The sequence below is a fragment of the Heterodontus francisci genome, chromosome 18 (assembly GCF_036365525.1).
Source record: "Heterodontus francisci isolate sHetFra1 chromosome 18, sHetFra1.hap1, whole genome shotgun sequence".
In the NCBI taxonomy this organism is placed as follows: domain Eukaryota; kingdom Metazoa; phylum Chordata; class Chondrichthyes; order Heterodontiformes; family Heterodontidae; genus Heterodontus; species Heterodontus francisci.
Window position 1 is genome coordinate 70,727,069 of NC_090388.1, and position 911,226 is coordinate 71,638,294.

At 41.9% G+C, this 911,226-nt stretch overlaps 1 protein-coding gene and 1 long non-coding RNA gene across 20 annotated transcripts; one reads left to right on the top strand and one right to left on the bottom strand.

The window, feature by feature from the left end:
- Nucleotides 1-237,958: 237,958 nt before the first annotated feature.
- Nucleotides 237,959-437,705, bottom strand: LOC137379717 (uncharacterized). The gene is made up of 3 exons (XR_010976894.1): nucleotides 437,474-437,705; nucleotides 394,986-395,173; nucleotides 237,959-238,563 (listed from the first exon to the last, which is right to left on the bottom strand). It is a non-coding gene; the product is annotated as an uncharacterized lncRNA (long non-coding RNA).
- prickle1b (prickle homolog 1b) lies at nucleotides 355,706-849,573 on the top strand. Of its 19 annotated transcripts, XM_068050955.1 has the most exons (11): nucleotides 355,706-355,827; nucleotides 407,442-409,972; nucleotides 760,954-761,019; nucleotides 762,442-762,515; nucleotides 824,228-824,412; nucleotides 834,176-834,289; nucleotides 836,233-836,370; nucleotides 838,702-838,905; nucleotides 842,203-842,389; nucleotides 843,483-844,349; nucleotides 847,577-849,573. In XM_068050955.1, the coding sequence occupies exons 5-11, from the start codon at nucleotides 824,281-824,283 to the stop codon at nucleotides 848,428-848,430; spliced, it is 2,496 nt and encodes an 831-aa protein (XP_067907056.1). In that variant the 5' UTR covers nucleotides 355,706-355,827; nucleotides 407,442-409,972; nucleotides 760,954-761,019; nucleotides 762,442-762,515; nucleotides 824,228-824,280; the 3' UTR covers nucleotides 848,431-849,573. The 19 variants fall into 19 exon arrangements, with proteins under 19 accessions (XP_067907056.1, XP_067907058.1, XP_067907055.1 ...); XM_068050957.1 differs by lacking the exons at nucleotides 760,954-761,019; nucleotides 762,442-762,515 and adding an exon at nucleotides 426,942-427,072; XM_068050954.1 differs by lacking the exons at nucleotides 760,954-761,019; nucleotides 762,442-762,515 and adding an exon at nucleotides 454,419-454,602.
- Nucleotides 849,574-911,226: the final 61,653 nt, after the last annotated feature.

The window sequence follows — 911,226 nt, forward strand, 5'->3', positions numbered from 1 at the left end:
TTGCCTCTTCTCTGGTTTGACCACAACAGGGTTTATCCTTGTTTAACACAGTGATTGAAGTTATCACCTCAGTGAACGCTTGCTCCTATTCCTCTAATATAATTGCAAATGAACCAATCTGACAGGCTTTCTTGAGTTTAAACAAGAAAGATGTAAGTTTATTATCCTTATCACTCTAAACCAGTTAAAACTACTAAAATACGCTAAGCATCTACGCCCACACACACATACACACAAATAGATTACAGAAGAAAAAACCGAGTTGGGAGGTTGGAGTAGAGTCTGTAATAAATGGAATTGAAATACAGTTCAGTGGTCTTTAGTTGAAATTGTAGTCCTGAAGTCCTTGCTGGGCCACGTGCATGATTGCAGACTTACTTGTATCCCCATTGTTGTTTGTAGGAGTCTGTAGACTTGGCTTCACCAGCTGCAGCTTGAGGCTTCTCTGGATCTCTACTGGAGAGAGGGAGAGAGAGAGAGCTGTTCCTTTGATCACTTTCAGTTATTGTCAGCCTTCTGAGTTACAACTCACAATCTCCCAGAGCTGCACAAGCGGTCACACCACCTCTTTGTGCTTTAATGAGGTTCTTCTGGGATTTTCTCTGAATTTCAAAACTCTCTCCTCAGGCTCTCCTGACATATTTTGTGGGGGTTGGCTCTTTTCAAGTCAATGGGTGTCAATGGCTCCTGATGACCACATTGACAAGATTATCTCAAGTAATTGAATCAGAGAGCACCCCAATGTTCTGGCTAGGCTGAGTCAATCATGTTTGTCTCCAGTCTTATCCTTTGGTGTTTCAAATGCTATTGTTTATGGCCATCTTGGCTGCTAGCTGTTCTTTAAAAAAAAATTGTATTTGTAGCAATTTCCAGTAGAAGTCTCAGGCAAAGTTCCAATCGATGGAATTAATATTTTCCATTTGGCATGTAGGTTTTCGTGACATAGCAGTGACTATACTCAAAAACAGTAATTCTTTGGCTGTAAAACACATTGGCACTTCCTGAGGTTGAGAAAGGTGCTTTATAAAATGCAATCTTTCTTTCTTTGCCTTTTCTGCTGTTGCTTTAATTTTTATATGTATTTGCTTCCTCTCCTTTATGTAATTTTATTCTCAGAGCCTCCAGGCAGACCCTGAGGTAAGCAGTGCTTGTGTTTCTTGGAGTAAATCAGTTCTTAAATTTCTCCAGGATTCACAGACTAATTTTATGATTCTACATATTTATGGAGAGTCCCTTGGGCATTCAAAATAAGCACAAAGAATTCCAACCCACAGAACAGTGGCTGAGTGGATTTATTTCTGATCTATCAACTGCTCCCTATTTTGATTTTGCTTAAAAAAGGGGAGAGGGGTTCCATAATGCATTGGTGGGTAAATTAGAAAGAAAATAGTGTTTTGATTTTAAATTTGATGTCAAAATGTTGTGCTCATTCATGGTTCTGGTATCTCTGGAAAATTGGGAGCAGTTTTGCTGAGTGAAATGGTCCCCATTTGGAACAGTGCTGATCGTGGTGGGTCTCCAGCAGACCAGCAACAAGTGCAACGATTTATGATTTCCTCTAACAAGTGGGATATTAAATACATTTTTAAAACATTGTATAGCTGAGAATTTTACATGGAAGTAATTCCCTCACAGTATTGTTTCCATTTAAGTTCACAGATATTTCTCCTTAAAGTGCCAAATAAACATTGTAAAAAAAATGGACCCTAACAAAGAATGAACGGAAACCAGATCCTGAAGTGGAAGCTTCCTGAGGATGTGGTTATTTTTGGATCCCCTTGTCATGTTCAGCTAATTCAAATAAGCACCCCTCTCCACACTGTGATAGGCAGTGTCCTGCCTGTTTCTAATGTGCGTATAGAATTGTGGGTTGGAAATCATTGAAATGTACTGAATACATCTGGTATCCTATGTAAAAGGAAAGAGTTTTTTTGCATAGCGCTGACTAATGGTCTTAAACAGCATTAGCCTTTATTCCAAAGTAATATGACGTAGATTGACAAATAATATGAAGGTGGACTTGTCAGTCATGCATAGTGTCATTGCTTTCAATTTTTATTTTGAATAATTTCTTATGCTAAATGAATCAGTGTCTTGGATTATTCATTTTGGGGAAGAAAAAATTGCAGATGAGTTGAATGGAGCCACCCAAAGTTCAGATTGAATTCTACATTTATAATGTTGGTATATATGTAAACCCTATCTTCAGAGGCCCTTTGTTTATATGGGGTATTCCCTCTCCCACTTGTAGAAAAAGATGAGGAGAAAGTTAAGGAAGGGATAAAAGGAGAGGAGCTAAGCAGGATTTAGAGAAAAGTGAAGGCAAGAAAAGGAACTGGGGAGGACATATCTTAAATTTTTAGAAACCTTGGCAATGACATTCATGGAGAATAATAGCATGATATAGCATAGCACATCCTGATGGTACTCTTAAGGCATTCATTACTTACAACTCTAATGATTCAATGGTGTTATTTTAGAAACATAGATAAATAAGTGAAAAAGGAAAAAAAGGATATGGGGAAAAGGCAGGGGTATGGGACTAGTGGAAAGCATCTTCAAAGAGCTGGCAGAGGCATGGTGGGCTGAATGGCCTCCTGTGAGTAAAATTCTATGATTCTGAACATCTAGCCACACGAAGTAAACTGGGATAAGTCAGAAATACTCCCACTTACTAAATTTCCAGATTCTGATTGAAGTTAGTTTGAAACTAGTAATTATAATATGTAATTGTATTATTTACCACATACTAGGAACATTTGAACCACTCACTTTACATTGATAATGAAATAAATGATTTCAGGGTTAACTACTCTGACCTCTTAAACCTGGAAAAGAATTTATTTCTTAAAAATAAATACTTTGCTGAGAATTATGGATGATAACTTGAGATGGATGTTGAATTCTTGCATAAACTAGATGCTCTTTCCAAACTGAATTGAAAATGGAACTCAAATTGTATGACTTGTAGTTAGAATGTCTTGAATGTGACAGGTCATAATGCTCTTGAACAAGGCTTCCACAATTTGCTTTTATACTGTGTTCCTTGAATTAGTGGGAGTGCATGGACCTTCCTGTCTCGTATTGGGCCATGTTGAAGTCTTTTTTTCAATGTAGTCTTTTCTGACGCTCAGCTTGGGAGCTATGTGATTGTAGCCTTTGGAAAGCATTGCTCTCTTTTAAATTGTAGACAAAGATCTTTAGAAATCACAAGTAATGTTGTGACAAATTCCAAAGGAATAAATGGGGCAGTCAGACCTGTTCCTACTGCTCATGCCTTCTTTGGTCTTCCTAATATGGTATTCCTAAATTAGAAGTAGTTCACTTCCAAATTCTGCTTGCACTCGGGCAATTACAAGATAAGCTGCTCCCACAGGAGAAACAGGCCTTGAAAAGTTTGAATAATAGTTGCAAATAATTCTAGTATTTCACCTAAAATAGCTCATTTCTTAAGCCAAGTGGACAAAAGGATAAGTAATAGAGTATTCTTATTGAACCTGGAACTCAGACTTGGGGGATTGTGTGAATCGTGACAAAAGCCAAATCTTTCGTTAAGTGGCAGTGCGTGCAATCTATAAAACCGTTGAAATGTTTATACAGAACCAATTACTTAACAGGCAGACTGTGCAAGACGAGCATGAATGCAAATAATAAATGCTGGATGTATTTCAATGAGGCGGTCCCATTTCTTCACAGTCCTTGTGAATGTCCTAAATTGAAATGATTATACAAGGACATGTTTGGAGAGCTTCCAGCTACTTTTTTGATGAGTGTGCTTCAGACTCCATTGACTTTGGGAGATTCCTCAATGATTCAAGGCCCAGCAGTCAACCATTTCAACACCGATACTGTTTGCCAGCTGTGCTCTCATGAAGTAATGGAGTCTCGACTTGCCTTTCAGAAGCAGTTTAACGATCTGCAAGAGATAATGAACGTGGAGTCAGAAAGCCTTGGAATCACACAACCTTGGCAAATATTAAAAATGATCACTTAAAGCAATGCTGGGAATTTTTAATGTCTAAACAGTAACCTCTATACAGTCATTTAACATCATAATATATACAGTGATGGAAGAATCCTTTTAGCACACTGCAAATCATTTTCTTGTTAAACTGCCTTTTCCTGTCAAGTGATAGTGTAACATCCTGAGCACTTCTGCCACTATACTTGTAATTTCCCAAAGAATCAGAGGCAGACGGTTAGAATTATTAATGGCTTAGGCATTCTGTTACCTTTTGTGTCTTTCAGTTGATTGGGGGAATTATCTGAAAGCCTGAACTTCCACTCGCCACCAAGCTGCCCACCTGACTTTCTGGCCGTAGTTGTTATCAGTTAGAGTTGGGCTTCTTTAGTCTTTGCTGTGGAATCCGACAACAACAGCTTGCATTCATATAGAGCCGTTCATGTAGAAAAACATCACAGGGTCTTTCACAGACGGAAAATCAGACAAAAATGAATGGCAAGCCAATGAAACGGATATTGGGGAGGTTGATTTTGATGATGAGGCTAGCTGTGTACGGTTGCAGCGGGTGGTGGGTTGTTATGTTCCTGTCAGAAAACTGATGGTCATGAGAGGTCTAAAAGGAGGAACTATTGCTGTCGTCATCAGAGTCCTGTGTGCCCACATCAGGGTACTGGCTGGCAGGAGGTATGGTCACAGTCACGGGGGCAATTGTATATGGCGGTGGGGGGAGGTGAGGACAAGATTTAAGGGCTGGGTATTCGAGGTTATCATGGGGAGGGCATTGGAAATCTGTAACTATATCAAGGGGATTCTTGGAGGTTCAAGGGTGAGAGTCGGCAGTTGGACAGTGATGGGAGTAGGGATGGGGGGAGGGGTGGCCTGTGTAAATTGATGATGAGCTGGTCCATGGTACTGGGAGGAGGTTCTATGGTAACGGGGGGAAGGGTGAAGGTTAAGTTGGGTGGGTCAAGGGTGATGGGTGCAGGCTGGAAGATGGCAGGAGGAGGTGCAAAATTTTCTGGAAGAAGAATACAAACCATGTGTCCAATCAAGGAATGCAAGTTGATTGGGAGAAGACAAATGATGGTGGGTGGGATCTCCTGTAAATGTAAGGCATATAACAGCGATCTGCACCTGGCTTTCATGGTTCAGCTGAATGGCAGAAGGAGGACAGTTTTACAACACTCTTCTCATCTCAACAATTGAAAAGCTGCAAAGATGTGAGTCTCATACATGCAATTTGTCTTCTAACACATGAACAATTGCAGAGGGAGAGACTGAGGAGGAATCATGGTGATCAACGGATGATGCCTCAACAGGAGCAGCAGGCAGCACAAGAGGGTGAGGCTGTTCAGAATGAAGTCATCCAGGAAAGGCATCATCGAAGACGGGCACTGGCATGTCATCGCATCCTCAGGACAAGGACACATTACCTTCAGATGTCAGAGAGACAATGGAGAGAAGCATGAGGCTGCAGCTTGCAATGTGCAGAAATGTGTACAATCCTTCAACATTACCTGCAGCTGCTTGTTTTCATTGGGAAGCCCTTGCCACTTACCCTCAAAGTTACTATTGCACTCAATTTCTTTGCTATCAGGGATCAATGGGTGACGTAGGTGGTATCTCACAGTCAATGACCCACAGATACATCAAAGAGGTAACCAATGCCCTTTTTCGACGTGCCAATGATTTCATCTACTTACCTGTAGATGAGGACAGCCAGACAAGGTCTGCAGCCTTCGGCGCCATCGCTGGCTTCTCTAGAGTGTAAGGGGTGATCGACTGTACTTATGTGATCATTAGAGCTCCCTGGGACCAGCCTGCTGGCTTTGTTAATTGCAAAGGCTTCCACTCTTTAAATGTGAAGCTGGTTTGCGACCACAGGAAAAGAGTCCAGCATGTTTGCGCATGTTTCCAAGGGAGCTGTCATTACTCCTACATTTTGAGGAACTCCCAGCTACCAGCAGTTTTCGACGAAGTGGACGGATGGACCCTGGGTGACAAGGGTTACCCACTTTGTACATGGTTGATGACACCAGTACATCATCCCCAAAGCACTGCTGAACAGAGGTACAATGTCACTCACGCATCCACCAGAGCCATCATTGAACACACCATTGGCTTGCTGAAAATGTGATTCAGCTGCCTTGACCAGTCTGGAGGGGCTCTTCAGTACACACCACAGAGGGTGTCACGAATAATCGTTGTCTGCTGTGCCTTGCACAACCTTTCAATTAGACACAGCAACATTCTGCAGGTGGAGGAACAGGAGGAACACCAGTCCTCCTCATATGAGGATGACTATGAAGAGGGTGAAGAGGAGAACAACAATGATAATGATGCCATCATCGATATGACGGCCATGGAAAGACATGCAAGGGACATCAGAGAGAACCTCATTTGTGCACGTTTCAGCCAACAAGAAGCCACATCATCAAGGAACATTGGGAGGAGAAACATAACAATTGCCCACAGAAATTTCTATTTGCATGAGGTCTTATTCATCTCGGCAATCTTAACGAAGCATGGCTGCACTTTCATGTGGTTGGCATTTGAAATCATCCACGGGCTACGATAAATGCGACAGCACACCACTGCAAGCAGCGTTAAGTTATGACCATAGTAAACAAAAGTAAGCCACGACAGCATTGGAAAATGTTATTAATCATCAATAAGAAAATAGCCATCATTGAAGAGTGAAGGCTCAAATTCCAATGAGATATGGACATTGGACATTTCCTGAGATGCTTTGCAAACATCATTGCGTTCCTGCCATAGGCCGCCAAAATACTTCTTTATATCCATCTGTAACCAAGCAAAACATCACTGAGAGTGGATCACATTTTGCAAGGAATAAAAATATATTAACACATCTTTGCATTCATCAACATTTCAACATCGCCCGTGCCACCTTTTTGATCAAAACTCTTTCAATTTTCTTTTGCTCCCACTATGTCTTGGTGCTACCCCGACATTAGCAGCTGAGGTGGAGGCAGTCTGCTCAGTGCACTGCCCCATTGCTGTGGATGACTGTGGCGGCGTCCTCTGGAGTAATGGGGCCTTGATAACTTCATGCTACTGAGGGTCTGCAGCAATGGTGCTTGAGTATCCCCCATGTGCTCACCTGCTGGAGGTAAGGGGGTCAATGACAGTGGGGGGGAGGACGATTGACAGGAGACCCAACTGGCACATGCTCCTTCAGCTGCTGGGACGTGTCTGTGCATGCATACCAGCTTGTGACCCAGATTCTAATCTTAAACCCCCCACGGACCGTGTGGCTGTGTCTGCACTGGCAGAGATGGAAGAAGAGGCAGGTGACAGTGCACCCTCTGTGGCATTGTCATCTTCTTCCTCCCCAGTGGGGATTCCTGGGCCATGCGGCATTCTGCTACTTGAGTGCAGCCACCTGCAGTGGCACCTTAAGCATGTGCTTCACTTGAGTTCACACAATATCCTTCAGTTTCTACATATGGCTGCAAGAGCAGAGATGACACTTCATCCTTACACCTTAAAGATCCTGCCTCGCCATCTCCGATTGCCCTGCCTCCCTCCTCTCTCGCCATCTCCGAAGCCCCCTCCTCAGCCGTGGTCAGCAGCCTGATCTGAACACGCTCGTGCTGGTTGTGGCTTCGTTTCTCCTGCAACAGACAGTGCAGATTTATTGACATGGCAAATGATTCATCAGAACCATTGCATGCAGTGCAGGCTCGAAGGGCCAAATGGCCTACTCCTGCTCTTATTTTCTATACATGCATCAACATCACTCATTTGGCATTGGCTTTCGCATGACACATCGCATCACAAAAACAATGCCAATCTTCATCATTTAGTAGATGCACCAAGGCTGCTCACACATTCGACTGCATTCCTTGCACACCCTCTGCCTTAAAGACACAGAGCCATGGAAGAAATCAATGGTGCAGCCTTGCTTGGACCATTTACCCTCGCTGATCTGAGCAATTCATTGATGCGCTTGCGACAATGTACCTATGTTCTAAGAGTTACCCCGTGGTTCAAGACCTCCTCTGCTACCTCTATCCAGGCCGCCTTGGTGAGTCGGGAGGGTCTTCTGACTCCAGTTGCAGGGAAGAGGACCTCCTGCCGTTCCCTGACGGCCAGGAGGAGATCCTGCAGGGAGGCATCACTGAACCGTGGGGCGAGACGCTGTCTGCTGGCTGCCATTTGATTTACTTTGGCTGTAGGGAAAATAAATGACATGAAGTTGGTGGTAGCTTTCACAAAATAAGAGAGGCAAAAAAATTTTGATTGAGTGAAAGCTCCAACAATGTTATTCAGAAGATATTTACATGAAAGGAAGGCTGTTGATCCTTGTGGCTGCAAGCACAGAATGTTTTATATCTGTAGCGATCATTGTCCTAGGGACAGTGATGGCGGGTTCCACCAATGAAAGGCTATCCCCGCCAAATGATCCCATATGTTCCCCGTGTCCGTCACCGCACGTCTAATTTAAATACAAAATCGCTTGGGAAACGGGATTTGCAGTGGGAGCGAAACGGGAACAACATGGCACTCATAAGATTCCACTCTGGATGTCTAGTTGGGTATCGTCAGCAAACATGCAAAGCCAACCCCATACCTGCCGGTTATGTTGCCAAGAGGAAGTATGTGGATGAGGAAGAAGAAGGGGCCAGAGATAGGTATTTGGGGGACTCCAGAGGTAACGGTGAAGAGAAGTCACTACTAGAGATGTTTGGCTATGATTGGATAAGTAAGAATCCTGCCGGAAAGTGTAACTACTATAGCAATGTGGGAATGTGGGCCTCATGTAGCTGTTGATGCATCAGGATGGGGGCAACCTCTGTGCTGAAAGCAAAATAACATATATAAAAAAAAAATTCCACTTCATTTCTTGAGCTTGTGCACAGAGTCGCTCACTAAGCGCTAACAGAGACCATGGGTTCCAGTAAGATTTTCCCTCCATTACTTTCACTGACTGTTGTGCACTGGGGCATGTGGCCAAATAGATGTCGAATATTTGAACAGTGCAAATGTAGGAAACCCAGCGGAGGCTATATTGTCGTATGATTTACAAATGCCCACCCACATATGGACAGACAACTTTTTATGTTTCCAGGTTCACCCTCTGTGAAAAAGGGGAGAAGTGGAGGGAGTGGCACAGGAAAGCATTTCACCAAGTAAATTGCTGTCTTAAAAATATTTAAAGACTCTACTTCCACTGCCTTTTGAGGAAAAGAATTCCAAAGACTCACAACCCTCTGAGAGAAAGAAATTCTCCTCATCTATGACTTAAATGGTTGACCCCTTAATTTTAAATAGTAACCCCTAGTTCTAGATTCTTCCACAAGAGGAAACATCTTTCCCACATCCACCCTGTCAAGACCCCTCCATTGTAATAAGGTAGGTCACCATTGAGCTGACTGCTGGAAGTTATGGGGAAAACCTGTAGGGTTAATCAGGGCGCACCAAACCACTGCAGGTAAAGAGTGCTGATGGAAAACACAGTAGACCAGGCTGTGACTTTAACTGCAGCAGTACAATCCAGTTAACAGACTGCTGTAAGTGCGGAAAACTTAACAAAATCCCTGAGAGTTGCCAGGATTTTGCGTCCCAAGGAAAAGTGACCCCATACCCCTTGAGTGAGGCGTGTAAGCCCATAGTCATACTTAGGGATACATGGGCTACCCAATCCCTTCTGCTAGGAAAAGGCATGACCTTTCCCCCAGAGAGTGCATTGAATGCAAGAGTGTTCATGAATGGTTAGTGGAGGGTGGTATATGCCCATACCTTTATATCGGGTGCACCTGGAGTGCAACCCTGTTTCAAGACCAGTAAATGTGTGGATTGTCCCTAGTTTACCTGTGGGCGGAGTCAACCTTTTCCTGGGTAATGATCCGTCGGGGGCAAAGGTGGTAGCTTCCCCAATGGTTTTGGAGAGATCGAAAGAGGTCAGGGAGACAGAGCAGTTACAGGAAAAGGTCCCTGGCATTTCCCTGACTGTGTGGTGTGCCGGTCCATGGCCAAACAAGCTCCATCAGATGAGGGTGAAATGGCACTGCAGACAGATAACTCTACTGTCTGGTTATCTGAAACCCTCTTTGGGAAGTTAGAGGACCCAAAGGATGTGTTAAACAGATCTTCCTTGGTTGAGGCTCAGCAAGCTGACCCAGTATTAAAGAAGTTAGCACAGACTGCCCAAACCGAAGCAGAAGCACAGGAAGTCCCAGAGTGCTATTATTTAAAGAATGAGGTGCTGATGAGGAAGTGGAGACCTCCTCACAGACCTGTGGATGAAAGTGGACAGTGGTTCACCAGATAGTGGTGTCGCCAAGGTACCGTAAGGAAATACTAAGAATAGCACACAAACTTCCAATGGCTGGACATGTCGGTATATGAAAAACCCAAGACCGTATAAGGCAGCACTTCGACTGACCAAAACTCCACAAAGATGTGGTGGAGTTCTGTAAAATTTGCCACACGTGCCAGGTTGTGAGGAGCTCCAAACTGCAATAAAACCTGCACCCCTAATTCCCATACCAGCTTTTGGGGAACCCTTCAGCAGAGTGCTGGTGGATTGTGTGGGGCCCCTGCCGAAAACAAAAGGGGCCTACCAGTATCTTCTCATCATTATGGATGTGGCTACCCGATTCACGGAGACCATTCCCCTAAGAACTATGTCTTCCAAGGTAGTGGTGGAGGGACTAATCCAATTCTTTACCCGATATGGGCTGCCTGTTGAGATCCAGACGGATCAGGCCACGAATTTCATGTCTGGTATTTTTCAAAAAGTCATGGGTAATCTGGGCATAACCCAACTCAAGTCCTCAGCCTACAATCCACAGTCACAAAGGGGTTTGGAACGGTACCACCAGACCCTAAAGATAATGATCAGGGCATACTGCTACAAGTACCCCAATGACTGAGACAAAGGGCTGAGGTTTCTCCTGTTTGCCTCCGAGAACTCATCCAATGAGTCCACTGGCTTTAGTCTCTTTGAATTAGTTAATGGACACAAGGTGAGAAATCCTCTTAAACTAATTTAGGAGAGGTTTTTGGGACACAGGAATAAGCTTTCCATGTTAGACTACATCTCCATGTTCTGGGAGCAGCTCACGAGAGCCTGTGCGGTGGCTCAGGAGCACCTAAAAACCTCCCAGACAGATATGTAAAGGAAAACAGATAAACATGCCGAGACCAGAACATTTCAGCCTGGAGACCATATGTTAGTACTACTCCCAATATAGGGTGAATCCCTGAAAGCCTGGTTCAGTGGCCCCTATAGAGTAGTAATGAGAATTGGCAAGGTGAACAATTTAATTGACACCCCAGACCATGGGAAAAAACAAAGACAACATCAACATGTTAAAACAGTATCACAACCAGGAAGGGGACAACCAAGCCCGGGTCTGTCAGGCAGTTAGGACAGAGGAGGACAAAAAGGACAGTGAGGATGAATTAGAGGAGGGCCTGGAGGATTCCCAAATCAAACCCCCTGCTGTCTGGTTAGCCAACACTGAAATGTTAGGAAGATTAGGCACTGTACTCTCCTACTTAAATGCAGAACAAAGAAAAGCCCTAATCAGGCTGCTCACAGCATTTAAAGAAATCTGCAGGGACACATCACAGTGCACAACCCTAACCCTACACAATGTGGATGTAGGAGAGACCCCTCCCATAAAACAAAACCCTATCGCCTAGGTCCCAGCAAACTAACCTAGGTTTGGGACGAAATTTAGTATATGCTGGAAAAAAACTGATTGAGCCCAGCCAGAGCAGCTGCAGTTCCCCAGTTGTGCTGGTGTCCAAGCCCGATGGCTCATTAAGGCTCTGCATTGATTACAGGAAGGTTAATGCTGTGACCAGAGCTGATTCCTACCCAATTCCCTGCCTGGAAGACTGTATTGATAGAGTAAGGAATGGCACATACATAACCAACATAGAGGCTAAAAGGATATTGACAGGTTCTGTTAACACCCCAAGCCAAAGAGATCTCAGCTTTTGTCACCCCAGATGGCCTATTCCAGTGCTGAGTGATGCCGTTTGGATCACCTTCCAAAGGCTGATGAACCACGTAGTGGCTGGCCTACCCAACTGTGTAGTGTACCTGGATGATTTGTTCATGTACAGTGAGATCTGGGGGAACCACCTAGACCAATTAGAAGTCCTTGTCCAAAGATTTCAGTCAGCTGGCCTAGTGATAAACCTTGCAAAAAGTGAGTTTGTTAAAACTCAAAGTAGGGCATGTTGTAGGTCAGGGGTGAGCGCTGCCCAGAGCAGCAAAGGCATAGGCGCTGCTAGATTTTCCCATCCCCACGACCAAACGTGAAATAATGCGATTTTTGGGGATGTGTGGGTTTTACCGCAAGTTTGTCCCAAACTTCAGCACTATAGCCGTCCCACTGACAGACTTACTGCAGAAAAGAGCCAAGGTAGTGTGGTCAGAGAGGGACCAAACAGCTTTCGAGAGGCTAAAAGCCATTCGAACCAATGAACCAGTGCTAGTAACTCCAAATTTTAATAAGCCCATTAAAGTAGCAGTTGATGCTAGTGATCTAGGGGTAGGTGCCATCCTGCTCCAAGATGATGAGTCAGGCATTGAGAGACCAGTTGGGTACTTCTCCAAAAAATTAAACCAACACCAAAAGCGGTATTCCATTATGGAAAAGGAAATGCTGGGAATGTTGCTAGCTCGCCAGCACTTTGAGGTCTATGTCTAAAATGGATATAAACAGACTATAGTCTATAGCAGCCATAACCTCGTAACCTTTGTGGAGAAATTCATAGAACCGTGGTAAAGTTGAGGCACAGAAAGAGGCCATTCAACTCATCATGTCTGCACCAGCTGAAAAAACTAGCTGCCCATTCTAATCCCACCTTTCAGTACCTGGTCCTTAGCCTTGAAGGTTACAGCACTTTAGGTGCAGGTCCAGGTACCTTTGAAATGGGTTGAGGGTTTCTGCCTCCACCACTGATCTGGACAGCAAATTCCAGACACCCACCACCCTCTGGGTAAAAATGTTTTTCCTCATGTCCCCTCTAATCCTTCTACCAATCACCTTAAATCTGTGCCCCCTGGTCATTGACCTCTCCACTCGTGGAAACAGCTCCTTCCTGTCTACTCTATCTAGGCCCCTCATAATTTTGTATACCTCAATTAAGTCACCCCTCCGCCTCCTCTGTTCTAAGGAAAACAACCTGAGCCGATCCAATCTTTCCTCATTGTCGGGTAAATGCCAGTGTTGTAGCTGTACTGAAACAGCTTGGCTAGGAGTGTGGCTAGCTCTGGAGCTGTATCAGCGAAGTCCCCGATTTGAACAACATTTCCAAAGTCTTTATACTGAAATGGCTCTGTGCACCCTGTAGAATATCTGGCCTGGAAATGCAATGGCATCCTGTTATGATGGAATTCTGTTATCTGGTTTATAATGGCTGGAGTTAGAATTTGGAAGCAGCAAAGGATTTTACTTTGATATGTCTGATTTGGCCCATAGCAATACAAATTTGTTTGTGCAAATTGATGACCAGATTCTCGAGCAGTGCACTGTTCCTCTCTATGGCATTGCGTTGTCTTCCATAGAGACCCTGGGTGACAGTGAAATCATTGGAGATTTTCTGGTACTTGGAATTAATATGAGCATCTCATTCTGAATTGGATTTTGGTAGGTAATCCAGCCACTTCTATCTAATACTGCTACGTTCACTTTGGGTTCTTTCATGTGCAACCCCATATTTAAAACTGATGGAAGAAGAAATAATTCTTCAGAGTAGGGTCTACATTGGCTGGGTAAAAAAACATAGAAACAAAGAAAATAGGAGCAGGAGTAGGCCATTCGGCCCTTCGAGCCTGCTCCGCCATTCATTATGATCATGGCTGATCATCCAACTTAGTTACTTGTTCCCACTTACCCCCCATATCCTTTAATCCCTTTCGCCCCAAGAGCTATATCTAACTCCTTCTTGAAAACATATAATGTTTTGGCCTCAACTGCCTTCTGTGGTAGCGAATTCCACAGGCTCACCACTCTCTGGGTGAAGAAATCTCTCCTCATCTCAGTCCTGAAAGGTTTACCCCGTATCCTGAGACTATGACCCCTGGTTCTGGACTCCCCCACCATTGGGAACATCCTTCCTGCATCTACCCTGTCAAGTCCTGTTAGAATTTTATAGGTTTCTATGAGATCCCCCCTCACTCCAGCCAATATAATTCTAACTGATTCACTCTCTCCTCATACGCCAGTCCCACCATCCCAGGAATCAGTCTGGTAAACCTTCGCTGCACTCCCTCTATAGCAAGAACATCCTTCTTCAGACAAGGAGACCAAAACTGCACACAATATTCCAGGTGTGGCCTCACCAAGGCCCTGTATAATTGCAGCAAGATATCCCTGCTCCAGTACTCGAATCCTCTCGCTATGAAGGCCAACATACCATTTGCCTTTTTTACTGCCTGTTGCACCTGCATGCTTACTTTCAGCGACTGGTGTATGAGAACACCCAAGTCTCGCTACATATTCTCCTCTCTCAGTTTATGGCCGTTTAGATAATAATCTACCTTCCTGTTTTTGCTACCAAAGTGGATAACCTCACATTTATCCACATTATACTGCATCTGCCATGCATTTGCTCACTCACTCAACTTGTCCAAATCACCCTGACGCCTCTCTGCATCCTCCTCACAACTCACCCTCCCACCAGTTTTGTGTCATCTGCAAATTTGGCAATATTACATTTAGTTCCCTCATCTAAATATATATTGTGAATAGCTGGGGTCTTAGCACAGATCCCTGCGGTACCCCACGAGTCACTGCCTACCATTCGGAAAAAGACGCGTTTATTCCTACTCTTTATTTCCTGTCTGCCAACCAATTTTCTATCCATTGCAATACACTACCCCAATCCCACGCACTTTAATTTTACACGCTAATCTCTTATGTGGGACTTTGTGGAAAGCCTTCTGAAAGTCCAAATAAACCACATCCATTTGTTAGGGATGTGTGCTCCCAGAAACAGCACAAGGCAAAACAGAATGTGCACTTCATTCTCTCAGCTGTTGCTGTATGAAACATCATTTACAAAACAAATGTTTTACCAATGTCAGCACCACATAGAGATGAGGTGGATTCCTGGTTGGAATTTGACAGCATCTCACTGCAAACTTCAGAAATAAGCTTACAGACAACATTAATCAGGAGGCTACTTGCAGTTTCCTGATATTCCTCCTTTCACTTCCATCAAAGCCAAAAGGATGAAGTTTTTGGTTAGTGGTCAGCCTAAAGACTACATGCTGTCCTTAACTCTCAATGCCATTATCTTTAATAATGCAGAATGTTGTACCACTAGTCACTTCTTGTATTTGATGAGATACTTACAACAGAATAAAACAGATGAGCTGAGGGCACAGATAGAAATGTGACAGTATGATATAATAGCTATTACAGACACAAGGCTTAAGGAGGGACAGGAATGGCAGCTCAACATTGCTGGTTACAGGGTTTTCAGATGAGATAGAGAAGGGAATAAAAAGGGACGGGAGCAATTTTAGTTAGAGAAGCAAATACAGCTGTGAGGAGGGAATGATATGTTGGAATGTTCATCAATTGAGGCCATAGGGATTGAGCTTAGGAACACAAAAGGGGCAATCACACTACTGAGAGTGTACTATAGACCCCCAAACAGTCAGAGGGAGATAGAAGAGCAAACATGTAGGCAAATATCTGAGATGAGCAAAAACAATAGGGCAGTAATAGTTGGGGATTTTAACTACCCAAATATTAACTGGGATTATTTTAGTGTGAAAGGAATGGAGGGAGCAGAATTCTTAAGGTGTATTCAGGAGAACATTTTTGGCCATATGTAGCAAGACCAACAAGAGAGGGTGCAGTTCTGGACATAGTTTTAGGTATTGAAGCTGGGCAGATGGGAGAAAATTTTGGTGATAGTGATCATAATTCAGTTAGTTTTAACATAATTATGGAAAAGGACAGAGATAGTACAGGAATTAAAGTTCTAAATTGGGGTAAGACCAGTTTTACTAAGCTGAGAAGTACTTTAACAAAAGCAGACTGGAAACAGCTACTTGAAGGTAAATCAGTGTCAGATCTGTGGGAGGCATTCAAAGCGGAGATTCCGGGGTTCAGAGTAAACACGTTCCCACAAAGATAAAGGGCGGGAGGGCCAAATCTAGAGCTCCCAGGATGTCAAGGAGCAGAAAGGAAAGCTTATGTCAGACACCGAGAATGCAATACTACAGAAAGCCAAAAAGCCGAGAGGAGTATAGAAAGTGGAGGGGTGAAATCAAAAAGGAAATTAGGAAAGCAAAGAGAGGGCCTGAAAGAATATTGGCAAGCAAAATCAAGGAGAACCCAAAGATGTTTTGTCAATACATTAAGAGTAAGAGGATAACTAAGGAAAGAGTATGGCCCATAAAGAACAAAAAGGTAACCTATGTGTGGCAGCGGAATATGTGGGTATGGTTCGTAATGAATATTTTGTGTCTGTCTTCAAAAAGAGGGGGCCGATGCAGACATTGTACTTAAGGAGCAGGAGTGTGAAGTATTGGATGTGATAAACATAGGATTAAGGGGATTAGCATCCTTGAAAGTGGATAAATCACCAGGGCCAGATGAAATGTACCCTAGGCTGTTAAAAGAAGCAAGAGAGGAAATAGCAGAAGGTCTGACCATCATTTTCCAGTCCTCCCTGGATACAAGTGTGGTGCTGGAGGATTGGAGAACTGCTAACGTTATCCCTCTGTTTAAAAAGGGAGTGAAGGATAGAATGAATAATTACAGGCCCATCAGTCTAACCTCAGTAGTGGGAAAATTATTGAAATCAATTCTGAGAGACAGGATAAATGGTCACTTAGAAAGGCATGGATTAATCAAGGATAGTCAGCATGGATTTGTTAAGGGAAGGTTATGTCTGACTAACTTGCTTGAATTTTTTGAGGAAATAACGAGGAGGATTGATGAGGGTAGTGCACTTAATGTGGTCTACATAGATTTTAGCAAAGCTTATAACAAGGTCCCACATGACAGACTGGTTAAAAAAATAAAAGCCCATGGGATCCAGGGAAATGTAGCAAGCTGGATACAAAATTGGCTCAGTGACAGGAAACAAAGAGTCATTGTTGACGGGTGTTTTTGCAACTGGAAGGCTGTTTCCAGTGGGGTTCCACAGGGCTCAGTACTAGGTCCCCTGCTTTTTATGGTATATATTAATGATTTGGATGTAAATGTAGGGAGACTGATCAAGAAGTTTGCAGATGACACAAAAATTGGCCGCGTAGCTAATAGCAAGGAGGATAGCTGTAGACTGCAGGAAGATATCAATGGACTGGTCAGATGGGCAGAAAAGTGGCAAATGGAATTTAAGCCAGAGAAGTGTGAGGTGACGCATTTGGGGAGGTCAAACAAGGCAAAGGAATACACAATAAGTGGGAGGATACTGAGAGTTGTAGAGAAAGTGAGGGACCTTGGAGTGAATGTCCACAGATCCCTCAAGGTAGCAGGACAGGTCAATAAAGTGGTTAAGAAGGCATATGGAATACTTTCCTTTAGTAGCCAAGGCATAAAATATAAGAGTAGGGAAGTTATTCTGAGCTATATAAAATATTACTTATGCCACAACTTCAGTAGTGTGTGCAGTTCTTGTCACCTCATTGCAGAAAGGATGTGGTAGCCAGTGTTCCTAACTGTGTGGTTTATCTTGATCTGCTGGTATACTGTGACACTTGGAAAGATGACTTGAAACAACTAGAAGCTCTGTTTAGAAAATTACTATCGGCTGATTTGGTGATAAACCTCGCCAAAAGTGAATTTGCAAAAGCCAGAGTAACCTGCCTTGGGCATATAGTAGGGCAAGGACAAATGTTGCCAAGAACAGCGAAAGTACAAGCATTGGTGGAATTCCCCACCGCTAGGAATAAGCGAGAAGTCATGAGGTTTTTGGGGATGTGTGGTGTCTACCGCAAGTTTGTACCAAAGTTTAGTTCCACTGACAGATTTACTACAAAAAAAGAAAACGAAGGTGGTACGGTCAGGGGAGTGCCAAACATTTTTTGAGAGGCTGAAAGCCATTTTGATTAATGAACCAGTGTTGGCTGCTTCAAACCTTCAAGATAACAATTGATGCTAGTGACCTGGGGGTCAGTGCAGTCATGTTACAAGACAATGAATCAGGCATAGAAAGGTCAGTGGGCTACCTATCCAAAAAGCTAAATCGACATGAAAAAAGATGTTTAACAATGGAAAAAGAAATCTTAGGCTTATTACTAGCTCTTAAGCATTTTGACGTCTATGTCTGCTATGACTACAGAGGGATACTGGGAAATACTGATCATAACCTCCTAGCCTTTGTGGAATAATTCAAAAACCAGAATACCAGACTATTCTGATGGAGTTTACTATTGCAACCTTATCACTTAAACATTATCCACATTACAGGAAAAAATAATGTAATTGCAGCTGCTTTATCTAGGATTTAACTTTGCTTTGAGTTATCTGAGTGCAAAGATGGTACAAATCAGAACTGCATTAGCTACAGTTAAAGAGTGAATGAGTATGAGTGAGAAAATGTGTTTTAAAATTTTTTCATCTGTTTTTTTCCCACTCTTTGTAATGAAACTCATTTGAAAATGGCATTCCATTCCTCCAAGGATGAAGGTGTTATGATGGTACTTTTTTTTTTGTTAAGTATTTTTGAGGACTCATGTATTTTACAATTATGGACATTGTTTTATTTGGGAAAACGGAAGATTCCATGGATGTTTTTTTCACTGGGGTCATTGAACGGACACTGAGAGGTCTGCAAGTTACCTGTCGACAGATAAGTACCCAGCAGGGGGCTTTTTGACATGGGGAAGATGTTTACAGAGAAGTGACAGATCAAGATTTGTAATCAGGATGCTTGACTTTTGAGATGTTGTTTTTGGTTTCACTTTGGACAGTGAGTTAGGGTATGGAGTGTTTTGAAAGGAGTTTCAAAAACAACCAAGACAGCAGTCACCCCAGCTCAGACATTTCTTTCTTTTCGAAAAGCCTGCCAGCTTTTCCGTCTCTTTGAGAAGCTCTTTGAAGTGAGTGTAAGAAATAGAGAAATTGATGCTGCATTCCTCCTGAAAGGCCTGCTAGAATCCCCTGATGCTGCATTTCACCTGGAAAACCTACCAAACTGATCTTCAACGTCGCCTGAAAAAAATTCTTCTACAAAGATCCCAGTGACAGCTATCTATGCGTATTTGAGACGCCAAACCAAAAAAAGGACAATGGACATCTTTCCATATTTTCTCTTTTTTTCTTTGAGAATTAGCAAATATTTGGCCAAAGTATTCCTTTTTTTTCTTTTTTTTGTAACAAACCTCTGCAGAGAGAGAATTTCTTTTTTTTTTGTGTGAGTGTGAATTTGTGTGTGGGGGCTAAGGTAAAAAGGGAACATTCACATTTCAATCTGTGTGTTAGTGCTTTGATTCGTTACTGATTAAGTCTTGTTTTATAATAAATTGATAATTTTGTTGTTTATTACAGAAACCTGGTTGGTGTATTTTATTCTAAGATAAAAATAGAGTCTATGATTAACCCTATTGGTAATTGGGTAAACATTTAAATATATGTTGTGACCTATGGAGAAATGGAACTAGAAAAACAATGCACTCCTCCCACCTCAGTTGCAACAGTATGTGTGTATCTATTTGTATGCGGGTCTGTGTGTGTGCGGGCAAGCAATTGGAAATAGTAGCAGCTATCTTGTCAGTGAACACCTTAACATCAGCAAAGTGCTAAAGAAAACATTATTATGATCTTATCACTAATATCCACTTACTTACTTTCCTCTGTTTTGAATGGCAATTCAGCAGGGTTTTGAACTGCAATCACTGTTCACATCAGCATTATAAGAAATATTAAAAGGATTAGCCTAAAAACTGTCAGGTGGGCTCTAAGATGAATGTGTGCATGCATTGTTACAATACTGCTTTATGTCTGTTGCACCTTGGAGTCTCCCTGTAATCTGATATGACCGTTTCTCCCGTTGCAGTTTAATTGCAGAAATTTGGCGGATTTTTGAAGTCGAATGTGACAGTCGCTCGTATCTGTAACCATAGACAATGAGTGACGCTACAATTCCTATTGGTTTTAAGGAATCCACACTGATGTGATGCAGCTTTAGGAAATGCAGGCCCCTGGGGTGGGTGGCAGAGTTTCAGATGGGAAACCTAGTAGTTTTAACTCCACAGCATGCATCTTTTGGCCCTAACAGGTTCCCCACCCGGAAGTTAGCATGATTACAGGCTTGGCTTTCAGACAGACAGGGGGCAATCTGGAAGTCCCCTCTGATCCTGAGGGGAGCCCGATCTCTGATCCCGGGGACCTTTTCATGGAAGGGGGGCCTGAGACGGAGGGAACTTGGGGGAGCCAGGGGGAAGCATTCCCTGTTGCTCCTGGTCTCCAAGCACTGCTGTGAAGCCACCAAGGGACTTACATTCTCCCTGCAGTTCTCCTCACTTCGCTTCAGTTGCCGACTTTCCAGAGGCCTGGGAAACTAGGCCAGGCAGGGTTAAACCTGCAAAACAGGTTAAATCAGAGGCTGCAAACCTCATTAAAATATTTAAATTAACAACCTGCCTCCAAGGAGCAGGTCGGCTGCCACCCCCTTGTCCCGCCTTCATAAGACCCAGAAGTGGTTGGGTTCAGCTCAGGGTTCGGATTTTTAAAATTTTAACATTGACCCAAACCCAACCCACCCATTATTGTGTGCTGAAATTTAGCTCCTGGTTTCTTTTCATCTTGTTAGCTTGGTAATATGTTTCATCAAATTTTCTGCAGCACCTGTGGAAGAGCCTGTCACTCTAGAATTGGCCTTTATAGCCACTCCAGGCGCTGCACCACAAACCACTGACCACCTCCAGGCGCTTACCCATTGTCTCTCGAGATAAGGAGGCCAAAGAAAGAATGTTTCTCATCAGATGGCAATAATTATGGAGCCCCTTTTCTTTCTGCATGATAGATTTTTCTTTTACGTTAGTGCCAAAGCACTTGTCTGAAGTTTAGAATGCTTGCGGAATATTACAGGTTGAAATGAGAGAGATGCTGGACTTCATCTCATACACCAGTTTGCTTTAATCCCTTCCTTACCCTAGGTAAAATTCTACCATTTTACAGCTGGAATGTGGATAGGTACAAAAGATTATCTAGACAGTGAACAGATAAAAAAAAATGACAACAAACCAGCAAATAGAGAGCAATAATTCTTAAGTGGATTCATTATATACTTGTAATGCAAAATTGTCTGTAGCATCAAGCACCATTATCCACGGATTATGTTTAATTCCTCTCAGATTAGAGAGTGCGAATACTGCCACAGCAACATTACTCAACAGTGTCCTTTGCCTGTCATTTAAGTTAAATGCAAATGTACTAGGTTCAAATACCCCCATTCAAAGATACAGTTTTAAGTACCTTTTATCCTGTGGCAGAAGTAGGTGGATACTTTGCCCTTTAGTTAGCGCATTGGTCCATTTCTTTAATGTTGGGTTAATGTCGCATTCAGATAACAGGGAAAAGTATTGAAGATTTTGTGATTCCTTAGCTAAAGATTCACAAGCATTTGACGAATTGGAAAGGAAAACCGGCATTTTTTCGCACCTTAACACGTCTCTCAAAGCTTCAAAGGACTCCACACACAATGAATTCCTCTTGAAGAACAGTAACTGTTGCTATGTCAGCAAACATAATTAAGCAGATGAGAAAGGTTCACATTTGATTTATTTTAAAAAAATAGCTGTTTAAAATTAAAGGTCTGACCAATCCCTTATATGGAAGGATACAGTTTCTGCTTATAAGAGCCAATCACCCCCAACTCCCCCTCCCCTACCCCCAGACACTCCAACTTGCCACTAAAATATTCTAAATAATGGTCCACCAAACACAAGCAAAGATCCCTCAAATATTCAAAACAATCTGAAACAGCTGTTACATGATCTTCCTAAACATCCAGAACTGGCTTCCAGAAGGCAGTCACTCAGTTTCAACTTCCCCTATATTGTAAGCTTTCTTTCAGTTCTCTTGAATGAAATTTGCCTTTTGTATTTGTCATCCTAAGCCACTGTTGTCCAATACTTTAGCCCATACATGTGGCTAATTGAGAATCCAGATGTGGCTAATAGCATTTCTGCTTAGTAAATTAAAAAATGAGTAACAGACACTCTTGTAGGGCTAGTGATATTAATGTTCATATTCACACATTGGGCTGGATTTTATAAGCTCGCCGCTGAAATGGCGGGCCGCACGCCAAAGAGCCGCCGCGATTCCAAGTGCGGCTACTCATTTAAATAGCCGGGGCGGGCTGCCCTCCCCCGATCACATGGAGAGGGTGGGCTGTCCATCCCCGGCAATGGTGTCAGCTGCCTGTGCACAGGCGCTGACACCATTTTTAAAGTGCTGTTAGCTCTACCAGCTAATTTAAATATTTAAAGATAGAATGAATTAAATTAAGTAAAAACATTTATTTTACCCCTCTCCCACCCCCCCCAAAAAACAGGTAAATTAATTATTTGCCCCTTCCACCCAAAAACACTTACCTGTACCATCTGACCTTCTCCCCCGAAACTGCATAAACTTTAAACTACAACCCTTCCCACCATCCCTTCCACCCATGACATTAATTTGACCCCGTTCCTCACCACCCACACAAATAAACTTACCTTCTCCCCCCTTCCCCATCAGTGTTGCGCCTCGTTCCCCCAGATCTGAAGGCGAGGGACATCAGGTGGTGATGTAAGCTTATTAAATGAATTATTTCAATTGATTCAAATAATCAAATTGTGGTCCCGTCGCCCAGTGGTGGAGAGGCTGCCACGGTGCCTCGCCACCACCGGGAGGATCGGGCTGGGCCTTATCAGCGTCGAGGTCCGTGGCAGGCCTCATCCGGAGCCATCTTCAGGCCCACCCCGGCCACAGATCCCGACGTTGAGGGCTCCTTAAATCCAGCCTATTGTATGCATGTGTACTTTAACCTTTTTGGACATTCGTTGGCAAAATAGTTAGACGAAAAGCAGAGTGTGTGATTGTTTCTTGATTGTTGTGTGTACTTTATCTCCATGGTTACAGATTGGAGATTGATGTTTGTTAAGTAAATATAAATGTGAAGTACATTTCTCTGCAGTGTTTGCAATGTTTAAGGCATGTGGTTAAAGCAGTGTTGCCGTAGCCACACATGTGACTAGTCAGCAATTCCTATTGGACAACGCTGTCCTGAACTGCAATCTGCTTGCCTTTTACAGCCCTCAGAACATTGGAAAAATCTTTCAGCAGTTTGTCAAATATTCTAAACTTAATGAAAACTGCATGTGGGTTTGCAGTGAGGGGCCAACAATATAAATTCTTGCAAATCTAATCAGTCTGAACCACTTTTAACCAACTTTGTTATGAGTTTTTGTTAAGAACGATGGGGGTTACTACGTTTGTCAATACCAGTCATGGATGAGCTGGACATACAGCCAACCAAATCGGCACTCAGTGATGCCATTGATTCCCTAGCCAGCGGAAAAGCCCCTGGGAAGGACAGCATTACCCCTGAAATAATCAAGAGTGCCAAGCCTGCTATACTCTCAGCACTACATGAACTGCTATGCCTGTGCTGGGACGAGGGAGCAGTACCCCAGGACATGCGCGATGCCAACATCATCACCCTCTATAAAAACAAAGGTGACCGCGGTGACTGCAACAACTACCGTGGAATCTCCCTGCTCAGCATAGTGGGGAAAGTCTTTGCTCGAGTCGCTCTGAACAGGCTCCAGAAGCTGGCCGAGCGCGTCTACCCTGAGGCACAGTGTGGCTTTCGTGCAGAGAGATCGACTATTGACATGCTGTTCTCCCTTCGTCAGATACAGGAGAAATGCCGTGAACAACAGATGCCCCTCTACATTGCTTTCATTGATCTCACCAAAGCCTTTGACCTCGTCAGCAGACGCGGTCTCTTCAGACTACTAGAAAAGATCGGATGTCCACCAAAGCTACTAAGTATCATCACCTCATTCCATGACAATATGAAAGGCACAATTCAACATGGTGGCTCCTCATCAGAGCCCTTTCCTATCCTGAGTGGTGTGAAACAGGGCTGTGTTCTCGCACCCACACTTTTTGGGATTTTCTTCTCCCTGCTGCTTTCACATGCGTTCAAATCCTCTGAAGAAGGAATTTTCCTCCACACAAGATCAGGGGGCAGGTTGTTCAACCTTGCCCGTCTAAGAGCGAAGTCCAAAGTACGGAAAGTCCTCATCAGAGAACTCCTCTTTGCTGACGATGCTGCTTTAACATCTCACACTGAAGAATGCCTGCAGAGTCTCATCGACAGGTTTGCGTCTGCCTGCAATGAATTTGGCCTAACCATCAGCCTCAAGAAAACGAACATCATGGGGCAGGATGTCAGAAATGCTCCATCCATCAATATTGGCGACCACGCTCTGGAAGTGGTTCAAGAGTTCACCTACCTAGGCTCAACTATCACCAGTAACCTGTCTCTAGATGCAGAAATCAACAAGTGCATGGGTAAGGCTTCCACTGCTATGTTCAGACTGGCCAAGAGAGTGTGGGAAAATGGCGCACTGACACGGAACACAAAAGTCCGAGTGTATCAGGCCTGTGTCCTCAGTACCTTGCTCTACGGCAGCGAGGCCTGGACAACGTATGCCAGCCAAGAGCGACGTCTCAATTCATTCCATCTTCGCTGCCTTCGGAGAATACTTGGCATCAGGTGGCAGGACTATATCTCCAACACAGAAGTCCTTGAAGCGGCCAACACCCCCAGCTTATACACACTACTGAGTCAGCGGCGCTTGAGATGGCTTGGCCATGTGAGCCGCATGGAAGATGGCAGGATCCCCAAAGACACATTGTACAGCGAGCTCGCCACTGGTATCAGACCCACCGGCCGTCCATGTCTCCGTTATAAAGACGTCTGCAAACGCGACATGAAATCGTGTGACATTGATCACAAGTCGTGGGAGTCAGTTGCCAGCATTCGCCAGAGCTGGCGGGCAGCCATAAAGACAGGGCTAAATTGTGGCGAGTCGAAGAGACTTAGTAGTTGGCAGGAAAAAAGACAGAGGCGCAAGGGGAGAGCCAACTGTGCAACAGCCCCAACAAACAAATTTCTCTGCAGCACCTGTGGAAGAGCCTGTCACTCCAGAATTGGCCTTTATAGCCACTCCAGGCGCTGCTTCACAAACCACTGACCACCTCCAGGCGCGTATCCATTGTCTCTCGAGATAAGGAGGCCCAAAAGAAAAGAAAGATTTCAGAATCATCAAAAAGAAATTCACATTGGTATAAACTGTATAATACCAAATGATGGAGCTAGGAAGGAATAAAAGTCAGTACTATAATCTTCATATTTATGTAGATCATTGCACAAACCACAAGTGGGAAGCTCTTGTGTTTTATCATATTACTATCTGAATCCACTGATTGTTTTTGTGGTTCCACCTATCTGCTGACTATTATCTTTTCAAATACAATGCGGAGCTTCTGGCGTGTGTATGAGATGTTAGAAGACAAATGTTAATATAACAAAAATAATAGCGCCTTTAACATAATTAAACATCCCAAGACAATTCACAGGATCACTATAAAGCAAAATGTGACACTGAACCACATAAGGAGATGAATGACCAAAAGCTTGGTTAAAGAAGTAGATTTAAAGGAGTGTCACAAAGGGGAAAAGAGAGGTAGAGAGGTGGAGAGGTTTATAGAGGGAATTTGAGAGCTTAGGGCCTTGGCAATTGAAGGCACGGCCACCAAATGTGAAGAAATTAAAATCAGGGTTGATCAACAACATTTTAATTAAGTAGATGGAAACAAAAGGGGAAAATTCTAACCTCAAAAACAGGTGGTTTTGGGTCAAGTGGGAAATTAAAGTGTTAAAATTTTGGATCCTGACTTCAACCCACTAACTTCTGGTTTTAATGGAGGCGGGACAGGGGGAAGGCAAACAATCCAATTCCAGGTGATGGGTTGGCACTTTAGATACTATAATGAGGCTGTGCATCTTATTTTTTTCACCATTTGGAATTTAATTCTGGACGGCTGGGTTCCCCGAAACCTTGGGAAAGCCAGCATCTAATCCCAGGTGAGGACTGCCAGATCCAGGAAGTGAGTGCATTTTGATTTACCTGCCAGATCCAGAGCGCCTGCCAGGCCAACCACCACCCCCCGCCCCCCCATGATCAGACCCTCTCCCCTCCAACTGACTCTTCCAATCTCCCCCAGCCCCCCACGACCTGCCCTCAGGCCTCTGACCTCCCCCTTGCAGGTCTCCAATCTTTCCCCCAACCACCCCACTACAGTGGCCCCTGGCCTCCCCCCCCACAAGGCCTCCAACCAAGGCCTCCAACCTCCTGCCCCAGGTTTCCAAATCCCCTGCCCTGTCAAAACCCTGCAATCAGCCCAGATCAGTACCCATTCCGCCCCCACCCCCACCACCCCAGGATCAACTTCCCCTAGCCACTGTACGCAGGGGAATCTCAACTTCCAATTTTCCCATGGTTTACCAGCCACTCCACCCACTCTTCTGCTACTGGCGGCTCAGCTAAGTAAACATTCAGCCCAAAGTCACATTAGAAGTGAGGCATTCTGTAAGCCTATCAGTAATGGATTTTATTTAAGAATGCTGACTTGTCAACTAAAAGTTAAATGTATTGGCATCAAGAAATTAGACAGCTCTTTATATGTCAGATAGCAGCACAGCCTGCTTTGACTTGAATTAGCTGTTCCTTTTATGCTCTGTACAAATGTTAATATGACGCATGCAATACATTAACCATTTATTCCACAGCCCCTCCCATTCTCCTCCAGTAAAGAAACGCTGACTGAATGGGAAGCACAACACATGGAGACTCATTAATTCATTTGGTAGGAGACCTTTGAAGTGGATGGGCTACTGTAAAGATCTATTTGTGTGTTTAAGCAACATTACCAATTAGCATGAATCTAATTCTCCAAACCTCTCCAATATTCTCGGCAAGCTCAGACCTCTACCCTTCAATAAAGTTCAACTCATCAGAACGCCATTGCCCACTACCTCTCCTACGCTAAATCCTATTCACCAATCATCCACATTCTCACCAATTTCTGGGCTTCATCCTCTATAAAGTTCATCTAGAGCTAGGCTGCCCACATACTCTCTTATACTAATTTCTGTTCACCTATCGCCCATGCCCTATCATCTATGACCCAATATCCACTGCGTTTATAGCCCCAAACACTTTGAATTTAAAACCTTCATCCCTGTTGACAATCCTTTTTTGGCTTCACCCTACCCGACCTCTATAAATCATGTCCTACATCCCAGCTCGTAATCTCTGCTCTCCCATCTCCAGTCCATGCACATCCTTCCCTCCTGCTTTATTAATGGTGGAAAACATTTTTTGTGTACTCCTGTAGTCTGGAATTCTCTTCCCAAACCTCTCATCGTCCTTGACCACCTCTCCAAATTCTTTTCATCACTCTTGTCTACTTCCAACCCCCACTTTGTGAACATCTGGGAACATTTTGCTGCGTTAAAGCTGCTTCATTTGTAGTGGTTATTGTTGTATTTTTCACATCCATTTAGAAAATCACCTCCGAGCTTGGTATTTGGTTGCACAGATCTATTCAAGAAGACAAAATGACGAGCCTGAATTTTGAATAGAACCTTGCTTCATCATTTTGTATAACAGTTTAAGATAATACATAAAAGCTGCTGACGTAGATTTTGTTTCCAAAAGTTGTGCAAATGGACGTTACACCCAGGCACCCCTTAACCCAATGAACTGAATCAAGTGGCACTAGATATCAGATGAGTTTATTCCAGTGAGGCCACAACTCCATTTAAAGTGTGGGCAAATGAAAACAAAGATTGTGGTGGAAAGCTATATTCATACAATGTGGGTAGTCACTGTCCATTGTTGTCCCTTTGAAGTAATGCCAGATCTAAACTGCTATATAGATTTACTGAAAGCAAGGATTGTATTTTCCTGGCCCCATGGTGGTGGGCTTGGTGGTGGCAGGCCTTGGAAGTGTGGGGGGGGGGGCAGAGAAAATAAGGACATGCTGTGTCATGACAGCTCATGGATGCATTCTCACCACTGGGGACGTTTCCCAGGCGCGGTCTGGAAAGTGGATCACCTGCCTGCTGCATGGAGGTGGGCAGGCAAGTTACATAATTAAGGCCCCAAATAGAGGTGATTTTGGGGCATTCTGCCAGTGGCGGAGTGGGCTCCCCGCTGCACGTGAAAGCAGCCAGCTCCATGGAGGCAGCTTCCCTAAATCAGGCTGGGAGGCCATCGGAGCTGGAGACTGCCGGCATGAAAAGCCGCACCGGCAGCCCGAATGCTTCTGCTGGAGGGATTCCCCCTCCACTCTGAGGGGCCTACCAGCTTTTCGCCTCTGAAATTTTCATTTAGATTTAAGCCTGCGAGGGCACCTCTATATTGAAGCCCCCTTGCATTCTTCAGTTTGCCTCAGGAGTACCCACCTCTCCTGGTGGGGCTACTGAGGCTCTAGAGCTGCTGGCCCTGTGATTGGGTCACAGCATCGGAAGCCCGCCCGCTCTCCTTAATTTGATGTCAAAAGGGGAGGTGGCAAATGTGGGCTCAGGACCCTCATTTGGTCCCGATGTCGGGGTCCCGGAGCCCATGGGAAAATTCTACCCCAAAGCTCAGATTGTTACCCAGCCCCTCCTCCTTCCCCAGTACAGAAACGCTCGGAGTTATTTTAACCTTCCTTCACTTGGCAGGTGATGGTTGAAGGGTGAGGTGGGAAGGGTTACATTGTATTCCTTACCTTCATCATTTTAAATTACCTGAAATCAGTCAAGGGACAGGGGTAGTGGCCTAATTCAAATTGTGTGAGCTGATGAGATCTTGGAGGCCCACACGCCATTTTAACTGTGGGGCGACTAAGGGTTGCAGAGTTCCAGAATCACCAGCAAAAACCAGTGGCAGGCAGCATCCTGGCCCCTGGAAGACAAGACAATTTTTTTTCTTGTAATTTTTACAGGTTCCTTCTAGGCCAGGAAGGGCAGGAGTGCTCCTTAGTTGGGCTTCAGTTGCACCAAGTTTCCCACCACGGAACATCGCTGATGCTCACCCACCTCCACCCCTTCCTCACTTACCTTGCCCAAAATTGCTTCTGTGGCTCTCCAATGGTGGTCTGATCCCCTGCCACTTTGCACTTCCAGCCACTGGCACATCATTCCTGCCAATTTTGAGCAGAAGTCAGTGTCTGGTCATGAAAATGTGGCTGTTGGGCCTCACATTCTGAGGGCCAGTGGTTTGTTTGTGCCACTGCACACCCATCCCGCCCTCTGTTTCCCTGCCTCAAGTTAAATTTGGGGCCGATGACTAAATGGATCAATGCTGGGACCAGTGTCCTGGCAAATCGTATAACTAGGGTTGTAGGTAAGGCTTAAAAATAAATAGTGGGGGGAGGGTGGGGGGGGAGTGGGGTTCAATTGAAAGGAAATTTAAAAAGTCAAAAAGTAACGAGAGAGCAGAGGTGCAGGGTAGTGAAGTGGCATACATTAATCAGAGTGTGACAGGAAGGGACAGAGAATACAAGCATAAGAGTACAGCAGAAATTAGAACCAGAGTCGATAAAAACGGTAAAAAGTCAAAGCTTAAGGCTCTTTATCTGAAATGCACGTAGCATTTGTAACAAGATAGATGAGCTGATGGCACAGAAATAGATGAATATGATTTGATAGCTATCACAGAGATGTGGTTGCAGGATGACCAGGACTGAAATCTGAATGTTCAAGGATATTTGACATTCCGGAAGAATAGGCAGAAAGGAAAAGGAGGTGGGGTAGCTTTGTTAGTGAAGGAAGGGATCAGTGCAGTTGTGAATAATGATATAGGTGTAATAGATCATGATGTAGAATCAGTTTCGGTGGAAATAAGGAGTAGCAAGGGAAAGAAATCATGGGTGGGAGTGGTCTATGGGCCCCCTAGGAGTTGCCTCTCTGTAGGACAAAATATTAATCAGGAAATAATGGAGGCATGTAAGAAGGGCACTGAAATTATCATGGGTGATATTAATCTGATTATAGACTGGACAAATCAAATTGGCAAGGGTAACATGGAAGACGAATTTGTAGAGTGCATCAGGGATTGTTTCTTAGAACAATATGTTGCAGAACCTATCGGGAACAGGCTATTTTAGATTTGGTGATGTGTAATGAGGTAGCATTAATAGGAGATCTCATAGTTAAGGATCCTCTAGGGGGAAGCGATCATAACATGTTAGAATTTCAAATTCAGTTTGAGGGTGAGCAACTCGGGTCTCAAACCAGTGTCTTCAACTTAAACAAGGGCAACTACAGAGATATGAAGAAAGAGTTGTCTAAAGCGGGCTGGGAAAATAGACTACAGGGGAAGTCAGTAGAGGAGCAGTGACAGACTTTTAAGCAGATATTTCATAACACTCAGCAAACATTTATTCCGGTAAGAAGGAAGGATTCGAAGAGAACGATGAACCACCCGTGAATAACAGTTAAGGAGAGTATCAAATCAAAAACTAAGGCGTACAATGTGCCGAAAGTTAGTGGTAGACCAGAGGATTGGGAATTTTTTAGAAACCAGCAGCCGATGACTAAAAAACTAATAAAGAGGGAGAAAATTGATTATGAGAGTAAATTGGCAAGAAATATAAAAACAGTAAGAGCTTCTACAGGTATATAAAAAGGAAGAGAGTAGCTAAAGTAAGTGTGGAACCCTTCGAGGATGACACTGGTAAATTAAAACAGGGAACAGAGAAATGGCAGATAATTTAAACAAATATTTTGCATTGGTCTTCACGGTGGAGAACACTATAAACATCCCAACAATAATAGATGAACAAGGTGTAAATGGGAGGGAGGAACTTGTAACAATCTTGAGGCAAAAGGTGCTGGACAAACTGATGGGACTAAAGGCAGACAAGTCGCCAGGACCTGATGGCCTGCATCCAAGGGTTTTAAAAGAAGTGGCTGCAGAGATAGTGGAGGCATTGGTCATAATATACCAAAACTCACTGGATTCCAGTAGGGTACCAGCGGATTGGAAAACTGCTAATGTGACGTCCCTATTCAAGAAAGGAGGGAGACAGGAAGCAGGAAACTATAGACCAGTTAGCTTAACATCTGTCATTGGGAAAATGCTAGAGTCCATTATTAAGGAAGAAATAGCAGGACATTTAGAAAAACATAATGCAATCAAACAGAGTCAACATGGTTTTATGAAGGGGAAATCATGTTTGGCAAATTTGTTAGAGTTCTTTGAGGATATGACAAACAGAGAGGATAAAGGGGAACCGATAGATGTAGTGTATTTGGATTTTCTGAAGGCGTCCGATAAGGTGCCACATGAAAGGTTATTGCACAAAATAGGAGCTCAGGGTATTGGGGGTAATGTGTTGGTGTGGATTGAGGATTGGCTAACACACAGAAGGCAGAAAGTCGGAATCAATGGGTCTTTTTAAGGTTGGCAAGCCGTAACTAGTGGGGTGCCACAGGGATCGGTCCTCGGGCCTCAACTATTTACTATCTATATTAATGACTTGGAGGAAGGGGCAGAGTGTAGTGTATCCAAATTTGCTGATGATACAAAAATAGGTGGGAAGGCATGTTGTGATGAGGACACAAAGAATCTGCAAAGGGATATAGATAGGTTAAATGAGTGGGCATAAACTTGGCAGATGGAGTTCAGTGTGGGAAAGTGTGAGATATTCCACTTTGGTAGGAAGAATAAAAAGGCAGATTATTATTTAGATGCAGAAAGACTACTAAATACTGCAGTACAGAGGGATCTGGGTATTCTTGTACATGAAACACAAAAAGATAGCATGCAGTTACAGCAAGTAATTAGGAAGGCAAATGGAATTTTGGCCTTTATTGCTATGGGGTTAGGGTTTAAAAATAGGGAAGTCTTGTTACAAATGAACAGGGTGTTGGTGAGACCACTTCTGGAGTACTGCATACAGTTTTGGTCCCCGTATTTAAGGAAGGATATACTAGCATTGGAGGCAGTTCAGAAAAGGTTCACTAGGCTGATTTCTGGGATGGAGGGTTTGTTTTATCAAGAATGGCTAAACAGGTTAGGCCTTTATTCATTGGAGTTCAGAAGAATGAGAGGTGCTTTTATTGAAACATATAAGATTCTAAGGGGGCTTGACAGGGTAGATGTTGAGAATATGTTTCCTCTGGTGGGGGAATCTCAAATTAGGGGACATAGTTACAGAATAAGGGGGCACACATTTAAAACTGAGATGCAAAGAAATTTCTTCTCACAGAGAGTGGTGAATTTCTGGAATTCTCTGCCTCAGAGAGTTGTGGAGGCTAGGTCACTAAATGTATTTTAAGAGGAGGTAGATAGATTTTTGAAATCTCGGGGAGTCGAGGATTATGCGGAGCAGGCCCGAAAGAGGAGTTGAGGCCTGGGACAGATCAGCCATGATCTTATTGAATAACGGGGCAGGCTTGAGGAGCTGAATGGCCTACTCCTGCTCCTATTTCTTATGTTCTTATGTAGAGGACTCAATGATCGATTTGGGACGATAAATTTGAAGTGGATGAGGTACTGTTAATAATTGATTGCCTGTTCCAATAACATGACCAAGTAACATTAAACCTTATTCAAAATCACATTACTGCAATAAACCATAGTTCCGAAACTGCATAGAATTTATAGCACAGAAACAGGCCATTTGGCCCAACTGGCCCATGGTGGTGTTTATGCTCCATACAAGTTACCTCCCACTCCACTTCATCTAACCCTACTAGTGTATCCTTCTATTCCATTGTCTCGTGTGGGTTTATCTAGCCTCCCCTTAAATGTATCTATGCTATTCATGTCAACTACTCCTTGCTCCACATTCTCAGCACTGTTTCCCCTAAATTTACATTGACTTATTGGTAATTCTCTGAAATAAATAAATGTTACCCATTTATTTTCTTTTTCTTTTTAAAATGTGTTTCGTATGTCATGCTCACACAAGGATCAGTTATACACTATATAGTGAACTGGAGCATTTATGAACTACTAAAAATAAACTGGTGAATTAAACTCCAAAAAAATGGATGCACATTGCTGCAGTCAAGATGGAATAAGAGGTGAGGTGACGCCCACCTGCACTGCAAATATACATTGTCACTGTTGGAGACTAAAACCCATCATCACGTTTAGACTAATTCTGGGGAAGGCACATTAAAATTCTGAACAGACCATTCAATGCTAAATGACTCCTATCTTCAGGAATTGGGGTGACAAAGACCTTCACAGACAGGGTGACCCCGGATGCAAAACCAAGACAATAGGTGGGAAATAATCCCACTTTATCAAGATAAACCACATTCAAACACCATTGTGTAATAATGGCCACGCATTCAAAGACACTGTAAGAACACACCAGGGGTCATCAGACTGAAACCATACCTGATAAAGTTTTTTTCTGAAAAAAGAGATTTCTCTGAAAGACAGAGAGAGAGAGAGAGAGAGAGAGAAAGCTAACAATTGAGAGATCCATTTAAGCCAAGAAGAGGACCCTGCCTGTAACATCTTTAAACCATTGAGACAGAGACTGCAAAGGTGACCTTGAAAACTCCCCATCTGGAAAATCTTAACAAGATTGTCCATCGACTTTGATTGAGTCTTAAACAAAGGAATGTGCAATACTTCAATGAACCAAGTAAAGGAACATCAGGCCTGCAAGGCTGTTAAAAATTCCTCCCGGAAAACCAAGAAGGTTTCAAAGTGAACTTTATTCCACAACAATCGAACTTAAATGCATGCTACCCTCTGATCTCTATCTTTTCTTGTGTGTGTGCAGATGTGTGCACGTGTGAGTGGTTGAGGTTGTGAACATTTTTGTGTCTTGCTTAATAAATAATTATCTTTCTTTTTAAACCTATAAGAAAACCTGTTGTTTGCTTATTTGAGTTTTAAATACTCAGGGGCTAAAACAATTTAAATAAAAACTTTCTGCAGTCAATTGAGAGGTGAAAAGTGAAAGTCACCCATACCATCTCCCACCCATCTGTAACACTTATTTATGCTGCATTCATTTTCCTTATCCTTTCTCATCCTAGCAACAGTATTTCATTCTTACATAGCAAGATGTAGAGCTTCTGTTCAGCTCTGATGTGTGTCCCATTTTGAAGATCATTGAGCAGGGCATGTTTTAAGAGCAGGGTGAAACCTGCCCATCATAATGTGTGCAGGAGTTTTTCCACTGGCATTCAAATGATTCGATATTGAGTGAAATTCCTTCAGGAAGTGTAGCGTACATGCAGCCTTTCGCTGATAGTCTGAAAGTATGAAGTTAACAACATTTGCTAGGCAGGAGGCAAAAAGCTCACATTTAACTGTAGGTTTGCACTGTCCAGGAGGCATGCTGATTACATCTAAATATAGGTTTGCTTTTGAGAATAGCATCAAGGAAAGAGCCAAGACACTGTCATCTGTAGTAACCCATGCAGTCAGCTCAATATTACCTCAAGCAATAAGATTATCCATCTTTGGGATGAGACATTAAATCAAGGCCCTGATTCCCCTTCCAAGTGCATATGGACAACAATAGTAACAACTTATATTTATACAGCACCTTTAACATAGTAAGACATCTCAAGGCACTTCACTGGAACATTATCAAACAAAATTTGACACTGAGTCATATCAGGAGCTGTCAGGCCAGATGGCCAAAATCTTTGTCAAAGAGGTAGCTTTTAAGGAGCGTCTTAAAGGAGGAAAGAGAGAAAGAGAGGCAGAGAGGATTAGGGAGAGAATTCCAGAGCTCAGGACCTTGGCAGCGGAAGGTATGGCCACAAATGGTTGTGCAATTAAAATCAGGGATGCTCAAAAGATAAGGCTGAAGCACTTGCATCCATCTTCAGCCAGAAGTGCCGAGTGGACGATCCATCTTGACCTCCTCCTGAGGTCCCCAGCATCACAGATGCCAGCCTTCAGCCAATCTATTCACTCCACGTGATATCAAGAAATGGCTGAAGGCACTGGATACTGCAAAGGCTATGGGCCCTGACAAAGGTCTGACAATAGTACTGAAGACATGTGCTCCAGAACTAGTCGCTCCCCCAGCCAAGCTGTTCCAGTACAGCTACAACACTGGCAACTACCCGGCAATGTGGAAAATTGCCCGAGGATGTTCTGCGCACAAAAAGCAGAACAAATCCAACCCAGCCAATTACCGTCCTATCAATCTATTCCCAATCATCATCAAAGTGATGGAAGGGGTCATTGACAGTACTATCAAGCAGCATTTGCTGAGCAATAACCTGCTCAGTGATGCTCAGTTTGGGTTCCACAAGGGCCACTCAGCTCCTGATCTCATTACAGCCTTTGTCCAAACATGGACAAAAGAGCTGAAATCCAGAGGTGAGGTGAGAGTGAGTGCCTTTGACATCAAGGCAGCATTTGACTGAGCATGGCTTCAAGGAGCCCTAGCAAAGCAGGAGTCAATGGGAATCAGGGAGAAAACTCTCCGTTGGTTAGAGTCATACCTAGCACAAAGGAAGATGGTTGTGGTTGTTGGAGGTCAATCATCTCAGTCCCAGGATATCACTGCAGGAGTTCCTCAGGGCAGTGTCCTAGGCCCAACCATCTTCAGCTGCTTCATCAATGATCTTCCCTCCATCATAGGGTCAGATGGGGATGTTTGCTGATGATTGCACGATGTTCAGCACCATTCGCGACAACTCAGATACTAAAGCAGCCCATGTCCATATTCACCAAGACCTGGGCAACACCCAGGCTTGGGCTAATAAGTGGCAAGTAACATTTGCACCAGACAAGTACCAGGGAATGACCATCTCAAACAGGAGAGAATCTAACCATCTCCCTTGATGTTCAATGGCATTACCATTGCTGAATCACCTACCATCAACATCCTGGGGGTCCCCATTGACCAGAAACTGAACTGGACCAGCCACATAAATGCTGTGGCTGCAAGAGCAGGTCAGAGACTGGGAATTCTGCAGCGAGTAACTCACCTCCTGTCTCCCCAAAGCTTGTCCGCTATCTGCATGGCACAAGTCAGGAGTTTGTTGGAATACTCCCCACTTGCCTGGATGGGTGCAGCTCCAACAACACCCAAGGAACTCAATACCATTCAGGATAAAGCAACCTGCTTGATTGGCACCCCATCCACCACCTTCAATATTCACACCCTCCACCACCTATGCACAGTGGCAGCAGTGTGTACCATCTGAATGATGCATTGCGGCAACTCACCAAGGCTCCTTTGACAGCACCTTCCAAACCAGCAACCTCTTCCACTTGAAGGACAAGGGCAGCAGAAGCATGGGAGCGCTACCACCTGCAAATTCCCTTCCATGCCACACACCATCCTGACTTGGAACTATTTCGCCGTTCCTTCACTGTCGCTGGGTCAAAATTCTGGAACTCCCTTCCTAACAGCACTGTGGGTGTACCTACCCCACATGGACTGCAGCGGTTCAAGAAGGCAGCTCACTACCATCTTCTCAAGGACAATTAGGGATAGGCAATAAATGCTGGCCTAGCCAGCGACGTCCACATTCCCCAAACAAATAAATTAAAAAATTGCAATTTGGTGACACCTGATGGAAGGTATAAATCACAGGTTAGGCCCCAATTGGAGTATCGAGGCTAATTCTGGACACCGCACCTAAGGAAGGATGTCAAGGTCTTGGAGAAGGTGCAAAGAACATTTACCACAATGGTAGCAGGGCTGAAAGGCTCCAATTACATGGAGGGACTGGAGAAATTGGGACTGTTCTCCTTAGAGCAGCGAACTGTAAGAGAATATTTGATGGAGGTGTTCAAAATCATTAAAGGTTTTGATAGAGGAAGTAAGGAAAAACTGTTTCCAGTAACAGAAGGGTCAGAAACCAGAGGACACAGGGTTAAGAAGATTGGCAAAAGAACCAGAAATGATGTGGGGGAAAATTTTAGACAGCAAGTTATGATCTGGAATGCACTGCCTTAAAAGGTGGGAGGAAGCAAATTCAATAAGAACTAGCATAGACCCACAAAAGATCTGTGGTCAAATTAGTATCTTTATTGCTTTCACCTGGTTCCATTTCTTTAACCCACCAACAGATGCAGCCCTTAAACTAATCAATCAAAACAGTCCAGACAGACAAAAACTGAGTATTATTATTATAGATTTTCAAAAGGGAATTAGATAAATACATGAAGAGGAAAAATTTACAGGGCTATGGAGAAAGAACAGGGGAGTAGGATTGGAAAGTTCTTTCAAAGAGACAGCACAAGCACGATGGACCGAGTGGCCTCCTTCTGTGCTGTATCATTCTTTGTTTCTAAGGTGCATGGGTGAGAATATCAGGTGAGCACAAGGTTAGACCATGATGCCCTCCATGTTTGCAAAGTTATCTGACATATACACTGGGAATTTCCTCAGCGGCTCTCCATGATAATAAGCCGGAATTCTGGCGGAAACCCATTTACGCAGTGTGAACGGAGCTTCCACCAGTCTTCCGCTGAGGCGACCGATCAGGACAGCAAAGAGTCACTGTCTAAGTTCATGAATGAAGACTGGCCATGTGTGTGAAGTCCCAAGGTGGCATTGGCCCCGGTGGAATTGTACCCCAACATCAGTCAGTACCTGGCGAGGAAAAATTTGGAAAAAAAGAGTCATCAAAAAGAAAAAATTCTTGGAGTCACTTGTTAATGATTTCATTGTCATATGATGATACATGTCTGCCTTCTCTTCGCCCTCCAGAGATCCATGTTGGAAACAGCAAGTATGGAAATCTGGTAAGGGCAAAATGAGGCTTGGACATGTAGCTTCCCACTGTTGAAAAACCTGTCAGCTTCAACTTGCACCTCATGTATTAAGAATAGTTATTTGAGCAAGGCACCAAAAGGTTGCAGATACTCATAGGAGAAGGATAGAGGGGGGAAGGGAGGACTAGTTCTCCCACTGGAAGATGCAGAAAATGTGTAATGGGGCAGGAGCCTAATGCGGCTTGACCTCACTGGGAACAGAGGCAGCGAAGCCAAACAATAGGATTTCACAAGATGGAATACAGCAGGACAAGTGACCACAGAAAACTACTCTCCCAATAAGAAGACAACTGGAACATGCTCCAAGTGACAAGAGAAACCTCAAGATCCCAGCTAAAACTCTGAACATGATTTTTGGACCACGACCCAGAAGGTTTTCCTTCAATGGAATCCAAGCACCTGCCAAGGCACACTTCATTACGTCAAATGTCTCCTTGCAACGCACCGATTGGAAGGAACCTCGAAAGCTTCTGTTATTAATTTCAACCCTGGCGTCAGAAACTGCATAGCTGCCATTCTTTTGGCACTCACAGAGAAGGCCTTGTGCCATCAAAATCTGCTGGCTGCAGTACAGCACAGGCATAGTCATCTATTAGTAAAAGGGAATCAGATGTCAGTCTGTGCTTGTGGCAGAGAGGCAAAGAAAAACATTGAAGACTCAGTGAGATGGACCCCTACCCCCTCCCCCATCACCAGTCAGGAAAGGTACTGTCCAAGTTTCCTGCAACTCATACGAATGTAATTTGGCTGTTTTTAAATCCTTAAGGGGCAAACTTATGTGCACAAAGGAGAAAGCAAAATTTAATAAGTATGAATGCAATGAAATTGTATTGCTCTTTATAGTAAGGTTAGTTGAAAATTTGACTGAAAACCCATACATCTGTCTCACTGGATTGCAGAGAGAATGATGGATAACTACTCATGAATTACAAGGCACTGAGCTAAACCAGGGGTGCAGATGATGTCAAAAACAGCAAGAAGTAAGAATCGGATTACTGCCTTACATTCACCCAGAGCGATTTGTTATTGTAGTGAATTCCCTTTGCATTGATTTCTCATTGCCACGTTTCTATTTTCTGGTGCTAAATGGTGAGTGATGTGAGACCTACAGGAAACATGGTCTAAAGCGTGCAAGAGTACAGAGTTATTGCTGGCAGTGAATTATAGGAACATTCATTTTATGCAGACCAATTGTGTGGGCGAGTGTTGCAAGTTTCTGCTGATGTGATGAACTGTGAGATCTGAGCTTCAGCCTTGAGCAGTTTTTAGAACTTTAAGCTATGTTATACCGCAGAACAGACGTCGCTCGTTGCCTTGTTGGAGGACGTATATTCCTCTAATCACCCTAGACCTGCAGCTGAGGGGAAGTGGCATATTCCAAGTTGCAGATATTGCTCAGAGTCAGCCTTTGGAAGAATGCAACAGTGATTTAGGGGAAGGAAGAGCCCCTCCCATCTTTCTTCCCACCTCCATAATGCAAGGTACTTAGCCTTTGTCAGGAAACGCTTCTTAGCAACATTTGAAATTAGAAGGTTAGCAAAGGAGTCGAACTCAAAGCTGTGTCCCACAGCTGTCTTGCCTTGGTGCTCCTGTCCGACTCCTATAATCTACAGTTCCAGTTATTACTGCATAGCCCTTGCAGTCAAGTTCGCTGCATTATGACCTTCCAAGTTTTGCTTGGTGGTTCACAGGAGAAGAGGAGGCAGAAGGACTGGTGAACGATGCATTGTGCCTTGCCAGGATAAACATCTCAGTGCACAGAAAATATTAGGGCTGTGAGTGTTCACAATAGAACCAGGAATAGACAAAGCAGGATTCAAACCTCTGAGACACCATAATGGACCCAACACTTTTGTAGTGTTAGTGTTTTCTAGGGAAGAAAGGCATTGGACCAGTCGTCGGCCATTCAGCCTGTTGAATCTGATCTACAGTGTCTGCAGCCACGGCGTGCGGTAAGTCCATTCAGGTGAAGAAGGAGCAGCGGGACCCTAGGGAAGTCTTGAGAAAAGGTGCCCCGATCACTCAAAAAATCCACGAACGGCACCCCCCAGGCCGCAACTTCAAAGCGCCCGCGGGAGATGGCTCGGAGAGCATCTGCAACGCACTGTCGGCAATGCTGCATGCCTTTATATAAACCACATCAAAAAACCCTTAGTGAATATAATCACCTCTGTAAGTCTGCCAAAAGATGCTTCACCTCCCGAAGGACGTGGATGAGCTTTCCGGACGTCAATGGTGGGCACTGAGGAAATGGCTTATTACCTGCACCCGCTTTCCACCGCCCCCCCCCGCTTTCCCCTCCCCCCGCTTTCCCCTCCCCCCTTTCCCCCCCCCTTTACCCCCCTTCCACCCCACCCGTCCCTTTCCCTGCTCCACCCTCTCAGCTCATCCCCTCACAACCCCGTCCCAGCCACCCCCCTCGCACCATCTTCCCCCCGCACCCCCTTCCCCGCACCCCCCCCACCCCCTTACAGCTCCCTTCCCAGCTCCCCCTCGCACCCCCTTCCCTCCACCCCTCCCCCTCGCATCCCTCCTCCCACCGGCACCATCCTACACCTGTGTAGGGGCCCTAACAACCCCACTGCCTTGTGGGCGTCTCGGGAGAGACCAAGGCTCAGGGAGTAAACCCTAACAGATAATCCGGAGCGGAACCCCGTAGGCGGTCATGTGTCACCTTTGGCATGTTTCCGGCAGTTCCTGCAGCCATACTGGTGCCAAATGTTGTGCCCTGCACTGCGAGAGGGGGGTTTTGACGACTGGGCAACTCTCAACCTCCATAAACTTGCCCAGGCATGCGCCATGGAGAGGTCACTCCATAGTTGCCTCACAGCGACTGAAACAACACAGAAGGCAGCAGTTACGGGTTATAAGTCCAGATAAATTGGCGTAGAAACTGGGCGCCACGGGTTGCCTTTGTCGGTGGGAGAGGTCATTGCACCTCACTGGACAGCTACCGCCCGCCTCAAACCGGGCAACCCCCGGTCAATAAGGTTCTGTCCTGCCATAGTCTACCTGCTTCAATGGGTGCTTGGAGCTCAGGGTCATTGCCCGAAAGGTGGACTGATACACCGCACCAAACAACACGAAAAAAGGAAATAAGGTACTAGCCCTTCGCTTTGCAAGCTGGAACGTCAGAACTATGTGTCCTGGCCTGTCGGAAGACCTTACACAAATCAACGATTCTCGGAAGACCGCCATCATTAACAACGAGCTCAGTAGACTCAATGTAGACATTGCAGCACTTCAGGAGACTCGCCTCCCCGCGAGTGGATCTCTAGCAGAGCAAGACTACACCTTCTTCTGGCAGGGCAGGGATCCTGAAGAACCAAGACAGCATGGAGTGGGCTTTGCCATCAGAAACTCCTTGCTCAGCATGATAGAGCCTCCCTCAAATGGCTCGGAACGCATACTGTCCATCCGATGCTCACCACCTCTGGTCCAGTACACCTACTCAGGATCTATGCTCCAACACTCTGCTCCCCACCTGAAGCTAAAGATCAGTTCTACGAGGAACTCCATAACATCATTAGCAGCATCCCCAACACCGAACACCTATTCCTGCTGGGAGACTTTAATGCCAGGGTTGGGGCCAACCATGACTCATGGCCCTCATGCCTTGGGCGCTATGGCGTTGGAAGGATGAATGCGAATGGGCAGAGACTGCTTGAGTTGTGGACCTATCATAACCTCTGCATCACCAACTCGTTCTTTCACACTAAACCCTGTCACCAGGTTTCATGGAGGCACCCAAGATCGCGTCGTTGGCACCAGCTAGACCTCATTGTCACAAGGCAAGCCGCCTTAAACAGTGTTCAAATCACACGCAGCTTCCACAGTGCGGACTGCGACACCGACCACTCCCTGGTGTGCAGCAAGGTTAGACTCAGACCAAAGAAGTTGCATCATTCCAAGCAGAAGGGCCACCCGCGCATCAACACGAGCAGAATTTCTCACCCACAGTTGTTACAAAAATTTCTAAATTTACTTGTAACAGCCCTTCAAAACACTCCCACAGGGGATGCTGAGACCAAGTGGGCCCACATCAGAGACGCCATCTATGAGTCAGCTTTGACCACCTACGGCAAAAGTGCGAAGAGAAATGCAGACTGGTTTCAATCTCATAATGAAGAGCTGGAACCTGTCATAGCCGCTAAGCGCATTGCACTGTTGAACTACAAGAAAGCCCCCAGCGATTTAACATCCGCAGCACTTAAAGCAGCCAGAAGCACTGCACAAAGAACAGCCAGGCGCTGCGCAAACGACTACTGGCAACACCTATGCAGTCATATTCAGCTGGCCTCAGACACCGGAAACATCAGAGGAATGTATGATGGCATGAAGAGAGCACTTGGGCCAACCATCAAGAAGATTGCCCCCCTCAAATCTAAATCAGGGGACATAATCACTGACCAACGCAAACAAATGGACTGCTGGGTTGAGCACTACCTAGAACTGTACTCCAAGGAGAATGCTGTCACTGAGACTGCCCTCAATGCAGCCCTGCCTCTACCAGTCATGGATGAGCTGGACATACAGCCAACCAAATCGGAACTCAGTGATGCCATTGATTCTCTAGCCAGCGGAAAAGCCCCTGGGAAGGACAGCATTACCCCTGAAATAATCAAGAGTGCCAAGCCTGCTATACTCTCAGCACTACATGAACTGCTTTGCCTGTGCTGGGACGAGGGAGCAGTACCACAGGACATGCGCGATGCCAATATCATCACCCTCTATAAAAACAAAGGTGACCGCGGTGACTGCAACAACTACCGTGGAATCTCCCTGCTCAGCATAGTGGGGAACGTCTTTGCTCGAGTCGCGCTGAACAGGCTCCAGAAGCTGGCTGAGCGCGTCTACCCTGAGGCACAGTGTGGCTTTCGTGCAGAGAGATCGACCGTTGACATGCTGTTCTCCCTTCGTCAGATACAGGAGAAATGCCGTGAACAACAGATGCCCCTCTACATTGCTTTCATTGATCTCACCAAAGCCTTTGACCTCGTCAGCAGACGTGGTCTCTTCAGACTACTAGAAAAGATCGGATGTCCACCAAAACTATTAAGTATCATCACCTCATTTCATGACAATATGAAAGACACAATTCAACATGGTGGCTCCTCATCAGACCCCTTTCCTATCCTGAGTGGCGTGAAACAGGGCTGTGTTCTCGCACCCACACTTTTTGGGATTTTCTTCTCCCTGCTGCTTTCACATGCGTTCAAGTCCTCTGAAGAAGGAATTTTCCTCCACACAAGATCAGGGGACAGGTTGTTCAACCTTGCCCGTCTAAGAGCGAAGTCCAAAGTACGGAAAGTCCTCATCAGGGAACTGCTCTTTGCTGACGATGCTGCTTTAACATCTCACACTGAAGAGTGCCTGCAGAGTCTCATCGACAGGTTTGAAGCTGCCTGCAATGAATTTGGCCTAACCATCAGCCTCAAGAAAACGAACATCATGGGGCAGGACGTCAGAAATGCTCCATCCATCAATATTGGCGACCATGCTCTGGAAGTGGTTCAAGAGTTCACCTACCTAGGCTCAACTATCACCAGTAACCTGTCTCTAGATGCAGAAATCAACAAGCGCATGGGAAAGGCTTCCACTGCTATGTCCAGACTGGCCAAGAGAGTGTGGGAAAATGGCACACTGACACGGAACACAAAAGTCCGAGTGTATCAAGCCTGTGTCCTCAGTACCTTGCTCTATGGCAGCGAGGCCTGGACAACGTATGCCAGCCAAGAGCGACGTCTCAATTCATTCCATCTTCGCTGCCTCCGGAGAATACTTGGCATCAGGTGGCAGGACCGTATCTCCAACACAGAAGTCCTCGAGGCGGCCAACATCCCCAGCTTGTACACACTACTGAGTCAGCGGCGCTTGAGATGGCTTGGCCATGTGAGCCGCATGGAAGATGGCAGGATCCCCAAAGACACATTGTACAGCGAGCTCGCCACTGGTATCAGACCCACCGGCCGTCCACGTCTCCGCTTTAAAGACGTCTGCAAACGCGACATGAAATCCTGTGACATTGATCACAAGTCGTGGGAGTCAGTTGCCAGCGATCGCCAGAGCTGTCGGGCAGCCATAAAGACAGGGCTAAAATGTGGCGAGTCGAAGAGACTTAGTAGTTGGCAGGAAAAAAGACAGAGGTGCAAGGGGAGAGCCAACTGTGCAACAGCCCTGACAAACAAATTTCTCTGCAGCACCTGTGGAAGAGCCTGTCACTCTAGAATTGGCCTTTATAGCCACTCCAGGCGCTGCTTCACAAACCACTGACCACCTCCAGGCGCGTATCCATTGTCTCTCGAGATAAGGAGGCCCAAAAAGAAAAAAAAAAGATGCTAAGGATCAGTCAGCAGAAGCTGAAGGACTGGGTAAATGAAACTTGGCTTTCCTCTGAAGTTGACTTTTATTTACCAAATATTTTATCCAAAATGGGCCGGTTACATGCATAAACTGAAGGGGATTCGTAACACAATGTTTTAATGAAAGCTGTGAATCTGCACCTTGTGATGTTTTGGAGAGGGATTGAATTCTAAATCAGCCCATTCTCATAACTGGCTTATGCATGACTGGCTTTCTGCAGGGACAATGGAAGAAAAAAAAAATTTCACTCCTTACTGCTGCTGACAACTCAATCTGTGGAAGTTAAGCCAACTATTTTGAAGGCAGCGTCTGAGCAGACATCACTCTTCCTGTCACTCAGGAATGTGTTCAGCCGCCACTTCCAGTGGTTTCATAATTCTGATCGATGCTGAGCTTCAGCTACAATAGGGTCTTACTGCCTTCATTTCAAAACAGAGTCAAGCACCAACAAGGTGTTAGTTACCCTAGTAACTAGATACCCTAGTAACAAATTAGTACACTGTTGGTTGTCATCGTCAGGCCAGAGTCTTCAACCACGGGTTTAGGAAGGAGAGAAGCCCGGGAAAGGAAAGAATGGAGGACGATAAAGGAACAAAACAGAGATTAAATAAAAAGGCAGCTCTAATTATGACCTAGACCTCGACCAGTCAGACCTTAATCGCTACCCAATCTGGCAAGCCCTCGACCCAAATCTTCTGAAAGGCCCAAAGCCCAGATTCCCAGCCTGACCCCAACCTCCAGGTAGCCAGGCCAAGGACTCGGACCTGAAGCCAGTTAGGACCGAAACCCCAAAGTATATAAACATTTAAAATTTTTCCAGTTGTGGAGTATTCATGCATTATAAATTTTGTAGTGTATTTCTTTGTAATATACATGGTAACTTTATTTCTCAATAATCCGTTCAACAGCATACTCTGCTACTTGTCATATGATGTTATTATTCTTCGGAATAATTTCTGCCATGCTGGACTCCCATCATGGAGCTTGCTTGATGGAAGCACAGATTGCAGATGGGCCTCTTAACATTATAGGGCAAATTTGGATGTCCATGTACCTATTGAGAAAATCTCTGGGCTGGGAGTACAGCATTTGAACTGCTGTCAAAGTTGTCAAAGTCCATTTACACGAGCCTCATTGTAACTTCCCGGTATTAAGGAAGAAGAGTCATTCAGCCCATCAGACTGATTCTTTCCACAGATCATGTGTGCACGCCTCTATTATGGATGCTAACCCGCTTACATGCATGCCAACCTAGAAAACCAGTAATAGTTGACAGCTACTGTCACCCAATTTGTGTATGTAAATCCTAGCCATTTCTCTACTTTCCATTGTAAATGTTTTTTGCCTGCTTTCCAGGAATGAAGTTCCCAGTTCAGTAATCACTCCCACAATTCTTGCCCCACTGTCCCATGCCACACTCCACTCATTACAGCTCATTCTCTGTTCATTTCCTCTCCTCACCCCAGGATTGAGTCCTGTCTGGATGGGCATATTAGCTTCCATTTGCTTTGCTCAGGGCATCTTCAGACACACCCATCACAGCTCTAATCATTGGCTTATCCAAAGCAGTAATCCATGTTGCTTCATCATCCTATCTCTGTGCAAAACCCAGAAACCTCCTCCTCTTGGAATAATTATTCACAGCTTGAATAGTCTCCATATTCCTCTGGAACAAAGAACAAAGAAAAAGAACAAAGAACAGTACAGCACAGGAACAGGCCATTCGGCCCTCCAAGCCTGCGCCGATCATGATGCCGGTCTAAACTAAAACCATCTGCACTTCTGGGGTCCTTATCCCTCTATTCCCATCCTATTCATGTATTTGTCAAGATGCCTCTTAAACGTCGCTATCGTACCTGCTTCCACCACCTCCCCCGGCAGCAAGTTCCAGGCACTCACCAGCCTCTGTGTCAAGAACTTGCCTCGCACATCCCCTCTAAACTTTGCACCTCGCACCTTAAACCTATCTCCCCTAGTAATTGGCTCTTCCACCCTGGGAAAAAGCTTCTGACTATCCACTCTGTCCATGCCACTCACAACTTTGTAAACCTCTATCAGGTTGCCCCTCCACCTCCGTCGTTCCAGTGAAAACAATCCGAGTTTATCCAACCTCTCCTCATAGCTAATACCCTCCAGACCAGGCAACATCCTGGTAAACCTCTTCTGTACCCTCTCCAAAGCCTCCACATCCTTCTGGTAGTGTGGCGACCAGAATTGTACGCAATATTCCAAGTGTGGCCTAACTAAGGTTCTGTACAGCTGCAGCATGACTTGCCAATTTTTATACTTTATGCCCCGACCGATGAAGGCAATCATGCCATATGCCTTCTTGACTACCTTATCCACCTGCGTTGCCACTTTCAGTGATCTGTGGACCTGTACGCCCAGATCTCTCTGCCTGTCAATACTCCTAAGGGTTCTGCCATTTACAGTATACTTCCCACCTGTATTCGACCTTCCAAAATGTATTTCCTCACATTTGTCTGGATTAAACTCCATCTGCCATTTCTCCGCCCAAGTCTCCAACTAATTTATATCCTGCCGTATCCTCTGACAATCCTCATCACTATCCGCAACTCCACCAACCTTTGTGTCGTCTGCAAACTTACTAATCAGACCAGCTACATTTTCCTCCAAATCATTTATACATACTACAAACAGCAAAGGTCCCAGCACTGATCCCTGTGGAACACCACTTGTCACAGCCCTCCATTCAGAAAAGCACCCTTCTACTGCTACCCTCTGTCTTCTATGACCGAGCCAGTTCTGTATCCATCTTGCCAGCTCACCTCTGATCCCATGTGACTTCACCTTTTGTACCAGTCTGCCATGAGAGACCTTGTCAAAGGCTTTACTGAGGTCCATGTAGACAACATTCACTGCCCTTCCTTCATCAATCATCTTTGTCACTTCCTCAAAAAACGTGATCAAGTTAGAGAGACATGACCTCCCCTTTACAAAACCATGCTGCCTCTTGCTAATAAGTCCATTTGTTTCCAAATGGGAGTAAATCCTGTCCCGAAGAATCCTCTCCAATAATTTCCCTACCACTGACGTAAGGCTCATCGGCCTGTAATTTCCTGGATTATCCTTGCTACCCTTCTTAAACAAAGGAACAAAATTGGCTATTCTCCAGTCCTCTGGGACCTCACTTGAACCTTATCTTCCTTTCAGTACCTCACTTTGTACCATTTCTCCCATTTCTCCTTGTAGTCCATTACCCTCCTAAGTCTCTTGGCAACTTCCATCTGCCTCAACACATTCAATCCATATAACATGCTCTACAACTCCCCTGCTGCTTCCTTTGATGCTTTTTCACCTCCAAGTCTCCCATCTTCCCTGATCCCCTGGTATTATTCTTCCCTTTATACCCATAAAGTAGAGCATGTCAGACTGAAGCACACCTGGTACATGACCACCCCGGGTTGTTTACCTCTAGATTTAAAGCAATATTACTCTCCTCCTTCTTCATCCAAATCCTCCCACTGCTCCAGGGATAAGCTTGGAGAGTGCTACCCTCCTGTTTGCTCCCCATCATTAATACGTTACAAGTCTTACATGTAGCAGGCACTTTCTTTTAGAGTAACACTCACTTTCCCTTTGTACTTTATTATAAAACAGTGTAGTTTGTTTCCCCACTGACTTCTTGTGATTTTGACAGGCAAGCTGTGAAAACCCTGGAAAAATGGTGCAAGCTCATTGCATCTCTTGAATCATTGTAGGCAACATGGAAGTCTCACTGTATTCTATAAAACTGCCCCTTTTTAAACAATCTAATTCTCCTTTGAAAGAACATATGGGGTTCTTGTGGCAGAGAACTCCACATCCTCGACACCCTGTGTGTAAATAAATCTTTTTTTATCCTCCTCAATAATTCTTCTTGAGATTGTCAACAACTTGTGCTGTCTTGTTAACCTGTCCATAACAACCCATCATCATTTAACTTTTCATAACCCTTCATCACTTTAAAGACATCTATCAGGTCAACAGTTAACATTCTCAATCCTACTGAAAACTGTTATAGTGTCTCTGCTTAACTATAAGTCTTCACCCCTGGTAACATCCAGATTGCCTACAAAATAGTGGCCTGGATTAACATAGAAACATAGAAAATAGGAGCAGGAGTAGGCCATTCAGCCCGTCAAGCCTGCTTCACCATTCATTATGATCATGGCTGATCATCCAACTCAGTAACCTGTTCCCGCTTTCTCTTCATATCCTTTGATTCCTTTCACCCAAAGAGCTATATCTAACTTCTTCTTGAAAACATACAATGTTTTAGCCTTAACTGCTTTCCGTGGTAGCGAATTTCACAGGCTCACCACTCTCTGGGTGAAGTAATTTCTCCTCATCTCAGTCCTGAAAGGTTTGCCCTGTATCCTTAGACTATGACCCCTGATTCTGGACTCTCCTTCCATTGCGAACACCCTTCCTGCATCTACCCTGTCAAGTCCTGTTAGAATTTTATAGGTTTCTATGAGATCTCCCCCTCACTCTTCTGAACTCCAGCGAATATAATCCTAACCGACTCAATCTCTCCTCATGTGTCAGTCCCGCCATCCCAGGAATCAGTCTGGTAAACTTTCACTGCACTCCCTCTATAGCAAGAACGTCCTTCTTCAGACAAGGAGACCAAAGACTGCACACAATATTCCAGGTGTGGCCTCACCAAGGCCCTGCATAATTGCAGCAAGACATCCCTGCTTCTGTACTCGAATCCTCTCACTATGAAGGCCAACATACCATTTGCTTTTTTTACCGCCTGTTGCACCTGCATGCTTACGTTCAGCGACTGGTGTACGAGTACACCCAGTTCTCTTTGCACATTCCCCTCTCTCAGTTTGTAGCCGTTCAGATAATAATCTGCCTTCCTGTTTTTGCTACCAAATTGGATAACCTTACATTTATCCACATTATACAGCATCTGCCATGCATTTGCCCACTCACTCAACTTGTCCAAATCACCTTGAAGCCTCTCTGCATCCTCCTCACAACTCACCCTCCCACCCAGTTTTGTGTCATCTGAAAATATGGAGATATTAAATTTAGTTCCTTCATCTAAATCATTAATATATATTGTGAAGAGCTGGGATCCTAGCAGCAATCCCTGCAGTACCCCAATAGTCACTGCCTGCCATTCGGAAAAAGACCCATTTATTCCTACTCTTTGTTTCCTGTCTGCCAACCAATTTTCTATCCATCGCAATACACTACCTCCAATCCCATGCTCTTTAATTTTACACGCTAATCTCTGTGGGACTTTGTTGAAAGCCTTCTGAAAGTCCAAATAAACCACATCCACTGGCTCCCCCTCATCAACTCTACTAGTTACATCCTCGAAGAATTCTAGTAGATTTGTCAAGCATGATTTCCCTTTCGTAAATCCATGCTGACTCTGTCTGATTCTACCACTGTTCTCCCTGTGCTCTGCTATAAAATCTTTGATAATGGACTCTAGAATTTTCCCCACTACCGATGTCAGGCTGACTGGTCTATAATTCCCTGCTTTCTCTCTACCTCCCTTTTTAAATAGTGGGGTTACATTAGCTACCTTCCAATTTGTAGGAATTGTTCCAGAGTCTATAGAATCTTGGAAGATGACCACCCGTGCATCCACTATTTCTAGGGCCACTTCCTTAAGTACTCTGGGATGTAGATTATCAGACCCTGGGAATTTATCGGCCTTCAATCCCATCAATTTCCCCAACACCATTTCTCTATTAATACTGATTTCCTTCAGTTCCTCCCTCTCACTAAACCCTGTGTTCCCCAACATTTCTGGTATGATATTTATGTCCTCCTTTGTGAAGACAGAACCAATGTATGCATTTAGTTGGTCAGCCATTTCTTTGTTCCCGATAATAAATTCCCCTGTTTCTGACTGCAAGGGACCTACATTTGTCTTCACCAATCTTTTTCTCTTCACATGCCTGTGGAAACTTTTACAGTCAGTTTTTATCACATGCGTCTCTAATTTCCTGTTTAATGCCCTTCCCAACATCACCACTACAGTTTGGGGGTCTATATTCAACACCTACTAATGCTTTTTGTCTCTTAGTGTTTCTCAGTTCTACGCATATAGATTCCACATCGTCAGAGCTAATATCCTTCTTCACTATTGTGTTAATTTCATCTTTAACCAGCAATGCAACTCCACCGCCTTTTGCTTTTTGTCTGTCCTTCCTAAATACTGAATACCCCTGGATGTTCATTTAACAGCCAGCCCTCCCAACAACGTAGGGGTCGTGGCGGGTGGTGGGGAGCTGGAAAATGCCTCCGGGAGAAACCCGCCGCGGGCCATGATGCCGGGAAGGCCCGGCCCGATATTGCTAGTGGCGGTGAGGCCTCGTGGCAGACCCTCCACCCCTCGCTGGTGGGGGACCAGAATTTATATAAGCAAATTTATTTAAATACCTGCATTAATGAGATTCTTGCTCCCGACATCAATGCCTCACCAATATTAATGCCAGTGGCCGGCACTCCCGTGCCTTCGGATCTTCGTTCGGAGATCCCAGGCGTAACACTGTTGGGGAAGGGGGAGCAGGTAAGTTTCTCTGTGCAGGAGTGGGGGGAACGGAGTCAACCTATTCTGATTGGTCTAGGGGAGGGGGGAAGGGGTTGAAGGTATAATTCTATCAACTTTGGGTGGGGAAAGGTCAGGTACACGAGGTAAGTATTTTGGGCGGGGAGAGAGCAAGGAATGAACTGGATGGTTATTGGAGGGGTGGGAGAGGGACTAGAAACAATAATTTAATTTTTCTATTTAAATTTAACATTGCTATATCTTTAAATATTTAAACTACGTTGATGGGCTCGGAGCCCTTTAAAAATGGTGTCAGCGCCAGCACAGTGGCACTGGACGCCATTGCCGAGGACAGAATGCCCATCCCCTCCACATCATTGGTGGGGGGGGGGGGTGCAGTCCACCCCAGCGAGTTAAATGAGCTGCCCCGTTGAATATCATGGTGGCTCCGCAACAAGCAGTCCATGTGTGCAGACCGCCATAGTTTACAGCCGCTGCCGATTTTGGTAGCAGCAATGCAAAATCCAGGCTAGTGTCTAGACTTCAAAAGTAATTCATTGGCTGTGAAGTGCTTTGGATGTTCCGAGAACGTAGAAGATGCTATATAAATGCATGTTCTTTTTTCCTTTTTAAACCTACAGTGTAAATTACCCATTGTTTTTATATCCTTCCTATAACAGAGTGACAAAAACTGTACACACTACTCTAAACTCAACCTTAACTAAGGCTGTGTTCAAGTCCAAAATTGCTTCCTTACTTTTATTTTCCAACACTTAACATTAACCGCAACTGTTTAATGGATTCATTTACTTTTAAATTTAAATAATTCGTGGAACTTAAGGATCGATGTTTGTATTGCAAATTATCCTACTCCATGGGGCCTCAAGAAATACTCCCTGAACATATTTCTTGCTGTCACCTGAAATATTATGCTCAAATACTGAAAAGATATTAAGGAAATGCTCTTTGGTGTCAAACCTTTGCACATTCATCATATTTATCCTTTTCATTCAGTGGAGGTCATTGCAGTCCAAATTGAATTTTTTTTCAAAGTTCAGAGAGTCAATACAAATATTAAAACTTAAGTATATATGGGGACATTTTCCCCTTCAGTGCTCCCAGAACAGACTGAGAGTGCATATACGGAAATTACATGATTTTCCAACTATTAATTTTAATGGATGAAAGACCGTGGGATAAGTGCACAATTTCCTGATATGCAGCCTTCGTGTGTGTTGAGAACTCCAAAGCAGATCCCTTAGTTGACCATGATGGCCTAATGTTTAAAGGCACTGCCTGCCGTTATGTTAAACCAAGCAGACCAAAGTATTCCAGGTTCGATACACCATCGGTTTTGCTGATCTCCACAGGAGCAGCAATTAGGGATCCACCATTTATACTCAAACATGAAGGACAAAGGATCCAAGGCCCCAAGCCCTCCTTCCGGGTGAAGCAGTGATTTACTGTACTTCCTTCAATTTAGTATACTGTATTTGCTGCTCACAATGCAGTCGCCTCTACATTGGGGAGACCAAACGCAGATGACTGCTTTGTGGAACACCTCCGTTCAGTCCAAAAGCATGATCCCGAGCTACTGCTCGCTTGCCGTTTCAACACTTCCCCCCTGCTCTCATGCCAACATTTCTGTCTTTGACCTGCTCCAGTGTTCCAGTGAACATCAATAAAAGCTCGTGGAGCAGCACCTGATCTTTCGATTAGGCACTCCACAGCCTTGCAGACTCAACATTGAGTTCAATAACTTCAGAGCATGACTGGCCTTTTTTATATTTTTATTTTATTTTATTTTTCAACCTTGTGCCTGTTTTTCATGTAACTAGAGCTTCTCATTATTCCACTATTGACACTCTCTCTGGACTAATGTTTTGTCTTTCACCACAAGCATTAACACACTTTTTGCCTTTGGCCCAGGACATCTTTGTAATTTAATCTCTCCTGCCCTCTGCCCTATCACACACCTCCCCTTTTGTTCTCTTCCCCCCCCCACCCCCCCACCACCCCCTTCACTTGCTTAAAACCTAATTCTTTTCTAACCTTTGCCAGTTCTGATGAAAGGTCAGAGACCTGGAACATTAACTCTGCTTCTCTCTCCACAGATGCTGCCTGACCTGCTGAGTATTTCCAACACTTTCTGTTTTTATTTCAGATTTCCAGCATCTGCAGTATTTTACTTTTATTATTATTATGAAGGGTGGACATATGGATGAGCTATCAAAGGATAGCTACTGTTCATTGTATTCATCCTGGCAAGTCAACGTCTTCACAAGACAGAGAAAATTAAGGTTTCCATTCAGTAAGTTTGCTTGTGTTAGAAGCAGTTAGTAAGTGAGTGTTATACAGCAATTCTGAAATTGTTGGCCAGTGTCATGCAATTGCCACAGGCACAAAGCTTTCACACCAATGCCAGTTTCTAGGCTCACATTCAAGTGGGAAGCACTATACTGATAACACTTCAAGCAGACTGAGGGAATTAACAAATTCAGTGAATCAGATTGGGATAATAATCAAGGTTGATCTTTAATAATAACACCAGTTGAATTAATCTAGTGAATTGTTTAACTCTGGAATTTTCCAGGGAACAGTAATTGGCATTAGTTTCATTGATCTTTTTTGTCAGGGTTAATGTTGAGAACTTTTCCACTGCAGTTACAGAGCTGAGTAGATTTTTTTCACGGATCAGGTTAGATTAGATTAGAGATACAGCACTGAAACAGGCCCTTCGGCCCACCGAGTCTGTGCCGAACATCAACCACCCATTTATACTAATCCTACACTAATCCCATATTGCTACCAAACATCCCCACCTGTCCCTATATTTCCCTACCACCTACCTACATAAGTGACAATTTATAATGGCCAATTTACCTATCAACCTGCAAGTCTTTTGGCTTGTGGGAGGAAACCGGAGCACCCGGAGAAAACCCACGCAGACACAGGGAGAACTTGCAAACTCCACACAGGCAGTACCTGGAATCGAACCCGGGTCGCTGGAGCTGTGAGGCTGCGGTGCTAACCACTGAGCCACTGTGCCGCCCTGTTGTCTTTCTTTTCTAATTGGCCTTAAGGTCAAGTTTGCCTTTGCCAAAACTGCCACTAGCTCCTCCCACATTCCCTCTGTTATTTCCTCCAGTCCTATGTTCCAGTCTGATCCTTGCAGTCTTCTAATTCTGGGATCTTGTGCACTCTGCTCTCCCAGTGTTCTTTGATGGATAGAAGTGATTTGAACTCTTAGGTCCTAACCTCTGTGACTCCCTCCCTGAACTTTTTTGCCCTGTTACTTCCCACACTGCCTTTCAAAGTCTTCTGAACGCCTTTCTTTTCAACATGTCATGCTCACGTGAAGTGCAGCGATGAAAATACAAAAATAAACTGGAGTTATAAAAAAATTAGAACAATTCAAAAAAAAGACTGGTACATTTTTGCCTTCAACAAGATGGAGGACATAGTCACATGACAAATACCATCTCCTGCACTAAAATGCACCTCCATGACTGCTAAGAATTAAAACTCATTAACCCCGTCTCTATTGAAATGAGACAGCTTATCACACATGGATGTGAGCTATCCACAAAACAAGATGAAATAAAGGCACTCACAGATGCCCGTTTCCATCTACAATCACTACAATAAAGTGTGAACATCCCTCATCTTATCAAAATGGGCTGAGATCGGAAGCCATTGTATAGCCCCTCAGGAACCAAAAGCCTAAACTCACATGGACGAAACTAACACTTCATGAATTTACCTTGCAAGGTAACCTTTTTGGAGAACATCAAGATCATCAGTCTGGGATCTCTAGCCACAGAAAGGACATCAAAAGCTATCTTGACTTCTACCATAAGGCTGTGAGCGAGAGAGAGAGAGGGAGAAACCAACTCCAGCTAAGACATTTGAGTCCTGCTGAAATTAATTGGCAACTAACTGCAGCAAGTAAAAGAGTGCCTGATGAACAACTCCTCCACCTGTGAAATTTGAACTAAAAGATACCAGCTCCTTATTCAAACTGAACTGTTGTCTGCCAGGAGACTTCAGCAACTCAGCAAGGGCAAGATGACCAGTAAAAAGGCCTGGAATTTTAAAACTTAACTTCAAAGAGGATCCCACAGGAATTTCCTGAAAAGAACAGACTTTTACATCTTGAACTCTTAATGCCTCTTACCCTTTACCTTCTATCTATCTTTTCTTCAATGTACATGAAAGAGTGAATAAGTGCGTGGGTGATGTTGGGAACATTTTGGGTGATTATTGTTTCATGAATATTTAATCTTCTGCTTTAAACTCACAAGAAAACTTATCACTGTTTATTTTAACAACAAAACACAGGGGCTGAAACGCTAATCTTGGCGGCGAGCTCAAAAATTGGCGGCCCGCCCAAGTGGGCTGCACGCCAAGGAGCCACCGCGATCTTAAGCAATCGCGCTGTCCATCCCTGGCAATGGCGTCAGCTGCTTGTGCGCAGGCGCTGGCGCCATTTTTAAAAGGCAGCCAGTCCTGCCGCCTAATTTAAATTTTTAAAGACAGACCCCCCAAAATTAAATAAATACATTTCTAATGCCCTTTCCCACCCCCCCCCAATAAAAATTACATTAACTATTTGCCCTTTCCCCTAAGAAATACTTACCTTTAACATCTGACCTTTACCCTACCTAACTGCACAAAGTTTACAGTTCAACCCATCCCACCATCCCCTACACCCATTACGTTTATTTAATCCCGTCACCACCTCTGCTCCTGTACTGAAAATCTTACCACCTCCCCACTCCCCATCAGCGTGGTGCCGCCTTTCCCCAGATGAGGATTTGAGAGCGCGGGAGTGCCGGCAGCTGCGCCGAAGATCGCAGTGGACCCTCAAGATCGCAGGTAGTGTATGTTATTTCATACATTTTATTGATTTGAATATTTTAATTGTGGTCCTGTTGCCCAGCAGCGGGGAGGGGGGGTGGTGGGGGGCCTGCCGTGGACACTGCCAGAAGGATCGGGCCGGGCCCTCACAGCATTGAGGTCCGTGGCGGGCCTCATCCGGAGCCATCTTCAGGCCCGCCTGCCACGGAACCCAATGCCTGGGGGAGAACAAGATCCAGCCCGATAAATGGTGATCTGTCCTAATTGTCCTACTGTTGCTTGGTCTATTCTCTTCGATGTGAAGGACCCAAGGAAATTTATTACGAAACAATCACTATGCAAATTCATATATCTGTCGTTAAGGCAAAATCATTCCGTTCGAATTATTTACTTGACTTAGAAGTGGGATATACTTTACAATTTTCAAAATCTTTCATTGACTCTGGCAATAAAGATGCAAAGCTTATCAACACACAGTTTGAAATATGAAAGTACAAATGTCTATCCTTCTAAAATACACACACAAACAGGTTAAAGAGAAAAATAAAGAAAAATGACAGAAACTGGCTCTGCAGAGATCAACTTTAAAGAAAAATACTTTGACCAAGTTATTGTCAATTCTTGAAGAGAAAAGATAAGATATGGAATGTTCCAGATGGCCCTTTGATCTGGCGTCTGGGTGCATGTAGATGGCTGTCACTTGGATCTTTCTGGAGCAGCTCTGTTCAGGAGACGTCGAGGGAGAATTACTGCATGAATGGTTTCAGCTATCACACTGGATTCTCAGAAGATTTTCCAAAGCAGATGGAAAAGGATGAGTTGGATGGCTTCTCTCTTAGCAGGATACACACCAACTGGACTCCAAACAATCCAAAAACAAAACTAAAACTGCTGACAGCCATAAATCCAGACATGTGACTTCTCTCAGTCCAAGCAGTTGCATAGTCCATAAGACTCCGGCTGTTTACTTAGCTTAAGACATGTGACTTCCAGTAAGTGTTTTTAAAACAAAGTCCCAAGTGTCCTTTCAGTGACCCTTTTAAAAAAAAAACAAGTTCAGGCATCTTCTCAGGTATTTTCCACAGCCCTTTAAACACGAGGCCTCAAAAGACAATTAATAATGGAAGCACCTACATGACATCTCCACCCTTGGAGGAATGAAATGCCATTTTTAAATGCATTCTTTATAAAGTGTGGACATATGTTACGACCGAGGCTGGAGATTAGTCTGACAGGCTTAACAGGAGAATCACTGCATCAGGAGTTTCAGCTATCACACTGAATTCTCAGGGTTTCTCAAAGAGGTAGAAAAAGGATGAACTGGTGGCCTCTGTTTTAGCAGGCTTACCCCCAGCACTGCCTTTCTCTAGTTCTCCTTCTCCATGGGTCACAACATATATTTAAATGTATTACTCAGTTACCGATAAAAGCCGATCATATACTTTATCTATTTTAGTTTATAATATCCACCAACGAGGTTTCTTTAATAAAAAACAAAATTATTACTTTATGATAAAACAAGACTAATTCAATAAAGATGCAAAGCTTATTAACACACAGGTTGAAATATGAAAATTCCCTTCTAAATTAACCTAACACACACGCCCACACACACCAGGTAAAGAAAAAATAAACAAGATTTCTCTGCAGAGATCTCTTTACAAAAGAAAATAAAAAAGAAATACTTTGGCCAAATATGTGTTAATTCTTGAAGGAAAAGTATAAGATATGGTATGTTCCCAGCTGGTCCTTTATTCTGGCATCCAAATATGTGTAGACGGCTGTCACTGGGATCTTTTTGGAGCAGTTCTTTTCAGGCGACATCAAAGGTTAGTCTGGCAGGCTTTACAGGAGAATCACTGCATCAGGAGTTTCAGCTATCACACTGAATTCTCAGGGTTTCTCAATGAGGTGGAAAAAGGATGAACTGGTGGCCTCTGTTTTAGCAGGCTTACCCCCAACTGACTCAAAACAATATCCAAAAATGAAACCAACTCTTGACCACCATAAATTTTGACATGTCACTTCTCCGTTAACAACTCACAGCTCCCATAGTCACCAAGGCCCCTGCTGGTTACTTACCTTAAGACATGTGACTTCCAGTAAAGGTTTGTATTTAAACAAAGTCCCAAGTCCTTCCAGTGATTGTTTGTAAAATAAACCAAAGTCCAGCATCTATGGACTCCCTACAATCTTTCAAATGAATCAATTTCCACAATTTTTAAACATGAGTCCTCAAAAATTATTTTAAAATGGAAGCACTTTCATAACATCTCCATCCTTGGAGGAATGAAGCACCATTTTTAAATGCATTTCATTACAAAGAGTGGAGAAAAACAAAAGATGAAAAAAAATTAAAGCACATTTACACACTTATTCTCATTCATTCTTTACTTGCAACTAATACAGATATGCCCTGTACCATCTTTGTACTCAGATAACTAAAAACCAGGTTAAATTCTAGATGAAGCATCAGCAATTACATTGTTTTTCTCCACAATAAGGATAATCTTTAAGTGATAGGGCTGCAATGGTAAACTCCATTGAAATAGGCTGGCATTCTCATTTTTGAATTTTTCCACAAAGGCTGGGGGGTTATGATCAGTATATACCAGTGTCTTTCTATGGTCGTGGTGGACACACACTTCAAAATATTTAACAGCTATCAGTAAGCCCAGGGGTTCTTTTTCCACTATAGAGTATCTCTTTTGGTGTCAATTTAGCTTATTGGAAAAGTATCCCACTGGCCTTCCTATGCCTGATTCATCATCTTGTAACAGGATTACACTGACCCCCCCAGGTCACTAGCATCAATGGCTACCTTGAAGGGCTTAGTGAAATTTGGGGCAGCCAACACTTGTTCATTGATCAAAATGACTTTCAGCCTCTCAAAAGATGCTTGGTAATCTCCTGACTACATGACCAAATCCTTCGGTGGAGCAGCTATAGTACTGAAATTTAGGACAAACTTGCGGTAGAAACCATACATCCCCAAAAACCTCATGATTTCTCGTTTAGTCTTAAGGGCAGGGAACTCCATCACTGCTTATACTTTTGCTGTTCTTGGCAACACTTGTCCTTTCCCAACTATATGCCCGAGGTAAATTACCTGCGCTTTTGAAAATTCACTTTTTGGCAAGGTTTATCACCAAATCAGCTGACTAATTTTCTAAACCGAGCTTTTAGTTGTTTCAAGTGGTCATTCCAAGTGTCACTGTAGACCAGCACATCATCAAGGTAAATCACACAGTTAGGAACACTGGCTACCATTTGGTTCATTAGTCTCTGGAAAGTTGCTGGGGCAATTTTAGCCAGACTAGCATCACTCCTCATTGAAAAAGACTGTCTGGTGTGAAAAAGGCTGATATTTCTTTAGCTTGGGGTGATAAAGGAACCTGCCAATATCCCGTTAACAAATCTATTTGGTAAGAAATGTGGTACTGCCCACTCTGTCAAGACAGTCTTCCAAGTGAGGAATTGGGTAGTAGTCTGCCTTTGTTACTGCATTGACTTTTCTGTAGTCTATGCAAAAACTTGTTGAACTATCAGGCTGAGGCATTAACACTACTGGGGAACTCCAGCTGCTTTGACTGGGTTCAGTTAAGTGATTTTCCAACATGTATTGGATTTTTGCTTTTACCTGGGCCTGTTTCTGTGGACTTAAGTGATAAGGATGCTGTTGTATAGGAGAGGAGTCCCCTATATTCACATCATGTGTGGCTAAGGTTGTACATCCTGGTTTATCCCTACAAACTCTTTTAAATGCTGTGAGTAGCCTTGTTAGGTCTTTTCATTGTTCTGCATCTAAATATGAAAGCATCCCTGAAAGTTGCTACCCAGGTTAATAGGGCTGTTAAGAAGGCATATGGTGTGTTAGCTTTTATTAGTAGGGGGATCGAGTTTCAGAGCCACGAGGTCATGCTGCAGCTGTACAAAACTCTGGTGAGACCGCACCTGGAGTATTGCGTGCAGTTCTGGTCACCGCATTATAGGAAGGATGTGGAAGCTATGGAAAGGGTGCAGAGGAGATTTACTAGGATGTTGCCGAAGTATGGAGGGAAGGTCTTACGCGGAAAGGCTGAGGGATTTGAGGTTGTTTTCGTTAGAGAGAAGGAGGAGGAGAGGTGACTTAATAGAGACATATAAGATAATCAGAGGGTTAGATAGGGGGGATAGTGAGAGTCTTTTTCCTCGGATGGTGATGGCAAACACGAGGGGACATAGCTTTAAGTTGAGGGGTGATAGATATAGGACAGATGTCAGAGGTAGTTTCTTTACTCAGAGAGTAGTAGGGGCGTGGAACGCCCTGCCTGCAACAGTAGTAGACTCGCCAACTTTAAGGGCATTTAAGTGGTCATTGGATAGACATATGGATGAAAATGGAATAGTGTAGGTCAGATGGTTTCACAGGTCGGCGCAACATCGAGGGCCGAAGGGCCTGTACTGCGCTGTAATGTTCTAATTCTAATTCTAATAGGGCTGCATTGTATAGGCCCGCTGCCAAAATAGGCGGTGGCAAAAGAATGGCGGCGCGCATGTCATTGAGCTGCCGCAATTCCAAACGCGGTGCCTCATTAGCATGGCCGGGGCAGGCGAGCTGTCCCCGGTGACGGCGTCTGCTGCCAATGCGCAGGTGCCTGTGCCACTTAAAGTGCTTACAGCCCTAATTGACCATTTAGATTTTTGAAGACACAGTACATTTAAAATGAATAAAAATGGATAAGAAAATCTTTCCAACCGCTCTTCCCCCCTCCCAATAGCATTACACATCATTCTTGCCCTTACCCACCCCAGAATACCTACCTTGAATATATGACTTCCCCCACCCCCACACCAAAGTTCAGGACCTTTGTCATTTACCCCTTCCTATCATCCCCTCGACCAATCAGGTAAGTTTGACCCTGCACCCTCCCTCCCGCACTGAGAAAATTACATCCTCCACCCTCCCCACAGGTGTTGCTCCTCGTTTCCCCAGAGAGGGATTCGAAGGCGCGGCAGTGCCGGCCACCAGAATGAAGATCGATGCGGCAAATCAGGATGCAACGGGACCTTCATTAATTCGGGTAGGTTCATTTATTTGCACATGGAAATCGTGGTCCTGTTGCCAAGCGGCAGGAGGGACCGCCATGCAGACTCTCCACCTCCGTTGAGAACAGGCTGGGCCCTGCCGGTGTCGTGGTCACTGGCAGGCCTCATCCGGAGCGATCTTCACGCACCACCCCCCCCCCCGCCACCGTTCCCGACATCAAGGGGTCTATAAAATTTAGCCCATAGTGTCTAATCTCCCTAACCATTCAGTATTAGCTAATCAGATAGTAGGAGGTTCAATTTGAGAATTGTCTAGATCTCCTTCTGCCTCATTTTCACTATCTCGTTCATCCTTCACTGTCACTACTACCTGACATATCTGTGCTTGCTTATCCTCCTCCAGGGTGCTGATATTGTTTCAACATATTGATGTGGCACAGCTAATTCTTTTTCCAGTGATCTGGGGTGCCAATCAAATAATTTATGAATCCTTTTGACCACTTTATACGGACCACTGAACCGTGCTTTCAGCTGTTCACCCTGTAAAAGCAATAATACTAACACATGATCCCCTGGTTGAAATGTTCAGGTCTTGGCATGCTTGTCTGCCCATTTCTTCATGGTTATTTAGGTAGCTTTTAGATGTTCCTGAGACTCTTTGTAGGCTCTCATGAGCTGCTACTGGAACACGGATACATAATCAAAAATGGAAGATTCGTCCCTCTGTTCTAAAAACTTTTCTTTGATTAGTTTTAGAGGACCTCTTAACTCATGTCCATAAACTAATTCAAAGGGGCTAAAAATGGTAGACTTATTAGGTGAATCCCTGGCGACAAGCCAAAGAAATTCTAGCCCTTTATCCCAGTCATGGGGATATTCATGACAATATGCTCTGATCATTGTTTTGAGAGTCTGATGGTATCGTTCTAAAGCCCCTTGCTTCGGTGGGTGGTATGCTGAAGAGTTAACTGTGTTATACCCAGATTACTCAGAACTTCCTAAACAATTTTAGACATAAAATTGGAATCTTGATTTCACTGGATCTCAATCGGTAATCCATATCTAGTGAAGAACTTTCTACCACTATCTTAGCAGAAATTGTTCTCTGGGAACCGAGTAGCCATATCCATAATAGTGAATATATATTAATGTCCTGCTTTTGTTTTCAGTAAAGGTCCTACGCAGTCTACCGACACTCTACTAGAAGGTTTCCCAAAAACTGGTATGGGAATTAGAGGTGCCGGGTTTATGGCAGGTTGCGGTTTTCCCACAATCCGGCACATATGGCACCTCATCCTTGTAAAGACTTGGCCAGTAAAAATATCGACTTATACGTGATTGGGTCTTCCGGATCCCCACATGTCCCACCATAGGAATTTCATGGGCTATCCTTAATATTCCCTGGCGAAACCTGGGCGGTACCACTATCTGGTGAACCACCGTCCATTCTTCGTCCACAGGTCTGTGAGGAGGTCTCCACTTCCTCATCAGAATCCCATTTTTAATGCAGCAGCCTTCCGGAACTCCCTTTGCTTCAGGTTCAGTTAGAGCCGATTGTGCCACTTTACTTAACTCTGGATCGGCTTGCTGAACCTTGATCATAGAACTGTACATTTCCTTCGGATTATCCAAATCCCCAAAGAAAGTTTCAGATATTTGGCTATCTGTCTCTGGTGCCAAAAATGGAACTTGTTTAACCATTGCTCGGGTCACTACACACGAAGGAGAAATTCCTGGAACCTTTTCCTGCAACTGCTCTGTCTCCTCGACTTCACTTGGTCTTTGCGTGACTGCTGGAGAAGATACTACCTTCACTCAGCCAAAATCATTCCCCAGGAGTAGGTCAACTCCGTCTACAGGTAAACGATGGATAACTCCTATGGTTACCGCTCCAGACATTAGGTCACACTCCAGGTGCACCCGATACAAAGGTAAGGGTGTATACTCCCCACCGATATCATTGACTAAAACCTTGGCATTCATTGTGCTCTCTGGTGGAAAAATCATGCCTTTCCCCAGCAAACGGGTTTGGGTGGCTCCTGTATCCCTAAGTATAACTATAGGTTTACCTGCCTCACTTGAGGAATAAGGAGTTACGTTTCATTTTGATAATAATTCTCAATTACTCTTAGGCATCTTGTTCATGTTCCCCACACTCACACCAGTTTTTGTACTTGGCCTTACAGCTGCAGTCAGAGCTGCAGCCTAATGTGTCAGACTCTCAGTTAGGGCCCCTTTCTTTACATTGGCCTTGTGTACCCCACTAAGTCCCATGGGCTTACCCTGCAAGTTCCAGCATTCTGCACAAAGGTGTCCCACCTTGAGGCAATGTAAACACTTAAGCTTTCGGACCTTACTCACACCCTCAGCAGTTTTCTTTCTTGCCTGAGGAGGAGATCCCGGTACATTCCAGCTCTCCCTTCTCGTCCCTGGCTACTTGCTTTCCTTTCACCCTCCCACCTTCTATCCTTCTTGAGTTTGTGAGGGTGAGAGACAAAGGGTTTGGACTTGTGGACAAACTCATAATCATCAGCCATCTCAGCTGCCTGTCTGGCTGTTGAAACCTTCTGGTTCTCTACATGGGTTCTTACTAATGAAGGGAGTGCATTTTTAAATTCTTCCAGCAGAACTATTTCCCTAAGAGTCCCATACGTGGCCTATACCTTCAGTGCCCACATCCAACAATCAAAGTTCATTTGCTTTACCCTCTCAAATTCTAAATAATTGTGCTCAGGCCATTTCTGGAGGTTCTGACATTTCTGCCTGTAAGCTTCAGGGACCAACTCATAAGCAGCGAGAATAGCCTTTTTACCATCTCATAATCTGCAGAAGCCTACTCAGAAAGCATAGCATAAACTTCATGAGATTTGCATGAGCACTGTCCAGTTTTCTTTTGGCCACTTCATCTGTTTAGATAGCTTTTCAAAAGAAATGAAAAATGTCTCTACGTCCCTTTCCTCAAACTTTGGGAGAGCCTGCACAAATTTAAACAGCTCCCCACTGAGTCCTGGATTGGAATCAGATTCTTCCTCATCAGAACTTTCCCTGGAGTCAAGGCAACCCTTTCGTTTTAGTTCCAGCCTTTGAAGCTGGTATTCCCTTTCTCTCTCCTTTTCTTCTCTTTCTCTTGTCCTTTCTCCTGCCGCTCTACTTGCTCCCTTTGAAATGCCCTTTCTTTTTCCTTTTCCTCTCTCTGAAATTCTAGCTCTAACTTCGTCCTGTCCAACTGAATCTGTGCTAGTGTTACCTTATCTTTTTTCGATTTTACTCACCTCTCTGGCTCTTTCACTTCAATCTTCAGCTGCCTGGCCCCTAGTCTCTGAATTTCAGGTCTCCTAGCTTTTGATCTAATATCTACCTTCAAGTGCTCCACCACACGTAACATCTCACAGCGGACAATGCCTTTAAAGACTCATATTTTATTCTAAAGAACAAAGAACAGTACAGCACAGGAACAGGCCATTCAGCCCTCCAAGCCTGCACCGATCTTGATGCCTGCCTAAACTAAAACCTTCTGCACTTCCGGGGACCATATCCCTCTATTCCCATCCTATTCATGTATTTGTCAAGATGCCTCTTAAACGTCACTATCGTACCTGCTTCCACCACCTCCCCGGCAGCAAGTTCCAGGCACTCACCACCCTCTGTGTAAAGAACTTGCCTCGCACATCCCCTCTAAACTTTGCCCCTCTCACCTTAAACCTATGTCCCCTAGTAACTGATTCTTCCACCCTGGGAAAAAGCTTCTGACTATCCACTCTGTCCATGCCGCTCATAACTTTGTAAACCTCTATCATGTCACCCCTCCACCTCCGCCGTTCCAATGAAAACAATCCGAGTTTATCCAACTTCTCCTCATAGCTAATACCCTCCAGACCAGGCAACATCCTGGTATACCTCTTCTGTACCCTCTCCAAAGCCTCCACATCCTTCTGGTAGTGTGGCAACCAGAATTGCACGCAATATTCTAAGTGTGGCCTAACTAAAATTCTGTACAGCTGCAGCATGACTTGCCAATTTTTATACTCTATGCCCCAACTGATGAAGGAAATCATGCCGTATGCCTTCTTGACTACCTTATCCACCTGCATTACCACTTTCAGTGACCTGTGAACTTGTACTCCCAGATCTCTCTGCCTGTCAATACTCTTTAGGGTTCTCTCATTTACTGTATACTTCCCACCTGCATTGGACCTTCCAAAATGCATTACCTCACATTTGTCCGGATTAAACTCCATTTGCCATTTCTCTGCCCAAGTCTCCAACTGATCTATATCCTGCTGTATCCTCTGACAATCCTCATCACTATCCACAACACCACCAACCTTTGTGTCGTCCGCAAACTTACTAATCAGACCAGCTACATTTTCCTCCAAATCATTTATATATACTACAAAGAGCAAAGGTCCCAGCACTGATCCCTGTGGAACACCACTAGTTACATCCCTCCATTCAGAAAAGCACCCTTCCACTGCTACCCTCTGTCTTCTATGACCGAGCCAGTTCTCTATCCATCTTGCCAGCTCACCTCTGATCCCGTGTGACTTCACCTTTTGTACCAGTCTGCCATGAGGGACCTTGTCAAAGGCTGCTGCACAAACGCACTTGCATTAAAAGTAGCCATTCCAATAGTGTAAACTTTACTATAATGCACAAGAAACCTGGTATTTTCCTTTTCCCCTTTTCAAATATTATTACTCCACTTACAATTGCACTTCGTTGGCTTTGGATGATCCTGGACGAGCCCCCAATTATATGTTACAACCAAAGTTGGTTAGTTAGTTAGAAGTTAGTTCCACTACTCCACTGTCATAGCATATATTTAAATGTTTTATCTAGTTACCAATACGGCCAATTATATACTTTATCTATATTAGTATCAGAATAAAAATCCACCAACCAGGTTTCTTTAATAAATGACAAAATTGGTGATTTATTGTAAAACAAGACTATTCAATAAAGATGCAAAGCTTATTAATGCACAGTTTGAAATATGAAAGTATAAATATCACAACTAATATCCTAACACACCCGCACACACACACAGACGTTAAAGAGAAAATGAAGAAAAATGAAAGAAACTGGCTCTGCAGAGATCAACTTTTTAAAAAATACTTTGGCCAAATTATTTTCAATTCTTGAAGCAAAAGGATAAGATATGGAATGTTCTAGATGGCCCTTTGGTCTGGCATCTGAATACATGTAGATGGCTGTCATTTGGATCTTTCTGGAGCAGTTCTGTTCAGGAGACATCGAAGAGTAGTCTTGCAGGCTTTTTGGGAGAACTACTGCATGAGTGGTTTCAGCTATCACACTGGATTCTCAGAAGATTTTCCAAAGCAGATGGAAAAGGATGAATTGGATGGCTTCTCTCTTCATCCAAAAATGAAACCAAAACCCCTGACAGCCGTAAATCCAGTCTAAACAGTTCCATAGTCCATAAGGCTCCGGCTGTTTACTTAGCTTAAGACATGTGACTTCCGGTGCTTTTTTAAACAAAGTACCAAGTGTCCTACCTGTGACCCTTTTAAAAAAAACAAGTCCAGTCATCTTCTCAGGTATTTTCCACAGTCCTTTAAACACAAGTCCTCAAAACAATATTAATAATGGAAGCACCTTCATGACAATATACAAAGGGCATAAGACTTAGGAAACTCAAACTAAGCTGAAAAGCAATAATGGAGCTTTGCCATCTAGTCAATCAGGATCCATATTTCCTGTATATATTTTGTTTGCTAGCTAGCTAATACAGTTGTGCTGCTCTCCATTAATGTTTGTACGTTTAGCTACTTTATCTATACAGAGAAATGTGTTTTAAGTTAGACTGTGTTTTGATGGCATTAGATTGGCTATATACTTTATATACAGATTAATTGCCCCCATGTCCATGGCTGAGTCAATAATTTTGTCAAATGTCTATGGTGCAACATGTCAGTGCCTATCCCTGGTTTGTAGAATGTTTTCATGACACTTTCCTGGAATAATATGTTGTGGAACCAACTAGGGATAAAGCTATTTTTAGATCTAGTATTGTGCAATGAGGCAGGATTAATTAGTAATCTCATAGTAAAAGATCTGCTGGGAAAAAGTGATTGTAATACAATTGAATTCCATCCTGTTTTGAAAGTGCTTCTGTTATTTCTTAAAATATTTTTGAGAAATTCATAGCCAAACTGAAGAAATATTGGACCAGTTTTGTTTCAAGAGTGTCATCAAGAGGACACTGAAAGAACTTGTTTGACAACAATGTTGACTGGTTGTCACATGACTCAAGTTAAAAATAGAACAGAAACCCTGGTAATTGGGGAAGATGTGTGCAGAGAAGTATCAGTTGCGCGCCCCTTGACAGGACAGAACCCACCTCAGCCCAGCCTGTTCCATCTCTTTAAAAAGCCTGCTGAAGAAGTGTAATGGAGGAAGGGCTCAGATTCTTGCTGAATGTTGAAAGAGTAAGCCTGCAAAAGGAGAGACAAATTCCCAAGAAAGGACAGAAGACCACAACCCAGCTCAGCTTTCCAGCACCTTTCTAAAGGACCCTGAGAAGTCCACTATGTCAACTCAACTTTTCTCCTGTCTTTGAAGAAAAGCCTGCTAAATTAATTCTCAACACTGCCTGAAAAGAACTGTTCTAAAAGATCCCAGTGACCCGTCTATGTGTATTTGGAGGCTAAACAGTATGCCAGTTTTGGAACACAACATATCTCATCTGCTGTTTTCTTCAAGAATGAGCAAGTATTCAGCCTAAGTGTTTTTTTGTCTGTAACAGAGCTCTGAACAAAATTCGCTTTTATTTTTCTGGTTAACCAGTGTAAGTGTGTGTGCGTGTGCGTGTGCGTGTGCGTGTGCGTGTGTATGAGAGTGTGAGGGGCTAAGGTAAAAAGGGAACTTTAAAATTTCAATCTGTATGTTTATGCTTTACTTCATTACTGGTTAAGACTTGTTTTATAATAAACTGATAATTTTGTTGCTCATTAAAGAAACCTGGTTAGTGTATTTTATTCTGGGAAAAATAGAGTATATGATTAACCATATTGGTAAGTGGTAAAATTTAAATATGTCTTGTGACCTGTGGAGAAGTGGAACTAGAATAAACAGTGCACTCCTCCCACCTCAGTCGTAACAATACCAAGTTTGAAAGTGACATACCCCAGTCCCAAATAAGTATCTTAACCTTAAAGCCAAATACATAGGTACAAGGACAGAGCTGGCTAAGTTTGGTTGTGTAAATAGACTAAAAGGTTTAGTGGTAAATAAACAGTTGGAAACATTTAAAGAAACAATTCATAATGTTCAATACATTCCATTAAAAAACTCAGTGAGAAAGATCCATCTGTGGCTTACTAGGGAAGCTAAGGATAGTAATAGATTAAAAGAAGAGGCTTAAAATGTTGCAAAGAATAATAGTAAGCCTAAGGATTGGGAGTGCTTTAAAAACCAGCAAAGGGCCACCAAAAGGTTGATAAAAAGGGAAAAAAATAGAACGAGAGTAAACTAGCCAGGCATATAAATCAGATTGTAAGAGCTTTTACAAGTATGTAAAAAGGAGCCGAATACTTACAGTTGGTCCTTTAGAGACAGGAGATATTATCATGGGGACTGAGGAAATGGCACAGACATGAAACAAATATTTTGTGTCTCTTCATAGTAGAAGACACAAATTACATATCAGAAATAAAGGGTAACAAAGGCACTTATAAGAGTGAGGAACTTAAAGTAATTAATAGCAGCAGAGTAAATGTATAGCAGAATCTTAAGGGACTAAAAGCCAACAAATCGCCAGGACCTGATGGCCTACACCCTAGGGTTCTGAAAGAGGTAGCTGCAGAGATAGCGGATGCACTGGTTATGATTTTCCAAAATTCCCTAGATTCTAGAACAGTTCCAGCGGATTGAAAGTTAGCAAATGCAATACCGCTATTCAAGGAAGGAATGAGAGAGAAAACAGGGAACTGCAGGCCAGTTAGCCTAAGATCAGTTGTCAGGAAAATGCTGGAATTAAGGAAGTTTTAACAATGCACTTAGAAAATCATAGTATGATCAGAAGTAGCAAACAAGGTTTTTTCGAAAAGGAAATCGTGTTTGAAAAATGTATTAGAGTGTTTTGAGGATGTAACTAGTAGGGTAGATAAAGAGGAACAACTAGGTGTTGTATACTTGGATTTCCAAAAGGCATTTGGTAAGATGCCACACAAAATGTTAATATGCAAGATAAGGGCTCATAGAGTTGCCGGTGATATTAGCAGGAATAGAGGATTGGTTAATGGAGAGGAAGCATTGGGGGAGGGGGAGGTGGGAGTAGGGATTCAATGTGCTATTAAAATTGTACTTTTACCTTTTGCAGACAGGGACCTTTAAAATTTTATACGGTCCTGAAGGGTTTGAAGCCCTTTAAAAATGGCGGCTCGCCTGTGCAGTGGCGCTGGACACCCGTTGCTGGGGACGGAGCGCCTGCTCCCTGTACGTCATTGGGGGTGGGCGTTCCGCCCCCTCCATGTAAATGAGCCACTATGCTAAATATCTCGGTGGCTCAGCAGCGCACATTTCGTGTGTGTGCTGCACCATTATTGAAGCTCGCCGCCAGCTGTAAAAATTCAGCCCGAAGAGTAATTTATCTAAGTTTGCTAATGATAGAAAGCTAGTTGGGAACGTAAGCTGTGAGGAGGACATAAAGAGGCTGCAAAGAGATATAGACAGGTTAAGTGAGTTGACAATAGGTGGCAGATGGAGTATAATGTGGGGAAGTGTGAAGTTATTCACTTTGGTAATAAGAATAGAAAAGTAGAATATTTTTTAAAAGGCGCGAAACTTCTAAATGTTGATGTTCAGAGAGACTTGGGTGTACTCATACAAGAAACACAGAAAGTTAGCATGCAGCTACAGCAAGCAATTAGGAAGGCAAATGGCATGTTTGCCTTTATTGCAAGGGGATTGGAGTACAAGAATAAAGATGTCTTGCTACAATTATACAGGGCTTTGGTGAGAACACACCTGGAGTACTGTGTGCAGTTTTGGTCTCCATATTTAAGGAAGGATATACTTGCATTGGAGGCAGGACATTAAAAGTTCACTAGATTATTTCCTGGAATAAAAGGGTTGTCCTATAATGAGAGGCTGAGTAAATTGGGCCGATACTCTCTGGAGTTTAGAAGAATGAGAGGTGATCCCGTTGAAACATACAAGATTCTGAAGAGGCTTGGCAGGATAGATACTGAGAGGTTGGGGAATCTAGAACACGGGGGCACAGCTTCAGGATAAGTGCCCGATCGTTTGGGACTGAGATGAGAAGAAATTTATTCACTCAAAGGGTTGTGAATCTTTGGAATCCTCTACCCTAAAGGTTGTCTATGCTCCATAGTTGAATATTTTTAAGGCTGACAAGGAATATGGGGAGTGGGCAGGAAAGTGGAGTTGAGGTAGAAGATCAGCCATGATCGTTTGAATGGCAGAGCAGGTTTGAAGTGTCGTATGATCTACTCCTTCTCCTATTTCTTATGTCCTCATTGTTGTAAAACCCAACTGGCTCTCTAATTTTCCTTCAGAGAAGGGAACCTGGCTTGCCTTACATGTGACTCCAGTTCCACACTTAAGTGGTTGATTTTTTATTTATTTATTTTTTAATTTATTTAGAGATACAGCACTGAAACAGGCCCTTCGGCCCACTGAGTCCGTGCCGACCATCAACCACCCATTTATACTAACCCTACACTAATCCCATATTCCTACCACATCCCCACCTGTCCCTATATTTTCCTACCACCTACCTATACTAGGGGCAATTTATAATGGCCAATTTACCTATCAACCTGCAAGTCTTTGGTGGTGGGAGGAAACCAGAGCACCCGATGAAAACCCACGCAGGCACAGGGAGAACTTGCAAACTCCACACAGGCAGTACCCAGAACTGAACCCGGGTCGCTGGAGCTGTGAGGCTGCGGTGCTAACCACTGCACCACTGTGCTGCCCTGTTTAATACTCTCAGACTTCCCAGGGATGAGCAATAAATACTGTCTTGCCAGTGTCACCTATATCCTAAGAACAAATAAGCAAGAGTTTCATTGTATTTTATAAGAGACTGCTTACTGAAGGCAAGATTCTGTTTTGTTTTGTCCCTGCAATTGCCAGATCTGACCAGAAAATACCACTGTGTAACAGTGAGCACAACTAGTTAAAGAGAAGGTCACAATTCAGGTCATGGCATCTTTTTATTTACCAAAAACTTTATAGGACATTGTGGTAAATTTGAAAGAAACCTCTCCAAGACCCTGTGGCGCACTGCATACACGCTCATCATGTTCACATATACACAGACTGTTAAGAGTTTCAGAACCTATCCGAATAACTGCATTAGAAACAACATTCCCACTAAATGATCCTTGGAGGCACACCCATCTGCAAAGGATAATATTTTAATAGTCGTGCAGGACATCTGCTGGGATGGATTGGGGAGGGACCTGTGAAAGGTAAAATGAAACACTCTGTAGTCAAGGCATAGCCACCAATCAGTGCCAGACCATCACCAAATCAAGGCCCTATCAAATGAAGCTCACACTGTTGCCCCCTCCCAAAATTCCATCAGCAGCAAGGCTGCTTATTACAAGTGGAGCTTCACAAAATTCACTCTGTACTCTTGTTCAGCAATTACTTGCAAAATTTCAAACTATTAAACATGCATAAATCTTAAATTGTCTTATTATTTATCAACAGTGTCACTACATATACGCTGAAATAAACATATAAAAAGAAACATTGGGAGTAAAATCCATCTTACACAGTAGCACAAAATGGGGGTTGCATATTGGTACCCTGTGTTCTAGATATCCTTGGTCAGGCCCAGGAGATTGTTGACGTGCTTTCTTCTGGGAAGGACTAAGTTGTAGATACTGAAAGCTAACAGCAAGCAATTAAGAAGGCAAATGGCACGTTGGCCTTCATTACAAGAGGATTTGAATATAGGAGTAAAGATGTGTTACAGCAAATATATGGTGGAGGGATTGTCCTATGAGGAAAGATTAAATAGACTGGGCCTTTATTCCCTGGAGGTTAGAAGAATGAGAGGAGATTTCATTCAAACATACAAAGTTCTTGCGTGGATAGGATGTTTCCCCTGGCTGGGAAGTCTAGAACCAGGGGACACAATCTCAGAATAAGGGAAAAGCCATTTAAGACTGAGATGAGGAGGAATTTCTTCACTCAGAGGGTGGTGAATCTTTGGAATTTTCTGCCCCAGAGGGCTGTGAAGGGTCAATGGTTGAGTATGTTCAAGACGTGGAATGTAGCAGGGGATGCCATTGTAATATTGCCCATTTTATGAAACTGCACAAGCTGAATTTCACCACCATTAGTGACAGTCCATTTTATTTTCCCCAAGCTGAATATTTTCTTCTACATAAGAACATATGAAATAGGAGCAGGAATAGGCCATTCAGCCCGCTTCGCCATTCAGTGAGATCATGGCTGATCTTCTACTTCAACACCATTTCAGACTTGAACATACTCAACCATTGAGCCTCCACCCTGCTTCATCATCAGGAGAGGTTGTGATTGTTTTGGTCATTAGTTCCGTTTGCTTTAGTTCATAGAGACTGTTTTAACTAGACTTTAAATAGACTTTGTTTGCTTTGCTGTTAGCTGTAAATAGACTTTGCTGTAAAACAGACTGTTTGCTACACGTTTGGCCATAACTGCCACCCCACCTCCATCTCATTGGCTGACACAGTGATGTCAATAGGTGGGAAGTGGATTCTTTCTCAGGGCTTGGACTAAATTGCGGTCTAAAAAAGTGAATATTTGAAGTCTGAGAGGAGGGGTGCCCACTCATGAGCCATCTCTGCCCTTTGCTGTTGCCCTTGGGCCAACATCAACCCCTCTCCGGGTTGTCCCCGGGATCTGTAGCACAAGTAATAAATAGGGGAAAATTACTAGCTTCCCACCTCCCACAGAGTGGGTGGGAGAGGGTGATCCGTGATCATCCCGGCTGGGATAGGAGCAAGGGTGGGGACGGGGAATGTATGGAAGCGAAATTGGGCTCATTTTACAGCATTTTCTGTCACTATCCTGCCCAAATTGGGATGCGATAGTGGTGAAAATCCAGGCCAATAAGTTCCCAGTCTCAATTGTGATTTTAGGTGAAGTACTGACTCGGGGGCAGGGACAACTCTAAACTGAGACAGGGAAAGTCACCTCAGGCCACCCTCACATTGCTCCCACTAATTAATTTAAGAGAAACATTGCCAGAAGAACATGATAAATAGGAGCTGGAGTAAACCATTCATCCCCTTGAGCCTGCTCCACCATTCAGTAAGATCATGGCTGATCTGATTGTGGCCTTAACTCCACTTTCCTGCCCATAACCCTTGACTCCCTTGCAGATCAATAATCTGTCTAACTCAGCCTTGAATATATTCAATGACCCAGCCTCCACTGCTCTCTGGGGAAGAAAATTTCAAAGATTAATGACCCTCTGAGAAAAGAAAGTCCTCCTCATCTCTGTCTAAAATGGGAGACCCCTTATTTTGAAATTAGAATTAGAATTAGAATTAGAATTAGAATATTACAGCGCAGTACAGGCCCTTCGGCCCTCGATGTTGCGCCGAGCTGTGAAACCATCTGACCTACACTATTCCATTTTCATCCATGTGTCTATCCAATGTCCACTTAAATGCCCTTAAAGTTGGCGAATCTACTACTGCTGCAGGCAGGGCATTCCACGCCCTTACTACTCTCTGAGTAAAGAAACTACCTCTCACATCTGTCCTATATCTATCACCCCTCAACTTGAAGCTATGTCCCCTCGTGTTTGCCATCACCATCCGAGGAAAAAGACGCTCACTATCCACCCTATCTAACCCTCTGATTATCTTATATGGCTCTATTAAGTCACCTCTCCTCCTCCTTCTCTCCAACGAAAACAACCTCAAGTCCCTCAGCCTTTCCTCGTAAGACCTTCCCTCCATACCAGGCAACATCCTAGTAAATCTCCTCTGCACCCTTTCCATAGCTTCCACATCCTTTCTATAATGCGGTGACCAGAACTGCACGCAATACTCCAGGTGCGGTCTCACCAGAGTCTTGTACAGCTGCAGCATGACCTCGTGGCTCCGAAACTCGACCCCCCTACTAATAAAAGCTAACACACCATATGCCTTCTTGACAGCCCTATTAACCTGGTTAGCAACCTTCAGGGATTTATGCACCTGGACACCAAGATCTCTCTGCTCATCTACACTAACAAGAATCTTCCCATTAGCCCAGTACTCTGCATTCCTGTTACTCCTTCCAAAGTGAATCACCTCACACTTTTCCGCATTAAACTCCATTTGCCATCTCTCAGCCCAGCTCTGCAGCCTATCTATGTCTCTCTGTACCCTACAACATCCTTCGGCACTATCCACAACTCCACCGACCTTAGTGTCATCTGCAAATTTACTAACCCACCCTTCTGCACCCTCTTCCAGGTCATTTATAAAAATGACAAACAGCAATGGCCCCAAAACAGATCCTTGCGGTACACCACTAGTAACTAAACTCCAGGATGAACATTTGCCATCAACCACCACCCTCTGTCTTCTTTCAGCTAGCCAATTTCTGATCCAAAGCTCTAAATCACCTTCAACCCCATACTTCCGTATTTTCTGCAATAGCCTACCGTGGGGAACCTTATCAAACGCCTTACTGAAATCCATATACACCACATCCACTGCTTTACCCTCATCCACCTGTTTGGTCACCTTCTCGAAAAACTCAATAAGGTTTGTGAGGCACGACCTACCCGTCACAAAACCGTGCTGACTATCTCTAATGTACTTATTCTTTTCAAGATGATTATAAATCCTGTCTCTTATAACCTTTTCCAACATTTTACCCACAACCGAAGTGAGGCTCACAGGTCTATAATTACCAGGGCTGTCTCTACTCCCCTTCTTGAACAAGGGGACAACATTTGCAATCCTCCAGTCTTCCGGCACTATTCCTGTCGACAATGACGACATAAAGATCAAGGACAAAGGCTCTGCAATCTCCTCCCTAGCTTCCCAGAGAATCCTAGGATAAATCCCATCTGGCCCAGGGGACTTATCTATTTTCACACTTTCCAAAATTGCTAACACCTCCTCCTTGTGAACCTCAATCCCATCTAGCCTCGTAGCCTGAATCTCAGTATTCTCAACAACATTTTCTTTCTCTACTGTAAATACTGACGCAAAATATTCATTTAACACTTCCCCTATCTCCTCTGATTCCACACACAACTTCCCACTACTATCCTTGACTGGCCCTAATCTAACTCTAGTCATTCTTTTATTCCTGATATACCTATAGAAAGCCTTAGGGTTTTCCCTGATCCGATCCACCAATGACTTCTCGTGTCCTCTCCTTGCTCTTCTTAGCTCTCCCTTTAGATCCTTCCTGGCTAGCTTGTAGCTCTCAAGCGCCCTAACTGAGCCTTCACATCTCATCCTAACATAAGCCTTCTTCTTCCTCTTGACAAGCGCTTCAACTTCTTTAGTAAACCACGGCTCCCTCGCACGACAACTTCCTCCCTGCCTCACAGGTACATACTTATCAAGGACACGCAGTAGCTGCTCCTTGAATAAGCTCCACATTTCGATTGTTCCCATCCCCTGCAGTTTCCTTCCCCATCCTACGCATCCTAAATCTTGCCTAATCGCATCATAATTTCCTTTCCCCCAGTTATAATTCTTGCCCTGCGGTATATAACTGTCCCTGCCCATCGCTAAGGTAAACCTAACCGAATTGTGATCACTGTCACCAAAGTGCTCACCTACATCTAAATCTAACACCTGGCCGGGTTCATTTCCCAGTACCAAATCCAATGTGGCATCGCCCCTGGTTGGCCTGTCCACATACTGTGTCAGAAAACCCTCCTGCACACACTGGACAAAAACAGACCCATCTAAAGTACTCGAACTATAGTATTTCCAGTCGATATTTGGAAAGTTAAAGTCCCCCATAACAACTACCCTGTTCCTCTCACCCCTGTCGAGAATCATCTTCGCTATCCTTTCCTCTACATCTCTGGAACTATTCGGAGGTCTATAAAAGACTCCCAACAGGGTAACCTCACCTCTCCTGTTTCTAACCTCAGCCCATACTACCTCAGTAGACGAGTCCTCAAACGTCCTTTCTGTCGCTGTAATACTCTCCTTGATTAACAATGCCACACCCCCCCCCCCTCTTTTACCATCTTCTCTGTTCTTACTGAAACATCTAAATCCCGGAATCTGCAACATCCATTCCTGCCCCTGCTCTACCCATGTCTCCGAAATGGCCACTACATCGAGATCCCAGGTACCAACCCATTCTGCAAGCTCACCCACCTTATTCCGGATGCTCCTGGCGTTGAAATAGACACACTTTAAACCAGGTTCTTGCTTGCCAGTGCCCTCTTGCTTCCTTGTAACCATATCCCTGACCTCACTGTGCTCCATAGTTCTAGATTCGCCCATGAGGGGAAACATCCTCTCAGCATCTACCTTGTCGAACCCCCTCAGAATCCTTTTTGTTTCAATAATATCATCTCTCATTCTTCTAAACTCCAATGAGTATAAGCTCAACCTGCTCAACCTTTCATCATAAGACAACCCCTTCATCCCAGGAATCAATCTAGTGAACCTTCTCTAAACTGCCTCCAATGCAAATATAATCTTTCTTAAACAAGGAGACCAAATCTGTACACAGCCCCCTCGGTGTGGTCTCACCAACATCCTGTACAATTGTAGCAAGGCTTCCCTGCTTTTATACTCCATCACACTTGCAATAAATGCCAACATTCCATTTGCCTTCCTAATTACTTGCTGTACCTGCATGTTAACTTTTTGTGATTCATGTACGAGGACACCTAGATCCTTCTGACTTGGAACTATATCGCCATTCCTTCACTGTCACCAGGTCAAATTCCTGGAACTCCCTTCCTAACAGCACTGTGGGTGTACCTACACCACACGGACTGCAGCAGTTCAAGAAGGTGGCTCAGCACCACCTTCTCAAGGGCAATTAGGGATGGGCAATAAATGCTGGCATAGTCGGCGATGCCCACATTCCACGAATGAATAATAAAAAAAACTGCAGCATTCTGCAGTCTCTCTCCATGTAAATAATATTCTGCTATTGTATTCTTCCTACCAAAGTGGTTAACTCACATTTTCCCACAATATACTCCATCTGCAAAATTTTTCCCCCTCACTTGACCTATCTATATCCCTTTGCAGAATCTTTGTGTGCCCCTTACAATTTGCTTTCCCACCTATCTTCGTATCATCAAGAAGTTTGGCTACAATAAACTCTGTCTCTTCATCCAAGTCATTAATATAGTTTGTAAATAGTTGAGACCCCGGCACTGATCCCTGTGGCATCCCACTAGTTACAGTTTGCCAACCTGAAAATGACCAATTTATCCCAACTCTCTGTTTCCTGTTATAGACAGTCCTCTATCTGTGCTAATATACATTACCCCCAACACCAAGAGCAGTAACCTTTAAGTGGCACTTTATCAAATGCCTTTTGGAAATGCAAATACACAACACCTACTGGCTCCCCTTTATCCACACTGCTCCTCAAAGAACTCTAATAAATTTGTCAAACACAATTTCCCTTTCATAAAACCATGTTGACTCTGCCTGATTATATTATGATTTTCTAAATGTTCTGCAACTACTTCCTTAATAATAGATTCTAGCAATTTCCCAATGACAGACATTAGGCTAACTGGCCTATAGCTTCCTGCTTTCTCTCTCCTTTTCTTGAATAGGTGTGTTACATTTGCGGTTTTCCAATCCGCTGAGACCTTTCCAGAATCTAGGAAATTTGGAAAGATTACAACAAATGCATCCACTATCTCTGCAGCCACTTCTTTTTAGACCCTAGAATGGAGGCCATCTGGTCCAGGGGACTTGTCAACCTTTACTCCCATTAGTTTTCATAGTACTTTTTCTCTAGCAATAGTGATTATTTCAAATTCCTCCCTCCCTTTTGCCTCTTGATTTTCTATTATTCTTGGGATGTTTTTAGTGTATTCTACTGTTGAAATTAGACACTTGGCCTGAGATGGTGTATGGGTGACAGAGCTCAACAGAGGGGAAGTGGGGATAATTATTGAAAATGGGCTGCCCAATACATCAGGGAATCTACCCAGTGAGTAGCTAAACCATACAGACCAGGATGGTCCCGGATGCGATCCCCAATCTAAGGTGGGGCAGCAATATGCACACTACAATTTTTCTCAATGTCTGGATAAGGAAGGAGAAATTAACTCCTATTCACTATCCAGCAACCCTGGTGCAAATCCATAGGTGAACAAAGACTGGGGCTTGACTGCGTTGCACCCCATGGTGGAACAGTACAGTCTCAAGGTTTGCAATCACTTGGATGAGAAACGAGACGGCATCCAATGTGTGTAGAACCATGTCACAGCAAGCAGTCAGAAAATCTAGGGGTTGGGGGGAATATTGATAAGAAAAAAATGTTTAATAGTTATAAAATTAACATTCAAATTCATCATTGCTGTGTCGAAAGCCTAGAACACACTACTGACCAGCACTGTGAGAGTATCATCACCACAGACTGCAGCGGTTCAACAAGACTCATCACCACTTGTTAATGACAACTAGGAATGGCCAATAATTGCTGGTTTTGCCAGTGATACCCACATGTCCTGAATGAATTAAACACATACAACAGTTTTACTTACCAATTTCATCACATTCAACAATTTCAGGATTATCAGGCGCCAGCGAGAACAGCACAGAAATAAAACAGCAATCAATCCCTCAATTAAATTCAGCACACTTTCTCCATAACATTGCTTAAAGAAAACGGATAGCTGAATTTGTTACTGGATCTGCTGACAAGCACTGATTTTAACAACATAAGTTTCTGGGCAACACAGCTGTAAAAACAGGGCAAGTACCCATTTATATGTACTCAAGCCCCCCACCCCCCACCAAAAAAAACATTCTATTTGAACATTCCACACATGGAAGAAAAGCCCCACTGCATCTAGAATAGGGAAACATTCCTCATCACAGCTAATTGTCCCAGACATTCCAATCACTGAGCACATTGTACAAAGTTCCAGCCTTGTAATTCCTTAAGAATTAATCTCTGACAATGCAGATCATTCTCAGAAAGGAGAAATAGTCACCATAATGACATTATTCCGAATCAGTGAGATGTTTAGAAGGAGTCAAAGTCCAAGCTTTAGCTATTTTTTGCATGAAGGAATTTTAACTTTTGAATGTCATTTGTAAGCCACGTAAAGAAACATTGTCTGTCTACCTCATGCCACTGACCTTGATAAAAAACACCCGGCTATCTGCATTAAAAATAATTGCTACCAAAATAACACAATACCACCAAAAAAGCCTCTTTGAACATTCAAACTCTTCGAATTGAGGGCAGGGGTTCAGCTAGTGTCCCATTATGTCTTGAACCAGCAGAACCCACTAGTAATTGGCAGTGTTTTGGTGGTGCCGGGTCTCTGCTGTTTTCAGGAATTTTCCGTTTCGGGCATGTCTCCCTGCCCCTTACAAGGGACAAAGCCAGGGGCAGAGATTCTCTAAATCAGGAGTTCCTGCCCCCTTAGCTTATTTGGGACCTAACAAAGCATTGCAGGCTGTAATGGTAATAGCTGTGGTAGTGGGGCCCATTTGAGGGGGCAATAGGATTCCAGGCTGGAGAAGTGACCTGGACCCCAAAGAATGCGCAGAATTTTTCTTTAAAAAATATTGACAGCTGTCCACTTACACAGATCACAACTTATATTTATATAGCACTTTTAATGTAATATAATGTCCAAGGTACTTTACAAGAGCATTATAAAACAAAGTATTACACCGAGCCACAAAAGGAGATATTAGGTCAGATAACCAAACGTTTGGTCAAAGAATTAGAGGAGTGCAGATAACTTGGAGGGTTGTGGATGTCAGATAAGCAATCTGATAATTTAGCAACAGTGGAGGAGTTGAGAGTAATGTAGAGCTGAGTGATATTAGCATACATGTGAAAACTGACATTGTGCTTTTGGATGACATCACCAAGGGGCAGCATGTACACGAGAAATAGGAGGGGGCCAAGGATAGATCCTTGATGGGTGATAGAAGCCTGCATGGAGTCAGGACAGTGGATGGGGATGGGGGGGGGGGCTGCAATTTTAAAACATTAGATTTGAGGGGACATTTGTATTAAGGCTGTGGTACAAAGTAGACAAACGGGTAGAAATTTGTTTTAAGTGTTATGCAAGTGGATGGTATTGAATTGGACACTGGTCTAACTGAATATCGGGCAGGGTGAATAACAGTGGGTCATTTGATAACACTTGCTTTGCAATACTTCCCAAGAATAATTCCTACTCCACTCTTTGTTTAGGTAGCTTGAAAATAACTTTAAAAAATTAACTGGGCAGCCAGATTTTGCGACTGCAGATGTCCAGCAGCCCAATGCAAATTAGATTCCCTTCCTCACTAATTCCACCACTCCTTCCCCCACCCCGAATTCAAGTAACGTTCCCGGTGGAGGGCACCAGTGGTTGCAATCCTGCCCACTGTCGGCAGGATTTTGGAGTGGACATTAAACCAATTACTTTCATCTCAGAGCTAAGAATCCCAAGGTTAACATTATATCATAGTGCAGTTACATCATATTATATACAGTGGAGTTAGTCATCAAGCCATCAAGACAGGTCCCTGGGCATAATTTTGTTTTCTTGCTACTCTCATTTATTTAATTAATCTTGATTGGGGTATGGTTCCAGGGGTGCCACTTACCCTTCAGTACTTTTGCCAAGGTGGCCTCTATTTAAATGTGAACCCTTGATAGTGAACGCTGACAGGCTACTCAGCTATGGGTGGCCTCACAGCTGAGGCCAATGTTTTGAACATCATTTTGATTCATTTTGAAGTGCGCTACATTGCTGCTGATTGTTAAGTGCTGCTTTTTGAGGGGTGCGGAGGGAGGGTATTTTTAACAAGCTGCATTATCACTCTGGATTTCCAGAAGCATTGAATGTCAATCCTGTCAGCAGTGAAGCTGTCAATCAAGCTCACAGAACACAATCATTTAGATAATGTCACTCTCGCTGATTCAGACTTTCCTGGTTTCAGTTACGGGCAGACTGAATGCTGTCTAACAATATTAAAGCTGAAGAAAGGATTCTACATTGTCAGGAGTTCAAAAAACTATAATGTTCCGAATGTGAAGGTGTAATAGGATGATTTCACAGTGAAATCTCAGGATTAGCAACAATTCATCTGGGCGCTCCTCCTTGCTAGATCACTTTTCACAATTTCATAAGGTGTTGGTTCAATTGACACAGGAGTTCTCTATCCTTTTTCTCATTCTTTCAATCTTTGTAGCCAGAAAGGATTTGTTTCAGGAGGAGGAGAAATCAAGTGAGTGCTATAGCTTTCTCTCCAGAGGTCGGAGGAAGTGGGCTGGGGGTGGGGGGAGGGGCCACGGGGTAGTGCAGCTAAAGGGTATTTTTCCAACTGCCCTGAATTCACTGCACCGCTTCATTCATTGTATCCCAGTGGAGAACCTGCCAGTTCACATGTCCTTGAGTTGGAGGCTCTGGTACCAGGAAAGTTATTTCCTTTCCACCCTTCACCGCTGAGGTAGATGAATTTCAAGAATGTTGGCACTAGCCATTTGCAATGAGAACACAAGTAGCATTCTCTTTACAATTCTCCCTCCCACGTGCCCACACTAAAGTCGCCTAATTATTGTCATCATAAGAATTAAGATATTGAGATTGATTCCTGACTAAAAGGAAAACAAACAGAAAAACAATGCCGGAGCCAAAATATGAGCAGGCGTTGGATTGGATTTCACACTGGCACAAATCTCACAGGCCTTCCTTGTCAATGTAACAAAGCTGGAATTGTACTTGCAACCCATGGACCACGAGGAAGTTTTCTGTGTTGCAGTGTGCAATCTGTATTAATTGCTCCTGCCCTTGACTCACATGCACAGAACAAGACCGTGGCTGTGTGTTTTTTTTCAAAAAATAGTAAAATGCAGCAATTATTTTCATGAAATCTGATCATTAATAGCATTTATAAAAGAAAAAGAGACTTAAAGGGTGATTGAAAAAATGTTATTTATGTCTCTTTTGAAATCCTCACTACATTAATGTCCTTTGGGCATTTGGCATAGACTGAGTTTAGCAATATAAAGTGGAAAGGAATATCTCTCAGTATTACCCTCCGCCTGCATTAACCCTTGAGGAAGCGTGACAGTATCTTTTGTTTTTTTATTCATTAATGGGATGTGTGCTTTGTTAGCAAGGCTAGTATTTATTGCCCAGTCGTAATTACCCATGAGATGGTGTTGGTGAACAACCTTCTTGAACTGCTGCAGTCCACATGGTGAAGGTACTCCCACAGGACAGAGTACCAGGATTTTGATCCAGCAACGATGAAGGAACGCTGAGATATTTCGAAGTCAGAATGGTGTGTAGGTGGCAGTGTTCTCATGCACTTGCTGCCCGTATCCATCAGGTAGTAGCTGTTGTACTTTTGGGAGGTGCTGTTGAGGAAGCTTTGGGAAGTAGCCAATCAAGCAGGCTACTTTGTCCTGGATGGTGTCAACTTTCTTGAGCAGGGTTGTCCAACATATGGTCTGTGCGCCAGCAATACGGCCCACCAAAGGCTTCCATCCGGTCCGCGGATGTACACTGTACCAGGCCATTCCTCATCCTCACTAGGAGTCTGTGACTGGAGTTGAGAAATTGCCCTTTGTCAGACTGGCTTTTAAAAAAGGTTGTTAGTCAGTTTCACAGCTGACAGGTGCTGACATCAGGAACAGTGATTTCCCAACTTCGGACAGATTTGGGGTCTTCCGCCGCATTCCAATTTTTTTTAAAGGCCACTGGAAAACCCCAAATCTATCTGTAAGATGGGCAGAGCAGTGGTAAATGGAATTTAATCCTGAGAAGTCTGAGGTGATGCAATTTGGGAGGACTAACAAGGCAAGGGAATATACAATGTATGGTAGGACCCTAGGAAGTACAGAGGTCAGAGGAACCTTGGTATACTTGTCTATAGATCACTGAAGGCAGCAGAACAGGTAGATAAGGTGGTTAGGAAGGCATATGGGATACTTGCCTTTGTAGCCGAGACATAGAATATAAGAGCAGGGAGGTTATGATGGAGCTGTATAAAATGCTAGTTAGGCCACAGCTGAAGTACTGTGTATAATTCTGAGCACCACACTATAGGAAATATGTGATTGCACTGGAGAGGGTGCAGAGGAGATTTACCAGGATGTTGCTTGGACTGGAGTGAAGAGAGACTGAAAAGGCTAGGGTTGTTTTCCTTAGAGCAGAGAAGGCTGAGGGGGGACATGATTGAGGTATACAAAATTATGAGGGGCATTGATAGATTAGGTAGGAAGAAACTTTTTAATAACCAGGGGACATTGATTTAAGGTAAAGGGCAGGAGGTTTAGAGGGGATTTGAGGAAAAAAATTTCACCCAGAGGGTGGTTGGAATCTGGAACGCACTGCCTGAAGGGGTGGTAGAGGCAGGAACCCTCACAACATTTAAGAAGTATTTAGATGAGCACTTGAAACACCAAGGCTACGGGCCAAATGCTAGAAAATGAGATTAGAATAGGTAGGTGCTTGATGGCCGGCACAGACACGATGGGCCGAAGCGCCTGTTTCTGTGCTGTATGACTCTGTGACTCTATGAGCTGTCAGCTGTGAAACTGACTGCGATCTTTAAAAAAAAACTGATCAACCATCTGCAGAGCGTTCCTACTCTCTTCAACTGTCAGAGAGAGAGAGGGATAGAGAGAGAGAGAGAGGGACAGAGCGAGAGAGAGAGAGGAACAGAGATAGAGAGGACAGAGAAAGAGAGAAAGGGAGCAGAGACAGAGAGAAAGGGGGACAGAGAGTGAGAGAGATAGAGGGTGCAGAGAGAGAGAAAGGGGGACAAAGAGTGAGAGAGGGGGAGATAGAGTGAACAGGGATAGACTGAGAGACGGGGGGGACTGAGAGAGTGGGGCGAACAGAGAGAGAGGAAACAGAGAAAGAGGGGGGACCAAAAGAGAGCCAGGATAGAGAGAGAGAGACGGGGGAACAGAGAGTGTGGGGGAACAGAGAGAAAGGGGAACAGAGAGAGAGAGAGAGACGAACAGAGAGAGAAAGGGGGGGACAGAGATGGGGGGCACAGAAAGTGAGGACAACACAGGGATGGGGGTCACACAGAGAGGGAGGAATGCAGGGAGAGAGAGAGACAGAGAGAGTGATCAAGATCACTCCTGACAGAATAACATCTATCCTGAATATTCAGCATTGCTACATCAAGTGTGCAGGCAAACACTGACTACTTGTGCAAGCAAAGAAGTGCCAGGTATCTCACTAAATCAGTGTCCAACATAATGAAGAGAAAGTAAGTCAATAAATTAGTCTTCTCATTTAAAGCTTCTTCACAAAAATGAACATTGTTGTTGGTTTGATTAATAGTAAGATACATTTTTAATGCTTTTATCATTCCGAAATTGTCTCACCGACCCCCTATGTAAGATAAAAATTGTAATGTGTCCCCCCATGCGAAAAGGTTAGACAACCCTGTTCTTAAGTTTTATTAGAGTTGCACTCATCCAGGCAAATGGGGAGTGTATTCCATCACAGTCCTGACTTGCACTTTGTAGATAGTGGAAAGGATTTGGGAGGCCCCTCATAGAATCATATACGGCATAGAAGGAGGCCATTCGGCCCATTGAGTCCATGTGAGCTCTCTGCAACAATCAATCCAGTCAGTCTGACTCCCCTGTTCGATCCCCATATCCTGCAGGTTTACTTCCTTCAAGTGCCCATCCAATTTCCTTTTGAAATCATTGATTGTCTCTGTTTCCACCACCCTTGTGGGCAGCGAGTTCTAGGTCATTAACACTCGCTGCGTAAAAAGTTCTTCCCCACATTCCCTCTGCATCTCTTGCCCAAAACCTTCAATCTGTGTCCCCTAATCCATGTATCATCAGTTAATGGGAACAGTTTTTCCTTGTCTACCATTTCTAAGCCTGTCATAATCTTGTACACCTCTATCAAATCTCCCCTCAATCTCCTTTGCTTCAGGGAAAATAACTCTAGCTTTTTCAACCTCACCTCGTAACTGAAATTCCCCCATCCCTGGAGCTCACTGCAGAACACGCAACCTCTGCCTTGTTTTTGTAGCCACAGAATTATATGGCTGGTTGGAGGCCTGTTCAGGTCGGGGAAAAAGAACCAGACCTGAAGCCGACTGAACCACAGCGGACCCAAGCCCGACCTGGCCCGAGTCCCAACGATTTTGCCCCGAGCCCTACCCAACCTGAATCCACCCCGACTTGACCTGACCCGAGCCCGACCCGACCATTCCTTCAGAGAAAGAGATGAAGACAGAGATGGAAAGAGGGGGGTAGGACAAGGAGACAAAGAGAGAGGGGAGAGAGAGAGAGAGAGGGGGGAGACAGAGAGAGAGAGATGGGGACAGAAAGAGAGGGGAGTAAGACAGGGAGACAGAGTGAGAGAAGGGGGGACAGAGAGATAGTGAGGGGACAGAGAGAGAAAGGGAGACAAAGATGGGGACAGAGAGAGAGAGGGGGGACATAGAGAGGGAGGACACAGAGAGGGGGGGACCTGCACAGAGGGGGAAATGTCACAGAGAGGGGGGATGACATTTTTTGGGGACAACACAGAGAGAAGGGAATGTAATAGAGAGGGGAGGGAACAATACAGAGGGGGAGAGACAGAGAGAAAGAGAGGAGGGAGAGGAAGAGAGTGCGATCAAGATCATTCCTAGCATACGAACATATGAACAAGGAACAGGAGTAGGCCACTCGGCCCCTCGAACCTGCTCCACCAAATTCCCGCCTACCCCCAATAACCTTTCACCACCTTGCTTATCTATCTACCCCCGTCTTAAAAATATTTAAAGACTCTGCTTCCTTCGCCTTTTGAGGAAGAGAGTTCCAAAGACTCACGACCCTCTGATAGAGAATATTTCTCTTCATCTCTATCTTAAATGGGCGATGCCTTATTTTTAAACAGTGACCCCTAGCTCTAGATTCTCCCACAAGGGGAAACATCCTTTCCACATCCACCCTGTCAAGATCCCTCAGGATCTTTTATGTTTCAATCAAGTCGCCTCTTACTCTTCTAAACTCCAGCGTATACAAGCCTGACATATGGACATCTATCCAGAAAACTCTGAATCGCTATAAGAAGTATGAGGGCAGATATTGACTACTTGTGCAGGCAAAAAAAAGCCAGGTATTTCACTAAATCAGCGTCCAACATAGTGATGAGAAAGAAAATAAGTCAATAAATCAGTCTTCTCAGTTAAAGCTTCTTCACAAAAATGCACCTTTGTTGTTGTTTTGGTTAATAGATAAATTTTTAATGCCTTTATCTTTGTGAAATTGTCTCATTGGCCCCCTAGGTAAGACAAAAATTGTAATGTGACCTCCACATGAAAAGGCTGGACACCCCTGCTCCAAGCCTTTAACCTTGGGTTTTAAAATAAACTAGCAGCTAGGTTATTTTAAAACACAAGTATTAAACTTGCGTTATGTAAACTCATTTCCCCTGATTCCCATTGAGTCCAGTTTTGCTAGGGTTCCTTGACACTATACTCGGTCAAATGCTGCCTTGCTGTCAAGGGCAGTCACTCTCACCTCACCTCTGGAGTTAAGCTCTTTTGTCCATGTTTGGATAAAGGCTGTAATGAGGTCAGGAGCTGAGTGGCCCTGGCAGAACCCAAACTGAGCATCACTGAGCAGTTATGGCTGAGCAAGTGCCGCTTGATAGCACTGTTGACAACCCCTTCCATTACTTTGCTGATGATCGAGAGTAGGCTAATGGGGCGGTAGTTGGCCGGGTTGGATTTGCCCTGCCTTTTGTCTACAGCACATACCTGGGCAATTTTCCACATTGCCGGGTAGATGCCAGTGTTGTAGCTGTACTGGAACAGCTCGGCTAGCGGCGCGGCTAGCTCTGGAGAACAGGTCTTCAGTACTATTGCCGGAATGTTGTCAGGCCCATTGCTTTTACAGTATCCAGTGCCTTCGGGCGTTTCTTGATATTGTGTGGAGTGAATCGGATTGGCTGAAGACTGGCATCTGGGATGCTGGGGACCTCAGGAGGAGGTCGAGTTGGATTATCCACTCGGAATTTCTGGCTGAAGATGGATGCAAATGCTTCAGCCTTGCCTTTTGCATTGGTGGTTGGGCTCCCCTATTGTTGAGGATGGGGAAATTTGTGGAGCCTCCTCCTCCTGTTAGTTGTTTAATTGTTCATCACCACTCATGATTAGTTGTGGCAGGTTTGCAGAGCTTAGATCTGATCCGTTGGTTGTGGGATTGCTCAGTCCTGTCTTTCACATGTTGCCTCCGATGTTTGGCATGCAAGTAGTCCTGGACTGTAGCTTCACCAGGTTGACACCTCATTTTGAGGTATGTCTGGTGCTGCTCCTGGTACCCCTCCTGCACTCTTCATTGAACCAGGGTTGGTCCCCTGGCTTGATGGTAATGGTAGAGTGGGGGATATGCCGCGCCATGAGGTTACAGATTGTGGTTTAATACAATTCTGCTGTTGCTGATGGCCAACAGCATCTCATGGATGCCCAGTTTTGAGTTGCTAGATCTGTTTGAAATCTATCGCATTTAGCATGGTGGCAGTGCCACAACACGATGGTGGATATTCTCAATGTGTAGACGGGACTTGGTCTCCACAAGGATTGTGTGGTGGCCTCTCCTACCAATACTGTCATGGACTGATGCATCTGTGACAGGTAGATTGGTGAGGACAAGGTCATGTAGGTTTTTCCCTCAGCACCTGCCGCAGACCCAGTCCAGCAGTTATGTCCTTTAGGACTCGGCCAGCTCAGTCAGTAGTGGTACTACCAAGCCATTCTTGGTGATGGACATTCTGTGCCCTTGCTACCCTTCGTGCTTCTTCCAATTGGTGTTCAGCATGATTCATCAGCTGGGGGAGGGGGGGGTTGGTGTGGGGGTGGTCAGTCGGCAATAATCAGCAGGAGGTTTCCTTGCCCATATTTGAGGGCGACTCCCTCCCAACTGTATACCACAGTGCCACCATCCAGGGATGGTGATGGTGGTGTCAGGGGCATTGTCTGTAAGGTATGATTCACTTGACTAGTTTGTGGGACTATTTTGGCACAAGCCTCCCTATGTTAGTAAGGAGGACTTTGCAAGGTCGACAGGGCTGGGTTTGCCATTGTCCTTTCCAGTGCCTAAGCCGACGCCAGGTGGTCCGTCCAGTTTCATTCCTTTTCTTAGACTTCGTAGCGGTTTGGTACAACTGAGGACATTTAAAAGTCAACCACATTGTTGTGGGTCTAGAGTCACATGTAGGCCAGACAAGGTAAAGACAGCAGATTTCCTTTCCTAAAGGACATTAGTGAACCAAATGGGTTTTAACAACAATGGCTGCATAGTCACCATTAGACTAGCTTTTAATTACAGATTTTTTTATCAATCAAATTCTACCATCTGCTGCAGTGGGATTCAAACCCATGTCCCCCAGAGCATTAGTCTAGGTCCAGCACGGCGACATTACCACGACACCACTGCCTCCCCTTCGTTATCCTCAGCTCCCTGAGTGGAACATATAGCCACAACCTTCTGACTCAGGGAAAGGAGTGCTACCACTGACACCTTTTATCCTTCTCAAGTTTAAGCAGTGCAACAGCTATGAGGGTCAAGGGGGAACTGTATTTCCTACTATTGTTTTATGCCGCACTCTTCCCCTAGCTCCAAATACAAGAATTGTATCAGCTGTTCGACATGGTCTTGCAAGTCTCTTTGTTTAAAATAGTAAAGTTGCAGTTTGTTTTGTGCACCCTAGGACCACATTCCCCAGTTTCCATTCTCAGGTACAGAGCAGTAATTTTCTTGTTGCATTAATCCCAGCAGAATCCCACAGGAAAAGTGTTGGGCACTAGGCCAGAATGGGCACATTCAGTGCAGCAGGCCTTGAGCAGGGCCAAAGAATGCATACATTCCATTTTATTTTTTAAAAACACAAAAATTAAAAATGACTATTCTTGCTGGGCATTTGTTCAATTTTTTTGTTATAAATTATTGGTTGTAGGATTGCCATCTTTAGCAATCAATGGGGTGGACGCTGTGTTTAAAATCTAGTGCTTTTATGAGGAGCATCACTTTACATGTGAGGTATAATTCTACAATCCCATGCCCTCAGCACGGAGCCAGACTTGTGAGAACACGGGCCCATGATCTCTGATGTGCCCGCTGGGAACACGACTAGAAAATTAGTTATAAAATCTGGACTGCCCATGAAGGTTTAGGTATGTCAAAAGCCATGGATTTTGTAAGTCATCGGAATGCGCAGGTAGAACCAGCAGGTCTGAATGTCTCCTCAGTAACGGACCTCACAGAAGGAAGCCCATCTAGGAGGTGGCTTTTCTACTTTTCACCCCCCCAAAAACCTGAAAGACATCTAAGTCCCATGTAAGCAGCCATCACAGCTGTTTGGAGAATGGTACATTTCATTCCAATTGTTGCTTATTTTTGACCCGTACTGCCATTGCTGGTACAGAGATGAAAAATTAATAGGCTGGGAGCTTGAGAGAAAAGGGAAGACGGACACTGCGACATGGGAAACTAGGATCCTGAATTTGGAAGTCTATGGCCCCAAAATCAATTCCAGCCATAAGCCGGGTGGGCATCTGCAGGAATTCCCATGCACACCCTGCGACTTACATAGAGGTGCAATGAAATGCTTGATCCACTCATCCTATCAGCAGTGATAGAACATGCCCATTTCCAACAGCAAACTGCTTTTCATTCCTGCTGTGTCAAAAATGACCTATTTTGGACATACCATTTGATTAATATTTACCATTTGCCACCAACTTCAGACATTGGATTGGATGCGCTATAATTTTCTTTTTTAAATGGCTTCCTATGCTAGCATTCACCAATGAGATCGTCTAGGATTCTGGATTGATTTAGACACAAAGAACATCTCAGATTGCCATACAAAAAATCAAATTCTCTTTTGATGTTTGGAGTTCTCAGCCACTATTCCACGATTGTCCCTGATAAATTTTCCTGATCTCTGGATCTCTCTTAACAAATGCTCCAGATTTTCAAGTCTTATGCTTTAGATTTCAGCTAATGAAGAATTCCACAGGTTTCATATCAGACAATCAATGGTTTCCAAACTTTTCTGTGTGGGTGACCCTGGCAAATTTTGGTACATTCCCAGACACTTCCTGCAAGTACATGCAGTACAGCATACTCCTGGGACCCCTGAAAATACTAACTCACTAATACTAATTCTCAGGCATCGCTGCAAATATTTATACATGCCAAGGCCTCCTATACATTCCCAGTGACCTCTACTTATGACTCATTGCAAATGCTGATATGCTCCTAGGGGCCCCCTGGAAATACTAACAATAACATCCACCCTGCCCCCCCTCCCCCACACATTGCCAAATACTGACACACCCATCATACCTCTCTCCCCCACACAGACACACATTGCAAATATTGAAGCATTTCAGGGCAGCCCCATATCCTAGAGATGCTGTCAGCCTCCAGGTGACAAGTCGTTGAACAGTCTACAACTGCTAAACTGTCAGCTTTGTTTCCTGTTGGAAAACAGTGCTGACATTGCATGGCACAGCCACAGGAATAATATCTAATAGGTCAACAAATGTCGCAAAATAAAGAATTTTTGCAACTCTTTCATGGTCCCTTGGCCTTATATGAACAGCAAACTGATGATGTCATTAAACCCCTTGCACTAGATAAATAATGAACCAGACAATCAGGTGATTTCAAGACTTTGCTCACATAACTGAGCCCAGTGCCCCACCCTCTTCTCCAAGGAAGGACATATCTCACAGGAAGCATGCAAGGGGTGGTGGTGATGGAAAAAAAATGTTTTTGAATTACAAATATTTTTCTAAACAATAATTTGAAGACAAAGATGCAAAACTGAGAGAGAGGAGGAGAAATGGAAAAAGAAGTTTTTGTTAAATGGCAAATATGATTCTCATGACTAAATCTCCTTTCAGCAATGTAGGCCTTTCAGGGGAGTAGTATTACAGGGGCATTTGTGCTTGAAGCTGTGAAACATTAGAAGGGTTTGTGTTCTGTACCTATCCATTTGTTGACCAGAAGAGCAGAGGTAGAAGCAAATGATTAATGGTTTCTGCAAGCACCAACTGTGAACCATACAGCACAACAGGAAGGTGACATAAGGAAACTCTGAACCACCTTTTTTTTGCTCGTGCCTTCAGGAGCTCTATCACCTGTTTTACATTCAGTGCAGATAGGCCCTCCTCAGATTGGAACAATAAATTACCTTTGTGCGTCAAAGGTCTTACATTGATAGCTGCTGTCTGCAATCCATCAGATATCCCGAAGAATGGTATTTTAGTCCTTGTCCACTCTATAGTTGGAATAAAGGAATACTCTGGAGGTATTTACTTCTGGCAGTTGACAGTTGTCAGCAATACTTTCATCAGTGGCATTGCATGAATGTCAAAACGGCTCTTATTTGTCAACTGCAGTCCATCAGGATCTTTAGAAAATCTTGATTGCTTCTTGGCTCATCATTTAGAACACCTGCTCTTTTTGATTAGTAATTTCAACCCTTGAAAAGGACTGCCGGAAACACTGTAATCAATGCAGAATGGCTGTAATTTCTCATGTCTCCTGCCTTTACAGCTGTACACAACTATGTATTTACTCGGCCCTGCCAAATGGCCCCAGTGTAATGTACAAGATCCAGTATGTGACCTGCATGCAGGCCTTACGTTAATTCCTTTCCTCTGCTGTTCAATATCCAGCCACTGAAAATGTCAAACATCGGGTCAGGCAAGAAAAGAAAACTGAGGCTTTTTATAACTGTCCACAAGGGAACATGATAGTTCTCTTCCAATATTGAAACATTATTTACAATCTTGCTTAAATTAAGTAACTGTGGTCTGAATATCACACAAGTGGTTGCATGTGACCTTCCAAGCGATGTCTTCCTTTAAAGCTCGTATTAGAGGGGCCCCTTTCAAGGGATATTTTATGTTTAAACTGGCAGCAGGGCTTTGTAAAGTTTGGGGATTTCTTTTACGACAGTGCTTGCAACAAAACTTGAACAATTGGCAAATTTTGCAACAAGAATTAAGATTTGGAAATGTGGAACAAATAGCCACCTTTAAACAGTTCTTATCTGCAGCCTAGCGTATTTCTAACAAGGTCATAGGCCTAATCCTAAACTGCCCTGTTCAAAATGTGTGCCTATTAACTGTGACAGGCTATCTCACCGTCAGAGGTGAGGTGTCAAATTAACCAGATGGGGGAGTTCATATTAGATTTAAAGGGCTGCCTGACTACAGGAAATTAAAACAAAAACAAATTGTACCACTCACGTATAATTATATCATCAATCTGTGCTCCAAAGGTAACCATACAAACCAGAAAGGTGAGCAAAGTGTCAATGATCTGCTCGTTTAAGCTCGACCCATAGAAAGGCTTAAGTGACTTCTTGCAAGTACCGGCTTATTTGGCACAAACCACAACTCCCCCTGGGACAGCTGGCAAAGGCCTCACAAATTCTCATCTCTGACACTCAAGTCACAACCTTAACAAATGAAAGGATCTGATAAACATTTTTTATCCTACCATCTAAAAAAGGTAGAATACATTATTCAGAATCGTTAAACCAGCCTCCCTGAAACATTTGGCTCACAGTCTCCTTATTTAACTTTGTTAGGCAGTTGGGAGGGGCAAAAATCTGCAGTAGTATACCCCCACCCCCACCCCCAAGCAGAGTATTATAGAAAGAGCCTAATCAGTTTTTAATTCAAAACTGGTCTTTTAAGCTTTCTGTTAACTTCTTGAACCTGAGCAAATTGTATACTGGATAGTGAGGGATAATTGGACCAAGATATGCAGATGGAAATCAGTCCCCATTTTAAAGACTTACAATGAGTCTTTATTTCTTATATTTCAATTATGAATTCATGGGGGCGGAGGAATTGGATAAGGTCCGAAAATGGACACAGTGAGTGCGATATACAATTAACCCGCGCCTGTTCCTTCCAATACAGTCAGCATGTAAACTTTGTGCTGCCTGCTCATTTACATGTTTGCAGCATGCAATCAGCGCTGAGTGTGCTGGCAAGTGATTGCACATCTGAATAGGGGGCCCAAAATCATGACAGGTTAGCATGAGTTCAAGCTAGCCTGCACTATTTAAAGCCAGCCTGCACCTCTTAAAGGGGAGATACATTTTGGCTGGAGCAAATGCTGGGATCCATTGCACAAGTGACTTAGACCTGGGAAAGACACAGGACTGGCACTACATGACAGAGAGCGGGCTCCCAGGTTCTCTGACGCACCACTGGAGGTCTTGGTGCATCAGGTCGACAGGAGGAGAGGTCCTCTATCCACATGGGGCCAGGATGCCCTCAAGACAAACTCTGAGAAAGCAATACAAACAGTTAGCTGCACAGGTCAATGCCAGCAGTGTAACCCCGAGGACCTGGATGCAGTACTGAAGGAAGGTCAATGACCTCATACAAGTGGTCATGGTTAGTGAATGCATCTTCAAAAGTCACATCCGACTAACTGAACCAGTAGCCTCATACACTTCTCAATGCACACTACCAACACTCTCCATTAATCACAATTCATCTCTTATATTCATAGCTTCACCTCACCCTCACACACTTAGATGCAAACCTCACACCCATATCTCACACCTTGCACACGCTGCCAGCTATTCAACCATGACAAGCACATCATCCAAACACATTGCACCACACTCATTGATATTTATCTCTCTCTTGCAGGGCAAGGTAACACACAAACAAAGACAACATCAGATAACAGGTGGGGGACAGTCACGATTGCATGCCCTCACCCAAATGGCCTTGAATGAGGCCCTGGTCAATGGCTGAAAGGATTGAAGAAGATGATATACTCCTACCTAATCCTCCTTCTCATATCCCACTTACCGATGATTTGCAAGCTACACATGGGGTAAGCATCCACTCTTGCTTTCTCCCCTCCCCTCACTGAACCCTACCCTTGTGCTTTTCTTTTTTCAGATACCCAAGAACTTCCACCTGGCCAGGCTGTGGTCCAGCAGCATGAAGTCAAAGAGGCTGATAATGATGAAACGCTGTCACTCGATCCCACTCTCACAGCCACAAGCTCAGATACTGGCACTAGGCGTACTTTAGAGGGTAGCATAGAGGCAGGATGTGCATAGAGGCAGGATGAGTCACTGGGTATGAGTGGTCTACAGCCAGGGCAGGGGGAAAAGGATAGCACAGATGCCAGCGCACTGGCGGGTGGGAGATCGCACACAAGTTCTGCTGCAGGCAGACTCAGATGAGGACATCGATGGGGCGGCATGCAGGAAAGGCCTGATGGGTAGGCAAACAGAAATGCTTGGTGCATTTGCAGGACTGCCGGAAAGCCTATGGTTACTGTCAAGGAGTATGGAGGAGTCTGGCACCAACTTGGCACAGGGCATTGCACAGAGCTTGCATTCTAACCATTCCAGCGTGGAAGTGGTAGTCAACTCCGTGAGCCTACTTGCGGACCCAACCATGATTCAGCGGTTGATGGCGGATGTCTCAGCTTCCATTGCAGCACATGCAGAAGACACCCTTAAGCCAAACTTTTGTTCTAGCATGCCAGAGGCTGTTCACCTGCTGCAGATATAGGTCCGGCTGCAGTGGAAGCTCTGACTGAAGCCACGCAATCACAGTTTGCTGCCTTGCAAGCTCAGAGTACTGCCATTGTAGCTGCGGATATCAGTGCTCAAAGCGACTTGCAGAATCTAACAGCAACCTATAACCTGTCCTCCAACATATTGCTTGGATTGCTGAGGTGCCACCCCATGCGAGTGACAGTGGCTCTGTGGAGCAAGAACTTGCTGTCTCCTCTCACAATGACATCATTCATCCTCCTACCACTGCCATTCTACCAGTGCCCTTGCTGTTACCTGTCAGCCAGCCAGCCCAGACTGCTGCTGCCCATGCCAAGGTGCAGCAGTCCGAAGCCAGGCCTTCTCGGGCCAGGGCTGCTCAAGGTCATCCTGCAAGGCCATTTGCAGTCGCACCCACTCAAAGATAGCAGTCTTCAACCAGCTATGCTGCAGCCACTGGGGATAGCGCTGCATAGGAGTACTAGGCCAGGCAAAAGCACATGGAAGACAGGCACTACGGGAATGCACAAAGGGTGATTGGTTGAATTTTGTATGGAACATTGGATGGTTTGTTTGATAAAGTTGGAATGTTTGTTTTGTAGTGCCTTTTATTTCAGCATTGTAACTAAGAGGACGCTGTGATGGTCAGAGGAAAGGTAAGGTGTGGGACTGTTGTTAAATGAGAAATTTGGGTTGTGTTCACTGGTACCGCAGTGGAATGAGCCAATCCAATACAGCTCAGCCAGCAAGCGGATGTAAAAACAGAAAATGCTGGAAATACTCAGCAGGTCAGCCAGCATCTGTGAAGAGAGAAACAGAGTTAACGTTTCATGGAACCATAGAAAAGTTCTGGCATAGAAAGAGGCCATTCAGCCCATCGTGTCTGTGCTGGCTAAAAGAACTAGCCACTCAATCTAATCCCACTTTCCAGCACTTGGTCCATAGCCTTGCAGGTTACAGCACTTCAGGTGCATGTCCAGGTACTTTTTAAATGAGTTAAGGGTTTCTGCCTCCACCACTGATCTGGGCAGTGAATTCCAGACACCCCCCCCACCCCCCCCCACCCCCCCAACACTCTGGGTGAAAAAGTTTTTCCTCATGTCCCCTCTAATCCTTCTACCAATCACCTTAAATCTGTGCCCCCTCATAACTGACCTCTCTGCTAGGGGAAACAGGGCCTTCCTGTCTCCTCTATCTAGGCCCAACATAATTTTTCACCCCTCAATTAAGTCACCCCCAGCCTCTTCTGTTCCAAGGAAAACAACCCTAGCCTATCCAATCTTTCCTCATTGCTGCAACTTTCAAGCCCTGGTAACATTTTTGTAAATCTCTTCTGTACTCTCTCCAGAGCAATTATGTCCTTCCGATAACATGGTGAACAGAACTGTACGCAATACTCCAGCTGTGGCCTAACCAGTGTTTTATACAGTTCCAGCATTACAACACTGCTTTTGTATTCTATATCTCAGCTAATAAAAGAAAGTATTCCATATACCTTCTTCACCACTTTATCTACCTGTCCCACCACCTTCAGAGACCTGCTGGCATGCACTCCAAGGTCGCTCACTTCGTCTATCCCTCTCAACATCCTCCTGTTTATTGTGTATTCCCTCACTTTGTTTGCCTTTCCCAAACCTCACACTTCTCCAGATTGAATTCCATTTGCCACTTTTCTGCTCACTCAACCAAATTATTGATATCATTCTGTAGTCTACAGCTATCCTCTTCACTATAAACTACACGGCCAATTTTTGTGTCATCTGCAATTTTCCCAATCATGCCTCCAACATTTAAGTCCATATCATTAACATATACCACAAACAGCAAGGGACCCAACACTGAACCCTGTGGAACACCAATGGAAACCTCTTTCCATTCGCAAAAATATCCACCGACCATTACCCATTGTTTCCTGTCACTGAGCCAATGTCGATGACTTTTTATCAGAACTGGGAAAAGTTAGAAATGTAATAGGATTTAAGCAAGTGAAAGGGGGAGGGGGTGGAAAAAGAACAAAAGGGAAAGTCTGTAATAGGATGGAAGGTGGGAGTGATTAACTGATAATAGAGTTGGTGGTGCAGGACCAAAAGGAGTGATAATGGGACAAGTAAAGAAACAAAAGATGTGTCTAGAGGAGGTATGAATGGCAGAATGATGAACAGCTGCCATCTGAAATCAAGAGAAAAACAAGAGTAAAACTGAAAACTGCAAAGAAAGAGGAAACAAAATGGGGACAGAGATTACAGTCTGAAATTGTTGAACTCAATGTTGAGTCTGGAAGGCTGTAGAATGCCTAATCAAAAGATTAGGTGCTGTTCCTCAAGCTTTTCTCTCAGATGTGATTTCTGTTTGTTTCTTTTACCTTGTTCATCTTCATTGCTTTCTATTTCCCTTCTCGTGTTTGATCAGGTATCTACCAAAACTCACTTTAACATTCTTCCTCAGCAACTGTGTCCGACTCCAACATTCCACATGGATTCTAACTGAGATTCCACCCTTCATGTTTTGGATCCACATGTGATTACAGGTATCTGCTAGACATTCTGCATTCCTTGAACCGCTGTTCTCACCTCACCCTGAGGCAAGTGCACAGTGAGGAGTGCTCCATCAGTGAAACTGACAGGCTGGGAAGCCTTTGATCAGTGAAAGTGAAGATCTACAGCCTTGGCCAGGTGAGAGGCTGCTGCTCACAGCTCTCCTTCTTAGAGAGTGCTTTCAGTCATAAACAGGTGATGGACAACTTTTGAAAGGGGAGAGGAGGGGAAGATGAATTTGGTGGTGGCATCATGGCTGGAAATGGTGGAGGATGATCCGTTGAATATGGAGACTAGTGGGGTGGGAGGTGAGGATAAAGGGAATCCTATCATGGTTCCTAGAAGGGGAAGGGGTGAGAGCAGAAGTGTGGGAAATGGGTGTGTTGTTCTGAGGAGTGCTGTGCAGGAGAATGCTGGGATAGTCAGAGTGTGGGGCTTGGCACTGAAAGTGCTATGTCACTCATCTTAATCCCCCTTCTGAGGTCCTGGATTCTCTTGGGGCACTGTAAAGTAAAACAAAATAATAATGAAAAAGCCAGTCTTGCTCTGAAATTGTTGAACTCAATGTTGAGTCCGGAAGGCTGTAGACTTTTTTTAAATTTAATTTAATTTTTTAACCATGTGCCTGCCTTAAACTTGTTTTTTCATATTTGTGAATTTGGACAGAGCTATTCATTATTTTGCCATTAACACTCTCTCTGGACTAATGCTTTGTCTTTTACCACAAGCATTAACACTCCCTTTGCCTTTGTCCTATGACATCTTTGTCTTTTAATCTCTCCTGCTCTCTGCCCTATCACACACCTTCCCTTTTGCTCTCTTCCTCCCACCCCCTTCATTTGTTTAAAACCTATAACATTTCTAACCTTTGCCAGTTCTGATGAAAGGTCACAGACCTGAAATGTTACCTCTTCTTCTCTCTCCACAGATGCTACCAGACTTGCTGAGTATTTCCAGAACTTTCTGTTTTTATTTCAGATTTCCAGTATCCGCAGATTTTGCTTTTATTCCGTTAATTAGAAATCCTTCCTTTGACAGATCCAGTGTGTGATCCCGCCCACCCTCCCTGGTTGGATGCAGAACCCAGAAGCGGGATGATGATGCTGTGGCTCAGTTAAGGCAAAAACCATTAGTTGAAAATACCACCTAGAAACTCAAGAAAATCCATTTTGTTAGCAGAGGTTGTGCCTATTGCCAAAGATCTGCATTCGTTTCCAATTTTATTCATCCTGGGCTATAACTGTCGCTGGCAAGGCTCCAGTTGCCCTGAGAAAGTGGTAATACATCTGAGTGAGGAGAAGATAAAAGGTGAATGTCCTTGTCTTAATGATGGAAAACATTACAATTGGTACTGCCTCACAGACAAAATCTCAACCGTATTGAGAGAGAGTGTCAAAAGAGTCAAGAATCTACGAAGTCTACCAAAATGGCAGAACGATAAGTGGCACAGCCACTCCTGTTACCAAGTATTCAGTCTTTGAAAAGTATTTCAGCCAGGCCAGAAAGGAAAAGAAGGGAAGGTCTTTTCTTAGATCTGGAAAGATAATCTGAAACTACAAATCCCCAGAAGCAAAGTAACTTATTGTTAGCAAAACCATAGCAAGAGTTTTAGATGGAAAACCTAATTAGTTGCAGGATCAAGTGGAAATAATGGACCTCAACTGTTTAGTCTCTCCCTGGTGCAATTTTCATCAGAGAACAAATTGTGTGAGAACTCTGTTTCTGATGTTTTAGTCATTCCCGCAGATGTTAGACTTTACTTTGGCCAGAGTAAAAGAACAAAAAGACTATAGCCTAAAATCATGTGCCAAAATATTGATAATTAGTTAGTCCCCACGTATCAACTCTATTCCTTTTTTTGATTAGTCACTAATGATAGTTATGTTCCTTGGGCCCACACAGTGCCATTGTGTAGCTAAACCATAAACCTTGTTGTGCAGCAAAACCTTTTATCAAAGTAACAATGTGGGGCAGCCATTTTTTATAAAAAGACAATTTATATATCTGTTGTCTTGTCACATTTGTTAATTAATTACACATGGGTTAAAAGCATCTCTGTGACTTTAGTCAATGAGGTCTCAAAGCTAAATCATATTCATACCTTGGAAATAAACACAAGATGTGGTGATGGGTGACAGAGGCACTTGTAAATAGTATTGAATGGGCTGAGGAGTTTTGCTGATAAAGACTTTATGGTCATATACATAAATAAAACATGTTTCATATTGTAGCAAATACTTTCTAACCTAAAACTAGTGGTGAGTGGAACGATGGTATGCAGAATAAAATGTATTCTGTATTTTCTAATTTACATTTAATCATGCCTAGCCACCACAAAACTAAATCAAATGGCTGTTCCTAATGATCAGAGCAGAAGTAATGTAATATCTTCCATGTATATGTAGTGCAACATTTTATGAAACCAATTGCCCAAATACCTATTAGTCCCACAGCCAGGCTTGAGCACAAAAATCAAGGCTGTCACTCCAGTACAATATCGAGGGAGCGCTGCACTTTTAGTGGTGCTGTCTTTCAGATGAGATGTTAAACCGAGGTCTCGTCTTCTTGCTTGGGTGGATGCAAAAGATCCCATGGCAATATTTTGAAGAAGAGCAGGGGAGTTATCCCCAGTGTCCTGGCCAATATTCACCCCTCAGTCAACATCACAAAAACAGATTATCTGGTCATTATCACATTGTTGTTTGTGGGAGCTTGCTGTGCGAATACTGGCTGCCGCGTTTCCTACATTACAACAGTGAATACACATCAAAAGTACTTCATTGACTGTAAAGTGCTTTGAGACGTCCGGTGGTCATGAAAGGAGCTGTATAAATGCAAGTCTTTCTCGTTCCTTTTCATATGGTTCGTTGTTATCTGCTCTGGGGCAAACGCGTACATCACATAGCCTGTGTGTCAAATCCCGATCAGAGGCTCTTGCTAACTCTGATCAATTTAATTCAAAAAATCAGGGGAAAACAGGAATGGAGCTGGATCCACTTGAGAGGCTGCTCAAATTAGCTCAATTATTGACAGATTTAGAAATGTCCTAAGAGGAATATAAGTGTAGCAAAAATTAAATTATATAGGAAATATGGATGATGCAATTATAAATTACTTGGCTATACTCTCCCCATCATTGATATTTTTTCCTTGCCGGACCACCTTTTATCTTGGTGCTTTTTATTTTATTTTATTGCTCCTTGCACTATTTTTTTCTGGAGTTTCTCTGTTTGTGCCTCTCTCTTGATTTTTCTCAGTCTCATCCTTTTGCTTCTTCTCTGACAATCCAGTTACTACCTACCTCTGAAAACATGGGGTGTAAATCAGTGCAATGCAGATTGTTTTCTTTTTAAACTTAAATCCATCCTTCGCTTTCTTTCCCTCAATTTCGTTTTGCTTATCCACCTGATTTCATCTCTAACCTGGCTTTCTTTCACTATTTGTCATAGTCTATTCTTTCTCTGTTTCTATTTCTCTTAAAGAAAGAAAAGAAAGACTCGCATTGACATAGAACCTTTCACAACCTCAAGATGTCCCAAAGCATCTTACAGCTAATGATGTACTTTTTTGAAGTATAGCCACTGTCATAATGTAAGAAATGCCAGTTTTGTGCACAGCAAGCTCCCACAAAATGCAATGTGATAATCACCAGATGATCTGTTTTTTTAGTGAAATATTGACAGAAAATGCTGCAAATACTCAGCAGGACAAGCAGCATCTGTGGAGAAAGAAACAATGTTAATGGTGACCTTTTGTCAGTACAGGAAAATGGTACAGATGTAACAGGTTTTTAAGCAAGTATAGATGCAGTAGGTGGTGGGGGTGAAAGATCAAATGGGATGGTCTGTTATTGGGCCAATGGCAGGAGTGACGAAATGAAAAGCAGAATCATTATCAGCATCTGCTGTCCAAAAGTGATGGGAGCAGTAGTTATGATCTGAAAGTGTTGAACTCAATGTTGAGTCCAGAACATTGTTAAGTGCCTAATCGAAAGATAATGTGGTGTTCTTTGAGCTTTCGTTGGATCAGGATAAGAGGACGAGGACAGAGTGGACAGAATGGGAGTGGGACGGAGAATTAAAATGGCAAGCAAGCTGGGACGCAGGGCCATGATTGCCGACTAAGCACAAGTGATTTTGGTTGACGGATAAATATTGGTCGGAACACCAGGGAGAACTCCCCTGCTCTTCTTCAAAATAGTGTCATGGGATATTTTCTGGCCACCTGAGACGGCAGACAGTTATGTACCACAGTAAATCTGGAAACAGCAACTCCACAAGCACCAATTTACTGAAAGGAAACTTGGGAAGAACATGTAAAAGCCATCACACAAGGACAAGGGTAAATACTTTGCTGTTGCACCCAAATTAGTAACATGGTCAGACGTAGCAAAGGTTCCGCAAGCAGAATGATTCAAGTTTGCTCAGACAGATTAGTATTTCCAGTATCTTATTCTTGTTTGTTTCCATTTGACACTCAGGTTCATGTTTAGAGCTCTAAAAGGAACGCATAGTGCTCAGAAAATGGGTGCAAATAATCCCAATTTCTCGCTGAATACAATCAGCATTTTTGGAAATGAATATGTGAGAAGTGATTTTAGTTCTGGTACTTCAAATCGTATGGTGATTCTGTCTAAATTATTTTCAACTGCATGATTAAGTTCAAATAATGTCATGCAATTATATCTGTGAACAATTCCTGGTTGTTTCTGGAGTTTCTCTGTTTGTGCCTCTCTCTTGCTTTTTCTCAGTCTTGTCCTTTGGCTTCTTCACTGACAATCCAGTTACCACCTACCTCTGAAAACATGGGGTGTAAATCAGTGCAATGCAAATTGTTTTCTTTTTTAACGTAAATCCTTCCTTCGCTTTCTTTATAGTTCGATGTCGAGGTTAACAGTCCATTCAACGGCTTTGGCTGACGCAGTGTGAATGGTTGTGATGCCAACAGGAATGGATATCTCAGGGCAAGAGTTCAATATGTGGGCGATGGTCTGACTTGGATGGCCACAGTCACAAATTAAGCTGGTCCTCATGTTCCAGTTGTGCAGCAAGTGGCTACATCTTCCCTGGCCTGTCCTCAAGCAGTTGAGGGTTGTCCAGATTTTCTGTGGGAGGTTGAAATCTGAGACTTCACCACTTGGGTCAATTACCAGGTTATGGTTGGTGATGTTAACAGTCAACCAGGAGGTGCGCCATTGAGAGGTGGAGCTGTCGTCGGTTTGTACTGTGTGGAGGGTGTTCCAGTAGGGGCTATGAGATTTCAGGCAAGTGCGTGGGTTTTTTTTTTTAGGTCCTGTGTCAATGGGAGTGTGTGCGCTAGCACAGGAAGCCACTCGAGCTGTGTTGGTCTCAACTTTCCAGAAATAATCCTCCTGATTTCCTGGAGGTGGATATCTACCATGTTTGTGTGGTGGCTCCTGAGCCAGGTTGAGCAGCAGTACTCTGCTGTTGGGTAGACCCGAGCAAGTGAAGCAGTGCCTAGTGTGATGGCTCTGCTGACCCAGAAGGCACCTGCCAGTTTCCTTATGAGATTCACTCTCGTTTTGACCTTGGCTCCGGTATTCTGGATGTGTTGCTGATAGGTCAATGTACAGTCAAGAGTTATGCCAAGGTATTTTGGTGTTGAGTTGTGGGTGAGTGTCGGCTGCTGAAATGGACATGAGGTTCATCCCTAGCCTTTGGGTTGTTCAGGGGAAGGCTGAAATGACAGTCTTAGAGGCATTTGGCCTTCATTTTCTGAAGTAGGCTTTCAGTGAACATGGATATTCAGTGAGCATTTTCCCAATGACCTGAAGTTCTTTAGCTGGAAAGCCAGGGATCATCAACTACTTACATATTTGTTGCTGGTTGATTTCTTCTGCCAGTTACTTCAATTCTACTAAGGTTTGGTGCTTTCTATATTTGTTTAAAGTTGCAAAAGTCTGTAAGGAGTGGTATGGTAGGTGCTGAAGGACTTTTTGCTGATTTGAAGGCTTCTGCACAAACCAGTTACTCCTGGACATTGGTGCATGAGTAGACATTCCCCTTGGAATACAGCATGACATGGAGAATGAACCGAGGCCACACAGAGCAGAACAAGCTTTTGGAAAAGGAAGGAGGAGGAGGGGGAGAAGTGCTCTTAGAAAGATGCCGTATCTGCCCAGGGTGTTCAGAAAGCAATTCTCTTACCTGAACCTCACCAAGGAATGGTGGCCGAGATTTTACGGCTCCAAACCAAACAGCGTAAAATTGCATGGTGTGGTGTTGGGACGCCATTACGGCGGGTCTGCATATTACCAATGGCGGACAGCAAGTTGAGTGAGAACGGAGCGCGCTTTTTCAAAACTGGCAATTGAGAGCTTGTTAAGGTTGTTGACAACCCAATTGAACAGCATTTTATGCTTCTGTTCAAAATTTACGAGGTGTGCACGAGGGCCACAGATCTTCAGAGCTTTGGCAGGTATTTAAAGGCAGCAACCGAGTGGCAGCTGAGGTCATTTCTGTGTTCAGCAGCCGTGGGGTCAAGCAGTTTGTCTTCACAGGATGATGGTGCAGCATGGCCAGAGCATTTAGCATGGAGGAGCGGGAGTTGAGCAGCCAGGGATCTGGGGTCAAGCCTCCATCATGCCATCAAGCTCCTGGAATGGATCAATCGAGAGGGGGCTGCGAGGGGAGTGCGGTGGGCAGTGTTGAGGAAGCAATTGGCAGAGTGGCCTTCAAACTGACAGTGCCCAAGTGCTATGGGCATCCTCCAGTCAGAAGGCGGGTCCTCCTGCGAGGAAGTGAACTTGAGAGGGAGGGAGGTGCATGTACATGGATCCAGTCAGAAGTTCAGCTGTTCCCGCTCAGAATTGGTCAGAGGGGAAGAGAGAAAGGGCGGGTGAGAGAGAGGGGAGGAGGGGGTGGGAGAGAGAGAGAGGGAGAGAGGTGGAGTGAGAGAGGTGGAGAGAGAGAGAGGGGGTGAGACAGAGTGGGGAAAGATGGACACAGAGAGGGGATAGGGATTGGCACAGAGAGTGAGAGGGGAGAGAAAGAGATCAAGATCACATCTGACAGATGGCCATCTATCCGGATTCTCCACATTCCTACATCAAGTGTGCAGACAGACATTGACTACTTGTGCAACAAAAACAATGCCAGGTATCTCACTAAATAGGGAGAAATGCTTTTTAAATCGGACTGTGTTTGGATGACATTAGGTTGGCTATACACTTTATATACAAATGAATTGCCCCCATGTCTGTGGCTGAGTCAATAATTTTGTCAAATGTCCATGGTGCAACATGTTGGAGCCTATCCCTGGCTCTTGCTATTCCTTTACTCTCTGGCCAGATTGCACTTCTTAGGTATCTGAAAGGAGAAAAGCAAAAGAATAAGATTGTGCTGCAGCGTGGGGATGGATGGAAGGTAAGTGATAAATTTTTACACAGTCTGCAGTGTGAAATCAGAAGAGTGTGTGAGATGAGAGGGAAATAGGATGTGAGAAGGAGGATTAGCTGTGAAAATACCATCATTATCAATGGTATAATTGCTTCCCAGAGCCTCAGCAATGGCCACAATAATTATGGCCAGCACGGTCCCCTCCACTGTGGTTAGGACATGTAGGCACTCCTGTTTCCCTCTGGTTAACTCCTTCTGCCTCCTGTTGTGCACCAATTTGGCCTGCAAAGGAGAGGGAAGCCTGTCAGTGAGAGTTGTGTAATGTGTTTGGATGATGTCCCTGTCAGAGTTGAATAACTGGCAGTCTGTGCAAACTGTGAGATGTGGGTGTGAGGCTTGCAGCAGCGCTAAGTGTGTGAGGGTGAGATGAAGCTAAGAACCTTAAATATGAGTTGTGATTGATAGAGATTGTTGATAGGTGAAGATTGAAAAAAGTGCTGAATTCCAGAGGTGAGGTGAGAGTGGCTGCCTTTGATGATAAAACAGCATTTGACAGAGTGTAGCATCAAGGAGCCCTATCAAATTTGGTCAGTGTGAATCAGAGGGAAAACTCTCCACTGGTTGGAGTCATACCTAGCACAAAGGAAGATGGTTGTGCTTGTTGGAGGCCAATCATCTCAGCCCCAGAACATCACTGCAGGAGTTCCTCAGACCCAACAATCTTCAGCTGCTTTATCCAATGACCTTCCCTCCAACATTTGGCCAGAAGTGGATATGATCGCTGCTGATTGCACAGTGTTCAGTGTCATTCGCAACTCCTCAGATACTGAAGCAGTCCGTGCCCACATGCAGCAAGACCTGGACAGCATTCAGGCTTGTTTTGATAAGTGGAAAGTAACATTTATGTCACAAAAGTGCCATGGAATGACCATCTCCAGCAAGAGAGAATCTAACTATCGCCCCTTGACATTCAATGGCATTACCATTGCTGAACCCCCACTATTAACATTCTGGGGCTTCCACTGACCAGAAATTGAACTAGAGCAGCCATATAATTACTGTGGCCAGAAGAGCAGGTCAGAGTTTGGGAATTCTGCAGAGAGTAACTCACTCCCTGACTCCTCAAAGCCTGTCCACCATCTACAAGGCACAAGTCAGAAGTGTGATGGAATACTCTCCACTTGCCTGGATGAGAGCAGCTCCAACAACACTCAAGAAGCTCAACACCATCCAAGGCAAAGCAGCCTGATTGATCGGCACCCCATCCATCACCTTAAACATTCACTCCCTCCAACACCGGTACACGGGAGCAACAGTGTGTACCATATACAAGATGCACTGCAGCAATTCACCTAGACTCCTTCGACAGCACCTTCCAAACTCTCAGCCTCTATCGCCTACAACAACAAGGGTAGTAGATGCATGGAAATACCACCATCTACCATCCTGAATAGGAACTATATCACCATTCCTTCACTGTCGCTGGGTCAAAATCCTGAAACCCCCTCCCTCACAGCATTGTGGGTGCACCTACACCACATGAACTGCAGCGGTTCAAGAAGGCAGCTCACCGCCATCTTCTCAAGGGCATTTAGGGATGGGCAATAAATGCTGGCCTTGCCACCAACACTGACAAGACAAAATTTTAAAAAATGATAGGGGTGTGATTCATTGAGTAGTGCTTAAGGCTAATGGTACAGTTGGTTGGATATGCCACTTGAAGGTGCATTCAGACCTGCATCACTTGCATAAGGTCATTGAATTCTTGTGACACTGCATCCAGCTCCTCAGGACTTGACTCCTGGCTTGGACTTCCACCGTCATCTGCCTTCTGAGCATGTGTCCAGATGGTGTCCTGGCTCCCTGGGGCTACAGGACATCTTTCCTCCTTTTTACCTTCTCCATCAAGGCTTCCAACGCAGCATTCAAAAACCTTTGAGCCCACTGTCAAGTTTTTCCATTCTTCAATGTTTCCCAAGTCAGAATAATTTCCTGCATGACTGTCGGCACCTGCTCCAGCCACAATGCACCTCTCCTTTAAGATTTGCAGGCTAGCTTTAAGTGGTGCTAGCACTCATAATATTGGCCTCCTGCTGATATGTCCAGCCACTTAGCAACATCATTAGCCCTAGCTGGATGCTGAAATCATTGAAATGAGCAGGCAGCATGAAGTTGATCTCCGTGCCCATTTTGGCCACTGTTGAATTGAGCCCCCAATGAATTTTGCAATGTGCTTGGCACACATAGGATAGGAGGAGGGATTTGGTAGTAACCAAATAGTGTAAATCAATCTGCTGAGTGTGGTTAGTTTGTGCTGCTTTGTATTGCAGGTTTTTTGTCATTCAGGATGAGAAAAACAGAGACATAATGGGCAGCTGAGAACTGAGTGTGTGCGGAAGCTGAATGCATTTTAAATAGTTTAACACTTCTCTTAGGAACAGTGGACAAAGAAATAATATGAACATGTTAATATCAAAAACACTTTGAGCAATAATGAGATACGCTAGTGGGAATTTTAATGTAAAGGTGGGTGGGTTGGAATTGGGAGCGCAGTTTAATTTAGAGCAAAAGTAATAGTTCCCACAACCCGGCTCCAATGTCTCGACTTCCAGGTCTCACTGAGGTGCATTTGGCTGCATACCAGTCATCTGCTTGCTGGTGTCAGTGTAATCAGTGGAGCAGATGGGTGGGCAATGAAGACATCATTTAAGGTGATAATTGCATGCAGATGAAATCTTTTGCAAAGGAAACTTTCCATTGGATTTAATGCTTCCAACATGGGTTTCCTGGGGCTCCAGAAACCCATCGGTACAAAGCACATGAATTTTAGGTATACTTCATGGAGGTCTATCAACTTCAGATTTCCTGAACTTATTAAAGGCTCAGTTCTTATCAGTTCTCTCTGGAAAATGTTTAACAGAGAGTTCTTGTCACCATACATGTATTGGAGAGCTTTGGAGGTTTTCAAACAGACACCATCAGGGTGGCAGGCACCTTGGATGTTTTTGATGGTCTCCCTCTTCTGATGTACTATTATCATCCACAGCAGTGATGACATCCTGTGTTGGGATCAGCAGGTGCACAGGAGAGAGGTGCAGAGAAGAGAGTACACCAACAGAGAGGCCGTGGCCACCAGAGGCACTACCCACGTCACAGGGTGTACAAACAGAGGCTCAGCTTCATTGATCTCTCAGAACAGCAGTGTTTCCACAGGCTATACTTGTCACATCAGGCGGTTGCAGACATCTGCAGCCTCCTACAGGAAGTCCTGCTACTGCTGGACAGGGTGGCCATGCCTTACCAGTTGATGTGAAAGTCACCGATGGACTCAACATTTTTGCCTCTGGTTCCTTCCAGGGTGCTACCGGACACAGATTGAGGCACTCGCTGTCTACTGCACATAAATGCATAAGGCAGGTGAGGGATGGATTGTTTCCCAGGACTGGGAGTTATGTAAATTTCTTCTGCAATGACAATATAGCCAGAATGAGTTCTGACTGCTGTGACGCTTTTGGCCTATGCCACCCGTACCTTGGAGCCCCTGAGGGCCCCATCAAAGCTTGCTCCACATATGCGGGAGCAGACTCGACCATCAGAAGACAAGGCAGCATGAGGGGGTGGGGGAACAAGTGAGAAATGGGAGCACTTTGAGCAGAGTTATCACTTCCATGTCCCCTTTCACCATCATGCCTTTCCTGGGCCAGTGCCACATCACTCCACCACTCTGCTGCAGACCAGCTTGGTGATGATCAGCGATGCGGTTAATATATCTGTCATCCTGTTTAAAGCGGCAGACATGTTGGCCTGCAAAGTCAGCACAGCCATGCTAATAGCCTGCATGGACTTATTTCAGTACCTTGCTCAAGGCTCTATGGAGGTGGCCACTCTCTCCATGGCAGACGTTCTCACAATTAACTGTACCATCAACCCACTAGTGATCCAGTTCGACTCCTCCAACCTCTTGGCTATTGTAGACAGTGTGTGTGGTATGTCTGTCAGAACCTCACTAAGTTCCTGTTGCATGTCTGGCATTTTTTTCTTTCTCAAATATAGCCCCTGGGGTTCAGCATCAGCATCTGCCTCTAGTTGAACAGAGCTTGGAGAGGATTGTGATCCCATAAACCCACCCAAATGCAGACTCTCCACAACTGCCACCAGTGTCTGTTCGTGCTTACTTGCAAATTCTGAATCACTAGGTGAAAACACAACTAACTAAGTGAACCCACTGAGGTGCATGTATCTGCACAGGAGCACAGCTGTACATCCTTGTGAGGGTGCACCCTCAGAAGCGATGAGGTTCTCATGATATCCTGTGACACTTGCTGTACCGATGAAGGTCCTGGAAGACAATAAAAGGAAATAAATTAGTCATGGTAAAGTAATGATCTTCACAATTACCATAATCAGTCTTTTTACAGTTCAGTCATTGATGAATAAAGTCAATATATATGTGTCAAAGAACTTTGTCATTTATCACCAGCTATCTGCAAGTTCCCTGTTTCTCTATCTCCAATTGAGAGGGACGCAGATGTGCTACTTATCTCCATGGCATCCTCTGCTGCATCTATGGGCTGGACAATTTGTGATGGGCTGCCTCCAGTACTCTCCCGCTCCCTTGTGTTTTACACTCACTTCTCCCACAAGAGGTGAAAAAATAGATCTGCGTGTGGCTGAATGTCACATATTTACCTGATGAATGGGTAACCAGACATGGTTGACAATCAAGATGACCTCTGGCAATCTGATTGTGCATTTCAGGTCATTTGAACACCGTGGTGGTGCACTATACTTAATGCATTCCTGTCAAATTATATATGTGACATACTTTTTAGTTTAACCTAGCAATTCAAGAGGGCAACATGCAGTTAGAGGGCTCCAATGAGCCTTTTAAAAAGTGTGATCTTTCTTAGGAGGTAAGTTGAGGCAAGGGCCCAACATGTAAGAGATATTTCCCCTAAATATGATTGCTTTTATTTTCGAAAACACACCACACGATGTTAGTTTCACAATTCCAGTTGGTTTTAAAACGTAAATTCATTTAACACACAATCAACAATAATCGATTCTGGATGAAGGATTTAACCTGAAATATTAGCTAGAAAATCTTCGGAGTGGCTGGTGCCATAACTGTGCCAGACGTGTGGCTGAAGGAGCTACCTGCCACACCTCCGGTCAACTGCAGCATCTGATCAGGAGCAGCTCTGAGGCAATTCCCAGGCATTAACTGGTACTACTCGGTCCAGAGCTGCCTTCTTGAACCGCTGCAGTCCTTGGGCTGTAGGTACACCCACAGTGCTGTTAGAAAGGGAGTTCCAGGATTTTGACCCAGTGACAGTGAAGGAACAGCGATATAGTTCCAAGTCAGGATGGTGTGTGGCTTGGAGGGGAACTTGCAGGTGGTGGTGTTCCCATGCATCTGCTGCTCTTGTCCTTCTAGGTTTGGTCGCGGGTTTGGAAGATGCTGTTGAAGGAGCCTTGGTGAGTTGCTAAAGTGCACCTTGTAGATGGTACACATTGCTGCCACTGTGCATTGGTGGTGAAGGGAGTGAATGTTTGTAGATGGGGTGCCAATCAAGCGGGCTGCTTTGTCCTGGATGGTGTCGAGCATCTTGAGTGTTGTTGGAGCTGCACCCAGTGGACAGTATTCTATCACACTCCTGACTTGGGCCTTGTAGATGGCGGACAGGCTTTGGGGAGTCAGGAGGTGAGTTACTCGCCTCAGGATTCTTAGCCTCTGACCTGCTCTTGTAGCCACGGTATTTATATGGCTACTCCAGTTCAGTTTCTGGTCAATGGTAGCCCCTAGGATGTTGATAGTGGGGGATTCAGCGATGGTAATGCTGTTGAATGTCAAGTGGAGATGGTTAGATTCTCTCTTGTTGGAGATGGCCATTGCCTGGCATTTGTGTGGTGTGAATGTTACTTGCCACTTATCAGCCCAAGCCTGGATATTGTTCAGGTCTTGCTGCATTTCTACACGGACTGCTTCAGTATTTGAGGAGTCACGAATGGTGCTGAACATTGTGCAATCATCCACAAAGATCCCCACTTCTGACCTCATGATTGAAGGAAGGTCATTGATGAAGCAGCTGAAGATGGTTGGGCCTAGGACACTACCCTGAGGAACTCCTGCAGTGATGTCCTGGAGTTCAGATGATTGACCTCCAACAACCACAACCATCTTCCTTTGTGTTAGGTATGACTCCAGCCGGCGGAGGGTTTTCCCCCTGATTCCCATTGACCTCAGTTTTGCTAGGGCTCCTTGATGCCATACTCAGTCAAATGCTGCCTTGATGTCAAGGGCAGTCACTCTCACCTTACCTCTTGAGTTCAGCTCTTTTGTCCATGTTTGAACCAAGGCTGTAATGAGGTCAGGAGCTGAGTGGCCCTGGCGGAACCCAAACTGAGCATCACTGAGCAGGTTATTGCTAAGCAAGTGCTGCTTGATGGCACTGTTGATGACACCTTCCATCACTTTACTGATGATCGAGAGTAGGCTGATGGGGCGGTAATTGGCCAGTTTGGACTTGTCCTGCTTTTTGTGTACAGGACATACCTGGGCAATTTTCCACATTGCAGGGTAGATGACAGTGTTGTAGCTGTACTGGAACAGCTTGGCTAGGGGCGCGGCAAGTTCTGGAGCACAGGTCTTCAGTACTATTGCCGGAATATTGTCAGGGCCCATAGCTTTTGCAGTGTCCAGTGTCTTCAGTCGTTTCTTGATATCACGCGGAGTGAATCGAATTGGCTGAAGTGTGGCATCTGTGATGCTGGGAACTTCAGGAGGAGGCCGAGATGGATCATCAACTCGGCACTTCTGGCTGAAGATTGTTGCAAATGCTTCCGCCTTATCTTTCGCACTGATGTGCTGGGCTCCCCCATCATTGAGGGTGGGGATATTTGTGGAGCCACCTCCTCCAGTTAGTTGTTTAATTGTCCACCACCATTCACGGCAGGATGTGGCAGGACTGCAGAGCTTAGATCTGATCCGTTGGTTATGGGATCACTTAGCTCTGTCCATCGCATGCTGCTTATGCAGTTTGGCATGCAAGTAGTCCTGGGTTGTACCTTCACCAGGTTGACACCTCATTTTGAGGTATGCCTGGTGCTGCTCCTGGCATGCCCTTCTGCACTCTTCATTGAACCAGGCTTGACTGGGGGATGGTTAAAAATCCCTGCACCAGAATGCTGAGGTCTGAGTCTCCCGAGATATTGACCCGAGGACCTCATTGTCATGTAGCTTGGCTGAAGGTCTGACTCAAGAAGATAGCACACTTTATCATTACCCATTACACAAGTGAAGCCAAACATTAGGAGACAGATCTTAGACATGCTGAGTGGATCATGTTGGCCTTAATCAAGTAAAGAAAAGTAAGGATAGATATAGCCAGTGCATCTCAGATGTTAATGCACTTCCCTTCATGCCTCCTGTTCCTCCTCCAAAACCACCAAATATCTCCTTCTTAAGCTTCATTTATACAGTAGCATGCAGGTTTGAATGTTAATTGTGTTTAATTATATGCAGGTGGAGGGTATTAATTAGGGTCTTACTTGAGTATATATAAGGAGACACTTACTAAAACTGGGTGAAGGTTTGAGTGAGGAGCTGCATGTTTGTAATCTTTTTACTTTTGTAAAATAAATGCAAGACTGAGTAAAGATTGGCTCCAGCCTAATCCTTCAACAACAAGTTTTCTGGAATATAACACTGAACAGCAGCTTTAATTAGAGCTGCCAAAAGTCACACATGAAAAATACATCAAAAACAATGGGGGCAAATCTTAATGAACGAGTACTGAAACTAACAAGGTTCTACAGCTAACAATGGCGCTCTCTTTGCAGAATACATATAGTCTTCAAAATGGGTGAAGAGGGCCTTCAAAGCAGTGCCTCTTTCAAAGGGGTACTGAATGATTTTACTGCTGAAGGTGAGCAATAGCTTCAAAATGATCTGCATCATTTTTAAAGGTCTCATGATAGGCTTGTGTGAGGACCTGGCAATGGAGTGGTGCCTTGTGCGCGTCAGGCGAGAAGCAGGTAAAAGTACTACTCCTCCGATTGTACCCTGCTCCCAACTTGCAGCTGGCACTACTGGTGCATCGGAAAAAAAATCACAACCTTACAAAAAGCACTTGAGGACTATGTAGCTGTTGTGACTTGGCTTTTAAGAATTACATCCTGGGGTTCTGTCCAGTCTCCAAAGTCAAACAGCTGGGTTGGATTTGCCTGGTTTTCAGACTCCTTGAACAGATAGACAATTTTCCTTCCTATGACATGAAGTAATGCTGAATCTCAGCTGCTTCTGCCAAAACCACATCCGCTTTGCAGTCCGGCTCATACCATGACCTTCTGTTGAGCAGGATAATGTTTTGTCTGCTGAGCTTGCTCAGTGGCGATGAGAAATGGTGAGTAATCAAGTGTGCAGTCGCTTAGCACAGCTGCTGTGTGGAGGTCACGAGTGTGGGATATCACTAGTACATTCCATGTACCCCACTCCTCCCCCATTCAAGCAATATTAGCAGCACCAAAAGAAAGTTGAAAGCCCTTTAAAGCTAAGAACCATTTCGTAATTTTTCTTTCTTGAGAAGGTACTGCTCAAATGTGTATGCCTAACCCACTTTCTCTCATTTACTCCCTCCAGCAAGGGTATAATTAAAAAGATAAATTAAGCTTATCTGCAGAAAACTGCTGAGGTCGATATTTTTGGATGATCCTTTTAGTTACGTAATAACACTTGGAAATTAATGTGCGTGAAGTGATTTCTCTAAGGTGATGAGGTACTACATAAATGTAATGTTTTCTTTTTTACCTGTCACATGCACATACACCACTTTGTTGGGGCTAATTTTTGGTGCACAATGGGCAGACTGCAGGCAGAGCCCACCTGCCACCTGCACTCTCCACCCGCCCATTATTACTGCCATGAGGCCTGGGCTCTATTTACATGCAGCCAGTGAGCTGCAGGCACAAAGCTGATGCTTCAAGACAGCTCACCAGTCAGGAAGGACAGGAGATCAGCAAGCTTCTACACGGAGCTGGAGAACATTCAGAGTCGGGGTGGGGGTGGGCGGAGGCAATCCTGGGGGGAGGAAACCTTCTCGGACTGGCAACTGTGTGAATATCTCTTGTGGGCACAGGAGGAGCAATCTTACTTTGTTTTCTCAACTGACTCCAGCTGTTCCTTTAAAGATTGTTGATCAGGATGCTCAATGCTGCTACAGATGTGCAGTGGGTGTGCAGCACCCATTTGTACTTCAAAATTGCAATCAGGATCCTATCTGTATTATTGTGTGCCAATTTGCATGTTACAAGTGGCCTCCTGCCTGAAACAGGTGGGTGCTCCACCTCAGGGCCTTACCCAAGATGGTGGAGGCTGGAACACCTGTGTAGGTGGGGCAGTAAGTGACATGCTATTTTCTGGCCACTATTGCCCCATAAATGCCAGGCAATGGCACTTAGAATCAGTCCTTTTTTCTGAGTATGATTTCTGTGTTCCACCAGATAACTCACTTCCTTTCCTAGAAGTACCTACTCTTGCGGGAAACTGTTTCACAAGTGCAACAGGCCTCTATTCCTTTGTCCAAGTGCCTCATCTTCATATGTGAGTGAGTGTTGGCAGGCTATTTGGGCATCAATAGCATTGCACCAAGTTCAATTGTCTTTCATCCAATGTTCACACATCTGCACTATCCGGAGTCAGTGGATAGCAAGAAAGAGTGGACTGCACCCAAGTTTCCCTCCTTAAGCCAAGGGGGATTTATGCTGATTGTTCCATTGAAACTGCTACCCTGACTTAAATCGATTAGCAGGTACATGAGGGTTGCCAACAGAAGTGAGAGACCTTGGAGTACATGTCCACAGGTCCCTGAAGGTGGCAGGACGGGTAGATAGAGTGGTGAAGAAGGCATATGGAATGCATTATTGGTTGAGGTATAGAATACAAAAGCAGGGATGTAATACTGGAACTGTATAAAACGCTGGTTACGTCACTGCTGGAGTATTGCGTACAGTTCTGGTCACCATATTACAGGAAGGACATAATTGCTCTGGAGAGAGTACAGAGGAGATTCACAAGAATGTTGCCAGGACTTGCAAGTTGCAGCTAAGAGGAAAGACTGGATAGGCTAGGGTTGTTTTCCTTAGAACAGAGGAGGCTGAGGGATGACTTAATTGAGATATACAAAGTTATGAGGGGCCTAGATAGAGTAGACAGGAAGGACCTGTTTCCCCCAGCGGGGACATCAGTTACTGGGGGTACAGATTTAAGGTGATTGGTAGAAGGATTAGAGGGGACATGAGGAAAAACTTTCTCACCAAAGGGTGGTGAGTGTCTGGAATTCACTGCCAGGATCGGTGGTGGAGGCAGAAACCTTCAATTCTTTTAAAAGGTACCTGGACATGCACCTGAAGTGCTGTAACCGGCAAGGCTATGGACCAACTGCTGGAAGGTGGGATTAGATTGGGTGGCTAGTTTCTTCAGCCAGCACGGACATGATGGGCTGAATGGCCTCCTTCTGTGTTGTAATTTTTCTAGGGTTCTTTGGTTCTACATGTGGAACTAAATCCCAACATGAGTCATTGCCTTCAGAAGAGGTGGGGGTAATAAGAGAGTGTGTAGCATTTGAATTGGCCAAATAACTAGCATCATGCATAAAACAAAATCCCCATTGAGAAATTCTCACAGTCAGCCAGCTAAACACTATAACAGGCATCCTACATCCATCTGCATTGAAGTTAGCAAAGTGAAAGCATGAAGTTTCAATAAACTGCAGAAGGGGAACATGAGGAGTCCAGAAGTGTTGCTCTGCAACTCCCCTAAGCGTCAATGAGCAATGGACTATTGGGTGATCTTGCCTATAAGTACCAAAACTAAATGGCACAGCAGTGGATGAAAAACTGCAGCAGTCAATCAGAATCGTATAGTAACTAAGGGCTAGATTTTGCCGAGATCATTGGTACCCCGACATCAGGCTCAATTCCAGGTTGAGAATCCAGAAGTGGCCGTGGCAGGATGTCCAATTAAGGACAGTGGGCACACCAGGAAAGTGGAAGGCCCAATCAGAGGGCCTACTGTGATGTCTGGCCGGCAGCCCCACCATGGGAGGTGGGTGCTGTGGAGGCAGGCAGGAAACTGTGAGAGTCCCTCAAAATGGAGGCACTTTGTGCAGGATAGTAAAAAGTTAAAAATCCCTCATGGTCACGGTTGCGTTGGTGTCAGGCCATCATTATGGAGGGGAAATCCAGCATTCTCCCGACGACTGATGTCAGGCTAACTGGCCTGGTGGGGTGGCTAGAAGATGGCTCTGGATGAGGCCTGCCATGGACCTCGATGCCATAAGGGCCTGGCCCGATCCTCCCAGCGGTGGCGAGGCTCCATGGCCGCCCGCCCACCACTGGGCGACGGGGCTACAATTAACATATTGAAATGAATAAAATTATTATATTTAAATAGACTTACCTGCAATCTTGAGGGCCCGCCGCAATCGTCGGCATGGTGGCCGGCACTCCCGTGCCTTCAGATCCCCGTCCAGGGAAACGTAGTGCCACACTGGTGGGGAGGGGGAAGAAGGTAAGTTTGTCAGTGCATTGGTTGGGGGGGGGGGGGGGGTGTGGAAACAGGGTCAAATATAGGTAAAGGGTGTAGGGGATGGTGGGAAGGGTTGAACTTTAAACTTTGTCCAGTTTGGGAGAGGATGGTCAGATGTAAAAGGTAAGTGTTTTGGGGGGCAAGGGCAAATAGTTATTGTAATTGTTATTGGGGTTGGTGGGAAAGGGGCGTTAGCAATTTTTAAATTTAATTTTGGGGGTAGGACTTTAAAAATGTAAATTAGGCAGCAGTGCTGGCTGCCCTTTAAAAATGGTGCCAGTGCCTGTGCACAGGCAGCTGAAGACATTGCTGGGGACGGACCGCCCGCCCCCTCCATGAGATTGTGGATTGTGGGGGAGGGGGATGCAGGGAGTGGGCTGCCCCGGCTATTTAAATGAGCCACTGCACTTGAGATTGCGGCGACTTTTTGGCATTGCGGACCGTCATTATTTGAGCTTGCTGCTGAGATCGGCAGCGGACTTTTAAAATCCAGCACAAAATATTTGTTCAGTGTCTTTGATATTTCCTCATTCCCCATAATAATTCCTCCTTACTCTGCTTCTAAAGGGCTAATATTTACTTTTGCTTCTCTCCTTTTTAACTTCTTGTAAAAGCTCTTACAAATTGTTTTCATATTTCTGGTTAGCTTACCTCATATCCTACTTTTTCACGACTTTTTGGTGGCCCTTTGCTCATATTTAAAACTCTCCCAATCCTCAGATTAACCATTATTCTTTGCAACATTATAGGCCGCTTCTGTTAATCTAATCTTATGTTCCCCAGTAAGCCTTTCTCATTGAGTTTTTGATATTTAATTGAACACACTTTTGTTGAAAGTTTTGAATAATTTCTCTAAATGTTTCCCACTGTTTATTTTCCACTATACCTTTTAGTCTATTTACCCAATCAACCTCAGCCAGTGCTCCCCTCATAACTATGCAATTGGCTTTTGCTTTAGTTTAAGATTCCTGTTTTGGACTTGACTATGTTGCTCTCAAACTTTATGTAGAATTCAACTGTCTTATGATCACATTTTGCTTCGGACTCTGCTGTGGAATGTAACACCAATTAATATATCAATGGACAGTAGCGTCCTGCATCACTTTCCTGAAACTTTCCACACATTCAAGGTCTCACACTTTATCGCTCTGTATTATCAATTGGTTCCTCAAGCATGAGGACAGCCAACAGAGGAAAACCCATACATATCCCATCAGCTGCACTCCTGTAATGCAACATGAGATAGAAGTCCCACTTCAGAGAGCACACAATCTAGGCTGACACTCCAGTGTAATTCTGGAGGAGCGTTGCACAGTTGGAAATGCCGTCCTTCAGATGAGGTATCAAATCAAGGCCCCGTCTTCCCTCTCAGGCAGATGCAAAAGATTCCAAGTCACTGTTTTGAAGAAGAATGGGGAAGTTCTCCCAGTGCCCGGGACAATATTTAGTCCTCAACCAATCACTAAAACAGATTATTTGGTCATTATCACATTACTGTTTGTGGGATCTTGCTGTTCACATATTGGCTCTCATGTTTTCTATAACACAACTGTGATTACTATTACGACTGAGGCGGGAGGAGTGCATTGCTTTTCTAGTTCCATTTCTCCACAGGTCACAACATATATTTAAATTTTTTCCCAGTTACCGATATGATCAATCATAGACTCTGTTTTTATCCTAGAATAAAATACAGCAACCACAGGTTTTTTTAATAAACAACAGAATTATTAGTTTATTATAAAACAAGTCTTTACCAGTAATGATGCAAAGCATTAACACACAGATTTAAATATTAAAGTTCCCTTTTTACCTTCGGCCCCTCACACACACACAAACACACACATACACCAGTTAACTGAAAAAATAGAGATTTACTCTTTAGAGCTCTATTACAAAAAAAACAGGCAAAAAAAATACTTTGGTCAAATACTTGCTAATTCTTGAAGAAAAAAAGAGAAGATATGGAAAGATGTCAGATATCCTTTGTTTTGGTTTGGCGTACCGAATACGCATAGATGGCTGTCACTGGGATCTTCTTAGAACAGCTCTGTCAGATGATGCTGAAGATCAGTTTGGGATCTTCCAGGAAAAATGCAGCAACAGTTTCAGTCTGTTTCTTACACTTGCTTCCCAGAGCTTCTCAAAGAGATGGAAAACTGACGGGTTTTTCAAAGAACTGGAACAGGCTGAGTTGGGGCTTGTCCTTGGCAGGTTGACTCTTTAATGCCTTTTCAATCCATTGTCCATATCCCACCTGCCTGTCCAAAGTGAAACAAAAAACATCTCAGGAGTCAAGTCTCCTGACCCCTATAATCTCGGCCTGTCACTTCTCTATAAACATCTTCCACAAGTCAAAAAACCCCTGCTGGGTAATTATCTGAAAACAGTGCCTTCCAGTAACTGTTCTTTACAAGTTCAGTCCAAAAGACCTTCTGATAACCTCTTTTTTAAAAAACATATAATGTTCCAACATCTATGGAATCTTTTTTCAGTTTTAAAACACAAATCCTCAAAATTTAACAAAAAAAATGGAAGCACTCGTAACACTACACTTCAAAAATAATTAAATGGTTGTAAAGTGCTTAAGATATTCTGAGGTTGTGAAAGGCGCTGTATAAATGCAAGCCTTTCCCTTTCCTTTCACAGCACTAATCTTTTGCTGCACATAGCTTCCCCCCTTTGCTGAATTCCCTGCAGCCACCTACATGGGAAGTGTTATCAGCAGTGAATCAGGCAAAACTTTGCAATTCATTTAGTACCTGTCAGCATCTGACAGGGGACTTCGCGACTGACCATTGTCCCATTTATAAGAGGTGCACAACAGGCTTATTAAAATTACAATAGAATCTTTCCCCTTCAACCCTGTTGAAAACGCATTGAGTTGGTAGAGATGCTGAAGCATTGATAATGAATTGTGACCTCTTGTACAATTAAAATCTACTTATTTTGATATTTGCTCACAAATAGTGATGTACTCTCACTTGAATGACAATATTGTTTTAGGATTTCATTGATAAGTGGGGTAATTGAGGAATAATGAATTATGAAAGGTACAATATAAAACAAAGGCAAATGTAGGCTGTACATGTATTATTTTTCATCCTTATTCTCTCTATAATTGCTCTTAACCTTTTTTAGTCTAAATACAAATAAAATCTTGCCATACATCAGTTATCAAAGTCTGCACTTATTTTCATTAGGAGAATATTGCCAGTGTATTAGTTACTGACCATTAACGTTTATAGCACTTTGACTCCCAAGGTCATGACCTACTTCAGGTTATATTACATCATGAAACCCGATAATCACCAACATCTAAAATTATTAACCTTTTCATTTCTAAATCCTTTTCCATGTGTGCAGTTTGGAACAATCGTATATAAAAGATGCATCTCCTCCTTGATGCACAAAAACATTGCACAGGACCCGTCTTGATAACCAATTTTTCTGCCTTTAATACGCAGGCTTTCCTCTTAAAACACTTCCACGTAAATGGTGCACAGTTACTGGTCTTGGATATATTGCTTTGTCAGTCTTGAATAGACATGTAAGCATTTTTCAAATATAATTTCTGCCCTAAACCCATAAACTTCTTCATCTCCCTTTTCTCCTTTAGGACCCTCCATAAAGACCACCTCTTTGATTAATCTTTGGCCCTTTCCTAATCTCACCTTCTATAGCTCATTATTTTTCATTATGCCTCTGTGAAGTGGTGTGGGATGTTTTTCTATATTAAAAGGGCTGTATAAATGCAAGCTGTTTTCGTATATTGACTGAATCTATTGTAGTCAGACTAAGATCAGAAATGTAAAAATTAGTTTTTAGATGAGATGTCAAGCCAAGGCCCTGTCTGCCTCTCAGGTGGACGTAAAAGATACTATTTATACTATTTGTCAAAGAGATGGAGAGTTATTCCTGATATCCTGGTCAATATTAATCCCTCAACCAACATCACTAAAAATTGATTAACTAGTTATTGCCACATTACTATTCGTGGGACCTTTGTTGTGTGCAAATTATCTGCTCTGTTTCCTGCATTACAATGGTGACCACACTTTCAAAGTTCCTCATTGGCTGTGAAGCACTTAGGACATCTTACAATCTTGAAAGGTGCTATGTAAATGTATTCTTCTTTCTCAGTAAACACTTTTTGTCCTCCAGTAAATCATAACGCAAGAAAAGTGCAGGCTGTATTGATTCAGAGTTAGATCTGGATGCCAAAATCTTGAAACCTGATGTGAAGGCCTGAAATTTCCTTGGATCTGCACCCGCTCTGCTGACATAACTTTAGCAAAAATCCTGCTCACAGCAGCAGAGTACAAGCAGCTTCGAGGAGATTCCTAGCTGAAGTGTTATCTCTGCCTTAATATAAGAATATTCAGGGATGAGTCAAGAAAACTCAGCTATTGAAGCTCATCTCTCTTATGATACTTCAGGCAATAAACTCCTCTGCATTGTTTAATGGGCCAGGAGTTGCGGTTGAAATGACAGTGAAACTGTCGCAGACACACTTGTACTATTAAACACAGAAATCTAGAAGTTGTTGTCAGTGATTCTCCGCTCCTCCACAGGTTGCGCTGGTGAACCCTTCACAGATGGAAATCAATTAGAAATCACTGAATTGATGCGAACTTCCACTTTGTACGTTATTATTCTCACAGTAAAGATCCTTGATAAGTTATGCCTTTTGAATGAGGTATAACTGGATTTTTACCCATGTACTAAGTCATTATTATTGCTGTACAAACTTTCTGGTACTGAGAAACTAATGTTATACTTGTAGAATGTCAAATTTATCCATTCTATGGCAAAAATTCTATAGATTTTTAAAAGAATAAAAAATAAAGTTTATTTATGGTTTCAGCTTCTAACTTAATTACATGTGTATGTTCCAACCGTTATTTCACTTTCCGTAATAATATAAAAAAATGAAAATTAAAACTTGCTTGGTATTTCCTGGCTTGTTGTCTGTGAGAATCCTTCAATGTGATTTGCTGCTTAGATCCCCTTGAGCTGACACCAGCATGAAATTAACACCAGGAAAGGTGAAATCCACACACAGCGCTCACTAGGCCTTTGTGGAAACCTTTCTTCGAGGTCAGTGGCAAGCGTCGTCACTTCCCCGCTGACTACAAAATCCAAGGCAATATCTTTTTCAGTGAACTATAATGCTGAGATGATTTATTAGATTGGAGCCCTTTTTGGTCAAAGTACTAAAAGTGTGGAAATGTAGTCAAATCCAAATTAGAACTCAAATTGTAGAAATACAAACTTACCAAATACATCTCCATGATTTGAATTCATATATTTACCAACTCAATTGAAGACTCACCAATCTGTTACAGTTCACACTAGTCAATGGTCAACTGTCCCACAATGTCCCAAAATTATTTTCACATGCATGCACTGAATTATGACAACAACAACATTGCACAACGCTCCTATGAAACTCCTTGGGACATTTTATTACAGTAAAGGCATTATGTAAATGCAAGTTGTTGTTGAGAGATTAAGGAAGGATAGAAGGGCATTGAACTCAGAGGAGAGAGGCCATGATGAATTGAGATGGAAATTGAGATGGAAGCACCAAGGATAAGAAGTGCAGATGCTGAGACAGGAAAGCTGTGAAGATATCTTGGTGAGAAATTCTTTATGGTACTTGGGTGGATGTTGGAGAACAAGGATTTTAAGTGAGAGGTGAGAGCGATGGAACAAAGTAAATTGCTCAAAGAAGGATATTAATATTCAGAGATTTTTAATATATTAATATTATATTAATAATATTAGTGCACCAGATGGGTTTTTACAAAAATCGACAATGATCACCAGTAGACTTGCTTTATTTTTGAATCGGGATCACCTGGCATGGACCTAGGCACCGGAAATGATAACAGCAAACCCAGCCCTGTGGACACTGCAAAGTCCTCCTCACTAACATCTGGGGACTTGTGCCAAAATTGGGAGAGCTGCCCCACAGACTAGACAAGCAACAGCATGACATAGTCATACTCACCAAATCATACCCTACAGACAATGTCCCTGACATCACCATAACCATCCCTGGGTATGCCCTGTCCCACTGGCAGGACAGACATACCAGAGGTGATGGCACAGTGGTATATAGTCGGGAGGGAGTTGCCCTGGGAGTCTGCAACACTGACTCTGGACCCCATGAAGTCTTATGGCATCAGTTCAAACATGGGCAAGGAAATCGCCTGCTGAATACCACCTACCGTTCCCCTTCGACTGCTGAATCAGTGCTTCTCCACATTGAACACCAACTGGAAGAAGCATTGAGGTAGCAAGGGCACAAAATGTACTCTGGGTGGGGGACCTGAATGCCCATCACCTAGAGTGGCTTGGTAGCACCACTACTGACCGGGCTGGCTGAGTCCTAAAGGACATAGCTGCTAGACTGGGTCTGCGGCAGGTGGTGAGGGAACCAACAAAAGGGAAAAACCTACTTGATCTCATCCTCACCAATTTACCAATTGCAGCTGCATCTGACCATGACAGTATTGGTAGGAGTGACCACCGCACAGTCCTTGTGAAGACCAAGTCCTGTCTTCACATTGAGGGTACCCACCACTGTGTTGTGTGGCACTACCACCATGCTAAATGGGATAGATTTTGAACAGATCTAGCAACTCAAAACTGGGCATCCATGAGGCACAGTGGGCCATCAGCAGCAGAAGAATTGTATTAAACCACAATCTGTAACCTCATGGCCCAGCATATCCCCCACTCTACCATTATCATCAAGTCGGGGGAACAAACCTGGTTCAATGAAGAGTGCAGGAGGGCATGCCAGGCGCAGCACCAGGCATACCTCAAAATGAGGTGTCAGCTTGGTGAACCTACAACACACAAACCTCTTGCCTGCCAAACAGAGGAAGCAGCATACAATAGACAAGGCTAAAGGATCCCACAACCAACGGATCAGATCTAAGCTCTACAGTCCTGCCACATCCAGTCGTGAATGATGGTGGACAATTAAACAACTGTCAGGAGGAGGAAGCTCCACAAATATCCCTATCCTCAATGATGGGGGAGCCCAGCACATCAGTGCAAAAGACAAGGCTGAAGCATTTGCAACAATCTTCAGCCAGAAGTGCCTAGTGGATGATCCATCCCGGTCTCCTCTGAAGGTTCCCAGCATCACAGATGCCAGTCTTCAGCCAATCCGATTCACGCCACATAATATCAAGAAACGGCTGAAGCCACTGGATACTGAAAGAACTATGGGTCCGGACAACATTCCAGCAATAGTACTGAAGGCTCATGCTCAAGAACTAGCCGTGCTCCTAGCAAAGCTATTCCAGTACAGCTACAACACTAGCATCTACCCGGCAATGTGGAAAAGTTCCCAGGTACGTCAGGTGCACAAAAAGCAGGACAAATCCAACCTGGCCAATTACCACCCCATCAGTCTACTCTTGATCATCAGCAAAGTGATGGAAGAGTGCTTCGACGGTGCTATCAAGCGGCACTTACTCAGCAACAACCTGCTCACTGACACACAGTTTGAGTTCCGCCAGGACCACTCAGCTCCTGACCTCATTACAGCCTTTGTCCAAACATGGACAAAAGAGCTGAACTCCAGAGTTGAGGTGAGAGTGACTGCACTTGGCATCAAGGCAGCATTTGACCGAATATGGCATCAAGGAGCCCTAGCAAAACTGGAGTTAATGGGAATCAGGGGGATAACTCTTCGCTGGTTGGAGTCATACCTAGCACAAAGGAAGATGGTTGCGGTTGTTGGAAGTCAATCATCTCAGTCCCAGGACATCAGTGCAGGAGGTCCTCAGGGTAGTGTCCCAGGCGCAACCATCTTCAGCTGCTTCATCAATGACCTTCTCTCCATCATAAGCTCAGAAGTGGGGATGTTCGCTGATGATTGCACAATGTTCAGCACCATTCACAACTACCCAAATACTGATGCAGCCCATGTCCAGATGCAGCAAGACCTGGACAACATCCAGACTTAGGCTGATAAGTGACAAGTAACATTTGTTGCGCACAAGTGCCAGGGAATGACCATCTGAAACAAGAGAGAATCTAAGCATCTCCCCTTAATGTTCAATGGCATTACTATCGCTGAATCCCCCACCATCAACATCCTGGGGGTCACTATTGACCAGAAACTGAACTGGACCAGCCACATAAATGCTGTGGCTACAAGAGCAGGTCAGAGGCTGGGAATTCTGCAGCGAGTAACTTACCTCCTGACTCCCCAATGCCTGTCCACCATCTACAAGGCACAAGTCAGGAGTGTGATGGAAAACTCTCCACTTGCCTGGATGGGTGCAGCTCCAACAACACTCAAGAAGCTCGACACCATCCAGGACAAAGCAGCCCACTTGATTGGCATCCCATCAACCACCTTCAACATTCAATCCCTCCACCACTGATGTACAGTGGCAGCAGTGTGTGTACCATCTACAAGATGCACTGCAGCAACTCACCAAGCCTTCTTCAACCTCTGCCACCTCGAATGACAAGGGCAGTAGATGCATGGGAACACCACCACCTGCAAGTTCCCCTCCAACCTACACACCATCCTGACTTGGAACTATATCGCCATTTCTTCATTGCCGCTGGGTCAAAATCCTGGAAGTCCCTTCCTAACAGCACTGTGGGTGTACCTACACCCCAAGGACTGCAGCGGTCAAGAAGGCAGCTCACCACCACCTTCTCAAGGGCGATTAGAGATGGACAATAAATGCTGGCCTAGCCAGCGACGCCCATATCCCCCGAATGAATAAAAGGATGATAAACTTTGGCAAAATTAGCATTGTTTGTCTTTTTTGAGCATAAAGTTCATTTTGAGAACTTTTCACTAATTTGACGTGCGTCTAGGCCTCTGCCATGTATCTGGCAGAAAACATTACCAGAAATGTGCAACTACCAAAGTTTAACACCAAATAAAATTTCACACCGACTTTATATTGATTGAGCTGCCAATTATTAAAATTAATTGACAGAATTCTAACCACTGTCCAATAATGGCATAAACCGTGTAAAGGACTTGCCATTTACCAATCTCTGTCATAATTCCACAATATTAAAATTCCATACCATTTGCTTAAGAAACGTTGCTCACAATCAGCATAGTTGGAACCAGCAGCTGTACAAATGATTCATGTGGACATTGGAGCATGCCCTTTAGATATCCTCGACCTTCTGGGGATCTCTGCAACTCTGTGAAGTGCCCTGGCACATTTCTAATATTAAAGGCTATATGAATGCAAGTTGTTGTTGAAGCAAACCAGTTTTGAAAGAAATTTTAATAGGAGAGAATTCAATTGCAAATCTAGGGTTCACTTTTCCTTTTTCTCCTTAAGTCTATACATTGGACGAACTCTCAGCGTACTGTGTCAGCAACAGTGAAAATAATGTAATAAATATTAATAACACCCAGAAGAATTAATCTAATTTCATTAATCAAATAATTGCTTGCAACAACGATTGTAAGATTCAGATATGGTGGTATCATCTCTCTCAGTATCATTGATTCACTTCTCCTGCAATAAACCCCATTTGAATTCACTATTAAATTATAAAGCGCATAGAGCGATACAGTATGTAGGAAGCACGTTTTACCAGCATAAGAGAAATCACAATCCCTTGACCTTTTTCCTTTTTACTGCACCATCAAACAATTTTCATGGGGGTCTGAAAGTAAATATCATGTATGTCATATGGTGGGACAATAAAAAATTAACAGTGAAATCAGCAAGATTTCCAGGGTATTATGTTTACCAAGGAGGAGCAATGTTGCTTTATTGACTTCTTAAATCTATGTAATGGTCCTCCCACTGAAATACTACCTGCAGAATATATATATATATAAAGAAATGAATGGCCTGACCTCATAACTACTCAGTATTAAAATTAAGGGGTCATGAAGGTCAGGTCAAGAGCTTATGTACCAACGTGTTTTTTTACACTTCAGGATCGACAGTTTTTATTTTTGAATGGACACTTGTCTGAAAAGCAAGCCAACCCATTCTTTCCCCAGAGCTCAAAGCCTATCTCATCTTTCCTACAATTTGTGCAATGGAGTAGAAACTAATGCCACTGTAAATTTGCATATTATCTTAAGCTGCCGACACTCACAGAGTGCAGATCAAATTCAGAAATTGTCTGCTAAATCAGATGAATTTGGGTAATCCAGCTCTTAACGGGCTGGGCTCACAACACAAAACTGATCCTAATTCTGCACAATGTCATATCAATCGGACAGATCTGAGGAAGATGGTTGATACAGGAAATGGAAAATATGCTTTTGCTATACTTGGAGTGGAAGTGTTTAATGTTGGCACGAGGTACATGAAATGGAGAGTGTTTTCTTCCTCAGTTCCAGGCTCATTCATCTTAATGAGCAGAAAAAAACCAATACATTTAAAAATTTATTATTCTCCCAGGCCTCTAGCCATCACCAACAGGAGTGGAGCAGAACAGAGCAGAGCACGAGTTGATCTAACCATTCATTTTCCATCATTCTCTGTGAGAAGGTGCTTTACCTCCACTTGGCTCCTTCCCCGAAAGGCACAGGAAGGAACAGGAAACCCTCATTTAAGGTGTGAAACCACATCTACCGGTACATAATACAGTGTTCCCAATGTTTCCAAAAAAAGACACTCAGGATTAGATTTTAATTCCACAACGTGCTGGGAGTTGGTGGGGGTGGTAGTGCACAGGAAATGTGGAAGTAAGTGCAATGCCTCAGTCATTGTCTTTTTAATTCAGCCACTGTATTAACAGATGATTTCTGAGTACCCTGACCAATTGGCATCAGTGGGCATGATGACAACCCACATGGCAGGATTTCAACTCCAGTATTTAAAAGGACACTCTTAACATGTAATTGGAAGGAGGGTGGAGTTGGGAGCCAAAGAGAAGGAGCGCAGAATGAAATCCAGATGGTCAAAGGCTCCACTTCATTTCAATGACCCCTCACTGAATGTCCTGCAGGGGATTGTGAGAATACAGAGGGATATACTGTTTTCTAACGATGGGAGGAAGAAGCTGGCTGGGGACACCAAGAAGGCACAATTGGAGGTGGCACAAGGGGTCAGCAGCAGGAACATGGTACCATGCTCCTGGATATAGTGCAGCAAGAAGTTCACTGACATAAGCAGGGCAGGACAAGTGTGAACAATGGCACATTCAACTAAATTTTGATTTTCTTTTATTTGCTACATGGTATGTGGACATCGCTAGCAAGATCAGCATTTGTTGCCCATCCCAAATTGCCCTTGAGGAGTATAGGGGATGTAGGACTACACTTAAGAAGGAAATTAGGAGGGCAAAAAGGGGCCATGAGATTTCCCTGGCAGATAAGATAAAGGAGAATCCTAAAAGATTCTATAAGTATAATAAGAGTAAAAGGGTAGCTAGGGAGAGAGTAGGTCCCCTTAAGGATCAGTGTGGCAATCTATGTGTGGAGCCATGGGAAATGGGCGAGGTCTTAAATGAATATTTCTCATCTGTATCTACCGTGGAGAAGATCATGGAAGCTAGTGAGTTCAAGGGAGGAAACACCAATATCCTGGAGCATATCAACATTACAAAGGAGGAGGTGTTGGAGGTATTGAAGCACATTAAGGTGGATAAATCCCCAGGGCCTGACCAGGTGTATCCTAGGATGCTATGGGAAACAAGGGAGGAGATTGCTGGGGCCCTGGCAGAGATTTTTGTATCATCATTAGCCACGGGTGAGCTACCGGAAGACTGGAGGATAGCTAATGGTGTGCCTTTATTTAAGAAGGGCAGCGGGGATAAGCCAGGGAACTACAGGCCGGTGAGCCTTACATCAGTGGTGGGAAAGTTATTGGAAGGGATTCTGAGAGACAGGATTTATATGCATCTGGAAAGGCTGATTAGGGATAGTCAGCATGTGCATGGGAAATCATGTCTCACGAATTTGATTGAGTTTTTCGAGGAGGTGACCAAGAGGATTGACGAGGGGAGGGCGATGGACGTTGTCTACATGGACTTTAGCAAGGCCTTTGACAAGGTCCCGCATGGTAGGCTGGTCCAGAAGGTTCGAGCACGTGGGATCCAGGGTGAGCTAGCAAATTGGATATAAAATTGGCTTGGTGATAGGAGGCAGAGGGTGGTAGTGGAGGGTTGTTTTTCAGATTGGAGGCCGGTGACCAGTGGTGTGCCACAGGGATCGGTGCTGGGCTCTCTGTTGATTGTCATATATATTAATGACTTGGATGTGAATGCAAGGGGCATGATTAGTAAGTTTGCAGATGACACCAAAATTGGTGGCATAGTGGACAGTGAAGAAGTTTGTCTAAGGTTACAACAGGATATAGATCAACTGGGAAAGTGGGCAAGGGAGTGGCAAATGGAATTTAATGCAGACAAGTGTGAAGTGATGCATTTTGGGAAGTTAAACCAGGGCAGAACATATACAGTGAATGGCAGGGCCCTGGGGAGTGTTGTTGAGCAGAGAGGCCTTGGGGTGCAAGTACATAGTTCCCCGAAAGTGGCAACACAGGTAGACAGGGTGGTGAAGAAGGCGTATGGCATGCTTACCTTCATCGGCCGAGGCATTGAGTACAAGAGTTGGGACGTCATGTTACAGTTGTGCATAACGTTAGGCTGCATTGTGTGCAGTTCTGGTCGCCGCACTACAGGAAATATGTGATTAAGCTAGAGATGGTGCAGAAGAGATTCACAAGGATGTTGCCTGGTTTGGAGGGCTTGAGTTATAAAGAGAGATTGGATAGGCTGGGTCTGTTTTCCCTGGAGCGAAGGAGGCTGAGAGGGGACATGATAGAGGTAGATAAAATTATGAGAGGCATAGATAGGGTAGATAGCCAGAGTCTGTTTCCATGGTAGGAATGACTAAAACTAGAGGGCATAGATTTAAGGTGAAAGGAAGGAGGTTTAAAGGGGATCAAAGGTGTAAATTTTTCACACAAAGAATAGTGGGTATCTGGAATGAGCTGCCTGAGGATGTGGTGGAGGCAGGAACAGTAGCAACATTTAAGAGGCATCTGGACAGGTACTTGAATGAGCCAGGCATAGAGGGATATGGAATTAATGCAGGCAGGTGGGATTAGTATAGATAGGCATTATGGTCGGCATGGACCCGGTGGGCCGAAGGGCCTGTTTCTATGCTGTACGACTCTATGACTCGATGACACTGTGCAAGCTTGCAGAGGGATTGGAGGAGTCCATCTCAAGCATGAGCGGCATGATGTCGCAGGCCTTTGCAATGATGTCTTCATCCATGGAAAGAGTGGCCACCTGCATGCAACATCAAATGTGATAAATCGCATGAGAGCATGCAAGCCCTTATCAATGGCTTGCACACTATGGCAGGAATTTTATGGGCCCCTGGGAGATGAGGTGGGAGGTAAGGGGTCCCAGATAATCGCGATGGAAAGCAGAAGGTGGAGGGCCTGTCGCCTTCTCGTCGGCATACCATTTTGTCAGGGGTGAGAAAGACTGCAGATGGCCTTCCCACCCAGAGGCCAATTGAAGTCCTTAAGTGGCCAATTACTAGCCGCTTAAAGGCCTCTCCCACTGCTGATGACATTTTACCACTGACATCGGGAGGTCGCCCAGTAAAACAAGGTGATCTCCTTGCAGGCTTGGGTGGGGGTGCCTCCTCCGTTGGCAATCTGTGACCCCTGAGGGTCCCTGGTGGAAAATCCCTCACTGGACTGGCCCTGGCGACTCCGCCACACATACCTTTGGTCTGGGGCACCAGTGATGGCCCTGGTCGCTGGTGTCTTGTAGTACCAGCAGTGGCCACTGCTACCAGTTGTGCTACCGATACTACTGAACTGCCAGCCCAGTTGGCTGGCAGCATAGGAGGTGGGACCCCAGACCTCAAAGGGATGGGGACCATGGGACCAGGCAGCTACTTGTCCAAGCAGCGTTAAATAGAGCCGGGGGAGGTCGCCAAAGGGCTGAGGCAGGGTTTCCTTCCCTTTTTAGGCATGCCATTGGGACCCCCACTGCCTCCATAAAATTCAGCCCTATGAATGCCAGCTTAAATAGGGTGAATGATGCCCAAACCTTGTCCTTTTATTGCCCCACTGGACAGCAGCAAGGTACCTTCCAGCTCATTGCTCGCAGAGAGATGTGGCTTGGACATGGGAGGGATGTTGGTGAAAGGGGACATGAATAAGGGGACTCAGCTCAAAGCACTTCCATTTCTCATCCATTGCGCCCCTCACCTTCAGCCAGTAGCCCACAAGTTGCTTCGTGCCCCGATGGCTAAGTTTGCCCCTACACAGGTGCAGTTGGAGCAGTATTTGATAGAGCTCTCAGGGGCTCCAAATCCCAGAGGATGACAGCCATGAACACCTCAGCAGACACAGCACGGAATCTGAGCAGCCTGCCTCTACCTCAACCTCCGCTGAAGCCACAGGGGATGCATCACGTAGAAGTACTAGGACAAGGAAGAGCAAAGATTTACAGTTGCAAAAGGGTGTGTAAATGGGTGTGTTACACATTGTTAGAATGTTAACTTTCTGTTTTATATGTGAGATTCATAATTATTGTATTTTTGCACCAATTTCCCATCTTGCCTATTCTAGGTTGCTGGCTAGCAAGTGACCTTTTTGGTTATGTGATGTGTGATGGAGTTCGCAGTTCACGAATCCAGTGGAGGAGCATGTGCAGACTGTTGTCAGAACAGATGACTTGTTGAATTTTGTTAGGTACAACAAAGCTTTTGAGACAGACCCTAACTTAAAAGTGAAACTGAAAACCTCAGGTTTCTGGGAAACTGAAACTGGTTGGAACCAGATAAGCCAAAGAGTCATTTGACCAGAGGCATGTGACTAGAGCTATCCAAGCTCAGATTTCAAGATTGCGCAGTTCAAGCAGTCTACAGGTTTTTTTGGCAAACAAGTTGCAGAGAGAGAAAGCTGATTCTGGAATGTGGCCATTGGCAAATACGAGTTCCCGCAGCTGCTTTTGGTGGCTTAAAGAAACACTGGTAGACCATGCGATTAAGACTGTCATGAGCAGGGCCAAGGACATTCAAGAGGCGACAAGACCAAAAGTTGAAGGGAAGACTGCAACACTTGTTATCGATGAGAAGGCATTACATTGGTGTCTGCATCTTGGAGGACAGGAGCTGGAAATCTACCTGAAGAACTTTGTGGTTGTTCAGTGCCATCTTTGCTGAGAGGACTGTACTGTAAATCCATGAGATCTACCTGTTGCATCTGATAATTAATGTGCAATCTGTAAACTATATATATTATCTGTAATTTGTTTATTATTTCATGTTTTTGTTGATTTTGGTTTGATTGTTGGAGTAAATTTATAAAAGTGAAATCTTGACTGTTTGGTTTTTCTATTGGGGTTGGTCGGTAAACTCGATTCTTTTGGTTTGTTGTTCTCCACGGGGATCATAACAAAACTGGGGGCTTGTCCGGGATCAATCCAAATTAGACTGTGAAACATGTTCATTGGAATTTTCTAGAGTTTAAACAAACAAGATTTCACATTTACTTTTTCTGTATTCACTGGAAAAAAACATGGGTACTATTGATGTTTAAGCATTTGTTAAGAGGGAAGGTTTTTCTCTCAGTACATTGCAACAGTTGAGAAAAGTTGATTTGATTGCTGGAGCAGAGCATGTGGGTGTCAGTGTCAGCCCAGGGACCAGGAAAGCAGAGAACATCCAAGAATTAGCTCCTTGCTTGAAGCTGGAGAGGGAAAAGGATGTTTCTGTTAGTTTTCAATTAGAAATAGTCAAAATTGAGTTAGAAAGAGAGAGGATGAAATTCAAAAGAGAAAGGGACAGGGAGAGGTTAGAAAGAGAAAGAGAAATTAAAAGACTTGAGTTTTGAGTTAGAAAGAGAAAGAGAAATGAAAAGTCTTGAATTAGAACAAGAAAGAGAAAAGGAGAAGTTAAAAAGGAAGAAATTAGAATTCAAGAGAGAAAAGCTTGAAGTCAGCACATGTGCATTGGAGCTGAAAGTTGAGGAAGACCGAGAGCAAACTCCTCGTGGTTTTGATTTGGCAAAAAATATTCGCTTGGTACCTAAACTTAGTGAGGAGGGAGTGGAAATGTAATTTGTGTCATTTGAGAAAATTGCCATGACTCTGAATTGGCCTCTAACATCTTAGACAAAGCTCCTACTGTGTTTTTGTAGGGAAAGCTTTGGAGGTGCACTCATCTCTTTCAGAAGAGCACTCACAGGTCTATGACAATGTAAAGACTGCTGTTCTCAATGCCTATGAGTTGGTACTGGAGGCTACAGACAAAAATTCAGAAATTATAAAGGAAACAGGACCAGACATATGTGGAATTTGCTGGAGAGAAGGAAATGGTGTTTGATAAGTGGTATAGACCAATGAAGGTTGCCCAAGACTTTGAGAGCCTTAGATAAGTGATTGTGATGGAAGAATTCAAAAATAGTTTCCCTTCAGGAACAAGGTCCCACCTGAAAGAAATAAAGTTTGTTAAATAAAAGAAGCCACCGTAGTGGCAGATAATGACAAATTGATTCACAAGAGTAGTAGTAACAGCCCCAATTTGGAAACTTTGAGACAAATTGGAGAGATAGGAAGTTTGATAATGAAAAGAGATCTGGTGCGATTGAGAAAGATGGCAGAGGTAAAGACACAGACACACCTCAGGTTCGTAAAAGCGAAAGTCCGGAGGATAAGTTTGGTTCAAGGGGATCGACATACTATTTTTGTCATAATAAAGGACACCTGAAGGCTGAGTGCTGGAGGTGGAAAAACAAGCCCTTTACATGTGTACAGTCAAATGGTGCCCCTCAGGAAATACTGTCCATCAGGTAACGTTCACACAAGCAGGTAGTTTCTCCCACATTCACTGACAGAGTGAATCAGGTTCAGAAAACTACAGAAGTTTTCTGTTTGAGCATAAAGTATCCCCACTTTTATCTGGTGAGCCAAGCAAGTCAATTCTTATCCTTAGAGATATAGGGGCAGCACAGTTGGCAGGTGACTTGAATTTTTTCCCCAGTAGTTCATTGAATGTGAGGGTATTAGTTTAGGGTATTGATGGAACCTATTTACTTGTTCCCTTATACAGAGTCGTTCCATGTGTTGCTGTACACAAAAACGTCAATGTACACAACACAATTACCTTTTAAAATGTGATTTAGTCACTTGACCCATTTGCCTAATGAGGATGTACATTTTCTGTAAAGAAATGACTTGACTGGGGATAAAGTATTGGCGTCTCCAGTGATTTCAGAAAATCCAGCTGAGGCTGCTGAAACTGAGGTATAGCAGCAAGAATTTCCCAGAATATTCCCGGATTGTTTTGTGATTAGGTCACAGGCTCATAGGGTTAATCAAGATGAGATAGATTCAGTGGTTATGGAGAATAATTCAAATGTTTGGTTGACTGAAACCCTTTTCAAGGATTTGCATGGGGATGTTTGTGTTAAAGGCTCCAAGGCTAACAATGCATAATTGTTTAGTAGATCTTCCCTGATTGAGGCACAACAGGCGGACCTTGATTTGAGGAGCTTGTCTCAGACAGCTAGTTCTAAGGCAGAGGCTAAAGAGGTTCCTGAGTGTTATTAGGTCAAGAATGGCATTTTGATGAGGAGGTGGAGATCTCCCTAGAGGCACACTGATGAGGATTGGGCTGTAGTCCATTAAATTGTTGTCCCTCCTTGCTACTGCATTAAAATTTTGAAAATTGCCCATGAGATTCCATTTGCAGATTATTTGTGTATTCAGAAGACACTGGCTAGGGTAATGGTGCATTTTTACTGGCTAAAGCTGCATAAAGATGTTGACTTCAGTAAGACATTTCACGCATGTCAGATAGTAGGTGTAGCACAGGTGGTAGAGAATGTAGATGGTGATACTGGTGCACATGATGAACCAGACAATGAGTCTGAGACTGTGAGTTCTCAGATTGAGCTTCCTGCAGTGAAGCTGATGAACACAAAGGTGTTGGAGGGTCTGGATGAGGTGCTACAACATCTACCTGAAGAACAGAGGAAAGACATAGCTGACCTATTGAGAGAATATAAGCCTGCATGTGCAGATAAGTTGTACTTCTCTGGCTATTCATGACGATGATGCAGGGGAAGCTAAATCAATTAAATAAAACCCCTAGAGACCTAGTCCCAGCTTATTGGTCAAAGACAGGGAGGAAGTTTAATACATGTTAAATAAGGATATAATTGAACCCAGTCAAAGTAGTTGGAGTTCTCCTGTTGTTCTTACATCAAAACCAGATGGTTTGTCAAGATTCTGCATTGATTACCAAAATGTTAATGCGGTAACTAAGACAGACTCCGATCCAATCCCAAGGCTCAAGGATTGGATTGATAGGGTGGGGATCTCGGCCTTTGTTAGCAAGATTGATTTGCTTAAGGGGCATTAGCAAGTCCCCTTGTGTTATGACCATGTGATGAAGGAGGTCTCAGGCTCCCCTCTTGCCCCTTTCCTGGTTTGGCCGTAACAGGGTTTATCTTTTAAAATACAGTGATTTTAGCTTACCCCCTCAGTGAGCTCCAGGCTCACTGAACTCTAATTGCAATTGCAAATGAACCAATCAGACAGGTTTTCTTAGGTTTAAACAAGAAATATGTAAGTTTATTAGCCTTATCACTCTAACTCGGTTAAAATTACTAATATACACGATGCAACCACACTTGCATGCACATGAGAGAAACACACACACAAATAGATATAGAGGAGGAGAAAGAATTGGGGAGATTTGAAGTAGAGATTGTAATAAATAGAAGTTGGTTACTGATGGTCATGGCCTTGATACAATGTCCTCAATTGAAGTTAAGGTCTTGGAGTTCTCGCTGGGGTCCAGTGCACAATTTCAAGCTTGCTTCTCTGGTACCAGAAGGCTGAAGAGAGATTTCAATTGTCTTCTTGGTGGTCGCCTGTAAAGTTCTGTAGTCTTGAGGCTTACGCTGCCACCATGGTTTCTCTGGGACTTTGCTGGAGAGAGAGAGATAGAGGGAGGGAGACCTTCCTTCTCCTTTCTGTTCAAATTGCAGTCTGTCCTTTCTGTGTGGCACAATTCACAAAGTCCCAGTCTGGTCAGCAGTAGGTCATGTGACCATCCCTTTGTTTGAAACAGCACCTTGTTGGAGAGTTGTTGGATTCCAGAGCCTCCCAGACATACTCGTTGAGGGGTGGCATTTTGTCTCTTACTATGTCAAAAGGCTGTCAGTGTCCTTTGATCATCACAATTGCCCAGACTAATCTTGTTAATCAAATCAGTGAGCACTCCCATTGTCTCTCCATGCAACTGTCTCTCAGAATGCAAATGTGCAAACATGTTTTCAGCTGTTCAGCTCTGTTGTTCTTTCAAACAAGTTATTTGCAATGTCCTGTAAAAAAAAATGTTTTAAGTAGTGTCCCATATGACAAAAATTAATACGTTTCCATTTGGCAGGTGTGATTTTCGTCATACCTCGATTGACCAAGCTAAAGAAATTTCTGCTTTTGTGACACCAGATGGTCTGTTCCAGTCTATAGTCATGTAATTTGGTATGAAAAATGCACCGGCTACATTTCAAAGATTAACCAATCAAATGATTGCTGGATTGAGTAATTGTGTTGTGTACATTGATAACCTTTTGGTGTACAGTGACACATGGAATGATCATGTCTGACATTTGAGAGGTCTATTTGACTGGCTGGCCAAAGCTAACCTTGGCATGCACCTAGCAAAGAATGAGTTTGCCAAGGCCAGGGTCGCTTATTTAGGACATATTGTGGGTCAAGGTCAAGTGTTACCGTGAGAGGCCAAGGTTCAGGTGATTATTATCACTTTCTGTACCCAAGACAAAGAAAGAAGTGTTACAATTTCTGGGTATGCGTGGGTTCGACAGGAAATTTAGCCCTAATTTTAGCACAGCAGTCAGCCCATTCATGAATCTGTTAAAGAAAAATGTGAAGGTCAAGTGGTCAGAGTCACAAATTGCATTTGAGAAGTTGAAGGCCATTTTGATAAAGGAACCAGTTATTGCAGCCCCCAATTTTAGTATGCCATTCAAGGTGACTATTGACTCCAGTGGTGCTGGGATAGGAGCAGTGCTGTTCCTAGATGATGATGCTGGTATGGAATGGTCCATTAGTTACTTCTCTAGAAGTTTAATAAGCATCAAAAAAGTACTTGACCATTGAGAAAGAGGCTTTAAGTCTTGTACTGGCTCTACAACAGTTTGAAGTATATATACCAAGGAGTCAGGCAGAAATACTAGTCTATACAGATCACAACCCACTTGTGTTTCTAGAAAAGTTTAGAACAAAAAACCTCAGGCTATTTCACTGGAGTTTGATGTTACAACCATTTACACTAAAAATTGTGCATGTTGCAGGGAAAAGCAATGTAATTGCTGATTCTCTGTCCAGAGTTCACAGAAGGGCTATAAGAGAAAAGGAAAGCTCTGAGTTATGATAATTTTATGATGTTTGAATCCTGCTAATCTTAATTGTCGTGTGTACTTGGTTTTGTTATTGGTTAAGCTCTTATGATTTTGTAAATAGGAGTTGTAGATTTGTGGAATATGAAAATGTTACCTTTACAGAATGTTAAAATGTTTATGATGTTCAGAACTTGCTATATTTCAGAACTGTATATTACAATGAAACATTAAATGGAACGTTACAATGAAAACCTTACTACAGTAAAGTTTTCTTTTTCCCAAGGGGGGATGTGCAATGGAGTTCACAGTTCGCGAGACCAGTGGAGGAATGTGTGCAGACTGCTGTCAAAACAGATGATCTGTTGAATTCTGTTAGGTGCACAAACTCTGGTTTCAAAGCTTTTTTTTTTGAGACAGACCCTAACTTAAAAGCAAAACTGAGAACTTCAAGTTTCTGGGAAACTGAAACTGGTTGGAACCAGATAAAATGCAGTCATTTGACCAGAGGCATGTGATGATAGCTATCCAAGCTCAGATTTCATGATTGTAGAGTTCAAGCAGTCTGCAGTTTAATTTTGGCAAACAAGGTGCAGAGAGAGAAAGCTGGTTCTGGGATCTGGCCATTGGCAAATACGAATTGCGGCAGCTGTGTTCAGTGACTCAAAGAAGTACTGGTGGAACATGCCATCAAGGCTGTTATGAGCAGGGCCAAGGATTTTCAAGAGACCAACATGTTGAAGGGAAGACTGCAATGCTCTCTATTGATAAGAAGACATTACATCACTGTCTGCATCTTGGAGGAACTGGAAATCTACCTGAAGAAGTTCAAGAGTTTTGAAGAACTTTGTGGCTATTCAGTGCCATCTTTGCAGAGAGGACTGCCCAGTAAATCCATGAGATCTACCTTTGTTGCATCTGATAATTAATGCGTAATCTGTAAACTATATATATTGTCTGGGGTTGTATGTTATTTCATGTTTAATTTATGTCAATTTTGGTTTGATTGTTGGAGTAAATTTATAAAAGTGAAATCTTGCCTGTTTGGTTTTTTTATTGGGGTCAGTCGATAAATTTGATTCTTTTGGTTTGCTGATCTCCACGGGCATAACATATGATAAATGGGAAGACATGAATTGATGCCGAGCAATGGGAGGGGGGGCTTGGTTGTTTGCAGGACTGCTTTGTGTTAGTGGCATTGAGGTGTTGCAAAATTGGCTTTTGCATGTGGTTGTTAGATGGGTGTCCTGGTGGAACCTAAGTGAACCTTACAATTATGATGCATCACAGGCACCAATGTTTGCCATTGGTGGTGCATTGCCCACATCAACTTCAGCTCCTTCTCCCCCCCATCCTTCTCATCTTCATCCACATTCTCAGAAACAGCTGAAGAGGCTCTGTACTGTGAGACTTGCTCCACCTGCAGATCCAAACCTCACTACTTGCAATATTGTGCAGAGTGCAGCACACCACAGCCATTCTGAAGGCTGCTGCCTCCATATCTGTCCGGGCACCTGAAGCTCATCTTCAACATGACCATGGCTGGTCATAAGGCCTTCATTGTATTGCTCCTGGGCCTCATTTCTTGTGTTTCTGAGAGGTGTCACCAGCCACATTTTAACTGGGTACCCCTTGTCTTTGAACAACCTGCCAGTAACTCTTCTTCTGTAAAGAAAGACTTGCATTTATATAGCGCTTTTCATGACCACCAGACATCTGAAAGCACTTCACAGCCAATGAAGTATAGTCACTGTTGCAATGTAGGAAACATGGCAGCCAACTTGCCACAGTAAGCTCCCATAAACTGGAATGTGATAATGACCAGACAATCTGTTCTTGTGATGTTGATTGAGGGATAAATATTGGCTGGAACACCAAGGATAACTCCCCTGCTTTTCTTAGAAATAATGCCATGGGAACTTTTACATCCACCAAAGCAAGCAGACAGGGCCTCAGTTTGACATGTCATCCAAAAGACAGCACCTCCTACAATTCAGCATTCCCTCAGTACTTCACTGGAGTATCAGCCTTAATTTTTGTGCATAAGCCCTGAAGTGGGATCTGAACCAAGAACCTTATAACTCAGAGGCAAGAGTTCCACCAGCTGAGCCACAGCTGACATCCCTGTGCAAAGAAATTAGGGAAGACTGCTGCAGGACAAAAAGCATCATGGCAGCTGTATGGGAATTCTGCACACAATTGCATGAAGATCTTTTTGTGGTTGCAGACCAGCAATACATTGATAAAGTGGAAGCCCTTGCAGCGGACAAACACTCCTGGGTGATCTGGGGGTGCCTTTGTTGCATGCAGTCAATAACACCCTGCCCCCACGGAAAGCCAGCCAGGGCTGCAAACCCAAGTGCCCCCACACTCTGACTGGCGTCATCGCAGGTGATGTTCACGTAATTGCCAGCATTGGCAAAAAAGCCGTCAGTCACCCATCCATTTGTGGGCTGTCAAATGTAAGATCCTGCAAGTGTCTCTGGAAGGGCCCTGGAAGGAGCCAGAGGCGAAGAAGTTGAGAGTGGTGGTGATTTTGGCAGCTAATGGTAAAGCATGGTCAGCAGGTCAAGTTGGCAGTATGTTTTTAACCAACAGGCTGCAAATTTCTGCCACCACCTGACACGAAACTCTGAGCCTCTGCAAACACTGATATTCTGACATGTTCAGGAAGCTTATCCTTGCCTGTAGACCCTGTGTGCTGTGTGTGGCCTCCAGCGAGCTTCACTTCTCTGCTGAGCCCCTCTTCTGTAGAGCTACAGGCCTGTAAGCAGCAAGTGGTGCAGGTCCTGCTTCTCTTGCTGCTGCTGCTGGTCTTCTTGGTCCTCATCTGATGTTCACTATTTAAAGAGCATCCATGCTGATATAATAAATCAGAGCTCCAAAGTGCAGATCAGATCTCCGAACCGCCAAAGTGCAAATGACACCTTCAAGATTTGTAAAGTCACCTCCTAAATGTGTAAGCATCCCTCAGAACAAGTACTATGAAAGAAAAACCATCTCACACAAACAGGTGAGAAAGCAGCTGAGTACTGAGCACTAAGTATTGAATAGTTATTGGCATATTTCCCTGTGATGGCTTCAGCTCCCTCGATTGCTGCTGTCTTCTCACCTTGCTTTCACTGGCGAGTTCCAGGAAGGCAGGAAACCTATGGAACAATAATTAAACTGCCAACCTCAGGATAATATTGCTTTAAGTGAGCGAATAACATTGAAATTGACAACCCACCTTTCCTCAGCGGGTTGCGCACATGTAGAATAGAGCGCTGGAGTTAAATGCAGAGTGTAATTTGTTCTTTCATGTTGTCTGATATGTGTGAAATCACATGACTATGTCTTGGTGCTTAACTCATTAGCATACTAAGATCTTAAAGGGACATCACTCTTAAAGGCAATCATACAACACAGAGGTCGGCTGGTTGGAGCCAACTTCCAGATGCACTCGCATTTTTCCTGGATTTCACCATCCCCCCCTGCCCCCCGCACCCAAACCCACATGCTCACCCATATTAAAACTCCCGTCTCACTGTTTGTTTATATTATACTTGCAGGGCTGGATGTTAATCAGAAAAACAGTAAACCAATGGAAAAGCATTTGGCAAATATAACAAATAATGATTGGAAGAAAAGAATGAACTTGAGTTTACAAAGCACCTTTCATGACCTCAGGACATCCCAAAGGTCTTTACAGTCAATGCAGTATTTCTGAAGTATAGACGCTGTTGTAATTTGAGAAACTCAGCAGCTGAGCAGCAAGGCCCCACTAACAGAAATGAGATAATGATTAATCATCTGTTTTGGTGATGTTGGTTGAGAGATACAGGGAGAATACCTCTGCTCTTCTTCAAAAAGTGCCAAAGGATCAATCTCTATGATATATGTCCACCTCAGGGAGCAGATGGGGCCTCGGTTTCTGAAAGACGGCACCTCATGTGAAAGACTGCACCTCCAGCAGTATAGCACTCCCTCAGTGCTGCCCTGAAGTGCCAATCTGGGTTGTAAAAACAACAAACAACAAGAACTTGCATTTATATAGCACCTTTAATGTAGTAAAACATCCCAAGGCGCTTCAAAGGACCGCTTCCAAGACAAAATTTGACACCAAGCCACCAAGCCTCATTAGAAGATATGAGGAAAGATGACCAAAAGCTTGGTCAAAGAGGTAGGTTTTAAGGAATGTCTTAAAGGGGGAATGAGAGGTGGAGAGGTTTAGGGAGGGAAATCCAGAGCTTAAAGCCTTGGCAGCTTAAGGCATGGCAATAAATACTGGATATTGAATAGTGATTAAAATCGGGGATACTCAAGGGGCTAGAATTGGAATAGCGCAGATATCTCAGAGAGCTGTAGGGCTGGAGATTACAGAGATGGTGAGGGGCAAGGCCACGAAGGAATTTCAAACCAACGATGTGCAATTTAAAATCAAGATGTTGCTTAACTGGGAGCCAGTGTAGGTCACTGAGCACAAGGGTGATGGGTGAACAGGATATGTTGTGAATTAGGACACTATATAGTGAGGGTGTAGCTTAAGTCACTGGAGTAGGGCTTGAACTCATGGGCTTCTGACTCAGACTCAGACTCACATCACTGGCACACATCACTGTGATCTGTATGCTTTCTCTGTGCTCCTGCTCTATTCGGGCTCCTGCTCGTAGGCTCCTGTTCTTTCTGGGCTTCTGCTTTCTTTGTGCTTTGCTCTCTGCATGCCTCTCATCATAGTTTGCTTTCCCATTGATCCTGCTCTCCCCCTGATCCCCTAGTGATTTTCTCTGTGTTTTGCTGTCCCTGGGCTCCTGCTTTCCCTGGGCTCCTGTTCTCTCCGTGCCAAGGATAAGACAGGCTCTGCAGTGAGAAGCAGGCATATCCATCTCACAAATATCTGGAAATAAATACCTGTTTTCTTAAAAGCATTAATAAAACACTTCACAAGCAACATTTTCATATTAGGAGTTATATAGTATATCATATAGTATTATAATTTAGATGGAGATTCCAAGACTATTAATCCATTTGGAAAGGGGTCCTTCAGTCAAAAAAGTTTGAAAACCCTCCTCTAGTATACATGTTACAAAACCCTCCCTTCCAATATTCATCTGTCCCAGGAATCCAGCATAAACAGGATGAGCAATCCCACTAGGTTACTCTGCTCAAATACCTACAAGTAAATAGATATGTTTTGAACAGAGGTTTAGCTCTAGGCACTGCTCCTAGTGTTTTACTATTTCTTTTTTTCCTAAATGGCTGCCTTTTTGACATTGCACCAGGTCAATATGAAACATTTTAGTGTTCCCTCGGGCTAAAATTGTAACCGCATTTATTTTGCTATCGCCTGCCAATTAACGTCAATGGACAATGGAACAAAGACTACTGCCTGCCTGCTCACATTACGAAGTGGAAATTGCAGTTTACCTTCCGTGTGTTCATTTAAAATCCACTTACATCAGATACATCTTACTGTGATGCAATTACACTTCCATAGGCACTGAGAAATAACATCTTGCCTTTGCAACCCAGTTTTATTTCATTTTACACAAAGATACAATAAAATAAATATTAACCACAGCCTTTGGCCTAAGTTCCAAATAATTCCCCCTTAGCTAGTAGAACTGTATTTTAATGCATTTAAATTCAAAATTACTATGACCAATGGTTAATTGCTGTTGCCTTCTAATACAGTTGGTATTTGTAAATTGCATGCACCCTTAAAACCTTTGTCTTGGTCTAGTAAAACTCTTCCTAAGTATTGTGTACCATTATTGCATACATAATGTTAAAAAACATGGACAGGAACTTAAATGCAGCTTGGCTAAATTAGGATGAGTTAGTATCTCAAGTAGTTAAGAATGTGATTATCAATGAAAAGGATGTTGACAAATTTGAGGTCTGGAGGCTCTGCAGACCTCTCAAATATCACTGCACTATTTCTACCTCAACTATTCCATCACTTCCAGGAAACTGCTTGAATAACTTTTAAGGGTCGAGTGCTGAAACTGCTCATCACTCAAACTTGCTTGGTCGAGTTTGCTCATTTCCCAGCTAGATCACAAAATTTAGAACAGACCAAAGTGATGGGTCTCATCTTATTGGATAATGTGTATACACCATTTAACTGTGCAATCAAATCATACCAGGGGATGAATAAAGTAGATTGGATAATAACCCTCTGACAGTTTGCCTGACTCAAACCATTTTATCCCTCTGACTTCAGGATAATGTGCGGTGGTAATGAGCTTACAAGGGGCGGGGGAGCGGGAAATGGACAGGGTAAACCTTCTTCATTTCCCCTCCCTTGGTAACAAGAGCAATGCCAAATGCAATACTTCAGCACAGTTATTTGCTTTCCAATAATTATAGTGCAGGCACTTTTTTTTTAGTACAATTCAATTTTCTTTCAGCTGCCTAGGCCCTATATGCAGGAACTCCCTCTCCACTGTTCTCTCTTCCTTTATGGCTCTTTTTTTTAAAAAAAAAGCTCATTGACCAAGTTCCTAGTATCTCCTTCTTTGGCTCTGTGTCAATTTTTCTTTCATTATACTCCTGTGAAGCAGGATGTTTTCCTATGTTAAAGGTGTTGTATAAATGAAAGTTGTTATAGGAGCACAGAATTGCCATGCAGTTACCACCCAAATTGCCTTAACACACACTGACATGATGATTCTGACCCAGGGATTTTCTACTCTCAAAACAAACTTTTTCAACACAAAAAAAGTCCACAGGGAGCCATTCGTGAAGATTGGTCAACGTTCAAAAGGCAGTATTTTACTGGTTTTGGAATAAAACCAACATAGTTCACAAATGAGGAACTGTCCCTGTTTCGGAGAGGCTTTGCAAATGTTGCTGACAAGGCATAGCTATTTACCCTGTGCCCTAAACACAGAATTCCATGCTGTATAAACAGCCCAACATGGACCAGTGAAAAAGGATTGTCTTGTAAACCTGTAAATTGGAAACACGTGTTCATTGCCAGTCAGCTCAACACTGCTGTGAGTAATTGCTATACTCCCAGACTTTCAGCATACTGGCAATGTCTAGTGCAATCAGCCACATTTCTTTTTCTATTTGCTCTTCTTCTTAAAATGATATCTAAACTGATTGTACAATGGAAATACCACGAAGGGATTATGAAACCAGGCCCAAAAAGAACACTTTCAAATCAATGTCAGATTCGTGCCAATTACCCCATTTGATTATGAAGTTTGTCGATTATCCAACTTTTATTGAGTAGCGCCTTGGCATTCATTTAGATTAACTAGTGGATCGCCTTTGGCACAGATCACGGAGTCAGAGGCTGGACTATTTCATAAAAATGGGCTGGCACTGTCATGTAAGAAACAATGGGCGGTATTTTATGCTGTCCCCCATGGTGAGTTTGAAGGCAGGGAGGGCATTTAATCAGGTGGGATGGTGGTGGGTGGGGACCCCACCACCTTCCCACCTACACCTTGATTAAGTCCATGGCGGGAAGGCCCGCTGTGGCTGGCCTTCCCACCCTGCCGCCAGTTGAGGCCTTTAAGGGGTAATTAATGCCCAATTAAGGGCCCCAGACCACCGCTGTAAGCATCAACCCAGCAGGGGGGTAGGCCTGTCACCACACAGGGAGCATTACATGCAAACCCTTGCGGGGTTGCTTGTGGTCTTCTGCCATCACTTACCTCTGGCCTGGGCCACTTCATGATCCAGGGCCTCCAGTAGGTAGTGTTCTGGCAGCCACCACCTCCCTGTCAGTGCTGCCAAGCAAAAGAGCTGCCGGCCTCTGATTGGTCAGCAGCTCTCAGAGGCAGGACTTCCCGTCCCCAGGGTCCTGATCCTGGGAAGGCCCACCGGTAGCCTGTTAATTGTTTGAGTACTTTGTAACATGGTGGGCCTTCCTCAAGTGAGGCAATGCGGGTCTCTTGCAGATTCTTCAGTCGGCGGCTGAGACCCCCATCGCCTCCATAAAATTTCCTCCAGTGTGTTCTCAGAGCCACTCATTTATCACTAACTGAAGTTGAATTGATACTCTGTGATTTTTAGTGGTGCTTTGGAAACCAAATATTGTGATTCTTTGTTTAAGCTCAGGACACACAGAAAAATTGCAGACAATAGGCAGCAGATTACGGCTAGATATTGAACCATATAATCATAGAATATTTGTAGGACAGAAGGAGACCATTTGGCCCATTGAGGCTGTGTTGGCTCTCTGCAAGAGCAATTTAGCTGTTCCCACACCCCTGCCCTTTTTCCTTGGACTGCAATTTTTTTCCCTTTAGATGCTTATTCAATTCCATTTTGGAAGGCACGATTGAATCTGTCTCCCACACCCATAGCTCATCGTCTACATGGAGCTTGCCTGGATTGAAGAGAAACAAAATTATTTTAGAACTTGTGCTTTCAGGCGGTACCTTCCAGATCATAACCGCTCGCTGCGTAAAAACATTTTTCCTTGCGTTGCCTTTGGTTCTTTTGCCAATGATTTTAAATCAGTGTCCTCTTCTTCTTGACCCTTCCATCATTGGGAACAATTTCTCTCTATCTACTCTGTTTAGATCCCTCATGATTTTAAACACCTCTTTCAAATCTCCTCGCAACCTTCTCTAAGGAAAACAGCTTCAGATTCTACAATCTATCCATGTGAATGAAGGTCGTCATCCCTGGAACCATTTTTGCAAATCTTTTCTGCACCCTCTTTAAAGCCTCCACATCCTTCCTTAAGTATGGTGCCCAGATTTGGACACAATGGGCTGAATTTTAAGGAGCCATTTGTGATGGCAACGGAGGCGGGGGGCGGGGTATAAAATTAGGATGAAGGATTTTCAACTAGAAGTCCGATGTTGAGATGTCCCTTCTAGATTTTCAGTCGGCGGCTGACATGGAGGCTGGGCTTCACACATTCACGAGGCAGGAAGCCAATTAAGGTATTTAAGAACCCAATTGATAGCAATTTTATTCTCAGTTTTGTATTTTCCTGATGGTGCATGGGAGCCATGGGCCTTCAGGGTCTCGCCTGGTGCAAGGAGGTGACAAGGCAGTGGGAGTTCAGTGTTGGCTTCACTGGAAAGCCATCGGGTGAGGCAGTGTCACTTGGCAAGATGGGTGGAGGAGGGGGTGCATCATGAAAGACCATCAGGAGTAGGGGCCAAGGTGTCAGTACTGTGGGACACCCACACCAAGGTGGTATCAGGGCAGTGCCACCTCATAGAAGGGCACAAGTAGCTGGGGGGGTGGGTGGGTGGAAGGTCTGTTTGGACTGGAGTCCTTGCACTCAGGGAGAGGCAATCTCTCACGGGCCTTATTCATCCTGGCTTTGAGGCCCCCTAAGAAGAGGAGAAACAGAGAGGAATGGAGCTTCAGGAATGGGCAGGGGTACTCCAGCAAACTGGGCACCCACAAGAGAGCCAGCTCCAGGCACAGGAGGCTGAAGAAAGTTGTAGAGGGGCATGGCAACAACCTCCAGCGCGCAGAAGAAGCTGCGCTCCAGAGAGGGTTTACCAGCTGGGTCACAACTAGCTGCAAATGTCTGCGAGACAGTGTCTCTGAAGACTGCCCCTCTCCAGGGAGGCCGTCCATGATCTATGTGCCATGATGCAGGATGAGCTGAGGCCCATGGGACTTGGTGGGCACTCGATGCCAGTAGCACTGAAAGTCACTGTGGCACTGAACTTCTATGTCACCGGATCATTCCAGGGGTCTACAGGAGATATGTTTGGAATCTCCCAGTCTGTGGTGCATCACTTCATCAAGGAGGTCACCAATGCCACATTCAGAAGGACCATTGTCTATGTGCACTTCAGCACCAATCCAAACACTCAAGCTGAGACAGCTATAGGGTTCATGGCCATCACTGGATTCCCCCAAGTGCAGACAGTAATTAACTGCATGCGAGTGCCCATCAAGTCTCCCACTGACCAGCCTGCTGCCTTCATTAACCAGAAGGGCTTTGACTCCCTTAATGTGCAGCTGGTCTACGACCACCCCAAACGGATCTTACAGGTGTGTGCACGATTCCCAGGAAGCAGCCACAACGCATACATACTGAGGCAGTCCCATGTGCCCGGCCTTTTCCGTGCCTCCATGTGCCTTCAGGGATGGATCCTCGGAGACAACAGCTATCCATTGAGGACGTGGCTACTGAGGCCTGTGAGGAACCCACACACGGTTGCAAAGGAGAGGTACAACACTTGCCACAGCTCAAACTGAGCAATCATCGAACAGGCCACTGGTCTGCTCAAGATGAGATTTATGTGCCTAGAATGATCCGGTGGAGCACTGCAGTACGCCCTGGTGAGGGACTCACGTATTGTGGTGGTCTGCTGTGCACTATAAAAGCTGGCACTACAGGCAGGGGAGGTGTTGACCAGTGAGGATATCGTGGAGTGTGATGCCTCCTCTGATGACGAGGCTGCGGAGGAGGATGCTGCCCAAGCAGTGCCAGATGAAGGGCCGAGGCACAGGACGAAAGGCGCCACCAGATACACGTGAGGGAGGCATGAGATGCCTTCTTACATTCACATTTCCTTTAAGCCTTACCACCTTCTGGAACCGCAACAATAAAGCCTTACCTTTAATCAGTCCTGTTGTCGTATCCTTCTTTCTTTACTGCAGCACCCAGGTGCTGTTCGCAAAGTGGCAAAGCTGAAACTTCAGGTCTTGCTCCCTCACCACCAACTCCTTAGAAGGAAGGTTTGCAAGGATCTCCCACAAGGAATCCATTTCAGAAAGGTGGTGAGTGAACAACATAGTTTCATTACGCGTGACAACCATTGCAACAAGTCTCTTTTCTGCAGCATTATTACCCGTGATTCTCTAAGTGCATCTATGTGCTTTTCTGAAATCATTTTCAGGTGCTGCTATGTGGTACTGCCCCGGCACTTTTACCTGAGGTGGAGGCAGGCTGCTGACCTTGCTGCCCCAGCTTGGGATGACCTTGGCGGCCATTCTCTGGCTGCCTGAGGCCTAGTGGGCCCCAGAACACTGAGGGCCTCCTACAAAGGTGCAGGAACAAATTCACTCAGTGGAGATGATGGAGGCACTGGCGTCACTGGCAGAGGGGCTTTGGAGCCACTGGCCACACCAGGTGCACCCTGAGATGCACCCCCAGATACGGGAGGCAACTGCTCCTCCCCTCTTATAAGACACTCTTGTACCTCCCTGCTGACCTGAGAGGGGTGTAGACCTGGTTCAGACTCCACGTTCTCTGTCCCCTCCCACCTTGCCACCACTGCATGGAGATCATGGATAAAGTGATGGAGTGCAGGTCTGCATGCATCTCCGGCAGCCACTGATTTTTCTGCCAGATGTAGCATTTCATGATAGTTGCCAATCTCTCAACAGAGGAAGCCAGACGCGCAATCAACAGAGACAATGCAGCATCCAAGGAATGGATGGATTCCTCAACCATCCACGCTAGAATCAGAGAATCATAGAAACTTTACCCATCGTGTCTGCACTGGCCAAAAAACCAAAGCCTATTCCCACCTTCCAGCATTTGGTCCGTAGCCCTGCAGGTTACGGCACTTGAGGTGCATATCCAGGCACCTTTTAAATGAGTTCAGGGTTTTCTGCCTCAACTACCCTTTCGAGCAGTGAGTTCCAGACTCCCACCACCCTCTGGGTGAAAACATTTTTCCTCATCTCCCCTCTAATCTTTCTACCAATCACTTTAAGTCTATGTCCCCTAGTCACTGACCTCTCTGCCAAGCTAAATAGAACCTTCACATCCACTCGATCCAGGCCCCTCAAAATTTTGTACATTTCAATAAAATCTCCCCTCAGTCTTCTCTGTTCCAAAGAGAACAATCCCAGCCTATCCAATCTTTCCTCATAGCTGCATTTTTCCAGTCTTGGCAACATCCTTGTAAATCTGCTCAGTACGCTCTCTAGTGCAATTACATCCTTTTTGTAATGAGGTGACCAGAACTGCACACAGTTACTCAAGTTGTGGCCTAACCAATGAGTTATACAGTTCCAGCATAACCTCCCTGCTCTTATATTCTATACCTCGGCTAATAAAGGAAAGGATTCCTTGTGCCTTCTCAACCACCTTATCGACCTGTCCTGCTACCTTCAGGGATCTGCGGACATTCACTCCAAGGACCATCACTTCCTCTGCAACCCTCAGTATTTTCCCATTAATCGTGTATTCCTTTGCCTTGTTTGACCTCCCCAAATGCAGCACCTCACACTTCTCCAAGTTGAATTCCATTTGTCACTTTTCCGCCCATCTGACCAGACCATCAATATCTTCCTGCAGTCTGCAGCTATCCTCCTCGCTATCTACCACCTGGCCAATCTTTGTTACGTCTGCAAACTTCTTGATCATGCCCCTACATTTACGTCCAAATTGTTTATATACCACAAAAAGCAAGGGACCCAGTACTGAGCCCTGTGGAAAACCACTGAAAACAGCCCTCCAATTGCAAAAACACCCGTCAACAATTACCCTTTGTTTCTTGTCACTGAGCCAATTTTGTATCCACCTTGCTGCATTTCCCTGGATCCCATGGGCTTTTTTTTTAACCAGTCTGCCATGTGGGACCTTGTCAAAAGCCTTGCTAAAATCCATATAGACCACATCAACTGCACCACCCTCATCAATCTTCGTTGTTACTTCCTCAAAAAATTCGAACAAGTTTGTCAGACAAGACCTTCCCTTAACAAATCCGTGCTGACTATCCTTGATTAAACTGTGCCTTTCTAAGTGACAGTTTATCCTGTCTCTCAGAATTGATTTCAATAATTTGCGCACTACTGAGGTTAGACTGATTGGCCTGTAATTACTGTAATTAATGTGGGCGGCACAGTGGCGCAGTGGTTAGCACCGCAGCCTCACAGCTCCAGCGACCCGGGTTCAATTCTGGGTACTGCCTGTGTGGAGTTTGCAAGTTCTCCCTGTGTCTGCGTGGGTTTCCTCCGGGTGCTCCGGTTTCCTCCCACATGCCAAAGACTTGCAGGTTGATAGGTAAATTGGCCATTATAAATTGTCCCTAGTATAGGTAGGTGGTAGGGAAATATAGGGACAGGTGGGGATGTGGTAGGAATATGGAATTAGTGTAGGATTAGTATAAATGGGTGGTTGATGGTTGGCACAGACTCGGTGGGCCGAAGGGCCTGTTTCAGTGCTGTATCTCTGAAATAAATATATAAAATACTCGGTCTATCCCTCGCTCCCTTTTTAAACAGAGGTACGTTAGCAGTTCTCCAATCCTCCGGCACCACACCTGCATCCAGAGAGGACTGGAAACTGATGGACAGACCTTCTGCTATTTCCTCTCTGGCTTCTTTTAACAGTCTAGGGTACATTCCATCTGCCCTTGGTGATTTATCTACTTTCAAGGTTAAGCAAAGCCTCTGGCTTCTCTGCCAAATGTTGCCTGACCTCTCACTGCAGCTGCAGTTTTTCCTGTTTTGCCGTCGACATCAGCTTGAGCCTCAGCATGGGCCTGGCCTCCCACAGTCCTCCAACTGCCAGTGGCATGGCCTGTCACAGCCTCCATCAGCTGCCCTGGCACAACTGTCCTGTGCTCAGCAGGTTATGTCCCCATACCTAAACGCGCGCAAATACCCGCCAATCTGAGAGTATCAGTGCTGGTGGAGGGTGCAGGGGAATGATGTGATGGTGGACACTCTGATGTTGCCTCCTCCTCCTCCTCAGATGTGGCCAATTGTCCCCCTCCTGAGCTCCTCTCTCTTCTCAGTCATCTTGGCCTTGTTATGGCCAGGAGAGGAGGGGGTCTCAGACTCCCCTCTTGCCCCTTCATCTTATTTGACCACAACAGGGTTTATTCCTTTTAAACAGTGATTCTGCTTATCACCTCCGTGAGTGTTTTACTATTTTCCTTTACTGTGATCATGAAAGAACCAATTGGTCAGATTTCCTTGAGTTTAAATAAGAAAGAGGTAAGTTTATAAAAACAGAAAGCGCTGGAAATATTCAGCAGGTCAGGCAGCATATGTGGAGAGAGAAGCAGAGTTAACGTTTCAGGTTTCTGACCTTTCACCAGAACTGTCAAAGGTTAGAAAAGAATTAGGTTTTAAGGAAGAGAAGTTGGGGTGGGGGGGTGGGTGGTTTGGTGGGGAAGAGAACGAAAGGGAAGGCATGAGATAGGGCAGAGGGCAGGAGAGATTAAATGACAAAGCTGTCCTGGGACAAAGGCAAAGAGCGTGTTAATGCTTGTGGTGAAAGACAAAGCATTAGTCCAGAGAGAGTGTTAATGGCAAAATAATGAAAAACAGGCACATGGTTACGAAATTAAATAAAATAAAATAATAAAAAAAATAGAAAAATATAAAAAAGGCTAGTCATGATCTGAAATTGTTGAACTCAAGGTTGAGTCCGTGAGGCTGTAGAGTGCCTAATCAAAAGATCAGGTGCTGCTCCTTGAGCTTGCATTGATGTTCACTGGAACACTGCAGCAGGCCAAGGACAGCAATGCGGGCATGAAAGCAGGGGGGTGTATTGAAATGGCAAGCAACTGGAAGCTCAGGGTCACGTTTGTGGACTGAGCAGAGGTGTTCCGCAAAGCAGGCATTCAATCTACGTTTTGTCTCCCCAATGTAGAGGCGATCGTATTGTGAACAGCGAATACAGTATGCTAAATTGAAGGAAGTACAAGTAAGTCACTGCTTCACCTGGGAGGAATGTCTGGAGCCTTGGAAGGTGAGGACAAAGGAGGTAAAAGGGCAGGTATTACACCTCCTGCAATTGCATGGGAAGGTGCTGTGGGAAGGGGACGAGGTGTCAGGGGTGATGGAGGAGTGTACCAGGGTGCCACGGAGGGAACAATCCCTTCAGAATGCTGACAGGGGAGGGGAAGGTGGTGGCATTACACTGGAGGTGGCGGAAATGGCAGAGGATGATCCTTTGGATGTGGAGGTTGGTTGAGTGGAAAGAAAAGCCAAGGGGAACCCTGTTACGGTTCTGGGAGGGAGGGTAAGGGGTGAGGGCAGAAGTGCAGGAAATATGTCAGACACGTTTGAGGGCCCTGTCAACCACAGTGGGTGGGAATCCTCAGTTGAGAAAAAAGGAAGACATGTCAGAAGCGCTGTTGTGGAAGGTTGCATCATCAGAGCAGATGCGTCAGAGACGAGGATTCTGGGAGAATGTGATGGAGTCCTTACAGGAAACAAGGTGGAGGATTGGTGTAAGGACACACAGATAAGGTAACTCCCCTTCCAGTCCTGGCACACTCCTTCCTATTGATTGACAAGGTTAGTCTACCAGCAGGTAAAAGCCCCAGACCTCTGATGATGATAGTCCAGTGAGCTATGATGGGGGAATCGCATATGCCTCTTGCATGTGGCCATTCTCTAGGGGCTATGCAGGAGAATGCATTGACAGACGGGTATCTCTAACTGAGTCGTGGCCATGCGTTAGACCCCATTGGTGATTCCAGCACCCCATTGCCACTGCTGGGTAGTCCCACCCTCACCACCAAACGAATTCCCTCACTCTGACACAAGCTGGGTGCAAAGGGTTGGAATTGAATGGAGCACTCACCTTGGCACAACAGATCACGCCATTGACCCTTTTCCAGCACTGGACCCAGGTCCTTGGGGTGACCCAATGGCTGCTGGCCTCCTCCATTATCTCCATCCAGGTGGGCTGGTCTCCTCCTTCCATCACTGGGAAACAGGACCTCCCACTTTTCCCTTGCAACCTGGAGCTGAGTCTGGAGGAGGAATCACTGAACCATGGGGCCACCTGGAGTCTTCCTTCTGCCATTCTGCCTGCAGGCTTCCAAGCCAATGCCTGGCACTCCTGAATGAAGGGCCTCAGTTGAGGCTCTGAGCAGTCAGGCAGGGGATCTCAGCTATTTAGTATGGTGCCTGGAGTTTCCGCGGCATCATCTGCACCGTATTCACCACCTCCATTGCCACCTCCATCCTCTCAGTGGATGGCCCCTGTGACTCCCGAATCTTAATTGGCCAGCCACTGCTCAATTGCATTTAGTCAGCTGCTGATTGCCCCAATGGATGCTGCCCCCGTTTCCGGTCCTGACGTCATGCCTAGAAATAAAATTCAGCCCAATACTCCAGTTATGGCCAAAGAAGTATTTTATAAAGGTTCACCATAATTTCCTATGCCTCTATTTATAAAGCCCGGTATCCTGTATGCCTTTTTAACCACTTTCTGAATCTACCCTGCTACCTTCAATGATTTGTACACATATACCTCCAGGTCTCTGTCCCTGCACCCCCTTTAGAATTGTACCCTTTAGTTTACATTGCCTCTCTTAGTTCTTCCTGCCAATGTTTATTACTTTGCATTTCTCTGTGTATGTAGGGTCTAACAGAAGGAGACAGAGTTTTGGAGCAATTACAGCATCAGACAGAAAACAACTGATGGCATTGGGAAAGTCTGAGAACTGCACATGCTCCAATTGGAAAACACATCCAGTCGAAGCTGATGCTTTTGAGACAAGTTGAGGCCTTGAAGTAAGTACTTTGCCTGGATAATAGTAAATCACTATAAAGTATTTTGCTGTATGTGAAGCATCTTGATACATTACTGACTCATGAAAAAGTGCGACATAAAAGGAAGTCCTTTCTTCAATTAAAAAAAATTTAACACATGCAAAAGGCAATTCTATGGGGGTAATTTTCACCTCTTGGGTGGTAAACTGGAGGAGTGGATTTCCTACCTGTTATACAAACTGCCCAATTTTCATTTCCATTTGGAAAATAAATACATGTAGGTTCAGGGTCTGTCAGTCAATCGTTCAAGAAGTGAAGGTGATTATTACTCTTATGGAAAATGAATGATGTTATTGTTGGGAGAGGGTGAGGTGGGTTGGGGGGGTGGTGGTGGGGAAGCGTAGGGTTGGGGAGGGGGAAGCAGCAGCAACAAGCATCAGCAATGGAAAGCACGCTGGATTTTGAAGCTCCAATGACTGCTGTGGGCATCAGTGCCATCTACCTTGGAGGGTGGTTTTCAAGATAGGTGAAGAATAGTGCCACTTATCTTAGAGATCAGCCATGGAAGCAAATGTAATCAATAAGTAAGTTTAATTGATAGAAAAGCGTGACAGAAATAGCATGCAACATGTCAAAGAAATATTACAGAAAGCAAGTGTTATTTGCTGGCAAGCATGAGCACTTTTAGACAGGACATATATGTTATTATGTGCTTTTTAATTACTTTCTTGGAGAAATGCTCACACATTCTGCATCTTTGTGCTTTGCCTGTTTTATCTCACCTGCAGCAAAGCTTCGCAGTTTGATTTTTGCAACATAAAGACTTTTGAATGCTAACAGTGGTTATCTTTCTACTTTGCTTTGTTCTCTAAATGCTGAGTACCAAAAGTGGAAAAAGTGTTCTATTCCCCAGCATTGACATTATTCACCTTGTTAACATGGATTTATGGGAGGGAAATTGTGCTTGGCAAATCTGTTAGAATTGTTTGAGGATATAACGGATAAGATGGATAAAAGGGAAGCAGTGAATGTAGTGTATTTGGATTTTCAAAAAGCATTCTATAAGATGCCACACAAGAGGTTATTAAACAAAATTAGGACTCATGCGATGGGGGTAATATATTAGCATGAATTGAGGATTGATTAAGGGACAGAAAACAGCATTGGAGCAAATGTGAAATTTTCAGGTTGGCAGGCTGTAAATAGTGGGGTACCACAAAGGTCAGTACTTGGGCCTCAGTTTTTTTACAATCTATAATAATGACTTAGATGAGGGGACGGAGTGTAACTTATCCAATTGTGCTGATAATACAAAATTAGATGGGAAAGTAAGCAATGAGGATAATGCAAAGAGGTGCAGAGGGATATAGACAGGTTGGGCGAGTGGGCAAGAACACAACTGATGGAATACCATGTGGCAAAGTGTGAAGTTATCCACTTTGGTAGGAAAAATAAAAAGGCAGAATACTTTTTGAATGGTGAAAGACTGGGAAATGTTTGCATTCACAGGGACCTTGTACATGAATCACAGGAAGTTAACATGCACGTACAGCAATTAGGAAGACATATGGTATGTTAACTTTTGTTACAAAAAGACTGGGAATATAAGAGTAAAGAAGTCTTACTACAATTATACAGGGCATTTGTGAGGCCACACCTGGAGTACTTTGTGCAGTTTTGGTCTCCTTACCTAAGGAAGGACATACTGGCCCAAGCAGAAGTGTAACAAAGGTTAACTAGACTGGTTCCTGGGATGAGGAGAGATTGAGTAGACTAGGTCTATATTCTCTGGAGTTTAGAAGAATGAGAGGTGATCCAATTGAAACATATAAAATTTCTGAGGATCGTGACAGGGTAGATGCTGAGAAAATGTTTCCCCCAGCTCGGGAATCCAGAACACGAAGTCACAGTCTCAGGATAAGGGGTCGGCCATCTGGAACGAGATGAGCAGAAATTTCTTCACTCCAAGAGTGGTGAATCTTTGGAATCCTCTACCCAGAGAGCTGTGAATGCTCAGGCATTGAGTATATTCAAGGCAGAGTTTGATAGATTTTTGGGTACTAAGAGATATGGGGATAGTGTGGGAAGGTAGTTGAGGTAGAAGTTCAGCATTGGTCTTTTTGACTAGCACAGTGGGCTGGAAGGGCCAAATGGCCTACTCTAGCTTCTATTTTTTGTGTTTTTATGTTAAGTACCAACATTCAATATAAAAAAGGGCATATTTAGAGTAATAAATCAATATCAGTTCCCTTGATGGCCTAGTAGATAAAAGCACTGCCCAATGTAAGCCATAAAGACTTAAACATGCCAGTTTCATTCTCAATTTGTGCCAGGTTAGCTGATCTCAGCTGGGAAAGCAGTTGACCTCAGAACCCCTAGGGTAGGGAAGGAAAAAGAAAATCAACTTGGGTTCCCTCTCCAGATTGCTATCCAGTATGCATATGTGGATGTCAGATGTGGCCACAGGATTGGGTTTGGCAGCGATGCTGTTCACAATTGAAATGCTTTACACAGTATGCAAAAAGGAAAAGATTAGCAAAAACAAATGTGTGTCCATTACAAGCAGAGTCAGGAGAATTTATAATGGGGTATAAGGAAATGGCAGAGAAACTAAATAAATACTTTGTGTCTGTCTTCATGGAGGAAAATATTAAAAACCTCCCAGAAATAATGAAGAATCAAGGGACCAGCATAATCGAGGAACTGCAAGATATTATTAGTAAAAAAAAGTAATAGCAAAGTAAATGGGACTTAAAGTAGATAAATCCCCTGGACCTGATTATCTACATCCCAGAGTGTTGAAACAGGTGGCTGTAGAGATAGTAGATGTATTAGTGGTCATCTTCCAAAATTCTATAGACTCTGGAATGGTTCCTGCAGTTGGAAGGTGGCAATTCTAACCCATTATTTAAGAAAGGAAGGAGAGAAAAAACAGGGACCATCAGTCCTTGAAAAATGTTAGAATCTGTAATCAAGGATGTGATAACAGGATACTTAGAAAATAATGGTAGGATTGGGCAGAGTCAACATGGATTTATGAAAGGGAAATCATGTTTAACAAATCTGTTGGAGTTTTTTGAGAATGTAACGAGCAGAATAGATAAGGGGAACCAGTGGATGTGGTATAGATTTAGATTTTCAGAAAGCTTATGATGAGGTCCCACACAAGGGGTTAGTAAACAAAATTAGAGCACACAGGATTGGGGGGAATATACTGGCATGGATTGAGAACTGGTTAATGGATAAAAAACAGACAGTAGGAATAAATGGGTTATTTTCAGGTTGGCAAGCTGGTGTACCACAAGGATCAGTTCTTGAGCCCCAGCTATTCACAATCTATATTAATGATTTGGATGTGGGGATTAAATGTAATATTTCCAGGTTTGCAGATGACACAAAACTAAGTGGAAGTGTGAATTGTGAGGAGGATGCAAAGACGCTTCAAGGGGATTTGGAGAGGTTAAGTGAGTGGGCAAAAATTTGGCAGATGGAATACAATGTGGAGAAATGTGAGGTTATCCACTTTAGTAGGAAAAACAGAAATACAGAGTATTTCTTAAATGGTGAGAGGCTGGGAAGCATTGGATTTCAAAGGGACTTGGATGTCCTTGATCATGACTCACTGAAAGGTGACATGCAGGTACAGCAAACAATTAAGAAGGCAAATGGTACGTTGGCCTTTATTACAAGAGATTTAAGTACAGGAGTAAAGATGTCTTACTGCAATTAGGTAGAGCCTTGGTGAGACCATACCTGGAGTATTGTGTGCAGTTTTGGTTTCCTTGCCTAAGGAAAGATGTACTTGCCATATAGGGAGTGCAATGAAGGTTCACCAAACTAACTCCTGGAATGCGGAGATTGTCCTATGAGGAAAGATTAAATAGACTGGGCCTTTATTCTCTGGAGTTTAGAAGAATAAGAGGTGATCTCATTCAAACATACAAAATTCTTACAGGGCTCGACAGAGTTGATGCAAGAAGATTGTTTCCCCTGACTGGGGAGTCCAGAACCCGGGGACACAGTCTCAGAATAAGGGGCAGACCATTTAGGACTCAGATGAGGAGGAATTTCTTCACTCAGAGGGAGGTGAATCTTTGGAATTCTCTACCCCAGAGGGCTGTGGAGGCTCAGTCATTGAATGTGTTCAAGACTGAGATCGATAGATTTCTACATATTAAAGATATCAAGGGTTACGGGGATAGTGCAGGAAAATGGTGTTGAAGTAGAAGATCAGCCATGATCTCATTGAATACTGGAGCAGGCTCGAAGGTCTGAATGGCCTTCTCCTGCTCCTATTTCTTATGCTCTTGCCGTGATAGACTTAGCTCAAACATAAAGCAGGGCCATGTGTATGAGGTGCATGAGATTTACTTGCACCCTTGGAAATGTGCCCCAGAAGAGTCAACGGGCTATTTTAACATTCGGCAGTGCACTGGCAGAGTATGTTGGCCATCTGTCCATTCTAATGGTGAAGTGGCCCCTGTGACTTTGAAGCTCCAGCCTCTCTTACATTCACCAGGTGAACTTCACGGCACCAAGCAGGCTTCCTGATGTAGTTTGCCAGAATCAGCAAAGCAAAATGGGCCTGAGCTACCACTGTAAATTGCAGAGGAATGTTCATGATCATGAAGCACGGGCATCCCAGGCAGCAGCGGCCCAAATTATCTTTGTGGACCCTTAGAGTGCACTCCTGTTTCTCCACAAAAATAATTCAAGACTTAATCATTACTGGGCCTTCTCTCTTCCATTGCCTATGAAACTGATGGAAGTCTGCAATATGTACACCATGACAAGTTCCAACCTAAAATGGCAATTGGGGTCCTATTTATGTCATAGGATCTGGATTTCCAATATTAAAAGGGGGCCATTGCCTAAAACAGGTCGGCATTTTGAATACCCAGCAGTAGGTATCTTTCAAAATGGTGTCAGCTGCAACAGGGCAGTAAGGTTACTGACGCAATTTTGAAGCCATTACCATTACCTCTATTAATTCCAAGTGAAGGCAGTGAAAATTGACCCAATTGCCATTGGAGGAAGAGGGAAACTGGAAAAAAAAACCTAATAACCCTTCCAAACCAAATAAATGCTCAACCCTTCCTACTCCACCAATTAATACTATTAGCAGGCATAGAACTAGGGCACCTAGCTAATTTCCAAATAGTATTTAAAAACCTGAACCAAGCGCAGACCCAAATTGAACAAAAATTCCCATTATCTCCTGGGTATAGATTCAGAAACACATCTGCTATCATTTTCTTTTTGTTATTAAAATGATTTAGTTTAGCCTCCAACAATTATTGTGTTTTTCTTACTTTAACCTTGCTCTACAAATTGCTCTTTAACCTTTTGGGTTGTGTACACTAGTTTTGTAGTTTTGGTCATTGTTTTTGTATCAATGAGAGTGCTGAGCATTTTAAGGGTTGCCATAAACAACCCCAAATGGGCTAAAAATCACATGTGTCCAAAGTTTTCTTGGAGGCTTGTTTAGGAATCACAGCACCCCTGGTGATGATCTGTCTCTGGAGTGAATCCAGGCCGTCACCACGGAAACAGGTTCCTGGAAATACTTTAGATAAATGTGGAGCCACTTGGAGTAACTTCAACTTGGCTCATTTGGGGCACAGAGTGGGTGCAGGGGTTTGGGGGCAGGGGAAGGCAAACAGACAGTTGTAAGACTTAAGTCTTTGGCTTGTATATGTTGGCAGTACCTTTTCCGTCAATAAAGTAGGGGGGGAGGAGTCAAATTATAAATTTGTGTCACCCAAAACCAAACTGAATAAATCCAAATATGAAGTCAGTACTGCTGCAGAAACTGCATTTGTTCTTTGAATGGAGGAATCTGCCCCTTCGGCATTCCATATTAGCTAAGAATCAGATGACTGTCTCACTGATAAATGCCTTTGTTTTTTTTCCAAAGATTCAGCTTAAGAACTCTTGTACTTGTTTTCTTTCAGCTGAACGCCTGAGCTTGTAAAGGTCAAGGTGACAGAAAACAGCAGTCCTGGAGGGAGAAACCGCATAGATTACTCTGCATGGGGCCATTTACTGCTTTTAGTGACCAAAGCAAATAATTGAACACTCAACCACTTTGTGGGGGAGGTTAAGCACTCGACTTCCTTATAGTTTTCTTCACTTCATAGGTTTTTTTTCCATGCTTCAGTGTACAATTTTTTAAAAGATAATATTTAGGTTAGTGCATTGTCCCAGTAAGATCTGTAAGATTTATAGTATGCACTCCATTTACAGAATGTAATGAGTGAAGAGGAGTCCTTGAACATTTCTCCGAATTTACTTTACAGCATTCAATTAGAAACGAGCTAGGAAACATAATTTGTTACAGAGTCTTATAGCAAGCATGTAAGGTTGCATGACGCACAGTGTTTTTGAAGATTCCCCAATCACTGAATTTTAGATCTGAGTCATGCCATGAGAAGAGGCCAAAAAGGTTAGATGCTACCTCCCAGAAAGTAAGAGACAACAATAAACAAAATCAAAAGCCCAGATTACTCTCAGTGAAGATCTTCAGATCAACATCAAATTAAATATGTTTTATACAAAGCATTTTTGAGTTGGAAATGTGTAAAATTGACAGGACAAAAAACTAGGAAAACCATTTTTAACAAGAATGTGAAATTAGGAGGCTCTTGAGCATATTTACTTTTAATCTTTCATGGGATGTGAGCGTCGCTGGCAAGACCAGGATTTGTTGCCCATCGCTAATTGCCCTTGAGAAGGTGGTGGTGAGCCACCTTCTTGAACCGCTGCAGTCCATCTGGTGTAGGTACGCCCACAGTTCTGTTAGGAAGGGAGTTCCAGGTTTTTGACCCAGTGACAGTGACGGAACAGCAATATAATTCCAAGTCAGGATGGTGTGTAGCTTGGAGGGGAACTTACAGGTGGTGGTGTTCCTATGTGTCTGCTGCCCTTGTCCTTCTAGGAGGTAGAAGTCGCAGGTTTGGAAGATGCTGACGAAGGCGTCTTGGCAGGTTGCTGCAGTGCATCTTGTACATGGTACACACTGCTGCCACTGTGCACCGATGGTGGAGGAAGTGAATGTTTATGGTGCCGGCTGGGGTGCCAATCAAGCAGGCCAGTCTGTCTTGGATGTTCCCTATCCACCTCCCACCAGCCACCCCAACTCCCCCGCCCCATGCCCCCCGCACCGCCCCCCCGCCCCCCGCCCCGGATGTTCATGATGGAGCCCAAACTGAGCATTGGTAAGCAGATTATTGGTGATTAGCTCTTGCTTCATGGAGACTTCTTCCATCAGATTACAAATGATTGGGAGGAGGTTAATCGGGAACTAATTGTTGAGTTTTGGGCAATCGTCTACATTGTCAGTTAGATGAGAGTCAGAGCTGCACTGGAATAGCTTGGCTAGGAGAACTGGCTAGTTCTTCTGGTGCAGAGGACTTCAGCAGCGAGCTGGAAAATTGTGAAGCCCCATAGCCTTTCCTGCATCCAGTACATTCAGCTGCCTCTTAATATCACGTAGAGTAACCAAACTGACGGGACGCTAACGTCTATGATGACGCCCCTCCGTAGGGGGCTAAGTAGGATTAATCTCTTGGTGCTTTTGGCTGCAGACATTTAGGGGTAAATTTTAACCCTGAGAAACAAATGGGTTGAGATCGGGTGAGATGTTAAAATTTTAAAAAACCTCAAATCCTACCCCAACTTGTCTACATCCCATCCATTTCTAGGGTTAACAGAGGCAGGACAGGGGCAGGCAGCCTAGATTGTTGCCAATAGGGTCTGACTGATTTTCTAATCCTTATTTTTCAATACATATCCGTTACTGTTAAGACCAAAGTGTCCACCAATGAAATGCAATGGGGGATATACATGTGAAAATATTGCTAAGCTAGTGCGGTGGCAATTGACAATAAATGGAAAAATCTATGCAAATGCCCACCAGAGGTAGCCATGCACCCCACACCAAGCACCAACGATTGGATCCAGCAAATAATCTTGTGAGCAGCGTCCCACTTGCCTTCAGTGGGCCCCTGCCAGAAGTTTATGCTCTGGCGTTTGCCCTCATAGTGTTACTGTCCCCTTTGCCCATGAAGTAAAAAAGTGCGTAAAAATGATGGCCCATTCTTTTTCCTTTGTGCATTGAAGATGGCAAATCCAGTCTGAGATGTCAGCCACTCAGGCGACTAATTGCTTGAGGCCACACCAGATAACTAACTGGTTATTTCGCTAACCTTAAACAATCCAAACATTTTCAGAAACTTATAATTAAATACATTTTCCTCAGATGACGGTCATGTAGAGTTTTGCTAAACAAAACAAAATGAATGTGAAAACATAATCAACTGTGTTGTTGGCCACGTTGTGGGTTTTTTTGTAAAGTAAGCTAAACTTAAGTTATCCACAGAAGTGTGTTCTGTGGCAATAAATCACAAACAGATTTGGTACCACAGGTTATTTATATCTATTTTTTAAAATCTCGGAACAAAATCAAGACCAAAGTGATTATGTCAGCTTTGAATCTGTTTTTTAATTAAACACATTCCTTTCCTCTTGCATAGAAGGTAGACCACGTTGTCCTTTGCTCATTTAAAAAAGAAATCTGTGCAGATAAAATGTCTTTGATCTGCATAGAAATACCAAACCAAAAATAAGCTTGAACTTTTAAACCTGACGTTCACGGCCCATAAATTTTGCGGCACATGTTTATGCTGTCACCCCTTGTCAAACATTCCGGGCATACCAGACAATGAATTTACCTGGAAAGTGGAGCCGCAGAGCAGGTCACAGACTCAATGACAGACAAGAATGTTGGCTACAGTGGCAGGTCAGCAGCAGTTTGAAGTTGCAACTGGCTGGGTTCCCAATTCATTCCCCCACTCCCTGCCATTTGTTTTGGGGACTGAATTAAAAAACTCATTTTGTTTAGTGGTGCATGTTCACTGGGAATCAGCTGCCCACAAAGTGAGTCCACACCTGGAAACAATTTAAGGTAACAGGGAGGAAGATTGCCCACTAACTTCTCTCTCTCTCACTAACTTCTCTCTCTCTCACTAACACTCACAATAAGAATATTTTGTATTGTTTACAATACAATTTTAAAAAGAACAGTACTTTGGTTCTTCTGTATTGCATATGCTAAGAGGAATTTCAAACCAAACAGCATGAAGGGATAAGGGATGAGAATCACACTAAATATATAATAGCCTCAGATAAAATAATAATCCTAAATTTATTTCTAAATACTATGCATGAAATAGATTTTGATTCTGACACTGGGTGCCAAAACTAGTAAACAATACACTCCCCAGCACTTGTATTCTTCACCTAATCAATTGTTGCAAAAAAAAATTACAACTGCCTTTCAAGATAAAAGCTTCTTCTGGTTCCTCAGAATTAGTGATTCTCCAAATTCAGTCAGTTTTATATTGGCACCATGACTGTTTGATTCAGTTTAAGCTTTATAAAAGCACTGTGCTCTGACTCAGTCCCGTATTTGTACGTTTTATAATGACACTATAATCTATTTGATTCAGTCTCTTAAACATAAGTTTTATAGTGGCACTATGTTCTTATTTAAATTGCTTTCAGTAAGTTGTGTAATGGTATTGTTGTCTGACTTAGTATCCTCCATAAGTTTTTGTGACATCATTCTCTATTAGACTCTGTTTCTGGCCTATTCTATTTGTTTAAGCATTCACTTTAATGAGCATAACTTTACTTTGGAGTTTTTTGAATCTAATTTACACTGCATGTATTTCTTGGCCTCATATATGAATGGGTGTCCATTAAAGTTTGTAAATAGGAGCCAATGGGCTGCCCCGAGAGCTTGTTGTCCAGCTGCAGCTGAATCCTCATGAGGCTCAGCTCTCAAAATGGATCAGGCCTCCCATTGGGTCTATCAGGTAGTCAGTTGACCACCCAAAGTTAGCTCAGGAAGAAAATCTGCCCCTTTCCTTCTAAAATATTTCAGCTTTATAGTATTTCACTTTATGACACCAAACTCTGTTTGATTCCACTCCTGGCCTATTCTATTTGTTTAAACAGTTACTTTTATGGCCATACTGTAAAGTATTTTAAAATGGGCTATGGTTAAGAGGTGTTCAAAATTATGAAAGATTTCGATCGAGTGAAGAAGGAGAAATTGTTTCTACTGGCAGGAAGGTTGGCAACAGATTTGAGGTAATTGCCAAAAGAACAATAGGGGAGATGAAAATCCTTTTACACAGCAAGTTGTTGTGATTTGGAATTAATTGCCTGAAAGCATGGTGGAAGCAGATTCAATATTAACTTTCAAGAGGCTTGAAAAGAGAAATTACAGAACAACAGAGGAAGAACAGGGGAGTAGGACTATCTAGATAGGTCTTTCAAAGAGCTGCTACAGGCACAATAGGCCAAATTGCCTCCTTCTGTGCTGTTGGATTCTATTAGATAGTCAACACCAATTAGCAATCTAGGTAACAAATAAGATGGCAAATAAAAACAGGTCAACCTAATGGGTAACGAGCATTTATAAAAATGAGACAACACTGCATCAAATTGAATGTGTTCAATAAATCAGAACTTACAAAAGCTGCTTATGAAAGAGAAATATTACAAGAAAATATGGGAGTATAAGATAATAAATAGGATTAGTTTAGGATTGTTTTTGCACATGCTCATGACAGATCCATGGGCTCAAATGCACCTTCTGCGCTATTATCTGTAGGTAACACAGTAAAAAAAAGTACATATTACTCAATGAAAAGAATACCTTCAGATCATATAAGAAGACAACTCACTTTATTTTCTAGCACCTGATCCCTTCAAGTCCCCAGGCATGACTCAAAAGTCCTAGTTACTTGACATGACCAAAATGGCATATAAGCTAATACTCCAATTTTAACAACATGCCGACTTTACAATCAGGGCTGTTGAAACCCTTTAGCTGAGGCACTTTCTCTCTGTGCCTCCCAAGGGTGTGGACGGAAATTTAAAATTGTACATGCTCCTTCTAAAATGGTGCCTCGCCTACACATGCTGGAGAGTGCCAGGAACAAGATCCCCCAGAAAATCTTCAAAAATGGCTGATTCTGGTTAATTATAGGACACTTTTTAGCCATTGCTGATTGATTTTTTTGAATATGATAAAAATATATTTCAGTCACATTATGAGATTGACTTTGACTGGCATTCTCCCCCTCACCCGCCTCGCCATGAAGGACAGACCACCTAGAGGCACGCCCGATTGATCCGCAGCTCATTGTGAGACCCAGGCCCAATTTGAGAGGCAGCTTGGGCTTCTGGAGCCTTGCACATGCTTGGAGCATGCTGCCTATTTCAGGCTGAAAACAGTCTTAACCCAATTTCTGGCCCTAAGCTTCCGACTGTTTATCAAACAATGCAAGAAATCCTAGAACATATTTTTAAAATCATACATAACCATAACCCAAATGGACAAAATTACTCTCTAACAGTAATAAGATGCAACTGGATTACAAAAGCCAGAAAAAGATTACAAGTAAGGTCCAGGTAGTAGATTCATGTAGGCATTTACACTAATGACCACTATTCATAGACTTAATGGTTGTAATCATGGGATTTACTCCATGATCTAAGCATTTGCTAATGTAATTAGATGTCTATTCATTGCTTCAAGATTGATCTTAAATATCTTACACTACATATTAAAATACTGTGATGTACACCACTGGGACAGAGTTATCCAGGAAAAGGCTTTAGCACAACTCATTTTGATAATATCAATGCATTAAATCATGATATAAAATGGACAAAAAGAGATTGCGTCAATGTATTAAAACCTATTCAATACAGATTTTGGGAGGTGGGTTAATTAGCATTTCTTGCTATATTTGGGAGCAGTAAAGAGTGTCGGGTCATTTGCAAAATATTTTATTCAAGTCCAAATATGGGTAAAAAGGGTGAATCAAGTTCATGTTCAAGTGAATGTGAATTTGCACTACCCATGGTTCTCTTCCTCTGTCAGAGAGCCGATATATCTGTCTTGTCAAATATTGCACAAACGATGGTTTATGTCAAACTGTTCACCCAACAGTCTACACCAGACTGCCAGCAACATGTCACCTTTAAATGTGTGCAAGTTAGCAGATATAATAAAAGAGTACAAACAAGTTTTAACTCTACCATAGAATTGAAAAACGCCAGGCTAGTTCTGATTTATTTCTGCACCATTAAGTTCATTCTATGTCATAATAAAGCCTGTTTGCTGTAATAAATCACTCATGAATTATTAAACCAGTCCACATTGTGTCCTTTAAGCAGTTCTCCTTTAAAATGAACTGCTTCTCATATATAAACATATATAAACTATAGAAACAAAATCATTATTTTGTAGTTAGCATGGTAACATTCAACCAATATGCCATAATTTATAAATTATTGATAGCTCTTTTTAAGATCTTTTATTAGTATTTTCCCCCTCTCTTCACATACAGAACCACTAGTATTTCACTGTGTGAATGGAGAATGGGAGGGGGCAGTATTTACAAGAATGGTTCCAGGGATGAGGGACTTCAGTTATGTGAATAGATTGGAGAAGCTGCGTTTGTTCTCCTTAGAGAAGAGAAAGTTGAGAGGAGATTTGATAGAGGTGTTCAAAATCATGAAGGATCTAGATAGAGTCGATAGAGAGAAATTGTTCCCATTGGCGGAAAGGTCCAGAACCAGAGGACACAGACTCAAAGTCACTTTTAAGGATTTTAACTCCCGGCAAGGACCCAAACCCGCCTCCCCTTGCCTGGGCAAATACCCCCCTGTGTTTCTGGACATTGTCGCCGAGGGGCAGCATGTAGATAAGAAATAGGAGGGGGCCAAGGATAGATCCATAGGGGACACCGGAGATAACAGTGTGGGAACAGGAAGAGAGGCCACTCTGGTGATTCTCTGGCTATGACTGGATAGGTAAGAATGGAACCAGGTAAGTGCAGTCCCACCTAGCTGGATGACAGTGGAGAGGCGATGGAGGAGGATGCTGGGTCACTTGTGTCAAAATGCAGACAGATCAAGAAGAATGAAAAAGGGTAATTTGTCCCAGTCACATAGGATGTCATTTGTGAGTTTGGCAAGAGCCGCTTCGGTACTGTGGCAGGGGCGGAAACCTGATTGCGGGGATTCAAACATGGCCTTCCAGGAAAGATGGGAAAGATTTAGGAAGCAACAGAATGTTCATGGACTTTAGAGAGGAAAGGGAGGTTGGAGATGGGGCGGTATGTTCAAGGAAGGAACGGCCATGAGTAGGATTTTTAAGGAGAAGGATGATAACAGCAGATTTGAATGAGAGTACCTGAGGAGAGAGAACCGTTAACAACATCAGCTAACATGGGAGTCAGGTGGGGAAGTTGGGTGGTCAGCAGGTTAGTGGGAATAGGGTCGAGGGCACAGGAGCTGGGTCTCATGGACAAGAGATTGGAATGAGCATGAGGATAAATGGGAGAGAAACTAGAGAAAGAATTTAGGGCTAGGGCAGGAGGAAGCTTAAGAGGAAGTTTGACCAGCTGGGCTAGGGGAAGGGAAGGAAGCAGCAGAAGCAGCTGATTGGATGGTCTCAATCTTAGTGACAAAGAAAAACATTTCATGAGCTCCTTGCAGTTGTTGTTGTAGGTGAGGGTGGGGGAGACAGGGGAGAGGGGTTTAAGAAGATGTTTTGCAGTCGAGAAAAGAAATCATTTTGTTGCATTCCACGATGATCCTGGAATGGTGAGCCATTTTGGCAGACGAGAGTAGGACCCAATAGTATTTTATGCGGTCCAGCCAGATTAACTGAAATAGATGTAATAATGCCTATTAAAGGTTTGCAAACTATAAATTAAAAAATATTTTATAATTTTCATGACAAAGCACGAATCAGCTACAGTGACATTTTCACATCATCACGAAATGGCTTTGTGTCCAAAAGTGGTAGCATAACTCTGGACACAACTAAATAAACTAAAAACAGGAGGAGACCAACTGATACCAGTGGTGTATAACTCTCGCCAGTCTCTGACTCTCACTCACTTTGCATTTGTCAACAGCCAATATATACAACATGAAACAAATGGGTTTTCTGCAAGTTTTTAAAGGATGAACTTTAAGTGGAAACAAATACACAGAGGCAGAAAATTGTTTGCATTATTCTCTGACAGAAGCAGAACCTTGTTGCTTTTTTAATGTTTTGGTTTTACTTTACACAAGAAAAAGTCATTGCAGTCCTCAGTTCTAAGTCCAAACACAAACCAACTTTCTCCCAGTGAGTTGACACTCACTGGCAATTGGCATTATTGTTTGTAGTAATCCATTTCTTTTAAATACTTTGATGGCATGTTATGTCTGATCAATGTCTCAACTGCGACATTGTGGAGTGATTACTGATATTCAAAGCCCATATTATGAGTTGCAGCTGAACCATTACGAGGCTCACAAACGTTGCAATGATACGTAGGTGTTTTGTAACTAGTTATTTTATCTAGTTTCAAGATAAGTCTAAATAAAGTAAAGAAAAAACTGTGCTCAAGAAGACACTAAGTATAATACCTGATAAGAATGATGGCCTCATGCATTGAAAGTACTTATCATAAGCTATACGAAAGGAGTTAAATTGTATAAAACCCAAAAACAGACACAGGGATCGCAGTGCACAATTTAACTGTGCCCACTCATTGCACTGCAGGCAACAACAACTTGTATTATATAGCACCTTAAACATCGTAAAACATCCCAAGGCACTTCATAGGAGCATTATCAAACAAAATTTGACACCGAGCTACATAAGGATATATTGGCCCGGATTTTGCGAAGCCTTTGGCATTCACCAGCATTGCAGAGGTGAGAGGGCCCAGCAACTTCCGGAGTCCGCACTGTAGCACGTAAATGCAGACGTTGTTGTGGGCTATACTGCGCTCCTCCGGAGACTTCGTTATTACACTCACCAATCTCAAGATTAAAAGGGAAGAAGTGGCACTGGTGAGAATTTGGGCTGACTAATAATTTGTATTTTCGCAAAATCATTTTAGGACTGATGTCTCCAGGTGGAAAGAGCCTCTGGATCACTTCGCAAATAATTTAAAAATCCAGGCCAATGAGGACAACGCTACTGGAAGGCATTTCAAATCCCAGAATGGCTGTGGGGGATCTGACTTTTTAAATAATATAATTTAAAGACTTTTTAACATTATTCTGATACAATTCATCTGAGTTTTTAAAAATGTGCATAAATTTATGCATTTTTAAAATGGCTGACATCATTTATCTGACTTTTTAACAATATGTATATACTAGCAGAGACCCACAAAACATTTATGTGAAATTAATATCTTTATTGCAAAGGTACTTCTTTAAATCCCCACCTGAGGCCATTTCATCCTTCCCATGCCATCCCTCTCATACCATACTCATCCCATTCTTTTCCTTCTTCTCATATCATCCCCACCCCATTCCACCTATGCCATCTCCAACCCCCATTCCATCCCTCCCATGCATTCAGGTCCCCATCCCCCAATTCACACCTCCCAGGCCATCCCACACCCACCCCCCCCATGCTGCTCCCCTCAATGCTGTTCCCCTACTGCCCTCTCATGCCAACCCCCCCATCTCCTCCTCCCATGCCATCGCACCCATGCCGTCTCTCCCTCCCATACCAGCCCCATGATGTCCTCCCTCTCTCCCATGCCATGATTCCCCCTCCCACCCATTCCTCAACCCCCTCCTCCCATGCCATGACTCCCACTCTCCACTTTCCAATCCTACTCCCTTCCTCTCATGCAATCCCCCCCATCCGTACATTCTGTTCCACCCCCACTCCCACATCATACCCACCTTCCCATGGCATGTTCCCATGCAATCGCAGGGAATAACTGTTACACCTCCTCTCTCCTCACTATCCAAGGCCCTAAACACTCTTTTCAGGTGAAGCAGCGATTTACTTGTACTTTTTTCAATGTAGTATACTGTATTCGCTGCTCACAGTGTGGTCTCCTCTACATTGGGAAGACCAAATGCAGGTTGGGTGACCGCTTTACGGAACACCTCTGCTAAGCATGACTTCGAGCTTCTGGTTTTGGCCATTTCAACACACACCCCCTGCTCTCCTGCCCACATCTCTGTCATGGGCTTGCTGCAGTGCTCCAGTGAACAACAACGCAAGCTCGAGGAACAGCATCTCATTTACCGATTAGGAATACTACAGTATGCCGGACTGAACATTGAGTTCAATCATTTCAGAGCATGACGGGCCCCTCCCTTTTTATTTTCAGTTCTTTTTTTCTTTTTTCTTTTTCTTTTATTTTATTTTAGTTTGTTTCATCATTCATTTTTCTTACCATGTGCCTGCCCACTGTTTTTTTCATGTTTGTGCTTTGGGCCAGAGCTGTTCATTTTTCTGTCCATTCACATCCTCTCTGTACTAATGCTTTGTCTTTCAGCACACCATTAACATATTGTTTACCTTTACTCCATGACCTTCTGGTCAGTTATTCTTTGTGACCCTCTATCCTATCAACACCTCATTTGTTATCTCTTGCCCCACCCCCGCTTTATTTGCTTTAAACCTATTACATTTCTAACCGTTGCCAGTTCTGATGAAGGGTCACTGATCTGAAACATTAACTCTGCTTCTCTCTCCACAGATGCTGCCAGACCTACTGAGTATTTCCGGCATTTCTTGTTTTTATCCCCCCATACCGTCCTTTCTCCCCATGCCATTTCCCCACATCACCACAGCACCAACTCGTTGCCCCCCCAATGCTGTCCATCCCCCCCCCATGCTGTTCCCCCTCCTCCCCCCCCCATTGACCTTCTTCCATGCCATTCCCCTTTGTCACTTCTCCAAATGCTGTTAACCACACCCCCCCCCCCCTTAATATCGTCTTCAAGATCGCAGTAACCAAGGCCGGGGAGCGATGAGAGTCAGGGCCTGGAGTCCAGTAACCAAGACTGGGGAGCAGTGGAGCCCTGGGGCCAGTAAGTGAGACTGGGGGCCAGTAAGTGACACTGCTGTTTGTGACTGGCTCCTTCAGGCAACTTACTCACTTGATTTGAAACACCTCTGGCAAAATACTAAACTTAAATGGTTGCAAGTGTTCTTGAGGTTTATGAGGTTTCTGAGCGAAAGTGCTCGTTTTTCTATTTGACTAGTGTGAGAAATAAGTATCTAATTCACAGGAAAGCTTTAGAAAAATTGAATCTGTGTTTCAGTAAACCTTTACTTCAGGACAATTCAAAATAAAATGTCACCATCCTCCTTTGTATGCATTTAGCACAATACACACAGGCAAACACTGTCACGTTTAAATTCACCAAAAGCAACACTGTTATTTCTAAAAAAAAAGAGGGAATCATTTCCCACCCCACTGCAAACTCCACCCCCTCATTTTGGGTTTTGAGAATCTGGAGAATTAACCCGATATCATAAGCATGGGAATTAAAAAGGAGAGTCTTTGATGTCTATCATACTGGTGCTATCAAGTAGAACTTTGAAAAAAGAAAGACTTGCATTTACTTAGCACCTTTCATGACCATCAGACATCTCAAAGCGCTTTACAGCCAATGAAGTACTTTTTGAAGTGTAGTCACTGTTGTAATGTAGGGTCTGCAGCAGCTAATTAGTGCACAGCAAGCTCCCACAAACAGCAATGTGATAATAACCAGATAATCTGTTTTTGGTCATGTTGATTCAGGAATAAATATTAGCCAGGACATCAGGGATAACTCCCCTGCTCTTCTCCAAAATAGTAGCATGGGATCTGTTACATCCATCCGAGAGGGCAGATGGGACCTTGGTTTAACATCTCATCCAAAAGATGATGCTATGAAGTAGAACTTTATACTCACATCTGGTTTCAAGAAAGAAGAAAAATGGCGGAAAGGAAGTACTTGCATTTATATAGCTCCTTATCACCTTGCTCTGAAATATCTCACATTTGGGGTGTTTAATGCACGATGATTCAGTTCCACAACCATATACCGTATTGGTGCTCCTGTTTTGCAAAGTTCCTCACAGGGTTGAATTTCTTTTCAAGTAAGTTATGTAGGAAACTGCAGCCATTCTGCATACAGCAAGATCCCACAGATGCCATTAAGATGAAATGAGCAGTTGCTGTATTTTTGGTGGTGTTGGTTGAGGGAGGAATTTTGGCCAGAATACCAGGAATATGGTGCCATGCATTATGTCATACTCACTTGAACCACCAGAGCATGCACAATATAAAGTCTCAAACAAGTCATGCCACCTCTGACAATACAACACCTCCTTTGTTCTGCTCAGTACTGTTAGCCAAGGAAAAATATAGACCTTTATGCCATCAACATTATAAAGGGGCTTGGTTTATTGCAACATCTACTTAGAAGCAGGCAACATACAGCAACGACATACCCACCATAACTTGGCACTGAGCCAACCTATTCAATAGTACGCGCTGTAAGGGGGTTACAGAAATATGAAAGAGTAAGCCAAAAAGAAATTTAAACATTAGGAAAATAGAAGGTCTCAAGTTTCTGGTATACCGATGGAATTTCTTTTTCACATATTAATAATTTTCACATATTACTCTTCTAGTGCAGATTACCCATCCTTTCATTGGTTATTCCCCTTAAAAGACAGTGCTATCATTACTATTACTTTGGCTTACAAGGACTCAACCTTAAAGTGAATTCTGCAATGCTGACGAAGCTGAACTCAAAGGGAGCATGTGTTGGAGATTGGACTGCAAACTGTAATCCTAATTCTCTTACCCATTCCATCTGTGAGCACAGCTCCTTGGTGGTTATGTGCAATTATTGATTTAGAGCTCTAATATCTTGGCCAAAAAATGGCCTCTGCATCTTTATTTCCTTGGTACAGTATAGATCCATTATGCAATATGCTGGCTCTTTGGTACATCTATCCAAATAGTCCCACTTCCCTGCTTTTTTATTATAGCCCTGTAAATGTTTCCCTTTCAAGTATTTATCCGATTCCATTTTGAAAGTTACTGTTGAATCTACTTCCACCCTCCTTTCAGCCAGAATTCCTTTGTTTTTTCCTCATGTTGCCATTGGTTCTTTTGCCAATCGCCTTAAACCTGTGTCCTCAGGAACTCATCTACATTGGTTACTTACTATAAATATGTACCCTTTTTAAAAATTAAAGGATTAACTTGTTATCTTCAAAGCAGTTCCAGTAATAGAACCCACATAGTTCATCGCTTGTTTGTTTTTACTTTGCTACTTCTGAGAGGGACGAGAGGAAGCCTGAGGGAAAACAATGCGAGAGGACAACAGATAAAAGCGGGAGAAGCTACAGCAGAGTCAATGTGAGTGAGCGAGTGTGAGTGAACATGGAAATCTGAGAATGAAATTCAAAAGTAATGTCACTATCGTGAAGCGAGCAGATTGGTGAGTAACAGGCAACTTTTAGTTTGCTTTATTAAATTGTTTGTTTTTCCATTGAAATTCACTTAATGGCAGTTTTCATTGGGTTTTAGATCAATGGACATAATTTTCACTGCCTTGAGTTAACTTTTTAGTATTTTAGTACGTCAGTCTTGCAGTTGTTCATTTCTTAGAATTTTATAGGACAGTATCTCAGTGCCTTAACAACAGTTTCCTGAGAGTCCAGTGTTTTAGAGGTCAATGGATTGGCTACTATGGCAGGCCAGCAGCGACCCATTGCGTGTGCATCCCATTCTATGCAGGAACTAATTTCAATGGTTTAAGAAGGGATCTAACACAGGCTGATTCGAAAAGCTAATCGCAGGATAAAGCAGTAATGGAGCAATGGAAGGTATTCAGGGAAGAGATAATTCAGGTGCAGACTAGGTATATTCCTTTGAAGGGAAAGGTAGAGCATCCAAAGCCAAAGCACCCTGGATGACAAAGGGAATAAAAGTTAAAATAAAACAACAAAAAGAAGCTTATGACAAATATGATTCAGTTAATAACCAGGGAGATTATGGAAAGTACAGGAGAAAATGAAGAAGCTAACACAGGAAGTAAAGGGATCACGAGAAAAGATTAGCAGACAACATTAAATTGAACTCTAAAACATTTTATGAACATATAAAGTGTAAGCGGTTAGCTAGGGAAAATGTTGAGACTGTTAAGGACCCAAAGTGAAATCTTTATGTCGAGGCAGAGGACATGGCAAATGTATAAAATGAGCACTTTGCATCTGTCTTCACAGAGGGAACAGATGATGTAAAGGATACACTAAAAGAGAAGAAGGAAGTTATGGACAGAATAGAAGATGTATTGAAAAGATTAGCATTTTTGAAAGTTGATAAGTCACCTGGTCCAAATGGAATGCCTTCTAGATTACTGGAAGAAGCAAAGATAGAAATATCATATGCATTGGTCACAATCTTCCAATCCTCATTGGATACAGGAGTAGTGCTGGAGTACTGAAAGGTTGCTACCGTTATATAACCATTCAAGAAAGGGGAGAGGGATAAACCAAGTCAGTCAGCCTAACATTCGCAGTGGGAAGTTATTGGAAACCATTAGCAGGGACAAAATAAACTTTCAATTGGAAAAGCAGGGTTAATCAAGGAGAGTCAGCAATGATTTGGTAAAGGTAAATTACGTCTGACTTACTTGATTGAATTCTTTGATCAGGTAGCAGAGAAGGTTGATCAAGGTAGTGCCGTAGATGTTGTACATATGAACTTTTGGAAGGCATTCAATAAAAGTGCCACACAGGAGGCTTATTAAGAAGATTGAAAACCATGGATGTCCATGGAATTAAGAAGCAAGTGGCAGCATGGATACAAAATCAGCTCAGTGACAGGAAGTAAAGGGTGGTGGTTAATGGACATTTTTCAGACTGGGAGGTGGTTTGCAGTGGTGTTCCCCAAGGATCAGTTTTGGGACGATTACTCATTTCAATTTTTATAAATGACCTAGACTCAGGTTTAGGGAGCAGCATTATAAAGTTTACAACTGATACAAATCTTGGCAAAGTAATAGAGCATGATGAGGATAGTTATAGACTTCATGATGACATAGACAAGATGATGAAATGGGCAGAAACATAGCTGATGGAGTTCAATGTGCAGAAGTATGAAGTTATGTACTTTGAGGGGACTTATATGGAAAGACATTATAATATAAATAGTACGATTTTGAAAAGTGTAGATGAACAGAGAGACCTTGGTGTCCATATACACAAATTCTTAAAGGTGGTATGGTAAGTTGATATGGTGGTTTAAATAGCATATGGGCTACTTGGGTTTATAAATGGAGGAATAGAATATATTAAAAAAAGAGATCATGTTAAAGTTTTATACATCACTGGCTAGGCCACAGCTGGAGAATTGTGGACATTTCTGGGCACCACACTTCAGGTATGATGTGGGAGAGAGGAGGTTTGTTAAAATATTACCAGGGACGAGTGACTTCTGTTATGAGGAGACAGAAAAATTAGAACTGTTCTCCTTTGAACAGAGATCGTTACTTTTCCCTCTGGCAAGTGGGTCAATGACTTGAGGTCATAGGTTCAAAATCATTGGCAAAAGATCTAGAGGGAAGAAGAGGAGAATTTTGTTCACTCAAAGAGTTGTCAGGATTTGGAACACACAATCTGAAAAGATGGTGGAAATTGATTCCATGTATAATTTTACAAGGAAGTTGGACTTGATGATGAGGAAAGTTCAAGGTTATGGACATAAAGTGAAATTATGAGACTACACACCACTGTTCTTTCAAAGAGCTAGATCAAACACAGTGGAGGAAATTTTATGGAGGCAACGGGAGTTTTAGCTGCTGGCTGGAGAGCTGGTGAGAGGCCCATATTGCCTCCGTTGGGGAAGGCCCAGCATATGATGAGTCAATCAGGTAATGAATAGGCCAGTGGTGAGCCTTTCCTGGGATCAGGACCCAGGTGGGTGGGGGAATGTCCAATCAGAGGCCAGCAGCTCTTTTGCTCGGCAGTGCCATTGGGGAAGCAGTGGATGCTGCTGGAAGGACACCCACTGGAGGCCCAGGATTGCAGAGGCACCCAGGCTAGAAGTAAGTGATGGCAGGAGTGGTTTCATGGGGTGCGGGCGCAGGGGAGGGGTGTGTAGAGTTGTTGGTAGCAAGGGCAGGGGGTGGATCTCAGCCGGCCCACCCCCCTTCCCAATGCTGGGTCCCTCGATCAGGCACTGAGTGCCTTTGAACGTGGGCCCCCCCCCCCTCGGGAGACCACAAGCAACCCTGCACAGGTTTGCATGTCATGCTCCCTGCATGGTGACAGACCCACCTGCTGCTGGGTTAATACCAGCGGCGGTGAGAAGAGGCCCTTATTGGGGTATAATTGCCGCTTAAGAGCCTCAATTGGGGGCAGGGCAGGAATGGTGTCCACAGGCCTTCCCGCCATGGACTTAATCTGGGTGGAGCCAGGAAGGTAAAGAGTCCCCACCCACCACCCCATCCGATTAAATGCCCTCTTTGCCTCCAAACTGGCCATGGGTGAGAGCATAAAATACGACACAATGGATTGAACAGCCACCTTCTGTGTTGTAAGTTTCTATGATTCTATAATGTTTGTTGTAACCAGACTCAGTTCCATGCAGACTTCACATGATATATTTTGTTTTTGATCAGCAAGCATTAGGTCCCAGTTTGTAGATTATCTTTCACACTAATTGCTGACTTCTAGTTGGTGCTTGAGGTCATATATTTTTACCTCATGTTACGGTCAAGTGAGGAGGGGTCGAAGGGCTTCCCTCTTTTCCCTCTCCTTGTTTGACCACAACAGGTTTAATTCTTTCTTAAAGTGGATGTATGGGTCAATTCAGTAGGTGTTTGATTACTTACTTGCTATGATCATAACAAGAACCAATCGGACAGGTTTTCTTGAGTTTCACAAAGAAAGAGGTTAACTTTATTGTGCCTAAACAGAAGTATTAAAATAATAAACAATGCACCAACTTTCACTCATACACACCCACAGGAGGTTTACACACACACAAATAGGTTACAGAGTGGGGAAAGGTAGATTGGTTGAGTTAGAGTCCATAAAAAACTCTGTGGAGTTTGGTGATTTGGCTGGCTTCTAGCTGAATTCAGTGGTCCTGAGGATTTTAGTTTGAAGAGGTAGATGACTGGTTCGGTGAGTCTCTTGGAGATAGCAATGCAGATGATTTCCTCCGACTTGGTTTTAGTTTGTAGCCAGAGTATGCAAAGGTGGTCAGTTGACAGGCAGAACTTGAAAGCTTTCAAACTGGAATGAAGAGAGAGGGACCCCCACTTAGGGTATGCTCATGTCAGAGTCCAGTTGCTTTTCCTCTGCTGCAGAGAAAACACCAGCTTAAAACCACAGATGGGGAGGGGCTTGTCACATGACAGACACTCAGTGATTCAAACATAGTAGTTAGCAGTATTTCTCTTCTTGCTGGAAAATGCAGCCATTTCATCTCCCTCCTCACAGTGCTTTGCAATGCAGGATGCAGTATTGCAAACTAGGTGACCATCTTAAGCTAAAAGGATGACTTTGCTGGCAGCTTGTCTTTTTAAAAGGTGTGTTAAAAAAAATACAAATTCAGGTCTCCAGTCAGTGGATTAAAGAAAATTATCATTCAATAAAGCACATTTTGGGTGGCACAGTGGTGCAGTGGTTAGCACTGCAGCCTCACAACTCCAGCGACCCGGGTTCAGTTCTGGGTACTGCCTGTGTGGAGTTTGCAAGTTCTCTCTGTGACTGCGTGGGTTTCTGCCGGGTGCTCCAGTTTCCTCCCACAGCCAAAGACTTTCAGGTTGATAGGTAAATTGGCCATTGTAAATTGCCCCTAGTGTAGGTAGGTGGTAGGAGAGTTGAGGGAAGATGGGGATGTGGAAAGGAATATGGGATTAATGTAGGTTTAGTATAAATGGATGGTTGATGGTCAGCACAGACTCGGTGGTCCAAAGGGCCTGTTTCAGTGCTGTATCTCTCTATGACTAGGACACATTGGCATAACACTCACTATTATGTACACCACAAGAGAAACATTACTTTTGCATTAGTACGATCTCAAAGTTCTCAAAGGCTCGAAACCTTTCTAGCTCTGTACAGTTTTTACACAGGTGCGCCAACAGTTTAGTCCTTCAGATGGGTGGATAGATTAGATGATAACTAAAAGAGCATGGAGTTTTCGTGGATTCCAGATTTTTAAATATGAGTGTTCACAGATGTGAAATTTTTTTGTAAGAACTTAATCGATCTTATTTTGGCTTTCACCCAGGAACTGCTGCTGAGAATTACCAAAGTTGGCTTACATGTGGTACAAATAGCCTGAAACAAAGGGGACGGATGGAGTGGGAAAGGACTAACAGTACACAGAAATATCAAAGCCACTCACTGCAACATCTCCCACAGATGGATAACTTTGAGTTTGTGCATTGTTTAGGCCTTTTCCCATCCTCATTAGAGGGATAGCTCTATCAAAGCAGACTCGCTTAACACACTGAACAGAGTATATGGCTTCAGAACTAAACTGCTATATTTTACCAAACACATTGAAAACCCAAAAGGAAAATACCTTTCCCATTTGTGCAAGAAAAAACAAGCAGGTATCCAAAGGGTAGAAGACGTCCTGAGCACACGATCCTCTGAGTCTGAAGGTGACTTTTCTGCAAAAATTCATGTGTACATGGTCATTAGTGAATAGAATGCTCAAAAAGACACATACCAGGCTATGAACATTTTTGATTTGGCATTTCTGTGGTGCTTTCCAACAGCCATAAAACTTTAAATATCAACATACCCCCAACCCTGAACCAATTTGGATAAATAAGGTTCCCACTGTGGTTAGTTATATAGCAGAAGCATCATCAGTGAGGATTAAACCATCTCTTGATGCCCTCAAACAGTAATCTTATTGTTCAAAAAGCACAAAGTGAGCTGATAGCATCAGATCTGGTATGTACTTTAATTACAAAAACTTTCCCATAAATATGTATGCATCAGTGATTAGTCCATTCAGGAATTAAAGTCATCCATCATGGCTCAGAATGGAAATCAGTGTTGTGGGGTCCACTGGGGCATGACATAGTTTACACAAGGTTATTTTAACTTGTGGTCCACTTGATCTTTGGTCTGACCCCCAGCTGTCAAAAAACAACCATTCCATCGGAAAACTGAAGTGACTTTGTGTTTAAGAGAACAAGTTGTTTTTTGTTTCCACGAACTAGTGGACAGGATGAAATTTTTAAAAATGCAGTTGTGTAGCAGAAAAGAACATCCATTCTCTCCTGATAAATTGAGCTTTATATTAACTTAAGCAATTCTATCATGACGGACAAATGCACATTAGAAGAACAAGGGCTAGCTCCTAAAATGGTAGCAGTTAATTTTTATATGAGCAATGAATATATTTTATATTACATGGATTTCAGCTGGTTATTACAAAGGCAAAGTCTGGATTCAATTCTACTGGAGCAATGATTTAAATATTCAAATATATCAGAAATCATAGAGTCTCTCAGCCCATCTTGCCTTGGCCGACCCTTTGAAACAGCCATCCAATTAGTCACACTTTCCTGCTCTTTCCTCGCAGCCCTGCAAATGTTTCCTTTTCAAGTATATATCTAATTTCCTTTTGAAAACGACTATCAAATTGGGAATTACAAAGGCAGTGATTGGATGATTGATGACATATGCTGGGCAGTAGTTGGATATCAATCAGGCAATAGTGGTACATTATTTGAGAAGCTATTGAATATAATGGCGGCACTGCTTGTTTAGGTGGGAATGTGAGTGGACACTTTCACCAGATATCCATGATTGATGTAAAGTATCTAATTTGTGTAAATTCCCACCCACATTGTGGGCTGCCTGGCATACTATGTACACAGCTGGCAATAGTGTAAAGGGCAACAGCAAATATTAAAGGGCTGCCTTCACATATATTAAAAAGAAAAGGTATTATTCGGTATATTCCTGCAACAATGGAGAATACTATTCCAGTTATGCCTAAACTCACTTGAAATCTCATTGGATGAAGTGAGGCAAAGTAGAACTAGTCTCTTTGAGACCCTCCCCAGGAAAAGCAGGTTTCAACAAGGCAGGGTGAATGCTGCTGCAGAACATAGCCTCAAATGCATATGGTGGAAGACCTGAGGAAAGATACCAAAGTAAATCTACAGAAAAGCTTTTCTTAACAAGTAGCTATTTTAAGTATGCATGCCAGTGTTTCCTCATAACCTGAGACCCTTTCACTGCTGCCTTATCCAAAGCACTTAGATAACTTTACAGCTCTTTGAATGTTAAATGCGGATAGCCATGTTGCAGCAGGCTATGAACACAGGTTGCAACTTACAACAATAGCCATACTGAAATGCTAAAGGAGCTTCACGCAGCATATCCAAAAAAGCAATGTAACTGCTTGATGCATATTCATTTACTCACACACACAGTAACCTACATGATGAGTACTTGCAGGGGAGCCTAAATGGAGGTTTGCCTTGGTAGGGAAGGAGGAGAAGCAGTAGAGGCAGCTAAGTTACAAGTCCATAAGTTCCTCATACTTGTAACTCAATATTATACGGGCAGTAGATGGTTACTTTAAGGGCAGTGAGTAAATATTATAAAGTTAGTAATTCGTTATCATGGAGACAGCAATTAGATAAAATATGGGCAGTGGTTGGAATTTATAAGGGCTGCAGTTAGTTATTATAAGGACAGTAGTTACATAAGAACATAGGAACCAGAGTAGGCCAATTAACTGCTCGAACCTGTCCTGCCATTCAATGAGATCATGGTTGATCTGTGACCTAACTCCATATACCTGCTTTTACCCTGTATTCCTTAATATCTTTGGACAACAAAAATCTATCAATCTCAGTTTTAAAATTAACAATTGCCATTTTCAGAAGAGAGTTTCAATCTTCTACCACCTTTTGCCTGAAGAAGTGTTTCCTAATTTCACTCATGAATGGTCTGGCTCTAATTTTTGGATATATTATGGGCAGCAGTAAAATATTAAAGTAACAATGTCAGAATATTATATGGGAAGTAATTGGATACTATAAGGGCAGCAGTTGGCTGTTATAAGGACAATGTTTGGTTATTTTATTAATAGCAGCAATTAAACAACAGCAGCTGGATATTATATTGAGACAAGTAACTCACCTCCTGACTCCCCAAAGCCTGTCCATCATCTATAAGGCGCAAGTCTGGAATGTGATGGAATACTCCCCGCCTACCTGGATGAGTGCAACTCCAACTACATTCAAGAAGCTTGACACCATCCAAGACAAAGCAGCCCGCTTGGTTAGTGCCCCATCCACCACCTTAAACATTCATTCCCTCCAGTGCGCACAGTGGCAGCAGTGTGTACAAGTTGCACTGTAGCAACTCACTAAGGGTCCTTCAACAGCACATTCCAAACCTGCAACCTCTATCACTTAGCAGAACAAGAGCAGCAGATGCATGGGAGCAGCACCACCTGCAAATTCCCCTCCAAGTCACACACCATTGTGACTTGCAAATATATCAGAATCACTGTCACTGAGTCTAAATCCTGAAGCTCCCTCCCTAATGGCACAAGGACTGCAACGGTTCAAGAAGGTGGCTCACCACCATTATCTCAAGGGCAATTAGGGATGGATAATAAATGCTGGGCTTGCTAGCAATGCCCACATGCCATGGGCAAATAATATTTAAATAATTGACCATGATAATGTAATGGGCTTACACAGATTTTATAATGCAGCCTTGGGCAATGAGAAAAAAAGTTCACTTTCCTGATTGCCATGACAGCATTATACACAAAGAATATAAGCCCAGGTATCAATGCTCACAATAAGACCACCCAACTGCTCAATGTACTGTATTTTATGGTATTTTTTGGTCAGCTATTTTAACATAGAAGCACAGGAATGAACAAGGACACCCACCCAGGAACACTGAGTTTAGGAAAGATGACCAAAACATTGATCATGGATATGGGGTTATGAGGAAATTATTAAAGTCGGAGCAGTTTCGGGAAGGGGTTCCATAGAGTATGAAATAAGCACTGTCACTAAGGGGATGTCTTTACTTACCAGACCCACAGGAAATGGGTCGGTCAGAAAATTGTGGGGAACCTGTTGTTTTGGGATTGTCCCACATGGAGTTTTAACTCTACAGCCTGTCAGTGACATCACTGATTGGTTCCCTGCCAGAGGCTGGCCTGATTGGCTGGGCTGCTAATCCTGAGCAGGAGGTCAGGGCCTGATGGAAGGGAGGTTGGAGGCCTCATGGTGGCGGAATCGACGCCTAAAGGAGAACTCAGAGGCCTTAGTGATGGGAGGGATATCAGACATCTCAGGGCAGTTATGTCAGAGTTCAGAGGCCAGTGGGGAGGGGCGAGGGGTGCGTGTTGGAGGCTTCGTGTTGTGGAGATTGGCAACTGTTGGTGGCGGTGGGAGTTCATAGGCCTTGTGGTAGGATCAGAGACTTCGGGGGGAAGGTCGGTGGGGTGAGGGTGGTGCCTGATTGTGGCGGCTTCTCAGGCAGGCACCTGGATTCAGGAGGTAACTGTGAAGGCCCTTACCTCCTGAATTCACCAAGTCCTCGCCTCGATGAAGCTGCGCGTTTCCTGGCGCTCGGGATTACTACCTCATTATCATATTTAAAGTTCAACCTGCTGTTTTGGAGAAGGTTCTCTCCTCATCCAACCTCCGGCCTCAATTAAAGCAAGAAATAGGTAAATTGGAGGCGGGTTTGGATTGGGAAAGAGATTTTTCAGTCTTTAAACCCACCATTTGACCAAAACCCTTCCATTTTTTAGGTTAGAATTCAGCCCCTGTAGTGGATCAAAGGCGAGGAGAGCAATAGAGCTTTTGTGAGATGGTAGTTGGCTGGAGATTATACAGGGAAGGTGGGATGAGGCCATGGAAGGATTTATAGACCAAGATAAGAATTTGGAATTGAATGCACTGGGAGATGGGGAGCTAATGTAGATTAGTTACAATGGAGTGATGGACGAGTTGGACTTGGGAGAGGATAGGATACATGTATCAGAGCTTTGGACAAGTTGGAGTTTATGAAGGAAGCAGTTGTGAGGCCCACAAGGAGATTATTAGAGTGGCTGAGTCTGGAGTTGACGGAGACATAATGATTTCAGCAGTAGAGGAGCTGAAATATGATTGGAGACAGGCAATGTTATGAAGGTTGATGCAAGAAGCCTTATGAGAAGATAGGATATGGGTATAAATCTCAGCTCAGGTTCCAACAGAAGGCCAAGTTTTCCAATACTCTGTTTTAGCCTGAGTGAGTGAGTGGCCAGGGAGGGGTTGAGGTTTGAATTGAGGCCAAAAGTAATATCAAACTGGAGAAAGTTATGATGCACAGACAAATAGAACATTGAACTAAAGAAGCAGAATAGTGGAACACAAGATTGAGGACGTCCTGCTCTAAAACATAGCATTCTGGACCTTTAGTATTGCTTCCAAGACACAAGGGGATATTTAAGTATTTAAGCCATTGAAGCAGCACAGAGAAAATACAATAGCATTGGAGGACTAAATTTGAGGATAATATAGGAAAACTTATTTTATTCAGCATCAAAAGGTGACTGAGGAAGGAACCAACTCCTTTCAGATATTTAAAATAACAAATGGGATGGTAAATTAAAATTACGTCAAGGTAAACCATAACAGTGGAGCAAAGAGCACAGGTCAAACTAGTAAAAGGCAACTTTGGGACTGAGGTCAGGAAATTCTTCACACAAGGGGTGGTCAACAAATGCAGACAAATCTTAAAATCCTTTAACAAACAGTTACTCTTGAGAGCTATAGGATCTTTCTGGATGGATGAGCTTAGATAGGGTGAATAGTCTTCCTCTTCTGCTTCTATAATGTGATTTTGTGATCCTGGCTACTAATTATTATCCAGTGAAACCTAATGGGAAGTGTGGATGTTCGGTGAAGGACAACATAGGGCCTCTAAAGTCTATAGCTTGCCAACATTCATTATCTAAGCTCAAATGTGAAGATTGGCCACTTAGGAAAACAGCAAACAGCTGCTATTCCCCAGCATGAGCTTTCTTTATTGCAAAGAGAAAATTAGGGGATGCAGAATGTGTAGAACAAGTGTGTAACTCATCACTAATTCATGAATTGTTCAATGGATGTTTATCAGGGGTTTTTCTGTAGGGTGCATGTGAAGACCCACCTCCAAAGGCCCACAGTGGGTCAGAGAATAGGACAGTATAATCATGGGAGGTTGTGGAGAGAGATAAAGATGTTGTTGGTCACCCAGAATTCAGAGCTAGTGTAACAGAGTTATGTGCGGTGCCCTTGAAATTCACTGCACACGCCTTCAAAGCCTGAATGCCTTGTTATAGAAAAGCTAGATCCTGCAGCATGAAATGTGTATCAAAACATAAAAATAGAAAGAGGTAAAGGAACAAAGCAGAATCATTGGAATGAATGCAAAAAATTATGGCCTTGAACATTTGGAACAATTTAATCACATCTGTCATATTGACAAAGAGAGTTCTTTAAAGTGACAAGATTCCCTGAGGTTGCCCGCCACGTGCACCCACCAACTCCACCACCACCCGCCCCAAACAAATGAGTGTCAGTAAAGTATCTGCTTCCCAGTCATTAGACACAAAAATTAAAGCATAGCACCCAGATCCTATTGGAACACTGTCAGTAAGCAGGGTGACGGCAGTGCATAGTGGCCGAATGTTCTTCTTGTCTCATACCAAGCCTTGTCAGGGTTTCATTTCACGCAAAGCACTCAGGCTTGGAATTTACAGGCAGGCAGAGCTGATAAAGATCTGCTTGTGAAGGGAGAGCTGACAGCTTTATTAATTGTCAGTGAATCCAGCAATGAATTTTAATGGACACTTTTTCACTCCATTGCATAAACACAATAGGTACTAAATGCAACACAAGAGGTTGGAGAACTGTCTTTTTCTTGGCCTTATTTCATTTATTGGCACTGCCACACTGAACAGATTAAATGAAATATTTAAGTTTCTCCATTTAAGCTTTTGCTGCATTCTCCCTAGACTCACGTTAATTGTCTAAACTAAACAGTTTAGATCATTTTTTTCTGATAATGGAAGCAAATGCATTCTTTCCCTAAAGTGCACAGTTTAATCAACTGGTCTGAATCCATGCATCACTCAGCTGGGCATGGACGGAAGTAGAAAGCAGCAGACACTTTGCTCCCTTCACTAAGATCTGAATGCAACATAGTATGGTTGTACTTCTCAATAATGTTTGCATTATGCACCATTATATTTCTCTATTTAATTTGCTGTAAGTGATATTTCATTGGTAAACACAGTATGGTTTAATATTACAATATTTTCCAGCCAATATTTTTTGTTTTTCTGATCTGTAAGTTGTGGATAAAATCTGGAAAAATTTAGATCTAGATCTTCTTTGAAACTTGGCTTCAAATTACTGGACTTATCTCAACATCAAGACAACGCTTTTGCTCTGGACTACACTGGTTATAACATAAGACCCAACTTTGTCTCTGAATTGCTGCTCTGTTGTGATATTTAAAGTAACTTTGATCAGTTCATTGCTTTCCCTCACCACTGCTGTGATTGAGAGACTTCAATCTCCTGCTGAGCCTGTGATTGGCCACTGGTTACACAGTTTTTTTCCGCTTCAGCCTGTTCCTGACCAGAAAATCACTCGCCTGCCCTGAGTTCACTCCTAAGTGACCTACGGTCTTCTCATATTGAGCACCAGAGGGCGTAGTAGCAGGAAGGTTCAGGGGATGGAGGTGGCAAGATGGAGGTGGGAAGCAGCGACCTATAGCTGCTCCCTTTGCACACCTGGAGGACAAGATCATACCTACGTTTGTGGCGATCTGGGCCCTGTTGGTCAGTGCCTTCAACATTAACAACAACATCAAGAGCTAATGGCTAAGTGAGTAAACTCAACAAAATCTGGAGTGCAGTCCCATTAGGCGGTTGGTGTTTCCCTCAAGTTAGCACCTTCTGGCAACTCCTGCAACCGAATAGGCCCCAGACATGCAGGCTTTAGGCTTTCGTCTTTCCTCGGGACATTAGCTTACAAGGTCGAGAGGGGTATGCAGATGCTAGACAAGTCTGCACATCATAAAATCATGCCTAGGCTATGCGGCTACATTTTGCAGCCTCATTTTTATAATTGTACTTCACACTGCCAAGGTAATTGTGTCACTGTATGAAAGAGCAAATGGTTAGTGGGCTTTGGAACTAAATTGTTACATGAACCCCTTTTACCCACACGGTTCACTCTTTGACCAGATCAAATGTTTACTGTGCCCCAGTGGATGCCTTTATGGGGAGGATAGATGGTGAGAAATTAGGGAGAAGGGGAAGAAAAATCTTTTAAATGTGTAACACCTCTATTCAAATGAATATTTCATGTTCTCAGGATGTCCCACAGCACTTTACACCCAGTTACTTATGAAATGCAGCCATTATTACACAGCCAATTTCTGTACAAACAGCAAATAAATGACTAGTTAATCTGTTTTGGTTGTTGGCAAGGACACCAGGAGAACTCCCTGTACTTCTTCGGAAAGTGTTGTGGAATTGCTTACATCAAACCTGGGTAGACAGACACAACCTTGGTTATACATTTCATTCAAAATAAAGCAGCACTCTCTAGTATGGCAGTGAAGTGTTGGCCTAGATTGTGAGCTTAAGTCTTCAGTGGGGCTTGAGTCCAGAACCTTGCAAGTGAGAGGTAAGAGGGCTACCACTGAACCAAGGTGGACATTTCAATGACAGCTTAACTGGATAAATATGGAATTAGTCATTTGGTAGTACAGAACTTGGGTATTGCTGAAAATAGAGACATGTTGTCAAAGATTTTTGTCTTGCATTCATCAGGACAATTTGCAAGAATACCAATGTAAAGGAAAACAAGAACTTTATACTGTACGAGAAGAGAGTGCTGATTGGTTGGCAAGTGAACTCTGATTGGTAGAGGCATTGCCGTGGAGAATGCACCAGTTTACGGTGACTGACAGTTAACTGCCAAACTTTGTTTGAAATTTAAACCAGGTAGCTTGATTCTGATTGGTCAAGGCATTGCCCTGAGGAATGAACCACTGAATGGCTGTCACTTATTTATTGTTTATCTGAAACAAGCCAAGTGTTTGTACATGTTCTTTCTGTCTGCAAAGAACAGGGCCCTGTATATTAATATCTGTAGCTTCCATTGACACAGTTGTGTATTGTCCAGATGAGTGCAAGATGAAAAGCTTCAACAACGTGTTTCTATTTTTAGCAATACTCAAATATGGAATTCATTCATATATTGCTATTCATATAATTATTGTCTTCAAAAATTCCTTAGCTTTGGAAATGACCTGACTTTAAGTAGCAACAAAACTGATTTCAATTGTGAAGGGGATTCGTTATGAGAAAAGATTAAAGCTTTACAATATAGAAAGATGATCAATGGGGATCTCATCAAAGCATATAAAGTATTAAATGCTACAGACAGGGCAAAACCTATTACTTCAAAGGCAGGCCAAAAAAGTACACGACATGCAATGACAATTACTGAAATGCACATTTTGAACAGCTACCAGTCTTTTACTCAAAAATGACAAATGTTTGGAATAAACTTCCAGGGAGGGTAATAGAGGCAAAAGCACTGGGATTGGTCAAAATACAGTTAGATGTCGTCATGGGAAAATTGAGGGTAAATTCAACATTCCCTTCCACCCAACGGGAATCCACACGTTGGAAAAGCATGGTCAGGGAGAGGGCTACAGCACTGTTCTCTGCTCGCTTTGATATTGGCTTCCCACTGAGAGCATGGGATCTGTGAATGTACTTTGCACTAAAAGCAGAATCAGCTTAATGAGTCAAATAGACTCTTTTCATCACTGCAACATGGGCTGCTCTATTTATTAGTCTCTGGTATTATTCTTGGATTAAACAATAAGGGTTCAAGGGTGAAAAGAAGGATGTTGGGTAACGTTTACAGCAATGCATTCGGGCAAATGTGACAAATTATTTTGTTTAAGGCCACTCCAGAATAAGTGAAAAACCCTACCTAAATAATATTCTTTTAGCAGTGTCAAAACTGCAGTGCAACTGCCATCTAATCCATTCTTGCTGAAAAGAAATTATCTCCATATGAGCCATTTCCTTGCATTCAGGAAACGTTTAGAAAAAAGTGCTTGTACCCAAAAGCCATTCTGCTCAAATCACTATTCCTGCCACTTCAGTGTTTATCATTCATAATGGTTCCACTTTAATTCTACTCATCACGCCAGCATTGATGACATATCTTTTACTATCAAGAACAATTTGCAAATCAGCCCACATCAGTCTAGTAATTCAGTGAATCTCCTGGGCCTTTTCCGGACTACCATGTCTTATCTTTGTTGGCGTCAGCTGTGGCTCAGTTGGTAGCACTCTTGCCTATAAGTCTATAAGGTTGTGGGTTTGCAGATCCCACTCCAGAGACTCAAGCACATGATCCAGGCTGACACTCAATTGTAGTACTAAGAGAGTGCTGCACTATTGGAGGTGCTGTTTCTCGAAAGAGATGTTAAACCAAGATGTCTGCCCTTTCAAGTGGACATAAAAGATTTCATGCACTATTTTGAAGAAAAGCAGAGTTTTTCCCCAGTGTCCTGGCCAATATTTACTGCTCAACCAACATCACTTCCAAAAAACACAGATGATCTGGTCATTATTTAGTTACTCTTTGTGATACCTTTATGTACGCAAACTGACTGCCGCATTTCCTGCATTACAACAGTGCTTCAAAAATATTTCATTAGCTGTAAAGTGCTTTGAGACATCTTGAGGTGGTTAAAGGCACTATATAAATGTAAGATGTTCCTTTCTTTTGCTTTCACTCTTTGCCCTTTTCCAACCATTGATCTTTGGGTCATTACCTGCTCTAATCTCAAACAGGACACCCATGTCTCTTCTGTTACTAAAGCTGCATCCAAGAAGCTCAGTTCCCTCTCTCATGCCAACCACTTCCATTTCCCTTAACAACTCTCTGTAAAATTGAAGTTTATCCTTGACTTAAATACAGTTCCCATACAAGGAAGAGACTCTTCTAACACTTCTATCACAGTCCTGGAGGGGATGCATAATAAAGCTTGATGTCTGACAGAAAATCCCTTTTTCCCTTGTCACACAGATAATAATTGCTAATCTTTCTCTCTCTTGCATACATTTTCTTTCTCTATTTTATCAATATTACTGAATTCAATGCTCCCCTAAACTTGCCTCACTTGATCTTTCCAAGTTCCGATTACACCATTTACTTCCTCATCTTCTTTCCTGAATCCTCATTTTATTGAAATCAAGATTTATCACGTCATCACCTAATAAAACTTCTTCACTCCCAAGACATCTAAACTGTTCACTTCCTTCAGTATTCCCTTGCATCTGCAATCTACAGACTTTTACAACACCATCTGTCTGTCACCTAACCATTAATTCTTAATGTATCTCATCTTCTGTCCTCTTTTTTTAGCCCTTAGTGTTGCCCTTCTAAATGACCTTTCACTTTGGTTTCTCAATATATTAAAAAAAATTGTGGCCTTTTAGGTGTAAGCCAGGCTGTACTAACTATTTGACATGAATAGAGCTATAATAAACAGAAATAAACAGGTTTTCCTGGAATCTGCATGCAGCACTGCACAGAAATGGAAGTTCTGAATGTTTTTGTCATATTCATTCCAGCACTGAAACAACTTGCATTTTTGTATATACACACACATCATGTTCCCAATGTGCAAGTGGGCCACCAACATGGAAGTGTTTATCTAATGCTTATAATATGCAATTCACACTGAGGTGAGAAATGTGCCCTTTGTATCAATTTAAGTAGAATTCATCACAAGAATGATCATTAGGTCAATGAGCCAATCTGTCCTACAGGATATAAGGCTAACATTTTACATAATCCCTTCCAACACCACCAAATTCCATCTGATATCACTGCTGGGCATCTTTGATCATTAAGTCTTGTAAGTAAATTTTCAGCTCTACCACTCACAGCAATGATTTAATATAAGATCTTTCTTCTAATGTTGGCAGGTTCTGTAATAAGAGCAGACACAAACCAAATGACACTACAAATTCTTTTTGACAGGACTTTGTTTTGTCCATGTCCAAAACAGTCTTCCTAAAGGAATTATGATTACATTATTGAACCCTGGGTGCAGAATGTGCAGGTGCCTAACCAAAACACTAATTAAGATTGTCAGAGCAAACAGATACTGAGAATGCATACAAATACCATGTGTATGAAATGGACACTTTGGGGAGAATCTGAACTATTTTCATTCATGCAGACACTAGCTCATGATATACAGCCTTAAAGCACACCCATACTATAAAAATACAGCTGTTCCCACATTCCTATAGTACATTTGCTTTTCACTAAACGCATCCGCCAATCTGCTACATTTATGACCTTTAACCGTCAATAAATTTGTAGAACAGAAAGAAACCAAATTATAGTCCTTGCTCTCAGTAGCTTGGGTGCTTGCTGCCAAACTCTGATATATGCATACATTTCTGTGGCTTTAATATCAGGTTCATTTTGTTGTCATCATTTTCATCCTGTCATTTTTGGGATTTGAATACATAAATATTTTGTGCACAATATCTATCTTCTTTTATCCTAGCTGGATCAAAGGGAAGAGAAGCATATTGTCCTTACTCTTCAGTTTCCTTTATGCTGTATGGGTCAGTGGCAAATGGAGGAATCAGTGGGTTATCTTTCTCATGTTTTCTTCCTGGATGTGTGGCCCAAGAGTTTTGAGGGTGCAAAATTCAGATCTGTAATGCCGCTGGATGTGGCACTACAAAAGCTGATCAACCTCATGTGGATGCATGCTGCATCACCAGCTGCATTCAACACGGCCTGTGCAGCATGTCATCTTGAGAAAGGTGTTTGTGTGGGCATCCCCTGAGATGTCAGAAGCAACTGAACTGGTCCTATCATGATGACACACAGCCCTATCGGCTGATGTGATACCCATTTTCTAAATTTGGACCACACAGGTCCATTCAACAAATTTGCACATCACTCATCAAAGATCAAGCATTCAGCTGCAAGGATGGTGCAGCACTAGCATTATTTAAAGAGCCAGACACCCCAACTTGCAGTTAACGTAACTGAAGAACTTCTGATATTGCAAAGTGTCTGAAAATACTGTGGAGTGTTTTGGAGATATTGTGGTGAGATCTTGGATCTAGCAGGAATCCTCACAGGGAGGGCAGAGGATCAGGTGACCCATTCACACAAAGGCTGCAACAGGTATGGAGGTTGTAGTTGCAATGCCTCTTGGTGTGCAACATGACCGGAAGATGAAACAGAGGCTGCAGAGATTGCAAGGCCTGCATGATGCCCTCTGCCTACTTGGAGCCGGACTCCTCCAGGCTCCTTGCGAGTTACGGAAAGCTGTCAGGCAGTCCAGTCAAAGCACCCAGCATCTTGGTGTACATGCCTATCTCCTTTATGCTGCCCCATCAAGGTCCTCATCTGAGTGCCCTGCAGCAGACTGTGTCTGCGACCTTGCCCTCCAGTGAGCTGATACATGAACCATCCATTACCCCTGCTTGGCTGCAGCCCACTTGTGCCGGATGACTCACCAGGTGCTGATCTCTATTCGATACTAGCCTCTAAGGAACATGCAGTTCCAGTATCTGAGTTGGTGGCTGCAGGTGTCAGATCAGTGACGATGTCTCTTCATTAGTGTTGTGCTGTTGCTCTCTTCCTCCTTGGGCTGTTGTTGCTGGGCAAGCAGACATTCTTGGCTGTGTGAAAGTAGAAAATCAGAAGGGAAAGGTTGGGGTGAGGGAAGGGGATTTGGGATGGAAAGCAAGAGTCCATGGTCACACCATCAGCAGCTTGCTCATCATGCCAGATAGCAGGATGAAGGTGAGCTGAGTGTCGAGAAGGGACATAGGGCTGGAACACATTGTCATCCTCAATTCTCAGCAACGCCTGATGCCACGGGCCGTGTCATAGCCGGCCCATGATGTAAAGAACCATCTCCCCCACAGGGCTCAGGAGATGCAAATTTCCTCCTTGAAACCCTATCCTGCAAGAGAGAGGGAAAATGTCAGTGATTGTATTGCACTGTGTTTGGATGAAGTGCCTGCCATAGCTGAATAGCTGGAGGTATGTGGAGGCAGCAAGAAGTGGGTGTGAGGCTGGCAGCATTAGTAGTTGTTTGAGGGTGAGGTGGAGCATCTGGATGTTATGCATGAGTCCTGAGTGCCAGGGATTGGTGCTGGGTGAGTATGGCGGTGTGTACGTTAAGCAGCATGAGAGGTTGGTGGAGCAATGGGTAGGAGATGTCATGTGAAGATGCATTCACTGACCTTTAACTCTGGCATAATGTCATTCGACTTCTTGTGGCATCGCTGTCAGGTCCTTGGGTCCAGATGCCAGGAATTGACTCTAGCTGCCTGCTCCCAATTCCTTATGATGGTGCTCCTTGACCTCCTGGCTCTCCCATGGAACCATGGTATCTCTACTCCTGTTCACTTCCACCACAAAGGCTTGCACTGCTGCATCTCTCTATCCTGGTATTTAATTTTTCTTATTTTAAAATGCAGCAATAATATTCAGCAGCAACCTCCTGTAATTCAGTGCAGCGTCCCTTTAAGAGGGACAGATAACCTTTAAGAACAGAAGACTGGCTGTATCATGCATTAATAGCACATGGTGCTCAGCTCCCTGTTGAGCGCAGAGGCAGTCAGCAGTGTGGCAGATGCTTAACCTTACACTACAATCATGTAAATGAGGCAGCAGCACCTCTGCCAGAATTGGCATGGGCAGGCCATGAATCACAACCCCAATGAAAAATGTTGCACACCAATTTTTAGCCCCCAGAAATTTGGGACTGTGTTAGTGAGAGGTTAAATAGTTTTGTTGCTGTATTCCTTCTGCTTCATTTTGCTTCAGTGTTGTTAGTATCTCAATAAAAATTGCAGGCTAGAATTTGGTCTGCCCTTGTTTTTGGGGAGGGAGGGGTCGCAATTCGTGATCTGCCCTTGCCCATTAAAATCAAGGTGGGCAGGACAAAATTTTTGTCCACCCACCTCATTTGACTGATAGTAGTAAAATAGAAACAGAAAGTGCTGGAAATACTCAGCAGGTCTGGCAGCATCCGTGGAGACAGAAACAGAGTTAACGTTTCAGGTCTGTGACCTTTTATCAGAACTGATCATAGTGTTGGACCAAGTGGTTTCGGTGCTGGTCTCTCTTGGGTCCTTTGCTCTCCATGCTGTCTGTGGCTTCTGCAGACAGCAAGGGGGTCTGGCAGTATTGTCCGGTGACCACTGCATTAATCTGGTGGCATGGACATGGCAACAATGCAAGAAAAATACAATGACCTTGCATGATTGGTCAAGGTGAGTGAATGCATCCTCACACACAGCTCATGCCCACCACGCCAACAACCTCTCACTCTGTTCAATGCCCCACACCTCCATCACTCACCCAGCAGCACTTCCTGGCACTCGGTTCACACCTGACGTTCACGTACCCCACTTCACCCACACACATCTACCAATGTTGCCAGCATCACACCTATCTCTTCTTGCCTCTGCACAGCTCTAGCTATTCAGCTATGGCAGGCACATCACCCAAGCACAATCATTGACCCTCTTCCCTCTCTCTTACAGAAGAAAGTTGCCAATAATATCAGCGAGAGGCAAAAAATCAGAGGCAGGGGCCTCCATGACTCCATCCTGGGCCTCCAAGAGGAGATGGTGTTCCGTACATAGGCGAACAGGCAATGCAGCCTGTGGCGATTGGTGCAGCAGATGTGGTGGACCTGAGATGGAATGTGAGGATGCATTCACTCACCTTGACCACCCATGAAGTTATTGTATTTTTTTCCTGCATTGCTACCATGTACGTGGTGCCAGACTCTGGCATTCACCTCCCAGGTGACGTACTCTCATTCCCTCTTTAGGCTGTAACTTGAGGGTTTACCGTCCAGGATGACAGTAAGTGACAGCATGTATCATTTCAACTACCTCTTCACCCTCACCCTGATGTGGCATCAAGTGGAAGTTGAAGATGCTGTGGCCATGGAACTCCTGCTTTCCTCCTCACCACAGTTCCCACATCCCAACCCTCCCCTGCTGCTTGCATGTTTTCAGATATAGAAGAGCTGCCACCTGGATAGCCTCAGTAGAGGCAGGAGGAAAAGGAAGAATGAAAGTGCTGAGGATGTTCTTTTCTTTTCTTTTGGGCCTCCTTATCTCGAGAGACAATGGATACGCGCCTGGAGGTGGTCAGTGGTTTGTGAAGCAGCGCCTGGAGTAGCTATAAAGGCCAATTCTGGAGTGACAGGCTCTTCCACTGGTGCTGCAGAGAAATTTGTTTGTCAGGGCTGTTGCACAGTTGGCTCTCCCGTTGTGCCTCTGTCTTTTTTCCTGCCAACTACTAAGTCTCTTCGACTCGCCACATTTTAGCCCTGTCTTTATGGCTGCCCGCCAGCTCTGGCGAACGCTGGCAACTGACTCCCACGACTTGTGATCAATGTCACAGGATTTCATGTCGCGTTTGCAGACGTCTTTAAAGCGGAGACGTGGACGGCCGGTGGGTCTGATACCAGTGGCGAGCTCGCTGTACAATGTGTCTTTGGGGATGCTGCCATCTTCCATGCGGCTCACATGGCCAAGCCATCTCAAGCGTCGCTGACTCAGTAGTGTGTACAAGCTGGGGATGTTGGCCGCCTCGAGGACATCTGTGTTGGAGATACGGTCCTGCCACCTGATGCCAAGTATTCTCCGGAGGCAGCGAAGATGGAATGAATTGAGACGTCGCTCTTGGCTGGTATACGTTGTCCAGGCCTCGCTGCCATAGAGCAAGGTACTGAGGACACAGGCTTGATACACTCGGACTTTTGTGTTCCGTGTCAGTGCGCCATTTTCCCACACTCTCTTGGCCAGTCTGGACATAGCAGTGGAAGCCTTACCCATGCGCTTGTTGATTTCTGCATCTAGAGACAGGTTACTGGTGATAGTTGAGCCTAGGTAGGTGAACTCTTGAACCACTTCCAGAGCGTGGTCGCCAATATTGATGGATGGAGCATTTCTGACATCCTGCCCCATGATGTTCGTTTTCTTGAGGCTGATGTTTAGGCCAAATTCATTGCAGGCAGCCGCAAACCTGTCGATGAGACTCTGCAGGCACTCTTCAGTGTGAGATGTTAAAGCAGCATCGTCAGCAAAGAGGAGTTCCCTGATGAGGACTTTCCGTACTTTGGACTTCGCTCTTAGACGGGCAAGGTTGAACAACCTGCCCCCTGATCTTGTGTGGAGGAAAATTCCTTCTTCAGAGGACTTGAACGCATGTGAAAGCAGCAGGGAGAAGAAAATCCCAAAAAGTGTGGGTGCGAGAACACAGCCCTGTTTCACGCCACTCAGGATAGGAAAGGGGTCTGATGAGGAGCCACCATGTTGAATTGTGCCTTTCATATTGTCATGGAATGAGGTGATGATACTTAGTAGCTTTGGTGGGCATCCGATCTTTTCTAGTAGTCTGAAGAGACCACGTCTGCTGACGAGGTCAAAGGCTTTGGTGAGATCAATGAAAGCAATGTAGAGGGGCATCTGTTGTTCACGGCATTTCTCCTGTATCTGACGAAGGGAGAACAGCATGTCACCGGTCGATCTCTCTGCACAAAAGCCACACTGTGCCTCAGGGTAGACGCGCTCGGCCAGCTTCTGGAGCCTGTTCAGCGCAACTCGAGCAAAGACTTTCCCCACTATGCTGAGCAGGGAGATTCCACGGTAGTTGTTGCAGTCACCGCGGTCACCTTTGTTTTTATAGAGGGTGATGATATTGGCATCGCTCATGTCCTGTGGTACTGCTCCCTCGTCCCAGCACAGGCAAAGCAGTTCATGTAGTGCTGAGAGTATAGCAGGCTTGGCACTCTTGATTATTTCAGGGGTACTGCTGTCCTTCCCAGGGGCTTTTCCACTGGCTAGAGAATCAATGGCATCACTGAGTTCCGATTTGGTTGGCTGTATGTCCAGCTCATCCATGACTGGTAGAGGCTGGGCTGCAATGAGGGCAGTCTCAGTGACAGCATTCTCCGTGGAGTACAGTTCTAGGTAGTGCTCAACCCAGCGGTCCATTTGTTTGTGTTGGTCAGTGATTATGTCCCCTGATTTAGATTTGAGGGGGGCGATCTTCTTGATGGTTGGCCCAAGAGCTCTCTTCATGCCATCATACATTCCTCTGATGTTTCCGGTGTCTGAGGCCAGCTGAATATGACTGCATAGGTGTTGCCAGTAGTCGTTTGCGCAGCGCCTGGCTGTTCTTTGTGCAGTGCTTCTGGCTGCTTTAAGTGCTGCGGATGTTAAATCGCTGGGGGCTTTCTTGTAGATCAACAGTGCAATGCGCTTAGCGGCTATGACAGCTTCCAGCTCTTCATTATGAGATTGAAACCAGTCTGCATTTCTCTTCGCACTTTTGCCATAGGTGGTCAAAGCTGACTCATAGATGGCATCTCTGATGTGGGCCCACTTGGTCTCAGCATCCCCTGTGGAAGTGTTTTGAAGGGCTGTTACAAGTGAATTTAGAAATTTTTTTAACAGCTGTGGGTGAGAGATTCTGCTTGTGTTGATGCGCGGGTGGCCCTTCTGCTTGGAATGATGCAACTTCTTTGGTCTGAGTCTAACCTTGCTGCACACCAGGGAGTGGTCGGTGTCGCAGTCTGCACTGTGGAAGCTGCGTGTGATTTGAATACTGTTTAAGGCGGCTCGCCTTGTGACAATGAGGTCTAGCTGGTGCCAACGACGCGATCTTGGGTGCCTCCATGAAACCTGGTGACAGGGTTTAGTGTGAAAGAACGAGTTGGTGATGCAGAGGTTATGATAGGTACACAACTCAAGCAGTCTCTGCCCGTTCTCATTCATCCTTTCAACGCCATAGCACCCAAGGCAGGAGGGCCATGAGTCATGGTCGGCCCCAACCCTGGCATTAAAGCCCCCAGCAGGAATAGGTGTTCGGTGTTGGGGATGCTGCTAATGATGTTATGGAGTTGCTCGTAAAACTGGTCTTTAGCTTCAGGTGGGGAGCAGAGTGTTGGAGCATAGATGCTGAGTAGGTGTACTGGACCAGAGGTAGAGAGCAGTCGGATGGACAGTATGCGTTCCGAGCCACTTGAGGGAGGCTCTATCATGCTGAGCAAGGAGTTTCTGATGGCGAAGCCCACTCCATGCTGTCTTGGTTCTTCAGGATCCCTGCCCTGCCAGAAGAAGGTGTAGTCTTGCTCTGCTAGAGATCCACTCGCGGGGAGGCGAGTCTCCTGAAGTGCTGCAATGTCTACATTGAGTCTACTGAGCTCATTGTTAATGATGGCGGTCTTCCGAGAATCGTTGATTTGTGTAAGGTCTTCCGACAGGCCAGGACACATAGTTCTGACGTTCCAGCTTGCAAAGCGAAGGGCTGGTACCTTCTTTCCTTTTTTCGTGTTGTTTGGTGCGGTGTATCAGTCCACCTTTCGGGCAATGACCCTGAGCTCCAAGCACCCATTGAAGCAGGTCGACTGTGGCGGGACAGAACCTTATTGACCGGGGGCTGCCCGGTTTGAGGCGGGCGGTAGCTGTCCAGTGCGGTGCAATGACCTCTCCCACCGACAAAGGCAACCTGTGGCGCCCAGTTTCTACGCCAATTTATCTGGACTTATAACCCGTAACTGCTGCCTTCCGTGTTGTGTCAGTCGCTGTGAGGCAACTATGGAGTGACCTCTCCATGGCGCATGCCTGGGCAAGCTTATGGAGGTTGAGAGTTGCCCAGTCGTCAAAACCCCCCTCTCAGCCTTTCTGGTGGGGTCCAAAGGAGTGCAGGGCACGACGTTTGGCACCAGTATGGCTGCAGGAACTGCCGGAAACATGCCAAAGGTGACACATGACCGCCTACGGGGTTCCGCTCCGGATTATCTGTTAGGGTTTACTCCCTTAGCCTTGGTCTCTCCCGAGACGCCCACAAGGCACTGGGGTGGTTGGGGCCCCTACACAGGTGTAGGATGGTGCCGGTGGGAGGAGGAGATGCGAGGGGGAGGGGTAGAGGGAGGGGGGTACGAAGGGGAGCTGGGAAGGGGGCTGTAAGGGGTTGGGGGGGGTGCAGGGGAAAGAGGTACGGGGGGGAAGATGGTGCGAGGGGGGGCGGGCTGGGACGGGGTTGTGAGGGGGTGAGCTGAGAGGGTGGAGCAGGGAAGGGGACAGGGGGTGGAAGGGGGGAAAGGGGGGGCGGGAGGGGGGGGGAAGCGGGTGCAGGTAATAAGCCATTTCCTCAGTGCCCACCATCAATGTCCGGAAAGCTCATCCACGTCCTTCGGAGGTGAAGCATCTTTTGGCAGACTTACAGAGGTGATTACATTCGCTATGGGATTTTTTTTGCAGTGGTTTAAATAAAGGCATGCAGCATTGCCGACAGTGCGCTGCAGATGCTCTCCGAGCCGTCTCCCGCGGGCGCTTTGAAGTTACGGCCCGGGGGGCTGTTCGTGGATTTTTTGGGTGATCGGGGCACCTTTCCTCAAGACTTCTCTAGGGTCCCGCTGCTCCTTCTTCACCTCAATGGACTTACCGCACGCCGTGGCTGCAGACACTCTGGGCGGTGAGGATGTACCGTCACTTGATCTTACACCCGCAGCCACCAGCTCAGATACTGGCACTGCCTGGAATTTAGAAGCCAGTATAGATTCACCCGGCGGGAGAGGGCTGCAGTAAGGCCAGGGGAAAAGGGTAACTTGTGTGACAGCTCCCCCGAGTTCTGCTGCAGGGCACTCAGATGAGGACTTTGATGAGGTGGCCTACAGCAGAACTCTGATGACGAAGCACACCGAGATGCTGGGCCTACCAGAGAGCCTCCTCTCACTGTCTAGAAGCATGGAGGAGACTGGCTCCAACATGGCAGAGCAATTGTGCAGAGCTTGGAGCCCATTCTTTCTATCCTGGAAGTGGTGGCCAACTCCATGAGAGCATTAGCTAACCGATCCATGATAGAGTGTTTGATGGCCGCCGTCTCAGCTTCCACTGCAGCACAGGCAGAATCCTCCGACATCTCAGTGCTGCAGCGGAAGCACAGACGCAGGTCACGAGATCCGTGGTTGATGCCATGCCGGCTCAGTCTGCTGGCATCGTGGGTGAGGATTCCAGTGCTCAATGGGGCTTGCAGGCTCTGACAACCATGCAGCAATCTGTGCTCCAGCAGATTACTAGGATTCCTGACATATCGCCCTGTGATTGTAGCAGTGGCAGAGACTATTGTGGAGGAAGAACCTGCTATCCTCTCTCAGGAGAGGCAGCCGCCCATGCCTGGGTAGTGCAGTCCGAAATTGGACTCTCTAGACCCAGAACTGCTTGAGCACATTCTGCAAAGCCATCTGCAGTATCCCCCAGTGAGAGTCAGCAGCCTTCCACCAGTCATGCTGCAGGCACAGGGGTAGCACTTGGTAGGAGCACAAGGACACGAAAAGCCACACAGAAAAGGCAGTTAGGGAATGCACAATGGTGAATAATTTTTTGTTATTTGTGTAATTGGATGTGTTGCTGGATAAATATGTTTTGTGAAGGTTTATGTTGGTGGCTTTTATTGTTGAATGTTAGCCAAAGGGACTTTGTAGTGACGAGTCTGAAATAGATGTGACGGTGTCAAACCAAGGGTCCATGTTGGGATGGGAAGGTTTGTTTCAAACCAAGTGAAGTCTCTCAATTCACATGCTCTTGCTGCATCCAGTTGCACAGGGTCCATCTTGCCTTCTCCCTGCCTCATTGTCCTAATCCTCCTCTTCCTCCATCTCCTCCTCCTCCCTCTGAGATGGTCTATGGAAGGGAGGAAGTAATGAATACGCCCTCATAATGGCCAAGTTGTGGAGGACGCAGCACACCACCACAAACTGGGAGACCCTCTCTGGCACATACTGCAAAGATCATCTCAAGCAGTCTAGGCAGCAGATGCATTGTTTCAGAAGGCTGATTGTCTGCTCCACGACGTTATGCAAGACTCCCTGGTTTTTTATTATACGTCTGCTCTGCTCACGTGGTTAGGTGACAGAAAGAGGTCATAAGTCACATGCAGAGGGGTACCCCTTGTCCCTGAGCAGCCAGCCTCTGGGTCTTCTTGGAGGCTTAAAGGCGGTGGGTAGGGCAGACGGTCACAGGATGCATACATCGTGGCTGCTGCCAGGACAGCTGGGCACTCATTGAGATGAACTTCTCAGTCACACACCAAATGTACGCTTATGGACTGGTAGTCCTTGTGGTTTCTGTACCTCTCCCCATTGACATAGTGAGCCCATAGAGCTATGTGCGTGCAGCATCGGGAATCTCACTATCCTGGCGAAGCCATGTGCCCCTTTTCATCCAGCTCTTGCCTCCTGAGAAAGAAGAGGATGAAGTTCTCTCACTTTATGTATACGGCCTCCATCACCTCCCGGATGCTGCAATGAACTCCATACTGTGAAAAATTCACAAAGTCTCCCATTCTCACCTAGAAGCATCCAGAAGTGTAAGTGCTGAGGGTGATGGTGACCCACACAGCCATTAGGAGGGCTGTCCTAGCCCTGCTGTGAGACCCCAAGTCAGGCTGAAGGAGGTGGTACTGCTCCATAACCACCACCTTGGTAAATCTGGGCCTACATAATTCTGCTGCTCACTTATAAAACCAAACCAAAAGGGGTGCAGGGATCTATTTTAAACACTTTGCTATCCTTCCAAAAAGGCCTTTTGTCAAAGTTAATCCTTCAAGGCAACTAAAGTACAGCATCCACAGTTCTTAATCCTTGGTGCAATGTCACATTTTAAGTCATGTATGTCCCTATCAGCACCATGTGGGAAGCCAGCACTGGATAATCCAAACGCCTTACATGACAACACTGTTGAAAATAGGCAGCCAATCAAAGGCCTTGTACTCTTTCAACAAGTCTTAGCACTGAGCAAATTAAACCAATTAGGATCGTCTGCTAACAACTACTTTCTGTTACAAATTTACAATAATTTATCACTATTCCCTTGAATTTAGAAGATTGTGGATAATATAATTGAGGTGTTTAAAATAATAATGGAATTCAATAGGATATATACAGAGAAATGATTTCCTCTGGTGAGCGAATCCAGAACAAGGGGCCATAATCTTAAAATAGAGCTGGGTTGTTTAGGAGGCTAATAAGGAAGCAATTTTTTCACACAAAGGGTGGCGACAATCTGGAACTCTCTCCTCAAAAGGCTATGCATGCTGGGTCAACTATTATTTTCGAGACCAGATAGAACAAAACTTGTCACCGAAAATTTTCTGATTATATTAAAAATGTTCTTCTGTATTGGGTAATTGAGTTTGCAGGACATGGGGAAAATGGGGTGAATTTTTAGGGGTAAATTTCTGACGTGTTACCAGCGGGAGTGCTAATTAGAAATTCGAGTCCATGCCAGGAATGATTCCAACCATTTAAATCAATGGTCAAAAGTCAGGTGCAATAGCGCCTAAAGGTCTAATATGCACTCCTAGTGGACAGGCCCCCCACTACAAGATCAAGGCAGGAAGCTGACTGCTCTGATATACAGACAAGGTGCTAATGTCATCAGTGGCTGCTCACATACCTGACAACATTCATAAATGGCCAGCGACTTTTATTCACACTCCTTCCAGACATTTCTCCGCACATTCCTCGTACTTCAATTTCATTAACCTTCTGGCATTTATACAGAACATTTCATGATATCCCAAAGTACTTTACAACCAATCAAATACTTTTGAAGTGTAGTCGCAGTTTCAATGTAGGATGCACAGCAGCCAATTTGTATACAGTAAGCTCCAACAATCAACAATAGAGACCATGAAGAGAAAAGCAGAGCAGAATTTCAGAGTGAAATTAAGAGTTGGATGGGTATTCTCCAGAGAATAGTCTAAGGGCTAAAAATTGGATAAGGCCCGCTAGCGGGCACTAGGATTGCAATGCATGATTACACCATGCCTGATGAAAGTGATGCAGGAGCATTAGATCAGACAAAGAAACCCATAAGACAGGCACGAAGGGAAGCACAAGGATGAATACGTGGGTACTGCTTGTATTATTGGAAGTGCTGTTGGATAAAGTTGGCATGGAATGGTTGGTTTGTGCTGACTCTTATATCAGGATTTTGACCAAGAGGACACAGTGATAGTCTGTATTAGATGGATGGATAGGTGGGGGAAGTGTAGAGCAATGATGACCTGAGGATTTTTTCAGGGATCTGGAGTCTGGTGAGACGCTCACAGACAGCCTGTCTGGAGCGATAATGTCCCGAATCCTTATTCCCTTCAAAGAACAAAGAACAAAGAAAATTACAGCACAGGAACAGGCCCTTCGGCCCTCCAAGCCTGCGCCGATCCAGATCCTCTACCTAAACATGTCGCCTATTTTCTAAGGGTCTGTATCTCTTTGCTTCCTGCCCATTCATGTATCTGTCTAGATACATCTTAAAAGACGCTATCGTGTGCGCATCTACCACCTCCGCTGGCAACGCGTTCCAGGCACCCACCACCCTCTGCGTAAAGAACTTTCCACGCATATCCCCCCTAAACTTTTCCCCTCTCACTTTGAACTCGTGACCCCTAGTAATTGAATCCCCCACTCTGGGAAAAAGTTTCTTGCTATCCACCCTGTCTATACCTCTCATGATTTTGTACACCTCAATCAGGTCCCCCCTCAACCTCCGCCTTTCTAATGAAAATAATCCGAATCTACTCAACCTCTCTTCATAGCTATCGCCCTCCATACCAGGCAACATCCTGGTGAACCTCCTCTGCACCCTCTCCAAAGCATCTACATCCTTTTGGTAATGTGGCGACCAGAACTGCACGCAGTATTCCAAATGTGGCCGAACCAAAGTCCTATACAACTGTAACATGACCTGCCAACTCTTGTACTCAATACCCCGTCCGATGAAGGAAAGCATGCCGTATGCCTTCTTGACCACTCTATTTACCTGCGTTGCCACCTTCAGGGAACAATGGACCTGAACACCCAAATCTCTCTGTACATCAATTTTCCCCAGGACTTTTCCATTTACTGTATAGTTCACTCTTGAATTGGATCTTCCAAAATGCATCACCTCGCATTTACCCTGATTGAACTCCATCTGCCATTTCTCTGCCCAACTCTCCAGTCTATCTATATTCTGCAATATTCTCTGACAGTCCCCTTCACTATCTGCTACTCCACCAATCTTAGTGTTGTCTGCAAACTTGCTAATCAGACCACCTATACTTTCCTCCAAATCATTTATGTATATCACAAACAACAGTGGTCCCAGCACGGATCCCTGTGGAACACCACTGGTCACACGTCTCCATTTTGAGAAACTCCCTTCCACTGCTACTCTCTGTCGCCTGTTGTCCAGCCAGTTCTTTATCCATCTAGCTAGTACACACTGGATCCCATGCGACTTCACTTTCTCCATCAGCCTACCATGGGGAACCTTATCAAACGCCTTATTGAAGTCCATGTATAGGACATCTACAGCCCTTCCCTCATCAATGAACTTTGTCACTTCCTCAAAGAATTCTATTAAGTTGGTAAGACATGAACTTCCCTGCACAAAACCGTGTTGCCTATCACTGATAAGCCCATTTTCTTCCAAATGGGAATAGATCCTATCCCTCAGTATCTTCTCCAGCAGCTTCCCTACCACTGACGTCAGGCTCACCGGTCTATAATTACCTGGATTATCCCTGCTACTCTTCTTAAACAAGGGGACAACATTAGCAATTCTCCAGTCCTCCGGGACCTCACCCGTGTTTAAGGATGCTGCAAAGATATCTGTTAAGGCCCCAGCTATTTCCTCTCTCGCTTCCCTCAGTAACCTGGGATAGATCCCATCCGGACCTGGGGACTGGTCCACCTTAATGCCTTTTAGAATACCCAACACTTCCTCCCTCCTTATGCCGACTTGACCGAGAGTAATCAAACATCTGTCCCTAACCTCAACATCCGTCATGTCCCTCTCCTCGGTGAATACCAATGCAAAGTACTCGTTTAGAATCTCACCCATTTTCTCTGACTCCACGCATAACTTTCCTCCTTTGTCCTTGAGTGGGCCAATCCTTTCTCTAGTTACCCTCTTGCTCCTTATATATGAATAAAAGGCTTTGGGATTTTCCTTAACCCTGTTTGCTAAAGATATGTCATGACCCCTTTTAGCCCTCTTAATTCCTCATTTCAGATTGGTCCTACATTCCCGATATTCTTCCAAAGCTTCGTCTTTCTTCAGCCGCCTAGACCTTATGTATGCTTCCTTTTTCCTCTTAGCCAGTCTCACAATTTCACCTGTCATCCATGGTTCCCTAATCTTGCCATTTCTATCCCTCATTTTCACAGGAACATGTCTCTCCTGCACGCTAATCAACCTCTCTTTAAAAGCCTCCCACATATCATGGGAAGCCTCCTCCTCTTCCTCCTCCTGAGGTGCTCCCGAAGGCCAGGTGGCAAGGTCTGCACCCTCATGATTGCCACATTGTGGAGGACACAGCAAACCACCATGAATTATGAGACTTGTTCCGGTGAGTATTAGCGAGGTCATCCCGAGTGGTTAAGACAGTGGAACCATTGTTTGAGTTCCTTTATGGTCTACTCCATGACATTTCTAGTTGGAGCATACCTGTCGTTGTACGAGTTTGTTCTTATGTAGTCAGGTTGCAGAGGTGAGTCATTAGCTATGTGTAGAGTAGGTAGCTATTGTCACCAAGAAGGCACACTCTGGTTCGATGTGGTGACTCAAAGCTGGCTGGAATGGCTGACTAGCGCAGGATAGTGGGCATTCTACAAGCTGGGTCTCTACGTGATCGCAAACCAACTGCACAGTCAGGGACCGGAAGTCTTAGCGGTTCCGGTACATCCGGTGGGCGGCACATTGGCGCAGTGGTTAGCACCGCAGCCTCACAGCTCCAGTGACCTGGGTTCAGTTCTGGGTACTGCCTGTGCGGAGTTTGCAAGTTCTCCCTGTGTCTGCGTGGGTTTCCACCAGGTGCTCCGGTTTCCTCCCACAGCCAAAAGACTTGCAGGTTGATAGGTAAATTGGCCATTGTAAATTGCCCTAGTGTAGGTATAATGGTAGGAGAATGGTGGGGATGTGGTAGAGAATATGGGGTTAATGTAGGATTAGTTTAAATGGGTGGTTGTTGGTCGGCACAGACTCGGCGGGCTGAAGGGCCTGTTTCAGTGCTGTATCAGTAAATAAAATCATTCTTTTGAAATGTGGCACCCATAGAGCCACATGTGCAAAATCCATGGCTCCCTGTGCCATTGGGAATCCTGCTATCCTAGCAAAGCTCACTCCTCCTGCTTCTGTCTGCTTAGACAGAAGACAATGAATTCCCCTCTCCTGGCCTATAGGGCTTTGGCGACCTCATGGATGCAGTGATACATGGCTGAGAAATATTGGCAATGTTACCAGCTCCTGTCTGGAAGGATCCTGACATAGAAATTGATGGCCACGGTGACCTTGACAGTCACTGGCAGCACTCTCCTCTCTCTGCTCTGCAGCTACAGGTCTGGTTTGAGAAGGGGTAATGTGTAGCTGCCGTAGACACTGCTCCTGGCTAGGCTGGAGGTAGAAGTGCTCACTGGAGACCCGATGTGGCCTTCTGTTGAGAACCCTCCTTCTCCTTCTCCATCTGCGAACAGCTCCTCCTCTCTGCTGCCTCTGCACCATCTCCATGACCTACAGCAGCCCAAGAGGAACTGTAACTATAGCCCCCATGACTGAAAGCAAGCTGTCTGCTCAGAGGTCTTTCAAATCCACACCACTCCTTCCAAAGGAACAGCACCACTCCCTTCTGACTGTAAGAGCTTCTGTCAACTTCTCCAATAACACAGTACACAGCACTGCCATAAGGGAAAAGTCTGATCTTGTCCTCACGCAATTGTCAAACACATATGCCCCGTTAGGATCAATAAATAGCAGGGGAGGCAGTACCGTAGTGGTTATGTCACTGGACTAGTAATCCAGAGCCCAGGCTAATGCTTTGGGAGCATGGGTTCGAATCCCACCATGACAGATGGTGAAATTTGAATACAATTAATAAATCTGGAAGGTAGTCTAATGGTGACCGTGAAACCATTGTCAATAGTTGTGAAAATCCATCTGGTTCACTAATGTCCTTTAGGGAAAGAAATCTGCTGTCTTTACCTGGTCTGGCCTACATGTGACTCCAGACCCACAATAATGTGGTTGACTCTTAAATGCCCTCTGCAATGGCCTTGCAAGCCATTCAGTTGTCAAGGGCCTTTAGGGATGGGCAATAAATGCTGGCCTAGTCTGTGATGCCCACATCCTACAAATGAATTTAAAAAAATCAAGAACAGGCATCTTGGAGTAAATTTTCCCTCTCTAGTCCAGGAACACTGAGGACAATTGTAGTGCTCCTTTACATTAGTTATCTCAGCACTTATTGGGTACCTTTGACCACGTCAATGTCTGGTCTATATATAAGTAAAGAAAATGAAGATTGTCACATTCAGTGAATCTCAATTAGTTTGTTGAATTCCACCCAGTCCGCACCCAAGTAGGGAGGGGTCTGGTGTGTTCTTTTGTGCATGCTGTCTTTGAGCCTGCAAATGTTTTTCAGCCAAACAGAGTTTCTGTCTTCTCTGCTTGCGACAAATTCTTAAATAACATCCACTTTTATTAACATTGACTTTTGCTTTAGAATGCAAGGTATTTTCAATGGATTTATAAGAATGTATTGGCATTCCAATTATTAACAAGAACTCAGGTACTTTACTCAGTGTAAAAACATTGTGGCAATTTTGCTCTTATTCTGTGCTTGCTGAACAATAAAGGTCTTTTAAAGGCAAACAGATCGAGACTGATGATAGCCTACTGAACAATGTGGGATTTATTGAGAACAAAACCTTTATTGAATGCAGCATTTAGGACACCATTATACACGAAGTACTGAGCTCAGACCGGGACCTGTGGGGAATGACATAGAACTGGCAGCTCCAACTTGTACTGCCAGTGCCAACGGAGCTCAGTATATGGCTGGAGACAGTCCTTTCACCCCTAGCATTGAAAAGATTAGAAATGATGTTTAAAATGTTGGCCCTACTGTGAACTTTTAAACTTGGCTGCATTTACACTGCAGGAAAGTGAAATTGAAATGTGTGAAGCTAATATCACATCCCTTGCCTCTGTGCGCTGCAAATGACTTAATACCTGAATTGCACTGGACAGTTTACATCAATGCAAAAAGCAACATAATTGGCTCATAAGTAACTTTACAATTCCTTTGGCAATATTAAAATCTTTTTAATGAAATCAGTCTGAACTTAAGATGTTAATAAATTTTGCCTGGCTGATTTAATGTATAAACATCCTGATATTGGGAATCATTGCCAAGCATCTATCACAGGGAAACATGCTTATTTTATTTGTAGTGTGAACGGAAGAAGAAAAAATTCAACTCAAAAGATATTGTGCTCTATCCAAAACTTATGATTGTCGTTGGAAATTATTTGATGTGTTTAGACACAGTGCAGACTCTGCTGGAATTATGAGGGCGTTGTCACTATACCAGTGTTCCCATTTGGACCAACAGTCAATGTGCCCTTTGCACATTGTCACTTTGCATAAGCAGATATCTCTTCACATGAACAGTTCCTTGTTATTAATATCTCTAACATTGCAAATTAACCTATCAAAGATACATTAAATTTTGACTGTTCTGTGATTCAGAAATATCTGTCAGGATTCATCCCTTAGCTTAATGTTAGTAATGATGTTGATAATTGAATTACCCTTTCAGTAGAATTTACAGCCTATTCCTGTTTTTAGCTGCAAACAACATTTTCACTGCTGTGTCTGTACAAAACTTGTAAGCGCTTGGCAAATCTAAAAAATGTAAATTTCCATATTATAGGGTATGGGTCAAAGGTGGGTAAATGCAGTCGAAGTACAGATGAGCCATGATTTAATTGAATGGTAGAACAGGCTCAAAGGGTGGAATGGTGTACTCCTGTTCGTATATCCCTAAATAATCTTCTACACACATGGGATTGTGCCATGTGATTCAGTGAGACTGTGCACAATTCTCCCTCTTTCCATAGAGACCATGTTAGGTAGTAGATTCACTTAAATATGACAGAAAGAAATCAGCAACTTGAGTCACTAGAAAATAAACTACTTCATAACACTGAGACTACTTCACCCATTCATCCTTCCTGCTTCTGGATTATGCTTTCGTGATGTTATGAGGTGGTTAATTTTCCAGTTAACAACTGGACTCTTTATTCTGAATGGACAGAATTTCATGCACAGTACGACATACATTTTTAACCCTAGACCTAAAACAAGTAGAATGTTTCCTCCTTTGCAACAGTAACTCAAAAAGTACTTAATTGGCTGTAAAGTGCTTTGGGATGTCCTGAGGTCATGAAAGTGCCAAATAAATGCAAGTCTTTCTTTGTACAACACTGCTGCCTGATCGTATTTGATTCTTCCAGTGACAACCACAGTCGGGAGGTAGCAATACTTTACGTTGGGCAAAGGCCAGAAAGGCAGGTGCTGGGACTCCTGTTTTTCCTTATCTAGCACAAACCAAAGAACTTGTTATTATCCTTGTCTGGTATCCATAATAATTTATCTAGCAAATGAAAATACTCATCTTAGCACAGGCAAGTACTGTTGTTTTGTTGCAAGCATTGATCTAATGTACACAAAGATTTCACAAACAGCAATGAGGTGAATGAACAGTTAGTCTGCTTTGATGTTGGTTGAGGGTTGATTGTTGGTCAGGATACTGGAAGAACTTCTTACTCTTTTTTAAAAAAGCCATAAAAAACTCTTAAATATGAATCCCAGGTAATCACAGAACCCGTGCTTGCAGTTTGTTGACCAGCAGTCAAGAGTTCAACCATTTGAGCCACCTGACTACATGAGACAGGAACATCTTCAGCCCAGAAGAATGACTCGCTAGATATAATCATAGTTGAATGGCACAGCTGATTTGAGGAAAATGAGAAGAAAAATGTCAACAACTTACAATATAAGGCACTTCATGGAGAGGTAATCACACAAAAATGTATGTTATGGCAGAGAAGGAGATATTAGTACAGATGACCAAAGGCTTGGTCAAAAGTAGGTTTTACAGAGATTCTTAAAGGATGAGAAGAGGATGGGGAGGCAGAGGGGTTTAGAGAGGAAATTCCAAAGCTTGGGGTCTAGGTGGCTGAAGGCATGGCCTCCAGTGGTGGCGTGAAGGGAAGAGAATGCAAAAAAGACTAAAGTCAGAGAAATGAACAGTTCTGGAGGAAGTTACACAGATAAGGAGGATTGAAGACATGAAGGCATTGAAACAGGAAAGCGAGAATTTTAAATTCAAGGAATTGGTGGCCCTGGGAGCCAATGTAAGTCAGCAAAGACAGGGTTGATGTTAAGCAGGATTTGCTGTGGGAAAGGATGCAGGTAGCAGGGTTTTGGATGTGTTAAAGTATACAGAGCATGGAGGAATGGAGGCTAGCCAAGAGAGCACTGAAATAGTCGAGTTTCAAGGTGACAAAGGCATGGATAACAGTTTCAGCAGCAGATTAGCTGAGGCAAGAGCGAGGCTGAGGAATATTACAAAGTGGAAATAGGCAATCTTTGTGATGAAAAAGATATAGGGTTGGAAGCTTAGCTTAGGCTTGGATGGGTTGCCATGGATGCGAATAATCTGGTTCAACCTGAAACAGTGGCCAGAAAGAATAGAGAGTTTTGTAGTGAGGGCCGAAGATGATGGCTTCAGCATTGCATGGCTTAATTGAAGGAAACTGTGGCTGATCCAAGACTGGATGCCAGATAAGCAGTCTGACAGCATGGTGGCAGTGGAGGAGTCAAAAGAGGATGGTGGAGGAAGAGCTGGGTGTTATCGGTATACACTTGGAAGCTGACACCACCCCAAAATTTCCATTTTGAATGTTTACACAGGGCCTTTAGTGGAAGATGTTAGTCACTATCAGATTGTTAAGCAATGCATTCCCACCCTCACAGGAAAAATGTCACAGCAGTAGAATTTGAGTCAAATACAGACTTCTTTCAATTTAGTATACTGTATTCGCTGCTCACAATATGGTCTCCTCTACATTGGGGAGACCAAATGCAGATTGGGTGACCGCTTTACGGAATACCTCTGCTCAGTCCGTAAGCAGGACCCTGAGCTTCCGGTTGCTGGCCATTTTAACACCCACCCCTGCTCTCAAGCTCACTTCTCTGTTCTGGGATTGCTACAGTGTTCCAGCGAACATCAACGCAAGCTCAAGGAACAGCATCTCATTTACCAATTAGGCACACACAGCCTGCCGGACTGAACATTGAGTTCAATAATTTCAGAGCATGACGGGCCCCCCTTTTTATGTTTAGTTATTTTTTCTTTTTTTTTTTGTTTTTTATTTGCTTATTTTATTTTAGCTTTTTTAGTTTGTTTCTACTGTGCCTACCCACTGTTTCTGATTTTTTTAAATGTTTGTGCTTGGAGTACTTTGTGCTTTGCAGTCAATTCATACTCTCTCTGTACTAACGCTTTGTCTTTCAGCACACCATTAACATACTGTTTGCCTTTGTTCCATGACCTTCTGGTCAGTTATTCTCTGTGACCTTGTCCTATCAACACCTTCTGTTTTGTTATCTCTTGCCCCTCCCCCCGCTTTACTTGCTTAAAACCTTTTACATTTCTAATACTTGTCAGTTCTGATGAAGGGTCACTGACCTGAAACGTTAATTCTGTTTCTCTCTCCACAAATGCTACCAGACCCGCTGAGTATTACCAGCACTTTCTTGTTTTTATTAGATATCAGTATACTGCTGGAGCTGTCTTTATTAAAGTCATTATCAATATTCCCTTGAGTAAAAGCGATTGAAGGGTAGTCAGATCAAGGTTTTTAAAATGTTAAAAGGATTTGATAGGGTAGATGTGCAAAAACTATTTTCTCTGGTGGAAGAATCAAGAACAAGGGGACAAAGTATTAAAATTAAAGCTAGGTCATTGAGGAGCACTTTTTCACATAAAGATTATGGAAATCTGAAACTCTGTTTTCCAAAAATATTGTGGTTATCGGTTCAATAGTAGCTTTCAAGACTGAAAATGATAGATTTTTTTTGCGAAAGGAAACCAAGGGATATGGAGCAAAGGTGGATAAATGAAGTTAAGATACAGATCAGCCATGATCTAATGGAATGATGGAGAAGGCTCGAGGGACTGGAAGGGCCTTCAAAATGTTCCTATGTATCCCAGTATCCAGTGATCAGAAATAATAGTCAATGCCTCACAAATCTCTTCCCTAGTATTTCTTATTATTGTGAGATAAATGACATTTATCCCTGGGAACTTGTATTTGAACTACTTTGCTTGATTTTGCTTGTTATTTTTATTTGGAGAGGGCATGTTATTCATGTCAACCCTTATGAATACTTGAAGGAAGTGATCATTCAGCATATATAAAAACTTGTTTCAAGTTTGTTTGCACCTTTTGTGTTTCTCACCTCTTTTACAACTCCCTTCTTACCACTAAAGTACAGAGAGAGTTTCTTCCCGTTATATTTTCCCTCCACGGCTAAATCTTTCTGGGTGGTCCTTTTCCCCCTATGACCGCCCTTTTAACATGTTATGTTCCTATATTCATCCCAGGTGAAGCTTTTCCCTTTTCTCTCTGCAGGCTTTGCAGTTTTTGCTTGCTTTATTTGACTTTTAATTAGTTTGCTAATTAACTTAAGATCACACTTGTGTAGTCTAAGCTTGCTGATTTTAGGTATATATTTAGCCTCTGTGATCAACCTCATGCCTTTAAAGGTGTTCCCCTTGTCCTCTCCTAAAATGCTAAACAATTTACCCAATTCATTTGCATCAGGTCTTTCCTCGTGTCTTCAAATTTAGTCATTTAAATTATATACCAGGCTCCTAGTCTTAAGTACTACTGACTCAGCTCACATTAAACTTCAGCTTTTTCAGGTCCATGTCCATTTCATCAGATTTGAAAGAGTGTGTAAAAGAGTTATTGTATTAAAGAAAAGTAGCTGGACTGTGAAAGTACTGGTTATAAGTGATGTAACTGCTGTAGAGGGTTGGGGAGACATGTTCTTCCATTATGAAATATAATTAAGGTTCCACTTGATTATTCATCTACTCTTTTTACAGCTTTTTATCGCTGTCCTTGTGCACAGATTCTGTCAAGGTATAGCACAAACTTGAATAGAAGTATTTTGCAAGCATATTAAAGGCCTGTCACAATAACTTGTTTGGGATTTTAAAAAATAAGCTTAAGTCACAAACAGTCCAGTTTCTGAATAGAAAATACTGCAAAATGTACCAGAAAATCCCAATCTTTCTGTATTTCTACAGATCTCAGGCAAAAATGAAACTAAACACAGTGCTTAACAACTCCAGACAGTCTGGCTCCATCACTCACAGTTCCCAGATGCTGCTCAGTATGACTACAATTTAAAACGACAACACATCACTTATGTGATTAATGCATAATAATAATTATAATCACCTATTTAATACAGTCCAAGATGTGTAATGCCCAAAGATTAATTCCAATTGGTCTTTTTATCTAAGCTATAATTTCCAGGTCATGTATGTTCCTGTAGGGAGAGAACATCACTATTTTCATGCACACGGTATTGTATCTCAGGCTGTTTTAGAGATCATGATGGTAAAATAATCTGGCTCCAAAAAAATCAATGTTGAGTAGCATTTGGTCATGTTGCCAAGCAATCAGCTATGGAGGACAGCCCCCATCTGTGTTTGTCAGTATTTAACAGTATTGTCCCATACAAAGCACAGCAGAAGGACATAGAAAATGGCAGGCCTGGTTGCAACTTTTAGTCGAGCAATGTGGTCATCAGCATCAGGGAGACACAACACAAAGGTAAGTGTCTATATATTAAAGGTATATGGTCTGAGATCCTCCAGACATTGGTCAGGAGCACCGTGGAAGAATGGTGGGTAAGTGGTGGGGGGGACTTCATGGCTGAAAGCACATTTTAAAGGATTTAATGAAGAAAAGCAACTTTATTTTATTCGTTCTTGGGATGTCAGTGTTGCTGGCTAGGCCAGCATTTATTGCCCATCCCTAATTGCCCTTGAGAAGGTGGTGGTGAGCTGCCTTCTTCAACCGCTGCAGTCCATGTGTTGTAGGTACACCCACAGTGCTGTTAGGTAGGGAGTTTCAGATTTTTGAACCAGCGAAGTGACGACAATGTATTTCCCAGTCAGGATGGTATGACTTGGAGACGATCCTGCAGGTGATGGTGTTCCCATGCGTCTGTTGCCCTTGGTCTTCTAGGTGGTAGAGGCCATGGGTTTGGAAGGTAATGTCAAAGAAGCTATGGTGAGTTGCTGCAGTGCACCTTGTAGACGGTAAAAACTGCTGCCACTGTATGCTGATGGTGAAGGTTTAAGGTAGTGGACGGGGTGCCAATCAAGCAGGCTGCATTGTCTTGGATGGTGTTGAGATCTTGAGTGTTCTTGGAGCTGCACAGGTGAGTGGAAAGTATTCCATCACACTCATGACTTGTGCCTTGTGGTCAGGCATTGGGGAGACAAGAGGTGAGTTGCTCGCCGCAGAATGCCCAGCTTCTGATCTGGTCTTGTAGCCACAGTATTTATATGGCTGGTCCAGTTAAGTTTCTGGTCAGTTGTAACCCCCAGGATGTTGATGGTCTGTGATTCCGTGGCGATAGTGCCGTTAAATGTCAAAGGGAGATGGTTAGATTCTTTCCTGATGCAGGTTGTCATTGCCTGGAGCGTGTGTGGTGTGATGTTACTTGCCACTTATCAGCCCAAGCCTGAATGTTGTCCAGGTCTTGCTGCATTTCTACACGGACTGCTTCAGTATCTGAGGAGTTCTGAATGGTGCTGAACGCTGTGCAATCATCAGTGAACATTCCTACTTCTGACCTTATTATGGAGGGAAAGTCTTTGATGAAGCAGGTGAAGATGGTTGGGCTTAGGACACTACCTTGAGCAACTCCTGCAGTGATGTCGTGGGACTGAGATAATTGGCCTCCAACAGCCACAACCATCTTTCTTTATGCTAGGAATGTCTAGAGAGTTTTCCTCCTGATTCCCATTGGCTTGAATTTTGCTAGGGCTCCTTGATGCCACACTAGGTCAAATGCTGACTTGTTGTCAAGGGCAATCACTCTCACCTCACCTCTGGAATTCAGCTCTTTTGTCCATGTTTGGACCAAGGCTGTAATGAGGTCAGGAGCTGAGTAGTTCTGATGGAACCCAAACTGACCATTGATGAGCAGGTTATTGCTGATTAAGTGCCACTTGATAGCACTGTCAATGATACCTTACATCACTTTGCTGATGATTGAGAGTAGACTGATGGGGAGGTAAATGGCTGGACTGGATTTGTCCTGATTTTTTGTGGACAGGAAATATCTGGGAAATTTTCCACATTGTCGGGTAGATGCCAGTGCTGTAGCTGTACTGGAACAGCCTGGCTAAAGGCATGGCTAGTTCTGGAGCACAAATCTTCAGCACTGCAGCTGGGATGTTGTCAGGGCCCATATCTTTTTCAGTATCCAGTGCCTTCAGCCATTTCTTGATAATACAAGAAGTGAATCTGATTGGCAGAAGACTGGCAACCATGATGGTGGGGTCCTCAGGAGGAAGCAAATATGATCAACCTGTCGCAGATGCATCTGTCCATGACAATATTGGTAGGAGTGACCACTGCGTGGTTTTTGTGGGGATGAAGTACCATCTTCACACTGAGGATACTCACCATTGTGCTGTGTGGCACTACCACCGTCCTAAATGGGATAGACTCAGAACAGATCTAGCAGCTCAAAACTGGGCATCCATGAGGCACTGTGGGCTATCAGCAGCAGCAGAATTGTGTTCAACTGCAATCTGTAACCTCATGGCCCAGCATATCCCTCACTCTACCATACCATTACCATCAAGCCGGGGGACAAACCCTGATACAATGAGTAGTGTAGGAGAGCACGTCAAAAGCACCAGGCATACCTAAAAATGGGATGCCAACCTGGTGAAGCTACAATGAAGGATGACATGCATGCTAAAAAGTGGAAGTAGCATGCTATAGACAGAGTTAAACAATCCGACAGCCAATGGATCAGCTCTTCCGGCTGAAGATGGTTGTAAATGCTTCAACCTTGTATTTTGCACTGAGGTGCAGGGCTGCATGATCATTGAGGGTGAGGATGTTTTTGGAGCCGCCTCTTGCTGTTAGTTGTTTAATTGTCCACCACCATTCACAACTGGATGTGGCAGGACTGCAGAGCTTTGAGCTGATCCATTGGCTGTGGGATTGTTTAACTCTGTCTATAGCATGCTGCTTCCACTTTTTAGCATGCATGTAATCCTTCGTTGTAACTTCACCAGGTTGGAATCTCATTTTTAGGTATGCCTGGTGTTGCTTTTGACGTGCTCTCCTCTACTACTCATTGTATCAGGGTTGGCCCCCCAGCTTGATGGTAATGGTATGGTAGAGTGAGGGATATGCTGGGCCATGAGGTTACAGATTGCAGTTGAACACAATTCTGCTGCTGCTGATAGCCCACAGTGCCTCATGGATGCCCAGTTTTGAGCTGCTAGATCTGTTCTGAGTCTATCCCATTTAGGACAGTGGTAGTGCCACACAGCACAATGGTGAGTATCCTCAGTGTGAAGACAGGACTTCATCCCCACAAAGACCACGCAGTGGTCACTCCTACCAATATTGTCATGGACAGATGCACCTGCGACAGGTAGATCAGTGAGGATGAGGCCACGTAAGTTTTTCGCTCTTCTTTGTTCTCTCACCACCTGCTGCGGACCCAGTCTGGCAGTTATGTGCTTCAGGCCTCAGTTAGCTTGGTCAATATTGGTGCTAACGAGCCACTCTTGATGATGGACATTGAAGTCCCCCACCCAGAGTACATTCTGTGCCCATGCCATCCTCAGTGCTTCTTCTAAGTGTTAAATATGGAGTACTGATTCATCAGCTGAGGGAGGGCAGTAGGTGATAATCAGCTGGAAGTTTCCTTTCCCATGTTTGACCTGATGCCATGAGACTTCACGTGGTCCAGCATCAATGTTGAGGACTCCCAGGGCTACTCCTCCCAGCTGTATACCACTGTGTTGCCACCTCTGGTGGGTCTGATCTGCCGGTGGAACAGGACATACTCAGGGATGATCATAGAATCATAGAAGGTTTGAGGCACAGAAAGAGGCCACTTGTCCCATCGTGTCTGTGCATCCAAAAAACGATCCACCTATTCCAATCCCACCTTCCAGCATTTGGTTCGTAGCCCTGTAGATTACAGCACTTGAGGTGCATATCCAGACTCCTTTTGAATGAGTTGAGGGTTTCTGCCTCAACTACCCTTTCAGGCAGTGAGTTCCAGACCATCTCTGGGTGCAAACGTTTTTCCTCATCTCCCCTCTAATTTTTCTACCAATCACTTTAAATCTATGCCCCCTCATCACTGACCCCTCTGCTAAGGTGAATAGACCCATCACCTCCACTCTATCCAGGCCCCTCAAAATTCTGTACATTTCAATCAGATCTCCACTCAGTCTTGCCTGTTCCAAGGAGAACAGCCCCAGCCTTTCCAATCTTTCTTCATAGCTGCATTTTTCCAGTCCTGACAACATTCTCGTAAATCTCCTCTGTACCCTCTCTAGTGCAATTACATCCTTTCTGTAATGAGATGACCAGAACTGCACACAGTACTCAAGTTGTGGCCTAACCAATGAGTTATACAGTTCCAGCATAACCTCCCTGCTCTTATATTCTGTACCTCGGCTAATAAAGGAAAGAAAGGGTGTGATGGAGGAGTCTGGGACATTGGTTGTAAGATATGATTCAGTGACTATGATTATGTCAGGCTGTTGCTTGACTAGTCTGTTACACAGCTCTCCCAATTTTGGCACAAGTCCCCAGATGTTAATGAGGAGGACTTTGCAGGGTCAATTGGGCAGGGTGTGCCTTTGTCTTTTTCTGTGCCGGGTGGTCTGTCCAGTTTCATTCTTTTTCAAATTTTCTGTAGCAGTTTGATCCAACTGAATGGCTTTCTAGGCCACTTTAGAGGGCAGTTAAGAGTCAACCACATTGCTGTGGGTCTGGAGTTGCATGTCGGCTAAAATGGGTAAGGGCAGTAGATTTCATTCCCGAAAAGACACTGTAGCCAAAGAAGCCAGCTGGAGAAGATTTCCAGCCAAAAGGAAAGAGGGAGATGGTCTATGACGTGAGGCTGCACTACTGTCTTTCCTGCTCCACTTCCGCTGCTTCTGTGGCACAAAGAGCCCCAGCCTGGATGTCCAAAGGCAGTTTAATTGCCATGCAGAAGAAAATAAAACATTTGTTCTATTTTCTCAGTAGCTTGAATGTCTTCTAAGATATTTAAAGATAGAAAGTGAATAATTGTCCTAAACATCTCACATTGTGGTTGCAAATGCCTTATCCTCAGTATGATCAAGAGACACTGGCCAGAAAACCTGGCCCTGTAGTGCCAAACTGTCTTTTTACTGCCAAAATGGCATCTGTGCTGCTTCTGCTCACTTATGGTGTGGCCTGTGCTGAATGCTATCTTGGTGAGTGCGTTCTTCTTTGGCCTCCTTGTCTCGAGAGACAATGGGTAAGCGCCTGGAGGTGGTCAGTGGTTTATGGAGCAGCGCCTGGAGTGGCTATAAAGGCCAATATTAGAGTGACAGACTCTTCCACAGGTGCTGCAGAAAAAATTGTTTGTCGGGGCTTTTACACAGTTGGCTCTCCCCTTGCGCTTCTGTCTTTTTTCCTGCCAACTGCTAAGTCTCTTCGACTCGCCACACTTTAGCCCCGCCTTTATGGCTGCCCGCAAGCTCTGGCGATCGCTGGCAACTGACTCCCACGACTTGTGATCAATGTCACAGGACGTCATGTCGCGTTTGCAGACGTCTTTAAAGCGGAGACATGGACGGCCGGTGGGTCTGATACCAGTGGCGAGCTCGCTGTACAATGTGTCTTTGGGGATCCTGCCATCTTCCATGCGGCTCACATGGCCAAGCCATCTCAAACGCCGCTGACTCAGTAGTGTGTATAAGATGGGGATGTTGGCCGCCTCGAGGACTTCTGTGTTGGAGATACGGTCCTGCCACCTGATCCCAAGGATTCTCCGGAGGCAGCGAAGATGGAATGAATTGAGACGTCGCTCTTGGCTGACGTACGTTGTCCAGGCCTCGCTGCCATAGAGCAAGGTACTGAGGACACAGGCTTGATACACTCGGACTTTTGTACTCCGTGTCAGTGCGCCATTTTCCCACACTCTTTTGGCCAGTCTGGACATAGCAGTGGAAGCCTTTCCCATGCGCTTGTTGATTTCTGCATCGAGAGACAGGTTACTGGTGATAGTTGAGCCTAGGTAGGTGAACTCTTGAACCACTTCCAGAGTGTGGTAGCCGATATTGATGGATGGAGCATTTCTGACGTCCTGTCCCATGATGTTCGTTTTCTTGAGGCTGATGGTTAGGCCAAATTCGTTGCAGGCAGCCGCAAACCTGTCGATGAGACTCTTCAGTGTGAGATGTCAAAGCAGCATCGTCAGCAAAGAGGAGTTCCCTGACGAGGACTTTCCGTACTTTGGTCTTCGCTCTTAGACAGGAAAGGTTGAACAACCTGCCCCCTGATCTTGTGTGGAGGAAAATTCCTTCTTCTGAAGACTTGAATGCATGTGAGAGCAGCAGGGAGAAGAAAATCCCAAACAGTGTGGGTGCGAGAACACAGTCCTGTTTCACGCCACACAGGATAGGAAAGGGGTCTGATGAGGTGCCGCTATGCTGAATTGTGCCTTTCATATTGTCATGGAATGAGGTGATGATACTTAGTAGCTTTGGTGGACATCCGATTTTTTCTAGTAGTCTGAAGAGACCACGTCTGCTGACGAGGTCAAAGGCTTTGGTGAGATCAATGAAAGCAAAGTAGAGGGGCATCTGTTGTTTGCGGCATTTCTCCTGACGAAGGTAGAACAGCAGGTCAATGGTCGATCTTTTTTTTTATTCATTCACGGGATGTGGGCGTCGCTGGCCAGCCACCATTTATTGCCCATCCCCAATTGCCCTTGAGAAGGTGGTGGTGAGCTGCCTTCTTGAACCGTTGCAGTCCATGTGGGTTAGGTACACCTAACCAGATGGTGGTGTTCCCATGTATTTGCTGCCCTTGTCCTTCTAGTTGGTAGAGGTCGTGGGTTTGGAAGGTGCTGTCTCAGGAGCCTTGGTGCATTGCTGCAGTGCATCTTGTAGATGGTACACACTGCTGCCACTGTGCATCGGTGGTGGAGAGAGTGAATGTTTGTAGATGGGGTGCCAATCAAGCGGGCTGCTTTGTCCTGGATGGTGTCGAGCATCTTGAGTGTTGTTGGAGCTGCACCCATCCAGGCAAGTGGAGAGTATTCCATCACACTCCTGACTTGTGCCTTGTAGATTGTGGACAGGCTTTGGGGAGTCAGGAGGTGAGTTACTCGCCGCAGGATTCCTAGCCTCTGACCTGCTCTTGTAGCCACGGTATTTATATGGCTACTCCAGTTCAGTTTTCGGTCAATGGTACCCACTAGGATGTTGATAGTGGGGATTCAGCGATGGTAATGCCATTGAATGTCAAGGGGAGATGGTTAGATTCTCTCTTGTTGGAGATGGTCATTGCCTGGCACTTGTGTGGCGTGAATGTTACTTGCCACTTATCAGCCCAAGCCTGGATATTGTCCAGGTCTTGCTGCATTTCTACACAGACTGCTTCAGTATCTGAGGAGTCGCGAATGGTGCTGAACATTGTGCAATCATCAGCGCACATCCCCACTTCTGACCTTATGATTGAAGGAAGGTCATTGATGAAGCAGCTGAAGATGGTTGGGCCTAGGACACTACCCTGAGGTACTCCTGCAATGATGTCCTGGAGCTCAGATGATTGACCTCCAACAACCACAACCATCTTCCTTTGTGCTAGGTATGACTCCAGCCAGCGAGGGTTTTCCCCTGATTCCCATTGACCTCTGTTTTGCTAGGGCTCCTTGATGCCATACTTGGTCAAATGCTGCCTTGATATCAAGGGCAGTCACTCTCACCTCACCTCTTGAGTTCAGCTCTTTTGTCCATGTTTGAACCAAGGCTGTAATGAGGTCAGGAGCTGAGTGTCCCTGGCGGAACCCAAACTGAGCATCACTGAGCAGGTTGTTGCTAAGCAAGTGCTGCTTGATGGCACTGTTGATGACACCTTCCATCACTTTACTGATGATTGAGAGTCGGCTAATGGGGCGGTAGTTGGCAGGGTTGGATTTGTCCTGCTTTTTGTGTACAGGACATACCTGGGCAATTTTCCATATTGCAGGGTAGATGCCAGTGTTGTAGCTGTACTGGAACAGCTTGACTAGGGGTGCGGCAAGTTCTGGAGCACAGGTCTTCAGTACTATTGCCGGAATGTTGTCAGGCCCCATAGCTTTTGCAGTATCCAGTGTCTTCAGTCGTTTCTTGATATCAAGTGGAGTGAATCGAATTGGCTGAAGCTTGGCATCTGTGATGCTGGGGACTTCAGGAGGAGGCCGAGATGGATCATCAACCCGGCACTTCTGGCTGAAGATTGTTGCAAATGCTTCAGCCTTATCTTTCGCACTGATGTGCTGGGCTCCCCCATCATTGAGGATGGGGATATTTGTGGAGCCACCTCCTCCAGTTAGTTGTTTAATAGTCCACCACCATTCACGGCTGGATGTGGCAGAACTGCAGAGCTTAGATCTGATCCGTTGGTTATGGGATTGCTTAGCTCTGTCTATCGCATGCTGCTTACGCAGTTTGGCATGCAAGTAGTCCCGGGTTGTAGCTTCACCAGGTTGACACCTCATTTTGAGGTATGCCTGGTGCTGCTCCTGGCATGCTCTCCTGCACTCTTCATTGAACCAGGGTTGGTCTCCTGGCTTGATGGTAATGGTAGAGCGGGGGATATACCGGGCCATGAGGTTACAGATTGTGGTTGAGTACAATTCTGCTGCTGCTGATGGCCCACAGCGCCTCATGGATGCCCAGTTTTGCATTGCTAGGTCCGTTCGAAATCTATCCCATTCAGCACGGTGATAGTGCCACACAACACGACGGACAGTATCCTCAGTGTGAAGGCGGGACTTTGACTCCACAAGGACTGTGCGGTGGTCACTCCTACCAATACTGTCATGGACAGATGCATCTGCGGCAGGCAGATTGGTGAGGACGAGGTCAAGTATGTTGTTCCCTCGTGTTGGTTCCCCCACCACCTGCCGCTGACCCAATCTAGCAGCCACGTCCTTTAGGACTCGGCCAGCTCGGTCAGTAGTGGTGCTACCGAGCCACTCATGGTGATGGACATTGAAGTCCCCCACCCAGAGTACATTTTGTGTCCTTGCCACCCTCAGTGCTTCTTCCAAGTGCTGTTCAACATGGACACAATCACTCTGCACAATCTCTCTGCACGAAAGCCACACTGTGCCTCAGGGTAGACGAGCTCGGCCAGCTTCTGGAGCCTGTTTAAAGCAACTCGAGCAAAGACTTTCCCCACTATGCTGAGCAGGGAGATTCCACGGTAGTTGTTGCAGCCACCTCGGTCACCTTTGTTTTTATAGAGGGTGATGATATTGGCACCGCGCATGTCCTGAGGTACTGCTCCCTCGTCCCAGCACAGGCAAAGCAGTTCATGGAGTTCTGAGAGTATAGCAGGCTTGGCACTCTTGATTATTTCAGGGATAATGCCGTCCTTCCCAGGGGCTTTTCCGCTGGCTAGGGAATCAATGGCATCGCTGAGTTCCGATTTTGTTGGCTGTACGTCCAGCTCATCCATCACTGGGAGAGGCTGGGCTGCATTGAGGGCGGTCTCAGTGACAACATTCTCCGTGGAGTACAGTTCTAGGTAGTGCTCAACCCAGCGGTGCATTTGCTTGCGTTGGTCAGTGATTGTGTCCCCTGATTTAAACTTGAGGGGGAGTGCATCTTTTTGAGTGCGTTCATGTGGGTGATATGAGCATGCACCAACTATGCAGAGTCGGCAGATCATGACATCAGTCAGCTCCTAATGCTGATTTGCTGCCAGCACTGCCATGTTGGACTGCACTGCTCTCGTTAATACCATGTCTCAAATAGGCACAGCTGAACATGAGTTCAGCAGCATGAGAATCCCACCATCTCTTCTGTTTGAAGGGATCATTAGCAACTTGCAGTTTAGTTGTTTGTTACTTTTTACTGGCTCTGTTTGAGTTTATGGAAGTGCTGGGTGTTTTGAGGTGTTGGTTATAGTTGGTGAAGTCTGCAGGGAGTGGTGTTCAAGTGGGGAAAGCATTCCCTGTGACTGCACGGGCTAGGGGCACACCACTTGCTCCCAGTCGAGTGCCATAGCATCAGTTGTCCTTGTACTGCAGCATGAGAGGGAAATGGCTCAGAGGCAACAAATAAAAAGGCAAGCTGCTCACAGAAGGAGGAGGAAGGGGTGAAGGGCTCTCATTAGTAGGAGGCCTTATCCACCTAGAGCATGCCAGGAGCAATTTTCTTACCTCTACCTAAGCCAGGAGCAGTATGTTGGTTGGCTGCCATTCATGTAAGAGTTGTTATGTGATTGCTTTAAGAATGATGTCCCTTTAAGAACTCAGTATGCTAATGAGCTAAGTACAAGGATGTAATCATGTGACTAGAAGCCATGGTCTCTCTGCACTGTAACACCCCGGACAAAGATTCTGTATATAGTTTGCTCATTGCTGTGTGTATTAGTTTAACTGTAAATAAACCTTCTAGACATCTTCAAGGAACTGGAATCCACTTGCCTCATTATGTTGCTTAAGATAACACAAAGAAACTCATGACAAAAGTTCCTCACAGAACTCTGCCACCTCTTGGAACTAGACCTGCAGCCTCAGAGCCATGTGAAGATGGCACTGCCAGTGACAATGAAGGTGACCATGGTCCTCAATTCCTACACATCATGATCCTTCCAGGCTGGAACAGGTGAAGTATCCAACATCTCCCAGTTTGTCATCTATTGCTATATAGGAGGATAACAGAGGCTTTTTATGCAAGGAGAGGGGACTTCATTGTGTTCTCTCTAAACAGAGAGAAGCAGGCAGAGCGTACACATGGCTTTGCCAGGGAAGCGGGCTACCCCATGGTGCAGATTGCTAACTGACAACACATACATGGCTTTGCAGGCGCCTCATTCTAATACCACAACCGTAAAGGTTACCACTAACTGATGTGCAGTTGCTGAATGCCCGCTATACTGGCAGCACTCTTAATATGTTCATTTTGCACCAGTCTACTGTTCCAGCAATTTTTCAGTCACCACATCAAACCAGAGGATCTCTGCTGGGTGACAAAGGCAATTCACCCTACACCTAGTTCATGACTCCCCTCCACAACCCAACCATATGTGGCCAGCATGCGTACAATGAGAATCATCAGAAAGGAGATGATTGAGGCACTGAAGCAACAGTTCTGTTGCCTTGACCACACTGGAGGAGCCCTCCAGTACTTGCCAGAGTGGGTGTCCCAATTTATGATGGTCTGCGACACCTTCCACAGCCTGGCCACCTTAAGGGCACAGCCCTTGCCACCACGGATTCAGCAACCACCTCAGGAGGAGGAGGAGGAGGAGGAGGATGGGAGGAGACAGCCAACAGATCCATGTTCTGGACGGGCTGCCCATGAGCACCTAATTTGACTCTGGTTCCCCTGAACACAAACTCAAATTCACCTTTTGTAACAGTCTCACACCTTACCATCCCTCAGTCACAAACCATCCTTATGGCCACATTTCCAAAATAAAAGCCACCACAAAACAACCATTCCACTGCAGCTTTATCCAACAAAATGTCCAATATTCCATACAAAACTCAACTAATCACCCTTATGTATTCCCTTACTGCCTGTCTTTCAGGTGCCCTTGCCTGGCCTACCTACAGTGCTACTCAAGTGGCTGCAGCATGGCTAGTAGAAGGTTGCTGACTTTCAGTGAGGGAGACTGCAGGTAGCCTTGCGTGGCTCTGTGCCTGGAAGGCCCACCCTTGGACTCCACCATGGGCAACAGCAGTCATGGCTGGCTGGCTGGCTGACTGGCAACAGCAAAGGCACTGGCAAAGTGGCAGTGGTAGAAACACAAATGATATCATCCTGAGAGAGGATAGCAGGTACAGGCTCCACAAAACCACTGCCACTCCCTCCAGGGCAGAGCCTCAGCGATGACGTTCCCTCTAAGCTGCACAGGTATGTGTCCGCACAGCAATCAGAATTGTGCTGCGCACGGAACAAACAGGCCATGCACAAGCAACATTCCCTTTATGGGGTGCCCATGCACGGCCGCACGTCGAGCTTAAAGGGACTATGCAGTGCAACAAGTCAGCTGTGCACAGTAGACAGAGGTTAGAGGGAATATTGCTCAGCAATCCGAGTAATTTCTGGGTTTTGGAGCTTGTGGAGCAGCTAGCATCACTGCAGTACATCCGCATGGCTGAGTTTCGTGGATAGCAGGTTTATAGATGTGATCTCCCCGCACCTTAAGGGTATGCAGGTAGAGAGGGAGTGGGTGACCACCAGGCAGTCAAGGAGAACCAGGCAGGTAGTCCAGGAGTCCCCCAAGTCCATCTCACTCTCCAACCAGTTCTGAATACTAGTGAGAGTGATGGTTCCTCTGGGGAGTGCAGCCAGAGCTAAGTTCAGGCACCACAGGTGGCTCAGCTGTACAGGAGGACAGCAGAAAGATTGGATACGCAATAGTGAGAGGGGATTCAATAGTCCGGGGAACTGACAGATGTTTTTGCGGCTACAGATATGAATCCAGGATGGTATGTTGCCTCCCTGGTGCCAGGGTCAGGGATGTCTCTGAGTAGCTGCAGAGTACTCTGAGGGGGGAGGGCCAGTGGTCGTGCTCCATAATGGTACCAGTGACATAGGTAGAAAGAGGGATGTGGTCCTGGAGGCAGAGTTTAGTGAGCTCGTAAAGAAACTAGCAAGCAGGACATCAAAGGTAGTAATCTCCAGATGACTCCCAGTGCCACACGCTTCTGAGCATAGAAATGGGATAGAGCAGATGAATGCATGGCTGGAGAGATTGTGCAGGAAGGAGGGCTTTAGATCCCTGGAGATTGGGACCTGTTCTAGTGGAGTTGGGGTCTGTACAGGCAAGACGGGTTGCACACAAACAGAGCTGAGACTAATGTCCTTGCAGGGCGAATTGCTGGTGCTTTTGGGGATGGTTTAAACTAACCTGGCAAGGATATGGGAACAAAGAGGTAATATTAGAGAGCAAAAACAAGCTGCACAGAGAACTGGGAGAGATAGATAGCACTGGAGTAGGAAACAGTAAGGTATTAGGCAGGGTCAGAGAGGGAATGCAAAATGTCTAAATTTGGTTTACTGTGCATGTATGTGAGCATGTGGAGGGTGGCAAATAAGGTTGGTGAGCTTCAAAAAGTAGGACAAAGAAAGCCAGAGCTTCCCGGATGACGAAAGAGATAGGGCTGAATTTTGCAGACCCCCCCCCACCCCTCGACGTCGGGGGTTGTGGCAAGAGGGGCCGAAAAATGCCTCTGGGAATGGGCAGCCACGCACCCCGACGCTGGAAGGGCCCAGCCCGACATTGCTGGCAACGAGACCGCCATTTAAATATTTAAATAAATTAACATCCATGAATTAATTAAACATACGCTCCCGCCGTCTGTCCCGGTGCGATCTTTGTGCCGCTCGCCAGCACTCCCGCATCTTCGGATCCCCGTCTGGGGAAATGAGGCGGAACACTGGTTGGGAGGGGGGAGGAGGTATGTTTCTCAGTGCGGGAGGTGGGGGAATGGGGTCAAAGAAGCATCATGGGTGTAGGGGATGGTGGGAATGGTTTTAGATTAAAGTTTATGCACTTTTGTGGGGGGCGGGGGGGGGGGGGAGATCAGGTGGTCAAGGTAAGTGTTTTGGGAGGGAGAGGGCAAGTAATTAATTTTATGGTTATTGGGGGTGTGGGAGAGGGGCAAAATTAATGAATTTAATTTTTTTTATTATGTGTTTCTTTAAATAGTTAAATTGAACGGTAGGGCTCGAAGCCCTTGAAAAATGCATCAGTACCTGCGCACAGGCTGCTGACGCATTTGCCGGGGACAGACAGCCTGCCCCCTCCTCGGCGGTGGGAGTATAAATTTCAGCCCACAGAGAGTAAGATGAAGCAGAAAAAGGGTGCATTTGACGTATGTCAGGTTGATAATACTATTGAGAACCAGACAGAATAAAGAAAGTTCAGAGGGGAAGTAAAAAAAAAAATAAGAGAAGCAAAGAGAGAGTATGAAATGAGATTGGCAGCTGTCATAAAATGTAGGCCAAAACTCTTCTATAGGGATATAAATAGTAATAGGGTAGTAAAACTAGGAGTTGGGCTGATTAGGGGCCAAAAAGGGGACTTATGTGTCGAGGCAAAGGCATGGCTGAGGTATTAAATGAATAATTTGCATCTGTCTTTGCTACAAAAGAAGATGCTGCTCAAGTCATAGTGAAAGGGGAGGTAGTTGAGACACTGGATGGGCTAAAAATTGATAAAGAGGAGGTATTAGAAAGGCTGGCTGTACTTAAAGTTGATAAGTCACCTGGAGAGGATGAGATGCATCTGAGGATACTAAGAGAGTAAGGGTGGAAATTGCAAAGGCCCTTGCTATAATCTTTCAATACTCCTTAAATACATGGGTGGTGCCAGAGGACTGGAGAATAGCAAATATTACACTCTTGTTCAAAAAAGGGTGTATGGATTAGCCTAGCAACGACAGGCCAGTCAGTTTAACCTCGGTGGTGGAAAAACGGTTAGAAACTTTAATTCAGGACAAAATTAACATTCACTTGGACAAATGTGGGTTAATTAAGGACAGCCAGCACAGATTTGTTAAGGACAAATCATGTTTAACTAACTTGATTGAGTTTTTTGATTAGGTAACAGAGAGGCTTGATGAGGTAAGGGGGTTTATGTGGTGTACATGGACTTCCAAAAGGTGCCACACAACAGGCTTGTCAGCTTGCGTCTGATTCTGCCTGCATTACTTTGAACAGGTGCAGATAAGGCTGAAGCATTTGTAACAATCTTCAGCCAGAAGTGCCGAGTTGATGATCCTTCTCGGTCTCATCCTGAAGTCCCCAGCATCACAGATGCCAGACTTCAGCAAATTCGATTCACTGCACGTGATATCAAGAAACGACTGAAGGCACTGGATACTGCAAAAGCTATGGGCCCTGACAATATTCCGGCAATAGTACTGAAGACCTGTGCTCCAGAACTTGCCGTGCCCCTAGTCAAGCTGTTCCAGTACAGCTACAACACTGGCATCAACCCTGCAATGTGGAAAATTGCCCAAGTATGTCCTGTACACAAAAAGCAGGGCAAATCCAACCCGGCCAATTACCGCCCCATCAGTCTACTCTCAATCATCAGTAAAGTGATGGAACGACACTTGCTTAGCAATAACCTGCTCAGTGACGCTCATTTTGGGTTCCGCCAGGGCCACTCAGCTCCTGACCTCACTACAGCCTTGGCTCAAACATGGACAAAAGAGCTGAACTCAAGAGGTGAGGTGAGAGTGACTGCTCTTGACATCAAGGCAGCATTTGACCGAGTATGGCATCAAGGAGCCCTAGCAAAACTGGAGTCAATGGAAATCAGGGGGAAAACCCTCGCTGACTGGAGTCATACCTAGCGCAAAGAAAGATGGTTGTGGTTGTTGGAGGTCAATCATCTGAGCTCCAGGACATCACTGCAGGAGTTCCTCAGGGTAGTGTCCTAGGCCCAACCATTGTCAGCTGCTTCATCAATGACCTTTCTTCAATCATAAGGTCAGAAGTGGGGATGTTCGCTGATAATTGCACAATGTTCAGCACCATTCGTGACTCCTCTGATACTGAAGCAGTCCGTGTAGAAATGCATCACGACCTGGACAATATCCAGGCTTGGGCTGATAAGTGGCAAGTAACATTCGCACCACACAAGTGCCAGACAATGACCATCTCCAACAAGAGAGAATCTAACCATCTCCCCTTGACATTCAATGGCATTACCATCGCTGAATCCCCCACTATCAGCATCCTAGGGGCTACCATTGACCAGAAACTGAACTGGAGTAGCCATATAAATACCGTAGCTACAAGAGCAGGTCAGAGGCTAGGAATGCTGCGGCGAGTAACTCACCTCCTGACTCCCCAAAGCCTGTCCACCATCTACAAGGCACGAGTCAGGAGTGTGATGGAATACTCTCCACTTGCCTGGATGGGTGCAGCTCCAACAACACTCAAGAAGCTCAACACCATCCAGGACAAAGCAACTTGCTTGATTGGCACCCCATCTACAAACATTCACTCCCTCCACCACCGATGCACAGTGGCAGCAGTGTGTACCATCTACAAGATGCACTGCAGCAATGCACCAAGGCTCCTTAGACAGCACCTTCCAAACCCGCAACCTCTACCAACTAGAAGGACAAGAGCAGCAAATGCATGGGACCACCATCACCTGCAAGTTCCCCTCCAAGTCACACACCATCCTGACTTGGAACTATATCGCTGTTCCATCACTGTCGCTGGGCCAAAATCCTGGAACTCCCTTCCGAATAGCACTGTGGGTGTACCTACCTCACACGGACTGCAGCGGTTCAAGAAGGCAGCCCACCACCACCTTCTCAAGGGCAATTAGGAATGGGCAATAAATGCTGGCCTAGCCAGCGACTCCCACATCCCATGAATGAATAAAAAAATAAGATTAATCATGTATTGCGATCCGTCCACCCGATTGCAGGGGCTGTCCAATTTAACCTCTATAATCATTAGTTCCTTGGTTCAACCCATAACAAGAGTTGCTGCCCTGAGCACAGCCAGAATCCTGGATCATATTCAGAGTAAAATGAATCCAAGCAACTACCAGGGACTAATAACAGGATGTATGGAACTATTAATGTATCGCAATACAAAAATGTTCTCCATAGTTTAAATTGAATGGAAAAGGGGACAATAATGAAACTCTGCAGTAAGGCCTGGGAAAACAGAAGGGTTAATTGTAAAACGTTTTCAAGCACGCTATTGTGTGCAGTTGCTTTGGTTCAGATGATGCAAGAACCTGCAATTTTTAGAAATCCAGAGAAAAAGCAGTAACCAAAGGCTTAAACATAGCTGAACTCTAATAAATCCACAGAATACACTTGCTGAGGAGAGAGCTTGCATATGAAACTTCTATACAATAGGAGTAAATGTAAAATTCTACCCTGGAATTGCAGATGTCATTGCACTCAGCAACTAACCTGTAAGCAATGTCTTAAATTCTTTGGAAAGTGAGACCAAGCACTTTTCATATTTTGAAACCTTTAACCTTTCAAAATTTCAGCAACTGTTTTAATTTAATTAGAACATACTCCTAATGGTGCGATGTCAGTTGTTCACAGAAAGCTAACTATTGCAACTCATTTGAAAAGCTGCAGCCCATATCATTACCCGCATGAGTCACACAACTGCCTTAACCCCAATCTACCCAAGATTAACGTGCTCCTCACATTCCAGCAAATGGGCATTAAGCTCCTTTTCCCCGCTTTCCAAACATACTATTCTATTTCAGCAGTTTTCTCCAACACATGGAAGTAAACAAATTGTTTATTTCAACCATTACCTGCCCGCTGGAACTCCCCAATCCATCTTTTGTCATCTCCCTCCCTGTTTACCCTTCTCTTTAATTGCGTTTTTCCCCTTCCCCTCACCTTTCCATTATCCCGTCTTTCTCTTAATCAGCATCACTTGCCTTGTAACTCTACCCGGTAAAATGTTATGATTACCCAATGTAGGTAAGGAGCAGTTTATATATGCAACTGAATGGGATTTGCTATAATGACGTTCAGTTCATCAGTCTTACAGTTATATTCTTTGAAAGTAATTACATATAGATATTGATGGGAATTATTATGAAAGAATGGCTTTTTTGTTCTTTTATTCAATTCTGTCCTCTCGGGATTTTATATTGCCTCGTCCCAGATGTTTACCAACCCAAGATCAACTTTAGTCAGCAATTTTCCTGATTATAAACAATCTATCCCATTGAATACCAAAAGCTTTACAATTATTACTCCTACAGTTAACAATAGATGCAATTCTGTTGGATAGACATCTCACTGAAGAAAGCAACTTAATAGAAAACAGGACAGATTAAGTTTTAATAAAGACAAAGTGTAAATCGTCTTAAAAGAATGCTGGCAGTTTTTTCCACCAATAAATTTGTTTCATTATTATGGATTATTGACCATTAGCTTTTCACACTCCATGTATTTCTGTTTATTGTACATGTATATATGCTATGCTTGCAGAGAAAGATTTATAGGGCATGTTTACACACAAATTCTGTGTCTTGTAACTTTAACCAGCTTGACTAATGTAAGATCAGAGCTGGTCAACAAAGGTGCTACTGAGTAATGAGCGAACTCAGTGTTCTTGTAGAAATGGCTTCAAATCAGGCAGGACAAGTTTTATGAATTGGCATCAGTGTAATCTACTGCATTTTACAGATTACCCTTCTGAATACTCATTAAGACAGACAAGTGGCTCCCATCTTTTGCATTTAACCTTAAAGAGCAGGAAGCTGCATTTAAGTAATTATGGTCCTGTTTGGTTTTTAATATCTGCCCTTTTGTATGATCTTTACAAACATAGCTATTTTCCTTTTCCCTGTGGAGTCTTTTGATAATTTATATACAAATATTTCATAGAATATCCTTTCATACACTACAAAGGCCATGGTACTGTTTTTGAAGTATCCATATTATTATATTGCTTAACATTGGTCCCACCTTCTCTGTATTTCCTCTCTCTCCCTCCCATTGATGTTGTCTTTTGTTATTTTATTAAATCCCTGTGAAAGGAAATTAAAGGTTGATTTTATCTGGCCTAATGTATTCATAATAAATCTTATGACATATTAAAAAGAAATTAGCACATAAATGCACTGGAGCACGGCAGTTGTGTGCCGTCATGGTAAATATCATTATTTTTTAATTATTGCAAACTACAGTGTCACACCCAGTTAATCTTTTGTACATAATTATTTTAGTCCTTTGCCAAATATTTAACAGAAAGGTTAAGATAAATAAATCATCCTGACAACATACCAAAGATCAAGTGTGAAAGACTATGCCAGTCCATTATCACTTCTGTTCAGCACCTGCGAGGAATCACTGGAGTCTGTGCAGCTAAACCTGCATGATATTTATAAAAGCAATAAAAAGGCATTCAGTGCTGGTAGGTGGTCTAACACCTGCTTCCCCAAAACTGGGCAGAAGCAGCTGCTTTTAAAAGGCATGTTTATGGTGATGACTTAAGAGAGTAGCTGTTGACAAAAGCAGGAAGGACAGATCGTCTGCAAGAATATCAATATCACATAGAGAGGCACAGGGAAGGACGGAGAGAAAGATAATAGTGAGAGACTGTGAATTTTGCATTGCATACAGATCTGAAAGTGTCAAGACCAATAAATACATATTTCAAAGAATGTTGATGGGATGACAATATTTTCTATAATCATTTGTCTCTGAAAAGGTATCGGTCACTCTCCGGACATTATACTTCCAAGTGTCTAAAGTATAAAAGCAAAAGAAAGGCATTCCCTTCTATTCTGATTTGGAGCTAGAAATTTACATAAGCATTTGGCAATCTGAAAATCTCCCTCATTAAACAGCAATTAAGTTCTGGTTGCTCTCAGGACTCAATTAGACCATTTCCTCAAGGAGCAGTCACCTTAAAGGGACAGGCCAGATTAGCAACTGAACATCATCTGACCTAATTTGAGGTTTCCCCCTTGGCCTTGCAAGGGCTGAAGCCTCCAGCTACCCCTCACAACACCAAGTCAGAGGGAATAAGGGAGAGCCAAGGATTCCCAATGCTGGGAGTTCTCATTTTCCTGGTCCATAAGGGACCTGGTGTAACATTGAGGCACAGCAGACTCCAGAAGGGTATGTGTGCCCTGCTGGGGAATCCAGGCTCGGGTAACATTCTGGACCTGGTGAGACGGTGGTGTCATGGTAATGTCACTGAACTAATAATCCAGAAGCCCAGGCTAATGCCCTGAGGACACGGGTTCAAATCCCACCATTGCAGCTGGTGGGATTTAAATTCAATTAATCTATAAAAATCTGGAAATGAAAGCTAGTCTCAGTAATGGCACCATGAAACTATCATCAATTGTCATAAAAACCCATCTGGTTCATGAATGTCCTTTAGGGAAGGAAATCTGCCGTCCTTACCTGGTCTGGCCGACATGTGACTTCAAACCCACAACAATGTGGTTGACTCTTAACTGTCCTCTGAAATGGCCCAGCAAGCCACTCAGTTGTCAAGGGCATGTAGGGATGGGCAACAAATGCTGGCCTGCCAGCGGTGCCCACATTTCATGAAAGAATTTTTAAAAGGTGGTTGCTGTTTCCAATTTTTGTATCAGCCCCTTTATAGAGGGGCCCTATGAGGTAGAAAATGGGGACCCTAGGTGGATGCTGGCAATGACCCACCACCACCAATAGTTAGCAATATGGAGGAGGAGGAGGGAAGCCAAGATGAGGCCTTAGTGGTGCATGTGTCTGCCAGCCTTACGCAATTGCGGTGCGCTAGCATGGACCTCACAAATACTGCCACCACACCTGGTGTAACGGTTGGATGTGCAGCAGTGGATGCTCAGCGCCATAGTTTCTATCAGAGTACCAAGATAATAGAAGCAATAGCGTAAAAATATATGGCAACATGTGACAGTCCCAGTTACACAATGCCAATTCATTTCAAATTTGACATTGCCTGCATCTTCAGTACCTTTCAGTTTGCATAATGCCATCCATATCACATTCAGCCACATAGGTGCAAGGAACGTGTGTGTGTGTGTGTGTGTGTGTGTGTACACGTGCTTTAGGTGTTTTACTATTAGACTGCAACATCCTAGGATTAGATTTTCTGATCAAGTGTGCTAACTGTGGAGGCTAAGAATGGGGCACATTAGATAATTCAGCCTTCAACATGTTTTGCACTCACTTTCTTCTGTCTATGATATTTCCGCATTTTGCACATTAGAAGGTGTGCACATTTCATGCCATAGCTTCATTAAGGCTCATAATGAACACTGCACATTTTCTGAGCTATTGTACCAGATTTGCACTTTTTGGGCTGAATTTTACAAGTGCGCCGCACTTTGTGGTGGCGCACTCTGATGCAGCGTGCATCTCGCGCAGATGCTCCATCCCTGAGCCGCCGCAATATTACGCGCAGGGGCTGATTTAAATAGAGGGAGTGGAGCGACCTCCCGCGATGACTTAGAGTGGGGGTGGCCGCCGCGTCCCCGGCAAAGCGCCATTTTTAAAGGCTTTAAGCCCTTAGAGATAATTTTAATGTTTAAAGCTAAAGCACTCGGAATTTTTAATAAACAATGAATAAAGATATGGAGGCCCTTCCCCAATGCCGTTCCCCCCACCCCCCCCCCCCCCCCACACACACAATGGTCAATTCAGTGCCCAACATGACCAACTCTTGCCTTTTTCTTACCAGAACTTTCCCCCTACACTTCTAACTTTTGCCCTTCAACCCCTTCCCACCATCCCCACATCCAATAAAATGTGATTTCCCCGCTTTCCCACCCCTCCCGCCCTGAAAATTTTATTCCTCCCCCCTCCCCACCAGGTTCTCGCCTTGGAACTCCGTATGGAGTTCCAAAGGTACGCGAAGGCCGAACGGCAGCCATAACATTGTTAATTTGCATATTCAGATGAAGGGCCCGCTGCCAGACGGCGGGGTGGGGGGAGGCCGCACCGAGGTCTCTCTCCGCAGAATTTTGCGGCCGCCCTCCAGATGCAACCCACAGCGTTGAGGGGCTGATTGTGTTCAAATCCCATCCTGAATGGATTAAGCTTCAAAATCTGCATGCAATGAGTTCTTAAAGGGAAGCAGGCTTTAGATGTTTTGTTGTCGCAATATATACTTTACTTTTTTAATCAGAGATTTTTTTTCTCAATAGTTCTGAAATTATTATGATGTATTTTTGGAATCAGTATTGCTGAGACCATGAGGAAGTGGGTTCACGTGCCGGTGGGAGTGGAGGTTAAAGCCCCAAAAAGTTTTGTTGGGTCGGGAAGCCAACATGATCCCACCCACTTCCGGATTCAACCCAGGCAGGTTTGCAGGTGAGCCAGGAACCCCCATGGAGCTGTCCGATAAGTAATGAAAATATTAAAAGTGGCAATTAGCTGAGGATTTAATCCAGCATTCTGGCTTTAACAGCCAGTGCGTAGGTTTCCCGATATGTTTCCCGATATAAGGTCAATCAGGCGAGAACAGAGTGGGGCAAGTGCTTCTTCAGTGAAACTGACAGGCTGCGAAACCTTCAAACAGTGAATAGCTGCAGCCATGCCTAGATGAGAGCCTGGTGCTTACAGCACTTCTGACAGTGTGCTTTCACTGCTTGACAGTAAAGGCCTGCTCAAGTCAGGAGATAAAAACCCGACCCGAACCCAACAGAACCACATCAGACCCGAGCCTGACCCGGCCCAAGTCCCGCCATTTTTATCCCATGTCCGGCCCGACCTGACCCGACCCGGCCCAAACCGAGCTAGACCACTGGAATGTTCACTTTACCACCTGCCTTCTGATTTTCAATTTTTCACATACAGTACAGTACTGTATGTCTGTAGACCAGAGTCCTGACAGTGATCATTTTATATTTTTTATATAAATACTGTATATTTTATAATAATTAATCACTCAGGACCTTCCTGGTCTCTGCATCTCAGCTGCTCACTGGATAAACTTGCAGCAAGTATTTCAACCTGTAAAGCAGGAGTCTAGGTAATGTATATTTTCTGAGCCTTTGGGCAATTGCTGTGCTTATTTTAAGCAATACAGATACTGGTACAGTGTGGCACAACCAGTCTGGGCACAACTCCATGGGTTTCTGTTTAACTCGTGACCAAACAAACTGACTCTGTGGCTCTCATCTCATCTTTTTAAACAACCTTTCAAGTCTAATTACAGTTTTTGTTGCTTATCTGCACAAACTGAAAAAGTGAAAATGGGAAGATAGGTAAAGTGAACATTCCAGTGGTTGGGTCGTATCGGGCGCGGGAAAAAATGAAAGGACTCGGGCCAGGTCGGATGTGGTTCTGTCGGGCTCGGGTCGTGTTTCCTTTGCAGACCCGAGCAGGCCTTTACTGCAAGTGCAGATCTGCAGTACTGTTTGATTGAAGACTTCTGGTGGTTGATCAGCATACATACCATCAGCACCTCGAATAGCCTACAAAGCAAAAAGAAACAGATATGTTAATGTTGACAAAGTATGTTGAAAAATTTCTAGCATTGACATTTAATACAATTTTACATAAAGATTAGTATTCTTACCCTAGATTATTTGATGTCATGGATGAATCTCAACCCTCCAAAGCTTTCAGAGTGTCCATCTATCCTTTGAGATCTTTGTTCATCTGGCAGTGCTACAAAAACGTACAATCAGCAAGTGCTGCTTGTTAACTGCTTTCACACACTGGACTGTCTTGTTCCTCTATAAGATTACAGTTCAGTCTTAGAAGAGATAAAGCATCCCAGAAGCCCTGATTTGAAGTATTAAAATGCAAACAAATAATCTAACAGCGATCAAATACAGTTATGTATTTATTGAACATCTTTCTTCCAACTCCTTGAGTACATAAAATTAAAGATCCCACCTCTAGGAGCCAAACTAAGATTTTGTAGATAACTTTCAAATACACATAATATTTCTCTTTTCTGTCAGAAATATCAACCTGTTTCTTCCGAGACTTTCAAACAAGGTCTTGACTCCCTCATGATTTTTAAGCAGTCTTCTCGTGAGATTATCCATTTTCTCTCTGCAAAGAAAGACTTGCACTTCTCTAGCACCTTTCACAACCTCAGGATGTCCCAAACCACTTTCTACCCAATGAAGGTCTTTGTGAATTGTAGTCACTGTTGTAAAGAAGGAAACGCAGCAGCCATTGCCCACAGCAAACTCCCACAAACAGCACCGTGATAATAACCAGTTAAAACAGAAACAAATCGTGTCAAAATGTAGATTGAAAAGAAAACAAATAGCCTACTCCAACGAAGCACCCAATAGGCAGTTAGGTGAACATTTGATTTCGTAGTCTCAGTTACAGACATGGCAAAAAAAGAGAAAAGAACAAAAGGTGTTATAAATTGTCATGTAAAAAAAGAATAGAGCAGTGGAAGGCTTAAGGGTCGTCCTCCGCTGGTCAATTGTCCTTCCAGCTACGCTAAAGTTCCTCTCACTGCTGCTACTGCTCGTCGCAATGCAAAGTATACTTCTAGCCAACCTGGCCAATTTAGGGCATGCAACATTGCGTTCCTTCCACCAGCCCAACAGATTACACTTGCTTGCCATTGCCAACACAGCAGGCTTCTGTGCTGTGTACTGCTGCACTTAATCAATTGTGTCCATTTCTTCATGAGCATTCTCCCATTCAGCAAATTCGGTCAGTGCTTTTTTGGCAGCTGTAGGTTCATTGTCAACCACTTTCGTTTCCTTCATAGGGTCTTCTGTTTCAAAGTTGCTGATACGTCTGCGCAATTCAGAACAAACTTCTTCCCTATCATGGCTGGACAACATTCGCAGCTGATTCAACTTAGGCCAGAGAAATGTTACTATTTTGTGCACGTCATTTACTTCAACTTTCTTCACAAGCCACTCTCTGTGCCATTGCCTGACAATTGCTTGCATCGGAGTATCTGAAGAAAGTGGCATACAGAGTCGATAAAGTTTCTCAAACCACAGAATGACCAGGTTCAATACAGGATACTGGTCTCCCTCGAGTTCCCTCTGAGCTTCATAAAATGGTCGGAGGAAATCAACGAAAAACTGCAAGACATCGGGGGCGATGTTTTCCAGCCTGTAGCTTTCCCCACGCTGCTCCAGTTTCTCATGCAGCTCATGATAAATATCCTGAATTGAATTCAGTGTCAAATACACAGTACTGTACCTCGTTTCTGCCATTGGATTTAAACTGTGCATCAAGACCAGACTGTTTAATGTATGTCACCAAGGCTTTGGCACGATGTATAGTTTCTGCAACATCTGGAGCTTCGGAAGCAAATTCCTTTGGATCAAGTGAATGTTGAAGGACTGTGTTATATAAATGGTCCTGACAATCCGGACGTTGATATGGTCTAAGAGCAAGCACTATGTTAGCGCCTTGATCTGTCACCCAGACTAATTTATTTAAATTTGCTGGGTTGAATCCAAAAGTATTCATGAGCAGCTTTAAAATCTCACGCCTGATGTTTTCGCCAGTTTTGGCGTCCTCCAGTGGAAACATTGCTATTGTTAAAACTTTGGCATTAAGCTTAAAATCTACTGTGATGTAATGACAAGTTATCGACATATAATGGATTTTACGGCAGTCGTCCGTCCACATGTCAGTTGTCATTCCCACATTCACATCATTCAGTATGTCAGTAATCTGAGAAATTAGTTGTTTTCTCTTTTCTTCAGCCACATCATGACACCTTCTTGAAACTGTACTTGGATTTGGTAACACACTTGATGCTGATACTCGACTGTTTGTAGCACCCACATTGATAAGCTCTTGTGCTAGCTCAACAAACTCTTCACCAGAGACTGTTTGGAAAGGTCGAATATCCTTGCAACAGAGACTCATGCATTTGTCTGTAAGTTCTGATTTCCTGTGAGTGGGTATGGTTTTATCGCTCATGTGTACAAACGGAGTTATGGACGACTGACTTGGCCCTGCTGCGGGTCGAGTACAGCCTTTTTCAGTGTGCCGCTGCAAAGATGAATTTCCTGTCTTTTTGCTGTCATATTTTAGTAGAAGTTTGCAAGATTTGCATTGTACAAATCCAGTTGAACTTTTACTATCACGGAAAACAACAGGATTGTAATGTTTCCAAACAGGAGATTTACCTTTTCCACCTACAGGACTTTCCACTGCTAAACATTCTCCAGTTGACAGCATTCGTTTACAGCTATAGTGCACTCACTTTTGGATGGATGGATTGAGGAAGCTGCAGCATGACTGTGATGACGTCATAGAGACGTTCACTCGTTCACTGCGCAGACTCAGAGTTTCCCTCTTTAACATCCCGGACTCCCAGCTCAGGTAGGTTTTTGAACTTTTCACACTTACCAGTAGAACAAAATGAAACTCTTGTGTGTGTCCGACCCAGACCCGGCCCAACCCGACGCTGCCCGACCCGGACCCGGCCCGACCCGATCCGAGCCCGAAAGACGGACCCGGAAGAGCGGCCTGACCCGACCCGGACCCGACACATGTCGTTGGGTCCCATCAAGTTCGGGTCGGGTAGCAGGCCTTTACTTGACAGGTGATTTGCAACTCCTTGGAAGTCAGTTCATCTGTTTTTGACTTCACTCACCTTGATCCGCACTTTCTTGCTGTCAGCCTTCCCTATGGCATGGGAGCAGCTTGTGCAGCTCTAACTTGCACTTCTGATGAGGAACAAAAGGAGCAGCACCAGCAACACCAACAGCATCAGGAACAGCAAGAGCAACACCAGCACTAGCTACCTTCTCCTCAGCCACATGCCATTCCACAGGGCAGAGGGGTTGGACACAGAGATCCAGCTCAAAGGAGATGAGACCCCCAACAGAGGGTGTGTAGGCAGAGGATCAGATATCTCAATGTGTGGGAGAATCAGTGGTTCAGGAGGTTCAGGCTTTCATGGCAAGTCATTGCAGACACCTGCAGCCTCCTGGAACAAGGCCTCCTTCCTCGTGGACCAGATGGGCGCACTTTACCAGTGACAGCCAAGGTTGTTGTCACTGGAGGGTCAGCAACCCCATCTTCCTCTACCCTGGGTATCTGCCTCTTCCTGGAGTTCTGCACTCTCTTTTCCTGCAAGGAGAGAAAGCAGAGAGCTGAGAGTCTGAGAAATGCATTGTGTGGAGAGGAGGGAAGGGCATTTGTGGAGGATGACTGTGAGGCATGGATGTGAGATGACACGAAGATGAGGGTGAGTGTGAGCATTGGCTGTTCAGATGCAGGTGTGAAAAGGTGCCTCGAGAGAGAGAGGAATGAGTGGAGCTGCAAGGTGTGTTGATCTGAGGAGCGTTGTGCAAGACAATTCTGGGGATGTAAGAATGTGGGGACTGGCACCTGAAAGTGTGATGTCACGCACCTTTCCTGCCCTCCGGAGGTCCTTGATCCTCTTGGGGGACTGTCTCCAGGTTTGAGGGACCACACTCCTCAGCCACTTCCATCCACACCTGCTTGGTTTGAGATGCTGGCTTCTTTCTCCCATCTTTGGTAAGCATCACCTTACTTCACCGGCTTAGATCCTGCAGCAGAACCTCCAGATAAAAATCCAAGATCAGGGGACAGCCATCCCAGGTCTCCTTTCCATTCCTATTGCTGCTGAAACCACAGGAATCAATGTAGAGATCAACCATTCTGACCCCTCCTGGGGTCCCTTTAACTAGAAACTTTGACAGATTCAGTGCATCAACCTGCTTGTAATAATCCAGAAAGCCAGTTGGTGAAGGATATACATGGACCCAATCTTTACATACTTTAATAAGCATTTATTTACAGAGTTATACATTACAAGCATATACCTCCTAATCGAACAACTACAGTTTCTGCCTGTGTCTATTTATAGGGGAACAAGTGAATTCCCAGTTAATGCCTATCACTTGCCTACAATTAAACATAATTAATATACAATTAACAGATTTCCTTCTCTCTCTTCAAATCAAAATTAGAGTTTATACATACCACCAAAATTTCAAAACAAATTAAATCATAAAGCCAAAAGACTTGCAGGTTGGTAGGTAAATTGGCTATTATAAATTGCCCCTAGTATAGGTAGGTGGTAGGGAAATATAGGGACAGGTGGGGATGTGGTAGGAATATGGGATTAGTGTAGGATTAGTATAAAATGGGTGGTTGATGGTCGGCACAGACTCGGTGGGCCGAAGGGCCTGTTTCAGTGCTGTATCTCTAAACTAAACTAAACATATTCTGTACAAAGCATTACATTGTGAGCCTCCCCTCCTCTAGGACCCATAACAATTTCTTCGTACATACATTTTTTTTTGAAAAACAATCAGACAATTGATGACTTACATCGACCCATTTAATTTTAGAGACTTCCTTTCTCTCCAGCATTTGTTTCAAGTCAGCAAGGTCAATCCATAATAAAAACAGAAAACACTGGACATAGTCAACAGTTCTGGCAGCACCTGTGGAGAGAGAAGCAGAGTTAATGGGCTGGATTTTAAAGCCTCCCCCACGCCAGAAACAGTGGCAGGGGGGCAATGAAGATAGGAACGGAGGAGGCCCGCCACCGACCCCTACGCCGACAGTCCCCATACCGAAATCGGCGGCGGCGAGGCCTTGTGGTGGCCGCACCACCGCTCGGCAACGGGACCCGCATTAAAATATGTTAATGGCTACTTACCATGCAGGCGGCAGCAATTCAGGCAGCACGGTGCAATCTCCATTCTGACTGCCGGTAATGCCACACCATCAAATCCCCATTCGGGGAAATGAGGCGCGACACTTGTGGGGAGCGGGAGGAGTTGATTTTCTCTGTGCAGGGGGAGGGGAGCTGGGTTACAATGCTTCGGATTGGTCTGGCGGGTGATGGGAAGGGGTATAGGACAAAGGTTCCAAACTTTGGGGACGGAAGGTCAAATTTTCACATTAGGTATTCCAGAGGGGAAAAGGGCAGGAATGATGTGTAATGCCATTGCGGGGATGGGGTGTGGTGAGGGTATAGAAAATTTATTTTATTCATTTTTAGAAACTTAATATCCACTATGCCTTTAAATTATAAATGCTCATTGAGGGCTGTATGCAGTTTAAAAATGGCGCCTGCACATTGGTGCCGCACACCGTTGCCGGCGATGGCTCACCCGCCCCCTTCACGTCATCAGGGGAGGGTCGGGCACCGTGGCAATGCTAATGAGCCACCACGTTTGACATCCTGGTGGCTCCGCAACGTGGGCCCTCTGCGTGCGGGCCGCATTTCGGCGGCGGACTCTTAAAATGCAGCCCACTGTTTCAGGTCTGTGACCTGCTGAGTATTTCCAGCATTGTTTGTTTTTATTTCAGATTTCCAGCACTGCAGTATTTTACTTTTCTATTCGTTTTTAATTCAGTGCCATTTCTCTTTCAGGAATGTCCACCGAGAAGAAGTTCTGCTCTTTAGAATCCTAGAAAGCTTATGGCACAGAAAGAAACCACTTGGCCCATCATGTCTGCACCTGCCAAAGAAAAGAGTCACCCAGCCTAATCCCACCTTCCAGCATTTGGTCCATCACCCTGCAGGTTACGGCACTTCAGGTGCACATCCAGGCACCTTTTAAATGAGCTGAGGTTATCTGCCTCTACCACCCTTTCAGGCAGTGAGTTCCAGAGTTCCACCACCCTCTGGATGATAAAATGTTTCCACATCTCCCTTCTAATCTTTCTACCAATCACTTTAAATCAATGCCCCCTCATCACTGACCTCTCTGCTAAGGTTAATAGGCCCTTCACATCCACTCTATCCAGGCCTCTTACAAATTTATATATCTCAAACAAATCTCCCCTGAGCCTCCTCTGTTCCAAGGAGAACAACCCCAGCCGATCCAATCTTTCCTCATAGCTACAATTTTCCAGTCCTGGCAACATCTTCCTCAGTCTCCTCTGTACCCTCTCTAGTGCAATTACATCCTTTCTATAATGAGGTGACCAGAACTGCACATGGTACTGAAGTTGTGGCTTAACTAATGATTTATATAGTTCCAGCATAACCTCCCTGCTCGTGTAGTCTATACCTCGGCTATTAAAGGAATGGATTCCCATATTCATTCTTAACCACCTTATCGACCTGTTCTGCTACCTTCAAGGATCCGTGGATATTCACTCCAACATCCCTCACTTCCTCTACAGCTCTTAGTATTCTCCTATTAATCATGTATTCCTTTGCCTTGTTTGACCTCCCCAAATGCATCACCTCACACTTCTCCGAGTTGAATTCCATTTGCCACTTTTCTGCCCGTCTGACCAGTCCATTGATATCTTCCTGACGGGATTTCTGTTTGTCTCTTCTACCTTGTTCATCTTCATTGCTTTTTATTTCCCTTCTCGTGTTTGATCAAGTATCTACGAAAACTTGCTTTCACAGTATTATCTCCTTCCTTAGCATCTGTCTCCAGCTCTGACTTATTCCATGTGTATTCCAACCGAAATTCCACCTTTCATGTTTTTGATCCACTGTTGATTACAGATATCTCCTGGACATTCAGTGCAGTTCTGATGAAAGGCCACAGACCAGAAATGTCAACCCTGTTTTTCTCTCCACAGATGCTGCCAGACCTGCTGAATATTTCCAGCATTTTCTGTTTTTATTTCAGATTTCCAGCATCTGCAGCATTTTGCTTTTGTATTAGAAGTCAATCCATTACCTTAATTCACACACTTTCTGTAGAGTGTACATCATCCCACAACGAACGATTATCTACGTAACATTCAATGGGTTTCCTATCTTCAGTACGAAAATTCTGCAGACACTCACTGAAACTGTTTGACAAATAGAATTGCATATCCACTGCCTCCACAAGAGCCAGTGTTTTCCAGCTAAAGTACTTTTAACAACCCTTTTTATTGTCATGGCTCTCCAAGCTAAGAGACAACATTCCCCATTTTCACCCATAAGAAATATTATGAAACCAGCTGCACGAGAATACCCATCAGGAAGATTAGCCTGTGAAACATCACCAAAAATGACTAGTTTGATGTTCTTTGGGGAACATGAGGATGGGACCTTAAGTATGTATTTCTCCAGATTTAATTTTTTTGATGTTTTATTTGCCCTTAAAACATTCTCAACTTTAGAGTATTTCATTGTAATACTTAACTCTAACACAGACTGGATAGGTTAGGGTTGTTTTCCCTAGAACAGAGAAGGCTGAGGGGGGACCTGATTGAGGTGTACAAAATTATGAGGGGCATTGATAGGGTAGATAGGAAGAAGCTTTTTCCCTTCCCGAGGGGGTCAATAACCAGGGGGCATAGATTTAAGGTAAGGGGCAGGAGGTTCAGAGGGGATTTGAGGAAAAAAAATTTCACCCAGAGGGTGCTGGGAATCTGGAACACACTGCCTGAAGGGGTGGTAGAGGCAGGAACCCACACAACATTTAAGAAATATTTAGATGAGCACTCGAAATGCTACAGTATACAAGGCTACGGGCCAAGTGCTGGAAAACGGGATTCGAATAGATAGGCTCGATGGCCGGCCCGGACATGTTGGGCCAAAGGGCTTTTTTCTGTGTTGTATGACTCTGTGACTCTATGACAACTCCCACTCCCGACCTCTCTGTCAAGCACTAGCATTTGGCCTAGTCTGAATACCCAGCCAGCTCAACTGGCCAATCAAACTTTGAAATTGCTCTGTCTCTTCTTTAGATATAACATTACCTTTCTGTGAGGACCTAGTACAATAAACCGGGATGAGGGCAATACTCTCTAAATAGGATTGTTGATTTAAAGTTATTCCCGACCAACTCTGTTTAATATCTAAACCAATATATTTAAAAGCCCCTCAAGCCTGACTCCCAATTTTAAATTCTACTCAAATCTTATCTTAATTTCCGCTTTGGGCAGCTCACCAGGTCATGATACTTCGAGTCACACCTGAAGCACCTAGTAACTGCTCCTTTGGCATTCCTGCCCTTCATTTGCCTATTATTGCTGCCCCCATTCTGTCTTCTGGTGTATTAGCCAAACCTGCTCAAGGTGCTTTCATCCTCATTCTGCCTGTCTAACCCTTCCATTTTATTGAAGCCTGCATCCAGTATCTGGGCCATTTTTGCAATCTGGCTATCATTGAGCCCTCTCTTCTTTGTGTCACAGCAGAATGTCCCATTTGTTCCACGAAAGCTGAAGAAAATGACTCTCTTGCAAGGATTTTTTTCAAGGCATCAGACATCTGATCCAACAGGGTCTCCCTCTCTGAGAACCAAACACTAGTTAGAACCAGTCACCTGTCCATATGATGCATCTTAACACAATACAGTAATTTAAATCCTAGTACTGATCTAGGGATTCCCAAATTGAATTTTGTCAATCTTATATACAATCTCTTAAAGTCCATGATAGTGGACCATCTGTGAAATGACCATCTGTTTTCCGAAATCTATCAAAGTCTGACCATGACTCATAGACGTTTAACAGATCATCTTTCTTGTAAATCTCATCCAAGTTCTCTAATGGAAGACCCAAACCTTCATCAGTATCCAACTGATGGGTATCCAGCTCACAAAATACATTACTTCTGACTTTACTTCTTGTAGGAAGTGACAATGCCAAGGCCATACCTCATTTCCTCTTTGCACATATTCAGTTAATTTTTCCACTGGTCATATAGTTCAGACTCCGAGAACATCGGAGAGTAATCATGCCCTGACAATTTACACTTGCTTTCTGCCATTTTCCACAATGGCTACTCGGATAGTAGTTTTCTGTCTGATTATTATTTTCTTAGCTTCCAACCTTCGCCTTCAGGCAGCCATCATCTGCTACAATGTTATAGTCCAGAATGCCAGTTGGTGAAGGATATAACTGGAGCCAATCTTTACACATTTTCAGAAGCATTTATTTATACAGTTATAGATTATAAGCAAGCACCACCTAAACCAATAACCACAGTTTAAGTCAGTGTCTAATTATAAGGGCACAAATGAAGCCCCAGTTAATGCCCACCATTTACCTGCAATTAAACATAATTAATCTAAAATTAGTACTGTTCATCCTGTCTGATTGGTTTGGATATCCGGAAGCGGGATGTTAATGCCTTGGCTGAGTTGAAGAGCCATGGCAAAGCTTCCTGACAGACTAAACTCACTGCTGGCCTCCCCACTGTGTGTGGGTCTGCTATGATAAAATTTTGCCCAATGTTGTTATGTTTAAACACCTTTCCCTCCGTCTAAAAATCTTTCATTGCTCATTCAGGGCTGGATTTAGTGTTCACGTCGCAGCTTCTGGCAGCGGACCCGGAGGTGGGTGCCATCACCGCTCATCACATGTGTGGCCGACCCACCACAATCACACAATGGTCAGTCAGTTATATTAATGAAGGCACGGGCCCAGTTTATTATGCAGCGGGGGTGGGATTCAAGGCACCGAATGTGGCATCAGATGATTCCGGAGCAGGTGCTGGTGTTATATTTAAAGATCTGCCAGTCCTGCCTTCATTGCTGCCTTTGAGTCATTCATTGTTTGCTACTGATAGTGGTGCTGGAGTGACACCTGGAACTCCCCCCGCCCCTCCCCACACCCCTGACCTCTCTGTCAAGGAAACTGCAGGATGGCTCAGGCAAGACTGTGGGATGCCCCACAGTTTAGCGATTCCTCCCTTGAGATTCTCCTCCAGGCTGCAAGGGAAAGGAGGGAGGTCCTTTTCCCCAGTAATGGCAACATGAGGAGGAGGTACTACAAAGATGCTGGTAAAGGGCGTTAGGCATCAAAACATCCTGCCGGATGCATGGCAGCATCTCGGCCAAAGGCCACCTTCTTTCACGGCTCACCCCCATTACCTCCACTGAGAGCTGACATGCGAATGAACAATATAGGAAAGCCTTACAGGGAATGGGGGGCTGCCACTAGCACACCTGTCCTGTAGCTCTGCCTGTGAAATATGACTATCTCCCTCTTCCGACTTGCAGGACTTGGGCCCATAGTAACAGGGAGACCTTACTGACTGGCGGTGGAATTGCTGACATACGGCCTCCCTCAGCAGCTGAGAGTGAAGCACTGGGGTTAGCGGGGACCAAGGGTGGACACTCAATCGCGGATTGTGAGACTGGAGTCCGTGCAAGAGAGTGAGAATTGTCTTCCATGGACATGCAACACACTTCTGGAGATCCACATAACGCATGGATGTCATGGTAAGATCTGCAATTCCTAACCCACACATGTTTGCGTTCTCTCATGCAGGTCGGCATTTACAGGAGACTCAATCTAATGGGGAACAGCAGTCAACCTCTGAGGACGAGCAGTCAGAGGATACAATGTTCCATGACTCTTCTGCACCTTCCAACAGTGCAGATACTTTCACCTGGGTGGGTTTTCACTCGGTTGTAGAATTAGGATCACAAGCTGGTGAGACAGCCGAGGCCTCTGACAGTCGGAAGACTGTGGGTGGCCAGGCCCATGCTGAGCCCCAGACTCATGATGAGCCTCTGGTGTCAGCAGCACAGAACATGCTGGAGTTGCAGAGAAAGGTAAGGCAACATCTGGCGGAGCTGTCAGGGGTAGTGCACAGCCACAAGTGGACAATGGAGGAGTCTATCCATGCCATGAATGCTGTCATGTCTCAGGCATGTGAGCGCATGGTTTCCTCCATTGAGAGGTTGGTGACCCTCATGGAGAGCCAGATCCCACAGACGCGGGGCAGACCTGCACACCATCGCCTTGGCCATGAGCTCAGCACAGCAGTGGCAAGGCGAGAGATGGATGAGTATTCTCCAGCACCTCGTCCTTCTCTGGTCAGCAGGGAGGTTCAGGTGGGTCTTGAAAGGGAGGAGGAGAGGTTGACTTCTATATCTGGGGTCTGCCCTTAGTGCGCTGACAGTGTGGACAGCGGCTCCTCAGTCCCTCTACCAGTGAGCCCAGCTCCAGTCGCCATAATGCCAACAGACAGACCTGCACCTGTGCAGGAAATTCTCAAACACCTGGGGTCCTCCAGGCCTCAGGCAGCCACAGGACAGCCACTGAAGTCATCCCAGGACAAGGGGCAGCCTTATCAGCAGCCTGCCTGCAGCCCAGCTGCTAGCACAGGGCTCATACCCCATAGTAGCACTCTAAGACATATTCAGAAAACTATCTAGATACATTTGGGGTTTCATGGGTGCTTGAAATTTGCCATTTGTTTTCTGCTATAAAGTTTATTCGCTTTTGAAGTTAACATTTATTGGGACAATGGTTATGCCTTCATGCCTTAATTGTGAGATGCTGACTTCACTCTTCTCCCATAGTGGGCTGACCGTCTAGGCTCAGCCCTCCTTTGGTAAGCGTCTCTGATGTGCCAGAGTGGTTAGATCATCTGGGCGCTAGGCACGGAACCCTAATAGAAAGGAGGCAACAGACTTAATGCTTTTAGATAAATTTATATTGCTTTCACTCTGAGAGTCAAGCATGGTGGCTGGAAGCAGTTAAGTATGAGACTGTCTCCTGCTTCCTGGCCCTCCCTCCATCGGAAGGGCTGCATCACGCCATGGTGGTTCACACGACAGGGTGTATAAAATCTATGCCAGATGATCAGTAGGCCTCAAGAGTGCTGTCCTTGCAGAGACAAAGTTGCCCTGGCATCTTTAACTTTGCTACTCCTCTAGACTTATGTGCTGATGGCCCTCAGTGCCCACTCTTGCTAATCGCCAACCCTCTCACCAAGTTGTATGGGTACATGACCATCTCACCTAACTGTGTGGCCACCCGTGCCGAACACCCGAGACCAAGCCCACCATGGAGAGCGGACAGCATTGTTGGCTGACAATGGCCTCCGCTCCCCCTCTTCTCCAGTCCAGTACTGTTCATGTTCCGAAGAAGGGTCACTGACCCGAAACGTTAACTCTGCTTCTCTTTCCACAGATGCTGCCAGACCTGCTGAGTGATTCCAGCATTTCTTGTTTTTGTTTCAGTACTGTTCATGGCTGCCTTCCCATCACGGCACTGAGGCCTCACTTTCAACGCTGGGAATCCGAAGGCACGTCAGGGCTGCCCATCGTCCACTTAATTCCAAGCTCCCCATTGAATCACGATCAATTACATGCAAATGTATTAAAACTAAATGTTCGGCAATGCAAATTGCAGTCCCGTTGTGTCGGGGCAGCAATGTCGCCATGATGCTTTCCCACCATTGACTAAATCCAGAACCAGTGTTACGATGTCAGCTTTCCAGGCAGATGCATCTATCGATATTCTCCGACCCCACACATGTCCATTCCTGCTCCAAACGGCCACACTAAATCCAGCTCTCAGTTGTCAGATATTGAACCGTAAGTGAATCATTTACAGGACATCAGCAGATTTGGAAAAGGAAACACAAAATGAGTTCCTTCAATAGCAATAGCTTTTATGGAAGCTCAAACAGCCACAAAGAGAAAAACTTGCATTTATACAGCAGCTTTCACAACCTCAAGGTGTCCCAAAGTGCGTTACAGCCAAAGATACACTTGTGAAGTGTAGTCATTATTGTAATGTAGGAAGTTGGCAGCTGCTAAGTTGTGCACAGCAAGCTCCCTCAAACAGCAATGTGATAATGATCAGTTAATCTGTTTTTGTGATGTTGATTAAGGAATAAATATCAGCCAGGACACTGGGGTAACTCCCCTAGATGATCTTCGAAATAGTGCCGTGGGTTTTTAAATGTCCGCCCGGAGAGTAGACAAGGCTTCTGTTTAATGGCTCATCCGCAAAACAGCACTGTCAACAGTGCAGTACTCCATCGGTACTGCACAGGAGCATCAGCCTAGATTTGAACCCACCCTCTGGGCGTAGAAGCATGAGTGCTACAACTGAGCCACAGCTGATACACTGCATTTGTGAGGCACCGTGGGCCATCATCAGCAGCAGCAGAATTCTACTCACCCACAATCTGTAACATCATGACCCGGCCTATCCCCCACTCTACATTACTATCAAGCCAGGAGATCAATCCTGTTTCAATGATGAGTGCAGGAGGGCATGCCAGGAGCAGCACCAGGCATAACTAAAAGTGAGGTGTCAGCTTGGTGAAGCTACAACACAGGGTTACTTGCATTCCAAACTGCAGAAGCAGCATGTGATAGACAGCGCTAAGCAATCCCACAATCAATGGATCAGATCCAAGCTCTGCAGTCCTGCCACATCCAGTAGTGAATGGTGTTGGACAATTAAACAATTGTCAGGAGGAGGAGGCTCCACAAATATCCCCATTCTCAACGATGGGAGAGCCCAGCACTTCAGTGGAAAAGACAAGGCTGAAGCATTTGTATCCATCTTCAGTCAGAAGTGCTTAGTGGATGATCCACCTCAGTCTCCTCCTGAGGTCTCCAGCATAACAGATGCCAGTCTTCAGCCACGTGATATCAAGAAACGGCTGAAGGGACTGGATACTGCAAAGGCTATGGGTCCTGACAACATTCCAGCAATAGTACTGAAGACTTATGCTCCATAACTCGCTATGCCCCTCACCATGCTGTTTTAGTACAGTTACAACACTGGCATCTACTTGGCAATGTGGAAAATTGCCCAGGTATGTCCGGTACACAAAAAGCAGGACAAGTCCAACCCGGCCAATTATTGCCCATCGGTCTACTCTCAATCATCAGCAAAATGATGGAAGGTGTTGTCGACTGTGCATTCAGATGGCACTTACTCAGCTCACTGACACTTAGTTTGGGTTCTGCCAGGGCCACTCAGCTCCTGACTTCATTACAGCCTTGATCTAAACATGGACAAAAGAGCTGAACGCAAGAGGTGAGGTGAGAGTGACTGTCCTTGACATCAAGGCAGTATTTAGCTGAGTGTGGCATCAAGGAGCATTAGCAAAACTGAATTCAATGGGAATCTGGGGGAAAATTCTCTGCTGGTTGGAGTCATACGTAGCACAAAAGAAGATGGTTGTGGTTGTTGGAGGTCAATCATCTCAGTCCCAGAACATCACTGCAGGAGTTCCTCAGGGTAGTGTCCTAGGCCCAACCATCTTCAGCTGCTTCGTCAATGACCTTCCCTCCATCATAAGGTCAGAAGTGGGGATGTTCACTGATGATTGCACAATGTTCAGCACCATTCACGACTCCTCAGATACTGAAGCAATCCGTGTCCATATGCAGTAAGACCTGGACAGATAAGTGGCCATGAGAACATTGATATAGTCAAGGCTGGAGGTAACAAAAGCATGGATGAGTGTTTCAGCAGCAGATGGGCTGAGGCAAGAACGTAAAAAAGCAGTATTATGGCGATTAAAAAGGCAGTCTTTGTGATGGATAGGACTGCTCAGATACTCAAGCAGTCCGTGTCCATATGCAGCAAGACCTGGACAGCATTCAGGCTTAGGCTGCTAAGTGGCAAGTAACATTCATGCCACACAAGTGCCAGGCAATGACCATCTCAAACAAGAAAGAATCTGACCATGTCCCCTTGATGTTCAATGGCACTACCATTGCTGAATCCCCCACTATCAACATCCTGGAGGTTACCATTGACCAGAAACTGAACTGGACCAGCCACATAAATACTTGGCTACAAGAGCAGGTCAGACATTGGGAAACCTGCGGCGAGTAACTCACCTCCTGACTCCCCAGTGCCTGTCCACCATCTACAAGGCACAATTCAGGAGTGTGATGGAGTACTCTCCACTCGCCTGGATGAGTGCAGCTCCAACAACATTCAAGAAGCTCGACACCATCCAGGCCAAAGCTGCCCACTCGATCGGCACCCCATCCATCACCTTCAAACTTCACTCCCTCCACCACTGACGCACAGTGGCAGCAGTGTGTACCATCTACAAGATGCACTGCAGTAACTCAACAAGGCTCCATTGACATCACATCCCAAACCCGCGACCTCTACCACCTGGAAGGACAAGGGCAGCAGATGTATGGGAACACCACCACCTGCAAGTTCCTCTCCAAGCCACACACCATCCTCACTTCGAACTATATCACCATTTCTTCACTGTCGCTGGATCAATATCCTGGAACTCCCTTCCTAACAGCAATGTTGGTGTACCTACACCCGAAGGACTGCAGCGGTTCAAGAAGGCAGCTCACCACCACCTTCTCAAGGGCAATTAGAGATGGGCAATAAATGCTGGTCTAGCCAGCAACACTCACATCCCACGAATGAATAAAAAAAAGTGTCCAAGCCTGAACTGAGGGGGTAGATGAGCAACAAGAACTACAGTGAACTGTTGAAGAGAAGCAGTGCCAGTGTAAACTGAGAATAAAAGTAGGGAGAGAAGCAGAGTGTCAACATAAATGAATGGATGACACAAGAGTGACAGTGTAAACTGGAGTGGGGGGATGGAAATGAGTGTGAGCATGAACTAGTGAGGGAGCAAAAAAGAGAAGGCTGCCAACTCTCCCCAATGTGGGGAGAGTAGTAGTGTCTTTATGAACTGTGGGCTAAAGAAGTGGGAAGAAAGATTTCTGTTATGGGTTCACAGGACACCAGTCTGGTGTGTACTGAGTCTTTAATGAAACACATCGTAATGTCTGCCTGCAGTCAGAGTGCCTCATGGTAGAGGTCACATGACTATGGCAAGGCAGGAGGCACATTGGTACGGTATTGTATTTCTATCCCAAACAGTTTCTCCCTGTCATTGTGGTAACAATATAAATAATTTGACAATGAGATTTAGCATATCAAAGTATTAAATGGACCCACAGAACATCACAACTTCTCATCAGGAAATGAGAGAAAATCTTCACTATGTTTTACCACAATCTTCCATTGTACAATGATAGAATGTTAATTGTATCTGCAGTTTGAGTTATGATGAGTCCATGCCCCAGTGCAATTTCAGTGTGACTTATACATGGGGTCATTTTGGGGTGATGGTAATTTGTGTTAGTTTGCTCGCTTGGCACATCTGAGTAATGGAGATTACCAAATCAGCCCATTAGGGAGAGAATCCCTGCTCAAGAATTTCTTTGCTGGCTAGAAAATTTACATTTTGAAATTAATTAATGTCTAAGATGAAATTGTCATTTTCCATAGAAATGGGGAGGGACTTTTTTAAACAAAATTTATTCCACCGACATCTTCGCTGTTATTTAATTCGATGTAATGCTGAGGGCAGCCAGAGAATCAAGCTTTTAGGGATAATTCCTGACAGTTCTGGTCACTTCCATCCATGACAGAAAGGGTAGGATTTTCCCAGCCCTAGGGTGGCAGGCTGGGAGATGGGGGGTGGGGTGGGGGGAGGGGCGGTGCCAGGAAAATAGCAGGGAGCCATGTCAGTATAGCTCCCTGATGCAGTCCTGCTGCCGAGGAGGTTTCCCAGTGGTGGGACTGGATGCGGAGCAGCTACCAGCTGAACAGATGTGGGCTGCCAATTTACATATTTAAGGAAGCTATTAGGGTTGATTCTTAGGGCCCGCTAGCATTTTGCCAGCGGCAGAGTAGCCACCCACTGTGTGGGGAGGCCACCAGCTTCATGGAGGCAGCCTCCCCGTGGCTGTCCAGGGAGCTGGAGACTCCGTGCCCCAAAGAGGGGATTGTGGGCAAGTAAGGCCACACCCATAGCCCCAATGGGCCATCCGGAGGGGTCTGCCTGCTTGGCCCCTCTGACTTTTAGTTTTTTTTACTTACCTCTATATCTTCTCAATTCCCAAGCTGCCTTAGAAGTGCCCATCACTCTCGGTAAAGCTGCTTAGGTTGGAGAGCTCCCTGCCCTCTGATTGGGCCTGCAGCATCAGAAGCCTGCCCGCCTTCCTTAATTGGACAGTGATCCCTGAGGCAGCCAATTAGGAGGCCACCTCCAGTAAAATTGCTGGTTCAATCCCGCTCCCAGCAATTGTGGGCTCAGAACCCCCATTTCATTCCGAAGTCCGCAGTGAAATCCTGCCCAAAGTGTCAGCAAATTGACTGTGTAAGTAACATTATCAGACATTGAAAGCAATCCTATTGAATGCTTGACCCTAAAGAAACCATCGCAGATAGGGGAGGGGAGGTGGGATGAGAAATATCATGGGCTGTTTCCTTCCTTGAATTGAAGCAAGACAGCAAAGTTACACAGGTTACTGTCAGTCATGCCTCGTAAATAGAAAAAGCTATCCCTCCACTTCGCAACCAGCAAAGAGAGACCCCAGTAGAGGAGAGAATTAGCAGTTGAGCTAAAGTCACCATTCAAGCATACATTTGATGTTAATATGTTAGAATCACTGGGGCATCTACTGTTTCAAATTTAATAACCATTTATTGGGGTGGGGGGATGGGGAAAAAGAGTTCAATCATTCCGCATACACAATCAATTATGTTAAAATAGAGTACCAACCTGACTTCCCCAACATCCCCCCATCTCTAATTACTACGCTCAATCTTTATTTTGCATAATTTTATCATTCAATTGCAGCGGAGTATCAGAACCACCTGGGACAGTGACATGTGGTATGTTAGATTTCAATTGACGGAGCTTTTAATTGCCACCTTTGGAGCATGAATGCCGAATTATCTGAGAGGGGGTTCTGTGCCACATTAGGTTCATTCTGAATCAATAGTCTGTTAATAATGAGAGCTTTGTTGCTTTCAAAATACTTCAGGGATATTCCAGGGAAACATTTTACAGACACATGTCAGTATAATGACATTGAACAGGGAGAGAGGTTGATATCGTTTTGCATTTAACCCATAAATCACTGGTTCTGTCAGATCAGGGCTGTCTTTCCCCTGAAAACCTGCAGGAGTTACAGTTTGTTCGACAAGTTTCTAACTGATAATACAAGTACAAATGCTTGATGCATTTGCCCCATTTAAGGATCGTTTTCCTTTCCATTTGTGAGGTAACAGAAATAACTCACCAATTCCAAGGCACTGAATGCCAAGTGCAAGATCTGCAGAACAAATAACTGAGATGCAGAGGGATCTGGGTGTCCTCGTGCATGAATCGCAAAAGGTTAGTATGCAGGTACAGCATGTAATTAGGAAAGCTAATAGAATGATATTGTTTACTGCGTGGGGAATTGAATACAAAAGTAGGGAGGTTATGCTACAGCTATACAGAGCATTGGTGAGACCACATCTGGGGTACTGTGTACAGTATTGGTCTCCTTATTTAAGGAAGGATGTAAATGTGTTGGAGGCAGTACAGAGAAGGTTTACTAGACTAATATCTGGAATGAGTGGGCTGTCTTAAGATTGGACAGGCTAGGCTTGTATCCGCTGGAATTTAGAAGAGTAAGAGATGACTTGATTGAAACATAGAAGATCCTGAGGGGTCTTGACAGGGTGGATGTGGAAAGGATGTTTCTCCTTGTGGGAGAATCTAGAACTAGGGGTCACTGTTTAAAAATAAGGGGTTGCCCATTTAAGACAGAGATGAGGAGAATTTTTTTTCTCTCTGAGGGTCGTGAGTCTTTGGAATTCTCTTCCTCAAAAGGCAGTGGAAGCAGAGTCTTTGAATATTTTTAAGGCAGAGGTAGATAGATTCTTGATAAGCAAGGGGGTGGAATGTTATTGGGGATAGGTGGAAATGTGGAGTAATCAGTTCAGCCATGAACTCATTGAATGGCAGAGCAGGCTTGAAGGGCCGAGTGGCCTATTCCTGCTCCTAATTCGTACGTTCATATGTAACCAATGGAAATGCAATATTAAGCAAAATTAAGAATGGCATTTCAAGGGTTGGATCAAATAGCCCCTTTATCATCTTCTTGACAGGAGCTCTGGCTCTGAATTCTGGCCTGACATCCAATGGGATAATAATCTCCAGTGGGTATAGGTTCCCCACCTCTCCCCCACATCCCCCCCCCCACCCCCACCCCCCCCCCCTCGCCTCATTGTATCAGTTGTAGGAATCTCTAAAATCCTTCTACCATATAGGACTAATCACAATCAGCCGTTATAAAGATGACGACCGCCATGGAGGAAGCATTCACGTCACAGCTCATCCAACTGTTAATCAGCCTGCAATTTCTTCCACTACTTCACATCTTTCTTTAAGGAAAGAGTACGAAGATAAGAGAACAATATCACATGCCCTATCCTCTTTGAATTTAGTACAAAAAGAATTTCCAAGGAGACACTCTCTATTCCCACATTGAATTGTATTTTAAATAACGCCAGCATCTTTGCCTGTCTTAACTCTGCTCAGTAGGTTATTCTAAATATGTGTCACTCGTCAGACATGTTTTCTGTTCTAAGTTTGCTTTGCACTAATTACCATTTATATTGCTTGGTCCTATTTCCCTGTCTTACTTTGAAATAACAAGAAAAAAGAGCTTGGATTGGTATAGTATCTTTCACATCCTCCAGATGCCCCAAAGTCCTTCACAGCCAATGAAGTACTTTGCATTATGAGTCACTATTGTAATGTAGGACATCTAAATTAATCACAAGGTACCACCAAGAGCAATGAGATAGATGACCAGATCTGTTTTTCATGGTATTAGTTGAGGGATAAGTGTTAGCCAAGACATCATGAAGATCTGGAAGTTCAGTGAGGACAGAGGCATTAGAAGCAAGAGTACTGCTGAGCTAAGGCTGACACTTCAATAAATATATCAAGTAATAAATTGGCTTCGCCATTTTTTTTTTAACTCTTTCACAGGATGCGAGCATCACTGGCAAAGCCAGTCCATCCCTAATTGCCATTTGAACTGAGTCCAAGGCCATTTCAGAGGCAGATTGCTATGGGTCTGGAGTCACATGTAGGTCAGACTAGGTAAGGACAGCAACAAAAACAAGAAATGCTGGATTCACTCAGCAGGTCTGGCAGCATCTGTGGAAAGAGAAGCAGAGTTAACGTTTCGGGTCAGTGACCCTTCTTCGGAACTGACAAATATTAGAAAAGTCACAGATTATAAACAAGTGAGGTGGGGGTTGGGCAAGAGATAACAAAGGAGAAGGTGCAGATTGGACCAGGCCACATAGCTGACCAAAAGGTCACGGAGCAAAGGCAAACAATATGTTAATGGTGTGTTGAAAGACAAAGCATTAGTACAGATTAGGTGAGAATATACTGAATATTGAACATCAGCAAGTGCAAACCTGAAGAAAAACAACCTGAAAAAAACAGTGGGTGAGCAAACTGAACAAACTAAGATGAACTGAAATAAATACAAAAAAAGATTGAAAAAAATGTAAAAAGGAATGCCAAAAAAAAAAGGAAGAAAAATAACTAAAAATGACTAAAAATGAAAGTAAAGTGGGGGGCTGTCATGCTCTGAAATTATTGAACTCAATGTTCAGACCGGCAGGCTGTAGTGTGCCTAATCGGTAGATGAGATGCTGTTCCTCGAGCTTGCGTTGATGTTCACTGGAACACTGCAGCAATCCCAGGACAGAGATGTGAGCATGAGAGCAGGGGGGAGTGTTGAAATGGCAAGCAACCGGAAGCTCAGGGTCCTGCTTGCGGACTGAGCGGAGATGTTCCGCAAAGCGGTCACCCAGTCTGCGCTTGGTCTCCCCAATGTAGAGGAGACCACACTGTGAGCAGCGAATACAGTATACTACATTGAAAGAAGTACAAGTAAATCGCTGCTTCACCTGAAAGGAGTGTTTGGGGCCTGGGATAGTGAGGAGAGAGGAGGTAAAGGGACAGGTATTACACCTCCTGCGATTGCAAGGGAAGGTGCCCTGGGACGGGGACGAGGTGGTGGGGGTAATGGAGGAGTGGACCAGGGTGTCGCGGAGGGAACGATCCCTTCGGAATGCTGACAGGGGAAGGGAGGGGAAGATGCGACTGGTAGGGGCATCACGCTGGAGGTGGCGAAAATGGCGGAGGATGATCCTTTGGATATGGAGGCTGGTGGGATGAAAAGTGAGGACAAGGGGAACCCTGTCACGGTTCTGGGAGGGAGGGGAAGGGGTGAGGGTAGAGGTGCGGGGAATGGGTCGGACACGGTTGAGGGCCCTGTCAACCACAGTGGGGGGAAATCACAGACACCTCTTCCTACCTCCCTCTGGACCATGACCCCACCACCGAACATCAAACCTGCAGACAAGGGTGGTGCTGTTGTTGTATGGCGTACCGACCTCTACCTTGCAGAAGCTCAACGCCAACTCACAGACACCTCTTCCTACCTCCCTCTGGACCATGACCCCACCACCGAACATCAAGCCACCGTCCAAAGGACTGTCACTGACCTCATCTCCTCTGGAGATCTTCCCTCTACAGCTTCCAACCTCATAGTCCCGCAACCCCGGACAGCCCGCTTCTACCTCCTTCCCAAAATCCACAAACGGGACTGTCCTGGCAGACCCATTGTGTCAGCCTGCTCCTGCCCAACTGAACTTATTTCTTCCTATCTAGACTCTATCTTTTCTCCGCTGGTCCAGTCTCTTCCCACCTACATCCGTGACTCTTCTGACGCCCTACGTCTTTTTGACAATTTCCAGTTTCCTGGTCCCAACCGCCTCCTCTTCACTATGGACGTCCAATCGCTCTACACCTCCATCCCCCACCAGGATGGTTTGAGGGCTCTCCGCTTCTTCCTGGAACAGAGGCCCAACCAGTCCCCATCCACCAACACCCTCCTCCGCCTGGCTGAACTTGTTCTCACATTGAACAACTTCTCCTTCAACTCCATGCATTTCCTTCAAGTAAAAGGTGTTGCTATGGGTACCCGCATGGGTCCTAGTTATGCCTGTCTTTTTGTGGGATATGTCGAGCATTCTTTGTTCCAGTCCTACTCAGGCCCCCTCCCCCAACTCTTTTTCCGGTACATTGATGACTGTATCGGTGCCGTTTCCTGCTCCCGCCCCGAACTAGAAAACTTTATCAACTTTGCTTCCAATTTCCACCCTTCTCTCACCTTTACATGGTCCATCTCTGACACTTCCCTTCCCTTCCTCGACTTCTCTGTCTCCATCTCTGGGGATAGGTTGTCTACCAATATCCATTATAAGCCCACTGACTCCCACAGCTACCTCGACTACACTTCTTCACACCCTACCTCCTGTAAGGACTCCATTCCATTCTCCCAGTTTCTCCGTCTCCGACGCATCTGCTCTGATGATGCTACCTTCCATGACGGTGCTTCTGATATGACCTCCTTTTTCCTCAACTGAGGATTTCCCCCCACTGTGGTTGACAGGGCCCTCAACCGTGTCCGACCCATTCCCCGCACCTCTACCCTCACCCCTTCCCCTCCCTCCCAGAACCGTGACAGGGTTCCCCTTGTCCTCACTTTTCATCCCACCAGCCTCCATATCCAAAGGATCATCCTCCGCCATTTTCGCCACCTCCAGCGTGATGCCACTACCAGTCGCATCTTCCCCTCCCTTCCCCTGTCAGCATTCCGAAGGGATCGTTCCCTCCGCGACACCCTGGTCCACTCCTCCATTACCCCCACCACCTCGTCCCCGTCCCAGGGCACCTTCCCTTGCAATCGCAGGAGGTGTAATACCTGTCCCTTTACCTCCTCTCTCCTCACTATCCCAGGCCCCAAACACTCCTTTCAGGTGAAGCAGCGATTTACTTGTACTTCTTTCAATGTAGTATACTGTATTCGCTGCTCACAGTGTGGTCTCCTCTACATTGGGGAGACCAAGCGCAGACTGGGTGACCGCTTTGCGGAACATCTCCGCTCAGTCCGCAAGCAGGACCCTGAGCTTCCGGTTGCTTGCCATTTCAACACTCCCCCCTGCTCTCATGCTCACATCTCTGTCCTGGGATTGCTGCAGTGTTCCAGTGAACATCAACGCAAGCTCGAGGAACAGCATCTCATCTACCGATTAGGCACACTACAGCCTGCCGGTCTGAACATTGAGTTCAATAATTTCAGAGCATGACAGCCCCCCACTTTACTTTCATTTTTAGTCATTTTTAGTTATTTTTTCTTCCTTTTTTTTTGGCATTCCTTTTTACATTTTTTACAATCTTTTTTTGTATTTATTTCAGTTCATCTTAGTTTGTTCAGTTTGCTCACCCACTGTTTTTTTCAGGTTGTTTTTCTTCAGGTTTGCACTTGCTGATGTTCAATATTCAGTATATTCACACCTAATCTGCACTAATGCTTTGTCTTTCAACACACCATTAACATATTGTTTGCCTTTGCTCCGTGACCTTTTGGTCAGCTATGTGGCCTGGTCCAATCTGCACCTTCTCATTTGTTATCTCTTGCCCAACCCCCACCTCACTTGTTTATAATCTGTGACTTTTCTAATATTTGTCAGTTCCGAAGAAGGGTCACTGACCCGAAACGTTAACTCTGCTTCTCTTTCCACAGATGCTGCCAGACCTGCTGAGTGAATCCAGCATTTCTTGTTTTTATTTCAGATTTCCAGCATCCGCAGTATTTTGCTTTTATTTTAATAGGTAAGGACAGCAGTTTTCCTTCCCGAAAAGACATTAGTGAACAAGATGTGTTTTTACAACAATTGATGATAGCTTCATGGCACCATTATGAGACTACTTTTCAATTCCTGATTTTTATTAATTAATTGAATTTAAACTCCACCAGTTGTGATGGGATTTGAATCCATGTCCCCAGGACATTAGCCTGGGCCTGTGGATTACTATTCCAGCGACAGTACCACTGCACCCTGTCACTGCCTGCTCTATGCCATTTAATAATTTAACCACCTTTACGAAGGTTGCTGTTGTGCACCTCTGAACAACATTGCCACAGAGCAGTCTGTAAGCAGGGATATTAGATGTGTTGCATGTGGAGACTAGGGAAAAGGCAATGGGTTGGGTTTAATGATTAGATCCTGAAAGCAAGTATAAAGACCATGCTCTTGATTTCACTGGAAAAAAATCAAGGAAAATATCGCTGCAGGAGAGGTGAAGAGAAAATAATAGACTATATACTAAAAAAAATTGGCTTCACAAAGCATAGAGCATAAAGAGTTGCAAAGCACTAGTACTATATATTGATATAGTTGGACACCTGTCCGATAGAATGCATTGTTTGTTCTACAGAATTCTTCCTAATTTATTTTGCAACACCTTTATCATTTTAGAATAATCCAACAGAATATTACACGTCTGATCTTGGAAGTTATTGCAATCCAGAATTCCACATAAATCCTCCCAAATTTTTTTACTCCAAAAATCCATATGAATCCCATGAGATTATATTGGATTATTTTGAAATTTTATTTATCAGACCCCTTTCCTATCCTGAGTGGCGTGAAACAGGGCTGTGTTCTCGCACCCACACTGTTTGGGATTTTCTTCTCCCTGCTGCTCTCACATGCGTTCAAGTCCTCTGAAGAAGGAATTTTCCTCCACACAAGATCAGGGGGCAGGTTGTTCAACCTTGCCCGTCTAAGAGCGAAGACCAAAGTACGGAAAGTCCTCATCAGGGAACTCCTCTTTGCTGACGATGCTGCTTTAACATCTCACACTGAAGAGTGCCTGCAGAGTCTCATCGACAGGTTTGCGGCTGCCTGCAATGAATTTGGCCTAAACATCAGCCTCAAGAAAACGAACATCATGGGGCAGGACGTCAGAAATGCTCCATCCATCAATATTGGCGACCACGCTCTGGAAGTGGTTCAAGAGTTCACCTACCTAGGCTCAACTATCACCAGCAACCTGTCTCTCGATGCAGAAATCAACAAGCGCATGGGAAAGGCTTCCACTGCTATGTCCAGACTGGCCAAGAGAGTGTGGGAAAATGGCGCACTGACTCGGAACACAAATTTCCGAGTGTATCAAGCCTGTGTCCTCAGTACCTTGCTCAATGGCAGCGAGGGCTGGACAAAGTATGTCAGCCAAGAGCGACGTCTCAATTCATTCCATCTTCGCTGCCTCCGGAGAATACTTGGGATCAGGTGGCAGGACCGTATCTCCAACACAGAAGTCCTCGAGGTGGCCAACATCCCCAGCTTATACACACTACTGAGTCAGCGGCGCTTGAGATGGCTTGGCCATGTGAGCCGCATGGAAGATGGCAGGATCCCCAAAGACACATTGTATAGCGAGCTTGCCACTGGTATCAGACCCACCAGCCGGCCATGTCTCCGCTTTAAAGACGTCTGCAAACGCGACATGAAGTCCTGTGACATTGATCACAAGTCGTGGGAGTCAGTTGCCAGCGTTCGCCAGAGCTGGCGGACAGCCATAAAGGCGGGGCTAAAGTGTGGCGAGTCGAAGAGACTTAGCAGTTGGCAGGAAAAAAGACAGAGGCACAAGGGGAGAGCCAACTGTGTAACAGCCCCGACAAACAAATTTTTATGCAGCACCTGTGGAAGAGCCTGTCACTCTAGAATTGGCCTTTATAGCCACTCCAGGCGCTGCTCCACACACCACTGACCACCTCCAGGCGCGTATCCATTGTCTCTCGAGATAAGCAGGCCAAAGAAAGAAGACATTTTGAAAATAGAAGAAGGTTCTAAAAGATGACAGGATCTTTATTCTACATATTTCGTGAACCTTTAAGATTTCTGTGCAGAGCTATTTTCTTCTCCAAAATGTACAAAAATATCCAGGATAGTTCAGGAGTGAACTTCCCCTGTTTGGAATTCTGGTCTGTATTGGTTCAGTCTGCTTTGTGTTGCTAATTGGCTTAAATCACTTCTGATGAACAGCATTTTCTGAAATGGGTTATGCTGGTTTCCAAGTGTGATGACTTTTACTTCAATGAAGACAAGGCCATGTTTACACAGCCAGATTCACGCAGGAACCAATCCAACATTTACAGCAATCTGGCACAGAACTGAAAGTGTAAAACATGCTGAGTGGTGATCTCTGACTCATGCAAGGCTCATAATCCACGCTGGCAAGGGATAGTTTAATGAATACATCAGCTTGATCTGCCAGCTTTATTCAGCTCCCCTGAGAACTCAGGATGGGTCATGGCCAAGCAACCAACTTGTTTGGATTCAGACCAATGTTCCATTTCGCCTATTACAGAATGTATCCTGGTCTACCCACCAGAGAGTTAACGGGCTGGATTTTCCTTCTGGGGCCTGGAACCTGACGTTGGGAGAACTTCCAGGTCCTGATCCCACAACACGGCGTCAGATGTAGACCTCTGATGAGACTTTTCAGTGCCAGCCAGTTAATTGCCAGAGGGCACACTTGCCATCCAATTAAGGATGGCAGCAGACTCCTGAGGCTGGAGAGCCAATAGGAGGCCCTCCAGCATTGGCACATTGGCAGCCTCACTGTCCGAGGTGGGACTGCTGATGTAAAGACTGGCTACCTGATACGAACCCAATGGGACCCCAGGACATGTGTCCGATTCGGGTCGGGTCGGGTTGCACTTCCAGATCTGGCATTCGGGCTCGGGTCGGGCCAGGTCGGACACGCTCTATCACAGGTAAGTGGCTCCAATGTTAATTTAATTTTTGGACGAGAAAGGTGGTTTTGTTATAGTTATTTTAAGCTTATGCAGATCAGCAACAAAGTGAAAAATGGAAGGTAAGTGAACTGATATTCGGGTCGGGTCTGATCGGGCACGGGAAAAAATGGAAGGACTCGGGCCAGGTCGGGTGTGGTTCTGTCAGGCTTGGGCCAGGTTTTTTTTGCAAACCCGAGCAGGCCTTTGTGCTGATGTATGTAGGAGAGAGAGAGGCACCCTCTGAACAATCTTTAAAATTATAAAAATCGAAAGAGGCCACATCTGCGAGACTGTCCTTGAAAATAACCTGGGGTGAACGGTGCCGGTAAACTGGCATGCCGGCCGGCAGCAAGAAATTCCGGGCCTGCCAATCTCCAGCCCTGCCCCATTGGGCTTCGATAATCAGGCCCTACGTGTACCATATGCTGAAATCATTCAATAATAGTTACAGGTGCAAAATTCTGATCGAAAGGCTTATTTCTCGGTATTGAATTTAAAAATAACTTAATGAATAAATGGGGAAGAAGACGAGTAGAAAGTGATTGAAAGAAATTCTCTCACCATTTGCATTGCTCTATTGAGTCTTGTTCCCATCTAAAAATGCATTTATGAAAAATAGCAAGTAAAACATTCCTTGTTAAGGGTGTTAAGAGTTGATAAACCCATTGTTACGACCAGGTGAGAAAGAGGTCTAGGGTTCCCTTTCAGCCTTCATCTGGTCTTACTGTCACAGGGTTTAATTTTAAACACACCGTGTTTCTGGCTCCCCCTTGGTGAATCCTTGTTCACCGTTTTCCAATTATAAGGTAAAGAAACCAGCACAAAAGGCTTTAGAGTCATAGAGTCATACAGTTATGCAGCACAGAAAAAGGTTCTTTGGCCCATCGTGTCCGGGCCGGCCATCAAGCACCTATCTATTCTAATCCCATTTTCCAGCACTTGGTCCATAGCCTTGTATGCTCTGGCATTTCAAGTGCTCATCTAAATACTTCTTAAATGTTGTGAGGGTACCTGCCTCTACCACCCCTTAGGGCAATATGTTCCAGATTCCAACCACCCTCTGGGTGAAAACATTTTTCCTCAAATCCCCTTTAAACCTCCTGCCCCTTACCTTAAATCTATGCCCCCTGGTAATTGACACTTCTGCTAAGGGAAAAGGTTTCTTCATATCTACTCTATGCCCTTCATGATTTTGCATACCTCAATCATGTCACTCCTCAGCCTTCTCTGCTCTAAGGAAAACAATGCTAGCCTCTCCAGTCTCTCCTCATAGCTGAAATGCTCCAGCCCAGGCAACATCCTGGTGAATTTCCTCTGCACCCTCTCCAATGCAATAGTGTGGCGATCAGAACTGTACACAGTACTCTAGCTGTGGCCTAAATAGCATTTTATACAGCTCCATCATAACCTCCCTGCTCTTATTTTCTATGCCTCGGCTTATAAAGGCAAGTATCCCATATACCTTCCTAACCATCTTATCTACCTGTGCTGCTGCCTTCAGTTATTGGGCGGCACAGTGGCGCAGTGGTTAGCACCACAGCCTCACAGCTCCAGCGACCCGGGTTCAGTTCTGGGTACTGCCTGTGTGGAGTTTGCAAGTTCTCCCTGTGACCGTGTGGGTTTCTGCCGGATGCTCTGGTTTCCTCCCACAGCCAAAGACTTGCAGGTTGATAAGTAAATTGGCCATGGTAAATTGCCCCTAGTGTAGGTAGGTGGTAGGAGAATTGTGGGGATGTGGTAGGGAATATGGGATGAATGTAGGATTAGTATAAATGGGTGGTTGTTGGTCAGCACAGACTCGGTGGGCCGAAGGGCCTGTTTCATTGCTGTATGTATCTATGGACAAGTACACAAAGGTCCCTCTGTACTTCCTAGTGTCTGGCCATCCATTGTATATTCCTTTGCCTTGTTAGTCCTCCCAAAATGCATCACCTCACACTTCTCAGGATTAAATTATATCTGCCACTGCTCTGCCCATCTTACCAGCATATCTATATCGTCCTGTAATCTAAGGCTTTCCTCCTCATTGTTTACGGCACCACCAATTTTCATGTCATCTGCGAACTTACTGATCATACCTCCTATATTCAGATCTAAATCATTAATGTACACTACAAACAGCAAGGGTCCCAGCACCGATCCCTGCGGTACACCACTGGTCACAGGCTTCCACTCACAAAAACACCCTTCGGCCATTACCCTCTGCCTCCTGCCACTAAGCCAATTTTGGATCCAATTTGCCAAATTGCGCTGGATCCCATGGGCTCTTACCTTCTTAACCAATCTCCTATGTGGGACCTTATCAAAAGCCTTACTGAGGTCCATGTAAACTACAACTGCTTTACCCTCATCTACGCACCTAGTCACTTCCTCAAAAAATTCAATCAAATGTGTTAGACGTGATCTCCCCCTGACAAAGCCATGCTGACTATCCTTGATTAATCCCTGCCTCTCCAAGTGGAGATTAATCCTGTCCCTCAGAATTTTTTCCAATAGTTTCCCAACCACTAATGTTAGATTCACTGGCCTTTAATTACCTGGTTTATCCCTGCTACCCTTCTAGAATAATGGTACTTCATTCCCTGTCCTCCAGTCCTCTGGTACCTCTCCTGTGGCCAGAGAGGATTTGAATATTTGTGTCAGAGCCCCTGCAATCTCCTCCCTTGCCTCACATAGCAGCCTTGGATACATCTCATCTGGGCCTGGGATTTATCCACTTTTAAGCCCGCTAAAACTGCTAATGCCACCTCCCTTTCAAAGCTAATTTGTCCAAGTATATCACAATCCCTCTCCCTGATCTCTACACCTACATCGTTCCTCTCCAAAGTGAACATAGATGAAAAGTAATCATTCAAAGCTTCACCTTCGCCCTCCAGCTCCACACACAGATTGCCACTTTGGATCCTAATGGGCCCTACATTTTCCCTGGTTATCCTCTTGCCCTTAATATACTTATAAAATGTCTTGGGATTTTCTTTTATCTTGTCCGCCGGTGTTTTTTCATGCGCCCTGTTCACTCTCCTAATTACTTTTTTAAGTACACCCTCCCTACACTTTCGAAACTCCTCTAGGGCCTCCGCTGTTTTCAGTGCTTTGAATCTGCTCTAAGCCTCCTTTTTTTCCTGATCCAATCCTCTATATCCCTTGACATCCAGGGTTCCCTGGATTTGTTGGCCTACCCTTCACCTTTACGGGAACATGTTGGCCATGAACTCTCACTATTTCCTTTTTGAATGACTCCCACTGGTCTGATGTAGACTTTCCTACAAGTAGCTGCTCCCTGTCCACTTTGGCCATAGCCTGTTTTATCATATTGAAATCGGCCTTCCCCCAATTCAGTACCTTTATTTCCAGTCCGTCTTTGTCCTTTTCCATAACTACCTTAAATCTGACAGAGTTATGGTCACTATCCCCGAAATGCTCCCCCACTGACACTTCTACCACTTGTCCAGCTTCATTCCCTAAGATTAGGTCCAGTACTGCGCCTTCTCTTGTAGGGCTTTCTACGTGCTGGCTCAAAAATCTCTCCTGGATGCACTTTAAGAATTCCACCCCCTTTAAGCCTTTTGCACTGAGACTCTCCCAGTTAATATTGGGGAAGTTGAAATCCCCGACTATTATTACTCTATTATTTTTACACCTCTCTGAGATTTGCCTACATATCTGTTCCTCTATCTCTCCCTAACTGTTTGGAGGCCTGCAGTTCACTCCCAGCCAAGTGATTGCCCCCTTTTTGTTTTTAAGTTTTACCCATATGACCTCATTTGAGGAACCTTCTACGATATCATCCCTCCTTACTGCAGTAATTGACTCCTTGATCAACAGTGCAATACCACCTCCTCTTTTATCCCCCCACCCCCGTCACACCTGAAGATTCTAAACCCTGGAATATTGAGCTGCTCGTCCTGCCCTTCCCTCAACCCTGTCTCTGTGATAGCAATAATACCATAATCCCATGTGTTAATCAACGCCCTCAATTCATCTGCCTTACTTGTAAGACTCCTTGTGTTAAAATAGATTCAATCTAGCCTTGCATTATTCGCTTGTGCCGTAACAGGTCTATATTTGCTCTGCGTTCCAGACTGACTTGGTTTCTCTTCTATATTTGGCTGTGCATCACTCCCTACTGTACCTCCACTCTGTATCCCATCCCCCTGCCAAAATAGTTTAAACCACCCCTGCAACAGCACTAGCAAACCTCCCTGCAAGGATGTTGGTCCTGTTCCGGTTCAGGTACAACCTGTGCGACTTGCACTTGTCCACCTTTGCCAGAAACAGGCCCAGTGATCCAGGAAACGAAAGCTCTCCCTCCTTCAACATCCCCTCAGCTACGCATTCATCTGCTTTATCCTCCTATTCCTATGCTCACTAGCACGTGGCAGTTGGAGTAATCCAGAGATTACAAACTTTGAGGTCCTGCTTTTTAATCTGCTACCTGGCTCCTTAAATTCTTGTTGCAGGACCTCATCCCTCTTTCTACCTATGTTGTTGGTACCAATGTGTACCACGACCTCTGACTGTTCACCCTCCCCCTTCAGAATGTCCTGCAGCCGCTCCGTGACATCCTTCACCCCAGCACCAGGGAGGCAAAATACCATCCTGGAGCCATGTTTGTGGTCACAGAAACGCCTATCTGTACCCCTTACAATAGAATCCCCTATCATTATAGCTCGCCCACCCCTTTTTCTCCCTTCTTGTGCAGCTGAGCCACCCATGGTGCCACAGACTTGGCTGTTGCTACATTCCCCTGAGAAGCCATTTCCCTCAACAGTATCCAAAGCGTAAGATCTGTTAGAGTGGGAGATGTACTCTGGGGACTCCTGCACTACCTGTTTTAGGTTTAAAGAAGAAAAGTTGAAGTTTATTAAACTTAAACTTTAATTCGGTTGATGCCTACGGATACACGACATGCCCACGCTATAATGTAAATAGAGACAGAAAAGAGCAGAACATGCAAATAGAGACAGAAAAGAGCAGAAGAAGAATAAAGTGGAAATGTTTGAGCCAATATCTGAAGAGTTTTTGTGACAGTTCTTTGAGTTCACTGTAGATTGTAGGTAGATCTTGCTTTTCGTTGGGGCCCAGTATTCTTCTTAAACCTTGTTCGCTGTAGGAGACTTTTCTCTTTTGGGTCTTCAGTGCATTCAACGGCTTGTGAGAAAGGGATGGGAGCAGACAGGACAGATCTTCTCAGTGCAGGAGCAAACAGACACTCTCAGTTCAAACTGTTTGTACAATTCAGAAAAACGCAGATTGCCAAGCAGGTTAGTCATGTGGCTAACTGCTCTGGCCACATCTTGGATTCTATCACCTTAGCAGTCTCTGGAATGTTCCTCTTACACACAATATCTGGTGATCAAGGTCCATTGTGGGTTGAATGTGTCAGGGAATGGTCCTTTATCCTTCCAATCACCATCTTTCAATATGCCAATGTCTTTTCCAGCTACAGCTAATCTGTTTAACAAGTCCTTTCTTCACTCCAGTAACAGTTTAAAATCAATGTTCATGACAAAATTAATGTGCTTCATTCTTGGCAGGTGGGGGCCTAGCATGACACCATGAATGAGAAATTCAAGAAGAATTGCATATGGGAGGAAGAATCATACAACACAAGAGACCATTCAGCCTATCGTGCTATTCAATTAGTCCCACTCCCAGCTTTCCCCATAGCCATGCATATTTTTCCTATTCAATTATATATCCAAGTTACTTTTGAAAGCTACTATTGAAACTGCTTCCACCATCCTTTCAGGTAATGCATTCCAGAGCATAACAACTCGCTACATAAAAAAAACTCATCATTCCCTGGTTCTTTTGCCAATTATCTGAAATCAGTGTCCTCTGGTGGAAAGCAGTCTTTTCTATCAAAACCCTTCACAATATTGAACACTTAAATTTTGAACAAGAATTGGAGAAATAAAGTGAGTTATGGTGGAGTTAGTGTTGTTAGCTAAGGGGCAGATTTGAAAATCTCCTCATAGAACCTTCCGACTCCTGTTGTTTAATCATCAATCCAGAAGAATGAACAGCATGAAATAAAGCTCCAGTCGCTTCACATAATCGATAAAATCTAGTGAACATGGTACGAGTGCTTATTTTTAAAAAAAGGAAAACTTATTTTGGAAACAGTATTCTGAGTAGAAGGAGATGTTTTTTACAGGGGTACAGGACTTTAAATATTCTGGAAGGTTGAGTGTGAGGAGAGTTATCTAGTGCTGATTCTGAGAGAGGTTCAAAAAGCTCCAATGTTTAGAGGTATACTGAGGCTTAGCAAATTAATCTGCATAAAATACATCATAACAAAAAATTAACGCATATTCCCTCAGCTGTAGAATTGGAAATGTTGCTTTTCAAATCACATCATAAATAATCAATTCAACACAGAAATTATAGGATTGCAAAAATCTGACCTATTTTCTAACATCCAACTATCTCCAACAAAAGAGAATCTAACCATCTTCCCCTGACATTCAATGGCATTACCATTGCTGAATCCCCCACTATCAACATCCTGGGGATTACCATTGACCAGAAACTGAACTGGAGTCGCCATATAAATAATGTGGCTACATGAGCAGGTCAGAGGCTGGGAATTCTGTGGCAAGTAACTCATCTCCTGACTCCCCAAAGCCTGTCCACCATCTACAAGGCACAAGTCAGGAGTGTGATGCCTGGATGAGTGCAGCTCCAACATTTAAGAAGCTTGACACCAGCCAGGACAAAGCAGCCCAGGTGGTTGGAACCCCACTGCACGATCACTGCAGCTGTGAACCTCAACATCAATTATTTGCATTATGTAATTTTTAATTATTATTATTGGCTGTCCCTTGCAGGCGAGGACGATTGTTTTTCGTGAGTCTGAAGTTGGCTGATGAGGCCAATTCGGGATCTACAGTCGTCGTTTGGACTCAAAATGCTGGGATCCTTCCCACAGATTGTACCTCCATCTGGTTCAGTCCAGGGTGATGTCAATGTTGCATTGCTTCATGTTGGCTTTCAGCACATGCTTGAAGCGTTTCTTTTGTCCTCTTCTGGTGCATCTGCCCTGACTAACTTAATACATCTATATAAAAGGACAATACTTCTTTGAAGTCAAATAACAGATATTCAAAACTGGAGAACTCAAATTACTCAATTTAAAGCTGTCGATGGAATTTGGACTTCTCCATTTTCAGCTATTGTATCAATTCCTGGTTTATTTACGAATGATTTATAAATGCAAAGGTTTTATCATTTTGAAGCCCCTTCCTGCCTAAAGACCCAAAAATAATTAATGTGAAAAGAAATATTTTCATATTTCAATTGTTCAAATTACAAGTAATGTTGTTGCAAAATATAAGTTCTCCCTCACACAGACTGACGTGGTTGCTCCCCTTAAATCCTGGAAAATGAGAGTATCACAAGGCACTTAGTCACTGAACAGGAATCAAACACACAGCAAAAGTCAAGGAATATTCACTTCAATCTTACGTCTCTTGAAATCTCAAGAGACAGCGATAAGTCCTAATTTGAGCGGGAGTTAGTAGGCACTCAGCCCAACACTGAAGCATGTCAAGAGGGATTTGTTTGGAGAAGTTGTGATTTACGCTGAGTTATTTGAAGAATACAACAATATAAGAAAGATAGACAGACACACATTATGGGGTAGAGCTTCCACTAGGTTGCGCTGGTTTTTGCAGCGCAATTCAGGCAAAATCATGCCAGCACAACAGATTAAGGACTTTCAAGCTCAAATTATGTCCAGCGCAGATCAAGTTTTCACAATCTTTTACGCTAGTTTAATAAAACATTGTTCTGGAAGCCGACCCTACTCACAAAGCTGGCAACAATCCAGATTGAAATAATCACCATGACGAGTTTCTGCTAATTGCACTAGTTGTAGGCCTGCGAGAAGGCTGTTCGAATTAAACTTTTCTTTTAGCCATAGGGACACAAACAGCACCTTTTAAATATGAAATGTTGTTTAATTTACAAAGAAACTACATCAGTGAAAACAGTAAATGGTTCCATAGTTTTGTTTAAATAATTTTCAGTTATTTTAAAATAGAGTTTTACACACATTTATTAAAAATGCTTATTTTTGGTGATATACCCACTTTCAGCTGTACTCATAAAAATGCACTGGGTTACTACTCTTAAATATATGAAGGAATATTTTTAAATGTAAAGCCCCCACCTGCCAAGACTGAGGCACACATTATTTCACCCCATGAACATTAAAAGTTAAAATTGCAAGCCCCTGACTGGAAAGACATTTGCATAGTAACAGATAGTGTTGTATAGTAACAGATAGTTGTTGCTTCCCCAATATGCAGAAGAAGTGGTCAGACCAGTTTGAGTCACATGACTAATTGGCTGCTGCAGAAGTTTGAACTGAGAGTTTTAAATTGGAGAAAACAGTGTTTGAAATCAGAAAGCTCCTGGCTCCTGGTTTGAGAACATCTCTCTCCTGTCTGCTCTCATCTCACTCACACCAGCTTCGGAAACCATTGAGGACACGAGAATCTCAAAGAGAGAAAAGTCTCCTAGGTTGAACAAGGTTTAAGAAGAATACTGGGCCCCAATGAAAAGTAAGAGCTGCCTACAATCAAAGACTCTATAGCAAGCTGGAACCACAGAAACAGTAACCAGAAACTCCCTTCAGAGACTGCCTCAAACCTTTCACCTTATATTTTCCTCTCCTCTTTTCTGTCCCTATCTGCATGTGCATATTGCATGTGCATGCGAGTGTGGGCGCATCATATATCCGTAGGCATTAACCATATTAGAGTTTAAATTTAAGGTTTAATAAATTTCACTTTTCTCCTTTAAACCAAAGAAAGCCTGTTTATGCTCATTTCTTTGCCTTATAATTGGAAAGTGGTAAACAAGGATTCACCAAGGGGGGAGCTCAAAACACAATGTGTTTAAAAATTAAACCCTCTTACAATAAGACCAGATGAAGGCTGAAAAGACCCCTCAACACTTTTCTCACCTGGTCATAACAGTAAGGAAAAAATCACAATTACATACTAAAACCCTATTGTGCTGATTTATGGAACATTGTACATTTGTGACTATGCAATTAAATTTGAGTGGAAACTTAACCCTAACATCATTTCAGAAAACTAACAATTTTGAGTGCAATTTCCACCTGGATTTACAATTGCACCCAAAGCAGAGATTTACCCCTCTGATTATTAAAAAATAGGTGCACAATTAGATTCTATAGATAGAGAGATAAAGGGTGAAATCTTGTGAACTTAGTCCCTGACAGAACAGCAGGACCATTTGCGGGTTGGGGTCCCGACTCACTGATCTGCACACCTTGCCATTGCTCTTTCGCAGAGCAATAGAATTATCATTCTGCCTCCAGGTTTCTCGACCAATCATTGTGGGGGGCAGATGAAGTGAAGTGCCTAAACAAACAATGAAGGATCTCTATTTAAAGGAATCCCAGCAGCACACACAATGGCAGCAGTGATTGCAGCATCTATTCCAGCGGGAAGGAGCAAAGAGCTGCAAAATGGATGGACGACGTGGAAAGGCTGCCACACCCCTCCATGCCTCCCTGCCCCCAGTTCACAGACTCATCCCTGGAGATGATGATTGATGCAGTGAGGGCGCAAAGAGAAGTCCCCTTCCCTGAGGATGACAGCAGGAAGCCAGCCAGCCTTACCGAGCAGGCGGGCTGCAGGTTGCAGAGAATGTCAGCAGCCAAAATGTGGTGCTAAGGACCTTGATTCAGTGCCAGAAGAGGTTTCATGACCTCATGAGTTCTGGCAAGATAAGTGTCCTGCAACTCTCAGCTAGCGCCCATCACCTTTTCTGATTGGCAGGATGTAATGAGTGGAGTCTCGTAGGGGTTTGTGCTGGGGCCTTGACTTTTTACAATTTATGTCAATGACTTAGATGAAGGGAGCAATGGCATGGTAGCTAAATTTGCAGATGACACAAAGATAGGTAGGAAAGTATATTGTGAAGTGGATATAAGGAGCTTGCAGACTGGTATAGATAGGTTCAGTGAGTGGGCAAAAATCTGGCAAATGGAGTATAATGTGGGAAAATATGAAGTTGTTCACTTTGGCAGGAAGAATAAAAAAGCAGAGTATTACTTAAACGAAGAACGACTGCAGAACTCCGAGGTGCAGCGGGATCTAGGTGTTCTAGTGCATGAATCACCAAAAGTTAGCATACAGGTATAGCAAGTAATAAAGAAGCCTAATGGAGTGCTATCCTTTGTTACGAGAGGAACTGAAAATAAAAGTAAGGATGTTATGCCTCAGTTATAAAGACATTGGTGAGACCACATCTTGAATACTGTGTGCAGTTTTGGTCCTCTTATTTAAGGAAGGATGTGAATGCGTTGGAGGTGATTCAGAGGAGGTTTACTAGATTGATACCTGCAATGAATGGGTTGTCTTATGAGGAAAGGTTGGACAGACTGCGCTTGTTTTCACTGGAGTTTAGAAGAGTGAGGGGAGATTTGATTGAAGTGTATAAGATCCTGAACGGTCTTGACAAGGTGGATGTGGAAAGGATGTTTCCTCTTATGAACATACGAACATACAAATTAGGAGCAGGAGTAGCCACTCGACCCCTCGAGCCTACTCAGCCATTCAATAAGATCATGGCTGAACTGATTATTCCACATTTCCACCTATCGCCGATAGCCTCCCACCCCCTTGCTTATTATTGGGCGGCACAGTGGTGCAGTGGTTAGCACCTCCAGCGACCCAGGTTCGATTCTGGGTACTATCTGTGCAGAGTTTGCAAGTTCTCCCTGTGACCGTGTGAGTTTTCGCCGGGTTCTCCGGTTTCCTCCCACAGCCAAAGACTTGCAGGTTGATAGGTAAATTGGCCATTATAAATTGCCCCTAGTATAGGTAGGTGGTAGCGGAATTGAGGGAAGGTGGGGATATGAGAGGGTAATGGGATTAATGTAGGATTAGTATAAATGGGTGGTTGATGGTTGGCACAGATGCGGTGGGCCGAAGGGCCTGTTTCAGTGCTGTATCTCTAAATAAATTTTTTTTAATTAAAAATAAATACGAATCTATCTGCCTCTGCCTTAAAAATATTCAAAGACTCTGCTTCCACTGTCTTTTGAGGAAGAGAATTCCAAAGACTTACGACCCTTTGAGAGAAAAAAATTTCTCTTCATCTCTGTCTTAAATGACCCCTAGTTCTAAATTCTCCCTCAAGGGGAAACATCCTTTCCACATCCACCCTGTCAAGACCCCTCAGGATCTTTTTTGTTTCAATCAAGTCGCCTCTTACTCTTCTAAATTACAACGTATACAAACCTAGCCTGTCCAATCTTTCCTCGTAAGACAGCCCGCCCATTCCAGGTATTAGTCTGGTAAACCTTCTTTGTACTGCCTCCAACGCATTTACATCCTTGCTTAAATAAGGAGACCAGTGCTGTACACAGTACTCCAGATGTGGTCTCACCAATGCCTTGAATAGCTGAAGCATAACCTCCCTACTTTTGTATTCAATCCTCCTCACGATAAATGATAACATTCTATTAGCTTTCCTAATTACATGCTGAACCTGTATACTAGCCTTTTGCGATTAATGCACTAGGACACCCAGATCCCTCTGCATCTCAGAGCTCTGCAATCTCTCACCATTTAGATAATATGCTTCTTTTTTATTCTTCCTGCCAAAATGGACAATTTCCCACTTTCCCACTTTCCCACATTTTACTCCATTTGCCAGATCTTTTCCCACTCACTTAACCTATCTATATCCCTTTGTAGCCTCCTTATGTCCTCTTCACAAGTTACTTTGCTACTTATCTTTGTGTCATCAGCAAATTTAGCAACCATACCTTCGGTGCCTTCATCTAAGTCATTTATATAAATTGTAAAAAGTTGAGGCCCCAGCACAGATCCCTGTGGCACACCACTCGTTACATCTTGCTAACCAGAAAATGATCCATTTATGCCTACTCTCTGTTTACTGTTAGCTAACCAATCTTCTATCCATACCAATATGTTACCCCCTACACCATGAGCTTTTATTTTCTGCAATAACCTTAGATGTGGCACCTTATCAAATGCCTTCTGGAAATCTAAGTACAATACATCCACTGGTTCGCCTTTATCCACAGCACATGTGACTCCCTCAAAGAACTCCAATAAATTGGTTAAACATGATTTCCCTTTCACAAAGCCATGTTGACTCTGCCTCTTGTGGGGGAGTCCAGAACTAGGGGGGCACTGTTTTAAAATTAGCGGTCGCCCTTTTAGGACAGAGATGAGGAGAAACTTTTTCTCTCAGAGGGTTGTGCGACTTTGGAATTCTCTGCCTCAGAGGGTGGCAGAGGCGGGGTCATTGAATAATTTTAAGGTGGGGGTGGATAGATTCTTGTTAGGCAAGGGAATCAAAGGTTATCAGGGGTAGATGGGAGTGTGGAATTCGATACAAACAGATCATCCATGATCTTATTGAATGGTGGAGCAGGCTAGAGGGGCCAAATGGCCTACTTCTGCTCCTAATTCGTATGTTCTTATGTACTCTCTCACCTCCCGAGCATTCTCCTGCACAGCATTAATTTCTCAAATTAATGCCTCAAATCTCAATCATCTCAACAGACAACACTCACACTCAACCTATTGTCGTCTTGCATCCATTTCTCAGTCATTCTCTTCATATGTTTGGCTCCATCCTCAGCACTCATTTTACTTCTCACACTCCTAACTCTCTGTCTTTTCACATTGAAGAAGACAGCCCATAACTCCAGGGAGAGGCAGAGAACCAGGGTGTGGAGCTGCAATCATGGCTACCCTGACCACAATGGAGGAGGAAGCCCTGGAGATGGGCAGGGTGGTAGCAAGGTAGGCCATTGGTAATGGAGAGATAGGGAGATCCAGAGACCTGGTGACAGCATTAGCTATCACACTGCCACTTGTTTCTTAACTGTCATTCATGTTGAATCAATGTCACCAATACATTAAATGTCATAATCTGCGCTATGCTATCTTGGAACCCTATCTCACCTACCTTCTAAACTACTTAGCCCATGTATTTCAGCTTTTACAGATGCATTGATGCTGCTGGAAGAGGTGATGAGGGATGAGGCCATGGAGTCCTCAGGGGAGGAGCATCACTCTGAGGATGCACCTTCACATGATTCCTGCGCACCCTCCACCAGTGCAGATACACAAAGCTTGTTGAGTCCAGCATCTCAGATAGACAGGGTGGCACATGGTGAGGAGCACAGGTGAGCAACAGCAGGTTCTGGAGACAGGTACAACAGTGGAGAATCCCCATCAGAGGGTGCAGGACACTTCAAGCTCTGCACAGCTGAACGCAGACTCTGAGCTTTGGGGGTCATACACTGAAAGGGTGCTTGTGAAGTAGCAACAGGAAATGTGCATCCTTCTGTCAGAAGTTCCAGAGGTAGTGAAAAGGTGTGGCAGACATTGAGGATGATAGCAATTGACTGCAACTGTACATAGATAGGCTTGCAGAATGGGTAGACAAAGGGCAGATGGAATTTAACACAGAGAAGTGTGAGGCAACGCATTTGGGCAGAAGGGATAGAGAAAGGCAATGTAGATTAGTTCTAAAGAAATGTGCAGGGACAGAGCCTGGGGGTTCATGTACATAGATCTTTGAAGGTGGCAAGACATATTGCGATTAGTTAGCAAAGCTTTTGGGATCTTGGAATTCATAAATAGTGGTATTGAGTATAAAAGCAGAGAAGTTATGCTGAATCTTTATAAAACTCTGGTTAGGCCACAACTAGTGTATTGCATCGAGTTTTGGTCAGTACATTTTAGGAAGGATGTGAGGATCTTTAAAAGGGTGCAGAGGAGATTTACCAGAATGGTTCCAGGGATGAGGGATTTTAACGACAAGATTAGGTTGGAGAAGCTGGGGTTGTTCTCCTTGGAGTAATGGAGATTGAGGGAAGATTTGATAAAGGTGTACAAGATTATGACAGGTTTAGATAAGGTAGACAAAGAAAATCTGTTCCCATTAGCTGATAGGTAAAAGAATTAGGGGACACAGGTTAAAGATTTTTGGCAAGAGATGCACAGAAGAAGTGAGGAAGAACATTTTTTAATGCAGTGAGTGGTAATGACCTGGAACTCACTGCCTAGGAGGGTGCCTAGGTGGAGACAATCACAGATTTCAAAAGAAAATTGGACACGCACTTCAGAGAAATAAACTTTCAGGGCTATGAGGATAGAACGGGTGAATGGGACTGACTGGATTGCTCTACAGAGAACTGGAATGGACTTGATGGGCGAAATGACTACATTGTGCGTCGTAATGACTCTATGGCAGGAATTGTACTCCCCATCCCCCGCCTCGCCCCTCCACCCCTTCCCCGGGAGCTGTCCAGGAGGTGGAAGGAGGGCATAAAATCAGGTGGAATGGTGGGGGAGCTGTGCCCATCGTCTACCCACCCCCACTGCTATTTTACCAGCCTCAGGGGAGGTGGCAGGTAGCCCATCTGCCCTTAGTCCAATTAAGGACCTTAGGTCATAGAGTCATAGAGTTATACAGCACAGAAACAGGCCCTTCGGCCCATTGTATCTGTGCCGGCCATCAAGCATCTAACTATTCTAGTCCCATTTCCAGCACTTGGCACGTAGCCTTGTATGCTATGGCGTTTCAAGTGCTCATCTAAATACTTCTTAAATGTTGTGAGGGTTCCTGCCTCTACCACCCCTTCAGGCAGTGTATTCCAGATTCCAACCACCTTCTGGGTGAAAAAACTTTTCCTCAAATCCCCTCTAAACCTCTTGTCCCTTACCTTAAATATATGCCCCCTGGTTCTTGACCCCTCCACTAAGGGAAAAAGTCTCTTCCTATCTAACCTATCAATGACCCTCATAATTTTGTATACCTCAATCATGTTCCCCCCTCAGCCTTCCCTGTTCTAAGGAAAACAACCCTAGCCGTTCCAGTCTCTTTTCATAGCTGAAATGTTCCAGCCCAGGCAACATCCTGGGGAATCTACTCTGCACCCTCTCCAGTGGAATCACATCCTTCCTATAGTGCGGTGACCAGAACTGTACACAGTACTCCAGCTGTGGCCTAACTAACGTTTTATACAGCTCCATCATAACCTGCCTGCTCTTATATTCTGTGCCTCAGCTAATAAAGGCCAGTATCCCATATGCCTTCCTAACTACCTTATCTACCTATGCTGCTGCCTTCAGTGATCGATGAGCAAGTACACCAAGGTCCCTCTGACCCTCTGTACTTCCTAGGTCTGACCATCCATTGTATATTCCCTTACCTTGTTGGTCCTCCCAAAATGCATCACCTCACACTTCTCAGGATTAAATTCCATTTGCCACAGCTCCACCCATCTTACTAGCCAATCTATATCGTCCTGTAATCTAAGGCTATTCTCCTCAATATTTACAAAACCACCAATTTACGTGTCATCTGCGAACTTACTTATCATACCTCCTATATTCGCGTCTAAATTCTTAATGTACACTACAAACAGCAAGGGTCCCAGCACCGATCCCTGCAGTACACCACTGTTCACAGGCTTCCACTCGCAAAAACAACCCTCGACCATTACCTTCTGCCTCCTGCCACTCAGCCAATTTTGGATCCGATTTGCCAAATTGCCCTGGATCCCATGGGCTCTTACCTTCTTAATCAATCTCCCATGCGGGACCTTATCAAAAGCCTTACTGAAGTCCATGTAGACTACATCAACTGCTTTACCCTCATCTACACATCTAGTCACTTCCTCAAAAAATTCAATCAAGTTAATTAGACACAATCTCCCCCTGACAAAGCCATGCTGACTATCCCTGATTATTCCCTGCCTCTCCAAGTGGAGAGTAATCCTGTCCCTCAGAATTTGTCCTAATAGTTTCCCAACCACTGATGTTAGACTCACTAGCCTGTAATTACCTGGTCTATCCCTGCTACCCTTCTTGAATAATGGTACCACATTCACTGTCCTCCAATCCTCTGGTACCTCTCCTATGGCCAGAGAGGATCTGAAAATTTGTGTCAGAGCCCCTGCTATCTGCTCCCTTGCCTCACATAACAGCCTGGGATACATCTCATCTGGGCCTGGGGATTTAGCCACTTTTAAGCTCACTAAAACATCTAATGCTTCCTCCCTTTCAATGTTAATATGTTCAAGTATATCTTAATCCCCCTCCCTCATCTCTACACCTACATTGTCGTTCTCCACAGTGAAAACAGATGAAAAGTAATCATTTAAAATCTCACCTACGCCCTCCGGCTCCACACACAGATTGCCACTTTGGTCCCTAATGGGCCCTACTCTTTCCCTGGTTATCCTCTTGCCCTTAATATACTTATAAAACGCCTTAGGATTTTCCTTTATCTTGCCCGCCAATGTTTTTTCATGTCCCCTCTTCGCTCTCCTAATTACTTTTTTAAGTAACCACCACACCACCCCCCCCTGCACTTTCTATACTCCTCTATTGCCTCTGCTGTTTTCAGCACTCCGAATCTGCCATAAGCCTCCTTTTTTTTCCTGATCCAATACTCTATATTCCTTGACATCCAGGGTTCCCTGAACTTGATGGTCCTACCCTTCACCTTAACGGGTACATGACTCTGTTGGCTCTGAACCCTCACTATTTCCTCTTTGAATGACTCCCACTGGCCTGATGTAGACCTTCCTACAAGTAGCTGCTCCCAGTCCACTTTGGCTAGATCCTGTTTCATCAAACTGAAATCGGCCTTTCCCCAATTCAGTACCTTTATTTCTGGCATGTCATGGCCCTTTTCCATAACTACCTTAAATCTTACAGTGTTATGGTCACTATACCTGAAATGCTCCCCCACTGATACTTTGACCACTTGTCCAGCTTCATCCCCTACAATTAGGTCCAGTACTGCCCCTTCACTTGTAGGGCTTTCTACGTGCTGGCTCAAAAAGCTCTCCTGTATGCATTTTAAGAATTCCTCCCTCTTTAAGCCTTTTGAACTAAGACTATCCCAGTTGATATTAGGTAAGTTGAAATCCCCTACTATTATTACCCTATTATTTTTACACCTCTCTGAGATTTGCCTCCATACCTGCTCCTCTATCTCTCCCTGCCTGTTTGAAGGCCTGTAGTACACTCCCAGCCAAGTGATTGCCCCCTTTTTGTTTTTAAGTTCTACCCATATGGCCTCATTTGAGGAACCTTCTAAGATATCATCCCTCCTTACTGCAGTAATTGACTCCTTGATCAACAGTGCAATGCCACCTCCTCTTTTATCCCCTCCCCTATCACACCTGAAGATTCTAAACCCTGGAATATTGAGTTGCCAGTCCTGCCCCTCCCTCAGCCATGTCTCTATGATAGCAATAATATCATATTCCCATGTGTTAATCAATGTCCTCAATTCATCTGCCTCATTAGTAAGACTCCTTGCATTAAAATAAATGCAATCCAGCCTTGCATTTTTCACTTGTGCCTGAACAGGACTATATTTGCTCTGACTTCCAGACTGACCCAGTTTCTCTTCCATATTTGGCTGTGCCTCACCCCCTACTGTACCTCCACTGTATCCCATCCCCCTGTCAAATTAGTTTAACCGCCACCACCACCCCACCGCCCCCACCTCCCCAAGAGCACTAGCAAATGTCCCAGCAAAGATGTTGGTCCTGTTCTGGTTCAGGTGCAACCCGTCCAACTTGTACAGCTCCCACCTTTGCCAGAAACAGACCCAGTGATCCATGAACCTAAAGCCCTCCCTCCTGCACCATCACCTCAGCCATGCATTCATCTGCTCTATCCTCCTATTCCTATACTCGTTAGCACGTGGCACAGGGAGTATTCCAGAGATTACAGCCATTGTGGTCCAGCTTTTTAATCTGCTACCTAGTGCCCTAAATTCTTGTTGCAGGATCTCATCCCTCTTTCTACCTATATCTTTGGCACCAATGTGTATCACGACCTCTGACTGCTCACCCTCCCCCTTTCAGAATGTCCTGCAGCTGCTTCGTGACACCCTTGACTCTGGCACCAGGGAGGCAACATACCATCCTGGAGTCTTGTTTGCGGCCACAGAAACGCTTATCTGCACCCCTTATGATAGAATCCCCTATCACTATAGCTCTTCCACCCCTTTTCCTCCCCTGCTGTGCAGCACAGCCCTCCATGGTGCCATGGACTTGGCTGTTGCTGCTTTCCCCTGGGAGGTCAACCCCCAACAGTATCCAAAGCGGTATATCTGTTTGAGAGGGGGATGGCCACAGGGGACTCCTGCACTATCTTCCTATGCCTACTACACTGCCTGGTGGTCACAAATCCCTTTTCTGCCTGTGCAGCCATTACCTGTGGTGTGACCACCTCGCTAAACGTGCTATCCACGATGTTCTCAGCATCGCGGATGTTCCACAGTGAATCCACCTGCAGCTCCAACTCCGTAATGCGGGTAGCCAGTAGCTACAGATGGTTACACTTCCTGAACACATGGTCGTCAAGGACACTAGAAGCATCCCTGATTTCTCACATAGCGCAGGAGGAGCATATCACAGGGCTGAGCTCTCCTGCCATGACTTACCCTTTGATTAATTAGTTACTCCCTTAATTAAAAAATACAAATTAAACTAGGGGCCTTGTTCTACCCACTACAATCTAAAGTCCTTAATAAGTTACACTGAATTTTTAAAAAACACTTTAGTAGTGCTCACCTTATCACTAGAGGCTTTTTTTTCAACATGAAAAACTTTCCCCTTATTTTTTAAGCCATTTAAATGCACTAACAGCTGCTACTCACCCAATCAATCACCTTGCAGATTTCCCGTGATGTCACTGTAAGTTTTTTTTTCAAGTCTCAGCGAGCGCCGAGAGAGAGAGCAGGTCCGCCAGCCGCCATCGTTCCTGTCTTCAGGTAAGTAGTCATTAACTGTGATTAACAAAGGCAGTCAAAGAGAATATCCAATCAAAAACTAAGGCATACAAAGCGGCGAAAACTAATGGTAGGCCAGAGGATCGTGGTAGGCCAGAGGTTTGGCAATTTTTTAGGAACCAGCAGCAGATGACTAAAAAGCTAATAAAGAGGGAGAAAATTGATTATGAAAGTAAATTGGCAAGAAATATAAAAACAAAGAGTAAGAGCTTCTACGGGTATATAAAAAGAAACAGAGTAGCTAAAGTGAGCGTGGGACCCTCGGAGGATGCAACTGGAGAATTGATAACGGGGAACAGGGAAATGGCAGATAATTTAAACCAATATTTTGCATCGGTCTTCACGGTGGAGGATAGTATAAACATCCCACAGATATCAGATAAGCAAGGAGCTAATGGGAGGAAAGATCTTGTAACAGTCTCTATTACGATGGACAAAGTATTTGACAAACTATGGGACTAAAGGCAGACAAGTCACCAGGACCTAATGGCCTATATCCAAGGATTTTAAAGGAAGTGGCTGCAGAGATAGTGGAGGCATTGGTCAAAATATTCCAGAACTCAGTGGATTCTGGGAGGGTCCCAGCGGACTGGAAAACTGCTAATGTGAAGCCCCTGTTCAAGAAGGGAGGGAGACAAAAAGCAGGAAACTATAGGCCAGTCAGCCTAACATCGGTCGTTGGGAAAATGCTAGAGTTCATTATTAAGGAAGAAATAGCAGGACATTTAGAAAAGCTTAACACAATCAAACAGAGTCAACATGGTTTTGTGAAAGGGAAATCATGTTGGACAAATTTGCTAGAGTTCTTTGAGGATATAACAAACAGAGTAGATAAAGGGGATCCGGTAGATGTAGTGTATTTAGATTTTCAGAAGGCATTCGATAAGGTGCCACATAAAAGATTATTGCACAAGATAGGAGCTCATGGTATTGGGGTAATGTATTAGCATGGATTGAGGATTGGTTAACTCACAGAAGACAGAGAGTCGGGATTAATGGGTCTTTTTCAGGTTGGAAAGATGTAACTAGTGGAGTGCAACAAGGATCAATCCTAGGGACTCAATTATTTACTATCTATATTAATGACTTGGAGGAGGGGGTAGAGTGTAATATATCCAAATTTGCTGATGATACAAAAATAGTTGGGAGGGCATGTTGTGATGAGGACATAAGGAATCTGCAAGGGGATACAGAGAGGTTGAGTGAGTGGGCAAAAGCTTGGCAGATGAAGTTTAATGTAGGAAAGTGTGAGGTCATGCACTTCAGTAGGAAGAATCAAAAGGCAGACTATTATTTAAATGGAGACTCCAAAAAAGTGCAGCACAGAGGGATCTGGGTGTTCTTGTGCATGAAACACAAAAAGTTAGCATGCAGGTGCAGCATGTAATTAAGAAGGCAAGTGGAATTTTGGCCTTTATTGCTAGGGGGTTGGAGTTTAAAAATAGGGAAGTCTTGTTACAACTGTACACGGTGTTGGGGAGGCCGCACCTGGAGTATTGTGTACAGTCTTGGTCCCGGTATTTAAGAAAGGATATACTGGCATTGGAGGCAGTTCAAAAGAGATTCACTCAGCTGATTCCTGGGATGAAGGGGTTGACTTATCAAGAATGGCTAAACAGGTTAGGCCTTTATTCATTAGAGTTTAGGAGAATGAGGGGTGATCTTATTGAAACGTACAAGATTCTGAGGGGGCTTGACAGAGTAGATGTTGAGAAGATGTTTCCACTAGTGGCGGACTCTTGAACTAGAGGACATAGTTACAGTATAAGGGGACACTCATTTAAAACTGAGATGCGAAGGAATTTCTTCTCTCAGAGGGTAGTGAATGTCTAGAATTCTCTACCCCAGAAAGTTGTGGAGGCCAGATTACTGAAAGTATTTAAAGAGGAGATAGATAGATTTTTGAAATATCGGGGAGTTGAGGGCTATGAAGAGCTGGCACAAAAGATCAGCCATGATCTTACTGAATGGCGGGGCAGGCTTGAGGGGCTGAATGGCCTACTGATGCTCCTATTCCTTATGTTCTTATGTTGGTGGTTCACACGTTGCCAAGTGCTCCCTCACTCTTGGTTAGCAGGGAAGTGTGGGTGGGCCCTGAATGTGTAGATGGAGAAAGGGCTGATTGCAGTGGCAGCTCTTCTCAAGGTGCCCCCAATTCTTGGCCCTTGCCCTCCCCACCTCTGACAGAGCTGCACACACTGCATCCTTCCCTGATAAGGGTGCTGCAAGGGCAGTCTTTGGCAGGGACCTCACAGACTGCAAATCCCAGAACATGTCCACCATGGGCATCTCATACGTCAGAGCAGGGAAATGAGCAGCCTACCTCTAGCTCTGCTGAAGCCACAGTGGTAGAACTACTTAGAAGTAATGGAGAACATCTGAGAAAAACTGCTTAGCCACAGACAGGGATTCAGCTGGGTCCTTATTACATTGTTGCTGTTCTATTGATGCTCTTTATTTGAATGAAAGATTGAATTTATGAACTATTCATTGTCATGGCCTTTACTTTGTAGGATCCCCCACTGACGCTGGCCAATTTTATTCCAGTGAATGACATGAGGGGCCTTGATGAGGAGGTAATGTGATGGTTGACTGCGTGTCTGCAGGGAGGAGGTTTGGTGGGGGCAGGGAGGGTTTGCACATTTGGCCGTGATGGGAAGCTTTCAATGCTGCAAGCACATTTCCCAAGTGAAGCCATTGTGGCTTCTCTGGCAGGTAGGGTCTGTGGCTGCAGGTACCAGCAGCACCTCAGGATGCTCCTCCTCCTCCTCATCCGAGGATGCCAGGTGCTCTCCACCTTCCTCTGGTGCAAGCTCCTGTCCTCTCTGCAGCACCATGTTGTGCAGGGCACAGCAGACCACCACAATCTTGAAGACGCTTGCTGGGGCATATTGAAGGGTGCGTCCAGATCAGTCAATGCAACACACCCTCATTTTGAGGTTCTAAGCCAATGGCTTTCTCTGTTGTCGCCCTGGTGGTGACATGGCTCCTATTGTATCCCTCCTGTGCCTCTGTGGTGGTTCTTCACTGGGGTCATCAGCCAGGTCTCGAGTGACCCCTAGGAGCCAACCACTGAGCCTGTCTGATGGAGCAAAGACCTGCAGAACTTGATACTGCTGAAGTATGAAAGTGTCATGGCAACTCCATAGATACTTGGCACACACTTGCATTATCCTCTTGCAGTGGTCATATACCAGCTGCACATTAAGGGAGTGAAACCCCTTCCAATTAACAAAGAAGTCTTGCTGATATCATGACACCTTGATTGCCACATGAATGCAGTCTATGATCCCCTGGAGCTGTGGAAATCCTGTGAGGGAAGCAAAGCCAACAGCCCTCTGGGATTGACTGGCCTTATCTGTGCCAAAGTGTTGGAAGCCCTCGCAAACAAGGCATTGCTGACCTGGCTGATGCATTTGTGGGCTGCAGATTGCAAGATCCCACAGATGTCAGCAGCAGATCCCTGGAAGGACCCAAACATGAAATAATTGAGTGCTGTGGTCACCTTGACAGCCATGGGCAAGCCAGCTCCTCTTGGGTGGAGGCCTTCTTCCAAGAAGCTGCAGATGTCTGTGACAAGACACAGTACTAAAACAACTCTTATCAAAGTTACCAATGATATCCTATATGACTGTAACAAAGGTAAACTTTTCCTCCTCATCCTTCTCAACCTGTCTGCAGCCTTTGACAGGGTTCACCACACCATTCTCCTCCAATGCCTCTCCACTGTCACCCAGCTGGGTGGGACTGCTCTCAGCTGGTACCATTTTTTTGTATGTAATTGTAGCCAGAGTATCATTTGCAGTGGATTTTCTTCCTGCTCCAGCACCATTACCTTTGGTGTTCCCCAGGGATCAATCCTTGGCCCCATCTATTCTCATCTACATCATCCAAAAGCACAGCATTAGTTTTCACATGTACACTGATGACACCCAGCTCTACCTCACTATCACCTCTCTCGACTCCTCCACTGTTGCTAAATTATCAGACTGCTTATCCAACGTCCAGTACTGGATCAGCAGAAATTTCCTCCAATTAAATATTGGGATGAGTGAAGCCATTGTTTTCGGTCCCCACTCCAAATTCCATTCCCTAGCTGCTGACTCCATCCCTCTCCCTGGCAACAGTCTGAGATTAAACCAGTCTGTAACCTTGGTGTCACATTTGACCCTGAGTTGAGCTTCCAACCTTATATTCGTGACATCACTAAGACCACCTAGTTTCACCCCCATAACATCGCCCGACTTCGTCCCTGTCTCAGCTGATCTGCTGCTGAAACCCTCATTCATGCCTTTGTTACCTCTAGACTTGACTATTCCAATGCACTCCTGGCTGGATTCCTGCATTCTACTTTTTGTTAACTTGAGGTCATCCAAAACTCTGCTGCCTGTGTCTTTACTCGCACCAAGTCCCGTTCACCTATCACCCCTGTGCTCACGGACCTACATTGGCTCCCGGTCAAGCAACATATTGATTTTAAAACTCTCATCCTTGTTCTTAAATCCCTCCCCCCCGCTCCACCCCCCATGGCCTTGCCCCTCCCTATCTCTGTAACCTCCTCCAGCCCCACAACCCTCTAAGACATCTGCACTCCTCTAATTCTGGTCTCTTGCGCATCTCTGATTTTAATCACTACACTATTGGTGGTTGCTCTTTCAGTTGCCTCGGCCCAAAGCTCTGGAAAACCCTCCCTACACCTCTCTGCCTCTCCACCTCACGTTCCTCCTTTAAGACACTCCTTAAACCATTATATTTGACCAAGCTTTTTGTCATCTGACCTAATATCTCCTTATGTGACTTGGTGTCATATTTTGTTTTATAATGCTCTCGTTAAAAGTGCTATATAAATATAAGTTGATGATGACTACCTGCCACAAGAGCCTGAGCCTTCTGAAGTACTGTTGTTCAGAGAGGTCACAGAAAATGACCTTTGGCCTATAAACCCTGTGCTGAGGGTATCACCTCCTTTGAGGTACTGCCCTATGTCCATCCCCTCTGTTCCACACAGCTGCACATGGCTGTGGAGAGGCAGAAGCTGTTCGATTTGCTGCCCCTGTCGCTGTGGCTGCTGAAATGCAGTACACTACATCTCAGAGGTTCAAGCAACTGCAGAATTTATAGCCCCCATGCCGCAGAGAAGTCTCACAGGCAATAAGGTGAGCTTATCTTGAGTGGAATCAAAGGCACGATGTAAGTTGCTGTCCCCAACAAAATCAGTGATTTTAGCCTGAAAGTACTGCTCCTGTCAGCGCTAGCCTTTCACTGTGGCTGGCTACAGACTTGCCGGTTTCATCCTTTATACTGCTCATAGCAGGTCAGTTTCACTCTGTGGTGAGTTCCAGCTACACACTTGCCTTCTCCGACCTGGCCAGGTGCTGACACAGTGTGAAACCTGTGTACAGTTGGGAAAGAAGAAGTTCATGGTTAAAAAGGCTTTTAGTTGCCTTTTTAATTGCCTCAATTACTTTCCCACAAGACGCAAGAGGATTCCCCATTGGACTTGAAACCTGCCCCAGGGAAAGCCAGAAGAGGGCGGGAAGATGCCGGGATCCCGACCAGACATCAATTTCAGGTGCTTTACCACCCTGAGCACACCAGAACCCACATCCACCTGGCTGGAAAAGTTCTGCCAAAGCTCATATTTTAAAGTCTGTCCTTACATTCATATTTCAATTGTAAATTCCTAAATGTGATAGATTCAGAACAGATCTAGCAGCTCAAAACTGGACATCCTTAAGACACTGTGGGCAATCAGCAGCAGCAGAATTGTAACCAACCACAATCTGTAACTGCATGGCCCAGCATATCCCTCACTCTTCAAGCCAGGGAACCATCACTGATTCACCGAGAAGTGTAGGAGGTCATGCCAGGAGCAGCACCAGGCATTCTTAAAAATGAGGTACCAGTCTGGTGAAGCTACAACACATGACTACATGCATGCTAAACAGCAGAAGCAGCCTGTTATAGACACAGCTAACTGATTCCACAATCAACGGATCAGATCAAAGCTTTGCGGTCTTGCCATACCCAACCTCAATGATGTCGGAGCCCAGTACATGTGTGCAAAAGACAAGGCAGAAATACTTGCAACAATTTTCAGCCAGAAGTTCCAAGTGTATGATCAATCCTGGCCTTCTCCTGAGGTCCCCATCATTACAGATGCCAGTCTATTCGATCCACTTCATGTGATATCAAGAAAAGGCTGAGAGCACTGAATACAGCCGAGCCTATGGGCCCTGACAACATCCCGGCTGTGGTGCTGAAGATTTATGCTCCAGAAATAGCCACGCCCCTAGCCAAACTGTTCAGTAAAGTTCACTGGCATCTACCTGACATTGTGGAAAATTGCCCAGGTATGTCCTGTTCACAAAAAGCAGGACAAATCCAATCTGGCCAATTACCACCCCATCAGTCGACTCTCGATCATCAGCAAAGTGATGGAAGGTGTCGTCGACAGTGCTATCACCAGCACTTACTCAGCAATAGCCTGCTCACTGATGCTCAGTTTGGGTTCTGCCAGTGCCACCTAGTTCCTGACCTCATTACGGCTTTGGTCCAAACATGGAAAAGAGCTGAATTCCAGAGTGACTGCCCTTGCCTTGCATTTGACCCAATGTGGCATCAAGGAGCCCCAATATAATTCAAGTCAATGGGAATCAGGAGGAAACTCTCCACTGGCTGGAGTTATACCAGCACAAAGGAAGGTGTGGTTGTTGGAGACCAATCGTCTCAGTCCCAAGCCATCACTGCAGGAGTTCCTCAGGGTTGTGTCCGAGACCAAATCACCTTCAGCTGCTTTATCAATGGCCTTCCATCGATCATAAGGTCAGAAGTGGGGATGTTCACTTGTGATGATTGCACAGTGTTCAGTTCCATATGCACCTCCTCAAATACTGAAGCAATTCATAATTGCATGCAGCAAGAACTGGACAACATTCAGGCTTGGGCTGATGAATGGCAAGGGACATTTTCACCACCCCAGTGCCAGGCAATGACCATCTCCAACAAGAGAGAATCTAACCACCTCCCCTCAACTTTCAATGGTATTACCATCGCTGAATCCCATACTATCAACATCCTAGGGGCCACGATTGATCAGAAACTTAACTGGACCTGCCAAATAAATACTGTGGCTACAAGAGCAGGTCAGAATAACTCATCTCCTGACTCTCCTAAGCTCCAACAATACTCAAAAAGTTCAACATCATCCAGGGCAAAGCAGCCTGCTTGATTTCAACCTTATTCACCACCTTAAACATTCATTCCTTCCACCACAGGTGCACTGTGGCTCCAGTGTGTACTTAATCTACAATGCAACAGCACCTTCCAAACCCGCAACCTGTACCACCTACAAGAACAAGGGCAGCAGGTGAATGAGAACACCACCACCTGCAAGTTTCCTTCCACATTATACACCAAATATACTGCTGTTCCTTCACTGTCGCTGGGTCAAAGTTCTGGAACTCCCTCCCTAACAGCACTGTGGCAGTACCTGCACCACATGGTTTGCAGCAGTTCAAGAAGGCGGCTCACCACCACCTTCTCGAAGGCAATTAGGGATGGGCAATAAATGCTGGCTTTGCCAACGATGCCCACATCCTACGAATGAATTAAAAAAAGGTCCAATAAAAACTGCCTATGTAAACTTGTCATGCGCTATTAACACTTTCCTATTGACAGTGGTGCTGCCGTGCCCCTATTGGTGGAAGGGCATAATTTCAGCATTTACAAAGGCACACTCCATTTTAAATCTGGACATTTTCTATTTATAAATAGACAAATACTGACATAAAGCATTTAGACCCCATGGAGTTGGAGTTGGAGACGGGACGATGGGAAGAGGGGGGCCAGGAAAATAAGGGGGAGCCGCGTCAGGACGGCTCCCTGACACTTTCCGGTCATCGGGGAAGTTTCCTGGGGTGGTCTGGAATGTGGATCAGCTGCCCACTCCAGGAAGGCATGCAGCCAATTTAAATACTTAAGGCCCCAATTAGGGGCACTTTTTCACAGGGTGCAGCTCAATGGAGACACCTTCCCAGCTAGAGGTTTCATGCTCCATCAGGGCTGCAGGAAGGAAAGGCCATCCCTGTGGCCCCAACAATCCCCCAGAAGGCTCTGCCCTCCATTCCGGGACCATCTGCCTTTCCCGCTCTACACTATTAATTAAAGTTTACACCTCCGTGAGTGCCTTCATGTGAGGCGCCAGCAGCACTGAGAGCCCACCCACCATCCTTTATAGGAGGCCACCCCCGAGATTTGGGCGGCACAGTGGCGCAGTGGTTAGCACCGCAGCCTCACAGCTCCCGGGTTCGATTCTGGGTACTGCCTGTGCGGAGTTTGCAAGTTCTCCCTGTGTCTGTGTGGGTTTTCGCCGGGTGCTCCGGTTTCCTCCCACAGTCAAAGACTTGCAGGTGATAGGTAAATTGGCCATTGTAAATTGCCCCTAGTCTAGGTAAGTGATGGGGAATATGGGATTACTGCAGGGTTAGTATAAATGGGTGGTTGTTGGTCGGCACAGACTCGGTGGGCCGAAGGGCCTGTTTCAGTGCTGTATCTCTAAATAAAATAAAATAAATAAATATTGCAATTCCAGTCTCGCTGCCAGCAAGTGCGTCCTCGGGACCCCCATTTGTCCGGGTTCCAAAGCCCGCAGGAAAATCCTGCCCCATGTCACAGAGCCTGCAAATGATGTTTTGGACAGTAAAAAAAAGAATCACAAGATTTCAAAGATGGATCTGTGTATAGACATTCCATCAGAAATATGTTAACCAGAGCTAAGAATTGATTCGCTCTCAATTTCGGGTCCGGGACATTAGTGGGCTGTAGCCAGGCCAGGAGGATAGAACCTTTCATTCGCCAGCTCCTTGAGGGCGAGGTCACAGATGGGTTCCGCAACAGTGGACTCAGATGAGGACATGGATGGGACGGCCTCCAGGGAAATCTGATAAACATGCATACCGAGATGCTTGGTGCATTGTCTGGCCTCCCACAGAGCCTGTTGTCACTGTCAAGGAACATAGAGGAGTCTGGTTACAGCTTGGCACAGGGCTTCATGCAGAGTTTGGAGCCCATCCTTTCCAGTGTGGAAGTGGTGGCCAACTCCATGACAGCACATGCTGCATCAAGGGTTGGTCTGCATCAGATGCCCAACGTCTCAGTTTCCATCGCAGAACAAGTGGAAGCTCAGACGGAGGTCATGAGATCCTTCCTTACTGCCATGCAGACTCAAGATGGCTGCCATCATGGCTATGGCTCTCAGTGCTCAAAGGGGAATGCAGACTGACATAGCAATCTAGAAATCTGTCCTCCAATAGTTTACTAGGATCGCTGAGACACCAACCCCATGGGAGTGCCAGGGGGGTCCGGGATGCACCTACTTGCTGTCCTCAAGATCACAGTGTTTGTGGTCCCACCACATCACCTCACCATGTAATTGTTGTTTCCTCTTAGCCAGCCAGCTCAGCCTGCTGCCACCCAACCCATGCTGAGGTGGTGTAGTCCTAAGATTGGCCCTCAAGGCCCAGAGCTACTTGAATGCATCCTGCAAGGCCACATGCAGTCAACCCTAGGGAAAGTCAGCAGCCTTCCTCCAACCATGCTGCAACCACTGGGGTAGCACTGGGTCGGAGCACTAGCCAAGTGAAGGCAGCTACAAGATACGCACCAAGGGGATGCACAAGGGTAAACAGTTCATTTTTGTTTGTATTATTGGATAAAGATGTGATGGAAAGAATTTTTCTTGGTGGCATTTATTTCTGGATTTTGGCCAAGAAGACACTGTGATGAGATGTTGCAGATGGATGGGAAGGTGCTGAATTGTGGAGCAATGGTGATGATGGAATGATATCCCCAGAGAACTGGAATCGCAATAGGTGGTCATCGACAGCCTGTTCAGAGCGAATGGATCCTGGCTACCTCCTCACTGCCTCCACTTCCTTCTCCTCCTCTTGTTCCTCTCGGGGTGGCCTCCATATGCCTCATGGCAAGGGCTGCACCCTCAAAATAGTGAAGTTGTGGAGTTCACAGCAGACCACCCCAAATCTTAGAGGCACTCTCTGGTAAGTATTGTCAGGCTCCCTCCAAGTGGTCCAGGCAGCGGAACCGTTGCTTGAGAATGCTTGTTGTCTGTTCCTGGTGGCGGCCTGGCTCTTGTTGTAGATTATTTGTCGTCACGTGGTCAGGTGGCAGAGGGAGTCATGAGCCATGTGTACTGGGCGTATCCATTGTCTCCAAGCAGCCAGCCTCTGGTTCTTTGTGGTGGCCTGAAGATAGTGGAAACAGCAGACTGCCTCAGGATGAAGGTGTCTTGGCCGCAACTGCATGTTAATGGAGTGGTAGCACTTTGCGGTTACAGTACATCCTCTGCATTTACATGTGAGGATAACAGAGCTACATGCATGCAGTTGATGGCTTCCTGTACCATTGGGGGCATCCCTCTACAATGGCATAGCCGCATGCCCACTTACCCTGCTCTTCACTGGATAGAGAGAAGACGATGAAGTCTCCTCTCCTGGTGTAGAGGGCTTCGTCATCTCTCAGATGCAACAATGGCCATCGAACTGGGAAATGTCAGCAATATAACTTGGAAGGATCTGGTCACGTATAAGTTGAGAGCGACAGTGACCTTGATGGTCACTGGCAGTGCCGTCCTTGCCCTGACGCTGCAGGTTCTGTTGAAGGAGGTGGCACCGTTCTGTGACCATCTCTGTGGTGAATTGCAGGCACCTCAGGCATTGCTCCTGGCTGAGGTGGAAGTAGTGCTCCCTGAAGAACCTTCATGGGTAAGATCTTTTGTGGAGAGCTCTCCTCCTCCTCCCTCTGCACAGAGCTTCCCTTCTCTGTAGCCCCAGCTCCATTTCCCTGTCGTGTTGCAGACCCAGAGGGAATACAACAACAGCCCCATAAGGGTAGCTGTCTTTCTGCGGACGGGTCACAAAGCTCTGACCTCCCTATCAGGATGCAGCCACACTCCCTTCCAATTCCAGCCATCACCAGAACTCCTCCAAAAACACACCACAGTACTTGCACAAACTTTGCAAGAGCAACAGTAAGTCAATAGCACCTTACATGCAAGTTGGATGTGAGGCCCTTTAAACAGCACGGGAGGGTTCCCTCTTGCAGCTGAACAGATGTTCAGCTGTGAATGAATAGGAGAGGGCATTCACTGGTCCTGCATAGTCAAGTTTGCAGAACGTGCATCAAATCCGCCTGAGAGGCTATTTGGCATCATAATCTGCCCACTGTAAAAGCTCCCGCCACATGAACAGCATGCCCATGCTCGCACCCTTTCCAGTATGGAGCGCTGTGTGGGCCACACTGGAAGTGACCAGAAGTGCTGCCCCGCCATTTTGAGGGCCTTTGTCTTCTGTAGCGTCAGCTCCAGCAGTGCGACAGAACTGAATTTTGCGGCCACTATCTTTTCTTTTCTCAGATGCTGAGAGTTGCAGTATGTCTCTGTTTTTATAGCAAATTTCTGTTCATTTAATTTCACAAGGATTCTTTGCTTTTTTCATTTTGGTGCTCAAGGTTCTGTTGAAAGTTTTGTCCGTGTGCAGACACACCAATTAAATACATTTTTCAATAACATTGATGGTCCCCCACCTGAGTAATAAGAGAGATAGGAGTTAACTAAAAACCTTTCAAAACAGTTTTTCTTTGACAAACCCAATGCAGTAGGGATTCTTACAGAATAGTTTCATAATGAGAAAATGATAGTTTCGTATGTTATAGATAAATAGAGGATTCATACTGAATAGAATATTTAACTAACAGCTGAGTTAATCCCACTCAGTAGCACACAAAAGTATTTATTAAACATTTCCATGGGGTGTTTTCATTTCCTGTCATGGGTTCATATCATATTGTCTTAACAAAATAATGTAAATTGGTCCATTACTAAACCATAGCCTCCAGGAGGATAGGGCAGGCTTGAGCAGTTGAACAGCCTACCCGTATTCCTATATTAATACCCAGAATCAATTCCTGGTTGGTGCTGAATTAGTCAATCTCAGCTGGGGCAGCGATTAGGATATAACACCACCTCTTTGTTGAAGAAAGGAGAATAAATCAGCCATGATGTCCTCTCCTCTGTGTCTCCTGCTTAAAAATGCCCACAAATGGACACTGTGTGAGAACAGGATTGGGATTGGCTGATGCCCTCAATAGCCAAATAGCACTCATTGCCATGGCTCATGAAAGAACAATGACAATTTGAACAAGGTAGTGGGGGGCTGCAGTATCCATGGAACTAGATCTCAGCTACAGTCAGTGTTTTAGCACAGGAAAAAATTTGTGGGCGTCAGGTAAAAGCAGCCTAATCCAGTTACATTTAAATTATTCAAGCTAGTTTCTATGTCGGCAAGGTCCTGGAAGCATGGTAGTCTGAGTCATGGAATGCTACTTGTCCCAAGAAAAGACTTAAAGCAGAAGGAGAGGAGTAACGCAGGAGCGGGGGTGGGGGCCATGGGCTGGGAAGAAATAGAAAAAAAATCTAGCAAACAATGAGAGGAAAACGCAATGCCATTTTTTTAAATCATAAATTTACAAGTATTTTGAGACAATGTGCTGGGTTTATTTTTAACAGGTTTAAATGAAGGATTAGGTATCGGGCAATAGGACAGATGAATGAATTGCTGCTAATGCCTTAGGCAGTGCTGAAATAAACGACATTACATATTTTGTACGATGGAAATGATAATGCAGGCACAAATTTATCATATAAATGATCCTCTCGTGAGAAGTGTGCTGAAAGCTTGTAATCTTCAAGATGCCAACAGTATCCGATTCCAGCATTTCATTTGACCTCAATTGCATCAAATTGTTCGTCAAACAAATTTCTGTGGCTATGAAGGTTGAACTTTTTTTTTTCTTTCCTGCTTTCCCTGAGGAGTTTACACAGTATATGCAGGAGAACAGCTCCATTGGCTCTAGACATTCTCTGGTACCTCAACTGTTTTATTCAAGAAAGCCAGTTGTTGAAGGATAGCATTTTCGACAATCTTTACTCAGTCCAACATTTATTAACAAAGTGAAACATTACAACCATATACCTCCTAACTCAAGTACACCCCAGCTTCAGTAAGTGTCTCTTTATATCTATTCAAATGGAACCCCAATTAATGCCCTCCACATGCATATAATTAAACACAATTGATATACAATTAACAGATTCCCTTCTTTCTCTTTCAATAAAATTAAAGTTAATATGCACAACCAAAATTTCTAAACAAATCAAAAAAATCTTTAATATTACACGCAAAGAATTACATCGTGAGACACTCCTCCTCTAGCATCCCGAACAATTTCTTAGTACATGGATTTCTTTTTGTAAAACAGTCCAATAGTTGATGACTTGCATCGACCCATTTAATTTTAGAGACTTCCTTTCTCTCCAGCAGTTGTTTGAAGCCAGCAAAGTCAATATGTAACTTTTTCACACTCAAACTTTTCATAAAGTATACATTACCCCACAATGAATGATTATCTACATCATATTCAGTGGGTATTCTATCTTCAGTACACCCCTTGTATAGAATCTCAATTAAAGTATTCGACAAATAGAATCCCATAGCCACTGCCTTCACACAAGCCAGTATTTCAGCAGCTAAAATACTTTTAACAACCCACTTTAGTGTCGTAGCACCCAAGCTAAATTTTAGATTAGATTAGAGATACAGCACTGAAACAGGCCCTTCGGCCCACCGAGTCTGTGCCGAACATCAACCACCCATTTATACTAATCCTACACTAATCCCATATTCCTACCGCAATCCCCACCTGTCCCTATATTTCCCTACCACCTACCTATACTAGTGACAATTTATAATGGCCAATTTACCTATCAACCTGCAAGTCTTTTGGCTTGTGGGAGGAAACCAGAGCACCCGGAGAAAACCCACGCAGACACAGGGAGAACTTGCAAACTCCACACAGGCAGTACCCGGAATCGAACCCGGGTCCCTGGAGCTGTGAGGCTGCGGTGCTAACCACTGCGCCACTGTGCCGCCCTGGGACAACATTTCCCATTTTCACCCATCAGAAATATTATGAAACCAGCTGCACTTGAATAGTATGCGACTAGTTTCATGTGTTTTGGGTCATTGAAGGGTGGGAACCTAAGGCCGCATATCTCCATGTAATTTTTCAATATTTTATTTGCCCCTAAAACATTCTCGACTTTTGGGTGTTTCATTGTAGTACTTAACTCCAACACACAAAAACTAGCATCTGGTTTAGTCTGAGTGCATAACCAGTTCAACTGACCCACCAAGCTTCGTAATTGCTTTGTCTCTTCTTTAGATATAATATTATCTTTCTAAGAACATAAGAACAAAAGGAATAGGAGCAGGAGTTGACCATACCGCCTGTCGAGCTTGCTCCACCATTCAATATGATCATGGCCGATCCTGAGCCTCAAATCCACTTTTCCGCCCACTTCCCATATCCCTTGATGACCTGAGAGACCAAACATCTATCGATCTCAGCCATAAATATATTCAATAATGGTGCATCCACAATCCTCTAGGGTAGAGAATTCCTAAGATACGCAACCTTTTCAGTGAAGAAATTTCTCTTCATCTCAGTCCTAAATGATATGCCCCTAAGCCTGAAACTGTGCCCTCAAGTTTTAGATTCCCCAAACAGGGGAAACAACGTCTCAGTATCTATCTTGTCAAGCTCCTTCAGAATCTTGAATGTTTCAAAGATCATCTCTTATTCTTCTAAATGCCGGAGAATATAGACACAATTTACTATCCTCTCGTCATAGAACAACCCTCTCATCCCAGGGACCAATCGAGTGAACCTTCATTGTACCACCTCCAAGGAAATATATCCTTCCTTAAATATGGAGACCAAAACTGCATACAGTTTTCCAGGTGTGGTCTCACCAAAGCCCTGTACAACTGTAACAAGATTTATTTATTCCTGTACTCCAATCCCCTTGCATTAATGGCTAACATGCCATTTGCCTTCCTAATTGCTTGCCGTACCTGCATGCTAACTTTTTGTGTTCCTTGTACGAGAACACCCAAGTCTTTTTGAACATCAACACTTACAAGTTTCACGCCTTTTAAAAAATACTCTGCTTTTCTAGTCTTACTACCAAGGTGAATAACCACACACTTACCCACATCATAGTCCATCTGCCACCTTGTTGCCCACTCACTTAACCTGTCTATATCTCTTTGTGTCCTCCTCACAGTTGCATTCTCAGCTAGCTTTGTATCGTCAGCAAACTTAGATACATTACTCACAGTTGCTTCATCTAAGTTATTAATATAGATTGCAAATAGCTGAGACCTCAGCACTGAACCTTACGGCACTCTACTAGTCATAGCCTGCCAACTTGAAAATGCCCATTTATGCTTACTGTCTGCTTTCTGTCCATTAATCAATCCTCTATCCATGCTGATATATCACCCCCAAATCCATGAGCCCTTAACTTCCTATCAAACTTTTGTGTGGCACCTGATCAAATGCCTTTTGGAAATCCAAATATACTATCTCTACCAGTTCCCCTTTATCTACCCTACAAGTTACATCCTCAAATTTGTGATGACCAAGCAAGATTAACTCGGATGGGAGTAGTGTTCTCTAGATAGAATTGTTGATTTAAAGTTATTCCAGCCCTACTCTGTCTAATATCTAAACCAACGTATTTAAAAGTCCCTCAATCCTGATTCTCAATCTTAAATTCTACTCTAATTTTATTAATAACACATTTCTCAAATTCCCCAGTACCACTTCATAAGAAATCATCAACATTGTTGCAACCAGGTGAGAAAGGGGTCTAGGGGTTCCCTCTCAGACTTTTCCTGGTTTGGCCGTAACAGGGTTAAATTTTTAAAACATCATATGTTAGCTTCCCTCTCAGTGAGTCCTTGCTTACTGGTCTCTAATTGTAATGGCAAAGAAATCAACCAGACAGGTTTTCTCAGATTTAAACAAGAAAGGTGTAAGTTTATTAACCGGAGAACTCTAATTCAGTTAACTACTAAAAATACACAAAGCGACCACACTAGCAGGCATACGCGATAAACACACACGCAAATAGGGACAGAGGAGGAGAAAGAAGGGGAAAGTTTTGAAGTAATAGCTGGAGTTCAGTTACTGGCTTTGGGTTTGATATAAAGTCTTTGATTGAAGTTAAGTCTTGCAGTTCTCATTGGGGCCCAGTGCACACTTTCAAACTTGTTTCACTGGTCTTCTGTCTTGAGGCTTAAATTACTTCTGTGGGTCCCTGGAACTTTGCGTGAGAGAGAGAGAAACAGGGAGAGACATTCCTTCTCTTTTGTCTTCAAATTGCAGACTGTTCTTTTCTGTGTGGCACAATACAAACAACCCCCAGGTTGCCAGCAGGTTAGTCATGTGACTAGCTCCTTATTTAGAGCAGCCTCGTCTGTGAGATTTTGTGGATTCCTTCAAGCTTAGCAGACACTCTCAGTGGAGGGGGAGTGGGGTGGAATGCTAGTTCTTACACGTTCAATGTCTCTTGATCAAAATCCATCTTTCTAATTGTATCAGGTAGGCACTCCCATTGTCTTCTTCAGGCAATTATCTTTTAGAATGCAAATGTGCAGCCATGTTTTCAGCCACTGTTATGGGTTTTTTTTAAACAAGTTATTTCAAGTCCAGTAACAGGTCAAAAATAATGTTCCATATGACAAAATTAATATGTCTCATTTTTTGGCAGGTGCGGTTTTCGTCACAACATGCATCTTGAAGATGCCTGAAAGTTTCCCTTTATGATACCAATTCAACACAGTACCATCTGCTTTTAGTTAAACACAACATATTTCCAGCAAAACAGACTTTGCCAAAAGATACCACAGACTGGAAACAACATTAAGTCCATCAACACAGTGTTTAGTTTCCATAGTTTCCTTTCTGCATCTGCTGCCTCTTCGGGCAGGTTCAGAAAAACTCCTCTGAAAAGTATCACCCTGCAGAAACATGGCTTTTATGTTGTTTGACCTCACACATTCATGAATATGTGGCCAAAAGAGCTAAAAAGATTTTTCAAGATTACTTTTTCAGCTGTGGGACTGTCCACTCTCACATCTGTATCACCCAGTTACCCTTCAAAGCCCCTAGCAACTAATCTCACTTTAGCCTTAAAAGTCCCATCCACAAAGACTTTTTCAGTACAAGTCCACCGACGTGACAAGGTTGGCTGCTCCTTATCTGGTACCTCAGAATAAAGACCAAACTCTCTCCATCTATCTAATTCCTTTTGTTTTCCTCTCACAAGTTTATCCTCAAGTTTATTGGCAGCTACCAAAACTTCACGATCATGAGGACCTATCATTTTAGTTTTTTTTTATTCATTCATGGGATGTGGGCATCGCTGGCTAGGCCAGCATTTATTGCCCATCCCTCATTGCCCTTGAGAAGGTGGTGGTGAGCTGCCTTCTCGAACCGCTGCAGTCTATGTGGGGTAGGTACACCTACAGCACTGTTAGGAAGGGAGTTCCAGGATTTTGACCCAGTGACAGTGAAGGAACGGCGATATAGTTCCAAATCAGGATGATGTGTGGCTTGGAGGAGAACGTGCAGGTGGTGGTGTTCCCATGCATTTGTTGCCCTTGTCCCTCTAGGTGTAGAGGTCGCGTGTTTGGAAGGTGCTGTCTAAGCAGCCTTGGTGCGTTGTTGCAGTGCATCTTGTAGATGGTACACACTGCTGCCACTGTGTGTCGGTGGTGGAGCGGGTGAATGTTTGTGGATAGAGTGCCAATCAAGCGGGTTGCTTTGTCCTGGATGGTGTCGAGCTTCTTGAGTGTTTTTGGAGCTGCACCCATCCAGGCAAGTGGAGAGTATTTCATCACACTCCTGACTTGTGCCTCGTAGATGGTGGACAGGCTTTGGGGAGTCAGGAGGTGAGTTACTCGCCGCAGGACTCCTAGCCTCTGACCTGCTCTTGCAGCCACAGTATTTATATGGTTACTGCAGTTCAGTTTCTGGTCAATGGTAACCCCCAGAATGTTGATAGTGGGGAATTCAGCGATGGTAATGCCATTGAATGTTAAGGGGAGATGGTTAGATTCTCTTTTGCTGGAGATAGTCATTGCCTGGCACTTGTGTGACGCAAATGCTACTTGCCACTTATCAGTCCAAGCCTGAATATTGTCCAGGTCTTGTTGCATTTCTACGCGGACTGTTTCAGTATCTGAGGAGTCACGAATGGTGCTGAACATTGTGCAATCATCAGCGAACATCCCAACTTCTGACCTCATGATTGAAGGAAGGTCATTGATGAAGCAGCTGAAGATGGTTGGGCCTAGGACACTACCCTGAGGAATTCCTGCAGTGATGTCTTGGAGCTGAGATGATTGACCTCCAACAACCACAATCATCTTTCTTTGTGCTAGGTATGACTGCAACCAATGGAGCGTTTTCCCGCTGATTCCCATTGACTTCAGTTTTGCTGGGGCTCCTTGATGCCATACTCTGTCAAATGCTGCCTTGATGTCAAGGGCAGTCACTCTCACCTCACCTCTTGAGTTCAGCTCTTTTGTCAATGTTTGAACCAAAGCTGTAATGAGGTCAAGAACTGAGGGCCCTGGCGGAACCCAAACTGAGCATCACTGAGCAGGTTATTACTAAGCAAGTGCCGCTTGATAGCACTATCGATGATACCTTCCATCACTTTACTGATGATTGAGAGTAGACTGATGGGGCGGTAATTGGCTGAGTTGGACTTGTCCTGCTTTTGTGTATACAGGACATACCTGGGTAATTTTCCAAATTGCCGGGTAGATGCCAGTGTTGTAAGCTGTACAGGAACAGCTTGGCTCGGGGAGTGGCAAGTTCTAGAGAACAGGTCTTCAGTAGTATTCCCGGAATATTGTCAGTCGTTTCTTGATATCATGGGGAGTGAATCGAATGGGCTGAAGACTGACATCTGTGATGCTGGGGACTTCAGGAGGAGGCTGAGATGGATCATCAACTCGGCACTTCTGGCTGAAGATTGTTGCAAATGCTTCAGCCTTATCTTTAGCACAGATGTGCTGGGCTCCCCCATCATTGAGGATGGGCATATTTGTGGAGCCACCTCCTCCAGTTAGTTGTTTAATTGTCCACACCATACACAGCTGGACGTGGCAGGACTGCAGAGCTTAGGTCAGATCCATTGCTTATGGGATCACTTAGCTCTGTCTATCGCATGCTGCTTCTGGAGTTTGGCACGCAAGTAGTCCTCTGTTGTAGCTTCACCAGGTTGACACCTCATTTTAAGATATGCCTGGTGCTGCTCCTGGCATGCCCTCCTGCACTCTTCATTGAACCAGGGTTGGTCTCCCGACTTGAGTGAGGGATATGCCATGTCATGAGGTTACAGACTGTGGTTGAGTACAATTCTGCTGCTGCTGATGGCCCACAGCGCCTCATGGATACCCAGCTTTTCATTGCTAGATCTGTTCAAAATCTATTCCATTTAGCACGGTGTGCAGTGGTCACTCCTACCAATACTGTCATGGACAGATGCATCTGCAGCAGGCAGATTGGTGAGGACGAGGTCAAGTATGTTTTTCCCTCTTGTTGGTTCTGTCACCACCTGCCGCATACCCAGTCTCGCAGCTTTGTCCTTTTGGTCTCGGCCAGCTCGGTCAGTAGTGGTGCTACCGAGCCACTCTTGGTGATGGACATTGAAGTCCCCCACACAGAGTACATTCTGTGCCCTTGCCACCCTCAGTGCTTCCTCCAAGTGGTGTTCAGCATGGATGAATACTGATTCATCATCTGAGGGAGGGTGGTAGGTGATAATCAGCAGGACGTTTCCTTGCCCATGTTTGACCTGATGCCATGAGACTTCGTGGGGTCTGGAGTCGATGTTGAGGACTCCCAGGGCAACTCCCTCCCGACTGTATACCACTGTGCCGCCGCCTCTGCTGGGTCTGTCCTGCCGGTGGTACAGGACGTACCCGGGGTTGGTGATGGTGATGTCTGGGACATGGTCTGCAAGGTATGATTCCGTGAGTATGACTATGTCAGGCTGTTACTTGACTAGTCTGAGGGACAAGCCCCCAGATGTTAGTAAGGAGGACTTTGCAGGGTCGACAGGGCTGGGTTTGCTGTTGTTGTTTCTGAGACTGTTCTGTAGTATTCATTTCCTTGTGTAATCTATTCAAGCTGGGGTCTCTACTTGTACTTTAATTTCTGTTGGGACGACTACTGTGAGATCTCCCTCTTGCACTATCAGAAGCTTTTTCCAAATATAATTGTCTTATCATACTCCATGTCAAGTTTCATTTGTGCCTTTTTCATAAAAGGTTGACTCAACAGCAAAGGTATCTCACCAGAGCTGACATCAGGACTGATAATGTGGTCTACTCCAGCTAATTTACATGGAATTACAATTCTCTTTAGTGACCTCAATCAATTGTCATCACCAAAGATAACATTTCAACCAGTCTGTTCTGTATACTGTCGAAGTGCAAGTAGTATCTAGCACAGCACAGTTGAACAAGTTTGCGACTAATACATTCATCACAGGACAAAAACTCCATGTGACTAGTACAGTTTGTTCAGATTCATCATTCTCTTCATCCTCTCCTTCAGAATTCCTGTGTCATGTGTCATTTAGAGGATCCTGCCTCTCTGCTTTGGGAAGTTCATCACACAATGATACTATGAGTCACACCTGAAGCACCTATTAACTGTTCCCTGGGTAGTCCTGGGATTCATTTGCCTATTATTGCTGTTCCAATCCACATTTAGTTTAGTTTAGAGATACAGCACTGAAACAGGCCCTTCGGCCCACCGAGTCTGTGCCGACCATCAACCATCCATTTATACTAATCCTACACTAATCCCATATTCCTACCACATCCCCACCTGTCCCTATATTTCCCTACCACCTACCTATACTAGGGGCAATTTATAATGGCCAATTAACCTATCAACCTGCAAGTCTTTGGCATGTGGGAGGAAACCGGAGCACCCGGAGGAAACCCACGCAGACACAGGGAGAACTTGCAAACTCCACACAGGCAGTACCCAGAATTGAACCCAGGTCGCTGGAGCTGTGAGGCTGCGGTGCTAACCACTGCGCCACTGTGCCGCCCTCTGGCCTTTTTTTCTAGATCTTCATATAAGTGATCAACATTTGTGATAAATTGAAAGAAATTGTGTTTTCAAAGTCCAAGCATTAGCCACCACCACTTTGGTTTCACGTTGGTCTTCAGTTCTATTCTGAGTGATCCACTGTTGAAATTTCAATGAAATACAATTTTTAGCTTTTTCAAAGTAGTTCAGCGTGGAGAACATTTTCTTTTTAATTTCACACACTGGAACTGCAGCCTAGTTTGAATAATGGCATCTGGTTTCCTCAAACCTAGACATGCATTAAAGTGTTGTTATCCTTCGCTGAAAAATCGTTCTGCCTCGTTTTATTACAAGCAAGTCACAAAGTTCCAGGACCTGTGCCATTGTTCAAATTTATTTTGCCCCAGCTCCCGCCGATTGCCACTGTCATATACCTGTCAGGGCTCTGTGCACTTGCCAGAAAATTCGAACAGGCCCATAAAATATCGTTCAATGACAAATTTAATTATCTTAACTATCTCTTAATTGCCATTTTTCCAAAAACTCATGCTGTTCACACTTGCCGTCTGTCGTTGGTAAAATCTAAACATTGGATGTTTAAGCCGATGGCACCTTATGTGATTTCCCACCTCCCCCCCCCCCCCCACCAACTGCCCGCCTCCAAGGCCTTCTTCAAAGGGGCTGGAAAATCCCGGCCCATGAAATATTCAAGAAAGCCAATTGGTGAAGGATAGTACTGGAGCCAAACCTTACTCAGTCTAACATTTATTTACAGAGTAAAACATTACAAGCATTTACCTCCCAACTCAACTACACCCCAGTTTCAGTGAGTATCTCTTTATATCTTTACATCTGCTCGAGTGATACTCCATTTAAAGCCCTCCACCTGCATATAATTAAAGACAATTAATATGCAATTAACTCTAAGAGGCCACCCCTGTAGGCCAAGGCAGTGTAAGAAAGAAAGAACTTGAATTTATGTGGCCCCTTTCATATCTTCAAGACATTCCAAAGTGCTTTAGAGCCAATGAAGTGCTTTTGAAGTGTAGTCACTGTTACAATGTAAGAAATGGGGCAGCTAATTTACATACAGCAAGCTCCTACAAACGGTAACAAAATAATAACCAGATAATCAGGATATTGGACTCCACATCTTCTTTGAATAGTGTCATGGGATCTTTTACATCCATTTAAGAGGGAAAACAGTTTAACGTCTCATCCGAAAAATAGCACCTTCAACTGTGCAGCACTCCATCAGTATTGTGATGGGTGTCAGCCTAGAAAGTGAGCTGGCTATTTCTTTGTGAGGAAGCATCACAGCCCAGCCTAATCCAGCCCTCACTCAATGTCCACCACAATGTGTACTTTCCAGCAAGAGTCACTGGGTTGTGATCAGCAGCAGGCAGCATGGCTGATTTTGAAGCTTCCTAACCTGAAAGCACTGAGATCAAATGTAGCAATCTCTCTTGTGCCCTGGCTTACATCAGCTAAGTTAGCACAGGTCGAGACCTTGCAATTTTAATTTCTTCCAGATCCTTGGATTTTATTTGTTAATTATAAATGACTCCTCTTTGAAGGGTGATTCCAATTTGACGTGCTTGCACTTTGAACCATTTGCTTCCAGTAAGACAATGAACTGAATAACATCCTTGAATCTTTCACTGCTAAAAAAGACTCATGGAGCTCTCCACAGAAACCTTCCACCTCTATTCTGGAAAAAAAATGCTTGAATCTCTGAATGGAAAGCATCTGGCAGCTTGGCTGAGAAGTGGTGAAGTTGTCACATCACAAAATGTACATTTGTCTGCTATCCTGAAACTGCATCCACGAAAAAACTGGCTTGAATACGTTCCAACTTTTTTTTGGATCCCTAGGATTCATGTAAATTGCTGGCACAATGAGCTTGTAAAACATTCTGTAAGTAAGTTTTTAATAAAAGCCAGGCTGAAAATATATTTGCCTCTGTTGCCTCGCTCAGCAACACAGGATGTAATTTGGTTGGAAATGCAGTTCATCTTTTGTTGTTTTCTGCTGGTGACCTATTTCATTATCATTCTGAGAGTCTACTGGGGATTATTTAACAAAATGTTATCATGGAACCGTAGCATAGAATTCCTAAGTAATCGATTAAAGATTATTTCCTGATGAATGTACATTAATGCCATTTTGACCATTCATTCCCTTGTGTGAAGAACATGAAGCATCAGTGACACAGAGTGAGCTGACAGTTGGCATTCATACTCAGTTATTTCCAGCACGGAAATGGACCCAAACTAAATAAAATCTCTCACACAAAATGAAAACAGATGAGATTGTGAACAACAGATTCTAGGAAGCCATTTTGAGCTTGCAATCCTCTGTTGCAATCCAGATAACTGGAAACCATTCTAGCTTCACACTAATGCGCCTTTGCATCACAAATGTCTCAGTTATGCACCTTACTAGTTTACTAATCCCAGGAATCCCATATCATTCATCCCAGCCCCACCTCCTAATTAGGATCATAGGAACAAGAGTAGGCAATTTAGATCCTCGAGCCTGTTCCGCCATTCAATTATATCATAGCTGATATATACCCTGTCATGGAAACATGCTACGCCGAATGATGATGTTTAATTCATCGGTTGGAAACCTACATTAAACTTTTAGAAAAGGAAGCTAGAATCCTACATTCAACTTTTAAAAAGTTGTCAGTCAAGATGTCCACCACAATTTGCATTGAAATACCTCACATTCAAGGCATCGAAGTGGGGACACATGTCTAATAACTCTCAGCCAGAACAATGGCTCGAACAGTTGAATGACTTATCCAGTATTGCCCTCATCAGCAAGACATTCAAAGCCAACTTCGAGCATTCACGCTAGTGAAGACGAACCTCCAGAGGTAAACATTGAAACAATAAGTCCTGAGAGAGATTTGGGATTCTTAGACTGGGACCTCATTAAGGTGAAAAAAAGGAATATACTGAGAGAATCATACGACAGTCTCCCCAGTCTGTGTGAAAACTTGGAGTTTCTGTTGCACACAGCAGACAAGCTTTGGGAGCTAATCAGTGTAGCACCCCAGTGGGGCTCTCTCTCTCTCTAGGTAATACTGCAAGTTTCAAAACCTGTCTGCGGCTGCAGAACATCCAAGTCTATCATTGCTACAGACAGAGACCCTTGGGGGGGTGGGGTGGGGGGGGGGGGGGGGGGGGGAGTCTCCAAGAAAACCCTGAACCAAGTGGACCAGCTGCAAGTGTAGTTCTACCAGCCAGGAACTTCAGGATCACGACTTCATCTGGAAGACAACCAGACCCCACAGACTGTATATTACGTTTTATTTGTTTTGGGCTCTAATCCAACCAAACTATTCTTCATCCCTCTGTAACCTATTTGTGTGTGTGTGATTCCCGTGTGTGTGTGTGTTAAAGTTGGAACATTGTTTATTATTTTTACTTAGATCGGGTTTTGATTTTGAAGTACAATCAACTAACCCCTTTCTTGTTTAAGCTCAAGAAAACCTATCCGATTGGTTCATTTATGATCATAGCACTGAATTAGTAAGCACATCCACTGTTTAAAAAGGAATAAACCCTGTTATGGTCAAACAAGGAGAGGGACAAGACAGGATCCTCACCTGTTTGTAATAACCTCAACTCCATTTACCCACCTCAGGCTGAATTTTGTTGAGGTCCCAATATCTGGATCTGTGGTGGGGGTGGGGGGGAGGTGCCTGAAGATTGTACCAGCAATGGCCCACCACAGAGCCTGATGCCAGGAGCGCCGGCCCTGATCTTCCTGGCGACAGCAACTGGGCAACAGGACCCAACTTTAAATATTTAAATAAAGTAAATTAATACATTTAAATAAAATTGACAGTGATCTGACCAGCTGCCCGGGTTCTTCCGTGCGGCAGCTGAGACTCACACGCCTTCACTTTCCTGTCGAGCGAAAACTGGCACCACCAAGTTGGGGAAGGAAGGCTGCTCAGGAGTTTTAGTGTAGTGAGAGGGGGAATGAGGTCAAATCAGCATGTACAGTGTAGGGGAGGGGGGAGGGGTGACCTCTGCACTTTGAATAGTTGTGGGGGACAAAGGTCAAATCTTCCATGTAAGAGGGAAACTATTATGTGTAAGTGTTATTGGGGGGAGGAAAGGGCGATTTTTTTTGCGGTGTACTGGGAAGGGTATGGGTTTAAATATTTAAATTTAGTGGCAGGTCTGGCTGCCCTTTAAAAATGGTGCCAACTTTTGCGAAGAGGCAGCTGATGCATTGCAGGCTTCACAGAGCCTGCCCCCGCCACGTGATTGGTGGGAGTGGCCCGACCGGCGTATTATCTTGAGCTGCCACATGCTAGATCACGGCAGTATGGGAGCGTGCGGCTTGCATTCGGTCCCAGCAGCAGGAACATTCAATCCAGTCCCTTATCTCCATTTCTTTTGGTACCCTCACCTAGCAAAAAGCCATGAATCTCAGTCTTGAAAGCTCCAATTGCCCCAGCATCTGCAGCATTTTCAGGGAAGAAATTCTAGATGTCAATTATCCTTTGTGTGAAAGAGTCCATGAGATCTACCTCCTGCTTCCTCGAACACACCATTTTTGCAAACTACCAACCCAGCTCCAACCTCCCTTTCTTCTCCAAAGTCCTTGATTGTGTTGTTCCCTCCCAAATCACTGCACCTCTTTCTCAGAACACCATGATTGAATCCCTCCAAACAGGTTCCCATCCCCGCCACAGTATCAAAACAGCTCTTATCAAAGTCACAAATGACATCCTATGTAACTGTGACAAAGGTAAGCTATCCCTCCTCATCCTTCATGACCTGCCTTTGATGCAGTTGAACATACCATCCTCCTCCAACGCCTCTCCATTATTGTCCAGCTGAGTGGGACTGCACACGTCTGGTTCCAATCTTATCTATCTAATCATAGCCAGAGTATATCCTTGCAATGGCTTCTCTTCCCGCTCCCACACTGTTAGCTTTGGTGCCCCAAGGGTCTATCCTTGGCCCCCTCCTATTTCTCATCTACGTGCTGCTCTTCAATGACATTATCCGAAAACACAGTGTCAGTTTACACATGTATTCTGACGACATCCGGAACTGCCTCACCAACACCTCTCTCGGCTCCTTCCCTGTCGCTAAATTATCAGGCTCCTTTTCTGACATTCAGTACTGGATGAGCAGAAATTTCCTCCAATTAAAGACCAAAGCCTTTGTCTTCCATCCCCACGACAAACGCAATACACTAGCTACCAACACCATCCCTCTCCCTTCCAAATCTTTGAGGCTGGACCAGACTGTATGCAGGTTGATGTCATATTTGACCCCAAGATGAGCTTCAAACCACATACCCACACCATCACTAAGAGACTGCCTATTTCCACTACTTCGATAACGTTGCCTGACTCCATCCCTGCCTCAGATCATCTACTGCTGAAGCCCTCTTCCAGATTTTTGTTACCTCTAGACTTGACTATTTCAACAAACCCCTGGCCGGCCTCTCACATCTTACCCTCCATAAACTTGAGGTCATCCAAAACTCTGCTGCCCGGGTCCTTACACCAAGTCCTGTTCACCCATCACTCCTGTACTCACTTCATGGGCCACTGGCACCAGTACTGGGGAAAGAGGGAGCTGTTCCATTGGGGATGGGCTGCAATTAAATCGGGCTGGGACCAGTGTCCTGACAAAATGAATAACTAGAGCAGTTGATAAGGTTTTAAACTAATAAAGTGGAGGGAGGGTGGGTAGGAGGTTTCAGGAAAGGATAAATTCAAAAGGAACACAGGAAATGTTAAGGCTCCAAGGCAGAGCAGCATGTTAGGTAAAAATAAGCAGAGTAGGTCAGGAAGAGACAGTAAGAGTAACAAAGGTAATAGGGCATTTGTGACTAAGGTGGCATCAGGGAAAATTAGGGAAAAAATCAAACCTAAAAGCATTTTATCTGAATCTGTGAAGCATTTGCAACAAATCAAATAAATTAATAGCACTCATAGAAATTAATAGGTTTGTTCTAATAGCCATTACAGAGATGTGGTTGCAAAGTTGCCAAGGTTGGGAACTAAATATTTCAGGATACTTAACTTTTAGAACGGATAGGCAAAATGGAAAAGGAGGAGATGTGGTCCTGAAAATAAGGGATGGGATAAAGACAGAAAAGAGAAAGGATCTTAGCTCAAAAAATCAATAGTCGAGTCAGTTTGGGTGGAGCTAAGAAACAGCAAGGGGTTGAAAACATTGGTGGGAGTTATTTATAGGCCCCTAACATTAGTTGTAGTTTAGAGCCGAGCATAAATCAGGAAATTAAGACGCAAGTAATAAGCATAATACAGTAATCATGGGGAACTTTAATTTTCATATTAACTGAGCAAAATGAATTTGCAGTAATATCAAGAAGACAAGTTCATGGAATGTATACAAGATGGTTTTCTGGATCAGTTTGTCGAGGAACCAACTGGGGAACAGGCTATTTTGGATCTAGTATTATGCAATGAGAAAGGGTTAATTAATAACCCAGTAGTAAAGGGGCCTCTAGGGAAGACTGACCATAATATGATCGAATGCTGTATTGAGAATGAAAGTGGTTTAGTTAAGTGCAAAAATAGGATGTGAAATCTAAACAAAGAAAAATACGTAAGTATGAGGGGCAAGTTGGCTCAGGTATATTGGGAAATAACATTAAAAGATTAAAAGAAATGACTAACATTTAAAAAATTAATATATAATTTGCAACAAATCTAATTCCTTTAGGGCACAAAAACCCCACAGTAAATGTGGTCCAACCATGGCTAACAAGGGGTGTTAAAGATAGTATTAGATCAAAGGAAGAAGCTTATAATGTTGTCAATAAAGAATAGTAAGCCTGAGGACTGGAAAGATTTTTAGAATTCCGCAAAGAAGGACCAAGGAATTGATAAAGAAAGAGAAAAGAGAATATAGAGTAGACTAGCAAGAGACTAGCATAATTGTAAACGTCTCCATAGGTATGTAAATAGGAAGAGATTAGTGAAAGTAAACATGGGCCGATTAGAAGTAGAGGCAGGTGAAATTATAATGGGGAATAAGGAAATAGCAGAGCCATTAAACAAATACTTTGTATCTATCTTCACAGGAGAATACAAAAAAAATTCTGGAAATAATGGGCAACCAAGGGTCTAGTGAGAATGAGGAAATTAAGGAAATGAGTATAAGTAAAAAAATGTTTTAAATTTATTTTAGAGATACAGCACTGAAACAGGCCCTTCAGCCCACCAAGTCTGTGCCGACCAACAACCACCCATTTATACTAACCCTACAGTAATCCCATATTCCATACCACCTACCTACACTAGGGGCAATTTACAACGGCCAATTTACCTATTACCTGCAAGTCTTTGGCTGTGGGAGGAAACCGGAGCACCCGGCGAAAACCCACATGGTCACAGGGAGAACTTGCAAACTCCGCACAGGCAGTACCCAGAATCGAACCTGCATCCCTGGAGCTGTGAGGCTGCGGTGCTAACCACTGCGCCACTGTGCCGCCTGATATAAATATATATATAAATATAAATAGCATTAGAGAAATTAATGGGACTAACTAGCAACAAATTCCATGGACCTGACGACCTGCATCCCAGGGTTTTAAAAATGGTAGCTGCAGTGAATACATTGGGTTTGATCTTTCAGAATCCGCTAGGTTCTAGAACAGTTCCCAAGCATTGGAAGTTGCAAATGTAACTCCATTATTTAAGAAAAGAGGAAGATAGAAAACAGTGAACTATAGGCCAATTAGCCTAACATATGAACATATGAATTAGGAGCAGGAGTAGACCCCTCGGCCCCTCAAGCCTGCTCCACTATTCAACAAGATCATGGCCAATCTGATTGTAATCTCAACTCCACATTCCCGCCTACCCCTGATAACCTTTCACCCCCTTGCTTATCAAGAATCTATCTACCTCTGTCTTAAAAATATTCAAGGCTCTGTTTCCACTGCCTTTTGAGGAAGAGAATTCCAAAGACTCACAACCATCTGAGAGAAAAAAAATTCTCCTCATCTCTCTCTTAAATGGGTGACCCCTTATTTTTAAACAGTGATGCCTAGTTCTAGATTCTCCCACAACAGGAAACATCCTTTCCACATCCACAGTCAAGACCTCTCAGAATCTTATGTTTCAATCAAGTCACCTCCGACTCTTCTAAACTCCAGCAGATACAAGCTTAGCCTGTCCAACCTTTCCTCATAAGACGACCCACCCATTCCATTTATATCCTTCCTTAAATAAGGAGACCAATACTGTACACAGTATGAGCAGTTGGCAAAACATGAGCAGTAGGCAAAATGCTAGAATATATTATTAGGGACATGATAACAGGGCACTTAGAAAATCATAATATGATTAAACAGAGTCAATGCAGATTTGTGAAAGGGAAATTATGTTAGAGAAATCTGTTGGAGTTTTTTTCAGGAGGTAACCAGTCGGATGGATAAGGGAGAACCAGTGGATATAATGTTTTTGGTTTTTCAAAAAGCATTCGATAAGATGCCAACAAAGGTTATTACTCATGGGATTGGGGGTAATATATTAGCATGGATTGAGGATTGCTTAATGGACAGAAAACAAATAGAAATAAACTGGACATTTTGGGGTTGGCAATCTGTGACTAACGATGTACTGCAAGAATCCATTCTTGGGCCTCAGCTTTTTACAGTATATATTAATGACTTAGATGAGGGACTGAGTGTATCATTTTCTGACAATACAAAGTTAGATGAAAAAGTAAGCTGTGAGGAGGAAGCATGGAAGCTGCAGAGGGATATAGACAGGTTGGGTGAATGGCAGATGGAATATAATGTGCAGAAGTGTGAAGTTATCCACTTTGGTAGGAAAAATAAAAATGCAGAATATTTTATGAATGGTAAGAGACTGGGAAATGTTTGAATTCAGAGGGACCTGGATGTCCTAATACATAAATCACAGAAAGTTAACATGCAGGTACAGCAAGCAGTTAGGAAGGCAAATGGTGTGTTAGATTTTGTTACAAAGGGATTGGAGCATAAGAGTAAAGAACTATTACTATAATTATACAGGACATTGGTGATGCTGCACCTGGAGTACTGTGTGCAGGTTTGGTCTCCTTATGTAATGAAGGACATACTTGCCCTAAAGAGACTGGAACAAAGAAATTGCCCTATGAGAGGAGATTGAGTAGACTAGGTCTATATTCCTTGGAGTTTAGAAGAATGAGAGGTTATCTAATTGAAACATATAAAATTCTTATGGGGCTTGACAGGGTAGATGCTGGGAAAATATTTCCCCGGATGGTGAATCTAAAACACAGGCTCACACTCTTAGAATAAAGGGTCGGCCATTTAGGACTGAGATTAGGAGAAATTTCTGCACTCAAAGAGTTGTGAATATTTGGAATTCTCTACCCCAGAGAGCTGTGGATTCTCAGTCATTATGTATATTCAAGACAGATGTCAATAGACTTTTGGGTACTAAAGGAATTAAGGGATATGGGGAGAGTGCTGGTAGGTAGAGTTGCAACAGAAAGATCATCCAAGATCTTGTTAAATGGTGGAGCAGGTTTGAAGGTCAAATGGCTTACTCCTACTCCTATTTCTTATGTTCTTGCTGACCCATGCTGGTTCCTGGTTAAACAACGCTTAGATTTAAAAAATTTTATCCTTGGTTTTAAATGTTTCTATAGCCTTGCCTCTCCTTATCTCTGTAATCTCCTCTAGCCCCACAACCCTCCAAGACCTGTGCCCTTCCAATTCTGACCTCTTGAGCATCCTGGCTTTTAACTGCTCCACCACTAGTAGTCTTGCCTTCAGCTACCTAGGCCCGAAGCTCTGGAATTCCCTCCCTAAATGTCTCCATCTCCTTATCTCTCATTCTTTGTTTAAGATGCTCCTTAAAACCTAAATAAACCTGTGGCTCAAAGAGTGGTATGGGAAGAAGGGGTTTTGATTTATGGGGCACTGGGCCACTGGCACAGTGGGGGAAAGAGGGAACTGTTCCTTTGCTCCATTAAACTAGGCTGGGATCAGTGTCCTGGTGAATGATATAACTGGGCCTGTGGATAGGGCTTTAAATTAAAACGGGGTGGGGGGGTGGAGGTGAGGGGGTCAGGTGAAGGGAGATTTAGAAATCTAAAGAGAAAATTCAAGACAATATAGTGACTTGGGTAAAGACAAGCAGAGTAGGGGCAACTTAAAATTAAAGGCTCTTTATCTGAATATTCGAAGCACTTGTAATAAGGTAGATGAACAGCAGCACAAATAGAGATAAATGGTTTAGAATTAATCACCATTACAAAGACATGGTTACAAGGTGAACAGGTTGGGAAATAAGTATTCCAGGGTACACAACATTTCGAAAATTCAGACACAATGGAAAAGGAGGAGGAGTAGCCCTGTTAGTAAAGGATGGCATAAGGACAGTAGTGAGAAAGGATCTTGGCTCAGAAATCAGGAAGTAGAATCAGTATGGGTGGAGATTAGGAATAACAAGGGTCAGAAAATGCTGGTGGGAACAGTTTATAGGCCCCCTAACAGCAGTTATACTGTTAGACAGAGCATTAAGCAAAAGATAATTGGAACTTGAAACAAAGGCAAAGTAATAATCATGGGGGATTTTAATCTTCATATAAACAGGACAAATCAAATTGTTCAAGGTAATCTGGAAGATGAGTTTGTAGAATATTTTTGTGATAGTTTTCTGGAACAGTATATTGTGGAACCAACTAGGGATAAAGCTATTTTAGATCTAGTATTGTGCAATGAGACAAGTTCAATTAGTAATCTCACAGTAAAAGACAGTCTTGGAAAAGTGATCATAGTACAATAGAATTCCATATTAAGTTTGAAAGTGACATACACCAGTCTCAAACAACAGCCTTAAACTTAAACAAGGCCAATTACATTGGTACGAGGGAAGTGCTAGCTAAGGTTGGTTGGGTAAATAGACCGGAAGTTATAGTGGTAAATGAACGGTGGGAAGCATCTAAAGAAATAATTTAAAATATTCAGCAAAAATACATTCTATTAAAAAACAAAAACTCATCAAGTAAAATCCATCCGTGGCCTACTAGGGAACTTACGGATAGTGTTACATTAAAAGAAGAGGCTTACAATGTATGAATAGTAGTAAGCCTGAGGACTGGGAGTGTTTTAGAAACCAGCAAAGGGGGACCAAAAATGTCTATAAAAAGGAAAAAAATAGAACATGAGAGTAAACTAGCCAGGAATATAAAAACAGATTGTAAGAGCTTTTACAAATATATAAAAAGGAGTAGCTAAAGTAAATATTGATCCCATAGAGATAGAGACAGGAGAAATTATCATGGGGAATGAGGAAATGGCAGAGATGTTGAACAAATATTTTGTGTCTGCCTTCATAGTAGAAGACACAAATTACATACCAGGGTCAGGCTTGGGTCCGCTGTGGTTCGGTTGGATTCGGGTCGGGTTCTTTTTTCCCGACCTGAGCAGGCCTCTACTGTGAAGGGGACAAAAAGAGGCTGCCAGGAGATATAAACAGGTTAAGTGAATGGGCAGCAAGGTGGTAGATGAAGTACAATGCGGGGATTGTGAGGTTATTCACTTTCACTTTTGTAGGAAGAATAAAAAAGCAGAGTATTTTTTTAAAAGGCATGAAACTTGCAAATGTTAATGTTCAGAGAGATGCGGGTATACATGTACAAGGGATACAGAAAGTTAGCATGCAGGTACAAGCAAGCAATTAGGAAGGCAAATGGCATGATGGCCTTATTGCAAGGGGATTGCAGTTGAGGAATAAGGAAGTCTTGCTACAATTGTACAGGACTTTTGTGGCACCACACCTGCAGTACTGTGTGCAGCTTTCGTCTCCATATTTAAGGAAGGATAAACTGGCATTGGAGGAGGTACAGCAAAGGTTCACTAGATTCGTTCCTGGGATGAGAGGGTTGTTGCGTAAATTGGGCCTATACTCTCTGGAGTTTAGAAGAATGAGAAGAAATCTCATTGAAACATGTAAGATTCTGAAGAGGCTGGATGAGGTAGATACTGAGAGAAATATAAACAGAAAATTCTGGAAATACTCAGCAGGTCTGGCAGCATATGTGGAGAGAGAAGCAGAGTTAACGTTTCAGGTCTGTGACCTTTCAGCAGAACTTGCAAAGTTTAGAAATGTAATAGGTTTTAAGCAAGTGAAGTGTGGGTGTTGGGGGGTGGGGGCGGAGCGGGTGGTGAGAACAAAAGGGAAGGTGTGTGATAGGACAGAGGCCAGGGGAGATTAAATGACAAAGATGTCATGGGACAAAGGCAAAGGGAGTGTTAATGTGATGAAAGACAGAACATTAGTCCAGATAATGAGCCATTGTTTCCCCTGGTGAGGGAATCTAGAACACAGGGGGCACAGTCTCAGGATAAGGGGTCAATCATTTATAACTGAGATGAAGAGAAATTTCTTCACTCAGAGGGTTGTGAATCTTTGCAATTCTCTACCCAGAGGGTTGTAGATGCTCCATCATTGAGTATATTAAAGTCTGAGATAGACAGAATTTTAGACCAGGATTTTACAAGCTCCACCGAGGTGGAATCAGACGCGGCAGGGGGGCACGGAGAATCACGACGGGTGGTTAGGGGAGCAGCGGGGTGGAGGACCTATCGGCAACCCGTTGCCCAGCAATCTTCCTGGGGGCAGGATAGGCTGCCGACGGCTTTCTCGCCCAGAGGCAAATTGATGCCCTTAAGTGGCCTATTAAAATCCCGCAGCGGGGGTGCCTGCGCCATGTGGGGCAGACACCTTGTAAAATGAGGCACCCTCCCTGCGAGCTTGGGGTGTGGGGGGCGTCCCTCCTCCATGGGCAATTTGTGGCCTACAGAGGAACCCCACCAGAAACAACTTCCTTCCCCTACCATGGGATCCCCTCCCCCGGACTGAACCCCCACCTCCCACCCCCTCTCGCCAGGGCCTTCTGGACTAGCCACAGTGACCCCACCCCCTACCTCTTATCTGGGGTTCCAGCACTGGGCCTGGGTCCGAAGCCTCTGCAGTACCAACAAGGGTCACCACTCCCAGTGGCGCAACCGATACTGCTGAGCTGCCGGCCCTGTGATTGGCTGGCATCTCTTGGAGGTGGGATCTCCGTCCCTTTAAAGGGACGGGGAACCCGTCTCCTAAAATTTTGACTGAAGAGGACCGAAGGATCGCTCTGGGGGAGGTAGGGGGGTGAAGGCAGGGGTGGGGCTGCCCCCACCTTTTCAGCCAGGTGCCCCACCTCCAGCACCAAATTCAGCCCTTAGTCTCTCAGGGAATCAAGGTATATGGGGAGTAGGTGGTAAAGTGGAGTTGAGGCAGAAGAACAGCTATGACCGTGTTAAGTGACGTAGTAGGCTCAAGGGGCCACATGTTCTATTCCTACTCCTATTTCTTACGTTCTTATGTACTCTTTGACCAAGCTTTTTGTTATCTTCCCTAATATCGCCTTATGAGGCTCAGTGTCAAATTTTGCTTCATGACACTCCTGTGAAGTGCCTTGGGATGTTTATTTTATTACATTAAAGGCACTATATAAATACAATTTGTTATTGTTGTCAATTTCCCTCCTAAATGACCTGATTGCTCGATCTGAAGCATGCAGTCAGGAGGTCAGTTGCAATGATGAGGTCCGACACAGCCATTAATCCAGGATTGCCTTGTCCAAATTAATGTCTTGTACTCAGATATCTATTATAGACTATATTGCCAACAGCACCGCAGAAATTTGAATTTTTTTTTCACACACCCTCTTAATTATAATTTACATTTCAGTAATGCTCATTTGCAAAAATATCTCAAATTTATTTACAAAGCAGAGTAGGAAGAAGAGGTAGGTAGTTAGTTTGATCTTAGAGTAGGTTAAAGGTTCGGCACAACATCGTGGGCCGAAGGGCCTGTACTGTGCTGTACTGTTCTATGTTCTATGTTCTATGTTCTAAAGAAGGGAAAAACAAGGAGTTGAAGAAGCTACAGTCAAAGGGAAGGTTTTATAGTAGGCTTTTTTAAAGTGGGGTTTAGTCAGACAGAGAGATTGGGCGGGGATGTTCCAGAGACAACTGCTCAAAGAACAACTACCAGTGCTGGAAAAAAGAGAGAGGGCACAAAGACCAGATAGGTGTTGTAGGAGCTAAGGGTGTGCATGAGGATGTCTAGCTGGCAGACATCACTAAGGTTGTGAGGGTTTAGGCCATGGGGGCATTTGAAAGCAAGAACAAGAATCTGAAAAATAATTTGCTGGAGCTCAGAGAGAAAGGGGTAATGGGAGTGCATAACCTTGACATAGGCAGAGGCAGACTGCAGTATTTTCAATAACCTGTCATTTGTGGGAGAAGGAAGGACCATCTAGGACAGGATTGAGGTAATATAGGTATAAATTTGTGTTTCAGTCATAGTTGGAGGGGAATAGAGAGGTGCAGTTTTGGTCGATGTTGTGAAGAGGAATGGAAACAATCTTGTTGATGAAATAAGATGACTGGAAGGAAAATTAGCTCCCGAACAAGCAAAAAACCAAAAGTTGCACACTTCCAGCTTAGTCTGGCAGTCAGGGAGTGTGATAGAACCAAGAAGACATTGGTGGAAACTAAAGAAGATGGCCTCAGGCATTCAAATATTGAACTTCAGAAAATTTGAGACCATCCATGTTTATTTAAAAACTAAAGAGAATTTTTATCAGAATGCTATTAGAGTGTGCCTACACCATCTTACAGGACTCCAGAGAATGCCTTCTAATAATGCAATATAGTTCCAACAAGAGTACTAAGCAGTGCATTGGCACTATATTATTTTAGTACAATTCATAAAACTTGTAATACCTGTCCTTTTTCTCAACAAAACACACAAGTGTTAATCTTACAACTTCTCAAACCCAGCGCAGATCCACACCTGCTGAGTAAACTTCACAAAATTTCAGGATTTCCTACCACTTATATCAGCGGCCAGACAAACAATTGGGTGCACTGCATACCGAAGTTTTGGATAGGGGCTCTCTTCTATTCAGTGTGAAGTCAGGGAATGACCAATTTAAGCCCCATTAGCAATCTAATGCATTAATAAATGTGTTGCAAAAACATAATCTTCACAAATTTCAGTGTTCGATGTTGAGACCAGATTATGTATTCCTGCACTGATATTGACTTCATGTTCTTAATTAGCAATATTTTTCAACAACCATTTATTTCCTAAACATGTGGTACCAAAGAAGAGTGCTGCAAATAGGAAGCATTGCCAAGGAAATCACAGGCATGTTGACCTCAATTCTGTGAATGAAGGGAAAACCAGGCATCATGAAAGCTCCCTGCCAGCTAGGGGTGTCAGACTGAGGGCACAGCCTGTTTGCTAATGTTATGACCAGGTGAGAAAGCTGTCTAGGTGTCCCTCTCAGCCTTCACCTGATCTTACCATAACAGGGTTTAATTTTTAAAGCACCGTATTTTTAGCTCCGCCTTGGTGAATCCTTGTTCACCACTTTCCAGTTATAAGGCAAAGAAACCAGCACAAACAGGTTTTCTTAGGTTTTTAAGAAGGAAAGTTGAAATTTATTAAACTTGAACTTAAATTCTAATTCGGTTGACGCCTACGGAGACACGGCGTACCCACGCTAGCATGCATACGCGATACACACATGCAAATAGAGACAGAAAAGAACAGAAGAAAAATAAAGTGTAAAAGTTTGAGGGAATATCTGAAGAGTTTTTGTTACGGTTCATGGAGCTCACTGTAGAGTCCTTGATTGTAGGTTGATCTTACTTTTTGTTGGGGCCCAGTATTCTTCTTAAACCTTATTCGCTGTAGGAGACGTTTCTCTCTTGGGGTTCATGTGTCTTCAGTGGATTCAGTGGGTTGTGAGGAAGAGATGGGAGCAGACAGGAGAGATCTTCTCAGTCCAGGAGGAACCAGTCTTTCTCACTCAAACTCTAGGGCTAGTTCAGAAAACCCTGGACCAACCAGTTAGTCATGTGACCAGCTGATTTAACCAGTTTGTGGATTGTATCACCTTAGCAGTCTCTGGAATGCTCCTCTTACACACAAATCCTGGTGATCAAAGTCCATTTTAGGATAAGCGGATAAGGGAAGTAACCTCTCTTGTCACTATTGGTATGCAAATGTCCTCCATCCAAGTCTGGCAGCCCTTGTAACAAACCGTCTCTTCTTCCCAGCAACAATTTGAAATTTAATGTCCATATGGTGAAATTAATATGCCTCATTCTTGGCAGTTGGGGGCCCACCATGACACTAACGTCACCAATGGTAATTTCTAAGCTTTCATTTTGGTTTTCCAAACGTTGTGACTCGGTTGCTGCATTGCATAAGATAACAGATTAGCAATCTCTTGTTCAATTCATCTCAACATACACCTCTACATTTACTTGTTTTTCCCTTCTCTAAATCTTCTGAGCCCGTCTGGTATTACCATAAGTAGGCATCATGTTAAAGAACTTGCACCAGAGTTAAAAGTGATTGTACAGAGCGTTGACTTAAGGTGCTTCTGAAAGCAGTTTCTATGAGCTGGACATTTTCTGTGGGGTTCTTAATGCTAACATTTGTTTTTGCACAGATCTTGTGGTTCAGCGTAGCACAGTGCTTTCATTCAGGACTGTGCGTACAGCAGTTTGGCTCTTGTAAGCAATTTATTTTATCTCATTTACCATTCACTCCAGTCTCTCTTTATTGAAAAAAAAATTGGCAGCATTGCTCCTTCTTCATCTTTCATCTGATACAAAATAAAAAACCCTAAAAAGAACGAGAAATGGAGAACAGAGAGGCTTGAATGATTAATTTGTGGTGGAAATTAAAAACTATTACTTGCATAAATCTAAATACTATGGAGTTAAAACTGAATTTATTGTTCTTGCAAAAATATTGAGTTCAACTGAGAGTTGAGGCAAAACATGCCTTTATGTATAACTGTTTTTGAACAGAATATGACACAATAAGCTTTTCAGCATTATTTTGGCCTTCATCTCAGAGCTGGTGTTTTTAAGAAAATTCATTAAACTGTGACCAGCCACACACCACATTCTGTTTCAGTCAATTAAAAATGATGTATGGCCTTTCTTTGGCAAATAGCTGTCTGTTTGGATGTTAATTTCCATTCATCTTCTGCCCATCCATCTATCCATCTCATTTGTTGCTCCTTGATGCTAAGCTTGAAAGTCCTCTAATCCTATTATTTAACACCATGGGGACACGACTTAACCAGAGGAGGATGTCATGATCCTGGCACATTGTATTGATTTATGGAAATCATTTTTTAATTTTTTAAGAACAAGTCGGGACATTGCTGAGCTGTAATCATAGTTCCGATGTTGATAGGTGGAAGCGAAACTGTTCTGAAATAAAATGCTGTCAGTTAAACATGTACCTGGTGGGCTGTAATTGTGATTGAAGTCAAGGCATTAAAGCACTTTCTCACACCTGGAACCAAGTCCAGTCAAAATGGGTGCACAGGCATTGTCAATGTTTTTTTGTGTGTGCGCGCGCGCTTGCATGTGTGACCCTTACTCTGCATTTCAATATAAATTGTTGGCAACCTATTGCATAATGGAAGAGTCATAGTAACAGTTTGCCAAACATTGCAACTTTTACATTGATATTTGTACGGCTTAGATCATTGGGAGAGATAGAGACATCAGTGAACATATTTACACTACTAAAACAGTTCCCCTTCTCCTACTCACAATAGTGTGTGATGACGATTCTCCCACGGCACAAAGGGAACCAGATTTAAAGGCTCACAATCACCTCACCCAATCCAAACACGTGCCAAATGCACAAGGACGTTTTATTGGAATTATAAAGCATTGTTTGTACAAAATTAATATGTTAAATTTTAGTATTATGCATCACATCATTGTGACAGAATTTTGTCAGGAGGAAACAGCCTGAAACACTGCAATTAAAAGTATGAGTACACAGGCAGGGATTAATCAAGGATAGTCAAGCAGGGCTTTGTCAAGGGGAGATCATGTCTAACAACTTGACTGAATTTTTCGAGGAGGTGACAAGGTGTGTAGTTGAGGGTAAATCAGTTGATGTAGTCTACATGGACTTCAGTAAGGCTTTTGATAAGGTCCCGCATGGGAGATTGGTCAAGAAGGTAAGAGCCCATGGGATCCAGGGCAATTTAGCAAATTGGATCCAAAATTGACTTAGTGGCAGGAGGCAGAGAGAAATGTCGAGGGTTGTTTTTGCGAGTGGAAGCCTGTGACTAGTGGTGTACCACAGGGATTGGTGCTGGGACTCTTGCTGTTGGTAGTGTACATTAATGATTTAGACATGAATACAGGAGGTATGATCAGTAAGTTTGCAGATGACATGAAAATTGGTGGTGTCGTAAATAGTGAGGAAGATAGCTTTAGGTTACAGGATGATATAGATGGGCTGGTAAGATGGGTAGAGCAGTGGCAAATGGAATTTAATCCTGAGAAGTGTGAGGTGATGCATTTTGGGAGGACTAACAAGGTAAGGGAATATACAATGGTTGGTAGGACCCTAGGAAGTACAAAGGCTCAGAGGAACCTTGGTGTACTTGTCCATAGATCACTGAAGGCAGCAGCACAGGTAGATAAGGTGGTTAGGAAAGCATATGGGATTCTTGCCTTTATTAGCCGAGGCATAGAATATAAGAGCAGGGAGGTTATGATGGAGCTGTATAAAACGTTAGTTAGGCCACAGCTGGAGTACTGTGTACAGTTCTGGTCATCGCACTATAGGAAGGATTTGATTGCACTGGAGAGGGTGCAGAGGAGATTCACCAGGATGTTGCCTGGGCTGGAGCATTTCAGCTATGAAGAGAGACTGGATAGGCTAGAGCAGAGACTTAGAGCAGAGAAGGCTAAGCAGGGACTTGATTGAGGTATACAAAATTATGAGGGGCATTGATAGGGTAGATAGGAAGAAACTTTTTCCTTTAGCGGAGGGGTCAATAATCAGAGGGCATAGATTTAAGGTAAGGGGCAGGAGGTTTAGAGGGGATTTGAGGAAAAACATTTTCACCCAGAGGGTGGTTGAAATCTGGAACACACTGCCTGAAGGGGTGGTAGATGCAGGAACCCTCACAACATTTAAGAAGTATTTAGATGAGCACTTGAAACGCCATAGCATACAAAGCTACGGGCCAAGTGCTGGAAAATGGGATTAGAATAGATAGGCTTGATGGCCGGTGTGGACACGGTGGGCTGAAGGGCCCGTTTCTGTGCTGTATATCTCAATGAGTCTATTAGTGGCCCTTTAAACAAAAACACTATGGGCTGAATTTTATTCTCCCGCCGCTAGGAGCAGCAGTAGGCAAAATAAATGATGGCCCACACGTCGCCATGCCACCACGATCTAGTGCGTGGCGGCTCACCTGCAGATGCTGGACGAACTGCCCCCCTCTATTCACATGGTGAGGGCGGGATCTGCAATGCCTAAATCAAAGATTGGTTACTTAGTTGAGGCATCAGAGCACCGCCAAAGAAAGACTTGCATTTATATAGCATCTTACACAACCTCAGGACAATTACGGCCAATTAAGTACCTTTTGAAGTGTAGCCACTATTGCAATTCATGAAACACAGTAGCTAATTTGCCACAGCAAGGTCCAACAAACAGCAATCTGATAAAGTCCAGATCATCAGTTTTAGGTGCTGGTTGTGGAATAAATGCTGGACAGAACATTGGGAAGAACTCCTCAGTCCTTCTTCAAAATAGTTCCATAATATCTTTAGATCAACCTGAGGGCAGCAGATTCTTGGTTTAACATCATCCAACAGATTGAAACTCCAACAGTAGATTATTATCTAAAGAGAAAAGATTTGCAGGGCTACAGGGAAAAGGCAGGCGAGTGGGACTAGCTAAGTAGCACTTACAGACACAACAGGCCAAATGGCCTCTTTCTGTGCTATAACTATTCTATGATTCTATCTCAGTATTGCACTGAAGTGCTAGCCTAGATTACGTGTTTAAATCTCTGGAATAGGGCTTGAACCACAGCCTTCTGACTCAGAGGCATGAGTGCTTCCACTGAGCCACCACTGACACCATAGTACCACAAGATAATTTCCCCACTCGCACACTGCCAACATAGAATTTAGCTTACTCAGACCACATATGGAGAAACTTGCATGCATATCCCATGGGTTTCCATCCGTTTAGGATCTGCCATCCATAGCAAAGTCATCCTTGTATTCTAGCAAGTGTCATTAGTTTAGTTCTTTGGGTCTCAATCCTGGAAATTACAGTGGGATCCTGCCAGACAATGCCCTCTATCAATAACCCAGTCTGGAATTTACAGAGCCAAGGGGAGGGTATGTGATTTACATATGCCAGGCAGGTGCAAGCACAACACAGCACACACCCACCCATTGGGAGCACAAAGTGCCCTTGCTTCACTGCTAACTGCAAAATCCAGCCCAATGAGCTCCGGTACAAGGTCATTGTGGGGGTGGGGGAGTGGGGATTGCTTTATATTCCTGACAACGCAAAGAAGCATCTGCCTCTAACAGTCCTGGATATTTAATTTGGCATTCTCAGAATCCTCGAAATAGACAAACATTGACAAAACATATTGCATCGGCTTGACCCATTTGCCAGCAAGATTAAAACAAACCAGCCTTTGAAGTTGAATAACAAAACAAATCAAAAGTAATTTGTTTTCTTTACTTAGCGAGTTATCTTTGAACAATATTTGACACAAAAAACTGCAAGTAGGCAAAAACTATATTGAGCGCACTTTTATAATACTTGAGTAATTTAAGACACCAAAATGTTGCATTTTCAAATGATTTGCAATGCATTGTTGAGGCATTTGGCTCCAAAAGCCATCAGAGTTTGCAGATCACACAGTCAGACCTGAAGCAGTCTCTTTGTACTATAATGCATCACAATAGTAGTTGAGGGTGGTCCTGAGTTTCCTGCTGAAATTATTTCATTTAAACCAATTTCCATTTCCTTCAAGTGCTTTGGGACATTCAATTTCTTTGGGGACACATGAATGATATCACTATGATAAATGTCCAGGATGTTTAATTTGAACTAGTACTGTGGATCCACTAGCTTGGGCAATGGCACTTTGATTAATAGCTAGCTAAGGATTTCCTCAGTACAGTACCTTGTTCATTGTTTATCAAATCAGAAAGCTGAATCACAAACATCATGTCTGAAATTAATACTCTTTATCGTCGTGCTCTTGAGATTAGAACTCAGTTGATAACTGCATTTAACTTTGTATCGTGAACCTTTTCACCAGTATAGCCTATACACAAGTTCAATTAAATAGCATAATAGGTAAGAGCTATATTTAACTCCCATTGAGATTTCATTTTTGAGATCATAACATCTCTAGAAAACTATAAATCAGGGAGTGAATGCAATTCAGTAATAATTTGAACTGAGGCTGTGGAATTCAGCTCCATAGCGCCCGTACTTTCAGCACTACAGGTGCCATTTTGCCTCCAAAATGGCGTCAATGGCTTGTGTGCACACTTGATGTGCTAGCTGCACTGGATGTCATTTTGGTGAGGATGTTAGTGCACGCACAGGGAGCGTCTGCTGGAAGTATGCAGGTTAGGCAGATCGTGTAATACTAATTTGACACCAATGTTGCTGTTTTGAAGCTCAATGCTCCAGTGAATGGCCTCTTTTAACCCTCGCACAGCTGGACATGTGTTCAGCAGCCGGCAGGACCACTCAGCAGTGCTATTTAAAGGGATCATCAACTACTTTCAGGTTAGTTGCTGATTGATTTTTACTGGCTGTTTCTGCAGTTGTAGAAATGTTTGGTGGTTTCCAGAGTTGCTGAACAATGAGGCAAATGCAATAGGATTTTTGTCCTGACTTCAAAGATTCTGCACAAGTGACTTACTCAAAAACATAGGCACTGAAGTATGCATCCACGTGGATTACGGCATGACAGGGAGAATAAGCAGAGGCGACACAGAGCAGCACCATCTGCTGGAACAGGGAGAAGGCGGAGGTGGTAAGGGCTCTCAGCAGGAGGCGGTATCTGACCACAGTGTTCATGGAGCAATTTCCTACCTCAACTTCAGTGAGAATCAGTGTGCCAGACATCTCCACTTCACTAAGGATGTTCTCACTGAAACCTGTCACCTGTTGCAAGGAAACAGCAGCCTTAGAGCAGGGTGAGGACAGCATTGTCAGTGGCTGTGAAGGTGACCGTGGCCATGATCTTTTTTTGTGTCTTGCTCCTTCCGGGCTAGAGCAGGCGATATTTCCGACTTCTCCCAGTTTGTCATCCACTGTTACATAAGGGAGTTCACTGAGGCTCTGTATTCCAATAGAGCTGAATACATTTCATTCTCTCTTGCCAGTGTTATGACCAGGTGAGGAAGGGATCTAGGGCTCCCCCTCGGCCTTTCCTGTTTTGGCCATAACAGGGTTTAACTTTTAAAACACTGTGTTTTTAGCTTCCCCTCAGTGACTCCTTGCTCACTGCTCTCCAATTGTAATTGTATAGAAATCAACCAGAGAGGTTTTGTCAGATTTAAACAAGAAAGATGTAAGTTTATTAACTTTAAAACTCTAACAGTTAAAACTACTACAAATAGGCAATGTGACCACACTAGTATGCATACATGATAAAACACACACGCAAATAGATTCAGAGGAGGAGAAAGAATTAAAGGGGAAAGGTTTGAAGTAATAGATAGTGTTCAGTTACTTGTTTTGGGTTGGATGTAAAGTTTTTGATTGAAGTTAAGTCTTGCAGTTCTCGTTGGGGCCCAGTGCACGCTTTCAAACTTGTTTCACTGGTCTTCTGTCTTGAGGCTTAAATTACTTCCGTGGGTCCCTGGAACTTTGCGTGAGAGAGAGAGAGAGACCTTCCTCCTTGAAGTTCAATTGCAGTCTCTTCCAAAAACTGTTTTGTGAGCACAATTCAATTAACTCCAGGTTGGCCAGTAGGTTAGTCATGTGACTAGCTCCTTGTTTGGAACAGCCTACGAGCTTTGTGGATTCCTCCAAGCTTACCAGACACTCTCAGTGGGGTGGGGGGTTGGAATATGCTGGCTCTTACACATTCAATGATTCTCAATGTCTCTTAATCATCACTATTGGCAAAACCCATTTGGCTAATTGAATCCAGGGGTTACTCTCATTGTCTCTATATCCCACTGTCTTTTAGAATGCAAATGTGCAGTCATGTTTTCAGCCAATGTTATGTGGTCTTTTTAAAATGTTAATGTAGTAATAATAATAATAAAATAAAATAAAATAATAATAAAACATGTTCAATGTCCAGTAAACATTCAAATAATGTTCCATTTGACGAAATTATTATATTTCCATCTGGCAGGTGTGGTTTTCAGCACACATCCACAGCCGGCAGAATGAAATGCGACATTATGGGAGTATTTCAATAGAAAAATAGAAAGAAGAGGAAGTACAGGAAAGCACACATGCATTTCTCTCATTCATTCTCATTCATTCAGAAATCTTAAAATTGTTACAGCCTGTCTTTCCTTTGTAGCAGTGCTGCTTTAAACTGCCGCTTTTCCTTTGAGGTGGGTTTGAGATAGATATGTGTTGCCCAAGGGGTTTAAAGTTTCTTCACCATCAGCTTGCAATACGTTGGGAATGGGCACCCCAATAAACATGTGATTTATTGGAAGGTTTGAAATTTGCACATTTCCATGACTGCCTAGGGTGCCATTATTCCTGTTGAGATCTGCAAGGGGAGGGTTAGATTTAATTAGCCCTGGTTTGGAGTTCTGATCATGGGAGTCGGCAGTGGGTGGATCCACTCTGATCTCTCTTTCAGTGCTCTGATGAGTCATGCCAGTGCTTTTCACTTTACGGTATGGTTGTTTCCCTTATCTCCTGACTGTGGCAGTGGATTCTTTACGAATCTTCCCTTTGTCCTCTGGGGCATTCCTGCTTGCAGGTATTTGCCCAGATTCTACTGCACTCCCCTGTGACACTTTAACTAGGTGAGGCATCACCCTCACAGTTTCTTTGCCCTCTTGCAGACTCTCTTTGTCCCTTCAAGTTTCTGTACATGCTGTTAGCAACCCTGATGGGGCGCTTCTGGTGTCTGCATGTACTTAGGAGGATGTGGGGTCCAATTTTTCCAACATTTTGGGGTTGGCTGACCGGACAGTAGGGGTTTTCATTCGGAATTCCTCCCGGACTTCCTTTAACCTGCCCTCTTTGTCCCTTTTTCCCCTTTCCTCTCTAACATTTTGCCAGCCTTGTGCCTGTCTGTCCCCTTTTGTTCTCAGCAGGAGTCCCTTACAATTCACCATCCCTTTGCTGGAGAGTCCTCCAAACGCCAGTACAGGGCTTAGGGGTGCAGATTTCACTGTAGGTTGGGGTTTCCCCTCAGCCTCACACATGTGGCAACTCCTACAGTACTCCACCACATCTTTGTGGAGATTTGGCCAGTCAAACTGCTGCCTTAATGCAGGCTTTGGTTTTTTCGCATACCGACATGTACAGCCACTGTAATCTCATGGGCCATTCTTAATATTTCTCTCCAGTACCTCTGCGGTACCACTAACAGGTGAACTACTGTCCACTCTTTGTCCTCAGGTCTGTGAGGAGAACTCCATTTCACCATCAGTACCTCATTCTTTAAATAGTAGCAATCAGGGACTCTCTCTGCTTCAATTTCAGTCTGGGCAGCCTGTGCTAACTCTCTCAGTACTGGGTCGGCTCACTGAGCCTCAGCTAGGGAAGATTAATTGAATCCATTCCCTTGGTCCTCTAACTTTCCAAAGAAAGTCTCAGACAGACAGACCTCATGGTCACTTGTGCTAATTCAGTCTCCTCTGGGGGAGCTGGTTTGGTCATGGCCTGATTCATTACACATTCAGGGGAACTGCAGGGAACCATCTCCTGTCACTGCCCTGTCTCTCTGACCTCCTGCGGTCTCTCTTTCACTACTGGGGAAGCTACCACCTTAATCCCCCTGCCACATCATTACCTAGGAGCAGGTCAACCCCGTCCACAGGCAAACTAGTGACAATCCCTACGGTCACTGGTCCTGAAACTAGGTCGCACTCCAAGTAAAGGTACAGGCATACACTGCCCTCCAATACTATTCGCCACCATTCTGGTATTTACTGCACTCTCTGGAGGAAAGATCTGGCCTTTTCCCAGTAAAAGAGATCTAGTGGCCCCTGTATCTCTAAGGATTACTCTGGGCTTTTTGCTCCATTCGAGGAGTATGGGGTTACTCTCCCTTTAGACACAAAATCTTGATAACCTTCAGGAATCCTATTAAATTTTCCTGCACCTGCAGCAGTATGTTTTCTGGGCCTTACTACTGCTGCAGTCAAAGCCACAGCTTGTTCAGCTGTGCTTTCCATCAGGGTTCCTTCTCCTTCACTGAGCGGGTGTGCCCTGATTAACCCTATAGCCTTTCCCTGTAGTTTCCAGCAGTCAGCTCTCAGATGACCTGCCTTATTACAATGGAAACACACAGGTCTCTGTGTCTCACTCCTGCTTACAGCACCTTCCTTTTTGGCTGGAGTAGTGCCCCATGTGTGTCCAATTTTCTTACTCTCCTAGGACTGCTTAGGCTTCTATAACCTTCCCACCCTTTGTCCTTTTCGTATTTGTGGGGGTGACTAGGAAAGGTTTTACCCTGGGGAACCGACTTGTATATTAGCGCGAACACATCTGCCAGAACTGCGGCTTGCCTCGCTCTATGCACTTTTTGTTCCTCCACGTGGGTCTTTCTGGAGAGGGTGAGAGAGTTTTTAAATTTCTCTAGCAAAATTACCTCTCTGAGGTTTTCATAGCTGGGCTGCATACTTCTCTCAAACTCCAAGTAAGTTTGATCAGCTTGCTTCCTGAGGGTTCAAAACTTCTGGTGGTAGGCTTCTGGTACTAGCTCAAATGCCCCAAGGATAGCATTTTTTGTCAGTTCATAATTTGATGAAGACTCATCTGGCTTTTCCCATTAGCTTACTTTGCACCAGAAGAGTCCAGCTCTCAGCCGGCCATTTTAACTGCCTTGCCAGTTTCTCAAAAGGTACAAAAAATGCTTCCATGTCTCCCTCAGTGAATTTTAGAATCAATTGGGAACATTTTAACAATTTCTTACACAGCCCCGCAACATTTGTATTTTCTATGCTTTCACTAGGGTTACTCTGTCACCCCCTAGTTAACTCAAGCTGCCTCAGCTCTCTTTCTTCATGTTCCTTCTGGAAATTTCTTTCCCTTTCTCTCACTTCTCTCTCTTTGTCTTTCTCCTGTCACTCCCCTTCTCTCTCCCTTTCCCTGTCTTCAAACTCAAGATTCCTCTGTTCCAGTTGTATTCTTCCTAGCAATACCCCGTCGGAGTCTATTTCTAACCCTGTCTCTGCTTCTTCAGATTCGAGGGGAAAATGGTTGGCCACTAGTCTTAAGAGTTCAGATTTTATAGACTTGGCATGGACAGTGATCCCACACTACTCAGTCATATTTCTTAATTCCTCCATAGACGGTGCCTTTAACTTATCCAAGTTTTTTTCACCCTGGCTTGTAGAGTTACCGGCTTCAGTTGCAGACATGTTAGTATTCTAGCACACACAACCACAAGAAAACCTGCATTGAAATCTTCTCCCTTTTTGATTGGATCAATTTGACTTCCCACTTCCAATTTCTCATTTGTCTGTGAGTCCAATCCCGGACGAGCCCCCAAATTTCTGTTACGACCAGGTGAGGAAGGGGTCTAGGGCTCCCCCTCAGCCTTTCCTGGTTTGGCCGTAACAGGGTTTAACTTTTAAAACACGGTGTTCTTAGCTTCCACTCTACGAGTCCTTGCTCACTGCTCTCTAATTGTGATTGTAAAGAAATCAACCAGACATGTTTTCTCAGATTTAAACAAGAAAGGTGTGAGTTTATTAATCTCAAAACTCTAACTCAGTTAAAACTACTGAAAATACACGATGCAATCACACTAGTATGCATTCATGATAAACACACATGCAAATAGAGTCAGAGGAGGAGAAAGAATTAAAGGGGAAAGGTTTGAAGTAATAGATAGAGTGCAGTTACTGTTTTTGGGCTGGATGTAAAGTCTTTGATTGAAGTTAAGTCATGCAGTTCGTGATGGGGCCCAGTGCACACTTTCAAACTTGTTTTGCTGGTCTTCTGTCTTGAAGCTTAAGTTACATCCATGGGTCCCTGGAACTTTGTATAAGAGAGAGAGAGACAGAAAGAGGGAGGCCTTCCTCCTTGAAGTTCAATTGCAGTCTCTTCCAAAAACTGTTCTCTGAGAACAATTCAATTAACTCCAGGTTGGCCAGCAGGTTAGTCATGTGACTAGCTCCTTGTTTGGAACAGCCTCGCCTGCGAGGTTTGTGGATTCCTCCAAGCTTACCAGACACTCTCAGTGGAGGGCAGTGGTGGGGGTGGGGGGGGGGGGGGTGGGTGCGGGTGGGGGCGGTGGAATGCTGCTTCTTACACATTCAATGACTCTCAATGCCTCTTGATCATCACTACTGACAAAACCCATCTGGCTAACTGAATCCAGGGGGTACTCCCATTGTCTTTCCATCCCACTGTCTTTTAGAATGCAAATGTGCAGCCACAATTTCAGCCACTGTTCTGTGGTCTTTTTAAAACACGGTATGTTCAATGTGCAGTAAGCATTCAAATAATGTTCCATATGGCAAAATTAATATATTTCCATCTGGCAGGTGTGGTTTCCATCACACCAGAGAGAAGCAGGCAGAGTGAGGGCACGGCTTGGAGTGGATTGCAGGCTTCGCCATGGTGCAGGGTGCCATTGACTGCACACACATTGCTTTGTGGGCACCACATGACAACTCTGAGATATACCAGAACTGAAAGGGATTCAACACCCTCAATGTCCAGATATGTTTCTACGGTTCTTTCTAAGTGTGTGACCATATGCAGCACATCATGTAGGTCAATGCACGGTATCCTGGCAGTAGTCGTGATATTTCTATTCTGTGTCAGTCCACAATGCGATCTGTATTTGAGCCACCATGACAAAATAGAAGGTGGCTACTGGGCAACAAGGGCTATCCATTCAGAAAGGATGTGAGGGTCCTTGAGAGGGTGCAGAGGAGATTTACCAGAATGGTTCCAGGAATGGAGGATTTTAGTTAAAAGGTTAGGTTGGAAAAGCTGGGTTTGCTCCCCTGCGGACAAAGGCGATGAAATGGAAGCTGAGACATCAGCCATCAAGCACTGAATGATGGTAGGCCTGAAAATGTGCTAATAGAGCTGGCCACTACTTCCACACTAGAATTGATGAGCTTCATGCTTTGCATAAAGCCATGCACCAAGTTGATGCTGGTCTTCTCCATGCTCGACATTGACTCTAGGCTTTCTGGCAGGGTTGCCAATGCACCAAGCATTTCATTGTAAATACTCATCAGCCACCCCATCAATGTCCTCATTTCAGTCCTCTGCAGCAGAACTCATGTGTGACTTCACCCTCTGGCGAGCTGGCACCCGTGCTATTGTTGTCCCACGCTCTGGCTGAAGGCCAGTGTTCAGTGTCTCACCACGTGCAGATCCCACTCGAAGAGTTCCTCTAAAGCATGTACAGTGTCAGTATCTAAGCTGATGGCAATGAGTGTGAGAGTGAATGATGTTATTTCTTGTTCATCACTGTCTTTCCACTCTTCCACCTGTTGCTATTCCTGCCTGGCCAGGTTGCACTTCTTGGGTATCTAAAAGGAGAAAGGCATGGGAAAGGGTTGTGGTGAGGGGAGGGAGGAAGGCAAAGGTTCATTCTTACACCATCTGCAGCTTGCAAATCAGAATACATTGTAGGATGAGGAGGAAGTGGGATGTGAGAAGGTTTCAGGCCCGCTACTTTTTTTTTGTTCTTTCATTGGATTTGGGCATCACTGACGAGGCCAGCATTTTTTGCCCATCCCAAATTCTCCTTGACAACTGAGTGGTTTGCTAGGCCATTTCAGAGGGCAGTTAAAAGCCAACCACATTACTGCGGGTCTGGAGTCACTTGTAGGCCAGACCAGGTAAGGATGGCAGATTTCCTTCCCTAAAGGGGAAAGAACCCAAATGTTTTTTACAACAATTGATGATAGTTTCTTGGCACCATTACTGAGAGTAGCTTTCAATTCCAGATTTTTTTTATTAATTTTTTTTCTTCTTCTTCTTCTTTGCCCTCCTTGTCTCGGGAGACAATGGGTAAGCGCCTGGAGGTGGTCAGTGGTTTGTGAAGCACCGCCTGGAGTGGCTATAAAGGCCAATACTAGAGTGACAGATTCTTCCACAAGTACTGCAGAAAAAATTGGTTGTCGGGGCTGTTACACAGTTGGCTCTCCCCTTGTGCATCTCTCTTTTTTCCTGCCAACTGCTAAGTCTCTTCGACTCGCCATTCTTAAGCCCCGCCTTAATGGCTGCCCGCCAGCTCTGGCGATCGCTGGCAACTGACTCCCACGACTTGTGATCAATGTCACAGGACTTCATGTCGCGTTTGCAGACGTCTTTAAAGCGGAGACGTGGACGGCCAGTGGGTCTGATACCAGTGGCGAGCTCGCTGTACAATGTGTCCTTGGGGATCCTGCCATCTTCCATGCGGCTCACATGGCCAAGCCATCTCAAGCGCCACTGACTCAGTAGGGTGTATAAGCTGGGGATGTTGGCCACCTCGAGGACTTCTGTGTTGGAGATACGGTCCTGCCATCTGATGTCAAGGATTTTCCAGAGGCAGCGAAGATGGAATGAATTGAGACGTCGCTCTTGGCTGACATACGTTGTCCAGGCCTCACTGATGTAGAGCAAGGTACTGAGGACACAGGCTTGATACACTCGGACTTTTGTGTTCCGTGTCAGTGCGCCATTTGCCCACTCTCTTGGCCAGTCTGGACATCGCAGTGGATGCCTTTCCGATGCGCTTATTGACTTCTGCATCGAGAGACAGGTTACTGGTGATAGATGAGCCTAGGTAGGTGAACTCTTGAACCACTTCCAGAGCGTGGTCGCCGATATTGATGGATGGAGCATTTCTGACGTCCTGTCCCATAGGATTATATTCACTGGAGTTCAGAAGAGTGGGGGGGGGATCTCATCGAAACCTATAAAATTCTAACAGGACTTGACAGGGTAGATGCAGGAAGGATGTTCCCGATGGCGGGGGAGTCTAGAACCAGGGGTCATAGTCTAAAGATACGGGGTAAACCTTTCAGGACTGAGATGAAGAGAAATTTCTTCACCCAGAGAGTGGTAAACCTGTAGAATTCACCACCACAGAAAGCAGTTGAGGCTAAAGTATTGTACATTTTCAAGAAGGAGTTAGATATCGCTCTTGGGTTTAAAGGGATCAAAGGATTTGGGGCGAAAGCGGGAACAGGTTACTGAGTTGGATGATCAGCCATGATCATAATGAATGGCGGAGCAGGCTCGAAGGGCTGAATGGCTTACTCCTGCTCCTATTTTCTATGTTTCTACGTTTCTAAATCAACCCATGTCTCCAGGGCATTAGGCTGTGCCTCTGGATTACTACTCCTGTGACATTACCACTACACCACCACCTTTCCCTAAATTTGATGTGATTACATAATCATGAACGGAAAGAATTGAACACATTTGTAAGAGCAATGCCTTCATTTCTTGTTTCGTTCATTCATGAACCATTTCATTTTTTCTGAAAGTCAATTCTCAGGCCCTTTTAGTTCTTCCAATTGCTAGCATTAAGCCAGCCAAATCACACTGCATTTTTCCCAAGTGTAACATTAATTATTTATAAAAGGTACATATACATAACAGTAGGTACTTATATTGAACATAGAAGAATATTTCCGAATGTTAAGCATGTAGTTTACTTTGCGCAAATGGAAAACCCTGTATTTCCTAAGGGCCAGTTTGCAATTGAGTGCTGTAGTCATTATTATGTGCTTAAAGTTAGAAGGACAAAAAATGCAAGCACGTTGCAAAAGATAATCATGCAAACAGCAAAAAGGAAATTCAGATGCCAACAGGGAATTGAAGCTGCCAGAGTGAAGTGTATTACTGGCCCCATCCAACACCACACAAATACAGCTCCAGCATAGATCACTAGATAGCATTTAGGAAACAGGAACCATAGCAAGATTATTTTCCCCTCTTCCAAGCTCAGCAAAACTGAGGCCAATTGAAGTGTACTGAATGTGCCATGACTCCAGCTGAGACAGTCTGATCAGCCCAACACACAATTGCCACAGAATGTGATGCATAGTGCCCATATTTTTGGCATTACAGGTGTCTTTTCAGTACCAAGATGCGCACTTCTGGTGCAGGCCTTACTGGACACCATTTTGGGTAGGTCATTAGCGGGCGCTGGGAGCGTGCAATGGAAATATGCGGAGTAGGCAGATCATGACATCATTCAGGGTATAATGCCAGTTTGATGACTGGGTGCTATTTTTGACCTCAATGCTCCAGCTAATGCCCTTGCTTTACCTCGCACAGCTGAAAAGCATTTAGCAGGAGGAAAGACCCCTCCTAGCAACACTATCTAAAGGGATCATCAATTACTTTCAGGTTAGTTGCTGCTGAGTTGGTAGACATGTTTGGTGATTGTATTACTGTTTAAAGTTGCTGAAGTCTACAGGGAATGATGTGGCGTGTGATGAAGTCCTTCATCGTGATTTCAAGGATTCTGCTCAGACTACTTGCTCCCAGCATGACAGGGAGAATGAGCACAGGCAACACAGAGGAGGACAAACTTCTCAAAGAGGGAGGAGGAAAAGGGGCATGAGCTCTTAGCAGGAAGCCATATCCACTCAGGGTCTTCAGGGAGCATGTCTCATACTTCAGCGTCAAGGAGGAACAGTGTGTGCAACATTTCCAATTCACTAAGGAGGTGCTCACTGAAATTTGCCACCTGTTGCAGGAAGAAATGCGGTTTTAGAATAGTGCGAGGACAACATTGCCAATGGCTGTGAAGGTGACCGGGGCCATGAACCTTTATGGGTCGAGCTCTTTCCAGGCTGGCACAGGTGATATTTCTAACATCTCCCAGTTCGCCAAATGCTGTTGTGTGAGGGAGGTCACTGAGGCTCTGCGTGCAGCACTAAATATATTTCATTCTCTCTTGTCAGAGAGAAGCAGGTGGAGTGAGCACCAGGATAGAGGGCTTCCTCAGGATGCTGAGTGTTATTAGCTGAATATGTATCGCTCTGCAGGCACTGCATGTAAATTCAGGGATGTACCACAGCTGGAAGGGGTTCCATGCCCTCAATATCCAGCTGGTGCGTGACCATACTCAGCGCATGCAGGTGAAGACCTGGTATCCTGGCAGCAGTCATGATGCCTTTATTCTGCAGCAGTCCATTTTACCATCAGCATTTGAGCCATCATGAGAAGCCAGACGGTAGCTACTGTCCAGCAGGCAAGGGCTATCTGCTGACCACCTAGTTCATCACTCTGGTGTGTAATCCACACACCTATGGGCAGCAGTCAGACAATGAGAGCCATGTTCATTGATGATTGTACGATGTTCAGTACCATTCACAACTCTTCAGTCACTGAAGCAGTGCCTGTCTATATGCAGCAAGACCTGGACAACATTCAGTCTTGGGCTGATAAGTGGCAAGTAACATTCACGCCACACAAATGGCAGGCAATTACCATCTCCAGCAAGAGAGAATCTAACCATCTCCCCTTGACATTCAATGGCATTACCATCACCTAATCCCCCACTATCAACACCCTGGGAGTTACCATTGTCCAGAAACTGAACTGCAGCAGCCACATAAATACTGTGGCTACAAGAGCAGGTCAGAAGCTGGGAATTCTGTGGTAAGGAAACCACCTCCTAATTCCCCAAAACTGTCCACCATCTACAAGGCACAAGTCAGGAGTGATGGAATACTCTCCACTTGCCTGGATGACTGTGGCACAAAAGACACTCGGGGAACACAACACGATCCAGGACAAAGGAGCCCACTTGATCAATACCCCATCCACCACCTTAAGCCTACACTCCTTTCCAGAGGTCGGCAACCTGTCCGTACACGGACACCAGTGTCTGTGGTAAATACTTTGAGGTCCGTGGTAATTTGAAATGTCTTGCTCCAAGTTTTTACACTTGTGTTTTAAAACATAAGTTTAAAGGCGGTGCAAGATATTTATAATAATTAGGAGTGAAAGTAATTACAAAGGGTAGGGATCATCAGGGCATCGGGCTAGTTCCTACAGCCCGCCAAAGTTTTGTATCTGGCCCGCCAATCAAAAGCATGAATGGTTTGCCTGTGTGCGGATCTCTGTCCAATCAAAGCACGGGGGAGGCGGAACTCACTGGGAAGACTGGAGCCGTCAATCAGCTGCTCACTGCCCGTTTCTGACCTTCGGAATCAGCCTCGGAGAGTATTGCTGTGAGTAGAGCAGATAGGAAAGCACACAGGAAAGCAATGTTAGAACTGGAAAGGGAAGACTTCTTTGAACCAGAGCAAGCTGTTTTGTTTAGACAGACGATCCACGTTCACAGCTCTCCAAACGCCCTGGTTTCTCTCAGAGTGCACGTGTTTCTGCTCCTGGTGCATGGTTGGAGGTGCAGGGAGAGGGAGAGAGAGGGGGAGAAAGTGAGGGAGACAGAGGGGAGACAGAGGGTGGAGGGATGGACACCAAGAGAGAGGGGGAAGAGAGATAGACACAGAGAGGAAAGGGAGAGAGATGGGCACAGAGAGGACAGAGGAAGAGGGGAGAGGGATGGAGAGAGAGAAATTGATCAAGATCATGATCACTCCTGACTGATGGACATCTATCCGAGTTCTCTGCATTGCCCATCAAGTGTGCGGGCAGACATTGGCTACTTGTGCAAGCAAAAACAATGCCAGGTATCTCAATAAATAGGGAGAAATGTGATTTAAATTGGACTGTGTTTTGATGACGTTAGGTTGGCAATACGCTTTATATACAGATTAATTGTACCCATGTCTGTGGCTGAGTCAATAATTTTGTCAAATGTCCGTGGTGCAACATGTTGGTGCCTATCCATGTTCCCTTCACCACTTGCGCCCAGTAGCAGCAGTGTGTACCATCTACAAGATGCACAGCAGCAACTCACCAAGGCTCCTTCGACAGCACCCACCAAACCCACGAACTCTACCGCCTAGAAGGACAAGGACGGCAGATGTGTGGGAGCACCACCGCTTGCAGGTTCCCCTCCAAGCCACACACCATCCTGACTTGGAAATATATTGCCGTTCCTTCACTGTCCCTGGATCAAAATACTGGAGCTCCCACCCTTACAGCACTGTGGGTGCACCTGCACCAGATGGACTGCAGCAGTTCAAGAAGGCAGCTCACCTCCACCTTCTCAAGAGCAATTAGGAATAGGCAACAAATGCTGGCCCTGCCAACAATGGCCACATCCCATGAAACAAATAAAAAATAATTCTGCCACACAAAGTGTCATTGAGCTGACCATTAGGCTGCTTAAGCAACACTTCTGCTGCCTGAACCACTCAGGAGGAGCTCTGCAGAACTCACCAGGGTGCATGTCACAATTCATCATGGTCAGCTAAATCCTGCACAAACACACCAACTGAAGGCACAGCCCTTGCCACCAGCTATACGGTGAGCAGCTAAGCAGGAATAGGAAGAAAGGAGGAAGCAACCAGCACATCCCATGTATGGCTCAGCTGTCCGTGATCAACTTATCTGACTGTGGTATCAGTGAACACACCTCCAATTCCCCATTCACCAACAGTCCTGCATCTTACCTTCCCTCTGTTACTGACCTTCACAGCATTCTCTTGGTCACAATACGGAAATAAAAGAAAGCACAAAACAAACATTCCGAATAACTTTAGAAATAAAATCATCCAATATTCCATACAAAAGTCAACTAATCATCCTTAATGCCTGTCTTCAATGTGAGTTTGCACATCCTAATGCTCCTACATAGTACTACCTTGGTGGTTGCAGCACAACTGGAGGAAGGCTACTGACTTTCAGTTGGGAGACTGCAGATGGCCTTGCAAGACAGCCTCGAGCAGCTCTGACTCAAGAGGCCCCAGCTTTGGACTGCACCACCATGGAATGGGTGGTAGCAGCATGGGCTGCTTGGCTGACAGACAACAGCAAGGGATGAATGCTGTCATCCTGATTGGGGATATGAGGCACCACTGCCACTCGCCCAGGGCATCGCCTCAGCAATCATGGTAATCTATAGGAAGATAGATTGTTGGACTAGTGTGACACCCTGCAAGATCCTTTGAACACTGGTATCTGTGGCTATGATAGCAGCAGTCTGAGCTTGCATGAAAATAGTGTCAGCTTCCCTGGCCTCCAGTGCTGCATCGGAGAACCTTGGAGTACACTCTCTGCCCTGCTGTGGCATTATTCAGTGTTCTTCCTGCTCAGACACTCTTCCTCAGCCACTTCCAGCACCTGCTGCAGCCAGAATGCACCTCACCTTTAAGTTGGCTTTAAGTCGTGCAAGCTAGCTTTGGGGCGGGTGGTGCTAGCCTCACATAAACTTGGGTCCCCTGCTAAAGCGTGCAGCCACTAAACAGTGAGTTTAGTACTGCCTGCAGACTACAATCATGATAATGAGAAGGCAGCATGAAATTTGCAGACTGCCTGCATCAGAAGGAACGGGCGCAGGATAGTCGCAATCGCCGTACCTATTTTCAGGGGCTATACAATTTTGCTCCTAGTGCTTTTACTCACTGATATATCAGAGATACTAATCTCACAAGCTTCTTAGCAGATACTTAATGGAATGCTACTGTGTAGATCTAGGTAGAAGTCACCTGGTTCCCACTTTTCCTCACATTATTGAAGACTGAGTAACATAAAAGTGTCCTAAAGGAGAGGAAAGAGAATATTTGTTTCTCTTTTGGTAAAAGGTAGATTTGAGAGGTTTATAGATGGGTAACTAGGCTAAGATTCTTTTGGACCTGGGCTAATATACCTGTGGCATGGAGTGACATATAATCCAGCTACCTTACTAAAAGGCTGGCATTCTTGTCATGAGCTGAATGGAGCAATAGTACTGCTGGAAATTAAGAGAGGCATGAAAACCCATTGATCAATCCACGACTCAGAGAGGATGAAAGGATATAAATGAGGATGATCTTAAGGTTTGTTATTGAAGCAAATAAAAACATAGCGGCTGTAATGAGATTTAAAACAAAGAATGGAGGTCAAGGGTTACCCTATCCTTAATATTATACATTCACAGAATCATACAGCACAGAGCTAGACCATTCGGCCTATCATGCCTGTGCCGTCTCTTTGAAAGAGCTATCCAATTAGTCCCAGTGTCCTGCTCTTTCCTCATAGCCCTGCAAACACTTTCTTTTCAAGTATTTATCCAATTCCCTTTTGAAAGTTACTGTTGAATATGCTTCCACCTCCCTTTCAGGCAGTGCATTCGAGATCATAGCAACTTGCTGTGTAAAAAAATTCTCTTCATGTCCCCTCTGGTTCTCAAAAATTTCGATTTTAAAAACAGATCCCAAGATTGCTTTCGACATAAATTGGGATGAGGAGCTTTGTCCATCTGGAGCTGCTCACCTTGCCATCAAATGAAGTGAACAAAATATTTTCCACAACTTGCACCATCTTTGCTACTCAATGTTTTCCTGTCATATGGAGAGGGGCAGTGTGAGTTTTCATATATGGGACAACAAAGCAGACAATTTATTTTCCCTACGTATAATACAACGTTACGACAAGCAACATTTTGCATGATGCCAAACCTATGTTATTTTAAATGAATATCCCACTATTGAAATGGTTTAAAAATAATGTACAACTATTTTCGCTTACTCGAGAATCACTTGTGATCTTCCTCATGGCAAGTCTGCAGAAATTTATTGCAGCTCACGAGTTTTGTGTACCGACCTTCTACCAGTGTCCCTTCATATTCTGTCACTGCCAGACCTACCCAGTTCTCCCTTTCTACATTGTCTTCCTGTTGGGGCATATTTCCCAACAGGTAGGGCAGAATGACATCACATTGGCAGGAGCATTAGAGTACAAGGGAGATGGGGGAAAGGCAGTGGTGAGATAAGACTGGAGGAATTGGGATATGGCAACCTTTGAGGGAGTGATTCTACCTCAATTTCCCCCTCCCCCAACTCAATTTGTCCTCGTCTTCCCCACCTATTCCATCACCTCTTTCCGCACACTTACAGGCCCCATTCCCTCCCCCAACCCTTTCCCTTCTCCACTTTATGCGGAATAATTTGCAGTAGCCTTCGCAGGTAACTTGGTAAAGTTATTGCATGACTGATCTGTGTAGCTTGGATGGTATTTGTTGAGTCAGTGAAATCTCAGCTAAAATTGCAACAGGGAGTACTATAATTGGCCTTTGAACCATTCACTCGAACACCAGCATTTTCTGCTACCCTGATATAAGATGACTTCAAGACGCGCTGTGCCTAAACATTTGGCGATAAATCTTTGATAGTCCATAAACCCAGGAAACGCACGAGAGCTGCAGAATTCCAAGGAACAGAAGACTACAATCCAGCTCGCTTTCTTGCAATTCCCTAAAAGATTCTGAGAAGTTTGCCATGTCGATTTGTCTTGTTTCCTATATTTCAAGAAAGGCTGCTAAAAATAATTCTCAACACCGCCTGAAGAGAACTGTGCTAAAGATCCTGCCTGCATGTGCTCAGAGGGTGGACTGTGTGCCAGTTTGGTGCAGCATCAATCAGATACACTACTTTTTCCAGAATAGAACACACTAACCAGTATTCTTTACTGAACAAAAAAATAAAAATTAACAGTTTATTATAGAACAAGTCTTAACTAGTGACAAAGTAAAACAAGAACAAATTTTTTAAAAATCCAACATTAAATTTCAAAAGTCCCCCTTTTTACCTTAACCAAATGTTACTACCAGGTGAGAAAGGGGTCTAGGGGTTCCCTCTCAGCCTTTTCCTGGTTTGGCCGTAATAGGGTTTAATTTCTAAAAGACCATGTTTTTAGCTTCCCTTCAGTGCATCCTTGTTCACTGCTCTCCAATTGCAATGGCAAAGAAATCAACCAGACAGGTTTTCTTAAACAAGAAAGGTGTAATTTTTGAATCTTAAAACTCTACTTCAGTTAAAACTACTGAAAATATGCGACGTGCCCATGCTAGCATGCAAACGCGATAAGCAAACACGCAGATAGAGACAGAAAAGGAGAAAAAAATCAAGGGGATAGGTTTGAAGCAATAGCTGGAGTTCATTTACCGTCTTTTGAGTTCGATCTAAAGTCTTTGGTTGCAGTTAAATCTTGTCGTCTCATTGGGGCCCAGTACACACTTTCAAACTTGCTTAGATGGTTTTCTGTCTTCTTGAAATCCAGTTGCAGTCTCTCCTTTTTTTGTGAGAAAGAGAGAGAGAGAGACAGGGATATGCTGTCTTCCTTCAAGTTCAGTTGGAGTCTGACTTCAAACTTTTCTGTGAACACAATTTAGACCAAACTGGGCCCAGCAGGCCAATCATGTGACTAGCTCTTTTTTTCAGGACAACCAGCCCGGCGAGGTTTTGTGGATCCTTTCAATCTTAGTAGACATCCTCAGTAGGGGGCTGAAATGCTGACTTTCACAAATTCAATGTCTGCTGATCAAAATCCATTTGGGTTAAATGAATCAGGGAGTAGTTCCATTGTCTTCTCCAGGCAACTGTCTCTTAGAATGTAAATATTTCCAGCCACTGTGCTGTTAGAATGCAGGTGCGGCCATGTTTTTAGTCCAGGAAGAGTTTAAAATTCGTGTTTCATATGACGAACGTAATATGCCTCATTCTTGACAGGTGGGGTTTTCCTCTCACCTCCACATCCAGCGGAATGAAATGTGATTTTTAGAAGAGCATTTCATTAAAAAAGAATAAAGAGAAGAGTTCTTCTTCTTAGGCCTCCTTGTCTCGAGAGACAATGGGTAAGCGCCTGGAGGTGGTCAGTGGTTTGTGAAGCGGCACCTGGAGTGGCTATAAAGGCCAATTCTAGAGTGACAGACTCTTCCACAGGTGCTGCAGATAAAATTGGTTGTCGGGACTGTTACACAGTTGGCTCTCCCCTTGCGCTTCTGCCTTTTTTCCAGCCAACAGCTAAGTGTCTTCGACTCGCCACTCGTATGGCTGTCCGCCAGCTCTGGCGATCACAGGCAACTGACTCCCACGACTTGTGATCAATGTCACAGGACTTCATGTCGCGTCTTTAAAGTGGAGACATGGACGGCCGGTGGGTCTGATACCAGTGACAAGCTCGCTGTACAATGTGTCCTTGGGGATCCTGCCATCTTCCATGCGGCTTACATGGCCAAGCCATCTCAAGTGCCGCTGGTTCAGTAGGGTGTATATGCTGGGGATGTTGGCCGCCTTGAGGACTTCTGTGTTGGAGATACGGTCCTGCCACCTGGTGCCAAGGATTTTCTGGAGGCAGCGAAGATGGAATGAATTGAGACATCACTCTTGGCTGACATACGTTGTCCAGGCCTCGCTGCCATTGAGCAAGGTACTGAGGACACAAGCTTGATACACTCGGACTTTTGTGCTCCGTGTCAGTGTGCCATTTTCCCACACTCTCTTGGCCAGTCTGGACATAGCAGCGGATGCCTTTCCCATGCACTTGTTGATTTCTGCATCGAGAGACAGGTTACTGGTGATAGATGAGCCTAGGTAGGTGAACTCTTGAAGCACTTCCAGAGCGTGGTCGCCGATATTGATGGATGGAGCATTTCTGACGTCCTGTCCCATGATGTTCCTTTTATTGAGGCTGATGGTTAGGCCAAATTTGTTGCAGGCAGCCGCAATCCTGTCGATGAGTCTCTACAGACACTCTTCTGTGTGGGATGTTAATGCAGCATCATCAACAAAGAGGAGTTCCCTGATGAGGACCTTCTGTACTTTGGTCTTTGCTCTTAGATGGGCAAGGTTCTCGGTAGGAGTCCCTTACAACTCACCAGGCCTCTGCTGGAGGATTTCCCAAAATCCGATACAGGACTGCGAGGTGCAGATTTCACTGTAGGTTGGGGTTTCCCCTCAACCTCGCACATGTGGCTACTCCTCCAATACTCCACCACATCATTGTGGAGTTTTGGCCAGTCAAACTGCTGTCTTATGTGGGCTTTGGTTTTTGTATACCGGCATGTACAGCCACTGTACTCTCATGGGCCATTCTTAATATTTCTCTTCGGTACCTCAGCGGAACTACTAACTGGTGAACTACTGTCCACTCTTTGTCCTCAGGTCTGTGAGGAGAACTCCACTTCCTCATCAGTACCTCATTCTTTAAATCGTAGCAAGCAGGGACTCCCTCTGATTCAATTTCTGACTGGGCAGCCTGTGCTAACTCTCACAATACTGGGTCAGCTCGCTGAGCCTCAGCTAGGGAAGATTCATTTAATTCATTTCCGGGGTCTTCTAACTTTCCAAAGAAAGTCTCAGACAAGACAGACATCACGGTCATCTGTCTGCAGTGCCAATTCAGTCTCCACTGGGGGAGCTGGTTTGGTCATGGCCTCATTCGCTACTCATTCAGGGACATTGCAGGGGACACTCTCCTGCCACTCCTGTCTCTCTGACCTTTCTTTCACTACTGGGGAAGCTACCACCTTCATCCCCGCCAGATCATAACCTAGGAGCAGGTCAACCCCATCCACAGGCAAACTAGGGACAATCCCTACGGTCACTGGTCCCGAAACTAGGTCGCACTCCAAGTGAACCTGACGTAAAGTCTGCGCTCTCTGGGGAAAGGTCAGGCCTTTTCCCAGTAAAAGGGTTCTTGTGGCCCCTGTGTCCCTGAGGATTACAATGGGCTTGCTTGCCCTACTCGAGGGATATGGGGTTACTCTCCCTTTCGACACAAAATCCTGATAACCTTCAGGAATCTTATTCAATTTTCCTGCACCTACAGAAGTATGTTTTCTGGGCCTTACTACTGCTGCAGTTAAAGCCGCAACTTGTTCAGCTGTGCTTTCCATCAGGGTCCCTTCTCCTTCGCTGAGCGGGTGTGCCCTGATTAACCCTACAGGTTTTCCCCGTAGTTTCCAGCAGTCAGCTCTTAGATGACCTGCCTTATTGCAATAGAAGCACCACTCCGGGTCTCACTCTTACTTACAGCACCTTCCTTTTTGGCTGGAGGAGGGCCCCCTGTGTCTCCTGCTTTTCTCTCTCTCCCAGGACTGCTTGGGCTTCTACCACCTTCCCACCCTTTGTCCTCTTCTGATTTGTGGTGGTGATTAGGAAAGGTTTTCCCCTGGAGAAGCGACTTATAGATGAGAGCAAACTCATCAGCCAGAACTGCAGCTTGCCTGACTCTATGAACTTTCTGTTCCTTTACATGTGTCTTTATGGAGAGTGGGAGAGAGTTTTTAAATTCCTCAAACAAAATTACCTTCCGAGATTTTCATAGCTGGGCTGCACTTTAAGAGCTCTCAACCACTGGTCAAAAGCCAGCTGCTTACTTCTCTCAAACTCCAAGTAAGTTTGATCAGCTTGCTTCTTGAGGGTTTGAAATTTCTGGCGGTAGGCTTCTGGTACTAGCTCATATGCCCTGAAGATAACATTTTTTGTTAGTTTATAATTGGAGGAACTCTCATCTGGAAACGGGGAATAAGGCATTTCCTGTTCACTTGCCTTGTAACAGTTTTTCAAAAGTTACAAAAAATGCCTCCATGTCCCCCTCATTGAATTTTGGGATCAGTTGAGTAAATGTTAACAATTCAGACCCCAGCCCGGAATTACGATTCTCCATATTGGCCATGCTTTCACTGGGGTTACTCTGTTGCACCCCCTCCCCCCCCCCCCCTCCCCAGTTAACTCAAGCTGCCTCAGCTCTCTCTCCTTGCATTCTTTGTGGAAGGTTCTTTCTCTCTCTCCTCTCTCTATTTTTCTTTCTCCTGTCCCACTCTTTCTCTTTCTCAATTCCTCACGTTCCTTCTGGAAGGTTCTTTCTTTCTCTCTCTTCTCTCTCTTTTTCTTTCTCCTGTCTCTCTCTTTCTCTTTCTTCAAATTCGAGTTTCCTTTGTTCAAATTGTATCTTTGCTAACAATACCCTGTCGGAGTCTATTACTAACCCTGTTTCTGCTTCTTCAGATTCAAGGGAAAAATAGTAGGCCACTGGTCTTAGGAGTCCAGATTTTCTAGCCTTGGCACGGACAGTGATCCCACACTGCTCAGCCACTTTTCTCAACTCTTCCATAGACAGTGCTTTTAATTTAACCCAAGTTACTTCACCCTGACTTGCGGAGTTACTGGCTTCAGTCGTAGACATGTTAGTATTCTAACACACACAACCACAAGAAAACCTGTATTGAAATCTTTTCCTATTTTGTGATTGGGATCAATTTGACTTCCCACTTCCAATTCCTCATTTCTGTGGGTCGTATCTGGACGTTTGCCCTCAAATTTCTGTTACGACCAGGTGAGAAAAGAGTCTAGGGATTCCCTCCCAGCCTTTTCCTGGTTTGACCATAACAGGGTTTAATTTTTTAAACAGCATGTTTTTAGCTTCCCCTCAGTGAATCCTTGTTCACTTCTATTCAATTGTAATGGCAAAGAAAGCAACCAGACATGTTTTCTTAGATTTAAACAAGAAAGGTGTAACTTTATGAACCTTAAAACTCTACTTTGATTAAAACTATTAAAAATACGTGATGCGCCCAGGCTAGCATACATAGCCGATAAACGCACATGGAGACAAAAACAGAAAAGAAGAAAGAAAAAAAGAAGGGCGGCACAGTGGCGCAGTGGTTAGCACCGCAGCCTCACAGCTCCAGTGACCGGCGTTCAATTCTGGGTCCTGCCTGTGTGGAGTTTGCAAGTTCTCCCTGTGTCTGTGTGGGTTTCCTCCGGTTGCTCCAGTTTCCTCCCACAGCCAAAAGACTTGCAGGTTGATAAGTAAATTGGCCATTATAAATTGCCCCTAGTATACGTAGGTGGTAGGGGAATATAGGGACAGGTGAGGATGTGGTAGGAATATGGGATTAGTGTAGGATTAGTATAAATGGGTGGTTAATGGTTGGCACAGTCTCGGTGGGTCGAAGGGCCTGTTTCAGTGCTGTATCTCTAATAAAATAAATAAATAAAAAAATCAAGGGGAAAGGTTTGAAGCAATAGCTGGAGTTCATTTACTGTCTTTCAAGTTCGATGTAGTCTTTGGTTGCAGTTAAATCTTGCCGTCTTGTTGGGGCCCAGTACATACTTTCAAACTTGCTTCGATGGTTTTCTGTCTTCTTGAATTCCAGTTGCAGTCTCTTCTTTTCATGAGAGAGAGAGAGACAGGGATATGCTGTCTTCCTTCAAGTTTAGTTGCAGTCTGACTTCAAACTGTTCTGTGAACACAATTCAAACCAAACCGGGCCCAGCATGCCAGTCATGTGACTAGCTCTTTTTTTCAGGACGACCAGCCCGGCAAGGTGTTGTGGATCCTTTCAATCTTAGCAGACATCCTCAGTAGAGGGCTGGAATGCTGACTTTCACACCTTCAATATCTGGTGATCAAAATCCATTTGGGTTGATTTAATCAGGGAACAGTTCCATTGTCTTCTCCAGGCAACTGTCTCTTAGAATGTAAATGTTTCCAGCCACTGTGCTGTTAGAATGCAGGTACAGCCATGTTTTCAGTCCAGTAAGAGTTTAAAAGTAATGTTCCATAATGATGAAACTAATATGCCTCATTCTTGGCAGGTGTGGTTTTCCTCATACAAATTTTAAGGTCCCTTTTTACCGTAACCAATTTTAAAGTCCCTTTTTACCTTAATCCCTTCAGTCTCACATACACACATTTATATACACCAGTTAATCGAAAAAAGATTTAAACAAAAAGGGTTTTTTGGATCAGAGCTCTATTACAGACAAAAAAAATACCCGGGCATATCATTTGTCCATCCCTGAAGAAAATAGCAAATGAGACACGCATTGACTAACAAGCAAAAAGCTTGGTGTGTTTTTTTTCTGTCAATCCCAGGTGTGCTGTGTTACTACTAGACTTGTCCAATCAAAGGAGTGATTGTCACTTTTCTTCCCCTGTTTCCAGGGTTTCTGTTCAAAGCCTAACCCAAGCCATATGGCAAACAGCAACACTGTTGCCAATCCATCTCCCTCACTGTCCTCTTGATTAAAAAAACTGATCCAACCTTTATTTAGCTTAACTAAAAATTCCTTTAAAAATATTTTGAACAAAAAATAGAATCACTATCAAAACAACATCCATCTTCTATTGTAGTCAGTATTATGTATCCCTTTTATTTTGTCATTCTAGATCTATTTTTCATGATAGCCATATGTCAACACTATTTCCTGGTTGCGAGATGAGTAGGACTTCTCAGACCACTGGATTTTTCAGAATGCCAAGACAATTGTCTTCTTACTACAGCATCTAGTTGTTACTTAAATTACTCCAACATCCTTGTCTTAACTTCACTTCCAGCACCCCATTCCAGCTTTTGATCATGATCAATGTAAAGAAATAGTTAATAATGCCCTTTCTGTATTTGCTCTTCACAACCCTGAATCTCTTGTTCTACTGCCCTCACATATCTGAAAATATTGTCTCAGCTTTTACTTTCTCTATTCCATTAGGTATCCTCTATGCCTTCCACAAGGCCTCCTTCGTAATGTTTTTTTTTGTGGTTGGAGAGCTCTCACTTCTCACAATTTTTTTTTTCATTACTGGATTTTAATGTCACTGTTCTGCTTCCAACAATTGGACTGTATCTTCATGCTCTGCAGATCAGAACTGTTGTGTTATTTGAGGGACAGCTTGACCAGGGCACAACAGCAGTCAATGAGAAGAATTTTAAGGAGACCTTTGAAAACAAAAAAGGAGGTGGAGCAGCAGTCGTATTTTGAGAGTCCTGGAGGATAGAGGTATAGTGACTGAAGGAACAGCTTCATCATGATCTCTGAGGGTATGAACTGAATTGGTAATCATTGTGAACATGTATCCTCTTCCCTCATGCCCCAGTATTGGTAAATGCTCCAGTAGAAACTAAGCCAGCTTTGCCTCCTTTCTTACTGCCAGCAGATGCAATGGGATCTTTGGTTTGTCTCCATTGGAATAAAAATAGACAAACCTACAAGACGTAAGGCAGGTGTGATGGAATACTCTCCACTTGCCTGGATAGGTGCAGCTCAAACAACATGGCCACTATCCAGTAAAAAGCAGTACACTTGATCGGCATCCCTTCCACTGGCTTAAACATCCACTGCCTCCACCATTAGCATACAGTGGCTGTAGTGTGTACTAGTTACAGGATGCACTGTAGCAATTTCCCAAACCCACAACCTCACCACCTAGAAGGACAAAGGTAATTGGTGCATGGGAACATTATCACTCCCAAGTTTCCCTCCAAGTCACACATCATCCCAACTTGGACGTATATCGCCATTCCTTCACTGTCACTTGGTCAGAATCCCTACCCAGCAGCATTGTGACAGCAACTTCACCACACGAACTCCAGCAATTCAAGAAGGTCCATCGCCATCTTCTCAAGAGCAACTAAGGATGGGCAATAAATACTGGCCTTGCCAGCAATGTCCATATCTCGAGAATAGAATTTAAAAATCAGTATACTGTTTCTGTGTATAATGAGCCCATACACAATGGGCCACTATACGATTACTTGATTGATCTGCAAATTCTAATTTGAGAGTAAATAATTATAGTAGAATTGTGAATTGTAAAAAAAAAAGTTCAAAGGAATAAAAGCTAACCCAAATTAAAAACCTACTTCCATTAATTGGTCTACTTTAGGATTCTTTCCAAAGATTTGATTTGTGTCCAATTCAGACAAACTTTGCTCTCTTCAGTAACATGTTCTCAGTTCCAAAACTGTTATTATGACAAACTAAAACCAACAGGACATTGCTCCTGTGGACAGACAATTGCATGTACTTCCTATGGTAGACATCTCGTGGTTATTATTTGGAATATTAATGATCCACTTATGCAAGAAGCAAAAATGTATGAACAAAAACATGCTAAAGATGTCAAATAACTCCCTGCATCAGGTCAGTTATTCCAACTACAGGAGCAGGAAGTGCTTATAATTATGGCATTACTGCACTGATTTAATTGGAACCATCTTTCAAATACAGAAGAGTAGGTTGATAGAAAGGATATCCTTTCCTTCATACCTAGAGGCTATAATATCAGAATTGTCTTTAATTTAGTAAAATAAAGTCGTAACCATCTTATCATGCAACAGTCAATGAGAAGTGGAGAGCAGAAGAACAGCTGCCAATTGTGGAATGAAGTGAACAGGGTGTGAAGTAGACTGGTGTTGGAAGAGTTAAAATGTGTACAAAAGAATGTAGCTGCAAATCTCAAACATGGGGTGGAGCAAAACCATGGAAGAATTTGAACATTAAGATAAGAATGTTATAGTCAATCCATTGGGGAACAGAAAGTTAATGGAGATTAGCAAGTTTTAGTGACAAGGCTCTGTATGGACGTATACTTGGGCGGTGATATTGTGGGGTGTGGAGGTAAATGAGGAGAGCATTTGAGAAGTCAGGCAAAGGTAGAGAAGGAGGCAAAGAGAGCATTTGAGAATTTGAGCATTTAAGTGTGCCATACAGTATCAGCAACAGTGGGACAAGACAAGCAATATTTCACAGGTGAAAGGAAACAAGTGATGATAGGGTAAAATAGGAAGCCAGGCTTGAGGTGAGAGTTGAGAATCTTAGAACCATAGACGTTTACAGCAGGAAGCCATTTGTCCCTTCATATCTGTTCTGGCTCTTTGTTGCAGCAGTTCAAAAATAATCCCACTACCTTGTGTTCTCCGCACACAGCTCTGCATCAAATGTTTATTTCTTCTTCATTTAAAAATGCAATGCTCTGTGCCTCAGTCCCTGTGGCTCAGCACCCCATGTCCTAACAATTCTATATAAAGAAATGTCTCTTAGTCTTATCACCTTGCACTTTCAGTGATAAATTTAAATTGATAAACCCCTATCACAGACTGTCCAACCAGAGGAAATAGACTATCCCAAATTTACTCCATCAAAATCTGAATTTGAAATCAAAATATATAATTTTAAAACGCTATTAAATCTCCTCTTAGCCTTCTTTGCTCCAGTGGGAATAATCCCAGTATCTCAGCTATCACTTCATAAATATAATTTCTTATCCCTGGTATCACCCAGGTGAATTAACTCTGTCTCTATAGGTTTAATATTATTTCTATATTGAGGCTCCCAAATTAATTATAATACTGTAATTGTAATCTAATCATAGAATGACATAGTATAGAAGAAGGCCATTCAGCCCAGCCAGCTCTTTGATCGCTACCCAATTAATTCCACTCCCCTTCTTTTCCTGGTATTTTTTCTCTTCAAGTATTTATCCAATTCCCTTTGGAAAGTAACTTGAATCTGCTTCTACCACCCTTCCAGGCAGTGCATTCTAAACCAACCCTTCTGTCACTGGAAACAGTTTCTCCTCATTTACTTTATCAAAATCATTCCTGATTTTGAACAATGTTATCAAATTTCCTCTTGCCTTGTCTAACTATTGCCCTGTACAAATTTACCTTAATCTCTTTGTTCTTGTACTCTATGGCCCTATTGATAACATCCAGAATGTTGTGTTCTTTTTAAATAGATGTCTCCCTTCTTTCACACTTTAAAAGCATTATATATTTGAACACCTAAATCTCTCTATTCCACGATACCCTTTATTATCTTTCTGCTGAAAACATACTCCCATTCCTTATCTACGCTCCCAAAATGCATAAACTTACATTTTATATTAAATTGCATCACCTATCTGCCTATTCCACAAATCTACATATGTCTTCCTAAAATCTGGTACAGTCCTCCTTACTGTTTGCAAAACCCTCTAGTTTGTGTGCTCAGCAAATTTAGATATTCTGCTCCTTGTGTCTAAAAACAAATCACTGATACATGTATATCCTGTGATACACCACTCTCAATCTCCTCCCATTGGTACAACACCCTTTATTTCCTGCTGACAGAGTCCAGGGCAACAGCACAGGTGGACTGCTGTACTGGCACTTAATTTGAAGTAGTTACTAGTGATCCACAGTTTAGTGTTGGACAGGGATTTGGAGAGGGTGGCAACAGCAGTACCATCAAAAATGGAGGCTTAGTGATAAAGTTGGGTGCCACTGGCATAGAATCGGTGGCAGTTATGGCCTAGCAGTAATACATTTGCCTCTTAATCATATGGTTGTGAGTTCAAGACCCACTTTTGAGCACTGGTTGATGTAAAGATCACATGACACTATTTCAAAGAAGAGTATGGGAGTTCTCCCCATTTTCCTGCCCAATATTTATCCCTCAACCAACATTTCCATAGCAGATTACCTGGTATTAACTCATTGTTCTTTGTGGGACCTTGCTATGTACAGTTGGCTGTCACATTTCCTACATTCCAACAGTGACTGCACTTCCAAACTATTTCATTGGCTATAAAGCACTTTAGGACATCCTGAGGTCATGAAAGGCGTTAGATAAATGTAAGTCCTTAGTTTTCACGTAGAAGTCTAGGCACCAGCGACAGCAGTTTCAATATGGCCTATTTTTGCTGCCGCTCCAAACCGGAAATTTTCACTTCCCCTTTGCTCTCTATTGTTTCTTTCCTACTCTTTATCCCTTCGAGGCATCTCTCATTCCAGTCATCATGCTTTCTTTTGATTATCTGCCCTCGGGTACTCTGCTGTCACAAACTCGAATCCTCTAGTACTCCTCAACCTTCCTACTCTCCTGTCGCTAACGCAGGCTTGACTCTTTCTTAAATAATCCTTCATGTTCCCTCACTTGGCATCCTCCGATAGGCCCAGAAAGGCACTCGTTGCTACCTCCTTACAAGCAACAACCCAAATTTCCACATGCTACTCTTTCCCGGGCCTTCCCACCCAGGACGCCTGCCAGGGCTAATCTTGCTGACCTCCTTCTTGTCCCACTCACCACTCCCTGTGCTAACTCATTGAACTCTGTCAATGGATCAGCTATCACTGCCCATCTCAGCATCTTCCTCCAGAATGTGCATTCACTTATGAGCAAAGCCCTTACCATCTATGAGCTTATTATGGATGATTACATCAATACCATGGTCTTGACATAGAGATGACTAAGAGATGATGACACCTTTCCCCTTAATAAAAGCTTCCTTGACTGGCTATACTTTTCATCACTTGCCACCACACTTGCAGTGTAGGCCTTCTCTCTAAATTACACCTTGATACATATTTATTTATTTTAGAGATACAGCACTGAAACAGGCCCTTCGGCCCACCAAGTCTGTGCCGACCATCAACCACCCATTTATAGTAATCCTACATTAATCCCATATTCCTACCCCATCCCCACCTTCCCTCAATTCTCCTACCAGCTACCTATATTAGGGGCAATTTATAATAGCCAATTTACCTATGAACCTGCAAGTCTTTTGGCTGTGGGAGGAAACCGGAGCACCCAGCAAAAACCCACGTGGTCACAGGGAGAACTTGCAAACGCCGCACAGGCAGTACCCAGAATTGGGCCCGGGTCGCTGGAGCTGTGAGGCTGCAGTGCTAACCACTGCGCCACTGTCAGGAAGGTGTGTGGATTGGATGGGAACTTGCAGGTGGTGGTGTTCCCATGCATGTAGGTGGTAGATGTCACGGGTTTGGAAGGTGCTGTCTAAGGAGCCTTGGTGAGTTGCTGCAGTGCATCTTGTAGATGGTACACACTGCTGCCACTGTGCATCGGTGGTGAATGTACACTAATGACACTCAGCAGTATCTCACCACCATCTTTCTTGATTCTTCCACTGACAAACTGTTTGTCTGATATCCAGTGTTGGATGAGCAGAATTTTCTTCTAACAAAATATTAGGTAGACTGAAGGCATTATCTTTGCTACCCACCACAAAATATGTTCCCTGGCCACCAATTCCATCCCTCTCCCTGGCAACTGTCTGAAGCTGAACCAGATCATTCACAAACATGCTGTGATGTTTGACCCCAAGATGAGCTTCCGATCACATATTCGCAACATCACCAAGAATGCCCACTTCCACCTCTTTAACATCGCATGCATCCGACCCTGCCTCAGCTCAGCTGCTGCTGAAACCCTCATCCATGTCTTTGGTACCTTTAGGCTTGCCTATTTCAATACTTTTCTGGCTGGTCTCATCTGGCTTTTCTGGCTGGTCTCATCCTAAACCCAGTTGCCCATATCTTTACCATGCACCAAGTCCTGTTCATTCATCACCCCTGTGCTTGCAGACCTACACTGGCTCCTGGTCTGCAACATCAATTGTCTATTAATTGTCTTTAATTGCATGCAGGTGGTGGCTATTAACTGGGGATTCACTTGTGCCCCTATTAATAGAGAAAGACTGAAACTGTGGTTGTTGGGTTAGGAGATACATGCCTGTAATGTGTAACTCTGTAAATAAATGCTTACCCTACTGGTCACAGGGTAAATATTCTGCTAAAAGATGCAGGTGTTGTTGATGAAGAATATACAAGGCTAAGAGAAGAGATTAGTGAGAAGTGTGAAATCTGTAAAATGTATCGGAGGACGCCACCACATCCTACAGTAAGCCTTCCATTGGCAAGTAACTTTAACGAGGTAGTTGCCATGGATCTAAAGTGATGGGACAAGGACAGAAATAGCTTCATTCTACACTTTGTAGACCTGGTGACTATATTTAGTCTTTCTACAATAACACTGAGTAAGGATGAAAGACAAAATCATGGATAAATGAATAGGGACCAGACTTGGGACACCAGCAAAATTTCTGACCAATAATGGAGGGGAATTTGCCAATGACGAATTCAGAGACATGTGTGAAAACGTGAACATCGTAGTTATGAATACTGCAGCTGAAAGTCCTTGGAAAGGAGGGAGGAACTTAAAACAATCACCATCACTGGGGAAAAGGGTTGGGGAAACTATTAGACCTAAAGGCTGACAAGTCCCCAGGACCAGATGGCCTGCATCCCAGATTCTTAAAAGAAGTGGATGCAAAGATAGTAGAGGCTTTGGTCATAATCTTCCAAAATTCCTTAGAATCTGGAAGGGTCCCAGAAGATTGGAAAATAGCAAATGTAACATCTTTATTCAAGAAAGGAAGGAGACAGAAAGCAGGAAACTATTGGCCAATTAGCCTGTCATAGGGAAATTGCTAAAATGCATTATTAAGGAGGTTATTGCAGGATACTTAGCAAATCATAAAGGGATCAGACAGGGTCAACATGGTTTTTGAAAGGGAAATCGTGTTTAACTAATTTATTCGAGTTCTTCGAGGAAGTAACAAGCAAGGTAAATAAAGCGGAACCGGTAGATATAATGCACTTGTATTTCCAAAGGGCATTTGATAAGGTGCCACATCAAAGGTTACTAAACAAGATAAGATCACATAGTGTAGAGGGTAACATATTCGTGTGGATAAAGGACTGGTTAGCTAGTCAAAAGCAGAGAGTAGGGATAAATGGATCTTTTTCAGGTTGACAAGCAGTAACTAGTGTAGTGCCAAGGCTCCACCCGAGCAACCATCGAGCAGGCCATTGGTCTGCTGAAAATGAGATTCCATTGCCTAGATTGATCCAGTGGAGGCCTGCAGTATCCCCCAGCGAGGGTCTCGCATATCATGGTGGTCTGCTGTACTTTGCACAATCTAGTATTGAAGAGGAGGGAGGCCTTGCATGATGAGGACATGATTGAATGCCACTGCTCAACTGACAAGGAGTACACGGAGGAGGGTGCTGAGCAGGCAGCACTGGATGCTGAACCCCTTGCACTGGAGGCAAGGCACATTGTGCGATGGGCCAATGAGTCGAGAGACAATCTCATACTTACCCGCTTCCAGCCACCATGATAGCCTCTCAGAGTAAAATCTATAAAGACTCATCTCAATGCATGCAGTCTGTAACCTCCTTCCAATTTGTGTTCCATGCCTAGCATCCAGCAGAACCACACACTATGATCCACGGGAGAAACTAATCAAATGAGGGCTGTGCCTACATTGGCATCCATTACAGGGGAAAAGTGGTTAGCAGCTCATAATTAATGCATGATAGAATAATCATTTTCCACAATGAAAGTTATTTCAAAAACAAAAGAACTTTATATGAGAAAACAAATGTCAAATGTCAAACACCCGTGAAACCCCAAGTGTCCGCAGGTTTTTTTCTTTATACATTTACGAGTGCTTCTTGAGGTGTAACCTCTGTGCTAGCAGCTGGGCTGGAGGCAGGCTGCTGATTAGGCTGTGTTGACTCCGGTGGCTGTCCTCTGGATGCCTGAGGTGTGTAGGTGCCTTGTCCTTCTCTTGCCTTGCCACTGTGGTGTTGAGCTCATGGCCGAGGTGTTGGTGTGCAGATCTGCGCGTATTTGTGGGATCTGACTCGCCATGAGGGTCGCCAACCTCTCCATGGAGGAACTCATGTGCCTGAGACATGGCAGCACTTATGGCATGAATGGACTCCTCCATTGTCCACTCATGGCTGCGCATTGCCTCTGGCATCTCTTCCAGATTTTGCCTTACCTCTCTCTACAACTCCAGCTGTGGCCTATGCTGTCAGCACCAGAGGCTCATCATGAGTCTGGGGCTCAGCATGGGCCTGGCCACCCACAGTCCTCCGACTGTCAGAGGCCTCGGCTGTCTCAGCCTTAGCCAGCTACTCAGGCGCAAGCATGCGGTGCTCTCACCAGCTTGTGAGCCTGATGCTACAGCTGAGTGGAAACCCACCAAGCTGAAAGTATCTGCGATGGTGGAAGGTGCAGGAGAGTTATGGGATGGTGCTTCCACTGATTGCGGTTCCTCCTCAGAGGTTGACAGCTGACCCCCTTCTGCTGGTGTCTCCTGCGGACACGACCTGCACGAGAGAACACAAACATGTCTGGGTTAGGCTGTTCAGATCTCGCCATGCCAACCATGTATGATGTGGGTCTCCTGAAATTAACTGTTTGTTGATGGAAGACAATCCTCACTCTCTTACGCAGAGACTCCAGTCTCTCCATCCTGGGTCCTCGCTAATTCAAGTGCCTCCTCCTCAGCTGTGCAGAGAAGCCAAAGATCTTGGGTGTCTCCACCAGTCCGGATGTCTCCCTGCTGTCGTGGACCCTCTTGCCTTGCAAGTGGAAAGAGGGAGATAGTCATACTTCACTGAGAGATCAACATGACAGTTCTGCTAGTGTTAGCTCCTCATCTCCTATATAGTTCGTGCTCCTGTCCGCTCTCAGGGGAGTTAATGGGGTTGAGCTGTGAAGCTGGTATACCCATTGAATGTTCCTTGTGGGACAATGTATGCTCTACGAAAAGGGTGAGTGAGTAAAGGTTACAGGTTGACCTTGCTGGCTTGCAACAAATGCTGGAAAGAAAGGAAATCTCAAAAATTAAATGGGTGGATGCAAGTCACCAACTGTCGGATTGTTTTACAAGAAGAAATACATGTACAAAGAAATTCCATGGGGTCCTAGAAGAGGGGCATCTCACGATGTAAGGTTTGTACAGAATATGGAGGTATTTGATTTCATTTGTTTTAAAATTTTGGTTGTACATAGAAACTCTAATTTTTATTTAAAGAGAATGAACAGAATCTATTAACTGTCTATTAATTGTATTTAATTGTATGGAGGTGGTAGGCATTAACTGGGGATTCACTTGTGCCCCTATATATAGACATAGACAGAAACTGTGGTTATTGGGTTAGGAGGTGCATGCTTGTAATGCGAAACTCTGTAAATAAATGCTTATAAAAATGTATAGAGATTGGGTCCAGTTCTATCCTTCACCAACTGGCTTTCTGGACTAGAACATGATATTTTAAAATTCACATGCTGTTTTCAAATCCCTCCATGGCCTCGCTCATTCCTATGTTTGTCCAGCCCTACAAGCCTTTGAGACCTCTGTGCTCCTCCAAATCTAGCATCTTGGGCATCCCCAATTTAACTGCTCCACCACTGACGGCCATGCTTTCAGCTGCCTTAGCTCTAAGATCGGGAATTCCCCCTAAACCTGTACATCTGTCTCTCCTCCTTTAAGATGCTTCTTAAAACCTACTTCTTTTGCCAAGCTTTCAGTCATCTGGCCTGATATCTCCTTCTGTCATTCGATGTCATATTTTGCTTGATAACACTCTTGTGACGCACCTTAGGATGTTTTCCTATGTTAGAACTGCTGTATTAATGCAAATTGTTGTAGTTCTTCCTAGAAACTGATTCCAATTTTTGGATAATGTCAATAAGGAGCAACATAAAAATAATGAGGAAAATGGAAGCTTGGGCAAATCAAGGGTAGCCATACAGGCATGGGGAGAAGAAAGAACATTGGAAGAGATGTATTGACACCATCGTGACAACATATTCTCCGACCTTTGTCAATGTTTCTCTCCAAACGATCATTACTGAATTTCCAAATCCTGACTGACTTGATCTTGATATTTGATGACAAAACACATTGCTGGAACATTTTGTTGTTAGAGGTCAGTACTTTTTGCCAAATTTACACATGATACAGGACAGTTCAAACTGTTTAATGTTCGTGTTGGGTAGTTTCTATTATTGAGCTGTGCTTGCCGCTTTTCCCTGAGACTCACTGGGGAGCTGCAACAAATTGAAAAAGAAAATCAACCTACTGATGTTCTTAGTGCTTGGGCTGATTAATGGTGTGGTTGTCTTTGAGTGTCCGCAAAACAAAAAATTAAGAGCCTAGTAATTTCAAGGCAATAGCAGTGAAAAACACTTGAGCAATTCAATGATCCCAATAAAAAAAGGATTGCTTCACTTTAAACAATACAGGTCTGTTATACATAATATCTGATTCCTCGTATTCAATTTGTTTTGCTTAATTTCAACATGGCTTTGGATAAGGAATTGCAACACAACCCAAATATAATTTAACTATTTCAACTCCCCATACAGGTCTTAACCATACAGATCCTTCATCACTTCAAATATTTGAATATATAATTTATAGATGGTGGTGAATACATTAATCTGCATGTTAGCAACTTCCTGTATACATGAAGTAAGTGGACATCATCTTCTGCAAAAACAAAAATTCTTAATTTGGCCCACATGCACACAAAAACAACTAGTTTCAGCAAGTGCAGCAAATCATGTAAAATGGTTGTTGGCCTTATCAAATAATGCAAATATGAATTATGACTGATAAGTAAAGAATCCTGAGAGAATCTAACAACATGATGGGCTGTAATTTATGAGCACACTGTAAATCGCAGCAGCATGCTCTGATGTCAGAGGTCTTCAGGCGCTGATGCGCCGTTGCTGAGCCCCCGTGATATTTCGCACGGGGGCTCATTTAAATGGAGGGGTCGGAAGGCCTGCCCCCGATGACGTAGAGGGGGTGGCCACGCCGTCCCCAGGAATGGCATCCGGCACCACCGTGCAGGCGCCGCCGCCATTTTTAAAGGGCTTCAAACCCTTCATGTAAATTTAAATGTTTAAAGGTCCGACCGTACTTATATTTGAAATAAAATTTTATTAAAAATCTGCATCCCCTCTCCCCCCCCCCCCCATGAAATCACAATAAATAAAATGACATATAACCCGGTAAAACCAATTTTTCAAATAACAACCTTGAACCCTCCATCTTCAGAACATTCGACCCTCAACCCCTTCCCACCATCCCCACAACCAATCAGAGCGGTTTTCCCCACTCCCACACCCCTCCCTACCTGAAGACTTCACTGATCCCTCTTCCCCACCAGCGTCATGCCTTGGAACTCCAAATGGAGTTCTGAAGACGCGGGACTTCCGACCGGCGGCCGTAATATCGGTGTGGGACGGCCGCAGGACAAGGTAAGTTGATTTGCGTGTTTATTCATTAATTTTAATATTAAAATGAATGCCCCGCCGCTCGGCAGTTGGGGGCTGCACTGAGGCCTCACTGCCGCCCGTAAAATGCAGCGGGGCCTTCTCAGCTTCGGAGGTTGTGTCGGGCCTCTCCTGGAAGAATTTTCCAGGCCCCCCCATCACGACCCCAACACCGGAGGCCTCATAAAATTCAGCCCGATATGTGAAAGAGAGGTTGTGTTCCCACAGATACTCCATCAGGAGTAAGTACTTATTCTTCAATATCTCCAGGATAGCACTGAAACATTGGCGTGAGACCCTGACAAGCAAAATCCTGCATTCAATAAATCAAATTAATCTTACTGTGTGTCCCTCAAAAAAACCTTCTCTTTCCACATTGACAGTGTACTTGATGAGACTGTATTGACAGGCACATGAGTGGGTGCCCGGAGACAGCACGGAGTGGCGGTGTACAGCCAATGTGCATGGGGTTAATGTTCACCTTCAACACTTGGGCAATAAACTGTTGAAGCGGATCATCCTCCTATTATAAAACCTGCCTGATCTTCATTGCCATGGAAATCAAATGCAGGCAGGTTCCATTGTAAGCGGACAATCCACTCTGCTAGTTTACCACCCAAATGATGATGAGGAAAATTATCCATGTGACCGGCAGTGAATTGAAGGTATATATAGGAGGTGTGTATGGGCAGTATACATTAGCAAGAGTGTACAGACAGTGTATATGAGTGGAAATGTACAGATAGTGCATATGAGCAGGTGTGTACTGAAGATGTGTGTGACTGAGTGTGCACTAATTATGCAGGAGAGTGTAATGTTACTGGAGCATATTAATGAAGTATGAATGGGAGTATACTAACAATGTTTATTGATGATTACTGTGTGTTTCAATTGTGGTGAGTGAACCTGAAAATAATAATTTACTTTGCTTTAGATTTAGAGAATTTAAGAAATGTAGCCTAACCATTTAGTATGACACACAGTAATCTTCCCTGTACACTGTTTTCGGTTTGTCCATCCCATTACTACATGACTATGTGCATGACATTAATCTGTAGGTAAATAGTGTCATGTAGGTGCTAGATGGAAGCAATTGAAACTTTTCTGGCACATCTTTTTCTGGTTTCTATGCCTTCCCTCCTCCTAAAATCGTCCTGCTTTTAAAACTCATAATTAGCATTATTTAATCACTGCTTCCTGGTTTACACTGACTTCTCTGCTACCTCTATTAACCTCAGCGGTATCCTGCACTCTGGGCCTTTGCTCCAAGTTATGTTCCACAGTTGCAATAAAACTCCTTTCTGAACAGATTCCAACTGATTAGCAAACCAACAACACTATAAAGATTATGACAAGAAAAGCTTCAATCACATTCCTTTATCAGCTTAAATACTTTAGAAATCTCCTCAAATTCTCAACACTTTTGTGAATACAAAACATATTCTTTGAATAAGGACCCAAGCAAGCAAAGCTGAAGAATATCCATTCTGTGCGAAGGTGTAGACAATACACTGAAGCTGTAATTACACTTGGTAACAAAAATCTATTGGTGATGTAACACTCCATGAACCAATTTACCTAGTAAAAATATATCCAAGTATAATTTTTAGTGAGATAGCCCATTAGAATGATGGGAAAATGGAGTTTGATTTGGTTTTGCAAGCTTACCTCTGTACATTAAGGCTGTCGGACTCAGTCTGAGAAAAGCTTATTAAAAGTACAATGTACATAGAAGGAATATAAAGTAGTGTTCACTCTTGCACAGAATTATTCAATAACTTGCATTTATACATTATCATTAATATCCCAAGATGCTTCACTGGAGTGTAATGAGCACTCAATGAAGGAGACATTAGGGCAGACGACTAAAAGCTTGGTCAAAGAGGTAGAGAGGCAAAGAATTTTAGGGAGGGAGTTCCAAAACCTAGAGTCTAAACAGCTGAAGGCATTCCCCAGTGGTTAAGCGAGCGAAGTGGGGAATGCACAAAAGACAGAGTTGGAGGAACGCAGAGAATCAATTACTGTATATACCCATGACCAATGTTCCCTCTAAGCTGTGCGGCTGCACAGCAACTCAGAAGTTCCCCCGTAGGCCTTGCACAAGTAAGTCTTTAAGTTCCCTTAAGTCACAGCACGCGCACAGCTGTGGAAAAAAATTTAAAGGAGGTGCACACTTAAGCAAATCGCCTGCAAAGTTAAAAAAAAAATTAGAGGGTACATTGCCCATGACTTCTTCCTTAAGCTTTCTTCGAAGATATAGCCTTGAGGTTTGCTTTAAACACTTGTGGAGATAAGTGTTTTCAGGGGTTTTGGCACAGTGATCAATATAAACTTCTCTTCACTGAAGTAGTATCTCCCTGTCCCAAAGTTCCAACTGCAGGTTTCAGTCCTCTAGAGATCTAACAAGGAAAGAAGATCTCCAAGATTTTCTAAAATAAATCTGGCAGGAATACAAATCTGCAACGAAAGACAAAGCCAATGAAGCAGGCACCTGCACCTTTCAGCATGTTGAGACTTGTGATCAAGAACCTCCAGCTGCTGTGAACTTTAACTGCAGACTCATTTACCTTTCACTAGTTTTACTGAAACTAATCTGATTAACCTACCCACAAGGTTTACTGTACCTAGTTGTTAAGAACATATGTTTCCACTCTGCAGATTTAAAAAAAAGTTGATGTGCTTCTAAATATATACTTCATATGGTTACCTTCATGTCTAATCCATTCAGTCTCTCTGTGCGAACCATGCACCAACTTCATTTATAGTTGCAAGTCTTTAGATTTACCAATTAGGTTTAAATCAGTGCTATGTTATCATCTGCATGCAATCTTTGCAACTTTTTGCATTTGAAGATTTTTCGTAATGGTTAGTATAGACTGAATTTTTATTTTTGACAGTCCTCTGCTAAAGACACTACCCAAAACTGGGTAACTGCTCAATGGGCACTGGGTAATTTCCGATCTTTGCCAAAGACACTGCCCAAAACTGGGGTACTGTTCAATCTGAGTGGGTAACTCCCATCCTTCCCCCAACTAAGAAGCAAAATGTTGATCAGATATCCCTGGCCTGCTGTTGGGTCCAGGGTGTGTTATGTACTAAACATATCCCTGGAACTTGGTGCAGATCAACACTAGGGCTGAATAGGCCAGGAATCTCACACCGGCAACCACCTAGCTGAGCAGAAAGAATTTTGATGGACTATTATATCAATAATTTCTGCAATAGGGCACAAAATGAAAGTAAGACTTGTATTTGTGTAGCGTCTTTCATGACTTCAGGATGTCTCACAGTGCTTTACAACCAATTAAATACATTCAAAATACAGTCATTATTGTATTATAGGAAACACATCAACCAATTTGCAGACACCAAGCTCCCACAAACAGCAATGAGATAAATGACCTGATAATGTTTTACATTTTGGTTGATGCATAAATGTTGCCCTGGACATCAGGAGAACTCCCCTGCTCTTCTTTGAAATAGTGCCATGGATCTTTATTCCACCTGAGAGGTAAATGAGGCCTCTGCTTAATGTCTCATCTGAAAGACAGCACCAACAATGGTATAGTATCCCTTCAGTACTGCATTTAAGCGACAGCCAAAAATATGTGTTCAAGTGTCTGGAGTGGGACTTGAACCCACAACCTTCTGACTGAGAGACAGCAACTACTGTTACAAAACTGGCAACAGTACCACATGAAGGGCTGGATTTTAAGAGCCCACTGCCGATCTCCACAGCGAGCTCAAAAAATCGTGGCCTGCCCGTGCGGGCCGCAAGCTGAGGAGCCGCTGTGATCTCCCGCGCGGCAGCTCATTTAAATAGCCAGGTTGGCCCTCTCCCCCCAATCACATGGAGGGGGCAGGTTGCCCATCCCAGGCAATGGTGCAGCTGCCTGTGCGCAGGCTCTGGCTCCATTTTTGAATGGCAACCAGCACTGCCAGCTCATTTAAACTTTTAAAGAAGTTATAAAATAAGCAATACATTTCCAATGCCCCTTTCCTATCCCCAATAACATTAATTATTTGCCCTTTCCCCCCAAAACACTTACCTTTTAAATGTGACCTTCATCACCCCCCCCCCCCACCCGCCCACCCCAGCCTGCACAAAGTTTTGAATTCACCCTTTCACACCATCCACTACACCCATTACATTTATTTGACCCCGTCTCCCCCACCACAGAAAATATTAGCTCCTCCCCCAACCCCACCAGTGTCATGCCGCCTTTTCCCGGACGGGGAATTGAAGGCACGGGAGTGCCAGCCGCCTTAGGGCGGGCCCAGAAGATTGAAGGTAAGTCCATTTAAACATATTCATTTTATTAATTTAAATATTTAAATTCAGGTCCCATCGCATGGAGCCACCATCGAGACTCGCTGCCGCCTGGAGGATCAATCCAGGCCCTCCTGGCGTCGAGGTCTGTGCTGGGCCACTTCCGGACCCATCTTTAGGCCCCCCCCCCTATAAAAAATAATAAAATACATTCATACTTCATGGAAAAAAATATGGTTTTGTTATTCAGATATTTCCCTGCTAAGTGATTCACTTAAAAGAAGAGCAGGTCAGATGCTAAGAATCCTGCGGTGAGTAACTCACCTCCTGACTCCCCAAAGCCTGTCCACCATCCACAAGGCACAAGTCAGGAGTGTGATGGAATACTGTCCACTTGCCTGGATGAGTGCAGCTCCATCAACACTCAAGAAGCTCCAAAACCATACAGGACAAAACAGCCCGCCTCATTGGCACCCCATCTACCACCTTCAACATTCACTCCCTCAACCACTGACTCACAGTGGCAGCAGTGTGTACCAAGATGCAATGCAGCAACTCACTAAGAGTCCTTCAACAGCACCTTCCAAACCCGTGACCTCTACCATGTAGAAGGACAAGGGCAGCAGATGCATGGGAATGCAGCAAATATAATCCTAACCAACTCAATCTCTCCTCATACGTCAGTCCCGCCATCCCAGGAATCAGCCTGGTAAACCTTCGCTGCACTCTCTTTATAGCAAGAACATCCTTCCTCAGATAAGGAGACCAAAACTGCACACAATATTCCAGGTGTGGCCTCACCAAGGCCCTGTATAATTGCAGCAAGACACCCCTGCTCCTGTACTCGAATCCTCTCGCTATGAAGGCCAACATACCATTTGCCCTTTTTACCGCCTGTTGCACCTGCATGATTACCTTCAATGACTGGTGTACGAGAACACCCAGGTCTCATTGCATATTCCCCTCTCTCAGTTTATAGCCGTTCAGATAGTAATCTGCCTTCCTGTTTTTGATACCAAAGTGGATAACCTCACATTTATCCACATTATACTGCATCTGCCATGCATTTGCCCACTCACTCAACTTGTCCAAATCACCCTGAAGCCTCTCTGCATCCTCCTCAAAACTCACCCTCCCACCCAGTTTTGTGTCATCTGCAAATTTGGAGATATTACATTTAGTTCCCTCATCTAAATCATTAATATATATTGTGAATAGCTGGGGTCCTAGCACCACCACCTGCAATTTCCCCTCCAAGCCACACACCGTTCTGATTTGGAACTATATCACTGTTCCTTCACTGTCGCTGGGTCAAAATCCTGGAACTCCGTTCCTAACAGCACTGTGGGTGTACCTATACCCCAAGGACTGCAGCGGTTCAGGAAGGTGGCTCACCACCACCTTCTCCAGGGCAATTATAGATGGGCAATAAATGCTGGCCGAGCCAATGATGCCCACATCTCATGAACAAATAAAAATAAAACCGTTTCAATTTTGAATCAATAACTGGCTTCTATTTAACCAGAATTAATCAATTTTGTCAGTTCAAGCAGCACAGTGCTATGAAACACTGTGTGCTCCTTTGCAGCGATAACTCAGGTCAGAATCTAGCCCAAAGGAAGAGAATTCATATATTTTTTCTTTCTGGCAGGTGTTAAGAATCAAAAGTAAAATTAGTTACAGCAGTCGCCAACTGCTTCTCAGTGGATACAAAACTCCAACAAAGATTCAAAAAGTTCAAATAAGTGGTCATAAGATCCTCTGGAAAACCAAGCAATGGCAAATGAACAGTACAAGACATTCAGAACAAATTCTTGCTTGAGGACGTTTGGAAACACTATACAAACAGAACTCGCCCTCCCCCCAACGATGTTGCCGCCTTCAGCCACACAACCTAATGAAAAGCTGTGCAATTTAAAACAACGGCTCTGAACCAAAAGTTCATATCCTAAGGTTGTAAAATCCTGCATGTTTCAGTTTACGATGTCTGTATGATGGATAAGGGTCATGTCAAGAAAATTTAGGTGCACAATGCCTCACTGGAAACACACTTCCCAATATTCTGTGTATTGGCTCACTGCAGACACAATGTTATGTGAACCTGTGAGCATTTTATTTATAAGAAAAGAGAATCAATCAGTTTGTAAAGATGTAGTCATCAACAGGGCACGGTTATTTTGCAGTATCGTGCATCATTTGGCTGCATTACAATGCTGTACATGTTGACTGAGTTACATAGACTCTGCACAGAGTCACTTGGTTTTGTTACGATGTGTTTCCTGTGTTTGCTCTTTAACTGCATTGCTTGAACAGTTGTGTTTAATACAAGCTTTGAAGTGGCAGACATCTCTCGTAAATATTCTGTGGTATGCTTTCCCAAGTACAATCAGTTTGGCTTATCCTCGTGTTGCTTGACACAACCTATTCCCATAATCTGTATGTCGCACTGATCCCTCTAGTAAGTTGGTGTGATTTATCATTTACCCAAGCCAGTCACCCGATTGTCCTTTTTTGTGGTCTGGATAGGAACCCAGATTGATATGAATAGTGTGGTCAAGATGCACATGAGCATTCTTCCTCAGGAGTGTCCCCATATGGTATAAAAACGACAAGGGGTCCAAGAAATGTAATCACAGTGAAAAGTCTGTGTTTACTGCAAATAGCAGCAAACTTAATGGTTTGATTTGAAGCAGAAGGATCCCATCAATAATATCTGGCTTCAAGTTCTATTTTCATTTGAATTCATCTGTTCAATCTGCCGCAAGACTTCTTATCAGTATTGCATACTGGAATATAGCAGACAATATCATCCTTTGCCCCACATTTTCTTCAGCACTTAGCAGGGACTCTGGTCTTATCTGTAGAGGTAGGCAGGGGTGGCTCATATGTTGCAGGTACTTCATACGAACCTTTCTCAACGTAGTCCAGAGAGGTTATTCTGAAATTATAGGCAGAATGTTAACATCTCGACCCGCATGCAGTGGGAGAGGCAGCAGCAGGTCAGGAACCCGAACGCTCAAGAAGCAGGCTTTGTCATGGCTTTTTAACTCAGCCACAGCATCAACAACCGGCTTCCAAGCCTCCTGGCCAATCAGAGCAGGCGAGCATGATCACAACCCGCACCTGCTTGTTCAAGTCTCACTATTTAAAGGGACCCCGGAAAGAGTCAGAATGGATCCATGCTACAACCGTCAGGACACAGACAGCAACTGCAATGATGGAGTCTCAACATGGGAAGGCTGCCACTAGCCACCCACCACCTACCCCCCCCACCAATTTCCGCACCCTCCCCCCCCCCAACCAGGCTCTTTGAGGTATTCCTGGAGGTCATGCTGCAGGTTATAAGGGCCTAAAGAGAGATTCCCTTTCCAGTGGACAAGAGGAAGAAGCCAGCTTTGAAACAAAGCAGGCATGGCTGGAAGTGGCTGAAGAGGTGAGCAGCATGAGTGTGGTTCCTTGTTCATGGATTTAGGGACGAAAGAGGTTCCCTATTCATCATTCCTGACCTCATCAGGACAGGAAATGTGAGTGACATGACACATTCAAGTACCAACGCCTTCACTGAGTTCACCAGTCTTCTCCTTCACAGTACTCCTCAGACCAACACAACATGCTACTCCACCCATTCTACTCTCTTGAGGTACCTCCTCATGTCCCCATCTGAACATCCACCACTAACACTCACCCTCATATTATTGCCTTCTCACACCCATCTTTCACTGTCACCCCCCACAAATTTTGTCCCTCCATCCTCTCATCACAATCCATCTCACACATTCATAACTCTCTGCTTTCTCTCCTTGCAGAAAAGAGCACAGAACTCCAGGTAAAGGCTGAGAACTGGGAGTCGCTCTCCAGTAATCATCACCCTGACTGTTACAGAGGGACTTGATAGGGTAGATACTGAGAGGTTTTTCCCTGGGTGGGGAATCTAGAACACAGGGGCAAAGTCTCAGTATATGACAGTCAATCATTTAGTACAGAGATAAGGAGAAATGTCATCACTCAGAGGAAGGTGAATCTTTGGAATTCTCTATCATAGAGGATTTAGGGTTCTCTATTGTTGAATATAATTAAGGCTGAGATAGACAGATTTTTGGTCTCTCGGGAGATCAAGGGATTAAGGGGAGCAAGTGGGAAAGTAAAGTTGAGGCAGAAGGTCAGCCATGGTCTTTTGAATGGCGGAGCAGGCTCGAGGAGCCATACGGTCTAGTCCTGCTCCTATTTCTTATGTCCATACATGATCATCCATGCAATGATGACTTTGAACTCTTTCCCCTTGTCAGTTCTAATTCTTGTCTTTAAACTCCCACAGATCCTTTAAGACTAATGCAGGAGATGGTGCAGAAGGAGGTTGCACCGTGACACAACTCATGTGCACCTTTCACTAGCTCAGATGCAAACACCACAATGGAGCCTCCAGGGCAGGTAGCTTGCTTGTCACATGGTGACTCATCAAATGCAAGCAGGAACAGGCACTGGAGACAGGGATAGCAGTGGAGAGTCCCCATCCGACAGCACAGGACCCTCCAGGCTCTGCTCAACTGGACGCAGATGCTGAGCCTTGGGGTGCAGCGACAAAGTGGATTATTCTGGAGCAGCAACAGAAAATGTGTGAGGTTCTAGAGGCCCTGCACACCACTGGAGAGAAACTGGAGCAGTCCATCACTAGCCTACGTGCCATAACTTCCCAGGCCTTTGTGCTGTTGAACACCTCTATCGAAAGAGTGGCCACCTGCATGGAGCATCCAATGTGACAGGCAATTGACTGCATGCTCGCCCTCACCACTGGCCTGCACACTCAGTCTGCCAGTTTAAATAGAATGGAGGAAAACCTGCCTTGGCCGCTCAATGCCTCACTGAAGTGCACCAAAGTGCTCTCCAGCTCTTGGCTAGCAGGGAAGTGTGGGTGGGCCATGAGAGGGAATATGGAGGAAAGGCACATGGAAGTGGGGACTCTGCTCAAGGTGTTGCCATTCCTCCCCTCTTCTCCCACGTTCCCCCTGTCCTCCAGTCAAAGCCCCAAATGCTGCCTTCTGTCCCAATGGTTGAGTCTGCCCCTGCACAGGTGCAAGTGGGGCAGTCTTTGGTGGGGCCTTCATGGACTCACCTCTTGTGCCTCGTCAGAGGTCCAAGGCAGAGTGACATAAGCTGCTCCCAATTCTGCTGCAAAGGCTGGCAGTTGGAAAGTGCAGATCAAAGTCGAAAGACTGCAAGCTAGCAGCAATGATCTCCAAAGTACTGAAAATTCCCTCCAAAGTGGTGAAAATGCACTCGCAGAACAAGCCCTGTGAGCAAAAGCCTTTTACTGAGGCAAAGAAGCAGCTGTCAGTACTTAAAGGATTTCCAGCCTGTCAATTTCGCAACCCTGCGCTCGCCTTGTTGACCCTGGCAAGTTTCAGACAGCCCAGGCAGTTAAAGCCAGAATTCCGGGTTAAATCCTCAGTCAATTGTCCTTTTACAGATTGAAATCGCAGCCTTGCCAGCCCCACAGGTGTTTCCCGCATGCCTCAAAATGCACATCAGTTAAATGTGGAAGTTGGCAAGCTCATGTCAGGTTCCTGGCACGCTGGCATGTTTCCTTCTTTAATTTTCCATGCTCCCCACTCCACACACACTTGCACCTGTCCCCTTCCTTGCAGGTTTAAATTCTCCCCAATGTATCTGGCCTCAGAGCGACCATACTTTGAGTTATGATTTGATTTCCTTATTTTAAAAAATGATATTAAATTATTGAACAAAGTACACTAGATTGATTACAGAACTAAGGGTCAGAGCTATGAGGGCAGGTCAGTTACCCTGGGATTTTCTTAAAAAGGCCTGACTGTGGGAGGGTAGTGCGGTGGTTATGGCACTGTTCTAGCAAACCAGAGGTCATACGTTTAGCAAGATTTGGAACTGGCACTTTGAAAATTACTGAATATTTGTATAAACCCAGCTGGTTCACTAATATCTTTCAAGGAAGGGAACCCATTACCCTACCTGCCTGGCCTATAGTTGACTCTGAAATGCCCCAACATGGCCTAGCATAACACTCAGTTACCGTTTCTTGAAATAAAGTCACTAAGAAAACCCATCACCAGCATCTCAGAGCAAAAAGGAATGGATAATGAATGTGGCCTTGCCTGCATAGCTCACATCCCTTGAAAATACAAGACTGAGGTAAAATTTGATAGAAGTATTTAAGATTGTGACTGGCGTAGAGAATGTGGATTCAGATGAATTTTGCACAGACTGGAATAATGTAAGTTAATTTCAAATCTAGGATAACAAAAGAACTGAGGAATTCAGGCAAAACATTTATCTAAAAGGGCAATTACTATGCAAAACAAGAAACTATTAAAAAGGGACTAGACATGTTCTGTTTGCAAATAGGATTCATGGTTAATAGAGTTAGAAATACATCAAGGTCCTCTTGTGGAATTGGATGGCTAGGATGCATGTACCAATGGTCCACTCCTGCCTGTAGATTGCTGCTATGTTTCTACAGAGGTGGCAGTTGCCACTTTTCATATCCCCTATTGCTCCGTTATTATTTTTTATCAGCATTCCTTTCCCCTATCACCAGAAATTGGGAGTATGTTTGGAGCCTATAATGATGAAGAGCTATGTGTTCTGGATGTCATCAGGGTGAAATGGAAGCTATTCAACACAGTTAGGAGTCTGGAGATTCCAACATAGTTGCTAGACAATGAGGAAAACAATTGCCTATAGGTTTCTGTACAAGTCAGCTTCTCTTGATGGTGAAACATCTTCAGCTGCTATCGGTTTTGCATTACAGCCCAGTCAAACAGTGGGGGTACTCAATCCAAATCTTACTTCTGGCACCAACAAGAACCTCATTCTCCATTTATAATAGTCAATATGTCTGGGTTATTACATAACTGTATTGTTGGTGATACAGTCTTTCAGATGAGATGTTAAACCAAGGCCCTATCAGCTGGGCATAAAAGATTCCATGGTACCATTTGAAGAACAGGAGAGGTCTTCCAATGTTCTGGCCAATGTTTATCCCTCAACATGCATCACTGAAATAGATAATCTTGTCATTTATCTCATTTGGTTCTACACTGCAAAGTAGCAACTGGATTCCTCCATTACAACAGTAACTACACTTCAAAGGCACTACATTGGTTGTAAAACAATCTTGGACTCTTTGACAGCATGAAAGATGATATATAAGTGCAAGTTCTTTCCTACTTTCTTAAATTTGTCTAGCTTTGTGGATTGATTACAGACAGCAGCCAGAAAAGAAACATCAGCACATTCTTCTTAAAAATAGTTATCCATGCGCCCATACCAAAGAGCTCAGCTAGAAGATTCCTCATGTCATCCTGGATAATTTTGAGCCAAGCAGAACTGAATATAGATATGAACAAGAGGAGTAAAACATTAAGATTTCCTAGCTTGTAGAGTCAATACATTGCTTTTCGTTTCCCTCAATTTGGCCGCAGGCTATTTTCTACCTCGCCCAGGAAATTGTATGACTATTGGGTGAATGGTGCTCATGACTGAAGGCTGCTGGCTTCAACATGTCTAGATGGAGTGGCTTAATGGACTATATTGTCTTTTCCAGGCCAGTGTTTTCATATGGTCGTAAACTGAGTCCCTGCTGGAAACAAGAGTATCCAGCTCTTTGTATTGTGCATGTTCAGAAAAACTGCAGGCACAAAGCTCTAACTTCAGTAAAACACCCACTACTGGGCCGGGTATTTTATTTTGTTGAAATTATGAGCTACATTTCTTGACCATTGACTATACAGGTCAACAGTACAACAAACCTGAAAACGTTATTGGTGCAGCAAACCTGCCCCCACCACCACCCACCCCCCCACCCCCACACCCCCCCCCCCACCCACCACCACACCCTGCCCTCACCCCAGATTGTCAGTGAATCTCTAGTATTTATTGCTTTATAGATTAGGCCTGTAGAAGACAAGAACATGTCAGTCTGAGACTTTGCAAACTGTGGATTTGGGACCAAAGTGGGCAAATTTGCCTGATAAGTTAAAAAAAGACTAACGTCTGGAGTTACAATACCTGGCGAGCTCATACACAAGGGATTAGCTAGAAAAGAAACATAGTAGATAATCTAAGCATTTACAAGAGCTAAACACTGTACTTATCTCTCATAAACCCACTAAAAACTGTTCGGCCTGGCTCTGGAGGTTAATTAAAATCAATGCTTGGAGCTTGGAGAACCATCTCAAAACTTATGGAAAAAGAACTGATCCACCCCTCGGATTCTGGGTGTTTATCTAGGACAAATTCCCTGATCACATGAAAAGAACAGTCCCAAAAATAAGAAAAAGATTGGATATGTTCCCACAGTATATGAGGAATGCCTGACTAACTCCATCCCCAGTATATACAAATTATGATTTTCAGGATAAAGTCTTTTATTTTATTTCCCCTTGACATTGTCAAATGAATGTTCCACTCATTTTTGATCTTCCACTTAACTGCCAATGTTGGGTTGGAGAAATCGAGGATGGAGAATAGGCAAGTTGGTGCAATTCAGGGTAGGGTGGTTACTTTATTGAGCTCAAAAAAATGTTAATCGTTTGAACATGGCAGCAAACATCGTAACTGTTCTGTGCTATGCCCTGCATACTCAGTCATTAACACAATCATCCATAATAGTTGGTTTAACATGAGCTTGTATATCAGTGTTACGTTCTCTTATGACCAGGTGAGAAAGGGGTCTAGGGTTCCCTTTCAGCCTTCACCTGGTCTTACCGTAACAGGGTTTAATTTTAAACACTTTTTTTAGCTCGCCCTTAGTGAATCCTTGTTCACTAACTTCCCAATTATAAGGCAAAGAAACTAGCCAAACAGGTTTTCTTAGGTTTAAAGAAAAAAGGTTGAACTTTACTAAACTTAAACTTTAATTCGGTTAATGTCCACGGACACGCAACGCGCCCACGCCAGCATGCATACGCAATACACACAGGCAGACAGAGACAGAAAAGAGCAGAAGAAATAAAGTGTAAAAGTTTGAGGCAATATCTGAAGATACAGCTCGCTGTAAGGTCCTTGATTGTAGGTGGGTCTCGCTTTTTGTCGGGGCCCAGTATTCTTCTTAAATCTTGTTCGATGCAGGAGACTTTTCTCTGTTCAAGTTCATGTGTCCTCAGTGGGTCCAGAGGCTTGTGAGAAAGAGATAAGAGCAGATAGGAGAGGTCTCCTCACACCAGGAGCAAACAGTCTTTCTTCAGAGTTCAAAAACTCTGTGGCTAGTTCAAAAAACCCTGGACCAGCCAGTTAGTTATGTGACCAGCTGGTTTAGGCAGTCCTGGGGGAATGGTCAGGCCTTTTCCCAGTAAAAGGGATCTAGTGGCCCCTGTGTCCCTAAGAATTACTATGGGCTTGCATGCCCACTCAAGGCATATGGGGTTACTTTCCCTTCAGACACAAAACCCTCATGGCTTTCAGGAATCCTATTAATTTTTTTTTTTTAGAGATACAGCACTGAAACAGGCCCTTCGAGTCTGTGCCGACCAACAGCCACCCATTTATACTAACGCTACAGTAATCCTATATTGCCTACCACCTACCTACACTAGGGGCAATTTACAATGGCCAATTAACCTATCATCTGCAAGTCTTTGGCTGTGGGAGGAAACCAGAATTAATTTTTCCCACTTCTAGACAGTTTCCTCTAGCAACAGGTCTGTAGGCCACCTATTTTACTACTTTTTTTTAATGGAGCTTAATTTAAAACCATGTGTTGGAGATAAGAAAATTAATTAAATACTTGTATGTTGGTCATGGCATAGGGTGGTTCCAATTTTTCTGCTATGTCCCAACAATACATTTTACACCTAAACTTAGTAACAGGGTAATGTGATGGAATATAGGTATAATAGGCTTAATTAGGTAGAATTTAGATATAGTTAATCCTAAAAGTTTAGAAGTAGAGGTTGAATAAATGGTCAGTTTTCAAGACTCACTGAAATTTCCCTTTGAGAAGGTAGAGTTAAAAATTTCAAGGTCTTTCAAGGTCCCTGTTACAATAGAATGTGAACCAGAAACACCTTTTAAGTTGGAAAATCCATTTCAGCATATCTGTTGCCAGGGACATGGAGGATAAACACACATTGAAATATCCTGGGTGACATCAGTAAGAGGTAGCAATAAACTTAATTAGTTGATAGGGTTGGTGATGTAGACAGATTGGCTCAAAAGGTTGTTACAAGGTACCATAAAACACTATTATAGATAATAAAACAATAAATGGAATAGTACTTATAGGAATAAGACGTCAAGTAAACACAATTATAAACATTTTGACCAGATAAATGTTCACAACTTCAAGAGCAGGGAAATTCCAGCAAAACATTAAGTGGAGATGTTAGTTAATGATACTACCAAATATGGATTTTAAAAGCAGGAAAAACACACACGGAAAGGTAACACCTATATGCTAAAAGGTTAGATGATACTTTAGAAACAGTATAAACATGAGAGTTTCTGAAGCAAAAATTAGAAGCGTTGAATTCCTCAACAAAACTTCTCACCCTATGGCTTTCTCAGGGAATTTAAGGTAAAAGTGTACTTTAAATTTTGATGGATATTCTAAGATATTTTGCTGTAACAATGTCAAGGTTAAACTTTTGGATTCTATTTTAGAAATAATGTTAGATAATAATAATAATAGATGTGTTACATCTCTTAATAATATTTGATATTGTGATATACTTATCCACTTAAAAGTGTATTGCATGTTAAATTCTTTAATAAATATATAAAAGTTAATAAATCATCTCATGTAGTATTCTGTATACAACTGCAAGAACCCCCTCTCTGTGTCTGAATAAGAGGAAAGATATGTATTGAAGAGAATTTCGTAGACCCTTATATTATCTGGGATATTTGTGACTTAGCCATAATTACTTTTTAAAATAGGCTATCCAAAAGATGGTAATACTCTCTGTTAATTTTCTTTCTTTAAGGGAAAACTAGTTCAATTCTTTGGACCCAAATAAGTATCTATAGGAATTTGTCTGGTTTGAATTTAATTAAAGGAGATTCATAGGGATGTACTCCTGATTTGGTTTAGTCCCTATAGGGGTTAAAGTCATAAATCACTTCAGTAACCCAAACTTTTGTGTTACACCAGACAATCTCAAAGGTACATTTAAATAGTAAGTCCATGATTTTTTCACCGGACTGTTCTTTTGATATGTATTCCTGTTTCTCAGTGTTATTACACTTTTCTCATTAGAAAACCCCAAAAGATTAGAACAACTAGGTGCATTTAGTACAGAGGAAAATGCTTATATTGGTTTATTGAATGTAATTAATGATGATAAATGCTGATTTGAATGCATAACAGAAACACAAGAACCTTGTAAACTGTTTATTTTACTTCTAAAATCAATGCCACAAACAAGAAGCAGAAATCAACTGTGGCATTGTGCTGTTTATTTTGAATAAACATCAATTCACATTAGCCGTAAGCTCAGTGATAAGCTTGTTTCAGAAGTTAATTGGTTTGCATCCCTTTTTGGTTTGGACTTGCATTCAAGATACAATGACTGACAAAATATATTGGACCTAGTCTTCAAAGAGATCACTGCACATGTGCAATTTGAGTAGTTGCTATAACGGTCATTGTAACTGTGGCAATATAAAATCATAAAGCTTTCTCAGATTCCGGCTTGCATGGGAAAAGAATAGAGTTTTGACATGCTAAGTTGCAGGAGGATGGTGTGCAAGACGCAGTAGCATGCCATTCCCGTCACAGCAAGGTTCCCAGAAATGTTTTGTAAGCTGCCTTACCAGGGATGAGCACTAAAAAAAAAACTGAAAACCCAAAGTGGGTCATTTCAGCTCAGTTCACAAACTCCAAACTTTGGACTGATTAAGATCATCCAGTTTTTTGGATTAGCCTTCATCATAGAAAGCATCCACGTTCTCAGAAGCTGAATGCTTAAGAAGCTACATTTACTTGCTTTTTTAAAGCAGCTTTACAAATACTTTAAAACAGATCAACCAACTATCTGGATTGCTCAGTGAATTTATCCAGCCAGTCACTGAATCACATTGACCAGGAAGATCCAAGATTCTATTCCAGGCCTCCTTGACTTAACCACAAATAGCCTCAGCACCTCTGGGCCAGGGAGATGAAATTCAGCTCCTGATCACTTTCCAGTGGTTTATACTGCAATTGCTTATGTATAAATGCCAGGTGAGGACAGGATGAAGTTCAGCTATGCTTCTAATTGTCAGAAAACACATATGAATAATGACCATTTGGGCTCATTGGGCCATTCAGTATACTGTCTAGAAACAGAGGTAAAGGGAGTGTAGAAGTGGAGCAAGGAAATTAGAAACAAGAAAGGATTGCAGGTTCCATGGCCCTTTAAAAATTCCTTGAAGCTCTCTTCATAGCTTAGTCAGTAATTGCACCTCCTAAGTACCCCTGGTACATGCAGGGGCATGTCTGGGATTAACCAGCTAAAGCCACAAAGAAGTGGTAAACTTTCCTCTGCCTGTTCAACTATGACCATCCTCCCTTTTATTATTATAATTTTCCACCTTGCTCACTAATATTGGCCTACTGCAGTGTTCCAATGAAGCTCAACATAAGCTCGAGGAACAGCACCTCATCTTTGGATTAGGCACTTTACAGCCATCCAGACTCAACACTGAGTTCAACAAATTCAAACAATAACCTCTGCCCCCATTTTGTTTCCTTTGCTTGGCTGATTTTGGTTTTACAGTAAGGTACGAGGCCATGGAGGGATTTGAACTCAAGAGTAAGAATGTTAAATCTGAGGCATTGGTGAACCAGGAGTCAATATGGGTCAATGAGCAGAGGGGATGATGGGTGAATGGGATTCGGATTAGGATACAGGAAGCAGAACTTTAGATGAGCTCAAGTTTGTTGGAGGATGGAAGATGGGGGATGACCCGCCCAGTCACATCAGGATGGCACATGGAATAGTAATTTCAATAGTAATTGGAGGCTTAGCGCTATAACTCTTATCCTCCAGATCAGAAAGACATGTCTGTATGGGAATGAGAAAAGGTCCAGCAAGGTAGAGTTACTAATGGAACTACTTCCATATAAACGATTTGTCCCATATTGACTTATCCAGGGGGCAAGGAGAAGTGTCCAAAACATGTGGAAAATCTACTTTTTGTTTTTTTTCTAATTTGTGTTAATTGTATATTGCCACGACCAGGTGAGCAATGTATCTAGGGCTCTCTTGCTGTCTTCACCTGGTCTTATTGTAACAGGGTTTAATTTTAAACACATTGTGTTTTGAGCTTCCCCTTTGTGAATCCTTGTTCACAACTTTCCAATTATAAGGCAAATAAATGAGCACAAACAGGCTTTCTTTGGTTTAAAGCAGAAAAAGGAAATGTATTAAAACCCTAAAACATAAACTCTAATATGGTTCACGCCCACGGATAAATGATGCGCTCACGTTAGCATGCAGATAGGAATAGAAAAGAGCAGAAGAAATGTTAAGTAGAACAGTTTGAGGCAATATCTTGTTACTGTTTTTCGAGCTCGCTGCAGTCCTTGATTGAAGATATGGTCTTGCGATTCGTTGGGGCCCAGTAATCTTCTTAAAACTTTGTTCACATGGCAAACCTTTCTCTCTTTGAGTTTCACATGTCTTCAATGGTTTCAGTTCCATGAGAGATGAGCAGGCAGGCAGACAGACAGGCAGGCAGGAGAGAAGATGTTCTTAGTCCCAGGAGAAGGTCTTTACTCCATGAGCACACAGTTTTGTCTGCCTGGCAATTCCTTTGTTTGGGAGTTCAAAAACTCTGCAACAGCCAGTCAGTCATGTGACCAAAACTGTTCTGACCACTTCTGTGTATTGGAGGAACAGGGACTGGCTCCCTTTCTGTCCACATTGTCTGGTACTAGGTAACTGTCCTTCCAGTCAGAGAGCCCCAAATCAGCAGTGCAAAGCCGTAACATTGTACTTGGGGAACCCCCACATATCCCATTTGTTAGCCCATTGTTCAATGTAGTGGGTAAAGCTAAAAATAGAGGGGGTATGGATCATCTCAAAAGCGGTGGCAAAGTATCTGTTTGAACTACGTCACTTTTGATGATAGTTCTGGAAGTCTGTTCCACTATAATCGAAGCAAATACAGGAGAAAATGGGAATTAATCAGAAATGGATGTTCACTATTTTCTCTCCTCTCTCCTCATGGATAAATCTGTTGGCCTCTCCTTGATGCTTTCCCATTATCCCAGCCGAGATGGGCAAATCATTATCGAAAATGCATTTCCCATCCATTGCCATGGCAGACTGCAGTTGTGGTACACTATAAGCAGCACAATGTTCAAGGATGCTTGTCAAAATCCCTAACTATTAAATTACAGTGGATTTCAAAATCAGCCTTCAAAATATTCATCAACATTGATGACATTCTTTGCCTTATTTGTTAAGAAATACATCAAGGTCGACTAACTTGGAATTTGCAGAGCCCAATTTGTCTGCAAGACATCTATCCTTCTTCCTTTTCCCACTATTTTATCCATCGATTGGGAATTGCAAGGGCAGTTTTATATGTTGTATTTGTTACCACTGCCGACTGAATCCTAGATTGAACGATCCCAAGTATTTCTGATCATGAGAGAGAAAGATACTCTTATCTTGGAATCAGACACTGTGGGCTGAATTTTGTGCTCCCATCTAATTAGGAATTAGGATCTAATTCCTAAGAAACACTTACTGTTGGTAGCTTTCTTCTCTTGGTAGTGGAGCAATAAGTTATGCATTCTATCACCTAATCTCTCAAAGAATGATACTCTACAAATATAGAATGGTTAATTTTTTCACTAGGAAATGAAAATTTGTCCAACATAAATCAGTTTTTATTATTTGAAAAACAACCTACAAAAATAGAAAATATCTAGTTCTAAATAAAAATTAGTTCCCAGTACCTGACTGGGCATCAAACAAAATACAAAGGAACCATGAACATTGTAACTTATCCAATAACTCAATTAGGGTGTAGACTGCCACTTTCACATTGATGTGAAGCAGTTTGGGATGTGCATCAGCTCCTGCCTTGAACTGAACAAGTTTTCTTCTTAAACCCCAAAGTCCACTCCAAGTACTGGTTCCCTCTTAGGATAGAACATCGGAACAGGAATAGGAATAGGCCATTCAGCCCTCGAGCCTGTTCTGCCATTTCACGAAATCATGGCTGATCTGTACCTTACCTCCATTTCCACAATTTTGTTCTCAATCCCTTGATACCCTTACCTAATAAAAATCTGTCAATCTCACTCTTGAAAATTTCACAGCCTCTTGATGGAGAGAGTTTCACATTTCCACGACACTTGAGATGAACAAGTGCTTCCTGACATCACGACTGAATGGCCTAGCTCTAATTTTAAGATTTTTGTTCCCATGTTCTGGAATCCCCCACCATCAGAAATGGCTTCTCTGTACCTATTGCATCGTGTCCATTTATTATTTTAAATACTTCAATTAGGTTACCCTTCAACCTTTTAAACACAAGGCAGTACAGAACAAGTTTATGCAAACTGTAAATTTTGCCCTTTTAGCCCTGGTATCATTTTGGTAAATCTCACTGTGACCCCTCTAGGGCCAATATATTCTTCCTGAAGTGTCATGTCCAAAATTGAATCCAATATGTTAGATGGGGCCGGACCAAGGTTCTGTACAACTGAAGCATAACTTCCTCCTCTTTGTATTCCAATCCTCTTGAGATAAAGGCCAACATTCCATTAGCATTTGTACTAGCTTTAAGTGATTTGTAGACCTGGACTCTCAAATCCCTTTGCTCCACCACAGTTTCCAGGCTGTCACTATTTAGAAAATATTTTGATTTGCCTTTCCTGGATTGAAGCCTCACGCTTGCCCACATGGACCTCCATGTGCCACAGTCTTGTCTACTGACTTAATCTCCTTATGTCCTGTAGCAAGGTGATTGAGGCCATTATGTCAACTCCAGGTTGATAAATGTCCTGAGCCCATAGGAAGGCTATGATGCCTTTAAGAACCTCCACTTAAAGACAATTGCATTTAGAGTGGGAGCACCTGGAGTGGGAGGAGACTTTGACTGACCAAGGGAGCACTAAAGGGAAGGTTCAAGTGAAGTAGGAGGCTAGGAGTTGAAGAGCTAAAAGAGGTGCTATGTGGTCTTCCCTTGTGTAATGTGCATTAAAAGATGTTTGGAACTAGGATTGTTCAAGGAGGGTCTGAGACAGTAGGACCTTGTAACAGTCCCTTTGTAAATTCCTGCTCCCATCTATGCAACTTATTATTGCTCCTAATTTATTGTCATTTACAAACTTAGATATATGACTCTCTATTCTTTATTTCATGTAGACAACATTCACAGGCATCCCCAATCCACCTTGTTAGTGACCCCTTAAACATTCAAGTATATTAGTTAGACATTACCTATCCTTCATAACTTCATGTTGACTCTCTTTGAATGGCTCATGTCTATTCAAATTACTAGGTCACCATCTCTGATGAAAAGTTCCAGTAACTTCACTACAACTGACGTAAAACTGACAGGTGTGGAGATTCCTGGTTTCCCTCTCCCTCCTGTCTTTTAATATTTGTAATTTTCCTATCCAAGGACACAATTCCTGAATCTAGAGAGCTTTGGAAAATTATTATAAACACATCTGCATTTCCCCTCCCGTTTCTTTTAATATCTATGGCTTGTTATTGGAGTGTGCTGTTGTTTTGTAGAGACCTGTCTGCTCAGGTGGACGTCAAATATCTCACAGCTCTAAGTAAAGAAAAATGAAGAGTTCTCTCAGTTTCCTTGATGAATACTTCTCCATCAACTGGCAACATCAAAAACAGATTACCTGGTCATTCATTCACACACTGTTTGTGGACACTTGCGGTACACAAATTGGCAACTGTGTTTGCCTACATAACAACATCTACGTTCAAAAGATAAGTAATTCATTGCTTTGGGACATTGTAAGGATGATAAAGGCACTATACAAATGCAAGAATTTTTAACCTCAAAATAATGCTCCAAATTTATTTCATCGATGTTATTCAATATCTTACGTATTTCTATAAGAACACCTCTTTTAGGCAATTTTTCAGGGTTATATAGGCATAGTTTTCCCCTTCTATCAGTGTAACTCAGTTCAGATAACAAGAAATTTTATTGGCTCTTCCTCCATGGTTGTTATGTTTCCCTTATATCTTGGTGGACAAATATCCAACACAATACTCGAGGTATAGTCTGACCAGGGCACTAAACAGATTAGTATGACATCATCTGATCGAGGAGTATAATTAAGCATTCAGTTCACTTTGTTAATTGCTACTTCACAGTTGAGTGTAGAGCAGCTACAAAATCTATTTTGTTTTCACACAAGTGTTCCCATTCCATTTCACTTCATATTGTCTTTCTAAATGCCTATTTGCATTACTTTCCCAATGGAGGCACTTTGAGCATTTCTGGTGAAACATTATTTCTGTATGGTCAATCAACAGACTGGATTACAGAAGATGTTAATCACTTATGAAATATGTGAATTATTTTCTACCTTCAGCTATTCAAATTATTTCAGACCTATATATACTTGCTTTATAAATATTTAAACTTTATATCAGAGCTATTGTCAAAATGCTAGGACCCTAAGTGAACTTATCTAAAATCTTAAATCTTATTAACTTTTTATGTAGTCCATATATATTGATGCAATATTTAGATTCAATATCATGCTCATAATAAAATAAGGTGTGGGTATAAACAGGATACTTTTCTCTATTCACCCTTTCCTCAACTATTGGTCTGTTCACTCACCTATTCATCTCCCTTCCCCCAAGACGCTCCAACAATCATCCACCAAAAAATATCAGCTCTCTGCAGGAAAGACCTGGCCAGAATTTGAAGTTTACAAGCAGCCAGTACCTACGATAGAATTTTTTTGAAAGTTAAACTCAAAGAAAACATTTAAGAGTTTGTCCCTACTCCTCATCATTGGCAGAAGTTTTCAAACGAATTAAAGTCTCCACAAGATAGTAACTTCTTATCCTCCATATCAGTGTTATGGTCAGTTCAGGAGGGGTTGAAGGGCTTCCCCCTTTCCCGCTCCCTGTTTGACCACAGCAGGTTTAATTCTTGCTTAAAGTGGACGTACTGGCCAATTCAGTAGGTATTTCATTACTTACTTGCTATGATCATAACAAGAACCAACCAGACAGGTTTTCTTGAGTTAACAAAGAAAGAAGTTAACTTTATTGTACCCAAACCAAACTAATGAAAATAATAAGCTACACGCCAACTTTTATCACACACACACTAGAGGTTTACACACACAGATAGGTTACAGAATGGGGAAGGTAGATTGGTTGAGTTGGAGTCCATAGGAAAATGGGGTGTACAGTCTGTGTGGTTTGGTGATTCGGCTGGCTTCTAGCTGAATTTGGTGGTCCTGAGGCTTTTAGTTTGAAGAGGTAAATGACTGGTTCAGTGGGTCTGAGACTGTGATGCGGATGATTTCCTCCAACAGGGTTTCTGATTGCAGTCGGAGTATGCAAAGGATGTCAGTTAACAGGCAGAGTTCTAAGCTTGTAAGCTGAAATGGAGAGAGAGAGAGAGACAGAGACAGAGAGCAGGGGATCCCCACTTGGGTCTGTGCATGGCAGAGTCCAGAGGCTTCTCCTTTTCTGCTGCAGAGAAACACAAGCTTAAAAACAGGGATAAGCACCAACATGTTGCACCACAGATACTTGACAAAATTATTGACTCAGCCACGGACATGGGTGTAATTAATCTATATATAAAGTATTTAGCCAAAGTAAATGCCATCAAAACACAATCTGATTTAAAACACATTTCTCCCTATTTAGAGAGATACCTGGCATTGTTTTGGCTTCCAAAAGTAGTCAATGTCTGCCTGCACACTTGACAAGCGATGCAGAGAATTCAGATAGATGTCTGTCTATCAGGAGTGATCATGATCTTGATCTCTTTCTCTTTCTCACCCTCCATCTCTCTCTCCCTTCTCCCTTACTCCTCCCTGTGTCCATCCCTCTCCCATCTGTCTACCCTCTGTCTCCTCCTCTCTCTCCACCTCTTGTCCCCCTCTCTCCCTCCTCTGTTCCCTGTGTCCTCCTCTCTCTCCCTGCATTCTCCCGTGTCTCTCCCCCTCCCTCCTCCCCATCTCCCCGCACTCTGCCCCCTCCCACTGCCCCCCTTTTTACCCCTCTTCCCCAAGCCCCTCCCTCTCCCTCCTGCACCCCTCCCTCTCCCTCTCCCTGCCATCTTCCCTCTCCCCACCCTCTGCCCCTCCCACTGCCCTCCTCTTTACCCCCTCTCTCCCCAGCTCCCTCCCTCTCCGTCCTGCACCCCTCCCTCTATCCCGCCCCCTCTTCCTCATCCCGTAACCCGCCCTCTCCCCCAATGCCCCATCGTTCTTACCCCTCTTTACCCCCTTCTATCCCTCTCCCTCTCCCTCTCCCCCTGAACCCCTTCCTCTTCCCCTCTGTCCCCCCTCTCTCACCCTCCCTCTCTCCCCCTCCTTCTCCCCCCTCTCTCTCCCTCTCCTCTCTCTCCCTCTCCCTCTCCCTGCACCTCCAACCATGCACCAGGAGCAGAAACACGTTGCCGCTCAGTGCACTCACAGAAACCAGGGCGTTTGGAGAGCTGTGAACCTGGACGGTCTGTCTAAACAAAACAGTTTGCTTTGGCTCAAAGAAGTCTTCCCTTTCCAGTTCTAATATTGCTTTCCTGTGTGCTTTCCTATCTGCTCTACTCACAGCAATACTCTCCAAGGCTGATTCCGCAGGTCAGAAACGGGCAGTGCCCCCTCATTTACTCTTCTAGTCTTCCCAGCGAGTTCCGCCTCCCCTGCACTCCAATTGGACGGAGGTTCGCACACAGGTAAACCATTCACGCTTTTGATTGGCGGGCCAGATACAAAACTTTGGTGGGCTGTAGGAAATAGCCGATGCCCCGATCCTTTGTAATTACTTTCACCCTTGATAATTATAAATGTCTTGCTCCAAGCCTGACTTTAAACTTGTGTGTTAAAACATAAGTGTAAAAGGCTTGGAACAAGACATTTAAAATTATCAGAGATCTCAAAATTTTTACCACAGTCACTGGTGTCCATTCATGTTGCTGGCCCCTGCTTAAAATCACAGATGGGAGGGGCTCGTCACATGACAGTGACTCAGTAATTCAAACATAGCAGTTAGCAGTATTGCTTCTGGCTAAAAGAAAAAGAACAAGCAGTTCCCTTAAACTTCCTGGGTCCTGGTTCTTGCTGAGGCATGAGCAGACATTTCCTCTCCCTCCTCACAGCCTTGCAATGTAGGATACAGTGTTGTAAATTAGGTGGCCATCCTAAGCTGCCAGCAAAGTCATCCTTCATCTGTTCTCTCTTAAATTTCTTCAAAAAACATAAATTCAGATCTCCAGTCAGTTGGTATATCTTGTCTCAGCTGAAGTTAGAGCATTGGATGCAAATGCTATTGGCTTTCCCTCTTGTACCAGGGCTGCTCCCAGTCCTTTTGTGGAAGCAACTACTTGCAGAGTGACAGGTTTCTTTCTGTCGTAGTATGACAGACTTGTCTCCTCGCATACTACCTTTTTGAGTTTGTTGAAACTCCTGTCATGTGACTCTGACCACTGGTACTCTGCACCTTCTTCTTTCAACTCCCGCGGCTTTGCTGTGTGTTCAAGCATGTGCAGAATAAAGGAGCTCATGCATTGTATCAAACCATGGAAACTTCTCAACTCTCTCTTATCTCTTGGGGCTTCCATCCCACAGATGACAGAGATTCTTTCAGGACTCAGCTTGATTCTGTCAGGTGTGTACCCCATTCTGAAGAACTGGCATTCTGTTACTTTCACAAACCATTTGTCTGCATTCATCTTTCCTGGTTCTCTCCATGGCTTCATGTAGATGGTTGTGATGATCTTTTCCATCTACACCATATATCTGGATATCATTTGCTATGCTGACTGCTCCTTTGCATCCCCTGTATGTCTATTTTCTGGCCAAAACGTAGATGAAGGAATTTGTACCATCCAAAGGGTGTGTTGAATGTTGTCAACAATTAAGATTCTGCGTCTAGCGTCACATTCCAGTCGTCATTTCTGGCATCAGGCTTGTTGAAAACTTTTGCCCCTTCCAGTGCTGGTGTGATTTCTTCCAGTGTGGGAATAGGGTAGTGATCCCTCTTTATTGCTTGGTGAAGATCTTTGGAATCTCAGCAAATTCTTAGCCATCCATTTGGCTTTTCTCTCACCACGATAGAACTTACCCAATCTGTAGGCTCTGTGACTCTGGCAATTACCTTCTTTTCTTCCATTTCTTGGAGTTATCTTTCAAACTTTTCTTGGAGTTCTACTGGTACTTTACGTGGGGGATGAATCACTGGTTTCATCACTGGGTCAATAGTGATGTGATACTCAAAGTTTTCAAAGCATCCAACAGTCTCATCAAAACTCTCTGGGTACATTTGTACTATATCTTCTTTGCTTCTGATTGGAGGGCGCTGTTCAATGGGTGTACTGTCTTCAACCCTCAGTGTCGCCTCCTTCACCTCATGGTTTACTGAGATAATCTGCAGCTCTTCATAACTGCTCAACCCCAGGATACCAGGACCATCTGTTTCAGTGATGTAGAACATATAGTTAACATCTTTTCCTTTGTGTGTTCCTCTGATTTGGGTTGTTCCAAGCTGTCAAATCTCAGTTCCCCCGTATGCCATTAGCATGATGTTGTTTGGTTTCAGAGCACCCTTCCTTGGATAACCATTTTCCTCCAAATTTTCAGGAAAGATCTTCTGGTATAGTCTGAGTGGGATGATGTTAGTCTGTGTTCCAGTATCAATCTTCACCTTCAGATTTATCATTATGGGCTTAGTTCTCACCCTCTTCCTGATCTGAATGGTTGTGTGAATTTCTTTTCTCTGGGAACTGTCACATCCAGACATTTCATGCAATTCTATGGTTCCTATGTCTATCATGTTCTCAAACCCATCATCTTCCAGGGTATGAATGTTTTGGTTTCTTTCACTGACTCTGGTGACTCGTCTACCACCTTCTTGCCTTGTTCTGCACATCTTTTCCCAGTGATTGGTCTTTCCACAAGCTCTTCTGATTGATCCATATGCGGGACAGTTCCTTCTGTCTGTCAATTCATGTGGTCGTCCACAGCTCCTGCACGTCTTTCTCTCTGTCTGGAGTACATTCTTTCAATGTTGTTTCACTGAATCAACCCTGCTGCCTTTCTCTTTGCTTAACTGAAGGCTAGCCGTTTGGGTAGTCAGTATCTCCATCTGCCTGCTCGTGGCTTCACGTGCTCTGGTGGCATCTACAGCCTGTGATATTGTGAGCTTGTCCTTTCTGATTGTAGCTTTCTGTACTTCAGGTTGTGCAGAATCCCAAATGAGCTGATCTATCAGCCTTTCATCTGTGTCCTTAAATTTACATTTTCTGGCTGCATTTTTCAATCTTGTTACAAAATTGTCAATAGGCTTACCTAGTTCCTGTCTGAGGCCTTGAAATTCATATCGGTATATCCAAAGATTTGATTTTGGCTGGAGATGGGTGCTGAATCTTTCAAAAATGTTATCTGGGTTTCTGCTGTCTTCTTCACTCGGGTCCCAGCTGTTAACTAAGTTTAAAAGTTTAATCCTTCATCTCCAGCCCACAGAAGGATATAGCTGACCCTTTCCTCTTCACTAGCGCCTTTTAGGAAACTACTGAATGTCAATCTGCACTTTTGTTTAAAGTTCTCAAATGCCTTTACGACATTATCAGCTTCCCAATTCATTATGGGCTATAGCTGTCATTCCTGTTCTGGCTGATATTTCGTTTTTCATTTTCACACGAGTCACTCAGTTTTTCTTTCTCTCTCTCTCATACTAATTTGGGTCAGTTTTCCCAATCTAATTCTTTTAAAATGTTCTAGGTTTACTCACAGACACTCACTGCCACTGTGTTACATCTTCTTGTTGTTTTCTGGTTCCCAGATGTTGGAAATAATCATACTTTAAACTTGGAAATGCTGGAGTCTTTGTTTAATCATTCTGCCAGCATGCTGCCTGCTGTAGGACTGGTGAAACTGGTTTTGTGTTACATATCCCATGACTCTCCAGTGCAGCTGTGAATGTAGCCCCACTGGAACACTTACTCATAATAACTAGTTACTAGCTAATTAGTTCCTAGCACTTTACAGATAGTATAACAATATAACAGTTTCCTACTCCATCTATACAGTCTTTCAGGCAGGGAATTGGGTAGGAATCAGCTCTGGTCACTGCATTAATCTTTCTGTAATCAATGCAGAGCCTTGTTGAGCCATCGAGTTTGGGCATCAGCACAACTGGGGAACTCCAACTGCTCTGGCTGGGTTCAATCAGCTTGTGCTCCAGCATATATTGAATTTCCTCCCGAACCTGGGTCTGTTTCATGGAACCTAGTTGATAAGGATTTTGTTCTTTGGGAGGATTCTCTCCAACATCCACATCATGTAGGATTAGGGTTGTGTACCTTTGTCCCTGTAGATCCTTTTAAACACAGTGAGCAGTCTTGTTAGGGCTCCTCTCTGTTCTGTGTTTAAATAGGAAAGTACGGTGTCTAATTTCTATAACATTTCAGCGTTATCTAACATAACGGTAGGGGGTTCAATTTGGGAATCCTCCTAGCCTCCTTCTAACTCGTCCTCATGGTCCCTTTCACCCTCCTCTTTCCTAACTGTATGACAGACCTGTGTCCCCTTCCAGGCTGTGATTTTTTTTTTTATTATTCATGGGATGTGGGCATCGCGGGCCAGGCCAGCATTTATTGCCCATCCCTAATTGCCCTTGAGAAGGTGGTGGTGAGCTGCCATTTTAATGGTGATACCATTTTAACATATTGATATGGCACAGCCTTTGCTTTTTCTTATGATCTGGGGTGTCAATTCTATAATTCACATGGCTAATTTTCTTTACTACTCTGTACGGGCCACTGAACCAGTCTTTCAATGGTTCTCCCTGTATTGGTGATAGCACTAACACATGGTCTCATGTGACATGTTCTTGCCTTGGCATACTTATCCGCCTGCCTTTTCATAGTTGTCTGGGAGGTTTTTAGGTGCTCCTGAGCCACCGCATAGGCTCTTGGGAGCCATTCTCGGAACATGGAGATGTAGTCTAACAGGGAAGATTCATTCCTGTGTCCCCAAAACCTCTCCTTGATTAGTTTTAGAGGACCTCTCACCTCGTGTCCAAGAACTAATTCAAAGTCAGTGGACTCATTGGGTGAGTCCCTGATAGCAAAAAGAAAAAAACCCAGCCCTTTGTCACAGTCATGGGGTACTCATAGAAGTATGCTCTGATAATTGTCTATAGGGTCTGGTGGTACTGCTCCAAAGCCCCTTGTGACTGTGGGTGGTAGGCCGAGGACTTTTGTTAATTTATGCCCAGATTACCCATGATCTTTTGAAAAATACTGGACATAAAATTCGTGCCCTGATCCGACTGGATCTCAGCAGGCAGCCCATATCAGGTGAAGAATTGGGTTAGCCCCTCCACCACTACCTTGGCAGAGATAGTTCTTAGGGGGATTGCCTCTAGAAATTGGGTAGCCACATCCATAATAGTGAGAAGATACTGGCAGCCCCCTTTTGTTTTTGGCAGGGGTCCCATACAATCTACTGACACGCTGCTGAATGGTTCCCCAAAAGCCAGTATGGTAATTAGGGGTGCAGGTTTTATTGCAGTTTGAGGCTTCCTCACAACCTGGCACATGTGGCAAGTCTTACAGAATGCCATCACATCTTTGTGGAGTTGTTGCCAGTGAAAATGCTGTCTGATGCGAGCTTGGGTTTTTCTGATACTGACATGTCCAGCCATTGGAATCTCGCGGGCTATTTCCAATATTTCCCTACGGTACCTCAGCGGCACCATTACCTGGTGAACCACTGTCCACTCCTAGTCTGCAGGTCTGTGAGGAGGTCACCACTTCCTCATCAGCACCTCATCCTTTAAATAGTAGCACTCTGGAACTTCCTCTGCTTCAGCTTCAGTTTGGGCAGTCTGTGCTAACTTTTTTAACTCTGGCTTGCTGAGCCTCGACCAAGGAAGACCTGTTTAATCCATTCTTTGGGTCACAAGAACACAAGAAATAGGAGCAGAAGTAGGCCATATGTCCCATCGAGCCTGCTCCACCATTCAATACGATCATGGCTGATCTTGGGCTTCAATTCCATTTTTCTGCCTGTTCCCCACATCCCTTGATTCTCTGCAAGACCAAAAGTCTATCAACCCCAGCCTTAAATGTATTCAATGATGGAGCATCCACAATCCTCTGGGGTAGAGCATTCCAAAGATTCACAACCATTTGAGTGTAGTAATTTCTCCTCATTTCAGTCCTGAATGATTGACCCCTTATCCTGAGAGTGTGTCCCTGTGTTCCAGATTCCCTGACCAGTGAGAACAATCTCTCAGCGTCTACCCTATCAAGCCATTTCAGAATCTTGTATGTCTCAACTAGATTGCTTCTCATTCTTCTAAACTGCTCTAACTTCCCAAAGAAGGTTTCAGATAACCAGACATTCGGGTCATCTCTCTGAGGTGCCAGTTCAGCCTCCTTTGACAGACCTTGTTTGGCCATGGACCTTTTTGACCACAGTCAGGAAAAATGCTGGAGACTTTTTCCTACAGCTGCTCTGTCTCCCTGACCTCTTGCAGTCTCTCTAAAGCCATTGGGGAGGCTACCACCTTCACCCCTGCCAGATCATGACACAGAAGCAGGTCGACCCCATGCACAGGTAAACTAGGGACAATCCCCATGGTTGCCGGTCCTGAAACAAGGTCGTACTCCAGGTGCACCCGATATAAAGGTATGGGCATATACCTTCCCCCAATACTGTTTACTAACACTCTAGCATTCAATTCACTCTCTGGGGGAAAGGTCATGCCTTTTCCCAGCAGAAGGTTGGTGGCCAATGTATCCCTAAGTATGACTATTATTCACCTCATTCGAGGGGTATGGGGTCACTTTTTCTCTGGACACAAAATCCTGGTAACTCTCAGGGATTTTGTTAAGTTTTCCCGCACTCTAAGCGGTAGGTTTACTGGTTTTACTGCCGCAGTTAAAGCCACAGCCTGGTCTGCTGTGCTTTCCATCAGAGCCCCTTTTCCTGCACTGGTCTGGTGCACCCTGATTAAACTTATGGGTTTTTCCCAAAACTTCCGGCAGTCAATCTGAAGGTGACCTGTCTTGTTACAATGGAAATATACAGGCTATCGGGCGTCACTCCTATTCTCAGCACCTTCCTTTTTGGCCTGAGGAGGCCCCCTGTGCTTCCAGATTTTAAAAGAGCGGGAGAGAGCAGGACCCAGAGAGCGGCAGAGTCTAAAAGAGTGGGAGAGAGAGTTAGGGCTCATCTAATTTTTGTCCCCTCACATAGTACATGGTTTGACTTATCGGGACCAGTGTGATCTCCTGGACTAGTTTTTGATCGCCTAAGGGGATCGGAGAGGAATTCCCCAGATTTTTCTTTCCCAAATTGGCCTGGGTTTTTAATCCGGTTTTTCACCTCTCCCAGGAGATCACATGGTCTTGGGTTGGGTGGGAAGTGTCTATATTGTGATGCACAGGGCATCGCACCAGGGAACGGAGGTAGAGTGGACCCGGAGGGGCAGAGCATCGGAGCTGTGAGTATAAATAACTTACCTCAGGGATTTCGCGGCCTAGTCACCGGCGAGCGGAGGTAGAGCGGACCCGGAGGGGCGGAGCTGCTTTCACTGCTTCAGTGTTCCAACTGAAACTGAAAAAAAATCTGAAAAAGGTGATGTCAGAGGAAAACTGGTAGGGAATCTGCACTGTTTGAAAAACTAATTTGAAAAATTTGAAAAACTAATTAATGAAGGTAAAGTAGAGATGGCAGGGCAGGCGATGTGCCATAGCTGCATGATGTGGGACCTGGTAGGTCCCATTGCGAGCCACAGTGACCACATCTGCAGCAAGTGCTTGCAGCTCAAAGAACCTGGGCTCAGAGTTGATGGGCTGGAGTCGCAGCTTCAGACACTGCGGCACATCAGGGAGGGGGAGAGGTTCCTGGGCACTGTGCTTAAGGCAGTCACACCCCGTAGGTTAAGTATCTCGAATTCGGCCAGTGGTCGGGGACAGGAGGGCGTGACTACAAGTGAGGCAGGTAGAGGGATCCTGAATTCAGCAATGGAGGAGCCTCAGCTCTTGACCTTGTCTAAAAGGTATGAGGTTCATGTTCCCTGTGTAGATGAGGAAAAGGACGGTAGGGAGGATGAGCAAACTGACCACTGCATCGTGGTACAGGAGGCCATTCAAGCAGGGGGAGCAAAAAGAAAAGTGGTAATGGTGGGGGATTCCATAATTAGTGGTACTGATAGCATCCTTTGTAAGCAGGACCGAGAGTCCCGCATGGTATATTGCCTACCCAGTGCCAGGGTGAAGGACATCTCTAACTGGCTTGAAAGGATGTCGGAGAGGGAGGGGGAAGATCCAGTTGTTGTGGTCCACATTGGAACAAACAACATAGACAAGACCAGGCAAGGGGACCTGTTTGGGGATTATCAGGAACTAGGAACAAAATTAAAAAACAGTCCTCAAGGGTTATAACCGCTGGATTATTACCCAAACCACGTGCAAATTGGCATAGGGATAAGAAAATTAGGGAAGTAAACACATGGCTAAAGGAGTGGTGTGGGAAAGAGGGGTTCCATTTCATGGGGCACTGGCATCAGTATTGGGACAGGAGGGAACTGTACCATTGGGATGGGCTCCACTTGAACCGATCTGGCACCAGTGTCCTAGTGGAAAGGATAAATAGGGTGGTCACAAGGATTTTAAACTAGTAAATGGGGGGGAGGGGGAGGCCTCAGGGGAAGTCAATACAGTTTCAAAAACAAGTAACAGGGCAGAGAGTAAAGAAACAGTCAGGAGCCCTACTTCAGGAACTGCAGGTAATGGCAAAACTGCAAGAAGTATACTGGTTAAACCAGAAGAGAGAAATAATAAACAGGCAAATAAAGCATCAGTGCTGAGGGACAGGTTATGGGGTATAGCCCAAATAAGAGTTCTATATACAAATGCACAGAGCGTAAGGAATAAACTAGATGAGCTGCAGGCGCAAATTCAAATGGAAGATTATGATGTGGTGGCCATTGCGGAGACGTGGCTGCAGAATGGTCGGGACTGGGAACTAAATATACCTGGTTATAAAGTTTACAGGAGGGACAGGGAAAATGGCAGAGGGGGTGGAGTAGTCTTACTGATTAGAAATAGTATCACCTCATTGGTGAGGGAGGATATAATGAGGGGAAAGCATCCAGTGGAGACCTTATGGGTGGAACTGAGGAATAGAAAAGGATCTAAAACTGTAATAGGTGTTGTGTATAGACCCCCTGGTAGCAGTTCTGAGGTGTTAGATTGTATAAATGCACAAATTAGGCAAGTGTGTAACAAAGGCAGAGTAGTATTAATGGGGGATTTTAACTTAGACATAGATTGGGAGAGGCAGACTAGCACCTGACAGAATGGTAGTGAATTTCTGGAATGTGTCCGGGATAGTTTCCTACAGCAATATGTCCTAGATCTAACAAGGGGACAGGCAATATTAGATTTAGTTATGAGTAATGAGCCAAATTTAATTAGTAGCCTAACTGTGCGTGAACATTTATCAAATAGTGATCACAACATGATCGAATTCAAGGTAGCGTTTAAAAGTGAAAAGCATGAATCAGCTACTAGAATTTTAGACTTGGGTAAGGCTGACTTTACCGGGATGAGACAGAGACTGTCCACGGTAAACTGGGTAGATCTGTTAATGGGTCAAAGGACTGCAGAACAGTGGAGAATATTTAAAGAAACATTTAACGAAATACAGAGCAAGTATATACCCCTGAGAGGAAAAAGCTCCACTTCACAGAAAAAATAGCCGTGGACAACTAAAGAGATTAGGGATAGCATAAAACTAAAAGAAAGGACTTACAAAAATGCAAAACGCAGCACAGATCCAGCCAAATGGGATAAATACAAAGACCAACAAAGCAGCTTATAAGAGCTACTAAAAGGGATTATGAAAGGAAACTTGCAAGGGACATCAAAATCAATAAGAAGAAATTTTTTGGTTACATAAAGGGAAAACGGGTGGTCAAGAGCAATGTAGGCCCACTAAAAGCTGAAAATGGAGATATTGTCATTGATAATGGGGAAATGGCAGACATGTTGAACAATTACTTTTCCTCAGTATTTACAGTTGAAAAGGAGGATAACTTGCTGGAAATCCCGAAAAAATTAATAGCCGATAGGGGACAGGGACTTAATACTATTAACATAAGTAAAATATCAGTAACAAGGAAATTAATGGAATTAAAGAGTGAGAAATCCCCAGGACCTGACGGTTTCCATCCGAGGGTGTTAAAGGAAGTAGGGGAGCACATTGTAGATGCCCTAACTATAGTCTTTCAGAGTTCCCTAGATTCTGGAGTAGTCCCTCTGGATTGGAAAGTTGCACATGTCACTCCACTTTTCAAGAAGGGTGAAAGGGGGAACCAAGGAAATTACAGACCAGTTTGCCTGACATCTGTGGTGGGGAAGTTTCTGGAGTCAATAATCAAGGATATGGTGACTGAACACCTAGAAAAATTTCAGCTAATCAGGGAGAGACAGCATGGATTCATGACGGGAAGGTCATGCCTGACAAATCTCATTGAATTTTTTGAAGAGGTGACTAAGGTAGTGGACAGGGAAATGTCGATGGATGTTATTTATATGGACTTCCAGAAGGCATTTGATAAAGCCCCACATAAGAGACTGTTAACTAAGGTAGAAGTCCATGGAGTTGAGTGCAAATTATTGACATGTTTAGGAAGTTTGTTGAGTGGTAGGCGACAGAGAGTGGGGATAATGGGTAAGTACTCTGATTGGCAGGATGTGACTACTGGTGTCCCGCAGGGATCTGTGCTGGGGCCTCAATTATTCACTAACGTCTTGGATGATGGCATAGTAGGTCATATATCCAAATTTGCTGACGATACAAAGTTAGGCGGCATTGTAGACAGTCTAGATGATAGCATAAAATTGCAAGGAGATATTGACAGACTAGGTGAATGGGCAAAACTGTGGCAGATGGATTTCAATGTGGGCAAGTGTGAGGTTATCCATTTTGGATCAAAAAAGAATAGAGCAGGGTTCTTTCTAAACAGGAAGAGATTAAGTACAGTGGACGTCCAAAGAGACTTGGGGGTTCAGGTGTGTAGATCTTTAAAATGCCACAAGCAAGTGCAGAAAATAATCAAAAAGGCTAATGGAATGCTAGCCTTTATATCTAGAGGACTGGAGTATAAAGACACAGAGGTTATGCTGCAGCTGTACAAAACCCTGGTTAGACCCCCACTTGGAGTACTGTGAGCAGTTCTGGGCACCACACCTTGGGAAGGATATATTGGCCTTAGAGGGAGTGCAACGTAGGTTTACAAGAATGATACCTGGACGACAGGGTTAAGTTATGAGGAGAGATTACACAAATTAGGCCTGTTTTCGCTAGAATTTAGAAAATTAAGGGGTGATCTGATCAAAGTCTTCAAGATATTAACAGGAAAAGACAAACTAGATAAAGATAAACTATTTCCACTGGTTGGAGATTCTAAAACTAGGGGGCATAGTCTAAAAATTAGGACCAGACCGTTCAGGAGACTTGTTAGGAAGCACTTCTTCACGCAAAGGGTGGTAGAGGTTTGGAACTCTCTCCCACAAACAGCAGTTGAAGCTTGAACAGTTGTTAATTTAAAATCTGAGATAGATTTTTGTTAAGCAAAGATATTAAGGGATATGGGCCAAAGACAGGTATATGGAGTTAGGCCGCGGATCAGCCATAATCTCATTGAATGGCGGAACAGGCTCGAGGGGCTGAATGGCCTACTCCTGTTTCTTCCTATATTCCTATATTCTAGCTCTTCCTTCTTGCCTATGGCTGCTCGGGTTCCTATCACCCTCCCACCTTCTATCCTCATTATTTTGGAGGTGACTAGGGAAAGGCTTTCCTTGGGCCAAGGGCTTGTGAATAAGTGCTCTTGGAACCTTTTGTTCCGCCACGTGGTTTCTTATGGATAGGGGAGGTGAGTTTGTGAACTCCTCAAGGAGGGTCATCCTCTGAGGTTTTCATAGGTGGACTCTAACTTAAGTGCCCGTATCCACTGGTCAAAAGCAAGCTGCTTAACTTTTTAAAACTCAAGGTAAATTTGTTTAGGCTGCTTTCAGAGAGTTCAGAATTTTTGGTGGTAATCCTCCAGTACTAGCTCATATGCACCCAGGATAGCATTTTTATTCATCTCATCTTTATTCAGTTTGATGAACTCTCATCAGACAACAGCAAATAAACCTCATGGGCTTTTCCTGTTAGTTTGCTTTGCAATAACAGTGTCCAGCTGTCTGCTGACCGCTTCAGCTGTTTATTAACCTTTTCAAACAAGACGAAAAATGCTACCACATCCCCCTCATTGAACTTTGGTATCAACTGGGAGAACTTTAAGAGCTCAGCACTCAGTTCTGAGTTAGGGTTAGCTCCCTCACTAGCTGTGCTTTCACTGGTTGTTTTGGGTCTTCCCCTCGTTAGTTGGATCTGTCTTAACTCTCTCCTCTCTCTCCTTCTGACAAACTCTCTCTTTTAGTCTTTCCTGAAATTCTAATTCTAGTCTCCTCTGTTCTAGTTGTACCTTAGCTAATGTTACTTTGTCTGTTTCAGGTTCTCTGCCTGTCTCCAGCTCTTCAGTGTCAATTTTAAAATGGTTGGCCGCAAGTTTTAGGATTTCAGGTTTCCTAGCTTTTGGACGGATAGTAATCTCTAACTGCCCAGCTACATTCCTCAACTGTTCAGCAGATAGGGCATTTAAGTTGGCCCAAGTTACTTCATTCTGTTCTAGGAAGGTATTGGCCTCAAATGTGGACATTTTAGTTCTCTAGCACTGAAAACCACAAGAAAACAAGAATGAAGTTTTTAAATTATTGCTAGGGATCAATTTGGTTTCACGTTTTCAATTTCCCCTTTGTCTTTGGGTTTGATCCCAGATGTCAGCCCCCAAATTGAAGCCTGGCTCAGATATAAAATTAAAATCCGACCCAAGCCCGAGCCCTTTAATATTTTGTCACGCCCGGCCCGACCCGACCCGACCTGACACGAATCTCCTTCATCCGTTCCGGCAGCAGGCTATTCCTGCAGATGGAGTTGTGGGGAATCATGGGTAAACCTGATCCTGTGACTTCCCAGAAGCAACACTGTCCAGCCCGACCCGACCCAAGCCCGAATGCTGGACTCGGAATATAGATCCGACATGAACCCGGCATATTTAGTCGGGTCTAGTTGGGTTCGGGTCAGGTAGCCAGGCTTTATCCCAAATTCCTGTTATGGTCAAGTGAGGAGGGATCGAAGGGCTTCCCTCTTTCCCTCTCCCTTTTAGACCACAACAGGTTTAATTCTTTTTAAAGTGGATGTACTGGCCAATTCAGTTGGTGTTTGATTACTTACTTGCGATGATCATAACAAGAACCAATCAGGCAGATTTTCTTTAGTTAAGACAGAAAGAGGTTAACTTTATTGTACCTAAACCGAACTAATGAAAATAATAAATTACGTGCCAACTTTCACTCACACACACACATTAGAGGTTTACCCACACACAAATGGGTTACAGAGTGAGGAAAGGAAGATTGGTTGAGTTGGAGTCCATAGAAAAAAGGGGTATACAGTCTGTGGTGTTTGGTGATTCAGCTGGCTTCTAGCTGAATTTGAAGAGGTAAGTGACTGGTTCAGTGAGTCTCTTGGAAACAGCGATGCACATGATTTCCTCCAACGGGGTTTCTGATTGTAGCCAGAGTATGCAGAGGTGGACAGGCAAAGCTCAAAGCTTGTAAGCTGAAATGGAGAGAGCGAGAGAGAGGGGCCCCCATTTGGATCTGCACGTGGCAGAATCCAGAAACTTCTCCTTTACTGCTGCAAAGAAACACAAGCTTAAAACCATAGATGGGGAGGGGCTTACCACATGACAGTCACTCAGTGATTCAAACATAGCAGTTAGCAGTATTTCTTCTGGCTAAAGGAAAAAGAACAAGCAGTTCCCTTAAACCTCCTGGGTCTTAGTTCTTGCTGGCGCATGAGCAGACATTTCCTCTCCCTCCTCACAGGCCTTCCAATGTAGGATACAGTGTTGCAAATTAGGTGGCCATCCTAAGCTGCCAGCAAAGTCATCCTTCATCTGTTCTCTCTTAAATTTCTTCAAAAAACATAAATTCAGATCTCCAGTCAATGGATTAAGGAAAACTATCATTCAACAAAGCAAGTTGGCATGACATCAGTAATACACATCTGCTCAGGAATGAGTAAGGTAGAGTTAATAATATAACTATTTTTATACAACATATTTAACCCAAGGTCTTTCAGATATTGATGCTCCAATAGCAAGACACCAGATAAGGAACACTGAGGTGTGCATAAAATAAGTAGAAACTCTAATTTTTATTAGCATAGTCTATAAAATTGCTTGTCTTTCCTTTCCATGTACTCTTTCTTGTCCATGCCTTTTTTATGTTATGATGCCATTGTATCTGTGTTGTTCTGTGCTTTGGGACAGCATACCTTGGTGCTCACACTGTGGGCTGGATTTTGTTCTGAAGACGGGGGTCCCTGCAGCAGGCCGGAAGGTGGGGGAAGACCCCACCTTGGCCCTCCGTCGGACCCCGGTTGCAATTCCACGGCCGGCAGGCAATTAGCTGCCCGCTGGCTTGGATGCCATCTCTTTAAGGGACGAGCTCCCGCCTCCAAGAGCTGTTGGCCAATCAGAAGGCCGGCAGCTCTGCAGTACCGGCAGCGCCACTGGGAGCAGTGGCCACTACCGGTACTGCAAGTGATCCAGCTGTACCAAAGAGTCTGAAGATCCCCAGAGAAGTAAGTGGGGTTGGGGTCGCCAGAGCCATTCAGGTAGGCATCACTGATGGGGTATTTGGTGGGATTAGTGAGGGTGGGGTGTCTTCCCGTGTGGGGGGTGGTGGCGATCGCTTTTGGGGCTGGCCCTTCGGGGGCCTGCGGTTGCCCCAATGGAGGGCCCCCCGACTGCTCTAGGAGGCCGCCAGATTTTACCTGGTGGTGTCTACCCGTGGCGACAGGTCCCTCTACCTTCCATTAAATTGAGGCAGATGCAGGAAGAGGCGCTTAAATGGGCATTAATTGGTCACTTAAGGGCCTCAATTGGCCTGGAGCAGGAAGGCTTTCCTCAGTCTTCCCCACCCCAGACTAAATTGGAAGGCATCAGGAAGGTGATAGGAAATCCGCCCCCCCACCTTCCGACGCAATGTTATGGGAGCCCCCATCTTTGTTCCCATCCTGAGGAGGCCCATAAAATACAGCCTTGTAACTCCCTTACTGCTGGGCCTCCCAGAATGGCAAGCAATGATTATTGTACTTGATGACCAAGGAAGAATTTTTTTATTGTATGATATTTTGCAAGTTCACCCATTTGGAAAACTGCAATACTGAGAATTTTTTGATTATTGGTCTATGTAATATGAAACCTCCACTGTGTCGATGTTTTTCTGAAGACCTCCTTTCCATGCATTACTTTAGTCTGGAGGTTCATTCTTGTATGTATAGTTTGCTTTCTCTCCTGCTCATTATTGTTGTAGCAGTGAACAGGAATGAACCCCTCTGTTAGACATTTAAAAACAAATATAAGGAACAAGACTGGCTTGCAGACATTCCATCTTCATGATGAAGTTGATTCTAAGCCATGCTCCAATGACTTGCATCATATTTCTGTGCTTACTTTAATTTATTTTTCAAGTTTCCACCCTTTTTCCTGAAGTCACTGAACTTTACTGGCTTACATTTCCACAGGCTCTGACTAACCTCAGGAACCTTATCCAAGTGGGCATTCTTCACCATCTGCTACCCAACTTTGAGGGGGCATCGCAGCCAACGTGATGTTGCCCTCAGCCAATGTTCACACTTTGTGCCAAAAGCGATCAGCCATTGGGCCCATGGATGATTTTTCCTCTCCATCTCTCAGGTCTCTGATGCTAATTGAAACACCCACTCTGAAATCAGGAAGGGACAGAACTTTGAGAGCATTGGAGCGAAAAAGTATAACAATAAATAACAGAGCTGATAAAATGTATTTTTGATTCCGCTTGGAACTGCTACCATAGTTCCAGCAAATCTATATATCTCATTTTATTACAAGTGCAAGACAATCCTAAAGAAAGAGAAAGAAAGGAAGCCATTTCATTCGAGGTTCTTCTGATCTGCAGCTAAAATCTACCACCCGCAACAACTAATTAACCACAGAAGTTGACAAACAGCTACAATTACTTGGACTTACCAGTTGAGACCACTTCGCCACAGTGTGTAGTTGAGCTGTGGCCTTAAGGGACAGGCTAGGTTAACACAGCTCTTTCATTGCCATTAAACATCATAACCATACTGCAGACCCCCAGCTACTCATAAGCAATGCCGCAAGAGATCAGATAGTCATGACATTCTATAATTTTTTTATACAGTCATTTTCCTTTAACTCATTACATCTTTGACCTCTAATTAAATGTTCTGCCAGATCACTCAGTCTGCTACTTGAAACATTCATGACTTCCTAGGACATCAGGAAAAATACAAACTTTTGTCTGATTCATCTCTAGATGTGATAGTTGTGTGGTAGAATGTTTGTATTGTTACTTGATCAGTTAGCAAGGCACCCCTTGCAAATAGGAACATTCTATTATTGAGCCTCCCTTAATGAAGCAACCTTTAATGAAGTGCTCTTGGGTTATATAGCAGCCTTGTTAGAAGAAAGAACTTGCATTTTAAAAGCCCTTTTAATAACCTCAGGACATCCCAATGTGCTTTACAGTAGTTTACAGTACTGAAGCACTTTTTGAACTATAGTCACTGTCGTAAAATAGGAAACACCAACTACTTTGCAACAGCAAGACCCCAAAAACAGCAATATGATAATGACTAGATATTGGGTGAGAAATTCCTTGCTCAAGTGCTGCTTTGCTTAGGTGCTTGGCACTGCTGGCTGCTTTGTGCACGGCCCGTGCGGCATTCTATCAGGTAAAGAGGGCACACAGGGGCCTCAGCCACGTACGCCTGACATCACAAAGCCTAACCAGCTTTGCAACACCAAGATACCATAATAATAAAAGCAAAATACTGCAGATGCTGGAAATCTGAAATAAAAACAAAAAGTGCTGGCAAATACTCAGCAGGTCTGGCAGCATCTGTGGAGAGAGAAGCAAAGTTAATGTTTCAGGTCTGTGACCTTTTATCATCGCTAACTTTGCTTCTCTCTCCACAGATGCTGCCAGACCTGCTGAGTATTTGCCAGCAGTTTTTGTTTTTATTTCTGCCAGGATATCATATTTGGGCCATGCATGGCCAGGCAAAAAATTTGTCAATCACTCAGCAAACAACAAATGTGAAACTGCAAGATAGGCCCCGTACTAGCATTCCTTAAAGGGCCAGGCACCCAAATTGCAAGTAAGGTAATTTTTATGAACTTCTGCTATTGCAAACTGTCTGAGAGTAGTGTACAGTGTTTTTGGAGGTGTTGTGGTGAGTTCCTGGATTTGCCAGAAAATGATGCTGCATCCTCACACCAATATTATTCAGTGCTGCTTTCCTTGAAGAGAGACAGCCTGCCCTTAAGAAGATACCATGTGGTCTCTGCACAACACTATTCGGCCCCTTGCTGATTGTAGAGGCAGCTGGAACTGCAAAAAAGGAAGCAGTGTGGGTCCTGCTCGGCCACATGCTACAATCATGCAGGTGAGATGGGTGCACCAAATGTACATGATGACCACCTTGAGCGGAGCTGGAGAAGGCAGGTCGTGAAACATGACCCCCCTGCCCAAAAGTTTCACGAAACTTCCAGCACTATCTGTTTTAGTGCTGTTAGTTGAGGGATAAATATTGGGCGGGATACTGGAGAGAACTCTTCTGCTCTTCTTCAAAATAGTTACATCCACCTGAGAGAGCAGACTGGTTTAATGCCTTGTCCAAAAGACAGTACCTCCGACAGTGTAACATTCCCTCAGTACTGCACTGGGGAGTCAGTTTGAATTGTGATGCTCAAGTCTCTTGAGTGGGACTTGAACCCACAAACATAGACTCAGAGGGGAGATTGCTACCACTGAGACCCTGCTAATATATTGGTTTCAAAATATTTTCAACCCAAAATGATTGAGCAAGCTGTCTGCTTTAGAAGCCAATTACTGTTGGAACAGCCATCCCTGTGGAGATAACCTCTAAGCTGCAAGCACAGACATGACAACCAACGGGAGGAAGGTTTCCCCTTGTCACTATTCTGAGCATAAGCATAAGCACATTATTTGTTTGAACACATTTTTCATTGCAGTATAAATGACAGCCAGGGGAAGCCTTCCCACATTTGTTTACCATGTTGCTACACACACGTGGACCAAAAGAAATCATCCCCTTGGGGGTGTCCTGGAAACCCTAGACACTTAGACAGCACTGAGACCATTCACACAGTGGGAAGTTCCTCAGCACCTGCACAAAGCTCAGGGTAAATGAACTTAATGCATGGGTCATGCCTCCAAGCGATTTTGAACAAAAAGGTTGAATCGCCTTCTCCGTTTTCTGCTATGCCCATCAAAATGACATGAAGCCATATAAACTCTTCCAACATCTGTCCCTTGTAAATACCTACTTCATTCCACTAAAAAAATGTCATTTACACCCTATTATTTAAAAGTTTTCTTCCCTCAGGTTCTGTCTGTGGTTCTTTACCGCATTTGATCATCATTCCACCAACTCTGCAACTTTGCTTACTAACATTGACACAGTCTCTTCTATTATTGCCATTTTACTGTCTACAAGTGCTAAAAAGGACTGCTGCCCAGGGGAAGTTCGAAAGAATGCAGTGTCTTGTTAAAACCTGAGCGAGTAATGGCGGAAAGAGAACCTCCCAACCGGGAGGACGAAAGGGCCTTGTGATGAATAATGTCATGAACCCGTGCTGTATACCAGTGACCCAGCATGTAGACCACAGCAATGAAGTGAATAATTCACTGACAGCAGGACAGACCTCCTGCCAGCTGACCCTAGTGTTATACAGACTGGCAAACATATTGTCTCAGAGAATGGGACGTGACAGGAGTTTCATGTGAGCAATTGTTCAAACAATAAAACATCACAAGTCAGTTACGTAAAACTGCACAGGGGGTAAAAAGAAAAGGGTGAGCTCGTTAACCCCACAGAGCGCGTCTGATCACTTTACTTTCCACAGTATAATTAACCCTCTGTAGACCAGAGAACACTGCAAAAACTCAACTCAGATTTTCCATCAGCAAAGCTGACGGGCCTTAGACGTACATTATTTATTACACAATGCTGCATGGATTTAACACTGCGTTTGTATTTTTCTTTCATCTCTTATAGTCTTACACCAAAATGTTTTGTAAAAAAAAAGTAGCTCCAAATAGTAGCATTTTTCAGTTATTTAAACAGTACATAGTGCTACAGAATTTATAAAAGAATACAAGGACTGGGAAGGCTAAATTATTAATAAATGCATATTATTTTAGTCAAGTAACTACTGCATTTTTGGCTGTGTTTTATGAACTATTTTAAATTATGATAGTAGCAAAGATATTTTCCTTACCACTTTCTGTGCCCAGTGTGGCTTCTTTTATTTTTGGAAACTGGAAAAATATGAAAAAATTCTAGAACCCACCCTGTCTAATTTAGTTTTTCTACCAAACTGGCAACTACTAGAATTAGCAGCAAGGTGAATTAAATGATCAGATTGTGCGATCCACAATTGTGATTGAAACGTAGAAGTTATTTGGGATATATTGAATGTTTTTTTCTTGCTGCATCAGACATATTGGAGATTTGTTGCAACTGCAGTTTGTTCTCTCCCTTGGTCTCTGTCTGGAAATGTCCCATGATGGGAATTAAATCAGTCATTCAGCCATGTGGAGAACCGCAAGCATGAACCGAAGGTCACAATGCAATGTTTGGGAGCTTCAGTTTATATTAGAATTAGAATATTACAGCGCAGTACAGGCCCTTCGGCCCTCGATGTTGCGCCGATCATCTGACCTACACTATTCCATTTACATCCATATGTCTATCCAATGACCACTTAAATGCCCTTAAAGTTGGCGAGTCTACTACTGTTGCAGGCAGGGCGTTCCACGCCCCTACTACTCTCTGCGTAAAGAAACTACCTCTGACATCTGTCCTATATCTTTCACCCCTCAACTTAAAGCTATGTCCCCTCGTGTTTGCCATCCTCATCCGAGGAAAAAGACTCTCACTATCCACCCTATCTAACCCTCTGATTATCTTGTATGTCTCTATTAAGTCACCTCTCCTCCTCCTTCTCTCTAACGAAAACAACCCCAAGTCCCTCAGCCTTTCCTCGTAAGACCTTCCTTCCATACCAGGCAACATCCTAGTAAATCTCCTCTGCACCCTTTCCAAAGCTTCGACATCCTTCCTATAATGCGGTGACCAGAACTGCACGCAATACTCCAGGTGCGGCCTCACCAGAGTTTTGTACAGCTGCATCATGACCCCGTGGCTCTGAAATTCGATCCCCCTACTAATAAAGGCTAACACACCATATGCCTTCTTAACAGCCCTATTAACCTGGGTAGCAACTTTCAGGGATTTATGTACCTGGATACCAAGATCTCTCTGCTCATCTACACTACCAAGAATCTTCCCATTAGCCCAGTACTCTGCATTGCTGTTACTCCTTCCAAAGTGAATCACCTCACACTTCTCCGCATTAAACTCCATTTGCCATCTCTCAGCCCAGCTCTGCAGCCTATCTATGTCCCTCTGTACCCTACAACACCCTTCGACACTATCCACAACTCCACCGACCTTCGTGTCATCCGCAAATTTACTAACCCACCCTTCTACACCCTCATCCAGGTCGTTTATAAAAATGACAAACAGCAGTGGCCCCAAAACAGAACCTTGCGGTACACCACTAGTAACTAAACTCCAGGATGAACATTTGCCATCAACCACCACCCTCTGTCTTCTTTCAGCTAGCCAATTTCTGATCCAAAGCTCTAAATCACCTTCAACCCCATACTTGCGTATTTTCTGCAATAGCCTACCGTGGGGAACCTTATCAAACGCCTTACTGAAATCCATATACACCACATCCACGGCTTTACCCTCATCCACCTGTTTGGTCACCTTCTCGAAAAACTCAATAAGGTTTGTGAGGCACGACCTACCTTTCACAAAACCGTGCTGACTATCGCAAATGAACTTATTCTTTTCAAGATGATTATAAATCCTGTCTCTTATAACCTTTTCCAACATTTTACCCACAACCGAAGTAAGGCTCACAGGTCTATAATTACCAGGGCTGTCTCTACTCCCCTTCTTGAACAAGGGGACAACATTTGCTATCCTCCAGTCCTCCGGCACTACTCCTGTCGACAATGACGACTTGAAGATCAACAACAACGGCTCTGCAATCTCCTCCCTGGCCTCCCAGAGAATCCTAGGATAAATCCCATCTGGCCCAGGGGACTTATCTATTTTCACTCTTTCCAAAATTGCTAACACCTCCTCCTTGTGAATCTCAATCCCATCTAGCCTAGTAGGCTGTATCTCAGTAATCTCCTCGGCAACATTTTCTTTCTCTACTGTAAATACTGACGAAAAATATTCATTTAACGCTTCCCCTATCTCCTCTGATTCCGCACACAACTTCCCACTACTATCCTTGATTGGCCCTGTTCTAACTCTTATCATTCGTTTATTCCTGATATACCTATAGAAAGCCTTAGGGTTTTCTTTGATCCTATCCGCCAATGACTTCTCGTGTCCTCTCCTTGCTCTTCTTAGCCCTCCCTTTAGATCCTTCCTGGCTAGCTTGTAACTCTCAAGCGCCCTAACTGAGCCTTCACGTCTCATCCTAACATAAGCCGCCCTCTTCCTCTTGACAAGCGCTTCAACTTCTTGAGTAAACCACGGCTCCCTTGCTCGACAACTTCCTCCCTGCCTGACAGGTACATACTTATCAAGGACACGCATTAGCTGCTCCTTGAATAAGCTCCACATTTCGTTTGTGCCCATCCCCTGCAGTTTCCTTCCCCATCCTACACATCCTAAATCTTGCCTAATCGCGTCATAATTTCCTTTCCCCCAGCTATAATTCTTGCCCTGTGGTATATACCTGTCCCTGCCCATCGCTAAGGTAAACCTAACCGAATTGTGATCACTATCGCCAAAGTGCTCACCTACATCTAAATCGAACACCTGGCCGGGTTCATTACCCAGTACCAAATCCAATGTGGCATCGCCCCTGGTTGGCCTGTCCACATACTGTGTCAGAAAACCCTCCTGCACACACTGGACAAAAACAGACCCATCTAAAGTACTCGAACTATAGTATTTCCAGTCAATATTTGGAAAGTTAAAGTCCCCCATAACCACTACCCTGTTACTCTCGCTCCTGTCGAGAATCATCTTCGCTATCCTTTCCTCTACATCTCTGGAACTATTCGGAGGTCTATAGAAAACTCCCAACAGGGTGACCTCTCCTCTCCTGTTTCTAACCTCGGCCCATACTACCTCAGTAGACGAGTCCTCAAACGTCCTTTCTGCCGCTGTAATACTTTCCTTGATTAACAATGCCACACCCCCCCCTCTTTTACCCTCTTCTCTGTTCTTTCTGAAACATCTAAATCCCGGAACCTGCAACATCCATTCCTGCCCCTGCTCTACCCATGTCTCCGAAATGGCCACAACATCAGGATCCCAGGTACCAACCCATGCTGCAAGCTCACCCACCTTATTCCGGATGCTCCTGGCGTTGAAGTAGACACACTTTAAACCAAGTTCTTGCTTGCCAGTGCCCTCTTGCGTCCCTGTAACCTTATCCCCTACCTCACTACTCTCAACAGCCTGTACACTGGCACTGCAATTTAGGTTCCCATTCCCCTGCTGATTTAGTTTAAACCCCCCCGAAGAGCACTAACAAATCTCCCCCCCAGGATATTGGTACCCCTCTGGTTCAGGTGAAGACCATCCTGTTTGTAGAGGTCCCACCTACCCCAGAAAGAGCCCCAATTATCCAGGAAACCAAAACCCTCCCTCCTACACCATCCCTGCAGCCACGTGTTCAACTCCTCTCTCTCCCTATTCCTCTCTTCGCTAGCACGTGGCACAGGCAACAACCCAGAGATAACAACTCTGGTTGTTCTCGCTCTAAGCTTCCACCCTAGCTCCCTGAATTTCTGCCTTAAATCCCCATCTCTCTTCCTACCTATGTCGTTGGTGCCTATGTGGACCACGACTTGGGGGTGCTCCCCCTCCCCCTTAAGGATCCCAAAAACACGATCGGAGACATCACGTACCCTGGCACCTGGGAGGCAACACACCAACCGTGAGTCTCTCTCGTTCCCACAGAACCTCCTATCTGTTCCCCTAACTATGGAGTCCCCAATGACTAATGCTCTGCTCCTCTTCCCTTTTCCCTTCTGAGCAACAGGGACAGACTCTGTGCCAGAGACCTGCACCCCATTGCTTACCCCTGGTAAGTCGTCCCCCCCAACAGTATCCAAAACGGTATACCTGTTGTTGAGGGAAACGGCCACAGGGGATCCCTGCACTGCCTGCTGGTTCCCTTTCCTTCCCCTGACGGTAACCCATCTACCTACTTTATGTTTTATCACAGGGTTGGATTAAAATCGAGACTCTTCAGACATTTGCTTTTTTTTACATAGGAACATAGGAACAGGAGTAGGCTATTTAGCCCATCGAGCCTGCTCCGCCATTCAATTAGATCATGGCTGACCAGCTACCTCACTGCCACTTTCCTGTGCTATCCTAATATCCATTGACGTCAGATATCTATTGATTTCTGTCTTGAACATGCTCAATGATTGAGCTTCCACAGCCCTCTGGGCTAGAGAATTCCACAGATTCACCAGCCTCTGAGTGAAAAAAATTCCTTCTCATTTCAGTTTTAAATGGCCTACCCCTTGTTCTGAGACTATGTCCCCTGGTTCAAGACTCACCAGCTGGGGGAAACATCCTATCTCCATCCACCCTGTCACACCCTGTAAGAATTTTGTAAGTTTCAATGAGATCACCTCTCATTCTTCAAAACTCTAGCGAATACAGGTCCAGTTTCCTCAATTTCTCCTCATAAGACAATCCCGTCATCCCAGGGATTAGTCTAGTGAACCTCTGTTGCACTCCCTCAATGGCAAGTATATCCTTCCTTAAATAAGGAGACTAAAACTGTACACAATACTCCAGGTGCAGTCTCATCAGGGCTCTATACAATTGCAGCAAGACATCTTTACTCCTGTACTCAAAACCCCTTGCGGTGAAGGCCAACATACCATTTGCCTTCCTAACTGCTTGCTGCACCTGATTGCTAGCTTTTAGTAACTCATGAACAAGGACACCCAGGTCCCTTTGAACATCAACACTTCCCAACCTCTCACCATTTAAGAAATACCGTCTGTCTGATTTTTCTTTTTTGCAATATTCAACAGAAAATATGGGCTGGATGTTATAGGGGCCTCAATGCCGGGATCTGTGACGGGGTTGGGGGGGGGGTGCATGAAGGTTGCCCCAGATGGGGCCCGCCACGGACCTCAACGTTGACAGGGCCCATCCCAATCTTGCTGGCAGCAGCGAGGCCTTGTGGTGCCCCCCCACCCCCCACCGCCACTCAGCGACGGGACCTCAATTTAAATATGTAAAATAATTAACTTACCTGCATTAATGAATTTCCTGTCAACTCATGAAGAGCCGCCATGATCTTCATCTTGGCGGCTGGCACTGACGCACCTTCAGATCCCCGTCCGGGGAAACGAGGCACACTACCTGTAGGGAGGGGGGAGGAGGTAAGTTTATCAGTGAGGGAGGGAGCGGGGTCAAACCTACTTGATTGGTCTAGTGGGTGATGAGAAGGGGTAAAGGTAAAAGGTTCTGAACTTTGTGGGGGGGAAAGGTCATATATTCAAGGTATATTTGGTGGGGGGGAGAGGGCAAGAATGACATGTAATGCTATTGGGGGAGTGGGAGAGGGGCTGGGAATATATCTGCAATTATTTTTAATAAGCTCACATGCACTATCCCTTTAATAATGTAATCTGTCAATAAAGGCTGTAAGCCCTTTAAAAATGGCACTGATGCCTGCACAGTAGCGCTGGATGCCATTAGCGGGGACAGCTCACCCGCCCCCTTACGTCATCGGGGACGGGGGCGCGGTCCATCCTGGCCTTGTTAATCAGATCGCAGTGGCTCCGTCGAGTGAAACCCACGCGTGCGGGCCGCCATCTTTTACAGCTGACACCGTTTTCGGCTGTAGCAACATAGAATCCAGCCCATTGTTTCTAAGATTACAATACTTAAAGATTTAAATTTTGTCAGGTGAGCCAAGAATATTTTTTGATTTGATAAGCACTAGGAATTCATTTGAATTTTCAATGGCCATTCGTGTAGGAATGTGGAACGATATTATTTACTTGTTATTCAATGTGTTAAGGCTATAGATGCTTCAGACAGAACATTGCATACATTAATGTTCTCCCTTAGGATAAATCCTCATAATTGTCAAGGCAATTTACCACATATTTTTGCCTTCTTACCAAGCACAAAGTGAGCACAAATTGCCACAACAAACCACAACTGTATTTTGATAGGGTCGAATAAGGTGAGACATTTTCAACTGTTCCACATTACACCAACAAGTGCTGTTTATTATTATAATGTATTACTACTCAGTCCATTAATGAAACAAAGTGCTCTGGAATAATTCATGACATCTCCTCATGTTTGTAGCTCTGTAAAGTAAGCATACTGTGCAATTACTAGAAAGAGTGAAATTAAGCCTTTCAGCATCTTGTCAAAACCGACTGAAACTTTTGAAAGTTCAATTAAAAAACTGTGCAAGACCTGTGCAGTTAGGTGATCTCAGTGCCTTTGCATGGGAAAAATCAACCAGCATTACCACTCCTAATTGTGATCCAGTGGCCCTTGCTGGAGGTGGATGTATAGATATTAGATTAAAGCAAGATTATGCTCCAACGTTAGAATAGCATGCTGATATTAACCTTCGTTCAGACGTCGGAGGCAACCATGGAATTTGAATTCCTGATCACTTGTCACCTCTTCTTGGCTCCTATGCTATCTGGCATTGCCAATGTTTCCCTTTCCTCCAGCACGTCCCTCTCTCCTTCATGACCACCATCATCACCCCCCTCCTCAAAAAACATACCCTTGATCCATTTATCTTCAACTCTACATCAGCAAGTGTGCTTGCTTCCAACTTTGCAACATCGTCCATCCACAACCCTACCTCAGAACCTCTGACACCATAGATGCTTCACTATATGGTCATACAGGACAGTTTCATACCTGTTCCTTTGAATAACTGAAGTGTCAAACTTGAAGTTTCAAAGATGGTACAAGTCTTCCCAGCAACTTATCTCTACTTCCTTCCACATGTCAGATCATTACACAGGATTATTATGGTGTTCAAACTGGCAAAAGAATTGATTACATAACTGTGAATAGGTCAACATGATTTTCATTTTCAATTGTGTTGTTTAACATCACTGGAATATTTTGGAAATTGTCAAGGGGGCAGCTGCTACCTGTCTCCGGCAAGGTGTGTGATGTATGACTAGGATAACTGCCAAGTTGGAGTTGTTCACAGGCTCTTTGCAATGAGTGATTATGCCACAATACTTATCCACAAGTAGGATATTGCTGACCAATTCTGTGTGACTGTTGATATGATGGACTCAATAGCACATGGCATAGACAGACAGTCTTTCTTCCTCTGTAGCTGAAGTCATTAAAAAAACTGAACCTAGATCCTGCTAGAAATTCAGGCAACAAGCAAGGTTTTACAGAATGAACAAGAGCTATGGATTGCATCAGGAGCAGATGAACCCAGGGTCTCCAGGCACTAAAAGGCCACCAGTAAAACTCACCCTCGTGCAGAAAAACTGCATACAACTACTGGATCAGTTTAAATTTAATTGTAGTATATTCTGGTATGATTATTTTCTTAATGCAGTGAGTAAACACTTTCCAGGCCTGTTTCTTCATGCATTTTACCGCATGTTTATGTTTTAATGGATCGGGTGAGGGGCACAGGGAGGTTGTGGGATGGGGTGTGGCAAAGCCCTGAAAGTTCTTGGTGCTTTGGGTCCCAAGAATTCTTAATTTGGCTCTGAATTGTGTTCATGTGAAAGGGCTACAAATTACAAAAACATGACCCTAAATCATTTGTATGTTGGCTAAAGTGTGCTGTCATTCATGGTCAGAAAGGATTCTTCCAGGCTAATTTCTGCTTCCTCAGGATCTGGAGAGTGTATTTGTTACAACCAGGTGAGGAAGGGGTCTCAGGCTCCCCTCCTGCCCCCTTTCTGGTTTGGCTGTAACAGGATTTATCTTTTTTAATACAGTATTTTTAGCTTAACACCTCAGTGAGTCCTTGCTCACTGCTCTCTAATTGTAATTACAAATGAACCAACCAGACAAGTTTTCTCCGGTTTAAACAAGAAAGATGTAAGTTTATTAGCCTTATCACTCTAACCCAGTTAAAATTACTAAACTACGCAACACAATCACGCTGGCATGCATACAAGATAAACACACACACAAATAGATACAGAGGGGGAGAAAAGATTAAAGGGGGGATTGAAGTAGTAAATGGAATTCAGTTACTCTCTTTAGTTTTGCTGCAAAGTCCTTGGTTGGAATTGTGGTCTTGTAGTTCCTGCTGCGGCCCAATGCACATTTTCAAACTTACTTCTCTGGTACCAGATGGCTGAAGAGGTCCTTTGTCTTGAGGCTTAAGCTGTTTCAGTGGGTCCCTGGGACTTTGCTTGAGAGAGAGACAAGGAGAGAGAGAGCTTCCTTCTCTTTGGTCTTCAAATTGCAGTCTGCCCAAACTTTTCTGTGAGGCACAATTCATACAGTTCCCAGTCTGGCCAGCAGGTAAATCATGTGACCAGCTCTTTGTTTGAAACAACATCATCTGCGATGGTTGTTGATTCTCAAAGTTCTCGAGTCATATTCGGTAGGATGTGGAGCTCTGGCTCTTACACAGATAAAGAAGGTTGATTATTATGATTTCCCAGGCCAATCTTGTTAATTGAATATGTGTTGAGCACTTCCATTGTCTTTCTGTTCAACTGTCTCTTGGAATGCAAATGTGCAGCCATGTTTCAGTTGTCCAACTCTGTGGTCTTTTTTAAACTAGTTCTGGCAATGTCCAGTAAAAAGGTTCAAGTAGTGTTCCATCTGACGAAATTAATATGTTTCATTTGGCAGGTGTGGTTTCCAAAGAACAAAGAACAGTACAGCACAGGAACAGGCCATTCGGCCCTCCAAGCCTGCGCCGATCTTGATGACTGTCTAAACTAAAACCTTCTGCACTTCCGGGGACCGTATCCCTCTATTCCCATCCTATTCATTTATTTGTCAAGATGCCTCTTAAACGTTGCTATCGTACCTGCTTCCACCATCTCCCCCGGCAGCAAGTTCCAGGCACTCACCACCCTCTGTGTAAAGAACTTGCCTCACACATCCCCTCTAAACTTTGCCCCTCTCACCTTAAACCTATGTCCCCTAGTAACTGACTCTTCCACCCTGACTCTTCCGTCACAATATTACATTCGCTTTGCATCCTCAAAATGATTTCACTTCACAGCAGAGATTTTTAGACTACTAAGTACTACATACATAAGATTCATTCCTTGCTTGCAGCCTAATTCTCCATCTACCCAAGCAGAAACACAGAGCGATCAATAATTGGTAATAGGTTATGAACTGACCTAAAATTGAAATTGCTGATCAGGAGGGGATTCCACAGCTTTTTACCCAGTGACAGATGACATAATAAAGGCACTACAACAAGCGCTCTGTCACATTTTTATCTAATGACTCGGAAAAGTCTGCTCAGTGAAACCATGTGAAATAAGATTACAAAAAAAGAGTGGAATTTGTAATAGACTAGCGTGAATTATTTATCAGGCTATTCCATTTAGGAGTTGTTTTGTTCAGTGTGCACCAGTAATGGTGCTGTCAAATTATCAATCAGACACTATGCTAAATCCAGGAACGCCATCCAATTATGATAGTGGCTGAGAATGCAACAGACCTGAGCAGACAACATAAGGGGTCCATTTGAAAAAAACATTATATATGAATTAGGTTAAGTGCTGCTCTGCACTAAACCTTTTTATTCCTACAATCCCAGCTAAACTGATTGTAGACAGTTCATGAGTGTCTGAAGCAAACATGATGAATTTTTATGGCTTACTTGCAGGTAAACATCCACATAAGAATAACCATGGATTAAAAAATGACTAAAGAACATCTGTTCATGAAATATCATGAGCTCAATGTCACAAATAAATGGATTACATGAATATGCAAATAGAACAGTTCAACATTTGTGAAATATTCATAATCACAATCTGATAGAAGTAATGGATAGAGCTGAATATACTTTCTATAATGTTTATGTAACATAGTTACTCAATGGCTTTGTGAACAATAGATTCCTTTTGGATAGCAACAATTCATGAATATCCACGGTCTGTCGTTAGTATCAACAGTTTGATCACAGCTTATTGGATCCTTATACTTGATTCAAAGACATCTGGTAGCCATTCACAATTAAAGGGTACTTCACGTTCAGACTCTCTTCACTTGACCAGCAAATGTGAAGAAATGTTTTTAATTCTCTTTTTTCAAATTCTCACATACTCTCCTGAAGGCACTAAACTGTGTGGTAAATCAGTTCCACAAGTGCAGACAGCTCAGTGGTCTTAAAATGGTCATTCTTTTGGCGCCAACCAGTGAGTGTCAGCCGGCTAGTTGATTATGGTGGACATCACAGTGAGGGTCGATCCTGTCCTCACAAGATATCCACACACATATACCTTTCAGCACAGTTCACTGGACAGTAATCAGGAGGAGCAATCCTGACTAATTTTCTTTCTCCTGGTTAACTAGCTGGGCTGAGACCAAAGCACTGCCTCAACGGTTGCCCTGATTGAGCTTAGCTTACTCAATACAGCGTGGGAAACATACCTCAGGTCATCTGGCCTACAAGTTCAGTATTACTCATGACAGGGCCTTTACCCACTGGGAAATTGGGGTACTGTGAATTAATCTTTGACTTCTGTGCTGAAGATCTTTGTTTTTAAGTTGGAACAAACTGTGCAAGATCTGGCAGACTGAAAGCGTAGTGTACTTGTGAACACAATGGGCTGAATTTTATGAGTGCGCCACAGTTTGCCGCGGCGCACTCTTAAGAACGGCGTGCATCCCATGCGGATGCGCCGTCCCCGAGCCCCCATGACATTACGTACGGTGGCTCATTTAAATAGAGGGGGCGGAGCAGCCACCCGGATGACGTAGAGGGGGCGGCCTCCGCGTTCCCAGCAACGGCGTCCAGCGTGACTGCGCAGGCACGGCGCCATTTATAAAGGGCTTTAAGCCCACACAAATAAGTTTAATTTTTAAAGGGTATAAAATAAAAGATTTTTAATATATTGAGAGATCAGTGATGGAGGCCCTTCCCCAACCCCTCCAATGGTCAATCCAGGCAATGAAATGACCATCAGTTGGTTGTTCACATACCCGAACTTTCCCCCCAGACCTTCAACCCCTTCCCACCATCCCCACATACAATAAAGATCGATTTCCCTGCTCCTCCACCCCTCCCACCCTGTAAATGTTATTACTGCCCCCTCCCTACCAGGTTCTCGCCCGTAACTCTGTATGGTGTTCCAAAGGCGCACGGAGCACGAACGGCGGCCATAATATCGGAGTGGGACGGCCGCCACCTGCAGGTAGGATTATTTAAATATTTTACATGTTTATTTACATATGCTGATGAAGGCCCCACCACCAGGCAGCGGAGAGGCCGCACAGAGGTCCCGCGGCTGCCGGTAATATGCGGCGGGCCCTTCTTGACGTCGCGGGTCGAGGCGGGTCTCTCCCCGCAGCATTTTACAGGCCCCCGCATCGCAACCTGTAGCATCGAGGGGCCGGTAAAATTCAGCCCAATGTCTAACATTAGATGTGGGTCCGCGATTGGACAGCACTTACTGAAGAATCCCGAGTGTGCTAAGAATTACACTAACAACCAATTTAAGATTATCAGTCAGGTTTGCAATGTGCTCACTTGCTCTTGCTAGAAGCTACATATGTTCATGCGCAGGGATCTGTCCTCTGCAAGCAAAAGCAACATGTCCAGGTGTTGTGCCTTTTTTGAAATAAACAAAAGCATGGGGGACAATAGTTCCCTGGTGTATTCTCCATGCCAATGCCTCAGCCAATCAGGGTTGACTAGCCAACCAAACAGCACCCTTTTCTCATTCAGTATAAATTGGTGCTTCCTTGAAATTTAGCATTTTTGTGTCTGTCCTGATGAGTACAAGATGAAAAGCTTCAACAGCATGTCTCTATTTTCAGCAATATTCAAGGTCTGTCCTACCAAGTGACTATTGGATAGCATAGGCTAGACTCTGATTCCCTTGGTTATAGAAGATTAACAAAGGGTGATTTAATTAAGGTGTTTAAGATAATTATAAGATTTGATAGGGTAGAGAGAAGCTATTTCACCTGATGGGGAAGTCCAGAACAAGAGGACATAGCCTTAAAATTGAAGCTAAGCATTTCAGGGGTGATGTCAGAAAGCACTTCTTCACACAAAGCGTACTGGAAATCTGGAACTCTCTCCTCAAAAAGCAATAGAGGCTGGGTCAATTTCCAAACTGAGATTGATAGATTTTTAGTAGGTAAGGGTACCAAGGGATATGAAACCGAGGCAGGTGGACAGGGTTAAGATACAGAACAGCCATGATCTAAGTGAGTGGCAGAACAGGATTGAGGGGCTGAATATCCTACTTCGATGCCTACGTTCCTAACTCCATGCATTGCTGTAGCAGAAGCTGTATTAACAAAATAAAAATCATTTTTCACTTTTTATCGCAACATGATGCAGTAACAACAATTGTGAAATTATACATTAGCAACTTGAGTGATGGTGTTGGTCCTCTCATCCTCCATCAAACAGTGACCATATTGTTGATATCTATGTGCCTGTTGCTGTTTAATCTTAGCTGAATGTTTTATCAAGAATGTAAAATAATATTGCATTTTAGAGGACGCCCCAATTGTCCAGTGCGTTTATTTCATGACTCTATGAGTCAGTCAATTTATTTCTGCATTCAACCACTGGTCTATACTAAGTTAGCTAATCTCAGATGAACTGAGCCTTACAGTTGCCCTCAGCACCCAGTTATGAAGAGGAAAGTCAGACAGGATTCTTGCTCTTTCTCAGTGTTCAGTTACAAGTATTACAAATATATGCATGCTTTAGCTGTAATGTCCATTACATCAAACTTGCTGACACTGTGAATGGTAACATGTTAAAGGAAACAAAGACTTGCATTTATGTAGCACCTTCCATGACCTCAGGATGTCTCAAAGCACTTTACATCCAATGACATTGTGTTAGTGTAGGAAATGTGGCACCCAATGTCACACAGCAAGATCCCACAAACAGCAATAAGATAAAGACCATCTGTTTTTAGGTTTTGGTTAAGGGATAAATATTAGGAAGGACACTGGATGGGATCTTTCCTGTTCCTTTTTGAAATAGTGCCATGGCATATTTTACATCCACCAGACAGGGCAAATAGGGCCTTTGTTTAACACCTCATCCAAAAGACAGCACCTTCAACAGTGCAGTACTCTCTCTGCACTGGAGTATCAGCCTAGATTTTGCACTCAAGCCCCTGGAGGTGAGAGTGCTACCACTGAGTCATGGCTAACACATGGAAACATCAGTTGAGGTATGTGGGGTTGTACCTCAGGTAGAAGTCAATGCTTTTAGGAATTGGTGGGAAAAAAATAAATCCAGTTTAAGCAGCAATCCACCAATGGCTCAGTGTGAGACTCAACCATACAGACCAGAAATAGACCATGCTCAATCTGCAGAAGGTACCTTTGCTAATCGTAGCTGGAATAGTTTGCTATTTCTACCTGAGGTGGTGATCGGGTAATACAATTGAATACCTACCGACTCGAGGAGAGGAAATTGATCAGAATTCCCACTCTTGATTGCTATCCCACTGCAAAGTATATGGGTGGACAGTGGGCTTGGATAGATGTAGGCTCAACTGTGATGCTTTCCATTGTAGAAATGCAGCTCAGACTCAGTTAGATAGTGGTGTTGATGCCTTAAGCATGGTATCAGAGATTGGTGCACGGTTGTGGAATTGTACCCTATGCCTTTAGACGAGATGTTAGTGGATCTTAGAGGATTTTTATTTTAGATACCCAAAAATTTTGCATCTATGCACAAATTGCACCCAGCCTGATGATTTCTGTTTTACTTTTTGTTCTAATCTAAGCGTTCGCATTGTATTTGTTTTGTGTGATTGGGACTTAGTCAGAAGTGTTGGCATGCTAGAATTCACACACATTTGCAGGATATAATAAAATACAATTGCAAATACCAAAATGCAACATTCAATTGCCTACCCAGCTTACAAAAGTACTTGTAATTCCTCTTAACGTACATTAAGGGACTCTTTACAAATTGTGAATTTAAGTATACTGTTACACTGTTCAATAATGATATATGATTTTAATAAATTATCTTGCTAACTACTTACATAATCTAAATTGTTGCCTGAAGTATGAAGCTCAATGACCGAAGGTGTAATTTTATTGGATGCGACATTAGACTGACTGTTCCGAAGCCTGATCTGCCTGTTTAGATGGATGTAAGAGATCCAATGGCATTCTTTTGAAGAACAGCAGAGGAGTTCTCCTCGTATTCTGACCACTAAAACAGATTTTCTGATTATTTATTCACTACTGTTCAGGGACCTTGCTAAGTGCAAATGGGCTGCCTTGTTTCCCTACATTCCAACAGTGGCTATACTTCAAAAGTACTTCATTAGCTGAGAAACACTTTGGGATGTCCTAAAAGGGTCAATATATCTGCAAGATCCTTTTCTCTTTAAATGCACTGAAATTTTAAAAAGCTTAAAATATCATTAATTTTAGCTGAGGAAGATAAATCATAAGAACTTGAATTTACAAGTGCACCATAGGCTGCCACTAAACCTTTGTGCACAATTTCAAGCATTACTTTGGGACAGCAATTATTTTCTCTGTACCATTTTCTATCTTACAGCCACATAACTTTCTATCTATTTGACATTAAACATAAATAAACATGAGAAAACGAGATTTCATACGCATTCTGTACAAAATGAGTACAACAAATAACTCTGTTCCCATGACGTAACAGCATTTTAAAGGACAATGATAGTGTTAAAGAAGAAGTGAAATTTATAAATGGACAGAACTTGAATGAGTGAAAACATTTGTTGTTAGCAACCTTTGCAAAATAGAATATGTATCATCAAAATAGCATCAAATTACAGACTGATTTCATTGCTATGATTTTAGAAGTAGGTCATTTAGCTCAAATGAAGAAATGTATTACATTGCTAGGATGGAGAATGTTATGAAATTTCACACAGGGTTGAACTTTCAAGTACTTATAGCCAAAGGGTTTACTTCATGCCATTTTCACATGCATCCCTTTGTCAAAATGCATTCTTCCCTAATAGTTGGTAAATAAATACTCAACATGTTCAGCATATGAAAGATTTTTAAAATCAAAGACTGATTACTTGACCAGATAATGTGAAAAAATAGTTCTCACATATAAAGACAATTGGTCATTTTTTAACCTATTGACAACTGTCAAAGAGACATTGGTATCAATAGGTTATTGAGTTTGGTATGTATCTTACAGCTCATTTGGTAAAGCCAGCATGGGGATAACCATAGCTTAGTGGTAGCACTCTTACTTCGGAGTCAGAAAGTTGTAGGTTTAAGCCTCACTCCAAAGACTTGAGCACAAATTGTAGATTGGCACTCTAGTGCAGCATCAAGGGAGTTCTGTACTGGTAGAGGTGCTGTCTTTTGAATGAGATGTTAAACTTTCTTTCAGATGGACATAAAAGATCCCATGGCACTATTTCAAAGATGAGCAGGGGAGTTTTCCTGGTGACCTGACCAATATTTATTTCCAATAATATCACCAGAACAGATTAACTGTGGTTAACTAAAGAATTTAATGAAAGCATCAAACTTAAATGAAAAGCATATAAATGTGCAAAGATGATTGGTCACAATATAAAGAACAGCAGAGAATGACTAAAAGGTAAATCAGGAGAAACATAGAAACATAGAAAATAGGAGCAGGAGGAGGCCATTCGGCCCTTCGAGCCTGCTCCACCATTCATTATGGTCATGGCTGATCATCCAACTCAGTAACTTGTTCCCGCTTTCCCCCCATATCCTTTGATCCCTTTAGACTCCTTCTTGAAAACATAGTGTTTTCACCTCAACTCCTTTCTGTAGTAGCGAATTCCACAGGCTCACCACTCTCTGGGTGAAGAAATTTCTCCTTATCTCAGTCCTGAAAGGTTTACCCCATATCCTTAGACTATGACCCCTGGTTCTGGACTCCCCCACCATCGGGAACATCCTTCCGGCATCTACCCTGTCAAGTCCTGTTAGAATTTTATAGGTTTCTATGAGATCCCCCTTCACTCTTCTGAATTCCAGCAAATATAATCCTAACCGACTCAATCTTTCCTCATATGTCAGTCCTGTCATCCCAGGAATCAGTCTGGTAAACCTTCGCTCCACTCCCTCTATAACAAGAACATCCTTCCTCAGATAAGGAGACCAAAACTGCACACAATATTCCAGGTGTGGCCTCACCAAGGCCCTGTATAATTGCAGCACGACATCCCTGCTCCTGTACTCGAATCCTCTCGCTATGAGGGTCATCATACCATTTGCCTTTTTGACCGCCTGTTGCACCTGCATGCTTACCTTCAGCGACTGGTGTATGAGAACACCCAGGTCTCGCTGCATATTCCCCTCTCTCAGTTTACAGCCATTCAGATAATAATCTGCCTTCCTGTTTTTGCTACCAAAGTGGATAACCTCACATTTATCCACATCATACTGCATCTGCCATGCATTTGCCCACTCACTCAACTTGTCCAAATCACCCTGAAGCCTCACTGCATCCTCCTCACAACTCACCCTCCCATCCAGTTTTGTGTCATCTCCAAATTTGGAGATATTACATTTAGTTCCCTCATCTAAATCATTAATATATATTGTGAAGAGCTGGGGTCCTAGCACCGATCCCTGCGGTACCCCACTAGTCACCGCCTGCCATTCGGAAAAAGACCCATTTATCCCTACTCTTTGTTTCCTGTCTGCCAACCAATTTTCTATTCATCACAATATATTACCCCAATCCAATGCGCTTTAATTTTACACGCTAATCTCTTATGTGGGACTTTGTCGAAAGACTTCTGAAAGTCCAAATAAACCACATCCACTGGCTCCCCCTCATCAACTCTACTAGTTAAACCTCGAAGAATTCCAGTAGATTTGTCAAGCATGATTTCCCTTTCATAAATCCATGCTGACTCAATCCGATTCTACCACTGTTCTCCAAGTGCTCTGCTATAAAATCTTTGATAGTGGACTCTAGAATTTTCCCCACTACCGACGTCAGGCTGACTGGTCTATAATTCCCTGCTTTCTCTCTACCTCCCTTTTTAAATAGTGGGGTTACATTAGCTACTCTCCAATCTGTAGGAACTGTTCCAGAGTCTATAGAATCTTGGAAGATGACCACCAATGCATCCACTATTTCTAGGGTCACTTCCTTAAGTACTCTGGGATGCATACTATCAGGCCCTGGGGGTTTATCGGCCTTCAATCCCATCAATTTCCCCAACACCATTTCTTTACTTATACTGATTTCCTTCAGTTCCTCTCTCTCACTAAGTCCTGTGTTCCCCAACATTTCTGGTATGATATTTGTGTCCTCCTTTGTGAAGACAGAACCAAAGTATCCATTTAGTTGGTCAGCCATTTCTTTGTTCCCCATAATAAATTGCCCTGTTTCTGACCTTCTTCTTTGACTAAGCTTTTGTCATCTGCCCTAGTGTGTCTTTATGTGGTTCAGTATCAAGTTTTGTTTGATAATGCTTCTGTGAAGCACCGTGTGACATTTTATTATGTTAAAGATGCTATCTAAATGCATGCTGTTATTTATTTATTTACATTTGATGATTTTAAAAAGTAGAGTTGTTGCACTTGCTAGGAGTAGCTCTGTGTCTGCACTGAACAACAATATCTAAACGATTGCTATGCGGTCTCATCTATAAATCCCTCCACTGGATGACATTCCAATCTATCCATCAGCACAGCTACATTCACATCAGACATTGGCTTTTAATTTGAATGCTTTCAAGTTTGCATCAAAATTTTGGTTGCAACAGAACTTCTATTTAAAGGGACCAAGTGAGGATTTTGGGATGTCAGAGGCAATGCTTAACAAAGAAACAACGGGCAGAATCCTGTCCACTTAGCCCCTGGGACAGGAACTCAATTTCCGACTGGATGAGCTTTGCCAAGGCTCCCCGGACTAGGGAGAGCACCAGGGTAACAGGGCTATTCTGTCAAAGGAAGGATGTCTAATTAAATGCACCATGGCATGGGTTACAAGGACTCAGTTGAATGTTTGAGGCTGCAGGAATGGACAGAAGACTGGGAAGGCTGCTTCCCCCACACCCACCGCCCCCCCCCCCCGCCCCCCCACCAACCCACCCCGGTCTCTCTCACTCTTACCTGGAGGTTCTGCTGCGGGATCGGAGAGGCTGCAGAGGTGAGCTCTCCCAAGGACACCAGGATGAGGACAAGCTCTCTAACCAAGCAAGCGTGGATGAAAGTGGCTGAGGAAGTCAGTAGCTGGAGCATGGTCCCTCCAACCTGGAGACAGAGCACCAAGAGGATCTAGGACCTCAGGAGGGCGTAACACTTTCAGGTACCCAGCATTCTCCTTCATAACACTCAAGTTAACACACCTTGCAGCTCCACTCATTCTTCTCTCTCCAGGCACCTCACATCCCCATCTGAACAGCCAACACACACACACTCATCCTCAGCCTGTTTCACTCTCACACCTCTGCCTGACAGTCACCCACTACAAATGGTGTCCTATCCAGGAGATTGCAAATGCCTGCAGCAACCTGCCATGACAGCTTGAGCCTCCTGAATGAGAGCCACCTTTGAGATGATTGGTGGTGATACCAAAGAAGCAGCAAATACAAGAGGACCTTCTGTTCCTTCTTATCATCCCTTGGTCAGTTCAGACAATGTATGATCATGGATATGGTGATTGTTCTATCACTTCTCCATACCTTCTCTGATCTCTCACCTAAACTGATTCTCCAGGTTGTATGTCTGTCAAGTTTTTGGTTCTGTGACATCTGTCATAATTCTCTGATTGATTAGATCTTCCTCTATCCTCTCTCTCCCTCACTTTTTCCAGGTCTTATGCACTCACTTGTGATTTGAGTATTCTTGGAAGTTTAGGAAGTTGCATCTTCAACCTTCGTCCCATCAACAATTCACATGGGGCTAAACCATTCTGAAGTGGTACTGGTGCTCTGTCATGTTGAGAGAGCTGCTGCCTGTAGGGGGTGTGACCTCCTTCCAGCTGGATCTTGGTGTCCATCCCATCTGCTCTGTGGAGGGGTATGTGGTTAAGGAGACGGTAGCTGTTGTCTCTGCTTGTGTTGCTCCTGCTGCTGCTGGAGTAGTTGGCATTGATGTGGCTTCTGGTCTTGCCCCTCAACAGAGGTGGAAGGTTAAGATGCATAAGCTGCTCCCATGCCATGCCGAAGGCTGGCAGCAGGGATACACAGCTGACGCTGACTGAAGTGCTGGTCAGGTGAAGAGCCTTCCAAGAAGTTGGCAATCAGCTGTCAAGCAGTGAAAACACTCTCTTGAGAGAAGAATTGCTTTGAACAGCAGTCTCTTAATGGTCATGGCTGGAGCTCTTCAGTGTAACTGATCAAGGCCTTCACAGCCTGTCAGATTTACTGAAGAAGTTCTTCCAGCTATGCAGTGACCCTGGCGAGGTGTAGATACAGCCTGGAAAGACAGAATTCATGGTTTAAAATGTTCTTAATTGCCTTTTTGATCGCCTCAATTGCTTTCCTGCCAGCCCCCACAGGACTTGGAACCTGGCCAGGGAAAGCTGGAAGAGAACCCGACTCCACCTAGCTGGGAAAATCCTGCCCATTGAAACATAGGAATAGGCCATTTAGCCCCTCAAGCCTGGTCCATATCACTTGATATTCTCACTGTAACATTCTGATAATATTAAGGCTTAGAACAGAATATCTAAGAGACTGGCAATTTCAGTAACAGGAGTTTATTTGCATACGTCAAGCATCCATGGCTTCAACTTACACTCTACACAAGGTTCTGTACAAGTTCTGTTATATTACTACCTGTGATGACACTCACAGACTATTTACATATTCTGCCCAGTAATAACCTATATTACATTATACTACATCTCCCCCAAGTCTCTGACTTCTCTTCTCAGATTGTTACCACTATGGCGTTTTTACAAGTCTGCCATAACGAGTTCTTCTTTCTTTCAAAGGGGTTTTAGATTTTGAATCTTCTAGTTCCCCCTTCTGATTCTGCTGTACTTGAGTAGAATTATTGGATGACTCAAGTTCTTCATTCGGGTTGTCCTCTGGGTTGATGGCTGATTGCAGTATCACTAGTTCAACAAACCTTTGAGATGATTGGTCCTCTTGTATTTGCTGCTTCTTTGCTGTCACCACCACTCTGAAGTGGTGTTGATTGATAACTTAGAAGTGCAAATTGAAGATCTTCATTCTTTTTTTAATAATATTTTTACAGTCCTTACACATCTCTCTGCTTACCTGGCAGCGGAGAGACTATGATCAGTGGCCTTTGCTCCTGTTCCAGGTAGGTTTTGAGTAAAATGACTGTAACCAATTCTAGAGCTTCAGGCCAGGGAGTGCGTAACACCGTTCGGGTGGTGGTGAAGGATAATGAAGGAGGTGCACCGGTAGACCTTACCTTCTTCATTAAGAAAATCCTCATTGATTGCTGTGGATTCCAAGCTACGGACATCTTCTGCCTGCAGGACTTACCCAGCAGTGGATATTTCGACGTGACTTTCAAGAATGTTGCGGGATGCATCAAGTTCCTGAAGGTGTTCAAGGAGAAGGGAAACTAGGTGTCACTGTCCATCCTCATAGTGGAGCTACTCTTCACGCTGCCATAACAACGTGACTGGGTGGTGATAGTTCACCTCTATAACCCCCTTGTTCCTGTCGCGGATGTACTCACCTTCCTCGCCAGGTATGTTGAGGTGGCTGGCAGCAGCACTGATGTCAAGGACCCATTTGGGATGTGGACCAGCAAGCGACAGGTCAAGGTGACCTTGAAGGTCAATGCCAATGGAGCCATCATCCATCCTCCCTCCAGTTTCGCTATTGGGGGAAGTCAAGGCTTCTTGGTCTACGCTGGGCACCCCAGGGTTTGTCACACCTGTGGCAAATCTGGTCACGTGGCAGCTAGCTGCAGCACAGTCGTCTGCAAGAACTGCAAGAAGGAAGGCCATCAGACCAAGGACTGTAAGTAGAGTAAGTGCTGCAACCTGTGCGGTGAGGCAGGTCACCTCTACAAAACCTGCCCCAAACGCTGCTTCAGTTATGCTCAGGCGGCAAGGTCCAAGGAAAGGCCGGGAGAAGGAACGGCGAATGCGTCTGGTGCTGGGAAGGAGACAAGCAACCCTCTCCGCAGCGAGGAAAGTCTACCTGAGAAGGAGAAGAAAGGGGAGGCAGCTGAAACCAGCGACCCAACACCTAACCTGTGCCTGGAAACCCCTCCGCTACGATCAGAATCAATGGAGGAGGAGGCAGCAGATGGACAAACAGGCAAGTGGTACAAAGGAAAACCACAAAGAAAAATCCTCCAAAAATGGAACAGGCCACCAATCAAACCAATGGCAAGAGGAGGCTACCGTCTGAGACAGACTATGGCAGCTCCTCCTCACTGGACGAGGAAGGGCTGGAATGACGGCACCTGCAAAAGAAGAGGCAGGACTCAAAGGAGCTGGAAGATAAAGTTCCCCAGCCCCCGGGCACTGGAAGCTGTGATGGGCCCAGCACACCCCAAACCCAAAGCGCCGAACCTAGCGACATGCCCAGCGCATCCCAGCTCCGGGACACCGAGAACAAAGAAGTGTCAGGCGCACTCCAGCTCCGGGAAGCTGGGAGCAGTGATGTTTTCGAGGAGAAACAGAGGGGAACGATACCAACAGCAGAGGACAGCCCAAGCCTTGCTGCCTACAAGACGCCCCCCACCCCACCCCCCGCCGATGTCACCCCAAAAGAACAAACCCTGCATGAGAAACCAGGAGGGGTTTCTGAGCCCAGCAAACGTGAAACAGCTTGCGTAGAGTATGGGTATGCAGGAACATACCAAAGGACTGGGACTAGCAAGGACAAATGGTGTGGGAAGCAACAATTAACTTTAAAATGGGTATAAAGATTGCTTCAATTAATGTGCATAGCATTAAATCCACTACGCGATGTGTTTCAACCTTGGACTACCTCGCCAAGGTCAAAGCCGACCTACTGTTTCTGCAGGAGTGTAGAATACCACACCTCAGCACCTACAGGCAATGGTCGCGACGGTGGTCCCACGGGCTATCGATCTAGTCAGGGGGTAATGATTCCCGTTCCTCCAGCCTGGGTATTCTGCTGTGGGGAGGTAACTTCACCATCTCCGAAATTAAGGAGGTGGTGAGCGGTCGCCTCCTCGTAACAGATGTAATGTACAACAATACTCCGCTCCGGTTGATCAACGTGTATACCCCGGTTCAATGCAGCGAGCGGCTGACCGTCTTCCAGCAGCTCCCACTGCTGCTGGCGACGTCCAGGCCGGTCATTCTAGGCAGTGACTTCAACTGCATCATCGATGCAGCTGGACGATCCAGCAGTGACGACAGAAACTGGATGCTACGTCCAGATTCCTAATGAAAACAGTAAAAGATGCCAATCTGCAGGACGTCTTCAGCAAACCTGCAGACGGAGCGCAGCATAGATACACCTGGTCAAGAGCGGACGGGACTGCCCGTTCCAGGATTGACTTCCTGTTTGTGTCCCGTGCTGTCAGGGTCAGATCCACCTACGTCAAGCCGGTGTTCTTCTCCGATCATTGCCTCTTACCGGCCGACTGTCACTTACAGGATGACCTGCGGGTTGGCAGGGGGACATGGAAGCTCAATGCTACACTGCTAACCCCAGAGAACGTTGAGGAACTCAAAAGGGAGAACCGTGAAACCCCTCTTTGAGTCTCCAGTTCATTCGTGGGAGGTGATCAAGGAGAACATCAAGAGGTTCTTTATCTTCAAAGGGGGTTCAGAGGGCGAGAGAGAGACAGAGGGAAATGTCCCGACTCCAGAAAAGAATGCAAAATCTGCTCCGGCTGCAGTCGATGGGGGTCAAGGTCAAGGAGGACCTCCATGAGGTGAAGAGCCAGCAGGCCTCGCTCTTTGCCATGGAGGCCTCCAAGATCATCTTCCGGTCCAGAGTCCACTCCATTGAGCAGGATGAGACGTGCTCGCGTTACTTCTTCCAAAAGGTACACAGAGAGAGCTCTGTGATCAGCAGCCTGAAGGAAGGGGATGGCTTCGCAGTCCAACATACTAAGGATCAGCAACTCCTTTTATGCTGGGCTGTGTGACGCGAAGCCCAAAGACAGCAGAGCTTCCCAGTCCTTCCTGTCATCTATCACAGAGGTCTTAGATGACAGCATGAGGGAGAGACTGGACAAGCCGCTAACTCTGGATGAGCTGACAAACACCGTCAGGTCCTTCGAGACGAGTAAAACTCCCGGAAGCGACGGCTTACCGGTTGAGTTGTCTTCAGCTTTGTGCGACTGGGTCAGCCCAGACCTGCTGGAAGTATACGAGAGTATGCTTCTGGCCGGCAGCATGTCAGAATCCATGAGGAAAGGCATCATCACCCTCATCTACAAGCGGAAGTGGGAGAGGGCAGAAATCAGAAATTGGCGGCCCATCTCACTGCTTAATGTTGACTACAAGATTCTGTCCAAAGTCATTGCCAGTCGGGTCAAGTCTGCTTTGGAGTTGGTGATTCACCCTGACCAGACCTGCACTGTACCCGGCAGGAAGATCTCTGATAGTCTCGCACTACTCAGGGATACGATCGCCTATGTACAGGACAGGAGGGTGGACACCTGCCTCGTCATCTTGGACCAGGAGAAGGCCTTTGACAGGATATCGCACACCCACATGATGGACGTGCTTTCCAAAATGGGGTTTGGGGATGGAATCTGCAATTGGATCAAACTGCTCTACACAAACATCAGTTGCGCAGTCTCAATCAATGGGTGGGAATCAGAAAGTTTCCCGATCCAATCTGGAGTCTGACAGGGCTGTCCTCGCTCCCCTCTCTTGTTTGTTTGCTGTATTGAACCCTTTGCTGAGTCCATTCGAAAGAATGCAAGAATAAGAGGGGTGACAATCCTAGGCAGCGGAGGCACTCAGGTTAAAACCGCCCTGTACATGGACGACGTTGCCGTCTTCTGCTCAGATCCGCTGTCCGTTTGCAGACTGACGAGCATCTGCGACCAGTTCGAACTGGCCTCGGGAACCAAAGTTAACCACGGGAAGAGCGAGGCCATGTTCTTTGGGAACTGGGCCAACAGATCCTTTGTCTCCTTCACCGTCAGGTCAGACTACCTGAAGGTGCTGGGGATATGGTTCGGAAGGGCCGGGGCATGAGCCAAAACCTGGAGGGAGTAAGTAGCCATAAACTGAGCATGTGGGAGCAGCGATCTCTCTCCGTTGTGGGTAAGAACCTGGTCATCAGGTGCGAGGCGCTCACGTTGTTGCTGTATGTGGCGCAAGTCTGGGCCATACCCCACTCCTGCACCGTGCCGGTCACCCGAGCCATTTTTCGCTTCATCTGGGGATCCAAAATGGACCGGGTCCAGAGGGACACGATGTTCAAACCTCTAGATAAGGGCGAGAAAAATGTACCCAATGTCGCCCTCATCCTGATGACCACTTTTGTGTGCTGCTGCATTAAGCTGTGTGTAGAGTCCCAGTACCAAGTGTAACTATGTGCTGAGGTTCTATCTGTCCCCGGTGTTGTGAAGGATGGGTCTGGTCACATTGCCACAGAACGCTCCATCCAGTTGGACTGTACCGTACCACCTATCCTTCGTGGAAAGGTTTCTGCGGGTAAACACCTTTGACCACCAATCCATCAGGCAGTGGTCTGCACGGAATGTCCTCAAGGCCCTACGGGAAAAGGAGACAGTGGATCCTGTCAGATAGTTCCCCGAGCAGACTGCCAAAGCCATTTGGCAGGATGCCTCATCACCAGAACTTTCAAACAAGAACCAAGATGTAGCTTGGCTGGTGGCGAGAAGAGTCCTTCCTGTCAGATCCTTCCTGCACGCCCGGAGTCTCGCCCCCTCTACACGCTGCCCTCGAGACTGTTGCCCATCTCCTTCTGGAATGTGTCTTTTCAAAGCAAGTGTGGAAAGAGATGCAGTGGTTTTTGTCGAGGTTCATCCCAAGCAGTTCTGTAACACAGGAGTCTGTGCTCTACGGGCTGTTCCCAGGGACACACACTAAGATAAACATCAGCTGCTGCTGGAGGACTATCAATTCGGTGAAAGACGCTCTTTGGTCTGTCCAAAACTTGCTGGTCTTCCAGCGCAAAGAGTTGTCCACGACCGAGTGTTGCAGACTGGCACATTCCAAGATCCAGGACTATGTGCTGAGGGACGCACTAAAGCTTGGGGCAGCTGCGGCAAAGGCTCAATGGGGAAAGACCACTGTGTAAGGCCCCCCCCACCAAAGTGAACTGAGGGACTGGATCCATGGGAAACCCCTCGGGCTGTATCCAGAAAATATGGGTTTGCTGCAAAATGTACATGGCATGTAAAATGAAATGGAAGGGTTGTGAGGCAACTCACTCTTGTATTGAAGGAAACTGATCTCCTTTGTACTCTTTGTATTGTCAACTTGGTGCTATTTTGAACTGTTTCGTAATGTCTTTTTTACAAATTTTTATGAATAAAGTATATTTTGGAAAAAATAAGTCTCGTTGCTTCGCCATTAGCCTGAGGGTATATCAGTGAACAAGTGATGTGAATAAAGCCATATGCTTCTGTAAACTCTCTGAAGCATTCATTTGCAAATTGTGGCCCATTGTCAGTTATCACAATATCTGGAATCTCGTGCGCAACAAAGATTTCTCTAAAAGATGTGGTTACAGCTTCTGAACTGTGACCTTATTGTTGCTTTACTTCAATTCACCTCCGAATATCAGTTAATAACAATTAAGAATGTCTTATTCTTATGCTCAAAAGATCCATACCTAGACGCTCCCATGGTCTAGCCAGTAAAGGTGATACCATGAATGGTTCCTTCATCTCATGACGATTGCTAGCACACGATACACCTCAATATCATCTCTTCAATTTCTTTCAATAAAGCAGGCCACCATACTGACTGTCTTGCCCTGGCTCTGCACTTTATTATTCCCAAATGCCCTTAGTGTAATCTTTCCAAGATTTCTAATCTTAGTATCCTAGGGATAACTAATCTCTCATCGTAGATCAATAAATCATCGCCAATGTTCAGATGAACCCTTTGTTCATAATATTGCCTTAACACTGGGCTGTGTGGCATGTATGCTGGCCATCCCTGCAAACAATATTCTCTGATTGCTGCACATACTTCATCGACCTTTTGAGCATTCCTGATTTCACTCAATTTCTGAGCTGTAGCAGGTAAAGTTGCTGTCATTGTCAGAGCAAACACTTCTACTTCATCAAGAAATAAAATGTTGCCTTCTTCAGGTTCTGCTGATGAAATACATGATAACAAATCTGCTGTGATTTGCTGTTTCCCAGGAACATATTAGGTTTTAGTGTTGAATCTCATCTATATTAATCTAAACCTCTGTACTCTTGGAGGTAGCTTTGCTAGTTCTGTTGTATTTAGCAGAGTAACTAATGGCTTGTGATCTGTTTCAGTCTTAAATTGAAGACCAAGCATATAATCAGAAAATGTCTCGCATGCCCAAGTTACTGCCAACGCTTCCTTTTCTATGACTGCATATCTTTGCTCTGGTTCTGTCAATGAATGGGATGCAAAATACACTAGTCTGTGTCTCCCATCTCTCTGCACCTGCAATAAGACTGCACCTAGTCCTGTTGCTGATGCATCCGTTGCTATGATAGTTGGTAATTTGGGTCATAACATGCAAATACTTCTGAAGAAACTAGCATCTTCTTGATTTTTTCAAGAGATTCTTGTTGGACTTCACTCCAACACTAGGCCTTGTCATGTTTTTAACAACTGTCATAATGGCTCATTTATTATGGCTAGATTCAGTAGAAACTTCTCCACCTGACTGACCATACCCATAAACCTTTGCAACTCTGTGATGTTTTTAGGCTCTAGAAAGTCTTTTATGACTTTTGTTTTTTGAGGATCTGCTCTGATGTATATCTGATATATCTGATATATTCACAATATATATTAATGATTTAGATGAGGGAACTAAATGTAATATCTCCAAATTTGCAGATGTCACAAGACTGGGTGGGAGGGTGAGTTGTGAGGAGGATGCAGAGAGGCTTCAGGGTGATTTGAACAAGTTAAGTGAGTGGGCTAATTCATGGCATATGCAGTATAATGTGGATAAATGTGAGGTTATGCACTTTGGTAGCAAAAACAGGAAGGCAGATTATTATCTGAAAGCCTATAAACTGAGAGAGGGGAATATGCAACGAGACCTGGGTGTTCTCGTACACCAGTCACTGAAGGTCCAACAGGCGATAAAAAAGGCAAATGGTGTGTTGGCCTTCATAGTGAGAGGATTCGAGTACAGGAACAGGGATCTCTTGCTGCACCTCCGCTCAGTCCGCAAGCAGGACCCTGAGCTTCCAGTTGCTTGCCATTTCAACACTCCCCCCTGCTCTCATGCTCACATCTCTATCCTGGGATTGCTGCAGTGTTCCAGTGAACATCAACGCAAGCTGAGGAACAGCATCTCATTTACTGACTAGGCAAACTTCAGCCTGCCGGACTGAACGTCGAGTTCAATCATTTCAGAGCATGACGGGCCCCCATTTTACTTTTATTTTTAGTTCTTTTTTTCTTTTTACTTTTTTTTATTTTTATTTGCGTTTATTTTATTTTATTTCATCTTAGTTTGTTCAGTTTGCTTACCCACTGTTTCTTTTCATGTTTGTACTTGCAGCTGTTCAATTTTCAGTCTATTAACACCCTATCTGTACTAATGCTTTGTCTTTCAACACACCATTAACATATTGTTTGCCTTTGCTCCACGACCTTCTGGTCAGCTATTCTGTCACCTTGTCCTATCTACACCTTCTCCTTTGTCATCTCTTGCCCCACCCTCACTTTACTTGCTTATAACCTTTCACATTTCTAATATTTGCCAGTTCTGAAGAAGGGTCACTGACCTGAAATGGTAACTCTGCTTCTCTCTCCACAGATGCTGCCAGACCTGCTGAGTATTTCCAGCATTTCTTGTTTTCATTTCAGATTTCCAGCATCCGCAGTATTTTGCTTTTATTTTATGTCTTGCTGCAATCTACACATTAACTCTAAATTTATGCAAGGCTTTCTGCTTAGGAGGCAACAACGCCGATTCTTGACAATAGCTCAAGAATTTCTTCTCCCCGGTAACTCAGAATCTTTTATAACTCTCCTATTACCTTCAGCTCGGTGTCTCCAGGGCCGTACAGTTTTTTACCTGTAATTTTAAGGCTTATCTTTTTCAGCCATGGTTCCATGTCTGCCAGTACTGAAACTGCTGCTCCAGTGTCTAGTTTGAATCTTGTCTGATAGCCTCCTACAAGAATCTCTGCCATCCAAGAATCTTCACTTGCTCTGTGGCTTTCTACTAGAAATGGTAATTCAACACTTCGTTAACTTTTTTATTTTCTTTGGATTTCCCTTTTATATTTTGCAGCCCAGGGTTCTTGCTGTGACATACCAATTGGAAGTGCCCCCTCTTTTTACATAAGAAACTGTTATGACCAGGTGAGAAAGGTGTCTAGGGTCTGTTGCTGTCTTTGCCTCGTCTTATTGTAACAGGGTATTATTTTTAAACACACTGTGTTTTGAGCTCCCCCTTGGTGAATCCTTGTTCACAACTTTCCAATTATAAGACAAAGAAACCAATTCACACAGGTTTTCTGAGGTTGAATGAAGAAAGATGAAATTTTATTAAAACGTAAACTCTAATAAGGTTAACACCTACGGATATATGACGCGCCCACGCTAGCATGCGCACGCAATACACACATGCAAATAGGGACATAAAAGAGGAGAGGAAAATATAGTAGAGAGGGGTTTGAGGCAATATCAGAAGAGTTTCTTGTTTACTGTGCTTCGAGCTCACTTGATTGTAGGTAGTCTTGCTGTTCGTCGGAGCCCAGTATCCTTCTTTAACCTTGTTCATATAGGAGACTTTTCTCTTTGAGGTTCATTGTTTTCACAAGATTCAGTTCCGTGGGAATGAGATGGAGGCAGGCAGGACTGGAAAGGATGTTCTGTTCCAACTGGGAGCACATGGCTTTCTGAGTTCAAATCCTCTGTTGGAAGTTCAAATTCAAAATCTCCAATAGTCGGTCAGTCATGTGACCAAAACTGGTCTGACCACTTCTTCTGTGTATTGGGGAAGCTATGACTGAGTCCCCATTGTTCCAACACTGTCGGTTACTATGCAAATGTCTTTCCAGTCAGGGGCTTGCAATTTTAAGTTTTAATGTTCATGTAGCAAAATCATGTGTACCTGAGTCTTGGTAGGTGGGGGGTTTGCCTGACAAAACACTCTGCTTCTCTGGCTGGGCAATTTTCCTGTCGGTGCCTCACTCAGCCACACCTACTACAAGTAGATGCTGTTGGCTCTAGATGCTCTTCCTGCATTTCCTGTCTTTGACTGCTATTTTTCACTTTTGCTTTCTTTAAGTATTCAATGGAGTCTGCTACTTTTGAGATTGGACTTTCCCTGTCCCCTCAAATGACAACACAGTTAAATTTTCTAACTTCTGCTTCCTTGCTTAACTGAATCACCTTGGTTAATGTAAGATTATCCCTCGACTGCAGATGATCCCAAGGGGGCATTGTCTGCTAATCCGACTACACTCATGTCTCTAATTAGCTCTTCCCATAAACTACCGTATTTGCAATCTTCACTAAGTTTATATATGTCATTGATAAACAAATCAATACATTCTCCTCTCTGCTGAGAACACTTATTGAATTTGGCATGCTCAATGATTACATTTTTCCTTTTGTTAAAGTAATATTCCAGTGCCTTAATGACTTCTTCATGAGTAGCTTTCTCTCCATCTATGTCTTGTGTAATGAGGATTTCATCTGCACCATTGCATATAATAACATACTGACCTGCTCCTTGTCTGGCTTCTAAGCGAGACCCGATGCATTGCGATACCTAGCAAACCTACGGACCCATTTCAGCCACCCCTCTGCTTGGTTTTGTCCAGCTACTTTTTCGAAGTTCTCTGGTAAGGGCAATGGTTTTTCCATTTTTTCTTCAGTTTACCGTTGCCACCATGTAATTTTCTGATACTCTTAAGCTTAGAACCGGATATCTAAGAGACAGACAGTATAGGAACAGGAGTTTATTTACAAACATCAATCATCTATGGCTTCCACTTTCACTCTACACCAGGTTCTGTACAAGTTCTGTTACATCACTTCCTGTGATGTCACACACACTATTTACATATTCTGCCCGATTATAACCCTATATTACATTGTACTACAGTTACCAAACAAAAATCTATGATCTCAGCATTCAAAATTTAAATAACCCAGCATCTACGGCTTTTCAAAAGGGAGTAAGTTCCAGATTTCCACTACCCTCTATATGAAAAAAATGCCTTCTGATTGTGCTCATTAATGTATTATCTCTAATTTAAAGATTATGATCATGCAAAGGACAATATTTTGGAGCAGACATTTGTTTCACTGTATAAGGTGAAACTAGCAATATGAACTTTGTACATACCAGCTAGTCTGCCCTGCCCCAAACATCTCATATCCAGGTATAGAATCCCTTGGACTCTAACCCAAACCATGAAAACATCATCTACACCTGATGTAAGGAAACAAATTAGCAACAAATGCCCATGGGGCTGGTCCCTCCCAACCAAAAAAAAATCCCAATGCACTTCACAGAAGCATAAAGCAGATACAAATTGATAATGAGCCAAATAAGGAGGGGATATGGGAGGGGTGGTGGAGGGAATGGGAGTGACTAAAAGCTTGGTTAAAGAGTGAGATAGATTTTAAGGAGAGTCTTAAAGGAAGAGAGGAGAGTGGAGATGAGAAGTTTAGTGTGGGAATTCCAGAACTTGCGGTCCAGCCGGTTGAAGGCATGCCACCAATGGTGGGGCAAAAGAAGTGGGAGATGCACAAGAGGCATAATTGGAGGAATGCAGAGTTCTTGGAGGGCTGTAGGGCTGTAGGACTTAACAGAGATAGGGAAAGGTGAAGCCATGGATGGATTTGAACATGAGGATGCGAGTTTTACATTGGAGACACTGGGGCATCAGACACCAATGTCGGTCAATGAGCACAGGTGAGTGAGCAAGACTTGACGCAGGTTAGGCTATGGGCACCAGAGTTTTGGATGAGCTGACGTCTCTGGATGGTAGAGGATGGGAGGCTGAAGTGACCCTGCAATAAATTTGCACACAACTGCAGTCATGGGTACACATCCCTACACCTATGCCCCTGTATGCTTTGTTAGGTTGGACACCCCAGCAATTGAAACACTAAAGCCTGCTATTTAAGATACCCTGCTCTGCAGAGTTACCCAGTGCTGGGAGGAGTCATTCTAGTTTCCTGTTTTGACTCTTTGGCAGACACAAGCAACCATTTACTCGGCAAGTCATTTCAAAAGACCTAGAAAATGTGTGAATAAATGTTTTAAATACAATCAGAATGTTAAATATCTAGCTCCCCTTTCTATATCAGATTTTTTAATAATTACGTACGCCAGCATCCAATTAAAGATCAAATATTGGTGTAAATAATGTTCCTTTCATTTCATTAAAGCTTGCTGCTCATTGTAGAGCTCCGGTTTTATCACCAGTTCATTCTTGTGGTAGTTTTGGTGCCTGATTTCACAGACAGTCTCTGATGACTTCACGTTTCAACATAAACGGCTACAAGCCAGGTTGAGTAAGTAATCTCAATTAACTATATTCACAAAGATTTCTTTTCACATCCGTCACTCTTTTTTCATTGCCAGGATTGAAATGCTACAAAATTAGATCACCAAGTATATCAAGGAGAAATGAGATGAGAAAGAAATTGAGATGTATTCTTTAATAACCTTCAATTTATTCTCAAGTGTAGGATTTACTACTCTTGAAAGGCTTTTTGCATGGGAGGAAGCAATAATCTATCTCTCTCATATCTATAGTGTCACGCAGGTCAGCTGCCAAGAATGAGGCATATTAATTTCACCACATGGACATTAAATTTCAAATTGTTGCTGGGAAGAAGAGAAGGCCTGTTACAAGGGGTTGCCAGGCCCCTGGCTGGAAAGACCTTTTTGCATATTAACAGACAGTGTTTGTAGACAAAGGCTGCTGATCTCTGCTTGTTCCAGGTCCTGTTTACCAGGTGTTGGTGGCACCCCTCCACCGCCTTTGTTCGGCGGAGAGTTTCATTTTTAATTAAAATAAAACCACCCAGTTTGTATATTTGACACACAATACACAGAGCCAAGACATGGTCTGACCAGTTAGTCACCTGACTAACCTGCTTGGCAGTATGGGGGTTTTTTCTGAATTGTACAGTTTGAACTGAGAGCCGGCAGAAAGCTGTTTGCTGCTGGATTGAAAAAACCCCTCCTGGCTGGCTCACTACAGCCTCTCTTGTCTGCTCCCATCTCTTTCTCACAAGCCTCTGAATCCACTGAAGAAACACGCACCTCAAGAGAGAAAAGTCTCCTACAGCAAACAAGGTTTAAGAAAAATACTGGGCCCCAACGAAAAGCAAGATCTACCTATAATCAAGGACTCTACAGTGAGCTCAAAGAACCATAACAACAACTCTTCAGATATTGCCTCTAACCTGTCCACTTTATTTTTTTCTGCTCTTTTCTGTCTCTATTTACATGTGTGTATCACGTATGCATGCGAGCATGGGGTGTGGTGTCTATTCGTAGACGTCAACTGAATTAGAGTTTAAGTTTAAGCTTAATAAATTTCAACTTTTCTTCTTTAAACCTAAGAAAGCCTGTTTGTGCTGGTTTCTTTGCCTTATAATTGGAAAGCAGTGAACAAGGATTCGCCAAGAGGGAGCTAAAAACACGGCATGTTTAAAATTAAACCCTGTTACAGTAAGACCAGGTGAAGGCTGAAAGGGAACCCTAGACCTCTTTCTCACCTGGTCATAACAATACTAATAATATTCAGTTTCTGTCTGTCCAGAATGGTTTGATTAGTCAGTTTTAGGAGCGCATCTGTTGGTGGTTTTCTTTGGTGGGCAGTGCATGGTGCACCCGGAAGCTCATGGGACGCACGGAGGACTGGAGAGTGTAATGCACATGTGGCTGCCAGCGGTTGGTGGTGGTGGCAGCGGCAGGGTAGAACGGGTTGGTGAAGAACAAAAACAGCAGAAGGTAATGGGAATCCAACAACAAAGTTACTGTGGCTGGTGGGATTATTTCCATGAGGGATGGGGATGGAATAGGGTGGATGAAATGGCATAGGAAGGGGATGGCATGGGAGGGATGGATGAAATCATGGAATTGGTTGTGGCAAAATGATGGGGACAATTATTTGATACAATTTATTATTTGAAAACCATTCTTTGTGCTAAAAATTAAGATTCACCAGATTTGAATGAAAAGGTTTTAGAAAAGCTGTCAGATGAATTAAAAGAATACATCAGCATTGATTCTATAGATGAAGAAGATGATAACAGACTATACCCTCCAGAGTTTCTACACAGTCTAACTCCAATGGACATGCCACAGCACAATCCTCGATTCAAGGAAGGAGCAATTATAATGTTGCTACGAAACTTGAATCCTAAACAAGGGCTTTGTCATGGACCAAGATTGGTAGCTAGGAAGCTGTTCTCTTCAATGTGAGATGTTGAAATTACAACAGGCGGATTTCAAGGAAATAGAATATTTATTCCTCAAATAATACTGAGCCCATCAGATGTAAACCTGCCTTTTCAACTCAGGAGAAAACAGTTCCCAATTAGATTTTCATATTCTATGACTATAAACAAGTCACAAGCCCAGACTCTTGACAAAATTTGTATTTATATTCTTGTGTCTGTATTATATATATGGACAACTTTATGTTGTTTTTTTTTCCAGAGTGCGAAATTTTGATTCTATTAAAGTCTTTGGTGAAAGAATGACTAGAAATCCTGTATTAAAATAAGCATTGTTGCATAAAGATACTAATTTGACCGCAAATATTTTGCGGGTCTTAGCTAGTATACATATATAAAACATGCCTGTGAGTATCTATAGATCCAAAATTTATACATCTGTATATCTATATAGGCCTTGCAAACATAATTCAGTCCCCATTTTAAATTCATATATTCAGTCCTTAATTTTACTCTAATGCTTTGATTTTTTTTATTACTAATTATGGTCAAACACTGAAACTTAACGCAGGGTGAGAAACAGAAAAGTGGAGTTGGTCAAAGCATAGCAGTGTCTCTGTAGTACAGGCTGAAGAACTGGGAGGAGCAAAACTGAGGTGCTACAGCACCATCACTGGTGGGAGGGTATAATTAGTGTGGCACATTTAAATAGGTTGTTTTACAATTACATAGGGTCTTTCATGATCTCAGGATGTTGCAAAGAGCTGCAACGCATGGGAAAGGTGATATTAGGAGATGTTTATAGGGTTACGGTTTCCACTGCTTTGCATTTGTTTTATCAGTGCAATCCGGGTGATACCAACCAAACCCACGCAAAATATTGCAGAAACTCCAAGTTCCTGCAATCATTAATCTTTAATAGTTTCAAAATCATTTTGCCTGAATCTGGACCCACCCACAAAACTGGCCTACCCTCAAATCGAAATATTGGCCAAGGCAAATTTCCACCAATTGTGCCTGTTTTCAGCCATGCAAGAAGGCTCTCCAAGTTGTGTTTGTTTTCTTACATGCACAGACACTAGTAGGAACACTAAGAAACTTATTAATAAAAGTAGTAAATAGTTCAGTGTAGTTTTTTTTAAGAGATTTTCAGTGATTCAAAATTAGGTTATTCATAGGTGGAGAACTGGACACAGTAAAAATGCTTTTTTTTGATAAACCCATTTTCAGCTGTATTAATTAAACTGCACCAGGTTACCACTCTTAAATACATCAATGAATATTTTTAAATGCAAAGAAAAGGCATTTAGGTTTCATTACACTGATCAATTGTGCTGGTTTATGAAAGATTTTACATTTGTGGTTAAGCAAACATATTTCAGCAGAAACTTAAACTATTACCCAACCAGCACAATTTCAAGTGCAACTTTCATCTAATATCCTGATTGTGCCCAAAGTGGAAACTCAACCCCATTATATGTAAAATGGATATTAGATATCCTAACATAGGAATTATAATATCAAAGTTTACAGGAAATGGACACAGCTAAAAGATTTTTCATAAATATATTTAAAACTTTCAGCCATTTCTTTACTTTTACTGTAGTTTTAACACTTAGAGGACACATTCTACATTTGTGCTAGAGGCAACGTACAAACATGCATGCGAAGATTGTAGACATGCTGCCCATGATTTTGCAATACAGGGTGTCTCACCAGCGAAATGAACTTGGCAACTGTAGGCTCTATGTGACATAGAGTCATTTACGGCACAGGAGGAGGCCATTCAGCCCATTGAGTCCATGGCAGCTCTCTGCCAGTCAGTCCCATTCCCCTGCTCGATCCCTGTAGCCCTGCAAGTTTATTTCTTTCAAATGCCCATTCAATTTCCTTTTGAAATCATTGATTGTCTCCAGTTCCACCACCCCCGTGGACAATGAGTTCCAAGTCATTACCAATCACTGCGTAAAAAAGTTCTCGCTCACGTCCTCGCTTGCCCTTATCTGAACCTGTCATAATCTTGTACACCTCTATCAAATCTCCCTTCAATCTCCTCTGCTCCAAGGAGAATAACCCCAGCTTTTCCAACTAGCCTTGTAACTAATATCCCCCATACCTGGATCCATTCTGGTAAATCTCCTCTGAACCCTCTCAAGGACCCTCACATCCTTCTTAAAGTGTGGTGACCAAAACTAGATGCAATACATTCTTTAAAAATGGCACAGCTATGCTGTAAGTGTGCTTCAAAATGCACAATTGTGTCAATGGATGTCACAATTTGTCATTCTTCTCATTTCATAATAAAAACCTGTTGGACAAGTGACATTCCAGAATTTGTCTCTCTAACAATTCCCATCCTATTACTTCCTGTCTCCCCCCTGACTTTCCCACTCTCTCTCTCTGTATCCCATTCCCCTTTTTCTCCCCCTCCTCTTTCTTCCCCTCCTTCTCTCTTCCTCTCCTCCTTTCAGTTCCACTCCCTTCTCTTTGCCTCCCATTTCTGTCCACTTCCCCTTTTCTCTCCATGGCATTCCCCTCTCTCTCCTCCCCCCCCCCCCCCCCCCCCACTCCTCTCTCCCCCTCCTTTTTTCTCCCACTCCCTTTCCACTGTCTCTCTCTCCCTCTCTCTCTCACTATGCTCTCTCCCTTCCTCCCTCTCTCTTTCTCCCACTCCCATTGCTTCTTATCTCACTTTTCCCCACCCCTTTTTCCTATATCCTGTAGTCTTTGTGTTGGCCCAACATTATACAACAATATTACATCACAACATTGAACACTGTTTCTCATTCCAGCACCTCATTCAAGTTAGAGAACAACTTCATTACTGATTGCACAAGCCTTTTATATAGAACACATCAAAAAGGAAGAAAAATTATGATCTAACTTGGAAGCACATGACCTACCAACAGACAATTATCAGTGCACTGAAAATTCAACCGAGTTGGTTCGTTACAGTAAAAGCAAAATACTGCGGATTCTGGAAATCTGAAATAAAAACAGAAAGTGCTGGAAGTACTCAGCAGGTGTGGCAGCATCTTTGGAGAGAGAAACAGAGTTAACGTTTCATGTCTGTGACCTTTCATCAGAACTGGCAAAGGTTAGAAATGTAATCGGCTGTGAGCAAGTGAAAAGGGGGAAGAAGAACAAAAGGGAAGGTGTTTGTTTTTGGTCATTAGAGCATCTGTCTCTTTATTTCAATCCAGGAACATACCAAAAACACTTCTGAACCACACACAGTCCTCAGCAGAGAACTCTCTTCTGCTGTGTGCTTGTAAAATGGCATTTTCTGAACGTTTGGTAGGTACACATCAGTGATTTAAGGATTGCATCTTTTAATAAAAAGCATGAGATAGATTTTGATGAAGAAGAAAGTTGGCTGTGGACATTGTGGGACTTAAACTTATCAAAGTGGTACTGCCTCGAAGAAACTTTGGATACCACTAGTCATTGGCATTGGCTGATCTTTGACACCTGTAGGCGCAGGGGCTTTAACCCTGATGTAGCTTGTAGTGCAGCTCATGTATGTCAAATGCCCCTATGTACACTCTGCTTCTATGGGACAGGTGAGACACAGAGGGGTATTTTTGATGGGACACCATCTCCTTTGCTAGAAATTCTTCCACTGATTTCTGAAGTCATAACTTGATTGCCTTCAACAGCATTGACAAATGTTTTTTCCTCTTCTATTGGGTCTGCTGTTGGACTTTGCTCATAATCCTGAGCATGGCCCTTATGGACAGCCACTAACAGTCGGATCTGAGGCTCATAAGGATAGGAATGGACTCTCCCTGAAGTAATGCGATAGGTGCTACTGAAAATCGGAATCAAGTTCAGGAAGGGACATCAGCTGCTCCAGATTTGTTAACGTGGTCTAGATCTGATCAGTAATCATCCAGTAGAACTCTCTGACGCTTGAAATCAAGCTATATATGTAGTTATGGGCAGCCAATGCCACGAACCTTTGCTGTCAAAGTTTACTTGCTTCCAAAATACCAACCCTATTATCTTCCTGTGGAAATATCCAGCTGCTTCTTAAATGAGTCAAGTGCAAAGGCCTCTAACACACTTTCTAGAAACTTATTTTGCCTGTTTTAAGTTAAAAAGACTAATATTCTTTCCTATGGGATAGGTTTCAAGTTTGGGCTGTGACTTATGTGCTGGGGTGGCCCATATGCACATCAATATAGTACTTGTTAAAAAACATGGCTTTTGGGTCATATTCAGCAGTGTCTTCTGGGTAATTTACAGGTCTCACAGTAAACAGCCATTCTTTTTAAAGTAATAAAGGCATGAGATTCTTCCCAAAGGTCACAAACTACCCAAAGACATGAAAGCCAAGGAATTTAAAGTAACTGTTGTTCAGGGAATGAGATTAGATCATTTCAGTATAGATTCAGAGTTAGGATGCCTGAAGTGTTGCAGATAATCATAAAAAAGTGATAGGCAGGCCATCCGAAATTTCAATAAATAAAGTATTCTTAAACACAGTTAACAGGAAATGTTGGTTTTTACCAACAGCAAAAGCATCACAGTTTAAGTAACAAGTAAATACTGCCAAGGCTATGAAAATAGATATAAAGTCAAATTAATTTATATACAATTCTGGCTGAAGTGAATTCCTTGTAAATTCCTGGCTTAGCCAGAACTTGCATAGTCATTCCTGTTCCATCCAATTCTGCACTGAGACTTTGACATGTACCACCAATCTTTCCTTTGGATCATAAATCATGACTCCAGTTGTTCACAATGATCATTTTTTTTTCACTGGCCTTAATCTTAGAACTGTTCCTTCAAATTGTTTGTCCTGAGACAGCTACTTTACTCTTGTAGTTAGGTGATTTAATCATCAATGAATGACAATGACCTCTACAATGTCCTTACAGTGTTATTCCTAAAGAACACCAGGATAAAAAAATACCAACAGGTTGCAAAATAACCTCAAATAAAATGCTGGTGACTATTTCTGGGACACCATCTGGATTTTAAGGAGCCCTCAACATTGGGATCCATGGTGGGGGAGCCTGAAGATGGCCCCAGATGATGCCTGCCACGGACCTCGATGCCAGCAGGGCCCAGCCCAATCCTCACGGCAGCGACGGGCACCATGGCAGCCCCCCCACCCCACCCCGCCACTCAGCGACAGAAGCACAATCACCATATGGAAATAAAGTAAATTAATGGATTTGAATGTACTTACCATGAAGTCCCTACATCTTGAAGTCCCGCTGCGATATTTGGCCCGGTGGATGGCACTCCCGTGCCTTTGGATACCCGTCCGGGGAAACGAGGCACAACACTGGTGAGGAGGGGGGGAGGAGGTAAGTTTATCAGTGCAAGGGATGGGAGAATGAAGTCACATTAATCTCATGGGTGTAGGGGATAGTGGGAAGGGTTGAAGTTTAAAGTTTGTGCAGTTTTGGGGGTGGAAGGTCAGATGGTAAAGGTAAGTGCTTTGGGGGGGGGCGAAGGTAAATAATTTAATTGTTATTGGTGGGTGGACGATGGGCAAAAGAGAGATATTTATTTAATTTCATTAAATCTTTCTTTAAATATTTAAATATTCCAGTCAGGCTCACAGCCCTTTAAAAATGGCGTCTGTGCCTGCGTACAGGCAGCTGACGCCATTGCCAGGGACGGACAGCCTGCCTCCTCCACGTGATTGGAGGGAGTGGCCAGCCATGGCTATTTAAATGTGCCACCGCGCTTGGAATTGCGACAGCTCTTTGGCGTGTGGGCTGCCATTTCGGGCTTATAAAATTAAGCCCACTGTTCTGAAAACTCACCCCACTTTACAAATTTTCTTTTTCTCTGTTTCATGTTCAATGGGGTTTCAATAATTTCATTGAATTCAGCATGGCTCCATGGTAAGAAAGCGGAGAGAGATAGAAATAGGAAAGGAAAGGACAGCGAGAAACTAAGAATGAAAGTAAGAGATGAAAGAAAGAAAAAAAGTTAATGAGAGAAAGGGACAAAGAATGTACATCACGTGCTCTGGATGTCCCAAAATGCTTCACAAGCAATTGGGAAGGGGAGATTTCCTCTGCTCACTATTTTACTGAAGGTTCATCAGAAATAGTGGTCAGAAGAAATCTTGGCAACATTTTATTTAGCACCATCATAGACACATACTACAGTGCAAACACAAATAGAAATTGGAGCGCAATGGGAAATCTTCCTGGATTGCATAAAATTTAAAAGGAAATTGGTGATCCAGGGTTCTCCCTGGAAGGTATCAGACAGTGTCTTCATGGCAGCCTGTATACTAGAAGTAACGAGGATGAATGATGATGAATGGTCCCAGCAAAGGGACAAACAGTCAAAGCAGCAAAGATTCTCCTCTGGAGACTTTGGGCTGAATTTTTGGGCACCCCGCACCACCCCCACCCACCCCCCCCCCCACCCCTCAGGTTGATGGTGGGGGAGACGCAAAAATACCAGCAATGGCCAGCATGTCAGTTTCGAGACACCGTTCCTGGGGCTGGCAATGTTCATCAGGGCATGGAGAGGGCAGGACAATGATCCCGCTCACCTCCAGATTGAGGAAGGTACTTGAGAAGCTTGTTAAAAGCTTGCTAAAAGTGGGACTGTAATTTTGAATGGGGCGTATAGGTTTCACATGCTGTCCATTGCTGATCAGCTAAAGGGAAGCGGGTACAGAATGGGGACCCAGTCATGGCTGCCCAGAGTAGCAGGAGGGCACCGGAGAGGAAGGAGGAGCAGGAAGGCAATGGAGGCTATATCCTCAGCATGTGACCTTCTGCCAAAAATGGAGCTATCTGGAGATGACTGAAATCCAGTGTCGCTAGAGACTGCAACTCTCCAGGCAGATGGTCACGGACATCTGTACCCTCCTCGCTGAAGGCCTCACACCTCGCAGCACTGCTCACCATGCCCTGCCTGTAGCCGTCAAAGTCACTGTGGCCTTGAACTTATTCACGTTTAGCTCCTTCTAAGGATCAGCTGCCGAAAGCCACAGAGGGCAGTGGGTTTTGCCGCCATTGCGGGACTCCCCCACGTGCAAGGCATCATCGATTGCACTCATGTGGCTATCAAGGCATTGAGTGACGGGCCAGTGAGATCCATCAACAGGAAGGGCTTCTACTCCCCCAATGTCCACCTGGTCTGCGACCACAACAACAGCTTTTTCCATGTGTGCGCTCACTTTCCAGGCAGCTGCCATGACTGCTTCATCCTCCGCCAGTCCAAGCTGCCTCAGATCTTCACTCCATGCTTGGATCCTAGGGGACAAGGAATATCCGTTGAAGACATGGCTATTCACCCGTTTAATGAAGCCCCAGACAGAGGCACAGAGGTGATACAACCAATGCCATCTGCTCACTAGGACAACCATTGAGCAGGCCATCGGGCTTCTCAAGATGCAATTCTGCTGCCTGGACCAGTCAGGTGGTGCCCCCAATACCCTTCTGCAAGGGTCTTGGTCACTGAAATGGTCTATTGCGCTTTCCATAACATGGCCCTCCAGAGAGGTGTGGGCCTTGAGGATGGAGGCCTTGGAAGGAGACAGCTCATTGGGGGAGCAGGAGGTGAGAGAGGAGGAGGACGAAATGGAGGCAGAGAGAGAGATAATGCTGAACAGAGAGGTCCTCAGTTGTACACCGAGTTGGCTGGGCATGGCTCGGGACGTGAAGCGCTTGTGAGGATGCTGTGAATGTCAGGGATCTCCTGATTCAGGAACGTTTGAACTGATCCCCTGTGACCCAGATTCAGGTGCATGACATGGAAAGGAGTCTGAGATACATGTGCGAACACTTGTATGGAAGACACGGCCTGGAACATCAAATCATTTACTGCCAGTGAAGGAAGCACATCTGCCCAGATGTTTTGTCCTCACTGTGGAGGATCCCATTATCCTGTTCACCACCTCATAGCACTTTTCCTGTCATGGCAGAGCTAAAAGGAGTTCCAGACTTGTGGCTGAAAGTGTCATCATTTATACAGTGCAATTAGAGGAAAACAGTAGACAGAGACAGTAAGAGCACACCCTAGTGACCCACATGGTGCTCCAAGCAACACAATGGCTTCCTTCTGCCACCCTCCAGGAAGAGGAAATCCCTCTTCTCCCTCACAGCCTCCAAAATTACATCCAGGTCAGCTTCGATGAAGTGAGGGGCAGCCCTGCCCCAGTTGCCAGGCCTCTGGCACTCGTTTCCCTCTGGTGCTGTGGTAGGCTTTGGGACAATCAGCAGATTTTTCCCTCAGGACAACCAACAGCCTCAGTGATGGCTGCTATGGGGAGTCTGAATCAGTTCCACACTTCATCTGACCCACCTATATTCCAGCCCCCACTGCCTCTAATTGGACAGGAATCCTGTCTCCATAGCAATTAAGGGCTCACCCACGTGAAAATCTTAAACTTTAATCAGTTTCTCACCAGAGGTGGGTTCCTGACCCAAAAACAATCCCAACTCCTGTTTCCTGCCTTTGTTGTGAAAATTCGGCCCTTTGAATGTCTTCCATCAATGGTAAGGGCACACTTTCTGGGAAATGGTGAACTAGAACTTGTGTACTGTGACCATCAGAAAGTGGATAGAGTTGGGTGCTAGTGCTAGTGAGAGGAGAGAAGATTGAAGGACTGTTAAGAAAGTGAACAGAAGGGATGAAATAGTGATTTGTGTATTAGAAGATGTTACAGTCAGGTGTAATTAGGGCTAACTGTTTATACTTACGTGCCATAAGTTTTCCTCTTATGGTACTGCCCTAAAAAGGGTTTTAGTGCATTTCTTTGAAGTAAATCAACTAGTTTCATTTTTCTCTACAGTCAGATAACGAAACTTCTGTAGCCCCCATTTAACAATGTCTAATGTTGCTGCAATATAATTTTTAATTCTTGTGGCTAGGTTTCTCTACTCCACTGACATGTTTGGCTTGCCCTCTCCTTTGCCTGTGATGTTTGGAATACTTACTGCCCCACGTGTCTCTGGGCCTCCACTCACAGGCTGGCAGGTCATTTGTTTTTGACTGCTGTTCCCTCTCCTTTCCTATCTCTCCACCAAATTTTGGCTGGGCATACTACTAGGAGGAACAACTAGTTCCTCCAGTGAGTAGCTGAACCATATAGATCAAAAAGATCACAGGTGTAAGCCGCAGTCTGGGCTGAGTTAGCCAATCTCAGTTGGAGTGGCAGCAGGGTCTACAATTGGCCTCACCATGCCTGGGTAAGGAAGGGAAAACACACCAGGGTTTCTTTCCCTGATCGATATATATTAACCTTGCTGGAGGTGCTTGTATGGATGAAAGAAGGGTCAGGTTCGATTGTGATGCCCTCCCCCTGGGTAACTAGCCTGCTGACACTCACTGGAGGTAATTTAAACTTTGGTTGTTGACATAAAACAGGCAATATTGAATTCACCCACTATTAGACATTGGCCCTATTTTTCCTTCCAATTCCTTCAACAGAAAGGAAAATCAGGCATGCTGTATAAAGAGTGGCGAATTTGATATCACTAATTTTCCATCATTGCCCAAGGTTAAAATTAACCCCTGCAGAGTCAGTTCATGCACATCCAGTTGGGTGATATACCAAAAGGCAATTGGTCTCCACTGATGGTGAGTGCTTAACTTTTAAGTGAAAATTTGCACTTATTAGCTTTCCAAAGTAGAGGGATTAATTTTGAATTCCTCAGTAATTTCATAAGTAGTCTCTTGTGGCAGCAGGGCATTCACCATATTCATGGCAGTCAATTGGAATGTGTGCAACTGTTCATAGGCTGGTGCAGGAAGCTGCATCAATCTGCTCATCCTCAGGTGGGCAGGGTGCCTACTGCCTCGCAGCATTCTTACAGCCACTGGATTTTCATCAGTTAGTTCCTATTGTGCATCTATACTCTTCCCAATGTAAAGCCCAATGTGTTAGAACTTCATATCTTCAAAAACCAGAGAACAGAAAAATGCAGATCTGTTAGAGATAATCAGGCTAACCAGCGCTTCCAGCTGCCAAGTGCCTATTGAAAACTTGGACACTTTTCAGCGTTTTGGAAAATCAGGTGGAGCATATGCCCAGATTTCTGCGATACACTCACGCTGGGCAAGGTGTCCTGCCAAAAGCAGGAGGAGTAAAATTCGCCTTGGGCGGTCACTCAAAACGGGCAAGAGAGACTTGCCAGCCCTTTCTACATTCCACTCAGTATTCTTTTCTGCAATCACCAATGCTCATTTTGTGCTGCCACCAAAGGTGAATTTCACTCCCATAAAGTTGTAAAATTAGCCTGAATATGCTAGTGTTTCAGTTTCAGACACCTATGAAGGGTGTATACCCGAAACATTAACCGACCTTTTTTTCTTTACTGACAGAGCTCCTAAGTATTTGAAACATCTTCTGGTTTCATTTCAGTCCTCTTTTCATCTTTTTAAAAGTGTGGTTCCCATCACAAAAAGGAGTTTTACTTGTGAAACTATATCTGGGGAGGTTACAGCAAGTTTTCAATTTTGTTGGGTGGATTAGATTTCTAGCCGTAGCCTTCCTGCAGATGAAATTTTTATTCCTTTCCTAGACTATGAACTTAAGCAGGATTTTCAATCGGATGTGTTCAGACAGTAAAGTAAATCAAATATTCAGCTATCTTTACAATCAGTCCAATATGATTTGCAGCACAATGCAATACAGAAAAATATGTTGTTTCCTCTTCTGACAAGTACTAAGAAGGGATAGCAGTACTCGGATTTCTTCAAAACAAAGTGGTAGTTTTGGAAGAAGGATCTGTGAGATGCAACCGTAGGCCACAAGGGTCTCCTGACAGATTAATTGGCCAGAAAAACAGCACAGGAGTGAACAAACAAAAAGAGGGAGCTCCTTAATGGTATAGCCTGAAGGGTCCAGATGTACAATAGTCCCACAAATGAAAAGCACACACTAGCGAGTCTGAAGTGGCTCACAATGCTCTGTAAAGAACAGACTGTGAAATAGCTGCTCGGAAAGGGTCACTTCCCAGTCCATACACCATGAATCTAAATGTATACTGCAGCCTCCATTCTCAGTAATAATGTGTACATGTATCACATTCATAAATATATGCATACATATATACACATATGTATATTATGTACGTGTGTGTGTGTCTTTAAGGTAGCAAAATGTCCCAAGGTGTTTCATGTCACCAGGGAGGGTAGCAGGCAGTAAGCAGGAGTTAAAGTAAGTGTCTGAAATCATGGTCTGAAGTGAGAGGGGAGCAGTGAGCAGGAGGGGTATCAGAAGAGATTCCAAAGTCATGGGGTCAAATGGTATCCAGCTCTGCGACCAATACCGGCAAATGCTGGCTTTACATTTCTTGTTAAAATAAAACATCAATGCTACCCTGATGGCTGAGCAGCTTTTCCAATGAGCAGCTGAACCATGATGATCATGAAAGTCCCCAGTCCATAATGCATCGTGCTGATAGCTTGACAGTGGAAAGTCCTACAACTGGCCTCAGTACCCCTTGAAATGAGCCAAAGTTACAACTACTGTCCAGCTCATGTCAGGTGCGGACAGGATTACACAAGGCTTTGATGCTCCTTGAGATGGAAGTTAACACTCATTTTCAATGTTCACACATGAATATGGCCTCTTTGGGTGAAGTACCAGAAGACTGTGCTTATGAAATTGTACCAAAGTATGAATTAGCCATTTTGAGAGCTGAAAGAAGAGGAAAAAATGAGAATCAACCAACAATCAGTCTCCCAGAGAATCTTAGCCCTGAGTTAAACCAAAACCATGTTGATTCAAGACCTAACACTGCTATTATCTCCTCTAGATCAACACCAAAATCTCGACTTCAGCATAAACTAATACACACGAGCTCAATCCAGTAAAGCTTGCACTATGCTTAATTCAGTAGAAACACACTGGTACAAATAAACCTAGGTGCCAAGCATTTTTTTAACATTTGAGAAAATAATAAAAAGCTTCTCGTTCATTTTCTGTCACTTAATAAATTATTCACATCGGGAATGTTACAAAGCTGAGTGAATTGTAGCTATTCTGAGCAAAGTGATCTGGTTACATTAGTGAATGGACGGGGTTCAGAGTTCATCTGATATCAGGAAGACTTTATAACCCACAAAAGAAGCAGTAATGTGGAATGTGGATATCTCATGAGTAGGGTTAGGGACAGCGTCACTCTGTTCTCTCAGGCTTCAGTGTGCACTGCAGGTAAAATCTTTGGCTCAAACTGGTTTTGTGAGACAAAAGCAACAACTTGTATTTATAGAATGCCTTTAATATAGACTAATATCCCAAGGCACGTCACAGGAGTGTATTCAGGCACAAATTGACACCAAACTAAAGAAGTAAACATTAGGACAGGTGACAGTCATAGATGTACATTTTAAGGAGCATCTTAAAGGAGGAGAGAGATAATGAGTTATGAGGAGGGAATTTCAGAGCTTAGTGCCTGGACAGCTGAAGACAAGTCTGCCAATGGTGAGGTGAAGAACGTCAGTGTGCACATGAGGAACACAGGAGGTTGTAGGGCTGGAAGAGGTTACAGAGATAGAGAGGGGAAAGGCTGGAGGAATTTAATCTTAAAGATGAGTATCTTAAAATCAGGGATTGATGGACTGGGAGCATGGATGAACAGGATTTAGAGTCATAGAGAGATACAGCACTGAAACAGGCCCTTCAGCCCACCGAGTCTGTGTTGACCAACAACTACCCATTTATACTAATCCTACATTAATCCCATATTCCCTACCACATCCCCACCGTTCTCCAACCACCTACCTACATTAGGGGCAATTTACAATGGCCGATTTACCTATCAACCTGCAAGTCTTTGGCTGTGGGAGGAAACCGGAGTACCCGGCAGAAACCCACGGGGTCACAGGGAGAACTTGTAAACTCCGCACAGGCAGTACCCAGAACCGAACCCGGATCACTGGAGCTGTGAGGCTGCGGTGCTAACCACTGTGCCACCCATGGGATTTGATATGAGTTAGGATTAAACTGTTGAATTTTGGATCAGCTCAGGTTAATGGAAGATGGAAAACGGTAGGCCGGCCAGGAGAGCATTGTAATAGTGGAGTTTGGTGGAAACAGAAGCATGGATGAAGGTCTCAGTAGTAGATGGGCTAAGGCAGCAGTGCAGAGGTGCAATATTACAGAGGTATAAGTCGGCGGTCTTTGTGATGGACCGGATGTGAATTACAGTCTGCTTCAGCCTGAAACAGTCACAAGGGGTGGGGGAATGGAATTGGTGGCTGAAGAGAATGGCTTCAGACCACATCTGAATGTTGTTTTATTAGAATTAAATTATACCTTGTGATTATATGGCAAAACTTTAACAGGGTAACCTGATCCCATCCTAAACCACAACAGCAAAAGTTGATAACTGTCATCTGAATCTCTGGATGAGATCAGTGCTCAGGCCTGTCTGGGATGTGTCTTCCCCCAACTTCTGTCCTCAATTCAGTTTAGTATTACTGCATTAGAGATGAAAAACAAAAATCAGCCAGTGTTCTTCTCCGTAAATGCTACTCAGCAATGCCTTCAGGACATCTGATGAGGGTAAGATTGTGCTCTGCTGCAATGTCCTCCATGGTTGACTAACCTAGCCACACTTACCCTTTAAAGTTATAGAACAATGCTCATCTCGATAATGTGCAGGAGGGTAACTGGTATGTGTAGGACTCTATGCAACAAGGATTTACCACATTCAGAAAGGGGGAGCAAAGTAAATTAGTATCGAATGTGTAGTTGTAGATTGGCAGCCTGGCACTGATTTCGGGTATAGAATGCGAACAGCCGTCGCCAGACTTGGCAAACTGACAGACCAATACGTTTGATCCCTGCATCTCTTGAAGTACTAACATCACTTACTAAAGAATTTTGCAGCGGAGATCTTTCACGCATCGCTGAGGCACAAAGCACAGATAAAAATCCCTGCCACACAGTTAATCATAAAAGTATTCCACTGACGTGGGAAAATGATCTTTCCATGGGGGCATAGCAATGTGAAACCTATCCTTTTAAAAACAAACCTGGGGAAGCTGCTGAACCATTCCTGTTGATGGGCTCCTGCTCCATGTTTTCTTTCGATCTGGGAACTTCACCTTCCCTGGATTGGACGGCGTTTGGTGTTTCAGCCAATAGGCTGACAGTGATGTTAATACAATTTCAGTCTTTAGGAAAGCTTGAGATCATTAGGGAGGGAGTCAGGACGAAAGCCTGATGACTCAAGTCCCTGAAGCAAACTCGGCTTACTGAAAGCTTATCAAGCACTTTCTCACTCCTTTTCAAGACTCGCCCTGAAAAATGTCTCCAGTTCTTCTTTGCTGAGCTGCCTACCGAGTTTGAGGAGGAAGAAGCGCGACCCAACTGCGGACCAAAGTCTTCAGAGCAAATGCAATTGTGGTCGATTTTAAAAGGAATATTCTAACTGGATTCTTTCTGTCTCGCCCTCTGCTTATGTCAACTTGACTGGGGTAAGTCTATGAGATTTGTTTTTCTGCCGCTTTTGTTTTCTTTTGATGTCTCACTGATAGCTGAAGGAATTTTATCAGTGCCAGCAGAAAAGTTATATCAGTTTTCATTAGTCTGGTGTTTGCAGTTCATCAAGGCAGATGATGAGAATGTGGTTGTGGTATGTCAGTCTCCTGTGGGTTTAATGTCACCCTTCCTTCACAGACATAATGAGTTCTAACAGTGTCAGAAGGGTAAGTGTAAAAGGGAAGTGCTCTTTAGCTACTTGTTGCTACGAAAGGCAAACGTGGGTTTAATACTAAAATTTTCAAAGGGACGTTTGTGGTCTGTTTTCACTGAAATGTCCAATTATTTTTGCATTATTGAACTTTTCCTCTTTTAGATATGTTCCCTCTTAAGAAAACATCAATCTGTTACAGCTAAGGCACAGAGTTACTGGGAAATTGAATAGCTGTGCAATGTATTATATTAATTTAAGGCTGAACCTGTCAACACAGTGTGATTTATCAAGCTCTTTTTTTGGTGACTGTTTTGTACTCGAGGAGGTGCTTTGCACTCAAATGTGGTGAGGTCTATAGGCTGAGGTGCTGTTAGCATTTTCCTTTTTAATAAAAGGGGAGGAGGATGCCTAGAGTTAGGCTGTTTGCCCGAACCAGACTCCAGATGTGCAAGCAGCTGTTGTCTGTCACTTGGGTGACAAGTGGTCATTTTCTATTGAGTCCTGGCAATTTCTATTATCCTCCGCCATAAATGTCAAGGTTTCGGCCGTCTCGCCATTATCGTCTGTGCGATTCTTTTTTCATCCCCATGTAAGGAGAGTGAGTGAATTTCACTCTCTCCCTCCCTACAGTCTGTCTCAATTTTACGTTCTCTTTTCTATTTCTCTGACATCTAGTGGGATATATTTAGAATTAAGCAGGCAGCTTCAACTAAACGAACAGGCTGATGCTCCCTGTATTGAGAGGGCTCTGAAAAGGTGACGCAATATTTGTCAAGCCCTTTCTCTCTGACAATATTTACTCCCACCAGGGGATTGTAAACTTAAACACTGCCCATTTATCAAGCTGTCTGTCTCGCGTTCAATACAGCATGCTTTCAAATTTACTGTAGGCTTAAATTGACAAAGTCTGCTTTAAAGACAGAAATCTCTCTTGTACCAATAGTAGGGACAAGAGAGAATCCAAAATATCACACACTGTTAGTATAGAAAACTATTTTTAAATAGCACAGACTTGTTTGAGGCAGAATCGCTCCAAGAAAGTAGTGTAATGTTTGTGCAGAAGATTTTAAGGTCAGTGTCAAATCCTGTTTGCTTTTAAAGAATGTATATATTTCCTGAAACGACATAGCTGCTTTCTTCCTTGTTGTTCCAGCTGTGATTCCCTGTGCTTGAAGTAACACAACAATTAGTTTCTTCAATGGAAAGATTAATCCAATTTTTCTTCGGCAGGACTTAATTGACTAGGAGGAACCATTGTGACTTTTATTGGAACTGTCTTGTCAGAAAAACCTAAAAGGATTAGTAATCCAATTAATTTCATATTCTGACATCATGTTAATCCTTGCAACAAGTAGTACTTCTGGTATAGCGCCAGTGATTTATAATAACCGCAAAATGAGGGAGATGAGGGAGGAAAAGGAGTGAAAGGCGAGGTTTGTGAAACAACGCCACATAACACAAGCAAGCACACAGGTCCTCTACTGGAAAACTAATGTATTAAAATGTCCTTTGAAATAATTGGAAGAAATACAATCTGCAGGATCTAGTAGCTTCAGTTAAAAGACCCTTGTATATTCGAAACAAAACTATATACTTCAAGCTTTTTTTGAAAAAAGAAGTATTTTTGTTTATAATGCTGTAGCTTTATATTTGAAAGAAAAGTTTGAATTTAAGCAGCATCTTAACATTATCAAAACGTCTCAAAGCACTGTACATACAATTAATTAGGTATTTTTCAAACTTGGTCTCTTATCATGTGGGCAACAAATAGGAGACTAATTATAGTTTATAGTTACTCATCATTCAATACAAAAAATGTTAATTATAAGCTCCACCTTACTAATTTAAAAAATCTTAGAACTTGAACAAGAGGTAATGCTTTGAGCAGAATTCATTAAGTTGATTTTTTAAAATTCTAAGTCTGCTTTTTAATTGTAAGTTATTTTATTTAATTTTTTGCCTCCACCTATCCTTTCCTGAGGTATTGATTCCTTACTGAGTGATGGATTTGCCAGAGCCAGTTGTCTTCTGATCACTCGCCAATGCCAATTCTGCACACCCAAGCATGCACACTCATGACTTTTATGGTAACGCGACCTACACTTTTACTGTTACCTCCTAAAGGCAGGTGCCTTGAATAGGTTAAATTTTGGAACTGGCTGGGACTCACAAAGTTTTAGACAAGTCCTGTCAGTTTCATATTCGGCTTGTAGGTGGATAGCATGAGACCGAAAGTTCAGAAACTGGTGGCACTACTGAGAATCTCACATGATGTGAGTGTCACCAGCTATTCAGCATAAGGTGCATCACCACCATATTCCGCCCCCACCCCACCATGCACACTGCCATGCACACACACACTTACTTTACAGTGGGGCTACTCAACAGCAATCAGGAATGAGAACGTTGGCCAAACTGCCTCCTCTTAACTCAAGACTGTTAAGGCCAATCATGGCATTCTTTGTGCTGAGATTAGCTAACTCAGGAGAGAATAAGGATCATACCTAGATCCTTCTGGGCACAGTCACTGAACCACTGGGAAATCTATTATGTCTCTCTTTACCAATCCACACACCAATTCCAACAATTCTGCTCCCAGAGATTGGGAATCCTGTCAGTGTTATTTTTCAGTCCAGAGATTTGTGCACAAAATCTAGGCTAACACTCCAGTCTGGCACTGAGGGAGTGATGCACTGTCAGGAGTGCCAACTTTCAGGGGAGATGTTAAACTGAGTGTCAGTCTGCCCTCTCAGGCAGTGGTAAAATATCCATTGGCACTAATTCAAAGGAGAGTTCTCCCTGGTGTCCTGGCCAATATTTATGTCTCAACCATAACCACTAAAAGAAACAAATTATCTGAGCATTATCACGTTGCTCTTTGTGGGATCTTGCTGTGTGTAAATTGGTTGCTGTGTTACCTGCAATTCAACGGTGACCACACTTCAAAAGTAATTCATTTCTTGGAAAGCAATTCGGGATGCCTTGAAGTCATGAAATGCACTACAGAAATGCAAGTCTTACTTCCTTTTTCAGTTGACCACTAGGAGGCACAGAGAATCAACCTGGAACTGCCCTTCCCTCCCTATCTGTGTTTAGAAACTAGTCTAACTTCAGTTTAGGAGTCTCACGCTAACAATGAGAGCTAGGTGGGTTAATGCTTTTCCACTGGCACCATGGCAATGTGGCTGATAGCACCATGTGCTCTGTGGCATGGGCTTCGCATGTTTCAAAATAAATTGTAACACAGGCAGGTTAATGAATGTTCAGATTTTGAACCAGACTTGGCCTGATTAACCCAAGGAGTTCTCGGGTACACTAAAACAAGAAACAACATTGGCTAAACAGGGAGAAGGCATGGCTAATACTGTCTATGCTCAGGGTTAATTCTGTAATTAAATATACAGACAGCTGATTCCAGTTTTAAACAAAAATGTGGCAGGACAACGTTGCCTTTCAGAGCCAAAAGTGATAAATCACACTCCTGCGTAGCATCTCTGCACTAATGAGCTCTGGTAGTAGCACAGAGATGTCTGAGGGTAAATCATTTTACAATCAAGTGTCTGCACTGAAAACGACTATTCATCTTCATAATGAATAGTGCTGTCACAAGTCGACTTGGGACAACCTGCCACATTTCTGCATAAAATTTAACCTGTCAACTGAAAGGAGCTTACAGGGTTAATAAATAAGGTATTAAATTAGTGTCAGCTGTAGGGGACAGCACAGCAAGAGGGTTATTCGCTGGAGAGTTTCAGAAGGCAGTTGAGTGCAGGGGTGGAAGGGAGGAAAGGCAGGGACAATGTAGAAAGGGGTGGCCAGAGAAGAGAGGAGGAATCACAACGGAGAGCTCTCTAAACCCGCAGAATTGTATTTTTCCCTCCCTCCCCCACCCACTGAGCAAGAATCTGTACAAAGCAATAAAACTTAGCCATTTCTGGCAATAGCAAGTGACGAAGCGAGGTGCAATCCCAACGCATTGAGTGTAGTCAATTAATACCAGAGGAAATGGCTAGTTTGTAATCTGTGGTTGTAAGTCATTTTCATAAACCAGGAAAGTATTTCTTTCAGGATATTGTGTGAATTGATTATCATGGTTAGGGGCACTGTTGGCTGAAGTTGTCCAATCTGTGTAAACAGAGGTATGGCATAAGTTGAGGTGAGGTCAAGTTTTACAGTGTCCTGATTCCAGTTCCAGCTGCAGCACCAGTTGGAGCTTGACCAAGATCAAAGTGGTGGCAGCTGCCTGTAATACGGCACAAGCATCATATATGTCCCAGGTCTGATCACAAGTGACTCAAGTCTTTTCACATCTACTCCGTAGAACTTGAATTCTGAAACACGTTCAGAAAAATGGTTCTGTTGCGCTGCTTCTAACTGTCAACTGTGACACGGCAGAAATTTGAACTCTTCCCCATCACCCCCCCAACAGCAAATTGGACAGCCCCGACTTCCATTCCCTTCTCGACGATTTCTAAATTCACTGCCAGCTGTTTTGACAGTGGATGAATTAATTGCTGGACTTGGGCATTAATTAAAGTTCCTATGATGTCACTAGTAGCCCATTGGCATTTTAACCTCACCCTGAGTGGCACCTGGTCTAAAGGCCCTCTTAAGCCTTCTTTTTGAACCACTGCAGTGTAGCAACTGAGCAGTTTGCTGTGCCACTTCAGAGCACAATAAAGAATCAACATGTTGGTTTAGAACTGGAGCCCCAGGCAGGCCAGATCAGGTAAGGACAGCAGTTTCCTTACCTTAAGGATATTGGTTAGGGTTTTACAGCAGCCCAACAGCTTCATGGTAACTTCCACTCAATTCAAATTCTCATTGTGAGATTTGAATTCATTCTCTGGATTAGTAGTCCATTAACAATGCCCTAACACTATCGTACTTTGAACTAGTAACATGTGCGCAGAAGGCTATGCGTAATGTCTGGGCTTCGCAGTTGTCCCTGTGCATAGACTGGGTGTGCGTTAGTGACTATGAGAGAAATCCTTTTTCCCAGAACCAATCATTCTGTGTGGGGCTGAACTCCATGTCACGGTTTAAATATATTGCAATGGGAATAATTTACCTGATGGCTGGTTAACATTCCTAACTATAAGAATTGGCAGCAAAGCAACAAAAAAGCCTTTGGGGGTGGGGTGTCGTTATGGGGGAGAATTCGGTGTGCCACACTCAGGACACAGCATACAAAACACATGAAGGTTATGCCTAGAAAAAAAAACTGATGTACATTAAGGATATATTTATATGTCTGCTCTTTGTGTGGGCGTCACACATTTTATAGCTTAGCTACCCTTTGCAAGCGGCCACTTAATCACGTTTTCAAATGATGAGATGAGATGCAAGCCAAACTGAGGCTTTTGTGCGTTCCTCATTTCTTTTTCCAAAGCAGGCCAATCAGTCAGGAGGGTAAGTTCAAATGGAAAACAGCTTAAACATGGAAACTAATTAGGGAGGAAGTCACCACCGGCACTTAAATGGAGGTTGAAACACACACTTTTGATTATTGATTGTTTTCAACAAAGGGAACAAGAAAAATGACATTTTCCTCACAGACAATGGAATTTAGATTTGCAGTGCGCGTTCAGAATTATAATGTTATGCTTCACCTGGCAGCTGCTACCTTTACCATTTAAGACCCTTTGTAGATTCACACATAAGTTTATTGAGCCTGAGGTTATGGAAATAAATCAGTTCTAAAAAAAGTTAGGAGAGGCTACAGTGTTGTTGGTCACATCTCTTGCTCTTGTGCCCCAGGATCTAAGGGAATTCAGGCCTGAGCCCTTGTTTGAGAGAGAAAGAGGGGGTGGTGGGGGAAACAAAGACCTTTTAAGTTGCTACAGATCATTTTGTCTCCACCACACCTTGTTAGATAATATTGCAGACATGCTCACCTCTTGCTGGCGATTATGGATCTGTGGGTTAATGATGTGCAGAAACAAGATTGTGTTGTTACAGTTGCTCCAACGTTTACACACCGGAGGCTAGCCTTGCAAATCATGTCTGGCTTTCTGATTTACAGCACCCAGAGGATCAGTTTCACCCACTTATGGTCCACTTCCTGACAGTCAGGTTTTTCTGGCGGTGAGAAGCTCTTCTGCTAATTGAGATCTGCGAGATTTCTGCATGCAAAGCATATTTATCCTACGCAGCATCACTTTTTCTGAGGGCCACATCCCTTCTTTCACAGTTATGCCCTTTCAATTCTGGCTTGCATTTGCTCAAAATGTTTCCAATTTGATATATTTTTGGCATTGTCTAGCCGAACAAGTGCCAAAGAACAATTCCAAACGCATTTCAAGAATAAGACTTAATGTAAATGAGGCTATTTCGCTGCATGTGAATCTATAATCCCCACTCTTCACAGGTTCTGGCCTTATCTTTCAAATAACAATAATTAGCTTCGATTTAAATTTTAAAAATTTGAGTTAGTTCCAGAATAATAGTTTTTGGACTTGGAAAAAGTTTTCAGCTCAGCTGGAATCGATCAAGCAAGAGAAGTGTTTTCCCATGAAAGGGTTTTCTGCACTTGAATTGGTTGTTGAAACATAAATACTAGAATGCAGTGATGCACCCCCGATGAGTGAAAATCAATTTCCGACAAATCATCGCACCCGGCCTGAGCTTTTCTGTTCTTCACTCAGATTGCTTCTCTCATCTCCTGAAGGTGCTGGCTCTTGCTGGGATATGGTTCCATGGTCAGTGGCTACATGCACCTCCAAACCCAACAAGCACAGTTACAGTCTGCTCCTAAACATAGGAGCACAAGCGATTCCCCAGTTAATTCCAACCACCTAACTATAATTAAATGCTTACTTAATATACAATTAACAAGTTGTTGGGGTTTGATTCCATGAGTAGTAGCTGTTGCAATACGGTTCCATGGTCACTTGCTGCTGGAGAATGGTTCCATTGTCACTAGCTGCTGGGGTGTGGTTCCTTGGGCACTAAGCTGTCTAAGCAGCTGCTCTTCACGTGTAAAGCCTGGAGTATGAGTATTGGCACGATGCTTCACCATCACATGAAGAAGTGGGCATCATATCATGACCCAACTCTTTTGTTAGGTCTCATTAGATGTCAATCAGGAGCCATGCCTGATTTGTCTCCTCATTAACAGATACTGAAACCAATTGTAGCACCCTACCCCCCATCGTATTGCTATCCTGGGTCCTGGGTCAAATTAGCTAACTCAACACAGACCAGGAACCACACTTTTGGATCCTCCTGGCCTTTATGGCTCTACTAGCCAGTGGTGCGGCTCACTGACCGATCTTAGGAGCATATAGAAAATACATTTTAATAATTTTTATATTTTTAAATGAAGATAAGACATAATTAACATTCTAGCTGTACAACATAGTAAATAATTTATCTCTGTGCATGTGTATGTTTGTGTGTGTGTTTTTTAAACTAATGCAGGGTCCCACTTAATCTTGATTCTAAAGTGATCAGTATCTGAAGCCATCAGTCCATTTTTCTACTCATCTCTGTCTTTCCATACAGTTCAAAGGATATGAAGTTCAATCTAGAAGCCAATTGTTTAACTGCAGACACCATTCTATAACTCTGAGTGACGTGCGTGCATCTGTCCTATTTGAGAAAAAGACACATATAACCACATACGGACAGAGGGTGGTCATCGGATTGAATTTCAACTCAAGCTGACTGATCAATGCAACAAAAATGGGTCTGTGTCCTTTATATAATGTTTTTTAAAAAAGAACTGCAGACATGTTTTTAAATTTAACTTAGGTACTTGTGAGTTAACGCTGGCAAGTAGGCTTTCCAGTCTTCTTGCCAGACTTCTACCGAGTTAACTGCTTGTGTTGTCTGATTGATAGGTTGTGTTTCATGTGCTTTTTGCACTGGTTATGAAGTAATTGCAAAGCCAGTTCGACAGTATGGATCTGCAACCAGTAGTCAAAACTGGCAATCTCACTACATTCAAGAAGATCCTGAACAGGAAAGAAAGGGGGGAAAGGAGAGAGAAGCCCGTCGTATAATTTCACTGAACTGTATTCAAACTGAGAGCTAGTGACAGGACAATATTCTAAGAGCAATGGGCACTGGACTGAGACCCCAGTTATGCCCCTGTTGAGTATGAAACACTGCAGTATTTGTTATGAGCTCTATTACACTGCAGCCTCAGGCTTCAAATGTGTAGATAGCTGAACTCCTTATTCAGTAAATTGGCTGGTATGTTCAATTTTGCTTTAATTGGGTGGCTGAAAGAAAAACTTTCCTCTTTCGATTCATAAACTACATGTTTCCACTTTCCTGGATTGCTCTCCTGCGCCTCGCACCCTGTGCAGAAGCATCAAGGGCAGGTATTAAAGCAAGTGAGATTTTACAGGCAAAGTGCAAGGGTGAGATAGAACACAAACCCTGCTATTTAAATGCTGTGTATATATAACCATGTCTATTTTCAAAGCCTGGGCAGACAGAAACAGACTGCCTTATATAACCAAAGTTATTGAGCACTGCTTGAAACAGGTTAGGCTGTTAAAACAGAGAAGCCTAGAGGCTAGGTGAAAGAAAGTTAAGTGTAAGGAACCGCTGGCTCTTCCACCTTGGGAGCTGACAATATAAACAGCAGAAGCTTTGCAAATGTTCAAAATCTCGACACATGGAAATCCAAGTGCCAGCCACATCTTCCATGGTTGGTTTTGGCTGAAATTTTCTTCAACTAATTAAGGTCTGTGTTGAATGATTGTCTTTAAGAGTGATGTCCCTTTAAATCTTGCTAATGAGCCAAGTACCAGGACACAGTCATGTGACTCGAATCTGAACCATTCTGCAATTGTAATACCTAGAGGCAAGTTCTGTAAATAATATAATAAATAATAATAATGATTAAAAAATGTACTGTATATAATAGTTAGCTGTTTAATAAATCTGTTTGAGATCTTCAACCAACTGGACTCCATGCATCTCATTTATGTTGCATCAGACAACATAAAAGAACTCATTACAGTCTGCAAGTACCAAAACTTCAAGCAGGGACATTTGAAGAATGGCAGAGACAATGTAACTATCCCATGCTGTGCACATTGAAAATCTATCCTTCAAACTGTATCTTATTGCTGTCAACATTGTACAAGAGCTGTGACCAAATAGAACGAATCAGGGAGGGCTGTTGGACACAAAGGGCAATTCTGGCACCTGAAGCATGTGGTGGTGGTGGTGGACATTACACATACGTAAGCAATTTGTGGGGCAACATCGTCTTCATCTTCTCCCAACCCAAAGTTACCTCTATGCACTACTCTCTTTTTTCTTCTCTTTTCTATTGAAGCTGTTAACTTTGCGAGAGTATAGAATCATAGAAATTCAAGAAAGAACCCCTTTGGTCTATTGTGCCTGTAATGGTCACAAAACTGACCATTCTAGTTCAATCTCGCTGCTCTTTGCCCATTCCCTTTAATCATTTTCTATTTCCAGTGTCTGCCTAATTTGCCCATTGTATGTTCTGGCTGTCCTCCCCCTCCTCACCAAAGTGAATGTCAGAAATAAATGTCAACAGGCGATATACCAACAGCTGAGCCCATACTGGTCTCATCAACATCCATACAAGCGCTCTGCCTAGCACAGGTTATTGGATACCAATCATTTCAGCAGGGTTGGGGGTACAGGGGGAAGGAGGGGTTAATTGTATATGAATTGGCTGTTTAATTGTGTTCAGATGGTGGTCACTAACTGGAGATTCACCTGTGCTCATATATTTAGGAGCAGGCTGAACACTGTTTTTTGGTTGTTGACGTACACAATATGTAATGTTTGCGTCTACAAATAAAATCCTGTATGTGCTGTAAGTACATAAAGCCTAGGCCACTCACTACCTGGCTATTTGAATTGTAATGGGGGGCATTGGATAAATCGAATCTATAGGTACCAAAGATGTGGCTAAGGATTGCGGTGACACGGGACTATTGTAGTGATGAGGGTGGACAATATTGTGAAAGTGAAAGCAAGCAGTCTTGGTGTTGGATAGGATGTGTTACATCATCAAGTCTAGACCAGAACTGTGCACAGTATTCCGAGTATGGTCCAAACAAGATTCTGTACAAATTTAACATGATTTCTCTGCTTTTCAATTCTATACCTCTAGAAATGAACCCCTGAGCTTAATTTGCATATTTTATGGCCTTATGAACCTGCTTAACCTACTATCTGTACCCCAAGATCCCTTTGCTCCTCAACTCCATTTAAACACTTATTATCCAAGCTGTTCACGATGTTCTTACTCTTGCTACCAAAATACACCACCTTACACTTATCTATATAGAAATTAATTTGCCAATTACACACCCATTCTGCAAGTTTATTAATGTCGTCCTGTATTTTATCACACTCTTCCTTTGTATTAACTATACCTCTCAAATTTGAGTCATCCACAAATTTTGAAATTGTACCTCCGATTCCCTTGTCCAAATCATTAATGTAAATTTTGAACAATAGTGGTTCCAGCATTGATTCCTTTGGAGCACCACTCACCACCTTTTGTCAGTCTGAATAGCTACCTTAACCCAACTTTGTTTTCTGTTTTGTAGCCAGCTTGCCATCCATTCTGCAACCTTTTCCCTGACTCTACACACTCTAACCTTAGTTATGAGTCTACTATGATCAGTTTACCCTATAGAAGGCCTTTTAAAATCCAAATATATTGCATCTACTACATTTCCCTTGTCCACTCTTTCTGTTATTTCTTAAGAATTCAATTAGGTTGGTCAAACCTTCCCTTTTGAAATCCATGCTGATTTCTCTTTATTATATTTTCAGTTTCCAGATGTTTTTCTGTTACATCTTTGTGTAAAGATTATTCTCTTTCCTACCTCTGATGTTAAGCTAGCTGGTCTATAGATCCCTGGAATTGTTCTATATCACTTGTAAAATATAGGAATAACTAGTCCTCTGGCACTATTCCCTTTTCTAATAAATTGTTTTATGTATCTAAGTTTGATTAATTTATCAATTATTTTCCTCCATTCTATCTAAAATGTGTTTTGATCTCTTCTAAAGTCATGCACACCTTGTTAGTCCTTTTGGTAAATACTAAGGCAAAGCAATGATTTAATATTTCTGCTGTTTCACTGTCATTAACTATGAGTTTATCTTGTGCATCCTTTATTACTCCCCATACCTATCTTGATTTTTCTTCTGTTGTTTATGTATCTGCAGAATACTATACATTTTATATGCCTCGATAATTTAATTTTGCTGTTCCTTTTTGCATTCCTAATTGTCTTTTCCACTTCTTTTCTAACCTCTTCATATTTCCTTTTATCATCCTCTCCTTTATTGTCAATGACCTTAGTGTAGACCTTTTTCTTTAGTTTTATTTTTACCCTTATCTCTTTACTTAGCTATGGTGTTTCGTTATTGACTAGTTTGTTCTTGGTTTTTAGCGGAATATATTCTCCTGATCTCTATTCACCAGTTTAAATACTGCTATTCTATCTCTTTTTCTGTCAACCTTTTTCCAAGATACCTTCCCTAGTTCCATCAAAATTAGCTCTTTTTCTGTTACTTTGATCTTTGTCTTACTTATGTCTTTCTCAGTCATTATTTTAAACTTTATTATGTTAGGATTGCTATTGCCCAGATGTACCCCTAGGCTTACTTCCTTTATCTGCTCTGGTTCATTTCCCAATACTAGATCTGGTTTTGAAGCTGAACTCTGGAGGCTGAAAAGAACACCTAAGTTTGACACAGTTTAGTTCAGCGAGGGAGGAGTCTGTGGCAAGGGTGTGCATTTTTTACTGGGGTATTCAATTAAATTGGAGGAAATTTGGACTCATACATACCTTATTCACAGAATGCATACGTAGAAGCTGGACTCTTGCCTACAGATAATGTCACTGAGGGACAGCATGTGGAGGAGGAAGAAAGAAGGGGTGGGGGAGATGACTCCGTGGGGAATGCCAGAGGTGAGCATGCAGGGTGGGAGGAGAAGACATTGTTGGAGAAGCATGGATTTGTTGGGATAGGTAGGAGTTGGAACCATGCAAAGACAGTCCCACAGAGGAGAGGCAATGGGAGATATAGCATGGCTACCCGACCCGAACCCGACAGGACCCAACGACATGTGTCGGGTTCGGGTTGGATCAGGTCGCTCTTCCGGGTCCGGCATTCGGGCTTGGGTCACGTCGGGCCAGGTCGGACAGAGTGACAGCCAGGACATCAAGGCAGGAAACACTCTGCACTAGTCTGCAGTGAGCGATTCCATCCAGGATTGAGCACAACCTCTTTAATATAATCAACTTTATCCCAGTGGTCGAGTCGGGTTGGGTTGGGTGCGGGAAAAAATGAAAGGACTTGGGCTGGGTTGGGCTCGTTTCAGATGTGGTTCTGTCGGGCTCGGGTCAGGTTTCATTTGCAGACCCGAACAGGCCTTTAATGGGGCAGGATGGCAGAATTCAAAATATCAAAAGGCAGTGGGAAGTGGAGTGGTTGACACATAAGCATTGTAGTCACAAAGGATGTCAACGTCATTTAACTAGGGTGCACTTGGGCAGAAACCAGACGTAAATTAATTTGAGCAAGGAGGCAAGGAGTTGTTGGAGACATGAGCAGGGATCTGGGAGGTGACAGCACATTCAGAGACCTTGGAGAAAAATTGCAGCTTAAAAAGGAGTTAAGGGTAAGATTTTTTAAGATAGTAACAGTTTTAAAATGATTAAGGAATAGGAGAAGAATTTGGGATGGGAGAGAGATGCAATATTGCCTGACTAGTAAAGGCCTCCTCAGGTCAGGGAAAAAAACCCATCCCGAACCCAACAGATCCACATCGGACCCAAGCCTGACCCGACCCAAGTCCCTCCATTTTTTCCCATGCCCAAACCAATTCGAGCCCGACCTGACCCAAGCCCAACCCAACCCAACCACTGGAATGTTCACTTTACCTTCCGACTCTACCTTCCGACTCCCAATCTGCAGGAAGCTGCAGCATGAGCATGATGATGTCATAGAGACGCTCACTCGCTCACTGAGCAGACTCAGAGTTTCCCTCCTTGATGTCCCGGACTCCCAGCTTAGGTAGGCTTTTCAACTTTTGGCACTTACCAGCAAAGCAAAATGCAATACTTACTGTGTGTGTCCGACCCAGACCCGGCCTGACCCAAACTGAACCCGAAAGCCGGACCCGGAAGAGCGACCAGACCCGACCCGAACCCGACACATGTCGTTGGCTCCCATCGTGTTCAGGTCGGGTAGCAGGCCTTTACTGACTAGCATGACAGATTTTCCAGTGAACAATAGCAATGATGAGATAGAAAAGCCGTCAGAGTTTATAATGGAGAATTGGGAGCTGTACCACGGGAAGGATGAGGGTGGGGGACAGAGAGTGACTTGGTGCAGACAACAGCTTTGAAGTTGAGGTGGGGAAACTAGTTAGTAGGTCAACAATGACAGTGTGGATGGAGATACTGAGGCAGGAGAGTTGGAGTTAATAAATGAGTTGATTGTGGTGGGGGCAGGAATGTTCGGACTTAGAAAGTGAATTGGCAGAGGAAAGGGAGTTGAGAGTTAAAGAATGAATTGGTGAGGAGGTGTATCTTCCAATGGTAGACATGAGGGTGGTGGATTTGGAGGCAGGCTGAGACACATAGGTGGTGAGAGACAAAGTAGTAGTAGTCAGAGTTAGACTTGTCAATAAGTTAATTTTGAGACACTGCAGTTTTTACTGTTACCATTATCGTACGTTGCTTTAGTTTGCAGAAAAGGGCATAAAATGTATTGAAGCTGTTGCATATTTTGGTGTGTATAAAAACTTAGACCTGCAAATTGTGCCGTATCTTTATGACACAGGCTTTGATATTCTCCCTTAAGATAAGGCTGTTTTTTTACCTCTATCCCTGACTTAGTTGTAGCACCCAGCTATTGCCCTGTCTGAGATTCAGCAACACTACTGAACAATGGCTGAGAGCTAACATTATCTAGGCTTACACTTTGGATATGGCATTAGCAACTTGTGCTCAAATCCCTCAATGCCCTTGCCCCTTCCCTATCTCTGTAACTTCCTCCAACCCTACAGTCCTCTGCGTTCCTCTAACTCTGGCCACTTGAGCAGCTTCCAATTCTTTTGCCCCATCATTGACAGCCGTACCTTCAGTTTTGTAGATCCTAAGCTCTGGAATTCCCTCCTTAAACCTCTCCACCTCTCTCCTCCTTATAACCTACCTCTGTCACCAAGCTTTTAGTCACCCATAGCTTATAGTCAATTTTTATCTGAGTATGTTTGGGATGTTTCACTACATTAAAGGTGATATATAAATACAAGTTGTTGTTGTTGAATATCCTGCAGTACTGGAGATGTCAAGCAGGGGTTTTCTAGATCTGTCACTGAGTACCATGAGCTCTCACAAACTGTGGTACAACAGAGCTGGGCAACAGTTATCTGAAGAGGCGCACTTTCAAACCACAATAATGTTTGTGCAGCATTGTAACAATGATCCACAGCTGTAAATACTGAACTGCACCAATCTGCTTGCTGAGTTGGCTTTGTGTTCTGGAATTTGATGTGCAGAGTGCGTGTTTATGTGTCTAATGTAATTAATCACAGGAGCCTTCTTTGTTCTGTCAATGTATCTTAAACATTTTGGCAGGATAATATCCTGTGAAATGTAAAAGAGCCTTGCCAAGTGAGCTATAATAAGAATAGCATTACCTTTTCTCACTGGTGCTGGGGATCTGGTAGTCACTTAGCCACAGTACAGTGGAGTCTTTTAGCTAGCAAAAGACATATTGTGCATTGAAGGGAAGATGAATAAGTGCTGTACGTCTATGAGATGGATATTTTAACTCCAGGTGACTGGTGATTGGGGCCCCTTCAAAACAAGTCAAATTCTGTGCTTACAGGCCAAGCAGTATGACTAAAAGAATGCAGCACTGTACTTACAAAAGGAGAGAACAATTACAAACATCTTTATCTCAAGTGGTGAACATGACAACCTTTTCAATTAGGAATTAAGTCTGGTTATTGATTAAACTCAATCCATAAGTTCCATAGTCTCATATATAAAAAGCAAAATAATTTTTTTCACATTTTTTTGTAGCTCGCCATCAATGGTGCATCAGGTAAAACGATAGTTAGTTATTGTAGCTCAGAGTACCAAAGTGGCTCAACGAAAGCTCTCTCGCCAGCAAGTCAAGAGGATAGGAGCACAGAATCTTGGCTGACACTTCAGTGTGGTTCTGAGGGAGAGCTCAATTTTTGGAAGTGCTGTCTTTCTGATGAGAATTTAGACTGGGACCCCGTCTGACTACTCGCCTGAAAAATTCCATGGCACTTTTCCACAGAAGACTGGGCAGTACGCACGATAACCCAGACAATATTCATCCCTCAACTAACACCCCCAAAACAGATTAACTTATTATTTATCTCATTGTTGTTTGTGGGACCTTGCTGTGTGCAGATTGGCTGCTATACTTGTCGACAAGCAATTGCGCTTAAAAATTGATGGTGAAGAACTTCAGAATATCATGGAAGGTTCATGCTCTTTGTTCCCCTGGACTAGGTAGGATAAAATTTAGCTGGAGCTCTTGCTCTTGATTGGCATCTTGTGACTCCATTCAGCTGTCACGCCCTCCCATGGTCAAGTGGCTTGCTGACATTCGGGGGCAAACTTAGTGTTATGCTCATGGGAAGTGTAGCAATGAAAATACAGAAACAAACTTAAGAGGTATAAAAAATTAGAACAGTTTTAAAAGACTGGTACATTTGCTGTCAACAAAATGGAGGACAAGTCACATGACCCATGCCAACTCCTGCACTAAAATCCACATCCATGTCTTCTAGAACTGAAACCAATTAATCCCCTCTGCGTGGAAATGAGTCAGCTTATCACGCATGGATCTGAGCTATACACAAAATGAACTAAGACAAAGGCACTCCCCAGAATCTATGTCTCCAGCTACCCTTCACCACAATAGAGTGTGAAAGCCATCATATTGTCAAAATAGGGCCATCAAAAGCTATTTTGCCAACCCATCAAGAACTGAAACCTAAAGTCACATGGACTAAATTAACACTTATAAGTTCACCTTTAAAGGTAATCATTTTGAAGAACAAAGGGGTCTTTCCAGTTCAGAACATCAGTCATCAATTCAGTCTGGGCTCTACAGCCACACGGACAGCATCGAAAGCCATCTTGAATTCTAGCACAAGCCTGAGAAAGAGAGAAAAAGAGAGAGCAGCTCCAGCTAACACTGTTGAACCATGCTGAGACAAGTGAAAAGCCAACTGCAGCAGAGAAAAGAGAGTGCCCTTTGAAACAACACCTCCACCTGTGAAAACTGAACTAAGAGTATCAGCACCTTCTTCAAACTGAAGTGAACCTCCAGAAGTTTTCAGCAGCCCAGCGAATACAAGACAATCAGGAAACAGACCTGCAACTTTAAACTCACCTTCCAAGAGGATCCCACAGGTTTTCCTGAAACAACACCTAACACTCATAATACCTCTTACCCTATCTATCTTCTCTTGTGTGTACATGTGAGACTTAATGCATGTGTGAGTGGTGTTTCAAACATTTCAGGTGATGAATATTGTTCAATAAATATTTAATCTGTTTTAAACCTATGAGAAAACCTGTCACTTTGTTTGTTTGGCAAACAAAACACAGGGGGCTGAAACATTAGTAATACAAAAACACTTTGTTGTCAGTGGGAGGTGAAAAGTGGAAATAAGCCACGCCATCACCCACCTGTCCAGAGTATTAGCCTAAATCGCCTGGTGAGAAACAGACGGTTTTGGCTTGGCACCCATTTTACACCCCAACCAAAGACAATGGAAAGTAAAATGAGGCAGGTTGTAAAACAGGAACCTTACCTAAACCACCTGAGCCCACCTGACTGGTTAGGTTTAAGGTACCTCTTTACAGTCAGTTGGTGAGATAGCAAAAAAGACTTGCATTTATATATCATCTTTCACAACCTCAGGACCTCCCAAACTGCTTTTGCAGCACATGAAGCAAAGGTCTGTCTTCATCTACCTCAGTATGTGCTTTCTTAATGGATAAAGCCACAAACATCTCTTATAGACAATAAGCCATCAGACATAGGTGCAGTGAAGCAACCTTTATAGACTACAATTTCAAACTTGAATTACTGTAATGACAAACAGGGGTACCTTAGTTTTTTGTTGCTTTTCATTATATTTTTTAGAACTTTAACATCTTCATTGCCTTTTTTCTGAACCAGGACCACGTCTACATTCGGCATATCACTTGTCTTTTTACCCTCAGCCTCACTCTTTTCCTTTCATAGCTCTAGTATCTGAACAAGGAAAGTGACAGACGCAACATCTGTCATTCCTTCACCATTTGGCAGAAGATGTGCATCTGTGCCAAGATACATCTAAAGCAGGCAGTACCCATGAGAAGTGGAGGCACTCCACATGACTGCATCACACTGAAGGTCTCAGCTGTGTAAGAGCCGACTCTCCAAAGTATTGGCCTACATTGGCACACACCAAATACATCAATGTGCCAATGTCACAGCACCACATACTGGCACCCCGAATGCCTAGGTCACCTCCAAAGTGATCTTGCGAGGCACCAGCCTGCATGAGTCAGCAGCAATGTGAGGAGGTAGGATAGAAGGCACAGAGAAAACCAAACCCACAAGAAGTAGGTGTGTGGAGGTCTGGGAGGAACAAGTTGGGCCAGACAACTGTTAGCTTAATGCTAAGGAACAGGGCAACAAATGGCAAACCTCATGATACATGCAATTGGCAAGGAATTTGCAAAGGAAGTGTAGTATGTGAAATGTGAATCTTTGCTGTCCAATTACATATTGTGTGACTGCAATGATTGACTTCTGTAAAACATGTCTGCTTCATGTACTGTAGACTGCTCATGGCACCATAGTATTTGAAGAATGCCAAAATCAACTAAAGAGGTGAACAAAATCCATGTTTTAGGCATATTCGCAGGTAGCAAAGAGAGGGACTATTTCAGTAAGAGGAAGTGCTATACACTTCTGCCCGTATTATTAATTTACTTCAGATATTCATAGAAGAGTAGAACCTCTCAGGAGTCAGGAATGGGTAGGTCATAATCAGCCTCACTATTTAGCTTTTCAGTTGAAAAACCATGTTTAATTATGGGTAAAATTGTCAGTGGCTACCCTTGCACCACTGCAAACATGCACAATATAAGAAGGCAGACTTGTAATGTAAACCTTTTCAAACAAGACACAAAGTCACCCTGATGACCGTGACATTAATAAATAGTAAAGTTGCCTTGTAAGTAACCCCAAACAGGATGGGACTAAAATACTTGGATTGTTATTCTTTTTAAATTTAGCACTTGTTTTTCTTTGTGGGGTTGGGGGTTCAGGGTGGGATGGTGGGCAGGGTTACAGTCTTCCCTAATCTTTTATGCATTCATTCACAGTGCTATAGGGAATGCTGCTTTATTTCAATTTCAGATAAGGAGCAGCTGGAATTGAAGCTATAAATTACTTGCTTATACTGAGGTCATTTTAAAAGTAGCCAGCATGAGGTGGCTGGTGGGGGCCGTATTTAATTGCATAGTTCAGGGGTGCAGGATAATAAATTATTGCTTTCCGCAGCAGTGACTTCAAACATGTTGTTGGTCTTTTCTTCCAGTCTGCTCCGCTCCAATGAGTTTCCCTTCTTTGTCAAGAGAGGTAGATTTAAGTGTGATTGATTGAATAGCAATAGTCACATTTTTTTTCTTTGAGGGCCTATCCATGTGGACTGCAGTCAAAGTTTTGTTTTTTGACAAGGGGGAGGAAGGCAAATGGTGATCAGTGCCCATAAGCTGAGTTGGCAGAGCGAGTATACTCATCGTACCTGAATATTGTTTTGAAATCACTGCTCTTGAGAGGGGAGATTGCAGTCAGCAGGGGGCACCCTTGGCAAAGGAACACGAGTTGTGTAAAAAATGTGCTGGGAAGGTAGCTGGAGCCTTTATGTTTCCCATTCACACAGTGACAAGTTACAACTCTCAAAGGATTAATGGACACCCAAGTCTTACTGAAATTATTTGGAAAAGCAGCTGTATTTTTGAATCAAATATTAGAACAGCTAAGTAGCTGTGTTCAATGTGTAGTTATGCTCCACCAGACATTACAAGAGTCATACTTAGGAAAATTACTTTTTAGCATTCTGTAGTAATTTTTCGCATGTTGTTCACATGCCTTTTATTCTAAACTGCTGAGTACTGTTTATTTTTTTAGCTACTTTTTGCTCTTTTCCCCCAAAAAGTGGTGCTAAGCATTACTCAAACTCAAGTACTTTTTGTGTGGCAGTGAGTGCCAGCAGTCTGTTTGACAGTTCCTGGAACACCTAATCATGACCTCAAAAAACATCATATCCACACGCACTCTTCCAGCAAGTATCACTGGATAGCAACGAAGAGAAGAAATTATAGCCTATTTTCCCATCCCTACAAATGTCTTTCCAGTCAGGGGCTTGCAATTTTAAGTTTTACTGTTCATGTGGCGAAATACTGTGTGCCTCAGTCTTGGCAGGTGGAGGGTTTGCCTGACACATCCACACCCAGGGCAATGAAATGCGATTTGAGGAAAAACACATAGGGCGGCACAGTGGCGCAGTGGTTAGCACTGCAGCCTCACAGCTCCAGCAACCCGGGTTCAATTCTGGGTACTGCCTGTGTGGAGTTTGCAAGTTCTCCCTGTGTCTGCGTGGGTTTCCTCCGGGTGCTCCGGTTTCCTCCCACAAGCCAAAAGACTTGCAGGTTGGTAGGTAAATTGGCCATTATAAATTGCCCCTAGTATAGGTAGGTGGTAGGGAAATATAGGGACAGGTGGGGATGTGGTAGGAATATGGGATTAGTGTAGGATTAGTATAAATGGGTGGTTGATGGTCAGCACAGACTCGGTGGGCCGAAGGGCCTGTTTCAGTGCTGTATCTCTAAACATAAACATAAAGGTGAGACCAGTTAAAGTGCCTCCACCACTGCTTCACAGATCAGCTAACTAACAGGCGGTCTGAGTGCCTCAGTTTAACCAACTGGGCCATCAGGCAAGCTCCGTCTTAGCGGCAGCCTGCCCAACGTGCCTCGGCCCTTCTTTGATGACCACTTGCACCACCGGTACGGTAAGGCAAATTTTCTTCTTTGCCATGATGACAACAGGGCAAGCTGAAGAGCCAATTTTTTTTTTGTTGCATTTTGAATTAGACACCTGGACAATCTGCAAACAATTTATCTCAATCAGTCTGTCTCAGTGGTAGCACACTCATATCAGTCAGAAGGATCTGCGTTAAAACCCCACGCCAGGGTCCTGAGCACAAAATCTAGGCTGACACTCCAGTGCAGTACAGAGAAATGCAGTTCTGTCAGAGATGCTAATTATCAGACGAAATGTTAAACTGCCCTCTCAGATGAAGAGATCACATGGCACTTTTCGAAGAAGAGCAAGGGAGTTCTTACCAGTGGCCTAGCAAATATTTATCCCTCAGCCAACATTACGAAAAATGTCTGTTCATTATTTCTATTTGTCGTAGCTTGCTGCTCATGAATTTTCTGCTGTTTTTCCAGTGTTACAACAGTGACTACACTTCAAAAGTACTTAATTGGCTTTAAACTGCCTTGGAATGCCCTGAGGTCATGCAAGTGCTATATAAATGCAAGTATTTCTCTCTTCCCTGCATTAAGCAAAGCAGCCCTGTAAAGTTTAAACCAGGGGTTGTCCAATGTATGGCCTGCAGCCAGGATCTGGCCCGCCAAAGGTGTCCATCCGGGCCACGGATGTAAACTGCACCCAGGGCCATTCCTCAACCTCGCCAGCATTCCATGACTAGAGATTAGAAATTTCCATTTGTCTTCTTCTTGCAGAGTGGCCTTTTTAAAAACATCACAAGTCAGTTTCACAGCTGACAGTTGCTGACAGCAAGAACAGTTGTTCCCCAACTTAGGACAGATTCGGGAATTTTTTAAAAGCCCTCCAGAAAACCCCGAATCTGTCCAAAGTTGGGGAACGGCTGTTCCCACTGTCACCAACTGTCAGTTGTGAAACTGACGCGATGTTTTTAAAAAAACAATACTGATCAACCATCTGCTGAGCATTCCCGCTCTCTGCAACTGTCAGAGAGAGAGAGAGAGAGAAAGGGGGACAGAAAGAGAGGGAGGGAGGGATAGAGAGATGGAGCTGGAGAGAGAGGGGGACAGAGAGAGAGGGAGGGAGGGGGAAAGGAGACAGAGAAAGGGGGACAGAGAGAGAGATAGAGGGGGACACAGCGAGAGAAGGAGGGATGGGGAAAGGAGGACAGAGAGAGAAAGGGGGACAGAGAGGGAGAGAGAGGGGGAGGGAGGGGGAAGGGGAACAGAGAGATAAAGGGGGACAGAGAGCGAGGGAGGGGACAGTGAGAGGGAGGGAGGGGGGCAGAGGGAGGGAGGGGGACAGGGAGGGAGGGGGGACAGAGGGAGGGGGAGACAGGGAAGGAGAAAGAGAGAGAGAGGGAGGGGCAGAGAGAAAGAGGGAGATACAGAGTGAGAGCAAGAGATCAAGAAAATAAGTCAATCAATTAGTCTTCGCATTTAAAGCTTCTTCATGAAAATGTACATTTGTTGCGGTTTTGATTAATAGTAAGATACATTTTTAATGCATTTATCTTTCTGAAATTGTCTCCCTGTCCTTCCATGTAAGACAAAAATTGTAATGTGGCCCCCCCTACGCGAACAGTTTGGACAACCTTGGTTTAAACATCACCTGTGGCTCAAGCAACACTGGATGCCAGGTTGTACCCAGTTTTACTAAGGTACATGTTGCATGATGTTATTTGCTTATTCACATATTATAAGATGCCATAGCATTTTACTCTCAGCAATGGTTCCACTGGAAAAGTGATGTCTGGTGGCAGGATGCTAACAGAATGGCTCACAGCCTGATTTTCATCCCCTACCCATCCAGCTTAAAATTTGGCCAGAGCATGTTTTGTAATATAGCAAAATACTGCAGATGCTATAAATCTGAAATAAAAAGAGAAAATGCTTGAAATGTTCAGCAAGTCTGGCAGCATCTGTGAAAAGAGAAACAAAATAAAAGTTTCAAGTCTGTGACCTTTCAGCAGATCAGTTCACAGTTTTTACTGTTTTTATTTCTGAGGCACTTCACAGTGGGCAGTAGAGCAGACACTTCCTGGAAGTCAGCTTGGAGTTTTTTTGGGGAGCTGACTGAAGGTGTGTTTGAAGAGAGAAGTTTCGAGGAGGTTTTTGAAGTTGGAAAGAGAGAGGGGTGGGGGGGGAGTGCAAGGAACCTGGAAAAGGAACTGCAGTGCAGGGGTTTGATGGCTAAAATCTCTGCAAACCAGAGATGGAGAGGAGGAACACATGAACAGCCTGCACTGGAAGTCAAGACGATGTGTGATTTCAGATATATTCATAAGAGAGAATGTGGCTATGGTGTATACAGTATATTTCCCACCATTTGTACTGTATTATGAAATAAAGAGGTAGGTATTGTGGCATATTCTTGGCTATATCTCTGCCATCCATGTCATAACTCACAAGAGCTCCAGATAGGTTCATCTGATAGCCCAGAATTGGAAACCTGTCAATCTGCAGTCGCGGAACTATATACATGTATAGTGTATAATTATATAAAAATATAACTCCAAGGCACTAGAGCTGAACAAAAAAACTGATCATAATATAATCCCTTTCTCCCAGTTTTATCCTCGTTTTGTTTGGTGTATAGTACCACTGTCAAGTCCCTGAAGAATTTTATGTTCAATGAGATTGCTTCATATTCTTCTAAACTCTAGGGAATATAGGCCTAGTCTACGCAATCTCTCCTCATAGGATAATCCTCTCTTCCCAGGAATCAGTCTGGTGAACTTTTGTTGCACTCCCTCTGAGACAAGTATATCCTTCCTTAGGGAAGGAGACCAAAACTGTACAAAGTACTCCAGGTGTGGTGTCACAAAGGACCTATATAATTACAATAATAGTTATTTACTCTTATACTCCAATCCCTTTGTAACAAAGGCTAACATACTATTTGCTTTCTTAATTGCTTGCTGTATCTGCATGTTAACTTTCAGTGATTATTGTAGAAGGGCACTCAGATCTCTGAATACCAACATTTCCCAGTCTCACCATTTTAAAAACATTCAGCTTTTCTGTTTTTCCTATCAATGTGGATAACTTCATATTTCTCTGCATTGTGTTCCATCTGCTACATTCTTGCTCACTCACTTAATCTATCAAAATCCTTTTGCAGCTACTTTGCATCCCCCACACAGCTTATTTTGCCACCTAATTTTGTATCATCAGCAAACTTGAAAATATTAATCTCAAGCCTCTCATTTAAGTCATTGAAATAGATTGTAAGTAGCTGAGGTCCAAGTACTGATTGTTGCGGTATCCTGTGAGTAACAGCCTGCCAACCCGAAAATGGCCCTTTTATTCCTACTCTCTATTTTCTGTCTGTTAACCAATCCTCAATATTACCCCCAATACCATGAGACCTAATTTTGTTTAATAACCTCTTGTGTAGCACTTTGTCGCATGCTTTGTGAAAATTCAAATATACTACATCCACTGGTCCCCCTTTATCCACCTTACTAGTTACAACTTCAAAAAACTTTAACAGATTTGTCGAACACAATTTCCCTTTCATAAATTTGTGTTGACTCTGTCCAGTCATGACGTTTAAGAGCCCTGTTATCATGTCCCTAATAATATATTCTCGCATTTTCCCTACTACTGATGTCAGACTAACTGGTCTATAGTTCCCTGTTTGCTTTCTCCCTTCTTTCTCAAATAATGGGGTTACGTTTACTACCTTTCAATCCATGGCAACATTTTAGAATCTTGGAAATATTGGAAGATGAAAACCAATGCATCCACTAGCTCTGCAGCCACCTCTTTTAAAACCGTAGGCTGCAGGGCATCAGATCCAGTGATTTGTTGGCTTTTAGTCCCATTAATTTCTCCAGTACAATTACTTTATGAATTCTAATATCCTTAAATTCCTCATTTTCACTAAATTCTTGGTTCCCTGCTATTTATATTCTGGGGTACTTGACTTTTAGAAGAGGTAGGCAAAATAAAAAAGGAGAGGTAGTGCTGATAATAAAGGATGGAATAAAGACAATAGAAAGAAAGGAACTTAGCTCAGAAAATCAAGATGTAGAATCAGTTTGGGTCGAGCTAAGAAACAGCAAGGGGTAGAAAACATTGGTGGGAGTTGTTTATCGGCCCCCTAACAGTAGTTGTAGTGCAGGGCAGACTATAAATTAGGAAATTAGAGGTGCATGTAACAAGGGTAATACAGTAATCATGGGGACTTTGATCTTCATTTAGACTGGGCAAACCGAGTTTGCAGTAATAGTGTGGCGGACGAGTTCAAGAAATGCATTCAAGATAGTTTTCTAAATCAGTATGGCAAGAAACCAACTAGGGAACAGGCTATCTTAGATCTAGTATTGTGCAGTGAGACAGGGTTAATTAAAACCTTGGAGTAAAGGAGCTTCTGGGGAGAGTGATCATAATATGATAGAATTTTATGTTACGTTTGAGAGTGATTTAGTTAAATCCAAAACTTGGTTCTTAAATATGAACAAAGCAAACCATGTAGCTATGAGGGATGCGTTTGCTAATGTAACTTGGGAAACTAGATTAAAAGATATAACAGTAGAAGGGTAATGGCAAACATTTAAAGAAGTAATTGTCTTCTACCATGAAGACAGATTTGTTTACTGTCTCTCGCATTTCCTTATTCTCCATTATAATTTCTCCTGTCTCTGCCTCTAAGAGGCCACATTTACTCTCACAAATCTCTTCCTTTTTACATACCTATAGAAGCATTTACAATCTGTTTTTATGTCTCTAGTTAGCTTACTGTTTTCTCTTGCTTTATCAATTTCTTGGTCATAATTTTTTGAATTTTAAAATCCTTCCAATTTTCAGGTTGTCAATTCTTTTTAACAACATTATAAGCCTCTTCCAGTAATCTAATATTATCTTTAACTTCTCTTGTGAGCCACGGTTGGACCACTTTTCCTTAAAGGAAAGTATGTTTGTTGTGAATTATGAATCTTGTGGTACTCCTCACTCTCCCAAGTAGCCTCGATGTTTGGGGAATTTCTCACAGGGAACATCGTCCTAAACTCAACTCAGTGCCAACATTTCTAAACCACTCTCTGGGTTCAGACTCAATAAAGGAGAGTTTTCATAGAAAGATAGAAATACTAGAAATTACAGAACAGAAGGAGGTCTTTCAGTCCTCTGGTGCTGGCACTCTTTCCTATGACCCCATTTTCCCCAGATAATTTATAATCCTCCTTTTCAAATACTTATCCCAATCCCATTTAAGTGATGTTCTAGACTCTGCCTCAATGGCCATATGTGACGAAGCATCCCATGGACCCAGAGTACAAGTTCAAAAATCTTCCCTCTCCCTTCACAAAGGATTTTTCAGTGTGAATCCTTGGTTTCGATCCCCTAATTTCCCATCCAGCAGAAGCAATCTTTCAGTAATTCCACACAGTTATGTCCCTAGGTATCACTCACCCCTTTACTGGCTGCTGCTCTCTCAGTATCACTTCCAGTCAGTACATTGTTGCTGCTGCTCTTCCCAGCTCTGCACAAAATGTTGGACCCGTAACCCCGCCTATTCTCCAGTCTTCCTCTCAACCACCCACCAGAGCCCCAATCCCTTGACCATCAGTCACAGTGTCTCTTTCTCTCCCTGCCTGACCCCAAACTCTCATCCCCATTCCTCAATCTCCCACTGTCCCTGTCCCAGTTCCATCCCAGATTCCCATTCCCCGAACTCCATTCCTCAGTCTCCCTCTACAATCCCCATTCCCATCCCAGACCCCCATTTCCCCAGTCTCTCTCTCTCCCCCTACCCAAATCCTTGTTTCCCGATCCCCATTCCCTAATCCCTCTCACCCATCCCCCAGTCCCTTATCTCCTGACCCCCTTTCCCCAGTCTCCCTCTCTCTCCATCCCCCCAACCCCTACTCCCTTTTCTACCAAATATCATTAACCAATTTCCTTCTCTCCACCATCACCCAACCTCCAGCCCCTTGTCCCCAATCCCCATTCCCCAATCCCCATTCCCATCTCCCTCTCTTCCCCAAACCCCTTTCTCCTGACCGCCGGTCCCTGATCTCGTGACCCCCCATTCCACCTCTCTTCATTCCTTAATCTCCCTCTCCCTCCCCCCACCCCGACTCCCTGCCTCCTGCTCCTCAGAGCCCCAAACCCGAGCCTCCTGGTCTCGTACCACTGAACTCCCATTTCTCTCCCCCTGTTGGATGTCCCTGTTTCTGCTCACACCTAAGCTAGGGCTGATTCTCTACAGTGCAGGGGAACGGGTGACATCACAGAACTGGAGCGCTCTGCAAGCAGTGGCCACTGATATAACAGAGCTGGAGATTGTGGTTTGGGTGTCAGCACTGCTATAGGTGGAAAAGTAAAGCAACAGCACCCGGTATAACCACATCACATTATCCAGGAAAGTCCTGGGCAATGCAGAGAGGGTTGGCAACTCTAATTGTTAATCAAAATCAACATTTGATAATCTTCCAAATATAGTGCATAAGTCAATCATTCAAATAATTACTATATCCAGCAGGATTTCTGGTGAGAAAAAAATCATTTATCTCATCAAAATTTTTTCTTTGAGAATCCCTAAAACATAACTTTTGCCAATTGAAATATCTGCACACAAATTAACCGTGAAGGAAAGCACCAAGTTTGCACACAAATTGCAGTCATTTCATCAAGAACCTGTGCACTACTGGCAACTGTAGAACATCAGTTTAAGTCTGCCCATGGAATATAGAAATGAAGAGCATTCCAGGGTTACAGGGAAAAGTCAGGGGAATGGTATTAGGTAAATTGCTCATTCAGAGAGGCAGTGCAGACACGATGGACCAAATGGCCTCCTTCTGCGCTGTAGCAATTCTGTGATTCAAATCTCATTTATAATTTTTTTTTAAACAGAGTTCAGTTCAAGCCATCTGATATTGCATCCTGGCCAAACAGGTCAGCAAAACTGGCTTGTTTAAGAAAAAGGGATGGGGCAGCAGCCCACATTTAAATCCAAACCACTTAACTTGTGACATCCACATAATCTCCTCAGCTCAAAGAAACACTGGAAAAATATAGCATGGTCCCAAACTTATCTCTTGCCACCTTTTTTCAAAAAAAAGGTTGATTTTTGGCTCCATTTTGCAAACATTAGGAATAAGCTACTCACCATTTCTACATTCCATGGGTAGATTTGAACTGATGATCTACAGGTTCTTGAGGATAAGGAATTTGTTGTGTTAAACAGTGGGCAGTGGTGGGGGGGGGGGGGTGGGGGGATGTTGCCCTGCGGGTAGCTATTGCCACTACTGGAGCCCTCTGTGGGCCACATTATGCCCAATCAGGAGGGCCCCCTCTCACCTTGAGCTTGCACGGAGGCCGTCAGTGTTTGCCTGGCAGTCTTCCCACATGGAGGACTAGCGGCGGTGGGAAGAGGCCCTTAATTGGCGACGTAAGGGTCTTAGTTTGGCTCTGGGCAGGAGGGCCATCTGCCACCTTCCCCGCCGCTGGCAAAATGCCATGACAGCGGGAAGGTGATAGGCTCTGTCCCCGCCGCCTCCCAGTCCGCTCCTTAAGGCCCCAATACAGTTACGTTTTGCCCCAAGCACTAAATGTGTGTAAAATAATAAATTAAAGCTGACTGGGCTTGCAATTGAGGAACAGACTTGGGCAAGATCACAGAAGGCACTCAATGGCTGGAGAACCATTCGCCACAAAAAAAAACAACATACAGTGGGAATATTGAAGGCCTTCAGGTCATAATGTAGCTCATCCAAAATTATGGAGGATAATGAATGCTTTCCTATCGTGTCATATCTATTTATTTATTTGACAATGAATAAAATCTAATTATCTTTGTGTGTATCAAGCTGCAAAAAATGAACAAAGCATATTAATTTCAACTATTTTGCAATCTTTTCACTGGTTTACAAAGTAAAGTACTTCCTGTCAACAGTGCATTATTCAGCTAACTTATTGTTCTGCCTGTGATATCAGCCAAGGATCATTAAGATACCTGTATTATATATTTCTTTTAAAATTTTTAACAATCTCTGGATAATCTGAAGCCACAATCTTACTACAAGGCCGAGGTCAGGGGCATTGATCTACAATGACTGAATAAGTCAACTGTTATTTTTATGATATTGATTGTGGGATGTTTTTCCTTCGTGTTTCAGGAATCACGTTTAACAATTCACTTTGTTTTCCCCTGTAAACCAGTGGCCTGGGCTGATTCTGCTTGAAGTTGGTCACTTACATTATTTTCTGCTGTGCAACTTGTCAGGAGTTGCACAGCAAACAGTCTGCTCCTTTTCTGTAAGGGGGAACTTGATCCGACCTCAGAACCAGTGTCTTATAAGGAAGGCAAGACAGGACTGATATGGGTAATGATAAAGGAAGCATCATAATGGCATGAGGAGCTGCTTTTCTAAGTCTCGGGTTAAGGCCTGTTTTATACTGTCTCTATTTTAGCCCATGAGCTAGCTCTAAATTGGTCTCTGTCATCCCTAAGACTCTTAGAACCATTTTTTGTGGGTCTACATGTCTGCTGAAAAGAAAAGACTCCCATATATAGCAGAATAAATACTGGGAGCTAGGCCACAGATTGCAACCCCAGCAATCCAATTGAAAGCATCATTGGTTCAAAAAGATTTTACTCTGCCCCATTCTGTACCAGACATGAAAGTGTAGCTTGATGCTACTAATAGGTTCAAATGGATTAGTGTTCCATTTCCCACCACAGACATCCCTTAACTGAAAAGATATAACCCCTCCAAAATAAAACCAAGATACAATGAGATTAGAAATACCCTGACACTTCCTAACAGAAATCTACAAACTCGGCTGACAGGTATGGCTGCAGACAGTGAAAGATAACTGTAAGTGCTGGCTTGGAAACTGATGCATTGCTTGCATTCCAGGCTGGATCAGATCATCATGCAGGGAAACCAAAGATGCTCCTGTCATTTAACCTTTGGTTATCCTCAGATATTCTCACTCAGCAGGTGGGTGGGGGGCAGCAGTATCATTGCTCTCTACCATCCCCCTGTCCCCCTGCCCCCAACCTTGTTTTCCACTTCAGTCAACCAATTGTTGGTTAGTTATTGCTGACAGGCAGACACAAACATGTTTGGTCAGGTACATTCCAATCTCTTTATTTAAGCCTCATTTACACACAAAGTTTTGCTGCAGAGAGGATGCAAGGCAGCTTCCAGTCCACAGTAAAATGTTCCATGTAAACATCAGTGAATAGACCACATCTTCAGATGTTCTGCTGGAGGGTCAGGACCCCCTGCAGTTCCACTCAATACAAACATACAATGCTGATTGGGTTATACTGCAGTCTATAATAGACCATTTTATTTTCGTCTCGTTCCTTTCCTCAAGATGTTGACTCATTCTGGCATATAACAGATAAAATTTAATAGAGGCGAATGCAAAGTACAACACATAGGAAGGGAAATGAGCAACACATATACTCCATGAGGGACGCACTAAAGCTGGGGGCAGCCGCAGCAAAGGCTCAATGGGGAAAGATCACAGTGTAAGGTCCCCCCACCAAGCTGAACTGAGGGGCTGGATCCATGGGAAACCCCTCGAACTGTATTGGGAAAATTTTCATTTGCTGTAAAATGTAAAAATGTATATGGCATGACAAATGAAATGGAAGGGTTGTGAGGCAACTCTTGATTGTATTGAAGGAAACTGATCTCCCTGGCACAGTTTGTATTTTTTGACTTGGTGCTGTTTGAAACTGTTTGGTAATGTATTTTTTTACAGATTTTTATGAATAAAGTATATTTTGGAAATTAAAAAAAACACATACTCCATGAGCAAATGAATAGTGTTGAAAAAGCTGGCGATGGAGTCGAAAAAGACCAAGGAGCCTGAGTAGATTTGACGTATATCATGTCCAACCAACACGCAGCAGCAATCGACAAAATCAATACAATGTTGACTCTATATAGCCAAAGCAGTAGAAAGCAAGCCAGAGGATGGTCAAACTGTACAGTGCTGTGGTCAAATCACACCCTGAGTACTGTTTCCAGCTCTGATCACCAGGACACATTCAAGCACTGGAGACTGCACAACATGTCATAATGATGATTCCCAGTCTTAGAAATTTCAGTTTTACAAGGTGTCCTCCCCACACGATGGCGGCCCCCCACCCCCGACTGCTGCTGATAAGATCCCACCGGTGGGTGGCAGGAAGAGGCCCTTAGGTAGTCATTAGTAGGTCACTTAAGGGCCTCAATTGGCCTTTGGACGGGAAGGCTGTCGTCAGCCTATTCCCCCCAGGAAGATCACTGGGCGACGGGGAGGCGATGGGCCCTCTGCCCCACACCACCCATCGCGATACTGTGCCCCCCTGCTTCCGATCCCACCTCAGGGGGGCTCACAAATTCCTGGCCATGGACTTGCTCCTCCTGTCCACCTCCATCACTAAGGGCTCCGTCCATGAACCTGGGAGCCCTCTCTCTGCCCTGGGGCTCCATTTTCCTTGTTTAGAATTGCAGCAATAGCATTCAGCAGCAGCCTCCTGTGATTCAGTACATCTTACCTTTGAGAGGGATACACTGCCTTTAAGAGTAGCAGGCTGTCTGCACCATGTGCTCTCTGCAAATGCTGCTCGGCCCCTTGATGAAAGCTCAGGCAGCCAGAAGCAGAGTTCCCACTTGGACCAACACTGCAATCATTTAAATGAGGAGACAGCACGAAATTTGTATGCTTCACACCTCCACAGTAAGAGGCTCAGGCAAATCTCAAATCTCGACCCCCATGCCCAAAATTTCTAGCCCTCAGTTCCACAGGCACCCTCCTGTATCTCAAGCAAGTGACCATCATTCGTGTGTGAGCCTTGAGAGTGAGTGCTTGTACTGGGCAGAGCAGTCGGTTAGTAGTTAGTGGGACCAGGGTTCTAATACCAGCTCAAACTGATGCAATGAAAGCCAGCTGGCTGTAACAGTTTTACATGAAGTAAGTTTTTTTTATTCATTCGCAGTATGTGGGCATCATTGGTACAGTAAACATTTATTGCCCATAACTTAGTGACATGCTAGACGATTTCAAAGGGCCATTGCTGTGGATCTGGAGTCACAGATAGACCAGACTGGGTAAGATCAGCAGATTTCCTTCCCTATAGGACACTAGAAAATCAGACAGGTTTTTACAAAAATCTGGCAGTTCCATAGTCACCATTACTGATATTAGCTTCTTAGTTCCAGATTTACTGACTAAACTTAAATTTCCCAGCGGCCTTAGTGGGATATTGAACTCATGCAATGCCATCACCACCTTCTTACAGCGAGGGCACTGGATAGTGAGCAGGAGCAAAAATGAGAACTGACTAGCCCAGGAAAGATGAGGCCAATTGTAGCATCCAGTCGCTTCTCTGAAGTCAAAAACCTCGATGTGGGCAGATGGCAAGTATGCAACTTATCAAGCCTCATCTTATAATAATATTACAATTTCAACTGAGGTTGTCCACTTTGGCAGGAAGAATAAAAAAGCAGAATATCATTTAAATGGAGGGAGACTACAAAATGCTGCAGTATAGAGGGATCTGGGTGTCCTCGTACATGAATCACAAAAGTCAGCATCTGCTTCCTCTTCTTTGGCCTCCTTTTCTCGAGAGACAATGGGTAAGTGCCCAGAGGTGGTCAGGGTTTGTGAAGCAGCATCTGGAGTGGCTATAAAGGCCAATTCTAGAGTGACAGACTCTTCCACAGGCACTGCAAATAAAATTGGCTGTCGGGGCTGTTACACAGTTGGCTCTCTCCTTGCGCTTCTGTTTTTTCTCCTGTCAACTGCTGTCTCTTCGGCTCACCAGTCTTTAGCCCCGCCTTTATGACTGCCCACCAGCTCTGGCGATCACTGGCAACTGACTCCCACGACTTGTGGTCAATGTCACAGGACTTCATGTCGCGTTTGCAGACATCTTTAAAGCGGAGACATGGACGGCTGGTGGGTCTGATACCAGTGACGAGCTCGCTGTACAATGTGTCCTTGGGGATCCTGCCATCTTCCATGCGGCTCACATGGCCAGGCCATCTCAAGCGCCGCTGGCTCCGTAGGGAAGTTGGCCGCCTCGAGGACTTCTGCAATGGAGATACAGTCCTGCCACCTGATGCCAAGGATTCTCTGGAGGCAGCGAAGATGGAATGAGTTGAGATGTCGCTCTTGGCTGACATCCGTTGTCCAGGCCTCGCTGCCGTAGAGCAAGGTACTGAGGACACAGGCTTGCTACACTTGGACTTTTGTGTTCCGTGTCAGTGCGCCATTTTCCCACACTCTTGGCCAGTCTGGACATAGCAGCAGACGCCTTTTCCATGTGCTTGTTGATTTCTGCATTGAGAGACAGGTTACTGGTGATAGTTGAGCCTAGATAGGTCAAATCTTGAACCACTTCCGAGCATGGTCGCTGATATTGATGGATGGAGCATTTCTGACGTCCTGTCCCATGATGTTCATTTTCTTGAGGCTGATGGTTAGGCCAAATTCATTGCAGGCAGCCACAATCCTGTCGATGAGTCTCTGCAGACATTCTTCTGTGTGGGATGTTAATGCAGCATCGTCAGCAAAGAGGAGTTCCCTGATGAGGACCTTTCGTACTTTGGTCTTCGCTCTAAGACGGGCAAGGTTGAACAACCTGCCATCTGATCTTGTGTGGAGTAAAATTCCTTCTTCTGAAGACTTGAACGCATGGGAGAGCAGCAGTGAGAAGAAGATACCAAACAGCGTAGGTGCGAGAACACAGCCCTGTTTCACACCACTCAGGATAGGAAAGGGGTCTGATGAGGCACCGCCATGCTGAATTGTGCCTTTCATATTGTTATGGAATGAGGTGATGATACTTAGTAGCTTTGGTGGACATCCGATCTTTGCTAGTAGTCTGAAGAGACCACATCTGCTGACGAGGCCAAAGGCTTTGGTGAGATCAATGAAAGCAATGTAGAGGGGCATCTGTTGTTCGCGGCATTTCTCCTGTAGCTGGCGAAGGGAGAACAGCATGTCAATAGGGGATCTCTCTATTCAAAAGCTGCACTGTGCCTCAGGGTAGACATGCTCAGCCAGCTTCTGGAGTCTGTTTAAAATGACTCGAGCGAAGACTTTCCCCACTATGTTGAGCAGGGAGATTCCACAGTAGTGGTTGCAATCACCACGGTCACCCTTGTTCTTATAGAGGGTGATGATATTGGCATCGCGCATGTCCTGTGGTACAGGTACAGCAAATAATTAGGAAGGCAAATGGAATGTTAGCCTTTATTGCAAGGAGGATGAAGTATAAAAGTAGAGAAGTCTTGCTGCAACTGTACAGGTAAGACTACACCTAGAATACTGTGTACAGTTTTGGTCTCCTTATTTAAGGATGGATATACTTGCATTGGAAGCAGTTCAGAGAAGGTTCACTAGGCTGATTCCTTGGAAGAAGGAATTGCCTTATGAGGAAAGGTTGAGCAGGTTGGGCCTATACTCATTGGAGTACAGAAGAATGAGAGGTAATCTTATTGAAACATGTAAGATTCTGTTGGGGGCTTGACAGGGTAGATGCTGAGAGAATGTTTCCTCTCTTGGGGGAATCTAGAACTACGGAGCATAGTTTCAAAATAAGGGGTCTCCCTTTTAAGATGGAGATGAGGAGGAATTTCTTCTCTCAGAGAGTCATTAATCTTTGGAATTCTCTTCCCCAGAGTGTAGTGGAGGCTGGGTCATTGAATACATTCAAGGCTGAGTTAGACAGATTTTTGATCTGCAAGAGAGTCAAGGTTTATGGGCAGGAAAGTGGAGTTAAGGCCACAATCAGATCAGCCATGATCTTATTGAATGTTGGAGGGGCTCGAGGGGCCGAATGGCCTATTCCTGCTCCTATTTTTTATTACCTTATGTTAAAAGCACTGTAGTATACTGTGGTGCAATTGGCAGAACTCTGGCCTCTGAGTTTCTAATGATACGACCAGGTGAGAAAGGAGTCTCGGGTTCCCTCTCAGTCTTCACCTGGTCTTAACATAACAGGGTTTAATTTTAAACACACTGTTTTTCTGGACTGCCCTTCATTACACCTTCAGAGTTGAATTTTATGTGAGCCGCACTTCGCGGCAGCGCACTCTAAGAACCACTTGCATCCCGTGCGAATGCATTGTCCCTGAGCCCCCACGGAATTACATGCGGGGGCTCATTTAAATAGAGGGGGCAGAGCAGCCGCCCCCGATGACGTAGGGGGGCAGTCTCCGCATCCCCGACAATGACATCCAACGTCACCGCACAGGCGCCTGCGCCATTTTTAAAGGGCTTTAAAATCACACAACTAAGTTTGAACGTTAAAGGCTAAACATGAACGATTTTTAATACATTTAAAAATAAATGATGGAGGCCCTTCCCCAAACCCCCCCCACCCCCATATTGGTAATTTCGGGCAATGAAATGATCATCAGTTGATTGTTCACATACCCAAACTTTTCCCCACAACTTTCAATCTTCTGCCCTTCAACCCCTTCCCACCATCCCCACATCCAATAAACATTGGTTTCCCTGCCATTGCCCAGAATTCTATATATGGCGTTCCGAAGGCGCACGAAGGCTGAATGGCGGCCGTAATATCGGAGTGGGATGGCTGCCGCCTGCAGATAAGTTTATTTGCATACTTAAAGTGTTCATTTCCATATACTGATGAAGGGCCCGCTGCCAGGCGGTGGTGGCGGGGGGGGAGGGAGGCCGCACCGAGGTCCTGCCTCCCCGGGTAATATGCAGCGGACCCTTCTCGGCATCGCGGGTCGATGCAGGCCTCTCCCCGCAGCATTTTACTCACCCCTGCACCACGGCCCACGGCGTCGAGGGGCCGGTAAAATTGCACCCTCGATGTCTGGTGATGAAAATCCATTGTGTGTTGAATGTGTCAGGGAATGGTTCTTTTGTCTCCACAAGCACTGTCTGTTAGTATGCAAATGTTTTTCAGCTAAGTGTCTGGCAGTCCTTGTAATAGACCTTCTCTTCTTCCCAGCAAGTTTAAAATCAGTGTTCATATGACAAAATTAATATGCCTCATTCTTGGCAGGTGGGGGCCTACATGACACCTCCACACCCAGCCGACTGAAATGCGCTTTGAGAAAAGCGCATTTCATTAAAAAGTGTCGAGAGACAAAATATAAGATACAGGAAAAAGCATGCGTCTCTCTCTCTCAGTCATTCATATTCATTCATAAATCCTAAGACTTCTAACAAGCTGTCTTTTGTTGGTAGCAGTGTTACTTTAAACTGCCCTTTTTTTTGGCATCCCAATAAACCTGTGGTTCTCTGGGGAGGTTTTTCTTCAGTCTGCCCATTTCCATGACTGCCTAGGGTGTCTTTGAGATGATTAGGTTTAATTAGCCCTGAGTTGTAAATTTTTTTACTCAGGAAAGTCAGTTATGGGTGGGTCTATCCTGAATGCTCTTTCAGTGCTTTGCTGAGTCATGCAAAGACTTTTGACTTCAGGGTATGGGTGGTTCTCTTTTTTTCGGAGTGTGGGGGAAGATTCTTTGCTAATCTCCTTTGTTCTCTGGGGCACTCCTGCCTGCAGGTATTTGTGCAGACTCTACTGCATGCCCCTGTGGCACTTCGACTAGGTGAAGCATCACACTCATGGTTTCTCTGCCTCCTAGAGGTTTTCCTTTGTCTCTGTAGGTTCCTGTAAATGCTGTTAGCAACTCTGGTGGGGTGTTTCTACTGTTTGCATTTACATAGGAGAATGTGGGGTCCAAATTTTCACATTTTTTGGGGTTGGCTGACCGAACAGTATGGATTTTCAGGATTCCTGAATTCCTCCCAGACATCCTTTAACCTTCCCTCTTGGTCGCCTTTTCCCCTTCCCTTTCTAACCTTTTGCCAGCCTTGTGCCTACCTGTCCCCTTTTTTTCTTGGCAGAGGTCCCTTACAGTTTACCAGCCCTCTGCTGGAGGGTCCTCCTAACACCGGTATAGGACTTAGGGGGTCTAGACTTCACTGTAGGTTGGGGTTTCCCCTCAACCTGGCACAAGTGACAACTCCTGCAGTACTCCACCACATCTTTGTGGAGTTTTGGCCAGTCAAACTGCTGTCTTATGTGGGCTTTGGTCTTTTGTATACTGGCATGTACAGCTACTGCAATCTCATGGACCATTCTTACTATTTTTCTCTGGTAACTCTGCAGAACCACTAACTGGTGAACTACTGTCCACTCCTTGCTCTCAGGTCTGTGAGGAGAACTCCATTTCCTCATTAGTACCTCATTCATTAAGTAGTAGCAATCAGGGACTCCCTCTGCCTCAATTTCAGACTGGGCAGCCTGTGCTAACTCTCTCAATACTGGGTCACCTCACTGAACCTCAGCTAGGGAAGATCTTTTTAACTCATTCTCTGGGACTTCTAACTTTCCAAAGAAAGTTTCGGACAGACAGACCTCATGGTCATCTGGCCGCAGTGCCAATGCAGTCTCCTCTGGGGGAGCTGGTTTGATCAAGGCCTGATTCATTACACATTCAGGGAAACTGCAGGGGACTGTCTCCTGCTATTGCCCTGCCTCTCTGACCTCCTGCAGTCTTTCTTTCACTACTGAGGGGGGGGCCACTACCTTCACCCCCATCAGATCATTACTTAGGAGCAGGTCAACTCATCCACAGGCAAACTAGGGACAATCCCTATGGTCACCGTCCTGAAACTAGGTCACACTCCAGGTGCACCGGGTGTACAGGTACAGGCATACACTGCCCTCCAATACCATTCACCACCATTCTGGTGTTCACTGCACTCTCTGGGGGAACAATCAGGCTTTTTCCCAGTAAAAGGGATCTAGTGGCCCCTGTGTCCCTGAGAATTACTATGGGCTTGCTGGTCCCACTCGAGGGGTATGGGGTTACTTTCCCTTCAGACACAAAACCTTGATAACCTTCAGGAATCCTATTAAATTTTCCTGCACTTGTAGTAGTAAGCCTCCTGGGTCTCACTCTTACTGCAGTTAAAGCCACAGCTTGTCCTGCTGTGCTTTCCACCAGGGTCTCTTCTTCACTGAGCGGGTGTGCCCTGATTAACACTACAGGTTTTCCCTTTAGTTTTCAGCAGTCAGCTCTTAGATGACCTGCCTTATTACAATGGAAGCACACAAGTCTCCAGGTCTCACTCTTGGTCATTGGACCTTCCTTTTTGGCCAGAGGAGGGTCCTCTGTGTCTCCTGCTTTCCTTTCTCTCCCAGGACTGCTTGGGCTCCTATGACCTTCCCACCCTTTATCCTTTTCGGATTTGTGGGGGTGACTAGGAAAGGTTTTCCCCTGGAAAAACGACTTATAAATTAAAGCAAACTCATTAACCAGAATGGCTGCTTGCCAGGCTCTCTGAACTTGCTGCTCGCCCACATGGGTCTTTATGGAGAATGGGAGAGAATGTTTAAATTCCTCTAACAGAATTACCTCTTTGAGATTCTAATAGCTGAGCTGTACTTTAAGAGCCCTCAGCCAGCTGCTTACTTCTTTCAAACTCCAGTTAAGTTTGAAGAGCTTGCTTCTTGAGGGTTCTAAACTTTTGGTGATAGGCTTCTGGTGCTAATTCATATGCACCGGTGATAGCATTTTTGGTTAGTTCATAGTTTGATGAGCTCTGATCTGGCAACAGGGAATAAACCTCATGGGCTTTTCCAGTTAGCTTGCTTTGCAATAAAAGAGGCCAGGTCTCAGCTGGCCATTTTAGCTGCCTTGCCAGTTTTTCAAAAGACACAAAAAATGCTTCCACATCTTCCTCATTGAATTGTGGGGTTATTTGAGATAGTTTTAACAATTCTGCACCCAGTGCTGAATTAAGCTCCTCCATATTGGCCATGCTTTCACTGGGGTTACTCTGTCACCCCCTAGTTAAATCAAGATGCCCCAGCTGTCTCTCTTTGTATTCCTTCCGGTATATTCTTTCTCTCTCCCTCTCCTGCCTTTTATTTTCTTCACGTTCCTTCTAGAAGGCTCTTTCTTTCTCCCTCTCCTGTCTCTCTTTCTCTTCTAATTCAAGTTTCCTCTGTCCTAATTATATCTTTGCTAACAATACCCTGTCAGTGTCTGCTTCTAACCCTGTTTCTGCTTCTTCAGATTCACAGGAAAAATGGTTGGCCACTAGTCTTAAGAGTTCAAACTTTCTAGCCTTGGCACAGACAGTGATCCCACACTGCTCAGCCATTTTTCTTAGCTCCTCCCTTGACAGTGCTTTTAACTTATCCCAAGTAACTTCAACCTGGCTTGGAGAGCTACCAGCTTCAGTTGCAGACATGTTATTATTCAAGCTCACACATCTACAAGAAAACCTGTATTGAAATATTGCTGTTTTTTTGATTGGGAACAATTTGGTTTCCCACTTCCAATTTCTCTCATATGTCTGTGGGTAAAATCCAGGATGGCAGCCCCCAAATTTCTGTTACAACGAGGTGAGAAAGGGGTCTAGGGTTCCCTCTCAGCCTTCACTTGGTCTTACTGTAACAGGGTTTAATTTTAAGCATGCCTTTTTTTTGTAGCTCCCTCTTAGTGAATCCTTGTTTACTAATTTCCAATTATAAGGCAAAGAAACTAGCCAAACAAATTTTCTTAGGTTTAAAGAAAAAAGGTTGAACTTTATTAAATTTAAACTCGAATTTGGTTATCGCCTATGGATACGTGATGCGCCCACGCTAGCATGCATATGCGATACACACATGCATATAGAGACAGAAAAGAGCAGAAGAAATAAAGTGGAAAAGTTTGAGGCAATATCTGAACAGTGTTTTGGTTACTGTTCTTCGAGCTCGCTGTAAAGTCCTTGATTGTAAGTAGGTCTTGCTTTTCGTTGGGGCCCAGTATTCTTCTTAAACCTTGTTCGATGTCGGAGACTTTTCTCTCTTGAAGTTCATGTGTCCTCAATGGGCCCAGAGGTTTGTGAGATAGAGATGGGAACAAACAGGTGAGGCCTTCTCACTCCAAGAGCAAATAGTATTTCTTCAGAGTTCAAAAACTCTGTGGCTAAATCAAAAAACCCTGGAACAGCCAGTTAATCATGTGACCAGCTGGTTTAACCAGTCCAGGCTTTTGTGGATTGTATCCCCTTAGCAATCTCTGGAATGCTCTTCCTTACACCTTCAATGTCTGGTGATCAAAATCCATTGTGGGTTGAATGTGTCAGGGAATGGTCCTTTTGTCTCCACAAGCACTGTCTGTTAGTATGCAAATGTTTTTCAACTAATTCTGGGTACTGCCTGTGTGGAGTTTGCAAGTTCTCCCTGTGTCTGTGTGGGTTTCCTCTGGGTGCTCCAGTTTCCTCCCACATGCCACAAGACTTGCAGGTTGATAGGTTAATTGGCCATTATAAATTGCCCCTAGTATAGGTAGGTGGTAAGGAAATTTAGGGACAGGTGGGGATGTGGTAGGAATATGGAATTAGTGTAGGATTAGTATAAATGGGTGGTTGATGGTCGACACAGACTCGGTGGGCCGAAGGGCCTGTTTCAGTGCTGTATCTCTAATCTAATCTAATCTAAAGTGTCTGGCAGCCCTTGTAACAGGCCTTCTTTTCTTCCCAGCAAGTTTAAAATCAATAGTCATATGACAAAATTAATATGCCTCATTTTTGGCAGGTGGGGGCCTGCATGACACTAAGTTCAAGTCTCACTCCAAGGGCTGAATTGTACCGGCCCCTCGACGCCACAGGTCATGGCGCAAGGGCCGGTAAATGCTGTGGGGAGAGGCCCGCCTCGAGCCAAGACATTGAGAAAGGCCCGCCGCATATTACCAGTGGAGGGGAGACCTCGGTGCGGCCCACCACCACCCCCCACCACCACCCCGGCGCCTGGTGGCGGGACTTTCATCTCCATTTGCAGATCAGTACTAAATGTATGCAAAATAGCTTACTTGCCATCCCATGCCGATTTTGCGGCCTACGTTTGGCCTTCGCGCACCTTCAGAACTCTGCACAGAGTTGCGAAGCGAGAATCTGGTGGGGAGGGGGTGTAATAAAAACTACAGGGCCGGAGGGTTGGGAAGCAGTGAAAACAAATGTAATTGGTTGTGTGAATGGTGGGAAGTGGTTAGAGGCCAAATGTTAGAAGGTTGGGGGGGAAAGTTCGGGGATTTGAGAAGTCAATGGATGGTCATTTCAAACAATGAAATGACCATTGTGGGGGTTGGAGAAGGACCTCCATTACTTACCTTTCTGTTTAATACAAATCACTTGTGTTTTCACTTTAAAAATTGAAATTAATTGTAGGGGTTAAAGCCCTTTAAAAATGGCACCGGCGCCTACATGGTGACGTTGGACGTTGTTGCCGGGGATGCGGAGGCCGCCCCTACACATCATTGGGCGGGGGCTCCGCTGAAGGTGACCGCTGAATGCGGGCACCCTGCCAAGTTCAAAAGGCGCCGCCGCGAAGCACAGCTCCCGAGTAGAATTCAGCTCCATGTCTTGAGTGCAATAATCAAAGCTGACACTCTGCACTGTCAGAGGTGCTGCCTTTTGTATGTGACATTCAACTGAGGCCCCATCTGCCCTCTCAGGTGGAGGTAAAAGATCCCATGGCAATATTTTGAAGAACAGGAGAGTTGTCCCTGGTGTCCGGACCAATATTTATTCCTCAATCAACATCAGAAAAAAAACTGATGAGCTGGTCATTATTACATTACTGTTGATGGGAGCTGGCTGTGCACAAATTGGCTGCCATGGGTTTCGTACATTACAACAGTGACTGCTCTCCTGCATTGGCTGTAAAGTGCTTTGAGACATCTGTTGGTTGAGAAAAGCACTATTTAACTGAAAGCCTTTTTTGCTTTTCTTTACAGACCAGAATCACAGAATTGTTACAGTGCAGAAGGAGGCCATTCGGCCCATCATATCTGCATCAACTCTCTGAATGAGCAATTCACCCAGTGACATTCCCCTGCCCTCTCCTCATAACCGTGCACATTTTTCCTTTTCAGATAGCAGTCTAATTCCCTTTCGAAGCCTCAGTTGAACCTGCCTCCACCATGCTCAGGCAGTACATTCCAGATCCTAACCACTCGCTGCGTGAAGAAGTTTCTCCTCATGTCGCTTTTGCTTCTTTTGCCAAATACTTTAAATCTGTGCCCTCTCGTTCTTGATCCTTTCACGAGTGGGAACAGTTTTTCCCTGTCCACTCTCCAGACCCCTCATAATTTTGAATACCTCTATCAAATCTCCTCTCAGCCTTCTCTTTTCCAAGGAAAACAGTTCCAACTTCTCCAAACTATCTTTGTAACTGAAATTCCTCATCCCTGGAACTATTCTCGTGAATCTTTTCTGTACTCTCTCAAATGCCTTCACATCTTTCCTAAAGTGCAGCACCCAGAACTGGACACAATACTCCAGCTGAGGCCAAACTAGTGTCTTATACAAGTTCAATATATCCTCCTTGCTATTGCACTCTATGCCCCTATTAATAAAGCTCAGGATACTGTTTGCTTTATTGACCACTCTCTCAACCTGTCCTGCCACCTTCAATGACTTATGCACGTATACCCCCAAGTCCCTCTGCTCTTGTATCCCCTTTAGAGTTGTACCCTTTATGTTATATTGTCTCTCCATGTTCTCCCTATCAAGATGAATCACCAAATTTCTCTGCATTGATCTTCATCCGCCTCTTGTCCGCCCATTCCTCTAACTTGTCTCTGTCCTTTTGAAGTTCTATACTATCGTCCTCACAGTTCACAATGCATCAAAGCTTCGTATCATCCGCAAATTTTGAAATTGTGCCTTGTATGCCAACGCCGAGGTCATTAATACATATCAGGAAGAGCAAGGGTCTCAACACTGACCCCTGGGGAACTCCACTACAAACCTTCCTCCAGCCCAAAAAATATCCATCAACCACTACTCTCTGGTTCCCGTCACTCAGCCAATTTCATATCCATGTTGCTACCGTCCCTTTTATTTCATGAGCTATAATTTTGCTCCCAAGTCTTTTGTGCGGCATTGTATCAGATGCCTTTTGGAAGTCCATGTACATCACATCAACAGCATTGCCCTCATCAACCCTCTCTGTTAGCACCTCAAAAAACTCCAGCAAGTTAGTTAAACATGATTTTTTTTTTGTTCATTCATGGGATGTGGGCGTCACTGGCCAAGCCAGCATTTATTGCCCGTCCCTAACTGCCCTTGAGAAGGTGGTGGTGAGCTGCCTTCTTGAACAGCTGCAGTCTATGTGGGGTAGGTATACCCACAGTGCTGTTAGGAAGGGCGTTCCAGGATTTTGACCCAGCGACAGTGAAGGAACGGTGATATAGTTCCAAATCAGGATGGTGTGTGACTTGGAGGGGAACTTGCAGGTGGTGGGGTTCCCATGCATTTGCTGCCTTTGTCCATCTAGTTGGTAGCGGTCTGGTTTGGAAGGTGCTGTCTAAGGAGCCTTGGTGCATTGCTGCAGTGCATCCTGTAGATGGTACAAACTGCTGCCACTGTGCGTCGGTGGTGGAGGGAGTGAATGTTTGTGGATGGGGCGCCAATCAAGCGGGCTGCTTTGTCCTGGATGGTGTTGAGCTTCTTGAGTGTTGTTGGAGCTGCACCCATCCAGGCAAGTGGAGAGTATTCCATCACACTCCTGACTTGTGCCTTGTAGAGTCATAGAGTCATACAGCACAGAAACAGGCCCTTCGGCCCGTCGTGTGTCTGCCGGCCATCAAGCACCTGCTGAGTCTAATCCCATTTTCCAGCTCTTGGCCCGTAGCCTTGTATGCTATGGCATTTCAAGTGCTCATCTAAATACTTCTTAAATGTTGTGAAGGTTCCTGCCTCGACCACCTCTTCAGGCAGTGCGTTCCAGATTCCAACCACCCTCTGGGTGAAAACATTTTTCCTCAAATCCTCTCCAAACCTCCTGTCTCTTATCTTAAATCTATGCCCCTTGGTTATTGACCCCTCCGCTAAGGGAAAAAGTTTCTTCCGATCTAATCTATCAATGCCACACATAATTTTGTATACCTCAATCATGTCCCCCCTCAGCCTTCTCTGCTCTAAGGAAAACAACCCTAGCCTTTTCAGTCTCTCTGCATAGCTGAAACACTCCAACCCAGGCAACATCCTGGTGAATCTCCTCTGCACCATCTCCAGTGCAATCACATCCTTCTTATAGTGTGGTGCCCAGAACTGTACACAGTACTTCAGCTGTGGCCTAATTAGTGTTTTATATAACTTCATCATAACCTCCCTGCTCTTGTATTCTATGCCTTGGCTAATAAAGGCAAGTATCCCATATGCCTTCCTAACCAACTTATCTATCTGTGCTGCTGCCTTCAGTGATCTATGGACAAGTATACCAAGGTCTCTCTGACCTTCTGTACTTCCTAGGGTCCTACCATCCATTGTGTATTCCCTTGCCTGTTAGTCCTCCCAAAATGCATCACTTCACACTTCTCAGGATTAAATTCCATTTGCCACAGCTCCGCCCATCTTACCAGCCCATCTATATCGTCCTGTAATCTAAGGCTTTCTTCCTTACTATTTAGAACACCACCAATTTTCATGTCATCTGCAAACTTACTGATCATACCTCCTATATTCACATCTAAATCATTAATGTACACCACAAACAGCAAGGGTCCCAGCACCGATCCCTGCGGTACACCACTGGTCACAGGCTTCCACTCACAGAAACAACCCTCGACCATCACCTTCTGCCTCCTGCCACTAAGCCAATTTTGGATCCAATTTGCCAAATTGCCCTGGATCCCATGGACTCTTACCTTCTTAACCAATCTCCTATGCGGGACCTTATCAAAAGCCTTACTGAAGTCCATGTAGACTACATCAACTGCTTTACCCTCATCTACACATCTAGTCACCTCCTTGAAAAATTCAATCAAGTTAGTTAGGCATGATCTCCCCCTGAACAAGCATGCTGACTATCCCTGATTAATCCCTGCCTCTCTAAGTGGAGATTAATGCTGTCCCTCAGAATATTTTCCAAAAGTTTCCTAACCACTGATGTTAGACTCACTGGCCTGTAATTACCTGATTTATCCTTGCTACCCCACTTGAATAATGGTACCACATTCGCTGTCCTCCAGTCTTCTGGTACCGCTCCTGTGGCCAGAGAGGATTTGAAAATTTGTGTCAGAACCCTGCTATCGCCTCCCTTACCTCATATAACAGCCTGGGATACATCTCATCTGGGCTTGGGGATTTATTCACTTTTAAGCCCGATAAAACAGCTAATACTTCCTCCCTTTCAATACTAATTTGTTCAAGTATATCGCAATCCCCCTCCCTGATCTCTACACCTATCTCGTCCTTCCCCATAGTGAACACAGATGAAAAGTAATCATTTAAAACCTCACTTACGTCCTCCGGCTCCACACACAGATTGCCACTTTGGTCCCTAATGGGCCCCACTCTTTTCCTGCTTATCCTCTTGCCCTTAATATACTTATAAAACGCCTTAGGATTTTCCTTTATCTTGCCCGCCAGTGTTTTTTCATGTCCATTCTTTGCTCTCCTAATTATTTTTTTAAGTACCCTCCCCCCTACACTTTCGAAATTCCTCCAGGGCCTCCACTGTTTTCAGTGCTCTGAATCTGCCATTAGCCTCCTTTTTGTCCTGATCCAATCCTCTATATCCCTTGACATCCAGGGTTCCCTGGACTTGTTGGTCCTATCCTTCATCTTAACGGGTACATGTTGGCTCTGAACTCTCACTATTTCCTCTTTGAATGACTCCCACTGGTCTGATGTAGACTTTCCTACAAGTAGCTGCTCCCGGTCCATTGGCCAGATCCTGTTTTATCAAACTGAAATTGGCCTTCCCCCAATTTAGTATCTTTATTTCTGGTCCATCATTGTCCTTTTCCATAACTACCTTAAATCTTACAGTGTTATGGTCACTATCCCCGAAATGCTCCCCCACTGACACTTCTACCACTTGTCCAGCTTCATCCCCTAGGATTAGGTCCAATACTTCTCCTTCTCTTGTAGGACTTTCTACGTACTGGCTCAAAAAGCTCTCCTGTATGCATTTTAAGAATTCCGCCCCCTTTAAGCCTTTTGCACTAAGACTATCCCAGTTGATATTGGGGAAGTTGAAATCCCCTACTATTATTGCCCTATTATTTTTACACCTCTCTGAGATTTGCCTACATATCTGCTCCTCTATCTCTCCCTGACTGTTTGGAGGCCTGTAGTACACTCCCAGCCAAGTAATTGCCCCCTTTTTGTTTTTAAGTTCTACCCATATGGCCTCATTTGAGGAACCTTCTAAGATATCATCCCTCCTTACTGCAGTAATTGACTCCTTGTAACAGTGCAATACTACCTCCTCTTTTACCCCCCTTCATGCCTGAAGATTCTATACTCTATACCCTGGAATATTGAGCTGCCAGTCCTGCCCCTCCCTCAACCATGTCTCTGTGATAGCAATAATATCATAGTCCCATGTTCTAATCAATGCCTTCAATTCATCTGTCTTACTTGTAAGACTCCTTGCATTAAAATAGATGCAATCCAGCCTTGCATTTTTCACTTGTGCCTCAACAGGTCTATATTTGCTCTGCCTTCCAGACTGACTCAGTTTCTCTGCTATATTTGACTGTGCATCACCCCTTACTATACCTCCACTCTGTATCCCCTCCCCCTGCCAAATTAGTTTAAACTCCCCCCAACAGCATTAGCAAACCTCCCAGCAAGGATGTTGCTCCCGTTCCGGTTCAGGTGCAACCCATCCAACTTCGATTCACTCCGCGTGATATCAAGAAACGACTGAAGGCACTGGATACTGCAAAGGCTATGGGTCCTGACAATATTCCGGCAATAGTACTGAAGACTTGCCGCACCCCTAGCCAAGCTGTTCCAGTATAGCTACAACACTAGCATTTACCCGGCAATGTGGAAAATTGCCCAGTATGTCCTGTACGCAAAAAGCAGGTCAAGTCCAACCCAGCCAATTACCGCCCCATCAGTCTATTCTCAATCATCCGTGATGGAAGGTGTCATCAACAGTGCCATCAAGCAGCACTTGCTTAGCAATAACCTGCTCAGTGATACCCAGTTTGGGTTCCAACAGGGCCACTCAGCACCTGACCTCATTACAGCCTTGGTTCAAACATGGACAAAAGAGCTGAACTCAAGAGGTGAGGTGAGAGTGACTGCCCTTGACATCAAGGCAGAATTTGACTGAGTATGGCATCACGGAGCCCTAGCAAAACTAAGGTCAATGGGAATCAGGGGAAAAACTCTTTGCTGGTTGGAGTCATACCCAGCACAAAGGAAAATGGCTGTGGTTGTTGGAGGTCAATCATTTGAGCTCCAGGACATCACTGCAGGAGTTCTCAGGATAGTGTCCTAGGCCCAACCATCTTCAGCTGTTCATCAATGATCTTCCTTCAATCATAAGGTCAGATGTGGGAATGTTCGTTGATGATTGTGCAATGTTCAGCACCATTCGCTACTCCTCAAATACTGAAGCAGTCCGTGTAGAATGCAGCAAGGCCTGGAAAATATCCAGGCTTGGGCTGATAAGTGGCAAGTAACATTCGCACCACACATGTGCCAGACAATGACCATATCCAACAAGAGAGAATCTAAGCATCTCCCTTTGACATTCAATGGCATTACCATCACTGAATACCCCATTATCAGCAACCTAGGGGCTATCATTAACCAGAAACTGAACTGGAATAGCCATATAAATACCATGGAAGGTCCTTGATGAAATAGCTGAAGATGGTTGGGCCTAGGAAATCCATTAAGAAATCCGTGCTGGCTTTTCTTAATGAATCTGCATTTGTCCATGTGACTGTTAATTTGGTTTCAAGTTATTCTTTCTAGAAGTTTCCCACCACTGAAGTTAAACTGACTGGCCTGTAGTTGCTGGGCTTTTCTTTACATCCTTTTTTGACCAAGGATGTAAAATTTGTAATTCTCCAGTCCTCTGGCACCACCCCAAGTCTAAGGAAGACTGGAAAATTAAGGCCAGTGCCTCCACAATTTCCACTCTCACTTCCTCAGTATCTTTTGATGCATCTCATCCGGCACTGGTGCTTTATCAATTTTAAGTATAGACAGCCTATCTAATACCTCCTCCTTATCAATTTTAAATCCTTCTAGTGTATTAATTACCTCTTCTTTCACTGTGGCCTGGGTTGCGTCTTCTTCCTTGGTAAAGACAGATGCAAAGTATTCATTTAATACCTCAGCTATTCCCCCTGCCTCCATGCGTAAATCCCCCTTTTGGTCTGTAATCAGCCCTACTCAACCTTTTACCACCTTTTTAATATTTATATGCCTATAGAAGACTTTGGGATTCCCTTTCATGTTAGCTGCCAGTCTCTTTTCATACTGTATCTCTGCTTCTCTTATTTGCCTTTTGCACTTCCTTTCTGAACCTCCTATATTCAGCGTGTTCTCCGTTGTATGATCTACCTGACATCTGTCATAAGCACACTTTTTCTGCTTCATCTTCATCTCTTTTGTCATCCAGAGTGCTCTGGATTTGTTTGCCCTACCTTTCCCTTTCGAGGGACTATACCTTGACTGTGCCTAAACTATCTCTTCTTTGAAGATAGCCCATTGTTCAGCTACTGTTTTTCCTGCCAACCTTTGATTCCAATTTATTCTGCCCAGATCCATCTTATCCCATTGAAGTTGGCTTCCCCCAATTAATTAGTCTTATGCTAGATTGTTCTTTGTCCTTTTCCATAACCAACCTAAACCTTATGATACAATGATCACTTTCCCCTAAATGTTCTCCACTTGGCCCACCTCATTCCCAAGAAGCAGGTCCAGCAGTGCCTCCCTTCTCGTTGGATTGGAAACATAGAGCTGTAGAAAATTTTCCTGAACACACTCTAGGAACTCTTGTCCCTCTCTGCCCTTTACGATACTACCTTCCCAGTCTATATTTGAATAATTAAAGTCCCACATTATAACTACTCCATAATTCTTGCATCTCTCTCTGTAAGAGCCAAAGGGTTCCATGCTCAAAATTGAAATGCTGAGATATAAATGAGCAGAGGTTTTCATTCTCACCCCCTGATGACTGTGGCTCCTTTGCTAATTAACTCTTGTCTTGCCCCCACACCCTACCCCTCAATTCAGTGACTTGGGCTGGTGTACAGCTCCAGCCTCATAGCCTAAACAGTGAAGTTCTTTTTATTTATATAGAAATTTCCTCCAGCTGAATATTGGAAAGACCAAAGCCATTGTCTTCAGTCCCTGCTACCTCCATTTCTTCGCCACCGACCATCCACTTTGGTCGAAAAAAATAGAAAGGCAGAGTATTTCTTAAATGGTGAGAGGTTGGGAGGTGTTGATTTCCAAAAGGACCTTGTTAATGAGTCACTAAAAACTAGTATGCAGGTACAGCAAGCAAGGCAAATGGTATGCTGTTTTCATTGCAAGGGGATTTGAGTACAGGGGTAAAGATGTCTTGCTGCAATTGCATAAAGCCTTGGTGAGACAGTTTTGGCCTCCTTATCTAAGGAAGGATATAATTGCCATAGAGGGAGTGCGACTGAGGTTCACCAGACTGATCCTTGGAATGGCTGGATTGTCTTATGAGGAGAGATAGCAGAAACTGGGTCTGTATTCTCTAGAGTTTCAAAGAATGAGAGGTGATCTCATTGAAACTTGTAAAATTCTTACAGGGCATGACAGGGTAGATGTGGATAGGATGTTTTCTGTGGTTGGTGAGTCTAGAACCAGGGGACACAGTCTCAGAATAAGGGTCAGGCCATTTACAACTGAGATGAGGAGGAATATCTTTACTCAGAGGGTGGTGAATCTGTGGAATTCTCTACCCAGAGGGCTATGGAAGCTCGATCAATGAGCCTGTTAAAGACAGAAATCAATAGATTTCTGGATTCTAATGACATCAAGGGATATGGGGATAGTGAGGAAAAGTGGTGTAGAGATAGATGATCCGCCATGATCTGTTCGAATGATGAAGCAGACTTGGTGGGCCAAATGGCCTACTCCTGCTCCTATTTCCTCTGATCCTATGACTCCATCCCTCCCCTTGGCAGGTGCCTGAGGCTGAACTGGACTGCTCTCAACCTTAGTGTTATATTTGACCCCGAGAGGAGAGCTTCCAACCACATATCGGCACCACCAATAACACCATCTACTTCCACCTCCATAACATTTTCCGATTCCCTTGTTGTCTTAGCTCATCTGCTGCTGAAATTGTCATCCGTGCCTTTATCGTCTCTAGAGTTGAATTGCTTTCATTATCCCACTTTTCATCCTCCAGAAACTTAAGGCCATCAAAACTCTGCTATCCATATCTTAAATTCCACCAATCCTGTTCACCTATTAACCCTGTGCTCAGTGACCTACACTGGCTTCCGGTTAAGCAACGTCTCAATTTTAAAATTCTCATCCTTGTTTTCATATCCATCCATGGCTTTGCCGCTCCCTATCTCTGTAACTTCCTCCAGCCCTACAACCCTCCGAGATCTCTGCAATGCTCCAAATCTGATCTCTTGCACATCCCCGATTTTAATCAGTCCACCATTGGCGGCCATGCTTTTTGCTGGCTAGGCTGTAAGCTCTGGAAGCCCTTCCCTGAACCACTCTGCCACACTATCCCACTTTCCTCCTTAAAGATGATCCTTAAAACCTTTGACCAAGCTGTGTCAGCCATGGCTCAGTTGGTAACACTCTTGCCTCTGAGTTGTAAGTTATGAGTTCAATTCCCACTCCAGGACCTGAAAGTGTAAAAATGAAGGCAGATACTCCAGTACAGTACTGAGGGAGTGCTGCATTGTTGGTGGTGCTGTCCTTCAGATGAGATGCTTAATTAAGGCCCTATCTGCTCTCTGAGGTGGATGTAAAAGATCCCATGACACTATTTCAATGAAGAGCAGGGGTGTTATCCTTGGTGTCCTGTCAAATATTTATCCCTCAATCAACATCACAAAAATTGGATGCTGTGTTTCTGACATTACAACAGTAACTAAACTTCAAAAATACTTAATTGGCTGTAAAGTGCTTTGAGAAATTCTGTGGCCATGAAAAGTGCTGTCTGTTTCTCAAGGTTTTGATTTTTAATATCTTTATTTGTGGCTCAGTGTCAAATCTTTTATTGATAACGCTCCTGTAAAGAGCCTTCAGACGTTTTACTTTGTTATAAATGCTATCCCAATGAAAGTTATTGTTGCTATTATTATACTGGCTCCAGTGGGGTGTTTCTACCTCTGGTTCCTGACATGCGTGCCTTGGCCGGCTACCTGCACCTATAGTACTATACTCCAGCAAAAGTCTGTACCTTGGCGGGACAGAAATAGAACATAGTCTGTGTCAATGGCCACCTCCAGCATTGTTCACTGTTCATTGAACAAGGTGCAATGAGATTCCTGCCATACAATATGGTCAGCTGAGCAAAGACAATGTATTTTGATCTATGCCAGTTGAGCTTTTGTCTCCCAGCGCTATCAGCCAAACTGGCTATATATCACCATTGAATGCACTGAACTTTCACAGTGCACAATGCAGGAGGAAGGTACTGATATGGATTAGATTCTATCCCATTGTACCTTTTTAAAGCACACACATGTTTGAAGTCATTTTGACAAATGCCTCCATCTGCTTTTGCACATCCTAGATTGAAATATTACTCAGAAACTCAAACAAGAGTTAACAAATAAGTTGTGAGTCAGCTTGTTAATTAGTTACACATACTGCAGCTACCATTAAGTGTTCTTTTTGGAATGTTTCATGTTTGTTGGGAGCTCATAAGCCATGCACCAGTGGGGCATGTTTGATTATTGAACAGTCACTTCCTGTTGTTTTGGAACCAATGCTTCATTCATTTCTAACAAGAACCATCAGCTGACCAGCATCATAGTCTCATGTCTGGAACCAGATACTTTCACAGTAGATGGATCCCACCAATACAACCAGTCAAGACTGATGTCTACTTAGTAAAACGGTCTCTCCAGACCCCTCAGCGGGTTTGTCAAAAAGCACTAGCTCTATCAGTAACTGGCACTAGCCTGGAGCAATCCTTTCAACCATGATTGACAAAAGACTTAGACAATGGAAATATGATTTGGGAGAATTTTTCTGTAATTGCAAGGATGATCTCAGCCCATTGATCCTACTCATCACAAATTACTGTCTTAGCCTCACAATTTATGGCATCATAATCATACCTTGGCAGTGGCTTTTGATTGTCTCAAGGGTCTCTTGTTTTCAACTCTCAGATCTTTTTTACACAGCTACCCTAACATAACCCTGCTTAGTAGATGAGCAGCAAGCAGGCTGCAACCTTAGGTTGCTTATGATGCAAAGACAGGAAATCATTGGCCACATCATCTCTATTAACAGTCACAAAGACCTAGTCAGCAATATTTGCCTTGTGGCTGAGCACATTGGCTATCAGCCATGCTGCCTTGGCAGTGGACTTTGGCTCAAGGCCAGTGTCTTAATTAAGACAAAGAAGTTAACCAGCTGGTGCTCCAAACTTTCCCAGCAATATTGAGCAACGAAAGTAAGAAGCAAAGGACCTGCCAAGCTATTCGTAGATACATGACCAATTACTGCATCACTCTCAAACCTCATAGATGGCTAACCTTGCAAAAGATTAATAGAATACCACTGATGGGGAAGGCTGCATCACCACTGAAGCTCCAGGTTTGACACATTCCATTTAGCGATAAGGAAGAGCTTTTATTTATATAGCACTCTATCATGTTCTCAGAGCATTCCAAAGTGATCCTAAAGAAATTAGTTATTCTTGAGATGAATTCTTGAGAAGACTGAGGTGATTTGATAGCGGTATTCAAAATCATGAGGGATCTGGACAGAGTAGATAGAGAGAAACTGTTCCACACATGAAAGGATCGAGAATGAGAGGGCACAGATTTAAAGCATTTGGTAAGAGAAGCAAAAGTGACATGAGGAAAAACTTTTTCACACAGTGAGTGGTTAAGGTCTGGAATGCGCTGCCTAAGAGTGTGGTGGAGGCAGGTTCAATTGAAGCATTTAAAAGGGAATTAGACAGTTATATGAAAAGTAAGAATGTGCAGGGTTACGGGGAGAAGGCAGGGGAATGGAACAGAATGAATTGCTCTTTCAGAGAGCCAGTGTGGACACGATGGGCCAAATGGCCTCCTTCTGCACTGTAACTTCTGTGATTCTGTGATTCTGTTGAAGTGCAGTCATGTACCTAGGCAACTATGTCAGCCAATTTGCAAACGGTACGATGACTGGGTCATGGTAATATCCCAGTGACTTGGTTTGAGCCGTGTCCGGGCCGTTCAGCTTAATTCGAGAACCAGTAAAAACCCAATCAAAGTTCTAAGGAACTGCTTTTGAATAACATCTGCTAGATGACCAGAACCTATTTACAGAAATGTTACTTTCCTGCATTCATCTGAAAGGTAACATTTTTATGGATTTGGTTTTGGCTCTTCCTTGGGCACTCACTTAGATGTCTCCAACGATTCAGTCCCTGGCATCTGCTCCTTAATAACCACTTCTATTGTAAGAATACAGTAGATGCCCCACTTCTGTTTGTATATTCCCAGTTTATGTTGAGTTGAGTGAAATCAGTCATGATTGTCTCATTATTGTCAGTAGATACACTCCTTATTTGTCATAGAACATTTTATCTTTCCCCTTATCCTGCCCTGTGGGTTTGTGACAGACTCTGATTATTAATCCTACCCTATGCATGCTTGTCAATTCACGCTAGACTTTCATTTTCTGTCTTCCCATGGGATGTTAATTCAACTTCATTGCCACTGAATATTATTCCAACTGAAACATCGTAAGAAATGTTATTTACCTTTCTCTTAACTATCTTTTATTTCACAGAAGGACACCATTTGGCCTACCATGCCTCTCTCAAATAGTTGTCCAATTCGCTCCCACACCCCAGAGTTATCCCCATAACCCTGCAAATTAATCCTCTTTAAGTACATGCCCAAATGGCTTTTGAAAGCCCCTATGGAATATGATTCCACGATCCTTTCAGGTAGTGCGTTCCAGATCATAAAAATCCTCAGTAAGAAAACATTTCTCTTCATTTCCCTCTAGATCTTTTGCCAATTACTTTAAATCTATGATTTAAATCTATGCATACTGACCATTTGCTAACTGAGAAGGAAATGTTTAGTTGCTATGCATTTATTTGCTGCACCTGATTCAATTTTCTGTTTTGTGTTTTTTACTTCACTTTGGAATTTTATTTTTAGACTATTTTTCTTGTCAATTTATGTACAGCTGCGCTTTAAATCCTCAGTGGGTATAGTATCACACTCATCCTGTAGCCAAAAGCCTCATCAGATAGGTTCCTGCTGAACTTGGCACCAACCATGCCATTGTTTCCATGGGCACAAGCCACTTTACGTCAAGTAGAAGGAAGCTATGGTTAGATGTGAGGTTCTGAAGATCCACATGCAGCTCACAAGATGTCAATTGACTACCTGCCTCTGCTGTTTTAAAATGGATGGTTCTCACAACTTGAGAATGCTGAAAGCCCATTACTACTGGGGACACTTCAAGAATCCTTTCTGTGCACGATGTGTTTAGCAGATGCTTTTACTTTAAGAACTTGAGGTCTGCAGGTTTCCCTCTTAGTTCCATTCAATTGTATAATGAGGCCCAGGTTGCACGTATCTTAGACATAGGTAAATAGTTCCCTGCTCCAAATGTAAAATTGGGAGAGTGGAGCCTACGGGTCTCTGTCCCACAAAAATAACAACACTTTAGTTCGATGCCTTAGAAGAGGTTACTAAATGGGTCAAGTTATACCAGGTCATTGGGGGTATCTCCATAACTGAGCTCAGAAAACAGTGCTCTTCCCTGAGAACCACTTCTATCACACCCAGAAAAGATGGGCCACAGTATTGGGTATTACAGAAACACAGAGCAACATGATTGATCCACCTCAGCTTGGGTTAGCAAATATGTCATTTCAAGTGAAACTGGCATGAAATGAGAGCACAGATCTTTGGTGATATGCATTTAAGTGTGGACGAGTTGTTAGAATAGCAGATACCAGCAGGGACACAACGGACCAAATGGCCTCCTTCTGTGCCATAATCTTTCTATGGTTCTATACCAACCATCACCCAGACTAACAATAGTTCTTATGCCACAGTGGGCCGAAGGGCCTGTTTCTGTGCTATATAACTGTATGACTCTATGACTAAAGTTACATTTTGAAGAAGAGCAGGGGAGTTATTCCCAGTCGCCTGGCCAATATCTATCCCTCAATCAACATCATACAATAAAACAGATAATCTGGTAGTAATCACAATACTGTTAGTAGGAGCTTGCTTTACCCATGTTTTCTACATGACAATAGTGACTACAACTTCAAAAATAATCTATTGGCTGTAAAGCGCTTTGGGATGTCCTGAGGTTGTCAAAGGCACTAGATAAATGCTGCTCTTCCTTTTCTTTATTTACAGCCTCTGGAATTGGGTTACCCTGCTGAATTGGGATGAGTGTTCAAGACATGGCCCTCTACAGGTCATTGACTCAAGTAGGCACAGCCTGCTGGAAAGTAGCATGCCTCTGTGATCTAGGAGCTCCGTACATCAGATACTAACTGTGGTCGCAGTAGTGGATGGTATTCAAATGCTGTTTTATGAGTCGAATAAACAACAATTCAGCAGAGGTCTGGGGTAAAGTCTATTATTTCAGTCAACCTTGGCTCAGTGTTAGTATTCACACCTCTGAAACAGCAGGTCCCGTGTTTAAGCCTTTCCAGAGACTTGAGCACATAATGGGCTGGATTTTACATCAGGCGGACAGGAGCTGGCCACCGACGTAACAGTCGGTGGCGAACCCGCTTCCGCCTGGCCCGGGGATACGACCCGTATTTTATGGGTGCCCGGGCTTTAACTGTTCCGAGGCAGGACTTCCACCCGCTGTGAGGGAGGAAGTCCCGCCTTATTGAGCTGCCAGCCAATCATCGGGCCGGCAGCTCTTAGTCCCAGCAGCGTCACCAGAAGCGGTGGCCACTGCTGGGACTGCAGCACAGCCGAGGACATGGTGCCTGGAGTCCAGGTAAGTTAGGGTTGCCTCGCCGGGCTAATTGGTCGCACCCCGGTGAGGCAATGATGGTCGTTTGGGGGCAAGGGGGGGGGTGGCATCTCAGGTCCTGGGGGTGTTTGGGGAAGTGGGGGCAGCCCTCAATCAGGCACGCAGTGCCCATTTGTCCGGCAGCCCCCCTCCCCCCCGCAGCATGCCGACAGGCCGCCAAGTTTCACTGGGCAACCTTTCACGTCTCCCAGATGCCCGCTTGCCATGGGTAAAATTAAGTGGCCACTTAAGGGCCTTGATTGGCCTGGGGCGGGCGGCCCGTTTTCTACCCCCTCCCCACCCCGGTCCACATAAAGTGGAGCGGAGGCGGGAGCGGGTTGGGAAGGCCTCCCAGAGCCTCCCGCTCAATTTCACGCCACCCCCTGCCATCATCCGGCTTGCTGGGGTGGTGTAAAATTCCAGCCAATATATGCTGGCACTTCAAGGCGGTACTGAGGGAGTACTGAACTATTTTGGATGAGATATTAAACTGAAGCCCCATGCACCCTCACAGGTGAATGTAAAAGATCCCATGCCACAATTCGCAGGGGAGTTCTCCTGGTGACCTGACCAAAATATATCCCTCAATTAGCACCTAAAAAGATTATCTGGTCATTTATTTAATTGTTGTTTGTGGGATCTTGCTGTGTGCAAATTTTCTGCTGCATTTCCTTACTCATTGTGCAATGTTCTTAACTATGCAACTTGAAAATGCTCCAGTTTTGTAACATAAGCATTTTGCACCAAATTATAGTTAGGATATGGATGAATGTCACACAATTCCAAAATGTTGAAGCGTTGATATTAGACAATCCTCAAGGATTTCATTCTTCATTACAGCACTGAAGAAAGCCATTTGGCCCATTCTACCTGTACAAGATCTTTGAAAGAGCCATCTAATTAGTCCCACTCCCCTGTTCTTTCCACATAGCCACAATCTTTTTCCTTTTCAAGTATAAATTGAATTACCTTGTAAAAGTTATTACTAAATCTGTTTCCACCACCTGTTCAGGCAGTGCATAATTCCTTAAGAGTTCACAAATTAAACCATCCTGGCAGTACGTCCCCTTTCTCTACTGTAGGTGCAGACACTTGCTATAATATGGTTGCATTTGCACCTGTACACTAATGTACAGCAGGTTAGGTGGGGTTGCAATTCCAGGATCTGGGACAGTGAGTAGAGGGCACGTAACACATGACAAAAAAAAACTTAAGAATGACAAAATGCCCTCACCACCCCTGTGGTCAAAGTAGCCAGAATTTATGTGTGAACTTAGATAATGAGGAACAATAGGCTATTCCATCACAGAGGGTATCACAGGCAAGCAAGCCAAGTCAAGATACGCAAGTATTTTGCAACAGGGGTCTGTGTAAAGCGAGCAGGAGCTGATTGTTTCATCCTCTAATTGAGAGTGTTGAATCAACTGTGGCACCTCTTCAACCACCTCCTTGTCTGTTTGACAAAGTACTGTCTGTTGCAATGCCATAGAAGAAAGATCTCACATTTAAACACTTTACCATATCGCTCGCAACATCTCAAAGCATTTTGACTGTTGTCATGTAAGTAAATTTAGCAACCATTTGATGCACAGCATGATCCAAAAAATAATATCCATTTAGTTTGCTTATGGTGGTTGAGGGAGGAATGTTGACCTGGACAATATGCTGCTTTTTGAATTGTGGCATAGGATCTCTTACAATGCAGTTCTGTCAGGCCTAGGTTGTATGCTCAAATCCTTGGAGTTGGGTTTGAACCATCAACCAACAGCTATTTGACTCAAAGGTGGAAGTGCTAGCAACTGAGCTAAGAAGGCATTCAGGGTTGTTTATTTGTCGTTGGAAAAGGCAGATGTAAAGTGGGAAAATTGGATCGCCTTCATTTAATTAATTTTATAATCAAATACGTTGAGACCATCCAGAGAAGTTAGTACTTTGCTTTGAATGTTCTGGTTTCTTATGATGGAAGTAATAAAGGAATTTTCCTCAGGTGATGTTACCTTTTCTTTAAATCAACTCACTCTTTCATAAATCCAGTTGTATCTACATGAATGCTGAAGACCCTTTGTAAAAAGCGGATACATTTCTGGCAATGCATCATTTAACTGGTAGCCCTTGCAGCTATTTTATATCCAAATGTTGACATTAACAAGAATTAAAACAATTCGATATATAAATAATTTCTAAAATTGGCGCCACATGGATTGTTTAGCTTCACAGTGCTAAAATATACAAAACTGTATTCTGTTTTGTCTGCTCTGTATCTGATCCAATATTGGGTTAGATTTTAAAAAGGGCCCTTTTTACTTCTGACATTGTTTCAATTTGTCTTTATCTGGCCCTCCATACAGAGGTCAGTAAGAGTGTGAATGATTGAGCTGAGAACGAGTGAGCGTGTCAGACAGTGACTGATAGAGAGGGCATGTGAGATAGTGAGAGTGAGTCAGGTAGGGTCAGTATGTGAGTGAGAGCGAGAATGAATGACAATGAGGGAGAATGTGAGTGAATGAGAAGAAGGTGAGTGTGAATGAATGAGAGAGAGAAAGTGAATGAGTGATGGAAGAGTAAGTGACTAACTGAGTTAGAAAGAGTGAGAGTTTGATTGAGAGTGAATGGAAAAGAGAATAAGAGTGAGAGAGTAAGTGAGAGACAGAATAGGACAGAATTTGCTGTAACAGGGCATCTACCAGCATCAGTTTAAAAAAATGTTGTTCACAAAGTTGCTGAAAGTGTGAGCTGACAACAGTGCAACGAGGAAAACAGATATCTTGGAGCTCAGTGAATAGGGCAAACTGTAGAGTATCTCCTTAACCAATAAGGATTGGGAAATAAACACAGGAAAGACTGGGAAGGAGGGTGAATTAAAATGGGTGAATTCAAATACAGAAAGAGAAATAGAGAAAGAAAGGCAGAAAGGAAAAGTAAGAAAAAAAACTGGCATTTTTTAACTCTTTCCAAAAAATTAAAAACCTAGAGGAGTGAGACTCCATACATGTAATAGTTAATTTTTAGTGCCAGAAAGGTTGATTGGCAGTAATTAACATATCACATCGGTAATAGAGTGCGTATACTTGTAATGGCAAGACTTAACCTTTTTGTGGCATATTTATTAAACAATCAATGGGCAAATATAGTAAGTTCCTAAAAAAAAGTGCAGAGGCTAAGTATAGGCTACAACTGAATGGCACAACATAAACAGCAACTTTTGGATATTCATATTTAACCACGCATCGGTTCCTTGTCTGATGCTGTGCCATTTACTCACAAATAACAGTGAGCGGCATTAGCCTTGCCCTTATTTTGACAGCAAATTCTGTCCCAAATGAGTAAGTGAGAAGGTAAGTGAGAGGGAGTGTATTGCAATGGAGGTGCCTGAGTGATTTTTGGCAATTGTAAATTCGATGATTAGCCGACAGTGAGTAGAGGGCACGTAAAAATCTGATTGGGCTACTGTGGGGCACAGTAAAAGGCCCACACCCACATAAACAGGAATGATATACTGCTTACAGGTGTGTTATTGACAATGCTTTGGAGCAGATAGTCTATTTAACAAGGAGTGTACACAATAAGGCTAAATGATAACAAAGGTGAACTGTTTGCCTGGAACCAAACACATCAGTTAACAGTGCATTGTGGTGTTGGCCTCTCTTTGATAAACCAATTTCAAAGAGACTGTTTGAGATTTGTTTGGTGTGCTCACAATGCTCTTCCTGTTTAAATTATAAGATGAAAACAATCGAACACTGAAGATAATCTCACAACCCACTTCCCAGAAAGAGTTAACCACGATTTAAACAAAACAAATATTACACTGTTGGGATGAGCTTTGAATGCTGATGGTTCTAGGTTAAACATTGTCTTAATCTCACCAGTATTCCCCTTTCCAATCTTCTTGTGAAGGTTTGAATCCTTGCTGGATATGTTTCCATATAGACCAGGAAAGTGTCCAGTTCAATTTCCAGTCACTATTGAGTTGCTCCACTATAGCTTAATTATCAGACTGCTTATTCAACATCCAGTACTGGATGAGCAGAAATTTCCTCCACTTAAATATTGAGAAGACTGAAGCCATTGTTTTCGGTCCCCCCTCCAAACTTTGTTCCCTAGCTACTGACTCTATTTCTCTCCCTGGCAACAGTCTGAGATTAAACCACTCAGTTCGCAAACTTGGCGTCACATTTAGCTCCAAAACGAGCCTCTGACCTCATATTCGAACCATCACTAAGATAGCCTAGTTCCACCTCCATAACATCGCCCGACTTCACCCCTGCCTCAGCTCATCTACTGCTGAAAGCTTCATTCATGTCTTCGTTACCTCTAGACTTGACTATTCCAATGCACTCCTGGCTGGTCTCCCACATTCTACTCTTTGTAAACTTGAGGTCATCCAAAACTCCGCTGCCTGTGTCTTAACTTGCACCAAGTCCCGTTCACCTGTCACCCCTGTGCTCGCTGACCTACATTGGCTCCCGGTCGAGCAATGTCTTGATTTTAAAATTTTCATCTTTGTTTTTAAATCTCTCCATGGCCTCGCCCCTCCCTGTCTCTGTAATCTCCTCCAGCCCCACAACCCTCCAAGATACCTGCGCTCCTCTAATTCTGGCCTCTTGTGCATCCCTAATTTTAATCGCTCCACCATTGGTGGCTGCGTCTTCAGTTGCCTCCACCTTGCTTTCCTCCTTTAAGACACTCATTAAAACCTACCTCTTTGACCAAGCTTTTGGTCATCTGACCTAATATCTCCTTTTGTGGCTCAGTGTCATACTTTGTTTTATAATGCTCCTATAAAGTGCCTTGGGACTTTTTATTGCATTAAAGGCACTATATAAATATAAATTGTTGTTGTTGTTGTTGAGTTATCTGAGCTCTGCCAGGCCAGCACAAGTCACCTCGGTTACAAAAAGGAAAATTAAGCCCAGGTTCCCATCTAAATTGTTGTCCAATGATCCTTACTGGAAAGTATAAAGCTGTCAATATGGAAGGAGTGGTTGATTGGCACTGAATGCCTTCCGTGGTGAAATAGCCAACTTTGGAGGCTTTCACATGCATAATGGCCACTTATGAGAGATGGCGAAGGGTTATGGGCACTTGTGGAACAGTTCCCTAATGTGCAGTCAATGCATTTGGAGTGGAGGGAAGGGAGAAAAGTGCTTAGAGAAATATGGTGAAATAGGCTCTATTGAGTATGCTGAATAGCTCAGTCGGGGAGTGTACCATGCAGTATCCAGCAGTATGAACCTGAAATCCAGAATCAGAGACTCAGTTGTGGATGGTTATTAGCATTGGGGTTGCTACAGTTGTCCTCAGTACCCTGGATTAGGCAGGAAAAAATGATCAAGCAAGGAATCCGGCTTCTGAGCATTGTTCAGTGCTCTTCACCAATCTGTCTCGCAGAAAGTGCACACTTGCAGATTCAGGAGAAGGATATGATTAGATGTATCAGTACTGACCTTACTGATTAACAGCCTGCCAGAACTCACCGTCTCCTGTTTCAGTGCAGCACTCCAAGCTCTCAGTTAGTTTCTGACAGCAATTCTTGAAAGCTACAAAAACAATTCAAATCAAACAAGACAAGTTGCTCAAACAGTGGCAGAGACTAAGAATGCAAAGTCGGGCCAAAGAAATTAGTATCTTGCTACAGTCAACCTCTTTTAGATCACCCTACAGCAAGATGAATAGCTGGGCTGAATAATCCAACAATGAGTTTAAGTATCTATTGCAAGTACAGAGCCAAGTAGAGCACAGGCTGAACAACTAACAATTTATATGTAATATATATTACACCAGTCAGCATTGTGGAAGATGGAGACGAGTGCATGAGCCAGCTAGGTCTTTATAAATAAATAAATCAGTGTGAATATATATCAAATATATTATATTTATTATATATCAATATATAATATAATAAAAGTAATAAATAAATTAAATATCAGCAAAACTTCTCTCCTCAATAATTTAAAGGACCTTTGAAGTAAAGCTGCCTAATTTAGTCGCAGTGTAATACTATATTGTTCCACAATAGCATACGCAATGCTGCAAATCTGCTGTTATTGAGCAAGTTGCACGACTAGTTGCTTTCCAAAATTAGTTGTTTTGGTCATTTGGAGGCTAGTCTCCATTTACAGTGCAACCTGCTTCAAATCTATCTCGGACATAATGTAAGAGTGTAAAGGAGATAATAGCAGATCAGCAGCCTATTTTATATCTCTCCCCATTTTTATTCCCATTGACTTCAACGATTTTAAACAGTAGACAAAACTGCCCCATGCATTTCTTTACATTGCTACAGAAGTGAATCATGTTTCTACCTGATATTTTTTTAAAATAAATTAGGAATAGAAATACTTTGAAAGATGATATTAAGCTTAAGCTCTGTGTTGAGAATAACCAGGGAATGTTTACAGACAAATACTAAATCCCAATTATACAGTATGATTGTGAGGCCTGACCTTTTCTGAGCTGCAGTCTTAAACTTCTAACAGGACAAGTTTAGAGGAGTTTTGAATTTGAGTTTGCTATTGGAATAGCGAAGTAAATGGTTGTGATCCTTCTTAAGCTGTAGATACTAACATCGCAAAGTCAGTTGTTCAGAGAAACATGAATGGATATGTAAGGTATTTTATTGTGTCTGTCATGTCTTTCCCATTTTGAATATTGCAGATCAGATTAAATGCTTGTTGCCCATTAAAGGGACAAATATTGTTTTCATGTAAAGTACAATTGCCAACAGTTCCCTTTCTCTCTTCCACATTTTTTCTGTCCCCTCCCCGCTCCCTCCCGAGGTTGTTGGCTCATGCTTCCATGAAAAGCATTACCAGTTTTCTGGTACCTCATCAAACTGCCCATCCCACATCTCTAAAACCTGGACAATTAACATCAAGAGGCAATTTGACCATGCGATGACACAGAGCTCAGCTTGAAAATTTCCTCATCTGGGTGGAAACATTTCCTCTGGTTTCTATGTGTTAATGATACTGTAATAATAGTGGGGGGGTCAGCCGTGGCTGTGTAGTTGCATCCTTGCCTCTGGAGGTCTTGAGTTCAAGTCCCAATCTAGAGAATTGATCACATCATGTCAGCTGACATTTCAGTGCCGTACTGAGGGAGTGCTGAACTGTCGGAGATGTCCTCTTTTGAATGAGACTTTCAACAGAGATCCTATCTGCCTCCTCAATTATGTGAAAGATAACGTAATCACATCTGGAGTACCGATTAGATTCTGGGCACTGCACCTCAGGAAGGATATATTGGCCTTGGAGGGCATGTAGCACAGGTTAACCAGAATGAAAACAAGCCTAAAAGGGTTAAATTATGAGGCCAGGTTGCATAATCTAAGCTTGATGTAGACATTGTAGTTAGAGGAGGAGTGTGAAATATTAGATACGATAAGCATAATGAGAGAGGAAGTACTAGATGGTCTGACATCCTTGAAAGTGGATAAATCACCAGGACTGGATGGATTGCATCCCAGGTTGTTAAAGGAAGCCAGAGAGGAAATAGCAGATGCGCTGAGGATCATCTTCAAATCCTCACTAGATATAGGCGAGGTAACAGACGATTGGAGGTCTGGGAACATTATACCATTGTTTAAAAAGGGTGCGAGGGATAGGCCAAATAATTATAGGCCGGTTGGACTGACTTCGGTGGTGGGTAAATTGTTAGAATCTATTCTGAGGGACAGGATAAACTGCCACTTAGAAAGGCACGGATTAATCAGGGATAATCAGCATGGATTTGTTAAGGGAAGGTCATGTCTTGCTAACCTGATTGAGTTTTTTGAGGAATTAACAAGAAGGATTGATGAGGGTGGTGCAGTGGATGTGGTTTATATAGATTTTAGTAAGGCATTTGACAAGGTTCCACATGGCAGACTGGTCAGTAAAATGAAAGCCCATGGGATACAGGGAAATGTGGCAGGTTGGATCTAGAATTGGCTCAGGGCCAGGAAACAAAGGGTAGTAGTCGATAGATGTTTTAGTGAATGGAAAGCTGTTTCCAGTGGCGTTCCACAGGGCTCAGTGTTGGGTCCCTTGCTGTTTGTGGTATATATTAATGATTTGGACTTAAATGTGGGAGGCATGATTGGGAAATTTGCTGATGACACAAAAATTGGCCGTGTAGTTGATAGTGAAGAGGATAGCCGTAGACTCCAGAAAGATATCAGTGGTTTGGTTGAGTGGGCGGAAAAGTGGCAAATGGAATTCAATCCAGATAAGTGTGAGGTAATGCATTTGGGGAAGGCAAATAAAGCGAGGGAATATACAATAACCGGGAGGATATTGAGAGGGGTAGAAGAAGTGAGAGACCATTGGAGTGCATGTCCACAGGTCCCTGAAGGTGGCAGGACAGGTAGATAGATTGGTGAAGAAGGCATATGGAATGCTTTCCTTTTATTGGCCAAGGTATAGAATACAAAAGCAGGGATGTAATGCTAGAACTGTATAAAATGCTGGTTAGGCCACAGCTGGAGTATTGTGTACAGTTCTGGTCACCACATTACAGAAAGGACATAATCACCCTGGAGAGAGTATAGAGGAGATTTACAAGAATGTTGCCAGAGCTCGAAAGATGCAGCTATGAGGAAAGTTCGGCTAGGGTTTTTTCCTTAGAACAGAGGAGGCTGAGGAGTGACTTAATTGAGGTGTACAAAATTATGAGGGGCCTAGACAGAGTAGACAGGAAGGACCTGTTTCCCCTAGCAGAGAGGTCAATTACCAGGGGGCACAGATTTAAGGTGATTGGTAGAAGGATTGGAGGTGATATGAGGAAAAACTTTTTCACCCAGAGGGTGTTGGGGGTCTGGAATTCACTGCCAGGAACGGTGGTGGAGGCAGAAACCCTCAATTCTTTTAAAAAGTACCTGGACATGCACCTGAAATGCTGTAACCGGCAAGGCTATGGACCAGATGCTGGAAGGTGGAATTCGATTGGGCAGCTTGTTTTTCTGGCTGGCACGGACATGACGAGTTGAATGGCCTCCTTCTGTGCCATTATTTATCTATGGTTCTATCTTTGTGTCATCTGCAAATTTAGCTACCACGCCATTGCTCCCCTCATCTAAGTCATTGACATACGAATATATGAATTAGGAGCAGAGTAGGCCACTTGGCCCTTCGAGCCTGCTCCGCCATTCATTAAGTTCATGGCTGAACTGATTACTCCACATTTCCACCTACTCCCAATAACCTTTCACTCCCTTGCTTATCAAGAATCTATCTACCTTTGCCTTAAAAATATTCAAAGACTCTGCTTCCATCGTCTTTTGAGGAAGCGAATTCCAAAGACTCATGACCCTCTGTGAGAAAAAAATTCTCCTCATCTCTGTCTTAAATGGACGGCCCCTTATTTTTAAGCAGTGATCCCTAGTTCTTGATACTCCCACAAGGGGAAACATCCTTTCCACATCCACCCTGTCAAGACCCCTCAGGATCTTATATGTTTCAATCAAGTTGCCTCTTACTCTTCTAAATTCCAGTGGATACAAGCCTAGTCTGTCTAATCTTTCCTCCCAGTTCCAGGTATTAGTCTAGTATAAATTGTAAAAAGTTGAGGCCCCAGCACTGACCCCTGCAGGACTCCATTCATCACATCCTGCCAATCAGATTTGGACCCATTTATACATACTCTCTGTTTTCTGCCAGCCAGCCAATCTTCTATCCATGCTAATATGCTGCCCTCTACACCATGAGTTCCTACTTTGCGCAATAATGTTTTACGTGGCACTTTGTCAAATAGCTTCTGGAAATCCAAATACAATATGTCAACAGGCTCCCCTATATCCACAGCACATGTTACTCCTTCAAAGAACTCCAATAAATTGGTTAAACATGATTTCCCTTTCACAAAACCATGCTGACTATTCCCGATTACCTTGAGTTTCTCTAAGTGCCGAGCTACAGCCGCCTTAATGATCGATTCTAACCCCTTCCCCACGACAGACGACAAGCTAACTGACCTATAGTTACCTGTTTTCTGCCTCCCACCCTTCTTGAATAGAGGGGTTCTATTTACTACTTTCCAGTCTGATGAAACCTTTCCAGAATATAGTGAATTTTGAAAAATTAATACCAATGCATCTACTACCTCATTAGCCACCTCTTTTACGACCCTAGGATGAAGCCCATTAGGACCCGGGGACTTGTCAGCACATAGCTCCATCAGTTTGGTCAGAACCGCTTCCCTAGTGACTGTGATTTCACCAAATTCCTCTCTTCCTTCCACCTCCTGATCTGTAGCTATTTCCGGAATGTTTTTTGTATCCTCTATAGTGAAGACAGAAGCAAAATATTTGTTCTTTGCATCCGCCATTTCCTTATTATCTACTATTAGCTCCCCATTCTCACTCTCCAGAGGACCAGCACTCACTTTACTTACTCTTTTCCTTTTTAAATACTTGTAGAACCTCTTGCTATCTATTTTTACATTTCTAGCTAGCTTCCTCTCATACTCTAATTTCTTTCTCCTGATTAACCTTTCAGTCATTCTCTACCATTCTTTATATTCTGACCAATCATCTGAACTGCCAACTGGTAGATGAAATTCAATGCAGAGAAATGTGAAATGATTCATTTTGGTAGGAAGAAAATGGAGAGACAATATAGGATAAAGGGTACAATTCTAAAGGGGGTGCAGGAGCAAAGGGACCTGAGTGTATATGTGCATAAGTCATTGAAGGTGGCAGGACAGGTTGAGAGAGCGGTTAATAAAGCATACAGTATCCTAGGCTTTATTAATAGGGGCATAGAGTACAAGAGCAAGGAGGTTATGTTGAACTTGTGTAAGACACTAGTTCGGCCTCAGCTGGAGTATTGCATCCAATTCTGGGCGCCGCACTTTAGGAAAGACGTGAGGGCATTGGAGAGAGTACAGAAAAGATTCACGAGAATGGTTCCAGGAATGAGGAATTTCAGTTATAAAGATCAATTGGGGAAGTTAGAATTGTTTTCCTTGGAGAAGAGAAGGCTGAGAGGTGATTTGATAGAGGTATTCAAAATCATGAAGGGTCTGGACAGACTGGATAGAGAGAAACTGTTCCCACTCGCGAAAGGATCGAGAATGAGAGGGCACAGATTTAAAGCATTTGGTAAGAGAAGCAGAAGTGACATGAGGAAAAGCTTTTTCATGCAGCGAGTGGTTAAGGTCTGGAATGCGCTGCCTGAGAATATGGTGGAGGCAGATTCAATTGAAGCATTCAAAAGGGAATGAGACAGTTATATGAAGAGGAAGAATGTGCAGGATTACGGGGAGAAGGCAGGGGAATGGAACTGAGGGAATTGCTCTTTCGGAGAGCTGGTGTGGACACGATGGGCCGAATGGCCTTCTTCTGCACTGTAATGATTCTGTGATTATGTGATCTTTGTGCGGTTATATGCCTTTTCCTTAAGTTTGATGCTTTCCTTCTTTAGTTAACCACGGATGTGGTCCTTCCCTTCGAATTTTTCTTTATAGGAGGAATATACTTATTCTGAGTATTCTGAAAGATCCCCATATATGTCTGCCACTGCTTCTCTATTGATCTATCTTCAAGCCTAGTAACCCAGTTTACATCAGCTCACTTAGCTTTCATGCCCACACAGTTGCCCTTATTCAAGTTTAAAATACCTGTTTAGACCCACTCTTTTCTCTTTCAAACTAGATGGAAAATTCAGTCATATTGTTGTCACTGCTACCTAGAGGTGCCTTTATTCTGTGGTCATCAATTAATTAATCCTGTCGCATACTAAGTCTAATACCAAGTCTAATATCACATGTTCTCTTAGGTTGTTTCTCCCTGTCCCTTTCTGCCATTCTCTGACCTTGATTACCCACATTACTAGTCTGCTCTCCTGCCTTGACTGTACCCCTTGATTTGCTACATCTACCCAGGCTTGACCCCTCTCCCCCCTTGTTTAGTTTAAAGCCCTCTCTACTTCCCTAGTTATACGGGTTTGCTGGAGCTCTGGTCCCAGCACGGTTCAGGTGTAGACTGTCCCAACGGTACAGCCCCCACTTTCGCCAGTACTGGTGCCAGTGCCCAACAAACTGAAACACACTTCTTCCACACTTTGAGTCACTAATCTTATGTGCCCACTGCCAACTGGCATGTGGCTCAGGTAATAATGCAGAAATTATTACCCTTGATGTTCTGCTCTTCAATTTGGTACCTATCTCCTCATACTGTCTAAGCAGAACCTCTTTCCTAGTCCTACCTATGTCATTGGTACCTACATAGACTATGACAACTGGATCCTCCCCCTCCCACTCCAACTTCCTGTCCAGCTCTGAGCAGATGTCCTGAACCCTGGCACCAGGTAGGCAACACAGCCTTCTAGACTCACGCTCTCGGCTGCACAGAACAGTGTCAATCCCCCTCACTATACTATCCCCTACTGCCACTCCATTCCTTTTTGTTCCCCGCCCCCCCCACTTGAATGGCTTCCTGTACCACAACGCCATGACCAGTCTGCTCATCCACCTTGCAGACCTCACTTTGTCTGCACAGGTTGAGAACACCTCAAACCTGTTTGACAATTGTATGTCGTATGTTCGTATCACTTTGCTGATGATTGAGAGTAACTGATATGGCAGTAATTGGCTGGATTGGATCTGTCCTGCTTTTTGTGGACAGGACATAACTGGCCAATTGTTCATGTTTTCAGGTAGATGCCAATGTTGTAGCTGTACTGGAACAGATTAGCTAGAGGCATATCTAGTTCTGGAACACAAGTCTTCAGCACTGCAGTCAGGATGCTGTTGAGAATTAGAGCCTTAGCTGTATCCAGTGAGCTCAGTTGTTTCTTGATATGATGTTGGGTGAATTGAATTGGCTGAAGTCTGTCATCTGTGAGATGTAGACCTCAGGAGGAGGCCAAGGTGGATCACCCATTCAGCACTTCTGACTGAAGGTGGTTGCAAATGTTTCAGCCTTTTCTTTTGCACTCACATGCTGGGCTCCCCCATCGCTGAGAATGGGAATCCCTTTGGCTTTGGATGACTTTGACTGTCGTCCTCTGGGCGCCTGAGGCCTGGAGGGAGCTGGCCTCACTGGCAGAGGGGCTGAGGAGCATGTGTCCACACTGGAATCACCCTGAGTGGGGACCCCAGATGTGGAGCGCAGACTCACCTGCTCCCTCTCAAGGCTTGTAGGAACCTCACTGCTCTCCCGAGAAGGACCACTGTTGAATCGAGCTCATGGCCACGATGATGGTTTGCAGGTCGGCGCATTTCAGTGGAATCTGGCTCTCCATGAGGATCGCCAACTTCTCCATGGATGAAGCCATGTGCTCACATGCCTTGGACATGGCAGCTGTCATGGCCTGGATGGACTGCCCCACCATCCGCTCAAGGTTGTGCATGGCATCTGGCATCTCCGCCAGATGTTGACTTAACTCTCCCTGCAAATCCAGCATGCCCTGTGCTGTCAACACCAGAGGATCAGCAGCAGCCTGGGGCTCAGCATGGGCCTGACCACCCTCAGTCCTCCAACTGCCAGAGGTATTGCCTTTCTCAGCCTCAGCCAGCTGTTCAGGTGAGTGAGTGGTGCTCTCACCAGCTGGTCACCCAGATTCTAAAGCTGAGCAGATTCCACCGAGGTGAGTGTATCTGCGCTGGTGGAGAGTGCGGCAGTGTCATGGGACGCTGCGTCCTCTGAGGATGTCTCTTCCTCACAGCTGGTGGAAGTCTCCAGGACTGCCAATGTCGACTTGGAGCGCTGCCCTGCAAGATACAACGTGAAGAGCATACATTTAGGTATTTTGGTACAAATGTCGCAATGATGACAGCATAGTCTCCAAATATGAAATGTTGTGAGTTAAATGTTATGTTTGTCAAAAAGCAGTCTGTTCACCTGGGACCCCAAACTCCACATCCGAAATGGCACATGCTCCCTGAATGCCAGCTAGCTCCAGTGCCTCTTCCTCGTCTCACGTGAACGGCCTCAGGTCTGGCACCCCGCTACTGGTCCTGCATGTCTCTCGACGATTGTGGGCCCTCTTCACCTGGAAAAGCAAGGATGCAGATATTGAATGTTGACAAACATCAACATAACGCATGTTACTACAGGGGTGCTCCAGCAACAGGTGGGAGAAGCATAGTCTGGTATACGAACTCACCCTGTCTTGGATGTGCCATGCTCTGAAGTGCAAACAAGAGTGAGTTGATTCGCACATGCAGCCATTCATGTGGCATCAGTGTTCTCTGCCTGACCTCCCTATCTTTGACCTGGCACCCATGAGCCATGGGGACATCCAGGTCAAACGGAGCCGTTCTGCAAATTCCATTTACTTTTGCCGAGCGCATGAGATTGTTCTGCACCTAGTCTCGTCAGATGACCCCCATGGCAGCTTACCTCCTCTGCAAGCTCCCTCCAGGCTGCAAGGGAAAGGCGGGAGGTCCTTTTCCCCAGTGATGGCAAGAAGAGGTCCTCCCACCTGTCCAAGCAAGCCATCGTTCTTCCGCCATTCGCAGCTGCCTTCCAGGAGGTACTCCTTCAGACTTGGGGCTGTGCTGCAGGCACTCCTGGCTGATCAGCTCCAGCAGCACGAGAGAAAAGTAGGAAAAGCTTTCATACGGGGCTGGCTGCCTTTTAAAGATGGTGCCAGCACCTGCTTGCTAATCAGCTGATGCCGTTCCCGGCATCAGAGAGCCCGCCCCCTCCACACGATTGGTGGGGGGTGGGGGCGGTGCGGTCTGAATTCCGCATGCAAATGAGCCATGCAATAAATCGCAGCAGCACGGGGCACGCAGCTTGAATGTGCGGGCCGCCATTGCGGCGGCGGGCACTTAAAATCCAGCCCACTATGTGAACATTTCCGCTGGTTGCTGTGTGCCAGTGATATTGAACACACTCTGTGAATATTTGCTTTGATTGCTTTGTGTTAATGATACTGTAAAAACTGTATACTCCCTGTGGTTACCATGCATTAGTGAAATTCGAATCGGAACCTTTTGGGTTTTTGCTATGTGCTTGTGTCATTATAATCACAGTATGAGCATTTTCTCTGGTTGCTGTGTGTTCACGATGTTGTAATCATAGTACAAAAAAATCCTCTGGTTTCCATGTGAGTTATTGGAAACACAATCTGAACATTTCCTCTGGTCTCAATATGCTATCTGAGTGATAGTGTAATCACAGTATGAACATTTCCTGTGGTTGCTATGGGTTAGTGAAATAGTGATATTGTAATTACAGTCTGAACATTTCCTTTGGTTGCTATGGGTTAGTGAAATAGTGATATTGTAATTACAGTCTGAACATTTCCTTTGGTTGCTATGGGTTAGTGAAATAGTGATATTGTAATTACAGTCTGAACATTTCCTTTGGTTGCTATGTGTTAGTGATGTTGTAGTCACAGTATGAGCTTTTCCTCTGGTTGCTATGTGCCAGCGATATTAAACACACTGCATGAACATTTGTCTGGTTTCTATGTTTTTGCAATATTGTAAACACAATATGAATATTTTCTCTGGTTGCAATGTGCCAGCCCTTTGTATTGATATATGTAGCAAACAACATGTCCCTTCCGCTGTTCGCAATGGGTAAGGTACAGGCCATACCCAACTGGCCCATGCTTGCAAAACTCAAAACACAGTGTCCAACATTAGATGTGATTCTGCAATTGGACAACATTTGCTAAATAATCCGCAGTGTGCTAAGAATTAAGCTGACAACCAAATTAAGATTGTCAGTAGGGCTCGCAGCGTGGCGCATTTGCGTGTACTGGAAGCTACATATATTAATACACAGGGCCTTGTTCTTTGCAGACAGAAAGAACATGTACACACATTGCACCTGTTTCAGCTGAACGCAATAAGTGACAGCCATTCGCTGGTTTATTCCTCGGGGCAATGCCTTGACCAATCACAGTCACGCTGCCTGGTTTAAATTTCAAACAAAGTTTGGCAGTTAACTGTCAGTCACCGTAGAATGGTGCATTCTCCATGGCAACACCTCTACCAATCAGAGTTCACTTGCCAACCAATCAGCACTCTCTTCTCATGCAGTATAAGTTGTTTTCCCTTACATTGGTTATTCTTGCATATTGTCCTGATGAGTGCAAGATGAAAAGCTTCAACAAAATGTCTCTATTTTCAGCAATTCTCAAGTTCTGTACTACCAAATGACTATTTAAATATTTCTTTAAGCAAAGGGTGGTAGAAGTTTGGAACTCTCTTCTGCAAATGACAATTGATGCTGGATCAAGTGTTAAGTTTAAAACTGAGACTGATAGATATTTGTTAACCAAAGATATTTAGGGATATGGAGCAAAGGTGAGTATATGAAGTTAGGCCGCAGATCAGCCATGATCTCATTGATTGGCAGAACAGGCTTGAGGGGCTAAATGGCCTTCTCATGTTCCAATGTTCCTATGACATTTGCTCTGGTCACTATGTGTAAGTGATATTGTAGTTACAGTATGAACATTTTCTTTGGTTGTTACTTTTAAGTTATTTTCTAATCACAGTATGGGCATTTACTCCAGTCTTGATGTTTTAGTAATATTGTAATCACAGAATGAACATTCACAGTATGAACCTTTCTTCTGATCACATGTGGAAGTAATATTGTACTCAAAACAGGAACATTTCCTCTGTGTGCTCTTTACTATCAAAAATATAAAATAATTCTGAAGAAGAAATCTGCTTACTGTCACAAATGGACCAAAGAAACTCTGACCCGTGATGCCTCCTCCTTTGGTCACAAAAGTGGAGCACTGAGGCCAGCTGAAGTGATCACACTGCCATTGGCTAAGAATTAATCCTGGGAGCTGTGGAGTATGAATGGCTTCGCTTCCCACCAGACTACATATGGACCCAACAAGCCTACTTACTAGTCCTAATTTTTTTTATTTAAAGAAAGAAAGACGTACGTTTATAATGAATGAAAGAAATAATTTGCATTGATACAGCACCTTTCAGGACCTTCGGCTCTCCCAAAGCACTTCAGCCTCAACGAAGTGCTTTTTGAAGTGTAATCACTGTGGTAATGTTGGAAATGCAGCAGTCAGTTTTATAAAGCAAGCTCCCATAAGCAGCAATGTGATGATAATCTATTTTAGTAATGTTGGTTGCGGGATAAATATTGGCCAGGACACGAGGGAGAACTCCTCTGCACTTCTTTAAAATAGTGCCATGGAATTTTTTTATATTTACCTGAAAGGGCACACAGGGCCTTGGTTTAATGTATTAAACCTCTAACACTCCCTTGGTACTGCACTGGAGTACCATAGAATCATGAACTGATACGGCACAGAAGGAGGCCATTTGGCCCATCGTGCCTGTGCCGATCTTTGGTACAGCTATCCAATTAGTAACACTCCTTTGCTCTTTTCCCATAGCCCTGTAATTTTTTTCCCCTTCAAATATTTATCCAATCTCTTTTGAATGTTACTATTGAATCGGCTTCCACTCCACTGCCTGAAAGGGTGGTGGAAGAATTGCTGATCACAAGAGCTCACTGTGTAAAAAAATGTTTCCTTATGTCGCCTCTAGTTCTTTTGTCAATCGTCTTAAATCTGTGTCCTCTGGTACTGAACATTCTGCCACTAAAAACAGTTTCTGCTTACTGACTCTAACAAAATCGTTAATGATTTTGAACACCTCTATCAAATCTTCTGTTACCCTTCACTGCTTTAAGGAAAACAACCCCAAATTCTCCAGTCTCTCTACATAACTAAAGTCACTCATCCCTGGTACTGTTCTAATAAATCTCTCTGCATCCTCTCTAAGGCTTTGGCATCCACCTAAAGTGTGGTGCCCAGAATTGAATACAATATTCCAGTTGGGGCCTAACCTGTGTTTTATAAAGGTTTAGCGTAACTTCCTTGTTTTTGTCCTATATTCCTCTACAATAAAGCCAAGGATCGCGTATTTTTTAACAGCCTTTTCAACTTGTCCTGTCACCTTCAAAGATTTGTATCCATATACCACAAGCTCTCTGTTCCTGCATTCCCTTTAAAATTGTGTCATTCAGTTCATATTGCCTCCTCATTCTTCCTGCCAAAATACTTCAATTCACTCTGCATTAAATTTCATCTGCCATGTGTCTGTGCATTTCACCAGTCCATCCATATCCTCCTGAAGTCTGTTGCTATCCTCCTTGTGCTTCCAAACGTTGAAACTATGCCCTGTATACCCAAGTCCAAGTCATTAATATATATCAAAAATGCAGTGGTCTTAATACTGATCCCTGGGGAACACCACTGTATGCCTCCCTCCAGCCTGAAAAACAACAGTCCACTACTCTCTGCTTTCTGTTCCTTTAACCAATTTTATATCCATGTTGTAATTGTCCCTTTAATCCCATGAGCTTTAACTTTGCTAACAAGTCTATTATTTGGTACTTTATGAAACGTTTTTTGGAAGTCCATATGCACAACATCAACCGCACTACCCTTATCACTTCTGTTACTTCATCAAAACACTTAATTAAGTTAGTCAGGCATGATTTACCTTTAACAAATCATGCTGACTTTCATTTATTTGTGAAACTTTTCCAAAAGTAATGAATTTTGTGCAGGATTATTGTCTTTGTCAGAAAACCAAACCTCATTCAGTATATGCATCTGCATCAATTTGATCTGCATGCATACATTACTTTGTAAACAATAACTGAGAATCTATGGACGGCCCAGTGAGAACAGCTTTGCAAAAGTGGTCTGTTAGATTCACAGGCCAGTTCAATCACTGTAACCCACAAATACAAAGAGAATTATCATCTCTCTTCCAGAAGGTTATGGCTTGTCCTGAGCCAACATTCCTCCCTCAGCTAGCAACAACAAAACAAATTAACTGCTCTGTCATCTCATTGCTGTTTGTGGCTGTTTCTCTACACAAGATGACTGCCATATTTTCCCACATATTACATCACTGCCCTTCTAGGTATTATATTGTATATATTGCTCTTTGAGGTAATTCTGAGAGATACGGTAAGTAGTTATATAAATATGAACCTTTCTATTCCAGAAATATAAACTACTTTGTTGCAAGTCATGAATGAGAGCCATGCTTCTTTATCAGTATGATCGAGACTACCCAAATACTTTTTTGTATGTAAGAGTAGATGAATTAACAGAACCTACACAACGTGTACTCCGAATGTACTCTAATTGTTTAAACATCCTTTACTCCAGCATGAGCTGTGATGGTCTTAAAGTCACTATATTAGACCCTTGATTTATACAAAAGCGTAGCGATGAACGTTTGCAATGTGAGCGTATGAACACTTAGCTCGCTCAGTGTCATTCCTTTAGCTCCTCTCTTTTAACAGTGCATAACCTGTTTATTTTAATTGGGCTAGCACCTGTGCTGGAATATGGACAGGTGAATTAAATATTAGGGCGGCAGAGTGGCACAGTGGCGCAGTGGTTAGCACCGCAGCCTCACAGCTCCAGCGACCCGGGTTCAATTCCGGGTACTGCCTGTGTGGAGTTTGCAAGTTCTCCCTGTGTCTGCGTGGGTTTTCGCCGGGTGCTCCGGTTTCTTCCCACCACCAAAAGACTTGCAGGTTGATAGGTAAATTGGCCATTATGAATTGCCCCTAGTATAGGTAGGTGGTAGGGGAATATAGGGACAGGCGGGGATGTTTGGTAGGAATATGGGATTAGTGTAGGATTAGTATAAATGGGTGGTTGATGGCACAGATTTGATGGGCCGAAGGGCCTGTTTCAGTGCTGTATCTCTAAATAAATAAAAATAAATATTTATACAGTGGTATCATAAAGTCATTGTATTGTATTTTACGATGTATAACTGGCATCAAAATGACTAATGTCCTAAGCAGACTTTGTAGCACGGACTCCCTTTGATTCGATTTGGTATAATTCCAGCCGATAAACTCTGCTTTCTAGACATACTCTGGTAGATATTGGTACTGACAGGATATAAATAGGCACCTTACCCAACATTGGAGGGGTCCTTCAGTCTTCCCTACAAGTTTCCTGGCAACGAGAATTTGTTTATGTGAGAACCTGCTGTTATTACACTGCTGTGTTTGCTCTTTGGGTCTGGGGCTCGAGAAGAACAGCACTAAAGTGAAGGCCCATGAGCTTTGGGATCATTCTGCTCCATACATTTACCAGGTCCTCATTAGCCCCATCAGCCAGCCAGTAGGAAACAGCTCTGTGTTCTCCACTCCTGTGAAGGCCATTGATGATGGGAGTACGATGACAATGGACAATGGAGCATGATCAGTACAAGAGTGCCTCTGTTTCTCTATAATTGTAGAAAGGATATTAAAGCCATAGAGTGTGTACACCATAGGTTCACCAGGATGATCCCAGGGATAGGAAACTAAATATGTAAGGAAAGATTTAAAATATTAGAGGACTATTTCCACTTGAGCACACAAGGATAAGAGGAGATTTTAAATGTTTTTTAATTATATAGAATTTTGATAAAGTGAAGAGGAAATGCCTATTTCCTCTATTGAGGAGTCATTGATGAAGGATAATTCATTTAAAATTGCCACTAAGAGAGTGAGGGGAAAAGTCAGCAGAAATTGTTGGTGCATGGAATAATTTGTCACAGGGAGTGATTGAGATAGAGACTGTTACATCTTTTAACATAAATTAGATAAATACTTGAAGCAGAGGGGTACAAAGAAAGATTACGACAATGGGATTGGATTTAGCTTGCTATAGCAAAGAGTCAGTTCAGGTACAATAGACTGAATGGCCTCATTCTGTGTTATAGACATCAATGGTTTTATGGTTCCAACTGGATTTCGTTATGACGATCCCAACACCTCAGGACTCTGTCACACTTACATCAATAAATGGCTACTGTGGCCCACCCTTGTTGTTCTACCTAGTTGCAGGTTTCTGAGGCCAAGGAACAGCTTGTGTACATATTCACTTGACCAGTGCTAAGAGACTTAGAAAGCAAAGAAAGTTCCCCTGATTGCTTTCCCCTATTTATACAGCCATACAGAACACAAAGGTCCCTGATTCAATCTCCAGCCAATGCTGAGTTAACTCATTTCAGATGAACCTCAAGAAGGGATTCTACAATGGGCTTTGTCACCCTAGCTTAGAGAGTAGATAAATGACTAATGTTCCAGCTGCTGATCACTATCCAGTAATCCTGTTGGCTGTATGAATGTGGGATGAATACAGGCTCAGCTGTGATGTCTCCATGGTCAAAGGATCTGCTAATACTCATTGTCAAGGCTTGCAACTAAAGGAGATACTTCTGTGTGATCAACGCCTAATGAACTGGATGCCCAGAATCAGTCAATGTCTTTATGAGGAAAGGGAATTATACTCGCAGAGACAATTGACAATTAAACAAAATTTTCAGTTTAAAAATTATGCTTCAAAAATTGGGGGTGGGAGGTGGTGGAGATTGGTTATAGGATGCCACTCCAAAATAATCCTTGAGATTTAAAAAAAAGTAGGACTTGCATTTATATATCAGCCTTCACAACCTCATGATGCTCCAGAGCTTTTTACAGCCAATGTTTGAAGTGTAGTCACTGTCGTAATATAGGAGACGTGGCAGTCAAGCTCCCAAAAACAACACTGAAATAAATGACCAGATAATCTCTTTTAGTCTTGTTGATTGAGGAATAAATATTGGCCAGGACATGGAGAGAACTGTCCAGTTCTTCTTCATATAGCGCTGTGGGCAATTATACAGACAGGGAAAATACGACCTCAGTTTAAAGTCTCATCTGAAAGACAGCACCTCCAACAGTGCCGCACTCCCTCAGCATTGCACAGAATTTCACTCAAGATTGTTACCAATTTCATTGATGAGTAGGGCAAATTTTAATGGTATGTTCCTTTAAATCTAAGGATCTACTATGTAAATGTAAAGATGGGAATCTATCTTCTTATAAATATTGAAAAGGACAGTGCAAATTCAAGAAAGAAAGTGGTGGTTCTGTAAGGAATTTTGCCCTCTTAAGAGTTTACATGACAGCTGAATTGGTGTATATATTTTCCTCTACCATCCATGACCCCACCCTACCCACCTCCACCATGAAATGCAGCAACCACAGACACCAACATCAAACACACGAAACAAGATTTTACTCTTTCCCTCAAATTGCACATGATTACTGCTTTTAACTTTCTGTCACCATCTCAGACACAGATAGTTGTCTTTCAAAGATCTCTCCTCTGTGATAATTACTGGCTCGTGACGGCTTCAAACTCTTATTTCTTGAACTCAGAACTCTACCCAGATAAGTTTCAGTATTTACATATTTCAAGTATCTCTCTAGATTATGATATTCAGCTCCTATGGTTACTGCGTCTTTACTGTTGACACCAGCCCTTCCTTTACACCCCCAGCTTTCTTCTGTCGTCTCCTGTCTCTTGCTTGAGAGCAAGTTTACAGATACCAGCAGTTTTCCAGTTACCAACTGGTTCCAAATGTAGGAGCTTGCTCATCATACGTTGCTGAGCTATTCGACCATGGATGGTGGCGGGGAGGTGGGGGGCATCACAGCTTAACCAAATCTGCCTGCACTTTCCTAAGCTCTCAGTGATCAACAGCAGAGGAACCCAGCAGATTTTTTTCCCCTCTGCAGTCCTGGGTCATTGATGCAAGTTATAGAATTACAACTGCCACAATGAATGAGATTCATTGAGTGAACACCAGGCACTTTTCTAGTCGGTCGGTCAGTTCCACATTGGGCAGTGAACTTAACAATGAAGCTTCAGGGAACATAATGGGCATATGGAAATGCCAGATGTGAAAAGATCAACTGGTCTATTAAGACAGTCATGAAACCTTATGCATCACTATTCAGACACTGCATAACCATCAGGAGCCATATCATGTCCTAGAAAAGGCGAGAAAACAGATTCAAAACACTGGGAAATTAAGAAGATCCAATATAATTTCACCATCAAATTACCATATTTCACTCTATCTTTCTTTCTATGTTAAAGACATTTATTTAGCTCCCAATAAAACATGACTTTGAACATGGTGGGATTTATTTCTAATAGAATAGAATAAAAGTGAGCTGTGAATTTTGTGCTCACTGATGAGGAAGGCCGCAATTTCCATTCAGATCAAATCGGGATTTAAGTGACCATCTGGCAATGACTTCTGCATGTTGATGAGGACTTTGCCTGCTTGGAGCGATGGCCCAATATGGTATCAAAAACATCCCTGTTAAAATGAAACGTAGTATGCGAGAGGAATGGAGAAGGTGTGTGCTACACTGCCAATATTTTAATCACCCCACCCCAGCCCCACACATGTCACATTCTCAGTGGGAATTGGGAGAAGGGTTTAAAATTGGCCCTAACATTGTATTCTAACCGCAGCATCACTCGGTGTAACGGCACTCTGATGTTCTAACATTGGTTCACCGAGTGATGGAGCTCAAAGAAAGGTCCTGATCTCCAAACATGCTCTTCCTTATTTACCTTATGTGCATCTGGCAGAATGCCTCATAGCCAGAGGGAAAGGAATCCACCTCTGTACTTTTAGTTTTGACTGGAGACCCAATGGTAGCGCAAAAGATCCATGATGCCATGGGCTTCTGATACCATCAAGTGTCTGCAGTTCCCAGTCATTTATACAGAAGACTAGTTGACAGAATACAGAATACTGCAGTGAGAATGTGCCATCAATGGCACTCTGCCAATGTAAAGCTTCCTTTAGTGCCTATAGAAATATTTATGAGGGGTGTTCTTGGCAGGAGATTCCAATTTCCAGGTTCAACATTCAGAAGATAAGAATATAAGAATTTGGAGTGGAAATAGGCCAAATGGCTCCTTGAGCCTGCTCCGCCATTCAATAAGATTATGGCTGATTTTCTATTTCAATTCTACTTTCCGATCCTATCCACATATCCCTTGATTCCCTAGGTGTCCAAAATCTATCACTCTCAATCTTGAATATGCCCAATGACTGAGCATCCACAGCCCCTTGGGGAGAGAATTCCAGAGATTCACAACCTCTGTGTGAAGAAATGTTTTCTCATTCTCAGTCCTAAATGGCTGACCCCCTTGCCTGAGAGTATGATCCTAGTTCTTGACTCTCCAGCCGGGGGAACCGACCTCTTGGCATCTAACCTTTTCAATGTGGTCACCTTTCATTCTTCCAAACTCCAGAGATGAAAGTCCCATTTTATTCAATTTCTCCTTAAAGGTCAATCCTTTTGTCAAAGAAATCAATCTAGTGAATCCTCGTTACGACCCCTCTAAGGCAAGTATATCCTTCCTTACGTAGAACCAAACTGTACATTGTACCCCAGGTGAGGTTTCGCCAAAGCCCTGTTATTACTGCAGCAAGACTTCCTTACGCTTATATTGCAACCCCCTGCATCAAAGGTGAGCTTACGATTTGCCTTCCTAATTGCTTGCTGTACCAATATGTTAACTTTATGGGGTTTTTTGTACAAGGAGACACAAATCCCTCTGCACATGAACATTTACTAATCTCTTAACTTTAAAAAAAAAATTCTGCTTTTCTATTCTTCCTACTGAAGTGGAATAATTTCACATTTCCAGACACTATGCTCCATCTGCCATATTCTTACCCATGCACTTACCCATCTATATCCCTTTGCAGTCCCATTATGTCTACTCACAGCTTAATTTCCCACCTAGCTTTGTATCATCAGCAAACTTGGATGCATTACACTTGGTTCCCTCCTCTAAGTCATTGATATAGATTGTAAATAGCTGAGGCCCAAGTATTGATCCTTGCGACACCATACTAATTACAACTTGCTAAGTTGTAATTTAACTGACTTGTTTATTCCTACTCTCTACTTTTTTTCCATTAGCAAATCCTCAATCCAAGCTAACATATTACCTCCAATCCCATAAACACTAATCTTGTGTAACAACCTGGCACCTTATCAAATGCCTTTTGAAAATTCAAATATACTGGTTTTCCTTTTATCTACCCTACTAGTTACACCCTTTTCCTTTACTATAATATAGTCCTTCACATCTCTAGTTAGCCACGTTTGGACGACTTTTCCCAAGGAGTTTTATTCCTCAAGGGAATGTATGTTCATTGAGAATTATGGATTGTTTCTTTAAATGTTCAGCACTGCTTATCTACCATCATATCTTTTAATCTAATTTTCCAATCCATCTTAGCCAACTCGCCCTTCGTACCTACGTAATCGGCTTTATTTCAATTTAGGTCCTTAGTTTCAGACTTAACCACATCACTCTCAAACTCAATATGAAATTCTATCATATTATGATCACTTTTCCCCAGAGTGTAACCACAAATCACAACATTAACTCAGTGCATCGTGGAACAGAGGAGGAAGTTTAGAATTTGGTGGGTGTAGAAATTCAATGCAGAGGGAGAACAAAGTGCTTCTTCTTGCCTTTAACACTTTTGGCGGTATGTATAAGCTTCAGGCAGTAAGTAGAGCAGAAGATTTAAACAGCATGCAAGAGCAAACAGCAGCAGAGTCTATCAGGAGAAGCAGAGTAGCTTAAACCAGACAACAGAGGTTAAAAGCTCAAAAAGAGATGTCATAGTCAGCTCATAGTGTAAAGCTAGGTGGGTATGTTACAGATAAGCATTACGTTTATTGGCTAATGTTTTTAATAGTAAGTGTTCTTTGTTTAGTTGTTAGTGCTTGTGTTTAGTGTTAGCTAAACAGTTAAATAGCCTTAAAGTTAAAAAGAATCAATAAGTAAATGTTATCTATAACTATAAATAAATGTAGATTTAAAAATGGCAGAGCAGGTTGTACATCTGGACTGCAATATGTGAGAGATTGTGGACAGCAAGACTGTACTGAGCGAATACATCTGCAGTAGGTGTAACCACCTCAAATCTCTCTGGGTCAGAGTCTTTTAGCAGGAGTGTGAGCTGGAGACTAAAATGTGTAAAGTAATTAAATCAGGACAGAAAAGTGAGAAATGTATGAGAAAAGCGTTAAAGCAAAAAGACAGGTTAGGGTGTGTGGCCCAAGTATGTATTCTTTATACAAAAACATGGAGTATAAGGAACAAACTGAATGAATTGCAGGAACAAATTGAACTTGGAGGATATAACATCATAACCACCACTGAGACATGGCTGCTGTCAGTCAGGACTAGGAACTGGATTTACCAAGTTATAAGGTCCACAGGAAGGACAAGGAATCTGGCAGAGAGGGAGGAGTAGCATTAACGACTAATGATTAAATTACCTCTATGATAAGAGATGATATAAGGAGAGGTACCCAGGCAGTAAAGACTTTTTGGGCGAATTAAGCAATAGAAAAGGATTTAATATTGTAGTGGGAGTTGTGTAAAAACCCTCTGGTAGAAGTGGCAGAATGTATTAGTGCAGAGATTAGACCACCATGTAGTAAAGGCAGAGTGGTTTTAATGGGGGGGGGGGGTGGATTTTAACTTCCACATAGATTGAGATAATCAGATAAACTCATGTCAGAAAGGTAGCAAATTTCTTGAGTGTGTTCAGGATAGTTTTGCGAAACAATGCGTTATAATCTTGGCAAACAAGGGGGCAGGCCATTCCAGATTTAATAATGAGTAATGAGCCTAAGGGTGCATGAACATTTATCTTATAGCGAGCGTAATATGATTGAGTTCAACATTAACCAAGCCCTTAACCAAGCTGTTTCAGTACAGCTACAACATTGACATCTATCCAACAATTTTTAAAAAAATTTTTCACAGTATATTTATTACGGTGTTACCTCATTAAAGGTGAACACTTGTTTCATAATTCTTCTGTCTTTATCTTTTAAAATAATGCACGCATTTACACAACTGTTAGGCTTGAAGGAATGGTCCAGAAGCTCAGGGCCAGTCTTCTCTGCTCCAAAATTTCAGTGTTCCTCTGCATCTTCCCAGCCTGTGGGCAGAGGATTGGTATGGGGATTGTGGAAGAAAGTGTGCTTCCCATCACCCCAAGGGAATGGTTTGCTCCTGATGCGGAGGTGCTCATAAGGAACAAACTCTTGCCTCTCATGACTGTGATGCTGCGCCTTCAGGTAGCAGTTCAACATACAGATATTTACACCAGGAATAGCAACAACAAAGCTCAGGATCTTTCACAAACGTGCCCCCTGGTGCTCCTCGGCACCAGCCGCAGCTGACAGCAGCCGAGCGGTGCTGAAACTCCGGCGGAAAACCCAACCCCACACCGCAGCCATCTTGTGAGAATGTGGACTAATGCCCAGGTATGTCCTGTACACAAAAAGCAGGACAAATCCAATCCGGCCAATTACAACCCCATTAGTCTACTCTCAATCATCAGCAAAGTGATGGAAGGTGTCATCAACACAGCTATCAAGCAGCACTTACTCAGCAACGACCTGCTCAATTTGGGTTCTGCCTGGACCACTCAGCTCCAGACCTCGTTACAGCCTCGGTCCAAACATGGAGAAAAGAGCTGAATTCCAGAGGGGAGGTGAGAGTGACTGTCCTTGAGAACAAGGCAGCATTTGACTGAGTGTGGTACCAAGGACTCCAAGCAAATTTGAAGTCAATGGGGGGAATCAGAGGGAAATCTCTCCACTGGCTGGAGGCACACCCTGCACAAAGGAAGATGTTGTGGTTCTGGGGGCCAATCACCCCATCCCCAGGATATTGTTGCAGGAGTTCCCCAGGGTAGTGTCCTCAGCTCATCCATCTTCAGCTGCTTCATGAATGACCTTCTTTCCAACATAAGGTCAGAAGTGGGGATGTTCGCTGATGATTGCTGAGTTCGGAACCATTTGCAACTCCTCAGATACTGAAGCAGTCTGTGCCTGCATACAGCAAGACCTGAATAACATTCAGGCTTGGGCTGATAAGTGGCAAGTAACATTCATGCCACACAAATGCCAGGCAATGACCATCTCCAACAAGGAAGAATCTAACCATCTCCCTTTGACATTCAATGGCATTACAATATCTGAATTCCACCATCACCAACATTCTGAGGGTTGCCATTGACCAGAAACTTAACTGGACAGGCCATATAAACACTATGACTACAAGACCAGATCAGAGGCTGGGAATTCTGCGGCACCTCCTGACTCCCCAAAGCCACTCCACCATCTACAAGGCAGGAGTGCAATGGAATACTGTCCACTTGCCTGCATGAGTGCAGCTGCAACACACTCAAGAAGCTTGACACCAACCAAGACAAAGCAGCCTGCTTGATCGGCCCCCCATCCACCACCTTAAACATTCAATCCCTCCACCATTGGCACACAGTAGCAGCAATGTGCACCATCTACAAGATGCTTTGTAGCAACTCGCCAAGCCTTCTTTGACAGCACTTTCCAAACCTGCAACCTCTACAATGGCAGCAGATGTATGGAACACCATCACCTGCAAGTTCCCCTCCAAGTCACACACCATCCTGACTTGGAATTATATTTGTCACTGGGTCAAAATCCCGGGACTCCCTCCCTAACACCACATAGACATGCAGTGGTTCAAGAAGGTGGCCCACCACTATGTTCTCAAGCGCAAGTAGGGATGGGCAATAAACGCTGGCCTTGGTAGCAACACTCACATCCCAAGAACAAATTTTTTAAAATTGCATTATGAAGATAGTATGATGTAATATCAAAAAATGAAGTTAAAGTCCTCCATGATTATTGCATTACCCTTGTTATAGGCACTGATCTTTTGGTAATAAGCTGGTATGTATAGACACTGATCTTTTGGTAATAAGCTGGTATGTATAGGCACTGATCTTTTGGTAATAAGCTGGTATGTATAGGCACTGATCTTTTGGTAATAAGCTGGTTTGTATAGGCACTGATCTTTTGGTAATATGCTGGTATGTATGGGCACTGATCCTTTGGTAATAAACTGGTTTGTATGGGCACTGATCTTTTGGTAATAAGCTGGATTGTATAGGCACTCATCTTTTGGTAATAAACTGGTATGTATAGGCACTCATCTTTTGGTAATAAACTGGTATGTATAGGCACTGATCTTTTGGTAATAAGCTGGTTTGTATAGGCACTGATCTTTTGGTAATAAGCTGGTTTGAATAGGCACTGATCTTTTGGTAATAAACTGGTATGTATAGGCACTGATCTTTTGGTAATAAACTGGTATGTATAGGCACTGATCTTTTGGTAATAAGCTGGTATGTATAGGCACTGATCTTTTGATAATAAGCTGGTTTGTATATGCACTGATCTTTTGTTAATAAGCTGGTATGTATAGGCACTGATCTTCTGGTAATAAACTGGTATGTAAAGGCACTGATCTTTTGGTAATAAACTGGTATGTATAGGCACTGATCTTTTGGTAATAAACTGGTATGTATAGGCTCTGATCTTTTGGGAATAAACTGGTATGTATAGGCACTGATCTTTTGGTAATAAGCTGGTATGTATAGGCACTGATCTTTTGATAATAAGCTGGTTTGTATAGGCACTGATCTTTTGGTAATAAACTGGTATGTATAGGCACTGATCTTTTGGTAATAAACTGGTATGTATAGGCACTGATCTTTTGGTAATAAACTGGTATGTATAGGCACTGATCATTTGGTAATAAACTGGTTTGTATAGGCACTGATCTTTTGGTAATAAACTGGTATGTATAGGCACTGATCTTTTGGTAATAAGCTGGTATGTATAGGCACTGATCTTTTGGTAATAAACTGGTATGTATAGGCACTGATATTTTTGGTAATAAGCTGGTATGTATAGGCACTGATCTTTTGGGAATAAACTGGTAAGTAAAGGCACTGATCTTTTGGTAATAAGCTGGTATGTATAGGCACTGATCTTTTGGTAATAAACTGGTAAGTATAGGCACTGATCTTTTGGTAATAAGCTGGTTTGTATAGGCACTGATCTTTTGGTAATAAGCTGGTATGTATGGACACTGATCTTTTGGTAATAAGCTGGTTTGTATGGGCACTGATCTTTTGGTAATATGCTGGTATGTATGGGCACTGATCCTTTGGAAATAAATTGGTTTGTATAGGCACTGATCTTTTGGTAATAAGCTGGATTGTATAGGCACTCATCTTTTGGTAAAAAACCGGTATGTATAGGCACTCATCTTTTGGTAATAAACTGGTATGTATAGGCACTGATCTTTTGGTAATAAGCTGGTATGTATAGGCACTGATCTTTTGATAATAAGCTGGTTTGTATAGGCACTGATCTTTTGGTAATAAGCTGGTATGTATAGGCACTGATCTTCTGGTAATAAACTGGTATGTAAAGGCACTGATCTTTTGGTAATAAACTGGTATGTATAGGCACTGATCTTTTGGTAATAATTTGGTATGTATAGGCACTGATCTTTTGGTAATAAACTGGTAAGTATAGGCACTGATCTTTTGGTAATAAGCTGGTATGTATAGGCACTGATCTTTTGGTAATAAACTGGTATGTATAGGCACTGATCTTTTGGTAATAAACTGGTATGTATCGGCACTGATCATTTGGTAATAAACTGGTTTGTATAGGCACAGATCTTTTGGTAATAAGCTGGTATGTATAGGCACTGATCTTTTGGTAATAAACTGGTATGTATAGGCACTGATCATTTGGTAATAAACTGGTATGTATAGGCACTGATATTTTTGGTAATAAGCTGGTATGTATAGGCACTGATCTTTTGGTAATAAACTGGTATGTATAGGCACTGATCTTTTGGTAATAAGCTGGTTTGTATAGGCACTGATCTTAAGGTAATAAACTGGTATGTATATGCACTGATCTTTTGGTAATAAGCTGGTATGTATAGGCACTGATCTTTTGGTAATAAGCTGGTTTGCATAGGCACTGATCTTTTGGTAATAAACTTGTATGTATAGGCACTGATCTTTTGGTAATAAGCTGGTTTGTATAGGCACTGATCTTTTGGTAATAAGCTGATATGTATAGGCACTGATCTTTTGGTAATAGGCTGGTGTGTATAGGCACTGATCTTTTGGTAATAAGCTGGTTTGTATAGGCACTGATCTTTTGGTAATAAACTGGTATGTATAGGCACTGATCTTTTGGTAATAAACTGGTATGTATAGGCACTGATCTTTTGGTAATAAGCTGGTTTGTACAGGCATTGATCTTTTGGTAATAAACTGGTATGTATAGGCACTAATCCTTTAGTAATAAACTGGTATGTATAGGCACTGATCTTTTGGTAATAAGCTGGTTTGTATAGGGACTGATCTTTTCGTAATAAACTGGTTTGTATAGGCACTGATCCTTTGGTAATAAGCTGGTATGTATAGGCACTGATCTTTTGGTAATAAACTGGTATGTATAGGCACTGATCGTTTGGTAATAAACTGGTTTGTATAGGCACTGATCTTTTGCTAACAAGCTGGTATGTATAGGCACTGATCTTTTGGTAATAAACTGATATGTATAGGCACTGATCTTTTGGTAATAAGCTGGTTTGTATCGGCACTGATCTTTTGGTATTAAGCTGGTATGTATAGGCTCTGATCTTTTGGTAATATACTGGTATGTATAGGCACTGATCTTTTGGTTATAAACTGGTATGTATAGGCACTGATCTTTTGGTAATAAGCTGGTATGTATAGTCACTGATCTTTTGGTAATAACCTGGTATGTATAGGCACTGATCCTTTGGTAATAAACTGGTTTGTATAGGCACTGAACTTTTGGTAATAGGCTGGTCTGTATAGGCACTGATCTTTTGGTAATAAGCTGGTTTGTATAGGCACTGATCTTTTGGTAATAAACTGGTATGTATAGGCACTGATCTTTTGGTATTAAACTGGTATGTATAGGCACTGATCTTTTGGTAATAAGCTGGTTTGTACAGGCATTGATCTTTTGGTAATAAACTGGTATGTATAGGCACTGATCTTTTGGTAACAAGCTGGTATGTATAGGCACTGATCTTTTGGTAATAAACTGGTATGTATAGGCACTGATCTTTTGGTAATAAGCTGGTTTGTATAGGCACTGATCTTTTGGTAACAAACTGGTATGTATAGGCACTGATCTTTTGGTAATAAGCTGGTATGTATAGGCACTGATCTTTTGGTAATAAGCTGGTATGTATAGGCACTGATCTTTTGGTAATAAGCTGGTATGTATAAGCACTGATCTTTTGCTGATAAGCTGGTTTGTATAGGCACTGATCTTTTGTTAATAAACTGGTATGTATAGGCACTGATCTTTTGGTAATAAACTTGTTTATATAGGCACTGATCTTTTGTTAATAAACTGGTATGTATAGGCACTGATCTTTTGGTAATGAACTGGTTTGTATAGGCACTGATCTTTTGGTAATGAACTGGTATGTATAGGCACTGATCTTTTGGTAATAAACTGGTTTGTATAGGCATTGATCTTTTGGTAATAAACTGGTATGTATGGGCACTCATCCTTTAGTAATAAACTGGTATGTATAGGCACTGATCTTTTGGTAATAAGCTGGTTTGTATAGGGACTGATCTTTTCGTAATAAACTGGTTTGTATAGGCACTGATCCTTTGGTAATAAGCTGGTTTGTATAGGCACTGATCTTTTGGTAATAAACTGGTATGTATAGGCACTGATCGTTTGGTAATAAACTGGTTTGTCTTGGCACTGATCTTTTGCTAACAAGCTGGTATGTATAGGCACTGATCTTTTGGTAATAAACTGATATGTATAGGCACTGATCTTTTGGTAATAAGCTGGTTTGTATCGGCACTGATCTTTTGGTATTAAGCTGGTATGTATAGGCTCTGATCTTTTGGTAATATACTGGTATGTATAGGCACTGATCTTTTGGTAATAAACTGGTATGTATAGGCACTGATCTTTTGGTAATAAGCTGGTATGTATAGTCACTGATCTTTTGGTAATAAACTGGTATGTATAGGCACTGATCTTTTGGTAATAAACTGGTTTGTATCGGCACTGATCTTTTGGTAATAAACTGGTATGTATAGGCACTGATCTTTTGGTAATAAGCTGGTTTGTATAGGCACTGATCTTAAGGTAATAAACTGGTATGTATAGGCACTGATCTTTTGGTAATAAGCTGGTATGTATAGGCACTGATCTTTTGGTAATAAACTGGTATGTATAAGCACTGATCTTTTGGTAATAAACTGGTATGTATAGGCACTGATCCTTTGGTAATAAGCTGGTTTGTATCGGCACTGATCTTTTGGTAATAAGCTGGTTTGTATAGGCACTGATCTTTTGGTAATAAACTGGTATGTATAGGCACTGATGTTTTGGCAATAAACTGGTTGGTATCGGCACTGATCTTTTGGTAAGAAACTGGTTTGTATGGGCACTGATCTTTTGGTAATAACCTGGTATGTATAGGCACTGATCTTTTGGTAATAAGCTGGTTTGTATAGGCACTGATCTTTTGGTAATAAGCTGGTATGTATAGGCACTGATCTCTTGGTAATAAACTGGTTTGTCTCGGCACTGATCTTTTGGTAATAATCTGGTATGTATAGGCACTGATCTTTTGGTAATAAAATGGTATGTATAGGCACTGATCTTTTGGTAATAAACTGGTATGTATAGGCACTGATCTTTTGGTAATTAGCTGGTTTGTATAGGCACTGATCTTTTGGTAATAAACCTGTATGTATAGGCACTGATCCTTTGGTAATAAGCTGGTTTGTATCGGCACTGATCTTTTGGTAATAAGCTGGTTTGTATAGGCACTGATCTTTTGGTAATAAACTGGTATGTATAGGCACTGATGTTTTGGCAATAAACTGGTTGGTATCGGCACTGATCTTTTGGTAATAAACTGGTTTGTATGGGCACTGATCTTTTGGTAATAACCTGGTATGTATAGGCACTGATCTTTTGGTAATAAGCTGGTTTGTATAGGCACTGATCTTTTGGTAATAAGCTGGTATGTATAGGCACTGATCTCTTGGTAATAAACTGGTTTGTCTCGGCACTGATCTTTTGGTAATAATCTGGTATGTATAGGCACTGATCTTTTGGTAATAAACTGGTATGTATAGGCACTGATCTTTTGGTAATTAGCTGGTTTGTATAGGCACTGATCTTTTGGTAATAAACCTGTATGTATAGGCACTGATCTTTTGGTAATAAGCTGGTTTGTATAGGCACTGATCTTTTGGTAATAAGCTGATATGTATAGGCACTGATCTTTTGGTAATAGGCTGGTCTGCATAGGCACTGATCTTTTGGTAATAAGCTGGTTTGTATAGGCACTGATCTTTTGGTAATAAACTGGTATGTATAGGCACTGATCTTTTGGTAATAAACTGGTATGTATAGGCACTGATCTTTTGGTAATAAGCTGGTTTGTACAGGCATTGATCTTTTGGTAATAAACTGGTATGTATAGGCACTAATCCTTTAGTAATAAACTGGTATGTATAGGCACTGATCTTTTGGTAATAAGCTGGTTTGTATAGGGACTGATCTTTGCGTAATAAACTGGTTTGTATAGGCACTGATCCTTTGGTAATAAGCTGGTTTGTATAGGCACTGATCTTTTGGTAATAAACTGGTATGTATAGGCACTGATCGTTTGGTAATAAACTGGTTTGTATAGGCACTGATCTTTTGCTAACAAGCTGGTATGTATAGGCTCTGATCTTTTGGTAATATACTGGTATGTATAGGCACTGATCTTTAGGTAATAAGCTGGTTTGTACAGGCATTGATCTTTTGGTAATAAGCTGGTATGTATAGGCACTGATCTTTTGGTAATAAACTGGTATGTATAGGCACTGATCTTTTGGTAATAAGCTGGTTTGTGCAGGCATTGATCTTTTTGTAATAAGCTGATATGTCTCGGCACTGATCTTTTGGTAATAGGCTGGTCTGTATAGGCACTGATCTTTTGGTAATAAGCTGGTATGTATAGGCACTGATCTTTTGGTAATAAACTGGTATGTATAGGCACTGATCTTTTGGTAATAAACTGGTATGTATAGGCACTGATCTTTTGGTAATAAGCTGGTTTGTGCAGGCACTGATCTTTTGGTAATAGGCTGGTCTGTATAGGCACTGATCTTTTGGTAATAAGCTGGTTTGTATAGGCACTGATCTTTTGGTAATAAACTGGTATGTATAGGCACTGATCTTTTGGTAATAAACTGGTATGTATAGGCACTGATCTTTTGGTAATAAGCTGGTTTGTATCGGCACTGATCTTTTGGTATTAAGCTGGTATGTATAGGCTCTGATCTTTTGGTAATATACTGGTATGTATAGGCACTGATCTTTTGGTTATAAACTGGTATGTATCGGCACTGATCTTTTGGTAATAAGCTGGTATGTATAGTCACTGATTTTTTGGTAATAACCTGGTATGTATAGGCACTGATCTTTTGGTAATAAACTGGTTTGTATAGGCACTGATCTTTTGGTAATAAGCTGGTTTGTAAAGGCACTGATCTTTTGGTAATAAACTGGTATGTATAGGCATTGATCTTTTGGTAATAAGCTGGTTTGTATAGGCACTGATCTGAAGCTAATAAACTGGTATGTATAGGCACTGATCTTTTGGTAATAAGCTGGTATGTATACGCACTGATCTTTTGGTAATAAACTGGTATGTATAAGCACTGATCTTTTGGTAATAAACTGGTATGTATAGGCACTGATCCTTTGGTAATAAGATGGTTTGTATCGGCACTGATCTTTTGGTAATAAGCTGGTTTGTATAGGCACTGATCTTTTGGTAATAAACTGGTATGTATAGGTACTGATGTTTTGGCAATAAACTGGTTGTTATCGGCACTGATCTTTTGGTAATAAACTGGTTTGTATAGGCACTGATCTTTTGGTAATAACCTGGTATGTATAGGCACTGATCTTTTGGTAATAAGCTGGTTTGTATAGGCACTGATTTTTTGGTAATAAGCTGGTATGTATAGGCACTGATCTCTTGGTAATAAACTGGTTTGTATAGGCACTGATCTTTTGGTAATAACCTGGTATGTATAGGCACTGATCTTTTGGTAATAAGCTGGTTTGTATAGGCACTGATCTTTTGGTAATAAACTGGTTTGTATAGGCACTGATCTTTTGGTAATAAAATGGTTTGTATCGGCACTGATCTTTTGGTAATAAACTGGTATGTATAGGCACTGATCTTTTGATAATAAGCTGGGTTGTATAGGCACTGACCTTTTGATAATAACCTTTTATGTATGGGCACTGATCTTTTGATAATAAGCTGGTTTATATAGGCACTGATCTTTTGGTAATAAACTGGTATGTATAGGCACTGATCTTTTGGTAATAAGCTGGTTTGTATAGGCACTGATCTTTTGGTAATAAGCTGGTTTGTATAGGCACTGATCTTTTGGTAATAAACTGGTATGTATAGGCACTGATCTTTTGGTAATAAACTGGTATGTATAGGCACTGATCTTTTGGTATTCAGGTGGTATGTATAGGCACTGATCTTTTGGTAATAAACTGGTTTGTATAGGCACTGATCTTTTGGTAATAAGCTGGTTTGTACAGGCACTGATCTTTTGGTAATAAACTGGTATGTATAGGCACTGATCTTTTGGTAATAAGCTGGTATGTATAGGCACTGATCTTTTGGTAATAAACTGGTTTGTATCGGCACTGATCTTTTGATAATAAGCTGGTTTGTATAGGCACTGATCTTTTGGTAATAAACTGGGTTGTATAGGCACTGATCTTTTGGTAATAAACTGGTATGTATAGGCACTGATCTTTTGGTAATATGCTGGTTTGTATAGGCACTGATCTTTTGGTGATAAACTGGTATGTATAGGCACTGATCTTTTGGTAATACACTGGTTTGCATAGGCACTGATCTTTTGGTAATAAACTGGTATGTATAAGCACTGATCTTTTGGTAATAAGCTGGTTTGTATAGGCACTGATCTTAAGGTAATGAACTGGTATGTATAGGCACTGATCTTTTGGTAATAAGCTGGTATGTATAGGCACTGATCGTTTGGTAATAAACTGGTATGTATAAGCACTGATCCTTTGGTAATAAACTGGTATGTATAGGCACTGATCTTTTGGTAATAAGCTGGTTTGTATCGGCACTGATCTTTTGGTAGTAAGCTGGTTTGTATAGGCACTGATCTTTTGGTAATAAACTGGTATGTATAGGCACTGATCTTTTGGCAATAAACTGGTTGGTATCGGCACTGATCTTTTGGTAATAAACTGGTTTGTATAGGCACTGATCTTTTGGTAATAAGCTGGTATGTATAGGCACTGATCTCTTGGTAATAAACTGGTTTGTATAGGCACTGATCTTTTGGTCATAACCTGGTATGTATAGGCACTGATCTTTTGGTAATAAGCTGGTTTGTATAGGCACTGATCTTTTGGTAATAAACTGGTTTGTATAGGCACTGATCTTTTGGTAATAAAATGGTTTGTATCGGCACTGATCTTTTGGTAATAAACTGGTATGTATAAGCACTGATCTTTTGATAATAAGCTGGGTTGTATATGCACTGATCTTTTGCTAATAAGCTGGTATGTATGGGCACTGATCTTTTGATAATAACCTTTTATGTATGGGCACTGATCTTTTGATAATAAGCTGGTTTATATAGGCACTGATCTTTTGGTAATAAACTGGTATGTATTGGCACTGATCTTTTGATAATAAACTGGTTTGTATAGGCACTGATCTTTTGGTAATAAACTGGTATGTATAAGCACTGATCTTTTGGTAATAAGCTGGTTTGTTTCGGCACTGATCTTTTGGTAATAAGCTGGTATGTATGGGCACTGATCTTTTGGTAATAAACTGGGATGTATCGGCACTAATCTTTTGATAATAAGCTGGTTTGTATAGGCACTGATATTTTGGTAATAAACTGGTATGTATAGGCACTGATCTCTTGGTAATAAACTGGTATGTATAAGCACTGATCTTTTGGTAATAAAATGGTATGTATAGGCACTGATCTTTTGGTAATAAGCTGGTATGTATAGGCACTGATCTTTTGGTAATTAGCTGGTTTGTATAGGCACTGATCTTTTGGTAATAAACCTGTATGTATAGGCACTGATCTTTTGGTAATAAGCTGGTTTGTATAGGCACTGATCTTTTGGTAATAAGCTGATATGTATAGGCACTGATCTTTTGGTAATAGGCTGGTCTGTATAGGCACTGATCTTTTGGTAAAAGCTGGTTTGTATGGACACTGATCTTTTGGTAATAAACTGGTATGAAGAGGCACTGATCTTTTGGTAATAAACTGGTATGTATAGGCACTGATCTTTTGGTAATAAGCTGGTTTGTACAGGCATTGATCTTTTGGTAATAAACTGGTATGTATAGGCACTAATCCTTTAGTAATAAACTGGTATGTATAGGCACTGATCTTTTGGTAATAAGCTGGTTTGTATAGGGACTGATCTTTCCGTAATAAACTGGTTTGTATAGGCACTGATCCTTTGGTAATAAGCTGGTTTGTATAGGCACTGATCTTTTGGTAATAAACTGGTATGTATAGGCACTGATCGTTTGGTAATAAACTGGTTTGTATCGGCACTGATCTTTTGCTAACAAGCTGGTATGTATAGGCACTGATCTTTTGGTAATAAACTGATATGTATAGGCACTGATCTTTTGGTAATAAACTGGTTTGTATCGGCACTGATCTTTTGGTATTAAGCTGGTATGTATAGGCTCTGATCTTTTGGTTATAAACTGGTATGTATAGGCACTGATCTTTTGGTAATAAGCTGGTATGTTTAGTCACTGATCTTTTGGTAATAACCTGGTATGTATAGGCACTGATCTTTTGGTAATAAACTGGTTTGTATAGGCACTGAACTTTTGGTAATAGGCTGGCATGTATAGGCACTGATCTTTTGGTAATATACTGGTATATATAGGCACTGATCTTTTGGTAATAAGCTGGCATGTATAGGCACTGATCTTTTGGTAATATACTGGTATGTATAGGCACTGATCTTTTGGTAATAAGCTGGTTTGTATAGGCACTGATCTTTTGGTAATAAGCTGGTTTGTATAGGCACTGATCTTTTGGTAATAAACTGGTATGTATAGGCACTGATCTTTTGGTAATAAACTGGTATGTATAGGCACTGATCTTTTGGTAATAAGCTGGTATGTATAGGCACTGATCTTTTGGTAATAAACTGGTTTGTACAGGCACTGATCTTTTGGTAATAAACTGGTATGTATAGGCACTGATCTTTTGATAATAAGCTGGTTTGTATAGGCACTGATCTTTTGGTAATAAACTGGGTTGTATAGGCACTGATCTTTTGGTAATATACTGGTATGTATAGGCACTGATCTTTTGGTAATAAACTGGTATGTATAGGCACTGATCTTTTGGTAATAAGCTGGTTTGTATCGGCACTGATCTTTTGGTAATAAGCTGATTTGTATAGGCACTGATCTTTTGGTAATAAACTGGTATGTATAGGCACTGATCTTTTGGCAATAAACTGGTTTGTATCGTCACTGATCTTTTGGGAATAAACTGGTTTGTATAGGCACTGATCTTTTGGTAATAACCTGGTATGTATAGGCACTGATCTTTTGGTAATAAGCTGGTTTGTATAGGCACTTTTCTTTCTTCTTCTTTTGGGCCTCCTTATCTCGAGAGACAATGGATACGCGCCTGGAGTTGGTAATAAGCTGGTATGTTTAGGCACTGATCTCTTGGTAATAAAATGGTTTGTATAGGCACTGATCTTTTGGTAATAACCTGGTATGTATTGGCACTGATCTTTTGGTAATAAACTGGTATGTATAAGCACTGATCTTTTGATAATAAGCTGGGTTGTAGAGGCACTGATCTTTTGCTAATAAGCTGGTATGTATAGGCACTGATCTTCTGGTAATAAACTGGTATGTATAGGCACTGATCTTTTGGTAATAAGCTGGTTTGTATAGGCACTGATCTTTTGGTAATAAACTGGTTTGTATAGGCACTGATCTTTTGGTAATAAAATGGTTTGTATCGGCACTGATCTTTTGGTAATAAACTGGTATGTATAGGCACTGATCTTTTGATAATAAACTGGTTTGTATAGGCACTGATCTTTTGGTAATAAAATGGTTGGTATCGGCACTGATCTTTTGGTAATAAACTGGTATGTATAGGCACTGATCTTTTGGTAATAAACTGGTTTGTATAGGCACTGATCTTTTGGTAATAAAATGGTTTGTATAAGCACTGATCTTTTGATAATAAGCTGGTTTGTATAGGCACTGATCTTTTGGTAATAAAATGGTTGGTATCGGCACTGATCTTTTGGTAATAAGCTGGTATGTATAGGCACTGATCTTTTGGTAATTAGCTGGTTTGTATAGGCACTGATCTTTTGGTAATAAACCTGTATGTATAGGCACTGATCTTTTGGTAATAAGCTGGTTTGTATAGGCACTGATCTTTTGGTAATAAGCTGATATGTATAGGCACTGATCTTTTGGTAATAGGCTGGTCTGTATAGGCACTGATCTTTTGGTAAAAGCTGGTTTGTATGGACACTGATCTTTTGGTAATAAACTGGTATGAAGAGGCACTGATCTTTTGGTAATAAACTGGTATGTATAGGCACTGATCTTTTGGTAATAAGCTGGTTTGTACAGGCATTGATCTTTTGGTAATAAACTGGTATGTATAGGCACTAATCCTTTAGTAATAAACTGGTATGTATAGGCACTGATCTTTTGGTAATAAGCTGGTTTGTATAGGGACTGATCTTTCCGTAATAAACTGGTTTGTATAGGCACTGATCCTTTGGTAATAAGCTGGTTTGTATAGGCACTGATCTTTTGGTAATAAACTGGTATGTATAGGCACTGATCGTTTGGTAATAAACTGGTTTGTATCGGCACTGATCTTTTGCTAACAAGCTGGTATGTATAGGCACTGATCTTTTGGTAATAAACTGATATGTATAGGCACTGATCTTTTGGTAATAAACTGGTTTGTATCGGCACTGATCTTTTGGTATTAAGCTGGTATGTATAGGCTCTGATCTTTTGGTTATAAACTGGTATGTATAGGCACTGATCTTTTGGTAATAAGCTGGTATGTTTAGTCACTGATCTTTTGGTAATAACCTGGTATGTATAGGCACTGATCTTTTGGTAATAAACTGGTTTGTATAGGCACTGAACTTTTGGTAATAGGCTGGCATGTATAGGCACTGATCTTTTGGTAATATACTGGTATATATAGGCACTGATCTTTTGGTAATAAGCTGGCATGTATAGGCACTGATCTTTTGGTAATATACTGGTATGTATAGGCACTGATCTTTTGGTAATAAGCTGGTTTGTATAGGCACTGATCTTTTGGTAATAAGCTGGTTTGTATAGGCACTGATCTTTTGGTAATAAACTGGTATGTATAGGCACTGATCTTTTGGTAATAAACTGGTATGTATAGGCACTGATCTTTTGGTAATAAGCTGGTATGTATAGGCACTGATCTTTTGGTAATAAACTGGTTTGTACAGGCACTGATCTTTTGGTAATAAACTGGTATGTATAGGCACTGATCTTTTGATAATAAGCTGGTTTGTATAGGCACTGATCTTTTGGTAATAAACTGGGTTGTATAGGCACTGATCTTTTGGTAATATACTGGTATGTATAGGCACTGATCTTTTGGTAATAAACTGGTATGTATAGGCACTGATCTTTTGGTAATAAGCTGGTTTGTATCGGCACTGATCTTTTGGTAATAAGCTGATTTGTATAGGCACTGATCTTTTGGTAATAAACTGGTATGTATAGGCACTGATCTTTTGGCAATAAACTGGTTTGTATCGTCACTGATCTTTTGGGAATAAACTGGTTTGTATAGGCACTGATCTTTTGGTAATAACCTGGTATGTATAGGCACTGATCTTTTGGTAATAAGCTGGTTTGTATAGGCACTTTTCTTTCTTCTTCTTTTGGGCCTCCTTATCTCGAGAGACAATGGATACGCGCCTGGAGTTGGTAATAAGCTGGTATGTTTAGGCACTGATCTCTTGGTAATAAAATGGTTTGTATAGGCACTGATCTTTTGGTAATAACCTGGTATGTATTGGCACTGATCTTTTGGTAATAAACTGGTATGTATAAGCACTGATCTTTTGATAATAAGCTGGGTTGTAGAGGCACTGATCTTTTGCTAATAAGCTGGTATGTATAGGCACTGATCTTCTGGTAATAAACTGGTATGTATAGGCACTGATCTTTTGGTAATAAGCTGGTTTGTATAGGCACTGATCTTTTGGTAATAAACTGGTTTGTATAGGCACTGATCTTTTGGTAATAAAATGGTTTGTATCGGCACTGATCTTTTGGTAATAAACTGGTATGTATAGGCACTGATCTTTTGATAATAAACTGGTTTGTATAGGCACTGATCTTTTGGTAATAAAATGGTTGGTATCGGCACTGATCTTTTGGTAATAAACTGGTATGTATAGGCACTGATCTTTTGGTAATAAACTGGTTTGTATAGGCACTGATCTTTTGGTAATAAAATGGTTTGTATAAGCACTGATCTTTTGATAATAAGCTGGTTTGTATAGGCACTGATCTTTTGGTAATAAAATGGTTGGTATCGGCACTGATCTTTTGGTAATAAGCTGGTATGTATAGGCACTGATCTTTTGGTAATTAGCTGGTTTGTATAGGCACTGATCTTTTGGTAATAAACCTGTATGTATAGGCACTGATCTTTTGGTAATAAGCTGGTTTGTATAGGCACTGATCTTTTGGTAATAAGCTGATATGTATAGGCACTGATCTTTTGGTAATAGGCTGGTCTGTATAGGCACTGATCTTTTGGTAAAAGCTGGTTTGTATGGACACTGATCTTTTGGTAATAAACTGGTATGAAGAGGCACTGATCTTTTGGTAATAAACTGGTATGTATAGGCACTGATCTTTTGGTAATAAGCTGGTTTGTACAGGCATTGATCTTTTGGTAATAAACTGGTATGTATAGGCACTAATCCTTTAGTAATAAACTGGTATGTATAGGCACTGATCTTTTGGTAATAAGCTGGTTTGTATAGGGACTGATCTTTCCGTAATAAACTGGTTTGTATAGGCACTGATCCTTTGGTAATAAGCTGGTTTGTATAGGCACTGATCTTTTGGTAATAAACTGGTATGTATAGGCACTGATCGTTTGGTAATAAACTGGTTTGTATCGGCACTGATCTTTTGCTAACAAGCTGGTATGTATAGGCACTGATCTTTTGGTAATAAACTGATATGTATAGGCACTGATCTTTTGGTAATAAACTGGTTTGTATCGGCACTGATCTTTTGGTATTAAGCTGGTATGTATAGGCTCTGATCTTTTGGTTATAAACTGGTATGTATAGGCACTGATCTTTTGGTAATAAGCTGGTATGTTTAGTCACTGATCTTTTGGTAATAACCTGGTATGTATAGGCACTGATCTTTTGGTAATAAACTGGTTTGTATAGGCACTGAACTTTTGGTAATAGGCTGGCATGTATAGGCACTGATCTTTTGGTAATATACTGGTATATATAGGCACTGATCTTTTGGTAATAAGCTGGCATGTATAGGCACTGATCTTTTGGTAATATACTGGTATGTATAGGCACTGATCTTTTGGTAATAAGCTGGTTTGTATAGGCACTGATCTTTTGGTAATAAGCTGGTTTGTATAGGCACTGATCTTTTGGTAATAAACTGGTATGTATAGGCACTGATCTTTTGGTAATAAACTGGTATGTATAGGCACTGATCTTTTGGTAATAAGCTGGTATGTATAGGCACTGATCTTTTGGTAATAAACTGGTTTGTACAGGCACTGATCTTTTGGTAATAAACTGGTATGTATAGGCACTGATCTTTTGATAATAAGCTGGTTTGTATAGGCACTGATCTTTTGGTAATAAACTGGGTTGTATAGGCACTGATCTTTTGGTAATATACTGGTATGTATAGGCACTGATCTTTTGGTAATAAACTGGTATGTATAGGCACTGATCTTTTGGTAATAAGCTGGTTTGTATCGGCACTGATCTTTTGGTAATAAGCTGATTTGTATAGGCACTGATCTTTTGGTAATAAACTGGTATGTATAGGCACTGATCTTTTGGCAATAAACTGGTTTGTATCGTCACTGATCTTTTGGGAATAAACTGGTTTGTATAGGCACTGATCTTTTGGTAATAACCTGGTATGTATAGGCACTGATCTTTTGGTAATAAGCTGGTTTGTATAGGCACTTTTCTTTCTTCTTCTTTTGGGCCTCCTTATCTCGAGAGACAATGGATACGCGCCTGGAGTTGGTAATAAGCTGGTATGTTTAGGCACTGATCTCTTGGTAATAAAATGGTTTGTATAGGCACTGATCTTTTGGTAATAACCTGGTATGTATTGGCACTGATCTTTTGGTAATAAACTGGTATGTATAAGCACTGATCTTTTGATAATAAGCTGGGTTGTAGAGGCACTGATCTTTTGCTAATAAGCTGGTATGTATAGGCACTGATCTTCTGGTAATAAACTGGTATGTATCGGCACTGATCTTTTGGTAATAAGCTGGTTTGTATAGGCACTGATCTTTTGGTAATAAACTGGTTTGTATAGGCACTGATCTTTTGGTAATAAAATGGTTTGTATCGGCACTGATCTTTTGGTAATAAACTGGTATGTATAGGCACTGATCTTTTGATAATAAACTGGTTTGTATAGGCACTGATCTTTTGGTAATAAAATGGTTGGTATCGGCACTGATCTTTTGGTAATAAACTGGTATGTATAGGCACTGATCTTTTGGTAATAAACTGGTTTGTATAGGCACTGATCTTTTGGTAATAAAATGGTTTGTATAAGCACTGATCTTTTGATAATAAGCTGGTTTGTATAGGCACTGATCTTTTGGTAATAAAATGGTTGGTATCGGCACTGATCTTTTGGTAATAAGCTGGTATGTATAGGCACTGATCTTTTGGTAATTAGCTGGTTTGTATAGGCACTGATCTTTTGGTAATAAACCTGTATGTATAGGCACTGATCTTTTGGTAATAAGCTGGTTTGTATAGGCACTGATCTTTTGGTAATAAGCTGATATGTATAGGCACTGATCTTTTGGTAATAGGCTGGTCTGTATAGGCACTGATCTTTTGGTAAAAGCTGGTTTGTATGGACACTGATCTTTTGGTAATAAACTGGTATGAAGAGGCACTGATCTTTTGGTAATAAACTGGTATGTATAGGCACTGATCTTTTGGTAATAAGCTGGTTTGTACAGGCATTGATCTTTTGGTAATAAACTGGTATGTATAGGCACTAATCCTTTAGTAATAAACTGGTATGTATAGGCACTGATCTTTTGGTAATAAGCTGGTTTGTATAGGGACTGATCTTTCCGTAATAAACTGGTTTGTATAGGCACTGATCCTTTGGTAATAAGCTGGTTTGTATAGGCACTGATCTTTTGGTAATAAACTGGTATGTATAGGCACTGATCGTTTGGTAATAAACTGGTTTGTATCGGCACTGATCTTTTGCTAACAAGCTGGTATGTATAGGCACTGATCTTTTGGTAATAAACTGATATGTATAGGCACTGATCTTTTGGTAATAAACTGGTTTGTATCGGCACTGATCTTTTGGTATTAAGCTGGTATGTATAGGCTCTGATCTTTTGGTTATAAACTGGTATGTATAGGCACTGATCTTTTGGTAATAAGCTGGTATGTTTAGTCACTGATCTTTTGGTAATAACCTGGTATGTATAGGCACTGATCTTTTGGTAATAAACTGGTTTGTATAGGCACTGAACTTTTGGTAATAGGCTGGCATGTATAGGCACTGATCTTTTGGTAATATACTGGTATATATAGGCACTGATCTTTTGGTAATAAGCTGGCATGTATAGGCACTGATCTTTTGGTAATATACTGGTATGTATAGGCACTGATCTTTTGGTAATAAGCTGGTTTGTATAGGCACTGATCTTTTGGTAATAAGCTGGTTTGTATAGGCACTGATCTTTTGGTAATAAACTGGTATGTATAGGCACTGATCTTTTGGTAATAAACTGGTATGTATAGGCACTGATCTTTTGGTAATAAACTGGTTTGTACAGGCACTGATCTTTTGGTAATAAACTGGTATGTATAGGCACTGATCTTTTGATAATAAGCTGGTTTGTATAGGCACTGATCTTTTGGTAATGAACTGGGTTGTATAGGCACTGATCTTTTGGTAATATACTGGTATGTATAGGCACTGATCTTTTGGTAATAAACTGGTATGTATAGGCACTGATCTTTTGGTAATAAGCTGGTTTGTATCGGCACTGATCTTTTGGTAATAAGCTGATTTGTATAGGCACTGATCTTTTGGTAATAAACTGGTATGTATAGGCACTGATCTTTTGGCAATAAACTGGTTTGTATCGTCACTGATCTTTTGGGAATAAACTGGTTTGTATAGGCACTGATCTTTTGGTAATAACCTGGTATGTATAGGCACTGATCTTTTGGTAATAAGCTGGTTTGTATAGGCACTTTTCTTTCTTCTTCTTTTGGGCCTCCTTATCTCGAGAGACAATGGATACGCGCCTGGAGTTGGTAATAAGCTGGTATGTTTAGGCACTGATCTCTTGGTAATAAAATGGTTTGTATAGGCACTGATCTTTTGGTAATAACCTGGTATGTATTGGCACTGATCTTTTGGTAATAAACTGGTATGTATAAGCACTGATCTTTTGATAATAAGCTGGGTTGTAGAGGCACTGATCTTTTGCTAATAAGCTGGTATGTATAGGCACTGATCTTCTGGTAATAAACTGGTATGTATAGGCACTGATCTTTTGGTAATAAGCTGGTTTGTATAGGCACTGATCTTTTGGTAATAAACTGGTTTGTATAGGCACTGATCTTTTGGTAATAAAATGGTTTGTATCGGCACTGATCTTTTGGTAATAAACTGGTATGTATAGGCACTGATCTTTTGATAATAAACTGGTTTGTATAGGCACTGATCTTTTGGTAATAAAATGGTTGGTATCGGCACTGATCTTTTGGTAATAAACTGGTATGTATAGGCACTGATCTTTTGGTAATAAACTGGTTTGTATAGGCACTGATCTTTTGGTAATAAAATGGTTTGTATAAGCACTGATCTTTTGATAATAAGCTGGGTTGTATAGGCACTGATCTTCTGGTAATAAAATGGTTTGTATAAGCACTGATCTTTTGGTAATAAGCTGGTTTGTATCGGCACTGATCTTTTGGTAATAAACTGGTATGTATAGGCACTGATCTTTTGATAATAAACTGGTTTGTATAGGCACTGATCTTTTGGTAATAAAATGGTTTGTATCGGCACTGATCTTTTGGTAATAAACTGGTATGTATAGGCACTGATCTTTTGGTAATAAACTGGTTTGTATAGGCACTGATCTTTTGGTAATAAAATGGTTTGTATAAGCACTGATCTTTTGATAATAAGCTGGTTTGTATAGGCACTGATCTTTTGGTAATAAAATGGTTGGTATCGGCACTGATCTTTTGGTAATAAGCTGGTATGTATAGGCACTGATCTTTTGGTAATTAGCTGGTTTGTATAGGCACTGATCTTTTGGTAATAAACCTGTATGTATAGGCACTGATCTTTTGGTAATAAGCTGGTTTGTATAGGCACTGATCTTTTGGTAATAAGCTGATATGTATAGGCACTGATCTTTTGGTAATAGGCTGGTCTGTATAGGCACTGATCTTTTGGTAAAAGCTGGTTTGTATGGACACTGATCTTTTGGTAATAAACTGGTATGAAGAGGCACTGATCTTTTGGTAATAAACTGGTATGTATAGGCACTGATCTTTTGGTAATAAGCTGGTTTGTACAGGCATTGATCTTTTGGTAATAAACTGGTATGTATAGGCACTAATCCTTTAGTAATAAACTGGTATGTATAGGCACTGATCTTTTGGTAATAAGCTGGTTTGTATAGGGACTGATCTTTCCGTAATAAACTGGTTTGTATAGGCACTGATCCTTTGGTAATAAGCTGGTTTGTATAGGCACTGATCTTTTGGTAATAAACTGGTATGTATAGGCACTGATCGTTTGGTAATAAACTGGTTTGTATCGGCACTGATCTTTTGCTAACAAGCTGGTATGTATAGGCACTGATCTTTTGGTAATAAACTGATATGTATAGGCACTGATCTTTTGGTAATAAACTGGTTTGTATCGGCACTGATCTTTTGGTATTAAGCTGGTATGTATAGGCTCTGATCTTTTGGTTATAAACTGGTATGTATAGGCACTGATCTTTTGGTAATAAGCTGGTATGTTTAGTCACTGATCTTTTGGTAATAACCTGGTATGTATAGGCACTGATCTTTTGGTAATAAACTGGTTTGTATAGGCACTGAACTTTTGGTAATAGGCTGGCATGTATAGGCACTGATCTTTTGGTAATATACTGGTATATATAGGCACTGATCTTTTGGTAATAAGCTGGCATGTATAGGCACTGATCTTTTGGTAATATACTGGTATGTATAGGCACTGATCTTTTGGTAATAAGCTGGTTTGTATAGGCACTGATCTTTTGGTAATAAGCTGGTTTGTATAGGCACTGATCTTTTGGTAATAAACTGGTATGTATAGGCACTGATCTTTTGGTAATAAACTGGTATGTATAGGCACTGATCTTTTGGTAATAAGCTGGTATGTATAGGCACTGATCTTTTGGTAATAAACTGGTTTGTACAGGCACTGATCTTTTGGTAATAAACTGGTATGTATAGGCACTGATCTTTTGATAATAAGCTGGTTTGTATAGGCACTGATCTTTTGGTAATAAACTGGGTTGTATAGGCACTGATCTTTTGGTAATATACTGGTATGTATAGGCACTGATCTTTTGGTAATAAACTGGTATGTATAGGCACTGATCTTTTGGTAATAAGCTGGTTTGTATCGGCACTGATCTTTTGGTAATAAGCTGATTTGTATAGGCACTGATCTTTTGGTAATAAACTGGTATGTATAGGCACTGATCTTTTGGCAATAAACTGGTTTGTATCGTCACTGATCTTTTGGGAATAAACTGGTTTGTATAGGCACTGATCTTTTGGTAATAACCTGGTATGTATAGGCACTGATCTTTTGGTAATAAGCTGGTTTGTATAGGCACTTTTCTTTCTTCTTCTTTTGGGCCTCCTTATCTCGAGAGACAATGGATACGCGCCTGGAGTTGGTAATAAGCTGGTATGTTTAGGCACTGATCTCTTGGTAATAAAATGGTTTGTATAGGCACTGATCTTTTGGTAATAACCTGGTATGTATTGGCACTGATCTTTTGGTAATAAACTGGTATGTATAAGCACTGATCTTTTGATAATAAGCTGGGTTGTAGAGGCACTGATCTTTTGCTAATAAGCTGGTATGTATAGGCACTGATCTTCTGGTAATAAACTGGTATGTATAGGCACTGATCTTTTGGTAATAAGCTGGTTTGTATAGGCACTGATCTTTTGGTAATAAACTGGTTTGTATAGGCACTGATCTTTTGGTAATAAAATGGTTTGTATCGGCACTGATCTTTTGGTAATAAACTGGTATGTATAGGCACTGATCTTTTGATAATAAACTGGTTTGTATAGGCACTGATCTTTTGGTAATAAAATGGTTTGTATAAGCACTGATCTTTTGATAATAAGCTGGTTTGTATAGGCACTGATCTTTTGGTAATAAAATGGTTGGTATCGGCACTGATCTTTTGGTAATAAGCTGGTATGTATAGGCACTGATCTTTTGGTAATTAGCTGGTTTGTATAGGCACTGATCTTTTGGTAATAAACCTGTATGTATAGGCACTGATCTTTTGGTAATAAGCTGGTTTGTATAGGCACTGATCTTTTGGTAATAAGCTGATATGTATAGGCACTGATCTTTTGGTAATAGGCTGGTCTGTATAGGCACTGATCTTTTGGTAAAAGCTGGTTTGTATGGACACTGATCTTTTGGTAATAAACTGGTATGAAGAGGCACTGATCTTTTGGTAATAAACTGGTATGTATAGGCACTGATCTTTTGGTAATAAGCTGGTTTGTACAGGCATTGATCTTTTGGTAATAAACTGGTATGTATAGGCACTAATCCTTTAGTAATAAACTGGTATGTATAGGCACTGATCTTGTGGTAATAAGCTGGTTTGTATAGGGACTGATCTTTCCGTAATAAACTGGTTTGTATAGGCACTGATCCTTTGGTAATAAGCTGGTTTGTATAGGCACTGATCTTTTGGTAATAAACTGGTATGTATAGGCACTGATCGTTTGGTAATAAACTGGTTTGTATCGGCACTGATCTTTTGCTAACAAGCTGGTATGTATAGGCACTGATCTTTTGGTAATAAACTGATATGTATAGGCACTGATCTTTTGGTAATAAACTGGTTTGTATCGGCACTGATCTTTTGGTATTAAGCTGGTATGTATAGGCTCTGATCTTTTGGTTATAAACTGGTATGTATAGGCACTGATCTTTTGGTAATAAGCTGGTATGTTTAGTCACTGATCTTTTGGTAATAACCTGGTATGTATAGGCACTGATCTTTTGGTAATAAACTGGTTTGTATAGGCACTGAACTTTTGGTAATAGGCTGGCATGTATAGGCACTGATCTTTTGGTAATATACTGGTATATATAGGCACTGATCTTTTGGTAATAAGCTGGCATGTATAGGCACTGATCTTTTGGTAATATACTGGTATGTATAGGCACTGATCTTTTGGTAATAAGCTGGTTTGTATAGGCACTGATCTTTTGGTAATAAGCTGGTTTGTATAGGCACTGATCTTTTGGTAATAAACTGGTATGTATAGGCACTGATCTTTTGGTAATAAACTGGTATGTATAGGCACTGATCTTTTGGTAATAAGCTGGTATGTATAGGCACTGATCTTTTGGTAATAAACTGGTTTGTACAGGCACTGATCTTTTGGTAATAAACTGGTATGTATAGGCACTGATCTTTTGATAATAAGCTGGTTTGTATAGGCACTGATCTTTTGGTAATAAACTGGGTTGTATAGGCACTGATCTTTTGGTAATATACTGGTATGTATAGGCACTGATCTTTTGGTAATAAACTGGTATGTATAGGCACTGATCTTTTGGTAATAAGCTGGTTTGTATCGGCACTGATCTTTTGGTAATAAGCTGATTTGTATAGGCACTGATCTTTTGGTAATAAACTGGTATGTATAGGCACTGATCTTTTGGCAATAAACTGGTTTGTATCGTCACTGATCTTTTGGGAATAAACTGGTTTGTATAGGCACTGATCTTTTGGTAATAACCTGGTATGTATAGGCACTGATCTTTTGGTAATAAGCTGGTTTGTATAGGCACTTTTCTTTCTTCTTCTTTTGGGCCTCCTTATCTCGAGAGACAATGGATACGCGCCTGGAGTTGGTAATAAGCTGGTATGTTTAGGCACTGATCTCTTGGTAATAAAATGGTTTGTATAGGCACTGATCTTTTGGTAATAACCTGGTATGTATTGGCACTGATCTTTTGGTAATAAACTGGTATGTATAAGCACTGATCTTTTGATAATAAGCTGGGTTGTAGAGGCACTGATCTTTTGCTAATAAGCTGGTATGTATAGGCACTGATCTTCTGGTAATAAACTGGTATGTATAGGCACTGATCTTTTGGTAATAAGCTGGTTTGTATAGGCACTGATCTTTTGGTAATAAACTGGTTTGTATAGGCACTGATCTTTTGGTAATAAAATGGTTTGTATCGGCACTGATCTTTTGGTAATAAACTGGTATGTATAGGCACTGATCTTTTGATAATAAACTGGTTTGTATAGGCACTGATCTTTTGGTAATAAAATGGTTGGTATCGGCACTGATCTTTTGGTAATAAACTGGTATGTATAGGCACTGATCTTTTGGTAATAAACTGGTTTGTATAGGCACTGATCTTTTGGTAATAAAATGGTTGGTATCGGCACTGATCTTTTGGTAATAAACTGGTATGTATAGGCACTGATCTTTTGGTAATAAGCTGGTTTGTATCGGCACTGATCTTTTGGTAATAAGCTGATTTGTATAGGCACTGATCTTTTGGTAATAAACTGGTATGTATAGGCACTGATCTTTTGGCAATAAACTGGTTTGTATCGTCACTGATCTTTTGGGAATAAACTGGTTTGTATAGGCACTGATCTTTTGGTAATAACCTGGTATGTATAGGCACTGATCTTTTGGTAATAAGCTGGTTTGTATAGGCACTTTTCTTTCTTCTTCTTTTGGGCCTCCTTATCTCGAGAGACAATGGATACGCGCCTGGAGTTGGTAATAAGCTGGTATGTTTAGGCACTGATCTCTTGGTAATAAAATGGTTTGTATAGGCACTGATCTTTTGGTAATAACCTGGTATGTATTGGCACTGATCTTTTGGTAATAAACTGGTATGTATAAGCACTGATCTTTTGATAATAAGCTGGGTTGTAGAGGCACTGATCTTTTGCTAATAAGCTGGTATGTATAGGCACTGATCTTCTGGTAATAAACTGGTATGTATAGGCACTGATCTTTTGGTAATAAGCTGGTTTGTATAGGCACTGATCTTTTGGTAATAAACTGGTTTGTATAGGCACTGATCTTTTGGTAATAAAATGGTTTGTATCGGCACTGATCTTTTGGTAATAAACTGGTATGTATAGGCACTGATCTTTTGATAATAAACTGGTTTGTATAGGCACTGATCTTTTGGTAATAAAATGGTTGGTATCGGCACTGATCTTTTGGTAATAAACTGGTATGTATAGGCACTGATCTTTTGGTAATAAACTGGTTTGTATAGGCACTGATCTTTTGGTAATAAAATGGTTTGTATAAGCACTGATCTTTTGATAATAAGCTGGGTTGTATAGGCACTGATCTTCTGGTAATAAAATGGTTTGTATAATCACTGATCTTTTGGTGATAAGCTGGTTTGTATCGGCACTGATCTTTTGGTAATAAACTGGTATGTATAGGCACTGATCTTTTGATAATAAACTGGTTTGTATAGGCACTGATCTTTTGGTAATAAAATGGTTTGTATCGGCACTGATCTTTTGGTAATAAACTGGTATGTATAGGCACTGATCTTTTGGTAATAAACTGGTTTGTATAGGCACTGATCTTTTGGTAATAAAATGGTTTGTATAAGCACTGATCTTTTGATAATAAGCTGGTTTGTATAGGCACTGATCTTTTGGTAATAAAATGGTTGGTATCGGCACTGATCTTTTGGTAATAAGCTGGTATGTATAGGCACTGATCTTTTGGTAATTAGCTGGTTTGTATAGGCACTGATCTTTTGGTAATAAACCTGTATGTATAGGCACTGATCTTTTGGTAATAAGCTGGTTTGTATAGGCACTGATCTTTTGGCAATAAGCTGATATGTATAGGCACTGATCTTTTGGTAATAGGCTGGTCTGTATAGGCACTGATCTTTTGGTAAAAGCTGGTTTGTATGGACACTGATCTTTTGGTAATAAACTGGTATGAAGAGGCACTGATCTTTTGGTAATAAACTGGTATGTATAGGCACTGATCTTTTGGTAATAAGCTGGTTTGTACAGGCATTGATCTTTTGGTAATAAACTGGTATGTATAGGCACTAATCCTTTAGTAATAAACTGGTATGTATAGGCACTGATCTTTTGGTAATAAGCTGGTTTGTATAGGGACTGATCTTTCCGTAATAAACTGGTTTGTATAGGCACTGATCCTTTGGTAATAAGCTGGTTTGTATAGGCACTGATCTTTTGGTAATAAACTGGTATGTATAGGCACTGATCGTTTGGTAATAAACTGGTTTGTATCGGCACTGATCTTTTGCTAACAAGCTGGTATGTATAGGCACTGATCTTTTGGTAATAAACTGATATGTATAGGCACTGATCTTTTGGTAATAAACTGGTTTGTATCGGCACTGATCTTTTGGTATTAAGCTGGTATGTATAGGCTCTGATCTTTTGGTTATAAACTGGTATGTATAGGCACTGATCTTTTGGTAATAAGCTGGTATGTTTAGTCACTGATCTTTTGGTAATAACCTGGTATGTATAGGCACTGATCTTTTGGTAATAAACTGGTTTGTATAGGCACTGAACTTTTGGTAATAGGCTGGCATGTATAGGCACTGATCTTTTGGTAATATACTGGTATATATAGGCACTGATCTTTTGGTAATAAGCTGGCATGTATAGGCACTGATCTTTTGGTAATATACTGGTATGTATAGGCACTGATCTTTTGGTAATAAGCTGGTTTGTATAGGCACTGATCTTTTGGTAATAAGCTGGTTTGTATAGGCACTGATCTTTTGGTAATAAACTGGTATGTATAGGCACTGATCTTTTGGTAATAAACTGGTATGTATAGGCACTGATCTTTTGGTAATAAGCTGGTATGTATAGGCACTGATCTTTTGGTAATAAACTGGTTTGTACAGGCACTGATCTTTTGGTAATAAACTGGTATGTATAGGCACTGATCTTTTGATAATAAGCTGGTTTGTATAGGCACTGATCTTTTGGTAATAAACTGGGTTGTATAGGCACTGATCTTTTGGTAATATACTGGTATGTATAGGCACTGATCTTTTGGTAATAAACTGGTATGTATAGGCACTGATCTTTTGGTAATAAGCTGGTTTGTATCGGCACTGATCTTTTGGTAATAAGCTGATTTGTATAGGCACTGATCTTTTGGTAATAAACTGGTATGTATAGGCACTGATCTTTTGGCAATAAACTGGTTTGTATCGTCACTGATCTTTTGGGAATAAACTGGTTTGTATAGGCACTGATCTTTTGGTAATAACCTGGTATGTATAGGCACTGATCTTTTGGTAATAAGCTGGTTTGTATAGGCACTTTTCTTTCTTCTTCTTTTGGGCCTCCTTATCTCGAGAGACAATGGATACGCGCCTGGAGTTGGTAATAAGCTGGTATGTTTAGGCACTGATCTCTTGGTAATAAAATGGTTTGTATAGGCACTGATCTTTTGGTAATAACCTGGTATGTATTGGCACTGATCTTTTGGTAATAAACTGGTATGTATAAGCACTGATCTTTTGATAATAAGCTGGGTTGTAGAGGCACTGATCTTTTGCTAATAAGCTGGTATGTATAGGCACTGATCTTCTGGTAATAAACTGGTATGTATAGGCACTGATCTTTTGGTAATAAGCTGGTTTGTATAGGCACTGATCTTTTGGTAATAAACTGGTTTGTATAGGCACTGATCTTTTGGTAATAAAATGGTTTGTATCGGCACTGATCTTTTGGTAATAAACTGGTATGTATAGGCACTGATCTTTTGATAATAAACTGGTTTGTATAGGCACTGATCTTTTGGTAATAAAATGGTTGGTATCGGCACTGATCTTTTGGTAATAAACTGGTATGTATAGGCACTGATCATTTGGTAATAAACTGGTTTGTATAGGCACTGATCTTTTGGTAATAAAATGGTTTGTATAAGCACTGATCTTTTGATAATAAGCTGGTTTGTATAGGCACTGATCTTTTGGTAATAAAATGGTTGGTATCGGCACTGATCTTTTGGTAATAAGCTGGTATGTATAGGCACTGATCTTTTGGTAATTAGCTGGTTTGTATAGGCACTGATCTTTTGGTAATAAACCTGTATGTATAGGCACTGATCTTTTGGTAATAAGCTGGTTTGTATAGGCACTGATCTTTTGGTAATAAGCTGATATGTATAGGCACTGATCTTTTGGTAATAGGCTGGTCTGTATAGGCACTGATCTTTTGGTAAAAGCTGGTTTGTATGGACACTGATCTTTTGGTAATAAACTGGTATGAAGAGGCACTGATCTTTTGGTAATAAACTGGTATGTATAGGCACTGATCTTTTGGTAATTAGCTGGTTTGTATAGGCATTGATCTTTTGGTAATAAACTGGTATGTATAGGCACTAATCCTTTAGTAATAAACTGGTATGTATAGGCACTGATCTTTTGGTAATAAGCTGGTTTGTATAGGGACTGATCTTTCCGTAATAAACTGGTTTGTATAGGCACTGATCCTTTGGTAATAAGCTGGTTTGTATAGGCACTGATCTTTTGGTAATAAACTGGTATGTATAGGCACTGATCGTTTGGTAATAAACTGGTTTGTATCGGCACTGATCTTTTGCTAACAAGCTGGTATGTATAGGCACTGATCTTTTGGTAATAAACTGATATGTATAGGCACTGATCTTTTGGTAATAAACTGGTTTGTATCGGCACTGATCTTTTGGTATTAAGCTGGTATGTATAGGCTCTGATCTTTTGGTTATAAACTGGTATGTATAGGCACTGATCTTTTGGTAATAAGCTGGTATGTTTAGTCACTGATCTTTTGGTAATAACCTGGTATGTATAGGCACTGATCTTTTGGTAATAAACTGGTTTGTATAGGCACTGAACTTTTGGTAATAGGCTGGCATGTATAGGCACTGATCTTTTGGTAATATACTGGTATATATAGGCACTGATCTTTTGGTAATAAGCTGGCATGTATAGGCACTGATCTTTTGGTAATATACTGGTATGTATAGGCACTGATCTTTTGGTAATAAGCTGGTTTGTATAGGCACTGATCTTTTGGTAATAAGCTGGTTTGTATAGGCACTGATCTTTTGGTAATAAACTGGTATGTATAGGCACTGATCTTTTGGTAATAAACTGGTATGTATAGGCACTGATCTTTTGGTAATAAACTGGTTTGTACAGGCACTGATCTTTTGGTAATAAACTGGTATGTATAGGCACTGATCTTTTGATAATAAGCTGGTTTGTATAGGCACTGATCTTTTGGTAATAAACTGGGTTGTATAGGCACTGATCTTTTGGTAATATACTGGTATGTATAGGCACTGATCTTTTGGTAATAAACTGGTATGTATAGGCACTGATCTTTTGGTAATAAGCTGGTTTGTATCGGCACTGATCTTTTGGTAATAAGCTGATTTGTATAGGCACTGATCTTTTGGTAATAAACTGGTATGTATAGGCACTGATCTTTTGGCAATAAACTGGTTTGTATCGTCACTGATCTTTTGGGAATAAACTGGTTTGTATAGGCACTGATCTTTTGGTAATAACCTGGTATGTATAGGCACTGATCTTTTGGTAATAAGCTGGTTTGTATAGGCACTTTTCTTTCTTCTTCTTTTGGGCCTCCTTATCTCGAGAGACAATGGATACGCGCCTGGAGTTGGTAATAAGCTGGTATGTTTAGGCACTGATCTCTTGGTAATAAAATGGTTTGTATAGGCACTGATCTTTTGATAATAAACTGGTTTGTATAGGCACTGATCTTTTGGTAATAAAATGGTTGGTATCGGCACTGATCTTTTGGTAATAAACTGGTATGTATAGGCACTGATCTTTTGGTAATAAACTGGTTTGTATAGGCACTGATCTTTTGGTAATAAAATGGTTTGTATAAGCACTGATCTTTTGATAATAAGCTGGGTTGTATAGGCACTGATCTTCTGGTAATAAAATGGTTTGTATAAGCACTGATCTTTTGGTAATAAGCTGGTTTGTATCGGCACTGATCTTTTGGTAATAAACTGGTATGTATAGGCACTGATCTTTTGATAATAAACTGGTTTGTATAGGCACTGATCTTTTGGTAATAAAATGGTTTGTATCGGCACTGATCTTTTGGTAATAAACTGGTATGTATAGGCACTGATCTTTTGGTAATAAACTGGTTTGTATAGGCACTGATCTTTTGGTAATAAAATGGTTTGTATCGGCACTGATCTTTTGGTAACAAGCTGGTATGTATAAGCACTGATCTTTTGATAATAAACTGGTATGTATAGGCACTGATCTTTTGCTAATAAGCTGGTATGTATAGGCACTGATCTTTTGATAATAAACTGGTGTGTATAGGCACTGATCTTTTGCTAATAAGCTGGTATGTATAGGCACTGATCTTTTGATAATAAACTGGTGTGTATAGGCACTGATCTTTTGGTAATAAACTGGTATGTATAGGCACTGATCTTCTGGCAATAAACTGGTATGTATAGGCACTGATCTTTTGGTAATAAACTGGTGTGTATAGGCACTGATCTTTTGCTAATAAGCTGGTATGTATGGGCACTGATCTTCTGGTAATAAACTGGTATGTATAGCCACTGATCTTTTTGTAATAAACTGGTATGTATAGGCACTGATCTTCTGGTAATAAACTGGTATGTATAGGCACTGATCTTTTGATAATAAACTGGTGTGTTTCGGCACTGATCTTTTGCTAATAAGCTGGTATGTATAGGCACTGATCTTTTGATAATAAACTGGTGTGTTTCGGCACTGATCTTTTGCTAATAAGCTGGTATGTATAGGCACTGATCTTTTGATAATAAACTGGTGTGTATAGGCACTGATCTTTTGGTAATAAACTGGTATGTATAGGCACTGATCTTCTGGTAATAAACTGGTATGTATAGGCACTGATCTTTTGATAATAAACTGGTTTGTATAGGCACTGATCTTTTGGTAATAAGCAGGTTTGTATGGGCACTGATCTTTTGATAATAAGCTGGTATGTAGAGGCACTGATCTTTTGCTAATAAGCTGGTATGTATAGGCACTGATCTTCTGGTAATAAACTGGTCTGTATAGGCACTGATCTTTTGATAATAAACTGGTTTGTATAGGCACTGATCTTTTGGTAATAAGCTGGTATGTATGGGCACTGATCTTTTGATAATAAGCTGGTTTATATAGGCACTGATCTTCTGGTAATATACTGGTATGTATAGGCACTGATCTTTTGGTAATAAGCTGGTATGTATGGGCACTGATCTTTTGATAATAAGCTGGTATGTATAGGCACTGATCTTTTGATAATAAACTGGTTTGTATAGGCACTGATCTTTTGGTAATAAGCTGGTTTGTATAGGCACTGATCTTTTGGTAATAAGCTGGTTTGTATAGGCACTGATCTTTTGGTAATAAGCTGGTTTGTATAGGCACTGATCTTTTGGTAATAAGCTGGTTTGTATAGGCACTGATCTTTTGATAATAAGCTGGTATGTATGGGCACTGATCTTTTGATAATAAACTGGTTTGTAAAGGCACTGATCTTTTGGTAATAAAATGGTTTGTATAGGCACTGATCTTTTGGTAATAAACTGGTTTGTATAGGCACTGATCTTTTGGTAATAAAATGGTTTGTATAAGCACTGATCTTTTGATAATAAGCTGGGTTGTATAGGCACTGATCTTCTGGTAATAAACTGGTATGTATAGGCACTGATCTTTTGGTAATAAACTGGTTTGTATAGGCACTGATCTTTTGGTAATAAAATGGTTTGTATAAGCACTGATCTTTTGATAATAAGCTGGGTTGTATAGGCACTGATCTTCTGGTAATAACATGGTTTGTATAAGCACTGATCTTTTGGTAATAAGCTGGTTTGTATAGGCACTGATCTTTTGGTAATAAACTGGTATGTATAGGCACTGATCTTTTGGTAATAAACTGGTATGTATAGGCACTGATCTTTTGGTAATAAACTGGTATGTATAGGCACTGATCTTTTGGTAATAAACTGGTATGTATAGGCACTGATCTTTTGGTAATAAACTGGTATGTATAGGCACTGATCGTTTGGTAATAAACTGGTTTGTATAGACACTGATCTTTTGGTAATAAAATGGTTTGTATAAGCACTGATCTTTTGATAATAAGCTGGGTTGTATAGGCACTGATCTTCTGGTAATAAAATGGTTTGTATAAGCACTGATCTTTTGGTAATAAGCTGGTTTGTATAGGCACTGATCTTTTGGTAATAAAATGGTTTGTATAAGCACTGATCTTTTGGTAATAAGCTGGTTTGTATAGGCACTGATATTTTGGTAATAAACTGGTGTGTATAGGCACTGATCTTTTGGTAATAAACTGGTATGTATAGGCACTGATCTTCTGGTAATAAACTGGTATGTATAGGCACTGATCTTTTGATAATAAACTGGTGTGTATAGGCACTGATCTTTTGCTAATAAGCTGGTATGTATAGGCACTGATCTTCTGGTAATAAACTGGTATGTATAGGCACTGATCTTCTGGTAATAAACTGGTTTGTATAGGCACTGATCTTTTGATAATAAACTGGTATGTAGAGGCACTGATCTTTTGGTAATAAACTGGTATGTAGAGGCACTGATCTTTTGATAATAAACTGGTATGTAGAGGCACTGATCTTTTGATAATAAACTGGTATGTAGAGGCACTGATCTTTTGATAATAAACTGGTATGTAGAGGCACTGATCTTTTGGTAATAAGCTGGTATGTAGAGGCACTGATCTTTTGATAATAAACTGGTATGTAGAGGCACTGATCTTTTGGTAATAAGCTGGTATGTTGAGGCACTGATCTTTTGGTAATAAGCTGGTATGTATGGGCACTGATCTTTTGGTAATAAGCTGGTATGTAGAGGCACTGATCTTTTGGTAATAAACTGGTACGTAGAGGCACTGATCTTTTGGTAATAAGCTGGTATGTATGGGCACTGATCTTTTGATAATAAACTGGTATGTAGAGGCACTGATCTTTTGATAATAAACTGGTATGTAGAGGCACTGATCTTTTGATAATAAACTGGTATGTAGAGGCACTGATCTTTTGGTAATAAGCTGGTTTGTATAGGCAGTGATCTTTTGATAATAAACTGGTATGTAGAGGCACTGATCTTTTGGTAATAAGCTGGTTTGTATAGGCACTGATATTTTGATAATAAACTGGTATGTAGAGGCACTGATCTTTTGATAATAAACTGGTATGTAGAGGCACTGATCTTTTGATAATAAACTGGTATGTAGAGGCACTGATCTTTTGGTAATAAGCTGGTATGTAGAGGCACTGATCTTTCGGTAATAAGCTGGTTTGTATAGGCACTGATCTTTTGATAATAAGCTGGTATGTGTGGGCACTGATCTTTTGATAATAAGCTGGTATGTATGGGCACTGATCTTTTGATAATAAACTGGTATGTAGAGGCACTGATCTTTTGGTAATAAACTGGTATGTATAGGCACTGATCTTTTGGTAATAAGCTGGTATGTATCGGCACTAATCTTTTGATAATAAGCTGGTTTGTATAGGCACTGATATTTTGGTAATATACTGGTATGTATAGGCACTGATCTCTTGGTAATAAACTGGTATGTATAGGCACTGATCTTTTGGTAATAAAATGGTATGTATAGGCACTGATCTTTTGGTAATAAACTGGTATGTATAGGCACTGATCTTTTGGTAATTAGCTGGTTTGTATAGGCACTGATCTTTTGGTAATAAACTTGTATGTATAGGCACTGATCTTTTGGTAATAAGCTGGTTTGTATAGGCACTGATCTTTTGGTAATAAGCTGATATGTCTTGGCACTGATCTTTTGGTAATAGGCTGGTCTGTATAGGCACTGATCTTTTGGTAATAAACTGGTTTGTCTAGGCACTCATCTTTTGGTAATAAGCTGGTTTGTATAGGCACTGATCTTTTGGTAATAAACTGGTATGTATAGGCACTGATCTTTTGGTAATAAGCTGGTTTGTACAGGCATTGATCTTTTGGTAATAAACTGGTATGTATAGGCACTAATCCTTTAGTAATAAACTGGTATGTATAGGCACTGATCTTTTGGTAATAAGCTGGTTTGTATAGCGACTGATTTTTTCGTAATAAACTGGTTTGTATAGGCACTGATCCTTTGGTAATAAGCTGGTTTGTATAGGCACTGATCTTTTGGTAATAAACTGGTATGTATAGGCACTGATCGTTTGGTAATAAACTGGTTTGTATAGGCACTGATCTTTTGCTAACAAGCTGGTATGTATAGGCACTGATCTTTTGGTAATAAACTGATATGTATAGGCACCGATCTTTTGGTAATAAGCTGGTTTGTATCGGCACTGATCTTTTGGTATTAAGCTGGTATGTATAGGCTCTGATCTTTTGGTAATATACTGGTATGTATAGGCACTGATCTTTTGGTAATAAGCTGGTTTGTATAGGCACTGATCTTTTGGTAATAAGCTGGTTTGTATAGGCACTGATCTTTTGGTAATAAACTGGTATGTATAGGCACTGATCTTTTGGTAATAAACTGGTATGTATAGGCACTGATCTTTTGGTAATAAGCTGGTATGTATAGGCACTGATCTTTTGGTAATAAACTGGTTTGTATAGGCACTGATCTTTTGGTAATAAGCTGGTTTGTACAGGCACTGATCTTTTGGTAATAAACTGGTATGTATAGGCACTGATCTTTTGATAATAAGCTGGTTTGTATAGGCACTGATCTTTTGGTAATAAACTGGTTTGTATAGGCACTGATCTTTTGGTAATAAACTGGTATGTATAGGCACTGATCTTTTGGTAATACACTATTTGTATAGGCACTGATCTTTTGGTAATAAACTGGTATGTTTAGGCACTGATCTTTTGGTAATAAGCTGGTTTGTATAGGCACTGATCTTAAGGTAATAAACTGGTATGTATAGGCACTGATCTTTTGGTAATAAGCTGGTATGTATAGGCACTGATCTTTTGGTAATAAACTGGTATGTATAGGCACTGATCTCTTGGTAATAAGCTGGTTTGTATAGGCACTGATATTTTGGTAATATACTGGTATGTATAGGCACTGATCTCTTGGTAATAAACTGGTATGTATAGGCACTGATCTTTTGGTATTAAAATGGTATGTATAGGCACTGATCTTTTGGTAATAAACTGGTATGTATAGGCACTGATCTTTTGGTAATTAGCTGGTTTGTATAGGCACTGATCTTTTGGTAATAAACTTGTATGTATAGGCACTGATCTTTTGGTAATAAGCTGGTTTGTATAGGCACTGATCTTTTAGTAATAAGCTGATATGTATAGGCACTGATCTTTTGGTAATAGGCTGGTCTGTATAGGCACTGATCTTTTGGTAATAAACTGGTTTGTCTAGGCACTCATCTTTTGGTAATAAGCTGGTTTGTATAGGCACTGATCTTTTGGTAATAAACTGGTATGTATAGGCACTGATCTTTTGGTAATAAACTGGTATGTATAGGCACTGATCTTTTGGTAATAAACTGGTATGTATAGGGACTGATCTTTTAGTAATAAACTGTTATGTATAGGCACTAATCCTTTAGTAATAAACTGTTATGTATAGGCACTGACCTTTTGGTAATAAGCTGGTTTGTATAGGGACTGATCTTTTCGTAATAAACTGGTTTGTATAGGCACTGATCCTTTGGTAATAAGCTGGTTTGTATAGGCACTGATCTTTTGGTAATAAACTGGTATGTATCGGCACTGATCGTTTGGTAATAAACTGGTTTGTATAGGCACTGATCTTTTGCTAACAAGCTGCCATGTATAGGCACTGATCTTTTGGTAATAAACTGATATGTATAGGCACTGATCTTTTGGTAATAAGCTGGTTTGTATCGGCACTGATCTTTTGGTATTAAGCTGGTATGTATAGGCTCTGATCTTTTGGTAATATACTGGTATGTATAGGCACTGATCTTTTGGTAATAAGCTGGTTTGTATAGGCACTGATCTTTTGGTAATAAGCTGGTTTGTATAGGCACTGATCTTTTGGTAATAAACTGGTATGTATAGGCACTGATCTTTTGGTAATAAGCTGGTATGTATAGGCACTGATCTTTTGGTAATAAACTGGTTTGTATAGGCACTGATCTTTTGGTAATAAGCTGGTTTGTACAGGCACTGATCTTTTGGTAATACACTGGTTTGCATAGGCACTGATCTTTTGATAATAAGCTGGTATGTTTAGGCACTGATCTTTTGGTAATAAGCTGGTTTGTATAGGCACTGATCTTAAGGTAATAAACTGGTATGTATAAGCACTGATCTTTTGGTAATAAACTGGTATGTATAGGCACTGATATTTTGGTAATAAGCTGGTTTGTATCGGCACTGATCTTTTGGTAATAAGCTGATTTGTATAGGCACTGATCTTTTGGTAATAAACTGGTATGTATAGGCACTGATCTTTTGGCAATAAACTGGTTTGTATCGGCACTGATCTTTTGGTAATAAACTGGTTTGTATAGGCACTGATCTTTTGGTAATAACCTGGTATGTATAGGCACTGATCTTTTGGTAATAAGCTGGTTTGTATAGGCACTGATCTTTTGGTAATAAGCTGGTATGTATAGGCACTGATCTCTTGGTAATAAACTGGTTTGGAGAGGCACTGATCTTTTGGTAATAACCTGGTATGTATAGGCACTGATCTTTTGGTAATAAGCTGGTTTGTATCGGCACTGATCTTTTGGTATTAAGCTGGTATGTATAGGCTCTGATCTTTTGGTAATATACTGGTATGTATAGGCACTGATCTTTTGGTTATAAACTGGTATGTATAGGCACTGATCTTTTGGTAATAAGCTGGTTTGTATAGGCACTGATCTTTTGGTAATAAACTGGTATGTATAGGCACTGATCTTTTGGTAATAAACTTGTATGTATAAGCACTGATCTTTTGGTAATAAGCTGGTTTGTATAGGCACTGATTTTTTGGTTATAAACTGGTATGTATAGGCACTGATCTTTTGGTAATAAATTGGTATGTATAGGCACTGATCTTTTGGTATTAAACTGGTATGTATAGGCACTGATCGTTTGGTAATAAACTGGTTTGTATAGGCACTAATCTTTTGCTAACAAGCTGGTATGTATAGGCACTGATCTTTTGGTAATAAACTGATATGTATAGGCACTGATCTTTTGGGAATAAGCAGGTTTGTATCGGCACTGATCTTTTGGTATTAAGCTGGTATGTATAGGCTCTGATCTTTTGGTAATATACTGGTATGTATAGGCACTGATCTTTTGGTAATAAGCTGGTTTGTATAGGCACTGATCTTTTGGTAATAAGCTGGTTTGTATAGGCACTGATCTTTTGGTAATAAACTGGTATGTATAGGCACTGATCTTTTGGTAATAAACTGGTATGTATAGGCACTGATCTTTTGGTAATAAGCTAGTATGTATAGGCACTGATCTTTTGGTAATAAACTGGTTTGTATAGGCACTGATCTTTTGGTAATAAGCTGGTTTGTACAGGCACTGATCTTTTGGTAATAGACTGGTATGTATAGGCACTGATCTTTTGATAATAAGCTGGTTTCTATAGGCACTGATCTTTTGGTAATAAACTGGTTTGTATAGGCACTGATCTTTTGGTAATAAACTGGTATGTATAGGCACTGATCTTTTGGTAATACACTATTTGCATAGGCACTGATCTTTTGGTAATAAACTGGTATGTTTAGGCACTGATCTTTTGGTAATAAGCTGGTTTGTATAGGCACTGATCTTAAGGTAATAAACTGGTATGTATAGGCACTGATCTTTTGGTAATAAGCTGGTATGTATAGGCACTGATCTTTTGGTAATAAACTGTTATGTATAAGCACTGATCTTTTGGTAATAAACTGGTATGTATAGGCACTGATCTTTTGGTAATAAGCTGGTTTGTATCGGCACTGATCTTTTGGTAATAAGCTGATTTGTATAGGCACTGATCTTTTGGTAATAATCTGGTATGTATAGGCACTGATCTCTTGGTAATAAGCTGGTTTGTATAGGCACTGATATTTTGGTAATATACTGGTATGTTTCGGCACTGATCTCTTGGTAATAAACTGGTATGTATAGGCACTGATCTTTTGGTAATAAAATGGTATGTATAGGCACTGATCTTTTGGTAATAAACTGGTATGTATAGGCACTGATCTTTTGGTAATTAGCTGGTTTGTATAGGCACTGATCTTTTGGTAATAAACTTGTATGTATAGGCACTGATCTTTTGGTAATAAGCTGGTTTGTATAGGCACTGATCTTTTGTTAATAAGCTGATATGTATAGGCACTGATCTTTTGGTAATAGGCTGGTCTGTACAGGCACTGATCTTTTGGTAATAAACTGGTTTGTCTAGGCACTCATCATTTGGTAATAAGCTGGTTTGTATAGGCACTGATCTTTTGGTAATAAACTGGTATGTATAGGCACTGATCTTTTGGTAATAAACTGGTATGTATAGGCACTGATCTTTTGGTAATAAGCTGGTTTGTACAGGCATTGATCTTTTGGTAATAAACTGGTATGTATAGGCACTAATCCTTTCGTAATAAAATGGTATGTATAGGCACTGACCTTTTGGTAATAAGCTGGTTTGTATAGGGACTGATCTTTTCGTAATAAACTGGTTTGTATAGGCACTGATCCTTTGGTAATAAGCTGGTTTGTATAGGCACTGATCTTTTGGTAATAAACTGGTATGTATCGGCACTGATCGTTTGGTAATAAACTGGTTTGTATAGGCACTGATCTTTTGCTAACAAGCTGCCATGTATAGGCACTGATCTTTTGGTAATAAACTGATATGTATAGGCACTGATCTTTTGGTAATAAGCTGGTTTGTATCGGCACTGATCTTTTGGTATTAAGCTGGTATGTATAGGCTCTGATCTTTTGGTAATATACTGGTATGTATAGGCACTGATCTTTTGGTAATAAGCTGGTTTGTATAGGCACTGATCTTTTGGTAATAAGCTGGTTTGTATAGGCACTAATCTTTTGGGAATGAACTGGTATGTATAGGCACTGATCTTTTGGTAATAAACTGGTATGTATAGGCACTGATCTTTTGGTAATAAACTGGTATGTACAGGCACTGATCTTTTGGTAATAAACTGGTATGTATAGGCACTGATCTTTTGATAATAAGCTGGTTTGTATAGGCACTGATCTTTTGGTAATAAACTGGTATGTATAGGCACTGATCTTTTGGTAATAAACTGGTTTGTACAGGCACTGATCTTTTGGTAATAAACTGGTATGTATAGGCACTGATCTTTTGATAATAAGCTGGTTTGTATAGGCACTGATCTTTTGGTAATAAACTGGTTTGTATAGGCACTGATCTTTTGGTAATAAGCTGATTTGTATAGGCACTGATCTTTTGGTAATAAACTGGTATGTATAGGCACTGATCTCTTGGTAATAAACTGGTTTGTATAGGCACTGATCTTTTGGTAATAACCTGGTATGTATAGGCACTGATCTTTTGGTAATAAACTGGTATGTTTAGGCACTGATCTTTTGGTAATAAGCTGGTTTGTATAGGCACTGATCTTAAGGTAATAAACTGGTATGTATACGCACTGATCTTTTGGTAATAAGCTGGTATGTATAGGCACTGATCTCTTGGTAATAAACTGGTATGTATAGGCACTGATCTCTTGGTAATAAGCTGGTTTGTATAGCCACTGATATTTTGGTAATATACTGGTATGTATAGGCACTGATCTCTTGGTAATAAACTGGTATGTATAGGCACTGATCTTTTGGTAATAAAATGGTATGTATAGGCACTGATCTTTTGGTAATAAGCTGGTATGTATAGGCACTGATCTCTTGGTAATAAACTGGTATGGATAGGCACTGATCTCTTGGTAATAAGCTGGTTTGTATAGCCACTGATATTTTGGTAATATACTGGTATGTATAGGCACTGATCTCTTGGTAATAAACTGGTATGTATAGGCACTGATCTTTTGGTAATAAAATGGTATGTATAGGCACTGATCTTTTGGTAATAAACTGGTATGTATAGGCACTGATCTTTTGGTAATTAGCTGGTTTGTATAGGCACTGATCTTTTGGTAATAAACTTGTATGTATAGGCACTGATCTTTTGGTAATAAGCTGGTTTGTATAGGCACTGATCTTTTAGTAATAAGCTGATATGTATAGGCACTGATCTTTTGGTAATAGGCTGGTCTGTATAGGCACTGATCTTTTGGTAATAAACTGGTTTGTCTAGGCACTCATCTTTTGGTAATAAGCTGGTTTGTATAGGCACTGATCTTTTGGTAATAAACTGGTATGTATAGGCACTGATCTTTTGGTAATAAACTGGTATGTATAGGCACTGATCTTTTGGTAATAAGCTGGTTTGTACAGGCATTGATCTTTTGGTAATAAACTGGTATGTATAGGCACTAATCCTTTAGTAATAAACTGGTATGTATAGGCACTGACCTTTTGGTAATAAGCTGGTTTGTATAGGGACTGATCTTTTCGTAATAAACTGGTTTGTATAGGCACTGATCCTTTGGTAATAAGCTGGTTTGTATAGGCACTGATCTTTTGGTAATAAACTGGTATGTATCGGCACTGATCGTTTGGTAATAAACTGGTTTGTATAGGCACTGATCTTTTGCTAACAAGCTGCCATGTATAGGCACTGATCTTTTGGTAATAAACTGATATGTATAGGCACTGATCTTTTGGTAATAAGCTGGTTTGTATAGGCACTGATCTTTTGGTATTAAGCTGGTATGTATAGGCTCTGATCTTTTGGTAATATACTGGTATGTATAGGCACTGATCTTTTGGTAATAAGCTGGTTTGTATAGGCACTGATCTTTTGGTAATAAGCTGGTTTGTATAGGCACTGATCTTTTGGTAATAAACTGGTATGTATAGGCACTGATCTTTTGGTAATAAGCTGGTATGTATAGGCACTGATCTTTTGGTAATAAACTGGTTTGTATAGGCACTGATCTTTTGGTAATAAGCTGGTTTGTACAGGCACTGATCTTTTGGTAATACACTGGTTTGCATAGGCACTGATCTTTTGATAATAAGCTGGTATGTTTAGGCACTGATCTGTTGGTAATAAGCTGGTTTGTATAGCCACTGATCTTAAGGTAATAAACTGGTATGTATAGGCACTGATCTTTTGGTAATAAGCTGGTATGTATAGGCACTGATCTTTTGGTAATAAACTGGTATGTATAAGCACTGATCTTTTGGTAATAAACTGGTATGTATAGGCACTGATATTTTGGTAATAAGCTGGTTTGTATCGGCACTGATCTTTTGGTAATAAGCTGATTTGTATAGGCACTAATCTTTTGGTAATAAACTGGTATGTATAAGCACTGATCTTTTGGCAATAAACTGGTTTGTATCGGCACTGATCTTTTGGTAATAAACTGGTTTGTATAGGCACTGATCTTTTGGTAATAACCTGGTATGTATAGGCACTGATCTTTTGGTAATAAGCTGGTTTGTATAGGCACTGATCTTTTGGTAATAAGCTGGTATGTATAGGCACTGATCTCTTGGTAATAAACTGGTTTGGAGAGGCACTGATCTTTTGGTAATAACCTGGTATGTATAGGCATTGATCTTTTGGTAATAAGCTGGTTTGTATCGGCACTGATCTTTTCGTATTAAGCTGGTATGTATAGGCTCTGATCTTTTGGTAATATACTGGTATGTATAGGCACTGATCTTTTGGTTATAAACTGGTATGTATAGGCACTGATCTTTTGGTAATAAGCTGGTTTGTATAGGCACTGATCTTTTGGTAATAAACTGGTATGTATAGGCACTGATCTTTTGGTAATAAACTTGTATGTATAAGCACTGATCTTTTGGTAATAAGCTGGTTTGTATAGGCACTGATTTTTTGGTTATAAACTGGTATGTATAGGCACTGATCTTTTGGTAATAAATTGGTATGTATAGGCACTGATCTTTTGGTATTAAACTGGTATGTATAGGCACTGATCGTTTGATAATAATCTGGTTTGTATAGGCACTGATCTTTTGCTAACAAGCTGGTATGTATAGGCACTGATCTTTTGGTAATAAACTGATATGTATAGGCACTGATCTGTTGGGAATAAGCAGGTTTGTATCGGCACTGATCTTTTGGTATTAAGCTGGTATGTATAGGCTCTGATCTTTTGGTAATATACTGGTATGTATAGGCACTGATCTTTTGGTAATAAGCTGGTTTGTATAGGCACTGATCTTTTGGTAATAAGCTGGTTTGTATAGGCACTGATCTTTTGGTAATAAACTGATATGTATAGGCACTGATCTTTTGGTAATAAACTGGTATGTATAGGCTCTGATCTTTTGGTAATAAGCTAGTATGTATAGGCACTGATCTTTTGGTAATAAACTGGTTTGTATAGGCACTGATCTTTTGGTAATAAGCTGGTTTGTACAGACACTGATCTTTTGGTAATAAACTGGTATGTATAGGCACTGATCTTTTGATAATAAGCTGGTTTGTATAGGCACTGATCTTTTGGTAATAAACTGGTTTGTGTAGGCACTGATCTTTTGGTAATAAACTGGTATGTATAGGCACTGATCTTTTGGTAATACACTATTTGCATAGGCACTGATCTTTTGGTAATAAACTGGTATGTTTAGGCACTGATCTTTTGGTAATAAGCTGGTTTGTATAGGCACTGATCTTAAGGTAATAAACTGGTATGTATAGGCACTGATCTTTTGGTAATAAGCTGGTATGTATAGGCACTGATCTTTTGGTAATAAACTGTTATGTATAAGCACTGATCTTTTGGTAATAAACTGGTATGTGTAGGCACTGATCTTTTGGTAATAAGCTGGTTTGTATCGGCACTGATCTTTTGGTAATAAGCTGATTTGTATAGGCACTGATCTTTTGGTAATAAACTGGTATGTATAGGCACTGATCTCTTGGTAATAAGCTGGTTTGTATAGGCACTGATATTTTGGTAATATACTGGTATGTTTCGGCACTGATCTCTTGGTAATAAACTGGTATGTATAGGCACTGATCTTTTGGTAATAAAATGGTATGTATAGGCACTGATCTTTTGGTAATAAACTGATATGTATAGGCACTGATCTTTTGGTAATAAGCTGGTTTGTATCGGCACTGATCTTTTGGTATTAAGCTGGTATGTATAGGCTCTGATCTTTTGGTAATATACTGGTATGTATTGGCACTGATCTTTTGGTAATAAGCTGGTTTGTATAGGCACTGATCTTTTGGTAATAAGCTGGTTTGTATAGGCACTGATCTTTTGGTAATAAACTGGTATGTATAGGCACTGATCTTTTGGTAATAAGCTGGTATGTATAGGCACTGATCTTTTGGTAATAAACTGGTTTGTATAGGCACTGATCTTTTGGTAATAAGCTGGTTTGTACAGGCACTGATCTTTTGGTATTACACTGGTTTGCATAGGCACGGATCTTTTGATAATAAGCTGGTATGTTTAGGCACTGATCTTTTGGTAATAAGCTGTTTTGTATAGCCACTGATCTTAAGGTAATAAACTGGTATGTATAGGCACTGATCTTTTGGTAATAAGCTGGTATGTATAGGCACTGATCTTTTGGTAATAAACTGGTATGTATAAGCACTGATCTTTTGGTAATAAACTGGTATGTATAGGCACTGATATTTTGGTAATAAGATGGTTTGTATCGGCACTGATCTTTTGGTAATAAGCTGATTTGTATAGGCACTGATCTTTTGGTAATAAACTGGTCTGTATAGGCACTGATCTTTTGGCAATAAACTGGTTTGTATCGGCACTGATCTTTTGGTAATAAACTGGTTTGTATAGGCACTGATCTTTTGGTAATAACCTGGTATGTATACGCACTGATCTTTTGGTAATAAGCTGGTTTGTATAGGCACTGATCTTTTGGTAATAAGCTGGTATGTATAGGCACTGATCTCTTGGTAATAAACTGGTTTGGAGAGGCACTGATCTTTTGGTAATAACCTGGTATGTATAGGCACTGATCTTTTGGTAATAAGCTGGTTTGTATCGGCACTGATCTTTTCGTATTAAGCTGGTATGTATAGGCTCTGATCTTTTGGTAATATACTGGTATGTATAGGCACTGATCTTTTGGTTATAAACTGGTATGTATAGGCACTGATCTTTTGGTAATAAGCTGGTTTGTATAGGCACTGATCTTTCGGTAATAAACTGGTATGTATAGGCACTGATCTTTTGGTAATAAACTTGTATGTATAAGCACTGATCTTTTGGTAATAAGCTGGTTTGTATAGGCACTGATTTTTTGGTTATAAACTGGTATGTATAGGCACTGATCTTTTGGTAATAAATTGGTATGGAGAGGCACTGATCTTTTGGTATTAAACTGGTATGTATAGGCACTGATCGTTTGATAATAAACTGGTTTGTATAGGCACTGATCTTTTGCTAACAAGCTGGTATGTATAGGCACTGATCTTTTGGTAATAAACTGATATGTATAGGCACTGATCTTTTGGGAATAAGCAGGTTTGTATCGGCACTGATCTTTTGGTATTAAGCTGGTATGTATAGGCTCTGATCTTTTGGTAATATACTGGTATGTATAGGCACTGATCTTTTGGTAATAAGCTGGTTTGTATAGGCACTGATCTTTTGGTAATAAGCTGGTTTGTATAGGCACTGATCTTTTGGTAATAAACTGGTATGTATAGGCACTGATCTTGTGGTAATAAACTGGTATGTATAGGCACTGATCTTTTGGTAATAAGCTAGTATGTATAGGCACTGATCTTTTGGTAATAAACTGGTTTGTATAGGCACTGATCTTTTGGTAATAAGCTGGTTTGTACAGGCACTGATCTTTTGGTAATAAACTGGTATATATAGGCACTGATCTTTTGATAATAAGCTGGTTTGTATAGGCACTGATCTTTTGGTAATAAACTGGTTTGTGTAGGCACTGATCTTTTGGTAATAAACTGGTATGTATAGGCACTGATCTTTTGGTAATACACTATTTGCATAGGCACTGATCTTTTGGTAATAAACTGGTATGTTTAGGCACTGATCTTTTGGTAATAAGCTGGTTTGTATAGGCACTGATCTTAAGGTAATAAACTGGTATGTATAGGCACTGATCTTTTGGTAATAAGCTGGTATGTATAGGCACTGATCTTTTGGTAATAAACTGTTATGTATAAGCACTGATCTTTTGGTAATAAACTGGTATGTATAGGCACTGATCTTTTGGTAATAAGCTGGTTTGTATCGGCACTGATCTTTTGGTAATAAGCTGATTTGTATAGGCACTGATCTTTTGGTAATAAACTGGTATGTATAGGCACTGATCTCTTGGTAATAAGCTGGTTTGTATAGGCACTGATATTTTGGTAATATACTGGTATGTTTCGGCACTGATCTCTTGGTAATAAACTGGTATGTATAGGCACTGATCTTTTGGTAATAAAATGGTATGTATAGGCACTGATCTTTTGGTAATAAACTGGTATGTATAGGCACTGATCTTTTGGTAATTAGCTGGTTTGTATAGGCACTGATCTTTTGGTAATAAACTTGTATGTATAGGCACTGATCTTTTGGTAATAAGCTGGTTTGTATAGGCACTGATCTTTTGGTAATAAGCTGATATGTATAGGCACTGATCTTTTGGTAATAGGCTGGTCTGTACAGGCACTGATCTTTTGGTAATAAACTGGTTTCTCTAGGCACTCATCTTTTGGTAATAAGCTGGTTTGTATAGGCACTGATCTTTTGGTAATAAACTGGTATGTAAAGGCACTGATCTTTTGGTAATAAACTGGTATGTATAGGCACTGATCTTTTGGTAATAAGCTGGTTTGTACAGGCATTGATCTTTTGGTAATAAACTGGTATGTATAGGCACTAATCCTTTAGTAATAAAATGGTATGTATAGGCACTGACCTTTTGGTAATAAGCTGGTTTGTATAGGGACTGATCTTTTCGTAATAAACTGGTTTGTATAGGCACTGATCCTTTGGTAATAAGCTGGTTTGTATAGGCACTGATCTTTTGGTAATAAACTGGTATGTATCGGCACTGATCGTTTGGTAATAAACTGGTTTGTATAGGCACTGATCTTTTGCTAACAAGCTGCCATGTATAGGCACTGATCTTTTGGTAATAAACTGATATGTATAGGCACTGATCTTTTGGTAATAAGCTGGTTTGTATCGGCACTGATCTTTTGGTATTAAGCTGGTATGTATAGTCTCTGATCTTTTGGTAATATACTGGTATGTATAGGCACTGATCTTTTGGTAATAACCTGGTTTGTATAGGCACTGATCTTTTGGTAATAAGCTGGTTTGTATAGGCACTGATCTTTTGGGAATGAACTGGTATGTATAGGCACTGATCTTTTGGTAATAAACTGGTATGTATAGGCACTGATCTTTTGGTAATAAACTGGTATGTACAGGCACTGATCTTTTGGTAATAAACTGGTATGTATAGGCACTGATCTTTTGATAATAAGCTGGTTTGTATAGGCACTGATCTTTTGGTAATAAACTGGTATGTATAGGCACTGATCTTTTGGTAATAAACTGGTTTGTACAGGCACTGATCTTTTGGTAATAAATTGGTATGTATAGGCACTGATCTTTTGGTAATAAGCTGGTTTGTATCGGCAGTGATCTTTTGGTATTAAGCTGGTATGTATAGGCTCTGATCTTTTGGTAATATACTGGTATGTATAGGCACTGATCTTTTGGTTATAAACTGGTATGTATAGGCACTGATCTTTTGGTAATAAGCTGGTTTGTATAGGCACTGATCTTTTGGTAATAAGCTGGTTTGTATAGGCACTGATCTTTTGGTAATAAACTGGTATGTATAGGCACTGATCTTTTGGTAATAAACTTGTATGTATAAGCACTGATCTTTTGGTAATAAGCTGGTTTGTATAGGCACTGATTTTTTGGTTATAAACTGGTATGTATAGGCACTGATCTTTTGGTAATAAATTGGTATGTATAGGCACTGATCTTTTGGTAATAAACTGGTATGTATAGGCACTGATCGTTTGGTAATAAACTGGTTTGTATAGGCACTGATCTTTTGCTAACAAGCTGGTATGTATAGGCACTGATCTTTTGGTAATAAACTGATATGTATAGGCACTGATCTTTTGGGAATAAGCTGGTTTGTATCGGCACTGATCTTTTGGTATTAAGCTGGTATGTATAGGCTCTGATCTTTTGGTAATATACTGGTATGTATAGGCACTGATCTTTTGGTAATAAGCTGGTTTGTATAGGCACTGATCTTTTGGTAATAAGCTGGTTTGTATAGGCACTGATCTTTTGGTAATAAACTGGTATGTATAGGCACTGATCTTTTGGTAATAAACTGGTATGTATAGGCACTGATCTTTTGGTAATAAGCTAGTATGTATAGGCACTGATCTTTTGGTAATAAACTGGTTTGTATAGGCACTGATCTTTTGGTAATAAGCTGGTTTGTACAGGCACTGATCTTTTGGTAATAAACTGGTATGTAAAGGCACTGATCTTTTGATAATAAGCTGGTTTGTATAGGCACTGATCTTTTGGTAATAAACTGGTTTGTATAGGCACTGATCTTTTGGTAATAAACTGGTATGTATAGGCACTGATCTTTTGGTAATACACTATTTGCATAGGCACTGATCTTTTGGTAATAAACTGGTATGTTTAGGCACTGATCTTTTGGTAATAAGCTGGTTTGTATAGGCACTGATCTTAAGGTAATAAACTGGTATGTATAGGCACTGATCTTTTGGTAATAAGCTGGTATGTATAGGCACTGATCTTTTGGTAATAAACTGTTATGTATAAGCACTGATCTTTTGGTAATAAACTGGTATGTGTAGGCACTGATCTTTTGATAATAAGCTGGTTTGTATAGGCACTGATCTTTTGGTAATAAACTGGTTTGTATAGGCACTGATCTTTTGGTAATAAACTGGTATGTATAGGCACTGATCTTTTGGTAATACACCATTTGCATAGGCACTGATCTTTTGGTAATAAACTGGTATGTTTAGGCACTGATCTTTTGGTAATAAGCTGGTTTGTATAGGCACTGATCTTAAGGTAATAAACTGGTATGTATAGGCACTGATCTTTTGGTAATAAGCTGGTATGTATAGGCACTGATCTTTTGGTGATAAACTGTTATGTATAAGCACTGATCTTTTGGTAATAAACTGGTATGTATAGGCACTGATCTTTTGGTAATAAGCTGGTTTGTATCGGCACTGATCTTTTGGTAATAAGCTGATTTGTATAGGCACTGATCTTTTGGTAATAAACTGGCATGTATAGGCACTGATCTCTTGGTAATAAGCTGGTTTGTATAGGCACTGATATTTTGGTAATATACTGGTATGTTTCGGCACTGATCTCTTGGTAATAAACTGGTATGTATAGGCACTGATCTTTTGGTTATAAAATGGTATGTATAGGCACTGATCTTTTGGTAATAAACTGGTATGTATAGGCACTGATCTTTTGGTAATTAGCTGGTTTGTATAGGCACTGATCTTTTGGTAATAAACTTGTATGTATAGGCACTGATCTTTTGGTAATAAGCTGGTTTGTATAGGCACTGATCTTTTGGTAATAAGCTGATATGTATAGGCACTGATCTTTTGGTAATAGGCTGGTCTGTATAGGCACTGATCTTTTGGTAATAAACTGGTTTGTCTAGGCACTCATCTTTTGGTAATAATTTGGTTTGTATAGGCACTGATCTTTTGGTAATAACCTGGTATGTATAGGCACTGATCTTTTGGTAATAAACTGGTATGTATAGGCACTGATCTTTTGGTAATAAGCTGGTTTGTACAGGCATTGATCTTTTGGTAATAAACTGGTATGTATAGGCACTAATCCTTTAGTAATAAACTGGTATGTATAGGCACTGACCTTTTGGTAATAAGCTGGTTTGTATAGGGACTGATCTTTTCGTAATAAACTGGTTTGTATAGGCACTGATCCTTTGGTAATAAGCTGGTTTGTATAGGCACTGATCTTTTGGTAATAAACTGGTATGTATCGTCACTGATCGTTTGGTAATAAACTGGTTTGTATAGGCACTGATCTTTTGCTAACAAGCTGCCATGTATAGGCACTGATCTTTTGGTAATAAACTGATATGTATAGGCACTGATCTCTTGGTAATAAACTGGTTTGTATAGGCACTGATCTTTTGGTAATAACCTGGTATGTATAGGCACTGATCTTTTGGTAATAAGCTGGTTTGTATCGGCAGTGATCTTTTGGTATTAAGCTGGTATGTATAGGCTCTGATCTTTTGGTAATATACTGGTATGTATAGGCACTGATCTTTTGGTTATAAACTGGTATGTATAGGCACTGATCTTTTGGTAATAAGCTGGTTTGTATAGGCACTGATCTTTTGGTAATAAGCTGGTTTGTATAGGCACTGATCTTTTGGTAATAAACTGGTATGTATAGGCACTGATCTTTTGGTAATAAACTTGTATGTATAAGCAATGATTTTTTGGTAATAAGCTGGTTTGTATAGGCACTGATTTTTTGGTTATAAACTGGTATGTATAGGCACTGATCTTTTGGTAATAAATTGGTATGTATAGGCACTGATCTTTTGGTAATAAACTGGTATGTATAGGCACTGATCGTTTGGTAATAAACTGGTTTGTATCGGCACTGATCTTTTGCTAACAAGCTGGTATGTATAGGCACTGATCTTTTGGTAATAAACTGATATGTATAGGCACTGATCTTTTGGGAATAAGCTGGTTTGTATCGGCACTGATCTTTTGGTATTAAGCTGGTATGTATAGGCTCTGATCTTTTGGTAATATACTGGTATGTATAGGCACTGATCTTTTGGTAATAAGCTGGTTTGTATAGGCACTGATCTTTTGGTAATAAGCTGGTTTGTATAGGCACTGATCTTTTGGTAATAAACTGGTATGTATAGGCACTGATCTTTTGGTAATAAACTGGTATGTATAGGCACTGATCTTTTGGTAATAAGCTAGTATGTATAGGCACTGATCTTTTGGTAATAAACTGGTTTGTATAGGCACTGATCTTTTGGTAATAAGCTGGTTTGTACAGGCACTGATCTTTTGGTAATAAACTGGTATGTAAAGGCACTGATCTTTTGATAATAAGCTGGTTTGTATAGGCACTGATCTTTTGGTAATAAACTGGTTTGTATAGGCACTGATCTTTTGGTAATAAACTGGTATGTATAGGCACTGATCTTTTGGTAATACACTATTTGCATAGGCACTGATCTTTTGGTAATAAACTGGTATGTTTAGGCACTGATCTTTTGGTAATAAGCTGGTTTGTATAGGCACTGATCTTAAGGTAATAAACTGGTATGTATAGGCACTGATCTTTTGGTAATAAGCTGGTATGTATAGGCACTGATCTTTTGGTAATAAACTGTTATGTATAAGCACTGATCTTTTGGTAATAAACTGGTATGTGTAGGCACTGATCTTTTGATAATAAGCTGGTTTGTATAGGCACTGATCTTTTGGTAATAAACTGGTTTGTATAGGCACTGATCTTTTGGTAATAAACTGGTATGTATAGGCACTGATCTTTTGGTAATACACTATTTGCATAGGCACTGATCTTTTGGTAATAAACTGGTATGTTTAGGCACTGATCTTTTGGTAATAAGCTGGTTTGTATAGGCACTGATCTTAAGGTAATAAACTGGTATGTATAGGCACTGATCTTTTGGTAATAAGCTGGTATGTATAGGCACTGATCTTTTGGTGATAAACTGTTATGTATAAGCACTGATCTTTTGGTAATAAACTGGTATGTATAGGCACTGATCTTTTGGTAATAAGCTGGTTTGTATCGGCACTGATCTTTTGGTAATAAGCTGATTTGTATAGGCACTGATCTTTTGGTAATAAACTGGCATGTATAGGCACTGATCTCTTGGTAATAAGCTGGTTTGTATAGGCACTGATATTTTGGTAATATACTGGTATGTTTCGGCACTGATCTCTTGGTAATAAACTGGTATGTATAGGCACTGATCTTTTGGTTATAAAATGGTATGTATAGGCACTGATCTTTTGGTAATAAACTGGTATGTATAGGCACTGATCTTTTGGTAATTAGCTGGTTTGTATAGGCACTGATCTTTTGGTAATAAACTTGTATGTATAGGCACTGATCTTTTGGTAATAAGCTGGTTTGTATAGGCACTGATCTTTTGGTAATAAGCTGATATGTATAGGCACTGATCTTTTGGTAATAGGCTGGTCTGTATAGGCACTGATCTTTTGGTAATAAACTGGTTTGTCTAGGCACTCATCTTTTGGTAATAATTTGGTTTGTATAGGCACTGATCTTTTGGTAATAACCTGGTATGTATAGGCACTGATCTTTTGGTAATAAACTGGTATGTATAGGCACTGATCTTTTGGTAATAAGCTGGTTTGTACAGGCATTGATCTTTTGGTAATAAACTGGTATGTATAGGCACTAATCCTTTAGTAATAAACTGGTATGTATAGGCACTGACCTTTTGGTAATAAGCTGGTTTGTATAGGGACTGATCTTTTCGTAATAAACTGGTTTGTATAGGCACTGATCCTTTGGTAATAAACTGGTATGTATAGGCACTGATCTTTTGGTAATAAACTGGTATGTATAGGCACTAATCCTTTAGTAATAAACTGGTATGTATAGGCACTGATCCTTTGGTAATAAGCTGGTTTGTATAGGCACTGATCTTTTGGTAATAAACTGGTATGTATCGTCACTGATCGTTTGGTAATAAACTGGTTTGTATAGGCACTGATCTTTTGCTAACAAGCTGCCAAATATAGGCACTGATCTTTTGGTAATAAACTGATATGTATAGGCACTGATCTTTTGGTAATAAGCTGGTTTGTATCGGCACTGATCTTTTGGTATTAAGCTGGTATGTATAGGCTCTGATCTTTTAGTAATATACTGGTATGTATAGGCACTGATCTTTTGGTAATAAGCTGGTTTGTATAGGCACAGATCTTTTGGTAATAAACTGGTTTGTATAGGCACTGATCTTTTGGGAATAAACTGGTATGTATAGGCACTGATCTTTTGGTAATAAACTGGTATGTATAGGCACTGATCTTTTGGTAATAAACTGGTATGTACTGGCACTGATCTTTTGGTAATAAACTGGTATGTATAGGCACTGATCTTTTGATAATAAGCTGGTTTGTATAGGCACTGATCTTTTGGTAATAAACTGGTATGTATAGGCACTGATCTTTTGGTAATAAACTGGTTTGTACAGGCACTGATCTTTTGGTAATAAACTGGTATGTATAGGCACTGATCTTTTGATAAGAAGCTGGTTTGTATAGGCACTGATCTTTTGGTAATAAACTGGTTTGTATAGGCACTGATCTTTTGGTAATACACTGGTTTGCATAGGCACTGATCTTTTGGTAATAAACTGGTATGTTTAGGCACTGATCTTTTGGTAATAAGCTGGTTTGTATAGGCACTGATCTTAAGGTAATAAACTGGTATGTATAGGCACTGATCTTTTGGTAATAAGCTGGTATGTATAGGCACTGATCTTTTGGTAATAAACTGGTATGTATAAGCACTGATCTTTTGGTAATAAACTGGTATGTATAGGCACTGATATTTTGGTAATAAGCTGGTTTGTATCGGCACTGATCTTTTGGTAATAAGCTGATTTGTATAGGCACTGATCTTTTGGTAATAAACTGGTATGTATAGGCACTGATCTCTTGGTAATAAACTGGTTTGTATAGGCACTGATCTTTTGGTAATAACCTGGTATGTATAGGCACTGATCTTTTGGTAATAAGCTGGTTTGTATCGGCACTGATCTTTTGGTATTAAGCTGGTATGTATAGGCTCTGATCTTTTGGTAATATACTGGTATGTATAGGCACTGATCTTTTGGTTATAAACTGGTATGTATAGGCACTGATCTTTTGGTAATAAGCTGGTTTGTATAGGCACTGATCTTTTGGTAATAAGCTGGTTTGTATAGGCACTGATCTTTTGGTAATAAACTGGTATGTATAGGCACTGATCTTTTGGTAATAAACTTGTATGTATAAGCACTGATCTTTTGGTAATAAGCTGGTTTGTATAGGCACTGATTTTTTGGTTATAAACTGGTATGTATAGGCACTGATCTTTTGGTAATAAATTGGTATGTATAGGCACTGATCTTTTTGTAATAAACTGGTATGTATAGGCACTGATCGTTTGGTAATAAACTGGTTTGTATAGGCACTGATCTTTTGCTAACAAGCTGGTATGTATAGGCACTGATCTTTTGGTAATAAACTGATATGTATAGGCACTGATCTTTTGGGAATAAGCTGGTTTGTATCGGCACTGATCTTTTGGTATTAAGCTGGTATGTATAGGCTCTGATCTTTTGGTAATATACTGGTATGTATAGGCACTGATCTTTTGGTAATAAGCTGGTTTGTATAGGCACTGATCTTTTGGTAGTAAGCTGGTTTGTATAGGCACTGATCTTTTGGTAATAAACTGGTATGTATAGGCACTGATCTTTTGGTAATAAACTGGTATGTATAGGCACTGATCTTTTGGTAATAAGCTAGTATGTATAGGCACTGATCTTTTGGTAATAAACTGGTTTGTATAGGCACTGATCTTTTGGTAATAAGCTGGTTTGTACAGGCACTGATCTTTTGGTAATAAACTGGTATGTAAAGGCACTGATCTTTTGATAATAAGCTGGTTTGTATAGGCACTGATCTTTTGGTAATAAACTGGTTTGTATAGGCACTGATCTTTTGGTAATAAACTGGTATGTATAGGCACTGATCTTTTGGTAATACACTATTTGCATAGGCACTGATCTTTTGGTAATAAACTGGTATGTTTAGGCACTGATCTTTTGGTAATAAGCTGGTTTGTATAGGCACTGATCTTAAGGTAATAAACTGGTATGTATGGGCACTGATCTTTTGGTAATAAGCTGGTATGTATAGGCACTGATCTTTTGGTAATAAACTGTTATGTATAAGCACTGATCTTTTGGTAATAAACTGGTATGTGTAGGCACTGATCTTTTGGTAATAAGCTGGTTTGTATCGGCACTGATCTTTTGGTAATAAGCTGATTTGTATAGGCACTGATCTTTTGGTAATAAACTGGTATGTATAGGCACTGATCTCTTGGTAATAAGCTGGTTTGTATGGGCACTGATATTTTGGTAATATACTGGTATGTATAGGCACTGATCTCTTGGTAATAAACTGGTATGTATAGGCACTGATCTTTTGGTAATAAAATGGTATGTATAGGCACTGATCTTTTGGTAATAAACTGGTATGTATTGGCACTGATCTTTTGGTAATTAGCTGGTTTGTATAGGCACTGATCTTTTGGTAATAAACTTGTATGTATAGGCACTGATCTTTTGGTAATAAGCTGGTTTGTATAGGCACTGATCTTTTGGTAATAAGCTGATATGTATAGGCACTGATCTTTTGGTAATAGGCTGGTCTGTATAGGCACTGATCTTTTGGTAATAAACTGGTTTGTCTAGGCACTCATCTTTTGGTAATAAGCTGGTTTGTATAGGCACTGATCTTTTGGTAATAAACTGGTATGTATAGGCACTGATCTTTTGGTAATAAACTGGTATGTATAGGCACTGATCTTTTGGTAATAAGCTGGTTTGTACAGGCATTGATCTTTTGGTAATAAACTGGTATGTAAAGGCACTAATCCTTTAGTAATAAACTGGTATGAATAGGCACTGACCTTTTGGTGATAAGCTGGTTTGTATAGGGACTGATCTTTTCGTAATAAACTGGTTTGTATAGGCACTGATCCTTTGGTAATAAGCTGGTTTGTATAGGCACTGATCTTTTGGTAATAAACTGGTATGTATCGGCACTGATCGTTTGGTAATAAACTGGTTTGTATAGGCACTGATCTTTTGCTAACAAGCTGCCATGTATAGGCACTGATCTTTTGGTAATAAACTGATATGTATAGGCACTGATCTTTTGGGAATAAGCTGGTTTGTATCGGCACTGATCTTTTGGTATTAAGCTGGTATGTATAGGCTCTGATCTTTTGGTAATATACTGGTATGTATAGGCACTGATCTTTTGGTAATAAGCTGGTTTGTATAGGCACTGATCTTTTGGTAGTAAGCTGGTTTGTATAGGCACTGATCTTTTGGTAATAAACTGGTATGTATAGGCACTGATCTTTTGGTAATAAACTGGTATGTATAGGCACTGATCTTTTGGTAATAAGCTAGTATGTATAGGCACTGATCTTTTGGTAATAAACTGGTTTGTATAGGCACTGATCTTTTGGTAATAAGCTGGTTTGTACAGGCACTGATCTTTTGGTAATAAACTGGTATGTAAAGGCACTGATCTTTTGATAATAAGCTGGTTTGTATAGGCACTGATCTTTTGGTAATAAACTGGTTTGTATAGGCACTGATCTTTTGGTAATAAACTGGTATGTATAGGCACTGATCTTTTGGTAATACACTATTTGCATAGGCACTGATCTTTTGGTAATAAACTGGTATGTTTAGGCACTGATCTTTTGGTAATAAGCTGGTTTGTATAGGCACTGATCTTAAGGTAATAAACTGGTATGTATGGGCACTGATCTTTTGGTAATAAGCTGGTATGTATAGGCACTGATCTTTTGGTAATAAACTGTTATGTATAAGCACTGATCTTTTGGTAATAAACTGGTATGTGTAGGCACTGATCTTTTGGTAATAAGCTGGTTTGTATCGGCACTGATCTTTTGGTAATAAGCTGATTTGTATAGGCACTGATCTTTTGGTAATAAACTGGTATGTATAGGCACTGATCTCTTGGTAATAAGCTGGTTTGTATGGGCACTGATATTTTGGTAATATACTGGTATGTATAGGCACTGATCTTTTGGTAATAAAATGGTATGTATAGGCACTGATCTTTTGGTAATAAACTGGTATGTATTGGCACTGATCTTTTGGTAATTAGCTGGTTTGTATAGGCACTGATCTTTTGGTAATAAACTTGTATGTATAGGCACTGATCTTTAGGTAATAAGCTGGTTTGTATAGGCACTGATCTTTTGGTAATAAGCTGATATGTATAGGCACTGATCTTTTGGTAATAGGCTGGTCTGTATAGGCACTGATCTTTTGGTAATAAACTGGTTTGTCTAGGCACTCATCTTTTGGTAATAAGCTGGTTTGTATAGGCACTGATCTTTTGGTAATAAACTGGTATGTATAGGCACTGATCTTTTGGTAATAAACTGGTATGTATAGGCACTGATCTTTTGGTAATAAGCTGGTTTGTACAGGCATTGATCTTTTGGTAATAAACTGGTATGTAAAGGCACTAATCCTTTAGTAATAAACTGGTATGAATAGGCACTGACCTTTTGGTGATAAGCTGGTTTGTATAGGGACTGATCTTTTCGTAATAAACTGGTTTGTATAGGCACTGATCCTTTGGTAATAAGCTGGTTTGTATAGGCACTGATCTTTTGGTAATAAACTGGTATGTATCGGCACTGATCGTTTGGTAATAAACTGGTTTGTATAGGCACTGATCTTTTGCTAACAAGCTGCCATGTATAGGCACTGATCTTTTGGTAATAAACTGATATGTATAGGCACTGATCTTTTGGTAATAAGCTGGTTTGTATCGGCACTGATCTTTTGGTATTAAGCTGGTATGTATAGGCTCTGATCTTTTAGTAATATACTGGTATGTATAGGCACTGATCTTTTGGTAATAAGCTGGTTTGTATAGGCACTGATCTTTTGGTAATAAGCTGGTTTGTATAGGCACTGATCTTTTGGTAATAAACTGGTATGTATAGGCACTGATCTTTTGGTAATAAACTGGTATGTATAGGCACTGATCTTTTGGTAATAAACTGGTTTGTACAGGCACTGATCTTTTGGTAATAAACTGGTATGTATAGGCACTGATCTTTTGATAATAAGCTGGTTTGTATAGGCACTGATCTTTTGGTAATAAACTGGTATGTATAGGCACTGATCTTTTGGTAATAAACTGGTTTGTACAGGCACTGATCTTTTGGTAATAAACTGGTATGTATAGGCACTGATCTTTTGATAATAAGCTGGTTTGTATAGGCACTGATCTTTTGGTAATAAACTGGTTTGTATGGTCACTGATCTTTTGGTAATAAACTGGTATGTATAGGCACTGATCTTTTGGAAATACACTGGTTTGCATAGGCACTGATCTTTTGGTAATAAACTGGTATGTTTAGGCACTGATCTTTTGGTAATAAGCTGGTTTGTATAGGCACTGATCTTTTGGTAATAAACTGGTATGTATAGGCACTGATCTCTTGGTAATAAGCTGGTTTGTATAGGCACTGATATTTTGGTAATATACTGGTATGTATAGGCACTGATCTCTTGGTAATAAACTGGTATGTATAGGCACTGATCTTTTGGTAATAAAATGGTATGTATAGGCACTGATCTTTTGGTAATAAACTGGTATGTATAGGCACTGATCTTTTGGTAATTAGCTGGTTTGTATAGGCACTGATCTTTTGGTAATAAACTTGTATGTATAGGCACTGATCTTTTGGTAATAAGCTGGTTTGTATCGGCACTGATCTTTTGGTAATAAGCTGATATGTATAGGCACTGATCTTTTGGTAATAGGCTGGTCTGTATAGGCACTGATCTTTTGGTAGTAAACTGGTTTGTCTAGGCACTCATCTTTTGGTAATAAGCTGGTTTGTATAGGCACTGATCTTTTGGTAATAAACTGGTATGTATAGGCACTGATCTTTTGGTAATAAACTGGTATGTATAGGCACTGATCTTTTGGTAATAAGCTGGTTTGTACAGGCATTGATCTTTTGGTAATAAACTGGTATGTATAGGCACTAATCCTTTAGTAATAAACTGGTATGTATAGGCACTGACCTTTTGGTAATAAGCTGGTTTGTATAGGGACTGATCTTTTCGTAATAAGCTGGTTTGTATAGGCACTGATCTTTTGGTAATAAACTGGTATGTATCGGCACTGATCGTTTGGTAATAAACTGGTTTGTATAGGCACTGATCTTTTGCTAACAAGCTGCCATGTATAGGCACTGATCTTTTGGTAATAAACTGATATGTATAGGCACTGATCTTTTGGTAATAAGCTGGTTTGTATCGGCACTGATCTTTTGGTATTAAGCTGGTATGTATAGGCTCTGATCTTTTGGTAATATACTGGTATGTATAGGCACTGATCTTTTGGAAATAAGCTGGTTTGTATAGGCACTGATCTTTTGGTAATAAGCTGGTTTGTATAGGCACTGATCTTTTGGTAATAAACTGGTATGTATAGGCACTGATCTTTTGGTAATAAACTGGTATGTATAGGCACTGATCTTTTGGTAATAAACTGGTTTGTACAGGCACTGATCTTTTGGTAATAAACTGGTATGTATAGGCACTGATCTTTTGATAATAAGCTGGTTTGTATAGGCACTGATCTTTTGGTAATAAACTGGTATGTATAGGCACTGATCTTTTGGTAATAAACTGGTTTGTACAGGCACTGATCTTTTGGTAATAAACTGGTATGTATAGGCACTGATCTTTTGCTAATAAGCTGGTTTGTATAGGCACTGATCTTTTGGTAATAAACTGGTTTGTATAGGCACTGATCTTTTGGTAATAAACTGGTATGTATAGGCACTGATCTTTTGGTAATACACTGGTTTGCATAGGCACTGATCTTTTGGTAATAAACTGGTATGTTTAGGCACTGATCTTTTGGTAATAAGCTGGTTTGTATAGGCACTGATCTTAAGGTAATAAACTGGTATGTATAGGCACTGATCTTTTGGTAATAAGCTGGTATGTATAGGCACTGATCTTTTGGAAATAAACTGGTATGTATAAGCACTGATCTTTTGGTAATAAACTGGTATGTATAGGCACTGATATTTTGGTAATAAGCTGGTTTGTATCGGCACTGATCTTTTGGTAATAAGCTGATTTGTATAGGCACTGATCTTTTGGTAATAAACTGGTATGTATAGGCACTGATCTTTTGGCAATAAACTGGTTTGTATCGGCACTGATCTTTTGGTAATAAACTGGTTTGTATAGGCACTGATCTTTTGGTAATAAGCTGGTATGTATAGGCACTGATCTTTTGGTAATAAGCTGGTTTGTATAGGCACTGATCTTTTGGTAATAAGCTGGTATGTATAGGCACTGATCTCTTGGTAATAAACTGGTTTGTATAGGCACTGATCTTTTGGTAATAACCTGGTATGTATAGGCACTGATCTTTTGGTAATAAGCTGGTTTGTATCGGCACTGATCTTTTGGTACTAAGCTGGTATGTATAGGCTCTGATCTTTTGGTAATATACTGGTATGTATAGGCACTGATCTTTTGGTTATAAACTGGTATGTATAGGCACTGATCTTTTGGTAATAAGCTGGTTTGTATAGGCACTGATCTTTTGGTAATATGCTGGTTTGTATAGGCACTGATCTTTTGGTAATAAACTGGTATGTATAGGCACTGATCTTTTGGTAATAAACTTGTATGTATAAGCACTGATCTTTTGGTAATAAGCTGGTTTGTATAGGCACTGATTTTTTGGTTATAAACTGGTATGTATAGGCACTGATCTTTTGGTAATAAATTGGTATGTATAGGCACTGATCTTTTGGTAATAAGCTGGTTTGTATCGGCACTGATCTTTTGGGAATAAGCTGGTTTGTATAGGCACTGAACTTTTGGTAATAAACTGGTATGTATAGGCACTGATCTTTTGGCAATAAGCTGGTTTGTAACGGCACTGATCTTTTGGTAATAAACTGGTATGTATAGGCACTGATCTTTTGGTAATAACCTGGTATGTATAGGCACTGATTTTTTGGTAATAAGCTGGTTTGTATAGGCACTGATCTTTTGGGAATGAGCTGGTATGTATCGGCACTGATCTTTTGATAATAAGCTGGTTTGTATAGGCACTGATCTTTTGGTAATAAACTGGTATGTATAGGCACTGATCGTTTGGTAATAAACTGGTATGTATAGGCACTGATCTTTTGGTAATAAGCTGGTATGTATAGGCACTGATCTTTTGGTAATAAGCTGGTATGTATAGGCACTGATCTTTTGGTAATAAACTGGTATGTATAGGCACTGATCATTTGGTAATAAGCTGGTATGTATAGGCACTGATCTTTTGGTAATAAACTGGTATGTATATTCACTGATCTTTTGGTAATAAGCTGGTATGTATAGGCACTGATCTTTTGGTAATAAGCTGGTTTGAATAGGCACTGATCTTTTGGTAATAAACTGGTATGTATAGGCACTGATCTTTTGGCAATAAGCTGGTTTGTATCGGCACTGATCTTTTGGTAACAAACTGGTTTGTATAGGCACTGATCTTTTGGTAATAACCTGGTATGTATAGGCACTGATATTTTGGTAATAAACTGGTTTGTATAGGCACTGATCTTTTGGTAATAACCTGGTATGTATAGGCACTGATCTTTTGGTAATAAGCTGCTTTGCTTAGGCACTGATCTTTTGGTAATAAACTGGTTTGTATAGGCACTGATCTTTTGGTAATAAAATGGTTTGTATCGGCACTGATCTTTTGGTAATAACCTGGTATGTCTCGGCACTGATCTTTTGGTAATAACCTGGTATGTATAGGCACTGATCTTTTGGTAATAAACTTGTATGTATAGGCACTGATCTTTTTGTAATAGGCTGGTCTGTATAGGCACTGATCTTTTGGTAATAACCTGGTATGTATAGGCACTGATCTTTAGGTAATAAACTTGTATGTATAGGCACTGATCTTTTTGTAATAAACTGATATGTATAGGCACTGATCTTTTGGTAATAAGCTGGTTTGTATAGGCACTGATATTTTGGTATTAAGCTGGTATGTATAGGCACTGATCTTTTGTAATATACTGGCATGTATAGGCACTGATCTTTTGTTAATAAACTGGTATGTATAGGCACTGATCCTTTGGTAATAGGCTGGTCTGTATAGGCACTGATCTTTTGGTAATAAGCTGGTTTGTATAGGCACTGATCTTTTGGTAATAAACTGGTATGTATAGGCACTGATCTTTTGATAATTGACTGGTATGTATAGGCACTGATCTTTTGGGAATAAGCTGGTTTGTACAGGCATTGATCTTTTGGTAATAAACTGGTATGTATAGGCACTAATCCTTTAGTAATAAACTGGTATCTATAGGCACTGATCTTTTGGTAATAAGCTGGTTTGTATAGGGACTGATCTTTTCGTAATAAACTGGTTTGTATAGGCACTGATCCTTTGCTAATAAGCTGGTTTGTATAGGCACTGATCTTTTGGTAATAAACTGGTATGTATAGGCACTGATCTTTTGGTAATAAACTGATATGTTTCGGCACTGATCTTTTGGTAATAAGCTGGTTTGTATCGGCACTGATCTTTTGGTATTAAGCTGGTATGTATAGGCTCTGATCTTTTGGTAATATACTGGTATGTATAGGCACTGATCTTTTGGTTATAAACTGGTATGTATAGGCACTGATCTTTTGGTAATAAGCTGGTATGTATAGTCACTGATCTTTTGGTAATAACCTGGTATGTATAGGCACTGATCTTTTGGTAATAAACTGGTTTGTATAGGCACTGAACTTTTGGTAATAGGCTGGCATGTATAGGCACTGATCTTTTGGTAATATACTGGTATATATAGGCACTGATCTTTTGGTAATAAGCTGGCATGTATAGGCACTGATCTTTTGGTAATAAACTGGTATGTATAGGCACTGATCTTTTGGTAATAAGCTGGTTTGTATAGGCACTGATCTTTTGGTAATAAGCTGGTTTGTATAGGCACTGATCTTTTGGTAATAAACTGGTATGTATAGGCACTGATCTTTTGGTAATAAACTGGTATGTATAGGCACTGATCTTTTGGGAGTAAGCTGGTATGTATAGGCACTGATCTTTTGGTAATAAACTGGTTTGCATAGGCACTGATCTTTTGGTAATAAGCTGGTTTGTATAGGCACTGATCTTTTGGTAATAAACTGGTATGTATAGGCACTGATCTTTTGGTAATAAACTGGTATGTATAGGCACTGATCTTTTGGTAATAAGCTGGTATGTATAGGCACTGATCTTTTGGTAATAAACTGGTTTGTATAGGCACTGATCTTTTGGTAATAAGCTGGTTTGTACAGGCACTGATCTTTTGGTAATAAACTGGTATGTATAGGCACTGATCTTTTGGTAATAAACTGGTATGTATAGGCACTGATCTTTTGGTAATATGCTGGTTTGTATAGGCACTGATCTTTTGGTAATAAACTGGTATGTGTAGGCACTGATCTTTTGGTATTACACTGGTTTGCATAGGCACTGATCTTTTGGTAATAAACTGGTATGTATAGGCACTGATCTTTTGGTAATAAGCTGGTTTGTATAGGCACTGATCTTAAGGTAATAAGCTGGTATGTATAGGCACTGATCTTTTGGTAATAAGCTGGTATGTATAGGCACTGATCTTTTGGTAATAAACTGGTATGTATAAGCACTGATCTTTTGGTAATAAACTGGTATGTATAGGCACTGATCTTTTGGTAATAAGCTGGTTTGTATCCGCACTGATCTTTTGGTAATAAGCTGGTTTGTATAGGCACTGATCTTTTGGTAATAAACTGGTTTGTATAGGCACTGATCTTTTGGTAATAACCTGGTATGTATAGGCACTGATATTTTGGTAATAAACTGGTTTGTATAGGCACTGATCTTTTGGTAATAACCTGGTATGTATAGGCACTGATCTTTTGGTAATAAGCTGCTTTGCTTAGGCACTGATCTTTTGGTAATAAACTGGTTTGTATAGGCACTGATCTTTTGGTAATAAAATGGTTTGTATTGGCACTGATCTTTTGGTAATAACCTGGTATGTCTCGGCACTGATCTTTTGGTAATAAACTGATATGTATAGGCACTGATCTTTTGGTAATAAGCTGGTTTGTATAGGCACTGATCTTTTGGTGTTAAGCTGGTATGTTTAGGCACTGATCTTTTGTTATATACTGGCATGTATAGGCACTGATCTTTTGGTAATAAACTGGTATGTATAGGCACTTATCTTTTGGTAATAGGCTGGTCTGTATAGGCACTGATCTTTTGGTAATAACCTGGTATGTATAGGCACTGATCTTTAGGTAATAAACTTGTATGTATAGGCACTGATCTTTTTGTAATAAACTGATATGTATAGGCACTGATCTTTTGGTAATAAGCTGGTTTGTATAGGCACTGATCTTTTGGTATTAAGCTGGTATGTATAGGCACTGATCTTTTGTAATATACTGGCATGTATAGGCACTGATCTTTTGGTAATAAACTGGTATGTATAGGCACTGATCTTTTGGTAATAGGCTGGTCTGTATAGGCACTGATCTTTTGGTAATAAGCTGGTTTGTATAGGCACTGATCTTTTGGTAATAAACTGGTATGTATAGGCACTGATCTTTTGATAATTAACTGGTATGTATAGGCACTGATCTTTTGGTAATAAGCTGGTTTGTACAGGCATTGATCTTTTGGTAATAAACTGGTATGTATAGGCACTAATCCATTAGTAATAAACTGGTATCTATAGGCACTGATCTTTTGTTAATAAGCTGGTTTGTATAGGGACTGATCTTTTCGTAATAAACTGGTTTGTATAGGCACTGATCCTTTGCTAATAAGCTGGTTTGTATAGGCACTGATCTTTTGGTAATAAACTGGTATGTATAGGCACTGATCGTTTGGTAATAAACTGGTTTGTATAGGCACTGATCTTTTGCTAACAAGCTGGTATGTATAGGCACTGATCTTTTGGTAATAAACTGATATGTATAGGCACTGATCTTTTGGTAATAAGCTGGTTTGTATCGGCACTGATCTTTTGGTATTAAGCTGGTATGTATAGGCTCTGATCTTTTGGTAATATACTGGTATGTATAGGCACTGATCTTTTGGTTATAAATTGGTATGTATAGGCACTGATCTTTTGGTAATAAGCTGGTATGTATAGTCACTGATCTTTTGGTAATAACCTGGTATGTATAGGCACTGATCTTTTGGTAATAAACTGGTTTGTATAGGCACTGAACTTTTGGTAATAGGCTGGCATGTATAGGCACTGATCTTTTGGTAATATACTGGTATATATAGGCACTGATCTTTTGGTAATAAGCTGGCATGTATAGGCACTGATCTTTTGGTAATATACTGGTATGTATAGGCACTGATCTTTTGGTAATAAGCTGGTTTGTATAGGCACTGATCTTTTGGTAATACGCTGGTTTGTATAGGCACTGATCTTTTGGTAATAAACTGGTATGTATAGGCACTGATCTTTTGGTAATAAACTGGTATGTATAGGCACTGATCTTTTGGTAATAAGCTGGTATGTATAGGCACTGATCTTTTGGTAATAAACTGGTTTGTATAAGCACTGATCTTTTGGTAATAAGCTGGTTTGTACAGGCACTGATCTTTTGGTAATAAACTGGTATGTATAGGCACTGATCTTTTGGTAATATGCTGGTTTGTATAGGCACTGATCTTTTGGTAATAAACTGGTATGTGTAGGCACTGATCTTTTGGTATTACACTGGTTTGCATAGGCACTGATCTTTTGGTAATAAACTGGTATGTATAGGCACTGATCTTTTGGTAATAAGCTGGTTTGTATAGGCACTGATCTTAAGGTAATAAGCTGGTATGTATAGGCACTGATCTTTTGGTAATAAGCTGGTATGTATAGGCACTGATCTTTTGGTAATAAACTGGTATGTATAAGCACTGATCTTTTGGTAATAAACTGGTTTGTATCCGCACTGATCTTTTGGTAATAAGCTGGTTTGTATAGGCACTGATCTTTTGGTAATAAACTGGTATGTATAGGCACTGATCTTTTGGCAATAAACTGGTTTGTATCGGCACTGATCTTTTGGTAATAAACTGGTTTGTATAGGCACTGATCTTTTGGTAATAACCTGGTATGTATAGGCACTGATCTTTTGGTAATAAGCTGGTTTGTATAGGCACTGATCTTTTGGTAATAAGCTGGTATGTATAGGCACTGATCTCTTGGTAATAAACTGGTTTGTATAGGCACTGATCTTTTGGTAATAACCTGGTATGTATAGGCACTGATCTTTTGGTAATAAGCTGGTTTGTATCGGAACTGATCTTTTGGTATTAAGCTGGTATGTATAGGCTCTGATCTTTTGGTAATATACTGGTATGTATAGGCACTGATCTTTTGGTTATAAACTGGTATGTATAGGCACTGATCTTTTGGTAATAAACTGGTATGTATAGGCACTGATCTTTTGGTAATAAGCTGGTATGTATAGGCACTGATCTTTTGGTAATAAACTGGTTTGTATAAGCACTGATCTTTTGGTAATAAGCTGGTTTGTACAGGCACTGATCTTTTGGTAATAAACTGGTATGTATAGGCACTGATCTTTTGGTAATATGCTGGTTTGTATAGGCACTGATCTTTTGGTAATAAACTGGTATGTGTAGGCACTGATCTTTTGGTATTACACTGGTTTGCATAGGCACTGATCTTTTGGTAATAAACTGGTATGTATAGGCACTGATCTTTTGGTAATAAGCTGGTTTGTATAGGCACTGATCTTAAGGTAATAAGCTGGTATGTATAGGCACTGATCTTTTGGTAATAAGCTGGTATGTATAGGCACTGATCTTTTGGTAATAAACTGGTATGTATAAGCACTGATCTTTTGGTAATAAACTGGTTTGTATCCGCACTGATCTTTTGGTAATAAGCTGGTTTGTATAGGCACTGATCTTTTGGTAATAAACTGGTATGTATAGGCACTGATCTTTTGGCAATAAACTGGTTTGTATCGGCACTGATCTTTTGGTAATAAACTGGTTTGTATAGGCACTGATCTTTTGGTAATAACCTGGTATGTATAGGCACTGATGTTTTGGTAATAAGCTGGTTTGTATAGGCACTGATCTTTTGGTAATAAGCTGGTATGTATAGGCACTGATCTCTTGGTAATAAACTGGTTTGAATAGGCACTGATCTTTTGGTATAACCTGTTTGTATAGGCACTGATCTTTTGGTAATAAGCTGGTTTGTATCGGCACTGATCTTTTGGTATTAAGCTGGTATGTATAGGCTCTGATCTTTTGGTAATATACTGGTATGTATAGGCACTGATCTTTTGGTTATAAACTGGTATGTATAGGCACTGATCTTTTGGTAATAAGCTGGTTTGTATAGGCACTGATCTTTTGGTAATAAGCTGGTTTGTATAGGCACTGATCTTTTGGTAATAAACTGGTATGTATAGGCACTGATCTTTTGGTAATAAACTTGTATGTATAAGCACTGATCTTTTGGTAATAAGCTGGTTTGTATAGGCACTGATCTTTTGGTAATAAACTGGTATGTATAGGCACTGATCTTTTGGTAATAAACTGGTATGTATAGGCACTGATCTTTTGGTACTAAGCTGGTTTGTATAGGCACTGATCTTATGGTAATAAGCTGGTTTGTATAGGGACTGATCTTTTGGTAATAAGCTGGTTTGTATAGGCACTGATCTTTTGGTAATAAGCTGGTTTGTATAGGGACTGATCTTTTCGTAATAAACTGGTTTGTATAGGCACTGATCCTTTGCTAATAAGCTGGTTTGTACAGGCACTGATCTTTTGGTAATAAACGGGTATGTATAGGCACTGATCTTTTGGTAATAGGCTGGTCTGTATAGGCACTGATCTTTTGGTAATAAGCTGGTTTGTATAGGCACTGATCTTTTGGTAATAAACTGGTAAGTATAGGCACTGATCTTTTGGTAATAAACTGGTCTGTATAGGCACTGATCTTTTGGTACTAAGCTGGTTTGTACAGGCATTGAACTTTTGGTAACAAACTGGTATGTATAGGCACTAATCCTTTAGTAATAAACTGGTATGTATAGGCACTGATCTTTTGGTAATAAGCTGGTTTGTATAGGGACTGATCTTTTCGTAATAAACTGGTTTGTATAGGCACTGATCCTTTGCTAATAAGCTGGTTTGTATAGGCACTGATCTTTTGGTAATAAACTGGTATGTATAGGCACTGATCTTTTGGTAATAAACTGGTTTGTATAGGCACTGATCTTTTGCTAACAAGCTGGTATGTATAGGCACTGATCTTTTGGTAATAAACTGATATGTATAGGCACTGATCTTTTGGTAATAAGCTGGTTTGGATCGGCACTGATGTTTTGGTATTAAGCTGGTATGTATAGGCTCTGATCTTTTAGTAATATACTGGTATGTATAGACACTGATCTTTTGGTTATAAACTGGTATGTATAGGCACTGATCTTTTGGTAATAAGCTGGTATGTATAGTCACTGATCTTTTGGTAATAACCTGGTATGTATAGGCACTGATCTTTTGGTAATAAACTGGTTTGTATAGGCACTGAACTTTTGGTAATAGGCTGGCATGTATAGGCACTGATCTTTTGGTAATATACTGGTATATATAGGCACTGATCTTTTGGTAATAAGCTGGCATGTATAGGCACTGATCTTTTGGTAATATACTGGTATGTATAGGCACTGATCATTTGGTAATAAGCTGGTTTGTATAGGCACTGATCTTTTGGTAATAAGCTGGTTTGTATAGGCACTGATCTTTTGGTAATAAACTGGTATGTATAGGCACTGATCTTTTGGTAATAAACTGGTATGTATAGGCACTGATCTTTTGGTAATAAGCTGGTATGTATAGGCACTGATCTTTTGGTAATAAACTGGTTTGTATAGGCACTGATCTTTTGGTAATAAGCTGGTTTGTACAGGCACTGATCTTTTGGTAATAAACTGGTATGTTTGGGCACTGATCTTTTGGTAATAAACTGGTATGTATAGGCACTGATCTTTTGGTAATATGCTGGTTTGTATAGGCACTGATCTTTTGGTAATAAACTGGTATGTATAGGCACTGATCTTTTGGTAATACACTGGTTTGCATAGGCACTGATCTTTTGGTAATAAACTGGTATGTATAGGCACTGATCTTTTGGTAATAAGCTGGTTTGTATAGGCACTGATCTTAAGGTAATAAACTGGTATGTATAGGCACTGATCTTTTGGTAATAAGCTCGTATATATAGGCACTGATCTTTTGGTAATAAACTGGTATGTATAAGCACTGATCTTTTGGTAATAAACTGGTATGTATAGGCACTGATCTTTTGGAAATAAGCTGGTTTGTATCTGCACTGATCTTTTGGTAATAAGCTGGTTTGTATAGGCACTGATCTTTTGGTAATAAACTGGTATGTATAGGCACTAATCTTTTGGCAATAAACTGGTTTGTATCGGCACTGATCTTTTGGTAATAAACTGGTTTGTATAGGCACTGATCTTTTGGTAATAACCTGGTATGTATAGGCACTGATCTTTTGGTAATAAGCTGGTTTGTATAGGCACTGATCTTTTGGTAATAAGCTGGTATGTATAGGCACTGATCTCTTGGTAATAAACTGGTTTGTATAGGCACTGATCTTTTGGTATAGGCACTGATCTTTTGGTAATAAGCTGGTTTGTATCGGCACTGATCTTTTGGTATTAAGCTGGTATGTATAGGCACTGATCTTTTGGTAATAAACTTGTATGTATAAGCACTGATCTTTTGGTAATAAGCTGGTTTGTATAGGCACTGATTTTTTGGTAATAAACTGGTATGTATAGGCACTGATCTTTTGGTAATAAATTGGTATGTATCGGCACTGATCTTTTGGTAATAAGCTGGTTTGTATCGGCACTGATCTTTTGGTAATAAGCTGGTTTGTATAGGCACTGAACTTTTGGTAATAAACTGGTATGTATAGGCACTGATCTTTTGGCAATAAGCTGGTTTGTATCGGCACTGATCTTTTGGTAATAAACTGGTATGTATAGGCACTGATCTTTTGGTAATAACCTGGTATGTATAGGCACTGATCTTTTGGTAATAAGCTGGTTTGTATAGGCACTGATCTTTTGGGAATAAGCTGGTATGTATCGGCACTGATCTTTTGATAATAAGCTGGTTTGTATAGGCACTTATCTTTTGGTAATAAACTGGGATGTATAGGCACTGATCGTTTGGTAATAAACTGGTATGTATAGGCACTGATCTTTTGGTAATAAACTGGTATGTATAGGCACTGATCTTTTGGTAATAAGCTGGTATGTATAGGCACTGATCTTTTGGTAATAAGCTGGTATGTATAGGCACTGATCTTTTGCTAATAAACTGGCATGTATAGGCACTGATCTTTTGGTAATAAACTGGTATGTATAGTCACTGATCTTTTGGAAATACTCTGGTATGTATAGGCACTGATCTTTTGGTAATAAGCTGGTTTGTATAGGCACTGATCTTTTGGTAATAAACTGGTATGTATAGGCACTGATCTTTTGGCAAAAAGCTGGTTTGTATCGGCACTGATCTTTTGGTAATAAACTGGTTTGTTTAGGCACTGATCTTTTGGTAATAACCTGGTATGTATAGGCACTGATCTTTTGGTAATAAGCTGGTTTGTATAGGCACTGATCTTTTGGTAATAAACTGGTTTGTATAGGCACTGATCTTTTGGTAATAAACTGGTATGTATAGGCACTGATCTTTTGGTAATAAACTGGTATGTATAGGCACTGATCTTTTGGTAATCACCTGGTATGTAATAGGCACTGATCTTTTGGTAATACACTTGTATGTATAGGCACTGATCTTTTTGTAATAAACTGATATGTATAGGCACTGATCTTTTGATAATAAGCTGGTTTGTATAGGCACTGATCTTTTGGTATTAAGCTGGTATGTATAGGCACTGATCTTTTGGTAATAAACTGGTATGTATAGGCACTGATCTTTTGGTAATAAGCTGGTATGTATAGGCACTGATCGTTTGGTAATAAACTGGTATGTATAGGCACTGATCTTTTGGTAATTAGTTTGTTTGTATAGGCACTGATGTTTTGGTAATAAACTGGTATGTATAGGCACTGATCTTGTGGTAATAAGCTGGTTTGTATAGGCACTGATCTTTTGGTAATAAGCTGATATGTATAGGCACTGTTCTTTTGGTAATAGGCTGGTCTGTATAGGCACTGATCTTTTGGGAATAAGCTGGTTTGTATAGGCACTGATCTTTTGGTAATAAACTGGTATGTATAGGCACTGATCTTTTGGTAATAAACTGGTATGTATAGGCACTGATCTTTTGGTAATAAGCTGGTTTGTACAGGCATTGATCTTTTGGTAATAAACTGGTATGTAAAGGCACTAATCCTTTAGTAATAAACTGGTATGTATAGGCGCTGATCTTTTGGTAATAAGCTGGTTTGTATAGGCACTGATCTTTTGGTAATAAACTGGTTTGTATAGGCACTGATCTTTTGGTAATAAAATGGTTTGTATCGGCACTGATCTTTTGGTAATAAGCTGGTATGTATAGGCACTGATCTTTTGGTAATAAACTGGTTTGTATAGGCACTGATCTTTTGGTAATAAGCTGGTTTGTCCAGGCACTGATCTTTTGGTAATAAACTGGTATGTTTGGGCACTGATCTTTTGGTAATAAACTGGTATGTATAGGCACTGATCTTTTGGTAATATGCTGGTTTGTATAGGCACTGATCTTTTGGTAATAAACTGGTATGTATAGGCACTGATCTTTTGGTAATACACTGGTTTGCATAGGCACTGATCTTTTGGTAATAAACTGGTATGTATAGGCACTGATCTTTTGGTAATAAGCTGGTTTGTATAGGCACTGATCTTAAGGTAATAAACTGGTATGTATAGGCACTGATCTTTTGGTAATAAGCTGGTATATATAGGCACTGATCTTTTGGTAATAAACTGGTATGTATAAGCACTGATCTTTTGGTAATAAACTGGTATGTATAGGCACTGATCTTTTGGAAATAAGCTGGTTTGTATCCGCACTGATCTTTTGGTAATAAGCTGGTTTGTATAGGCACTGATCTTTTGGTAATAAACTGGTATGTATAGGCACTAATCTTTTGGCAATAAACTGGTTTGTATCGGCACTGATCTTTTGGTAATAAACTAGTTTGTATAGGCACTGATCTTTTGGTAATAACCTGGTATGTATAGGCACTGATCTTTTGGTAATAAGCTGGTTTGTATAGGCACTGATCTTTTGGTAATAAGCTGGTATGTATAGGCACTGATCTCTTGGTAATAAACTGGTTTGTATAGGCACTGATCTTTTGGTATAGGCACTGATCTTTTGGTAATAAGCTGGTTTGTATCGGCACTGATCTTTTGGTATTAAGCTGGTATGTATAGGCTCTGATCTTTTGGTAATATACTGGTATGTATAGGCACTGATCTTTTGGTTATAAACTGGTATGTATAGTCACTGATCTTTTGGTAATAAGCTGGTTTGTATAGGCACTGATCTTTTGGTAATAAGCTGGTTTGTGTAGGCACTGATCTTTTGGTAATAAACTGGTATGTATAGGCACTGATCTTTTGGTAATAAACTTGTATGTATAAGCACTGATCTTTTGGTAATAAGCTGGTTTGTATAGGCACTGATTTTTTGGTAATAAACTGGTATGTATAGGCACTGATCTTTTGGTAATAAATTGGTATGTATCGGCACTGATCTTTTGGTAATAAGCTGGTTTGTATCGGCACTGATCTTTTGGTAATAAACTGGTATGTATAGGCACTGATCTTTTGGCAATAAGCTGGTTTGTATCGGCACTGATCTTTTGGTAATAAACTGGTATGTATAGGCACTGATCTTTTGGTAATAACCTGGTATGTATAGGCACTGATCTTTTGGTAATAAGCTGGTTTGTATAGGCACTGATCTTTTGGGAATAAGCTGGTATGTATCGGCACTGATCTTTTGATAATAAGCTGGTTTGTATAGGCACTGATCTTTTGGTAATAAACTGGGATGTATAGGCACTGATCGTTTGGTAATAAACTGGTATGTATAGGCACTGATCTTTTGGTAATAAACTGGTATGTATAGGCACTGATCTTTTGGTAATAAGCTGGTATGTATAGGCACTGATCTTTTGGTAATAAGCTGGTATGTATAGGCACTGATCTTTTGCTAATAAACTGGCATGTATAGGCACTGATCTTTTGGTAATAAACTGGTATGTATAGTCACTGATCTTTTGGAAATACTCTGGTATGTATAGGCACTGATCTTTTGGTAATAAGCTGGTTTGTATAGGCACTGATCTTTTGGTAATAAACTGGTATGTATAGGCACTGATCTTTTGGCAATAAGCTGGTTTGTATCGGCACTGATCTTTTGGTAATAAACTGGTTTGTTTAGGCACTGATCTTTTGGTAATAACCTGGTATGTATAGGCACTGATCTTTTGGTAATAAGCTGGTTTGTATAGGCACTGATCTTTTGGTAATAAACTGGTTTGTATAGGCACTGATCTTTTGGTAATAAAATGGTTTGTATAGGCACTGATCTTTTGGTAATAAACTGGTATGTATAGGCACTGATCTTTTGGTAATCACCTGGTATGTAATAGGCACTGATCTTTTGGTAATACACTTGTATGTATAGGCACTGATCTTTTTGTAATAAACTGATATGTATAGGCACTGATCTTTTGATAATAAGCTGGTTTGTATAGGCACTGATCTTTTGGTATTAAGCTGGTATGTATAGGCACTGATCTTTTGGTAATAAACTGGTATGTATAGGCACTGATCTTTTGGTAATAAGCTGGTATGTATAGGCATTGATCGTTTGGTAATAAACTGGTATGTATAGGCACTGATCTTTTGGTAATTAGTTTGTTTGTATAGGCACTGATGTTTTGGTAATAAACTGGTATGTATAGGCACTGATCTTGTGGTAATAAGCTGGTTTGTATAGGCACTGATCTTTTGGTAATAAGCTGATATGTATAGGCACTGTTCTTTTGGTAATAGGCTGGTCTGTATAGGCACTGATCTTTTGGGAATAAGCTGGTTTGTATAGGCACTGATCTTTTGGTAATAAACTGGTATGTATAGGCACTGATCTTTTGGTAATAAACTGGTATGTATAGGCACTGATCTTTTGGTAATAAGCTGGTTTGTACAGGCATTGATCTTTTGGTAATAAACTGGTATGTAAAGGCACTAATCCTTTAGTAATAAACTGGTATGTATAGGCGCTGATCTTTTGGTAATAAGCTGGTTTGTATAGGCACTGATCTTTTGGTAATAAACTGGTTTGTATAGGCACTGATCTTTTGGTAATAAAATGGTTTGTATCGGCACTGATCTTTTGGTAATAAACTGGTATGTATAGGCACTGATCTTTTGGTAATCACCTGGTATGTAATAGGCACTGATCTTTTGGTAATACACTTGTATGTATAGGCACTGATCTTTTTGTAATAAACTGATATGTATAGGCGCTGATCTTTTGGTAATAAGCTGGTTTGTATCGGCACTGATCTTTTGGTATTAAGCTGGTATGTATAGGCACTGATCTTTTGGTAATAAACTGGTATGTATAGGCACTGATCTTTTGGTAATAAGCTGGTTTGTATCGGCACTGATCTTTTGCTAATAAACTGGTATGTATAGGCACTGATCTTTTGGTAATAACCTGGTATGGATAGGCACTGATCTTTTGGTAATAAGCTGGTTTGTATAGGCACTGATCTTTTGGGAATAAGCTGGTATGTATCAGCACTGATCTTTTGATAATAAGCTGGTTTGTATAGGCACTGATCTTTTGGTAATAAACTGGGATGTATAGGCACTGATCGTTTGGTAATAAACTGGTATGTATAGGCAATGATCTTTTGGTAATAAACTGGTATGTATAGGCACTGATCTTTTGGTAATAAGCTGGTATGTATAGGCACTGATCTTTTGGTAATAACCTGGTATGTATAGGCACTGATCTTTTGGTAATAAGCTGGTATGTATAGGCACTGATCTTTTGGTAATAAACTGGCATGTATAGGCACTGATCTTTTGGTAATAAACTGGTATGTATAGGCTCTGATCTTTTGGAAATACTCTGGTATGTATAGGCACTGATCTTTTGGTAATAAGCTGGTTTCTATAGGCACTGATCTTTTGGTAATAAACTGGTATGTATAGGCACTGATCTTTTGGCAATAAGCTGGTTTGTATCGGCACTGATCTTTTGGTAATAAACTGGTTTGTTTAGGCACTGATCTTTTGGTAATAACCTGATATGTATAGGCACTGATATTTTGGTAATAAACTGGTTTGTATAGGCACTGATCTTTTGGTAATAACCTGGTATGTATAGGCACTGATCTTTTGGTAATAAGCTGGTTTGTATAGGCACTGATTTTTTGGTAATAAACTGGTTTGTATAGGCACTGATCTTTTGGTAATAAAATGGTTTGTATCGGCACTGATCTTTTGGTAATAAACTGGTATGTATAGGCACTGATCTTTTGGTAATAAGCTGGTTTGTACAGGCATTGATCTTTTGGTAATAAACTGGTATGTAAAGGCACTAATCCTTTAGTAATAAACTGGTATGTATAGGCGCTGATCTTTTGGTAATAAGCTGGTTTGTATAGGCACTGATCTTTTGGTAATAAACTGGTTTGTATAGGCACTGATCTTTTGGTAATAAAATGGTTTGTATCGGCACTGATCTTTTGGTAATAAACTGGTATGTATAGGCACTGATCTTTTGGTAATCACCTGGTATGTAATAGGCACTGATCTTTTGGTAATACACTTGTATGTATAGGCACTGATCTTTTTGTAATAAACTGATATGTATAGGCGCTGATCTTTTGGTAATAAGCTGGTTTGTATAGGCACTGATCTTTTGGTATTAAGCTGGTATGTATAGGCACTGATCTTTTGGTAATAAACTGGTATGTATAGGCCCTGATCTTTTGGTAATAAGCTGGTTTGTATCGGCACTGATCTTTTGCTAATAAACTGGTATGTATAGGCACTGATCTTTTGGTAATAAGCTGGTTTGTATAGGCACTGATCTTTTGGGAATAAGCTGGTATGTATCGGCACTGATCTTTTGATAATAAGCTGGTTTGTATAGGCACTGATCTTTTGGTAATAAACTGGGATGTATAGGCACTGATCGTTTGGTAATAAACTGGTATGTATAGGCACTGATCTTTTGGTAATAAACTGGTATGTATAGGCACTGATCTTTTGGTAATAAGCTGGTATGTATAGGCACTGATCTTTTGGTAATAGCCTGGTATGTATAGGCACTGATCTTTTGGTAATAAGCTGGTATGTATAGGCACTGATCTTTTGGTAATAAACTGGCATGTATAGGCACTGATCTTTTGGTAATAAACTGGTATGTATAGTCACTGATCTTTTGGAAATACTCTGGTATGTATAGGCACTGATCTTTTGGTAATAAGCTGGTTTCTATAGGCACTGATCTTTTGGTAATAAACTGGTATGTATAGGCACTGATCTTTTGGCAATAAGCTGGTTTGTATCGGCACTGATCTTTTGGTAATAAACTGGTTTGTTTAGGCACTGATCTTTTGGTAATAACCTGGTATGTATAGGCACTGATATTTTGGTAATAAACTGGTTTGTATAGGCACTGATCTTTTGGTAATAACCTGGTATGTATAGGCACTGATCTTTTGGTAATAAGCTGGTTTGTATAGGCACTGATTTTTTGGTAATAAACTGATTTGTATAGGCACTGATCTTTTGGTAATAAAATGGTTTGTATCGGCACTGATCTTTTGGTAATAAACTGGTATGTATAGGCACTGATCTTTTGGTAATCACCTGGTATGTAATAGGCACTGATCTTTTGGTAATACACTTGTATGTATAGGCACTGATCTTTTTGTAATAAACTGATATGTATAGGCACTGATCTTTTGGTATTAAGCTGGTTTGTATAGGCACTGATCTTTTGGTATTAAGCTGGTATGTATAGGCACTGATCTTTTGGTAATAAACTGGTATGTATAGGCACTGATCTTTTGGTAATAAGCTGGTAAGTATAGGCACTGATCTTTTGGTAATAAACTGGTATGTATAGGCACTGATCTTTTGGTAATTAGTTTGTTTGTATAGGCACTGATGTTTTGGTAATAAACTGGTATGTATAGGCACTGATCTTTTGGTAATAAGCTGGTTTGTATAGGCACTGATCTTTTGGTAATAAGCTGATATGTATAGGCACTGTTCTTTTGGTAATAGGCTGGTCTGTATAGGCACTGATCCTTTGGGAATAAGCTGGTTTGTATAGGCACTGATCTTTTGGTAATAAACTGGTATGTATAGGCACTGATCTTTTGGTAATAAACTGGTATGTATAGGCACTGATCTTTTGGTAATAAGCTGGTTTGTACAGGCATTGATCTTTTGGTAATAAACTGGTATGTATAGGCACTAATCCTTTAGTAATAAACTGGTATGTATAGGCACTGATCTTTCGGTAATAAGCTGGTTTGTATAGCGACTGATTTTTTCGTAATAAACTGGTTTGTATAGGCACAGATCCTTTGGTAATAAGCTGGTTTGTATAGGCACTGATCTTTTGGTAATAAACTGGTATGTATAGGCACTGATCATTTGGTAATAAACTGGTTTGTATAGGCACTGATCTTTTGCTAACAAGCTGGTATGTATAGGCACTGATCTTTTGGTAATAAACTGATATGTATAGGCACTGATCTTTTGGTAATAAGCTGGTTTGTATCGGCACTGATCTTTTGGTATTAAGCTGGTATGTATAGGCTCTGATCTTTTGGTAATATACTGGTATGTATAGGCACTGATCTTTTGGTAATAAGCTGGTTTGTATAGGCACTGATCTTTTGGTAATAAGCTGTGTTGTATAGGCACTGATCTTTTGGTAATAAACTGGTATGTATAGGCACTGATCTTTTGGTAATAAACTGGTATGTATAGGCACTGATCTTTTGGTAATAAGCTGGTATGTATAGGCACTGATCTTTTGGTAATAAACTGGTTTGTATAGGCACTGATCTTTTGTTAATAAGCTGGTTTGTACAGGCACTGATCTTTTGGTAATAAACTGGTTTGTATAGGCACTGATCTTTTGGTAATAACCTGGTATGTATAGGCACTGATCTTTTGGTAATAAGCTGGTTTGTATAGGCACTGATTTTTTGGTAATAAACTGGTTTGTATAGGCACTGATCTTTTGGTAATAAAATGGTTTGTATCGGCACTGATCTTTTGGTAATAAACTGGTATGTATAGGCACTGATCTTTTGGTAATCACCTGGTATGTAATAGGCACTGATCTTTTGGTAATACACTTGTATGTATAGGCACTGATCTTTTTGTAATAAACTGATATGTATAGGCACTGATCTTTTGGTATTAAGCTGGTTTGTATAGGCACTGATCTTTTGGTATTAAGCTGGTATGTATAGGCACTGATCTTTTGGTAATAAACTGGTATGTATAGGCACTGATCTTTTGGTAATAAGCTGGTATGTATAGGCACTGATCGTTTGGTAATAAACTGGTATGCATAGGCACTGATCTTTTGGTAATTAGTTTGTTAGTATAGGCACTGATGTTTTGGTAATAAACTGGTATGTATAGGCACTGATCTTTTGGTAATAAGCTGGTTTGTATAGGGACTGATCTTTTGGTAATAAGCTGATATGTAATGGCACTGTTCTTTTGGTAATAGGCAGGTCTGTATAGGCACTGATCTTTTGGGAATAAGCTGGTTTGTATAGGCACTGATCTTTTGGTAATAAACTGGTATGTATAGGCACTGATCTTTTGGTAATAAACTGGTATGTATAGGCACTGATCTTTTGGTAATAAGCTGGTTTGTACAGGCATTGATCTTTTGGTAATAAACTGGTATGTAAAGGCACTAATCCTTTGGTAATAAACTGGTATGTATCGGCGCTGATCTTTTGGTAATAAGCTGGTTTGTATAGGCACTGATCTTTTGGTAATAAACTGGTTTGTATAGGCACTGTTCTTTTGGTAATAAAATGGTTTGTATCGGCACTGATCTTTTGGTAATAAACTGGTATGTATAGGCACTGATCTTTTGGTAATCACCTGGTATGTAATAGGCACTGATCTTTTGGTAATACACTTGTATGTATAGGCACTGATCTTTTTGTAATAAACTGATATGTATAGGCGCTGATCTTTTGGTAATAAGCTGGTTTGTATAGGCACTGATCTTTTGGTATTAAGCTGGTTTGTATAGGCACTGATCTTTTGGTAATAAACTGGTATGTATAGGCACTGATCTTTTGGTAATAAGCTGGTTTGTATCGGCACTGATCTTTTGGTAATAAACTGGTATGTATAGGCACTGATCTTTTGGTAATAAGCTGGTATGTATAGGCACTGATCTTTTGGTAATAAGCTGGTTTGTATAGGCACTGATCTTTTGGGAATAAGCTGGTATGTATCGGCACTGATCTTTTGATAATAAGCTGGTTTGTATAGGCACTGATCTTTTGGTAATAAACTGGGATGTATAGGCACTGATCGTTTGGTAATAAACTGGTCTGTATAGGCACTGATCTTTTGGTAATAAACTGGTATGTATAGGCACTGATCTTTTGGTAATAAGCTGGTATGTATAGGCACTGATCTTTTGGTAATAACCTGGTATGTATAGGCACTGATCTTTTGGTAATAAGCTGGTATGTATAGGCACTGATCTTTTGGTAATAAACTGGTTTGTATAGGCACTGATCTTTTGGTAATAAACTGGTATGTATAGTCACTGATCTTTTGGTAATAAGCTGGTATGTATAGGCACTGATCTTTTGGTAATAAGCTGGTTTGTATAGGCACTGATCTTTTGGTAATAAACTGGTATGTATAGGCACTGATCTTTTGGCAATAAGCTGGTTTGTATCGGCACTGATCGTTTGGTAATAAACTGGTTTCTATAGGCACTGATCTTTTGGTAATAACCTGGTATGTATAGGCACTGATATTTTGGTAATAAACTGGTTTGTATAGGCACTGATCTTTTGGTAATAACCTGGTATGTATAGGCACTGATCTTTTGGTAATAAGCTGGTTTGTATAGGCTCTGATCTTTTGGTAATAAACTGGTTTTTTTAGGCACTGATCTTTTGGTAATAAAATGGTTTGTATCGGCACTGATCTTTTGGTAATAAACTGGTATGTATAGGCACTGATCCTTTGGTAATCACCTGGTATGTAATAGGCACTGATCTTTTGGTAATAAACTTGTATGTATAGGCACTGATGTTTTTGTCATAAACTGATATGTATAGGCACTGATCTTTTGGTAATAAGCTGGTTTGTATAGGCACTGATCTTTTGGTATTAAGCTGGTATGTATAGGCACTGATCTTTTGTAATATACTGGCATGTATAGGCACTGATCTTTTGGTAATAAACTGGTATGTATAGGCACTGATCTTTTGGTAATAAGCTGATATATATAGGCATTGTTCTTTTGGTAATAGTCTGGTCTGTATAGGCACTGATCTTTTGGTAATAAGCTGGTTTGTATAGGCACTGATCTTTTGGTAATAAACTGGTATGTATAGGCACTGATCTTTTGGTAATAAGCTGATATGTATAGGCACTGTTCTTTTGGTAATAGGCTGGTCTGTATAGGCACTGATCTTTTGGTAATAAACTGGTATGTATAGGCACTGATCTTTTAGTAATAAGCTGGTTTGTACAGGCATTGATCTTTTGGTAATAAACTGGTATGTATAGGCACTAATCCTTTAGTAATAAACTGGTATGTATAGGCGCTGATCTTTTGGTAATTAGCTGGTTTGTATAGGGACTGATCTTTTGGTAATAAACTTGTTTGTATAGGCGCTGATCCTTTGGTAATAAGCTGGTTTGTATAGGCACTGATCTTTTGGTAATAAACTGGTATGTATAGGCACTGATCTTTTGGCAATAAACTGGTTTGTATAGGCACTGATCTTTTGGTAACAAGCTTGTATGTATAGGCACTGATCTTTTTGTAATAAACTGGTATGTATAGGCACTGATCTTTTGGTATTAAGCTGGTATGTATAGGCACTGATCTTTTGGTAACAAGCTGGTATGTATAGGCACTGATCTTTTTGTAATAAACTGATATGTATAGGCACTGATCTTTTGGTAATAAGCTGGTTTGTATAGGCACTGATCTTTTGGTATTAAGCTGGTATGCATGGGCACTGATCTTTTGTAATATACTGGTATGTATAGGCACTGATCTTTTGGTAATAAACTGGTGTGGAGAGGCACTGATCTTTTGGTAATTAGTTGGTTTGTATGGGCACTGATGTTTTGGTAATAAACTGGTATGTATAGGCACTGATCTTTTGGTAATAAGCTGGTTTGTATAGGCACTGATCTTTTGGTAATAAGCAGATATGGACAGGCACTGTTCTTTTAGTAATAGGCTGGTCTGTTTAGGCACTGATCTTTTGGTAATAAGCTGGTTTGTATAGGCACTGATCTTTTGGTAATAAACTGGTATGTATAGGCACTGATCTTTTGGTAATAAACTGGTATGTATAGGCACTGATCTTTTGGTATTAAGCTGGTATGTATAGGCACTGATCTTTTGGTAACAAGCTGGTATGTATAGGCACTGATCTTTTTGTAATAAACTGATATGTATAGGCACTGATCTTTTGGTAATAAACTGGTTTGTATAGGCACTGATCTTTTGGTATTAAGCTGGTATGTATGGGCACTGATCTTTTGTAATATACTGGTATGTATAGGCACTGATCTTTTGGTAATAAACTGGTATGTATAGGCACTGATCTTTTGGTAATTAGTTGGTTTGTATAGGCACTGATGTTTTGGTAATAAACTGGTATGTATAGGCACTGATCTTTTAGTAATAAGCTGGTTTGTGTAGGCACTGATCTTTTGGTAATAAGCTGATATGTATAGGCACTGTTCTTTTGGTAATAGGCTGGTCTGTATAGGCACTGATCTTTTGGTAATAAGCTGGTTTGTATAGGCACTGATCTTTTGGTAATAAACTGGTATGTATAGGCACTGATCTTTTGGTAATAAACTGGTATGTATAGGCACTGATCTTTTGGTAATAAACTGGTATGTATAGGCACTGATCTTTTGGTATTAAGCTGGTATGTATAGGCACTGATCTTTTGGTAACAAGCTGGTATGTATAGGCACTGATCTTTTTGTAATAAACTGATATGTATAGGCACTGATCTTTTGGTAATAAACTGGTTTGTATAGGCACTGATCTTTTGGTATTTATCTGGTATGTATAGGCACTGATCTTTTGGTAATTAGTTATTTTGTATAGGCACTGATGTTTTGGTAATAAACTGGTATGTATAGGCACTGATCTTTTAGTAATAAGCTGGTTTGTGTAGGCACTGATCTTTTGGTAATAAGCTGATATGTATAGGCACTGTTCTTTTGGTAATAGGCTGGTCTGTATAGGCACTGATCTTTTGGTAATAAGCTGGTTTGTATAGGCACTGATCTTTTGGTAATAAATTGGTATGTATAGGCACTGATCTTTTGGTAATAAACTGGTATGTATAGGCACTTATGTTTAGGCAATTAGCTGGTTTGTATAGGCACTGATCTTTTGGTAATAAGCTGGTTTGTATAGGTACTGATCTTTTGGTAATAAACTGGTATGTATAGGCACTGATCTTTTGGTAATAAGCTGGTATGTATAGGCACTGATCGTTTGGTAATAAACTGGTATGTATAGGCACTGATCTTTTGGTAATAACCTGGTATTTATAGGCACTGATCTTTTAGTAATAAGCTAGTATGTATAGGCACTGATCTTTTGGTAATAAGCTGGTATGTATAGGCACTGATCTTTTGGTAATAAGCTGGTTTGTATAGGCACTGATCTTTTGGTAATAAGCTGGTATGTATAGGCACTGATCGTTTGGTGATAAACTGGTTTCTATAGGCACTGATCTTTTGGTAATAAGCTGGTTTGTATTGGCACTGATCTTTTGGTAATAAGCTGGTATGTATAGGCACTGATCTTTTGATAATAAGCTGGTTTGTATAGGCACTGATCTTTTGGTAATAAACTGGTATGTATAGGCACTGATCGTTTGGTAATAAACTGGTATGTTTAGGCACTGATCTTTTGGTAATAACCTGGTATTTATAGGCACTGATCTTTTTGTAATAAGCTGGTATGTATAGGCACTGATCTTTTGGTAATAAGCTGGTATGTATAGGCACTGATCTTTTGGTATTAAGCTGGTATGTATAGGCACTGATCTTTTGGTACTATGCTGGTTTGTATAGGCACTGATCTTTCGGTCATAAACTGGTATGTATAGGCACTGATCGTTTGGTAATAAGCTGGTATGTATAGGCACTGATCTTTTGGTAATAAGCTGGTATGTATATGCACTGATCTTTTGGTAATAAGCTGGTATGTATAGGCACTGATCTTTTGGTAATAAGCTGGTATGTATAGGCACTGATCTTTTGGTAATAAACTGGTATGAATTTGCACTGAGCTTTCGGTAATAAGCTGGTATGTATAGGCACTGATCTTTTGGTAATAAACTGGTATGTATAGGCACTAATCTTTTGGTAATAAGATGGTTTGTATAGGCACTGATCTTTTGGTAATAAACTGGTATGTATAGGCACTGATCCTTTGGTAATAAGCAGGTATGTATAGGCACTGTTCTTTTGGTAATAAACTGGTTTGTATAGGCACTGATCTTTTGATAATAAGCTGGTTTGTATAGGCACTGATCGTTTGGTAATAAACTGGTTTGTTTAGGCACTGATCTTTTGATAATAAGCTGGTTTGTATAGGCACCGATCTTTTGGTAATAAACTGGTTTGTATAGGCAGTGATCTTCAGGTAATAAACTGGTATGTTTAGGCACTGATCTGTTGGTAATAAGCTGGTATGTATAGGCACTGATCTTTTGATAATAAACTGGTTTATATAGGCACTGATCTTTTGATAATATGCTGGTTTGTATGGGCACTGATCGTTTGGTAAAAAACTGGTATGTATAGGCAGTGATCATTTGGTAATAAACTGGTTTGTATAGGCACTGATGGTTTGGTAATAAACTGGTATGTATACGCACTGATCATTTGGTTATAAAATGGTATGTATAGGCACTGATCTTTTGGTAATAAACTGGTATGTATAGGCACTGATAATTTGGTAATAAACTTATATGTATAGGCACTGATCATTTGGTAATAATCTGGTTTGTATAGGCACTGATGGTTTGGTAATAAACTGGTATGTATAGGCACTGATCATTTGGTAATAAACTGGTATGCATAGGCACTGATCTTTTGGTAATAAACTGGTATGTATAGGCACTGATAATTTGGTAATAAACTGGTATGTATAGGCACTGATCTTTTGGTAATAAGCTGGTTTGTATAGGCATTGATCGTTTGGTAATAAACTGGTATGTATAGGCACTCATCCTTTGGTAATAAACTGGTTTGTTTAGGCACTGATCATTTGGTAATAAACTGGTACGTATAGGCACTCATCTTTTGGTAATAAACTGGTATGTATAGGCACTGATCTTTTGATAATAAGCTGGTTTGCATAGGCACTGATCGTTTGGTAATAAACTGGTATGTATAGGCACTGATCATTTGGTAATAAATTGGTTTTTAAGGGTACTGATCTTTTGGTAACAAGCTGGTATGTATAGGCACTGATCTTTTGGTAATAAACTGGTATGTATAGGCACTGATATTTTGGTAACAAGCTGGTATGTATAGGCACTGATCTTTTTGCAATAAACTGATATGTATAGGCACTGATCTTTTGGTAATAAGCTGGTTTGTATAGGCACTGTTCATTTTGGTATTAAGTTGGTATGTATGGGCACTGATCTTTTGTAATATACTGGTATGTATAGGCACTGATCTTTTGGTAACAAGCTGGTATGTATAGGCACTGATCTTTTGGTAATAAACTGTTTTGTATAGGCACTGATCTTTTGGTAATAAACTGGTATGTATAGGCACTGATCATTTGGTAATAAACTGGTTTGTATAGGCACTGATCGTTTGGTAATAAACTGGTATGTATAGGCACTGATCTTTTGGTAATAAACTGGTATGTATCGGCACTGATCATTTGGTAATAAACTGGTTTGTATAGGCACTGATCATTTGGTAATAAACTGGTTTGTATCGGCACTGATCGTTTGGTAATAAACTGGTATGTATAGGCACTGATCTTTTGGTAATAAGCTGGCTTGTATGGGCACTGATCCTTTGGTAATAAGCTGGTATGTATAGGCACTTATCTTTTGGTAATAAGCTGGTATGTATAGGCACAGATCCTTTGGTAATAAACTGGTATGTATAGGCACTGATCTGTTGGTAATAAGCTGGTATGTATAGGCACTGATCTTTTGGTAATAAACTGGTTTATATAGGCACTGATCTTTTGATAATATGCTGGTTTATATGGGCACTGATCGTTTGGTAAAAAACTGGTATGTATAGGCAGTGATCATTTGGTAATAAACTGGTTTGTATAGGCACTGATGATTTGGTAATAAACTGGTATGTATAGGCACTGATCATTTGGTTATAAACTGGTATGTATAGGCACTGATCTTTTGGTAATAAACTGGTATGTATAGGCACTGATAATTTGGTAATAAACTTATATGTATAGGCACTGATCATTTGGTAATAAACTGGTATGTATAGGCACTGATCATTTTGTTATAAACTGGTACGTATAGGCACTCATCTTTTGGTAATAAACTGGTATGTATAGGCACTGATCTTTTGATAATAAGCTGGTTTGCATAGGCACTGATCGTTTGGTAATAAACTGGTATGTATAGGCACTGATCATTTGGTAATAAATTGGTTTTTAAGGGTACTGATCTTTTGGTAACAAGCTGGTATGTATAGGCACTGATCTTTTGGTAATAAACTGGTATGTATAGGCACTGATATTTTGGTAACAAGCTGGTATGTATAGGCACTGATCGTTTTGCAATAAACTGATATGTATAGGCACTGATCTTTTGGTAATAAGCTGGTTTGTATAGGCACTGTTCATTTTGGTATTAAGCTGGTATGTATGGGCACTGATCTTTTGTAATATACTGGTATGTATAGGCACTGATGTTTTGGTAATAAACTGGTATGTATAGGCACTGATCTTTTGGTAATAAGCTGGTATGTATAGGCACTGATCCTTTGGTAATAACCTGGTATGGATAGGCACTGATCTTTTGGTAATTAACTGGTTTGTATAGGCACTGATCTTTTGGTAATAGGCTGGCATGTATAGGCACTGATCCTTTGGTAATATACTGGTATGTATAGGCACTGATCTTTTGGTACTAAGCTGGCATGTATAGGCATTGATCTTTTGGTAATATACTGGTATGTTTAGGCACTGATCATTTGGTAATAAGCTGGTTTGTATAGGCACTGATCTTTTAGTAATAAGCTGGTTTGTGTAGGCACTGATCTTTTGGTAATAAGCTGATATGTATAGGCACTGTTCTTTTGGTAATAGGCTGGTCTGTATAGGCACTGATCTTTTGATAATAAGCTGGTTTGTATAGGCACTGATCTTTTGGTAATAAACTGGTATGTATAGGCACTGATCGTTTGGTAATAAACTGGTATGTTTAGGCACTGATCTTTTGGTAATAACCTGGTATTTATAGGCACTGATCTTTTTGTAATAAGCTGGTATGTATAGGCACTGATCTTTTGGTAATAAGCTGGTATGTATAGGCACTGATCGTTTGGTAATAAACTGGTTTGTATAGGCACTGATCTTTTGGTAATAAGCTGGTTTGTATTGGCACTGATCTTTTGGTAATAAGCTGGTATGTATAGGCACTGATCTTTTGGTAATAAACTGTTATGTATAGGCACTGATCATTTGGTAATAAACTGGTTTGTATAGGCACTGATCATTTGGTAATAAACTGGTTTGTATAGGCACTGATCGTTTGGTAATAAACTGGTATGTATAGGCACTGATCTTTTGGTAATAAACTGGTATGTATCGGCACTGATCATTTGGTAATAAACTGGTTTGTATAGGCACTGATCATTTGGTAATAAACTGGTTTGTATCGGCACTGATCGTTTGGTAATAAACTGGTATGTATAGGCACTGATCTTTTGGTAATAAGCTGGCTTGTATGGGCACTGATCCTTTGGTAATAAGCTGGTATGTATAGGCACTTATCTTTTGGTAATAAGCTGGTATGTATAGGCACAGATCTTTTGGTAATAAACTGGTATGTATAGGCACTGATCTGTTGGTAATAAGCTGGTATGTATAGGCACTGATCTTTTGGTAATAAACTGGTTTATATAGGCACTGATCTTTTGATAATATGCTGGTTTGTATGGGCACTGATCGTTTGGTAAAAAACTGGTATGTATAGGCAGTGATCATTTGGTAATAAACTGGTTTGTATAGGCACTGATGATTTGGTAATAAACTGGTATGTATAGGCACTGATCATTTGGTTATAAACTGGTATGTATAGGCACTGATCTTTTGGTAATAAACTGGTATGTATAGGCACTGATAATTTGGTAATAAACTTATATGTATAGGCACTGATCATTTGGTAATAAACTGGTATGTATAGGCACTGATCATTTGGTTATAAACTGGTACGTATAGGCACTCATCTTTTGGTAATAAACTGGTATGTATAGGCACTGATCTTTTGATAATAAGCTGGTTTGCATAGGCACTGATCGTTTGGTAATAAACTGGTATGTATAGGCACTGATCATTTGGTAATAAATTGGTTTTTAAGGGTACTGATCTTTTGGTAACAAGCTGGTATGTATAGGCACTGATCTTTTGGTAATAAACTGGTATGTATAGGCACTGATATTTTGGTAACAAGCTGGTATGTATAGGCACTGATCGTTTTGCAATAAACTGATATGTATAGGCACTGATCTTTTGGTAATAAGCTGGTTTGTATAGGCACTGTTCATTTTGGTATTAAGCTGGTATGTATGGGCACTGATCTTTTGTAATATACTGGTATGTATAGGCACTGATCTTTTGGTAATAAACTGGTATGTATAGGCACTGATCTTTTGGTAATAAGCTGGTATGTATAGGCACTGATCCTTTGGTAATAACCTGGTATGGATAGGCACTGATCTTTTGGTAATTAACTGGTTTGTATAGGCACTGATCTTTTGGTAATAGGCTGGCATGTATAGGCACTGATCCTTTGGTAATATACTGGTATGTATAGGCACTGATCTTTTGGTACTAAGCTGGCATGTATAGGCATTGATCTTTTGGTAATATACTGGTATGTTTAGGCACTGATCATTTGGTAATAAGCTGGTTTGTATAGGCACTGATCTTTTAGTAATAAGCTGGTTTGTGTAGGCACTGATCTTTTGGTAATAAGCTGATATGTATAGGCACTGTTCTTTTGGTAATAGGCTGGTCTGTATAGGCACTGATCTTTTGATAATAAGCTGGTTTGTATAGGCACTGATCTTTTGGTAATAAACTGGTATGTATAGGCACTGATCGTTTGGTAATAAACTGGTATGTTTAGGCACTGATCTTTTGGTAATAACCTGGTATTTATAGGCACTGATCTTTTTGTAATAAGCTGGTATGTATAGGCACTGATCTTTTGGTAATAAGCTGGTATGTATAGGCACTGATCGTTTGGTAATAAACTGGTTTGTATAGGCACTGATCTTTTGGTAATAAGCTGGTTTGTATTGGCACTGATCTTTTGGTAATAAGCTGGTATGTATAGGCACTGATCTTTTGATAATAAGCTGGTATTTATAGGCACTGATCTTTTTGTAATAAGCTGGTATGTATAGGCACTGATCTTTTGGTAATAAGCTGGTATGTATAGGCACTGATCTTTTGGTATTAAGCTGGTATGTATAGGCACTGATCTTTTGGTACTATGCTGGTTTGTATAGGCACTGATCTTTTGGTCATAAACTGGTATGTATAGGCACTGATCGTTTGGGAATAAACTGGTATGTATAGGCACTGATCTTTTGGTAATAAGCTGGTTTGTATGGGCACTGATCGTTTGGTAAAAAACTGGTATGTATAGGCAGTGATCATTTGGTAATAAACTGGTTTGTATAGGCAGTGATAGTTTGGTAATAAACTGGTATGTATAGGCACTGATCATTTGGTTATAAACTGGTATGTATAGGCACTGATCTTTTGGTATTAAACTGGTATGTATAGGCACTGATAATTTGGTAATAAACTTATATGTATAGGCACTGATCATTTGGTAATAATCTGGTTTGTATAGGCACTGATGGTTTGGTAATAAACTGGTATGTATAGGCACTGATCATTTGGTAATAAACTGGTATGTATTGGCACTGATCTTTTGGTAATAAACTGGTATGTATAGGCACTGATAATTTGGTAATAAACTGGTATGTATAGGCACTGATCTTTTGGTAATAAGCTGGTTTGTATAGGCATTGATCGTTTGGTAATAAACTGGTATGTATAGGCACTGATCTTTTGATAATAAGCTGGTTTGTATAGGCACTGATCTTTTGGTAATAAACTGGTATGTATAGGCACTGATCGTTTGGTAATAAACTGGTATGTTTAGGCACTGATCTTTTGGTAATAACCTGGTATTTATAGGCACTGATCTTTTTGTAATAAGCTGGTATGTATAGGCACTGATCTTTTGGTAATAAGCTGGTATGTATAGGCACTGATCGTTTGGTAATAAACTGGTTTGTATAGGCACTGATCTTTTGGTAATAAGCTGGTTTGTATTGGCACTGATCTTTTGGTAATAAGCTGGTATGTATAGGCACTGATCTTTTGATAATAAGCTGGTTTGTATAGGCACTGATCTTTTGGTAATAAACTGGTATGTATAGGCACTGATCGTTTGGTAATAAACTGGTATGTTTAGGCACTGATCTTTTGGTAATAACCTGGTATTTATAGGCACTGATCTTTTTGTAATAAGCTCGTATGTATAGGCACTGATCTTTTGGTAATAAGCTGGTATGTATAGGCACTGATCTTTTGGTATTAAGCGGGTATGTATAGGCACTGATCTTTTGGTACTATGCTGGTTTGTATAGGCACTGATCTTTTGGTCATAAACTGGTATGTATAGGCACTGATCGTTTGGTAATAAGCTGGTATGTATAGGCACTGATCTTTTGGTAATAAGCTGGTATGTATATGCACTGATCTTTTGGTAATAAGCTGGTATGTATAGGCACTGATCTTTTGGTAATAAGCTGGTATGTACAGGCACTGATCTTTTGGTAATAAACTGGTCTGAATATGCACTGAGCTTTCGGTAATAAGCTGGTATGTATAGGCACTGATCTTTTGGTAATAAACTGGTATGTATAGGCACTAATCTTTTGGTAATAAGAATGTTTGTATAGGCACTGATCTTTTGGTAATAAACTGGTATGTATAGGCACTGATCTTTTGGTAATAAGCAGGTATGTATAGGCACTGTTCTTTTGGTAATAAACTGGTTTGTATAGGCACTGATCTTTTGATAATAAGCTGGTTTGTATAGGCACTGATCGTTTGGTAATAAACTGGTTTGTATATGCGCTGATCGTTTGGTAATAAACTGGTATGTATAGGCACTGATCTTTTGGTAATAAGCTGGTTTGTATAGGCACTGATCGTTTGGTAATTAACTGGTTTGTATAGGCACCGATCTTTTGGTAATAAACTGGTATGTTTAGGCACTGATCATTTGGTAATAAGCTGGTTTGTATAGGCATTGATCGTTTGGTAATAAACTGGTATGTATAGGCACTGATCTTTTGATAATAAGCTGGTTTGTATAGGCACTGATCTTTTGGTAATAAACTGGTATGTATAGGCACTGATCGTTTGGTAATAAACTGGTATGTTTAGGCACTGATCTTTTGGTAATAACCTGGTATTTATAGGCACTGATCTTTTTGTAATAAGCTGGTATGTATAGGCACTGATCTTTTGGTAATAAGCTGGTATGTATAGGCACTGATAGTTTGGTAATAAACTGGTTTGTATAGGCACTGATCTTTTGGTAATAAGCTGGTTTGTATTGGCACTGATCTTTTGGTAATAAGCTGGTATGTATAGGCACTGATCTTTTGATAATAAGCTTGTTTGTATAGGCACTGATCGTTTGGTAATAAACTGGTATGTTTAGGCACTGATCTTTTGGTAATAACCTGGTATTTATAGGCACTGATCTTTTTGTAATAAGCTCGTATGTATAGGCACTGATCTTTTGGTAATAAGCTGGTATGTATAGGCACTGATCTTTTGGTATTAAGCGGGTATCTATAGGCACTGATCTTTTGGTACTATGCTGGTTTGTATAGGCACTGATCTTTTGGTCATAAACTGGTATGTATAGGCACTGATCGTTTGGTAATAAGCTGGTATGTATAGGCACTGATCTTTTGGTAATAAGCTGGTATGTATATGCACTGATCTTTTGGTAATAAGCTGGTATGTATAGGCACTGATCTTTTGGTAATAAGCTGGTATGTACAGGCACTGATCTTTTGGTAATAAACTGGTCTGAATATGCACTGAGCTTTCGGTAATAAGCTGGTATGTATAGGCACTGATCTTTTGGTAATAAACTGGTATGTATAGGCACTAATCTTTTGGTAATAAGATTGTTTGTATAGGCACTGATCTTTTGGTAATAAACTGGTATGTATAGGCACTGATCTTTTGGTAATAAGCAGGTATGTATAGGCACTGTTCTTTTGGTAATAAACTGGTTTGTATAGGCACTGATCTTTTGATAATAAGCTGGTTTGTATAGGCACTGATCGTTTGGTAATAAACTGGTTTGTATATGCGCTGATCGTTTGGTAATAAACTGGTATGTATAGGCACTGATCTTTTGGTAATAAGCTGGTTTGTATAGGCACTGATCGTTTGGTAATTAACTGGTTTGTATAGGCACCGATCGTTTGGTAATAAACTGGTATGTTTAGGCACTGATCATTTGGTAATAAGCTGGTTTGTATAGGCATTGATCGTTTGGTAATAAACTGGTATGTATAGGCACTGATCTTTTGATAATAAGCTGGTTTGTATAGGCACTGATCTTTTGGTAATAAACTGGTATGTATAGGCACTGATCGTTTGGTAATAAACTGGTATGTTTAGGCACTGATCTTTTGCTAATAACCTGGTATTTATAGGCACTGATCTTTTTGTAATAAGCTGGTATGTATAGGCACTGATCTTTTGGTAATAAGCTGGTATGTATAGGCACTGATCGTTTGGTAATAAACTGGTTTGTATAGGCACTGATCTTTTGGTAATAAGCTGGTTTGTATTGGCACTGATCTTTTGGTAATAAGCTGGTATGTATAGGCACTGATCATTTGATAATAAGCTGGTTTGTATAGGCACTGATCGTTTGGTAATAAACTGGTATGTTTAGGCACTGATCTTTTGGTAATAACCTGGTATTTATAGGCACTGATCTTTTTGTAATAAGCTCGTATGTATAGGCACTGATCTTTTGGTAATAAGCTGGTATGTATAGGCACTGATCTTTTGGTATTAAGCGGGTATGTATAGGCACTGATCTTTTGGTACTATGCTGGTTTGTATAGGCACTGATCTTTTGGTCATAAACTGGTATGTATAGGCACTGATCGTTTGGTAATAAGCTGGTATGTATAGGCACTGATCTTTTGGTAATAAGCTGGTATGTATATGCACTGATCTTTTGGTAATAAGCTGGTATGTATAGGCACTGATCTTTTGGTAATAAGCTGGTATGTACAGGCACTGATCTTTTGGTAATAAACTGGTCTGAATATGCACTGAGCTTTCGGTAATAAGCTGGTATGTATAGGCACTGATCTTTTGGTAATAAACTGGTATGTATAGGCACTAATCTTTTGGTAATAAGATTGTTTGTATAGGCACTGATCTTTTGGTAATAAACTGGTATGTATAGGCACTGATCTTTTGGTAATAAGCAGGTATGTATAGGCACTGTTCTTTTGGTAATAAACTGGTTTGTATAGGCACTGATCTTTTGATAATAAGCTGGTTTGTATAGGCACTGATCGTTTGGTAATAAACTGGTTTGTATATGCGCTGATCGTTTGGTAATAAACTGGTATGTATAGGCACTGATCTTTTGGTAATAAGCTGGTTTGTATAGGCACTGATCGTTTGGTAATAAGCTGGTATGTATAGGCACTGATCTTTTGGTAATAAGCTGGTATGTATAGGCACTGATCGTTTGGTAATAAGCTGGTATGTATAGGCACTGATCTTTTGGTAATAAGCTGTTATGTATATGCACTGATCTTTTGGTAATAAGCTGGTATGTATAGGCACTGATCTTTTGGTAATAAGCTGGTATGTACAGGCACTGATCTTTTGGTAATAAACTGGTCTGAATATGCACTGAGCTTTCGGTAATAAGCTGGTATGTATAGGCACTGATCTTTTGGTAATAAACTGGTATGTATAGGCACTAATCTTTTGGTAATAAGATTGTTTGTATAGGCACTGATCTTTTGGTAATAAACTGGTATGTATAGGCACTGATCTTTTGGTAATAAGCAGGTATGTATAGGCACTGTTCTTTTGGTAATAAACTGGTTTGTATAGGCACTGATCTTTTGATAATAAGCTGGTTTGTATAGGCACTGATCGTTTGGTAATAAACTGGTTTGTATATGCGCTGATCGTTTGGTAATAAACTGGTATGTATAGGCACTGATCTTTTGGTAATAAGCTGGTTTGTATAGGCACTGATCGTTTGGTAATTAACTGGTTTGTATAGGCACCGATCTTTTGGTAATAAACTGGTTTGTATAGGCACTGATCTTCAGGTAATAAACTGGTATGTTTAGGCACTGATCTGTTGGTAATAAGCTGGTATGTATAGGCACTGATCTTTTGGTAATAAACTGGTTTATATAGGCACTGATCTTTTGATAATATGCTGGTTTGTATGGGCACTGATCGTTTGGTAAAAAACTGGTATGTATAGGCAGTGATCATTTGGTAATAAACTGGTTTGTATAGGCACTGATAGTTTGGTAATAAACTGGTATGTATAGGCACTGATCATTTGGTTATAAACTGGTATGTATAGGCACTGATCTTTTGGTAATAAACTGGTATGTATAGGCACTGATAATTTGGTAATAAACTTATATGTATAGGCACTGATCATTTGGTAATAATCTGGTTTGTATAGGCACTGATGGTTTGGTAATAAACTGGTATGTATAGGCACTGATCATTTGGTAATAAACTGGTATGTATAGGCACTGATCTTTTTTTAATAAACTGGTATGTATAGGCACTGATAATTTGGTAATAAACTGGTATGTATAGGCACTGATCTTTTGGTAATAAGCTGGTTTGTATAGGCATTGATCGTTTGGTATTAAACTGGTATGTATAGGCACTCATCCTTTGGTAATAAACTGGTTTGTTTAGGCACTGATCTTTTGGTAATAAACTGGTACGTATAGGCACTCATCTTTTGGTAATAAACTGGTATGTATAGGCACTGATCTTTTGATAATAAGCTGGTTTGCATAGGCACTGATCGTTTGGTAATAAACTGGTATGTATAGGCACTGATCATTTGGTAATAAATTGGTTTTTAAGGGTACTGATCTTTTGGTAACAAGCTGGTATGTATAGGCACTGATCTTTTGGTAATAAACTGGTATGTATACGCACTGATATCTTGGTAACAAGCTGGTATGTATAGGCACTGATCTTTTTGCAATAAACTGATATGTATAGGCACTGATCTTTTGGTAATAAGCTGGTTTGTATAGGCACTGTTCATTTTGGTATTAAGCTGGTATGTATGGGCACTGATCTTTTGTAATATACTGGTATGTATAGGCACTGATCTTTTGGTAATAAACTGGTATGTATAGGCACTGATCTTTTGGTAATAAGCTGGTATGTATATTCACTGATCTTTTGGAAATAACCTGGTATGGATAGGCACTGATCTTTTGGTAATTAACTGGTTTGTATAGGCACTGATCTTTTGGTAATAGGCTGGCATGTATAGGCACTGATCCTTTGGTAATATACTGGTATGTATAGGCACTGATCTTTTGGTACTAAGCTGGCATGTATAGGCATTGATCTTTTGGTAATATACTGGTATGTATAGGCACTGATCATTTGGTAATAAGCTGGTTTGTATAGGCACTGATCTTTTGGTAATAAGCTGGTTTTTTTAGGCACTGATCTTTTGGTAATAAACTGGTATGTATAGGCACTGATCTTTTGCTAATAAACTGGTATGTATAGGCACTGATCTTTTGGTAATAAGCTGGTTTGTATAGGCATTGATCGTTTGGTATTAAACTGGTATGTATAGGCACTCATCCTTTGGTAATAAACTGGTTTGTTTAGGCACTGATCTTTTGGTAATAAACTGGTACGTATAGGCACTCATCTTTTGGTAATAAACTGGTATGTATAGGCACTGATCTTTTGATAATAAGCTGGTTTGCATAGGCACTGATCGTTTGGTAATAAACTGGTATGTATAGGCACTGATCATTTGGTAATAAATTGGTTTTTAAGGGTACTGATCTTTTGGTAACAAGCTGGTATGTATAGGCACTGATCTTTTGGTAATAAACTGGTATGTATAGGCACTGATATCTTGGTAACAAGCTGGTATGTATAGGCACTGATCTTTTTGCAATAAACTGATATGTATAGGCACTGATCTTTTGGTAATAAGCTGGTTTGTATAGGCACTGTTCATTTTGGTATTAAGCTGGTATGTATGGGCACTGATCTTTTGTAATATACTGGTATGTATAGGCACTGATCTTTTGGTAATAAACTGGTATGTATAGGCACTGATCTTTTGGTAATAAGCTGGTATGTATATTCACTGATCTTTTGGAAATAACCTGGTATGGATAGGCACTGATCTTTTGGTAATTAACTTGTTTGTATAGGCACTGATCTTTTGGTAATAGGCTGGCATGTATAGGCACTGATCCTTTGGTAATATACTGGTATGTATAGGCACTGATCTTTTGGTACTAAGCTGGCATGTATAGGCATTGATCTTTTGGTAATATACTGGTATGTATAGGCACTGATCATTTGGTAATAAGCTGGTTTGTATAGGCACTGATCTTTTGGTAATAAGCTGGTTTTTTTAGGCACTGATCTTTTGGTAATAAACTGGTATGTATAGGCACTGATCTTTTGCTAATAAACTGGTATGTATAGGCACTGATCTTTTGGTAATAAGCTGGTATGTATAGGCACTGATCTTTTGGTAATAAACTGGTTTGTATAGGCACTGATCTTTTGGTAATAAGCTGGTTTGAATAGGCACTGATCTTTTGGTAATAAGCTGGTATGTATAGGCACTGATCTTTTGATAATAAGCTGGTTTGTATAGGCACTGATCTTTTGGTAATAAACTGCGTTGTACAGGCACTGATCTTTTGGTAATAAGCTTGTTTGTTTAGGTACTGATCTTTTGGTAATAAACTGGTATGTATAGGCACTGATCTTTTGGTAATAAGCTGGTATGTATAGGCACTGATCTTTTGGTAATAAACTGGTTTGAATAGGCACTGATCTTTTGGTAATAAGCTGGTTTGTATTGGCACTGATCTTTTGGTAATAAGCTGGTATGTATAGGCACTGATCTTTTGATAATAAGCTGGTTTGTATAGGCACTGATCTTTTGGTAATAAACTGGTATGTATAGGCACTGATCGTTTGGTAATAAACTGGTATGTATAGGCACTCATCTTTTGGTAATAACCTGGTATGTATAGGCACTGATCTTTTGGTAATAACCTGGTATGTATAGGCACTGATCTTTTGGTAATAAACTGGTCTGTATAGGCACTGATCTTTTGGTAATAAACTGGTATGTATAGGCACTCATCTTTTGCTAATAAGCTGGTTTGTATAGGCACTGATCTTTTGGTAATAAACTGGTATGTATAGGCACTGATCTTTTGGTAATAAGCTTGTATGTATAGGCACTGATCTTTTGGTACGAGGCTGGTTTGTATAGGCTCTGATCTTTTGGTAATAAACTGGTATCTATAGGCACTGATCGTTTGGTAATAAGCTGGTATGTATAGGCACTGATCTTTTGTTACAACCTGGTATGTATAGGCACTGATCCTTTGGTAATAAACTGGTATGTATAGGCACTGATCTTTTGGTAATAAACTGGTATGTATAGGCACTGATCTTTTGCTAATAAGCTGGTTTGTATAGGCACTGATCTTTTGGTAATAAACTGGTATGTATAGGCACTGATCTTTTGGTAATAAGCTTGTATGTATAGGCACTGATCTTTTGGTACTAGGCTGGTTTGTATAGGCACTGATCTTTTGGTAATAAACTGGTATCTATAGGCACTGATCATTTGGTAATAAGCTGGTATGTATAGGCACTGATCTTTTGGTAATAAACTGGTATGTAGAGGCACTGATCTTTTGGTAATAGGCTGGTATGTATAGGCACTGATCTTTTGGTAATAAACTGGTATGTATATGCACTGATCTTTTGATAATAAGCTGGTATGTATAGGCACTGATCTTTTGGTAATAAACTGGTATGTATAGGCACTGATCTTTTAGTAATAAGCAGGTATGTATAGGCACTGATCTTTTGGTAATAAACTGGTATGTATATGCACTGATGTTTTGGTAATAAGCTGGTATGTATAGGCACTGATCTTTTGGTAATAAACTGGTATGTATATGCAATGCTCTTTTGGTCATAAGCATGTTTGTATTGGCACTGATATTTTGGTAATAAACTGGTATGTATAGGCACTGATCGTTTGGTAATAAGCAGCTATGTATAGGCACTGATCTTTTGGTAATAAACTGGTTTGTATAGGCACTGATCTTTTGATAATAAGCTGGTTTGTATAGGCACTGATCGATTGGTAATAAACTGGTTTGTGTAGGCACTGATCATTTGGTAATGAACTGGTTTGTATAGGCACTGATCGTTTGGTAATAAACTGGTATGTATAGGCACTGATCTTTTGGTAATAACCTGGTATGGATAGGCACTGATCTTTTGGTAATAAGCTGGTTTTTATAGGCACTGATCTTTTGGTAATAAACTGGTATGTATAGGCACTGATCTTTTGCTAATACACTGGTATGTGTAGGCACTGATCTTTTGGTAATAAGCTGGTATGTATAGGCACTGATCTTTTGGTAATAAACTGGTTTGTATAGGCACTGATCTTTTGGTAATAAACTGGTATGTATATGCACTGATGTTTTGGTAATAAGCTGGTATGTATAGGCACTGATCTTTTGTTAATAAACTGGTATGTATATGCAATGCTCTTTTGGTAATAAACTGCGTTGTACAGGCACTGATCTTTTGGTAATAAGCTTGTTTGTTTAGCTACTGATCTTTTGGTAATAAACTGGTATGTATAGGCACTGATCTTTTGGTAATAAGCTGGTATGTATAGGCACTGATTTTTTGGTAATAAACTGGTTTGTATAGGCACTGATCTTTTGGTAATAAGCTGGTTTGTATTGGCACTGATCTTTTGGTAATAAGCTGGTATGTATAGGCACTGATCTTTTGATAATAAGCTGGTTTGTATAGGCACTGATCTTTTGGTAATAAACTGGTATGTATAGGCACTGATCGTTTGGTAATAAACTGGTATGTATAGGCACTCATCTTTTGGTAATAAACTGGTATGTATAGGCACTGATCTTTTGGTAATAACCTGGTATGTATAGGCACTGATCTTTTGGTAATAACCTGGTATGTATAGGCACCGATCTTTTGGTAATAAACTGGTATGTATAGGCACTGATCTTTTGGTAATAAACTGGTATGTATAGGCACTGATCTTTTGCTAATAAGCTTGCATGTATAGGCACTGATCTTTTGGTACGAGGCTGGTTTGTATCGGCTCTGATCTTTTGGTAATAAACTGGTATCTAAAGGCACTGATCGTTTGGTAATAAGCTGGTATGTATAGGCACTGATCTTTTGGTAATAACCTGGTATGTATAGGCACTGATCTTTTGGTAATAAACTGGTATGTATAGGCACTGATCTTTTGGTAATAAACTGGTATGTATAGGCACTGATCTTTTGCTAATAAGCTGGTTTGTATAGGCACTGATCTTTTGGTAATAAACTGGTATGTATAGGCACTGATCTTTTGGTAATAAGCTTGTATGTATAGGCACTGATCTTTTGGTACTAGGCTGGTTTGTATATTCTCTGATCTTTTGGTAATAAACTGGTATCTATAGGCACTGATCGTTTGGTAATAAGCTGGTATGTATAGGCACTGATCTTTTGGTAATAAACTGGTATGTATAGGCACTGATCTTTTAGTAATAAGCAGGTATGTATAGGCACTGATCTTTTGGTAATAAACTGGTATGTATATGCACTGATCTTTTGGTAATAAGCTGGTATGTATAGGCACTGATTTTTTGGTAATAAACTGGTTTGTATAGGCACTGATCTTTTGGTAATAAGCTGGTTTGTATTGGCACTGATCTTTTGGTAATAAGCTGGTATGTATAGGCACTGATCTTTTGATAATAAGCTGGTTTGTATAGGCACTGATCTTTTGGTAATAAACTGGTATGTATAGGCACTGATCGTTTGGTAATAAACTGGTATGTATAGGCACTCATCTTTTGGTAATAAACTGGTATGTATAGGCACTGATCTTTTGGTAATAACCTGGTATGTATAGGCACTGATCTTTTGGTAATAACCTGGTATGTATAGGCACCGATCTTTTGGTAATAAACTGGTATGTATAGGCACTGATCTTTTGGTAATAAACTGGTATGTATAGGCACTGATCTTTTGCTAATAAGCTTGCATGTATAGGCACTGATCTTTTGGTACGAGGCTGGTTTGTATCGGCTCTGATCTTTTGGTAATAAACTGGTATCTAAAGGCACTGATCGTTTGGTAATAAGCTGGTATGTATAGGCACTGATCTTTTGGTAATAACCTGGTATGTATAGGCACTGATCTTTTGGTAATAAACTGGTATGTATAGGCACTGATCTTTTGGTAATAAACTGGTATGTATAGGCACTGATCTTTTGCTAATAAGCTGGTTTGTATAGGCACTGATCTTTTGGTAATAAACTGGTATGTATAGGCACTGATCTTTTGGTAATAAGCTTGTATGTATAGGCACTGATCTTTTGGTACTAGGCTGGTTTGTATATTCACTGATCTTTTGGTAATAAACTGGTATCTATAGGCACTGATCGTTTGGTAATAAGCTGGTATGTATAGGCACTGATCTTTTGGTAATAAACTGGTATGTATAGGCACTGATCTTTTAGTAATAAGCAGGTATGTATAGGCACTGATCTTTTGGTAATAAACTGGTATGTATATGCACTGATGTTTTGGTAATAAGCTGGTATGTATAGGCACTGATCTTTTGGTAATAAACTGGTATGTATATGCAATGCTCTTTTGGTCATAAGCATGTTTGTATTGGCACTGATCTTTTGGTAATAAACTGGTATGTATAGGCACTGATCGTTTGGTAATAAGCAGCTATGTATAGGCACTGATCTTTTGGTAATAAACTGGTTTGTATAGGCACTGATCTTTTGATAATAAGCTGGTTTGTATAGGCACTGATCGATTGGTAATAAACTGGTTTGTGTAGGCACTGATCATTTGGTAATTAACTGGTTTGTATAGGCACTGATCGTTTGGTAATAAACTGGTATGTATAGGCACTGATCTTTTGGTAATAAGCTGGTTTGTATAGGCACTGATCGTTTGGTAATAAACTGGTATGTATAGGCACTAATCTTTTGGTAATAAACTGGTATGTATAGGCACTGATCTTTTGGTATTAAGCTGGTTTGTATAGGCACTGATCGTTTGGTAATAAACTGGTATGTATAGGCACTAATCTTTTGGTAATAAACTGGTTTGTATAGGCACTGATCTTTTGGTAATAAGCTGGTTTGTATCGGCTCTGATCTTTTGATAATAAGCTGGTTTGTATAGGCACTGAACATTTGGTAAAGAACTGGTATGTATAGGCAGTGATCATTTGGTAATAAACTTGTTTGTATAGGCACTAATCTTTTGGTAATAAACTGGTATGTATAGGCACTGATCTTTTGGTATTAAGCTGGTTTGTATAGGCACTGATCGTTTGGTAATAAACTGGTATGTATAGGCACTTATCTTTTGGTAATAAACTGGTTTGTATAGGCACTGATCTTTTGGTAATAAGCTGGTTTGTATCGGCACTGATCTTTTGATAATAAGCTGGTTTGTATAGGCACTGAACGTTTGGTAAAAAACTGGTATGTATAGGCAGTGATCATTTGGTAATAAACTGGTTTGTATAGGCACTGATGGTTTGGTAATGAACTGTTATGTATAGGCACTGATCTTTTGGTAATATACTGGTATGTATAGGCACTGATCATTTGGTAATAAACTGGTATGTATAGGCACAGATCGTTTGGTAATAAGCTGGTTTGTATAGGCATTGATCGTTTGGTAATAAACTGGTATGTATAGGCACTCATCTTTTGGTAATAAACTGGTTTGTATAGGCACTCATCGTTTGGTAATAAACTGGTCTGTATAGGCACTCATCTTTTGGTAATAAACTGGTTTGTATAGGCACTGATCTTTTGATAATAAGCTGGTTTGTATAGGCACTGATAGTTTGGTAATAAACTTGTATGTATAGGCACTGATCATTTGGTAATAAATTGGTTTTTATAGGCACTGATCTTTTGGTAATAAGCTGGTATGTATAGTCACAGATCTTTTGGTTATAAACTGGTTTGTATAGGCACTGATGTTTTGGTAATAAACTGGTATGTATAGGCACTGATCGTTTGGTAATAAGCAGGTATGTATAGGCACTGATCTTTTGGTAATAAACTGGTTTGTATAGGCACTGATCATTTGATAATAAGCTGGTTTGTATAGGCACTGATCGATTGGTAATAAACTGGTGTGTGTAGGCACTGATCATTTGGTAATTAACTGGTTTGTATAGGCACTGATCGTTTGGTAATAAATTGGTATGTATAGGCACTGATCTTTTGGTAATAAACTGGTATGTATAGGCACTAATCTTTTGGTAATAAACTGGTTTGTATAGGCACTGATCTTTAGGTAATAAACTGGTATGTATAGGCAATGATCTTGTTGTAATAAGCTGGTATGTATATGCACTGATCTTTTGGTAATAAACTGGTTTATATAGGCACTGTTCTTTTGGTAATAAGCTGGTTTGTATCGGCACTGATCTTTTGATAATAAGCTGGTTTGTATAGGCACTGAACGTTTGGTAAAAAACTGGTATGTATAGGCAGTGATCATTTGGTAATAAACTGGTTTGTATAGGCACTGATGGTTTGGTAATGAACCGTTATGTATCGGCACTGATCTTTTGGTAATAAACTGGTATGTATAGGCACTGATCATTTGGTAATAAGCTGGTATGTATAGGCACTGATCTTTTGGTAATAAACTGGTATGTATAGGCACTCATCTTTTGCTAATAAGCTGGTTTGTATAGCCACTGATCTTTTGGTAATAAACTGGTATGTATAGGCACTGATCTTTTGGTAATAAGCTTGTATGTATAGGCACTGATCTTTTGGTACGAGGCTGGTTTGTATAGGCTCTGATCTTTTGGAAATAAACTGGTATCTATAGGCACTGATCGTTTGGTAATAAACTGGTATGTATAGGCACTGATCTTTTGGTAATAAACTGGTATGTAGAGGCACTGATCTTTTGGTAATAGGCTGGTATGTATAGGCACTGATCTTTTGGTAATAAACTGGTATGTATATGCACTGATCTTTTGGTAATAAGCTGGTATGTATAGGCACTGATCTTTTGGTACGAGGCTGGTTTGTATAGGCTCTGATCTTTTGGTAATAAACTGGTATCTATAGGCACTGATCGTTTGGTAATAAACTGGTATGTATAGGCACTGATCTTTTGGTAATAAACTGGTATGTAGAGGCACTGATCTTTTGGTAATAGGCTGGTATGTATAGGCACTGATCTTTTGGTAATAAACTGGTATGTATATGCACTGATCTTTTGGTAATAAGCTGGTATGTATAGGCACTGATCTTTTGGTAATAAACTGGTATGTATAGGCACTGATCTTTTAGTAATAAGCAGGTATGTATAGGCACTGATCTTTTGGTAATAAACTGGTATGTATATGCACTGATGTTTTGGTGATAAGCTGGTATGTATAGGCACTGATCTTTTGGTAATAAACTGGTATGTATATGCAATGCTCTTTTGGTCATAAGCTTGTTTGTATTGGCACTGATCTTTTGGTAATAAACTGGTATGTATAGGTACTGATCGTTTGGTAATAAGCTTGTATGTATAGGCACTGATCTTTTGGTACTAGGCTGGTTTGTATATGCACTGATCTTTTGGTAATAAACTGGTATCTATAGGCACTGATCGTTTGGTAATAACCTGGTATGTATAGGCACTGATCTTTTGGTAATAAACTGGTTTGTATAGGCACTGATCTTTTGATAATAAGCTGGTTTGTATAGGCACTGATCGATTGGTAATAAACTGGTTTGTGCAGGCACTGATCATTTGGTAATTAACTGGTTTGTATAGGCACTGATCTTTTGGTAATAAGCTGGTTTGTATAGGCACTGATCGTTTGGTAATAAACTGGTATGTATAGGCACTCATCTTTTGGTAATAAACTGGTTTGTATAGGCACTCATCGTTTGGCAATAAACTGGTCTGTATAGGCACTCATCTTTTGGTAATAAACTGGTTTGTATAGGCACTGATCTTTTGATAATAAGCTGGTTTGTATAGGCACTGATAGTTTGGTAATAAACTTGTATGTATAGGCACTGATCATTTGGTAATAAATTGGTTTTTATAGGCACTGATCTTTTGGTAATAAGCTGGTATGTATAGTCACAGATCTTTTGGTTATAAACTGGTTTGTATAGGCACTGATGTTTTGGTAATAAACTGGTATGTATAGGCACTGATCGTTTGGTAATAAGCAGGTATGTATAGGCACTGATCTTTTGGTAATAAACTGGTTTGTATAGGCACTGATCATTTGATAATAAGCTGGTTTGTATAGGCACTGATCGATTGGTAATAAACTGGTGTGTGTAGGCACTGATCATTTGGTAATTAACTGGTTTGTATAGGCACTGATCGTTTGGTAATAAATTGGTATGTATAGGCACTGATCTTTTGGTAATAAACTGGTATGTATAGGCACTAATCTTTTGGTAATAAACTGGTTTGTATAGGCACTGATCTTTAGGTAATAAACTGGTATGTATAGGCAATGATCTTGTTGTAATAAGCTGGTATGTATATGCACTGATCTTTTGGTAATAAACTGGTTTATATAGGCACTGTTCTTTTGGTAATAAGCTGGTTTGTATCGGCACTGATCTTTTGATAATAAGCTGGTTTGTATAGGCACTGAACGTTTGGTAAAAAACTGGTATGTATAGGCAGTGATCATTTGGTAATAAACTGGTTTGTATAGGCACTGATGGTTTGGTAATGAACCGTTATGTATCGGCACTGATCTTTTGGTAATAAACTGGTATGTATAGGCACTGATCATTTGGTAATAAGCTGGTATGTATAGGCACTGATCTTTTGGTAATAAACTGGTATGTATAGGCACTCATCTTTTGCTAATAAGCTGGTTTGTATAGCCACTGATCTTTTGGTAATAAACTGGTATGTATAGGCACTGATCTTTTGGTAATAAGCTTGTATGTATAGGCACTGATCTTTTGGTACGAGGCTGGTTTGTATAGGCTCTGATCTTTTGGAAATAAACTGGTATCTATAGGCACTGATCGTTTGGTAATAAACTGGTATGTATAGGCACTGATCATTTGGTAATAAACTGGTATGTAGAGGCACTGATCTTTTGGTAATAGGCTGGTATGTATAGGCACTGATCTTTTGGTAATAAACTGGTATGTATATGCACTGATCTTTTGGTAATAAGCTGGTATGTATAGGCACTGATCTTTTGGTACGAGGCTGGTTTGTATAGGCTCTGATCTTTTGGTAATAAACTGGTATCTATAGGCACTGATCGTTTGGTAATAAACTGGTATGTATAGGCACTGATCTTTTGGTAATAAACTGGTATGTAGAGGCACTGATCTTTTGGTAATAGGCTGGTATGTATAGGCACTGATCTTTTGGTAATAAACTGGTATGTATATGCACTGATCTTTTGGTAATAAGCTGGTATGTATAGGCACTGATCTTTTGGTAATAAACTGGTATGTATAGGCACTGATCTTTTAGTAATAAGCAGGTATGTATAGGCACTGATCTTTTGGTAATAAACTGGTATGTATATGCACTGATGTTTTGGTGATAAGCTGGTATGTATAGGCACTGATCTTTTGGTAATAAACTGGTATGTATATGCAATGCTCTTTTGGTCATAAGCTTGTTTGTATTGGCACTGATCTTTTGGTAATAAACTGGTATGTATAGGTACTGATCGTTTGGTAATAAGCTTGTATGTATAGGCACTGATCTTTTGGTACTAGGCTGGTTTGTATATGCACTGATCTTTTGGTAATAAACTGGTATCTATAGGCACTGATCGTTTGGTAATAACCTGGTATGTATAGGCACTGATCTTTTGGTAATAAACTGGTTTGTATAGGCACTGATCTTTTGATAATAAGCTGGTTTGTATAGGCACTGATCGATTGGTAATAAACTGGTTTGTGCAGGCACTGATCATTTGGTAATTAACTGGTTTGTATAGGCACTGATCTTTTGGTAATAAGCTGGTTTGTATAGGCACTGATCGTTTGGTAATAAACTGGTATGTATAGGCACTAATCTTTTGGTAATAAACTGGTTTGTATAGGCACTGATCTTTAGGTAATAAACTGGTATGTATAGGCAATGATCTTGTTGTAATCAGCTGGTATGTATAGGCACTGATCTTTTGGTAATAAACTGGATTATATAGGCACTGATCTTTTGGTAATAAGCTGGCTTGTATCGGCACTGATCTTTTGATAATAAGCTGGTTTTAATAGACACTGAACGTTTGGTAAAAAACTGGTATGTATAGGCAGTGATCATTTGGTAATAAACTGGTTTGTATAGGCACTGATGGTTTGGTAATGAACTGTTATGTATAGGCACTGATCTTTTGGTAATAAACTGGTATGTATAGGCACTGATCATTTGGTAATAAACTGGTATGTATAGGCACTGATCTTTTTGTAATAAGCTGGTTTGTATAGGCATTGATCGTTTGGTAATAAACTGGTTTGGATAGGCACTGATCTTTTGGTAATAAACTGGTTAGTATAGGCACTCATCATTTGGTAATAAACTGGTATGTATAGGCACTCATCTTTTGGTAATAAACTGGTTTGTATAGGCACTGTTCTTTTGATAATAAGCTGGTTTGTATAGGCACTGATCATTTGGTAATAAACTTGTATGTATAGGCACTGATCATTTGGTAATAAATTGGTTTTTATAGGCACTGATCTTTTGGTAATAAGCTGGTATGTATAGTCACTGATCTTTTGGTAATAAGCTGGTATGTATCGGCACTGATCTTTTGGTAATAAACTGGTATGTATAGGCACTGATCTTTTGGTAATAAACTGGTTTGTGTAGGCACTGATCTTTTGGTAATAAACTGGTATGTATAGGCACTGATCTTTTGGGAATAAGCTGGTATGTATAGGCACTGATCTTTTGGTAATATGCTGGTATGTGTTGGCACTGATCTTTTGGTAATAAACTGGTATGTATAGGCACTGATCTTTTGGTAATATGCTGGTATGTATTGGCACTGATCTTTTGGTAATAAACTGGTATGTACAGGCACTGATCTTTTGGTAATAAGCTGGTATGTATAGGCACTGATCTTTTGGTAATAAGCTGGTTTGTATAGGCACTGATCGTTTGGTAATAAACTGGTATGTATAGGCACTGATCTTTTGGTAATAAGCTGGTTTGTATAGGCACTGATCGTTTGGTAATAAACTGGAATGTATAGGCAGTGATCTTGTTGCAATAAGCTGGTATGTATAGGCACTGATCTTCTGGTAATAAACTGGTTTATATAGGCACTGATCTTTTGGTAATAAGCTGGTTTGTATCGGCACTGATCGTTTGGTACAAAACTGGTATGTATAGGCACTGATCTTTTGGTAATAGACTGGTTTATTTCGGCACTGATCTTTTGGTAATAAACTGGTATGTATAGGCACTGATCTTTTGGTAATAAACTGGTATTTATAGGCACTGATCTTTTGGTAATATGCTGGTATGTATTGGCTCTGATCTTTTGGTAATAAACTGGTATGTATAGGCACTGCTCGTTTCATAATAAACTGGTATGTATAGGCACTCATCTTTTGGTAATGAACTGGTTTGTATAGGCACTGATCTTTTGATAATAAGCTGGTTTGTATAGGCACTGATCGTTTGGTAATAAACTGGTATGTATAGGCACTGATCATTTGGTAATAAATTGGTTTTTATAGGCACTGATCTTTTGGTAATAAGCTGGTATGTATAGTCACTGATCTTTTGGTAATAAACTGGTTTGTATAGGCACTGATCTTTTGGTAATAAGCCGACTTGAGTAGGCACTGATCTTTTGGTAATAACTGGTATGTATAGGCACTGATCTTTTGGTAATAAACTGGTATGTATAGGCACTGATCTTTTAGTAATAAACTGGTATGTATAGGCACTGATCTTTTGGTAATAATCTGGTTTGTATAGGCACTGATCATTTGGTAATAAACTGGTATGTATAGGCACTGATCTTTTGGTAATAAGCTGGTATGTATAGGCACTGATCTTTTGGTAATAAACTGGGATGTACTGGCACTGATCCTTTGGTAATAAGCTTGTATGTATAGGCACTGATCTTTTGGTAATAAGCTGGTATGTATAGGCACAGATCTTTTGGTAATAAACTGGTTTGTATAGGCCCTGATCCTTTGGTAATAAGCTGGTTTGTATAGGCACTGATCTTTTGATAATAAGCTGGTTTGTATAGGCACTGATCATTTGGTAAGAAACTGGTTTGTATAGGCACTGATCTTTTGGTAATAAACTGGTATGTAGAGGCACTGATCATTTGGTAATAAACTGGTGTGCATAGGCACTGATCTTTTGGAAATAAGCTGGTTTGTATAGGCACTGATCATTTGGTAATAAACTGGTAAGTATAGGCACCCATCTTTTGGCAATAAACTGGTGTGTATAGTCACTGATCGTTTGGAAATAAGCTGGTTTGTATAGGCACTGATCATTTGGTAATAAACTGGTATGTTTCGGCACTGATCATTTGGTAATAAACTGGTTTGTATCGGCACTGATCATTTGGTAATAAACTGGTTTGTATAGGCACTGATCGTTTGGTAATAAACTGGTATGTATAGGCACTGATCATCTGGTAATAAACTGGTATGTATAGGCACTGATCTTTTGGTAATATGCTGGTATGTATTGGCACTGATCTTTTGGTAATAAACTGGTATGTATAGGCACTGATCTTTTGGTAATAAACTGGGATGTATAGGCACTGATCCTTTGGTAATAAGCTTGTATGTATAGGCACTGATCTTTTGGTAATAAGCTGGTATGTATAGGCATTGATCTTTTGGTAATAAACTGGTTTGTATAGGCCCTGATCTTTTGGTAATAAGCTGGTTTGTATAGGCACTGATCTTTTGATAATAAGCTGGTTTGTATAGGCACTGATCGTTTGGTAATAAACTGGTTTGTATAGGCACTGATCATTTGGTAATAAACTGGTTTGTATAGGCACTGATCGTTTGGTAATAAACTGGTATGTATAGGCAATGATCATTTGGTAATTATCTGGTATGTATAGGCACTGATCTTTTGGTAATAAACTGGTATGTAGAGGCACTGATCATTTGGTAATAAACTGGTGTGTATAGGCACTGATCTTTTGGAAATAAGCTGGTTTGTATAGGCACTGATCTTTTGGTAATAAACTGGTATGTATAGGCACTGATCTTTTGGTAATAAACTGGTAAGTATAGGCACCTATCCTTTGGTAATAAACTGGTGTGTATAGTCACTGATCGTTTGGAAATAAGCTGGTTTGTATAGGCACTGATCATTTGGTAATAAACTGGTATGTTTCGGCACTGATCATTTGGTAATAAACTGGTTTGTATCGGCACTGATCATTTGGTAATAAACTGGTTTGTATAGGCACTGATCGTTTGGTAATAAACTGGTATGTATAGGCACTGATCATTTGGTAATAAACTGGTATGTATAGGCACTGATCTTTTGGTAATATGCTGGTATGTATTGGCACTGATCTTTTGGTAATAAACTGGTATGTATAGGCACTGATCTTTTGGTAATAAACTGGTTTATATCGGCACTGATCTTTTGGTAATAAACTGGTATGTATAGGCACTGATCTTTTGGTAATAAACTGGTATTTATAGGCACTGATCTTTTGGTAATATGCTGGTATGTATTGGCACTGATCTTTTGGTAATAAACTGGTATGTATAGGCACTGCTCGTTTCGTAATAAACTGGTATGTATAGGCACTCATCTTTTGGTAATGAACTGGTTTGTATAGGCACTGATCTTTTGATAATAAGCTGGTTTGTATAGGCACTGATCGTTTGGTAATAAACTGGTATGTATAGGCACTGATCATTTGGTAATAAATTGGTTTTTATAGGCACTGATCTTTTGGTAATAAGCTGGTATGTATAGTCACTGATCTTTTGGTAATAAACTGGTTTGTACAGGCACTGATCTTTTGGTAATAACCCGACTTGAATAGGCACTGATCTTTTGGTAATAACTGGTATGTATAGGCACTGATCTTTTGGTAATAAACTGGTATGTATAGGCACTGATCTTTTAGTAATAAACTGGTATGTATAGGCACTGATCTTTTGGTAATAAACTGGTTTGTATAGGCACTGATCATTTGGTAATAAACGGGTATGTATAGGCACTGATCTTTTGGTAATAAGCTGGTATGTATAGCCACTGATCTTTTGGTAATATGCTGGTATGTACTGGCACTGATCGTTTGGTAATAAACTGGTATGTATAGGCACTGATCTTTTGGTAATAAGCTGGTATGTATAGGCACTGATCTTTTGGTAATAAACTGGGATGTATTGGCACTGATCCTTTGGTAATAAGCTTGTATGTATAGGCACTGATCTTTTGGTAATAAGCTGGTATGTATAGGCACTGATCTTTTGGTAATAAACTGGTTTGTATAGGCCCTGATCCTTTGGTAATAAGCTGGTTTGTATAGGCACTGATCTTTTGATAATAAGCTGGTTTGTATAGGCACTGATCGTTTGGTAATAAACTGGTTTGTATAGGCACTGATCATTTGGTAAGAAACTGGTTTGTATAGGCACTGAGCGTTTGGTAATAAACTGGTATGTATAGGCACTGATCATTTGGTAATAAACTGGTATGTATAGGCACTGATCTTTTGGTAATAAACTGGTATGTAGAGGCACTGATCATTTGGTAATAAACTGGTGTGCATAGGCACTGATCTTTTGGAAATAAGCTGGTTTGTATAGGCACTGATCATTTGGTAATAAACTGGTAAGTATAGGCACCCATCTTTTGGTAATAAACTGGTGTGTATAGTCACTGATCGTTTGGAAATAAGCTGGTTTGTATAGGCACTGATCATTTGGTAATAAACTGGTATGTTTCGGCACTGATCATTTGGTAATAAACTGGTTTGTATCGGCACTGATCATTTGGTAATAAAGTGGTTTGTATAGGCACTGATCGTTTGGTAATAAACTGGTATGTATAGGCACTGATCATTTGGTAATAAACTGGTATGTATAGGCACTGATCTTTTGGTAATATGCTGGTATGTATTGGCACTGATCTTTTGGTAATAAACTGGTATGTATAGGCACTGATCTTTTGGTAATTAACTGGGATGTATAGGCACTGATCCATTGGTAATAAGCTTGTATGTATAGGCACTGATCTTTTGGTAATAAGCTGGTATGTATAGGCACTGATCTTTTGGTAATAAACTGGTTTGTATAGGCCCTGATCTTTTGGTAATAAGCTGGTTTGTATAGGCACTGATCTTTTGATAATGAGCTGGTTTGTATAGGCACTGATCGTTTGGTAATAAACTGGTTTGTATAGGCACTGATCATTTGGTAATTAACTGGTTTGTATAGGCACTGATCGTTTGGTAATAAACTGGTATGTATAGGCACTGATCATTTGGTAATTATCTGGTATGTATAGGCACTGATCTTTTGGTAATAAACTGGTATGTAGAGGCACTGATCATTTGGTAATAAACTGGTGTGTATAGGCACTGATCTTTTGGTAATAAGCTGGTTTGTATAGGCACTGATCATTTGGTAATAAACTGGTATGTTTCGGCACTGATCATTTGGTAATAAACTGGTTTGTATAGGCACTGATCATTTGGTAATAAACTGGTTTGTATAGGCACTGATCTTTTGGTAATAAGCTGGTTTGTATAGGCACTGATCTTTTGGTAATAAGCTGGTTTGTATAGGCATTGATCGTTTGGTAATAAACTGGTATGTATAGGCACTCATCTTTTGGTAATAAACTGGTTTGTATAGGCACTGATCTTTTGATAATAAGCTGGTTAGTATAGGCACTGATCGTTTGGTAATAAACTGGTTTGTATAGGCACTGATCATTTGGTATTAAGTTGGTTTTTATAGGCACTGATCTTTTGGGAATAAGCTGGTATGTGTAGTCACTGATCTTTTGGTAATAAACTTGTTTGTATAGGCACTGATCTTTTGGTAATAAGCCGACTTGAATAGGCACTGATCTTTTGGTAATAAGCTGGTATGTATAGGCACTGATCTTTTGGTAATAAACTGGTATGCATAGGCACTGATCTTTTAGTAATAAACTGGTATGTATAGGCACTGATCTTTTGGTCATAAACTGGTATGTATAGTCACTGATCTTTTGGTAATAAACTTGTTTGTATAGCCACTGATCTTTTGGTAATACGCTGGTATGTATTGGCACTGATCTTTTGGTAATAAACTGGTATGTATAGGCACTGATCTTTTGGTAATAAGCTGGTATGTATGGGCACTGATCTTTTGGTAATAAACTGGGATGAAGAGGCACTGATCCTTTGGTAATAAGCTTGTATGTATAGGCACTGATCTTTTGGTAATAAGCTGGTATGTATAGGCACTGATCTTTTGGTAATAAACTGGTTTGTATAGGCCCTGATATTTTGGTAATAAGCTGGTTTGTATAGGCACTGATCTTTTGATAATAAGCTGGTTTGTATAGGCACTGATCGTTTGTTAATAAACTGGTTTGTATAGGCACTGATCATTTGGTAATAAACTGGTTTGTATAGGCACTGATCGTTTGGTAATAAACTGGTATGTATAGGCACTGATCATTTGGTAATAAACTGGTATGTATAGGCACTGATCTTTTGGTAATGAACTGGTATGTCTAGGCACTGATCATTTGGTAATAAACTGGTTTGCATAGGCACTGATCATTTGGTAATAAACTGGTATGTTTCGGCACTGATCATTTGGTAATAAACTGGTTTGTATAGGCACTGATCATTTGGTAATAAACTGGTTTGTATAGGCACTGATCGTTTGGTAAAAAACTGGTATGTATAGGCACTGATCATTTGGTAATAAACTGGTATGTATAGGCACTGATCTTTTGGTAATATGCTGGTATGTATTGGCACTGATCTTTTGGTAATAAACTGGTATGTATAGGCACTGATCTTTTGGTAATAAACTGGGATGTATAGGCACTTTTCCTTTGGTAATAAGCTTGTATGTATAGGCACTGATCTTTTGGTAATAAGCTGGTATGTATAGGCACTGATCTTTTGGTAAAAACTGGTTTGTATAGGCCCTGATCTTTTGGTAATAAGCTGGTTTGTTTAGGCACTGATCTTTTGATAATAAGCTGGTTTGTATAGGCACTGATCATTTGGTAATAAACTGGTTTGGAGAGGCACTGATCATTTGGTAATAAACTGGTTTGTATAGGCACTGATCATTTGGTAATAAACTGGTATGTATAGGCACTGATCTTTTGGTAATAAACTGTTATGTAGGGGCACTGATCATTTGGTAATAAACTGGTGTGTATAGGCACAGATCTTTTGGAAATAACCTGGTTTGTATAGGCACTGATCATTTGGTAATAAACTGGTATGTATAGGCACTGATCATTTGGTAATAAACTGGTTTGTATAGGCACTGATCATTTGGTAATAAACTGGTATGTATAGGCACTGATCTTTTGGTAATAAACTGGTATGTAGGGGCACTGATCATTTGGTAATAAACTGGTGTGTATAGGCACAGATCTTTTGGAAATAACCTGGTTTGTATAGGCACTGATCATTTGGTAATAAACTGGTATGTATAGGCACTGATCATTTGGTAATAAACTGGTTTGTATAGGCACTGATCGTTTGGTAATAAACTGGTTTGTATAGGCACTGATCATTTGGTAATAAACTGGTTTGTATAGGCGCTGATCGTTTGGTAATAAACTGGTATGTATAGGCACTGATCCTTTGGTAATAAGCTGGTATGTATAGGCACTGATCTTTTGGTAATATACTGGTATGTATAGGCACTGATCTTTTGGTAATAAGCTAGTTTGCATAGGCACTTATCTTTTGGTAATAAGCTGGTATGCATAGGCACTGATCTTTTGGTAATAAACTGGTATGTATAGGCACTGATCTTTTGGTAATAAGCTGGTTTGTATAGGCACTGATCTTTTGGTAATAAGCTGGTTTGTTTAGGCACTGATCTTTTGGTAATAAACTGGTATGTATAGGCACTGATCTTTTGGTAATAAACTGGTATGTATAGGCACTGATCTTTTGGTAATAAGCTGGTTTGTATAGGCTCTGATCTTTTGGTAATAAGCTGGTTTGTATTGGCACTGATCGTTTGGTAATAAGCTGGTATGTATAGGCACTGATCTTTTGGTAATATACTGGTATGTATAGGCACTGATCTTTTGGTAATAAGCTGGTTTGTATCGGCACTGATCTTTTGGTAATAAACTGGTATATATAGGCACTGATCTTTTGGTAATAAACTGGTATGTATAGGCACTGATCTTTTGGTAATAAGCTGGTATGTATAGGCACTGATCTTTTGGTAATATACTGGTATGTATAGGCACTGATCTTTTGGTAATAAACTGGTATGTCTAGGCACTGATATTTTGGTAATAAACTGGTTTGTATATGCGCTGATCTTTTGGTAATAAGCTGGTTTGTATAGGCACTGATCTTTTGGTAATAAGCTGGTATGTGTAGGCACTGATCTTTTGGTAATAAGCTGGTTTGTATAGGCACTGATCTTTTTGTAATAAGCTGGAATGTATAGGCACTGATCATTTGGTAATAAACTGGTATGTATCGGCACTGATAATTTGGTAATAAACTGGTATGTATAGGCACTGATCATTTGGTAATAAACAGGTGTGTATAGGTACTGATCTTTTGGAAATAAGCTGGTTTGTATAGGCACTGATCGTTTGGTAATAAACTGGTGTGCATAGGCACTGATCTTTTGGTAATAAGCTGGTTTGTATAGGCACTGATCTTTTGGTAATAAACTGGTATGTAGGGGCACTGATCATTTGGTAATAAACTGGTGTGTATAGGCACAGATCTTTTGGAAATAACCTGGTTTGTATAGGCACTGATCATTTGGTAATAAACTGGTATGTATAGGCACTGATCATTTGGTAATAAACTGGTTTGTATAGGCACTGATCGTTTTGTAATAAACTGGTTTGTATAGGCACTGATCATTTGGTAATAAACTGGTTTGTATAGGCGCTGATCGTTTGGTAATAAACTGGTATGTATAGGCACTGATCTTTTGGTAATAAGCTGGTTTGTATAGGCACTGATCCTTTGGTAATAAGCTGGTATGTATAGGCACTGATCTTTTGGTAATATACTGGTATGTATAGGCACTGATCTTTTGGTAATAAGCTAGTTTGCATAGGCACTTATCTTTTGGTAATAAGCTGGTATGCATAGGCACTGATCTTTTGGTAATAAACTGGTATGTATAGGCACTGATCTTTTGGTAATAAGCTGGTTTGTATAGGCACTGATCTTTTGGTAATAAGCTGGTTTGTTTAGGCACTGATCTTTTGGTAATAAACTGGTATGTATAGGCACTGATCTTTTGGTAATAAACTGGTATGTATAGGCACTGATCTTTTGGTAATAAGCTGGTTTGTATAGGCACTGATCTTTTGGTAATAAGCTGGTATGTATAGGCACTGATCTTTTGGTAATATACTGGTATGTATAGGCACTGATCTTTTGGTAATAAGCTGGTTTGTATCGGCACTGATCTTTTGGTAATAAACTGGTATGTATAGGCACTGATCTTTTGGTAATAAGCTGGTATGTATAGGCACTGATCTTTTGGTAATATACTGGTATGTATAGGCACTGATCTTTTGGTAATAAACTGGTATGTCTAGGCACTGATATTTTGGTAATAAACTGGTTTGTATATGCGCTGATCTTTTGGTAATAAGCTGGTTTGTATAGGCACTGACCTTTTGGTAATAAGCTGGTATGTGTAGGCACTGATCTTTTGGTAATAAGCTGGTTTGTATAGGCACTGATCTTTTTGTAATAAGCTGGAATGTATAGGCACAGATCATTTGGTAATAAACTGGTATGTATCGGCACTGATAATTTGGTAATAAACTGGTATGTATAGGCACTGATCATTTGGTAATAAACTGGTGTGTATAGGTACTGATCTTTTGGAAATAAGCTGGTTTGTATAGGCACTGATCGTTTGGTAATAAACTGGTGTGCATAGGCACTCATCTTTTGGTAATAAGCTGGTTTGTATAGGCACTGATCTTTTGGTAATAAACTGGTATGTATAGGCACTGATCTTTTGGTAATAAACTGGTCTGTATCGGCACTGATCATTTGGTAATAAACTGGTTTGTATAGGCACTGATCGTTTGGTAATAAACTGGTTTGTATAGGCACTGATCATTTGGTAATAAACTGGTTTGTATAGGCGCTGATCGTTTGGTGATAAACTGGTATGTATAGGCACTGATCTTTTGGTAATAAGCTGGTTTGTATAGGCACTGATCCTTTGGTAATAAGCTGGTATGTATAGGCACTGATCTTTTGGTAATATACTGGTATGTATAGGCACTGATCTTTTGGTAATAAACTGGTATGTATAGGCACTGATCTTTTGGTAATAAGCTGGTTTGTATAGGCACTGATCTTTTGGTAATAAGCTGGTTTGTATAGGCACTGATCTTTTGGTAATAAGCTGGTTTGTTTAGGCACTGATCTTTTGGTAATAAACTGGTATGTATAGGCACTGATCTTTTGGTAATAAACTGGTATGTATAGGCACTGATCTTTTGGTAATAAGCTGGTTTGTATAGGCACTGATCTTTTGGTAATAAGCTGGTTTGTATAGGCTCTGATCGTTTGGTAATAAGCTGGTATGTATAGGCACTGATCTTTTGGTAATATACTGGTATGTATAGGCACTGATCTTTTGGTAATAAGCTTGTTTGTATAGGCACTGATCTTTTGGTAATAAGCTGGTTTGTATAGGCACTTATCTTTTGGTAATAAGCTGGTATGTATAGGCACTGATCTTTTGGTAATAAACTAGTTTGTATAGGCACTGATCTTTTGGTAATAAGCTGGTTTGTATAGGCACTGATCTTTTGGTAATAAGCTAGTTTGTATAGGCACTTATCGTTTGGTAATAAGCTGGTATGTATAGGCACTGATCTTTTGGTAATAAGCTCGTATGTATAGGCACTGATCTTTTGGTAATAAACTGGTATGTATAGGCACTGATCTTTTGGTAATAAGCTGGTTTGTATAGGCACTGATCTTTAGTTAATAAGCCGACTTGAATAGGCACTGATCTTTTGGTAATAAGCTGGTATGTATAGGCACTGATCGTTTGGTAATAAACTGGTATGTATAGGCACTGATCTTTTAGTAATAAACTGGTATGTATAGGCACTGATCTTTTGGTAATAAGCTGGTATGTATAGGCACTGATCTTTTGGTAATATGTTGGTATGTATTGGCACTGATCTTTTGGTAATAAACTGGTATGTATAGGCCCTGATCTTTTGGTAATAAGCTGGTATCTATAGGCACTGATCTTTTGGTAATAAACTGGGATGTATAGGCACTGATCCTTTGGTAATAAGATTGTGTGTATAGGCACTGATCTTTTGGTAATAAACTGGTATGTATAGGCACTGATCTTTTGGTAATAAAATGGTTTGTATAGGCCCTGATCTTTAGGTAATAAGCCGACTTGAATAGGCACTGATCTTTTGGTAATAAGCTGGTATGTATAGGCACTGATCGTTTGGTAATAAACTGGTATGTATAGGCACTGATCTTTTAGTAATAAACTGGTATGTATAGGCACTGATCTTTTGGTAATAAACTGGTTTGTATAGGTACTGATCTTTTGGTAATAAACTGGTATGTATAGGCACTGATCTTTTGGTAATAAGCTGGTATGTATAGGCACTGATCTTTTGTTAATATGCTGGTATGTATTGGCACTGATCTTTTGGTAATAAACTGGTATGTATAGGCACTGATCTTTTGGTAATAAGCTGGTATCTATAGGCACTGATCTTTTGGTAATAAACTGGGATGTATAGGCACTGATCCTTTGGTAATAAGCTTGTATGTATAGGCACTGATCTTTTGGTAATAAGCTGGTATGTATAGGCACTGATCTTTTGGTAATAAGCTGGTATGTATAGGCACTGATCTTTTGGTAATAAAATGGTTTGTATAGGCCCTGATCTTTTGATAATAAGCTGGTTTGTATACGCACTGATCGTTTGGTAATAAACTGGTTTGTATAGGCACTGATCATTTGGTAATAAACTGGTTTGTATAGGCACTGATCGTTTGGTAACAAACTGGTATGTATAGGCACTGATCATTTGGTAATAAACTGGTATGTATAGGCACTGATCTTTTGGAAATAAGCTGGTTTGTATAGGCACTGATCATTTGGTAATAAACTGGTATGTATAGGCACCCATGTTTTGGTAATAAACTGGTTTGTTTCGGCACTGATCTTTTGGTAATAAACTGGTATGTATAGGCAATGATCTTTTGGTAATAAACTGGTATGTATAGGCACTGATCATTTGGTAATAAACTGGTATGTATACGCACTGATCTTTTGGTAATAAACTGGTATGTATAGGCACTGATCATTTGGTAATAAACTGGTGTGTATAGGCACTGATCTTTTGGAAATAAGCTGGTTTGTATAGGCACTAATCGTTTGGTAATAAACTGGTGTGTATAGGCACTCATCTTTTGGTAATAAGCTGGTTTGTATAGGCACTGATCTTTTGGTAATATACTGGTATGTATAGGCACTGATCTTTTGGTAATAATCTGGTTTGTATGGGCATTGATCGTTTGGTAATAAACTGGTATGAAAAGGCACTGATCTTTTGGTAATAAACTGGTATGTATAGGCACTCATCTTTTGGTAATAAACTGGTTTGTATAGGCACTGATCTATTGATAATAAGCAGGTTTGTATCGGCACTGATCGTTTCGTAATAAACTGGTATGTATAGGCACTGATCATTTGGTAATAAACTGGTTTTTATAGGCACTGATCTTTTGGTAATAAGCTGGTATGTATAGGCACTGATCTTTTGGTAATAAACTGGTATGTATAGGCACTGATCATTTGGTAATAAACTGGTGTGTATAGGCACTGATCTTTTGGAACTAAGCTGGTTAATATAGGCACTGATTATTTGGTAATAAACTGGTATGTTTCGGCACTGATAATTTGGTAATAAACTGGTTTGTGTAGGCACTGATCATTTGGTAATAAACTGGTTTGTATAGGCACTGATCGTTTGGTAATAAACTGGTATGTATAGGCACTGATCATTTGGTAATAAACTGGTATGTATAGGCACTGATCTTTTGGTAATAAACTGGTATGTATAGGCACTGATCTTTTGGTAATACACTGGTATGTATAGGCACTGATCTTTTGGTAATAAGCTGGTTTGTATAGGCACTGATCCTTTGGTAATAAGCTGGTATGTATAGGCACTGATCTTTTGGTAATATACTGGTATGTATAGGCACTGACCTTTTGGTAATAAGCTAGTTTGTATAGGCACTTATCTTTTGGTAATAAGCTGGTATGTATAGGCACTGATCTTTTGGTAATAAACTGGTATGTATAGGAACTGATCTTTTGGTAATATGCTGGTATGTATTGGCACTGATCTTTTGGTAATAAACTGGTTTGTGTCGGCACTGATCTTTTGGTAATAAACTGGTATGTATAGGCACTGATCATTTGGTAATAAACTGGGATGTATAGGCACTGATCCTTTGGTAATAAGCTGGTATGTATAGGCACTGATCTTTTGGTAATAAACTGGTTTGTATAGGCCCTGATCTTTTGGTAATAAGCTGGTTTGTATAGGCACTGATCTTTTGATAATAAGTTGGTTTGTATAGGCACTGATCGTTTGGTAATAAACTGGTTTGTATAGGCACCGATCATTTGGTAATAAACTGGTTTGTATAGGCACTGATCGTTTGGTAATAAACTGGTATGTATAGGCACTGATCTTTTGGTAATAAACTGGTATGTATAGGCACTGATCTTTTGGTAATAAACTTGTATGTAGAGGCACTGATCATTTTGTAATAAACAGGTGTGTATAGGCACTGATCTTTTGGAAATAAGCTGGTTTGTATAGGCACTGATCATTTGGTAATAAACTGGTATGTATAGGCACCCATCTTTTGGCAATAAACTGGTTTGTTTCGGCACTGATCTTTTGGTAATAAACTGGTATGTATTGGCAATGATCTTTTGGTAATAAACTGGTATGTATAGGCACGATCATTTGGTAATAAACTGGTATGTATAGGCACTGATCTTTTGGTAATAAACTGGTATGTATAGGCACTGATCATTTGGTAATAAACTGGTGTGTATAGGCACTGATCTTTTGGAAATAAGCTGGTTTGTATAGGCACTGATCGTTTGGTAATAAACTGGTGTGTATAGGCACTCATCTTTTGGTAATAAGCTGGTTTGTATAGGCACTGATCTTTTGGTAATATACTGGTATGTATAGGCACTGATCTTTTGGTAATAATCTGGTTTGTATAGGCATTCATCGTTTGGTAATAAACTGGTATGAAAAGGCACTGATCTTTTGGTAATAAACTGGTATGTATACGCACTCATCTTTTGGTAATAAACTGGTTTGTATAGGCACTGATCTATTGATAATAAGCTGGTTTGTATCGGCACTGATCATTTGGTAATAAACTGGTTTTTATAGGCACTGATCTTTTGGTAATAAGCTGGTATGTATAGGCACTGATCATTTGGTAATAAACTGGTATGTATAGGCACTGATCTTTTGGAAATAAACTGGTTTGTATCGGCACTGATCATTTGGTAATAAACTGGTATGTTTCGGCACTGATCATTTGGTAATAAACTGGTTTGTATAGGCACTGATCATTTGGTAATAAACTGGTTTGCATAGGCACTGATGGTTTGGTAATAAACTGGTATGTATAGGCACTGATCTTTTGGTAATAAACTGGTATGTATAGGCACTGATCTTTTGGTAATTCACTGGTATGTATAGGCACTGATCTTTTGGTAATAAGCTGGTTTGTATAGGCACTGATCCTTTGGTAATAAGCTGCATTGTATAGGCACTGACCTTTTGGTAATAAGCTAGTTTGTATAGGCACTTATCTTTTGGTAATAAGCTGGTATGTATAGGCACTGATCTTTTGGTAATAAGCTGTTTTGTATAGGCACTGATCCTTTGGTAATAAACTGGTATGTATAGGCACTGATCTTTTGGTAATAAGCTTGTTTGTATATACACTGATCTTTTGGTAATAAACTGGTATGTATAGGCACTGATCTTTTGGTAATAAGCTGGTTTGTCTAGGCACTGATCTTTTGGTAATAAGCTGGTTTGTATAGGCACTGATCTTTTGGTAATAAACTGGTTTGTATAGGCCCTGATCTTTTGGTAATAAGCTGCTTTGTATAGGCACTGATCTTTTGGTAATAAGCTGGTTTGTATAGGCACTGATCTTTTGATAATAAGCTGGTTTGTATAGACACTGATCGTTTGGTAATAAACTGGTTTGTCTAGGCACTGATCATTTGGTAATAAACTGGTTTGTATCGGCAGTGATCGTTTGGTAATAAACTGGTATGTATAGGCACTGATCATTTGGTAATAAACTGGTATGTATAGGCACTGATCTTTTTGTAATAAACTGGTATATATAGGCACTGATCATTTGGTAATAAACTGGTGTGTATAGGCACTGATCTTTTGGAAATAAACTGGTTTGTATAGGCACTGATCATTTGGTAATAAACTGGTATGTATAGGCACCCATCATTTGGTAAAAAACGCATTTGATTCGGCACTGATCATTTGGTAACATACTGGTATGTATAGGCACTGATCTTTTGGTAATAAACTGGAATGTATAGGCACTGATCTTTTGGTAATAAACTGGTATGTATAGGCACTGATCATTTGGTAATAAACTGGTGTGTATAGGCACTGATCTTTTGGAAATAAGCTGGTTTGTATAGGCACTGATCGTTTGGTAATAAACTGGTGTGTATAGGCACTCATCTTTTCTTAATAAGCTGGTTTGTATAGGCACTGATCTTTTGGTAATATACTGGTATGTATAGGCACTGATCTTTTGGTAATAAGCTGGTTTGTATAGGTATTGATCGTTTGGTAATAAACTGGTATGAAAAGGCACTGATCTTTTGGTAATAAACTGGTATGTATAGGCACTCATCTTTTGGTAATAAACTGGTTTGTATAGGCACTGATCTTTTGATAATAAGCTGGTTTGTATTGGCACTGATCGTTTGGTAATAAACTGGTATGTATAGGCACTGATCATTTGGTAATAAACTGGTTTTTATAGGCACTGATCTTTTGGTAATAAGCTGGTATGTATAGGCACTGATCATTTGGTAATAAACTGGTATGTATAGGCACTGATCATTTGGTAATAAACTGGTATGTATAGGCACTGATCATTTGGTAATAAACTGGTGTGTATAGGCACTGATCTTTTGCAAATAAGCTGGTTTGTATATGCACTGAGCATTTGGTAATAAAGTGGTATGTATAGGCACTGATCTTTTGCTAATAAGCTGGTATGTATAGGCACTGATCTTTTGGTAATAAAATGGTTTGTATAGGCCCTGATCTTTAGGTAATAAGCCGACTTGAATAGGCACTGATCTTTTGGTAATAAGCTGGTATGTATAGGCACTGATCGTTTGGTAATAAACTGGTATGTATAGGCACTGATCTTTTAGTAATAAACTGGTATGTATAGGCACTGATCTTTTGGTAATAAACTGGTTTGTATAGGCACTGATCTTTTGGTAATAAACTGGTATGTATAGGCACTGATCTTTTGGTAATAAGCTGGTATGTATAGGCACTGATCTTTTGTTAATATGCTGGTATGTATTGGCACTGATCTTTTGGTAATAAACTGGTATGTATAGGCACTGATCTTTTGGTAATAAGCTGGTATCTATAGGCACTGATCTTTTGGTAATAAACTGGGATGTATAGGCACTGATCCTTTGGTAATAAGCTTGTATGTATAGGCACTGATCTTTTGGTAATAAGCTGGTATGTATAGGCACTGATCTTTTGGTAATAAAATGGTTTGTATAGGCCCTGATCTTTTGGTAATAAGCTGGTTTGTATAGGCACTGATCTTTTGATAATAAGCTGGTTTGTATACGCACTGATCGTTTGGTAATAAACTGGTTTGTATAGGCACTGATCATTTGGTAATAAACTGGTTTGTATAGGCACTGATCGTTTGGTAACAAACTGGTATGTATAAGCACTGATCATTTGGTAATAAACTGGTATGTATAGGCACTGATCTTTTGGTAATAAACTGGTATGTAGAGGCACTGAACATTTGGTAATAAACTGGTGTGTATAGGCACTGATCTTTTGGAAATAAGCTGGTTTGTATAGGCACTGATCATTTGGTAATAAACCGGTATGTATAGGCACCCATGTTTTGGTAATAAACTGGCTTGTTTCGGCACTGATCTTTTGGTAATAAACTGGTATGTATAGGCAATGATCTTTTGGTAATAAACTGGTATGTATAGGCACTGATCATTTGGTAATAAACTGGTATGTATAGGCACTGATCTTTTGGTAATAAACTGGTATGTATAGGCACTGATCATTTGGTAATAAACTGGTGTGTATAGGCACTGATCTTTTGGAAAAAATCTGGTTTGTATAGGCACTAATCGTTTGGTAATAAACTGGTGTGTATAGGCACTCATCTTTTGGTAATAAGCTGGTTTGTATAGGCACTGATCTTTTGGTAATATACTGGTATGTATAGGCACTGATCTTTTGGTAATAATCTGGTTTGTATGGGCATTGATCGTTTGGTAATAAACTGGTATGAAAAGGCACTGATCTTTTGGTAATAAACTGGTATGTATAGGCACTCATCTTTTGGTAATAAACTGGTTTGTATAGGCACTGATCTATTGATAATAAGCTGGTTTGTATCGGCACTGATCGTTTCGTAATAAACTGGTATGTATAGGCACTGATCATTTGGTAATAAACTGGTTTTTATAGGCACTGATCTTTTGGTAATAAGCTGGTATGTAAAGGCACTGATCTTTTGGTAATAAACTGGTATGTATAGGCACTGATCATTTGGTAATAAACTGGTGTGTATAGGCACTGATCTTTTGGAACTAAGCTGGTTAATATAGGCACTGATCATTTGGTAATAAACTGGTATGTTTCGGCACTGATAATTTGGTAATAAACTGGTTTGTGTAGGCACTGATCATTTGGTAATAAACTGGTTTGTATAGGCACTGATCGTTTGGTAATAAACTGGTATGTATAGGCACTGATCATTTGGTAATAAACTGGTATGTATAGGCACTGATCTTTTGGTAATAAACTGGTATGTATAGGCACTGATCTTTTGGTAATACACTGGTATGTATAGGCACTGATCTTTTGGTAATAAGCTGGTTTGTATAGGCACTGATCCTTTGGTAATAAGCTGGTATGTATAGGCACTGATCTTTTGGTAATATACTGGTATGTATAGGCACTGACCTTTTGGTAATAAGCTAGTTTGTATAGGCACTTATCTTTTGGTAATAAGCTGGTATGTATAGGCACTGATCTTTTGGTAATAAACTGGTATGTATAGGCACTGATCTTTTGGTAATATGCTGGTATGTATTGGCACTGATCTTTTGGAAATAAACTGGTTTGTGTCGGCACTGATCTTTTGGTAATAAACTGGTATGTATAGGCACTGATCATTTGGTAATAAACTGGGATGTATAGGCACTGATCCTTTGGTAATAAGCTGGTATGTATAGGCACTGATCGTTTGGGAATAAACTGGTTTGTATAGGCCCTGATCTTTTGGTAATAAGCTGGTTTGTATTGGCACTGATCTTTTGATAATAAGCTGGTTTGTATAGGCACTGATCGTTTGGTAATAAACTGGTTTGTATAGGCACCGATCCTTTGGTAATAAACTGGTTTGTATAGGCACTGATCGTTTGGTAATAAACTGGTATGTATAGGCACTGATCTTTTGGTAATAAACTGGTATGTATAGGCACTGATCTTTTGGTAATAAACTTGTATGTAGAGGCACTGATCATTTGGTAATAAACAGGTGTGTATAGGCACTGATCTTTTGGAAATAAGCTGGTTTGTATAGGCATTGATCATTTGGTAATAAACTGGTATGTATAGGCACCCATCTTTTGGCAATAAACTGGTTTGTTTCGGCACTGATCTTTTGGTAATAAACTGGTATGTATAGGCAATGATCTTTTGGTAATAAACTGGTATGTATAGGCACTGATCATTTGGTAATAAACTGGTATGTATAGGCACTGATCATTTGGTAATAAACTGGTATGTATAGGCACTGATCTTTTGGTAATAAACTGGTATGTATAGGCACTGATCATTTGGTAATAATCTGGTTTGTATAGGCATTGATCGTTTGGTAATAAACTGGTATGAAAAGGCACTGATCTTTTGGTAATAAACTGGTATGTATACGCACTCATCTTTTGATAATAAACTGGTTTGTATAGGCACTGATCTATTGATAATAAGCTGGTTTGTATCGGCACTGATCATTTGGTAATAAACTGGTTTTTATAGGCACTGATCTTTTGGTAATAAGCTGGTATGTATAGGCACTGATCATTTGGTAATAAACTGGTATGTATAGGCACTGATCTTTTGGAAATAAACTGGTTTGTATCGGCACTGATCATTTGGTAATAAACTGGTATGTTTCGGCACTGATCATTTGGTAATAAACTGGTTTGTATAGGCACTGATCATTTGGTAATAAACTGGTTTGTATAGGCACTGATCGTTTGGTAATAAACTGGTATGTATAGGCACTGATCATTTGGTAATAAACTGGTATGTATAGGCACTGATCTTTTGGTAATAAACTGGTATGTATAGGCACTGATCTTTTGGTAATTCACTGGTATGTATAGGCACTGATCTTTTGGTAATAAGCTGGTTTGTATAGGCACTGATCCTTTGGTAATAAGCTGCATTGTATAGGCACTGACCTTTTGGTAATAAGCTAGTTTGTATAGGCACTTATCTTTTGGTAATAAGCTGGTATGTATAGGCACTGATCTTTTGGTAATAAGGTGGTTTGTATAGGCACTGATCCTTTGGTAATAAACTGGTATGTATAGGCACTGATCTTTTGGTAATAAGCTTGTTTGTATATACACTGATCTTTTGGTAATAAACTGGTATGTATAGGCACTGATCTTTTGGTAATAAGCTGGTTTGTCTAGGCACTGATCTTTTGGTAATAAGCTGGTTTGTATAGGCACTGATCTTTTGGTAATAAACTGGTTTGTATAGGCCCTGATCTTTTGGTAATAAGCTTGTTTGTATAGGCACTGATCTTTTGGTAATAAGCTGGTTTGTATAGGCACTGATCTTTTGGTAATAAACTGGTTTGTATATGCCCTGATCTTTTGGTAATAAGCTGGTTTGTATAGGCACTGATCTTTTGATAATAAGCTGGTTTGTATAGACACTGATCGTTTGGTAATAAACTGGTTTGTCTAGGCACTGATCATTTGGTAATAAACTGGTTTGTATCGGCACTGATCGTTTTGTAATAAACTGGTATGTATAGGCACTGATCATTTGGTAATAAACTGGTATGTATAGGCACTGATCTTTTGGTAATAAACTGGTATATATAGGCACTGATCATTTGGTAATAAACTGGTGTGTATAGGCACTGATCTTTTGGAAATAAACTGGTTTGTATAGGCACTGATCATTTGGTAATAAACTGGTATGTATAGGCACCCATCATTTGGTAAAAAACGCATTTGATTCGGCACTGATCATTTGGTAACAAACTGGTATGTATAGGCACTGATCTTTTGGTAATAAACTGGTATGTATAGGCACTGATCTTTTGGTAATAAACTGGTATGTATAGGCACTGATCCTTTGGTAATAAACTGGTGTGTATAGGCACTGATCTTTTGGAAATAAGCTGGTTTGTATAGGCACTGATCGTTTGGTAATAAACTGGTGTGTATCGGCACTCATCTTTTCTTAATAAGCTGGTTTGTTTAGGCACTGATCTTTTGGTAATATACTGGTATGTATAGCCACTGATCTTTTGGTAATAAGCTGGTTTGTATAGGCATTGATCGTTTGGTAATAAACTGGTATGAAAAGGCACTGATCTTTTGGTAATAAACTGGTATGTATAGGCACTCATCTTTTGGTAATAAACTGGTTTGTATAGGCACTGATCTTTTGATAATAAGCTGGTTTGTATTGGCACTGATCGTTTGGTAATAAACTGGTATGTATAGGCACTGATCATTTGGTAATAAACTAGTTTTTATAGGCACTGATCTTTTGGTAATAAGCTGGTATGTATAGGCACTGATCATTTGGTAATAAACTGGTATGTATTGGCACTGATCATTTGGTAATAAACTGGTATGTATAGGCACTGATCATTTGGTAATAAACTGGTGTGTATAGGCACTGATCTTTTGCAAATAAGCTGGTTTGTATATGCACTGATCATTTGGTAATAAAGTGGTATGTATAGGCACTGATCATTTGGTAATAAACTGGTATGTATAGGCACTGATCATTTGGTAATAAACTGGTATGTATAGGCACTGATCATTTGGTAATAAACTGGTATGTATAGGCACTGATCATTTGGTAATAAACTGGTATGTATAGGCACTGATCATTTGGTAATAAACTGGTGTGTATAGGCACTGATCTTTTGGAAATAAGCTGGTATGTATAGGCACTGATCATTTGGTAATAAACTGGCATGTATAGGCACTGATCATTTGGTAATAAACTGGTTTGTATAGGCACTGATCGTTTGGTAATAAACTGGTCTGTATAGGCACTCATCGTTTGGTAATAAACTGGTATGTATAGGCACTGATCTTTTGGTAATATACTGGTATGTATAGGCACTGACCTTTTGGTAATAAGCAAGTTTTTATAGGCACTTATCTTTTGGTAATAAGCTGGTATGTATAGGCACTGATCTTTTGGTAATAAACTGGTATGTATAGGCACTGATCTTTTGGTAATAAACTGGCATGTATAGGCACTGACCTTTTGGTAATAAGCTGGTTTGTATAGGCATTGATCGTTTGGTAATAAACTGGTATGTATAGGCACTCATCTTTTGGAAATAAACTGGTTTGTATAGGCACTGATCGTTTCGTAATAAACTGGTATGTATAGGCACTCATCTTTTGGTAATAAACTGGTTTGTATAGGCACTGATCTTTTGGTAATAAGCTGGTTTGTTTAGGCACTGATCTATTTTTAATAAGCTGGTATGTAGAGGCACTGATCATTTGGTAATAAACTGGTATGTATAGGCACTGATCATTGGGTAATAAACTGGTATGTATAGGCACTGATCATTTGGTAATAAACTGGTGTGTATAGGCACTGATCTTTTGGAAATAAGCTGGTTTGTATAGGCACTGATCATTTGATAATAAACTGGTGTGTATAGGCACTCATCTTTTGGTAATAAGCTGGTTTGTATAGGCACTGATCTTTTGGTAATAAACTGGTATGTATAGGCACTGATCATTTGGTAATAAACTGGTTTGTTTAGGCACTGATCATTTGGTAATAAACTGGTTTGTATAGGCACTGATCGTTTGGTAATAAGCTGGTTTGTATAGGCATTGATCGTTTGGTAATAAACTGGTATGTATAGGCACTCATCTTTTGGAAATAAACTGGTTTGTATAGGCACTGATCGTTTCGTATTAAACTGGTATGTATAGGCACTGACCTTTTGGTAATAAGCTGGTTTGTATAGGCATTGATCGTTTGGTAATAAACTGGTATGTATAGGCACTCATCTTTTGGAAATAAACTGGTTTGTATAGGCACTGATCGTTTCGTATTAAACTGGTATGTATAGGCACTCATCTTTTGGTAATAAACTGGTTTGTATAGGCACTGATCTTTTGATAATAAGCTGGTTTGTATAGGCACTGATCGTTTGGTAATAAACTGGTATGTATAGGCACTGATCATTTGGTAATAAATTGGTTTTTATAGGCACTGATCTTTTGGTAATAAGCTGGTATGTATAGTCACTGATCTTTTGGTAATAAACTGGTTTGTATAGGCACTGATCTTTTGGTAATAAGCCGACTTGGATAGGCACTGATCTTTTGGTAATAAGCTGGTATCTATAGGCACTGATCTTTTGGTAATAAACTGGTATGTATAGGCACTGATCTTTTGGTAATAAACTGGTTTGTATAGGCACTGATCTTTTGGTAATAAACTGGTTTGTCTCGGCACTGATCTGTTGGTAATAAACTGGTATGTATAGGCACTGATCTTTTGGTAATAAGCTGGTATGTATAGGCACTGATCTTTTGGTAATATGCTGGTATGTATTGGCAGTGATCTTTTGGTAATAAACTGGTATGTATAGGCACTGATCTTTTGGTAATAACCTGGTATGTATAGGCACTGATCTTTTGGAAATAAACTGGGATGCAAAGGCACTGGTCCTTTGGTAATAAGCTTGTATGAAGAGGCACTGATCTTTTGGTAATAAGCTGGTATGTATAGGCACCCATCTTTTGGTAATAAACTGGTTTGTATAGGCCCTGATCTTATGGTAATAAGCTGGTTTGTATGGGCACTGATCTTTTGATAATAAGCTGGTTTGTGTAGGCACTGATCGTTTGGTAATAAACTGGTTTTTATAGGCACTGATCATTTGGTAATAAACTGGTTTGTATAGGCACTGATCGTTTGGTAATAAACTGGTATGTATAGGCACTGATCATTTGGTAATAAACTGGTATGTATAGGCACTGATCTTTTGGTAATAAACTGGTATATATAGGCACTGATCTTTTGGTAATAAGCCGACTTGGATAGGCACTGATCTTTTGGTAATAAACTGGTTTGTATAGGCACTGATCTTTTGGTAATAAGCCGACTTGGATAGGCACTGATCTTTTGGTAATAAGCTGGTATCTATAGGCACTGATCTTTTGGTAATAAACTGGTATGTATAGGCACTGATCTTTTGGTAATAAACTGGTTTGTATAGGCACTGATCTTTTGGTAATAAACTGGTTTGTCTCGGCACTGATCTGTTGGTAATAAACTGGTATGTATAGGCACTGATCTTTTGGTAATAAGCTGGTATGTATAGGCACTGATCTTTTGGTAATATGCTGGTATGTATTGGCAGTGATCTTTTGGTAATAAACTGGTATGTATAGGCACTGATCTTTTGGTAATAACCTGGTATGTATAGGCACTGATCTTTTGGAAATAAACTGGGATGCAAAGGCACTGGTCCTTTGGTAATAAGCTTGTATGAAGAGGCACTGATCTTTTGGTAATAAGCTGGTATGTATAGGCACCCATCTTTTGGTAATAAACTGGTTTGTATAGGCCCTGATCTTATGGTAATAAGCTGGTTTGTATGGGCACTGATCTTTTGATAATAAGCTGGTTTGTGTAGGCACTGATCGTTTGGTAATAAACTGGTTTTTATAGGCACTGATCATTTGGTAATAAACTGGTTTGTATAGGCACTGATCGTTTGGTAATAAACTGGTATGTATAGGCACTGATCATTTGGTAATAAACTGGTATGTATAGGCACTGATCTTTTGGTAATAAACTGGTATATATAGGCACTGATCATTTGGTAATAAACTGGTGTGTATAGGCACTGATCTTTTTGAAATAAGCTGGTTTGCATAAGCACTGATCATTTGGTAATAAACTGGTATGTATAGGCACCCATCTTTTGGTAATAAACTGATTTGATTCGGCACTGATCTTTTGGTAACAAACTGGTATGTATAGGCACTGATCTTTTGGTAATAAACTGGTATGTATAGGCACTGATCATTTGGTAATAAACTGGTATGTATAGGCACTGATCTTTTGGAAATAAGCTGGTTTGTATAGGCACTGATCGTTTGGTAATAAACTGGTGTGTATAGGCACTCATCTTTTCTTTATAAGCTGGTTTGTATAGGCACTGATCTTTTGGTAATATACTGGTATGTATAGGCACTGATCTTTTGGTAAGAAGCTGGTTTGTATAGGCATTGATCGTTTGGTCATAAACTGGTATGAAAAGGCACTGATCTTTTGGTAATAAACTGGTATGTACAGGCACTCATCTTTTGGTAATAAACTGGTTTGTATAGGCACTGATCTTTTGATAATAATCTGGTTTGTATCGGCATTGATCGTTTGGTAATAAACTGGTATGTACAGGCACTGATCATTTGGTAATAAACTGGTTTTTATAGGCACTGATCTTTTGGTAATAAACTGGTATGTATAGGCACTGATCATTTGGTAATAAACTGGTATGTATAGGCACTGATCTTTTGGAAATAAGCTGGTTTGTATAGGCACTGATCGTTTGGTAATAAACTGGTGTGTATAGGCACTCATCTTTTCTTTATAAGCTGGTTTGTATAGGCACTGATCTTTTGGTAATATACTGGTATGTATAGGCACTGATCTTTTGGTAAGAAGCTGGTTTGTATAGGCATTGATCGTTTGGTCATAAACTGGTATGAAAAGGCACTGATCTTTTGGTAATAAACTGGTATGTACAGGCACTCATCTTTTGGTAATAAACTGGTTTGTATAGGCACTGATCTTTTGATAATAATCTGGTTTGTATCGGCATTGATCGTTTGGTAATAAACTGGTATGTACAGGCACTGATCATTTGGTAATAAACTGGTTTTTATAGGCACTGATCTTTTGGTAATAAGCTGGTATGTATAGGCACTGATCATTTGGTAATAAACTGGTATGTATAGGCACTGATCATTTGGTAATAAACTGGTGTGTATAGGCACTGATCATTTGGTAATAAACTGGTATGTATAGGCACTGATCATTTGGTAATAAACTGGTTTGTATAGGCACTGATCATTTGGTAACAAACTGGTTTGTATAGGCACTTATCTTTTGGTAATAAGCTGGTATGTATAGGCACTGATCTTTTGGTAATAAACTGGTATGTATAGGCACTGATCTTTTGGTAATCAGCTGGTTTGTATAGGCACTGATCTTTTGGTAATAAGCTTGTTTGTATAGGCACTGATCTTTTGGTAATATGCTGGCTTGGAGAGGCACTGATCTTTTGGGAATAAGCTGGTTTGTATCGGCACTGATCTTTTGGTAATAAACTGGTATGTAAAGGCACTGATCTTTTGGAAATAACCTGGTATGTATAGGCACTGATCTTTTGGTAATAAGCTGGTTTGTATAGGCACTGATCTTTTGGTAATAAGCTGGTTTGTATAGGCACTGATCTTTGGGTAATAAACTGGTATGTCTAGGCACTGATCTTTTGGTATAAAACTGGTTTGTATATGCGCTGATCTTTTGTTAATAAGCTGGTTTGTATAGGCACTGATCTTTTGGTAATAAATTGGTATGTATAGGCACTGATCTTTTGGTAATAAGCTGGTTTGTAAAGGCACTGATCTTTTGGTAATAAGTTGGTTTGTATCGGCACTGATCTTTTGGTAATAAGCTGCTATGTATAGGCACTGATCTTTTGGTAATAAACTGGTATGTATAGGCACTGATCTTTTGGTAATAAGCTGGTTTGTATAGGCACTGATCTTTTGGTAAGAAGCTGGTTTGTATAGGCACTGATCTTTTGGTAATAAACTGGTATGTCTAGGCACTGATCTTTTGGTAATAAGCTGGTTTGTATAGGCACTGATCTTTTGGTAATAAGCTGGTATGTATAGGCACTGATCTTTTGGTAATAAGCTGGTTTGTATAGGCACTGATCTTTTGGTAATAAACTGGTTTCTATATGCGCAGATCTTTTGGTAATAAGCTGGTTTGTATAGGCACTGATCTTTTGGTAATAAGCTGTTATGTATAGGCACTGATCTTTTGGTAATAAGCTGGTTTGTATAGGCACTGATCTTTTGGTAATAAGCTGGTATGTATAGGCACTGATCATTTGGTAATAATCTGGTTTGTATAGACACTGATCTTTTGGTAATAAACGTTTATGTATCGGCACTGATCTTTTGGTAATAAACTAGTTTGTATAGGCACTAATCTTTTGGTAATAAACTGGTATGTATAGGCACTGATCTTTTGGTAATGAACTGCTATGTATAGGCACTGATCTTTTGGTAATAAGCTGGTTTGTATAGGCACTGATCTTTTGGTAATAAGCTGGTTTGTATAGACACTGATCTTTTGGTAATAAGCTTGTTTGTATAGGCACTGATCTTTTGGTAATAAGCTGGTTTGTATAGGCACTCATCCTTTGGTAATAAGCTGGTTTGTATCGGCACTGATCTTTTGGTAATAAACTGGTATGTATAGGCACTGATCTTTTGGTAATAAACTGGTTTGTATAGGCACTGATCTTTTGGTAATAAGCTGGTTTGTATAGGCACTGATCTTTTGGTAATAAGCTGGTTTTAATAGGCACTGATCTTTTGGTAATAAACTGGTATGTCTAGGCACTGATCTTTTGTTAATAAACTGGTTTGTCTATGCGCTGATCTTTTGGTAATAAGCTGGTATGTATAGGCACTGATCTTTTGGCAATAAGCTGGTATGTGTAGGCACTGATCTTTTGGTAATAAGCTGGTTTGTATAGGCACTGATCTTTTGGTAATAAACTGGTTTGTATATGCGCTGATCTTTTGGTAATAAGCTGGTTTGTATAGGCACTGATCTTTTGGTAATAAGCTGTTATGTATAGGCACTGATCTTTTGGTAATAAGCTGGTTTGTATAGGCACTGATCTTTTGGTAATAAGCTGGTATGTATAGGCACTGATCTTTTGGTAATAAACTGGTTTGTGTCGGCACTGATCTTTTGGTAATAAACTGCTATGTATAGGCACTGATCATTTGGTAATAATCTGGTTTGTATAGACACTGATCTTTTGGTAATAAACGTTTATGTATCGGCACTGATCTTTTGGTAATAAACTGGTTTGTATAGGCACTAATCTTTTGGTAATAAACTGGTATGTATAGGCACTGATCTTTTGGTAATGAACTGCTATGTATAGGCACTGATCTTTTGGTAATAAGCTGGTTTGTATAGGCACTGATCTTTTGGTAATAAGCTGGTTTGTATAGACACTGATCTTTTGGTAATAAGCTTGTTTGTATAGGCACTGATCTTTTGGTAATAAGCTGGTTTGTATAGGCACTCATCCTTTGGTAATAAGCTGGTTTGTATCGGCACTGATCTTTTGGTAATAAACTGGTATGTATAGGCACTGATCTTTTGGTAATAAACTGGTTTGTATAGGCACTGATCTTTTGGTAATAAGCTGGTTTGTATAGGCACTGATCTTTTGGTAATAAGCTGGTTTTAATAGGCACTGATCTTTTGGTAATAAACTGGTATGTCTAGGCACTGATCTTTTGTTAATAAACTGGTTTGTCTATGCGCTGATCTTTTGGTAATAAGCTGGTATGTATAGGCACTGATCTTTTGGCAATAAGCTGGTATGTGTAGGCACTGATCTTTTGGTAATAAGCTGGTTTGTATAGGCACTGATCTTTTGGTAATAAGCTGGTATGTATAGGCACAGATCATTTGGTAATAAACTGGTATGTATCGGCACTGATCATTTGGTAATAAACTGGTATGTATAGGCACTGATCATTTGGTAATAAACTGGTGTGTATAGGCACTGATCTTTTGGAAATAAGCTGGTTTGTATAGGCACTGATCGTTTGATAATAAACTGGTGTGTATAGGCACTCATCTTTTGGTAATAAGCTGGTTTGTATAGGCACTGATCTTTTGGTAATAAACTGGTATGTATAGGCACTGATCTTTTGGTAATAAACTGGTATGTATAGGCACTGATCATTTGGTAATAAACTGGTATGTATAGGCACTGATCATTTGGTAATAAACTGGTTTGTATAGGCACTGATCATTTGGTAATCAGCTGGTTTGTTTAGGCACTGATCTTTTGGTAATAAGCTGGTTTGTATCGGCACTGATCTTTTGGTAATAAACTGCTATGTATAGGCACTGATCTTTTGCTAATAAGCTGGTTTGTATAGGCACTGATCTTTTGGTAAGAAGCTGGTTTGTATAGGCACTGATCTTTTGGTAATAAACTGGTATGTCTAGGCACTGATCTTTTGGTAATAAACTGGTTTGTATATGCGCTGATCTTTTGGTAATAAGCTGGTTTGTATAGGCACTGATCTTTTGGTAATAAGCTGGTATGTATAGGCACTGATCTTTTGGTAATAAGCTGGTTTGTATAGGCACTGATCTTTTGGTAATAAGCTGGTATGTATAGGCACTGATCTTTTGGTAATAAACTGGTTTGTGTCGGCACTGATCTTTTGGTAATAAACTGGTATGTATCGGCACTGATCATTTGGTAATAATCTGGTTTGTCTAGACACAGATCTTTTGGTAATAAACGTTTATGTATAGGCACTGATCTTTTGGTAATAAACTGGTTTGTATAGGCACTAATCTTTTGGTAATAAACTGGTCTGTATAGGCACTGATCTTTTGGTAATGAACTGGTATGTATAGGCACTGATCTTTTGGTAATAAGCTGGTTTGTGTAGGCACTGATCTTTTGGTAATAAGCTGGTTTGTATAGGCACTGATCTTTTGGTAATAAGCTTGTTTGTATAGGCACTGATATTTTGGTAATAACCTGGTTTGTATAGGCACTGATCTTTTGGTAATAAGCTGGTTTGTATCGGCACTGATCTTTTGGTAATAAACTGGTATGTATAGGCACTGATCTTTTGGTAATAAACTGGTATGTATAGGCACTGATCTTTTGGTAATAAGCTGGTTTGTATAGGCACTGATCTTTTGGTAATAAGCTGGTTTGTATCGGCACTGATCTTTTGGTAATAAACTGGTATGTATAGGCACTGATCTTTTGGTAATAAACTGGTATGTATAGGCACTGATCTTTTGGTAATAAGCTGGTTTGTATAGGCACTGATCTTTTGGTAATAAGCTGGTTTTAATAGGCACTGATCTTTTGGTAATAAACTGGTATGTCTAGGCACTGATCTTTTGTGAATAAACTGGTTTGTCTATGCGCTGATCTTTTGGTAATAAGCTGGTTTGTATAGGCACTGATCTTTTGGTAATAAGCTGGTATGTGTAGGCACTGATCTTTTGGTAATAAGCTGGTATGTATAGGCACAGATCATTTGGTAATAAACTGGTATGTATCGGCACTGAGCATTTGGTAATAAACTGGTATGTATAGGCACTGATCATTTGGTAATAAACTTGTGTGTATAGGCACTGATCTTTTGGAAATAAGCTGGTTTGTATAGGCACTGATCGTTTGATAATAAACTGGTGTGTATAGGCACTCATCTTTTGGTAATAAGCTGCTTTGTATAGGCACTGATCTTTTGGTAATAAACTGGTATGTATAGGCACTCATCTTTTGGTAATAAACTGGTATGTATAGGCACTGATCATTTGGTAATAAACTGGTATGTATAGGCACTGATCATTTGGTAATAAACTGGTTTGTATAGGCACTGATCATTTGGTAATAAGCTGGTTTGTATAGGCACTGATCTTTTGGTAATAAGCTGGTTTGTATCGGCACTGATCTTTTGGTAATAAACTGCTATGTATCGGCACTGATCTTTTGGTAATAAACTGGTATGTATAGGCACTGATCTTTTGCTAATAAGCTGGTTTGTATAGGCACTGATCTTTTGGTAAGAAGCTGGTTTGTATAGGCACTGATCTTTTGGTAATAAACTGGTATGTCTAGGCACTGATCTTTTGGTAATAAACTGGTTTGTATATGCGCTGATCTTTTGGTAATAAGCTGGTTTGTATAGGCACTGATCTTTTGGTATTAAGCTGGTATGTATAGGCACTGATCTTTTGGTAATAAGCTGGTTTGTATAGGCACTGATCTTTTGGTAATAAGCTGGTATGTATAGGCACTGATCTTTTGGTAATAAACTGGTTTGTGTCGGCACTGATCTTTTGGTAATAAACTGGTATGTATCGGCACTGATCATTTGGTAATAATCTGGTTTGTCTAGACACTGATCTTTTGGTAATAAACGTTTATGTATAGGCACTGATCTTTTGGTAATAAACTGGTTTGTATAGGCACTAATCTTTTGGCAATAAACTGGTATGTATAGGCACTGATCTTTTGGTAATGAACTGGTATGTATAGGCACTGATCTTTTGGTAATAAGCTGGTTTGTGTAGGCACTGATCTTTTGGTAATAAGCTGGTTTGTATAGGCACTGATCTTTTGGTAATAAGCTTGTTTGTATAGGCACTGATATTTTGGTAATAAGCTGGTTTGTATAGGCACTGATCTTTTGGTAATAAGCTGGTTTGTATCGGCACTGATCTTTTGGTAATAAACTGGTATGTATAGGCACTGATCTTTTGGTAATAAACTGGTATGTATAGGCACTAATCTTTTGGTAATAAACTGGTATGTATAGGCACTGATCTTTTGGTAATGAACTGGTATGTATAGGCACTGATCTTTTGGTAATAAGCTGGTTTGTATAGGCACTGATCTTTTGGTAATAAGCTGGTTTGTATAGACACTGATCTTTTGGTAATAAGCTTGTTTGTATAGGCACTGATCTTTTGGTAATAAGCTGGTTTGTATAGGCACTGATCTTTTGGTAATAAGCTGGTTTGTATCGGCACTGATCTTTTGCTAATAAACTGGTATGTATAGGCACTGATCTTTTGGTAATAAACTGGTATGTATAGGCACTGATCTTTTGGTAATAAGCTGGTATGTATAGGCACTGATCTGTTGGTAATAAACTGGTTTGTGTCGGCACTGATCTTTTGGTAATAAACTGGTATGTATCGGCACTGATCATTTGGTAATAATCTGGTTTGTCTAGACACTGATCTTTTGGTAATAAACGTTTATGTATAGGCACTGATCTTTTGCTAATAAGCTGGTTTGTATAGGCACTGATCTTTTGGTAAGAAGCTGGTTTGTATAGGCACTGATCTTTTGGTAATAAACTGGTATGTCTAGGCACTGATCTTTTGGTAATAAACTGGTTTGTATATGCGCTGATCTTTTGGTAATAAGCTGGTTTGTATAGGCACTGATCTTTTGGTAATAAGCTGGTATGTATAGGCACTGATCTTTTGGTAATAAGCTGGTTTGTATAGGCACTGATCTTTTGGTAATAAGCTGGTATGTATAGGCACTGATCTTTTGGTAATAAACTGGTTTGTGTCGGCACTCATCTTTTGGTAATAAACTGGTATGTATCGGCACTGATCATTTGGTAATAATCTGGTTTGTCTAGACACTGATCTTTTGGTAATAAACGTTTATGTATAGGCACTGATCTTTTGGTAATAAACTGGTTTGTATAGGCACTAATCTTTTGGTAATAAACTGGTATGTATGGGCACTGATCTTTTGGTAATGAACTGGTATGTCTAGGCACTGATCTTTTGGTAATAAACTGGTTTGTATATGCGCTGATCTTTTGGTAATAAGCTGGTTTGTATAGGCACTGATCTTTTGGTAATAAGCTGGTATGTATAGGCACTGATCTTTTGGTAATAAGCTGGTTTGTATAGGCACTGATCTTTTGGTAATAAGCTGGTATGTATAGGCACTGATCTTTTGGTAATAAACTGGTTTGTGTCGGCACTCATCTTTTGGTAATAAACTGGTATGTATCGGCACTGATCATTTGGTAATAATCTGGTTTGTCTAGACACTGATCTTTTGGTAATAAACGTTTATGTATAGGCACTGATCTTTTGGTAATAAACTGGTTTGTATAGGCACTAATCTTTTGGTAATAAACTGGTATGTATGGGCACTGATCTTTTGGTAATGAACTGGTATGTATAGGCACTGATCTTTTGGTAATAAGCTGGTTTGTGTAGGCGCTGATCTTTTGGTAATAAGCTGGTTTGTATAGGCACTGATCTTTTGGTAATAAGCTTGTTTGTATAGGCACTGATATTTTGGTAATAAGCTGGTTTGTATAGGCACTGATCTTTTGGTAATAAGCTGGTTTGTATCGGCACTGATCTTTTGGTAATAAACTGGTATGTATAGGCACTGATCTTTTGGTAATAAACTGGTATGTATAGGCACTAATCTTTTGGTAATAAACTGGTATGTATAGGCACTGATCTTTTGGTAATAAACTGGTATGTCTAGGCACTGATCTTTTGGTAATAAACGTTTATGTATAGGCACTGATCTTTTGGTAATAAACTGGTTTGTATAGGCACTAATCTTTTGGTAATAAACTGGTATGTATAGGCGCTGATCTTTTGGTAATGAACTGGTATGTATAGGCACTGATCTTTTGGTAATAAGCTGGTTTGTGTAGGCACTGATCTTTTGGTAATAAGCTGGTTTGTATAGGCACTGATCTTTTGGTAATAAGCTTGTTTGTATAGGCACTGATATTTTGGTAATAAGCTGGTTTGTATAGGCACTGATCTTTTGGTAATAAGCTGGTTTGTATCGGCACTGATCTTTTGGTAATAAACTGGTATGTATAGGCACTGATCTTTTGGTAATAAACTGGTATGTATAGGCACTAATCTTTTGGTAATAAACTGGTATGTATAGGCACTGATCTTTTGGTAATGAACTGGTATGTATAGGCACTGATCTTTTGGTAATAAGCTGGTTTGTATAGGCACTGAACTTTTGGTAATAAGCTGGTTTGTATAGACACTGATCTTTTGGTAATAAGCTTGTTTGTATAGGCACTGATCTTTTGGTAATAAGCTGGTTTGTATAGGCACTGATCTTTTGGTAATAAGCTGGTTTGTATCGGCACTGATCTTTTGGTAATAAACTGGTATGTATAGGCACTGATCTTTTGGTAAAAAACTGGTATGTATAGGCACTGATCTTTTGGTAATAAACTGGTTTGTATAGGCACTGATCTTTTGGTAATAAACTGGTATGTATAGGCACTGATCTTTTGGTAATAAACTGGTATGTATAGGCACTGATCTTTTGGTAATAAACTGGTTTGTATAGGCACTGATCTTTTGGTAATAAACTGGTATGTATAGGCACTGATCTTTTGGTAATAAACTGGTATGTATAGGCACTGATCTTTTGGTAATAAGCTGGTTTGTATAGGCACTGATCTTTTGGTAATAAACTGGTATGTATAGGCAATGATCTTTTGGTAATAAACTGGTATGTATAGGCACTGATCTTTTGGTAATAAGCTGGTTTGTATAGGCACTGATCTTTTGGTAATAAGCTGGTTTTAATAGGCACTGATCTTTTGGTAATAAACTGGTATGTCTAGGCACTGATCTTTTGTTAATAAACTGGTTTGTCTATGCGCTGATCTTTTGGTAATAAGCTGGTTTGTATAGGCACTGATCTTTTGGTAATAAGCTGGTATGTGTAGGCACTGATCTTTTGGTAATAAGCTGGTTTGTATAGGCACTTCTTTCTTTTGGGCCTCCTTATCTCGAGAGACAATGGATACACGCCTGGAGGTGGTCAGTGGTTTGTGAAGCAGCGCCTGGAGTGGCTATAAAGGCCAATTCTGGAGTGACAGGCTCTTCCACAGGTGCTGCAGAGAAATTTGTTTGTTGGGGCTGTTGCACAGTTGGCTCTCCCCTTGCGCCTCTGTCTTTTTTCCTGCCAACTACTAAGTCTCTTCGACTCGCCACAATTTAGCCCTGTCTTTATGGCTGCCCGCCAGCTCTGGCGAATGCTGGCAACTGACTCCCACGACTTGTGATCAATGTCACACGATTTCATGTCGCGTTTGCAGACGTCTTTATAACGGAGACATGGACGGCCGGTGGGTCTGATACCAGTGGCGAGCTCGCTGTACAATGTGTCTTTGGGGATCCTGCCATCTTCCATGCGGCTCACATGGCCAAGCCATCTCAAGCGCCGCTGACTCAGTAGTGTGTATAAGCTGGGGATGTTGGCCGCTTCAAGGACTTCTGTGTTGGAGATATAGTCCTGCCACCTGATGCCAAGTATTCTCCGAAGGCAGCGAAGATGGAATGAATTGAGACGTCGCTCTTGGCTGGCATACGTTGTCCAGGCCTCGCTGCCGTAGAGCAAGGTACTGAGGACACAGGCCTGATACACTCGGACTTTTGTGTTCCGTGTCAGTGCGCCATTTTCCCACACTCTCTTGGCCAGTCTGAACATAGCAGTGGAAGCCTTACCCATGCGCTTGTTGATTTCTGCATCTAGAGACAGGTTACTGGTGATAGTTGAGCCTAGGTAGGTGAACTCTTGAACCACTTCCAGAGCGTGGTCGCCAATATTGATGGATGGAGCATTTCTGACATCCTGCCCCATGATGTTCGTTTTCTTGAGGCTGATGGTTAGGCCAAATTCATTGCAGGCAGACGCAAACCTGTCGATGAGACTCTGCAGGCATTCTTCAGTGTGAGATGTTAAAGCAGCATCGTCAGCAAAGAGGAGTTCTCTGATGAGGACTTTCCGTACTTTGGACTTCGCTCTTAGACGGGCAAGGTTGAACAACCTGCCCCCTGCTCTTGTGTGGAGGAAAATTCCTTCTTCAGAGGATTTGAACGCATGTGAAAGCAGCAGGGAGAAGAAAATCCCAAAAAGTGTGGGTGCGAGAACACAGCCCTGTTTCACACCACTCAGGATAGGAAAGGGCTCTGATGAGGAGCCACCATGTTGAATTGTGCCTTTCATATTGTCATGGAATGAGGTGATGATACTTAGTAGCTTTGGTGGAGATCCGATCTTTTCTAGTAGTCTGAAGAGACCACGTCTGCTGACGAGGTCAAAGGCTTTGGTGAGATCAATGAAAGCAATGTAGAGGGGCATCTGTTGTTCACGGCATTTCTCCTGTATCTGACGAAGGGAGAACAGCATGTCAATAGTCGATCTCTCTGCACGAAAGCCACACTGTGCCTCAGGGTAGACGCGCTCGGCCAGCTTCTGGAGCCTTTTGGTAATAAGCTGGTATGTATAGGCACTGATCGTTTGGTAATAAACTGGTATGTATAGGCACTGATCATTTGGTTATAAGCTGGTTTGTATTGGCACTGATCTTTTGGTAATGAACTGGTATGTATAGGCACTGATCCTTTGGTAATAAGCTGGTATGTATATGCACTGATCTTTTGGTAATATACTGGTATGTATAGGCACTGATCTTTTGGTAATAAGCTAGTTTGTATAGGCACTTATCTTTTGGTAATAAGCTGGTGTGTATAGGCACTGATCATTTGGTAATAAACTGGTATGTATAGGCACTGATCATTTGGTAATAAACTGGTGTGTATAGGCACTGATCTTTTGGTAATAAACTGGTATGTATAGGCACTGATCTTTTGGTAATGAACTGGTATGTATAGGCACTGATCTTTTGGTAATAAGCTGGTTTGTATAGGCACTGATCTTTTGGTAATAAACTGGTAGGTATCAGCACTGATCTTTTGGTAATAAGCTGGTTTGTATAGGCACTGATCTTTTGGTAATAAGCTGGTGTGTATAGGCACTGATCATTTGGTAATAAACTGGTATGTATAGGCACTGATCATTTGGTAATAAACTGGTGTGTATAGGCACTGATCTTTTGGTAATAAGCTGGTTTGTATAGGCACTGATCTTTTGGTAATAAGCTTGTTTGTATCGGCACTAATGTTTTGGTAATTTGCTGGTTTGTATAGGCACTGATCATTTGGTAATAAGCTGGTTTGTATGGGAACTGATCTTTTGGTAATAAACTGGTATGTCTAGGCACTGATCTTTTGTTAATAAACTGGTTTGTCTATGCGCTGATCTTTTGGTAATAAGCTGGTATGTGTAGGCCCTGATCTTTTGGTAATAAGCTGGTTTGTATAGGCACTGATCTTTTGGTAATAAGCTGGTGTGTATAGGCACTGATCATTTGGTAATAAACTGGTATGTATAGGCACTGATCATTTGGTAATAAACTGGTATGTATATGCACTGATCATTTGGTAATAAACTGGTGTGTATAGGCACTGATCTTTTGGAAATAAGCTGGTTTGTATAGGCACTGATCTTTTGGTAATAAACTGGTGTGTATAGGCACTCATCTTTTGGTAATAAGCTGGTTTGTATAGGCACTGATCTTTTGGTAATAAACTGGTATGTATAGGCACTGATCATTTGGTAATAAACTGGTATGTATATGCACTGATCATTTGGTAATAAACTGGTGTGTATAGGCACTGATCTTTTGGAAATAAGCTGGTTTGTATAGGCACTGATCATTTGATAATAAACTGGTGTGTATAGGCACTCATCTTTTGGTAATAAGCTGGTTTGTATAGGCACTGATCTTTTGGTAATAAACTGGTATGTATAGGCACTGATCTTTTGGTAATAAACTGGTATGTATAGGCACTGATCATTTGGTAATAAACTGGTTTGTATAGGCACTGATCATTTGGTAATAAACTGGTTTGTATAGGCACTGATCCTTTGGTAATAAGCTGGTATGTATATGCACTGATCTTTTGGTAATATACTGGTATGTATAGGCACTGATCTTTTGGTAATAAGCTAGTTTGTATAGGCACTTATCTTTTGGTAATAAACTGGTATGTATAGGCACTGATCATTTGGTAATAAACTGGTGTGTATAGGCACTGATCTTTTGGTAATAAACTGGTATGTATAGGCACTGATCTTTTGGTAATGAACTGGTATGTATAGGCACTGATCTTTTGGTAAAAAGCTGGTTTGTATAGGCACTGATCTTTTGGTAATAAACTGGTAGGTATCAGCACTGATCTTTTGGTAATAAGCTGGTTTGTATAGGCCCTGATCTTTTGGTAACAAGCTGGTTTGTATCGGCACTGATCCTTTGGTAATAAGCTAGTTTGTATAGGCACTGATCTTTTGGTAATAAACTGGTATGTCTAGGCACTGATCTTTTGTTAATAAACTGGTTTGTCTATGCGCTGATCTTTTGGTAATAAGCTGGTTTGTATCGGCACTGATCTTTTGGTAATAAGCTGGTATGTGTAGGCACTGATCTTTTGGTAATAAGCTGGTTTGTATAGGCACTGATCTTTTGGTAATAAGCTGGTGTGTATAGGCACTGATCATTTGGTAATAAACTGGTATGTATAGGCACTGATCATTTGGTAATAAACTGGTGTGTATAGGCACTGATCTTTTGGTAATAAACTGGTATGTATAGGCACTGATCTTTTGGTAATGAACTGGTATGTATAGGCACTGATCTTTTGGTAATAAGCTGGTTTGTATAGGCACTGATCTTTTGGTAATAAACTGGTAGGTATCAGCACTGATCTTTTGGTAATAAGCTGGTTTGTATAGGCACTGATCTTTTGGTAACAAGCTGGTTTGTATCGGCACTGATCCTTTGGTAATAAGCTAGTTTGTATAGGCACTGATCCTTTGGTAATATGCTGGTTTGTATAGGCACTGATCTTTTGGTAATAAACTGGTATGTCTAGGCACTGATCTTTTGTTAATAAACTGGTTTGTCTATGCGCTGATCTTTTGGTAATAAGCTGGTTTGTATAGGCACTGATCTTTTGGTAATAAGCTGGTATGTGTAGGCACTGATCTTTTGGTAATAAGCTGGTTTGTATAGGCACTGATCTTTTGGTAATAAGCTGGTGTGTATAGGCACTGATCATTTGGTAATAAACTGGTATGTATAGGCACTGATTATTTGGTAATAAACTGGTATGTATAGGCACTGATCATTTGGTAATAAACTGGTGTGTATAGGCACTGATCTTTTGGTAATAAACTGGTATGTATAGGCACTGATCTTTTGGTAATGAACTGGTATGTATAGGCACTGATCTTTTGGTAATAAGCTGGTTTGTATAGGCACTGATCTTTTGGTAATAAGCTGGTTTGTATAGGCACTGATCTTTTGGGAATAAGCTTGTTTGTATAGGCACTGATCTTTTGGTAATAAGCTGGTTTGTATAGGCACTGATCTTTTGGTAATAAGCTGGTTTTAAAAGGCACTGATCTTTTGGTAATAAACTGGTCTGTATAGGCACTGATCTTTTGGTAATAAACTGGTATGTATAGGCACTGATCTTTTGGTAATAAGCTGGTTTGTATCGGCACTGATCTTTTGGTAATAAGCTGGTTTTAATAGGCACTGATCTTTTGGTAATAAACTGGTATGTCGAGGCACTGATCTTTTGTTAATAAGCTGGTTTGTCTATGCGCTGATCTTTTGGTAATAAGCTGGTTTGTATAGGCACTGATCTTTTGATAATAAGCTGGTATGTGTAGGCACTGATTTTTTGGTAATAAGCTGGTTTGTATAGGCACTGATCTTTTGGTAATAAGCTGGTGTGTATAGGCACTGATCATTTGGTAATAAACTGGTATGTATAGGCACTGATCATTTGGTAATAAACTGGTATGTATAGGCACTGATCATTTGGTAATAAACTGGTGTGTATAGGCACTGATCTTTTGGTAATAAACTGGTATGTATAGGCACTGATCATTTGGTAATAAACTGGTATGTATAGGCACTGATCATTTGGTAATAAACTGGTTTGTATAGGCACTGATCTTTTGGTAATAAGCTGGTTTGTATAGGCACTGATCTTTTGGTAATAAACTGGTATGTATAGGCACTGATCTTTTGGTAATAAACTGGTATGTATAGGCACTGATCATTTGGTAATAAACTGGTATGTATAGGCACTGATCATTTGGTAATAAACTGGTTTGTATAGGCACTGATCATTTGGTAATAAACTGGTTTGTATAGGCACTGATCCTTTGGTAATAATCTGGTATGTATACGCACTGATCTTTTGGTAATATACTGGTATGTATAGGCACTGATCTTTTGGTAATAAGCTAGTTTGTATAGGCACTTATCTTTTGGTAATAAGCTGGTATGTATAGGCACTGATCTTTTGGTAATAAACTGGTAGGTATCAGCACTGATCCTTTGGTAATAAGCTGGTTTGTATAGGCACTGATCTTTTGGTAATAAGCTGGTTTGTATCGGCACTGATCCTTTGGTAATAAGCTAGTTTGTATAGGCACTTATCTTTTGGTAATAAGCTGGTATGTATAGGCACTGATCTTTTGGTAATAAACTGGTATGTATAGGCACTGATCTTTTGGAAATAATCTGGTTTGTATAGGCACTGATCTTTTGGTAATAAGCTTGTTTGTATAGGCACTGATCCTTTGGTAATATGCTGGTTTGTACAGGCACTGATCTTTTGGTAATAAGCTGGTTTTAATAGGCACTGATCTTTTGGTAATAAACTGGTATGTCTAGGCACTGATCTTTTGTTAATAAGCTGGTTTGTCTATGCGCTGATCTTTTGCTAATATGCTGGTTTGTATAGGCACTGATCTTTTGGTAATAAGCTGGTATGTGTAGGCACTGATCTTTTGGTAATAAGCTGGTTTGTATAGGCACTGATCTTTTGGTAATAAGCTGGTGTGTATAGGCACTGATCATTTGGTAATAAACTGGTATGTTTTGGCACTGATCATTTGGTAATAAGCTGGTTTGTATAAGCACTGATCGTTTGGTAATAAACTGGTATGTATAGGCACCCATCTTTTGGTAATAAACTGGTTTGTATAGGCACAGATCTTTTGATAATAAGCTGGTATGTATAGGCACTGATCTTTTGGTAATAAACTGGTATGTATAGGCACTGATCTTTTGGTAAGAAACTGGTATGTATAGGCACTCATTTTTTTTGTTTTAAGCTGGTTTGTATATGCACTGATCCTTTTGTAATAAGCTGGTATGTATGGGCACTGATCTTTTGGTAATATACTGGTATGTATAGGCACTGATCTTTTGGTAATAAGCTAGTTTGTATAGGCACTTATCTTTTGGTAATAAGCTGGTATGTATAGGCACTGATCTTTTGGTAATAAACTGGTATGTATAGGCACTGATCTTTTGGTAATAAGCTGGTTTGTATCGGCACTTATCTTTTGGTAATAAGCTGGTTTGTATAGGCACTGATCATTTGGTAATAAGCTTGTTTGTATAGGCACTGATCGTTTGGTAATAAGCTGGTTTGTATAGGCACTGATCTTTTGGTAATAAGCTGGTTTGTATCGGCACTGATCTTTTGGAAAGAAACTGGTATGTATAGGCACTGATCTTTTGGTAATAAACTGGTATGTATAGGCACTGATCTTTTGGTAATAAGCTGGTTTTTATAGGCACTGATCTTTTGGTAATAAGCTGGTTTGTATAGGCACTGATCTTTTGGTAATAAACTGGTATGTCTAGGCACTGATCTTTTGGTAATAAACTGGTTTGTATATGCGCTGATCTTTTGGTAATAAGCTGGTTTGTATTGGCACTGATCTTTTGGTAATAAGCTGGTATGTATAGGCACTGATCTTTTGGTAATAAACTGGTATGTATAGGCACTGATCTTTTGGTAATAAGCTGGTTTGTATAGGCACTTATCTTTTGGTAATAAGCTGGTTTGTATAGGCACTGATCATTTGGTAATAAGCTTGTTTGTATAGGCACTGATCTTTTGGTAATAAGCTGTTTTTTATCGGCACTGATCTTTTGGTGATAAGCTGGTTTGTATCGGCACTGATCTTTTGGTAAGAAACTGGTATGTATAGGCACTGATCTTTTGGTAATAAACTGGTATGTATAGGCACTGATCTTTTGGTAATAAGCTGGTTTTTATAGGCACTGATCTTTTGGTAATAAGCTGGTTTGTATAGGCACTGATCTTTTGGTAATAAACTGGTTTGTATCGGCACTGATCTTTTGGTAATAAACTGGTATGTATAGGCACTGATCGTTTGGTAACAAGCTGGTTTGTATAGGCACTGATCTTTTGGTAAAAACTGGTATGTATAGGCACTGATCCTTTGGTAATAAACTGGTTTGTGTCGGCACTGATCTTTTGGTAATAAACTGGTATGTATAGGCACTGATCGTTTGGTAATAATCTGGTTTGTATCGGCACTGATGTTTTGGTGATAAACTGGTATGTATAGGCGCTGATCTTTTGGTAATAAGCTGGTGTATGTAGGCACTGATCTCTTGGTAATAAACTGGTATGTGTAGGCACTGATCTTTTGGTAATATGCTGGTTTGTATAGGCACTGATCTTTTGGTAATAAACTGCTATGTATAGGCTCTGATCTTTTGGTAATAAGCTGGTATGTATAGGCACTGATCTTTTGTTAATAAACTGCTATGTATAGGCACTGATCTTTTGGTAATAAACTGGTATGTATAGGCATTGATCTTTTGGTAATAAGCTGGTTTGTATAGGCACTGATCTTTTGGTAATAAGCTGGTATGTATTGGCACTGATCTTTTGGTAATAAACTGGTATGTATAGGCAATGATCTTTTGGTAATAAGCTGGTTTGGATAGGGACTGATCTTTTGGTCATAAACTGTTATGTATAGGCACTGATCTTTTGGTAATAAGCTGGTTTGTATAGGCACTGATCTTTTGGTTATAAGCTGGTTTGTATAGGCACTGATCTTTTGGTAATAAACTGGTTTGTATAGGCACTGATCCTTTGGTAATAAGCTGGTAGGTATAGGCACTGATCTTTTGGTAATTTACTGTTATGTATAGGCACTGATCTTTTGGTAATAAGCTAGTTTGTATAGGCACTTATCTTTTGGTAATAAGCAGGTTATGTATAGGCACTGATCCTTTGGTAATAAACTGGTATGTATAGGCACTGATCATTTGGTAATAAGCTGGTTTGCATAGGCACTGATCTTTTGGTAATAAGCTGGTTTGTAGAGGCACTGATCTTTTGGTAATAAGCTGGTGTGTATAGGCACTGATCATTTGGTAATAAACTGGTATGTATAGGCACTGATCATTTGGTAATAAACTGGTATGTATAGGCACTGATCATTTGGTAATAAACTGGTGTGTATAGGCACTGATCTTTTGGTAATAAACTGGTATGTATAGGCACTGATCATTTGGTAATAAACTGGTATGTATAGGCACTGATCATTTGGTAATAAACTGGTTTGTATAGGCACTGATCTTTTGGTAATAAGCTGGTTTGTATAGGCACTGATCTTTTGGTAATAAACTGGTATGTATAGGCACTGATCTTTTGGTAATAAACTGGTATGTATAGGCACTGATCATTTGGTAATAAACTGGTATGTATAGGCACTGATCATTTGGTAATAAACTGGTTTGTATAGGCACTGATCATTTGGTAATAAACTGGTTTGTATAGGCACTGATCCTTTGGTAATAATCTGGTATGTATACGCACTGATCTTTTGGTAATATACTGGTATGTATAGGCACTGATCTTTTGGTAATAAGCTAGTTTGTATAGGCACTTATCTTTTGGTAATAAGCTGGTATGTATAGGCACTGATCTTTTGGTAATAAACTGGTAGGTATCAGCACTGATCCTTTGGTAATAAGCTGGTTTGTATAGGCACTGATCTTTTGGTAATAAGCTGGTTTGTATCGGCACTGATCCTTTGGTAATAAGCTAGTTTGTATAGGCACTTATCTTTTGGTAATAAGCTGGTATGTATAGGCACTGATCTTTTGGTAATAAACTGGTATGTATAGGCACTGATCTTTTGGAAATAATCTGGTTTGTATAGGCACTGATCTTTTGGTAATAAGCTTGTTTGTATAGGCACTGATCCTTTGGTAATATGCTGGTTTGTACAGGCACTGATCTTTTGGTAATAAGCTGGTTTTAATAGGCACTGATCTTTTGGTAATAAACTGGTATGTCTAGGCACTGATCTTTTGTTAATAAGCTGGTTTGTCTATGCGCTGATCTTTTGCTAATATGCTGGTTTGTATAGGCACTGATCTTTTGGTAATAAGCTGGTATGTGTAGGCACTGATCTTTTGGTAATAAGCTGGTTTGTATAGGCACTGATCTTTTGGTAATAAGCTGGTGTGTATAGGCACTGATCATTTGGTAATAAACTGGTATGTTTTGGCACTGATCATTTGGTAATAAGCTGGTTTGTATAAGCACTGATCGTTTGGTAATAAACTGGTATGTATAGGCACCCATCTTTTGGTAATAAACTGGTTTGTATAGGCACAGATCTTTTGATAATAAGCTGGTATGTATAGGCACTGATCTTTTGGTAATAAACTGGTATGTATAGGCACTGATCTTTTGGTAAGAAACTGGTATGTATAGGCACTCATTTTTTTTGTTTTAAGCTGGTTTGTATATGCACTGATCCTTTTGTAATAAGCTGGTATGTATGGGCACTGATCTTTTGGTAATATACTGGTATGTATAGGCACTGATCTTTTGGTAATAAGCTAGTTTGTATAGGCACTTATCTTTTGGTAATAAGCTGGTATGTATAGGCACTGATCTTTTGGTAATAAACTGGTATGTATAGGCACTGATCTTTTGGTAATAAGCTGGTTTGTATCGGCACTTATCTTTTGGTAATAAGCTGGTTTGTATAGGCACTGATCATTTGGTAATAAGCTTGTTTGTATAGGCACTGATCGTTTGGTAATAAGCTGGTTTGTATAGGCACTGATCTTTTGGTAATAAGCTGGTTTGTATCGGCACTGATCTTTTGGAAAGAAACTGGTATGTATAGGCACTGATCTTTTGGTAATAAACTGGTATGTATAGGCACTGATCTTTTGGTAATAAGCTGGTTTTTATAGGCACTGATCTTTTGGTAATAAGCTGGTTTGTATAGGCACTGATCTTTTGGTAATAAACTGGTATGTCTAGGCACTGATCTTTTGGTAATAAACTGGTTTGTATATGCGCTGATCTTTTGGTAATAAGCTGGTTTGTATTGGCACTGATCTTTTGGTAATAAGCTGGTATGTATAGGCACTGATCTTTTGGTAATAAACTGGTATGTATAGGCACTGATCTTTTGGTAATAAGCTGGTTTGTATAGGCACTTATCTTTTGGTAATAAGCTGGTTTGTATAGGCACTGATCATTTGGTAATAAGCTTGTTTGTATAGGCACTGATCTTTTGGTAATAAGCTGTTTTTTATCGGCACTGATCTTTTGGTGATAAGCTGGTTTGTATCGGCACTGATCTTTTGGTAAGAAACTGGTATGTATAGGCACTGATCTTTTGGTAATAAACTGGTATGTATAGGCACTGATCTTTTGGTAATAAGCTGGTTTTTATAGGCACTGATCTTTTGGTAATAAGCTGGTTTGTATAGGCACTGATCTTTTGGTAATAAACTGGTTTGTATCGGCACTGATCTTTTGGTAATAAACTGGTATGTATAGGCACTGATCGTTTGGTAACAAGCTGGTTTGTATAGGCACTGATCTTTTGGTAAAAACTGGTATGTATAGGCACTGATCCTTTGGTAATAAACTGGTTTGTGTCGGCACTGATCTTTTGGTAATAAACTGGTATGTATAGGCACTGATCGTTTGGTAATAATCTGGTTTGTATCGGCACTGATGTTTTGGTGATAAACTGGTATGTATAGGCGCTGATCTTTTGGTAATAAGCTGGTGTATGTAGGCACTGATCTCTTGGTAATAAACTGGTATGTGTAGGCACTGATCTTTTGGTAATATGCTGGTTTGTATAGGCACTGATCTTTTGGTAATAAACTGCTATGTATAGGCTCTGATCTTTTGGTAATAAGCTGGTATGTATAGGCACTGATCTTTTGTTAATAAACTGCTATGTATAGGCACTGATCTTTTGGTAATAAACTGGTATGTATAGGCATTGATCTTTTGGTAATAAGCTGGTTTGTATAGGCACTGATCTTTTGGTAATAAGCTGGTATGTATTGGCACTGATCTTTTGGTAATAAACTGGTATGTATAGGCAATGATCTTTTGGTAATAAGCTGGTTTGGATAGGGACTGATCTTTTGGTCATAAACTGTTATGTATAGGCACTGATCTTTTGGTAATAAGCTGGTTTGTATAGGCACTGATCTTTTGGTTATAAGCTGGTTTGTATAGGCACTGATCTTTTGGTAATAAACTGGTTTGTATAGGCACTGATCCTTTGGTAATAAGCTGGTAGGTATAGGCACTGATCTTTTGGTAATTTACTGTTATGTATAGGCACTGATCTTTTGGTAATAAGCTAGTTTGTATAGGCACTTATCTTTTGGTAATAAGCAGGTTATGTATAGGCACTGATCCTTTGGTAATAAACTGGTATGTATAGGCACTGATCATTTGGTAATAAGCTGGTTTGCATAGGCACTGATCTTTTGGTAATAAGCTGGTTTGTAGAGGCACTGATCTTTTGGTAATAAGCTTTTTTGTATCGGCACTGATCTTTTGGTAATAAGCTGGTTTGTATAGGCACTGGTCTTTTGGTAATAAGCTGGTTTGATTCGGCACTGATGTTTTGGTAATAAACTGGTATGTATAGGCACTGATCTTTTGGTAATAAACTGGTTTGTATCGGCACTGATCTTTTGGTAATAAGCTGGTTTGTATAGGCACTGATCTTTTGGTAATAAGCTGGTATGTCTAGGCACTGATGTTTTGGTAATAAACTGGTTTGTATAGGCACTGATCTTTTGGTAATAAGCTGGTTTGTATAGGCACTGATCTTTTGGTAATAAGCTGGTATGTCTAGGCACTGATCTTTTGGTAATAAGCTGGTTTTTATAGGCACTGATCTTTTGGTAATAAGCTGGTTTGTATAGGCACTGATCTTTTGGTAATAAACTGGTATGTCTAGGCACTGATCTTTTGGTAATAAACTGGTTTGTATATGCGCTGATCTTTTGGTAATAAGCTGGTTTGTATTGGCACTGATCTTTTGGTAATAAGCTGGTATGTATAGGCACTGATCTTTTGGTAATGTACTGGTATGTATAGGCACTGATCTTTTGGTAATAAGCTAGTTTGTATAGGCACTTATCTTTTGGTAATAAGCTGGTTTGTATAGGCACTGATCATTTGGTAATAAGCTTGTTTGTATAGGCACTGATCTTTTGGTAATAAGCTGTTTTTTATCGGCACTGATCTTTTGGTGATAAGCTGGTTTGTATCGGCACTGATCTTTTGGTAAGAAACTGGTATGTATAGGCACTGATCTTTTGGTAATAAACTGGTATGTATAGGCACTGATCTTTTGGTAATAAGCTGGTTTTTATAGGCACTGATCTTTTGGTAATAAGCTGGTTTGTATAGGCACTGATCTTTTGGTAATAAACTGGTTTGTATCGGCACTGATCTTTTGGTAATAAACTGGTATGTATAGGCACTGATCGTTTGGTAATAAGCTGGTTTGTATAGGCACTGATCTTTTGGTAAAAACTGGTTTGTATAGGCACTGATCTTTTGGTAATAAACTGGTATGTATAGGCACTGATCTTTTGGTAATAAGCTGGTATGTATAGGCACTGATCTTTTGTTAATAAACTGCTATGTATAGGCACTGATCTTTTGGTAATAAACTGGTATGTATAGGCACTGATCTTTTGGTAATAAGCTGGTTTGTATAGGCACTGATCTTTTGGTAATAAGCTGGTATGTATAGGCACTGATCTTTTGGTAATAAACTGGTATGTATAGGCAATGATCTTTTGGTAATAAGCTGGTTTGTATAGGGACTGATCTTTTGGTCATAAATTGGTATGTATAGGCACTGATCTTTTGGTAATAAGCTGGTTTGTATCGGCACTGATCTTTTGGTTATAAGCTGGTTTGTATAGGCACTGATCTTTTGGTAATAAACTGGTTTGTATAGGCACTGATCCTTTGGTAATAAGCTGGTAGGTATAGGCACTGATCTTTTGGTAATTTACTGTTTTGTATAGGCACTGATCTTTTGGTAATAAGCTAGTTTGTATAGGCACTTATCTTTTGGTAATAAGCAGGTTATGTATCGGCACTGATCCTTTGGTCATAAACTGGTATGTATAGGCACTGATCATTTGGTAATAAGCTGGTTTGCATAGGCACTGATCTTTTGGTAATAAGCTGGTTTGTAGAGGCACTGATCTTTTGGTAATAAGCTTTTTTGTATAGGCACTGATCTTTTGGTAATAAGCTGGTATGTATTGGCACTGATCTTTTGGTAATAAACTGGTATGTCCAGGCACTGATCTTTTGGTAATAAGCTGGTTTGTATTGGCACTGATCTTTTGTTAATAAGCTGGTTTGTATAGGCACTGATCTTTTGGTAATGAACTGGTATGTCTAGGCACTGATCTTTTAGTAATAGTCTGGTATGTATAGGCACTGATCTTTTGGTAATAAGCTGGTTTGTATAGGCACTGATCTTTTGGTAATAAACTGGTATGTATAGGCACTGATCTTTTGGTAATAAGCTGGTTTGTATAGGCAATGATCTTTTGGTAATAAGCTGCTTTGCATAGGCACTGATCTTATGGTAATAAACTGGTATGTCTAGGCACTGATCTTTTGGTAATAAACTGGTTTGTATATGCACTGATCTTTTGGCAATAAGCTGGTTTGTATAGGCACTGATCTTTTGGTAATAAGCTGGTTTGTATAGGCACTGAACTTTTGGTAATAAACTGGCATGTGTAGGCACTGATCTTTTGGTAATATGCTGGTTTGTATAGGCACTGTTCTTTTGGTAATAAGCTGGTTTGTATACGCACTGATCTTTTGGTAATACGCTGGTATGTATAGGCGCTGATCTTTTGGCAATAAACTGGTTTGTATAGGCACTGATCTTTTGGTAATAAGCTGCTTTGTTTCGGCACTGATCCTTTGGTAATAAACTGGTATGTATAGGCACTGATCTTTTGGTAATAAGCTGGTTTGAATAGGCACTGATCATTTGGTAATAAGCTGGTTTGTATAGGCACTGATCTTTTGGTAATAAACTGGTATGTATAGGCACTGATCGTTTGGTAATAAGCTGGTTTGTATCGGCACTGATCTTTTGGTAATAAACTGGTATGTATAGGCACTGATCGTTTGGTAATAAGCTGGTTTGTATAGGCACTGATCTTTTGGTAAAATCTGATATGTATAGGCACTGATCCTTTGGTAATAAACTGGTTTGTATAGGCACTGATCGTTTGGTAATAAACTGGTATGTGTAGGCACTGATCTTTTGGTAATATGCTGGTCTGTATAGGCACTGATCTTTTGGTAATAAACTGGTATGTATAGGCACTGATCTTTTGGTAATAAGCTGGTTGTATAGGCACTGATCTTTTGCTAATAAGCTGGTATGTATAGGCACTGAAAGTTTGGTAATAAACTGGTTTGTGTCGGCACTGATCTTTTGTTAATAAACTGGTATGTATAGGCACTGATCGTTTGGTAATAATCTGGTTTGTATAGGCACTGATGTTTTGGTAATAAACTGGTATGTACAGGCACTGAGCTTTTGGTAATAAGCTGGATTATGTAGGCACTGATCTCTTGGTAATAAACTGGTATGTGTAGGCACTGATCTTTTGGTAATATGCTGGTTTGTATCGGCACTGATCTTTTGGTAATAAACTGGTATGTATAGGCACTGATCTTTTGGTAATAAGCTGGTATGTATAGGCACTGATCTTTTGTTAATAAACTGCTATGTATAGGCACTGATCTTTTGGTAATAAACTGGTATGTATAGGCACTGATCTTTTGGTAATAAGCTGGTTTGTATAGGCACTGATCTTTTGGTAATAAGCTGGTATGTATAGGCACTGATCTTTTGGTAATAAACTGGTATGTATAGGCAATGATCTTTTGGTAATAAGCTGGTTTGTATAGGGACTGATCTTTTGGTAATAAACTGGTATGTATAGGCACTGATCTTTTGGTAATAAGCTGGTTTGTATAGGCACTGATCTTATGGTTATAATCTGGTTTGTATAGGCACTGATCTTTTGGTAATAAACTGATTTGTATAGGCACTGATCCTTTGGTAATAAGCTGGTAGGTATAGGCACTGATCATTTGGTCATTTACTGGTATGTATAGGCACTGATCTTTTGGTAATAAGCTAGTTTGTATAGGCACTTATCTTTTGGCAATAAACTGGTATGTATAGGCACTGATCTTTTGGTAATAAGCTGGTTTGTATAGGCACTGATCTTTTGGTAATAAGCAGGTTATGTATAGGCACTGATCGTTTGGTAATAAACTGGTATGTATAGGCACTGATCTTTTGGTAATAAGCTGGTTTGTATAGGCACTGATCTTTTGGTAATAAGCTTTTTTGTATCGGCACTGATCTTTTGGTAATAAGCTGGTTTGTATAGGCACTGGTCTTTTGGTAATAAGCTGGTTTGATTCGGCACTGATGTTTTGGTAATAAACTGGTATGTAAAGGCACAGATCTTTTGGTAATAAGCTGGTTTGTATAGGCACTGATCTTTTGGTAATAAACTGGTATGTCTAGGCACTGATCTTTTGGTAATAAACTGGTTTGTATCGGCACTGATCTTTTGGTAATAAGCTGGTTTGTATAGGCACTTATCTTTTGGTAATAAGCTGGTATGTCTAGGCACTGATCTTTTGGTAATAAACTGGTATGTATAGGCACTGATCGTTTGGTAATAAACTGGTTTGTTTCAGCACTGATCTTTTGGTAATAAACTGGTATGTATAGGCACTGATCGTTTGGTAATAATCTGCTTTGTATAGGCACTGATCTTTTGCTAATAAGCTGGTTTGTATAGGCACTGATCTTTTGATAATAAGCTGGTCTATATAGGCACTGATCTTTTGGTAATAAACTGGTATGTATAGGCACTGATCTTTTGGTGATAAACTGGTATGTACAGGCACTGATCTTTTGGTAATAAGCTGGTTTGTATTGGCACTGATCTTTTGTTAATAAGCTGGTTTGTATAGGCACTGATCTTTTGGTAATAAACTGGTATGTCTAGGCACTGATCTTTTGGTAATAAACTGGTTTGTATATGCACTGCTCTTTTGGTAATACGCTGGTATGTATAGGCACTGCTCTTTTGGTAATACGCTGGTTTGTATAGGCACTGGTCTTTTGGTAATAAGCTGGTTTGATTCGGCACTGATGTTTTGGTAATAAACTGGTATGTAAAGGCACAGATCTTTTGGTAATAAGCTGGTTTGTATAGGCACTGATCTTTTGGTAATAAACTGGTATGTCTAGGCACTGATCTTTTGGTAATAAACTGGTTTGTATCGGCACTGATCTTTTGGTAATAAGCTGGTTTGTATAGGCACTTATCTTTTGGTAATAAGCTGGTATGTCTAGGCACTGATCTTTTGGTAATAAACTGGTATGTATAGGCACTGATCGTTTGGTAATAAACTGGTTTGTTTCAGCACTGATCTTTTGGTAATAAACTGGTATGTATAGGCACTGATCGTTTGGTAATAATCTGCTTTGTATAGGCACTGATCTTTTGCTAATAAGCTGGTTTGTATAGGCACTGATCTTTTGATAATAAGCTGGTCTATATAGGCACTGATCTTTTGGTAATAAACTGGTATGTATAGGCACTGATCTTTTGGTGATAAACTGGTATGTACAGGCACTGATCTTTTGGTAATAAGCTGGTTTGTATTGGCACTGATCTTTTGTTAATAAGCTGGTTTGTATAGGCACTGATCTTTTGGTAATAAACTGGTATGTCTAGGCACTGATCTTTTGGTAATAAACTGGTTTGTATATGCACTGCTCTTTTGGTAATACGCTGGTATGTATAGGCACTGATCTTTTGGTAATAAGCTGGTTTGTCTAGGCACTGATCTTTTGCTAATAAGCTGGTATGTATAGGCACTGATCTTTTGGTAATAAACTGGTATGTATAGGCACTGATCTTTTGGTAATAATCTGGTATGTATAGGCACTGATCTTTTGGTAATAAGCTGGTTTGTATAGGCACTGATCTTTTGGTAATAAACTGGTATGTATAGGCACTGATCTTTTGGTAATAAGCTGGTTTGTATAGGCAATGATCTTTTGGTAATAAGCTGCTTTGCATAGGCACTGATCTTATGGTAATAAACTGGTATGTCTAGGCACTGATCTTTTGGTAATAAACTGGTTTGTATATGCACTGATCTTTTGGCAATAAGCTGGTTTGTATCGGCACTGATCTTTTGGTAATAAGCTGGTTTGTATAGGCACTGAACTTTTGGTAATAAACTGGCATGTGTAGGCACTGATCTTTTGGTAATATGCTGGTTTGTATAGGCACTGTTCTTTTGGTAATAAGCTGGTTTGTATAGGCACTGATCTTTTGGTAATAAGCTGGTATGTATAGGCGCTGATCTTTTGGTAATTAACTGTTTTGTATAGGCACTGATCTTTTGGTAATAAGCTGCTTTGTATAGGCACTGATCCTTTGGTAATAAACTGGTATGTATAGGCACTGATCTTTTGGTAATAAGCTGGTTTGTATAGGCACTGATCATTTGGTAATAAGCTGGTTTGTATAGGCACTGATCTTTTGGTAATAAACTGGTTTGTATAGGCACTTATCTTTTGGTAATAAGCTGGTATGTATAGGCACTGATCTTTTGGTAATAAGCTGGTATGTATAGGCACTGATCGTTTGGTAATAAACTGGTTTGTTTCAGCACTGATCTTTTGGTAATAAACTGGTATGTATAGGCACTGATCGTTTGGTAATAATCTGCTTTGTATAGGCACTGATCTTTTGCTAATAAGCTGGTTTGTATAGGCACTGATCTTTTGATAATAAGCTGGTCTATATAGGCACTGATCTTTTGGTAATAAACTGGTATGTATAGGCACTGATCTTTTGGTAATGAACTGGTATGTACAGGCACTGATCTTTTGGTGATAAGCTGGTTTGTATTGGCACTGATCTTTTGTTAATAAGCTGGTTTGTATAGGCACTGATCTTTTGGTAATAAACTGGTAAGTCTAGGCACTGATCTTTTGGTAATAAACTGGTTTGTATATGCACTGATCTTTTGGTAATAAGCTGGTTTGTATAGGCAATGATCTTTTGGTAATAAGCTGCTTTGCATAGGCACTGATCTTATGGTAATAAACTGGTATGTCTAGGCACTGATCTTTTGGTAATAAACTGGTTTGTATATGCACTGATCTTTTGGCAATAAGCTGGTTTGTATCGGCACTGATCTTTTGGTAATAAGCTGGTTTGTATAGGCACTGAACTTTTGGTAATAAACTGGCATGTGTAGGCACTGATCTTTTGGTAATATGCTGGTTTGTATAGGCACTGTTCTTTTGGTAATAAGCTGGTTTGTATAGGCACTGATCTTTTGGTAATAAGCTGGTATGTATAGGCGCTGATCTTTTGGTAATAAACTGTTTTGTATAGGCACTGATCTTTTGGTAATAAGCTGCTTTGTATAGGCACTGATCCTTTGGTAATAAACTGGTATGTGTAGGCACTGATCTTTTGGTAATAAGCTGGTTTGTATAGGCACTGATCATTTGGTAATAAGCTGGTTTGTATAGGCACTGATCTTTTGGTAATAAACTGGTTTGTATAGGCACTTATCTTTTGGTAATAAGCTGGTATGTATAGGCACTGATCTTTTGGTAATAAGCTGGTATGTATAGGCACTGATCGTTTGGTAATAAACTGGTTTGTTTCAGCACTGATCTTTTGGTAATAAACTGGTATGTATTGGCACTGATCGTTTGGTAATAATCTGCTTTGTATAGGCACTGATCTTTTGCTAATAAGCTGGTTTGTATAGGCACTGATCTTTTGATAATAAGCTGGTCTATATAGGCACTGATCTTTTGGTAATAAACTGGTATGTATAGGCACTGATCTTTTGGTAATAAACTGGTATGTACAGGCACTGATCTTTTGGTAATAAGCTGGTTTGTATTGGCACTGATCTTTTGTTAATAAGCTGGTTTGTATAGGCACTGATCTTTTGGTAATAAACTGGTATGTCTAGGCACTGATCTTTTGGTAATAAACTGGTTTGTATATGCACTGCTCTTTTGGTAATACGCTGGTATGTATAGGCACTGATCTTTTGGTAATAAGCTGGTTTGTCTAGGCACTGATCTTTTGCTAATAAGCTGGTATGTATAGGCACTGATCTTTTGGTAATAAACTGGTATGTATAGGCACTGATCTTTTGGTAATAATCTGGTATGTATAGGCACTGATCTTTTGGTAATAAGCTGGTTTGTATATGCACTGATCTTTTGGTAATAAACTGGTATGTATAGGCACTGATCTTTTGGTAATAAGCTGGTTTGTATAGGCAATGATCTTTTGGTAATAAGCTGCTTTGTTTCGGCACTGATCCTTTGGTAATAAACTGGTATGTATAGGCACTGATCTTTTGGTAATAAACTGGTTTGTATATGCACTGATCTTTTGGCAATAAGCTGGTTTGTATCGGCACTGATCTTTTGGTAATAAGCTGGTTTGTATAGGCACTGAACTTTTGGTAATAGACTGGCATGTGTAGGCACTGATCTTTTGGTAATATGCTGGTTTGTATAGGCACTGTTCTTTTGGTAATAAGCTGGTTTGTATAGGCACTGATCTTTTGGTAATAAGCTGGTATGTATAGGCGCTGATCTTTTGGTAATAAACTGTTTTGTATAGGCACTGATCTTTTGGTAATAAGCTGCTTTGTATAGGCACTGATCCTTTGGTAATAAACTGGTATGTATAGGCACTGATCTTTTGGTAATAAGCTGGTTTGTATAGGCACTGATCTTTTGGTAATAAGCTGGTTTGTATAGGCACTGATCTTTTGGTAATAAACTGGTATGTCTAGGCACTGATCTTTTGGTAATAAACTGGTTTGTATCGGCACTGATCTTTTGGTAATAAGCTGGTTTGTATAGGCACTTATCTTTTGGTAATAAGCTGGTATGTATAGGCACTGATCTTTTGGTAATAAGCTGGTATGTATAGGCACTGATCGTTTGGTAATAAACTGGTTTGTGTCAGCACTGATCTTTTGGTAATAAACTGGTATGTATAGGCACTGATCGTTTGGTAATAATCTGCTTTGTATAGGCACTGATCTGTTGCTAATAAGCTGGTTTGTATAGGCACTGATCTTTTGATAATAAGCTGGTCTATATAGGCACTGATCTTTTGGTAATAAACTGGTATGTATAGGCACTGATCTTTTGGTAATAAACTGGTATGTACAGGCACTGATCTTTTGGTAATAAGCTGGTTTGTATTGGCACTGATCTTTTGTTAATAAGCTGGTTTGTATAGGCACTGATCTTTTGGTAATAAACTGGTATGTCTAGGCACTGATCTTTTGGTATTAAACTGGTTTGTATATGCACTGATCTTTTGGTAATACGCTGGTATGTATAGGCACTGATCTTTTGGTAATAAGCTGGTTTGTCTAGGCACTGATCTTTTGCTAATAAGCTGGTATGTATAGGCACTGATCTTTTGATAATAAACTGGTATGTATAGGCACTGATCTTTTGGTAATAAACTGGTTTGTGTCGGCACTGATCTTTTGGTAATAAACTGTTATGTGTAGGCACTGATCGTTTGGTAATAAGCTGGTTTGTATAGGCACTGATCTTTTGGTAATAATCTGGTATGTATAGGCACTGATCGTTTGGTAATAAGCTGGTTTGTATAGGCACTGATCTTTTGGTAATAAACTGGTATGTATCGGCACTGATCGTTTGGTAATAAGCTGGTTTGTATAGGCACTGATCTTTTGGTAATAAACTGGTATGTATAGGCACTGATCGTTTGGTAATAAGCTGGTTTGTATAGGCACTGATCTTTTGGTAAAAACTGATATGTATAGGCACTGATCCTTTGGTAATAAACTGGTTTGTATAGGCACTGATCGTTTGGTAATAAACTGGTATGTGTAGGCACTGATCTTTTGGTAATATGCTGGTCTGTATAGGCACTGATCTTTTGGTAATAAACTGGTATGTATAGGCACTGATCTTTTGGTAATAAGCTGGTTTGTATATGCACTGATCTTTTGCTAATAAGCTGGTATGTATAGGCACTGAAAGTTTGGTAATAAACTGGTTTGTGTCGGCACTGATCTTTTGTTAATAAACTGGTATGTATAGGCACTGATCGTTTGGTAATAATCTGGTTTGTATAGGCACTGATGTTTTGGTAATAAACTGGTATGTACAGGCACTGAGCTTTTGGTAATAAGCTGGTTTATGTAGGCACTGATCTCTTGGTAATAAACTGGTATGTGTAGGCACTGATCTTTTGGTAATATGCTGGTTTGTATCGGCACTGATCTTTTGGTAATAAACTGGTATGTATAGGCACTGATCTTTTGGTAATAAGCTGGTATGTATAGGCACTGATCTTTTGTTAATAAACTGCTATGTATAGGCACTGATCTTTTGGTAATAAACTGGTATGTATAGGCACTGATCTTTTGGTAATAAGCTGGTTTGTATAGGCACTGATCTTTTGGTAATAAGCTGGTATGTATAGGCACTGATCTTTTGGTAATAAACTGGTATGTATAGGCAATGATCTTTTGGTAATAAGCTGGTTTGTATAGGGACTGATCTTTTGGTAATAAACTGGTATGTATAGGCACTGATCTTTTGGTAATAAGCTGGTTTGTATAGGCACTGATCTTTTGGTTATAATCTGGTTTGTATAGGCACTGATCTTTTGGTAATAAACTGATTTGTATAGGCACTGATCCTTTGGTAATAAGCTGGTAGGTATAGGCACTGATCATTTGGTCATTTACTGGTATGTATAGGCACTGATCTTTTGGTAATAAGCTAGTTTGTATCGGCACTTATTTTTTGGTAATAAGCAGGTTATGTATAGGCACTGATCGTTTGGTAATAAACTGGTATGTATAGGCACTGATCTTTTGGTAATAAGCTGGTTTGTATAGGCACTGATCTTTTGGTAATAAGCTTTTTTGTATAGGCACTGATCTTTTGGTAATAAACTGGTATGTCTAGGCACTGATCTTTTGGTAATAAGCTGGTTTGTATAGGCACTTATCTTTTGGTAATAAGCTGGTATTTATAGGCACTGATCTTTTGGTAATAAGCTGGTATGTATAGGCACTGATCGTTTGGTAATAAACTGGTTTGTGTCAGCACTGATCTTTTGGTAATAAACTGGTATGTATAGGCACTGATCGTTTGGTAATAATCTGCTTTGTATAGGCACTGATCTTTTGCGATTAAGCTGGTTTGTATAGGCACTGATCTTTTGATAATAAGCTGGTCTATATAGGCACTGATCTTTTGGTAATAAACTGGTATGTATAGGCTCTGATCTTTTGCTAATAAGCTGGTTTGTATAGGCACTGATCTTTTGATAATAAGCTGGTCTATATAGGCACTGATCTTTTGGTAATAAACTGGTATGTATAGGCACAGATCTTTTGGTAATAAACTGGTTTGTATTGGCACTGATCTTTTGGTAATAAGCTGGTTTGTATAGGCACTGATCTTTTGGTAATAAACTGGTATGTCTAGGCACTGATCTTTTGGTAATAAACTGGTTTGTATCGGCACTGATCTTTTGGTAATTAGCTGGTTTGTATAGGCACTTATCTTTTGGTAATAAGCTGGTATGTATAGGCACTGATCTTTTGGTAATAAGCTGGTATGTCTAGGCACTGATCTTTTGGTAATAAACTGGTTTGTATATGCACTGACCTTTTGGTAATACGCTGGTATGTATAGGCACTGATCTTTTGCTAATAAGCTGGTATGTATAGGCACTGATCTTTTCTTAATAAACTGCTATGTATAGGCACTGATGTTTTGGTAATAAACTGGTATGTATAGGCACTCATCTTTTGGTAATAAGCTGGTTTGTATAGGCACTGATCTTTTGGTAATAAGCTGGTATGTATAGGCACTGATCTTTTGGTAATAAACTGGTATGTATAGGCAATGATCTTTTGGTAATAAGCTGGTTTGTATAGGGACTGATCTTTTGGTAATAAACTGGTATGTATCGGCACTGATCTTTTGGTAATAAGCTGGTTTGTATCGGCACTGATCTTTTGGTTATAATCTGGTTTGTATAGGCACTGATCTTTTGGTAATAAACTGATTTGTATAGGCACTGATCCTTTGGTAATAAGCTGGTAGGTATAGGCACTGATCATTTTGTCATTTACTGGTATGTATAGGCACTGATCTTTTGGTAATAAGCTAGTTTGTATAGGCACTTATCTTTTGGTAATAAGCAGGTTATGTATAGGCACTGATCGTTTGGTAATAAACTGGTATGTATAGGCACTGATCTTTTGGTAATAAGCTGGTTTGTATAGGCACTGATCTTTTGGTAATAAGCTTTTTTGTATAGGCACTGATCTTTTGGTAATAAGCTGGTTTGTATAGGCACTGGTCTTTTGGTAATAAGCTGGTTTGATTCGGCACTGATGTTTTGGTAATAAACTGGTATGTATAGGCACAGATCTTTTGGTAATAAACTGGTTTGTATTGGCACTGATCTTTTGGTAATAAGCTGGTTTGTATAGGCACTGATCTTTTGGTAATAAACTGGTATGTCTAGGCACTGATCTTTTGGTAATAAACTGGTTTGTATCGGCACTGATCTTTTGGTAATAAGCTGGTTTGTATAGGCACTTATCTTTTGGTAATAAGCTGGTATGTATAGGCACTGATCTTTTGGTAATAAGCTGGTATGTCTAGGCACTGATCGTTTGGTAATAAACTGGTTTGTGTCAGCACTGATCTTTTGGTAATAAACTGGTATGTATAGGCACTGATCGTTTGGTAATAATCTGCTTTGTATAGGCACTGATCTGTTGCTAATAAGCTGGTTTGTATAGGCACTGATCTTTTGATAATAAGCTGGTCTATATAGGCACTGATCTTTTGGTAATAAACTGGTATGTATAGGCACTGATCATTTGGTAATAAACTGGTATGTACAGGCACTGATCTTTTGGTAATAAGCTGGTTTGTATTGGCACTGATCTTTTGTTAATAAGCTGGTTTGTATAGGCACTGATCTTTTGGTAATAAACTGGTATGTCTAGGCACTGATCTTTTGGTATTAAACTGGTTTGTATATGCACTGATCTTTTGGTAATACGCTGGTATGTATAGGCACTGATCTTTTGGTAATAAGCTGGTTTGTCTAGGCACTGATCTTTTGCTAATAAGCTGGTATGTATAGGCACTGATCTTTTGATAATAAACTGGTATGTATAGGCACTGATCTTTTGGTAATAAACTGGTTTGTGTCGGCACTGATCTTTTGGTAATAAACTGTTATGTGTAGGCACTGATCGTTTGGTAATAAGCTGGTTTGTATAGGCACTGATCTTTTGGTAATAATCTGGTATGTATAGGCACTGATCGTTTGGTAATAAGCTGGTTTGTATAGGCACTGATCTTTTGGTAATAAACTGGTATGTATCGGCACTGATCGTTTGGTAATAAGCTGGTTTGTATAGGCACTGATCTTTTGGTAATAAACTGGTATGTATAGGCACTGATCGTTTGGTAATAAGCTGGTTTGTATAGGCACTGATCTTTTGGTAAAAACTGATATGTATAGGCACTGATCCTTTGGTAATAAACTGGTTTGTATAGGCACTGATCGTTTGGTAATAAACTGGTATGTGTAGGCACTGATCTTTTGGTAATATGCTGGTCTGTATAGGCACTGATCTTTTGGTAATAAACTGGTATGTATAGGCACTGATCTTTTGGTAATAAGCTGGTTTGTATATGCACTGATCTTTTGCTAATAAGCTGGTATGTATAGGCACTGAAAGTTTGGTAATAAACTGGTTTGTGTCGGCACTGATCTTTTGTTAATAAACTGGTATGTATAGGCACTGATCGTTTGGTAATAATCTGGTTTGTATAGGCACTGATGTTTTGGTAATAAACTGGTATGTACAGGCACTGAGCTTTTGGTAATAAGCTGGTTTATGTAGGCACTGATCTCTTGGTAATAAACTGGTATGTGTAGGCACTGATCTTTTGGTAATATGCTGGTTTGTATCGGCACTGATCTTTTGGTAATAAACTGGTATGTATAGGCACTGATCTTTTGGTAATAAGCTGGTATGTATAGGCACTGATCTTTTGTTAATAAACTGCTATGTATAGGCACTGATCTTTTGGTAATAAACTGGTATGTATAGGCACTGATCTTTTGGTAATAAGCTGGTTTGTATAGGCACTGATCTTTTGGTAATAAGCTGGTATGTATAGGCACTGATCTTTTGGTAATAAACTGGTATGTATAGGCAATGATCTTTTGGTAATAAGCTGGTTTGTATAGGGACTGATCTTTTGGTAATAAACTGGTATGTATAGGCACTGATCTTTTGGTAATAAGCTGGTTTGTATAGGCACTGATCTTTTGGTTATAATCTGGTTTGTATAGGCACTGATCTTTTGGTAATAAACTGATTTGTATAGGCACTGATCCTTTGGTAATAAGCTGGTAGGTATAGGCACTGATCATTTGGTCATTTACTGGTATGTATAGGCACTGATCTTTTGGTAATAAGCTAGTTTGTATCGGCACTTATCTTTTGGTAATAAGCAGGTTATGTATAGGCACTGATCGTTTGGTAATAAACTGGTATGTATAGGCACTGATCTTTTGGTAATAAGCTGGTTTGTATAGGCACTGATCTTTTGGTAATAAGCTTTTTTGTATAGGCACTGATCTTTTGGTAATAAACTGGTATGTCTAGGCACTGATCTTTTGGTAATAAGCTGGTTTGTATAGGCACTTATCTTTTGGTAATAAGCTGGTATTTATAGGCACTGATCTTTTGGTAATAAGCTGGTATGTATAGGCACTGATCGTTTGGTAATAAACTGGTTTGTGTCAGCACTGATCTTTTGGTAATAAACTGGTATGTATAGGCACTGATCGTTTGGTAATAATCTGCTTTGTATAGGCACTGATCTTTTGCGATTAAGCTGGTTTGTATAGGCACTGATCTTTTGATAATAAGCTGGTCTATATAGGCACTGATCTTTTGGTAATAAACTGGTATGTATAGGCTCTGATCTTTTGCTAATAAGCTGGTTTGTATAGGCACTGATCTTTTGATAATAAGCTGGTCTATATAGGCACTGATCTTTTGGTAATAAACTGGTATGTATAGGCACAGATCTTTTGGTAATAAACTGGTTTGTATTGGCACTGATCTTTTGGTAATAAGCTGGTTTGTATAGGCACTGATCTTTTGGTAATAAACTGGTATGTCTAGGCACTGATCTTTTGGTAATAAACTGGTTTGTATCGGCACTGATCTTTTGGTAATAAGCTGGTTTGTATAGGCACTTATCTTTTGGTAATAAGCTGGTATGTATAGGCACTGATCTTTTGGTAATAAGCTGGTATGTCTAGGCACTGATCTTTTGGTAATAAACTGGTTTGTATATGCACTGACCTTTTGGTAATACGCTGGTATGTATAGGCACTGATCTTTTGCTAATAAGCTGGTATGTATAGGCACTGATCTTTTGGTAATAAAGTGGTATGAATAGGCACTGATCTTTTGGTAATAAACTGGTTTGTGTCGGCACTGATCTTTTGGTAATAAACTGTTATGTGTAGGCACTGATCGTTTGGTAATAAGCTGGTTTGCATAGGCACTGATCTTTTGGTAATAATCTGGTATGTATAGGCACTGATCTTTTGGTAATAAGCTGGTTTGTATAGGCACTGATCTTTTGGTAATAATCTGGCATGTGTAGGCACTGTTCTTTTGGTAATATGCTGGTTTGTATATGCACTGTTCTTTTGGTAATAAGCTGGTATGTATAGGCACTGATCTTTTGGTAATATACTGGTATGTATAGGCACTGATCTTTTGGTAATAAACTGGTTTGTATAGGAACTGATCTTTTGGTAACATGCTGGTTTGTATAGGCACTGATCTTTTGGTAATAAACTGGTATGTATAGGGACTCATCTTTTGGTAATAAACTGGTAAGTATAGGCACTGATCTTTTGGTAATAAACTGGTTTGTGTCGGCACTGATCTTTTGGTAATAAACTGGTATGTATAGGCACTGATCGTTTGGTAATAAGCTGGTTTGTATAGCCACTGATCTTTTGGTAAAAACTGGTATGTATAGGCACTGATCTTTTGGTAATAAACTGGTTTGTATAGGCACTGATCTTTTGGTAATAAACTGGTATGTATAGGCACTGATCTTTTGGTAATATGCTGGTCTGTATAGGCACTGATCTTTTGGTAATAAACTGGTATGTATAGGATCTGATCTTTTGGTAATAAGCTGGTTTGTATAGGCACTGATCTTTTGGAAATTAACTGGTATGTATCGGCACTGATCTTTTGGTAATAAGCTGGTTTGTATTGGCACTGATCTTTTGGTAATAAGCTGGTTTGTAGAGGCACTGAACTTTTGGTAATAAACTGGCATGTCTGGGCACTGATCTTTTGGTAATCAACTGGTTTGTGTCGGCACTGATCTTTTGGTAATAAACATGTATGTATAGGCACTGATCATTTGGTAATAATCTGGTTTGTATAGGCACTGATCTTTTGGTAATAAACTGGTATGTATAGGCACTGATCTTTTGGTTATAAGCTGGTTTGTATAGGCACTGATCTTTTGGTAGTAAACTGGTTTGTATAGGCACTGATCTTTTGGTAATAAAGTGTAATGTATAGGCACTGATCCTTTGGTAATAAACTGGTATGTCTCGGCACTGATCCTTTGGTAATAAACTGGTTTGTATAGGCACTGATCCTTTGGTAATAAACTGGTTTGTATAGGCACTGATCTTTTGGTAACAAGCTGGTATGTATAGGCACTGATCCTTTGGTAATAAGCTGGTTTGTATAGGCACTGATCTTTTGGTAATAAACTGGTATGTATAGGCACTGATCCGTTGGTAATAAACTGGTTTGTATAGGCACTGATCTTTTGGTAATAAACTGGTTTGTATAGGTACTGATATTTTGGTAATAAACTGGTATGTATAGGCACTGATCCTTTGATGATAAACTGGTATGTATAGGCACTGATCTTTTGGTAATAAGCTGGTTTGTATAGGCACTGATCTTTTGGTAATAAGCTGGTTTGTATAGGCACTGATCTTTTGGGAATGAACTGGTATGTCTGGCCACTGATCTTTTGGTAATAAATTGGTATGTATATGCACTGATCTTTTGGTAATACGCTGGTTTGTATAGGCACTGATCTTTTGGTCATAAGCTGGTGTGTATAGGCACTGATCTTTTGTTAATAAGCTGGTTTGTATAGGCACTGATCTTTTGGTAATAAGCTGGTATGTATAGGCACTGATCTTTTGGTAATACACTGGTTTGTGTCGGCACTGATCTTTTGGTAATAAGCTGGTTTGTACAGGCACTGATCTTTTGGTAATAAGCTGGTTTGTATAGGCACTGATCTTTTGGTAATAAACTGGTATGTATAGGCACTGATCTTTTGGTGATAAGCTGGTTTGTATAGGCACTGATCGTTTGGTAATAAACTGGTATGTATAGGCACTGATCTTTTGGTAATAAGCTAGTTTGTATTGGCACTGATCTTTTGGTAATAAACTGGTATTTTTAGGCACTGATCGTTTGGTAATAAACTGGTATGTATAGGCCCTGATCTTTTGGTAATAAGCTAGTTTGTATAGGCACTGATCTTTTGGTAATAAACTGGTTTGTATAGGCACTGATCCTTTGGTAATAAACTGGTATGTATAGGCACTGATCTTTTGGGAATAAGCTGGGTTGTATAGGCATTGATCGTTTGGTAACAAACTGGTATGTATAGGCACTGATCTTTTGGTAATAAGCTAGTTTGTATAGGCACTGACCTTTTGGTAATAAACTGGTATGTATAGGCACTGATCGTTTGGTAATAAACTGGTTTGTATAGGCACTGATCTTTTGGTAATAAACTGGTATGTATAGGCACTGATCTTTTGGTAATAAACTGGTATGTATAGGCACTGATCTTTTGATAATAAACTGTTATGTTTAGGCACTGATCTTTTGGTAATAAGATGGTATGTATAGGCACTGATCTATTGGTAATAAACTAGGATGTATAGGCACTGATCTTTTGGTAATAAGCTGGTTTGTATAGGCACTGATCTTTTGGTAATAAACTGGTATGTATAGGCACTGATCTTTTGGTAATAAGCTGGTATGTATAGGCACTGATCTTTTGGTAATAAACTGGTTTGTATAGGCACTGATCTTTTGGTAATAAACAGGTATGTATAGGCACTGATCGTTTGGTAATAAGCTGGTTTGTATAGGCACTGATCTTTTGGTAATAAACTGGTATGTATAGGCACTGATCTTTTGGTAAAAAGCTGGTTTGTATAGGCACTGATCTTTTGGTAATAAGCTGGTTTGTATAGGCACTGATCTTTTGGTAATGAACTGGTATGTCTGGCCACTGATCTTTTGGTAATAAATTGGTATGTATATGCACTGATCTTTTGGTAATACGCTGGTTTGTATAGGCACTGATCTTTTGGTCATAAGCTGGTGTGTATAGGCACTGATCTTTTGGTAAGAAGCTGGTTTGTATAGGCACTGATCTTTTGGTAATAAGCTGGTATGTATAGGCACTGATCTTTTGGTAATAAACTGGTTTGTGTCGGCACTGATCTTTTGGTAATAAGCTGGTTTGTACAGGCACTGATCTTTTGGTAATAAGCTGGTTTGTATAGGCACTGATCTTTTGGTAATAAACTGGTATGTATAGGCACTGATCTTTTGGTGATAAGCTGGTTTGTATAGGCACTGATCGTTTGGTAATAAACTGGTATGTATAGGCACTGATCTTTTGGTAATAAGCTAGTTTGTATAGGCACTGATCTTTTGGTAATAAACTGGTATTTTTAGGCACTGATCGTTTGGTAATAAACTGGTATGTATAGGCCCTGATCTTTTGGTAATAAGCTAGTTTGTATAGGCACTGATCTTTTGGTAATAAACTGGTTTGTATAGGCACTGATCTTTTGGTAATAAGCTGGGTTGTATAGGCACTGATCGTTTGGTAACAAACTGGTATGTATAGGCACTGATCTTTTGGTAATAAGCTAGTTTGTATAGGCACTGATCTTTTGGTAATAAACTGGTATGTATAGGCACTGATCGTTTGGGAATAATCTGGTTTGTATAGGCACTGATCTTTTGGTAATAAGCTGGTTTGTGTTGGCACTGATCTTTTGGTAATAAACTGTGATGTATAGGCACTGATCGTTTGGTAATAAACTGGTTTGTATAGGCTCTGATCTTTTGGTAATAAACTGGTATGTCTAGGCACTGATCTTTTGGTAATAAACTGGTATGTATAGGCACTGATCTTTTGATAATAAACTGTTATGTTTAGGCACTGATCTTTTGGTAATAAGATGGTTTGTATAGGCACTGATCTTTTGGTAATAAACTAGGATGTATAGGCACTGATCTTTTGGTAATAAGCTGGTTTGTATAGGCACTGATCTTTTGGTAATAAACTGGTATGTATAGGCACTGATCTTTTGGTAATAAGCTGGTATGTATAGGCACTGATCTTTTGGTAATAAACTGGTTTGTATAGGCACTGATCTTTTAGTAATAAACAGGTATGTATAGGCACTGATCGTTTGGTAATAAGCTGGTTTGTATAGGCACTGATCTTTTGGTAATAAACTGGTATGTATAGGCACTGATCTTTTGGTAAAAAGCTGGTTTGTATAGGCACTGATCTTTTGGTAATAAACTGGTATGTCTAGGCACTGATCTTTTGGTAATAAATTGGTTTGTATCGGCACTGATCTTTTCGTAATAAGCTGGTTTGTATAGGCACTTATCTTTTGGTAATAAGCTGGTATGTATAGGCACTGATCTTTTGGTAATAAGCTGGTTTGTGTCTGCACTGATCTGTTGGTAATAAACTGGTATGTATAGGCACTGATCGTTTGGTAATAATCTGCTTTGTATAGTCACTGATCTTTTGGTAATAAACTGGTATGTCTAGGCACTGATCTTTTGGTAATAAGCTGGTTTGTATAGGCACTGATCTTTTGGTAATAAACTGGTATGGAGAGGCACTGATCTTTTGGTAATAAACTGGTATGTACAGGCACTGATCTTTTGCTAATAAGCTGGTTTGTATTGGCACTGATCTTTTGGTAATAAGCTGGTTTGTATAGGCACTGATCTTTTGGTAATAAACTGGTATGTCTGGGCACTCATCTTTTGGTAATAAACTGGTTTGTATATGCACTGATCTTTTGGTAATAAGCTGGTTTGTATAGGCACTGATCTTTTGGTAATAAACTGGTATGTGCAGGCACTGATCTTTTGGTAATAAGCTGGTTTGTATTGGCACTCATCTTTTGGTAATAAGCTGGTTTGTACAGGCACTGATCTTTTGGTAATAAACTGGTATGTATAGGCACTGATCTTTTGGTAATAAACTGGTATGTATAGGCACTGATCTTTTCGTAATAAGCTGGTTTGTGTCGGCAATGATCTTTTGGTAATAAACTGTTATGTATAGGCACTGATCGTTTGGTAATAAACTGGTTTGGATAGGCACTGATCTTTTGGTAATAAACTGATATGTATAGTCACTGATCTTTTGTTAATAAACTGGTTGGTATGGGCACTGATCTTTTGGTAATAAACTGGTATGTATAGGCACTGATCTTTTGGTAATATGCTGGTGTGTGTTTGCACTAATCTTTTGGTGATAAACTGGTATGGATAGGCACTGATCTTTTGGTAATAAGCTGGTTTGTATAGGCACTGATCTTTTGGTAATAAACTGGTATGTATAGGCACTGATCTTTTGATAATAAACTGGTATGTATAGGCACCGATCTTTTGGTAATAAGCTGGTTTGTATAGGCACTAATCTTTTGGTAATAAACTAGTTTTTATAGGCACTGATCTTTTGGTAATAAGCTGGTTTGTATAGGCACTGATCTTTTGGTAATAAACTGGTATGTATAGGCACTGATCTTTTGGTAATAAGCTGGTATGTATAGGCACTGATCTTTTGGTAATAAGCTGGTTTGTGTCGGCTCTCATCTTTTGGTAATAAACTGGTATGTATAGGCACTGATCGTTTGGTAATAAGCTGTTTAGTATAGGCACTGATCTTTTGGTAATAAACTGGTATGTATAGGCACTGATCTTTTGGTAATAAGCTGGTTTGTATAGGCACTGATGTTTTGGTAATAAACTGGTATTTTTAGGCACTGATCTTTTGGTAATAAACTGGTTTGTATCGGCACTGATCTTTTGGTAAGAAGCTGGTTTGTATGGGCTCTTAACTTTTGGTAGTAAGCTGGTATGTATAGGCACTGATCTTTTGGTAATAAGCTGGTTTGTATAGGCACTGATCTTTTGGTAATAAGCTGGTTTGTATCGGCACTGATCTTTTGGTAATAAGCTGGTTTGTATAGGCACTGATCTTTTGGTAATAAGCTGGTTTGTATAGGCACTGATCTTTTGGTAATGAACTGGTATGTCTGGCCACTGATCTTTTGGTAATAAATTGGTATGTATATGCACTGATCTTTTCGTAATACGCTGGTTTGTATAGGCACTGATCTTTTGGTCATAAGCTGGTGTGTATAGGCACTGATCTTTTGGTAATAAGCTGGTTTGTATAGGCACTGATCTTTTGGTAATAAGCTGGTCTGTATAGGCACTGATCGTTTGGTAATAAACTGGTTTGTGTCGGCACTGATCTTTTGGTAATAAGCTGGTTTGTACAGGCACTGATCTTTTGGTAATAAGCTGGTTTGTATAGGCACTGAACTTTTGGTATTAAACTGGTATGTATAGGCACTGATCTTTTGGTGATAAGCTGGTTTGTATAGGCACTGATCGTTTGGTAATAAACTGGTATGTATAGGCACTGATCTTTTGGTAATAAGCTAGTTTGTATAGGCACTGATCTTTTGGTAATAAACTGGTTTGTATAGGCACTGATCTTTTGGTAATAAACTGGTATGTATAGGCACTGATCTTTTGGTAATAAGCTGGGTTGTATAGGCACTGATCGTTTGGTAACAAACTGGTATGTATAGGCACTGATCTTTTGGTAATAAGCTAGTTTGTATAGGCACTGATCTTTTGGTAATAAACTGGTATGTATAGGCACTGATCGTTTGGTAATAATCTGGTTTGTATAGGCACTGATCTTTTGGTAATAAGCTGGTTTGTGTCGGCACTGATCTTTTGGTAATAAACTGTTATGTATAGGCACTGATCGTTTGGTAATAAACTGGTTTGTATAGGCACTGATCTTTTGGTAATAAACTGGTATGTATAGGCACTGATCTTTTGGTAATAAACTGGTATGTATAGGCACTGATCTTTTGATAATAAACTGTTATGTTTAGGCACTGATCTTTTGGTAATAAGATGGTTTGTATAGGCACTGATCTTTTGGTAATAAACTAGTATGTATAGGCACTGATCTTTTGGTAGTAAGCTGGTTTGTATAGGCACTGATCTTTTGGTAATAAACTGGTATGTATAGGCACTGATCTTTTGGTAATAAGCTGGTATGTATAGGCACTGATCTTTTGGTAATAAACTGGTTTGTGTCGGCACTGATCTTTTGGTAATAAACAGGTATGTATAGGCACTGATCGTTTGGTAATAAGCTGGTTTGTATAGGCACTGATCTTTTGGTAATAAACTGGTTTGTATAGGCACTGATCTTATGGTAATAAACTGGTATGTCTATGCACTGATCTTTTGGTAATAAATTGGTTTGTTTCGGCACTGATCTTTTCGTAATAAGCTGGTTTGTATAGGCACTTATCGTTTGGTAATATGCTGGTATGTATAGGCACTGATCTTTTGGTAATAAGCTGGTTTGTGTCGGCACTGATCTTTTGGTAATAAACTGGTATGTCTAGGCACTGATCTTTTGGTAAATAGCTGGTTTATATAGGCACTGATCTTTTGGTAATAAACTGGTATGGAGAGGCACTGATCTTTTGGGAATAAACTGGTATGTACAGGCACTGATCTTTTGGTAATAAGCTGGTTTGTATTGGCACTGATCTTTTGGTAATAAGCTGGTTTGTATAGGCACTGATCTTTTGGTAATAAACTGGTATGTCTGGGCACTGATCTTTTGGTAATAAACTGGTTTGTATATGCACTGATCTTTTGGTAATAAGCTGGTTTGTATAGGCACTGATCTTTTGGTAATAAGCTGGTTGTATAGGCACTGATCTTTTGGTAATAAGCTGGTTTGTATAGGCACTGATCTTTTGCTAATAAGCTGGTATGTATAGGCACTGATCTTTTGGTAATAAACTGGTTTGTGTCGGCACTGATCTTTTGGTAATAAACTGGTATGTATAGGCACTGATTGTTTGGTAATAATCTGGTTAGTATAGGCACTGATCTTTTGGTAATAAACTGGTATGTATAGGCACTGATCTTTTGGTAATATGCTAGTTTGTATAGGCACTGATCTTTTGGTAATAAACTGGTATGTTTAGGCACTGATCGTTTGGTAATAAGCTGGTTTGTATAGGCACTGATCTTTTGGTAATAAACTGGTATGTATAGGCACTGATCTTTTCGTAATAAGCTGGTTTGTGTCGGCAATGATCTTTTGGTAATAAACTGTTATGTATAGGCACTGATCGTTTTCTTAATAAACTGGTTTGTATAGGCACTGATATTTTGGTAATAAACTGGTATGGATAGGCACGGATCTTTTGATAATAAACTGGTATGTATAGGCACTGATCTTTTGGTAATAAGCTGGTTTGTATAGGCACTGATCTTTTGGTAATAAACTAGTCTTTATAGGCACTGATCTTTTGGTAATAAGCTGGTTTGTATAGGCACTGATCTTTTGGTAATAAACTGGTATGTATAGGCACTGATCTTTTGGTAATAAGCTGGTATGTAAAGGCACTGATCTTTTGGTAATAAGCTGGTTTGTGTCGGCTCTGATCTTTTGGTAATAAACTGGTATGTATAGGCACTGATCGTTTGGTAATAAGCTGGTTAGTATAGGCACTGATCTTTTGGTAATAAACTGGTATGTATAGGCACTGATCTTTTGGTAATAAGCTGGTTTGTATAGGCACTGATGTTTTGGTAATAAACTGGTATTTTTAGGCACTGATCTTTTGGTAATAAACTGGTTTGTATCGGCACTGATCTTTTGGTAAAAAGCTGGTTTGTAACGGCTCTTAACTTTTGGTAGTAAGCTGGTATGTATCGGCACTGATCTTTTGGTAATAAGCTGGTTTGTATAGGCACTGATCTTTTGGTAATAAGCTGGTATGTATAGGCACTGATCGTTTGGTAATAAACTGGTTTGTGTCGGCACTGATCTTTTGGTAATAAACTGGTATGTAAAGGCACTGATCGTTTGGTAATAATCTGCTTTGTATCGGCACTGATCTTTTGGTAATAAACTGGTATGTATAGGAACTGATCATTTGGTAATAAGCTGGTTTGTATAGGCACTGATCTTTTGGTAATAAACTGGTATGTATAGGCACTGATCTTTTGGTAATAAACTGGTATGTACAGGCACTGATCTTTTGGTAATAAGCTGGTTTGTATTGGCACTCATCTTTTGGGAATAAGCTGGTTTGTACAGGCACTGATCTTTTGGTAATAAACTGGTATGTCCAGGCACTGATCTTTTGGTAATAAACTGGTATGGAGAGGCACTGATCTTTTGGGAATAAACTGGTATGTACAGGCACTGATCTTTTGGTAATAAGCTGGTTTGTATTGGCACTGATCTTTTGGTAATAAGCTGGTTTGTATAGGCACTGATCTTTTGGTAATAAGCTGGTTGTATAGGCACTGATCTTTTGGTAATAAGCTGGTTTGTATAGGCACTGATCTTTTGCTAATAAGCTGGTATGTATAGGCACTGATCTTTTGGTAATAAACTGGTTTGTGTCGGCACTGATCTTTTGGTAATAAACTGGTATGTATAGGCACTGATTGATTGGTAACAATCTGGTTAGTATAGGCACTGATCTTTTGGTAATAAACTGGTATGTATAGGCACTGATCTTTTGGTAATATGCTAGTTTGTATAAGCACTGATCATTTGGTAATAAACTGGTATGTTTAGGCACTGATCGTTTGGTAATAAGCTGGTTTGTATAGGCACTGCTCTTTTGGTAATAAACTGGTATGTATAGGCACTGATCTTTTCGTAATAAGCTGGTTTGTGTCGGCAATGATCTTTTGGTAATAAACTGTTATGTATAGGCACTGATCGTTTGGTAATAAACTGGTTTGTATAGGCACTGATATTTTGGTAATAAACTGGTATGTATAGTCACTGATCCTTTGTTAATAAACTGGTTGGTATAGGCACTGATCTTTTGGTAATAAACTGGTATGTATAGGCACTGATCTTTTGGTAATATGCTGGTGTGTGTTTGCACTGATCTTTTGGTGATAAACTGGTATGGATAGGCGCTGATCTTTTGGTAATAAGCTGGTTTGTATAGGCACTGATCTTTTGGTAATAAACTGGTATGTATAGGCACGGATCTTTTGATAATAAACTGGTATGTATAGGCACTGATCTTTTGGTAATAAGCTGGTTTGTATAGGCACTGATCTTTTGGTAATAAACTAGTCTTTATAGGCACTGATCTTTTGGTAATAAGCTGGTTTGTATAGGCACTGATCTTTTGGTAATAAACTGGTATGTATAGGCACTGATCTTTTGGTAATAAGCTGGTATGTATAGGCACTGATCTTTTGGTAATAAGCTGGTTTGTGTCGGCTCTGATCTTTTGGTAATAAACTGGTATGTATAGGCACTGATCGTTTGGTAATAAGCTGGTTAGTATAGGCACTGATTTTTGGTAATAAACTGGTATGTATAGGCACTGATCTTTTGGTAATAAGCTGGTTTGTATAGGCACTGATGTTTTGGTAATAAACTGGTATTTTTAGGCACTGATCGTTTGGTAATAAACTGGTTTGTATCGGCACTGATCTTTTGGTAAGAAGCTGGTTTGTAACGGCTCTTAACTTTTGGTAGTAAGCTGGTATGTATAGGCACTGATCTTTTGGTAATAAGCTGGTTTGTATAGGCACTGATCTTTTGGTAATAAGCTGGTATGTATAGGCACTGATCGTTTGGTAATAAACTGGTTTGTGTCGGCACTGATCTTTTGGTAATAAACTGGTATGTATAGGCACTGATCGTTTGGTAATAATCTGCTTTGTATCGGCACTGATCTTTTGGTAATAAACTGGTATGTATAGGCACTGATCATTTGGTAATAAGCTGGTTTGTATAGGCACTGATCTTTTGGTAATAAACTGGTATGTATAGGCACTGATCTTTTGGTAATAAACTGGTATGTACAGGCACTGATCTTTTGGTAATAAGCTGGTTTGTATTGGCACTCATCTTTTGGTAATAAGCTGGTTTGTACAGGCACTGATCTTTTGGTAATAAACTGGTATGTCCAGGCACTGATCTTTTGGTAATAAACTGGTTTGTATAGGCACTGATCTTTTGGTAATAAGCTGCTTTGTATAGGCACTGATCTTTTGCTAATAAGCTGGTATGGAGAGGCACTGATCTTTTGGTAATAAACTGGTATGTACAGGCACTGATCTTTTGGTAATAAGCTGGTTTGTATTGGCACTGATCTTTTGGTAATAAGCTGGTTTGTATAGGCACTGATCTTTTGGTAATAAACTGGTATGTCTAGGCACTGATCTTTTGGTAATAAACTGGTTTGTATATGCACTGATCTTTTGGTAATAAGCTGGTTTGTATAGGCACTGATCTTTTGGTAATAAGCTGGTATGTATTGGCACTGATCTTTTGGTAATAAGCTGGTTTGTATAGGCACTGATCTTTTGCTAATAAGCTGGTATGTATAGGCACTGATCTTTTGGTAATAAACTGGTTTGTGTCGGCACTGATCTTTTGGTAATAAACTGGTATGTATAGGCACTGATTGTTTGGTAATAATCTGGTTAGTATAGGCACTGATCTTTTGGTAATAAACTGGTATGTATAGGCCATGATCTTTTGGTAATATGCTAGTTTGTATAGGCACTGATCTTTTGGTAATAAACTGGTATGTTTAGGCACTGATCGTTTGGTAATAAGCTGGTTTATGTAGGCACTGATCTTTTGGTAATAAACTGGTATGTATAGGCACTGATCTTTTGGTAATAAGCTGGTTTGTGTCGGCAATGATCTTTTGGTAATAAACTGTTATGTATAGGCACTGATCGTTTGGTAATAAACTGGTTTGTATAGGCACTGATCTTTTGGTAATAAACTGGTATGTATAGTCACTGATCTTTTGGTAATAAACTGGTTGGTATAGGCACTGATCTTTTGGTAATAAACTGGTATGTATAGGCACTGATCGTTTGGTAATATGCTGGTCTGTATATGCACTGATGTTTTGGTAATAATCTGGTATGTATAGGCACTGATCTTTTGGTAATAAGCTGGTTTGTATAGGCACTGATCTTTTGGTAATAAACTGGTATGTATAGGCACTGATCTTTTGATAATAAACTGGTATGTATAGGCACTGATCTTTTGGTAATAAGCTATTTTGTATAGGCACTGATCTTTTGGTAATAAACTAATCTTTATAGGCACTGATCTTTTGGTAATAAGCTGGTTTGTATAGGCACTGATCTTTTGGTTATAAACTGGTATGTATAGGCACTGATCTTTTGGTAATAAGCTGGTATGAAAAGGCACTGATCTTTTGGTAATGAACTGGTTTGTGTCGGCTCTGATCTTTTGGTAATAAACTGGAATGTATAGGCACTGATCTTTTGGTAATAAGCTGGTTAGTATAGGCACTGATCTTTTGGTAATAAACTGGTATGTTTAGGCACTGATCTTTTGGTAATAAGCTGGTTTGTATAGGCACTGATGTTTTGGTAATAAACTGGTATTTTTAGGCACTGATCTTTTGGTAATAAACTGGATTTTATCGGCACTGATCTTTTGGTAAGAATCTGGTTTGTATCGGCTCTTAACTTTTGGTAATAAGCTGGTGTGTATAGGCACTGATCTTTTGGTAATAAGCTGGTTTGTATAGGCACTGATCTTTTGGCAATAAGCTGCTATGTATAGGCACTGATCGTTTGGTAATAAACTGGTTTGTGTCGGCACTGATCTTTTGGTAATAAACTGGTATGTATAGGCACTGATCGTTTGGTAATAATCTGCTTTGTATAGGCACTGATCTTTTGGTAATAAACTGGTATGTATAGGCACTGATCATTTGGTAATAGGCTGGTTTGTATAGGCACTGATGTTTTGGTAATAAACTGATATGTCTAGGCACTGATCTTTTGGTAATAAACTGGTATGTACAGGCACTGATCTTTTGGTAATAAACTGGTTTGTATATGCACTGATCTTTTGGTAATAAGCTGGTTTGTATAGGCACTGATCTTTTGCTAATAAGCTGGTATGTGTAGGCACTGATCTTTTGGTAATAAGCTGGTTTGCATAGGCACTGATCTTTTGGTAATAAACTGGTATGTGTAGGCACTGATCTTTTGGTAATAAACTGGTATGTATAGGCACTGATCGTTTGGTAATAATCTGCTTTGTATAGGCACTGATCTTTTGGTAATAAACTGGTATGTATAGGCACTGATCATTTGGTAATAAGCTGGTTTGTATAGGCACTGATCTTTTGGTAATAAACTGGTATGTATAGGCACTGATCTTTTGGTAATAAACTGGTATGTGCAGGCACTGATCTTTTGGTAATAAGCTGGTTTGTATTGGCACTCATCTTTTGGTAATAAGCTGGTTTGTACAGGCACTGATCTTTTGGTAATAAACTGGTATGTCCAGGCACTGATCTTTTGGTAATAAACTGGTTTGTATATGCACTGATCTTTTGGTAATAAGCTGCTTTGTATAGGCACTGATCTTTTGCTAATAAGCTGGTATGGAGAGGCACTGATCTTTTGGTAATAAACTGGTATGTACAGGCACTGATCTTTTGGTAATAAGCTGGTTTGTATTGGCACTGATCTTTTGGTAATAAGCTGGTTTGTATAGGCACTGATCTTTTGGTAATAAACTGGTATGTCTAGGCACTGATCTTTTGGTAATAAACTGGTTTGTATATGCACTGATCTTTTGGTAATAAGCTGGTTTGTATAGGCACTGATCTTTTGGTAATAAGCTGCTATGTATAGGCACTGATCTTTTGGTAATAAGCTGGTTTGTATAGGCACTGATCTTTTGCTAATAAGCTGGTATGTATAGGCACTGATCTTTTGGTAATAAACTGGTTTGTGTCGGCACTGATCTTTTGGTAATAAACTGGTATGTATAGGCACTGATTGTTTGGTAATAATCTGGTTAGTATAGGCACTGATCTTTTGGTAATAAACTGGTATGTATAGGCCATGATCTTTTGGTAATATGCTAGTTTGTATAGGCACTGATCTTTTGGTAATAAACTGGTATGTTTAGGCACTGTTCGTTTGGTAATAAGCTGGTTTATATAGGCACTGATCTTTTGGTAATAAACTGGTATGTATAGGCACTGATCTTTTGGTAATAAGCTGGTTTGTGTCGGCAATGATCTTTTGGTAATAAACTGTTATGTATAGGCACTGATCGTTTGGTAATAAACTGGTTTGTATAGGCACTGATCTTTTGGTAATAAACTGGTATGTATAGTCACTGATCTTTTGGTAATAAACTGGTTGGTTTCGGCACTGATCTTTTGGTAATAAACTGGTATGATTAGGCACTGATCGTTTGGTAATATGCTGGTCTGTATATGCACTGATCTTTTGGTAATAAACTGGTATGTATAGGCACTGATCTTTTGGTAATAAGCTGGTTTGTATAGGCACTGATCTTTTGGTAATAAACTGGTATGTATAGGCACTGATCTTTTGATAATAAACTGGTATGTATAAGCACTGATCTTTTGGTAATAAGCTGGTTTGTATAGGCACTGATCTTTTGGTAATAAACTAATCTTTATAGGCACTGATCTTTTGGTAATAAGCTGGTTTGTATTGGCACTGATCTTTTGGTAATAAACTGGTATGTATAGGCACTGATCTTTTGGTAATAAGCTGGTATGTATAGGCACTGATCTTTTGGTAATAAACTGGTTTGTGTCGGCTCTGATCTTTTGGTAATAAACTGGTATGTATAGGCACTGATCTTTTGGTAATAAGCTGGTTAGTATAGGGACTGATCTTTTGGTAATAAACTGGTATGTATAGGCACTGATCTTTTGGTAATAAGCTGGTTTGTATAGGCACTGATGTGTTGGTAATAAACTGGTATTTTTAGGCACTGATCTTTTGGTAATAAACTGGTTTTTATCGGCACTGATCTTTTGGTAAGAATCTGGTTTGTATCGGCTCTTAACTTTTGGTAATAAGCTGGTATGTATAGGCACTGATCTTTTGGTAATAAGCTGGTTTGTATAGGCACTGATCTTTTGGTAATCAGCTGGTATGTATAGGCACTGATCGTTTGGTAATAAACTGGTTTGTGTCGGCACTGATCTTTTGGTAATAAACTGGTATGTATAGGCACTGATCTTTTGGTAATAAGCTGGTTTGTATAGGCACTGATCTTTTGGTAATAAACTGGTATGTCTAGGCACTGATCTTTTGGCAATAAACTGGTTTGTATATGCACTGATCTTTTGGTAATAAGCTGGTTTGTAAAGGCACTGATCTTTTGGTAATAAGCTGCTATGTATAGGCACTGATCTTTTGGTAATAAGCTGGTTTGTATAGGCACTGATCTTTTGCTAATAAGCTGGTATGTATAGGCACTGATCTTTTGGTAATAATCTGGTTTGTGTCGGCACTGATCTTTTGGTAATAAACTGGTATGTATAGGCACTGATTGTTTGGTAATAATCTGGTTAGTATAGGCACTGATCTTTTGGTAATAAACTGGTATGTATAGGCCATGATCTTTTGGTAATAAGCTGGTTTGTATTGGCACTGATCTTTTGGTAATAAACTGGTATGTATAGGCACTGATCTTTTGGTAATAAGCTGGTATGTATAGGCACTGATCTTTTGGTAATAAACTGGTTTGTGTCGGCTCTGATCTTTTGGTAATAAACTGGTATGTATAGGCACTGATCTTTTGGTAATAAGCTGGTTAGTATAGGCACTGATCTTTTGGTAATAAACTGGTATGTATAGGCACTGATCTTTTGGTAATAAGCTGGTTTGTATAGGCATTGATGTTTTGGTAATAAACTGGTATTTTTAGGCACTGATCTTTTGGTAATAAACTGGTTTTTATCGGCACTGATCTTTTGGTAATAAGCTGGTTAGTATAGGCACTGATCTTTTGGTAATAAACTGGTATGTATAGGCACTGATCATTTGGTAATAAGCTGGTTTGTATAGGCACTGATGTTTTGGTAATAAACTGGTATTTTTAGGCACTGATCTTTTGGTAATAAAGTGGTTTTTATCGGCACTGATCTTTTGGTAAGAATCTGGTTTGTATCGGCTCTTAACTTTTGGTAATAAGCTGGTATGTATAGGCACTGATCTTTTGGTAATAAGCTGGTTTGTATAGGCACTGATCTTTTGGTAATCAGCTGGTATGTATAGGCACTGATCGTTTGGTAATAAACTGGTTTGTGTCGGCACTGATCTTTTGGAAATAAACTGGTATGTATAGGCACTGATCGTTTGGTAATAATCTGCTTTGTATAGGCACTGATCTTTTGGTAATAAACTGGTATGTATAGGCACTGATCATTTGGTAATAAGCTGGTTTGTATCGGCACTGATCTTTTGGTAATACACTGGTATGTATAGGCACTGATCTTTTGGTAATAAACTGGTATGTACAGGCACTGATCTTTTGGTAATAAGCTGGTTTGTATTGGCACTGATCTTTTGGTAATAAGCTGGTTTGTACAGGCACTGATCTTTTGGTAATAAACTGGTATGTCCAGGCACTGGTCATTTGGTAATAAACAGGTTTGTATATGCACTGATCTTTTGGTAATAAGCTGGTTTGTATAGGCACTGATCTTTTGCTAATAAGCTGGTATGTGTAGGCACTGATCTGTTGGTAATAAGCTGGTTTGCATAGGCACTGATCTTTTGGTAATAAACTGGTATGTGTAGGCACTGATCTTTTGGTAATAAGCTGGTTTGTATAGGCACTGATCTTTTGGTAATAAACTGGTATGTATAGGCACTGATAATTTGGTAATAAACTGGTTTGTATATGCACTGATCTTTTGCTAATAAGCTGGTATGTATAGGCACTGATCTTTTGGTAATAAGCTGGTTTGTATAGGCACTGATCTTTTGGTAATAAACTGGTATGTGTAGGCACTGATCTTTTGGTAATAAGCTGGTTTGTATAGGCTCTCATCTTTTGGTAATAAACTGGTATGTATAGGCACTGATCTTTTGGTAATAACCTGGTTTGTATTGGCACTGATGTTTTGGTAATAAGCTGGTATGTATAGGCACTGATCTTTTGGTAATAAACTGGTATGTATAGGCACTGATCTTTTGGGAAAAAGCTGGTTTGTATAGGCACTGATCTTTTGGTAATAAACTGGTATGTATAGGCACTGATCTTTTGGTAATAAACTGGTATGTATAGGCATTGATCTTTTGGTAATAAGCTGGTTTGTATAGGCACTGATCTTTTGGTCATAAACTGTAATGTATAGGCACTGATCCTTTGGTAATAAACTGGTTTGTATAGGCACTGATCTTTTGGTCATAAACTGTAATGTATAGGCACTGATCCTTTGGTAATAAACTGGTATGTAAAGGCACTGATCCTTTGGTCATAAACTGGTTTGTATAGGCACTGATCCTTTGGTAATAAACTGGTTTGTATAGGCACTGATCTTTTGGTAACAAGCTGGTATGTATAGGCACTGATCCTTTGGTAATAAGCTGGTTTGTATATGCACTGATCTTTTGGTATTAAACTGGTATGTATAGGCTCTGATCCTTTGGTAATAAACTGGTTTCTATAGGCACTGATCTTTTGGTAATAAACTGGTTTGTGTCGGCACTGATTCTTTGGTAATAAACTGGTATGTATAGGCACTGATCCTTTGGTAATAAACTGGTATGTATAGGCACTGATCTTTTGGTAATGAGCTGGTTCATATAGGGACTGATCTTTTGGTAATAAGATGGTTTGCATAGGCACTGAACTTTTGATAATAAACTGGTATGTATAGGCACTGATCTTTTGGTAATAAGCTGGTTTGTATAGGCAGTGATCTTTTGGTAATAAGCTGGTTTGTATTGGCACTGATCTTTTGGTAATAAACTGGTATGGATAGGCACTGATCTTTTGGTAATAAGCTAGTTTGTATAGGCACTGATCTTTTGGTAATAAACTGGTATGTATAGGCACTGATCGTTTGGTAATAAGCTGGTTTGTTTAGGCACTGATCTTTTGGTAATAAACTGGTATGTATAGGCACTGATCTTTTGGTAATAAGCTGGTTTGTGTCGGCACTGATCTTTTGGTAATAAACTGGTATGTATACTCACTGATCTTTTGGTAATAAGCTGGTTTGTATAGGCACTGATCTTTTGGTAATAAACTGGTATGTATACTCACTGATCTTTTGGTAATAAACTGGTATGTATAGGCACTGATTTTTTTGTAATAAGCTGGGTTGTATAGGCACTGATCTTTTCGTAATAATCTGGTTTGTATAGGCACTGATCTTTTGGTAATAAACTGGTATGTATAGGCACTGAGCTTTTGGTAATATGCTGGTCTGTATAGGCACTGATCTTTTGGAAATAAACTGGTATGTATAGGCACTGATCTTTTGGTAATAAGCTGGTTTGTATAGGCACTGATCTTTTGGTAATAAGCTGGTTTGTATAGGCACTGATCTTTTGGTAATAAACTGGGAGGTATAGGCACTGATCTTTTGGTAAAAAGCTGGTATGTACATGCACGGATCTTTTGGTAATAAACTGGTTTGTGTCGGCACTGATCTTTTGGTAATAAACTGGTATGTATAGGCACTGATCGTTTGGTAATAAGCTGGTTTGTATAGGCACTGATCTTTTGGTAATAAACTGGTAAGTATAGGCACTGATCCTTTGGTAATAAGTTGGTTTGTATAGGCACTGATCTTTTGGTAATAAACTGGTATGTATAGGCACTGATCTTTTGGTAATAAGCTGGTTTGTATAGGCACTGATCTTTTGGTAATAAACTGGTATGTATAGGCACTGATCGTTTGGTAATAAGCTGGTTTGTATAGGCACTGATCTTTTGGTAATAAACTGGTATGTATAGGCACTGAACTTTTGGTAAAAAACTGGTTTTTTGTCGGCACTGATCTTTTGGTAATAAACTGGTATGTATAGGCACTGATCTTTTGGTAATAAGCTGGTTTGTATAGGCACTGATCTTTTGGTAATAAACTGGTATGTATAGGCACTGATCTTTTGGTAATAAACTGGTTTGTATAGGCACTGATCTTTTGATAATATACTGGTAGGTATAGGCATTGACCTTTTGGTAATCTGCTGGTCTGTATAGGCACTGATCTTTTGATAATAAACTGGAATGTATAGGCACTGATCTTTTGGTAATAAGCTGGTTTGTATAGGCACTTATCTTTTGGTAATAAACTGGTATGTATAGGCACTGATCTTTTTGTGATAAGCTGGTTTGTATAGGCACTGATCTTTTGGTAATAAACTGGTATGTATAGGCACTGATCTTTTGGTAATAAGCTGGTTTGTATAGGCACTGATCGTTTGGTACTAAACTGAAATGTATAGGCACTGATCTTTTGATAATAAGCTGGTTTGTATAGGCACTGATCTTTTGGTAATAAACTGGTATGTATAGGCACGGATCTTTTGGTAATAAACTGTTTTGTATAGGCACTGATCTTTTGGTAATAAACTGGTATGTATAGGCACTGATCTTTTGGTAATAAGCTGGTTTGTATAGGCACTGATCTTTTGGTAATAAACTGGTTTGTTTAGGCATTGATCTTTTGGTAATAACCTGGAATGTATATGCTCTGATCTTTTGGTAATAAGCTGGTTTGTATAGGCACTGATCTTTTGGTAATAAACTGGTATGTATAGGCACTGATCTTTTGGTAATAAACTGGTTTGTATAGGCACTGATCTTTTGATAATAAACTGGTATGTATAGGCACTGATCTTTTGGTAATATGCTGGTCTGTATAGGCACTGATCTTTTGATAATAAACTGGTATGTATAGGCACTGATCTTTTGGTAATAAGCTGGTTTGTATAGGCACTGATCTTTTGGTAATAAACTGGTATGTATACTCACTGATCTTTTGGTAATAAACTGGTATGTATAGGCACTGATCTTTTGGTAATAAGCTGGTTTGTATAGGCACTGATCGTTTGGTAATAAGCTGGTTTGTATAGGCACTGATCTTTTGGTAATAAACTGGTATGTATAGGCACTGATCTTTTGGTAATAAACTGGTTTGTATAGGCACTGATCTTTTGATAATAAACTGGTAGGTATAGGCATTGATCTTTTGGTAATATGCTGGTCTGTATAGGCACTGATCTTTTGATAATAAACTGGTATGTATAGGCACTGATCTTTTGGTAATAAGCTGGTTTGTATAGGCACTTATCTTTTGGTAATAAACTGGTATGTCTCGGCACTGATCTTTTGATAATAAACTGGTATGTATAGGCACTGATCTTTTTGTAATAAGCTGGTTTGTATAGGCACTGATCTTTTGGTAATAAACTGGTATGTATAGGCACTGATCTTTTGGTAATAAGCTGGTTTGTATAGGCACTGATCTTTTGGTAATAAACTGGTATGTATAGGCACTGATCTTTTGGTAATAAGCTGGTTTGTATAGGCACTGATCTTTTGGTAATAAACTGGTATGTATAGGCACGGATCTTTTGGTAATAAACTGTTTTGTATAGGCACTTATCTTTTGGTAATAAACTGGTATGTATAGGCACTGATCTTTTGGTAATAAGCTGGTTTGTATAGGCACTGATCTTTTGGTAATAAACTGGTTTGTATAGGCATTGATCTTTTGGTAATAACCTGGTATGTATAGGCTCTGATCTTTTGGTAATAAGCTGGTTTGTATAGGCACTGATCGTTTGGTAATAAACTGGTATGTATAGGCACTGATCTTTTGGTAATAACCTGGTTTGTATAGGCACTGATCTTTTGATAATAAACTGGTATGTATAGGCACTGATCTTTTGGTAATATGCTGGTCTGTATAGGCACTGATCTTTTGGTAATAAACTGGTATGTATAGGCCCTGATCTTTTGGTAATAAGCTGGTTTGTATAGGCACTGATCTTTTGGTAATAAACTGGTATGGAAAGGCACTGATCTTTTGATAATACACTGGTATGTATAGGCACTGATCTTTTGGTAATAAGCTGGTTTGTATAGGCACTGATCTTTTGTTAATAAACTGGTATGTATAGGCACTGATCTTTTGGTAATAAGCTGGTTTGTATAGGCACTGATCTGTTGGTAATAAACTGGTATGTATAGGCACTGATCTTTTGGTAATAAACTGGTATGTATAGGCACTGATCTTTTGGTAATAAACTGGTATGTATAGGCACTGATCTTTTGGTAATAAGCTGGTTTGTATAGGCACTGATCTTTTGGTAATAAACTGGTATGTATAGGCACTGATCCTTTGGTAATAAGCTGGTATGTATAGGCACTGATCTTTTGGTAATAAACTGGTTTGTGTCGGCACTGATCTTTTGGTAATACACTGGTATGTATAGGCACTGATCATTTGGTAATAAGCTGGTTTGTATAGGCACTGATCTTTTGGTAATAAACTGGTATGTATAGGCACTGATCTTTTGGTAATAAGTTGGTTTGTATAGGCACTGATCTTTTGGTAATAAACTGGGATGTATAGGCACTGATCTTTTGGCGATAAGCTGGTTTGTATAGGCACCGATCTTTTGGTAATCAACTGGTATGTATAGGCACTGATTGTTTGGTAATAAGCTGGTTTATATAGGCACTGATCTTTTGGTGATAAACTGGTATGTATAGGCACTGATCTTTTGGTAATAAACTGGTTTGTGTCAGCACTGATCTTTTGGTAATAAACTGGTATGTATAGGCACTGATCTTTTGGTAATAAACTGGTATGTATAGGCACTGATCTTTTGGTAATAATCTGGTATGTATAGGCACTGATCTTTTGGTAATAACCTGGTATGTATAGGCACTGATCGTTTGGTAATAACCTGGTATGTATAGGCACTGATCTTTTGGTAATAAACTGGTATGTATAGGCACTGATCGTTTGGTAATAAGCTGGTTTGTATAGGCACTGATCTTTTGGTAATAAACTGGTATGTATAGGCACTGATCTTTTGGTAATATGCTGGTCTGTATAGGCACTGATCTTTTGGAAATAAACTGGTATGTATAGGCACTGATCTTTTGGTAATAAGCTGGTTTGTATAGGCACTGATCTTTTGGTAATAAACTGGTATGTATAGGCACTGATCTTTTGGTAATAAACTGGTTTGTGTCGGCACTGATCTTTTGGTAATAAACTGGTATGTATAGGCACTGATCGATTGGTAATAAGCTGGTTTGTATAGGCACTGATCTTTTGGTAATAAACTGGTATGTATAGGCACTGATCTTTTGGTAATAAGTTGGTTTGTATAGGCACTGATCTTTTTGTAATAAACCGGTATGTATAGGCACTGATCGTTTGGTAATAAGCTGGTTTGTATAGGCACTGATCTCTTCGTAATAAACCGGTATGTATAGGCACTGATCTTTTGATAATAAACTGGTTTGTATAAGCTCTGATCTTTTGGTAATAAACTGGTATGTATAGGCACTGATCTTTTGGTAATAAGCAGGTTTGTATAGGCACTGATCTTTTGGTAATAAACTGGTATGTATAGGCACTGATCTTTTGGTAATAAACTGGTTTGTATAGGCACTGATCTTTTGATAATATACTGGTAGGTATAGGCATTGATCTTTTGGTAATCTGCTGGTCTGTATAGGCACTGATCTTTTGGTAATAAGCTGGTTTGTATAGGCACTTATCTTTTGGTAATAAACCGGTATGTATAGGCACTGATCTTTTTGTGATAAGCTGGTTTGTATAGGCACTGATCTTTTGGTAATAAACTGGTATGTATAGGCACTGATCTTTTGGTAATAAGCTGGTTTGTATAGGCACTGATCGTTTGGTACTAAACTGAAATGTATAGGCACTGATCTTTTGATAATAAGCTGGTTTGTATAGGCACTGATCTTTTGGTAATAAACTGGTATGTATAGGCACGGATCTTTTGGTAATAAACTGTTTTGTATAGGTACTGATCTTTTGGTAATAAACTGGTATGTATAGGCACTGATCTTTTGGTAATAAGCTGGTTTGTATAGGCACTGATCTTTTGGTAATAAACTGGTTTGTTTAGGCATTGATCTTTTGGTAATAACCTGGAATGTATATGCTCTGATCTTTTGGTAATAAGCTGGTTTGTATAGGCACTGATCTTTTGGTAATAAACTGGTATGTATAGGCACTGATCTTTTGGTAATAAACTGGTTTGTATAGGCACTGATCTTTTGATAATAAACTGGTATGTATAGGCACTGATCTTTTGGTAATATGCTGGTCTGTATAGGCACTGATCTTTTGATAATAAACTGGTATGTATAGGCACTGATCTTTTGGTAATAAGCTGGTTTGTATAGGCACTGATCTTTTGGTAATAAACTGGTATGTATACTCACTGATCTTTTGGTAATAAACTGGTATGTATAGGCACTGATCTTTTGGTAATAAGCTGGTTTGTATAGGCACTGATCGTTTGGTAATAAGCTGGTTTGTATAGGCACTGATCTTTTGGTAATAAACTGGTATGTATAGGCACTGATCTTTTGGTAATAAACTGGTTTGTATAGGCACTGATCTTTTGATAATAAACTGGTAGGTATAGGCATTGATCTTTTGGTAATATGCTGGTCTGTATAGGCACTGATCTTTTGATAATAAACTGGTATGTATAGGCACTGATCTTTTGGTAATAAGCTGGTTTGTATAGGCACTTATCTTTTGGTAATAAACTGGTATGTCTCGGCACTGATCTTTTGATAATAAACTGGTATGTATAGGCACTGATCTTTTTGTAATAAGCTGGTTTGTATAGGCACTGATCTTTTGGTAATAAACTGGTATGTATAGGCACTGATCTTTTGGTAATAAGCTGGTTTGTATAGGCACTGATCTTTTGGTAATAAACTGGTATGTATAGGCACTGATCTTTTGGTAATAAGCTGGTTTGTATAGGCACTGATCTTTTGGTAATAAACTGGTATGTATAGGCACGGATCTTTTGGTAATAAACTGTTTTGTATAGGCACTTATCTTTTGGTAATAAACTGGTATGTATAGGCACTGATCTTTTGGTAATAAGCTGGTTTGTATAGGCACTGATCTTTTGGTAATAAACTGGTTTGTATAGGCATTGATCTTTTGGTAATAACCTGGTATGTATAGGCTCTGATCTTTTGGTAATAAGCTGGTTTGTATAGGCACTGATCGTTTGGTAATAAACTGGTATGTATAGGCACTGATCTTTTGGTAATAACCTGGTTTGTATAGGCACTGATCTTTTGATAATAAACTGGTATGTATAGGCACTGATCTTTTGGTAATATGCTGGTCTGTATAGGCACTGATCTTTTGGTAATAAACTGGTATGTATAGGCCCTGATCTTTTGGTAATAAGCTGGTTTGTATAGGCACTGATCTTTTGGTAATAAACTGGTATGGAAAGGCACTGATCTTTTGATAATACACTGGTATGTATAGGCACTGATCTTTTGGTAATAAGCTGGTTTGTATAGGCACTGATCTTTTGTTAATAAACTGGTATGTATAGGCACTGATCTTTTGGTAATAAGCTGGTTTGTATAGGCACTGATCTGTTGGTAATAAACTGGTATGTATAGGCACTGATCTTTTGGTAATAAACTGGTATGTATAGGCACTGATCTTTTGGTAATAAACTGGTATGTATAGGCACTGATCTTTTGGTAATAAGCTGGTTTGTATAGGCACTGATCTTTTGGTAATAAACTGGTATGTATAGGCACTGATCCTTTGGTAATAAGCTGGTATGTATAGGCACTGATCTTTTGGTAATAAACTGGTTTGTGTCGGCACTGATCTTTTGGTAATACACTGGTATGTATAGGCACTGATCATTTGGTAATAAGCTGGTTTGTATAGGCACTGATCTTTTGGTAATAAACTGGTATGTATAGGCACTGATCTTTTGGTAATAAGTTGGTTTGTATAGGCACTGATCTTTTGGTAATAAACTGGGATGTATAGGCACTGATCTTTTGGCGATAAGCTGGTTTGTATAGGCACCGATCTTTTGGTAATCAACTGGTATGTATAGGCACTGATTGTTTGGTAATAAGCTGGTTTATATAGGCACTGATCTTTTGGTGATAAACTGGTATGTATAGGCACTGATCTTTTGGTAATAAACTGGTTTGTGTCAGCACTGATCTTTTGGTAATAAACTGGTATGTATAGGCACTGATCTTTTGGTAATAAACTGGTATGTATAGGCACTGATCTTTTGGTAATAATCTGGTATGTATAGGCACTGATCTTTTGGTAATAACCTGGTATGTATAGGCACTGATCGTTTGGTAATAACCTGGTATGTATAGGCACTGATCTTTTGGTAATAAACTGGTATGTATAGGCACTGATCGTTTGGTAATAAGCTGGTTTGTATAGGCACTGATCTTTTGGTAATAAACTGGTATGTATAGGCACTGATCTTTTGGTAATATGCTGGTCTGTATAGGCACTGATCTTTTGGAAATAAACTGGTATGTATAGGCACTGATCTTTTGGTAATAAGCTGGTTTGTATAGGCACTGATCTTTTGGTAATAAACTGGTATGTATAGGCACTGATCTTTTGGTAATAAACTGGTTTGTGTCGGCACTGATCTTTTGGTAATAAACTGGTATGTATAGGCACTGATCGATTGGTAATAAGCTGGTTTGTATAGGCACTGATCTTTTGGTAATAAACTGGTATGTATAGGCACTGATCTTTTGGTAATAAGTTGGTTTGTATAGGCACTGATCTTTTTGTAATAAACCGGTATGTATAGGCACTGATCGTTTGGTAATAAGCTGGTTTGTATAGGCACTGATCTCTTCGTAATAAACCGGTATGTATAGGCACTGATCTTTTGATAATAAACTGGTTTGTATAAGCTCTGATCTTTTGGTAATAAACTGGTATGTATAGGCACTGATCTTTTGGTAATTTGCTGGTCTGTATATGCACTGATCTTTTGGTAATAAACTGGTTTGTATAGGCACTGATCTGTTGGTAATAAGCTGGTTTGCATAGGCACTGATCTTTTGGTAATAAACTGGTATGTATAGGCACTGATCTTTTGATAATAAACTGGTATGTATAGGCACTGATCTTTTGGTAATAAGCTGGTTTGTATAGGCACTGATCTTTTGGTAATAAACTAGTATGTATAGGCACTGATCTTTTGGTAATAAGCTGGTTTGTATAGGCACTGATCTTTTGGTAATAAACTGGTATGTATAGGCACTGATTGTTTGGTAATAAGCTGGTATGTATAGGCACTGATCTTTTGGTAATATGGTGGTCTGTATAGGCACTGATCTTTTGGAAATAAACTGGTATGTATAGGCACTGATCTTTTGGTAATAAGCTGGTTTGTATAGGCACTGATCTTTTGGTAATAAACTGGTATGTATAGGCACTGATCTTTTGGTAATAAACTGGTTTGTGTCGGCACTGATCTTTTGGTAATAAACTGGTATGTATAGGCACTGATCAATTGGTAATAATCTGGTTTGTATAGGCACTGATCTTTTAGTAATAAACTGGTATGTATAGGCACTGACCTTTTGGTAATAAGTTGGTTTGTATAGGCACTGATCTTTTTGTAATAAACCTGTATGTATAGGCACTGGTCGTTTGGTAATAAGCTGGTTTGTATAGGCACTGATCTTTTCGTAATAAACCGGTATGTATAGGCACTGATCTTTTGATAATAAACTGGTTTGTATCGGCACTGATCTTTTGGTAATAAACTGGTATGTATAGGCACTGATCTTTTGGTAATTTGCTGGTCTGTATATGCACTGATCTTTTGGTAATAAACTGGTTTGTATAGGCACTGATCTGTTGGTAATAAGCTGGTTTGCATAGGCACTGATCTTTTGGTAATAAACTGCTATGTATAGGCACTGATCTTTTGGTAATAAGCTGGTTTGTATAGGCACTGATCTTTTGGTAATAAACTAGTATGTATAGGCACTGATCTTTTGGTAATAAGCTGGTTTGTATAGGCACTGATCTTTTGGTAATAAACTGGTATGTATAGGCACTGATCTTTTGGTAATAAGCTGGTATGGATAGGCACTGTTCTTTTGGTAATAAACTGGTTTGTGTCGGCACTGATCGTTTGGTAATATGCTGGTTTGTATAGGCACTGATCTTTTGGTAATAAACTGGTATGTATAGGCACTGATCTTTTGGTAATAAGTTGGTTTGTATAGGCACTGATCTTTTGGTAATAAACTGGTATGTATAGGCACTGATCGTTTGGTAATAAGTTGGTTTGTATAGGCACTGATCTTTTGGTAATAAACTGGTATGTATAGGCACTGATCTTTTGGTAATAAGCTGGTTTGTATAGACACTGATCTTTTGGTAATAAACTGGTATGTATAGCCACTGATCGTTTGGTAATAAGTTGGTTTGTATAGGCACTGATCATTTGGTAATAAACTGGTATGTATAGGCACTGATCTTTTGGTAATAAACTGGTTTGTGGAGGCACAGATCCTTTGGTAATAAACTGGGATGTATAGGCACTGATCTTTTGGCGATAAGCTGGTTTGTATAGGCACCGATCTTTTGGTAATCAACTGGTATGTATAGGCACTGATTGTTTGGTAATAAGCTGGTTTATATAGGCACTGATCTTTTGGTGATAAACTGGTATGTATAGGCACTGATCTTTTGGTAATAAACTGGTTTGTGTCAGCACTGATCTTTTGGTAATAAACTGGTATGTATAGGCACTGATCTTTTGGTAATAAACTGGTATGTATAGGCACTGATCTTTTGGTAATAATCTGGTATGTATAGGCACTGATCTTTTGGTAATAACCTGGTATGTATAGGCACTGATCGTTTGGTAATAACCTGGTATGTATAGGCACTGATCTTTTGGTAATAAACTGGTATGTATAGGCACTGATCGTTTGGTAATAAGCTGGTTTGTATAGGCACTGATCTTTTGGCGATAAGCTGGTTTGTATAGGCACCGATCTTTTGGTAATCAACTGGTATGTATAGGCACTGATTGTTTGGTAATAAGCTGGTTTATATAGGCACTGATCTTTTGGTGATAAACTGGTATGTATAGGCACTGATCTTTTGGTAATAAACTGGTTTGTGTCAGCACTGATCTTTTGGTAATAAACTGGTATGTATAGGCACTGATCTTTTGGTAATAAACTGGTATGTATAGGCACTGATCTTTTGGTAATAATCTGGTATGTATAGGCACTGATCTTTTGGTAATAACCTGGTATGTATAGGCACTGATCGTTTGGTAATAACCTGGTATGTATAGGCACTGATCTTTTGGTAATAAACTGGTATGTATAGGCACTGATCGTTTGGTAATAAGCTGGTTTGTATAGGCACTGATCTTTTGGTAATAAACTGGTATGTATAGGCACTGATCTTTTGGTAATATGCTGGTCTGTATAGGCACTGATCTTTTGGAAATAAACTGGTATGTATAGGCACTGATCTTTTGGTAATAAGCTGGTTTGTATAGGCACTGATCTTTTGGTAATAAACTGGTATGTATAGGCACTGATCTTTTGGTAATAAACTGGTTTGTGTCGGCACTGATCTTTTGGTAATAAACTGGTATGTATAGGCACTGATCGATTGGTAATAAGCTGGATTGTATAGGCACTGATCTTTTGGTAATAAACTGGTATGTATAGGCACTGATCTTTTGGTAATAAGTTGGTTTGTATAGGCACTGATCTTTTTGTAATAAACCGGTATGTATAGGCACTGATCGTTTGGTAATAAGCTGGTTTGTATAGGCACTGATCTCTTCGTAATAAACCGGTATGTATAGGCACTGATCTTTTGATAATAAACTGGTTTGTATAAGCTCTGATCTTTTGGTAATAAACTGGTATGTATAGGCACTGATCTTTTGGTAATTTGCTGGTCTGTATATGCACTGATCTTTTGGTAATAAACTGGTTTGTATAGGCACTGATCTGTTGGTAATAAGCTGGTTTGCATAGGCACTGATCTTTTGGTAATAAACTGGTATGTATAGGCACTGATCTTTTGATAATAAACTGGTATGTATAGGCACTGATCTTTTGGTAATAAGCTGGTTTGTATAGGCACTGATCTTTTGGTAATAAACTAGTATGTATAGGCACTGATCTTTTGGTAATAAGCTGGTTTGTATAGGCACTGATCTTTTGGTAATAAACTGGTATGTATAGGCACTGATTGTTTGGTAATAAGCTGGTTTGTATAGGCACTGATCTTTTGGTAATAAACTGGTATGTATAGGCACTGATCCTTTGGTAATATGGTGGTCTGTATAGGCACTGATCTTTTGGAAATAAACTGGTATGTATAGGCACTGATCTTTTGGTAATAAGCTGGTTTGTATAGGCACTGATCTTTTGGTAATAAACTGGTATGTATAGGCACTGATCTTTTGGTAATAAACTGGTTTGTGTCGGCACTGATCTTTTGGTAATAAACTGGTATGTATAGGCACTGATCAATTGGTAATAATCTGGTTTGTATAGGCACTGATCCTTTAGTAATAAACTGGTATGTATAGGCACTGACCTTTTGGTAATAAGTTGGTTTGTATAGGCACTGATCTTTTTGTAATAAACCTGTATGTATAGGCACTGGTCGTTTGGTAATAAGCTGGTTTGTATAGGCACTGATCTTTTCGTAATAAACCGGTATGTATAGGCACTGATCTTTTGGTAATTTGCTGGTCTGTATATGCACTGATCTTTTGGTAATAAACTGGTTTGTATAGGCACTGATCTGTTGGTAATAAGCTGGTTTGCATAGGCACTGATCTTTTGGTAATAAACTGGTATGTATAGGCACTGATCTTTTGGTAATAAGCTGGTTTGTATAGGCACTGATCTTTTGGTAATAAACTAGTATGTATAGGCACTGATCTTTTGGTAATAAGCTGGTTTGTATAGGCACTGATCTTTTGGTAATAAACTGGTATGTATAGGCACTGATCTTTTGGTAATAAGCTGGTATGGATAGGCACTGTTCTTTTGGTAATAAACTGGTTTGTGTCGGCACTGATCGTTTGGTAATATGCTGGTTTGTATAGGCACTGATCTTTTGGTAATAAACTGGTATGTATAGGCACTGATCTTTTGGTAATAAGTTGGTTTGTATAGGCACTGATCTTTTGGTAATAAACTGGTATGTATAGGCACTGATCTTTTGGTAATAAGTTGGTTTGTATAGGCACTGATCTTTTGGTAATAAACTGGTATGTATAGGCACTGATCTTTTGGTAATAAGCTGGTTTGTATAGACACTGATCTTTTGGTAATAAACTGGTATGTATAGCCACTGATCGTTTGGTAATAAGCTGGTTTGTATAGGCACTGATCTTTTGGTAATAAACTGGTATGTATAGGCACTGATCTTTTGGTAATAAACTGGTTTGTGGAGGCACAGATCCTTTGGTAATAAACTGGCATGTATAGGCACTGATCGTTTGGCAATAAGCTGGTTTGTATAGGCACTGATCTTTTGGTAATAAACTGGTATGTATAGGCACTGATCTTTTGATAATAAACTGGTATGTATAGGCACTGATCTTTTGGTAATATGCTGGTCTGTTAAGGCACTGATCTTTTGGTAATAAACTGGTATGTATAGGCACTGATCTTTTGGTGATAAGCTGGTTTGTATAGGCACTGATCTTTTGGTAATAAGCTGGTATGTTTAGGCACTGATCTTTTGGTAATAAGCTGGTTTGTATAGGCACTGATCTTTTGGTAATAAGCTGGTATGTATAGGCACTGATCTTTTGGTAATAAACTGGTTTGTGTCGGCACTGATCTTTTGGTAATAAGCTGGTTTGTGCAGGCACTGATCTTTTGGTAATAAGCTGGTATGTATAGGCACTGATCTTTAGGTAATAAACTGGTATGTATAGGCACTGATCTTTTGGTAATAAGCTGGTTTGTATAGGCACTGATCTTTTGGTAATAAGCTGGTTTGTATAGGCACTGATCTTTTGGTAATAAACTGGTATGTTTCGGCACTGATCTTTTGGTAATAAGCTAGATTGTATAGGCACTGATCTTTTGGTTATAAACTGGTATGTATAGGCACTGATCGTTTGGTAATAAGCTGATTTGAATAGGCACTGATCTTTTGGTAATAAACTGGTATGTATAGTCACTGAACTTTTGATAATAAACTGGTTTGTATAGGCACTGATCGTTTGGTAATAAGCTGATTTGAATAGGCACTGATCTTTTGGTAATAAACTGGTATGTATAGTCACTGATCTTTTGATAATAAACTGGTTTGTATAGGCACTGATCTTTTGGTAATAAACTGGTATGTATAGGCACTGATCTTTTGGTAGTATGCTGGTCTGTATATGCACTGATCTTTTTGTAATAAACTGGTATGTATAGGCACAGATCTTTTGGTAATAAGCTGGTCTGTTAAGGCACTGATCTTTTGGTAATAAACTGGTATGTATAGGCACTGATCTTTTGGTGATAAGCTGGTTTGTATAGGCACTGATCTTTTGGTAATAAGCTGGTATGTTTAGGCACTGATCTTTTGGTAATAAGCTGGTTTGTATAGGCACTGATCTTTTGGTAATAAGCTGGTTTGTACAGGCATTGATCTTTTGGTAATAAGCTGGTATGTATAGGCACTGATCTTTTGGTAATAAACTGGTATGTATAGGCACTGATCTTTTGGTAATAAGCTGGTTTGTATAGGCACTGATCTTTTGGTAATAAACTGGTTTGTATAGGCACTGATCGTTTGGTAATAAGCTGATTTGAATAGGCACTGATCTTTTGGTAATAAACTGGTATGTATAGTCACTGATCTTTTGATAATAAACTGGTTTGTATAGGCACTGATCTTTTGGTAATAAACTGGTATGTATAGGCACTGATCTTTTGGTAGTATGCTGGTCTGTATATGCACTGATCTTTTTGTAATAAACTGGTATGTATAGGCACAGATCTTTTGGTAATAAGCTGGTTTGTATAGGCACTGATCTTTTGATAATAAACTGGTATGTATAGGCACTGATCTTTTGGTAATAAACTAGTATGTATAGGCACTGATCTTTTGATAATAAGCTGGTTTGTATAGGCACTGATCTTTTGGTAATAAACTGGTTTGTGTCGGCACTGATCTTTTGGTAATAAGCTGGTTTGTACAGGCATTGATCTTTTGGTAATAAGCTGGTATGTATAGGCACTGATCTTTTGGTAATAAACTGGTATGTATAGGCACTGATCTTTTGGTAATAAGCTGGTTTGTATAGGCACTGATCTTTTGGTAATAAACTGGTATGCATAGGCACTGATCTATTGGGAATAAACTGGTTTGTGTCGGCACTGATCATTTGGTAATAATCTGGTATGTATAGGCACTGATCGATTGGTAATAAGCTGATTTGTATAGGCACTGATCTTTTGGTAATAAACTGGTATGTATAGGCACTGATCTTTTGGTAATAAGTTGGTTTGTATAGGCACTGATCTTTTTGTAAAAAACTGGTATGGATAGGCACTGATCTTTTGGTAATAAGCTGGTTTGTATAGGCACTGATCTTTTGGTAATTAACTGGTATGTATAGGCACTGATCGTTTGGTAATAAGCTGGTTTGTATAGGCACTGATCTTTTGGTAATAAACTGGTATGTATAGGCACTGATCTTTTGATAATAAACTGGTTTGTATCGGCACTGATCTTTTGGTAATAAACTGGTATGTATAGGCACTGATCTTTTGGTAATATGCTGGTATGTATATGCACTGATCTTTTGGTAATAAACTGGTTTGTTTAGGCACTGATCTTTTGGTAATAAGCTGGTTTGCATAGGCACTGATCTTTTGGTAATAAACTGGTATGTATTGGCACTGATCTTTTGATAATTAACTAGTATGTATAGGCACTGATCTTTTGGTAATAAGCTGGTTTGTATAGGCACTGATCTTTTGGTAATAAACTGGTATGTATAGGCACTGATCTTTTGGTAATAAGCTGGTTTGTATAGGCACTGATCTTTTGGTAATAAACTGGTATGTATAGGCACTGATCGTTTGGTAATAAGCTGGTTTGTATAGGCGCTGATCTTTTGGTAATAAACTGGTATGTATAGGCACTGATCTTTTGGTAATAAACTGGTTTGTGTCGGCACTGATCCTTTGGTAATAAACTGGTATGTATAGGCACTGATCGTTTGGTAATAAGCTGGTTTGTATAGGCACTGATCTTTTGGTAATAAACTGGTATGTATAGGCACTGATCTTGTGATAATAAACTGGTATGTCTAGGCACTGATCTTTTGGTAATATGCTGGTCTGTATAGGCACTGATCTTTTGGTAATAAACTGGTATGTATAGGCACTGATCTTTTGGTAATAAGCTGGTTTGTATAGGCACTGATCTTTTGGTAATAAGCTGGTATGTTTAGGCACTGATCTTTTGGTAATAAGCTGGTTTGGATAGGTACTGATCTTTTGGTAATAAGCTGGTATGTATAGGCACTGATCTTTTGGTAATAAACTGGTTTGTGTCGGCACTGATCTTTTGGTAATAAGCTGGTTTGTACAGGCACTGATCTTTTGGTAATAAGCTGGTATGTATAGGCACTGATCTTTTGGTAATAAACTGGTATGTATAGGCACTGATCTTTTGGTAATAAGCTGGTTTGTATAGGCACTGATCTTTTGGTAATAAGCTGGTTTGTATAGGCACTGATCTTTTGGTAATAAACTGGTATGTATAGGCACTGATCTTTTGGTAATAAGCTAGATTGTCTTGGCACTGATCTTTTGGTAATGAACTGGTTTGTATAGGCACTGATCGTTTGGTAATAAGCTGGTTTGTATAGGCACTGATCTTTTGGTAATAAACTGGTATGTATAGGCACTGATCTTTTGGTAATAAGCTGGTTTGTGTCGGCACTGATCTTTTGGTAATAAGCTTATTTGAATAGGCACTGATCTTTTGGTAATAAACTGGTATGTATAGTCACTGATCTTTTGATAATAAACTGGTTTGTATAGGCACTGATCTTTTGTTAATAAACTGGTATGTATAGGCACTGATCTTTTGGTAGTATGCTGGTCTGTATATGCACTGATCTTTTTGTAATAAACTGGTATGTCTAGGCACAGATCTTTTGGTAATAAGCTGGTTTGTATAGGCACTGATCTTTTGGTAATAAACTGGTATGTATAGGCACTGATCTTTTGATAATAAACTGGTATGTATAGGCACTGATCTTTTGGTAATAAGCTGGTTTGTATAGGCACTGATCTTTTGGTAATAAACTGGTATGTATAGGCACTGATCTTTTGGTAATAAGCTGGTATGGATAGGCACTGATCTTTTGAGAATAAACTGGTATGTATAGGCACTGATCTTTTGGTAATATGCTGGTCTGTATAGGCACTGATCTTTTGGTAATAAACTGGTATGTATAGGCACTGATCTTTTGGTAATAAGCTGGTTTGTATAGGCACTGATCTTTTGATAATAAACTGGTATGTTTAGGCACTGATCTTTTGGTAATAAGCTGGTTTGTTTCGGCACTGATCTTTTGGTAATAAGCTGGTAGGTATAGGCACTGATCTTTTGGTAATAAACTGGTTTGTGTCGGCACTGAACTTTTGGTAATAAGCTGGTTTGTACAGGCACTGATCTTTTGGTAATAAGCTGGTATGTATAGGCACTGATCTTTTGGTAATAAACTGGTATGTATAGGCACTGATCTTTTGGTAATAAGCTGATTTGTATAGGCACTGATCTTTTGGTAATAAGCTGGTTTGTATAGGCACTGATCTTTTGGTAACAATTTGGTATGTATAGGCACTGATCTTTTGGTAATAAGCTAGATTGTATAGGCACTGATCTTTTGGTAATAAACTGGTATGTATAGGCACTGATCGTTTGGTAATAAGCTGGTTTGTATAGGCACTGATCTTTTGGTAACAAACTGGTATGTATAGGCACTGATCTTTTGGTAATAAGCTAGATTGTATAGGCACTGATCTTTTGGTAATAAACTGGTATGTATAGTCACTGATCTTTTGATAATAAACTGGTTTGTATAGGCACTGATCTTTTGATAATAAACTGGTCTGTATAGGCACTGATCTTTTGGTAATAAGCTGGTTTGTATCGGCACTGATCTTTTGGTAATAAACTGGTATGTATAGGCACTGATCTTTTGATAATAAACTGGTATGTATAGGCACTGATCTTTTGGTAATAAGCTGGTTTGTATAGGCACTGATCTTTTGGTAATAAACTAGTATGTATAGGCACTGATCTTTTGATAATAAGCTGGTTTGTATAGGCACTGATCTTTTGATAATAAACTGGTATGTATAGGCACTGATCATTTGGTAATAAGCTGGTATGGATAGGCACTGTTCTTTTGGTAATAAACTGGTTTGTGTCGGCACTGATCCTTTGGTAATAAACTGGTATGTATAGGCACTGATCGTTTGGTAATAAGCTGGTTTGTATAGGCACTTATCTTTTGGTAATAAACTGGTATGTATAGGCACTGATCTTTTGGTAATAAGTTGGTTTGTATAGGCACTGATCTTTTGGTAATAAACTGGTATGTATAGGCACTGATCTTTTGGTAATAAGCTGGTTTGTATAGGCACTGATCTTTTGGTAATAAACTGGTATGTATAGGCACTGATCGTTTGGTAATAAGCTGGTATGCATAGGCACTGATCTTTTGGTAATAAGCTGGTTTGTACAGGCACTGATCTTTTGGTAAAAAACTGGTATGTATAGGCACTGATCTTTTGGTAATAAGCTGGTTTGTATAGGCACTGATCTTTTGGTAATAAACTGGTGTGCATAGGCACTGATCTTTTGGTAATAAGCTGGTTTGTATAGGCACTGATCTTTTGGTAATAAGCTGGTTTGTATAGGCACTGATCTTTTGGTAATAAACTGGTATGTATAGGCACTGACCTTTTGGTAATAAACTGGTATGTATAGCCACTGATCTTTGGGTAATACACTGGTATCTATAGGCACCGATCTTTTGGTAATAAGCTGGTATGTATAGGCACTGATCTTTTGGTTATAAACTGCTATGTATAGGCACTGATCTTTTGGTAATAAACTGGTATGTATAGGCTCTGATCTTTTGGTAATAAGCTGGTTTGTATAGGCACTGATCGTTTGGTAATAAACTGGTATGTATAGGCACTGATCTTTTGGTAATAAACTGGTATGTATAGGCACTGATCTTTTGGTAATAAGCTGGTTTGTATAGGCACTGATCTTTTGGTAATAAACTGGTATGTATAGGCACTGATCTTTTGGTAATAAACTGGTTTGTATAGGCACTGATCATTTGGTAATAAACTGGTATGTATAGGCACTGATCTTTTGATAATTAACTAGTATGTATAGGCACTGATCTTTTGGTAATAAGCTGGTTTGTATAGGCACTGATCTTTTGGTAATAAACTGGTATGTATAGGCACTGATCTTTTGGTAATAAGCTGGTTTGTATAGGCACTGATCTTTTGGTAATAAACTGGTATGTATAGGCACTGATCTTTTGATAATAAACTGGTTTGTATAGGCACTGATCTTTTGGTAATAAACTGGTATGTATAGGCACTGATCTTTTGGTAATATGCTGGTCTGTATATGCACTGATCTTTTGGTAATAAACTGGTTTGTTTAGGCACTGATCTTTTGGTAATAAGCTGGTTTGCATAGGCACTGATCTTTTGGTAATAAGCTGGTATGTATTGGCACTGATCTTTTGATAATTAACTGGTATGTATAGGCACTGATCTTTTGGTAATATGCTGGTCTGTATATGCACTGATCTTTTGGTAATAAACTGGTTTGTTTAGGCACTGATCTTTTGGTAATAAGCTGGTTTGCATAGGCACTGATCTTTTGGTAATAAACTGGTATGTATTGGCACTGATCTTTTGATAATTAACTAGTATGTATAGGCACTGATCTTTTGGTAATAAGCTGGTTTGTATAGGCACTGATCTTTTGGTAATAAACTGGTATGTATAGGCACTGATCTTTTGGTAATAAGCTGGTTTGTATAGGCACTGATCTTTTGGTAATAAACTGGTATGTATAGGCACTGATCGTTTGGTAATAAGCTGGTTTGTATAGGCGCTGATCTTTTGGTAATAAACTGGTATGTATAGGCACTGATCTTTTGGTAATAAACTGGTTTGTGTCGGCACTGATCCTTTGGTAATAAATTGGTATGTATAGGCACTGATCGTTTGGTAATAAGCTGGTTTGTATAGGCACTGATCTTTTGGTAATAAACTGGTATGTATAGGCACTGATCTTGTGATAATAAACTGGTATGTCTAGGCACTGATCTTTTGGTAATATGCTGGTCTGTATAGGCACTGATCTTTTGGTAATAAACTGGTATGTATAGGCACTGATCTTTTGGTAATAAGCTGGTTTGTATAGGCACTGATCTTTTGGTAATAAGCTGGTATGTTTAGGCACTGATCTTTTGGTAATAAGCTGGTTTGGATAGGTACTGATCTTTTGGTAATAAGCTGGTATGTATAGGCACTGATCTTTTGGTAATAAACTGGTTTGTGTCGGCACTGATCTTTTGGTAATAAGCTGGTTTGTACAGGCACTGATCTTTTGGTAATCAGCTGGTATGTATAGGCACTGATCTTTTGGTAATAAACTGGTATGTATAGGCACTGATCTTTTGGTAATAAGCTGGTTTGTATAGGCACTGATCTTTTGGTAATAAGCTGGTTTGTATAGGCACTGATCTTTTGGTAATAAACTGGTATGTATAGGCACTGATCTTTTGGTAATAAGCTAGATTGTCTTGGCACTGATCTTTTGGTAATAAACTGGTATGTATAGGCACTGATCGTTTGGTAATAAGCTGGTTTGTATAGGCACTGATCTTTTGGTAATAAACTGGTATGTATAGGCACTGATCTTTTGGTAATAAGCTGGTTTGTGTCGGCACTGATCTTTTGGTAATAAACTGGTATGTATAGGCACTGATCGTTTGGTAATAAGCTTATTTGAATAGGCACTGATCTTTTGGTAATAAACTGGTATGTATAGTCACTGATCTTTTCATAATAAACTGGTTTGTATAGGCACTGATCTTTTGTTAATAAACTGGTATGTATAGGCACTGATCTTTTGGTAGTATGCTGGTCTGTATATGCACTGATCTTTTTGTAATAAACTGGTATGTATAGGCACAGATCTTTTGGTAATAAGCTGGTTTGTATAGGCACTGATCTTTTGGTAATAAACTGGTATGTATAGGCACTGATCTTTTGATAATAAACTGGTATGTATAGGCACTGATCTTTTGGTAATAAGCTGGTTTGTATAGGCACTGATCTTTTGGTAATAAACTGGTATGTATAGGCACTGATCTTTTGGTAATAAGCTGGTATGGATAGGCACTGATCTTTTGAGAATAAACTGGTATGTATAGGCACTGATCTTTTGGTAATATGCTGGTCTGTATAGGCACTGATCTTTTGGTAATAAACTGGTATGTATAGGCACTGATCTTTTGGTAATAAGCTGGTTTGTATAGGCACTGATCTTTTGATAATAAACTGGTATGTTTAGGCACTGATCTTTTGGTAATAAGCTGGTTTGTTTCGGCACTGATCTTTTGGTAATAAGCTGGTTTGTACAGGCACTGATCTTTTGGTAATAAGCTGGTATGTATAGGCACTGATCTTTTGGTAATAAACTGGTATGTATAGGCACTGATCTTTTGGTAATAAGCTGATTTGTATAGGCACTGATCTTTTGGTAATAAGCTGGTTTGTATAGGCACTGATCTTTTGGTAACAATTTGGTATGTATAGGCACTGATCTTTTGGTAATAAGCTAGATTGTATAGGCACTGATCTTTTGGTAATAAACTGGTATGTATAGGCACTGATCGTTTGGTAATAAGCTGGTTTGTATAGGCACTGATCTTTTGGTAACAAACTGGTATGTATAGGCACTGATCTTTTGGTAATAAGCTAGATTGTATAGGCACTGATCTTTTGGTAATAAACTGGTATGTATAGTCACTGATCTTTTGATAATAAACTGGTTTGTATAGGCACTGATCTTTTGATAATAAACTGGTCTGTATAGGCACTGATCTTTTGGTAATAAGCTGGTTTGTATCGGCACTGATCTTTTGGTAATAAACTGGTATGTATAGGCACTGATCTTTTGATAATAAACTGGTATGTATAGGCACTGATCTTTTGGTAATAAGCTGGTTTGTATAGGCACTGATCTTTTGGTAATGAACTAGTATGTATAGGCACTGATCTTTTGATAATAAGCTGGTTTGTATAGGCACTGATCTTTTGATAATAAACTGGTATGTATAGGCACTGATCATTTGGTAATAAGCTGGTATGGATAGGCACTGTTCTTTTGGTAATAAACTGGTTTGTGTCGGCACTGATCCTTTGGTAATAAACAGGTATGTATAGGCACTGATCGTTTGGTAATAAGCTGGTTTGTATAGGCACTTATCTTTTGGTAATAAACTGGTATGTATAGGCACTGATCTTTTGGTAATAAGTTGGTTTGTATAGGCACTGATCTTTTGGTAATAAACTGGTATGTATAGGCACTGATCTTTTGGTAATAAGCTGGTTTGTATAGGCACTGATCTTTTGGTAATAAACTGGTATGTATAGGCACTGATCGTTTGGTAATAAGCTGGTTTGTATCGGCACTGATCTTTTGGTAATAAACTGGTATGTATAGGCACTGATCTTTTGGTAATAAGCTGGTTTGTATAGGCACTGATCTTTTGGTAATAAACTGGTATGTATAGGCACTGATCTTTTGATAATAAACTGGTATGCATAGGCACTGATCTTTTGGTAATAAGCTGGTTTGTACAGGCACTGATCTTTTGGTAAAAAACTGGTATGTATAGGCACTGATCTTTTGGTAATAAGCTGGTTTGTATAGGCACTGATCTTTTGGTAATAAACTGGTATGCATAGGCACTGATCTTTTGGTAATAAGCTGGTTTGTATAGGCACTGATCTTTTGATAATAAGCTGGTTTGTATAGGCACTGATCTTTTGGTAATAAACTGGTATGTATAGGCACTGACCTTTTGGTAATAAACTGGTATGTATAGCCACTGATCTTTGGGTAATATACTGGTATCTATAGGCACCGATCTTTTGGTAATAAGCTGGTATGTATAGGCACTGATCTTTTGGTAATAAACTGCTATGTATAGGCACTGATCTTTTGGTAATAAACTGGTATGTATAGGCTCTGATCTTTTGGTAATAAGCTGGTTTGTATAGGCACTGATCGTTTGGTAATAAACTGGTATGTATAGGCACTGATCTTTTGGTAATAAACTGGTATGTATAGGCACTGATCTTTTGGTAATAAGCTGGTTTGTATAGGCACTGATCTTTTGGTAATAAACTGGTATGTATAGGCACTGATCTTTTGGTAATAAACTGGTTTGTATAGGCACTGATCATTTGGTAATAAACTGGTATGTATAGGCACTGATCTTTTGGTAATAAGCTGGTTTGTATAGGCACTGATCTTTTGGTAATAAACTGGTTTGTATAGGCATTGATCTTTTGGTAATAACCTGGTATGTATAGGCTCTGATCTTTTGGTAATAAGCTGGTTTGTATAAGCACTGATCTTTTGGTAATAAACTGGTATGTATAGGCACTGATCTTTTGGTAATAAACTGGTTTGCATAGGCACTGATCTTTTGGTAATAAACTGTCTGTATAGGCACTGATCTTTTGATAATAATCTGGTATGTATAGGCACTGATCTTTTGGTAATAAGCTGGTTTGTATGGGCACTGATCTTTTGGTAATAAACTAGTATGTATAGGCACTGATCTTTTGGTAATAAGCTGGTTTGTATAGGCACTGATCTTTTGGTAATAAACTGCTATGTATTGGCACTGATCATTTGGTAATAAGCTGGTATGGATAGGCACTGTTCTTTTGGTAATAAACTGGTTTGTGTCGGCACTGATCGTTTGGTAATAAGATGGTTTGTATAGGCACTGATCTTTTGGTAATAAACTGGTATGTATAGGCACTGATGTTTTGGTAATAAGTTGGTTTGTATAGGCACTGATCTTTTGGTAATAAACTGGTATGTATAGGCACTGATCTTTTGGTAATAAGCTGGTTTGTATAGGCACTGATCTTTTGGTAATCAACTGGTATGTATAGGCACTGATCGTTTGGTAATAAGCTGGTTTGTATAGGCACTGATCTTTTGGTAATAAACTGGTATGTATAGGCACTGATCTTTTGGTAATAAACTGGTTTGTGTCGGCACTGATCCTTTGGTAATAAACTGGTATGTATAGGCACTGATCGTTTGGTAATAAGCTGGTTTGTATAGGCACTGATCTTTTGGTAATAAACTGGTATGTATAGGCACTGATCTTTTGATAATAAACTGGTATGTATAGGCACTGATCTTTTGGTAATATGCTCGTCTGTATAGGCACTGATCTTTTGGTAATAAACTGGTATGTATAGGCACTGATCTTTTGGTAATAAGCTGGTTTGTATAGGCACTGATCTTTTGGTAATAAGCTGGTATGTTTAGGCACTGATCTTTTGGTAATAAGCTGGTTTGGATAGGCACTGATCTTTTGGTAATAAGCTGGTATGTATAGGCACTGATCTTTTGGTAATAAACTGGTTTGTGTCGGCACTGATCTTTTGGTAATAAGCTGGTTTGTACAGGCACTGATCTTTTGGTAATAAGCTGGTATGGAGAGGCACTGATCTTTTGGTAATAAACTAAACCCTGTCACCAGGTTTCATGGAGGCACCCAAGATCACGTCGTTGGCACCAGCTAGACCTCATTGTCACAAGGCGAGCCGCCTTAAACAGTGTTCAAATCACACGCAGCTTCCACAGTGCGGACTGCGACACCGACCACTCCCTGGTGTGCAGCAAGGTTAGACTCAGACCAAAGAAGTTGCATCATTCCAAGCAGAAGGGCCACCCGCGCATCAACACGAGCAGAATTTCTCACCCACAGCTGTTACAAAAATTTCTAAATTCACTTGTAACAGCCCTTCAAAACACTCCCACAGGGGATGCTGAGACCAAGTGGGCCCACATCAGAGACGCCATCTATGAGTCAGCTTTGACCACCTACGGCAAAAGTGCGAAGAGAAATGCAGACTGGTTTCAATCTCATAATGAAGAGCTGGAACCTGTCATAGCCGCTAAGCGCATTGCACTTTTGAACTACAAGAAAGCCCCCAGCGATTTAACATCCGCAGCACTTAAAGCAGCCAGAAGTACTGCACAAAGAACAGCTAGGCGTTGCGCAAACGACTACTGGCAACACCTATGCAGTCATATTCAGCTGGCCTCAGACACCGGAAACATCAGAGGAATGTATGATGGCATTAAGAGAGCTCTTGGGCCAACCATCAAGAAGATCACCCCCCTCAAATCTAAATCGGGGGACATAATCACTGACCAACGCAAACAGATGGACCGCTGGGTTGAGCACTACCTAGAACTGTACTCCAGGGAGAATGCTGTCACTGAGACTGCCCTCAATGCAGCCCAGCCTCTACCAGTCATGGATGAGCTGGACATACAGCCAACCAAATCGGAACTCAGTGATGCCATTGATTCCCTAGCCAGCGGAAAAGCCCCTGGGAAGGACAGCATTACCCCTGAAATAATCAAGAGTGCCAAGCCTGCTATACTCTCAGCACTACATGAACTGCTATGCCTGTGCTGGGACGAGGGAGCAGTACCCCAGGACATGCGCGATGCCAACATCATCACCCTCTATAAAAACAAAGGTGACCGCGGTGACTGCAACAACTACCGTGGAATCTCCCTGCTCAGCATAGTGGGGAAAGTCTTTGCTCAAGTCGCTCTGAACAGGCTCCAGAAGCTGGCCGAGCGCGTCTACCCTGAGGCACAGTGTGGCTTTCGTGCAGAGAGATCGACTATTGACATGCTGTTCTCCCTTCGTCAGATACAGGAGAAATGCCGTGAACAACAGATGCCCCTCTACATTGCTTTCATTGATCTCACCAAAGCCTTTGACCTCGTCAGCAGACGTGGTCTCTTCAGACTACTAGAAAAGATCGGATGTCCACCAAAGCTACTAAGTATCATCACCTCATTCCATGACAATATGAAAGGCACAATTCAACATGGTGGCTCCTCATCAGAGCCCTTTCCTATCCTGAGTGGTGTGAAACAGGGCTGTGTTCTCGCACCCACACTTTTTGGGATTTTCTTCTCCCTGCTGCTTTCACATGCGTTCAAATCCTCTGAAGAAGGAATTTTCCTCCACACAAGATCAGGGGGCAGGTTGTTCAACCTTGCCCGTCTAAGAGCGAAGTCCAAAGTACGGAAAGTCCTCATCAGAGAACTCCTCTTTGCTGACGATGCTGCTTTAACATCTCACACTGAAGAATGCCTGCAGAGTCTCATCGACAGGTTTGCGTCTGCCTGCAATGAATTTGGCCTAACCATCAGCCTCAAGAAAACGAACATCATGGGGCAGGATGTCAGAAATGCTCCATCCATCAATATTGGCGACCACGCTCTGGAAGTGGTTCAAGAGTTCACCTACCTAGGCTCAACTATCACCAGTAACCTGTCTCTAGATGCAGAAATCAACAAGCGCATGGGTAAGGCTTCCACTGCTATGTCCAGACTGGCCAAGAGAGTGTGGGAAAATGGCGCACTGACACGGAACACAAAAGTCCGAGTGTATCAGGCCTGTGTCCTCAGTACCTTGCTCTACGGCAGCGAGGCCTGGACAACGTATGCCAGCCAAGAGCGACGTCTCAATTCATTCCATCTTCGCTGCCTTCGGAGAATACTTGGCATCAGGTGGCAGGACTATATCTCCAACACAGAAGTCCTTGAAGCGGCCAACACCCCCAGCTTATACACACTACTGAGTCAGCGGCGCTTGAGATGGCTTGGCCATGTGAGCCGCATGGAAGATGGCAGGATCCCCAAAGACACATTGTACAGCGAGCTCGCCATTGGTATCAGACCCACCGGCCGTCCATGTCTCCGTTATAAAGACGTCTGCAAACGCGACATGAAATCGTGTGACATTGATCACAAGTCGTGGGAGTCAGTTGCCAGCATTCGCCAGAGCTGGCGGGCAGCCATAAAGACAGGGCTAAATTGTGGCGAGTCGAAGAGACTTAGTAGTTGGCAGGAAAAAAGACAGAGGCGCAAGGGGAGAGCCAACTGTGCAACAGCCCCAACAAACAAATTTCTCTGCAGCACCTGTGGAAGAGCCTGTCACTCCAGAATTGGCCTTTATAGCCACTCCAGGCGCTGCTTCACAAACCACTGACCACCTCCAGGCGCGTATCCATTGTCTCTCGAGATAAGGAGGCCCAAAAGAAAAAGAAAGAAAGAAAGATCTTTTGATAATAAACTGGTATGTATAGGCACTGATCTTTTGGTAATATGCTCGTCTGTATAGGCACTGATCTTTTGGTAATAAACTGGTATGTATAGGCACTGATCTTTTGGTAAGAAGCTGGTTTGTATAGGCACTGATCTTTTGGTAATAAGCTGGTATGTTTAGGCACTGATCTTTTGGTAATAAGCTGGTTTGGATAGGCACTGATCTTTTGGTAATAAGCTGGTATGTATAGGCACTGATCTTTTGGTAATAAACTGGTTTGTGTCGGCACTGATCTTTTCGTAATAAGCTGGTTTGTACAGGCACTGATCTTTTGGTAATAAACTGGTATGTATAGGCACTGATCTTTTGGTAATAAGCTAGATTGTATAGGCACTGATCTTTTGGTAATAAACTGGTATGTATAGGCACTGATCGTTTGGTAATAAGCTGGTTTGTATAGGCACTGATCTTTTGGTAATAAGCTGGTTTGTGTCGGCACTGATCTTTTGGTAATAAACTGGTATGTATAGGCACTGATCGTTTGGTAATAAGCTGATTTGAATAGGCACTGATCTTTTGGTAATAAACTGGTATATATAGTCACTGATCTTTTGATAATAAACTGGTTTGTATAGGCACTGATCTTTTGGTAATAAACTGGTATGTATAGGCACTGATCTTTTGGTAGTATGCTGGTCTGTATATGCACTGATCTTTTTGTAATAAACTGGTATGTATAGGCACTGATCTTTTGGTAATAAGCTGGTTTGTATAGGCACTGATCTTTTGGTAATAAACTGGTATGTATAGGCACTGATCTTTTGGTAATAAGCTGGTATGGATAGGCACTGATCTTTTGATAATAAACTGGTATGTATAGGCACTGATCTTTTGGTAATATGCTGGTCTGTATAGGCACTGATCCTTTGGTAATAAACTGGTATGTATAGGCACTGATCTTTTGGTAATAAGCTGGTTTGTATAGGCACTGATCTTTTGATAATAAGCTGGTATGTTTAGGCACTGATCTTTTGGTAATAAGCTGGTTTGTTTAGGCACTGATCTTTTGGTAATAAGCTGGTATGTATAGGCACTGATCTTTTGGTAATAAACTGGTTTGTGTCGGCACTGATCTTTTGGTAATAAGCTGGTTTGTACAGGCACTGATCTTTTGGTAATAAGCTGGTATGTATAGGCACTGATCTTTTGGTAATAAGCTGGTTTGTATAGGCACTGATCTTTTGGTAATAAGCTGGTTTGTATAGGCACTGATCTTTTGGTAATAAACTGGTATGTATAGGCACTGATCTTTTGGTAATAAGCTAGATTGTATAGGCACTGATCTTTTGGTAATAAACTGGTATGTATAGGCACTGATCGTTTGGTAATAAGCTGGTTTGTATAGGCACTGATCTTTTGGTAATAAACTGGTATGTATAGGCACTGATCATTTGGTAATAAGCTGATTTGAATAGGCACTGATCTTTTGGTAATAAACTGGTATGTTGAGTCACTGATCTTTTGATAATAAACTGGTTTGTATAGGCACTGATCTTTTGATAATGAACTGGTCTGTATAGGCACTGATCTTTTGGTAATAAACTGGTATGTATAGGCACTGATCGTTTGGTAATAAGCTGGTTTGTATAGGCACTGATCTTTTGGTAATAAACTGGTATGTATAGGCACTGATCGTTTGGTAATAAGCTGGTCTGTATAGGCACTGATCTTTTGGTAATAAACTGGTATGTATAGGCACTGATCTTTTGGTAATAAGCTGGTTTGTATAGGAACTGATCTTTTGGTAATAAACTGGTATGTATAGGCACTGATCTTTTGATAATAAACTGGTCTGTATAGGCACTGATCTTTTGGTAATAAACTGGTATGTATAGGCACTGATCGTTTGGTAATAAGCTGGTTTGTATAGGCACTGATCTTTTGGTAATAAACTGGTATGTATAGTCACTGATCTTTTGATAATAAACTGGTTTGTATAGGCACTGATCTTTTGATAATCAACTGGTATGTATAGGCACTGATCTTTTGGTAATAAGCTGGTTTGTACAGGCACTGATCTTTTGGTAATAAACTAGTATGTATAGGCACTGATCTTTTGAGAATAAGCTGGTTTGTATAGGCACTGATCTTTTGATAATAAACTGGTATGTATCGGCACTGATCATTTGGTAATAAGCTGGTATGGATAGCCACTGTTCTTTTGGTAATAAACTGGTTTGTGTCGGCACTGATCCTTTGGTAATAAACTGGTATGTATAGGCACTGATCGTTTGGTAATAAGCTGGTTTGTATAGGCACTTATCTTTTGGTAATAAACTGGTATGTATAGGCACTGATCTTTTGGTAATAAGTTGGTTTGTATAGGCACTGATCTTTTGGTAATAAACTGGTATGTATAGGCACTGATCTTTTGGTAATAAGCTGGTTTGTATAGGCACTGATCTTTTGGTAATAAACTGGTATGTATAGGCACTGATCGTTTGGTAATAAGCTGGTTTGTATAGGCACTGATCTTTTGGTAATAAACTGGTATGTATAGGCACTGATCTTTTGGTAATAAGCTGGTTTGTATAGGCACTGATCTTTTGGTAATAAACTGGTTTGTGTCGGCACTGATCTTTTGGTAATAAGCTGGTTTGTACAGGCACTGATCTTTTGGTAATAAGCTGGTATGTATAGGCACTGATCTTTTGGTAATAAGCTGGTTTGTATAGGCACTGATCTTTTGGTAATAAGCTGGTTTGTATAGGCACTGATCTTTTGGTAATAAACTGGTATGTATAGGCACTGATCTTTTGGTAATAAGCTAGATTGTATAGGCACTGATCTTTTGGTAATAAACTGGTATGTATAGGCACTGATCGTTTGGTAATAAGCTGGTTTGTATAGGCACTGATCTTTTGGTAATAAACTGGTATGTATAGGCACTGATCATTTGGTAATAAGCTGATTTGAATAGGCACTGATCTTTTGGTAATAAACTGGTATGTTGAGTCACTGATCTTTTGATAATAAACTGGTTTGTATAGGCACTGATCTTTTGATAATGAACTGGTCTGTATAGGCACTGATCTTTTGGTAATAAACTGGTATGTATAGGCACTGATCTTTTGGTAATAAGCTGGTTTGTATAGGCACTGATCTTTTGGTAATAAACTGGTATGTATAGGCACTGATCGTTTGGTAATAAGCTGGTCTGTATAGGCACTGATCTTTTGGTAATAAACTGGTATGTATAGGCACTGATCTTTTGGTAATAAGCTGGTTTGTATAGGCACTGATCTTTTGGTAATAAACTGGTATGTATAGGCACTGATCTTTTGATAATAAACTGGTCTGTATAGGCACTGATCTTTTGGTAATAAACTGGTATGTATAGGCACTGATCGTTTGGTAATAAGCTGGTTTGTATAGGCACTGATCTTTTGGTAATAAACTGGTATGTATAGTCACTGATCTTTTGATAATAAACTGGTTTGTATAGGCACTGATCTTTTGATAATCAACTGGTATGTATAGGCACTGATCTTTTGGTAATAAGCTGGTTTGTACAGGCACTGATCTTTTGGTAATAAACTAGTATGTATAGGCACTGATCTTTTGAGAATAAGCTGGTTTGTATAGGCACTGATCTTTTGATAATAAACTGGTATGTATCGGCACTGATCATTTGGTAATAAGCTGGTATGGATAGCCACTGTTCTTTTGGTAATAAACTGGTTTGTGTCGGCACTGATCCTTTGGTAATAAACTGGTATGTATAGGCACTGATCGTTTGGTAATAAGCTGGTTTGTATAGGCACTTATCTTTTGGTAATAAACTGGTATGTATAGGCACTGATCTTTTGGTAATAAGTTGGTTTGTATAGGCACTGATCTTTTGGTAATAAACTGGTATGTATAGGCACTGATCTTTTGGTAATAAGCTGGTTTGTATAGGCACTGATCTTTTGGTAATAAACTGGTATGTATAGGCACTGATCGTTTGGTAATAAGCTGGTTTGTATAGGCACTGATCTTTTGGTAATAAACTGGTATGTATAGGCACTGATCTTTTGGTAATAAGCTGGTTTGTATAGGCACTGATCTTTTGGTAATAAACTGGTATGTATAGGCACTGATCTTTTGATAATAAACTGGTATGCATAGGCACTGATCTTTTGGTAATAAGCTGGTTTGTATAGGCACTGACCTTTTGGTAATAAACTGGTATGTATAGGCACTGATCTTTTGGTAATAAGCTGGTTTGTATAGGCACTAATCTTTTGGGAATTAACTGGTATGTATAGGCACTGATCTTTTGGTAATAAACTGGTATGTATAGGCACTGATCTTTGGGTAATACACTGGTATCTATAGGCACCGATCTTTTGGTAATAAGCTGGTATGTATAGGCACTGATCTTTTGGTAATAAACTGCTATGTATAGGCACTGATCTTTTGGTAATAAGCTGGTTTGTATAGGCACTGATCGTTTGGTAATAAACTGGTATGTATAGGCACTGATCTTTTGGTAATAAACTGGTATGTATAGGCACTGATCTTTTGGTAATAAGCTGGTTTGTATAGGCACTGATCTTTTGGTAATAAACTGGTATGTATAGGCACTGATCTTTTGGTAATAAACTGGTTTGTATAGGCACTGATCATTTGGTAATAAACTGGTATGTATAGGCACTGATCTTTTGGTAATAAGCTGGTTTGTTTTGGCACTGATCTTTTGGTAATAAACTGGTTTGTATAGGCATTGATCTTTTGGTAATAACCTGGTCTGTATAGGCTCTGATCTTTTGGTAATAAGCTGGTTTGTATAGGCACTGATCTTTTGGTAATAAACTGGTATGTATAGGCACTGATCTTTTGGTAATAAACTGGTTTGTGTCGGCACTGATCTTTTGGTAATAAACTGGTATGTATAGGCACTGATCGTTTGGTAATAAGCTGGTTTGTATCGGCACTGATCTTTTGGTAATAAACTGGTATGTTTCGGCACTGATCTTTTGGTAATAAACTGGTTTGTATAGGCACTGATCTTTTGATAATAAACTGGTATGTATAGGCACTGAACTTTTGGTAATATGCTGGTCTGTATAGGCACTGATCTTTTGGTAATAAACTGGTTTGTATAGGCACTGATCTTTTGGTAATAAACTGGTATATATAGGCACTGATCTTTTGATAATAAACTGGTATGCATAGGCACTGATCTTTTGGCAATAAGCTGGTTTGTATAGGCACTGATCTTTTGGTAATAAACTGGTATGTATAGGCACTGATCTTTTGGTAATAAGCTGGTTTGTATAGGCACTGATCTTTTGGTAATAAACTGGTATGTATAGGCACTGATCTTTTGGTAATAAACTGGTATGTATAGGCACTGATCTTTGGGTAATACACTGGTATCTATAGGCAGTGATCTTTTGGTAATAAGCTGGTTTGTATAGGCACTGCTCTTTTGGTAATAAACTGGTAGGTATAGGCACTGATCTTTTGGTAATAAACTGGTATGTATCGGCACTGATCTTTTGGTTAAAGCTGCTTTGTATAGGCACTGATCTTTTGGTAATAAACTGGTATGTATAGGCACTGATCTTTTGGTAATAAACTGGTATGTATAGGCACTGATCTTTTGGTAATAAGCTGGTTTGTATAGGCACTGATCTTTTGGTAATAAACTGGTATGTATAGGCACTGATCTTTTGGTAATAAACTGGTTTGTATAGGCACTGATCTTTTGGTAATAAACTGTTATGTATAGGCACTGATCTTTTGGTAATAAGCTGGTTTGTATAGGCACTCATCTTTTGGCAATAAACTGGTTTGTATAGGCATTGATCTTTTGGTAATAACCTGGTATGTATAGGCTCTGATCTTTTGGTAATAAGCTGGTATGTATAGGCACTGATCTTTTGGTAATAAACTGGTTTGTGTCGGCTCTGATCTTTTGGTAATAAACTGGTATGTATAGGCACTGATCGTTCGGTAATAAGCTGGTTTGTATAGGCACTGATCTTTTGGTAATAAACTGGTTTGTATAGGCACTGATCTTTTGATAATAAACTGGTATGTATAGGCACTGAACTTTTGGTAATATGCTGGTCTGTATAGGCACTGATCTTTTGGTAATAAACTGGTATGTATAGGCACTGATCTATTGGTAATAAGCTGGTTTGTATAGGCACTGATCTTTTGGTAATAAACTGGTATGTATAGGCACTGATCTTTTGGTAATAAACTGGTATGTATAGGCACTGATCTTTGGGTAATACACTGGTATCTATCGGCACTGATCTTTTGGTAATAAGCTGGTTTGTATAGGCACTGATCTTTTGGTAATAAACTGTTTTGTATAGGCACTGATCTTTTGGTAATAAGCTGGTTTGTATAGGCACTGATCTTTTGGTAATAAGCTGGTATATATAGGCACTGATCTTTTGATAATAAGCTGGTTTGTATAGGCACTGATCTTTTGGTAATAAACTGGTATGTATAGGCACTGATCGTTTGGTAATAAACTGGTATGTATAGGCACTGATCTTTTTGTAATTAACTGGTATGTATAGGCACTGATCTTTTGGTAATAAACTGGTATCTATAGGCACTGATCTTTTGGTAATAAGCTGGTATGTATAGGCACTGATCTTTTGGTAATAACCTGGTATGTATAGGCACTGATCGTTTGGTAATAACCTGGTATGTATAGGCACTGATCTTTTGGTAATAAACGGGTATGTATAAGCACTGATCTTTTGGTAATAAACTGGTATGTATAGGCACTGATCTTTTGGTAATAAGCTGGTTTGTATAGGCACTGATCTTTTGGTAATAAGCTGGTTTGTATAGGCACTGATCTTTTGGTAATAAACTGGTATGTATAGGCACTGATCGTTTGGTAATAAGCTGGTTTGTATAGGCACTGATCTTTTGGTAATAAACTGGTATGTATAGGCACTGATCTTTTGGTAATAAGCTGGTTTGTATAGGCACTGATCTTTTGGTAATAAACTGGTATGTATAGGCACTGATCTTTTGATAATAAACTGGTATGCATAGGCACTGATCTTTTGGTAATAAGCTGGTTTGTATAGGCACTGACCTTTTGGTAATAAACTGGTATGTATAGGCACTGATCTTTTGGTAATAAGCTGGTTTGTATAGGCACTAATCTTTTGGGAATAAACTGGTATGTATAGGCACTGATCTTTTGGTAATAAACTGGTATGTATAGGCACTGATCTTTGGGTAATACACTGGTATCTATAGGCACCGATCTTTTGGTAATAAGCTGGTATGTATAGGCACTGATCTTTTGGTAATAAACTGCTATGTATAGGCACTGATCTTTTGGTAATAAGCTGGTTTGTATAGGCACTGATCGTTTGGTAATAAACTGGTATGTATAGGCACTGATCTTTTGGTAATAAACTGGTATGTATAGGCACTGATCTTTTGGTAATAAGCTGGTTTGTATAGGCACTGATCTTTTGGTAATAAACTGGTATGTATAGGCACTGATCTTTTGGTAATAAACTGGTTTGTATAGGCACTGATCATTTGGTAATAAACTGGTATGTATAGGCACTGATCTTTTGGTAATAAGCTGGTTTGTTTTGGCACTGATCTTTTGGTAATAAACTGGTTTGTATAGGCATTGATCTTTTGGTAATAACCTGGTCTGTATAGGCTCTGATCTTTTGGTAATAAGCTGGTTTGTATAGGCACTGATCTTTTGGTAATAAACTGGTATGTATAGGCACTGATCTTTTGGTAATAAACTGGTTTGTGTCGGCACTGATCTTTTGGTAATAAACTGGTATGTATAGGCACTGATCGTTTGGTAATAAGCTGGTTTGTATCGGCACTGATCTTTTGGTAATAAACTGGTATGTTTCGGCACTGATCTTTTGGTAATAAACTGGTTTGTATAGGCACTGATCTTTTGATAATAAACTGGTATGTATAGGCACTGAACTTTTGGTAATATGCTGGTCTGTATAGGCACTGATCTTTTGGTAATAAACTGGTTTGTATGGGCACTGATCTTTTGGTAATAAACTGGTATATATAGGCACTGATCTTTTGATAATAAAAAGGTATGCATAGGCACTGATCTTTTGGCAATAAGCTGGTTTGTATAGGCACTGATCTTTTGGTAATAAACTGGTATGTATAGGCACTGATCTTTTGGTAATAAGCTGGTTTGTATAGGCACTGATCTTTTGGTAATAAACTGGTATGTATAGGCACTGATCTTTTGGTAATAAACTGGTATGTATAGGCACTGATCTTTGGGTAATACACTGGTATCTATAGGCAGTGATCTTTTGGTAATAAGCTGGTTTGTATAGGCACTGCTCTTTTGGTAATAAACTGGTAGGTATAGGCACTGATCTTTTGGTAATAAACTGGTATGTATCGGCACTGATCTTTTGGTTAAAGCTGCTTTGTATAGGCACTGATCTTTTGGTAATAAACTGGTATGTATAGGCACTGATCTTTTGGTAATAAACTGGTATGTATAGGCACTGATCTTTTGGTAATAAGCTGGTTTGTATAGGCACTGATCTTTTGGTAATAAACTGGTATGTATAGGCACTGATCTTTTGGTAATAAACTGGTTTGTATAGGCACTGATCTTTTGGTAATAAACTGTTATGTATAGGCACTGATCTTTTGGTAATAAGCTGGTTTGTATAGGCACTCATCTTTTGGCAATAAACTGGTTTGTATAGGCATTGATCTTTTGGTAATAACCTGGTATGTATAGGCTCTGATCTTTTGGTAATAAGCTGGTTTGTATAGGCACTGATCTTTTGGTAATAAACTGGTATGTATAGGCACTGATCTTTTGGTAATAAACTGGTTTGTATAGGCACTGCTGTTTTGGTAATAAGCTGGTATGTAAGGCACTGATCTTTTGCTAATAAACTGGTAAGTATAGGCACTGATCTTTTGGTAACATACTGGTATGTATAGGCACTGATCGTTTGGTAATAAGCTGGTATGTATACGCACTGATCTTTTGGTAATAAACTGGTATGTATAGGCACTGATCTTTTGGTAATAAGCTGGTATGTATAGGCACTGATCTTTTGGTAATAAACTGGTTTGTGTCGGCTCTGATCTTTTGGTAATAAACTGGTATGTATAGGCACTGATCGTTCGGTAATAAGCTGGTTTGTATAGGCACTGATCTTTTGGTAATAAACTGGTTTGTATAGGCACTGATCTTTTGATAATAAACTGGTATGTATAGGCACTGAACTTTTGGTAATATGCTGGTCTGTATAGGCACTGATCTTTTGGTAATAAACTGGTATGTATAGGCACTGATCTATTGGTAATAAGCTGGTTTGTATAGGCACTGATCTTTTGGTAATAAACTGGTATGTATAGGCACTGATCTTTTGGTAATAAACTGGTATGTATAGGCACTGATCTTTGGGTAATACACTGGTATCTATCGGCACTGATCTTTTGGTAATAAGCTGGTTTGTATAGGCACTGATCTTTTGGTAATAAACTGTTTTGTATAGGCACTGATCTTTTGGTAATAAGCTGGTTTGTATAGGCACTGATCTTTTGGTAATAAGCTGGTATATATAGGCACTGATCTTTTGATAATAAGCTGGTTTGTATAGGCACTGATCTTTTGGTAATAAACTGGTATGTATAGGCACTGATCGTTTGGTAATAAACTGGTATGTATAGGCACTGATCTTTTTGTAATAAACTGGTATGTATAGGCACTGATCTTTTGGTAATAAACTGGTATCTATAGGCACTGATCTTTTGGTAATAAGCAGGTATGTATAGGCACTGATCTTTTGGTAATAACCTGGTATGTATAGGCACTGATCGTTTGGTAATAACCTGGTATGTATAGGCACTGATCTTTTGGTAATAAACGGGTATGTATAAGCACTGATCTTTTGGTAATAAACTGGTATGTATAGGCACTGATCTTTTGGTAATAAGCTGGTTTGTATAGGCACTGATCTTTTGGTAATAAACTGGTATGTATAGGCACTGATCTTTTGGTAATAAACTGGTATGTATAGGCACTGATCTTTGGGTAATACACTGGTATCTATAGGCAGTGATCTTTTGGTAATAAGCTGGTTTGTATAGGCACTGCTCTTTTGGTAATAAACTGGTATGTGTAGGCACTGATCTTTTGGTAATAAACTGGTATGTATCGGCACTGATCTTTTGGTAATAAGCTGGTTTGTATAGGCACTGATCTTTTGGTAATAAACTGGTATGTATAGGCACTGATCTTTTGGTAATAAACTGGTATGTATAGGCACTGATCTTTTGGTAATAAGCTGGTTTGTATAGGCACTGATCTTTTGGTAATAAACTGGTATGTATAGGCACTGATCTTTTGGTAATAAACTGGTTTGTATAGGCACTGATCTTTTGGTAATAAACTGGTATGTATAGGCACTGATCTTTTGGTAATAAGCTGGTTTGTATAGGCACTCATCTTTTGGTAATAAACTGGTTTGTATAGGCATTGATCTTTTGGTAATAACCTGGTATGTATAGGCTCTGATCTTTTGGTAATAAGCTGGTATGTACAGGCACTGATCTTTTGGTAATAAACTGGTTTGTGTCGGCTCTGATCTTTTGGTAATAAACTGGTATGTATAGGCACTGATCGTTCGGTAATAAGCTGGTTTGTTTCGGCACTGATCTTTTGGTAATAAACTGGTATGTATAGGCACTGATCTTTTGGTAATAAACTGGTTTGTATAGGCACTGATCTTTTGATAATAAACTGGTATGTAGAGGCACTGAACTTTTGGTAATATGCTGGTCTGTATAGGCACTGATCTTTTGGTAATAAACTGGTATGTATAGGCACTGATCTTTTGGTAATAAGCTGGTTTGTATAGGCACTGATCTTTTGGTAATAAACTGGTATGTATAGGCACTGATCTTTTGGTAATAAGCTGGTTTGTATAGGCACTGATCTTTTGGTAATAAACTCGTATGTATAGGCACTGATCTTTTGCTAATAAACTGGTATGTATAGGCACTGATCTTTGGGTAATACACTGGTATCTATCGGCACTGATCTTTTGGTAATAAGCTGGTTTGTATAGGCACTGATCTTTTGGTAATAAACTGGTATGTATAGGCACTGATCTTTTGGTAATAAACTGGTATGTATGGGCACTGATCTTTTGGTAATAAGCTGGTTTTTATAGGCACTGATCTTTTGGTAATAAACTGGTATGTATAGGCACTTATCGTTTGGTAATAAGCTGGTTTGTATCGGCACTGATCTTTTGGTAATAAACTGTTTTGTATAGGCACTGATCTTTTGGTAATAAGCTGGTTTGTATAGGCACTGATCTTTTGGTAATAAGCTGGTATATATAGGCACTGATCTTTTGATAATAAGCTGGTTTGTATAGGCACTGATCTTTTGGTAATAAACTGGTATGTATAGGCACTGATCTTTTGGTAATAACCTGGTATGTATAGGCACTGATCGTTTGGTAATAACCTGGTATGTATAGGCACTGATCTTTTGGTAATAAACGGGTATGTATAAGCACTGATCTTTTGGTAATAAACTGGTATGTATAGGCACTGATCTTTTGGTTGTAAGCTGGTTTGTATAGGCACTGATGATTTGGTAATAAACTGGTATGTATAGGCACTGATGTTTTGGTAATAAACTGGTATGTATAAGCACTGATCTTTTGGTTATTAGCTGGTTTGTATAGGCACTGATATTTTGGTAATAAACTGGTATGTATAGGCACTCATCTTTTTGCAATAAACTGGTATGTATAGGCACTGATCTTTTGGTTAGAAGCTGGTTTGTATAGGCACTGATCTTTTGGTAATAACCTGGTATGTATGGGCACTGATCTTTTGGTAATAAGCTGGTTTGTATAGGCACTGATCTTTTGGTAATAAGCTTGTTTGTATTGGCACTGATCTTTTGGTAATAAACTGGTATGTATGGGCACTGATCTTTTGGTAATAAGCTGATTTGTATAGGCACTGATCCTTTGGTAATAAGCTGGTAAGTATAGGCACTGATCTTTTGGTAATATACTGGTATGTATAGGCACTGATCTTTTGGTAATAAGCTGGTTTGTATAGGCACTGGTCTTTTGGTAATAAGCTGGTATGTAAGGCACTGATCTTTTGCTAATAAACTGGTATGTATAGGCACCGATCTTTTGGTAATAAACTGGTTTGTATAGGCACTGCTGTTTTGGTAATAAGCTGGTATGTAAGGCACTGATCTTTTGCTAATAAACTGGTAAGTATAGGCACTGATCTTTTGGTAACATACTGGTATGTATAGGCACTGATCGTTTGGTAATAAGCTGGTATGTATAGGCACTGATCTTTTGGTAATAAACTGGTATGTATCGGCACTGATCTTTTGGTAATAAACTGGTAAGAATAGGCACTGATCTTTTGGTAATAAGCTGGTATGTATAGGCACTGATCTTTTGGTAATAAACTGGTATGTATCGGCACTGATCTTTTGGTAATAAACTGGTTTGTATAGGCACTGCTGTTTTGGTAATAAGCTGGGATGTATAGGCACTGATCTTTTGGTAATAGTCTGGTTTGTATAGGCACTGATCTTTTGGGAATAAACTGGTACGTATAGGCACTGATCTTTTGGTAATAAGCTGGTATGTATAGGCACTGATCTTTTCGTAATAAACTGGTTTGTATAGACACTGATCTTTTTATAATAAGCTGTTTTGTATAGGCACTGATCTTTTGGTAATAATCTGGTATGTATAGGCACTGATCATTTGGTAATAAACTGGTTTGTATAGGCACTGATCTTTTTGTAAGAAACTGTTATGTATAGGCACTGATCTTTTGGTAATAAGCTGGTATGTATAGGTACTGATCTTTTGGTAATAAGCTGGTTTGTATGGGCACTGATCTTTTGGTAATAAACTGGTATGTATAGGCACTGATCTTTTGGTAATAAACTGGTTTGTGTCGGCACTGATCTTTTGGTAGTAAACAGGTATGTATAGGCACTGATCTTTTGGTTTGAAGCTGGTTTGTATAGGCACTGATCTTTTGGTCATAACCTGGTATGTATAGGCACTGATCTTTTGGTAATAAGCTGGTTTGTATAGGCACAGATCTTTTGGTAATAAGCTTGTTTGTATTGGCACTGATCTTTTGGTAATAAACTGGTATGTATAGGCACTGATCTTTTGGTAATAAGCTGGTTTGTATAGGCACTGATCCTTTGGTAATAAGCTGGTAAGTATAGGCACTGATCTTTTGGTAATATACTGGTATGTATAGGCACTGATCTTTTGGTAATAAGCTGGTTTGTATAGGTACTGGTCTTTTGGTAATAAGTTGGTATGTATAGGCACTGATCTTTTGTTAATAAACTGGTATGTATAGGCACTGATCTTTTGGTAATAAACTGGTTTGGATAGGGACTCATCTTTTGGTAATAAGCTGGTATGTATAGGCACTGATCTTTTGGTAATAAACTGGTATGTATCGGCACTGAACTTTTGGTAATAAACTGGTTTGTATAGGCACTGATCTTTTGGTAATAAGCTGGTATGTATAGGCACTGATCTTTTGGTAATAAACTGGTTTGTATAGGCACTGATCTTTTGGTAATAAACTGTTATGTATAGGCAATGATCTTTTGGTATAAGCTGGTATGTATAGTTACTGATCTTTTGGTAATAAACTGGTATGTATAGGCACTGATCTTTTGGTAATAAACTGGTATGTATATGCACTGATCTTTTGGTAATAAGCTGGTATGTATCGGCACTGATCTTTTGGTAATAAACTGGTATGTATAGGCACTGATCTTTTGGTAATAAACTGGTATGTATAGGCACTGATCTTTTGGTAATAAGCTGGTATGTATAGGCACTGATCGTTTGGTAATAAACTGGTATGTATAGGCACTGATCTTTTGGTAATAAGCTGGTATGTATAGGCACTAATCTTTTGATAATAAACTGGTATGTATAGGCACTGAACTTTTGGTAATATGCTGGTATGTATAGGCACTGATCTTTTGGTAATAAACTGGTATGTATAGGCACTGATCTTTTGGTAATAAGCTGGTTTGTATAGGCACTGATCTTTTGGTAATAAACTGTTTTGTATAGGCACTGATCTTTTGGTAATAAGCTGGTTTGTATAGGCACTGATCTTTTGGTAATAAGTTGGTATATATAGGCACTGATCTTTTGATAATAAGCTGGTTTGTATAGGCACTGATCTTTTGGTAATAATCTGGTATGTATAGGCACTGATCGTTTGGTAATAAACTGGTATGTATAGGCACTGATCTTTTGGTAATAAACTGGTATGTATAGGCACTGATCTTTTGGTAATAAGCTGGTATGTATAGGCACTGATCTTTTGGTAATAACCTGGTATGTATAGGCACTGATCGTTTGGTAATAACCTGGTATGTATAGGCACTGATCTTTTGGTAATAAACGGGTATGTATAAGCACTGATCTTTTGGTAATAAACTGGTATGTATAGGCACTGATCTTTTGGTTATAAGCTGGTTTGTATCGGCACTGATGTTTTGGTAATAAACTGGTATGTATAGGCACTGATGTTTTGGTAATAAACTGGTATGTATAAGCACTGATCTTTTGGTTATAAGCTGGTTTGTATAGGCACTGATCTTTTGGTAATAAACTGGTATGTATAGGCACTCATCTTTTTGCAATAAACTGGTATGTATCGGCACTGATCTTTTGGTTAGAAGCTGGTTTGTATAGGCACTGATCTTTTGGTAATAACCTGGTATGTATAGGCACTGATCTTTTGGTAATAAGCTGGTTTGTATAGGCACTGATCTTTTGGTATTAAGCTTGTTTGTATTGGCACTGATCTTTTGGCCATAAACTGGTATGTATGGGCACTGATCTTTTGGTAATAAGCTGATTTGTATAGGCACTGATCCTTTGGTAATAAGCTGGTAAGTATAGGCACTGATCTTTTGGTAATATACTGGTATGTATAGGCACTGATCTTTTGGTAATAAGCTGGTTTGTATAGGCACTGGTCTTTTGGTAATAAGCTGGTAGGTAAGGCACTGATCTTTTGCTAATAAACTGGTATGTATAGGCACCGATCTTTTGGTAATAAACTGGTTCGTATAGGCACTGCTGTTTTGGTAATAAGCTGGTATGTAAGGCACTGATCTTTTGCTAATAAACTGGTAAGTATAGGCACTGATCTTTTGGTAATATACTGGTATGTATAGGCACTGATCTTTTGGTAATACGCTGGTATGTATAGGCACTGATCTTTTGGTAATAAACTGGTATGTATCGGCACTGATCTTTTGGTAATAAACTGGTAAGTATAGGCACTGATCTTTTGGTAATAAGCTGGTATGTATAGGCACTGATCTTTTGGTAATAAAGTGGTATGTATCGGCACTGATCTTTTGGTAATAAACTGGTTTGTATAGGCACTGCTGTTTTGGTAATAAGCTGGTATGTATAGGCACTGACCTTTTGGTAATAGTCTGGTTTGTATAGGCACTGATCTTTTGGGTATAAACTGGTACGTATAGGCACTGATCTTTTGGTAATAAGCTGGTATGTATAGGCACTGATCTTTTGGTAATAAACTGGTTTGTATAGACACTGATCTTTTTATAATAAGCTGTTTTGTATAGGCACTGATCTTTTGGTAATAATCTGGTATGTATAGGCACTGATCTTTTGGTAATAAACTGGTTTGTATAGGCACTGATCTTTTGGTAAGAAACTGTTATGTATAGGCACTGATCTTTTGGTAATAAGCTGGTATGTATAGGTACTGATCTTTTGGTAATAAGCTGGTTTGTATGGGCACTGATCTTTTGGTAATAAACTGGTATGTATAGGCACTGATCTTTTGGTAATAAACTGGTTTGTGTCGGCACTGATCTTTTGGTAGTAAACAGGTATGTATAGGCACTGATCTTTTGGTTAGAAGCTGGTTTGTATAGGCACTGATCTTTTGGTAATAACCTGGTATGTATAGGCACTAATCTTTTGGTAATAAGCTGGTTTGTATAGGCACAGATCTTTTGGTAATAAGCTTGTTTGTATTGGCACTGATCTTTTGGTAATAAACTGGTATGTATAGGCACTGATCTTTTGGTAATAAGCTGGTTTGTATAGGCACTGATCCTTTGGTAATAAGCTGGTAAGTATAGGCACTGATCTTTTGGTAATATACTGGTATGTATAGGCACTGATCTTTTGGTAATAAGCTGGTTTGTAAAGGCACTGATCTTTTGGTAATAAGTTGGTATGTATAGGCACTGATCTTTTGTTAATAAACTGGTATGTATAGGCACTGATCTTTTGGTAATAATCTGGTTTGGATAGGGACTCATCTTTTGGTAATAAGCTGGTATGTATCGGCACTGATCTTTTGGTAATAAACTGGTTTGTATAGGCACTGATATTTTGGTAATAAGCTGGTTTGTATAGGCACTGATTTTTTGGTAATAAGCTGTTATGTATGGGCACTGATCTTTTGATAATAAGCTGGTTTGTATAGGCACTGATCGTTTGGTAATAAACTGGTATGTTTCGGCACTGATCATTTGGTAATAAACTGGTTTGTGTAGGCACTGATCGTTTGGTAATAAACTGGTATGTATAGTCACTGATCATTTGGTAATAAACTGGTATGTATAGGCACTGATCTTTTGGTAATAAGCTGGTTTGTATAGTCACTGATCGTTTGGTAATAAACTGGTACGTATAGGCACTCATCTTTTGGTAATAAACTGGTTTGTATAGGCACTGTTCTTTTGGTAATAAGCTGGTATGTATAGGCACTGATCTTTTGGTAATAAACTGGTATGTATTGGCACTGATCTTTTGGTAATAAGCTTGTTTGTATCGGAACTGATCGTTTGGTAATAAACTGGTATGTATCGGCACTGATGTTTTGGTAATAAACTGGTATGTATAGGCACTGATCTTTTGGTAATAAACTGGTATGTATAGGCACTGATCATTTGGTAATAAACTGGTATGTATAGGCACTGATCTTTTGGTTAGAAGCTGGTTTGTATGGGCACTGATCTTTTGGTAATAACCTGGTATGTATAGGCACTGATCTTTTGGTAATAAGCTGGTTTGTATAGGCACTGATCTTTTGGTAATGAACTGGTATGTATAGGCACAGATCCTTTGGCAATAAACTGGTATGTATAGGCACTGATCTTTTGGTTACAAGCTGGTTTGTATAGGCACTGATCTTTTGGTAATAAACTGGTATGTTTAGGCACTGATCTTTTGGTAATAAGCTGGTTTGTATAGGCACTGATCTTTTGGTAATGAACTGGTATGTATAGGCACAGATCTTTTGGCAATAAACTGGTATGTATGGGCACTGATCTTTTGATAATAAGCTGGTTTGTATAGGCACTGATCGTTTGGTAATAAACTGGTATGTTTCGGCACTGATCATTTGGTAATAAACTGGTTTGTGTAGGCACTGATCGTTTGGTAATAAACTGGTATGTATAGTCACTGATCATTTGGTAATAAACTGGTATGTATAGGCACTGATCTTTTGGTAATAAGCTGGTTTGTATAGTCACTGATCGTTTGGTAATAAACTGGTACGTATAGGCACTCATCTTTTGGTAATAAACTGGTTTGTATAGGCACTGTTCTTTTGGTAATAAGCTGGTATGTATAGGCACTGATCTTTTGGTAATAAACTGGTATGTATTGGCACTGATCTTTTGGTTTTAAGCTTGTTTGTATCGGAACTGATCGTTTGGTAATAAACTGGTATGTATCGGCACTGATGTTTTGGTAATAAACTGGTATGTATAGGCACTGATCTTTTGGTAATAAACTGGTATGTATAGGCACTGATCATTTGGTAATAAACTGGTATGTATAGGCACTGATCTTTTGGTTAGAAGCTGGTTTGTATGGGCACTGATCTTTTGGTAATAACCTGGTATGTATAGGCACTGATCTTTTGGTAATAAGCTGGTTTGTATAGGCACTGATCTTTTGGTAATGAACTGGTATGTATAGGCACAGATCTTTTGGCAATAAACTGGTATGTATAGGCACTGATCTTTTGGTTACAAGCTGGTTTGTATAGGCACTGATCTTTTGGTAATAAACTGGTATGTTTAGGCACTCATCTTTTGGTAATAAACTGGTATGTATAGGCACTGATCTTTTGGTTAGAAGCTCGTTTGTATAGGCACTGATCTTTTGGTAATAACCTGGTATGTATAGGCACTGATCTTTTGGTAATAAGCTGGTTTGTATAGGCACTGATCTTTTGGTAATAAGCTTGTTTGTATTGGCACTGATCTTTTGGTAATAAAGTGGTATGTATAGGCACTGATCTTTTGGTAATAAGCTGGTCTGTATAGGCACTGATCTTTTGGTAATATACTGGTATGTATAGGCACTGATCTTTTGGTAATAAGTTGGTTTGTATAGGCACTGGTCTTTTGGTAATAAGCTGGTATGTATAGGCACTGATCTTTTGGTAATAAACTGGTATGTATAGGCACTGATCGTTTGGTAATAAACTGGTTTGTTTAGGGTCTGATCTTTTGGTAATAAGCTGGTATGTATAGGCACTGATCTTTTGGTAATAAGCTGGTTTGTATAGGCACTGGTCTTTTGGTAATAAGCTGGTATGTATAGGCACTGATCTTTTGGTAATAAACTGGTATGTATAGGCACTGATCGTTTGGTAATAAACTGGTTTGTTTAGGGTCTGATCTTTTGGTAATAAGCTGGTATGTATAGGCACTGATCTTTTGGTAATAAACTGGTATGTATCGGCACTGATCTTTTGGTAATAAACTGGTTTGTATAGGCACTGATCTTTTTGTAATAAGCTGGTATGTATAGGCACTGATCTTTTGGTTATAGTCTGGTTTGTATAGGCACTGATCTTTTGGTAATAAACTGGTACGTATAGGCACTGATCTTTTGGTAATAAGCTGGTATGTATAGGCACTGATCTTTTGGTAATAAACTGGTTTGTATAGGCACTGATCTTTTGGTAATAAACTGTTATGTATAGGCACTGATCTTTTGGTAATAAGCTGGTATGTATAGGTACTGATCTTTTGGTAATAAACTGGTATGTATAGGCACTGATCTTTTGGTAATAAACTGGTATGTATATGCACTGATCTTTTGGTAATAAGCTGGTATGGATCGGCACTGATCTTTTGGTAATAAACTGGTATGTATAGGCACTGATCTTTTGGTAATAAGCTGGTATGTATAGGCACTGATCTTTTGGTAATAAGCTGGTATGTATAGGCACTGATCGTTTGGTAATAAACTGGTATGTATAGGCACTGATCTTTTGGTAATAAACTGGTATGTATAGGCACTGATCATTTGTTAATAAACTGGTACGTATAGGCACTGATCTTTTGGTAATAAACTGGTATGTATAGGCACTGATCTTTTGGTAATAAGCTGGTATGTATAGGCACTGATCGTTTGGTAATAAACTGGTATGTATAGGCACTGATCTTTTGGTAATAAACTGGTATGTATAGGCACTGATCATTTGTTAATAAACTGGTACGTATAGGCACTGATCTTTTGGTAATAAACTGGTATGTATAGGCACTGATCATTTGTTAATAAACTGGTATGTATAGGCACTGATCTTTTGGTAATAAGCTGGTTTGTATAGTCACTGATCGTTTGGTAATAAACTGGTACGTATAGGCACTGATCTTTTTGTAATAAACTGGTTTGTATAGGCACTGATCTTTTGGTAATAAACTGGTATGTATAGGCATTGATCTTTTGGTAATAAACTGGTATGTATAGGCACTGATCTTTTGGTAATAAGCTGGTTTGTATAGGCACTGATCTTTTGGTAATAAGATGGGACAAGTTTTTTGAATATTAATATTTCCACTCTTTTTGATTTTAATGCTTTGCATCTAATAATTATGATCAATTAGGTTCTTAGAATCATTGCTTAATCATTCCTCCCTCCCACTCTCAGCCCAAACCGAATGCAACAATTTGGGGATTTAAAACATTAACAAATAAACCAAGGCAGTGATTATTTTATGAAATTACCTCACTCGATGGATTTGGATTATATTCAGTTCATGCAAGAAGACCATAGGGAACTTCACGATGATGCATTTATGGTTATTAATTTGAACTGAAGAGACCATTTACTTTTTTTAATACTGTTGGTCTTGGTTGCTGTGCAAAATTATTTTTTCTTTTCAAGTGAAGTGAATAGTTTTGGTGCTGAATTGGAAAAGAAGAGAGAATAATGAGGACAGAAATTGACGATGGGCTTAATTTTACCAGTGCAAAAATTACAATTGTTAAAGGTGTATCAGTATTACTTTTTATTAAATAAAAGTTTATGTGAGGGAGGTTCTTCCCCCAGCCCCCAAGAATAGTCATTTCATTACCCGAGATCACCAAAACATGCCTTTTTCCCTACCCGAACTTTACCCCCCAACCTTCAAACTTTTGCTTTTCAACCCCTTCCCACCATCCCCACATCCAATCAAAATTGTTTTCCCCGCTCCCTCACTCCTCCCATCCTGAAAATTTTATTCCACCCTCCCCAGCAGGTTCACACCTCGGAACTCCATATGGCGGTCGTAAAATCGGCGTGGGACGGCTGCCGCCTGCAGGTAAGTGAATTTGCATCTAATTTAGTATAATTTGAATATGCATATGAAGGCCCCGCAGCGAGGTTCCCCGCCGCCGGTAATATGCGACGGGCCCTTCTCAACATTGCAGGTCAAGGTGGGCACCCCCCCACCCCGCCGCAACCCACGGCGTCGAGGGTCTTGTAAATTTCAGCCCGTTGTGTGGTATTAAAGTCATCTCAGGTTAGAACTCTGATCATTCCTCTTGCTGTTTTTGTCTGTTACTTCAGCTGGGAGAGGGCGCAGACAAGCCATGGGTTCTGCAAAGCTTCCAGTTGTTCCTCCAAAGGGGAAACAAAATGGAAGCAGTACAAGAGTGATTCTTTGGAATGCAAACTCACCTGCGAAAGTGGAAAATCACCCTGTTAATCACTGAGGCACAGTCAAAATCTAGAATTTGTATCTGCCTCAGGCAACCTGAAAGATCCTTTATTGTCCTGTTTGTTGATCGGTTACTTGTAGGTCTGGAACAGCCCAGGCCTGAGATTTGCCCCCTCGCCTTCTGAAGACATTCCATTGGAATTATGCATCCTCTGGTTCCTCATCCAAACAACCATTGTGTGATTCTTGGCACTGACTATCGGCTGCCTATTTGTCCATGGGAGTATCACCAATGGGCCTTTTCCTGTTCTCACTCAATCTTGACTCACCTGTACTTCGAGCAGGGGAAGCGGATTTCCCATTTTGTGAACTAGGGGGACTGAGGCCCACTGTAGTGTCAGCAGTTAACTCAGCACTAAGGAAGCCTGAGACAGATCCTAAGTTTTTTTTTAACAGTCGGTTTATTTTTCAGAACACTGACATATGGAAGTTATTAAATCACATTACTGTTTAGAAGCAGGGCTGTATCGGCAAAAAGGAGAAAAACCTTGAATCTGAAATGCAAACAGAAATGGCTGAGAATCTGAATAAAGTAGACAGGTTAACATTTCAAATATACACTATTTGTCAGTTGCAAGCGTTAATCCATCTTTTTTAACGATGCTGATCGACCTGCTATGTATTACCAGGATTTTCTGCCTTTATTTCGAAACCTCTGTATTGTAAAAAAAATTACAGCATTGGAAGAATTGAATTTCACAATGACTCATGGCCTTGCAGACATTCTCAACACTATCAGGAATGGATTATGGTTTTTCCAGGCAAAGATTTTTCCACAGCACTTGTTGATTGTAAAACTGCTAGGTTTGGTTCAACTTCAGGTTTGGCTGAATGAAGGATGAGGCAGTGAGCCAGGATTAAACTGCACAAATAAACCTCAAATAAATTGCTAATCCCTATTTAACACCTCATAACATTTTACATCAAAAGATTTAAGCCTAAAAAAAACTTCTTTGATTCCTCGAATGGACTAAGCTGAGTTTGTTGAAATCTGTTTCACTTTTTCTCTTTAATTACAAACAGTGAGGAATCATTGCTGGCCCAATTTTTTGAACATGGATTCATTAAGGAAGCAGACAGACTGGAGAACTCATTAGGTCAGTTCATAATGAATTGCAGTCTTCCCGTGCCCTACAATACATCATCTACACTTCTTCATCCAGATCAGTCAGCCTCAGGCCCAAAGTAAGAAGCTATTTGAGGAACTGTTGGATGTATCTTGCTTTCAATAATATGGGTGTCTGTAAGATGGTTCATATTCTCCTGGTTGAGTACTGTTGCACTGATGATCTTAATATTAAAGTTAATAGCCCAGTTCTCAATAAAACAGCAGTGTCTGCAAGAGTTCAATAGGAAGAGAGCAGCACTGATGGCAATATTAGAGAACTATGACCTGAGGTGGAACATGAGCTGATGAGAAACACTCACAGAAGCCACCAGCCTGCTGCTTCAGCAAGTCTTCTCTTTTAATGAGAGCAATAAAGTAAATTACATCCGTCCTAGTAGGGCAATAGAGGGGGTCATGAACTTTGGATGTAATACGACACGACAGCTCCTGTTCACAATTTTATCTATGATCACTATAAATTGGAATGGTGAATTATATCCTGTGAGCTTACATACCTGAAAATTTGCAGAGCTATGGGGAAAGAACCAAGGACTGGGACTAATTGGAAAGCCCTTTTAATGTCAGCACAGGGATAATGGGTGAATAACTAAGGTTCTATGAACTGAGCAAGAGCTGATTTGGAGCACAGAACACTGACTGAATTCAGGAGGATAGGAACATTGCCTTTGTGGCCTGGGGCAATTAAATGTCTCAACATCAGGCCTCAACCATGTGGAAAGAATGTTAAACTTTTTTACATCCAGTCATTTTGTGGGATAATCAAGCCCAACTTATTTGAAGCCACATACTGCGCTGTTTTGAAAACCAATCTGAAACCAAGGGTGACGTAAGGGGGGCATCAAGCCACACAACAGTAATTTGGTCTCGGGGCATGGCGAGAGGTCTCAACTGCTAGAGCAGATCTTGAGTCACTTGTGCATGACAACTCTCAGATAAAATTATTGTGTGTTACTCAGTTTCAACCACCATTATAAAGTATACAATAATCTTTTGTCATTACTTTGCAATATCATTATTTTCAGACTGCAGCAGCAGGTATTTTATGTATACAATCATTTTTAAATTGTTTCCCTTGCAGTGGAAATCAAAGGTTTTGTTCTGACAATTAATAAGAATCACTGACCATTCTAGCACAAAGACAGGCTATTGAGCCAATTAAGTCTGTGCTTGTGTTTTTCGCTACATGAGTAATCACATCTAATCTCAGTGTCCTGCTCTCTCCCTGTAACCTCTTTTACAAGCAGCTATCTAATTACCTTTTAAAAGAAATTTTGAACTCTGTTTCAGTAACATTCATAACAGGGCATGCTGCGTTCGAACCACCCTCTGTGTAAAGAACTTTTTCTGACCTCTCCTTTTAATTGTTTATGTAATTATTTTAAATTTGTGCCTTCTTGTTAGCATCTCACAATCTATCACTATTTACCTTAATATAACAGTTTGTAACCTTGATGACTTCTACCAGGTCAATCCTTAATCTTCTCAGCTGAAAAATGGCCCAACATCTCAAATTTCTCTTCATAAATATAACCCCACTTCCCTAGAAACATCCTTTTGAATCTATACTGCATTTATTCCATTGTCCTATAATGAAGTACCTAAAACTATGCACAATGCTAAGTATGTACGTTTTGCGTATGGGGTCACTAGCTTGAAAGCCATGAATACTTAATGACATCCAACCCAACAAACTGGGCCAAGAGCCAATGTGGGGTTGGGTAGTAGCAAAAGTCTTGCCCTGATCCTGTAAGGATGGGAAAGGAAAAATCAGTGCTTGGCCTCGGCATTGCAAACCAGACGTCTATGGAACGTCTCTCCCGAGGCAAGACTTTTGAGATCTGGCAAACCAAACATGTTAAAAGTTAGTTGGCTACTGTTATGGGTGGAGAAATTTCATAGTTAGCCGATTAGCAAATGGCCCAATTCTTCCTTGTCTTTTTGGCGCCTTGTGAATTGCAGTGTAATAATGCTGGTAAATATTTCCCATGAGGGTCAACTAAAGAACTTCCACTGGTATGGTATCGTAGTGCCTCTTCAGAACATCCCAAAGTACTTTGCATCTAAAAATTTAATTTTGAGTATAGTCACTATTTTTTAGGCAGAAACAGCAGCCAGCTTGCATACTGGCCCCACAAATATCAAATGAGATGAATGGCCAGATAAGCTATTTTTGGTGGCGTCAATTGAGAAAGAAATAAAGAAATGTGGTCAAGGAACCAGTAGGATTCCTTGAACTTCTTTGTAGTCCCATGGGCTCTATTAAGCTCTTTTATACCTCCCCTCCACCACCCCATTGAATAGGCAGACAGGGCCTCACTTTATCCCCATCCAAAAGAAGGCAACTCTGACAAAGCAGTACTCACTCAGTAGTGCACAGAGGGGTCTGGCTGGATTATACACCCCGGAGTGGTTATACCTCAGAGTACTCCCAATTGAGCCAAACTGACACAACAAGATAAAGGAATTTATTTGTAAATCAAAATTACAGAAGACATGTAATAGGAGAGTACAGTATCTTGTATTCATCAGAGGCAATAATTGGCTATATGTGACTTTCCACTTGCCTCAATCATGAAAAGAAGTCTAATTCGGCCTGAAAATGAGTATCACACATTTAACAAAGAGCTTCAAGGATTAACAATTCATCAGGAACCTACTATCTGGTACCACATTACTACATCCATCCTATTCCATTCAATGAAGAAAGAGTGGTCTGGCGAAAGAGTTGATTCTTATTGCCTCTAATAAGGTCTAGATTCATTAGGCCAAATTATAAAGAGATTTCTTGCAATGAACCTTGCTATGGGAAAGACATAACACTTGCATATCCAGCACCTATTACTCCCAAACAGCTCAATGTTATCAAACAGGCAGATTATTAATTCAGACAAGGACGACAGTTATCTTGAAAAGTCTCTCTGCTGCCCCTGTTGGGTTAATGGATAAATGCATTGCATAGTGTGGTGCCAACCTATATAAATTGTCCCAGGCTCAAATTAACATCAGCCAGGATGCTGCAATATCCTTGAGCTAAGTGGCATAAAAAGTAACAAGTGTTCTTGCTCCTGATTATTCTCTAATGATACTGGAAAGAGTGCATGGTGACGATCAGGAGGAAAGGACAGGGTCAGGCTTCACTACAAGATGCTCAATCTACAACTGACAATTAGAGAAAGGAAAAATAGTGGGGCAAAATAGCTCGATCAAAGAAGCATAGGCCCTATGACTGATGATGGCAAACCAGTGTGGATGAAAGCAAATGGAAAGATTTCCATCAACCAGGTTAATATTTATCCTGCAGGTTCAACCTGCTCGAGGGCTGTGGTTCTAGATTTCAAGTGCAAACTTTCAAAATGATGCCAAAATAGTTTCTACCACTTGAGCAAAATTGGGCCCAAATGCAAAACTTAAAGATACAAATAAGTCATATCATTTGTGGGTGTTCCTGTGTAATCAACAGGGTAAATAGGGATTCAAACATCCTGCTCCGTATTGAAATGACACCAACTTTTAATTGCACAAAAAAATTAAAATGCTGAAATAAATCAAAATGCAGATGTGCATGTTTCTGATCGAATCTGAAATCAGGGGCTGAATTTTCTCCCAGTTGTGTGGGTCACGGGCAGTGGCACCAGAAGCAGGTGCCATTTCTGTTTGGGTGTTAGGGGACCAGCCACACACGGTCTTGTGTTGGCTTGCCAATTAAGGAACGCGAGGTGCATGGGCAGTCCAATTAAGGAGCACAAGGTACGGGGGCTGTCCAATCCTGGCTCCAAGGTGGCAGTGCAGACCTTGGTTGCCACATGCATATAGTTGATGATACCTTGCACCTGGGGGAAATCTAGCGATGGCCTCAAACTCATTGGACCGCTCCTCCTGGCCTTCCATAGTCGCCGGCCCTCTTGAACATGGCATTGGCCACCTCCTTGATGCACATATGGGCTACAGACTGGGAAATCCCACACACGTCCCCAGTGGATCCGGGGAAAGAGCCAAAGGCATTGAAGTTGAGAGCCATAGTGATCTTCAGAGCCACTGGCATTGGGTATCCACCAAACCCCATTGGATCTCAGCTCATCCTGCGGCATGGTGCAGAGATCAGTGATGGCCTCCCTGTAGAGCTGCAGTCTTCGCTGACACTGCCACTCGGACATTTGGAGAAAGTTCAGGTACGGGTGGTAGGCAAAGCAGTGTTTTATATAGAACAACTGTCATCCTGTTTAACTGCATTTATTTAACTCGCCGGTTTGGCTGACAAATATACTTGAGATTTTAGCATTGGTTAAAGTGGAATTTGTTATGTGGAGAGATTAATTTCTGTTTCCCAACAGTAGGGATGACCATTCCCTGATGGTTCAACGAATTAAAGACAATGTGGAGCTGAGCCATAGACACCAGAAAGGTCTCAGGTGTGATGCCACCCATAGTCAAATAGAATCATAGAATATCAAAGCACAGAAGGAGGCTATTCAGCCCATCCCATCTCTGAAAGAGCTATTCACTTAGTCGTATGCCCCAAGTTAGCTGAAAGGTGTTGCTTTTTCCCCACATTCCTATATCACACTCCCTGTATCACATAATGATTGAACAAAAGATGAGCTTCCAATCACATGTCCTAGCCATCACTAAGATTGCCTATTTCCACCTGTAACATAGTGCAACTTCACCCCTACCTCAGCACATCTGTTGCTGAAACCCTCAGTCATGCTTTTGTTACCTCTAGACTTCCCTATTCCTGGCCTGCCTCCCACATTCTACTCCCTGGAAACTTGAGGTCATCCAAACCTCAGTTGCCCATGCCCTTACTCACACTAAGTCATGTTCACCTATCACCCCTGATGTACATTGTCTCCCAGTCAAACAATGCTTTGATTTTAAAATTCTCCTCCTTGTTTACAAATCCCTCCATGGCCTCGCCTCTCCCTATCTCTGTAATCTCCACCAGCCCCACAAACCTCCAGGATACCTGTGCCATTTAATTCTGGCCTCTTGAGCATCCTCAATTTTAACTGCTCCACCATTGGTGGCTGCATCAGCCCTAGGCTCTGGAATTCTGTCCCTAAACCTCTCTGCCTTTCTTTCCTCCTTTAAGACATCCTTAAAACCTACCTCTTTAACCAAGTTTTTGGCCATCTGACCTAATATCACCTTAATGTGTATCGGTGTCTAATTTTGCTTTTTAACACTCCTGTAAAGCATCTTGGAAAGTTTATTCCATTAAAGGTGCTATATAAATGTTAGTTTTTTTTGTTGTTGAAAAACATATTTGCAATAAGGTTCATTTTTCTTCCTCAACTTGCATATGCACAGCTTTACCACCCTTATAAAATATACTATTTGCTCTCTAATACTGAAGTTAATGTATACCAAGTTGGCTAGTGTTCACCGTGATAAGGCACACAGAACTGACACATTTTAGAATTCCATTTTTACAAAAAATGCACTAAAAGCTGTGTTTTGAAACATTTACAGAGAGCAAAAAAAAAAGCTAAGCCAAAGAGAGTGCCAAAAGACCTAAGTGTTGCACGATAATGTCTAGACACCAACGCCCACCTTTGTGGCATGTGGTTGAGAGGGTGTTGCTGCAGAAGCCAATTGTATCTTGTCTACAGGTCACCAAATTATTTGTACTAGTCATTGATTTTATATCGGATAGAAGAATGAAGGAGAGCAGACGTGCCCTTTGTTGAGAGACAGTTGCTGGCTTTTACTTGTCTGCAAATTCTTGCTGCTCTCCAACCCCTTTGGTCTTCTTTAACTGCTGTTGCATTGGAGAAGTACAACTGACTGGAGAAATGAAAACATATGCAGATAAATTTGCAGTAGGGTTGCGGCTGCTTTTTTTAGTAAAGCAACTGCACGGAACCAGTCCTGTGCACTTTGCTGTTTCGATCTCTGTATTAAACATGCCTGTGAAATTCTGAATTAAAAATTGAGAGATTGCTGGTAGGAGGTTATTTTCATGGGGGCAGAGGGGGTGCATTTCACTTTCACAATCCAGCCTGCAATCAGCACATAGGGCTGAATTTTCAAGGACCACGAAGGCGGGAACAGAGGTGGAAGGGGTAGGGGGTGGGGTGGGGGGGGGGGGGGGGAGGGGGGCGGGGCATGGGGCACAGAAAATACTGACACGAGGGGCATGTCAATTGCAGGACGCCAATCCCGGCACCAGACATTTTGGGGGATACAGGCTTGGGACCCGGGAAGACCGCCCACCCCCACAAGGAGTGAAGGCAATTAGGCTCATTAAGAGCCTTGTTAAAGGTGAGTTTAGGAGGCCAACTGGGATTTTCCAGGCAGCCTCCAGTTTCCCAACGAGATGGGGGGACAATCAACAGCTGGTGGTGGGCACCCAGCATCACGCTGGGGTGCCAGCGCTCCTGGCAGACCTACAGGCCCTCCCTAACTGCCTGGGTGGGGTTCGTCCCTGACAATAGTGGCCTGGCTGCTTTTTGTGCTTTTTTATTAAAGTTTTTAAAAAGTGGCTGAGAGAGAACCGTCTTGTTGAGGTGAACCTTGTACTGTAGCCAGGTGCTTCTCTGAAGCTGAAAGGCCTCTGATTGGCCCTTCAGCTTCGAGAGCCCGCCCGCCATCCTTAATTGGATAGGAAGCCTGTCTCCTTGCCAATTAAGGGCTCACCCACTTGAAAATTTCCCCCCCCGCCCCCCACCAGAGGCAGGTGTCTGACCTGAAAACAAATGTGGTGGTTTTGGCGTTTTACCAACATTAAACTCATGGGGGTCCATTTTGATTTTCGGATGACTGACTGACTGAGAGCTCTTACTAGCTGCTACGAGGCCCCCATGATTTGCGGACCCAGCCTCATTTAAATTTGGCAGGTGAGCTGTGGGGCATCAAGCAGGTGTCCTGGTGCAGTTTGCCAGGTTGTGACCTCAAAATGTTGCCAGAAAGGTTCGCTGTGGAGGGTGGGGAAGTCACTGTTCTGGTAAGTGGAGGTCCTAGGGCAATCCTTCTCTGGGGCCCACAAAAATAAATGAACACATACCTTTGGCAGGACTCTTCGGTTCCGTCGCCTGTGGAGCTGGTCAGAGCCTGCACAGAGCAAGATTCGAGCAGTTCTGATTTGCAGTGGCACTTGGGGTCCTATTTACTTCATAGGACCACAATTCCTACACTAAAAGAGGTCCATCACTTGCAACAAGCTAATACTTTGGATACCTGGCAGTAGGCCCCTTTTAAAATGCAGCCTGTTGTACTGCCTGTGGTAACATGGCAGTAAGGCTACTGACCCCATTTTGAGATGCCAATGAAGAGAGTGAAAATCAATCCTATCTCGTGTAAATTGGTTGTTAAAATCCAAACTAACAGGAAGAGAAGTGAGATTCCCTCCTGTAGGAAGTTGTCTTCTGCTACCCTTCAGTGTCAAGTTAGGCTCTGACTCTGGATTAAGCTGCACTGCTGGTGTGAAGTGAAGTTACTTTTAATGCAAAACAGCAAATGCTGGAAATACTCAGCGGGTCAGGCAGCATTGACTTGAAATGTTAACTCTGTTTCTCTCTCCACAGATGCTGTCTGGCCTGCTGAGTATGACCAGCATTTTCTGGTTTTATTTGATTTCCAACATCCACAGTATTTTGTTTTTGCTTATAATGTAAATTGATGCTCTGAATGACATTGCCATTTTGTGCCATAATCCTTTGCTCAAGGAACTAAGGGTATGTTTGAATTGCTCAGACTAACTGGAGAAAAATAATATATTTGCTGGATCACGTATTCTCTCCACTTCGATTTGACATTGCATGGTGCACAGCTACCATGCAATGTCAATCAACCCTTAAAAAGTGGCTATAAAACCTTGTGTCATTGGAATTCGTATCGCAGCTAATGATTGGAAATTAGTAGCTATCCAAATCAAGCATTTGATTGTCCTAGACCTGCTTGTCTACTCCCCTGTCCCTTACATAGGCAATCGTATCCCTGAGTAGCATGAAGCTATCAGAGATCTTCCTGCCGGGTACAGTACAGGTCTGATCGGGGTGAATCACCAACTCCAGAGTAGACTTGACCCAACTGGCGATGACTTTAGACAGAATCTTGGAGTCTACATTAAGCAGTGAGATGGGCCGCCAATTTCTGATTTCTGCCCTCTCCCCCTCCCGCTTGTAGATGAGGGTGATGATGCCTTTCCTCATGGATTCTGACATGCTGCCAGCCAGAAGCATACTCTCGTATACTTCTGGCAGGTCTGGGTCGATCCAGTCCCACAGAGTCGAACACAACTCAACCTGTAAGCTGTTGCTTCCAGGAGTTTTACTCATCTCAAAGGACCTAACGGCCTTTGTCAGCTCATCCAGAGTTAGCGGTTTCGCCAGACACTCCCGCATACTGTCATCTAAGACCTTAGTGACAGATGACGTCACGTCGAACTATCCACTGCTGGGGAAGTCCTGCAGGCAGAAGATGCCCGCAGCTTGGAATCCACAGCATTCAATCAGGATTTTCTGAATGAAGAAGGCACGGTCAATGGGTTCACTTCCTTCGCTACCTTTCAGCACCACCCTAATGATGTTACGCACCCCCTGGCCTACAGCTCCGGTGTTGGTTGCAGCCCTGGGACAAGCATTAACACCCCAAACAACGGGAACACAACAACCACAGTAGAGCTCCAATCCCAAAGGGCGAAATGTCATAAAAATGGTGTTGAAATCCCTCAAAAAACCCAGAAAAAAATACAAAAACAGCACCTGCAGGATCAAAGCCCACTGATCATTGTCTCTCCCCTGCCAGGTAAATATTATTGTGCTTATTTTACAAGTATAAAATGGGAATATATTTAGCAACGGGAAGGCCCATGCCCAGACCACTGCTAAGTTCAGGACCCATTTTGATGGCTATGGCTGCTGCCTGAAATGAGTACAGGTCTGATTTCAATATTGAAAAGAGGCTTCTGGCCAATTTCCTGTCCTGTCCACTCCAACGACATCATCAGGTTTCACAGCGGCCTACCCAATGGTTCTTAGAGGGAGTCCCTAGAAGAAACCTGCAGGTAAATTACCTTCATGTTGAGCCAGGAGAGCAGGAGTGCTCCTCTTACCTCCACAATAAGTAAGACTGTGGCCGCTGCCAACCCATGGCCCCTTCCTCCCCACCCCCAGCTCTCACCCCTGATTGCCTCCCCTAGAAAGATCAGCAGAAATCCTCGAAAGTCTGCTTACTCTATTTCTTTGATGTTTGGCCCACGTTACAACAGGGGACCAGGACCAGGAGGACAATTCTACACTCCATAAGTTTCAAGTCTTTTGACAAAACAAAACACTAGTAACCGTGAATGTCTGTTCTAAAGCACTGCAGTCACCTCACATAAATTGTGTCCTGAAACTAACCAGAATGGTCACTTTTTTTTTAAACATGTAAAATCTTGGCAGGAGATGGATATCCACAGACACCTGAAGGCAATACAATAGGGGGACACTGCAGCATTTTGAGGAGTATGCTCGATTTTAAATTTGCTATGTTCTGCCTGTACATGCTTAAATAATACATCCATCGTCAAGCAACACAAAGCATTTTCCTTGTAATGTTTTATTGCCAGACTTTAAGGTGGAATTATTATTTTAAAAAACACATGAAGCAAGTGTTAGCATGTGTGAAATCTGGGAAATGTTAGAACCTGTTTTAGTGCAAATGGGAGTGGCTGTGGATGGGGAGTTTACAGGGTGGATCAGAATAAGCACAAGGCTTGAAGTATAGCTCAGATTGCTCCCCTCTCGACAACTCAATTGCACTATAAATCTTGGTCTACAATCAGATCTGTTTGATGTTCCAACAAGATAGGCTGCAATCCGGTGATAGTGGGAATTGCTGGTGAGTTCAACAAACACTTGACAAATATTTGAATTTTTATCTCTTGTGGGTTGCTGAGCTCTGTGTTTCTCAGTTGAAGAGACAGCTGCTTTAAGGCATAAAGCACTTCTATCAGTGGCACTGAGATTGATGCAGATAATGCCAGCATTATCATTTGTGTGTGGTATTTCTGTTGGCTGCTTTAAAGTTATTTATACTATTGCAATTGAGAATAATTACCTGAAAGAATTGAAGTATTTCACATATGTTAATTAATAAGGAGCATTACTTAACATTTAGTATGCGTGACACCATTCCAGCCTTCTGTCCCCTTGACATTCACCCCCCCCCCCTTTTCACACTGCATTTGATACCAGTTCACAGTTAATTTGGAATAAAAGTGAATGGTGTAGCCCTTGGCTTCTTGTTTTTTTTATTTCCAAAATATACTTTCTTCATAAAAATCTGTAAAAATTACATTCCCAAACAGTTTAAAACAGCATCAAGTCAAAGAATACAGACAGTGCAAAGGTGATCAGTTACCTTCTATACAATCATAAGTTGCCTCACAACCCTTCCATTTCATTGTCATGCCATATACATTTTTACATTTACAGCACACAAAATTTCTCCGATACATTTCGAGGGGTTTCCCATGGATCCAGCCCCTCAGTTCAGCTTGGTGGGGGGACCTTACACTGTGGTCTTTCCCCATTGAGCCTTTGCTGCGGCTGCCCCAAGCTTTAGAGCGTCCCTCAGCACGTAGTCCTGGACCTTGGAATGTGCCAGTCTGCAACATTCGGCGGTGGACAACTCTTTGCGCTGGAAGACCAGCAAGTTTCAGGCAGACCAAAGGGCGTCTTTCACCGAATTGATGGTCCTCCAGCAGCAGTTGATGTTTGTCTCGGTGTGCGTCCCTGGGAACAGCCCGTAGAGCACAGACTCCTGTGTTACAGAGCTGCTTGGGATGAACCTCGACAAAAACCACTGCATCTCTTTCCACACCTGCTTTGCAAAGACACATTCCAGGAGGAGGTGGGCGACCGTCTCTTCCCCACCACAGCCACTGCGGGGGCACTGTGCGGAGGGGGCGAGACTTCGGGTGTGCATGAAGGATCTGACGGGGAGGGCCCTTCTCACCACCAGCCAAGCTACGTCTTGGTGCTTGTTTGAAAGTTCTGGTGATGAGGCATTCCGCCAAATGACTTTGACGGTCTGCTTGGGGAACCATCCGACAGCATCCACCGTCTCCTTTTCCCGTAGGGCCTTGAGGACATTCCGTGCAGACCACTGCCTGATGGACCGGTGGTCAAAGGTGTTTTCCCGCAGAAACTGCTCCATGAAGGATAGGTGGTACGGCACGGCCCAACTGCATGGAGCGTTCCACAGCAATGTGACCAAGCCCATCCTTCGCAACACCGGGGACAGATAGAACCTCAGCACGTAGTGACACTTGGAGTTTGCGTACTGGAGGTCTACACACAGCTTGATGCAGCCGCACACGAAGGTGGTCATCAGGATGAGGTCCACGTTGGGTACATTTTCCCGCCCTTGTCCAGAGATTTGAACATTGTGTCCCTCCGGACCCGGTCCATTTTAGATCCCCAGATGAAGCGGAAAATGGCTCGGGTGACCGCCACAGCGCAGGAGTGGGGTATGGGCCAGACCTGCGCCACATAGAGCAACAACGTGAGCGCCTCGCACCTGATGACCAGGTTCTTACCCACAATGGAGAGAGATCGCTGCCCCCACATGCCCAACTTTTGTCGTACCTTGGCTACTCGCTCCTCCCATGTTTTGGTGCACGCCCCAGCCCTTCCGAACCATATCCCCAGCACCTTCAGGAATCTGACCTGACGGTGAAGGGGACAAAGGATCGGTCAGCCCAGTTCCCAAAGAACATGGCCTCGCTCTTGCCGTGGTTAACTTTGGCTCCCGAGGCCAGTTCGAACTGGTCGCAAATGTTCATCAGTCTGCGCACGGACAGCGGATCCGAGCCGAAGACGGCGACGTCATCCATGTACAGGGAGGTTTTAACCTGAGTGCCTCCGCTGCCTGGGATTGTCACCCCTCTTATGCTTGCATCCTTCCTAATAGACTCAGCAAAGGGTTCAATACAGCAAACAAACAAGACCGGGGAGAGAGGACAGCCCTGTCTGACTCCAGATTTGATCGGGAAACTTTCCGATTCCCACCCGTTGATTGTGACTGCGCTATTGATGTTTGTGTAGAGCAGTTGGATCCAATTGTAGATTCCCTCCCCAAACCTCATTTTGGAAAGCACGTCCATCATGTAGGTGTGCGATATCCTGTCAAAAGCCTTCTCCTGGTCCAGGCTGATGAGGCAGGTGTCCACCCTCCTGTCCCGTACGTAGGCGATTGTATCCCTGAATAGCGCGAGACTATCAGAGATCTTCCTGCCGGGTACAGTACAGGTCTGATCCGGGTGGATCACCAACTCCAGAGCAGATTTGACTCAACTGGCTATGACTTTGGACAGAATCTTATAGTCAACATTAAGCAGTGAGATGGGCCGCCAATTTCTGATTTCTGCCCTCTCCCCCTTCCGCTTGTAAATGAGGGTGATGATGCCTTTCCTCATGGATTCTGCCATGCTGCCGGCCAGGAGCGTACTCTCGTATACTTCCAGCAGGTCCGGGCTGACCCAGTCCCACAGGGCCGAGTACAACTCGACCGGTAAGCCGTCGCTTCCGGGAGTTTTACTCGTCTCGAAGGACTCGACGGCCTTTGTCAGCGCGTCCAGAGTTAGTGACTTGTCCAGTCTCTCCCTCCTGCTGTCATCTAAGACCTCTGTGATAGATGACAGGAAGGACTTGGAGGCTCTGCTGTCTGTGGGCTTCGCGTCATACAGCCCAGCATAAAAGGATTTGCTGATCCTTAGTATGTCGGACTGCGAAGATGTTACCGAGCCATCTTCTTCCTTCAGGCTGCTGATAACAGAGCTCTCTTTGTGTACCTTTTGGAAGAAGTAACGCGAGCACGTCTCATCCTGCTCGATGGAGCGGACTCTGGACCGGAATATGATCTTGGCGGCCTCCTTGGCAAAGAGCGAGGCCTGCTGACTCTTCACCTCTTGGAGGTCCTCCTTGACCTCGACCCCCATTGACTGCAACCGGAGTAGATTTTGCATAGTTTTCTGGAGTCGGGACATTTCCCTCTGTCTCTCTCTCGCCCTCTGAACACCTTTGTGGATGTAGAACCTCTTGATGTTCTCCTTGATCGCTTCCCACCAGTGAACTGGAGACTCAAAGAGGGGTTTCACGGTCCTCCAACCTTTGTAATCCCTTTTGAGTTCCTCAACGTTCTCTGGGGTCAGCAGTGTAGCATTGAGCTTCCACGTTCCTCTGCCAACCCGCTGGTCGTCCTGTAAGTGACAGTCGGCCAGTAAGAGGCAGTGGTCGGAGAAGAACACTGGCTTGACGTCGGTGGATCCGACCGTGACGGCACGGGACACAAACAGGAAGTCAATCCTGGAATGGGAAGACCCATCCGATCTTGACCATGTGTATCTGCGCTGCGCTCCATCTGCAGGTTTGCTGAAGACGTCGTGCAGTTTGGCATCTTTAACTGTTTCTATTAGGAATCTGGATGTAGTGTCCAGTTTGCTGTTGTCACTGCCGGATCGTCCAGCCGCATCGATGATGCAGTTGAAATCACCGCCTAGGATGACCAGCCTGGACGTTGCCAGCAGCAGAAAGTTAGTTTCTTGAAAGATTGCCTAGAAACCAACGCAGATTCCATTCTTCAGTGATCCAAACTCTTCAAGCACCAGTGTGCAGAAAGCATGTTTCAGCCCTGTCAACCTTAAAGATGTCAGCCTTGGCTTACCAGTGGTACTCTCGCCTCTGAGTTAGAATGTTGTAAGTTAGGAGCAGGAGTAGGCCATTTAGTCCATTGAGCCTGTTCTGTCATTTGATGAGATCATGGTTGATCTGTAACCTAACTCCATATACCCATCTTTCCCCCATATCGCTTCATAGCTTTGGTTAACAGAAATCTATCAAGCTCAGATTTAAAATTAACACTTATCTAGTGTCAATTACCATTTGCAGAAGAAACTTCTACCAGCCTTTGCGTGTAGAAGTGTTTCCTAACTTCATCCCTAAAAGGCCTAGCTGTATTTTTTAGGCTATGTCTCCTAGTCCTAGATTCCCCAACAAGTGGAAATAGTTTCTCTCTACCTACCATATCAGTTCCCCTTAATATCTTAAAAATATCAATCAAGTCCACTCCAGAGACATGAGCCCATATCTACGCTGACACTTCAGTGCAGTACCGAGAGAGTGCTGCACTGTAGAAGTTCCCGTCTTTCTGAAAATGACAAGGTCCAATGGCACAATTCAAAAAAGACTAGGGGAGTTCTCCCTCGTGCCTCTCACTATTTATCCCAGAGTCCACGACTATTTATTCCTAAACCAACATGGTCGACATGGACTTGATGGGCCAAATGGCCTCCTTCTGTGCCATAATGACTATGATACTAAAACACCTGCTTCTGACCATTATCTGTTGTTTTGCAATGGGATGACCTAAAATGAGATGAATAGCTTCCTCATCTGTAATAACTTGTTATCGTGTATGTAGTGACCTCACAAAATATGTAAATGTGCCTTAAAAGCTTTATAAAATATATGTGTGACTACACACTTTATAGCACAATGGCTGAATTAAATATATTCCTCAATGTACTTTCTTGAGAGAGAAAAACAAGTGGACAAGGGTGTTAACTCGTTATCCACTAATATTAGCACCCCAGTGATTTTCAGTCTAATTATTTCATACTACAAGACAGTATTAACAGGTCAGTAGCACAATACTAGCTGCTTCTTTTTGATTCAAGGTATCACATGCCAGGATTACTGATGTCTAGAATAAATTAATATGTTTCAGACACAAAGTGGTTCCTAAATGAAAAGTTGTACCATTAACAGGACTTCTTTGTGGTGTCTGCATTGCACCTTTTTAATTGTAGAGTGTTTTGATGGTTTAAGTTGTCTACTGATCATATACCCGCTGTTCATTCAATAGAAAAGCTTCATTTCAGGGTGAAACAAATATGTGGCCGCCAAATACTGATGCAGCCAGTTAAATCACAGGGTGGGGAGAGGGCAGGAAGCTAGGGGAAGAATTGAGAGCTGTGAGGTATCAGAAATTAGAAGTGAGATTAAAGGGGTCGAAGGCATTAGCAATAGCAACAGAATGCCAAACAATTGTGACCGGTGAAGGAGTCATTAATGAAATTGAATAGCTGGAGGGATATCATAGCTCTAGGGTTGGTTTCTAATGGAAGGGTTCCAAATCAATGTGGGTGGAGTGCTGTAAATATACTCCTCTAATTCAAATATTCGTTTGTAACTGTTCAAACAGCCATTGTACTCCAGTGTGGCCCAGTGCCTGAATGATTATACCCTTATTTATACCAGAGCTGTAAATTCCAGACTTTTTTTCTGACAATACAGCTGTTGCAACTTAGCAGGTATCACCCAATCATAGTAAATCCAATCTTACTACAATTGCTTCAAAACTAAATTCCCGGTCCTGCTTTAAAACTGATTCTGATGTAACTCTCTTTTGAACAGGATGATTACAATTGAGGACTTCATTTGTGCAGATATTACAATTGAAAATTCACTTCCCCAAACTAGACCCTTTGTGAAAGGTCCTTATTTTCCAGTTTCTCTCAGCTGATCTGTACCAGTGCCAGCTGTGCATCTGTAATAGAGAACATTCATGTGATTAATATGACAGAAGTTATGCAACAAGCTTAACGAACCCTCAAAAATGTGGGTCTCTGATGCTGTTGGATCTCATGAGGTCACCAGCTTTATAATGGAGATTGGTGTCAGCCTTGGCTCAGTGGTAACACTCTCATCTCTGAGTCAGAAGGTTGTGGGTGAAAACCCCACTCCAGAGACTTTAACACATAATCCAAGCTGGCAGTTCAGTGCGGAACTGAGGGAGTGCTGCACTTTTGGAGGTGCTGTCCTTTGAATGAGACATTAAACCGAAGCCCTGTCTGCTCTCTCAGGTAGACATAAAAGATCTCAGGGCACCATTTTGAAGAAAAGCAGAGGAGCTGTCCTGAGTATCCTGTCCAATATATATCTCTCAACCAATGTCACAAAACAATTATCTGGTCACTATTACATTTCTGTTTCTGGCACCTTGCTGTGCGCAAATTGGCTGTCACATGTTTCACATTACAACAGTGACTTCTTCAAAAATACTTCATTGACTGTAAAGTGCTGTGGGACATCCTGAAGTTGTGAAAGGTGCTATATAAATGCAAGTTTTTCTTTCCTTTTGCAATCAACAACAGGAGAATCGCAAGAATGTCATAATGTAAAAAAGCCACATACAAGCACACCCCGACAGCATCAGTGAGACACCAGAATTGGTCTCCATTTTACAGTACTCTATTCCAGCACAGGGCATAGTGGAACCGAGAAGCCCATTGTGGCTCAGTTCGAAGATCTGAAGTCTGCAACTGTGTCAAAATGCAGAAAAAGTGAAGCAAAACTAGAATCATGTCAAAGAGACTTTAGTGGGCTTAATTGTTAGCACATGAAGGCCATTATAAATGAGGGCTTTTTGTCTTTGCTCGGAGAGAAGGGGTGAAGGAGATAGAATCGGGGATGAGGTCTTCAACAAATAGCAGAAACTGAAATATATTCATTGCATTTTAGTTACAAGGAACAGACCAAGGAAAGCACTTTGTAGAGTTGGTGATCTAAACTTGCAGTGAACTAAGCAGAAACGTCAAAGTCACTGCCCATTGACGTGGAAATGAGTTTGTCCTTTTGCATAAAGACTTGCTATTCAGCAGGAAGTAAAATGTCTTCACTGACTGGTATGAGTGTAATATATGGGAGAATAATTGTGGTAAGGCAATTGATCTTTCTGCATGGAGGCGATTTAAAAAGCTGCAGGTTTTGTGATGCAACTTGGTAAATAGCCATGACACCGACGGCTCATAAATCTATTGGCTTTCCTCTCTTTTGACTGCTGAAAGTCAACGAGAACAGTAAAAGGTATCAGGCCCATTATATTTTTTTTAATTAATGTCTGCATTACCTCATTCTTAGGGAAGCTTTCCTGCTAGTTACAAAGTATTTTATCAGTAAAGTGATAGATCCAGCCTAGTTCTCCCTCTCCCGTACTCCTTACTTTAAATGCCTCAGTTGTTCGGGGAATGGACTGCACCATAAAGCCACAATCGGGTTTAAAGCTGCCTATTCACCCAAAGTACATGTGGGAGCCAGACTCCAATAACAATTAGGCCTCTGCATTACCCAGTGAAGCCAAGCAGCACTATACAGGTATCTTCCTGACTCAGATGTTTGATTGCAATGCAGCAGTACATGGACATTCCACTTTCCACTCAATAAGATTTCTAACGGGTATTGGAGATCTTTCCACCCAATACACTGGTACTTCCAAACCCACTATGAAAGCTATCCCTCAACAAGGGCAAACCATCAGCTACTGTTGGGTTACCAACTTGCTCGGAGTTTCCTCTATGAGCAACTAAACTCCTCATCTCATCAGTCTATTCATTCTCATTTGTACATAGTAGCAGGGTTGTATTAGCTGTGTTGGAGGGCAAGTGAACAGTGGATGTTTTCTGTAAGAGGCTACAATGATGGCACTGGGAGGTAAAGAATAAACACAGATATATAAGAAAATGATTAACGACTCCATGGTTTAATTAAGGGAGCAGTAACCTAGTTAGTTAGCATCACTGTATAACTTAGACAAGATGTTTTGCTACTTGTGTTGGGGACATGTTTTGTTAGATAGGGCTTAAGTTTATGACTGTGTAATTCCTAATACCTGACTCTGTTGCATTAGCAGAAACTGGTCATACCTACACATTTCTGTGGAGATTAAGATTTCTTCACAGCCTTGAGATGTAGCTAAGGGTTTCAGTTGAGTATAGGGAGCTGTGCAACAAGAATAGAAGGTGAATAACTCAGGGTATTATTTTACTCAACTGCCCCAAAACCCTTTTTTATATGCTGAACATCTAGCCATCTAGGGCTGGATTTTAACTTACCTGACCTGCCAGAAGGTGGAGTGGGGACCGGGGGGCAGTAAGGCTAAGACGCAGGGAACCCTGAAGTCAGTATTCCCCAACACACTGTGGAGTTAACTCCACAGCATATGTGAGATGTCACTGAGCGGTTTCCCACCCAGAAGACAGGTTTCCAGTGGTTCCAGTGGGGCAGGGAGCAGTTTGGTGAAGGCCACAGGACAAGGTAGCTCTGTGTCCCTGCTGGGGGTGGGGAAGGGGGGTCATTTCTGAGAGGGTAGGTGGGGGCAATTTTGCAGAAGGGGATTTGGAGGCCTGTGGGGGAGGAGGTCGGAGAGTGTTTGGAGGCCTGGGAGAGAATATGCGGAGGCCAGAGTGGGTTTGGAGATTGGGGAGGTTGGAGACCTTGGGAAGAGGTCGGAGGCCTCGTAGAGAAGCTCAGGGGAAATCAGAAGGATGGGGAGTGGGTGGTGCCCAATGGCGGGGTAGTTGCCCAGGCAGGCACGCTGGATCGAGGAGATAAATCAAAAGACTTTCACCTCCTGGATCCAGCAGTCCTCACCTGGGTTTAGCTGCCGGGTTTCCTGAGGCTCGGGGAATGCAGCCATCCACAGTTAAGTTTCAAATAGGGAATAACAAGTGAGGCTTGCAGTCTCATTATAATATTAAAAGTGCCAACCCACCTCCTGGGAAGCCCCAGCTCCTTTAAAACCTGAAGTGGGCGGGTTAGAGGCTGGTCTGGGTCAGGATTCAGTTTTTAACACTTTAACCTCTCACCAACCCAAATCCTCCTGTTTTTTGAGGATCCACCCCACCCCCCACCCCCGCCAAACCCTGCAGTATCAACCATAGCTTAGTGGTTGCACTCTCACCTCTGAGTCAACTGGTTGCTACCAACCTGCTTAAGAGTGCAAAATCTAGGCTGACACTCCAGTACAGTTCTGAGGAGTGCTGCCTTGTGAATGAGGTGTGAAACCAAGGCCCTCTCAGGTGTACCTAAAAGATTCCATGACACCGTTTCTAGATTTCTCCCCAATGTCCTGGCCAATATTTATCCCTGAACTGACATCACTAAAATAGAGTATCTGGTCATCATCACATTGATATTTGCAGGGTCTTGCTCTGCACTAATTGGCTGCCATGTTTCTTACTTTACAACAGCGACTACACTTGAAAAAGTATTTAATTGACTGTAATGTGCTTTGGGTCATCCTGAGGTTGTGAAAGTTGTTACATAGAGTTAAGTTTTGTTTCATTTTAATTATTTCTTTACATCTTGAAGACTTGTTCGAAGCAGATTACCAAAGCAACAAAACAAATCTAAAGTTCCCAGACTTGATGATATCAGCGATGACAGAGTCTGTGCTGCATGTTCTCCAAGTTCATAAGTGTTGCACTATTCAGTCCGGATGATGATTTGGTGAAGATGGCAAATCCATGGAAACAGTCTAGAATCTTCTATAGATTAAAGCTTCTGGGTGGCTGGCAGGAAGATGCATCCTCCTAACTTTATTGTTTCTGTGGCCAATATATGCTCATCAAGGCATGTCAGTGATAGGAAATGGAACCCTTTTTCTGCAGCAATCACTCCCAAGATCATGAATTGATGAGATCCAGAGCAAAGCCCCGTCTCCCCTGCCTCAACTTCATATAACGTACAATTTTCATTTCTCACGCCAGTCACTTTTGTGATCGCTCTGAGGAGACAAATTGGTGCTGAATAACATGTTGAGGTATATGGGCTTACCAGTGTTGAGAGCCTTTATACTCATTAGGAGACTTGCATTCCATTAGCCAGTTACCAGGACATCACTGCGGGAGTTCCTCAGGATAGTGTCCTAGGCCCAACCATCTTCAGCTGCTTTATCAATGACCTTCCCTCCATCATAAGGTCAGAAGTGGGGATGTTTGCTGATGATTGCACAATGTTTAGCACCATTCGTGACTCCTCAGATACTGAAGCAGCCCCTGTCCATATGCAACAAGACCTGGAGAACATCCTGGCTTGGGCTGATAAGTGGCAAGCAACATTTGCGCCAGGCAATGATCATCTCAAACAAGAGAGAATCTAACCATCTCCCCTTGAATTTCAATCACGTTACCATCGTTGAATCCTCCACTATCAACATCCTGCGGGTCACCATTGACCAGAAACTGAACTGGACCAGCCACGTAAATGCTGTGGCTACAAGAGCAGGTCAGAGGCTGGGAATGCTGCAGCAAGTAACTCACCTCCTGTCTCCCCAGTGCCTGTCCACCATCTACAAGGCACAAGTCAGGAGTGTGATGGAATACTCTCCACTTGCCTGGATGAGTGCAGCTCCAACAACACTCAAGAATGCGACACCATCCAGGGCAAAGCAACCTGTTTGATTGGAATCCCATCCACCACCTTCAACATTCACTCCCTCCACCACCGGCGCACAGTGGCAGCTATGTGTACCATATACAAGATGCACCACAGCAACTCAAGGCTCCTTCAACAGCACCTTCCAAACCTGCGACCTCTTCCACCTAGAAGGACAAGGTCAGTAGATGCATGGGAACACCACCACCTGCAAGTTCCCCTCCAAGCCACACACCATCCTGACTTGGAACTATATCACCCATTCCTTCACTGTCGCTGGGTCAAAATGCTGGAACTCTCTTCCTAACAGCATTGTTGATGTACCTACACCCCAACGACTGCAGCAGTTCAAGAAGGCAGCTCACCACCAGCTTGTCAAGGGCAGTTAGAGTTGGGCAGTAAATGCTGGCCTTGCCAACAATGCCCGCACACGCCTGAACGACAAAAAAAGTCTAATGAAATGACAATGTTCTGACCTATTAAGATGCTAATTCTCCAAAAACATGTACTTTAACATGGATACCAAGCTAACTGGAAGCATTCATACCAGTAACATTGTTCATGATTGACAAAATGAGCTGACAAAGCCAAACATACATCACTCACAAATAATTTTCTTCCACAAAATATGGAGTAGAGTAAAACTGCATCAAATGAAATAGTAAAAAGCAAGTTCAAAGCTGATATTAGGAAGTACTCTTCACACAAAAAATGATTAATACTTGGAACATTTCCCAGATAAAGTAGAGAAGGAATCAGAATCATTCAAGATGCATTTGGATACTAGATTGGTAGTGAGGGACTGCAGGCCTCAATAGAAGGATGGGCTGGAATGACCTCTGTCATTTTCATTTATCTTCCTGATCTGGAACAAAAAAAGTCCTTTTAAACTTTCATTCAAATATAATTAATTCTAATGTCAGTTTAATCAAGAGACTGCCAGAATCTCATTAAATTTTTCCATTTTGGTTGCAGAACACTTTCCATTTAATCACCACATAAACTGCTTCAAAAACTTCAAATATTTAATATTAATATTGAAAACAGACTGAGATTAAGCCATAAAACACAAGTGCTTGAGTGTGTACTCCAGACAAAGTACAAATCTGAACTCTTGTTATATTTGGAATTTGCCAAAAATGTTACTATAATTAAAATGCTGTTAATGTTGGCTGCAGACACAAGAGGGATTTAATAGATAATCCATTTAATTCCTTTGAGTTATTATTTTTTCCTACAAAATTACTTTCATACTGAGCAAAACTTTCCATTTTGTGGCACCAGTGGAAAAAATTCAGTGCGAGCTCATTGAAGATGCATTGGAGAGCCCATGTTGACTTCTGTGGTAAGGCTGAAGGGTTTAGGAAGGCAGTGGATGACCACTGGCTGCAGAATATGCCACCAATGATAGAGTTGTGGGGGAGCGTGGGACAGTGGAACACATGGTAGTCCATAGGTGGAGGATCAGAGAATGGAACATAGGGTTGGAAGTTGCGCAGTAGAATGGAGCAAAGCTAAAGAGGAGCTTGTGTTGAAAGGTGTGTTCAAAGGTGAATCAGTTGGATTTTTTATAGACTGTGCCTTGGCAAGGCAGGCATTTCACTGAAAAGGTCAAGGTTGTGGGTGATTAAGGATGTAGGTGAGAGTTTTGGGGCATTGGGGGTGAGGCAGAGATAGACATTGTGGTGTTTTGAAGTGGAAATAATTGTTAGTGATGGATGTTGGGTTTGAAGCTCAACTCAGGATCAGGCAGGGCACCAGGACAGGTTGCACACTATCAGGGTCCATTTAAGTATCAGTGTAAGTGCACTGTGCTAACATATATTTGCTTCTTACACCAGTATGAGAAGGTAGAGAACATGAGAGATTGGCTCTGTGCACACTCACATACACAAAAAGAAATGCAAGTCTGAGTGGAATGTGATTTACATTATCTCCTGTTTGCTTCTGATTTAAACAAACTGATGGGATAGATGGATGGTGACAAGATTCAGCACAAGTTTTTAAATCAGCAAGGCCTCCATAAGTGCCTTTGGCATGGAGAAAATCTAATAAAGTCCCTCTATTTCACAACATTAATGTGTTGTGGTAAATTCACCACCCTGTGCGTCACTGAGTTAAGCTCCAGGCTCCAGGTTGAAATTCTAGTCAATGCTGAGTTAGCTAATCTCAGCGGGATAACACTTGTTATCCTTACTGTCCTTGAACAAGAAAGACCTTTATCAGCCAGGGCTCTTAATGCTATTCAGTGGCCACCATTCTGGAAACTGGGAATGTATGGAGATTGGGTTAGAATAAGATGAGTTTCAGTTCTGACATTTGACACATGCACTCTTCCATCAGCCACCAACTCCATCCCTGGCAACAGACTATTCACATCCTTGGTGTCGTATTTCACCCTGAGCTGAGCTTCCGACCACATATCCATGCCATCACTAAGACCACCTCTTTCCATCTTGGTAACATTGCCCAACTTTGCCCTGTCTCAGCTCATCTGTTGCTAAAACCCTCATTCATGCTTTTGTTACACCTAGACTTGACCATTTCTGGCATGCCTCCTGCGTTCTACTCTCTGGAAACTTGAGGTCATCCAAAACTCTGCTGTCCATGTCACACACCAAGTCTTGTTCACCTATTGCCCCAACCTACAATGGCTCCCAGTCAAGCAGCGCTCTGATTTTAAAATTCTCAGCCTTGTTTTCAAATCCTTCCATTGGTGCAGCTCTCCCTATCTCTGTAATCTCATCCAGCCCTACAACTCTCCAAGATATCTACACTCCTCCAATTCTGGCCTCTTGAGCATCCCTGATTTTAATTGCTCCACCATTGGTGCCGTGCCTTCAGCTACCAAGGCCCTAACTCTGGAATTCCCTCCCTAAACCTCTCCGCCTCTCTTTCCTCTAAACAGCCCCTTAAAACTTACATCTTTGACCAACATTTTGATCATCTTCTCTAATATCTCCTTATGTAGCTTGACATCAGATTTTGTTTGATAATGCTGCTATGAAGTGCCTTAGGATGTTACAGGTGCTATGAAAATACAATTTGTTGCTATTGTGCCTTCAGTTGCCTTAGCCATAGGCTCTGGAATTCCCTCCCTAAACCTTTCCTCCTCTCTAGCTCTCTTTATTCCTTTAAGATGCTTCTTAAAAGCCTACCTCTGACCAAGCTTTTGGTCATCTGTCCTAATATCATGTTATGTGGTTCGATATCACATTTGGTTTGATAATGCTCCTGTGAAGTGACATTTTATTACATTAAAGGTGCTATTTATTGAAGATTATTTTCTTTCTCTTTAGCCAGGATTGTTACTCATTATTCTTTGAAGGGTGATAGTCTAGGTATAAAGATCGAAGTGTCCAAGCCCAGTAAAATCAGCCATGTGCAGTGACAATGCAGCTTAAGAGAAGAATGTTAACCAGGACCTTCCAGCCAGACATAAACAAAGGGAAATCCACAGTGGTCCAGATCTGGATCCTTCCTCCACCTCCCATGTCTATGTGTTCTGGCATTGGCTGTAACAATAGCAATCAAAGGAGGCTAATTCCTTTTAGCACCATGCGGACACATGCAGATTCAAAACACTTCCTGCTGAGATTCAGTGCCTCTAAACTGCTTGGTCCATCACGTCAGTGCTGATAACTAGTGTAAATATAATCACTTCATTTGAACCCACCTAGGTTTGGTTGGGGTTTTACATGGGCGTTTAATCAACTGGATAAACCGTGGTTCAAACTATGGTTAGATTTCTCCTCGCAGTGTGTTGAGGCGGCTTATAGGTCACCTTAAAGCTAGAGATTTTTCATAATGTACATGGAAAATTGGAGCTATTTATGAAGGCAGTGTTCTTTTCCTCAGGCTATGTTGCTGTGCTGTTTAATGCTGTCTTTGGCATAGCTACTCAAACTGTAACATGAAGCTGTGAGTGAGGCTGGAATCAGTGTACACAAAGTAACATCCAAGTGTTGGTCTTGCAATGTTTTTAGTGCCTACCAAACACAGTGGGACTGCTGCCAAGAGGCATACTGCTTAATACATCCAATAGTGCACCAAGATGCCTTTCAAATTCCGCTACTTGAGAGCAGTCGACCATCGCATCAGTTAAAGAAAGAATGAAGAAATAGAGGAAGGACGGAAAGAAAGGAGGGAAGAGTAAGAACTTGCATTTATAAAGCCCCTTTCCTAGCCTCAAGATATCTCAAAGCACTTATCAGCCAATGAAGTACTTTGGAATTGTTGTCCCTTTCGCAATGTAGGAATTATATTAAATGTTGCAATGGTAGCCTAACACTAGCATCTAAATCCGCTTAGTGGCCAACATGGGCTCAGTGAACCATCCCTTTTAAAGGGTGTTGTCGTCATTTGAAAGGGCTTTTAGGCCTGCCTAGCTTTGTAAAGGTCCAGGAGCAGCTCAGTGGCTCTGTCAGTGCCTGCACTGGAGCTGGACCGTACAGACTGACCAGGAAGATACCAAGTTTATTCTTGTCAAATTGCTTGAACTTAGCTAAGTAATAGTAAAGGTGCTACAATGGGACTTGTATGGATTCATTTTCACCTTCCATGCCTGAGCAGTAACCTGGCAGATCTCCAGCCGATTGTAGAATCCTCCCAAATTTTCATCCCATTGACTGGAAAGAGTTAAAATCAGCCGCAGGTTCCTGCTCCAATCCCTATCTAGTGACCTCTACTGGAAAGTGCATGTGTGTGGCATCTGGCTTTGCTGTGATGCCTTCAGTGGATGAATAGCCTGCTAACACTTCCTGTTTTGGCTCAGGGAAGGAATGGCCACTTAGGGAAGGGAAGGAGCAAATCTATATATAAAAGATTCCTCAACAGCTTTGTGGGTAAATGCATTGCAACGTGTGATGCTAAGCCGTGCAGATCAGAAAGGCTCCAGGCTCAGTCCAGCATGAGCTGAAGTAGCAATCTGCAGTAGAGACTATGTCATTGGCTATAGATATCCAGGGGCTCCTGCTGGACTGTGCGTGCATATGAGTATCAGGCAAAGACAGCATCAGCTTTGCCTGATACCTCCCTGTGGTCGAATAGCTAGTGACATTCGGTCAGGCAAAGAATGGATACTTATGCATGATAGCAGGGGGCAATTAGTAGGTGCAAACCCCACCTCAGTTTGTGTTGACCTTCAAAGGAGAAAGGGAGAACACCATGGAGGGGAAAAAGGCCTTTTTAGAGCTGCAATATTGGCTACCAAGGCCTTCTCCACAGCAAATTATGGCATCAACTTTAACACGAAGTTTGGCAATTTGACTTCTGTGTGCTTAATATTTTAAAATTTTTTTTGCATGAGTTCAATTAGTGACATAAATGTAATCACAGCATTCTGGATGAAAGCATTCATGCTGTATATGGCATATATTGCTACAAGTTAGTTAACAACTTTTTAACTTTAGTCCTTTAAAAGCCTGGTTAAAATGCTGTGCCGTCATCTTCTTGGCTTGTAGATAGCACTGGTAACAGCAACTAAAATCTAAGTTTCTAACATCCCGCCCTCTTTAAATAGTTATTGAAAATAACCTGAATTTTGTGACAAGGTTTGGGGTATGCGACGAAAAGTGTGTATTGGCTGGACCGTGAGGTTAATAGAACTTGCATAGATTGACAAAAAGATTCTATCTCCTTAAAGTATCTCGTTAAGAAAAGTTAACTTTGTCTTTTGTTTTTTAAGATGGCTCCTTTCCCACTAATCAGATTCTAATTTATTCCTCTTCTATATGCATAGCCTGAAACAATTCCTTCAGTTCATGCTTTTTGTGTCTCTTCAAAAGGAAAAGGGTGTGAATGCGAGTTTCAGCCAATGTCCTGGACAAGTGAATAAATTCCTCATTAATTATATGACCATTTAACACTGGGTATCTAAACAAAAAGCTACACAATTTCTTTGAAAACAAGGCCCTTTTGCATTTTCCTGACCTATAGATACCGTGCTAATAAATTATCTTTGATAATGACTTCCCATGGGAAGCAAAATAAACCAGCTAGTTGTAGGAAAAGGAAATGGGACATAGGTGTTCACAGATAAATATTCAATTCCACTGAGGAAACAGCTTGCTGGCCTTTGCAGGACCTATGAAACTAGGCCCAACAATTGCAGAGACTGTTTTTGATGCAGGATGGGACACACCTTGCAGGTCCCAGGGAAATGAAGGCTACAGCAAAGGCAAGTCATTCCTCCCTTGTACAATGTTGACTGTGGGAGCCATCACCATCTCTGGCCTGCAGCCAAACAAGTCAAAATGATTTATACCTACAAGCTGTCTCTTTGAGTGCACGTTCCAAGGCAACTCACTGCTACCATTCATGATTTAGTGCCATTGAATCTTCCCACTCTTTCACAAACACTTAGGCCAAACGTACATCTCTGGTTCACAAAACCGCCTGTAGTTTCTAACTGATGTTTGTGTGAACAAAATAATTTATGCTTTCCACCACTTTCTTCTGACTTAGAATTTTGCCTCTCATTAAGCTACAATAAGCATTGTCTTAAATTTTAAAAGGTCTCGGTCTACAGCATCAAATAGTAATCATTTTCACTTGCAAATATGTTTAGATATCAGCCCGAGCTCAAGGGTGGCAATCTCACCTCTGAGTCAGAAGGTTGTGTGTTCAAATCCCACTCCAGTGATTTGAGAATAAAATCTAAGCTGACACTTAAGTGCAGTATTGAGTGAGTGCTGCATGGTTGGAGGTGCTGTTTTCCGATGAAATATTGAAAACTGAGGCCCCATCTGCCCTCTCAGGTGGAAGACATCCCATGTCACTATTTTGAAGAACTGCATTTTCTGTCCAATATTTATCCGTCAACCAACATCAATAGAACAGATTATTTCAATATTATCGCATTGTGGTTTGTGGAACCTTGCTGTGTACAAGTTGGATGCTGCATTTCCTACATTACAGCGACTACACTTCCAAAATACTTAATTGGCTGTAAAGCTGTAGAAGCTGTTATATAAATGCAAGGAGTTTCTTTTTTTCTTTATTAATTTTGTCATGAGCAAGTGATAAAGGTTCTGCTATGACCCTCGACAGCTACACTGAGCTAATGGCAACACAAAAATTGTATCAGGGACAAATGTTGAGGTACATTTTTTATAAAGCCCAAGTCTGAATTTCCGTTTTCTTTACAAAATACCACACTCAGGACACTGGTGTCCTCAAATAGAATGGAAAGGGGATTGCACCAGTATATTGACCAACTGTGATTCAATTTTCTGTGTTCTCTTTTTTGGCTTACAAATTATTTTAGTCCCAATAATTGCGTTAGCAGGAAAATGTCTCTGTTCACTGGTAATCATAGAATCATAGAATGGTTACAGCACAGATGGAGGCCATTCAGCCGTCAGGTCCATGCCGGCTCTCTGCCAAAGTAACTCAGCTAGTCCCACACCACTGCCTTTTCCCTGTAGCCCTGCAAATTTGTTCTCTTTAGATAATTATCCCATTCTCTTTTAAAAGCCACAATTGAATCTTACTCCACCACACTGTCAGGCAGTGTATTCCAGATCCTAACCATTCGCTGCAAAGTTAAGTTGTTCCCCATGTCGCCTTTGGTTCTTTTTCCAATTGCAAATCGGTGTCCTTTAGTTCTCCACCCTTTCACCAATGGGAAGTTTCTCTCTATCTGTTTTGTCTAGGCCCCTAATGATTTTGAACACCTCTGTCAAATCTCCTCTCAACCTTCTCTTCTCTGAGGAGAACGAACCCAGCTTCTCCAATCTATCCACATAACTGGAGTTCCTCATCTCTGGAATTGTTCTCATAAATCATTTCTTTCCCCGCTCCCACAATATTTTCACATCCTTCCTAAAGTGCGGTACCTAGAACTAGACACAATACTCCAGTTGAGACCAGTGTTTTATAAAGATTCATCATGACTTCCTTGCTTTTCAACTCTATGATTTCATTTATAAAGCTCAAGAGCCTGTCTGCCTTATTAACTGCTTTTTCATCCTGCCCTGCCACCTTCAATGATTTGTGCACATATACCCCCAGGTCCCACTGCTTCTGCACCCCTTTTATAATTGTATCCTTTATTTTATATTGCCACTCCTCGTACTTCCTACCAAAATGTATCACTTCACACTTCTCTGCATTAGATTTAATCTGCCACCTGTCCAATCATTCCACCTGTCTATGTTGTTACAACCGAGGAGGGAGGAGTGCACTGTTTATTCTAGTCCCACTTGTCCACAGGTCACAACATATTTTAAATTTTCCACTTATCGATATGATCAATCAAATACTCTATTTTTCCCAGAGTAGAACATACTAACTGGGTTTATTACTGAACAGCAAAAATATCTGTTTATTATAAAACAAGTCTTAACCAGTAATGAAGTAAAACATGAACACACAGATATAAATTTTAAAGTTCCCTTTTTACCTTAGTCCCTTCATACTCACACACACACACACACACACACACACACATACACTGGTTAACTAAAAAGATAAAAGGGATTTTTATAAATTCATAGCTCTGTTACAGACAAAAGAAAACCTGGCCAGATTAGTTGCTCATTTTTGAAGAAAACAACAGATGAGTTATGTGGTTACAAAAACTGGAATACAGTTTAACTTTTGAGTACGTGGAGACAGGTCATTGATCTTTTAGAACAGTTCTTTTCAGGCGGCATTGGGAATTAATTTTAGCAGGCTTTCTTCAAATACAGGAAACAAGATGAATTGACACAATTGACTTCTCAGGGTCCTTCATAGATATTGGAAAGCGAAGCTGGGTTGTGATCTTCTCTTCTTTTTACTCTTCTTCAACAAACTTGACTTTATCTGCCACTCACTCCAGAAGGTAAAACACACACACTGCCCAAAAACCAAAAACCAAAAGGCTTGTCAGCTTTCTGCCTTTCCAGGTGCTTTGCTGCTACTGGGCTTGTCCAATCAAAGGGGCGCTTGTCACTTCTCTGCTCCTGTTACCAGGGTTTCTGTTCTATCTTTAACTCATCCAGTAACATTGTTACCAATCCAGCTCCCTCAGTGTCCCCTTGCTGGCTCTCTTTTAAAGAAAAAAATGGTCCAACATTTATTCAGTTTAACTATAAATTCCTTTACAAAACTATTTTAACAAAAACAGAATCACTTCCATAACAATATCCTCCTGCAGTCTATCACCTTCCTCCTCACGGTTCACAATTCTTCCAGTTTTGTGCCATCTGCAGATTTTGAATTTGTGCCTTGCACACCCAAGTCTCGGTCATCGATGTAGATCAAAAAAAAGCAGTGGTCCTAATACTGACCTTGCGGAACCACACTTCCTTCATTCCTCCAGTCTGCAAAGGTGTTTCCTGTTACTCAGCCAACTTCGTATCCATGCTGCCACTGTCCTTTTTATTCCATGGGCTTTAACATTGCTGACAAGCGTGTTATGTGGCACTTTATCAAATGTCTTTTGGAAGTCCATGTATACCATATCAACTGCATTAGCCTCATCAACCTTCCCTGTTACCCCATCAAAAAAATTCAATCAAGTTAGTTGAACATGATTTGTCTTTAACAAATCCATGCTGGCTTTCCTTAATTAATCCACATTTGTCCAAGTGACTGTTAATTTTGTCTGGGATTATTGTTTTTAAAAGCTTTCCCACCATGGAACTTAATCTGACTGGCCTGTAGTTACTGAGTTTTTCCCTACGCCCTTTTTTAAACAAGGGTGTAACATTTGCAATTATCCAGTCCTCTGGCACCACCCCTATATCTAAGGAGGATTGGAAGATTATGGCCAGTGTCTCTGCAATTTCCTCCCTGACTTCCCTCAGTATCCTCGGATGCATTTGATCGGTTCCTGGTGACTCATCAACTTTACCTAAAGCCAGCCTTTCTAGTACAAAAAGCAGGACAAGTCCAACCCGGCCAACTACCGCCCCATTAGCCTACTCTCAATCATCAGTAAAGTGATGGAAGGCGTCATCAACAGTGCCATCAAGCGGCACTTGCTTAGCAACAACCTGCTCAGTGACGCTCAGTTTGGGTTCCGCCAGGGCCACTCAGCTCCTGACCTCATTACAGCCTTGGTTCAAACATGGACAAAAGAGCTGAACTCAAGAGGTGAGGTGAGGTGAGAGTGACTGCCCTTGACATCAAGGCAGCATTTGACCGCGTATGGCATCAAGGAGCCCCAGCAAAACTGAGGTCAATGGGAATCAGGGGGAAAACCCTCCGCTGGCTGGAGTCATACCTAGCACAAAGGAAGATGGTTGTGGTTGTTGGAGGTCAATCATCTGAGCTCCAGGACATCACTGCAGGAGTTCCTCAGGGTAGTCCCAACCATCTTCAGCTGCTTCATCAATGACCTTCCTTCAATCATAAGGTCAGAAGTGGGGATGTTCGCTGATGATTGCACAATGTTCAGCACCATTCATGACTCCTCAGATACTGAAGCAGTCCGTGTAGAAGTGCAACAAGACCTGGACAATATCCAGGCTTGGGCTGATAAGTGGCAAGTAACATTTGCGCCACACAAGTGCCAGGCAATGACCATCTCCAACAAGAGAGAATCTAACCATCTCCCCTTGACATTCAACGGCATTACCATCGCTGAATCCCCTATTACAACATCCTAGGGGCTACCATTGACCAGAAACTGAACTGGAGTAGCCATATAAATACCGTGGCTACAAGAGCAGGTCAGAGGCTAGGAATCCTGAGGCGAGTAACTCCTGACTCCCCAAAGCCTGTCCACCATCTACAAGGCACAAGTCAGGAGTGTGATTGAATACTCTCCACTTGCCTGGATGGGTGCAGCTCCAACAACACTCAAGAAGCTCGACACCATCCAGGACAAAGCAGCCCACTTGATTGGCACCCCATCTGCAAACATTCACTCCCTCCACCACCGACGCACAGTGGCAGCAGTGTGTACCATCTACAAGATGCACTGCAACAATGCACCAAGGCTCCTTAGACAGCACCTTCCAAACCCGCGACCTCTACCAACTAGAAGGACAAGGGCAGCACATGCACGGGAACACCACCACCTGCAAGTTCCCCTCCAAGTCACACACCATCCTGACTTAGAACTATATCGCCGTTCCTTCACTGTCGCTGGGTCAAAATCCTGGAACTCCCTTCCTAACAGCACTGTGGGTGTACCTACCCCACATGGACGGCAGCAGTTCAAGAAGGCAGCTCACCACCACCTTCTCAAGGGCAATTAGGGATGGGCAATAAATGCTGGCCTGGCCAGCGATGCCCACATCCCGTGAATGAATTTTAAAAAAATACTGCCTCTTTATCAATTTTTAGCCTATCCAGTGTCTCAATTCCATCCTCTTTCACCATGGCTTGGGCAGTATCTTCTTCCCTGGTAAAGCCAGATGCAAAGTACTATTTAGTCTTCAGTGACCTTGGTGATTAAAATGCGGCTTTGGTTATGTAACTACTAATTAAAGAGCTCTGTGGCAGTGCCACTCAAAATCTCTTCTTCTCACGTTGGTGAAAATTGACATCTGTTGTGAGCTTGTGGTAAAACATTGCTCAGTTATTTACTCTGATGAATAAATTTAGACTTGCATTCGCAGATTCTTAAGAATCCCAGCAAAGTCGGGTGTTAGTGGACTATTGCAAGTTTCCTGTCACTAAACAGACTGCAAGTGCCAATCAGATAAGTATTTACAGTATGCATATAAGGTTTCGACCTTGGCTCATTTGGTAGTGCTCTGGCCTCTAAATCAGAAGTTCATGAGTTCAAGTTCTACTCCAAAGTTTTGCACACATAATCCAGGCTGGCACTTCAGTGCAGTATTGAGGCAGCAAGTGGAGCAGTTCCAATAATGACTTGCGTTTATATTGTGCCTTTAATGTAGTAAAACAGCCTGAGGCTCTTACAGGGCAGAAATTAACCAAAGGAGACATTAGGACAACTTGACCAACAAGATAATTTTTAAGGAGGAAAGATGGCAAGGTTTAAGGAGGGAATTCAGGGCCAAAACAGCTGAAGGTATGGGTGCCAATGTTGGAGCAAAGGGCTATGGTCCACTAAAACATCTTCATTAATTCTATACATTGAGTCTGAATTACAACATTAGTTCTCGGGATAACCAAGGCATGACCTAAAAGGATTTGCAAATGAGGTGAACAGGCATTTTATAAAAATGAGTGTACACCTTTTCCACCATTAAGACCAAAATAGTACCCTTGGACTGTGAGATGGCCTTCATTCAGGATCAGATTGCTGTGAATTGAATGCAACCTCTTAGTATTTGTGCTCATTTCTTGTCCTGAGCCTCATCACAAACTGATCAAGTTCAGCATGTTAGCTGTGGTTTTGCTCCAGACTGAAAGTGTGTTGGTATTGGAATCCAACCGTCTGTAGCTGAACAACTCAAACCACTGTAATTCACAGCCAGCTCTTGTTGGATATTTCTGGGTGACAAGCCAAACATTCCTGAATAAGGGATGAATTGTGAGGGTACTTGTGAATAAAAATGGTTGTGTGGAAGCTGATGTAATTTTTATGTAGGTGTTTCATTTCAAAGAAAATGATTTTATTATGGCCACTGGCATTTGTAATACCCTATTTTGCCTGTGTTTACATGCAGGATTTTTTTTTTCACTTGCAAGCCACAAATTCCAAGCAACAATGTCTCCTTGAACTGGCACCAAGAGGTGGGAGTTTTTGCCCTGAACTAAAGCTATCACAATCAGTTCTGCAATTTTATTGTAAATCTACAAGAAATTAGTATTTCCAGCTGTGGTGTGAATGAACAAAGAACAAAGAACAAAGAAAATTACAGCACAGGAACAGGCCCTTCGGCCCTCCAAGCCTGCGCTGATCCAGATCCTCTATCTAAACATGACGCCTATTTTCTAAGGGTCTGTATCTCTTTACTTCCTGCCCATTCATGTATCTGTCTAGATACATCTTAAAAGACACTATTGTGCCCGCGTCTACCACCTCCGCTGGCAACGCGTTCCAGGCACCCACCACCCTCTGCGTAAAGAACTTTCCACGCATATCCCCCCTAAACTTTTCCCCTTTCACTTTGAACTCGTGACCCCTAGTAATTGAATCCCCCACTCTGGGAAAAAGCTTCTTGCTATCCAACCTGTCTATACCTCTCATGATTTTGTACACCTCAATCAGGTCCCCCCTCAACCTCCATCTTTCTAATGAAAATAATCCTAATCTACTCAACCTCTCTTCATAGCTAGCGCCCTCCATAGGTTTATCCTGCATATTTCATTTTATTGATACATATTTTGTGTCAGGTCATCTCATCCGCCCAGCTTAAGTGGTTATTTGACAGCAGCCTGATTACAGTTTTGATTTTTGTATGTATATAATTTACATTCTTTCGTAGGAAACTAAACTTGCAAAAAAAGGCTATCTGTTGACATAATTTTCTAATGATGGGTTTGACTTTTTAAGTCATTCCAATTTTTGAAATGAATTTCAGTCATACACAAGAATCCAAATTTCTCCCCATCTCTCCACAAGAAATCAATTTGCTCCAAAGATGCCAACAGTTCTCAGGTATCCCTGACTAAGCACTTGAGTGCTGCTTGTGAACATCAGCAGACTATTCTACCTTATGGGCAGGGGGGTGGGGAATGTTTCCCAGCCAATTTTGTCTCCACCCAGTGTTCAGACACGAAACACACATACACTCTAAAAGGGGTTACTGCATAATGATCAGAAATAGGAGCCACAGTCGATTTCTCCGCACAACTCAAAGATACAGGAGTCAGATTTTGTCTGCATGGTTGAGCAGTGCATTTGTCACCTAGCCACTGGTCAGCTGATTGCTCACCTTTATATGGAGTCTTATATACTTATACAGATGCAGGAGCCAATTTACTGAAGGTATGAAGCCATAGTTGTTGTTAATTTGCAATTCATAGGCTATAAAGCACCAAATTCTTTTCAAATGAGTTACAGCTGGCGATAAAATAATGCCAGTCAGAAAATCTAGGCTGAGAACTCTACTGCGAAAAACAGTGAACAGCCCTCCTCACTTCTCAGAGAGCTTCAGAGTTTCGAGGATGGGAATGGAAATGTAGGTGACAGCATTGACATCCATAAAGATCAATAGAGTTGTTCAAAGGCACAGAAAAAGAAAGAGGTCACATTTCTCACAGAAATGCTCAGTGAGTTAAAAAATCTGTAACAATGTCATTCGATTCCTTGCCTGATCTCCAATCGTTTAGGTCAGAATGGCCTGAGCTGAATGTGATCTCTCAGTACAACAAAAACAAAAAATGCTGAAAATACTCAGTAGGTCTGGCAGCATCTGTGGAGAGAGAAGCAAAGTTTCAGGTCAGTGACCTTTCATCAGAACTGCGATCTCTCAGTGTTCGTTCTGAGCCAGTTTATCCACTGGGAACCAACAAATGACCTGCCTGGGACATACAGCTTTGAGATCAGGTCCAATGAAAACATTAGCATCAAGTTAGAATAACCAGCTCTGATGTTGTAGCCAGATCTGTACTTCAATGCATGAGTGGAGTAAATAAACATGTTGTTTAGGGTCCTTTCTGTTGTATCATGGTATTTTTATAGCAGCCTTCACTTAGGCTGCAGTGCATTTAGGTAAGTGACATAGTGATGGTGCCTCTGGAGGCAGCTAAACTATGTACACGATTCTTTAGCTGTTTTAATCCAGATTCTAAGCATCTAGCATCTGTGAGGTGGCTCCTAACATTTCTGGCTTCCTTATTCCTGCGGCAAGGCTTGTGGCCCAGTTTTCCTATGATAAGGAGTCTGGATCTAATGATGTGCAGCTGGGAGACTGGAAAAGGCGAGCATAAAAACAGCTCAAGTCTGAGTCTCTGGTACCGTAGAGTCTGTCCCACAATGTAAATGGGGGCGTGGAAGAGTTTGCTGCTCCAGCAGCCAAGGACATTCTGAGCTGCTCCCATTTAAAGTGGCTTTGAAATGTAAACAAAGTACAAGCTACAAACTGGCATCATTGATATAAATGGGCCTTTGCACACAGCTGTCTGGGCTGGACAAATCCTTCATGTTAGATCTTCAGCTGCCACATGCCTGAGTGGTCCACTGTGTCACAAACACAAACATAGTGAGAGAAAGAAAGCAATGCCTTTTTCTTTCACCCATCTTTATCCTCTATTTCCAGCCCCGTCCTCACTCTTCAGTTTACTATCTGGGCTGCACTATCCCCTTTAGCATTCAATGACGGACACTACATGGCAGGCATATTCACATAGTATGGAGAGTCAGAGTGTAAACATGCGGGTAACAGTTCTCCATGTTGGCTTTGGCACAACAGGTGGCCTTAAACTGAGGATCTTTTTGGAATTAGGGTGCTGTCTCTTCTGAGCAAATATACCCAGGAGTGCAGCTAACAAAGGAGTCTGTCCATCTGCAGTTGGCTACACTCATAAAAAGTGTAAAGGCATTTGCTCTTTCCTTGGCCCACCTGGCTGTGAGATTTGCAAGTACATAGAAACAGGAATAGGTCATTCAGCTCCTTGAGCCTATTCTCCCATTCAATCAAATCATGGCTGATCTGGACCTGAACTCCAATTAACTGCCTTTGCTCCATATTTCTGGATACCATTAAATGGTAAAAATCTGTCCATCTCAGTTTTGAAAGTTCCAAATGACCCACCTTTCACAACATATTGATTGGGAGAGAAAATTCCACATTTCAACTGTACTTTGTTTTAAAAAAAACTTCCTGATTTTGCTCCTGAAGGGCCAGGCTCTAATTTTAAGATTCTGCCCTATTGATCTGGATTCCCCCATCAGAGGAAATATGTTATTTGTAGATACCCTATCAAATCCTTTTATCATTTTAAACATCTTGATTATATCTTTCCTCAATCTTCTAAATTTAAGGAAATACAAACCACGTTTATACAACTAGCCCTCGTAATTTAACCCTTTGTACCCTGGTATCATTCTGGTGAATCTGCGCAGTTCCAATCCTCTTGCTTTCCATTGTTGAAAAGTCATAGAGGTACCTGGGTTTACTGGTACGATGCAAGATGAATCACACCCTCCCACGAGCCTCTGTGTGAATGACGGAGAGTAGTTTGCTCTTTGCTAATCTCACCATCAAACACAGGTCCGCAGTATATAGTCAGAGGTTTGAATTGAGCTGCTAGCAACAAACTAATGCCAACTAATTGCCGGGTGACACCCGGTAAAACTTTATGCTTAAAATAGTGTGGTCAACAGCAAATACATAATCCTCCACGATCAACTACACTAGTTAATATAAAAAGCCTGAACTTCATTGTCCTGAGAAAAGCAGACCATCAGGCTTTCTTGGATGTTGTGATCCACCTCTGTTTAAAAGAGAGGAATCCAATTCTGTTATTTAATAAATGGGAATCCTCAGTCTTCCACATACAACAGGAATGATGGCATCTGATATGCTAGCCAGGGAAGTGGTGGGTCTCATGTTTCAGCACTGTTATCCCTGAATCAGGAAAATGATGCCTCCTGGTGCCTGAATTGACTGTGGAGCAGCCTTTCGGTTAAAATCTCTGGGCAATCAAACAGCTGGTGTTACAAAGAGGGAATTGCTGCCTGGAGCCGTCCTGCTGCATTACAAGAAAGAAATCATAATGATTTGTACTTTAAACTCCTAATGAAAGGCTTGGTTTCCATTATATTGTACAAGTGAATTGGCATCCACATAATATATTAGCTATTAACACCTCTGATTACCCACACAGTACACTTCTACCTTGCAGTCAACTTGTTTTACATACTGGCATAACATTAGCTATCTACACTTTGGGAGGTGGTAAGGGAGAGAGAGAGGGAGAAAACGCCTGTTTAGGAAACGAGCTGTAAGAATTCATATGTTAATGACCTGTTCAGCATCTGTGGAGACATGTTAAATTATTCTGGCACAATGCTACAGACTTGCTGACATCATTGTTAATTGTGAAGTAAGGTGATTACAGAGGGTCGTGGATAGATATTCATTCAGTCTTTCTCTGCGTGTGTGTGGAAAGACAGTCAGTAACAGAAGGAAGTTTACTTTAGTTTCTGGAGTCTTTGTCTCTGTAGAGTATCTCATAAACAGTCCCTGAGTCCTCAGCAACCCGCGTCCAGGAGGAGATAAGGATAAGGGAAACATTCTTCAAGGAATGAGGTAAGGAGCACCAGGCCCACAGCCTGGGCAACTATTCTGAGAAGCCCTTTTAAGCCAGTTAAAGAATTTGGCTTTTACTGTGGTATGTGTGTTGCTGTTTTTATAGCGTTTGTGGTCACTGACTCAATGCTATGTCACAGGATTGTGCTTGGGGTTTAAACGTGATTACAGGGTTAAAGGTATTACAGAGTTAGTAGGGATTAGAGGTATTAATGCTGGTAAACTGATATTACTATGTATTTGTATGTAATATATGAATCTCTAGTAAATTTAAAAGATAGGGCAGCTTTTATTTCAAAAAGAGCAATTTCAGTATAAAAAAGAGCATCAGGAAGACTGTGTAAGTCTTATTTTTCAGATCGAATTGGAATATAATTGATTGCAGGTTAAAGGAATTGAACTGCACTTGAAAGGCTTTGTGTGGAGATTGTTCAGTTGTTAAAAGAGGAATGCGAATTTTCTGCAGTAGTAGGCACAAGAAAAGCTTCTCTTCAAATGCTCTGCGATGTGTTTTATAAGTGTCTCTGGTGTGTTTGATGTTGTTTGGAAGGGTCTCTCCACTGTTGTTGTGGCTCGCAGGGAGTGGTGCAAGGTTCACTGCATGTGCTGGAGCCCAAAGGAAGTTGATAATGCTGGTTGCCATCTGGGTTTACTGGGATTTTTTTCTTCCCCAGAGTGTTTGTCCAACACCTTCATATAAGGGGCTTGTAGGTTGGTGACAGCATGAATATGGATGTTTCAGCAGTCGATGTGTGAGCTTGTAAGTTTATCACAGCGCTACAGAGCAAGCAGAGAGTGGGTCATATCCTGAGCAGGCAAATCAGCTGCTCAGTCTTTCAGTGTGAAGGCTGCTTGCTGCTCACTCAGCAAATCACAGGACTTAACAGGAAGAAAGTGGGGACTATGCAGTGGTCTTTCAGCTGTAAATAGTCACAGAAGGAATACTTCGCTGCCTCTGAAGGTAAGATTGCAAAGGCTTCCTTCGGCTTTTAATAGCAGATATGCAACATAGCAAACATGTGATTTTGTCCTTTGTAAGATTTCTGTGCTGAATGGATGTAAGAATTTATCTGGACTTAATTGGTTGTCAAGAGTTGCTTAATTCGGGAATGATATTTGTTATTTCTTAAAGAATGATTTCGAAATCAGAGGTCTCTGAAGACTCATGTTGTCAGTCTGTGGAAAAGCTGCAACTGCCTTTCCTCAGAGCCCCTTTAATTGTGCACAGAGCTGATTCTCTGCTTGACTGCATGTTGGTAATGACAGGGAGATTGGTAGATAGTGTGAGTGCAGCAGAGGTGGGGGACATCCAGCCGATACTTGCTTTCAGCTCCCTGACCAGGCTATTCTGCACACTTTCTCAGCTCAAGTGACGGCCTGCTGCTTTACTGAGATTTTTGGGGGATTTAAGCTGAGCTAACTTGTCACTGGTGAGTTGGTGCATGTTCGCTTAGTATCAACGTGAGTCGCTGGACATGTAGACCAGGCTGACTTGCCAGGTGGTCTGTTGTAAGACCAGACTGCTCGCTTGAGTGAGTATTGGCAGAGATTTGGCCCTGAAGTAAAAGGTTTAAGGCAGGAGTGCGGCTGGCAGTTTGAGGCATTGCCCCTCAAATACACTTCTAGGGTTTCTACTCTTCAAGGTGGAGAAGAACGGAAAACTCTTCACATTTGTGGATTCAGGTAGAATTTTGTCGCTGCTTAAGTAACGGAAAAAAGCTCAGAAGTCTTTTGCACTGAATGGAGGAGCCATAAAGTAACAGTGATTCAATAAGATCAAAGACATAATCTTGTCTGGTATTGCAAATTAAGGACTTTAAACCGATGCCATTTTAATTCATTTTGGGCAAGCTTAAAAGGAAAACCTGCCTTGTTGAAAAAAATTGTAACACAGGGATCCAAAAGCCACGTAAACACACTTAGCGGTTGTATATATACTACTGGACCTCTGCTTAAGTAATTTTGTGCAGGCTTGAGAAATATACAGTGGTCCAGGTTACATTTCAGTATAATCTTTTCCTCCTTTACATTCCAAATTTGTTTTTATCAATAAGTTTAAAGCACAATAAGTTAGTCCTTTCCATACAGGCTCTGGTTATCTATATAGTAAATGTGGTTAGAAATGCAGCTCCTCAGCTCAAATATATAGTTTAATATTTGAATTTTTTTGGCCAGTCTTTTGGTTACCTCTTCCCAATTTTCCAACTTCTCTCCTTAAGACACCAACTCTTGCTGGCTTGCAGTTACAAGGATGCTGGGCCACCCTCCTGTACTATGTACAGTTGGAGCCATTATTCATGTGTGAACCTTAATGGTGACTATTTGACAGTGGGAAACATCACAGCTGAGTCAGATTGTGTCCTCATCTGATATCCAATCATAAGTACTTGCAACCAAGATTGCTGATGAGGAGCAAAGAACCCCTTGCCCATCCTAGTTTAAGAAGATTGCAGTGAAATTGAAGGGACTCCAAGGTGGGAGATCTGATGCAGTCTTTAGTCTATCATCAGGTTAGACATGCCTGAATTTGCAGTGATGTTAAACCAATCCCTAAGATGTATAATTTTTACACCAGCGTACCTTTCAAAAACAATTATCAAAAGAAACGTATTACCCATCATACCATGAATTTGTCTACCAGTATTTTTAATTTTGCTCTTTGAAGATTAAAGTGCAAATTTTACAAGGAAGATGGTAAGTAAATAGTGTGGGTAGAGTCTGGATAGATTGTTTGTGGAAGGAACAAACATGATGATCTAAGTTGCCTCATATTTAAGGCATATCCAAGAACACATTAATTAATCTGTCACTAGGTCTATTAAAACCCAGTCACTTGACAAGATTCATTTAGATGTGACTGCAGTGAACCAGAACCAAATGTCTAGCTATCTGATTTCACTTTACAAACTCAAACACTATCCAAAATAACATGAGACTTTTTTTCCCCATTGCCAGGTCAAAGTGCCGCAATATATATTATATGCTTTATGTATAATATATATATATATATAGTTTATACAGTAAGTTTTTATTTACTCTTTAAAATGGCCAAAGACTTTAGTGCACACTGTTATGAGGTGGTATGTTGCCAAGGGTTTCCTCACACTTGTGCTAAAGCCTGCATTTGTTAAATATCACACCATCCTCTTGGCTTCTCATATACCTATCAAGTGTCCCTACTGAAACCTGTTTGAAGCAGGGCTTGTAAAGTGCAACAAAGGAACATGTTGTTCAGGAGCCAACAGGTGAGAGAGTGTAACCTGAGTGCATGTGTGTATTGGAACAAGGTTTACCGCTGACACTGCCTTACAGTCTGCGAAAAAAGAGGACTCTAAATAGTGTAAAAACTGTATTATCCATTTGGAATTTTAGTTCCATGAGCCGATTCAAATAAAACTATCTGATTACAACAAATGTTTTTGTGTTGGCTGGCCTTGCAACCATAAGAAAACACATTCTTATTTCTGTTACCATTACGAAGCCAACAAAAATATTACAACTGGAAAATCCTTTTAGCCAAAAGATTATATTGGAATATCAGCAATTTTATTTTTTTGAATCAGTGAGATTCATAACCCTTGAGTGATGTCTGATGCTGTTTTTCCATTTAATTATTTTTGAATGCTACAAATAATGGGATGCATTTGGTTTTGTAGCCTGAGATGTAAGAGGCCGATCAAAGGATCAGTTTGGTTTCCTGAGCATTCGGCTGTGTCCACATCATCTCGACAAGTAGCCAGTGATGTTACCTGCAGTTTTGGGAGTGATCACCGTTGTTTGGGCTGGAACAAATGCCCACGTCAAGCCATTCTTAGAAAACTGAAAGCATTCAACTAATAAGCATTCAGCAATCTATGCAGGAGGATACCTCCAAATCTAACTTCCCCCCCCTTCTTTTGGGGACTACAGTTGGCACCCAAGTTTGTTTAAAAACAATACGAGGTTAAAATGTGTTCTTTTCTGAATAAAGCAGATGCAATATGTTGATGTGAAAAAATTTGAGGTACAGGATATTTCTCAAATTTTTCCATTTGCTCACCTAACAGTCAAAAGTAATTTGTTATATGTGAAGCACTTAGACATTTCTGAGAGGTGATAAGGTGCGATGTGAATGGGAGTCAAAATGCTACTTTAGAATATTCATTTTCCATTATGTACAGTCAGCCCTAAAAAAATTGCATCTTTGACCCAAGTTGCTTTATATCACAGACATAAAGTCCCTTCTTTCCCTCATTCACCCAGACAAAACCAAAAATCTTATATTGTTTAGATCTGAATTTAATCCTGCATTGGCAATGCGGTCCTACCAGTTTTTGCTGAATTTCCCCTGATCCCAAACTCTCGGGGGGAAAATTTGGATTAGGCCAGTAATTGGACACAGGGATCACAACAACAAAAACTACAACATATATTTATATAGCACCTTTAAAGTAATAAAACGTCTCAAGGCACTTTATAGCAGCATTATAAATCAAAGTATGACACCAAGCTACAAAGAGGAGATATTAGGTGAGATGACCAAAAGCTTGGTCAAAGAGGTAGGTTTTAAGGAGTGTCATAAAGGAGGAAAGCAAGGTGAACAGACGGAGAGGTGCAGGGAGGGTATCCCAGAGCTAGGGACCTAGGCAACTGAAGGCGCGGCCACCAATGGTGGAGTGATTAAAATCAGGGATGCACAAGAGCCCAGATCGTGACGCAAGATTAATCTGCACCTGTCTGTAACAATGCAGCCAGCAACGCAAACTTTGTGCTGCCTGCTAATTTAAATAAGCTCATTGTTGAGTGGCTGCACTGCTCAGCAGGGGGCCCAAGTTTGTGCAAGGCTAGCACCACTTAAAGTTAGCCTGCACTTTTTAAAGCCAGACTGCACCTCTTAAAGGGAGGTCTATTCTGGCTGCAACAGGTGTTGGAAGTGGCTGCAGAAGAGTTTATGAGCAGAAGAAAGAGTGGAAATGGTGTAACAGGACAGACAGTGTGCTCCAAGATTCTCCGATACAGCACTGGAGGCCTTGATGCAGGAAGTGGACAGGAGGAGAGTCATCCTCTTCCCTTAGGGAGCCAGGAGGCTATTCAGACAGACATTACGAAGGCAGTGGAAGCAGATAACCATCACAGTCAATGCCAGTGGTTTGGCTCCGAGGAACAGTGCCGCAAAAAAGTTCAATGACCTCACACAAGTGCATCTTCACATGCCGTATCCTTACAAATGAACCATTAGCCTCACACACTGCTCCATTCACCACCCTTTTCACTCACCTACCAACAGTCTCTATCAAGCATAACATTCCAAACATTCATAGCATTACCTCACCCTCACACACAGTACTGCTGCAAGCCTCACACTCACACCTCACAACTTGCACACACTGCCAGCTATTCAACTGTGGCAGGCACATCACTCTTCAGTGCACCACACCAACTGACACAACTCCCTCTCTCTTGCAGGACAAAGTGGCCCATAATCAGAGGCAATAGCACCTAACCAGCAGGGGACATGCACGGCTGCATGTCCTTACCCCGAGAATACGATGCTGGCAAACACTGGTGCGGTCACAACTGAGGCTGTTGCCAGCGGCAAAGCTGAAACCATAGAGCGAGCAAAAATGAAAGCCCATGGGATCCAGGGGATAGTAGCAAGCTGGATACAAAATTGGCTCAGTGGCAGGAAAAAAAGGGTAATTGTTGACAGCTGTTTTTGTGACTGAAGGGCTGTTTCCAGTGGTGTTCCGCAGTGCTCAGTACTAGGTCCCCTGCCTTTTGTGGTATATATTAACAATTTGGATGTATCTGGAGGGTGAATGATCAAGAAGTTTGAAGACAACACAAAAATTGGCCGCATTGTTGATAGCGAGAAAGATAGCTGTAGACTGCAGGAAGATTTCAATGGACTGGTCAGGTGACCAGAAAAGTGGCAAATGGAATTCAACCCAGAGAAGTGTGAGATGATGCATTTGGAGAGGTCAAACAAGGCAAAGGAATACACAATAAATGGGAGGATACTGAGAGGTGTAGAGAAAGTGAGAAACCTTGGAGTGAATGTCCACAGATCCCTAAAGGTAGTAGGACAGGTCAATAAGGTGGTTAAGAAGGCATATGGAATCCTTTCCTTTGTTAGCCGAGGCTTGAATTTAAAAGCAGGGAGGTTGTACTGGAACTGTATAGAACATTGGTTAGGCCCCAACCTGAGTACTGTGTGCAGTTCTGGTCGCCTCGTTACAGAAAGGATGTAATTGCATTAGAGAGGGTACAGAGGAGATTTACAAGGATGTTGCCAGTACTGGAAAATTGCGGCTATGAGGAAAGATTGGATAGGCTGGGGTTGTTCTCCTTGGAACAGAGGAGGCTGAAGGGAGATTTGATTGAGATGTAAAAAATTGTAAAGGGCCTGGATAGAGTGGATGGGAAGGACCTATTTACCTCAGTAGAGATGTCAGTGACTAGGGGGCATAGATTTAAAGTGTTTGGTAGGAAGATTAGAGGGGAGATGAGGAAAAATGTTTCACCTAGAGGGTGGTGGCGGTCTGGAACTCACTGCCTGAAAGGGTGGTAGAGGCAGAAACCCTCAACTCATTTAAAAGGTGCCTGGATGTGCACCTGAAGTGCTGTAACCTGCAGGGTGATGGACCAAATGCTGGAAAGTGGAATTCGGCTGGGTGGCTCACTTTTTTGGCCGGCGCAGACATGATGGGTCAAGTGGCCTCTTTCTGTGCCATAAACTTTCTATGATTCTATGATGGTATGTTCATACCACTTCTCCCTCATCCCACAATCTCTTCTGATTTACAAGCTGCCAATGGTGTAAGCATGCACATCTTACTTTCCCCTCCCTTCCCTCACCCCAACCCTACTCTTGTGCCTTTATCCTTTCAGATATCCAAGAAGTGCCACCTTGGGCGGCACAGTGGCACAGTGGTTAGCACTGCAGCCTCACAGCTCCAGAAACCTGGGTTCGGTTCTGGGTACTGCCTGTGTGGAGTTTGCAAGTTTTCCCTGTGACCATGTGGGTTTCTGCCGGGTGCTCCAGTTTCCTCCCACAGCCAAAGACTTGCAGGTTGATAGGTAAATTGGCCATTGTAAATTGCCCCTAGTGTAGGTAGGTGGTAGGAGAATTGAGGGAAGGTGGGGATGTGGTAGGGAATATGGGATTAATGTAGATTAGAGATACAGCACTGAAACAGGCCCTTCGGCCCACCGAGTCTGTGCCGAACATCAACCACCCATTTATACTAATCCTACACTAATCCCATATTCCTACCAAACATCCCCACCTGTCCCTATATTTCCCTACCACCTACCTATACTAGTGACAATTTATAATGGCCAATTTACCTATCAACCTGCAAGTCTTTTGGCTTGTGGGAGGAAACCGGAGCACCCGGAGAAAACCCACGCAGACACAGGGAGAACTTGCAAACTCCACACAGGCAGTACCCGGAATCGAACCCGGTTCCCTGGAGCTGTGAGGCTGCGGTGCTAACCACTGCGCCACTGTGCCGCGTAGGATTATTATAAATGGGTGGTTGATGGTCGGCACAGACTCGGTGGGCCAAAGGGCCTGTTTCAGTGCTGTATCTCTCTATGACTCTATGGTGAAGAATTGGTGTAGGAGCCTGCAATCCAAAGGAAGATGAGACAGATGAAGAAGAAATGGCATCACACAATCGCAGACTCGCAGTCATGAGCTCAAATACTAGCACTGCGCATATTTCAGAGAGTAGCATAGAGGCGGAATCAGTAGGTGGTGAGTCACTGGGCACAAATGGCCTGCAGCCAGGACAGGAGAAAAGGATCATGCATATGCCAGCTCCCCAGAGGGCAAAATTGCACAAGGGTTTTGCTGTAGATGATTCAAACAAGGACTTCAATGGTGCAGCATACAGAAAAAGGTTGTGGGGCATGCACACAGAAATGCTTGGTGCATTGGCAGGCCTGCCAAAAAGCCTGCTGTCACTGTCAATGAGCATGGAGGAGTCAGGCACTAACTTGGCACGGGGCTTTGTGCAAAGCTTGGTGTCCATCTTCTCCAGCATGAAGTTGTGGTCAACTCCATGGAAATACTTGCAGATCCGACCATGATTCAGCATCTGAAGACCAATGTCTCAAGCTTTGATTACAGCACGAGCAGAAGCCATCCAATGTCTGAGTGCTACAGTGGAAACAGACTGAGCTTATGAAATCTCTGTTTGTTGCCATGCAAACCCAGCTTGGTGCCATCATGACTGTGGATACCAGTGCTCAAAGGGGCTTTAAGGGTATCCAGCAGATTACTAGGAAAGCACAGGTGCTGTCCCAGGAGAGTGGTAGTGGCTTTGTGGAGCAAAAACTTGCCCTCTCTCAGGAGGCAACCTTTATGCACTCACCACTGCTACGCTGCAAGTGGTCCTGCTGTTGCCTGACAGCCAGCCAACCCAGACCACTGCCGCCCACACCAAGGTGGTGCATTCCAAAGCCAGGCTTTTAGGCCCAGAGCTGCTCGATGGTGTCCAGCAAGGCCATTTACAGTTTCCCCAACTCAAAGTCATCAACCTTCTACAAGCCATTCTGCAACCACTCGGGTAACACTGCGTAAGTGGTCAGGCAAACAAACCTGAAAAACTGGCACTAAGAGAATTTACAAGTGTCATTAGTTGGCTTTTCTATGGAATATTGCATGGTTTGCTGGATAAAGTTGGTTTGGAATGGTTGTTTTTTGGTGGCATTGATTTCAGCATTGTGGCCAAGAGGATGCTGAAATGGTCTGTAACAGAGGGATGGTAAGGTGTGTATTTGTTATACAATGGGCATTTGGGGTTGGGTTCAGCGGAACCATAGTCAAATAAGGCGATCATGGCTGGAAGGGTGATAGGCCGATTGCTTCCTCCTTACTTCCTGCTGAGCCACTTGTCATATTCCTGGTGGCAAGGGCTGTGCCCTCATGATGTCCAGGTTGGGGAGGATACAGCAGACCACCACGAGTTGGGAAACACCCTCTGGTGAGTACTGGAGGACTCTTCCAGAGTGGCCTGGGCAGCAGAATCATTGCTTCAGCACCTCAGTGGTCTGCTCTATGATGTTTCACATGATGTTTTCTTCATTATAACAGTGACTATACTTCAAAGTTACTTCATTGGCTGTAAAGGGCTTTGAGATGTACAGTGGTCATGAAAAGCGCTATATAAATGCAAGTCTTTTTTTTATGGTAGCATGGTTCACGCTATACAGAAGCTGGCCAGGTGTGGTTGAGTTGCAGAACCAAGTGATGAGTGAGGTGTTAAAATGGATAGTCCTTGTCGCCTAGCTGCCACCCGTTGGTTTGACGTGGTGGCTGAAATACTGAAGAAACAGTGGACTGGCACAGAATGAACACATAATGTCTACTGCAAGGATAGCGGGCGTTCCCCAGTATGATGTGCTGAGCGTGGCTGCACGCCAACAGCACATTCAACGCGTAGTAACCTATGCTGTTGCAGTGCGTCACAGCATTTAGATGTGGTACCTGCAAAGACACGTGTGCAGTCAATGGCAACCTGCACTATGGGGAAGCCCACTATCCTGGCAAAGCCACATGCACACTCCACCTCCTTCTGTGTTCAGAGAGAACACAACGAACTCCCATATCCTGGTATAAAGAGCATATGTTGCCTCTCTGATACAGCAGTAGACAGAGAACTTGGAGGTTGCAGGAGGTGGTAGAGTTCCGAGAGTATCTCCTTTGTAGAGTGCAGGCAATGTGCGCACTGCTCATGGCATTGGTGGAGGTTTTTTTTTCATTCATTCATGGGATGTGAGCATCGCTGGCTAGGCCAGCATTTATTACCAATTTCTTATTGCCCTTGAGAAGGTGGTGGTGAGCTGCCTTCTTGAATCACTGCAGTCCTTGGGGTGTAGGTACACCCACAGTGCTGTTAGGGTGAGGGAGGTGAGACAAGCGCTGCCAATAGACCCTAGATGGATAAGGCCTCCTGCTGAGAGCTCTTCTCCCCCTCTTCCCTCTGTGACAAGTTGATCTAATGCATTTTCAAGCCGGTAGATTCAAGTTACCCAATTGACATTTAGAATAAAGATTGAGTTAATTATTTGAATGACACGAGTGATGCAATTTGGTTTAAAGGAACAATGTTTAGTCCTTCTAACAACTGAGCAAGATTGCTAACACTTGGATCCATGAATGAATGGCAGGGAGTCATGATCAAATGTGGGCATCAGCACAATCTATCAACACTTGTTTGGGGGTTGCATCTTCTCAGGTAAAAAATTATGCATCTTCCAAACCAGTTATGCGAACACATTTCTGCTGTCTTTTAATGTGATAGATGGCCTGTGTAGAGATTTGGCATATGGCAAAGGAAATTTCATAGATGGAAGGTAAATGGAGATGAACACGAAGAAGGGGTGCTTATTAAATCTTTTTGAAGGATCTCTGCACTCTTATTGTCATCAACACTAGTTTTCTGTTTGAAAATGGCCTTGCATGTGTTATTTCTCACTGCTGTGCCCAGTGCTTCCATATATGAGAAGGCATTGAGTGATCTATTACCTTAGGACTCTTTAGGCAGAAGGTGTTAGGTTAACTTAGCGTGTATTTAGATTGCTACTAATTAACATCTGGTTTTGGGAAAATTGGCACATAACTAATTTCCTCACTCTACCTATCCCTCTTTTATTTAATCTCATCCACTCACCGTGGCCCCATGAGATACTGACCGGGAATATGGGGAATTGTTTCCTCTGCGTACGCTGCAGTGTAATAGTGTTGTCATGGTGGTGCATTTTCATCTTGAGCATTTCAATTGGGCAGCTTTTGCTACTACTCAGGTAAACCTACCATATGTTTAGTGGGCTATAGGGGGGAGCGTGTGAATCCATCAGTGACTCGCAAGAAATACCAAAGAAAAGTGAGTCTCCAACACCAAACGATGAGGGTCAGGGTTTCTATATATGAGGGTGAGACTAAGGTTTCCACCTGCCGCTGCTAAGCTCATGAGCTCAGCCAGACACTGAGCCAGGGATAAAGTCAAGAGAATACGAGGTTCTTTCTCAGAGGGAACACGGAGGAAATTGGAGGGACAGTCAACTATGACTTCCTTTGTACAGTTTACAGGGCAGAAAATTCCTCTGATGTTGCCGCTCACTAAATGTCACATAACATGTGGGTCTGAAGACTTAGGGCTGGATCTTACCAGCCTCTGGTGATAGGCTGGGAGATGGGAGGATTGTAATATTGCAATGACAGACATCGGGAGGGAAGCCCAACGCCTTTACATTGCAAACAGACATTATGAAAAGTGGCCAGGATGGTGGTAGGACCTCAAGCTGAAACACAGCGGGAAGGTCATTAAGACTCCAATTTTACCAGGGTTTTCTCATTTTTTAAGGGGTGCCCAGGAACAACAGGGCTTCAGAGGTCAGGGAGGTCAGTGCTGGCTCCAGAATGCAGCCATTGTGAATGGTAGCATGACTTGGCAGGGAGGGAGGAACTGTGTTGGCAGTGGAAGTAGCTGGCGGGAGCAGGGACAAAAAATGGCACTTGTATGTACAGAGCAAAGTGTGGGGGGTGGGGGTGGAGCTATTCATGGTGGAAGACGCTGAGAACTGAGTGCAGCTATTGGCTATGGGTCTTATTCACTCGGGCTTTGAGGCCTCCAGTGAGGAAGAGCATCAGAAAGAGAGAGAACTTGCATCCACTGGCTTCTATTCGCTCAATGTGCACCTGGTGTGCAAACGGATCCTTCAGGTGTGTGTAAGGTTCCCAGGAAGCAGCCACAATGCATACATACAGAGGCAGTCCCAGGTGCCAGACCTTTCATGCCCCCTGCACACCTTCAAGGATGGATACTGGGACATGGCTACTGACATCTGTACCCAAGCACAGATGCAGAGGAGAGATACAACACCTGCCACTGGCCAACTCGAATGACCATCAAGCAGGTCATAGAGCTTCTGAAGATGCGGTTCAGATGCCTGGATAGATCTGGTGGAGCCCTCCAGGACGCCCCAGCAAGGGTCTCGCGTATCGTGGTGATGTGCTGTGCATTGCCCAACCTAGCTACAGAGGGGAGAAGCTTTGAACAATGAGGACATCCTGGAACATGAAGCTTTCGCTGACAATGAGGATATGGAGGGGGATGCTGACCAGGTGCAGCATGATGAAGAATCCCAGGGAACACAGGCAAGGCGCCATGAGATACGTGCAAGGAAGGCTCAGGACGGCTAATACAGACACGTCTCAGATGATCCTTATTAACAGACCCATTCTATCCAATAAAGCTACAGCCTTCTGCAGTCCTGATGAGGATTGTCCTTAACATTTATCTGCACCCATAAAAACATCAGCCTGCAGCATGGAGAATGCATTGCTCTGACTGAATGTGGTACTTCCCATCATACCCTTTAAGGGAGCCAGGGTACTGTTCAAGGCCCAGCAGTCTGCCAAAATTTAAGGGATTTAATTAAAACACAAACATTGCAAGGTTGCGTGCATTAACAAAAAATAAACCCATGAACCCCAAGTGCAGCTAGGTGGTCCTTCCTTACTTGTGCTCTTACATGGTGCTCCCCCTGTGCTGTCAGCTGAGGTTGAAGCAGGTTGCTGACCTTTTTGCGCCGTGGTTTTCATTGACCTTGTTGGTTGTCCTCTGCTTGCTTGAGGCCTGGAGGACCCCAGCATATTGAGGGCCTTCTGTACAGGTGTAGGAGCAACCTCCGCAATTGCAGCCTCATGAGGCGCTGGTGTCACTGACAGAGGGGAATGAGGACCCACCACCCACGCCAGGAGTGCCCTGAGAGGAGCTCCCAGATGCTGCGGGCAGCCGTTCCTCTACCCTTTCAGGGCACATTTGTCCCTCCTTGCTCACCTGAGGAGTCCAAGAACCTGGCGGTGACTCCAGGCGCCTCGCATCCCCAACCCCCCTCTCCCCCCCCACCCCCTGCCCAGCAATTGTTCCACAGAGCTCATAGAGGTGGTGATGACATGCAGGTCTGTGCATATCTGTGGCATCCACTGGGTGGTTTGCTAGATGTGGCTCTCCATGATGGTCGCCAATCTCTCAATGGAGGATGCCATGCACGCACATGCCAGAGACATGGCTGCACCCATGGCCTGGTTGGACTCCTGCATCATTCACACCTGGGTGCGCATAGCCTCTGGAACTCCACCAGATGTTCACACATCTCATGCTGTAGCTCCAGCATCTGCAGCGTTATTAAAGACTCCAGGCTTCCCACAGTCTTCTGAATGTTAGTGGCCTTGGCTGTCACAGCTTCTGTCAGCTGCTTGGGCGCGTCTGTGGTGTGCTCACCTGGTTGTGATTCTGAAGCTGCTCATGCGCAAATACTCACTCAAGTGAGAGTATCTGGCGTCACTGACAGAGGGGAACGAGGACCCACCACCCACGCCAGGAGTGCCCTGAAAGGAGCTCCCTGATGCTGCAGGCCACCACTCCTCTACCATTTCAGGGCTCATTTGCTGCTGGCAGAGGTTGTGGGGGAATGATGTGACGGTGCATCCTCTGAGGGCCCCTCCTCTTCCTCTTCAGGGGAGGGCGGCTGTCCCACAGTTACTGGAGTTGTCTGCTCTTGTCTTTTGACCTGTATGAGAGAGAAGATTATTTAGAGGGTAATGCACATTCCATCATATCCTTCTGACTACTCCTGGTGTGGAGCTCCATGTGACCAGTGGTGGACACATGAAGACTGTGCTTCGTATTCACCAGAGGCTCTCTCATGCCCATCCATTCAGCCACTCACTCTCTCAGGGCTCCACTCCAGTCTTACCATCTGATATGGATCAGCCCACCTCCAGACCTCCAAGCTCCAGAGCTCTTCCTCCATTGGCATCATTATTCCTAAGAAATGAACGCTGCCACCTATCTTGTCCCTCTCCCTTGCATTATGTGCTCTCTTCTCCTACAAGCACACATTGTTAGTCACTTGCCAAAGACACACACAACGCCTATATTGGTGGTAGCCTGACTGTTCATGATGGTACCACAGGGATGCCTCCTGCATGTGCCCATTTAGTAGCAGCAGTGCAGGAATCAACTCTGACAGATCAGGGCCCTTCACAAAAAGGCTGACAGTCCTTTGACAGGCAATGCTGCTGTCTAGCTATTGACAGTGACTGGGTGGTTATGCCCTTTCTACCAATCCCACATTCACCCCTAGTCACATGTATGACTGTAGGGTTAACAATGATGTGCTGTACTCACCTTGGGGGATTGCATGAGGTCATTGACCCTTTTGCGGCCGTGAAGCCATGTTTGAGGGATGACCCTACAGCCACTAACTTCCTCTGTGATCTCCATCCAGGCTTGCTTGGTCTGGCAGGCCAGTCTCCTCCTCCCATCCCAGGAGAAGAGGACCTCCCTCCTTGTCCAAGCAGCCTGGAGGAGAACCTGCAGGAAGGCATCAGTAACCCATGAGGCCATCCTGGATCATCCTTCAGCCATTCCAATTATTGGCTTGTTCTTCAGGTCTCCCTTTGTGCTGCCTGTGTAGATGATTCCATGTGATTGAGTGCTGGCAGCACTTTAAATATGGCGCCTACACTTCAGGTGACGTGAGTGGCAGTTAATTGGCCAACTTCAACTTAAGCCCACCATCCCCCTCCCCACCTCCCTGGCCTGCACGGCAATGGCTCCCGCTTCCAGTCCCATTGGTGGGACCTCAGGCCTTTTCATAAAATTCATCCGTACAACCTGTTTGTGAGGGGAGGGGTAATTAACAGCAGAAAAATCAAGCAGTCATCTGTTTTTCATTAAGGAGGAACTTCACCCCCTAGTGGCTGGATTGCAGACTGAAATGAGCATGGTGCTGGAACAGATCTTGTCCCCCTGTACCATCCTCATGTTCAGAAGTGGCGCACTGAGGCACAGTTGAAAATATTTTCAAAATGAGGGGACAAATACTTCAAACTGTGAAAACTGTATATAATGCAAACATAATGCATCTTTTCAAATTAGCCTTCTTTGAGCAAAGTGTTTTGCAAAGCACTTCTGTTCAGCAATATGTGCATTGGATTTGATGTACTAACGTCAAGACTGTTGTTATCTCCAATTTCATTAACACAGCTTCAGTGCTAATCTGTTTTGTGAACTCCTGTGAACCTTGTTTATGCTCGTCCTTAAACTTTTCATTTATCAAGTTTTAGTAAAACCTATGTTTGTTTCCCTCAAAAGGCTTTAGTGGTGAAGATAACGGTCAGCTAGCCCAATCACTGGTTTGCACTGAGTTTTAGCTGTTCTCGGCCAAGGGCAGGAGTCAGGCCACAACAGTTGGCCAGTGTTTGCGTTCCTGATCGCTATCCTCCTGGAAAGCTTGTCAGGTGACGATGGGATTGCGCCCGAGTGTGGTTCCAACCATGGCCAAATAATTTGCCAGCATTCCATCAGATGCAAGTGATCACTTGACTTTCTAGATGCTTGTGATAAACAGCCACTTGGGTTTGGTCCATGAGTAACTGTGTCCTTGCCTTAGCCCACACTTTTAGATAGGGAGAATATTTAGGCAATAAACATTTTTTGTATTCGAACTGACATTTTGTTCTAGTATACTTAAAAAAATAAGAGTTTTGTTTATACAAGTTTGAAAGTAATTGTACGCACAATGAATTTTGCACTCATTGAAAATTGTTTCCTAAATCACTTTAATAAAGTAAGACGTTATTGAAAAATCGGGCTTAGTTTAGCCTATAAGCATATTTATGTTCAACACTGAACTCAGTGTGATGGTAACATGAGACCTCTTGGCAGGTGTCCAGTGCTTGGAGGAGCATTTTTGGAGTCAGCTGACTCATTGTGTCTGTTGAGTTAAACTCTATAAATAAAGATGCCCTTCTTGGATCTGACTGGACTTCCCAGTGCGGTGTGAGAAGCCGAACAGGCTAATCTTGTTGAGCGAATACATTTGTCAGAACGCAAGCCTTTTGGGGAGGGGTGGGGGAGGGGTGGGGGAGGGGGAATGGGAAACGTGGCCACTTTAAATAGCGCACAAGTGTACTCTGAGCATGTTTGACGGTACAACAAATCTCTTGTTGATCCGATTTCTGAGTGCCATTGCTGGTCAGTGTTTGGCCATTATTTCCCAAACCTGATTAACCATATGAGTTTGGACAGCCATTCTAGTCACCTGCTCAATCCTCCCTGCAGTGCATTGTGGGTGGACACATCTGATGTACATCTTGAATTCCCCAAAGTCGTGTTAATGAGAAGTTTTACAAAGGGGAAGTTGTTAAACAATTTGCCTCCATACAGGACAGGGGATAAACGGCAGGGGTTGGACAAGAGAGAATGCTTATATGTCAGCGGCTGACCTCTTATTGCAAGTCAGTGCTGACCACAGGATTCAGAGCTCATTTCAGCTGCGATTCCACATTTACTGAATACCAGGACACTGGAGCCATTTTACTAACAAGAAGAATTTATTGATTAATTCTTCCATTTGGCTCTAGGCTTTTTGAGGTAAGCCAACTGACAGATCTAGCTAAAGATCACACAGGAAATGCAGAGAATCCTGCTAACTTTACTTCTATTTTCTAGTCAAGTAAATTAATATAAAATTACATTAAAAGCCCGGTTACCTCCCAGATTCTCTGGGTTTCTTCAATATACTCTGCAGAATTACTGGATTGCTAAATGTGAAGCATAGATTACCACAGAAAACTGCTTTTAATAACTTGGTTTGCCCAATATTCTGTACATTGCATCCCAAACTAACTGGGCATGATTAAGTCTTGTAATAGGCCCCTATATTAATGAAACTGACAAACTCAAAAAGCCAAAATTAATGTTGCATTACTCATTAAATAATTATGTTTAACACTGTGAAGTTTTTGTACATTACAAGTGACTACAAGGGAATATACAATGGATGGTAGGACCCTAGGAAGTACAAAAGGTCAGAGGGACCTTGGTGTAGTTGTCCATAGATCACTGAGGGCAGCAGCACAGGTAGATAAGGTGGTTAGGAAGGCATATGGGATACTTGCCTTTATTAGCCAAGGCATAGAATATAAGAGCAGGGAGGTTATGATGGAGCAGTATAAAACGTTAGTTAGGCCGCAGCTGGAGTACTGTGTACAGTTCTGGTCGCCACACTATAGGAAGGACGTGATTACACTGGAGAGAGTGCAGAGGAAATTCACCAGGATGTTGCCTGGGCTGGAGCATTTCAACTATGAAGAGAGACTGGATAAGCCAGGGTTGTTATCTTGAGAGCAGAGAAGGCTGAGAGGGGACCTGATTGAGGTATACAAAATTATAAAGGGCATTGATAGGATAGATAGGAAGAAACTTTTCCCCTTAGTGGAGGGGTCAATAACCAGGGGGCATAGATTTAAGGTAAGGGGCAGGAGGTTTAGAGGAGATTTGAAGAAAAATGTTTTCACCCAGAGTGTGGTTGGAATCTGGAACATACTGCCCGAAGGGGTGGTAGAGGCAGGAACCCTTACAACATTTAAGAAGTATTTAGATGAGCACATGAAACACCATAGCATACAAGGCTACGGGCCAAGTGCTGGAAAATGAGATTAGAATAGATAAGTGCTTGGCCAGCACAGATACGATGGGCCAAAGGGCCTGTTTCTGTGCTGTATAACTTTATGACTCTGACTCTATGACATTTCAAAAAGTGTCCTGGCCAACATTCCTCATCCGCTAAACCAAATCATCTTGTCATTCGTGCATTGCTATTTGTGGGACTTTGCTGTGTGCAAATTGACTGCTGCATTCCCTACACTACAACAGTAACTGCACTTCAAAAATACTTCATTGACTGTAAAGTGCTTCGGGACATGTCTGCCATCGTTTAAAATCAAAGTGAGATAACCAGCTTTCTGGTATGAAGAACACATTTAGAGAGCTGTTCTGTAACATTTAGCTGAACAGGAAAATTCTGTGGTCACTTGAAAAAGGATTGTTAATTATTGATAAGTGGTCAAGTAAAGTTCTGGAAAGCAATTGGCTGAAGAAAGCTTTATTAAACTGAACAAATAGCTGCTGAATACAGCTGACACTCCAAAAGTTAATTGTGTGTAATCTAGAAAAACAGAACTTTAATTTTATTTTTCACCTATAAACTACCTCACTTTACTCAAAACAAACAAAGGCCCTGTTCTGTCGGAGGTCGTTTTTTCAGCTGTTTCTGTTACCTCTTACGTGCCAGCCGCTGACTGATAGACATTGCTTATTTATGAATTGGCTGGGTCAAGACCCACGACGCTGAGCAGAAGGATATTGTAGCACAAAGATTTTTTTTAAATTGGGCAGTGTTACTAATGAGCCAAGCCATACAATACTAGAGCCTTTTTTGTCATTTGTATTCTCATATAAATATGTATAGAATTCTGGGTTAAATATTTACCCTTGAATATTCTGAAGACATTTCAGCTTCATATGATCCATCGATTGACATTTACCCTAATTCGAGAAATTGTCCCCTTTATTCTTTAGTCTGAAGCATTGATTGTTTGCCAGTATATATATATAGTTCATATCAGTTTTTGGTAACTCACTCTGTTGGCTTTTCTTAACGTTCACTCCTCGACAATAAGTGCTTGCTAGTTGATCAAAAGTAAGAAACATCACAGCTAAGCTCAACTCTGTCGCTCATCTGGCATCCACATTTGACCACTCCCTGCAGAGAGTTGCTGGATACCAACAAGCAGAGAGAACACTTGGCCTTTTTTCCTCTCTGTAACCGAGGGTAGTGAGGTCATTGACCTTGCTGAGATCAGCTACCTCAATATAGGCAGGGGATCGAACCCAAGACTCTTTTCGGTTGTACATTGTTTAGCTGCTCACTAGATAAACTCCCCGAGCTACCAGGGAGCTTGAGAAGCATTTTGTGTACAAATAGCTGTTGAAACCATCTTACAAATCAGTAGAGAATGAATACTCTGGAATATGCAGAATTATTTCTGGGCATTCTGAGAGGGTGGCATTTTGTTTGTGACTCATCAGGCAGTGCAAACTTCGGATCTGTAGTGCCTGTTTTTGGGCATTATGAGTGCCCTTAGTGCTAAAATGACATCTGCGGCACATACACACACTTCTGGTATGAGCTGCGCCAGATGTCATATTGACAAGGGCATTAGTGCATGCCATCAGTCTTTTTTTATTCATTCGTGGGATGTGGGCATCGCTAGCTAGGCCAGCAGTTACTGCCCATCCCGAACTGCCCTTGAACTGAGAGGTTTGCTAAGAGGGCATTTAAGAGTCAACCACATTGCTGTGGGTCTGGAGTCACATGTAGGCCAGACCAGGTAAGGATGGTAGATTTCCTTCCCTCAAGGACATTAGTGAACTAGATGGGTTTTTACAATCGACAATGGTTTCATGGTCACCATTAAAATAGCTTTTTAATTCAAATTTCACCTTCTTCCATGGTGGGATTCAAACCCATGTCCCCAGAGCACTAGCCAGGGCCTCTTTTTATTTGTTTCATGAGATGTGGCCATCGCTTGCTAGGCCAGCATTTATTGCCCATCCCTAATTGCCCTTGAGAAGGTGGTGGTGAGCTGCCTTCTTGAACTGCTGCAGTCATGTGAGGTAGGTACACCCACAGTACTATGAGGAAGAGAGTTCCAGGATTTTGACCCAGCGACAGTGAAGGAACGGCAATATAGTTCCAAGTCAGGATGGTGTGTGACTTGGAGGGGAACTTGGAGGTGGTGATGTTCCCATGCATCTGCTGTTCTTGTCTGAGGTGGTAGAGGTCGCGGGTTTGGAAGGTGCTGTCTAAAGAACCTTGGTGCATTGCTGCAGTGCACCGTGTAGATGGTACATACTGCTGCCACTGTGCATCAGTGGTGGAGGGAGTGAATGTTTGTAGATGGGGTGCCGATCAAGCGGGCTGCCTTGTCCTGGATGGTGTTGAGCTTCTTGAGTGTTGTTGGAGCTGCACCCATCCAGGCAAGTGGAGAGTATTCCATCACACTCCTGACTCGTGCCTTGTAGATGGTGGACAGGCTTTGGGGAGTCAGGAGGTGAGTTACTTGCTGCAGGATTCCTAACCTCTGACATGCTCTTGTAGCCACAGTATTATTAATTCAGTGACATTACCACTATGCCACCACCTCCCCACCAGAGGTATGCAGAGTAGGAAGATCAGCGTGTGGTGCTGACTTCATGACAGTGCTGCCACTTGGAGTTCAGCACTCTACCTAATGCCCTCTCTTAATCACACACAGCTGAGTACACCTTCAGCAGCAGGGAGGACCACCCCACCGCCACCAGCACTATTTAAAGGGATCACTTACTACTTACAGGCTAGCTGCTGATTGGCTTCTACTGTCTGTTGCTGTGATCATACAAGTATTTGCTGCTTTCTAGAGTTCTATAAAGTTGCTAAAGTCTGCATTTCAAGGCTTCTGCACAAAGCAATTGCTCCCAGGCATGGGTGCACTAGTAGGCATTCCCCATGGAACACAGCATGACTTGGAAAATGGAAAGAGGCCACACGCAGCAGGACAAGATTCTGGAAGAGGGAGGAACAAGAGCTCTGGCAGGAGGCCATATCTGCCCAGGGAGCAATTCTCCTACCTGAACCTCAGCGAGGAACAGTGCTGAGGCAATAAGACAATGCTTCAATAGAGCATCCCCATTGAAATCTGCCACCTGCTGCAACGTCAGAGCAAGGCAAAGATGACATTGAAAGTGGCTGTGAAGGTGACTGCGGTCATGAACATTTATGCATCAGGCTCCACCCAGGCAGGAGCTAGAGATATTTAGCAACATCTCACAGTTTGCTATCCACTGTTGCATCGGGAGGTCACTGACGCTCTCTATTCAATGAGAGCTGACTATTTCTTTCTCTCTTGTCAGAGGTAAGCAGCTGGAGCGAGAACACAGTTTTGCTAGCAATGCAGACTACCCCATGGTGCAATATGCCAGTGAATACACACACATTGCTTTGCGGGCACCGCATGTCAGCTCTGCCCTATACCAGAACCAAAAGGGCCACCACTTCCTCACCTTCCAGCTGGTGTGTGACTATAGACAGAGACTCATGCAGGTTAATGTCCAGTATCCTGGCAGCAGTCATGATGCCTTCATTCTGTGGCAGTCTGCTGCATCACCTGTATTTGAGCCACCAGAGCAAACCAAAGGGAGGCTCATGGGTGACATGGCTGATGACTCCGGTGCGCGACCCATGCTCACATGCGCAGCATGCATTCAGTGAAAGCCATGCTGCCACACAAAATGTGATACAGCAGACCACTGGTGTGCTAAAACAATGATGGGGTGCCAAGATTCATAGTGATGTGCTGCATGCTTCACAACCTTGCCAATATGAGGGAAGAGCCCTTTCTGCCACCAGTGAGCAGCTGAGAAGCAGGAGAAGGAAGGGAGAAACAACCTAGAGGCCCATTTCTGGACAGGCTGTCCATGGACAAACCCCAATTTCCCAATTGCCCACAGTCCAACACCTTATCTTCCCTTTGTCACTGACTTTCAGAGTGTCATAATGCGAAAGTAAAAGCTACCACAAAGTAAACACTCAAAACCAAACTTACAGATCAAAGCATGCCCCATATAGCATAAGCTAATCTGATGATGAGTTCTGATGAGAGGTCACCGACCTGAAATGTTAATTCTGTTTCTTTCTCCACAGATGGGCTGGAATTTAACGTTGGGTGGGAGGCACCCCCGCCCCCCCCCCCCCCCCCCACCCAACTCGCCAAAAAGTCGGGGGCGAGCCCCCTCCGCCGGGCCTGGGGAACCACGCCGAGACTTTTTGCACCCCAGGCCCTTAATTGGCCTTGGGCGGGACTTCCAGCTCCTTAAGGCAAGAGGTCCCGCATAATGAAGCTGCTGGCCAATCAGCGGGCCAGCAGTTCTTAGTCCCAGCAGTGTCACCAGGAGCGGTGGCCACTGCTGAGACTATACCCATCTTCTACAGAAAGAGGAAGGACGGCTCCCGAAAGATGGTAAGTTTTTGGGGTCTAGCCGGGGACAATCGGCCGGGCCCCGTCGAGGCAAGGGGGTTTGGTTGGGGGGGTGGAGTGTTGTGCGTTGGGGGCGGTCCTCCGTTTTGCACAGGAGGGCTGCCCCCAGTTCGCAAGCAGGCCGCCAGGTTTTAGCTGGCAGTGTTTTTGGGACCTTTGCCGTCTGGCCACCGCAGGTAAAATACCTGCGGGAGGCAGCTCTTAAGTGGCAGTTAATTGGCTACTTAAGGGACTTGATTGGCCTGGGGTGGGCGGGCAGTTTCTCACCACCGCCACCCTGCGTAAAATTGCAGCAGAGGCAGGAAGATGTCGGGAATGCGCCCCACCACCCACTCAATTTTTCCGGCCCCCCCGCCAGCAGCCCACTCATTGAGGGCCATAAAAGTCCAGCCATGCTGCCTGACCTGCTGAACATTTCCACCATTTTCTGCTTTTATTTGGGAAAGTTTGAGGCTGTTTTTCCTGTGTTTGGGTTGAGGTGTGATGCTGAAGCAGAATAGAGGGAGTTTTAGTTTGCATCTGAGTACGTTGCACCTGACCTCAATGTGCTCTTAACATTTAAATTGGGTGGGCCATCCTTCACTTTAATAAGTGCAACAACATGTTCACTCATTTTAAATGGATTTCCGACTCAAGCTGTCGGCTGAGAAGGGGCAAGTGATGGGCAACCATAGAACATTCTGGAACACATGTATATTTACATATTTCAGGTACATGGAGGAAGCTACAACAGCCCAGGGATCAACTTACTGGAACGCGTGAACATGTTTTTGCTGGGCATTTAAAAAAAGAAACTGAGGAGAGATTTACTTGGCAGTATGATCCATGAGAACATTCACAAATAATCTAAAGGAAAATGCTTGTTCTGTTAAGTGAATCCAAATCTGCTGATATGTCACAAGGTTACAATTACCATAATCATGTGATAACCGACTTGATTTATATATCCAGCCTAACCTTTTGCACCAGGTCCAGGAAGACAACAATCAGTTAGCTAAACAAATAATCTATCTAATCTTGGAGTAAAAATTTACATAATAATAATATTCTGCTTGAGCTTGCAACTATGTAAGTGAGGGAATTAATCTCAGATGTCTCATTAACTGTAAGGGCTTGATGTGATGTTTGGATAGTCAGTGGACATTCTTGACAAAAATATTAGTACCAAATCAAACACAGGCATCATTTAATGAAAAAAGGACAGCTGTCCTGCAGAAATTAGCTGGAACACTAATGTAGTAACTTGGCTTCTAAATCACAAGGCAATTTCCCTCACCACTGAAATGGATGAGAAAAGCACTCATGGATGCTAGAATTTTGAACCATTCTGACATTTGCTGTATAGTTTCCATACTTTATCTGCAATATTACTGTAATTATATGAGTGACTAAAATGGTGAGGCAGTATGAATTGTTTGTTTTGCTGAATATAGCTTTTTTGGCCATTTCATTGGCAAGTACACATGTCCAAAGGGCAATTTATTCCAGGTTTGTGCAATGGGATATTGCCATTATCACAATGTAACTCAAACCAGGTTTTTTCTTGTTTTGGTACATTTTATGGCAAATCAATAGGCTACAACTGGAGTGAATTACAACAATTACACAAACCTCACAAATGAAAGCCTGCTGCTTGTTAGGGATGCAGAAAGGCTTCTGAGTTGAAATCATACTGTGCAATATTAATAAGGAGCACATTAACATGTTTGCATGAGATTTCTCTGTTTGCTGTTTTAGCAGTCATTAAACCATTTAAAATAAATAGTTTGATGCCTTCATTACAATAACAGAAAGAAGAATTCCATATAAACCCCTTAGCATGTTCTTTATTAATATTGCACAGCATCTGTCAATCCACTGGAGCTAAATGTATTAAGGTACCAACAGGCTTGATATAGATTTCTGGTTGGTTTTTGCTCACTAATCCTGGTGTTCTGATGACAACAACTTGCATTTTATACAGAACCCTGAACATATAAAAAAAAGTCCCACGGTACATCACAGAGGAAGAATGGAATAGATGCCAAGCCACTGTGACAGCTGACTAAAAGCTTGGTCAAACAGATAGGTATCAAGAGTTTTAAAGACCAAAGCAAAAATGTTGGGAAATTGTTCCACAGTGTGACTGGGACTACTTCCCCTGGGTTTTAAAAGATATTCAGCTCTTGGTGATGTATGGTTCACCAGTACACATTTATCTATTGATGAGCATGAGTTAATTTTTAATCTACATTTTAATACTAGGATTTACTCAAGCTAAGTTCCAGAGAAAATGTATATATTTATTACCGCATCTAAAGCACGAAATATTCAACCAGTACTCCACTTGCTAAGAGTCCATTTCTGCTGAACAGTGAATTGTGTCTGCTTGTATCCAAACAATTCTATATATTTCACCAACTCAATCTACAGTCTATTATCCTGCACGCACTTTATGTCTTCACAGAACCGTTGTGTACTGAATCATAGCAGCCCATTCGATCCCATCTCAGTGGCATCATGGCTTTGGAAATGGAGCAAAAAGTAAGCAAGCTGACTTTTGGATTTCAGCGCAGCTCAACATCGGATGATGATTCTGGTTGCGTTTTAGAAGAATATGCATGGGTTCCACCAGGTTTAAAGCCAGAACAGGTAGGCCAATCTGATCTTTCTCACATATACCAAACATCATTGCTGGAGGGACTATTTGATAATGTGTGTTGGGTGAGGAGGTGACAGAGAGCCTCTGGCCTAATCCAATCTAAACAAAGGTCCTCTTGCTACCCCCCCCCCACCCCCCCTCCCACAATCCGCCTCCTTAAATATTTTATTTTTAATTCCCTTATTTACATCCCCATCTTCAGCTCAATGCTGCCCTCCTTTCAGGGAGCCAAGACTGGTCCAACCGGAGTGCTTGTGCATAGCACATCCCCACCTACCATTGTTATTCTACTTTGTCTGATAGGAGAGAACTCAATGTCAAGTTATTTATTTCCCAAACACAAAGCATTCTGACGATGGATACTCTATTCAGTGGGCAAGGAGGGGACAGGCAAAAGCATGCAGCAAGAGGAGAGCTTTAAATATAAATGGGAAGTATCGACATTGTATCACAAGAGATAACTGAGCCACTCTCAACAATTTAATTGTTTTAAGTCTTTTTTTTATCTAGTGTGAAAAAACTATAATCATCGTTAACATTTTAAAAGATATGCTGCATTTTTAAAGCTTGGCAATTTGCCATAATTAAGACTAATAGCTAGGATCTCTCTCTTGGAAAGCATTCTAACATTTAGAAAATTATCTTGATACATTACTGACATCATATATATATAATTATACACCTTCAAAAGACCCAAGAAAATAATCCTTCAAAATAACAACTTTGATTGCACCTTTACAACACTATCCTGCTGTGCCCACTGTTTATAGGGTAAAAGTTGGCAATTGTTTTAATATTTGTTGCTGCTTTCTCACAATGGCTGGGCTAAAAATATAATGGTAAAGTGTGTTGGAAATTATACCTTTACCATCTACTGAATAAATGAAAGGACATTATTTGCATCCAGTGGAATAAAGTCATCATTTCCCATCATGAAAACTGGGACCTCAAATATCTGTGCCAGAACAAATGACTTAAAGGTAATGTTTGAAACGAATGCTTTATGTGAAAAGGCAGGGTGTTGAAGTACACTGAAAAGCACCACGTGCGGCTAACCGTTTTCTGAAAGTAATTTATTGTCCAATGATCGGGCATGGACTTTGAAGAGGCACTGTTGAATTTTTGATGTATTGTACAGGTGCAGCTGGATTAATGGTCTTTTGCTTTTGAAAATTGGTGATTGTTTTGATGCAAGTACCTTTTACAAATTGACAGTTTCTGAACAACAACGTATGTTGACATGCCCCATCTTAAAACTGCACAATGAACTTTTCAGAGCCCTGACTTGTCATTTAATGAAACAATGTCACACTGTACAATCAACACTTCATAAAATGCTTGGAAGGAAAGAAAGAAATGTAATCTTATAAAATCCGAAACTCGTAAGTGAGATTGATGTGTTCCTGGCAGTAAAAAGTTTAACTAAGCTTCTTTAAAAATCTTAATCAAACACACACTGATAACGGCATATTGCAGAGCAGGCCAGCATTTGAAGATTGGGCACGTGTTTCAAAGATTTTTATTTGGTAGGGTCAACAATGGAGGTAGCTGCTTTTGAGCAAGTGTGTTAGTTTTTAAAGTGTTTCAAGATTAGCAGATTTCCACTGGTGAGTTCAAACTGTAACCACGGACCGTCAACATTACAATAATGTCATAGGTTATCTGAGAGCTGTTTTTTTTTATCAGGTCTTAATCACCTATTCAAGGTTTTAACAGCAGTTTTAAATGGATTTTATGGATACTTTTCAGTTAACTATATTGCAAGACAACTTTATCTTATTCACAAACTGAAAATTGCACTGTTTAAGAAGAATGACTTTTTTCCACTCAAGTAGATCAAAGAGCTTGTGTTAGGTTCTCAAAGCCTAAAAGTTACCAACTAAATATATTAGGTATAAACATCACTCCAAATCACCTACCTTATTTTATTCAGATAAGCTGACAGTATTCAGTTGATCGACTGATGCTCGCTCAAATGGATGTAGTTGAGTTCTCAGTCATGAAGTCGTACTTCTGGTGAAAGTCTGAGGGCTGAATTTTAACTGTCAGACCCCTCTGCAGCGGAGGAGGCTGACTGTGTATTGGGAACCTGGAAGTTTCAGCAGCACATTTATCAGTTGCTTTTTAACTCAGTCATGGCATTTGTATCTGACTTCTGGCTTTCCTGATCAATTGGAGCAGGCGGCCATGACGACAACCTGCATCAGTCTTGTTTCAGCTCCACTATTTAAAGGGAAGCTGGGACGGTTAGAATGGAAGTATTGTCAAAGTGTCAAAACTTGACAGATGGACTGTGAATGTGGAAAGACAGTACTACTGAGATGCATCCCTGGACATCGTGATGCAGGTTGGAGGGGTCAGCAGGGAGATTTAGTTCCCCGTGGAGGAGTAAGGGACACTCAGAAAACAAGCAGGAGTGACTGAAAGTGGCTGCAGAGTGTGGTGCCTCGCCCCTGGATACAATGCTGCATGAGGTTTAATGACCTGATCAAAGCAGGAAAGGTGAGTGGAATGCCACATTCAAGTACAAACCCCCTCATTCTGCCTTCGCCTGCACATCACTCATCACACCAACAAACCTTCTCTCAAGACTTCCTGACATCCCCATCTAACCTGGCACTTACCCTCATCTTATTGCCATGTCACACCCATCCCTCACAGTGACCCTCCACAAATGTTGTCCTTCCATCCTCTCGGAAGATTCCACTTCTCACACTCATAGGTCTCTTCTTTCTCTCCTTGCAGGAAAAGAGAGCACAGAAAACCAGGGAGAAGCATAGAACCAGAGATGGCCTCAGTCATAGCCACCTTGGCAGTTGCAGAGAAGGAGGCGCTAGAGATAAGCCAGGTCTCCACATTCATGGCCATTGGCGATGGAGAGATGGGGTCTCCCAAATACTTAGTGACAGATTTAAATATATCACAGCCACGTGGCATACAACACTCACTTATGTAGAAATGCATGAGGTTCTGTCAACCTTTCCGGAGGCACTGTGCACGATTGGAGAGACATTAGAGGAATCCATCTCTAGCATGAATGCCCTGATGTCTCAGGCCTTCATGCTGATGTGCATGACCATGGAAAGAGTGGCCACCTGAATGGAGTATCAGACACAGTTGGCACCAATTGCATGCTTGCCCTCACCAATGGCCTGCATACTCAGACTGCCACCTTAAGCAGGATGAGAAAAGCCTCACCGTGGCTCTTCAGCATCTCACTGAAGTGCAGCAAAGTGCTTTCCAGGTCTTGGCTAGCAGGGAAGTGCAGCTAGGCCAACAGAGGGAAGATGGAGAAAGGGGAATGGAGATGAGGACTCTGCTCAAAGCACTTCCATTCCTCTCCCTTGCCCCTCCCTCAATTAATGCCCACATGCTGCCTCCTGCCGTAGGTTGAACCTACCCCTGCACAGTCTTTGATGGGGTCCTCACAGGCTCCAAAACTCAGAGGATGTCAGCCACGAGCCTCTGAACAGTCAGAGCAGGGATACGAGCAACCTGCCTTTAGCTCTGCTGAAGCCACAGGGGTTGCAGTACATTGGAGAACTAGGAAAAGGAAGAGAAAGGATTTGTAGTTGCACAATGGTAATCGACTTGGGCATTTAACAGTGTGCTGCATTGTCACATTTTTCTTTCAATGTTTATGAACCATAAACTTTATTTCAAAGCTCCATTCTCTGGTCCTCCCCATTGATGCCGTCTGCCTGCCAAGGCTTTCTTTTGCCTTGTAAAAAATGGTATGACAAGAGTGAAAGATGAACAATGGGTATCAGTGAGATAAATGGATTGTTGACTGTGGTATTGCTATGTGCTGGTGGAGCTCAGCAGATTCAGAACTGGTGTGCTAGAAGGCTCTTCAGATTAGCTGAGGTGTGTCTTAGTCAGTCCATCCTGGACCTTCCTGCCAGCTAAGTGATTGGGTACAGGTGTCTTTGCCCCATCAGGCTCCTCCTATGTCTCCTCCCCCTCTGAAGAAGTGGTCATCACCTTCCTCCTCCTGGAGCTCCAGTCCTTGTTGCTGCACAATGTTATGCAAGGTGCAGCATACCACTATCAGTCTGCAAACCATTGCTGGTGTATAAGGAAGGGTCCCCCCCAAATCTGTCCAGGCACCTGAATCACATCTTCAGCATCAAGATGGCTTGCCCAATGGCCACCCTTGTGCTCATGTGTCTTCGGCTATACCTTTCCTGAGCACCAGTGGTAGGGCTCCTCACAGGTATCATCAGCCATGTCCTTCGTGGATATCCCTTGTCTCTAAGGAGCCATTCACTGACTCTGCTTGGAGGTGCAAATATCTGTGGGAGACTTGACTGGTGCTGAATGAAGGCATCATGGCAGCTTCCTGGGTGTCTTGCACAGACGTGCATGATGATCTTTCGGTGATTGCTCACTGGCTGGACATTAATCAAATGGAATCCCTTTTGGTGAATTCTGCTGGGTGACCTAAGGGCCCCTTGATTGCTACATGTGTGTAATCTATAACTCCTTGTCCCTCTGGGAAGCCAGCCAGAGCTGCAAACCTGACGGCCCTGTCATGCTGACTGCCCTCATCAGCAGTGAAGTACACTTAAGTGCCGACCCTGGCAGACATGGCTCTGTTACCTGGGAGATGCACTAGTTCCCAGCAGATTGTGAGATTCTACAAATGTCACCAGCAGATCCCTAGAAGGAACTGGAGGCAAATAAATTCACGGCTGTGGTGACCTTGACCACTACTGCTAATGCGTGCCCACCTGCTCCACTTTGAAGGCGGTCTTCTTCCAGGAGGCTGAGTCAGCAGCGGCCTGATGGGAAAGTCTGAGCCTCCTGAGATACTGGAGCTTAGTCATGTCTACAAAGCAACCCTCTGTCTTGTGCTCATCCAGTCTGTCCTGTGGACTGGCAGCTGATTGAGGAAAAGGCTGCTTCTGCTCCTGCTGGTTCCTCATCAAAGGTCCGAGATAGAGCTTCAGAGGCTCCCATACTGCAGTGAAGGCTGACAGTTGGGAAGTGCAGATCAAAGTCAAAATACTCGAAGGTAGCAGAAATTCTACTGGATTGTAAAAGTACTGGAAATCACCTCCAAAGCAGTGAAAGCACACAAGTACATGAGCAAAGGCCTTTTACTTCGGCAAGTAGCAGGTGTCATATCTCAGTATTTATATCCTTTCTTGTCTTGTCAATTTCTCAGCCTTGTCAAACCCAGCCTCACCTTAATTATACCTGACAAGTTCCAGAAAGCCTGGGAAACTCATACAGAAAGAGTTAAAGACTGAATCCTGGGTTAAAGCTGCAGTTAATTGCCACTTAACATATTTAAATCTTTGACCCACCAGTCCCGTGGGGGTTTCCCACAACGTTTTCACGTCAAATGCTAAAGTCGGCAGATTCCCGCCAGCTTCCCGGCAGACTGACAATTTCTGATCTTTTAATCTGCTGCCCGCACATACACCCACACACACTCGCAGATTGAGCTTTTCCTTCTGCTAGGGAGGTGGAACGCTTGCTCTCAGCCATCCGTAAGTGGTGAAGAAATAGAACACAAAAATAAATTTTTAAAAATCAAGACAATGCAAAAATCCATAAAGCATATTATTAAATGTATATTTTTTCATGGCAGTGATTTATAGTTACATTTTAATGTAATGCAATTTATTGTTCTGGATATACCATCCAAACTGAAAGAAGTTCCCTTCACATTTTAACTGGTGAAGAAGTGGCCAATTCTGAACAGTTTTGCTGACAATGTTTCTTGTCTCAAATTCTTCTCTACTTGAGTCAGTTGTCAGCTTGCCTACACAATGCTGCATCAGGATTCCTCTGGCCAAGACTTTCCATTTCCTCTTGGCTCATTCACTTGGTTTGTTTCCTCTCAAAAGTCAGTAGAGCATTTAAGAAATTGCATATCAGCACTGTGCTTTATTGGCCAATGGTAACTTGGTAGACATTTTTTTTTTTTTTTTTTTAGAGATACAGCACTGAAACAGGCCCTTCGGCCCACCGAGTCTGTGCCGAACATCAACCACCCATTTATACCAATCCTACACTAATCCCATATTCCTACCAAACATCCCCACTTGTCCCTATATTTCCCTACCACCTACCTATACTAGTGACAATTTATAATGGCCAATTTACCTATCAACCTGCAAGTCTTTTTGGCTTGTGGGAGGAAACCGGAGCACCCGGAGAAAACCCACGCAGACACAGGGAGAACTTGCAAACTCCACACAGGCAGTACCCGGAATCGAACCCGGGTCCCTGGAGCTGTGAGGCTGCGGTGCTAACCACTGCGCCACTGTGCCGCCCATTATACATTATACCAGGCCCACTTGCTAGCGGGCCCAACACTTCAAATTAAGAATTCTCATTCTCGTGTTTAAATCCCTCCAAGGTTTCACCCCTCGCCATCCCTGTAACCTCCTCCAGCCCCACAGCTTTAGTTTAGTTTAGAGATACAGCACTGTAACAGGCCCTTTGGCCCACCGAGTCTGTGCCGACCATTAACCACCCATTTATACTAATCCTACACTAATCCCATATTCCTGTCACATCCCCACATGTTTCCCTACCACCTACCTATACTAGGGCAATTTATAATGGCCAATTAACCTATCAACCTGCAAGTCTTTGGCATGTGGGAGGAAACCGGAGCACCCGGAGGAAACCCACGCAGACACAGGGAGAACTTGCAAACTCCGCACAGGCAGTACCCAGAATCGAACCCGGGTCCCTGGAGCTGTGAGGCTGCGGTGCTAACCACTGCACCACAGCCTTCTGAAAATTCTGCATTCCTCCAATTCTGGTCGCTTGTCCATTCTGCACTTCATTCACCCCACCATTGGCAGCCATGCTTAAAGCTATCTCGGGCCTAAAATTCTGGAATTTTAACTGTCTCTGTCTCTCCAGCTCTCTCTACTCTTTTAAGTTTCTCCTCAAAACCTACCTCTTCAACAAAGCTTTTGGTCAGCAGTCCCAATGTTTCCTTTGCTCACTTGGTGTCAGTCTTTGATTATACTTTTGTGAAGAGCCTTGGGAATTTTTATTACATTAAAGGCTCTATATAATTGCAGGTTCCTGATGTTGCTAATCCCAATCCCAACAGACTGGGAAACTAATCCCATTTTCTATTAACTGGTAACAGATATAAATTCCTAGCATATTCTGTGAGAAGAGAGTTTGTGCATGTACAAGTTTTATACACATTAGCATTCCCCTCAGTGTCAGATTGCAACACTTTCAAATGTCAGATTCACCAAAGTTTGTTTATCTATTTAAGAATTATGTGTGGATCTGCATTCCATTGCTAGCTAATTAATGAAAAGTGGATCTTAATGGGAATGATAGGGACAGCACATAGATTTAGTAACAGAGCCCAAAGGAGAAAATGGTGATTGCATATGTCGCAGATAATCAAGAACTGATATTGTGTGAGTATCAGTGTAACAGTATCTTTACATAGGCGCCCATCTTTTTGAATGGGATATGGGTATAGAGTGAGAAAGTAGAATTGAGGTAGAAGATTAGCCATGATCTTACTGAATGCCAGATTAGGCTCGAGGGGCCCTTTGGCCTACTCCTGCTTCTATTTCTTATATTCAATGTACGGTATACCTATGAAGTTATTAACAAAATACAAGCATCTTTTTAATTTTAAGTTACCCTCTTAGAGAGGGTTTCTTTGACAGTATGAATGTAGATTTGGCTAACATTTTTATAGCATTTTAAGATTTTAAAACATTTAAACATTTAAAACATTTTAACACTGCGGCACAGTTGCGTAGTGATTAGCACCGCAAAATGACAGCTCCAGCAACCCGAGTTCAGTTCTGGTTACTGCCTGCGTGGAGTTTGCAAGTTCTCCCTGTGACCGTGTGGGTTTCTGCCGGGTGCTCTGGTTTCCTCCCACAGCCAAAGACTTGCAGGTTGGTAAGTAAATTGGCCATTGTAAATTGCCCGTAGTGTAGGTAGGTGGTTGGAGAATGGTGGGGATGTAGTAGGGAATATCAGATTAATGTAGGATGAGTATAAATGGGTGGTTGTTGGTCAGCACAGACTCAGTGTGCCAAAGGGCCTGTTTCAGTGCTGTATCTCTAAATAAAACAAAATATTTCTCTTAACAAAAGAGCTGCTTGCCAGCTTTTTATGAAACCGACCAGTGCTACTCTCTCAGTCCACTGCCTCAGCTTCATCTGTCATCCTTTCTCCCACATGTCTTCGTACAGATTGTCCTTCTTCCTTGAACATCATGTTCTCTATTAGTACAGCCGAAGTCTATTAATCCGAAGTGCCCCAGTTGAAATCAATGGTCCCATTATCAGATCACCTCCATTAAGCGCGGAGACTCAACAGGTTCATCTGTTGTGAAGATTTATGAGTTAGACTTGAATGTTTTGCTACATTAACAGTAATTGGGTATTAACTTTTGGTTAATACTTATACAGGACAGACATGTGTTTTAATTTTGTGTGTGTGTTTGTTCATAAGTTCTAATAAAAATATGTTGTCTCTTGGGAATTGATTGAAACATGGTGAAAAAACTCCTTAAATAACAGAATTTCCTCATTAAGTATCTCAGTAACTCATATGAACTGTACTGCTAACATAGCCCACAACATTAAGGAATGTCCCACAGAAGCAATGGAAAATAATACAGTTTGTGTCAGAACAAGAAGTGTCCAGGACTAGTTTTGTCAGTTCCATCTGGGTTAAAGACCTAGAATCAGGAAAGTCTGATTTAAAACTGGAGGGGAAATAATAGTACCATTCTCTGCCTGTTTATAGTAACTTGTTCTGTAACCCCCTTCCTTCTCCCTGCAGTGTACTGCTGACTTTTGATCCTGAGTAGGAGGTATCTCCTTAATTTTCCTGCACAAGAGTCAGTTTGGAGACCCCCAGTTGGGAGGTGTTCAACTATAAAGCCCCATTTTATGGCAAGTCTCTCATTTGACCTACAAATAATTATTTCCAATTACCAGCCATTACCTTTGATTGGAATAGCTCCTCGCCAGATGCTCTACTGTAATAAATTAGTGACTGTACAGTCAGTGAACCTGGCGTCTAGTACACTGATGGCTGGAACCCAAAGCTGGAAGAAATTTCCTTCAGCTACATCCCAGAAGCACACATGGAAGCAATGAAGTCAACTTGCTTGGACGAGCTTTGCCTGTGGGAGATCAGAAAACCGAGCACGCTCTTCTCTTTTAAGTCTACTGAATCTGTACAGTTTATGGGCCAGACTTGTATTTGTATGAAGTGGTTGTTTTCTGGGCAACTTTACACAATAACTTGGGTAATAGCTGACAGAAATGTGAAATTTTCACTGCTGCGCTAAACAGCTTTGGAAGGGGCAGAAGCGATAATAACCACATTAAATGAGCATTATTTATGATACCCTAACTGTTACTGCAAATTGCATTTCAGAATGGCAGCTCTGTAGCTCTTGTGCACTGGACATATTTGAAGCAATCCAATTTTGTTGACTTCAGTGATCTCTAGACCTAGCAATGATCAGTGGAACATAAATCCTGTTCAGTGTAATATCCCACCAATTCCATAAGTCATAAATCCCTGTTTCCAAAAAGTCAATAACTAGATGCATTTGGAAGTTGCTTTATGAGAATGTTCCCAGTGTCTGATGTGCAACCAATAGAAGAAACTGATGTAACTGCTTGCTAGTATGATATAATGAACCATTTTGTATTGGGACATTTCTCTGTTGACTTTTTAAACTTTCAGTTATGCATTTATTCTCCTTTTTGACCCCAAATACAGGTTCAGCTATATTTCTCATGCCTACCAGAAGAGAAGGTCCCTTATGTTAACAGCACTGGAGAGAAACACAGAATTAAGCAGCTCTTGTACCAACTACCACCCCATGATAATGAGGTAAAAAACCATTAAAAAAAGACACAAGTCCTGCTCACGCACACCAGGCATTCGGTATTTATAGGCTCATTATAGACAAGGGTGAGGAAAGCAGAATCCCTTTCTCTTGTCTTTCCTGCTTGCCGTGGCTAACCAGATTTTTGTGTAAAAAGTTTAAAACTGTCATAGGAATGGCATCTAATCCCCAAAGCCCACAATTAGTATGTCCCGCAAACTTTGAATTGTTTAACTATTTGCTCTGAAGCAAACATTCCTTGTGCTTTTATTAGTGATCATTGTCATCCCTTCATGTTAGATTTGTTTTATTTAGCCTCACTCTCTTGACACGAATTGCTTTTATGCTGTTTGCTGCCACATTCTAATTGTCGTCAAGTGGTTACAATTTCGAATAATACTGTGTGTGGAGAGGGAGAAACAGAATGCACTGTAGCAGTGAGATTCTGCGACTTGAAGCAGGCATTGTGTTCCTGTGTACTTGTTGGAAAGGAGGGACCTTTCTTGAATAAATAAACCGCAGCTCATGTTTTAATCCAGTCCGCAAATCACGATTACAAAAGGCCTCGTAGTAAAACAGAAATGTGCTTTCTAGCAGGGGGCTTAAGTTGTAAAGGGCTGCTAACAATTATCCCTTTCTATTTAAAGTCTTTCTTCTTTAGTCATTTAAGTGTCTTTTGGTTGGGCCTCTTTTGCTTTTTAAAAAAAAATCAAGCTCTTGCCTAGCTGCCTGTATTAGCATTCACAGCTCATATGTCCCACTTTAATCAGAAGCTGCTGTTAGGCTAATATCATTGCATAAATTCTCCATTCAATCCAACCTAGAATTTCTAAGTAGGCATTAGTAACCTAATCTACTAGATGTAAGCAACACCCTAGTAATATTAATACTGTATATAAAATTGGAAGCATTGTCAGAACTAGCCCTTTGTGTACTGAATTGTAAAATCATTGATCGTCTAGTATAGGTGAGATAAGATTTCCCATAGTTGCTTTGTGTTATTGGTGTAAACAATAGTGGGAAGATTTCCCTGTCCACAGTCACTATTGTAAAAAGCAGTTTTATTGGGAGTTGTGATCAGAGGAAACATTCCTGCTAGTTTTTTAGAAATTCTGTTGCTATTGTTTTCTTGTTCTGTACACTTGCTTACAAAAATTCCAGTTCGGCAGCACCACTCGCTGTGCCTTCAACATGGGCAAGGAACGGTGAGAGTGATAACGACGGATGAATCGGTGAGTGTGGAGCTGATGACCGTTGTGGGAGTACGGAGCTGGAAAAAGTGAATCCTGAAGATACTCTTAACACTAAGCACAGTGGCACAGTGGTTGGCACTGCAGCCTCACAGCTCCAGGGACCCGGGTTCAATTCTGGGTACTGCCTGTGCGGAGTTTGCAAATTCTCCCTGTGACTGTGTGGGTTTCCGCCGGGTGCTCCGGTTTCCTCCCACAGCCAAAGACTTGCAGGTTGATAGGTAAATTGGCCATTGCAAATTGCCCCTAGTGTAGGTAGGAGAATTGTGGGGATGTGGTAGGGAATATGGGCTTAATGTAGAATTAGTATAAATGGGTGGTTGATGGTCAGCACAGACTCGGTGGGCTGAAGGGCCTGTTTCAGTGCTGTATCTCTCTATGACTACTGCAAGGGTGGCAAAAGAGCTGAACTCGAACATTCTGTGTGGGTACAGGAGGGAGCAGAAGTCAGGCAGAGTCAGTAAAATGGCAGCTCCATTGATGGGAAAGGAACAGGGCTCTATCGTGGCTCCCAAAGCCAAGTTGATAATATTCTGCGCCCCCCCATGATGATCTGATTTGTCTGCAATTATCATGGTCCAATGGGAACTGCTCTAGTACTACATTTCTGAGTTAAGTACTTCAGAAATGGTTTAAATGAAGCAGGTTATAGGTAGTGGCAGAAAGATAATAAAGCATTACTTGTGTATTTTTTTTAGGTGCGTTACTGCCAGTCACTGAGCGAGGAAGAAAAGAAAGAGTTGCAGCTCTTCAGTGCCCAGAGGAAGAAAGACGCTCTCGGAAGAGGAACTATCAAACAACTACCAAGAACCCAAATACATACAGCATGTGATCAGGTACAAGGAAGCTGTTATCAGACAAGCACTATATTCAGTTTCTCTGAAGTCGCTGATTCCTGCTGGATATGTTTCCAACCAACATAGGTGGCCATTGTGAGGCAACCAACAGTACATTGACTGGCATTTCAACCCCTGAGGGCGAAACAGCCAATCACAATCTTATCCTCACCTGACATTCATGTTTCCATGGATACTCTTCCCAGCTAGGATATTGTAATATCTCCACTGTCACTGAACCAGACACCTTCTGGTCTGTATGGCTCAGTTTTTGCACTGATTTTACCAATTAAGCATGTGAGAAAAATCCATAATTATAATAAATGCAGTATAATACAAAATAAAATTACTTTATTTTCTCACTCTATTGCAACAGCTAAGTTCATTATTGAGATTCCCAGTAGGATTGATCATACATCCCCTATTGCTCACTGAGCTTAACCAGTAGCTGAGCCTTAGAGACAAGAACAACCTAGATTCACTCTACGGCCTATGATGAATTACCTGATCTCAGCTGAAATGCTACATTGTCTCACTGGGATAGGGGGTCGACAGTGGGGTGAGGGGTGAGCGGCAATTCAAATAAGTTTTCCAATGTTCGCTATCCAATGATTCCTGATAGAGGTGGATAGGTGTAAAAAGCTGGTGAGGACAGGGTTAGACTCAACTATGATAGTCCTTTTGATTGAATAGCTATGCACACAAGAACAACACAAGGTATCAAACTGCGTCTCGCAACTATAAATTCATATCCCAGCAAGGGGGCAACACCTTCAGAGAAGAGAAGACAAAATTGGCAGAAAAATAGATTAGTTGTGTTCACTGTGTAGTATAAGGGTCTAAAAGGGTTAACCTTGAGAGAGATCCTACCATGATGATGTAAGAGATCATGTGAGAGAGACTTGAAGCTGGATGCAGCGTGGCTTTGGAGGAGTCACTCAGACTAGTGTGAAGATGTACATAGTTATACAATAATAAATATTAATGTTCTAATTACTCTAGACTATAGAATCTCTCTAAGCTAGACTAACAAATGTGGCAGCATACCAAACAAACATACAACACAATGTGGGAAGCATATTCAATAAAAGCACCTAGCAACTTGCTTGATTCTCACAACTGGTATTAAAATACTGAGCAGTTCATGGCTTGTGTAAGCTTATCTGGTATAATTTATTACTATTACTCCTTCAAGCAACAGCAGTGTAATAAATAGCCCATAGACACGTACAATACTGCCAATACATTAATGAGGAATTTAAAACAAACTTCAAATCCCACACATAGGAAGATTTTTGTAATATTAAAAAGAGTGATTGAAATCAAACAAGAGCTTAATTTGAATTAATAATTAATATGAAAGGCATGTCATTCAGAAGTCATTTACTGTTTAAAAGGAGAATAGCCAAAGACACATTTCTCTGCAGCACCTGTGGAAGAGCCTGTTACTCCAGAATTGGCCTTTATAGCCACTCCAGGCGCTGCTTCACAAACCACTGACCACCTCCAGGCGCGTATCCATTGTCTCTCGAGATAAGGAGGCCCAAAAGAAAGAAAAAGAAAAGGAAAGTCATTCTGGGATTGACATGCCAGTCACCTTCATTTGGTTTTATACAGAATTGCCCAATGTCTCTACCATGTATGTCACTAACCTGACAGGTTTCCTATCAGCTGACAGGGATGCTCTCTAAGAGAGAAATCAGAGGAAGCTGCTCTTTACTGTTGCATGAACCACGCCTGACAGTAAACTTCCATATACCAGGCCTAATGGCACTAATTAAGGAGAAAACCTCCATAATATGGAATTAGACATTCTTCATTCTGTTGTGTTGTTTTAGATTGCTTATCTCTCCCAAACTGCACAGAAATGAGCCATAATGTGTGCCTATAGGAGCTTTGAGTACCATTCAACACTGGGGAAGAGTGGGGTATGTGGTTGGTTCTTTAAAGCTGCAGATGTGAAGAACAGGTTTTGGGCTCTGTGGGCACAGTAAACAAGCTTTAAAGATGGTTGGTTTTGATGTAAAACCACTGATTTGTAAAAATCTAAATCATAGCCAACTGACTTGCCTTGTTGAAATGACTGTGATAACAGAAAAATGGTCTCAACAATTCTGGGAAGACTACTGATGTGACTCTGGACGAGCTTTGTGATGTGTTTATCTTGGTCCACTTGTTACTGTGTTTACTTCCATTTTTTATTCCTAATAAATCTTCTGATATCATTAAATCTGACATCAATGTAATGATGCAGGAGCATGAACAGGAGTGCAGTTTCTAATTCCTGCCACCACCCACCCCAACCCCAACACCCCCAATTGTATCTTCCAGTGCGAGGAGAAGATAAATGGAGGTGAAGTCGCAATATTTGCCTCCAGGGCTGGCTCTGCTGTTTGCTGGCACCCAGCGTGCTTTATCTGCTCAACCTGCCAGGAGCTCCTCGTCGATCTTATCTACTTCTACCAAGACAGGAAAATCCATTGCGGCAGACATCATGCTGAACTTCTGAAACCCCGCTGCTCTGCCTGCGATGAGGTGAGATGAGGTGTATGGAACTGAATTATTGAAGTACCACTTTAATGCTCAATGGCTGTCCTTGAAAGCTGACCTCTTTCCATAATGATAGGGAGATGAATATGTGACATATAAAGGGAACCGTTGTCACAGTATGTAAGAAAGAGAAAAATTTACATTTATATAGTGCCTTTCATTAGCTCAGTGCAACACAAAGTGCTTTACAGCCAGTTAAGTACTTTTGAAATGTAGTCACTATCGCAATGTAGGAAATGTGGCAAATTGTTTACTCACAGCAAGTGTCCACAAACAGCAACATGATAATGTCCAGACAGTTTAATTTAACTTGATATAACTAATTTTAATTGCTCCACTATTGTTGGCTGTGCCTTCAGTTGTCTAGGTCCTATGCTCTGATATTCCCTCCCTACACCTCTCTGCCTCTTTACCTCGCTTTCCTCCTTTGAGACAATCCTTAAGATCTCCCTCTTTGACCAAGCTTTTTGTCATCTGTTCTAATATCTTCTTATGTAGCGCAATGTTATATATTGTTTTATTGTACCTCTGTGAAACACCTTGTGTTGTTTTATTATGTTAAAAGCGCTATATAAATGCAAGTTGTTGTAATCTGTTTTTGAGATATTGGTTGAGGAATAAATATTAGCCCAGGACAACAGAAAGACCTGCCTTGCTTTCTTCGGATAGAGTGATGGGAACTTTTATGTTCGCCTGAGAGGGCAGATGGGGCCTCGGTTTAACCTCTCATCCTAAAGACAGCACCTCCAACAGTGCAGTACTCCCTCAGTACTGCTCTGGAGTGTCAGCTTTGATTTTTGTGCTCAAGTCTCAAAATCATTTTAAAAAAATCATTTTTGACAGTTCACAAATGTGCAAGTCATAGAATTATACAGCACAGAAACAGGCCTTTCGGCCCATTGTGTCCTTGCCGGCAATCAAGTACCTATCTATTCTAATCCCATTTTCCAGCACTTGGCCCGTATGCTATGGCATTCAAGTACTCATCTAAATACTTCTTAAATGTTTTGAGGGTTCCTGCCTCTACCACCCCTTCAGGCAGTGTGTTCCAGATTCCAACCACCCTCTGGGTGTCCCCCAAGACACACAATATTTACTGAGTATTGGCTACAAGCCTTTAATTAAAAGCACTAATAGTGGAATTAAGCAGTTAAATATAAATTGGGGGTTTGGGTGGGGGGTGCTCAGTGGTTTTATCCGATGGGTAGTTGAGTTAATTGGCACAAGAACTTGTCAGAGTCAATCTCTGGTCTGTCCTATGTTCACCCATCTTATCAGGACAGTAATACAATTGGCATCAATGCCCTTGAGTTAAGGAGGGGATGAAAATAATCAGCTTAGGCTGCCTCCTACTGTTGGTTTTCAACTATTCTCTTGGAATGTGTGAGTATTGGGCAAGGATGGAACTGGACTTGACTATGATGCAACCTGCCATGAGAAGAAGTCAGCTGGAGTCGGGGGTTTCCAGATGGCGATCAAGAACAACAATGCTGGTAGCTTTCCCGCCTCTCTAATCCATGGGCAAAGGCTGTTACTATAGCACCTTCCTGCATCCGACAGATACTGGGGTTTGAATCTGGGACCTTGCAGATCTGTATGGCTGAGCTGCACATTGCCTTCAGCAGCTGAGGCATAATGCTGTCATCGACCATTTCTGGCCTTCCAAGGCAAAATGATCTAAAATCTGAAACCTTCCAATGAATATTGTGCTAGGTCTAGAATTGCACATCGTGCAATTTTGATAGAACAGGTTATTGAAAGTCTCTGTTTGTAGTTTTGCACCGTTTGAGGTTTTCAGCAACAGCTAGTATACCTTGGCTACTGACAAGTCAAAAAAGTTAACTCTGCCATTGGCTTCTGGCTGCAAGAGACCTGCATGTTAAGAGCTGGTAGCAATGAGCGCAGCAGAAAAAGCAACTTTCAAACCAAGGTCTCATTTGACAATTCAGGTGGCGATAAAAGATAAAACAGAAGAGGAGGGAGTGCTGCTGGTCATGCCCAAATATTCCTTCATCAGCCAATCACAGAGTGGGAAAAATAAACTGATCATTCATCTCACTACTGTTTGTGGGATGTCGCTGGCACAGATTGATTGCTTCATTTGCCTAAAACAAAAAAAAGACTTGTATTTATACAGAGTCTTTCACAGTCTCAGGATGTCCCAAAGCACTTTACAGCCATTGAAGTACTTCTGAAGTGCTGTCACTGTTGTAATGTAGGAAACGCGCAGCTTACACAAACAGCAATGTGAAAATGACCAGATAATCTGTTTTTTTGTGACGTTAACCAAAGGATAAATATTGGCCAGGACACCAGGGAGAACTCCCCTGCTTTCCTTCAAAATAGTCAAAATGGGATATTTTACATCCCACCTGAGAGAACAGTATTCCCTCAGAACTACACTGGAGTGTCAGCCTTGATTTTTGCACTCAAGTCCTGGAGGGGGACCTGAAACCACAACCTTAGAGGCAAGAGTGCTACCAATTGAGCCACAGATGACACACACTGAGTACTGCAATCCAAAAAAAGTAATTCATAGTCGACAGCATTTCAAAACAAGGCACTATATAAATTCAAGTACAACTTATTTTTTGTTTTGTGTACTCCAGATACCTATGGGGAGAAAAGCAATTTCACTAGGAATTCACATGACCAACAACAATGACTTGCATTTATATAGAACCTTTAATGTAGTAAAACATTGCAAGGCACTTCACAGGAGAGTTATCAGACAAATCTTTACTCTGGGCCACCTAAGGATATATTAGGACAGGTGACCAAAAGCTGAATCAAAGAGGAGAGTTTTTAAGGAATGTCGTAATGCAGAAGAGAGAGATGAGGGAATGCCAGCATTTGAGGTCTAGGTTGCTAAAGGCACGGCTGCCAATGGTGGGGTGATAGAAATCAGGGAGTACAAGAGGCCAGAGTTGGAGGAGCGCAAAGTTCTCAGTACAATCTGCAAATAAATGTTTTGGAGATTATGCACATATGGAGTAATGGTTATTAAATCCTCGACGTGATTTAGGTGTGTGATCAAGCAGAATACCATACTGTTACCGTTCTCTGACTAATACTTAGCTAAAAGTTAACAGAAAATGTTTGTGCATTCTTAATCTAGTTTCTCAGAACCTACAAAAGAGACACTGTCTAGTTTTTTTTAGTCTTAGTCTTAAAAAATAGAATACTTATTTACATTTCAGTTTAAATATGAACTGCAGAGATCCATGAGGAACCTAGGAGATGTGGACACTTGCCTAACAAAGCATTCTTCTGGAATTTCAGATTATTTTTGCTGATGAATGCACAGAGGCTGAAGGCCGTCACTGGCACATGAAACACTTCTGCTGTTTTGAGTGTGAAACTATCCTGGGTGGACAGAGGTATATTATGAAGGATGGACGCCCATACTGTTGTAGCTGCTTCGAGAGTCTGTACGCGGAATATTGTGAAGCTTGCGGGGATCATATAGGTAATCCAGTATTTATTTTCTTATATAAAACTCAGTTGCAATTTAAAAACTCATGTAATTGCAAGGGTTTTTAAAAAAAAGTATATCCACATTATTATTAGTTTTTGTGCAGATTGGTAAGGCATAGCCTATGTTTTGAATTTTTTAACAACTGATAATCAACATGGTTAGGTGAAACTATCACAGATATGAGCCCAGCAAATGAGAAATATATATACATGTTTTGTACTGGAACACTTTCTTCTAAAAAGTCTATGGATGGTTGATTGGCAAAAAAATGATCAGTAGCCAAACTTTGGTTGTGTCATATTCCTTACCCTAGCTCGTAATGATTTGCTTTTGTGCTCAGCCTCAGTTGGATAGGATAGCTTCAATAGACATGGGAGTAGAAATTGGTGTGTAGTATGGGCATAGAATGGGCACAAAGTACATTAATTTAACAGTGGAATGGCCAGTGCCCAATCTGCATAGGCATTGGTCTCACTACTAAATCTTGGGCCCCATTTTTCCAGCATCCCAGCTGAATGCCTAAAACAGGCAGTAGGCTCCTTGACTATGATAATGAGGGGATGAAGGCTTGTTTAAGGACTCCTTGGAAATATTAGTCAGTATCTAATAGAGCAGACACTGGGCCTTTGGTTGTTTGCTGGGTTCTAACAAGCGGCTACCAACAAACAAGTAAGCTTTCTTCTTATTAGATTGCTTTAATTTGATGCCAACTCCCACCAGCTGTGATTTGTACCATCTCGGCACCCATCCTGCCCCCGAGATTTACCCACCGACTGTGCTCTCAAGTCAAGCGGCCCAAAATTGAATCCTCTGGAAGAGCGGAGGTACAACAAGCTCTGGAAGCTCGCACAGAATATCTCGATGAGACCCGAAGTTCATGTAGCATTGAGTGTGCAACGGCAACCAGGGCCCAGACTAATTTCTACCCCATGGAGTGCTACTCATTTACAGTGTTGAATAACGTGCTCTGTATATGGATACCAACCCTCACATATATAAGTGAAACACATGCAAGCTAGAAGTAAAAATCAAATAATGTCAGATTGTTTGTTGCTTTTGTTTATGTGAAGTTTTTTTAATGCAGGAGTCGATCATGCACAGATGACGTATGATGGGCAGCATTGGCATGCCACCGACAAATGTTTTTGCTGTGCTCAGTGCAGGACTTCGCTTCTAGGATGTCCTTTCCTTCCAAAACAAGGACAAATTTTCTGCTCAAAAACCTGCAGTCTGGGCGAAGATGTACATGCCTCAGACTCCTCCGACTCTGCATTCCAGTCTGCACGGTCAAGAGAGTCAAGGAGAAGCGTGCGAATGGGAAAAAGCAGCAAGTCCGCAGATCAGTGCAGGCAGTCGCTGCTACTTTCCCCTGCTGTAAATTACAAATGCCCCGATTTCTCTGGTAGGGGGAATGACCCCCTATCTCAACAAATGGATGCCCTTAGCCTCACCAGCCAAGCTGCGAGTCTCAGCAACAATCTCTTCTGGACGGGCCGGATGGAACCAGAAACAGTAGAGGAACATGAAGAATGGGCTGAGCACGATGACTACATGACCCAGCTGCTGCTTAAATTTGGGGATCGGGGAATCTTTCAGCAGTCCAATGAAGACAGCAGGCAGTGTGAGCACTGGATATCAGACAGTGAAGCCAAAAATAAATTAGAACTGAATGGCCATAACAGTCAAGGCTTGGTAAGCAAGAAATATGAATCTAACATGTACTGGGCACAATCCCAGGATAATCTGGGAGATTCAGCCTATGGGAGCCATCCAGGTCCTGCCAGCAGCAGAAAGATTCAAGAGCTTGAAATTGAACATGGTGCAGTGGGCTACAAACATGACCAAAACCCATGGTACAAAGATTCGCTGGAATGCCTGACTAATGAGTTAAAGCCGGCAGAACAAAGTGTTCGAGATTCTGTGGATTCTTTGGCCCTGTCTAATATCACAGGTATCAAACGCTGAAAGCATTAATTAACTATATTAAAATGACAAAAGTATTTATCATTTTGGAAAATGGATTCACATATTAATTTTAGGAACTGTTGGTAACAAAAGTACCATTTTTGGAGAGATTTTTCTAAAATTACAGGAAATTGTATCCAGTGAGCAATAAATAGTTGGAAAGTGAAATTTAATTTCAGGCAAGACATTCATTTTCACTGTCTTGTGCTCAACAATAAAGCAACATCAGAGTGTAGAGAAACCTTTAAATATCTCACACACGATTCCCTTGCTCTTGGTGAGTAAAAATGTGTTTGATCAACAAGATGTTGACAACCATAACTTGCCTTTATATAATCCCTTTAAAATAGTAAAACATCCCAAGGCACTTCACAGGGGTGTAATCAGACAGCTTGGTCAAAGAGGTAGCTTTTAAAGAGTGTTGTAAAGGAGAAGAGCGAGGTGGGGAAGCCGAGAGCTTTAAGGAGGGGAATACAGAAGTTTAGTGCCTATACAGCTGAAGGCACGGCTGCCAATGATTTGGCTAACAAAGTCAGAGACACATAAGAGGCCAGAACTGGAGGAGTGCAGAGATCTCAGAGGTGTGCAGGGTTGGATAGGAAGGGGCAAGGCCATGAAGGTTTTGAACAGAAGGATGAAAACTCTAAAACGAAGGCATTCGGTGACCAGAAGCCAAAGTAGATCAGTGAGCACGGGGGTGATGGGTGATCAGGACTTGGTGCAGGTTAGGATACAGACAGCAGAGTCTCAGGATGAATGAGGTCAAGTTTATAGGGGAGTGTGATAATGAAGTGATTTATGACTTTAACCCCTTATAGGGACTAAACCAAATCAGGAGTACATCATTATGAATCTCTTTTAATTAAGTTCAAACCAGACAAACTCTTATAGACACCTATTTGGGTCCAAAGAACTAGTTTTCCCTCAAATAAAGAAAACTAACAGAGAATATTACCATCTTTTGGATAGCCTGTTTTTTAAATAATTATGGCCAAGTCATAAAGATCCCAAATATTATAAGGGTCTAGGAAACTCTCTTAAATACTAAGAGAGTGGGTTCTTGTAGTTGTATAGAGAATGCTACATGAGACGATTTATTAACTTTTATATATTTATTAAAGAATTTAACCAGCAATTCACTTTTAAGTGGATAATATCAAAGATTACTATAATATCAAAGATTACTAAGAGATGTATACACAATCTTATTTCTAAAATAGAATCCAAAAGTTCAACCTCGCCAATGTTACAGCAAAATACCTTAGAATATCCATCAAAATTCTAAGTAAACCGCTACCTTAAATTCCCCGAGTAAGCCTCCTGTATAACAAGACAAAACACTCTCAGTTAAGAGCAGAATTCTCTTGTCATGCAGTCAGCCGTTCTTATCATAGGTTGAGAAATATTGATGAGAAATTTCAATACCTCTGATTTTTCGATTCAAAACTCTCACGTTTATACTGTTTCTAATCTATTAACTCATCTTTTGGAATGTAGGTCTTACCTTTCTGTGCATGTTCATCCTGCTTTCGTTATCCATAAATGGTAATATCATTAGCTACTTATTCCCGATTAATTATCTGCTGAGAACTCCCTTCTCATAAAGTTGTGAGCTTTCATCTGGTCAAAATGTTTGTAATGTTTTATAGTAACACTGAGACTTAATTTTATAAATGTGTTTTATACTTAAAAGATTTTTAATTAAATTTGTGCAGTAACTTTTTTCCTTTTTGGGTTAAATTGGGTTTATATGGCATTTGTTTTTGTAGGTAAATTCCATTTTGTGATCAATCATCTGTGATGGTTCTTTGATGGTACCTTGTAGCATCTCCTTAAGTCAGTCTGTCTATATCATTAACATTATCAATTAATTAGGATTATAGTTATCAGTACAGACCACATACAGTATGCCTCGGTTTGTTTCCAATGTAGCAGAGACCTTAAAATGGATTTTTTTAAACTTAAAAGGTGTTTCTGATACACATTCCATTGTAACAGGGATGTTCATGGATTTTTAACTCTGCTCTTAAAGGGAATTTCTGTGAGTCTTGACTGACCATTTATTCAATCTTTAATTCTAAAAGGTATAATGTATTAATTATATCTACTTAATTCTACTTAATTGAGCCTATTATACCTATATTTCATCACAATATGTTGTTTTATCATCCTATACAGTTTCACCACATTGTGATGAGCGATCAAAGTGTCAATCATGCCTTAGTTGGTAGCACTCTCACCTCTGAAGGTTGTGGGTTCAAGACTCACACCAGAACTTGGGCACAAAAATCAAAGTTGACATTCCAGTATGGTACTGAGGGAATGCTGCACTGTCGGAAGTGCCATCATTTGGACGAAACATTGAACCGAGACCCTCTCTGCCCCCTCAAATGGACATAAAAGATCCCAAGGCACTATTTTGACAAAGAGTAGGGGAGTTATCCAGTGTCACGGCCAATATTTACCCCTCAATCAAAATCACCAAAACCAATTATAAAAGCAAAATACTGCAGATGCTAGATATCTGAAATAAAAACAGAAAGTGCTGGAAATATTCAGCAGGTCTGGCAGCATCTGTGGAGAGAGAAGCAGAGTTAATGTTTTAGGTCATTCTGATGAAAGGTCACAGACCTGAAACGTTAACTCTGCTTCTCTCTCCACAGATGCTGCCAGACCTGCTGAGTATTTCCAGCACGTTCTGTTTTTATTTCACCAAAACTGAATATCTGGTCATTATCACATTGCTATTTGTGGGAGCTTGCTGTGTACAAATCAGCTGCCATGTTTCCTACATTGCAACAGTGGCTACACTTTAAAAGTACTTCATTGGCTGTAAAGTGCTTAGGGATGTCCTATGGTTGTGAAAGGTGATAAATAAATGCAAGTCTTTTTTAAAAGTTTCTCTTTCATTGGGTTTGCCACACTTTGCACTTTCCTGTAATGCTAATTAACTTCAAATAACACTCTGGAAACTAGTTTTAATTGGTACTCTGATATTCCAGCAATGTTGGTGGCATAACTAGGTAGATAATGTGGAGGAGTGAGTGTATTTGTGGTACTTCGGTGGGGGGGGGAAGAAGCTATAAATCTCAGAATGAATTGATAATTTAAAACAAATTCTTCAATGAAGGCAATATTTTAGTGCATAGCAATGGTATTAACATTGCTGAGTAATGTTCAAAATGATTTATTCTCCCGATCCTTTTTTTGTAGGTGCTTCAGTAGATGGAGACAGCCAGCAAAGGTCATCCATGTTTGCTCTGCAGGATTTCCAAGAGATGGAGAATGACTGTGAAAAAATGAGTAACATGGGAACAATGAACTCCTCAATGTGTCACCGCAGCACAGAATCCCTCAAGAGTTTGACATCAGAACTCTGTCAGGTTGTGACCCCAGAGGAAAAGCAAAAGCCTCTCTACAACCCGATGCTAAGAAGATCAAAGTCCCAGTCAAGGCCACAGCAAGTTAAGTTTTCTGATGACGTCATTGATAACGGGAACTATGAGGAGGTCACAATTCGCCAACCTCCAATGAGTGAAAGAACTCGCCGGCGTGCATACAATTTTGATGGATATGGTAATCGGCACCATCATCGCCGCCGCAAGAGCAGGAAGTCCCGCTCTGACAATGCCCTCCATCTGGTCACAGAAAGGAGGTGTCCAAGAGAAAGGCCCCGTGTCTACTGTCCAGAAGACTATGACAAATTAGTCCAGGCCAAAGTCTCACGTGAAAGGCAGGCATACATTCAGAGCCAGGAATTGTATGGGCAGTACAATCATAACTCAGACTATGCACTACAGAACCAAGTAGTAGACAAATTTCTTGGCTTGTACGCTGATGACGATGATTCCTGGTGCTCAACATGCTCCTCTTCATCCTCCGATTCAGAAGAAGAAGGCTATTTCCTTGGGCAACCTATCCCACAGCCCAGGGCCCAAAGATATCAGTATTATACCGATAACCTTACAGGGCCATCGTCAGTGCTGCCGGGTTCCAGTGTTGGGCCACGCACCACCAAACCCAAAAAGAAAAAGGGGCACAAAGGGAAAAATTGTATAATTTCCTAGAGCAGAATTAGTATGAACCAAATCTGCAAGGAGCTTTTCTCTCATACTACCCTGTGAATTCAGATGGTGTCACTAAATGTCTGGTGGAAGCAACCTGTAAGTTAATTTGAAACTACGGTATACCCAGAGATAAAGTTGTTGGCAGTGAGATTGCTACTAGTCTACTTTAAATCCAGGAGTGACTGATGCGGCACTTGTGGATAAACACACTATTGTTTACACTTGTAGCAGTACTTTGTTTCTGCATTTTCATAGAATCCCTGCTTACAGTTCTTTATCCATCCAGTACGACACGGGACTTCACACTGCTGGGTTTACACTTCGAGAAAGCTTTAAGCGATTTCACCGGCTTTTAACTTTGTAACCTTTTAATATGTCTTAATTGGTGCTTTATGTTATTATAGTCTTAAATGTTCACTTACATTAAAGTATTTGCAATGAGTTTGTACAGGCAAAACAAAATGGGCTGAATGACCAAGGGGCAATAAAAAAAATGTCAGGCTGGAGTATATTGGTGCAAATCTGCTTTCCCCAATTCTAATATTACAGGCATTAAAGTAGCTGCAATCTGTAATTTCAAAAAAAATTGTTGGTATTTATAACGTAGCATTTAGTAACTAAAGTTAATCATAATTTAACAGTGCAAATAATGTATATATTGTAAAGTTCAGATTAAGAAACTGATATTTTTATATATCCCTGAATTACAAAAAAGTCATTTATGTTTGGTTGTAAGAAATAGATGTAATGAAGTAATTGGCAACATTAGATTCATTTTCTTAATGACCCTTTTGTTAATAACCATTCAGCGTTTTGTCTTTAGGATGTGTGTGTTTAAATGCTTCTTCTATATACAGCAAACAGCTTCACCCTGGTCTTTTTTCTAAATTAAATTCCTGTTGGGGTCCTTTGTATGCAGAGTGTTAAACTACTCCTTCCCGGTTCCGATTCCATAAGAACTTGGTGTCCTTGCTTTGTTACAAGAGCTCATTGTGAATCAGATAATGTAAAGAAGTATTAAACTGATGTATAAATGTAAAAACTGGAACATGTGGATGAATAAAATAAAAAAAGTTATTGTAAGATAATCCAATTTGTTTCACTAAAATGCATTACATACAATAATAAAGAGCTGTGAAGTTGGATCTGCATAACATTGTTATGTTTGATTAGAAATATATGATTTTTATAATTGATAGATGTGACACTCCAGGCAGAAACCCAGAACTGATGGAAATCTTCCACAATCATTTTTAATTAACAAAAACTTTGTTGATAACATCGTACTTCCTGCCGTTGTTATGTCATTACTTGGGTGGGGAAAACAAACAGTTTGTAATTGGATCTGAAAGATGGAGGTTACCAATTCAATGGAGAAGTTGCATTCAGATTACTTTTTAGATTATTTTTCCCACAGATAAGGAACCGAGACTGGGTGGCACTGTTGGTTAGAATAATGTCATTTGATCTTCTGGGATTGCAGCTTAAAACAGCAAAGACTGGTGGGATTAGTCTCTTCCGTCTTAATGCTTATTGAGGGTCATGTGCAGTTCCAGTTGGTAAAGGTCCAAAATTAAACACTACGATAATTCAGAACTAATTGTATAATTTAACTCAGCAGGCATTAGGACAGGAAATGGTTCATCTCATTGCTTGAGCAGTCAGTCATATCTCTTCCGAGGAATATGGCAAGAGGAATATGGGTGCAAATCAGGCGATAAGCATATGTCTTAATTGGTGCTTTATATTATTATAGTCTTAAATGTTCACTTGCATTAAAGTATTTGCAATGGGTTTGTAAAGATAAAACAAAAGGGGCTGAGTGAAGAATAATTTTATAACTATGTACTTATACTATATATAATTTTTCATCTTGGTTAGAGAAGATTATGGGACAGAGTTTCCACTAGTGATATCTGTGCAATCCACCAAACCAGTACAAAAGATTGGGGAATTTTAAATGTCAGTTAATTGTGAAAATCAGTTGTGTTTGTAATTTCTATGAGCTTTTACATTGGTTTAAGATTCAAGTAGCCCGGAGCAGACTCCTGCCACAAAACTAGCCAAGCCCCCAGAATGAATTTGCAAAAGTTTGCTGATTGCATAGGTTAGGGAATGCTCTTCAAATTGTGGTCATTTTATTAGGTACCAGCAGGCATTTTTGAAAGCTATTACATATCAAAAAATATTTAACTTACTAATTGACTAGTATACACCAATGAAACTATTAAATGGTACAGTATAGCTCGTTTAAGTAATTTACAGTGATTTTAAAATCGGTTCCTCACAGGTGGAGGACCAAACACTTATTAAAAATGCTTATTTCTGTGATAAACCCATTTTCAGTTGTATTAATAAAACTGCACCTGGAACTCTTAAGTATAACAATTAATGCTTTTTAATGGAAAGAAAAAAAATACATTCTAACAATTTACTTGATTGTGCTGGTTCATTGAAGAATTTACATTTATGGTTATGCAAATAAATTTTATCAGAAACTTGAACTGTAACATAACCAGCACAATTTGGGGCTGAATTTTACTGCCCTCTCAATGCCACAGGTACGGTGGCCAGTAAGATGCTGCGGGGAGAGGCCTGGCTCGACCCGCGATGTCGAGAAGGGCCCACCGCATATTACCAGCAACTGCGGGACCTCTGTGCGGCCCCCCCTCCCCCACTGCCTGGCGTTGGGCCCTTCATCAGCATATGTAAATTAACATGTAAAATATTCAAATTATTCTACCTGCAGGCGGCGACCATCCCACTCCGATATTACGGCTGCTGTTCGTGCTCTGCACGCTTTCGGAACTCCATACGGAGTTCTGGGAAAGAACCTGGTGGGGAGGGTGGAGGAGCGGGGAAATTGATCTTTATTGTATGTGCGGATGGTGGGAAGGGGTTGAAGGGCAAAATATTGAAGGTTGGGGGGAAAGTTCGGGTATGTGAACAATCAACTGATGGTCATTTCATTGCCTGGATTGACCATTGGAGGGGTTGGGGAAGGGCCTCCATCACTTATCTTTCAATGTATTAAAAATCTTTTATTTTATACCCTTTAAAAATTAAACTTATCTGTGTGGGCTTAAAGCCCTTTGAAAATGGCGCTGCGCCTGCGCGATGGTGCCGGACACCTTTGTCAGGGACATGGAGGCCACCCCCTCTACGTCATCAGGGCGGCCCCTCCGCCCCTTCTATTTAAAAGAGCCCCCGCACGTAATATCGAGGGGGCTCAGGGAAGGCACATCCACACGGGATGCACGCCGTTCTTAAGAGTGCACCGCCGCAAACTGCGGCACACTCATAAAATTCAGCCCTTGGTGTGCATTTGGTGCGGAAACGCCACCCTAAACTTTGAAGATATATATCTTCTGTAACTAATAGTAAAACAATACATTTATGCATGCTAATTTCGCACTTTATTACAGATGCAAAAACTATTGTTACGGTCAAGTGAAGAGGGGTCATAGGGCTTCCCTCTTTTCCCTCCCCTTGTTTGATCACAATAGGTTTAATTCTTTCTTAAAGTCGATGTATTGTCCAATTCAGTAGGTGCCCGATTACTTACTTGCTATGATCATAACAAAAACCAATCGGACAGGTTTTCTTGAGTTTTAACATAGAGGTTAACTTTATTGAACCTAAACCAAACTAATGAAAATAATAAACTATGTGCAAACTTTCACTCACACACACACACTAGAGATTTACACACACACAAATAGGTTGCAGAGTGGGGAAAGGTACATTGTTTGAAGTAGAGTCCATGGAAAAAAAGGGGTATACAGTCTGTGAGGATTGGTGATTCGGCTGGCTTCTAGCTGAATTCAATGGTCCTGAGGCTTTTAGTTTGAAGAGGTAGATGGTTCGGTGGGTCTCTTGGAGACGGTGATGTGGATGATTTCCTCCAATGGGGTTTCTGTTTGTAACCAGAGTATGCAAAGGTGGTCAGTCAACTGGCAGGATTTGAAAGGTTGCAAGCTGGAATGGAAAGAGAGAGAGGGACTCCCACTTGGGTCTGCACATGTCAGAGTCCTGAAGCTTCTCCTTGCTTCTGCAGAGAAACAGAGGCTTAAAACCACAAATAGGGAGGGGCTTGTCACATGACAGTCACTCAGTGATTCAAGCATAGTAGTTAGCAGTGTATTTCTTCTTGCTAAAAGAAAAGAACAAGCAGTTCCCTTAAACTTCCTGGGTCTTGGTTCTAGCTGGGATGAGCAGACATTTCATCTCCCTCCTCACAGGCCTTGCAATGTAGGATGCAGTGTTGGAAATCAGATGACCATCTTAAGCTGCTAGCAAAGTCATCTTTTATCTGTTCTTTTTAAAATTTCTTTAAAAAAATTTCAGCTCTCCAGTCAGTGGATTGAAGAAAATTATCATTCAACAAAGCAAGTTGGCGTGACCCAGAAAGAGTATGGAAAGAGCGACATTGGGTGGAATTTTACAGCCCCTGCAGGAGCAGGCTGGAGGTGGGGTGGGGGGTAAAATTGAGTGGGAGGTGCCATTCCCATTGCCTTCCAGTCCCTGCTGAAATTTTATGAGCTGAAATTTGTGAGGACCCCTCCATGGCACAAGCCACTCCCACTACACTACATTTCACCCCCCCCTCCCAACCGACCACTCCCCCCTTGCCTCGCTGGGGCCTGACCAGTTGTCCCCAGCGAGGCCTAAAACCCTACTTACCTTTTGGTGCAGGCGTCCACGATCCTCCTGAAGCTGGGTGCAGTCCCAGCAGTGGCCCTGCTCCTAGTGGCGCTGCTGGGACTGAGGAGCTGCCGGCCCCCTGATTGGCTGGCAGCTCCTAGAGGCGGATCTTCCTGCCTCGGCGAGGAGGAAGTCCCGCCCGAGGCCAATTAAGGGCGTGGGCCGCATAAAATCTCTTCATGGCTCGCAGGCCTGGTGGAGGTGGGCTCGCCCCCAACTTTTAAGCTTGTGGGCGGAGCCTCCACCCTGTGCCTTGTCCCAGATCAGCAACTGTTCAATCTCCAAAGTTACCTGTCTAAATAACAACTGAACGGTGATTGACCAGACGCTGTATTTACTGAACAATTACAATTTTGAGCTTAAAAGGCAGCCAACTCCATCTTAGTCAAAGAATAGTGCAGTGTGTTATATGGCACAACAACTCTGGTTGTTATAACACAACACACCATCTAGTTATAGGCAATGCCATGAGAGATCCACCAGTAATATGAAAATAAATAGCAATGTGAAATCACTCGTAAGTAAGTCATCTTAGTAACAGAGATGTAGAGCATGTGGAGGTACAAAAAATGAGCAAAAATATAAGTAGGAACTGAACATGCTGTAAAGTCTCTTTTTCAACAGTAATTGTCAAGTATAGGTAAACCATTACAACCCAATCTTGCAAATTGTCATTAGTGTATTTAAAACTTTGGCAGAATTTTCCCAGCCTCTCTCCAACACACTGGGAGGTGGTAGGACTGGCAATATGGCGAGGGAAGACCCTCACGTCGTCCCGCTGCGATGGTATATTGCCAGCAGCAGGCATCTCAGCGTCATAGCCACCCACTGGGCAGCCAATTGAGCCACTTAAGTGGCCAAATAAGGGCCACTTCCCGGTCCTGCAGGCATTTTGCCCGCATCGGGAGGGCCTGCTGCCATGTGGGGAGACCGCAAGGTAAACCCTAGCGGCCTCCCAGTGGGCCCACAGAGGGTCCCCTGGCAGCGATGGCCGCCCCCATGCTTAACTGGCCGCCAGTGCACCGTGACCCCTGCCCACCACTGCCCCCTTCTCCATCTCCGAGCCTGCCGACCTGGCCCTGGCTTCCCCAACCAAACTTACCACTTTTCAAGGGAGCCTCGCCATTGAGGTGTCCTCATCCTGGAGCTGCAGCCTCAGCGGTGGCCACCACTAGCAGTTGGCTGCTGAGCTGCTGACCCTCAGATTGGACCTGCGGCAGTACGGGGTGTGGGCTATCACAGTCAGAGACTCCATCCCCCAAAGAGGGAGCCGGCAGCAGCAAAGGGAAAGAGGGATGGGGAGCATCCTGCAATTAGCACTAAACTCCTTAGTGCTGTTCATATTACACTCACTGTTCTATGCATGTTGACATGTTTTTTGTCCTATTCCTCTGATTGTGGCACTGCAGAGCACATCATTCAGATCCAAAAAACTATTCAGACCTTTTTAAAAAAAGTACAAATGTGTTTGACAGTTCGACCTCATGAAAGATTTTAATTTTTCCAGATGATGATCTGTGGTATATGCATCTACCATATTCTGAGGATTTAAAGGTTTAAAGGAATTGTCCAAACCTATCCATTTAATTGCTGTTGATTCCATTCTATTTCAGATGACAATCAATATCTGTTCACATTCAGATAACACTCTACAGTACTCAGAATCCCCAGTTCTCTCACAGTAAAGTGGTCAAATCATTACATCTTGATCTCCTCTGTGCCTTTCAATGCATTAGTGAAAATCTCATTTCTTTCCATCTTCAAAGGGAGGACTTTTAACAGTTAAGAACGGGTGTGTTAGGATCGAGTATGTAGTTAGATTCGCAGAAAAAAGAATCGCGACCGCAACCCGGCTCCAACGTACTGACCTCTAGGTTTCACTGAGACACATTTGCTCACCAGAGTCCGCACAATCATTTGCTCAGGCGGGTGGAAAATTAAGACATTTTTAAGGTGATAACTTTTTTTTATTCTTTCATGGGACGTGAGCATCGCTGGCAAGGTCAGCATTTGTTGCCCATTCCTAATTGCCTTTGACAACTGAGTTGCTTGCTAGGCCATTTCAGAGGGCAGTTAATAGTCAACCACATTGCTGTGGATCTGGAGTCACATGTGGGCCAGACCAGGTAAGGACAGCAGATTTCCTTCCCGAAAGGACATTAGTGAACCAGATGGGTTTTTACAACAATTGATGATAGTTTCTTGGCACCATTACTGAGACTAGCTTTCAATTCCAGATTTTTTGTTATTAATTAAAAATGAATTTAAATTCCATCAGCTGACATGGTGGGATTTGAACCTGTGTCCCCAGGGCATTAGCCTGAGCCTCTGGATTATTAGTTTTAATTACTAATTGCATGCAAATGAGGGCTTTTTCACAGAAATTTAACTTTCTTTCATATTTAACGCCTCCAGTCCAGATTTCCTGAATCTCGGAGAAAGGAAGCAAGTTGTAGATGCACCATGGGGGTCTATCAATTTCAGATTGCCCGAACTTAATAAAGGCTCCGTTCTTTCAGTTGTTTTGTCAGTTCTCTCTAGAAAGGGCAGACAGTTCTTGTCATCATACAGGTATTGGCAAACTTTGGAGGCTTTCAAATAGACAACATTAAGGTGGCAGGCACCTTAAATGTTTTTGACAGTACATCAGAAGAGGAAGACCATAACCATCCATGGCAGAGATGCCATTCTATAGTGGGATCAGCAGGTACCCAGGAGAGAGATGCACAGAGGGGCTGAGGTTGTCATGTCAAGCAGTTGCAGCCTCCCAGAAGATGACCTGCTACACCTGGTGGTCAGGAATTGCCAGTTGCTGTGAAAGTCACCTCTGTACTCAATGTCTTTACCTCTGGCTACTTCCAGGGTGCTACCGGAGACACAGGAGATCTCACAGTCTACAGCAGTTAAAGGACTGATGGATCATTTACCAGGATTGGGACTATATAGGTTCAGCTATTGGTGACCCACACAGGAAAACACAGGTTCCCCCACCTGGCTATACCTTCCACTACTTGGCCTGCGCAGATGGTCATGGCGGCAGTGTCATCAAAGCACACCTTGGTCTGTTCCTTACACCTCTGGCATTTTCTCCTCCTTTGAGCATCTCATCTTGTTCCATCCTCATCCCATCAGCCTCCTCTGCTACTTCCCTCCCTTCCCGTAGTCCACCTTCCTAGCCAAACTTCCTCTAAGTCTCCCCCCTGCCCTCATGTCCTCTCCAAGCTTATCTTGTCCCTATGACCCACCTCCTGCTCCCTCGAACCTATTCCCACTAGACTACTGATTGGTGGTCCTGGCGATGACATGAATATGAGGACGGAAATTCATCTTGGGGCCAAATGCAACACCAAGGTTGCGAACAGACTGGCTTAATCTTAGAATGTTGCTACTTCATTTCAGCTATGAAGAGAGATTGGATAGGCTAGGGTTGTTTTCCTTAGAGCAGAGAAGGCTGAGGGGGGACATGATTGAGGTATACAAAATTATGAGGGGCATAGATAGGTTAGATAGGAAGAAACTTTTTCCCTTAGCGGAGGTGTAAATAACCAGGGGGCATAGATTTAAGGTAAGGGGCAGGAGGTTTAGAGGGGATTTGAGGAAAAAGTTTTTTACCCAGAGGGTGGTTGGAATCTGGAACACACTGTCTGACAGGGTGGTAGAGGCAGGAACCTTCACACCATCTAAGAAGCATTTAGATGAGCACTTGAAACGCCTAGCATACAAGGCTACGGGCCAAGTGCTGGAAAATGGGAATAGAATAGATATGCTTGATGGCCGGCGAGGACACGGTGGGCCGAAGGGCCTGTTTCTGTGCTGTATAACTATGATTCTACTGCCTACTTCCATCTCTGTAACATTGCCTAATTTTGTCCCTGCCTCAGCTCAAACTGTTGCTGAAACCCTCAACCATGCCTTTGTCACCTCTAGGCTAAACTATTCCAATGAACTCGTGGCAAGACTCCCACGTTCTACCTTCTGTAAACTTGACGCCATCCAACCTCTGCTGCACTAAGTCCCATTCACTCATCACCCCTGTGCTCACTGACCTACATTTGCTCTTGGTTAAGCAACGCTTCGATTTTAAAATTCTCAGTCTTGTTTTCAAATCCCTCCATGGCCTCTCCCCTCCCTATTTCTGTAATTCCTCCAGCCACACAAGCCTTAGGGAGATCTGTGCTCTTCTAATTCTGGCCTCTTGAGCATCCCCAATTTTAATTGCTCCACCATTGGTGGTCATGCCTTCAGCTGCTTGGGTCCTAAGCTTGGAAATTCCCTCCCTAAATCTCTCTGCCTTGCTTCCTCCTTTAAGGCTCTCCTTAACACATACCTTTTTGAACAAGCTTTTGATCATCTGCTCTAATATCTCATGTGGTTCGGTGTCAAATTTTATTTGATAATGCTCCTATGAAGTGCCTTGGCACATTTTATTATGTTAAAGGTGCCATATAAATATAACTCGTTGCTGTTGACAACATCATAACATCTTTCAGTTTTGTCCCACCAGCAGTAACTCAGTCTCCCAACTCCCTTTGTGATAAACATTCCTTTAACCAGGATCCACCCATTGCAAGTCCACCCAATTGGTTCTTGTCTGAATTGACATTCATCATGAAATGTGAAAAGATGAGTTGACAGGGAAGTGGTGCTAATCAATAAATTTTGTGTGTTGCTGTAAGAAAAAGAAACTTAGCATTACATTTTGTTCAACATCCATGTACACAACCTTAATGAATTACAATCGCTTTCTCTTCTGCTTCCCACTACTTCTACATGGCGCATCCTGTGTGACGTCAGCAGAGGTAGAGGCAGGCTGCTCAGATCTCGGTCCTGACTACTGTGATGCTTTTAGCCAATGCCTTCTGGGTTTTTGAGCCCTGAAGACCTCACCAAAGACTGCTCCAGTCATCATGGATATGTGGCCATCAGCATGTCAGGTACTGGTTGGGTGGGGTGGGGTGGGGTGAGGGGGGCAATCAGAAAGAAATGGGAGCACTTTGAGTGGGGTTTCCACTTCTTTGTCCCCATTCACCATCATCTGTCTCCTTGGCCAGTGCTTCATCGCTCCAACCACTCTGCTGCAGACTAGCTTGGTGAAGATCAATGATGTTGTAAGGCCGCAAATAAAGTAGCTTCCATCCTGTCTGATGCAGCAGACACTTTGGCATCCAAAATCCACACGGCCGTGCTAATATCCTGCATGGACTCTTTTGAGAGCCACACTTAGAGTTCCATGGAGGCAGCCACTCTCTCAATGACATATATTCTCGCAGTTACTTGTGCCACCAGTGCACTAGTGATCAAATTGGACTCCTCCATACTCTCCACTATTATGAAATGTGCGGTGCACGTCTGTCAGTACCTGGCTAAGTTGCTGCAACACCTCTCGCATTCTCATTCTCTGGGGTACAGCAGCTATAACAGTGCACTCTCAGATGAAGAAGCAGACTCTCCACAGCTGTCTCCTTGTGCTCACTTGTGAGGTGTGAATCACCAGGTGAAAGTCCATCTAACTCTAACAGGGCCCAATGAAGTGCAAGTATTTGCACTAGTGCACGGCTGTGCATTCTGTGACAGTGCATCCTCAGAAGGAATGAGGTCCTCTGAAGAATCACCCTTGTGCATGTTCAGCAACACCTGAAGGCCCTGGGAGACAAAAGAAAGGGATATGAATTAGTCGGTGGCAAAATAATGACCTTGACAATCACTTTACTCAAATCTCCTCATAGTTCAGTCATTGATAAAAATTAAGTCAGAATGTGTGTCTGAATATTTGTAATTCTGTCACCAGCTATTTCTACTTCCCTGTCTCTCCGTCTCCGATTGACAGGGACACAAATCTGCCATTTACCTCCATGGCATCCTCCTCTGCATCTGTGAGCTAGACTATTTGTGGCAGCCAACCTCCTGTACACTCCCTTGCATTTTGCTCTCTTTTACAAGGGGTGAAAAACAAACCTGTGAGTGACTGAAGCTGAGGTATTCACCCAATGAATGCAGTATATTTGGTGAGGGTGATGATGAGACGATGAGACCCATGTGGAGTGGGGAAGCAAAGTGCACAGAAAGTGAAGGCTGGGAGCTGCTGAAAGTGTGAGCAGTGATGTAATGGATAAAGCTGAGCAAGACAGAGTGAAGGGGGAGGGATCTTAAACCACAGCATGTAGGCGAATCAGCAAATGCAATCATTTTTCCTGATCTGGTAGGTCATTAAATCTCTCTCAGCACTGCATTCAAGACCGGGGCACAATGCTGCTGCTGCTCACCACCTCAGCTATCTCCAACCATGCCTTCTTGGTGAAAGTCGCAGGTTTCTTCCACCCATTGCCGGGAAAAATATGCTGTTGTTTTCCCCGTTCCTGACTGCATCCAGCAGTAATTCCATTAAATCATTAAATCTAGGTGCTCCCCTTGCTCTCTGTGAATCCAACCTAAACACCTCCTGGCTCCTCCAAACTCCACTTCTACAATGTCCCTTTAAATAGAGATGAGATTGCGTCGTGTGGGTGCACATCACACCTGCAGTGCAGATTGATGACAAGAAGCCTGGAAGTCAAATTTTAGTGCCTCAATTAAACGAAAATTGGAGAATCTGATGTGCTGACTTGACATTTGGATTCTGTCCACACATTTCCATCCCCCTCCGATCAGAAACTGCCTTCACTTTAATAACAGGGCTCAAATTCTTCAGGTCTCTCACTCCTCACTCAACAATCACACACGCTTGATTGTAGGATTTTTTTTTACTGAATAGTGCTCTGTACCAGCAACCATGGCTTAGCAGAGTTTAGCTAACTTAATGTAGACTGTCAAGAAAACATGATATACCAAATGAGGATTTTTAATTCATCGGTTGGAAACCTACATTCAACATTTGAAAGGTGCTTGGATCCTACAGCTAAGTTTTAAAAAGATGGCAGCCAAGGAGGCCGCCACAATTTGCGTTGAAATGCCTCACATTCCAGGACGTCAAATTGGAGACGCATCCAGGACAATGCCTCATTAATTTGGAATTAGCTAACAGATTCACTTCTAATGGAAAAACATTCAATGCCATCTTGGAAGATTAACAATAGAGTCATATCTCCATGGGGTGAATATTGAAATAATGAGACTCGGAGAGATTGAAAATACCTAGACTCGAATCTAATTAAATTGCAAATGAGGACACTGGACAATCATGTGACTGCCTCCTCATCTGTGGAAAAACTAGCAGTCTTTTGCAAAAGGACAAGCTCCTGAGACTTTGAACCAGGCAAGCTTTGAATGCGAAGCAGACAAGACCCCAGTGGGCTGTGTGTGTGTGTGTGTGTGTGTGTGTCTCTCTCTCTCTATCCAGATAACATCATGAGTTTGAAATCTGTCTGCGACTGTGAGACATCCAAGTCTACCATTGCTACAAACAGAGACCCTAGGAAAGAAAGCCACCTACAACTCTGTCTCCAAGAAAAACCCTGAACCAGGTAGGACAGCTGCAAAGTGCACTTTGACCAGCTAGAGACATTAAGATCACAACTTCAGCCAGAAGACAACAGAATTACCAGACCCCACAGATTGTATATTATTATTACTTGTTCTGGACTCCAATCCAAACCAAACTATTTCTTATCACTCTGTACTGTACTGGTGTGGGTAATTCTCGTGTGCATGTATGAGTGAAAGTTTAGCATAGTTTTATTACTTTATTTAGATCGGGTTTAGATATTTTAAAGTGTAATAAACTCACCTCTTTCTTGTTTAAATTGGGTTCTTTGGTGATCACAACAAAGGAAAAGGGTAAAGCACTCACTGAAGTGCTAAATGCATCCACTGTTCAAGAAAAATATAACCTGTTGCAGTCAAACAAGGAGAAGGACAAGAGGGGAGCCTTGTGGTCCCTCCTCACTTGATCAAAACAGAATTTTGGGGGCTCGAGTCCCTGATCATTACTTAAAGACAAACGAGAAATTCAAAGTATGAAGCCAAATTGATCTTTATCAAAAATGTAAAAGCTTCAATACAGCTTTTCTTGTGGTTTTCACTGCCAGAATACTAACATGTCCACATTCGAGCCCAGTACCTTCCTAAACCAGAGAGAAGTAACTTGGGACAAAAACAAGAAATGCTGGATTCACTCAGCAGGTCTGGCAGCATCTGTGGAAAGAGAAGCAGAGTTAACGTTTCGGGTCACTGACCCGAAACGTTAACTCTGCTTCTCTTTCCACAGATGCTGCCAGACCTGCTGAGTGAATCCAGCATTTCTTGTTTTTGTTTCAGATTTCCAGCATCCGCAGTATTTTGCTTTTATAGAAGTAACTTGGGACTGGTTAAATGCCCTATCTATTGAAGAGTTGAGGAATGTAGCTGGGAAATTAGGGATTTCTATCCGTCCAGAAGCTAGGAAGCCCAAAGTCTGAAAACATGCGTCCAACCATTTTACACTTGAACCTGAAGACTCAGAAATAGGTTTAGAGTCAGAAACAGGAAAAGTAACAATAGTTAAGGTACAACTAGAACAGAGGAGACTAGAATTAGAGTTTCAGGAAAGAGAAAAAGAGAGAGGTTTTCAGAAGGAGAAAGAGGAAAGAGAGTATCAAGAAAAAGAAAAAGAAAGCTTTCCGGAAAGAGAAGGAGGAAAAGGAGTTAAGGCGGCTCGAACTAACTAGGGGAAGACCTAATATACTCACTGAAGGCATGGCTAGTGAGGAAGCTAACCTTAGCTCATGACCCCAAGTGCTGAACTTTTAAAGTTCTCCCAGTTGATACTAAAGTTCAATGAGTGGGATGTGGAAGCATTTATCGTCTCTTTTGCAAAGCTTGCAAAACAGCTGAAGTGGCCGGCAAACAGCTGGACTCTGTTATTGCAAAACAAACTAAAGGAAAAGTCCATGCAGTTTATTCACTGTTGCCAGATGAGAGTTCATCAGACTATGGGATGACTAAAAATGCTATCCTGGGCGCATATGAGCTAGTACCGGAGGCACAACGACAAAAATTCTGAACTCTCTAAAAGCAGCCTGAACAAACCTACCTTGAGTTTGAAAGAGTCAAGCAGCTTGTTTTTAACCAGTGGATACAGGCACTCAAAGTACAGCCCACATATGAAAACCTTAGAGAGCTGATCCTTCTGCAGGAGTTTAAAAATGCACTCCCCCTTTCCATTAAAACTCACATAGAGGAACAAAACTTTCCAAGAGCCAGGCAGGCCGCAATCCTGGCTGATGAATTTATGCTTGTCCACAAGCCCTTACCCCAAGGGAACCCCTTCCCTAGTCACCTCCAAAAAACCGAAAAGAATAAAAGGTGGGAGGGTGATAGGAGCCTGAACAGTTATGGGTGAGAACAGAAAGCTGGATGCACAGGAGGCCCTCCTAAGGCCAAAAAGGACAGTGCTGAGAGCAGGAGTGATGCCAGTAAACCTGTGTTTCCATTGTAACAAGGCAGGTCACCTTCGAGCTGACTGCTGGATGTTATGGGGAAAATCTGTAGGATTAATCAGGGCACACCAGACCAGTGCAAGAAACGGGGCCCTGATGGAAAGTACAGCAGACCAGGTTGTGGTTTTAACTGCAGCGGTGAGACCCGGTAAACCTAACACTGTGAGTGCGGGAAAACTTAACAAAATCCCTGAAAGTTACTAGGATTTTGTGTCACAAAGAAAAGCGACCCCATACCCCTCGAGTGAGGCAAACACGCCCATAGTCATACTTAGGGATCTAGGGGCCATCCAATCCCTTCTGCTGGAAAAAGGCCTAACTTTTCCCCCAGAGAGTGCATTGAATGCTAGAGTGTTAGTGCATGGTATTGGAGGGTGGTATATACCCATACCTTTATACCGGGTGCACCTGGTGTGCGACCTTGTTTCAGGACCGGTAACCATGTTCTTAGTTTTCCTGTGGACAGGGTCAACCTGGTCCTGGGTAATGATCTGGCAGGGACAAAGGTGTTAGCTTCCCCAGTGGTTTTAGAAAAACTGAAATAGGTCAGGGAGACAGAGCAGTTGCTGGAAAAGGTCCCCGGCATTTTCCCTGACTCTGTGGTGACCGGTCCATGGCCAATCAAGCTCCATCAGAGGAGGCTGAACTGGCACTGCAGACAGATGCCCCTACTGTCTGGTTATCTGAAACCTTCTTTGGGAAGTTAGAGGATACAAAGAATGGGATAAACAGATCTTCCTTGGTCAAGGCTCAGCGAGCTAGCCCAGTATTAAAAAAGTTAGCACAGACTGTCCAAACTGAAGCTGAAGCAGAGGGTCTCAGAGTGCTACTATTTAAAGAATGAGGTGCTGATGAGGAAGTGGAGACCTCCTCATAGACCTGTGGATGAAAGTGGACAGTGGTTCACCAGATAATGTTGCCGCTGAGATACCGTAAGGAAATACTAAGAATAACCCATGAACCTCCAGTGTCTGGACATGTCGATATACGAAAAACCCAAGGCCTTGTAAGACAACATTTTGATTGGCCAAAACTCCACAGAGATGTGGTAGAGTTCTGTAAAACTTGCCACATGTGCCAGGTTGTGGGGAAGCCCCAACCCCAATAAAACCTGCACCCCTAATTCCCATACCGACTCTTGGGAAACCCTTCAACAGAGTGATGGTGAATTGTGTGGGACCCCTGCCGAAAACAAAAGGGGGCGACCAGTATCTTCTCACCATTATGGATGTTGCTACCCGATTTCCAGAGGCCATTGCCCTCAGAACTATCTCTGCCAAGGTGCTGGGGCTAACCCAATTCTTTACCTGATATGGGCTGCCTGTTGAGATCCAGTTGGATCAGGGCACGAATTTTATGTCTGGTATCTTTCAAAAAGTCATGGGTAATCTGGGCATAACCCAACTAAAGTCCTCAGCCTTACACCCACAGTCACAAGGGGCTTTGCAGTGGTACAACCAGACCCTAAAGACAATGATCAGGGCATACTGCTGCGAGTACCCCAATAACTGGGACAAAGGGCTGGGATTTCTCCTGTTTGCCACCAGGGACTCACTCAGTGAATCCACTGGCTTCAGTTGTGTGAATTAGTTTCTGGACATGAGGTGAAAGGTCCTCTTAAACTAATCAAACAGAGGTTTTTAGGACACAGGGATGAGCATTCCATGTTAGACTATGGGCTGCATTTTACAATGCTGTCGCCGAAATCGACGGTGGACATAAACAATGGTGGTCCGCCCATGCGGACCACAAGTCGCGGAGCTGCCGCGATATTCAGCGCGGTGGCTCATTTAAATAGCCAAGGCAGACTGCCCACCCCGATGATGTGGAGGGGGCGGGCGGTCCATCCCCGGCAATGGTATCAGCAGCCTTTGCACAGGCTTTGGCGCCATTTTTAAAGAGCTTCAAGCCCTTCCATTTAATTTCAATATTTAAAGAAATAGATTTCAAAAAATTTTTAAAACGTTGCCCATCTCCCACCCCCCAAAAACCATGTAATGCATTACTTATCCTCTCCCCCCAAAAACACTTCCTCTGCCCACCTAACCTTGCCCCCGCCCAAGTTCATAAAAGTTGAACTCTAACCCTGCCCACCATCCTCGAAAGCAATGAGATTAGTTTGATCCTGCTCACCCCCACCCCCCCCTCCCTACTGCACTGAAAAACTTACCTACTCCCCTCTGCCCACCAGTGGTATGCCTTGGTTCCCTGGACAGGGATCTGAAGGCACAGGAGTGCTGGCCACTTGCACCAATATCGCAGCGGGACAGAAGGCAAAGGTGAGGAGGTAATTAATCCCTTTATTTAAATTTATTTACATATATAAATTTTGCTCCAATCGCCGAGAGGCAGGGAGCCACCACGGGGCCTCACCACTGCTGGAAATATCGGGCCTAGCCTTCCCGGCATCATGGCCCATGGTGGGCCTCTGCTGGAGGCATTTTGCGGCCCCCCTCGCCATCACGACCCCTGACGTCAGGGAGGCTGTAAAGTTCAGCCCTACATCTCCATGTTCCGGGAGCAGCTCACAAGAGCCTGTGCAGTGGTTCAGGGGCACCTGAAACCCTCCCAGACAGCTATGAAAAGGCAGGCAGATAAACATGCCAAGGCCAGAACATTTGAGACTGGAGACCATGTATTAGGGCCCAATTCAGGGCGGACCCTGAATGCCCGGTTCAGTGGCCCATACCAAGTAGCAAAAAGGATTAGCTAGGTACATTATTTAATTTACACCTCAGACCAAAGGAAAAAGCAAAGGCTGTGCCATATTAACATGTTGAAACAGTATCACAGCTGAGAATGGGACAACCAAACCCAGGTCTGTCAGGCAGTTAGGACAGAGAAGGACAAAAAGGACAGTGAGGGCAAATTAGAGAAGGGCCTGGGGAGGATTCCCAAATGGAACACCCTACTAATGGTTAGCCAACACTGAAATGTTAGGAATGTTAGACACTCTAATCTCCTACTTTAATGCAGGACAAAGGGAAGCCCTAAAAAGACTGTTCACAGCATTTAAAGAAATCTGCAAGGACACACCAGGGTGCACAACCCCAGCCCGACATGATGTGGATGTAGGAGAGACCCCTCCATAAAACAGAACCCCTATCGTCTAGGTCCCAGGAAACTAACCCAGGTTCGGGAGGAAATTTGGCATATGCTGGAAAACAAGCTGATTGAGCCCTGCCAGAGCAGCTGGAGTTTCCCAGTTGTGCTGGTGCCCAAGGCCGATGGCTCAACAAGGCTCTGCAATGATTGCAGGAAAGTTAATGCAGTGACTAGAGCTGATTCCTACCCAATTCCCTGCCTGGAACACTGTATTGATAGAATAGGAAATGCTACCTACATAACCAAAATAGACTTGTTCGAAGGATATAGGCAGGTTGCCTTAACATCCCAAGCCAAAGAGATCTCAGTTTTTGTCACCCCAGAAGGCCTTTTCCAGTCCCATAGGCTGATGAACCAGATAGTGGCTGGCCTACCCAACTGTGTAGTGTACTGGATGATTTGTTCATGTACAGTGAGACCTGGGGGGAACCACCTAGACCATCCAGAAGTCCTTTTCCAAAGATTTTAGTCAACTGGCCTAGTGATAAACCTTGCAAAAAGCGAGTTTGTTAAACCTCAAGTGACCTACCTCGGGCATGTTGTAGGTCAGGGGTGACTGCTGCCCAGAGCAGCAAAAGAACAGGTGATGATAGATTTTCTCAACTCCACGACCAACAGGAAATAATGCGATTTTTGGGGATGTGTGGGTTCCAACACAAGTTTGTCCCAAACTTCAGCACTATAGCCATCCCACTGACAGACTTACTGCAGAAAAGAGCCAAGGTAGTGTGGCCAGAAAGGGACCAAACTGCTTTTGAGAGGCTAAAAGGCATTCTAAACAATGAACCAGTGCTCGCAGCTCCGAATTTTAGTAAACCCTTTAAAGTGGCAGTAGATACTAATGACCTAGGGGCAGGTGCCGTCCTGCTCCAAAATGATAATTCAGGCATTGAGAGACCAGTTGGGTACTTCTCCAAAAAATTAAACTGTCTCCAAAAAATTAAACTCTCACCAAAAGAAGTATTCAACTGTAGAAAAGGAAACACTGGGACTTTTGCTAGCCCTTCTGCATTTTGCGGTCTATGTCAAAAATGGATATAGAGAGATTATCATCTACACCAATCCAAACTCTTTAAACTTTGTAGAGAAATTCAAATATCAAACTGCAAGGCTATTTTGATGGAGCCTGTTTTTACATTCCTACCACTTAAAAATTACCCACATTGCCGGAAAAAAACAATGTTATAGCTGATGCGTTGTCCAGAGTCTAACTCAACTCAGAACCATCCCAAGAGAAAAATTAAACCAGAGCCACATTAGGACAGGGTGAATTTGAGAAGTGAGTGTTTGAGAATGAATGTTTTTTTACCCTCTGGCCTTGTAATGAAATGTTCCTGTCATCACATTTCATTCCACGTGGTGCAGGGGTGTTAAGAAAACATGCTATACCAAACGAGGATTTTTAATTCATTGGTTGGAAACCTACATTAAACTTTCAAAAGGAACTGGGATCCTACAATTAACTTTTAAAAAGCTGGAAGCCAAGATGGTACCACAATTTGCATTCTAATGCCTCACATTCCAGGACATTGAATTGGAGATGCATGTTTAATGAGGTTGCATCCAGGACAATGCCTCATTAACAGATGCCAGTCTTTAGCCAAGCCAGTTCACTCCGTGTGATATTAAGAAATGACTGAAGGCACTCAATACTGCAAAAGCTATGGGCCTGTACACAAAAAGCAGGACAAGTCCAACCCAACCACTTACCACCCCATCAGTCTACTCTCAATCATCAGTAAAGTGATGGAAGGTGTCGTCAACAGTGCCATCAAGCAGCACTTGCTTAGCAATAACCTGCTCAGTGACGCTCAGTTTGGGTTCCGCCAGGACCACTCAGCTCCTAACATCATTACAGCCAGAGTTCAAACATGGACAAAAGAGCTTAACTCAAGAGGTGAGGTGAGAGTGACTGCCCTTGACATCAAGGCAGCATTTGACTGAGTATGGCATCAAGGAGCCCTAGCAAAACTGGAGTCAATGGGAATCAGGGGGAAAACCCTCCGCTGGTTGGAGTCATACATAGTGCAAAGGAAGATGGTTGTGGTTGTTGGAAGTCAATCATCTGAGCTCCAGGACATCAATGCAGGAGTTCCTTAGGGTAGTGTCCTAGGCCCAACCATCTTCAGCTGCTTCATCAATGACCTTCTTTCAATCATTAGGTCAGAAGTGGAGATGATTGCACAATTTTCAACACCATTCGCGACTCCTCATTTACTGAAGCATCATGTGTAGAAAAGTAGTAAAGACAATATCCAGGCTTGGGCTGATAAATAGCAAGTAACATTCGCACCACACAAGTGCCAGGCAATGACCATCTCCAACAAGAGAGAAGCTAATCATCTCTCCTTGACATTCAATGGCATTACAATCATTGAATATTCTACTATCAACATCCTGGGGGTTACCATTGACCTGAACTGTGGCTACAAGAACACATCAGAGGCTAGGCATCCTGTAGCAAGTAACTCACCACCTGACTCCCCAAAGCCTGCCCACCATCTACAAGGAATAAGTCAGGAGTGTGATGGAAAACTCTCCACTTGCCTGGATGGGTGCAGCTGAAACAACACTCAAGAAGCTCAACACCATCCAGGACAAAGCAGCCCGCTTGATTGGCATGCCATCAACCACCTTCAACATTCAATCCCTCCATCACTGATGCACAGTGGCAGCAGTGTGTACCATCTACAAGATGCACTGCAGCAACGCACCAAGGTTCCTTAGACAGCACCTTCCAAACCCGCAACCTCTACCACCTAGAAGGACACAGGCAGCAGATGCATGGGAACACCACCACCTGCAAGTTCCCCTCCAAGCCACACTCCTGACTTGGAACTACATCACCGTTCCTTCACTGTCGCTGAGTCAAAATCCTGGAACTCCCTTCCTAACAGCACTGTGGGTGTACCTACCCAACATGGACTGCAGCAGTTCAAGAAGACAGCTCACCACCACCTTCTCAAGGGTAATTAGGGATGGGCAACAAATGCTGTCTTAGCCAGCGGAGCCCACATCCCATGAACAAATTGAAAAAAAAGATTGCACAGACCCATCGAGGACAATGACCTGGTGAATCTGAGTGAACTACTTATCCTGTTCCCATTAGCAAGGCATCAAGGACATACCTGAATATTCAACTGGTAGAGACAAACCACTCAAACCTAATCACTTGAACAATGGGACTCTGATGTGAGAAGGGAATTCCTAGACATGGACTAACTAGGTTGCAAGAGGGAATACACACAAGTAACGACCATGCTTGAATCACTGGGTGATGGTCATGTGACAGGCCCACCTTTCATGTGCTTAAGATGGTGTTTTCTCTGCAGTAGAGAGACAAGCAGCTAGGCACTGACAAGAGAAGAACCAAGTGGGGTCCCTCCTTCCTTTCTCTCTCTCTCCAACCCACTTTGCAAGCTTTGAATCCCGTTTGTTGACCATGACCACCAGGGATGCCCCTGCTGTAGACAGAGACTCCCTGAAGGAACTCAGCTGCACTACTGCCTCGAGGAGAACCACCGAATCAGTCATCCACCATGTTCAAATTGGAAACCTCAAGACAACCAAAGGAAAGTCACATAACTGCCAAATTCAGCCTGATGCCAGCCGAGTCACCAACTTCCACAGACTGTATACCCCTTTTATTACTCCGGACTCTAATTCGACCAATCTATTCTTTCCCACTCTGTAACCTATTTGTGTGTGTGTATGTGAACTTCGTGTGTGTGTGAGAGAGAAATTCAGAGCATATTTTATTATTTTACTTAGATTGGTACAATAAAGCTAACCTCTTTCTTTGTTAAACTCACGAAAACCAGTCCAATTGATTTTTTTATGATCACGCACATAAACAGTTAAACACTCACTGAATTGATAAGTATATCCACTTCAAAAAGAAATAAACCTGTTGCAGTCAAACAAGGAGAGGGAAAAAAAGGAGAGCCCTTTGACCCCTCCTCACCTGATCATGATATGTGTAAACTCCAGTAATGCCCACACATTGATATCTGGTGATCAATCATTTACTTAAAGATTTAATGAAGAAGGATATTACATTCGGGGAGAAAAGTGTTTTGCTGGGAGGTGATTTTTGACAGCTCCTACCAGTTATTCCTAGAGTGTTGAGAAGATATATTGTAAGACGTTGTATTAACAAAAGCAATATGTGGTCATGATTGAGGAAATTCAAACTTAAAGAAAACACGAGAGTAACACCCACCAAAAAAAGAGTTTGCAGACTGACTTCTTAAACTAGGGGATGGAAAATTGGGAAATTCAATTGAAATATTAAAGAATAGTTTTTCCGAGGAGTCAAATTGTGTTGATTTCTTACTTGGTGAAAACATTGATGTATTTGATACCACTTATTACTCAAAAGATATTCCTTGTGTTAAAAATGAAGATTCACTAGACTTGAATGAAAATATTTCGGAAAAGCTGTCAGTGAATTAAAAGAATACATCAGTGTCTATAGACAAAGAAGATAACAGTCTGTACCCTCCAGAATTTCTACACAGCCTAACTCCAATGGGTATACCAACGCACAAGCTTAAGACTCAAGAAAGGGGCACTAATAATATTGCCATGAAACATAAGAACATAAGAAATAAGAGCAGGAGTAGACCATACGATCCATTGAGCCCACTTGCCATTCAGTGTGATCAAGGCGGATCTTTGGCTTCAACTCCACCTTCCTGCCTGCTCTCCATATCCCTTGATTCCCTGAGACACCAAAAAAATCAGTCTATCTCAGCCTTAAATATATTCAACTGTGGAGCATCCACAACCCACAGGGATAGAAAATTCCAAAGATTCACAACCCTCTGAGTGAAGAAATTTCTCCTCATCTCAGTCCTAAATGTTTGACCCCTTATCCTGAGACTGTGCCCCTGTGTTCTAGATTCACCAGCCAGGGGAAACAACCTCTCAGTGTTTACCCTGTCAAGCCCCTTCAGAATCTTAAATGTTTCAATGAGTCTTCTAAACTCCAGAGAATAAACACCCAATTTACTCAGTCTCTCATCATAGGGCAACCCTCTCATCCCAGGGACTTGAATCCTAAACAAGGAATTTGTCATGGAACAAGATTGGTAGTTAGGAAGCTATTTTCTTCAATGATAGCTGCTGAAATTTTAACAGGCAGATTTCAGGGAAATAGAGTGTTTATTCCTGGAATAATATTGAGCCCATTAGGTATAAACCTGCCTTTTCAACTCAGGAGAAAACAGTTCCCAATTAGACTTTCATATTCTATGATTATAAACAAGACACAAGGTCACACTCTTGAGAAAATTTGTAATTATATTGCTCGGACTGCTTTTACACATCATCATGGTCCTGTTTTTTTTTCTCCTTGAGAAATATTGCAGTACGCCTTTAAGGCTGAAAAGAGATCAATTCATCTTTAACAGATCTCTTCAGAAGCTCAGTGAGCCAAAGTGCATTCTGGTTGCTAATTTACAGCCATACAAAGAGAGAGAGAACAGACATTCAATGTATCAATTTTGACTTTGAATCTGGCTGGCAAAAATTGGTTTTGCAGAGACAGACAGACACAGGCTGTTCCAGCACATGAAGGAAGAAAGGTGAGCTCTCTAAGTCAATTTGTGTAGTTTCTCTCTCAAAATTCTAAAAAGCTTCAAGCCAAATTAATTCCTTAAAGAAATAACAAATTTTGATCTGCTGAGTTCATTGCTGGAAAAAAATAGTTTAATATTACAACTGCTGAACTGAACTGCTGAATTCCTATCTTTTGAAGGATCTTCAGATTCATCAGGACTTGGAAGACTGCAAGTGAATTTTGATTGTGTTGTGTCAAAAGACCATTCACCAGAAGTGTAGTCTGCAAAGACTTTATTGTTTTTCCTATTTTTTTGGGGTGCAGCTAATTAAAAACCAAACTACTGTTAGCTTGAGTATATGTATGCAAATACGGGAGTTAATGGTTTTTTTAAATAATAAGTTTTAAGGTCTTTAGGTATTGGTTTATCTTAGTGGTGTTTAAGATTTTAGTTTTTTTCAATAAATAGTTTGCTTCATTTGGGGGTTACTAGATTCATTCAATTTGGCTGCTGCTTTCTTTAATTTGGAAAGTTTAAAGATATATGATGTGACCTGTAGAGCAACAGGACTGAGTTAACAGTGCATTGCTCCTACCACAATCAGAATCATATTTTTTGATTGGGGGCTTTGTCCTGAGTGGTCGTAACATATATATTAATTGGGGGCTCATCCATGGTCGAATCACATTTTAATTAGATAGCTCGCGTCTGGGATCAGAATCAGACTAATTTGAAGGGCTTGTGTTTGGAATCATATTAATTGCTTATCTCTGGAATAACATACAAATTGGGGTTTATGCCATGCTTCCTGAAGAGGCTTCTGCAGATTATGAGATGGCAAAAAAAGGCTATTCTCACTGCGTATGTGTTAGACCCTGAAACTTACCATCAGAAGTTTTGGAATTTATGGAGATTGGCTGGGCAGATGTATGTAGAATTTGAGACAGTAAAGCAAATTAATTTTGACCGTTTGATATGGGTATTAAAGATAGAAACCATATATGAGAATCTTCAAGAATTGATTCTCTTAGAAGAGTTTAAAAACTCCATTCCTTCAGTAGTGGGAACTCATGTAGATAACCTAAAAGTTTTGAAAGCTAGGCAAGCAGCGGAAATTGCTGATGATTTTGAGCTTGTGAATAAGCCAACCTCTTTTGTCCATCACCCCCATAAAGCCGAGAAGGATAGAAAGTGGGAGAGTGAAAGGAAGGCAAGTAGCAGGGGACAAGAAGAAACCACTGGGAATGCCCCAGGATCACCTCCTCAGGTCAGAAAGGAAGGTGCTGAGGGTAGAAGTGAGGTTCAAGTGTTATCATTGTCACAAAACTGGTCATCTTCATTCAGAATGCTGGAAATTGCGAGGTAAACCCATAGGACTTGTTGGGGTATGCAAAGCTAGTGCAGAGGAAAAGTTTCTGACTGAGAGTATAGCTTTAACGACAGCTGTAAAACCAGATAATAAAACTAAAAGGAGTGTAGAGGTTAAGAATAAAATACCCGAAAGTTATAATGAATTTTTGTGAAAGGGGAAAGTAATTCCATATCCTGTAAGTGAGGTAGGAAAACCTATCATTATACTCAGGGATACAGGAGCAACCCAAACACTATTGCTGGGGAAAGATATAACGTTTCCACCAGAGAGTGCCTTGAACGCTAAAGGTTTAGTTAATGGAATTGGTGGGGAGAATATATCCTACGTGTGTAGTCACCCAAGCAGTGGCTAAACAGGACCCATTGTCAGAGGTAAAAGGGGCACCACAACTCATAGCCAAGTATCTGAAACCTTATTTGGGGATTTAAATAATCCAAATGAGATGTTTAACAGATCTTCTCTCATTGCAGCACAGCAAGATGATCCACAGATATATCAAATAGCACAGATGGCTCTGACAGAAGCTGAGGCGAAAGGAGTTCCAGAAGGTTATTATATAGCAAACTGGGTTTTGAGGAGGAAATGGAGACCGCCTCATAGATCGGCAGACAAAGACTGGACAGTTGTTGAACAGATAGTGGTACCACCTAAATATTGCCAGAAATTATTAAGGTTAGCACATGACATTCCTTTTACAGGACATAGGCGAATTCGAAAGACCAAATAACATATAAGCCAACATTATTACTGGCCAGGTCTTACAAAGGATGTGACTCTAGTAGCAGTCTCTGTTGTATGATCACCTTAAGAGTGATGTCCCTTTAAGATCACAGTATGCTAATGATCTAAGTACCAGGATGCAGTCATGTGACTACAGCCAGTGTCGTTCTGCAATGGTAACACCCAGATGAAGGTTCTGTAAATAGTTTGCTCTGTACTGTACATACTAGTTTAGCTGTTATTAAACCTGTTAGAGATCTTCAGCATAACTGGACTCCATGCATCTCACTTATGTTGCATCAGACAACATAAAGTACTCATTACATGATGACAGCAGTGGTGAGAAGACAAAGTCAAAGTTTGAAGCCCACGAGTAAAACACCTTTGAAAGTGACCCCTCCTACAGCTAAAAGAGAGAAATTTCAAAAGAAATACTGGCCCAAAAAGTGGAAAGAAGAAAGGACACCTCCAGGTGTAGAAGACAGAGCTCAGAACACCAGGCTGCAAATAAATTCATGTGATTGGGTGAGTCATTGTACCGATAGTTGAGGAACCTCTGTTTACAAAAAAGCTTTGAAGTGCTTAAAAGATTGATTTTTCTCAGAGGCTCCATTAAAAAAGGGGAAGACCCGACTCCTCTCCCAGAATAATCGAGGTCGGCACCATTACAGGAGGCGTCCAATAGCAAAACGTGCGGGAAACCTCTGGGCACTGCACAGTCTCCATTCACAAAGTCAAAATTAAAAAAAAATAAACCAATTGAGCGTGAAGAACTGTCTCCATTCACGCAGTCTCAGCTAAAAAAAGTCATCAAACCACTCAAGTGTGAAAAACATAAACAAACTCTAGCAAAAAAAAGCGATTGAACTGCCTATTGGACAGCTATATAAATGGACAGGCTTAAGTGCTGCAAACAAAATAAACACAGAACACTGTCAAACCTCTGCTCCTCTCCATCAAAGCAGCCAGTCTAAATAACAGTGAATTTCTTAAAGGGAAAACAGCACAGAGTCATAGAACAACTCTTAATGCAAGTTTTCAGCAAAAGAACAGCAGAAGATGGATCCCAAATTTCCCAGCATGAACTGGAAGGCCACGGAGATCCTATCCGAGTTCAAACTTTTCAAATGAAGAATGCAGTTATGTTTCACAGACAAAGTGACTGTAGAACCAGAGAAGCAGGCTGTAAAAATACTAATAGCAGTTGGAAATGAGGGATTACACAGAATAAACTCCACTGGCTTATCTGAAGAGGACCATAAAGATCCCACAAAGTTATGGAAAGTACAAGAAGATCAGCTCCGATTAAGAGTGAATTTTCGAATTCACCGCCTGTAATTGATGCCCTACAGGCCACAACCACAGGAATCAATAGATCAGTTCGTCAGTAGATGACGTAGTAAGGGCAACGAATGCGATTTTTCAGAAACTGAGTCACAGTGACTAATGGAGCGGGCGATTGTGTCAACACCCATTGAAGTGTTTCAGAAAGACCGCTTGGGGAAAAAGAAAGGTCACAGCATTGATGTACTGCTAGAAGATGGCAGGAAATATGAAGCCATTGTAGCTGGACAACAGCATCTGCAAGCACTAGATGCAGCCAACAGTATTGGCATAATAACCAGGTTGAAAAGAGCAAGCTGTGTGATAAGTGTACTTTGTCCCAATCACCACCAAATTATTCTGTATTTCAAGACCTATGCAAGGCGTGCAGTGCAAAAGGACACTGGGCCCTCCAATGCGACAAATCTGGCTCCAAAGATGCAGCCAGAAGTCACAGTAGGACACAAACAAACATAAAACAGGGCAACAGCAGCAAGGAAAGTGCCAGAGATCTGCGTAAATGTAATCCGATTGACGAAGTCCAGAGTGAAACAGACCTGAGACAAGACTCAGAGAGGAGCGATTCTCAGCCAGAATACGAGCAGGCGTTTCACATTGTGAACCTGACAGATTGTATTGATGAAGTCAAACAAATGGAAGCTTTTGTTACTGTTAACATTATGTGCCAAAGAAAGTTTGCAAATACATACTCAGGGTTAAGATTGACACCATACCAGTCCGAATCCTGAAGGATATTTACTGTAGTTGTTGGAAATTAATGATACAACCGACAACTGCCAAGTTATCTGCAGTACAACAAGTCACCTATCCCTTGCGGTCGCACACTGACAATGCAATGCAGCTATGGCAAGTCGGCATGGATAGCACAAATATTCTACCTAGTAGACACGAGCAGACCAGCAGTGGCAGGACTACCAGCATGTAAGGACCTCAACATCATAACTATCCACACCACCAAGGTACCAATTACAGCAGAAGAGAGTCACAGTTCCTCCAGGATCTCAGTGGTTCTGGTTTGGAGTGTATCAGCCCCTTCCCAGAGATGCCACACCAAGAGAATAAAGATCCAAATTCAGATGGTGGAAGTTATTTGCCAAAAGGCAGTGTTTCCTTGCACTCCAGCAACTCAGAAGAAGAGACTGATGTCGTAACCACTGAGAGGCAAAGGCTGGCAGTGGGGAGCATTGCCACAGGGAAATCTCCAAGGACCAGAACTGACTCATAAACTCTGACCAGCCTCAAAAGGTGCAGTCTGGAAATCCAGCAACAGCACAACTATGCCGCGCCCTCACTCCTGCTCTCTAGAGAACCACCAGCACCAAAACAAGCCAGAATGGTCAGATAGCTCCATGAGGCCAAGTACTCCTCCCTCAACAAGTCTTCAACCTTGAGCCCCAGGCCTTCAGATGCGGAGGAGAGGCGAAGGATACACAATGTCCTGAAGAAGTAGAGGAGGAATGAGTTGAAACATTGTCCATTGCCTCTTCGAGATGAGGTGCCGGAACTTTCCAAGAATGACAAGTCCTCAAAAGTGGTCATCTTGAGAAAAGCAACAGAGTTTATTAGCAGACTAAAGGCAGAACAACAGAAACTGAATGCAGGGAGGGAGAAACTTCAGAAAAAACAGCAACAGATGAGACGCAAATTCTCCGAGCAAGAGCCATCAAACCACCAAAACAATATATAGACTTTTAAGCCTCTGCACTTGTAAATTTCACAATCCCTATCCTCATACCTGTGAATTTTATAATCCATATCCTGTATATCTAATGGTGATGTTATCTTTTTTTTTTTTGTGTTTTTTACTTTTAGAAGATGAGACTTATCTTTGGAAAGAAAGGGGATGTTATATGATCGCCTTAAGAGTGATGTTCCTTTAAGATCTCAGTATGCTAATGAGCTAAGTACCAGCACACAGTCATGTGACTACAAGCTGGCATCACTCTGCAACTGGAACACCCAGACAAAGGTTCTGTAAATAGTTTGCTCTGTGCTGTACATACTAGTTTAGCTGTTATTAAACCTGTTAGAGATCTTCAGCATAATTGGACTTCACGCATCTCATTTACGTTGTATCCTCCTTACAGTTCACTATGCTTGCAAGTTTTGTATCATCTGCAAATTTTGAAATTGTGCCCTGTACACCAAGGTCTAGGTCATTAATATATATCAACAAGAGCAAGGGTCCCAACACTGACCCCTGGGGAACTCAGCTACAAACCTTCTGCCAGTCCGAAAAACATCCATTAACCACTACTCTCTGTTTCCTATCACTCAGCCAATTTCGTATCCATGTTGCTACTGCCCCTTTTATTCCATGAGCTATAACTTTGCTCCCATGTCTGTTGTGCGGCATTGTATCAAATGCCTTTTGGAAGTCCGTGTACACCACATCAACAGCATTACCCTCATTGACCTTCTCTGTTACCTTTTTTAAAAACTCCAGCAAGTTAGTTAAACATGATTTTCCCTGAAAAAATCCATGCTGGCTTTCCTTAATTAACCCACATTTGTCCAAGTGACTATTAATTTTGTCCCGAATTATTGTTTCTAGAAGTTTCCCCACCACCGAAGTTAAACTGAACGGCCTGTCGTTGCTGGGCTTAAATTAACAGCCTTTTTTGAACAAGGCTGTAATGTTTGCAATTCATTGTCAATCTGTCATAATTCTTACCCTGAACCACTTTTTGTCTTTCATGTGTAAGTTATTATAATGACCAGCTAAGACTGGCATTGGATGTTGTAGGCAGTACATGTCAGGGAGATATTAAACATTGGGCAGGTAAGGATTGCCAGATTGCCTACGTAACGTCCAGGCTGTCCAGAATTAGTTGTTAGCTGCAGGAAAAATCTGAAATTAAAAAAAACTACCAAGAAATGACAGCCGTTTTAAATCAGGAAATTAGAACAGCAGTATGGGAGGTGGCCTAAACTCTTTTTCTAAATAACCCAAAGCAATTAAACGGCAAACATTGTACCAGCTGCACTTCTGCTATGGTTGGAATAATAAAACCTAATGCAATAAAAGCAGAAAATTCTGGAAATACTCAGCAGGTCAAGCAGCATCGGTGCAGAGAGAATCAGAATTAACATTTTCCAGCATCCGCAACATTTTGCCTTTGAAACATCCTGAAAAACGGCCTGGATAGTGTGATGCATTTTTTAAGATATGCGTGATGAAATCACAGTAGTCTAACAGCCCTAAATCTGGTAATCCGAGTCTGCATTTAGGCAAAGCAAGGCTATGAATTCTGCACTCTGAGTTTTAAAATGGGCTCAATTTGCTGCATAAACCAGAAGGCCAATTCACAACTCATCTGGTTTTGGCTGCCTGTCATAGTAAACAAAGCAACAGCAGTTGTTTACACATGCATTTGTCTGACATATGGTCATGTCAGTGCAATGCATATGTTCCCTCAACACCACCAAGAGCCAAGTATTATTAACAGGACAGCTCCACTTAATCCACCAATGCAGATTTGCACACTCAAACGAGGAATTAAGGCCAGTAGAATTTACGAGGAGCGACTTCTCCACATTGCCTGATGTAAAACTTCGGGGACGAGGAGATAAAGAAACTAAGCATCGTATACTGGTATATATGTGCGATCTTCTGTACCATCTTTATGAAAAATGAAAATGCCAGTGGAGTTGCTTGCTGAGAGTTTCCAGTATGAAATGGACATTTTAACTGAAACTAATTTATATTCATACATTCAGTCAGGATTTGATGCCTAATTTATTATGCAATTGGAAAGTAAATTCAGATAAATCACATAGGCGTGATCCTCCTGTAAGCACAGGTTTATAAAGTCATTTTTATTGCTTTTATTGCTTATCATCAGTCATTTTTTTCACTTGATCCCTACAAATCACTCAAGGCAGGCAGGGTGTAAGTGTTACAAAGAACAGTGAGCTGTTTGAGAGAAGCAATAGCATCCGGTTCTTTTGGATTTGGGTTTCTATAAACACACTATCATGTCTCCAAATAGATTCGTTCTTAGCTCTCCCAGTTGAAACTATCACCCCTTTTAAGAAACTAACTGCAGCATTGCTATGCCTCATCCTGGTTCAGTGTGGGTGTACGCAGTGGCCCACAAATTGCCGTGGCAGGTCAATGAATGGTGCCTGCTGTTCGTTAGCTTTGCCCATGCCTGCTTAATATCAATGATATTTTGTCCTGAAAATTGCTGGAAATGTGAGATGGAAACGATGCAGCACCCTCTACAGAGCACACGGGATCTGAGTGAACTTTGTATCTCCTTAATCAACTAGATTGAGGGATTCCAAAATTAACAGGGCAAAGACAGACTAGGAAATGTAATTTAAAATGGGTGAATTCAAGGTCAGATCAGGTTCAGAATAAGAAACAGAGAAAGTGAAAGAAAGATTGGATTAAGAGAAAAAAAGGATAAAGTTAAAAAAAATTAACTTACACTTTAATTCATCTCCAGTAATTAAAAATTAATAGAAATAAGACTCCCTGCTTTCAGTGCCAGAAAGGTTGACTGGTTCTAATTTGTTAAAAGAATATTTGAAATGGCTTAATTTTCTATGGCAAGTTTAGTTTGTATCTACTGTGCTGGTACAGGAACTTCACAGCCCTCAATGCATTTCAGTGGGGAGCCAGCAAGATGCTGTTTTGGCAGGGTTATGCACCTTCTTCAACAAACTATGATTACCTATAGAATACCAACATTGTGCAGAATCTAAGACCGTCCTCAAATGTACACTTGTAGCAAAGGTTACTGGACAGATTTCCCTTCCCTCCCCTCCCCGGATACAAAGTCAATGGTGGCAGCCCCACTACAACCAATTCAGCTCTGAATAGGACTGAATCTATTGCCTTCGTCAGTGGCACTAACCCAAAGATGCCTTTATTCACTGAACTATCAGGATAGGGCGCTAAAATAGACCTATTATACCCACCCACTGCTTCGTCCTTAAAACAGTTCAAAAATTCCGTTGGCGACAATGTAAATGGCTCCAACCAATTATCCATCCAATGAGCAGGAAGGGCTAAATCCAAAAGGTTTGGCTAAGTTCAAGAATGAAGCAAAGCATAATAACCTACCAGGATGCCTTGGGCAGCAGACTCTGCAGCTTGATCAGTTCACTGCTGCTTGTGACAGCAGTGAGACGATCCGCCAACAACAGGAAGGATTCCATGATTGGTGTCTGCACTGTCCTAACCACAGAAGGACCTGGGAAACCTGCTGATATGAAAACCCTTCCCAAGCACCTTCAGCTGAATCATCAATGTCTTTCCCACCATCACAATGTCAGTAGTGGGGATGTTTGCTGATTACTGTACAGTGTTCTCGATTTGCAACTCCTCAGATAATGAAGCAATCTGTGCCCGCATGCATCAAGACCTGGACAGCATTCAGAATTGGGCAGATAAGTGGCAAATAACATTCGCGCCATGTAAGAGCCAAGTAATGACCATCTCCAACAAGAGAGAATCTAACCATCTCCCCTTGACATTCAACAGCATTGCCATTGCTGAAACTCCCACCATGAACATCCTGGGGGTCACCAATGATCAGAAACGTAACAGGACCAGCCACATAAATACTATGGCTGCAACAGCAGGTTAGAGGTTGGATATTCTGTTGCACGTGACTCACCTCCTCATCCCCCAAAGCCTGTCCACCATCTACAAGGCACAAGTCAGGAGTGTGATGGAATACTCTCCACTTGCCTGGATGGGTGCAGCTCCATCAGTACTCAAAAAGTTCGACACCATCCAGGACAAAGCAGCTTGTTTGATTGGCACCTCATCAACCACCTTAAATCACTCCATCCACCACTGCCACATCATGGCCATAGTGTGTGTCATCTACAAGTTGCACTGCAGCAATTTGCCAAGGCTTCTTCAACAGCACCTCCAAAATATGTGACCTCAAACACCTAGAAGGACAAGGGTAGCAGGTGCATGAGAAGATCACCACCTGTAAGTTCCCCTCCAAGTCACACACCATCCTGACTTTGAAATATATCGCAGTTCATTCAATGTCGCTGGGTCAAAATCCTGGAACTCCCTACCGAACAGCACTGTGGGAGTACCTTCACCACAGCTCACCACCGTTTTCTCAAGGGCATTTAGGGATGGGCAATAAATGCTAGCCTCACTAGTGGTGCTCAAGTTCCATGAACAAATTAAAAAAATAATCATACAGAAGGCCACAGGGAGAGCTCAAAATAGATCTAAAAGAAAGACTGCAATTATATAGCACCTTCACAACCTCAGAACATCCCAAAGCACTTTACAGCCAATGAAGTACGAAGAGGCAACTCTCAGGGGATTCAAACTCAATTTCTATGATGGGCCTGATCCAATATCTGGCACTTGGTGTGGGTCACATTCAACAGAAGTTTTTAAAAAAAGAAATAGATGAAGATAAATTATAATGGTACTTGATTACATTCAGATTTTATTTAATGCTACTGTTGCTTCTGAAATCTGGTACCCCTCAACTTGAATCACTGCATCAACATTTGGAGCAAATAACTGGATTGAGGCCTGTCTCGGATTAAAAGTGTGAGGACCACTTGTTATTACAAAACTTTGTGGCTCAACCACTAAACCAGAAATGAATACCATAGCCTCATAACTGTGTAAAGAAGTTTCTTTCGATCACTGTTCTAAATCTCTTACATTTAATCTTGTAACTATGGTTCCTTGTTTTGACTCCTCAATTACTGCCTCTAAGTGTCCCATCTTTCACAATTTTAAACAGTTCTATCAAATCGCCCTGATTGTGTGCTAAACATAAGAAAGATGAATCTTAACAGAAAGGACACATAAGAACATAAAAGGAGTAGGAGTAGGCCATTTGGCCCCTCGAGCCTGTTCTGCCATTCAATAAGATCATGGCTGATCTGATTGTGACCTTAACTCCACTTTCCTGCCTGCCCCCTATAGCCCTTGACTCCCTTATAGATCAATAATCTAACTCAGCATTGAATATATTCAATGACCCAGCCTCCACTGCTCTCTGGGGTAGAGAATTTCAAAGATTAATGACCCTCTGAGAGAATAAATTCCTCCTCATCTCCATCTTATCTATCACTGACTAACACAGAGTCAGAATGAGCCCAAGACTGAGCCACCTACCTTTCTGGTCGAGAGTCCACCTGTCTTGTTTGACTTTCTGTATTCTTAATCCATTATATGACGACTTATTGCCTCAGGGATTGTAAGCAATAAACACAGTCTGTGCTGCACACACTTTGTTATCTGTGGGTCCTCCGCAGTGGGGAGGGAAACTGCAAAATGAGGTGACCTTTACTGTTCAAATATGTTATTTCCCTTCTGGCCTTTTTCAAGATTCTTTAGATTACCTTCACCACACCGGGGCTTGGAAGGAGTATTGACAATGCAGGCGGGCCCCACATCATCAGTGACACAGTGACTATTGACACCGGCACATGGCCTTGCTACACGGTTTCAGGTTAATGGCCATTGGTTCAGATTGGGGCTACTAGTTAGAGCATTAGAAACCATTATTGACAAGTTTTTCATTTCATGTTTTTAACCTTATGCAGAAGAGTCACAAAATAGGAGCACAAATTCTTCATGTGAAGAATCTTCTTTTGGCCCAAGCCCCATTTCTTTCTTTCTTTCACATTGTTACGACCAAGGCTCTAGTTCCACTTCCTCAAGGGTCACAACATATATTTTCGCAGCCAATTATAGAACTATTTTTATTTCAGAAAAAAATCCACCAACCAGGTTTCTTTAATAAACAACAAAATTATCAATTTATAATAAAACAAGACTTTATTCAGTAAAGATGCAAAGCATTAATACAGATTGAAATATGAAAGTTTCCTTCTAAATTAGCCCAACACACACACATACATATATACCGGTTAAAGACAAAATAATGCTTTCTCTGCAGAGATCTCTTTACAAAAAAGACAACAAAAAAAACTTTGGCCAAATTCTTGTTAATTCTTGGAGGAAAAGGAGAAGATATAGAATGATACCAGTTGTCCCTTTATTCTGGCATCCTAAATAGATTTAGATGGCTGTCACTGGGATCTTTGTGGAGCAGTTCACTTCAGGCGACATTGAGTCTGGCAGGCTTTTCAGGAGATGTATTTCTCACACTCGATTCTCAGGGATTCTCAGAGCAGTGAGAAAGGATGAACTGGTATCTTCTCTCTTAGCAGGCTGACCCCCACATGACTCAAAACAATCTCCAAAATGAAACTAACTCTTGACCACCATAAATCTTGACATGTCACTTCTCTGTAAACAACTCCCCTCGTGACCAAGGCTCTTGCTGTTTATTTAGCTTAAAGGCAGGTGACATCCAGTAACGGTTTGTTTTTAAACAAAGTTCCCCAAGTTCTTCCAGTGACCTTTTCTTCAAAAAAAAAACAAAGTCCAGCATCTCTTCAGTCCCAAAGTCCAGCACCTCCACAATACTCAAACACGAGTCCTCAAAAATATTAAAAAACGAAGCACTTTCATAACAAAATCTCTACATTTCTCACAGAAAATTACATCAGAGCCAGTAGATTTTGGCATAATAACAGCTGGGTCCAGGTGTTGACTGGTTATAATCAGTCATCAGCCTGCATGAAAAGGGTTTTGATAATAAGGCCACCAGATCACATCAATTTACACCTGACTCCACCATGGTGGCTTCACCCATTGCCCATTGGTGGGGACAGGGGTGGGGGTGGAGGGTGGAAATGTACAGCGCATGGCAAGATGCGCAGGAGGAAGGGCTCCAGCTTTCTTATTTTATACCCCTGCTGCCTGAGTCTTAGTGGGCAATTATATATTTTTTTAGTGCCTGAGAAACAGTTTTGAATTTCATGTTCTGCTCTACTAACTCAGTGCAGTCTCCTGTGTGGCTCCTGTCATCATTTTCTGGCCCTCTAATTTTACACATCAAGCTCATTAAAGTCATTAAGGTTCTGCTAGTTGGAGCAATACATTTGAAATATTCCAGCCAACAAATATTTTTCTGTTTTCACACAGTTAATCGCAGAGGAGTCTATGTCAGCTCTCTATAGAGCAAACCAGTCAGCAAGCACAGGGATAATGGGTGAATGAGATTTGGGGCGAGTTAGGACATGGGCAGCAATATTTTGGATGGTCTCGTGTACAGAGGATAGAATGTGGGAAACCAGCCAGGATTGTGTTAGAATAGTCAGGTCTGGAGGCACAGATGAGGGTTTCAGCTGCAGAACAGCTGAGGCAGACAATGTTACAAAGGTGGAACTAGGCGGTCTTAGTGACGGCGCAAATATGTGGTTGTAAGCTCATCTAGGAATCAAATATGACACTGAGGTTGTAAACAGTCTGGTTCGGCCTCATCTGGTTACCAAGGAGAGGGATGGAATCGGCGGCAAGGGAGCAGAATTTGTGGTGTGGACCGAAGACAATGGCTTGAGTCTTCCCAATATTTAATTAAAGGAAATCTCTGCTCATCCAGCATTGGATGTCAGGCAAGCAGCCTAATAATTAATTTAGAGACAGTGGAGGGTCAAGAGTGGTGATGGTGAGGTAGAGCTAGGTGTCATCAGTGTACATGTGAAAACTGATGTGCTTTTGGATGATGTCGCTGCGAGGCAAAATGTAGCTAAGAGATAGGAGATGTCCAAAGATAGATCCTTGGGTTGCCAGAGATAACTGTGCAGGAATAGCAATAGAAAGCTATTGATGTCAATTCTCTGGCTTCTTAGTATTGTGGTGTTCTTAAGTCTGCATTTAATGATAATTGCAGACTTTATATTCAGATTCAACACAAACACTATTTATTGTCTTACTTATCTACATTGCATGATCTCAGGTCTAGGTCTTTTCCTCACTGGTGTGTGTGCTCTTTTTGCTAGCCATGTATTCAGTGTGTCTCTCAAAATGGTGTTTCCTTCTTCTATATTCTTGATGATGTTATCAGTTGCATCAGTGGCCTGGTCTCTTAAAGGTACAGTTTCTTAATGATGAAGTCACCATTACAATATATTACATTATCCCCTTCTTTAAACTTAAAGTTTCTGCCTTTTCTTTAAAAATTAGCAATTACTCTCTAGCTATTTAATCATGCAAAGTTACAGTAAACAAAACTCAGTTGGACTGAAGTTTTAAAACTTGGAAGGAAGAGGTTTCAGGACAGCACCCTCAATGCCAGCCTTTTTTCATTTCTGGCTCCCTTTATCATTGATGTATGATATAGTCTTTAAATCGGACAGGTAATCGGTGAGGTTTTGGTAATCTTCACCGTGGATCCTGCAGTATCGATCTCGGCTGTGCTCAATTTGGCTGAGCTGCTTCTTGAATTGGAGGAGTGAAGTCATTGAAGTCATCTTCGTCCCTTTCTTCTTGAATTGTTTTAGAATTGACTCTTCTTCACAGTGTAGTTTCCTCTTTTTGCTATGATCATGTTTCCTCTTCTCTGAACTACTGTAAGCACTCTAGGGACAAATGGTGAGCTAATTTTTGATGTTTTGTCTTGCTGAATTAGGACTTTGTCTCCTTTTATCTCAATATATTTTGTGTGCATTCATCAGTCTGCATGTGTCTTTACCCTCTGTTTTTGACTCTACCCTCAAGCTTTCCTTTGAGTGCATGTAGGGTTGAGTAGGTGTGAATTGTGGTAGTGGATACTTCTTCAAGATATCTTCTTTCGTCAGGTAGTGCTGTCCTCTGACGATGTTGATCATGATCAGCTTCAATTCGCTGGCAGTTTCAAAACTTAGCAGATTTCCGCTGTTTGAGTCTACAACATGGAACTCAGTCTGACTTGTGGACCCATTGAAAGCAGCTTGGATCATCCCTGGGACACATGGAGGGGTATCTGATCTGTAGGAGAATATTTTGGATATCGGCTTGTTCAATTACAGCTTGTATTTTCTCTGTAACTCATGCTATGTTCTTGAGTCTTCATTAAATGATAATTTCAGGCTTTATATTCGGATTCAACACAAATACTATTTATTGCCTTACTTATCTACACTGCATGATCTCAGGTCCAGATCATTTCCTCGCTGGTGTGTGTGCTCTCTTTGCAAGCCATGTATTAAGTGTGCCTCTTAAAATGGTGTTGACTGCTTATATAGGTATAATGATGTCATCAGTTGCATCAATGCCTGATCTCTTAAAGGTACAGTTTCTTAAAGGTGAAGTCACCATTACACTACATCACAGCTATGATTGGATAAATAAGAATGGAATCAGGCAAGTGCAGTCTCACCCAGCTGGATGACAGTGGAGAGACGTTGGTAGAGGATGGCATCATCAACTGTGTCAAAGGCTGTAAATTGAGAAGGATGAGGAGGGATAATTTGCCTTTGTCACAGTCATATAAGATGTCATCTGTGACTTTAATAAGAGCCATTTCAGTACATAGCAGGGGTGGAAACCTGATTGGAGGGATTCAAACATGAGGAAAAATAGGCACGAATTTGGGAAATGACAATATGTTCAAGGACTTTGGAATAAGTCTTATATAGCACCCTAGAACAGGTAGAGAGGCCACTGGTTCTGGAATTCAGCTGCTACCATAACTAGTGATAGGATGTAACTGACTGGAAATCCTTCTCAACAGAATTTCAAAAAGACTAAACTACACAATTTAAACATATATCATCTGCATCAACATGGCTGCCTCACATGCAATATCTAAACGATGTGCAGAATTTAATGCAATAAGGAAAAGAGCACCAAAAACCAACTGTGAAAATCCAAACTTAGATCATAACAGGACAAAATTTGCCCTAGTTGTTACGTGTACCAATGCCATAGGAACAGGAATAGGCCAGTCAGCCCTTTGGATTTGCTCCACCATTCAATTAGATCTGCACCTCAACTCTATTTACCCACCTTTGCTTCATATCCCCAGATAGCCTTACCTAACAAAAATCTATCTAAATCAGTCTTGAAAGCTACAATTGTTCTAGCATCCACAGACCTTTTGGGGACAAGTACTACAGCTGTCATAAATGTTTGTATATGTGTGATGATCTCCTCTACTATTTTTTAGAGAAATATATTCTAAAAGAATGAGTGTGATTTCACTAGAAATAATCCGAAGGACATTTTTACAAACATTTTTGCGATAGTACTATAATGGCCACAGGCATTCACATCACACTGTGACAAAATTGCACCAGCTTAAGTGTACTTTTGGAATCCAGTGTTTTAAAGATAAAATGTGCCATTTACTAACGATTAAAAGCAGTTCTCAGTATATACTTGATATAAACAAGTTTATTCTGTAGCAATATCCAAGCAATAAGGCTTACAAAGAAAAATGAAACCTAATTGGCAATACATTATGAAAAGGAAACCAAAAAATCACATTTGTTTTATATGACAAATGGAAAACTTCTTCACAATTGAACAAAAAGAAATGGTGCACACATCTGTAGTATCTAATAAATGGGTAATCTGTTGGCTTAAGCCTTCATCTATAATGCAACACCTTTCTATAAAATCATTGTTTGATATATCTCAATGATTGACTTTAAAATAAGAAAAAATTGAACACTTGATTGACAAATCTTCAAAATAAGCCAGCTAGATTTCCGAAGACACTTCTTTGTACGCTACTAAAAATGTTTAAAAAATAAGTAAAAGATCATAGGATTCAAAAACATCCACTGTTAATGGTAAGCATATGATAATATTTCATTTTGAAACCATTTAGCATTCTTTTGAAAAAAAAAATGCATCAATTTTATATTAGAGTAAATGTTTTAAATAGGTAATATTTTGAATACTAGTTTTATTCACAATTCATCTGTTGCCTAGCTTGTGAATTAAGACAAATGTTTTATTGAAAGAAATATGCATTAAGGCAGAAACAAATTCAGAAAAATACCTGCTAGCAATTTTCTATTCTAAAAATATCACCAAAGTTTTTGCAGGATAAAATTAGCAAAGATTATTGAGAAGGATTAGACAAAATGTGCATTTAGTCCATTATAAATGTTTGATTTCTTCAAGCTCAAGGATCCCTGAAAAAAAATACTGCTAAAAATATTTAATTCCATAAATGCAAATCTTAAAAATTTACTTAAAATATTTATCTTATCCAACAAATTACCCCAGTTTTTTTATTGTGAATAATTTCAGCTTCTTGTGACTATCCACCTGCTGCTCAGATGAAGCAGGCCTGTTGACAGGAAGTTAATTATATAACCATAATAAGGCTACATTTTTCAGCATTTGATATAGCATCTTTCACAACCACAGGACATCCCAAAGCACCTTACAGCCAATGAAATACTTTTATCATTGCTTTTTTGTAGAGAACTGTGCCAGTCAATTTCCGCACAGCAAGGTTGTAGAAATAGCAGTGAGATGGGTGATCAGTTTTTCTAAAAAAAGCGATGTTGATTGAAGGATAAGTATTGGCCAGGATACCAGGGAAAACTCTCCTGCTCTTCATCAAATAGGAATATTTATATATAATAAAAACAGAAAGTGCTGGAAATACTCAGCAGGTCTGGCAGCATCTGTGGAGAGGGAAGCTGAGTTAATGTTTCAGGTCGATGACCTTTCATCACAACTGGCAAAGGTTAGAAATCTAATAGATTTTAAGCAAGTAAAGTAGGGGTGGGCGGGGGGGAAAGAGAACAAAAGGGAAGGTGTGTGATAGGCAGGGGGCAGGAGAGATTAACTAACAAGGAGGTCATGGGGCCAAGGCAAAGGGAGTGGGGGAAGAGAGACAGAGTGAGGGAGGAGAGAGAGAGAAAGGGGAAGAGAGAAACAGAGAGGGAAGAGAGGAGACAGAGAGACAGAGAGAGAGGGGAGAGAGAGATGGGGAAGGAGTGGAGGGGAGAGAAATAGATTAAGATCACTCCTGACAGGTGGAAATCTATCCAGAATACTCCATATCACTATATCAAGTGTGCGGGCAGAGACTGAGTACTTATGCAAGCAGGTGGTAGGTGGTGGCATAGTGGTATTATCACTGGACTAGTAACCCAGAGACCCAGGGTATTTCTCTGGGGACATGGGTTCGAATCCCACCACAGCAGAAGGTGGAATTTGAATTTAATTAATAAATCTGGAATTAAAAGCTAGTCTAATGATGGCCATGAAACCAATGTCGATTGTTGTAAAAACCCATCTGGTTCACGAATGTCCTTTAGGGAAGTAAATCTGCTGTTCTTACCTGGTCTGGCCTACATGTGACTCCAGACCCACAGTAATGTGGTTAACTCTTACATGCCCTCTCAGTTCAACCTAACCGCTACAAAGTCAATAAAAAGGAATGAAACCGGACGGACCACCCGGCATCGACCTAGCACCGGAAACGGCAATGGCAAACCCAGCCCTGTGGACCCTGCAAAGTCCTCCTTACTAACATCTGGGGGCTTGTGCCAAAGTTGGGAGAGCTGTCCCACCGACTAGTCAAGCAACAGCCTGACCTGGTCATACTCACGGAATCATACCTTACAGACAATGTCCCAGACACTGCCATCACCATCCCCGGGTATGACCTGTCCCACCGTCAGGACAGACCCACCAGAGGTGGCGGGACAATGGTATACAGTAGGCAGGGAGTTGCCCTGAGAGTCCTCAACATCAACTCCGGACCCCATGAAATCTCATGGCATCAGGTCAAACATGGGCAAGGTAACCTCCTACTGATTACCACCTACCGCCCTCCCTCAGCTGATGACTCAGTACTCCACCATGTTGAACACCACTTGGAGGAAGCACTGAGGGTGGCAAGGGCACAAAATGTACTCTGGATGGGGGACTTCAATGTCCATCACCAAGAGTGGCTCGGTAGCACCACTACTGACCGAGCTGGCTGAGTCCTAAAGGACATAGCTGCTAGACTGGGTCTGCGGCAGGTGGTGGGGGAACCAACACGAGGGAAAAACATACTTGACCTCGTCCTCACCAATCTGCCTGCTGCAGATGCTTCTGTCCATGACTGTATTGGTAGGAGTGACTACCGCACAGTCCTTATGGAGACGAAGTCCCGTCTTCACATTGAGGATACCGTCAGTCATGCTGTGTGGCACTATCACCGTGCTAAATGGGATAGATTTCGAACAAATCTAGCAATGCAAAACTGGGCATCCATGAGGTGCTGTGGGCCATCAGCAGCACCAGAATTGTACTCAACCACAATCTGTAACCTCATGGCCTGGCATATCCCCCACACTACCATTACCATACCAGGAGCAGCACCAGGCATACCTCAAAATGAGGGGTCAACCTGGTGAAGCTACAACACAGGACTAACTGCGTGCCAAACTGTGTAAGCAGCATGCGATAGACAGAGCTAAGCGATCCCACAACCAACGGATTAGATCGAAGCTCTGCAGTTCTGCCACATCCAGTCGTGAATGGTGGTGGACAATTAAACAACTAACTGGAGGAGGTGGCTCCACAAATATCCCCATCCTCAATGATGGGGAAGCCCAGCACATCAGTGCGAAAGATAAGGCTGAAGCATTTGCAACAATCTTCAGCCACAAGTGCCGAGTTGATGATACATCTCGGCCTCCTCCTGAAGTCCTCAGCATCACAGATGCCAGACTTCAACCAATTCGATTCACTCCGCGTGATATCAAGAAATGACTGAAGACACTGGATACTGCAAAAGCTATGGCCCTGACAATATTCCAGCAATAGTACTGAAGACCTGTGCTCCAGAGCTTGCCGCGCCCCTAGCCAAGCTGTTCCAGTACAGCTACAACACTGGCATCTACCCTGCAATGTGGAAAATTGCCCAGGTATGTCCTGTACACAAAATGCAGGACAAGTCCAACCCGGCCAATTACCGCCCCATCAGCCTACTCTCAATCATCAGTAAAGTGATGGAAGGTGTCATCAACAGTGCTATCAAGCGGCACTTGCTTAGCAATAACCTGCTCAGTGACGCTCAGTTTGGGTTCCGCCAGGGCCACTCAGCTGACGTCATTACAGCCTTGGTTCAAACATGGACAAAAGAGCTTAACTCAAGGGGTGAGGTGAGAGTGACTGCCCTTGACATCAAGGCAGCATTTGACCGAGTATGGCATCAAGGAGCCCTAGCAAAACTGAGGTCAATGGGAATCAGGGGGAAAACCCTCTGCTGGTTGGAGTCCTACCTAGCGCAAAGGAAGATGGTTGTGGTTGTTGGAGGTCAATCATCTGAGCTCCAGGACATCACTGCAGGAGTTCTTCAGGGTAGTGTCCTAGGCCCAACCATCTTCAGCTGCTTCATCAATGACCTTCCTTCAATCATAATGTCAGAAGTGAGGAAGCTCGCTGATGATTGCACAATGTTCAGCACCATTCATGACTCCTCAGATACTGAAGCCGACCGTGTAGAAATGCAGCAAGATCTGGAAAATATCCAGGCTTGGGCTGATAAGTGGCAAGTAACATTCGCACCACACAAGTGCCAGGCAATGACCATCTCCAACAAGAGAGCATCTAACCATCTCCCCTTGACATTCAACAGCATTACCATCGCTGAATCCCCTATTACAACATTCTAGGGGCTACCATTGACCAGAAACTGAACTGGAGTAGCCACATAAATACCGTGGCTACAAGAGCAGGTCAGAGGCTAGGAATCCTGAGGCGAGTAACTCACCTCCTGACTAACCCAAAGCCTGTCCACCATCTACAAGGCACAAGTCAGGAGAGTGATGGAATACTCTCCACTTGCCTGGATGGGTGCAGCTCCAACAACACTCAAGAAGCTCCACACCATCCAGGACAAAGCAGCCCGCTTGATTGGCACCCCATCTACAAACATTCACTCCCTCCACCACTGACGCACAGTGGCAGCAGTGTGTACCATCTACAAGATGCACTGCAGCAATGCACCAAGGCTCCTTAGACAGCACCTTCCAAACCCGCTACCTCTACCAACTAGAAGGACAAAGGCAGCAAATACATGGGAACAACACCACCTGCAAATTCCCCTCCAAGTCACACACCATCCTGACTTGAACAATATTGTCGTTCCTTCACTGTCACTGGGTCAAAATCCTGGAACTCCCTTCCTAACAGCACTGTGGGTGTACCTACCTCAAATGGACTGCAGCAGTTCAAGAAGGCAGCTCACCACCACCTTCTCAAGGGCAATTAGGGATGGGCAATAAATGCTGGCCTGGCCAGCGTCGCCCACATCCCATGAATGAATTTAAAAAAATAGTGCCAGATACATCACTAAATCAGTGTTTAATATAGTGATGAGAAAGTAAGTCAATAAATTAATCTTCTCATTTAAAGCTTCTTCATAAAATGCATGTTTGTTGTTTTTTTGACGAATAGGAAGATACATTTTCAATGCCTTTATCTTTCTGAAATTTTCTCACTGGCCCCCTATGCAGGACAAAAATTGTGATGTGGCCTCACCCCTCACATGAAAAGGTTGGACACCTCTGTTGTAGAAGCTCCTCGTGTCTGTGTTTTTACTTCTTGCTAGTTTACTCTCATTAAGAAAGAGAAATTTGATTTAGTCGTCCTTTGCTGTTTTCTAAAAGTTTCCCAACCTTCTGGCCTACCACTATTCTTCACAATATTGAATACCTTTTCTTTCAATTTTTTAACATCCTTAACTTCTTTAGTTAGCTACTGATGATTAATCATTCTTGTATAGTCTTTCGTTCTGAATGGAATATATCTTAGTTGAGAATTATAAAATATCTCTTATGAAATGTCTGCCATTGCTTATCTACTGTCTTAAGTATTAATCTTTTTTCCCAGTCCACTTTAGCCAACTCTGTCTTCATACCTTTGTAATTGCCTTTCTTTAAGTTTAAGCCACTAGCTTCAGACCTAAGTTTCTCACCCTTAAACAGAATGTGAAATTCTATCATGTTATCATCACTCTGCTCCAGAGCATCTATTACTATGAGATCATTAATTAATTCTGTCTCATTGCACAATACCTGATCTAAAATAACCTGTTGCCCGCTTGGTTGCACAACAAACTGTCATGAATACAGTCTATGAACTCGCCAATTTGATTTCCCCAATGTATACAAAAATTCAAGTTGCCCACGATTATTGCAGCATCTTTCTTACAAGTGCCCATTATTTCTTGATTTATACCGTCTTACATTGTAGCTACTGTTAGGGGCTTATAGACCACTGCCACCAGTGAATTATTTCTCTTGCTATTTCTTATCTCCACCCAGATTGATTCTGCATCTTGATCTTCCAAGTCAAGATTATTTCTCACTATTATGCTGATCTCATCCTTTATTAACAGAAATACCCTACCTCTTTTTCCTTTCTGCCTATTTTTATGGATAGGTGGGTGATGGCATGGCTGGTTTCCACTGTTCACCTCCCAACTGCCCACAAACAGTGCCTTTGTTTCAGCCCTGGGTTTTGTTTGCCAAATAAACAGTGACAAGTCTTCTCATAAGTTTAAAACATAAGATTAAATATTTATTGAAAATGCTCATCACTCAAAATATTCGCAACAACACCCGTGCACTCATTTACTCTCACAGGCACATGCAAGAGTAGATAAAAGGGAAAGGGTAAGAGGTGTTAAGAGTTCAAGTTGTAAAAGTCTGTTGTTTCAGGAAAAACTTGTGGGATCCTCTCAAAAGGCGAGTTTTAAAGTTGCAGGCCTGTTTGCTGGCTTTCTTGTATTTGCTAGGCTGCTGAAGAATTCTGGTGGTTCACTTAAGTTTGAAGATGGTGCTGATTTCTTAGTTCAGTTTTCACAGGAGGTGGAGTGTTTTTAAAAGGCACTCTTTTTTTCTCTGCTGCAGTTGGCTTTCAACTTGTCTCAGCAGCGTTCAAATGTTTTAGCTGAAACTTGTCTCTCTCTCAGCTTTGTGCTGGAATTAAAGATGGCTTTTGATGTTGACTGTGTAGTTAGAGAGACCAGACTGCTGTTGTTGACTGATGTTCTGAACTGGAAAGACCTCTGTCCTTCAAAACGATTACGTTGTTATGACCCAGGTGGGTGGTCTTTTCTAGTTCCACTTTTCCACAGGTCACAACATATATTTTAAATGTTTACCCAGTTACGGTCAATCATATACTCTACACTTTATCCCAGAATAAAATAGACCAACCAGGTTTCTTTAATAAACAACAAAATTATCAGTTTATTCTAAAATAGTAACTAAGCAAAGCATTAACACACAGATTGAAATATGAAAGTTCCCTTTTTAAATACCCCTTAACACACACACAGGAAAAGAATAAAGAAATTCTCTTTGTAGATATCATTTACAAAAAAGACAATAAAAGGAATACTTTGGTCAAATACTTGCTAATTCTTGAAGAAAAAAAGAGAAGATATGGAAGGATGTCAGTTATCATTTTTTGTCTGGCATCCGGGTATACAGAGACGGGTCATTGGGATTTTTTCAGAAGCAATTTGTTCTGGAGATGTCGAGAAATAGTCTGGTAGGCTTTCCAGGAGAACTGTACATCAGGGGTTTCAGTTATCACACTCAGGATTCACAGGGTTTTTTCATAGATGTAGAGAAAGAGGAACTGACGTACTGGATTGCTCATGGTCTCTTAAATAGATGCAGGAAAGATGAACTGGGGGTTTCCTTTCCAGCAGGCTACAAAACCAACTGCTTTTCAACACTATCCAAACCTCAACTGAACCAAAACAATATCTCAGAAGTGAAACCAATTCCTGACCCTCATAAATCTTGACATGTCACTTCCCTGTAAACATGTCCCCCAAGTCACCAAGCTTTCTGTTGTTTATTTATCTTAAGGCATGTGATATCCAGTAAAGGTTGTTTTCAAACACATCTTAAGTGCCCTTTCTGCGAACTTTCAACAAAACTAAGTACAGCATCTATGAATGCATTTCCACACTTTAATTATGAGTCCTCAAAAATATATAACAAAAAATGGAAGCACTTTCATAACACCTCCATCCATGGAGGAATGAAATGCCATCTTTAAATGCGTTTCATTACAAAGTATGGAAAAACAGAAGGTGAAAAAAAATTAAAACACATTTACACACTCATTCCCATTCACTGTTTACCTGTAGCATTGTACCATTTTGCATTCAGATAACTCAAAGAACATTTAAATCCTAGACAAAGCATCTGCAATTACATTTTGTTGCTCTGCAATGTGGATAATCTTTAAATGATAAGGTTGCAATAGTAAACTCCATCAAAATAGTCTGGCATTCTGGTACATATCAGCGACATAGGTAAAAATAGGGATGAGGTCCTACAAGCTGAATATAAGGAGTTAGGATGAAAATTAAAAAGTAGGACCTCAAAGGTAGTAATCGCAGGATTACTACCAGTGCCACATGCACTGGTAGCAGAAATAGCAGGCTATATCAGATGAATATGTGGCCGGAGAAATGGTGTAGTGGGGAGGGATTCAGATTCCTGGGACATTGGAACCGATTCTGGGGAAGGTGAAACCAGTACAAGCTGGACAGGTTACATCTGGGCAGGACCGGGACCAATTTCCTCGGGGTGGGGGGTGGCGGCGGGTGGAGAGGGGTGTTTGCTAGTGCTCTCGGGGAGGGTTTAACCTAGAATGGCAGGGGGATGGGAATCTGAGCAGGGAGACAGAGGAGAGGGAAACAAGGATAGAAATGAAAGACAGAAAGTAAGAAGTAAAAGTGGAAGGCAGAGAAAACAAGGGCGAGAAACAAATGGGGCCATAGTGCAAAATAAAGCTAAGACTAACAATGTTAAGAAGACAAGTCTAAAGGCATTGTGTCTTAATGTGTGGAGCATTCGCAATCAGGTAGGTGAAATAACAGCACAAATAGATATGGATGGTTCTGATTTAGTAGCGATTATGGAGACATGGCTGCAAGGTGACCAAGGATGGGAACTGAACATCCAGGAGTATTCAGTAGTTAGGAAGGACAGCCAAAAAGGGAAAGGAGACGGGTAGCGTTGTTAGTACAGGAGGAAATCAATGCAATAATGAGGAAGGATATTGGCTCGGAAAATCATGATGTGGAATCTGTATGGGTGGAGCTAAGAAACACCAAGGGGCAGTGGGGGTTGTCTATAGGCCCCCAAACAGTAGTGGAGATGTAAGGGATGGCATTAAACAGGAAATTAGAGACGCATGCAATAAGGGTAGAACTGTAATCATGGGTGACTTTCATCTACATAGAGATTGATCAAACCCAATTAACAATAAAAATGTGGAGGAGGATTTCCTGGAGTGTGCAGGTGATGGTTTTTTAGACCAATACATTGAGGAACCAACTCGAGAACAGGCTATCCTAGACTGGGTATTGTGCAATGAGAAAGGATTAATTAACAATCTTGTAGTGCGGGGTCCCTGGGAGAGGAGCGACCATAACATGATAGAATTCTTCATTAAGATGGAGAATGAAGTAGTTGAATCTGAAACTAGGGTCCTGAACTTAAATAAAGGAAACTATGAAGGTATGAGGCGCGAGTTGGCCATGGTAGATTGGGGAACTTTACTAAAACGGTTGATGGTGGATAGGCAATGGATAATATTTAAAGAACATGTGCATGAATTACAACAATTATCCATTCCTGTCTGGTGCAAAAATAAAACCAGAAAGGTGGCTCAACCATGGCGTACAAAATAAATTAGGGATAGTATTAGATCCAAAGAGGAGGCATATAAAATTGCCAGAAAAAGCAGCAAGTCTGAGGATTTGGAGCAGTTTAGAATTCAGCAAAGGAGGACAAAGAGGTTGATTAAGTGGGGGTAAATAGAGTATAAGAGTAAACTTGCAGGGAACATAAAAACTGACTGTAAAAGCTTCTATCAATATGTGAAGAGAAAAAGATTAGTGAAGACAAATGTAGGTCCCTTACAGTCAGAAATGGGGAAAATTATAATGGGGAACAAAGAAATGGTAGAACAATTAAACACATACTTTGGTTCTGTCTTCACAAAGGAGGACACAAATAACCTCCCAGAAATGTTTGGGTACCAAGGGTCTAATGAGGGGGAGGAACTGAAGGAAATCAGTATTAGTAAATAAAATAGTGCTGGGGAAATTAATGGGGTTAAAGGCTGACAAATCCCCAGGGCCTGATAATCTACATCCCAGAGTACTAAAGGAAGTGACCCTTGAAATAGTGGATGCATTGGTGTTCATCTTCCAAAATTCTATAGACTCTGGAGCAGTTCCTATAGATTGGAGGGTGGCAAATGTAACCCCACTATTTAAAAAAGGAGGGGGAGAATAAACAGGGAACTGCAGACCAGTGAGCCTTACATCAGTAGTGGGTAAAATGCTAGAGTCTATTATAAAGGATGTGATAGCAGAACACCTGGAAAGCATAAACAAGATTGAGCAAAGTCAGCATGGGTTTACGTAAGGGAAATTATGCTTAACAAATCTACTGGAGTTTTTTGAGGATGTAACTAGTAGAATAGATAAGTGGATGTGATGCATTTGGATTTTCAAAAAGCTTTTGATAAGGTCCCACATAAGAGGTTAGTGTGCAAAATTAAAGTACATGGGACTGGGGGTAATAGACTGGCATGGATTGAGAATTGGTTGACAGACAGGAAACAAAGAGTAGGAATAAACGGGTCTTTTTCCGGGTGACAGGCAGTGACTAGTGGGGTTCTGCGGGATCAGTGCTTGGGCCCCAGCAATTCACAATATATATTAATGACTTGGGTGAGGGAACGAAATGTAAAATTTCTAAGTTTGCAGACAACACAAAGCTGGGGTGGGGGGTGGGGGGGGGGTGGAATGTGAGCTGTGAGGAGGATGCAAAGAGGCTCCAATGTGATTTGACAAGTTGGGTGAGTGGGCAAATGCAGTATAATGTGGATAAATGTGAGGTTATCCACTTTGGTTGTAAAAACAGAAAGGCAGATTATCTGAATGGTGATAGGTTGGGAAAGGGGGAGGTGCAACGAGACCTGGGTGTCCTTGTACACCAGTTGCTGAAAGCAAGCATTCAGGTGCAGCAAGCAGTTAGGAAGGCAATTGGTATGTTGGCCTTCATTGCAAGAGGATTTGAGTACAGGAGCAAGGATGTCTTACTGCAGTTATACAGGGCCTTGGCCCTGGAGTATTTTGTGCAGTTTTGGTCTCCTTATCTGAGGAAGAATATTCTTGCCATGGAGGAAGTGCAAAGATTTACTTGGCTGATTCCTGAGATGGCAGGATTGACGTATGAGGAGAGATAGGGTTGACTCGGCCTATATTCACTGGAGTTTAGAAGAATGAGAGGGGATCTCATAGAAAACTATAAAATTCTAACAGGACTAGACAGGCTAGATGCAGGGAGGATGTTCCCGATGGCTGGGGAGTCCAGAACCAGGAGTCACAGTCTCAGGATACGGGGTATGCCATTTAGAACTGTAATGAGAAGAAATTTCTTCACTCAGAGGGTGGTGAACCTGTGGAATTCTCTATCGAAGAAGGCAGTGGAGGCCAAATCATTAAATATATTCAAGAAGGAGATAGATATATTTCTTAATGCCAAAGGGATCAAGGGATATGGGGAGAAAGCAGGAACAGGGTACTGAATTAGACGAAAAGCCATGATATTTTTTGAATGGTGGAGCAGGCCCGAAGGGCCGAATGGCCTACTCCTGTTCCTATTTTCTATGTATCTATGTTTCTGAATTTTATCACAAAGGCTAGTGAGTTATGGCCAGTATATACCAGTGTCTCTCTGTAGTCGTGTCAGACATAGACTTCAAAATGCTTAAGAGCTAGCAATAGGCCCAGGGTTTATTTTTCCACTGTTGAATATCTCTTTTGGTGTTGATTTAGCATTTTGGAAAAGTATCCCACTGGCCTTTCTATGCCTGATTCATTGTCTTGTAACAGGGCTGCACTGACCCCCCCCCAGATCACTTGCATCAATTGCTACCTTGAAGGGCTTCGTGAAATTTGGGACAGCCAACACTGGTTCATTAATCAAAGTGGCTCTCAGTCTCTCAAAAGATGTTTGGCACACTCCTGACCACACTACCTTGGTTTTCTTTTTTGAAGCAAATCCATCAGTGGAGGAGCAATTGTACTAAAACTTGGTAAAAACATGCAGTACGAAATCACACATCCCCAAAAACCTCATGATTTCTTGCTTAGTCTTAGGGGTAGGGAACTCCACCAATGTTTGTACTTTTGCTGTTCTTGGCAAACACTGGTCCTTGCTCTACTTTATGCCCGAGGTAGGCTACTCTCGCTTTTGCAAATTTACTTTTGGCAAGGTTTGTCACTAAATCAGCCAATTGTAATTTTCTAAATAGAGCTTCTAGTTGTTCCAAGTGGTCTTTCCATGTGTCACTGCACACTAGCACATCATCAAGGTAAACAACACAGTTTGGAACACTGGCTACCATTTAGTTCATTAGTCTCTGAAATGTGGCTGGAGCATTTTTTAGCGCAAATGGCATCACTCAGCATTGGAAAAGACCGTCTGGTGTGACAAAGGCCGATATTTCTTTAGCTTGGGGTGTTAAAGGAACCTGCCAGTATCCCTTTAACAAATCTATTTTAGTAAGAAACGTGGCACTGTCCACTCTGTCAATACAGTCTTCCAAGCGAGGAATTGGTAGGAGTCTGCCTTTGTTACTGCATTAACCTTTCTGCAGTCTAGTTGAACCATCAGGTTTAGTCACTAACACCACTGGGGAACTCCAGCTGCTTTGACTGGGTTCAATTAGGTGGTTTTCTAACATGTATTGGATTTCAGCTTTTACCTGGGTCTGTTTCTCTGGACTTAAGTGACAAGGATGCTGTTTGATAGGAAAGGATTCCCGTACATCCACATAATGTATGGCTAAGGTTGTACATCCTGATTTGTCCCTACAGACTTTTAAATTCTGTGAGTAGCCTTGCTAGGTCTTCTCGTTGTTCTGCATCTAAATATGAAAGCATAGTGTCTAATCTCCGTTTCAGTATTAGCTAACTGGATAGTAGGAGGTTCAATTTGAGAATTGTCTAGGCCTCCTTCTGCCTCTTCCTCACTATTCCTATCATCCTTCCCTGTCCTTACTACCTGACATACCTGTGCTTGCTTGTCATCTTCCCAGCAATTATATTGTTTCAACATATTGATATGACACAGCCGATTCATTTTCCAGTGATCTGGGGTGTTAACCAAATAATTCACTTTACCAATTCTTTTGACCACTTTATACGGACCACTGAACCGTGCTTTCAGCAGTTCATCCTTTAAAGACAGTAACACTAAAACCTCATTCACTGGTAGAAATGTTTGGGTGTTGGCATGCTTGTCTGCCCATTTCTTCATGATTGTTTGGGAAGCTTTAAGGTGTTCCTGAGCCACTTTGCAGGCTCTCGTGAGACGGTCTCAGAACACAGATACATAGATTAACACTGAAGATTCATCCCTCTGTTCCAATAACTTTTCTTTGATTAGTTTTAGAGGACCTCATATCTCATGTCCATAAACAAACTCAAAAGGGCTAAAATCAGTAGACTCATAAAGTGAATCCCTAGTAGGAAACAAAAGAAATTCGAGCCCTTTATCCCAATCATGGGGATATTCATGACAGTATGTCCTGATCATCGTGTTGAGGGTCTGATGGTACCTTTCTAAAGCTCCCTGTGTCTGTGGGTGGTATGCTGAGGACTTGAACTGCGTTATACCCAGATTACCCATATCTTCCTGAAAAATTGTACACATAAAATTGGAACCTTGATCTGACTGAATCTCAATCAGTAATCCATATCTCGTGAAGAACTGGGTTAACTTCTCGACCACAACCTTAGCAGAAATTGTTCTTACGGGAATGGCCTCTGGGAACGAGTAGCCATATCCATGATAGTGAGTGTATATTGGTGTCCCCGCTTTTGTTTTCGGTAAAGGTCCTGCACAGTCCACCAACACCCTACTAAATGGTTCTCCAAAAACTGTTATGGTAATTAGTGGTTTTATGGCAGGTTGTGGTTTTCCCACTATCTGGCACCTATGATACGCTTTACAAAACTGCACCACATCCTTGGAAAGACATGGCCAATAAAAATATTGATCTATATCTGATGGCATCTTGCAGATCCCCACGTCCCGCCAGAGGAATTCCATGGGCTATGCTTAATATTTCCCGACGATATTTGGGCAGTCACACTATCTGGTGAACAACCGTCCATTCTTCGCCTGCAGATCTATGAGGAGGTCTCCACTTCCTCAATAGAATCCCATTTTTAATAAAGTAGCCTTTGAGAACTCCCTTTGCCTCAGCTTCAGTTAGAGCCACTTGTGCCACTTTATTTAACTCTGGATTGGCTTTCTGAGCCTTGATCAGAGAAGACTTATTCAACATTTCCCTCGGATTATCCAAATCCCCAAAGAAAGTTCCAGATATTTGGCTAGCTGTCTATGGTGCCAATTTTACCTCTGACAATGGAACTTGTTTAGCCATTGCTCGGGTCACTACGCAGGAAGGAAAAATTCCTGGAACCTTTCCTTGCAACTGATCTGTCTCTTTGACTTCACTTGGTCTTTCCGTGACTACTGGAGAAGCTACTACCTTCGCTCCGGCCAAATCATTCCCCAAGAGTAGGTCAACTCTGTCCACACGCAAACGATGGACAACTTCTACCGTTACCGTTTCAGACATTAGGTCACACTCCAGGTGCACCCGATAGCAAGGTACGGGTATATACTCCCCTCTGATACTATTCACTAAAATTTTGGTATTCAGTGCGCTGTCTGGTGGAAAAGTTATGCCTTTCCCGAGCAAAAGAGTTTTGTGGCTCCTGTATCCCTCAGTATAAATATAGGTTTACCTGTCTCACTTGAGGGATCAGGAGTTACTTTTCCTTTTGACAAGAATTCCCTATAACTCTCAGGTATCTTACTCACGACCCCGTACTCACAGTGGTTTTTGTATTTGGCCTTACAGCTGCAGTTGGAGCAACAGCCTGATCTGTCGTACTCTCGGTCAGGGCCCCTTTCTCTGCATTGGCTTTGTGTACCCCAATAAGTCCCATGGGTTCATCGCGCAACTTCCAGCATTCTACACAGAGGTGTCCCACCTTGTGGCAATGGTAACACTGAGGCTTTTGGACTTCACTTCCACCCTCAGCATCTTCTTTTCTGGCCTGAGGAGATCCCCTGGCATTCCCAGCTGTCCCTTTTAGTCCCCAGCTACTTGCCTTCCTTTCATCCTCCCACCTTCTATCCTTCTTGGGTTTGTGGGGGGGTGACTGACAAAGGGTTTTGACTTGTAAACAAGCTGGCAATCATCAGCGATCTCAGCTGCCGGTCTGGCTGTTGAAACCTTCTGGTTCTCTACATACGTTCTTACTAATGGAGGGAGTGAATTATTAAATTTTTCCAGGAGAATTATTGCTCAACGTGGTGGTGAGCTGCCTTCTTGAACCGCTGCAGTCCATGTGGGGTAGGTTCACCCATAGTGCTGTTAGGAAGGGAGTTCCAGGATTTTGACCCAGTGACAGTGAAGGAACGGCAATATCGTTCCAAATCAGGATGGTGTGTGACTTGGACGGGAACTTGCAGGTGGTGGTGTTCCCATGCATTTGCTGCCCTTGTCCTTTTAGTTGGTAGAAGTCACGGGTTTGGAAGGTGCTGTCTTATGACCTTGGTGCACTGCTGCAGTGCATCTTGTAGATGGTACACACTACTGCCACTGTGGGTCAGTGGTGGAGGGAGTGAATGTTTGTTAATGGGGTGTCAATCAAGCAGGCTGCTTTGTCCTGGATGGTGTCGAGCTTCTTGAGTGTTGTTGGAGTTGCACCTATCCGGCAAGTGGAGAGTATTCCATCATACTCCTGACTTGTGCCTTTCAGATGGTGGACAGGCTTTGGGGAGTCAGGAGGCGAGTTACTCACCACATGATTCCTAGCCTCTGACCTGCTCTTGTAGCTACGATATTTATATGGCTACTCCAGTTCAGTTTCTGGTCAATAGTAGCCCCTAGGATGTTGATAGTGGGGGATTCAGTGATGGTAATGCCATTGAATGTCAAGGGGAGATGGTTAGATTCTCTCTTGTTGGAGATGGTCATTGCCTGGCACTTGTGTGGCGCAAATGTTACTAGCTACTATCAGCCCAAGCCTGGATATTGCCCAGATCTTGCTGCATTCCTACACGGACTGTTTCAGTACCTGAGGCGTCGCGAGTCGCAAATGGTGCTGAACATTGTGCAATCATCAGCGAACATCTCCACTTCTGACCTTATGATTGAAGGAAGGTCATTGATGAAGCAGCTGAAGATGGTTGGGCCTAGGACACTACCCTGAGGAACTCCTGCAGTGATGTCCTGGAGCTCAGATGATTAACCTCCAACAATCACAACCATCTTCCTTTGCGCTAGGTATGACTCCAACCAGTGGAGTGTTTCCCCCCTGATTCCCATTGACTTCAGTTTTGCTGGGGCTCCTTGATGCCATACTCGGTCAAATGTTGCCTTGATGCCAAGGGCAGTCACTCGCACCTCACCTCTTGAGTTCAGCTGTTTTGTCCATGTTTGAACCAAGGCTGTAATGAGGTCAGGAGCTGAGTGGTTCTGGCAGAACCGAAACTGAGCGTCACTGAGCAGGTTATTGCTAAGCAAGTGCCGCTTGATGGCGCGGTTGATGACACCTTCCATCACTTTACTGATGATTGAGAGTAGACAGATTGGGCGGTAACTGGCTGGGTTGGACTTGTCCTGCTTTTTGTGGACAGGACATGTTTGGGCAATTTTCCACATTGCTGGGTAGATGCCAGTGTTGTAGCTGTACTGGAACATTTTGGTTAGGGACACGGCAAGTTCTGGAGCACAGGTCTTCAGTACTATTGCCGGAATATTGTCAGGGCCCTTAGCCTTTGCAGTATCCAGTGCCTTCAGTCGTTTCTTGATATCACACGGAGTGAATCGAATTGGCTGATGTCTGGCATCTGAGATGCTGGGGACTTCAGGAGGAGGCTGAGATGGATCATCAACTCGGTACTTCTGGCTGAAGATTGTTGCAAATGCTTCAGCCTTATCTTTCGCACTGATGTGCTGGGCTCCCCCGTCAATGAGGATGGGGATATTTGTGGAGCTACCTCCTCCAGTTAGTTGTTTAATTGTCCACCACCATTGACAGCTGGATCTGATCTGTTGGTTATGGGATTGCTTAGCTCTGTCTATTGCATGCTGCTTATACAGTTTGGCATGCAAGTAGTCCTGTGTTGTAGCTTCACCAGGTTGACACCTCATTTTGAGGTATGCCTGGTGCTGCTCCTGGCATGCCCTCCTGCACTCTTCATTGAACCAGGGTTGGTCTCCTGGCTTGATGGTAATGGTTGAGTGGCGGATGTGCCGAGCCATGAGGTTACAGATTGTGGTCGAGTACAATTCTGCTGCTGCTGATGGTCCACAGCGCCTCATGGATGCCCATTTTTGCATTGCTAGATCTGTTCGAAATCTATCCCATTTAGCACAGTGGAGTGCCACACGATACAGGGTATCCTCAATATGAAGGCTGGACTTTGTCTCCACAAGGACTGTGCAATGGTCACTCCTACCAATACAGTCATGGAGAGATGTGTCTGCGGCAGGCAGATTGGTGAGGACAAGGTCAAGTATGCTTTTCCCTCGTTGGTTCCCTCACCACCTGCCGCAGATATGTCCTTTAGGACTCGGCCAGCTCGGTCAGTAGTGGTGCTACCGAGCCACTCTTGGTGATAGACATTGAAATCTCCCACCCAGAGTACATTCTGCACCCTTGTCACACTCAGTGCTTCCTCCAAGTGGTGTTCAACATGGTGGAGTACTGACTCATCAGCTGAGGGAGGGCAGTAGGTGATAATCAGCAGGAGGTTTCCTTGCCCATGTTTGGCCTGATGCCATGAGACTTCATGGGGTCCAGAGTCGATGTTGAGGACTCCAAGGGCAACTGCCTCCCGGTTGTATACCACTGTGCCGCCACCTCTTGCCCGTGGGACATGACATACCCGGGATGGTGATGGCAGTTTCTGGGACATTGTAAGATATGATTCTGTGAGTAAGACTATGTCAGGCTGTTGCTTGACTAGTCTGTGGGACAGCTCTCCCAACTTTGGCACAAGCCCCCAGATGTTAGTAAGGAGGACTTTGCAGGGTTGACAGGGGTGGGTTTGTTGTTGTCGTTTCCGGTGCCTAGGTCGATGCCGGGTGGTCTGTCCAGTTTCATTCTTTTTTTTTGACTTCGTAGTGGTTAGATACAACTGAGTGGCTTGCTAGGCCATTACAGAGAACATATAAGAGTCAACCACATTACTGTAGGTGTGGAGACACATGTCGGCCAAACCAGGTAAGGACAGCAGATTTCCATCCCTTAAGGGCATTAGTGAACCAGATGGGTTTTTACAACAATTAACAATACCTTCATGGCCATCATTAGACCAGCTTTAAATTCCAGATTTATTAATTGAATTCAAATTCCACCTTCTGCTGTGCTGGGATCAAATCCATGTCCCCAGAGCAATATCCTGGGTCTCTGGGTTACTAGTCCAGTGACAATACCACTACGCCACCACCTCCCTTGCATGGAACGACAACTTTCATTCACATCATGCCTTTAATGTACTAAAACATCCCAAGGCATTTCACAAGGGTGCTTTCAAACAACATTTGACACCAAGCCATGAGATATTAGGACAGATGGCTAAAAGCTTATCAGAGAGGTGGGTTTTGAGGAGAGAGGTAGAGAGAGGGGGTCTTTCAGAGCATGGCAGCTGAAAGTATGGTCCCCAAATGCTGAAGCTATTAAAATCACAAATATGCAAAAGGCCAGAATTGGTGGAGTCGAGGTCTTCAGAGGGTTGTAGGGCTGGAGGAGGGTACAGAGATATGGGGGGGGGGGGGGGGGGGTTGAGAAGAAATTTGAAAAACAAATGTGAATTTTAAAACTGAGGCATTGCCAGATAGGGAGACAATGTAGGTTTTGCAGCAGAGTTTTGGATGAGCTCAGGTTTATGGAGCATGGAAAATAGGAGGCTGGCTAGGAGAGCATTGGGAAGTGCAGCTCTGCTTAAGGGCATTAGTGAGAAAGTGCAGCTCTGCTTCTTAACAATCATATCACACATCAATGATAATAGTTTGTATTATTGTGTAAAGCTGAAGTTGCTTTTAAAACTGAAGTGCAAAGATTAGGCTGTGATTATGGAATATGGACAAGCCAAAAGCCTAGGAATGGATCAGTTTAGTTAGATACAAACCATAAAATCATGGCAGATGAAATTTGACACAGAACAGTGTGAGGTGATACATTTTGGTAGAAAGAATGAGGAGACACTACATGCTAAATGGTATAATTTTAAAAGGAGTGTAAAGAAGAAAGAGATCTAGAGGTATTTGTGCACAAATCTTCGACGATGGTAGAACAGGTTAACAAAGTAGTTAATAAAGCATATGGAATCCTAGGCCAGAATTTTTAATTGGGTGGGAGGCCCAGTTCACCGGCGGAAAAGTCGGTGGCAAGCCCGCTTCCGCTGCGCCTGGGGAACCAGACTGTGATTTTTCGCTCCCCAGTCTTGGGTGGGATTTCCACCTCCTTGAGGCAGTAAGTCCCGCCTAACGGAACTGCCGACCAATCAGCAGGCTGGCAGCTCTTAGTCCCAGCAGTGCCACCGGGAGCGGTGACCACTGCTAGGACTACACCCAGCCATCGCAAGCAAAATGAAGGACGACTCTGGGAACTAAGGTAAGTTTTTAGGGCCTGACTGGGGACAAACGGTCGGGCCCCGGCAAGGGAAGGAGAAGTCAGTTGGGTTGGGGGGAGGGAGAGGGGGGGAAAAAAGTGTTGTGCGTTGGGGGTGATTGATGTTTCAGGGGCGACCCTCCGTGGGGCACAGGGTGCCCGATCAGGAGGGCCCCCCACCAGCCGCAAGAAAGCCGCCTGGTTTAACCAGGTGGACTTTTTGAGGCATCTGCCGTCCGGCTGCCAAGGGTAAAATACCCGCCGTGGCAGGCGGAGGCCCTTAAGTGCCAGTTAATTGGCCACTTAAGGGTCTTGATTGGCCTGGGGCAGGCGAGCGGGCAGTTTCTCACTGCCCGCATAAAATTGTGAAGACAGGAGGGGGTTGGTAACCACCCCCCTCCACCACCCCCCCCAAGCCCGTTCATTTGGGGGGCATAAAATTCTGGCTCTGGACTTCATAAATAGAGTCATAGAGCACAAAAGCCAGAAATTATGCCAAACCTATAAAACACTAGCTTGGCCTGAGCTGGAGTACTGTGTCCAATTCGAGACACCACACTTTAGGAATGATGTGAAAGTTTTGCTGAGGGTATGGCACAGATTTACTAACATGGTTCAATGAACGAGGGATTATAGTTACGTGGATAGACTGAAGAAGCTGATTGGCTCTCCTTAGAACAAAGACGGCTAAGAGGAGATTTGATAGAAGTGTTTCAAATCATGAAGGGTTAAGATAGAGTGAATAAAAATAAACTGTTTCCAATGACCGAAGGGTCAATAACCAGAGGGCATAGATTTAAGGCAATTGGCAAAAGAAGCCGAGGCAACATGAGAAAAAAACTTTTTACGCATGGGTGGTTCAGATTTAGAATGCACTGCCTGATAAGGTGGTGGATACAGATTCAATTGGAGCTTCAAAAGGGAATTTGGATAAATATTTGAAAGAGAAAAATTTGCATGGATGTGGGGAAAGAGTGGGGGAATGGGACTAACTGGATTGCTCTTTGAATAAGATATTGCACACTCGATTGGCTGAAAGGCCTCCTTCAGTGCATTACTATTCTATGATTCTCAGTTGTTAGAAATTAGAGCTTACTAATGAAGTTAGATCCCCTCTGAGATTGATGGTTGCAACAGTGTTACAGTACTTATCTTCTGACACTCCTGGTTCTGGGGAAAGGAAATGGAGATTGTGGATAAAGTCAAATAGAAAAAAATTGAATGTCTAGAGAGGAAACCTCAGTGGGTTAATTTCTCGCTTTCTTTTCTGGGTCAATGGCAATGTTAGAACCCAAAATGTCAATTTAAGTTTCTTACTTGCATTTCAACGACACAAAGAAATAATAACCAAAATCTCTCTCAAGTCCTATTTAACAAAAAATACATTTTATTTCAATTGATACTGCTGCGCAAGCATTCCGCTAGATTGGCACCCCATGCACAAGCTTAAACATTCACTCTCTCCACTCCTGGTATACCATGGCTGCAGTGCATCCTATTCACAAGATGCACAACAGAAAGTAGATAAGACTTCTTCAAACGCGTAACCTGCACCAACTAGATCAAGAGCAGCAGGTGCTTGGGAACACCATAACCTCCAAGTTCTCAGAGAGGTCGCGCACTGTTTCTCTATTGTTGCTGTGTCAAAACCCTGGAACGTCCCACCTAACATCATTGAGACAGCACTTCCATCACTTGGATTGCAGCAGTTGAAGAAGGCCCATCACCCACTTCTTGAGGACAACTAGGGATGGGCAATGAATGCCAGCCTTGCCAGCAATGCCCATATCCCAAGAATGAATGTTTAAAAAAGCTCAAAAATTGGATGTGACATTTTTGCCAGGAGCAATGTTTACTCATATGGAAATGAGGCTACAAATATGGAAAACCCATGAAAATATTGGCAGGCAGAAACTTATATTGTTGATCTGCACAAGGAACTTAGCTGAAATTATATGTGCCGATCATCAACATTTGCTGACAAAAATGGTAATGGACAGCATCCCATTTCCAAACAATAATGAGCTAATAGCCAGATAATCTGTTTTAGTGATGGTGATTTCGGGATAAATAGTGGCAAAGACACTAGAGAGAACTCCCCTGCTCTTTTTTGCAGTGCATGGGACATTTTCCATCCATCTGATAGGGCAGGCACAGCTTTAGTTTCAGAAAGATGGCACCTTCTACAGTGCAGCACTCTCTCAGTTAGTCCTAGATATGGGCATGTGTATCTGCATTGTTGGATACTGTCCAAGTTCACAGACCTGAAAGTTAACTCTGCTTCTCTCTCCACAAATGCTGCCTGACCTGCTGAGTTACCCCAGCACTTTCCGCTTTGCTGCCACATACTTACCCTGCTGTGTCCCAATGTCCTGTGCAGTTGCGATCCTCTTCTTCCATTCAAGCGTAACATTCCTTCTTGTAGGGGTGCCGCACCTGGGTGAATAATCTTAATTTTGCACATTCCAGGACGCAAGACTTAAATAGACCATAAAAGGTATTACAGAGGTTTACAGAGAACACACCGACACAAATGGGAATGCACGGGTGTCACAGCAATGTAAATACATCTTTCACTAGATGTTCCTCACCAACATGTGTGTCCTTTTCTCTGTGGGAATGATGTGTGCCAGCATGAAGCACCAATGTCACATCCCTTTGCACCGTTGGCCCTTCAGGAGAGCCAAAGTATGCAATAACAGCATTGTTACGCCACCATTACTCCTGAGGGCCTCCACAGACTCAGTGACATGGACGTAGGCTCAGCCAGCTGCTACCTCTAATGGTTTACACAGGGATGCCGCAGATGTAGACTGGTGCACAGCTGGTGAGCGAGGGTGATGTGTGGCTTGCAGAGCTCATGTCGGTTCCTATGGGGCAGACAGCCTTTGTCTGATAAGCCACTTACGTATCTCCCTAGCTCACTGCTAGCCCTACGTGCAGAGACTGGGTGCCATCTGCCCTCCCATGCATCTTTCGTTTTGTAGGTCCTCAGCAACCTCATAGTTCGAGGAGGGATCCTGTTGACGTCTCTCCTCATCATGCCAGGCCTGGCCCCTATTGGGTGCGTAGTTGTGCAGAGCAGCAAAGAAAGGAGCTGGCCTTTTCCGCCCATAGTACAGAGCATCACCCTAACCATCCAGGCATTGGAGGCGCTCTTTCAGCATGCCGATCTCCTGCTTAATGGTGGCTCATGTAGCTCAGTGGCTGGCATTGTATCTCTCCTCTGTAGCAGTGGTGGAGTTTCTCACTGGTGTTGGGAGCCATGTCTGCAAAGGATAGCCCTTATCCCGAAGAAGTCACCCCTTCATCTGAGCCAGTTCAGTGAACAGGCAGCAGGGACTGGCACAAGACCCAGGTGTCATGGCAGCTGCCTGAGAAACAGTCACACATTCGCTGCAAGCAGCCGCGGTGTTCACATACCAGCTTCACCTAGATTGAGAGGGCTCCTTTAATGGTGATGTCTGCAAGTGGTAGCCTGGCCGTAGGCCTGATGGCCACATGAATGCAGTCTATGAACATTATAACCTATGGTTCTCTGACAATGGTGCCAGAAGCACTGGCCCTCTGGGCCTGGCTGTGAGAGTCCGTCCTGAAGCAGACATCCTCACTGGCCCTCTAGTGCAGGGCACTGGTGACCTCCCTGATGCAGCAGTGCACTGCTGACTGTGACACCACACAAATGTCTCTGGTGGGCCCCCAAAAGGCTGCAGAGGCATTAGGCTTGTGAACCACTGCCACTATGAGGAACAAAGGCATGGAATGTCCACTGGAGCCCATGGGCTGCAGGTTCATCCTTGAGCAGGGTACAGAGATGTGTCACCACCCTCTCTATATGCGCAATCTCCTCTGACACTAGTGCTACGACATCGGATGGCATGTCATGTGGGGCCTGTAGATGCACGGCAACTGTAATGGCGGGCTCCGTTTGGGGGCTGCTACCCATGACCTGGGGCCTCTACATGGATCACACCTGCCTGTTGGTATTGCCTATGGTGCATACGGATCCTCATGTACAGAGGATCACACAACGTAGGTTCCAAACAGGGCATGGATTGGTGCTGATGGGTACATCAGTTGCTTTCCTGGATCAACTATGTGGCGTGCTTTGGCATTGCCCATCTTGGCCAACACTCAGAGGGGCACAGCATGATCACATCAAGATCTTATCAGCTGAATTGATTGCCCCTACCATCCATAAAACCTTAATGTTGTTGCCCTTTCTGGCACCCTCCCCACACAAGGTGCCTAGTGTGCCATTGCCCCCTCACAAACACAGAGCGTAAACTGTTGACGGAGGGATGGTACACGGTACCTGCCTTCATGCCAGTGCAGTTTTCCCTCCAGTAATCCCAGACCCCCTTCCTTTCAGAATGCAGAGTTCAACCGCTGCATATCCCCCCTCCCTTTAAGAATGCAGAGTTAGACCCCTGTACTCCTGTCTATCCCCCCCCCCCACTTTAAGAGTGCAGAGTTAGACCCGTGCGTCCCCCCCTCCCTTCCATAATGCAGAGTGAGGATCCGCCGGCTTTTCAGATCGTGACCAGGACAGCACGTGATGGTCACCCACTCATCGAAAAATCCGGCAGTGTCGGTGGAGAGGCGGCGGGCTACATAATCAGCATAGGTAAGTAAGTATTACCATATGCTAATTGCGGTGCCGCGACCATGTGGCGGGGGGCCGAACAGAGGTCCAGCCGCCAGTAAAATGCAGTGGGCCCGTCTCGGCGTCGCGAGTCGGGGCAGGCCTCTCCCCACAGCATTTTACCGGCCCCCACGCCGTGACTCGCAGCATCGAGGGGCTGGTAAAATTCAGCCCTTAGTTTCTAAAAATTAACAAAAATCACCTGTGAAGAATAAATGTAACTAAAATGAACCAGAATGCCTAATTTATAACTAAATTTCAACAGATAGGTAGCATGCCCATGGATCTATCCCTTTTAGAAATGCATCATCAATCTGCATTTTCCCCTTCAGGTTTCTACCTAATATTTTTTCCCGAATACAGGAAATACAATACT

What these genes read in the sequence shown, in the direction of transcription:
- prickle1b (XM_068050957.1), top strand. Translation starts at nt 824,281, where the DNA reads ATGGCTTTGGAAATGGAGCAAAAAGTAAGCAAGCTGACTTTTGGATTT. An exon ending in CAGGTTTAAAGCCAGAACAG is followed by an intron (nt 824,413 to 834,175) that starts GTAGGCCAATCT and finishes CCCCAAATACAG; the next exon opens with GTTCAGCTATATTTCTCATG. An exon ending in TACATACAGCATGTGATCAG is followed by an intron (nt 836,371 to 838,701) that starts GTACAAGGAAGC and finishes TGTATCTTCCAG; the next exon opens with TGCGAGGAGAAGATAAATGG.